Source organism: Bombus fervidus, chromosome 3, assembly GCF_041682495.2.
Source record: "Bombus fervidus isolate BK054 chromosome 3, iyBomFerv1, whole genome shotgun sequence".
Taxonomy (NCBI): domain Eukaryota; kingdom Metazoa; phylum Arthropoda; class Insecta; order Hymenoptera; family Apidae; genus Bombus; species Bombus fervidus.
The window spans coordinates 11,859,006-12,727,918 of record NC_091519.1 but is presented as its reverse complement, the minus strand read 5'-3'; the positions used below and the strand labels follow the sequence as shown (position 1 = coordinate 12,727,918).

At 36.0% G+C, this 868,913-nt stretch overlaps 25 protein-coding genes and 1 long non-coding RNA gene across 48 annotated transcripts; 10 read left to right on the top strand and 16 right to left on the bottom strand.

Annotated features, from left to right (window-relative positions):
* Window positions 1-141,625: 141,625 nt before the first annotated feature.
* Window positions 141,626-584,102, bottom strand: LOC139998493 (E3 ubiquitin-protein ligase MIB1-like). 4 transcript variants are annotated; one of them, XM_072023073.1, is made up of 10 exons: window positions 583,889-584,102; window positions 582,974-583,321; window positions 582,691-582,891; window positions 582,450-582,569; window positions 582,036-582,365; window positions 581,804-581,948; window positions 581,482-581,723; window positions 580,897-581,094; window positions 499,201-499,352; window positions 141,626-141,644 (listed from the first exon to the last, which is right to left on the bottom strand). In XM_072023073.1, the coding sequence occupies exons 1-10, from the start codon at window positions 583,988-583,990 to the stop codon at window positions 141,641-141,643; spliced, it is 1,842 nt and encodes a 613-aa protein (XP_071879174.1). In that variant the 5' UTR covers window positions 583,991-584,102; the 3' UTR covers window positions 141,626-141,640. The 4 variants fall into 4 exon arrangements, with proteins under 4 accessions (XP_071879174.1, XP_071879172.1, XP_071879173.1 ...); XM_072023071.1 differs by lacking the exon at window positions 141,626-141,644 and adding an exon at window positions 241,096-241,162; XM_072023072.1 differs by lacking the exon at window positions 141,626-141,644 and adding an exon at window positions 260,465-260,483.
* Window positions 584,103-585,263: 1,161 nt separating this feature from the next.
* On the bottom strand, window positions 585,264-592,401 carry Garnet (adaptor-related protein complex 3, delta 1 subunit-like garnet). Its single transcript, XM_072022770.1, has 14 exons — window positions 592,072-592,401; window positions 591,865-591,960; window positions 591,659-591,787; window positions 590,827-591,237; window positions 590,312-590,385; window positions 589,577-590,020; window positions 589,272-589,499; window positions 589,034-589,196; window positions 588,744-588,926; window positions 588,096-588,480; window positions 587,752-588,020; window positions 587,062-587,634; window positions 586,469-586,894; window positions 585,264-586,382 (listed from the first exon to the last, which is right to left on the bottom strand). The coding sequence occupies exons 1-14, from the start codon at window positions 592,165-592,167 to the stop codon at window positions 586,290-586,292; spliced, it is 3,570 nt and encodes a 1,189-aa protein (XP_071878871.1). The 5' UTR covers window positions 592,168-592,401; the 3' UTR covers window positions 585,264-586,289.
* Window positions 592,402-592,988: 587 nt separating this feature from the next.
* LOC139985928 (uncharacterized) lies at window positions 592,989-596,174 on the top strand. 3 transcript variants are annotated; one of them, XM_072000827.1, is made up of 3 exons: window positions 592,989-593,282; window positions 593,707-594,051; window positions 594,135-596,174. In XM_072000827.1, the coding sequence occupies exons 2-3, from the start codon at window positions 593,749-593,751 to the stop codon at window positions 596,085-596,087; spliced, it is 2,256 nt and encodes a 751-aa protein (XP_071856928.1). In that variant the 5' UTR covers window positions 592,989-593,282; window positions 593,707-593,748; the 3' UTR covers window positions 596,088-596,174. The 3 variants fall into 3 exon arrangements, with proteins under 3 accessions (XP_071856928.1, XP_071856929.1, XP_071856931.1); XM_072000828.1 differs by having other exon boundaries at window positions 592,989-593,302; XM_072000830.1 differs by having other exon boundaries at window positions 592,989-593,365.
* Window positions 596,175-597,893: 1,719 nt separating this feature from the next.
* LOC139985930 (uncharacterized) lies at window positions 597,894-599,627 on the bottom strand. The gene is made up of 4 exons (XM_072000832.1): window positions 599,425-599,627; window positions 599,163-599,354; window positions 598,886-599,073; window positions 597,894-598,608 (listed from the first exon to the last, which is right to left on the bottom strand). The coding sequence occupies exons 1-4, from the start codon at window positions 599,494-599,496 to the stop codon at window positions 598,437-598,439; spliced, it is 624 nt and encodes a 207-aa protein (XP_071856933.1). The 5' UTR covers window positions 599,497-599,627; the 3' UTR covers window positions 597,894-598,436.
* A 761-nt stretch (window positions 599,628-600,388) lies between these two features.
* Borcs7 (BLOC-1 related complex subunit 7) lies at window positions 600,389-601,900 on the top strand. The gene is made up of 3 exons (XM_072000852.1): window positions 600,389-601,059; window positions 601,234-601,432; window positions 601,530-601,900. Exons 2-3 carry the CDS (start codon window positions 601,295-601,297, stop codon window positions 601,707-601,709), a joined length of 318 nt encoding a protein of 105 aa, XP_071856953.1. The 5' UTR covers window positions 600,389-601,059; window positions 601,234-601,294; the 3' UTR covers window positions 601,710-601,900.
* A 327-nt stretch (window positions 601,901-602,227) lies between these two features.
* On the bottom strand, window positions 602,228-604,057 carry LOC139985948 (ubiquitin thioesterase otubain-like). The gene is made up of 5 exons (XM_072000850.1): window positions 603,900-604,057; window positions 603,781-603,833; window positions 603,162-603,461; window positions 602,867-603,067; window positions 602,228-602,622 (listed from the first exon to the last, which is right to left on the bottom strand). The coding sequence occupies exons 1-5, from the start codon at window positions 603,940-603,942 to the stop codon at window positions 602,425-602,427; spliced, it is 795 nt and encodes a 264-aa protein (XP_071856951.1). The 5' UTR covers window positions 603,943-604,057; the 3' UTR covers window positions 602,228-602,424.
* A 442-nt stretch (window positions 604,058-604,499) lies between these two features.
* Pole4 (DNA polymerase epsilon subunit 4) lies at window positions 604,500-605,567 on the top strand. Its single transcript, XM_072000851.1, has 3 exons — window positions 604,500-604,519; window positions 604,745-605,015; window positions 605,326-605,567. Exons 1-3 carry the CDS (start codon window positions 604,515-604,517, stop codon window positions 605,464-605,466), a joined length of 417 nt encoding a protein of 138 aa, XP_071856952.1. The 5' UTR covers window positions 604,500-604,514; the 3' UTR covers window positions 605,467-605,567.
* Window positions 605,568-608,509: 2,942 nt separating this feature from the next.
* On the bottom strand, window positions 608,510-612,154 carry LOC139985947 (uncharacterized). Its single transcript, XM_072000848.1, has 6 exons — window positions 611,894-612,154; window positions 609,985-611,514; window positions 609,435-609,876; window positions 609,103-609,318; window positions 608,798-609,027; window positions 608,510-608,714 (listed from the first exon to the last, which is right to left on the bottom strand). Exons 2-6 carry the CDS (start codon window positions 611,499-611,501, stop codon window positions 608,588-608,590), a joined length of 2,532 nt encoding a protein of 843 aa, XP_071856949.1. The 5' UTR covers window positions 611,502-611,514; window positions 611,894-612,154; the 3' UTR covers window positions 608,510-608,587.
* A 1,743-nt stretch (window positions 612,155-613,897) lies between these two features.
* On the bottom strand, window positions 613,898-615,266 carry LOC139985931 (uncharacterized). Its single transcript, XM_072000833.1, has 5 exons — window positions 615,115-615,266; window positions 614,930-615,046; window positions 614,641-614,754; window positions 614,487-614,566; window positions 613,898-614,078 (listed from the first exon to the last, which is right to left on the bottom strand). Exons 1-5 carry the CDS (start codon window positions 615,170-615,172, stop codon window positions 613,932-613,934), a joined length of 516 nt encoding a protein of 171 aa, XP_071856934.1. The 5' UTR covers window positions 615,173-615,266; the 3' UTR covers window positions 613,898-613,931.
* Window positions 615,267-615,534: 268 nt separating this feature from the next.
* Window positions 615,535-617,445, bottom strand: Scf (Calumenin B scf). The gene is made up of 5 exons (XM_072000831.1): window positions 617,310-617,445; window positions 617,078-617,185; window positions 616,205-616,772; window positions 615,952-616,067; window positions 615,535-615,867 (listed from the first exon to the last, which is right to left on the bottom strand). Exons 2-5 carry the CDS (start codon window positions 617,177-617,179, stop codon window positions 615,679-615,681), a joined length of 975 nt encoding a protein of 324 aa, XP_071856932.1. The 5' UTR covers window positions 617,180-617,185; window positions 617,310-617,445; the 3' UTR covers window positions 615,535-615,678.
* A 1,474-nt stretch (window positions 617,446-618,919) lies between these two features.
* Window positions 618,920-622,132, top strand: Tsp2a (tetraspanin 2A). 2 transcript variants are annotated; one of them, XM_072022781.1, is made up of 6 exons: window positions 618,920-619,198; window positions 620,061-620,258; window positions 620,496-620,672; window positions 621,166-621,351; window positions 621,457-621,558; window positions 621,655-622,132. In XM_072022781.1, the coding sequence occupies exons 1-5, from the start codon at window positions 619,112-619,114 to the stop codon at window positions 621,532-621,534; spliced, it is 726 nt and encodes a 241-aa protein (XP_071878882.1). In that variant the 5' UTR covers window positions 618,920-619,111; the 3' UTR covers window positions 621,535-621,558; window positions 621,655-622,132. The 2 variants fall into 2 exon arrangements, with proteins under 2 accessions (XP_071878882.1, XP_071878881.1); XM_072022780.1 differs by having other exon boundaries at window positions 618,921-619,198; window positions 621,457-622,132.
* A 420-nt stretch (window positions 622,133-622,552) lies between these two features.
* LOC139998360 (uncharacterized) lies at window positions 622,553-632,034 on the bottom strand. 2 transcript variants are annotated; one of them, XM_072022778.1, is made up of 7 exons: window positions 631,845-632,034; window positions 630,146-630,369; window positions 628,655-628,819; window positions 627,091-627,469; window positions 626,562-626,718; window positions 625,877-626,450; window positions 622,553-625,537 (listed from the first exon to the last, which is right to left on the bottom strand). In XM_072022778.1, exons 1-7 carry the CDS (start codon window positions 631,873-631,875, stop codon window positions 624,404-624,406), a joined length of 2,664 nt encoding a protein of 887 aa, XP_071878879.1. In that variant the 5' UTR covers window positions 631,876-632,034; the 3' UTR covers window positions 622,553-624,403. The 2 variants fall into 2 exon arrangements, with proteins under 2 accessions (XP_071878879.1, XP_071878880.1); XM_072022779.1 differs by lacking the exon at window positions 631,845-632,034 and adding an exon at window positions 629,255-629,333 and having other exon boundaries at window positions 630,146-630,286.
* A 23,481-nt stretch (window positions 632,035-655,515) lies between these two features.
* LOC139985877 (tRNA (carboxymethyluridine(34)-5-O)-methyltransferase ALKBH8) lies at window positions 655,516-658,793 on the top strand. 7 transcript variants are annotated; one of them, XM_072000713.1, is made up of 8 exons: window positions 655,516-655,617; window positions 656,492-656,602; window positions 656,672-656,903; window positions 657,041-657,163; window positions 657,261-657,458; window positions 657,525-657,910; window positions 657,996-658,151; window positions 658,223-658,793. In XM_072000713.1, the coding sequence occupies exons 2-8, from the start codon at window positions 656,501-656,503 to the stop codon at window positions 658,775-658,777; spliced, it is 1,752 nt and encodes a 583-aa protein (XP_071856814.1). In that variant the 5' UTR covers window positions 655,516-655,617; window positions 656,492-656,500; the 3' UTR covers window positions 658,778-658,793. The 7 variants fall into 7 exon arrangements, with proteins under 7 accessions (XP_071856814.1, XP_071856817.1, XP_071856815.1 ...); XM_072000716.1 differs by having other exon boundaries at window positions 655,554-655,635; XM_072000714.1 differs by lacking the exon at window positions 655,516-655,617 and adding an exon at window positions 655,651-655,914.
* An 86-nt stretch (window positions 658,794-658,879) lies between these two features.
* LOC139985880 (high mobility group protein B1-like 1) lies at window positions 658,880-662,134 on the bottom strand. 4 transcript variants are annotated; one of them, XM_072000720.1, is made up of 7 exons: window positions 661,615-661,969; window positions 660,801-660,883; window positions 660,354-660,528; window positions 660,091-660,209; window positions 659,869-660,011; window positions 659,637-659,811; window positions 658,880-659,543 (listed from the first exon to the last, which is right to left on the bottom strand). In XM_072000720.1, exons 3-7 carry the CDS (start codon window positions 660,460-660,462, stop codon window positions 659,481-659,483), a joined length of 609 nt encoding a protein of 202 aa, XP_071856821.1. In that variant the 5' UTR covers window positions 660,463-660,528; window positions 660,801-660,883; window positions 661,615-661,969; the 3' UTR covers window positions 658,880-659,480. The 4 variants fall into 4 exon arrangements, with proteins under 4 accessions (XP_071856821.1, XP_071856823.1, XP_071856822.1 ...); XM_072000722.1 differs by lacking the exons at window positions 660,354-660,528; window positions 661,615-661,969 and adding an exon at window positions 662,067-662,134; XM_072000721.1 differs by lacking the exon at window positions 660,354-660,528 and having other exon boundaries at window positions 661,615-661,970.
* Window positions 662,135-662,514: 380 nt separating this feature from the next.
* Window positions 662,515-665,096, top strand: Rrp45 (exosome complex component Rrp45). Of its 2 annotated transcripts, XM_072000719.1 has the most exons (10): window positions 662,518-662,674; window positions 662,886-663,009; window positions 663,072-663,166; window positions 663,365-663,587; window positions 663,782-663,999; window positions 664,080-664,307; window positions 664,388-664,521; window positions 664,624-664,706; window positions 664,787-664,910; window positions 665,000-665,096. In XM_072000719.1, exons 2-10 carry the CDS (start codon window positions 662,944-662,946, stop codon window positions 665,062-665,064), a joined length of 1,236 nt encoding a protein of 411 aa, XP_071856820.1. In that variant the 5' UTR covers window positions 662,518-662,674; window positions 662,886-662,943; the 3' UTR covers window positions 665,065-665,096. The 2 variants fall into 2 exon arrangements, with proteins under 2 accessions (XP_071856819.1, XP_071856820.1); XM_072000718.1 differs by having other exon boundaries at window positions 662,515-663,009.
* A 137-nt stretch (window positions 665,097-665,233) lies between these two features.
* Sap30 (SIN3-associated polypeptide 30) lies at window positions 665,234-667,100 on the bottom strand. The gene is made up of 3 exons (XM_072000724.1): window positions 666,324-667,100; window positions 665,602-665,829; window positions 665,234-665,478 (listed from the first exon to the last, which is right to left on the bottom strand). The coding sequence occupies exons 1-3, from the start codon at window positions 666,492-666,494 to the stop codon at window positions 665,350-665,352; spliced, it is 528 nt and encodes a 175-aa protein (XP_071856825.1). The 5' UTR covers window positions 666,495-667,100; the 3' UTR covers window positions 665,234-665,349.
* Window positions 667,101-679,081: 11,981 nt separating this feature from the next.
* On the top strand, window positions 679,082-695,008 carry LOC139985786 (high mobility group protein DSP1). The gene is made up of 5 exons (XM_072000514.1): window positions 679,082-680,922; window positions 688,752-688,976; window positions 692,519-692,682; window positions 692,851-693,025; window positions 693,232-695,008. The coding sequence occupies exons 1-5, from the start codon at window positions 680,227-680,229 to the stop codon at window positions 693,340-693,342; spliced, it is 1,371 nt and encodes a 456-aa protein (XP_071856615.1). The 5' UTR covers window positions 679,082-680,226; the 3' UTR covers window positions 693,343-695,008.
* A 4,459-nt stretch (window positions 695,009-699,467) lies between these two features.
* Window positions 699,468-710,917, top strand: Msps (msps cytoskeleton-associated protein 5). 2 transcript variants are annotated; one of them, XM_072000372.1, is made up of 32 exons: window positions 699,468-699,702; window positions 700,512-700,578; window positions 700,675-700,868; window positions 701,021-701,227; window positions 701,355-701,474; window positions 701,574-701,749; window positions 701,824-702,047; window positions 702,118-702,312; window positions 702,440-702,620; window positions 702,716-702,828; window positions 702,902-703,106; window positions 703,194-703,357; window positions 703,452-703,603; window positions 703,677-703,895; window positions 703,988-704,171; window positions 704,299-704,502; window positions 704,567-705,568; window positions 705,686-705,889; window positions 705,996-706,131; window positions 706,199-706,392; window positions 706,465-706,685; window positions 706,961-707,065; window positions 707,435-707,614; window positions 707,782-707,953; window positions 708,028-708,186; window positions 708,268-708,455; window positions 708,594-708,756; window positions 708,845-709,018; window positions 709,098-709,247; window positions 709,361-709,535; window positions 709,605-709,748; window positions 710,540-710,917. In XM_072000372.1, exons 2-31 carry the CDS (start codon window positions 700,522-700,524, stop codon window positions 709,721-709,723), a joined length of 5,937 nt encoding a protein of 1,978 aa, XP_071856473.1. In that variant the 5' UTR covers window positions 699,468-699,702; window positions 700,512-700,521; the 3' UTR covers window positions 709,724-709,748; window positions 710,540-710,917. The 2 variants fall into 2 exon arrangements, with proteins under 2 accessions (XP_071856473.1, XP_071856474.1); XM_072000373.1 differs by lacking the exon at window positions 706,961-707,065 and having other exon boundaries at window positions 699,469-699,702.
* Window positions 710,918-711,297: 380 nt separating this feature from the next.
* On the bottom strand, window positions 711,298-713,798 carry LOC139985726 (putative divalent cation/proton antiporter TMEM165). The gene is made up of 6 exons (XM_072000378.1): window positions 713,335-713,798; window positions 713,057-713,258; window positions 712,259-712,434; window positions 711,949-712,131; window positions 711,735-711,840; window positions 711,298-711,587 (listed from the first exon to the last, which is right to left on the bottom strand). Exons 1-6 carry the CDS (start codon window positions 713,470-713,472, stop codon window positions 711,511-711,513), a joined length of 882 nt encoding a protein of 293 aa, XP_071856479.1. The 5' UTR covers window positions 713,473-713,798; the 3' UTR covers window positions 711,298-711,510.
* A 333-nt stretch (window positions 713,799-714,131) lies between these two features.
* LOC139985725 (KICSTOR subunit 2) lies at window positions 714,132-716,574 on the top strand. 3 transcript variants are annotated; one of them, XM_072000377.1, is made up of 10 exons: window positions 714,132-714,368; window positions 714,693-714,839; window positions 714,927-715,078; window positions 715,140-715,280; window positions 715,373-715,511; window positions 715,579-715,643; window positions 715,707-715,772; window positions 715,841-715,991; window positions 716,101-716,211; window positions 716,275-716,574. In XM_072000377.1, exons 1-10 carry the CDS (start codon window positions 714,288-714,290, stop codon window positions 716,443-716,445), a joined length of 1,224 nt encoding a protein of 407 aa, XP_071856478.1. In that variant the 5' UTR covers window positions 714,132-714,287; the 3' UTR covers window positions 716,446-716,574. The 3 variants fall into 3 exon arrangements, with proteins under 3 accessions (XP_071856478.1, XP_071856477.1, XP_071856476.1); XM_072000376.1 differs by having other exon boundaries at window positions 714,137-714,368; window positions 715,579-715,772; window positions 716,101-716,205; XM_072000375.1 differs by having other exon boundaries at window positions 714,137-714,368; window positions 715,579-715,772.
* Window positions 716,575-716,672: 98 nt separating this feature from the next.
* On the bottom strand, window positions 716,673-720,742 carry LOC139985724 (WD repeat-containing protein 3). The gene is made up of 14 exons (XM_072000374.1): window positions 720,331-720,742; window positions 720,045-720,254; window positions 719,778-719,975; window positions 719,533-719,697; window positions 719,244-719,449; window positions 719,015-719,150; window positions 718,748-718,938; window positions 718,482-718,677; window positions 718,173-718,400; window positions 717,825-718,094; window positions 717,509-717,751; window positions 717,267-717,430; window positions 716,977-717,199; window positions 716,673-716,907 (listed from the first exon to the last, which is right to left on the bottom strand). The coding sequence occupies exons 1-14, from the start codon at window positions 720,499-720,501 to the stop codon at window positions 716,743-716,745; spliced, it is 2,766 nt and encodes a 921-aa protein (XP_071856475.1). The 5' UTR covers window positions 720,502-720,742; the 3' UTR covers window positions 716,673-716,742.
* Window positions 720,743-721,661: 919 nt separating this feature from the next.
* LOC139998484 (uncharacterized) lies at window positions 721,662-724,480 on the bottom strand. Of its 2 annotated transcripts, XM_072023056.1 has the most exons (3): window positions 724,218-724,480; window positions 722,689-723,945; window positions 722,516-722,570 (listed from the first exon to the last, which is right to left on the bottom strand). In XM_072023056.1, exons 2-3 carry the CDS (start codon window positions 723,912-723,914, stop codon window positions 722,567-722,569), a joined length of 1,230 nt encoding a protein of 409 aa, XP_071879157.1. In that variant the 5' UTR covers window positions 723,915-723,945; window positions 724,218-724,480; the 3' UTR covers window positions 722,516-722,566. The 2 variants fall into 2 exon arrangements, with proteins under 2 accessions (XP_071879156.1, XP_071879157.1); XM_072023055.1 differs by having other exon boundaries at window positions 721,662-723,945; window positions 724,218-724,479.
* A 209-nt stretch (window positions 724,481-724,689) lies between these two features.
* Window positions 724,690-848,561, top strand: LOC139998486 (uncharacterized). Of its 2 annotated transcripts, XR_011803308.1 has the most exons (4): window positions 724,690-724,883; window positions 748,802-748,889; window positions 825,339-825,440; window positions 848,378-848,561. It is a non-coding gene; the product is annotated as an uncharacterized lncRNA (long non-coding RNA). The 2 variants fall into 2 exon arrangements; XR_011803309.1 differs by lacking the exon at window positions 748,802-748,889.
* LOC139985514 (uncharacterized) lies at window positions 801,768-805,401 on the bottom strand. The gene has a single exon (XM_071999994.1). The coding sequence runs from the start codon at window positions 804,785-804,787 to the stop codon at window positions 803,801-803,803; it is 987 nt and encodes a 328-aa protein (XP_071856095.1). The 5' UTR covers window positions 804,788-805,401; the 3' UTR covers window positions 801,768-803,800.
* On the bottom strand, window positions 845,755-849,978 carry LOC139998485 (uncharacterized). The gene is made up of 3 exons (XM_072023057.1): window positions 849,469-849,978; window positions 848,447-848,651; window positions 845,755-846,901 (listed from the first exon to the last, which is right to left on the bottom strand). Exons 1-3 carry the CDS (start codon window positions 849,762-849,764, stop codon window positions 846,623-846,625), a joined length of 780 nt encoding a protein of 259 aa, XP_071879158.1. The 5' UTR covers window positions 849,765-849,978; the 3' UTR covers window positions 845,755-846,622.
* A 7,003-nt stretch (window positions 849,979-856,981) lies between these two features.
* Window positions 856,982-864,981, bottom strand: LOC139998515 (odorant receptor 4). Its single transcript, XM_072023125.1, has 9 exons — window positions 864,305-864,981; window positions 862,806-862,931; window positions 862,624-862,744; window positions 860,891-861,152; window positions 859,001-859,123; window positions 858,786-858,876; window positions 858,563-858,702; window positions 857,638-857,770; window positions 856,982-857,246 (listed from the first exon to the last, which is right to left on the bottom strand). Exons 1-9 carry the CDS (start codon window positions 864,446-864,448, stop codon window positions 857,196-857,198), a joined length of 1,191 nt encoding a protein of 396 aa, XP_071879226.1. The 5' UTR covers window positions 864,449-864,981; the 3' UTR covers window positions 856,982-857,195.
* Between the last annotated feature and the right edge of the window lie 3,932 nt (window positions 864,982-868,913).

The window sequence follows — 868,913 nt, the reverse complement described above, 5'->3', positions numbered from 1 at the left end:
CAGTACCGTGGGAGGGCGAGGTTTTGCTCGATCGTCAAAGTAGATTGTTTGCGTGCAATTTCTGTGTTCTTTATCTGCTTGATTCGAACAGGATATGGAACGACGGAAGCGAGCAACTTTGTCGATTTCAATCGCTTTTCTTCCACGAAACGTTGGTAAAAGAAAATTTCTCCGAAGACTACAACACCGGTGTATATGAATTTTCGTCTCTCCGAAGTTTGAATTTAGAGGCAGAAATGAAATATTACAGCGAGAAATAGAAATTTGTTATAAATCTTCATATATAAACGAATGCACAGAATTTCATTTATTATTCGCAGTTCATTTATTGCAAGATGACACGAATTCAAGCAAATTCCATGACTTTAAAAGATAACATCTGCAACACTATTCCTTTTTCGTTTCTCGATTTATGAAGTTAATCAACGCCACCTTTGATTGTTTTATACAATATAACTACCTACGAGCAGAATTTTAATTATTTACCTTCCCATTAATCGCATCCGTATTCGCATGCACGGCTTGGTAGTTTAAACAGGGCAAACGTTAGACGATGCCCCTAACGTTGATTCAACGATGTTCCATAAGCTGGTTGCACGATAAAGCAATTAATCATCATGATATCTGACTGTTTTCGGTGGCGTGTACGCGCACGAAATAGTAGCATAAACTAATACCGTCGTAAATTCAATCGTATCTGCACACGTGCCGAATGATTTCGGTTACACACTATATGAACGGGTTCCAGTTCGTATTCGATTAAAACTAAAAACTACCGTCAGCATTTCGACGAGCATCAAATTTACGAAAATGATGTATACCGTTGGCAGTAGGCGGGATTAATGGGAAATCGATATAAACATTTTATCATACTGTTAATGAACGGGGGTGAAAAAGGATTGAAGTTTCCATTAGAATGATCACGAATCGTTCTACGGTGATTTGAAAGCTGATAATGTCTACCGTTCCACGGATAATGAATCACGCGAGATTGTTTCCAATTACACTACGTTTGTTGCGTACGAAAAATTGAATTCTCTTGCCTTGCTATTTGTCACAAATATTTTACCGCGTACTTCCTCTGTTTTTAATAGGATCGTGTGAAATGTTTTCGAATATCAAGGGGAAACATTGAAATTCCCGATAATTTTTTAATGCCACGTAGCGCGAAATAAAATGAAAGTATCAAGCACGGTTTAGTAGCGAGAATCAGCAGCAAAATTATGCGCGATAAATATAAATTCATGGACTTCTTGTTGAAACGTTTGAAAAATGATTTTAGAGTATATAGATGTTTTAATAGTATGTATCGCTTGTTCTTTAAAACGTCTCTCTAATTATGTCGTTTTAAATTTTCGATTCTCGAATAATACAAATTAATCGAATCAAATTTATCCGTATAGCTTTCTACAACCGAATATGATAAAATCAATGTTTTAAAACGTGATCTATATCTTGTGTTACGGTGGGATAAGAATTAAACGATTCTATAAAAATGTTAGTCATCAGGTGTTATAACTTCACGTTTTAATTAGATATAGTCCTTCTGCGATATAATCACAAATGCAATCTTAAGAATTGTGCAACATAATAAATATCCCGTTTATAGAAATTCAAGAAATGAAAAATGCCAAAGTATTGTGTTGATTTGCCGAAGAAAGGCGAACACGAACATCCTTGTCACGCGTTTTTCAAACAAACGCTGCAGCTAACCTATACTATACACTATATATTTAAACGAATTACGATTAAACCAAGATCAAATTTCAACAAATAATCGCAATCTCACTTTCTTTTTTCTTCATTCTCTTTCGACCGTCATCGATCAAACTCAATCATCTTCTAACGATGGAACAATACCATCCCTGAACGCAAACAATTAACCGCTCGAAAATACGTAGAACAAGCAGGAAGTAACGAGTGCAGGGTCTCGCGAAAGGATCAAAGGAAATCCGATTATCCGAAAGAGGTAGGTGGAGACGAAAATGGTGGGGGAGGTGGGGAGCGGTGATGGAGGCAACTATATCCAACCGGAGGTACGGAAATTGGAGCGACGCTGAAACGAATACCGGAACAAAGTTTCCAGGTCAAACACGTTGGACAAACGCGGATTAAAGGGCCAGCGGTTCGGAGATCGGGAAAGCGGGTCCGAGCAAATGGAGATCCGATTGTTGGGTCGGAGTTAAAATAGTTGCAGAGACTGGGATCTCGGTTCGCCCTCGCTTCTTCGCCATCGAAGTACGATCCTGAAGTTGCAGTTCCACCTCGATTTGGAATTAGTGAGCCGATCCGCGCGTATTAGCCTCATCGTTCGGCCTGATACGACGCCGCTGGACACCGTCTGCGTCGCTAATTATAACAAACTATTCAAACTCTGCCAGCCACTCCAGAATTTCAAGTACTTCAATCTGTTTCCCTCTCTGTTCCTCTCTTTGTCTTTCACCTTCCCGGTACTCTTCTCCGACCAGCAACCAAGCTACCTACGATTTTACGCGCACGCCGAGCGTTCCGCTCCGGCTAACAATTAGCCGCCATCCTATTCGCCGTTGGAGGAAGTTTCGACTCGGTTTCCGCAGCCGCGATTAACTAGGTCTTCCGCGAGGAAGGGCTTGCCGAAACCGGTGGATGCACGGCTTTTTTAGAAACTTTGTGTCTCGCGCGGTTGTCTTCGACTGGATTTACCTGCGAGCGAACCAGAGCTTTCCTTTCCGCTGTTGCTGGCGTTAATTGGTTACAACGCCCTGTCCCTCGCGAATGGCTCGACTTCAACGACGCTCCGGTTGCTGGTAAATATCGCGCGTTTTAGACCCTCGACTACTGCAGAGAGAAAGAGAGAGTTTCGTTCCCGGATGGAACAATTGTTTGCTCGTTTCCCGGCACTGTCCGACGTTTCGTTTGTTCGTTCTTTGGATTAAAACTGCTGCTGAGTTTGAGCAAGAAATTCTCTTTGTTTGGACGAGTATTGTGTACGTTCTTAGTTTCGACAATTTTGTAAGGATGAAGTAAGAAATCGGCCTCTTGCCTCGGGTAAATCGATTTCAACTTTATGCTAGACTTGAATTCGATTATTTCCTTCTTGTTTACTTGTGTTCAGTATCCTATTTATTGAAGTTTCTAGCACAGGAACGGCGAAACCTTTTCATTTCTTCAAATTCTACTATCAATTGAATTTGAACGTTCAGTTGTCTCTGCTGTACGCGAGTTTTTATGTCCAGTTTGTTTGGTTTAACATCGGTGAAACTATAGATGAAAAAATTCCAGATCCGCGATCCCCGCGGAATTTCTTGATTCGGAACAAGCCACTGACTTTTAAATATAGCTTTCATTCCAAACAAGTTTCAGTTCCTTTTGTTGCCGAGTTTCCTTTGTCAAAGGAAGAAATAGCAGGAACCGGGGTTTTTGGTTTTGTCGCGCATCCCAGCTTTTTCGAAACTTTCCATTCAATAAAGTTATCGGGAAGTAGGTGACGCTTTTGAAAAGTTTCAGGTTAGCTAGGTCGACGTCAGCTTCGGGTATTGAATGAATTTAAGGGCGCAGAGACGCTTCTGAATTTATTATAAAGTTCATACCGATGTTTAAAACATTAATTACTATCGTAAATTTTACTCGTATATTAACGTAATCGTAAATAGTTAACATTTCAAATACGAGCGAGGAAATGTTACTCGAACAAGCATTATCACGAAAATTAGCAAACAGGAGACGCAAAATTGGTCTAATTACGTGGAATATTAAAGAATTATTTATAAAATACAAATATAAAATATAAAAGACCTCATAAAATATCAAACTTAATCAAGACTATACAAAAATTAAGTACCTACTTAAGACGATATAAAAGTATATGAAACGAATATCGAGCAACAAACATTCTATGATTCGTTAATCGCGTTAATTGACTGACTGGTTGTTCAAATTCGAGGAATTTCCTTAATTTGTACACAGCCGTTGATTGATCGAGAAAGTTTGTCGGCGTGTCAGCGAATCTACTTTAATCGGTTTCAGTTCAGTGCGAGCTAATCTAATTCATGATGATCGGTTTGGTATTTATAATTAAGGGAAAAGTGACTAACTACCTGACGATACGCCGCCCGCTTACGCAGCCCGACCTAAGTGAGTCAATCAATCAAGAAGATTACATTCTTCCCGGCGAAAGTTTCAACTCGGCCGTAAATTTTAAACGAGGCTAGCTACTGCAACACTTTCCGCTTGCAATCGATACACGTTACTTCATCTTCTAAGGCACTTTCCACGGAATTCAAGCGTTCGGGGCTATTACGTTTCCGTATAGTAAATAGCAAGCGAATTACACGCGGGCACTAGCTCTTGATCGAAGATTCGTATCGTAGGAACAGCAACGATAGTTATCAATAGCAGCAATCTTAAATTAAAAATTCCGAAGGAAGACAATATTATTTGTTATTATCAGTAATATCGTCAAATATGCAAAATAAGAAAAATGAATGTTCAAAGTTTCATTGTAACATTCTGACAAAGAACTCAAAGCAGGAATAGCGGAGCTAAACGAACTCATCATCGAAAGACGGAGCCTTAAATCTCGAGGAGAATCGAAAGAAGACCGTAAGAAGATGAAAATCCATCGAAGAGAAAGAACAGTTTACTTCGGTTCGCTGCGAATCGATGACATCGCGGCGAAATTGGAAAGGATGTTGAAGAATTATGAGACGTGGAGAAAGCGGGCATCGAAGCCTGTCCAAACGTCGATGACAAATTTGCTTTCGCCTATGGTAGGACGAGGGAGATAGAGAATAGGACAAGGACCGAGTTTCCGAAGCTCCATTCCGTTTCTTGCAGGTCTGGAACGTTGCCACATGGAAATCAATTATATTATTCCGTTCTCGAAACATTGTTAAGCGCGAAGGTTCCCCAATGCGAGAGAATTGAACAGCCAACGCCGAATGATCTCGCTTATGTGTGTTCCAATCGAGGTCTCTAAACTCAAACACTTCTAGACTCTAGAATCTCTAGATCGATCGACTCTCGACAAGAATTTTAACTAATGCGAAGAATATACGATATTGCTAAAAAATTATTTTCTTATTTTCGGCAAAATGTGGCATTATGTGCCAACTTCTTCTGAATTCTCCAATTCTTCTCTCGAACAGTTACGAAGATTTTCTTCTAAAATATTCGATTAATGGTGTCAGGTTTATTGTTCTTCCAGGTTACATTTTTCACGAAATAAATGGAAATGTATACGCATTGAGTTCAAAGAATGGAACAGATAAAATAATAATTTCCAATCGTATATAAAATATAATATTTGTATATTAATCATGTATCTAGGCAATGTTCTATTTTTACCTTTTAATTAAAGAATTGGGAAGTTTCCTCTTCCATCATTGGAATCGTACTTATTCGTTTTGTAAAAATTGTAACCTAGTGGTATAAAAAAATTATGTGTTGTAAATGTAATTGTAATCTGTTTGATAATGTATGATGTACAATGGAGAATAATTTCTTTATGGAGCTTTTAATTGCTTCAATAAAGGAAATCTCCATTTAGATTCCATCTCTTTACTCGTAAAAACATGAATTTTATATTAAGATAAATATCCGCAGTTTAATTATCACACGACACTGGCAATAATTAACGGCCCTTAATGTCCATTAATCGCGATTGATTTTTATATCTTGATTTAAAAAAATAGCTAACTGGATCCTTCGTAAGGAAAATTATCTGCAATTATAAAATTATTTATGAAGCGATCGTTGCCATAGAATATTTCATCGATCCGAAAAGAACTTGTGAAAGACCGACGTTCCTTCTAAAAGGAGAAGCCTTCTGAAAGATGTCTCTTTTAAAACGTCTAGACCGTTTTTACTTCGGAATTTATGCGCAGGTTGCATCGAGTTTAGGTGAATTACGGCCTCGATCGATTACGCGAAATTATCTTGGCAATGAAATTATTTCAGATCGAAACGGCACGTACGTCCACTTTAGAAACGGGTATCGGAACGACGTAACGATATTGTTCCGGTCGTGAGAAACGACAGCGAACGCTCACACGTCGCATTAAATTACAGAGTTCATTTAGGAAAAACTTCACGTAGTTGCACTTTACTTATACACGCTGCACTCTGACGCGGCCAGTGAATTACGTGGGCCGCGCTAACGTTCTTCTCAACTTGAGAAAGAGCACACGAATTTTACATGCGTGCTGTGACCGAGCGTATAAAGTGTGGTTAGACTCGCGGAATAACGGAAGAATAACAGCGATTCTTTTCGTAAAATGTAAATCAAACTCACAGTATAATTTGTTTGATGTGATGTACGAGAAATATGCCGGGAAAAACATGGCAAGCTCTCTTTTATTGATTTTTCGATTTTTATGCTATTTGATGATTAAAGGGTAGTTGGAACGTAGTTGAAATGGAAAACAACCTGTTAGAGCTACAGACATAAATTTTTTCAAAATAAGTGATAAATCCAGCAAGTTTGTTTATTTGAAGATTCATGTTTCTTAATCCAATAACATAGCTAATGTTGCGACGATTAATTTCCAATGTTGAAGAGAATCGTAAAATCCTGTATGTAATTTTTAAATCTAATAAGAAAAGGAGATTTAGTCTCCGTATGAGATCATATTTTATCATGTAGAATGAAAATACCTGTTACTTAAACTTAAAACGAATCGAGCTTAACCCTAATATCCAGCAATTTAAGAAACTTAATTAATAGAAAAAGGTAGTAGAAACGTCTGTTTTATTTCCTAAATCTTTAACGCAATAGCGAATAACGTTGTGCCGGGTAATGTTGAACAAAGTAACATCGATTGGAATAATATTATTTAAACCAACGTTGGCCAATGCTACGATAACTTTACTTGAAACAATAAACTAAATTAAAATAATACCGATTGAAATAGCGTTATTTGGAACAATACCAAGAGTAACAATTCCCAGACTAAACAATTTCAATCATTATGATTGATCATCAAGATCTCGAAGATCGTATACATTCTACTGCCATACACGAAACACGAAAATACGAAATTATTTATCTAAAATACGAAAGCTCGATCAATCTTTCTTGCGAGAAAGACACTGAAACGGCAAAACTACCGAACAAAATAGCTACGTTGATGATAGTTACATGGTTTATCGTGTTGTTTAAAGTTCTAATAACTTTCTTTTTAAGCCGGTCAAACTATTTCCCGCACGCCAGTACCTATCCTATTCCTGGTAACAACGTGTCCTTGTAAGGATATCAAGAAGGATCACGCGAACCAGTGGTTTTAAGGCAAGAAATAGCGCACAGTGTTATGTGAACACGTCTTTCTGCCCGTAAAGACGGCTCTGCATGCTTCTAAACACGTCTTTTCAGTCTTCAGAATTTATTTTTACGCCACCATAAAGCCTGCCTCAAAGAAATTATGCTATTCTGAATTTAGGCGGAAAATCCAGCGCGTTTTCCTAGCAAATGGAAATAATATACATTTGTTGTTGTTGTGCAGTAGAAATATTATATGAATATCGTTGTAGTTATTTGACATTCAATATGTTACTTTTCGAATTTAAATGTATGCGTTTTAACATATGCGTAAATTTATTATGGAAAATTATAATATTTCTGAATTTTTAATACCACGCTATCGACTTTTTTATGCATTATATCGATGTTATCTTTTATAAATTACGTATAATTTTACAGATTGCCATGCTTTTCTTATCGAAAATAATTTTATACCGCTATCCAATGGAGATATAGAACATTGATGTTTACTATTTTTATCTGTGGAACCTTCAAGATTCTATCGCCGAAATTGTGCTTCTGTTCCACTTCTTCATGCAACGAAGCATTACTGTTAGAATACAACGATATTTCACGCATAGGTATAAGTACCCTTACACAGAGGCCCACACAGGCATTTGAACAGGACACTTACACAGGTCATACTCGTTACTATATAGAGAATGGGGTTCAAAAGTATCTAAGGGATCATGGGTCACTACCTAGGTCCAGTCTGAGAGTAACTGGCCAATAATTAACAATTTTTGTATACGTTGTTAATTATATCACTCGCTTATATACATCAGGTTCTGTAGTTCTGTTTAATAAACATCACTGAATATTATTTCAACACAAACATTGTGTTTTCCACAGATTATTACTCTTAGCTTCAAGATTAAATTCTAACAATTACGGATTACAAAAGCAGCCGGTTTCAAAAAATTTTAATTCTTCCATACCAGAGTATCTTAATGGAAGTTTGTTATATCGTATTACACAAATTAAGAAAGTGTTTTAACGCTATACAGAATATTAGAAAATAAAAGAGGAAGGTAAAAGTAAATAAAAAAAATCGTTTACATTATATCAAATAAATCATACTGTCGTTTAATCGCTGGTCAAATAAAATTGTGTCTCTTCTATATAAAATTCTTGTACTTTGAAATTATATCTTATACAAATTTCTAAATAAAAAATTAATATAAGTTAACCGCGTACGAGATGAAGTAAAAAAATCGCCTAATATTATTAATTTCAATTTCTCAGCGATTTCTAGCTCAATTCTCTATTCTTTTATTATATTTACTGCTATACGATAAATTTGTCTTTCTTCCAGTTAAATGAACAGACAGATAAATAAAATACGACCGTGCAAGAATTAACCTGAGCCCGCGAGATGCATTCAGTTACGAGGTCTTAGGTGGATCAATAAATCTCCGAAGTACAAGGAGAAAAAAAGAAAAGCAACAAAGAAGAGAAGAAATGAAATGCACGAGCAATTTCATCGATTCCCGCAGGATCCGTTAGGAGTTAAACGCGCCCTTAAAAGCATCCGCCATGAACTGGTGCAATCTCTGATGATCTTAGCGGTAGAATGGTGCCACGCGAAGTCGTTTTCTACGCTTCTAGTGAACGCCTCTTCTCACCGACGATTTCTAACCACCGTTGGTCAGGTCGAGGCGCGTTTTAACCTTTTTTATAGCTTCTTTTTTACGACTCGTTACGACAATACATTCTTTGACTCTCGTCACCACCTACTCGCCTTTTTCACTCGCTCGCCTCTTGACACGCACTCACCCGCGATAGCATCCACCTCCACCGTCGCTCACGCGCGCTAACTTTTGTAAATATCCACAAGCACAGCACCATCCATCTGTCAAGCGCATACTCTGCTATTTCCATATAATAGTTTCGTTAACTGGGCCACCTTCTAACGTCTCGCGTAATATCGTACGTTCCGACGAGAAACGAGAGACGTTAACAAAAGATAGATCTTTGATTCGATCAGCATTCACAGATAATTCTTCTTGGTTTCTTAACTTTGAAGCTTCGAGATAAAGTTCTTGAAATTAGAACGTAACAACGAAGTTAGTTCTTCTTTTCTTTTTAATTGTACGAATAAATGTTGTTATACTCTTCGATATATTATTCGAAGCAATTATTCGTTGTTACTGTTTCGCGGAAAATTGTAACTTCCTTTTGGATGTATGAATTTTTAGAACAATTTCCTCAGTATTATGTCATTTGATGATTAACATAAAGAAGATTTGAATTAATACGAAAACTTGAGAGATTCGAAGATATACGTTTCTTCAATTACTTTCAAAAATATTTTTCGTATGGAAAATAATATTATTTCATAATATGGTATTTTTATAATGATACTTCTTAGATGTCTAGCCCGATAATAAAAATATATATCTAATTTCAGAATCAGATGCAAAGATAGCATCATTGGCCGACGGTATATCGAATTTTAAAATTGTTCTTTCACAAAACAAGAGAAATCTAACTTGTATTTTTCACCCGTGAACCTCGCATTATCGTATTCATTAATTACACTGTAACGTTAAATTAGGTTACATAAAGAACGTCAGAGCGTTTCCAAATTTTTCATCCACGGCGTATCTTACAATATTTGTGCGATTTTTATCGACTCTCTTCCAACTATCAATAACTGAGAACGTTATAAAGGCGGTGTATAAAAATATCATTTAATAATAATCGTCCTCCACCTTTTCTTCCGGTGAGACGTGTTCAGACTTCGATTAAGGAACACAGTCGAAGAAGATAGGTTCAATCGAGTATGATTTCAGCCTCGGCAGGGATAGAACGAAGAAAAGGAGTGCGGGATGAGCGCGATGAGAAACACCGATACCGTGAACGCTTGCAAACATAGCCGTGTACACGTGACTAGACAACGTGAGTAGAGAACGTGAGTGGCGCAAGGAAAAGCTGCCGAGAATGCGAAGCGAAGGCTCTAGATTAAATACCGATATGACGAGCATCTATTCTCTGGGGAACCTTTCGCTGTAGCCTGCGCGTGGCCAGAAACGGCCAGGAAAGCGAAACAAAGGGGTTGCTTCAAAGAATTTCTTGTCGCAACGCGAAATAGCCGCCCTGCAATTTTGCGATATTGTTTCCTACCCTTCAGACTCTTGCTGCCCCTTTCTTCTGGTAGATGTGAAACTATATATATATAATAATAGATATATACATTGTTTAACAGGTTTCGTAATAAATAAATAACAAGCAAATATTTGGCGAAATTAGTATTCAATCTTTTGGGATCCTCTTTCTCATTGTCAGTTGGAATTATAATTATCTTATAATTTTCTGTCGCAACTAGCTGCTCTGTAATTTTACTGTTTTTTATCCTTCAGACTCTTGCTGCACCTTTCTTCTGGTAGATGTGAAACTATATATATATAATAATAGATATATACATTGTTTAACAGGTTTCGTAATAAATAAATAACAAGCAAATATTTGGCGAAATTAGTATTCAATCTTTTGGTGGTCCTCTTTCTCATTGTCAGTTGGAATTATAATTATCTTATAATTTTCTGTCGCAACTAGCTGCTCTGTAATTTTACTGTTTTTTATCCTTTAGACTCTTGCTGCATTTTTTACTACGTACTGTGTAATGCACTATGTGATGAATGGGTGTAATGCAAAGTTACTTATATTAATGAACAAGATTTATAATAAATAAACAACGAGTCAGTGTTTGATTAAATTAGTATTAAATTGCTTGCTGATCCTCTTACTCGTTGTCAGTTGGAAATGAATCATGTTACGTAGAAAGATGCAGCCCATAAAAATGAAGAATTTTTCAGGTGCAACCATAGTTAGAATTTAGCATATTTTGATAAAAAGAGAATCATCTACTGATACTGTGTTAAGCAGCAGTATAAAATAAATTCGAGTAGGATTTTTAGCTTCACAGCTGAATGCTGTCAAGACACGACTTTGCATCAGAAAGAAATTAGAAAACAATGATACTGGAAAATTGTATTTTCAAATCATATTGTCTAAGGAATGAAATATTACGTTTTTACAATTCTGCATGCTTAATTAAATATGCAGATTGCCTTACAGATTTCGAAAAACGTATAGAAACGGAGAATGTTATGGAAATATGTGTGTATGTTTTCTTCTGTGTTCTTGGAATGTCAGGAACGTATCTACAAAAATGCTGACAGTTTGACAGATTGAGTGGATGTAATCGGCAGTGTGGAAGCACTGATATACAAGCACGAGTGTACGATGCATAAACTTCTTTGAATATCGGAAAGCGAGACTTGAAATCTTTTACATAGAATTGGATGCGTGTCATGTTAGGTTGTCACCAGCAGATAATCATTTGTTAACTTTGAAACGGTTCCTCGAACATGAGACGATATAACGTACTTTAAAGTGCAATTACCATTCTAAACGATTCCTCTTGAAATGAAAGAGCACTGAAAATATTTCAATAATCGCGACATATCATCCTTTACGTTCTAAACTATTCAATTTTAGTTCTAAGATACTAATTGCGAGTGATATAAAAAATAAATGTGGTCGCGTCAATGTTTATAACGATTCGTAACAGTTCAAACTATTCTTCGGAAAAATAAAGTATTGGTAAAAATTAGTAAGTATAGAAAGCTTGGTCCGAATCTACTGTAAATCGTAACTTTTACGAATACTTTTATCCGTGACTTTTTATTTTAAAATACGCAAAATGTTTCAAACTTCGTTAATTGAAAAACAAAAAAAATTTGATTCTTAACAATTAGTACGAATACCAGAGCAAACTTCTAAAACTCGTTGATTCAACGAAATCGGTAAATTCCTGCGCAAGAGGATATAAAATGTTCAAGTACAAACCATTTAAAGAACGAACACGAAATCTTCGCTTGAAGCGGGGAAGAAAATTGCCTGAAAATGTTCCCAGCCATTAATTGCAACGAGCGGATAACTCGGCCTGCCGTTTTAACCCAGTTATCAAACAGTTCCACGGTATTTGTGCTGCGAGTGAAATTACATTCGTTAACCTACTATTTTTTCTGCCAAGGTATTTATTCTCGGCGCGTTAACAATCTCGGGATATATTTTTCGAAATTGTTCACGTGCTTCGTGCCGTTTGAAGCAGCACGGCAACGTTCAAAGAGTAGAATTCATACGAGGGGAAATCTTACGCAAGGTCGAGCCAAAGAAACGTGTCGTTAATTGAAAAGGAACCGATTGCTTTTTAATTAACTCGTTACTTTGTATCAAGCGTACGTCGATAGACGAGTATAATCGAGCCTTTTGTACGCGCCCGTTATCCTCCACATTCACGATAGTTTATTTAACAAGCTACGTGCCTCTTCCTTTCTCTCGTTAATACCCTCTCGCGTTCTTCCTTCTCCTCTGTTCCCGCCACGTTCTGACGTTCCGCTCCACGACAATGGCATTTCTATTGTCGCTTTGTGAACGGTCCCGCGATTCCATAATTATAATTGAAGCGACAACGCGGCGAGGGACGAGCACGAAAAGGGAGGTTAATCGTCAAAGCGCATCGACCACTCGTTTTTTAATAATGGGATTTCGCGAGGAACGACCACCTTCCTTGGCGCGACAATTTCAAAAACAGAGAGCATTGTCTTACCAGTCAAAGCGTATACCTCGACGTCGATTTTCTGCTCGGCGATTAGTTGCAGCGTCTCACTTACCTGAAACAGAGATGAAAGACTATCGTTAGAGAGAAATTTACAGATACGACAATCGTTTCGTTTGGGAATTTCGAACAGATTATGGTTACGTTATTACGTGTATACCTTATGCAGCGTATTTGTCAGTTTTGTCATTTTATTATACATATAAAAGCAAGTTTTTTTTTAATAAAAATAAGATACGATATAAAGCGCGTTATCGATATCAAAGTAGTAAAATAATTTGTAAGATGGAGATAAAGGAAATTTTTTAATCAATCGTACACCATTTACTTTCCCATTTTCTTCGGTGTTAGTTCTGGAAGCGTAGAATAAAAAAAGTTCGTAAAACACGAAATAATTCATCGATCGTTAGAATTTTAAAGGATATTAAGAGGAAAAGAGTAACTATAGGGCAGAAACTAATCCTAAATAAAAAATCCTATATAGAATAGAAATCTACGTATGGAGAACAATTTCAATTCTATACAATTTGAAAAATCGATTTCAGATTCCAATAAAAGTGCACAAACTATATCATCAATTACGCTTCGAATTGTTCATATTTGTTTTCCTCTTACATTTTTTTCTTTTTTCGCGATGTTATATTTCTGAAAAAGATAAACACAAATCACGTTATTTTTCATACATGATGGACAAATACAGGTGTAATGAATCAGAAACAGTAAATTTTGAAAAACCTTTATTTACAAGCAATTTTTTCACATTTTCACCATCGCACTCTCGTTGGTTACGAGGAAATTGATGTTTGCAGAGGAATAAAAGGTATAATAGCGTTAATCTTTTATTAATCTTTTACAATATAAAAGTATCATTGGACGCTTTTAAAATGTTTATTGTGTCCAATGGAAGATGCTTAAGGGATTATGTGAGTCTGTAAGAAGACTCGAAGTAAAAGGATTCTTCTGGATGGTCCTTCGTTTGCCACAGCCATTAGATTCTCGCGGAAGTGAAACGCTATGTCTCTGCTATGTCGTAATATCCAAGCGTTTATGCTGCTGCACACCGCTCGAACGCATCTAAATACACGCTGGTTCATGAACACAGGTGGAATAGCACGTAAATTGGATGCAGGGCCAGGGAACTCTAGCTAGTGGTTAAAGGAAGCAAGGTAGATGGAATGACACGGACGAAAGGAAAGAAATGGGGAAACGAATTGGAACAAGGGAAAAGGTGAGTGGAGAGAAGGACGATGAAGCAGATGACCTGACGTAGTTACCGCTGCACCTGAAACAACTTAGTTCTTGTTATAAAAGAAAGCTCGATGAATGAATATTTGAATTTTTCTAGATTCTTATTTTATTATTTTCCTGCAAATAATACGTTTATAGTAGAAACAACTGAGTATCACGTATTACTGGTCTAATTATTATTATTAACAATAAGAAAGAAACTAATAGATAACGTGAAGTAATAGAACATTGGAAAATAAAGCAGCACCAAGAAGAAGATACAGTGTTAATTACAGAATATGGAAGTTGACGAAGAAATATGTTCCATATAAATTAGGAATAATCGGTGAACCAATAAAATTAAACTTATTAACAGCGTAATTATTGAAATTTGAATCTACGAACGTATCACTGTCAATATTTTAATAGTAAAATTCTGTCATTTAAAAAAATAGTATGTAATTGCCAATAACGATTTTTCATGAAACTATCTTTCAGTTTCTTTCACGATCCTTGCAGTTAAACAGTATAAAACAGAATCAAATTCACGCAATAGAAAGAAGCACAAAAGAACGGCAATGAACAGCAACATTCAACGAAGGAATGGAAACGATCAGGGGAAAGTAGGTTAAGTAACCGAGAGCGGAAGTGGGAAGACAGCATCAGTCGAATCTCGAGATTACCGTGCAGATCAACACCGAGGGATGATAGTCCGCGCAACACGGGGCAGTTTAAATTTAACCGTCAGAGTGTTTAAGTGCTCTTCTGTTGGCCCTTTTCCTTCCACCCTCTCTGTCCTTCTTATCCCTCTCTCTACTTGAGGAACTAAGTGACTGTGAAAGCGGTCGAGCTTCCCACCCGTTTCAACGGCTGCAACGTGCCGTGGATTAAAATGGGTCTGTTGGAAACGCCTGAAAAAAACCTCTGCCAGCGGAATTTTTTACGTTTTGGAAAATTAAAAACAACGGGTGCCACGTCCAGGATACGACTTGAAATAGAATTTGATCCGTAGCTGTAAGCTGTTCCACAAAACACTCTGAAAATGCGAAAAACATGCAGCTCTGTAAATGGATCGTTGTTCACGCTGAGATCGAATCGATGTTTGATTTACGTAGAAATATATTTAATAGTTAAAGGAAGATATAAATGAATTTATCAGCTATTTGAAGGTAGGAAAATATGCTATAAAATTAATTATTACCAACTCGTCGTTCAAATTTTTAATCATTTAGAAATAATAATTCTTCTATTTGAATTCTTCTTCAATTCTTGAAGAATTATTATCCATCGTTTTATTCCCGTTAAAAATATGTTTGCTCGTGTCATAATTTATGAAAATCGATTTATCTTTATCATCTTTTAATCCCATAAGTATAAAAGTTTCAATTTGACAGGTTAAAGAATCGGTAATTAATAAAATTGACAAATAGACACACTTGTCCATGTGTTGCGAAATATTACGGAACGATTCTTTAAACGATAATTTCAAATGCATCGGACGAAGAACGAAGCGATCCGGGCAATATCTCTATTTTAAACAACTAAAATAAAGCATTTCATTCAACAACCGTTAAAGCTAACAATCTTCATAACCAAATAAATCATACCTTGCATTTCAGCGTATGCTTTTTTAATCATCATCTACTAACACGCATGCTAGTAAGTCCACGAGAAAGTAACTGTAAAAGCGAAAATAATAATCGTAACGTTGCAACCTTATTTAATCCCCCGACCCATCGAACAGGTCTGAGGTCGAACATCCTGCAGGCACAAATATCGACCAGAAGCTCAAGGCACACTAAACACGGTACAAAACTACGTGTCGCTCTGGACCAACAAATACCATCTGTTCCCCGTAACACGTGTCAATTTCTAGATTCCACCCCCGCCGTTTTGCAATCAACAGCCAGCGGGCGCAGCCCTCAAGCTGCACGGAGCAACGTAGTTCGACGAATTACGGCGGCAGGTCGGAATCACGAAGGAATGTTTGTCAGGTTCTCGTACAGATAACACGAGACCGATATCCTAGCAGTCTACAAAACGGCGGCACGTTTCCAGCATGGTTGAGAAGGTAGAACGAGCAACATCCCGCGGGCTGCGCGAGCTTATCCTTTTTACCGTGGGATTCGCCGTTTTCCCAGACAGCCTCGTACCATTTCGTAAAGTCATCTATTTGCGGGATTAACGTACCGCGGATACCAAGCAACTTCCTGCTAGGTAAGCAGGGGAAACTTTTCGAACCAACCCAGGGAACAGGGAAAGAAAAGAAAAAGAGCGAGTGAGAGAGAGAGCTCAGGCTCGAACGAAAATTAGTTTCACTTTTTTCCCCGAGCCCTTCCACCCCTTCGCTAGTTCTTCCTCCTCCCTGTTAGTCGACGATCCACCCCCACGCCGGCTCTTGCGGCATCCAGCCACTCTCATTCGCCTCTGTCCGCGGAAACATAATCTTTTCTTTGAAATTGCTTAGAACCCTCCGGGCGTTCCGCTACTCTTCTTCCTTTCGCGATGACTCTACATGAATATTTAGTGGCCTCGTAAGAGAGCTTTCGAATTGCTGTGTGTGTAGATGGATAAATTAGAAATGCCAGCGTTCTACCGTTGCCTGGATGGACCACACGAGAAATCTTTAATCGTTAAACACTCGGTGAACCGATCGTGATTGTTGAAATTCTCAAGGGTGGTCACCTTTGGTGGCTAAAAAGTTAGAGAATGTTAAGGTTGAGGTTAATGCGTTTGGAGAATTGCAAGAATAGGTTGGAGAGTTGTTCCTACTGATGTCCGGACGTAGTAACATTAACGTTTCTGATGGTACGCTGTGAAACAAACGTAACAGGAGTTGCGGCATATTTTTGGAAAATGCGTTAATGTTTATGAAATGAGAAACGTCGATTCACGTTTCACGTGCTCAACGTTCATAAAATGAAAACGTCGATTCACGTTTCACATTCTCAACGATCATAAAATGAAAACGTCGATTCACGTCTACCATCAATAATGTATTAACTTATAGCGCGTAATAAATTTGGTATAATTTAAATTTTATAACAAATTGAGGGCGAGATTGTAGGATATTGTAGCGTGAAAAGTTTAGTGCAGTTCGAGAGGAATGCCGAAATGAACGGACTAAATGGTTTCGGTTGATGCGATCCAATTGATATAATGTTTTCATATTTTGATGTTATAATTTAAGCATCACTCTGAATCATCAACTACTAGCTACAATTTTAGGTAACTGAAGTGACCATCTTTATTTTCTCCCATTATATTTTTCACACTTTAAATGTTAATTTAAAATGTCGTTTTAAGAGAATAATTGCAATAACTACACGTTATAATTTATATATATATATATTAAGATCTTTTATCACGATCAGTGGATATATTTACTGTATCGTAATAAATAATTATAGAAACAATTTGCAAGAAGAACCATAATGCACGAAGATTACAGTATGCTTCACAGGACTAACTTGTAAAGCTATTTGATATTAATGATTCTGCGGCAAAGTAGATTAAATACATCATCTTAATAGAGAAACTTTTAAATAGGTTCAGAGGACAAATTACAAGTTCCCAAACTTTTTTAAAGAACTTTTGTCGTGTATTTTCGCCCCTTATGATAGTGACGTTAAAATTTATGAATAAGCTCTTTCACTGTTTAGCAACGTGTATGTATTGTATTTCTATATACACGTTATATTATATAGTTCTATATATATTCTATATACACGTATTTTCTATACATCTTATATTTCCCCTAACTGCAAAAACAGCTGATATCTAACAATGAATACATATATTCTTTACAAATTCGACGCAACCTTCGTAAGCCAATATAACGATAAAAATAAACCCTGTGATAGATGAATATATAATTATAATTCAAAATTTTCTAAATTTTTTGTTAGTCTGAAATCGTAAAATTGTTATATCATAAACTACCATTACATTACCCAACAGTCGTTCTTACTAACAATACAACAAACCGGAGAGATACGTCACAGACCGTCATATGTACCGAACCCTTTGCTACACGAAAACAATGTACCGCATTAAAACTCCATCGAAATCCACGTAACACACGCAGTCCATTGGGGACGAAAAATCATTCCTATCGAGCTTTCACCGTTATCTCATTCCCTACCTCGTCGTCTCTCAAAAAATCGAAACAGCAAGAAATCACAATTTCCCTGGTTGGGTAGAAGAAATGAAAGAGGGTCAGATAGACAAAGCGGGGGAAAAAAGGGAGAGTGGTAAGAGGTTGTACGGAAAAGCGTCTAGCAAAGATGACGAAGACGTTCGAGACACGAAAATGCGGAAGAAAGCGGAGAAAGGCGCGGAGGGATGGGTGGCTCGAATCTGTCGACCTTGCGGCCAGGCCACAATGCACTGTGCTTCGTCCCAATAAAGCCCGCCAGTTTATACACGATCTCTGGCAAATACGTTGCAATTATCATATAAAAGGATCAGTCTGGGGAAGAAGACAGCCCGCTTCTATGGCGCTCCATTATAGGGGAGAGCGCACGAAAGGAATTGCAGTAAGGGCGGAAGATTCTCCGCGGACGAGGAGCAGCAGCAAGGGAAAGGAGAAGAGAAGGATGGGGCGTGTATTGATCTGTCATCGTCCGCCCGGTCCTTTTCGAATTTTAGATCAGCGAGAATCCTATGCAAACCCGTCCCGTTCTACTCTGATTCACCGGCAGCCACCAGAATTCGAAGCTCAGTGCTCGATGAGTTCGATCGATTCAGACCGACAGGATTTGTCTTTAATGGGCGCCGTGTAGCGAATGGAAAATGCCGCGCGCTATTTCCAGAGCCTGACATTAGCCGCGTATTAATTAGACGTTGCATAAACCGATGGTTTACGCGTTGAGATTTTTATTTTTTACAAAATCTAGATAGTAGATTTTAAACTTTCACGATGATTAGATGACGCATTTTTCAGGTCTGTCCTGATGAAGCAAACTGAAAATCACGATTTTCGAGTTATCACCGCGAAAATGTTACAGGGACACTCGTCGTCCGATTATGAAAATCTTATTCGTTTATCTTCGTAATTCGAGCGACTAGGAGTCGAGATATCGATGTTTGAGATAGAGATATTTGATACTGTGCTGCATCCTACAAATGCATCTCATTGTTAATTGTGTACTGTTACGAAGGATGATTTTCCAGAGTTAAGAATTAAAAATGAGAAACAAAGAACGCTTGAAGCTGTTTTATGAGCGTTATTTTCCTCGTTCAGAAATTTTATTTGATTATATCCAAAATCAGTGTTTCTCATTTTCTTGACAACATACTTTTTTCGAGTTGAGTCACGTATATATAATAGAAATTCTATTTGCGATGTCCATTCAGGATGACCGGCGAAAATATTTCGACACTAACCATAGAGAACTTTTGTGTGTACATCGTACATGTTATATTAAACATTTTGAAATTTCATTAAAAATTTAATTACTGTAGCGAGATGGTAAACTTGTGATGGTACGACTGTTGCGATAGTAAAATTTCATAGAAATCTTCGGAGCTGTCATTTAAAAAAAACAGAACTTATTGCATCCCTTCGGTCTTATTATTTAGCGTTTTCATTCTGTCATTATAAAAACCTTTCTTAACGCTTGATCATTAGGGGATTAATGAAAATATCTTCTTTCGCCTCCACTCAACTCTAGAACCACACTTTATATCGACTTATATAGTGAAAATGTATGCAGCAACCTAATTACGTCTTCCGGCGTCAACAATTTTTAGTTTATGCTTCAACAACCCGGGTATACGTAGAATATTCTAGTTCAGGAGGAGAATAATAACGTCATTTAGTACAACTCCACTTATTCGAACTTCATTTATGAAAAGGAAATTTTAGTTAGCGCCCGATTAATTGAAGTTCTGCCGATTGAATTCACTCATCTGAACTTCTATTATTCGAACGAGAAATCATAGATATTGGAGAGAACGAGTGAACTTCCATTATATGTACAGTTAATTATACGCATTTCAGTTATATGGATTATTCGTTCCATACAAAAATAGTATCACGTGAATATATTACACGAATACATCATATGAACGTATAACAATTAATTGTATTTTAATTTATTGATGTATAATAATGATGCCATTCCCGTCTTCTGATTATTAACATTCATTATTAGTTAAACGTTTAATTATTGTTTTACGTAGAGATAAACAATCTTCCTGGAAGCAAATTTCTAGTGATACAGTACTTCATACAGAAAAATCGCATAATTTTTAATAGAACTTAACGGTATTGTATGTTTCATGAATTATCTAATGAATTATGAGGTATGCAAGGAAAAGAATAAACAAGAGTATGATCGAAGAAGAAGAAACACCGTTAAGTAATAAGCATCAAAAGCTGCATAAAATTACCATGGTAACAGCATTATGGAAAAGCACGGTCCAATAATATTTTTACAAAAAGTCACAGTACCATTTCTTTGAATGTACGATATTACCCTTTATTACGATTAATTAAAAAACGACAGATTTGATAGGAGAGAGAAAAGAAAAACGAATGGTTTCGAGTGCAACCATAGATCCAGTTAAATAAACGAGATCTGCTCTCGGGAACATAGATAAGGGTCAATGGGGGTCACCACGGACCAGAGAGATGTGATCTTAAAGGCTCGTTCGAAGGGAAGTAGGGTGAGATTGGCTAGGAATCACGTGGGGTTAAAACTTTAATCAATGCGGGGATGGAACATGGTTGTCTCTCGTTGAAATAGGAATTCGACTTGCGAGATTACACAGTAGGGAAGTAAAGTGGATTTATGTTACGAGATATGGTCACGTTAAGTCTCTTAACGTAGCTCGCGTTAACATAGTGAAACAAGGAAGAGTATCGAGAGATTTCAAGATTAAATTCCCAAGAACGAAGAAGAAAAGTCAAATAGCGGAAAATAAAGAACGATCTATCGTAAAATAAGATCAACAGAGTTTCCAGTTATCTCGTTTGAAATTAGATAAAATGAAGTTCGAACAAACGTTTCAGCATTCATTAGGCTTCGCCAAACTACCTGAATTACAATAGTTTCGCCAAAGCAAAAACTTTTCGCCATAGTTTCAACTTCGTTTGGAAATACGTCAAGATAAGTTATCGCGTTGTTCGACCAGACTCGTCCGTGTTACACGTCAGAAATTTAGACGTGCGCGTAATATAAAACATCGAGATTGTAGGGATTATCGCGTGTAAATAAACTAGTAATCATGTTCCACGCAAAATGAAGAAGAATGACTAAGTATGACAAGTAAAACTTAATTTGTCAGTCTATTCCACAAGCGATATTATCTCTTGGCTCGCATTCTGAATATCAAATTGTTCAGAGAATTATAAATGGTATTAATACAGAAATGATTAATGCTAACGGATATAGTTTCGGAAAATAGCAGAAATATTCATCAGTAAATACGGTAACATTTTTATATTTTAAAATTACATATACAAACACGATATTTACGACGACATGAATGGATATAACATTAACTGTTACAACGACGATGAACGGTAAGTATAGGACTTTTGCAGTTTTTTAATAAAATTGAGAAACAAAAGTGTGAAGTCGATCCGTTTGGCTTGTGGCAGATTCGTACAAGCTGTCATTTATTTTTATAAATAAATAAATCCGAGTTTGTCCCTATTTTAGCCTCTCCAATTTGAAAAATATTAATTTAATCAAGTTAATAAGATGTTAATTTTATGCTATAAATCCTCTTTCGGTGGATTTCGTTTGTTAAATCTATCTTACTCGAAAAATTGAAAAACCACCATAGTTCGACTCTCTTCCTTTGAAATACGAGTTACCAAAGTTTAACTATATTTGTAGAAATAACCGAGCTTGTTTTGCATTCGACTGTGAAACAATCGATTCAACAAACGCAACTGTGACGACGGACGCAGACATATGACGCCGCAAATCAACCCAGTCGAGGGAACACGAATAAAAATCTCCGTCGAGATAACGCTTACCTGAAAAATTCGATTCGTTATCACAGATTCGGTAAACAGGAATCAGTGAAAAAGATCCGATTCCTGTGAACGGGTACAGAGAAGCCTTTGAGTTGAAAATCTCTGTTTGTAACAAATTATCTGCCTTAGTGCGACAACGAGTTGTTTCCACGTCGAAGAATATCGCGTACAATTCCACAAGCAGTCGGCAAAATGTGACAGATTTATCCGCGATTACGATAAATCTTCGTGACGGCTAGTTAGAAGGAGGACTAACTGGATGGCTGTTCGAACAGATATTCTGCCTTTTATCGATGAGAACGGATATATCTATTCCTGTTAATCATTTGTCCACTGGGCTGGGCCAATATATCCGTACATTCTAATATTTAAGAATATTTATTTATATTATATCGAAATATCTCAAAATATTTGCTCTATACTTGAAAATAATGACTTGCAAAAATTCTTTTCCCACTTAAGGATTTCGAAAATCCTATACCTGTGTCTATCAATTAAAAACGTATTTTACCTATTCAAAATGACGAGAAACACCGTACTATATTATATATAATACTCGTATATATAGTTGAACTCTGCAAATCAATTTTTATATTCTTAAACATCGCATAAATCCATAGAAATCCGCAGTCTATCGATCGAGGTGCTCAGGCATTCCACTCATCCTGTTCCATTACATCGGATGTGTAGATGATAATTTTACTATCACACATTGCCAGAATTTTCAAAATTGTTCCTTCCTGTAACATTCTAAATATTGTATTACACGAGCCGAGTTAACAGATCACCTGGAACCATAATATAATTCTCCTATATTAAAGTCGATCGACCATGTTAGTCACTTGTATCGAAAAAAGCAAACTGTTAAGTCCTTAATCGGCGTGTAACGATGTTTGCGTGTCCATTAGAAATTATGAAGCCACCGGATACATCGTGGGCGAATGGTTAACGCCGCGAAGCATAATTCAACCGGCTCTCTCGCCCCTTACGGATGTGTTGGGGAGGTGTTGGTACAGTAAACTTCCACGAACTCTAATATAGCACGCCGTATTCAGAGAGTCCAGAGTTCGCGGCTATCTTAAATTGAATCTGCCAGCAATGCCAATACGGCTCGTGTCGGGGCTCTTGGGGTTGACTCTCCTTATTTCGTGCTTGCTGCTATCATTTTCTCTCGTCAGGCGTTATCCCCAGCTCCAAGAACAGCCGGGAATACCGATGTGCCCCTCGCGCTTAATCGATTCCACTGTAATTACGCCCTGCTAACGAACGCTCGTTAATTATCATTCGTTGATATTCGTTTTCTCGGCTTTTCACGTAAATTGCGCAAGGACACGCTCCGATGCTCTGGTGATTCGTTGATTTCGTTTATCGCGACCGTGTCTTGGTTACATGATTGATTATGCTAGTCCAGATTCGTGTCAATCCTAGTTATCGATGATTAGCGATGTAAGACAGACAAGTGATGAGAAGATCTATACGTATAGCGAGATGTTTTGTTCGCGTTCGTGAGTTTATTTCGTTGACAAGTTATTGAGAGGTGGATCAAAAAATTATTCACTGAAAAATTGAATCTGCGAAGAAAGATTTATAGGGAAATTGTGATTGAATGTTAAAAGTAACGTTAGGTATCGAAGGATTCTTTGGCTGTCAAAGGATTTAGAGATTCTTTAGTTGTATATAACACATTCATTTTGTTTATGGTCAGACTATACCAGAACTTAGTATTGTGAAATACCCATGAAATCTTCCATTTAATCAAACATATTTCAGTATACACAGTATTGACAGTATAAACAGTATTTAAAAAATTCCACGGACAAACATATAAAAATCTTTCATTTGCTACAATAAATATTTATCGAGAATCAATATGATTTAATTATATGAACTACGTAATTGTTCTGCGACAGGTAGAAATAAATAGATTTTAAGTATAAACCAAAATTGTTAAATAAAATAACACGAGCTATTAAATTAATGAAGTAAAACTTTAATATAACGCTATATTAAAAAGTACAACAGAATTTCGCGTGTGTGAAAATATATTAAATTTATATATTTAGTAGATAATTACGGAATAACGATACTTATATGCAAAGAAATACGAAATTGTATGCATATACAATTCAGTTGCGGAAATTTATAGAAAAGTTAGAAAATATCATGGTAGGTAAAAATAAAAAATCTTATGGAAGAATTCTAAAAAAATTTCTAATCACTTATTACAGATTGGAATATTGTATGAATTCGTTTCTCTTCGGGATAGGTGTACAGTCTTGACCACTGGTTAATTTTATGTTTGTCCATTAGAGTACAATTATTCTTCTCATAAACTCGCATTTAATATAGATTAACACATTTTTAACTCAAAACCTATTACCACAGAAGCGAAAATATAGTTTTACATTGTAAAAAATATAAAAATTACAAAAATGATTATTGTAACAAATTACCAAAGGCTCCAATTTAGAATAAATATTACAAAATTATTTAATTTGATTGTGTAATAATAGAAAAATCACTTTTCATGATTTTCATTCGCTGTCATACGTTAACGGAAACCAGTCATCCGGAACATCGCCCGATATTATATAAGAAACGTCCGATTCGCGCGCGAGCTCATTTTCGCTTGCAGTCTCGTGTAGTGAACATCAACAACTTTCAAGAACTTTTGTTGACATATTAGTAATGTAGTTTTTATATTATTACAGTTAAGCTATGGAATTGTAACGTCTAAACTATTAATTTAAAACATTTATACTATTAATTTATAACAATTACACTATTAATTTAGAACATTTATGCTATTAATTTATAACAATTAAACTATTAATTTATTAAATTTAGATTAATACTTTATAATATTTAAGCTATTATTCTAACGTTTAAACTATTAATTTATAATATTTAAGTTATTAGTTTAGAACATTTATACTATTAATTTATAACAATTAAATTATTAATTTAGAACACTTAAGCTAATAAGTTATAACATTTTAACTAATAATTTATTAAATTTAAATTAATACTTTATAACATTTAAGCTATTATTATAACGTTTACACTATTAATTTATAATATTTAAACTATTAGTTTAGAACATTTATACTATTAATTTATAACGATTAAACTATTAATTTAGAACATTTAAGCTATTAATTTATAACATTTAAGCTATTAATTTATAACATTTAAGCTATTAATTTATATCATCTAAGCCATTAATTTATAACATTTATGCCATTGCTCTAAAACAATTATTCCATTAATTCTTAACAATTATAGCAATAATTTATAACCATATCCTCCCATTAATTCAAAGTAATTATGCTCTTAATTTATAACAGTTGTACCACTAATCGAAAGCAACTCTACATTCATTGATTTAAATGAATATCATCAATTCGTTGTGCAAGAGCAATTTAATCGAAGGCAGCGACAACTCACCATTCACCCATACGCACTACAATTGGTACCTTGCATGGTTTCGTTTCTTCGATGGTAAATTCAATATTCAAGCATGATTATGCAGATCCACGTACTACAGCCATTCTAATTAATACATTTCAATACACGCTATTTCTTTGTTATAAAATAATTTTACATCTCTGCTTCCAATGCTTAAAAACTGTTTATGTAAATGGGACCCGAGCGTAGTTACCTCCTCGTGGTGGGTCCCGGTAATTGGTATCGTTTTCCAAATAATAATACACCAACTACTATTTTAAATATTAGTATTATTATTTGAAAAACGATATCAAGCTAAAAACTACTTGAATATAGTCTGGTCTTGATCATCCAAAATAATTTTGGTGATCTAGACTGGACTAAGACCCCCCCGCGGGGGCAACGTTGGACACCGTGGGACATCGTGGGACCCCGTTGGACACCGTGGGATGCGTGCGTTTTAGTCTTAATTAATCATAAGATAGATACTTATGTTATGTGCATTGTAAGCTCATTCCGTACAAAGATACTTATCCATCTTGGAACGAAAAATATAAATCTCGTCTCTCTCGATCCCCTCGCTTACCACATTGGAAAAATTGTTCCCGCGATTTATCGGTTCACGGTCGCTCAGTTCTTTCAAACTGCCGCGTGGCGTACTCGCTCGCGCGTATTCCGGGTACGTGCGGGTCAACGTGCACTGGACAACTCTTTGTATTCGCAGGTCGCCAAGGACACCTCTAGTCTTGGTGGCTACTCGACGACTGCTCGTTGTTTGCCTCGAATCGCGGGCGTTGTCATCACGCTGGTGATACCTGTGAATCTGTTGACGATTGAGTCGCAGGTCCGCAATCCTGTCCGATTGGTACTTCGGTACTTGAACAGAGGACCTGCGTTTAATGTCCTCCGTAATTCTGTTCGAACTCGTGGGGGTGGACCCCACTGTTCAGTTGGGGCCTTGCCTTTGTAATCCTGTTCAGCGGTCCCTTCCCGGGTTCAACTGTTCAGTTGGAGTGTGTTAAATTGCAGGCCCATTTGCTGGACACTGGTATCATCGGTAAGTGCCATCGACCGTGATAAGATCCAAACGACGTGACAGGAATCGAGCGAAGGTCAATGCTTGCGCTACCACTGAATCTTAGGGTTATCTGGTGCACGGGGGTACGTCACGTAGGTTTGTTAGTTCTTTCGAGAGATCGTGATTACGTTCGTTCCGGGCGAACCGCGGTTTTTCTTTCATCGCCTGATTGTTGAGGCACCTTTTCCATAGTAGCCTCATTTCTTTTCTTTCGTTCCAAGTTAGACAAATGTATCTTTGATACGGAATGTTGCCGATAGGGTTGCGAATTATTGTACGATGTTTGTACCGATCGATGTAATCGTTGTGTGTGAGATGCATGTTGCGTTGTGTGGGAGATAGATATTGCGTCGTGTAAGCTTTGTTTTACGTTTGTAAAGATTCGTGTAACTGCTGCGTAGGATATAGGTGTTTCGCGGTTAGTCTACGAAATAACTATCTCTGTACGCAGGCCCATGATCGAGTAGAGTCAGAACTCGACATTCTTGCCAATAGGTTGAATGTCGAGACCGATGCATAATGTTAAATAACTCATGGGCGGGTCTCGTGCGTAGTCACCTCCTCGTGGTGAGACCTGGTAATTGGCATCGTTTTCCAAAAATTAATCAGTTGATTAATCTTTGGAAAGCGATACCAAGCTAAGAACTACGCACCAGTCCAGTTTGGGTCAGCAAAAGCCGCGAAAAGAATTTTGGATGATCTAGACTGGACTGCAACGTGGGACGCCGTTGGACACCGTTGGACACCGTGGGACACCGTGGGACACCGTGGGACAACGTGGGACACCGTGGGACAACGTGGGACACCGTTGGACACCGTTGGACACCGTGGGACAAGTGTATTTTAAGCCCATTCTGTACATCGATACTTTTCTGACTTGGAACGAAATATAAAAATCTTTTCTTCTTTTCCACTGAATCTAGACTATAATTTCATTTAATTATTTTATACATTTGTTTTAATTTCTAGTAATTTTTCGTGTACCTTATTTGTCGATAGCAGAGATAATATAAAAATAACAGAAAAATTGACATATGGATGCAAAGACTATTAATGATCAAACCGATAAGTATATTTTAACTAAGATAGTTTTGTATGAATAATTCTGTTGTCTTTTTATTCGAATATGGATTACGTTTGATGTACAATTTATATTTATTTTAAAGTATATTTGATACATATTTCATAATAGATAATTTCTTAATTATTTGGAATACTAAAACGAACATAAAGACGATTAAATAAATTATTGTTCTATTTCCGATGTATGTAATCATTCTCCTATTTCAAACAAATTTTTAACGAATTATCTTATTGTTTAAATTGAGTTATATCAAAACAATTTACTTATCGAATTCAATTTCTTTTGCTACAATATGTGAATTTGCTGCAGTTAACGTCATAAACTTGCACCCTAACAACAGTTAGATTCAAATATCTCGAAACAAGGTTTCGCGCGCGTTTGTGCAGTATTCTTTAAGTATATTTAGTGGTGAACTTTTGAATTCTTGCAAATATTTTCCAATATTTATAACACGCGATAGTGTATTAGTGGAATGTATATTTCGTATTCTAATAACGAAAATTCACAGTATATATTCTAATTACGAACAATATAATTCTTGCAAACGATTGCACCGCATTCACGGTATTCGTAAGCATTTGTTCGCTATCGAGAAATATCTCATAATTTTCAACTAAATAATATTTTTCAAACTTATTCCAATTTCTTAATAATAATTTTTGAGTGTAAAAAAGTAGCAGTATTTTCTAAGTAAACGTCCGATAGGAAAAAGAAGAAAATTGTCGAAACGATGTTTCGCTTCTTTTCCAACCCCACTCTCACCCCCGCCCTTAAACAGCTTTATTTTCAGGAAATATTTGTGACCGCGCGCAATGCGGTTGTAGAGTCAGTGTTTGCTACGCTATAGTTTCTTTTCAATATTTTAAAATCACGATAGTTTTGATTAAATTCGATCGAATAATCACACACGAAAATAATAAAATTTTATCAATCAAATTTGTACGCGATATTAGAGTTCTTGTTCGCCGATTATAATTTACGCGATCGTGGTAACGTAGTCTTTTCTTTTTCTTTTTTATACATTTATTTTTTTGAATATTCGTTTTCGGTATTAGAGTCAGTGCCACCCTCAAGAGGATAAGGCCTCTCCAGGAGCTCAAGAATGTAAGTAGTTTTATATATTGTATTTCAATTTGTTCTATTTATTATATTTTGTTTGAAATATTGTTAATTATAAAATAAAAATTAATGATATTTTAGAAAGCTATAAATGTCCTTTTTAATTGAAATAAAATCTTAAAGTCTTAATATTAAAGTACGATAAAACCGTCTGATACGCATAAAAAATCACTGAATGTTTTGTTTTCAAAACTTTTGTATTAGAGTTCCAATTTACATATTTATTAGACGTTACTATTTATTATTGCTAAAGTTTCAAGTTTGTTATTACGTATTAACGATATTAATGATATCTGATGTTCTGTTATAGGCATATCACTGCTTCAACTTCTTCATCTTCTTTGAGAATGTTTTAACAGTGGCTCAAAGGCCAAGAATGTAAGTATTTTTACATATCGTACTTCTATTATATCTATTCGGTATACTTTTCTTTGATCACTATCAATTAAAGAATACAATTTGATTGAAAATTTGGGAGGTTAGTGTTTTCTGTGGTTATTCTTTCATTAAAATAAAATAAGTGTTAAAGTCTTAATACCGAATTATGAAACAAATAATTAACATATTTAAGAAATCATTAGATTCTTAATTTTTAGATTTTGAACTTTCATATTAGAGTTTCAGTTTTTATACTAATCAAAGTTTATTAGAATTTCAATCTTTATTATTACTAAAATTATTAAAGTTACGAAACCTTCATTTTTCATTATCTCCAACTTTTCAAATAGTCAGCAATCACTCATCATGTTTTCTTTTGTAACAGATTTTTCGCAACCCCCATTGCTACCATTGGCCATTCAACGATTCCTCCCTGATGATATTCGCTGGGATACCACAGCATCCAGGGTAACGTCCTCCGTTTCTTCGCATCGAACGGTGAGTCGCATGCATTTCTGTTCCTCCGGTCACTCAATCATGTCGTAGGATGAAAGGTCCGAATCGGCACGGGTGACCGGTTGTATTACGTAGAATTTCTTGCGAGCATAGTGACCGCGGGTATTTTTTATACCCGCGAGTAGTAACATTTTTTTTTCAAATTTATTAGTTTAGGATAGGTCTTCTTGCATATCGCGATTATAATAATTAGTTTTTTAATAGTTAGGTTAAACATATACATTTCCGAATATATTCGTGTTATTTATAAATATGCGTGTTAATATTCCGTAAGAATATTTGCAAATGGCAAATATCTACACGAATATACCTGTATGACATAAATATACTTGATTTTTAGCAATGAATTGATCGTGACAATATTAAGTCACGTTTATCAGGTAAGTCAATATTAAGTAAAATTCATTTTTTTCCGTACAAAAATGTGTGAAATCTTACGTGCAAGAAGACACTTCGCGACAGGCAGGTGTTTTAATCAAAGCAGTAATTTTGAACACTGCTTCTGCATTTTCGAGTATGTGCTTTGATAAAGAGATCGCCTGAGATTATTTCTTTCTTAGTAATATATTTAGAGTCAACTGTTCCATTTGATCGAATCTTAATCTTTTTTCAATTAACGCTACCTCTTTCGCAATATTAAAATTTTGTTCTTATTTATGAAATTAATAAAGTAGAGTTATTACAATATGAAACGAAGTAATGAAATATAAAATCAAAGAAAGTTAGTCCGTTAAATAAAAATTGGACAAACTAATCATCTTTTTAGATCAGGATTTTCAGGTTTAACCATTTCCGTGCCCATTGTCAGGATCTCATTTACGTGCCCAGGTGCTACTTGAATGGGAGAAAGACATTGGGCACGATGATCTAGAATTAAGTAATGTAATAATTTCTCAGCGACTGACGATGCGTTAGCGTATCGTGCACGACGTAATTTCCACATTGTGTATGTGTGTTATTAGGCCGTGGAATTGCGTCGCTTTTTTTCATTCGTTAAAACTTCAAATATTAAAAATATCGAGACATATATCGATTCAATTTACGTCTCGATACAATCACATTTTGTGATAATATCATCCACGCGATTAAGTGTATATGCACTCATAATATTGCTATCAATTGCAAATACAATTACAAGTTTACTTATATTCATTTAAAAAATATAATTTCTGTAGACGTGTCTTATCACGTTGTACGCAATGATCACTAGCCTTCGTCAGTCGATTTCAGGAAAAAGGTACGTACCCTTAGAGTGTACATGTTTGCTAAGCTCGGGTGTCGGAGGCGTCCCGGGACGTCCTCTCTAGTGTAGGACCTTTGCACCCGGGCGTTTGTGTGAGAACCGTGGAGCGAGTGTGTTGGTGTGCCCGTTTTGCCATTTTTTAAATATAGCGCTAGGTAGGATAGGTAGTATACTTTCTGGTGTGTCTGTTAATTATAAGTAGGTAGGGCCGGGCAGGTTGGCACAGTCTCTGGTCGGGTAGGCGCGTTTTCGTGTGACCAACCTGTTTCTGGAAATTGATTTGAAAAATCGACGGTGAAACCGGCACGAGTAGAGCATGCTCTCGTCTTTGGTTTTGCCCCTCGATTTTTCGAATTTCGCGGTCGCGGTCGCGAATGGGCTCGAAACGAACGTTTATCGCTCGAGCACGCACATGCGAGTGGACAACGATCACAGCTGTGATCGTTGGCCAGTCCATGCGCACTTCCATCAGCTTCCGCGGTTTATATTTTTATTTCACCTTTATAAGTTTTTTTTTTGTTTGCGATTTAGAAGTCTCGAGCTTAGATTTAAGTTTCAGCGGGCATTGCGCTCGAAGAAAGAAGAGGCTATATGCCGAAGAGGCCCGACAAACTGTCACTCAAGAGGGCAACTACCAATGGCTACCCATCCTCTGGGTCGTCCAGAGCATGGGAAGTCATTATGGTTACTACTTTGTCACTATGCTCGCTTTTAGTATTTGTAGTAGTAGTAGTAGTAGTAGTCTTTGCTTTTTTGGCCGATGTATATATCGGTCCATCGTCCCATTGGGCCAATCGCGATTTTTCGTATTAGTGTTGCGACGAATTAATCACGGATTGTATTAGAGTTACGAAATAATATCGCGGCTTTGCATTAGTGTGGCGAAAAAATGATTACGGTTTGAATTAGAGTTGCGATAAAATGATAATCGCGCTTGCTTTAGAGTAGTGAATCGTCTTTTGCAAATTTTATTATGAATTTTTAGAATTTCTTATAGAACTATACGTATCAGAATTTATCCTTTTTTCTGTTGTTTAAAATTAGATTATAAAAATGTTAGTTTTCAATTAATTTTATAGTATTGCAAGTTTCAGCATCAGAATATTTGAAGTAGCTTTTTCATATAGTAAAGAACAATTTTCATTAAATTCACTTTAAGAGTTAGCGTTGCGATATTGTTCCATCGCGAGTTCTACTAATTTTTCCTGTTAGCGTTGCGATAATGAATGATCGCGTTTTCTTAAGTAGAGTTGCGTTTATAAAATGCCCAAACCCTCCGACTGCATTTGTCGGACACTGTTTCTGGCTCACACGATACAGCTGGAAGAGCTGTGCAAGTGTGATCGTTCATCGGCAACCTCCTAAATGGTTGCACTGCGATATGTCAGCCCTCCACTCGTGATTTTTCTTATTAGTGTTGCGATAAATTAATTACGGGTTGTATTAGAGTTGCGATAAAATGATAATCGCGTTTGCTTTAGAGTTGCGAATTACGATATCGCGATTGCCTTTTGCAATTTTTAGAATTTTTCCTGTTTTGCATTGTTTAAAATTAGATTATAAAAGTGTTTAATTAATTTTATAGTATTGCAAGTAGCAATACCAGAATATTTAATGTTGCTTTTTCATATAGTAAATAATAATTTTCATTAAATTCACTTTAAGAGTTAGCGTTGCGATGTTGTTCCATCGCGAGTTCTACTTATTTTTCCCTTTAGCGTTGCGACAACGAATGATCGCGTTTTGTTAAGTAGAGTTGCGTTTACAGAATGCCCAAACCTTCCGACTGTATTTGTCGGACACTGTTCCTGGATCACACGATACAGCTGTAAGAGCTGTGCAAGTGGGGTCGTTCATCAGCAACCTCCTAAATGGTTGCACTACGATCTCTCGCTATTAGTGTTGCGTATTGTTTAAATACGAGTGCGTAGATTTAAATTTATTAGCGTTGCGTCTCAAGTTTCGGGAATTTTTAGACTTTTCTTTTTTTTTTTTTTTTTTTTAATGATAGATTAATTGATATTGCACATATAACAAAGCACTCTTCGCGTTTGATTTTGAGAATTTTTTGCTTCATAAATATTAGTAGTAAATTAGCGTTGCGAAACAAGAATATTCAGTTCCACTCTCGGCGCGTTGATCGGGTTTATATAGAGTGGAAGACGATCGAATTTTAGTAGCCCTTCTGGCTACTGCTTTGTTTCTTTTTCAGCGTCCCTTATTAATGCACCTCTTATTACTACGTTTATTACTGAAAATACTGCTATAAGACATATTCCTTTCTCAGCGTTAACGTTACCATGACTGCTAAAATACAGAACCTTATTACGAATGTATAATTTATATTTACATGTATATATTTACATTATTACATTACATACATTTCTTACATGTATATATATGTAATATATATTTACATGTATGAAATTGTGAGCGATTTCATGCGTAAAAAAGTATTATAATGAAATATCTTAATGTTGTTATGAAGGCTTGAAATATTTTTTAAAATTTAATTCATTGCGATTGGAATTAATGCTGGTGATTGTTCGTTCTTAGAACCATAACTTTTAGAATGTTTTCGACCGCGATATTTTTAATCTTTTAAGAGTAATGTAGAATTTTATAAATATTCGAATTTCATTTGTGTTACGCCATGTTTTTCGTCGAGCAGATAAGAGATTATTTCTCCGACGCTGGAGGACCGCGAGCGACGGTTAGAAATATGATCTCTACTGAGCCTCGTGGCGTAAAAATTTGCATGAAACAAAAGTTCATTCGCGATAATCGTCACGTTTGTAACAAAAATTCTGAACAAAATTATTTATGTGCATATCTTTCGGTACATTATGTTGCAAGTCACTATGTTGTTGTAGGAAATAACAGATACTGTTAAAAGTTAAAAGACGAAGCAAGTGATTTTCTAATAAGCGGGTTTTCTCTCATCTTAGTTATTTTAAATGAAATTTTTAATTTTTAATTCAGTTTAAATTCTATTACTTAAAATTCTTGTTTTCAACGTAACCCTAGTTTCGATTAAAAAGATACAAATGATTCTCTATATTCGCTATAATTTAATCAATAGTAATTTGATCTATAATTGATCATTAGTACTAGTTTATTTTTCATGTATAAAATGTTCTCGTTTTGAAGATGCCTGTTTCTTTCATATACTAAATCCAGTAAATATGTTTGTTTCAAATTTATCAATTTACAGAAAATACATTTCAGTTACATATTTGAAAATTTCATAGCATATTAAATATGTATGCTAGATACCCAAATGATTTTTCTTTCATTGCCTGATTGTTCAGGTTTCTTCTTGTTTTCCCATTTTCCCATTTTTAAAAGAAACATTTTGCGATCACGTTGGAGTAATATAACTTCTCGATATTCTCATAAGTTTAGTACAACAAGACTTTAAATTGTATATGCAGTGTCAATAGTTTCATTTTCCTTCTCTCGTTCCAAGTTAGACAAATGTATCTTTGATATAGAATGTTACCAGTACGATTGCGAATTATTGTACAATTTTGTACTGCTCAATGTAATCTTTTTCGCAGATTAATCAGATGATTAATTTTTGGAAAACAATTATATCGATCAGTACAAACATTGTACAATAATTCGATACCAAGCTAAGAACCATGCTAATACAGTCCAGTTTAGATCAAGAAAAAATACGAAGAGAATTTTGGATAATCTAAACTGGACTGCAACGTGGGACACCGATGGACACCTTGGGACGCCGTGGGACACCGTGGGACACCGTGGGACGCCGTGGGACGCCGTGGGACGCCGTGGGACGCCGTGGAACGACGTGGAACGCCGTGGGATGCTGTGGAACGCCGTGGGATGCTGTGGAACGCCGTGGGATGCTGTGGGATGCTGTGGAACGCCGTGGGATGCTGTGGAACGCCGTGAGATGCTGTGGAACGCCGTGAGATGCTGTGGAACGCCGTGGGATGCTGTGGGACGCCGTGGGATGCTGTGGAACGACGTGCGACGCCGTGGGACACCGTTGGACGCCGTTGGATACCGTTGGATACAGTTGGTCCAGTGTGGATATCCAAAAGCCGCCAAAAGAATTTTGGATGACCCACACTGGACTACAGCATGGGACACCGTGGGAGGCCGTGGAACGACGTGGGACGCCGTGGAACGACGTGCGACGCCATGGAACGACGTGGGACGCTGTGTTACGCCGTGGGACGACGTGGGACGCTGTGTTACGCCGTGGGACGACGTGGGACGCTGTGTTACGCCGTGGGACGACGTGGGACGCTGTGTTACGACGTGGGACGCTGTGTTACGCCGTGGGACGCCGTGGGACGCCGTGGGACGCCGTGGGACGCCGTGGGGCGCCGTGGGACACCGTTGGACACCGTTGGACACCGTTGGACGCCGTTGGATACCGTTGGTCCAGTGTGAATATCCAAAAGCCGCCAAAAGAATTTTGGATGACCTACACTGGACTGCAACGTGGGACGTCGTGGGACGCCGTGGGACGCCGTGGGACGCCGTGGGACGCCGTGGGACGCCGTGGGACGCCGTGGGACGCCGTGGGACGCCGTGGGACGCCGTGGGACGCCGTGGGACGGCGTGGGACACCGTGGGACGACGTGGGACGCCGTGAGACACCGTGGGACATCGAGGGACAACGTGGGGCACCATGGAACACCGTTGGACACCGTGGGACAACGTGGGATGCGTGCGTTTTAGCCCTAATTAGTCATAAGGTAGATACCTATGTTATGTATTGTAATGCATTGTAAGCTCATTCTATAGAACGATACTTGTCTATCTTGGAATCCATTCTTCGAGTTTTATCTTTGAAAAAATAAAAATCTTTTCTCTCTTGATCACCTCGCTTACCACATTAGAAAAATTGTTCCCGCGATTTATCGTTTCACGATCGCTCAGTTCTTTCAAACTGCCGCGTGGCGTACTCGCTCGCGCGTATTCCGGGTACGCGCGGGTCAACGTACACGGGACAACACTTTGGATTCGCTGGTCGCCCAAGGACACCTCTTGTCTCGGTGACTACTCGACGACTGCTCGTTGTTTGCCTCGAATCGCGGGCGTTGTCATCACGCTGGTGATACCTGTGAATCTGTTGACGATTGAGTCGCAGTTCTGCAATACTGTCCGATTGGTACTTCGGTACTTGGACAGGGGACCTGCATTTAATGTCCTCCGTAATTCTGTTCGAACTCGCGGGGGTGGACCCCACTGTTCAGTTGGGGCCTTGCCTTTGTAATCCTGTTCAGCGGTCCCTTCCCGGGTTCAACTGTTCAGTTGGAGTGTGTTAAATTGCAGGCCCATTTGCTGGACACTGGTATCATCGGTAAGTGCCATCGACCGTGATAAGATCCAAACGACGTGACAGGAATCGAGCGAAGGTCAATGCTTGCGCTACCACTGAATCTTAGGGTTATCTGGTGCACGGGGGTACGTCACGTAGGTTTGTTAGTTCTTTCGAGAGATCGTGATTACGTTCGTTCCGGGCGAACCGCGGTTTTTCTTTCATCGCCTGATTGTTGAGGCACCTTTTCCATAGTAGCCTCATTTCTTTTCTTTCGTTCCAAGTTAGACAAATGTATCTTTGATACGGAATGTTGCCGATAGGGTTGCGAATTATTGTACGATGTTTGTACCGATCGATGTAATCGTTGTGTGTGAGATGCATGTTGCGTTGTGTGGGAGATAGATATTGCGTCGTGTAAGCTTTGTTTTACGTTTGTAAAGATTCGTGTAACTGCTGCGTAGGATATAGGTGTTTCGCGGTTAGTCTACGAAATAACTATCTCTGTACGCAGGCCCATGATCGAGTAGAGTCAGAACTCGACATTCTTGCCAATAGGTTGAATGTCGAGACCGATGCATAATGTTAAATAACTCATGGGCGGGTCTCGTGCGTAGTCACCTCCTCGTGGTGAGACCTGGTAATTGGCATCGTTTTCCAAAAATTAATCAGTTGATTAATCTTTGGAAAACGATACCAAGCTAAGAACTACGCACCAGTCCAGTTTGGGTCACCAAAAGCCGCGAAAAAAATTTTGGATGTTCTAGACTGGACTAATACCCTCTCGCGGGGGGTACCGTTGGGCACTGTTGGACACCGTGGGACATCGTTGGATGCCGTGGATCATCGCGGGACATCGTGGGACATCGTGGGACATCGTGGGACATAGTGGGACATAGTGGGACATCGTTTTTTAAGATGAATATATCTAGGCTAAAGCCAATATGCGCGATGTTTGCACGAAAATACATTTTGAAATTTAGCGCAAAAAGTTAAATGTTGCGTCGTGTAATTGTTTCAAATATTGAACTGTCAGGTAGAGTAATTAATTTCACAAAGTATCATTTTTAAATTTTCGCTCGAAGTTAAGATCATTGATGCGAAAGGCTGTCAGTAACCTGCGATTTAATGTATTCTGTTTTAAATTGATTGTAGTTCTAAGATAGTAATTAAGTCAGTATTATGCCTCATTGTTTAGTCAACGAGGGACGTCAAGGGACGACGAGGGACGACGAGAGACGATGAGGGATTTATTCTTTATTTTACATATTTATACTTTAGTTCTACATTTAAACCTTACTCGTAACCTTTAATTTTAAGTCTTCGTGTTAAACCTTACTTTTAAATCTTCCTTTCAAGTTACGTCATTAGTGTTAAACCTTACTTTTAAGTCTTAGTTTCTACTTGCGTCGTTAATTTTAAGTTTTACTTTTAAGTTACGTTAGTAGTTTCAACCCTTAATTTTAGTATATTTGTGAAAATCGATGTAGATACTTGATGCGCAGAATATATTTATCCGCAGAAAGAGATATTTTTAGTCCACGAAATCTATCATTTATTTACAAAATAGGCTACATAACAACCAACCAACGAAACGATCACACTGAATTTGTGAATTCTGAACAGAAAATATTTTACGTCTAGCCACGACTCACCATCGTATAGAATTAATTACTACATGAAAGGCTGAAGATCTAATCTAACTCTGGTATACGAAACTGCGTTATACGCAAACGGTATACAAGTATCCAGCCCTATCGGCCACGAAATTTCAAAGTGACAAGCTGTACCGTGCTATCCGTATCAAAGTCGTGACGCAACTTAGACTATCTCTATCTAAATGATCACCTTAAGCAGGCATGGCGAGTTCAGCAAAATTGGACGCTATCGTCAAAAGCAGAGATAACCGATACATTCTTTGAAAATTAATTATTTCAACTAATAACTACACGGCATATCAATGCGTAGATTGTCGATTTTTCTGCATTTTCGAAATATTAAATATTGTAGAAATATGTAAAATGTATATACACAACATATTCAAAATAGAATGTTCATACTATATGTTCATGTTCATACTATAATGTTCATACCATGTTCATACTATAAAGTGAATGAAAAATTTTGTAGGTATATGTAATATGAGATATACGTATATTATATATCTATTTTTATTACATATGTATTCTTTAAGTATGTATATGTACCTACTGAATATATCAGTAAACTAACATTTGGAATTGTTTAAAAAATGTTACATTTATATTTTCATACAAACTATTGCTAATGAAAGTTGAAATTAACTTTAAGCGTAAATTTCACATTTCCCGCATTGCCATTACATCTAAGAAACTTAACTAGACTTTAGATAACATACTGTATAGCAAGCGAATAAGCCTCGAAATGCAAGCTCGACAGATTCTTCGGCTACCGAACGGCTTACGAATCAACGAAATCAGCAAATTCGTGGCACACGATCGAAACTCGGAAAACTCAGGCTCAGTTTCGCCGTGGCTTTTCAAACTTCGACCGGCTAAAGGGATAACGATGGTCGTATATACTATATATGTATACGTAGAAATCGAGAGGAGAAAAGAAGCGAGAAAAGATTGGTGTGACCCCCTTTCCGAGCGAGTTTTCAAGATGAACGAGTCATGCGAACCAACCAGCGTCACGCTGTCATCCAAGGAACGGAAAGAGCCAGACGGAAGAATTGCAGGAATGAGAAGGTGCCTAGCTAGATAAGACGTGAGTCACATACATAAGTCACTGCGACAGAGTAGCTCTCGCAGTCAGAAATTTTTAGTTCGTGCTTGGATAACTCGCGTATATATACGTAGAATATTTCAGTCACAGGGAAAGAGAATTTTTCGTATAATAATCGATTGCATTTTGATGCATCGATGCATAATAATGAAGCAGTTTCCGCGCGTTAATTATTAACACCGACCTGTGGTCCACGGGCAATTTCTGATCTGTAACGATCATTAATATTGAAGTCTTAGAAGATATTTGAACTATGGATAATGCTAGATGGTATTTTTAAACGTTTACATGCGAGAACTTTGTTTCTTCGTTCAAAGACACGAATGTTGTTAATTTACAGATTCTCAATAGATATTAACGAAAACTAATAATGTTTAAGCGTTTAATTGTTTAAACATCGTCTAATTAGATGAAAGATACGGTCTTTTAAAAACTCGAAATTACATATTAAATATAGGAGATGCTTTTCTTAAGGCTTTATGAATTAACAGAAATATTTAATTTCAGGATATACGTGAGAGATGTAATAATTTTCATTACATACAAACAACACGATATCGAGTATTTTAAGAGATATTAATGATATGTCATATTAATGATGGATTATAATTAATAATATTATAGGATATTCAATATTGAATTCTATATTGTAATATAAACTTGAAAGGTTCGATTATGCCTATTCGAATAATTCTTTTCAAAAATATGAATCTACAGTGATTCCGATATTTGAGATATAATTAATTCTCTTAGTAACATGTTATGACGATAACAAAGACAATACACGTAATGTAAAGCACAACAACGCTTTTGTTTTTACTTGATTACCATTTAATTGGACGAGCAGTTGCGTGGTATTGCTTCAATGTCTTTGAGGTATTAAATGTATAACGCCGTGGCAGCTCGATATCGTACATTCTACGTTCCGGTTCACCACGAACGCAGCTCCATAGAAGCTAATTAATAGGGAAACCTACTGATGTATTAATTCGGACATGTTAAACAGGAACCGCACACAATCTAATAGCAGACTATTCGATCCGCAGAGCCGTAAGTTCGACATACCTGTCTTATTAGATTAAATGTGCGCCAACTGTGATGAATTGAGCCGAAAGTGATAAGGCAATCGAGAAAATTAATCGAAGAAGTATCTATAGAATTTACAATTTCGAGAATGCTGGAACGTTTATTCAATATAGGTAGAAATATGGTCTTAAAGAGGTTCATTTATATTTTACTTAGAATGCATTGCCGAATAACTTGAACCTCGAAAATGTGTTAGATAAAATTCTATAAGTTGAATACTCGATATCAAGAATGTATAAATCGATGTCTCTAGACGATATACGAACCGACGTTCTAAGAATATCTTAAGGAGAAATTGTTAAATATCTACTTGTTGACCAGAATCGAGTTAACCTGAATAGGAAATTCGATCAAACTGAAAAATAAATGATTTAGTTATCACTAGATCGCAGGAAAGAATAGATATATTAGTGCAAGAAAATTGAAAGCGGTACGATCATTCTGAAACGCTTTCAACGTTAAAGTAGTAAATTATAATTTCTAGATCTATCCGCTTGTAAATGATAATTTATAATATTATTTACAATTATTATACCATATATGGTTGAAGTAATGAGATGCAATACACCCGATATAACATTAATACTTCCGGTGTTTATTAACTATTACTGGTAATAAATCCGTGAATTAATACATCACTGAATGTTTATACATCACTGAAAATCTAACTATATTTCATTTCAAACGCTCAAACAAACAACATCTAAAATCAAATAAATCCTCAGATATTTTACGTATACATATAGACTAGGTACTTCATTTATTATCGCGTAATTTATATTACACTAAAGAGATACAACAAGTTTCGAAAAATGCTATTGTATTGGTAAAATAGCAATTTGGAAATAATAATTGAATCGTAATAACAAAATTTAATATTAAACCCGCTCTATAGGATTCCATCTTTCACCGGCAAAATAACCGAAAAATAAGAGAGTATCGGGTTCCATCCCGAGCGACACAAATTAACTCGCGAATCGCCATTCTTAACCATATTTACGTAGCTTCGATTATTAACTTCTACCATTGGTCACGCTCGATCTTGTCGCGTTTAAAGATGTAGCTCGTTGCCAGCCCCCTACGCTAATTATCATGTGTGCACGGATCGTCGACACCCTAACAGGCAGTATCGTGCAAACAAAGTAAGGAAGTCGAGCGTGTAACGACGAGTATTCCGCCGTGGAGCATTTAACCAAGATGGAAACGGCGCGCGATTCAACCGGGCGTTTCCGGTTCCCTTGCGATCTGTAATCGACGAGACCATTCGACCTCTCGGCGGTTCGTTCGCGACTTCCACCGTTCCATGGCGATTCTTTCCACGGCCGTTGCCAGCCAATAGGTGTACGCGATTAACGAAACCGAAACGGAATGGCCTTCAGTGCCAAGACTCGTTGGAAAAGTCTGCGTTTTCCCCCGAGGCGACCCTCGCCATCGAATATCGAACATTTTCGTCTCCTCTGGCTCTCCGCGGCTCAGTGTACATTATATAAGGCGCAATTGGGTTTATTAGACGTACAAATTGTCCGGCTGCCAAGGCCGCTAGCAAAGACACGTTTTTTAGATTTAATTATCTCCGTTGGCACGCGAACGTGCTCGTAAAATTGAACGATCGTTATTATCCATCGGACGGGAGGAGAATTTTCCAGACTTTAAAGAGCTTCCGGTGAATCGCATCAATGATTCGACAAAATCACTGGAACGGATGTATTTGCTTTGGAAATAATTTGTATAGCGGGCGGTATGATAAATGTAATTGATGTTAAGTGGAGGATGGGAGTTGCAATGGATTATCAACTTTTGATAAGAGTAGCGGGATCTATATATGATATATATGTAGACGATTACAGGATTATAACGTTCCGCTTCCACACATATATTGCACGCAGCCATAGTAAGCGAATGTAATGAGGGGAAACGCGTCGTTCTTCGAGATCCGTTTTATGGTCCGTTGTATCGCGGATCGTACGAGAGGTATTTCACGTATTTGTAAAATACGACAGTGTTGGCTTTAGTATTAAAGATTTAGAATTTTTAGGATCGTGGCAAGAAGTTCTAAAATTGGAACATTTATATAGTCAGAGTAACGAGATAAATTGAATTTCCAATTTTTGAAAGATCGTTTCATACTTTAAAACATGAAAATATCAATAAAGCACTCGTTACTACCCGCTCGATAATATTCACATAACTCAACTTATTAATAGTCGAAAGAAATTTGATTCTATTATATCTACACAACTCAATTTAATACTAACAAATTCCATAGAGATTTTAGTTTATCATAGAAGAAGATCGCGGTAGATATTATAACGAGACTTTCAACTTAAATTCTTTCAGCCGGCAACAGATGATTTCGCTGAAAATGAAACGCACCGCGATCAGTGCCGCCCACGAACCGATTCGTCGAACGATTTTGCCTACAAGCCGGTTTCGCTCGTTCTTTGCCCTTTTATTTATTCATCCCCACCTCCTGTCGACCACTAACAATTCCGATTCCCGACCACTGTTCCCTGTATTCAACGCTTTCCACCCCCCTCGTGACTAGACCAATCTTCAGCGACATTCCGCTGCCAAACGTGTCTGCTTAATTACGGAGAATCCCGGTCCAGTGGCATCGCATACATGGCATTTCGCAGCTTGCGAATTTTCAATTGGCACACGTGTACGGTAGCTGTAATACACACAACTTGTGACACAGATGTACGAGTTGGTAGAAAGAAATTTTTCAACTAATGTTACTAATGTAGGGATTCGTATTTTTCGATATTTCTTTTCTTTTCGAACAAATTTTATAATCCTGCTACGATCCCAGAATTTTCATATTTTAATTTTGCACTCGTCTTAGAAAACCAAACGATTTTGAATGTTCAAAGAAGATGTTTAACATAAAATCGAATCGCGAAGCATACTATTGGGTTGGCAACTAACTGATTACGGATTTTGTCATTAGGTAGTAATGACTTTTACGTCTGTAGACGTAGAAACGTCTGAAGAATAGAATCTCGCTATATTGGTCGAATCATTATATAGGCAAATAGGAGAATACGAAGAAAGAAAGAATAACAAGATGTTCCAATTAATCTAATGTACGGGAACTTTAATTGCTTAGAAGGCAAGTGACGATTATTATAATTTTTAAACGTCGACCATGTGAAATGCCGACAATTTTCCAGTGAATTTTAAAGCGTTTTTCTGACAGTTGTGGATTTGAAGTTTTTAAATAAAAAAAGTAAAAAATTACGCTCTGGACAAAATCGTGGGCGACAGAAAGTAAAATTTGCGATAATACCGCGGTGCTAAAACATAATTGTGGACGGAAATAAATCTCGCGCCACAGAAGGGAGAACAACAAAGATCAAGCGAAAATTCTTTACGCTTAGCTCCATGTGACTTTTGCAATTAATTTTAAATTGCCGCCTGGTGGCCATACAAAGAGACATTTCGTAGCGAGGGAAATAGAATAAAGAGCGACCGAGGAGAGGAACTGGCCGTCGGCCATTTTAAAGCGACTCAGCCACTTAACGTGCGTTTCGTAATTTGATTTAATTGAAATACGTAATGATCGCGACGAAACAACTTCGACGTTGCCTATTTGCATATTTTTGAAGAATTATGGAGTGTATTAAATATCATCGAGTATATTAAAATAAATAAATAAACAAAAAGGCGGCAATAATTTTCTCTTCTAATTAAGTCGATTTTAAGGGAAAAAATTATAAAAATTGAATATAACCAGGATAGTTCTACAAAGCAAATTAAAAAGTCAAGTATTAAAAATTTGGTATTAATATTCGTCGATATTAACGTTTTATTAGTGTTGATAGTATTTGAAATTTCTAATTCTATATGTTGGAATGCTGTATATTTGAGATATTGTTATCAAATAATAATATATTACAGTGAGAGAAATTACATGTATTTTGATACTCGGCGAGCTGATTTCTGTGAAATTCTAGATTTAAAACAACGCAAACATGCAGTTTTCATATGCATATAAACAGCGGACAACTTAAATTCGGATGAAATATTTCCGCGAGACTTCTCTGCGGAGTTTTCTGCCAGCAGAAATTAAACGTACGGAATTTATACGTTCTGACACAATTTGTTGCTTTTATAATTACTGTTACTTATGACAAATATTCCTTTCTTTTTTTTTTCGACAATATGTATAAAAAAGATGATACAAGCAAAATTATTCTTTGATACGCTCCATCAGCAAGTGCAGTTGGAAATGGTTTGTTATAAAATTTTCAAAATGTTTTTTACGTGCTCATATTTCTATTCCTCGTCTATTTGAGCATGTTCGCTATTTACAGTATAAAATAGAATCTTTTCCAGATGATATAAAATACATGAAAAATATTTGTATCGTTGAAATAGTGGATTAATAGTTGATTTTTTGAGGAATAAACTTGGCGCTTTTAAATATCCCACGAAATTTAAAAGATTTAAAGTTTATCGAAGATACATTTTAGTTTTTGCGCGTTGATAAGAAAAATTAAACGAAAATACAAAGAGCAAAGGAAATGAAAATCTAGATTACCCTGAAAATAATGGAATAACAACCACGTTTCAGGATCACTTGGGCACACGTTATTATTTATTAAATTATTATTGCTCGTCTCAGTATCAACAGTATTTGAACAGTATTTGAACAGTATTTGAAACAGCTACTTAAATTTATATGAAAGTGCAAACGACAACTTTTAGTATGAATGAATGCTCGTTTTTCGCGATAATATACATACAATAAACGCAACTTCTAATTATTTATGCACCGTGTATGTATATTCAGAAATACAAAATTAATAGAGAATTACTACATTCAATTTTCTTCCTATACATATAGATTTATAAATTACTCTGTGAAATTGAAGTCAATTGGATAATAACATGAATTAAGCGAGGGATCAAATTATACAAATCGCGATATTCTACACGAAACAGTTTTGCATGAAATAGAATCCACTTATTCATGTAAAATTCAGCAGATACTAATGTACACTGATTACGAGCAATGGTAAATATCCCAGAATGTTTTAGGGAAATGAATTAGTATACAAATTTCTTTATTCAAAAAAGCTTTTACAAAATTCATCTCATTTATCTCTACTTCATACTGTTTCATGCCATTCATGCTATACATTGGTCAATTATTAGTGTATTATAAGCTATTACATTATTTTACCAATAACATGCACTGCCACGTACCATTCAGCCTTAAAATGTTATACTTTATTGTATTTCTTATTACAATTGTTCCAAGATTGTAAAACATTCGATGATTGTTTCGATTAAATTTATATACTATTTTATTTAGAAGATTTTTTAGAGAACTTTTCTAGAAGACATTAATCTATTACTCACTGCACTAATTTAATCTTAATCATATTTTCTCAGCAATTAAATACATCCTACTTCTTCCAAAGTGAAACATATAAAAAATAAAAATGTTTTCTGGACCATTTTCTCTTACGAATATAAACTTGTCTATATCGTCGCGAAACAGAAAGAATGTTCTACGCTTTGCCAAAACTATTGAATCAACAATGTTGTACAAAACTGTACAATTTTCTATAAATTTGTAAATCGAACTAACAGATCCTTAAATCCATAGATCTCCGACAAATTGTAGAAAACTGTTCATTTTAAATCAAGTTATACCTTTTTACATCTATCATTTAGGAGAAAGCTACATTTATCATGAAACAATCTAATATAATATTGTTATTTTATCAATACAAAATAAATGTATTGCCTAAAGGAAGGAAAGAGAGGAAAATAAAGGAAAATATATCGTTTATCTGTGGAAGCACGGTAGCGAAGAAGGGAAGTTAGGGACGAAGTACATGTAGGAAATCGAAGTACATTCGAAAAGCCGGATATTCCTCGAAACGAGAAACTCCGAGGAGGAGAAAGACAACGAGAGGGCAATTAAACCTTATCGTCTGGCGCGCACAGTGTTCGTCGTTATCATTTACGCGGCTTACATGCTTTCCTCCTTCTAATCTCGTCTCTAACACAACCTTCCTTTGTTCTGAGCTTCCAAATAATTATCGGTCATAACTTATATTGTTCGCAATGGAACGAAATGGAGGAAAATTATTTCTATTCTGATTAAGAATAAGATATAAGATATAAGACGTTTTTGAGAAATATACAGCTCGTTTCGTTAGTATCGTCACAAAGAATTTACTTTTTACGGAATATTTTAGATTCTAAGGATGTTAATTCGCATAACTACGGACAACTTAAAAAATAAAGCGCAACGAACTATAAACGATTCGTTATTGTTGTATTGTCTTAACAAGATAGTTAGAAGTAGAAATCTATTTCAATTACGAATTGTAGCGTAGTTACGAAATATGAATTTTAAGCTTGTTACTTATGCAAACATCGTACACGTAGGATGACAATAAAAGTGGAACGATGAACGATGTTTCCCACAAGAGATATAGGTTCCTTATCTCTGAAACTGTAAAATGTAAAGATTTTCAACACGTTGCGTTTCATTTTCCAACGTTCCTTACTTGCTACGAAACAAATTATCGAATCAGTAAAACTAAAACTGTTGAATATCGGCTTGCGGTTATATGACTCGAGGCTATCGCTGTTTGATTATCTCAAAGCGATATATCACCTCAAAATTATTTTTTCTTCGGAACCCTCGAATCATTGCTTCTCCGAACAAAGGATCAACCAGGATAAAATTACCTCACATCGTTGAACCGTACATTTGAACATAAACTGACGAACAAGTTGTCCAAAGGTAATTCGCAGAAGATATATGACGTACAAGGGCGGCGTATTCGGTCAAAATCGTGTATTGTTTTACGATAAAACGCAACGAAACTGTGAACCGCGTAAAAATCGCAATGCCTCGATGATGTCACGTTGACAGACACTTCCAAAGAGGATTTTTTTGTTGGGCGGGAAAAAAAAATATTCTGCTGATATTTTATCGGCATCTGGTTGTATTTCGATGTTTTTTTTTATGGCATACATATGAATATCTTTTAGTTAAAGAAACGTTGCGTAAAAATTCTTACGATTGGTACAAAGTAATTTGTAGATACCTGATGGCTGATCCGTAAATGCTACAAGCAAATTGGAGGGTAAAGAAAGCAGAAGAAAGGGCGAATATTAGAGTAACACGATTAAATTAAACGCCGCACAATGAATTAAAATGATTCTTTCTCTCAGTGTATATACCTACTTGTTACAAGAAAAAAGGAACACCTTGACGAATCGACACCTGTTCATGAATGCAAAGTAAACGCTTCGCTTTAATTGCTCTTTCAGCATCGTCAAAAGCACTCGAACACTTTCTAACGGTGAATCGCATATTCACGATACTCGAGGAGGTCATCAACCGAATGATGAATCGAGCCATTGAGCCTAAACAGACTTTTTCAGTAACCACCTATGTATACCACATTCACGAATATCCATGTACAGAAGGTAGAGGAATTCGAGTGGGCGGAATTAAAGGAAAAGCTATTTTCCATTTCGTCAGTTTGCTTCATTTTTGTCACAGTCAATTGAAAAATTATTGGATAAACGAATTACCTTTATAAGTTTACACGTTGTAAGTAGATATACAACAAGTGTTTGTAACGTTGTCACTTCTCTATACTTTTCAATTTATGCAGCTGTTGAATATAAAGATTCTGAAAGGCTCGTTTATCACTAGATATAATAGATATAAGCGGATTTTTATGCAAATTTCTACTTCTATCAACAAATTTATCTATCATTTTATCTATCAGCAATTATAACGAGTACTATGTATATTCCAGAGGAAGTAATAATAAACAGATCTCTTTTTAATATAATATTTCATAATAAGCCTTCAACGACGAACAGTGAATCTCTGTTGACACAACACTTTCCAATGAATCTTCTCAATCTGGCTTTCATGACATCTAATCAATATCTGTCTCTCTTGCTTCTTATCGCCTCGCTTCCTTAGTGACGATCCCGAAGCATCTTCAATTTGATAACAGAAATGGAACGTCTACAATTTGGAAACGCTTCAAACCAAATGAAATATCGAATACCGACATGTAGTAAGATTAACAAGATAAGAGAACGACGTAGGTGTAAGTTAGACGTAAATTAGGATAAGATAGAACGTGGTAGGATAAAGTAGAATAAAATTGTGTATGTTAGTGTGAGAGATGCGGATGATATATTTAATTGATAAGAATCGAATAAAAAGGAAGACTCGTAATTCTAATGAATCAATAAAATGTACTATTACTGTATATTTCGTATATATTTTTGTACGTTACTTGCATTTTGTACATTCGTGCAGATTTCAATTTCTCGTGAACGCATACGAGTCCGCAGTCAATTTATTATTATTAGAAGCGTACACAGCCACAATGAATCGCTTACGCGAATCTAAATGAAGTTGTTCGTTAGTACGTAATTTGCGGGAGTAGCAAGAACCTGTCTTCCTTTCCCATAGGACAAGCGTAGAATTACGAGACGGCGAAACTGTGCGTTGGTCAGCGGTAAAAACCGGGACAACTGCGGACGTCCTCGAACCTTAAAATTCATGCCCGATGATCTATGCATGAACGTGCGCTTCTGACGAAAAGAAAGAGGATTACACGCTGTTATAGCGTTGACAAAGTTGCACGCTTTTTTTTATACGTTAAAAAAGACTGCCTATTGAACTATTCACGCGCGATTCAACCTTGCTAATACGCTTGCAAAACGATGAATCGGCGTTTTCTTTGAAGAATAAAATTTAATACCATGGCGAACGATCATAAATGCTATCGTATAAAAGGACGCAGTGGAAAGCGAACGTATAAAAGACAAAATGACATCGATTGAACCGTGATTTTTACTGTAATTATTTATCGCAATCTGAAAACTATGTCCACGTATCTAGTTTTTTCCTGATCTTGTTACTTTCGCCGAAGATTGATTTTATTATTCAGATCAGAATGAACAATTTATTTATTGTTTGAAATATATATATTGTTTGAAATATCGACGAGACTATTATAATTACGAGATTATTATAATTTAATCGAATCGAAATAATGCCACGTGTCTAGTTGCTTTACATCATCGAGAAATATGATAATTTTCATAAGATGTTTCGTTTATAAAATTGCTTGTCTTCACGCGAAACGATATCATCGACACATTTTTTTCTAATGTTGAAATAGTTCCATTATGATGTTAGTTAATGATTTACTTACATGTATATTTAATTATCGATTATTAATGTCGAATTGGTTTGCAAAGTGTGTTACATTTACGTATTATTGTTCTACCAAACTGTATGAACCTAACCCTAATCATACTTTAATTAAGTTTAATTATCAAATATAGGTATAAAATATTTTCACTCGTCCCTTGCAATTAAATTTAATTATCGCGTAAGAGTGAAAATATTTTCTGGCCACTCTTTGCGCTAAATTCTCCAACATCAACAAAATCTAGCGGTCAAAGCAAGAGATCCGATTGCGATGAAAAGATACGATTCGCGAAGCAAACAAGGTGGCATATCAGTCGGTACATTTAGCGGAGCTGTCAGAATTGCGTATTGTTCGACAGTAAAAGGCGAAAGAGAGCCGGCGCGAGAATGTGAACGCTGGTGAATGATGGTCGTATAAAATCCAAGTGGCACGAAGCCGGGGCAGAAAGCAAGGAATAAAGTGCAGCAACGTTCAGCAACAACGTTCCGCCACTAACCACTGGCGATCGCGGCTCTTTTTTACGTCGAGTGGCGAACGCCGCGTATAAAATGTGTTACGTATGTACGAGAACGTGTCACCAGAAGCTGTCGGGCCATTTTAGTATCTCAAAGCGACATAAGATGCGGCTCGCCGGAAGAAACGCTTCAAGCTTTTTGCGTTTCTGTCACAGCCTGTTTGTCGTTCCGCCTGCCGGAGAATGTATGAGTTTTTAGCTCTCGAACATCAACCGGGAAATAAGGAAACGCAATGGAGTATAGTGGACCATTTATTGGTCACGAACAGAAGAATCTCCCGGCCAATGGATTGATTAGTAAGACGATTTGTTTCTGGAAAATCGAAATGGAATGTTCAAGACGGAATTGGTCGTGGGAAAGAGAATGTTTCTCTTTTCTAAATAACGAACCGTTATTAAACGATCTTGTACAGGTGTTGGAAAGAAAATGGTGTCTACTATTAGATGCTGGATCAAAGACACGCATAATCAGCATTGGAAATATTCGAATATCTTCTTGATATTCTCGACGGTTATTAAATGCTAATACGATGCATGAAAGAATTGTTTTAATTACTTGGATAGGCACAAGTCATAACATTATTTTGTCAATTAATGGACTACGAATTATAACTTTTAGATGTGAAGAGAAAACGTTTCCTGATCCGAGGTCTTGCAAAGAGATTGCTTCGAAGTATCGATACTATCTTTTTTCTAGTTCACGACGAATATGCTATAATCTTGAACTAATGGACGAAAATTTGGCAAAAGTTTCCTCAAACGAATAACACCAAATGATTGAATTGCGCATAAGCACAAACTTCTAATAAGATTACGACCAGACCATTAAATTACAAGCAAACTACGAAAGCACCTTAAAAACCCAATCCGAAATGAGAAAGAACATTAAAAAGCGGATCTTTTTGCCGAAGGAATATTCGCGTCTCGATCACGAAGATTTCAATAAATCCATAAAAATGAAGTCGGTAAAAGTCGATTCGGGGACGTCGTTTGGAATCCGCGCCGCGGTTATTCCGTTAGCGGCGTTGTTTTTCCGCGACCATAGAGGGAAAAAGAAGCAATTCGCGCAAGGCACGGCGCATATTAAACGACATGCATGAAAACGGTGGCAGCGGTGCGTCCGTAAGAGAGGGACGCGCAGTTTTGCAAACGATCCAGCTGGCTCGTGTCGGCTCGTGTCACACACCTTGCTTCGCCTCTGCACGCCTGTTGTCGCTCTTTTTTCCGAGTAACGACAATTTGCGGCACGCCTGTCAGCGTTTTTCCTCGCAACGAACACTCGCGGCTCTTCGCAAACGGATGAAAATCGGTCGATCGCCGACGTGCGCCATAGAAACCGTAAAACCACAAGTTCAGCATATCGAAGCAGATAATTTTGAATTATATCGAAATACAGAATTAGCTCATTCTCTTGTGATTTTTTTATCGCTTATTGGAGTAAGTGTTAGATATTTATTATGGTACGTATACATGCATACCGTATAGTATTAAAAATGTTGAAATGTGGAACGTTTAGGAAAGCGAAGAATCGTAGTTATAGATAGCAGTATAGTTTAGAACTAAATTTCAATTTTGTTACGATTCAACCTGCTTTTGTCGAATTGGAACTGTAATATTTGTATAGATTGCGGATTCTCGTGTAAATTCATATTCTTACGAACAGCATTAAAAAGATCGAACTATTATTATTTTAGATACTTTTTCCATATTATGTTATAAAGTGGATGCATTTGCATTTTCAAGATTTACATAGTCGTAAGCGTTATTTCAGTGGGATGATAAATAAGAATCGATTTTGCACGGAGGTAAAACTGATATGGAAATTTGTAGCTGGCGCAATTATAATGCGTCAAATTTCTCAGTTTGTTACGTTCAACACTGTCTGATGTAAATAGATCGACGCGATTTATTCTTCATCTGAATCGTAAACTAGCCATAAAATGTATCTTTCCGTTTATTCTACACTATTCTACATCAAAAACTGTGATAAAAATAACTTAAATTACATATATCACATAGAACCATAGAACGACCCGCACAGCATCGTAAATTATAGTCCGGTCGAGCAATAACGTATTGCTATCCAATGTAATTCCGAATTTCTTATCTCTACCAAACAAATGAACCTAAACTCTCTCCCTCTCCTCTCTCTCTCTCTCTCTCTAAATATTACTCTCTGAGACTGCTGAGGCCACATAGGTAGCCCAATTACTCATAATGTTTTACTATGCAACATAATCATCCATTAATACGCAAATAACCACGAATTACGTGCACTTGCACATGGGAGATACAAAGGATTGTACGTTCATAGACGCTATAAGCAAATTCACGAATGATTTTCGAGGGAATCAGTTACTAATCAGCTGTATTAAATTCTTCAACTAAGCGATTACTTAACTATGATGACTGAATTAAACAAAGAATCATATTTGTAAAATTTTATTCAATGTCAATGCAGCAGTGTACTAAATGCGCTATAAATGCTTGATTATCGCAATTTTTTAATTAGACGTGCACTATATTCGTGTTATAATGAGTACGTTGATAAGTAATAAGTATGTAATAAACAGTCGAAACATACGTATCTATGTTTATAATGGTATAATAAAAAACTTGTGGTATTCCGATATTTTATAAGAAACAACTGAAATAATTCACTTAATGACATAATGATTTCATCTTTTAAATATTAAAGTAAAAATGTTTCTTTCCAAGCTACTATACGTGTAATCGTATATTCCCATTCAAAAGATTGCCAAGTTCGAGGATAAAATAGAAGAATCGTTATGGTAGATACACAGGGGCTTTCACGCTCTAATCTTACGTATACAAATTTTCCCAAAACATTGAAAACTTCCCTGCCTGTTTGTTGGAACACGCACAACGCTCTTTCTTCTTTATCAAAACCGACATATTTTTATAACAATTGTATTAACCTATCGGATTGAAAATGACCGAAACAGCGTAGCAGCGTTAAGGGCTGGAATGTCTGATATAACTGTATGCTATAACGAGTTAAGGCTACGTGGGGAAATGTTGTTACGTTAGGTGAAAATGGAACGTGGGCTGGATCGAGACGCGCAACAATACGTGCACCATTCGCTAGATCCTAATGACGTAGTCGGCTTTCGTGTTCGCAACCCTGGGATAACCGCAATGGTTTTATACGTTTCACTTATACCGGAGTTTCTGTTGATTTAAAAGGTCCTAATGGCCACCATTTTACCTAGTTTCCCCTATCGACGCTACGGATTTTCCAAAGCACGTTACATTCTTTCCGTGGAAATTCTGAGAACGCTCGGAATACCCCGCTAGGATATTAATTCCGTGATAATAGAAAGTTTTAGGGGAGATTTGAAATAGGATTTTGAAAGGGGAAATGTTTGGAATGTATAGAAGGATTAGCGACATAATTCTGTGATGAATAGAATAATTTGATTTTCGACGTGGAAATTGTTTGATGGAAATTTAAGCTTATAATGCAATATCAAACTTTAAGGTAATTAAATATGGCACATCGTTCGTAGGCTTGCTAGATTATGTAGTTTAGCAGTGGATATTTTACTAACGCAACTAAACTTGAAAATATGCGCGTAAGTGTGATATACATTTTTATACGGCGTCTAGAAGATCTTATGATCTTTTTTATTTTGATAATTATATTGTCAGAAAAGCTAGAGCTAACGAATATAAATCCTTATATTTCTTAATGTTATTTACGATGTAATTATTTTAAATTATTCAGAGTTTTTATTCCTTTAACTCTTTTCAATATTACACACGAACATTTATAAATAATGTTACTTATTCGGAATAAATATATCTTGTCCTATGACATAGATTAATTTACCATTATATATTTACCATATTTAATCGTCGACCACAAAATTCCTGGAATGACAAAAGTAGAGGTACAAAAATAAAAGCATTTGTCAAAATATCTATAATTTTCTACATAATCTTATAAACATTTATATAGTAAGATAAAACGATATTCTATCTTGACAGAATTTCCTATAACTCGGTGAATTCTTAAAAAATGTTATCCTATCTTTCATTCTTCAAGATATAATAAATTCTCCTTGCACTAATTCAGAAACCTAATCGATCAAAATGATTCTTAAGCCGCCAAAAAATACCTGTTCCCTAATATCCAAAACTCGAACAACATAATAATGTGTGGAATATCGAAGAAGTATTTATTTCTAATAAAGAACTATTATTTTACATCTCGATGATTACGCGGTACCGTCACACATCCGAGAAGAAGTGGTAAAAGTAAGAGCCACGGAAATCGCAGGTTAAAGATTCAACGAAAGGACGTGCGTTCGTTCTCATTAGCCGACCGACGAAGTCGCTGGCGAAACAGTTTCTTTCGCTTCCTCTAATTAGAGTCTGGCCCTCGTTTTGTCGTCGCAAAGCTTCGAAGAGAACTTATAGCGCGGGTTGTTCGGATTTTTCTCGAACACGCAGCTGCATGGGTGGCGCAAAAAGCGAGCCGCAAGAACCACGCCGTGGCCGGCAACAACTGTCGGCCATTGTATCCGCATTAGGTGCGTCCCGACGCTCGTGAGCTGCCTCGAAGAACGGCAACCGTTGGCCTCGGCTACACTGAGTTGTATTTCATAGCACGGTACGTTCGTTCTTTCTAGAATCCACCCACTTCGACCGCTTTTCTCCATCGTCCTTCGTTCATATCCATCGCTTTTTTTCTACTTTTACTAGCGATTGACACGAGTACATTCCAAGTACTTACGCTACCGTTCATAAACGTTTTGACACTTTCAAATCACTGGGTATATTACGAAATTCTGAGAAGGCAAACTGATCAGTTTCATGTTTGGCGAATTTCATAATTTCGTCACACAGGTATACGATTAAGGTTCGATCTTCAAGGAACAGACAACTTACTATCGTAAGTTTATTTATCGCAAGAAAACGACACAAAGAATAATAAATTCTAAAGACAAATTCTGAGATAAATTGAGAAAGCAGTGTAATAAGTATAACGTTACCGTCTTTCCATTTATGTTTTTCAATTTATCGATGCTTCTAAACGATTCATATAGTAATTGTTGAATACCGTGGTATATTCCTCGGTTGATGATTATATCATTAAATTATTTAGATAAAATTAATTCCAGTATACTAAACCATTAAACGAACAATAGCAGTATATCTTGTACAGTATCCCAATATTCTTGCGACGTGAAAAATTGGCCATTATTATGTTTATCGTAGATGAACAAGCAAAGTACATCCTATCGATCGAATAAATAAATGCTATGTTCCTAGCAACTAAAACACCTGCAGTAACTTATTAAAAAAAAAAAGAAAAAGAAAAAATACGAATTGATCTATCCCATCTTCCTACATTTTCTTTTTTTATCTTAGTTGCCGCATCTTCCCTTAGAATTCCTCTTCTTGATTCTTTTCCGTACGCCCTCCTTTCCATCTTTTACCCACGATTCTACATCTTCTCCGCAAACTTTCTTCCTGCTCCCATTTTTCCTGCACTTCGCTCCCTTTCCTTTTACCCTTATCCTCCTCTCTCTCTCTTTTGATCGTCTCGACGGTTTTACTTTACCTTACTTTAGCGTGACTTTATTGCTCGTGGGAGAGGTAGAGGGGCACGCGGTGGGACGAGAACGAAACCGAAGAAAAATAACGCGGTTGTAAATTTGGTCGCGACGCCTGCCGCGCTCGCAGAATAATCGTAAAACGCGGGCTTATAATGGACGCGAGCTGGACCGCGTGTTTAAGCGGACTTTAACGCGAGTCAAGTACTGAAGTAATTATCACATGAAAATTAAACGCGTTCAAATGGCCAGTTAAATTACTCGCTTGAACGAACTCGCTGTTTGCCTCTTCGTCTCGTTAAAAGGATAACCCTATGCTTGTAGTTGGTTGAATGTAAATGTCAAGTTGTTCGAATGAACGCTAAAATTCGGTGCAAGTACTCTTTAAAGAGTCTTACGATGTTTTCTATGAAAGCAGAGCTTCTTATACAATATAGTAGTTGGCCAGAGTATTTGCAGATTTGACACGGAAGATTTTAAAACTTCGTTAGCACTGTAAAACTTGAAACTCGTCTGGAAATGTATATAGAAGGTACGAGACATTTATTGCAAAGATAAACTTAGCGTAAAATTAGTGGACAGCATGAATAGTCTCCAACATACAACTGGAGTTAAATATGGCCTCGCTATATATTGTGGCTTGTTAATATTAATAAAATTAATTGTTTTTAAAAAACACAGTATATATTTTGTAACTTCTACGATACATTTTCAAATCTGTTTCAAATTTTAACAATATAACCACGACAATATTACAATGCTAACGAGGTAACAAAATGTTTTGCATAATTTAAAGATAAAAAGTTTCTGATTTTATTAGTTACTTATTAATTAATTTGTTATCTAGATTGCTTTTTGGTTAGGGGCCGTTTTATTTAATTTCCCCCCTCCCCTCATAAACAAATTTTTATTCAGGTTCGCGAACAGAAAGTTACTGTTCTTCTATTTTCTTCTTCTGCCTTTTGACGTTATCCAATTCGTGTTTGTTCCCATTTTCTTGCACAGGCGTCTTTCCACGTAGCCAAGTAGTTTATTCGTATTTTATTTGCTGGAAATGGAAACGGTAAATGGACCGTGTTCGAAAAAACGAAGCGAAATTGAGATACAAACGGAAACACGCACGGCTGTAAATTTTTATAATGGTGCCCATATTCCTCCGCGCGAAAGAATTCTTCCCCTGTTTTTCTTTGGTTTTCCACAACTAACAAAATTAAAACCATATATCACAATGAGTGTATCTAATAATTTTAAGATGTTCCGTTACAGTCTCTCAAAAAATTCTTTTCCTGGGAATTAAATGTAAAAATTCCTTCGGAGGATCGTCTTTGTAAAATTTCGCTATTGAATTTCATTAAATTTCCCTTAATTTAATTCGCTTAACTGTTAACTTTAACCGACAAAAGATATCCGTCTCTGTTTCCATTTTCCTTCCCCTTTCCCCTTTCATTCATCTTATCGTTGTTTCAACAATTCTATTTCGTTCTACATTCGTGACAGGAATACACTTTCTAGAGCAAAGGGTGGAACGGAGGATGGGAAACGAGAAGGACGAGGGAAAAAGAAGGAAGAAGGATCGTTACGAATTTCAACGACTCAGTGATCACTGCGATTTATATGTATGTAGCCCGATACATTGCATTCTAAGTATTATGTTCGACGCTACTTTATATTCGACAGACATTTGTGAGTTACGTTTGCTTTTCACCGGTGACATACATTTCCTCTTTTTTTTTTTTTTTTTTTTTCCGACACGCATGACTATTCTTAGAAAGATATTTCTCGCACACTATAATCTCTAGTCCTCTTACTTCGTACAAATTTATTAAAATTGCAGAAATATTTCCCTATTAGATTAGAAAATAATTAATTTAACGAAACAGAATATGTAGAATAAGAAATGGAAGATTTCTGGAGATATACGCAATTTTTGAATAATGTGGAAACATTCACAAAGGAAAGAAGACGCTTCGTTCTAATGAAAATGTTATAAATTTTAATAATACGATAAAACGATAACCAGAAGCCATATTCATCGACTCCATGAGTTAACAAAATAGAGAAAAAGCACAGTACAAGATACATTATTTCTTAAACTGAAAATCATCATTCATGTCATTTCCTTGTGATGAATGGACCCACGGAAGTAAATCGTCTATTTTGTGAGAATTGAACATAATCGTGTTACCTACGATAGTTACAAAAAGTATTCGTACATTCATCCTTATTTTTCAATGAAGAGTTTTTTACTTAGGATCTACGTCTCATTTCCATAGTATGACATTTTTGTAATCATACAATACAACTAAATGATACAAAATTTATTATGATCGGATCGAATTAATAGACTGCGGATTTTTATGAAACTTCACATTTTCATCGAGCCAGTTAAAAGACTATCACCTAGGCGGAAATTTGTTCTGCCTGTTACATACCATAAAGAGTATTACACTTTAAACACTATTATGTTTTTCTAAGTCATATAATTCTATGCATTTTGCATCTTGAAATTCCTGTAAATGGCATAAAAATTTGCTATCCATTAATTACCATTGCAAATACAACAATAAATGAGAAGGCGTGGAAATATTTTTTGTAACTACGCTGACGAAGCTGAGAAATTTACAAGAAACGGAGATTATTACTTTGCTTCCTGAGAGGCTCAATTTATACCCAATATGTCTTGCCAGTGGATACGAGGAGATTAAGGAAGAAGCAAGATCGTGATCGAGAGCAAACGTCAATCGACTATGACAAAAAGAATCGAGGAGAAAGAGAAACAGAGACGAGATATCGGTAAAAAGTACCAGAGTAGGATAGCGAGATGCGAACTAAGCGAAACAGAGAGAAAGAGAGAGAGAGAGAGAGAGAGAGAAAGAGGGAGACGTGGAAAAAAGTAATTAATTTTGTCACGCCAATTCTATTTGCTCGACGTCGCTTCCAACCCCGCACATTTGTCATCGTGCGTTCACAAAATTATTCGAATCGCAGAGGTGAAAGAATCCACTCCTGCACATCGAATGCGGAAGCCGCTCGCGGCAAAATTGAAGGTGGACTCGTGACGGATTTAATGGCGGACAGATTGTCCACCCTGCCGGTTCCAGTCACCGATAACTCGCTGATGCGATATTCCGTGCAGAAAGAACGCCCCTCTGAATTTCAATTCGAGTAAAACATTATTAGGTTCTTTCAAATTTGGATTCATATCTGGAAAATTTGCAAATATTTTCGCTGAGAAATAAAAATAGCGAGGATCGTTTAACGTACAGTGTTACGTTTGCGAGTATTTGAACACAACTATAGAAAACTTTTATGTATACGTTACATGTGTTATACGGAATATTTTGCAATTTTATTAGCACTATAACGAGGCACGGCCATCGTGATTATGTTGGCAAAATTTGTTATCGATATGGAAATTTGTATTGTACTAATAGGCTCAAATTTATGCGGAATTTAATCGATACATTTAATACGCAAGATAACGTGTGACAATCGAAATGATAAAGTGAAAAATAGTTATTAGAAATTACGAACTAACGATTAGATAGTTTAGCATTTTGAAATAAATTGTTTTCGAAATATGATCGAATAAAAGATGGAACACATTTTACGTGATTGACAAACTGTGACAATAATTACGTAAATTGACGAGTTCGTTTGCAAATTCTGAAATTATTTTTTATAACAAATGACACGTGATCCCTGACGTGGCTGCTGGTGAACAGGATCAGAAGAGATTGTTACGTGGTTTTAATACTGCGTAAAGCGGACAGGCGTTAATTATCGCGGTATTTCGATTTTTCTGGATTACTTCGTAAAACTTGCGACATCGATGAAACATTGCAAATGAATTGCGCTAATTGCGCGACTAATAACACGTGTAAGCCGAACTCCTCATAATTTCTCTTTCATTAAATATATATATTAATAAAGCAGAAAATACAACAAAAGTGCATGCACAAAAAATACAATATGAAATTTGCGTTAGATTACATTAGAGGAAGCTATTGACCATTGAAGTCACTGTATACTTAAAGAACTTAATATTTTTATTACTACCTTTTATTATATCTCGACGCATAATAAATAATTAGAAAGAGTTTACTTAATTTTACTTCATAGTTCTGTATTACTGTTTATTACGTATATGCATTCCAGTTGCGTACAGAGGGTAATTTTAGAGCAATGAATGGAATCCCTGGGGTCATTTATTTTCAAATTAAATAGATTTTATCTCAGAACTCTACTTCGTAGAATTCTATGCTAGTTAAGTTATATTGTAACAGGGGAGAGCAATTACACGAATAAAATTATGCAATTTGGATGGAATGAAATTATTAAACAATAAATACAAAAGCAGATTTTAACTTCTATCGCGAATATGTTTATTCTTAGTGCGAAATTGCTAAGAGTTTATTACAAGAGTAATTAATATTGTTGCATCTAATTAAATATGTATAAAATATAAAAATAATAGGAAAGATTTGTATCATAATTTTGGTATTAAGTAAGCACAAGCAGGATTAACGTAACTTGCTAAAATAAAAAGAAAATATCTTTAAATTAAACTAAAATAAAAATCCAATTAAGATGAAATTAAACTATCTTCTCTTAATATAACTTTTGCATTTTGTTGTATCATTTGCATTCGTATTTTGTATTTATCACATGCATCCTAATATCGCACATATATCTATGGATCGTATCTTATCTTTCGTTTCTAAAATAAAGCGTCTTTTCATCTTTATTACACTTAAGAATTCTTTGCAAGGCAGTTCTTATCTTCTTTTCCATTACATTATACGATATTCCATGTCTTGAATCTTAAACTCCAGAAATATAAAACGGATGTCTCTAACTTATAAATTCATTCTGAACTTAATTCCCTTTTTTCTTAATCCTACGATAAGAATGATAATAAAGGTATGCAGGTATAGCTTACTTTCAAGAAACTGTTACTCTTACGGCGAACTTTAAATGAAAGACTCTGCTACAAGCCTGAAAACGAGAAATTGATCTCTTCAATATTATTTCCTACGTTTTCAAAGTCTCAGAACGACAACGAAAGATAACTATCGTCTTTAGAATCAAACAACATGCTCTTTAAGACTCCTTTGCTTCTGTGCTCGAACGATTTCCTGTTATGAGCAACGCAATTACCGAATTGTCGAATTATTAATACCAATTAAAATTCGATAACAAAGTAAATGAAATTTTACGAATTACAATCCTCTGGAATAATTGATTTAAAATTGTACAATTACGACAGAAAATTCTACTAGTCGATTCGCTAACATCATCAGTTAATAAATCATTGTGCAGGGGTCTCCTGTAATCATCGATCGTCCTTTCAATTTTCCGCCGAGATACACGTTAGCTCTGATATTTTACACTGCGACTATCAAATACTCGCGACAATGTTTTAACGACAGCCAGAAAGAAATGATATAACCTTACAGATCTGATAAGTATTGCTTCATTGCTCCTCACTCTTTTATAGAAATTCCACAAAGTTATGCATAAAACCATCACCAACTCGGTCGTTGAACGAAGCTCGTACTTCGGCTTGAAAAAATATTATTAGGAGCAATTTCAACGATTGAACGAACGGACGAGTACGACGGGAAGATAGAAGTGGCTCCGTTATCTCTGCAGGCTTCAGCATTCTTTCGCGCGGCTACAATTTACATTCAAATGCCCAATGAAACCGCGAAATCGTCACAATGCTATCCCGGCCAATCCGATTGTATATCAAACCGTGCTGTTCGTGAGACGATTTCACGGCACGATAACACGGCGCGCCGTATCCGGCATTAATAGCCACCGCAGACTGGCTGGCAAATACGTATATACATATATACATATATATATATATATTTATACATATATATATATATATATATATATCGAAGAACGCAACGAAAAACTTTGTACGAGAACTGCCGGCACATAATCGTTCGTTTCCTCGGCATAAAAAGCGTACGTTCACCATTGCGTCGATAAAAGCGACCTCAGAGATTTTTATCGTTCGCTGCAACGCTAACATCAGCATCTTTGCTTGAGTGCCTATTTCAATAGCAATAGAAAAATAACGCCGCTGTAATAAAAGCAACTTCTACCGATCTCGGGATACTTTTATCGACACGCGGCGTCCACCTAAACGCGGGAACATCCCAGTACCGGACGAAGGGTCTTTCGTTTGCTCGTTCGTGACGATAGACCATCGAAGTCAAAGTACATCCCCTACATCGTTGAGCAAATTTGATGAAATTCGTCCACCAAGTGCCTGCTTGTTCTTCTTCCATTAATTTTCATTAGGTATCTTATTGTAAATCTATAGTCGGAGTGTGAATTTTCATGCACATGCGAGAAATTTTAAGTTGCGAAATCGCGTACAATACGCAGTAATATTTAAAATGTCTAGTAGTGCATCGTCGCAGTGTATAATATGTAGAATAATTCTACACTGATTCCGTTTTGTTGATTATATTCGTAAAAGTACGAATTTGCATAGATATCCTCGGTGTATTTGTAACGTAAGTGCTTTACGTAGAAACTAATGCAACGCGTAATATAGTGACGTAAAATCATATAACTTTCTAGGAAAAATTCTCTTCTTTCGAGCTTAATAAAAATTGAATAACTTTCAATGAATGGAAACAATGCGTCAATATTTTATAAACGATGCACACGAAGCAATCGCGAAATTCGTAAGTATTACCTACTGAAAAACTGGTCAGAAGTGTAGCCTTAATAATGCACTTTGATTTATGTCGATATCTTAATTGGTTCTAGAGATATAACACTACAAAGTGTAATAGACGTATATCTAAGTCTGTGGAATTATGAATGGCAATCTGCAGCGGTCTGACCTACATTTTTTCCCAAGAAATGCGTATACTTCGTAGTAGTAATAGTAAAACGTCGTAGACGCTGTCTGTCACTGACCAGCGCAATATTAAACACGTTGCGATTGGTCAGTGACGCGGTGCGAGTGAGAGGTCCGAGCGTGCGAGAGAGACAGCGACAGAGGATCATTGAAAAATTCGGTTCTCTTCGAACGATTATATCTCAGTAATGGAAAATCGGATCGAGATGAAACAAAAAGCATTCTGAAGGGGAAGGTTTACTCTTTTCGACGAGGCTGGCTGGAATTGCAGATTTTCATTAGTTTTGCAACAGCAATTGTTCAAACTTTTGATAGTTTAAATAGGTGTTACATCCCAGTATTGAGCTTACGTATAAATGCATATACCTTTAAAACAATCTCTTTTAGAGCATTGTTATTAATACTTGTTCGTTGTATCGTTAATATTTATAACAATGGTCTTGTTCAAGCCTCTGCGCTAATTAGAATGCAAAAGCTTGTGTATTTTACACATACTACTCGAGAATTGCAATTAAATTGGTAAAAAGATATACTCGATTGCGATATTATGAAAAAACGGAGTGAAATAAGATGCAATTTGAACAAAATTTATCGAACATTAGCCTAAAATGAATGATTACATTGCACAAATTAACCGAAACTATGCGTGTTAGTAAGAAAATATACGCATCCCATATCCGTACACTAGCTTACAGACTTTCATTCTCATTTGAGCAAAAAACGAAAGGGCGAAGGAAAAATAGCTGCTCGCAATTAGTAAAAAGCTGCCCGTTTCTCTACGAACTATACCAGTCGCTGGATTCCAAGCTGATGGGACTCGTTCCGAGAAATAGACCGAAAAGCAGTTGTTTAGATACCATTCCCGAGCACCGGTGACTTCGATGTTCGATTCAATTCGAAAGCACGACTGCGAGGCTACGATCGTTTCGAAAATCGTCGTTAAGTCGTTTAAAGGCAGCGGCAACGTAGCCGAAGCAGCCACGGCTGGATAAACCGCCATTGCCACTGGACCGGAACGGGCGTTCATTTAGATTAGGAATCTTAATACACCAGTTATCTCTCGTACCCTCCCACGTCCTTTCTTTTGCCCCCTTTCTTTTCTACGTTTTTCACCGAGGAAGCCTGCTGTGTCTTGCGCTCGTGACTTTTTTGTCGCTACCGTTTCCCCGTTCTTTACCTCGAGACGGAATGGCGACCTATCTAGATAAGGAGCCAAGTCGCCCTTATTTTTCGTCTTAAAGAAGTTCACTCGCGTCCCTCTTTCCTTTTTCCTTTCTCTCCCTTTCTCTTACTTCCACCCTTCCCTTTTCTCTGCCTCAGTCACTTCTTTTGATATCCCTCCCAGTCATTCGTAAACTTCTTCCTACCGCAATCCCGCGAAGAAAAATCGCGGGTAACAGGAGGAAAAAGCGGGAACGTCGCTGACATCGGCCAACTCTTTTCTAGTCGCGCTTTTAAAAGCCTTGGCTCTTGGTACCGTCTGATTTTAACGCACTTCTCTAGTACTTCGATCTGATCTTTCGACGGGAATGGAACAGACAGCGAACTAATGCTAGGTTTCTAGATGTTCGGTGATCTTACGGTGATGCGTATTTGTGCCGCTTGTGATCCGCGGTTACGCTCAACCAAGGCGAGATTTCGTCTATGAGACGCTAGACGTCTTCGAACAAATACGATGGAATCGCACGAGTTTGTATTAACAGGACCAAGTTACAGTTACAGTAGGATTTCCTTCGTTGCAATCGACGATTTTCACACGAGAATATTAACTAGTCATTGTCTGTATCACTGTGAGTGGATAAGGTATCGCATGATTCAGTAGCAGTTCAAATGCGAACCTAATGCGATCTGTTATGTATAGATCTTAATGTCATTAAAAATAAAAAGGATTACGAATCACGATTCACAATTTTGTTGAAAACAGAAAGTGACCGAAGACTGTTAGAGTACGAATAGATATTATTCTCAACAAAGTTTGTCAGTATTGAAAATATTTTATAAACAGAAACGTAAATCATAGCCTCGAAAACGAATCGTTTAAACGTATATCTTGATAGATCGTAGTTTATCGTCGTGCGATAGAGCTGAGGACAGATAAATGCATATTAAAAAGAAATAGTACTACTATTAGTTTTCGAGCTGTATAGTCGTATATAAATCCTTTTCGCTTCGAATTTATCGCAGGTACAAAGTTCACGTTTTCAAGTATTTTTCTCTGTTTCTTTATTTGGTAGTTTGTAAGGAAAAAGAAGAGATTTCAGGAACATTGAATCTTGGCCAACCCACCTAAAGTCATTGAATCTTTACGACCGGCACTTCTGAAACTTCCAAACTCTACTATTTTGTCAAATGTGGCTGCCTCGTAAAGACCAGTTCTACTTTCAACATTTCTCGAACTTGCGCGTTCTTCTTCAAATAAATTAATAGTGGTTTAATTACAAACTAATTATCGTTAAACTGTTGCTTAACGATTAATTATGCATCGTAAATAGGCATCAGTTCTTTCAACATTATCGGTTTCAATATTGTTTGAATTTGCGCGTTCTTTCGCGTATAAATGAATAGTAGTTTAATTATAAATTAATTACCGTTAATCTGTTGCTTAATAATAATTATCTGACAATTCGGTTAATCGTACGATCAATCGTTTAAGCGAATATGTTCGTAATACGTACATTACTATTACTTAATCCACATTGCGAAAATTTAGTTTATATTAACGTTATAAGCTACGTATTTAACGTTAATTTCAATAACTACGCGCAATTGTTGTACTTTTGTAGATTAATCTCTCCAATACCTTATCGCAATATGCATTACATCGTCATTTCGTTTTAATGCTACCATCAAGAAATTTTTATTAGGAACATTATTCGCAAGTTATCTTGAAAAATGTCAAAAAGTCGTTTCACAAAGTGTACGTGTTTTGTAACCTATCGGTTATCGTAGCTTAGATATTAGCTATATGGCATCAGTTTCTTCGCAAAACCTTACACAGATCTAGGTTGTTCCATTTTTTGAGTACCTTACATCAAGCTACATCCTTTCAACCATTAAACAACACGAAAATAAGAAAATCGATAAAATCAAGATACTTATCACATATTCCTCCTTTAATCCCGTGAATCGACTAAAATTCTGTCTTAATTTTCTCCGCCCGTTGATATCATCTCTGTCCTCTAACATACTTGAATATTCCTGAATTTACCCTATAACCGAGCGTTTTATTAGCGCTCACCTTACAATTCTAGCAGTCGACGGTGAAACCCGAAATAATACAAAGCACTTGCACTTCGCATTTTGCATTTATAATCTTCCGACATTGTTCCACGCCGGAGATTCCAGCGACTTCCGTTGCAGGCGACGCGACGCTGTAATGCGGCACGAGCGCGCGGAGCTCTATTCTGACGAAATAAATTACGATTCCGGCGAGAATTATTTGCGGGCTTTGTCGCATTGTCGTCACTCGTAACGTTCAATTTACTCGCCTGCATCAATCTTATCTTTCTTTGTTCGTCTCACGAACCGTCCCCACCGAACCTAATCTCTACAGCTTTAACCATTTTCTTTCTTATTCGTACGGCCTCGAAACGCTCTCCGCCGGTCTTCTTCCTGTTTCTTTCTTCGCCAACCCTCTTCGAGCTTCCATCTATCAGGCAACATCGTGTAATCGTGTCAACGTTCTTCCCTTGATCGTCACCCAGCATCGATTTCTCTTTTTCTTCCCTATTTTCGTTCGGCGATCCGATCGCCGATCTTGTACGAATCTATTTTTTCCCCCGTGTCACGCCGCGTTTCCCTTCATTAATTATTTATCTCACGATGAACTCGGTCTGAGGCGAATAAAGGGTCCGTTTTTATCACGGATACTTCTTCGCTGTAATTCATAAAGGTGGAAATGGTTGAGATTCCTGCGTTGCTTTTTGCGTAGATTGGACAGATCGTAATTAAAATGCTTGTTGAAATTTGTTATCCTGGTATTCTCGATGCAATTTTTTCTTCTACAGTTTTATATTAAAATAAAGCGTCTATTTACGAATAATGGCCAGAAGCTTGATGTACGTCGAACTGATTGTAATTAAGATCTTTGTTCATATTTTTTATACCGACATTCTCAAGGTACCTTTTCCCTTTTTAAGATTTTTCTTTTTGTTATTAATATAAAACGTGTATTTATGAATAATTTATACGAACTTGATATAAGACGAACTAATCGTAATTAAGTTTCTCGCTGGTATTATCTTTTGCACCGGAATTTTCAAAAACAAATACTTTCTACAAGTTTTAAATCTAGTTCACTCGATCGGAAATAACTTCTTAAGTTTCATACAGGAGATTCTTTTATTTAGCCTTTAGAAAGAAGAATGGTTGCTAAGTGGCGTAATGTTATTTTAAGTTTCGTGATCGTCGATGTTTAAATCGAGTTGTCTTCGGATATATATTATTTTTGAATAATTGAAACTTGAAACTATGTGTTTAATGAAAAGCTTGAAACACTTGGAAAATGTATACCAAGTGATGTGAAAATTATTTTCATCGAATATCTGATATTTTATATATTTGAAAAAAGCTACACCCGATTGCAGAAAGTTGACGAAACCACGTCTGAAATCCTCTCATCGTTTGCGAAAATTCAATCTTCCTCGCCAATAAATGCGTAACGCACGGGAAACCGCGTAAATCTACGTTATTAATTTCCAGAACGTTGGAATTCTAGCGACGCAGCGGAATTAACGGCGAAAGGTTTAAAACAACGCGGAAGATGGATCGCGGCAAGCGAGCACACTCGGGATGCAACGCGAGACGCAAAGTTTTCGGCGGGCCTGACACAGACGCGGAACGCGAACTTGTGATAAATCGGGGCTGTCGCGTTCCACACTTTGAATTTGTATGCCGGCTGGCCAGTTGAAGGACCAGCTAGCAGCTTGTTTAATAAAATACTTTGCACAGATGAATGGTCGTGCTCCAGGGATTTTCTCGGATCCGCGAACGTCTGGTTTGCTTTTGAAAAAATATTTCTCCATAATCTGACAATACTTTGCGCAGAAAGTGCCATATAAATGGCATTAATTTACGCGTATACGCGATAAATTAAGTCCGCGTGATTAATTGTACACAGGAGAGTACAGTCGACGAGGATGGGATTGAGTTTCCAGTGGTTTAAATTCTAGAGCGAACACCTTTTCTGATTAATGAATGATTGTTTAACCCTTTGACAGCGTAACAAAATGAATCGAGAACGAACGATTTAGAAAATAGTTGTTTCTTCGGCCTCAAGATTTTCCGCATTTCGAGTATAAAAATTGTGTACTTTCAGCTATTTGTCAGAAACAAATGCCAGTAATTGCGTTACGTGTGACGTCGTTTGCTCTATGGATACATCGGCTGTCAAAAACACTACGTTTTGAACCATCCAATATAGGAAAATTCAAAAATGACAATCAACAAGCTCGACACTTTCGTTCTTGCAAATCGAATGAACAACACAGCGGTTCAGTGAATTGCGGCGAATAGCCACTGTGACACTCAACGAGATCGATAAAAAACGTGGAAGCGTTCGCAAGTATGTATCATGATAGAGCTATGGAACGGGTAACCAAGCGAATCAGACAATAATACAGCATATTGGACCGAAACGAGATCGATGAAGAATCCGTTGTTATTTATTAACTCGGTTTATATCCGAATCCGTATTACCGCGATCTCTATCGAGCCAATAAGATCCTCGAAAGAATTACGAGTCGAATAGAAGTTGGGGCTAAGCAGGTAAAGAAGCTACCGATGGAGTATCAGCGTCTACCTTCAAACGGATTAAGCAGAGAATCGTTCAGTCCGCCGATAATCCTCCGAACGATGTTCAACCCTAATTTCAGAACGAACCAACGAGAAATACAATCGAAAATTTTACCCTGGCAAACAAATTGGCGGATTAAACTGTCGATACTGGTCCATACCGATTTTTCATTCGGACCAGAATATTGCACTGCTGGCCTAGGTAAACGATAAAACGATGATATTTTCTAATATACGAGGCTGCATTAGTTAGGAAAGTTCATTAATATAATTTGCTAATTAAAGGTAGCAAAAGTCGAGAAAGATTAAATTAGGATTAGATCCTCTACTATATGTAAATTCACAAATATTCCCTTTAAGAACTTCTAGTCTTTTTTTAAATCTCTTATCTGTATCTTTCGACTCGTTCCAGGACACGTGTTTTTTTACACGTTTGTATTATATGTATATGTATGCGTTGGTATTATAATGAATCGATTCGATATGTCTAATGCGACCAGCTTTAATGGGTAATTCATTGATAATTAAAGAAAATGCATTCTTCTTCTGTGTTCTCTATGCTAACGTTAGTCGTATCTGTTCCCTCGTAGCTGCTAGAAATTCTCACGGTATTTGTGTTCGGAAGTTGCTTTCATCGGCTGGAACTTTCCACACGAATGCAAATTCTGCTGAAAGTGGGAAAGCCTAGTGCATGCATACTATAGCATAGGTAGCGAAATCCTCAATCAGCAAACACAAACTAGGTCAATGAAATTCATATTAAACGTGATACAATTGATGAGCTGTTTTTATTCCCATTTGCAGATGAATTAAGCAGCTTACGCAGCTCATCGCTTCCAAAGTTTCATTTTTATATTCAGAAATCTTTTAAACGATTTAATTTCTGAAAAATGTTTTCAATACAGACGAGTCTGTAATGCGATATTCATAACAAATAATTTACCAAATATTCGTAATAAAAATATTCATTTTCCTCCATAGGAAACATTAAATAATCTTAATCATAAAATGTATCTAACGTTTCTATAATATTCTTCAAAACGTAACGCCAAATGGCAAACGAATATATTACACAACCTCGTATGTTATGTAACATATATCGTACGTAAAGAGATCGTACGTACGTACGCTTGGAGATTAACGACGATGTAACTAAAACAAGACTGGAAGCTAAAGAGCTTCGATCGTCTGCGCATGTTCGTTTCTTATCAAAATGCATGATATTAGAGCAGACACGAAGCTCGACCAAGATCTCGTTAACAGGCATCAACATTACCATGGAACTTGCCAAGTTGTCTTTTGTTGCATTCCTAAGTGTCTTGTATTCATCGCCGCATTGTGATGTCTTCGTTGTCCTCCTTAGCTCTTCATTCCGAGAGCATATATGACACGAACTAAAACTACTGTTCATTGTATTGCGTTTTGATAGCGCGTATAAAATAAAACTATCGCGATATAAGCAACGTTCAATTTTAATTTATGCGTTCTTGAGAAAAAGGATGGTAACATGTGTAGAAGTTTATAAAAATGGACGTGCTTTCTCAATGAAAAGATTGTAAATAAATCGTGCTTTTTCATGTAAATTTTTTTTTTTTTTTGAGAATGTAATAAAGAAAACACCATCACGCTAGAAAATTGTTTTACCTGCTAAATATTATAAAAAAAAAAACGCTACATTTTGAATATTTTATATATTTCTTCGTATTATGTGTATGCTGTGCAGTTTTGTGCACTTCTAAATTTCCTATAAATGCAAAAACATTAGCAATAACTACGAAGAATCTATCCTTGTCGCTCGTGAATTCGATATAAAAATTACTCTATTTTATATTTCTTAGTGAACAGTATGTTTGATATAAAACAAGATTGAAATATTTAGAGCATTTCTCCGTTTTTGACTTACAACTAACAATCAATTAAGAAGGGAGAAGTACAATTTACGAAGGAGAACTAATATTTAAATAAATAACACTTTGTTCATACTTTTAAGAGAAAATCTGGCGGAACGTTGTAATGGAAAATGGATCGCTAATAGTTCAAGTTTGCTATGAGAAAGTTATAGAACCACTTAGCGCACGATGTTTTGCTCAAGGCAGCTATAACTTGTTTCAAAGCGATCAAATTTGCAGTATAATTGATATACGGTGAAACACAGAACTTTTTAATAAGGCAATATGCGGTGCAGCTGCATTAATTTATAATTTAGACGTTTACAACTAAGCGACAATAAATCATTCTATTAAGCTTATTTGATAACATTATTTTTCAGACATACTATCAATTTACATGTACATTGCAAATTTCAACACTAAATACAAAACTCAAATTTCTAGATAATTATATATCTAATTATTCCATTCACGTAGAGAGATACTAATTAGATAAGTATTAATCAGAAGGTAATTTAACTTAATTCTCATACGTTTGTCACGGAATACTCAATAATTAGCTCTTCTACTATATCATTGTTAATGTAGGTTAACAAACTTCTAAAATTCTATTTCACTTGGATGAATTACCAGACCGACAATTCGAGGATACCGCGCACTTAATAATTATAAATCGTACGATAAAATACAAAAAATTATTCCTCATTTCACTATTCTATATCCTAGTCCATAGTTCTTACGAACAATAATCAAAATGGACCAACAATCAGCTAAAAACATTGTCAAAAGGTGTAATTGTACATCGTGATATATTTATCGTTTAAACAAATGATACTTCCCTTAAACATTTATGGTATTGGATTTACCATCCGCGTCTAATAACACGTGGTTAAAGAAAAAATTCGTTCCCATATTTCCTACTGTACTTTCTAAGCTATTCTAAAAATGAACGAAATAATTCAAAAGTTTCGATTCTTAACTTTTTCATTTCGTGAGAACGCGTCATTGAAGAAACATTTCTTCCTATGTCTGCTACAGATCGTAATTCTCAAGTTACTTTAGAAATTATAGTTTCGACTCTTGATATCGACCGTTGTTTCTGCCCCTTTGATACGAACGATTAAATAAAATGTGCATGCCAAATATACTCCCATATAAATTTCCCGAAATTCGACACAGATAAGTTTCGTATAGTTCGGAAACATATAGTTACGCGAAAGACAAAGAAAGAAAGATTCTCATCGCGTACACGGAAGACGTTTAAAGCGAAATATTCGAATTGCCTGAATACGTAATCAAAAAGCGGTGGATGGAAACGAGGAAGCTTGCTATCGTTTCTCGCGTGCGAATCAAAGATTCAACAAAAACAAAGTGAAATTCTTGGCGGAGAGGGACGAAGGTTTACGTAATATCAATGGAACGATTCTTTCTTTCGCGAAGGAGATTCGAACCGAGCTGCTTATATTAAAGTTGAAAAATTTCCCTGGCGTCCAGCTTTCTCCGGAGGCGGGAAGAAAGGAAATTTCCCTATGAATGGAAACAGCCAGCTGAATGGCATCGAAGGAAAAAGCGAAGCCATCCTGAAGCTGATACTTTTTTCCTCGATACGCGACTCGACATTGCGCTTTTTAGATCGCCGTGTTCGCGCGCACGCGGCTGTATGGCGTAAACGCGAGAAGAAAAGTTGATGTACGGCCAGCGGATGAATAGGGTAGGCCACGGTGAAGTGGCGCAACCAACCACTTATTTATAGATAACGAAATAATTCAAAAGTTTCGTTATTTATGCGGCCATTCTACCCCTCTCGATATTATTTATTCTAGCTACGTGTCTGGTCCTTTTGGAAATTTACGAACCGCTGACTGGTGGAACGGTACGGTTTATTGGGAAACAAGCTTCGAATAAACGGTCGTAAACAAATTAGATATTTTCAGAATATATCGTATATTTGTGAGAAATTCGGGATTTCCGTATGTTTTTTTTTTTTTTTTTTTTTTTAGAAATTTTAAAAGTGCGACGATAATGAATAATAATTTAAATAAGTCGCCGTAACCGAACGAGGTATCACTAGACGCACGTGCAATTTTGTGAAAAATGTCGAGTTGCGAAAATTTGCAGAATTCGCGTAATATGAAGAAATGTATAGAATATCCGAAGTATACCGTGATATCATAATTACGTGGTAGAGGAAACATATCCCCATTTGAATTTCATTTCTTTTAATCATTTTGATAAAAATATGAGTTCGTTAGTTTTATTCAAAGAACAAAAGAATAAATGACTTGATATATTCTAATATTATATTGAGAAAAGAATTACTTTTACTTTGAGAGACTTTTTTTTTACATGAGTTTCAACGTCGCGTCAATTGCACCTGTGTAGTCATTAGCGGCGACAATGTGAGCAGAGATTTACTAGTTAGATTTTGCTAAATAACGATGTTTCAGAAAAGAGAAAACGCTTGGAACGTGACTTTTATCACAGAAATTTTCGCTTAAAGTTGCTTCGATCTGCTATTTGTTGCGATGAAAATCGTATTTAGGGAAATGTAAAAGGCGTTTGACGATAATTTGACAATTGCAAATGTCGCAGATTGATGGGTTACATTTTCAAATTACGTGTGTTAGATTCTAAGTCTATCTGATAGAACTTCGTTTTTAGACAAAAAGTGCGATAATTCAGAATAAATCAGAAACGTTTTACGCTTCTGTTTCTGCTTCAAACGTTGCATTTGCAAATTTTAAGCTCGCGCAGAATAATTTTCTTAGAAAAAAGGAAACGCGTGCACGTATCGCAGTTATGAAAATCATTTAGCTGACCGAACAGAAAAGTTGTGAAAACTGGCGAGATTTCTGTTCTTGTTTTCACTTGAACATTAACCAGCGAATTTTACACGCATATTTAACCTGTATTCCCTAAAATGTTATCGTATGAAACAACGAAACTGCCGCTACGGTTAAATGTTGTTTTCTGGAACGAGGAAGAACTGTGTTCGTAGTTCGTGCTCCACTTGAAATCTCACGCATCTATGTCTCGTTTCTGTGGTATCTCATGCAATGCAATTCGATGCTTTTCTGGTTACACACTCGCGAACCACATGTGCGATATACATATAGCCAAGTTTAAAGAGGTTTTAAGGATGCTATTAAAGAAAACAGTTGGCTCGGTATTATGAAAATAAATTAGCTACTTAAGTGTACTACTTTCACGATTAAGGATATAATTGCAGCAATTCGTTGAGATTCGCTACTATTTTTGCGATTAAGATTAAGCGTATAGTACAGAGTATGACACTGATAACCTACTTGAATTTTAATACGCAATAATAGCTTTAAGCTATCTTTCGTGTTAGAAATAATGAAGTATTATCTTGTTGATCGTGGAATTGTAAAAGTTACACATACATGTAAATGAAATTCTTGTTCACATTTTTGAAAATCGTTTGTTGATTCCAGCATTTTCTTCTAACACGTTGAGAAGCATTCAATCTTTGTTAACAAAATTTTTTCCCATCCGTAACCATTTCCGTGTTTGCTGTTAAGGGATCGAACTTTGAAGGGTGATTTCATCCCCTCGAGGTAAACTTGAAATAGCGCGGCTAAAACAGATACACGTCTTCTATTTTCGGCTGTTCTTCGACCCTACAACGCTTCATTGTGAATCATACACACGTATAAAGTTATGAAAACGCATGCGATATTTTCTTTAAACAGTCATAAGCTAGAAAAATATTTCACCTTGAAATAATCATTACAAAGGGATAAGTCTAAAGGTATCTAATTAACACTTATGCAAACTTAATATTTAGCATCGATCAGGATCTTCCACTCGTAATTAGGAGTGATAATGATTTGTACAAAAATCATGTACGTGATTATCTCTAGAATGTGGATGATCTTCTTAACGAACACGAATTACACAAATTTCGGAAATTTAATAAAGGTGGAACTTTTTAGAAAGTGCGAAAAATCGATTAAAGTTTTTACATCCGAAGGATGAACTGTAACAGCCTCTTAGACGTTTCATGGTTTCGCACGAGATTATCACGCAATGGGCCAAGTTAAGGTAAGTAACTGGCAAGGTGAATGGCGACGATACAGTAGAGAGAAGAGGCGGAAGGATAAGAGAAACAGTGTAGTAACACGACAGTTTCGTCCTGGGTGCTGTTACGGAAGAAGAAATAGCCGATTTAAAAGAAAGCGAACGAGGGGCGCGGCCGGCTAACCAAGATTTACATTTTTCCAGGGAAATAGGTTTTGCGATAAAAGGATTTGGAATAAAATTTAACTCGGCTGGTACGCCGTACCGCGTTGGTATTTTGATTTAGTAGTCGTTTGAGAGTTGGCAAGCTCTTTGGAGTACCGCCAACATTTTTATGTTATTCCTTCTGCTCACCCTTCCATCGAACGGTCCCTTTTCCCCTTTTTGTCATTTCTTCCCTATTCTCTTTTTGTCGCTTTTTTTCCTGGCCTCCTTTCTCCCTTTTTATCGTCGAACACCACAAACGTTTCGCACCGTGCGCCCGTGAACAAGTTTAATACGCGAATAAAACGTTTCTGGATAATTTTAATAGAAACAAGAACCTTGTTTGTGTTATATAACACGCTATTCGGAACTTCGAAATGCATAGAATTTTTCTAGACGTAAAAACATTATTACACGCGTATTACTCTGTATGCTGTGCGATTTTTGTAAATTAAGTTTCTCTGTATCTTTAAAAGTAACGGAGAAATTGAAGCTGATCAAAGTGACTGGGTCAACATGTATAAATATGCATACTATTAATAATATGCAAGGTATTTGTGCATTTTAAGAATATCGCGTTAATTACTTGATATTTACATTTTCCATTCAGATACACAGGGAAGCTTATTCATGATTGAGTTTATGTTTAACATGCAATATATATTTTATAGTTGCATATAAAATATAGAGTGATATATATTTGTATATATTGAATTCAGTCATAGAAGGAGAAAAATATCAATTACATAGGACTGATGTATAACGCGATACTGCTAAAAATTCTCTCTTTAAAATCATAACGTGCACGTTGTTTCGCGTTTTATACTTCATTTTCCGTGGTATTTCGTGTCCAGAGTTACACTATTATAGAACGTCGCGCCAGTGAAAAGGCCACTTTGCAGTGTGTTTTGTTTTATCCTCATCTCGTAATTAGTTTCACGTGTAATTTAAACTTTCCTTTCCCGTGCCGCTAGTATCACGATATAACCCGCGCAACCAGAAAAACTTGATTAATGAGTGCATCGATATTAAGCTAAAGTGCATTTTCACATCGGTTTATCGTCAGCATTGTAATGTTTGAAAAACAGAAATACAACCTACACTTTTGCCGAGTAATAAAACGTAATTCGATGCGGTATACAGAAAAATAAAGGAATGTACCTAGTCGTAAATCCTTTTCTTCGAATTGTGAACAAATTCTCGATAAGCAAATTAACAACCGCTGTAAATATTGGTCTGTATGATTAAAGTGATCATAATTTTAATATAATGCGCTCAAAAGATTGGATATTATCCTATAATGTAGTTTCTATATTAATATAGCTCCAATTATTGATGTTTAATAAAAAAAAATAATCTTCCTCGTAAATTAAAAACATGTTTGATTCTGAAAGGATTAAACATGAAATAAATTAAATTTGAGCGACAGAAACCAGGACAACACGAAAGCTGCACGAGCTTCCTGAAATCCGTAGAATTTATCAAAAATTAATGTAAATGAATTAAAAAAAAATAATGTAACGGTAAGCTCGTCGATGGGTCACGTATGAAATTATATCAAATACTATCGCGGATGCATGCACCGTACTTGCAGGTTAGCGAACGTAATACCAATAGCTCATGGTTTTCCGACACAAAGTGTAATAACTGTAAAGTTTCGCCGTATATCCTTCGACGGAGACAGAAATATAGAAATAAAATTGTTACAGGGAAACGAACGAGGACAAGCGAATACATAAGCATTATCGCCTGTTCGAGAAGAATGAAACGGGAAATTGCATTTTGAAACGACTACGGTTAGAGATTACGGTTCGTAATGCGAAATTGCGAAACGAGCGTAAGTGAGCCGATCTTTTCGGATATTTTTAATTACGATGATACAGTGATAACCATACGTATACGTATATATATTCTGTGTAAAGACCAAATAACGTTTTATCTCATAGAGGAATTCCCCGTTCCACGAATAGAATCACGAACGTTTATAAACGAAAGTTAGCGAACTGAAAGTTATCCTAAATAATTTCCTTGGAGTTTTAGGCCTTTTTTACAACCTTCAAATAATTTTAACAATTTATTAAATACGTAATTAGATCTTCGAAGAATTTGTTCGACCTTTTCATTTTTTCTTTTTTTTTAATTTTCCTCTCCACAATCAATCTATTGTTATTAACGAAAGATTCTCATACGTCGTTTCTTTGAGAATTTTTTTTAGAGTCTACGGATCATTTTTACCGTAGCTCAAGAATTTTATATTTTCACCTACGAAAGAATTCTTTCGATTAAAATACGTTGATCGGTTCGAACTTTTCAAAACGTCGTTACTTTGAATTTCTTCGTAATCGTAATCAACTCGTTATCGATAAAATAAAGTTGTATCTGGAAAATTGTTATTCCCTATTGATATATATAATCCAAAAATAACTATATAACCGAAATAAACTGTTTATAATCCCTACGTTGATTGTAAAAAGAAAAAGAAACAAATTTAGTCCGTACGTCGTCGGGCGAGGAAGCCTTTATAAGTCTTTTTTTTTTTGAGATTTTCGCTGTTATTAGGGCAGCCCTGTGATGACGAAACGCGTAGCGGCTCGCTGTATTAATACCAGAGATTAAATTGTGCAAGAGGACCTCGGGCCAGAGATGTTTTTATGGCATGTAACGTTTATCCTGTCGCGTTATCGCGTGCCAGAAGTAATGACTTCTACTTTTCCGCCCCCGTCCTCTCTTTTTTCTTTTCTTTTTCTCTCCGTCCTCCTCGCGCTGTCTTCCAAAAGGAGGTCAGTAAATATTTACGGTTTCGTTTTTCCAGACGGACCAATTCTATTTGAACTGGCTCCAGAGTTGAAACGCGACCGTCCCGCGGCCCGTCTCTCGATCCTCGAGCCAGTTCATTGGATATTTCGGTCGTTCCGGAAGCCACGATAAAACGAAGAAGAAGACCGCCGGTGACTTTATCCCGCGACCTTTCACCAAAGGATCTTCTTTTTACGAGATAGAGACCGCCAGATGAAAGTAACTCCGGAACAGATTCGAACGGTGATCGAAAAGTGATAAAGAGGGCTGGCTCGAATTGGTGTCCCTTTCCTGCGAGGATTCACTGTTCAACGTTTAATCGAGGAAACGGGTCTTCTGTGTGAGCCACGGTTTAATTCTTTTGGCTTCCACATGGCAATCAGTGTGGTGTGAGTGTACAGGTGGACTCGTTATATTTGTGTTTTGATAGAAATCAGAGTACCACAGATTCGAATAAAATATCCGGGAGACGATTATTTAGATATGTCATATGTCATCTTATTTGGTCAAATGTTATTTCTTGATAATTATCGCGAGTTGGTTTATTTGAACCCGCGAATGATTTTTCTTCGTGTTATTTTATGATTTAGATATTAAATGGAGCAATTTCGTAATTTACTTAGTATCTTGTAATTAGATAAATGTTTCCCGAAATAATTTTTTCCGAAGTAGACGTAATCTGTAATTGTAACAGATTAGTTTATTTTATGAGAAAAATTGAATACTATTTTATTTAATCTTTTTTACCTTGTTATTTACTTGTGATTTATTGTATTATCGAATTGATCTCAGTTGCACATTTGAAATGTATGAACACTTATTTAATCTCATCGTATTTTGTTTTCTTTCTTGGATACAAATTATTAATAATGAATAAATTCCAAACCTAAGTGCATCACTATGTTCGTTTATAATTTCTCCAAAAATAAAATGAATAAAGGGTTGTTTCGGCTGGAAATAAAAATGTATAGTAATTCCAATATTTTGTAACAAGAAAACACCGACACATCGAATTATCTGTTCTTCTTTTTTATATTTTTGTCAAACAAAGAAATATTTCACTTATACCTTTTCCTCTACGAATAATTCGTTGATATCGTCGATATGTCCCAATATACAGACACGATAGACTACAGAGATTAAATGTTCGGGAAAGGCTTGAGCCAGTAATAAAAATGACTAAAATGACGAATGTGTTGTGCTGTATGTCGGTTATATCGGCTATCTAGATAACGAAAAAGAGAACTTAACTCTCCGAACTGACGCAAATTTATTGCGAACTGACTTAATGAACACGAGTTGCATAGGACTGAGTTTCTCATACGTAACTACACTTGACATTAAATCATCTGAATACGGTCATAGTCTGTAATCTTTGCTACATTTATCATCTACGTACGGACTAATCTTTTAGTCTCATCGGTAATCAAAATATATGTATATGTATCACATGGGATATTATTAGAAAATTCAACGACACACTTTACATTCAGACGAAGAAAAGATATATATCTATATCTATGTATACGATATTAACATGTATATTCAGGGTTTCATAAAATATGTGAGCGACATATATATAGGGTGATTTTACACGTTAAGGCAATGAAAAAAATTCGTGTACGAAAATGTCGGCTATAATAAAGGATTGTAATAAAAGAATAAAATAATTAAGCAAGATGATTCTAAAATTGAAGTAATTTCGGAGATGTTTATATATATATTATTATAGAAAAATTGATAGAATCGATCGAAGTCTACGCTATATAGTAGATGTGTAATCAGTGTATTACAAATTAACAATCACGATGTGATATAATCAAGAACGTATACATATAATAGTAAGATCATCGATAGCCTTAATTGTTCGTACATTTGGGAATGAAGATCATGCAGTAACAGCTGTAATAATTATTCGCGTAATTAGGGTAAATTGTAAGAGAAAATGGCAAATTCAATTTGTTAAGAAGGAATAGCAACGACTTCTCGTTACGTTGAAAAATAGGTACTTTAAGTGATTCGATAGGAAATTGTAAATTATATATATATATTTTAATTATTAAGGGACACAATAATAAAAAACAAACAAATAATTGTTCGTAGTAAATGCAATGTCTTTTTAATGCAGTTTATCTTAAATTAAAAGCTACATACATTACGTAATAGCACTCTAAGCTCGCTTTATATTTCAAGAAATACAAGTGATATTAACATTCAAAGCGTTATTAACAAGTAAGCGAATCAAAAGGCACTGATCTGTTTAATTCCATACAAATGAGAATTTCATATAAATGGTACCTCTATATAATAATTTAACACATATATGGGCTAATTTGTTAGAAATATGTTTAATGTATGCAGAATTAATATCAGTAGAAAGTGACATAGTGAATATAACAGCGTTTGAAACATCAGTCTCATCAAATTCTTGGGTTAAGTACGTATACTTTGGTTCCATAACATCTACCAAAATGTGAAATTTATTATTTATGGTATTACATCGTCGTGTAATCAGGTATTCCATCAGGTAATAATACAACCACGAAATAGAAATTTTGTGGTCTCATATTATTACATATTAGTAAGGGAAGCTTCAAATTTTGCAAAGACTAGATATGAAAGTACAAAATGAATAATTTGATAGATTTTCGAAGAAAGTAAATAGATTTGTGGATACAGAATATTAAATTAATCGAATTTTCACATAATTTATATAACGTAGCATCTATCCAGTCCAATAAACTGGGGAATGTATACTTATTACGTTTTCTTTCGACTATAATTTCATCAATGCCGAACATCTACCTCGATTTCTGCCCTTCCTACCTTTAAATCATCCATCGAATCGAAATCTTTTAATTCGCTTACTGTCGGGCACGAATAAAACAATATCTACAACATTTGGCTCGAGCAAAAGTGATAGACGAGCATAAGCTGTCGCTCAAAAGTATTCAGACATTTTTTTGATTTTTACAGCATATAATTTACGTTATGGAATTACGAATACAAAGACTAACGATAAGTTTATTCTTTATTATTCTTGCAGTCGTATATTATATAACATTCTGTCAAGAATCGTATGTTGTGAACGTACAATTAGAAACTAATCCGCGATAACAAAGTTGATATCAATTATGTTAGCGTGCAAACATTATGAAATACTTTTGCTATTTAAAATACTCTTTATTCTTGGATCATTTAGTTTCTCAATTATACACAGATTAAAAAGTTCTTATGATAGACAAATATAGAGTAGATTGTATGGATATAATCTACAAGAACTATAAAACTAGTAATTAATTAAAACAGTAAAATTCAAGCCAGTGGATATATCAACGACTCGTGTATTTAATTTCAATATGCTATTAATAAAACAACCTTAAACAACTATTCCCTTGTAGAATATCCTCTGAACAAATGAAATAAAGTGTACAACATTTGAAGACGACAAACGTTTCTTCTATCCATAAAGGAAACAATTTACCATTAATTTATCCATCTCAGCGAGCTTCGTATCTCGTTGCAAAGCAACGAAAATATCTAGATACTTATGAGCGGAAATGTTAACATTCCCCGGATACTCCTTTATTCGCACGAGTATCTGCGTCGGCGTCGAACATCTACTACCCACGCTCCCGTTCAAAGCCATCTCCAACTTCAACGTAATCGTTACAATCACGAAGAACCAACAAAACGAAGAACAACGAGAAAAAAGTATACGACTTACTCCCAGCCAAATATGCTTCCATCCAAAAGTACGCGAAGAATCGTAGCCGTGAAGCAGGGACAGTAAATACGTGATTTGTTATGCTTACTGAATCGCCGAGAAGGATTGGATCAATAATCCTCGGACACGAACCAAAACTCAGCTGACGAGCGTCTGGCCGGGTCACACCACTGAACATTCTAAACTAAGCCTAGAAGCCGGAGGGAAGCTAGCAACGCGACCTTTCTGGCCGCTAGAAAGGGTTCCAGGCCGGTTTTGCTGTGCGTGGTAGCCTCGTCGAAGCAAAAGGGGATCCAGGCTGGTTACCGACCGTGGTGGATGTCGTCGAAGAGGTGGCAGCGCTTCGTGGAGGGTGCTGCGAGCACGGCTTTACGCTTGCGGCCAGCGCGGCGTCAGGCGTTCGTCCAGAGACACGAACCCGTAGCACGAGCCGTTCGTGTTTTCGGCTTTCCGGGACGCTGCACGGGCCTGCGCGTCTCCATCTAGGCGTCGGCTGGGGGTTCGAACCGACGAACCCTTGGCTTGATAACAGTGCCACGCCATCCGTCGCTGGCAACGCATAAATTGCATGTGCCAGGCGTCAAGCGTTCATCAAGCTAGCTACCTCGTTGATTCGATTGTTTTTCACATGTTTCTTCGTTGAAGGACGACCGTTTCTTTGTCGAGTTCGAGCTTAGGTGGTTTTTGTTTGGGTTAACGAGGTGTCTGCGAGTTGTGGGAGTCGAGTATGGCAACTGACCCTTCGGTATATCACGCGCGATTTTTGGCTCGAGTTTCTTTATATGTTGGGGACGTATGTAAATAATACGAGCCGTGGTCACAATATACGCTATCTTGAATTTATTAAATAATAATTAAATAATCGTTCCACTACTTGTGTAACATTTGTAAAGGATGGTTTGAGGAAAAAGCTGATGTTTCGAGAATTTGTATATTTAACGTAGGCCTTGAGATTTGTCTATTTAGAAGACAAAGTTTAGTATGTTCGCGGATATCGAATCTTCTTTCTATTTTAATGGAAGATTTACAGCTGCTGATGAATATTTTGTAATATTTCGTTTTCTACTGTAAGATACCAATTTCAAAATTTTAGGCATTCGAGAGACTTTCTACATATTGTTTTATTTACTAGTAAAAGATCGCGATATTTACGAGAGCTAGTGTAATAATAGAAAACAGATTTTGGTATTATTTGCATCTAATTCTTGTGGCAATTTCGAGTAAATCAGTTCTTGACGAACGTTATTAATCCTACCATATATAGCTACAGTTTGAGTAATAAGACGTTCTAAGGGTTCTCGTTGAAACGTTGACACTAACTTCGGTTTAGATAGACTACGGGAACTTAATGATTTGCATAACTTACGACCAGTATAATTTTGCAATTTCATAGTGAATAGATGTACGAACTCTGTGAGAGAATAATGAAGGATGTTTAATACACGTTATGTGGATCTGCAATTTTGATTATTCCAATTACTTAGAAAAATTATAAATATAGTAACATGCTTAATTAATATAATGACGAATGTGATTACGAAAGTACAATGAAATGATAAGTTGAGATATTTTTTAAATTTCTACCTATCATTCTAACATCCATTGATTAAAAATAAAAAACTAAAATTCTTCTTATCGAAAACTGTTCATTATATTTGTAAATTAACGTACGATAATGCTATATATTCGCACTAATATTTCTACTGACGTATAATCCGAAGAATATATTTAACGACAATAAATTACATATTAATTCATATTTCACTTTATATTTCTACCTTTATATCGTTATTTTAATTCATTTTATTTTATTTTTCTCAAATTTATGAAATTTGTTAATCGGAAAAACACAATCGCAACAGGGTTAATAATTTTACGTAAAAGTGACGATGTTAGTAACAATATAAAACTGGCAAAACCATCATACACAAATGGCATAAAAATGATGCTTCGTTTGAAACAATCGTACGAATTCTGTTTGTAATTTCGTTAGGTAAAATTCTATATTGTAATTAGGACGAGGAAAAACTTTTGGGCCATTGGGGCTGGACCGTAATAATTCTAATAATTACTAAGTTGCACAGTCGTGACCCCAGGGACGGGTATTTTTAAATGAAGTTTCCGCAGACGCTACATTTCGTAATTACAATCGTAATGTGACAGAAAATTACGACGAGACGCGGTTTCGTAATAGTCGCCAATGCTATCCGTAGATCCAAACGAAGAAGCTTCCCAAAGTACTATCAAACGATCTACCGAGCTCTCTGAAGGAATTGCAATTTTAAATGATTGAAAGTTAACTCGATTTTAAAATGCCATCAATTAATATCTCCGTAATGAAAATACCATTCTATAAACAATTTAAAAAAACTTAAGAAATCGGAAACTTTTCTTCTTCTCAAATTACGTATGACGTTTTTAAAATGCTATCGACAAACGTTTCTGTAGTGAAAACATTTCCAATACGTATAAATAATTGGAGGAAGCTCCCATCGAAAATATTCAAGAAATCGACGAAATCAGAAACTTCAATCTTCGTCCTCCTGTTCAGATTAGTCAAACAATCGTTTGAAATCACTTTAGCGAATAGGAACCTGCCATTTATTTGATGTATTTTATGAAGTTTTTACGCTTCTCATCGCTAGTCGGGTCACTCGACTCCAAGTGATTGAAAACCACTTTGTAATGCGAATCTATCATTTCGCTTGGCCTGGATTCTTTCGCAACAAGGATAAGAACTTTATCGTGCTTTTTCTGTGTGGTCTTCCCTTACATCCAGTGACATCCAACACGTGCTAATCCGTAACGTCACAGAAGGGGAAGTTTTGCACTTGAAGCCAAAAAATCAACAACCAAGAAACACATTCCGCCCATTTTTATCGCTAGCGAATAAAAGTGAAACGGAGAAAGAAAAGAAAGAGTTCGCAAAATGAAACATCGAAGTAACATGATGTTTTCACGTGGCATTGAAGTGTCGAGTTTTATCGCGTAACTCGATTCACACGTCGTTCGCGCATCCTGTTTGGTAACTCGATCGCCCGACAGCCCCGTGAACTAAATCGTTAATCGCCTTTTTTGAAATCATAAAAAACGATCGACGTGGGGAACGTTTCTTCGACGACTTCGTAACGAGTCGCCGGCAATAATACGACAGGAATATAAAGTCGTCGTCCACGAGATCGAAACGTTTATCGGCGTGACCTAATATCGCGGCCCTCTGAAGGGAATGCATAACGAGCGGTACGTATCGCGGCGGTGGCACTGAACATGGTAGACGCGTCGTCGACGATATCCGGCCAGTCCGTTGAATCGACACGGTTACGACCGTTACGGGGATATTTTATGGAGTATTTTTATCGGCGAGTCGCGAACCGAAGGGTTACGCCAGTAGTAACGACCGTGCGTGGTCAGACGATACGAACGACTGTCCGATGTAATCGGGAGACGTAGACTTTTCTTAATCTCGTTTTAATTTTTGGTTCGCTCCATTTGTGTTTGCTAATACATTCTAGCAAATGAGATAGAGAGACACAAGATAGGAATTTAGATTTAGAAAAATTCATATTTTTGTTGTTTCTCTGATTTTAATGTCACTTGACTGTTAAAGAGGTGTATTTTAATACGAAATAGATGAAACGATAATTAAATTCATGTGCACAAGGGATAGTCATGATAAATCAGTTTTCCACTTTTTATAGAAAAATAGTTTTACAACTCTCTTACATCGTCATTGAAATTGTTGACATTTTTGAACCTTTGAACTATTAAGTTACGAACATGGCAATTTTCTTAAAGAATAATTCTGTAAGAATATTTGCTCACAATGTTCCCAATTTTAGTTCAAATATACAGCGAACGAATTATAGAAAAATTAATTTGACAAAGTAAATTAAATTAGTCGGGAGAATAATTTAACGCGCATCGAATAAACCATCGTATTCGCTACAACTATCATCAGATACAAAGACCATATTCTAAACAACCTGCAACTCCTAAACCACGTAAAATTTCAGCCGGGGAAAAAGAAAATTCGAGTTAATTTCCACCGGAAGCAGCTGCTGTACTATTAAACGAGCTACAATCCCATAGATAAAATTTTTAAGGCTAACAAAGAGAAAAGGAGAGGGTGACGTATAAAGTAGGAGGAAATTTACGGCGAAGCTGAACTGTGTGTCTCCTCCAAGAGCCGTAAAAGATCGTAGAATTAACGAGGTGCATTTATCACGGGGAAATTTTTCCAGGCGAGGCTCGTCGCGGGCAAAAATCGTGTGATACGCAGCAAACGGGGCTATTTAGAGAATACCATCAATCAATAGCGAGTGAAACGCGGGAAAAATTGATACCCGGATTCGTCACTGTTCCAGAATCGAACGGGAAATAGGAACGGGGTAGTGGGAACCGAGTTGAAAAAAGAAAGAAAAAAAAAAGGGAGAGAGAAGAGGAAAGAAAAAAGAAAAACATGAATATGAATGATTATATACCCGGTGTGTGCCGGTTGAAGTTATTAATATTCCATTCAAAACCGTGGTTTCTATTCAGGACACTCTCTGGAAATTCAAATGAATCGAGTGAATTCTGATCCGCGGCCAGATTGCAGTTGGAAAGTGGACGACCATTACCGTCCATTCTATAAATTTGGATCGTCCTTTATGGTGGCTCGTTAAAACTAACGTAGTTACCGGCCGATCTCTGGGATTAAATCGGTCAAACAAGCTGGCCAGATGACTCGGAAAACGGCTCGGAAAACAAACGGAAGTGCTGAGCAACCTGCTAGCGACGATAACAGGTGAATTCTCTGCTTCTAACCTTTTGCCCCACTCCCTCCGCCTCTCTCTCTCTTTTTTTTCTTCCTTTCGCGAACGAGCGAACAAATCTGGCTGATCGAGCAGTTGCTGCACTAGGTTTTCCGAATCGAGCATTTCTCCTAGCTTTTGTTTGTTTTAGGGCAACTTCGAATTGATATTTGCGATACGATGTAAAATTGTATGTTCCGTCCAGGAAGATCAGACAAATACTTTATTTACGTTGCAGCGTACAAGTATCTGTTAAATCGTGGATACAGCGTTACTAATTGATAAAATAATATACACGGTGCGATTAAAAACATAGTGGAATCTTTACAGCGCTTCTAACGATTACTAAAACTAATAATAATTATAATTATTAACATGTGTCTACAACATAAATTTTCTACCGTTATACGCATACACATATCAATATTTCCAGTTTACCTTCTACTTACGATCAATTTTTCTCAAGTACTCTTTCAACCATAATCATAAAGGATATCAGAATAACATCAGAATGAACACAGGAACTAACTAGTTTAACAGTATTGATAAACGAACGTAATAGACAACGATAGAAGACGTACAAAGATATCTTTTGAAATATTGAAACATCCATCGATAACCTGTTATCTTTTCCTAACAACGCCACTTATATCTTTTCTGTTTAATTTCTCGAATTTTATTCGTCGAAACTATCGGATTAATTTATCGAATTGAATCCGCCGATAACTCAAAAAAAAAAAAAAAAAAAAGAAATATTGAAATATTAAAATGTTTATCGATAATCTATTATCCTTTCGTTACAACGTCGCTTATATCTTGGAACATCATCGACCTTCGTTACTGATAACAAAGCAACTTCTTCGTCGAGTTGCATCACTGACTCTCTGCTCATCAATAACGCCTTAATTGCCTCGAACAAGTTGCGCCGTGAAAATAACATTAATTGCGGACTCGCATCGGGTCACTCGGACGCTCTTGCACCGTCAGCTTTAATCGGCAGACGGATGAGGCCGTTCTATTGGCGCAAACAATGCAGGAGGAGTATTTATTGCGGCGGCTAATACCGGTTTATTGGGATGTAAAATGAGGCGAGTCCGTGCTGACATGCTTGGTTTCCTCCTGTTCGAGCTCACCGGCGTCCGACGCATAATGGAACGCGCTTTGGCGTCCGTTATGAATAAAGGAACAACCATCGTCGATCGTTAACCGCGTATTACGTTTAAGATCGCCGCCAACCAACTGCTCGCTTAATCGTGCTTGAAGAATCGCGAGATTCCCGCGTGGCATTGGTAATTGACATTTGTGTCTGTGCTTTCTGACGTATGCCGATATTCAACGTGTTTTTCATAGTTAAGTTGATTCGTTTAATCCTGTTCCGATCCTAACAGTTTGTATGTCTCGGTGTTGCTTTTGTCGTTGTGGAAAAAGTGACTTTTAATTGTTGAGGAAGTTGAGCAACGATTTTTCTCTCTTTTTTTTTTCTCTTTTCTTGTGTTTGGGAAATTTTATAACGATGGAGAAATACGGAATTCTAGAAAATTCTATAAAAAACTTCTATCAATGAAATGCCTTCGTATGAAATATATAGTTTAGAAGTCGACTCGCTGTGTCTTTTTATCCTTTCTTCTGTTTATTAAGCAGGGGGTACTGAAGTTTTTATTATTATTATACAACTATTTACGTAGTTAAATGTTTAATGGTATGAAAAATTAATGAGAAGAGGAACGAAAGTGAAAAAGTTCAATCTGTGTTTAAGAAAGCTTTACGTAATCTAATCGCCTCTGAAATTCTAATTTATTTGCGAAATAATCTACTTTATCGCTTCGTAGAAATGCAAATTGCAGCGGCAGTGAAATCAGTAGGGGTTTTACTTGTTTACGCGAACGACGAATAAATTGTGGCCACCCTCTTAATTATTATTTGCGGCAGTGTTACGTGTAATAATACAGCGAGCGCATTAACGCGTTGATTCGGTTTCAAAACGGAATGCGACTGTTGTGTCGTAATGCGGACATGTTAAACGTATGCGGGGCAGCTGCACAAACGTGTGTCACAATTTATCAGCATAATTTTGATCGGTGGGTTTTGATAATTACGAAAAACGAGTAACAGAATTATGTGTCCTCGTGTGCAATTGTTAAATCTTTCGAGCAAATTGTGAGAGAAACGGCAAAACTACGATATCGTACAAGTTTAACTTTTAAACCAACTTTATGAATAGGAACAAAACCCTCGAAAAAGCAAGCAGCTTTAAATATACACACATTTAGATAGGAATTTACATTTGTCTGAATTTTGCAAAATTTAAGTACTGGAATGCATATGCTGCTTTAGCAGATGATGTAGAAATTAAATAGATATGCAATATTATGTTTTGTTAAACTTTCTCCTTCGAAAGAACCGATTAAAAATGACAACGAGTCTTAAATGATTCGATGAAGAAATTAATTCATAATTAATACACTCTAGATACTTATACCAATTTATATTTTTAATGAAATGGAACTTCCATACAGATTTATTTCATCCTATATATTTTCTCATATTATATATATATATTCTCTGTATTTTCGTACATTAAAATTTTCCATAAATGTCTGCAGTCTAATAATTTTAAATATCGCATTGCGTTATTAATTATACGTAAAAGCGTTGCATTATAAAAACTATATATACAATTGTACTTCTTCAAACTATTTCGCATTGTAATAAAATACCCTAAATGAAAATTTTTTTTCTTCTTTTTTGTAGAGAATGCAATCTAATGAAAAAAGGTTATCTCGTGTGTTTCACTCGCTTTCCTCTTTCCTTAAAAAAATCCTCTTCCTGAAAGCTATGTCGCAATTTAACAATTCAAGTTGCACTATAATTTACCAGAAAACCTGTACTCCGAGAAGATTGAATTATTACGTGATTTAAGGAGTAAACCGTGGAATAATCCGACAGTGGTGGCATCGAGTTTCTCGGGACAGAGCGACTTCAGTTGCACTTGTGTTCGCTAGATAGTGCCACCGATTGTTTTACAGCTTCAGAGAAGTTCCTCATATTCAGTGTTTAATTAATATACTTAACATCCTGATACACAGTACACAATTCCTTACATCCCTATTGTCACATACAAAAGGTACACATTTTCAACCGTTAATATCAAACAGATATTAATAATATTTATGATGCGAAGCTTATAATCCTCTATTTTACTCTTCTCAGTTATCTTGTTAAAGGGTTAAATAAATAGAACTAAAGAAAGCCATTCCAATAAACAGAGCTTAGATATAAATATATACATATAACTGTACGATGTTTCCAAAATAAATCAGCTTCCAAAAAAAAAAAAAAAAAAAAAGGGGAAAAAGTCCGTAACTTACGAGGACCAACTACTACGTATCTCTACCAGCAGGCATCCATCTCACCGCAAGTAAATCACGGATCGTCATTGCCGGGATGCACGCGTCCGAAGGCTGTCAACGAAACATGGAAAAGAGGCTGACGCGAAGTTACAAGCGCGTGGACGCAAATGGGCTTCATTCCCCAGGCATGTCCTATCCCGTACTACACAGGCTAGCGGGTAGGTCGGCTCCACTGGCTGCACGCATCGGCTATATCTATTTAGCGGCCGGCGATGTAGGACGAGCGACGTACGTATGTATATGAGTCAATTAGCATACAAAACAGTCGCATTTGCGTTGATATTAGAGCACGACTGTGCCGCGGCGAGAGTGCTAGCCGGCTTTATTAAGCGTATCTTTCAAAGCCACCGACGACGCTGTCGGTCCAGAGCCCGCAACCCCCGACCATCGATCCCTCCCCTTTTCCGCTGCCGCCGAACGGTCTCACCACTTCCGCTTCGCTCGGGACCGTAAACTTATTCAGTCCAAGTGGAGCAGATACGGCGGCCAACGAGCGCGAATGCGACACGCGGACGTGTACGCGCGACATTGAAAGCCAACGAAGAGAAATTTTTAAGGCCCGTTTACGTCTCGAAACAGGATGAGGAGGACGATTTTGTCGTTCGTGTCACTCTGCGAATTACAGTATATTTCCTATCTTCTTTTTTTTTTCTGTTTATTTTTTCCTTCGAAGTTTGCAGTTTTTGGGAAAACGCGATGTTCTTCCATCGTAGATACACATGTACGTGAGATGGAAATTTTAAACTACTCGTGTGTTAGTTTTCCTTTTCGTGTTAATTCTAATTTTGTTTATTGACTGTAATGGCCAAATAGGGCGAATGCTACCGTGTGAAAATCAACTATGAGAGATTTTTAAGACTCGTTTCGCCTCGAAACAGAGTCGGCAGGACTATTTTTCTTTCATTTTTTCCTTCGAAGTTTGCAGTTTTTGCAAAAAAAACGCGGTCTTTGTATTGTAAATCCGTGAGACCGAAATTTTAACCTACACGCGTGTATTCCGTGTCGGTTTCTTTTCTGTTAATTCGTTCTAATTTTATTTATTGACCAGAATGACTGATATGAAGGAGCGTTGTATCATTCGTCAGGTGATTTTATACTGATCGACTAATTAACATCGAGTAACGGGCTAAAGTATACACGTTGAGAGCTTGTCTTGTTGTTTGGAAATAGCAGGAAGAATTTTATGATAACAATAAACGTAATAGTTGTTGATCGCGTAAAATGCATTGCATGAACTATACCGTGTGTGTGTTTGTCACGTATTTACGAAGAGATTCTACAAATAAATTTCGCTTTTTTATAATTAATGGCTACATGTAAACATCTATAACATATCTCTGTATTTATTTATCGCTTTTCATTCATTCGAACAATTTGTCCGACGTTGTTAAATATATCAAAAGGATCAATATTTAAAAATTGATGTAAACCAAATAATATAATATATTGGTATAATTGATACAGCGTTTAAAATTGTTCGCTAAAACGAGAGCAAGATTGAAATATAAAATTTCAAAGATCGTAGTAAGATTAGTTTCGATTATACCGCGATTCTATATCGACTCGATGTAGTATCATAAACAAGTACAACGGTCGATCACCAAGCAAGTAATTAGCGGCGGTGGGGCAACAAACAGTTAATTATAATCGAGGAAGGGAACATTCCGCGGTAACGTTCACGATTCTGATACCCGCAGTGCGTCAGGTTGCCACGATAAACCGCTATCTTTTCTTCGCCGCAATCACGTACACAAAGGGGTGGCAATGGCGGTGGCTAGCGGGCCATTAAGTCGAGTTAGCGACGCCGGTACACGCCCTGAGGAATCAGGCGGGGACCTTGTTCCGGCATGTCTGATAAACGGAAGAACAACGGCTCGTCTGGCTGACTGGATGAGTGGCTGGCTGACTAGCGTGATTAGCTAAGTGATTGGAAACTCCACCCTACCCTAGTCTGCCCGTACCCATAACCCATTACGCGCGGAATCGACGGATCGACGATTCAACTTCTTACGAGGTCGCGTGAATCAAGAAGTCGCCGCCAGCCTGGAATAATCATATTCCTGCTCTTTGCTCTTTGCTCTTTCTTCTGTCCATGGTATGGCGCAGATCAGTGTTTCTCAACCTGATAGTCAAATAATCCGCAGCCAAATTTCCATGCCTTCTTAATTATTAGGTTAGAATTATACTTAAATATTTATTCTCTAAGATGTGTTTTCTGTATTTTATTCCGCAGCTTATTAAAGAAATGTTATTACTATACCGCATATGTGTGTGTTACAAATGTGGCATGATTGAAGGAAGTATATTTTCCAGGAAGAACGTATTTCAACGCTGTTTGAGTGTATACAAAGATTGTTTACAAGCTCACTTATTAAGTATTAAGTTAGAGTTGTATTCTAAAATATTTATTCTCGATGAGTTTTCTGTATCTTGTTCAAAATGTTCTCTATATCGCACGTGTGTCTCGAAAGTGACACGATCGAAACAATTATATTTTTCAGGAAAAGATATCTGTGAATTCACGAAAAAATAATTTCTTACGATTATTATAATCTTTTATGATTGCACAGATTTTTTACCTCGGAAGTTATAAATATTCCTTGGCGATATTAGGCTCAGAAAATTAGATAGATCTATCGATCAAATATACGACCTGAATGTTCGTAAGTTTCATATTGCTTATGGAACCAAAGAAAAATAGCCTACTGTCTTCGTATCGCGGCGCTGTTCGGTTTGCCATGGCGATGAGATGAATTCTTTTAAGAAGAATTAGGGATCGTGTGTGATTGATTGCAATCGTTAGGGCGATTTGTTTGTTGGATTCCTTGGAGGTAAAGAAGCTGACACGTGGCGCTGTGAATTGGATTGCCATGTTGCGGTCGATCGAACCGACTCACCGTGGAAATTTCTTTAGGATGAATGGTGTTAATAATTGAGATACATCATATGACATATAGTTATCCAATGAAGTCTCAACATATTATATAAAAAGCCGTGTTTTTTTTATTACTAAATAAGATATTATAAAATTCCACTGTTACAAAGTTAGCCTGTTTTGTGCGGAGATGATTAAGTACCGCTTTATTATCGTTTTATAGATTAAAAAATAAAAATAACAAGGAATTTTAACTTTTTAATAAATTCCTTAAATCGTAATGTTTCTTCCTGCAATTATAAATATACGATTATAACTGTGAATGCAACTATTGTTATAGAAATAACTTCTCATTGGAATTATCGAGATAACAATTAAAGTGATATTACATTATTGTGCAAAATACTACATATACGTACCTCGATCGCGTTTTTAACGAAACAATAATTTATCTTGACAGTGCCTAATAACAATGCGCGAAACTTATTACCATATTCCATAATATCTTCATTAATAACCAACCTTTCAGCCACCGCTATCTACCTTTCCCCTCCGAAACCAGTGAATTTATCATTGCAACGAACGAACTGCCGTTATCGACGGCAATAAAAAGCACGAAGAAAAAGAGAAATTACTCAGCGGCGGTGAATGAAATTTTTTTTTCGCTTGATATTAACGAGCGCCGTGAACAACGGAGTCAGCGTTAAATCAGCCTCGATACGGCTATTTACCAGCTCGGTAAACAACGGAGGAAAACACGGAGGGGAATAAAGTGGACAGCGGAAAAATCGCGCGCCTCAAGTTCTTCCAGGCGATTCGTCGGTCCCTGTACATCCCCTTTAGAGTTTCCGGTTACGACCTGGTCACTCTGTAACCCAATAGCGGTCGACACTTTTCCCTCGGCTGATAATGTCGCGAATAAACTGGCTGGATTCTCGCTGTTGAATCGACTCAACTCGATTTGACTTCGATTCGTTGGAAAGTCTGACGTGTACGAATAATCGAGAATGTTAGAGTTAGAATATGGTTTTTAACGTTTTTTTTGACAATCTGTCATCTGACAAGCGAAATATCCGAAGAATAAAATGCATACGTTCGCAAGAATGTGTACAATGAGAGTCAAAGGTGAGTATAAAGGTTGTAGCTTAACACGTGTACCCGCACAAAAGCAATGAAAGAGATTTATACGAACATACGTCCTATCTAATCTTGTTTCAAAGTTGTAACCATTTCTGTGTTTCAATAATCAGCAACTGCTTACATTCACAGATCTTCGAATTGGCTACCCTGGGTCTGTATTATTCGACATATACGTGGAATTTTTGAAAGATTCGACAGTATCTATTTCGAGCATCTTCCACGATTATTGATGATTATTGAATCACAAAATAGGACAATATTAAATAGACCACATGTTCGTATGAACTTTCTTCCTTTCTTTCGTGTCTCCTATTCACTGCTGAAGTTTGTCATTGAAAGTTACGATACGAAATTTATTCAAAAACTCTTAAACGCCTGTTACATAAATTAAAAATTGATTGGAAGGTATAAGCTATGTAGAGATACAAATTAATAATAATAGCTCAAGTAAATCTATAGGTAAGTCAACAATGTACGAACTTCATTCCTGTAAGCTATTCACTTTTGACTCTTGCTGTGTACGTGTAAACATCACAACAAATGTAGTATGCAAATATGTATAATAGCTTTAATAAATATATTTATTGCAATTAAGAAAACAAAGTAGTTCCATTAGATTTTGAAATCAATTTCTATTCTTCTTAATCACTAGCGCCGTGTAACACGACATTTTTAGGAATTTAAGCAAGTATGTGTATCGTGTGATACAGACGCATTGCCTATATCAACAGAATCACACAGTAAGAACATTATTCAGCAGCATACATAACAAAAGATTTCAATGCGAAATCGAGCGATCATAAAACGAAGTAAGAAAGTTGTCGAGATTTTTTAGAGGCACCATCGTGCAATATTCAGGGACGATAGGCAATTCCGAGAGAAAGGTAGGTTTGTCCGGGAATCGGTGAAAGTTTGGTCATCGACGAGCGAAACGAGACTTCCGTGTGAATCGCTTCACGCGTTTCTATGCCTTTAAGCGAGCGAACGGCCTCCAATTAGCGGACCTCAGAAGCGTCGAGCTTCAATTATCGGAGCTCAGAACGGTATCGATTGTGGAGTAATGGATGTTATCGTCTTTCGCTTCTGGCATTTAATAAAACGCGATCTTGCGTGAGAAGAATTTCCCACCGAATGGAAATCCATTTTCGATGAATTGTGCTTGGTGGAAGGTGCATAGACAACTGTGTTTGTAATTATTTTCTCCTGCGTTTGCCAATCCTGTTTTTTTTTTTTTTTTTTTTTAAATCTCTTATTTCGTTAGTCTAGCTAGTTCTGTCGTTGCTCTTTTTCCATGCAATAAATTGAAAGCTACTTTCCACGTATCTCGCTGATCGATGTTGATTGACGAATTGCATTGATATTTCGTAAAATTGGAAATTTTGCGTATCGCAGGTGAAATTTCAAAGCGTTTTCTATATTTCATCTCGCTATAATCCGCGATCTCTTTCTATATTGAGATACGTCCAACATTTTAGAAGAATAATTAATTGTCTGTTTCATAATCTCAATCGAATTTTGTATACTCGATGACCCATTTAAGTAACCTAAATATCTCTTCCGATTGTGATGATGCGAAAAATATTTTGTACGTAATTCGAATGGCATCAAGGGACCAGTATATCCGACAAGAATATTTTTATTTCTAGAATATACACCTCGTATATTTCGTAATTAGAATCTTTCAATAGTGAAAATCTTTCTTGCTTACTTTCTATTTGCAAATTTATGCATACGTTTATGTATAATTTATTGCAAACTTATCTGTGTGTATACGACTTACACTGAAACTGCGAATTGCATTACATATCAAACAGTAGTACTGCTTTATATAGTTTACTTTAGTTTGATTAACCACAAGCGTTAAGTCCGAGCATAAAGCAACCTATAAAGACGAAAATAAATATGAAAACATATTTACATATGGGCAAATACGATTTTGGATAGAATACTTGTGCTGTGTTTATTTTAATTGCTGTATCTGTACCTTTTTTTAATTCATTACCGTTCATTCATGGAAAATTGAAATTACGCTTAGACTCGAATGGGTTTAAAGTTTCTTCCGGAGAATCAGAATGGCATGCTCGCGTGGAATGCTCGCTTACACGATGATAATTAACTGTTTGTTCTCAACAGCCACTAATTACTTTCTGCGTGAGCGTGTTAATCGACCGCCCATGGTTTAAATCGTGCTGAATAGGCAATAGGTTAATTAGACGAAGTTGAAGAAACGGGCAAGTAATTGCGGCGGGTTGCAACTCTGCGATTATGACTGCACGAAAGGCAGATAATTTGCTGCGAAAATAATTGACAAGCAAAAAGCTTGATTATTATCCACGGTGAAATGCAACATTTGTCATTGCTCTGCAATAAAGGTTATTTTTACAGATGACTCATTCAGTAGTTTGATTGCCTGATATAACGATAGAGTGATATTTTCGCAAGAAAAATATGTACAGTATAACGCAGAAATCATTATGCAAACATTCCCATATAAAACTCTTTATAAACGGAGGCTCTCAAATACTAAAATTACTATGTTATAAGAGTTTATGAAAACACAGCGTTGTTTATCGCAAGCTAATAAAAATTCCCTTATCTGTTCCGAGTATCGCATTAAAATGGAGAGGACGATATTTGACAAGATCGGGAGCACAATCCACGCAGAGTAGCGTTCTGCTAGCGGCAGAATTGCAAAGGAAAAAAGGGGTCAGCAAGCCTCGAGAGAGCAAGAAGCAAAGAAAGAAAAGCTCGTTATATACAATACGACAGGTCCCCTATCTCTCGCCAGACCAGCACGTGTTTTTCCCGGTGTACAGAACTCAAAAGGGCCAGCAAAAACCGAAAGGAAGAACGACTCCCTCCCTCCCGCCCACTAAAAAAAAAAAAAGAAAAGAAAAGAAGAACGAGTAGAACAACAACGTTGGAAAAAAAAAAAAAAGAAAGCGGACGAAGAAAAAACGGGGGAAAAACGTAGAGCAGGAGCGTGTCCATATTTTTCGCGACGTGGGAGTGCGTTGTTTTGCAAAAACAACGTAATTCGTCTTCCTATTTCCAGCGAGTAAATCGTATTCGCGCGAGGGCGAGTTGCACGCTCGCGCAAGCCCGATCCTGACTAAGGAAAAACGAATAGAAAGGGCAAAGTGGGGCGAACAAAACCGTTAAGCTAACGAACGTGTCGGGGACAAAGGCGAGATAAAGCCGAGGTACAACGGGGCCGTTCTTTTCGTGCCAGCTGCATGCATGCACACGCGAGGAACGCGGAATGCATTGCGTATATCATTCCGTGGCCGTGTGCACGTCGATTGAATTGAAGTTACGGCGTAGCGCCAGCTCTACCGATAAAACGATTCACGGGCCGTGTGTGTCTCTGCATTAAAAGGTACTCGGCTGCGAAACAGAGGTGTCCGTCTGTTTCCAGTCTTGGTGCGGAGAAAACGGCGTACGAGTTAGATAACGGACGTGTTATGTCGTATAGTGGAACAATTGTTTTCGCAGGCACGAATGATAATAAATTTATCGAGAAAAATCACACAGTGGACCACGAAGATATGGTTTTTAGAAGAAACATGATAAATGGACCACGGATACTTATGCAAATTCGTATATATTTACGAATACGACATGAAAATTGGAAATTGAATAAAAAAATTGTTTTATCTGTGACATTATATAAAGGATATGAAATATTTTGGATATTTCGCAGAATTTTGCGTATTACGTGCACCTTTGCACCTTCTGATTTTCTTTCGTAAATGCATAAAAATCTACGGTCCAATGATAAGTCTATTTTTATTGATTTTCTAATTTTTATGCTACTCTATGAAATATGTACTTTGATATAATTGCGGACGAGCACGACTTGTTTTGATTAAAGATATACGAGCTGACATCAGATCTTCGTGCTCTGGTAATCTAATGACATTGATGAAGTTGAGATTTTTCCAAGCTAGTTACTGGAACATGTAATAAAAGTAAATAGCACGATAAACGCAGATGTTATTCTTGATCATCACATTTCTCAATGAAAAAGTTTGCAATAATTTGACAAGTGGCAAAGTTTCGTTCCCTAGTTATAACATCAATTTATTTTGTCTTGGAGATTACTTGTGGAGGAAATGTGCATGTGATTGATCTCTGCAACATTGTATAAAAATATATGTGTAGCTTGTTATTTCATGTATGGTTCTTGTATGTACGCGATTAAATTACTCGCGGATGAATAATGAGATGCAATTAGAACGTTGAAAAGTAGATGTATCAAAACTCGAAATTAATCATTTGTAATTCGAGTACAAAACTGGTTATGAGATGTACAATTTTGTTAGGAGATGAAATTGTAGATTTATCATTTTTTACATGTACGAAATAGAAATACGACAGCTTATACGGTTTGAAGGCGAATTAATTTCACTAATTGGTATTATCAAATCGAATTTTATAGATAATGGGAAACAATAAAAATAAAAGTGAAGAAATGACGTAGACCATGATGCACCCTTTCTTTTTATCGATCGACCATACATTTAAGAAAAAATCAATTATGAATTTTAAGAAATTTCGTGCACTTTATGCTACGTTTTAGTAATTGAAAAAGGAAATAATTGCGTTAATAACTGCACAGCAGAAATTCCTCGATTCTTAGCTGACCATTGTTGATCCTCCATACTTCAGGCTTGCATTGTGCTTTGCTAAAAGCTTTATGAGCTAAAGAAAATACAAGAGAGTAAGACACGCGAAGGATAAATCGCTTTAATGATATTCATGGATGGATAATTTCAATGTATTTCTAACTAAGGAAACGGCAGATAATAGGAGTAATTTCTCAACAATGAACCATTCAGCAATAGTTGCAATTATTACGCACGAACGATCGAGAAACAATAGACAAAATTATTTAATTCCTCTTTAAATCTTAATCGAAGCAATGAGATTTATAATAACTCTATACAGTGTTGATGATACAGTTAGATGACGACAAAGAATGTAATATTTCGATAAATAAATATTTCCTGGCAATTCTTCCATACTCATCCTACAAGAAATTCATACTAAAAGAATTCTTGAAAATCCTCATCTAGCTATCCCTTGCATATAAATATGTCTTTTGACCTGGCCACTACTATACTTATGTTTACGACACTGAATTGCTTGAAAATTTTACCGATGATTTTACTAGTGAACCCTCAAGCCTTTCTCCCTTTCCCATTCATTTTGCTTTCCGTTTTTTTTTCTCATCTTCTTTTTTTTTTTTTTTGTTTATAGCTACAATTCCTTCTGCAGCATCACATACATGTAGCATCGTTATCCACTTTGGAATCTGTATTTTTTCCAATACCTTTATATCTAATAATGTAAAGATGATAGTATTTTGTGTAGCAAATAAATAAAGTATCCAAAACAGAACATTTATTATAAAAATAAAAATTGCACCAACATTCGCAGTCTATTGATAATTCAACACATCTGAGATATTCATCTTACTTCTTATCTCACAATTCTAACTATCTATACGACTATACTGCATCCATAAAACCTACTACCGCACAAACCTAATTTCAATCAACTTACCCTGGGAATTTTAATTTCATTCGGGTCTCCTTTGGTGCCTGCAGAATGTGCCAATTCGACACGTGCTGACGTGGAATAGGACAAGTTGCGGGAACATTGACCAACGAGCACCGTGGGACGAGAATAGGAAGGACACGGGGAAGATCGGTAGACAGTGCGGTGTCGCGAACGAGTCCGCTTTTATTTCTAATAAAAGAGCAGAGGAGCGGATGGAACGGAAACGGGCGCGAAGAGCGGCGCGTTATCGGGCCGCATAATTATCAATGTGACTGATGCATATTTCATGGCGCGGCATCGCGAGCTTTTACATCGCGGACTGGCGAACGAAATGAATGGACGTACTGCAGACAGTGATAGCAGCCTCTCATAATTACTCACCGCAGCTAGAGGCGAGAGTTTGCGCGCGCGCGCTCGGGTCCACCGACTGGCAAAATGTAATAAATGTACGCACGAGTCCAATAAACGTCAAACGCCGATGACAAATCGTCAAACAATATCCGTGCCATCAGCCATGTCCGGCGATTTGTTCGTGATTAAGGACGGAATGACGATTAACCCTGTCGAGCGGATTTGCCAGCAGTTCGATGCTTGCTATTGCTGCTTCTCTTTCCTACGTGATAGCGAGAAGACTATAATGGACACGACTAATCGTTCGATTTATGCGTTCGTTTTTATTTATATGTTTGTAGGATAACTTGCAATCGTTGAAAACGTATGAAATGACAAATTTGTGACAGTGTTTGAACTATAATCTTTGGCTATATCGAATTAAGGCTACGTGAATTTGATTTTTCTTTTCTTCACTTTTCTTTATTACATACACATATAATAGCAAATTTTTACGATTTGATTGTTCAAATTGTTATAAAATTTAATCGTGTATATATAGCAGTAATTTAATTTATTTAATTTACTATTATATCACAACGAAGTATCGGGCAATTTATCTTGAATGTCATTGAAAATGTTTGGAACCTGGTCAAGTAAGCTTTGTATGTTTAAGCTTGACCATTAGGTACATTACCTGATTGGAAAACTAGAATTCAGAATATTCAGTAAGGTAACGAAGATAAAAGTACGTATATGGCACACTCTATTCCTTTAGTGCTTTAACATCATCTTTCTACTTTAATAATTTTTGTAAATTCGCTTTAGAAATTGATATTCTTTCTCAAATATCCAAGAAATATTAGAGAGCGTTTATGTGATGTAATGTTCTATTTTCTAAACTTAGCAAATTCGTTTATTCGTAATTTTTCTGATGTTATACAATGTACAGTGGAGGTTTTAATTGTCTCCATAAACAAAAGAAGCAGATTCTGTTTGTAGAGGATTTAGGGTACTATAAAACTTCGTTATAAAAATCGTTCACAAATAGAGATATGTTCAATGTGTTGGTTCTCAAGCATTCAGACAATAAACATCGAGCCATTACTCAAGAAAGTTAATTCAGCTTTTAAATTAAAATCTATTTCGAGGCATTATTCAGCTTTCTATATGGTTCGCCATTCCAGAAGTAATTGAAACTTGTAACTTTTTAAAAAGTTCAGTTTTTAACTCGTCTTCGGTCTAAATTAAAGACGGAAGTTTTCTAGTTAACTCGGACATAATGCGAAATCGCTTGTCTTTGGCCATTTCGGCGATTTTTCATGAAAAAAACCGTGCGATCGAAACAATCCCATCCGTAAAAAAAAAGAAAGGATTAAGGAAGAATCAGAAGTCGTGCTATCACTTCTTAATTTTAAACGACTATTTATATTTTTATTCGAACAGACTATTTAATTTGATATTAGTGGTATGATAGACAGTGGAATATGTCGTGCACTTAAATTGACAGCTCGACAACCATAGTAATTTATGAGGATATAATCTGACTTCAATAACCAAACGGAAATTTCGTCATCGTCGTGATCGTCGTAATTCGGTAGCGTATGTACATCACTTTAGTTCTAGGAGTCTGTCAGAATAATTAAAATAGAATAAATTTTGTGGTCCAAATCTATTGTGGCTGCCAAAGCGAAATATAGAAAATTCGCGTGGCACTCGACGTGTTAACCGGTTAAGAGTATCCGATTCGCGAATATTAATCGAACGACTGAACCGAACGTAGTGACGCAAAGTCGCTCGATTTATCGCCTCGAGAATCAAGTTGTAGCTCAATCGGTAGGTTCCTGGCGAAACAAGTCGACAAACGGAACACCGCCTCGCCAAGCGAACAGCGCGCGAGTAAAAAGCGAGGAAATATTAGCCATAAATTCAGCGGAAAACAAATAGCGTTTCGCGTGGAGAACAAACCGGAGGCCCACCTTCGTGCTCCGGTAACGAGGATTCACGCGGAGCGTAGAGATTGCCGGGGCTTGTTGGTCGTCGTCGTCGGGCGTTTCAACCGCATCGACCGACACAGCCTAGGCAGGTACAGTGATAAAGGGTGAAAGAAACAACAGGGGAATCAAAGCGGGTCTAATTGGGCGGCGTTAAAAATGAATTAGAAAGACCTCGGCGATAAATTCGGCCGGCAAGGGAATCAGGGCGCCGACGAAGAGCAGAAAAAGGGTTGGATATGATCGAGTAATCCCTTCTACGAACGGTGTTTTCTTTGACGGTCGCGAAATCGATAACAAGGCCATTAACGGCGGACGATCGTCGAACAGAGCAATTTCACGCGCGGAAACGAAAGCGAAAAGAGAGGTTTAATATTTATCGCGGAGATAATGGATTTTATAAACTGCTTTCAAAGCAAAAGAGAGAGAGAGAGAGAAAGAGAGAGAGAAAGGGATTCGGGAAGCGAAAGAAGAGGCTGACAGTGGTGCATTAGCTGACAAGCCGGCACGTTGGTTGCTTTTGTTTGCAAGTTTCCGAATCAATTATTTATGGACTCGTTAACAGGCATCGCTTTCCACCTGGATGAGGGGATCCACTTCTTCCCCCCTTCCTTTTCGTGTCGCATTCGCGTCCTTCTTTCTCGTTCTTTTTCCCTTCTCCTTCCCCTCGCCTCTCTTTTTATCCACGATCCTCTCGTTCTCTTTCTTCTTTCCATCGCACATTCGAATGGTCCCTTTAGGAGCGAAATGAAAGCGCGAGGCTCGTTAATGCGGCTCACGAGTGTCCCGACGTCGCTTCCAACGAGCTTCGATATTCTCCGTTGACGTACGAATAAAATCAGTCTTTCCATGAAAATTCGCGAAACTGAAGGATCGTGGAGTACCGTTTCGAGAGTTCGGTAAAGGGAGCTGGTGAAAGATGGAAGATACGTAGGATATTCGGGAAAATTGAGAAAAGAAATATTTGGAGATTACGAGAATCTAGGCTTACGTTGTATTGGATCGCATAATTGATTTGCTTTATCTACTCGCTGGCCTGTAAATATTTTTAAGTCCTGAATGATTTTTCATATTTTCTTGGTAAGAACGAAACACTTAAAACAGTACTAGCAGAATTTTTAGACGCAGTAACACATACAGGTATATAAATATATAATTATTATGTTGATTAAAATCGTTAAATAAATTTAATTAGAATTAAAATATAGGACACAGCAGCTAATATAATTTCATTCTGCATTTCGACGTTATTTTTCATATGTTTGCGATATTAAATTTTAACTTTGACTTTTCATCCCTCTCGAATGTTTCTTCTGGTTATAGCAACGAAATTTCTATAAAATATAAAATCTGCAGAGGCGTGCGTTCCTAGATCAAGGGAATATCTTCAAAATCAAGAAGATCGAGTTACTTAAACACAAATTGAAAAGGTAGAAAAGGAAGAGAGAAAGTAGTGTCTAATCTCGGAGACTCTCGGCTGACGAAATATTATTCGGTCAAATATTATCTCCGAAAGGAAATGATTTTTCGCGAACAAGAATAAACCCTTAGGAAACTGCAGTGAGTTCAGCGGGAAATAAAAGATAATAAGAAGATAACGCGACGGTATAATGAAAAGTTATGGGAGTTCTGTGTTTCAATATCTACGGGCTACGTACTTCAGATATGTACTTGAGGTACCACGTACAAGGAGAATTCGAAGTACGTATAATTTGAGTTATGAGCGCTACGGGGCAACGATCAAAGTTTTCACTGCCAGCAGTCTTCTTGTACAAAAGTCAGCCCACGGTGCTATCTTGTAGAATAATACCACGATTGTTGTATCTTATGGGATTTTCACCAGTACTACTTTCATCCTCAACATTGTCACCTAAGTTTTGCCATTATAATAATTTCTGTTGAATAGTTAATTAATAAAAGATTAAAATAATTTTTTAATAGGTTTCAACGTCGTATTAATTGCGCGTATAATGGCTCAGAAAAGTACGTGTGTGTTATACAAAACCATTTTGAAATTTTATTAGCACAAGAATTCGACACCACCGCCGTGGTTAAATTAATAAAACTTGAAACCAGTCTCAAAATCTATACACGTTATAAATTATTTAATATAGACGTTTATATGCCTGGTAAAAATTTAATATACAGCAGGAATGGCCGTATTAAACGTATAATATGTATATAAAATATTTTGTAATATTTATATACATTTTTAGATCTGTCTCAAACTTGATCCATATAATCATGATAGTTTGCTCTCATTACAGTACTGATAAAGAAGAATAAGTAAAATGCGGATATTTAATCAAATTAGTAGATTCAAAAATGCATATAGCACATGTAATGTACAAAAATATAGAAAATATAGAAAATATAGCGGTGGTTACAATATTCCATGGATAAAAGAAATATTTGTAAAACTGTATACCTATCGTTGCATATCTCTCGCAGTTTTCCCTACATATAACATTTTAAACATTGTTTTGCGCGCATTGTACTCGAATTAAGAACAACTTTAAAGTCGCGTATAAATTTAATAATAGCTGTACACTTAAACTTCATAAATCATACTTTTGATTTCCCTCTCTGACGTGGATGTAAAAATCTTCCTTTTTATTCCGACAGAAAAAAAATGTATATTTTCATTAAAACAGAATAAATGCGGCTGTAGTTGACACGTGCATTTTTGCAACTGCGGGAAAAATATGGTCAGAGAAGGCGTGTCACGTTTTTCTCTATCAACTTTTATTGCATTTCTCTTGAAAAAAATACAGTTGGTTTTCCGGTACCTAGTATACGTATAGTTTATGTTATTTGAAAATCCCGATTTCCTTTTTATATCGAGGACTAAATTACTATTTTCTTTCCATACCAATGTATGGCAAACCGTACTCTCATATTATGATTTCACGCCTCTTTACACGTAATTATTAATTGGATTATTCTCCACTAAAATGACGAAACCTTTCAGACTAAATATATAGAAATTACGAGACTTCAAGGATTAAGGTTTTATGTTCAAAATAGTATGAGATACGCGCATTTTTGTAATTATATATTGCATAATTTACTTTGATAATTCCAAATTATGAATATTTGCAATAACGCTGTTGCTTAAATTGAACGATAAGGGCAACACACCATACGTTATAACAAAGTATACATTTTTTGTATCGTGTCTTCTTCTATAAAAAGATATAATAAATTAGAAGTACTTAAAAATACCTTTCTTCAAAACTACGTATAAAATTCCGAATCATGTACAATATTTCGATACTCTATAAATAATATCTAATTATACCATTCAATACTATTATCTCATTCTAATTATAAAAATATACTCATTATAGAAATATACAATAAAATTACTCAATGTAATTCTGCACAAATCTCATCCGTATCGTTACAAACGCAATGCACTGAGAACCACATAGAAAAATTTCTGAAGTCCGGTAAATTCGACAACCATTAATTTTCTATAAACACCGGTCCATATATCTCTGTCGTTACATAATACGGTACATGATACACATCCATAAATCGAATAACCTAGGAAAGTTTTCATCACTGCTAACAGTAACCGCAATTAATAGGTCGGCGATACAGCTATCTAATACCTACAATAGCCGTTATTCAGGTCTCTTACGAAAGACACGCAAAAATGAGAAACACCATGGAAAGTAATATTATTCAGAGCGACAATTAATTAAACGGCGAGAAAACACGTTGCTGGCATGCAAAGCGGCCTCGAAATGGAAGTCGCATAAACGGCAGCCGTGAAGGTTCGAGGGATTGTCTAAACGCGACAGACGATAATTAATCGTTCCTGTTGTTCCGATTGTTGGGCCGGTTATCGCGCGATCGGCCGCGACACGTGGCCGTTTCGAGGGGCCAGTAGCAGCGGCGCTCTTTAAGCAACGGTGGCGTGCTGTGGAATGCTTATGCCGTGTAATACATGCGCGGCAGCGTAATTACATGCAATTTACATCAGATTCTAATTTGATACAAGCCGGTGGTAGAAGGGGAACGCGTTGAAAGTGCGATTCTAATCGGGCCACGGGCGACAGCATCGATAACGGCCGCCCTGATATTTCGCGGCGTAATTACCAACGTGAGAAAAACTGCTGGAAATCTTCGAGATCGCGTACGAACGCGTTCTCACGTGACGCCTATCCGCTGCGTAATGCGTCTGTAAATCGTGAAAAATACGATCGACCGCCAGGCTGATGGGTTCACTTAAGACCTTTAGACCGTTGTTATAGCTGTCCGGGAGCTTCGGTAATGAACTTTAAAATTCTTTTATTACGCTCGTCATACGTTGCTCGAAATAATTTTCTTGCCGGAATGGAACATCGTTTGGTCGATTTGTAGCTCTGATTTTATCGACGCGCCGTCGGATTCTTTTGACAACAAGTGACTGAATTGAACACAACGAATGTTTTACGATGCGAAACGTAGCGTCTCGTGAAGATTTTCGATTTATTGAAGTTGTAAGCACTGCATCGTTGGAATACTTGCTACGCGATTGTGTTTTATTACTTATGGCTTCGTGTTGTTACGTACCTTATATTTTCATTTTTAATGCAATACCAGTCACGTTGTAAATTAATATTCTGATCTTAGATTAGAAGTTGCATGTTATTAGTACTTGCTATAATGTATATCGATGTAGGAGCTGGTGTAACAGTTTGGCAACCCTGTTCTGAAGATTGTATACAAGTTTCTCTCTATTATACAATTCCAAAGAAAACGGTTGGTTATGGGCTAAATACTGGACACTGCTGATTACGTGTCTCCTCCGTATTTTTAACACTAGAATTACCATACTCAAAAATACCATTTCACGTCCTGTTGTTCTTAGAGATACTTAATTAGTACATATTTTCATTGGAGTAGAAATATGATTTATTTCATACACATAGTAGCTGCATGTTACAATTGTGATATAATATATACACACCACCCTTATTCGAATTAAATTAAGTAATTCGCAATTTTCGAATTTGTCAAAAAGTGACGTAAAATTAATAGCGACAAAAACATCTGCTCGGTTGAGAAAGACTATACAGAAATGTTTTAATCTAAATCTTGAAAATCAAAACCAAGCAAAATAAATAAAATAACATTTTTTATTCTTATATTATACGGGAAACATTTTTTTTTAATTCGTTTATTTAAAGTCACATAGCCCATTAAGGGACAGAAAGCTTACATTCGTTAATTACTTGGATGGTAAAAAATCTGCGTTATATTATTGTAAATCTTGTGCCGTAGACATTTAAAAAACAATAATGTGAATTAAATTAAAAAAGAAACTGAAATATGGCACTAATTATAACGAAGAAAAATATCCGCGCTTATTACGGTGTATCTGTATAAAATTTCAAGCTTACGTAATAGATCTTTACTAAGCGATTAATTCCTACGAATCTTCCATATTTTGTACCTCCGTTAACAAGGAAAGTTTCATAAATTCAACTTACCTAACTCGTCCATTCTGTAAGCATCTAAATTTCAATTTCTTGCAACTACAAAATATTCACCACCTCGATGCGCTCGCCCGACTATTCGACTAAGTGTCGAATATTTGATTAAAAAAAGTCATAAATAAAAGAAGGCAACAGTTATAAAGGGACGTGGCGTAAAAAGTAAAACCACCACGAGAGAATATCGAGATATGAAGGAAAGCAACGTAAAGGCCGAGGCGACGTCATCTCATCCATATGATCGAAACGGTAGCGCGTCCTTGAGCGGTAACATTAAGTCATAGGCATCGAGACGCAATATCGAGTCGCAAATATCGAGGTGATCCTCCATCCATCCTCTTGCGCGACTGATTCACAGAGCCCGACCCTCGTGAAGGCAAAGCGGTAAAAACAAGCACCAATTCGAGAACAAAGAGCGAGGGTATCAAGTTCGGAAGTTGACGGGAAGCTTTAAAGCGAGAACGGCCGTAAAACGTGCTAGTTCCGTGCGTGGTTAAAGAAGCTGTATCAAAGTTCGATGCAGGGTAGGGAAAACGAGGCAGAGCAGCACACGCTGCGAGACACGACGATTATTCACGGAGCGAGACGTCGCGAGTGGGGAACGCGAGGGACGATCATCCACGGTCATCAGAGCATCGATTTTTTCTTGCAGGCCGCGAGAAGGCTGAGCGCGCGGTCGGAAAACATCGCGGACAAAAAAAGAAGCAACGACGCGACGACGATGATGAGAGTACTCGTCGCCCATTAAACAATACAGGATCGTTTGACCGTTAGCCAGCCAGGAAACAGGGAAGGAAACGCCATAACGTGTTGAGAGCGCGAGCTACCGCCGAGAGTGGCGACGTTTTCGATTCATCGTGGAGCAAACTCGGACTCGGGTTATGATACTTAAGTCGTAATCGGTGTTACGTCGATTTGGCCGTGCCAACAAACTCTTTCGTGACGACGACCGTTCGAACGACTAGTTGTGCCGGCGAGAAACGTCGGAAAATGATAAAGAGAAGAAAGAAGACGTGTGTAGGCGGAGGCTGAGTTTCTAGGATGCGGGTGTACCTCGGGAGTTTACACCATGGAAATGGTTGAGTTTGCAGGATGCGCGTATACCTCGGGAGTTTACACCATGGAATTGGTGTAAAGAAGAGGAAGAAGATGGAACGGATAAAGGGGCGAAGCGAAAAAAGGAGGAGGTAAAGGTGGAGAGGGAAAGAGAGGTGGAAGAACAGGGGAAAGACAAAGAAAAATGGGAAAGCAGGTAGAGAAGGGGAAAGGACGAGGGGAGAAAAAAAGAAATAGGTCACATTAAAGGTTCATTAGGGCACGGCGGCTGGTATCTGACCCAAATTCATATTTTCCATAGTGACGGCCGTGCGACGTAGAGAGGGAAGAGGCAGGCAGGGAAGCAGGCAGGTAGGAGGCAGGCAGACAGTTAGGCAAGCAGGCAGGCTGGCTGGCTGACAAGCAGGCCGGTCGGGGATGGGTGGTCGGTTTGCCTGAGCACGCGGGGGTGGGTGTCGTATTCGATGGGGTGGCGCGAGGGAGAGGATTTGCTGATGTGTACGTGTGTGCGTGTACGTGCGTGGAACGGTGTGTGCGCGCGTGGAATGGGTGGGTATTCGGGGGATAGGACAGGGTTGGTGCGTTTCTTCCAAAGGGTCGTGGTACGCTGGCGTAAGCGTGTGGGGCGCCGGCGCCTCCCCCCACCCTTGCTCATCCCCTACCCTGTATGCACAGCTCGTGTTCGGGCGGGGAAGCGTCGCGACGCCTGCCGTCGGCTGCACAGTGCGGGCCCGGACGCCCACCAAGTAGTACGTTCACGTTCTGGTCAGACCGTCCGACCTCAGCGGTACTGCGCTCTCTTTCTCTCGTTTTCCCTCTCTCTTGCTCCCTCGCTCGTTCTCACCCCCTGCCCCGTCCTTCTTTCTACTCCTCTCTCTCTCTCTTATCCTCCCTCTCTGGTCGCCTGCGTCGTACTCTCTCACTCCTTCGTTTCCGCATACCTATACGTTCATACGTCTATATCTCTGCTCGGTGCGCTGCAGCAGAGTGCAGCTGCAGAGGGACGTAGCAGCGTGAACTGTCCGCGATGGACTCGCTAAAGGAGCGGACGCCCCGTGGCCCAGTAGTCACGGCGTAGCGCGTGGCCAGACACGACAGGAGGTGAAACCAGTCGCGTACGATACGGTGTTCTCGTCGTTGGAACAAAGAGAGAGCGCCGCGGCTGACATACAGTGCGTTCGCTACCGTCGTGCTCGTACGAACGCTATCGTCGAAACCGAAGATTCTCGGGTGAGGGAGAAAACTGGCAGCGTGTGGACTGATGGTCGCGTATCAAACGAACGTTTGCTGTCGTCGTCTGACGGTCGGCGATCGACGTTTGTCCGGGTGGTTGCCAATAGAAACGGACGATACAGTTACGTGAATCGGAATGGCTCGAAGAAACGAAAAGAAAGAAAAAGGGGAGGAAAAGTAGCGATTTCTGGTAATTTCGTGGCGCGAACCGTGCCATTGTCCAACGGGGTGGGTTTTCAAGGCGTCTTAAAGGGGCACGATCGTTCCAAGTATAACGGACTCGTGTAACGCGTTGCTTCTTCAGGGTATCGTCGCTGTCCTCGAAATGAAAAATTTTGTCGAGAAGGGCGAATACTTGGGCTCACGGGAACGCGGTCGACGCTGGATTGACAGCAAGAGTGAAGGCTTTGTGGCTACTCGAGGATGAGTATCGGCCTCGGCCATTGTCGTTTTAACAATAGCGGCGTGTTCAAGAAGCGTTAGCTTGCCCTCGAGGGTGTAGCGGCTTTAAAAGACGCGAAATGTTCGTGTGCATGGCTGGTGAATGCGAGCCTCGTGAATCTACGACGAACGGACGCGTCGTCGTCGTCGTCGTCGTCGCTTCCTTTTTCGTTGGGGTTTAATCGTTAACGTCCTTCTTCCACGGTTACTGCCGGTAGAAATTGTTCACGCGTCGTAAATCGTGCTAGCGGCAAGAATGGAGACAGTAAGTGGTACGGGGTCTCTTCCAGCAAAACGAAGCACAGGTTGCTCGTTTTATCGCGAATTTGCACAGGCAAGTTTAGAGCCGACGTCGAGGCAATTTCACGCGAGTTGATCCGAGTCCCGAGCTCTCGGGGCTGAAGTTATTACTTCCACGCTCCGGAATCTGCGGCCAGTTTCGAAGGAAAACCGCTGGTTAAAGGGTGTTCTCGTTAAAATTCCGCGGCTCTCGCCGCTCCTCTTGTCAGAAGTTGTGCATAGTCTGGAACGTCGAAAGGGCTCGTTTATTATTTCGTGCGTTTCCAGAGCAACGCGAAAAATCCTCGCCGCCAGAGTTCTCGTCGAATTACCTTCCGCCACAGAAAATTCTCGTCTCTTTCGGGAAACATTTTCCCTTTTAACGGCGTCTATAGGCCCGTGAGCGTTTCTCGTCGTGTAACATGCTCGTGGAAACAAAAAATTCTCGAACTTTTCCAGTTGCTGCGACGAATTTCACAATTTTTCTGAACGCAAGAATTTCTTCGTGCCGAACTTTTGACATTTCAGGATCGCGACAATTTTCTCGATATTCTTGATTCCCTTGATTCTCTCGATAGCGAAAATTTCCTTCTGCTCGTCGATAACCTTTTCCTTTGGTATTTTTCACATATCGAAACGAACTCTGAAAGTTATTCACATCATCCCTGTCGATCTCCTTGAGTCTGTAAACGCAAATTCTGCTCGTTCTTTCGTCAATTTCCTCGTGATTCGAACTGGTTCGTTCACGCTTCATGAAATTACTCGTGCGAGCTACTTGTCCAGTTCTCCGAGGCCAGTCTCACAGCCGTACACTATACGCAGCCTGAATTCTTAATCCGCGCCAACTTGAATCGCCGTAAACCTAATTTAAGCGAAAGTTGTTCTGCCAGAAGCGGGGAAGTTTTGTCGTTAGAGTAAAAATTATGAGAATCCACGAGAAGGTTAATTCGACGTTTCTCGTTTCTCTTCAATTCCTACGAATTCTACTCTCTCCAGCAACGTGTCGATTCCGTAACCTGGAATCTTCCCTCGAATTCTCTTCGTCTTATCGATTGGCAGCGGTGGCGAGAGATCGGGAAGGCTCCGAAATAGTGTCGCGAAATTATTAATCCCGATCGGAGTACAATTTTGAGTGACCCGCTGATCGATCGAAGGCACCGACGATTCTTCGTCGGTCGAGGCGGCTCTCGTTTCGGTTGGAACGCTCGATCTTTCATGCTGCCAGGTGATGTTTCATTCGCTGAAAGTTGAAGGTGACGGACGATAGTTAGAATTAGCTCAACGTGCCGAGAGTTCGTCTAATTTTAAGCCGCTTATTTTCGCGTGTTCCTGGCGGTACTTCTGACCGCTCGGCGATCTCGAGGGTAATTTCCATCGACAGACGGATTTACGTCGTTTCGATCCGCGAGAAAGAAGGGAAGAAAGAAAGAAAGAGAGGAAGAAAGAGATTGGCCCGACAACGGAATTCAGAATTTGTCAGGGACCGGTTGACCATTTTATGGTCGATTAGCCGACATTCCTTGGCCGGCAACACGGCCGAACCAGAGAATCGAGGCGGATAAAAGTGAAACGGCCTGAATGAACACGAGAAAATACAGGAGTCGATATTGAACTTGCCTTCTATTTGCCTAGCCGGATGGAATATTGCGGGAAACTTTTCAGACCGAGTGTCCTTCTTTCTCTTTTTCGCTTCCCTCTGCGAATCGTCGAACGTCCCCCAGCTGTCGATATTTACGATATTACATTCGCGTGTTCTTTGAAAAGGGGCCTCGAACTTGATGTTCGTCGAAGCAACGTGGAATATTCGCCAAAGAGGTCAGATCGAGTTTTTTTTTTTTTTCATCCGAATTTCCAACGACTCTTTGTTCTTGTCTCGAAAGCTCGTCTAATTATTCTCTGATGTCGTTCGACCGTCAACGGGGACTCTTCCTCCAATTAATTACCATCTATCAGAAAGGCAATCGGTCGTCGAAAGTCGAACGTACAAAGAGTTCGACGTCGGCCCGATAATCGGTTTCTCGGCCGGAGCCTTGATTGAAAATCGACTAAAGTTAAAGGGAAAAGGTTAATCCACGTGATTGAACGATTGGTTGGTCGGATTGAAGGAGAATGACAGGTATTGACACTGAATACCGCGTGCTTCGCGGCAAACGAAGCAAACTCGCGAGAAGACTCGCTCCGGATATAGGCCGACCGATGGATATTCCTTCTAACTTCTTCCCTCTCCCATCTCGTTTCTCTTTCTTTCACTCCCCGTCCTCGTCGTCGTGTACGACGAAAATATCGTCGAACGAACGAAGGAACAGACGCAGAGTACCGCGGAACCGTCCAACGGAACTAGGAACTTCGTCGGTCGTCCGAAACATTTCGAGTTTTCAAAGTTCGATCGTCCGAGAGAGAGAGAGAGAGAGAGAGAGAGAGAGAGAGAGAGAGAGAGAGAGAGAGAGAAAGAGAAAAAGAGAGAGAGAGAGTAAGACGTAGAGAGAGAGAGAGAGAGAGGGGGGGAAGATAGAGAAATACCAACGTCGAGCATTATCGAAGGAGAAAATTGATCGATCAACGTTCACGTTCAGTGTCTACTGATCTTTTCGCGAACATGCTCCGGCTACGAGCCCGAACGATACATAGTAATCGTTTCTAGAGACGATTCAAGTTCGAAGAAGGAGGTTCCAGAAAAGAAAGATTCGTCGGAACGAATCGTGAAACAAAGCGTGAAGCGAACAGGAAAGAGAACACACCATAGTGATACGGTGTTTTACGCGACGTAAACTGAATCGCCGTTGCATAATTTTCCTAAAAATACGCGAAAACGGGCGGCCGTGGGCACGCGATTGCGCGAGCGTCAGAAATATTCGCGAGCCGACGATACTCGATGAACCAGTAGACCACCGCGAATGTAAATCCCGGATTACTTTGCGGGACAGTGAAGTGTCGAGAGCCTCGCACGCGAATACGACCGCGTACGAGATCGTCCACTGTGCAAGTGATCGGACGCAGCGACGAACACGAGCCCTGGCGCAGACCGTAGTGAACGCGACTGTTCGCCGACGATTCGAGTATGGTGCCAGAATTCGTTCAGTGAGTGATGTCTGTCTCGGAGTGGATCTTCTGGCCTATCGACGACCAATCGTTTCGCAGCCAACCGCCAGTCGACCGAGGTATGCTAGCTCGCAACAAACCTCTACTCTCTAAACTATTCATCGATGTTTCAGCGGAGACACCTCTTTCGATCACGGCGACCGTTACGCTCGCTACCATATTTGACGTTTGCAGAGAGGTGTCTCCTTCGATCCTCTTTGAGTCCGTAGCTCGGTAGTAATTCTTCCATCCTGTATCCCTTTGATAATCGAAGTATAGAATTAAACCTCAGGAGGATTGCTAACCGCGCGACTCATATTCGCCCGTGTAGAACCATAATCGTACCGCCTCTGGACGCGGGAATGTACGCGGAGCGAGCGAGTCAGCTACGCGAAGAGAGACTACACGCTCGGCCCATGGGATATATTTAAACGCACGCGTCTCGTGTTACTCGCGCATCATGCCGAGCCGAGAATAGGAATTCGCGTGCGCGCGAGCGTCAGCACGTCACTTCGAGTCTCTTTTCAGTGCGATGCTCTTAGCGGTCGTTCATTGAAAACCGTGAATTCCGTTCGAAAGATTGGCGTGACGAGGTTTTCCGAGGTCCAGGGATTCGTTTCCATGATTCCAGGCGTATTCGTTGCGGGCATAACTAGTCACTGAGAGACATAGAACGAATGGAGAGGCCGACTGGTTGAGATCGTTCGACGATGACCGACATTCCGAAGTTCGGGGGACGCGATCGGGAGTACGGGCTATTTAAATATCCGCTGGAATCCCGCGAGGTATTCCCTTCGAGTTTCTATGTTGGTGGCTTGGGGAGAGACAGGGCCGAGCAGGGCGAGGGAGAGAATCTAGAAAGCAAGGGGGTGGCTGTCGCGGGAAGAAGGGAGGCAAGGCTGGCTTGGAGGATCGAGACGGGGTCCATTGTTACCGCCTTAATGCCCCTCTTCCTGCCAATAACCCCTCTCTGCCCCCGCGCGCTCAATGACACCCTTAATGGCCGCCCAGAAGGCAACGACGCGGTTTCGAGTCGCGACCCTTCCTTCCTTCGCCTTCTTCCTTTCTCGAAATACTAGAGCGGAGATGCGCGTCAACGCCATTGTCTCGTCTCTTGCGAATCGATCCCCGTTAGTCCGGCCCGATTATATTTCAAAATACACACGTCGATTCATATTCCGCGTGTTCGGCATTGAATCTTGTCAAACGTGAAACACCGTGGCGACCAAAGAAGCGTAAAAAGTGAACGAGGAGATCTACCCTTTGCCATTTCAGTGTTAGTACGCTTTATCGAAGCTCCGCTTGGTGGATTAAAGAGCGTCCGTCGCGGCGAGCACCCTCGAAAACTGTTTTCCATCGAATCGCTAGATTAGGTGGTTGCCTGTCGTGTAACAAACGTTCTCTGATTTCTATTATTTACAGCGTCGGTATCGCATCAAACACGTTGATCAAACGGTGGACGCGGTGCCGCGATATTGACACAGCTTGCTCTCTGATAATTTCACAGTGTATTTCAGCGTGAAACTGGCGCCGCCAGGGAAGAGGAAGCAGCGAGCGTTCCGATGTAAAGGACAGTAATTAGCTATGGCACGGCGAGGAACACTCACCCGGGTATCGGCTATTACGGATCGGGGAGCATGAAATGTCATCAGCAGAGCCAGCCAGCCAGCCAGCGTTTCTGGGATCGACATTTTGCGGCTGGATCGTCGCATGGGGCGAAGATCGCACAGATAACGGGCGTCAGCCGAGGATTACCGTCTTTTTTTCTTCCATTGACTCTGATTTTCTCTGTACGCGATCACTTTACCGTGGACCATCGGCAAGAAAAATGGGAGCAGACACACATCTGGAACAGGGGATGATTGAACGAAAGAACGTGCACGACGGGGCACACGTAATGTTAAGCTTAGCTGGTTGAACACGGGTCAAATATACCGCACGATTGACGCATTTGGTCCCCTTCAACCAGCTGTAGTTGACATTAGTCTTCGACCCCGGATCATCCCACAACACAGAGCTACATGGTCCAGTGAAAACGTGCAGTGTTCGCGACATTCGTCTGCATAGTGTTTAATTAATTGGTCATTTCCGAGTCGTAGCTGCCAGCACAGTTTTGTTCGTGCAGTTTCGCGAAGGAAACGAGCAATAAGAGATGCACGGGGCAAATTAAACGATGATAGAGAGTTTAACGTTGCTTCACGAGCTTCCGTGTTGCAGAGTGGGCTCGTTTATGCGAACGTTACGAATTCCCGCAGTGCTAGAAAAGAGAATCACGTAACGCCGTAACGGCCGGCTCGAAGCGAATCCATTTACAGTTTTAACGACTCGACTCGGCTGGGTATGTAGTAAAACGAAGCTAAAGCGCGGCCCGTTTCTTCCTTCCAGCCTCAAGATCGAGGTTAATGGCGCACACTGATTGACACGAGTCACAGTTCAACCTATTTCATGGTATTTTGTGCATGCCAGTGTCCTCGTTCTCATGGTATTCTCGCGAAAACGTAGTAGCGAAGAGGAAAACCATCAACCCCCTTTCGACATTGTCTATTAACTCATTGTTTTTCCTCTTTCTGTAGAATTAGGATGACACCCCCAGTAGGTTGTATAACGGTAGAGGTTCGTTGGGAATTTCAGTGTGATTGCAACTTACAATTGGTCCACTGTATTCCACTTTGTGAGCCTGTTGATTTTTCGTAGACGATAAAGAATATCGAAAGAACTTCACACGCGTATGATGGTTCTCTGTTTTCGATGAGCTTAACGCAAATCGATGCTTGTTACTTTAACGTTCTTTCTGAATTATTTATCGCAAATCCGTTTTGTTTCTGTATATTTAGTAATACCTGTTTGTAACACTTACAAGAGATTGTTATATTAATGAATATACAATGTTTCCTTAAAATTATTTTAAACCTTGTAATATATGAAACGTCGATCTACATTTTATTACTTTTTTTTTTTCTTGGGATTTAAGTAGAGCAATGAGTTAATTTTTGCACGTAGATGAACAACTAGCGTTGTTAGGATAGAAATTAGAAAATACTTGAACTACTGAAACTTTAACTTGAAAATCAATTTGCCAATAGTCTATCAACGTCTTAAATTTCTCGTTCGAGCAACAATAAACGTTCACAATAGAAGGAGGCGAAGGCTGGAAAATTGAAAAACTTCAACGGAGAAGTAAATCAAAGCAGCCCTTCCTTTAACACGTTCAACTACTTGACGCCCGTGCTGCTCTGCAGCTTCTTCTAACTTCATTACCGCAGACACTTGACACGTGTCACATTCTCTCGTGTTACATCAAACTTTTGCACGGTCTACAAAAATTATACGACGGAAATGTTTGGAAACTTTTTTGATATCGAACAGGCGAAAGCATTTTTCAACAAACTTCACGATGACTGGCAAAGTTAATTTAAATTCGATGCGATTTCTTATCGATGTAGCTGCAATTGCTTTTAACATCTTTGTAACTTCGCAAATTTAATTTATAGAGTTCTATGAAATTACTTTTACGTAAATTTACTACAAATTTTAAAAACTCTTGTTTCTTCGAATACGTGTTCAAGATAATTTTCAACAATAAAAAAAAAAAAAAAAAAGAAAACTTCTAATTACAAATTAAAAGAAAAGTCGACTACTCGGAATTAATAAAAATTGTTCAAATTAAAAGTGACAGATGCTACACCTAAACAGTGTAATGTATAATTAACCTTATGACAGTTTGACGTATAACTTTTTGATTATTAATTACGTTATGTTGAAAATGCAAAAATACTAAAATAGCAAAAATATCAAATATCGATAATTTCATATTGTCAAAATAAAATAATTTTCAATGAAATTTTTACAGAAAGTGAAGAATTATGAGTATTTGAAATCTATAACATACGAATAATTCAACGTAAGTACATATATATCAAGTGATTTACGATTAATTTTACGAGTTCTTTCGTTATGATTCTATCACAGTTAAGAATTTAACATTGGGAACATTTGGTCGGTGTCATTTTTCATTTTGCTTTAAGCATTCAGAATTTCTAAAACATTCTTCAAATAGAATACAACCAACTATTATTAGAAAAGTTGGGCTAAAATCATTCGAAGTATTCACGACAGTTTATCGCTAGTTTCCACAACTTTATACTATTTTGTAATTCTTAGTAGTTTGAAAGCGTACAGCTCGAAATTGCATTACTATCGGACCAGCACAATTTTACTGAAACGATCAATAACGAATAAAAGCAGCAAATGGAGATTTACTAGTACCAAGCGAATAAATTTCTACCCACGTAACAATTTACTCCATAAAGTGGTTACACGCATAGATCGACATAGTACTTGAACAACACGTTCGCCAAATACCATTTGGACGAATAACATATATGGTGACAAAATAAAATTTTATTGGAGTAACAAAAATAAAATAAAATCTGTAAGAAGCAATGTGTATCAACTTCACAATTATATTTACATTAGAGGATCAAACGGTTACTTAGAAATTTTTTACTTGGATAATAATTTGAATAGAAACTTTTCATATGCGGACAAAATATGCTTAATAAATAATACATGAGTATCTTATTTCCAAGTTTGATGTAATGGAAATTAGACCAATTACCATATTATTTAGCATATTATTGTTTTTAAGAAGAACAAATTTCTTCGAGATCATTCATTCTAAACGAATTTATTGGGAAAATAGACATCGAAACTTTATTTCAGAAATATCACTAAATCTTTCCATTCGCTTCGTATATAAATATATAATAATAATTTATCGAACTTACTACAAATATTTTTTCAATATCGCAAACTCTCTTGCAATAACATCAAAATTCTGAAACTTTGGGTTCTCGATATTTAAAATGATTTTCAGAAACGAGAACAGAATAGAATACCTGACATATTCGAAATGCTCGTTAAATATAAAGAAGGAAGTAAGATTGGAATTCCTTTGCCGCTATTCCCAGCAGCTATGCTCACGCGACTCGTAACAATTAATTCCACGATCACATCGACTCTCGGAATCGACTATTTTGCAGCTACCTTCTATGCAGTGAACGTCGTCTTCATTGAATTGAATCGAAGTCGGGCGAAACTACCCCCGTAAGGCTCACTATCTCACGCTAACTGCATCATTTTAAAAGGAAAGTCCGCGTGCAACGGTACCATGAATAGCGGCCGATCTTAGAACTCTTCAGACACTTACGTCCGATGAAATCGTACCAGTAAATCCGGATTCTATCATTAAATTCTCTTTTGCGGTTTATGTTTTCTCATCCCCTAGTGAGACCATGATTGCTTATAGCGTGTGAAAGATACACTCTTGCTCAAAAGTCTTACAACTCTACGATTTCTGTCTTTATTCTTTAAGCTTCCGAAGTTTTTAACAGAACTTTGATAATTGTTATATACACTGTGAATTATAAATTACATGTGTGTTTTAAGAAATCGTTCATACATTGATAGCTTTATTTTTTTATCATTTAGATATCATTTCTTGATATTTTTATCATATAGTTGATTATTTTAGATTTTAAAGTCAATGCAGTAACCGTTCCAGAGACTTTTCAGTGGAAGCGTATAGCGTGGCAAGAACTGACACGAATATTATTCTTCTGAAATAACATTTTCCATCTGCCATTTCGAACTATTCGAGGAAATGGGAGTTTTGTTATTTTCTTGTGTCATTTTCGTTTCTCTTTATTCAATTAAAAATACATAAACATGTATAAATTTAAAATATACATGCAACATGGAGAAAATGTAAAATGATAGAATTCTCTAGAAAAATGTCATTACCATGTTCTTCGGATAAAACATATGTTATGTTATAAACATAATTTATTATTAACATAATTAGTTAATAATTGCAATAATTAATAACAGCAAGTGATTAAGCTATTTGAAGATTCAAGATAAAAAATTCGTATATAAATGAATGAATTAAATTGTTCCATTAATCGTTGTTAATCACCTTCTGTGACATTTCTTTAAATTTATTTTGTTATCATGAAATTGTCTAACCGATTACGTGTAGTTAATTATAGTACTTCTTGAAAATTTAATATATCGAATTAAAAATACACGCGTCCGCCGCATAACTTAGCTCAAAAAACCACTGCTTCTAATTATTCCGTTATTTCACATCTATTTATACTCTATCGCTTGATTCCCATCCAAGTAATTTTCCCACGTATTTCGATACAAACAGATACGTTAAATTTGTTCGGAAAGATTTTCGATTTCTTCGGACTATACAAATATTTGGCAGGTAGACGAATACAATATTTAAATATCCAAATCACTATTATTTTTACATATATTTCATTCGTTTAAATATTAAAATACCGAATATCGTCACGTACTTTCGTTATAATTTTTTGATGAAACACTAAATGATGAGTGAGGTGACGATGATATTCTACGACGGTGTATTCTCTTTTGGCTTTAAATTGCGAGGCTCTAATTTTATTTCATTGCCGATGAGTTTTACTTACGTACGTGTGCCAAGTAATTTTCAATTCGTTAGAATGTTAATCAAATATTAGCAAATAATTTTTTTACAAAACCTGTTCCTGTATCGTTAAACTTTGCATGTGCTCTTCGTTCCTGAATTATCATTGCAATATTTTTGGAATTTCGTGACTTTCTAACGACCGTCAAGGTATAATACGTAATGCGTACACAGGGTGGGACGATAATCGTAGAAAAAAAATAAGGAAAACATTAGGTATAACATTTTGTCTTCTGACACTTCGTTTTCGACTTTGGAAATCTGACAAGTTGGTTAATTCCGAACTGAACAAGGTTAAATGATCGGCATTTCAAAATAAGAAACAAAAATTTTTTCATAAAATGCTTCATCTTCTAGGAAGTGCACGACCAGACCACTTCCTTTTCAATTAAACACGTTTAAACGTTATTTTCTTGAATACGAGGCCTCTGACGGGGAAATATTATTTTACAGCATCGACTTATTTCCGCGTGTATACTTAGTCGGCACTCAGCCATGTTAAAGTATAGTTGACAAACTTTCAAAGTCGATTTTCTCAGAAACGTCGCGTCATATGAAAACTTTTCTATATTTCTAAATTTTCTATGTGTTATTTTTTCTCCTACAATGCAACCTGTATATTCGAATCCAAGCATGTACAGCGAACATATTAAATTTTACCAAAAAAAAAAAAAAAAAAATGTCTAATTTGATGAAATTTGAAAACTAAACAGAATATCGCATATACTGTGTTAATTTAAATTTCCAATATTTATTTGAACTATCCTCGCATCGTCCAAAACACACATACGTATATTTCATTTCAGGTAATACACACGTACATTAACAGGATGCTAAACCAGAAATAAATTGACCAGTGAAATTATTCTCGAAGCATTCCCTACGGCGACGATTAAACGAATCTAATTATCCGCACGGTTGTTACAGTTAATTGTATAAATTTACAGTCGTAAGGAACAGGCCGAGTGTAATGTCGATCGAGAACCACTCTGGATTTAAACAATCATCTCCGTGATTGCATTTTGTGCACGTTTCGTAACTTCAGATTTAATGGAACCCTGCACTTCCGTACACAAGAACTGGATTTCTTTTAATTTTACTGTACTCCAAACTCTTCGCTCTCTTATTCCCTTCTTCTAATTCCTTCGTTTTTCTTCTCCCTTTTTTTTTCTTCCTCTTTTTTTCTATTTTCGTTTCTTCGTTGAATCCTTTTTAAGTGGATCACTGTTTCCGGGGTAGGTAATGGGACCGCGGTTCGTAATTAGTCTCCGTTTCTAATTTTAGCCGCGATACATTCATGTAGGTATACGAGAGAAGAGTGGGTAAACACGGCTGGTGTTAATTGGAACTGTGATTTATATTTAAGGGGGAGCGTGTAAAATAAAATTGATCGCGCGCGCGCTCGGGTACGAACGAACAACGATTGTGCAATATCGGTTGCGTAATTAGATGCAAAACTGGTCAGTGATGCCATTTAACGTAATTAAATGCAGCATTCTCGGTTATATATTTAACGAGACTTTTCTAGTTTCAGTTTGATGATAAATTTCTTAATTTCAGACAGACGATGAATTTAATTCTTTCGCTTTCACTCTCACGTTTAATACTTTTTGTCAAAAGCATCTGAATTTGTATAATTATGCAGTTTATAGATGCCTTTCCATTGTTCTATTTGCATTGTTCTTGCGAAAGATGTCTCAGATTGTTATTTTCTCTTATTTTCTCCGTAAAACAAATTTCAAAATTTTTAGAATTATTCATATATTTTGTAACATGCTTCGACGCTGTTGCTTGCTGCGTGTATAAATTATTTATCGCTTATAACGCAATTAAAGATTGAGTTATAGAATTATTCTCTTGAAGCATATGTAATTACTATTATCGTTATCACGATCTAATACTTTACTGAATTTTTAACCTTCAAAAATGCGTCATAACGTTAATAATTCCAATTTATTAATTTTAACGTTTAGCGTATTCTCATAATTAACGAATCTCTCGTCAACAAATTCTGCAATATTGTTATATTTAAGTAGACAATAAAACTTGTATTAGCATAGCAAGTGAAATTAAAATAATATTGAAATAACTCTTCGAATGTACTGTTAACAGATGCCTGTTTACACACAGCTAAATTTAGTTCTTATTTGTAATTTTATTCGACTCTGAAACAGTACGATTGTATGGTTGTACAGAAAGTTGAGTTCACATTAATAAGATTACAGGCGTATAAAATTTATAATTACGCGAAATGTCATAAATTGAAACTTTATTCCAATTATGCAGCAAAATTTGTTTAATGTTTATGTTCCGATTGTTGATTAAAATATAAGCGTTTATTCCGACTGCTCATTAAAAATTACAAATAAAACGTTTCTTTTTCCATTGCTAATATTATCAAAAGTATAGAATGCGAACATTAAAATGAAATTTTACTAAAATTTTCCTTATATCCATATAATTTTTTATAATTATAGATAATGTTTTCAAAAACATATTTAATGATATTTTAATAACGTTTCACAATAACATTTTTAATAATGGAAAAAGGAGTACTTTTTATTATTTATTTATTTTTCTTGTTCAATACGTTACCGTTGTATTGTCGAGAATATTTCGCTGTGCTTTTCAGTATTGTTTTGCATAACAATACTGTACAAAATAAACGACGCCACTGAAATAAAGGATACAATTCCTTTCTATGGCGTAGTATTAAAAAAGATCGATACTGATATTCATTATAAAAATATCCGATCAAATATGCATCATACTTGTTTAATGTTATATCAATAAAATCAATTAATTCGTCTCAATCTTATGATACTTACTTGCAGATTTAAAATGTTAACTTTCCATCGCTGTGTGTTTAGTACAGAAATTATCTAAACTTAGAAATTTGCTGTTTTTACAGTCAATATTCTATCTCATATTCTACGATATTCTCGTGCTATTTGTTTATAACAAACTCTGTTCCATCTATTTGAATGAATTCTATCCTTTTGTATAAACTTCGCTATTTATATACGGAAGCCACAAAAAGACAGCTACTTTATTCCGTCCATTAAGGGTTCGCATTTCTTCCTGTAGGCGACTAAATTAAAACGTTGCCACAAATAACAAGGGACAACAAGAAACTTCCTAACGACCGAACCGTTTATCATTTTTCCTTTAAATGATTCAACGTGGAACGTCTATTCCGTGATAGTATTGAGGCTCGCCTCTTCTCTAGCTTCGGCTCGTGCTCACGACGTAGTAATTACAGGACACGAGTGCACCCCTCGAAAACGCGTTGAAATGAGAGGGTGGCAAGTAAGGCCCGATATTGTAATCCGTCGACGGGGACAGCAGCCGGCTGTTGGCTCGACCTAAATATTCCTTTTAATTAAATTTCAGCTCGCTACATTTCATTACCGCAACCGACTAATAACGGTTAATTATTAAGATGGGAACACATCCACGGTCGTTGGATAAATCGAGAAGAAAAAAAATACGCGAAAATGTTTGTCGTTTATTATCAACCAATCGATAATGGCGTTAAGTTGCGATTATGAGCACGAAAAATAATATAATTAATATAGTTTTCGATTACGTCGCACATAGATAGAGGGGTTGTTCGTTGTAAATTTAATCAATGGAATCATGACAAGTTTTATTACGATTTTCCTGTTATACTTGAAAGTATATCTTTTGTACTTGGAGCACTATAAATATAGATGGGTTCCCAAATTTTTCTTTAACGTGATAATTACCAGGTTGCAAATAGCAAATGCGTGAATATACATAGAATATCCGAAATATGTTACTCGTTGCGAAACTTCCATCACAGCTGATGCTCGCTACGATCGACAGTAGCCAATCTAAACTCTCATAATTTCAAATTCCACAGAAAATTTCGCGAACTGACAACCGACTCTTTTCATTTTCGACTTTCATCGAGTTCCAAGCTATCGTTTTAACGCGATTCACGCTGCGAAAAATCCACGCGAAACAGAATTTTTTTCTCTCCCGTGTTAACTTCGCCATCACGAACGCGTAGTCCAGCTGTAAAACTTCTGGCCGGTCCGTTTTTTGTTCTGTTACTTTGTTGTTCCACTCTTTTTTGGATAAACTGTTTCGAGTACCTGATTGTTTACGTGCCTTTTATGACACTGTACGATACGGAAAGTGTCGACTTTGAATAGTCACGTTGTTCAAGCTGTCGATACACATCGATGTAATATCGATGTAACGAACGAAACAAAAAGGAGAACCGGGACGTGGTGGGGGAGGGGCGGGGGAGAACAAAAACAAGGCAGACTAAAGGCAATACGGTGTGAATCATTCAGCACGTGAAGTAAACTCCAATTAAGCGGGAGCGTGCAGATTGCATCGATAGTTACGACGGCAATGTTTCATGAACACCGACAATATTTTCGTGCGGTCCCGTTTGTTCATTGGCTGCACGGGCCATTATTGGAGATTACCTACGATATCAGATAAAACTGAAAGATGGTACGAGTTTCCTCGCCGCGTGCGCTGGGAAATACACGCGGCCGGCAATTATTTATTAGTAACGATTATAGGATTACGTGAATTGCACGGTTCGCGCATGAAACGGTAACGTTCAGCTAGATTAGCTTGATTTTTCTTCGGATCGTTCTGACAAGCAATTCCTTCACCCCTAGCTTTACGGATGACGGAGTAAAGGCTTTATCGTCCGTTATTTATTTCCTACAGATTTACACTAGCTCACGAAAATATTCCAACACTTAGAGAAACTTTTCATGAACATATTACATTCGGTATATGATATACTGTTATATAATATACTGTTCTATATATATATATGTGGTATATAATATTATATGTGTTGTGCAAAATATTCTGAAATTACAAGATACTTGCATTAGTGAGTATATTCGAGTTTGATTGAAAGAAGACCGCCGAAAGTATTCGAACAGTCAATTTATTCGCTGTATAGAATAAACCATGATATTTTTAGCGAGATCATCTATGGCATTTATTATACGTCTTACGTGGCTATTTATTATATACTGATCTTTTCTTCTGGATTTTGTAGTGAATATCTGTTTGCAGGAAATGATTTGCAGTTTATTTGTACGGATTTCAGACTTTGCTAATATAATCAAGATAGTCGTATCTCATTATTAAACTGGAAATATTTATGCACATTCATATTTGTATGGATATAATGATATATCTGTAGTATAAGTCATATATATATGGTATATAGGATATGTAACTTAGATGAAAGATCGTTTTATATACTAAATACTGTAAAAATCATTTCTGAATATGATGAGCGTGCGTGTTAAGGCACATAATGTAGTCATAAAAATTCTCTATAATAAGTTGTCGAATATTTTCGCGAATCACTTCATTTGGCAGAATTCCGTGAAAAATAATTTTCTATTCGTGTCGATGTTTTATCCTGGCAGAGGAGAATTTGGCTGTTCATTTAATTTGCTCGCGATCCGAAGTGATAGAGTTAAAAAAAAAAACAGGAGTTGCGCGACGCATAATGGCATAAAATGCGGTTTCGAGAATTTTAGAGCCAACAGATACCAATACCGTCATTCCAGCGAAATAACTATCGATCCTGAGGGAGGTAATGCAGCAAAATTCTCTCAACGTCCGTAGAAATTTCCATTAACGCCATGGCATTGAGCATCGTGGCATTTCTACAGGTTTTATGCAGCACGGAGAACGTGTCGCACAAATAGCAATACGGTATAAACATTGTTATTATGAGAAAAGCTAAACATACCTCCGAATTTTTGCAAATAGAGCCAATAAACTGTAAATTTTCTTTTTCATTATCACTCTCTTCTGCAATTTTTTTTCTGATAGTCTCTCTGACAATAAGTGCAGCATGAAACTACTTTTTATTCACCGATTGAGAAATCGAATAAGCTTATAAAAATCTGCTAAGCTACGCATAGAAAATTCCGAAGAGAAACACGAATAAAATTAATTAATTTGACTTGCTTTCGCGAAGAAAGATAAATCAGGAATTTTTAATTTGAGATTACACTTATTGAATTTCACGTGCTATGCATAGAAACATAGGGAGATAATATATATATATATATATATAAGTAATACGAAGAAAAATAAATGAAATTTTATGATCTAACGGTTTGAAATATTTTACGTTCATGAAATAAAAATTCTGATTCCAACATCCTATAAAAAGTATTCATATTTTATCGTGCTTTCTTTCAACAATTTTAATTAATAACTGTTCTGCGATTTGAGATAATATAGAGTACATATCTACTGCCGCGATGAAATAATAATAATTTCACTGATTCCACTTTGGTATTCTACATTTGACGAAACACTATATATTCAACTTATCGAACTACAAATTTTTGTATATCAAACGTCTCTTCGTGGAAACTAATATTTCTCTCTCCGGAAATATTTCAATTAAGTTACTCACCAATTTTTTTATTTTTTACGTCCATTATAGTTAGCATTCATATAATGAACCCTGGATACTAGACGTGAATTACGGTGCTCGGATAATTATTTATTCTGTACTAATTACGCGACGTATGTACCTATCGTTTTGATTCTGCGTTTACGTATAAAGAATACAAATACTCCCCCCCCCCTCCCAAAAAAAGAAAAAAGGAAAGTCAAAAGAAATCAGCTATACCAGTATCTGTTAGTCTGTACAATCTGTGCAATTACATTTTCATTTAATCTTTTTCACGCAAAGTGAATATTCGCGGCGAGTTCCTCCGCATAGAGGAACCATACTCATAGCCACGTGCGTAGCAAATAAATCATCAAACACACACAACACCCACTGTGCAAATCTACATACTTCTGAACGTGGTAGGTGAACTAAAAATTCCGAAATTACGAACAAATATCTCGTAATAATTCATATTAAACATACAGGTAAGGTTTCACGATATAAAGGCAGGTATCGTACGAAAATTATTCGTTAGCGCATGCAGTATAACAGAAAATAAAAATCGAATTCACGACGAACGTGTTGAAAGAAACATGGCGATCCCTGTGCAGGCTATCCCAACGATGATGTAAATTAGTTTGAGTGCATTTCGCGGCACCGCAAAGTAGCAGGCCTCTAACTAATGTAATCTCGTTCGCGGTGATGTTGGCCGGTGGCTGGTGGTGAAGTTGCCGACGCTAGCTGTGGTGACATAGGTGCTAGCGGCGTTGTCCTAGTTTTCCTGTGGCCTCGAGAATTAGAGACACCGACGAGGCGAGGGAAACGCGCCGCCAGGCCCGTGTGTGTACGAAGACGCGCGCGTTAACGCACGGGATAATGCGTTTTCGTTTCGTAATGTTTCTCGATCCTAAACTTTGCCCGCGAAATGATAACGGCCGATGTCTCAGGTGGCGAAGCGGATAGAAACGTCACGTAGGTGATCCCACGGGAGTCATAAGCCAGAAGTTGAATACTTCCGGTTGGTCGCATTTTCATACCGACGAGGAGATTTTACGGTAACGTTCAGCCGAATTTGTATGGAAATTTATGCGACTTCGAGGCGTAATAAGGCCCACGAACGCGGGGCTCTGAGTCGCGACATCGACTCTCGTGCAACTTTGACGGCCATTTAATCTCGCAATCTCTCGCGTGAATAATTCGAATATTCCCCGTGTTTGATGGAACTCGACGGTGTTCGTCTTTTGAAAAATTGTTATGTTTTACCATAAGCGGAAGTACTTTTTCACGATTATTAAATTTCTTTAGTTAATTCAATTTATTACGTAATTTATTCAATTAATCCAATTCACATTTATTCACAACGTTTTGACACTGTTCGAGTTAATCGTTCGTCGAATTCCGTTGTTGTCGACGCTGACTAATCTTCGAGACATTCTCACAGCTCCACGTTGTCGTGCAAGATACTTTATTTGAAGTATTTTAATGAAAATAAAAAAAGATACTACACCGCCGGCGAAGCGAAATCTGGCGATAGATACTAAAGAACTTCTCACGTAATATCCCGAAGAACTATTTTTATTAAATTTTCATCGCAAGGTCTGGTATTATTGCGCTAAAACGATATCTACAAACGTATATCGACCCGATACCTGTTATACACGAAAATTGTCGATAAGCTGAGCGGAGTTTAACATCGTTAAAATTTTATGAACACTCAAACCCTTTGGAAACATTGCTTGAACTTTTATAAACACTAAAACCTTCCTGGCAGGCCAATAAATTTTAATATTTATTAAGATTTGAATGCCTCCTACAAATAATAAAATTCCCCTGCTGCTGCCACTCCACCAACCAATCAGCTTTTACAATCAGCAAAGCTATAAACACTTGAACGAATTCTAACACCTGTTTCGGTTGATCCAACAATTGCAGAAGTTTTACACTGAACTAATCGTACATTTTTAATAAACTTGGAATAATTTTCCAACCATCCCGAACAGTTCTATGTTCATCGACAAGCAACGAATCTAGTATACGGTATAGACGTGCAACTGACAGCATCTTCTATCGCCTATTACGCAGAACGAGGCCTGAATTTTAATACAACGAATTAAAAGGGCAGAAAACAGTTGGCTTCCGACCGCAAATCTCTTGCGTTCAAACTATAGAACGATTTCGAGCAGGTAACTGTCCATCCAGCAAGTTCCTGTGACGTACGAAAATTTGTTGTACGAAACCTGCGAAAATTCAACTGGAAATTACCGTGAACATCGGCCAGCATTATCTTCCACCGAGGTTCCAACGAAGTTTCCATTTTCCTTTACGAACGCAACTGTTCGCTCGCGACGTGCTACGTTCGGAACACGAAAAGACACGTGAGATCTTTGTTGATAAAGCTTCTAACACGATCGGTGAGGTTGTTTTAGAGTTAGAATCTTAAAATATTAGGAAGTAAGGAATCGCATGCTGTTTAGAATTTTAATTGCTCTCACACTTATTAACCTATTACGTGTTCATTTAGAAACATATGTAAAGGTAATAATTGGCAAAGGTTTTGACTTGGAAAAATATAGCGACTCGTTCGACAAACTGACTATCTCACATGAATTCTGGAATGCGACATTCAGCTTGCTGTTGATTAGAAAATTAACGTTCTGCGAATAAATAATCAACGTGCATGTTGAATATATCGAACGAATCTTAGACATTCCGTATGAAATACAAAATAGATTTCGTTCAACATTCAGACAATAGACATCATCGTTTAACATTTATAACGTATAGGTAATACTATAGATCGTATAATTTACTTTGATCGCCTACTTTATTCGTCATATTAATAAACATAAAAAGAAAATAGAGACTTTCTTTTCTCTTCTCTCGTTCCTTTCTCTTTTTCTATCATCGTTTCATCACAGCATAAGGTTCTAATCGATTTTTCTGCAACAGTGTAAAAACGTGTGTGAATGCGGTAGCTCTAATAGAAAAATTGATAAAACGACAAAAATACGTAACGTACAGGCACGAGGTAATTTCGTTGCGAAACACAGCCGAGTATTTCTGAGTCGTAATATGAAATTGATATTTTATTTGTCCGTTCATGTCACTATTTAAAATTGAATTTCTTCGTACGTTTCCTTTTTTCTTATATCGAGGATGTAGCGTTATAACATGTAACTGAACATTCCGATTGTAGGTAGAAAACGGCAAATGTAAAGCTGATATAAAATAAAACCTGATTTCTCCAATAAAGGCTGTACGTGTGTGTGTGTGTGTGTGTGTGTGTGTGCGCGAGAGATAAGAAAATAAATAATAAGAGTCGAATTTTTAATTTCGCATGTTCATTCCAGAATTTGTATGAAAGGATCGTGAAAAATAGAAAAGATCGCGAGGGAAGAAGCATTATATTCTCGAGCTCTTTGTATTCTTAGGAATATAAGTTTTCAATGGAAACCAATGTCGAAGAATAAAGACAAGCACCGTCGAAAGTCGACCTAAAATCTCCAGCAACCGTATTGAAGAACGTCGTTTCAAACACCAAATTTAAACAGCAGATTGAATACTGATATTACTCATAACTGAATTAATTTGCACAGCATATTAACCACAGAAATATCAACCATAAACAAATCTCGTAATTTCTCCATATAAAATCCAGTGCAAAGTCTCAGGTTATTCGCGATCTAAGTTTATCTAGAAATTTTTCAACAACACACAACATACAAAAAAGCAAACGTACTATTAAAATAAAAGATACAGCAGCAATAAAAATTATGTTTTTACCAGATTCTGCATTTCACCTTTGTAGTCATCACGAGGGTACCATTAAACGATACGAAATTCAATATACCTGTTTCCAATTAATCAGCGTGTAAATGCAATGACAAATATTCGTGCAATGACATGCTAATACTTTTCGTCGACTTACCTTCGGACGTTCGAAATTCGCAGTATTCGTTTTCCATTGAGTTCACGTTCCGCTTGCAGCGAGTTCGACCAGGATGCCGGTATCGGCGCACGAAGGTCGACAGGACACAAATCTCTACCGTCCACGATTGTATAATCTTGACGTTGGTCGATTTGGAGGCCTGTATCGATTCGTTTTGAAGGCCAGAAGGGCGCGGGACCATCGCAAGACTCGATTCCGGTAAATTACACGGCAGCTTTCGAACGGCAGTTACGACGAGCCCCCGTCCAAGTGGATCTATAGGCAGACGGGTGGTCGAAGTTGCGAGTGGTCGGCCAATTTGCGAATCTCGAGTAGGTATTTCGGTCGTGCAGATGCTCTTCCACTATCTATACAGCCGGTTTGAAAACGTTGCGCCGCTGTCGGACCGGCCAATAATGAAGGAACGCGTAGCCAGCAACCAGGAGGGTAACTAAGACCACCCGAATGGTGTCTAAGGATATTGGAACTTAAAGGCAATTGCGGCGTGCACGATTTCCCGTCCTCGAGAAGAAGAGTATGATCTCATAAGGAAGCTTAGCCGGTCCTCGATGAACCCTCGAGAAACCTAGGAGAACTCTGATATAGTTTCCAGCTCGTTCGCTGACCAACCTACACGTCGATTTTCGCTTCGCTTTCGACCTTACGGATGTATTTCGTTGATAATGGCCCGGGAGAAGTTGTTGGTATTTTGCGAAATATTTTTAAAGTGGCTGGAAGAGCGTAAAGGTTTCCGATAAAATTATGTGTGCATAGCGTTTGAAGAAGTTGGAGTCGATATTCAGAAGCACGCGATACTCGTAGAAAAAAATAAGAAGTTATTACTACACGTGGGTCTAAATTATTATTGTTGCTATTTGCACGATATATATAATACATATAATGTACTCGCAAAATGCACAGAAAATCGTACATAATCTATAGAAAACATCCGTGTGCAGATTATTTAGTACTCAAAGGGTTGAACAGGTTTAACGTGCACGCCAATATACCAACACTCAACAAGAAACATTAATTCTGCAAAATCTTACAGTAGTATCTTCCTTGATGTGAATATCCAAACATACAAGACAAGTATATATTGCATACTCTAAAAATCTGAAACCATTTTCATATAATATACTCTTCCCGGATCGTACAAAGTACAGTCTACACGACATATCTTAAGCTCCAAATGCCGCATGTACTCTACTAACTCGACCTACGTCGTGTTGCATCTATCCTAGGTAAAGCAAGAAACACAATACCTCAAACAAGAAATCAGAACGACGTGTACTTTCCGGGAATATTAATTAGAACGTAAGTGGAAATTCAGTCGCTGCTGGTTTAATTAAGCCATACCCACGTAGATCAGTTCTGTGTTACATCCTTCAACCCTATTACATTAACGCTATCTAACGCTATTTTAACGCTATTTACAACTGAAAGCTTGTACAAAGCACAGTAACGAGAAGATCTAAAATATATATTTACGTCCAATCAAATATATTGGTATTCTCATACATCTACAACTTCTTTAAAAATTGCAATCTAATAAGTTAGTGCAATGTCGAAAGAATATACATATATATTTTTTGCCTATAAAAATATCGTAGATACGACTGAAATATTCCACGCGTGATATTTCAAATGTTTCACGAAAAATAACTCGAAAGAACAGGGATCCAAATGTATCGAAGAATCGTAAGAACCGGGCCTTTCCCCATCATCATTTCCTATTTTATTTTGCAAACTTACTACACCAGTCTACGGTGTGTAGTTTTATTCATTCGTTTTTTAAATTGCAAAATGATCTCGACGTGGAAATCTCATTTACTCCAATAAAAAAAGCGCAAAACTTTATTATTAACAATATTGATCGAGCATGAATTCATAGCACGTTTCAAAAGTGATTTGATTTTGTCTGACTATGAGTTGGTTTTCCTTCGATTATTCCACTGAGAAGTGGAGCTGCCTTCTGATTGCAGCACTTCCCTCAATTGGGAACAGGTACGCGGACGACAGAGAGAAGTTGGTCGTAATCCAACACACTTTCCAGTTTAAATAAGAAACTGGCCAGATACTCGGAGTGGATAAGCAGAAATCGGTGGCCTCGAGGTAAGTTTAGAGTCGGGACAGGATCGATCGACTTCGTTCTAACAGTGCAGGCTAGGCAAAGGTTGTCGGACACCCCGTATATGTACGGCCACATACCAAGACGGGCTACTCGGTAGCTGCGTGAGATACAAGGGGTTGTATATCAAGGAGCCACGCCTAACACGAGAACCACTTCCGGTCTAGACACGCGAGCTTGCTTGCCTGCCAGCCCAGCCCCAGCCTTGAGCGTCCAATCGGTTCTCTAAATACGTCGGCATTTACAACCTCCTCCTATCCAACCTATTCCTACGATCTGGCTCAGAATTGAGTTTTCTCTGCCGCCGGGAAAGCAGAACGCGATCCAACTCACGCTCGTGCTGATATCTTTACGTGACTACGCGCCGATTGAAATCTTGCGGAGCAACAACAACACTCCACGTAGGATTGGTCGCGATGGGTAACGCTCTTGGCGAGGAGACCTATGCACGTTCAGAACGTGTCAGAGGTTTGTTTGATTTGTTCTGAACTCGCGAGATTCGATTCGGTTGGTTGCGCAGTGGAATTACTTGCGGAGAAAGCGCGGAAAGCAGTGCAGTGATCGATTAAGTTTAACTCGTGACTGCTTAGGTGAAGTCGTTTAACTTTCAGCAATTTTCACTTCTCTGGTGATGTGCGAAGTATTCGTGTTGTGAGTGATCCTTCGTATTCGTTTACTATACCTATTAAATTATACAGTTTGACTGATTTTTAAAGCAGGAATTAAGTATATCTTATGGTAGTATCTTTTGTGTGTGTGTAACTAGCTACTTGTACGTTTTTGAATATTTCTGTGAGGTGCTACGAACGTAACAAAATAACTGTGCTTGTTACAATTACAGAACATTGCTCAAAATTTTAATAATTACTCGTGATGATTCTGACAAATGTACATAGAACGGAAAGAAATATATGCCAACAAGAAAAAGCTTTTCAAAATGGGAGAAAACGTACAAATTATTTCCAGACGTACTATGTAAATCGAAAACGTTCTAATACGTAGAACCGAACTGCTTAAAATATTAGTAACAATTTCTTTACTTCCAATTGATGCATAAATGCATAAACTGAATTACTATCGATGATAAAAAGATATCTTCTTTTAAGACTCCAATGAACCTCCCCAGAGCTATGTATTTCTATCAAACAATTTCATCCGAAAATAGAAAATTGTATTCTTGAAATTCCAGCAAAAGTATAAATAACAAATAAAAGAATTAGAAAGAAAAATAACCGGTGATACTTGGAGAATACAAGGATTATTACTCGACTATTCTACCTACCTTTGCGCACTACTAAACCACGTAAGGTAAAACGAATCACAAAATAAGCAATCTTTCTTCATTCCGTCGCCACTCCTTGACGTTACAAACGCGAAAATCAATAGATCTAAGCGAAAAGTGCATGTAACGTGCCAAGAATGAAAATGAACAGAAATAAATGGAAAGAGATCGCATTACCGAATACGTAATATATACATACATGTTCCTTTTGCTTGTTAAAGTGCCGTCTCCGAGCGGATTACATCTCCTTTTTATACATGGAAATGGAAACACATATCAATCGTGTGTCTTCTATTTGCCGAATCAAACCGTTCTATGTTTCCCTTCTCTCTGTGCAGATGGAAAAGCAACCCAGCCTCCGGGGAGCTCTTTTATGGACTTTGCTGCGACTGATGCTTTCCAAATAGTTTGGATGGCAATCCAAACCAATAGCATAGGACAGAATAGAATGAGGGTCAGAGCCGCGTTCAAAATGGAGCTTGTTTGGAAAATTCATTGGCAGTTATGCAACGAAAAAGCTACCTGTCTGCAATATATTGAAACGATGCGCTCCTTTCTTTCGTTATTACGATCAAAAGAATTAAAAGCTTGTGCGCCGCTGCTACAATTGAATAGACGTTGGCAATAATTAACGATAATTGCTATCTCTTTTCGGTTATTTTCGATTCACTATCTTTCGATCGTTAAAAAATTTTTTCATATTTTAGAATACTTTGTCTTTAATAGATAGAAAATTTCCTAAAAGTTTGGAATATCTTTTTTTTTTTTTTTAGTACGAAAGAATAAAAAACAAATTTCTGAAATTATAGAATATCTCTTGTTTAATTTGTAAAAGAAAAAAAAAACGAAAAAATCGTTATCAATATTCGCATCTTTCCATTTCAACTTTATTGAACCAATTACAAAAATTGGAAAACTATATCCGGGCTGAAATCACTTTATTTCTCTAAAATTTTCTCGGAAACGTGTGAAAGAGACATTGCAAATGTTAGATCTTCGTAACGTTGCAGAAGCGAAGTTTTATTTAAAAATGTCAAAAAAATAGATATGATACGCTGCCTTTCGAAAATCTGTTTTGAAGTTCGCGCATCGATTTTTATTGACTTTTAAAAATTGAGTTTATATCGGTTTTGATAATGTTGCAACGTTACAGATCAATTTCTACAGAAATTTTATTTTGCTTTTACTGGTGATTGCTACTACGGGAAAATATTTTTAAAACGCATTAATAGCGTTTGAATATTCCGGCAGTTTCATCTGGATTATCGATTTTATTTAAATTAGCTTCTACTTCAAAATTAAGCTGGGAAGGTAAACTGATACGCATTGGAATTACAAAATTATGTACATAATACTTTGAATTCGTTCTATCAAATAAACATATATCGTAGTTATAACGTTGCTATAATCATATAAAAATAAGAGAGCATTTAGAGAGTAAGACAAAATATTTGTATTATTGTAATCAAATTATTATAACATGCTAAAAGCTATCAACTATTGCAACATTTCAAAATTATATATATATATATATATTCCAAAGCTTTCAAAATATTGTTAAAAAACAAAAATTTACATGAATGTATGAAGTAAATGATTAAATTGGTACTGACGTAATGAATTTTCTACGCAAGCATCAGCAATGAACTCAAAGAATTAAGAAAGATTGTTCAGGTTATACACCGAGTATCGACTAATCTCAATTTAACATTGATTGTTGCAACTAACCAATTTCCAATTAACCACATCAGATGGCCATAAATTCACAAAAACAAGAAATAGAAAATATTCAAAAAGCTGCACAATATCGAAAATAAAATATCATGATAAATATCAAGTATCTTCAAATATAAACGCCATGAAATAGGTCAATCAGTCTACTGTTATGCACCATGTACAACAAAATTAATTACGATCATTGTGAGGAATAACAATTATCATAATTAGATATAATAAAAAGCTACGTAACACATAGCTCAAGACATAAGAAGAAGAAGACAACTTTTGCTACGTTAATGGCTAAAAAAGAAAATTGTTAAACGAACATCCTGTTTTCTCTAAAAGAAATAAATCCATTTCATTCGCTTCGAAAATAATCGAAAATCACTATGAACCAACTTATCCGCTTCTAAGCCTTTTAAATGGAAGTAATTTTAAATAAATAATAAGTAAATAGCAGATTTGCATAATGAGTGGTTAGAAAATTAGGCCAATTCGATGAAGTAAAATAAAATTTCACGTCAAGCCATTACAACAACTTCAAAAGTATGTAAAAAATACCTACCTATTAACATAGCAACATTCTACTTACATAATTTGAAAATCTGGAGACACGTTGACATACTTTTGCACCGCAAGTAATCACTTTTCACTGACAAAAATGTAAAAGATCGGCATTATTTGCCGTGTAATCTATTTATCGGTTTAGCACCGATACACATAGGTATGTACATAGACCAAGTTATCGCGGACAACGCAGCACAATCAGGCGCGTAGAGGATCGGAGTCGAAATAATCCGACGCATGTTTGTCGAGAAGAATGCAATTATGGGTCGATACAATGACCAAATTGACGTTCCTGTGAAAATTGTTGTCGGCATGATCACATAACGTTTACCGATGTGTCCGATGGCGTGACATTCCTTTCGAAACCGACAATTTTTACCAATATACGAATGAATAATAATAACCGATTTATTAAAAAATATGAGCGCAAAATATCGTTGAAATTTGCGCTAAATTCGATTTAAAGATGAAACAATTTGTTTCAAAATTTCGGCAAAAAACGAGTATTCCTATAGAAAACGTATTGACGAAGGAAAGGTTTAAATGATTATCTTGTTACAAGATATTAAAGAGAAGAGCAATTTAATATCGCTGCTCTTCTTATCCTGTTTATTCATAGATCGTAGTTTATGGTGATCTGACAACACTATTTAGTGCATCAGAAAGTTATAATATACAATATGAGTAAAATATTTTGTAAAATATTATCATTGCATTCGACATTGCTAATACTACTATTATTCTGAAAGTTGATTTCGATTATTCTTCTTCAGCATTGTACAACAAATCACCGGTATCTGTATCTTAATACCACTAATCCTACTTGGAAAAATAACTTCATTGCTTCGACTATTAATGAAACTTAAGCCGATGGGATAGAAAAGTATACTATTTGTAAGAAAATATTAAAAACCAAAATCCAATAAATGTGCGTGAATCTAGTTCTGATTTTTCTTTTCCGAAAACACAGTCGACAACATAATCAACGACGAGATATAGCAAATTTGATCGAACACACATAAGAAATCTTACCTAGACCCTACCTGTACATAAATCCATTAGAAATTAAATCCATCGTAAAGCACGTACATACCGACACACAAATTACCTGCCCGTGAACACGTGAGTCATCCGACATGAAACTAATTGTATGAGAAAGATTCCGCAAATACAAGGGACCCATTAAAGCCTTGTCCCTAAATTACGTTTCATCTGGCGGTGTCCAAAGTGGACTCGACCGCGTACCGACCAACCCGGAAGTTAAGAGGCCGCAATTAAGCGTCGGTCAATCGATGAAATTATCCTTTTAAAGCGGCGCGAATCGTTGCAGCTTAGCAGTGCGATCGAACCCGTTGAAACGGAATTACAGAGAGCGTGGTGGTGAGGTCGCGTGTCGTGAGATAGGCCAGGAACCCTTGTGGCGTCCGGCCGCCATTGGTTCTCCGCAGTGGCTTGTGGGGGTGGCCACCCTTAAAACGTCAAGAAGCCCAGGTGGTCCGGCACGATATCGCGCTAACTCAATCAATGCGCTATTCCTTCCTCGGTATCAGAGATTCTTATCCGACGTCACTTTCTCGGCCTTCAGGGGCTCGAATCGTGTTCAAAAGGGGACCAACGGCCCAGGGATAAAAGAACACGGAATGATTAACAGCTGTTCTTAATCTTAGAATGGTTTGAACGTCTCCGAGATAAGGCCAAGGGATTGTTAATGATTTGACGAGAGGTGGGAAAATGTTCGTGCCTTCTTATTTGCAGGATATAAAGTAGCGAATCTCGTAAGGAGACGAAGGTGTATGTCAATGGATTTTTAAGTGAGCGCAGATTCGTTCGATAATTTCTCATAATAGTACATTTTAATAACACGTTCTTTCCGATGAATGCGATTTTTTATGGATTTTAAAAGCTAGCATGGGTTTATTTTTATAATTTTTAAATATCCTAATAGAAACATAGACGAGTTAATTGTACAAAAATATATCATGCAAATGTGATATGTTCGTTTAACAATGGCATATGGAGGAATTTAATTCTATTTCTTTGGTTCATCAAAATTGTGCTCATAAAGATATGAATTTGCATAAAAGTCTACTTATTCTTACGCGATATGTTAGTGGTTGCTCCATCAAGTCTCAGACGTTGTATCCTTGGATCGATAGTACTTCCAAGACTTTATAAAATGAAAAAGGTGATTGACAATTCCTCAAGAGTTTGTGCACGACATATCTTTCAACACGCTAAATTATATTTTTCAATCTCGTGTGATAAAACACAGAATTCTTATTTATATCTTTGAACGATTCATACCACACGGAAATCGACAGTCGGATTCAACCAAGTGCATTTCAGAGCGAACTTTTGACGAGGTGGAAAAATAGTCGTTGGATTAAGGTAATTAAAATCCAATTAATAATTTAATCAACGACAGGGTCCGATGAAACGAGGGCGGAAAGGAGGACACGGCGGAACCGTGGCAAAACGGGATACACGTGGTTGACGCGCGACGACATAATTCCTTAGGAATTTCGAGAAAAGTTTCGGTCGTTTTAACAAAAAGTTACGCGGCCCAATTAAATCAGCCGACGATCCAATTCAATTTCAGTCGGGGGTGTAATTAAATCTCCGACGAATTAGCGAAAGATTTCGGCGACTCGAGTAAATTTCAGTGGAAATTAAATTTTTGACGAGTCAACAAAACTTTTCTCATCTCCAGGCCGCGACCGGGCAGCAACCGTCCCCGCTTCTGCTCGCTTTTCCACTGTGTTACACAACCCCTTCGCGCGCCCACTTTCCCGCCCGCATACTGAAAAAAAGAGTTTTGCTCCGCGCCAGAGACTAAATCATATGAAGTGAATCGAAGCGTGATACGCGAAAAACATACAGATCGCGTTGTGTAGGTACAATGGAATTATACGATGCCGAAGTTCAATATTGTCGGCGTAAATAAATCGCGATGAATAGACTCTGAATTTTTATGCACGTGGGAAATTTGAGAGGGAAAAAAACGTTCATGATACACAAGAATATAAAAATGATCATTCGAAGTGAGACACTGAAGAGATCTCAAAGAGAGGAGTATCATGAGATGTAATGGGTGAAATAAATCATTATATAGGTCCCATTTCTTTAATTATCTTAATAAAAATATGAAATTCCGTAAAAATCATAATTGCGATTTAGTAATAAGTTTAAAAAGAGCACTGGGAATGAGTATCGTATGAAATTTGAATTATTTTCATAATTATTACATAATAAATTTGATATTTTGTATTAATTACATTTACATTTTAATATTTACTTAATAGTCATAAGCTGCAGTTTTATGAAATATTTAGCACTTTACTCAAAAATCAGTCGAAAGAAACGATCACTTATCTCCAAAAGAAAGAGCAAGTTCCTGGAAACGAATTCTTCAAAGACTTTAACGCACCGTCATTGAAAAAGATCTTGAGGAGATAGCTTCAGAGTTAGACACGGAAAATTGATTCACGCAAATGTAACACGTGAAAGTTTGATATGATAAAAGATACAGCATGTTTCTTCGTTAAATTATCTTGTATCAGTGCAATAGAATTACACGATGCCAGGATTTCCCTATCGTTCGCCATAAAGAATGGGTTTCCAACGTAAAGTGCGATTAGAGGGGGTGCGTGCTTCGAGGTGAATGACGATGGTGTACGCGTACGCGTGTACATGCCAGAGTAAATGTTCTTAATGACGGTCAGTGCGTTACGAGAATGGGTTATAGCGGGAACAATGAGTTGAGCGAGCATTCACTGACTTCGTAAAGCGAATGTTTATGGATAGAATGGCGAGAAAATGTCGTATAGAGGCGTGCAGATCGATTATTCTACGCGAAGTTATTGTGATTGCGTTGATGTACCGTACAATGTACAAAGTGTTTTTATTGTTGAAGAAAACATTGGGTATTGTTTTTTCGCAACCCCAGTGAATTGGTAGAAAATTGTATTAATTACCAGAAATAAACTTCAAATTACACGGTTGATTATGATTCTTTCGCGATAGAATATTAAAATACGTTCTTCGTATATTATGCATGACAACAATTATTAAGATAAATCTTAAATGTAATTTAAAATATACAAAATAATAAATATTTACAGTGAGAGGCTCTAAAAAGTGGAAACTTGGATGATCTCGTGATTCAACTTTACGTTTAAGCATTCATTTTTATGTGACTATAAACGTCACTCCCTTCAATAGTATTTAAGTTTTTAAGACAGCTCCTGCTACGTGAACGTTAAAAACTACAAGTGCAGCTTTAAAAACGCTCTAAGAATCATCGTTAAAATTAAAACTTAATTTAAGAAAACCTTATCGTATTCTTTGCAGAACATTATGAACCTTCGTGCCTTTTATTCTGGCAAAGCTGTAAATATAAGATGATAATAACAATTCGTACAATGCTGAAGAAACAGAATATCAAGATTGAATTTTAATTTAAACCTTTCCTGTATTAAAATACATTTCGAATATCTTTTTCCTGAAAGTGGAAGATTCTTAGTTTTGCATTTTAAATATCCAGTTTGAACATAGATAAATATAATACCTATAAAACTATAACAGTAATAGAGATAACAATAACATAATAATCCACATCGTAATGGTGCAGCCTGTAATATCTCCTATAAAAATGATAATAATTAAATACCAGGTGAATTTCATCAATTTCAGTGTATCAAAAAATAAAATGCACAGATTTGCTGCTGCATAAGGTATACCAGTTGTATATAAGTAATATCCTTTGTCATATTTAACACATTACGTGCAACGTCTTATTTAAATTACCTATTTATATATTTTCTTTTTTACTTTCGTTCTCTAATCACGAAATATTTCTTGATCTACACGCAATGTGTTGTTATCTAGAGCAAAATTTTATTTCACTTAAATGGAATTGACGTGCTACTTGCGTCGCATAATACCACCATGCCGCTAATTAAAAATGAAAATTAAAAATTCATCCATCGATAATTTATCGGCGTGATACAACGATTCATTGAAACCTTCGTATCAAGCATCTATCGAGTACAAACGATAAATCATGGAATAGCATATGTTTTGTTAATCAGCAACGAAGAATGGATCATGCGGCTCAGCGTCATCGTGGATCAGTAATTAATCGTGAACACAGAGTAGTATGTTCTCTGCCGACCAGCAACGAACTATAGATCACGTAGTACCGTGTGTTTTGTTAATTAGCGATGAACTATGGATCGTACAGTACCACCGACATATATCACGCGTTAACGCACAGCAGGCCGCGTTATGCAACTGGCGAACCGACCTCTACTTTCGAATAGCGTTATTCATTCATTGTTCATTTTCCACTACGATTTTCCTCTTGGGTAAAGACTAACTCGAAGCACGTAGGGTATTATGGCTGCAACGAAGAATGCACAGTGAACGAGAGAGGGAAATCGGGAAGTAGAACGAGCCAAAGATTAACAAGGGAACCACCTGAGACGTTTGGTAGATTTAAATGAAATTTCACTAGAAAATAATCAAAAGAAAATCCATAAAATATATCAACGCGATTGTAAGTTTTATAATTTTCATTAACCAGTTAACTGTGTAAATCACCATGTATATTTTCAATTTTATTTTATACAATTATATTTGCAATCCTAGCTTCAGCAAAGTACCGTCTCCTTTTTATTTCTATTGTTCAATTTAATTCTTGAAAGCAGAATGAAACGATTAAATTGTTAAAAGAAAGTGCATTGGCAATAATGGTCTTATAGTAACAAAGGAATAAGACACCTAATAAAAATCAAATGAAAAAATACATTTACAAATAAAACTTCAATAAACGCGGATCGTAAAGGAATCGATCATAGATGTTATTATTCACAGATCAATTGATTTTAGACCGAACGTACTTAGCTCGTTAACAAATTTGATAAAACGTTACACGTTTGTTAATGATTGAAAAGTATACTGACAAGAATCGTGTATCAATCAACGCCAGAAACACAGATAATATTAATAGAATAAAGAAATACATCTACTAATTCAATATTTATTGACAATTATTATAAAAGGATCATTCGTACGTGTCACACGTGGTTCACAGATCGCTTGATTCTCTAGACAGAAAATAATCACCGCTTTAACAAAATTCTACTTCCTTCTCCTTACCTTTCTCACACACCGGAATCCTTGTTTCGTGATAACAGGCAGCACGTCATTTTCACGTTATCATCGCGCGACGTCAGATCGCCGTGATGCTTCTCGCTTGTTGCACGGGCGATTACACGACGAATTAAAATAACCGGAGTTGTACGGTTGGTGGCCGTAAAACGAACACCATCCATCTCAAGGACTTCGAAACGAGGGCATCCTGATTACCGTCGAGGACGAGAACAGCTTCGTCGGTTATTTTCACCGGCGCGCATCACCTGTTATCTCATCGTGCACGTTGCTCTATCTGTGTAGGAAGAACGTGTCCCGTCATCGGGACACGATCAAATTGTCCGAGAAGGTCCTCGTTTCGGCGGCGAAATCTAGTTACTCACCGCGAGAATGACGTCAACGTGAGCCTTCACTCGGGGAAGACGGTCATGTGCGGTACTTACCTAGAAAAGGAAAGAAAAATGAAAGGTTAGAACGCGTACAGTTAAGGCGAGAGACAAGGACCAGGCCAGAAACAAATCGACCAGGTTCAGGGCAAACGCAATCGCTGAAGGTGGAACAATGGTATTCGTTTAATAAAGAGCGGCGAGGCAATTTAATGACGCATTCGGTGCACACGCAATCGCGATATTGAAATATTTTGCCGTGTACTGCAGCAGTGTGTCGATCGCACTTCTGACACGTGCATTTCAATATCACTACAACAGCTACATTCTTTGACTCCAATGATGAATTCATCATGGAAATATTCCGTTTTGCTCGCCACGATCTTTTGCATCGCCGTTTTATTGATACCATCAAACACGTGGCATCGACATTCGTATAGTTGTGATTCGAACTGGGATTTTGTGCTTATTTGTTTCATATTCCCTGCAACTTGCGATCTCTGCATGCTCGAATCCTTTGAACGCAGAGTTTGATCTTTCTCGTGCGGAATTTTATAAGATTTCTATGCCATTTCTAATGTAATATTTGAATGAAAATTGTTATCGTCCATGTGTATATAGGGTGTTCTACCTAAAATTTTTTATGACAGAGAAACATGTCAGAGGAAAGGATTATTTTATTCGAAGGAACAAATATTACGATGTTCGAACAATTCTTCTCAATGTAATTTTGGTCCAGATTTCAAGCTCATCGGAGTCCCTTTCAATGGAAATAAATATTTTTATCGTCGTGAAATAACAGCTGAGGTCAAGACGAATAGAACGACCCATAATACGAGGATACTATAATAATATGAATAAATAAAAATGCACGAAGAAAATGAGTGATTAAAACGTTAGCAAGAATCACGATTGAAATTCCCGCAACACGCTAAAATAGACGAATGACTTCTGGAAAAAGAGATGTCATTCTGTTTCCTTTCCCCTTGCTCGGTAGGTAAAGCAAATTTTTGTAGCATGTTCTGTGCGAATTAGTTAATGGTATCAGATCCTTGTGACAGACCATTGCGTGCTACGTACGACTGAGAACGTGCACACAATCGCTGCTAGAATTGTTAAAAAGATGGAAAGGTTATTCATGTGAGAGTTTTATTCCGTAAAGAAAATATAATATCAGATTTAATGTTCAATTAGGACTTAGTTTAAAGTTAGATACATATCTTGAAACGCATTACCGTTGTAATTGTAAGATAACTCAAACGAAATTATAATCGCGATGATTAGGTACTTGCTTTGACAACAGATACAAATACTAAAGTGTATCGTTGGTACTTACACCGATACAGAATAATGGTACATTCTCGAGATAATAATAGAAAATACAAGGGATTTTAATGAAAGCCTCGATAATTAAACGTTCAATAATCGTTAGAAGAATATCAACCATTTAGCTCCGCGTGAAATCAAACGAACGTTCTGTCTGTCTGCTTTATTCTTAGCCCGATCAACCCTCTGCTATTTTAGTAACGAACTTGCCCAATCCCGCGTATAACCAATGCACGGTTCTCTCATAGGCGCGTTTCTTTCTCAAATCGGTGGCTTTAAAGCCGCTAGAAAAATAGCTGAGGACTACAAAAGGGTCGGTGACATAGGCAGAAAATCGATCACGAGGAAAACGAAGCGTTGGCCCTGCATCTCGCTGGAAAATTCGAAGGAATGTGTCACCGTCGCAGAAAGGGCGGAAAAAAAGCCTTCTTCCCGCCTCCCTTCGTTCTGCGTCTACCCGGCGTTTTTTTAAAGGGCGGCAAATTCCCGGCGGGAGAGAAGGAGTCGCGAAAAAATGGGGTGGAGCCGTATTTCGAGATCGTACATCGCCGGTACAGGGGCGCAAAGTGTTGAAGGGGGTTGACAGAAATGGCTGCGGAAGGGGATAGCTGAAGGTGCGTCACTCACAGCTGACACCCTCCGCGTTCACCCTCGAGCCGGCTTCCACGCGGAACCCTCGCTTAGATTAATGTTTCTCTTTACTTAAGGGCCTTCCAGGACCCCCCTTTTTTTGCATCGCGACTGCATCCAGAAACAGAATCGGAGAAAGAAGGTAAAACCGCGATGACTTGACGCAATTTACATCGGTCTTCCCTTCGTTACCGAGGCAAGGCAACTGCAGAGTCGAGACGTCCACGGTGTAACGCGGTATCCGTGTAACGACTGTTTTTAGAGGGGCACTGGCCGGCAAAGAACAGCTGCCTTTTTGCGCCACCACGGTATTCCCGGCTTCCTGGGATTATTTTATGGATGCACTCGTGTTGCGTCTCCCGAGAAGGAAAATTAATGCTGCTTTAATTCCTCGCGCAGCCAAGTATCGCCATATTTCTTTGGGCAGAGACACGTTCCCTGGTATTTTTGGAGACTAATGGGGACGGGCGGTGGAATTCGCTGCGGCAAACTACGGTACGGAGAATAAGAACATATTCTCCGTGTTTTAAAAATTAGATAGAAAGTGCGATACGATATATTATGACCAATGTGTTTAGAAGACGCAATGAGAGATCTAAGTCATGTAGATTGGAACTCGAGATGCGAAATATACATCTGTCCTCGTAATACATGTTCGATGAATATGGAATGAAAAGGATGAATTGAAACAGCGTGAAAATTGCTTTTCAATGTCGTTCTGAAGTTTGTACGGCTGTAGTGTTCGTGCAGGAAAAAATATTAAAAGAAACTATCAATAAGAAAGTCGAATAATCGAATAATCGTAAACAGCGTGGAGAAATGAAACTTTTATATTTCGATGAAACTAATGAAGACTTTTTGCTAAAATGTATTTATTCTCGTAATAAAAGGAATTTGCCTACGTCATCGAACAATAGAAACTACAATTTGCAAGACCGTGATTGTCGTTTTTATTCGCGGTCTAATAATAACAGTCTAATAAAAGATCGTAAAACCTCTGAGCGAAAATGTAATTCGCATCGCTTTGTTTCCAGCGAGATTTTCTTTCTGCCAGAAAAATCGACGACTCTGCGGCCTGTTCTCTGCATCTCCTTAATTCGTCCCTGACCTTGCTGACCACACAGGCACAGCCGAGTAAGTACTCAAGTGACCCGGTACGGCCGTGTGTTTATCGATCGCTTGCAAAGTATTTGAGCGAGTCTGTGCACGCGCGTGTCGCTGCAAGCCTCGAAAATACGCATTTCCTGCTAACTGAAGAGAGTAGGCGTGAAAAAATCAGCGTAATTTCAAACGATTGATCGAAAGGAGAAACGATTGCCTCCTCGGCATATCGATGAGACCGTGTCGATGAGAATTCCTCGCGATCACGTTAACGCCGCTCACGATTACAAAGAAAGGGAAAAAAATAAACGTTTGCAGCCACGAGACGCGCAAATCGTTCGTATGTAACTCGAGTTATACGTATATAATTATACATGCGCTGTTTGTCGATAAGGAAATTCGCGAATTCCATGCACGACTCCGGGATTAGGATCCGTAAACTTGCGAGCGGATTTTGATGAAGTTTAAAACATCGAGCAGTGAGGTGGAAAGATAACGAAGGTAACGGGATGTCTTAATGCACGATTTTCTCTGCTTTGAGGAGAGACGAAAAGAGATTGGAAGAATCGAATAGAATTTTTATGCTCATAATTTTGTCACTTTTTAATTTGTACAGGATTTAATTTGTAATTTTGTCACTTTTTTATTTAAAGCGCGAAGGTACACTTTTTTCATAAAATTTCCTGTTTGGAAATTGAAATAATAATAATCATTACTTACGAATTATTCGTATACGTATGTAACATACATACAAGACACATATTTATTAACAAGAATGGAGCTACATTTTTCAAACAAAATTACATAAAATGTATTTAATATTGTTTTATGAAATTTGCCGTGTATGCTGTGTTGTATGCAATGAACTAATGGATACAAAAACTAGAAATTCCTGAATATAGTACGAAAGATATAGACAGGCTAATTAAGAAATATGCTACGACCATCGTATCTGAGATAAGGTTGCTAATTATACTTCGAGGAAGAGTACTCAACTATTTTAAGTTTATATTAGTAGTATTATATAGTATATTAGTATATTATAGTAGTATTATATATCAGCAATCAAATTAATAGCTCTTACAGGTAAAACTACACGTGTTCCTATATTTAACATAAAATTGCCTCTGTTATATGAGCTGTTTTGTATAAAATAAATTTCTAAAGTGCTTATGTGTCGTTTAAACACAGACACATAAATATTATAATTATAATTAGAAAACAAAAGAGCACAACTAAATACGAGACACTATCGTAAGTGAACCTGTGTACACGCGAATAATCTATCGTGGCCATTCACTCCATTAACAGGAAATCCGCAGGTACCATATTATACCGTAATGATAGAATCGCCAATTTCATGGTCAATTTATCGTCGTTTTTGATATCGCTGTGATAACGTCGAGCGTTGCTTTGAAATAAACGATGCTACGTAAACAGCTGCATCGCTATCTATGAATACCAATAGGCTGACACTCACATTACGTGAGCGGTCAGAGGTTACGCGAGTGTAATAATAGAAATCTTGACATAGATAGTAGAGCTCATGCCCTGATGACTTCCTACGATAGAAATTTTTAGTTACCAGCAACATTAATGTTGCAGCTTACCTGTGGCAGCGACGTGAACGCGTAAATATTATACAGCGTACGTTTCAGATCCCATACATATAAAATTCTGAATGAAATCTGAAATACTGAAAATTAAATAATTCACTGCCAAAGTAAATTCTCTTAAAGAAAGACGGACGAGCTTATTACTCGACATAACGTTTGCTGCTTTATAAAACATTGCATCGAACACGTATAAGTCGGATATTTATTTTGCTAAGACGAATTATAACAAACACGCTCTACAGCCAAATGAAAAGTACAGTTAACTCCACACAGTTCAATAAAACATAGTATAACGTAATTTTAAAAATAATTTTGCCGTGTCTAATAACATTCTAGAAATTATTGAAAAACGATCCAAGCAATTCACAATATAAACCAAGTAAAAAGAAATACATATATTCTATATCCACCTACAGATACCACCAAAAATCCAGATATCAACCCAAAAAACAATTGCAGTCTTCCAATTCCAAAACCCGTAATCCCTTTCTGTCATGTATATCTACGAAAGACATCATATCATCCCTATCACTACATTCCCGACTACATTCCTGTAACGTTCAGGACGTGTACGTCCTAGTAAAATCAGGCCAGTCTCTCTACGACGAAAAAGCAACATTAACCACGGCATCGACGACGAAACGTAGCGAGGCAAAAAAAAAAAAAAAAAAAAAAAATCGCCGTTCAATCTCCTTCGAAAGATTCAACATCGTCGAGGGTGTGGGGAAGGGGCTAGGTAGCCGGAACTCTCTCGGTTGTTCCCGTGAAAATCGAACGTTTAAACAATGATACGCCATTAACACGCCACGTGCGTGATAAACAACGGCGAAAAAGCATTGCTGGCCGGTCGTGGAGTAGCAGGAGCCCGATTAAAGCCGCCTCGAATCGAATTCGAGCGTATCACGATCGCGTAGCAAGGGGAATAGGTATGGGGGTTTCGATCCTGATACGGACAAAGCGGCATCAATCCGATCAATCTATCCCAGCATCCCTGGAAACGCAGTCGGTTAAATCCCAGCCTGATCGTCTTACACAGTTCACAGGACATCGTTCGCATCGTGATATGTACACCCGACAAAGTGAGTGCGCACTCACGTAGCTATTGGGCGGCCAGCTTCTATACGGTGGCGCACTACGAGAAATTCCATGATGTTCGCAAATATTGACTCGCGCGCTGGATATCCGGCTGCGCTCGAGCTAAGTTCGTGCCAGCCAGATTATGTATTTTGCCCCTGTGTCAATACCTTATTACGAATTGCGTAATGATACGTATACATGTGTCCGTGGTTTATGTATGTGCGTCCGTGCCAGGTGTTAGACCCTATACACCGGGTGTCGCCCGCGGTCACCACGCCCCTCGCTATTGTTTCGCTAATATTATGAGTCAATGCATTGGAAGAATGGTCGTGAAATTCGAAAGAATTTTAAGGGTATACGCGATTCGATTTTTAGAGGCTTCGTTTTAACCCGTTCAAGATTTCGACTGGAGTAAGAGAACAAAAAATTGAAATTATTTACAGTGGCTACGAAAAGATATTGGTATGTACTCTCGCTTCTTAACGAAGCGCCTTTTTTTATCAGGTTCTACATGTTTTATTATTAGAGTATCTAATTTTACGACTTTTAAATTGTACGAATGTACCACTAAACAATGCGATCTAGTAAATTGGTACGTAAATGGTATAATAAATATCATAGTGCACCGATACTTTTACTTCTTGATTGAACAATCAGCGTAATAAATATATACGAGTCGCGATATTGAGTTAATAATTTGATAGTATCAAGAGTAATATCGGAACCAGAAAAATGAATGAAACAGAGATTAACTAAAAGGAATAATCTTAAAATTTCTAAAACTCCAAGAATTCGTCATTTTTATTTTAATTAAAATGCTAGCCGACTGCCTGTTTCCCTTCAACACGGTGCAACGACAAATCGTCTCGTCCATTAGATATTAATCCGTCAAATGAATTCAATTAGATCGACTTCTGGCGTATCGACGATTTAATGACTATTCCATGTTTAATGCCTCGTCTGTTTCCTAGTATTTTCAGATGTACGATGTCGCGTCGATTTGAAAAGCTGCGGGAAATCTCCTAACAGCGTGGTCAAGTGCTTGAAGGCTAACAGAGCCACAAAATATTATTCAAAAGGACCAAGCACGTTCATAAATAACGCTAACGTTAATCCGACAGGTCTGATGACTATAGTGCGGTTGCATGGCGGCCATGGTTGCTGCTGCATCCTGGCTGCGATGCGATTCCACGGCCGCTGAGCACGAGCCAGGTGCGGATTTCCCGAACAAATATGGATTGGCCGAAACTAGGCTGGTTTAGGGCTGTCGCAACGTTCGGGCTTTTGTCATCGGCCATGTTCGTTTCACGTTCGATTGCTAGAGATTACGCGGTGAATCTTTCGTGAGGTTATGATGCTTGCGGGAACCATTGTCAATCGTGTTTCCGATATGTCTCGTTTGCCGATTTACATTTCTATCTTTTTACTACACACGTATAAACCAATTCTGCTGAAAGATTCTGACGAAGCTCGTGTGTTTCGAACTTACCGCCATCGATTTATCAAGTTAATTTATAGTAAACCTTTATAGTAATCGACGCTCTCTAATTTTTGTCGATGTGTGTTTTCTTAAACTGCCAAAGCGGTTATCTTCGCATTAACAAATTTTAATACCATTTTAATTTTTCTTTTAACTTTTGTTTCATTCGTTTGAAAAATAATTATATATTGATATTTATTATAGATATTTATTAAGATGTGGGAAAGTAGTTATTTTATCCAAGATTCTAACATCGATATTGCAATAAATATTCCTTTAATTTCAAATACAAATAAATGGAAGTTGATTTGGACGAACGATACGACAGAAGCTTAAAACTAAATTAAGAAATAAATCACTGATACCCCCTGTTCTTTTGTGAAGCTGGTATAGGCGTGGCTTAATTATTTTATTGTTCTGAGGGATCCTTTTTCTCAAGTTGATGAGATTATTGTTAAAATCTTAAATATTATGTATTAATCCTCCATAGTGGAACGTTTAAAAAAAGATAACGACTCTTAAGTGTCTTGATAATTTCTTAATGATTCTTCACGTTTGCTTCGATTTTCGTACATGTTCCAATACTTCTAAACGAGGGTGTAGTATATATCGATCTAGCGACGAGAAAGTCATTTTTCCTGTTTCACGTGGCTGGCCTACTTTTAGATTTTCGTGCGTCGAGAAGCTTGTTTGGCAGAGACAGCCGTAAAGATACGACGACGATGCGTTTGATGTTTTTTTCAAGAAGTTTCGTGTCGCCTGCTCAATTGCCGAGCTATTGAGAATGTTTTGAAGCATATAAAAGATTCGAAAATGCTTATGCCAAATTCCAAGGTAATGTAGCGTTTACTAAAGTGTAGTTCGCGCAACGATATAGCGGAGTCGTAAATTAACATTCTTATGCGCCATTTACACGTACGTAGAGAACAATAATTTTCGACCAAATGCTAAAATGTAATGTTCAAGCAAACATGCAAATGAATGCAATCCATGCTTCGCGATAATTACGCGTAGCTGTACTGTTGCGGATTAAATAATCCGATTTGGCATAAATTAAATAAGCTTTGTGTACAGAAACAAAATTGACAGAATTTAGGAAAGTTGTGCATATTCTGTTAAATTATCGAGCAACGATACCATAATCGCTACCATGCTAGATTGAAGTAAAATATCCATTACAAATCACCTTTCTTCCATCTTTTTAATAACATGTTTAATAATATAATATTTTTATCAATAAATATTTCTATTGTAAACGATAAATAACAGTCTGAAGTGAGTTTCGTTAACTAAACACGTTAATTTCTTTTCAGTCGACATATAAAACTCTATCTATTGACATGGTAATTCGATTTTTTAATGTTCAACATTTATAACACACGCAACGTTATATATTCATAAAGGGCGTATATAGCTGTTCAAATACCTTCGTGAGCCAATGTGAAAGGGCAGGCACGGATGAGATCGGTTCCTGGAATCGACGATATGACTCGGACTGTATAAATTTCGAATCGCCAATTTATCGGCGCTATACGTTCTGCCGGTCGCGTGCTTAAATCAGCGGGGCTCGAAAGGAAATTCTTCGGGGCGGTACGGCCGTATATCGACGTTATAAATCCGATTGGAACGGTCGAGCGGGGCCGAAAGATAGGCTGCATAAAGCGGCATAAACGTACGATTATGATATAAACAGCGACAGATCTGGCGAGTTACGTAACGACGTGGTAGAGAGAGAGAGAGAGAGAGAGATCGTAGCAACCGTGCTCTGGCCATTGAATCACCTGCATGCATGCATGCTATCTCGAACGCGAATCACCGTCGGATCGATTAGAAAAGAATTGACCTAGAAACGCGTGACCGAAATAAAACAGACGCGACCTTAAAATAAATCCTCCAAGTGTATGTATCGCGAGTTTCTCTTTGTCATTCTCTTTTTTTCTTCCTTCTCCCCTTTTGTTTTTCTCTTTCTTTCTTTCACTTCGTTTTAGAGTTGTTCGAGAGAAAAACGCGTGCTCCGTTTGCATGTTTGTTTTCGTTGATGGAAAGCGAGCCCGCGTTAATCGGACCAACGACAAGTCTCGTTAAAAAGTATCGAGAGCGTGGTAAAAGGTAGGCGTGAATTCGATGAGCATTGTTTGTTGGAAATATCTGGGAACGAGTTATTTTGGGGATTTTCGTGGAAAAACAGTAACGATATATAGCAATTTTTATTTGACGGATCAGTTTGATAGCGACTCTTTAACTCTTGTGAACAGTTCACGCCAATTTAATCCACATCGAAAACCAAAGGTTTAGCAACTTTTTATCAAAATATGCAACGCGTGTGAAACTCATCGATTATTGTTATCGTGTATTGTGTACAAATTATTTACTATATGTGAATTTATACAATAAATCTATACAAGCGTGTGCAATAGATATTCTGCAAGTAAGTATGCAAGTAGGCAGTAATCGAATAATTAACTTTCAAGTATAAGAGATGCATGAAAAGAGTGCTTGAAGTTAACACGAAAGAAGAATCGCATAATTTAAAATTTTCGTCGGCGGACAATCATCCTGAATTACAAAAACCTGCGAAGAATTTCAAGACTGTTTTAAATTCCCATCTTCGTCCGAGATTTTCGACCGATAGTCTTCTAATGAGTGAAACTATGAAGTAGTTAGCTACTTCATATAACCCATACACCGTATTACTAGTTTCGACATAAAATGTATTCAAATTGCTTATTTACATCAAAATAGCTCCTCGAAGGTAGTGTTTATGGTACGAGGGTAAAGCCAAGCGTCCGAAAAATCCTATAACAAATTTCGCAGAAAACAAATGTACATAGCAGTAAAAGAAGGGAAGCTTCGACATCGTACAAACGGTATCCAAAGACAAAGAGAACGCAACGCGTGGGGAAGAAAGCAATTTCGTGTAACAATATGAGAGAACGGAGACGCAACGGTAGTGGCGTGGCTAGTGTAGAACAATTTCTCGTCGACCAATAGCCTGCTGGTGCACAGCACGGACCTCTCGAAGCCACGTAACATTTACACGAGCCATTTTATTCCCAAGTACGCCCACAAAAGTTATCTTTCACCACACGCGTTATTCACGTGTCCGAGCTGCGCTCGCGCGCCAACACGAGCACGTGTGCACGTGCACCACGCAATAAGCGCAATAATTCCAGCGCGTCGCACGACAGTAATAGCGACCAACAAACTACGAAATCCCTGTACGCGACAACTATCGTAAACACACGCGTACACGTGCATACACAGGAATACGTGCACATACAGTCAGAGACAAAAATAAGCGGACGGATAATGGAAATAAGTATAAATGAAGATCTCCATTAAACGGGGCTAGCTCGCGCACAAATTTAAATGTTCACTAGGATTATTTACTAAATAATCTATGTATCATAAGGATAGAAAATAAACAAAATTTCACACGTTCATTGCGAAGCCGACACATGTATCGAGCGGAAGGGAGCGTTTCAGTGACGGTATACGTATCAGTATTCTTCTGTTTTTTTCTTTTTTCTTTTTTAATATTTCTCAACAATTCAGTGTGTATTCCATTTTTCAAAGAAAATCAAGAAAAACAAATTTTTGTCGTCACGGAGAGTAACAATCGTGGAGATCCTTCTGCATTATTTTGTATTCATATATAATACTATTTCGATTAAGTTTCATTGATATCTACTTCCACTATCTGTCCACTTATTTTTGTTCCGAACTGTACATAGACAAACACAAACGCAGGCCGGCTGGTAGGCCAGTGTGCACTTTATAACCGGTGAACGACCGGGCTAGCTCGCAAACCACCATTTTTGCCGGAATCCGGCGTACTTTCCAGCATGATGGCCACGCGTATTCCAGCCTGACCACGTACGAACTGGGCTACATTTATTATACAGGTGGGACGAGCAGAAACGCGTATAAATATCGGGGCTGTGGGCGAACGTTACGTTGAGGGTAGACGAGGCAGACAAGGGTGAAGAGCATTTTGACCTCCGAAGATAGCATCGACGCAACAGCCGGCGATGCAAATATCAAACCACTGTGTAATGTAACACCGATGGTGTGCCACCTTATACTGGGTGGTTCGATTTAATTGAGAGGGTTTAATGGAGAATTTGATGGATACTTTGTATAGAGGTCGTGCAACTTAATACGCAACTAAGTTTGGATCTTTTATGTGACTATGTAGTTGATCGTTGTTAGTCAATGATGGATACGACGCATACCTAGTAATAATCACGAGTTTATGGTTAAAAAAAAAGAAAAAAAAAAAGAAAAGGAATGATAGAAATATTAGACGAAAAATATTATATTCGTATGTTGCATTTTTCTTCGTACAGAAGTATTATCAATTTTTAACCATTATCTACTTTTTGTTTGTTCTTAAATAAATTACCAGATGAATTTTTGAAAAACATCAATCATTTTTCGATAGTTTAATAAAATTGTATTAATTATCGTTGGTATTCGTCACAGAGTACATAGAGTTTATAGTATTTCAAGCATGATAGGTGATTCGTAAGCAATGTTCAGTGAAAGGATTTCGTTTATCATTAATCGTATAAACAATAAGCTTAATAAATTATGCAAATTTATCGCATCAAAAAACTTGCAAACTTCTGTTATGTACATGAATCTCCTGGTTAATTTAACAGTTAGAAATCTGCGATATTTGATTACAAATCTCGACGCGAAATCTTCAAATCTAAAATCTTGTTCACGAAATCCAGATTTTTTATTATCATACATGTATCAACAAAATCATAGGAATTAATCGAACTATCAAAATCGTGTTAAACAGACCATCGCATATGTTAGCGCGACCAATATGTTCTCTGTGATCACGAATAACCTTTCTGGGTCCGTGTATGGGCCGAGAAAGTTGTGTGTGGGTGCGTGACACTGGCTTATCGGCAGAGAACGATATTTCGGCCGTAGCTGGCAGAATGGAAGCGTGCACGCGCGTTCCCCCAGCGACAGTTTCGGTGAAACGCGACTGTCGAGGTTTCATCGCGCCATTTACAATGTAATAATTGGACAGCGGGAACGATAACGGGATAGTCTAGCGACGTGTGGCTCGTTTGACCCAACGGGCCTTTCAGTCTTCTTCCACCTCCATTGTGCACGACGTTACACGGTCTTTTTAGCGCGTGAAAATTCAGAAATCGTTGGAATTCCGTATTGTACAATAGCAGGAACGCGAGACGTAGGAAATTTTGTATTAAAAATCCAATTTAGCGCTAAATTTTTAACGTTGGGTGCCATTTCGAAGAGATATATTCGCTTAGGAATCTAAAATATAATTTTATAATTCAAAATTAGAACACTAGGTTGGAACGTGTTCCAATTTGATCAAAAAGAAATATATCCTACAAAGAAAATTCATGTTATAATACGAAGGCTGAGGTTTCATACTTTTGTCTTTTTTTTTAAATAGCTAATTTGGAAAACGTAAGAATGCGTTTTTTTTTTTAATTTGATATTAATAGCTTAAACCTAATTCAATATTTGTAAAGCTATTTTTCTCGACATGAATATTAAAAAAAAAAGTTGAATGTTGTCAAACAACAGATATTCTGAGTTTACACGAGAGAATAAACGTGACATTTTACAATGCAAAGTGATTCACAAGAAATCTTTCATGTTTTTGTATCAAATACGTATTTCTTTTACGTTTACCTTTCAACTTCGCTATATACAACATACGTATCATTAAGTTACCATAAAATTAAATAGATGTTCATAAATGTATAGCTGTTTTAAGTTCTATAAACCATAAGCTATAACTTTACTTTGGTAGTATACAACATGTACCAAAAATTTCTTCCTAAGTTTATGATTTACAGTTAAATTTTATGAGACTATAACATTTGTCTGTAAATTATATGTATGAGCACTTACTAGTATAATATATAGAAATTTTATTTAGAAATATTACTGCCGCTAGTGACCGATTTTTATACCTGTATAAAATTGTATATGGATAAGGCAAATAGTGTAGACATTGATACGACTTAGCATATATAATTTTTCGATGATGAGAATATACTTGAAAAAGATATTAAAAAGAAATTAGGAGATTATAATTCTATCGTAAAATTATATCGTAAAATATCTAGCACTCTATTATACTTTATTTATTATACCATTTTAACTTTAAAATAATTTGCTTTGATTGCAATTAAAAATTTGTGTTCGTATATCAAAAATTACAGCCAATGAACTCTCTAAAAGAGAGCTGAATCTATTTGTTAATTAAATATAATTAAATTATGTATATCGAAATTTACATTTTTATCGTAAATATAAAAATGACAGAGAGCTCTTTAAGAATCATTATCAATTTATACGTAGCTAATTTGTCAAAATTATAACTAAAACTTATTTCTTTCGATTGCTTTCCAGGAAGCTGTTCAATTTTTAAGCAAATATTTATAAATAATTTAAAAATATTATTAAACCAGATATTATAATAATTTTAAGCAAACTAATTTTTCAACCTTTTCAATATAATCATTATTTATAGTTATATTTTAGTCTTTTCGCTATCAAACATTAATATCTTTGTTTAATAATATTCATATGTTCATCAACTCCCACTCTCTCCGTCTAACCATCCATTGTTTCCATTTATTTCAATCTCTCCAGCTATCTATTCGTCTACTTCTGTCTGTATTTACTCATCCGTTTACCTGTCCATTTAACTCAACGTCTACCTCTACCTTGGTCTATCTACTGGCAGTAGAGTTGTCGGTGGCGAGCCTGTCAGTCACGCAGACGGCGCGCAAGTGATCACGACCGATATTGGTCAGCCGTAGCTGTACTGTTACCGAATTCGAAACACGGAACATGGTCGCATGAATTGATCAACGATTGCAACGTTTGACAATTTCCCTTTTTGCTAGTCTCTCTAAAGTGACGCGAATAAAGATAAAATTATTGAACAAAAATTATTAACTAACATTACTCAACGTAATGTTATTGATGTGTATGAAAAACGAAATTCGCGAACAGATACGATTATTATTGATATAATTCTTTATAGCCAGAGAATTTACTTATAAATGGAGATAACGTAATTAATTATAATTCTTTATCTTTGATCGTACGAGTACTGTTTTACCTTCAATCAATGATTATATACTATATATTCATTGCTGCTTCTAACAAATCACTTAGTTGTGTAAAAACAGGAAATAACAGAACAATCTCCTGCTGATTGTTTGCTCATATTCAATCGATAATTAACCAGGTTCAAGTATACGTCGGTGTTGGATATTTCATTTGATTTCAAGCGTTTCAGATTAAACATAGTTCAGGGTATTTGTTATCAATCTGAAAATGCTTCATCTGAAGATGACAGCAACAAGAGAGACAGATATTAATTAGATGTTATGAAAATAAAATTGAGAGGAATCGTTCTAAAGTTTATTCCAAAAGAGATTTATTTGTTTATTGTTAAAGAGTTATAATTAAGTATCATATCCAGACTACGAATGTTTATGCATCTATGAAAAATTTCAAGCTACAAAAATGTACAGAATACACGTAATATGAAGAGATATGTAAAATATCCAAGGTAAAGAGCATACATTGTAACATTCAGTAAATGATACAGGTTTCTATTTAGGTTTCCTTTCTTTTATCATTCCGATGAAAGTACGAATTTACATAAACATCCACGGTCTAGTTACATCAAAAGAGATTTGTTTATTTACTTGACAAAGTTACAAACTCTATTTCCCCAGAAACGAAGCGTCATACGAGCAAATTTTATTTTGTATTTTCCACTTCTTTTCTCAAGTAACATCACTTTATCGCTGATTGCACCGCGATTGCCGAGATTCCCTGCATCCTGTATTTCGTAATTTCGTTTTAACAATGCTTCTTACGTAATCAACGTCCCAAAAGGCGTATCGTTATTCCTCTCTCGGGACATCGCTTTTGATCGTTGCGGAATTTACTTTTTCAAGCTCCATTAATAGTCCGAATTGCACGAAAGTCTGCTTACTTCTACTGTCAACTGATAATGAGGCACGATAAGCTCCGAGTCGAGTGATACTTGACCAGACCTCCGACAACGAAATCTCGCGTTGAGTGACTCTCAACGTTAGCTCGTTAAGGGGACAAATTATGAGTAAAACGTTGGAACTTGTCTGATAAATACGAACGAGGTAAACGTTATCTCAAGTGTAACTGCAAGACGTTTTTCGTTTCTTAAGTCGCGTTCGAGTTCGGTCCATAAACTAGAATCGATAGACGCAACGATGTAAGTTGCTCGATAAAATTCGTTTCACGAATTGATGGTCCAAGTTTTAGAGTCAGTATGGGATAGTGTACTTTGAAATGAAGTTTCTCTTGTCGCTAATGTATATAGCACTGCAGTGGACGAGTACGGTCGTTCCTTTTGTTAGTAGAAACGGTACGATAATATCGAAAATTGAAGTTGAAGTTTGTAACGTTCGAATAAAACTTTTCATTTCTGGTAGCCGTGGCTCATTAGTATTTTACGTTTGGCGTAAATCGATTCCACGCATTGTTATTTACATTCTGGTTCGTTAGTTATTCGTGTAGCACGCTAGTATCAAACGATTTAAAAACTTGTGCATTAATTGCTATGAAATTATAATCCATATACAATCTACAAATACATATTTCGAGATCGTAACAACTTGAGACTACTTACGTGAATTATGACGATAATAAGTAGCGAATTTTAAAATAGAATGCGATCGTATAAGTAAGAATTTAATTTTACTATATCTTTCGGCTTATTTCCGAAGCAATATTATGTTCCTCTATTAGTAAGAAGTTTGAAATTGGAACAGGCATGATTTTTCGTTTCAATTTTATACCAAGGTTCTTCTTCGAACGTTTAAAGTCTTCTTGTTTGTTAAAATCAGAGAGAAATTGTAACATAAAAATTCTTTATACTTCATAATTGTCAATATATTCTGCGTCAGCAGAGAATTAAAGTTGAACAACATATAATATGAATAATAACCATTTTTTACAGATATTTAGTTGGATCTAGTTTTTAGAGTTTGAACAGCACAAGGTTCAGCATTAATTTGATGCAAAGATGAACGAAATGTAGCTTGCCACTAACAAGAGACTATTCCAGCGTGTAACAAAGGATCGAACTAAGTTTACAGGGAACTGCTCGACAATTGGTAGACATTACGCTTAAAGGTCTATCAACAACTACGTGCAACTAATGCTTTGCATAAACTTTCGCGGGAACTTCAAGTCCGATTGCGGGAGGAGCATGTTAATTGAACAACTGACGTTCGCTGTGCTGCAACTTACTTAACGTATGCAGCCTCAGCGGTTATGCCTTCGTCGATAAATATATTATGTAGCAACTTGTTTAGTAAATTTACCGGACCAGTTACACTCGCCATTGCTCCTACCAGCTTCGCTATATTGCATTTACATCCAAAACCGTGGTTGCCAGCGATGATCGAGAAATTAGTATTGGAAGCTTTTAACTGATGATATATAGTGAGTTTTACAAGCGTACTATAAGTGATATTGTATTAGCGTGTTATATCCGAGTGTGTATATCTGTAGAAACTAAATACTTTTATAGGATTTTATTCAAATTATGAAGAATGGAACAAAATTTGTATTACTTTTATTTTTGCCTTGTTTATATATGGATAATTTAAACGATAAGATGACCAAGTTATTTATTCGATTAAAAATACTAAATTAGAAAATAGATTTGAAAGTAATAAAAGAATTTTAAAAGGAGTTTTATAATGTTTAATATTCAGTGTAAAAGTTACCTTCTGTAAGACGTAGGAAGAATTTTGTGGATGGATATAAGTAAAAAAAAAAAAAAAAATCATACTAAATTGTCTCGTTGAATCATGGAATCAATAAAAATCAACGAAATCACTTGTGCCAACCTGTAAACTTCCATCTCTCCCGGAGAAGAGGTTGCAACGAACCAAGAAACAAGCTGCAAACAATTCTTCCGTATCGTGTAACCGTTTGAAGGCTCGAGAAGTGAGAAACAAGGCGCGATACAAAGTGGCAGAGGGCGAGAGAAATGGATACAGGCGCAACACGCTGGGAAATATAAAGATAAGTAAAGTGGTGGCTAGATACAAACAGAATAAAAGACTGAGAGAGAAGGAGTAACGCGCAATGAGGTCTCACTAACACGATGATAGTAGCAGAATATTCCGACAGCAGACTGGATAGTAGCATATATCTAGGCGGTATGTTTTTATCTTTTTTCTTTTTTTTTTTATTTTCGGTAGGAAGAGGAGAAAAGCATGACAATTGCTTTTGGTAGACTGACGTTCGAAGAGAGTGGAAAATATTTTTTCTCCATTACGACTCGTTAAATGTGGTTTAAGTAAATTGAAATTTTTAGATTCATATAAACGCAATCAGTATGAATTCTAATTCTGATGCTATTTAATAGGCGAAAGAGTATTTTGATATGCTTAACTGAAAGACGCAAACCTTTTAAAAGCAACTGACAGATCTGTAAAGTTTCGCAGCATATCGATGAAATAATTTTACAACGATCAAAATTTCTGAAATGTTCAGGACAGTGGCAAAGATATGCATATACGTTTAATAAAATCAAATAAAAAGGAGGAAATCGGCAATCTAAAATTGATTGGCAATATATTGAATCCTGAAACTGTTCCTCTGTAAAATATGATATATATGTATATATATGATTATTTATGTTTTCGTTCCGTAAGCTTCATATGAAGATTGAAATTACTTCTAATTATGAAAATCATGAAAATGATAGAATTTAATTAAGGTAATATAAAAGTTACACGTTATTCTCACACAAAAGACCATTGGATTTGCATTCGACAGGATTAATTACTATCATTATTAGAGTGCCTTGTTTTCATGAATTTATAAACCCAGAGCTGAGTAATTGCTAAATGACTTTCACGAGAGTTATTCAGACGCATTAATACCTCGAACAGAAATGTTTGATAGACCCATAACGAACTGGTATTACAAGTTAATAGCGCAGCAACTACGAAAATTAGCGCAAACACGGTTGCGAATTTGTTAGAGTTCGAATGGTGTTAGTAACCAATATTTCACTTTGTTAACAACTAGTGTTCTAGTTTTAACGTATGTAAGCCAACACGTGAGTACTAATCACGAAACAGTATAATGTTTGTAGTTTATAGCTCCTTTCATACGATTTGTAATGTTACGTAATATCACGAGACTATACCGTTTTAAAATCCCATCTACTGCTAAAAGTGTTCTGAGATGATTTCTTTCATCTTTGTTTCGGAAGAGGCCCATAAATTTTCATAAAGTATGTGAAAAGTATATGTAGAGAGAACAATTGAAAAGATAAACTTACTGTGAGTACTTAACGAATAGAAGAAAGTTACTATAGGATACTTGACTATTATTGTGCAAACATGGATCTTTCGTCATCGAGCTAACTCGAACATAACACTGTAGTATTTTGATTTATACTATTTCCTACATAGTATATTGGAACAAAAATTATTTGTCAAAAATTGTCTGATAATCTTAGCTTAGTTATCATTAATGTATTTTTTCACACTTTTTCAAGAATTATTTTTTTATAACGTCATCCACTGAAAAATTCATCAAACATGAAAGACCTAGTTTAAAGGTAGCATAAATAAGTTCACACGATAAAAGTTGATTATTCAAATTAATTAAGACATCAGATTTTCGCATAATCGAATAATCTTATTTTTAGAAGAGAATCTATTTTAAATTGTTTTATAAGTATTAATGTGTATTAAACAGGAGTAAAGATCTTTAAATAATATTAGTAATAGTTTCTTTCACTTTCTCTTCTTCTTTCTTCCATCCAAATTCCAAATTCCAAATTTTCCATTAAACAATGTTTCCATAATCGAGTGCTTTGCTAGTCAGTGTTCTGGTAATTAAGGTTCTATTCTAACTATTTCTTATAATTAACAGTTGAATCTTCGATCACGGCCGTGTTCGTCAACGAAGACGTTTCGTGTATCATTCATCATCATTGCATGTAAGTAACAACCCAGATGTTGACATGCAAAATGTGTCCCGGTATATACTCAGAACGTGCATATGTACATGGAATTGTTAATGGACTTCACGTTTACGGACAGATGTTGATATAACAGAACCAACTAAAGGATCGGTTCTAAACTGTGCTTGAATTACTTAGCTGAATCTGTAGTTAGAGTTTCGGTATTAGTCGGGAAATTATTGAAGCGGAATATTTATTTTGCAAGATCGGAACAATTAAATTCTGTGATGATGGTCATTTTACTCCCTTCTTGTTAATTTATATCTTTAATAATCCTAAATGCGTGAAAATACATAAAATTCTATGATTTAATTTATACACAGGGAAATTTTTCATATTTTGATTTATAACGATATCGTTATTTGCGTAGAAAAACAGGCTAAAGTAAAGCTACGTATGTAGATTCAGAAGTAGCACAAAGTAGATCAAGTGAAATTTTTGTAGACGGTGACGTTTTAAAAATTCAAAAGTGGCTTAATTTCTCGAACGGAAATGTGCATCTTTTATAATCTGTTTCAATTTCATGAAATCTAATTTATCTTAATTTTTAAATTTTTATATGTTTATCATAATCTATTTTAACTCGATTTGTATAACCAGATAAAAATGAGTTCATTGAAACGTTTCAATGCCTGCATAATAGAAATCTGGTATTTTTAACAATAAGGTGACCAATTAGCGCAGTTTTGCACGAAGCATGAAACGTTTGCTCTCGATTTCCACATTACGCACAACATTCACGATACGTTACGTATGTAACCATAATCAACGTATCTCCAGGCATATTTTTAAGTAAATTACGTAAAATCTCTGCTTTTCCATATCGCAGAATTTAGGAATATTTCAGGATTTTGATCTCTTCACTTTTAAACAAATTTTAATTTCTACTAAAAATTTTTCAAAATGCAAATCTCTTCTGTAAATACTAATTTATTACTTAGGATATATTAAAATAAGTACGTATCGTTTGTAAAATAACACTCGTATAAATAATTTACTGTGATATTAAAAAAATATGTAAATGTTTCGATCTTAGACTATTTGTATTAACGATTCGCGAATGTTACCGAAATACATGAATTTTCATTTGCAGTTTCATAATGGAATTACATTTTGCATGAACATAGGAGAATTTGAATCGAATGCAACGACGCAATGCTCCATATACAAAAATTAAATCAACTTTTCGTTCCATTACGATTCAAATTATACAAATCGTCCTAAATGGTGTTCAACCCTTGCATTTTACACTGCGAATTAAATTGAGCTCGTAAATTCTTCCGATACGATATCCTATTCATTAGCAGATTAAAAAATTGTCTAGGACACGGTGGCGTACAGGCGGACAAAGTAATCAAGTTAGAAAATTAGGGGCGCACCAGCACCCAGAGTCGAGTTTTAAATTTCCGCACCTTCGAGCCCCTGGGGATAACGATTTCATTTCGCGCGATGGCACGTTGACAATTGCCAAAATGGGTTTCGATGGCATCGTGCACTCGCGAAACAACGGCGGAATCGCGCAATTTCAAAGGCCGTTAGAAATGCACCGACTTGTTAGCCGATTGACAACACAATTAACCGATCGTTTGTGACATTCGAGTGAAACGTAAACTAAATTTCAGGAAATTTGAGCTTCGCCCACCGTATCGCTATCGACGCCGAATTTCGCTATCGATAAATACTTTTTGTTAATAAATGTAACGTATACTTATAGATCCATGATAATCATACGCTTGAATGGTCGATATTGGAAATTTATTTATACATCTTGAAATAACGAAAAGTGTTTAAATTTTATAGAACCAAGCTGGAACTTTTATTTTAAAAAGTCTTTCGAATCCATACGATTATTTGATTCGTTAGGAACATTGCTTAGTAATTTCAAAGTATTATTGTAGATAATTGAATTATATGGTAAATTATGGTAAAGATATTATAGAGCTTCGGTAGAATTAAAAATTGTCTCATCTTCTTCAATAAATTCGTTCACACATTCACGTATTAACAACTAAACTGCGGATGTTTATGCGGATCTTATAGTTTTATAGACACTGGCACAGAGCAACAATAAGCGATTGCATTGAATTTGCTGAAAATGTTTGTAGGAGTCATCGTATATAGTGCCATTCAGAATAGTCTCTATTTAAAAGGTCCATTAAAAAGCGGCGAGTTTAACGAATTGGACATACATAAAGTGGGAAAGCAAAATACAGAGTTCGGTAACATGTAGAAATCAGATCAGTGGACGCACGGGTATTACGAAAAAGTTTGACGCGTAGGTCGGATATTCGATCGGAACGTTCATCGTGTTTCAATCGCGTGTTTTTTCCAACTGTGTTGGTCGATTCTCACCGAACCTGAATCGCCTTCTGACGGCTCGTTAACGTGCCACGGCCTCGTTACCTTGGACCGCGGCAAGAGCTCATGAACATTATGGATGCAACGATGCTCTTTGACGCGATATTAGCTGCACGAAACGCGAGATAAAATGAGGATTTCGAAGCACGCGACCGGAACCGACAGGAGCCGGATGTTTAGCCGATACGAGAGAATCACGGCAGCGGCTTGGCTCCGGCCCGTTTTAATGAAGGATGCTCTTTAATAAAATATTAAAGCCGCCGAAGATTATGCGAAACGAAGGGCCAGGTTCGTCGGTCTATCGATCGACGTGGGATCAAACGCTTGACGAAACATTGCGTCATCTGGTGAACTAACAGAACGATGAGTCGCGAAACAGATTCTTTCGCTAGGGATTAACGTTTGGATTTTTGTCAAGCTACTTAGGATAATGAGAGTTCTTGACTGACGATTTTGATGGAATTTGATGATTTTATTGTTTATGAAAATAGATTGCAATAGGAGACTGATTTTATCGAATTTTATTTTGAACGACGTTTTTCCGATAAAAATCGTTTTGTATATGTTAGATCAATGACAGAAATTTGTCAAAGTCTCCTATTTAATGCAAAGAAATAATTGTGAGAGTAGCAATATTGGAAATTTGTTTTACTTTTAAGTTGTTGTATATTCATTAGCAAAAGAGAAGGAAATTAATCACAAACAATTACATAAATGTTAGATTCCATAAAATGAACAGTTCATTTAATATATTTTCTCTTAAGGAATAAACTCTACGTAAAACAATAGATCAATTTCATTGTTCGCTACGTTCACGTTCCAGAACTACGCGTTCCCTTATCCAGTTTGCATAGATCTGGTCTCATCGAGAGAATTTAATCTCGCATAATGAACTGGTCAACCAATTTGGCAATTAACCCATTATTTCCATTGCTCGATCCGATCAGCCGGTCAGTCGAATCTAGTTTGCTAAGCGTTTAATTGGTTGGTTAGTATTTTTCTTTGAGTCGATCCAAATCCTCCTGATAGACGGATCGATCAAATTCATTAATGATTTTAACTAAACTTCGTGCGAATAATCGAGTTGACAGAATGAAAATAATTCACGATCCCTTATTTTATCCATCATCCATTAAATTCACGTGAAACATAAAATAGGTCAGTATCGTATTCAATGATGGATTAGTGATCAACTTGAATCAAATCCAATATCCAAGGTTCGCTTCACAGGGTTTGAATACTATTCATAATAAGTATGAATAGCCACGATATATTTGCGAATACAATTGAAAGGTTATAGTCCAGAGAAACTAGAAAGGAGCCAGTATCACTTACTAAATATTAAAAATATTATAATATCATAAATATTATAAAGAATTATTCCGGGCATTCTTGCACGAAAATGTTCAAATTCTCGATTTCGTGAGCAATTCCTTCTCGTTAAAAGGCAAATAAATTTCCAACGAATTGAAGTCTAATTACAAATGCGCGTCTTTGATTAAAGCACATACACAGTGATGGGTTTATTGATGGTTAATTATAATTTATGACTGGCCGTGCATCGTTATCGAAATTTCAATTGTGTTAAAGCGGAACGATCCGGAGCTGGTTTAGCAGCTGCCAATTCGTACTCTATTTTAGCTAAGCGTAATTCAAAATTAATCGATGTTTAATCAATTATTACGCCACTCGTGGCCTTTTACCCTAAGTACTTCGCGTTATTATTTATAGCTGCTTGCGTAGAATTATTTGTAATTAATATTCTCCAAGTAGAATTATTGCAATTAAGATGTTCGGGAGATACATAGTCCATTGATATTCATATCTTGAAATTATTATAATTTATATACGTTTGTGAAATTTGTGCGATATGCGCTGAAGCACTTACCCAGAGCTTTTCTGTTTTACTTTCGTATTAATGTTGATAATATTCGTATCTTACCTGAAATAAAAAATAAAGTAAAATTACTAACAGAGCTATATATTATTTCATTAGAATAATAAAAAATTATTTAATTATATTTCATTCTAAATACGTAATATTAGAATCGAAGATAATACTACGCCACTTCTTTCAATCATCGTAAGGTATTTCTATAACGTTCCTAACTTTAACAAAATATTGTAAACAAAGACTAAGGCATAATGAATTTGCAAAAAAATAATTTTACAGACCACGACTATTCGTTAAATAACAAAAACATTGTTCTACGTAAAAATAAAAAAGTTGCGTTACTAATTAATTAATGCAACTTTATTAACCACGTTATTTACTAACTATTTCAACTACGTTGGATTGGAAAGGCTGAGTTACGTATAAGTCTTAATTAAATGCAGAAAGAAGCAAAGGCAATAATACGATTCGACGCGCATAAGTATGTTTGTTAAACGTGTGTCACTAACAAGTTGGGAAAAATTCTGGTTTTCTTTCAGCGTTTCAAGAGGCTCTTGGGTCGATTTTTGTTTCTCCATCTACCAGATGGAAGTATTTTACGATTTCCTCGTGTCTCTTTTCCTCCACTCTTCTTCTCTTCTTTCTTTTTTTTTTAATTTTCATCCGTTGCGTCGTACGTTCATCTATGTGCATTTACAAGGTGTTCGTATTACTATTAATTAGTTACTATTAATTTCTTTCATGAAAAAACAAAAATTAGAAAAATGCAAAATTGTCAGTGTTTTTAGCTATGAACACGAGTTTGTTTCGTTACAAACGCGAATTTGTATAAACTTCCTTCGAATTACGATTTCTTTAGATACTATAGTATACTCTTAAGAAGTAGATCCGAGTACCACGTAACAAGTAGAAACTTTCAACATCAGATACGAAGCAGATGAGGACGCCAGGCGGCCACACCGAGCCGTCCGCGCCGTGCTTCCCAATTGGGAGGCTTGGAGAGATCAAGGCGGGGTTCCGCTCACCTTCAGGACGACACAGATGCTCGCCGGACACGGGGTCTTCGGTGAGTACCTGCTGAAGATCGGGCGGGAGGCGACGTCCACCTGTCACCACTGCGGGGAAGAGGAGGACACGGCACAGCACACGCTGGAGTTCTGTCCAGCGTGGGCGGAACCGCGGCGCGTCCTGCAGCTCGACATCGGCGAGAGGTTGGCTCCGGAAGCGGTCGTTGAGGCCATGCTCCGAGGGCCCCGGGAGTTTAACGCTGTCCGCGCCTACTGCGAGGAGGTTATGCAGAGAAAGGAGCGGGCAGAGAGGGACCGGAAGAGAAGAGCCGATCCCAGTAGATCATCGCATCAACGTCGCAGGGGCTCCGTACGACGCAGGGGCGCGGCGCCGCCGTCGCTGCCCCGGGTGCGCCAGATTAGGGGACGTGGCGCTAGGAGGAGTGGTTCCCCCTAGCTTCCCAACTCAAGCCGGGATGCCTCCCTAGACAACTACAACGGCAGGGAGATAGACGACGAGGCTGCACTCGGTAGTGATTCGCAAGAGACCCCGGGTGCACCTCCGAACGTCGGGATGACCACCGTGGGGTTTTAGTCGGTAGGAGTCCGACACTACACGGTCGTTGCTACGCAGCGCCGAGTGTCCATGAGGATTTCCCCACGATAAAAAAAAAAAAAAAAAAAAAAAGATACGAAGCAGATAAGTAAGAATTTTATAATTAAACATTTATATCAGTTTCTCCGTTACTATCTGCAAGTTGCAAAATTTCACTACAAACATACTTGTTACAAAAATTGATTGTAGATATCGCGCAAAGAAGAAAAATTGTACGAGTATTTGAAATCAATAAATTCAGATCTTGTTGAACTGAAATTGTGTTTCCCTACGTTTCGAGTTGTTTCTTTGTATCTAATACATAAAATTAAGCTTAATATTCACAGTAGCTAAAAAATGATAAAAATGTGACGTCTAGCCGTCAAGGAAATACAATTCGGGATAATTCATCGAACAGTTAAGATCCTCAGAGATAGTTTCCCAAAATCCATACATTACACTTGGACTAATCCCTTGGACAAAAATTATATTCAAACTTCTTCAAACAGACGTCATCCTCTTTAAATCCTGCAATTTTTCAAAAAACGAGTTACCTAAAAAGAAAGCGACGATCTATCAGACAATACGATCCTTTTATTTCAACTTGTCTACCTCTCTGTTCCAATAGAATCGTACATTTTAAAAAGCAATATAAATTATCCCCATTCCCACCGGAACATTTTCTCCGTCTGCCTTCGTCTTTTATTCTATACCTGCCGCTTGTACGAAAAAATTCTAAACAGAGAAAATACGAACACTCTGTGCATCTGTGCATACAAGCACGTTCGCGTATGCATGCAAACCACTCGCAGATGGTGTATACGAAAATACTTACGACCTCGTGCAACCGACAGCTCTCTTTTACCCTCTCGCTTTCTCATTCAGATTCTCCTCGTTACGCTCTCAAAGCGAGCACATGCGTGCGCGCGCGTAAAGTGTACAGCGCGATAAAAATGCAGGTAAATCGTGACGGGTAGTACGGCACTGCGCGCCAGTAAATTTTACAGAAGTTATGCGATCTGACAGAGAGAGAGAGAGAGAGAGAGAGAAAGAGAGAGAGAGAGTCAGAAAAAGAGAGAGAAAGAGAAGTGGAATAAAAAATAGGAGATGTACGATTCCACGAAGTGTAGGTACGTCGAACATTGAATTTTTCCTTCGTTTCCTTTCTTGACAATGGCTGGCTTAAATGAAATGCCGCTGCCACTGCCGTTTCGCAATTTTAAGCTATGCTCGACGTTATTAACGAACGAATGTATGTACACGACGTAAGCAAAGATAAAGTAAGTTTTCGAATAATTGCAGTTCGAATATTTCGTGCATGGTTGCCCGTTATTCGGCAAGCGTTTGTTTTCCAATAAGAAATTAAATGGAAGTTGAATTTTAATGATTTAAAGTATAGAAACAGGAATCGATATATCGTAGCTTTTTATTCAGGAAGATTTTAATATAATTCAGTTTTTTGTGTTTGAAAAATTAAAGCTATTATATGCGCAAAAATCTCTTTAACAAATACCATCATTAGGAAAAGACAATATCTTGACGGAGATAACAAATATTCTGTTTCAACTTCCGCTTGAAAGCAGTAGCCTTTTATTATTTTTATCGTTTCTTCTTCAAGGGAAACGTTATTGATAAAGATCATTATGAGCATTCGAACAATAAAATTACAAGCTTTATGGCCGAAGAAAAGGTCAAAACTTAATAATTTAATCATCGTTGTTATAGTTGTTTAGCCAACACGGGGGAACGTAGTCTTAAGGTCGCGAGTAGAAATATCGAAACACTGTTTAACCTAGATACAAAAATGTAGAGTGAGATAGAATCCTAATTGACATTAGAAATTTGCTATAAATTACAACAACGTTAAATTTACTAATAAACATAATCTGCTGTTTTCGTTTCAACCGAGAAAAGGACTTTTAATGTATATGAACATGCAAAGTTCCATTTAGAGAAATACCAATGATCTCGGAATCTCGTCAAAAAATTACCCTGAGAAAAAATTCTCCATTACCTATGATCCTTGAAACGGTACAACTTTGTCCTGACAAGTTCTTTCATACAACAAGAACAAGAGACAAATATTTAAGTGATCCCATTTAGCTAGCTCACCCTATGTATAATAATTTCGTAACCCATACATCACAATTACAATAGTAAATCATCATCCATATACTTTGAAGAACTGCGTGCCCGGTAATTTCAATTTTACAATTTCCCACAATCGACGTAATAACAATGACACAATAACCAAATTCACCGGTACGAGTTACGAACACAAGTGGCTAAATCAACGAAAGCAATTACAAACGATGATCGTCCAACGTATTCGACCCTACACGTAACAATTTGAACACGCGTAAACGCCGTAGCTGAAACTGGGCACGTTGATACATCGGCCTACCGTTCTAATCGAATCGCTGTTTGATATCATATTTAATTGCAAATTTGCCGGTGGCTGCCGATTGAAACACGCTGGGACGAGAAATCTCGTCGCCGGTGACGATCGCGATATATGAAAATGGTCGATCACGTCATCGCTCGGATGGCAGATTACGTTACATTCGATCGATATACGACGGTCGCGATGAATATCGCGAGGAGAGGCGCGATAACGCCGATAAAGCCGATGACAGCGGTCACGATAGCCAACACGACAACGACGATCCGCGCGATCATCATGAACGATAATAACGAGAACGTCGATGGTCGATGATTATGACGACGATCGCGACAATGAGCCGTACGCGACCGCGTCGCGTTACCACGTGCGAGCAAGCCACGATATAAACAGGCTGCATCGTACGAGAGTGCGAGTGAATGAACGAGTCATCGATCGAATTGTTATTAGACGAACCATATTGGATGGACTGAGAACGGGTCACCTGATGCACGTGCCATCAACGTGGATTAGTAGGGGTGTCTCGTGAATGAGAGGGCGGCGAGAATCGTGGCTTTTACGAATGATTGTTATATAATGGGATTTCATTCTCGTGTACGGCTGAATTGATAAGTATTCGCTATTCATTGATAAACACTAGTAAGAAGGCATCTACTTCGGCTGGAAAATAGAATCAGCGAGGATTTTTTCAAAATCCACACCACTGCTGTTCGCATCCTTATTATTATACCATACTATAAAAGACAATTTTGCAGAATGTAGAAGTTCACTGAAGCAGGACGTTGTAATATTAAGGGTAACAGTAAAGATATATATATATAATATATTTATATTTCATATATTTCATATATTTATTTTAAAATAGAAAATGATTGAGGCGGCAAGAATCTTGTTAATAACGGTAAACACGTAATTAAGAAAATCTTGGTCACGTGGTTGTCAAAACACAATTACAAAGTCCTCGTAATTTTCTATAGATGCAACGCAATGGCTATAATTTATGTTGATAGTAAAAGATATTTTGTTATTATTTCGTTTTAGAGGTGTACAATTTATTTAGATTGAATTTTGTCTGTGAACATGTAAGCAATATAACAAGGCGACATTGAGAGATGTTGTTTTATACTGTTGTTGTATTGTTTTATATACGACTGTTATATTTGAGGAATAATTACGTTTGACGAATTGATGAATACGATCATTTGGACAATTTTTGAACGGAAATAGTTTTTCAACCCTTGAGTAAATTTACTGGAATATATGTAAATTTTTTAATTGAAAGAACATATCGTTGCTGTATAAATATGCCACGGAATATGCAAAAATAAAATCGTTCGAATAAAAGCTTTAAAATTTTTAATCATTCCCACTATGTATATATACATCGAGAACAATTTTTGTTAATCTATAACTCTCTTAAAATTGAAACAATACGTTGGTGCGTTATTTTAAACGATTCAGTTAAAATTCCCTTATACATTGAAGTTGCAAAACCTCAAATTTAATATATAAATTAAAAATATCAAACAGGAAGGAATTCACGAAAAGCAACTAGATTAATATTAATTCTAATCTTATTTGTTATAATAAAGAATCTTCGTATAAAGAAATAAATATATTCGCGAGAATCCTCCAATTTTCCTTCTTCTATAGCGAACTAGAAAAATTGTTCAATCTTAACGATACTTGATTTCAACATTCTATAATATCTCAATGCCTCAAAACTATACTCAACGTGTAATAACAATACTATTTTATTAATAATATTTTCGCAGAAATTTAATTTCACAAAACCGCTTGCGCCCTATAATTTCACGAAGGAAGACGACTTCGTAGCCTTCAATTAATATCAATAACTGGGAACAAGGGGAACAATTGAATAACAAGCTGCTACTACAAACGCGCGTACATCATTTACCTCCTCTAAATTGAGAAAAACCGACAATGAAGCCGCGGACGTTCGTGGAATCAGGAGTTTCGTCACGATCGGAACGGGACCGAAGGAACGCCCTCTGAATTGTTAGGCAGCCATAAAAATTTCGTGAACGCGTCGCGCCCCGTCTGAAAAGAGGGAACACGTACAAACCCGGCGAAAAAGGGGCGAGAGACTGGAACAGCGCACGAAATACATTTAAATAGAAGCTATCCACTCACGACGCTGCTAGTACAATGATGCTTCCGGTCAGCAAGTGCCACAATGGCTACGGACCGTCCGCAGGTTCCGTCCGCCTCCTTTCCTCCGCCATAATTTAGCCTTGCTTTGCATATAAAAAGCAACAATGGGCCGCGACCCCGTGCAGCCGGAGCGAAAATTTGATTTGTCGTCCCGCTCGCTGCACTTTTTGCAGCCTCCGGCCCGACCTTTTACCTCTACCCTAGCGCGACCGCGTCTCCGGAGCTCTCTTTTCTCTAATTCCAGTCAGCCTTATCCACACAACTGCTATACGAGGCTACGCGGCTTTCCAAATTCATTGTCAGAGGTGAATTTACTAACCGGGCGCGATATTTTTTTCACCGGTATTATCTTAGCAGAAGTAATTTAGTGGGCGTATAATATTTTAATTCGAAAAGTACGAGATATTTGGAAGCGTTGGTGCGATAATACTTGGAACGAAGTTATTATTAAAAGTAGCTTTATTCTTTCGATTTTGGAAGAGCAAAGCAGCGTGGACGTTATCGATTCTTAGATTTCACATTCTCATTGTGAGCGATGGGCGTTATGCTTTTCACGTGCGTGTTTCAGGTCCGCCCTGAAGAAGTGAACTGTAATCACGAAACGTTGGCGTAAAAATGGAACTCGTAACACTGTTATTAGCCCAAAAAATCCAAAGTATAACTTGAGTCTTCGATAGGACTTTGTAACATTAAACATGACACAATCGACGATCTTGCAATTTAAAACACGTTTAAAATGTAATATTCCCGCGGTGCTTGGAACCAATATACAGCGACTATTATATCGACCATGATAGTAGTCCACATTTTTTTGAACGATAGCGTATGAGCCGATTCACGATATGTCCGGACCGTTCCATTCCGCGTTCCAGCGCGTGAAATATGTATGTGCATTTAAATAGAAGCGTTTTCGACAAAATGCATAAATAATAATTTCATAGAAAAGCACTGGCGCAACACCCGGGGCCTGAATGCCGACGAAATCCAATTACAGCAGGCACAGTGAGCGCGAGAATAAAAAGTACGGCTGGTCTTCGCGGCGAACGAGAGTAGAAATGATTTTTATGGAAACCGGCCTTGTTGCGGAGGCGGCGCGTCCGCGGGGCGAATTTGTTTCGATCCCTCGGAAAATCACTGCGCGTTCCTCCGCCGTCACCGACAAACGAGTTTCCTCCTTTAATTTGCAAAGGCAAATTTCCGGAAGCTGGGTAATAAGAATCCGAGTAACCTCGATACTCTCTCGTTTCCCTTACATCGGCGATATTACTCGTCAGATTGCGGCCCTACAGCCGCGAAATTTAAATCAGTTTCTACGGAAGCCAGCGGCAACCAGATGGGCGCTCTAATATATTTCCTCATCGTCGTCGTGCACGATCCGCTCTTAGCCAGACACGTTGCACCTGTATATGCGTATATGCCTTTACGTTAGGAAAGGGACGAAGAAATGGATTTTCTATGTGACAAGATTGAAGAGGACGGATGTCGTGTTTAACAAGAAACTGCACTATATTGGCGCGTATAGAACGATCGTTTTGTTCAGTTGCTACGGGGAATATTATGCAGTTATATCGTATTTCTATAGAGACACGTAATCTTCCTACAAATTTTTTTTACTTTCATATACTTTTTTTAATATAGTTTTCAGGAGAGTCTGTGTATCTTTTATAAATGTTTAAAAAGATACAGAGGTTTCGATTATTTTACAAGCATTGTGTCATTTTATGACGTATTACGTAATGGTTTTTGTATTCGTTGATGAGAAAGCAGATATCTTGCAGTCATTCTATTTAAATGATTGATTATGATTCGAATTGTAAGAAATGATTTTTACATCGCAATTAATTGAATATTTTTAAGTGATCGATGAATCATACTGGCTTGGTCCTTTCAAATTTTTACGGTGTTATTACTACATCTTTATTATGCCAACTTTGGAGATTGAAGTCAGCTGCAATTTATATTTGTTCAGGTCGCAACTGCATTAAACATTATCAAGTAATCCATATCTTCAGCACATAAAAACATTTTAACTTTTTCTGAAACTCATACAATTTACTCACTGTAATTAAACATTGGTTTTCGATCCATTCAATATAAAAAATTCTCATAGAATCAAGTTCTATCTAAAACAAGAGATAAGATGCTTCTCCTTAACTGCTTGATAGACGACCAAACACGATCCTTCGCCCCAAAAATTAGAATTAACAACTACTATAATCTAAAAACGAAGAATTAAAATTTGTGACAGAATTAAGCCTAACAAGTAACACTTTAACTTGAAGCGAGACAGGGCGGCCTTCTTTAATCATTAACATTCGTAAACAGGGGCGAGTCACCCTACGCGTTAGTCGGCCGCAGGAGTAAGTTCTATGGTATCCCGGCATTTACCGAATAATCAATCCACGAGCCGAAACCCTACCGACCTCGATGAAATTTTCAAACACGGCTTACTGGAAATCCCACGCAAACGAAAGCAGTTGCAACACGTGACCAAGGCAATTAATAATCCCGACCATTAAATATTCCCGTCACGTTCCTTGCGCCACGGTGACCAGTTTAGTTTCTCGTCGAAGGCGATCGGCTCGCCCGAGGAACGTCTGAAGTTCGCGAACGCAAAAAGCAAATTCCCCTATGGCTCGATGCTCGATACCTTGCAAATGCAATGCGGAAAGCCTGGAAACCACGAAGGGATAAAAAGGAAACGAGAAGAACACGTGACAGCTGGGTTACGAGGGCGTACAGGCTAAAAACGATTAATAATCCCGTTATTAAAGATTCTGCGCACGTCGAGCCGCGTATGCTCGCATCCTGTTGGGCTAACTAATAGCCTGAAAGCGTCACCGCGTGCGATGCTGTTTAATTGCGCGTTGTATTTGAGAGTGGCGGCCTAATGGCACGTACTTCTCCTCGTCATCGCCAGCAAGTAGTAAGCTGGACCACGGTTGCGGTATCAATCCAAATATAAACGCGGTCGAGCTGGATGGAATGGAGGCTGGCTGGAAGCGAGGCCAGCGGTAGAGGACAGGTAATCGTGAATTAGCATGACAATGGCACGGCGTGGATCACGCTGCTCAAGATAAGCAGCAATTTATGAGGAAGGAACACCGAGGGCTCGGCTCGTCCACCTTATTACACACTTATCCCTCTGGGATGTAAACGGATTAGATGTCATCATCGTTTTCGGGAGGTGCTGGCCAAGCTGATGCATCGTAATTGCACGCTCGATTCACGCTACCTTGCTCCCTGTTCGAGATCGTTCTCGTGATTTCACAATTTCACACCAATAGAAAGGATAATTATTGGGCAAATTGCTGCTTGATCTGTCGTGGATGCTTTGTACGATATGATTGCGAGGATAAAATAAATAGGTGGAAGAATTAGCGAGATTCTTTGATAACGTGTTTGAAAATAACGAAGGATAATTTCGTGTTTTTAGATTCAATGGGTATTTAAAATAATTGTTCGTTCAAATAAGATGCAGACTAAGAATTATACCGATGTAACGTTGCTGCAGCATCCTCGTCTTCCTCCATCGTTTCTTAATTTATTAATTTAATTTCTTTTTCGCATTGGTACAACAACGAGAAACTAATATTAATGGGAAGACAACTAATAAAAATTTCTAAGTAGATTAATTTCGAACAATTCTAAGGTCATTTGGTATAAGAGGATTGCTCGTCTATTAAGAAATTATCTGTTTCAACATTTCATACGCGCGTTTCATAACACCGACGAACAAGTTGCATCAGAGAAACTGACTGTTTTACGACACACTAATTAGCAGCGTAGATCCTCTTAGGATTTCAGAGAACTTTCTAGCATTGAAGGAGAGCTTTGAAGGTTGTCGTTCAATCATCCGCTTGCGCATTTCCTCTGACCGTATTAACAAACATAATAATCGATATTTCACTCGACAAGGGCACGGGATTGGTCTTTAGAGCGGTTTGTTAAGTCGGACGGATAACAAAGATGCAACAGCGAGTCGGCTAATCTATCAAACGCGACGTTTAATCGGTAGAGACGTGTTACTTTGATCGCGATATCTACAAAGGCGGAAATAGGCGACCTAGGCAAACCGTGAAAACTTAATGTCGTGGTTCGAACAGCAACTTCGACTGTTCTGGCAGAATACGCTGTTAATTGATAACCGATTATCCGATTTGCGGCGGATTCAACAGATGGACGAGTTTAACATTTCATGAATAATAACAAACAATGAAAACCTGAATTGAGAGAATCAAGATTTTGTACGAAATGACACAAAATGCAAAGAATGTTTGTTGACAAATGTTTCGTATAAAATGATAAAATGATACGTGATGCTTTTCAACGAAATATGTCTTTATTTATAAGATCGACAGTAATCGTTTTGTTATCCGGAATTTTACAGTTGATTTGATATAGTAGTTCGAATAATTTCGTTTTGTAATTCGACAGAGACAAAGTAACGTTATAAAGACAAAACGTAATAAACATTTCTGACAGTTCTAAGGGAAAAATGATTCTGAAAGACGGGCGTTTGATATCGTTTGTATAAAAATTGTACGTATAATCTTTTCATCTTAAATCGACTTTCATGAGATTACTCAATTACCTAGCTTTCTAATTTTTCGCATCGGTCATTATCATAATTTAGGATCTTCTATAAACTTTTTAATTGAAACTTATAGTCATTAACTTTTTACTTAGAGCTACTTATAGCAGGAAGAATACACCATTACGCTTTAACGGTCTTCCTACTTTATAGCCTCGTTCTAGCAATTAAGGTTAGATAAGAATCTTAACAATTTACACGTAATTAGCAACTCGTGCAACGGCAAATTATTAAATTTAGTTCTTTGTTCGCTTAATTTTCCACTCCAAATTCTAGGTTAGAAACTTTAGTTTGCAAAATCTGGCGATTATTTGATTTACCATGAACTTTGTTCGCTTGTTCCAAACCGAGTATTTTGCTCGATAAACGTTAGAAATATTATACGGCATCCACAGCATTTAAACCTTGAAGTTTTAAGCTAACATGCAAATAAATTTCTTTCCGTCGTTATTTAATTTCCGTTGCCAAAATAATTCATTTTTCTCCTTCGTTATTACGTCATTCACTAATAAATAACTTAGTACTTTTAGTATTGATTTATCATCCCTTAAATTCTTCTCTATTGCCGTTTTTATATAGAACAAGAACGCTGCCGTATAAACTTACGCGAAACAATAGATCGCAGATATCTATATATAAAACACGAGGAAAAAGGAAAGAGAATGAGGAACGTTAAAAAAAAAAAAGAAAACTACACAAAAGCTCACTGACTTTTCACGCGATTATCCCGTGATCCACGCAATTCGGAGCGCGAATTACGCGAGCCAATGGCCCCGAACAACCACCGCGGGATAAAAATTGGTAATGTCGAAACATCAAGCCACGGGTCTCTCGTGTTCGTCCATAGTTCTTTTATTACTGACCCGTATCTATCGTTCACGATGACTCTCGATGGTCAATTCATTGACAGATTAGAGGGACAGAGAAGGTGGAATCAGACCTCTGTAATCCCGGTTGGAAACGGCGCAGATAATAATAGGGCTATAAAACGCTCCTCGCAATAATTGGCACATTGTAATCTCTCCGCGTTAGCCATTCGGAACACATCACTAGCCGCTCGTAATCAATCCTCTGATTGCTGCCGTTTATATCACCGCTGTTGCCGCGGATACGTCTTCCCTGTTACGGGATCGCGATGGTTGCAGCTGCAGTTCGTGGTTCGTGTTCTGTTCGACCGTCATGCACGCTCGAATTATGCGATGCCTCGAGTATTCCGTCGAAACTGTACGGTAATGAACTGCCACTATCGGAAGATCCAGCCCGACTCGCCGTATATGGAACGATAGATTTTGCACTGACAGATCGATCGACGTTACGTCCTCTGGATTACTGCTCAGGCGGACCAATGATCACGATGGACCATGCGAGAGATACGATTGGCGTGTATCATAGGTGTGACGATAAATACAGTTCTTGAAAGTATTTGTATAGCACTTTTTTTCGATAAATAATCCTTTTCCCGATGTAGCTTCGATTATTCTGCAGAATGTTAAGAAATCTTACTGCTGAGTCCATTGATAACGCGCAAATGACAAGTCCCGGATGAAATGTATTAGGTTGTCCGAAAAGTTTCTTTCGTTTTATGAAGAAATAATGGACGCACAAAATTTTTTGCTTTATATTATTTTATTGAATATAAACACCGCGATATTTCACAGATTTGCTTTCACGTTTGTATGAAGGTGCACTGTTGTAGAAAGCAGGTTTTCGAAAGAAAGACACTTTTCGGACAACCTAATACTTTTTGTCGTTTGTTTTCTCCTTTTCTTCTCCTTCATCAAATTGATACAAAACAATTTGTTAAAGTATTTTTCATATATCTTGGATCATCGTGTAATATTAAAGCTGCAGCACATTTGATAGCACAACGTTACGATGAATTGGAGTTGCGTTGTTCTCATCGAACTGTCGTATTTAAAATATATATATTTATTTATTTTTTTCGCCGTATGCGGAATTAATGAAGTCAATACGATTTTATAAGATATAATTATACTCGTTATTAAATATTTTGTATGAAATATTTAATATAATGGTGGTTATTATTGGCGCTCAGCTTAAATCGAATATCGCTCTGATTTTACTGAAAATATGACTTCCATTATTTCAATTTCCTATATATTTGTATTTTTCATTGCTTTATGAATGAGTTCCGACATGCAAAAGTATATATACTGCGTAAGTCATTAATTACATCAATTCTCGATATTTGTCCTATAAAAATCAATAAACACGAACTTTTATTACTAAATAATTGATAATATTGAAAATGTCATTAATTTTGGTTATGTGTACTACTGTTTCTAATATTTTTATTATTTATCCAATGATGAAATGAAAAGCGGATTATGAAGAAGCATAAATAATAAAAATTACTGAAATATTCAGTTTTTAAAAAAACGTTTATATATAATACGTAAAAGGTAGTAGTTTTGTTCAAGAAAATACACAAGACGATTTACATCGATTCTGTAATCCTTTATGCTTTCTTTCAAATATTTCTTTTACGTTTCTTTCACTTTTGTATCAGAACATAGTTCAAATACTTCATGTATTCGTAGGTTCCTTCCTTCGTTCTGCACTTTTTACACACTAAAATGCAATAAATAAATGAAAACGTAGACGTTTTCAGCATCATCAACAATCCTTCGTCTTTTCACAGGTAACACAACATGTTTTCGTTGTGTCTGAATGAAACTGTCAACTAAAATAGTTACTTTTATATACGGTGAAACTTCATTTATCACAAATCAATAGGATTGAAACAGTTTATATAGTGTGAGAGTTTATTCTTCTGGAGCCGGTTATCTGGCAAAATCGCCATACAAAGGTCCTTAAAAAGTATCAAACAAACACGTTTACACCATTGCAACGAGATTCCTTTCAGTATTAACATTGCGTTAAATGGCACAGGATCCGGGGCTTTCGTACGGAAAGCATTTTCCCACGCGCATGTACAATACTGGACGCGATCGTCTCTTCAATCGATCAAACGCAACCGGTACAATATCTCTTTCAAATTTTCATAGTCGGCTCGCGAGTTGAAACACGAAATGAAAACGTGGAAACAGAGCATGTCGTCGCGGTCGCTCGGTATTTGTCTCGCTTTTAGTTCCGCCATTCAATTTCTCCTCGTTATACAACTGTGTCTTCGTAAACAAACATAAATATTTTCATTGCACCGCTGACGTTAATACAGAAAAGCCAGCGTTCGATCGCGTTGTACTACGATCGCCCGGTAATTTAATCTGTAAAAGTCTGGCCGAACGCGTAAATGGCGGAAAATTCATGCCCATCGAACAACGGCTTTATTAATTGGTGAATTTCCACGCTAACGTGCATCTCCTATCCTTTGCAACAGGAAGAATAATACGTTTAACAAATTTTTTTTTTTTCCATTCTTTTAGAACCCGTCATTTCTATCGGGAAAAATTTGCAATTATATTGCTTGATGTAGGTATTCGTCAGTTTTTGCAATTTAACGAACTAATTCGATGAATCGTTCATTGATTCGCGGTATATGTATTTTCATGGCAAAAGAAGCGAACATGAATCGCGCACGCATGAAACGTGCATCGTTTTCGATGAACGAAAGAAGCTGAATCGAACGAGAATAAAGAACATGTCGCTTAATGCGAAATTGATTCTCCTATTTCTTGTGAAAATATAGCGAATAAGTTGTAAATAGCCTAATTGAATGTTTATTGAATGACTCTTCCGTAGATAAAATGATTAAACCATATAGATTAATGAAACCTGTATCGATCAAATTTGATCGTCATAATGAAATTTAATTTTTTATATAGCAATTACTTCACGTTTAATATCACGGATTTTCTGACGTTTTACCTGTGGATCTACTTTCACAACAACTTGCTATGGCATCTATACGGAAGATTGATTATAAGGTATACGATGTATATGGCGTACACGATACGGAAACATAAATTACTGTCTTGTTACGTTTGCATAGTTTTAATGCTTTTCAAGTAAAATCATCCTCAAGGGAGGAAAAGAGATAATAAAAAAGAAGTGTTCGAGTTACAAATGATATCGTTTCCTATTACTTAAAACTTTTTGATCGATGTAAATAATTTGAACAGTATCGATATAGAACAGCAACGGTACCTAAATGTACACTACTGATAAATATCTTTGACATCGTGCAATTTTTAGTGTCTTTCTAAATAAATTTCGCAGAGCAGCTTCCAACGATCTTTCAGTGTCAACCTTTTCATTGAAGATAAAAACGAATTGATAGTTGTTGACAAAAATAAAAATAATATTAACGATACGTTACGATAAATATGGCTGTGCAATTTTTTCAATAGTTTCATAGTTCCCTAAAACAATATTAAAGTAAGTGGAGTAAGAAGAAAAATTTTGAATGAAATTACATTTTTCATGTGATATTACACACCTTCCTTACACGTCTGCATCATTTGGAAGTAAATTCGAGATTCTGAGTAATGGCACGTACGAAATCTACATATTATAGATTATAGGTGGTCTTAAACTTTCGAGTGCTGGTACACACCTGATATTGAGTGGACTTTTCAGTGGTGCTATGTATCACATGAACTTGCTAGAAGGGGAACTTTTGCTGTAAATCAACTCTATGCAACTATAAATGATTTTAAACTGTTAATAGATACCGCATATATCGCATTTACAGGCCATAAATAATTTTACAATTTTATACGATAGTATGTTAAACCTACATGCCATAAACGATGCCAATGCCGTGTATCAGGCTTATAGTATAAGCAATTTGAAACTTTTCAAGCAGCTTCCTATATTACGTATGTACATGTGTAATAAATAGAATACGAATATTTAGGCAAATTCATATTTTTATGGATATATCACAACAAATGAAACCTAACGAGCAAAATGTCTTATCCAGTAAATATTATGGCGACCATTGTACTTTGGATACTTCATACATTTTTTCATATTATTTGCATTCTACGAATTTACCATAAATGCACAAAAATCCGCAGTTTAGTAACAAATGTTAGTCCAACAAATAATAATCTAATAATAATTATCTAATAAATGTCGAAATCTAACAATTGTAACATATTACATATATATACATGTTGAAAATAACTTCAGAGATTCGTATCAAATTTCTATGTCGTATGATGTTAGACTTTGGGTAGAAAATTTTTTTACTTATTAAGCCCAAGAAAACTCTTCATAAAGAGTCTCTTTAGAAGAACTTCCAACCAGCCAAAGGATATTTCTTCATAACTGGTGACTTGGACGTGATCTTTGAAATGCCATTATATCATTCTCTAGCAAGAGGTGAAGAAATTTCTCAAAAAGATTCAGCAAATTCTATAACAGACACTGAAAGAACTTCTCTGGAGGAAAAGTCACCAAATAATAATTAGAGACAAACGCTGGAGAAATAAAAACGTGTCTCATAATAGAGAAATAAGATTGAAGTTTTATCGTCAAGTTTAATGTTCGGTTTAAGATGTGAAAGTATTTAAATAAATAAAGTCTGTATAAAAATATTTCTTTCTTAAAAGAGTTATTCCGCGTAAGATTGGTACAATAAAAATTACATTATACCCTAAAGTTTCGTTGAAAAAATAGAAAATTGGCATAAAGAAAACAAAATTGTAAATCGAACGATACGCAACTTTATCAACATTTGCGAGGAATTTCATGCAACGAATCAGCATTCTCATCAGACAATGGCACGCGTGACGGATAACCGCGTAAGATGTAGACGCTGCGAGCTGGCGCGGCGGACGCACGATATTGCGAATCGCGAGGCGAGTTGAAATTACGGCATGCCTCGACGAGTATCTATGGCATCGATCGACGGCTACGTGAGATGCATCGAGGATGCAACCGAGATTCGGTGCGTACGCGCGCAACTCCGCTCCGCGAATATTGTCACGTTCGCTCTTGTTACGGGCTTCGAAACTTTTTGCGTTCACGGCTTACAGCCGTTGTATCTGCGTCGTTCTAAAATTAATGAAACTCGTAACTCTATGTTAATGCACGCCGGAGGCGACCACCACGGCTGCGACGATTTATGCGCGTCGCCTCGCGCCGCGCCGCGTCACCGGTTTTTACCGCGTTAACGGGAAATCGGAAATACCGTCATCCGTTCGGGGACTTTAATCTATGTCGCGTCGATAACAGTGAACTCGTTCGCGAAATAAGTTCATTTTTTAAATTTGAGACTGTTGCGAATGGCGTCGGAGTCCAGTGGCGAATTATGATTTGGTTATAAATATTCGGTCGGTTCTGAATGACTCTGAATGAAACGAAATTATGCATCTTCCACGTTCTATAAAACTATTTCGAAGATGAGAATGCCTGTTTATAACAAAATTTGATTTTCTTATTACGGCGTTGATAATAAAACGTGTCACACAAACGTGTCTCTATCAGATTGTCTTATCAGCTTGGTCGACTTCTTTTTTTCGAGGAAATTTTCCAGATCCGTAAAGCCAATCTTTGTCAGAACTGTTCCTTACAGTTGCTACTTTATTGCAAATTTTATTGATACATATCCTTACTTGTCACCGAAGCGTTTCTTCGTCGACATCCACATTTCATATTCAAATTTATCAACGTTCTGTAGTCACATGGAAGCTTTGTGCTACTAAATGATACGAGCTTCAATATATTCGGATGTAATTATGTAATTAGTATGTAAATGTTACGGTAAATACGATGGTGTGTCGATACTTTTTGTAGCCGCTGTACGTAACCATAATGAAATTGTACGAAACCATACACGTGTACTAAATAAATGTAATAACGAAGCATCCTTTTGTTCCATAAATTGCTATCTTTTACAACGTGTAACCGGTACACCATTAACGACAAATCTGCACAGAAGCATAACTTATACAAGCGCATCGTTGCAATAATTACATTATTGTACTTGGTCAAATCCATGTCATTGTAATTCAAAGCGTAGCGGAACATTCTCGTCAATAGTAGTGTATAAGCTCGAAAAGGTAAACGCACAATAGTTAGTACCGATCAGTTCGTACTGTTCGTTCCGATGCAAATTTCGAGGAGTTTCGCTGATATTCAGGCAGGAATCGGTATTCCGTTAACTAAGATGAAACACGTTCCGGTATCCATTTCAAATTATACGGATGAAGTGGCAGAATAGAAGGATATACGCGGACATTCTCGAGTGTCATATCCGAAAGGAACACACTGCCATTCCTGAAGCCCAATGATATGCCCGAGGCATGTACACGTTCCATCCACTATGGCGCATATCTCGGTGCATTTCGCGCATGACTGATCAACGCAATGGATAATTTATCCGCAATATCAGGGCTACAAATTTGAAAGGGAATGGATATCGTGCGCGTAAATCTACTACAAAATGGGGAAGAACAATGGTACTTGAGGGTCCTACGCGCTTCATCTTTCTCATTTTTAGAACCTTCGTATAGACTTCTGTGTTAACTCGAACTCGATATCACTTGAACAACGAATAAAGACATTTATTTGCGCGAAATAAATATCGTACCGTGTAAAAACCTTAGATTAATAGGAAATAAATATATCTTTACAAGACTACTACGTTTTGTAACAAGAAGACGAATCTTTAGATGTTCTTTTCATAACTTTGATCGTTTATAATATACATGCACAATAATGATAATATATAATACATATCTCCGATATAATATTCTTGGTATTGTAACATATACATGTATACTATGGTCCTAAAATCAAGGTAGAAACGAAGTTAGGAAAATTCCAAATAAGACGAAAGTGAAGAACAGCAAAATTACGTTAGAGGGTTCATTGACGAGTTTAGAAGCTTGCCATATAAGTATATGTGGATCCGTCCAATCTCAATTAGTAGACACAGGTAGACAGAATTGACAGAATATTTTGCCCTACGTTCGAAAAATAGGTCGAAAATGTAGAATTAAGATTTTCGTTTATAGTCTCGTTTCGAAGAAATCAGGATGCGTCCATTCATCCTGGTACACGCGCATTTGAAAAATTTTCAAATACGTTCTCCAAAATACATAAGGGATATTCATAGCATCCATCTGTTGAGGCTTATTTTTTCAAGTCGTAAACAATTTAATTCTGCGTTATATCAGGTTCGAGTATTTAATAAAAAAGAACAATACTGAAATTAGAAACGCAGAGGATAGCCGGAGAATGTAAGGTATGCGACGTAGACAAATGTTTCGATTCGAGGTTTGGTTAGGAAGCTAATTGAACCGTATATGAATGGATTAATTAAGAACTGACTAGGATACGTTGAGAAATGGGTATCGGCTGTTGCAACATGGGTGACTATTACGCGTTAGGTGTATTACATCGAGAATTGGGTCACGTGAATAGCCAAACACTTCGAGGAAACGCGAGATCGGTAGGATAGGATCTAATGGAGCATTCTATCTTGACGTTAATTGCGGTATTTCGATATAGAAGGATTATGTACAGTATCGATCCGAGAGGAAATGCTACGCTGCCCACAATCATGTACGTACATACATACGCGAGCGTTGTGTGCATTTCGTTTATTCTATGCATCAACCGGAAACGCATGCTTTTCTGCCTTTTGAGTTACTTAAACACTTTTCCGCCGTATCCAGTTCGTACGTGTATTAATATTGTACTGATTGAAATTAATTTTCATTGAACGAATATTAATAATATAGTCATACATACATTTTGAAATAAATTATTGGGAATAAATAATTTTGCAATAATTGTGATATTTGTCATAATTACTTTCAATTTCACGATGAATAAACGCGCTTCAATACGGTAAACCTTGATTCCTTATTTTGACTTTCCAAATATTTTGCTACGTATCTCAGATCATGAGCGCATCGCTCTAATCGACTATTCTAATTCGACGACCTAAATAATAAATAAATGTTACCTTTCACGTAGATATATTTAGAATGTATACGAACGAGACAATAAAAGTGTGGCTGAGAGCAGACATAGGGTTAATTAAATTTCCACTTGGCACAAAGGAATTACAAATATAAAAAATTAGACGATTGAACGATTATAGAAGTACGAAATAACAGAAATTTGCATAGTTGAGAATTTTTTCAGAATCACAGTTGAGAAAAAGACACAAGATTAAATTAAAATACAATATTCAAGAATGTAAATAAAAATTATACAATGCATCAAATATTCAATGAAGTTATAGCGAATTTGCTCTTTATCCGTCGTACACGTTCTTTTCTCTCTCCACTTATCCCATAAAATTCACCTTAAAAAGTGAATTCTAATGCATAAAACGACGTTGCATATCATCGCTGGAAATAACGCGACTTAATTTCCATATTATCTATCCACGTTAAATTCAAGAGAAATTTTCAGGAGAAACGTAAAAACACATAAAATCTTGTCACGGTCGTATCAAACATCGTTTTTATTTTTCATTTTCAGCCGGTTTTGCATTCCATGCTCGATAAACAACAGTGGCGAGTGCACGATAGACGAAAAGATTTCGCGGTTATTTACGGGATATTATATCAGCTGCTGGTTCGTGATAGAAGTCGAGAAAATTACGAGTAGTTTTAATGAATATATATACATTCCTTGAACTGCGCTCGAGCCGAGTATGGCAGATCATACATATTCATTTTTTCCCTTTCTGCTTTTTCTTTCCGCCGTGCAAATATTCGCCTGAAATTTATGAAATTCTTTATCACGGTTTCACTTGTTAAAGTGATATCAAGGTTAAAAGGTGCATAGATATTTCACCGCGAAAGAGAAGGTTTCATTGTCGATATTGAAGAAATTAGCAATATTAGAAAAAGGAAATTTGCAAAAAATATAGTTTGCAGCTGAAAAATATGCAAATATTTACGTTTCGCATTAGAGTACAAAGATACTTCTTCTGTTTTGATTTTTGATAAAAAGACAAGAATTCCTTTCGTTTATTACTCTTTTAAAAACTGCGAACACTCTCAAACTTTATGCGTTTGGAATTGTGCGAAATAGAAGGTAAAATTTTACACAATTTACGCGATATCTCGATTTAATTAAATATTGAAAATACTTCTTCGTAAATATTTCTTCTTCGAAAGTTGTAATATATAATTTTACTTATTTCCGAATTAACATAAATGACGCTTCAGTGCGCGACGAACGTAATACTTTTCTGCGTTAATCCAGGCCTACGTATCAAGCAATGTGGTTAAATAATTATATTCAGAGTTGCCATTTAATGTTACAAAATTTGCACACGGATAAAATTGTATATTAATAAATCTGTAATATTACAAAATATATTTCTCGTTAATTATAGTTTATGGAACAACAAATTTATGAAATTATTATTACGTTGCGTATTAAAACATATTACGAATGATTATTTCAGCCACCAGTGGTATTAAAATTTATACCTATATTCATTTAGAAGAATATATAGAAAGTATTTATGCAAAAAGATAAATCGCGATTATAAAATTATTCCCGCACACGTACATAGTGTTGCCAAATTAACGGCCTTCAATTTAACGCAATAAATCCTCAACAGGTATACATATTTCGGTTTCATTTATATCTTCATTAAATCGTGTATTCGTTTTCCAAGAACAAATTACTAACTAAAAAGCTTTCCACAGAATTGAATCAAAAGCAGAATCGCCTTTCATTCACGTGCATGGTAAAACGAAGGGTTGTACGCTCTGATGGATTATTTTTAAACTAGAATTTGAGAAGGGTTAAGCCTGCTATGTTCTGTGGTGTCGATTAATAACTTCCAATGAAATAATATTGTAATACTCAACGCTGTCGTTTTCCTTGCTTCTAGTGGAAGCAAACGATTTACATTTCTAACAATCACGCGCCGCGATAATTCTCAACTTCCCGAAATAAGTAATTGACAAGGGTACACCGTTCGTACAAAGAAGTGACGCTGAACCCTAACTCTAACCCAATCAATAATTTATCAAACTCTTCGTGCAGAGAAGAAACATCCACCGAATACGAATAGAAGGAACGAGCCTATGTACATACGTATTTGGTGGAAAAAGATCAGCGCAGCTAGTCAAGGAAAATTGGCCTTTCCTCAGTGCCGTTTACGTGACCTTTCACCCGCAAGCGTGCAGCCATCGCCAGCGCAGCATCGGAGAAAATGTTGTAAAGAATTTAAAAAATGGAGCAAAGCCCAGTCCGTGACTAACGCCGTTCGAAGCCAGTCTCCAGCCAACCGTTCGGAACGTGCTGGCGTGTGTCTTCTTTCTTCTGAATAAATTTACGTCCAGCCGGTGGGAATACGGGAATAAACGCGAGTAAACAAATCAGAAGATAAAATTGCAAACGTGCCGCACATTTCTCGGCGATCTAACCGCGCCGCGGCATTATTTAATTCTTCGCGTGGAAACGTGCCCCCGGTAAGCTTCATCCTCGTCTCTTCTTCCTCCGTTATCGTTTACCGGCATATCCTTTAGACGATGCCTCGTCGTCGTTGCCGCGGAAATTGAATCAGTATTCTTCGCGCCGACGAGCATCGGAAATTTATTCGCCGCCACCGGCCACAGGCGAAACGAAAATTAATTTGGAAATTTCGCGCACGCGTCGTGCGACGACCAGGCGAAACGTTAAACCGCACGGCACCAGCGAAACGGCCCCGTTGCGTCGTCGATTTTGATGAAATACGACGACGATTCCGCCGGTAAATGTTTGCCTGGTGATAATTTCTGCTCGAGCGTCGCGGCCACCCCGTGATCGATGTAACGCGAGATCGATGAGGTAAACGCGATACTTGCAGCTGCGCGCTTGTTTATGAGCGATCCTAGCGTTTGTTGCTTTATGATTAAATTGTTTGAGGTGCGTAACGGTAATGCAGAAAGTTGACGGATCGTCCCGTGGACTGTAAATAAATGAAATTCTACCATTCGGATATTATTTGCACGCGCGTAATATGGAAAAAAGTCGAATCTCTGTAATATACTATATTGGCTTCTTGGGTTATTGAACTGTAGCATTCGAAATTTGGTACATTATCGTTTGAAGGTAGGTGGATACTTGTTTCTTTTCCACAGGATGTAATTCAATCATAAATTTACAGTAAAAAAAAAAAAAAAAAAAAAAGAGAGAGAGAAAGGGAAGATGATATAAAACAGGTAATACACGAAACATGTTACTATATTACTATGTGCGTAATACACTTCCATATATGGTTTTAATAACTTTCGTATCGTATGCTGCTTTTATTACTGCTTTTACTACTCCCGAACCATAATTTACAAGTGGCTATGAAACTAGTTCTACATAACACCTAAATTAGTCGTTTAACCTACTATATATTCTTACAATTATTAACCATTAATTCTTTTACGTAATAAATACTTTTACGTGTAAAAAGTACTTATTTTTCTTTCTTTTTTTTTTTTCTTATAAAAACGTGTAAAAATCTGCGGTCTACTTATTACTGTCACACAAAAGAATGCACTGGAAACCTATCCAATGATCGCCCAACCTTGACAATTTCACAAGTATCGATATGATGACAGAATGAGCTGGATGAACGACATTAAGCATTATATCGAGCAGCTGTTAATTGTGCCACTGCCAAGAAAACCTTTAAACGACGCATGTTAATCGATATAGTACGCAATTCGCGTACACGTTACGGCAATAAACCGAGTTCGATACGATGAACGATCGTGAAACACGGCTCGTATTTTCGTTTAACGAGCCGGTATTATGCAAATGGACACTGCTATGGCCGATATCCTTCTTGCTGAATTTAATTGACGTTCGAGCCGTCTTTTTTCCGCTATCAATTCCATGTTATTTCCCGATGTAATTCATATATTGGCTGTTAATGTCGATTCGAAACGGGCTTTTGATGGAAGCAATTGGTACGAGAATCGACGCACACGAGGAGTCTCGCGGATGTGTCGCTCGCGAGAAAGCAAAGCGAATCAACGCGCGTGTTTAAAGTGAAAATATTTAATCCGTTAGATCGGAGATCGGTTCCTGGTACTTTCCTCCGGCTGCTGAAAGAACAACGTACGAACAGATGGAAACTACTTCGATTCAACGAACGATGGAATTTTTTTGTTTCCAGAAAGATACTCTAAAAAAAGAAATTTTGTAGACTGAACGAATTTAATAAAGATTTTTTACTTGATCGAAGATCTCGAAGCGCAATGTATGAATATTATCGTGTTAAATTACAATCTGCTTCTTCGTATGTCTATAACAGAGTTGGGAATGTTGTAGAAACATTTTAATTTTTGCCTGTGAATTTTCAATTACAGTTGAATAGATTCTTAACAGTTTCAGAGAAGTGATTCAATTTCTTAGGTATTTTATTCTAATTTGTATTTTGAGCGATAAAGAAAAAAATATTACTACTCTAATATCGAATGGTCTATTTAACTCTATTTAACTATTATTCATAGCAGCAGATATTTCAATAGTTTAAAACAATTTAACCAGTAAGCCATATTGTGTTTCCAATTATTATATACACAGTGCATTCTCTATCTTTCTTTTTAGCGGATCTTGAAATTCAATTTAAAAGTTCTTCAATTTAATAAAGAGAGAAAACTATCGATACCGAAGTCATAAACTAACGAACCAACACAAATTTAACACAACAAAATTTATTTTACCGTGTAACAAACAAAACAACACCTCCCTACAAACACTCGAGCAAACAAACAACTAAATAAAAAGAAAGACAAACTCCCAAAAAACATATATCTTACTAAACATACGATTTTCTAAAATCCATCCATCGACCGGAAGAATGTCGGCCAAGTGGTTGGGGGCTTCCGGTAAGGCCAACAGCTACCGTCTCGCTTATTTTCCGGATAACCTGTTGTACAGCCGGCTTTCGAGCTGAGATAAAGAGGCGGGAGAGTCCCGGGGGTAGCTCAGCGTCGTGCAAAGTTATCGAGCAGTGATCAATTTTATGAGCTGATCATCTTTTATGGGCTTCCATAGCCGACTTCCTCGACCTGTCTCGCGTTTTGGCCCCGGCCTCGTGCCCGGTCTTCACACTTACCCGCCGCTTGTCATTCATGGCGGGCCATCCTCGTAAAATATCCGCTTTCTGGCTGCGCGGAACCTGCCGCCGCCGTATTCCACTCTTTGCGTTCTCCAGCCTTTCACGTTCAGCCGCGCACCGTGTCAGCGTTCGTCAGCGGTTTTTCTTCCGCGACGAAGCTCGTTTCTGCTCTCGAACACGCGACGAAATGGAACGAGTTCGACGGAGATGAAGTGGCCTCGACATTCATCGTCCCTGTTTTCCAGTACGTACCGGACATCCAGTGCGTCTGTGCTCATTTACCACGTGACCACAATTTGACTTTACGAGAAAACGAGTTTTTCCTGGAATTCGACGTTCAGGAGGCAGCTCTCTTTTCGGAGATAGGTTGTTTGGTGGAAACGAATTTCTATCGAGTTTCACGGTGTTCGACTAGAGAGAGGAAATATTGGAATGGGCTTTTTTTTGTCGTTTTTGCGTGTGTGCAGAATGTGGTGGGAAACGTCACTCACACCGGCCGAGAGAAAATATGTATCCAGGTTCGTTTTTATTGGCGCGAAAATGTGAGGTTTTATTCGAAGCCGGGTGGCGGACTAGTAGATTTTTGAATGATTGTAGAGATAATAAAATTTGCAGCTGGTATCTAGAGCCGGTGGCTTCTACGTAGGTGATGAATTTATCGCTGCTCCTGCGGTGAATTGTGGAAGCAGAGTTTGTTTGCACTGCTTTTTCTTTTTTTTTTTTTTTTTACATTGATTTTTCCTTAATGACTTCGTTTGACGCTTTTTTGATAATAACAATAATCGTTCGTATAATGGCGGTGAATTTTACAAAGTATGCTTGAATATATAGTTAAATATTATTGTAGGTAATTATACTATAAATCTTTGACTATCTCTTAAAAATTGAGAAAACTGCTGTAGTGCTTAAGTAAAAGAATATTATACAATTATTTGTCAATTTCATTTAGAATTATGAAAGTGTATTATACACGTATTTACAGATAAAACTACGACAGCAAATAAAGCATAATCTTTATTTTTGTAAAATATAAAATACTTTATGATTTTTTTGCAAATTTAATTTTAATTTCCCATCTTTTCTAAATTTGCAAAAAAATTGCGATATGCTTGGAACGTGCTCTAGATTATGTTCTAGTACCTTAACATTTCATTTCCATTTCCCTGTTTAAAGTTCACACGTGCGTAACATAACTATAATATACAAACTAGTTCCCTGCATTAAGACAGTTTCGCGGTAATTTTTGTTAAGTAGGGGATATGTGTGGCTATATTGAAAACTAAGCAAGTGAAATGGTAATTGCAGATTTTTTTACAGACGCGGCTCGTGAAATACCATTCAGAAAAAATTCTTTAACGGGAATTCATGCAGATCGAATAACTCGCAGAAAAATTTAATTTTTTTAAAAATAACATCTTTCTATTAATCGATTTTAAATGCTGCATCGAATGATCCACTTAAAACATACTTATTAGAGTTAAACGTTATCTTCCTGTCTATCTAAACCTATCGAATATATATGCAACAGTATATACCAACTGTAGAAAATATTATAAAATTTCCAAACAATCATTTATTAAAAGTTCTCGAATCTTTAATGATGATTAACGCTTTATTGATATACAGTATTTACTATGAACAATGATTTATTACCGGAAACGTATTTACAAAATAAATGGGAATTAATCGTTTCCTCTAAATCTTTTTATGATAATCAAAACACATTCGACATCTACACACTGCAGTGTAATTACTCGACATAGAATGTTATTTACAGATAACGTAAATTTCAGTTAGCATGCAAATAATGAGTATGGTCGGATCATAGGAAACGAAAAAAATTTGGTTCAAGCTGCTATATCGTAGAATTATTTTATATCCATCTACATTTTGTAGATTTCTCAATACAGATTCGAATTAAATGGCCCAACCTAAATCTAACCCAATTAATAACGTACCTCGTACTGTTGTAACCACTTATAGCCCATTCATACCAACTACGTACAGATACAAATCTTGTCCAAGCCACAACGAAACGTTATTTGCCCACAAACAAACATATATTCGTTCCTTAGACCTTAATCACAAAACTCCACACAAACTGGAGAAATATTTAAATCGGCGAGGGAATCACGTTCTTGTCATAAAAGATCCGATCTTATTGTTGCAAACAGACCAAACGCGAGTTGAAATTCTAAATGCAAATGGATCGAGATGGACGAAGAAAGATACGATATCGTGGTCGATAATCAATTCAGACGGCGGAGCTGTAGCAAGAAAGTAGATGAAAAAGGAACTGAAAAAAGAAGAACGTAGGTAGAAGGAGAAGAAGAGGAGATTCCGCGGCATACGATGCATTATCCTCGAAGAATATTTGCAGGAAGCGGGGACGTTTTTGCAGCGGCGAAAACGCCGCGCCACGGAATATTAATATCGCCATTATTTCTGCAATATCCCGGCGAAACGAGGAGCACGCGTATCCACCGCGTAGCCCGACACTTTCTCCAGACAATGGGAGTCGAAACGAAACGAAGCGGAACGCTACTCGGCCAATATCCACGGTATGACGCCGAAAATTAAAAGCACCGGCAGATGCGCCGCGACGCCCACCAATGGCGGCTGCATTAAAGCGGCGATGCGAAGCGGCCGTGCAGACGCCAAAAAGGAACCGGCCAGAGGGGAAAATGGAGAGCGAACAGGGTAAAAACAACGTTACCCTAAATCGGGCTAATTAGCGGAATGGCCAGTCCACCGGGGACCAAGAGAATACTTCGTGTAGCAAATGTTTCGAGAAGTAACGCCGAGCCATCTCCTTTCTCTCCCCTGATTTTTCTCGTCGTTCGCCAGCCCCCATTTCCCATTATTTCTTATTTTTTTTCCTTTCCCGTTCATAGCTTTTTCATGATGTTTTCTTTAATGATCTTCATTCACGAGTACCGAGTTCTAATGTTTCACCAAGCAATCCTCCGTTGGCCTGTTTTCTAGCCGAACTGAAATTCTGTTTATCGGAGACAGAACACTTGTGATTTAAAAATTTGGGTCAGAATAGATTACTCGTGATTCAGAGTGACCAGGTGACACGAATTTTGGTTGAATTCGAAAGCGAAATACGAGCGGTTGAAATTAAATCTCTGATTGAAATATGAAATTTTTAGTGATATTTATTCTTTCCCGTACGTGATCTTTTTGTGATATTTCCTTTAACGATATTCACATCATTGCTCTTCTAACATTAACTAAATACATCTCTAGAGAATATTTTTACATGCTATTGTGCAAGAATCATTGAATATTCCTTTCATGGAGCTGCTGATTTATGGTTTTTCCTAGTTCACTAATGCCGTTATAAATGGTGCCGTGACCTAAATCTTATAGAACTCGTTTGAGACTACTTAGAATGGTGCAGGAAAAGAAAGGAAGATGGAAAGAGAAGTCAGTATTTTAAAAGACCGACAAGAGAACAGCGAAAAATCCAAAATGAATATATCAGAGAGTTATAAAACAATATTACAAAATGATCTTATAAAATACTGGTCATCTTAAACGAACTAATATTCTCTAAGCTTCTGCTTGCTGTTTTCCAACTATTAACGCGATAGTTTAATTCTTAAATTTTTCTACTCAACAAGTTCACCAGCCACCAATTTCCTGACAAATTAAAACAGAACGTCCACCACAAAGCACGTCTTGCGTCTTGTACTTCCGTACAATAAATTTAATAAACTAATATATTTCCATTACTAATACGTAAGAACTGGCAGAATATTTTAATTCCTCTACAATGCTGTACGTAGAAGAAAGAAGAAAGTATCCAATGCAGTATGTTATATTATTTAATTGCATTGCCTATTATCAATTAATTTCATTTAATTACGTCCTTCATAGTTAAACAGATACTAAATCATTGCTCATTTTAATCGAAAACATTAATTATTTATGTGGTATCTGTGCTTCACAACACATTCGACGACAGTCACCCGTGTATATCAACCTCATACATAAACAATCCAACAATTATAATGAGCATAACAAACAACAAACGCAATAAATACGACAACTAACGATCATTATCTACGCAGAACCAGCGTCGAAAGTGATTATCTAACCCACTGGCACCAACGCATAATATCCATAATCAATATTCCAATAATAGCTATACCACCGATTCCCAGGTCCCAATAATTACAAACATTTCCTACACCCTTGCAAATATCGATCAACCATCAATTTAGCCGAATTCTACGCCAAGACTTTCTAAAATCATTCGCTATCAATTCGTTAATTATTCCTTACTCGAGACTCGGTAGTAACCATTCACCAGAAATACCACTGTCGAAACTACAAGATTCCATTAGCAGCAGCATCGGTCCAATGAACACATTCTCTCACATTCCTCTCTGTCATTTCGACTTTACGTTCCTTCTTTCTCTACCACACAGCCACTCGTAACTTTTCCTTCGCCTCGTTTTATGCTCCACATACAGTGACTCACGAAAGTACTCGTACGTACTTGTCGGCACCTTTCACGAATATATCATGCGTGTTACATTAAACATTTTGAAATTTCATTAGCCTTGTAACGCCGTTTAGTTTCCACAATTATATCGATACAATTTTTGACGATTATGGAGATGTAATATTCAAGTTACAAGATATTGAATAAAAGTATACGTATTTAGATAGCTTATCATCCACGATATTAACGAGTCTCAGTGTTTGGTAGGATCACCTATTATATGTTTATACTGTATAATAGTTTTTTATTATATCATATTATATATTATAATAATTTTTTCTTTTAAATATCTTGTAACTTCTACGCGAAGCTTCAGATTGATGTCAAAATTTTGTCAATGTAATTACGAGTACGGATTTTTGTGCATTTATAGGAAATTTGAAAATACACGAAATGCACCTAATACGAAAAAATATCTAAAATATTCATAGTACAGTTCTCTGTATATTACTTGGTAGGTAAAACAATTTTCTACCGAGCTTCTACTTTTTTTAATTATATCCTGCAAAACGTGGATTTGCATACGAATCCGTAGCGTGTGAATTACGTTTTACCAAGAATAAGCAGGTGTCCACATATTTTAGAGCGGTAGCGTACTTTTATGGCTATTCCTCGGCAGAACAACGACTAGTTCCTTGTTTCTCGCTGAAATACTCGGACTTGCCCCTCTTGACTGGACCCTGCAAGTCGCTTTTTCATTTAGCTAATGAAATAACGAGGCGATGTTCAGCTTCTCGCGAGCTTTCACGCCATCTCTACGGGAAATTAGGGCTCCTTCGTGGATAGTACGCGCTGGCTCGCTGAGGAATTACGAATTCGCGTGCACGAGTCGGCGAACGTCGTTGCTGCCAACCACGCGGCGTTACTTTTAAATTAAATGCCCAAGTGCCGACTGTTTAAGGACAGTTTAAGGGCGGTTTGATGCACGTTGAATGAAGCGCACGTGCCGAATGGAAAGCTGCCTCTTACCGTGAAACGAAACAACCATCCAAATAAAGTAGACTCGCGAGATTCACTCAATTTATAAGTAGAAATAATTAAATAAATTTACTTACATTTAGATTAAATTTAGTTAATTTTGAATAAATTCGTGACAGAGATTTTATCGAATACACTGGATTCTTGGTCTTATTAAAAATTGATTGAACACCTTATCGTTGTTCTTCACAGAGGAATTCGTGCACGTGAGAAAAACACGTATTTTAAACAATTAAATCAATCATCTACAAATTACAATTAACTAAATAAGCAAAAAATACAATTAAACAAGAGCAACTAAATAGAAGAGCAAATACGATAAATCTATAACATCCCTTTCCCTTTGTTCCTACTTTCCCATACAAAGGATTACCATTCGCCTCGGTAGAATAATTATTCCATGTGTGATCTTATTATACTTTATCTTCCAACTATACAACTTTTAATGATACAAATAATAATTGCCTTTCATTGTTTCTGGCTTCAGAGTATAACAACACATTAACGCTACGACAATCTAAACCCGAACCTAACCGCTCGTTTCCCAAATTTCAGAACAATAACTTTTACGACCACATGCTGTATCAAGATATTTAATCAACCATTAAACTTATTTTCATTTCCGACCGTATCATATCTTGTATAAAATCATTCTATTTAATCAGAGAGCAACATTCAAATCAGAAAATTAGGAAAACTGTCCTTACATATTTTTCCCCTGCTATCTTCGTATTAAAGAACTCGCTTCCAGCTACGAATTACTAATAAATTCTAAAATCTACGAACAATAAAATATCATACTGCTGCCACGTGATCTTCTTCTGCGGAAACCGAAAGTAAACGAAAAATAAGGCAGCGGCAGAGAAGAATCCAGCAAACAAGAATACAGTCGAATTTCAGAAATCGCAAGGGAGCTGCACTGCATACGCAATGATCAGCCCTTTAACCGGCAGACATCGAATTTCTCCAAGGAGAAAGGAAACTTAATAAAAGTTACAGCTGGGGGCCGCGTTCTTTCGCGTTCGTCGAGAGCCTGGTCTTTCGTTTCTGCCAATTTGCCGAACGATTTCACGCGCAAAAGGAGCACGAAAGGAACGCGGGACAAGCGTCGTAGCTGACAGTGGAACGGGAACGTCGCATCGTCGCGCTTCTTGCCTCGGAACGGCTGCGTCGCGACACGAAGCTTCGTTTAGCCTCGAGGAGACAGCTCGGAAAAGAGGAAGAGCACCGACAACGAGGAACTTGCACGGGGAGAAATTAAAAAGAAAAAAAAAAAATAGAAAACAAAGGAGAAAACAGGAGAAAGAGAGGGCGAACCGGGAGGAACCGAGCTAAAGGAAGAATTACGATGGCGTACGGGTGGGAGAGCAGGGAAATAAAAAGATCCTCGACCCATTCATTAGGCCTCTTCGGTCTCTCGACGACAAGGACTCGTCGTTAGCCTTTACATGTCGTGTATACGCGTATACCAACGGTTTTTAAAACGGCCACGCAACGGGCGCATGGAAAAACGCGTTCAGACGTCGCTCGAGGGAAGTGAAAAGGCGAAAGATACGGAAGGTAGAAGAAAGAAAGAGCGGCGAGAGGGATGAAGAGGCCAGGGACGAATGCCGACGTGTGCAATGAATTTCCCCGATACACGCACACGCGCGGTTTCGAAGGGAAAATCTGGGTCGAAGACGCAAGAATGCGACAAGCGTTTGTTATCGGCTTTTCCCGGGGAAAATGGGTCGAGACGCGGGGTTTCTTGCCGAGCCAATGCTAACGCGACCGACGCTTTGCTGCATCTGAAACGCAGCCTGATCTCGTGCTTGCTATTGTGCTGTTAGACCACCGATGTACCTGGAAACTGCACCGTTCTGGTGTCTGCTGAGAATAAACAAACCCGAGGATGTGTTTTCGATGTTTGCGAATAAGGGGACAAAGCGTCAGGTCTGAGACATCGGTTGGGTCGAACTTAATGCCGGTGTCTTGTTCGAAAATAATAAGGTGTCTCGGTAAAATAAGAATAAAGAAACATAGGACTATATACGTATTGTGTCTGTCGAAAGATAAATTATGGTTGAAAGACGATGGGTAGAAGACTGGTAGTACTAAAGCAGCATACCTTGACAAATTTTTCTTCAAACATAGATAAAAGGTAACAACTTGCCTCTAACGAGCCATTTCAATTAATTTATTATATTTACGTACGAAGTCACTTGCGGAAAATAACTTTATACGTCTAAACACGTATCACGGACAAATAAGCGAAACTATTTTAATGCAACGTGACAGATACGATAGAAAATTCCGCCACTAGCGAGCGTATTAACTACATCGAACAAATATTAGTTCGATCGGTGGAAAAGAAGTTTTCCTGCTATTCGTTTCCTTTTTATGAAATATAAAAAGTTTCGTTTCCACTATTTCCCTTTATGAACGAACTTTTTATGAACAAACTTTTTACGAACAAATGAAAAACTGCTTCGCTCTATTTTTCTGTTCTCTCTAAACCTACTTTACAAAATGTATTGCCTAACGATAGAAGAAAAAACACAGAGATAATCGGGAATGACGGGGAAAGCTCTCAAGCTGTTTCCTCAAGCCTTCGAGCTCAACCAAAAGAACTTTAAATTGCCAAAAATGATACAAAGTGACAAATTACGCACTAAATGCTTACATCCGTCAAATAACCTCGTTCAACCGAACCAACGACCAACCCCAAGAAACCGTATCATTCAAACCCTCGTATTCTCTCACCATCTCACAGCAACGATTATTCATCGTTGTTGCCCAAAAAAGAACATAATCCATTTTAAAGTCGTTACAGGTATCACGCGGCGCTCTCTTATCTCTGAAACAACAATGGATCGGCCATTACATAGCACACAATTGGTTGTACATAATTTACGTATGCTGAGTATCGGCCACTAACCGGCCCATAAAGTGGTGGAAGTCGAGGCTTACGGGACCGTTAATAGTCGAGAGACGACTGCAGGACACTCATTTCGAAGGACCTATAAAATCGCACACGAGCGAGACTCGAAGTGGCAGGGTATAGGGTCAACCGGTTTTACGACGATGCCGATAGCCGATTGTAAATTGCTGCCGTCTCGACGGTAATTACCTAATGAGGTTAATTAGAGAAGCTACCAACCTTCCACTGTCAAGGCTATCTGTTTCTTACTACCGATAGTACGACCTAGGAAGAAGGTTTTGTCGTTTTTGATCATTTGGTTACAAAGATGGAAAGAGAATGTCACAGGGAGTATAAAATTGGAAAATAATAATAATTCACGTAATGCTCGTCCATGATACAATTATGTTAGATTTTCATCTACTTGTTACATTTATTAGAGGACTTTTTTATTGTATTTTATTTAGTGTTTCATGTACGAGCCGCTCACAGCGTAAAGCAGTTAACATTTTTTACATTTCAGGAAACACTTGATCGAGGCTTATCTTTTGTAGTTTCATCAATTTCCTCTATTGTTTGTTTCACGAAATTGATCGGTTTCGTTTCAGCGGCTCGTACAATGCGAATGAAATAATAGATTTATAATAAAATTACTAGAATATAAAAACAACGAGAACATTTAAATTTTTTTATTAAATATTAGAAAAAATCATCTAAAAAGGTGTGATTTCAAACAATTTACGCTTTAGACTTTTTACAGATATTAATAATACATTTAAAGATAAGCGTTTCTCTATTTACACGATCCTCACTGTATTCCCGTATCACATTCATCCGAACTTTTTCAAATAACAGCTATATCTCTTTTTCATTTTTTTTTTTTTTTTTTTTTTTTTCGAAATATATCCAACATTCATACCGAATAGTGCATTTGTAAATCGTTTATCGCAGCTCGATTGAAGGGTCACGATACGGAAATGGATCACCGGAAGAGAAGAAAAATCGATGGTCTGATGCTGTAGATGGAACTAAAAGCGTAAGCACGACTATCGAGCAGGGAAATGAAAGGGGCGAATCGAGAGGTCGATTTTTCAGAGTCCAAGGTAACCTGACATGCTTGATACTTCCCTTTTACGCGTGAAAACTTCTCGACTTTGGATTGTCGGTCCGCTGTTTGTTCTATCGTGGCTGAAATTTATGGATATTGTTGCCTGAAACGGAGGCCTGGCAACGTTTGCCTCTATCCTTCGCCTCTATTGATTCTGAACACTGCGAAGAGGACGCCGCAGAATGAATACTTCAAACGCGAATCAATTGATCCTCGAATACCGCGTTTGATTTTCATTCTCCACTCTCTCTGTCTACTAGAAGTATGGCTCACACGGCTACCACTTAAAAATTAAAATTTATACTATACGTTATATGCGAGATTGAAAAGTGTTGCTAGTAAGACTTGGAAAGAGTTTCAAGAGGAATGATCGCCTGACGGAAACGTAATTTATATAGTTGACATAGTTTCTTGGCGAAAAACACGTGGAAAATATGGATTGACATCTTTTCAATGTGCAATTATTTTTTAAGGCAAATTGGTGTGTTCTTTCTTCATATATATTCGAACTGAAATTATACAAGCTGATGTTTCTTTTCTCAGTACAACTCTTTGTCATATAGAAGAAAAAAATAATACTTAAAATAAAATTTTTATAGTAGATAAGCCTCTTTAACTCTTAATAACTAAATCACAAATAACTTTATCTTTCTTAAAGCATGTTTAACACGTTGAAGCCGGCGCATTTTCCAATAACATTTTCATTCTAGTTTTCGTTAAATTTTAGTAAAAAAGAAGGCGTGAGCCACCGATGATCCACGCTGCCAGATAGAAACGCAGATTGTGGCCCACCGGTGACTCACGCTGGTTTGAATAATTTCAGCGAAAATATCTTCTAACGTTTCATTTTAAATATCCTTAGGAAGTTTTAGTTAAATGACAGATAAATAAGAAATTAGCACAGGCGAAGTTCTGAAGATTTATAAAAACTATAAACGCCTCTTCTCGTTAAAGATAATATTCTTAATAAATTGTGCACAAAGAAATATCTTAATGATATCGCAAGCTATCGAATATCTTCTTGCAGATAATATCCATTTATTAAAGAAATCTCTGTTTCCCAGCCCTTGGTATCGTATAAATCAGAGCATTTGCAAAAATGTTACCTCGTGGTTGTGCCCGGGATAGGTTTCATATCGTCCACAATATCGGGGGAATTGCGCACTCCAGTTTGGTCGTTCAATATTAAATGCATTTTATTTATGCAACGGTGCACTTTTGATAACATTCCAAACAGAACGTTATTATGATTGCATTCGATTACGCAACATTCGTCGAATCCCAACGCTCGTAACCGAACTGCGAAAAAAGTGCACGAATGTCCTCCTATTTCGCATTTCGACAAAGAACCAAACGTTTCCTCCTCCCACCTCCATTTGCCGTGTTCCCGTTGTAAAATCGATAAATCTGTTTTTTTCTCTCCTCTCTCGTTTTTCGTTTTCTTTGTAAATTGGAGTCATGCGAACGTTGTCGAACGAGCAACGAAAATGTCGAAAAACACACGCGAATTCCATACGACGCTCTACACAGGGACCTCAGAAATAGTCGAACCGATATTCGACCGGATGTGTCGCCGGCATTTCTGCAATTCCTTGAATTCCTACCATTTCTTTGACAAAACGTTTAAAACGCATCGACGTTAATAGCCTGGATTATTTTCATCGACGCACGTAATTTCTGACTATTCGCGTCCAATCGCTTTCGCAGAAACAACGGTTCACGTATTTTCTTGTGGAGAAGAATTTCTGTTAGATTGTCCCTATTAATAAGACGTTCGTCGGCGCAAAAATTCCGCGATAACCAACCCACTATTGTTCGACGAAAATGTGTGTAAAATCGATAGAACCTGTGCTACTTCAAAGTACAAAAGAATACACATGTAGGTGCTTCAACGTGAGTCTTCTATTCGATTTATTCTTCAAATGAAATAAGATTTGATTTGTGTGCTCGCTGTAAGAGGAGCAATAGAGTGTAGATGGTTTCAAAATGTTTGCGGATCTTGAAATTTATATAAGTGTTTTAGAAAGACACATCTGCAACTTCTATAGAAGTTAAAAATTACTATCATTTTATTTTGCTATTTTTGATAGTATATCTTCGACTAATTGATTCTTATTCGCAGAAGTACGTATAATTTTTTGATAGAATATATCGAATATATGTTACTCAAAATAAGTTTTCACAATTCTGTTTTACAAAATTCCATGTTGAAAATCTTCCTATTATTTTAAACACTGACGTTTTCAATAAAATCTTATTCAATCGATGATCGTTCCTACAGGTTGGAAATATTATGTCTCTAATTCTTTACAGCGGAGTGTACGAAATATAACTCAGCAACATGTAACGATGTGAAACAAATGATCTGTCCGGTCCACAATCGAAAGCCATAAGTCGATTCGTTTCGAAGCGTGCCAAGAATCGTTAGTTCATGCTGTTTAGTTCAACATTTAATAAATAACTAGAAAAGAATATCCGGAGCTTTCAATGTGTTCGCGATTCATATCTGTGATTGATCACGAAGCAAAACGACGCTGGTCGAGGAGAAAAGTTTGAAAACTTGACACAGATGCAATCAAACGTGTAAAATTAAAGTTTGAGGAAAAAGTAGCGCGTAAGAATGAAGAATGAACGGAGACTGTCGGAAAACTAAAAGTATCCAGTATACATGTAAAATGTAGAAAATTGCACGTTAGAACTACGTACTTCTATAAATATTATTTCGCGCATGAATATAGATACATCTATGTACACTAGTATTCTCTATGGTATTTCTCTACAATATTATTAATACAATATCACAGAAGAATACCATAACAAATATTAACAATATATATCGTACGCAAATAATTTTTAAATTAATTTTAGAATTAGATAATTTCACTGACAGCGTAAACAATTTTGTTTACAAGTGGAAAATAGTTGCAGCGTTTCACGAGGACATATGTTTCACAATTTCGTCGAATATTAAAAGTATATCTCTCGAAATAATTTAAAGCTGGATATTTCAAATCAAATATCAGAATTGTAAAAAATATAGCATTGCGAAACTGTTGACTAGATAAAATCCCTACAGAATTTTTAATACCTTTAATCTCTTTTAGAATTTAAATTCATTGCTTGCTGGAAGTAACTATATTTTTCTAATTATTTGTTTCTATATATTTTAATATATCAGTGGATTATTGCAATTTTCGAATATCAGAGTCATTTCTGCATCGTAGATATTTATACTCGGCAAAGCAAAAGTCTTTCCTTCTAAATGTAAATCGTATACCCATTATTGTATAACACAATGATTCATATCGTAGTCCATGATGTGTATTAAACAATATATGAAAGTAAATGCAAATATTTTAAAGCCGATAGGAATTAAGCTTTCTCTCAAAGCCGAGGAAATTTGTCAGGCAATATTTACAAATTTGTTAAACAATATTCAAAGGCACTATAAACTCCAATACTAATAATAATAATAATTCCATACATTCTGATTCACCATGAAACATTTTGATTGAAAATGCGTTTTCAGTAGCTTTCAATAAACAGCAACACCTCGGAAACGTTGTTCCTAACTGAAAAAGTTACTTGTTTCGCTACGAATAAAAGTGTTTTGTTATTGAAATTGTTAAATCAATATTATCTAAATGATATAATTATTGGTAGAAGATTAAAAAGGATGCGTCAATGAATAATACGTCGATTAAATGTAAAAATATACAAAAAATGTTCGACTACTACTCGCATGAAAAAAAAAAAAAGAAAAAAATACCACTGACAAATTTTATCGTTCAGTCCTTTTCGCTCTAAATTCCTTCCATGTTCCAAAGTAATTATTTGATATCTATAAAGTTCAACAAACTCTAAAGCTTTCCAAATAAACTCCATACCCATAATAAATAGTTTAAAAACTTGCCAATTTCACGGCGAGCTCAATCGTGCCATGCCACCAGGAGCCAGGCATTAAAACTGCAAAAACTGCGTTCGAAATTTCATTTTCAACGAAACTGTCCCCGGCCAAAGTAACGACCGTCGCGAAACATCATATTCCAGCTATCCGAAACGGCCATAGTGCAAGTAGAAAAAGGAAAAGAGAGAAAGAGAGAAATGAGGAGAGGAAGAGAAATAAGAGATTCGTTCCTTCTTACACAATTCCTCGATAGATTTGCCAGCCATGTGTGAATTCGCCGCATTACGATAGATGTTTTCACTCTCTAGGTTCGTCAGTGCGCGGTATACGCCGGGTAAGAGGCGAACGCATTTCTAATATCTGTCTGCGATCAGTAGTTCTTTCTCGCTTGCACTCGGCTTAGGAGTATCGGTCCCTCTCTTTCTCGAGCCGAGCCGGAGGCTCCTCTTTTTGCCCAGTCCGCACACACTGGGATCAATAATGCACCAACCACTCGCTGCTCACCCCTCTCCTTCTCTTTCCTCTTGAAAACCGTACCAGCACCCATCCACCCACCCCCAACACGCCTGCTCACACCCCTTCCACCACTCAGTCCCCCTATACATTCTACTCTCTCTTTTCCTCTTACCCTACCTCTCTCTCCAACTTGTCGCGTTCCTTCTTTCTCTTTCCCTCCCCTCAATCCCCGTGACGACTTTCTCTTTCGCTCTTCCAACACCTTTCTCCCTCCGTTCTTCTGTTTTCAACGATACTTACCATCTCTCTCCCTCTCTCTGTCTCTCTGTCTCTCTCTTCTCCCTTTTTCTCTCTTTCCAACTCCGTAGGTACTAGTATACTAGGTACAGCATAAAATCTCTCTATCTCCCTCTTTCAAACTAAACATTTTCTCTTTTCCTTCCTCCAATGACTTTTGCCGTTTCTTTCGATCTTCCTCTCTTCGTTCGTGTTCTCATACGTCTCTCTTCCTCTCGCATTCGCCCTCTGATTCTTCCGCCTTCCCCTTCGCAGCGCCTCACCCCGGTGCACACCATTTCCATCACATTCTCTCTCACTGATTATCTTTCACGAGGATTCTCCATCGCTATCCCCAACAACGTTCGTCCTCTTTCTCTTTCCCTCTCTTGAACGTTCTCCCACCTTCCGTATCTCTGTCTGCGTTCCACCCAAGACTCCCTCCTTCTCATCCAACCCCCTGCTGTTTCCTTCTCGCTACCTTGCCCAAAGCTCTCCCATTCAAGCTCCATCAGCCTCTCTCTGTTCGACGCGTCTTCTCTCTATTCTACCCGTTTGCTATCTCTGTTTAGCGCCGCTTCGTGGCGCCTCCACCGCGTCTTTTCTCTTCATTCGTCTCATCCTGCTTTTGCACCCCGACCGCCAACGCATCCCGCGTAGTAGGTGGCCTCTTTCTTCTTCGAGGCTGCTTCCCATGAGCTGTCTTTCTCGGTTTCACCTTACTCATCGTCCCTTTGTTCCTTTTCCCCGGCCGTGTCCTTCTCGGTCTCCTTCCTCTCTTCTCTGGTGCTCTTCGTCACTCGATTCACGACGAACGCAGCTCCCTCGACGAAACGGGGCTCCGCCGGCACAGCTCGTCCTCCCTGGTCGGCCACCTGACTGAGGAACGGGCCTCCTTCCACTGCCTCCCTCTTTTCCGAGTTTGCAGGAATTTCTACTTTGATGAAATCTCCGTCTTGCTCTCGTATCGAAAAGCATTTAAACGTTGTCTATCCTCTTTGTTTTATGCAGCTTTTCGCGTCTTCTTGGCTCGCTCTCTCTCTCTCTCTCTCATTCACCATCTGCGCCTTACTCGTCCACGGTATAATACTTTCTTCCATTTCCCTTTGTTGTATCAGAGCTACTAGAGCACCGTAGCCCGCATACCTGAGAATACTCCTGTTTACCCGTTTTTCCGCGCTCACTCATCGACGCTCTCTTCTCTACCCATTCCATTATGTCCTCTGTTCTCTCGGTTCCACGTTTCTCTCCTTCTCTCGGAGCACCGCGATTCTTTAAAACTGTTTACTCGTCCAGCTCGAGGGCGATTGTGGTCGAATCGAGTCGTTGGAGACGCGCGTGATCCTCTCGGCCGTTCTTCAGGATTTCCTGGTTCGTTTTACTCTGGCGTAAGCTTGTGATTTAAAACGTGTAATACCTCGTTACTCAGTCAAGGTCACTGGACTCTTTCCTCCTTAGATCGTCAGATAGAAACAACGATAACTTCGAGACAAATATAATATATACTTTGTTGTGCCGCTGAGAATTTTAATAATTAGTTCACGTGTGTGCCATGAGATTAAAAAGGTTGGAAATCGCACGAGCTGATGCCTCTTGCTGCTTTTAAGTTGGAAAATAAGTTTAATAACGTTGTTGGAAGTCTGATTGGGAACGGCATAGAGGATAAACAGATTTGTTATACTGAGAACTATATTAACACTGGTTACGACAGGTCCTACTTTTACTTTTTATTTTATTTATTATTATTTTCTTACTAGAAATATTGTTAGTAGAAATATTATTGCTAGAAATAATACAAACGAATTTCTTACAATTTATTGCAGCATGTTAGAATACGATATAAACAAGAATCTCTATTATCTAAAATAACAAGAATTATAAAATCAAAATACATACTAACTTCATCCTTCTCCATACTATTCTTAATTTTCCAATAATAATAGTAAATTCCTACTTATTAAAAATTACCCCTGAAACTTGCAGATTTGTTAGATTTATGTTTGTGGCTCCTTAACGCAGGGATAAGTGAAATAGTCCTATTATTAATCAGACGCGAAGTAACTGGAACTTCAGACAATTTAATCACAGCCACTGCATATCTTTAGCATACACCGAAATACGTTGCGCATTAATTTACGTGTATATAAGTAAGTCGTACTTTGGATTAAACCATATATTACATTAAAATTAAATTCACGGATTCTATAGAAACCTGCAAAACAAAGTAACGAAATATCATGTAACTAAGAGGAAACTATAAATTACTGTAAAATATATCAAGCAATATTTAAATAAAGTGAATGGAGAAATTATTCCAAAAAAATCTTCCGAATAAATGGTTTTCAATATATAATCTTCAATTTTCGTAAGATATTTAGCAAGTATATAAGTATATAAATAATTTAGTATAACGTGGCCTTATCGATAACTTATCGTTAGTTACGCTGAAAGTATATTGCACAATGTTATGTTTTTTAACAGAACGAATCATTTAACCTTTTACGATGTCGATATTCCTTGAGGAACAAACTATTTAAAAAATATGGCAATGTAAATATTGAAGCATAATTTTCTGAGGAAGGAACGGCACACACTCATCGAGGTACTTGTCGTCTTCCGTGCTTGCCACCAAGTTACAAAAATTACGCGACGACCATGCTCCTGTTTCGTCTTACGAAGGAAGCTTGTCTTGTAATTATGCAAACGCGTTCTTCAAGGCAACTTCATTATCCGTGCCGTTAAAATTTAAACACGAAATTGTAAAGAACTCTTCGTACATGTCTACCAAATGGGTAAGTTTATGCACCTAAATTTCATTCCTCCACGAACCGTTGTTTAAATACTGATTTACCATTTTCTATTTTGAAAAGAAGTAGGCATTTAGGCAAAAGAAATAGCAATTTCTGGTAGATTTAATGTTATTCTGATACTTCACTAATGAAGTACATGTTATAGACACATATTACATAATATATCATAATGTATGTATTATACATCATTAATTATCATACAATATAAATATACACCTTCGATCCTTTCAATATTATAAAATCCTTTTATGAAGTTATCTAAAGAAACACGTCCCACGAATTATTTAAATTAGTCAAGTTATACAATACACCCTGTACAATTGACGAACAGAAAGTAAAAAGCAATTGCCCTTCTCAAACATAGTTAAACGATATCTATTAGAAATTCCAGCCGGAATTTCCCAAATGAAAAGCGAATAACACCCATCGCTATCCTCAGACATTTTCCTGAATACGAAGGAGGTGCGGAATATAATATTCGGAATACACAAAAACCCTTCAACAACTGGCGCTCTTCGTAGTTGCGGGGTTAGGTTGAATGTTCGCGAGAGGGTTATCATTACCTCTTCTGCGGAATATCAAAAAAATCGTCTGAAATTCAGGAATGAGCGTAATAACGCAAAGGAAACGACGCAACGAGAAGATTCTGTTGGCGAAAGGCGGAAACGAAGGGGAAACGCGGCGGAGCCGCGAGCAAAGCAGCACGCAGGATGAACGAGCAAATAACTTTATCTAAGAAAACCACCCGAAACGTACGGAACACGAGATAATGCCGGAATTCAATTACCGACAAGCATGAATGCAACCGCATGAGATAGTTTACGCATAGGATTTCCAGCATCACGTGCATTCCCGTTCAAGTGCTTGGGAATTAACGTGAATAAATATCGGGAGTTTTAATACAGTGGAATTCAGTCTATTGCATAGTGGTAATTATTCGCAATTAACACTAGAACTACCGATGGTTAACACGAAGCAATTTCTGTAACAACCAGTGAAACTGGTCTTTAAAAAATACGTAATAATAAAATATTTTTATATTTTTCGATTTATTACTTTCTTACAGAAGGAATTCCATGTTATGTAGTAAGTACATTTTTGGTATTATTAATCCATCTGGGACTATCATCCCTAAACGAGGATTGACACATTTATAAAATTGTAGAACCAGTCAATTTGGTGTGGTATTGCTAGTGTTAACATCTAGCGATCTAGCGATCGATCCGGAATTTTCCTGATAATTGATATCGTCATATTGAATGAAACGCAATAAAATTTATCAAAACGTGTGAGAAGTTGTACAAAACGAGGAAATTAGTTAATTAGATAGGCGATTGATAAACAGATTGCAGGACTCTTTTACACTTTGATACTTTGGTATAACTAGCCTTGATACAAAATTATTTTCAGTTTGAATACATAAAAAACAAAATAAAATTCATTATATTATTCTTTTAGTTAGCGTTGCGAAAGTCATTATATCATTGCGGAAAAAAGATATAACACGAAGTAGGAATTTTAAAATAAAATTGTAAAACCAGTCGATTTGATTGGTGTGCTAATTCTAGTGTTAAAGAAATACAATGGTTCGCGAAAGCATTGGGACGCTTGCCAGGGAAAATACCACCTATTGAGAAAATCCGCAATCACTTATTTGCCAAACTAATCTATCGTATGTGCGGTGAAGTCGAAATTTTTTTAAATTTCATTAACACATAACAATAGCGATCATATTGGTAAAATTTGACACGAATCCGAAGATGTATATAGAAATTACGAAAAATTTATCGCAAATAAACGTTTAGCAAATATTATGAAAATATTTGGATAGTTGATTATATTAAGTCACAGTAATTAACGACATCAAATTTAGCACTATTTAAGTCCATTATTCACGCTATATATTAATATTTTACTAAACGTGTGTTTGTTAAATAGCTTTCTATTTCAGTATTTGTTGACATGCTTGATAAACAATTACTGTTAACAAACAAGGATACGGAAATGGGAAAAGATCGTAAGCAAAGGAATTTTTGTGAGTAATTTCACAACTATGATGCTCGTTGAGACTACTAGCTTGTGTTAACGACACGCTTCGCCAAAGTTTTGTCAATATGAAGTCAGACTTTAATATCGACTAAACTAGGGCTACTTCCAGAATTCAGAGTATTTTAGTTACGCGCATAACATTTAGAAACAAATAGTCGATCAGTGAAAAAGAATTGTATGTTATTACTGAATCGCTTACCAATTTTACGACGCCGTTAACGATAACGATTTGTCTCTTACCTGTAAAAAAAAGACGGAATAAAACAATTAAATTTTAATATAATAATTAAACGTAAAATAGAGTATTTAATAATTTATCGTTTTGGCATTTACCAATCTGAATTCAGGCTTCGAAAATTGATTCATAATTGGTCTACTTATTACAATTTTCAATATACATAAATTCCATATTTTCGATATAAAACAGTAATTTCAGTAATTCCGATATAAACAGATTCATCATGGCTAGTAAAATGTACCTAACGAAATATACATACACTGTTACATTACTTCTTGAAATTCTTCTGAGTGAAACAAACCAAATGTATCGCGTACACTAATTATTTTACGATTAACAATCTCGCAAGCGATAAAATAATCAAAATCACATTATCCAACGAAATTTACCTTTACGATTCTCAGGTAATCCTTTGCTATACCATCGTACAATACTACAACCGTCTATAATATCAGGAGAAACAGCGCCTATTTCCGCTCATGAACATATAGCGTTCCACATTCACCAACGTTTCGCTGACTAAAATGAAATACCGAAACGAATCTTAAACAATACATTCGGAAATCTGGGTCGCTCGTTCACGGTGAACGCTAAACGCTAAAAAGACGTATTATTACGACAGGTTCAAAGGACACGTTCTCCTTTGCGCCATGTGGAAATCAGGTTAGCCGGGCAGGCGGTTAAAATACAGATGCATCCATCCCTCCCGAAAGCGTAAGACAAATGTGCAGCGCGGAACCGAGCCTCGGGTATTCGGGACATGTTCACGTTCCTCGATATACATGCACGTCCCCACCATACAGTCCGGTAAACGTGAGATTGTAATTCAGAAACGCTTGTCATTCGTACATTTTCCGGTACGAATGCACGTACCACCTAGCCACTGCCAGGATGGGTATCAGCAGTCATGGCAATACCATTAATGCACGGTGACGAGTTACGCGGAAATTGATCGAGCGATCAGCTTTTGCAATAAACGCCACGTTTCGCATCAATATCAGCGTGGGGGTGCGGTTCAAATAGTATCGCGAATGGTATTCAAATATAATGTACGAGTATTCAAACGTAACGTACGAGTGAAAGTAGTATAACGCGTTTTGGTCGGAGAGCGGACGCTCGCTTTTCCCAATCACTTTAACCGTACTAAGTTTTATCGTTTAATTTCGACTGTATTTTTTTTTTTTTTTTTTAATATTCATAAGCAACTCAAATTTGTGCAAAGTATTAAAGAATTGTTATCGATACGTGTGGTTTCTTGTTTCAATTGTGTAACGCGTATTTTCTTGGGACGTTAAAAGTCTTTTTATTTGCAGAAATGATAGCAAGATCGCGGTACAAAAGGTCGAGGATCGCAACAGGGTTAAGACGAAATGGTTGCCACGCGAATTTTATCTACTTTGCCCCTGGGAATTTCAGTAAACTGAGATTATATTGTACCATAATTAAAATTTGACAAAATATTATACTACATTTGCGAACTTTCTTCTGGCAATGTTAGCCAAATCGATCACGTTGTTGAAGATTTTCTCTATGAAATTTATCTTATTTTAATCAATCTGAAAGATTTAGTAACGTGGCTCGCAGATGGCAAATCGAAGTGTTAATAAATATTACAGCAACAAATGTGTAAAAGAGCATTCCCTCGTCGTTTAGGGACTACTGACGAAGTAGAAATTCCACATGCGAATGCTCCAAAACTGTTCCGAGTTCACGGCGAACGTGAGCTAACGTTCGTAGAGATCAGACTTTGACGAGCACCTAAAAGAATCGAACAAACACTTTTGAAGCATTCTTAGAGCGTTCGTAGAACATTCGATCTCTGATTCGGCGAGCCAAACGGCGAACGAATGCTCGTTTACACTTTCGTTTTATCAAACGTTACCAAAGTGCAGGAAGAATGAAGAGCAGAAAGAAAGAATAATAACAGAAACGAGCAGGCAGCAACTGTGGATGAAATGCGCTTCGATTCTCGCTGAATTTCTCTATTTTAAAGGAGAATTGCGTTGTATGGTTGGTTATAACACGAATGGACCTATATAGAACACGTTTGATACAATAAATGGTTTGATATAATAGCGTGGGGTGTTTACTGCATGATCTTGCTGTAGTTTTCCAAGCGAAGATTGAATTACGCTCTTGTTTTCCAAACCTTTGCCATTGAGGTAGCTGGAAGTTGGCAATGAGCACTATGTGGAACAGAGTTGCTATGGCGATAGTCATCGAAATGGTCGGATCACTTTACTGCGTATTGCGCGCATACAGTAGCGAAGATGAAAACGGGGAATATTCCTGGATCAAATTCGACCTAGTTTAGCTTGTAATTATTATTTGAAACAAAAACCTGTTGTTTTTATAATTTCCTAAAATTTGCAAAATGATATTCTTTAAATTCTACAATTTTACAAAAAAATTGTTTATGACATAGTTATAGGTTTTTTATTTCTTCGATATGTTGCGATATAAAGATGAATTTCAAAAGCTTGTACATATTTTTTTTCATACAACTCTCGGTTTTAGAACGTGATAACAAAATTTGTATGAAAACTTATGGGACGTTCTGCGTACTATTTCGAGCAGATTTCATCGATTTGTACGATTATTGATACGCACAACGCTGCAGAACTGTGCTTAGCAAGAGCTCGTAAATACAGTCATTATTCTTGACCGACGTTTATAAGCTACTACGAAATGCTGATTCATGACCTCCCATCGAACGACAACCAGAGGATGAAGTCGCATTAATAAAAGAAGTGGCTGTGACGTAATTCGTATAACACGTGCGCAGTATTTGCGATTCGTTAAACATGAGAACGAAGTTATACGAAACGGAGTGTAAAAACAGTGTCTCGTTAATCGTAGGATACATTGTGCAGGATTCCATTCTTCGCTCTCCGTCATCGCAAATAGGACGAGAGAAATGCGTATCGTAATTTCGGATATGGCGCCTCATTTTTCGAATGCATCGCGTCGCGCTGGAAGTCGAAATATTTCGCCGGCAATTGCTACGTCCATATAGGCAACATGGAATCTCGCGTTGCCAAATTTCTGAAATTCTATCGTCTATAATGATCAATTTGTCTATGATTTTAAAAGTGTAACGAGTTGAAAACACAGATTTGTACTTTTTTCTCTTGTACTGTCAGATGGTAGTATACGCATACACCAGAGCCAAGGAATCTTAGATAAAGAATTTTTGTGGAAGAGCAAAATTAAACTGAAGCTATTTAGACTCAACGAGGTCTTTTTATAGCTAGACCGGGGATTTTTACGCAAATATATACTTTTATGGAGATAATCAAAGAAATCTATACAGAGAATCTATATAGAGATTTGTTTCATCCCCTAAATTTTACGACTACTCTATTTCAGATATCTTTTATACTTTTGCGAATCACGTGCGGTCTGAAATTTTTTCTATTTCCCAAGTTCCCATAAATGCATAAAATCTGCAGTTTATTTATTATAATTCGTCCAGAGCCCTATTCTTCAAACTTATCACGAAAAGGCACAGAATCGTTACACGAGATTCACATATTTTCGTATCGCTTGTTGTGCAAAATTTTACAGTTTTAGTTCGTTGATAACACGTTTCCATTAAGTTTCCGCGAGAAAAATATTTAATAAGTTTTACGAGAAACAAATACGACGCACGCGTTACGCGCAATCTTCGAAAATGACACGATCCATGAACATTTCAATCTTTCAATTCGTAGCTAATCATAGCCGAAGGGAATGGAGTGTCCCGTGTCTTAAGAACTACGGAAAACTATCCTCGAAAGTAATAACATTCGTCGTATCGGCGAGAAGAATAACGCTCGTAAAATTGAACCATGTGTAACTTTTATCATTTTCAATCTACAGCCATAAAGGATTTCCACACTTGAAAAGCACATTTAGCGAGTAGCGTTACTTCTGGCAACAAAATCTCACACGATCGTCCAATTCACTGAATAAACAGCGTTTTCTTTTTACTTTTCCACGTAACGCACGACTCGCGATCGTTTTAGATTTACAAGTTCCACGAGAGCTCCCCTTCGGAATTACGTCCGAGCGATACGATCGAGTACGAAAGAAACGGGAGTTAATTGCAAATCCCGTAACGAGCGGGGAAAAAGGGAAAAGGGAGACCGAGTGTAAAACACGACGCGGCAGGAAGAAACGATTAAACGGCCGTGCGAATGGTGTTGCCGTTTAAAAAAAAAAAAAAAAAAAAGAAGGAAAAAAGAAAGAAAAATGGAAGGAAAAGGAAGAAAAAGTCCATCATCAGATTACGCATTATCGAGTGGGAACGTGTCGCGGGAATAATTATGCTATTTGTAACGCGACAGCAAGTCCGTGGCCGTGGAAAAAAGTAATCTCCGCGACTGTCGGGATCGCGTGTCCACCCTGCGTGGTCTCAACTTGTCGTTGTTAATATCGATACAAGTCGCCGACACGTGACAGCACGTGCAATCTCACAAGCTGGCCGATGTGCCCCTGAACTTATGAGCTTCAGGATACACCCGTCCCTCACTCCACGACTTTCTGTCCAACTTTCGTTTGACACCTAATCGCAATCTCCTAAGTGGAACACGCGCTGGATTCACCGTGACCGTACTATTCGATCGATGCCATAGGGGAATTTATGCGAGGGAATTAGAACGATCTTTCGTCGATGAATTTTTCGATGGAGTGAAATTTCAACGACGATCGAACGGTTCCTTTTATGATTTTTCTGGTAGTTGAATTTTGGTTATTTTCTATTCAGATTTTAGCGTTATATATATATATATACATATGTATGTGTATGAATATGAGATACGATATCATTCATAATATTCAAATAATATATGCGCACACATTTAATTTACATCCGAAAGATTCTTTTCTCCATTAATTGTAAAAATGAAATTAGTTTAACAGATTCCATATGTGTTGCGATTGCATCATAAATCACACGCTCTAATCAACAATGCCATCAGGATATTTTTCTAATGTAATGAAAACATAACGTGGAATACCTGTTCAGTTAATCACGGCGATTGCATGAATTCAATGCACATAATTCATTTGCAAGTCTAGCAACGCTATCTTGCATTATAATCACGATACTTTCTCCTTCGTAATAAACTGATTGTGAGTCATAAAGTACACGAGCAAAAGAACTCAATGAATTAAAGTCCGGATCAAAGAGTTAGAACTTTGTCAGAAAGCGAACTCAACTTCTATCACTTTGTTTCTAATTGCTTTTCCATTATCCGTTAATATACAATAAATTTTCGATTATACTAAAGTCATTCATAGTGATACAAGCATAATAATTTCAATTAAATTTTATTGTACAACGTTCTATATTAATCGATATATTATAATACTTTAATCGTAAAAATATCATCGTACAATCAAAAGGTATCAGTGTTTCAGTAAACTAAAACAACAACATCAAGAATTTAATACAATCGTTATTTCTTTACGATCATAAATTGTAAACTAATATTTTTACTAATATCAAGCTTTATTAACAAATGTTTAGTTTCTTTTCGCGAGCTCTTTTAACAAATTACATTCAGGCAAATTACAACACGGAAACACGTATGTGCGTCGTCCAATGCTCGCTCTATCTCTATATATGACTTAAAATCTATCGTTTGAATACGCGATGCCCCGATATCGCGTCGATTTCGTTGCAAAGTGTATTCAATAATGAAATTGAAAATCAATAGCGTAGAGTATGAAATCGATATAACTACTTATTCCATACAGTCACTTCTCTAACGAAACTTGGTTAATTAAATTAAACTTTCGTTTAATAATACCATAGTATATTTTTCATCGCTTTTGGATTCCCGTTTTTATTCGCGATTCGCCCCTCTACAAAAGTTATAGAGCGAATAGTTCCCATCAAACAGCCGAATTTACCGCGAAACAATTGAATAGAACTTTTTAATTAGCTTGCATACGAAAATATAAGAATATTCTTTCTTCTTTCTTTTTCTTATTAAATTTCATAATATTACATCACACTATACAACAAAATTATACGACATTATTCTAATATCACGTACTAAAACACGCTAAACTTGTCAAATTTATTCAGATTCGAATATAAAGCTATTTTGCAATAGTTTTCCATCCGGTATTAATCCTTTTAAGTACTACCATGCAGGTAATTCACCGATAATAAAAATTTTCACTACAATTGTAGATTGTTTTACAGTTTATCAATTGCATTCATCTACCATTATCATTAATCCTTTATCAATTACACCGTAAATTTATCGAGTAGTCTGCGAACATTGGATTTTATTATTTTCCCTGCAATATCACATATCGCGGATGTACATGCATAGCCTTTTCAATATTGAAAAACACGGCAGTAAAATAATAATAAAATGTGGGCTAAATGGAAATAATCATTGAACGAAAAATAATGGAAAGAGATTAACGCTTGAAATTAAATCCTTTTCGTAACATGAAACGGTGCTCACTTTTATCCTAATTCGAGAGAAAACGTGCAGTTCCCTTCAATTTGCAAAGATCGTAAATTCACGTGTGCCGCCTGTAACAATTGGCTCACAGAGAACGTAAATTCGTTTTCCACTTGTACCCATCGACTCACGATGTAAATCTACTGTAAAATCATTGTAAATCACCAAACCGGTAACGTATATTTCCTGGTTAACAAAAAAAAAAAAAAAAAAAAAAAAAAAAGGCAGAAAAATATAACGTTTTCGTCGAAAATACGAGATAAAACAGTCTTAAAAAAGAAAAACACGAAATTGATAGTAACGGATATGGAATAAAAATACTAGATTGAAGTGTTTTGCAATGTAGTTTTCATTAATAGATGGATACGGAAATATAATAGCGACGGTTCAAGGTAAAAATAATACTAACCGTTATTAATTCTACTTCGTTCTATCGACGATTTTCAATCCAATTCTTTTCTCCAACGTTAAAAAAATATGTATATCAAGTTTCAACAAAATATGGTAAAACTGATACCGTTGCGTATGACTTCTCGTTTCATTCTCTGTAACTTTACAAATCTTTTCCTTCTTTCTCTTTCTTTTTTTGATAAAATGGGAGCAAGATTGCAATATACAAATTTAAAGATCGTAGTAGAGACACTGAACCGTCCATGATTGATCAATATGCTAAAATTTCTGTATAGCGTTATAAAAATATTAATAATTTCAGTGGCATAATGAATAACATTTTATATTAGTAATATATCGTAAATAGCGTGTTGAAAACACTTGGAATTGAATGTATTGAATATTCGTTACGATAACACCGTGCAGTGATTTTGTCAATCAAGTTAAGATACTTTTGTATAACAAAATGCATGCGTATTTGATTTTAGTATTAATATCAAGAAGGATACATATATAAGCAATGAACTATAAGTATGTCTATGAAAAACTATATAATCAATAAATTGCATCGTCTTTTTTCACGAAGATTTAAAAAGTTATCCCTTTGAATTTGTCGCTTGAATCTTCGTTTAACTATGAAAGTTATAAATTGTGCTATGTGCCTGATCGATAATCTGTAAGAAAAAGTTTCAGCCTTTATTAACCAGACGTCTCATACCGTAAACTTTCTCTGCAGATGTGCCTCATTCATTTCGCATTGAGAAACGTTCATTTTGTGCACGTTAGTTGCAGACATATCTTCTATAACTTTCAAGATTTCTTTCTTTTTTTTTTTTTCCAAAAGAGGAAAACAGTACTTTCCAACTTTCAATAAGATGCAACTTTCATTCGTATATTTCTAAAAATATGCTATAAAACATAAACGAAAATAATATTACTCTATTACCTATCCACTCTTATGTTTTTCATAGAAAATTATTAAAGAGCATGAGCACATTAAATTATTTTCAAGCTGGGGACATCTTACTCGGTGTGAAAGGGATTTCACGACATACTTTTCAATCTTTTCATCGCTTGTACGTTTTGAAGTCTCAAAGCCATCTTCAATCTTGTAATGGGACATCAAATTCATTCTACAACAAAAATTAATAACGATACACAAGTAAATAGAAATTTGTCGTTCGAATGATTTTTGACAAACACCATATGCTATGTCCAAAGGATTTCCAATAGGAACTGATCTATGTACATGTGTGCGTACTGAAACGCGGTATCAAGTATTTCTGTTAATTCTACGAGACATACATACACAGTGAAAATGTTGTAAATTCTACGTACATCCTCAGCCTTATCTCTAACTCTACCAACATAATCATAACAAAGTTACGTCTCATTACGCCATTAATGAAGTTCTAAAAAGTTTTATACAACACACACACACATATATAATATATTCACGAGAGTTCCGTATGCCAAGTGCTGGCATAATTTCGCCAGTCACGGTATATTTTTTTCAAACACACTTCAACGTCCTACACAGAGAGTAACATCTCACAACGAGTATTTTTCATTTCCCGACAGCGAGCTTTTTCTTAATTTCCCCTCGTTGACTCCATTTCATCTTACAGTTCCCTCGTCAATCAATTTTTTCGAAAGTCATATCCAACCCTCCCCTCCTCTCCTCCCCTGTCTCCTTCTTCGCTTGGCCCGCAAGAAAGAAAATAAAGCGGACCATTAATTAAAGCGACATTCGCCGAAAAAGTTAATTAAAGCCAGAACGTTGCTCGAGATCCAAGGTCCGACGACTATCGAGGCGAGGGCAAAGCCAACAAGAACCGGCTGGAACAGTTCTCGAGCGAATTCTCCGCTCGCTTCTCCATCCTTCGGGAGAATGTGAGAACAGGCAGCTGCAACCCGCCCGGAAATAAGTCAAGATACGTGTTGCAACAACAGCGAGGGCCAAGACAGCAACGAGGAGGATAAAGGTAACAGCTTCAACAAGATCGAACGGTTCCTTCGCGTCGAATAACCGAAGGATAGGCGGGTCCAGGCACAAGACAAATAGAAACACGTGAAATATTCATTGCTTCTTAGAATACTTTGCGATACTTAGGGCAGGATACGTGTCGATGTATATTTTAATGCGCCGGGATACGATACCAGCCTGTAGGCGTTCCTACGCGTAAAAGTTTCTAGATCTGTTGATCTTACCTTCTCAAAGATTGAATTTTGTTGAAGTAGGAGATTATGAACTTAGGTTTTGTGGGTTTCAAACAGTGGACTTATTGAGATATATGTAATTTTGTGTGGATTAGCCGCGTAGTAGTGACACACATTTATGAGTATGAGTGTGTGTGTGTGTGGGAGTATGTGCGGTGCAGCGTCTCGCAAAACAGATGAATGCAACTGTTCCGTTGGTAGTGTGGTATAGAAGATGGTAAGTCAAAGAGAGTGCTAAGACGCGTGCAAACGTATATCGACGAGTATCTTGTAAATCGCATATTAAATAAATCTGAAACTACTTTAATATCATTTCTACGTGTAATGTGAGTGTTCCTATACATTTAGTTCAGCGACTAAGACACAATTCTCAACAGGACTAAAAAGAATTTGCGAGTTTTCACAATGCTGGTATAAATTTCATATGAAACGTGAGAAAATCGTCTGGTTGGAATATGAAAATTGTGTGGAATAATTATTATAAGTTCCTCGCTGCAAACAGTGCATCAACATGTCCAATGATCGAATAAGATTGTAAATTTAGAATTAGTCTCTCGTTCTGTTCTTTTATGAAGATACAACGAACATACGACAGAGCTCTAAACCTTATACGCTTACCCAAACACCCATTGCCCCAACGTGATATTCCCCGGTAATGGATGCCTTTTTACGCTCCAAAGATGTACATATTTTACTAGTGTTCATGCACAATATATTCTTTACATTATTCGATCGAGCGAGTTCTGATTATAAAGATTTACCACGAAACTAATAGCGTTCTAACTATCGAAACAAAATAGGGAATAATTAAAAAATTCGGAAGTGATGTAGGTGTAACAGAATAATAGAAATACATAGTGTTGGAAAAGCTACAATCACAGACATTAAGAAACGAAGACACGATATCGAAAATAATCTAAAGTACGCAGATTCCTTCGATGCTGGACTAAAGATATTAAATATACCGATGTATTGAAACGGTTTCATGGCGATAAAGACGATAATAATGAGGCTTCCGCGCAAATGGAAACAGTGAACGAAAATGGTAAGGTGCCTTTTCGTGTCGAAGCATTCGTGGCACTCGACAAATGGCTTCGATGGTTCGAAATACAAAAAGAATGTAACTCTATGTAGTTACGTTGAAAGAATTCTGTGACTTAGCAGGCAAAAAGATATAGGATCCATAAATATTAAAAAAAAAAACCATCAATTAATCTTAATCTGTATTTGAACAGAGGAAATTTCATGTGAGAAAGGTGATTCTTTTATTATCCGAACAGTTCTGCTTTTCTATTACTTCGGATAAGGGAGGCTAGTAATTAAAATATAATCGTAATTAAAATTCATTACAGTCGAGGAAACGTCACTCAACTACTCTTCTTAAATGAAAATAAAGATTTTCAATTTTTAAATTTCTATAAAAGGATTTCTTATCGCCAATATGGCATCGTAATTGTTCAAACGCCAAAGAATTTCAATTTTAAATAATACTTGAGGAATATCCAAATAGTACTCGGTTAAAAGACTTCAGAACTTGATATCCCTCAAAACTTCAAATAACGACCACAAAGCTGACAGGATGTTCCTGCAATATTACAAGAGTTTTTGCCTGAAATTATTATAGGCAGGCCGGTATGAATAACTCGTTTCAACCGAAAAGCACGTTAGTTACCACGTTTTACATACGAACGTCTGCCGTATGAAATTTTAATTTTAAACGAAGCATTTCTCTGCGCTTCGGCGTCATTTATCAGGGGCTTTATTTTCTCTTCACCTAAAGGGACTACGTTATCACGTAATTTTTCAAAGTAAGACATAGACCCATTAGAAGTATAAAAAATTACCTAGGAATTTATAGCTGGGCTATTTTATAAAAATTCCAGAGGATTTTTTAACATTGCTTAAACATCCTCTTAATCATTCTTAATGGAATGCTTTTTCCTAACATCCTAAACTGATCTCTTAAAGACATATAATATAAAGCTTGGCATAATCTATAGATATTTCGAGATCAATGACATTATCTTGGAAAAAATTTACTTTTATAGAAAATTCGGAATAGAATCGTAATATATTTATGAAAAATTTAATCGTTTTTGGAAGATCTAAGTTCGTTAATTTATCGTTTCTATTTTACCGTGAAATTTCAACTAGTACAGCTACGATAGTATTTTCTGAAGAATAAAATATTAAAAATATGGAAACACGAAGTTTATAAGAAAAACGCTTCGGAAAATATGGAACACGAGTGGTAAAAGAAACTCGTGAGCATTTTTTATGTAAGTTAGAGATTTCTTTTATGAAATACGACAAAAACTGTGTAAAACAACACAATTAGAAATCATCCCCAAGTTGTTTAATGTCAATCGATTACAAAATCAAATGTAATTTCATATGGTTTTAAACAGTGTGAGCAGATTTATAGTTTCATCTTCGTATAAATTCTAATCATCCATAAAACGAAACAAATGAATAGTCTTCTAAAAATACGTCGAAAATAATTATAACAAAATTTCCCAATGTCTACCTATGTCATTTTATTATGAAACCCGTATCTTTCTTTCTATGTCGAATTTTCCGGCCGAACACCTCACTTTTCGCTATTACCACCCACGCTTTCCATCGATTTTAAATCTACCTTACAGCCAATAGCAGAATCGAATATTTTTCCAATTCCAATATCCATACCCATTTTAACTTTGCCGATTTTCACCTTTTCTAACGAGAGCCAGTTTTATTTCGAATAACAACCGAAACGCATCCTATCATTATCCAAGTACTATCACTGCTGTCATTAAGATTTAATTCTCGTTAAGTCTGCTAATATTTGCAATTTATACCACGTTAAATATTGTGCATCAGAATTTTACCAAGATTCAAAAATACTTTGTTTCGAAGGAACTTTTATATTACGATACGAAAAGTTTCATGCTTATATTCTTTAAGATTTAGATGCTGTAATTTTCTGGAGTCTGGGAATTCTGTAATTTTTTTAAATTACACCTTCCATCACAAATACATCCAATACTTTTATACAGGTAATAAAAAAGCGTATCGATCGGTATACAAAATGTATTTGGTTCCACCTAAAAAATTGTAGAAACATTTAAATCTCTCATCAGAACAAACTTACTGATATTAGGTTGTCCGAAAAGTTTCTTTCGTTTCATAAGGTGATTATAGATGAACACCAATTTCTGTTTTATATCATTTTGTTGAATGAGGTATGATCCATTTCGTCATATTTCTATTATTACGTTCGTGCATAATTCAATAAAATAATATAAAACAAAAAACATTGTGCGTCTATTATTTCCTTATAAAACGAAAGGAACTTTACGGACAACCTGATACATCCTGTACATATTATACTCCTTATATATACTATGTGTCACATACGCTTTATACGCTCTATTCTTCCAAGTCAAGTTCCATCAAGTTTTCAAAAAACAGTTAAAAACAGGGAAACAAGAAGAGGAAATAATTGAACAATATGACTGAAGCGAAACATCGTGGCTATATCGTGGATAAGGTTGTAGATACCGCAACGTGAGCAGAAGCTCTGACAACGGAGGACAAAAGGGACAAGGGGTAGGAGGAATGTATTCATCGCGAACGGGGGAATTATGGGGGCAGTTATCACCGGGTGATAACTCTTATTGCTGCAATAAAGTCGCACTGGCAGTCTCGAGGGGCGGCAACAGCTCCCCAAAGGCTGTTCTCGTTACCAGCTACGCACACATACAGTCGAAGACAAAAATAAGTGGACAGGTAGTGGGAGTAGGTATCGATGAAAATTAATCGAAATGATACAAACTAGCGTTATATAGTTTAGTTCTGTCGATTATAATTTAATATCTGTTTAATGTTCGCGGAGTCATCCCCACCACTTCCTGAAACTGAGTTCAGCCTGAGCCGAACGTGCCAAAAATCAAATAAGCCCGAGCAATTTCTGAAATACGCTTCTCCGGACAATGTTCGCCACGCGGCAGTAGTTGGATGAGAAATTCGGAGCAAAAATATAAATTCATTGGCCATGTTCGCGGATCAGATTCGCAGGCAACGTTCACACGTTCGCAGTCCAAATCCTCGCGTTTCATAGCGCGGTATTTGAACGAGCATTCGGGACAGGGACAAGAAAATGCGTATAATGTATAGTTTTCCTGAAACTTGATACCAGAAGGCCTAGCAGGTAAGCAAGATCGTATCGTAAGTTTCATGTGGAAATAGTTTGTCTTCCCTTCCATTGCTTCATCCAGATATTGTGCTAACATTTAGTAAAGAACAGAATTTTTGCATGACTTCAACAATTTTTTTGGAGTAAGCGTGATGAGAGATCCACTCGTCGATCAAGTCGCGATTACGAATGGATTTCGGTAAAAAGAAAAAAAAAATATGCAGTATATCATTTTGCATTAAAAGAAAATTATAAAATAACGTAACACAGGAGCATCTTTGCACGGGATACTTAACATTACAGACTGGTCTGAGCCGTTTAAATTACTCTTTAAAGAAAGAGATTTTTAAAGAAAAAAACTTCGTTTATACATATTTTCCACTACACGTCGACTAATTTTTGTCTTTGACTGTACCTTCTCGGCTCTAAAGCTCCAACAACGACAATAGCACGTATGCCGCAAGGCCTGACGTTGCTGTACACTCCTAGCCCGCCTGCTTAGTTTGTTACATCGTAAATATCCCGTTTCGTTTCACCTGAGCCTCCGCGACGAACGTCCATTGTCGGCGCTCGCGTTAATTGCGCGAGAAGATTACGAGATACCTCGGTGAACCGAGCCCCCGGTACTTTCATTTACTCGTCGATGACGCTGTTAATTACCTCGAACCATCGAACTATCCTATACGATGGCCAGCCTGGCTGCATGTTACGACCGTAAAACTCGCAAATTTTAGCCATTACGCGCTCGTCAGATTCTTTTGGTTTGGAAATGTACCGTTGATTATGGATGATCATGGTTCGCGTGTTTTAGTCTTCAGGTAGTCTGTGTGCTTGTGTGAGTTTAGGTACTAATTATTTGGGTTTCGAAATGGAGCTTGCACACTGGTATAAAATTTGCATGGATGGTAGCAAAGGAGAGTTTAGTTTAGAATTACCAGCAGCAGCCTTATACCTACAGCGAATGTTATTAATATTTGTTTATTATAATTCGTTATCGTATCGATTATTTCTTAATATATCCGAAGATTCATCTTAGTTAGTGGAAACATAAATTTTGCTTATTTAATACGTGTTAACTCTGCATAATAAATGGTAAATTAAATAATCATAAAATTTGACATCGAAACAATATTAAGATCAAATTACATAAAAAAAGTATTGATTTTATATAATTTAGATATACATTTTATGCTTGTATATATACCGTTACATATTTTACATGAAATCAATGTAATTATGTGAAATTGCTCGTTGTTCGAACATTTTTACGATTTTAAAATTTCGCTTTCGTTTAAAACGTTTTAAACATTTTTTAAATGTGAAGCTATGTATAAGAAATGTTTGTATAGAATTTTTGTAACATAAAATATATCACGAGGAACCTAAATATTCACGCTAAGAACGTATAATATTGTACAATATATTTTAATTGAATTTAACATGGAAATTTTTCGAAAAATTCTTATATAAGAAAATATGGTCAAAGGGGCTTCAGAAATTTTAATGTATGACAGGCACCTTCTTTATGAAAATAGGATTCCCGACCTCTGATAAAACCATTTTATCACCTTCCATTAAAAAATAATGCTGCAGTATCTTACTGAGGATAGATATTTACTTCCAGTCAGTAGTTAGTAGTATAGGTCAATGCACAGTCAGACGTCGAGGAATGGCAGTTTCTTCCACTCTTTCCTTTGAGATGCGATTAAAATTCTTTTCAGGTTTCGACAAATATATCTTGGGTTTTTTTTCTAAAAGAATATGTAACAATAGTTATTCAATGGAATAAACATTCTATTGAATTTCTCTTAGACGAAAATATTTTTAAATTAATTAAAAAGGATCCGTACAAATTAATTTGATTATAATAATATCGAATACTATGTTATACTGTATTATATAAGAATAATACTGTAAGAATATAAATTCTTTACCAAATCGTGATGCAAACACAAACATAATGACTATTTCAATTAACTAATCATACAGTGAATATTTTATGTTACAATTTGACTGGTATAGGGATAACTAGATTTTTCTATGAACTAAAAAATCGTGACAAAACGTGCAGAAAATTCTACGAGGCGTTATGATATATTTATTTACAATGAAAAAATGCGGTATAAATATAGCGTGAAAGTAAAACGGTGTAAAAAGTAAGTTGAATAGAAGGACGGGATAAAGACGATATTGATAAATATACCAGCAGTAAAAGAAGCATGGTATCATAGCAAAGACAACTAGAGATCCCAGCTCATAAGATAAAATATACTGTAAGGAAGTTACGAGAATTTTTATTAGCGCATGAAGGACCGAATGATTTTTTTGCCGCATATAGAATTTGAAATAGCTATTTTCACTGTTCCTTTTATGAGAACTTTTATTTAATAAAATACAGTTACGACGCATTCTGATATCAGTTTTGCTTCAAGTATTCCAGATCGTATATGTAAGAAAGAATTTTTAAAGTATCACGAAACATCGTCTTTCAATAGCTAAGAATTAATGTCGACTATTTTATTTTATTTATTTCATGCATAATTCATTGATAAACAACAGTTCGATAACAAAAATAATTTTTCACGAACGAAAATCATTGAAAACAGAGAAATATTTCTTTGTGTCGTTATCAAAGAATTATACTTAAATGTTTTATTACAAAAGCAAAATCTAACCTCTGGAGACTACGAAGCTATTGATATTTTGATAGAAACGATCACAAAAATACTACTAAAATCATTGTTTATGAAAACTATCCTAACTATTATTATAATAACCTTATCCAGTGTACTGCATAACTTAATTGCTGTAATGTCTTTGTATTATCAGTTTCACGTTCCCTAATAATGAACAGAACTTTGCTCTGCACAAATAACTAATGATAGAGAAAATTGATAGCAGCCCCTTTCGCAGTTTCCTCGTTCCAATTCCCCTGTCATTATATGTATAATAGCTACAACGTTCATTGATCTCTAGAGGTCTTAACTCTGTATCGTTATTAGATCTAGTTGCATCCAAAGAAAGACGTTACTTATACCGTTTAAAGCATTATCTCTAATGCAATACGTGTACACATATAATATAACGCACTATAAAATATTATAAGAAAGAAAAGTATGTATATCAACTTAAATATTCTGCGTGGAAGTATGAAAATAGATGAGAGTAGACTAATCTATAAAGATTGAAATTAAATTTCCTATCGACGATATTTGTTCAAAGCGATAAATGACCAGATGAATTGAATTAAAATCGTTGTAATACGAATCGAAATTTATCGTAGAAAATTCCCTGATAAAAAGAACCATATAATTCTCTTATCCTCTTATTTAAAATTACTCTGCTACAGATTTTTTTGTTACTAAAGCGTATTACGTACTACCTTTTATCTCATAATTCTTAAAGCAAACAAACCAAACCAATATTCGATCTTCGCTTTTTTTTTTGTGTGTGTGAAATAGCTTCTTTCGATCTTTCATCGAAAGGAAAAGCTATAAATCTGCGATTTTATTGAAAGGAAATATATAAGAAATATAGGTCGTATATCAAGATGACGTTAAAAATCCAATTAAACGCAAGCAATAATGGGAAACAGGAACTGGTTTCGATAGCCACGGAACATTATCACCCGTGGAAGCTTTGTCGTTTCCAAACTATTCAATTACCGTTTGCTGCATGATCATCGTCCTTCCTTCATCTGCAATACGCGTTTCGCTAACGTCGCGATTAATCGGAGGATAATCGGCTTGCCTATCCTAAGTAAATGACATTCAGCTCGACAATTAGTATTCTGGCGTATAGTTCTATCGGAGAGAAGATTCAATTATGGACAAGGATACAAGTACAGGCATCGATAGGTCGTCGAGATTTCACTTGTCACTAACAAGATCTGCACGACCATCAATTGCGGCCAGTTACGGCGAGTCACAGCTAAGATTTACTACCTTCGCGTTATGTTAGAGCGGCCGTAATGAACGACGTAAATCACCGTTATGATACGTTCCTGATTTACTGGCCCTTATAACGGGGAAAAAAAGGGAGGAATCGATTAGTAAAGCCAGCCATGCTGCGAGGAATTTCAATAATCGAGTTTCGAAATTAATCACGATCGATGCTGGGACATTTGCTAAAATGTTTCCACTCGTTCCATACCTTTTTGTTGTAATTATTTTGACTTAAGTCTGGCATTTTGGTAAAGGGAATAGATTATTTGAAAATTCTCAAGCTGTTCTTTTATATTTCAATCGATACTATTTCTTTCGTAATTGCTAAATATAAGTAGGCCAATCTACTTTTAGCGAAAAAATATTTCATATTAGACGTTGAAATAATTCGACATTTTGCGTTTTATATTCGTCGTTTATGATACATCCAAGTTGTATAAGTGTTTTATACGTTGATGATTTTATACCGATTTTGTTCATTCGATATCTTTATTCTTTATTCCCTTGTTATCGCGTTTATTCACTTTGAAACTAAGAAAATTCATCTAATAATGCCAAGGTTGCGCGAAATTCTTTTTCTTAATATTAAGATTACCTAACACATTCCATTATAATATATTTCCTTTCTCACAGGATATTTCATCCAATTTAGAAATTCACCTAGCGAATTTCATGAAACCTCATAACGTAACTTGAGCTTTGCGCCAAAAAGAAGCCGAATCTATCGAAAATCATCGTTCGTTCCACCTTTCCATCGGAATAACGTCAAAGTGAAATTGTCCCGCGAAAGAAAATCTGACATTTAAAACAGCGAAACTAAGCGTAACGTAGAGGAAATAGATTCCAGAGTATCGTTCAGGACACACGGAAAATCGCGTAGAGAAGCGCTATCTAAAATAACGTACCTTTGAATTTTAGCAAAGATCGCCCGACTGGACCGAAAAGAAAGCGTTTGAAGGGGGTTGAACGCACGTCTAGGGAAATACAACGCGGGAAAGAGATGCACAGGAGTAAGGAAACGGGGTGGTAGCGAGAAGGAAGAAGGCGTCAAGCGAAAGGAAGCAGCCGGATCCTGTTCCTGTAGGATCAACGTGAAGAGAGGAACGAGCGAACCGAGGCAAAGTCCCCCAGGACGCAGTCTACCCTCTGATTACTGCATTCAACACAATCTCCGCCATTGTCTCCGACGTAGCGAACGCTGGAGAACATATTAATATTACGTACCGGGCCAGAAGATGTCCATTCCGCGCTAAATAATCCAATGCCGCCGTTGCTTGGGATACATGTTGGAACGAAGCTCGTAGGACTCGTAACTTCCACCTTGTCCTCCCCCTCTCTCTTTCTCCTTTACCCTGTCTTTGTCCTTCTAACGTTAATTACACTGAATAATCGAAGGAAACATGGAAACCACAGGGGAAAGACGCTGTACAATTCTTGGATTTTATAAGAGAACAGTTTTTCAATTTGGTACGTTGTTAATTAATCCTGTATTAGTAATACTATGTTCTTATTTGATTTTATTAAATTGATTAAATATGTATAATCGTAACATTAATAGTGCGTTTGGTTTTCTTGTGTAATACTTCCTGGACTACGTATTCATTTTTGCAGGACTTATATCTTCGGATTGAAGAAATCGTCCTCTTTTCCAATTCCATTATATTCGCATATAAACGCGAGCAAATGGTAGAAATAACGATAACCGTGTCAATAGAAATAACACGGAAGTGGAATCGCTCAAGAAGATGGAATTTTTGTAGAATTTACGTTATTTGGTATCGTTTTCGCTCAATCTCGGCTGATGTGTGAGTTTAATTCGGCTTGAATTTTCAATTTACAAGTCCCTTACCGCAAGCTTTCAGATTTTATAGAAAATCTGCGCGTATAATTCTCGGCTCACAGATAAAGAATCATTATATCGCGACAATTTTTTTAAAGCAGCCAGACTCTCATCTTCTTCCTACACGCAAGAAATAAAAAAAAAAAAAAAAAATAGGGAACGTTGACTCGCTTATTTACCTTTCAATTACCACTCTCCCCGAAAAAATATCCCGGCATTAGCCTACATACCGGTTGGTCGTTAATCCACCTGTACGTAAACGTACGACTGCGGAATGCACGCTTTAATTAATAAATCCACGCGTTTTAATTAACGGTTTACAGTGGAGCGTGCATTATTTTACGACTGCGCATCGCGCGTGCATATACCTACATACAGCATGCACGAAGAACGTATAGAAATACGAAGACGACGAACAAAGATGAGCGTTCTTTTCGTCATCCTCGGAATTACGGAGCTGTTAGCAACGTTGACGCGTTTCCTTTTCTCTTCCTCTCTCTCATTGTCTCTCTCTTTCCCACTTTGTCCTGCTTTCTCCGTGATAGATCATCGCGGAATCTCGCAGTATTCTCAGATTCATTATCCTCGTTAGGCGATTATTTCTTCAACCTAAAGACCGTTGCCAGTGGCAGCAGCGAGCGTTGGATTCTGCGCGCACTTGCACGATCGCTCAGAATCGAAGGTCGATTTGAGTGCAATTTCTGATCGCGTCGCAGCACCTAGAAACCTCGATATGGACCGATACGTTTGTGAAATCCGATATCGTCGTGGGTATCGAGGAATTATTCCATCGCTTGTGCAGTCCACGCGCATTTCCCAATACTTTCGTGTGCTTCGTCGAAAATTGAAAAAGACGCGAAGAAAAGGAGAAAATAAGTAGGTTATGTATAAAGACGATGTACAGTCAACCGCAAAAGTCTATTTATTATATATCTATAAATTAGAATTTTGTTGATATATTAAGACGCACGTCGTTAAGATATGCAACGTGACTCATTATTTTCACAGGTGTACGAAATATAATGGTATCGTGTAATTATATCGAACTATGATATACGATATTTTATTTCTCTCTTGGCAGAAAGAAAATCTCCTAATGCCTTAATTAATTTAAATGACGTGTTTTGTACGAGTAACCGGATAAAGTAAATGAAATATTTGCCTGAATAAATAAACACTATAACAAATGAAACAGTAATTGTATAAATTTAAAAATTTCATTTTCTCTTGTTCTATAATTAAATTTATTTCATTATTTTATTTTCTTATTTCATCAACTCTCGTTTTCTATCGTACAAATAAGTGTTTAAATGTCAATACAAAAGTATCATTATATTTAATTCTCCAACACTTTTACAGTTCTCCCAAATATTTCTTTCCGATAACAACCTGCTCAAGTGGAATAAATAAAGTATAAATAAGCAGAATTTTCCCATCAGAAGTTCTGTATTTTCCTCTCGAATCAATAAAAACGGAAAGATTCTTCGAAAGCATAAGATAATACACGATATCTGCTATGGCACGATACATACACAAAATTTCAACGAAAACACAAACCATTCAACGATAGGATGCCTGTGGAGAAGCATCGGGAGGCAATCGAAATAATTCGCAATCTTTTCGAGCATATAAAGACGTTGCCGGCGAGATGCTCGTCAAGCAGTGCAGAAAATATTTCTACGATAGGATTCAGCATCAGTTCAAGCGGAATTTCCCGTGGCTGGTGATCTCAAGAATTTTCATCCGACTCCAAACTGCCTGAAGAACCCTCTGATGTAACGGAAAATGTGCGACCAAAATGTCTCGTGAATCGTATTTGTCGTGCAATAAAATACTTTGATGTTGATGAACCAGTGGTGGTAAATAAAAATCGCGTTTGTACAACTATTCTTCGTATAAATGAATACCAATTCGACGAACAGTCAACTGCTAACGATAAATTTATAACGAATAATTTATTACTGTATGCTTCTTAGATTTCGTGGTATCGGTTGATTGATAATGAAGTTCCGTGAAATTCTTTCGTTAAAATATCAATTTTTCTTTAACGAGGATCGACGTGTTGAAAATCTAATTTGTTCACAAAGTAAGTTATTTTATTAAGAACAAGACCATTATTGTTTTTTACGCTAATATTTTTTGTTCTAACTTCCTGGTCAAACTTTTAATAACCTCTGTTTGTACGAGCTTTTCGTAGTGAAGCTTATACCTGTCGATCATTCTATATAATAAAATGCATTTACCAATAAAATTCTCTTATTGGAAGCAATTAGCGCTTATAATACAATAACAATCAATCAAAACAAATTAAACAACGAGTTAGTAAAAATTACCCATTCAACGTTTCTTTTTAATAACAAGAGAAATGTTTATACCTTTAGAAAAATTTGAACACGAATAGAATTGAATTATTACAATTATAATAGGGAACACAAAATTGCTATTGAATAATAGTTTCCAGTATATCGTAGGAATTGTTATCTCTGCCGATAAGATTACATTAAAAATACCAAAAATTCAGCAGATATAGAATGTTCTAATACCAATTCAATTTCAGAGAGAAACCCGTTTTTCATTAATCGTTTTCCAATATCATCAACCTTTACGCTTCGTATATCGCGATTCTACGTTACATCATATTGTGCAGATACATTCTTTTTCATAGGGTTTTATATTTTCACGTCGACTGTAGCTTTTGAAAAACTTGCAAATATATCATTTCGTGAAAAAAGAAACGGATAAATTGTCTCTCTATATGTATTTCAAACGTGTGACACTGTTGTTCCTTATCGCATCCACATCTAAAAATATGATAATAATTGCTATCCTTTTAGCTGGTTTCATAATTATGGGCTATGGTATACAGCGTACAAATTGTTATCAACACTAATATTAACAACAATATTTGTCTATACAAATATAGTACTCTATTCTACTTGCGTACCTACCCTTTCTCTACTCAAATAGTATACTTTACTCCATTTACGTGCTCTCTATCTACAGAAATATTTTAGATACTAGTACAGTTGAAACGTGTCCTCCGCGCATGATTCCAAACGCTTGATAAAGAAAAATATTATTCGCATCTTATTCATACGACTCGATAGCACTAACCGCACACGATAGCGCGAAATATCTGTAGTCAACGATAGATGACAATGGATACGTTCCGTCGATAGGATATTCGAAATTGCGGCCATGAAATTTTGCGCCGCCCCTTGTATTTTCGAGTGCAGAACTGGTTGCCAAAAGTTGCAAGCCAGCCAAACGCGAACGAGCCGATGAAATAGGTGATAACTTGGCAAGTCTCGCTTGCTCGTATGTTTCAATATTTGCCGGCGAGAGAACACGACGATATAAAACCAATGTGGTGACATAAAGTAGACGGAAACTTTATTCGACCCCTGTTCCCGGTGTATCTCTCTCGCGGATACTTGGAGAAGAACGAGTACTACATTGGAGACAAAGCTGCAAAGCACCAAACGATCTATTTTTGACACTTGACAGCGGCAACTGTGCTTTCCCATCTCGACGTCAGACTACGAATATATATGCAAATTCATATTTTTACGAATATAATTAAAAAAAAAAAAAAAAAAAATAGGGACTTGGACTAAAATTTGTTACTATCACTAACATTATAACGAGTATTATGGATATTTTATATATGTAACGTGTATTATATGCATTTTTGCATCTTCAGATTTCCCACAAATCCGCAGTCTAATCATTGCTACTGTCAGAAAGCTTAGTATAACACTTCGTACTTCTCGTTGGAAGAGAATCGATACTCAACGTGTTTTCTGTTTGCGGAGAATGCATCATATGTCAAGCGTGATGGAAAAGTGCCAGAAAAGGTGAAAAGAACGATTTCCGCGAGTGGCAGTTTTTCCCTTTCTTTATATAAAGCGTCGCTTTTGAAAGAGAGTAGCGTGAATGTGAAGCGTAGACAATATTTTCTGAGAAGCAGCGGATTGATAAATTAAAATAACACAATACTTCATATGTATACTGTTGACGCGACTGTTATGCACAAATTTTATCAGTGATTATAACGCTTTTATTATATTAGCTCATCCTTTACCAAAAAAATATATCTACCATCCTATCTTCTTCTTCTTTTCCCTTCAATGTTTTCTTTTTTTAACCTGTTCTGCTTGAGAAAATAAAGACTCTTATACATATCAGATTAATCGATAGACTGATCCATTTAACCACTTGAATACATTTCTAAGTACACGATTCTACAATATTCACATACCACAAAACAGATGTATCGCTTAACATAACTCAATAATTAAAACATTATTCTCCAACACTAACTTATTAACAACTAAAATACTACACATACTTTCGCGATGTATCTGTTCTCTATTTATCAAAATTTATTCAAATATTCCCCTGTCCGCGCGTTAAAGAGGATGCTAGAAAAAGAAAATAATAACTTCAAATCTAATTGATTCGGCTCAGACAACGGTTGACCCTTTCGACTCAAACCAGGTCCCAAAATGAGCACCACTGAATTCCCGTAGATAAGTCCGCCCTGCTGATCACGGCATCACGCCACCGCACCACCCAGATACTTTAAAGCAACCCCCGGCGAAAGAGTGGCTGGTAGAGGCTCGGTCATAGGGTGTAAGGGAGGAAAAGGGGGACAGGGGTGGCACGGAGGCACTAACATTCTCTGTGCTATGGAAGAACGGTAGGGACGAGCCAGCCGCGCGCCACAATTCCATAACGACCTCTCCACCCCTTTACATAGATAATGTTTCCCCCTCGGCCCGCACAGCCCTCCGCCACGCAACTTCTGGCCCGCCAACCACCTCCGGAAAGAATTTCCATATGAACCGTCCCGCTGGCATTCGTTGCTTTTCCCAGTTGCATTTTGCAGCACGTGCCGCTCGCCCCCCATGATGAGCGGAGGAAATAGCTGGCGAACGCGTTTCTCGCGGAAAAATTCACCAACGATTGCCGCTGGCAAACGCTGCTTCGTCTTCCCTGGTTAGTTTACGCGAAATCGCGAAGATACCTCGTGGCGGTCGATGTATAATAAAACGTTGCTTGTAGGATGAATTAACGCCTTCATTACCGCGCGAATTTTCTATATTTTGCCATGGCAGCAGCGATAGATTGAAATATATTACACCAGAACGTTTCATTTGAAAGATATTATTAGATTGCGGATTATTATGCAAATATACGTATATTATCTAGGCAGATAATTAAAAGAATAGAAGTTACATGCATTTTGGATATATTCGCGTTTTCGAATTTTCCATAGATGTATAGACATTCGCTGAATGGCGATACGTACTCGTTCGTTTAATCACGAAACGAAAGACGAGTAAAACCAAACGCAAATTGAAAAGCCAATGACAGTAAAAAGGTGCTTCTAATAATTACGTTGTATTGTTTGGAAGAAAATGAAAGGTATTGTTTTCGAACGGGCGAAAATTTATTACTACGAATTTATTGCACGTATGAAAAAGTAATTTGGTTTCGATCGATCGCGAGCCAAGTTGCTTCACTGAAATTACCGGAACATGCTGCAAATCCTTTACTTTCCCTTCGAAACATTTACATTTTTAATACTCGTACTTTTTAAATAATTGTAGAGGCAGATAACTGGAAGCTCGTTATATTTCATAAACTTAATACTTCAGTGGTAAATGAATTAATTGGAAATTTTCCTATAGTACGATCGATACCTATCGAACTTTGTATTTTCATCTTTGTATTCATTTCCGCGGATAAAACGAATAAAAATTCGTTAATAATAACCAAACGAACGATACCAACTGTTCTTGGAATGAGTGGCGCGAACTGAAGCAATTATATTGGCAAAGTTCAATATCGACCTCCGGCACAGTTATTCGCAATTCGCTTATTAAATGTAACAGTTAAAAGGAACAACCTGAATTCAACCAAGCCGGAGAGAAGCTCTCTTTTTCTCGCAAGTAATACCTTTGACTGTTCTTCGCTGCGTTCTTTCCATTCCTTACATACTCAGCTAGTCCGACGGAAAGATTCCTATGTGCACCTTTCATCTTGCGTTCGTTGCTTTTTCCAATTGCGCTTGGTCGAGAATTGCGCGATAACTTTGGCAAAAGAGTGGCGAACTCGAACATCTTAATTCGAAGTATGCGTTTCTAGTACGTAATTGTCATGCGCTTCTCATTGGAAGAAAAAATTGATCTATATACACGCGGTCGTTTGCAAACACGTGGATACTTTGTTGCTGTAGAATTTATAATGTGAGTAGATAAATGTTACGGTATTTCTAAGTGTCTATTTCGTTATCTTTTATGAAAGATCATTTACACGTTACAGAGATAAGTAGATTTTCTTGCAAAATTTGTATTATACCGTGAACCAATGATAGCAGGCGTATTTACTTATTTTCTCAAAAATTCGTGCATTTATTAACTTTCATTTTATAACATATTTATTCCTTCATGATTTATAAACTCATGTATGATTGCCTCGTTTACGACATGTATGATTGATGGAATTCTAATTGCCTTCGCATGCTATCGTTTATACCTCCCACCGTTGCAAATTCTATCAACAAGTATTCATCACCATGTTCAATATTTACACGGAAACGTTGCAAAATATAATATTATATTGAAATTGAGTGGAAGTACATTTTCGATACTCTAGTTTGCTACTATAAAATGAAGTTCAATGAATGTAACTGTACTGTTCATAAGTAGACTGCAAAGAATACACAGAATTAAAAGGACAAAGTATTTCCCATAATATCTGAAGGATGAAACAAACGTGTGCATATGTTGCAATTCTTCAATGATATTTATATAAATCTCCATCTGCGCGAACACTTTCACTTTATCTATAACACGAAATTTATAGCATAATTAAGTATCAGAACGAAACTAAAGTGAAAATTAATATTTCATTTGATTCTCTGTTTCTACTTTTTCCTTTCGATTGTAAAAAAATAATTATCGACCAGAAAGTTTAGAATAGAATGGAAAACATAAGTTTAAAGCAGTTGAACGCAATTTGGAAATTCACGGTAATAAAATTTCACGGTTTCTTCCTTAACCAACCATTCTCGGTAGGAACATCGCAAAAGCTCGCTTCCGGGAGACGCAGTTTATTGCATATGGCGCGATTCGATTCGCCGAAGTGGCAAATAGCAAGACAATTTCGTCGTTTGATTATACACCGCATTTACTTCAGATAATGCCACGCAGTTAAGTATATTTGTATACCGAATGAACGCGGGCGTTTAAACAAATAGCACACATGATGTAGACGGCGTTGCAGTTATAGCTGCAACAGCTGCGTTTAGCGGCACGGAATTTGCGAATTTTGCGGAAGGATGCGCCCCGGAAAGGCCCCGGCAACCTGCTGGCTAGAAATGGAAGCAACTTACTTTTGTACGTACGAGTTGCGTCTCGAGTGATCGTCTTAATTAACCGACCTCTCTCAGCCGACAACCGCTTAATGCACGCGTAATAAGTGTTCCGAACATTTAACAACATTCTGTTGCACGAACGCTCGTTCAATAGAAAAGGGAGAATTAAAAAAGATGCTGTTTTGAAAGATGTTGAAATTTCGATTGTGCGGGAGGCTAAGTTAATATTTTCAGACTTTCTACAGCGAGTACTTTATTAATTAGACGCTGTTATAAATGAAAGTGATCCCTTCGTTGGAAATAAGACGAGAATGCAGAATGGAATTTTTCTTTGATAGACTCAATTTTCAAAAAAATTAAATCTGTATTTGTATAACAATATTTATTGTTAAATTAATGCTTTCAGAATAGAATTTTGTTTCCTTTTATTCATTATGAATAATAAAAACGTATCTTTTTCGATGAATTTCTATGGAAGGTATAAAGTATTAATATTCGAGATTAGTAGTAGATAATTGAGAAAAAAATACATTCATTATTTAATCAATTAGCGATTTGTGAAAATAGATATTGCGTATTTCTTGGCCATTTCAGTTTTAACGTGGGAGAATTATCTAGCTCCAAATCTTACATTCATACCACTTAACGCCAAATATTGCGCTATGAAAAGGTATTATGCATTAACAAATGAATACATTGAAATGCATAGTACCCCAGGGAAAAATTCAAAGAGTACGGGCAGTATAGTTTTGAACAAAGTAGTATTTAATCAAAGTTACGATATCGCGTATTCTTTGGTCACTTTGTGTTTCATACAAAAATATCCTCGGATTTTTTATTTTACCCTGCTAAACACTAAATATTATGTTCTAAAAATGCTACATATTAATATACAAATACGCTGTAACGTATAATACCCTGGAGGGAGATTCAAGGAGTATAGACGATCTGGGACAAAACAGCGAGCATAATTTGGACGCCAATAGCACTAACTTCAATTCGTTTATTAGTGCAGTCGGATTATAAACGTAAATTTTAATTAGGGCTAAACACACGTTATATTTTAGTTGTTGGGTTAATTACAGCTGACTGTTAATTGCCGTTATTGTTATACCGTTTGTAATATTACGGGTAAAATATAAAGCGTAACGTGCCACCGCATAATCCAAGAAGATTATACGATGACGTGGTGAAGCGAACGTGGATCAGATGTAAAAGTACGGGCCGATGTTACGCTTATTAGCGATATTGGCTACATTATTGTACACGGCGGGCAAGTTTAGCAATGTCATAAATTCGTATTATCCCGCAGTTCAGAAATTATTCGATTATAGGTAACATAATTAGAACGAAATTACGTGGCACATTATAGTCTATAAAATCGGTATTACTTCGCATCTATTGGTCGAACAATTCACGAAAATAAAATTCCTCAAAAATTTGCTCCTATCCTCGGTCGTTATTTATTATTTTCTTGGTTACGTTAGGTCCTTCTGTAAGTAATGCGGACTATCTGGGAATTTACAGCAACGAGGGTCGTCACGTTAAGAGGTTTGTAAAAGGGATATAGAAAGTTTATTAGAGATTAGGAAAACTGTGTATCTCTTATCGATTGTTTATTTTCAGCTAATATATTTAGCGGAAAAATCGCATTATTTACGGGTTGACTAGATAACAAGTCGTCAAGAGAAGAATTTTATAAAAGAGGACTAGCAGATTTAATGGAAGGATGGTAAACAATTATGAAGATGATGGAAAAGGGATCGCGATTAATCACCGATAGGTAACGATTAATTTTCTCTTAATATATTTATCGGAAAAATCATGTTATTTATGAGTTGACCTAATAAGACTGATTAAAGTAAACGTGGTATCTTTTTTATCTCTTGAAATTTACATATTTTCGCAAAAGGTTCATCCTTACAATTCGTCCTTTTCAGTTTTCCTTTACTCTCATCTGACTTATTTATCAGATGTATGACGTTACTTATAGGTTGACCCAGTAAAATTAATTAAACCTTATTAGTCGACGTTTGGAAATTCACATTCAGTTGCAAAAGGTTTCTTTCTATAATTAACTCATTGCTAGGAATTTTTTAGAAGATCTAATTAATCCTCTCATTATTAAAAGCCATTACACTAGATTTTCTTTTTGTAGAGACGAATGATGATTACGGTAGCCTTTTAGCGAAGTAACGGTTGCGTACAATTGGTAATTACAGTGTGCAACTTAGTTAACATGTTAACTGTAGTTTACAGACGTTGACCAGAAATTTGAAATGCAAAATGGTTAGTTACAACTTGGCATGTGATTTTACTAGGTTTCGTTTCGCTATTCAATACCTACAAATAATTTTTGCTGATAATGATAGTTTTAATGGTAACATTTTGTTTTCAAAGAGGCTCGCGAATAACATTCAAAGAATAGAGGAATAACAAATATCTGGAAAAGGTGAAAGGAAAAAGGTGAAGATAAAAAAAAAAGGCACAAAATATTTCTACTGCATTTGATATCGTAAAACGAACAGAATTCAATAAATGGAACACAATAAAACAAACAACAAAGTTCGCTTGTAGTATAAATTTTATCTCTTAGGACGTAAACGTAACACCTATTTCATAACTCCAAAAAAATTTTAATAAAATAAAGTTTTTCAAAACCTGGCACAAAACAAAGTATTGCTTTAAACAAAAGATAGAGTATTGGTTTAAGTCAGTAATAAGGAGAGTTTTTCTACAGAGAAAAGCAGTATTTTGCCTTTGTATAACATAAAATCTAACTGAACAATGCAAATCTACTAGACTTCAGAAATGACCACGATTTCTAACTTAATATAAAAACACGATGGATTACATTCTACGCACGCTTGTTATTAATATGCACAATCTGTTGTTTCAATTTTAAGTTAAACACCTTAAAACATTATAGCTCCTGTCTCTGTTAAAATACAAAAAATTCGAGTATCGCGGTCGAATTGAAAACTCCATCGTCTGCGAATCAAGAATTTAAACAATTTCAACTCTACCAAGCAACGTATCTCATCCGAGACCATTCTACCAACATATTTACCAACATATCAAAACTCAATCGCCAAACTTCTTACTAACATTATCGTCAGGAAATTTTATTCAAATCAATGAACCGTACATCTTTTAAACTTCCTCAGTTTGCATTGCCCAGATCCTTAAGTCCGTGTATACACAAGAAGCACGCAGATGGTATGTCCCGAATACCAGTTCAAAGTGAACGAGACTTACTCGTTTCATCGAGCGGCCAAGTTGCCGTGGATAGAGTTCCTGCGGGACGTGCAATAAACAAAGCAGGCTAAATCGTCGGTCGGAGCTGATAAAATAGCGCGCGGGCCGGTCAACGAGATCGGCTTCTAATCTCTGGCCCGGCGGGACCGAGTTACTGATAATTGCAGCAGGGAACTCGCGAAACGGACGATAAATCACGGCCGCTGTAAAATATAGGAAACGATCACTGGTATCGAAGGCCCGTAGCCGGAGGCCGATAAGGCGAGCGATAAATCAGCCAGGATGCACCTGCCGATCGAAACGGATCGCGCGCAATTCTGGCCCGGACTAGCCTCCGAAGGTAACCTCTCTTTTAAAAAAGAGATCCCACTGTATTTGGCTGGACAGTGACACGTTTATCTGAGCTAACCGCCGTGCACGACGTATTTGTTAGAGAATGGACGTTCTTCAAGTATTAATACGATTAGTGACACAAGTATCGACGATTGTTAATAAATCCTTGAGACGCGGATATCGTAAATTGTCGATGCAATCGATTCCATCGAGTTACAGTGATATTTAGGAGTATATTCTTTACAAAATGTTTCATAGCACGTAGAACTATGATGTGTATGCATTTATAGAAAATACGCTGACGTAAATATAGTAGTACATAGTGTCCGAAAGTATACTTGTATATTTGTGGCATATTTTAATTACCGAACTAGAATCACGTCAGGCTAACGTCATTTGGTTCTTCACGATCATCACGTTTGTGTGTAATGATATATCATGAGTCGCTTAAGCAAATGTCCAAAAGTGAATGTATAACAATCAAATCAGCGTTTGTAATTGTCATACCATACACAACTATCTTGGTGCTCGACTTTACCTCTGGACTCTTGAGTTTTTTAATTATAAGATAATTTGGTGAAGGTATTCTAAACAGGTAGAAAGACTTTCCATGTTAATGTAGCCATTGATATTTAAACAGCAAATATATGTATTAATACATATATACAGTGGATATTAAAATAAATTATTGCGAAGTTCGTCGCAAATCATTCGTTTGTATGGTTTGGTAATATTCATATATCGTTACCACAAATCGACCAAAGAATTAACGTACAGAATTTGAGTGGTTTGAAAAATACTATGGACTATCGGCGAACAAAAGCAAAGTAAAGAAGCAAATAGAAGAAATCGAAGTGTAGAGAGTAATAATTAACCAAATGACTTTGTCCGGCCGCATTTTCCGAAAATTTAACTCGTTAGCAGCGAAAATTTCGTAGGCTAAGCATCCAGTTTTAATCATGTACTTTACGTAAATCTGTCCCGATAGGAATAACGCAATCGGTGGACTATAATTAAAACTTTCACGACATCATCAATTTAACGAAACACCAGCTGTTTCGTACAGTAAAACGTCTCTCGTCACATTCGATCCCGATAAACCGTCAAACGAGTGCAACTACATAAAACCTGTGTTCTGCTTGCTTTGAACGGTACATCATAGTGTATGTATATATTACGCTTTTAATGAAACTCTTCAAATGAGTTTTATTTATTGCCCTAGAGACAATCGTGTGGGTAATTCGATATAACGATATAAATCAGTCGATATAAATCATCCAACATGTTTCTCTTTCTTTCTTTTTCGTTTTTTTTTTTTTTCTTTTGCTTTCGTTTTATAAAGCGTCTGCTTCTTAGAACTAAAGGAAAGAGAAATAATTACGTGAGAATTTATGAGAGTTTGCTGATATAAAGTGTGGCTATTGTTAGAAGTTTGGTGTAATGGCTTTTGCTAATTGTAATGTTTTGGTAAATAACACGAACTACAAAAGGAATTTCTCCTTAATAGATCATTTACGTGATACTTTTGGTCTTTGTAAGAGAGCAGAATTTAAAGAGATTAAACAATTTCGATGAATATTAATACAATAAAATTTGTACTACATTCATACATAGAATACAAACATAGAAGTTAAATAAAAATTTCAATGGAAAATTTTGAAAGGAATCTTACGAAAATTAATTATCAAAAGAATGAAGCTTTAGAAAATAGATTCGAATACGATCGATTGAAATAAGTATTAGAAACATTCGAAAGTAGATGTTTATCGAGAAAGAAGCCAATTAAGTTTAAAATGTATTTAAAATGTTAATTTAGGATGTAATTATTTCTTTTCTTTTTTTTTTTTTTTTTTTTTTGTTTCTCGTTACGACTAATAAAGTCATAATGGACTCAATAACAATGTTGAGAACTCAATTGAACATTAAAATGACTTACCACATTCTAATTGTAGTAATTATGCTTGGAATTTAGTCTACGTTTGTATGAATGTCTTACCTGAAACAAGAAGAACAAATTTTTATACATATCGCTAATTTAAATTAACAAAAAGAAGAAGAATACAACACATAATTGTGTAAAATTACAATCGTAATATATAGTATAGTAATATAACATATATTAGCGCGTGGAATTATTTGAATAGCAGTCACTGAATATATATGTCACCGATTTTAATATAGAATAACAAGACCAATTGTTTCATGATATGGTTAATACAAGTTTCATGATGTGGTTATTGCAAATTGATTTTAATTGTATCTATGATAATATTAAATTAATAGAGTAACAGTTATCGATTTTTCAATTTGTTCGAATAATTACGTATACCGTACAATATACATATATCTCGTTCTATTATGCACATAACATTCCTATTTATTATTACGTACGAAGTAATATTCATCTGAAATTAATGTTTCTCAAATAATAAATTTGTTGAACAATTATACGTAATTGGAGTATATGAACTCCAGCAATCAGTTTATTATACTTATAAATATAATTGCGCTTTAACAAAAGAACTTCGAAATCGTACTAAAAATACTGCTTTCCAATTTTCGTTGTCTTTCGTACAATAAGCTTTATATAATTCGAATTAAAATATCTTTTAAGCCAGTCGTTCGGAACAATTTTACAGGTATCTCTCTCTTATTGCTAGTCCTACTACATGCAAAAATTTTGACGAATTTGAAAGCTCGACAAAAGCATTCTCTGGAAAGAAAAACGTTACGAATCACAATGTTCGTCGTCTTGAACCAATTATCTTTCCGCTAAGGCAATTTGTCATATCAGTAAAATTAATTAGGACGTTAATGAATCCCAAATGAACGAAACGTACGGTAGTTCAGTTTCACAAATATCAGAGAATTTCATCCAAGACTCCGAGCGTTGAAGGATTAAGTGAACTTGCCTTAACAAATCTATCAAATACATAATTTCATTTATTGCTGTAGAGACAATCGCGCTGGTAAGTTGAGATGAAGAATTTTCAATTACGGAAGATTCCATTAAGACCAGGAGAGAAGAATGATTCCATTAGAAATGCGAGATACCATGATGTATCCATCTTAAAAAATTGTCTGAAATACTTTATCACTGTCGAAGAATCACCGATCGTCAGACTTCGCGTTAAAGGAACGTCGTTGTCAGACGCGCTGCAGCAAGTGACGACTTTCATCGCGCGAGGTTTCCGGAACACGCTCGAGACCCGTGCTCCCAATTCGCAATCACGAATCGCCTATTAACGGGCTGACACTCGCAGAAGAGACGCGTCACCGCAGATGGATTCCTTGTCTCTCGCCATTATCATTATACACGCGCAATTTACCACGGAGGTTCACTTCCTCCCGCGTTTCTAGCACCGCCTCGTAACACTTCTAAGGTGTGTTCACGAGTTCACAGCTCGTTAACCCGGTCTGTTGTGGAAATTCTGCATGAACCGGTAACTCGACAATGTCGTTCGGCCAACTTCCAGCCATGAACGCTCTCTAATCTCCTACTGCTGCAGAATCGATCTTTGCAAATGCCGCTTAATGACCTAACCAGATCTTTCTTTTATAATTCAATGGATGATTAAAAGTATAATAGATGCTTGTAAAACGTGATGCTCGTATAACGCGATTAGAAAATTACTACCGCGTCCTTAAAAAACGCGATTGGGAAATTGCTCCATAAAAAAAGCTCCATAAATAATACAGTGGAAAACAAAAATAAGAGGACAGGTAGTGGATGTAGGTAGTTTAACGTTTAATTAACTATTGTTTATTAATAGGACAATTAATCGAACTAGTGTACATTTGTTGTGATACCTCAAGCTTTATTTATTGTCGATTATTCAGATAGATCATTTAATGAATAATTGGAATTAATATTTGCATTCCTACGTAAACAAGCCGTATTTAATGAAACTTCATCGACGGTTTCCGACTATTTCATTGATCGAAACATTAACCAAAGTTAATTTCGTTAAAAAATTATTAACGACGAAAAGTTTAATTTCATTTCTGTACCAACTTAATAAAGTACCGAGCGTTAATTAGTAATACGATTTCGGACCAAGAAATAAATGTTCACGATGGTAATTGAAGAAACCTTTTTTAGAATTAGCACGGTACAAATATGCGACGAATAAAGGCAAACGGTGTATCTGCATGAAAAAGTAATTCTTCGTCGCAAAACTAATAATGGCAAAGAATTAAAAGGGGCAAAAACGAAGTTAAACAAGTTTGAAGAAAGTGGAACAGGTACAGAAACGGCGCAAATTGAGAGTACATTTGCGACGAAGTGCATCAACGTAATAAATGATTCCTGTGTTCTTTTCTTTCTTCTATTTTCTTCGGTCTGCCCACTGGAGGCGGTGACATTTTTTGCTCGGGATTTTTCACGAAAGAACACATGCCTGATATTCAGAGTGCATCCGTCATTGTCAAAGATCTATTCGAAAACGACGAGAAGAATAAGAAACGGCGCTCGGTAAATATACCCAAGTTGCGTCTCTAACGACATGAAAATCGAGACCCTTTCGTTTCATTTCAAGAGAAACGTCCTTCTTGTACAAATTACTTGTTTACGATCAATATTTGAGACGTCTAAAATTGAGCGTCTGAAACTCGCTACCTCCGGCTCCCGCTCGAAACTTACTGATTACTCTTCCTTTCTTCCTTCTTTGTTGGCAGATATTTTCTAAAAATAGTCGTAATTCAATATAAACCTCTCAACTTTGCTTTCTAAACTTTGAAATTTAATTTCTTCGAATTATTATCCTCTCTGCTGATTAATTTAATCAAAGGAAAGTGATGGATATTACATAAATAGAATTACCTAAGAACGGTTGATTAGGGGTTCAAACTGCATCAAAAAGTCGGAGAATAATTTTACCGAAGGGAAATACTACCTCTTCCCGTGATATTTAATGATACAAATATATATAATATATATATATTGATATTTGGAAACTAGCGAGAGCCAATTTGTTGCAACGATACACGAAAGCCTAATATCTATAAGCGATATGCCTAGTATATTTTTATAGAATCGACAAATAACACATTTTAATTATCTGTTTAAAAATTGATCAACGACGCAACATTAAAATTTTGTTAAAATACTATTTCTTATAAATATGTTTTAGACGTTGCTACTTGATCTAATTACGATAGTTCCTCTATAAGTTTAGAAGAATCTTTTTTTCTACCTGATCTGTATCTTAAAAACTGGGATAAAGAAACTTTTCTGCTTTGTTTCGTTGCGAATCTAGTTGAAAATTTATTTCATAAATTGTGTGACTCTTGTGTCAGTCTCACTTGTCAGTATTTCACTGCATATTTGTCCGTTTCGTGAAAATCAATTTTATTAAACCCAAAATCAATTTCATCGTATTAATAATAAATACAGAATGTAATTATTATTTATCAACGCGTAACGTTTGCTTGTTGATTAAGCGGTTATGCATAAAGAAGCATCTTGCAAAAAAAAAAAAGAAAATATCAGACACAAGCAGTCTAATGGATAATTCTCAGTGCGGTGTTACTAGCTGCCTGGAAGCGTTTAATATAAACTTTATTAATATATCCTAGGAAATTCAAATTCGAATTTACATAGAAACTTTCCGTGCAACATCTAAACAATCCCGCGGAAAAGCGGGCTCTCGTTTGCCACAGAATTCCTTGGGAAACGGAAGTTCCGCAGTCGTAGCTGCTCCACATAGATAACTGCAACTGCATCTTGCATACCAGAGCACTTCCCATTTTATACTCGTTTTACTACTTCGTTATTAATGTTTATTATTCTACGTTGATAAGTTTCAAGACCACCTAGTATGCTACATGACTTACACAATTACGAGTGAATTTTATCTAAGTAGAATCTTCATTCAAACTAGCAATCTCATGCAAATATTGATGCAAAGTAGCTTATTTACCTTAGGAAAATGCATAAACTTTGCCCACAGGTGTATACACGCTTATGTATTAGGTGTATACATGTATGTGGATACATTGTAAAAGTAAAAATTACGAAAAAATTGAGCGAGATGAATATATATATATCCTTTCGTGTGATAAAAATCTTGTAGTATACACATATACGTTGGAAAAGAAAAAAGTTGCATTGAAACTACAAGATGATATACAAGATATATAAAGTACTCCAACAACCAATTATCTATTATATTAATAATCCTCCATGTTTAACAAGATTACCTTCAACACAACTATTCGTGATATACTAATTATTTAACTAACAATAAGTGCATGTATATTTATAGTAAATATACATTTTCAAACGAGTTTAATATTTTATAAAAAAAAATAATTGCGATAACCTTATTTCAGCATAATACTAGTCAAATTTCAACATGTATAACATATTCATAGAATTTTCCTATATGGTAAATGTTCAAATACTTCGATGAATCACCATAGTGCGAGCATTGATATAAGGATTTATAGTATTATTATATATACATATGTACGAACTACTTTTCATCGATAAGCTCTACGATAAATATATCTGACCAGAAACCTTCATAAAATAATTTCACACTTATCCGTCAAATGAGTCGCGACTTGCGAAACGTTAAATAATTCCGAACGATTCTTCGCACTTGCATCCCTCCATCAAGAAAATATCATCGCGAACAATTAATTCGTCACTTTAGCCAGAAATAATTTGATTAAGCACGTTATTAAATCAATATAACGGAGCTCGGTTGGCGTTTAACGGGCTCGCAGAAAACTTCGCCATTTCGTAATCCCAACAATCGTTCGGAATTAATAAGTACAAACTTCGTTGGCCTACAAATCAAATCTCGGCTCGAAAACGATAGATGGGAAAACGGTCGGAAAGGCTTCAAATATTTAAACGTCAATTCAAGCTCATTACCAATTTCCTATTCATCGGGTTCATGCTCTCGATCGTACTCGGCTCGCCAGTCAGCGTTCCGCTGGCTGGTTCCGCGCTACTTCGCGCGCACTTTCATCGCCGCCTCTCAAAAGGATACGCGAACTTCGCGAATTTACAGTTCGTTAACTCGCCCCATTGCCAGAATTGCAGCATCTCCCGCGAGCTGAATTTCAGAATTCGTAATTCATCCCTTTCTATCTCTCGTTCCTTTCTCGTCCATCCATCGTCTCTGCTTGATACTATCGTGACACCGATTCGGTGTAAACGCGAGAGGAACGCGAGATATCCTCCCTCTTCGAAATAATTATTTCATGTCGTAATCAGCGTGTTTCCAAGCGATCCTTGATACTTTTCGACGAATTTTTCTCATAAAACGAGAAGCTCGTGATAAATTTCTCTCGTGCACGTCCCATTTGTTTCGTGTTTATTGGATATCAAATCTTTCGCTTAGTGTTATTTATTTTTCACTTGGATCATTTGCTCTCTGTTTTTATCGACCATTTTATGCGTTTTTTTGGTCCGTATTATTAATGTTAAGGATTTTAACTTCTGCACGGGTTAGATCACTCCGATAGTATGTTCTATCTATTGCTGTACTATACAGAGTGTCGTAGAATTTGTAGGAAATATTTAAGGAATTGAGAGAAGTTCGTGTAGAAAAATGTTGAGTCTCGAGTATAGTTATTTACAATGACTTCAAAAGATATTGGCAAATATCGTTATTTCCTTATTTCCTTTCATTCAACGATACTAAATTTAATATACTTACCTGAACATAAATAATCTTCCCTGCGTACAATAAAAAGTTAGCCAGAATCTGCAACGTTTTTATGCCATGTTTTTATGCTACGTTTTTCGTGTAATTGCGATACTCTCGAATCTTACAAACACGTGCTTGCTGTCCTTCCTTCCCAAACTTATCCGCGTTTAATAAAAATATGTTTGATGTTCCATTATTCGTTTCGTCCCAAACGTAAACGCTAAACTGCGACCAAACTCGTGTCTCTTAATTTCATTTCGTTCAACCCTTTACAAATTTGGACAACTTAAAACAACGGTATAAAAAATCCGTCCAAGAAACGAGAGATGTTTGATTTCTCGATCGAGCGATTCGCCGAGCAAAGAGACACAACCCCACTGGTTAATAAATATATAAAAGCGTCTTTTATTTTATTGAAGAATGGATGAACCGCGTGGACGCCGCAACACCTTTGATCCTCGCGAAGCTAAGTACATAACCGGATACTTCTACTACACGAAGACTACAACAGGTTCACGAGTTCGCAGCTCGTTAAATTTCGCGTCGCAACGAGCGATGAGCTTGAGAAAGGGTGGATGGTTCGCTTATGCCATTGTGGCAAGTTCGTGCCATAACTCGTGCCTGCCGCGGCAAGCCAAGACATTTTAATTATCTTTCGAGCACGTCTCCCCTGTGATGTTGGATGCTCGAGCTCCTTACGCCTCCAGCCTCGGCCAGTTTTTCTCCGAGTACCGGTTCCCCGGCGATCGTTACGCGACCGGCCAGGATTTACGGACGCTGGCGCTCCACTTTAGCGAAATGAAACGATATTCTTCGCCAGCTCACGGTCGGCCTCGCGGCTAATATCCGCGGCGCGGATTTTCTGGCCCCGACCGCGACGATGAACTTGTTATTCCATTCCCGGCCGACGAAACTTTATTGCTCGACCCACGGTTCGTTAAATTCAGCGCGTGTTACGCCACGACGCGCCGGCTGCTGCCACCGACGCCACGACCTACCCGCTGGTTCCCCGTCTTCGGGGCTAATTACGCAGGCCGATGCGCCGTTGTTAATTGTGTTTTACTTGCGTTCTGGGAGATAGCTGCTCGGCATTCTGTTTTTCTTCGCCTCGGTTCGAGGTTCCGTCGTTGAAAAATCCGAGGTATTCGAGTAATTGTTTGGTACTTTAGCGAGAGGAAGAATAGTGGATGGATCGTAGGTAAGAGTTTGGTCTCTGTTAATTAGAAAATGATTTGCAGGATGGAAGAGACGATGCGAGCAACTTGGTACGCGGCAATCGCGTATTGAGTGGATTGCCGGGTTTTTGTTTTCTTTCGTCGATATATTTGCTACGAGCAAAATTTATGAATCTGCAGGTCTCGAGGTGAGAACACTTTATTGTATTTCGAAATGTTACACCACATAGAGGAGGCATTAAAGAAATGTCGGAAATCAAACAATCATTCGTGAATATTAGTCTACTGATCTTATACGAAATATGTTATATGAATTACCTTATATGATAATTATCCGATAATCATAACGATAGTAATCTTTTATGATAAGAATATGAAAATTATCTTATACGAAATAACTGGCCCAAATTATCAGAGGAACGATTACCAAGACAAATTTTTGTCTCAAAGTTTCACAACTTTCATTTCTCAACTTTATTATTCAAATAACTGTGTATAAACAATTGTAAAAAGACAATACTGACAGTAAAATATAATCGTCAAAAATCTTCACAATTTCCTAGTGATTTTCCCTTAAACACCCTAATGCTCATTCACCCAAGTACTTTACTATTCGTAGAAATTCATCATGTCCTGTATGTTTCAATAAAATTAATCTTCAAGATTCGTCGACAAAATTCCACGCTCTTCTAAAGCGATAGAAAATATACAAAATGATTTCACTGGAAATAATGAAAAACCAACGTAACGTCATATCAAACCTCAGCGAACCTCGAAAAAAGAGATCGACCGTTAGTTGGAAGAATCGATAGGGCGTACACGCTGCGGCGAAGCGGTATGGTCAGTCGAATTTCATTAAATCGAAGCGGAAACAACGATGTTCCAGGAGAAGTCGCTCGTCCGCGTCATTGCAGCAGTTCGCAATGTCGGACATAACGACGCGATTCCACCGCTGCTGTTCAGGCTCGCGTGCAAACCGGTCAACCGTGCTGATTTATTATTCGTAGGAAATTTATTATTTACACGTAGTGGCCGTCCACTGGCGGGGCGTTTTCCGCCAGTCCGCGGGGACTGGGCCGAACAAAAGGGAAAATCTGCCGCGCGATAAATTCCGGAAATCAATTGGATTCGCGGGGGACGGCGGCGCGTTAACGGCCGTGCCTGGCTAATATAATGGCCGGCCGATAAATAATAATTATTGCGAAGCGAGCTAATGCGGCACGCGGAACGCCGTGCTGCCTCGTGAAAATATAGTCGACGCCAGGCTGATAATTGCGTTTCGAAGCGGCTCGGTTCTCGCGCAATTTCCGTTACACCGTGCATCGTTGTACTCCGGGGGCTGGCGGCGTTGTTCTTCCGGCGAATCGAGAACGGAGCACTCTCGAAACGAGGCGATTCCCTCGGCGCGCAACTCCAACGATTACGCGCTTCTGTGTTCTTACGCGGTACACGAGTCAGCGAACGGCTAATAAAGCAATTCGATATTCCACGAGTATTGTATGCCCGAGAATGCTGGTTTATACAGCGGAGGAACGGTGTTTTGTTTCAGAGATTGGCTGGCCGATGTTGGGGAAATTTACTGCAACTCGATGAAGATGGTTCTAATAGTAAAAAAATAGAAGCGGAAGGGTTCCGGGTTGGAAGGCGACTGTATTTTTTGGGAATATTCAGCGGAACAAGTTTGGACCGATTTTGTTTGTTATCACTGCACTGTGACTGCAAATGTTTACGCGAATCCACGTTTTTTTTTTATTGTAGATAAAAAAACGCGCGGGTATAAATAAATGTTTATTTCACTTGTTAAATATTATAGCAAGTAGAGAGATAATATTTTGCATATTATGTACGTCATTCTACACGTTTTTGTATCTCTAAATTTCACACAAATGCCTAGAAATCTACATAAAAGCGTACGATACCAAAAATGTATAACATTGTCTGCATGTAAAAAAACAGTCAATTTCAATAAAATAGTTACCGTCTTACAAAAGAACAACGATACTAAATAATACTCTATTGAAATAAATATCAACACGTATCCAGCACGTCAGAAAAATGTACAACTGTTATCACTTTTATTACCGGAACACGATAAATCAGCGTGCAAAGGGTAAAATACAGGCGTATTTTTTACGTTCATCGACCCCGATACATTTGGCCTACGTACGTTCCAACAAAAGTATCGATCACTTAATAACTGCTCCAACTAACTTCCAACTGTACGCCATTCTTCATTCGAAATTAGCTTCGGGATGAACCGTCAAGGTATTCGTACAGTGAGTCCGACCCCATAAATCGCGTTAGTTGCAAAGTTCCGCGTTATCATTACGCCGCAGATCGAACAGCAGTTCGAGCCAATTCTAAATCCTGTCCAGCATAAAAACGAAACGCTCCCCGGTGTCAGGCAATAATCGCGGTTCCTGCTTCAGTAGCGGCACGCAGCGCGCCAGTTCGCGGTTCGTTCCATCCAACGAAACGTCAGGACGTGCCAATAAAAGTTATCCCCCCGGCGATACCGGCGAAGTACGTGCGTATTTTCGTAAAAAAAGGGGCAGAAGGAAGAAGGAAACCGCAGAACGAACGAAAGAACGGAACGGCAAGAAAAGAAAGAAAGAAAGAAATAGAGAGAATGTGTATGTATGTGTGTGTGTGAGTTAAAGAGTGAGAGAGCGGGGAGAGAAGAAATAAAACGAGAGGCGAATCGTGAGCGATGAATGAGCAGGGATTTGGAAGATGCCCGAACGTCTGGCGTTAGCCATAAGCACGCCACGTGCAATTACGTCTGCCATGGCATCTGCATGTAAATGGGAAAACGGCTAGCTGCACGGCCGTATAAATCAAAAATGTAATTCGGAAAAAGGCAGCCGGTGGCTCACGTTCCACGTAACGTCGCGATGCGAAACCACTGGAAACCCTTGTCGAACAGCTAATTCGCAGGAGTGCAGTTACTTCGAGAGATCGCCTCATCGAGACAGACACACGGAGCTCCTCCCCTATTTTTCTGTCTTTTCTCTTTCGTAGTTTTCCTACACCTATACGCTTGGCCTATATATGTATGTTTGTGTGTGTGTGTGTGGCACGGTGCGTGTTTCATCGAGACGACGACTCCGGAAACGAGGCTGGTCGCCGTTCGTGAAACGGGTACGCGATCGTGAAAGAAGATTCAATCGGCTTCTGACGCGTTCGCGCGGCGAGTAAGTGCGAATGCAATTTTGCGAGCTACTGAAAATCGCAGCTGCGATAACGAGGCCGGAACGGGCTTCGTACGAACGGCCGTAGTAGCTTCATGCGAGTGTGCGAAATAGAATTAAGTGCGGTGATAGAGGCCTTGCAAAGAGAGGGAGGAAGACGTAGACACGTGGAAAATAGGAAACCGGTAGCGGCAGTTCAGAGGAATGGAAATTGCGCGGAACTCTCTACAACGATCTCGCGTATCAACTTATCTTCTGGTAAGTCTGTGGCGACCGAATGGTGCATCGAGACGATGCGATAAAGTTGCGAAAAAATGTCTTCCGTTAGAGCACCTCTAGAACTCTTTCGCAGGCGAGAGAGCAGAGTGATGGAAAGTGGCCAGTTTCGAATGGCGTTGAAAATGTGCAGTGTTTGCCAATAGCAAAGTTCTATAAGTTCCAGTGATTCGGAGTAACAATAGAAATTTATTGGCGAGATATAGATGTAATAGTAGATGTAATGGTACGGACGAGATAACACTATGAGAGGTAATCAGCACTGGAAAGGTACGGAGAAAAAGACGTGTAAGATATAATAAGATATAGGATATAAGATATAAGAGGAGAATCTAAAACATGTTGTAATCAAATTCCAATAAAGTAGGTGTAGGTGTAAGACTAGTAGAACACGGGAAAGGAATAGAAGTTTTGAAGGAAATAGGACGGGCGTGATGAGAGTGTGAAATGGGCATGACGAAGGACAGAAGAGTAGCGTACGATGTGATACCAAAATAAAAATATGAAGTCCAATGATGTACCTACCAAAGTTTTCATGGATACATAATGGAGCTAGGAACAATAGTACGAATAACAATGGAACAACAGTATTGCATGGAGTTGATGGTGTAATAAGGAAGATAACTAGTACAATTATGGTACAACTAGAGTTCAAATGTGATTTAAACACATATTATAAGAAAGGAGAATGTAGGTGTGAAGTCATTCTAAGCGGCAAGATCATGGATTATGAATAAATAAAAAAATTATTAGATAATTCTAGTTCCTCTCAAAAGTATAATAATCGTGTATTTGTTATGTGATATGAAAGTTATAGAAGATACATTGTACATAAATTGCACAGTGCTATAGACGGTATTACTTATTTAATGAATTGACATCTTTTATGCCTTTCGTTCTCGTGCGATGATCCGTCATCGAAACGATTATTCAGAGAACTTATATTTTTTCTATTTCCCCGATCTATCACAATTTTCTCCTCCTATTTTTTGTTTTCTGGCATCGATAAATTTTTATTCAAGAACATAGGGTAAAAATATACAAAATGGAAATGGACAGAAATATCCCATCGATCTTTTTGCGGGAATTAAAAAACAAATAGTTACAACATTAAACATGCATACGAATCGTCAGTTCTCTTGGGCACAGTACGCGTTACAATTGCTCTTTCCGAAATAAAAAATACGTTCTGAGAGTAACTGACTGTTATAAATTATACATCATAAATGCAAGATAGGATACGATGGGAATCACGTCGACAACAGATATAAATCCCAATCTATATTAAAATTTTTTGATTACTTATACACGTATGTATGTATGTATCGAATTTTTATAAATCCTACGTAACATAAATGTCACAGATGTATAAATATACCTATAATGATGTAATAATAACAAGTAAATGTAATAATTTATTACCGAACCTACATCACATGAATCTAATTCACCACCATATAACTATACACTAATACCTTCAACTATTGATCCGTTATATTACGTTCATCTGCTTATACACGAAATACTATAATTACTTGAATATCCGCCAATTCAACTGCAATAATCCTATCAACATGGACAAAAAATCCGATTACGAACGATAATCTTTTCGTTAATATAAGTTTCAAACAATTTCATCGGACGCATCTCCACGAAGCATGATGAAACGAACATTTATTTAATCATCGGCATTCCTTCGATGACAACCGCAATCAATGGCGGCAATTTCATTAATCACCCTCGAATAATTAACAATCGAATAAATTCCAATACGCGCACCGAAACAGCCACGGTTATATACATTTCTTACTCGTACGTTCGTCATTTTGTTATCGATTGGACAACGTATCAATTTCGTATTCTTTCGCATTGCTTGCTCTTCTTATCTAATCTTCTATTTTGAATAGAATGTAATTTGATTACAGAACCACAGTAAAATTTATATGACAAATAACAATTACATTCTACTATTATTATTTTACTGTTACAACAGGATAAAATCCGATCGCAATGAAATAGTGATATCCGTAAGAATTAAACAGTTATGGAACAATTCTTCGACGATACTTTGTAACCTACAGAGCAGACGAAAAAAAGAGATCTTTTTTTTAAAAAAAAACAGCACCGTTATTAGTTTAAGTAGTAACACGTGTTTGAAAAATTTTAACGAAAACCAGTAGATACATCGGCGAATCGTATATTAAATTTTGATACACTGTCGGTCAATCTTTAAACAAATAAATAAGATTTATTATCCGTTGATTCTATAGAAGGATAATAAGTATTGCTTTTGGTTATTGATTTCTCGTTCATTCATTCATTTCACATTCATGTACCGTTATTATAAATCAAGCAAAGTGTCCTGATACTTATGAGCGACGGTATACGCATAAATATGCGAATTATCTTCTCATAATACAGGATCGATAAAACATGCGCAGGCTTGCAACAGAAGAGCAACGACACCGTTAATAATTTGACGAATGCAATATTAACGCATTTACGATCGATGACGTAGCGTTGCGCCCTTTTACAAATTACAAAAGGGAGACGAATATTGGAAGCATTCTTTGACTTTCCAAGAAACCGTGTAAAAGCATTGTATTATAATTATTAATCACAATCTTCAAAGCTTAGTTGCGCGTGCAAAGTAATGGCCTTTCTTTCCTTCAACACTGTTCTCTTCGAGTTATTAGTCGATTTAAAATTAGTCGCCCATATAGACGGAGAGATGCATGATACAATGCAATAGGTACGCTCGAATTCTCATTTCAGAAACTTTTTCTCTTTTAACAGGGAATTTAAAACTTCATTAATATGTCAAGTTTTCACTGGAGTTAAAGGTGTGTAACGAATCTTCATTTGGATTAGCCATTGTTGTTATACGATATAGATGATATTTACTGGTACCAATATGATTATTTGACAAGTAACCGTGGCGATTAAATACCCGAGATGCTAATGACAATGATCTTAGGTTCGATAACGAATCCACGATCAACGGGATAGCAAATGCGTTTTCTTCCAAAGTCTAAGTCGAAATGAACTTACTGGTCCACGATTCGAGTGTAACTCAACTTACTTGTCCACAGTACAAGTAGAACTCAATTAACTCCCTCAGACCAAGTGGAACAGCATTTATATACTCTTCTCTATTTAATTCTTATATTTTTAAGGAGAGCTATACAACTACTCCATACCTCTGTTAGGTAAAAACGTCCATTCCGTGACCGTGGCTACGTTTAGCGACCCGTTGTGTCACTTCGAGCCCAAGCCTACTGTCATAAATCTTGGGCACACAAAATCGGATTAAACTATAAACAACTACTTCTAAGTTTTATTATTGAAGTTCAGCTATAATAAAAAGTCTAGACTAAACTATTGCGGGTCTTCCTAAAAAATTTCAAAAGAAAGGTCCCCATGTCCTTTCATCTCCGACAAATAAATGAAAGCAGTATAATGTACATACGTTAACGGGTAAAACGTAAAAACCATATGCGATGTCTTTCATGCAGTTCGATTGAGTTCGATAGAATTATTGATAAAAAAAACAGGCATTCTGTGTTTATTCCTCCATTTACTGGAATTATCAATTTTTTTTCGTCATATTAGACACGCGATATTTAAGTATTATACGAGAATACGGCATTTCGTATGCACCAATCTAATACACATCGTTAGATGAAAATTCTGGTTTAATTTGCTAACCAGAAAGGAGGAGTTATCTTGTCGCTAAGATTATCAATATTTGTGATATAATAATTTATTCAGACAATCTGCGCTCCCGACTTCTATTTGGAATTCAATAAAGGAATATATGCTGCAGAGATTATCACGAATATCAACAGAGTTTATAGCAGAACCGCTGTTAAAATAAGGAACCCTCAATATTGATTCTGGAGATTCTGAAATAGGAATCCTAGGATCAAGAACTGTCTGGACGTACTGCAGAATTCGATAACGAGGTTTCAGTACCACTAATTGAAACACATTCATCCTCGACGTGTGAAGAAATGGCCAAGAAGTCGAGCTCGTCTACCGCAACAGTTCCCTTAGGTTCAAGAAAAATTGAGACGATCCTGAAAGCTTGAGGAACGGTGATGCTGTACCCAGGAAACTATTTTCAGGAACGCCGCACCGACTTACAATCTCAGAGAAACTTAAACGATTTTGAAACGGCACAAAATTGCAACAGGAAATTAGAACAAGTTTTCTGCGTCAAAATGTAGGAAAAAAGTACGACTGACAGCTTCATAGATTGAATTTAACGAAACAAAAGATATTATTGATATCTTGATAATAAAATCGTTGATATATCGTATCAAGTATTCTTTATATAATATTTCTTTTCATCCGTTTCTTATCTGAAGTACCATTAAAAGTTCTTCGGTTCCCACCTTGAAATGACAGGATGAATACGCACGAAATTCAAGTCATTTAAAGTCGGTTCATTTGCAGTCAAAGTAGCAGGTCGATTAACATTGTTCTTTAAAAGACTACTAGTCATTCGTCTCAAAAGAGAACGAAGGAAATGCGGTAGGATTTTTTAAGATTTACGACAATAATACTTTTTCAAATAATATTAAGAACATTGTATTTTCATAATAAAATCATACCGATTATAACCGGATAGTATTTCGATCAACTTCACCCAGCAAAAGTATATTTATTTTGTAGACTATGGAGGAAGAAACAACATTAATTATCAAGCACCATAAATTGTACCAAAAAGTGTATTTCATAAAGCAAACTTCTCGTTAAAAAGAAGAAAAAAGGAACAAAGGACCAAAGCTGCACGGAAACTGCTTAAAAGTTTTAATTGGAAACGCTTTTTAAAATTCGTCAATATGGAAACGTTTCATCACTTATTGGCTAACTTAGAGGACCTTCGATAAATGCGCGCAGCTACGTACATTATGACGTACATTATGTCGTGCATAGGAAGTCTCCAACATGCATATGCTTTCTCGCATTCGAAGGCGACGTACAATGAAACGAGTTTCGAGTACTTGTCGTGAAAGCATCGATTTTCGCAATAATCTGATTAATTGACTACCACTGTACGGTTGCTCGGTACGGTACGTACAAGCAATTTATGAATTTAAGAGGACAATTTCCGTTTGGAACGCAACGATAGGAGAACATTTCCAATTTGATTCTGCAAGAATGCTGGATTTAGTTCGAACGATCCATTAAACACTGCTGTGCTTGTTACTTTCGCAGAAGATGAAGATGAAATCTTTTAACGTATCACGAAATCAAGCACGCGATATTAAATACATAACGAGAAGAGATATAGAACTTCCTTTCGGTTATTTCCATGACAATAAAAAATTGATCAACGAGAAAAAGAAAAATACGAGAGCCATTTGAAAAATTATCTACGAATGGATACTATCTTGCATAATAAGTTACCGTGTTTTAAGAATTCTGTTATAAAACTTTGCTCGTTCTATCGCCAAATTTCTTACTCTTACGCGAGACAATTTATCAACTTTAACTTTCATTTATAAAATTTCGTTCAGGTTGCAAACCTTTGGAATCGCACGGTACTCAACACGAAAAGACTCTGCGGTCTAAAACAGCGTATCAAAACACCGAATAACAAGCAGAATCAGCTCCGAAAAAAGCCTAATCATCAATGAAACTTTACACTCTTCTCGACGTTTCGATCGACGAATGACCAAGAAATGGCTCGCCAGTGAAACAACGAATTCGGTCCTCATAGAAATATGCTGCACAACGAGATCGATAGTTGAAACGCGGAAAGTGGGATCACGCGATCCGTGAGAGCGAAACGATGCTGGCAGGATGATCCCGCGGAATCGAAACGAAAACGAGGATCGTTCGTGGAACAGGCTCGGACAGTTCGTTGAACTCTGGTTGGCCGGATGCCTAACCAGCGTGATGGGCGTCGATTTCAGCGACGAGACTGCGAATGGCCCGGTCATTTCGACTCGCAATTACCATGATTCTCGGGACAAAGGCACAAGGAGACCGCAGACACTGGCATTGACATCTATTTGTAAACGTGAAAAAGAGGAGCAGCTGGCTGGAACGTCAAGACGTCGAACCACGTCCATCGTTACGTTGTCTCGATTTTTGTATCCTACTTTCGGTGCAAAGAGCTGGACAAGTGTCAGCGGCAGGTCGAGCACAATGTTGTAAAAAATGTGGCACGCCATTATCCAGTATCAATCTTCCCTTCTGAGAAGTACATTTGACATTATCAAAGTTTCGCGCGTCAACGTTGAAACGTTTGTTGTCGAATTTTGTTTGGAATTACAACGAATCGATAGAAAATAATTAAGAGGCTGAAATAATCATCGATGTGATCGCGAGAGATCAAAATTTCCGATAGAAACAAAAAATGCATTTCTGAACAATTTTGAAGTTTATATCATTTATCGGTTGAACGCTATGAATTTCGAGAGTTTACCATCTTTCCAGGTAGAGAGGAAAATAAATGGTAAAAATTGTGTTAAATTGATTTGTATAAGATGTGGCTATAAAATACTATAAAAATTACTACGAAAGTTTCATACTGCGAGAATGAATCGTAGAAACTGATAAGAAAAGCCGTTTTTCTGGAAAATACGAGTATGTGAGAATACTTTTTGTAGCCACTGCGTATGCGCATTAAATTTGGCACACTTCAATTACATGTATCGCGTGTTAAAAATTATTTCAATTATAAGCGATCAATTGTTTGATTTTGCTGTGTAATTTCAAAATTCTTCTCGCGTATCACATATTGAAAACCACTGCCCTAAATAAATATGGATCTTAGCTTGTCATATTTTATACTTGTCTCGTTTCTAAAAGAACCGTACGTACATCATTTTCCACTAAAATTTCTCATTTCTCATCATAGAAGCAGAACGGAAAACTCACCCCTTTATTTCGAATGGCTCGGAAACGCTAGGGATAAAAGCAGCGATTCGATCACAGAATCGCGACCAGATTAACTTGATGACCAAGATTTTTCAACAATTTCGAGTGCAATCGAACGAAGCATCGACGAAGTCGTCGGTTGGCACGAACGAAAATAGTAGACGAAATCGAGGGAGCAAATATTTGTCGCAAAATTAACCCTCGATTCGACGAGTACTATCCTCGCATAAACGGATTTCCCTTGGAATCGTTCGATAAACTGCTTTCTCCGGGGCAACGGGATTGATTATTCATTCTGCTTGAGCGTCGAGCGAGAAAGGGAGCCGATACCGAACTCTCGTCTTCTGTGTACGTACTGTCAGTCGTTTTCGATACAAATTTAAATGAAAATGTCCTCGGCAAGCCTCGCCCCGATACATATCACCGATAACCACGCGGTAGTACGAAAGGCAAAAAAAAAAAAATGGAGAGAAAGAGTAAGAGGGGAGTAGACGAAAAAGAGAAAAAAAAAGGATACTCGAAGGAAACGATAAGCGCGCAAATATTGGCGTTCCTGAAATGGCAAGCTAACAGCTGCCTCGTTCGAACGAGTCCTCAAGAGTGCTTTTAATTCTGTGTACAGCCAGCTAGAAAATCGCTGTTTACATCGACAGTTTCGAGGGGGAGCGTTTGTTCCATAATTGAGACCCGAGGGCACGAAATTTCGAGATTCTGAACCCTCCGCGGGATGCAAAACCGCGATACGAGAAACGACTGGGCGAATGAAGATATGGTTTTAGCTACTTTTTTCCCTAGTTTCATCTAACTGGCTGAAACTTTGCACGTTGCGTATTCGAGTGACAATAAAACGTTAAAAAGTGGATAATATCGCGGCAATCGGGTTAAGCTAATCTGACGATGATATGGTTTATGTTATATCGTTGCACTTAGACACGATAATCAACAGGAAAAAGATAATTTCGTTGACCTTTCGATTTAAATATCGCTTTATGATCAAAAAGGAGTTGTACAATATCGTAACATAAAATAGCTAAAAATAGGAAGAATCTGCTAGATTCGAAGATATAGTTGCTAAAATTTTTTGACAGACAAAGGTAGAACTATCGGGGCAAATAATATTTCAGTATTACGACGAGAGATATTTCTAAAATTATAGAGAGGATAATTCTACAATCTGCATTTATTCCGAAAAATTAGGTGATTTGTACTAATTAAATATGCCATACAGAAACTACCACCATTGTCAGTCACCACTAGTTATAATAATATTAACGAACCAAAGTGTAAGATTGATTTTCAATGGAACAAGAAGATAATTCTCAAGAAAATTACAGTACACGTAATACACGACTTAAAAATTGCTATTTGAAATTAATAGTAAACCTTCATACAGGTGTTCTTTATAGCATTCGTTACGGCAAGTTAAAGAATGCAGAGCGTGAATGAGATAATGTCTAACAAGTATACTTTCTGTCAATACCGCGAAAACGACCAATAATCGATGCTGCGACTCAGAAATATCTATTCGCGTTCGCAATCATCGAATCAATTATTAAAAACGAGCTCGCATTATAATATTTGATTGTAAATCGTATTCGTTGACGGGATAACAATTTCGATCGCATGACAAATCCAGCCGTTTGCCATATTACTATCGCGCTGTCCGGTGAATTAATTATTAATTCCTACTCACAATTATTGCGTTGCGTTGCACGCATACGTAATCAACGAATGTTTGTTGATTCTGTGTACGGTGCACCGGTACACGCATTTGCATGGAAAATTCATCGATGATTTCATTTTTGAAATATCATTAATCAATAGCCGACAACTTTCGCGAAATCATTTACATCAAACGTTCAATCATTGAAATAATATTATCTCATTGATTAAATATGTCACGCATATGTTCCGATATCTGCAATATTTTACGATTGATTTTGGAAATGTCGACGATCATAATGGCATGCAAATAAGAAAATAAAATGGTTATTATAAAGTTTGTGTGAAATTACGGAACGAATAAAAAATTGCCAATTAGAAATAATCAAGTAAACACTTACTGTCCCTGTGTCACAATCATTGCATCCGAATTTTTATCAAAGTCAATGGCTTACCTGAAATAAAACAGAGAAATTGTCATCGGTTATTTCTTTCCCTTGGTATGATCGAAATTAATAGTCAGATTGGATAAATGAGGAAAATTTTTTACAAATTTTACACTCTGTTCCTACATTTTAAACGTTTTTTTACTTGAAAGTAGAAAAGTATATTATTATAATTGTGACTTATCTTCCAAATGATACATATATCTATCATTTATGAACTAAACAGCTAGTCAGAGCAAACTATTCCATTTCATCAGCCTATTAAAGTTACCCTAGTTACTGTACACGCACAGAATTCTAATTGGAAACACACATTCCGATAGGAGACATGATATAACTAAAATATTAACTCACGTAGCTATAATTAATACCATTTGCACAATGACAGTTCTGATACGCGCTCTTCACTGCTAAACATAACGACGTATCAATAGCAAGTCATCAATAATTCAACTAATATCGACAATTGTACATTTCAATGACAGCTTCTACTAAAATATATAGATCTTCTCCTTAAAATAAACAGATTCTCTTAAACAGAACATCACAGAGCACGGCATCTGTCGTGAAAATTTCTTCCTGGTAGAGAAAAGTCAATGATCTATTATTAATAAGGATTTGTCTCGATAATAGGAAATTTTATAAGAAGCTTCCACTCTATAAAACGGCCAATTTATATCGTTCGACGAGATAGCTCAAAATCCAGATCATCGATGCAAGCGAATATACTTAGCGAAAATATTAGAATTCCTAGAAATAACAGATGTTTCGTCTGTGTCATAGATTAAGTGCAGCCAGTTTTCTTTAACGTTCTTTATTGGAAACTGTATATAAAACGCGTAACCTGAGCCAAGCTGATCGATCAGAACAGTGAACGGGAGGCTGTGCTGTATAAATCATGTAACGATAATGTTGCATAAAGTAGCAACTTCAAGATACGAAATCTTTTTTTCTCAGTTTTATGTTAGAAATGTTGGTTCTAACAGATACTGTATATAAGTCTGTTTTATTAACAGACAAGATCAGAATATAACGATTTATTTCGAAGTAAAGTAACGGGATAATGTTTTTGATTACTAACACTGATTTATGAATATCGATTTCGATTGTAATAATTATCTGGTACTGTATGTCCTTTATTAATATTCATTCATTAATTAACTGGTATTATGTTGGCCACATATTACACATATTTCCATCAGTGAAAATACCTGGCAATATCTTCGTAATAACGAGCGATTGATTTTTTCAAACATTGCGCAATTGATTTTCTTTATTCGCGCATCTCGCCACAATTAATTTTTAATATTAGTTGACATCATGATAAATGATTTTCTATATTGTCAATTAATTATATATATATATGCACGTTACGAATTATAGCGCGTGATATTTTTTATAGTCATAGTATACATTTTTAGAAAATGTTCACGTAATTAGGGGGTGCATAATTATGGTGATAGGACAAACGATATTTCAACATTGCGACACACCGTCTCTAATCACGAACATTATGATAATAATTTTATCAGTTTGTGCATCGACTCGACGTCTGAACAAAGTACTTACTGTTTGAAAGATATTAAGTATTATTAATTGATAATTAGCTGGTGTACTTTATCCTCAAACTGAATGCATTATGAGTTTCGAAACATTCTCAGTGATAATGCAGTTGAAGCATAATTCAATAATAAAGCGGATTATGCAATGGGAAAGTATACGCAACTCAACAAGCAAAAATGGGACACTTGCATAAGGAAAATGTATTTTTTATTTTTGGAAAATTCTGTAGAATACAGCGACTACAGAAAAGTATTTGTACATTCCCTTACTTTTCAACAAGGGGTTTTTTTTACCAAGTCCTACATTTCGTCGATTTTTTGTAGTCGTACGAAACGATACGAAGTTTCATATATTTGAATTTAATTAATCAGAACATAAATGTTACAATATATTAGGTTGTCTGAAAAGTTTCTTTCATTTTACACGATGATAATAGATGAACAACAATTTCTGTTTTATGTTATTTTATCGAATTGGGTATGACCCATTTCGTTCTTTTTCTATTATTATTTTCATACATAATTCAATAAACTAATATAAAACGAAAAACATTATGCGTCTATTATTTCCTTATAAAACGAAAGAAACTTTTAGGGCAACCTAATACATATATATATATAAATAATTTTGTAGCCACTAACAAACGACTTGTATCAAACAGCGCAAAAATAGTATATCACATGTGATATTTCACCGATGACAAATTTCGACAAATCATATTCCAAAGTCTCGTCGAGTAACACACAATTAATACTCCACAATTCCAAGGTTACCAATGCAACAGATTCCTCGCGAAACAAAGCAACAGAGTACAAATTCTAAAAGCATTCAACAATCTCACAAGTCCTCCATTGTATCTAGCCAGCCAAGTAACAATCATAATCCGAACACAATCACTTTATCCCTACCAGAATTATTTCATTTAACGAGAACAGACAACACATTTAACAACCTTCGTTGAAACCGTAAGCAGCGGGGTAAGAAACGTCGATATGCGAACCTGAAAGAATTCTCGGAGACGTTCACTCGCTATTTTTGCATTATGATCCTCGAGGAATATCCGTGCTGTTTCCACCACTTCAGCCTGTCGAGTGGCTCAAAAATGAGATACTCGAGTGGCAACGAACTACACCTTCCGCAGGCCGTTTCGTGCGGACTTCTACTTGAAGAACTCACCGAAATCTTGTTGATGTTCCTCGGTAGAGCAAAGAAGAAGAAAAACAGGTAGATACACGGCCAAGGGTCGTTGTTGATTTGTGCTGTCTGGTCAATGGAGCCGGTGGTCTTCAATTGTGAAAACACATAATTAGAGCGAAGAGAAAACGTTAAGTCGAAAAGGGGAAAGCCGTTTGCTTCGAGGAACAAAAGCTACAGGAACGAAAGGAAAACGACTTAAACGAGGTTGCTTAACGTTGCATCAATTGTGTTGCGTCACGAGTCCTCCAATGAAACAGTTACGTAATGCCTGCTGAATAGGGAAAAATCTTAATGTTAATCACTGCTTCGAGTACGGTATAATTGAGACTCTGTGATGGTTCGATGTAAACGAAATTTTTATGTCTTAAGGAGGCGATACGATTGTATTTATGTCGAAGATAAAACGAAGGCGATGTATGGTATTATTTTTGAGATAATCGTTCGTTAGGTTCTCGTGAGTGGCGTGGCTGAAATTTGGATAGGTAACTTTCTAGGAATTTTATAACTATATTTTTAGCGTTTATTGTTTTCGCAGTATCTTATGAAAGAACACAGAGGAGTGATACGAAGACTATTAATTTCCTTTTTGACGATATGCATTCCTACTGTGTTTATAAAAGCAGATTTCCTGCTCGTTTAGACTTCTATGTTCGAGTAAATTTAATTTTTAATGAAACTTCCTCGAAATTACGATATTTGTCTTAATCCTATCTATACTATATTACAAAAATTGTATATGTATGTTTAATCAGATATGTCTACTCTTATAAATGATTAAAAATGTACAGCTAATTTTGTAAAGATTTAAAAATCTGTCGCTCTTTCATTCACTTAATTTAAACTGTACTGTTACATGTATAATTATATTAATGATCGTCTTAAAGTCAATTTTTGTCACAATATCATAGGAACAACGTCGCTCTATCGAATTTATGGGATTCATTTACTTTTGTCTGTTTGATTGATGCAATAAAGCCGTGTACAACAGCGACCCGTAATTGTTCCCCACAATGTATCGAATTCTCACTAATTTCTATTCAGCATCGAACCGATGGGAAGGATTAAACCGGCCTATCTCTACTGAATCACTTTGCGCTATTAAATTCCTAAACCCAGCGTGCCTCCGCCGATAAATAACGTAGCGACCTTTCGCTCGTTCTAAACATTTAACGGCGATAAATCTTAGCGCTTCGTTGACTAGAGACACCTGGACTCAACCGTTCTTAATGAACACCACAAAAAGAGAAATTCCTTGAGTCTTACGAGCAGGAAAAAGGTCAGCTTCCTTCCGCGGAAGTAACACTAAGGAGAATTAAAATCGCAGATAAATCAAGAAGGATCAGCAAGAGGGGAAGGAGCAGGGAGGGTAGAAAACAGGGGTCGAAACGGAGGCGAGAAAAAAGAGGACGATGAGCGAAAGAGAGAAAGAAGGCTTAAGCAGGGCTGTTTAACGTTGTATAAATTGTTACCGCCGTGTACTGGCTGGACATCCCCAGGAAGTGAGACTCTAGCCTGGTGCTCGGTAGCAGAAAAATAGCAGGAGATTTTATCTGTTAATTGCCCGCCCTAAATCCCCATGAAATAGTGCGACCCGAAGCCGATACCCGGAGGCGACATAAATAAGGCGGCCATAATTACTTTTAAATCGCGTAGCTAGCCAAGCAGTCGGCCAGCCCACCAGCCAGCACCCTACTGTCGTCTGTAATCAGGAATTATCGAGGATTGAAAACAACCGGCGTTCTATTGCCACCCTTACGATACCCTTTCCCCTTCTTCGTCTATTTCTCTGGTAATCTATTCGATAGTTGTAATATGGAAAATTAATACAATAGTTACAGGTAGACGCATATAGAGATTTTTGATACAGGGGATTTGGCTCTATGACGCGTTTGGGGCGAACGTTCGCTCTTCCTTGGTTCTAGTAAAATTTGGAAATAATCGTGTAAACGCTTTATGCTTTTGTAAATGTAAATGCTTTATGTCTTTGCAACTACGCGAGTGGAGATTAAAATATAGCAAAAGTAATAAAGGTGTTGTATAATATTATTATAAATTTGCCAGGAATATTATTCAGAAATTTTAAGGATGTATGTAAGAAGATATACCTATACACTGATTAATTAAATTAGAATATTAAATTGCGTGCAATTTAGTGGTAGCTTCGTACGATTAACAGAAATTTGGCATTGTGAAAATGTGGCACAGAACCTGGTAAAGAAAGAGGTCATTTGAAAATAATGGTATACGTAATATAAAACAATGATTCATAAAGTGATCACGATTCCCATAAAACGAAAGTTATAATGAAATACTTTGAATGAGAACGAGATAATCAGTCTTCCATAAACATCAATAATATTACATTAAAACGCTATCCAGTAATTACATGCACATGGAATACGAAGTAGCAACGTGAGAAACGTTTGCGTGCATATCACGATAAAGCAATATATATCAAACAATCTCACTTTACGCGATAAAATAGAGCCATTATAAATTAATTTGATTCAACAACGATAGCGCCAGGACAAATATAAATAAATGCCACTTGGTCAAAAATTCTCAAAATATTAATAACCCGGAAGTTCTTAAAATTAAAATCTCAGAAACGAATCGATTAAATAATCAATTCAATTTGTTTAAAGAATGAAATTGTCGATATATATTGATACAATAAAAATAAATGTAACGTAAAAATATATTAAATGTATTTATACATCGAAATAGAAAGTAATACATACATGTGTAAAATTAATCCAATCGTTATCGTTCGAGAGTTAATATATTGTGCTATTAAATCTGCAACTATCCTAATTTTATTTGTATCGTTACGTCATGATTCAATTAAGAATTCTAATTTTTCTCACTGTCTTAAGGATTCTTAACGTTTACATGAGCCGTGTCTTTCCTTAATCTTTTATTACACCCTCGGCATACAATTTCTTAGGAGAAGGAGGAACAGTCGCTTTACTATGGACGGTAGACAGCGGTTTGGTCAACCTTGGAAGTAGAAAGTTCCACAGAGTTCCACTTGGCCGCACGAAGCATTAGACAACTAGTCATCGTCGCGTGACCCGTTAGAAACTACTAGGTAGACGACAGGATAATTATACAGTTCAAATAGTAACTGATGAAAGTGTCAACAAAATAAAAAATTATAGTTTTCTAGTGGAAAATAATGCAAATTTCGCGACGATAAGCACCGTAAATGCTAGAATAATTGATTTTAATTTTTAACATTATCGCAAGATACATTTTTATCAACGCCTTTGTTAAAGCTAAAAGTATGTCAAAGCTCTTTTGTTACTAAAAATCTTGATTCCTTGATATTCACCTCATTTATCGTTTCAGCTTCTCGATTCGCTATCGAGGCGTGGAGAAAAATGAAATTATGAAGATTAAACAAATGCTATCTGAAAATCTGGCAACAATCGATCATCCAGAGATTGCAGATTTTTATGCATTTGCGGAAGATTGATCTATACGTGTAAAAGCATACAGAATGCACGTAATCTACAGAAATATAGAAATTTCTCAGGATAAAATACTCGCTTTTTAATACTTAAAAGGTGAGACAAATCTTTACTCGTGTTTCACTTGTTCAGTTTCATTCGTGAAGATGTAAACTTGCATAAATATCCGAGATCTACACGTCTATCGCCTGATCATCGGTGCTGATTATAGGACTCGCTAAATATTAAAATCTCAAAGGTAAAAATCATCTCTGATCGTGCGACGAATCTTGCTCAACGATCAACTGCCACGTTTATTCATTCCGACTTTTTTCCAGCAATTTGGTCCACGATTACATGGAAAACGTAATATTAGTACAAACGATAATAGGTACGACTTTGTAGCCGACAAAATATTTCATTAAAATCTAGGTTGCAGATAAAATGTAATTAAGCTTTTCAGGATGCGCACGTACGTTTAATTCCGAGCTGGTTCAAAAAGAGGTAAACGAAGCGTGACGTGTATTATCATTCTATCTGTCTGTCTCTTCCTCTCTCTCTCTCTCTCTCTTTCTCTTTCTGTTCCCTGTTACGCTATCGTTTTGATCAATTTCATCAAGCGTATACAGGCTAATCGATTGTCGATCTCTTTGCTCGCGTAACCTATCACATTCTTGATATTCCATTAGTGTAATAGCGAATATCCCTGTGATGATGTTGTCGCTGCGTTCGTCAAAGGCGAGTATTTGCATTGCACAGATCTTCCGGTTCCTCCGAGACGATATTAATTATTCCATGAACGTGGACCAACGTTACAGGACCACAGTGTGGTTGGATACGGGGTACTGTTTGCAGTCTTCCTACCATGGTAAACATAATCGTTATGTTCGCGTGTATGTCCCTCGTCGTTCGATTCTATGCGAACTAGATGTCTTTTTAAAAATATTCTTTTCAGGGAAATTTTCTGCCAATAATAGATTCGAAACTGAGAATGAAAAATTTGAGTAGCTTCGTAATTAGGAAATTTCAGTGTGGAATTTTGTCGTTGGATTACGATTTTCATTTCAGATTAATTTTACTCGTTATTATATTTTCAATAAATAAAGAATAAATAGTAATAACAATAATAAAAATAGTGAATTATATCGTAATTATATATGCAAGAACCAAGAGCAATCTAACCAAAATTCATTCGTCTTTGTTAACTTTCGATTCTAAAAATTTCTAGTTATGCAACAATGCAATTGACAGGTCGATCAATTATAATTCCTTCTGCAAATTTCGAATATCGTAATTACCAACCACGCATCAACGTTCACCTCGAACCCGTCTCCAACGATAGCTTAACTTCTTTCAACTTTAAACCGCACAATACCGAACAACCATCAATCACAAAAGCGGCGTAAAAAGTACCAGTTACACAAGAAATTCATTTACAAACTCTGCCAATCTTGCCGGGCCTGCGCACCTGTTTCATTATTTATCAGAAAAACGCGTAAAAACACGCGTATCATCGAGAATCTCCCTCGTGGAATTCCAAGCGAAAATCGAAGGCGCCATTCCAAATTGTTTTCACGTCCGTCACAGCCTACGGGGCCTCGCCTCCAGGAGCAAGCAGCTCCCCCGGGACGATATTAACACCCTCGAATGCGCTCTGCCAATTTAAAGTTCGTCGATGGCGAGCGAGCGAGCGAGCGAGCGAGCGAACAGGCGGGTGTGGGCTGCGGAATGAGATGGTCGCGAGAACGCTCCAACAGAGAAACGAAGAAGAATAACGAACCAAGTGGAAGAAGGAAAGAGAACTGGCGGCAAGATAGCGAGAAGGAAAGAGAGAAACGAAGAAAAACAGAGACGGAAAACGGTTTCTTTGACAACGACTCCCGCTCTTCAAGCCTGAACCACACCGAGAGGCTTTGGTTTTGAGTACCCACTTTGATGCACCACAACGAGCACCAGCTAAGTAGTCTTTCCTGACGCCGGAATAATTACCCAATAACAAGTTTTCGCCGGCAGATAATAAAGGCTTAATTAAAACGCGATAATCGACGTTTATCCACAACCTGGCGGCGGCCGGATATCGTTGTCGTTCCTTCGTCAACGAGTAGTCGATCCTACGGGATCCCATCGGGAATTGGTGCTTGTGCGCCATCGATGTGCACGGAATTTCCCTAGGGGAATCGCTTTCGGGAACAACCATCAGCTATCGTTGATCGTTTCTTGAAATGGCGCCGGCTCTAGCGTATCACTGCCTCGCGCTCTGAATGCTAAGTTCACAAACCGATGACGCGAATCACTTTTAAATTAATAATGGTTGGCGGCACGTAAGGGCGTTTCCGATACGACGATCTACCCTCGTGTGTGACGAGTATAAAGGGGAGGTTAATAATGCAGGGTGTCGCTATGCTGGTGAATTGTGACACCGGTGCAGGAACCTGAATTTCGCGTCCAGGAGTGGTGATTTCGATGAATTTGAAATTAACGGAAGGTAAGAGGTACGAAACCGTTGTTTCGACACGTCGATGTTCTTCGAGTTTGGGTAAAATGAAAATTATGTAAGCGCGTAAGAAGTATCGTTTCGTTAAGATGAATTATATATCGCTTTAAGTTAGAAATTGGAGAGATGATTGTAAATTCACCGATTTCTGAATAATATATTCAGAAATATTCAGAGTAGAATATAATAACATAGAACTGTATCATTGTATAAACATCGTGTGTATTATTAATATGATTTTAAATTAAATGCTTCGGATAGGTTAAATCTCTTATCCGCGCCTAAGCTTAAGACTCTTGAACTTAATAAACGATACATATGATACTATAAACTAGTAAAATCACCTAGAAAGCAGTAGGGAAGAATAAATTAGACTGTTTAGATTAGATCTGTATAAAACCACTGTACATAACTTTCTGACTGTACTTGAAAGGTGAATTTAAACATTTTAAAATATCTTAAAAAATGAAAAGGTGCTACATAGAGAGAAGCATTTTAACTATGGAGAACAATTCTAACCAAATGGTGGATTTTCACGCGTTTATAAAAAATTTGCAGATGCAAAACTACAGAGAATATACATAATATATAAGAATGTACCATCCAAAATATATTCTCTGTAATATTAGTAGATACGACAATTTTCTACTCGGGTTCTTTTTATTTACGTTCACAAGAATATGAATTTGCATACATATCAATCTAGTTATAACGTTTCGCTATCGAGAAACTACGACAAAATAAAACATACGTATCCCCAGTGGCAAGGATAACTAAAGATGACAACGGGAATGGTGTCATCTAAATATCGGTTAGAAATGCGGTAACGTTTTAAAGTATTCATAAAGAAGCGCAAGCAGAGCGAAACTTATGGCATCGAGGTTCTGTCCAATCTTCGCCTAACACGGTCCGCGTGAAATTCCATGAATTTCGAATGCTGCCACCATGATAGCGAGCCGAAGTACGTGCTCGCTTCGCGGATACGTTGTCGCGCGCCGTGGGGTTGTGGATATGCTCCGTGTATCATACGTTGTCAGCCTGCATATAAATAATATGAAATTTCCTTTCCATCTTCGGCCATTAAAATCGAATTCCGTCCGGAACAGCGTCGCCGTGTCGCCAAGGAAATTGTTCGTCGAAGCCTTTGATAAAAAATATCCCCATGACAAGGAGATTGCACCTCAGGCTACGCTGAAACCACCGTCCGCTCGTCTTTCCTAACGTTTAACTAGGAATTTCTAATGGGTTCGTGGCAACGTGTATCTCTAGACTTTCAGCTGAAGTTGTACGATCGTAGAAGATAATAAAATCAACCGACCTTTCTTCGTGATAAACGTTTTCAAGATAAAAGAATTTAATATTTCAGTTTGATCAAATAGACGAAGAAGGAAATTTTTAATGAACCATCGTAGTCTGGTATTGCTTTCGCGAAGGCTGATTTACGATACTGCAACGCTCATCTTGTCGAGCAAGATTTTTCTGTTTTCTAGAACAACGTTGCAGGATTCCATGCAATTTAAAGTTATTGTTTTTTAGCTTCAATTTGTGAATATTACGAAGGATGGATTGCGAAAGCTAGATTTCCTTACAGTGGAATAAGTGTGAATGTTCTTTCACTAGTTCTTAGGAATGCTTAATATATTATATTTTCGTTTTATAGCATAATCTGAATGAATTAATTGATCTGCTACGAAGGAATTAAAAGCAGTAAAATGACGTTGATTAGTTCGTTTTTTTTTTCCTTGTAATAATAGAAACATTCGAAAACAAATATTGATGATAATATATATGTAATATAATTCAAATTATTTTTATTTCTTACTTAGATATGCGTAAGATATAAATAAAAGATAATTTTCTAAGATATAAATTACTTTGTTTTACTTAGTTGTAATAAAGTTGTAAAAAATAAATTAGTTGTAATAAAGGAATTCTCAGGAATTAAATGACTTCTTTACTATGTTAACACAAATATGCAGTTTTTAATCAAATGTTTCTTACGTACATTGAAAGACATACTGAATAGAGATATAAATTAACTTTGAAAACTTGTTTGCCCGAAATTTTCGAACTATTCCTCTCTACCTCAAGGGTATCTTCTTACGTGTCGTTTATTAATTCATAACACAAAATGGAGAAAGTTCGGTCTACGGAAACTGGGAATGGCTTTTTTCTAGCAACTACATAATTTATTGACGCATCAGAAAATCCTCTACAAACGACAAAGACACGCTTCTTCCCACTGAAAATACCAGAACTTTTACTTTTTAACATAAAATGCGACGGTTCAAACAAATCTCACGAGAATATTAATGGTATCGATAAATCCTCAATACTGCACGTTACAGTAAAACTAGTCTTGTTTTATATTTATAATAAAAATAATATTTGACAATGAAGAAAATTCCTATAATATCGAAATTTAACAAACGAAATTTATTTAATCATTCTAACGACATATTTATAGTGATAATTTATTTAATCATAAATTATAAAACATTTATTTAATTATATTGCAAATATTAATATCCGTCGAAATAATCCAAAAGCAAACAGAACAGTTTTAAATTATTTTAAACGCTATTTATACGTTTACGCTATTGCACACAATTTATATCTTTTCTGAAGTTTATTTTACTGTCCAATTTTAGTCTACCATCCATTTTTCAATTATTCTTCACTGTGTTCATTTTATATTTTGAAGTTACAAAAGGTTTTCTTCTTGATAGTAAAACACAAATATCTATGAAACCTGCAAACCGCAGGTTTAGCTTAAACTTCAGTTTTCAATTTCCTCTTCGCTCTATATTTCACTCTGCGTGTCAGTCTGAATCTCAAACATTGTACACAACGGTGCATGTGAAAAATGATCAAAAACAAGGCTATCTCAACATTTTTATCATATCTCATCTTATCAAGACATATTGTAAAACATCTACATATATAACTAATTTAATATACTTGTGATTATTTCCGTATTTTCTTGTTTAAGTTAACACTTATTTAAAACCAAATACAGATTACAATATGTTAGGATTTCAATGTTATGATACAAATTTCACGTTGTTTTTTTTTTTTTTTTTGTTTGTATATACCACTTCTCTTAATCGTTGTTTTTAATTACTTTTGGCACCTGTACTATTTGTTTTTCTATTGTTCTCGTCTTCTTTTTAATTCCAAATTCGGATTCAGATTTTGTGTAAACTTCTACATTTTTAGGATTTTTGATATATCATATTCTTCTTGTAGCTCTTGCAAATATTAGTTAATGTTAGTTTAATAAATTCATCTTTCACCGATGTAAACTTATGATCGTCTAACCTTGATAATATGAATCGATTATCACATTTTATATGAAAATTAATATTTCGCAAGTAACAAAGGTACGTACGCTTCTGACTATAAATGCTATGATACTTATCGACGCTTCATACAAGTTCTATGTTTTCTATTACTTTTATTTCATCGCAAATCCGTTATTTCGTTCAAACCATATAAAATAAAGTAAAATGTAAAATACAAAATAAAGTAAAATTTGTTCAAATTTCCCAATGAACGCAACCAGTACTCAGATCCCCTAAACCTATAGTCCACGGTAGACATATGCGTTACTTGGGAAAGATTAAATTTCCTATTCAGAAATCTACTATCTACAAATCTATGTCCCGTACAAAAGATACATTTTTAGGTTTGTTTGAAATGCATCATTAAGTAATACATCATACGGTAGCTAACCGTAACCGATCGAGTATCACGAGATAGTCGAAAGGGAATACGCATTGCTCGCCCTCTACTCGAGTAACATGTCTTCAGTCAAACGAAGTTCCGCGTGTCGTCTTTCAGCATCGAGCCTCGTACATTCATTTTCCCATGGGGTTGCGTTGTCGTTCCGCGAGCTTCTGATGTCTCGGCTATTTTTCTCCGCCTATCTACAAGTAGGACATATTTCCCCCGTTCCTCCTGTTCCGTCTTCGTCTCTACGAGGAGAATCGGAATGCGAACGACGATGCGCAGCATCCCTCGGGAAATCACTTATGATTCCCAATGCACGTGTTTGTTCTTGTTGGTATTAGCATTATACAATCGTTCTTTGTTTCCGCGCCCGAGCGAAATAACCGACAGGGAACAGAAGCTGCGCCATGCGCTCTTGTTAGACTTCTGTTTCTCTAATTGTAACAAGAAGTTCTTAGATGTTATTGATTATGTATTGCGATCGTTGTGTATCTTCTGGGCTCGTAATAACCGTCGACTTTTCTCCGTGTGATTGTTTTTAAAGGTTATTTGAAAATGAAAAGACTGATGCGACTCGATCGGTGGTTTTGTTTGATCTGTCTGTAGCTCGAGACGTCGTTTCTGCACGTGAATGGATCCACAATTATTTCCATTGATTGATTTGAAATATAAGCGGCGGAGAAATTCTATTTGTGTGGGATAATACGAACGAAATAAAATTCGTTTTTTCGGATGAATCGACTCGGTTGCGTAATGATTCGTATTTTAACAGCGACAGATTATAATACGTTGCATATTCATCGTGCAATATTACGTGTACATGTTACAAGCATTTCAAACGTTTGTAGTCGTAACAAGGTTGAAAATAATAATTTTTATTTATGTCTAAAATGTGCACAATTGATCATCTGTCGTAAAGTCATAGGCAGATACATTTCTTGAGATTATGAAAGAATAAAAAATCAAAATAAAAGTAAGTCGTCGAAGTTATTGATTATCAAGATAAAGATACGAAAGCAGTAGATTATGTAAATCTTCTATCAATAATGTGGAGGAATTAAAATTTGCTTTTTCGGTCAAACTAAACGGAATGTAATTACAATATGGTAATAAATAACCAAGATGATACATGTGGAACAACGTGCAAAATATCAATTATCAAAGGTATCCCACGCAGCACAATACGAATCTCGTTTGAAGTTTATCAGTGACGCGTTATGATTTCGGTTCAAATAGCAAACTCAATTATATCACAAACATCAAATTGATAGGAGCATTTATCACTGTAAACTAAAGTTCGCAGCGAGTTAAACTTCATTTACACATTTATAATTTATTTATCATCGAATAATTAATAAGCCTTTCAGAGATTAAACCGAGGATTAAAGCGATGATAGTATATGTAAAAGATATTAATATCCGTTGTCGATAAGAATATTCAGACTGTCCGATACTGTTTTATATCTCTAGCGAAATTTATTCGATTTTACTAAAAACTGTGAATACTGATAATTCCTCGCGAACGTTATTCAGTTTCGTTTAATTTTATTCCTTTGGATTACCCTTTCCTCTTTGACTTCCACTCTTCTCACCGTTTGCGGTTCTATATTTCTCCGGTTTCTCCCGCATTTTCGCTCTCTGGCGTCACAGTTTCCTCTTCACTTTCCTCCTCCTTTAATTTTCCTCCCTTCGTGCTCCGTTTATCTTGGACCTTCATTTTCGTCACTTCAGCACAGCTTTGAATCCTTGTCTCTTTCCCACTTCTAACTCCCCTACATCTGTTCAACTTTTTCCACGTTTATCCTTTCTCATAGTTTCAAACAGCGACAGTAGAGAATTTGAAAATAAATGCTGTTCGTCGAAATCACTGCTAACGTACGTACCACTTGAGTGTCGTGAACCGGTTGACATGCCCAGATAGTAAGTAAAATTAAATTTATTTTTCAAACATAACGATCGTCTCTTGTCGCATTAAATATTTGCAGATGTTCTTTGCCGAAGATTGTTCGTGAAAATTGGTCCAATACTATCTTATCAAATAGGCGGCAACTCTTATTCTCAAATTGAAACATGGCGACTGGAAAAGGCTACAGATGTACCGACTAGTCGATTAACCGATTAATCGGCTCCCAATTAATGACGATTAGTCATCTCTGCCGGTCAGTTTTAATTTCGCTACAAAATTCGTCAAGTATATCTTTTATTTATTTCAACATTGCTCGTTAAATTTATTTTACTTAATAATATTAGAAAATAATGACCAAAGTTCCTAGTTGATTGGTCTACTTATAGTTAATTAATATTTATTTCGACAAATACTAATTATTATTTTCAATTTTTTATGTAATAAATCTGTACCTACAAGTACATATACTACATATTAAAAAATATAAAAATTATAGTAATGGGAGTGAAAAAAAACATCGTATCTTCATTTCCATGCCTTGTCAAATTATCAATAGTATTAAAAATTTACCACCGATCAATCGACCCTTTTCGCCGACTACGAAAGTGGGCAGATAGTCGGCTTAACCGACTAGTCGGTACATCCCCAGAAAGAAAGCAAACGTACGTCCATCAGTACGTTAATACCAGTGGCTTAGGCTGATAAGCATAAGCGGCTTTGACTTTTTATCTAGTCAATATTAACACGACTACGTTATAGTCGAACTTGCCGACGGCAACATTAACGAGGTAAGGTATAATTTAAAAGTCCGAAAACGAAAGCGGCGACAATGAACGGGAAACGAGCGCCTCGGACGAATATCCGTCATAAATGAAAACTTTCGGCATTGAAACGTTGAATGCCGGTAATTTGCCAGCAGAAAAGACTCTGCAGGAGGGTTGCCGGCGAGCCGCGAGAACTTCTCTGTCGTGGCATCGACCGAACCTTAGTTTCTCTCAGGTGCTTCGCGAATTTCCACCGGCTGCTTTGTTATCGTCGCTCGTTCGCTGCACGCACGTGTAGTCTCTTCCGTGCATAGACGGAGAGAAGAAGAGAGAATAGGAGGACAGGGCGCGTATTCTCGCGGGGCTCGTTCCCAGAGAATTTTCGTGGTAATTCGCCCAAAACATTTCGGTCCAGGAACGTCCGCGCTCGTGCGATAAAAGAGCGCGCGAGAATGCATCGCGAGAAAAAAAAGAAATAATTATAATGACAAGGGGCGGGGGGAGAAATCGTTTCCTGGTCCGCTACGTGAAAATTTATGCGAAGCTTCGCTTCCTCCGGACGGGCCAGATAGAAATTTATTTTCGAGATTTACGCGCAGCTCGTATTATTAGGTGGCGAACGAGTTTTTAGAGGATCTTTTTCTCGTTGCCGCTGCTTCGTCGTTTTGCACTCCCCTGCCTCTTTTCATTGGCCTCCTGTGTTTTCATTTCGAGGAGGAACAGGCAATGAGATTTTCGAGCACCGGAGAACACGATTGTTCGCTGGAGTTATATGGACTGATCCTGATATTAATATTATTTATGGCACAATCTTCGCGCAGCGCTTAAAATATTCATTTCGTTAAAATAATGTTCGTTTCAATAATGGTTGTCACCGTTTGTTGCGAATCTTGTTATTCTTACGAATCTCAAGCATTCTTTTTAAGTTACCACGATACTTATCGCAAATATCTAAAGACTATTAAGGTTTTCATATATCTCGGAATAGAGAGAGCAAACGCGTGGATAAATGTATTATGGAAATTCTTTATTCAAAAATGTTAGAAATTAGGATTTTCAGTGGTTTCTACCCTATATGATAATATATTGATAGATGGATTTATCACAATGGATTCAACAGAAAACGATGATTATTTAACTTGAACTTAACGCAGTAGTGTGATATGACAACTCTCGATTAACGACTCTTCACTCTTGACCCTCTGGTGGTTGACTGAACGATCATCGGCTGCGGTGCAGAAACTATGTGATTGCGGATTTTGTCATTAGGTGGTAATGACAAAATCCGCAATTACATAGTTGCCAACCCAATATATTGATGGCCATTACGCCTATTGAATTTTTCCGACCCCTTCGGCTTGTCGGCATTTGCGCTTTATCGTCGACATTGTCTGTATGTCGGCGATCTTTTCGCGGTACTATAATAGAGACTAAAGTAGCCGCTGTAAAGAGAATCGTTGTGCCAAGAACTAGACACTAGAGAAGATGTAGAGTTTTTCCTAGAAGTGAGACCCACTTCAACAAAGACTACGGGAGAAAGACGTGGTAAGTCAGTGTTTACCGATTTGCTGATCTTTATATCGCGTTATATCATTTATGTCATTTAGATGGGTAGAAGGAAGTATGTTTGTACGACGTAGTCGAAGAGGCAAGTAACCTGATGCAGTCGAGGAACGATATTACGATAAAACGATATTTCTCGCGTGGAATTCGTTGACAACGTATTGAATTTTAAAAGCGGTCTTCTCAAAAGAACGAGGAATGCGATCTATGACGTTTTGCCTCTGTGCTCTACGTATACAAACATTTAGGATTCACAGCAGTTTTGCAACATTTTAACATGAGCGTAAAATATTCTGCAGCGAGGTATAGAAATCAGTATTCCAGTTACAAGAGTTTCGCCCCACGTTTTACGTTTTATTGAATTTATGCTGATGTCTAATGAAACATTCTTCTCGTGTTTCTTTTCCTTTCGTTTGCGGCATTTTAATTGTACGTACAACGAAGAGAATCTTGAAGCGTGCAATCTTCGAATTCAGTTTCAGGAAGTCAAACCCAGCTGAATATTCGAGTAATTTTCAGTCAGTGATCAGAAACAAAGTTAGGCGCGCGCAGTTAATTTTCCTTGCTTCTCCATCTGCAAAACTTTCGGTATCAATCTCTTCGCGTCCGTTTATAACGTAAAAGTAAAAGTTCCAGACGGAAGTACTTCTCCATTCTTCACCAACGAAAAAAGAAACAATCCTCTTTTTGTATCTCGGAAGAAGCTTCTTTCAATTCCTTTTAAATTCTTCGATAACTCCAAACTATTTAAGCGGTAAGGGGAGAACAAATCGCCTCGTTCACGAACTAATAAACTATCTCGAGAAGAAACACTTCTTAATAAGTGTGCCGTGAAGTTTCACTTTAAGTTTCAGAGAAACGCTTCAACTTCGACCACTGCGAAACAACACCTCCAGGATTTTATTTATATTTCCAAGCATATTCACCTCGAGAAGCCAACCTGAATACGTTTACCGTGGTACTCCGTTCCACTGATCCTATCCGTTATGCATCTTTTGGAGAATGCACCTTCCCAACGCATCGATAGTTTTGTCATGCGGACGAAAACAGCCGGCAGCTAACACTTGCTTTTACCGTGCCAACGATTCTCTGTACTTCGGTGAGACAACGACTCGTGAAACGAATAAGGAAAAAGTTACACGATGTTTAAGGACACATACTTAAAGCTTGGTTTATAGCGGAGACGTACGGTGTTTTGCAGAAGTCTTAGACTACGTACTGTAAATGCAAGTATTGCGTTTATAAAGATATCCTGCGTTATCATACTTCTTATTGCATACTAGTACTTTCTTACTGCAAACATCTTTTATTTTTAAATTTATTTCTAATTCATTTAAATTTATTTATTACAAATTCTATCGATGGAAACTTTCTTCACGGATGTTATCAGATTTTTCAGCGTTTTAAATAAGCCAATTACGCTTCCTTGGAACTTCAGGATCATCTAAAAGTATATTTTATCAGAAATTTGTAAACTCGGAAGAAATAACACCACGGAGATTTAGAAAATATCTAAATATTCGTTTCCATGTAATACGATGTGAAAAGGTTTATTAAAATTACGTTTAATCGTCACTGTAAGATCAGCAACTTAGATAAATCAAAGTGTTTGCACGGTACTATGATTATATACCTTTTTTAAGAATTTTTAATGTTTAACTTTCATTATATTAGAAAAAAATTTCAGATTCTAGTTAAGCATTGAAGAATTTCTATTCAGATAGAAAGAGATCGTCACATTTCTGATTTGATATTCGTCGCTGTAAAGCCTAGAGAGCAGGAATCTGATAGGAAACCTTACTGACGAATGTACTAGTAGACATCATATGAAACACGCTTTTCCCTCCCTTTTTCTCATCCTCTTTTCTTCCTTGCATTAATGCACCGTATACAAATGATATTTACAATTTAATAAATTGTTAAATTTTAAACAAATATTGACTGCCTATAGTTTATTAATACACGTTGTTACATGTCAAATATATCAGAATAAATTTGCATTTTAGAATAACCATATTGTTGAATATTGTAATTGTGCTAATATTTATAAATATTAATTTGTAAATTAGTATTTCAAGCGTACAATGAGCGAGCAAAATAGATATTATAATATTATTATCCTGTCATTGAAACCAAAGTTTAAAAAGTAAATAGTACGAAGAAACACTGTAGCTTTCACAAGACAGAAAAATTGAGAAGATCAACGAGCGTTAGCACTATTGCTGATGACTATTGTCGAGGTGATAAAAATTAACCAGCGCGCAAGTACCATTTTTAAACGTCTTTTATCACGAGATTAAATACACTATAGATTCTTAAATTACGAGCTAAATTACGTTACTAAATTACCAGAACTTAGTGATTGAAATTGAAAATTCTTCACGACGTGCAGCAAAACAGTCCACCGAAATTAATTCGAAAACTCTCGTATCTTACTTTCGTATTAACAAATTTCATCTGTGTAACTGTAACACATCGAATGCCGTGAACCCGTATTAACGATCTGTAATCTCCTTTAAAGATCGCCCAAGCTTTCAGTCACACCTGCCCTCTGGCTGTGATGTACACGCGTTTACGTTTATACAAATGCAACTGCAGCTGCACGCGTACCAAAACACGAGCCCGCGTTTTCCACATGTAATCGAGGTTTATGGTTAGCTTAGCAGCCGGGTCAGCTACCATGGGATTTTCTGAATGTGAGCGTTCGTACTAATTTGTAATTGTGCGCGCGTTCTCGTTGCAAATATAATTTCCACGGTATATCGATGGTTGTGCCGTTCTGCGCCAAAATATGCGCCGCGTACGCCCGGGAAATTAATAAATTGAGTTTCTCCCCTTTGTAATCAGACTCTCGGTAAGTTCGACAAGCAGTTCGCCTGATTTCGAGCTACAAACGTCTTTCCGCGTCTCTGTATTTCTTTTTTTTTTCCTGGTTTGTTTGCGAATAGATTTAATATGAAAATGAGATTGAAGAGCTTATATGTAGATCCTTGAATAAAATAAAAAAGTAATCTGGGTCTCGTATTTTCGAGGGATCGTTTGGGTCGAATAAAATTCATTTGGCGAAAGCGACGAAATTTTAATGAAATGCAATAACAATTGATACGTTTGCAGGTATTATATGCAGGTATTTTTGGCATTAGGCTTATTCGTTTCTGCGAATGACAATGATTATGTCAAGGTAAGTTAAAGAAATAATCAAACTTTATTTAATTCAAAAAACGGCGAAAAGTATCGATCAGCTTTTAGATATTAAATAATATATTGCGTAAATTTCAATTCTTTGCTTGTAACTATGATTTTCATCTGACATGTATAAATGTCGATGATGATAATGTACCTAAGATATAAATCGATAATAAACGATATACAATACGATAATGAAATAAGTTATACACCGTTTATCTGCCGTTCGAAATCAAATGAATCTTTCCTCTATATTCAAGCTTCGTTGAAATTTCTGCTATTTTATATTACAAATAAGCAACGCGTGTAGTGTCTGCAGAATTGTCTTTTTGAACCTACAGCGCGAGCAATCGCGTCGCGAAAGTAACTTCATAAAAGACAGCAGGTGCTCTGTGTCACTAACTTTAAATTCGCTCACCAGAAGCATATTGAAACGTTATTCTCCCATGAAACTCCTCTGGCGGATCGCTCTTCAATTTAGTTCAAATTCGCCAAACCTATAGGCTCCTTCAGTTTCATTACGCACAGTGTAACGCAGGTACGATAAATGTGATTATGCGTAACGATATTCCTATGTTTTATTAGCAGGTATCGTAACGCAATGCAACCAATTTATAATATCCATGGAAATGACTTCTCATTGTTATCAAACAATATCCTCAACGTATTAATGTTGTATCGAACCCATTATTCGAGCTCGGAAATCTATATTCCGCACGCTGTAACAGCAAAATTCCAAATATTCCCCAATTTCCAGAGTTTCGGTTTTCAAGTCATTAATCACATTAGTAAGAGAGTGAAAAATTAGCATTGTTTTAGGCGCAATAATTCATCGTGTATTCTGATCTCTATAGGGTGAATCGTACAAAGTGTTACAAACTATTTTTCTTTGAAACAGTTGCAGGATCGGCAGGATCGCCATTCATGGTCCGATTCTAAAACATACATTGCCAGTCGCAAATATTATGGCATGTACCGATTACGTTTAACGAGAAATTTTTAATAAATTTTACGTCATTTTGTATTTTATATCGTAAGATACGAATGGTCTGAATGAAATAACAGATTCAGAATGAAATAAGTGGAAAATAAAAACAGTGCAAAACATTCAGTTAGATAACCTACAGTATATACAACATTTATAATGGCTCGCCAAGATATTTAAACGTACGTGGCAACCTTTTGCAAATATACTAGATGTGTCATAGAAAACATTTTAAAATTTCATTTTATCCACGATTCTAATGATCATATCGGTAAAGTCTGAGACACGTCGCTAAATGTACATAGAAGCTAAGCTAATTTCCAACCAAATACGTACGTGTTTACGGTTAATGCCTTGTAAACGTACGTTTTCAGATTGCTTCCAAATTTGATCGATACGGTGATAATGAAATTTTAAAATATTCTATGCGACGAACATAATAATATATACATCGAAGTTTTCTATGATAAATGTTTACGCGAGTTAGATAGAAGATATTCTACAAGTATTCACCTCCGTGAATTACTGTACATGTACATTCGGTCGATGTTTGAACCTATTTGTAAAATACTTGAGTCTGTCATCAGTCTTGCGTTATCAATCGATACCACTACTGGAGAGGCTAGTTGGAAACTGCAACGAAGCCAAATCTCGACAAACAAACACGTACATGCGTATATGTATGTACATAGAGAATATAAATGAGAAAGTGTACATCTTTCATTTGGTCCCGATCATCCGAGCGCTTGGTACACGGTAGTTTAGTGGAAATTTCGAGAAGAAAACGTGGCAGATATAGTCGCGTGCAGACCAGTAGCTACCTTGCACGAATTACTTTCTTCGGCGGGATTTCGCTTAAGCCAGCGAAATTTATTTGCACTCTTCACGTGGTGGGCTACACCGCCCGTATGCCGCAGGATGCGGCAATAATTTTGAGAAACGCCTCCCACCGGTTACGCCGACAATTCTCGGCGTAATGTCCTCGACAATTCATTCTCAAATGGTCTGAACCCAATTCTTAGTCTCCCTTGCACAAATCTTACATGTACGCGGAAAATACATTGCATTGGGGCCGCGGATACGTTTCCACTTGCTAATACGCATTTTTATGGGGGTACTTGCATACTTCAACGCTTATCCACGGAGGAAATGTTCTAGTAAAAATGAGAATTCCCCAGGAAATTATATTATTTGGATAGAAATGGATTCGACGAAATTCAAATTCTTCCGTGAGATTCGTGACGTAGCATAGTGCGGCATTCGAATGGGCACTCGAGAGAAAGATAAAAAAAAGTGCATATAACGTGCACTTTGCCTGAAACTTGATATCAGTAATATCAGTGAGAAGGTTTGTAAAATCTTTTTTAGTAGTTTCTATACCCCTTGACTCGGTTAAAATATCTTGACCATTTATTTTTTCTTTTTCTTTTTTGTCTAACCATATGCTGTGACGTTTAAACAAATAGTGGCGATTGCAGGAACGATCTTTCAACATTGTGCTGACATTTAAGGAAGAAAAGATTGCGTGTAACTTTAACAATTTTCTTGGAATGAGCATCGTCAAGAGTCCATTCCTCGACCAAGTGGCGATTAAATTTCGCGAATGGTTTCCACTAAAAAAATAAAGAATATCCAGTGTTCCTTAAATTGCTCTTTAAAAAAAGAAAGAGATTTTAAATTGCAAATTAAACTTACACGCATCTTTGCTCGAATTCTCCGTATTTGAGGTGTACAAAACACCGTTTAACAAGAATTAATAAACGATGTATAACAAATGAGTCTACGACGGAATCTAATTTCCATCATCGAATTGAATTAAAAGATCTCTCGTTATAGAAATCTTCAATTTCAATCTTATCTGCACACGTACGTACAAATAACACACATTATCACAAAAGCAGAAGCAAACGAACCTGCTGCAAATAACGACGTAACACTCATCTAAACTGTCCCTTTTTTTCTCTTTCGTATCATCTTTCTAAAAAAAAAAAAAAAAAAAAACAACTTCTGTTTGCGACTTTTCCAACTTCCAAGAAAGTATTCTTTATCTCGCCGTTAAACACTCGAATTTCGCAAGAAGCGCGAGATAGCGGAATAAAAAAAAAGAAAAAACAGAAAGGAGAGTGGAGAACGAGAAACTGCTCGACGCTACTTAATTCAGGAGTTGATGGTGCCGTTGAATAACTTTTTCCAGCATGGCGCGCGCCGAGATATTCCGAGTGAACGCTTTCGCCATAAACCACATGGGAAATATATCGCGTGTCCGGTGGCATTATACGCGATGTTTCCACGGTGTAACACGGAACTGATATAGATTTAAAATCTGGCCGATGGCGTGACGGTATCGTGGATTTAATAAAACGTGCCAAGATAATAGCCACTTGTTATTGCACAGAAAAGAGTTCGTCCCGTGTTAAGAGGCGAAAGACAGAAATAAATGGTAGCTGCCGGCGTGGACAATGGAAAACACTTGACAAAGGACTGTGTTATTAGCGTTGCACAATGAAGTTTGGACAGTCGGTAAGGTGAGTCCCCGAACACGCATTTGTAGTTCTGCGCGCTATAGACAACCTGGAAGTATACGCGGACTAACATTGCCAGTGAATAGAGAAAAATAATATGTAACTCGATTAATTTTCATCGTTATTGCTTATCAGATTTTTCACGGCGCACAGAGTGCGAACCGAGTCTCTTCGCTTTGTTGTTTGTTTCGATAACGTTAAAAATTCACGTTTGCCCATGGAAAGCCCTCTTGAAATGGTTTCTCGCGGAAATACCACGTTGCTATGTAAAATATCAACGCAGTGTCTTCTCTTGACATACGTTTCCCAGATTTTTGGAGCGGAACGTTCCTTTTCTTGTAGGCGTTGTCGGTAATGCCTGTGTCACTTGATTTGAATTTTTAAAGTGAAATGTCTTATTCATGATACTTTGATACTTTCATGCCTCTTTTTCCCACGTATATCGAATAAGCTTGAATAGACATACGTCACTCATTTGTCAGTTTACATGTTGCTATTTCCTTCTTCAATTTGTGATACCGTGTATCGTATACGTGTGTCATTCGGTTGTATTTTTAAATTTGAATGTCACGCGTTATGGAATTACTAGGAAGACAATTCATTTCAGAAGATAAAACCAATTTCTTTTACGTTCTAACGTAAAACTCTTTAAGAGTGCCCTAAGGAACTTACGGGAAATCATGTATATTATACAAAATTTAGTTTCTTCTTGAACTTAGCCTTTAAAGACTACAAATATTTCACGCTTAACGCGAATTTAACCCGTGTGTTTAAATTACAGAAGCAGCACAAAATCAATAACGTTGGTGTATATAATAAAAACTAAAGCCAGTTCTTCATACGCCTGAAAAGTAAAATTATTCGCGAGATAAGGTCTTCTCTAAAAACATTCCAAACTCTAGAATTACAGCGAATATCGCGCACACTTATTATAAAAGAAGAAATCTCTCGCTTGGGATGCAACTGAAACCAGTTTATACATAGAGATCCACCGCCATTTTTTACATTTCCCTCGTCGAATCGTAATTATTCCCTTTTGAATAGACGGTTCAGCAGAGCGTTTCACGTGTAAAAAGAACTTAAAGACATTCCTCGTTACATACGTGATCGACCATAAAATCTCGGAACGCGGCGCACAATGGACGTCCTTGATTTTCCTATTGTCCGTCTATCAGTATCGCCTGGAGCAGTCAGCAGTCGCGCGGCGTTATCATCGATCTCCTCGCTATCAGTCGTCCCTTTTTACCCCTTTCTCTCCATCTCTCGTTCTATTGCCGTCACCGTCGATATTATGGATATTTCCATGGCAGCGAGGCGGACGACAGAGAGCAAGGGAACGCGTGGAAGCTATAGCTGCACGCTGGCTCATGTTTATGAAGTGTGCATAGTCCTCCACTTATGAATAATGTTACAGCCGAAGCCGTTCTGTATCAGAACGCAACGTGACGTAACATAACGCCATTGGTATGGAGTATAGATTCCAGTAACATGGCCTCTTTCGTATCGATACCGGCCACGACTATGGTTACACTGCAGTGTTATACTCTTCGAACAGAGACAGCAAGCCCGTGTGAAAAGATCTCCAAGTACTCGGTTGAAAATCTCACTACGATAAAGTTTCTATTCACGACAGAGCGATTAGAAGAGGTTTTGGCTATTAAAATTGTCATTTTTGCAAACGTACATTTTTATATGAGATATTCAGAGTTACAAACAAATCCAGTTATATCTTTCTTCTGAGTTTCAGTTTATAGGATTAATTTATTCTAGCAAACGGCATTAATCCACAGATGGTGGAGCAATTCATCTTTTTCATGTTAAATCTAGATAGTATAACGAAATCAGTTCTTACACTGAATATTTCGTGACCTATTTTAGACAGCGAATTACGTATCTTATCTTTGTTCCCAATGTTCCACATACATATCTATATACAGCAGATTTACATTAATTTTCTAGTGGAGATTATCTTTACCATTTCGTGATATCTTACAATACACAGAATAAAATTACAATTCTTACGCTATAATTGCTACGCTTTCGCAATAATATTTACATGCAATCACTGTGAAATTTATATTGAATTTTATGAAATTTATCGAAATTTTAAATGTACCAGAAATATGTACAAACATGTGTTTAGATATGTGGATCTAAATTTGTATTTACTATATCTATAATGTATCAGAAGGTATCTGTGCGACGATCGACAAAAATATATGAAATTTCCAAAGTAAACTTCTTGTTATCATATTTAAAGATTGAATCTTTACTTTCATTCGATTTCTTCGGTTCATAAAAAAAAAAAAAAAAAAAGAAATTTGCATAAAAGCCTACTAATGACGTGTCCGTACTCTAAAAGCTAAAATTACTCTCACCTGTACACGTATCGACTGCAGGTATGACTAACCGACTGTGCTAAGCCAGGAATTCTCAATTGGAAGCGGTTCGAAACGCTTCTTAATCAGAGGTGATTTGCGCGAAGCACTTGCGAAAACATTTTCAAAGGCTCGACTGAAGACGGCAAGTTATGATTCGCGAGGAAGGCGTGGGAACGGGTGCGCGATCGGTTGAATGGACATCCTGATTGATCAATCGGGGAACGATCGGCGCAATCACGGTCCATCCCGTGCTCCTGCGAAGCCCACGGAAATACTCAGGCAACGTTCCTCGTAAAGAGTCGAACTTCGAAAGCCAGCCAGTGCAAAAAACGTCACGTACAGTCGTAGAAAGTGGATCTACAATGGCCGTAAAAAGTTTTTAACCAGACGCGCCACGCCGTTTCCGTTTCTTTAACGAAGAACATTGGAAAGTTTAGCGCCGGCTTTATCTGTTCGGAGTTTAACGTTCCGCTATTACAAGAACGTTTCTCTATGCTCCCTTCTCTCGTCTCTCCTCTTCTTCTCGGCTCTGCCGGAGAATGAGAATCATGGTTTATCGAGGGCGTATTTGGAACGGTCTCGGATGAATTTTAAGCAATTGCCACGGCCGATTGGATTTAGCCGCACTCCGTCTAATTTAATTAACGCTTTACGCTCCAACTTGCTTTGTTACTTCAGTCAGCGGCCGGAAGTTGCAGACACTCTCGCCTCTCGTGCCACGAGAACTCGCTTCGCTCCGCTTCTTTCCGCAACGCTGAATCATTAGCCGAATATATTACGGGAAATTGCATGTTTCTTCGTCAAATGATTCGCCACGCGACGCTGAATACGCGGATATGGATCTCTCTCAACAGACATTTCGAGTATTACGCGTAATTAGAGGATCGAGGATTCGAACGTTAACAGGTTGAACGTCAGGCGAATTTTATATATTTTACTGTAGAAGTCGTAATAGACTGCATTGTGTTATTTCGTTGCTGCAAAATATATCGAATTTGCGTATTTTCTTCTGACAATGCTGTCCGAGTCATTCGCATTATCGGAAACATTTTAGTCCGTGAAATTTGTCTTATTTTGATCATTCTGAAACGTTGTTCATAAATGTGCATTTTAAACGCATAAAAATGTGCAGTCTATCCCTATTATATTATTTTCTATCATCACCGTGTACTTCCGCAGAAATAAAAACGATAACGTTGAATCTCGAAAACAACGAAATCCTCGAATTCTTCGTGAAAATCATTTGTTTATCATCCTTCAAATCTACGATCAAAAAAAAAAAAAAAAAAGGAAAAAAAATAAAAAGAGAAGTTTACCTTCGATCGTTCGAAACATTTCCTCCCCGGCTCAATCGGATCTCACGCGCGAACAAGCTCGATGACTTCGAATTGAAGATCATCGCACGGAACAGAAATTACCGATTCGCTAACTGTCATGGGAGAAAATTAATTTCAGCCGGTATCGTCGTGCCGGCTATTAATTACCGTACACCAATTAACCGTAACGAATGGCTTCTTTGTTAACAACACAGCAGGCGTAATAGCGGACACGCGTATACGTGTTATCTCCGGTTACAGGGGAACGGCCTCGCAACAATAACGCGGACACGCCGTCATACGAGAAGTTACGTCGACCGTTGCATGTGCCACGTGAACGTGCAACTTGGTCCAGCGAAAATGGAAAAACTCGCTTTGACGTCGATCATGGAACGCCATCGTTTCGTGTAGAATCGCGCGGCTAATATTTTTCGTAGCGCGACCTGCCGGAATGGTAACACGAGTATTCGTTGCTAGCTCTCTTCGTGTACAAAAATTCGTGGTTTTCCTCTCCGACGGAATCAAAAAGTAAGGTACTTTGTTGGCAGCTTTTATAACACCCTTTTATATAGAAGAAGCTAATTTTCGATTAAAATATTGGCATCATCGTTAGTAGTGTCGTTCTAGAATGTACTTGTTCGAATGTCCCTCTTATCTTTAATTTAATTACCTATCTTTAGGAGAAATTTCGGAGCTTCTGGCGAATTCGAAAGATTTAGAAGCAGAGTAGATTTCAAGTAGAAACTGCGATGTTTTTAGAAATTTCTTCAAGTTTGAGTTATCTGGATATGGCATCTGAAATTTACATTCATAGCATTTCTAAAACAAACATTGACGTACTTTCTATTAACCTTGATATCGAAAGTGTACTATATTTGAAATGTAAATTTTATTCCTAAATCTATACAGATAAAAGAAATTATTCTCAGCAAACGGTCGCGGTTTCCTCAATGCTTCTCCTTAAGCAATTTCCCCTTAAGATATCGTTTTGGATCAAGATCTTCTGACCGCCTGCAAGAGAATTATCTTGAAAAGAATTAATTCCATTTCGTTGTAAGAGAACTAATATACTTGCCGATTACTTTTCTCATATCTACTCGCGTAAAACCGAAAATATCTCTCGCTATAACGCTGATCAAATTTCAAAATCGCCAATGATAAAAAGGATAGAAACGATACAGAGGAAAGAAAGGATAGGACGAAACGATACTACGATAACAGCATCGCGAATCCATCGAGAAACGGAGATGCAACCACGAGAGACGAGATAATTCCCACGTTGGTTGCATTATTAACGGCGCTCTTAATTTCGTCCAAATTCGATTAATGCGCGTGTTAGGTGTTCCTTCGCATGCGGCAAATAAAATGGGCTCTTGGAAAGGATAGTCAGTGGTTGGCGAGCATTGGTAAAGAGCGAGAGAAATTCTGACCGGTTTTGCAGGCAGAATCGTGGAACGTGGACGGTGAGAGGACAGGGGATGAAATAGGGTAGGAAGGGAAAAGCATCGGAAAATGGAGCAGTTGAGCAGAACGAGAAGGAACGACGTGGTTCGTTAACGCTTTCATTGGAGAGCGATTCTTCACAAAGCCAATATAGCCGGTGGCCCCTGTTCTCATTTACTGGCTTGTACATAGCCACTGCAATGGTTACGTTTATCCGCCGGAGACTTCTACGGGCCGTGTGATTCGCTTAAGTCATCAACGACGGATCGGGGATACTTTAATGGCGTTTTCACGAGGCTCACTCCTTCTCTTTGCAACTTCAATTTCCGCCAAATTCGGATCTCGTATTTTCTTATCGACAATCCTAACTTGAATTTAGTTAAAAGTTCCCTCTTTCCTTGTTTGTGCGGAAAAATTTCGATGGAACAAGTATGCGATGGTATGTCGTAAAAATCGCAACTTGAAAGTTCAGTTGGTGTTATACGCTGAGGTTGCGGTTTTTATAGAAATTTTTCTTTCCAGGAGGAAGCCTGCGTGGTGGCGATAATACGTTGTTGGAGAGGCCGGGATACTTTTTCTAATAATTTCTTTGTATTAGATGTTTGACTTCGAAGAATGTAATAGGTTGAATTTTTCCTATCTTTGTCATTTACTGCTCCTATTTTCGTTACACTATTTTATTATTTTATTAAAAAGCTCGGGTCGAAAGTAAATTTCCTTATAAACGTGCGAGGGTAATATACGTCCGTATTTATTACGAACGTGAGTGACATGTGAAAGACGTAATATCCGTATAAGAAACAGAAGCATCACTGTCATGAATCAACTACAGATTTACAGTGTTTTTTTTTTTTTACAAAACGTTTCTTGCATATTATAGAATGAGACATTTTTATTAAAAAATAAATATTCCTCTTATTTTTACAAATAATTTCAAAAGTTGTTATCAACGCGTGAAATAACAATAACTATTTCATAATAAAATATGCGATTCTATAAAAATATTTGCACAAGTCGGAAGAAATCGAATTATTTATCTTAGAAAATCAAATTATTAGTCTTGTGATCACACTCTTGCTATTTAGGAGTATACATGATACGCAGACTAAAGATTTGTATTACCCCGGACTACACAATGATGTAGACTACAAGATGACTCGACAAAGTCTTCCATGATATTCTCCTTTTCAATATATTTATTCACGAACATTCTTCATGTCATTAAAAACAAAGCGAATACTCAGGTGATCTGCTTCAGCTAAGATATCCTACATACAAATCTATCTGTTAACCTTTTAATATTCCTAATATAAAAACACATTGTCACTGTAGCGAAACGTAATACCTACCCAACGTTTCCTCTCATTCAACATTTCGCAGTCTACGAAAATTACTGCCAGTTGCCACTCTATATAGGTATTTCCATTCTGTTATTGTCTGTTCCATGAAACTGACCAAACCGCGCCACAAAATCTAACATCCAAGCCGATCCGTACATTCACCTATTCGATTTCATTTATCGATCACTAAAACCGACGTGTTTCCGAATTGTTGGCAGAACACGAGGCGATTCTCCGCGAAAACCGTCACCGCGAACGTTCGATATCGCAACAACGGAGAAACGTTCACCCCATACCCCTTAACGTTCTCGCCAGCCTGCTTCAATAAAATTAGCATTCCGTTGCTTCGTCGCAGTTCGGAAAATTCGGAATCATCCTTCACGGCCGGCTCGCGAGTTTCTGCTACACACATCAACCGTTCCACGAGACGAGCGGCTTCGTAACGGTGGTTAACGGGTAGGAAAGAGAGAACAGCGAGTACGGCTAGCCGTGTGTAAAGAATTCGTGCCGTCGATGCCACAAACTTTCGCTATAAACCACCAATTCCACCCTTCTCTAGCTACAGCCCCTCTTCTGCCCGCACTCTGCCCGGTGCTCGTACCATGCCAGCTCGTATATTCGCAAACGAGCACAAGCCAAGTTTACGCGCGTGCAGCCACACGGACAACGCTTTGCACTCTTTGACACACGAGTTGCAATCGTGCGTGAGCATCGCGAAACTATATATGTATGTACATTTGTCAGACATCTCCTTTCAGGTGATATTTCCTGCATTTTAGAACAATGGGGATCAACGTTTGCTCGTTTGCGCACAAAGTCGGCTGCGAGGTACGTTGGTCGTCTAGTTAGGACAGAAAAAAAAAAAAAAAAAAAAAAAAGAAAGAAGGAAGAAAGAAATTGCCAACTTCGATACCAAAGAAGTTCTTTGCTATTTTTTGAAATGCGACTTTGCTACTATTTAATAGAGATCGGTTTACTGGAGATTTGACGTTTTGGAAAGTTCGAATGTTTTATGGTAAGGTCGTTTACGACGGGAATCTCGTTATCTCGGATGAGAGATATTTTTTAAGATTTCTAATTCACTTCGTAAATTTAGTTTGATTTAATGAAATTCAATTCCTCTGTCCTTCGTATTTACCTTCATATTTTATAATAAAATAATTTGAAAGAGAAATATACGAAATTTTGTAGCGTTTTTTTTTCCTTCTTTTGAAATTATGCAGAAGAGGGTATTTCGTTATGTTTATTTGAAATAGGATAATTTCTATGCGAATTGAATTTATAGTTGGAGTATTATTATACGTAGCATACTTTTGAAACATTGCAGAGAAGATAATTTTTTGATTAGATTTTATTACATTGATTAATACAATAAATCCAAGTGCAGACTGTTATTAAAATGCTTCCTCGAAAAATAGCTTACAGCCGAAAACGAGGAAATAATAGTTAAAATAATATTAAAATAGTTCGACAAATCAGCGATTTCCATATCGTTTGTAGCTCGATGGCAAAAAAGCTGCGAAAAAATGGTTGACATAAAAATTTAAAGGCACGCGAGTTATTGAATTTCTTTGTTACGTTGTAGGAAACAGCTTCGTAAATCAATCAAGAGATTGTCACGATGTACAAGTGTTTGCGTCTTTAAAAAATACACGAAAAAAGAACTGAAAATAAAATAGAACGTATGAAGCATCGTTTTGCTTTATTCGTCGCTTAACGGCTGACGAACTTTTGCAACGACAGTTAATTGATTTATAATAGCGTTATGGAAAGCGTCGTGATATTATTAAAATAACGCCATCGCAACAACATTAAACGTAAACCTTTTATAAGATAATAAATGTCGTTTACAAGCCATAACGAAATTGCTTTAGCATTTAACTATTTTACACCTACAATACTCGATCGTTTTATTATAACTTGCTGTTATACACCGGACAAAATAAAAGTAAGGGAAGTTTCCAACTAATATTGCCCTTAGTTTAAAGAGTTCGTAGACCAAATATTGGTATGTTATCGTAAGTTCAGAAACATTTTATACGGTGCAAAATTGAGTGTTTCAATCTTTATCATGATCGCAAATTGATAAATATTGCGCGAACAAAAAAAAATATATTACTTGTGTTTTTCTTCCATTATAACATATTTCACGCGACGGTAAATAATAATTTCCACAAATAAAATCTTCTCTGTTACAAACCGTATTTCTTTACCTTACACAGAGTTGTTTCTACCAAAATCGTATGAAATGTTAAAAAAAATTCTGCTCCCCAAACTGGTGCCGTTTATTCCCACGGCCAATTAATCATTCGCATGGTTTAAGAAACGCATTTTTCCAAGGGAGCACCAAACAGAAGGCGATAACGCGAACGATAAATTCAGCGAGAGAGCGCGCGAGCGTCTACGCCCGTAGAAACAATACGGAAGCAAACAAAAATTCACCAGACGCTCGTCCGTGGTCGCGCAAGCAAATAATTTCTCATAACAACGAGATCTTAGAACGGGACAGCGAAAACCTTCCTATATCATCAAAAAGACGCCCACGATTTCATCTTATCCGCTCGTGTTCCGAGTTCTCTCCACCCGAAAATCCTTCGTTCCCCATTCACGTCGCACGGCTCTTCTTAACCCCGGATGCACAAGCTGCGCGTCGACTTTGCAGAAATTCGCGAAGCGTCCGCATAAATCGCCGAAACTGGGTCGCGAAAACAGTCTCGTTACTCTGGCTCGAGTCACGACGCGTCGCGACGGCTCTTCCTCGTGAAAACCGACGACTGACCTTCGAGAAAACGACCGGCTAGAATGACGTTTCACAGTTACATCGGGGCGCACAATGCTTCTAGTGAAAAGTGTGTTGCTGCTAATTGTGCAGCGGGAAACAAGTTACGCTGTGAACCGTGGCCAATTTCATTTAATTAAGTCGATCGCGTTCAACTTTGGTAACTAACATTTGCTTGGCACGAGGCTACGCGAGTTAGCATGTAATTACGAGGCTGGAAATTAATTTTCCACGGCGACGGAATCGCGTGTGAGGTGCATAAAATGGCTGACTCAAACGCGCGGATCCCTTTTGTGAGCGCTGCGCTATTTATTGACGTGTATATGATCGGCTGTTTCTCGACTGAAAGGAAATGCGGTGGATTTATGACGTTAATATAACTATTGGCTTTTATATTTGATTGGAAAGCATACGCGGACAAAAAGCAGCTGTTATTTCTCGTCGGTTTTGTTCGCTATAGTCGAGAAATGACGTCAAAAAGCAATGATTAATTTCTTCTTTTTATAGACGAATGTTAGATTGGATATCGACATGCTTTCAAAACTATGCATTATAATTCGGATTTTGATAATCGAATTAAGGATATTTACAGAAATTCCATGAACATAAACGGATAAACAGATTCCATATAATGATTTATTTTATCTACTGAATATTGTAACACGCTTCTCAACCTTGAACACTTTATATATGTTTGTGTTGTTATTTCTGTATTTAGAGGTAGGACCACAATAGCTATTATTTTATTCTTTGAATAAATCTATCAGGTTCTAAGCCAAAAAACCTTTATTGCACTTTCTTACACGGACTAGGGATAAAAACAAATGAAAATCTTAAACCTGTTGATTAAATCTATCGATTATATCTAGAACTATCTTCTAGTTACTATTTATTGTAGCTAGCGCATCTTCATATGGATTTCTCACGTTGTTATTTTCAACAGTTTGTATATGAGCTACCTACATACATTCTACAGATTTAACGATATAACTAACTGTAGATATTTTTGGATCAAGTTTGAGATCTATGAAGTTTCAACTTCTGGATGAATTTTTATCTCATTCGTACTACAATAACAGACACTCTTGAAATTATGTGTGCTACATTTTTAATTTCAACTATTTTTAAATGTGAAACTTGCGAAAACACAAACGTAATTTAAATATTAATTGTACACCTCATTTCAGACTCACTGTTAAACCAGTGTAAAATATTATGAAAAATAATACACGATAAAATAATACAATTAATAAGTAATATAATATAATCAGTGGGAATTTTTCGAGTCAAAATGATTTCGAATAGCTGCACACATTTACTCGGACGAAACGTATTTAGCCGAATAATTTTATTTTCCACGTCGAGAACATTTTCCGCTCCGTAGAGATGCTCACGAATTATTCGCAAGCTAATTATTTTGCGCATGTTGCTCTGCTCTCACGATTCTCTACACATATACCGTCGAACTGTATAGTAACCTGTCTGGTTTTCTCTAAGAACTCTACAAGCTCGAGCTTCTTATTCTCCTTCGAACTTCTTCTACTGTTCCTATATACCAATACAAATAATTATCTTGTGAAAGCTACAAATCCGATTAATTCTATCGACACTCTTTTAGCAATCAGATAGTATATAAAACGTAGCGATAACTTTTCGATAATCTAAATTCAAGAAATTTTGGACTATTTCATGATCTGTTCTTTTCATTCACGAATTTTATTCTAAAAAATAGGTACGAACGAAAGAATACTACTTGTACGAATGATAGTTACATTTAAGATACTTGTTGGATATACTTCGTTCATATTCTCTGATTGACTGCAGTTGAACGAAATTACTGCGCTACATTTAACACAGACAGAGCAGCTTTCCTTGCTTTAATTCAATTAACTTACTTAATAGATCCTGTTTTAAAGGGTGTGGCTGCTGTAAATGAACCATTGGAAATCTGATTATTTTTACGTTGAATTCCTTCTTTAAGATCTCTTCTAAAATAAATGGTTCTAATAAATTAATGCATCAATTATTTGAAATCTGCAAAGAATTCCCTATTTTCTCACATCTGCTACAACATCACTTAAATGTCATTTAATAGACAGCAATTGTTGAAAAATTATATTTCACGTTTTATCGTTATGAATGGATAAAGCAACCTTATTTATGCTCTTTCTTTTCACGTTATAAGAAATATCTACCCGACACGAAGCTTTCCTGATATCTGACGCGATATCTACATACCGATTACTATACGTTACCGAAAATTGTTTTTAATATCGTATTACTATCTAACGACGTGTATCGACATAATAATCGATCCAACTATGATATTTTTTGAATTCAAACTCTGGACAGAAACCGTATATACGAGAGGTGGTTGTATAAATTATCGCAACAAAACTCTTCCTAAAGTCATCCTCCCACAAGAACTTCGCCGTATCTCGTATTTACCAATGTCGCAATCGCGAGGATCTGGAAAACGAACTCGCCGTTATCGGGATGGCATCTCGATATCGAGTACGGCACCGATTTTCCTCGAAATTATTGAAGATGCGAGGCGAGGGTCGACTTGGTCGGCCTTCGGAAAGCTCAACAGCGACTGCCAGTAACGGCGACACTTTCGGAATTTCTTTCGCGATTTATGGCCAGCTCAGCACGTCGCTGACTTCCCGACGCTGCCGGAAAACTGGCATGTGTTACAACTTTCGAAGCAGGAGCGCCGCTCCGGCCCGTGGCCGCGATAAACTTGCGACTCGTAGATTCGTCTCGCGTCAGATTCCACTCGTATATTTCTTACACCGAGATTGGATATTTGTTATACCGGTGAACGATAACGGAGCCCTTCTTCTTTTCGGTCTTCCGCGACTCCGTGATTCATGCCCGTAAGTGCTGATACAAACGCTTTATTTATGGAAAACTGTCTTACAGGCCTGGCCCATGCCGAGTTGTCGAGCGTTTCCTCCGGCAGGAAAACACGTCCAGAGAAGTGGCAGACGGAGCACTTGAATACCATGGAACAGCTGATGATAGATTTCGAGGATGGAACCCGAGATGGAGATTTCAGAGTAAATTATTCTAAGGCGATAGGTGGCCCTCAACCCTTTATGTCTCGCATATCCCTTGGAAATGTGTATGAAAATGGTGCACTCCTTGCGTAGGTGCTCAGATAAAACTATAGTTATAGTATAACGATGGGAATAAAATACAAGCATTTCATTTTCTACGCTTAAACTATTACAGTTATTTAATTTTATGTGTATATCTTAAATTTAATATAAATATTAAAAAATTATGTAATATATATAATTATATAGTAAGGAAAAAGGATCTAAATTTGAGGCTATTTAATTGGATTTCAGAATCATCATTATATAAATATCAATTACATTTTTTCGTCGATGGAATCTCATTCACCTTCTATGCCTGTTTTCTACAAAACAACAAGGCAAAATTCTTATCGCCTTATCGATTCCGATATTTAGATTCGGTTGAACAAGGAAAAATGGAGAGTCATATATATCCGAGGTATAAACATATGTTATAACTTTCATAGTGAAAAATATTATTACACGTATGATAAATTTGTAAAACCCACAGATGGTGCAGCATCGGATTACAGTCATATTTCTTAAGACAAGATCGATGATTTATTAGACATTCCACGATAGCTAAGATATCTTTCCATGGATTTTAGCTGAAATACCTGACTCTACATTTCACAAATACACCCTAATCTATCAACTGAAAAAATTGACTTATCATTTGAATCGTCGATATTCTAGGCCGGATCATTCTTTCGCGCGGTTGTTTTCGATCTTTTCAATAACGCGTCGTGTTACTTTTATTCCAAGAATACGCTGCTAACTATAAAAGAAGCAAACTTAGGCCCGAATAAACTTACTGATACATACGTTTCTTTCTATTTGCTATAATATCTTTCAGATATTTGATTTTGCATAGTTTAACTCTGCCGGCATAAAAATTGAGAATTTGGTATGATTTTACAATTGAGACGCGATGTAGATTACACGATAAATCCTCTGAAAACAAAAATACATAGGAACAACTGCATCACTAATAGTATTAATTTTCGCCAAGTACAACTCCCAGCGCAACCTATAATCTTCCTACACTAACACCTACATATACATATTACAACCTACGCGTGCTTCTAGAGAACCCGCTGCAACGTTAAATTGAATTTACATTGGTCCAGTAGCATACCAGTCCAGTGGTCCAATCCAGCACCGAGTCGTAACTGGAATAATGTAAACTGTGTTTTCATTGCAGTAAGCAGTCCAGTGCAACAACTAAATCGAAAGTCTACTTTTCAATTCAATGTTTACTCCCACGATCGGGAGCACAACATTCCAGGGCTACTGGAACAATGTGGACGATTCAATATCCAGTATCGAAGCGTAGTACAGTATATCCATTGACACTAAAATCTACCTATTTCAAGTACAGGAAAGACTGGAATAACGTAGATATCGATCCATTTCCAATGAAACGACTGCAATGTAATCGCTCGATCCAACGACTGGACTAACGTAGAGCCAGCTTTAAGCGCGAAACGCTTCTGTGTTCTGCAAAGCGGCAAGATTTCCAGTAGAAAGAGTCAGCCGGCCGCGCAGGTCGTTTGTTTCTGCAAATTGGGAAGACTAGCGGTTAACGTCAGCCGGTTACGTCAACTAAAACCGTCGGCAAGTTCTGGCAGACATCGGCGACGAAACGACTGTCGGCGCTCTTGCCTCGGTAGTTGAATACATTCACAGCCCGATAAATTTTCGTCGACGGGGAAATGAAAGTCGTCGGGGATGCGAGTGTTCGCCGAATAATTCCTATGATCGCGTGTGCTTCGCTAAATTCATAAGGCGGCCCTTAAAAGGACACTCGAGCCTGCTTCTCGAGGAGGCGCCCGCGAGGCAACGCCACTAAATCTTCCACTGCACTTAATTACATTCTCAGCCGACCGTTCTCAGCGCCGTCGCGAACGAGAACAGGCTAACGATGTTTTTAATGTCGACGCTTAAAAAAGCACCGTAAGATAGTCCCTGTAGGCCAGGTCCGTACGAGGTCCACTGTCTCTGTCGAAGATCCGTGTGAAAATAAACGTCCTCGCGGATGAGCGGTCCGTCGTGTTTTACACGCATTAATTAATTAATTAATTAAGCGATTATACTTTATGTCTAGAGAACCTGGTGATGCTGGTTTTGAAAGATGTTATTGCACGTTCCAATGCAACCAGCAAATTGGAGAGAATTTAATACGTTGATGCAAGGTAATAGGAAAATATATAGCAGGAAATCCAAATTCTTCTACCTGTGTGAAAAATCTACGAAATAAGTTTCTTATATTTTATATATGAGAAGATAGGTCTCTGTAAAGAATGCGAAATAAGTTATCTTGCGTTTCAAACTTTCGCGATAGTGAGATATTTTGATATTGGTATTTCGGGAGAAGCAATCGTGTTTGGACTTTGAACTTCCACTTGCACTTTGTATTCGCATTTTGTTCCAACGTTTCGTAGATGATGTACCCTACTTCTTCAGAGCAGACCTGAAACCGCTTCGGTTGTGGGCTGATGACAAAATGTAAGTGCAAAGTGCGAGTACAAGGTCCAAACACGATTGCCCATCTCGGAATACTAATATCAAACTAAGTTCTTATTCGTATAGAAAAATCTATATCTATTGAAAGCTATGGATGACAGGAAAAAACGTGCATACATATCGTTTTAAATTAGTATATTAATTTTAAGAAGAAACTATAAATAATTTGCGTGTCAGTTAGATTATTATGCCAGTTGTTTTCTTAATGGTATCAGAAACATTTTGATCGTGAAAAATATTTTTAGTTCTAAAGAGAGATTTTAACTTTGTGAATTTAATATTAATTTGTAATTTATCTTTGAAATTGAATTTTCTGAGGCACTGTTGTCAGATCTAACACACTTCAAACCTTTTCATCGAAGTTATTCAATTACATTATGAAAATCTTTATATGTATGAATATCATTAAAAGCAATTTCACTGAAAGAAGTTGCAAAAAAAAAGTTGCCATATAATTTGTCTATGTGAATTAATATCTGACGTTAGTATTCCATGAAAATAGTTTCGAAACTGTCGTTATATCTCTAAACTGTTAAACTTCCAAACAAGTTTACAAATTACTATTTAGTCTTGTTGTGCACTGTGATACGAGAGTAGAGAGTTTACAAGCAAATTACTACATAGACATTTATTCAGAAATATGAGATACTACCACTATTTTGAAATAATGGAATATCATTTAAATGTACAATATATCATTTTAATCCGAATTATTATATTATTATAAGCGGAATGTGCAATAAAATATAACGTTACCAACTATTCAAAATATTAAAATACATACATCTTATTGTAAAATGAATCTCTTAATTTTTCACATTTATTTCCACACGATCGTCGAACGTTCAATCGTTCACTGTTATCGATCCTCCCCCGTTATATAAAATTTTTAGCGAGAAAATTCCAAGGTGACGCGATCTCGCGATGGTAGAGTTTAATCTCCCAAGTTTTATCGATAATTTAATGAAATGACGTTTCAAAGGGGATATTAGATAACTGGAGTGCTTTTCACGGCATAATTACATCCTGTAATGGATATTTGATGAAATTTAATCGTTCATAAACCGATAGAACTTGCTGGGGAGACGCATTCCGATGGCCGTGGAAGCATCGTCGACGAGGCAATATCGAAGGAAGTGAGCCAACGCGGAAAGAAATATCGTTAATAATAAGTGTAACGAACTTGTTAAACGTTTGTATCACGTGAACTCCCTAACTATCTCCGAATGAGGTCGGTAAGTAATTGAAGTACTTCTCTGGGTGATATTCGGTAAAATATTCGTAATTCGAATGTCTTGTTCCCTTTTCCTTCTTAGATATACCTGGTGAACATGGAGGAGTTTAAATATTCGACTTCAAGCGGCTTGGCGAAATGATTGGCTCAAAGTTGCAACATTTTCATACGAAATATTCATAACCGATGACTACTTGAACATTACATACGAAGATTAGTAATTAAAAAAGTGTACTTTGGTATATTACATAGTCAAAAAGAGAAACAACAACCCATCGATTTAAAGGTACAAACCTTTCAGAAACTTCGTGGTATCTCAGATGACAGATTCGCGAAATTTTGTGGAACATCCAATCGTCATTGCGTCTTACATTTGGAAAATAAAATAATATCCAAGACAAAGAAAATACTCTGTTTTATTGTTAATTCGACTATGCTTGAACTGCTAAATTCCACTTCTACCGTTTCGTATCAATTAATAAACACAATTTCCAACAAAGTGATACACAATTTGTTTCATAAATTAAAAAACAATAGTAAATCTACAGAACCTTACGTATTTCGACGAATTTCTCCTACTAAGTTCTTGCCACGAGGCTCGCGATACCGATTCCTTTCGACGCAATTATAGAACGATCTGCGGAAGTGAAGGAAGAGAAAGAAGAGGAGAGAAAGCGGCAGCCAGAAGACAGAGAGAGAAAGTAACGGAATTTAATCGGTCATAACCCAGAGCGTGTTTCTACTCGGTTATACGGTTCGGTAGTTGCGGATGCTTGGCGTAACGCAATATCGGCAGAAGGGAAGCTACGCGGAAGGAGTGGCGTGGATATTGTGCAAGGGGCGCAATAATACTAAACCGGGCGAGTACATCAACCACTGACTAATTGTACGGCATTACTCGAGCAACAACGTGGAACAAGCTGCTTTGGTCGGTCTCGTTTGTTTCGCGTACGCGCGCGCTCCACGAATTCTAAGGGCGCGATCGTTCCGCCGGTAAAAGTCGTTAGGGATGCGAGCGCATCCGGCGGACTTCGCCTCCGACAATTGCAACAAATTGAAAGTGATGTCGGAATTCCTCGTGCCTCCGAGGCGAGGAGAGATTCCCGGTAATGGCCGGCGAGCGAATTCACAACGGGGAACGAGAAAGGGTTCGCTGGAATTTCACTCAAGGACACGAGGACCATCGATCGCGCATCTGGCATGGGTGATTGCGAGGGACGAGGGTGCGTCGTGACATTCGCATAACTTTAAATACTTTGGAAATGATGTGGATTTAGAATGTTCTTTGCTTCGTTTAGTGCAACTTATATATCATGCATGCAAAGACGAGGAATCCATCCGATAGGTGAAAAATACGATACACGTGGTATTACTTGTGTTTTGTTGAGGAGGTAGCAAAATTCATTTTGCCAACAAATTCATGCGAAGATTTTTTATTTGATTTTGCAGTTAAAAAGAATATTGATAACAAATATTTGTTACGCTAGATTAATGTTATTCATTTATTGTCCAATTTATAAAGAGTAATCTCTTCTTCAGTTAATTATTTTATATTGGGTTACTTTCACGTTAACAACTGGATGATATGGAAATGATAGGTTTAAATATAACGAGCAAGTAAATATTTCCGGCAGTTCTCTTCATTTTAAGCATTGCACGATAATAGTGGCTTATTATCTATCTCGGGCGAATTGTATTTCAGTTTGAAACTAGTTTAATATCGATATATTTGTCGATGAAACAATTTTGTTAAAATATAAATTGGCATTGCTACTAAAAATTTGTTATCGTAAAACGTTTGGAAAAACAATGTACCAACTGTAATTCACTTTTATTATGATATTAGTGGTCCATTAACTGTATTAATCATTTCAACCCGTTTCAAATAGTTACTTTGATATCTTAATTGCCTTCTAAAATTCTGTTATTAAACTTCTTCTGATTTAAACATTTCTTTCCTCTTTTCTCAACCTTTGTAGTCAATCAAAGGAAAACAAAATGTCCCACTGCATCGTAGCTTTTCATGGTTGAACGAATGGAAGGGCTTTGTGTCTGACTTTTATGTCCATTGACATGAATGTACGTTATTGAAATTAACTCCTCTTCTATGCGACACAATGTTACTTAACAACATTATTTCAGATTTTTATAATCCAATACTTGTCATGATATGAATATTTTAAATTGGCTGCGTGTATTACAAACGTCAGTGGAGGCGCTTTGCAAAGGTGCTTTTATATTTTATACAGGAAATGACGTACATTTTATCATAATTATTGTATCCTACATTTGCAAGAGTAAATAATATTATAACAAAATGCTTTAAAAATTGCTAAAACTTCATTACGAATAAATTTCTTTCAAAACTATCGTAAACCAATTTTAGATAGCAGAAAACTAAGAAGAAATTTCTTCCCCTATTGTTATCCTACTATTTTAATTTCATACGCTATCTTAACGTAATAAACAATAAATAAAAACGAGAAAAATGAAATTAGATCAAGAGATTTCATCGAAACCAGAGAAGACAACCAATAATACGTATGCTCACGGCCAATTATAATATTTCACGTCATCTGTTATTGCTTAACGAACTCGGAAGAAACGATCAAAACGCAGCAGCGTTACGAAAAGAGGTTTCCGATTACCCAATAAAATAAGAAGCTTTATACTTGAAAATCGTTCATCAAAAAGACGTAGAATTCGATTATCGATCAAATTACCATAAAGCAACTACCTCATCGGCTGTTCGGTGTCTGATGTTAGCCTTTGCAAGACGAGATTCTCTGAGCAGCCTCCTCAACGTGGTACACATGATAGGCGTTGCCACAGGATGAATTAATAGTATTACGAGACAAGCGTTCTACTAATGAGCTAATCTATAGCATTTGCTCCTTTGTCTTGTAATTAGGTACCCCTCCCATACCTTGAGCAAACCGCCTTTCCCTCTTGTCTCGCCTCAAATTCTCCGCTACCCGATTAAACTCGTTCATTGAACTTTCCACGATCGCCACGTAAAACGTGGAATGTCTCTGCCCGCTTGTTAGAAAATGATTAAACGATAATTGTTCGCGGTGCCTGTTATAACGTATACACAGATTCAATTTTTAGAGACAACGGAGAGAAAAAAATAGTTACATCCATGATTTCACAATTTAAAGTTTCGCGTTCACTTAAATGTTATTGACAGATAAAGTCATTTCGTTGATAAATTTAGTTGTCCTACAGTGAGATTTATCAATTAATTTTGTAGGTAATAAATCGATATTAATTACCGATACTAAATTGGAGAAGTTAATTTATACGTACTTTTTTTTATTTATCGTGCAAGACCGAATGAATTTTTTAAACGATTTTGCTTAAAATGAATCTCACGAAAGGAAATGTTAATTTGCATAAAGCGTTGTTCTACCTCGAATTATACCCCGAATTCGTTTCTACTATTCGTGATATTTCAAAAACCAGAACTGGGTCATCCGAGTCTTCCTTTAATTTGGATATTTACGGAGTATATAAATATATTGAAAGAGTTGCAACATTGTAAACCAATTGTAAAAATCTTATTAAACTAATCCTACCTTCTCCTACAATTAATTAATAAATATCACATTATTCTAATACCTGACAAGCGCACGTAAGCGCGTTTACTCTTAATACGAATATTACGAACGACAGAAAACTATTTTTATTTTAAGCTTCTATTACTTAACTATTCTACGTCACAGAAAACCTTTGATATTCGTTTAAATATTACTTAAAGTACTTAAAGATTAAGAATCAAATACCAGAGAACTTCGATTTTGTTTCCACTTTAAAGTCGCTTCACGCGTGCTCCCTTGGTACGAATCGCGCACAACATCATTCAAAGAAGGTTATTTGGCAAGCTGTAAGCTGTACAAACATACCGACATCAGACAATCGAGATCGATATCGATAACGGCTGCAAATACCTTCCTTAGTCGTACGAGGAGCAATGAAACTAATTAAAACGCATTAGTATTCGAGGGACGTTCGAGTAGAATCTCCACGTTGGATTTCGAGCCCACTTATCTCTAGAATTAACAGTTGATAACTGGTACGATTGTATTGGAGCTCGGAACGGTAAATTGACGATCCAAGCCAGTTCTAATCAAAGGTCTAAATATGCTGGTACCAGCACTTGCTACGAGACCCTGACAGATTACCAACGCAAATGTGGAAATGCGTACCGAATCCATCACATAAGACGCCCTTCAGAAATCGTCTCTGTAATCTGACGAATTACGCACGTTCTATTGCGATTCTACTCTGTCGTAGCGCAATTAACGATGCTGACTCAATCATTCTTAAGAAGCTTCACAAATGTAAATGTTAATAAGTGAATATCTCTCTAGAGGTATTTCGGCGCGATTATTATAGTAAATATGAGTACAGGTATAGACAATATACATTTTACTTTATTACATTTTACTTTTTTTAATATTACATTTTACTTTACATAGGTAAAGGAACTATTTCGTTGGTAACTAAGTGATTGCGGATTTTGTCATTAGGTGGTAGTTGCCAACCCAATATGTTGAAGAAACTTAAGAAGATGATCAAATTTGAAGGTGAGAAAAGAGGGTGTAATTGAATTGAACAGGACAAAAAATTGGGTGAAAAAGAATAACAGAAAAGAAGTTGCTTCAAAAAGAATAATACACGTAATTAAGATGTCTGAGGTATTTTTAAAAATGCTAGAAATATTTTAAAACAGCAATATTTTGCCTAATGCTTATGCTAAATGTCTTGAAGCTTCTATACACATTTTTAGATTGAAACTTTACCAATATAACTGTGATAGACGAATCTCATAACTAATGAAAATATAAAATAGCTAATGAAAATTCAAAACACACGTAATATTACACGATATTATGGTTTGAATATACCGCATAATATTCATGACGCAGAAAAGAAATGTTGCAAGAAGAATTTTTCAAACTGAAACGAACTCGCACTGACACCGACTGATCGTAACTCGAGACAATTCTAAAAGGAGACTACTTATATTTTTTTTGCATCAAATACGACCAACTACCGTCTAATAATGAATTTTTCGTTGAGATTATAACTACAGCTACGTGAAGTCTGTCACTCCTCTGAAAAGGAAACTTCCGGTGTGTGGAAAAAAAACCGTGGAATATATAAATAACAATAAAATCAAGCGACTAGGAAAAGTGTCTTATAAAAAGCATTATCGTGCGAATGATATTCACCGAAGGTATTCGTCTGCAAGTGTTCGAGTACTTACGTGTGCCAGTGTAGCTGCATAGAACGCATCTAAAATCAGAGTCGCGGAATACCGCAGCTGCTAACGAGTGTCATTTTTCAATCTTCCCGCTCCATTTCGGCAAGCTAACAGCAATCTCGTAGGAAACAAAGGGAGACAAACGTCAGAAGCAGAGACAGAGAAACACAAGCAGCAAGATAGACAGGATAACGAAGCCGAAACTCTGGTCCGTTAATCGGGATGTGGAAGGGATAGAGAAAGAGAATTACAGGCGTAAATGTACAGACAGATAGATGAAGATGGGATGCCTTGGACTATTCTCCTCGGCCTGACACCGTCTCCCATTGTGCTCTATTGTTGGAGCACGCAATATCTGACGCGGGTATTTCAAGAACGAGCGACAATTACTGTCCTACCGGGACAAGGATGTGCCAGAATCGGATCAGCCATTCTGAGACAAGGTCTCCTCTCATCGGACCTCTCCTCGTGTACCAGCACCGGTACAGTTACGTCGGACAAGATTGTCGACTTCAATCGGTTCTGGTCGACGAGGGTTCCTCTACCACTGATTATACGACGAATAACTCGCTGTTCCGGACTCGTTCCACGTTAGTTTTCGCACCATGACAATCTGATTTGCTTGGTAGAATTAGCATCGATGGAGTGGTCTAGTTGGTCGGATTTCTATTATACGAACGGCACGTCTAGGGAATGAAACGTTTATTTTAATTTTATGCAAGTTTGAGAGGTGATTGTACAGAGAGGCGTTCTCTGCTTGTAGAATTTAAATGCAAGTAGCTGACAGAAGATGGTGAAAGACACAAGTCGAATTGAGGCGATTCCTTGTAAATTTATAGTAAATATACAGGTGTCGAATTTTCTAGTCGAATAGTTTCGATATTATACAGTATTTATTTTAGTTTGTGTTATAGATATAAAGAGCTATTATAATTATGTAAATATCAAATTATTAAATAACATTAAATTTCGTAAATGATTGTTTATTTTTGTTATAGGTTAGATATATTACTAGCTTTTAGTTTTTGTATGTACTGTGAAAGTTCTTTTTTTTAATTTGTTTGGCTGATCGTAATTCTAATTTTGTATCGCGTAAAAATTTATGTAACGCGTACATTCTCTTTTCTTTCTTTATAAGCTGCACCGATATATGCACTTACAAGCAATTCTTTTATATGGCGTTGTATTTTAAAGCACAGATTAAAATGTGAAGTGGAAGTCTTGTAATTCCATAGGAGAAGCAATTAACTGCTACTATATTAAGTTTCGTAAATTAGAAAACCAACAATGCATAAATAATTAAAAAATTGTTTGTATAAAATAGATAAATTTTCCAGGCGATTCGTACAATTCACTATTTTATCGTATGATGTCTTTCTCTCGAAGAACTCCTCAATTGCATAATCAATATTTATAACATCATCGTCAGGAAAAGTGTCGTTTGAATTTCTTTAAAAACATGTACGCCAGTTATAAAGAACGCGTTGTAGGAAACAGAAAGAATATTAAAAAAAAGTCATCCGAACCGAAGGAGAACTTAGCAACCGCTGAATCACAATAAAGCAATGCAAGAGTATCCGATGGTAGAACTTGAAAGGTTTCGTCTGCCTCCATTCCACTCATATGAAAGCAAACGATACCGGAAGCCGTATCCAAAAATATTTAATCAAGCTGTTCTGTTAATTGCAGGTAGAAATTTCGGTATACGACTTTCTATTTTGCCTTTTGTTGTTCTTGCTACTTTGTTTTAGGTAGATATTTGTACACCGCCGCATCTGTTACTGCATTTATATATTAACCGGTTATACCTGACTGTAATAAGTTTCGCATCATTTAGTGGTACTTTCGTACGATCACAGAAATTTGATATTACAGAGATGTGACAGAAACGTGAAACCTAATAAAAAAAAAAGTTTCATTGAAAATTATGGCTACGCATACTTACTTCTTGCAGCATCTGCTTAAGTCGCACAACTCGCGATCAAACGGCTAATTTTCACGAAAAAAGAAAAAATCTACCGATTGAAAATATCTCTCCTCGTTCCTTATTCCACAAACACGAATATTTTTTCCTACCGATTCGAAACTACCACTTCGTTTCGAGCTCTTATTCAAACATACACGCATTAGACCTGTCACCCATAGAAGGCGAACAAGCATGCGGTGCGGCGCGTTGTTCGCAGAAACGCAGCTACGTAGTGCGTATCAGGCTGAAAGCGAAACGAAAGCAAAAAAGGAGGCAAACAGGTCGGGGCAAAGCAGAGCAAGGCAAAGCAACACAGAGTCGCGAAGTGGAATTCAAAAGCGTTTGGGATTAAGCGCGGCGTTTTCGACTCTCTCGGCAAAATTCGACGTCGCTTTATTCCGGCCTCGAAACGACGAATGGGGGAATGCGAATTCTGAAACGTCTCATCCGACCAGCGAATTAACGTTAGGCGCGGAACGAAATTCGTACGCGAAACTTGCGGAAAATCATAGGAAATTCGGCTGTGTTTCAAACCATTCCAATCAGCCTCGCCCCGATTCTACCAGACTGTTTAACCACCTCGTTTCTCTCCTACTCGTGGCGGGATGCGTTTCCTCATAAACGAGCGTTTCAACGTTTGACTAGATGATTGGAAACCGTAATTACATGTAGAGACGCGCGGCTGTGCGCCGCGGACCGATTGATCGCGCTCGGAAAAAGTAAATCGTCGTAAGTCGATTACTACCCGAGGGGCTCGATAGATCATCCTGACTCAATCGTCGAGCTCTACGTATCGGTTATTTAGAAACTGCACTCGTGTAAAGTGTAAATGGATTTTATGCTTGGATTAATCGCGTACGAGATTAAAATTTAGCTTCGAGATTTTATGTAAAAGTACAATAAATTTCAAATATTCCGAGATCTAAGTTTCTACTTTTACATTTTAAATAATACTCTTTCAATCTGAATTGGAATTCAATATAAAATTAGAATTATAAATTTTTGAAGATTCAAATGTAATTGAAACGTTCGTGAACCTTGAACATTGAACAAAATAATTTTGTTTGTTCGTGAGAGTAAAGACCATAGTTATTTTTCCATCAAACTAAATTAAAACTCATACCGCGAAAAACAATCGAAAATATAAAAACATTACAGTACTCACTCCTTTCTTTCGGCATTCGCGTTTCACCAAACAAAAGGAAAGAACTTTTAATCGATATTATCTTACCTGAAACAAAAAATCAAAAAAATTCTGTTAGATCAAGTTCCAAAGCGCGAGCACTTAGCGCAAAGTTGACAAATCTAACTAATGACGCAAGACGATGGATCGATACCTCCTTTCCTTCTAATATAATTATTCTAACAATTAATTTGTAATTAACTAATAGATACAGCGATCCGCGAGCTACCCACTTCTTTAAACTCTCTCATTTAAAATTCATATCGATCCAACATCGAGGTCTAATCACCGTTTCCCATATGAATTTTCAAAAAATATTACGCTGTTGTCTGAAAGGTAATTTATATTTTAATTATTTTATTATAAAATCATCGATATTTCTTCTAAATTAAACTTTGAATTTTAATGTTATTTTATCAATTTCTATAAAGTAATATAAAACATTATAATACCTATATGATATAATAATCTTATCCTCGCAAATTAATTCCAGCATTTTTACTAAAACTTGAAGTTTCTACATCTCATTGAGATTATAAATTTTCAATTAAAGAAACAATCGATCGTGCCACACTCGATTATACCGCAACCGTCTAATATAATCATCAAGCGCCGTGAACGAACCCTCGTCCTACTTTCTGCGCGGCGTGCATTCATATTTCACTATGTATTGTGCTCGTAGAGAGGTTGGCCGTGCGAATAGCCGAGAACCAACTCGGACACGATGGTCCACAGGGTTGGGACTGAGGAATTGTTTCGCCGCTCCTGAGCCCGGATGGAAAGTAACAGTGACACGCTTTTGCGACTGTAGGGTCGTTAAAGATGACATGTCGCTCCGACTTTGCTATATAGCATCTGTTCAGCTGTTCCCGTTTATGATCCACGATCCACCTGATACCGGTACCTTCATCGTGTTTTAACCTTTGACAATAGTTTCGTTTGTAGCTTCTTGGCATGAATAACGTTACGTAACCGTAGGGATTGTTGATCAAGCTGTAAAATTGTAGCCTGCACTGACATTAACTCTCTTGTTCTCCTCGGATCTGCATAATACGATCCGAGACGTTGCTGAAACGTAACGGTTTTTTAAATATTTGGCTTCAGCATCCAACGTTCAATGTATTTGCATTCTATTAATATTTTGCATATTCCATGCTTTTCCTCGAAATTATACATGAAAAGATATTCCAAGAATTACAAATTCTTGGGAATTAACCCAAAGTTAAACACTGAGATGAGATATATCATTTACTTAGCGAAAAAATTTCGAGAAATAAATGGAGCGTTGAAATATTCAACTAAATATATAAAAAACGCCTTAGAAGACATTCCACGTATAATTACACTTATAAAAGATCTAATTTATTTATTCCAATCATAGTTTGTGTCACGCTTAATCCTTATATCACCCTTGGAAAATATTAATCTCTACATAATCTATTTCACGAACTTCCGAAAAATCTGTAACACCTGTACAAAGCTCGATACTCGCCCAAACAACTCTAAAACACGGCTATCGCGCAATTTCACGACTAACGAGTCGAGTAAACAAACGGAGGTGATAAATTACAGATTAAACCCTCCTCCTTCTCCAACGATCCCGGCGAGGAGGGATGAACTGCCTCGGAGCGGAATCAGTATATTCCTAGAAAAATCCATGGGCCACTTAAAAACTAATTTCGCGATTCGCGACCGCGTTTACGTGGGCGGTTCCAATTAGTCGCGGACGAAACTCGGCCGTTAAAAAATGATCGAGCGGAATGAAATTCGCGTTACCGTTTCAATTAGCGAACGGAGTGCAGGCAGCCGAGAAACGACGATATCTCTGTTGCTCGCATAAATTAAACGTTGCACGGGTTGCACCTTGATTATTTACGTCGATTCCGTACGAATCGTGAAATTAAGTTGGCATCACCAACGGCGAACACCTGTAACAATAATTAATGGCGCGGCCGGTGTCGCTTAACGAGCATCGTCCGACTTATGGCTTACAAACACGCGCTTTACCTTAAATTTTAATTAAACTGCCGACTCTCTGGAATAATCCGGCGGACACGCCGTGAAGAAAATTTCCCTGGACCACCGCGGGCCAGGAGATCCCTCGCCAGAAGCGGAGAAGGTGAAACCAGAGGCGGAGAGAGAAGGGACGAAATATTCCTACGACTCAGGTTGCTGGAGCATATCGCGCGAACGAAACTTGCCTCTCCCTTTGCTGCTCGCCGCTGCACCGTACAATGCAATCTTCGCCGGTCCGCGGGCACAATGGTGAAGTTACTGAACTTCTCGAATAAATCAAACGGAGCAAAGATAAAATTGTAATGAGCGCGGAGATAGAGAAATTTATGTGTCTACGTCCCTGCGAGCGAGAAGAAGAGTCCACGCTCGGGCAAAGAATTGCTCCGGGATGAATTGCGTGTAGGTACTTGCGTGTCACGTTTCTTCTTTGCTTCTTCGCTTTTGGTATACGTTTAAAAAGAAAAGATAGCCAATGTGCTTTGTCATTTTCATTCGATGCCTGACAATGGTTCGACGATTCTCGTTTCGAACGTGGGTGGATCCCGCGATCGATCGAGAGGTTAATTCGATTGTTCGTAAGTTCATTCATCTTTAAAACTTTTTAAGGTAAATCGTAGATATCATATAAATTTTGTTTATTGTTAAGAAGGCGGTGTTGTGATGTGTAAATGAGAGCGATATGTACAGTACGTTGTTTAAATACAGAGATTAATCTTTATTTTCAGAAAGTAAAGAAAGATAAGGTACATATTTGTTTCATTGCTATTACTTTTCTGTTGATTAACCTGAACTTTGGAAATAACTTTTCTTTTAACTTTTAATTACTTTTCTTGCTTTTGTTTCTTGTTATTTCGTTGATCTATTTAAGTTACCACGCGATTTTCGCTAAATTTCGTCCTTCGTATAAGTCTTATTTCTTTTACATCGTTACACCAAATCGAACGTCACATTGTAGATTAGGTGGATACTTTAGTAGAAGTTGCAAGCTGATAACTATCGCGACTAATCAAATGTAGTGCTTAACAGAACATTGTGGGTCATTTTGATTAAATGCGCCCTCTATAGAAATGAGTTTAGTTGGCAACTCCCTTTAATCTCTAGTATCCATAAATTCAGCTAGTTTGCCGTGTAAGTGGTTTCGGGAAAATCTGTTTAATTAGAAGAGAAAAATTTATTCGCTCGAGGATGACAACTATAATGACAGTGCAAGAACTAATTTACCGACACGAAGCAACTTAATTCATTATGTAATTCATTTTGTTAATTTAAAAACTACGACTATTGATATCGCATCATGACGTATAACGTCATTGTCAAATTGTTTGTTATTTCGTATATTTCACATTGCACTAATACGGCTAACAACTGTTTAAGTATTCTACAGAAATTCTTTTTTTCTAATAACCCAGATTTTACAATTAATTAAACGATTGATTTTTTTTAAATACGTTTGAGTTCATACATTCATTTTTGGAAAATATTTTACACTTCGATAATCATTCGCCCAATTAGCGCAGAAAATAATATTCGCTTTACCGATTCATCGCTCCTTTACCTTCGCCATTTCGCGCTACGTACTCCACATCCAATCACAACTAGCGTCGTTTATTTAACGAGGAAACTGAAAATCAAGTGGCTGGTTCGGTCTTAAGAGGATCACGGGAACGAGAACGAAATTTCAAAATCCAGCGCTTGAAGCGGCGCGGTTCCGTTCGCGGAACAGCAAACGAAATGGTTGAGAAGTAGTTACCACGGCCTGAATTCGCGTAATCTGCAACGTGCTAATGAAATGCATCTCATCAAGGAGATCCGAGAAACGAGAAATTCAGCATTGATCAGGCTCGACGAGGCTGCGACTCGAGGTGGACTCTACTAGAAAGCGCTGTTACGACCACATAACAGCCAGCCAGAGTAACCCTATTAACGGAATCCTTTAAATCCTGCTGCCTATGAGGCTCTGCTATAGTGTCGGTGGCTCTGCTTTTGGATTTCGTATGGATGTGTAGAACGATAGCGACGAGAAGCTTGGCCAGATGAGAAGCTGCAAGGGGATGGTTTTTGGCCTACTCGACGCACTATGACCCGAGGAGTTAATCTTCGCTTAATTGCCCGTTTTATGGGTCCCTGTTGTGCCAAATCAACTATCCGAAGGATGCATAAATGGCAGCATCCATCTTGCGTGAACTGTACTTCGGTTCGTTACGTGCGGACGAGTGCCATTTATTGGCCCTTGGCTTTGGGATTAAAGTTGCTGTTGCACGATTACTACTCACGAACGATATATGTATATGCACAGAGACAGCCAATAATCTTGAACATTTTCGTTATTTGTAATGATATGAAAAAATGAGATATACAAAATTCGAATATCAAATTACGTCCGTCGATATTTTATTTCGCAACTGTATTATTTCTAAACTAAAATTCGAAATAGGATAATCGGTAATATTTTCTCAGATTTTCCATTAATAAAATGGTTGTTCGTTAACTAAACGATCGTTTAAAAAATTTATCGCGTATTAAATGTAAGATACAGACTTTTATCTCATTGAAATGTAATTCATTCGAAGAAGAAATCCAATTAATTTCCATCAAGCAATCCTTGGAAACACCCGACCAAATAATTATTTCGTGCTTCGTCGTGCCACGTTATTTCGTCCGCCCCTATAAATTAGACGTGTCCTCAAGCAGCCTCTCGATCCTAACATTTAATGGAACATTTTTAAGACGAAGGCCGTTTAACGAGCGCGATTGCTGCCGCTTCGCGTAATTAGCCGCTGTTTGTGGCTAATTTTCATTAGCGATACCTTCGCCAAAGGAACATCCTTACGAAGTACTTTTGCCATTTCGTGCACGGATCACTCGTTAGATAAAGTCGTACTCCTTTCTCGGTGCAATCGAGAGAAACTGTCGGATTAGACCAGAAGAAGGATTACGAAGATTCGTTTGGAACGTGTTTTCAGATTTTCCAATAGAAAGAAACGTGCAAGTAGAAATGTCTTACGAGATAACTTCGTAATTAATCACTCGAGGTTTCTAAGAAAATTTAGAGACCTGAATTTCCACGTTAAACCACACATATTGAAACGTACTGCAATACGTTGAACTTATTCTGACGAATGGTCAATTTGTAGAGTAGAAATCTCGTTGGTTTGAAAATTTTGTAGCAATTTGCTAATATATATATATATTTCATTTCAATAATACGTAAGCGGTAATCTTTGATCAAAGTATTTTTCGAAGTTGCGAAAAATACCACGAAATATCGTTAATTCGTACGAAAACGTTATGGTTACTGATTTCACGCGTTCTTTCTAATATTCATAAACCGTATAATTCATATGTTGTAACTATTTCATAATTATAAATCACATTTTATTACACTTTCTAACCAGCGTAGTTCAAGCAAAAACGACAAGCAGTAAAAAGCGAATAATTTCCAAAGTAACTTCAAATAATTCGCAATAAACAAACGCGTAAAGAAATGTTCACAATTTCCATCGTTCCACGATGAATAAATAAAAACACAGCTTTAATCTTACGGCAAGAACCACGAATATGTCGTCTAATCGTCGTGAAAGTTTCAAATCAGAGCTGTTCGTCTTGTTGTTCGTTGTTGCGTGAACAACGATCTACATCTCTTGCGTATACATCTTGAAGCAAGAAGCGGGTGCGAGGCGTTTCAGCCGAGCGAAGCGTGCAAGGAGACGGCAGGTCGACGTGGGGCGGCTAAATTCATCAACCCTGGCACACGAGGCACAAGTGGCGTTCCTAGTACACGAGCGGCTTTATTTGTCGGTGCACGTACACCCGCTGGGTTCCTTTCATTCGTGGCCTACTTATCTTCGTTTCTTGCCGTTACACGGCTTCCATAAAAGTGTCGACTAAATCATCACGCGTCCTCACTCTTAACCACACCGTCGTCCCATTTTCGTGCCAGCCATCCAGCCTTCCGATTAGGGGAAACACTCTCACGGGATCGTGAGTTTTCATCAAGGGGCAACGCGTACCGATCGTCTTGCGAGACGAGCGTGTTCTGCCGGCATGCACACGAATACGATGATCCGCGTGGTTTTCATCGTGCAAAGAGTCAGTTCAAAAGGAACTGAAAAGCGTGTCTTTCATTAAGAGCGATGTTACCCTGATAGGTCGCAATTAGTTGCAGATGAGACGCGGGGTGAAGTACAGTCGTAGAGTTCTGCGGAATATTTCAAGATTTCCAAGTACTGGCATTGTTACGAGTAGACCGCGGACATTTGTGCAAATTCGTACGTTTGCGAGTAAAATTGTAGGAAAGTAAAGACCTAAGCAGAGGTTTGTTTCATCCGCTGAGTATTCACAACTGGATGTCACCACAGTGGCGACAAAATTTGTCTTCGAACTGTGTTTATTGTTTCGTTTACTAGGTAATGCATCTGATGTGATCCATTATCCATCAATCATCTTCGATATCGAATGGTCGACAAACAATGAACAAAGTTGCTCTAAAAATGTGAATGTCGCGTGGCAGGTCGTGGCTCATCACTTCGGACAGTCTTAGCTGGCAAACTCGATCAGCGAGACAAAGGTGAAAGCGTACAGGAAGTTCGGATTTGTAGGAAATCCGTGGAAGGTACGATTGCCAGCTTAATGGCGCGTCCGCTCGTAAATGGTAATCGTGGACGACCTGTCGACAAGATCGGGGAGCAGCCGCGTGCTTCCGCCGCTTATCGAAGGAGTCTATCGAAAATCGAAAGGTACTGGGGTGGCCGTAAAACTGGCGGCGGACAAGCTGTTTGCGTTGAAACTTGCGTGGCCACCGAGTTTATGCGCCATTTCGCGGCTTCCTTCGCGCCATATCCCGGACAACCGTTTTCCGTTTCGGTGACGTCCGAAATCTTATGGTAGCCAACGCCTGTGGTAACTCGCACGACCGACTGTCGCACGGTTATCACGTTCGTTCGGCCAGCAAGATGTTAAATGTATCGGAACGATTTTACTTCTGACTGGAAATCGTGAACGAAAACTACGATTCGTGTAAAGAATCTAATTTAGTTAGGAAGACAGAAACGATGCTAACTTTTGGATATTATACGGTGTTATTGCCATCTAATGACAAAATCCGCCATCACTTAGTTGCCAACCCAATACTTTTATAGCGAAATATATTTTGGAATTTACCGGATACGTGTGTATATATGCGTTAGTTGTAAATGAGTTACCAAAAGCGAACGATAGTATTGGGTTGTGAAATACTTCTAATTTATAGTAATCAATAATCAGATTTCGTTTTACTGTCTTATTAGTCAACTAATTTTCTATATAAATCATCGATTTTCGTGAATACGAATTAATCCTAAATCTTCATCGAGTCGATTTGTACAAGTTCATTGTTATAATTTTGTAAAATTGATGCGAGAATACGACCATAAAAATTATTTAAACATAACTAACTGAAACAAATACGTCTATAAATGTTTATTAATACTCTTAAATACTAATGTATTTATTGATTTCACGAAAAGCATAATTTCTCAAATATTTGAATCAATTCGTGCATACTCTGATCATGAATTTTTCATAAATTGAATTAGGTGTTGAGGTAAAATAATCTTGATTTCGAGTTACGCGCCATAATTCTTAGAACTCTAGATTTTTTTTAAACTCTACAAAAATGGACACCGTTTTCCTCCATCGTTTCTTAATATCATTAACCATGGAAAATATAATAATCCGTGTTTACCTCTTCTCAAAACATTACTTTATTTAAAATTTTCACAGCTGCGATTAAACGAATCAAATGCGTTTACTGGATTTGTTTCCGTAAAATCTCAGTTTTACGAAAAAGGACGATTACAGTGGAACGTTCGTACATGTGTCCATCGAGCATTCCTTTGTCATCGATCCGCTGCGCTGATTGGAACGATGAAATGTTCGAAGTAAAGAGAACTCGACACGGGAATCATAGCTCTCGATCGAGCAGTATCGCGGTGAAATTCGAACTTGAGGAATGGCAGGTATTTGTAAACCGTAGCATCGAGATAGGTGAACGAGTGAATACTGTTTGAAGGAAAGTAAAAAATATTGTCGATTTTTAAGCCTCGCGAATGCGATACATTTTGTATTTTTATCCCACGTCTTTTGTGTCTTTCAATGTTTTCTTGTCTGTTTATTCGAGTAACTTGCGATAATGTTTCATCAAGATAAATTTTAAAGGTACAGACTCCTCTCTAAAGATCTTTACATTCTCATGGTACAGTGTACATAATCTGTTAAATATTTATTTTTAATTTAAATATTCCAGAAAATGTTCCGGGTTGAAAAAGCATACTTTCAAGAGGTACAGAAATTTCAACAAACCAGTGAAATGCATGTAAAGTATGTTCCGGTGCTGTTTCAATATTATCCCGTGCTGTCGATTAAATGCAATACTAACATACGATCAGTTTCAACCGGGAAAGTATGTTACAAACAACGCACAACCGATAGCATATCCTTAAACAAACAGCTTCTTATCAGCGTATATTGTTCAGCTTCTATACATTTCACTCGTCAAGCTGTCATTAAACTTTCAACGATCAATCGAACATACGCCTCGGCCATTACGAACGAAGCTATTCAATATGCAAAACAGCAACCATTTTAATAATTGAACCTGTATAATTACAGGCAAGATGGGTAACACGAATCACAAAATACAACGTATTTATCATTGTTCAATATGATTGACGCCAACGTCGAAAATAAATAGAAGATGTCTTACTTTTATATTTATATGTATATTATACTTATAGTCATTTAACAACAAACCCTCAACCCAAATTAAAATAGTACAAGATTATAAGTTGGATCTTCGAAATTAATTTTCTCTACCTGTGTGACAAACATTAGGTTGTCCCAAATATTTCCTTCGTTTTGTTAATAATAAATGCACAACATTTTCACAACACAATTCGATAAAATAATGTAAAACAAAAAATATCGTGCAACTATTACTTCCTTATAAAACGAAAGAAAATTTTTGGACAACCGAATAAATTAGCAATTTGCAAACGTTTTGTTCCATAAGAATGACACATTTACCGGACAAGTTTCGAGCGGCCGAAATTATCCATTCTCTAGGATAGCCGATCCAAGCCCCAGCTTTTGCACCCTACCCGGCTCGTTCGGCCATCTCTCCAAGCTCATTAATGGCAAAATTGTGTCGACTGACCCGTGACGCGACGTCCAAACACGATCGCCGTATAATTCGAGCGATTCAATTTGCCAAAGTTGAGAGAATCGAGGCCGGGTCTCGTAACGGTCGACTCGGTTCCTCCATTTCGCGCAATTACTTTTCGTTCGGAGCCGGGCAGCAGCAGAGTCGCGTGGATCTGCCAGCATGGTCCGCCACTGACGCTCTTTATCCAAGGCAGAGCGAAGCGGCAACACGCGACCAACGAAGAAAGAGGCTGTTCATCCAGATAAGTGAGATAGGAAGGAGTTTCTCTTTGCTTGGCAAGTTTGCCCAGGTCAAAGCAGATTCCGTGGCCGAGGATTTGCGCCGCTATCCGAAAGCAGCGTATAAAATTAGGCCCCCTATTTCCCCCTTTTTGGCCGCTATCTCTTTTCCTCTACGTTCATCACGGTTCTCGTGATATCGGGACAGCGCGCCGCCATTTCCTTCGAACGCACCCTCCCTTCGATCTTCCTATCGTCCTCTCTATCGTTCCAATCGTCGTTCCACGATTCATCCTCCTTGTCGTTGGCCCCGTAGCTTCGACTCGAGAACGGGTCACCGTCGTCTCTTTTTCCCTATCATCGAATTCGTTCTTTGATCCTTCGTCGGGACTCGTATTATCGGGCCGATCGATCTTCGCGCAGGCGAGCGAGGAGGAAGCGCGCCGGGAAGCAACGGCGACAAGCAAGCAACCGGGGAGGAACAAGCGGAAGCAAGGGAAACGATATTCCCGAGGAGCGGCCTGACAAATTCATTCCATCTCGCGGGAGACGCGACATCGCCATACATTTATATCGCCGCGTGCTGGATGGATACGCCGCCGGATATCGAGGATCCGCGTGAAAAACTGCCGATGGATGTGTCTTTGGCCCCTCTCCATTCGCCCACGCCTAGCATCTTACCACGAGACTCTCTTCCCTCTATCTTTCTACGTCTTCCTTTCACCAGACACGCTACCTCTATCTCTGTCTCTTCCGCGTAGTTTCTTCTATTTCAGCAGATACCGACGCCACTTTCGCAGACAGCCTCTGGGGTCTGGCATATTAATGCTTTATGGTAATGCTGTCGGCGGAGCGCGAGCGGTTTCGTATCGGTATTTCGAAGGAGCGCCGAGAAATGGAAACCACCGGACATTTATCACTTTTGTTGCGAATTCGGGGCCGTTGCTAGTCGTAGATGCGTTTAATTGTTTTTCTTTTCTCCTACTGCTTCCCCTCCGCCCCTCCCCGTTTTCTTCTCACATTTTTTTCCTCCGCGTGCTTTTTGGGAGTCAGATGAATCTCCGGAGTGACAAGGCTGCGATCCATTAAGGGAATACGACTGTCAGATGAATTTATGCGGGATATCTGTCGTGGGAAGCTGGCTCGCTTCCGTGAATCGTTTGGCAATTATGCGGGTCTCGGCGAGATTTTCGCGTTCAAAGATTAAACGCGGATAGTTATTAACGCGTCTGAAATACGCGATGATGATAGCAGCGAGCACGAAAGGGACATAAATTTCACGCGATTCTTTCGTAATTCGAAATAAGCACGTGGAAAGTACTTTGGTATAGCGTTGCTCAAAAGAAGAAAAGCCGGTATTACGAGATAGTGAATAGGTTTCTTTTTTCCATCTTTAGCAACATGAAAGCTCAAAGTAAAATTACGAATTCATTACCTGTTTATCTTGTGTTTTTAAGCGTATTATCTCTTGATTAACATATTTTATACGTACACACCGTATGTAAGTAGTTTTATAAATACATGGACGCAAATCTGTTCCATTTTAATTACATTAAACTGGGCTATTAAAACAAAACTCCAATTAAAAATTAGCATAATAATCGTCAAGCGTCTTCCAGATGAACATATGTATTCATTTATGTAAACTACGCTTAAATTTTAAACGACATTTCCTAACTAGGATTTTATCTAACGTACGTATTAAAGATAATAGTTGAATAAATTGTGGCCACACAGTTATTACGTTCAACTATTTCGCAAGATTTCCTCCACTTGCCACACATTACTATCTCCACCTTTGGGTGTTTTAATCGTTATCAAGTAATTCGTAACCGGGTGCAGAAAATTATAATATTAACCGAAATATGAAAAGCCAGCTTCAATTTATATTCCCTGCTGTTCACTGCTTATCCGTAATTTGATTTCTGATTCTGTCGTATCGTTCCAATCTTTCAGAGAAATGAAAAATTCCATTTGAAAACAGAATGCAAGTCTCTATTGCAGGCTTATACGAAGTAACGAAATACTTTTTCAAACGCGTTCGTTCAAACGTTTTTCAATAGCTTCAGAACCAAAAATGTTTGCTAGGAATATAAAAAATCTATCGCGCCACATGACATATAACGTGTATGAATATATTCTTCACAATACACGTGAATACATTTAATTACACATAAAAATATTTGTTTCAATAAATCCATATACCTAATTATACCTAAACAGATAATATAAATCAAGCTCACTTTCATTCTAACGACGATTCTTTCCAATTCTAGCTCCTCTAAAAGACCAGGCATGAAAACAATTTCCTGTCGTCCAACCATCCCATTTCATTGTCAATCACCAAGACATCGAATCTCCTCGTTCGATCATTCGTATGCCTCCCAGCTTCTCACATCCATTCCAAAAATCTATCTCAAAAACGACAAAAAAAAAAAAAGTTGGCCGAAGGTAGCAACCCCAAACGCAAATTGTTACAAAAGCCAAACGGCATTGGTTTCTCCACGATATGACTACATTCGTTCAACAAAAATTTTCGATCGTCTACCCTTCGAAAGAGAGTTATCATCCAACGAAAATTTTTTAAAATTCAACATCCGAGTGCCATGAACATTTTTCATTGATTCGTACGTGGAATATTATCGTTCGCGTTTTGTCCATGTGTTACAGTGATTCAGATCGAAGCACCGAGTATTCTTTTGCTAAGAAATCAATTTTCTCATATTCGGTATTTATCGAATCGTCAATTTCCAGAGCGACGAAATTAACCAAATTTAATAAAAATTCTGACACCTTTCTTTTTTTTTTTTTTTTTTTTGGAAGTTGGACAAGCGAAAATTCTGGATGGACAAATGCGGTGAAATCGTGGTCAAGCGCGATCCGCTTAAAAGTTGATGAGAAAGTTCACAGAACGCAGATGCCACATTTTTGGAAATTTTCCTTCGGCGATAACATTTTTTCGAAGGGTGGATCGTGGTCAAATCGTGGACAAACGAGCGCCGCTTGCTTTTTGCAAAAATTCGCGTTGGCAACTTTAGCCAGCTGAGAAAAAAGGTCACAAAAAAAAAGCGATATCCCCCTCTGTCTCCGCGAATCGCGCATTAAAACGAGAACGCGGTCTTTTTAAAGCAGCCCCAGAAAGCCAGAGGACCGGTTTCACGGCCGTCCCATTTAGCCAAGGGCCAGGCGGCAAGCTGGGCGTGGAAAGATGGAAACTCGGAATGTCTCTGCGAGAGCGGCGCACCACCCTCCTCAAGCGTATTATCACGCGTGAACAACGCGAGACTCTAGGAAATTAGCCGGTGCGTTATTATCGTGGCAGCCAGTGGCAGGTCCGTTGCTCGTAACTGCGTTACTATTGCGGGCTGCGAGCCGAAGAAGAGGCACATGCCCGTGTTAGCGGTGTTTTAATCCCCACTGAGCCAGTCAGTAAGTCGGGGAAGAGAGGACGCTCCCCGCATAACTCTTCATTCGCGAGGTTAGCCCCGGTATAACTGTAACTTACTTCCTCCAACTTTATCACGTGTGTGCGACTGTTTGTCTATATACAACTCAGACGCCCCAGCGGCCCGTGCACCCTCCGCTTTTCCCCGCTTTTCTCGACCATCGTTCCGTTTCACCGAATTCACCCTTCGTTCCGCCCAGGGCTAACGGCCGAGGGACGAGGGAGACGGGACGATAGCAACGACGCCGGTGGTTCGCAACTCTACTTGTTTGAATAATTACTCACTCGGTACCGGAGTCGTTTGGAGGTGGACGGTGCTCGGCAAAAAATAAGATAAATAGAAGGAGGAGACCGAGGCCCGGGCTGGCGTGCATGCTACGACCCCGCGATTATCGTGGAAACTTTTTAAAGTGGAACGAGCTGTTTCACCGACGAACGTCCACCTCTTCAAGATACCCGTATCCTTTTTCTTCTTCGATTGGCTGCCAGTTCGTAGAGATCATTCGGTTAATTTAGAGTATCGATGGGCACCAACATGTTTATTCTTTCGTTCTTTTTCCTATTTGTCCAACTTAACCGTTTCTCTCTTCTTCTCTTTTTCTTCATTTCTTGGCTGGTGGAGAAAAAGCGTTGATACGGATGGACGTTTAATTCTTGTACAGACTTAATGTCGTCATACAGAGACTGAAACGTGATATTTATAGATCATGTACGCGATCACAGAGTCGGAAAGAAAAAGTGTTTCAGAGAATTAGCCTTCCTCTTTAAGTCAACGTTAACGTTTTGCTGAGACAAACGTATGAAAGAACAAGTGGTTGAAAGCATAGAAACCACACGGTCTGCAAATAGAACAAGATGAACGATTTGTCAATGAGTGGTAACGTTCGATATTCATCGGCCAGCTAAACGACAACGCAATTACAGATTTTCACAACTTTCGCCGTGCTATTTATTCTTACACCATCGAATACAACGGTTTCGGTATTTGTGTTTCGTTACAGTTCCGCCAGAGTCGATACAAAGTTTGCCAGTATTTCATTAATTTGTTTCCCTTTGCAGCTCTACCGAAACGATAACACCGATATAAAGTTACCGTTCCATTAATTTGTTTTTCTTTTCAGCTGGCTGGCGAGCGAATCAAACAATATTTTTAGCATGGTCTCGAATCGTTTTGCTTTCTAAATGGCCGTTTTTCTTGTTACATCGAAGTTACGTCGTAAAATCTCTTTCCGATGAGAATACAAATACCCTGTAAATTGATTTTGTAACTTTGTTGATGACATTTTATTTCATCGTGTCGCGTGCAATTCATCCTTTACATGAACAATAAACGCATCGAGTCTTACTGGCTTTCATTAGATTTACGTAACTAGTCATCAAACTCTCTCCTAAGGGAGAACTGTACGAGCGAATGCTTATAACATAATCTTTCGTCTTTTAATCACAATAAAATTGTATGCTCTGACCTTTGTTATGCCGGTAGAAAAAGGAGTATTTTTACAGGAACTTTTCTCCAAAAAAAAAAAAAAGAATCCAAAGATAATCTCGAATAGATATGGCAAGCACGTAATTCCTCGGTCCAAGAATCAATTTGTACGAAGCAGGGATTTTCATGGATGATAAATAACGGAGCGGAGTCTCGTGTCAAGCGAAAAGTAACCATTGCTCGGCCAATAATGCCATTCCGCGTAAGTAGGATGTAACGATTTCATAAAAGCAAGGCTGGAGGCCGATATGAAAGCACGATGATGCGCAGAATTCGCGTTACAACGATCTATCATTGGGCCGCTCACGAATGCCAGCGTCAATACAACGGGGATGTTCGTATAAAAACAACATCAATCTTCAATATGCTGGTGCATCGATATCGAATTCCCTTGGTGCGATTGTGCCATGCCAGAACAGCCGACACAATCCTGTGTTACGCAGCGATTCCGAATCGATCTATCGCGCGTCCTTCGAAGATCGTGCAAACACAATATAAAAGGAGACTGGAGGAAAACGGAGCACGCGTTGTATGAATAAAATAGCCGCTCGGCACGGAAACGCGCCACGTGCCATAATTGCATTCAGTTTTCCACGTAATTTTTTACTCGCGCAAAAATACGCGTTTGTTTTTGCCTCTTTAACGGAAGTTAAAAGATTGCTAATAACAAGGTCTCTACAAGGAATCCCAAATGGTTTCGTTATCGACGTACACTTTCGTTTATACGGTGGCTATGAAAATTACTTGCTCGTATTCTTATTTTTTAACGCAGCATTTGTTCCATCGTATCCTGTGTATTTCATATACTTGAATTTTTAATTAAAAATCAGATTCCTTGATAAAGAGTAGGCGTTTATCTCGCTTCGATGTTTAGCCTTTGTGTCGTTTCTTACGATCGGAAAAACGATGTACTCGTAAATAATTAATTTTCACGAGCGAATCGCACGATCGAGCACACGCAAATTACGGGAAACTTAATAGTTTCATATAGTAAACTGAACCGTGTCTGCAATGTTAATATTATTACCTTTTGCTGGAATCACGAACCTACTACTCCCAAGTTAAATCGAGCCAAATAAATTCATGTCCACAGTTAACGAACAAACAGCAGACAACGCATTAAAAACAGCGAATTAACTCTTTAAGCTGACAGTAAACATACGAGGAAGCAGGGTAGGAAGTTGAGCGACGTGTGAATAATAACAGCGATTAATCACCGAGCTCTCTGGAAAATTGAAGACGCTACAATTTATACGATTTAATTCGCAAATTGTACCAAGGGCCTGGGAACAGTGACGGATGGATGACGCGCGCTCCGTCGAGGCGCGGCGAAGCTTCGACGCACACCCGCCACGCTGAATATGGATCCGTGTCACAGCTATTGCGTGCTGATGTATCATCACTTTGTCACTGTATTCCATAAATTTGTATTACGTCGGTGAATTTCAAATTCTACCGCTAGACATTTCGTAACAGCGTGACGATACTCCGCTTCGATGCAGCAGCGTCTACGTATAGCGAAGGACACGTACGAAATAATTCAGACTATTTTGATACGGAACGACGTGTAAGGCGAAATAGGATCACCGTTCTCAGTGTAATAACAGCTGGTAATAACGGCCGTTAATTGCGAGCTCGGTGGCGTGCACGTTGATCCACAGCGAAACTTCTCTCGTTCGATCCGATAGAATATATTCTTGCGGAATAACCGTGCGGTTTTATGCAAGGCTTAATTAAAATTCTGATTCGTACTTTCTCGAGCCGAGGCTGAATGGTCCTGACAGATCCGTCCGACTTGAAATTGGAACGGATTTTAAGATATACGCGACACCAGCTTCAAGTGCAGTTGTTATTCCAGAACGACTGGATGGGGATGAATATTTTATTAAATGGATGCTGACGTAGGGTGAGATACATAGATCGCCTAGGACGTTGTACAACGAGTACTAGGATTGTTACGGTACTCTTTGTTAGGACAGGTATAGGAAAGTTCATTTAGAATACGCACGGGAAGAAATCGGTCCATGTTTTAAAGAAATATCTTTTACATGAACTGAATCATTGTTGTATTAGATTCTATTAACGTTTATTAATTCCATTTTCTTCGCCCGGTGATAGGATAAAAACAGGAGGAATTTATGTCTATGTATAATCCATTCAGAAGCCATACTGATCAATGTTTTTATATTTTCCTTAGAGATTACTGTTACTTGTATTATTTCCGCGTGATAAATAAATTGATGCAAATCATCTGCTTTTTTCGAAAATTCGACGTTAATCGTATTATCCAAATACATAATGACATTGAGGAATTTGAAGAAAGTGGAGTTTAGCTTCTAACGATACTCGTGTAACAAAATAATAGCAAGATCGTTTGATTCTCTTCTGTACTACTCTTGTCGCTTCATGAATTTCAATAACATCATAGAATATTTTATCTTGGTTAATTGATAATTCATAAACGTCGACTTATATAGTGTAGAAGACTATCTGCATTAAATTACTAGTAGGAGGAACGTTCCACTATGCCCGTTGCATTTTCTCTACATCATCAATTAATGAAAGGACGTTTATGGAGGAACTGCATAGAAATCGCCAAGTCTCGATGGGCGAAGCAACATTAAGCCATTCTGTATCACGAGATTTGGGATGAACATTGTTTCTAGTTCGTGGCCATTCTAGGACTCCAGATTAACCATGCTGCATGGTAATCAAGGTTTCAGCACTGTGGGAGTTGCTGTGTTGTCACTGCACAGCGACTACTTCGACTAGATTGTCTCAGTTCTATTTACGATTCCAATGCAATGACGAATGCTTTTCCCAGACTACAATTTGATTAATGAAACAACAGTTTACTTTTACGACATTATAATTCCATTTCGATCACTAGAACAAGGTCATTGTTTGTATGTTGGCAAATATTAAAATAAATATAAATGGTATTTAAATATATTGGTTAACTCATATTTTATAGCAAGAAAATTTCATAAAATCTATTCCGTTCTAAATAAAAACGTGTAATAACGATCTTTCGCTTTTATGTTTATACTCATCCTTTCCTTTTGCAGCGACAATGCACTTTTAAAAGATTAATTACCTCTTCTTTGCTTCTGACATGAATCTCCCTGCATTCAATTTCATTTTATTCATCTACCTCCCATAATAAATCAAATCATTTACAAAAAGCTTTACTTCTATTACCTGTTTTTCGTATCAGAGCGAAATTCGTATGAAAAGTCCAAACCCACTCGCACATCTACCATTTGCCATAATCTAATAATACACCTCAATATACTCGTAGCAATTAAAACAATTCCTAAAAAGTTTGCTACAGTTCCATCCTTATAAGAATCAATAATACATACGCACTTTCGAAGTAAACTTCGTTACATTGATTTCGGTACATGCATCGTTTATATAATCGTACATTTAATAAAATAGAAAATAATTCGATGGCACACGGTAACACAGCGAAAAACGGTAAATTTACCAAAAACACGGACAATGTGCCAAGAGCGTTAAACACTCATACGCGATAGACGTTTAATGCGAAACAACAATGTCGCTCACGGTTGTATCAGAGAGCCGTGCGATGCATTGTGGCAACATCTTACAGCAGTCGCTGTGGTTCTCCAAGATTAACAGTGTAACATGCTAATTAGGAGTCTCGCGTCGAGAAGTCCAGTTTAGTCTTGGTAAGCGATTCGCTCTGTCTTCGGACATTGCTACGTAACAAGCACGGTTGTATATCAACGGAGACGCTAGAGCACGTACCTAGCTGCACACAATAAGCTATTGTTGTCCCTCTGACGTTACCGTTTCCCCATTTACCGTTCATCGAAGACAAAGCTACCATCAGCCAGCTCTCTCGGCTCCTTGCCGCTCGCGTTTCGCTATTCTCGTCCGTTTATATTCCGTCTATCGTTTCTTTTCTCTTTCTAACGTTTCTTCAGTGGATTTCCTTTCCCTTATTTTCTCGTTCCTCGCACTCCACCAAGCAGTTATTAATTTTACCACACCGTATTCTTTTCTTCTGTTTCTTCGCTTCTCCTAACGTTAAGTTTTTCCTCCCTGTATTCGTACTACGTAGTTTCTCACTCGTCTTTGCCTCCTCATTTTCCATTAATTTCCTTTTCTTTCGACTATAGCGCAAGCCCATGGCCATCTATCTACTTTGCTCACCTTCTTCGTGGCGATATTTGGATTTCGATTGGCTTCTACTCGATAGCCATGTTTGGTTCTGCGTTTTAATTATTATCTTCTTATAATTACCAAACTTGTGTCTTGCGTTTCATTCTCCAGCCACTTCTTATCGTTCGTATCATTACATCTTCTTAGTAAGATTCTATAAATTGTATATTATCCATCGTACATAAAATTCTAAAATTCTAAAACGTGGACTTGGAAAGAAACGTACCTGAACCTGTTACACAATCTACTAGTATTAAAGATAAAGTGTACAGTACAGATTGTTACTCTCGAAAGGGTGTCGGAAAAAGTCGTTAAAAACGTCGAAACACGGAAAAGATAGAATCTGAGCCGAAACTCTGCATTGAATCGAAACGCGGTTGGCACTTAAAAGAGTATGCAGGAAGATTTACCGACGTGCCAGGGAGCAGGTGGGGTTCACTCTAAAAAATTTCTCGATTCATCTTTCACGTCGAAACGCGCACTAAAACATTTTAGTGCCGTTCGAACGGTGCATGCAACCGGAGGCACACAGGACGACATAGATCTTTCCGAACTGAAGTTTTCGCGCAAGAACAAAGGCAGCGGCCAACCAAGACTTCGCCCGTTGAATCGGCCAACTTCCTGTAACGCTGTATTTCCGGCACAGGTATAAATTCAGTTTTTACGACCAGCCGTGTTTAAATTTTGATCGGATACCGGACGTAAGTGGATTACGTTACATTACGAACGAAAAGCTCGGCTGGGAATTAAACGACGTAGAGATACGTGCGCCGTCGAGTGGAGAAACGTTTGACACGTTAATACTAAACGTCGTATTAAGAAGACTTATACGTAAAATGATAATCTCTATCTTAGAGAAGCTGTTTAAAATTTCACGTTGCTTTTATTTCCATTTATTCAATTTTTTAGGTCCCGTTCTGATTTTCCGATTTATATTAAAGCGCTAAGTCGCGATGTAATCTTACAATAGCCGATGTGATTTTCCCTTACATTTAGATGTATTTGTTGATTTGACTATTTAGACGCAGCTTCTTCGAATTTCTTTTTATGCAATTCCATATTTTCCGATTTATTCGTCCCTACGTAAAACAATTGAAATTTAATTAAAAGACTTTTGACGTATCGCGCAAGCATACGTAACTATGATAATTGAAAAGTTGAGAGACGAAAAAATATTGCTCATAAGCGTGATACAATGCTCTTAAAGTTTGAAACAAACTTCTTGAATATATTTTATACAATAACTGGTTTCGTCTTTAAAATATCACCTGGAATTAATTGGATTTGTACCGCAGATAAAAACAGCTTAGTCAATCGTTAATTCGTTAGTCGGCTCATTAAGTGCTCTTTGCGTTCTCTCCTTTAGCAGTATTTTCTTTCTTTTCGACGCGATGATATTGCTGTAAAATTAAATTACAAGGTAACAACTTCTGTTTCATTCTTTTCGTTTCCTTTACACCAGATCTTCGCTATGCTTCGTATTAGCTCGCTTCCGTTCGCGTGTACTAGCACTTTTAATTCTAACATAAAACTCTTGATTAAATCACTTTCATCCAGTCTTGGTTTTAACTTTTCCACGGGGCTAAATTAAATTTGAGTTTCAATAACATTAGATTTAAGGATATTCTTTTTCTAGATTGAGGAAAAAGGAGAAGAAAAAAATGGCCTGATACATTAATTACGTTTCAATTCGATCTTTATTCCGAATGCTCTCGTTTCATTTGTGTCCATGGAACGCGTATTTCGCAGCCGATGAAATTAGTTTTTTCATTAATAAGAGCACATTCTCAATAATTAGCAGGAAAGTGATTAAATTCCAACTTCTCCTTTTGCTTTCTTTCATCTACGACTTTTAATTTCAGCGCGTGTTCTTTCAGATTAGTTTATATCTCACGAGGCGAAATGTGCATCTCTAAATACGAATACTATTCTATCATATTTGTAATTAATTTATCGTAGCCGCGAGTGAATTTCCTAATCGTTTGAATAGTTAACATTCACGGTAAATTTTCACAATAATCTTACGTAATTTATAATTTTAATGCTTCTGTCGGCGAAAAAATAATTTTTATGCCAAACGAAACTGTCGTTTTCAGTCTAGAGGTATTTATATTATTACCGAATCTACGAAACGTTAAAATCGTTATCCATTAAATTTAATTATCCTATTATTTTTCGACATCACTTTCCAGCGTACTGCTGATGTTAAGCGCAATATTCCATTTTAGTGGTACACTTGCAGCATTTCCGTCATTTCACGAAATGTGTTGAAAATGACAACGCGAGTTCGCGCTCGTCATCCATATGCAGATGCGCTAGTTACAATAAATGGTAACTAGAAGATAGTTCTGGATTTAATCGATAGGTTTAGAATATTCTTTTGTTTTCATTCCTAGTCCACGTAAGAAAGTGCGATAAAGATTTTTCGGCTCAGAACGGTGTGATAGATATATCCAAAGAATAAAATAATAGCTATTGTGATCCTACCTTTAAACACAGAAATAACAACAAAATGTATACGACACATACATATTTCAATAAATATGCGAGATAAATTCAGTATATTTATATTAGAGTATAAGCATACTTGTATCATCTTATCAAATTTTCCCGTTAACATACAATTATTTAATTACGTTCTCGATTAGTGCGCGTTCCTTTAATCCCCCTCATTAACCTAATTAGCAACGATCGCGGAATTCCCACTTTAGAGTTGCTCTTTCTTATCTCAACTCGTCCCACAAGCTTACTTTTGTTCAACAGAGCTATACAAGTAATATTCCCAAGCGATCGATGCGAGAGCAAGGCACTTCGGCTTTCTAATGCCTCGTTGTCCGAAACATTCCCAAACCGACCACGTGCAACGCGTCCATTTCACGCTCCATTTATGCAAACGGAGCCGAGACACGATGACGATAGTGACCCAGAACGATCGCGCGGAATTACGTGATACTGCATAATTCAATATGATTTAATACGTCGATGTAAATTTCAAAAGATCTCTCGCCGCTTCGGCGATGACACAGCCGGCTTACGTGCTCACACATGCAACGACGGCCGCGCATTTTCAACGATCAAATCGGATTCCAGCGACGACTCGCGAGAGTTTGCCGCGCGCAATCGCTTACGCTCGTTTATAGCTCGCTCCCTCCTCGCTGCTTCCTCTTTTCCTCCTCGTTCTGGCTCCGAGCGTTCGTCCCCCTTCTTCCCGTTTTTCCAACCTCTCGTTCCTTTTTCCGGTTTTTCCGAGTGGACTATTAAAGCCCCGCTGCTTTAAATCGAGTTTGTAAACTCGAATTCGCGAATACCAGAGCCGTAGGATAAATAGCGTAGCTGAACCGGCGATGCTCGGGCAATTGGCGTGAATCTCAATGACGGCGTTTTCCCTTATTTTTTAAGCGCACAAGTTTCATTTTGTAATTAGTGTACGCTTAGAAAGTGCGATTATTTGAATCGCGGGTAATTTTCTCCAATGCTATCGGAGATGGGAAAGAAGAAAGGTCAAAGACTTTGGGACTCGGTGGAATGCTTATGCAAAGAAGAAGGAAGCATTTCATCGACACAGCGTTAAACTCAGAAGTTTGCTTTCAGGTTTGTAAGAAATATTCCATGTATCTGTTTTTCAATTCCAATATATAATTCACGTCTTTTGCAGTGGATCCATGTATTAGGTTGTCCGAAAAGTTTCTTTCGTTTCATGAGGAAATAATAGACGCACAACGTTTTCTGTTTTATATTATTTTGTCGAATTACGTACGATCCATTTTCTTCTGTTGAGATAAACACCGCGGCATTTCACAGACTTGGTTTCACGTTCGTATGCAGGTGCATCGTTGTAAAAAATACGTTTGCGGAAGAAAGACACTTTCCGGACAAGCTAATACATCTTCAAATATTCTTTCCAAATATTTCTTTCTAATTAATCATAACTATCGTTACGTTAGGAGTAATCACTGTAGCTTTGTTATTTTTCGATTTCACGATAATTAGATTGTGGGTGTACTACGTACCTAAATTCAAATTTTTACTAATACAACTAAGTAAATAGAACCTAAACAGAGATTTGTTTCATTCTTTAAATATCGTAATAGATGCTTCATATTGAATAATTCGTATATTTTCGCGCAACACATACGTTCTTTGTTCTTTCGAGCAAAATTTCTCTCATTGTCGAATATAGTTTAAACAATTATTCTAACTAGAATTCAGTAGAATTACGCAGAAAGTACAGTGTTGAAAAAAGAATCAGTTAACGACCGCAATTATGAATCTATGTTTAAACACGATTATCCGCAATCAGACGCAATTCTAATTGGAAAGTCGGTCTTAGAAGCAATCAAGCTTCGAGCAATCTCCACTCAATTTAGACCATATCCAAGACCTTTAATCAGTGCAGCGAGCAATTATACTCAACAATTGCAAGAGCATGATAACTGTTATCTAACTATAACGATATATGTTTATCGTTAAAGCAAACACGTAGCGGACTGCATAAATTACGAAAGATTTAAACAACCATCACTCGTACAATATTAAAAATTACAGTTATCTGTAATTATATTTACCGTAATCTTAACGAAAGGTATATCGTAAATTAAAAATTACAATTCGAAACACGTAGCCGCAAAAAAATCATGGCAATTACATTTCTCGTAGTGTAAACCTTTTTAAATCCAGCAATAAATTAAAACGCGAAACAAGCGGATTAACCGGCAGAATTAGGTGGTTCACGTTTAAAGGTGTTTGTTTTATCAGTAACATTATTTTTCGTGCGAGCAAAATGCTGTGAAATTTCGTAACTCGACGCCAGATAACGCAACAGAGAAAGGCAGCGGGAAGGAAACAACATATCAAAAAGAACAATAACAGAACGAGATAAAACTTTTTCAAGCTGCACGCGCACCACCAGTGAAAATTTACTGAAACGTGTTAAAATATTACTTTCTTGAATTGGAAAATTATTTAAAGATCGTACAACTTGGAAACGACGTAGTATTTAACGATATCATATTTTCATGTTTCTAGCTACTAAAAACATTTTCTTTACAAATATAATTATGGCGAGAGGAATGTAAAGGGGAGTGGAGGAACTATGTTGGAAAATACACTCTTATTATATGTTTCAAATCCACTTCCCTTTACACAGATTCGACTAAGATTAAGATTAAAAATTAAATTTGATGAGTAAAAATACGTGTTAATGATATACCGTTGCCTTATGAATATCGCGCTTATAAAATCGTGAAAAACGGAAATAGAGAAATTCATATTACGTATTATCTCAACATTACAATGGAAACAATAGTTAATAACATTCTCGTAATTATTAAATTTCGAAAATGTTTCTGACATTGCTCTGTTTAATAAAGTGAAATTTAATTGCACGTGAAATGAAAGGTAGCTTAAAGGTGAAACAAAATATAAGATTTGTATAAAGAAAGAAACTAAAAAAAAAAAAAAAAAAAAGGAATCAAGTTATAAATCTAACGAAATTTTTCTCTACGATCCTATCAAAGAGATATAAAATAATCGAAATACGATATTAAAAGTTTCTTCGAGCAAAACGTATTTGTATAAATATTATACGAAAGCGTCATCGAATTTTCTACTTTCGAAATATTGGAAATCTTTGAACCAAACGAAATAACAATTTTCACTGATTACACGTTGCTTCCTCTGGAGGGAAACATCCAGAGATATATTGCTATGGGATAATATATGCCAACAATCGTACAGAAACGCGTTAATGGCCTACGAGAAATGTATTAGGTGACAGATATAAGTGCCTGGGAAATGAGGTTCGCGGGATTTACGACGTCGCGATTATCGTTTCCCATCCTTTGCCCCTAATTTACGACTATTCGATGCCTGTAAATCGCTACGAAAATCTTTCTCGAATTCCTTCGGGAACGAAAATCTCCCAAGGTACCATTAAGCTCACCAATATGCAATCAGCGGTTTCGTTTTCGGGTGATTGAAGATACTAATGCTAAATCGAAGTTACGTAATACGTGGTGAATACGAGAATAAACGATATAAATGGAAAAATTATTGAAAATTATCAACGGTAGCGTATAATATATAAATTATATCTTTTTACATAAATTAATTCTCGTTACGTGTAAGTACGTGTATAAATACGATCGTTACCACGATTTATCTACGATACGATGTACGACACATGTACAATACCGATCATACGTAGATCTAACAAGACGTACGTGTACAACAAAGTCAAAAGTTATTTCTTAAAATTATTTCCCATACGAATATATAAGAAATGTGCAAAATGCCAAAAGTAAAAGAGTTTCTTGTGAAAAAAATATGCTTCTAACAAGAATAACAGGAGGATGAATGAGTTGTTTTATTTAATTCTTACGGCCAGTAATTAAGTCTAGCTAAAGTTTGTCAAACAAAGATATCTCGATAATGGAAACGAAAAATAACCTCTCATTTTCAAGCGGAATTAGTAGAAGGTAAACGTGATTAATCTTTCTCCTTTTTCTATTCTATTCAATTTTTATTCAATAGATCGTTCAATTTTATTTGATAGAAACCGGAGAAAGAAATAGATATTATTTTCTTGCAAATAAAGAATGCAGGACAAAACTGTAATCTTGCAGTCATTCGAACTACGACGTTCAAAGCTCTTTAAAATGCTGCACATTCCTATCTTCAACGATGCCGTTTTCTCTCGGAACGTTAAAAATTTCATGTAAAGAAAAAAGTCTCAAATCACATCGTACAAAGTTAAAAGAAAATAAAACAACTTCGAGTTCAACAGCCTATAACTTCAATAGCGTTAGCAAAATATAAGCGCAAAAGTGCGTGTCGGACGAGGGGAACAGCTTTTATCGCCAGCCAGATAGGTAGAAATTCTTTCCGCGAAAGTTCCGCCTGGAACTTTCGTTGGGAAGCGCAAAGCACTTTCGGCAGCTAAAATATCCTTGGAGAAAACGCGGTTCGTTATATCAGACAATATGCAGGCTACGTATTGCCTTGAGAAATTTGTAGAAACTTTCGATAGTTGTCTACGTCGGTGGTCGACGGGATAAAAACGAGCGAGCTTCCATATAGCAAAACTTGGCCGACGTTGGCACGTATCGAGGATCAACTTATCGACTTGACATCGATTGGAGCCAACCATCGCGAGACTCGTCCTTTAATTTTGGATAACTTTTCGAACGGCGACTTGGCGGCAGTCGGGTTAAAAACTGCTCCATGTGACGTTCTATAATTTGATTCGATTTATAAATTTTATATTCAATTTATGAACTTTATCAGATTGTAATCAACTTGTTATTTCTGATACGATGTATCGCCCAAGGCTTTGGTTATACCCGGTTAGAGTTGTTTAAAAAAGATTTTTCGAAAAAAATCGTATCCGTTTCTTGAAAATCAGGAATTATCGGGAAATCAGAACTGTCCGATTGAAAGTAATGCGCGACTAATTAAACAATGAAACGTAGCTACTGAATTACATTAATCTGGGAATTAATAATAATATCAAAAATGTTGACTTTACCGAGACATAAAAATAACCAAACAATGAGAGAAAGGGAGAGGGGGAGAGAGCATGTGCTGTAACAAATTCAAAAGACTTAAAATAATCCTCATTACGGATAAACGACGTTCTAAGATAGTAAAATATTCAGGTCATCAAAATTGTAACGTTTTAATGGGAACAAATACTCTGCAAAATATTTTGGGATTCTGAGCGGTTTTTGAACGCGACAGCAAGGAACAACATCGCGTGTAAATTGACATGCCGGTGGAAAAATGTTTCGAGAAACGGCAACGCCTTTCGAAGAGGCTGGCAACTGTGAAACACATAATCTCCAGTTATCCCTTATCTCATCCCCGTGACGATAAAACACCGGTACGAACGGTTCTGCGATGTTCTCGCAAAGACGCCGGAATTCTCACGAATTTACGAGCGTGTCTCGCTGCTCACGAATCAGCCTTAGCAAAATCTATGATGGCTACGTGACGGAAAATTAACGCGGTAAAATACTTGCGTTGGTCTGTGGACACAAAGAGTGAGAAATTTCGACCCAGAAAGAGCAAGATCGCGGAAGAATTTCAGTTTTGGTACAAGTACAAAGAACGTAATTCTAAAGAAACGACGAACAATCTTTTTAATAAATTACACTGCAAATAATTGACCTTTTAAATTGCTAATTGCATCTGTTTTCCCCATCGAAGATTGTTTCGGAACAGGAACTTCGAAAATAAGATATTGCTCGAATCGTGCAAAAAATATACTCTTACAATTTCTTTTTTCTTTCTGATTTTTTAATATTGAACAAAGAACCATAATACTGCTAAACGCACTCTCTTAATCCCGCTTAAATATGCACTGTTAGTTCACGTAGCGAGCGAGCGCAGAAATAATTGATACGACAGTGGGAATAAGCCATAGGGGCCGAGAGAATGGTCAGAATAGGTCAGAAATCGCGAATCAGACAAGGCTTTAAACTAATCCTGGGAAACTTTCCCAAGTCGATTGTACAGGTCGAGAGGTTTCCTAGGGGGGTTACCTCAAGATATCAGCAGCTAATGATCCACCGTGGCCTGTGCATGTAATTAATGCGAGGCCATGTGAAACGGATTTGCAAGGGCCGGCCGGTCGCTGCGTGTATAAGCCTCGCTAAGGAACTCTGTGAATAGAAGTCTCGTCCAACTTCATGAGCGGAAATCTAGCGAAGGAGGACTTGGAGGATTAATTACTTTCAGCGAACTTGTTCTTTCTTCGCGGCAATCGCAATCCCTCGTGATCGTATTCCGTCTCGTGACAAACGTCACGCTGGTCATTACTGCGACTTGAAGGGACTCAAGCTTAGTGATAAACGAAGACTATGTTTGTCGAGCAATTTCCACGTAATACCATGGTTCTATCGATGTGTTTATTTAGGAACTAAAATTAGTTCGCTGACAGGTGTACAAGAAAACAGAGATTCTTATCGACTATGTGGTTTTAGCTTAAAGTTCTTTGAATTGAAAATTGGCTAGGTCCCATCGAAACAATGAAAATTGTCCTCGGAATAGATCTTTTGTTCGACAACGAAAGGAATATTTACAGTGAGTTTGATTTCTCATCTATCTTCGTTTCAGATAATTGTAGCTTTGATAAATTTTCTATTGTTAACTCAATAACTTTGGCTCGTTTGTTTCACTTACTTTTGCATATATGAAAATTAACTAATTTATTAATACCAAATGAATATTTTCATAATTCGATATTATGAAACTACTCTTTTCATAGGAAAAACTTGGCAATACACAAATCGTTCGATCAGAAGTAAATTGATGTGTATCTTTTTGCAACAAGTAGAAGAGAGATTCTGTTGAACAATTTGATAGACGAGTAGAACGGTTTCAGGCAATATGTGACTTGTCATTTAACTTTCTCGATTGCTGTTCCGTAACGTTTGTCCACCTAAATTTGCAGAATGAAATATCGTATCCAATTTATCCTTCCGCCCTTGCCAACCATGATCGCAATTATGGTTTTTGCTACGATATATTAAGCGTTCCTCATGAACGAGGTTCTTGCTGCGAAGTTCTGCGAGAGTTTGCGAAGTAATATGACGATCGGTCACCCTGACGATTAATTAAACACGCATAGTTGTTTAATGACAAAGTTAACACACTTGCAAGACCCTCAACCTGATAATATTACGAAATTTCATGCAACAAAGGCGTTTCTCTAATTAATATTTATTAAAAATATTGTCGTTTAATCGAGCGCAGTTTATTTTATTTATATCAGCGCGTTGAATATCTCATAAATAGATAATAAGTAAATTAAACATGAAAAAGAAGCCTTTGTACGCTACACGTGAAATAATTCGTATAATTGGAATAATAAAATTCTGCTTTTTCCACGATAAACGAAAAAAGTCAAATCTTTTCGTGTATCATGTTTATCCCAGATAGAGGAATTTGAAATTAATATTTGAGAAATTTTCCACCGAAAAATTAATTTACTATACCAAATAAAATAATGGAGAATAATAAAACAGGGAAAGATTGAACCAATTAAAATGTATATACATAAATTCTCATATTATCAGTTTTTGTTAATTCCGGCACCATTGAAAATTCCAAATCTAATCTTTACGTTTATTAAAACCGACGAAAAGAATAAAATCTCTAAGAAACTAGATTGCGGGATAACTTTCGAAATAAATTCCTTCCAAGAAACAACTAAAAAAAAAAAATCACTTTATTCTTAGGTAAAACTTATATCTAACTTTTAAAATGCAGAACTTTAGTTTTTAAGCGTTTCCAGCAAACTACTTTAGTAGTAATATTAATTACGAAACAATTTTCCTAAACCTCTACGAAACTTACGATATTTCAAAGTGCAATTAAAATGTATTCAAATTTTTCGTTCTGGCATCTTCTTTCTCGCAAAGAAGTAGCAGAAAAACAGGAAACTAAGAATTACTAATTTATCTGGTATTTCTTAACATTGGACTCGCTGAAAATCTCCTGCAAGAAACAAGTAAATAACTTTCTTCTTCTACTTCTTCTTCTTCTACTTCTTCTTCGGCTGTCAGTACTTTCAATTAACCTTCGTTAAACTTAAAAGTAGTACTACCCAGAGGGTGCAGACAGCAGCCAGGATTATCGATAAAAGTTTAACCAGCAAGGAGGAACGAAAAGGAGGAAGAAGGTAGCGGAGAGGAAAAACAACGAGTTAATTCTGACTGAGTACGCCGTGTTATTATCCGATAATTACAATCGTGTGAAACAATACTACGTTTCTTTTACGTTACGGCTCGTAACGAATCTCAACGAAACCTGATTCCATGTAAATCGAACATAGGTGACGTATGATCATACAGTAAGCTGATGTAGAACAAGTTGCGTTGCAATCAAGTTTATCGTTAAGTAACAAGTTTCTTTTATAGATCTGGAAATATCGAGAAATAAATTGTCGCTAAATACGTTAGACGAGATCTCCTCTTTTTAAGTTGTTATTTTGAATTTTAAAAACACGAATTTAATTATTGGACAAAGTATAACTATTTTTAATAAACTGTTAGAGTTGTACGATATGATCTCAGAATTTATTTTAAAAATATAATTAATTCCATTTTCTTTCTTGTTTCTTTTCCTTCATTGCGCATTTGAAATCTTACCTATAATATCTATGATATTTGTACGGATAAAAAGTGGGTAAATTCGTTTGATGTTGATTCAAATCATATAGAAAAGTACACGGTGGTCACGTTTGAAAATTATTTTTCACATAAGAATTGAAAAAGTTTAGAGATTAAAATCTTATGTAAGATAATTCGAATAAACCCGACTGTTCAAAAGCAGAAAGTTCGATAACGCGATTATTTCACTTCGCAACACCGGCAGCATTTACATACTTTGTACTTACAATATCTCAGAAATGTTGTATTTAATTTAGTTACGTGCTTCTATCCGAACTTTACACCAAGTTCAAATTGAATAACCCCTTTCTGTCCATCTTGACTCTTGGTAAAATCTAGTTATTCCATCACTTCGCAACTACAATTCGGAACACGTAGTCTGCAAAAAGATTCAACGTTTCTCATGAAGGATAAAACGTTTATCGAGAAGATGAAAAAAATTCTCTTTCTCTCACTCTCTTGTAATATCGTTCAACGTTAAATAATATTTTTGAAACCTATGGACGGTTCAATGGCGTTGTAACAATTTATCATGGGATCTCATAATTTTCATCTGCAAAATATCTGTATGAAGATTGAAATATTCAGGTTGTAATATTAAAATTGTAATATGCATTAAATCATTACTTCATTTACGATAAATATTTCGTGAAGTGGAAATTGGTAACATCCTCAAATAAATAGAACAATACTTAATTACGTTCATAAATTATAAAGTTCAATTACATTTATCGAAAAGGGACTTGAACTAATTTCCGAAAGCTTCGGGTTAAAGCGTAATTTTATTTCCGTTTAAATTATACACATTTCATTTATTCGAACATATTGGTGAACAAAGCGATTGAGATAATTCGATCAATTCGTACAATGAAAGTTGATCAATTTCTCTCGTTACACGACTAACTTTTAGAATTGAAATTTATATTCGTAAAATTCTGCATGACTTAAATGCATATATATATATACATTTTTACATTTATCCGCTTATTAACGTAATTCTTTCCAAATACCGAAAAGCTAATTAAATTACATTAAAGTTAAAAGACTTTTTAAACTGGTCTGTACATACGATTTTATAAAGTTTATGGATCTTACGAAACTCTGTTTCAAGTTTCATAAAATTTTCTACATTTACGTTTCTCTTCGCAGGCTTCGTAAGTTTCGAAAATTTTCATTTTATGAAACACATAAAATTCTTCCTATTATAAACGACCTCGAAGGAAGAACCCAGTCCAATTTCACGACTAGACATATTTACGATATCGCGGAGAAAAAATTCTTCCCTATCCATTTCAATTGCAGATCGAGAACAACAATCCAAACTGCAAATCCGATCAGGTGAAACGTGAAATTTCAAACGAATCGAAGCCCGTGTCGCGACGTCTGATACCCGACGATTCGTCTCGCTTTCCGAGGACCTCGTGACTACTTGGATCGATGCGTTCAATCAGTGTCGGGCCGGGTCAAAGGAAGAACTGTGTCGACCGTACGACAAGCCCGGCGAAGTTACGACGAAAGGAAAATGGTAGGAAGCGAGATGAATGTATGCGGGATGCACGAGTGACAGACAAGAATGGCGAGAGAATCGTGAGAATCGGAAGAACGGCGGAAAGGTGGAAAGTGAGCCAGCGTGGCGCAGCTTTTCCTCGCATCCTCGCTTAGTCGGGTTATGCATCCAATTCCATTTCCCATTTCAACTTTTCTCATCTCTAACGGCTCGTCCCCGATGGCGGCGGTCGGCCGCTGGAAGAAGTTAAATACCGTTACCATAATGTTCGATCATTATTTCTGCCATTAAAATAGCTCCGACGGTGGAGAAGAGTCCGAAGGCGAGAAGAGAAAGACATAAGGATAGTCTGGAAAGAACTACGCTAGAGAAAGTAAAAAAGGAGATTTAACTCTGTAGAATGGGAGGAGAGGGTTCAGCTGCTCGAAATGGCTCCACTTGGCTGATTCTCTTCGGCCGCGAAACGCGCGGCAAACTTTCCCAAATGAATAGCATGAAAATCAGCGAACGGCCATTCTACCTTTTACCGGCAGGATTCTCGGCTCGACCAGATCAACCTTTTGGATTTGAAGCATCGCAAAGGGACCAAGCAGAGCGTGATATTGTGTGTAACCGATTTTATTGACGATTTGGGTTCTAGAGATAGGGTTTTAGGTATCCGAGATTCCGAGAACTTTTCACTCCATTATTTCCCAATGGCTAGTATCGAGAGATTTCGACCCTTTTGAAACTTTTCACTATATGAAGCGTTAGGTATTGAAGAAAATTGAGAGTCAATAAAGGAAAAGAAAATTGGGAGGTAATTTGGAATAATGTAATTGGGATCGTGGTATTTTCAGTGTTTATATTTTCATGTTTCACGATTTACGACTGTTGAGGCTGCGAGTATATTCTCTATACATTAGCAAAACGATGTTTCGAACATCTTTGTCGAATTATTGCAGCGATTCGTGTTTAATAAATGTTCGAACACATTCGTTATAAGGCAAGAACGAAATAATCATTGTTTTTATGTAAAAGAATTATTTCAGGTGTTTCGTACAAATTTTCAAAATACAAAAATTGCATTAATTGTAAGATTAAAGGTATACTGTTTTTTAACGTCAATTATTAATTTTTTCAATTGAAAATAACACCTCACACAATATGAAACATAACTGAATAAGATAGGAAAAAATGCTGCACCAATTTACACAAAATCATCTCGCTCCTAACGTTATCCTGAAACTACTATCTAAATTCGTATGCATAGGAACAAATTGGTTTCCTAAAACGAAAAGAAATTCGATATCTAATTTACACGTTCGATCGAGCCCGCCGCGAAAAAGAGAAATATTTAAAAGCGGAATCAAGCGAAAATACGGCCGGCCGGATTGATTACGACCGCTCGAAATTACCTCGCTTCATACAGAGCGACGAGAGAACGGGACGAAGAAACGAGCTAATGATAAAAGACAAATACGAGAGGGGCGGAGAAAGGAGGTCCGAAGAAACGGGCACAGAGAAGGAAAAAGAGAAACGAGCAAAGGGGGAAGCGAAGGAAGAACGAAAGGGAAGAAAGCTTCATCAAGCCGATCGAAAGGATCTCGCCGCTGTTTGCCTTCCGCTACCCTCCCTTCATTCCACCCGCCCCGTTCTCCGCTCCGTTCCGCCGTGAGCGAAAATTTCGCGAATTTATACACGGTAGTCGTGGTAATTAGCCGAAATGAGAATTGGCCCCGGCTACGAAAGCTTCGACCCTGGTCGTCGCTTAATTGAAAGCGACGCTCGGCTGAAAAGTCGGATTCCCGGTCAATGCGCATCCATTCCGCAATTACACGCGATACGATTCGCCGGTGAACGGCTGCGCCTCGAGCAATGCAAATGCGCCGTTGTTCGGTGAATTTTAATAAAACGAAGAATCGGATCGTCGGGTATCGTTGGTATCGTCGCGATACCGTGAACTTTCTAACAGCGTCGAATGATTTTCAAACGGCTTGCTGAGGACCAACTAAATAGTTTTCATCGAACGAAATGCGAACGAAGATCGAGGAAAAATGTTACGTATTTTTGTCGATTCTTTCACCTGTATACCTGCGCTGTATAATCGAATATCAGGCGAGAAAATATACGACGAGTTCGTTTTTGCTGATTCTCTGTCCTTCGCGCCACTCGGTCACATAATTTCTAAATATCTGTATTGTAATCTGCAATTAATCATTCGTATTCTCATTGTTCTATATAACAAGAAAAATGAACGAGTCTTTCATGGCCTGCGGCAATATTAATATTTATGATCCTTTGTACGTATTCATAAAACAATAAATACGGGCGTAAATATGTTTTCGAAACGCATATAAAATGAAATGAACTCACAGTACGTAGCAAAGTATTGCGCGAATTTTATTAGCACTTGGTAAAGATTCAAACGGAGATAGTTCGATCGAATTTGATCTTTGTTTCTCCTGTTTCTCCGATTGAACGAAAAGGAGTGCAATGGATTTATGGTCGGTGATAATAATTAGCCGAAGCGATATTTACATAACTGACAGCGTTATTTAATGCTTAATTGGAAGCGGGAAACTTGTAGAATCTCGTTTATATTAACTACACTGAAAAGAACGTTTCAACATTTTATATTTCTCCCTAGATGATATTTAATCTTTACTGAAACGAAAGAATAATCGATATTGTCTTCCCTTATATTCTTGTCTCAACTAGAGAAAAGAAGTGCTATATCTTTATACTCTTAATTAAAAACTTTGTTATTCGCAACGAACGAATAAGAATTCCTTTATAAAGGATTAGTATAAAGGATTTGGAAAATAAGCCATTTCGTCGTAATTAAAATCATCTTGTTTATGAAGACGATGTATGATATAGAAATAAAATTCTGTTGTTAAAAACGTAATATCGCTGAATTTTCTTCGTTCTTCTTGCCAATGCGATTAAAAGAAAAAAATATAACGCGCTATGTAGTACCAGGTAAATTTTAATTATATAATAAATTTCACATTATACAAGCTTCGTATATTGGCAATCGTCTTAAGCAAAAATTATCTTTGCTTAGGTTTTACTTCGATCAATTTCAAAAACCAGGATAGGTCGTATAAAATTAACCTACTTATTCTTCTTAAAAAAGAATCTGCTCATCCTATCTTGAACAAATTTTCTACTGCCAGGTCATGCGTTGACATTAAATAATTCTTTTGCTAAACAGATAACCACAAGGATTTTAATCAAACATTATGCAATTGTTTAAAGAAATCAATCCCTTCTAGAAGCTAGTAAAGTTTAATCTATGCTTTCAAATAAGACGCTAAGAACTATGTAGGTTTACACAATCAATTCAAGAAGATATATCTTCCGAATAAAAAGTGTTACTGTTCAACACGCGACATGTACATAATATATTTACAAGAATAATCAGATATATAACTCCACTAATCCTAATCTATTTCCGTCGTTCTATCCTCAGCCACGGAGCGAACGTCTCGAAAGTTTCGCAGAGAGGAAGAAAGTGGAATTAAAAAGCAATAGACACCGGCGAAGCGTCATCGCGACCGGGTTACGGGCCTGCTGTTAATATTCATAAAAGCAGGTAGTCGGTGTCCAGTTTTAATCAGACTTCCAGCTGGTGTATAATAATGAAAATAAAACTTGCTGTTTAAATTTCGCAGAATTATTGCGAAACATCGTGGCGTCACACCGCTGAAAAATGCCATCTAGCGACTCGAGTTATCACGGACACCAGAGAGTAAACGTTGCATGGAAAAATCGTGGCTTCTCCGTCACGGTAAAACCTACTTTCCGCCGACTCTTCTTCTATCTTCTTTCTCCTCTTTGGTGTTTTTCCATTTTTGAAATCAACCTCAAGCAGGCAATTGCCAAGGTGTAAAACGCGCTTATTTTGCAGAGATTTCTTGGCAAAGCGAACACTGGCGGCTCTACGATTCGATATAACTATCAATTTTCAATTGGTCAATTCCGAGCGGCCAGCTTGGACCCAGAGAATTTAATAATAATTTCGAGGAAAATTTACGGCTCGCGACATTCGGACATTCAAATTCGCCAGCGAAATTCGTCGTACGCGTTTTAATAACGACGATACGCGACGGAGCTACGATATACCGCGTCGTCATCGCGCCGCCAAAGTTTATTAATTATTCATTCTAATTAAAACGGGGCTGGAATAGTTCGAGTTGGATTTCCGTCGATGAATCGTCACTTCTTGCATCCGTGTCCAACAATTTGTTGCAAGGTATGGACGATTTTTGAATATCATTCGACGGAAGCCGTTACTGGACAATTGATTAATTCAAATCTTCTATTTCATATTTTATTTTAATTCTGCTCTCATCGCTTCAAATGTCTTATCTAGCATTCATTTATTTTTCAAGATATGTTGAAGCACTCGAAGCTTCCCTTGTTCCTCATCTTTTAACTTGGTAAAATCTATGTAAATATATCGAACACTAAAATCATACACTTAAACATTATGTATATTTTAATGTCCATCGAAATATAAATTTCAGTTTATACAGCGATAAGGTGAAGCGGATATCGTTAGTAGTTGAAGTTCAGTGATACTAAATCCAAGGTAAGACTTGAGTACTAACTTCCGGGAATGAATATAATTTTAATAGTTAATTAAATCACTGACCTAATTGACGATGAAATAATTAATTTACTTCATCGACGATTAAATTCTATCTAAACTTATTCTAATTAAATGCAATTGTACATCGGCTGAATAAAAATTGAATCGTTATTTGCGACGATAAATAAATATTTTAAGGTAATAATTAATTATCAATTGGATTAAATATATCGCCTAGCATTAATCGAAACTCATAGAATATAGAGCACGTGTGTATTGAAATTGGAAAAGATGTAAATTGCGAATAAAAAGGTAATACAACGTTGCGTATTTTCAATAATCTACAGAGTGCCCCATAAATGATGGTACAGTGGTTCAGTTGAAAAGCTGAATATTTATATTGAAATAGATGGCAGTACTCACTCATCTCTTAGTTACAATAATTGTCGTCCGATATTTATAAAGACATAAAAGGCACCTTACCTAAAACAAACAAGAGTAAAATATCTAATTAATTATGGTATTTAAATATTATAAGCTATAATATTATTAATGATAATACATTTAATAGAATTAATACAATACTGTTAATAAAACATAAAATAACTTTAACGTGTATAATGAAATAAATTTATCTTAAAAACAACAAAAATACAATTTAATTAATCAGCCCCTGGGACGGAAAATTTTAATTTCTTAAGTATTTTTAATCTCTGCAATAATTTCACTTTATATCAGTATCATTGTATCATAGATGAATCTATCTTGTTTATTCTGTATTTCAAAAGTCAAATAATGTCTGAATTATAACAGAATTCGGCATTCTACATTATGCAGATAGCAAGGACAAACGTGACTGATTAATCAGAGTCCTTCATTCCAAATCAGAACCTCGGTTTTTCCGCTCTCGTTTCACTGAATAGCCAATTCAATTTTTTTCTTTCATTGACACAGTTTCTATATTGTAAAAACCGATGCATACGAATGATAATAGATCGTGGAAGAGAACATTCACGAAAAATTAAAGTGCTTTTCAAATTACTGACAATTATTCATCGAAAATTTCCATTACAATGCAGTTATAAAGCAGTTTACTTTGCGCAGTAGCAAACTCTGTTAAAGTTCATTATGCTGACACAGAGAACGAATGTAACAAACACAGCTTTTATATCGTTTGTCTTAATGTACTATTTTCGGACCTCGACGCCTGATCAATTCCGCCTTGAACTACTTACAGTGACGTCTGACTTGTATGTTCAAGGTTTTTCTACGGAGTTCCAGTTTTCCAAGAAACTGTTCCATCGAGTAACATTATTTCTCAAGATCCGACGCGAATATGTCCGAATTTTTTGCACCATGTTTATTCCACTTATTCTTCTTTATCCTAAAGAAACTACGCGAATAAAAATTATTCTTCTGATCTCACCCGGCTTTTGTGTAATTCATAGCAGACGAAAAACTGAAATATCGATACAGATACAAAATTTTATTTAAGCGCAGATTTTGTTTTAAATATTTGAAAGCATCGAAAAGCATTTATCTTTTCCTTGCTTCAACTTCAAACGAATTCTCTTATACAAAAACGATTGTTTATCGACGATCCATTTATAGTTTACCTGTATCATCAGAGCGATTAAAATATTAAGAACTCTGGTTTTTTGTTTCGATTTTTCTTCGAATAAAATATAATAGAATAACTATAACCTAAAACAAAATGAAATAACTAACATTTAATGATTTTGCGTAACAATTCTATGATTTCCAGTAATATTGTCGTCATACTTTGCACAACACTATTGGAATATTGATTATCGATCGACCATTTTAATTAACGGAATTTAAATTCCCTGTACACGTTTCTACTTGTCCGTTGTTTAAATATAATTTCAAAAATTACTGCCCGCTGTTCGGTCAAGGATCCAACAGCAGATCGATACCGATTCTAGCAGCGTTTCCAACAAATTTCAGCAATGCAGAATATCGAGAAACATTCTCCATATTCACCTCCTCTCGGACTGCTCAATTTATATTCCTCAAGCTACAGTTGGCGTTAGTTCAATTCAAATCAGCCACAGTTGCCGGAGACTGACGTCGATATTTCTATTCTGCTCAAACTTGCCCGCATTAATATTCATTGTGATCACGTTCCGACCTTAACTCGTAAACATTCCCTTCAAGAAAATTTACCTTAATGACTTTTCTGACAAACTTGCACCCTTTTCTCAAGCATTATATTCACTGCTATTACGCTTTTACACCACGTTTATGTGGAAATCAATGAGTTAAAAATGATATTAATTCTGTCCAATAATAATATCGTAATTGAAAAGTCGATATTTAACATCGTTAATCTGTTTTCGTTGAAGAATTAATAATAACTTTGCTCGAAGACTAAATATTTATTAGTACATGTTGAAATATCTATTGTTATAATTAAATGTTATTTATTAGAAAGATACTGTTTGAATACTCTCAGGTTACAATAAATGGCCCATGTTCTCGTAGAATAAGCAATATGATATTTAAATATACAAAGCTCTTGTACAAAGCAGCAAATACCGAGATGATGTTGCGTTCGGACATTAAAGTAACTACTGTAATTGAGTAACTCGTAACGAAAGCGACTCTTGTCAAATTTGTTGTCTTCTTAGATAATAACTCTAACAGTTAGAAAGAAATCATTACACAGAATGATCTATATCTTATTCTCGAATTAATACGAAAAAACAACCTTTGTCGTAGTTCCACAAGTTCACAATTTAATTATATACCTGCAGTCCTACGATATAAGAACTCGCAGTGATTGTATTATGTAAAATAATGGAAAAATATCGACCAAACATTAAAGATGTCAGATATTGAAGATGAGAATAGAGTATCGTCGTGTTTCCTGGAGAAGGACAAACACGGACAAGCGTCGTTCCTATTATGAACACTCCGATCCTACGAATGTCTCTGCCTTGTCAATGTCTTGCCTTGTCAAGCCTTGGCTCGCCATGTCGAAGTCGCGCATCGTCAACCCTCTTGATACGTTACGTTTAACCTGGTCTCCTCCACTTTCGAGTTAATTGCGTTTACGTGTAACCGAGATTGGCTCACCAGACAGAGCGTCGTTTTTACGTGTCGACGGATACGTCTTAATGTCCTGTAAAATCCGGCGGAATTCAATGACTAGAGGGATTAAGTGTGGCAGCAGCCAGAAAACGGGCGACACGAACGCCGAACAACCGGCGTATCCTTCAGCTACCGCTTCGTAGACACGGAATTGCTTTCCCACGTGTACTCGTTTGGTCGGGGCTCCGGCGATTTATCTTTCGTCGAGCAACGAGCGTCACTCGCTAATGCAACGAACGTCGGATAACGGCGCAGCTCGTTATTTGCATTCTTGCAGGACCGTTTTGCGGATCGCTTCTTGCGCCAACAACAACGCGGAATTATCCCGCCGTAGAAGAAACCGCCACCATCCCGTCCTCAATCTCTGCCTCCTTCTAGCGTTTCATTTGATTTAGGCGAGAAGAAAAAACGGGGAGCAGAGATGCGTTCGAACAGGGAGAAAGAAGATAGCGCTCGGCGAATGAGGAATTTATCACAAAAAAATACGAATTTGTTTAGTGCTTATGTACATCGTCAAATAGATTATTATTACTATTTATTAGTATACATAAATAATTAGAGAGGAAGACCACGTACGTCCGTACATCAACAATGTTAATCCTCGATTCGTATCATTCGTCCAACAGTTTAGGTTAAATACAGTACTATGTATATATAATTTTAACGTATTTTTTATCCTGATTTGTATATTGTGTTTTGCTACGACGCGAAAAAGATTGTCGAAAGCATCATTCGGCAGAATTAAAATTAAATATCCTGAAGTTAAGTATTGCACTTAATCATAATTCAAACGGTTATAGTTATTCGCGATTCAATGATACGCAAATGTGGAAGATGAATGTTCGTAGCGTTTGTTTAATTTTGATCATTTCGACGATGTACTGGCTCGTGAAATGGAAACGAGAGATAAGATAATTGGAACGTTGTAGACGCAATATTAGAAAAGTAGATTATTTTCTTTGGAACGTACGTTAAGATAGAAAAGAAGTAAAAATACGAATTTAAGGTCTAGGATAAAGAGAAATTATAGGGTTTCCCACAAGATGAAGATGAAAATAGAAGTCACGAGGGACCAGGATTTTCTCGTCATTTCCTAGTGTATTCTCTAACCTTTTACATGTCGTCGTATTTTCTAATACTTCTTACTCGATTCTGTCCGATCCTATTTGCCACATTTTCTCCAACCTTCTACGAACTAACGAAACGAAAATTCAGTTAATCCTTCTTTAGATAACATATGGTATAACGGCGCTTGAAAAGATTAAAGAAATGATAAACATTCTTCAATCTTCAGAAACGTTCGTAAACGCTACAAAAGTGAACCGGTTATTTCCTGTTCCATAAAAGAATACTAATCAAATCTTGCTCGAGCCAAGATCTAATCGCTGTTTCACCAACAATTTCAACCGAGTGAGATAAAAAAATATCGCCAAGTCCAACGGAACAAGAACTTCGTTTTCACCTAGAGAACTGAACTGAATTCCAAAGAGATGATCAATTTCACAAAGAGATCCAACATTCGATCATTGGAAGGAAACCCTGACAAAGCTGCGAGGAAATTATGGCAGTCAGTTATGAGTCTATTCTCACGGAGTAAATCGCGATTCTCGTGCAGGAACGTTTTCATAGTTGATACGGAACCGGAAGAGCGTACCAAGGGACCATTGTTGAAGACCCATCGACATTGGCCTGATATTCTACAGAGGAGTGCGGTCCACGAACCTATCGGAGCAATTAAACTACCGGTGGACAGGGGTAGTTGTGATGTCACGGCATAACGGTGGCCATTAAGATAACATGCCCGAGGGTGATTAGCTTGCCTAATTACTGCGAGACGTTGTGGCACGACTATGCTCGCCTCTGCTATCGGACGTGGGCCTCCCTTCTCTAACGAATCTTCAGCAACCGCCGGGCACACCTGTCGCTCCGATCCTCTTCTTCGTGGCTTCCTTGTCAGGACGTTGCTCGCGTCAGATGACTACGATAATGCATGGGCACACCGTGCAGCGAGCCATGGCAACGGGAGCTTTGGCCTTCGTCAAGCTACGTACATTGTACACGTATGCAAGGTTCTATTGTGTCTGTATGAAAGGAAGCTGGTGCAGCTGAAATTGACTTCTTAATGGGACAAGTTCATTTCAGATTCTTTTCTTTTGCTTTTATCTTCCGTTTAAGAGGTTTGCAAGATTTCATATGTTAGATTCACGTAGATAGAAATTATGAGTTTGTACAGTGCTACTGAATCATTTTTCCAAGTAGATGGTCTTTCAAGTAGATGCATTATGAATGTGCATATGCAGAATCGAAAATTGGGATATCGCTGCAATTCAAACAGAGACGATTAAAATGATTTTAGATAAAAGAATTTCATTGATTTTTATCGAGACAAAAGAATCTCCACGTAATAACGCATTGATAAAATCACAGGATTCTAAATAGAATGTGGAATATAATAAACGCTCTTTCGACAAATTACGTTAATACGAATATAACATATATTTTTATTTTATTTTTAGAAATATCATTTCCTTCGTTCAGTATCTGATTTAAATATTTTGAAGATCTTGAAGATCCTATGTCGTAAACTTGAGTTTTCTATATAAAACAAGCGGTAAAACGAAGCAAATGTGTAACAAAATGACTGAAGATAAAGCGACCGTACGGCCAAACGTTGTGATCAAATTGGCTCCTCAAAAGTGATAAAACGGTTTTATAGCAAAGTGTTCGTCTACAGCGTATCTAAAATCAATCTATCACGCAGATTGACGTATGGCTGTTTTTAGAACCTTGCTATACATTTCGATTATCATCCAGACATACATCAAATAAAAAATCCAAAGGGAAATAAACATATCGTTGGGATTAATTCGTCTTCTTCATTCTATAATAAGACAAATACAGAATTATAGATTGGAAAACCGCCCCTTGAAATATCTATACCATCTATTACAGCATTTAACATTTTGGGAACTATTAATGATATGCAAACTAGGTATTCAGCAAATTGGGACAGTTCGCTACAAACCTTGAATGAATTTACAAGTTCTTTGAATTCTATGATACGGCGGACTCTTGATGAAATACCTGAACCAGACATCAAATCTAAATACTTCATTAAGCACATTTCTCCCTTGGATAATCACTACATAAATACGAAAATTATGCAACGTACACAGATCTATATTATGTTCGCACTAATGATTTTACGTCACACGAGCAATGAATTGTCCTATAATTTAAAATTCCTGTTAAAGATAAAACGATATAAATGGTAAAAACTAGAAAGTATTTGGCACAGTATATCGCTTTGTCTTTTCTTTAAACTAAAATAGTAATATTTTACAAAATTAAAAAATGAATTAATAAATCTAATAGAATATCCGTTTAATAAATCCGATAGGAAAAATGCATCAATCGATCACGATTGATTTTCTTAAAATAAACGTGCCACGAATTTAGGACATTAATATTTGAATATGATAATACGATGATGAAGTGTATTCAAATCCTGAAACATTTTCACCGCCCAGGGCCTCGAAATCCACGAAGAATTTCTAGCATTTGCAACTTCTTAGAATGCGAAACAAATAAGATGCATCCTCGCCATCTCGGAAATTACATCCAGCCGCATCTTAATGCGCGAATGATATTCCCGCTTTAAAAACTTTTGCATTATCTTGAAATAACAGCGACCAAGTCCTTCCGCGATTACACCAATTTTTTTTCTCGTGAAAGCATGAATCTTTTAACGGAGCAAAAACTAGAAAGGCGGTAATCATTCAAAGCGTTATATATTTCCTTTTCTTTTGTTCTTTTTTTCGTGCTTTCTGTAGTTCTTCCGACGTGTACTTGGTTTATATTTCTACAATTATTTCGTTCACTGCTTGCGATTCATTGGATCTGTTAAAATATTCTTATGCGTAAAATAATTAATACACACATGGATAATTAATATACATAGAATTACCGGGTGTTTTAATATTAAATTGAGAGATAGGAAATTATAAAAGCGGTAGGTAATTATAGTTATCGTTAAATATATAATTATAATATCTAATAGGTGACATAAATCCCTGTCTGGCTTTTATCTCTTTATTTCTCTTCTTGTAGTGTTCACACAAATTTGAGTTTGAGAAGATCAAGTAACTCGACGGTAGAAAGCGTCGAATTTATAAATAATTAAACAAATGTTACGTTCATATTAAATCTCATCTTTCGCTATTGTCAATGACGTTCCTTTTTAATTTATAACGTTTATAAGAAAATACGGGCGTACCTTTACTTTGCAATTCTCTTATTCGAAAGATCAATTCTTCCTATTAATTCAGATTAATTCAGATCCTGCAAAGTCCAGTATGATTCTCTTAATATACAGTTTTAATTCGAAATACCTTTATAGCCCGGATTTCATTCATGCTTGATTTGCACTTTCATAACTCTTTCTTAATCCATTACTTACGAGTTATAATTTATTCGATATCCCACTACTTTTGGAAATATTCATGGAAATAGTATCACAAGTATATCCGGCCAAACATTTTTTAAACATACCTGTATCATTTTTCTAACAAACTGACTAAATATAGGAACAACTTATTAATAAATATAAATTCAAAATTTATTTTTCTTAGATGTTTGTGAGAATTTGTGAACCAACTATCGTACCGAAAAAACAATTGTAATTCGATTACATTCACATTTTATTATTATTTTATTATCTACTTTAACATGGTCATAGATAATCATCAAATAAAATTAGATTTATCAACGAATAAATTCATTCAAAGGTTGTTTATCGCGAGATTATTGACAAAATAGTTTACTATGAAAGGAACTTCAGTGCGCCGATTTAAAACTTTTCGATACAAGCTTTCAGTTTTTGAACGTTTTCGCGAACTAGGACAAGAGTCAACTGGGCCACGCTTTTTCCCATATTTTTGCCGACTACAAAAGTCCTGTCATGTCCCATTTTCCATCCACCAATGAGAATAACATATATCATCGAAAATTCAAAACGCAACGAAGCAATAACGCGAGAATAAGTGGCATTGTTCTATCAGCGAATAATAACCTAAATCGACTCATGAAATTTATAAATGCACATATGCAACGACACTCATCGATCTTTTAATTATTGGCCGTTAATTTTTGTGGCTATTGGCAGCAACGTTTCGTACAAAATTTTACAGGGCATAATTAAAGAAAATACCAGAAAATAATTAGGAAACTAATTAAAATAACAAATATACATAATAAGACACGTGCAATCGGATGCCTCGTATTAGACTTCAAACGTTCAATAAAAAAAATGTGAATAATAAATGGAAATTTCAACGGGATTGAAAGTCAGACCTTATAAATAGGACATACAACAAAATGCAATGATCAAAACTTTCAAGAGAGGAAAATGGACGAATTATTAACATAACATTAGCAACGAAAAAAAGAGAAATCTAAACATAAAAAATGAAAATGGATTGCATTGATAAGCAAAAGAGGAGGCGTGATTACAAGAAATAAAGAAGAAACTAAAAAAATTGAAAATTGTAGAAAATACCAAAGGAAGTAGAGATCATAAATCTATTTAGCTAATCAACATCAATCGAATACAGCTTATATCAGCCACTATTATCCATCAACAAACTGTCGGATAATTATTCAGAGTAAGGAAACAATTAACATCCAAAGTCTGGCCCATATCGTTGCTTCGTGAAAGATATCGTTCACGTTGCGTCAGCATTGCCAGTTGAAACAACACGAAAATTAATTAACAAGAAGAATCAGGGAACTTTCTTGTTAATATCTGCTCTTCGCTCGTTGCCGTATAATGTTCACAAAACTCGATCAATCTTAAAATAATTACCTTCTTCTTTGAGAGAAGAGTCGTAACACATTGCATGCTTCTATTCTTGGATATTGCAGCGGTATAAAATCCAGTTGGCAATCGATTTTATAACCAAATGTTAAATATCGAGGCTTATTCCGATATCTTACAAAAACAGAAGATTTTTGATAGCAACGAAAAGGGCAGATTTTGGCAGAGTAAAACACCGAAACGTTAAACGATAGTGGAAGGAAGAATGCAAGTTTCTACGAGTAAATCAATAAAATAAATCGATATGAAAATTGCGATCTGGAACGTTCTAAATATCGTACAAAATCTAATTAGAAGCGAAACATTGAACTAGAATAAACAATTCGTGTCAAACATTTTACAAAGCAGTAACTAAATGCTTTATTATCCGAACAGTACTAAAATACAATATCCCCTAATGATTTAATGAAAATTTTGCATCTAATAAGCATCGTGGATTATCTGTAATCATATTGAAGGTAAAATTGATAAACGTTTATTAAATTCACTTGATCCTCCTATTGTCTTCAAAGTTATATGATACAGGTATCTTTATGTTAATACGATCTTTTTATCCTTCGCTTCACTGAATTTCGTTTCCTCACATTTCACAACTTCTTTCATTACTTTTCTACATGCTTTAGACCAAGTCAGTGAATCATCTAGATCTGTCGAAAACAAATCGCGTGTTATTTCATACGTGTCACATAATTAACGAACAAGCACGCTTAGACATTACATCGATAGATAAGCGTTTTAACGCCAAACGCAATAGCAGACTCGACGTTAATTTCTAGGCAATTAATGGAAAATTACAAAGCAAGGGGAATACAAAGCCAGGCTCAAAAAGCATTATTTTGCGACGTTCTGCGTCGAGCTAGGGACTAACCGAGTTTCCTAATGCTCCTAAGGCTATACCTAATGCGTGCTATATTATCATCGTGCCGGAGATAAGTCAGCATTAATTATTGACGATAACGCGGTAAACTAACCCCCAGCGGCATTAATTATGCTAATCATTATGCTAATGATTATACGACCAGCTCTTAGCCACTTCATGCATGTATGCATGAGTCACTGACAAGTAATCATACTTAATTGTTCGATCGTATAATCACCTCGAGAACAACACGGTAAAAACCAACCAATGTCGTCGTAGAAAAGGAGGTGAGCAGTGTAGCAGATCGCGTCTACACGGTCAACGTAAATTAGTAATTCGTGTCCCTGCGTAATAACTTAACTCTAACCAGCTTTTTAGCGTGTCGTCAGAGGTAATGCACCGTGGTGTTCCGACATTAATTAACCAACCATCCTGACGAGCTTTCACGCGAGTCTAAACCCTTACGGTCATCGATTTTTCCCAAGCGCTAAAGTGAATTATGCAAGGTAATCAGGACGACTACGGGACAAGTGGTATAATGATACAGGAAATATAATATAGTAGCGTCATCTGTTTGTAAACTAATAAATTTTAATTTTAATTGAAGGAATATAAGAATTATAGTGAATCATTTAGTTTTTAATCTTTACATGTTATCCTGTTTTGAATTTGAGCATCACTGTAGTATTACGTTTTTTGTTATTCCTTGTTAATTCTTACTCGATTCGTTTATATTCCAATTATTAAAAATGTACAAGTGTTTTTAGTAATATTAATGTTTACTCTTATTGAGACAGAGATACGATTACATATACCTATCTATTATTCATGATGTTTAGGTTCATACGTTTAACAACTACGTACATCAAAGTGAAACTGGAGCATCAAAATTCGAGGACTGTAGCAAAACTAAATTTCAATACTTTTTTTTCAATTTAATCATCGTGAGCAAACGTTTTTATCACGCATCAAACCAAAAAATAAATACACCCAGTCAATTCTACTAAAACAAGAATTCTTCTGGAAAAAAAATTATTTTATCAGTGCCTCCCCTACAAAAAGAAAAAATTTTCTATCTATTCTTCTTCTTTCGCGTCTTTAAGAAGAAAAATAATTTTTATCTTAAAGAGCGGTATAAAAATGACTTTTCGTAGAATCACTTGTCTGGTTAAAAACTAAATTATCGAGCTGGTTGTTCGGAGAAGAGAGCAGCTCCACGGTGCCGTGTCACGTCTGAAAAAGACGTGTCACGCGACTGCGAAAAGCACGTCAGCATTTTCAGGTGGGAGATGATATTTGGTAATTTTAGCGGCGGTCCACGTGAGATGGAAAGACAAAAGGGAGACAGTAGTCCAGCGAACGGGAATGATGTAATTACGTAGTTAGCGGGACCTCACGTAACGGCTTGACATCTGTCTTCTGGCTTGAGAGTCGTTCTAACCGGCATCTGCCGGTGTCGGCCACTTCGTGTTTCAAGGAGCATTTTTCATCCGACCGGATACCGGTTCCCTCGTTATTTCCTAGAAAGATTAGAACCGGGCCTTGGCTGCGGGAGAAGGAAGAACGATTATCGTCCGGCTCGCTAATTACGTTGCGATCGTCGAGCAGTTTGCGAGGCACACCACTCGAAAAACTGCATCTTACGTTTTTGCTCTCAGGTTCGAGCCTCTCGACCAAATGACATTTCGAAGAGTTTGCTCGGCGAACGAGAGAGACGCTCTCCAACTCTCTAAAATGATCTTCTCTTCGTCGAGAATTAGTCGAGGCTATTGTCTCGGTAGTGGCGTACAAAAATTGGAAAACTTGTATTCTTTTTTGCTATTATATAAAGTGTAAAACAGTATTCTTTAAATAGTGAAAGAAATTAAGAAAATGTTAAGAAACAGTAAGACACAAAAAATTGTTCGACGAAGAACAGTATCTAATATACTTATTCAAAAGTGTTTTAAATAAGTATTTAGAACACCAGGAATTCGTTCAAACTACCTACTTAATTTGTTTTAAAGCGAGCTTTTAGCTACTTTGATTCGTAATAATATAACAAAACATTAATGACACCGTCTGAGATTAATTCTAAAAATATCTACCTGGAAAATGAAGTTGTAAAAATGAGACTACTTGTTCCAGGGAGTTTGGCGTAAAGACCACTTCCTTTTACAAATTAAATATTTCTCTTTCTACTTTATCAGATACACAAAAAGAATCGAACAAATATTTCGGTAGACCGCGCGAAATTGGTCGAAAAAGTATATCAGAACATAACAATCTCGCGTTGTCCCGCAATTTTCGCTCGTTAAAATTTGTTTCATTCTTCCTTTAACATTCTACTTATAAAAACTGGAAAACGCAATATCGTGAAACAAAATACTTCGCACAGTGCACCAAGAACGTTTTTTTAACGGACGTGTTTAAACGTCACTTTCTTATAGAACAGAAATACCGTTTGGTTTCTTTTATCGCGAATGCGGAACAACGAATGATTAAAAGGCGAGTTTACACAGAACATATAAAAAAAGCGGAAACGGCGCGCGTTACAGGATCGAGTGCGCACAGAAAACGAATCCCGGGAACAGTGGAGAAACTGGCTGAGAGGCATTACAGACGACCTTCGGTATTCAAATACGGAACGAGAGTAACGTCGATCAGCTTCTTCCTCCTTGAAATGGAGTGCCGTCGGCCAACATTTATCTTCGAAGCTGGCTGGTTAGCGCAAAAATTAGCTTTTCGCCCGACCGACGCAAGAAAACGGTACCAAGGATGTTGGATCTGCATAATTTCGAAGGAGTCCCGCGTCGAATGAACGGGAGAGCAAAGAGGATAGAATAAAAAGAAGCAAGAAGAAAAAGAAGAAGAAGAAGAAGAAGAGAGGAGGTAAGAGAAGGAAGATGATGATCGAAGAGAGGAATAACAAGCTTTGAAAATGAGGAGGAAGAAGAAGAAGAAAGAAGGAAGACGAGAAGGAAAATAGCGGCAAAGGAACAAAATGGGCGACCGTGAGAGGAATGGGAAACGCCTGAGAAGTCTAATCCACATTCATCAGGCTTATAAAACACCAGAGAAGCTTCACGATACCTAGCTTCCTCGGCCACTGCGTTCTCCTCACCGCACCGGTGAGAATAAACCCTGTCTCTGAACTCGAGTAACATCGTTACAGGCAAAGCCGGGCCGCACCGGCGAAGGATAACCCTCTACATTTTCATTGGCATTCATATTACAGAAGAACGGCGACGATAACGAACTTTATTTAGGACAGCTGCGCGACGTGGCGAATTATAATCAACATTCATTAAAACGATCGCAAGTTCTCGGAAAGAACTCACCACCGGCTGCGACCGTGTTTGTTCTTGCGATTGGTTCAGGGAATAACTTCAGATAGCGAGCTGTGTTCGCGAAGGCGGTTATTTACCACGAAGAAGTTTACGATACGATACACGATACTCGCGGAAAATGTATTTTAAAATAATTCCCCGTTTCTTGAAAAAATATTACATTAACCTGTACGAGCTCCGCCCACTGATTTCTTAAAGTAGAAAGAGTAATAAGAATATCGTTTGTCGATCGACACACCCGATATATCATACCATAATAGTCAAACGTACGTCTATATTGAGTGAATATAATGAATTTTGAAATTCCACTATCTCGAAGATGAAACTTCTGGTCGCACTGGCAAGGAAATTTCCAAGTACTATACGTGTTCAAATTCAAATAGTTTACGTAACTTCATCGAAAGCACAGCTAATCGTTGCAAAACCCTCGAGAATGGTCAAACCGTCATCGAGAACGTGTGGCTTCTTGGATCGATTCGCGATCGAATAATTATTGCCGGGAGATCGAAACGCGAGGAAGAGAAGCTTAAACGAGTCCTTTGACTCGGCAAAGCGAAACACAAAGGCAGACTTCCTTACCAGGGAAGACCTACGTTCGTCTCCGTGTTCCACGTATCTAAAAGGTAAAACGTTGGTTCTTTCCGCGCGCCTGGAAGCCCTCGTTACGCTTTGGGCCGCGTCCAACGGGTCTGCCGTCGATGTTAGGTTCCAGGAAGGTAGCAAAGAGCCAGCGGTCCTCCCTGCAGATCTCTCCAAGTCGTCTTCGCCCGTTTCTCCCGCTGCTGTCGGCTGTATGGGCCACGACGTCACGTAGCAAGATACTTTGCAGACGGACAGAAGGGAGGTCGGTGGGGTTCAGGGAGGAACCGAGTGGAATTAGCCGACTAGCGGCGGTACTTTCGTCGTGATCTCGATAGGGTGGAAACGACTCCTGGAGGAGGGACAACGATAGCACTCTGGATATGTCCTGACGGTAGTCAGGTGCCGCGTACGTGACGTTCCTTTTTTGCAGTTACCGCCACTCCACTCGCCGATGAAAGTTTTCTTTTCTTCCGTTTCATTCCTCCCTTTAACATCCCCGTCGTTTCCTTCTATCCGTTACTCTTGTGTCTCTCATTCTTCTTCTTTTATCTCCTTTCTACACCTTCTTCCATGTATCGATCAAGCTGATGTGTATACAAGATGTATTTGTACTCTGTTCGGAAGCGATCCACGAAGGAATACGTCGAAGGCACGTAGATAAAAGTGACACTGATTTAATGTCCCGGCTTCCATGTTCCGGAAAGCTTGTAAATTTTCTTCTGCGAAGCTCGAGTATGTTTTGTATATGATGATTTCAGAAATTGCGTCACTTTTATGCCGTCAACTATCTCTAGTTCTTTCTTTTCGTAAGCACAAGTTGACGTATAGTTCTTAAATCTGTGCAATACCTTAAATTCGGTAAAATTTGTTTCTCAACAATAAATAAAAAAATATCTTCACATCCATTAAATAGCAATTTAAATAATTTACCAATTTCATATATACTCGTGCCATGCAAAATATAAAGCTTCGGACTGTACATGCCTATAATAATTGTTCACTGAGCCAGTTGAACGTAGCGTATGGAATAAAATTACACGAACGAAGACAGTATACATCGAGATTTTTACTTTATAAAAGTTAAAAGTTTTCGTAACGACTTCCGAAGATTGGCCAAAATACGGTGGAAAACAGGACACTGGGGAAGAGGCCCATTGACCTAGTTACATGTAACTAGAGACTGATCGATGGCGTTGTCGTGTGTTTTCCGAAAATTCTGGGATTACTGGAGCTCGATCGACGCGATGCACCAGAAAAGACAATTCCACGATCATTTCGGTCCATTTATCCGACTCGTCGATCGGCAACGGATTCAATTTCGTGCTTAATACGTCTATTTCGTCCTGGCAGAATACTTTTTCCAAAAAACTAACGGAACTACAAAAAACGTATCTACGTAAAGGGGTAACAAAAATTCGTGTCTGGTATTCTTGTTTCTTTCGGAACTATCTCGATCGAAAAATTGAAAACGATCTGCAAACTTGTTTCACGGTAAAAAAAAAAAAAAAAAATGAAACATTCGAAACATTTTTCCTTTCAATTATTATTACGAATAACAACTTTCAAGAACTCGTCCTGTTTCCTATTCACGCATTTTGAACCTGATATACGTATGTTACAATTATCAACCATTGCATAATATTTATTCGATCGTGTAAAGATTTTTCCTCAAAGTAAGAAAATAAAACAAAATCTTGTCCCCTGATAAAAATCCTGTAACTTATCAACGAAATCTCGATCTTTGCCCAACGCAAAAAGGCATAGAACTAGCACACCAAATGTCCATTAGTTACGATCAACGCCTGCTGAGAAACACAACGACGAACAAAAAGGTAGCAAGCACAAAAAAAAACATCTGTTTTCTGGAAGAGCCGTCAGAAGAATCTCAGTCGAATCGGAAAGTAGATCAGAAAGAGGACAAAGGGAGTGGCACGGCCTAAGGAACAGTGACGCTTTTACCGTGTCGTTATTCTCCCCAAGTCGGCCCTTAGAGCCAGCGGCAGGCTGCCGGTACGCGTGCCGGAAAAAAGTGTCCACGAACTTGGCGCCGTAATAATTTCGGCAAAAAGGTCGGAACTTTGGCTATTCCGCTTTCCATTAAGCGGTTACTCCTCCCGAAAGTTTGCCCTTCCAACTCGATCCTGCCGGAAAGCGAATAAGACGCGAGACTTATTCGGTCCAACGAACAAGGAAGGCGGCTCAACGTTTTCCGCTAAGTCGTGAGACGAGGCGAGAGAGGCAGGTAAACGGTCGAAGCACGTGTTACGTTCTAACCAAATTCACGGTAGTTAAAAATGCCCCGGGTCGGAGAGCAACGGTATCATCGTTATTAGAACAGTCGCTGAGGGTTGTTGGCTGAGTTACGGGGCAATTATGCCGTGGGGTAATACTCGTATGTCAGTCCGGAATGGCCCAACATCCCCCTTCGTTCACGAAAACCATCCTCCGGGTCGGTTTTATATGGGCTACGTATCTCGCGTTTAGGATCGCCGCCTCTACTCGACGAACGCCAGCTCTCTCTCTTTCTCTCTTCCTCTCTCTCTCAATTTCAATGGACTACCAGCGTTCAGATCGGTCAGAAACCAATTATACGATTTATACGAACTGTTACGGCCGTTTAAAACTCCTTCTCGACCGAAGATATTCGCTTTTGATGGAATGCGCGATCCGCTTAGCGCACGTTCAGCGAATTCCTTTAGGATGTTCGATTCAGTTGTAAGTATATCGTGAGCGAGTTTTGCCTGATCTTCAAATTTATGCCGATAAATTTACATTTTCTACGCTTGAGTTTACTTGTGTATTGTTGTTTGTGACGTTCACAGGTTTATGCAATTTATTTAACTACTTTCGCGTACTAATTTTGAACTACATCATTATAGTGTTGTAATAAAAATCCTTCAATTTATGCAATTTTAAGATACAATAAGATTGTGTAGGCATACGCATTAATTTTTTAGTGTAATAACATATTACGTGATATGAAATCATTTTCAATATTTATCAGTTTGTTCTTACACAATAATATCTATATTAATATAAAAAAAGACTCTTAATTAATTAATCAATAAAATTTTATTAATAATATGTAAATAGTACATCTTCTGTACTCTTTCTTAAATATTAGAAAGAACTTGTTGGTTTCGAGAGAATGTTTGCTACAGTACATTTTTGCTATCAATTGACCGAGCATTAGAAATCAAAAATTCTAGAGTTCTAACGTGATGAATCACAATTGACACGTTCGTGTCATAACAAATCATGCGGGGTTGATAAATGGCGTGTCCGTTTTCCGAACTTATCCCTTCCATTACGTTTCACTATCATTGAAACTTTCTTTTTTTTTTTTTTTTTTTTTTCAATACGTATTTGTCAGTCGCGCGATAGTCATATTTTTTTGACGTCGATAAAATATACTCTTTAAGCAAGATAAATGGTAGCTTACACCGGTATCGTTTTGATTCGTTTCACAAGCGACTAGGGTTGCTTACAAATTATTATGAGATTGATAGAACAGATCAATACCAAGCTAAAATGAAACCTTTCGTTCTGTAACTAATTAACTTTCTTCTATCCATGGATTCTCATTATTTCTACGTACCCTCTTTGCTTTGTGCACTTGTTCGTCCGTGAAAAGAGATACAGGGTCAGCGAGGTAAGCTGAATGAATAAATCATTAAGTGGTACAGTTTCAATTTTCAGTCTCTCCATCAAAGGCGAGGCATTTCGTTCATTCCGTTCGAGTTGATTAAATTGGCTGACAACAAACCGTGAGAGAGGAAATATCTTGATATTCTGTGCTATCGAACAGCGTCGTTTCGAGCATGTCTCCCGTTTTAAAAACGACGTGGCGTTCCACGTGGTCGTGTCGTCGATCGAAACGTTCGTTGCGAACAGTGTTATACATCGAGGAAAAGGTTTATATCGCAGAAATGTTATTTCTACGTATTTTTAGAACACTATTTTAAAATAATACTACAAAACGTTAGAATATTTCAAAAGATAGCTTCAATTTTCTATCACCGACTTTATCAATATTATTATGCTTCTACTTTCTATAAACTTTTTATAAACTTTTCTACTGTGGTGGCTATATGCTTGGGCTATACTACTCAATTTAGAGTTTCATAAAGCCTTGATTTAGAATTTCATCAACTGTATATTTTGAATATGTATATTTGTATATTTGTACATTTTGAAAAAGTTATTTGAATATTTATGGTATTTGAGTTTAGATCGATACAGCAAAAGAAATGTTTGAAGGTATAACGAGATAATATTTTATTTCGAACGACAAAATTTTGGTGGACGCGTATTCGAGGACGCACGAAAGATTTGTTTATTTCCACGTTTTATTTAAATTTGAAATGTATACGATCTTGAGATTTGCTACGTTAATTTAATATTTCGCGTATAATCTTCTATTTGTGATCTTTTGTTGTTTTTTAATCACAGTACATCTGCGTTGCAACGACGTCCTTTAATTACGAAACTTTGAAAATCAAAAGGAAATAAATGAATTGGCGAATAGTAGCGAAACTTGACGCAATTAGAGCAGATTGAGGAAATGAATTTTAATTTCGTTCTCTTTGAAACACCAGCTGATTCAAGGGGTTCTAAATGGGTGACGAAAGCTGTCTCCTCTACGAAAATCTTGAAATCCATTGTTTTCCACGAGAATAAACTTTCTTTTCCGTCTTCATTTGCGCGCTTACTGTTGCTAGCACGGTTTTATCTTCTTGCACATTTTCATTTGAAACTATCGGCTCGCTGCGTGATAATACGATCCCTTCCACGCTGAAGGTGCGACCAATTTAAACTTAGCGAATACGCTATTTTCACTCTCTACGCCGTTGCAATGAAAACTTTTTCAATTTCAATGAAAACTTCTAATATGGCGAATATATAACTTTCGTCGTACACGATACGCACTCTTACGCACTCTTTCACTGGATAACGTTCCAACTTTGTCCGCTTTGAATGTCGATAATTATTCACCAAAAATCAGGAAAAAGATTATTGGCTACCATTGCTCGGTGATTAGTAAATTTTATAACAAGATTTATCGAACGTTGAAAACTTGATCGATGCTGTTTATGAATTTGCTTGACAATGTGTACCTTTTCTAATTTCTAAAGTCAAAATGAAAACTCAAGCAATTACAAATTGAAGATAAAAATGAATTCTTTTAACAAAATGCTACCTGAAATTCGCGTATTATATTTATTAAACGTTTCTTAATAAACGTGGCACGTTTCGTGGCTTTAAGTCGATTCGCTAATTAAAAATCGCCCAAGAAAAATATGACAAGTCCGTTTTCGTCGATTATTCGATTCTGTCGTCATTCCTAAAAATGAGAAGTCTATGAAATTTTATAAACGATCAAGTATAAATTTCACACTTGTAATATCGTTTTTAACATATTTAATATAGCAGAAGAAAACACATTTAATCCTACAAGCAAACGAAACGACAGTTTTGACGACATGGAGTCGATTAATAATAGCGCACTGGATTTGAAAATTCCGTATCACGTTCTTCCCACGTGCTGTCTTCCATTCTAATTATCGATCATCGACGCCCATCCTATGTAGGTTTGAAAACCTGTTCCAAGAACTTTCCAATATCAACGGAAAAAATAAACGTCGAAGCATTGCAATTTCATAAAAATTCTTTTCGTTATACAATACGCCCTTTTGCAAGCCACATAACAACAACTCGCATCTACGCAGCATCAACCGAACCGTAGAAGAGGTCTTACAAAGTAGCATCAACCACCCTACGCAAACTACCTACGCCTCTCGAGCAAATATACAGGGCTCTTTGTCCATAGCAATTTTTCCAAGGGATCGAAAATAACCATTCTTGGCACCGCAAGCTGCAAGCCCGCCCATAACAATAATTATGTCGTTTACAAACCCCACAACCCATGAACAGGGCAAATTGGGAACAAACATCGGGCGTACGTGTCCCTAAAGCAACCTATTATTCGTCCGCGTAACGGCTTCTCGTAAAAGAATCCATGGTAGCGGAGGTTGGTGCGAAACTAGCCGACACCTAACTTTTACCCCGATGCAGCTCGAAAAGAGGCCATATAGCACCTAAATGGCACAGCGGGATCCTTCTCTTTCTCCCTGGGCGCACACGCTGGGTGGCAAAGTTGTTATCGCTATCACGGCCAGATAGCTCTTCGAAGTGCATTCGAGTGATCGTCGACAGGGATCACAGTCTTTGCTGAGGCCAGCTAGCCGAGGCGCAGCGCTTGGCTAAGACTACCGGTGATTCATCACGAGCCACTCCGCCGTGTTTAGATAGTCTGCCTCCCTCTGCCTTCGTTCGCCATTTCTCCTTCAGCCGAGACATCCTTCGTGACATTCCCCTCTTTCCCTTTCTCTTCGCTCTTCGTCACAGACTTTCTTCCCTTTCGTTTTACATTATCACGGCGCACACCTACGCGCGATATCCTTCAAGAGGGACAACGAGAATCCTCACGAGTATTCGATGAGCTGACATCGCCCGGAGGAATCGAGTTACGGACAGAGTAGCATTTAACGAGCTGACTTTCTACTTGCAGAATGCCTTTATGTGCGCAGTGAATTTTGAAAACTCTCCGTTGGTTTTTGTAGCTCGTCCGCAGTGCAGGAAACCAAGTTCGGTCGTTTGAAGTTGGTTTCCGGGTAGAAGAAGTATCGATGACAATGGTCTTTCTCAAAGTCGAATGGCTATTTGCTCGATTCCGAAAGGTCAGGTCTTCGAATTTCGAGGATAGAAACAAATGATCCTTGGCCGAATGATTTTTACAGGGTTTCTAATAAGTTACCATGAAATTCCGTGTAAAATAAAAGTCGAGAAATTTGGAAAAAAAGTTTCATGACTAAATTGCACATTTTTATGCGTTAATGGTAATTTAAAAAATGCAAAGATGCACAAAGTATGCGTATAACATCTACAAACATGGAAGATATCCAAAATATAGTTCTTGTTATAAATAGTACCGATAAAGATTTAGATTTCTACAAATATTAGCTATTTATTCGTGATAATTAACGTAAGATACGCGTGCAAAGAACTTAATCGTTAATCTACTCATTAAAACCTCGAGACTTTCTTCTAGATTAAAAGTAAAAACACTTTTCGTAAATGTTTGTTAAATTACAGAGTGTGATAAATAGCTATAGAACAAAATTTGTTTTTAAGAATTGCATTTCATAAGAGAACAACCATTATCGTATTAACGATAGATTGCTACATTAACGTTTCTATCTACTACATTCAAGCTTCTCGCCTTAGAATTTTTATTCTTCTCGATCCGAAACAATTTATTTACTCTAAAATTCTCAGTTAGAACAGCGGTGTTACGTGAACAAACGCAGCAACGTAGTAACCCAAAGTGTTCCATAAATCTGGAAACAAAATACCGAAAGAGATTCGAATGGTACGAGGGGGAACGAGATAGAGGAAACGATTTCGAGAGGTAACTTTTGACATTTTTTAACAGCGTCTCGATCGCCCTTCGCGAGCCACGAAGTTTTCGCATTACTCGACGGGCGACGAAGCGTGTGCAAAATAAATTCCCACGCAATCTCAGTCGGCGCAACCGCGTCGTTCGTCCTCGTAGAACGATATAAATTGCGTAGCACTGCGGAGCGAGCAAGAGAGCGAGTGAAAGTAGTTCGGAATACGACGATTTATCGAGTCACCTAACAGCCGAAACCTCAAATCCTAGCGTACGCAGCGCAGCTGATAAATTAGGGAGATTATTAGGAACAAGCTGTTGCAAGGACTGTTTCTTGATAAACGTGGCTGGTTTCTCTCGCGCTCAGCTTAGCCCATGTCTTAAGCTGCGATCGTAATGGTAAGCCGTAAGCACGTACCTAACGTAAGTCGCAACATAAGGCACTGCTAGTGGCTCTGTGTGGCATAGTTCTGTTACGTGGTTATGGTTTCTCATTATAACTGCCGGCGTATTCGTCGTCCCGGAGGAATGTTTTGCCGAAACTACGAAAATATCGTTATCGCGGCTACGCAAGAAATATGGCCGACTAGGGGTGCTCGTGATCGTTCGTAAGAGGATATATGGGGTAGGACGAGTTGTAAAACCGGATAGGTGGGGATGGGTATAACTTCTTGCGTGATAATTTATGAGCAACAGGCGGAATAAAAAATGATCATGTGGCGTAACAAATCGAGTTGGTAAGCTTGTTACAAGTATTCAACACAGTTTTCCCTCAGATATGATCAACAAATCGTGTTAAAATGAATTAAAATATCATAAGCGCTAAGGGTTTATATCTTTTCTTTTTTTTCTTATCTAAAATCTATTTTTCCTGTCAGAGCTATTGTGTTAATTATATACTATACTATTTTATTTTTATACAATTATTATATACCTGTTACATATATATTAATTATACATTAATATATTACATATTATATATTTTGAGGGGAAGGGAAGTATCAACTACATAACTCAACGAAATATCCTCTACTAACTGTAGCCGTTTATCATACTAATTAAATATGCACCATCTTCGTCACAAAAATATATTTCGCTAATTATATACTACTACTCATTGAAACACGCTTCTGGAAGTAATAATCCCGACTGGATCGCGTTCGGAATAATGAAATTATTAAACTTCGAGATACAGTCGATCCAATAGGATGATCGATTGCCCGGGAACCAAAATAACTGGCGGCTAGGAGCAGAAGCTACCGCTGGAAAAACACTAACTCGGAAGATTTTCCTGATATAGACGTAACCGATAGAGAAGCTAGAGAGAGCCTAGTCTCGAGTCCTGTTCACCTACACGAAACTTTCATCTCGGTTGATGGGTTCGGGAAAACTCTGCAGGTTGATCGAAGCTAGCCTAATCACACGGACCAGAGGGCTGCGAGCTCAAGGAGTTGTTGCCGGCAATATTAACTTTGATATTGGATGGCGCTAAGAAGAAACACAGCCAATAACTTTTGCTCCGGAACTAGCTGCCTCTTTTCAACCTCTCCTCCTCCCCCATGCTTCGTGACTCTCATCAGAGCAGCAGTTTACGTTCTTCAGTAATCGCCACGATACATTACAATAGAAGCAACTGTGTCTGCACGTATCGTGGACGTACACGTACGTGATTATACGTGCTTACAAGCGCAGCTACGTTTCCGATCGTGTGCGTGTCTGTATACGAACCGATATTGAACTCGCGTTCTCCTCTGCGCCATATTGTCGAAGCTTCGTCGCCATTTCGTGCATCGTTCTTTCCTGGATCCTCTCCTGGTCCATCGAGTTCATCTATCCACCAGCTGTGTGTTCTTTTAATTTCTGAACCGCGAACCTCCTTATCGATCCGACCGACCGGATTTTATGCCCCACACTCTGCCAGAGACGATCTCACCAACCCATTTGCATATTTTATTTCGCGGCTGATCGCGCTCGCTTTTATCTCTACGGGAACGTTTTTATTTGAACTAATTCCTCCATTGGATGGAATCGCATGACTGTGACAGGCAACTTCTTTCGTTTCCGCTATACTACGATAGTTTTCTCTTTTTATTTTGACGAGAGGGGAAATGAAACTTTTACGACTTGTAGGGAGAATTGGAAAATGCATCAGTTTCGATAGTGGACGGGGAAAGATAATAAAAGCAAAGTTTGATCGCTTAATTAAGTCTGCTGCTTCCATCCTCGTTTGTTTTATAGTCTGAAGTCTTCTTTATTTAATCTTCTTGTATACTATAGTTTCTTAACATATTGCTTGCGTGTATAACATTATTGCACGATACTGGGTTTATGTCTAATTCACTGTATAGATAGACATACGCAATTGTGTTACGTTTTTCTAACAGAGATTTAATTGCAAACAAATCGTGAAACGATAATTCAACTTTGTCTCTGTCTCCAGTGTTCCCACTAGGAGTTGCTATGTCTTTGAAGTATTAATGATTATTAATAACGTAACTTGTAAGATCTACAGTTTAAAGTTTGTAATTGCGGAAGGAGGCACCAATCATACAGACAGAAATACTTGCAAATATAACAAAATAAATTAATGAGAAATGTACGTTGGAAATATCGGATATAAAAGATAAAATAAAACTACATTACACAATTATAACAATAACACCTTTGAATTCATAAAGCTACAAACCTATTAATAAAAATAAGAGAGATGATCCTCCCAGTTCGAAAACAGATAAATTACTGAAAGATACGTAATCGCTAATTTCCTCGTCGATCACGGAAACGAAGATCGACGGTAGTCGGCGGAAACTGGTAGACCGCGGTTCCTCCGTTCGATCGTAATTATGTGAAACAATACGAGAGTAGCTTATTCGCCGCGGCATAGGTATATTGAAAAATTCCAGTCTCCCTGCCGATCCGAGAGGCTGGGCGGCGCGGCGAGCAAGTACGACAGAGATTGATGCGGGGAATGCAATTTCCTCAGGCTCAGGCGCGCGTTTATCCTCCGATGCACCTTTTCCGTACGTCCCGATCTCTCCCGCGCCAACTTGCGCATTTGTATTAATACGATCAGACTGGATTCAAGAGGAAATTCTTCGGGGTCGAAGGATGCTAAGCTCACGAAAGTGTGCCGCCAATCCTATTATCTTCGGCCCAACCCCGCCGCTCGTTGCGGACAGAATCGCAGCTTGGATCTTCGATATTGATTCGGCCGACTGAAAGAGTTCCCAACGAAAACACTGGGGGAATAAACAGTCCGATATTGGACCAAACGGCGAACGTTCGTTCACTGGCCGTTACGATCTCTCTGATCAACGAGGGAAGCGTACGTGATGTACGAGCTTAGGAGTGCGATAGGTACAGCCGGAAACGCGTTACCGTGATGGAGTAGAGGAATTATGATTGACGAGCGAGAAAAGATGGTACGATAAATTTTAATTTTGATGATCGTTTTATGTACGTGTTTTAATAACGAACAGCTAACGTACGTATTCTTTGCATATAGCGAGGGAAGCACTGCGAACTGCGATCAAACGTGTAGCGTGTGCTTAAATAGTTAATTGCGGTGTTGACGTAAGAGATACATTTAAATGGAATTCCTCGTGGTATTATAAAAATAATCCAACAATTGCATTGGCAAAACTAAATAGTTTAGCGATAATATCTGCAGATATAAGAGAATTAGGAACGGTATCGAAATTGCGTTGCAAAGAGATTTTAATAATTACTAAATTATATTCCAAGCGTGGTTAAGCTATCGCTGGAAACATTTGCTATAAAAAAATCTGTCGCTTTAAACTGATGAAAAGTCAACCGATGCTGATTAAGAAGAAAAATGTACTTTTCTTTCGTAATCCTGTCGTATTATTAGTGTTGTATATAACACATGCTCCGATGTGACATTTTCAATGTTTCGTACAACGCTTGTTTCACGGCGGAATTACAACGACACTACCATTCTATACTTTGCGATGACGACAAGTTTTATTTCATTTACGCTTGACTAAATTCGACCATACATCAACTTGTAGAGGAGCGATATTTTTCGCCGTAGAGGTTCATTCACTTTTACGGATGCATCAAGCTATTCGCTCTCGAAACTTCAACAAGAGATCCTCTTTAATTAGTTCATTTCAGGAAGTAATGTTTCGCGTTTGAATATCCAACGAGGAGGCGAGTGGCTCGGTATGCAAATAGACAAACAAGACGATCTTTAGCCGCTGCTTGATTTTTCTAGCTTCTTTGCATTTTATTGCCGCTGCTCATAAACCGGAGAATTCGCGTCGTTTATGCCCGCGCGGAGAAGTATTATGCGCGCGATTAAGTTCTCCTATCCGCAAACAACTCGCCGTGACACGAGCAATTAAACGCGATCATCGAGGTCGACAACGAAACGGACACATTTCTTTACTTGCCTGGCAAACAATCTTTGAAATATCGAATTTATCCATTTTCACGATGTTATCACCTCGTTAACTATTATTTGCACTTGGCAAATATTTGTCCAGGCTAATAATTGGTGTGTTTGCGCTTGCTATCAGTCGTGCAGGGCGTACCCACGGGTCTAAGTCGCGAGCACGCAAACGAGTTCAGCGCGAACATCGAATTTGCAAAGCGGCGAACGCGTGTCGCGTCTCGGGTCATTTGTCATTTTGCAAGGACAGTGGTTCCGACCGGGAGAAATCGTTAACAACTGTTTGGAGATTACGTGCGTGAAGTATGCAGTTAAACGCGAGGCAAACGCTGCATCATTCCTATGATACGCTCGAATTTGCATCGTATTAAAATGTACGGCCGAGTTTGCAAATCACGTCCGGCAACGCGTTATGCAGCGTGTAATATTTAATTGATTCTTTTCACGTCACGATTCTTTGTTCTCTTCTGTTCAGCGAGATTTATGTCGTACTTTAAGGGAAACGTTTCTACGAAAAATCATGCTTTTAATCATTCGCAGGGGTCTACCGGTATAAAAGGCGAATGCACTTTTCAAAAGAATGTTTTCTCAGATAAGATCTTGTTGCCCTCCTTTAATACCGATATTCGAAATATATACCATAGGATTACAATCATTAGAAATAGGACGTTTAATTTATTTTTAATTTCGTATTTATATTTTATATTTAATTAAATTTCGTCAAGAAATATGTATCGTTTTCTGACGTCTCATTACGATTTATATAAAATTAAATACGAAATCGACGCTGTAGAAAACAAGTACATCGGTACTCTTTTCGCAACGATGCAACGAATACGCACGAAATTCTAATCATATTCCTTTAAACTCGGTCATTCAGCGATCAAAAACGTACATAACGTTACTAACGTTTATGAAGAGTGCGAAACGAAACTTTCACCGGTCGTTGATTTCCTAAATTTTGTATATGACAATGTGTGTTTTTTAATATGCCAAAAACCTATCAAAACAGAGTGTCCTGGCAAGGCAAAAATCCGATTAAAAAGCATCAAACAGCCAGAGAACAAAATTCCGCGGCCTGGCAGCGACCAAATCGCGGCTAGAAATATGTAGTTAAAGAAGAAAAACACGATCGATTACTCGATAACGCCGTGCACCGCACGCGTCGTCAACGTCGTAAAGAAATCGGAGCTAGAGCAAGGATATCCAGAGTAGGCGACAAACAAACAAAAAAGAAAAAGAGAAGAAAAAAGAATGCGCGCAAATTCGATTCCTTAGATCGTGAAGCTCGAAACACGCTAACTTAGCAGCAAACTCCGGCTCAATCAGACCCTTGTTAACTCCAGCTGCTGTTACTGCGGATATTGAAGTATTGATTTCGTTCCTCTCCCTGGAAAGTTTATACCGGCATTACGGATTTCATGCCTCTTCCTCTCTTTCTCTCCCTCCCCCTTCTCCTTCCCGCTTTCCACCCCTTTTCTCCCTTTCTCTGTCTCTATTTCTCTTTCCATTCACCCTGCGCTCTTCCACCCTCGTACCCTCCTCCTTCCCCCCCATTCGCGTTTTCCCTTCCTTGCGGAGCACTGCAGACGGACCCTCTGCAGTAGATATTTGCATTTCAATCGGTTGATTAAAAATCTATAATTATGCCGCCCCCGTCGGTAAGAATAGAGAAAAAAACTTTTCCACGCGGCCCTCTTCTCCCCGGCCGCGACTAGCTTTTTTTCGGGCTACTTTGCCACGGCGTCCTTTTGTTCGAGATCGGGGCATCTATTCGCGATCCAGCTCCTCGCGACCATTCTCCAGCTCGCCGGACCAACGATGGGTGACGTTCGAGATGCCAGTGATAAAGGAACGTCGAATTCTTCGCATTTCCGTGGCTGGAGACTTTGACACCGGCTTACGTATCGATAGGGTTGATTATCACAGCGATATAATTACAGTAGGAAGCTTCGATGCATGAATTAATTAAGGGACTAAAGTATTCGGATAGGAGAGTTTTTATACAATGAAAAAAGAAGGGTTTGATAGTAAGTTTTATACACAACGCTTGAGACAAAATACAACGAAATAAATATTGCTTCGTATATTACTTTGTATTGGATTGGCAATTAAGTGATTGCGGATTTTGTCATTAGCTGGTAATGGCAAAATCCGCAATCACTTAGTTGCCAACCCAATAGATTCAATATAAAAAAGAAAGGATACTTGTTTCATGTGAAATTGGAAAGAAATCAAAGCTACGAATTCCGGAGTTTTGGTAGTTAGATCGCATCATTTTTCCTCTTCACGGTTGAAGCGATGTAAATCTACGATATTTTTTACAATTCCATGTATAAATTATCCGTCGTTTGTTCTTTTTGTTTTGCGATAATGATTAAAGGAAATTTAGATTTCGAAACTAAGTAAGAGTAATATAAAATTAATTAAAACTCAATAATGGTAATATTTATAGCTCTTAAGAATCGCTTATTTAAGTTGAGAAAAGTACATAACGTTTGGCCAAGGTTGGTAATTAAGAGTTAAGTACTGGCGATACTCTCAGTTTTATTGGACGATTTTATGTGAAACTAATTAAACATAAAAGTGAATGTGAAGGTACTGTTTGAAAGGAATAATACGATTCGCGTGATTCATTCGCATTTATTAGCACGATTTAAAGGCGTAGTTAAAGAAATAATCATTAAAGTAAGATAACAATTGGCAGATATAACAAATCACGACTTAATAAAAGTAATCTGCAATAATAATTGCAAATGATATCTCTATATTGCGTACGTTACCGAACGATCCATTTGATATTAATTTATTTCACAACGACTACAGCACTTCATATATGTTAAAAGCTATACTTGTAAACTACACTTGTAAACTTAGAAACACATTCTATATATATTTGAAGTGATATCGGATGCAATGTTTTATTGCATTCTGAAAGTTAAAAGTACAAAGCGAATTCAAAACTCTAGAAACTATAAAATGTAGGTCGTTGAATCCATTTATTCTCCATTAGTGGTCAAACTTGTTTTCTATTCGCCGATGTTAACGATTTGAAAAGTTTTGTTAAACTCCAGGCAGATAAGCACTCGAACACCAGTGAGTTTGTTAAATATGATAATAAACGTAATCAAATGCAAAGCTCTAAACTACGACCAAACGTGGCCCAGGAAGAGTTAAATTGTAGAAATTGTAACGACACAATTATTGTCTTCTACAACATTACAACATTATTTCCCATAAGACCCGGTCATATTATACGGTTTTATCTCTAGAACTCGATCATAACTAGATTACGAATTTTTATAAACATTTTTATAAACAAATGAAGACTAAAGATTTGCCTCGTCATCCTCTAAATATTACAGCGAGAAGTTCGTATTATATATTTTATGTATCTTTTCATGTTACATACGCACTACATATTTCTCCGCGTTTAAATTTCACATAAATAAAAATCCAATCTAATGATTATAAAGAATAAAATCACTGCCATTCGATGTACCCATAAAGCTTACTCAACGATAAGCAAATAATCTGGGTACTTTTGAACGATGGTATACGTTGAAAACACTGACAGTGCCATTCAAGATCGGAGTTCGATCCCTTTCAACCCAAATTTCCCCGTAAGCCCCAGCCGTTGATCACCGTCGGAAAGAATAATCGCGTAATCCTTTGCTCGAAGAAACACGCTTCGTCTATTCGTTTGAGCCATAGCGAAACAAACGAAGCATTTCTCTCGTTAGAACGGACAACCCTTCTTCCCTCGCTACAATAATCGTTTTCGCGGCCGGTCTGGCCCCCACATAATTCCACAGCAATTTAAGGCAGACGCCGGAGTACGTCGCAAGCCTGTCGTTTTCGCCCAAAAGAAATTTCCGTCTCCGTCTCCACGACACGACGAAACCGCGGAAAGCAACAGAAAAAAATATTGCGAAATCGAAGCAAAATGGGGAAACAGACAAAAATAGAGAGGCAAAAATAAGAAGGAAGAAATGAGGAAAAGGGACAGAAATGTGGCAAATTCGAGGGATGGTTAACGAAACCATAGGGCGAAACGGTCGTGTAAATAGTAACTGATAGCGATGGAGGCGCAAGGGAACAGCGGAGGCTCGTAATTCCGTATCGGACATTCAGAGGTCAAGCAACGAACGGATACGGACAGTGCTTAAATGGGATAAAATATGGGACAGATGTAACGAGCTACAGGAACGAAAAGAAAAGGGGAAATTGGCAGAATTTCATTCACTGCGACGGTAGATTATCAGAAAGGCAGTTTCCTTCGTTTTAATCGATGATGAAAAAATTACTTTGGAAAGGGTTTAATAATCGACTTTGATGATATATATATATTAGTGGCTTTTCTCAATAATTCGTGCTAAGTATAATTGTCGTAATTGGTTTACTTTCTTGTCGAATATTCGAAGAATCGCATATTCGAAATAGTCAAAAAATGCTATATTTACTTCTAAATATTCCTGTGACTAAACAAACATTGAATTTCAATTTTACAAATAGTGCCCCAACCAAAAAATAAATAAGAAAATGTATGGATCTATTAAGAAAAGAGACGAATTTCTCTTCGTATTTTCTGTAATAAAAGTTTCCTTAATAAAACATCGCTGACATTAGATTATGTCCTCCTCGAAAAAAAGTTCTATTGTCAAAACCGAGTTAGCTGCTAGTTCAAGTAGTCTGTTGCGTTTGCTCGTGCTATACTTACGTATAAGTATGTAATAATTGTATTAAATACTTTTATTTCTTATTTATGATCTCATCTTTCGAGACTTTATCGTGCTTTCGAATTATTCTCTCCATGTTATCGATACGAAAACTAATTTTGAAACTCTAATATACTCTAGCGAATGACGAACGAGGACGTTTTAGGAAATAGTCTTTGAAATGCGATCGATAAAGTTACGAAAGATTTGCGTAGCACGGTGATATATTGTGATAAAATTCCGATTTCATTCGAATAAGATTCATTATACAGTGACCCACATTCGCTGGGGCTTTACTGCTTTCAATAACATGTCTACCGAATGACTTTAAATCTGAAAGGAACCCAGTTTGAGAAACTCCACACGGCTCTCCATCTTTAAAATTGAATTTAGGCGTGTTCGCTAGAACGTAGCTATTGACCAATTTCTTTTTTGGCCTCTCTCTCTCTCTCTCTCTCTCTCTCTCTCTCTTTCTGGTGGTGTTTACAGATGACATTGGATTTGATTTACTGAGAAAGTATTCTTCGTTCGCGAGAAAGGTTTCCTCACATACTACACTTGGAATTTCGATACCCAGACCAAACTGTTCCATGTTGTAGAATTCTCGAGACAGAAAACCACCCGTGTGAATTTATCACTGGCAATATTGTACAACTACTCGAAGATATGTCTGACAGTCTCTTTTCATCGTGAAAAATGACAAAGAAATAGATTTAGAAAAATAAGAAAACTCGTGTATAAATATCCAAGATTCGTTCTAAAATAGAAGCTAATAATCAGAAGAATGAAATAAGCTAATGTATCTGATAAGACAGTATGATAAGAGACGTATTTACTAAATAAATTTTAGAATTACACTTTCTACTCGGGAGAAATGTTAAACTACTGTCTCGGAAAATGCAAGTGGAAGTGCCGCAAAACATTCTATTTCTCTGCCCCCGTGTTTCTTTACATCGAAATCGCTATAACGCGAGAATAAAAATCTTTTGCTCCGTTATAAAACCTACGTTCTTATTGAATATAATTCTCATTAAAACGAACCGATGCAACGTTTTACATTACAAAAATAGCCGGATAACAGTACGGATATAACGAGTGATATTCTTCATTTTTCCACGTATTTTCTCCGTAATAAGAGCTTCATCTTAAACCGACACGTGATCCCTATCAACGATCAAATACATCGTCGCGCTAATGTGAGCCATTTCCAGCGAGCAAGCCAAATCGCACGAGGAACTAACATAATTAATTCTCTGCCTCCCAAGGCGGGGTCGTATATCGCCCCTGGAACAAGTGGCATATATCTCAAAAGTTTAATCCATCTTGGATGCATGGATCCGCTGGTTTAGGAGACGTCACACCGGTGCAGGCGAAACCAGAAACCGGCAGCCGCACAATTGGGGTGCGATGCTCAGTTGATTAAACGCAGCTTGAACTGTTGGTGCATAACACGGAAAGCCAGGAAACAGCCAAGCCAAGACAGTGTTTCCTACCCGTCGGGCCTCGTTTCGTCCTGAACACCAACCTTCCCTTATAGTCATCTGCCGGTTGTTCTGACATCACCTTTTACTCGCTATAATTTCGCGGTTCCGCTCCAGCCAGTAATTAAGAAGCGGGTGACTAACGTCTGCTCGAAGCTGATGTCGCGGTGACTGATTTCTCTTGATAAATCAACGGGGTTTAGTGTAAACGTGTGTAATTCTGGACATAGAGTGCTTCGAAACAATGGATATTGTAGGAACATGTTATGTATAGTCGTTGATTGAGATACGATGTGATCGTCGATTCAGTCAAGCGCAAAACTGCAAATGTTCCGATTGTTGAAGTGGTGACCTCAGAAATGTTTATGAGAGATAAAGGGATTATATATAGTTGTCGGAAAAAATCAGTGAACGGATAATGAAAATGGGTATCAATGGAGTTTCGTTAAATGCAGATTGTCTGCACAGAGATGTGAATATTAATTTCAATCATTTATTAAGCAACCTATGTAATCTACAATAAAGATATACGATAAATAAAACTTAAGTATTATTCAATAATCAATAGTTCATTAGTATATACTATATACTATACTATATAGTGCACTATCTGTCCAATTATTTTTATTCCCGACTGTATTTTTGGATATTATGTCATCTGTTAATTTTTATATTCTTCAATCTTCCACGCACAAACATACATCTATCTAATAATAATTGAATAATCTTCGATTTTTCAAAGTTTCAGCAAACATCATTACGCGTATAGGAACAAAGAAGTTAGCTTTTGAAAATAAGCGAAACACTATTCGTCGGTCCAACCGATCGAAATTTTAAAGATGACTTTTTACGATAGAATCATTCGAACCCTGATACCTCCTGGTCTCACGTACTTTCGTGTTGCTCTCTTTTCCCTGGTTTTGCTTTTGTTCGTCAGCGCATATAAAGGGCTTTGATATTGGTAACTTGAGAGCGGTCACGTTTTGTCGAGCTGGCGTGTGTAATAAACTCGGCTTTACGGTGTAATATACAAAAACGCCCGGTAAAGAATACGTCCTGTTGCGACAGAAATAATAGCGAATAAAAACACGTTCGAACAATAATAATAGACGAGTTACACGGTTTATGTCGATGGACGAATTATGCTCGGGCGATGCTTCAATTTTTCTATCGGGCGACTGAACATGAACAGTCGTAAAGCATGAGTGAAGGGAGTATGTTAATTTGAAACGTCAAATGATTACAGTGGTAGCAGCGAATAATAATAGAGTCGTTGCTTGTAAGGGAAAATAGACGTGAAGAAGAAAATACCAAGCAAACGATTATGTAAATGTTGTTCCATAAAGTAGGGGATAACTTAAATAGTCATTAAACTTTATGTAGCATTTAAGAAGTAAGACCATGTTGTACATTTATTGTGACATGTAGCAAGAAAATTATATTTACTATTCATACGTTTAAATAAAGTCAGAAACATTTCATATCTTGAGAATAGTATTTTATAATAATTTGCACCTGCAAAATAATAAATAATAAAAGAAATAAAATAGATACTTATATTTTTGGTCATCTTGATTTTTGAAACTATCAGCTTTTTATGGATATAACTATATTACATCTTATTATATTTTCCTTGTATTTACAAACGAAAAAAAATGAGACGAAAAGTGAGACGTATGAATGTATCGCGTTACGAATACAGCTATAATATCGTCATACCCGTACATAACATTACTACCAAAACTAACCCATATCAAGCTAAAAAGTATTTTTAGCAAAGGTATCTTTATAAATATCTCGGGAACTAAAGACGAGCAGTAGTTATATATAGCTAGAAAAAAGTTGTTAATAATGTAGACCTTAATAACATATTTGAAAATCAGTGAAATCGATGAGGTGGACTCGTCTGAATAATTAATAAATTGTGATAAGATTATATTGTATCTATTATTATCTATATTATCTATATCTATTCTCTCATTGTGTATGCACTTCCCATTGCTTATATGTATCTATTCTCATTGTATCTTTCGCCATTGTATCTTTTTTACTGCGAAATAATCGAAAAGCATATCATACAAGATCAAGAGAAGCTCAACAAACTCGATATGCTTATAAATTTCAAAAAAAAACGTTATTCAATTTTATGTTCTATTCTTTGTCCAACATCGTGCGTATTACATACGTGTGTACGTACACTTAACCAACAAATAACAGAGAAATTACAAGAATAGATGGATTCGTACTCTTACCTTTGCTGCATCGTTGTACGTGCGTATAACTTGCAAACGATGTCGTCTAAACTGCATCCTCGAAATTCCCTCCAATATCCAAAGCACCGTAAATGTTTATACGCAATCATAAATTTCGGAACACTATCTACGCAGCGAGAGACAATTTCAAACACGACACATATCAAACATGGCGGTTAGTCACTTTCGCGAAAGCAAAATACAATTATTCATATGTATATCTCTATGTACGAACAAAGTTACTTATATAACCGTATATATAAATTTCACACTAAACAGTAGACGAATAAATGTGGATTGTATATTACACGTAATTCGCCGTTTTACCGCAAATTAATTACAAATATGATGAAACGCTACGATCACGCGACATTTGTTTTCACTTATTACACAAACTAAACCGCCACGACTGTCGCGCCACGTAGTAACGATATCATCGGCGCAGAGGGCAAAACAGAACTGACTCGGTTGGTATATGCCGAAATAGGCTCTCCGTGAAACTCGATAGCAGGGTAAAGAAAAAATTGTTTACTTCTTGCTCGCTGTGGAATGTTAATGTTATTATTGCGCGTTTACTTTGCATATATACAACTCACATATATTTCGATGCGATATCGTTTTAAAATTCACACTGTACCAACACATAAACTTTATCGACTGATTTCTCTTTACGTTTTGTTTTAATATAACGATAGTAACACCTCAACATTCTTTTCAATTAATTTATTTCCAATTTATCCAAACAAGATTTGTTAAACTAACGGGGAAAAATTCAAATACGTATCCCTTTGAATTTAAAACGCTTCGCGTCTCGTCATTCTTTTCTTTTTATATTTTATTTTATAAATCGAACTATAAATCGAACTTCTATTTCCCTAATATTGTTTATTCGATATTGCTTAATATTATTCAACACAGACAGTCTACTATTTTCAACACATTGCACGATATCTTGTCTATCAATTTCTATAGTCGAAAGAATCAATATTCGGAGTCAAAGGCAGATAAATTATAACGCACGTAACAGTTTAGTCGATTGGAAAGATCGCACATCTGGCTTCTTCGTGGCGCCGAAGTGGTTAAATTTGCCGAAAGTGAAATACTTCCTGAAGCTGATGCTGCTAAAAACAGCTAATCACCGCCGAAAGGCTCCTCTCACAACCGTAAAAATATCCAATATGCATTTTACGAGGAAGAAGAGCTAGTAGCGGATGCTGTCTGCTATAGATAGTCCTCTGTTGCCCTTTTCAAGACTACAGTCGTGTAGACATAAAAGTCTTGATTAAAATTTTAACCTATTATTTGCAACCTGACTTTGCTCCCCTCGTCTAATTCTTGTCTGCTAAATTTATATGCGTATTCCTACGCAACTGGTAGAAATATAAAAATCATAGTCCTGGCAACAGACCATCTTTTTATGGACACGGAAGATAAGGTAATTAACGGAACTACCTCTTGCTTCGTATTATTTTTTAGACGAATTTCTCTGAAAAATGTTACAATGAAATAAACATACGAGAAAAAAGTAGAAGCTCAAAGCAGCTGAATGATTTCGTGGAAAAGGATAGAAAAGAATTGATAAAAGACAATAAACAATTTTTAACAAATTATGTATCAAAAAAAGTTAATTCAAACGCATTCTTCTCCAAATGAAAAAGTGATGAAAATCGCCTATCGAGACACCCGCCATCGTGTACGTATAATTTCGATGTCACACAGCTCTATAGAGGGTTAAAAATAAGATTCCTTCATAGAGACCATCCCTTCCATACAGACACTCCATTCAACGAAATTTGTAGCAGAACGAACTAAAAGGTAGCGCTAACAAGTGATAGACGAGCAAACGTGCAGAGAAATGAAGGGAAGAGGAACGCGTTCGGTACATTTCTACGTAGTCAAACTCTCCTCATTGGTCTCTAAGGAAATTGGGGTGGCGTGACGGGGCCTGGTATCACGTGAAACGAAAAGGCAAAGGGGGACGCGTGTGTGTGCGCGAACGAAGTAGGAAGGGTCTCTTTAATGAATCCAAAGTAGCTGCTGTTTCGTTTCGCCTTGGCGGCTACGTCGCTCGCGAAATGTCCTAATCTGCAAAATGTCCTAAAGTGCTGATGCGGAAGATCGTATAAATTCTATGAGGCGTAAGCACCGCCCCAAAAAGCCTGGCCGTCAGAGAATAACGATTTGCTGTGCGTACGTACGTGCGCGTCTGTAATTGGAAAAGGGATACGGCAGGAAAGAAAGAAACGGTGGTAAATTGGAGGAAAAAGCGAAGGAAGGGGTAAGAGTAAAGAAATTTGTGCGGGACGGAAACGTTTTGTAAGGAACTGACATTTAAGCAGGAAAAAATAAGGGTACGGCAAAGGAAGATGATATTGGACGAAAATGAAATTTAATAGAGTAGGGTTGGAAAGGATTTGGAATTGAAGAAGCACGATAAATGCGTGAAAGCGAGAGCGAGGGTAACAGAGTGCCACGTTAGGTTTTTCACCGTGTTAAAGTTAAATTTATCGATATTCGTCTTGTGTTCAAGACTCTTTTCTGTATGTGAGGATAGATCGTCCTACGGAGGACTTTGAATTAGGTACAAAGAAAGGGGAATAACGGTGCATTTAATTGTTTCATTAATTGTTCTCGTTAGCTTTTCTAATCGTATTATTCGTTGCTATTACTTATAAGTATGTTCAATGAACGAGAGACATTAATTATTCAAAGCAATTTTTTAAATATAAGTGCTAAGAATTTCTAAGGTATAATAAATTTAAATACGTACCACTCGATCGTACCAACAATCGTAGCAAATTTGTTTGTACATACCTGAAACAGAAAAGATGCGATTAATTATAACGATTCTTAGTGATCAATATTTCGCAATGAAATAATTTTTAACTGGCTTCATTGATGTTCAAAGGTATTAATTTAAGAAATAATCAAAGAAACTTAAAGGAACGTACAAAACTATTATAATAATTGCAAGTAGAATTTATTTCATTATAAGCGTTCGACATAAAAATGAAATAAAAATGCAAATTCTCCATATTCAGAAAGAAGTAACAAAGTTTTCATCGTTAAAAAAAAAAAAAATTTTTTTTTTTTATTCTTATTCGTTAGCAAGAGAGCTCGCATTTCCTAGCGTACTTGTATTTGAGAAAACATCACTATGTTAGAGTTGAGTGTGAATCTGTATTCTGTTCGTACAAACAGCAGTGGCACTCAACGCTGCTTAAACTTGTCTTCCGTTTTACAATCTTTGGTCTTATACCAGCCGAAATATTCGCAGAATTCACTTCTTCGTGCTAATACAACGAACTTTTCTTTCGACCTCGTAAACCCAAACACCGTGTTATGCCACGTGGCACTAAAGCGACCTGGCAACTTTCGGAAACGGCCGCTTCTCCAGAGCTCGTACTTACGAAAGAAACAGGAAACAAACGGCTCTCACCACTCTCGAGACTGATCGTTCGCCATTCTCAACGCTACTCTCGCGAACTGCGAGTTATCGTAACTTCGTACACTACACAGTCTTGTATACGGAACAACGTTTGTGCATGTTGTTTCGTGCGGAAGATATTTTAATACAGCAACTGCCAGACGAATCAGCCGAATTGAAACTCCGTAAAATATTGAATAGTAACGTTGAATGACAAGTTTTGTTGCGAGTTAGTAATATAGCTGTATGCCCTTAGTTTAGGTGCATATGCAACTATTTTTTGAGGTAGCGGAATATAAAAAAAAAAGCTTTTTTTTCATCTAGCAGGTTTTTCGTTTAAATTCGGAAAAATTAATTTTCCTATTCGATCGTCGAGTTTCCTCTGACTTGATTGTACTTTCGTTTCGCTTCCAATTGTGAGAATAAAGTTTTAACGACATGTCGAGGACTGAAAATGTATATTAGTAATATTTCTTCTGTCTTAAAATTAAAAAATATTTGAAAAACACGAGCATGTTACAGTGTTGACAGATATTTAATTAGAGTGAAAAATGTGACAGATGGTATATTAATGATGCCCTCTAGCTAATTAAATATTCTTAAAGCTGAATTAAATATAGACACTGTCAGCTCTCCTATGAAATATACTTCCCGTTACATTTTTGAAATACCTCGATTAAACTTGTATTAGAATATAATCGAAATAGATGAAATAAAATATGTATCTCCTTAAACGAAATTTGACAAAGAATGATATGATATGAACCCATATTATTTATAAATTAAATATCACCTAATGACAAAATCCACAATCGCTTAGTTGCCAACCCAATAGTTACCTTCGCAACTTTCTTTTCCCTTCAATCACTTGGCACAATTTTAACGACCACCTAGTTTTAAGAACAAAAAGAAATCATAGAAAGCTAAGTGAAGCGAGAAAGGAGAAAAATCCTTTTACTAAAAACTATCGAACCAGATGGGAAGAGTGGGATGATGCATTGTTCTAAATCCAACATCCATAATTCATTTTAACAAAGTTTAAGCCACTTTTTATTTACCAACTTACATAGCAGTTTGAAGACCTCTGCACAAAGAAATTATTTCACCGTTTGACCTATTGACAGCTATTCATGATGAATAATCCCTTAAGAAGGTTTTAAAAGCGTAATAAAACGAAAGAGAAATCAAAAGGAACGATCTAAAAAAAAATAATAATAATCTTTTTATTCAAACGATACACAAACGATTTCAATTATTTGTGAGAAATAAATACCAATGATTTATTTATTTATTTAATAATTTGTATTTTGTACTTATTATGAATTTAATATTAATAATTATCGTACTATGTATGATGATATTTAAGATGTGAAATTTATAGTATCACTCGTGTATTTATCGATCTGACTGGGTCCTCCTTCTCTACGTTGTTAAAGGAATGTAACGATCAAGCGTTTCACGTAAAACTTCATTTACAAAAATGCCCTGACGAATCTTTCATTTATCGTAAATTCGTTGGTTACTATTACGATGATCAATACCGTGTTTGCACGTCACCCGTTATGATGTTATTCAAGAAATCTAGGTCGCTTTTTACTTCTGTTAGAACCTCCTTTAAGATTTCCACTGTATTTTGTTTCTGTCAAGACACGAGAAACAAACTTTGTAACGACACGACTCATGCTGAAAACATTAGTCAAAATGTCTCAACAAGACCTATATAATGTTTCTACATATACTGTAAACTCCTCTAACAACAACTTCACGAATTTTGGCAACATTTTCGCCAATCTCAGAAGCTGACGGTCTACTCAAACTTTCGCAATCTTTCACCGAAGCTCCGTCATTTTAGTAAACATGTTTGTCACAAAATTAGTTCTATTATAGGAATCATTGACTCCAAAAGAACGAAATTGCGGAGAAAACTATCATCAGATATTTAATACAATAAATAAGACGTGTCTTTTTCAGTCCATGTATTTTGTAATCAAACTTTGTATAGGCGATATTAATGATATTCATCAGATAGGTGCATTCAGGATACTAAAACATCAAAGAAACACTTGAAATTTTAGGAGTTTGTAGTTCTCATCGAGAGCAACAAAAAAATGTTTTATAAACATAAGCTTTGAAACCAATCATTTGCAGCAAAATCTACTTTTATATTTACGACAGATCGATAGTGTGACTTTTCTCGTAATATGTTGAATATAAGCAAAAGTATCGGATTTCTTTTGAAAATTCCTGTCGTACTAGTACGAAACACGAAATGAATACGTGAAAATATTTGGCCCGCAGATGTGAGTCTTGGATTGAAATAGAAGGAAGATACATCGATTATCCCTTACAAATGTGATAATAACGAGAGAATATTACAAAAAATGTTCAAGCATATCCGGATCGATTCCGAAACAAACAGTACATATTTCGTATGTTATAAAAACAAAATGTTCCTATTTCTATGCTCGTATGATATTTCGTATTTCTATACCGTATGGTAACTAACAATGTAGGAAGTTAAAAGGATCGTTTAGAAAGAAAACGTCGAAAGATTCCATGATAAACGTTGACCATGAATAATAAAAATAAAAATCGCTTTTATACTATCTCATTAACTTTAATGAATCTTATTCCGAGATAATATATCTAATTATTTCAATATATCCCGCGGAGATCTTTTTCCTATTAATCTGTCTCGTGTGGAAAGTGAAGGAAGCCGGATACGATATCGGCAATTTAGACGCGGCATAGAGGCAACTGTTGCGAATACTATTTGCGGTAAACCGTAACAAGGTTCAACAAGTATCATTCGCGGCACTAGCATAGAAAAGTTGATTGCAATTCTGTAAAGCCGCAGCCTCCATCAGTGTTAGCATCGTTGAAGGATCGTGCAAATTTGTTCGTGCACGTACGAACGAACGCGTTTTGACAAGTCCCAGCGGTTTCGGCGTGTTTGCAGAAGTCGCGCACAAAGCCGATTTGCTATGCGTAAAGTTAACGCTGTGAAATAGAACGTTGCCGCGAAGTCACGATACGATGCGATGCGTCGAAACGCAACGGTTCCGCCCAACGCGATACACCGAACGCATTACGCCCGTGATGCCGACGTTTTGTTCTTTTGTGTATCGCTTGCTCCCCCGCTGCAACGCTGATATTTCGTTCTTTTGTGTTTGACTCGCTTTTAACGTGTTGCCAACGATCGCGAGGGGAAAGGTAATATTTTAAGTATAATATTTACCGTTCTTCGGTATCAATGAATTTAATTCTACAGGGACAATGGTTTTCGATTTGTCACACGCTGTACATTCATTTATATCGTATTAGACGTGAAACAAAAATTCGGTGCTTTTAGTATTACACTGTCTATTCTTTTGCGAATAAAACGTATTTTCATTTGTAAAAGTTAAAATGTTTTCAATTATTCTCTCTCTCTCTCTCTACGACCGTAGTTTATTTTTCATTTCCCAGCAATTTTGATTCTGCAATTACTGTTGTTTCTGGATCTCATTGATACTGGAATATTGTCGATTCGAAAATGAAATTCTATTTTCAAAAATCATCGATATTACAGTTCGGATGTGATATGTACCATGATGTTATTAAAAGCAGCGCGAATGGTATCATCAGCTTTAGCAGCAGTTTTATTAAACAACGAAACAGGGAGAATAGATTAAATAAAATAACGTTTGACTCGGTTTATAAATTTTTGTTTGGTAATAGATATATCAGCAATTTGCGCAAAGTATTACGCAAATAAAATTTCTGACCATAATATCAATTACACTATTGTATAAATGTATAAAATTACATATTTAGAAATATTTAATTTATTCAATGTATTATTGCGTAGTATTAATAGCAATACCTGTTTATCGAGTAATTAGTACAAAATAGAGGGTATTAGAAATTCATTATTAATTAGAAGATTTATTATTAATTAGATTAGAAAATACATGAATTGGGTAAACGATCTATCGCACCGATAACAAACGTACTTAAAATTTCATTTGTAGCGCTATTTGACTCGAAGTCTGAAATATCACGTATCTGCACTACTGCGGCCGCGTTAATTATTCGTCGACTTTGACCACTAGCAGAAGTTCTAGAGACGCAATCTCCGCAAATACCAAGATTCTCTTGCTACCATGAATTTTAATTACGATTCAACGAATCTGATTGCACGGATTTTTCTCCACTTTGTAATTAATTAAAGTACAAACTGCGCTTATTTATAAAAATTTCATATTTCATTAGTTCTACAAACATTCTATCACTTTGTATTAAAACACACATATCTCTTTATATGATGTTTAGAACTTTTTTGAAGGAGACTCATTAGATACCCGTTGTTCGTTCTGAGAATAATTTATATCCAACAAACACAGACATGCAAAATATTATAATTTTCAACATTAAATAAAATATTTTTAGGAGTAAATGGGATTAAAAGCAGAAATTGGTTGACAACTTGGTTGGAAATTTTATTTAATCTGATTTATTACTCGCGAATTTCTTATGAATTTCTTTCCTGTAAATTTTTCCATCGAAGTGGTGGTGGTAAAAAGACGTGCAAACGTTCAAAGATAACAGTAGACGGAAATTTTAAGTGGTTAGGGAAAACTGGATTCAAGATTTTTCTACGTTTGAAGGAAATTTGCCCACTGCTTCCGTGTTTACTAATCAAATAGCCGGATTCCCGGTTTTTATAATAACCTACATATTAACATAAGATTATAACGTTTCTTAAAAATACATCATTAAATTTAGGTACATAATAACTTATTATGTCTTGAAAGAATAATTGAAGAAACAAAACCTTTTTTCGACCATCGTTCACATAAGAAGATTACACGTTGAAGATATTGAACAACGAAATCTACGAACGTATCCATAGACAAAAGTTTTTGAAAATATTAAAGGACAAAATCTCCAAATACATTCATCAATACAGCCACTAATTTCCATAACGTCGTTCTTTAATGATCCTGTACAGACAACAAATTTCTATCGTCTTTCAAACGCAATGGCTACTGAAAAATCTGCCTATCGATCAACAAATTATTCAAGTTCGAAAAAGTAATTTCCTTCCTCGGAGCACAAACTTATTCCAACCATGTGACATGTTTGCATATTAAAAATGATTTCTACGCTACGCAAGTACCTCCAGTGGCATGCACGTGCGATTTATATGCTCTCTTAAAAAAAAAAAAAAAGAGAGAGAGAGAACACCGACATCGTCAAAAGAAGGAGAAGAAATAGTTGCGCGACGTCCATGGCGAGATCGTAACAGCGTGTGCGCATAAACCTCCAAATGATCAGTGTCCTTCACAGGAATATTACGATTTTTTATTTTCCACGCTTCCCTCTCGACGGCGCTATAAAACTGCAGTCTCGCGAGATTCAGTGGCTTCGCCGACGGAGTAGCGCTCGCGATGAATTCCCAGCGTCGACGATGCGGACGTAGCCGCCAGCCCCGACGATTTACGGATTCCCTGTCGGGACGTGGTGCCTTGACCGAGTCTTATTCGCGAGCCGTCGTCGCGGCCAAGGTAAATAAAAAGCCAGCGAAAGGAGGAAGATCACCCTCGCGCCGGAGACACTTCTTTAACGGTTACGAGGGGTGATAAAAAGAACTGCCACAATTTAAAGTTGGCCATCGTGAGATCAAGACCGAAAGGGAAAAAAGTAGTGAGACAGGGGGAAGAAGACCGTCTTCTTCTGACGATTTTCTGCTTCCTCGAATGACTAAACTTCTTCTGTCCTCTAATATCGAGCACAGGGCGTGGGAGGTGGCACGCGATAAGAGCAACCCTGACCATTTTCACGTTTCAACGTTCTCGCACCTTCTGACCTCGGTAATTGTACGCGTTTGGTTCCTCCTTGGAGCCCGACGTCTTTGTTTCCAAGCCTATCTAGATGAGATAACTCGTTCGAATAAACTTTTCCTTGTCGTGTACTCGCGCAAGGATCGCAGTCCGAACTACAAAAAGAGGTTAGAGAGAGAAAAAAAAGAAAAGTAAGAAGGGGAACAGAACGTTTGCAATTCTTTCCTTTCCTTTCTTCCTTTCGATGTTCGCGTAGCTCGTTCTCTTCTTCTCGTAACCGTTTCGTCATTTCGCTCCACCGGAAGACTCGTCCTGTCGTCTCAAGTAAAAGATGTAACGAGCGAGAAAGAAGCTGCGAGAGGAAAGGGGCAACATCATTTTTCTTTAGCGTCGTTCAAGCACGTAGGATCATTAATTTAAAGATTCTTTCTCTTTCCCCTTTCTGCCTGTCTTTGGCCCTTCTTTCTTTCTTTCTTTCTTTCTTGGTTTTGCTTCCTTTGGTACCTTCGTTCTGAACTTCGTCCCCGGAAAGAACCATCGGGGGACATTTAGACGATATATCTCACGGTCGCCCGGATTTAAAAGTTAATAACGTAAATGCACGGGATACGCATGAAGTTTCTTGCAATGACCCCATTGAATTCCTCTGTAAGTCTTTTCGAGACTTTCTACCTTTGTAGAGAGAATGATAACATAGTGATGTACGCGAGATATCGTAGGAGAGCACGTGAGAGAAATGGTATTTAAAATAACGACACAAATTAAAACCTGTGACAGATGCATGACCAACGATCGAATGATTTTGTTTATGATTGGTGTTGTGAATTATTTCGTTTGGAAAAGAAAATCGAAGACAGGATATTCTACTCTTTGTTTCATTTCTTTAAAATCTTCCAAATGATGAAATTATCGTATATGGACAATTATTGTGAAATGTACAAATTCAATTTGTTATCGCGAGCGACGACAACTTCTTTCAGAAAGAAGCTACAAAGGAAGATTAAAAACTATGTGGATTATTATTTTTAGGTGAAAACAGTTGTTTAAAATACCATGTTAGTGAAACCAGAGATATTGAAACATTAATAATAAAACGATGTTATTTTACTTCTGACGTGTACAATGCTTAATTTTTCAAATTTTACATGAAAAAACGAAGGCAGCAACTTTTGTTGATATAAAATTTTCACTTTACGCTCGTACACAATCGTCTATTGACGACGTTGAAACATACCGTTTTATGAAGTAGGATAAAAGTAATCCCGTGCTATTTCTACATTTCAATTAGCTAATTACCACGTAATTACGTAATTTTGCCATCAGTGAAACGGAATTAATTAGTCTCAACCTGCTAACTGGAATAAGTTAAAAATAAACTCATATATTATTTCTAGCCTAATCAGTTCAATCATAATTACTATGCGTAATTTCAACATCAAAGTTATCTTCTTCTAATTGGTTCATGGTAAAAGGCGAAAACTTGTCTAAAACGAACTATAATTTGCTTCTATTTATATCTAAATTCGCGTCCACGAAGGTTCTTCGTTATTGAGAAATAACGCGATCGGTAAAGCTAATTTTAGAAAATCTGCACCTTTCACGCTTATATGTATATGTGAACAAATGCAATAAAAGCATCGCATTATGTGGGTAATTAAGCGATTATCTTAAATCGTCACGCGTGTCGTTAGCCTCTTATCGGAAGTACCGATGTTTTTTTACGTCTGTATTGTCTCTGTTGCGATCGCGTGTGAAGCTTTCGCGACAGTTCTCGCGTATTAAATTTGTTACGATCCAAAGAGCAGATTGTGGGGAACGCGGAAATAAATGCGCGAGCCAGCGAAATGCGGCTTTAAATCGCGCCCATATCTAGTTCCGTTTGCTATCTTTGTGTACGATCTACGCTGTGCAAATTAAAAGCGCGAAATGCAACGTCATTTGTTAGTGAAAAAATCGCACCGTCACGCTGCGCTGCGTCGCAATTCTGGATGTTCGAGGTCGCCGATATTTTTGAAAATTGATACGATATTCCGGCGAAATTCGCTCGACAACGTTCTGTCGTATATATGGCTATTGTCAATTTCGAAATTGTTAAATGAGTTTAAAATCCAATTAACCAATTTAAGTATCGATATTTGTAGAATTGTTACAATCGTTGAATTACGCTTGCACAAATATGTTAAAAATATGTGATTCTACATAGTATGAATACTGTGGCGAGAAATTAAATAACTCAAGACAAACATTCAGATAAACAACAATTTTAACATTTCGATCATGTGATAATATTTATAATTGTATTAAATAATAAACAGTAATTAATATGTTTGACAAATTCGATGCCTTCGTTGTATCCCTTCACCGGAAAATTTTATTATAAAATTTTGAAATATTAATTGCCGAGTATAATTATGGGTCAACGGGTTCTTCTTCAAAAAGACCTCTACTTTTTTTTTTTTAAAGACAATTCGAGAACGTAACAATTGAAAGCTTTCGGGAAACATAGGAATCCATGAAACAATTCAAAGTATCCTAAAAATATGAAAATCGCTTTTAAAAATGTGTATATACACATGGTAGTTATTTCATAACAGTTACTTCCTGTAAGTACGTGATATCAGATGACAGTCGTAAATTTTACATTTACGGTACTGTATATAAAATTAACGTTACCTAATGAATAAAACATCAGTCCCACATAATCCCATAAAAATATTTTCACCAGAACGTTAAAATCGCGAATTCGCGCATTTTATACCCGATAGCAACAATGCTGCGCGAAATTTATATAAAACATCCGAACTGAATGCAAATTCGATAGCATCAACTATCCATAAACTCATTAGGTATTCTCGTTTTAAAACACCGTTGGAAGATAAAATAGCGTACAAAAATCGGGAAAACAATAAAACTCGTTTTTGGGCTGCGCATCTGCATACGAATTGTCATACTCGAAATCTTTCACTTTGAAACAGATAGAGAAAATTTTCAAAAAAAGAGGGAAAAAAAAGAAGGGAAAATTCGGCAGTCTTCTTAAACAACCCTTTTTTTTTACGATCCGTACACGTGTCGCAGTTACGTATAGCTTTGCAACATGCTCGTCTATTATGCAAATACATATGCATGAACGATGCACGTACAATTCACTGTCACTCGCACGTGTTGCAAACGCCTGGAGATTTGCAGGTTCCATTTGCCAGCTGGCCGAAAAAACAGGCGAAATAAAATGGAAGAACGAAAGAGAAAAGAATAGAACGAGCTGAAGAAAGGGACAAATAGAAACGAGTAACAAAGGCAGGTTAAGGAAGGAAGAAAGGGAATGAGAGAGGAAGAATCATCGGCGTAGGCGACAAATTTAAACGGAAGTATTTTTCGCTAGGTCGCCTCGTTAAAATTCCTGTGTATCTTTTCACTAATAAAAGAACGAGTGATCTTATCGCGATCAAATTTATTTCAACTGGACAGGCCGTCCCGTTTGTGCTTCTATGGCCTCCATATAGAGAGCTTTATGCCGTTCCACTTGGGAAACGCGAGAACAGGCCAGGTTGTTCGTTCCCAGCCCACCCTCTAATTGCAAGCTATTTTTCGTGCGGCCTGTTTACGTTACGTTCGTCGAAGTAACTGTAACAATGGCCAGCTCTCTCGCAAAACGCATTTATGTCCTTTCTCTTTACGCGCGATAATGTACCTTGAGCATTATTTCATGCGCTCTCTCACAGCCACATCCCCTTGAAATACGATTTCGTTTGATTAACTTTTCCGTTTAAAGTTCTACCGTGTGCTGGCTGCTTCTCTGACAAAGATATGTAAAGCATATATATATAGAAGTGAATTTTAGCGGTGTTTATTTGTACCCTGGATTTTTAGGTTGATATTTTGATAGAAAAGTCCTATGGTGGCTTGATAAATCACACGTTGATGGTGGTTGTAATTGTAGTAATTATATCGTATAGTAATTGTACTATTATATTATTAACAATATAGGTTATTATAACAGTTAGCGCAGTTAAATTGATGCAGAAGAAATTGTTCGAATTACGGTAGACAATTATTTGAAGGCAAGGCTGAAGTAAATGATGCTGTTTACTGTGGAATTTCATTTCGTGTTATATTACCCTTGTTAGGTAAAGCAATATTGCGTTATTAACTACATGTTACTATTTATAATAACGTAATTGTGCGTTTAATTATTATTAAATTAGCAAAGGATCTACCGTATATTTTGTGATTACATTGCATCTACTGCCTATAGGAAAGTTCATATTCCATGTAAATAATTAATAATTATACCGTGTATATTTACAACAGACAAGCTTTCGTAGTTCTTTTTATCTCTGACTTCTTAGTACGAAATAACATTTTCAATTTCAAAGTTTAGTACATCGCTTCTGAACTTAATTTATAAAGGTGAATATTTTTAAAAGCACGTTATTACAAATTTAATCAATAAAGTACGTATATTCCATGTTTCATTCTTCGTGAAATATTTATAAAATTCTCTATTCTTTTTTTTTTTTCTTTCCTCTTCAAATAAATCAACTTCTTCTTCATAGAACTTCGTTCGTGGCTACAGTTATAAACGATTGATAAAATGACTCCTGCTTGCGTTTTTATGAAAAATGACCTCTTTTCTGCCGTCGTTCGAGCTTCGCCAGAAATCGTCCGATGTTGCAAGGATTACGAAGTTTACGCTTTTAATCTGCGAATCCTTACGTTCCTTATCGAAAAGCACAGGACAGCGAAGATTACACGTTGGCTCGACAGTTCGCCAAAGTTGCCTTCGAAACTCTGTCGCAGTTTGAACGATATAATACCTTTGCCGGTAATAAAAGTGCAGCTACGTTCGCTGAATGAAAATTCCTCCTTTAAGCTAAGATGATAATTCTCGTTATAACTGGTCTTTAATAAATTTCAATAGTAACGGAGATGAATTTTACGTAGTTGAAGTTGACTGCATAGCGCTATCTTCAACGACACTTATAGAATAATTTATTTAATAATTAATAATTTAATAATAATTTATTTAATAATTTATTTAAAAATACAGGTAATTATTCTTCTCGCTTTAAAGTTTTATCTATTTTTCAGTGTCTTTGATCGAAAGTATTAACAGTAGCAAAAAAGAAGATAAAATCTTCCCGATACACTGATTTGATAGTATAAAATACTTAGAAATACGACGATTACTAGTTCATCAGCAACATAGTACAATATAAAACGTGGATTGTTGCGATTAATAATACAAACAGCAAGAGAGAATGGTTGGCAACGTTCGCAACGTTTGATTTGTTCGAGTAGTAGTTTGAAAGTGTGCAGAAAATAGTAATTTTCCAATTGTTTGTTAGCGCATGGTCTGATATCCGGGGCGAAATAAATCCACCATGGAATGAACTTCCAAATTTGCAACTGCCAAGTGCATCGCATAAATTTTAACCGTTAATTGTCGCACTTGTCACCTTGGAATATAGCACTGGCGAGAGAAGGGGCAATTTACGAGCGTTAGTACGCGAACAAAATTAAAAAAAAAAAAAAGAAAGTAAATATCTAACTCCATTAAATCTGAAATATCTGATTCGTTCGGAACGTCGCTAAAATCGTACTCGTATCTTAATTTCCCCTATCAACGCGATCTGTTCTCTCTACCGCCTCCGCGAATTTCCACACGCTTTTACGCTTACAAAGTGCAAACGCACGTTAAGTTTACGGATATCGCAGCAGACAATGAGAGTAAGATGGCGGAAAGGCGGATGGAGTTTCTCGAAGTCGTCCGCGGCGAAGTTTTCGCGGATACTAACCTAAATACAAATCTCTGGCGTCGCTGGCTAAGCGCGAAACTTCATGGTGTATATTAAATTATGTCACAGCGGGCGGGATGGTCGGTCTCGGAAGTTGAGTTGTTTATATTTATCCCGGTTTTGCTGGTCCCGGGTGAAATAAGGGGGTTGTGGCTCGACCCTCTCTCTCTCTCTCTCTCTCTCTTTCTCTCATTCACTCACTCTCTCTGTCCTTCTTCCTCTCACGCAGCAGTATCGGACGTCGTCGAGTTGGGCACTCAACCGTGTCGACCAAGGCGCTTGCAAACTTTCCACTTAGAGCTTTTTACCGAGTTGCAATTTTTAGTATTTGCGACGTTTCTGTATATTGCCGATCCGTCACTCGTATCGACAACTTTTCCGCTCTGCTTCTTCGTCTGTGCCGCTTTTATCGATGCGTATATGCCAATCTATTATTATTTCTCTCCATGCGATATTAATAAAGATACAACGAGTAGAATACGGATTTTTATCATTCATAGGAAATTTGAAAGTGGAAAATTACACGCAACGCACATAATACGAACAACTATGTGGAATATCCGAGATACAACGCTCTTTATTGTATAACACTTGGTAGTTAAAACCATCGTCTATCGAGATTCTACCGCTTCAAGTATATTCTCGGACATATGAATTTGCATGAACGACGCAACGTTTCGAAACTCGCATCTTTTTTCTTCTTTTTGCGCGCGTATCGCCCCCGCTCCTAGCAATAACAGCCAATTATATCATTGACACAGATTAAAAGAGAAAATGTCCAGCTGAGAACGACGTCCTTTCGCGAAAACGTTGAAGAAAACACTGTCCTCTTACAAGGGCCACGTATAACTCGCGAAAATCACTGATCGTCCGAAGCGTGTTATCACAGACTACGTCGCTAATACCCATTCATGCGCAACTGACGCTTGAATACTCGCGTAAAAAGAGAGAAAAATCTTGATGACTAATGCATCATACTTGTTGGCTACCTAATGCCTGATACCCGACGATTCAAAGCGAGAACCACAAGGTAACACGCGAACAAACCGCGACTGTCTCTCTATAACTACAACGATACTCGGTAATCGGTTGAAAACCAGGCGCATCAACCCTAATGAACGCATTCGGCATGGTAGAACAAGCATGCTGACTCGCGCGCTAACACACAAGGAGCGCATCATCATCAGCCTGTTCTACAGTGACTTCCGCGAGAGAGCTTGGTTGCTGAATCGGTCTCTTCTCGCGGCGAGTGGCGCGCGTTTATCCTCGCTGTTGCTCGCGGCCAAGATAAACACGGTTTGTCAGCGAGTAAATTCGCCGTGTCATAAAGCGAATCAGATGTCCCGGCCGATACGGCAGGGGCCGGCAGAATCGAGGATTTATTAATGGAAATCGGCCGCGCCCGAGGACGCCCGTGGATTTCTGGCATAGCGATCGACTGCTGATTGAGTCGGCGGAGGCCGTAACAATTTGCGCCGACGCGTTCAATCCTAATTGAGAATATTGCTGGAAATTGGCAGTAAATTCATGCGTATCGTAGAAGCCAGCAATTCCCGCCAGTTAATTAACCGGATAAAGCTCCGGCGCGCTCTTGCATTTACGCTGATCCTTGTTACTTGGCTGCTGGCTTGCTTTCGCTTCCCCTGTTTCGCTGCTGGCCACCCTTCTTCCCCACTGAACCCTCGCTCATACCGATTTCAACCCTATCTGACCCGGCGCTGCGTTGCTCGCCCGGTCATCTGCCGAACACGTGAAACGACTGCCAAACCGGAAGAACCCTACTGTACGCCATAATACACTGTGTTCTGTTTCCGACGTGGAATAGACGGATCCATCGAGATATTCGGTACACGGCCAGCCGGTTGCTCGAGGAAAAGCATTCAGAGCAAGATAAGAGTAATTCGATGTACTGTGATAATTGTAGAACGGAATGTGCGAGTAATTCGATGATTAAAGCTTTGAATAATTTGGAAACACGAAGTACATGTCGCAAGTATTTCAATGGAAACGGTATATTAGGTTATCGCGCAGTAAACTTTGCTTTTTAACGAGACTCTGTTTCGAACAGTTTGAAGTTGCAGAACGTTTAACGATTCTTTTCGCTTGTATCGTTTTGCACGGGGAGCTTTAATCCATTGTAGCTTTCAATGGTTTCGCCATCTATTTACGATGTTAAGGTTTCAATTTTTTCAATGGGCAATACACGACAAACCAATTTTCTGATCGCCTTTTTTTTTATGAATACAAAGTTGTTCAAACTATTGGTAAAGCTACAAAAATAAGACGTTTTTTATTTAAGATAACTCTTACTTTCGTTAACAATTTCTATATTGAAACAGGTTATACTGGGATGTTTCATTTTTGTATAAATTAGAAAATTGTTTGACGGTTTCCAATGAGAAACTCTTTAGATTCACGAGGTCTGTCGTGCGAAAACTACAAATTCTAAATGCACATCGCTATAGCGACGATAAGAATCGTTGTTTAAGAAATTATATGTACTCTGTGCTACTCTGTTTCATACGCTTACGTAACAAACGAATACGAAACAAAGTCCAATTAAGAAAAAGCTATAATAAACCATTGATTTGTAAACTTTGAAAAATTTATCAATATTCCATTCAATTTCAAACATTTAACGTGTACGCGTTTAAATATAAATATCTGGCGAAGAATACGATCGAACGAGAAGGTATTTTAATTAAAAATCACGAATTGCCGTGAAAATGGACGCTTTCGGGAGCCAAGATGCGGCGTATGTAGCTTGTAACCGAAAATCCAATCGCAGCCGGAAAACCGCTGACCATCGCGAGCTCGATTCTAATAAACGGAACGCAAGTTTTCACCCGGCTATTTCTACATTCAATTTCGCAGCGGTAATTCGAAAATTACCAATCAGTGGGCCGCTGCTTTTATTGCCGAGGCACCGGTTACTCATTATCGGGATTTATACGTTTAATATCGTTGCACTTGTGTTGAAACAGCGAGATTCGTTGGATTCTCCCTCGTCACAAAACCTTTTTTGTCCGGCGAAACTCGTTCGAAACACCTTGTTGCGGTGTGGCGACGGCGACGAGCAGCAGAGAATACAAAAGGTAGCAAAAAAAAAGAGAAAAAAAGAAGAAGAAAATGAAGAAAATTGTGAAAACACGCAGGATTACAGAGAAAGGAAACAGTAAAAGGGAAGTAAAAAGTGTATGAAAGGGAAGAGGAAAGAGGAAATGAAAGAGAAAGAAGAAACATTAGGTGTAAAAAATGTGTTACTGAAAAGGTGGAAGAAAAATATACGAAGAAAAAACAGACGTGGGAAAGAAGCGAGCACATTTCGTTATGCAAGAGTTGAAGCACAAAAATTAGAAAATGGAAAGACAAAAGAAAGAAAATGGCGCCACGTTAAACTCGCACAATGAAAGGAAACAATAAGAAAGAATTATTAGTATAAGACTATAAACGAAAGATTTAAGAGGAAAAATTAGACCGAGTAAAAGCGTGTAAAAAAGAAAATGAACGAGCGAGGGAAGATTAAAGGAAAACAGAAGCGGGATTAGATAAGAGGGGAAGAAAAGTGAAATTAAACAGGAAAGTAGAGGAAGAATAAATGCAGCCGACAAATTACGATGGGAAATTAAAAATGAACACGGAGAAGGAAATAGGAAATAGGGAAAATATAATCTGAAGAATAAACGCGAAAAGGGGGCAGAAAAGTCGTGGGTCAAACGCGTGATAGTAATAACGATAACGTTGTATAGAAGGAAAATAGCTATGGAATGTACAGAATAAAATGAAGATAAGAGACAACACGCAAAATTATACTCGGCTCGAAAAGTAAAACACGATGCATCAAATGCAAGGACAAGCGACCATTCGAAAAGGGAGGAAGATCATAAGAGATAAAAGAGACGACCGTGTCGTAACAAAGTAAAAGTAGGTCGCAGAAAGAAAGTTATAGAAAAATAAATATCTTGAAGAGACGAAGAATCGCCGATAAAAAGAGATATATAGAAATGGAGAAATTAACACGTTACAGTTCAGATATTTTGTTCTCAGTTATAGCCAGTAGTGTGCTGCATATTTTCTTCCGACAAATATTTTTAAATTACTTGCGGAATATTGCGAGATAAATTATTTATGGAATGGCCGGTTATCTCTGGCTCAAACTCATTTTATATAAATATCTTTCCGTTTCTCCGATCCTACGGCTTCTTTTAACGAATTTCTATTAATGTCACAATCTTTTAATCATTTTGATAATACCGTCTATTCGTTCGAACGTTCACAATCTACCGATAGCACGAAATTCCCGATGTCCTGTAATCGTTGGATTGCGAAACGCGAAATACGTATCTCGTCAGTCTACGTAATGTGTTAAGTGCGAAAACAAACTGGCTTCGTGTGTGTTTGCACGGTCGCAAAGCATGATGCATGCACGAAGGTGTTAATGAGATTTAAAAATAATGATGATTACCTGTATTACTCATTAGATATAAGCTAGCGTAGCTACTTGGCACGTGGGTTTCTAGTTTTAGTTGCTTGGTGTACTGGCAATTTCACGTTTTTCGTTCTTCTCTAAGAGTGTGCACACGAGTACACGTACAAACACCGAGTCACGACGAAATTACTCGGTGCAAAACAATGGCCGGGAAGAAAACTCATTATACGTAGCTCCATTATAATCTACGCTCCTTGCTCTGTCTCCTTCGGTTACACTTATATTTCCATCCCGCAATTCTATGGTTTATACTAGACGTACTCTTGCATTCGCGTCCGCCCAACGAATTAATATCGCGACCAGGAAATGAATTCGCGTTCGAGAGGAACAGTCGGCGAAACGAAGAAGAAAACTGGATTTTTATGTGCTTCGCAGGCTAACGCGTTCTATTAACGGATTGAGAAGTTTTATTAAAACGATTGATGATTCGATGTTAGGTTAATTACGTCGAGGAAGAAACTCGTAATATTTGTGTCGGTAATATGTAATATGCGATAAGAGACTTTAAACTACTTGATAGGAGAACTAGGTCGTCGACGACCCGAGAGAAATTTCACCCTGCAATTTCTTCCCTCTAAATAGCTATTTTTATTAAGGCAAATTTCAAGCACTTAATCTCGCGAATGATTATACAATATACGATAGTAGATACATTGATAAATAAATCAGAATCTTTTTCAGATTTTCCGCAAGCTTAAAGCTTTGTCCTCTTCTTCGCTTTTCTTTCTCATAGTGTTCGTTCGGTGTAAATACTTTCTTTCGTTTATACATACACATATTATCTTCGTTAATTCAAACAAACAATCATTTCCGCAAAATGCAATAAAAGGTATACAGAAAGAAATAATGAAATATCGAAAATCGAAATAAAATTGTTAATTCGTCTTCGTTAGCTTCGAATATAATACTAATGAAAAAATGCGATATCTACTTTAAAACGGCTTTAGTATCACGACGATATAAGTTTTCGTTGCTGAGATACCGCGTAAAACCTAATTTCCGATACGTTACTCTGCTATGTGCCTCGTGGCATCGGACCTTCTGGTGACACGCCGTCATTGACCTATCGCAACTAACCACCTGTGCACTGGTCAGTAACAGACGTTGAGTCAGCGTCTTCTCTCTACCAACGTTACACGCGACGTACGCATTTCCAAGAAAATAAGTAGGTCACGTTTGTCTCAATTGTCATTCGATATTCCATACATTTGAAATGTTTTGCTACGAAAGCTTCTATCTCGAGTACCAACTGAAGCAACAACTTGAACTAAAGTGCAATCTAAAAGTGATTTAAAATTGCGTCTTTCTGTTTATTTAATAACAGTTTATTTAGTAATACGTAAGTTTTCTAACGGTTTTATTTTATCGCATTTTATAAACGTTGTTACGTTACGAATACGCATAATGTATTTTGGTAATTACGCAGAACTGTACAAATTTGACGTAACTGCATATTCGTAAGCAGCGAAATATAAATTATTAATACACATATTGAAAGCATACTTACGTGTCGTGTTCACGGTTGAAAATAATGTAATTTATTCTCCAAATACAATGAGCGTAAAAGTATTGGTGCGTGCTCGTGTTTATAAATGAAGTATTTCATGATACATTCCTACCTTTAATTGTAATCGTACGAAAGTAACTTTGAATGGTAGAAAATTTAATAGAATGGCACTTCCGATATTCGAATGATCAGAGAAATATGAATGTTTAAACGAAGGTATTTTCGAATCGTAAAATATTCGTCTCTTCTTATACTCGTGATATTTAAACGCGTAATGGTAATGATAACAGACGATTGAAGGAATTTACAAAATTAAATATCTCAATAGCAATCAATTTTAGCGAAGCGGTGCTGCTAAGATTTCCTTTTTACTTCATTCTCTGAGTTTCGCTTTCAAACTTTAGTAGGTTTATATTTCGAAGTTGTAGTTCTTCGTAAACAGAAAATGACTGTATCAAGAACTATGGAAATAAATAAAATTTTTAAACCGGAATTTCAACATAATTTTTGGTTTAACTCACGCCAACGATAAAATTATCAATTATTATATTATATTTATTTAATTTATTTACAGCAAAGGGAAGTTTCTTGAGAAAGAAGTAGGAATCACCTGGATAACACTATTAACGAAGCAAACACGATGAAAAATGACTTTCGGAAGGATTACGTCGAACCATGTAACGTTCGATTTACAAGAATTGACTCTCGAACAAAGCGTAAAAACGTATTCGAGATAGAAACATTGAACGAACGCGGCATATTTACGCATCGAATAATGGAGGACACGGATAGTAGAAAATCGAATAATAGAATTCCGGTTAATCGAAATTTCGTTTTAACGGGTGTGTGGTATCTCTCATCTATTATTCACGACAAAATATTTCCACCAAATATGCTATACCAAAATAAGAACTATGCAAAAAAAAAAAAGAAGAATAAAAAGTGTAAATCAAATATTCCGCAACCCTCGGAAAATAAAAGATGAAAAATTCCGTTTGACGGAATACTATGAAAAATCGTACTTGCAAATAAAAGATAAACGAAGGGTCTCGAACGAAACAAGAAATTATTTTCCAACTGAACTTTTACTCGCCATATAACCAGTCGTCGAAAACAAAGTTAACTGCGCAAAAATAAATGAATTTTACGATGTATCTATTCTGCCTTGTACTCTTGTAGGGATAGTAATTTCAGCGATAAAAATCACCGTATCATAGTCACACGATGAATTCGGAAATTCAAATACATAGAAAGTTATATTTATCGAATACGATTTACACCTTTTCGAAGTAGATTAAATCTGTTTTAGGGTGCCATATTTTAATCAAAAAGTTGCGTTATCTTTTTGCTAGAAATATCGAAGTCAAGTAAAATCGGAGTGTACGATGTAATTACTTGTCGTTCAAGCATCGAATATTAAAAATTCCCTTCTTTTAAAAACATTTTAAATTTATAGTTTAAAATTTACTTACAAATAGTTACTCTTTTATTTTGTACACTTCGTACACATATGTGTATTTCAGAATTATTCCATTAGAAATATGTTACCTTATTCGCATTATTTATACCTTATAACGAAAACAAATAAATAAAGTAAAATTTGTTAAAACTTTACAGTAGGTAGCGAAAATACCATCGAGCTGTAAATCGAGTGTTTTGGAATGTTTAGTCGCACGATGTGCAAGACAATCGGTTGAGAGCGATTAATTAGCCAGGCAAAAACGAATGAGTGCACGTGTCGCGTGTCTTCCGCGTGCCGCTGTGCTGGCAATCGGTGTTTTTGTGTCGCCAACAGCGGCTGTGAGCTTTTCTACGGACTGAAGGGTCCGTTGCAAGTGCTCTTCTCTCGTCGAGCTCCACTTGCTAACGAACACCAGCCATTAACTGCCTCGTACGCGCTCACAATGCGCGTGCACGCGCATCGCTCGTGTATCCGCGCGAATTCGCGCGGTCACGCGCCGCGCAGCCTCGCGTCAACCCGGAAATTCCACGAAATTTCCGTGTCATGATCCGACAATCGAGGAATCATTTTCTTCGGCTATTTGCTTCGATTTATTTGATCGATTTTAATTTCTAGATTTTTATTATTCGAAGAATCAGCGAAAAAAATCATTGCAACGATGTGTTCCGCTCTTCTTGTACAATTTATTAGTAGCAATTGTAAACCTCAAAGCATCCACTCTTCGAACGACCATAATATTTTATCTTTCAATTAGTTTTCTTTCGATGCTTTTAAACAGCGAAAAATCGCGCGAAATTTAGCATTCATAGATCGGTCTTTTAATATTCATTAAACCTGAAACAAATGAAAGATTCATTGATTTTAATGGAAATCTCAAATACGAATTCAAAAGCGTGCATTTTCAAAAACGGTTTCCATCGTAATCTAATTTCGCTGGCGTAACTTGTGATTTTCACGACCGTTTAAACGGCGAGAATGTCGATCATTTCGAGTCACGATTACCTCATTTTCCTCTCTCTGCCTTTGCTAAAAATCCACCGATAAAAGCGGCTCGAGTAAGCATCGATAGAGCAGTAGCGGGCGATCAAAATTTCTGCACAATTATGTTTACGCGCTCCAGCGGCAGCGAAAGTTCGCTCGACAAAAGTTGTGCGACGAGAGAGTTCGTGGGAAAAAGTTTCCAGCTAATAATCCACGAATTTATAATTAAAACGTTATCGAGCGTGGTTGCATTCGAATCCGGCTATTCGTTAGGAATGCTCGAAACGAAAGGTAGGTACTTCCATTCCGGCTGTTCTCCATCCAAATGCCATTCAATTATACAGACGTGCGGTGGAGAAGCGACCATTTTCGAAACTTTTTACTCTAGCGTTATTTGGATTTATATAATGCTACGAACCAATGCAAATATGCAAATGGTCAGTCTGAACAGAAATATATAGCTGATTACGATTTGATACCTTTTCGTGAGCGAAGAATCAACGTAATAATTACGGGGTAAGTTGCAGATCTTTTCGATAGAAATTAATTAAATGGTTTTTATGTTATAAGATATTTAACTTGTTTTTGTAATGTAATACCGGGCGATATTTCTCTGTTTCATTAATTAGCAATATTGAGCTGGCAACTAAGTGATTGCGGATTTTGTCGTTACCACTTAACGACAAAATCCGCAATCACTTAGTTATCAACCAAATAGTTGTTGAGGTTATTAGATGTATGTGAACAAGGGAACGCGTAGATAAATTGTAAGGCAGAAAATATATATTTTAAATACTGAAGTGTAAATACAGATCGGAATATAATTGAGCTGATCCAGATCCGCACGCTAGCAGTGTCACCCTATGACTGAAAACCCTGAAGCCAACGTTGCCTGTGTACAGTTTATGGTCTGCCTTCGACGCGATCTTTTGTCTATACGCTGTCGATGGCTTCAGTGCTTGAGAAAACTCAAAGACCAGATGTAGAGTTTTCTTAGAAGTGATGTCCGCTTCAACAATAGTAACAAGTGGCAATAATAAGTTCGTTTCGCTGTATCTTACGCTGACGTCATGTAAATGTTTCATGTACTCTATGAATATGTTTGGATATATATATTTTGCACTATCAAATTTTTTCGCTTAAAAGAACTGCCAACTGATATTCTTCCGTTCGATATGCTTCAAAAATTAAACGTGTGCTGAACACTACGGAAACGATTTTGAATAAAAACGTACAATCTCGAAGATGCCTGTGTCTATTTCTACACGAATGACTTAAATTTGTAGAATATTTCCGCACCTAACACCAAGATTAAATTGGATCGGCAGAAAATGTTTCTAGTCGATTGGTTTCGGATTTAATGATAAACTCGTGCATGTGGTGTTTATAAATTATGCGTGAAAAGATATTACTCGTAAATTGGTGCACATAAAATTTTGCTCTTTCGCATTTTAACGTGTATTGGACATGAAATCGTGCTGGCTCGTCATATCATATGTAAGCAGTTATCCCCGTACGAAGACATAACGTCGTTGTTACTGGAAAAATCGTCGCGGAGATCCGCCCATAGAATTTTTTGCTGGCGAAAATCCACACGAGAATGGAGGGCTGGCCGAACAGTGAAACGAGAGCCGAAAGTTCATAGATAGCTTGAAATGTCGCCTGTAGGATATGTTTGAACAGTTCTATTGAAAAGGCTCTAGTGAAACGCGCGCTGATTGCGAAAATGTAGCGGCCGAGACACGTTTAAATCGTCCATTGAACGTATTCCATCTGACTATTCCATTTGAAACGGCGTATTTACAGAATCGGAGGCTTCTGCATTAGAATGTAATTGAAAAACCGCGAGAGAAACGGGATAGTGCGTTTCGTTAAACAAGTAACAGGTAAATCGCGTTTCTGAGCGCATTCGATGCTTTAGAATTCGAAATTGATACAATTTGTATATGCTTGAAGAAAATTTGATAATTAAATTGCAGATGTTTATAAAAATCCATATCTTGGCGAATTCGCAGAAAATCATTCTCATCGTAGATTTTAGTACGATTTTTCTGTAAACTTATCGCTAGATTTATATTCAATTATTACGCTTTATTAAATGTAATTTTTACTTGATCTTGATTCTAAGTTGGGATTGAATTTATTATCACAAGGTTTCTATCATGTGTCGTTTATTTTGCATATTTCAGAAGTTTCGTATATTATTCGTAAAAGCATCGGATCTCGAAGTTATTTAGTGAAAAACTGATAAGCATGTGACGATGCAGAAATATCGGTTCGCGATTTAACATTAACAACTATTTGTCAAACATTCGTTCACTCGGTACAAATGCTGTGTAAATAACGCGCGTATCCATGTTTCCGCAGTTATTTAGCAGACGTACGAAAATATTTGCTCGGAGCCAAGCGGGAAGCAAGGAATTCACGTTAGAATCTCGCGCGAGAATTCGCAAAAAGTCGACGAAATGCGGGAACACGATGAACATATTTGAACGCCTTTGTTCGACGTGGTGTATTAAAGGACAACGCAAACAGAGACAAACGCGTGGCCCACGGTCGAACCTCACCTCCACTTTCATCAAAATGCGACGATGGATATTACCGGCGCAAATCTTTGCCAAATGTCATCGATAAATATTTGTGGCGGCCGTAAATTTACGAGTTTGCACAAGCCGAGCGAGAATTAAACGAGTTTGCCGGAAACTCGCTTTCACGTACGTTCGTTCGTTTCTGGCGCAGCGCCTCGCGTAAAATATGTCCGAATAGTTTTATTGAAATTGTTCTCTGGGAATTCGCTGTAATTAACGACACAGTGTGAACGAGTTTCTACTTTCTTTCGGTGTCCCGGTGGATTCGTTTCAGATGCTACGGAAATTCCACGTGAAGCTTGTACCCTGGCAAAACTGCCGGTTTAAAGTCAGCATTTTCGATTCTTGCGTTGAAGATACGACGGTTACGTACTTCGTTTCTGTTCATCTTGGCGGAGGGAAAAAAGTTTCAACCAGAAGTGAAGTTTATTACCGCGATGAGAAGCGTTTAGGGAAAAAGCGATATTCGAAAATTTTGTACTACCAGAGAAAATGATAGCACGTTTAATATTTATATCTATATAATTTGTACGTATATATATATTTCTCTTTTATCTCATTCAATATAATAACATTATGTTTAACGTTTCAATTTATTACTTTACTCTTTTCCATTACAAACATGTTTTATTTTCGCCGCTCGTATTCGTGTATTTCTCACTGTATTTTTTATCTGCAAACACAAATCCATGTCGAGCGTCCTCATAAAGTGGCCATCAACATTCAGAAGGACGTCACCAAACGACGCGAAACATCGGCGAAAGAAAGGCCAACTATCGCACAGATTAAACTTCGAATCCGGCACGCGAATCAATCAATCTGCCCTCGCGCCAGTTCGCCGGAATGCAATAAAACGCGCATTCCCCTTTTCGAGCGTCCGATCTCCTAACGTCTTGTCGAAAGCTCGCACTGATCGATCGATGAAAAGATCGCTCGCGTTGATCCTTTGCCTCCGTGTTGGATGTCATCGGCGAATTTCGAGCGATGACAACGTTAATTGGGTTATCCGGCGTAGGGAGGCAAGAGTCGGCGACAGGAACGCGACGAATTCGCTTCCATTATTCCCTGGACAAGCGATAAAGACGTTCGGTGGCCAATTACAACTCGCCATTACGGCTGGCTATTGTTTGGGGTCGGTGATATCGTGCATTGGCGCGCGCGTACACTCCCCTTCGCAAGTATCAAGAAACCTACTGATCTCGTACGAAACTCGACTATTGATTTAAAGTATCGATGAAACCGATCGACCGAACGGAATTTTATATTCGTGCAAAATCGTGGGATGTGAAATGAAAAGACAAAGAATCGTTGAAACTGTTTCAAAGAATTTGGCAGAATCAAGGAAACGATTGATCGATCAGAATTTTACGTTGGTGCAATGTTACGGTCCGATGTATGTGGAAGAAACGAAAACTCGTTAAAATTATCTGGAAGAACAACAATAACGTAGTAAATGATGACGTGCTGGTCTCGACAGTTGCCTAATCTAATTTTTTAGCTGCCTAATTATCGGCACCGTCACAAGCTTGAATCTGATAGAACACTGTAAGAAGCCTACTTGCAATCTGAACTATAAAATCATCCATCCTAACTGTATGCTGGCAAATAATAATGCAATGATAATACGAATATCAAAACTAGCTGAGAGAAAGATCAAGGGACGCGACAAATATACACAGACAAGAGGAAAATTCATTTTGTTACATGTTAATGAGATTATTATTACAATATCGAATAGATACAGATTCTTTATAGTCTAGCGTTTCTAATAAGATAATAATTCTTACGGATCTTGACAACTTCCTAATCATTCTTGCTGTGTACACAAGTTTGCACGAGGGTCGCGATACTTATGAGCGAGGGTGTACGTGGCAAGGGAAAACACGAGAGAGCGAAAAGAGAGCAAGCGGGAGAGAAAGGGAGGCGAGTCGCAATTTCAGATATGCCTGGCATCGGAAATCCAGTTTGGTTATTGTAAGCAAAATGATCTACAACCGTGGCCCAGTGGCCGATTCGTTTGGCTGATTTATGCACGTCCCTCAGCAGGCACGACGCGTAGCTTATTCCTATCTCTCCGTGCCCGTTATTATCGCCATAATTCACGTCACTTTGACACGGGTCTTATAAAAATATCGATCTCCCCTATTGCTAGCTGGCTACTCTTGCCTGCGAGGAATCGCGGCTCCTGCTCTTGTCTTTCGCTGTGTCTTCTCCTAAAGGACAGAGGTGGAGGAATTGAGGCGACGTTGACAGAACACGTCGACGATCAAATGTTAAAATGATCTACCGGCGCGCGTCACCGAGACTCGATTTCTCGTGATAAATGGTCATCGTGAACACATTGACTGGACATTCTTCTCATATCGTGGCTACGTATCTGCACTTGGTGAGAGGGAAAGAAAGTGGAATCGATTTGGGAAGAATAAGTAGAAAGTTATTATCTTTTTCCTTTCTCTTATTTCGTTGGTTCGCATCTTCTTTTTGCGAATACGCGTTAAACTCATCAACGATGTAACCTGTTAAAAGGAAACTCGCTTAAAAAGGATAAAAAAAGGTACGAACATTCGAGTATTACTTCATTTACTGTGACAATTTACATCGTAGGTCAAAAGTATGTGACTACTTGCCTCCTGTTTTTGAAAAAATGTAATTTTGTTATAAATTATAAAATGGAAAAATTCGAGACGATTTTATTCTTTATTTACAAGCGTAATTGATTTGGTATCATTTGTTAACGTTTTAGTCTGACTATGAAAAAAATTAATATGAGAAAAATGAAATCTGAAAACTGGCCAATAAAGTGATTCATAACATAAACGTACGAGCAAGTGCTTTTTATATAGCCGTACAGTAACGAGGTCTTTTGTTTCAATGTGCATGTGGAATAATGAATGAAATTATTACGTGCAATGTTTTCATCAATTTTATGTTGTTGGTGATCCTATCTAAAAAAAAAAAAAAAAAAAAAAAAAAGAAAAAAAGAAGAAAAACGAAACGCGCGTACTACATCTAGCCTCGCGTAATACTTCATAACACTGCATTTATACAACATATACAATTATCCATACAATAACGATCGCACATATTTATTTTCAATTTCTAAATTAAGTCAGAGATAGTAAAATACGCGCAAAAATGGATTTATCTCGTTCACAGTCGCACAGCCAGTCGTAATACGCAGCCGTCGATGCAATTTCTTCAAAATCACTGAATTTATTCGTTACTATTTGTCTCTATTTCGTTAATTGATAATACCTATGTCAATATTTATACAAAAAATAGCTACTGTTTTGATTCACCAATGTAACCAGCAAATGCATCGAAGGGCCGATGGAAACCATCCTAAGCCATCAGTGAGGAGGAAGAATTTTCCATAAAACGTTGTCAAACTCGTACGAGACGACGAAGACAATAAAATCGTAATTCGCTAACAGAGCATAGTTCCTTAAACGTCAACTTTCGCGATAGAAAATTCGTAGAAGAGAACGTGCTCGTGCCGGAAGACGAAATATTACGGATACAGTGTGTCAGTTTGTACGAGCACATGGTACCAGTTTCATACAGGAGTCGCAATATAACAAGGCGGATCGAAATGGAAGAAGGGAGCGGAAGAGAGTGGAAGAGGTGTACCACGCCGGCTGGAAATAGGGTTTGGGACGCGCGAGAGCTGCCATGGACCGTTTTATGCATACCGAATGCATATCGGGCCATTTCGATGCATCGCATGCATGGACAATTGATTTATAGCCGAAATAAACCACCCTCCTTTTCGATAAATAGAAAAGCTCTCCGTGGCTCGAAAATTCGACAACCCCAAAGACTTCCCGTTTTCCATGCTGCACTCTTGATAGAAAAGCTGATGGCCGTCGAAAATGTTTTAGCTACCATGGAGTTTGCTTCGTTGAATTCGTAATTGGTATGAAAAGAGAGTATTGTGGATGAATTTTTTGTTCAGCTGAACCATCGCCTTTTAACGTCGAATGCATTTTGATGAACTTCCTACTCAGAATATTTTGTACATTGTTTTTTTCAGTCATCTTTATTATCGGATCTGAATGGAGATGAAGTCGTACATGACAAAGAAAATTGGATCCACCGTGCTCAAAATATTAGAGCAACGAAAAATAATGTAGATAGTATACTTTGCATAAATCGTTACTTCGTAATCGCGACTACTGATATCATAGGAAATTAATAATCGATAAATTAGTAGATACAAACTTGTTGAGTGTTCTTATTCTGTCTCCGTTCACGACTTCGGTATGTTTATATCCATAAAGAAACATGTTTGAAAAATTACGTTTCCACGTGTTGCACTACGAAAAAAACGATAGTATCGTTGCTTTGAGAAAATGATCGAACCACTGAAGATTATAACGAATTAGAACTACTCCAACAACGTGATATACGAACGAGAATAATTCTTAGATTCTTCGTAATTTAAAATTTGAATCAGGATCTCGTCGAGAACCGACGTTCGTTATTCAAGAATCTACTGAGAAATCTTAGAAATTTCCTTTGCCAAATACGCCAAGATTTTACCAAACGAGTGCATCGTGCTGAACGCTAATTCCGAAGGTGAAAACCAATACAAACTTTGCCGACGTATCCTCCGCAGATCGCTTAAGTACGTGACATTTACGTAACCAAATGCACACCGTTCACGTACGACTGACAATTAAGAGTTAACGGGATCGATCTGCGTACAAACGATATTCAAATTAAATACTACGAGCTAGGCAAATGAACGCTCGTTTGCGTAAGTACACGCTGCCCCTATCGACCGTCTGTTTTGATTATCCCCATAATACTTCCCCGGTGAATTACTCTCGGTTTCACGGGCGCAATTCGTCTTATCTTAATTATTCAAACGAACAGCAAGCGTATCCAGGTACGAGTATCCCCGAAAGACAGCGAATGTTCCGCGAATATAACCGGCAACAAAGCTGGAACAGGCGATATTTATGGCGCGCCATAGAGCGGGGACGGAAACTTCCCTCCACTCTTTATCGTTCACCGGTCGCGGCTGTTTCGTAAAATCAGCCATAAATCTCGGTGACCCTGGTGAACGTTGCGGAACAGTTGAAAACTGCTTAGCAAAGGACTTATCCACGCCCAACCGGAGTCGCGTTCGAACGAAAGACTCGCTGGATTAATGGCGTCCCATTGTTGCGGGCCGCGACGCCCGTGCGGTAACAGCCACGCAAAACGAGCAATATGGGAACACCGTACGCGTCTTACCGGTAGAAATGGCTGCCGGAAAGTGTCTTTCGTCTCGTTTCGCCGAGCACCAAATTCACTTGGCGCTAAGTAGCTCGTGTCTGAACGTCGATATATCTCGTCAACAGCCTCGAGTTGCGATTTCAAGCAGGTCTTCGAGAAGAATTATTGGGTCGCAAATCAATTAGACGTTGTAGGATAAATTAAACTAGCTATATGGTTCCTTCGATTAATTTTGCTTCTGAATTATTTTCTTTTTTACTTCGGTTTATATTATGACAATGTAATATAATATAATTAAATAAAATATAACAGCTACTGAAATAACTATGTTAATATGTTTATTTATCTCCGATCTAACTATGAACCTAACCACCTTTATCCACAAATGACCAAATGTCAATAATTTTGATCGTAAGTACGTAGATGGGAATGCTGCAAGAACTTTTCTCGGTGATAACCGTTGTGCGTTTACCATTTTAACTCCACGATTTATCTACTATCCATAGTTTCTGCTTTGTACAGATAGATACGATAAAGTAAGCAACACAATAATTCCTACGCTATTGACTTCTAAAATCGAAACGAACATAGAAATACGGGTAGAGCAACCGACGAGATCGTTCGCACTGCCACTTTCAGAAAGACCGGAAGGAAGTTTCGTGCGGATTCGAGCCGGAAGATCGTGAATACTGGGTCGCGGTAGAGTAGAGAAGAGTCAGGATGGTGGTAGTAGCGACAGTGGAACGGGCTGGTCGATTGTAACGTATATTAAAATTCCAATATCCAGACTTCTGATAACTTCTACCGTATATCATGCAAAGCAAGGCTGGGACCCAGCTCCGAGATATCCATACTGCAAACTGCCGGAGACTTGCTAACAGAAAATCTCGAATCAACGAGCAGCCAGGAAATCCGGGACGAAATAAAGTATTTCTCGTTCGCGAAATTGTCGTTCGGCACGCATTAATCGGCACTCATTTTTAACGAATGAAAAAGGTAAAAACGGCAAGTAATATTAACCCTCTAATTCCTACAAGTACCTATCTTTTATTTATTTTATTATACATTGGTGTGTATATATGTAATATTGGTTAAAATGCATACCAACTAGAATCTTTACTTTTGTTCATTGAAAACAGGAATTACTGCTACGTATCGATACGGATATTTCGACAATTGCTTTCTAATTTTTATCGAGAGAGAAACGCGTTATAATCTACAGCTTCTTGCTGCTGGATTAAATAACCGATGCAAGTAAAGAGAATACAAGGACAAAAGAGAAGTACCTGTAACGAAGAAGTTCTTTTCCATTAAAAAAGGAACGTTAACGCAGTTACAAGCCGTTGCAAACGAAACGAGAGCATAAAGGTCAGTTCGATAGTTTTCGAGATATAGTTTCACCATCGGCCACGTCATTCGAGAAAACAAATTCACTGATTATCATCGGGAAAGAACGTTCGAAAGAAGCGAGATCGACCGATAGCGGCGGAAATTTCGCGATCTGATTAAACGAAACGACCCTCTCAGAAAGCAGAAATAGCTTTTAGGGATGTCACGTACTTTATCCACTCTGGCCGTACATTCTCCGGGCCGCGCGACTCTTTCTCTTCAACCTAGTGATAAGTTTTCGATGGAATTAAGGATCGTGTTCACAATGGCGATGGCTGCGGCCACCGGCACCATCCTGATCCTTACAATAGATGTAAGATAGCCAGAATCCTCTCTATTCCTGGGAGCCATAGGAGTGTCCCGTCGATAGATTTATTGTGGTTTTCTTGCCGAGCAGTTCCTCTTTTCCTTTCGTCTCTGGTTATCTGCAATCTATATCGCGCCCTCGTCGCCCAGCCTCTCTTCTTCGCCGTTCTGTCCCTCTGTACGCCTTCTTTGCCGATACTATCTATCGCTATTGCAACCGTTGCGCTGCATCCCTCTTTGCCCTTGGACTAACACACGGACCAACTACGAAAGCTTCGCCCCGGCAAAGAAATCTGCGGAATTGACAACTCGCGTAATGTAACTTCCATTCTTCCTTTCCTTTCCTTTCTTTCGTTTTCTCTTCGTTTCTCTCTTCTAACGCGTTTCTTCTTTTTCCTCTTCTTCCTTCGCTTCGTTCCCTTCCAGTTACTCTTTCGCTTTCTTCTTTCTTCTTCTTTTATTAATTTTAAATCACACCAACGGTAGAACTTATTAGCGACTACCTTCTTCGTTAAAACAACGTGCATGTATATACTCGTTTTTGCTAGATATCGTAGTACTCGCGTGCAAGATTCTAGTACTATGAGACGCAGGGACCTTCGTTATCGACACTATTGTCTCAGTACTTACACGTGGAATGAGTAACGATGTGTTTGCTAATAATCGAACAATCGGCTAAAATAGTGGAGGACAATGAATGGGCAGACAGTGGAAACAAGCATCGTTGAAGTTTCATCGAACTGGCACTAGCGTTATATCGTCATCAGAGAATAACATGAACGATATGAAAAATTGTTTCGAACAAAAATTACATGAAATGAAGGAAGACATGCTATATTCTTGTATGCGTGACCATGCGGCGATCTTGAAACCTTTCGCGAAGATATGACAGTACAATGTTTAAAACAGAGACTGCCATCTTTCATTAGATATTTTTGTACCTGACAATCCAACGGACACGCTACATATCCTTATAATACATAGATAGTTTTGTAACTGATTGAAATCATTATCATATTCACATTTTTGTGCAAACAATCCGTATATAACGAAACTTCGTCGATATCTGTTTCCAATACCTGTGCATGTACTTTTCTGCTCGACTGTAATCAGGATACCGCTATAAGTAGAAAATAAATCGAGTTGCAGAGGTGTCGCCCCGAATGAAAATCGAGCCAGTAAGGATTTTCGCTCCGTTTTCTCTGCTCTTTTCCTCGATGCTCTTCTTCTTGGCTGCGATCGCGGAATTCTTCATCCCCTCGATCCGCTCGCCTCCCGCCCCATAACCACTTTTCTTTCTCGCGCTGATTTTTGTCGCGGGCTTTTCTCCCCTCCACTGAACGGGCCGGCAGATTTATCTGGAAGTTTTATAGCTTACGCGGCTGATCCGTCGACGAGATGCCGCGAAGGCGATCGCGTGAGAACCACGCGGACGTAAGAACGCGCGTTAACGGCCAGACGTTCCGGCCCGCGATTCAGATAAGCGCCGAGAATCGAGCGGATCTCCGTTTGTTAGTCTCTTCTCGACTCATCCTCCCGCGTTCAACGCGATAAAAACGTCTGACGCGATGTTACTACGCTGCTGGTAAGAACGTGGCGAAACAAGCGTGAAAGAGAGTTCGCGATTCGATATACCGCATTCGTCGTTTGATCGATGGTATGGAACCAGAGGATAAAATATTATGCTTTCATTGATTGCCTGACGGAATAAAGCTGCGCGCGATAAGGGTTCGAATTGAGTGTTCGAAACCTCGGATTGATGAAAAATGAACGATCTGGTTGGAGGAATTGGTTGCGAGATCAGCTTGCGAAAATAAAAATTTCGTTGTGCACGGAAGTCTACAATATCTTACGTAGTATCGAAGTAGTATACCGCAATATATAAAATAACTAAAGATTTTGAAAATTAAAGGAAAGGCTTTATCGAATGCTAGGGAAAGTATCTTGAAAGAGTCTTGAAGTACTTGGTGAAAAAGCCTTGCAAATCTTTGGACAGAAAATTGTTTATACAATTACCATCAATTATTTCTTCGTTTTCTGAACTGAGCCTATGCAAATTTGCCTATTATCCCTTACATTATATCGCGTTATTTAAAAAATTAATTTATCCCTATTATAACATACTTCTAAAAAAAAAAACTTTTACTATTTAAATAAATTTCCAATTCTCATTCAGAATCCTTCAACGTACGATATTCGACAAATTTATGTCCATTGAATGGTTCGCACAAAAAGCTGATACGTTTAAATTCGAGAACGATTTGCCGAATTTCGTCATCGTTGATAGGCATATCGCTGCATCAATGAAACAATGATTCAGGTTGGAGAAGAGAGTTGCCGCTCGTTATTTCTTCGATCTGGCGGCGGCATGGCGGTCAGGGAGAATGACAGCCGTCACTGGCTTCGTTTGACAGCGGCGATGTATAACACTCGCGACTGCGGGAGTCGCGTAATTATGAAAGTGTGTACGTCCGCTTCCCATCCCCAGTCCCTTCCCTTTCGGTTTGGAATTGCTTTCCAGTCAAATTGTCCACGAATCCGCATAAATGCGGCGTGTACATGTGCCGTGTGTCGATGCGGCTCAGCGAAACGACAGCAGCCACGGGACAGCAGTCCGATGCCGTCGCAATATGTTCATTATGCGTGGCCATTGTCCATTCATACGTGCAGCAATATGTAATTGCTTTTGTTGCGGTTCGCGGATAGAGTAACGCAGCGCTGCATGCTCGTATTTATCTGCGGAATAATGGTCGGTGTGAGCCACGAACATTTGTGCTTTAATTTCATTTCCTACTTGTCGATTTACACGATAGGAATTCGCTACGATTCCCAGCAAGATTGATTCATCTTTCGAGACCGTAACGACGAGTCGCTTCCTATTCGGTTGACAATTGAGTCTTAACAACGATGAAATTTCGAAGATACGAAGTCCACGGAATTAGAATCGCACGTGTTTTGTGCAATTCTTCTAACTATGATACGATTGATATTAAAATGGCTAAAAAGAATATTGGCGCATATCCTTATTTCCCAATGGAACGCGTTTCTGTCAGATTCTATTTCATTTCAATGGTATCGAACCTACGTAATCGCGTGAAAGGGCTACTAAATAATACACAATTTATGTGCTTGAAATATACTCGGGCCTAACTAGTATATAAATGACATAATAAATACAATGATGTATCGATGCTTCTCGTAACCACTGTGATATCGTACATTATAAATACATTATTTGCATATTGCTAGCGTCAAATTTATTTTCTACTAGCGAAAGCTTAATGCTTCCTTATTTTGGTAACAATATTTAATCCTAGGTAAATATTTGTCATAGCAAGTTTTGCTTTCAAAGTTTTACAGTAGACCTTCACCTTGTAAAACATTCGATCTACAATATATTATTTGACGAACTGTTATCTTCAATATCTTGTGTTAGATATTACATTTTGCACTTAAAACTTTTACTCTTATATTCCGTAACATTATTTCACGTTCAAACACCTTACTAAAATTTAGGTCCTATAAGTGATTTTTCGCCGAACATTTTAACAAGCATGCAGCGTTAACGAACAGGAAGCAATGCACACGTGGCGACAAAATAACGCTCATCGCTCAAAATCGTGTATGTACGTACATATAAATATATGCAAATATATCCAATCATGCATACGTGTCGATTTTTATAGATCGCCAGCATATGTATTCTTCTCTATATAAATGCGATGTATTGTCGAAACTGGCGTGAAACGTTCGCGTGGCAAAACTCGTTCGTTTACGTGGAGCCTAAACGTGTCAATAGCGTGGACATTTAATTTTTGGAATAATACATCGTCCATGATACTATTATACTTTTACGATATATTTTTATACTGTAGTTTATTAAAAATAAGAACGAAAATGGGAACAACTTTATTTAGTTAAACTTCTATAAATAAACTTTCTTTACAGTTCTAGGCTAAAAATATTCCCTTTAGAATATTGGAAATCTATTAAAAGCTACCGTATATCTTTATTATCCTTTATTTTATACTACAACCATATCTATCTAATGATTAAATGATGAAACTGTCAAAACGACAGTTAACGTCTATAAACAATGTTGGCCCATCAAAATACTGTTGCATCCGAAATTACGCTCCTTCATATTCATTGCACATTTACTGGTCCGTAAAGTTCAATAATTAGCACAACGATACGGTAATACTAATGAACTAGGTGCAAAATGACGTGTACAATCATATTCATGAGGTTTTAGTAATTTATGGAAATATCTGCATCGTGCAAGACTGCAACCACGGTAACACTTTGCTTAATGATCCTACACAATAAAGCAAACGTTTCAGTGGCCAAACGTTTAACCATCTTTCGCCACTTGCGGCGTTTTATGAATCCTGTAACGATATCTACAGTTTTATGCAAATAGCCCAAAAAATTTTGTAAATATAAAGACCTCGCGTTCATTTTCTTTTACAATGCCTTTTAATAGTGCCCTAGGTAAATTGCTTGGAAGAAAATGTAAAGCGACCCGAACACGCGGCAATTTAATTATAATAAATTTCCCTTAAGTACTTTAATTATAATTATCCTTCTTCGCTGTGTAAACTTTTTAGGGATTCTTGTGTTTCTTACTACGACCCTTTCCACGCAAATTTCGAAATTTCTTCCAGTAAATGTATCTATATCGTTATCGTTATCTATCAACAAATCTATTCGTTGTTTCCTTATAAAATTAATGAAATCTCACAGACTCGAGGAATTAAACACATAATTAGCTCGTAATCGATAGATGCTTTAATTTTGTATTATATCTCTGTATCGTTGTTTTCGTGATAATGATTTTGTATATAAAAAAAAAAATCTATTCTGTTGAGACATCAGATTGAAACTACAGACATTGGGCTGTTTCAAACCAGCGATATTTAAAATATAAAATTATGATATACTTACGAGGGAGATAAATATAAAGAAACCATACAGAGCCCCTTAATTACATTTTGATATTTCATAAAATATAACTTACTTTTTACTGCTATATAATATAATTATAATTTGGATAGTATTACATGCTCAAAGCTTCGCTCTCGTTCTGTTATTCACGTTTTTCATAAAAATCATCCGTATAATATTTTGTTGACTAAAGAGACCATACGCGTCACATTAATAATAAATCAATTTCGACATTGCAAATAGATATTTCGCAATTTTATCGTGTCAAGTTACGCGTAACAATAAAATTTATAACATAATGACAATACCAAAATTATTTTCAGAAATGTTTTAAACACTACGCTCGGAACGTATGCAGTACATTTCGCGTTCAACGAGGCAATTATAATGATGACAGTAATCACGTTTCCATTCGTTTCCTGGGGCCTCTTTAACGCAGAAAGAGCAGGAAAGCGACGTCTTTGCAACTGCGTGAAATTTAATTACCATGTACAACGGAAATGCAAGTTCCTTTGCGAAATCCCACGCCATGCCACCAACAGGTGACTACACAACCTCGTTTCTTCTTTTGAATTCGCATGTGTGCCTCGCGGACCTGTTTTCTCGCTAAGCTAAACCTCTTCTCTTTATTATTCCGTTTTAGCGATCCTCTGGTCCTTTCGCGATTAGCATTACTTCCGTCAGGGATTGATGAACTTAAATTTAATTTATACACTTCGTACGCATAGTCATTCACGTGGAGGACCTGCGAAGCTCTTTAGAGAACTCTACAGATCTCTGATGTTCTCTAAACATCTTTACACGTATTTCTCGGTAATGAAATTTTTTCTCCAATTCGAAGCGTCGCTCGTTTCAGTATTTTACATTTCACGCAATGTAAACTCAACGTGGAGTATTACAATTTGTAAGAGAGTATCTTTTAGAGTTTAATTATGATTTCAGTAAGTCGCTACTAAATTTACATTTGTAAGAACTGCGTATTATCTCCCCCTTTTTTTTTTTCTTTTTTGCAAATGGAGAAAATTTGTTTTACATTGCAGTTCATGTTATTAGAATCGTATGCATCGTATAAATTGCAAACGCGTTACGATACCGTGAAGATGACGAGAATCCATTGAAAATTCACAATAGAATCAACAATAAATTAATAGCGTTATATGGAACATGTCGATGAGTATAAGTTTGCGTTATAAACAGTGAGTGTTATCCTGAACTGGAAAATGTCCTTTCCGGTTTTAACGTAATTAGAATATGAAAAGCTATCGTTGATTTCAAACATAATAAATATAATATAATGAATTACACAAATATAATAACAAGATAGCTATTATACATGTATATTTATAATTTTATTATAACACTTGTTTCATTGCCTTTTACAATAATAAAGCTTATTCGGACGTATGTTTACACATCTTTTTTCATTTCTACCTGTAGAACGGAATGGCACGATTTAATTAACTTTGCGATGCCGGCTATAAAAATAACAAGTGGTTCTATTTAAAAAAGGTGCGGCGATATTACACGGATATATCGATCCAGTTTTCAACTAACGCAAATAGAATGTATCGGAGCATTTTTTTGAGAGGCTCTTTTTATGGATGATAAAATCAAAAAGTTGCAAACAAAAATTGAAGACTCGATGAGTTGCAATCCTTCTATGTGCACAGTAATTAATTTGGCCATTACGAATTCATGAAGCAATTACACGTTACAACGCGGTATAAAAAGCGAAATTTCCAGTGGGAAATGCAAAACATTGTGTTTTCAACGTTCACGGCACCCTCATGTTTAAACACATCAATCGATAATCTCGTGATAAAAGTTTCACCGTACCTACATACCTACATGGTGGAAAACTGACAAAAGGGATACAAATTAAAAAAAAAAAAAAAAAAGAAAAAAGCCGCATAAACTGGGCAGCAAATTTAAACGGCTTCGCGGTAAATCAGATTTCGAGCAATTCTGATGAAATATTCCACGCAATAGTTTCAGAATATTTGACGTTCTTCTCACTGTTTGCTTCCTTCTGTTTCGTTCTCTTTCTCACATTCTTCGTGGTAAGTTTCGCAAAGGCAATAGCACGCGTCAAAAGCAGGCAACCGATATTGCCTTCTTTCTGTTTATCGTTAAACTTTTTACGTTCCTTTTGGTCGCTTTTCGATAGAAACTTTCACAAGATAGCGTGAAAATGAGTAACAGAGACGTGGGAATAAAATTTTCTTTGAAATCCGATACGCGTGCCTAAAAGACGTTCAATCTGAAAAACGTATCGAAATAAAATATACGTAGTATTACATTTTCGAGAAACTTGCGTAAATACGTCACTTTTATCGACACATTAAATGTAAATGAAAGAAGTAACAATCGATAGCAAATACGTTAATTAAAAAAAAAAAAAAAAAAAAAAGGAGATAAGAACCATTGACAAAATATCATATTTTTTACCAGACAATTTTATACGTCTTCTTTCTATTGAAGTACAATATTCACATGTAAATTGTAAATCAAATTTTCCTGCCTCTTGTTCCACATTGTCTGACAGGGTACAGACACTTTTCGCTTGTAACTGCAACTCTACTGTATTGCTTATTATGGACAAACGAATCGAAATAACAACCGTATACATATCGCGAAATCGACAATGTTATACAGCTCACTGTACAAATAATCTCCTTAAATAAATGGCTTTCATTTGCTGGGAATCCACATACCTCGTGTTATTGAATATTTCCTTTCAACAAAATACTGAAACAGCTTACTAGCGGTTGATATCACAAATTATAAATATTGAAATATAATTAGCAATAAAAAATAATTTATATATAATTATTAGCAAATTAATAATCGAAGATAGAAAGGTATTTACCGGAATACAAATTTACCATGCCAAGTATTCGAGGCTAAGAAAATTAGTTTAAATAAAGTAGCGTTCGGTTCAAAGAAAAAAAAAAAAAAAAAAAAACAAAAAGAAACACACCGAATTGAGCTGCATCGCATTAAACGAAGTTTTGAGCAACGTTTCTGCGACGTTACGCCGCGATGCGCGAAAGCTATTCGAACGTCTAATTGAAGGTGATGTGCGAGAAGCTGCCTAAATTTTGCAAATGCAGCTGTACACGTCAGTACCAGGGAACCGATATTGGTTCGTCTCCCGCAGCCCCTATACGACCGCCATATTCTCCGCCAAGCGGAGCGTTTTCTCGCGGGAACTTCCGCAACAGCCTAGGAACGAGGAAGGTGGAAGGTGAATCGTGCGAGGCATCTGTTAGCAGTGGCGTCGATCGACGTTCGACTTGAACTTCTCGAGCAATATCGTGGCGTAAAGTGATCGATTCGTTTCGAAGACAACTGTAGTAAAAAGAGGGTAGTTGTCAAAATGACATAGTTTAAACGTACTGCGATTTCTGGATTTTTATATTTCAACGTTGTTCTCATTTTAATAAACAAAATAATGTTTCATTAGGTGTTCCATTTTCTCATATTTCGTATAACTGAATTTCATAATGAAGGAAATTTCATAATTACAAGAACGAGATATAAAATTTAGTAAAATATTAGAATGCCACGAATACGTAAACAACGTAATATTGTGAAAAAATACTGTGCCACTCGCTGATAAGGAACTGCAAAAAAACTGTGTCCTTCGTTGTGCTGTATCAAATTTTAAATTTTTACCAGAAAAATATTTCGATATGAAAAATATACGTAACATAAATCAAAAGAATATAGAATATTCGATAGAAATATTGTTTGCACTGTCCATTGCTTCTTATTTATATACTTCTCTTAACGTTTCGAAATCCTAAGACTTTTAATTAAAATGCTAATGATATGTCTCTAATAATTTCAGAATAACAAAGATAAATGTGAAAAGTAGTAAGTCTTCAATTAGATTTTTAACACTTTCAGAAACTTCAAACTCGTCCAATCTTTCTAATATTTTAATATGTAGAAAGTTTTGAAACTTTTTAATGCTTCCAATATTTTCAAACCATTTGAAACTTTATATATGTAAAACATCTTTTCTGTATGCTTGACGGCTTAAAAGTTTCTGTCTTTCTAAATCATCCGATATTAAGAGGAAAAAAAAAAATTAAATGATAACGTTCCGTAATATGAAATATTGAACGAATCTTTCAGAATTCATAATTCTTTGACATGATATCTTCAAACCATTCGACAAGATCGATTTCTGCAATACTATTAATAGGATTTTCAGTATACCAGTATCTCTTGTTCTTTCGAAACTCCGACCATTTCTAAAACTGTCATGACTTTCGATATTTTTAGCGTTTGTTCGAGATTTTCTAGCCTTCCAGCACCTACGATATTTTTGCGCTTTCCTTACTCGCGCACATTCTAAACTTCGACAAGTTACTTTCTACCAAGCTTCCTCCCTGAATTTTGAAACCTTGCGAAAATTTACTTTCCAGTTTTTCATGGTTTTCAGAACTTCCAAATTCTAGAAGCTTTGAAAACTTAGTCCCAACGTTGACACTGTTCGAAAATAGTTCGCATCTCTCAACACCTGCCTCGAACAATCAAATATTTCATACAGAAGCTTGTTCTAATAAAGATGAATACAAAACATGCGGAACATAATAATATATTTGATATATATTATTTGAATGTAATATGTATCCATATTCAAAGAGATGATAAATGTGTTCAACTCTTTTCACCTTTCATCCCAAAAATTACTTTCAGTCATGATATCATTAACCTCCTAACAGTCCATAAATAACCTCTTGGCGGTTATGAGTTTAGCTAATGGTATGGAAAATTTTCTACGCTTCTTTCGTCATACTTATTTCGTAATCGTACCTTTCACATAGTTCGTCTTCCTTTCTCATCTAAAATTCTCCAAACGTCGTCCGTCTTGTTTCTACTTTTCCTATCCACAAGATACGCAAACGATCAACGAGAAAACAAAGAGGCATTCTTGTGGAAAATTTCGCCAAATTTGCTAAACCGTTCAGGGGTTAACAGGCAGAAAAATCAATTCTCAAATTCCACGTTTTGAACGTGACTCGAGACCATCGCTACTCGCGAATAGTGGAAAGGGAATCGGAGATGCATGGCCGGTAACGGCGGTTGGGAAAGTGACTGCTTTTAAACCGTCTCCGCCACGACTGATTGATGGAGTTTCGCAGCTCTGAATTGCATCCTAGACACACCCCAAGATTCCACGGGGCACGGCTCGTCTCGAGGACCTTCGACCGCGGTAACGCCATTACGCAAACATTCGCATTCCTTCGGTAAGAGCGAAACTGACGGAGACCAGCTCGATACAACGACCGAATTGTCCAGGAACAACGAAGAAAACGTGGAATCGGCATCGTTGCCTTTGCACGTAGGCCCTCGCTTCGTTAGTAACCGTTAACGATCTCGCGTTAATGAGATTATCCCTCTAGCGGGTTAGCCGACGTCGTGCAATCGAGTTTGCCCATCCAGTGTCCCCGGTGTGAAAGACGCGCCAGAAATTTTGCCTCCTCCGCAGTGATCCTGCTAATTGATTGCCACGTACGTGACACGTAATTCGGTTTATTATCCTGTTGTGGCTCATTTCTAGAGTTATTTCAGAATTGCAGGGGAATTTTTTTCTCACAGTTTCTCGAAGTAATTAACATGAATTTCACGCGTTTCGATATACATATATATTGGATTTATATTTGTTTTTTACTGGCAGTAGATTGTCTTTATTTCAAAGATACGTTGATAATAGTTATATTCATACGTGTGTAAATAATTTTGTGACAAAATGTGTTTTTAATTTCTTTGGTAAGCCAGATACATAAAATTCGACGGCTACATGTAGATTTTTCGAACTGGCTGTATACATTCACTGCTAATCTATAGCGTTTTTTTAGATATTATTCTATTTCTTTCCTTTTATATTATATATTGTATTTGTATTCCATTTTATATCTAACGTTGGCGACATTCATTTAAGATAAAAATCTTTCAATCTATTACTATAAGGTACTAATTAAATAAACAAACAACGTAAAACGCTATTTGATCGGAGATTTTGTAGATTGAAAAGTAAGGATAGTAAATATTATAGTTTGTAGTTTGTTAGGGAAATGTAAACAATATTGATGTTACAAGCCAAGGTAAATGATGATCCTGGTAAAGGGAATAGAATTTGTGACACCTCGTTGTTGCCGGTTGGTCAACCGCACTTTGAGAAACTTCACCAGGGCGCCCTCGCTGCATGATTTCTCACTGTTATTGCAACCGTTCATAGTTATGATTGTTCTCATATTCAACTGTCCAATTGAATCAAGTACGGCGAAACTTCACAGAATTCAATGACTATTGCATCTTATGGATGGATCCAATGTTCGAACAAAATAGATAAAAATTTCGTAATATTTGACGTCAACAAAATTACAATCCTACATATTTATAATCGATATCTACGTAGATATACTCCGCCTATAGATTGTATTGACAATAAGATAATCGTACGCCGAGACTATAAAAGTTGCCACCAATAACCCTTGTAGGCGCGTATGACATAAACTCTGAGACTAAAAAAAAAAAAAAATAAACAAAAGGAAATAGAATAACCACCACAATGTAATTACATGAAAATGTAATAACACAGACCATAGAAGAATAACAATTATTTCAATTAAAACCATCATGCAGCGAAACCTAAAGAAACAACCTAAAAGCACTTGCTCATAGTAAACTATGATCTCTGTCCGTTGAGCTAAAAATAACGACGCACGAGAACATAAAAAAACCGAACGAACTTATAATTCGAGTAAAAGTTTGAGAAGGTTTCAGCCCATTTAATCGACTTAATGGTTCGTCTTCAACGAGCGAAATTTCCGACGGGACACTCAAGCCGAGAAGAACGAATCGGACTCGCTCGGAACGAGAGACGTTTGCCGCGTGAACGCTTATCCAGGCCGAGCGTAAAACCGCGAACGGTTAATTAAGAGAAGAGTAAAATTGCCGGAAGGGACGGACAAATCTCGTAGAGCATATTCTCTATCATCGGAGGTAAGGCGAGGACGTGGAAGATAGGTGGTAATCCGTGATTAATGATTCCGTAGTCGCCTCCCATCGTGCCACTTACTTCATTACGATCGTTTCTTAGCTCCGTCGGGAGTGGCCACCCATTAATATACCTTCTACCTATATCAATGATGGATTAACCTACTTGCACGTTATTACCGGTTAGATCGCGTCCTCCTCGTTTATTTGCGGACTTAACCGGTCGAGTACTCGACCTCTTCCTCGCCGCTTCCTCGCCGCTTCGCTCTTTCGCCCTGTTACAATCTTGCTCGCTCGCTCTTCGTCACTCAACAAGCTTTTATTAATGAACCAACGTCGCCGTAACGGAACGAGCCCAGCTGCGGCGTGTCTTCAAGGATCGCTTGGAAATCTTTGCCTACGCCGAAGACCCTGACAACTTACTTCCACGTCACGTGCTCGTTAGTCTTCGCCCTTCTGTGCATCGAAAGATCGATCGCTGGAAGGTGCGTTATTACCCCAACCTAACCCCACTCTTTCTCTTTCGGCTTTTCTTTTTCACATACGTAATTAGGATAACTTTGAAGTTATCGAGGAAAGAGTTTGACGCATACCATTATATTCTTTGACGAAACCTTTTTACCAAGTTTACGTTCCATTTTCCTGATATCCGATTTTTAGGATCGTTCGATCTTTGATGCAGCTACTTGCATTTAATCGAGTGTAAATAATAAATACTATAGCGTAGAACCAATACGTTTTTATGGCTACTGTGTATCTTTATTGTCTTTAATTAGAAACGTAACTAATTGCAGAAAAATTATCGATAATTACACTTGCGTGAGCTATAATATAAAATATGATGCAAACGATATGGACTACATTTAGGTCGCTGAAAAATAGGCAATTGAAAAAGGACGAAGGGACGTTGATAAAGAAATTAAGGGAAAAAGAATTGTTGAGCAACAAGATGCAAATGGTAAATGAATAAACGAATATGGAATTTGAAAGAAAATGACAGAGAATATGGTAAAGCATAAGAATGGGAAGGAAAAGAGGAATGGAAACGATTCCACGAGTTTGACTGCACACACAGTTGTCACAGAAAGAGCGACCAATCTACATACATTTACAATGCACTGGTTTTGTTGCTTTAACCCAGTACTCTCTCCCTTTTATCTCTGTCTCTCTCCCTCTCTTTCTCTCCGATACGGACCGATTCGAATGAGCCGTCGAGTTGGGTTAGGTGTTGGTAACCGTTAGCCGTTTTATTTCGAGGATGCACTGGCCTTTTTCCCCTTCGGAACAGCCACCGGTTAAACGATCACCTCGAACCTTTGTCCCGTGGGTAACTGACCATCTACGATTGGTATTTTGTTTTCCGAATAAAAGTGCAGAGATGCGAACAGACAGAAACGTATGGTTTCTATTGGTATCCAGGCAAATGGAAATGATATTTGACATTATTCGTTGAATCGTAAATTACTATTTGAAGATCGGACGCGATCTCTTCGTGTCTTTATTTTGATGCTATTCTGTGATTAGAAAGAAACATTTCAATACGAAATAGCAAAAATAATTTTTTCAATCCAAAGATATAGTTCGATAATTGACGAATTTTTTTAGCTATTCAACGCTATTTCAATATAACGAGTAGTGTTTCCAAAAAATACAGAAACAAAAGAGAAACGTTTGATTAATCGTACAATCAAATAAAAGGGATTTCGCTAACGCAGGATTAATTGACAACGTATTGTATTTTATAATTGGTACCAAAAAAGAAAAAATATAGTATCTACGTATTTAATGTAAAAAAAAAAAACCTTATGGAAAAATCAGGTTATAAACGATAAAATAAAGCGAGTAATCGTCATTTGAAAAATACCAAACGATTCTACTTCGACGTAGTGAAATAAATCCAGTCACATAGAATCTAAAACTTCCCGTAAACTCTATCATCCAGAGTATTCTAGAGTCTGATATAATTCTCTATATCTTTTTACCGTGGAGAGGAGGAACAGATTCCTGGCCATCTGGTGCACGATTTAGAGCACAAGTTCTGCAGAAGACAAGAGCCGGAGTGCTTTCGAAACGGTGGATCGTAGTCGCAGACACGTCGTTGAACAACGACGGTATTCAGGGTGGCGAAGTCGGCGGACATCGCGCCGGGGCGCCATTAGCGACCTAATTCGTCCCAAGGGTGTCCTTTAAGTGGCATCCGCCTCCGGGACGACGGTAGCAAAGACGGCTGAAGCAGCCGGAGCGCGCGAGATTTTTGTCAGCAGGCAATCTGCATAGATTTACATCCGCTTAGTCGCTTAGTTAAACGCTTTATCAAAGTCCCGTTCGGTCGAACAGCGCCTCTGGGTAATAGACGGTCATTTCTCCTATGGTCCAACAGGCCACGACCGTGGGGAAACCTCAGATTTCCGGGCCTGTTTTGTCAGCCGTTCATCCCTACAACGAACTTCAATTATGCTTAAAGCTCGCATTCTCAGCGCCGTTATACGCGAACCATCACTGCGCTGGTTGCATCCAGGCTTTCTCTAATTATCAGCTGTTTTACCATCTTCGCTCGCGACAATCGCTCTTGAACACGACCAGCCCCACCCTCATGATTTTCCACTCGTGTTTGCCAGGAGATTTTAATAGGATGCGAAAGGTGAATAAATCGGACATGTTTGTTGATTGAAGATGAAATTGCAAAATTGGTTAGAAAACAGTGGCTACAGAAAACACTTGTACTTGGCATAGCATCTATATATATTAATTGATTAAGTCCAAGTATGTTAAGTTTCGTATGGCTAGAAAAGTTTAATAACTATGAAAATGAAATATGATGGCTGGGAGCAAGACAAATTTTTGCTAGACTTTAAACGAAGAACTTTTCCCCATTATATTATAGTTTAAGAAATTTTCCAGACTTTAAAAAATCTTTCACCACTCTGCGCCGTATAATGAACTTTGGATAGTTTTGTGAAAAATCACAATGAATTTTCTATTATCAAGATATACTTGCACTGCTAAACGAATTATAATATGTTCAGGTAGCACATAGTTAAGACTTCGTGTAGATGTTTAAAGGTGCTCTCGGTGGCTTTATACGCCAGTTTTCTACCGATACGTTATCAGAAGTTTGCAATAAAAGTGTGAGATATACAGCCTCTGCTACCTGTATGTTCTAATTGCAATCGACGTTAACAATTGCAAGAAGAGAACGAAGCGACATTAATCTCAGGAATGACGTGTAAGATTTTGAGTAAGACTAAAAAATTTCCGTGGCTTTATGGAGTTCTTCCGACATCGAACGTTCCATAGCCCTTAGGCTGTAGCGCGTATATAGCGAAACAAAAGCAATTTGCATTGAAATTACGTCGCATCGGCGTGATAACGAGACATATATTACGTCGACGATAAAGCCCATGGGTGAAGCGACATTTACGAAATTTATATCCGGCCTGGCGTGTTATATTAAAGTACAGGATGAAGTAATTTACAGTTTGTTACGTTGCTATCGGTAGGAATTACGGACGAACTCCTATTTCACGTCCGTTCGCATCGCGTTTCAGCAACGATCGCGAATGCTTCTCAACGCAACTAAACGAGCAACACGACCAACGACGACCTAATTTTCTCTCTTGTTATTACTGAATATTAATAAACATCCTTTCACGAACTGCAATAAGAAGTCTCATACATTGCACAAAGTACTCGATTTCCTCTGTTTACACGACACTTGTGTTGTTTTGCAATTCTATAATAATCACCTACTTAATTCTTCATCCAGAAATTTCTCTCTAACTTAACTTTATCTAACATGTGTACGAGCAAGATCCATAATAAGCATAGATACCGAAGCATGCACGCAGCGTATTATTTACCGGACTACTCGTTTGGAAACTTCTCTGCAGCTTAGCTTTTAACATTTTCTTATTTTTATTTCGATCGGTATATATACAAGGGAAACATCTGTACAAAGTACAAAAAATACACAAAGGCAGATAATTATCTAGTGTATTAATTATTTGGAAATATTTCTTTGCTCTAACTTTATTTTCATATTTTTACTTTAATTAGTTACGCGTGCGTAAGTAAAATCCATTTAAATGTACGAACAGCGATCTAAAGATGAAGTCAAAATATTTGATTACTATTCTTGCGATTAGCGTTAGACCTCTTAATCCTGTTACTATACCTTTTTATGTTAACAGCTTTGTCTTGTACTAACTGTTTGCTGTGCGCTTGAATCGGAATCTTAAATTTGATAAACTAAAGCCCTTTCGTTTTCATTTCAAAATTGATATTCTGAAAATAATCGAAATAGCAAAGTTTCCTGCGAAAACAGAAATCCACATATGAAAACACTTAGAAAATGTAAAAATACACCGATGGGTCCTCGTAGAAAATACCACTTCTTCCTTAGACCACTACACTAGGTATACCAATATATATGGGATTAAATTTCAAAACACTCGGTTATGTTACTCGGAAACGCAAGGAAAATATTCGAACTTCCAAGAAGACATTTAAATAATTATATGAAAATATTCCATTACACGAAATTGATTAGAAACAATGATAATTATATTTCCTCTTAATCTCTTAGATTACACAGACATAATAAAACGAACTGTTTAACAAACACTGAATTGTTTAACAAACATATAACGTAGCTGTCTATGAAAAATAAAATTCACGATATTTATAGTTTATTAGATTGTGAAAATTAATTTGGAATTTGAAATATTTCATTTTAATAATTCTATAGAATTTTCCGGCTTTAAATTACTTTCTTTTGTAAAATCTACTGATTGAAGTCTCTTTCATGTTGGAAATTGTTCTGATCAAAATCTTTAAAACTCTAAATACCGAACGAACGACGACAACAAACATTTCGCTTTCTCGTATTAAAAGATAGATAAAAATACTAAAATTCGAGCGTTTTTACAAATCGTTCGTATGATGGGCTGACTAAAAGCGAACGAAATTGGTTCCCGCGGCAATAATGGAACCGCAATTTGCAAAGTGTAAATATAAATGGAGAAAAAAAGCTATGATTCGATAAGGACGAAGATAGCACTGAACGTATTGCATCATATTTTCCATTACCAGCGGCCGATTGCTGCGGCGGTTGCACGTTAAACTGCAATTCCGATAACATAACCGCAAGTTATCGCTCCTCCTGGAGGCCAAGAGAAAATCCGCCATTTCGATCAAATAGTATCCAACGAATGGACCGGATTTACCGCAATTGTACGCAAACCGATCATGTTTGGTAAACGCATTTTTTACGTTTTACAACATGCAATTTTATCGCGATTCAGTTTTCATCTTTTCATACAATAAAGATAACCGAGAGGAAAGAAAGCTAAAAGTAAAATATTATATAACGTTTGAATGCTTGATTACCTGGTGCTAATGCAAATGAATCAATGATTTAAAAAGTAGATAGGAATATTGGTATACAGTGGTCGTATATAACTTTCGATACGAAATATTTATAATAATAGAACGTTACCTATGGGATATAACGATCAAAATAGCAAATATTTGATTTGATTCGCGATAAAACCATCAAACTTGTCAACTACACGGCTTTCAGATATTTTATTTCTGCAATTTATTAGAGATTTAATTTTGTTATATCTCTTCCATCCGAATCTTCGCGAATTTCCATATTCTGAGATATTAATATATGTATTTTATTTATGCATATATATATTAGTATTAAGATTCTAGACAAATTATTCGATTTTCGTTTGCTGTATCTATTCGAAATTTAATTTCACCTTCAAATAAGAATATTTTATTCGTTGAAGGAACGTCTCCAGGTCTAAATTGATAGAAGTACACGGTATACGAAGTTTTAGAACACAGAGCAAACATATAGTCTGAATGTGTTATTAACATCCAGTATACACAGAACAAACTTCCTATATATTTTCGGGTCCAGTCAGTTCTAGTTAAACTCCAACTACATTCTAAAGTTTACATCAGCTCTATACCAAGTTCAAGATAGTTCTAATCAAAGTCTGGATTCTAAGCAAAGTTCAGAATAGTTCTATTACAAGTTCACATACTCTTCTGTTACTACCATTGGTTTTAACGTCCGTATCGTAAAGAAGTGTCCTTTCCTCAAGAAATTCCCCAGCAACCTAACTGTATCAATAAAACATACATTTAGAAACATCAACAAACTGAAACTTTAATTGTATCCGGTTAATTCTTCCGATTATCGTTACTTTCCATTAATTCGATTATTCTGTAAGAATGTAAATGTGTTGAAGAAATATTCGTCAAACATCGTAATTAGACACATGCAATTTAATAAACACATACTATGCATCATATTAATAACGCAGTTTGTATTTTAATTAATTATTTATATTTTCTAAATATATCTTTATACAATTTGCCAAAATTAACAACTTAATATCTGCCCTTCTGGATCCAACGAAATTCACATTCAAGCAAATTAACTTATTTATATTTCGTAAATATAGTTTTTCCTTTATCAAAGATAATATCTTTGCTACTGAACCGAGCAGAGTAAGAAAATGGTACACATTTTCCAGGTCGAATACTCGAAAGCGGAAGGGTCGACGGCTGAGTACGAGTCGCGTGAAAAGTATTTCAGCAGAAAACTCGTTCTATAGGGCAGCCGGCGCCCAATTCCGCGGCAAAATATTGATCGAAGATAATCGATCGTAAATAGCCTACGGTTTTTCCACGGTACATTGCGTGCCTTTAATGCGTCTGGCCAAATATTTGTAGTAACCTTCCAATTTCTCCGATGAAGGGAGAAAATTGATTCTGGTCGTTGCGTTTGTGCTGCGGTTCGTGCAGACGGTAAACGGTGAGCAGCTTAGAAAAGGAGACGCCGAATCAACGAGGAAGGAACGAAAGAAAGGGTGACAGACGAAGAAGTCAACCGACATGAAGGCAGAGAAAAAGGGAAGGAAGAATAGAATGCCGTGGAAAGGATCCGATATGAAATACTGTTTCATTTCACATTTTCATATAAACTACTGACAGACTCTTTTAGATGCAAATGCAACGTTTACCTAACTCAAACCGCGATGCATCATCTCGCATCCGTGTAAATCGCTCCATGCGAGAAACCGTGACTTCCTTTCGATACATTGCGCCCCTCGTTGTTACCCTTCTAAAACTTTCTCCAGGATTTTGAAGAAATTAGACGTTTCTGTCTTCTCATCTTTCCTTTTTTCTCTTCTTCTCCTTGTTTTCTTCTCAGTATCGTACGTAAGTTGTGTACGTGCAAAATACGTCAAATTATGGGAATAAAATGTGATAGCAGAGGAATGTATCATACGATTTAATAATACGATGTATATATCATATTTAATTTGAATTTATTTGAAATATCCTTAACATCATATTTAATTTGGATTTAATTGAAGCATATTTAATATGATATTGAATTTAAATTGCAAGCTGCAAGCATTTCTTTGCGGTGTCGATGATTTCGAATAAATAAACTAAATACAAATGTTACTGCAGGGACTGGAGTTTATTTCGAAAGGAATATCATTGATAATTGGCGATATCGATTTTCATTTCATGTCACTTAAATCTGGAATTTCGAACGAGACACAGCATACTTAATGTTATTCGTATTAACTGCATAATGGAGAGCTTCATGTAGAGAATAAATTACAATATTGGCTTTGTATGATCTGTCCTAAGTCTACTTGACCGTTAGCGTACCAAAGTTGAAACATTCACGAAATATATTAATAATTTCATTAATAGAACAGCAGATTGGTAAAGCAGGCTCAAGTATCGGAATTTAGTAAGAGGATTGTCACGATAATCTATTAAATGAAAATTGGTAGATGGACCGGCGAGAAATAATTAATCGATCGAAACGTGGTTACGTTTATCGTATTTCTGTAATAACAGTTGCTTATAAAATATCAAATAAAATATCGATCGAAATTATTGGAAAAAGAAAAAAAAAAAAATAGACTGTACACATCTCTGATCTCTGGCTTCGTATTTCGTTCAAAGAACGCAATAATGCAATGACCTCGAGTGGTTCTTTTATTATAGATACGCTTACCTTCGCTCTAAAGAATGATCTGTAAACCATGTTTGGGCTTATATCGAGCCTCTCTGAGAGGATATTCATGTATACGGATATATTTTAAAATTTTATGAATATTTTATAACTCTGCATTAATTTTTTATTAACTAGAAGGCATCAGTTTTTTACTTTTATGCACAGCCATTTATTATACGTATCATATAAAAATCGATCGGAATATTCTAATATATTAAATACACCTCGGCGAAAACACTAAAAGCCTCATCGACTCCTCTAAAGATACATTTAAAATTTACATTTTATTCAATACGTTTGTTAATTCAAAAAGAGACTAGCTAAATTTTGTGGTAGTTACTCTCAGGCAACTTTAAAAATTCCATTTTGTTCGTGTCTCTTATTATTCTGAGTTCAGCATTAGACTTGAAATATATTAAAATATTCCATCATTTCTATGCATTACATAAATGCTTGAAAGGATTCCGAGGACGTAACACGATATTACAAGTGAAATGAGAATAAAATTGGATGACAGAGGATTGGTCACGTCCGTTACAACATATTCCTTGAAAACGTTAAGTGACAATCTCCGTATCCTCGTGAAATTCTAATAAACGAATTTATCAATTGTACAATAAATTCCTCGTTAGAGGGTAAAACAATTTTTCATACCGATTATGTTATATCGCCTAAAAATGATTAAGAAACGTACAATTAGGTAGGAAAAGAATTTTCTTTCGACAAATCTAGAAACCATCGTTTAAAAGCCATTAAACGATTAAACATAGCATAACATCGACTAGTCACGAAAGAATTTCTGTCCAACTGAAACTTGCTTCCAAACTCGTCGGTGGCATACGAATCGTAGGAACATATTACGAAAAAGTATTACAGAATTAGAATAAACATCGTAACAGCGTCATCAACAAAGAAACAACGTCGTTTCTATACAAAATTCAAGGGCCATTTCATTTCAAAATTCGAAACTGCAACTTCGAACCAATTACAATCGGTAACAAACATCGCTTACGCTTTATAATTCTCAATCTGCTCGTGGAATATTTCATTAGCTTCGGTATTCCGATGCTTTTAAACCCTGTGAAAGTTACATAGCCGAGCGTATTTAACCGAGAGAAATTCCGAATCACGCGCATAAAAGTAAATACGAGAGCAAAGAATTTCCCGTTTGGCAGCGGTGACAGTCAACGATACGGTAATTTTCGAATTAACGCGAAAGAGGTTCGCCACTTTTCTCGTCGCTGTACACACACCGCGGCTTAAGCAGTGGTAATCTCGATGAATGTTACGACGTGTGCTCGAGAGGGAACGATGAAAGGCATTGCTCCGGCGAAACGGCGCTGCGTATAACCATAGGATGGGCGTTCTCGAAACTGCACGACCATAAATCTCGAACGAAACTAAGCTCCGCCGGCCTAGGCCGATGCAACTTTAAAGCCCGTTAAGTGATTATTAACGTTCCTTCCACGCCAGCCGCTGTTAATATGCAAGAACCAGAGCCATTCTGAAATACGCATCCGTAATTACTTCATCGTCTTACACCGATGTTCCTGTCGACGCTCCCCTCGCTAATCAAACTAATAATTCCTTCCAACGTGCTCCTTGGCCAACTTCTCGTCAAGTTTCGCTAAATACAACGCAAGGCTGTCGTGGTATGTCCCGGATTATAGCGTTTCTACGCGTAAGAGAACAGGAAGACAAGAACCTGGGAGCAAGAATGTTTAGACTCGAATAATATGACAACTTTCACGATGATTTAGACGTCTTTCTGCTTCTTCCAGCTTCGATCCTGTTTACGTTGGTTGTGCTTCGTTCTGACTTTTCGTGAACATTTCGGCTCGCTTCTTCGGGTTCATTCTTCTTTGAACGCCAGGACAAAACGTAATGTAAAAGTGACAAGTACGTAACAGTATGTTTTCAGAAATATTGAACATCGAAGATGTTGTTACTTGAACAAACGTGACGAACGATATTATGGCCGTGATACGCGATTACTTTGATGGGAATTTTAACAGTTTATAACTGAATAAGGCGTAGAAAGGTAATCAGGCAATTACTGTGAATAACTATGACTGGATAAAGGGTTGGCTTCACGGTATCAAATTACAGAAATATTTTGTATCTTATTACGTACTCCTGAAATTACCAATCCTGTATATAATGAACTAGAGCTCTGACACATTCTTTGGCATGGCGACATTCAACTTCGAGTTGATGGTTCGCGTAATAGAAAGTCATTCCTCGGTATAAACATCTCGATACTTTTGCACAGAGAATACAAAATATATCATCGGTTTATAAAAACATATAGAACTGTATTTAGAAAACTAACGATGGTCTTGGAACCTCGTAAGAAAATTACCTCGGGAACAGGTTCTTTCCGCCGTTATATTTGCGCCTTAAAACATCGTAGCTTTGTTCCCACGAGTTTTCTTACACGTCGAATGGCAAGGCAGATATTTAGATGATCTCGCTGGGCCACCTTGTATATCGCCAGTCACTGTCACTCAAGGATCACAGTCACCGAGTGCCAATTACAGAGAAATAAACCAAACCCTAAGAACATTCTCATCACCAGTCAGAACACCAAATTACGAAGAAACTACTGATCGTATACCAGCGATACAGAGTGCTGGAAGCGATAAAAGCAGCCTTAACTGCCAGAGGGAAAGAATGAGCGTTTTCCTTACAGACTTCGTCGTACGCCGCGGGAACCCCTTGGCGTGCTGCGTCGCCCCTACGCGGATGTAAAAATTAGTTTCGCGGCCGGTTATTACTGACCTAGCCAGGATCGTGGCCAAGCTTTTTTATTATTACCAAGGCTATTCGTAACGAAGCCACGAAAGCAAGCCAAGCGCTGTCTAACTGCCAGCCTGCCAATGAATGCGTTCCAATGGAACGACCGGCTTTGCATTCCTCCTGCCTCGACTGCTTCTTCCATTGTATCGCCTTTCGTCGTAAACCTTCTAATTAACAACGACTGCAAGCCTGATAAGGGTTTGTGGCTGGTTGCCATCGTAGCCCGGTTCACTTTGTTCTCGTTTACCTTCGATGCGTTCTACACGTGTCTTATGCTTTGTGAAGAGGATGTACTATAATATCGACCGACGTTTATTGCGGGTTGATTATTTCGAGTGAATGTCAGCTTGTTGTTCTGGTTCTTCATTCGAATTTATATTCAGGACTCGGTTTATCTCGCTACCGATATTATTCCTCGTATTTCTGTCTATCGTTTACTCTTCTTGGTCTTTCCTCGTACTGTCTTCTAAACATCGTTGGCTGGCTAATTATTTCGAGTAAATATTAAGTCGATAGTAAGCTTCCTGCTTCAAGTTTCCTCATTCTTTATTAATCTTCCATACTAAGTTGTTTCTTCATATTTTCCAATTAACGAATTTTGATTAATATTGGAAGACCAACGGTCATGCTTTATCTTACTTTCGACGTTATTCCATCTCGTATTTCTGTTATTTCTATCCATTTGTTTACATTTCTTGATCTTCCCTCGTATTATCTTTCAAGTATTTTTAGCTGGCTAATTAGTAGCTTGGGGGAAATAATTTTCTCAAAATGGAAAGAACGGAAAATAACGAAATCTTCCAGGATCTTATTTGCTCAAACCCAGGAAATAAACGAGTTAAACGGATTGGCACGATAAAGTATCAACGTACGAATACTAACGTTACAATTATCTATTTTCAACAAATACTTTACCCGACTTGTCTCATCAACACACCTTTCTTCAGAAAATTTCTCATCGTTTGCGAACATAATTATCCTCTTCCTCTGCGTATATGCAACTCGTAAAATTTCAACATTGAAATTTCTAAACCTAGGAAACGTTTCGCTAATAAAAATGACTACAGTTTTGTCGTCTAAAGGCGCGACACTTCTCCAACAATTGTACAAATTGACCCGTCGCGGTGTATCAACGCTCTAAGCGGCGAACGAAAATTTATCGATAAAATCAGCGAGTTTAATCTTTGTAAAGGGAAACGAGGAAATCTGGTTCATTAAATTGCGTCCGGTTGCCCGGACGCGACTCCGCTAGAGATACCGGCGGCGCGGGTTTGAAAAATATTCGTTTACTGTAACGAAATATGCATTTAAAAACGATATTCATTATACTGTAAATATAGCTGTCGAGGGCGTCGCAGCCGTTATTTCGACCGCGTTATTTATCCCCCTGTTTACGCTCATCGCTTTAACCACTAAATATAAATCAATAGAGGAGCGCGCGTGCAGATAAATAAACGAATAAAACTGTAATTGATATATCGAAGCTACGGGTATCTATGGGATTGAATTGGTCATTTCGAAAACAAATATAAAAAACGTCGTTGGGCGGAGCGGGGGTAGAAAATGTGGCGGAAAAATAATGAAAGCACGTTGCAATTTTTCGGTTAAATTAATAAGTAACGTCAGTGGTATTTTCAAAGGATTTTACCCAATCGACGAATTTCCTGTTTACAAGTTTACCAGGATTTTCCAATTCGCTGGAAAATTATTAATACGATTTCGAATTTTGATATCGCGAATATTCAAATAAATTCCCGAATTTTTCATTTATCGTCGTTATCGTGTCCTGGGAGAAAAACGACGATCGATACGTCGATGATTCAAAAAGAAGCTACTACTTTCTCCAATTAAAGTTAACGAAAGCTACATTGCGCACGGAGTGATCTAACATATTATCACGATGATCCATCGTTCACACATCGCGATAAGTAACACGTACTACGTAAAAACTAACAGTTTATTCTTCTTAACCGTATTTCTGCAACTAACAGCCTCGCTTTCACCCAAGCGAGACTCGTTCAAGGCCACGGAAAGAACATTGGACTCGGCCGATGATTAAACGAGACCGCAGTGTTTCGTCACGCACCCTATATCTCCAGAGAAAATAACCACTTAAGCTCTGATGCGGAAAAAAGCTGGAGAAGCGATGACAGACGCGTGGAAGGACGAAGGCAAATCGAGAACACGATGGGGAAAGAAAGAGAAGAGCGGAAAGGATCACGGAAGATGGGTTGCTCGACCTCCGTAAAATTACTCCTGGCCATTGTTTGTCTCCCACTTTCATGGACCTGGAGAATATGTGCAAGTACGCGTACGAGTCGAGGTAGACAGAAAGAGAGAAAAACGAAAGAGGAAAGGAGAAAGGCCGAGGTCCTTGGTGGCAAAGTGCAGAGCAGAAGGGAAAACCGTCATGGGACATAGATGGTTCTATGTACATGTACTTAATGCTCGCTGCTATCCGGAACAAATTACTCGAGGGACCAGGAAATTAAGTCGACATCTTCACGAGATCCAGCACGCAGGGATTAGTTAGCATACAGAAACATTCTTCCATCCGATGAACAGCCGTTTCCTTTTCGTTGCTTTGCAAATTGCACGTGCTTCATACTGGCGGATCACCGTTATTGCGCAGGAGGTGCGACATCCTTGTACTATCTTGTCATACGGTCTACTCGTTCTTCCTGATTCCATTATCTAACGGCTTATACCGGTGGAAGAATAACGCTCCCGTGCTTGTGCGCTATGTACATAAATACAGTTAAGGTTCTCCTTTCTACGATCGAGACTTTAAGCGTAAAGAAACAGCGTTGGCGAAAGAAGTTGAACTGCTGGTGTGAAACTAGAGGATGATTAATCTGAAGCTTTTTGTAGTTAGAGATGAACGGTTGGTAGCATCGAGTTGAGAATGATAGAAGTTGTTCCTAAGTATAGCTAAGTATCCTAGATATCTTAAATATTTCGTGGAATTGCTCGACGTCTAGATAGTAGTTTTTTAATTTCATGTTTGTAAAAAGGTTTTCTAAGTCAAAATACGCACGAATCTTTAATCTTGAAAAACATGAATTTGTTGATCTTTATTAGTTTCACGAGTCGTTTTATTACGTATAGAAATATTTTCTAAAGAAAGTTCTTTAATTCGCAAATCAAAACAAAAAAGTGTAGCGAAGTAAGAATTCATCTTACAAGATCATACAAGAGCGAGAGAAAATAAGTAGAATATCGTCTGATTCAAAGCTACAAAAATTTCCCGATGATAAAAGCAATCGCGTACAATCAAATCAAACGATTTTTTATTTCAACAACCGTGGGACCCTGGTTGCTGCTCCGTAGTCCGGACGGAACAGCGTACAAGGTTCCGCCCACTTTGGTTTTAGCGTAATTGCTTGCCAAAGAAGAGCCAGGAATAAATGTAACAGGAGCGGAAATGCGCCAAGAAAACAACGTACCACGGTTTAATATATGAAAATTATCCCCGGGAAACCGCGTTCCCAGTGAAGATATTTACTGCAGCATAAGTAGCGAAGTTCAGAGAGCTAATGGCATCCGAGATCGCTTCCAGCAACGCGATGGGACGAGCTTCCGATTGCTATTTACATTGTTCTTCTTCCCGTGACTAGACACAGATTGAGCCAGACGGGGACGAAGCGATAGGATCTCTTAAACGCATCGATTCCGATATCGGCAATATCCAAAAGTGGTTTCCCTCGTTCCACCACTTTTTCTTTCCGACGTCTTCTTTCTTCTGTTTCGTGTAAACCACCGTCTTGACTCGTCATCGCGTTAAAAACGTCGGAACTTGAATATTCTATCGCGAAGCAGAGTGTTCCGTCTTTGGATCGAACGACGTCTTCTCTTCCCTTTTTCCCCTATTTCGTTTCTTTTTTCTTTTTGTGCTTTGGAGATGTGAAGAGAGCCGCGAAGAATCGTATAAACGCGCAGAAGGAAAAGAGAATCCTATAATATAAGCTGTAATTTTCTAAGGTTTTGTTCGAGCGAATTATATTTATAGAAAAATAAGTTGACTTTTTTAAATTCTCCTTTTTTTCTTTTCCGTGAAGATTGATTTTTCTTAATATTTCGAATGTAAAATTAGCACCGTACAATTTATAAATTGATACTACACGAACATTGTTACGTTGCTGTTAATAAAATATGACGAATATTATTAAAGGAATATTATTTATGAGATATTAAGCGAGTATAATGATATCTCTATCCGAAAAACTGCGTTGTATGACTGGGAATATTAAAAATGGAATATAAAAGTATTCGCGAGCATATTTATAGCCAGAAAAATGATTCGTAGTTACACATTCAGAGAAGCTGACGTGTCTCTAATGATTATTAATTTACTTCCACAGCGCGGAAATTTGGAGGGATAAATTTCTAGCGGAATAATTAAATTAAAAGCATCCTTCCTACCGTGAATCATAAGTATAGTAAAAGTCAAAATAAAATATAAAGTAATATAACATTCCTCAAATTAAAACTTGCAGATGTCTCAACAGATGTTTTACAAAATTTAAGATCATCCTATTTTAGAAAAATAGAATTCTTCGTAAAAATGCAGATCAACCGCACGCGCGTATTGACCTGCCAATTTTTATGCGCATTCCTGCATTCCATTGATACAGAGATTTTACAAATTTACAGAGATTTGTTCCACCTACTAAATATTATAACAAGTAAATATTTTACATACTTTGTATTTATTTTTATATTTTCAGGTTTCTCATAAATGTACGAATATCCGCGGTCTGTCTATTAATCACGATATCCACATCGCCACTTTAAAAACTACCAAACGTATCGCCAAAGAATGCATACATATTGCTGCTTGCTTTTTTCCCTCGTCGATTTCAGTTGAATCGAACGCTGAGTCGGTCAACAGAAGTCAGCGAGAAGCGTCGATTGGAGTTCAATCTCGCAGCAGGATTCAGGAGCAAGGATCAAACGGTTTTTCCAAGATCCCGAATGCAAAGTTAAACGAAGCGAGGAGGAGATATGAAGCGGCGATGGTGACGGGAAGCTCGTTTCACGCCCTTCGCACGGTCAATTCTCCACGATCGGAGAGTATCGGAGCAGCTTTGGACGAGTGTAAGCCGCACAATGGGCCACCGTAGCTGGGTATCGACGGAAATTGAATCTGGCGTATCGTGAGAACCAGGGATTCGTCAAGTCGAAAGTTTCCAGCGAGAAAAGGACCGAGCAGGAGAGGGCAGAGACAAAAAGAGAGATAGAAACGACGAGACGACCACGAAGAAGCGAGGGAGGGTGAAACAGCGTAGTCGGTGCGAACTAGCAGAGCAATGGTAGTCAGGGAGTACTTGAGCGCCGCTTCAGAGACGACCAAAGACTCCGTTCCAACGACGAAGCAAACCAAACAAAACCGAACCGACGCCGCCGAAGCAGAGTCTCCGGCCTGGAATCAACTAAGCCGAATCGAGAGAGCTGGCTAAACGGCAAACTTATCTAATCCAACTTGGCTGGCTTGCGCTGCCAGCCAGGCTGAAGGGACAGGAGACGTGCTATCAGACAGAGAGAAAAACATTCGAACGGTGCATCACTAGAGAAGTGATGAGAAAAGGAGGAAGAGAGGAGGAGAGCTACGTCTTCGCTGGGGAAAGAAGATATAGCTGACTTCCTCCTAGGAATACGAAGTTTGTTCGACGTGGTGAACGGTACTCGGTGAGCTCTCTTTAATTACTGCAGAAGGAAAACGTAGCGCGCGTGCTGTTTAATCAGCCGTTCGTTCGACTGCGTCGGGCCGAAAGCTTCGCTGCACTCGCGTCAAAGACTAGAAAACTGCTGGGCGAAAGGACAATATTTGCGGAGGCAACGGGATCGGAACGCTGCAATTAATCGCATTCCTCCTGGCTACGATGACAAGTTTAGGAGAAGCCATCGAAACGATCCAGCGAGTCGCGTGATTCCTTTGCAATGAAGTTTATAAAGCAACGATCAATTGTTTGTGTAGATGGAAATTCGTGAATCGAACTAGCATATTTAAGAGGAATAAGAACGTTGTTTAGAAGCTTATTATTATTATTATAAGTATAATAATACAGACGTTAGACAGATGCAAATCTTCCTTACTACAAACTAACTCGGAATTACACGAAAAACTCTATTTAATTTAGCTGTACGTATCTTATTACCATATGCAGACATACACGCACGCGGTTTTACTCTACGTACAAACGAATTCTATCCCATATTAAGAAAATCGATAACACGCAAATTTTTACTTCGTACAAATAGTTTCCGAAGCTGCTGAGACCCAAACTTCGCGCAAAGACGTGTTTTTAATTCACCGAGATAAGATCACAAAGTCACACGACATCAACGTAACATCAAAAAATAAACTCGTAAGACTGCGCTCGTTTTCAAGTAGAATGAATTTTTTACGCGCCGATGCAAACCTCGTCTCGTCTCGATAAGAGACGGAATTTTCGAAAATCGAAAGTAAACGACGCAAGCCCCAAACGACGACGATTCTATCGGTCAACGTTGACCGTTCAATCGGATCTCAGGACAAAGGGCGGCCGCAACCTGAACACTACTTTCCCTCCCTAATTTTACGAGCGGCGGTTCGTTTTATAAGCCGTCGTTAATCGCGGTGAACCTGGGCAACTGTTTGCCGGTCCTTCGGGATGTCCGAGGTACAGCCTCGTAGCGATTTCGAGATAAGGTTTCGAGGCTTGTTGGTGCAACCTGACCAACGTTAAACCCCAAATCCCTGCGCGACTATCCAAGTTGAGCCTTGCGGTGTTGTGGCGGCGCTCAGTCGTCCTCTCCGCAGGATCTATCTCGAGAAATCCGCTGTTCCCCCTGCGTCGCCAGAAGCGTCGCAGTTAACTGCGTGCTGTTCAATGTGCATTCACCGCACTGACCACCTCAAGAGTATGCTGTCCCTAGGCTGGACCTCCTTCGAAGGAAGACTCGACGAACAGGGCCATTTACCTTGCTACCTGTGACTAGGTCTTCGGATCAAAGATGGGATGGATGGTCATATCTCTGTGTGAAACGTTAGGTGGCTTCTCATTTCAAAACACACGGCTCAATTGCTTCATTTAGGTTATTAGATTATACTGATTATACCGAGCTGAGAAATGGCCTGACACCTTGTTATTTTGAATAATTAAGAATTTTTCTCTCTAGGAAATATTGATTAGTTCACTTGCTCGGTTATATCGATGATAGAAGTCTGGGTCGAACGTAGTTAGTTTGTTTAGTCTTGCTCCTTTCTTCCTCGTCGTTTTCGTACTCCTGATCTTACAATCTCGAGGCTCGACAAATGTTCATATTTTTAGTCGTAACGGAAACTAAGTTGGACATTGCTTAAATATAGTTTTAGACAAGAAAATAGAGAAAGTAGAGATTTTTTCGTAACGTCTAAGGCGCTTAGGCTCGTGCATTTATCATTCAAGAATAACTGAGTGAAATTAATTGCGAGGAAAAATATAATTACGTACGAAAGTAAGTACGTACAAAATACAAAATCGAAATCAGAAGGGATGATAAAAATGAAGGAACACGTTAGAAACGGTAAAGTTTCAATGTATTGAAAAATTAAAGGCGAGTAGCTTCCGTTTGATCGAACTGTACACTATAGAAAAAGATATACCATTATTCGTAACAAATTCTTGGGAAACTGGAAACGTTCAGCTACAGCTCAGAATCGCATTACGTTCAACAGCAGAGCGGAAAGAACGGAAGCAAGAACATTTATAATCGGTTTCCGGTTAGCTAATGAGATCAAACGTTACGGTAGACCAGCCATTAATCACCTAAAGAAGAAACATCGATCACAGTCTACTTCCTCAATTACCATTGAACCAAATGAATTTCACCAATCCTGGCGTATTAATTATTTTGTACTTTCGTCGGCTTAATTTCCTCGTTGATCGATTGTCAAATAATTTTTCGAAAAGATAGCGTGACGTTAATGACGTTGAAAGTTCACGTAATATTTTCTATACTGCACTTATTTTATGCAACATATTGCATTTTTTTTTTAATTTATATATATTATACATTAACCGCGATTTTATAGTATTATACGAAGTTATTCATATTTTTTTATCAGTTTATCATATTACACACGGTGTAATTCGTCTCAGTAAATCGATTGGAAGATGTTCAAACGAAAATAAAAGAAGAGATTCCGTTTTAAACGCCAATTTATTTAATTTAAAGTCTATTTAATGTGAAATTGATTTAATTAAAAAAATTTCACGAAAATCTGAAGAAACGTTCCAAAGGGAATTCCATGGGGAAAAAACGGAATCAGATCGGCGAGCGTACAAAAGATAAATTTAGAGGAGCTGACCACGAGATATCGGGGGTCTCGAAAGCAACCTGGCCGAGTTTCGGTATCAGCCTCGAATCGCTTGGTCGCCGTGTCAGTGATTAATTAACCCATTATCATCGGACTGATTACGCGGCGAGTCGGTTCGTGCTTCGTCAACCTCGACGACGAAAGTCAACAATGCGGCCGCTTAAAGGGTCGCGTTCACAAAAGCTCTTGTCAACCTGCCACCGACGCGGTTCGACGATAGTTTTTACTGAGACCGCTTGTAAAAGGGTGAAAAATTACGGCTGTTTCCGGGTGTACCCAACCCACGACGCACGTTTGACCAAGATATCCACGAGACGTCGTTGTCGTGGAGGCCAGGAGAACGGCTGGTGGAATGTTTGACAGGCCACGAAGAGGAATGAAAGGGACGAAAAGACTGGAAAGGGAAGACTGGCGGATACGTTTCTTCGCCGACGAACCGATAAATACGTACTTTCGCGTGATAAGCTAACAGGCGGACGTTCGGACGTGAATGCATGTTGCACGTGGTTGTTTACAGGCCAAGTGAAATTTTTTACGGTGCTTGAAAGGTAACAAGATTACGTTAAACAGGTACTTACATTTGTAAGTAGAAAAATGTATTTCGTATTCTACTTACTGATTTTCGCGAATTGTTTAAGTGCAAGCGTAATTTGAGTAAAAAAAGTTTTATAAAAATTCAGGAACAAATGAAAGACTAACAGGTACACTGTATATTTATAACTTATAAAAATTTTCTGTAATGCTCGTAAATCCAAAATAACAGCTATTTTAAACATTCTAAGGGCATTGGGTAAAAGTTAATTTTTAATCAGATGGAAGCCGATTATCGATCAAACTGAAAGAAGTTTCTCAGAAAATGAAACAATTAAGAAATATTAAGTTTTAATTATTCTGATTACGAACAATTGTTATAAACGATTAGAATTTTTCTTGGCTATCGGTAACCATTATCGATAACTAAAATTTCATTTTCGTTACCAGTAAGCGATATAAGTGACAGGAATTTTGTTTGGTTACCAATAATCATTATCGATGGCTGGAATTTTATTCTGTTCACCGATAACCATTATCGATAGCTAAAAAGCTTTCTGGGTTGCCACTAACTAATATCAGTGATTAAAGTTTGACCTGGCTACATTCGACTGTTGGCAATTGTTATTAACATTACTGATAATTAGTATTCATTGAGAACACAAGAAATCTCAATTAAAAAACTTATACATTTTACTAAGCAAACGGCATGAAAGTATAAAGAATGGAATGTAGTATAATATTTTCATTACATTTTTATTACGTTAAATCTTTTGTTCTATATATTCCCATATCTCTTATTTTATTTAATAAAATATACAAGTTTTGTGATTAAGCTTTTTTTATGTCCTCGATGAATATGAACTAATCATCAGTAATGTTAATAACAATCGACGATAACCAGGTGAAACCAGAAAAGACTTTTGCCGTTGATAATGACTATCGGTAATCAAAAAATGTTATCATTTACAATGGTTGTTCGTCAACAAAATTTTTTACTCGAACATACTAACATTCATACCATCACTTTTAACATCTATGTTATAACGGTTATAATGTCTGTCAAAAATTAACGTAAAGCCATAGACCACTCTATGAAGAGTTCTTTCCCTTTGCGTTCAATAACAAAAAAAAGAAATCATAGCATTAGGTTTCACCAAATAATAATAGTACGTCAATATTTTATAAACAATCTATATAAAACAATTACAAAATTTTTAAGTACTGAAGAAATAGTTAGAAGTGTAGTCTTAATAATGCATTTTGATTTAAATCGATATCACAATTCATAATCATAAATCATAATCTCAAAAGCAATAAGTTTCACCAAATAATAATAGTACGTCAATATTTTATAAACAATCTATATAAAACAATTACAAAATTTTTAAGTACTGAAGAACTAGTTAGAAGTGTAGCCTTAATAATGCATTTTGATTTAAATCGATATCTTAATTGGTTTCCAAGATATAACGCTACAAAGTATAGTAAACGTATTTAAGCCTATAGAATAATGAATGGCGGCTAACAGCGGTGTGACCTACATTTTTTCCAGGAAACATGTGTGCTTGATTGTAGCAATATTAAAACGTCGTAGACGCTGTCTGTCACTGGCCAGCGCAATATTAACCAGGTTGTGATTGGTCAGTGACACGGTGCGAGTGAGAGGTCCGAGTATAGGAGAGAGACAGCGATAGAGGATTATTGAAAAATTCGGTTCTACTCGAACGACGATATCTTAGCAACGGAGAGTGGGATCGAAATGAAACCAAAAGCGTTTTACAGGGGCAGGCGTACACTTTCCGACGATGCCAAATGAATTTCACGACTTTCATTGGTTTTCCAACAGCAATTGTTTCAATTTTTACCAGTTTCAATAGATACGTATATAAGATTTATTGAAATAAGTGTGTATATTTCCTGAAGCACGTGTGACACTTTGAACCAGTGCGTAATTACAACGTACAACTACGTGCATTTCGCAAATGCTATTGGACAACGAGTGTTAAATTAAATACGTCGACCTATAGATAAAATTTCAAAAGCAGCATAAGAGCTACACGCGCAATTGCGACCCTCCAACTCTCCAAAAAAAAAAAAAAAAAAAAAAAAAGAGAGAGAGAAAAGAAATAAAACGAAAAGTAAACATGTAAAACAGATAAATCGAAAGTGCCAATGTAAAAAACATAACGAACATTGATCACAATAAAACCGAATATCACTTAACATTCGAAGCAGATAAAAAGATTGGTATTCAGGGAGAACCGATGGAAAAAAACTAAATTAAAACGAGGACAGAACGAGAGTGTTTGCCGCCGCAGGTTTTTACAGCCGATTATCGGGATCACCTTTATGAAATCAGCGAACGAGTTGGGCGATGGTGCGAGGCTGCCCGGCCCGTAAACACCGTTCGATTAACGCCAATTCGCCAATTATTGCGCACACTGGCGCCGATTATCGGTCGAACGAACGCGTTTCAACATCGACTTCCGGTTTCACGGTGCGAGCAGATTTTTCGGGAATTGAGCCGTTCCGTGAACGTCCTGTCGATATTTCGCGTGAATTACGGAAAGCCGTTCGCGAAACGACCGGATCGCAAAATGTTGCCGCAGAGATCGACGAAATTGCGAAAGCGAGTGCGACGAATGCGAATCGGCAGATTGCGCGTCACCCGTTCCCCGTCCTCCAACCGACAAAGACTTTTTGAAATTTCGGATGATTTTAATTTTACCGGATTATATTTGTCAAGTAGCGGTTCGTTTGTTTCCTCTCTCTCTCTCACTCTCTTTCTGCCGATTTTACAGCAAAAATGTGATTAATCGCTACACGAACGCGTCAGATTGGTGGAAATTCATAATTTTCGTTCTTACGTGTACGCGTGATCATCCATCTTTTTCAGTTTGTACGATGGAATTGGTTTTTGGGAAATAGTGGTAAAGTTAGTGGCATACGTAACGTAAGTTGCGATCGAAGCTAATATCTTGGATTGTTTGGCTTCTTTATGCGCTTTTTCGTATTTTTCAAATAATTTATACGTCATCATCTAAAAAATAATTGATCTTATACTGAGCGCGAATTCACTCAACTACTTCGTGAGTCACATTATTGAACGATACTTCAAATTTACACAAATTCTAAAATTTCATACTATGTTTATTATATATAGAAGATATTAAAATATTTAAAACGTAAAAGCTACCTTTTTGCGTGAAATTCTCGAGGAAATCGATTTTCCACACATTCACCACTGGAATATCTTATTAAAAAGTTTAAAAATCTATAAATTTATAAATTCTGTAATTCTATATATATTAGGTCATCTGAAAAGTTTCTTTCGTTTCATAAGGTGATAATAGATGAACAACAATGTCTGTTTTATATTATTTTATTGAATTAGGTACGATCAATTTCGTTCTATTTCTATTATTATGTTCGTGCATAATTCAATAAACTAATATAAAACAAAAAACATTGCGCGTGTATTATTTCCCTATAAAACGAAAGAAACTTTTCGGACAACCTAATAAATGTAGAAGGAGTGAAATTCGATTCAAGTTGACTCGTGTTTAGTTACTTTTAATTCCGTGATTAATAGACGATTCCTGAAACAACGCGATTAATTGTGTAATTTCTGTTACATTCTAGTTTCTCGACCAATCTTAGGAAATATAGTTACAGCGCAAAGAATTAATGACCTAATTGTAAATAAATTTCGTTTAGTCGATATATATAGAAATGTTAATAATTAAAACGATTTCAGAATGTGGAATCTAAAATCGAAATACTAAATCGAATGATAATCACTATAACCTTTTGACCAGATGACTAACAGTACGAGATTGACAGACTCGTTCAAATAGCGCTTGCACAAGAGAGAGAGAGAGAGAGAGAGAGAGAGAGAGAGAGAGAGAGAGAGAGAGAGAGAGAGAGAGAGAGAGAGAAATGATTAACGATCAATGATGCTTGCAAATGACGGTGCTTACGGCTGGAGATGCCATTTAATGTTCCCAATGACCACTCAGTAAGGCAATTTAGGCCTACGTAGGATTATTAACACCACGACAACGCAAGATTCGTCATCTGGTCAAATGTTAAGTGAATCGTATTTTTCACGAAGGGGGAATAAAGTGTCAATGACTACGTATAAGTGTGAAAATGTTATAAATCAAAGAATACGTTGTAACGTTTATTTTAGGCGTCAAAATAAATATATCCAAATTATCGATCTAAACTTAATCAATTTGTAAGAAACTACTTGTGTTATAAGCAAATGATATTTAATGAGAAACTAAATTTTAAATAACTGAAAAGCGATTTCTTTATATTTGATATTTTACTTCATAGTTAAAGTAATACACGAAAATCAGAAAAAGAAAAATCAGAGTTCAATTATCTTTTCTTATTGAAGCAATTGATATCTGGGGATCATGTGGAAATCATCGATCAAGTACAATTTATAATAATGCTATTGATCTTTTAAATATAATAAACTAATGAATAAGGTTAAAGATCTGTTTAACTGCACTCGCTCTCTGTGATCGAATGAACTCGATATGTAAATGTGAATTCTGCAAATGAACTCGATTCTTATATCTCAGCAGTCGATTCGCATTTGTCTGATCGTTACATTTATATAAACCAAATTTAATTACTTTTCATAATCAGTAATTAACTACGCCAACAAATAATTAATTAATGAATTAATTAATAGCAAATTCATTAATAGCAATAATTAAACCAATAATTAATTCCATACAAATTGCTAAACCGATGTTATTATCCCAACACTAGGAAATGAAGAAATTTCTTAAACCTTATAATTTATCCAAACATTTACAAACTCTGTATTCTACTAATTAACAGTGAGCAGAACGAATTAATTGAACTATCGTCTATTGAATAATTTAATCGAATTGAAGGCAAACCAAGCACGAAACGATCCCTTAAAAGGCTAAAGTTGAAACTACATTATCGTGCTTACACAATTTCAATAAGGGGCAATAAAATTATTTCTACACCGAGAATTTTTATACACACAAAGCTTTCTGTGTACACGTATATGTACATATACACATACGTATACTTTCAAATCAATTTTTGAATAAATCTATTTCCACTGATTTCCTTTATCGACTAAACGAAGTGTCATATCAGAGATGAAAGTCGAAAGTTTTATGGAGAAATACAGTTTTGCCGAGTATAACCTAATAGTACAAAGAGTGGAATATTGTCTCATTTATGATATTTTCTCTTACTGAACTTAGAGTACACGACATTTTCTCATTTTTTCGCTTTATATAGACAAATAGTGTCCACAGAGTACAAGTTTCATTATCCTGTGCAAAGAACGAGATTGAATTTCAAGATGTGAAATCCTGGCAGACTCGAACGCCTTATTCTGCTAGACGAAAAAAAAAAAAGAAAAAAAAAGAAAAAAGAAGAACCGATTTAACCAAACCACGATCGCCTCGGTGAGCCAGAAAATCAATCAAACCAGAGCGACCAGCTTTGGTCGGCCGAACAAGTTTATTAAACAACGAAATATGGAAATCATACGTCATTCGTGCAGCGCGATGATAATTATCAAGGATCATAAATCACGGGTAAACGACGTGAAACAGGATTTAAAAAAGCGAATCGAGATGCACGTTCGCGAGTTAAGATTAAGAGAGTCTTCGCCCTGAAAGGCAGAACGAAGCTGAGCAAAGCGGAGCGAAGCAGAGCCGAGTAGATGAGAGAGAAACGGAGATCGATATTTCGAAGCGAATCCAGTTTCCTGCGCTCGAATCACGGCATCGTTAAACTGTCGGAAGAGGTTCTTGAAATGCGATAAATCACGGTTCATAGAAATCAGAGCCTTAGGAAACTCGCGTCCGCCCGCTGTCGCTATTCCATGATATCTGTCACCATTCGCGGAAACGTTTTAGGCTGCGGAAATTACCGGAAATCCCTCTCTTTTGATTTGGTCATGCCGCGCGCTCGATCAACCCGCGCCATCTACAAACTCTCCCTCGAATAATACGTCTGACGGATATGGCGTTAAAAAATATCTTCCCCCGGAGCAAGCGTAAACCGAGCTTCAAGATACTACTACGTTTCGAGGCAGAAACAAAGATTTTTCTGCATTCACTGCTATCCAGAACGTTGCCGATCAATGTCGAAATTCTGTGAATTTCAGAATTTTATCAGACTGTGGCGGCACTGCACCATGGAACTTTCCAACGGCTTCGCGACACAAAGCGCTATACCTTCGAAGCGTAAGGCCGACAAGCCTGCGGTTCCTTCGCCGAATATTCGGAAGAATGCATTCGTGGTAACCGTCGCGGACATCTAATAAACGCGTAAAGAAAGAATCCGTTTGGTTTCGAACTAAAGATTCATTCTGCCCTGAGCTGCGAAGTGCGAAAGGTTGCCATAGTTAGCAAACACAATTAGAGACACGAGATTATCGACTCTTGTTAGTTCAGCGTTAATCGTTAATCGTTGATCGTAAATTGTTGACCGTTGCTTGCTGATAGATTAATAAACTTTTTGTTGGAAATCAAGAGTATTTCTTGTGGTGATATTCACCATTACCAACGATCACAAACAGTATATAATACCAGTAGGATTTGTACTAATAGTAGTCGTGATTTTTGTTACTACAGTGACGGGCAAAAGAAAGTTTAAATATAAGAGACAAATTTTTAAAGACAAATCAGGGAAAACTACTTTAGCCACTGGCTTTGTAAATTCCTCGATAGAACGTGTTCGATTGCATCTATAACAATTGCTTGTTCCTTAGTCGGGAATAACACGATTCGCGTAAGAGTCTTCGTTGAATTTGTTGATTCGTTCAACTGAAAACTTCGTATGTTTTGCGCTATCCACGAATGAAGCTTGCTATTCATCAGAAAACATCGTCACTGTCTATAATTGTGATTAATTTGAAAATATATCCAAACAACTATATCGCGACAAGCATTTGCACAGCAAACCACACAAGCTGTAACGGTACGATGCTTAGTTTCCACGTCCGACTCGTTCGACGGCCCGAAGAGACTCGTAGCGAGTATTATATTATAGGTATTTTATATATATTTGTATTCAACGGATATTTTGGCTCCAGCTGAATTATTAGCAGATACGAAACGTGACAACACAAAATTTAACTCTATCCTATTTGTACGAGTTATCCCGGATACGCTAGTAGCTAGGAAAATACGTGATCAAACGATTGGAAGCTGAGCTGGTTATACGTAAATTTCCCTTTATTTAAATACCGATAAATGTCATCTAGTAAAAAAACAGCATTCTAAAAAAATTGAACTTTAAAAGATGAAAAATCACGCAAAACAAATACAAAGAAACGCGAGTGGAAAAACAAACTGCGAAACAGCAAACTCATTTTTCATTAAAAAGCTCCTTCCCCAAAATACGCTGAAATTATTTCAAAAATACCATCGTGGAATTAAAAAATGGAAACCTTCAAATATATAGCATTGAAACGTACCATTATCTAAATTGTTCACATCTTTAACGATTGATAATTATTTCTTCTATAATTAATGTAATTGAAATCACTTAAAAAAAAAAAAAGAAAAAAGATCATCGAAGACTGTTTAAACGTAACGTAAATGAAAAACTAACGTCGATTCACGAACGAATGAAAAATTCTCTAAATGTAGCGTAAATGGAAAACTAACGTCGATTCGCGAACGAATCAGGGATTACGCTAAAACGAAGCTGAAAGGACTGGGTGCCATACGGCCCGGGGAAAAACCGTTGTCAAAACGAGGGCTCTTTGTCAAAGTCGTGGCGCGATAGGATTGCAGGAGAAAAGCGAACGATTCCCAAAACGGTGGCTGAAAAATACCTAACGATCCATAGAGGGTCCACGAGCGGCCATATCGTTGCCACGACCGCAGGAAATCCCACGCGGTGCCATACGGTCGCATCCACCTCGCATTTCCGTTTTGCATTTCAAATTCCCGCCGGGTTACGCTTACGCGATCGTAAGCGTGTAACTCGGAGACGATTGCGTTCATCGATCTCGGACAGTTTCCATTTGATATCATCCCAAATACTACGCGTACAAACGTCTCGCGTCCTCCTTTTACTATTTTCCCCAGGCTGAAAGGCCGACTTAAATATATGACACTCCAAGGTATCGTGAAAAATTTTCTTCCAGAAAATCAACTATCCTAGCTTGAATTCTGGTTGAATTCGATTCTACGGTATCGTCGATGAGATCCGACTGTAGTCGTTTAATCGATTAGCTCAAGTTGCGTTTTATGTTCGATTTGCGTGCCTAGAGACATTAAACAATTGTCATCGATGGTAAAAAAGGAACAAGTTTTATACATAACGGGTGCGATGAGAATACTGTCGGTGAACATAATGAAGATCAAAAGGCAGTATACGTTTGTTGAATTTCGTTAAATTAATAATAATTATGTTATTCAAAATGATACATTTCGTAACTGCGAAATTGATCAAATCAAAAAAGGGGATGAGAAATCTCGTGTTAAGGACGTAAGCCAAATGAAAAGTTAGCCTTAGGTAATATAGAACTGAAATGCAACGTACTGTATTTTAAAACCGCTTTCCTATCAAGAACAGGGAATGTGGCTTATCGTTAGACTGCGGATTTTCATGCATTTATAAGAAGTTGAAGATGCGAGTAAGTACGAAATCCACCAATGTACAAAAATATATGAAATATGCAAAATAAAATACCCGTTGTAATATTCGGTAGATACAAGAAATTCTATACGTAAAGTATGAATTTACATAAAAATTCTCAATCTTCTCATTCATGTGTTCCACCTGTAATCTTCCAGTACAAATTTGACGAATTACCTTACGAAGATAAAAAAAAAAAATCAGCATCACTAATAGGACCGTTAACCGCAGTCCATCAGAACTAACCGCTAAAAGCATTGTCGGGCGAGAACCAACGATTCCCTAAATCTACAGATGGTGAACGACGTCTCGTCAAAGATCGGACAAGCATCGTTCCGAGGGCCGTTTCCACGCGATTAGGCAAAGCAACACAGGTTCCATCCGACGATACTCCGGCGGGGGAAAGGACGCTAGATGGTGGACGATAAGCGAGACAACGGGCGTGGGAGGGACGAGGGTCAAAGAAGAGGACGCGAGAGGGTTGAGTGGGGCCAAAAGGCGGTTTGCGGTGGGATGCGGGAAGCGGCAATGAATTAATCGCCGTGAACAGTGCAAGCTCGGTCCAACCCCAACCAAAATCCCGTGCTGGCCCTGTGCACCCTTTCCCCCATTGCATCGTCCCGTAAAGCCTCCCTAAAATCCCTAATGCCGGCGACCGCAGCCACCGCCCTCCATCTCGCTCGTTTCGCTTCTACCATCAACGATCGTCCGCTATCTATGACGCCGTATTAACCGAGAAGAAACGCTGTCGTCTATCGTTGCTCGAATTTTTAATTTCACAATGGACTGTTGCGGTCTGGCCAGCGTTTCTGCCTATTTGATTCATCGTCGAACGAAGATGCTTTAAGATCGTTATTCGGAGGTGTGGCTGATTTCCAGGAAAGCATTCGAGCAGTCACTAAGTGGAAATTGTGGTTCCATAGCTGTCGCTGCGTTTCGCTTTAATCCTCATGCGATCTTTGAATTTTTCTATTTCGATCTTGCTCCCGTTTTATCGAATAGAGAGTAATCGCAATGTTCTGAGAGAATGCTTAATATAACGTTGAAACGTATATAGGAATGTTTTCATATTTTGTGAAATCCGAGATATCTTTCGACCTATGAAAAATACAGCAGGGCTAATGATTGCCTTTGCGTTCACCGAATCCAGGAACATGTACCGCTGCTTGTAAGTTGACTGCCGACGTTTCAGCAATTTTATGTTTCTACGACGTAATGTAATTAAAGAGATGGAACTTATACGTTCGTTTTATCCGCCGAATGTCATAATCGATGATAACTTTGGATGTTTTAAAGAGGAATACGAAAGGAGAATGGATATTCACGAAGTGGAACAAAACGTATACAACTTACTACTTTGCAAGTAATAAAAGGGACAGCAATATCAATGTTGCATAATTCAGTCGGTGACTTTATCTGACAAATGCGACGGGTCTTTAGCGTAAATCGTTTAAAATGCATCAGGTAAAAGGGACTGAGAAAGTTTTTCACATGAAATAACGAGGATATAAGAGATTTTCATTGGCTTGAAGCATCGATCCATCAATCAAGCTTATTGAAGCCGAGAGTTGAATAGTAATTCAGGATTTCGTGTGACAAGCGATGTAAGTCCATCGCTAAGTCTGCTATTAAGTCTATCGGGATGTTAAGGTGTAGATGAACGTTATCGAACACCTCAAATGCACTTTTACTGCGCAACTCTTGTACCATAACAGGGAATCAACTTAAAAAACATCTTTTCTTTCTTTTTTTTTCTTTTAGAAAAATAAAGGTACAGGACACTGATCAAAAATGTTTCTGAAAATAGAACTTTAGTAGCTTTTGCGGTGTATTAATTAAAAAATTTGTTATTGCACAAAACTAAAAAATTAAAAATAAGCTTATTGTTAATTCCAAATTATTCACCAGCTTGAAAATAGGTTACTATTAATGCCCCTTGATTAAAAATGTATAAAACACATTTTGCTTTAAAAATTTCAATTTTAAAAATTTCATTCTCTCTTTAAAAAGAATAAAAGGGGTATTATTTACTACATAGAATAGCCATTCTATTTATGAAAAATACGTCCCTCTTTTAAAGAGAAAAGGTAATATTTGTTCTTTAAAAATTGGAATATATTTCCTTTAGAAGGAACAAAAGGGACTGTTGTAACGTACAAAAAATAGCAGTTTTACTACCGTACAACATATCCTTTGGAAAATTGTTTTAATAATACCCAATTATCAAACTTTTAGCCGGGAAAATAATTATGTAAAATTTCAAGTGATTTTATGTCTTTTCGCGGCGTTAACAGGCGCGCGTGAAACGTTTGCAAACAGCCATAGTGTTTCACCATCAACTATTTCACGGTAATTTTCTCATTACTTTGTGAAAGGGTAATGAACGAATGCCTCATGATTTAATACAGAAACCATTGATATTACTACCCAATGTGATATTATAGGGACTTTTTCTCGCGCTAATTTAATTTCCTGACGAGTCTGTCTAACTCGAATCTAAAATTTATTAATCGAATCTAAAATTATGAACGTTACTATTTCCTAAAGTTTATTTGAAGTAGATCAAATTTAAAATTACCCAAAGTTCGAAGAGAAAAGCAACGTGAAATTGCAACGATAATTCTAATTTGATTATACTCGTCATTGCATTCACAAAGTAATTCAATATATTCATCTTCTACGAATTTCTTCTCAAATGCGTACTGCCTCTGTCCATAGTTGAACGCTATACACGATGCATATTATTTGTCAAATAAATACGTACCAACACCGAAGAACAACCAATGAGAAGCGAAATTTTGGGGACATACCTGCAACAGAATAAAGAAAAGAAGCTACGTTAGAATCGTCTTGGTCGTATCGATAAGACTAAATCCTTTAGTCTATTTCCAACGAAATCCCCGCGTAGTGGCGATTCTACAAGGAAAGTCTTGTCTTTAATCCAATCTGCAATCGTATTTCAGATGCAGCCGGATGCTTTCGTTCGTCCTATCGCGGAAACAGCAATCGACATCAGGACTCTCTTGGTATTTCCATCGTTGCAAAGCCGGGCAATCTGGCCGAAACAAGCTCGCTGTTCCCAATGCAGCCCCGTTTCACCTCAAAATAATGTAAAGCTCAATTTAAGCCCGGGCCATTGCCAAACTTCCAACCTTAAGCGACGAGGATCGAACCAATGTTTTTCGGATCACGACTTCCTCGACTTTAGCCTCTCTCTATACCCGTCTAATTTTCTTTCCTTCGCATCTGCCCGACTTCTTTCTTTTCTTCCGAACTTTCACGGAAAGGAGCAGCCTTAAGTGCATTTTTTTGTCGCGACTCTCGCGTGATGAGATAGAAGGTAATCAGGTTTTATGACACTGCCACGTTAATGTCAACGTATTGGAACGATATTTGAATATTTCTTGAATATACTTGTTTTGAAATTTTCAGCAAGGAATCTGTACGAATTGCTTTCCGAGTCTAAATAAATAGATATCGATATTTAACACCGCGTAATCATGAAACTACAAACACTACGTAATTATTAGTGACGAGATTAAGTTTCGTATTTAGAAATGTAAACTGTATAATATATAACGGTTAATTGTAGTAATTTTGATACGATAACATTGTATGTTTCTCTACATTTGCTTTCTACCAACGAAAACTAAATTTCATGTTACTTGATTCAGGATATTAACGAAAATCTATTTCTGATATTTAGTTTCTTTTCTTATCAGAGTATCACGGAAGAGGAAAGATTGAAATTACATAAATCCCTAATCACGTAACAATCAATTTTTATTATAAAACTCGCGTTTTAACATTACATCAAGGATTTGCCTAACATTCTTTCTATAATCGTTAAAGGAACCAAATTACTTATAGCACTGTGCAACCAATTTCATCCAAACTATACAATCTTTCCCTTCTATTTCTGATTCGCCTAACGAATTTCTCTACGATATCCGTTATTCTTGACGAATTAACGAAATACTAAAACAACGAAGCTCCGTATTTTTTCCCCGCCAACGTGAATTGTAAAAAAAATCCACAACTAAACGAATCATCAAGAAAGAAGGAAACTCGGCGTAATTATTACCAAAGTTTCTGGCCATCGTTTGATTGACGGAAAAACAAACATTAGAGAAGCATAGCTCGAAGCTTTCGAGGAATACGACAGAGGCTCGAGCATCGGAAAAAGATTGCAAATCTTTCTCCTTGAAACGACGCGCGTAGGTAACATGGACTCGACCTATTTCGTGTCCATTCAAGCTACATCGAGCGTCTGTCTCGTTTCTCCTTGCCACGAACGCCCCGTCGCAGGTGAATGCATGCAAGGCTGCACCTCGCTATCTGCTATCTCCTATCAGCTATCTACTCCACTTGCATACTGGATTTAGAATAGTCGGATATGGCAAGGATCGAGGTTAAACACTTATTTCTAGAGCCACTTCCTCGCGCACGTCCTAGATCCATCCGCGATGTTATATTTTCGCCGGTTTCCTAAATCGTACGAGCTCGTGTTCCTTCGCTTCCAATGCTGTTGAAGCACCACGCGAATCACAACCGACGCGTTCAAATATTTTGTATGTACTAGCTAAGAGGTGAGAATTATTCAGCTTTAGATTATCCAGAATGATGGAATCTCGTGCGACGAATTCTCAACACTTGTACTTGCGCTCTCATCGCTCTGACACGTGTAAATATTAGCTTATTTCTAATTAATTTAATCGTACAGGATACATCCAGTTGTACGAATCTTCCGTACGATTTTATCATGTTGTCTAAAGAAAATTTACAAAACACATTTTATCCCTGAAAGATGGTCTTCTTTCGATTACTTGCATTTGTCGTCTGATATGTTTCCGTAAATACTGTTAGGAAAGATACGCAACTCGTACTATATATTTTATCGTGTTAAATCTTCTTTTAATAATTTAATTGAATTGCCAAAAGATGATGAAAACTTATATTGCGATTTTAACGAAATAACTGGTAAAGCAACATAAATCAAAGAGTACACAGAAGATCCAAGTTGATGCGATAAACGAAATATCATGAGAGAGAAAAAGTGGCCAAAATTTATCCTAATGGACAAAAGGAAAATTAATTCCTTTCTCCCTTTCTCTTATTTCTTCGAATTATCGAACACGTGATGTTTCCAAAAGGCAACAGAAAAAGCATCGAGAAGAAAGCCATTAGGAAAACAATTATAACACCTCTGCCAATCTATCAAACCAAGTAATCGTGGCTTAAGTCCCACTGACCTCTTCACGCGTTCCATCAACGTCCAAACGACGAAATTGCTATTTTCTCATCGACTCGATCAGAAAGCAGAAAAACCTGCTCACGTACGAAAATAGAGGATCAGAAATCCTTTTCGAAACAAACGTCACGCCAATATCGACTTTCCCCTTTGTCCCTTTCCGCTTTCCACGTATTTTTCATCACCAAATTCTACGTCGATAGTTCATATTTTTATTATTGTCGAACAATTTGCAAGTATATTTAACGTATCTTATCAAATCGAAAAATTCCACTAGAATTATAGCACAGATAATTTATTTTATTACCCTTTGAACGAAACACTTTGATCAAAAGATAGTTTCCTATCTAAACGAGTAGAACAAAGAAGTGATTGTTTCTGAAATAAACTTCCACGATTTTTGTACGCCGATACTTGTTCACGTCAAAGATTTTAGATTAAACTTTATCTTTGGGAAAGAAATAGGTGGAAAATTCGTTTGAAGTAAAACGTATAATAAACAAACTAACCTTTGATCCACCAAATGTATGATAAAATAAAGATGAGAATCGTAAGAATAATTTCATCGTTACCCATATACGATATTTTTCACACAATACGTTACATAATCGTATACACGGTACATAGAGCGCGAAGTAAAACTAAACTGTTAGTCAAGCACGAGCAAAGCGCACGCAGTTAATATTATTCGAAAAATATTTGTCAATCGCGCCTCGAAGACAACAAGCCGTGTTCACATGGTGAAACATTTAAATAAACCGCACGCAAACTGCAAAAGATGTCGCGTATTCTGGATGTTGCGCGATTTATATGTAAATTAGCTGGTTAGTTCTGCGCGCCATTTCGAGGTAATTTGGACGATCGCGCGCGATCAAATTGCCGGACGTAGAGAACTCGTAATTGCACAAATCCAGACTCGTTAACTGTGTACACATGCCAATACACGAGGCATATTCGTTAAAATGTGGCTGCACATGCACCACCCATCATGACCCGCCACCTGATGAAACTTTTTTAAACAATTTATTGGTATACACAGCTGCAACGTCACCGATGCAATTTCCCGCTGTCTAATTACGGATTTTGATAATAATCCAATGTTAATTCTGCTTACCGCGAAAGCACGCCCGATCGAAGTTTTATTGCATTTTCGCTGCTAATTTCGTGCGCTGCGTGTCGCGAGAACGTCCAAATTCGATCGTTACAAGCTATAAAGCTAACGAGTTGAAATTCGTCATTTTTACGTAGCATCATCTTCGTTCTAATATCTCCCCCTCCCCTTTTTTCTTGGGTATTTTTATTTAAAATTTAGCGGCAATTTAAAAACCTTATTAAAATCCAAGGATAAACTTTGACACGTAATGAATTTTTATAGTACCATTTAGTAACGAAACTCTCGTATAATTCATTATGCGTTTGTTGAAATAATAAAATGTGGTTATAAAAATATTCGCTAAAATTACCACTAAACTCTGTTAATTCATTCTTGACACGAAAACGACGAAACTAGCTGATTATCATAACCTAATTTATCGTTATCAGATTCACTGCAGAAAAATAAATATTATTAGCATCCAGCTTCCAATTAACAACACGAATTCCTACCAACGTGGGTGTATCTCTAATTTTCCTCGCGATGGACGTTTATCAAACACGATGTAAAGTATAATGCGACCATTAAGCTACGAATTCTTCTGCGTTTATGCAAAAATTTAAAGATGCAAACATACGAACGTGTATAAAATATCCAAAGTAGGAAACTTTTGATCCTTATAGTCTACAAGCAACCAAGCACGATTCTGAATTCGTTGCATGAAAATACCATAAAAATATCCCATAAGAATTCGCAATCTAGTTATCATATTGTACCGCGTAATTTTCTTCGCGAGATAGCAGAAAGGGAAACAAAAGTGCCGGAATTCTTAGGATCTTTTCGAAAAAGCACGCGACAAACAGCATTTTCGTTTCGAAAGTAGTCAACAAGCTGTATTGTTCGCCGTTTGCAAACGAGGCCATACGTAAACCAGACGAAGAGCAAGCTGAGAACAGAAGCGAAGCGAGAAGGAAGAAAGGGAAGGAGGAAGAGGAAAAGTAAGTTTCGAGGAAGCAGCGTGCGGAACTGCCGGCTGTACTGTCGTCTCCTAAGTTCCCCTGTTGTCCTTTGCCCCTTTCCGTCCCTTACAGCGTTTCTGCCGCTGCAAGTCCCGGCAAGTTTCGCGAAATGGAAGTTTGGTAAGCCAGCCGCCTTCGTGACGATACCCACGACAGTTCGTGAGAGGTTCTGACGTTCGAAGCACGTGGATAAACATCGCGCGATTCCGCAAGAACTCGCGGATCGGTAACGACATACCGACTAAACGACTCTCGACGTCACGTCAGATCTGCCAACAAAATCGACACATATCGATGGAAACTAGATAACGCGCACGGTACACGTGGGATACAAAGAACTTGCGAATGTAGTTGCATGACGTCACGCAATTACAGAAACTGTTCAAGCCATATGCGAGGCTAATTTTATAATTGACGTGTTCCATTTACCGTTTCGAAACTGAAGAGAACTAAAGTTGTATCATTTTCTTCGCAATGTCTCTGTTTTTCTTCGCTCAATGTGCAATGTTTGATCGTTATAGCGTAACAGTTTATATGACGCAACTTCAGCTATTGGTAGACGATAGAAAACACGGGAAACTATAAAAAATATTACGAGGAAAAAACTTGTATGAGATTGTACATACATATATGTCATATGCATACGCCAATTAAATTCTAGAATTTTTATACAGCATTTAATCAAAGTAAATTTCGATCGAAGTAGATATTCTGAAACGCGGTTATTTTTATAGGAAGTAACTTTCCATTTCATAGTATCAATTCGGAAATCTTGACAGCCTTCTAAAACGACTTTGGTAGAAAAGTACAGGCGTCTATCGTATCGATAGTCGAGGCAGCGGCTTTGAATATTTAGATACTTAAATAATTTCATATTTTCGTTATACGTCGTTGTCTTCTTTCATCTTTTTCGGTAAAATCACGCGTGAAATACAGTACAACAAAATTTATTTCTGAGTTTTAAGTAAATTCGAAACACGCGAAATATATTACTAATACAAACGAACAAATGGCAACATGAACACAGTGCAATAGAAACCAAGCGTACCGTGTGCCAGTTGGATTTGCCAGGTCGATTCGGCGGTACATTTCGACATAGAATGCGAGCAACGCGATCACTCAAACGGTTAATTCACCTTTTCACGTTACACAAGGCAGCTCGCGTGTTTGCAACGAAATCCATCTAGCCGTAACACCTCGGCAAGCCTCGAAGAAACACAGAGACCATACACCGGTGAAGACGAAACGGCCAAAATTTCTCTACTTTTCCGCGACTCTCGTCGCCATAGCGAACAATAAACCCATCAAGCGAAGCTGAAGCAGTTTCCACGAGAGACGCGCGCGCTACTTCGCACAAAAGGAGAGCCGTGACCGCGCGGAAACAGAATCCTCTCCGCGTGTTCAACTTTACACCAGTCGTACTACCGTTTTCTGCTTGCGGTTTCGTCGAGTTTCTCGCGTCAACGACCCGCATTCGAAATGCCAAGAAGAAACTAGCCAACATCCAGCGAATGTACGAAGAGAAACGGGAAAAAAGAAGAAGAGAAGAACGCGAAGGATAAGACAGAGAACTCGACAGGAAGTTGAGGGCAGAAAGCATTCCATGTGCTTTTCCATGTGCATGGAACGTACGCTAACTCTGAAAAATACACCAACACTTGTTTATTTTCGACAAGATATGTTTCAGCCCTTTAAACGCGGTTCTCGTTAATCAACGATGTTGAAATTTTAATCGACTTTGAAACGTGGTAGTCGTTTATCGTTGGGTCTATTTGAAGATTATACGCGAACAAAATCATTATATATGACGGTGCATATTTGCATCGGAGAGCGTTACAAAACGAGTGTCATGCGAGAAGGAAGCTTTCGATCGAGCTTTCGAACACAAATTGGTTACAGATTTTATCGGTATGAACGTTATAGCGGCAAACAAAATTTCCAAATGTTTCGTATAGTACGAAGAATATGAACGTAAAAATGTTCGACAATAAGCGTAAATACCTTGGCGAACCGCTGCAAATAATAATTACTCGCGAATAACGCACAATACCGGTGAGTGTTTGCGCGATGGAGTTTCAACCGGCAAATACTAATAAATAGTATTAATTTATAACGCACAATAGTCACCCCTTCGTACGTAGTTCTCGATAAATCGTATCAATTTGCAAATATCATTATTTGGAAAGCGATACGTACATTAATATCGCCAAATATGTACCAGAGATTTAAAGAACGGTACCAAGCTAAGAGCTACGCGACCTGCAGTCCAGTTATACAGTTTGTTTCGTCGATTAGACGTTTCTACGCCTGGAACCTGAAATATACGATTTTATACGACATACCTATACTAATTCATGACTAATTTCTACGTCTCGATAAAATTCCCGTGGTCGTTACGAATCAACCAAAGCGCCGGCTGATACTTGTGAACGATATTGTACGCTGGATATGTTCGTGTCATACTCGCGGCCCGGAGTTGAACAACTTTCGTGTAAGATGGCGGCGCGGAAGTGAGAAGGCGGCTAGAAGAAACGAGAAAGAAGCGGAGCCGAGGGAAAAGAAGTCGGCGTGGGGAAAAATGAGACAAGAAGCTCTTCCGGGGAAGTAGTTCCGTGAAAACAGAAAACTGGCGCGCGTAGACGTCGCCGAGCTTAGCGAGACGCCGCGATGTTTTGCCAGGATTCGGCCAGAGAAACGTGTACGCGAGCGCGGAGCGAGGAAACCGCGCGACGACGACAAGTTTCTGCAAAGAGGAAGCGAGCCACAAGCCATTGTGCGCTTGGCCGCGGGTCCGCCATGCGTACGAATTCGCGAAGAAAGCATTCTCTGTTTGGAATTGATTGTTGGTCGCGGACAATTCTTCGCGACCAGACCCGTTTACGCGGCAAAGAAAAACTTGATGGGGACGAATGGAAGCGACATGACTTCCGACGGAATCGACAAATTCCACGTAACTCCTGTTCCGGCAATGTCTACTCACTTGGATTCTATGTGTATTTCACTGAATTTTCTGGTCTCCTTTCTTCCGCTTCTTCTTCGTTTGCTTGTTGCTAGGGATTGAGCCAAACGTAACTCTTTCTGCCGTGGTGGAAACGCGAACGCTGACTTTGCTTTAGAAGTAACGAACTTTTTGATAGAATCGATGCATCGGTTTTGCAGCCTCGAGGAAAGCAGGAGCGATCGTATTTGAATGGCTGTTATGTCCGCGTATTGAAATTTTGCATTATTTTGCAAAGAATTTCAAGTTAATGTTCTAGTCTTTTAATATCTTATACGCCTTCTTTAGGTAGCTTGGCATGTCCGCTCTTCCGTAGAAGCTGCTGAATAATATTTCATTTTGTTCAGCCTGCGTGATAATATCAAAAACAAAATAAACGTCAATAAATGTCAAAGAAAACTCGGCACAAGAAACGACGATGTGATTCGCACAATATGTCGATATGTCAGACAGAACTGAAATACAACTTCAAAACGCTACAAAGTTTCGATATAAAATCATCATAAATGACCATTTCTACGTCGATTTTACGATAAACCGTTCTAGAAGTGTACGCGCCAAGCAACACTGGACCAATTGCCACGACGAATAGAGAAGAGAGAGCAGCGAAGAAACCGATTGAATTCCGAAAAACAAAGAGGCACATTCGCGTAACGAAGGAAGTTCTGCCAGGAAAGAGAGCTGTTTAAAAAATGTTTTCTAAATTAAAACCTAAGAGAAGAAACAGAATAAAAAAAGAGGAAAGAGAGGAGAGAGAGAGAGGAAAGAAAAACTGGGAAATCTCCCCGAGGGTTCCGTGAAATTGAGAGGAATCGAAGGTATATTTTCACAGACGATAAACTCGCGGCGAAATTTATTTGCGATTCTCGACGCTGCTCCACGCTCCATTAAATATTCTTGACTCGGGCCCGGCGTGTGCAACTCCGTGTATCTGAGAGATAAGCCCTGGGAATATTATACTTTTCCTCCGGCGAGAAACGCGGGTAACCGAATCAGCAGCAACGATTTTATTGGGGCATAATGCCGCTACACGCTCGCAATAACTGTAAACCACGAATTGGTAACGGCTTATTTATGCTAATCCGATTACTCGCCGCGGAACGGGACGCCGGAACGATATTACGTCGGTCGGCCGACGTAAAACTTTTGTAATTATGTTACCGGTAGACATCTTAATTCCTCGTGGCCCGCGAAAGGCAAAAAAAAAAAAAAACAGAGAAAAGATAAAAAATCCTCCGGGGACTCTTTGGATGAAGCATCGCGGCGATGAAATCTTATTTGCCTCGCTTTTGGCCTGGAAAATAGAAGTTCGCTCGGCCACTTTTAACAGGATGTTTTTGAAACTCTTTATGGAACGGTGTTGCCTTCCACCTGAATTTTTCTTCTATTTTGCTTTATACGATGCCACGATGGCCATGGAATTTATTGGAATTTTTTCGTTAAACTGCGTATGATTTTTATAAAACTATAAATTCTGCTGAGAGAAAGCGAGCGACAGAGAGAGAGAGAGAGAAAGTTATGAAAGAGGAAATTTATATTTGATGTTACTTTTTAACTTGCATTTGGTAAACTTCCATTCGTTAAATTACATATATTACTGTAAGCGTATTTTATGTGATTTATTCGAATCCCGATATTCCGAAATATTTATTAGCAGCTTATCGAATGTATTATTAATTATATCCCTAAATTTAATACCGAATACGCGTCAGAAATGAAATTAAAATACGTAGGTACATCCTATGATCAGATGCAAAATACATTATTCGATTTTAGCTTTATCTAGTAAACAAGCTACAAATACGTTTACTGAACCGTTGTAAATTTCTCAGAGAATATAATTTTTATAAGCGTAATTTTCACAATTCATGGAGATTATTAAGATAATTATAATTTTATGCAACTATAAAAATTGTACAATTACGATAATCTTTCAAGTACAATATCCATTTAAGCTTTTACATCAACGTGAAACAATCTCGATAAAGTTGAATTTATGAAACGTACTACCAATTTATTAATCGACAAACGAGTATATATTTCCAACGTAAAAATAAGTATCTCTTTACTGCACGGTTATGCCACCTAACTATTCCTACTTAGTATCAACTGTACTTTACATCCCCCAACTCCGTTGTGAAGTCTACAAGAAAAATAAAAAATAAAAAAGGAAAGAGTCTGCCACTCCTATCTTTACTTTCCGCATCACTAACGGCCCATTAAAAAGCAAACACAAGCTGAAATACAATAACGAACGCAAATCGATGCAAAGGAAGAGGCCGCATCTTCGCGCCGATTAATCACCCGGAAATGGACAGAAACGGTCCCGGAGAAGCTTTTAGCCGTGGTTTTGATACGACACTGCAGAAATCCCAGTTCGCCGACGCATTAATATTTTACAGTTAGCCGGCTATCATAGTTTCTCCTAAAGCACGGTTGGGAAATTATTGCACCGCGACAGCAGCGTTATTATCGCCATTCCCCGTGTCATCCGCCTCAAACATTCGTTCCACTTCAATGAAGACGACCTGCGCGATCAACGCCGTCAACTTCGTTTCGTTGAACAAGAAGGGAAACGTTTTTCAAAATCGTTAGACGTGAAATGTGTCGGTTGGACGAGGACAATACAGCGGCGGTCGCCTGTCATTATAATGTGTATTTACAGAGCCGTGCAAATGTGAGTATATATTGCGATAGCAGTGGCGTTTCAGGGCTGTATTATACCGTGTGTGTATGTATGAGTGTGCGTGCGTGGGTGCATACAAGTCGAAGAGAGAGGGGAAAGGCGCGAGCGTAGCTACCGTAACACAGAATGGTTTGCTAAAGTGTAAACTATTATAATTATCCAGGAAACCACTGTCATTGCGAACAGCTTGCTACATTGTAGTCCACGCAAACTTTGCTTGCCGCGATTCGGCTGTGAATATATCGGTTCCAGATGGCGTACAACAATCTGTCCTCTGCTCTTCCCTTGCTCACTGGAAAGAAAAACCTTCTCGTTTCTTTGAACTGTTTTTGACGTTTCGTTACTCGTATATCGTCGTTGTTTACGAAAGTATTCGAACATTTTTCGAAATATTTTTAAAAATATGCGAACCGTTCGCAGGTCAAAGTGGGTAACTCAATTTTTTGGATTTTTTGAAATTTCCGTACCAAAACATTTGATCGACGTTTATTTTACATAATTTCATCAATTTCCTGTACTGTTCGTTTTGTAGAGATAACCAATTTGGCAAATAAGCAGCTCGTGTTACGAGACATTTTGAAATTCTATTAGCATCAGAATTAGGATCATAATGGCATAGTCTGAAGCGAATCGGAAAATGTCTGTACATATATAGAAGTTACAAGACACTTCGCACAAACGCACACTTCGCAAAGATCATCAAAGTGTTTGATCAATGAATTACACGTTATGAATTGTAATTTTAATAAGCTACAATATTTTTAATGAAATTATCGTAAATACTAAATATACCTTCGAGCTATTATTTTAGCTACTACGTACGATATGTTTGCAATAAATATCTTATAACTTCTATATACATTTTCAGATTGGTTTCGTATTTCGTCGAAATATAAAGATTAAAGGACCATTTCTGAGCTAAAATGTATTCACAGAATTTAACTCGAGCAATGATTAATTGCACGTGCTATCAACCGCGAATAGAAAATGGACATATCAGAAATCAATGGTATAACAAATTCGTCGTCCAACAAAATGTTTTCAAACATTTTCAAACGCAGATTTACAAAAACAAGTGTTCGTACTAAGCATGTATCATACATCTTCGATTCAATTTTCTATGTTTAATCGTCTGATTCTTGATCGTGCTATCCATCCTTTGCGGAACACATCCTGTATATTCATCTTTGAATTTGTATAATCGAATTTACTATTTGCTTGCAATCGCATGGAAGCGGTTTGCTAACCAAAATTCGCTTCACAACCGAAAGTCATTATGTTACACGCTCCGTGTTTACGGTAGTGTATAATAGATATTTGAAATGCGTTTGCCTGATGAAATATGTATTGGCTAAATTGAATCTGAATAGTAATTAATAGCATAGAGATGTTGAAACAGAATAACATAACGTCCAACGTATCTATGATTTGACATAAAATTTCCATTAAGTTAGTGTATATAAAATTTATTTATATTTATATTTATATCATGCTTTAACTAGATAGGAATTTGGATCCTTCGATTTTGTTACTGTTCCGCCATCATTGTTGGATCAAAATCATCCGTCTCCTGTGTCCAAAGGTTAAAATTTGACCGACGTTCAATCGACTTATTCGAACAGATACAAAAGAAACGAACGTTGAATGAAATGTCGATTAACATTAAATTGCTAAATGTAATGTTAATTGACAATGTGTCGAATTTAATTCGTACGATCTAAAATAGAAAAATGAGTTATCTAACATACAAAGTATAGTCTTCGGATTTCGTGTTTTCCAAAGAATATTTTTTAATATTAACAGCATTAGATTAAATATTAATTTTACCTTCAACAAAATAACACACGCTTATTCGAATTAAGATATATAACAAGATTTCTTTTTATTTTCGTTTACTTTGAATTTATGATAAATTTAAAAATGCATAAATTTATAGAACGCAACCATTATGCAAAAATATATAAAATACAGGTCCTATCTTTTATGTTTTGTTCGTGAATGTGAATATGAATTTGCTTAAATACCTATGATCTATATACAACATATATCCATTTTAAACAGAAGATGAAGGCTACTTTGAATATAAGATCGATCAAACAGGTAATCGAGTTCACGGATAATTTATAGGCAATTAATTTCGATGATCGTTGAACCTGATCCCAACAAATCGAATTTAATTCACTCGTGTCTAAGATTTAAAATGAACTTCGTTCGAAGCCTAGGAAAATTGTAATTTGATTAGTTACGCAGCTTCGATTACCTGAATACCTACGCTCGGATCGTCCAATCAATAACGCTATACTGATTTTGTCATAATGATAGGAACGTATATTAAAATCCGTCAGATGTATAGAATTAATACGATACATTGATATTACCATGGCAGCGGCTCAACAGCAGGTTCTTCACGGGCTTTAAAATGGTTTCAACATAACAGCGATATAATTCGCGATGCATATAGAATCGAGCATAATGTACGTTGATATCACTTTTCAGGCCGATGATTACTATGTAGCACGAAAGTGATATTACGACGATTAAATCGATTCGTTGGCAATGGTTTGACCATCAAACTTAATGAACTCGTCGTGTGAAACATCATCGACGCGGTATTTCGATACAGCAAAATGCATAGAATTATCTAGCCGTATCTATACTGCGTACGTTACAACTGATGGGAAATAGTTTAGATCGGCAGGACTGAAACTGTGTCCGATCGTGGTCCATATTTTGTGATTATTTACGTCACGTTTCATTCTACACGAACCAGTTTGGCAAGTATTATTTTCCTCTTTTTAGTGAGAAAATTACGATTTGAAAAGAAAGTCCGGGAAAATAAATTTGTTAAAAAAGTTCTTGGAGAAAAGAATATTTATCTTTCTTTACAATAACTGTACCGTGTTATAGAAGAAATAATATCTATAATAATAGCAAGAGATAAGACGTAATATTTTTTTAATTAGGTATCCATTAGCATTTGTACTAAACTGCGTTGTCAATATGTCAAATTGTACTGATTCTTTTCCTCCCTCTCCCTCTCTCTCTCTCTCTCTCTCTCTCTCCAATCGTTTCTTTATAGAAAAGGAAATACAGAGAGAAATCACTTTACTACTTCAAATAGTTACTTTCACCAACAATTACATATCCCTAATGGGAAACAAGTTTACGTTACTACATACGAAATTGTACTACGTCTGTGCAACTTCCTGTTGCGCAAACAGGTTTCGCGATATTACAATCGCGCCATTTCTACCAACGTCACAAGAATAGAGTTTCTCTACCGAAATGAGTTGAAATTCGTGAGTAAGCACATATCGAATTCGAATCCATCCCTGGCAAAGCGAAGCTCGTGCTCCTAATTCAGCTGAAGGATTCGATCCGCGGCACATCTTCGACCTGGTTTCGGGTGCGCGCGGGCGCCTACTATCGTGCAGCCTCGTTATCGTCTACCTAATTTCAGAGTTAATTTAAGGCGCGACGATAGAGGGGTTGGCGCACGGCTGCGAGTTACTTGATATTCGCAATAAGGGAATGCCTCCCAACTATTCGTGGACTGTTTCGTATGCGGCCCTGGTTACGAAGGTAACCTAAGTACAGTTGCCTAACTTATATTGAAGATGTTTGGAAGCTTTCGAGTCTGAATTGCAGTGCCGCGCACGATGCGCCCCCGACCTCCACCACCAACATCGTCATCCTCGCTTTCGAACACGTACACGTCCCCCCAACCCCACTCCCTCCCATGGAAGCAGCCACCCACGTGCGAACGCGAACATCCTCCCTAAGAAATATCCTCCGCACCTAGTTGGTTTCACGCGTGTGTAAAGACGACGCCGGAAGAAAGCCGGAATTTGTAGTCGACGCGCCGAACTCACCTTCTGATTGCACGCGGAGTTCGCGCGCAGTTTCCCTGCTTGCGCCATTCTTGTACGAGCAAAAATAATTTTCGATCTCCGGCATTCTCCGAAGCAGATTCATCCACGGTAAACATCGTGGAACACGGATAAAAGTTTTATTCTGACTGCATTTGGCTCGTATAAATGCGAGAGCAGTGTGCATGCCTTGGTTCTGGGGGAGAGAACGAGACGATAGTTTCGTAGAAACGTTTCGGGAATGTCGATTTCCGAGGATTAGTAATTCGTATCGTCGATGCGAGGAAAAGTCAAAATCAGAGATTTCACGAGTTTCTCCTCTTAATTCCTTGCAGATCCGAGCGTGTGATCGGTACTTAGTTTACGCAAATCCATACTTTCATCGAAACGATTCGTTCTGTCTACTAAATGTTTCAACGTGCGCTTTACTTTGGATATTTTATATAATCTTTTATATTACGCGAATTCTGCAGATGTTCGCGCCTTTAAGCGTTTCACAAACCCATAAACATCCGCGATCTAGTTTTCTGTAGGCCGTGGAATTTTATGCAGATTCACAGAGAGAAATTATTTCCATAGAAATTATGAACAGTTTATATATTTCCGTTTCAGTTTTATTTTAATGGTTTTATTTAGTACTTGAATTCACACGTTCAATTCAAATTTCACTCGACTAAAAACGAGAAATAGAAAAAGGAAACTCTATTGACCATAAAAATTAAAAAACTAAATGTTTTCGTTCTGCTGTACTTCGCGAATCTACGCTTTCTTATTTGCCAACCTGAGCGGCAGAGCGACATATTTTCCAACCTGAGCGGCAGAGCGTCATATTCGCCAACCTGAGCGGCAGAGCGTCATATTTTCCAACCTGAGCGGCAGAGAGACATATTCGCCAACCTGAGCGGCAGAGCGAACATATTCACCAACCTGAGCGGCAGAGCGACTTATTTGCAAACCTGAGCGGCGGGTTTACGTGCTCCGTTTCGATTTCCATCGGTTGTCGATTAACTCGGGACAGAAGGAAAAAAAAGGTTACAGATATAATCCACGTTTTGAATAGAAACCTTTCCAAAAATAAAAGCTCGGGAATTAGTGAAATCCGTTTTCACTTATTTTCTTTTATGTTACTTTTTTCGTTTGAACGTCAAAACACCGTAGTCCCTTTTTTCACTATCACAGAACAAAAAAGCACGAGCTATCAGATAATATCTCGCGTTCTATATCATTCTATTAGACACTATTTCGTAATTCGAAATACGTGGGGAAAAAATTAAAGGGAGAAAAGGTTAGATTAAAATCCTACAAAGTTTTTATGTAAAAATATCTTTTCACTTCGCTATTATTTTTTACAAAATGGTGCGTCGCATCTGTTATTATAAAAATACGTAACTGTGGTAGCACAACCAGCAAAAGATGGATGGAAAATTTTTGGAAATTCATCGACGATGAAACGAGGCAGCTGGTATATCTATTCGTGACTTAAAATTAACACGAATTCTCCAACTTGTGACGCACGCCTACGCGTACACCTTGCCTCTCATACGTACGCAGCGCAGACCCAGAAACTCGCGTACACGTCAAGTTGAAAAAAGTCATAGCCCATGTTGAAACAAGCGTTCTCTCGATCGTTCCGCTCTTTACCGAGCTTTCTATCAACTCGCCGGGGTTTCAGCCATTCCATGCGCATCGATCGAACAGCCGTATTCGCAGCTCTCCGGGCAAATGAAATTTTAAAAAACTCGAATGAATTCCTGGCGCGTGGTATCGATAGGGAATACACTGTGGAACAGTGGCGAGATGGAGAAAAATAAAGCAAGGACCTATCCGAAGGCGTCCGCGCGGAGACTACGAGTCCCCCTATTTTCTTTTCAGTTCTGGAAACCATCGAGGAACATCGTTGTTCGTCGCACCTGTCGCGCGCCATATTTCCCTGGCACGAATTTTCCACTATGGTGAGGATCAACGGAAGAAGGAAACGCGAGGATTCGTGCGGCGATACACGAGAGAAAAAGGAGGCAGCCTTCGTATTTTATTAGCCGTTGATATATTACCCCGGGCACGTGCTGCCTCTCGATGGCTCCTCGAATATATATCCGTGTTTACGTTTACGTCAACGGGAGACGGATAAAATAGACGGAAGATCGGTGGGTCGGTTTGCTTTTCGCCACGAGTCAGCCCACGCCATCGAGTGTCGCCGATTGATACCGAGCCCCGAAAACTGCTACGAGGGAAAATAAAGGACAAGGGGGAAGAGAAAAGCCTGACTGGCCGATATTTACCCTACAGGTGTGTTTTCCTAGCGAAATGTTATGAAAGCAAATTGCTGGAAAAGTGAACATCGATCAAAATGTCCGTATAAATAAGCAGCGGCTCTCAGTCACGCGCGGCACCGCATATTCGTGTACATAAAAAGGGAAACGATAGCAGTTATACGCCATCTAGCCGTTGGCAAATTAGAAACGATGCGTCGATGCTCTTACGAAGGTTCGACGAGTGAAATCGTTCCACTAGCCTGCGTTTGGAAAAAGTGAGGAAAGAAAACGCAGACAATGGACGAGAGGTTGAAACGGATAATTCGGTTTTCTCGGTACGGAACGTTGTAATTCCTGTGATTGGTTGGAAATGGAAATACGTGGAAGTGGAAGCGTAAAATTGTGTTCTTTGCGAACTTAGATTCTATGGAAGGTTTCCTAGAATTATTTTGAAAATTATGAGTCTGTTGTAATATGTATAAATACGATGTGTTATCTTTTGATAGAATTCAACGTATCCTCGTGTTTTTCGCTTCAGACCTTCCAATATGCAAACGCAATTTTGGCTAAAGAGAGTCTATATGGTTGTTTAAAAAGTGACGTTTCCATCAACACTACAAGGTGACTTAATACTTGTTGTTTCATTTATAAGGACTTTTTACAGCGTTATATTATTTTCCCCGGCTCTACATACTACCCTATCTATTATTCTTATTTTCCGCATCCTCTTTTATTTAATTTTTAACACTGATAAAAAATATGTCTCGATTTCAAAAGTCTGGATAGACTAAGTCAAAGTATTTGTTCAGATTCTAGAGCTTTGGGAAGATTAGATGCAAGCAACTACGATAACGATAGGTCAAAAGAATTTTCTACATCCAGATGAAAGAAAGGGAGGAAAGAGGATTAAAAAATAATCAGATCAGATCGAACGAAATCACAGCTATTCGTCGTCTGTAATTCCGCCGGATCGTAAAGAAAAATCTTGGTAACCCTTCGTTCAACGACCCCGTGCGATAGAATTCAATCGGACAATTCAAAGCTCGTAAAGTTTCAGGCGATACGATAGAGCAGGGTTTGTCCGGAGAAAATTCAACCGGTGGCAAATACTCGCTTTTGGGGACCCAACTAAGGGACCGACCATGTCGTCCGACGACATCCCGAAATATTCTCATACGTCACGGTACTCAACACGGCTGCACGATTTCTACGGATCGTCCATCGCTAGGACGTTTCGACCCACTTGTAACTTCTCCTCGAAATTATGCAGCGAGTAAATCTTAGGCGAATTTTAATCCAATAATTCAGAAATGAAAAGGATCTAGAAGACTGTTTCTTGCGATTAAAATACGAATAATTTAAAGAAGCTGTAAATTATATTTTAATTGATGATTTATAAGCATATTAACAGCGATTTATGTTAATCTATTTGTTATATTCTTTCAACAACTTGTTCACATCTTTAACCATTATAGTTTTTAGCTATCGTAATGACTTTGTAGTATCTCTTATGTTGTATCTCATTTGTTATGTAACAACACGCCCTTGTTCCGAACAGATGGTACGGTTTAAGATAAAATTGTAAGAAATCTTATCATTATGATAGAAGGACTTTCAATGACAAAGGTATTAAAAATGCAGCATCCCAATTTTAAACCCTAAACTTGAATGATACGATATATCTGAAACTCGGTTAAATAACACGTTTAATAACGAATAACCTTCGAAGCATCGTTGCTCCAAATACAGCAGAGAAAAAGCTCCGGTCAGATTCATTATTAGCTATTGACACAATTCTTTCATACAATTCACGAGAGCTTGCAATCGTATCTGTTACGCGGAACGCATCTGACTTCATCCTTGCGTCGCTCTATGTGCTCGGTACAACCGATCAAACATCCAGCACGGGATAAGAGAGAGGAAGAGGCAGAGGATGAAAAGCGTTCGAACGCTCCCTAGGGCTAAATCTGCCTCTGAAAAAACAATTCTTCGCGAGGGTTTGTACTTTTAAACAGAGAGGGTTATCAAAGAGGTGCGTGCACACACACGTGGGTGGAGTAAGAAGATACAGAGAGGGAAGGTGCGGATCCGACAGGCGGCGCCATCGTCCCAAGTAGCCAAGTACGTAACCCAGTGCACCCTGTGCGCCTCTACAGGGTAGAGCGAGGGAATGTCTGTTAATCCTTTACAGGGAATTCAAGTGATAAATTCCGTAAATCCCTGTTCAAGCACACCCTTGCACCAACCCATCTACCCTTACCATTACCGGGCTTTCCCTCCCTTGGCCGAGCCCCGTCCCGCAGCAGTCTCACCATCGCCATCACCACTATCCCCGTTCCTTCGTTCGCTCGCTACTCCTCGTCGCTCCATCTACCCCATCCAGTCGGAATCTAGACTCACCTCGCCACCCTGAAGCACGCCCCAAACCACCCGGACTCTTGGAAAAAGTAGAAAACTGCGATTACAAAGACTTTTCTGCGCTCGCCGAGCCCCCAACCCCCAGAATCCCTGAGTCTTGCTCGCATCCTTCTTCTCTCTTCCGTCCGTCTTCACTCCTTTCTTTCCCATCTCTCTCTCTCTTTCTCTCTCTCTCTCCCTCTCTCGAACCAGCCTCTTCTGTCCCTTCTACGCCCCTTTCTTCGAGGACTGCTCAAGAATATCTCTCCCTCCGCGCAGTTACCCGTTCCTCGTGCACGCGGCTCGCTCCTTCCCGGATTAAAACTTTAACACTTTGTTACCCTTTTTCAGGAAAGAGACGGAGGTAAGGAGGCGATGGAGAAGGAGACGGTGGTGGTGGTGACAGTGGTGGTGGAAGAGGGGAGTTAGCCGTAGAAACGTCGAGGAAACGAGTGGCACAGCCACGTCGGCAAGGAGAGGGAGACGGAAGTCCCCGGCGTAATCCGGGGCTTCCGCTACGTTGGACAAATTTCAGTCTCCGGGCGAATTTCGCTTTTGATAAAACGCCCCATTTTGCATTTCGCGCCTCCGTATCCCGAGCGAGAGTGGCAAGGACCGGCCGCGATAATGAAGGGTAAGTGAGAACCGCGAGCGCGAAGAGCAAACGCATCCCTCAGAACGAGGGGTTGCATGCATGTACAAACCCTCTCTCTATCTCTCTTTTTTTCTCTCGCTGTATGCGACGCAAAGTATCCGGAAAATGAGATTCTTAATCCGCATGCGCGATCATTGCTGTTATTTTCACGGGTGATCCTTGCTTCGCGTTTGTTTAGCTTCAACGAGCTTCGCTCTCTGATGCCATTAAATGCTGCGTCTAATTTCGAGTACGACGACGAAATATTGTTTTCGAGCGAAGTTCTGGGATACGAGTTGCAGAGTAAATATTTTAGATCGATATCCTGTATAATCTTCTACAGATCAAAAACAGCAAGTGATAATAAATGGAGAGCTTACGTAGTTGTAGGGATCATTGGGATTTATGAACGAGAGTAGAGGTGTTTTGCGAAGGTGCGTGTAGAAAAGTACTTTCTGCCGCGTTTTACGTTTTTAACGTTGCTCGAAATACTTTTATCTCTGACAAAATAAAAAAAAAGAAGGATTACACGTATCAAGAATTTTTACGAGAAAAAAAAAAAGGAGTCGACATTTTGTATCCGTTTACGTCGAGGAAACTCGATATGGAGAACAACACGCGATTGTTAAATTACCGCAATGAAAGTCATCATTTATCTGTCTACTTTAACGTAATCTTTCGAGAGCATCGACAATCAAGAGCTGTAAAAATGGAACGATCTCTATGGTAATCGACTCTCGAGAACTGTTTCGCATGACACATATTTTACGAAACGTGTAAATAACAATTTCCTTTGATAAACATCGAAATTTTTATCAAATTTCCGAGAAGCTTTCTAATGGTAAGTGTTAGTTATAGCCGTAGACATTTTTTAACGGAAAAATTACTCGCAAAAGATACAAAAGATTTTACCTAATTCATTATCAAATATATGTTTCTCGTCGTGGAATTAGTATATCGTTCTTACAAATAAAATATCAAAGAATTAATACCCAAGAACTTAATACCCTCTAAGTGCCATGGAATTTTCAATGTACACAAGAACAAATGCGCTTCTATTAAACTCACTCGTGTCTATATCTAGCGTGTATCGACTTTCCATTTTTTACGACAAGTAGAGAATTTCCTATCGAGGCGTTACAGTCGAATACAGTCTGTAGCAGCGCGTAAACAATCCTTCCATCGACATCCATTGCAAAGAATAAAGAATGGACAAGATGGGCGGCTCTACTCGGCTCAATAAAGAAGATCACGCGATCAACGACGATTCTTTGAGCATTAGCGGGCTGATTGCGAAATTGCAGCGGCCAAGTGATATTTTCACGAGATTACACTTCCCCGTCGTCCTCCTCCTCATCCCCTTTTCCCGCATTTCCGTCAGTTTTCTCCGGCACCGGGCCTCGAGCGTTCTTCCTTCCGACTCGAACGATAAACGACGTCCCCGTGAAGCCGTGGGATCCTATAAAGCGCGGCTTAACAACTCCCGGCACAGCACTTAAATTTAAGATCACGAGGATTTAACCGGGTACTTAAGAGGAACGTATCTTAAGAAGAGGACCGGCACCGGAAACCGATCCGTTTAGAGTCAAGAAGCGCTGCACCGGGCGTGCTTCCTTCGAGCACGCAATTACCTTCTTGCTCGCGCAGAACGCGTGCGGCAATATCGTCCACCGCTTAATCGTCGCTGATTTTGCGGATGAATTAAGCACGACACGGTGCACGCGAATACTTGAGAAAATTCAAGAGAGAAATAGGGGAAAACGTTGTTTCACGATGGTACTTAATTTATCGCGATTAACCCCTTCGTTACAAACTTTCGTGTTTTTGCTATCATCATAGACGACGCTCGATTCCTCAGATTATTTCTACTAATTTTATTCGCTGTGTTTTACAGAAATTAATCTGAGCGCTTCGATTAACGATACGCTCTTGTCTATTTAGCCTTATTTAATGAAATACAACGAGAAGAAGAAGCAATTACTTGTACGAGTTGAGCTACGAATGTTCGTGTGAGCAGAATTTAGAACGTCTATAATAACACAAATGTAGCGTAAATCGAAAGAAAACGGAGACGATTCTTTTGTGTTAGCTCAAAGAGGGCAAGGTCCGACTTCACAAGGAGCTTCCTCCTTGATATTGCTTTTCCACGTGCCCGGTAATAAATCGTCGGTGAACTAATATTCCTGCGGCAATATTGCTGGTAATATTACCATAGTAAATGATCTCGATCACTGTTCTCGTGGGAGACATTCCGCCTTCGTATCGATATTAAAACAGAAATTCACGACGCCCTACAGCGAGCTATTTAATTTGATCTCACGTGTGCCAGATCACGTGCTTCGTTTCAAATTTTAATAAAAATAATTTACATATTCCGCTCTTAATCCTCCTTTTCTAGTGCATTTAAGAGAGAATATATTTATTACGATACTTGTATCGGTGATATTCGTCGATACTATCGATATTACTGGATATAAAAATGTTTATCTTCTTACCGATAAAATTAAACTGTTTAATAACATGAAAACATTACAAAGTAACATATACAGTATAGAAATAGGAAAAGTCTTCGTATTAAATATAACTTTTCTTTTAATCCGTAAAATTATTACTCCAAGTAAAGTCCAATATTTGCATGTAATACTTTCAACACAAGAAATCCGTTTTCAAACCCTCTGTACCTTTAATGTATATGGTTCAATACTATGTATTGATAATATGTTTATTTTAAATGATCTTAGATTCTTCGATTCGCCCTATTGCAAAGGAAGAAGAAAATATTCTTCCTAGTACTTTCCTAGTACAAAAATATTCAAACGCTATCATAATAGAAATACTCAGGTATTTTAGAGAAACGATTACGTCTATTAACGATATCACAGATTATCTTCTACGACTCCATATAAGCTTTTGTTAACTCTTTTTACCACATTGCCACAAATGGATGAAAAATTGTACGTCGCGTTAAACGGAACAGCCCGTGTACACGTTCGACGTGGCGATGGAAGTTGAGCGAAAGTTTCCAACTTTAAAAATCTCAGCCCGAAAATTCCGACCACGCTAACGGCGCCACGTCGCTCGAAGGGCACTAAATCTCTGGGCACGTAGCCCGACCTGAAAGTCAGGAATATGTCTCACTCCAGCTTCTTCTTTTCTTAATAAATTCCCCGAACGGAGTTAAACTAATTACGCGGGCGGTGGTGGAATTTTAAGCGAGATCACTCGGCAGAGCAGCTAGACGGTAGCAGAGAATGCGTGAAATATTGCGGCGCATCCGAGGCGTACGTGAACCGTGGCCGAATCGAATAGTTGCTCTCCCCGTGTCTTTCGGGCAGAACCGCGAGAAAAAGAAACTGCTCGCGATCGAGCGCGGCCAACTTTTATCGAAAGAAAAATTTATCGTGGCTTTGAAGTCTGCTCGTGGCACAACAACGTCACCCGAATTAATGGAATCGAGAAAATTTCACGGTGGCACGAGAAGTACGATAGAGTTTCGCTCGTGTCTCGTGCGAAGGAACATGGAACGGCGTCGTACAAATATCGTTAACGCGCTTCGTGCCGAGAGAGCAGTGTTTTTGGTACAACTTTAACGCTGGAATGTTAATTGAAAGCGATCGGTTTTAAAGTTCTGTCTTCGCAATTGCTAAGAACAAACTAGCTTATATAACAAATAATTTTGAAATATTCTATTATGGTGTTATTAATTTGGGATACTCTATTATAATGTTAGTAATGTATGTATATTAATAAGAAGGAAAGTGATTTCTAAAAATTGGTATAATGTAAAATATTCTATTCTCGAGAATACAATTTTAAATATTAGATACCAATGTTAACAGAATCTTTCAATATGTAAAATGGTTCCATCCGATTCTTGCAATTGAATTCTCTTCTGGAATCTAAAGCCTCTTGAATCGAATCCAAATGTCGACAGATAATTTCCTTAATCAGCGTACATTAGCCAAATTTCAATAGATTTGAAATAACTCGTGTAAATTTTATACCTAAAGCCAATTTTGTAAATGTAATACTATTCTAAATTTGAAGTCTAAAAATCTGGTACTACGATACGAATTTAACTGATCTGGAAATCAAAGCGTCACAAAAGATTTCCAACGATACGCGAAAAAATGATATCTTCATAGAAAAGATAACAGGGAAAAATTGTGTCCGTTCGTTATATTCTCCACTTTCGACAGCCAAAGCACGAACAATCGCGCCTATTAGCTTCACCGATCCATCGTACTTATCGGGTTGCGATCAGTCAGCCTAGATATCTATCAGCGTATCAACATAGCAATCGATCAACATAAAAATTGGAGCGCGATCCGACGAAACCAGAGCGCGTTACAACGAATCCACGCTCTATCGTACGACTGAGTTACCATCGCCGAAAACCATTGAACCGTCCAGAAACGAATCGATAAAAAAAGGAACAGAGCACAGAGTAGGCGGTTACGTTCCGCGACGCGAGCGAAGCCACGAAACATCGAAAGAAGAGCGTAGAGAAAGTCGAGGGAACTCCGGACGTGGAGTAAAGTTTCGACAGGGGCGAAGACAAAGTGAAAGAAACAAAGGAATACTGGTCCGCTTCCTTTTCGCGGTACCGCGCAGAATTGGAAGCAGCTATCCAATTTCCGAGAAAACGACGGGGAGAAAAAGAGCGGACGGGCCACAGGAAAAACCAAAAAGGATAAAGGAGATATGGAACGAGCATGGGAAAGGGGGTGATGCCGTGGAGAAGCGGGATGGCCGTGGAAGGAAGGACGAGAGGAAACGAGGACGGACAAGGATGAGGTGGAATTCAGCTTAGCGATCCGACGACCCGGAAACTTCGACTCTCCGGCCCGAAAACCTTTGAAAGATTTGATAAACGCTGACGTCACTTCTTACGATCATCCGACGAAATTGTAGGCGGCGCGGTGGGCGTCGAATATTCGCCAACTACTTCCGGCTGGCTGCTGTCAGAGCCACGTATCCCCGATATTTCATATCGCGGGCCGAGCCGCGCGGAAAGGCGATCGAATTCGTTGGACGATAATGAAAATTTCAATAATCCTTCACCGGCTACGGGCATCCTCTCTTCCCCTTTCTACTTTCTGTCTTCCTTCGACCACGGCGATAAACCTTTATCGATTCCTCGATGAACGAGAAAACCGTCAGGCGGGGCGCGGCACTTGCACGACCCACCAAGAAATCCGCGGATGTAACCGACGAACGATCGAAATCGACGAATGCCGGATACAATTTTTCTGTAACCTCGATTTCAAATAGAACTGCGAGTTTCTTCGATTATCGATAGGAACGTTCGGGGTTTTTTTTTTCGCCGAGCGAAAGTTCTTCGGAAATTTCTTGATAGCTCGGCAACTTCATTTGGATGGGGCTAATTGAACGACGATGAAGTTTTATGATTCTGTCGGAATGAATCGATGTGGAAAAATATATATGTGATACTTGGTAATTTTTTAATCAATTCAGTTCGTAGATGCTTCCTGCTGAACTCTCTTTTCGATATTTCAGAAAACTAATTTCCGTTTCACAGTTTCTTTTTCCTTCTACAATAGTTCCTTCTAATTCATCCCACTCATGTTCTATCGTACTTAGGTCACGGTGTTGGTTATCGTAAAAGTTTCGAAGGTCTTGCGAAGCAGAGAAAGCCGTAAACGAACGATATCATGGAGGGAATACCTAAAAATTCATTTCCACGGAACAGCATACGGAAACATTTCTTAGAAATATGTTTAGTTGCCACTGTACGGCTGGTAACGTAATGAAAACTCTGCATATTGCCATTCTTTTAAATAAACCTCTGCGAGAAATGAGAAACAGTGGAAACATTTGGTGCATCTTTTACGATTTTCTTCTCTGAAAGTCCAATAATGCGATATTTTTGAGTATACGTATCTAGGTCAATTCCAATTACAAAGCTGAACGCTTTTGTACAATTTACTGAATTTGTATCGTATTAATCTATGTAATTAATGTCTCGTTCTTAATACACGTAAATGCGCATATATACAGAGAAGCCAGTGACAAAAGTTAGCGAAAATTAAATCTACGAAGAATAAAAATTATGAATAAACTTCGTAAGAACGTTAATATTAAAGAGACTAAAGCAAAACGCCTACCGATACCAATGCATAAGACAAAAGACAATTCGCATGGAGAAGATTAACAAGCACAAGAACGCTCGCGCTAAACCACCGCGACTCCAAGTCAGATATCCGCTTTCTTCTAACATCCTGCGTTTCTCAACTCTTAACAAATGGCCGGACGTGAAACTACAACTACCAAACGTTCCCGACCGCAGCATTCTCAGAGTTCACCTAATTCGCAGTTAGGTAATCATCGGTCAGCAAGCAGCAAACAGGCGAAAAATCGTTTCGTCAGGAAGACGAGGTAGCATTTCGGAGCATTCGTCTTAAATCCTGCGATTTAAGCCACGACGTGGCCAGGAGCTGGAGGATTCTTGATTCTACTGGCGAGCAGAGAGCGCGCGAGTTGGCGCGGTTTCGCCACAGGTAGCGCGCGTATTCGTACGTCGGAACGATGCCGATCCTCTTGTTGGAATACCTCGAACTCGCCAGACTGCAGAGCGAGCTTTGTCAGCTCGGTTGGCGTCTGAGGTGAACGCAGCATTAATACCTAGCCTCCTGTGCGCCGTTGCTGCTCCCGAGGAACAGCCAGCCCCGCGCACAGGCATCCCTGGCTACCGACAGCCACCCCCATCCCCGATTACCCATCCTCGATACCCATTCCCATTCCCATCCCGATCCCCCGTCCTATTCCTGGGCCAGGCTCTAGCTACCGTTAATATCGAATTCTTTGGCGCAATTTACGAGGGAGCTCCGCGAATTCAGGGGCGGTCGTTTAATCCCAGAGTCAAATCCTTGCACGAAAGCAAGCCACGTCGTGGCTGGTACGTTTCGCGGAGTGTTTTCTAACCCCGTGAATCCTTTCAAGGATTACCCCGCGTTTCTGTGCTCCTCTCGCGTGTTCTCTTTCTCTCTTTCTTCCACGCTGCCTCGTCACTTTTCGCTCTAGCAAGAAAGACAGACAGAGAGAAAGAGAGAGAGAGAGAGACAGAGAGAGTGGAACATAGAAGAGAAGGAGAATCCCGCGGCGTATTACCTTGGAGGAAACTGGAATGCCTGGGGAACCAGCTCGAACGGAATACCTAGTCGCTTTGAGCCTGCGACTCGAGCTTTGGATTCTTGGCCCGTGTAGCTTGCACGTTCGACGCGTCATCGATGATGGGAATGGTCGACGTAGTTTGATATTTTTCTTTGTTTGACTCTGGTCGTACAGGGAATCGTCTTTCGTGGTGACGAATAATTCTTCTTCTCCGTTTGCTTGTCGAGTGAATAGTTCGCTGTGTGATAATTAATTAATTGTTGTCACCAGTGTATGGGATATTAAAAGGAGAAGAGACTGGGGCTTTAAGAAGTCATACTAATCAAGATGGATGAAAAATCTTAATAGCTCTATTTAAGACTATCGATTATTGGTCAGCTTTATTTGCAATTGTAATTATGAGATAGTAAAGTGGAAGATTTAACTTAGGAATATCGTGGTATTATCGGACATGTTTCCCTTCTTCTATTAGGAGATGAACGAAATAAATAAAATGAATGTGCGATAAAAAGGAACATTTACCGAAATAAAGGAAAAACTTTCGGTTCAGGGACCCAGCATCCAGTGTCGATATATTTTCTAGAGGTCGAGCTTACAGCAATTCCTACCAATTGATAGCAAGGTCTTGAAAGCAATTTAAAATGGAACGTCGAGAATGCGAGAAAGAATGTTTAATCTGTACCAAAATATCCGCACGTAAGAACAAATTATAGAGAGTCTCTTACTCGGTCGTTTGATTAAATTAAAGTTACAGAGACACCATAATACTCCGATCAAAAATAAATTTAACAATATTTTGTGCGATTAAATGGAAATACTAATGAAATACTAATTTGAAAAATAATTTTTCTTGCTCAATTTTTTGTAAGCACATTTCTAGGAAATTCACTGACGACAAAGAAATTACGTTATTTTTTAAATTAGAAATTATACACAGTTTTATTTCTAAAGTAATCTATACGTAATTTATATTTTATTTTCTATTTAGAACTGTAAATTTATTTTAATCGATAAATACCGACAGGCTACGCTTCTAAAAATAAAAACTATGAAAGATACTATATTCATAAAAACAGAAAATGAAGATAAGAAACGAAGAAATTTCTAAACGTTTCTAAATCGTATCAATATCGTAGTATGTAAAAGACGAACAAAAGAGATTTGCGAGAGAAGTGGATAATCTTTCGCCTCTGCATCGGTTCGATCTAAATCCTTTTAAGTTTTAAAAGGCAAACACTTGCCCGGAAAATAATATGCCGGCAAACGTTAAACCTTCGAATAAAAATAAACCAGTCGACTCGTCTGTGAAACCTAACAAATTACGTTAAGTAAAGGGGAACTTTAAAGACGGAGGTTAATACGAGCGTAACAAACTACGATAAAGTGGCTTCTTGCTTGATACCGCCATTCCTTCATAAATTCTACTTATCCTCTCTTATCTTCATAACCTGAATCTAGAACTGCGTATATCTGCTCAAAGGAAAACTTCTTCAGATTGCAACTCGACGAGATAGAAGAAAGTGAATTCACTTTGAATCGACTGATTTCAAACGATCGTTATTACGTTACTCTTTAAATAGTACAGTACATCTTACACTGTTTTCTTTTCTAACAAATCATAGGATAAATTCTCGAATGTTTATTTGAGCCATTGATGAGCCACTTGGTGAAAATTTTCTTCTTGATATGAACGTATCATGGTACACGAACTTTATTATTAAAAGCATGAAAAAAATAAAGAAAATATACGTGTAGATACGGATAATAATAGTTCATCGAAAGGTGATGAATTTTAGGATGATTTCATTTAGTATTTTATATTCTTTACTTTCTTTTTTTTTAATGAAATTGAAAGTGAATAAATTGTTTAAATATATTTTAACAATATGTGCCTCAATGTGTCAATAAAATTCGTAGAGCTATCGTTTCTATTATCGTATTTTATATTTAAGTGTGTAGATATGTAGACTTTTATAACTGACTGTATCTTTTTAATACTTCTTCGAACTTGACGGACTATTCTCTTCTTAGCTACGTTGTATTAATCTTCGACTGGTACCGTTGGGTTGTAAGTGACCCACGATAATTTGGGTTAACGCGTTCACAGTTCCCTGGCGCATATATGGGTCAGCATAGTCCCCACTCAGATATCCAGTCATGGGTCAGGGACGACCGAAATCAGAAATCGTAAACCTCGATTCAGAAAGCAGTTCATCCTCTAATCTCTTTATGGATAATTGAATTATACAAAGAATAATACGATTGAACATTATAAGTGATTAATTAATTAGTCAACTATAACTGATTTAACAAATATGTTGGCTATTCTTCCGCAACTCATTTACTAATCAATAAACGCGTAATTACAAATAGCCAAGAATTAAATCAAATCAATGAAATAAACGTTGCGATAATTATATCTAACATAAATATAACAGCGATAATTTCCACGGTCCTGTTTTACAATCTGTAGAATACATCAACAGTTATACCTCACGCACGAGTTACAATAATATAAACTGCATTCGAAACAAGTTTTGCGAAAACGTGCTGATTCCTAGCAGACTGCACGTTTCTATCTCGTAAACGTAACGGATTTGCATTTAACTGAAACTATATGTACGTCCGGATACTTTTTAAGTGGCGCTGGAATGGCGCAATATCAGAGCAGCAATAACTAGACTCGCGTAATGAGCACTTCAGCGTACGTAATTCGAAGGATGCCAGAACATCGAGGACAAAGTTTGTCAGAAAATATAATTTAAGTGAATCTCGGATGAATCTTATTCCATAACAATGCTACTCTGTGCAGTTCTTAAGCAATTTTGAGAGACTAGTCAGTTAGTTGGTATAAAAACTCCCTAATTGCTAGTTTCTAACGATGCAAGTAACAGGTTTTGCTTGATTTTGTTATCTCGTTGGAATATATTAATTCGCTGAAAATGAGACGATATAAAACTTTAAACGAGAGATACGTTTAGCGTAATAACTTAAATATAGTCGATCAGGAAAATATTTATACCTCTGATTATTCAATTCGATTATGTCGACTTAATGGATCTGCGATTGAAAGCGATCTTAAATTGTCTTAGAATACAATTATTGAGTCCGCTGTACTGTTCAGAACTCCTAAACGAATCATCCATTTTCGCTCACTGCGTGACTACCTTCAGACCAGATTTCGTACAAATTTACCAAAGAAGCAACGAAGTTTTCGACCAGCAAACTTCGTGACAGCGTATAAACTTGCAGTTAACGTGGAAACTATCCGACGTAAGAATGATACACAAAAATACAACATAGACCGGTAAGGCTGTGTTGTGTCCCGAATAAACGCTCTTTCAATATCTGTTTCTAAACGTCAGAACGTTCGTCAACCAGCGCCTATATCGTGAAAACCTATGGAAGCAAAGAGCCGGAACAAAAGGACATGATTTCGCGAACTATCGGAGGAAAGCCACAAACCTGGAGACCCTAGAAATTACGAAATAATTCCCAGCGACTCTCTCTTGCAATTTCCACGGTCAGGCGAGATAGCGCGCCGGCTAGAACAATCGAAGCTAAATAAAGGCGGTATCTGTTAAACGCGGCGCTCGTAAAAATAATGTCCAGACCTTCCGAAAAAAAGAGCGCCTCCCACGCTCGGTTTCTCCTACATCGAATCAGGAAGATCAGACAGTCGTCTCCCAAGCGTTCCCAATTAATGGTACAAAAGGGGACAAAAAGGAACGAGAGGACGGAGAGAACAGGACGAAAAAAGTTGGTGACGCCGGTTGAATGCATAATTCCTAACGAAAGTGCGCCGTTATGTCCTAAGGGTAGCGATGTAGTTTTCCTAAAGCGAATCGTTCCTTCTCTCTCTGTCTCTGTCTCTCTCTTTGTCTATGTATGCATGTACGTGAGAGGAAGAATATGTGCATACAGGGTGTCTCAGTAACTCTGTTACGAAGCGATATTTCCGTTACATTTAATGATTCGAGAAAATGCCGGAGGAATAAAAACTGTTCGATTCTAAGGGACACATTATGCTACGAAACATATTTCTTTCTCCGCGGCTATATTTTTCGAGACTTAGATGTTTCCTTAATTGTTTTAAATGGAACCTTGTACTTTTTTTATGTACCATCGATTCGTTGTTTTGCTCCCTATACAAAAGTATCGAGGTATATGGAAATGCTTGATTTAAGAGGTACAGTTTAACTTTGCTCTTGCGAAACTTTACGTACGAAAGACGGGTATGCGTTTACAACGGTTTATATATTGCTCTTGTCTCTTTCATATTTTACTGAAGTTAAAATTGAAATACCTATGAAACTTAAAAGTAACGGAGATATCATTTTGTAACTGAGTTACTACGACACCCTGTACACGGAAGAACGTGTGTGTTAGACAGGGTAACGAGAGGATAGGGAGGAAGAGAGAAAGAGAAGAACGGGATACTCGACGTTAGTTCCAAGCGATTTGGCTCTCATGCGATTTAACACGAGGGCTATTATAACTCGATATAGATATAATGGCGCGGCTTCACGCGGTGTCTCTGTCTTCTGCGTGCACGTGTTCGCGCGCACCGGTAAAATCTTTGCTACAGGCTGCTCCAAAATTGCAGACAGAAATTTACGATATGATCAAAAGAGACAAAAATACACGTACTTGCGAAGACATAATCTTTGTCGAACGTTCATCTACTAGGATTTTCTGACATTCCTCTAAAACTCTAGATAATGATAAGCAATCCTCGTTTTCGAGAAACTTCCAGAATTCTTATATTCTTATGTTCCAAAAAGAGATGGAAAAAAAGATGGAAATGGCGATCATCAAACTGGCAAGTGGCAAAGTACCAGAAAAGACGCCAACAATCGAAACAAACCACCGGAATCTGAAAAAATTTAAGAACAAAGAACATCGTCCCACATCGAGGCAAACATGTCGAAACAAAAGGCTAGCGCGCAACCCATTACACGACGATAGAATCGTTTCTAGGGCCATGAAATCCATTCAATTTCAAACAGCACGGTCCGATTAAACCTCGGCGAATGTATGTATGTATATTGCATATCCCCTCGCATATCCTTTTTTGCTATCGACCGATCGACAGAGCGTGCGAAAACGACTCGCCAAACGCACCACCTTCCGTATTCCTGCCCGCCATTCCATTTCAATTCCCCGTTGTCGCCGTTTGCCACCCCCGCGCGCTCACCACCGCCGTGCCGTAATAATTATTTAATGGCAGCAAAGTAGTCAAATGAAATTAACAAACTATTGAAAGTAATTAGATCTTCGGCGAACGAAATTAAATGGCTCGCGCCCGACGAGCTATTCCAATGCTTAACCCCGTGCCTTCCACCGATCCTCTCAATCGCCCCTACACGCCCCGTAACCCCATCATCGCCCAGTTTTCCGACAGCATGCCCCCACAACCGTCTACTCGCGCCCCTCCAGCTTCCGGTGAAAGAGTCAGGCTAATTATTCCGACAACTATTCCGAAGTTTACGGCCGTCGATCGGAACGTTCTCGTGTCCGGAACGAAATGTTCGCGCTTATCTGCGAATTCCTCCTCGTCCCGTTTCCTTTTCTCTCTTCCTCTCTCTTTCTTTTCTCTCGCTCTTCGAGTCCTCTTCCTCTCAAACTCACCCTCGTCACTACCGTTCGCCCTCCTTCCTTCGTCTGATTCGGATTCTTCTTTTTCCTTGAGCTGCTCTTGCGTTCGCGGAGCCACGCCGGAGAATACCAATCGGTAAAACTCGTAAGTCCGCGTCGTGCGAGGAATTCCAGCTACGCTCGCTTGCAACGAGAAGAAACGCCGCTATCAGGCAACGAGACACAAGAGCAGAGCGTTGACAAAATTTGTAAGACTCTCAAATTTTAGTATTTTCAGATATGCCAAGTATCGATACTTGCGACAAGTTCGTGTTTGTAAATTTGTCTGATTTTAGTATCTCGTACGATCGATCGTTGAAAACGAGAACGATGTATTTAATCGGAAAAGTATAAGATTTGAAAGTGGATAAATTTACAAGATTTTGTGAGGAAACAAAATGAGACAGGGACATTTTTGATATCCCGGCGATCGATATTTTTGAAACGTTCGGGACGATAGAAAAAATACAAATTCGATGTTGAAACGAAACGTTGAAATGGAAAATCCCTCGTTCCTTTTGAAATCGTTGTTGAATTTTATTCGTCTTCCCCTGTCGTCGTCATGCGGAAATATATATTAGAAACCTATTGAATTAAATTGTCATGTAAAAATCGAGAACACTCTGAAACGCGTCAAACGATACAGCAACAAGCTCAGTTACAATACCGTTGTCTGTGGTTCAAATCCTCCAGGAGACTTGCCTTCGAGATTGCCCTTCAACTCTATACGCTCTGAAGCTCCTAGTTGGTGCTGAACCGTTTCATAAATTTACCGTTGCGACGAGTTAGCCGCAAGAAGAATTCCTGTCGGTTCGCCGTGGAACGAAGACCATTTCCCTCGCGACCGTTCTATCAAACAAGCACAAACGCGGAACTGCGAACGTTACGAAGGCGCACAGAGAGAAGCCAGTCGAATCAGTCGCTGACACGCGAACACCTCCTAACGAAATTTTAATCACGTCGGGTGGAAACTCTCGGAATTGCCTGGTTTCCGCGTGTACATACGTGACCGTGGTCCTAACACAACAAAACAAACGGGGTATCCGCGTCTGGCGGATCTTCTGTCCGCTTCTATTCGAGCCTGTCACAATCAGAGCGCGGCAACACGGCGAGAGATCAAAGCGGATTCGCGCTACGACTACGTTTCGCGCTGCGGCTAACATAATTAAGCCGCGCGAGAGACAGCAAAGTGGCTTCGAATTCGCGTTAGAAGCCCGCGACTTGTCGTCCGCGAAAACGCAAAATTGTCCGCGGCAAAGCGGCAGCGGCACGACGTTACGGTTGAAATCCGTCCTCGCTGCCTTGCCCGCTAGACACCTTTGGCCCCGAGATTAGAAGCATTAATTATAATTTAGATGAAACGATTAAATCCGCCGGCTAAGCCGGGAACGCGCTGAAATTGCTGCGCACCGTTTATGATTCTCTTTTATTAGGAAATTATACAGTGGAAATAACGCCGCCCTGAAAAGGTAATCTTCTTTGAAATATGTCACGTTTTTCTTTAATACTTATTTTCAAGTTTAATCGGAAAAAGATATAATTTGTTTGTTACGCGTCCTATATTGTACTTCGTTTGGGGCTCAACTTGGTCCATTGAATCTTGAAGAGAAGCGAATTCGAATTTGTTGCACATTTAAATGGTTTCGAAACTTGAAATCGCAGAAGTGAAATACCTTTTCGAAATCGATAGCAACTGTATGAAAGTAAGCTCACATTTTCTCTTCCTTAATATTTAACGTATTTACAAATTTGATACAGCTGAATATCTACGCAAAAATTTATTAAGTAGGATGTATATTATTTGAGATGCTATAGGAAAGTAGTGTAAATAGGAACGTCGCGCATTTAACATTTCATTGTTTTAATCAAATAAGCGATTCGATATTTGCGGCTAGACGCGTTTAAGATAAGCGAAATGCAAAAACTACGACGCTGCGAGAAAAATAATAAATCTACCAAACAGCATGAACAATCTATTAAATTCAGAAGTAAAACTTAATAATTTCTACTCACATCGAATTTTTAGTTAACGATTTAGATGTAAAGGAACAAGCGTTGCTGATGTTCTCCGATATCGAATTATCGATTAAGGAAAGAAAAATTAAACTAATTTCTCCATGGAATCTGCGTTATTCGAGGAGATAGGTTTCGATAATGCTCGTCTCCGAATAATCAAGCAACACGTTACTACAAGCAACAAAGCAGCAGTAGAGAGGCAAAGCGTATATCGTACGCCGCGTGATATCAAGTTTGCTGTAACTTCGAATTAGTTTTCGTAACACGACTTCTCGCCACTCGTATATTCTGCGAGAAGCCGCACACGTCCACCGTCGTCTTCCACGCTGTCGTGGCTTCGTGAGTGCCATCGTGCCTTAAATCACCTCAAAGTGCTCTAAAGCGGGGGTTAATCGAATTTAGCTGCACATAAATCGATGTCCCTTCACGCTGGAAGGAACAATTTCCTTTGGTCGCGGTAAGTTATATCTCGCAGAATAGCAAATATATATGTATACGCGAGCAAATATTTTTGATGAAAGTATCGTAATAATATAATAAAGAGAGTAATAGAGATAAATGGCCGTAGCAAGAGAAATGAAAGATCGTCGTTGCAGGAAAGAATATATCGATTCCGTTTGGAATTTTTACGGTGGATTTCTTATGTTTAAATATGCAAATCCTTTGTAAATTTGCAACGTTCCTATGTTCCGTTCGAAAAAAAAAAAAAAAATGGTTTAGTTTTTGCCTACAAGAGATTGAATTATGATGGATATATTTTCTTGTTTTCGTTTGAAAAATAGAAACCGATCGTTATAGGTATACAATTCGGAACCGATACAACAATATGATAATAAAAATTGTACTGAGAGAGCGATGAATAAGTAAAATAAAATTCTGAAAATATAGACACACGAATGTCGTTTCCAAAAATCACATAGCGTCATAGAGAGTTAAAAATACACGGTTTGTTGTTGTATACAAATACAATAGTCTACGTTGAACATTTACGTGCAATAAGGCAGATTTCAGTTTTGCAGAAATTGGCTCGCGCTTTCAACCACCAGCCGAAATTATTCCAGGACGTTATTATTGCTACGTTATTATTATATTATGACGTGATACCACTTCCAGAATAAATTGGGTTCCAGTTTGTCTAACATTGTTATTATTATAACACTGTTATCGTTAAATTAGAGGAGTAAAGTAAAATTAATGCTGAAAAATAATAATCCTGTACGTAGTTTATGAACGCGACATTAACTTGGTGTACTGCAACTGAATTTTCAAAACTGTATTATACAACATGCGAATGTCGAAGATAGAAAGGATTATATGATTGCAGTGAAACAGTCACGAGCTTTCGTAATAGTCAGTAAATAAATTGAACACGATACGGCAAACTCGTAATTTCGATAACACTAAGCAAAACGAAAACGGATTCCATAATTAACGGACTGTAGTATCTCAGATATTAAATATTAAATTTGACGTCTACGATTAAACGATCTAAACATTGTCCAAACATATTGTATTTTATTTATAAAATATAATACTTGCAATATTAATATTTATTCGATACGAATTCGTTATTGATATACACACATATACGTAATCTTAAAAATTCATTCTCTTCGATATTTCCCGCAAATAATTTTATATTTGAAATATACAAGAACGAAATGCTCATCTTCGATCATAGCGAATCGAAAACCAAGTAATTAATTTCACGTGGTAACTTCCAAACGTGTACCAGTGAATCGGATATCGAAATAAAAGTTATGCGGGTGTACGAGGGAATCATGTTCGCTCCACTTGTCTCTGACACAAATTTTGCTCGTTCCATGAAACAGATAACCAATGATACACCGCTATCGACTATCGACGCGATAATTCTTGTAAAGTTCGTAACACTTAAAGCCTTAATTAAGGTAATATAGAAAATTGGCATAATCGGTCATTTATTGATCCCGCAAAGGGTGACTAATTCGCAGGGTTACAACTATCGCTCAACTATCAATATATCCAGATGCCGATATAATATTCAACGGCGGGCTTAGTCGAGCCACCGCAGAGATGGAATTTACAATGCGATTCGTGTTTATATCTCCGTATGTAGGCATAATAATTGCACCATCATGGCTGAGTAACGAGCTATCGGGAGCATGGCGTAACAAAGAGAACGCATAGCCGGGTAATTTTAGTGGCCTTTACACGTAATGGCTATGCACGGGCATAGCCAGCTGATCGTTTCGTACTGCTCCGACTACAAAGCGTTATTAACCCCGTTTCCCCATATCCATACTTTACGGTGAAATACTAAAACATTACAATCGACTGCTTGTTCCGTGCGAATGTGTACTATCGTATCAGATATCATTTATGCAAATTTTTAGGTTGTACAACTTCTGTCGTTTGCCTGCGCAACTCGCCGATATAAAATATCACGGTGCATTGTGAAGTTTATAAAAATAATTGCACAGTGGTACGTTACGTGAAACTTGCTCGTGCTTAGATTATCTGCACGTACCTTAGCTTTATAATGCACGAAAAATTTGTCAAGGAGAACCTTGGCAATTAGAACGGAACGCAACATAAGGTATGAGGCTTAGGATCTGATTAAGAAGACAAGTTAATACGTAGTTCGAGAATCTTAACGAAACTCTCGTTAATTTGAGTTATCATTATGTCAACTGATCTCACAACAATGCGCATGTAACGTTGATCGAGAACGTGAATTTAAATTTACGTGTATTAATTTTCTTTCTTCAGCGGTGTTTAAATACATCTGACCACTTTCCGTGAATCGCTGTTGATAATGTAGCAATGTTTAGAAACGTTGTTTCAATTTATCGAACCAACTATCCTCAATCATCTACCATCACATTTCTTATATTTGTTTTTAATAATTAATACCTGGCGTTGTAGATAGCAGCCGAAGATATCAATACAGCCGCCAGCTGTTATCATCTTAACTAAATTGCTAATAGGGGAACAATGTTAATTATGATGATAATGTTATCATATACATACAACGCACGCTACATTCATGGCAGCGTCGCGTACAAATTGCACAGAACTGCATAGGTATAACAAGCTAGGATCACGTCCATTGTTCTTAAGCAAAACTTCATTTGGCAAGATTAAAACGCCCCCAGCCTTTGTTCCAGCTTGGCACACGCTGCGAAGTATCGCCACCCTCGGGGTCAAAACTCCAGGTGTAAACAGAATTAAAAAAAAAATAAAAATGAAAGATAAAATAGAGAGCAACTGGATGCACACACTTTGAAGATTCTTAGAGGTTTTATTTTAAAGATTTTAAATATTTACATTTTAAGTTCGTTTCGTTGCCGATCTTATCTCGGCAATTTCAAACTATAATATTTAAAACACTCACTTTAAATCATACTATAATGTATTGCTTTTAATTTCAAGTTCTTAATTAAGTTTTAAATTAAGATCGATGGGGAATTAAAATTCAATGAAATCTCATTTATACCGCTATTTTACGATAACGTCATCTTTTTCTACATTTAGCAGTAGATAATAATAATAATAAATAAGATAAAAACACTTAGAACACAATGCGAAATCCACAATTTCACGTATTATTCCCTTGCTGCAATAACATCATTAAAAAATATGTGTCGAAACACGAGCGATTCTTTAAGCTCCTTATAACTAACTGAAAATAATAAAAACGACACTTGATCCTGTTATACAAACGCCATCCTTTCCTCTGATTCTATTAACAAACAACAATGTTGTTGCATCATATTTTCCGATACAACTAATATTTTCTAGCTGCGTCACTCCCGCTAACGAAGCTACAAACTCATCCGAGAAATGTAATTCTTCCATCGACGAAAATGAAATTCCACTCGATTCCCTTTAAAAAAAAACAGCGTCCGATATCAAATGCACGACACAAACCCTTGGCCAACCGATTATACCAGAGACGGGATTCAATTTGCAAATTTAATCACGCTTAGAGACAGCTGTTTCAGCTAACCTCGGGCGATTCCATTTCTAGCCAATAACAAAGCTTCATATCCCGCTACTTTCACGACACACAGGGCAAACTTTGCGCAGTTTCTGCAGAGCAAATCCTAATCTTCGCAAAGCCGTGGCTGCATCGGGCGCGTTTTGACGTAGGACGGTCATCGTTCGACCTTAATTCGAGGGTGCATACAGAGGGGCCGAAGGCAGAAGCACGGAAAACGAGGGAAGTTTCGCCGGCAACCCCCCGGAGAACGTGGCTTACAAAGCGGACTGGAGAAAGAGAAGCAAGCGGAAGGGAGCTGCACCGGGAGGGCAGGAAATTACGTCTCCGGACGTCCGTTCGTTCGGCTTCAGAGCTCTCTCTGCAACACAGGACTCGAGAGGAGCTGGCTGGCTGGCTGGCTGGCAGCTCCTTCACAGGCCAAGGAAAAGAGACACGGCAAGGCCGAGAGGAAGCGCCAACACTGGAGAAAGAGAATCGGCTACGAGAAAGAGAGAGAGAGAGAGACTGATTTCGTCCCTGACCGGGAACAAGAAGGAGGAGGAGAACTGGGAAAGGAGACGAGTACGCCACGAGGTCGTCGAGAATCCTGACCTGACTCTGCAGCTTAGAATATCGTCGAAATTCACCTTTATTTAGCGTCAACGCAGCGGATGTAACGAGCGCGAAGACGACCACTATTTTCCACGTTCCAGCTGATTTTAGGTTTAAGCTTGGGCTTACGCCTGGCGACGTCCTCTTGCGTCGATTGAGGATCGATAGCGAGCGGGCAAGTTGGAGATTGAGAAGAAATTTGAAGATGTTTTTAGATATTAAGCTTGTTGTAGATACGGTAAATGGAGGTAAAAGTCAGGTTTCTCGTCTTTTATAGAAGCAATGAAAATTATCAAAACTATCTTTTCATTTGATCTTGAGATTATTTATGTGCGTTCGTCATCCTCTTAAACATTTGAAAGAATTTCATAACGTCTAACGTATGCAGACTAGTATTAATGAAATTAAAATAACATAGTAAATAGACTAGAATAATTTGTTTCTTGCTAAACACTGTGCACTTCATCCACCAATTCTAGAAAGACTTTTACCATACTTTCTTTATCCATCTGACACTAAGATCTTGAGCGACTAATCGTTTCCTTGACAACACCGTTACATCATTAGTTTCGAAAGAATTATTTTTCTTACTTTGTACTGTTCCATCATTTCACAACATAAAGCTACTTCCAAGGTCTCCTGATGATAACCGATCAAAGAACGGGGATATAAAAATATGTGATAAACGGAGATATAAAATATTATCCAAGCTATGCATATCGAATCATAACCCATTAATCGTACTTCACGAAGGCGATTATTCTAAAAAAAATTCAGAGGAAACCGGGATGATGGATCTCCGGTAAAGTCGTGGAATCGATTAGAACGATATCCAACTCGAGCGAGTGCTGATAGGACGCGAGCGGAATGTTTACCCGGTTCTCGACTCGCACTCGGCGTACACGGAGTTAGAGAAAACTTCATTAGCTTTGAGCACTTACTTCCCTTGCGAACTACCTCGCTGTGTGAATTAGTTTCAAGACACACTTCATCCATTTGCTGTGGCGAATCGGACCGCGAGCAACCTTCCAACCGAAATCTTGATCGTTCACCATCCTGACTTTCATCGATTCGTTCTAGTGGCTGACTATTGAGCGTTAGGATCATTTATCAAGTCGCTTCATAAGTATAGTTACTCGGGGGTGTGCTTCTCCGCAAGAGAAGTAGATCTCTGATATTTCTTCTCCCTATTTTCGACTTTCTTCTCTCCTTCGTTTTACATGTGCTAGGTACTTTAATTCGTTTCTTTAAAATTGTTAGCTTCTTTAGATTGAAACGATAATCCAATAACTAGTAGTTGAAATTATATACAGTTAACGTAAGTCCTATAATTCACAACACTTTTGCAGTGAATGGAATGAATGATAATTTTATAAATTCTTTTTCTTAAATCGATCAAACAATTTAACAAGTTATACGTACATTCTCGTTTATATATTCGGAAACACGATTAACGTTTTAAATTAGAAAATCGATCTTTCGTTTGGGAAAAAAGAAAGAGAGGAAGAACTTTAAAAATCGTTTAACGGTAGAGTTTCTAACACTTGAAAAATTTCACAGTAAACGAAACTTATAATAAATGATGGCTCAGTGTTCGGTTTTACTCTCCACATTTTCCTCGCTCCAAAAAATATAACAGTAAAGTTTCTATCACTTGAAAATTTTCGCACCAAACAAAACTTATAATAAACGATAGTTCGGTGTTCAGTTTAGCTCCTCACTTTTCCACGACTTCCTCAAGGTACAATAGACTACTTTTAACATTAAAAGTCATTCGTATTACACATTACACTCGCATCTTGTACCATGTAATTTTAACCGAGAATTTCAAGATGAAATAATTATTCTAAAATGTTACCATTTTTCCAAAGCTCGACGCGTATTCTACATAGAACTACCTCGTATGAATCAATATGGAAGATTTTTTTTTATTATTATTATTTAATTTGTACTTTACAATTCGTCCAGCCGGACATTTGGTAAATTTTTCTAACTTAATTGCTAAATAACATGTGGATGGCTACCCCCAGCGGGATACTATCTTCGAGAATATGGAAGATGTACACTCAGGAATTCAGCTCCGATAATCACCAAACTTAGAAACATTGACCATGACCATGCTCGCCACGTTCGTTAACAATTTCTCCTCGCTGAAGAATGGATGAGAAATGGAATTACTTAAAGAACGACCCGGTGCAGATATCTTAAATCATCCGCTAATCTAATTCCAGGTTCGTTTCGCGCCAGGTAATGCGTTTCTGCGTAATGTCACGCTCGATTTTCACGCAGATACAGGTACCTGATGGCTGGTCTATGGAAGCCGTTGTCGACAGGAAAGACGAAAGAGAAAAAGAGAACGAGCAGTGGAGAGAACGAGATAGAAAAACAGGGTAATAGGTTCCCTTTGAAATACATCCTCCGGTCGGTGATGCGGCACATACATCTTCCCGCGGTAATCAGCGCCCTCCGGTTTAAAAGCAACGAAGGTAGGTAATATCCGGAGGCGATAGACGCGGATGCGAAAACCCGGTCTCGCAGACACCCTCTATCCCCGGCTTTGCACCATGAAAACCATCCCCTTGAAATCTACCCCCAGCTAACCGCAGATCCACCGCGGATCCACGTCTATGGGTGTGCAAGCGTCTTCTTTTTTTTTTTCTGCCGACTAACTTGATCGACTGTTCGAAATCGAACGCCTGGCGAGCTCTTCGATAAAGAAAAATGATTAACCACTTACGCTTCTGGGTCAAGTTGTATTCCACGTTCAACCTACATTTCGCTTCTATGGGAATATATACTCGTAATTTGACGTTACAGCTTTCTGTAATGGATTATAGCTTGGTGCGAAATATTCATTTCGAACATTCTTCTTTCTTAAGCTTAGAGTTATCGAGTAGTACGAGCGATGATAAGTAGAATATTAATGCGTTTATAGGAAGTTTGATGGTGCAGAAATGCACAGAACGCGCACGATATGTAATAATATACCTGAAACGATTGGAAGTATATAAATATTAAAGTATTGAAGGGAAAAAGTAGCTGCAGCATTTTCGGTAATTTCGCGCAAATGGATCGACTATGATGCGAGGGATTGAATCGAGTCGACGTGATGTATTCAATTAACGTAATACAGTGAAATTCACGAACCATTATACGCGTTAGTCGGCTATGAGCCGTCGTGTCTCACTTGCTCAAGCATGTTCATTGTTTTCGCTTTTCACGATCTGGCAACTCGATATGAAAGCAAATATTGCTCTATTTACAGTGACATAAGATCGTAAATTGTTCTTTTTGCTGGAACGTTTCGAAATTACACTATCCAAACTTGACATTTTACTATCTATCTAGATCACTGTGAATTTCCCTTGGTTTATCATAATGCAGGCCAAATTTATAATTCGTTCGAATTACCAATGACTTTGTAAACGACGATTCGTAATGTTTGAAGTACAAATATCGCCTATAGTAAAATAAAATAGATAATGTTAAATATTTAACGGTGGTGATATATTATGAAACTTCACCGTGTATCGTACGTTCTACGCTACATAAACATGGACCTACTGTAAATAAAGTGGAACGTTACGTTAAAATACTAACATTAATCCTCTGTTAATCTCTTCTCTGTCACTTCGAAGTTATATAACGTTGCTTATGTCAATAATCCGATTGTAACAGTCATTAGTTCTTGATTCTTTCACCGTACTAAAGCTATAACGAACGTCGATTTCGTTTATTCAGGAGCAACGAAAAGGGCAGTTATAAAGAATGAAAATGGTTTCTGCAGAATTTTTAATGGCCATTAGTAATTTCAAAAATACAAAGTTCCGTGCAGAACAGAGATAAATAAAAATAATACAGCAACCAAGTTGCCTAAAATTCTACCTTCATTGTGTAAATTGTAAATTAACGCGTAACAAAAACATCAGACATTTGAAACAAGGGCGTAGAAAAAACAGTTAAAAGCGAGCAACTATACGATAATTTTATATACGTAGAAAGGAGCGAAGGAAAAAGATTTTCGAACGAAATTCTCGTTGATAACGAGACAATTCCAGGACGCGGATGTCCGCCGAAACAAAAGCTGCCATCGCGATAATCGTTTCCTTTCTACCATTCTACGAGTTCTCGCACCATTGAACCATTGCTTTTTCCATTCGACGACAGAAATTTGTCTGTTATTTCGACGAGCAACATCGCAACAGAGAGCGTGGTAACGCGCGAATCGCTGACACCGAGAGCTTGAAAGTAGGTACCTCGTAATTGCGATTGCAGAACTACTATGCGCATCCGGTGTCTGCATTTTCCATGGCCGGAAACGGGCATGAAACGTGACAGGGGAAGGGGTGTACTCGCGAGAGAAAGAGAGGAAGAGAAAGAGAGATAGTCTCATTTTCGAGTTCTTCAACAATGGCACAACTTGACTCCGGTTTATTAAGCAAAAGACAAGAATGTACATGACTGTGCAATAAACTTTTGTAGTCCTTGTCAGTGTTGAGTTAGATGTATGAGAATTCATTACAAATTTAAATATAAATGGAATTAAAGTAATATTCAAGAGGAATATTTAATATTTTTCCGTAACGAAGTAGCCGCTTTAAATTTTTAATCCAAACCTCGTGATAAATTTTCTTCGTTGTTTATAGCGTTGAATACAATGTACCGGAAATATCTTTGCAAATGTGATAAAAGTAAGTGCAAGCATCCAAATTTTTCTCTATCCTGTGACAGTTTATTACCAGATTAATCCTACCTTTCACGACCTTACGTTTTCATACTATTCTCCTGATATAATTCAAAGTTTAAAAAATTGATCAGCGATAGAGGAGTATGTTCTTAAGGGGAAATAATATTTCAAGAACCTGATCGAAGGTAGATATTATTCCGAGGTACTAGCTATCATTCCAAGAACTCCATCAGTGTCTCGAAGTAACAGAGGCGAGCAAACCTCGAAGATCCTCGAGATTGTAACAGATGAAATTGAACAGAAGGGCGGCGACTGCTGAGAATTGGAGTAAAATTAACTCAGTACCTCGCCAGAATGTCCGACTCGATTAGACTTCGAGAGACAACTAGCTCGGAAGCACCTGTGGTTCGACGTTCTTTCATGATTTGTCGAACAAGAGAACAAAGCCGAAGAGCGATTGGATACGGCGCCTTAAAATCCTTCTCGGGTTTTACTTGAATCTTCGTTGAAGATTCATAGATACTCATTGACATATCGATTTAACGTCGCTGTATACCTTACAATTTGGATTTATGCGAATGACAACGTCACATCAAATCGACATTCGAGGCAGACTCCATTCAATCTTTAATCCGGATTCGCTCAAACATCTAATGAAAAATCATTCGAACAAGAAACGTTCAAACATTCTAACGTCTATATTACACGAAGACTCGTTCGCTGGTAAGACTACGCTCACAGCTACAAGAGTTGTTTTACTATCACAAATCGATGTCGATCAGTTTCCCAAAATAACATGCATATGTATTTAGATATCATGTGTAAATGAACAATTGCCAATAAACATTCAGTCACAAGTTCGATGATACTTTAAGCATTTTATATATCTTTGTTACGTGTATTGTGCGGATTCCTGGACCTTCGTATTCCCCATAAACGCATAAATTCATAAACGAAATTGATGAATTCTCCTTCCGTCCCTAACGTAACTTCAAAACCTTCAAATCTCTTCGTCGCGTGTCAATCCATACACTCTAATCATTCGTTAGAAAGAAAATGCACTTTGTAACAAGAAAATACAGCTCAACATCCCCAATAGTGATACCAACACCTATTGTGTAAAAATCGAAAAATTATGGCGAAGAGAGAGGGCGAGACTGTCTTGACCCATCAGCTATAGAAATACAGCCGGCTATTCTTAATTGTCAGGCTGTTTAGAGCAAAGCCCTTTATCGTTCTATTCTCGGTAGCGGTCGGTTCGGGCGGTTAAATTCTACCGCCGACAGGGACATTCAACATGGCGCACAGTATCACGGACAAAAGCGTAAGCATCGAAAACGCGAGCTACTTACCTTGGGTTTCCACGAAGAGCGGCGTGGTGCAGAGCGTTGAAGCCATTGTTGTTCGTGAGGGTGATGTCTGCAGCATGGTCCAACAAGTCAGCCAACATGTCATCTCGTTTCTTAGAGATCGCATCGTGAAGGGGAGTGTCACCTTCGGAATCCTAGAAACGAAGGAACAGCTTTCACTTACAGGGTGTCGTACACGGTTTTTTCGTTAGGAATCGATTACTCCGGACAAAGGATCGTGGGTCTTTTCTGGTTAAAACAGAGGGTTCTTGTTCGGAGAGGACACTTGTATTCTCGCAAACGGATTATTTTTTGAAACCCCGGAAATCAGGAAATTTTACAAAGAAACGTATTTCTTAATATTAGAATTAGTAACTTATATTGCATAAATATGTTTGGTATATTATTTTACTTTATAATAAAATTTTATTTTGTTTAAATATATTATTAAATTAATTTTCGTTTAAATATTAGGTTGTCCGAAAAATGTCTTTCTTTTTATGAGGAAATAATAGACGCACAACGTTCTTTGTTTTACATTATTTTGCCGAATTACGTACGATCCATTTTGTTCTGTTGAGATAAACACCGTGACATTTCACAGACTTGGTTTCACGTTTGTATGAAAGTGCACTGTTGTAAAAGACACGTTTGCGAAAGAAATACGTTTCTCGGACAATCTAATATATTATTTCGGAAGCGACAATTTATATCAATTTTGCAAAATGTATGTATTTTCAATATCTTGTGATTTCTACGTACATTATCAAGTTTGTTTCGAACATCGTGAATACGATCATAACGATTGCATTTTATTATCGTGTTAACAAAATTTCTAAATGTTTTGCCACACGTAATATGCTCATAAAAAATTTCTGTAAGTATCCATCGTAACACACCACTGTGTGCGCGTTGCCACGTCCCAATAGACGAATATGATACGAGTATTATATTGGAACACTTGTATTTTCAAGAAAAATATTATTTCTTAAATTCTGGAAGGAGATGAGAATACGATAATGCAAAAATAAATGTAGAGACTTCTCTTCGTACATATCATTTACCTCTTCAACAACAACAGACTGCAGGGAACAGGAGGCTGCATTATATTTATACTGTGAAAGAGAATGTCATTCAGAAGCCGTAGGAACAGGAAAGAAATACCTTTATCCTAGCGCGTGCTTTCTGCTTTCAATGTAAAAATAGAAAGTAAAGTTCAATGTAAAACAGAAATTTTTCTTCGCGCTTCGGTATATAGTGCATAGAGGTTTTCTTCGCGATACATTATTCATATTTCAACAAAAAAGAGTGCTTTTACAAAACGCAAGAACCTGCACTCCATTTACGTCAAGCAAGATATTCTTTTCAAAGAAGTAAGGAAGCAATCCGTAGATATTATTTTTATAACTTTGTTATTACTATTTATTGCTTACTTATTCCGTTCCATTCCGAATAAATTATTTCCGTACACTTTGAATATTTTCCATTTGTAACACGTGTCTCCAATTTCCTACAACTCCGAATTCTTTCAACTCCATTTACTGAGAAAAACGCCATAACTAAGAAACACGCGAAACTATCTAAAAATTATTTCGCGTATTAATTTTCGATAAAATTCGAGCTTCACAATTTATTACAACGTAGCGCTCGATATTTAATTTCATAATAATAAAAGATAGAAATATAAATACACTCACTTTTGAAAATGTTAATAATTTACTTCCTAAGAATTTTGTCTTCCATTATTACACACGCAAAAACTTTTATTCTAAATTTTATTCGCGCGTGAAGCGATCTCCCACCAATTTTCCACTCCTCCCTAATCGAGACCTAACCAAATGCAAATACACTTGACGAGTTGTCAAGCTCGACTTTCTCGAAAACGAAGCTTCCAAAGCAATTTCGTTGTTCTTTCGTATCCGCTTATTTCGAGTCATAGAATCGCCCTGACTTGGTTCGTACCACGAGTTTAGTCCCGAACGGTGCATAACAGACTTTACGAGATTAGTTGAATTACTGGAAACGGGTTGGTCGTACTTTAAAGATGCGCGGCACTCGAGAAAAATTCAGGGCGGCGTGGTGGGTGCTGGCGGGCCAGTGGCATCCGAGCCGGCTGCGTAAATAATAGGACATCAGGCACAGATACTTTATGGGATCAGTTGGAAAAATCCTTTGTATAACTCCAATAACCGTGGAGGATAAATCTGCCGGCGCTGTCGAGAACCGGCGGTGCTATCTCGCGCTATAAATGCTGGCCATGCGTCACGCCACTAGCTGAGAGCGCAAGAGAAAGAGGCCGAGAGGATACGACGAGGAGGGGCGAACGGCGGACAGAGAATGAAAACCAAGAATGAAAAAGAAGCTTTCGAAAGGGGTGCGAGGAAAGGGTACTAGAGATTGAGGTGAAAGTAGATATTTGGAAGAAGGAAAGTGGATGAGAAGAATGAGGCAGAGAGCGGCGTGTGTGTGCGAATGGGAATTGTCCGAGGATTGCACGACAGCCACGAGACCCTGTTTTATTTACCTGATCGCACCATCCTGACCATCATTCTCGCCAACGTTATCGAGCCACGAGGGCTGATCGGTGCACGATGCAGACCAGCCGTTAACTCCACCAGCTTCCTTTCTACTTCCATGAACTGCAATTAACGGATCGCGATCGAATTAACGAGCGTAAAGAACACAGTCCAGGGAAAACAATCGTATGTACGCGGCTGACCGATGAACAGGACTCGCTTCACTTCTACCGATACCTGTCGACATTGTAATTTGCTTTCCTTCGGTCGTTTTTCATCCTTCTCGTGGCGCTTACCGGTGTTTTCCGACTTCGTCGCGAGTCGCGATCTCCTTTCATGACAACATGCATCGTAATAGTCAAATAATTTGCGGTTTAATCTTTCTATACGCGTAGAAGTATGTCTTTAGTAATGTACGAGAATTTAGTTTTATTTAATAAAGAAATATAACGATAAATTAGAATGAAATAAATAAATACTAGAGTTCTTCGATTAGAGATAATCATGGTGATTATCTGGGGAGCAATAACTCGCAGGTTGGAAACCCGCTGAAACTTCTTGTCAATTGCATTAACGCTCGATGTTGGCTATACGTAACGTTGTACTGGTATAAGTCGTTAATTGACTAAGTATAGGTACCTTTTTTCATATTTATAGAATTAGTTAAAAAAGTAACTATGTAAACGCGTTTTGAAAGAATTTTGAAAGAATTCTATCTTGTCATTTATAGTTAATTGAACAGGTTGTAGATGATACGAAGTATGAAACATAACACTGCTAGTCGAAAGTTTAAAATTACCTACTTAGCAGCATTATGGAATTTTTTGCAAATTTTTTACGCCGACAGCAATTCACCTCCTCTGGACCTAACTTTTTCGCTTTAAATTTCACTTCTAAAAATTTTCACTCAAGACTTAGGAAACTTGCCTCGCGGCGCAAGGCTTACGTGTTTATCAGGTGCGCCAGAAAAAAACTATTAGAAAATTCTAAAAATTCAATCTCAGCAATCACCTACTTAACTCCACAACGAAATCTGCATGCGCACGCGCACAGCTAAATTATCGATATAATAAATCCATGAGAATTCATACGATAGTCAATACTTTCCAACTAAATTAAAAATATTTCTATCGCTAGAACCATAAAAATATTTCTATATCAGATCACACGATCCGGTTTATTTTTCAGGTGTTTACTTATCCATTAGCCAAAAATCGATTACCAGACAATTGCTTATCGTTCCAAGTACTAAAAAGGATTCGAATCTCTTGAAAATGTAAAAATCCTGAAAAAGATCTCAAAAAAATGGATAAAAGCAAAAACACGAACGAAATAAGCTTCTGTGTAAATTCTCCGACTGCTGGTATGAAAACTAGCAAGTTAAATTCAAACGTGACCGTCGCGAAGGAGAATCGAAGCGATCGCTTTTCGTGAAAAATTTTGCGATCGTGTTACGCGAAGGACACGAAGATCGAGCAGGAGCTCGAGGAAATAGCAGAGCTCGTCTGGACACTTTCAATTTGTGACACTGTCACGCGTTCGTCCGCCCTCCCTATTCTCGTTCCACGTCGTTCCTTTCACTGGGAACGTAGCGCAACCCTTTTGCCATCACGAGCCACCTGCTTTCCCGACCGTTTCGCCCTCGTTTACCAAACGACACGCGATTCGTATCCCTCCGTGCCGCAGCTTTCGCACGTGCAACTTTCGAAAAAGCTTAATTCCGCTATTTCTTCCATCGATTTTCCTTCGACCCTCGCTCCGCCTTTCCTTATAGCCCTAGCTGACCGACCATCTTGCGCTTTTCGATCGTCTCGATTCTCCTCGCCTCCGGCTCGTCGATTCTTCCTTATCGGTGACAAACGCCGGAAGATTTGTCAGATATAAGAAGTACAAACGGTTAGCGACGAGCTTTATCGGGACTCTGTATGGCCTATTAAGCTCACGGTATTCCCCTTTCTGCCAGATAACTGATTTCAATGCTATGTTCTAGTTTCCGGGTAGAATCTTTGTGCAGGCAGACCTTTCGTTTGACAGAATTAATAAATTCGATGGCAATGATACGATCGAGGCTGAGTTACAAAGATCGTTATGATAATTGGTATTGAACTTTGGTATGTCGTTGGCGAAACGATCATTGTAGAACTCATTCTGTAATCTGCGGTGGAAGTTTCTACAGTTCAGAAAGTTAAGGTATCTTTTCGTTGAAATATCGCGTTAAGTTTGAAGATAGAAGCGATGAAGATGCGAGATTTAAAGCGGTATCGTAGCTTGGATTTGTGTATATTGCTCGGAATTTGCTCCAACGTGCAAAGTGGTGTCCTTCATAAAATAATATGATATCTGTTGGTTGAGATATCTTTTGATTGGAATTTTTAATAATTTAATTATTTCTTATAAGCTTTATAGGAAAGTGGATAAAACGATATATATTATTACGGTTTACGTTTACTATATAGAATGTAAGTTTTTTTACATTTTATTGATCAAACATGCTTAAAAAGTCTATTATTATGTTTATGAAGATTTATATCAATTATCATGTAGTTACTGTTATCCAAGTTCTTTTCTAATAACAGTCATAAAAACTTTACCGCGTCATGGAATGATTAAATATTTACACTGAACATGGCATTTTTAACATTTTAAGCCAGCAGTGCCCCAACTATCGTTAATCACGTCCAAGTAACAATTTACTATACGTCAAGATCTCGAACCCACAATCAAACGTGATCATAATTAATCGTCTAAATTGCCATAGTATACACATTTAGCAGGCAATGTTCTTCAAACAACCGGTTACGAGATCAAACGCGAAAATTATATCGGTACAAGACCGCGTAAACATTTGGTAGAGCTAACTAGCCGTTTTAACGTGTTCGGCAAGAAACTGTCGTCGTCACGAAAACGTCTGATTGGACCACGACCAAACGTCAGAACGTATAGAGGGATCTCAGAGAGTAGCACGACCGTGTGTACGTATCAGGTGAACGAGTCGGGAAAATGAGAAAAGACAACAGCAACAACACAGCGGCAAACCGGTCAGAGCAGTGTGGATTACAATCAGTGGCAGTGTCGGGGGCCACCGAGAAGCGAAACGACGACGACGACGGCGACATCGACGACGGGGACACGCCGAGTCGAAGCGGCTTGATTGCACCGCAAATATTGACGTGGCTAATTCTCTCTCACCCCGTTTACCTATCGAAGGTGACGAGCTACACTAATGAGGGCTTTAAGATGTCACCAAGATGCTAGGCAAACTCCAGTTTGCCCGCCGCGTCGTCGAAAATCGGAACGTTCGTAACATTTCAACGTTTTACCCGGATTTCTGATTAACTTTCTACAGATTAGGATTTTCCTTGGTAATCAAAAAAAAGAAGGTAATTAATTGTATCGTATCCTGTGAAAATAAATCGAGCTTTTCAGGCACGATGATGTTTCAGATTGCGCAGCTTTGCTTCGTGTAGAATTATTTATAATTTCCTTAATGAAATTTTTCTCTTCCATCGTTATAAGGCCACTAATGATACCCCGCTAATTACGAGGAATTAATAATTATCGTTGTATTATTATATAACGCCACTCGTAATTAAACGGGTCGTTAAATCGATTTTCAATTTTCCGGACAACCTAATAGAATTGATTGACAATATATTATAATATATTGAACTTTAAAATAGCTTTTTCACGTATAATTGTCATATTTTTCAACTGTGGTATTCGCGCGAGTCGTTCAAAAGTCATACCGATCAGCTCCATAAATTCAAAGGTACAGAAAAGCGATGACGTTACGAACGCTGTTTTCTTAAATTTGCCCTGGAATTTGCTATCGCTTACGTCGCTCTTTTCCAGACGAATAAACTTACCGAAGTAAGGCGTACGTTCCCTGAGAATTGGATATTAATCGCGTACTTCAATTAGCGAACAGTTGAATTGATCGCTTCAACTTCCAAACGGCTCATATAATAAACACAATTACCATTAGTGCAATCAAGGCTGATCCATTAAAGCTCCTACATAGCTTCAATTGCAGGGGCGGGCAAACAGGCATCGCTAACGGTAAGCCAGAAGGATACTTATCCCCCCGATTCAAACTTAAAACCTCCTTTCTCCCATGATTCTTATCAATCCTAACGTGGTACACGCGCGCGCACACACGCGCCCCAAGGAAATCCAGGAATAATCCGCCACCGTACATCGGCTAAGCTCAACCGCTATTTTACAGAGGCGATCAATAGTGATTTCAGCCAAGATACAGGGCCACGCTGAAAGGACGGATGAAGGCGGCCGTCGAAGAGAAGAAAGAGAGAAAGGTTGCAACGAGGAAGATCAGAGGAAAAGAAAGAGAGAGACATAGAGAGAGAGAGAGACGGAGAGAAGGTGGAAAAAGGGGAAGAAGGAAGGAAAGAACGGGGACGATCTTCCGCCTCCTTCGTTACCTCGTCTGGCCTCGTCTCAGCAGAGACGAAGAGAGGAGTTGGAGAGGCAACACACAGTTCTGAGAAGATAATGCAGACCGTGAGAAAACGGAGGAGCATCCCCAAAGTCCGCGTCCGCGCTTGATTGCAACGAACCCTTCCCGCCCGTTTCCAGTTCTTACTTTTCAGCACGAGCTTCCTCCCTTTGGTCCGATGCACCTAACTGGAACGGGATCAACCAGTCTATAGGTGGCTTACAAAGACACCGACCCGAACGCCGGTATGCGGGTCGTGTAGCGAGTTCGACGCCTACGGTGAAACACGAGCGCAATGGGTGCAAAATCCACCCCTTCGGTGACGCACATCGGCACAGCTAAGAACAAGAACCGTCCGACGACTCGTTATGTCATCCTCGTGCCCTGACTGGTTATTCGATTTGTCGCGATTTTCATCCACCTGTGAATTTACCACCTTTGAAGGCTACTGGCCATCGATTATCGAGTTACAGTGGACGTGTAGACGCGCGAATTGTTCTTTGGGAAAGAAGTTGCGCAGCTTCAACGGACGCTAGGTATACGAATACGAGCAACTAAGCGTATGAATTTGTACGCATGTGATTATACGCGCGCGAATTGCTCGCCGAATGCTCCACGAACGCTGATTTTTCAGAGACAATACGCGATAACAAAACTGGCGTTTGCTATTGTCGATTATGGTAGAATTATTTTGATACTTAACGAACTCTGTGACTCCAGACTGTTTCCTTTCTGATAGATTAAATCGATAAGATCTTTTTCGAGCTATAAGTATTAATGCGCGAATTATTTATAAATAAAAAACTTACGTACTATGAATAGTAAAATATATTGCTATTGACAATCAAAATAAATAATGGATACAGATAACAGATAATTAAAATTTGAAGCTTACTAATTTTATAATCGAAGGATATACAGTAAGTGCTCCTTCGAATTATAAATTGGCAAATTCGATTCCATTATGATTATTACAAATCGATGAAAGTATAAGGATAACCTATAAACTATAAACTGAAGGACCTATAAACGTAACGCGGGCAAGATTATTCAACAATGTAAATTGTACGCGTACGTGAACCTTAAACTTCAATAGAACAAAGCTACAATCACATATAAGAATTAACTCGATCAACTTTCTTTCCTCTTAACAAGAAAAGGAAACATATAAAATTATTAAATCCGTACGAAACGCAAAATTGCCGAAATATCACGAACGAGTACGCGTAAAGTTAGAGACGCGCGTTGCATACGTTGTCAAGTTGTAATCACGATAGGCAAGTGTCACGTTGATTTCACGCCAAAACGTATGTACGCGCATACAAAGGGGACTATGGCGTTATGTATGACCGCGCGACGTATATATCGAGCAGCACGAGCTTCTCTACCTGGTGAACACCGGGTTAGTTCGGACGACACACTCGTACACAGCAGCGCGTGGCCGCATAATGTTACGTTTATACCTGACATTCATCATTAGCCCCGCTAATTTATGTTGAACACGAATGGTTCGGGCGAATGGGCTAATTAATATAAATTGCCGCCACGAGGATTACACGGCCGACCAGCGGCGCCGTGATGCAATTCATTGTGTACTTTACGAATCGGCCGAAAGCCGATTAAGCCTGCCAAGTTACCACTGACGGACGTGCAAATATTCTACCCTCCTACACGATGAAGTTAACCCTGGACAGACAGGGTACAAAAGCTCGCGAGATCGATGCACGGATCGATCGTTTTGCTAAACGCTATTGAAGCAAGACCATATCGAAAGGCAGCATTTACGCGCAACAACTTACTTATACCGTGTGCCGAATATGGATTTTGATATCGTGCGAATTTACTTTAGACAAACTGCACGAACGTTTAGAGAATTAGCAATTCAAGCATCCGTAAGAACGTAAATTGCTTGTTACGTGAAGCGAGTGAATGATAAATTGAAATCTTCGGAGAGAAGGAATAATCGCGTATACGTTGAATAAATTCGATCGAGTATACAGCTCGCTTGTTCTCGATCAACGACGTTGGGAAAATAACCGTAACATTTAGGGTCAGTTTTAAGCTGAGTTTTACTTAATTTTAATGTATTTAGTTTTAATATTTATATTGCATATCTTAATCGCTAAATACCATCGCCAGTCTTCGAAAATTAAATAATTCGACTTAATTTAACGAACAACGAGGATTTGTAACGTTTTAGAAGGATGTTTAACATAAATTTGAAATCACGTATCCGTGATATGTAACAATAAGAATTCGTTCGTATTTTATAAAATATTTCTTAAGGTGAAAAATATACAGTTAAATCGAAAATGACCAAAAGAACGCGTACCAAAGCATTGAATACCTTCGCATTCATTAACAACAGTATAATCTTCGCCTAATAACGAGTAAGGTCTATACATTTCGGTGGTCCCTTCCTACTAACTTTTTATCGCCAGCACCCTCTCACTAATTCAACCACATAAACTTTTATGGCGCTATCTGTATACCAAATCTTCCACTGCTCTTTCCTCTATACATATAGATTACACAGTAAGTAGTATATACATAAAACAGGATAACGATAGAAAAACCAATCATCGAGGGAAAAGGGAAGAGGAAAAAGACAGAGAGAAGCGAGGTGGAAAGAGAAGATGCAAAACGTGGGACGAACCAGGAACTGACCACGTGCAGCAGTTCAAAATTACGGCGGGAATCGATAACCCAGTTCCTCCAAGGATGGCCGCCGCATCGCGTCGTGGATAGGCGTCGACGAATGCGATTCGCTGAATCGAAACATCGTGATGAGATCGTTTTTTCCGAGCACGTCGTACCCGGGGTCCCGGTTTGCGCTTTATGGCAGTCGGTTCCCCTCCAGGTACCGTGTACCGAAGGTAGTATTAAAAAAAAAAAAAAAAGAAGAAGAAGGAGAAGGAAAGATGAAGAAAAAGGTGGAAGAGAACAACGGGAGGAAAATGAAAAAAATAGGGAGGGAGAAAGGAAAATTGGACTCAAGAGAATCTAATATAGCCGACTGTTAAACCGTACCAGAGTAAAATGAAAGGAGCATAGTAGAGGAGTAAAGCGAAATGAAGAAACGCTTTAAACGAAAAAACGTCTTTTCGAACGCGACCGGCTCGGAAACTCTTTACCATTTTCACGATGATATTACACGCAGATATCGCCGCGGAGATGTCCCTTTTCAAATGCTCCCGCAAATGTGTTCGTTCTATCGGTAACATCTCCCGCTGGTCAAGTTCCTCGTCGCGTCTCGGTGTTTAGCTCCTTGATATTGGCTCGATCAATGTCTTAATTTTACGGAAAATGGTTACTCGAAATGGAGATGTGTACGAGAAACCCTTAAACCTGGAAGATCGGATAGCAGTAACATTGAAGGCACGTCGATGTCACGCAGAATGTACATTGATGAATTTTGTTGTAACCGGCCAACAATTTCCTTTTCAAAAGACCAAGAAATTCCTTGTTTATCGATACACCAGCGATTATTACATAAGATATTGATGTTAATTTATTTTGGATTAGATATTAAGTATATCTTGAATCGCTCGTGATTTTGTTCTACAATTTTTAAAAGCATTTTGTAACCCTCCGGATGGGAATATATTTTTTTCAAACTCCCTAGGGTAAATTGGTTCGTTTCTGTTCAATGGTCAACGTTTCCACTGTTCTAGACTTTCCAGATACTAAAAAAAATTCCGCGGTACTCGTCAATGTTTCTAGTATATCATCAACAATCGCTCGTTAAATCAAACGTGTAAAACTTGTTATTTTATGAAAAATGCCAGTGGACTGACTTTCACCATCGCGATTCTCAGCCATTCCATTGTTTCGATACATGTATGAGATACGTCGCAAAAAATAAAAATGCCCATAAAATGTTCCATTAAGCGATAATCATTGGACAGGCGCAAAAAGGTAACGTCGAAGAAGAAGGGTAAATTATCTCGATAAGCGTAGTATTTCTGAGAAAAAGATAGTTCATCGTGAGATCGATATCACTATCTTAGAATCGACTAAGAATCCCAGGAGCATAGGAACGCTATCGCCTATCAAATTCATGCCGGGATCGGCAACATTTTCGATCTAGTTACACTCTCGGCTCTGACGATACGTGACGATACTGTTAACTCTGGAAAGAAATCGCGGAGACGCCTCTCTTTTCCTCGAGTACGCGACAAGAGGGCCGACAAAGGAGCCAAGGAAACAGCTTTTGCATAATTCTGGCGAAACGTACGGAGAAAGTTCGCCGGCATTGCACGCGCAGGACAAAATTTAATTTAGCCAGGCGAGTCGAAAGAGAGCAGAGTGGCGACGAGCAAAGCGTAGAATAGCGGCGGTCACAACAATAACTTTGGAAAACCCTGTCCTACCCTTCGCAACCGCAACCACTCGTTGCTTATTGCTTTTAGTATTAACTCACCCCTCGCCCCATACAACTCTTCTCCTTGTAGGATCGTTCTTTGTCACGACAGAAAGCCAGGACTTTATTCTAACCTGTAATAAGTTGTTCCTCCCGAGTCTCTTTCTTCGTCATCCCCCTCTTTATTCCGCTATTCCTTTACATTATTTTTTTTTATCCTTTTTTTCAGTAGGTTGGTGAACTAGTTTTACTTCTTTCGAAGGGTTTCATGGAGATCGGTTGTTTGAGCACGTGACACGCGAAGTTCTCTGGCTCGATTTTTATGGAGAAGAAAATTACGAAGATGGAGCAAAATATTGTTGATGGTCAGTTTAAACGAGCGTTGGGAACGATATGAAATTTTCAGAAAACTTAAAACAATATTTTGACGAAACGACGACAAGGTCTAACAGCGTTAGATTCTTTCGTACAAATATATGGAAGACAAAGTTCGGGCGAGAGAACGTATCATTTCGGATGATTTGGCGGCAACAGAGGATCCTTCAAACGTATCGCCGCTAAAAGAAATATGAAAAATAGTTGCTATACCATATAGAAAATTAGCGAGCCTTTGCATTCAAGCCAGAGGATGTTCTTTCGATTAATTAATCGTATTACGAATGATTCCGATGTAGAAAATTGTACAGAGAATATGTATAATAGACAAGAATATACAGAACCTACTTACATCTTGTTTTTATAACGTGTACGTAAAATATAAATTTTAAAAAATACAAAAAAACAATTGAAACATAACATTTCGATAATGTCGATAATCTTTCAACGAGTTAAACTTCGTAATTGCGACTTATAGTTAGGCTATAATTTTTTATCTGAAAAGTGTAGCAAAGAATTCAACACATTTCACCAGAGCAACGTTAGGGGTGAAATGGAAATCCACCTTCCAAAAGCAATATAACCTTCTAATCCGCAATAACAATAAATTAAGCCGGGAACGTGCACGACATCGCCGGATAGTTTCGCGAACTGGAAAATCAGTTGGCAGAGTCGCATTCTCGGCGGTGCATCTTCTTCCAAGTGTTTGCACTGCCAACAGTGAACGACGATATCATCCATCAAGGTAGTGGTTTAGCATGCTCTTGTCAGTCCTTTCTGTATCACACAGGTCCGCCGCTCAGTCGCGAACACCGGGCAAACTCGTCATCGTGTCAACGTCGATCAAACCATCAAAATATCATCGAGTAGCGGAGGAACGCCTAAAGCAACGAGCACTATCATCCATCAGAGAATCTTTGTCACATGTAAACGCCATTTCTCTTCTGGTCTGTGCGCGATGCAACGACGATCGATACCAACGCTCCTCTCCCTCTCTCGCTCTCTCTCGCTCTCTCTCTCTCGCTCTCGTTTGTTTCCCCTCACGTCCTCGTTCTATTCAGCTGCATATGTCGCCGAACATGCTCGCTAATTCGGCACATTAATCACGCATTGCTTATGGATACGGTTTAAGGAAGGATCGCATCGAATTGTAAATTTCGTTCGTCCGTTGCCGCCATACCGCCGCCCGAAAACAGAAATGAACCGTGACCGCGACGTGGCTCCGCGTTCTATTTTGCAATATCGATTGATTCATGGAGCTTGGATACGTCGTATGATCGTGAACCTTCGTTTGCAAATCCAAGGAGTAAAAAGAGAGAAACGCACTGTCCGCGATATTTGCTTTCAGTTTAAGTGTTTTGAAATTCGGAAACAAGAATCGCGATCCATATTTACATTGGCGAATCGAAAGAATGAAAAAAGAAAGAGCAACCTGCCGTCGACGATGTTTGATTCGGGTTTATTTAAATGCTTCCAAGTGGAATAAAAATTCTGATCGATCTTGCGCAAAGATACTGGACAAGATTTAAGAAGAGAAAATATTTTATGATTTCACGAACGAATATAGGAATTTTCCTTTGCGAAAGGTAAAAGGAAACCAGGGTAAAGGTAAACAATGAAGCAAACTGAAGTATTATTTCGTACTACTACATATACGTTAAACAAAATTATACGTTTACCTCGTTTTTATTATTTACTCGCATTAAAACTATCGACTATGAAAAATACACGAGAAATATTCCTATCTCGCATCAAATTTTACATTATTTACGTAAATAATGAATTATTGAATTTTATAAAAGAAAAGGAATACTTATTATTTGAAGAAAATTTATATAATAGGTAATTACAAGAAGTATCTCGGAATAATCAATTATGCTACTGCATTATTGATTGTATTTATATTATGTTCGCTTAATATTTAAAAATTAAAAATTTAATATATAAAATATTTAATTCTTCATTTACTTTAAAGGTAATATTTTAATATAATTTTTAAAATAATTTAATTTTACAAATTCATGCAATATATTACAGTATCCCCTTTTATCGTACGAAAAACAATAAAATTAATAATAAATGCAGCCAGTAAAACTAAATGTCTAGTTTAGAAGAGGATAATCTTCTATCTCTCATCGCAACGACGTTCGTTATATACGTACATCGATATTCCAACATCCATGTTCGCTGCACATTTGAGAGTAAGTGTACTTGAAAGAAGAGCAGAATTCCGTCTAGAAATCCGTCGCAGTTCTCGCTAGTGTGCAAGATATATGTTTGTAGGCCGCTACTAGATCCTTCCGAAACAATGGCGCTCTATAAATCGAACAGGGAGAGTGAAAAGCAATGAGATTGTTTGGAACGGATCTGTAAGCCATTCGAGGTGGCACCATGTGAAATATAAGTCAGAAACCGATCGAGAACCATTTCTCTCGAGTACCGAGTGGGTGGACTCCTTTACACACGTCGAGAACTGGCGCCGTTGAGAATACGAAAGAAACTATAGAACCACGAAAGCGTTCCCCGTAATGTAACGTTGATATATTTCCGAACAATACCATCGATAAGGAAAATTGTTGGATCGCTTGAGAGTTAGGAATTAAGATACCGTAACAATTTCTTCTCGTTTTAATTGTCTACAATTAACGAAATAATATTTTCTTTTCGTCTTTCACATAACTGACGAAATTTATGTAAATCGAAGATCGCTATCTTCCCTCTTTATTGACTTTCTTTTCATGGCGAATGATTTATACATTTAAAAAATTTCCAGTGAAATATAAGAATCTCGGTGTTTATGTTAAATAAGTAAAGATTCTTGGATTTCCAGTTCTAGAACGTGCGAGTGTAAGTACATAAGCGAATAATTTCCTCTGAAATAGAAAATCATTACATTCTTATTAAATTCGAATTATTTCGCCTCTGAGTGCATTCTGCGTTGAACTCCTCGAAATATCAAGGCCAAAACAATTCCAATTTTTACCTACAGAAGCCTACCAGCGCTGTTATATTTTCTTCGAAACCAAACGTATTAACAGCAAGAGAATTGAACCTCTTTCGAAATACCTGCAGATCTAAGCAGAATCTCGCAACGTTAAATCATCTAACTCAAAGATCTACGATACGAGTTATAAATTACAAAATAGAGCTCTCGATGAGAAAGTACGAGGAAGCGCGACGGTCGTTGAGAAGTTAAAGAGGACGAAGGAGGCGAAGATAGGTAGGGTGACCGGAAGTCTGGCGAAAACTCTTGCAAGGACCTGCTCACCGCGTACGTCACCGACAGCCGAGCACCGGCTGATTCGCGACGATGCTGCCGGCAGTTTACGGGTTCCCGGACCGACCATAACTTCGGCCCAGACAATTCATAAAGCGACCGAGCTGCGACCAGAGGAAGAAGGTGGAAAAGCGAGCGGAAAGATATCTTCGGTCGGCGTGGTTCGCTGGACTGGTGGTTTGGATGGGTGGATGCTTCTCGCTGGGTGGAGTCGCCGCCACCAAAGTGCTCTCTAAATTATTCTCTCGAGCGTCACGAATGGAGGGGTCTTGGAAAATGGAGCTCGACCCGGGCCAGAAGCGCTCGACGACTCGCGAGCCAGCGCGGAGAGGAGGCAGGGAAAAGAAGAATGAACGTCGGATACAGAAGCTTCATTGCTTCCGGTTGCTTACCACCACGGCTATAGTAACGCTGATTCTACCTGTACGAATTAATTTTCAGCCTGCTGGCCAGCAGTCGACGTGAATGCAGTGACAAATAGAGTGAGCTTCTTTGGTTGGTCCACCGGAGTTCCAGTTCAGTTTACCGCGCTATTATATGCACGAACATTAATTTGACGCTATTACTATTCTTGAATTATCTTCGATCTAACAGTGTTTTCTAAAATTAAAAGACATAATATAGGAGTTTTGAATCATCAGCTGTACTACGGAGTGACATATCCTAGTTGTATTTACACGAGATTATTTCCATTTATTACGCTATTGTACGTTTGCTTTTAGTTTGGTTTATCGTGATCTCTTATAAGTTTAAACGTTTCAACTTGTTAAAATCTTTGCATCATTTTTCCAATAGCACTCTTTATCGTTTTTGAATCAGCTGTTCTACGAATATCCTTAATCGGATTTATACACTATTGCCTGGCTTTATATTCTCACTGGTTGGTACCATAATACATAATCTTAATGATTGCGAGACATAATATCATCGTAGATCCTTCTATCCGTAATTTTCTAATTAAGCTGCAGCCTGTTTAAATACTATTAGTGTAGATAGTGTATCATCGCTATTCCACGATATAGAACGACAGTAGATAGATTGACACTTTGTCGTTAATTTTAATTGAATTATGCGTGACATAAAAATTTACCTCGTGAACAGATGTTTATGTATTTATAAGAAATTTGTACGTTGAAAAATTTATAGATAAAATTTAAACAATGTCCGAAGCGGAATACTTCAACTACTTTAGTTATGGCGTTTGAGGAAGCAAATATCTGTACAGATTTTACTTCTTTATAAGCTTTCATAAATATATGAATTTGTATAAATATCCGTAGCCTATAAATAACAAGAATCCTGTCTAAACCGAGTCAAACAAAATATTTTCTAATTGTAAGTCGAAACTAAACTACAAGAATAAAATCATAATTGAATGCATATTATAATTTGTCGAGAATTTAGCCATGGCATATATCCAAGACGTATCCCGCTATTACGGACGTTTCGATCCCTATAGCTTATGGATACGATTTACACATCCATGCGATTCTTGGTCCAAGTCCAAACCAACGTAATCCACTTCTCACGGTAACAATGCACCGGCAACCCCACAACACCAATGACCATAGATCCGAATTAAATCTTATTCCAGATATTAACATACAGTAAGATATACACGGATTATCCTCGGAATAACGCCACGAAATATTTGCTATCACCGTATACTTCCAAAATGAATACAAGTAGTATGCTATGCGTTATTTGTAAAAACTACAAGAAGATGTGAACTAACAGTAACTAATACTAACGAACAATAAAATTTGAATTAATTTTTATACGTAGTTATCACATTTGTATTTTAATACGAGGCGCGCCAACGAAATTTCAAAATGTTCCAAATCCAAATTCTTATATTAAATTAGTTAAATCGCGCGCTGTAATTTATAGCTCCATATGAAATTAAAGAAAAATTTGTATTTTAACACGAAGCGCGTTAACAAAATTTCAAGATGTTTCGTATAACGCATAAAGTCTTCTATGATAATCATAACAGAAACAAATCGATACCTATAATTTCGAAAAAGTCGATTTGCCATACTCTGCCTGGCTCACTCTGTAAAACACGATCGTTTGATTTGTCGCTTAACTTTTGATTCGGCATTGATTTGCAGGAAAGCGTAAATCTGTAATTCTCGCACGATACATCGACGACGATCGGACACGCAATGCCGTGACGCACACGCGACGCAATTTTTACTTCTGGATACGTCGCTGTTCTCAGACTTGTTAAGAAGCGAGGCAAGTTTACCGGCTTTTCCTCTATCGAGTCTGAGACGCCATTGCTGGGACCAGAACGTTCTCAGCCCCGTAACAGAGGCGAAAGCGAGCAACGAAAGTGGTCTCAGGCGGGTGAGCCAACCGGCGGACGGTAGAATGTGAACGAGATTAAAGTATTTGCAACTGCAAGAACAACGCGACGAGACTGTTAACCAGCGAACACCTTCCTGCCCCGTACTTCCCTATGTTTCTTCGACATTCGCAAAGTAACGCATTGTGCAACGAGAAACTACCAGCGATAGAAGAATAGTACTTTTACCTAATTTCCGAAGTTACATAAGAATTGTTCGTGCTCTAATTTGTGTCATGAAGAGTGGCGGATAAGTTTTCTCGTTTCAAGAGAATGCCAAAAATAGAGTATTATGAGAAATTGCAGTCGATAACATCACAGTACTTAAGGCACAACTAAAACTTGCTTGTAGAAAAAGTAGTTTTTCTTTTAAAGTTTCTTATTAAAAAAGAAAGAAATCGTATAAAAATTCTGATTTTTACTATCTATGAAGCTACTGTATAATACAAAATGTCATAACAAATTAGTTAAATCGCGCGCTGTAGTTTATAGCTCCATATGAAATTAAAATAAGTATCGATCGAAGAACATAATCTGACGATCTTAAAACGGTGCTCTATAAATTTGGAGGTAAGAAACAATTTTATGTCAATGAAAACGAAGATAAAAATTGAAGATCGAAAGTAGCAGACGAATCGCAACTAAACAGACACGTTCGAAATTCCGCAATGATACACATAATTACGCGAGCCATTTGCTTCTAAACGAATCGCTTAATAACAAGCATAAAACTTCATTAAACTCTCGGTATGTTAAGAAACTGCTATTGTCGAGCTTTAGTTCAGGGTTTTCATCAGTCGGCAACGTTAAAGCAACTTTATGAGGAGTAACAAGTAGAATTTATGTGTTTGCACAGCGTAACGTATAAAGTTTACTATCGCCACTTACATACGAACGACCAACACAAAAATTCAAACAATTACGAACGCTAATTAGAGAATTTAAAGCGATCGTCCCGAGAATTTCCCTAATCTTATTTCAGCAACAAAAGTTGCTATGCTTCCACGACTTTCAACAATAAAGTCTCGCTGGGAAAAATCGTTATACCGTGTAATCGAAGAGGAATGAGAAAGAAAGTTGATATTTTATTCCTGAAAAGCATTTCGAAAATATACTATAATTTTTTATTCGCATCGCTTTTATAATAGACGAAGAAAATTATATAAAGAACATACGGAACAAAGATGACAAGTCTAATTTTCTTCTTGTCATTTACATATCATTAGTAACTAAAATAGTTGGAAAGGAAATACATTTTTAGCTCGAAAGGTATATAAATCTCGCAAAAATAGATAGATCTATTCTGCTACTCTCTATATCGAAGACAGTCCAAAAGGATGTGTTCGATGGTAATTTGGAAATTGCAGATATCACAAGTCGGGTCAGGTTCAGAAATTAGATGTCCGTGTGTGAACGTAAACTAGCTAATTCTAAATATGGTTAATATTATTCGCTGTTTACGTCCGAGATTTGCAGCGATTGTCTTTTCTAATTACCAGATAAAAGCAAACAACTGCGAGAGATATAATTCTCGATTTAACTTTAATTATACCATTTAACGAGTTGCAGTTCGTTAAAAACAAGGAACCGTAACGAAAAAAAAAAAAAAAGAAAGGAAAAAAAGACAGAAACAACCTTCGTCTGGTTCCCAATTGCAGAGTTTGTACAACGCAATGAAACTCGCGATGCCACTACCACGGCTGACGATACACGTTAATCCCGTTACTTCCGTAGTCTTAACTTCGTAATCCCCGAGTCCTGATTTATGCAGCAGATACTCGAGAGATAACTCGAAAGCATGGTAGGTCACATATTCTTAAGACCGTCTCAAGGAAAGCTTCGCCGTGTAGGAAACTCTGCAGACGAAACGCTTGTAATATATTCAGAAGAAAGTACAGACCACGCGTAACAAGTTTTCGAAAGCTGCGCTGCACCGATCGAAAATAGTGGAAACGTAAATTCAACGTCATTTGAACAACATGTAAACGGAGCAAAGCGTAAAAATATTAATCTAAAATAAATAATTAGGATCTCTTTTTGTAATTTGTCCCACTTTTGCAATATTTGCAATAATTTACTAACAATATTAAATTGTCCCCCATAATAAATAAAATACATAGGTATTGAAGTTTTAAAATTTATGATTAATTGATATTTATTTTCATAATTTGATATTTATTTTCCTCGTAGAATAATCACGACGATTTCATAATAATATCAGATTGTTGCGCGCATAATAAACAAAGTGTAAATAATTAAGTTGATCGATGGAAGTATAGGTACTGCATTTTCCTGGTAAACGTGGATACACGGTAAGGATAACACAGGTTTTTATATTTGCCGATATTTTCATGAAATCTCGCATAAGTATATGCACATATACATGTACGTCTAAACAACGTTTTTACGAAATTTTTCATTCAGTGAGATTTACTAGGAATCGTTTATTACGAACATCGCAAAAACAAAATTAAACCGCTAATGAACAATTAGAGAGGTTAAATGTAGCTTTGTCGGATAAACCTGCAGCATTAGCAAACCACAAACGAATTGTTTTTCATCGTGAGAGCGCTCTACCATATACGGCAGAATTAACGATACGCAAAATCAAGTAATTTAAACAGAAATAAAGACCACAGCACGTCCATTACATTTTCCTAGCATTCTAGGAGAAAACTAAAAAAAAAAGATATTTGCAACGTCATGGTGGATATAGTCTACGTACATTGCGATACTCGTGAAACTATGAAGTAATCAAATATTTTTAATGAAATGAAGAAAAAGAAAGAGAATACGAAAAAAAGATTAAACTTCACTTTATCCTATAACTTTTAATTTAAGAGGACAAAATTATCAATTAAACGTAAATGCAAATATTATTATTACAACTGAGCACATCAAACAATATTACCTACAGGATGATCTAATACGTAATACGTAATTTTGCAAAATGTAGAGGTATAATACCCTTTTCCTTTTTTCTAAAAGTTATACAGCATTTTTAATCGAAAACATCAATACGTACCATATTTTACACTTTGCACCAGGTACGCTCTGATTTATAGTATCTGAAATTCGAATGTTTGTTAGCAAAAAGAATGCAACGGAATATTTATTGCCGCCAGCTACAATGATACTAGCATGTAACAGTTATAACAAGAAAGATGCTAAATCATTCATTGTAGAATGATTTTTTCCAAACCACATACGTAGATATGTATATGCATAGCAAGATTTCTATATTGCATGATACAGTTAGAATACTCGCTACATTTATTTCGAATATTTGAGAACGCTCTTGCCAACATAAATCTTAATATAACGCAATGGCTGTTATCGATGTTAATGCAACAATTCGTACCGTTTCAAATAAAAATTCTAAACTTCAGTTAGTTATTATGTCTAATATGAAATTTAGACAGTGAAAGTTAGAGACAACAAGAAAGAGAGAAAAGCACATAACAGTCTATAAAACTGTCCACACCTAGAATTCCCTCTTATCTTGTAAGAAATTCACACACTGAACGGCAATAAACAAAGTATTATAGAACAATCTTCAATAAAAAAGCAAACGACTTTTCGGGTCGTTTCCAACTTCCTAGTTTTCGCGATTAAACTTCCGTTTCATCTAACGGTCCGTAAAACTTAATCCCTTCTGATGGAGACAGTTCAAGCCATAAAACCTATTCCTATCATATTGGTATCGCCGACTTACTCCATATAACATTCGTCGATTACTTTGTACCACCCTATTCTTTAATTGGACATCTTTACAGACAAAGTGATCGAATTAGCTTCCTGTTAAAATCTGAATTTTGTTGCATAAATGTTATTCTATTTTCCGGAAACTTGGTTTGTTCTCATTAAGTTTGAGTTTATTTATCGCCAGAAAATGATATAAATAATAGGAAATTCTACGTTAGATTTAAAGAAAGATATTCGTAACATAATCGCTTTTCTAAGCCTCTAGATTTATCGAGTTGATCAATCTGCTGGCTTTTGAACGACTCAACTGTCAAACTGAGCAGAAAATCAGTTGAAATTATAAAGATTAGCATACGTAAAATTAATTGATAGATATGTGAAATATTGGCATCTACAGAAGTGAAGTCAGTTATGACACAATTCTTTTTTAAACAAACATATCAACACTAATTATTAACTCGCCAACGGTAAATGACTCGTAACTTCAATGTACATCTCCAAATCGGCTTCGAGCTTTACCAACACAATCGAGATAGTCGCGTTTCATTACAGTAGCGGTGAAACTTTAAAATGTTTCGTATAAAGCGCGTAATAACGCATATTAGAAAAGGTTTCTTATAACAAACGTTCAAATATTTTAACGAGTCGATAACCATTCAATATGTAAATATGTAAACGTGCTTTACAAAATGCAAAATGTACTTTCGTATAAAAGAAAAAAAGAATAGTTTCATCATAGATCGATTTATTCCGAAACAACCGTTTCAACAATTGCCGCAGGCTGCCATTTCGGGTTAACAGAATTACAAGAGCTAATTAATTAGAGACCAGAACTAGTCGCTTCGCGAACAAAAAGCCCATCGGCCAGCGAGGAAGGCAAGTGCGCAAAATAAAAGCGATACAGGAAATAGTGGGCAATTATTTTGGCATGCAGCTGCGAAAGAGCTAATTATGCGCATTGAAACCGCGTCCCATCGCTTGCAAATGGGCCAAAAACTGTTTCAATTACGAGGACACGCGCTGCACGCGTTCTGCATTAGTCACGATTGGCGATTTCAATTTCCTACAGGCTCCATTGATGCCGTGAGCAAATTAAAATCCTTTGAGCCACGCCAGAAAACCCGTACAAGGCCAATTTAACTTTTATGATTTAATTGTTTTCAATGATTCGTAAATTCTCGGAAGACATCGACCGGACGTTTTGATCGCTGGAAAACGATATATTCCACGAAAACAATGCATATTAATTATACCGATGTGTGCCGCTTGCAAATTTATGAACGTCGATTAAAAGTCGTGCTCTGTTCACGTTAAATATTACATTTTTATTCAAATTATTTTCCAACTGTTTGTATCCGAGTGGAATTTAATTTTCATCTCCATTGTTGGTTCTTTTTGTTTTGTTGTATATCGTTAATCGAGAAAGATACATAAATACCCAGTTGACTAATTGGTAAATATCTAATATACGAATAATATGTGATATTCGTCTCTAGAAATGTGTTCTACACATTTGTTGTATGCTATTGTTAAATTATATCGTTAAAATAATTCTATGATTATTTAACTTGTTCTCACGTAACCTGTAGAGCGTAACATTATATTTTTTGGTTATCTGTATCGCTAAATTATAAACTTCTCATTTAGTATAATTAATTCGAGGCATATGCATTTAATATGAATCGTATCAATCAAATATGCCATTACCCATACGCCATTATTTCCAAACGACTATTATAAAATAAAATATCTGCTTGTATTAAATATCTGTGCCAAGTATTCCTAAAATTTTTGAAATTTAATTAACTTGGTCTATTTCAATGATAAGCAGCAGAGTCGATTTAAATATTAAAAAAAAAATGCCTTTTAAATAATTTGATGAGTCATCTCGGATTTTTATATATATATATATATGCATATAATATACTGGCACGATTTAGCTGGATAAATCTAGAACACCGTCTATGTAATTGAATCACAATGTTCTTTCATACAAATGCTGGAAAATTATCCTTAATAAAAAAAAAAATATAACAAATGTATAGCTTCCTTTTTCGCATCGAAAAAAAAAAAAACGTAAATATTCAACAACAATTTTAATTTCTCTGCAGAGCTTTATTGCAGAGAGAAGTTTTAATATAAAAAAATAACGTGTCAAATTCGCCGTTCACAGTTGACAATTTCATCGAAATCGTTAAAAAAAAAAACAGAGTCCCTCTATTGGTCGCAAAAAAGGGATCTCCTTCGTCCATTACCGATTACCGGGAAAATTCCTAAAAGGAAGCTCAATAATTCAGAGTAGCGTTGAATCAATACATAGACGAGACATGGAAGTATCGTTTCTCGGCCAGTCCATTTGGGAAATCGTCCCTTGGCCGAGTGTCCCTTCACTGGGTGTCAATAACCAAAATAATACGCAATACATCAGAGAACCTGAACCAGAGATGCTGCGCGGTGACATATTTATGGCTGTCAATGTGATGTTCTAACCCGCGAATCACGAGCCGAGAATCGCGTCGACGCTGCGCTGGCTTGATTTATAACGTCGATCCACGCTGATACCGACGCCTCAAAAACTGAACGTCTGACTTCGATCTACGAGTTTTCCATCCAGCAGATTACTCGAGCGGATTACATAACGAAACTGTCGATCGTGCAATGTCCCCGTGTTTCTACAATCGTACTTTCGAAAAGTTTCGAATATATATTCATGGGAAAAAATAGTTTATTTTGTGAAACCGCCAACTGGGCATTTCCATGGGCCCTAAATTTATATGGTTTCGAGTTTGTTGAATTTGTTTCGTTTTATAAGTTGTTAGATTCCTCGCTCTGTTGAGAATCGTTGGAACAAGTTTATGTTTCTTAGGGTGTTTGTCATTTTTATCAGGATTAATTACTCAATTATAGGATATTCCTATTCTTTATGTATCATAAGTAAAATTTTCAATGATATAATACGATACGAATGGAAATTTGTTAATTTGAATTGTTTATCTAATTTTCAACAGATAAAACGAATTTTGTATAATTTGAGAAAACGTTAACGTAAGACTGAAATGAAGAATCATGACAAAATATTATAAAATAAATATTAGCATTTTCGCGCTTTTTTCTTCAATGTCTATTCCCGGTAATACGTCTACCTACAGTTTCTTCTTTCTCATCGTCATTTGCTATAACAGACATATTAGGTTGTCCGAAAAGTGTCTTTCTTTCACAGACACATCTTTTACAACGATGCATCTTTATACAAACATAAAATGAAAAATATTGTGTATCCATTATTTCCTTATTAAACGAAAGAAACTTTTCGGACGACCTAATACGTTCAATTTTATTCGCGTAACCACTCGCTCTCCCGCGACGACATTACACGTATAATAAGAACGCCACAGAGAAAAGTGCAACTATTAGAAGTTGCGATCGCTACACGTACCATCATTTGCGGGTAAAAATGTAAAACTCGGTCAACAAAATCAGCAAACTAATATCGACCATGTTAACATCGAACCCCATCAACAGATGAAACAAATTTACCTGCGTTAAACAAGTAGTTTACACTAGAAATGTGCCACGGTTCGGCAATAGCCCTGCTAGCATCACTTCCGTTGAAAGCCAGCGGAGGTATTTGTTGTTTAAACGCAAACCTAAGGTCACGCAGAACTGTTTGCGAGTAATGTGAATCTTCCTGGGGTCCTTTGACCACGTCTCCAGAGTATACCGTCGTCTTTCTACTTGTCAAACACGTGTACATACGGTAGATACTGCACGAAACGGAGTAGTGGTAGCAGAGTTACTGCCGTCGCTATATTAACTCGGTACGTGAGTTGTATGTGTTGCAGGGATCCTTGAGTCATCCTACTATTGCAATAGGAATGGACTAAAGCTGAGAGAAAGAGAGTGGAGGGAAAAACAGAAAGATTTTTTGGAAAGGAAGAGAAAGGAGGGTAAAATAAAGGGGAAAGAAAAATATATGTGCGCTAGAGGGAGAAAGAAGGAGAATAAAGAGAAAAGAAAAATCGTATCGAGGAACGCGATTGCGAAAGAGAAACGCGGAAGGAAAGTTGAGAGATAAAGTACGTAAAACCAATGAAAGTTTGTTGCGTCAAAAAGGAAAAGGAAATTACAAGATTTCGTTAGTTATAAGATAACATTTAGCGTAGTTAGTAATATGTTCTTTTTACTATAGCTTTTACTATAGAACGCTGGTAAAGAAGAAAATCGAATGGAACAGGAAAATGAAGGAACAAAATGGAGTAGAAATAAAATTAGGAAATTTGCTTCCCTGCGTGTTGTCATCTTAAAAAAAAATGGATTGGTTCTCCGATAGAATGGTTGAAAGAGAAACAAAATGAAGAAACGAGGGGATTAGAAGGGATGATCGTGAATGTACGGAATTACAAGACACGTGGGACGAAGCCTGTCCCTGGACTCATCTCGTCCACGTACTCGTCGCTGATGGTATAGCCAACGTAAAAGCACGTGTGGGATTTATCATCCTCGCAATTTCTGACCTATGCGCATCGTGAGAATATTCCTTGCATGCCAATACAATTTTCAACTAGGTTAGCAGTTGTTACAGCGGCGTGAACTTTACTCTAAAAAAAGAATGATGTTGAAAGAGCGTGGAATAAGTGGAGCTTTTTGTCCAGATACTTGAAGACGTACGACGGTGTTACTTGGCAGATACGTTGTTGTACGTGTAAGAGATAACATTTCATGTATACATTTTTCTTAATTACACGAATATTCCGAATCTTTCGACAATGTTTTTAATTTATTTTAAACGTCAATGTAAATTTACGCGTATTAAATTTCTCATTTCGAGCGGGGAATGCCAAAACTATTTGTCACTCGTTACGTGATTAACCTTCGTTTCTATGTGACATACGGTACATTTTTATTCTCAACTAAACAGTATAAAAATTGTTTACTAAAAATACTATAGAACGTGTAGTATCGTCGGAAAGTTGTACTTTTCGTTCATATTTAATTTCATCGAAAAATCTTTACCAAAGGAGAAAGAAAAAAATCTAAATAAAAACTCGTTGTGATTTTTCTTCGCAAAAGAATCGTCCCATGCAACACCATCAAATATAACACAGTATCCCTCGGTGAATCCATCGGAACAAAATATGCCGAGCAACGTTCTTGGAAGCATCGTTCGGCTTGCAACTTCCGCCCCCTCCCCACCCCCCGGTATTTTCTACGTGCAACGAGAATAAATCATCTTTCGCAGTCTTCCATCTGTATAGAATAGGACATCCTCGTGGAGAACGCCCCGTTGCCTATCTTCATGGAAATAGCAACTTTTTGAACTTATATATCGATCAATAATTTTTCAAGTATAATAGGTACTTTGAACATTTTCGAAAAGATAGTATGCAAGATCTAGCAGGGCTATAGGCTATTATTTATGCAAATATAAAGATAAACGTTCATTTTCTACCATTCAGTTTACTACATTTACTTCCTATAAAATGATGTGATATTCCTCATAAATCTTGATATCGTAAATAGAGATATAAAATTCAATGTAGCGAAGAAAATTTGTATGTTTCTGAAACACATTGCCGTAGAATATTCATAGATTATATGTCGTGGACGTCGATACGACTATATTCATTATAAACATATTTTATGAGGCTCAAATAAAAGAACGTTTCTCCCATAGTTTATTGATTTATTTTTCACCTTTAAACTTTATCTACTACGCTCTTTACAAAATTCTAGACATAACAACAACTGCGAATAACAAACTATCCTCTCTGTTAAGTACATTACATACATATAAAATAGATTGAACGATTTCATACAGATTAAATTACAAATTTAAGCTGTAGAAGTACTCGCGACTTTATCGCGCTAATCTCGTGCCATTTAAGTACAATCTTTCCTATCTGAATTGCATTCTATATCCCGAAGCGCAAAATATCTTTAATATTAATAATAGGCATTATCTATATAGTCCGTGGTCATTAAGAAGCCCATAAAGGCAATCGGTACTCGAGCTTCGGTACTCGAGCTTCGGTACTCGAGCTTCGGTACTCGAGCTTCGGTTCTCCAAAAGATAAGCCAGCACGTTAAATTGCAGGTAAGTCGTTTCAACGAACGCCAAGCTGCATACGTAATTTTAGTTGAACACTCTAACGCTATCGTAACTGCTTTCGCCATGGAGGACAATGGCTGCACGTGCGCCAGAACTTCGTAACTCTTCTCTATATCATACAGATCACTGGTTTCCAAAGAGTATCGTTTTAGTATAGCCCAAGGTTCCCACTTTTATCATTGATACGTGCTCTGGTTTGCTTTAACAACGATTTGATAAATGGAAAATATCATTCCGTGTTATAATAATGTGAAAATATAATTTCTCTTTCTTTTTTTATATTTCGTTATAATATGGCTCGTTGATTTATCGTGAACACTACATTTATTCAAGCATTAATTTTATTTCATCGCGTTCAAAATTATGAGAATCTGGATTGCTTATATGCTATTCATTTAATCGTAGTCATAAAGATATGAATTTACGCAAATATCCGCGGTGTAATTATACATAAATATTATAAAAATATAAATATACATAAAAATTAAAATTCATCGCGTAAAAATAATAATCCGTCTAATTTTCATTTGTACGAAGCAGCAAATTATGTTCGAAAAATAAATCGCTCGAAGTTAATTAAAGAAAATACTAAGTGAAAAAAATGGAAAGCTAAAGTCGCGCAAGAAGTCGTAAGTCGTATAAGAAGGCATTTATATAATTAGTTTTCGTGAAAGGAAGCTTTGATATAAGGAACTTCCAAGCACCGATAGTAAAAGCAACCTTAAAATCAACCGCATACCAGGAATTTTTCTAATTTTCCTTCTTACTCATATGCCGCATTACATATGCGCATGCGAAATTTAAATATCTGTAATATTTTGCATAGCAATCTACTGAAAGTGGAAAATATTCATACAACAAATCCGCTTACCGTTACTTATATTATACAAACGAAAACATTTCCGATGCTTTGCATAACAATGCGTTCGTAGTAGAAAATATGCACACAAATTTCTAATCAAACTCGGCATGGTATTTCGCAAACAATCCACTCACCAATACAGTTAATCTACTGTGATGCGTATATGTAAATACAATAGGTTTCATGTTGCCATTTAAACTGAATAAACAATAACTATTCATAGCTAGTTTCAATTAGAATTTAACCAAAAAAAAAAAGATATTAAAAAAATAATAAACTATTCGCAATATAAATGTCATAAAGTAATAAAACAAAACCTCCATGTTTCTAATATAAACCTCACCTGTATCATCAGACCACAATGCTACGTCCTAACTCGATCATCGATGCACTGTGCAACAAACGTTAATAACGAGGATAACGACAATAATAATCGCAGTTGCTTTGGAGAAAAACTCGAAAAGTCAGCAAGCGACTTATAAAATAACGTCGGGGCGGTCTACTTTTCATCGACGCAAGGAGCAGCAATGCCAAAAAGTGAATCGCGTGGAGGGCAACAGGATTTTCCAACGACAGCCAACGTAGGTTACGCTGGCCAAATGGTCTCAGACGGTTTCCTAGCGTGCGATCGTTACCATTTGCATGGAATACCGAAACGACCCGGCATTCCTATGCAAGCCGGTAAGTAAAGCAGACCGCCATCGAGGAGATCCTCGTCGAAAGGATAGCCTCGAATGGAAAGGAAATACGAAGGAAAGACGAGCAAGAGAGGGATGAAAGAGGACACGCGACAAGGGAAAATCTATCCTAGAAGGTGGATCGAGTTATTCGATGGTTCCACAGGAAAATGATTCGCCGCATTATCGTCCCATTTGCGTAATCTAGTGTGAACGTTTAAATCCACTCGCGATCCACGTTACCCCATACCACCTGTCTCAGCGACGACGAGACGACAGCCTGTAACGAGCCGCCCTTCCGCTGGATATCTTCATGGGTTTTCGTGGTTTATAGCACGGAAGATTTTTGCAGATATTCGAACGCGTCGGGCGTTTCGATTTAGACGCTGTACCACGCGCGGGATAAGCTGAATATTGTTGCCGAGAGCTGGAACGTTTTAAGTCGTACGCAGTGATACGTGGAAGTAGGATATTTATGAATGCGTGCAAATTGCGGTAGACTCGAGGTATAAGAAATCGACAAGTTTCGTATCGACATTCTATGTATCACGAAAGTTTTCCAAACTTTTTATTTATACGCTTGTGATAAGGATGCATATTTTTTCTACGTATGTGTATTTTTGAACGTATCCTTACGTAAAAGGAACAAATTCGTTAATCGCGACAATTTTGTAATATGTAAATGAAACTGACGCTGTAAGACGAAAATATAATATGTAAAAATAAATTAAAAATGCAAATTGAAAATAATTGAAAAGTTCCCAATTTCTCGCAAGTAACATAATTGCCAATGACTCAACATTGGCTACATCATATAACTGTTTTTAAAAACCTCCCTCTTTTGAAGTATCTACTTAAAACGATTATTCATTTTCAATATTATAGCCTACACAGTAATATCACTTATGATCTTGTTCAAAGTAATAAACACTGTGTGAGAAATAGCATGAAAGGGCGAGAGGATGAAAGAGATCAAGGTAGAGCATAGAGCGGCCAGGAAACACTTCCACCTTGTTTCATCACTATCGTGTTCGCTTTCGATGGAACAATCGTATCTCGTTACTAATTTGCGATCGTGTTGCAAACTCTCAAGAACTTGTCGCATCAATATCGCGCGTTGTCATTGACGAATAACATTTCACGCGATTTTCTCCGCCAAATATTCAAACTTGTAAACAATAATAAATTTTATCAATCTAAAGGGATATGAATACGAAAATAAAGGATACGTCCCAATTAATTTTTTCATATAACTACAAATTTTAATAGAGAAATTCGTAAGTGTCCTACTTACGCACGGTAGTCTATATCTTTATCACATTATTTTTTATATTATTATTATTATTATGCTAATACCATTCCACACATCGCTAACAACCTAAATTCAGTCCCAACTATCAAAACGACACAAAGGCTATTTCTACTCCGGTACGATCGAGCTCTCATCAGAGGCATTCTGACCAACATCATATTATAAGCACTGTTCGTGGGGTGCAGACGTAGCCGCAACGTTTATTCCTCGCATGTAGCTCTTATATACATTTCTCGGTTGGTTTCTCCAACCCCCGTATTTTCATCCACCTTCCCTTCACCCGTACCAAGCCCCGGCAGCGAGTCTGCGGTTATAACGAGCGAGACGCGCCACTGCTACCAACTAGCATCGAGGGAGTGAGTCCATAGGCAACCCCTAGTGCCACTAGATTCCTAGCTAACGCTATCCTTTGGTAATGCAAGCACGCTCCGTGCACCGGTGTTCAACCTATATTAATCTACCGCTGCATCCACCGAGAAAATAATAGAAAGTGAGTCACAGCCATCGACTCAACCATGGATGACCCTACATGTGAAACGGCCAGCTTGGTTCTCCTATTAGAAATTGCGAACGGACGCTAACAACCTGCAGACAAAGTACCATGATTTCTCGATGCTCGTGAGTGGCAAGTGTTGGACAATTGGAAGTTGCGATTGAATGGTCCGTCGATATTTTTCAAACTATTGTAAACTTTTGAAACGGTTCGTTAAACGATTGAGGATGGATCCATTTGATACAATGGGGTTCTGAATTTTGGAGTTTGAAGTCTGAGTTTGCAGAAATTGGCTTCTGATATAACTCTTCTGGAGTACTCGAATTTTTATGCTTAACAAGATTTTTCACGGTTAGAGAATATCACGCATATCAATAACGATTCCTTCATATTGTTCTCAATAACTTCTGGCAATAAAAGAAAAATCCAGAAGGCGTAAATACGTACCAGAAGCAAAACGAATGTTTGTCATTCTTCCTGTTTATTGAAATATGTGATTTAAGTACCTATGCAAAATTTAATGCACATATATATGTCTTATTTTACTCCCACTGTTATGCTTACAATTTGATCTGTCCAGTTCAGGTTGAGAACCATTACTGCATTCGAATTTTCAAATAGTGCTACTTTAACGCCCTCTCTAGCGCCATCGAAACTCTAACACTGATTATTCTGTTCCGAGATTGCGTACATACGTATACCTAGTCTTATTGTATATATATTTTCTATCGAATACACGTACATATCCTTATTGTACACATATGACGCTGTCACAACGAAATGATCGAGAAATTTATCATATAAGGACAAGACAATGCCTATAGGGTTGACTATTGATATCAAAATACAATATTGTTTCAATATGCTCGTAAATTCATATTTTTGTCAGTCATATAATTTTATAATTCATTCATAGTCCAACATCATACGTATGAAGAAAATATATACTGTATATATTTCATATTTAGATTGAACATAACAGATATACATATTTGCCTAACCAACAAATAACAGAGACATTATTGTACAACTATAAGTGAATTTGTATTCTTACCTTCGCTGCATCGTTACATGTATAACCTCCAAATAGCGTGTTTTAATTTACATCTTCGAGGCTCTTTTAAATATCCAAAACACCATAACTCCCAAAAACACGATCACAAATTCGAGACACTAACGGCTAAGACGCGATTTCAAACGCGATGCAAATCGAAAATGGCGGTTATTCACTCTCGCGAAAGCAAAATGCAATTGTTCATACGTCTCTACGCAGAAAATAAGTTATTTATATGACTGTATAAATACAACTATATAGATTTCATATTAAACAGTACACGAATAAATCTGGATTATATATTTCACGTAATTCACCGTTTTACCGCAAATTAATTACAAATATGACGAGACGTTATAATTACGCGACATTCGTTTTATATACTTACACGCAAACTAAACCGCCACGAACGTGGCGCCGCGTAGTAACGAAATCATCAGCGCAGAGAGCAAAACAGAACTATATTACTCGGTTGGTATACGCTAACATAAATAACCTTTCGATGAAACGTATAGCAATACGAAGAAAAAAATGAAAACTTCTCGCTGTGGAACTTTAATGTTGTGTTAATAATTAAAATTTGTATGATTTTATAAGATTTTTTAAATATTTCTATCACCTTTTGTTAAATCGATAAATGTAATTCAAACATACAAATTCCTTCGCATATATTACACGTTTTATTTTATTCCCGCTTTTATAGACATTATACCCATAGTTTTATCTACCTGTACAAGGAACGTGTCATTTTCATGCACACTTTCAATGAGGTACGCGAAGCGTAAAAGGTTGAAAACCACTGACCTAATGACTTAACAGCGTGGTGTACATTCTTCGCTTTTATAACGCAACCCCTATCCCTCTGCCGCTTCATTTCCCCTTTGCCAAATAATCAAACGTTAGAAAGCTCGTTCATCACCTTCGACTTTTGAGGCTGAATCTCAAAGGAGACTACCACGTTCCTTTCCTCCCTTTATCCTTCGCCCCTAGTCGATCAACGCATCGATAAACACCGCCTGTAATGTTTTCGCGTTCGAAAATTGCTGACCAGGTTGACCCACTGAACCATACTACAGAGCAGAAGCGTTAGAGCGTGAACTGTTGCATGGTTTTGTGGTTTATATGGTTTATATGCCACAGTTTGTCCATTGAATCGCCATCGACAGTCTCGTTTCAAAACGAGCCTTTTGATTCCCGACGATCCATCCGCGAAATCACGACAGATTTTATGCGGTTACGACCGGTGCGACGCAAACAACGACAACACGCTACAATGGAGCACATACATCTGTACACACACCAGAGAAACGATTCCAACTCAGTTGCGATCCCAGTCGATTCCGCTGAATCAGATAGTCCGAAATGGAAACACGGTCCAAATCGTTCTGATCTATTCGTTCCAAGAGAAGTTTCGAACTGGTGCCTCCGATAAGATTGAGACACATCGGCCCTCCTATATCATCCAACAAAATCAAACGGCACTCTCTGCATGATGAAAAATTTCCGAGAAGTTGAACATCACGATGAGAACGACCATGATCGAACTTCGTTTAACCCCTTTCAGCTTCAATGTGTTCTATCTACGACAGCACTCCAACTTCGAACTTATGTAGAAGATCCTGATTCAAAAGGTGAGATCATGCGACTTGCTACTTTTTATAACACGAATATTCTTCGTGTAGGTAATAGCTAGACTGTGGCTGTCTATGCGGATTCACGTTTTTCAAAATGATTGGAGAAATAAAGCCTAAATATAGATATTTGTTTCATCTACAGGATATTAAAATAGATAATATATTTTGATCTTTCGTAAAGATTTTTCCCACTTCATTCTCAGTCAAACTGTCCCATTTTGTGTATCGCTAGCGCTTTATTTTGGATATTTTATACGTTATCTCATTCTGCAAATTTTTACGCTTTTAAATTTTAATTCTCTGTAGATGCATGAACATTCGCAGTTTAGTGATAATAAGTTGTAGACAACCGAAGAAGAAGGTCTGCCACGGAGATCCAATTTTAGAATTCAATGCATTTTCAAGCTACACTATATTACCAGAACTATTTTCTCGGGCGATTTTAGGATTGAATATTGCATACTTTTGAAATAGGAACACGTTTTGTTAACAGTAAGGTGAAATATCGAATCACAGACAATGTGAAGAGAAGCTAAAATATTCGAAAAGAATTTTGCGTAAAAACATTGATACTTGAATGGTGTAATATAATGCAAGAGATGGTCTCGAATAACCTGAGTCATTAGATTCTTTCTTATATCAAAACTCGCGACGATAACGATGGGGTTGAACGCGAACTAACGAACTCGGCCTGTCGCGTCTTTGTTCGTTGCGAAGAACTTTCAACTTCTGAGTTTCAATCTCGGTAATTAAACTAGCCGAGAGGGGAGATCCATAAGAAAACAGCTTTTGCCATTACCTCTTCGAAAAAGCGAAAACTTTTTGGTGCTACGGGTACAAACATAATCAACGAACCTTTTGTTCCAAAACCGGAATACACGTTCTTTCGATTCTCGCTAGCAGAAATAACAGATATCGATAGATTGAAACGAGTATCAATGTTAACGAACACATTTTACTAAAAACCATCCTCAAAGAGCAATTTCACCAATAAATTCATACTCATACACAAAGCAATCAAATTTATTTTAGAAAGCGTATCTCGTAATAAAACGTGGCTTTTACATATTAAACTTTCTATTGTAGGAGAATGTAACATACACGTGTACGTATCTAGAGACACGTAATTATAAAAGTAATTATAATTACGAATCAAATAATTATAAAGTTAGAAAACTATCTAGGAGAAGCTTACAAAATGTAATTCATATACCCATACACATACTTACATAAACACATGTAAATATATATTTCTGTCGAGATTTCAACTGCAAAATAAAAAAAGAAGGGAGAAATAAAATACATTTTTTTAACAAACGAGCTGTCAATGAGCTGAATAATAAAATGTTGTAACAACGAGACGTTACTTCAGAATCCTAGAAATTTTAACAATAGCGGATTCACTCTAACAAACCAGAAATTAATGTGAAAATACCTCTTGCTTTCCATTCTCCTCGTTTCGGAAAGTTCACATTGCGCAACAAATTATTCTGCGACGTTCTTCTCTTTTTAAATTTGCAACATTTCAAGATATGTTCCATTATTAACGACATCCCCTACGTTCCAGCTACCCAGAACGCATCTGAGTGTGTGTGACAGGAGAGCGAGCAACTCGTTGGACGAGTTTCCGCGCAGCAGAAAAGAAGCAGAGGACGAGTTGTGCACCTTAAGCAAATAATGAGGCCCTTCGCATAGAAACGAGGCAACGAAACAAGTCTGACTGTTGTCTTTCCAGACGGTGAACAATTTTATGGAGCGACGAGCATTACGATGCATAAAACGCAACAGATCAGAAATGTAAGTTACGCAGCTACATACTTCTGCCTTCGTAACATCGCTGTAAGACCTTGGTGAATATATCCTTCTTTTTCTGTTCTCTCCTCTATTTTTATTATGATTTTATGTTTCCTTCTCTAACGTATGGTCCCTTTAACAGTCGGACTTCTTGTACGTATAGCGAACGCCACCGTTCACGCTTGAAGGAATGCGTTGCTTCTCATTCCGTGTGGTTACGCTCGGTAAGTACCAAGCTCACGTGAAATTTACCGTAAAATGATTTTCATTATTTAGATGTGTACGGATTATTGCCACAAAGTGTTATTTCTTCGTAAAAATATGCACAATTTTCAAAGAAATATTAGTCTTGCAACATACTGTTAAAAACCTCGATATTAAAAAGATAGAACTGAAATTACTGAGAAATCTTATTATTGATTTAAGTCTTGTTGAGTTGAAAACGAAGTACGTACGAGAAGAGAGAAATAGTAAAATAAACGAAACAAAGATAATTCTGAATCTAAAATATCTCCCATACTTTTCAACTTGAATAACTCTTTTCAACTATCCGGTATAGGTATTTTCTCAACAAAATAAATCTTCTATATTTTACCAATAACTTTTAACAATAACAAATAATATCGCATTTAATTTCCAAGCTGAAAATTCCTTTCACGGAAGATACGAAGACGTCCGAAGAAAACCGGCTTAAGAAAATGTCGTGCCTATCGTTTCGAGATATCTTGAAAGATTCAATCAATGATTCTCGGGGCGCGCGATTTGTCACGACAACTGTATCAGCCGCGAAACGCGTGTGTTCGATCGAATATTGGAAATCTGTATCGCGTTGTACGCGAGAACGGAAACGAAAACGAAGGAGCGGACATGTCGTGGACGCTCTTTTCATTTCTTCCGCGGCACGTGCCCGGTGTGGTAAACTTTCAATGCATAAGAAGCACGATCGGATATAAATCATACCTTTTGTATTTTTGCCGGCAATCCCGTAGAGACAGTTGAATAATTTCTGAAACGCTGCTCTCTACGTGGCCAGACGGCGTAATTTATGGCGCGTGAGACACCATCCAGATCGCCAATGCATGCGAGAGGATCGTGCATAACCGAGAACCTCTCGCTCCTGACGGCTGTCTTACATTTGTGTTTTATTATTTCGTACGCTCGTTGAACACGACTGCCTCCATATTCGTCTTTTGTATGTTGCCCAGTGAAATATTCTTGCAATGTCGATGAAACATCGTCCAATTTGTTGAAATTTCTCTTAGGCTCCTGTATACGCTCAACAAAGCGCGAATTTCTATTACTTCTTGCCATTATTACCATTCTTGCTATCGGCTAAAATGTTTTTCTTTATTCTTGTTATCATTCCTGTTGTTATTAACAAAGCACCAACTTCCAGTCCTTTGCCATTCTTGTTAGCATTTATAATAGAATGGTTTTCTTTATTTTTGTTATCATCCAACTGTTACGAATTATTCTTTTATTTATGAATTGTAATAAATTCTACCTTCGTGTAAGTATCGAGAAACGATGTTTTTTTTTATAAAATCACAAAAAGGCGATGCGTCTACATTAAACAAAGGCTGTACGATATAATGTATGAAAAATATGTAATCGTTGAGACACGGTTAATTAATGATACATTAAACCATTGAATGGAGAAGACGAGTTGATTCGTCGTTTAAATATCCAATGTCTTGTTCTTCTTTAATTTTCCTATTTTTTTTGAATATGTAATAAAAGAATGATATAATCGCATTAGTAAGATTAATGCGACTGATAAGAATTAGTAGATGTTGCAAAAAGATCGTGATATTTTTAATTGTATTTTATAATGTCACTTTTGTGAGAAGCGTTAACTATAAATTTCGTTAAATTCGGATAATTCTTTTTCCCAAGAATACAATTGTTAATCTCATCACACAATTTCACGGCAATACACACGAACTGAATAAAAAGGCTGAGACCACAAAAGCACAGAGCCTTTAGAATTGAAGAAAGAAGCGAACGGAAGTGACATCCGGCTCCTAACTTTTGACCTTTTATTCCTCTGTCTTTCCGACTGAGTGACCTCTTGAATAATTCTAATTACTGACCTTTTTCTCGTATACACATATATACAGCTCACGAAGAAGAGAAGAATGAATGATATTTTCAGGACAATCAATTAGAGAATGAAATAAATAAATTAAATTATACAAATTATTAAAATAATTGCTGCACTTTATTTCACGACGGTGTTAAAAATTTCTATCGATCTTAAATATTTCAACAAATATAACACAACTACGATCCAACTAATCGTGAAAATGAACCAAAAGTTACTTTAGATATAATCATACTATAAATCGTCTCTCTATCTATCCGATAATAAACCCACCGAATTTATATAAATTTCACGAAATCGTCGCAATGTTACAAAAACAGATGATCATGACGATCGAAAGAATAGATTTTTAAATATATTTTATTTCATTTCATCGCTATCTAACTTACACCAACCAAGATAAAATAAAATCAACATCCCAAAATTAACATGTTCTCAACGCGATTACACGATGAACAACCTTCTTTCTTTTCCAATCCGATCAAACCTATCTGTTTCAATGAAAACTCGCAAACATCCATAATATTAGAATAGCGGATCTCCCTGTGATTGCCAGGATAAAAAATATTTTGCCACGACTATTCTTCTCTGTAACTAACTACCTTCGAATACCACCGAAAAAGACGACCATTGGACAACCGGTTACACAACTGTACGAAGGTATTACTATCGTAGACGAAGCTAGTGGCCGAGTCATAAAAATTGATAAGCCCATCTCCGTGTTCTACGGAAGCAGACCGGGATAATTCAAGACCATCAACCGGCTTATTGGGCTAACGCTTTTGCCCGAGTTAACCGGGTGTAATTGCTCAGGGGTTACTCTCGTTTCGTTTAACTTCACGTGCTTCGCCACGATCCTCCTCCTCTCTTGGCCATCGATCATTGCAACTTCTTTCTAGCAATTCTGAGTTAGATGCAGCCCGGTAGTTAGCCAATATTAGACTCGATGACTGAATCGATACTTCCTCGACAATATCGAGCTCCGAAATACTTGCTGCACGACTCGTGAAATGTGACGTGTTTATTTAAGACCTTATCACAGTGACACAGTAAAATTGAATGCACGATTCGTTGATGTGTTAACTGTGCTTAAAAATTATTACCAAAATCAATCACGATATTATCCATAGATTGACAAACACAAATCCATCCATGCTTTTACATCATTGTATGTATATCTTCAGAATATCAACTTCAATGGACATTTTAATATAGATCAAGGACTTCAACAGGGTAAGTGAACAAAAAATATCTATAACACTCTGTTGAAGATGCAAGATACTGTCGAAAATTCGTGTAATTTTACACTAACTTTCTTAAAAATATCTTAGAAACTAAAAGAGTATATTTATATATATTTCAGTGCATGTTTAACCTGAACTTTTTACATAAAAAATATCACAAAATATAAGATATAACAAAATACTCCGCCTGTTATTTTTCAACATGTCCAAATACAAAAATTCTTGACCACATCAAAATTTCATTCGTCGAATTTATTCCTCGTAATCGCTGGAAAAATTTAACCAAGAAAACATTGGTACTCGTCACGTACTATGACTGTCTTTGCTTATACTTTCTGATTTGAATTTTTCTGGCTGCCGTTCAAAACAATTTTCCAGTCGCCACGCTCCTCAAACAGTTACCTCGCTAATTATAATTGCAACACCATTATGTCCAAGTTCGTTCTGAAATTTCCACGATCACGATTTAAATAGCTGGCCTAATTGCAGCCTCTTGAAAAAGCATAGCCGGCCAACTTTTCGCCGCTTATTTGTTTCCGCAGACGAAGCAGGCACTCGTAACGTCATCGGCTGTAAAATCTAGCAACAGTGGCGGAAGATGCCGGCTACGGCCGCTCCTTACCATTCAAGACTCGTCGTTAATTTCAAATGTCGTAAATCAGCCGGAATAAGCCGGAGCGCGTCAGCTTCACTCAGCAGCCTCTGTCTCAGGGTGCTTTATGGATTCATCTGGAGCAAAGCTAACAGGTTGCCAAGAAAAACGAACGAGCAGCACTAACTTACATTCATGCGGCTATTTTACTTCTCTAAGATTCTCAGACATCTCAACGACGCTTCTCGACTACTAAAAAGAAAAAGTCAGGCTCGCTGATTCTTTACATTTGCACTCGCTACAAACGCGTGTATTTCGTTTTCTGTCGCGATAATTCCATAAGAAATTCTTGTTAGCCCGATTTGCCGTCTAATTTCTATTTTATTCTATTTTACTTTTATTCAGCTTGTATATTTCATTCGCCAATAGATAACGCGAAATACGAACAAAATATTATTACTCGTAATTATCAAATTCGTGAAAAAAATATTTACAAATATATATCTTTGAAAATATCCTTTCATCGTAAATTGTATACTTTCCTTGAAAGTGACGAAAGAGAAAAAAGGAGAAAGCAGTCTTCTAGCAAAATTACGAAGAAAAACCATCGAGTGTTTCAAGCGTTAGGTAATAACTCACACGCTGCAATGGAATTTAGCGCGATCCAATTAAGAAACGAATTTCGCGCAAATGTAATTCCTAGCCGGACGAAACACGCGTCACAATCAGACTTATTAAATTTGTAGAAAATCAGAATCGGGAACACAACGACTTGGGTTGGGATTACGGCAGCACAAAGAGAAAGTTGGACGATTCAAGAGTAACCACGATAGTTAGACTCTGATTAGACGTGGATTGCCGGCGTTAATGCCCGGTGAAAATCAACGAAGCTGACCAAACGGCGGTGGTCGACACCAGCGCAGCGCAAAGGGAAGGACAGAGTAAACGAGTAAAAGGGTAAAACGGAGCTGCGATGCAATGGATCGACAAACTGATGCGGCTGCATCGTCTGCGGCAAATTGATTTACTTGACAAAGATTAAGTTACCGAATTAGAGTTGTATCCAGGCCAACACATCCGATCGTTATTCGAACTTAACGCTACTACCACACAACAACCTCGTATTTATAACGAGGAATCAGCCAACCTTTTTACTCTGGGGCTAAATTTGTTACAACAGGATATAGATCTAACCAAATTTCTCAGATCGAAAAATGTCCGTGCATTCGATAAACAGACTCGTTTAAACCTTTCACGATTCAAGTTATGTATACGCAATATTATACTTTTAAAAGTTATTAATCAATCGCGTATAAGACTAAGCTTCTATTATTAGTAATTATACGACAAAATGTAATTTTTAGTTGAAGCTTAGAAGAAATTAGAGAAAGACTTGCACATTTTTCTTCCAGTGAAAATTGTTTCTACTTACAATTACTGGAAAGGAAAATTCAAGTTTAGGAGAAAATATGAAATTAAATCCGCGATAAACTCTGGGTTGTCGAAGAGCTTTAAAACATTACGATAATTAATAAAGCAAAATTAATCTGATATTTAACAATGCAGGTTATTGTAGCGCATAATCTGTAACGCGGCAGGATTAACTTTAACGCTATATCGAATGTCATTCCTTGTCAACGTTTTATCGAAGAAATTGGAAAAATACGGCATCCGATCAAATAGGAATTTCGAGCTCGATCGCTTTCGGGATATCTGTAAACCTTTGAGAAAATAAAGCGGGACAGGAGATTTACTCCGACGTATTCCATGTCAAGAAAGTTTATGGCCACCGTATACAAAGTGTCGTGCGTGTACACAGTGCACTTTTTAAACGTAAACGCGGATGGGGCGAAGATATATATCGACGTTTTCGTTGAACATTTTCACTGGTCGAATTTCAAGTCTGTCACGATCTTTCCCCATAATATATTGTTAATTTTTATTACAAGCTTTTGTATTTCCGCTTGAAAATACTTTCTTTACCTTTATTTTGCAAGTAAAAATCCTGTATAATATAACTTAACAAATAGTTGGAAATATAACAGCAATCAGCAAAATGTATTTTAAAATCTCTTCCAATTTCATAAATTTAAGTACTCACCGATTTATCATCGTCCATAATTTTACTCATTTTATACTATTAGATGAGTTAACAATCTTACCTGAAATAAACAAAGACAAAAATGAATTATTATATGATGGAATACACATGATTAATCGAAACAATTATCTCCATTATTATTTAAATATTAAAATAATCTATTGTACACTAGTTATAATGTCTAATAATATAATTTAGATCCATAATTTCATACTATTAGATCTATAAGTTATTAAATAAAATAATCCATAAGTTAGGATGTGATTAACGCAATACCAGTATCGAAAAATTAGCTTCCTTTCAGCCAGAAAGAACGCACGATTCAATTTCAATTATATTTTGTAAACCACAGAGAATGTTGAGCAATATGAAAAGTGACATCTTTACGGAGCTAAAAATCGGTCACGAAAAGGATATAACGAAGGGAACATCATGAATAATATGAGAGTTTCAGCGGATTATGCTGGACGTCTATCGCGCAAAACTTCCATCTGCAAGTTGACGCATTATCAACACAGTCAAAGGAGTCAGACAAAAGTTAAAGGAACGAAATAAACGTAAATATAATTGACAAGGGAGAATAGAAAAGAGAAATGAGAGGTAAAAGAAGATCTGCGTCGTTAATAATTTTTAAAACTGTCAGTCCACGATAATGCGTATTTGCGATACAAACACGAATAAAGTTTGCCTGGATAAAACGTAAAGTAACGAATAAACGATCAGATGTGATGTAATAAATCCATATTATTTAGAAATACGATCTTACGTGTGTATGTTCTAAAATAACACATTATTTTTTCATTTTTAATGGCATGTCTAAGGTATGGTATTTTTCATATTACGATATACAAACTTTTGTTTTCCTCGTAATATATTCTCCGCCAATAACATCGATCGGAGATAAAACAAATATCAGAGATATTTAGAATAGAAATAAAATAAACATATGATAAATGTATTTTGCTTGGAAAATGGAAGTAGGTAAAATGGTTAATGATAAAATCCTAATTCGTTCATTTAGTATTTAACTTTGCAGAAGATATAAGATAAATATAGGATAGAAAGATTCCAAACGTTATCTACTTTTACAATCAATTTCGTGTATCAAAGTCGTTGATATAAGTACAAAGAAGATTCTTTGAAGGTAAATATCCCTCAGAGACAAGGTGTTCATATTCCTACAGTTTCTTCAAGAAAATTGGGCAAGCAGACGGTTCCAACAAAAAAGAATAACAGTAACTTCTTTGCTTCTCTCTGTCACCATGTAACCTCCTTTGCTTCAGACGAAAAACCAATCTCCGGCATTTCGAACGAAAATCGGTTAGAAAACGACGACTATTTCGAGGCAACATAACGCAAATCTGCTCCAACATATATGCACAAACATTGTACACACGGACCATGTTACTTTTTTATATCGTTCAAAAATTTATCAACTAGTCTAACATATTCTTATACTGCAAACGTATTTCAAACATTGTTTTCACAGATTACAAAATACTGGCTCGATATTATAATCAAACTAAGGATGTTCATACATTTATGGGAAATTTAGAAATGCTGAAATGCGCACATTGCACATAATATGAGAAAGATATGTAAAATATTCTAAGGAAAAAAATTGAAGTTGCTAAGATATTGAAACGTATTAATTAGCGTATATTCTTCTCAGTTCTCGATGCTCTGCAATGCGAAGAACTCGAGCAAAAGTATCCAAGAAAAAGAGAAATGGCTAGAAATCTGTTTGTTATGTACCCAACGAAATTAGTTCACTCAACCAACACAGTGGCTTATTAAAAAGCAAAGCAGCTTCGTTAAAGTTAACGAACGCTAAAGAAGCTTTAATATCGCTCATTTTTTAATTATAAGAAAAGAAGAGTAAGCGCGTAAACGAAACTCGTCGTCCTGTTCGTCATCCATAATCCCACGAAATTATTCCGAAGGGTCGTAAAATCTGGAATATCGAAAACTCAGCAGGAATCACGACAGATTCTAACGAGGCTTTTCCAACTTGGCGTCATGTGACTGGAGCATAAAGTCCAGGACGGTGAATGATCGAAAGCAACGTGTCGTTTCACGTTATGCGACCTCGTTAACGTTGCTTTATATTATGCATTCAGACACGGAATGACAGCTACGCAGTTTCGTTCGGATAAATATCGTTGAACGCAATTAAATGCGATTATTTACATACATTTGGCGTACCAATTCTGTTCAAACACGTTAATTGTTATTTTCGGCGAGAATTTTAGATACTGTTTCATACGACACGTGTCTTGTGGTAATTAGGTTTGAACGCGATCATGTAACATGCATTATGTTAGACAAGGACCAACTTGCAATTAGTACATGCAATTTGTCTTTAATAGAATTTTTTAATTTTTCAGAATACTGAAACATCGTACATTTGAAATACAGAAAAAATCATATCATCCCTTGTTATACTACTGCAAGAGCATATTATTTCAAGAGAAATATTGCTTTAACAGATAAAAATTTGGAATTACTTTTCCAAATGTATTTATATTAAATCATCTACTAACTTCGTTAATAATTCAAAACTAGTTACCATAGATATCAGTAGTAATTACATATTCATAAAAGAAAATAAATTTTTTGGCAAAACGGTTTTTAAGATACTGGAATTTCACGCTGATTATTTCTCCTAAATTCTTCATTTCTACTTTTTTCTATAGAACATGTGATCGCAAGCCATCGGATGACAGTGTACGTCAGGTATGAACTGATGGTACAGATACTAAATATACTTTAACATCGACAATTTCGATTTGCGTCCATTTTATAAATTTCAACAGGTTTTGTCTACTTCGTTCCGATTAACCGAATTAACCGATCAACTACTTGCTTCAGTTCCTCGGGGATTTTGAATTTGTTACGTGGTTCGTTTAATTTTGTGCATTTTAGAATTAAATGTTGTGGGATTCACACCACAGGGGAGCTTCTCTTTGTAACAGAAATTTGGTCTTGTGTATCCAATTAGCATTCTGAATAGCTTGACGTAATCTCTTTTATTATATAGTGCTTTGAGGGAAAGACTAGAATACTGTTCTGTTATTATATGTGATTTTGTGGACTTCATGGCAGTCCATTTCTCTTTCCACTTCTCGAGTAACTTGCATGTAACAGATTTCATAATATCTTTGGATGGTAGACTGACCTCATTTTTAAATGGTAGTTAGGTAGCTTGTTTGCTAACTTTGTCAGCTTCCTCGTTACCTGCTGTATCTTGATGGAAGGAAATCCAGATGATAGAAATTGTATATCCTTTATTCAGGAAATTTCATTTGCATACTTCCTGTATGCTCGTGACTACTTCGTTTTCATTCCGCAAATTTTGTATCACTGCGAATACACTCAAGCGTGTCACTGAAGATGCTGCAATTTTCGATTTGTTGATTTTTGGAGAATTCGAGCGCTTGCTATTGCTTCCGTGCTGAATACGCTAGTTCATGTGGCGTATATCGAGTCGGATTTTTTCATTACGAGTTCACTACAACTGTGCCTACCTTGTTTTCGGTTATTAAGTTATCTCTTTGTATCTGAATGGATAATATAAACCAACCTTCAAATTTAACAGCAACACGTCACCCGGTATATTGGCTTGATCCTTACCCGCGACGAAATGAAATGAGACAGCAGGGTCGAGAGACGGCGAAATGAAATGAAGTGAAAAGAAATGAAATAAAGGTTTCATTATTTTTGCGGGATACATTTCTGGCGTCTTAGGAAACGTCAGGTAACGTGACAAACGATGGAGGCATTCTACGAGAATTAAACGCCGTCTCGGGTTCTACCTGCTCCACCAGGCCAACTTCAAATAGGTTGTCTTAACGACACCGATATGAGAAACGAAAGACGCCATGAGAAGAGAAGCAGCAACGGGCACCGCCGGTTTATTAAGGCATAATGATTCTGATGGTTATATTACGCCAATGTGGCCACGCCAGCAGTCAACTCGATATAGCAATTCCACGGGCGACAACTTGATGGCTCGTTGTAATGTGCAAATTTAACCCAGCAATCTTTTTATTAGATTGTAATATAAGTCTCTGGATCGCTAGAAAGTTACGAGATGCTTGATTTATTTTCCTTAAATAGAAAGAGTTAATGCCTTGGAATATTATCTGTATATTTAATCATCGTCGATTTTAGTTCGATCGATTGCGCGATGACGAGTAGATTTACTAGTAATATTCATTTTGTTTGAAATACGTTCGCGTCTTTTTAATAAGAAATATTTTAGGATGATTTAGTGCGTGTGAAGTGAATTATCAAATAATTGCTGGAGAATTATTCAAAACAATTTCAATCCTTTCTTGTACGAAGGATCAAACGTGTTTCTAAAATAGATTTTGAAGTTTTACTATCTTCGTTACATCGAACAAAATAGCAAATTTCGAAATGTCCACCGCTTTGCACAGAACAAATCTGTAAATCATTTAATCTCTAAATGTCTTTAAATTATTATATCATTTATTTTTATTTAATTTGATATATCTCTATTTATTTGCTTTTTGTTAATTTTTTTATTTATACTTATTAATTTTTCGTGTATCACGATGGAAATATTTTCGCGATATTTTCTTCATTTGATCGATGATCGAGTATTTACATATCGAACTGCTATAGAATCAAAATTGGATAATACTTTCTCAATATCGTCATCCCTTTACGTTGAATAGAAGTCTCAATAACAAGGAATGGGTGAGAAACGTAGCAGAAAAGTTGCAGAAAGGAAACGGTGAACATGAATATCCTCGAGGCAAATTGCATGCATATAGGGCACTGATACGTCGAAAAACCAAAGAACAAAACGGAAACAGAAACATCATACATCGATTGCAAAGAAACTAGAGAAACTTCTACGAGATACTAACAAAATAATGCAGAAACGCGTCGAATTTATTTAACAAAATATTCAAGTGAAAAATATTAGTACGCGATAGCACGTTTAAAAAAGTATATTCGTACACACCTGTATGCTTGAAATAAAGATTCAAAGTTAAGATAATTGCTAACACTGATACTCAAATTCTACTCAATTTTACATTGACAGTAAAAGTACAATAAAAGTAGAAAATTTGGGAATAAAGTTAGAGCATGTTGTAGCTACGAATATTGTGTGTATATTATTATACTTGCTAGGATATTTTATATCTTATAGAAATATATAATATGTAAGTTCGGTCTGTAGAAGTACGATGTAATTACAAATTATTTTCAAAAAAAAAATTGTATAGTATTTAAAAAAGGTAGATATTCATTTCCTTTGTTAATTCTTTTATCAAACTATAATGTCTATATAAACAACAGATGTACGTGCTTCTTCGCTACTTTCGCTTCTTGTATAAGAAATAGCGTTGCGTTAGATTTACCGATTTTTGTAAGAAATAACGTACATTGTCTAAAGCGAAAAACAAATTTGTGCTCCAAGAATCTAAAAATCAGGTTTCTATCCATCTATACTAAAAATACCGAATCGATTCTAACTTTCATACTTAAACTGTAGAATTTTGTTAGCTTTTTATATTAAAATACTTAAATATTCTAATAATTAGTGATCTAGTTTTACTTAAATATTCTAGAGTTTTATTAACAACAAACATGTCTAAATTTAAAACTTTTAAATTTAAGTATATGTAAATTAATCGAGTGCCCGACTAGACTGTCGTTCGAAACGATAAGTAGCATAGCGGTAAATGCAGTTGAGAGAAGAGGAGATAGACACAGCGGTGGCTTTGGTTGATAGAACGAGGGGTATAACAGAAAGTGACGCGAGTATAGACCAGGCTAGTCCACGAAGCAACCCGACGCGACGGTCAGTTTATTGCACAGGATTAAACCTTCACGTGACTGGAGCCTTCGAGACCAGTCTCGCTTAATCCCTTCCATCCTTCATTTCCCAGGACGTTCTTTCCGCGTATCATTCACTCTCGACTAGCGACTTTCTGAGGAACGTTTCTGACTTGAATCGATTTTACAACTTTTTAATGGCTTTCCATCGCCACTTGACTAATCCGTGGAATATACGAGATCAACCAATATAAATGAATGAATTTGAGAACTACTCGACGATAATAAGACGTAATAGTGATCGATATACATATACACGTGATGTCAGACGAAATGCAGGAGATATTCATATGGTAGATTTTACGCATGAAAACGATGAGAAAGAATCTCGTAGAAAGATATTCTTTGCATAAATTCCATAATTTAGATATACGTCTTTAAAGTGTACCTGCACCTGCTGAAATCCAGTCTTATTACTCTGATGCTATCTATTAAAAATATGCCAAAATAGAATTGAATACCTTTGTCTAATTACACGTTTTACGTAATTATTGCGTTTATAAATAATTATAAATGTATAAGTGACGAATATAATAGACTGTGAACGGTTATACAAATTTCGATGTTCATGGCCGGAATTAAACAAGCGAAGTTTAAACGGAGATTTGTCCCATCGTCTAACTGTTACAACAAGTACTTTGTTTTCAATATTTTTGAACATCCGTGGTCAAGCTACGAACGAGAAATCCTATTTGCTTCGTCTAATTAAAAATCGAGATATTGCTATCCGAGTCTCGCCACAAAATCGATCCTTCCTTCACAAACGCTCCTCTATCAAGAATTTCGAAACAGGAACTCCGCTTACGCAGAAATGGAAGGCACCTATACAGACACGTGGTTGGAAGCAATTTTGGTGGCGAGAGCAATTTCAGAAATACCACGCTGACAAAGTTCAGAAGCTCGTTCGTCGATACGGGCGTCAAAGAGTCGTCGGCGTCGGTTGTCTCTAATTTCTTGGATCATCGGACTCGATTCAAACGTGAGGATCGAACTGGTCGCGAATCGTGGAGGAAGAGATAGGTGTCGTAGGTAGGAAAATGGGGCGACACAGAGCCAGGAAAATTGCTGGCGATGCGGACAACTGGACGAACGAACAAATACACGTCGGTCCCAATTTCACGGGGCCGTTCTCTCTTCTCTCTGGCAATTACCGTTCGCTTTAAACGACATACACACGTCCTGCGTGGCTGGCCCTGTCGTACGAGAACCTTCTAAGCAATTCTCATTCGTATCGAAGGGAACCTTTGGCCCATTCGAGCTAACCGGATTAACTTGAATAGATCGCACGGTGCCAGGAAGCTATTTGTTTGATCGCAACAATGGACGATCGCTACTCCACCGATCCTAAAGAGCCTGACCTACTACGGTGCCCGCGACTCGTATTAAGATAAAGGAACCACTCTATCGAACCTGTAAAGTCCGCGATGTACGCCGTTAAATCAATGTCGAGATCGGCGCAAACGAAATAGAAATTGGTAACTATGAACCTAGACGGACTACGATTTATTTAGAAGCTTCTTGCGCGAAACGATCGACGTACGCTGCAATGGTGCACGCGATGTAGATAAATGGTTAATAACTTTTTATGATACACAGCCGCAAATGGCTGAAAAATAGTGTTTCACGTTAGAATGAATACTTTTGTGGATATATCGTTGCTGCTCATAGCAAAGGAGAATAAATTCTAATAGCACGTGGATTAAAGTGAAATCCTACGATGAACGAGTATGCAACGCTGTTCGACCATAGTCGTATATTATAGTGTAAAGGCGATAACAGTGCTAATAAAAGAAAATAATATTTTCATTGAAATTTTCAGACAATAGCAGTATTCTATGTGTTCTGATGGAAAATTCGATCGGATTTTTTCTAAATCGTTATGATAGAATCGTTGTAAATTACTACCATTAACGATAACATAGTTTTACGTATGTAATACATATATGCTCGCAAAGTGTTCTGTAGATGAAAACTCTTTTATAATTTGAAATATTATTACAAGGAATAACTATACATAGGCATTTCTACCTTTAAGTATTACCCTCAACTTCTCGTATAACCGAAATGGTATGTCAAATTTTGAAATTCTCGCATGCTAAACCGAGAAGCAAGAATAATTACCATTTCGAAAAACACGAGAAATCGCATAAATTTAAATGGAATCCGGGCAACGTGAAAAATATCGGGTCATAAATCATGAAATAGCTTTACAATATTATTCCCTCTGTTTATTACAAGACCATGATCAATATGTTATTGGGAATATTCAAGTAACACGACCAGAGTCTTTTACATGCGAATAGATACAATGGAAAATAGCTTTTACTGATACATCGAAATCGACGCTCATGAAAGTCCCATTAGCATCAGGAAATACAGCGTAAAAACCTGGCATGGAAGTGGTTAGAAAGCTTCGAGAGATAGAGATTGATCTACTCCGTTATCCGCTTAAGAGAATAATAGACGGGAATTATGCTCAGCATTTCAGAATTCTACATCTTCGAATTGTACATCGATCAACTTCAAGAGGAACCGCGTTACTGACTAGAACTTCCACGTGCCATGACAAATGCGAGTTTGATGAGCGCAACACCACCTTCTAACTGTTAAATGAACTGACCTAGATTTTCAAGCAAACACGAATCGTCGCAAATGCAATGTTTTAACGTTAACCGTCGTTCACGAGTTTCTAATATCATAAATGGTGAATGAAATATTAAAAACATTTAAACAAACCTAACACGACGAATTTGAAATGTCAGGACATCGAAATGTTAATAAGCGTAAACATCGCAAATGTGTATCTAGACGTTAATACGTGTCATATATAATTCTACGTTGGTTACGAATTCGGCAATTGTAAATTATTTCTAGAAACTAGTACAAACACCATCTTGCAAAATAAAAAATAGAAATATTATATACATATATACGGTATATTATTATATTATATACAGTATAGACACTATGTCAAACAAAGGAAAATTCGTAAAATAAATATAAGAAAAATCGTAATTTTACAGAATGGATTTCTATTTAACAGAAGCAATGGATAAATGTAATATACGTAAACCAGAGGGTTATGATTCTTACCGATATGGCAAAAAATGTTTAATGTATGTAAAATAAAGTATAAGGAAACTGACAAAGATAAAGCAATTATCAAAATTAAGTCGCATATCATGAACGAGAGGGAGAACGAGAAATAGACTTAATAAACCGAGGAACTTTCATGCGTTTATCGATAACTCCGCCATAACCCAATAGATACGAAGGACAAAAATGAGATACGAAATTGGTATTCCTGGCGACTGTTCGAAGTCGTTACCATTATTCCTACGAACATGTTAGGAAACAGAAATGCCCTGGCTAGTAACTGTAGAGGGAGATAACGACGATACTTAGGGTGCAATCAAACTCTTTCTATGATCACGAATCAACGAAAATGTCTTCTACTGGACGTAGAACGTGACTGTCCGAACGGAATGCCAACTACATTTCGGTCATCAACGTCCTCGCTGCATCAAATGGAGAACGGAACGATGCTGACGATGCACTAAACTAACTCGTGGAACGTACCCGACCATCGCTGAATTTCTGTTCCCCGCCATTCGCGAGGATCTATTTTTGTTTCTCGATGGATTTTACGGATAGAATAAACGTTTGATTGTATAATTCAATAGCGTAATCACTTTAGTGTTCTTTTTTTTCTTTTTAAGAAATTTGAGAAACGAAATTGAATATTCGACTAATTTAGAAAATTTTTTATTTTATTTCTAATACTTATTCGTTTATACTTTTTATAATACTTTTATAATATTTATTCCACTTATGGAATAATCGAATTAAATATATTATATTTACAAGAAATAAAACGAATGCCAGGGTTTCCAGTTAAATATTCAAATTTGTATCGTGAATTATAAACATTTCAGATTTATTCCGTGTTTTCTTATACAAATTACTTCTTTTTAATACAAATATTAATATGAACCGATATAACGTTTTAAAACTTACTTTTGTTACCACAGCATATCAAAAATGTACCTTAATTTCCTCCGTATAAACATAGAAACATTACAAAACCAATTTAGGTAAAACAGTGCGTCGATCCGATCCCAGGGTCGATAATAAATTTATCCTTCTCAGAATCCCAGGAAAAACGAGGCTTCGCGGCTTTCCTTAGCTTTCCTTATCTTGGAATCTCAATTCACCTCACGGAACCCGAATAAACAGGGATGATCTGGCATAAAAGAATGAACTGTTCGATTACTTTAGCGGGAAGAAAGGGAAAAACGCTGGATAAGATAGAACAGTTTCGGCTGTTTGTTAGCAACAGCAAAAACAGTACCAATTCATCAGAGATAAACGCATCCGCTTTTTCCTACGCTTAGTGGAGAGGAAACACGAGAAAAAGGCGATAAAGCGACGCACAGGCCGGAAGTAAAAGGGGAGGAAGTAGGCTTTCCGCCAAACACATGGAAACTTATATCACGATAATTCGAAAAGGGAAGCGAAACAAACTCCGCGAAACACGAGAACACTATTTCGTGCTCGAGAGGGAAACAAGAGGCGTCGAAAAGTCTTTAAGCCTTCGCAACTTTCAGCCACCGTGAAGCGTGACGCGATGAAACTATAGTTTTGCTCGTCTTATTTGACTTTGCCGATTTTTGCCTTTCCATTGATTCCTTTTTGACCTGGACAGTCTTAAAATAGTTATAGTTAGACGATGAATGTTTATGCGTTTATGGAAAATTGAAATGTACAAGATTCTATTTCTCTAGTTGCATTCATAAGAATCTCAATTCCCGTGTTACGTTATTCTGCGTGTAACTTGCAATTGTATTAACACTAGAACTACAGAAAGTTAAGGCGAAACTGTTTCTACCGAAATCGATCAAAATTACCGGTTTTTAAAAAATACGCGATAATAGAATATTTTTACATCTATTGATTTATTACTTTCTCGAAGAAGAAATTCCATGTTATGTGGTGCGTTTATGGTATTATTAATTCATCTGGGACCATGATTCTTAGATGAGAATTGGCACATTTATAAAATTGTAAAAGCAGTCATTTTGATTGGTGTGGTAGTTCTAGCGTTAAAATCGTAATTGCAATTGAAACAATTTGAAAGGAATAATGCAATTGGTAAAAAACAAAGTAAATATATTGACATATGCAGTTTGACGTACTCTTTGTGAAGGTCGATAAAAATAAAATAAAATCCATTCAACAAAGATAAATTCTTGAAAATTATACTATATTTTGCTAGAAATTCAAAATACAATTTTGATTTGCAGAAATATTACATTTCCTTTATTCGTGCAAACATATTGAATAAATATTCAATTATTATCAACCCTGGTTCAAATTATATTTCCAATAGGCATGTAGCAATTTAAGGAAGACGCGCAAATGGAATATATAATTTCCGATGACGTTTATTGGCATTCATTAAACCATGCGTGCAACTTCAATAACTTATTGAATCCGAATATCGAAAATTTCACATTAATCAATTAGTATTATAAATGAAGAAAATATTACTCGTACGGTAGACGATATAACGTATCCTGACTGATATCTGAATTATACCAACGATAATTTGTTCCACGATCATTCGACTAATCCTTTAGAGATACTATGAATATACTATGAAAGATAACTATTTATTATTGAATATTTATATCACACATTTGCACATATACATACGTGAAATACAATGAGAGAAAGTTATTCGAAGTTGCCATAGAAATTTAAAACGTTAGATATTAAGAAATTTTGTCGATTTATTTATTACATCAACATAGAAGTAGATAACAAACCAAAAACTGGCTTTTTGAATGAGTATAAAAATAATGTTATACCTATGTTTAATGTTCTAACTTAACTTAAACGAAATTAAAGTAAATTTGACCTGATTTATCGCTATCAGAAAAAGAGAATAACCTATATTGATATATCAAATTAACCGATATTTATATATCCAATTCCTGCCAACATTTACAGGCTCTTTCTCTGTACGAATACTGTACACCACTCTAATTATTTGCCCTTTATCTCTGCACGTATATACTGCAAATATTATACTTGTATATCTAAAGTATTAGGTCGTCCGGAAAGTTTCTTTCGTTTTATAAGGAAATAATGGATGCACATTTTCCGTTTTATTCTATCTATGATCATTTTGTTCTATCAAAATAAAGATCACAACGTTCGACAGATTAGGTTTCATGTTTGTATAAAGATGCATCGTTGTAAAGGACGGGTCTGTGAAAGAAAGACACTTTTCGGACAACCTAATAAATCGTGCATGAAATTTCGAATCTTTAATAATAGAAATCTTTTCTGTTTACATCATGCCGCACTCCACAAACACAAAGAATAATTCCAACGCGTCATACGATCTTCCACAATGAATACATTGCGTATACGACGCAATAAGTTATTTCCAAGCGAGGAACGATTCGCAATAAAATATACGGTACACCGTTAACCAGAAGCAGGAAATAATCTGCTCAGGAAAATTATTTTGCTCGCATGTTCCCGTACGTATTTCATTCTTTGGACGCAAGCAAGGGATCGCGGAGAACTTCCTCCTCCGAGGCTGCAACCCCCGCTAAAATCAGTTTATTTCCGTTTCAGTGAGTTCCTCGTGCATCTCACGATACACGACAGAAGGAAGGAAACCGCCCTGCCACGGGAATAATTCTCTGGCGCTGGGGAAAAAATCTGAGGTTTTGCTGCGTTCTTACTTTGTCAGAAGGTGCGTGCAAGAGGCGAGATGAAAATACGAGACGACATTATTGGCTGGGAATATACATAATGTATAACCAAAGAGTTTTTCTTCTGAAAAATATGGAAACTTGAACTATCTGTGACGCGTCAGTTTGCGAAATTAACTTGTGAAAGTAAAAATTAGTTGCTAGATATCCCTGCCGTTGATTCTTAAGGATCATAAGTAGACCACGCGTGTTTATGTATTTGTCGACGACTTAAAAGTGCAAAAATGCACAGAATGTGCATAATAAGCAAAAGATATATGAAATATCGAAAGTAAAGTACTCGTTGCACATTGTGATATATAGTCCTTGGCGGTTGGAAAAGCAGACCAGAAGCGCAAACCGCAGAGAAACGTGGAGGAGAAAGAATGTGAAAAATAAATAGTAAAATATTTAATCGGTGAAACAAATGATTGTTAAGGATCTACCTTTTTATTTAACATAAAAAAAAATTAATTTGCGTAAAAATCCACGATCTGTTCTATGCATATTTCACGTTTTATTATCAATTTATCGCAGTTGAAATTCTGTGGTACGATCGAACGCGAAGAGTTTTCAGTCTTTCGACTCGTAAGCCAATTTCCGTAAATACGTTGAAGTTTATTTACCATAATATTTTAATAATTATACAATATTAAACACACGTGAATCTATACATATACATATATAATGGGATATAATTTAATACATGAGAAATGATTCACGTAGGAATTTATTCACCACTTGGGAACAATAAAACAAATGAAGTATTTGTAATTAAAATATTTCTCACGCATGAAATTATAATCATATTTAACTAAAAACAAGATCGTTCAGTTATTCACTCACCTTCTATCGGAGAACACTGAAATTGCTGTCCAAATGTCCACTTCACACATATAAACACTTTCACACATAAAATCACTCTAAACTTATTACTGTCCGTTATTCGAAATAAAATATAAATTCAAAAAATTTGCATTATATATATTATCACACTGTTTAATCAATACGTATAATAGTTATACCAGACAAACTATTGACATAAATAAAATAAAAAGAAATATATCGACACAAAATAAAATTTTCACTCTCGTATCGCACGAATCAAACGATTAACGAAACGATGTTCGCAACGCGAAAGCCGGAACAAATGTGACTCCTCGATATACAAACCGACGTAGGTATAAGCCTACGAGTTCTTAGAAATTTTGCTCAAAGTAAACAAAAAATCTTTCGGTTTATCGTATCCCTAATAGTTCCTTCGCGGTGTTTCAGTTCGATGAACATAACAACATTGTTGTTGTTTCTATTTCTTTGCATGCGTACGTCAGCGCACGTCGACTTTCTATTTCTACACAAACTTCGATGTTACCAGGCTAACTACTCATCGGCGTAATAAATGTAAAACAATCTGAAGCTAAATTGTAAATCGTATCGATTGAATTAAAAGATATAATATCTTAATTCGAAGAAGCGTTCTACTGTTTCAAATGTCCTTTCGACTATAATCTAGAAGATGAATCACATCAAATTATAGTTATACCTCAGAAGGTATTAATTGAAGAAAAATAACTTCGTTTACAACGTAATTAATGTCAACTTCGTTTTAAATTATTCAATATATATATATCATGTATAATAGATAACTTAATATGTGGAGAATAACTTAGGAATTTATTCAGCATTTAAGAACGCTAAAAAAAATCTAATCAAATCGTACAATCAAACACAGACAATAGATAGATAGATAGATTAGATCTGCTAAAATACAGAAAGAAAGCTATTAATACATGTTATGTTTGGTAATTCTATGCAAGCATTTATAGTAGCCAAGAAAATTTTGCAAGGTACGTAATTTAAAGAAAAACATTCAGAAGTTCCACAAGGATTCCCAGAAAAAGAAACATTAAGAAATTACACGGAGATTGCCAGGAAAATATACGTTAAAAGATTCTGGATGGAAATAATAATTATAAAAATAAAACCTAAGGAATCTTGAAAAAGTCGCAATTATGAAACAAAAGGTAGTTTTGAAAAACGAGCAAATCAAAGTACACGAATATGCTGAAAACTTTTCAAATATCATGGATTTTCAGCGAAGAAAACCAGAACTAAAATGCACACTAGCATTCTTGCTAAGTCCCTCTCGAATTTGCATATACGAAAAACAATGATCACGTAATCCAAGATTTACCAACGACACAATGAGAAGCTTCGAATCCTCTTTGTGGCGTACAGATCTTTTTGTTGGTTAAACGTTCAAGTTGCACCATGAAACAACGTTCCTTCATCTAAATTTAACGTTTAAAACTACGATAAAACACGTTCAAAAAATATCATGACTTTTTACAGATGAAAGTGCAACAAAAGTAGACAGATTTCGTTGAAAACAACAACGTTCAAATATATTTTATCAGTCCAAATGAATAAATATTTTACTAGAATGCTCTGTCGGGTGTAATCATAAATTTGAATGATATATCTTATCGATCGAAACAACGCTCGCTGTTATTTAAAACGACTCACAGTTTTACCCACGTGAAAAAAAAAGAAATATAAATCATGTGTAAACAGTAAACAATATTTATTATTTGTCTCTATAGAATTTTTCCGTTTAGTTTTATTTATGTTCCGTAGCTAAATCTTGTTGATTTTTCAAATAATGAACGCACTCGTATTTCACGTTTTATCTTACAAAAATAAGGTGGAATAATTCATGTTTAAAACAAAAAGCTCTGACGAGCAGAATTTTATCAATTATTCGAAATCGTAAATAAAAATGTATGTATTTAATATATTACTTTTAATATAAAATGATATTATGTTGTAATCTTCTCAAGCGATATTCCATTTTATTGTCATACGACACTGTTTCATTCAAAAAATGTTGCGAGAGCAACGAAAAATCTTCAAATATAGGCACAATTAAAATGTCAAAATAGAGACGTTGTAAGAAATTAAAAATTAGTCTAATAATATATATAGAAATTACAAGATACATTAGGTACACTTTGCACAGATCACCAAAGCCACGATATTTAATGGAACCATCTCTGTCATTGATTATACGTTTACAACTACTTTACATGCTGTATACTAACTTTTTACTAAATATACTCTTATAATAAATATTTCTATATACATTTTTAGATTACTTTCAAATTTGACTAATACATATAATCATAATAATCATCTCTTATTACAATACCAACGAGGTTTCGAAATATTTCATATAATACATACAATGTGAACATAATAATTTTTTTTTTTTTTTTTAGTACTCGATCACTATCGTGTACCTTTGCAACTTCACAAGTTCAATCTACTTTAAAAATAAAACCAACGACGTCATAGATCAATCCCTATCCTAAAACTTTCCATCGCCGATGTTTCTCAACGAAACGATATTCGTCCTGATGGAAACAGTTCGACCGGAAGTTTTCATGGCTCGATCACCGAAGCAAGAACGATTCAAAGTAGCAAAAGACAATTGCAACGGGAACCGAGCGAAAAGTTTTCGTTCGGTCCCGATAGATCGACATCTTCCCCTATGCGTCAAGTTTCGTTGGCAACAGCAGGATTTGTGACAGTTTCGCGGAGCCGATAGACTAACCGAGATAAGTGGGATAATTCCGAGTATAAGGGAATGAAATTCCGTGGAATCGCGTGATTTTCCCACTCATTTCATTCTCGATCCAGGAATGCGGCTCCTTCGAGAACAGCTCGTCGAACGTTTGAAACGTCGACGAGAAAACGCAAGGAAGGGACGAAGGCAGAGACGAAGAAGCGAACCAGGCTCGATCTCGTCTGCGAATTCGGTGTGGTAAAGTTCCACGAAGGTACTAACCTAAATTCTAATCGTAGTATGCACCACGTTAAACTTCCACAACCGGCTGAAGAGGATCTAGGAAAATGGAGATTGGTCCGTCGATAATACGCGTCGGTGTATGTACAAATACGAAGAGTTCCCTTCCATCCGCGTACGTATGCAAACGCGCTAAGTGAGATTGTCTCTAACGAGCTAAGATTACGCCGATGGAATCGCAGAGATCCAATCTCGATTAAATCCGATACGCGGGGGAAAGACTTCACCAACCGCTTAAAACGCGTGAAAATACCGTTCGAGGATTTCTCCAAGACGCGTGCCGCGGTGCTCTAATTCTTGTCGTTCTACGATTGCGGATAACTGGTCCATACTAGTTAATTCATGCGAGAATCGATGCGGCAATAAATGAAGAATAAGAAAATTTAGGTCGAGATTATCGAGGATATTTAAGAACGTTACGTTAAACTTGGAATAAGAACGTAATTTTGTATGTATCGAGCGGATAAAGTAAGCTTTAACATCGAAGGTTTAATCGAACGTTTTAGTTATAATAATTTATTTGTCCAAGAATCTTCTGCTTTCTAATATATCATATTTATAGTTGCATAGAACGTTCGAAACCCAGTACTTATTCAAGATTGATGGAGCAATATTTGCTCGAACGTTTCGTTATTTCGTAGGAATTCGTAGGAGAAATGCTACAATGTTTTTAAACAATCCAGTTCATTTTTCTTGGGATAATCAACGATCTTGTAATTCCTAACGACTGGATTAGTAATTTTATGTTTAATATTAAAATAACTAGTAGAAAACCGAGTAGTAGGAAGAGGATGCTAGTGGAAATCAAAATAGTCGTGAAGGTTCTGAAATCTAGACAACACTATTGTGAACGTGAAACATTCTACGATATTTTCTGGCAACCCAACGACTACTTCTCTCCCACTTTTCTCGCCTTGCACTCAACGTTTCAGTCTCAAATGTACCCCGAAAGAAGATATTCGAGACAAGAGTGCTAGGAGAATCTCGAATGTAGTCGGTGGACCTGCGAATGAAACTCGCATCAGTTTCGCCTGAACGAAACACTGAGAAAATTTCCGAGAAACTTTCACGCTGTCGCTGCTGCATACACGACAAAACTTGCGAAAACTTATTTCGTCTCCTATCTACGTCTAACTGTGCCTACAAGAATCTTTAACACTTTGATCGAACGACATAAAACAAGATACGAGAACGAAACGAAGTATGAGAACATCGAAATGTCTCGATAGCGTGTCAGAAAAGCGTCTTATCCGCTACTTTCAGTTATGGTATAAGTTCTAGAAAAGCTTAACTCTCGTATCGATAACATCGTAAGTTATAAACCTAACAATCCTTAAAACTCTATATGTCGATTCTTTAATTCCAAAGTACACAACTATGTTTGATCGTTTACATTCTTTTGAATTTACGTCAAGTCTCCTCAATTATTTATTCGGATAGTTCGATTAAGATCAGATTTCTGAATAAAGAATAACGTTATCGAGTATCGTTGGAATATAATACGCATCTAGAGAGTCACAATTTTAAATAAATTAGAAAATATTTAAACTTTGATATTTGAAATAACCAGAAGTAAGTAAGAAACAGTAAGAGGAACATAATTATTAGAAGGTAAAATTTGATTATTTGCCTTCTTTTGGATTTATGTGAGATTAGTTGATGAAATTAGAAATTTAAATATCCGTATAATAATAATAATAATAACGATGATAATAATAACTGAATCGTTTCAAACAATATTAAATTGTAAAATAAAAGATCCTCCTCGTGGATTAGAAACCGCTAAAAGATTATCCTAATTTTCAAGCTCCTAATGTAATTTCTTTCACATATTTGAATTTGATTCGCATAAGCGATGAAATTTTTCAACTATCGGTAGTGAAAGAAAGCACCAATGCTTCCCTGATGATAGCAAATGGATGGAAATAGTAGAAAAGAACACAGGTCCCGGTGGATCCGGTAAATCTTAACCGGCGCAAACTTCCGAAAATTTACGTCGTCGAGCGCTCGACTTTTCGCGAAGGAATCGTCTAAAAGGCCATGCGGGAGTTGGGAGACATAGGTTCACCTCGGTAAGGGAGACATTAATCTATGTTGGGACTCGACCAAATAAGCGACGTGATATATAGGATTAATGCACAGCTAATGTAAAGTGCTGTCGATTTGCAAATGTGTACATTTCGATTTCGGATTATAAACTTTCGAAGCCAAAGTCGTAACGTACAACGTAATACATTATCGTTAATGTTCTATGAGCATGAAAAAAATGTTATTTATATACATAAATATGATAAAAATTGTTATCATGAAAAAAAATCGGAAAATTGGCCTGTGCCAATGTTTTTAGTCGTTGTTAAACTACGAATTTTTGTGAGTTTATAGGAATTTTGAAAGGGTAAAATAATTGCACGTTATACTCACAAAAATATGAATATGCAGAAAAATTCGCAGTCTAGTCGCCGCTGTATCTAGCCATACTTTAACCATAAAATAGATAATATGACGTCCATGGCTATTAATACGTTAACAGTACTCTTCGTTTTCCGATAAGTGAATATTTTTATTGAACGAAAAGGAATGTCCTACTTTAACTAATGCTGCAGACATCGCTGTAAGTATGTACTCTGTACTTGACAGTTTGGATCACGATTAGTGTTAGGACGGTGAAGTACATAGAGTGCTCGACCAGCGTCTCGCATTAGCGAATGAAATATTAATGGGTCCTCTCTGCCCCCCAGATAAACCCTAGTTAAATGGCCCGTTGTAACGTGTTCTCTGCCATCTGGTATTGTATGTGAAATTGTGTTCCAGCATATTGATTTCTCAGAAATCAATGATCTGTTACATCGTTACCAGTTTAGAGTTGTAATTATTGCCTAACGATGAACTTTACTTGACAATAATTTTTCTTCCAGTTATATAGATATATATATATGAGATAACTGTAAGAATACAGAGAATTTTGTAGAAATACATAGAATAATGTATTTTGATGTTCAGAAGTGTACAGATCTTTCTATCAAAATTGAACTTCAGCCACAGTTGAAAATAACATAAATAAAATAATATTTGTTCGAGTTGTTCAACAAATGTCCCGATTTTTATGATCGACGGTGTATACTTTGTAATTTGCTTAAAAATTCATTACAATGCATTAAAATCGTAACATATACTTGTGTGAAAATAAGAAAGTAAAGAGAAAGGGTAGAACTACGTAAACAATTTGTTGCAGCTAAATAGATCGAGGAAAAGATTATGAAACAATGTTAGAACATCGAATAGCCATTGGCCGTAAATTATTTCGACTATATAATAATTCGTCCCCTTTCATGACAGGCCATGCATTTTAATACGTTTCTCGGGTCTCGTTTCGCCGACGGGCCCGATAAAAGCGGCTGTGTGTCCCAACGGGAACGCCGTAGAAATTTCCCGGTGGATTACCGGGAATTTGAAATTTTCTGAAAGACGAAGAACGTCACCGTCTTACAGAGCGTTCGAGGAACCAGGCAACTTTTCGCCTTTTACGCGGAGCGCGCTTACCGGATTTTTCCATTATGCCAAACTTTGATCGAATCGTTAACACTGACGCCACACGAAGACCGATCGGACCCTGCCACAGCCGCCACATCCAGGGTACACTCCGTGACAAAACTATAAAACATCTATAATTTTACTAAATTTTACTCTCAATATAATTATATCTTGGTATAGCACTCTCGTGGAAATGTCAAAGTTTAATCAAAGTCCCTTCGTGTGTAACCAGATACACTCTAACTTTAATAACTCTGGTAACTTTGATTTAAACCCATTAAGATCCAACGTTAACTCGATATTTCATTGATAATCTTTTCTGGTTAATTTAAATTAGGAAATTCTGCCTTTTAATATTCTAATTACGAAAGAGATTCTAATTCCAAGGAATCATTCAATCTTTTCTCTCGTCACGTAAATATTACTATTCTATGAAATTTGATAAGTCTTCGTAATGAAATATATATTCTAATCTTTCTTTGTAAATAATTGAGAGTCTTCTTGATCAAATAAAATCACCGTTCATAATGAAACATGAACTAACCAAGCAAAAATCAGATAAAATATGCGTGTTAAATCGTTCACTGTTACACGCAACAGAATCAGCAAGTAAAATTAATTTATAATTTAGTGTGCTCTATAGAAGAATGACGATAATGTTTTACATGGAAAGCATAACAAATGTACATAACAAGGATAATAGGAACACAGATGATTACATCTGGTATTCTGTGTTCCATGCGAAAAAATAAGTGAAACAGAGAGAGGTATATACGTTGTAACGCGCGCTAATGCAACGTTAGTGACAAAATAATGCGTATCCACCTGTGCAAACACCCTTTTTGCGCTTCCCTCGTCTGTCTTCTTTTTGCGCCTTGCTATCCGTTTACACACATGCGCACAGGTTACAGTTCAAACAAAAGAGGAAATGACGTGCAGCGAATACTTCGGATTACTTTTTAGTATCTGCATTCAAGCTGTAAGCTTCGTCCCTTTCGACGCATTTATATTTCCTGCTCCAGTTGCGAAAAGTAGCTGTTGCTTTAGCAAGCTACCCGAGTAATAGAAAGGGACCACACAAAGATGAGTACAATTGAACGCACAAACGCGTCCTCTTATTGGTTAAAAACTGTGCAACTTTGCTACTCTAATTGTAAAATTTTCAACGAGATATGATAATTTCGTAGTAAAAAGTTCTCCGCATATACGTTTCATACTTGTTGTACGTACATGCTTAACAATGTGTGCGCGTTATATTTTTTAAAGAATTTTTATTTTTAAATAGAACGCTATTAATTAACTAACATCCTCGCTAGATAAAAGTCATTCAACGTAACAGAATTTGTCTTAAATTTTATTAAAATTCGAAATGGACGGATCAAGAAATACACTAATATTAACATTACGTAAAACAACAATATAATATAATTATGTTGCAATAATTACAACAATATAATATATATAATATATTATATTATGTACAATATAATATAATATAAACAATATAATATATAATATAACAATATGATATACATATCCTCGCTTTAAAAACTTCCTAACACACACACATACACACACACGTACACGTACATCAAACAAACGTTCTTCACAGTTTTCTTAAACTAGAACTAGAACACGGTGTTCTCTAAATTCGATCTACCTTCAATTCTCGTTACTCTGCAAATCCACGTAAACAACGAATAAAAAACGTATCGAAACGAGAAATACAGCAATTACCTAATCCCAAGTTCGAAATTGTATACTATTCGAACTACATGCGTGTAAGCATACCGTATTTGCTATATAAACCACGTCTGGTTCAAAGCTACGAGTGGATAAATAAACAAGTAAACAAATTAGTAATCAGTTGAGTGAAACCCTGTCAAAGAATAGGTTTTAGTCGATAACAAAGATTCTACTGTCAGAAGCAGCCAGCTCAGCGATAATTTCTATTTTCGAAGTGAGTAGCTGCGGGGATGCGATATTCGGTTCGCGGAGAAAAAGGCTCAGAAAGTATCCAGCTCGTAGGAAGACGATCCCTTCTCGCTTCAAACCGGAGCATTTTGCCTCCTATGATCAGTTTTCGCTCTACCATGCTTTTATCTCTCATTCCTCGTGGAAAGGGCCGGGGGCGTCACCATGGGGCCGATACGAGGGAACTTTTAAAATTACCCGGACTTCCCGGTCGGGAGATAATATAGTCTATTAAGGATAGACGACGTTGGATCGGTTCTGCGAGCAAACTAGTACCGCCAACTCTCAGGTTGAACAGGCAACACGCGAATAGAGGTTAATATCATTTCTAAATTTCGCTATGATCAGCCGAAAATGGAAAAGAATTAATTCTTGATTATAATTTGCCACATTTTTCCGAATATATATATTTACGATTTTAACACATTACAGAAACCGATTGGTCTTCTAACCAGTAATGAAACTTGTATGTTTTGTACAGAGGGTACCAATTGGTGTCTTATGAGGAATAACAATATTACATTGCATCTGATATGAGAAAATATATTCATCTTTCTCCCCATTTTCTGAAAACGACTCTGGTGCATTGTTCATAATAAAAATATATCATGATAAAAACGTCGAGGAAGTGTTAAAATGATATTTGAAGAGTCGAATGATTTGACAGATACCTTTGGAAGAATATTTTACCGAAACTTTTAAATGGAATGAAAAGGTGACATTAAAATGTTTATTAACTGCAAAAGAAATTTTTACATGCTTTCAGTTTCATACTTTAAGCGTTTCAAACATTAATAAATATCTATGCAAAAGCCGAATTAAAAAAGTCTTATGATTACACTGGAAAACAATTTTTTTAATTTTCTGAAAAGGATAATATTTTAAACATCCAAGATTCTTCCTTGTACGATTTAATACAATTTAAGTTTACTTATTTTCCACTGAAAATGAAATGCCTTGCAAAATAGTTTCGATATGGTAACCCTTTCTTTGCTTCGTACTAAACTCTCGTTAAAATTCAAAGGATCGTGCAATTCTTTACGTCCTCTTTTACGTCCCATGTAGAACAATTCTTTCGAAAACGACGGATAAAATATGAAACGATATCTCCGCGGAGAACTTCCACCTCGGTTTAACAAATGACAACTGAATCAGAAGTCTCAAAGTTACCTCGTGGTTGCTATGAATCTTCCGTAAGTTGGCGTGATCAATGGACCACGGAAAGTTGAAAAATCCAACAGGATGAGGACCGTGTAAAATTTAGTCGCGAAGAACTTACGCTGTTCTATGCATATGACTTTTTCCCTTTCTCGAAGTTCCGTTACCGCAAATTTTCACCGCCATCAGGAAGTTGACAAAATGCAAAATTTCTGAAACGTTAGAACGGTAATCCTTCGAAAAATGCAGACAATGCGAAAGAAATTTGATGGATAAGTTGAAGAAAACATGCACGTCGACACGCACAATCCCCATCGAAAGTTAAATACCAGTAAATACCAAATTAAGAAATGTAAGAATGAGTTCGAGAAACCTGACAAATTTCACGTAGACCTAAAGATAAGTAATATCACTCTTAACATTACGCATTACTATACTGGTCACAAAACGTCGAACAATAAAAATTAAACGTAAACCCACTTATACGTCGCTTTTATCTTTTATGATAGCGTATACGGTTATCCCAGGTATGTACATAACTCGTCAGCGTAGCCTTGCAAAGAATAAAAGAACCTTCCCCGTGAATTCGACTCTCGTAATGGGCAATTTTAACAAACCGTGAAATAAAGTACCCAAGAAAGTGCGTGCAGAAACGTTTGGTCGGGCAGTGAAGCGTGAAACACCAAAACTACTACTATCAAACTGACCGTTCCAACGACATTTCGAACGAATAAGCTCGTAATGTACATACGTTGAAGCATTCTTCGACATTTGTCTCGGACTTACAACAATGACCAAAGTATCGCAGTAACTGCGAGTGACAAGCAATCTGCTTCGAGTTCTATAAAAAAAAAAAAAAAAAAAGAAAAAAATATAGAAACTCCTTTCGCTGTCGAACGATACTTTTTCGAACCTTCTTCTCGCGCTTTTAAGCTTCGTTTACACCGTGGTATAGTAAAACACGTTATATAGCATATTAAAGAAAAATGTTACATAACTATACGTGTAACGTCTTTAGCAAGTTGCGTACCTGTATAGTGTATATTTGGAGCGTCTGGCAATGCGATTTCCTTTGATTTTTCAAAGTCTACCGACACTCGAATCAACACTCGAATAGACAAACGAGTTGCACAAAAATGCGTTACGTTGACATTTGCATTATATTACGTAAGATTTTTCTTCAACGCGTTGTATAACTTTGTTATACGCGTAACACGTTTTGTATATGCAGCGTAAACGCTAGTTTAAGTAGTGAGCGAGTTATAGCAACAAATTACAGAAGCATGTTGCGTAGCAATGTTACATGTACAGCAATGTTTTGTTATATAATGGTGATGCAACTTTACAGGCGCATGTACGCGTCAAAGCCACAAAACGAGGTATGCATGCATTTGGAGCGTAACTACGACTGGCAGAAAACGCACGTTCTATAAACCGAAGTGCCTGTACGTTTTCACGTTCGTACCACTAGCGTTTGACTTGTACGCACGTTTTGCACGAACAAAGTTCCTCACGATGAAACAACAACGTTTTTCACCTTGTTAATTATGCAATCATTTGCTAAGGAAATAATTACAATAACCTACCCCGCGTAATTAAGCTTGATATTTTAATTAAGAACATTTTTGCATTATGTCTTACAAGAGTTTACAAAATATTTACGATGAATGTAAACTCATTTTTTATTTAATTATTATTTAATTGTTTTATTATTATTTATTATTTAATTTCATAATTTCGTCTCGAAAATATCCGACGAATTTGTTAAAATTAGCGTAAATGAAATTAAACGACGAATAGTATCACGAACATTTTTTGCCAAAGACAAATTTTACAAAAGGATGCCACTAATATTTTCATAGACTGCCCGATGGAAATATTTATTACGCATTGTTACAACATTGAAAGCTGCGAGCACACGCAACAATGATAATCTAATCAAACGTATCTTAAAATTATAACATATTTCAAAAATAGTATACAAAGAAAGAGAAGACAAGGAGAATTTGTATCACGATGGAAGCTAGTTTGTTAGAACGATTCTTTAATAATCAGGACGCTCAGAATACATTATATGCAGGTATATCATTATACACAGTTCGAATACATAACATATTATTGCACGTTATAGTCTTGCAATTCCTCGCTATTGATACAAGATTATTGACATTCTCCAACAAAATGTTTGCATTACGTCAACTAGATATTACAACTAGATATACACAATTCTCTAACCTGGAGTCCAATAACAATCAGCAACGAGACCAAATATTGTCCTGACACAATCGAACGCCTGTAATCGGCTAGACAAATTTGAAAAGAGTTTTTATAGTTCGCGTGAAGCTGGCAGTATTTTTATCGACAGGAAATTTCTAATCAAGAATTCCCGCCTCGATTTACGTTCGTATTAGGGGAAATTTTATTACGAAAGTTGCAAGCCGTTATTTCGTGCCATCGATAACCCGCCGCTATGCCGCAACCAACATGAGTATCAACTAAAATTTACGAGCTAACTTTCGAGACTTCGTTGAGTTCGCATCAAGCCACGTTAATGCGGCACAATAGAGCAAGATCGTGTGAACACGTGCAAAATACAAATGCAGTCACGCCATAAGAATAGATATGTACATCGAAAGCAAACGAGAAAAGAGATGAAAGTCGAAGAAAACAGGTCGTAACAGAATTCTACGACTTTGTCAGTTTTACGAGTCTATGTTGTTGAGCGTAAAAGTATCGCTCGCCATTATACCGCATAAAAGTTATCTGTTATGTTTATTACCTATTACTATTGCACAGCTCGTAATTAAAATCGAAGGTCGTGTCTTAATTATAATTATTTAGACTACCAATATTTATTTAAATTTATATCATATGATATAATATGACGTATAGAGGCATTTTAAACCTATTAAATATTTCGAAATTTATATTTTTACGAATATAAGTAACAGAAGGGAAAAGCAAAAACAGAGATCTTTTTCACATACTAAATATCATAACGAATTCTGAATATTTTGTATATTTTATGGATATTATGCATATCCTATAAAAAACCGCAATTTAATTTTAATCACTTGAAGTTCTTTCTAAATTCCCAAAATACTGACTGTCAAATCAATCGCTATAATAGATTGTTACAGCTTCAATAGAAATTATAGGTTAAATATTATACCTTTTAAAGAAGGTCAGTTTGTCTGAAAAATTGATTAAAATTTTCTAAGTTATATTCTAGAGAAGAGGAATTAATATTAAAATATGATCTAGCAGAAGAAAGTATGTGAATAATTCTTTATAATTTTCTGAATGAATTAATACGTTTTCCGCGTGAGAATATCAGTACACACATTGGTAATTTAATGGTATAATATATAGAAGCACAAAAGACATTCTAGGATTTACGATCAAAGCACAATTAATACAAGACGATACATCCAATTTTTTCGTATAAAGTAAATGAATACGACGTTTACGTAATCCTAAATCAACGAACCTTTATACGAAGGAAATGTTTAAATAAATGGATGACGTGTGGATATATTAAAGATTCATAAGCTTGTACACAATGCGTATAACGTTTTGCAATTCTACACAGAAATAAAGAAATTTAGATTTCCCGCATCTATGAATTTATAAAATTCAATAAAACGTTTAAGGTTTCAAGTAATTGCGGCAAATTAAAATATGAAATTCTATGCCGCAGCGCAAAAATGATCACGTCCTTCGTCATATTCTATCTCATCGTTTATGTAATATTATTCTATATCGTTCTACTCAAATGAAAATTGGCACGTGACAATATTTCAAATATCACTGAATTGTTCCAAATCGCAACATCGTTGAAAAATCTAACGATATTGTACTCGATCAAGGAATTCGTGCCTTTTTTATTCACTCGTCCTCAATACACGCAAGTGCAAGTAAGTAATGCATCGTGTAAAACATAATTCTTAAATTTACAAAAAAGACCTTTAGTTCTCCTTACGTTTATCCCAAGATAAAGCCGGAAGTGACAACGGACCGTAAAAAGTAGAAAGAAGTAGCAAGATTCGAGCACCAAGGGACGAGAAACAGACGGATCGAAGTATCGGTTTCTATCTATGGAAGAAATTCATTTCGAGGAGAAAACCGGTTCTCCAGGATCCCAAGTTTCAAAAGGTTCCGCTGCGCGAAAATTCCGGACTAGTACAAACATACTCAAGTTTTGCGGGTTGAGTGCAGCAGCCCGTCACTTGCACGGTCGCCATTCTACAGAAACCTCCCCCTAAGTACTTGAGTACAACAGGCACCGTCGACTAAGAGTTTGTTGCTGTTTCTTGTTCCCGTACCTTCGCCTGCTGAAGAACTCCTAATGCCCGGTGTAAGTTTAACGCTGCTCGTCGGTTCGTACGGGCCATCTCACTTCGTTATTACAGCTTTCGATAAACACTTTCGACCTTGTTTTGTTAGAGAGAGAGAGAGAAGGAGGGAAGGAGGGAGAGAAAGCGGAGGAACTGAGAACAGATTGCAAAGCTTTTGCCAGACGATTCGAAATATGCATCGAGCGACTGGTTGTTAAACCATCGAAGGCTAAGGAGTGAAAAAAAGGAGTGTAGAAGTTGCGTAGTGGTAACGTTATTAGGAAATATGAACAAAGTAAGTTGATGTTTCGTCAAGGCACAAAAAGCGTACCTATTGCATGAATAGATACGTTACAGAAGCCCACGACACAGTGAAGTGGAAGAAGTAATGCGATTCGAAAGGAAACAGATTATTGTCATAATATAATTGAATTTCTTTGAACTTCGTGATATTGGAAGATGTAAATGGTGGAGAAATAATAGTAGAAAAATATTAAATAAACTTTTGGGATACTTTTTCATAATCACTATGCGAATGCAATAAAATTCAATGATGTAAATTGATTAGGAAGAAATTGACAATTAAATACTATGTTAACGCAACGTTGGTCCTTAATTAATGAATCAATAGAATAATCTTTACGAAAGTCTTTATATAACATAGAAAAGGATCATTTTTCCAAACCACCTTATAATATATTTGCTTATTAGTATACGAGGTAATAATGATTATTTTATAACAAAATATTTCACAGTACGGAAGTATTTAAAAAGAAAATAAATCGTGTATCTCACTAAAGTGTTTGCGCAGTCTTATTGTTTCAGATTTTGAACAGAATTCAACGAATTTTAAGAATCATTGCCAAAAGAATTCATCCTAAAAGATAACTTCCCCGTGAGGATGGGACATAGCTAAACGAGAATTTAGCTATTTGAATATGATTCGTGCTAATGTTCGCGTATTAGACGCACGAAATTTATTTTTCAGTAAACGTTTAAAATATTACAGTTTAGATCGTGAAAGCTTTCATCGTCTAAAAAGATTGCGATACACGAGCTAAAACAGTCTCAGAAAAGTACTTTACTGGCATGTACGTGGCTACATCTAACTTTACTTAAGGCAAGATGGTTAAACTAGAAAGTTAATTTGAACGTTGCGCTCTGGTTACTCCTGATTTCAGAAATGTAATACCATCCTTGCGAAAGCTAAACTCTGCAGAAATACTAATGCAACACATTAGCCTTTAAAAGGTGGTACTAGCATCTTACAAATTTCAGATATGCCTCGATAATTTATACTTTCTCCCTTCTAATATCAAATACCTGTCAATTAAAAAAAAAAATGATAATCTTTACAGAATTACAGGTACAAGAACGAAATAAATTTTATCGTTTCATTTTTCACCCAAGTCACTGAAGTAAACGAACGTGCGTTATCTACCCGTCACAGGTAATGAAATTTCACTTTTAAGAATTTTAGAATTAGCTTTGACTCATGGTATGTTCCACTAGCATAACTCATGCGATTAATACTTCAGCTCTCTAGTTTAAACAAGAATTCCTTTCCACGTTCTATCCGTACACATGATAAATCAGATTTCATGTCTTTTATAAAAGAGCAATTCTAAAATGCAACATATTGTCAACGAATTGCACGTAAAACCTATCTTTTCACTTATACTCTGCCGCGTAGAGCCTTAAATTTTAACGTAAGTTATATTCTTAGTAGAAAATTATAGCTTCGAATTTCAAATTCAAATTTATAGCTTCGAAAAGTCTCCTCGAACGCGAATCTCTCTTCCCTCAGAAGACACGATTTTCCAAGCAATTTCATACAAAGGCGAAGAAAAGAGGTAACATTCTCGTTCTATCTTTTACTGTCGCCTCTGTCTTTATATGTTTCCATCCTATGCGTTTAAACAAGCGAAATATCTTCCAATATACATATGTCAAAATATCCTTGAGGGAATAAAATAAAAAAAACACAGCGAGACAAGAGCTTACGCGACTGCCCAGGATAACGTCATTAATTCTTCCTTTAACGAAATGAAGCTGGCAGCGATGTTTCTATTCTATCATATTCAAATGGCGAACACTCGGGAAACGCTTTCAAGTGTACTCGGAGCATGGTACAAAAGATGACTGGCACACTAACCACTGGTCTAGACCATGGAGCACAGACCGTAACTGTAAAAATAATCAACGTGTAGCTCGTCTACTTCGCTACTAACAGCGTAATACCCTGGCCGTTTTACGATCCTCTTTTGCCGACATTTCAAGCCCGACAACGTACACTGGATCCATACATATACGTACATGTACAAAACATGTGCAACCTCCAGTCGTGGTCCTTTATATCGACCAACTTCTACACACAACCACGACTTAAATTCCGGACTAACAAAAATTGTAACCAACATAGAATAACTAGCATCCTGTGTGTGTCTACGTGTATTAAAGTCGTTTGCGCGGAATAAAGGTTTCCAGCCCGGAGCCAATTTTAAATTCTCCCCGATAACAAGATTATACGCGCGCCGCTTGAATTTTGTTTTACAGTGCTCTTCCCCTTAGACGTATCGCGCACCAAAAATTACAAATAAATTCATTCTCGCCATCAATTTCGCGGGATAACCGGAAGCAATACGAGGAATTTCGTTTTCCTTCTACATGCGGGAAATTTCGATGTTTGAAATGGAAATGCGCCGCGCTGTTTCGCTAACTCCGTTACCGACGAACATTTTATAGATATATTCGTCGATTCGTTCGACACGTGCATTTTTCAAGCTCTACAGAGGCAAATTCCCTTCGAGTTTACGAAAACAAGAAAACTTAAAACTCGCTGGAAAGAATGATTTAAAAACGATGAAGGAATTTCAAGCTGAATTACCGATAGGAAAAGCTTGAAACTTTGAATCTTTATTTATATCATTCCGTTGCTTGCATATGTACGAACACGGCACGACATATTTTTCGCTTCTTTACAGGAGGACAGCGAAATAAATTCGATACGTTGTCGTAACTCTCGTGTTATCACAATTCTCCTCTCTCTCTTTCTCTCTTCGGATTTTTAAAGATATTACTCGTAATATTCAGACATCGAGGATATTAAAAATATCGTACGTCGGCTTCTGCGAAAATTCGTCAACCATACGCCTTTAGATGTAACAGGTCCTTTTCACTTTGAGCCATCTTGGAATAAACTAAGTAGTTAACTCGAAACGTAAGAAAGGAAAAAAATAAGAAAAGCCATTCTCTCGTCTTATTTACTTTCTTGCTTCTTTTATAAAACTTCTCTGTCCTCGGGTTAACTTAATAAAACACGAAACGCAACGCAACGTCGCGTCGCCTGGTTGCGCTATTCAAACGTCTTGCTTGTTTGATGCTAACCTTTGAGAAAGAGTACTTTACAAAGAATCTGACGGTTACAAGGAGGACGGCTCGAGATTCTGCGAAAGCCCTCTGCGAAACTACATAAAGAATGAAAAAGAATACGCCTTTGGGGTGTGATGCGGATCCCTCTGCAAAAGCAAAGTGTTAAATCCGTTTATGTCAGGAATCTATTCAAGTATTTATATAAAACGTTCTGTCCAAGTCCACGAGGGATTGACCGGCAAACAGAGTCGCTTCTCTTTATCTAACGCTGAACCTATTTTCTATTCCGAAAGAAGATGAGCGGGCAATGCACGGTGAGAAATTTGGTGCATAGCGCGTGGCTACGCTTCGTTCCCATACATATCCCCGTAACGCTAAAAGGAATGTCTGGCAACCCTGAATCTGAGTAGCGCTTTTCTGGATGAACATTACACTTAATAGCGGCGGAATAAAGATTGCAGGAAGCGGCCCGAGATATTTCGTATGCATGGTACGTGTTAACTTAAGGAACGCGTTTCGCGAGTAAACATATTTCTGAGAGGGGCGGTCGCGTGAAATTTAAAACAAGCCGCGACAATACATGCACCACTGCAATTTCTTAGCTCTCGCGTTCCTTTCATACCGAAAAATACCAATCTCCCAAATACCTGTTTACTCTTGTATTTTACAGGATAACGTATCTCGCGTCTCTGTAAACTGGCTTTTAGGATTTTGTTGGAATTAGTTGAACAAATAATACCGTAATCCTGGAAATGTCGCGATCCACTTCACACGATGAGTTTACTGTCTCGTCTTCGCACGCGTAAATAATTTCTGACTAGAGTCTAGCAAGTTAATGAAATTTTATGATAACGCAATAAAGAAAGGATATAAAATATACACACATAGAATTTTTTTTTTTTATTATTTATTTGGATTTTAGAATTTGTCCAGAAGGACATTTGGTAAAGTATTATATCTAGATGGAGGTTTGATGTCTTCTTTCTATGTTTGATGTGTTGACCGTTGCCGCTGCCAGCCGATTCGAGTGCGTTTCTATTCTTTCTCTGTACCTTCTTGCAAGTCTGCTAATCTCCTCCTTGACCGTTGGTATTGCCAGGTCTTTTCGAATGTCCTCGTTTCTAACGTACCATGGGGCGTTTGCTATCGTTCTAAGAATCTTAGCTTGTATTGTCTCAATTTTGCTTTGGCTCATTGCTGCTGTTCCCCACAACGGGATTCCGTATGTCCAGATTGGTTTTATGATTGATTTCTATATTCTTAACTTGTTTTCAGTGCTTAATTTGGATTTTCGACTTGTTAGCCAGTACATTTGTCTCCTTGCTGTCTGTATTTTGTCTATTATTGATTTGATGTGCTGTTTCCATGTGAGTTGTGAATCTATGTGTAGCCCTAGGTATTTGACTTGCCTAGTTTGTATTATTTGCGTGCCATTCAGGAAGATGTTTGGTGGTATCTGTTTTCGCAGTGTGAATGTGATGTGGTTGCATTTGTTAGGGTTAGCTTTGATTTGTTTAGCTTGCAGCCACTTTTCTATTTTTGTGATATGTTTTTGTAATGTTGCGACTGCTGTTACTGGGTTAGTGTGCCTGACTAGTACAGCTGTGTCGTCCGCGAACGTCAGTATTTTGCTATTTGTAGTTGTTGGTACGTTGGCCGTGTAGAGTGTGTATAGTATTGGTCCTAAGACGCTTACTTGCGGGACCCCTGCCTTGATGTCTTTGACTTCTGAGTATGCGTCTTTGATTTTTATTACGAAGGTTCTGTTGCTTAGATATGATTTTATTAGTTGGTGTATTTGCTCCGGGAATTGTTTCTTGATTGTTTGTAGTAGTCTTTCGTGGTTTACTTTGTCGAAAGCTTTTTCTATGTCCATGAAGAGGGCTGTGCAATATTATTTGTTTTCTATTGTTAGTATTATTTCGTTGACGAGCCTGTGCATTTGCTCTATAGTGGAATGTTTGTTTCTGAATCCGAATTGGTGGTCTGGTATTAGATTTTCCTTATCTATTATTGTTTTTAGTCTGGCATATATTACTTTTTCTAGTATTTTGGAGAGCACGGGAAGTAGTGAAATTGGTCTATAGGATGATGTTTGGTGTGAGTCTTTGCCTGGTTTAGGTAGCATTATGATCTGGGCTATTTTCCATGGTTTAGAAAAGTAGCCGATTCTTATTATTGCGTTGTAAATTATTGTTATAAGTCTTATCGCTTTTGGATAAAGGTTTTTCAAGATTTTACCATTGATTAGATCAATTCCTGGTGTTTTGTTGTTTTTTGTTTTTTCGATTATATTTCTAATTTCTTAAGCTGTTGTTTTAGGTATGGTGTATTGCTTGTCAGTTGCGGAACTAGTGGTTGGCACATACTCGTCCGTGTGACAATTGAGGTTGCTGTTGTTGATATTGTGTGGTGTAAATGTGTTGCATAGGTGGTTGGAAAATTCCTCAGCTTGCTCTTCGTTGCTTCTTGCCCATGTGTTGTCTGCTTTTCTGATTGCTGGGGCTAATTTTATTGTCTTCTTTATTTTTTTTTTTTTTTTTGTGGCTTTCCATAGTAAGTAGTTGTAGTTCTCGTGTGCAGATAGTGACTCTATGAACTTTGTGAACTCGTTGTTATTGTGTTCTTTTATTTTGTTTTTTATTTCTTTTGCAAGTTTGTTTAGGTGTTTTTTGTTTTCTCTTGTTCTATGTTTTTGCCATTTTGCTTTCGCTTTCCTTTTTTCCCTAAGTTTTTCGAGGATGTCTGGCGGAATTATTTTTGTTTGTCTAATGGTTGATTCAGGTAAAGTGGTTGCCCTTGCTGCTTCTTCTATAGTTTCTGTGAGTGTTGTTACTGCTTGTTCGATGTGTTCAGGTGTTTTCAGTGGGATGTTGCAGTTGATTTTACTCTCAATTATCTCTTTGAATATTTGCCATTTGGTGGATTTGTTGCATAGCGTCTCTGAGTTGCTGTAGAGTATTGGCTTGTTTCTGTATGTAATTATTATGGGTGTATGGTCGGAGCTAAGCTCGAGGCTGGGTGCTATATTTATTTTATTTCCATTTAGTCCCTTTGTAACTGTAAAATCAAGTAGGTTAGGGATTTTGCTCAGGTATATCGGCTAGTATGTCGGTCTACCTGTGGATAATAGATTGAGGTTATTGTTTTTTATGTATTTTTCCAGGACTCTACCTCTAGGTGTAGTGGTTCTTGATCCCCATAGTGTGTGCTTTGAGTTGTAGTCTGCTGCTGCGATATACTTGTCGCCTAATTGTTGAAAGTACTCATCCCACATTTGTGTTGTTAGTTTGTCTCGGTGGTACATATACCGCTGACAGCTGTAGTTGGTTGCTGCTAGTTTGTACAGTAACGGTGGTTGATTGTAAATATTCCTTACTAACTTGGCTGTGTAGGTGGTGCTTGATATCATTTCTTATTATTATTGCGGTCCCTCCGTGTGCTTTTCCTTGGTGTCGTATATAGTGTAGTAAGGTATTTTTATGTAGCTTTTTGTGGTGAAGTGCGTTTCTGATACGAGTAATATGTCAATGTTGTTGTGATATAGGAATGTTTTGGTTTCTAGGGCCCTTTGTTGTAGGCCGTTGGAGTTCCAGGCTGCTATTTTGAGCATGTCCGTTTTTTATTTTTTGTTTAACATGTTTGTAAGAAGTTGTAACATGGTTGTGATTATACACATATAGAATGGCCATATTTTCTGTGTCATCGTCTTCCTGCTTCCCCATGAAATTATCAAGCAGTTTATTAACGCGAAGATAGATACTGATTTGTATTTAAACTAAATCGCAGCTATCAAGGCGTTTTATTTATCTTGGCACTGTCGTAAGACGAGCTTTAAGAGCCAACATTTTACGCAGCGATTCAAGGACCGATATTCTTCCCACGTTTGCCCACAGATGGTCCTATTGTTAAGTCTTTTCCAAGGACGATATCGTCACCGTCAGTGACGATACGTTTTTGAAGCACTGTTGTCTCTTAATCAACGAGCCAGCTTTCGTGCAACCGGCCACAACAACCTCCATGCTGTCTAACATGGTACGACGTCGCTTGCATCCACTATTACTGCACCGTAACTAGATCGTATAGTTGCAAATAAAATTCGTAATCAGATAGAGCGAATTAGCAATTCCTGTATTCCTCTCGACGAACATGTTTGTTCTCTTATGAGGATCGTGTTTAGCGGTATCAACTCGCAGTGGTTACAATACGAAGATTACAGGGAAAAATATAGCATGCGTTTTGGCAGATGAAAACAAGTATTTTAATGACAATTGAAATGAAAATTCATATAATCGAAACACGTTTTCATCGATCTTCTAATTTCTACGTCACTTGGCGAATAAAAGGAAATGCTTTAACGTAACGCAATTGGAAAAGGTTTGGAATGAGTTTCGGCTCAAGGACGTAAGCCTCGCAAAGATAGCCATCGAAAGTTACATTTGGAGAAGGGATCGAGTGAGAAATCTGATCTACGCTAATATTTTTGTGCGTCCTTGTACAGAAATTTCACTGTTCCTTGCGCAAAGCGTTCAGGGCAGTAACGAATTTATCAAATTTCTGCTAAAGCGTTCTAAGACTGACGCAGAAAATCAGCCATAAACCGGAACGAAAGATTCGCCCGAAATCCGCAAACAACAGGCAACGTTACGTTTCCCGTAGCGTGCGCTAAATCACTCATCAGCAAAAGTGCCAATAATCTAGAGATTTACGAGGCGATCGCCGCTGCAGAAGGGCGTAACGCTTCACTCGTGACTCGAATCCCCCAGCCAGTTGAATTTGGCATAGCCCTTTTCGACCGATCACAAGCGATATTCCTGGAGCGCGATCGGCCGCACGAAGCGGACATTTTCTTTCAGGCCGCGCCATGAGCCAAGAGCGTTACTTCTGTCGACTCTGCACCAAGGGGAATATTGTCGCTGTCAGCGAATATGTTTTATAGCGGCATCGCACCAGGATGCGGCTCTAGCCTAGTAGGTACGCCGGTCGTGAGATAGATTGAGCGAGCAGAGAAAAGAGACGAAAAGGAAGAGGAAGAGAGAAGACGAAGAAAGAAAGAGAAAAAAGACGCCGTATACCATTCTGCTAGGTGGGTATTGGATTTGTAATAGGGGCCATACGGGCTATAGGCACACCGCTCTTCCAACCCCTACCTCGCCCCATGTCGAAATTGCGAACCATTTTCTCGGATAGAAGACGTCGCAGCGGCGCAAAGTCTCCTAGCTCGACTGAATGCATTATTCGCACGACGGAGCAAAGGGCTACCGGGTGTCTCGTTCTTACTTCATCCCCTACGAACCCCTTCGGATCACGCGGTTGACCGAATACAAAGACGATACTCTCAGAACCTGTTCGCGTTTTATACTCGGATTCATCGTATTTTCAATAGTAATGCATTGGCAAATTCGCGTCATTCGCGAACGTTTCTGAATAATTAGACGGCGGTTTTTTTCACGTTTATGGAAAATTTAAAATTGCAAACAACCGTATTGCATGCATATAATATAAAGATATATAAAATACCCAAAGTATACCACTGGTTATAATATTTAGCGAGCGAAAGAAATCTCTGCTTAGATTCTATTTCTTTGGTAGCGTTGGTAAAACTTCCGCATGAATATTCGCAGTCTGATGAACGATCTAGATAGAGTAGAGGTTACTCTTTCATTCGTGGAATTTTCAAATTTATGGGACGATCGTTATTAATTGCCCAGATTAAATCGTTAAAAAGTAATCGTCATAACCATCGGCTATGCGGTTTCGTTCGTACGATTACGCGGTTTATTCGCCAGATTTATTTAACTGTATTGATCAACGTAGCGGACACGATCGACTTCAATTATAGTGCGCGCAATAATGCTGATCGTGTTCGCGAAATAAAATGGTTGAAATACACTGTCCAAGAGATTGAGTGGACAATACCATGGAAAAATATGGTTTCTACGAAACGATTAGTCGTCATTACTTCGAATTTACACGCTTCCGCGTAGATTATAACGTCTCCCTTTAGCACCACGATTGTCTACTTTTCGATTAATGAAAATATCGATTTATTCGCATTTGTACAAAGTATTTGAACGCTTGCAGAAATCTCATATAAACGTATTATACGTCAGACAACCGTACAGTGCACATACAACTTGAAACTACCTAATTTTACCTCATTGGCAATTCGCGCGTGTATTTCAAAAGCGTCACAACTCAAAATAATTCAGTCCCATGTTAGAAGAACGTGAGATTCGTGAAAAGAGGATTTCAAGGGGTGAGAGTAGAAAATTACAAAAATAAGTATTTTTTTTTTCTTTTTTTTTTTGCTAGCATCATTATACATTTGGTAGAAAATTTTCTTGCAAGCTTCCAAATAATTCCTCGAATTTCTTGGGATTTTTTCACTTTTCTATCTTCGACGACTAGTTGGAATCGTTCAATCCCATATGACAATAATAATTCCGTATATTTTTATTATATAATTTAGATCGTTCAAAGCTTCGAGAGTAAAAATTCGGCTGATCTGATGGAAATGTTGCGAAAGAACGATGCTTCGAGTGGAAGATCTTTAAAATGTTCTTGTTTCACAGAGACGTAAACAAGTTCTTAAAAAAATCGTACGCCTTATATAAACTCGGTATATTGCGGCGGTACACAGCTAACTGATCAACCCGCAGCCCTTAAAAACGTCCTTGATTTACGTTTACTGTTAATTTATACCATTTCGCGTGGTGATTATGAAAATGAGAGGACGCATTACCTAACTTTCTTAATTACTTTCCTTACCTGTGAAAAGAGCGTTATACGAACACAAGGTTTTGCAATAATTTATTGTAATTGCTAGTGTGCTGGCGTTTCAAAGAATCTCTAATATGCCCGTTTAATGAATCCTCTCGACGAGGTTCGAGCCTCAACGACTTAAAGATTCTAAAAATTTAGAAGAATACGAACACGAAGGAAACTCTTGAATGATTAAAGAGTCTGCAAAATAACTCTTTCTGCGCAGTACTCGCAAGCTATAACTCCTCGTAATGTCATTCCTCTATATTGGAATTCATTTTGAACAAAAATTTTGTTAAAGTCACTAACTGACTAAAATTATAACATATTAAGTGAACATACCGCTACATTTTATCGCAGATACTTGATCAGTACGATAGAAAATACTCTTTGAAATATCAAAACCACGTAAATATTCCTTTGAAATTATCAAGGAGTTTATACAAGCTTACGTTGATCATTTACTTAAAGAAGCAAGTTTGTACTTGTATGAGAGTGGATCCGTGCAAGAAGCTAAGATGGAATCCAGGAATGTACATTCAGCTTGCAGATACGCGAAAATAAGTTAAAGTTCTAAGCGAGTTGGAGATTAGTTCTAAGCAAGACCTCGTTGAATCCCGGCAAGGCTCGTGCTTCAACATTAGATTCAAGACAAGATCTAGGGTAAGATTAAAATCGAGAGCCTTTATAAATCTGAAGAGAATTGCGGTAGACTTAAAACGAGACGTTCATAAATGCTGGTAAGCGCAAAAATAGATATGACGCGAAGAAAATAAACGAGCGTGCGAAAACTCTTAAGCGATAGTATACAAGCTTCTTAAGTATAAAGCCGCGTAACTTCGTGTCCGAAAATCATCTTCTATCCAAAATTTCGTCTGGAAGCGAGCGTGCGTATCCTTCCTCCGTTTCGAGTTCTTAAAACGTTTCGTGTTATGATAGTGGCCCGAGATAGACAGGGAGGACAGTATTATCTGGGAAGGGAAAAATGCGAGAAACAAAAGGGGAAGTCGATCCTCGAGAGCGTATTCCAAGCACGTAAGTGTTGTTTATCGCAGAAAACGTTCCCAGTTGTCTTCAGGTTTGAATTGTTTCGAAGGAAAATAGAAATTCTCGGTGTTATACCCCATTGCCCGGACACCGAATGTACAGAGAACGGGGCTTGATTATGCGCAACACGTATTCTCAAACACAATCCTGCGACACTCGTAACGCAGGTGGAATTCGAGGCTTCCTCCAGGCAGATAACTGAATTAATTAAGTCTCCTGCAAATGAGGAGATACCCATGTAACAAAGGTGAATTAACACTAATTCACATTCGTACGTGGAACTCTGTCCGTGCACAACGATGACGACGACGACGACGACGACGACGACGGTGACGACAACGACGACCTTACGGTTTCTGAGACTGAGTAATTAAGCCGAGGTAGAAAAAATTCGTAGTAGACACGCGAAATTGCCCACTAGCGGAATAAAAAATTAAATAACCATAGTGAATGTTCCATATGTAAAAGATTTTTCGAATTAACAATGACGAAACACGTACGACACATACATATGTATATGTATGTTTTTATAGGTTCAATTATATGAAAAGTATATATTATTGAAATTTTAAATAACGATCGCTTGTATCTAAAAGTATAAATTCATTTTTCCGTAAATTATATAAATCATAGGTAATCTACGTGATATTCAATATATTATTACTTATATAGAATAAACAGGAATTATATTTTCTTAATTAATCGCGAGATAAACGTGAAAACTAACGTTTTATACTTCAGAAGTTGTTAACAAAAATTTATGTTAAACATTACTTTTACTTACTTTAAATAATAATTAGTTAATAGGTTGCGAAATGTTTCCATTGTTCGAATGCAAATAAAATTATAATAATATAATGCTATAAGCAATTAGATTTTGCTATCGTAATTAGATTTAAAATAATTGCACTATTTTAAACAAATAAATGTTTAAAATGTTTTAAGCGTTAAATAACGCGATAAATTTCGCTATTAATTAGTAACAGTATGGAAAACATATAGAAGAATGAGATAATATGATAACAATAATATCAACTCCCTAAAATTCAAATAAACCATAACAAAAATAAGAACAGGTAATCAAAAATCAAGTCACAAGGTCCGTATACTAATTTCTAGAAAATACAATGAACTTATAGATAACTTCTGATGTATAATAATAATAAAATTGAAAATTAGTTAATGTTAAAGAAAACATTGTGGTAACACGTAATGTAATAGAATCTGAAATATTTGATATTAAAATTATACTATGATTGAAATTCAAAAAAGCTAGCTACGAATCAAAACTTTTTAAAATGCTTAAACTAATAGATAAGCACTTGAGTAAAAATTTAAGTATATAAGAAGCTAAATATAAGGAAAGAAAAGTGAATCCATATTGTCATAAATCACTGAGAAGTAACGTAATCGTAAATAATTCATCTTAAAATATTTCTAAAATTACAATTCTCTTTTTTTATTAGAATTTTATAGATATAATGTATATACCATATTGTAACGAAATTTAATAAAAAAAATTAGAAATCAAATAATAAGTAAACTTTTAAGATTGCAATTTATTCAAATGTAATAGCATCGAAATAAAAATACTGTGCAAATCTATCATAAAGAGTGATTATTAAGAATAACTGCCCAATATCTATATTATGTATATCCTACTCTAGAAATACAACATATCTTCAATAATCACTCTATATATATTAATAATAAGAAAAGTGTATATATTGAATTAAAATATCAATATATTGTATTTTTAATTTTCTTTATTTTACCGAAATTATTACACAAGAAACAATAGATTTAGTAATATATCATAGTGCAAGTAATATTTTTACTTTTAAATCAATTAAAGTTTTGTAAAGAAATTTAAAAGTCCTATACTAAACTTATGTACATAACAAAAGGTATATAGGAACAAATATATGTAATGAAAGGTGTGTAAAAATACACATATTGCAAAGAATATTCATGTAAAAATTCATATTACTTACCTGCAAACTTGGGTGGCATCCCAACTCTAATAACGTGCGCACTACACCGGCATGTCCTTTATTAACCGCAATATGGAGGGCAGTTTGGCGTCTTTTATTTCTAGCATTCAAATCAGCTCCAGCACTAGCTAATAATGCCACTACGCACGGTTCATCTCCGAATGCTGCGTGATGTACAGCTCTATCTCCATCTTTATCCTAAATGTATCATAAATCGTTTACTTTCAATATACCTAATAATTAAGTATTCTTAAATACATAACTTTCCAATGGTAATACATATATATATGTCGGAGATGAAAGGACAACGGGACCCGTTGGGCTATGCAATTCCATGTCTCCGTTAGGTGGAACGTTCATCCCGTGACCGTAGCTAGGCTCGGCGACCGGTCGTCGCCTCGAACCCAAGCTCATTGTCTCAAGTTTCGAATAAGTTTGGATTATTTCATAATCGCTACAGCATTCGGGCTTTTCCGAGTGATTCCAACGAGGGTCCCGTTGTCCTTTCATCTCCGACATATATATATATTGCATAGATTATTCTTAAAATAATAATAAATTAAAAAACCTTAGTTCTCTCCTTACCTCAATTTCAGCATCTCCTTTATAACGGAGGAGAAGTTTAATGACTTCTAGGTGACCATTTTGACTTGCCGCTTGTAAAGCAGTATGACCCGAAAATACGCCATTCACATCGGCTTCAGGTCTATTTAAACATTCTTCGCATTTAACTACATCACCATTCGCAGCAGTTTTTACTAACTCTTCATTAACATCGCTCGAAACATGCGTTTCAAACAATTTTTTTAACAACGCTGATAGACGTTCTGAAAAAGTTAAAAAATGTTAATTTCTCTTCCAAATTTTAGGAAATGGTACAAATAAATTAAACACATTTTAAACATACCCCCACTGCTATTTCCCCCACTACCATCACTACTTGCAACTTTGGTAACTGCTTGAGGATTATATGTCCAAGATGTACTACAAACTTCTACTTTTAAATCCCCATCGTGATAAATTTGCAAAACTCTACCAATCTTTCCCATAGTCTATAAAAACATAAATATTATACATGTATTTAAAATTAATTTGTATTTTTGCAAAATCTATATTCTAGAGAATTTTATATAATGTACCGGTGCCATTGCTTCAGCCCATTCACCATGACCTCGTTGAAATCGTTGTATTTTTTCTATATCGTTACATATTTGTACCAAATCACCGACCGCAAATGTTTGGTTGTCAGAACTTGAACTAGTAACAGGGACTGGTATTTGTACTTTTGTCAATACAGCAGGGTTGAAGGTCCATCGATTACCACTTGGGTAGGACACAACAATATCGTGATCTTCATCAATACCAACAACAGTCCCTGTAGTACCAAGACACTCAAACATACCATCCGTCCAACCACCATGCCCGTGTTGTAACGATTGTACGATTTCTAATTCCAAATCAACATTAACCTACAAAACAAAGAGTTTTATTTATTACTTTTATTTTTAGAAATTTTATTATATTGTTTTATAATAATCTTGATGTTCAATAACCTGATCTCCAATTTGTAATCCATTGGCGCCAGTGCGACCTGGACCCTGTTCACCTAATAGTGGTAAATGATATCTGTAAACTGTTTGGCCTTTAGCATCATTAACAACTTTTAAATCCGCCTGAAACATTAACAATCACTGATTGTCCATATTATTCTTTAAATATATATACTTACTCTCGTAATTCACATAGCTATGTCTGATTTATGATAGTACTTAATAATTTATCTTTTAAACTAACCATTCCTTCAAAACCAACACGATACAAATTTTTGGCACCATTATCCCATATAACATAGGCTGCTGAACGTGGACTAGCTGCAGACCAATCTTGAATTTCATTAACTTTACCTCTTCGACCATTTCCACCATCTTGATCTTCCCACTGCCAATCAACACCTCTTACAACTCTGGCACCAGGAAATATACCACGAATTGCAATCTAACATCATATATAAAAAGATAAGTTATATTACTATTATAATGATGGTGATACTAATATAACATTTAAGGATAATTAATACCTTTTTGCTTTTACGTCGTGGCTCCAATAATACTCTTTCACTTCCAGGTGTTGCTATACGATAAAATCTATGTCTTAAGTGATGCTTGTCTCCGTGATAACAAATAGAACAAAGATCATAATTCCCACATTCTGCACATTTCCAACGAATTCCAAAAATTGGTTGTTGTCTGCATGTATCACACATTGTTCCATCATGTTTTATACCAGTCGGAGCTGAATCCAAAATTCGAAGATCAAATGCACCAGAACAACGATAATTAGCTGCTGTACCATTATCCCAAACAACAACTACTTCTTCTGGAGATTCAAAATTTCTAACAGTTCCTACATGACCTTCTCCTCCATCCTGTCATATTGAAAAATTATACTTAAAACATATTTATGACCATAAACACATTAACATAGAAGAAACTCAATAGTAATAGTCTATTTATATCTCAAAAAAGAATGAAATACAAAATTTTCAAGATTATTAAAACAAAAACAAGACAAATTAAAAATAGTACTTATCGTTTAAAGTGCATGAAAATTAATTACGACAAAAAACAATAATGTATACAAAACAAAGTAAATCAAAACATAAGAACTAAATTTGTGATCTTATATACATATATAACATAATTATACAAAATGTTTTAATAAAGTAAATTACTAAAACTATATTAATAAACTATACATAGAACATAATAAATATACATAAAAGTTTTCCAACAATAAATTAAACGAATATTAAGTATGATGCAATAACCTTAACGGACATGCAATATTATAAAAAAATAAAATATATATCCTATGTTATGTGAAAATATAAATAGAAAAATGTGAATCCTGTCTTTAAAATAGCATTCTTCACAGATGTAATATAATATCTTAATTAAAAATTATATTAAAACCAGTTAACCTCTTTACTAACCTGTTTACCCCACTTCCATTCGGGTCCACGGATAACTCGGGCTCCGACACCCTCCATCATAAATCGCGTTGTACGAGTACCGGTACTCGCACCAGCCTCCATAATTCATTGGCAACAGAATTTCAACTAATAACACGAAAATATTAAAGAACGCGATACTCTTCTCATGCACTAACACTAAAAAATACCGCCATATTAAACTAATGTCAAAGCATGTTATACCAACCTTTCATATGAATGTAACTCATCCATCGAATCTTAAAAATATTTATTTTATAATATTATTATATAATAATCTAAACTTTTATTACTATATAAATTGAATCAACTGAATATATCATAGCATATCATACTGAATACATTTCATTAGTTGAATATATTTCATGTAACAAAATTGCAAATCTAGGGAATTTTATGATACTACATGTATCACGAAAAATATCATTTTTTTTCTTTTTTTTTAATTTGGATGAATTTTACAATCAATTCCCATTGAGAATTATAAGTAAATAAAAAAAAATATCATTAAATCCAATTTCATTCAAAAAAAAACCGAGCAATGTTTAAAACAAAATTAATGCTCACTTATAAATTTAAACATTTACCTCCCACAAAAAATTGAATTATAAGTAAATATAATTTATATAAAAAGTATGATTTTTATATCTCTTTTAATAAGAAAAAAGTTTCTACATAAAACATATTTTCAAAGATAAAATCTATATTTTTATATATATCAAGTACAAAGAGTAAGACAATTTTTATGGATAAATTTAACAGATCATTATTATTCGTAAAAACGAATATTTTTTTTATAAACATCAGTATACATAAACTACAATCGATGTAAAACATGATGTCAATAATCTTCATAAACTAATAGTATATTTAGTATTATATATAAATGCAAAAAGGAAACAAAAAGTTATTTGGCTTAAATATATTTTCACACTATTATATGTTTGAAGGACGAAGTTGTTATTGATTAATCTTTTTTTGGCACAGTAAATGTTATTACAACAGAACATGAAAATTTGTTTTCAAAAATAGCAATAAAAAAAGTAAAAGTTAAAAAATGTACATTTAAAGAAAAAGTATTTAAAGCAAGAAGTTCAATATTCATATTATTGATACACAATATTTCTATTCCTCGCGATTTAAATCTGTCTAAAGGCTAAGATATTAATTCCAATTTTTATAAATCATTTACTGGCATTTATGCTGTTAATATTTTTTCAATTATTCATCAGCACTTATTTATTGTTTATGACTTCAAATCATAAGTTTAATGTTAATATAGAGAGGAGTAATGTATAATTGAATTACTTTCTTATAGAACGTCTTTTACGTAAATGAGATTAATTTTTGGAAGATATTTAAAATAAAGATATTGTTTATAGCATACAAGTATTGGCTATTTACATTTGGTGTTCCATGTGTTACTATATTGCATATTTATATGCTTATCATAAAACCTTATGTGTATTAAATTATTGATATTACAAAGTCATTACATGAAGAAAGTATACACTCCGCTGAGAAACATCGATGTACATTCACACAAGTCGCGAGTATCCATGATGTATTTTACAGTTTAATCAGTAGCTCAACAATGTAATTATGATATTAATCCTTCAATAAACACAAAATTGAAGATATCAGTGTATAAGTAGTTAATTTTTAATATACAATATTTGTAATTTATTAAGATATTTTGGATTACTTTACAGATGAATACTCTTACAAATAATATTTCACATAAAAAGTTTATTATACTTCTCCTTCACTTTGGCAAAATAGTTTAGTATTTCAATATTCTGAGCTATACAAACATGTTTTATTTATATTAATATGAAACATGACTAATTTTTAAGAAAATTGTTATTAATATGTAATATTTACATATAGTGAATTACACAGAAACTTCTCGATTTGGAACTTCTATTTGAAGTTAAATGATAAAGTTTATTAAAATAAATATTTAGTTTTATAATCTACTATCTTATTATTGCACTTGAGTTCATAAACTGAAATTGCATGCAAATAAAATAAACTACTTCCTTTCTGATGTCTTCAATTTCTGATAATAAATTTCTCTTCCCTCTTCTTAAAACTTTATCTTACATACACATATAGATAATTATACATGTGTCTATTTATACACATACATGTGTATGTTTACATGCATATGTTAGAAATTTGTTTACCTAAATTAGATGTAAAGTTTAGTTAAGATCTTTTTCTGAAAATATTTGATAAGTTTGCGGATACGATTTCTATAGCCATTATTTTATATATATAATATAGAATGTTCATTTTACTATTGAGTTACGCAATGAACACGGCTGCAATGAATGAGAATAGGACTCATAAAATACGGACACTTCAGTTTATTTCAATATTATGTTAGAATCCTTAAAATTTCTTCTCCAATTCCTGACAATAACGTGTTGTTGTCACCTTTACCTTCAATTACCAAATTGCCTGATGACTTCTATAAGAGAAAATTGTATTTTTGTTACATTTACTATTTTATTAAAATCACTATTAATGTTAAGAAGTAAAATATAGTTGTCTTACGTTATACTTTAATAAAAGGCACACATGATGTCCTTTCAAAGAGTGTCCATATAAAGATGCAGTATCATTGATTTGTTCCACGAGTGTAAGGTTACATTTACAACAAATTAAATTTAAAATAACATCAAAATCTTGAGAAAGGACAATTTCTTTCCTAACTTTGTATACAAGTTGACCACTTTTAAGTAATTCTGTTAATATATCCTTATGTGAAAGATGGCCGACCATGAACTTACTGCAAGTTAAATGCATAGTAAAGTCAAGTTTCTCTTGCAATGTACTTTCTTTGCTTTCTAACATATATGTAAGCGTGCCTCTCAACCTCTGAGCAAATGTTACATCTGAGATTAAAATAGTAAACTGCGTTTCTTTACTGGTTTGTGGAGACAGTTGGAATGGCAGTTTTATACCAAATTCATCTCCAATCTGAAAGAATAGCATATTTATTAAAATTAATTCTTTATTTTGTTGCCACGCAAGTTAAATATCGTACATAACGTAAGAAATAGCAATTATCAAAGTAAGAAATAATATACTCAGTTGTAAAATTATACAGTTTTTGCTTTGTTTCTTCATTGTACATATTAACTTACATTTCTCATTAATCTCAATGACGATGTATCTGGAACATCAAAAACTAATTCCTTTACAAGCTTCTGACAATTATTCGTAATGAGTATTGACGCAACTAATTTATTTGACTCGTGAGGAACTTGTTTCAATTCGTATGCTATAGATAGCACTTTATTTTTAGCTAATTCTTCGTACGAAGTAACTGGTTCTAAAATTGTATTATCTTCAGAATTTGAAAAATTGTATCTTAAATCTGGTAATATTTCTTTAGACGGTGTCGAGATTCCAGCAGTTTCTTCATAATCTGAAGACTTTTTTAAAGACTCTTTTTTAATTTTCGATCTTTTTGATTTTCTATGCTTCGAGTCCTCGTCCGTTTTTTTATGCTTTTCTTGACTTTTTGACTTCTTGCGTTTAGCATCTTTCCATTCTGATTCCTTTTCACTGAAAACCTCCGTATACTCATTAGCAACAGATGGCTGAATATTTTCTGTGGAAGTATTATTTTCTAACCACATATCAGTAAGTTGTAGTTGATTGTCATAACGTTTTCCTTTGACTTCTTTAACTTTCTTCTTTGATTTTTTATGCCCCTAATGAATAAAATATAATAAAACTATATTTAATTTTGAACTAATAACTTCTTTATTAAAAATAGAATTTATATTTAATATATTATAACTTTTTAAACAAAAGAAGAAACATATTACTTTTTCCTTTTTCTTTCCTTTAGATTCAGTAGTTTCTTGAATTAAATTATTTTCATTGACTCTATGTTCTGATACGGGTAATCTTTCATCATCCCTCAAAGGTAGATCCAAATCAATATTTAAGGCTCTGTGTGGGTCATTTATATCCACATGGTCATAGTCATCGCTATCACTTAATTCTGCACCTGGTGGTAATTCACCAATCCCAGTATTCACCACTTGAATAGGATAAATATCATCCTGTTCATCTTCTGAAGTAGTCTTTTTACCTAAAGATTGTAATGTTTACAGTTTAAGTTAATATAATTATCATGTATGCATATACATGCAAGATTTAAACATACTTTTCTTAGTCTTCTTCTTCTTCTTGCCATGTACTTTGTATCTTTTATGATTATTCGTAATTTTTAAAGAAACTGGAATATCTAATTCCGTCACAGGAATGTTTTCAAACTCCTCATAAATATTTGATGAGTTATGATATGATGTGGAATTCTTGAATGTGCCTTTTAAATAATGTGGATTGTTTTGTTGTTCTAATTTTCTAGCTTCACGTCGTTTTTGAAGTTCCTCTGCTGACGGTTCATTAAATTCTCGCTTAGGATAGGAATCGTTCATTTTCTCTGTCTTAACGAAAATGTCATTCATATCTTGATCTTCTGAATCTGAACTTTCCGATGGTGGATCATTGATCCATGAATCTAAATCCAGATCCTCAGGAATTGGCACCTAAACAAAGTAAGATAATGTACATAAATAATAATAATTATTATTATTCTATAGTTTATTTTTGCCAACAATAAAAAAAAGAAAGATTTTCTAATATTAATTTGAACATTACATTCAATATATAAAATGTGTGAAAAAAATATAAAAAATCAATACACTGAAAATTAATAACAATGATATGATTTTATAGAATGTGTTTTTTGAAACAAATGAAGAAAATCTTGACTAATAAAATTATATGAAAACATATAAATAATAATTACCTTTCTTTGTGCTTTTGGCGCAACAGGATTAAGCTCTCCTTCAAATGCTTCCATTAATTCTTCTGCCAAACCAGGACTTTCTTTTAAACATTCAAGTAAAACCAATACAGAACTAGACCTTTCTTGAACTTCTAAATCCCCGCTGCATACAAATGCAGCTATTTTATCTTTCAGTGCAAAAATCTATAAAATACAACAAAATTTATGTATAATTCTGAAATGAACATCATTTAATACAATACATTAATAATTACATAAATAATAATTTTGGTATTTGTAGATTATTTTACCTGTTCCATAGTCTCTGTATCTCCATCTTTTACAGCTTCACATAATGTTGCTGTTGCAAGTTTTAAAATATTATGAACATAAACGGCTTGAATATGGCCTGGTAAACTGGAAGCTTGTGATCGTAACATTGATTGTAATGTTACTATAGGATCCTCTAGTTCACTGTTAATGTAATATATTATCAATTACATTTTAAGCAGAAAAGTAATACAAATCAGAAACTATATTATAGAATACCTAGAAAATTCTCCACAAATCCATGCAGCAGCGTATAAAACTTCAGACATTGTTGCTCTTGGTTGACCTGTTAAAAGGTATGAATTTTCTAGCAATAAGGCACATTGTTGAACTGCATATTTTCGTATAGCTTGGACACGAATTGCTACATCGAGTAATTGAGTTGCTACTAATGGTCCATGTTTGGTACCTTCCATTCTTGTAAGTTCAACCAATACAGATATGTACCTATAAATGTGGATAAATATTATGTAAATGTAAAATATAATATATTTCAACAAATATGAACTTGGTGATCACTTTACCATTCAAAATAAGTAACAAATTGGTAATTATTCTGCGAACATATCTGAATAATTTTTGAAAGTAATTCATCTCTGTAAGCAGTGCCTTCAGCTTTATCCATATGAACCATTAACTTTTTAACTATCTCCATTAAATTCTTTTTTGAAACCATTCCATATAATAAATCCAAGGCACGCAATCTTATACTTTCATCTTTATCATCCAAGCATTGCATTATAAGATCTTTGTGAGCTTGTACACTTTTTGGATGAGTTTTTAAAATTTTTGACATTGCTAACAGTCCCAAATATTTTAAATTTTGATCAGAATCTTCTATCAATATCCTCAATTTTTGAACACATAACTGTATCGAATCAGAATGATTTGGCATACCAGATGAAATTGAAATTAATACAGCTATTACTGTATTTATACATTCATATAGTAGGGACATTGCAGATGTACTAAAAACCAGTAATATCATACAATTAGTATAACATTACACGATTATAATAATTATTTAACTAATTAATCATTTGAAAAATTAAATTGCAAAATACAATAAATTACATAATTTATCATTTAGGATTTATTTAATGACAAAGAAATATGAATACAAAAAGTTAAAAGAAAATAAATATGTAAATAAATTTTCCATGTTAGGAGCAGTAAAATATTAAACTATTCCACAAGCAGTGAACAAACCTGCAAATCCAATATATTGGTTTACATTTAGACAAAAATACATGAAATACCTGTGTATCAAATTTGTAAGGGGTTCTATTAATTTTTTGCCAAGCCTAGGTTCTAGAGGTGTCAATGCGCCAAACTGGAAATATAATTGCAATCTAAGAAATATGATGATATTTAACATATGAATATTGCTAAACATAGTTTACACTTTACAACATGTAATGTAATCATTCGTAGATACATATTAGAAATAAATACAAGCTACTAATGCATACTACAGCTAATGTCTATAATTTACTATATTTTGGTAACAAAAAGATGATCAACTAATATGAAAACCTTGAAATCAGGTCAATTAGTGGTTGAGTAAGTCGCCGACCCATTTTCGGCTCAATCAGTGTTATAGTGGAGAACTGAGCATGTGAAACAAGACCAATATTATTTGGCTCATGTTCAACGTATGTGTATACATATATATGTATGGATACAAATATTCATTAATTATAACAATGAGCCTATATCTTCATTAATCTGTTTCACTTTGTTGATATAAGACTAAAAGCTAATATTCACTTACCAATTTAATAATTTTTATCAGCATCCAATTGTTGGTGGATGTAGTCATAAGTTTGAAAAAAACAGGTGCTAAACTTAGATAGTTTTTTGGATTTTTTCTTGCCAATTCACAAACTACATTAACAGCAGCACTTTGTACACCACTATCAGGATCTTCCAACTTTTCTTTCAATCTAGGAAATGCAGGCCGCAAGGCCTCTGGAAATCGTAAGAAGACTTTGTACATCATTAGTACAGCTTTCTTGCGTAGATACGGCTTTGTAGATGTTAATAATGTCATTATATCATTAACTAAATCACGTGCAAGATCTGAACTTATGAAGCAAGACAGACCACTCAGAGCTAAACCAGCATCATACTGGTTTTGACTATTTAAATCTTTGCGAATCATATTGGTAGTTAACATCAACAGCTGCAATGAATCAACACTTTGTATTTGTCAAAATTGATTTAATTATTCTATACTAATTCAGAATCTTTAGAAACCTGACAAATCTTCTTTGTATGTCATAACAGAACTTACGAAATAATTACTGTTTACTTACATATAATATAAATTATAGATATTCATGCAGTGTCACCTTCATATATCTAAATAACTAAATATCCATTGTAATATAATATTGATCAAAATATAATACAATATTAATTTAATAAACATACATCATGAAAATTTTTCAAATGCATATTTTATCATATCTGTTCACAAAAAATTACTAAAAAAAAATGAATTTGCAAAATAAAATATTTGTCTGATTTAGCAGAGTATGTCAAATGTTTATCAGATTTCTTAAAAACTTAAATTTTATCTCAATTTTCGAATAATGTCATACTTCTGTATCTGCATGAAAACTTTGACTTGCCGCCAAATATCCAATTCGTTTATATGTAAATTTTGCAGATGACATCACCTCGATTATGTTGAAACCAGCCCAGCTAATATCATACCCTAACATTTGAAGCTAAACAAATTAAAACATATTATATTAACGATGTTAAAAATGTATCTAGTGACAAATTATATACATCTGAAACTTACATATGTTAGCTTTGCCACAGCATTTGCTTTGACTGCTACATTATCTTGTCGCAATTCTTGTTTAATTTCTTCTATACATTGTGCAATATATTTTGCCTACAACAATATGATACATATTTAAATGAAAATATGTATTAATAATTCGACTAAGGTTATGTCTGTAATAAATATTTGAGAGTAATATGCCAAACATAATTACACATTTACCTCATTTTCTTTATTGTTCCTAATTCCACGTACTAAATCGGTCAAATTTTTATCGAACATACGTTCAAAGTTTCCTTTTACTTTACGCAAAGCCATAATGGCATTTAAAAAATAAATAGTATATTCCCAGTATCACTTAAAAGCTTTCGTCCTACATCCGCCTAATATTCCGACTTAATCGGATAACTTGCTCCGATTGCATTACCGTATGTTAGAAACCTTAAACTTCAATCACAGTCTTACATTTACATTTTTTGACAGATCGGCGGATAAGAAAGTCCCACGGCGATTAAACCTAAGAATTGTCACAAATAGACAAACCACTCAACAATTCGTTCATCGTATACAAAATTTTCTAAATATAAAATTCCTAAATATTGTAAAATTGCAAATTTGCTAGTTACAAACCGTTTATTTCGATTGGTTATTTAATACAAAAATATAAAGCGCACTAAATCAAAATGATTCTATATTTAATATCAAGTTTAGAATGAGTAAATGACAATTTAATGAAAATTTAATCGAAATAAATTAATGCCGTTCAAAATTTATCTTAGCAGTAACAACAGATAATCGTGTTAACATTTTATCCCCCCCTTCCCCCCAATATATTTTATATATTATAATATTCGATTTCTAACATACAAGTTTAATATATATCAAGCTATAATGTTGTTGATATGTAAAATATACTAATTATATCACAAATATAAATGAAAAAGGTGAAATAAAGGTATTTTTCAATAAATACTTTATTATCCTGATTATTACAAAATATATTTAACTTTATGTTGTACAGTTGCATCCTATTACATGAAATAAGTACTACCAATTATTGAAGTATACGTCCATATACGTATAGTTTTTCTTTGTATTGACCCGTCCACTAAGTCTCTAGACTCTTCATTTCGTGCATTCGCTTCAGATTGCTCTCAACTTTCGTAGTACAGGGAAGCCATTAAACAAAGAAATAGAGAAGTGATAGATTTTTCTTAGAGAAGTATCATTGAAACGAATAATATATGATTAATAACGAAACACGTGACATTGTTCTTTAACATACGGTAAAGATTTTTCGAGAATTGTGTATTATACAAATTTTGAAAGATACAGGTTTTTCAAAGAAGCTGCAATGTATTCATCTGGGCATCACTGCTAAAGCATTGTCTCAACATCGTGGCATGTTTTCGCGGTGCACAAAAGATCCGAAGGTTGAGAACCTCTCATTTTTGTATGTTAATCTTTTTTATTTCCTTTAAAAATAAGTGTTTTTCAAATAAAATGTTTCCATCTTGTATGTATACTCCATTTTTTTTATTATGTATACGTTATTGAATATACTGACGCATCTCAAAATTTTGTCACAATGATTTCGAATTTTTATAACTTTATAATGAATTTTTGTTCTTTATTATCAATAACATTAAATACTATATTGTTATTTATATATTAAATAAAAGTTGTAAATATACACTTAAGTTCGGATTTTAAAAACCCAATGTTTATGTTATGAAATGTTTTTTCTGATTAAAAAATATAAAATAAAATAATACATAAAATAAAACCAAATATTTTATTTAAAAAAGTGTTTGCATTGAAATTATCATATAACATGTTTATATAAATTCTTTACAGGAAATCTATTACATAGAAACTGTTCTGTATTTGCATTAAACAATGACAGAATATTTTGATTTACCACTTAATATGGACAGAATATGCAGAATTTGCCTTACAGAGGGTACTAATTTATCTCCTATCTTCTGTACGGATCAAGAAGTAAATGATTTTTCGAGCCTTCCACAAAAGATACAAGTTTGTGGTTCGATAGAAATTCATGAACAAGATGGATTACCTTCATTAATTTGTGATATTTGTATCTATAAAGCAAGTGTTGCTCATGAATTTAGACAACAGTGTCAACATTCTGATGCCAAATTGCGAATGTATTATAATAAACCAACTAAAGTTACTATTGTGGTAAATATAACATGTTATGTCAATTTGTTATATAGTAACTGTAAACTTGGTATAGTAACTGCAAATGCTTTTAAATATTTTAGGACACATTTACACAAACTGAATCTGAGATAAGAACATTATTATCAAAAAAACAAATTGATCAAGAAGATTATTTTGTGAAAGAAGAAATGCATGGAGTACCAAATTCTCAAGAATATATACAAACTAATGACTCATATTGTAGAGATGAATCTAACTTAAGCACCAACCAGATTGATATGCAAAATGAAAAACTTTTTATTTGTTCTATCGGATTTGAAGGATCTAAAGAAATTGAAAAGGAATCTTGCACTTCAGAGAATAATATACATGAAACATCTCTCACTCAAGAGAGTAACAATGATATTTCTGAAACTATTGATATGGAAAATAAACCAGAAGAAAACCAAGATATCAATCAAAATCCAGAAGAGGATGATAAAAAACCAGAGGAGGAATTCTTTGATGACAATATGTTAAATGATAATGTCAAAGAAGAAGAAGAAGTTTTACAGAAACGTACTTCTACTAGGAAAGTAAAATCAGTGCCTAATAAAACCTATAGCGAAGATGAAATTCATAATAATTATTATGATTCAAGCAATGATGGTCAAGATTCTAGAGAATTAAAATTTAAATGCAAAGTATGTGCAAAATGTTACAGCACACAAAGAGGTTTAAAAAAACATTCCCTTGTTCATGAAAAAAAACATAAATGCAATGTTTGTTCAAAAATGTTTTATAGATTAGAAAATATGGAAAATCATAAAAAAATACATGCATCAAAACCTCTTGCATGTCAATTGTGTCATGCATGCTTTTCTAAACCTCAAAGTCTTGTACGTCATTTAAAATCTCATACTGAAAAAGTAAATAACATGATTAAACAAATTAGTACAGATGAACAAAAGGATAACAAGCAACCAAAAAAAGAAATGAAATTTGAAGATGATACTGATGATGAAAATAGTACTGTGAATGAAGTCTATGATTTTGAAAATGCACCTGAGTTGTACAAATGCGAAATTTGTAGTCAATATTGTTCGTCTTTAAAAAATCTGAAAAGACATACTCTCGTACATGGAGATAAAAAATATTCCTGTACTGTATGTAAAAAATGGTTCTTTAGGCCTGATACATTAAAAAAACATGCAGAAAAACATGGTCATGGCTTACTAGACAATTTAGTAGACGATAATAAATTTTTTGATTCTGATGATGATTCCTTTCCAAGTACTACGCAAAGCACTTTACAAGAGAATGAAAATGTTAAAAAAGAAGAAAGTGATGAAGATGAATCTGGTGAATATAAATGTCAACATTGTGATAAAATTATGGCAACAAAGAAAGGTCTTAGACGTCATGTATCAATGCATAAACCAAAAGCTGAACCAGTTACTTGTGAAATCTGTGGAAAAGTATGTGCTAGTCAAGCTCGTCTTGTTCTTCATCAAAGGACACATAAACCAAAAGAAAAGGTTCCACGAGAATACTTGTGTCATATTTGCAGTAAAGTGTATCCAAGTAATTCTTCTTTAACTTATCACATGAGAACTCATACTGGTATTAAACCACATGTCTGTAAAACTTGCAATAGTGGATTTACTACAACGACCAGTTTAGCAAATCACATTAGGATTCATACAGGTGATAAACCATTTGTTTGCCACGTATGCAGTGCAGCATTTGCTGTGAGTTCAGCTTTTAGACGACACTTAACACGACACACTGGAGAGGCAAATTATTTGTGTAAAACATGTGGCAAAGCATTTAAAAGACTAAGTACATTAAAAGAACATACTTATACTCACTCTGGAGAAAAACCATATGTTTGCAAAACGTGTGGGGCTGCTTATAGTCACAGTGGCAGTTTGTTTGCACATCAGAAACGTTGTCGAGCTCAATATGGAGAGATGGTTGTAGATGACCATCATCACACAGTTGCTCATCATATTCATGTAAATAATGTGCAATCTGCAGTACGATCACTTGCTGTGATAGGACAAATGTTTTAATAAATAAGATTCATAATTTCAAAAAAAAGAAAAAAAAAACAATGGTTTTGCTTGTACATCATGACAAATTATATATATATATTATATAGGCTACTTTTAGTAGTCTATATATTTAGTAGTCTATATATATATATATAGAAAATATTATGATATGACTCATATAGTATATAATATAATATTATTTTAGAAATCATACACTTGTGTAAATATATATGCAGCCTTTTTACAGAGAAAGATTATTTAAATACTCGCATATTTAAATTTTGTAGAAGCTCTAAATGCTTTGTTATAACAAAATTTGTTTCTTCATTTAAACAACAGTCATTGTGAATATCTTCTAATCATGTGTATATTTTTTAAATATAGCCCAGTAGTTATAAATAATATTATACAGATAATGTAATTGTAATAATTAAACATATTTATTTATTTATAGAGTGTCCCAAAATCATATTAAACATAGAAACAAACAAACTTATGTTAGGAGAAATTAGCAAATTTCATATCATTTCGTAGTTTCATTTTTAATATAAAAGCAAATAAATTTTAAAAATCATTAATTTTCAGCTCAAGCTGCTCAAATTCCAATAATTAAATATATATATATATTCACTGGCACTAGTAAGATATATGTAAAGTACATTAAAGCTATTGAAAACATTTTCAAATCAGTACATTTATATATATATATAGTATATATATAGTACTTTAATTTATTATTTTAATTAATTAATTATTTAATTAATTTAGTATAGTAATGTACTTTACATATATCTTACTAGTGCCAGTGAATTGTAATTATATCACATACATTTCTCAATGTTCAGTTCTTAATTTTTTAATTTTTATTTAACAGATAAATTTTGTGAATAAAAGAATATTTTTTATGATTTGCTTTCATAGGCTTTGATTCTTAAAATAAAAAGAAATTTATAGTATGTAGCAAATAGTTCTGTAGCATGATTTTGGAACATCCTATGTACAAATTTGAATGTATAGTTATATATATTTTTATATGTAATTGCAAAAATGCAAAGGTCATATGATATTTTATACTTTATGTTATTTACTCCTTTCTTCCTTAAAAAATTGAATTAAAAAATTTATTGTAATATTGGCAGTATTATAATTTTGTACAAAAGACTAAATCTGTTCCTTTCTGTGACTCACATGTATATTATATACCTGTATTATTTTAAACATTTTACTGTTCATATTATGTATTAAAAAAAACAATCATACATTATTAAATAAATCATATATTTTATTTTGCAATTTATGAAAATATCAAACATGTATAAATTGTATAAATCAGTAGTTAGTATTTAAAAATGAAAATTAAAGTAAGTAAAAGTTTTATTAAAAATTTCTGATATAAACTACTTGCACTTTGTGTACATAATCTATATTATGTTTAATTAGAAAATTTAACATTATATTTACTAAGCATATTAATTCTACAATAATATAGAATAAATTATTTACAAGATACTATTATTACCTTTACTGAATATAAATAATTTCTATATATTATATATACATTATTAATCTTTGTACATGTGTTTTCTCATATTTAAACCACACAATAGTTTATTTAATATTAATTGGAAATTATACAATAATTATGTTCATTTTATGATCATATTCATAAAATGTGATTATCGCATAGAAGACGTGTAAATAATAATGTATTGCGTCAGCAAAACACATAAATACTGCATATTTCAGAAAATGCAGTTTTTTTAAATACATATGTATAAATATGTATATCAAATTACTTGATACAAGTAATTTCACTTTGTCTATATTCCTTTTTAATATGCAAAATTCCCTTTTCGTAATATACAAAATTGATTTAAATATTCATATCAATTAAGTTGATAAACTTTGGGTTAAGAAGTTTTAACAAATGAATGCTGAATTATGTTTAATGAATAAAGGTATTATGTTCTATTAAATATTGTTTATTTATACATAAAATTTGCGATTAACATTTTTTAATTTTGTTATAGTAAATCTAAACATACATTATACAGAAATAAGAAAAATAAATAAAATTACAACACAATGTGACAATTAACTTTCCACAGAAAAAAAAAAGGTAATGTATTTCATACAACTGCATATATCAGATAAAAGTAGTTAAATATATAATATTTCTTCAGCGACAAACGGATTGTTTTATTTACATGTGAGGCGGATACCATGTCCATGCGGACACCTAGTGCAATTTCGTTTTATAAATCTTGCTAGATAATTATTTTTTAAACCAGAAAAGGTATTTGATATCAATTGAAAATTCATGATGGTGAAATAAATGACATGAAACTGATTTTGAATCATAAAAATCTAACAATTATCACATCTATAACGTCTTCTCTTGAGTAATCTATAACGACGCCAAATAGAAATTCGAGTTCGTTTTAAAACTTTTGCTAAATCTGCATATTTTCGCCTCTGATTAAGGTTGACATTATGTTCTAAGTGATCCAAAATCATTCTATCTTCGTCTGGATGGAACCTTCATATATTAAACATAATTAAATTAAAAACTACTGAATTTACAGAATAAATTTTTAAAGATTTAGAGAATTAAAGTTATATTACTTTTAATTGCAAAAAATATTTAATATACAACATAACTATTCTTATTTTTGATATAAAACAAGAATGTTAATGTTTATATAATATTTAATAGAGTGTGAATATTACATAAGAAAAATAGAACACAAAGTATTAAATGAAAATCAATTAAGCATTTAATACAAAAGAAGTTTTTTATTTTATATATATATTACCTTCTTTGAAAATTATCTGCATACAAAATTCTAAATCTGTGATATACACTGTACAAAGTTCTTTTTGGCAAACCATCTGCTAAAAATTGTACAAATCTTTTTCTTTCCCTTTTACTGCGTATATATGTTTTATTTTCATCTCTCAAGCGTAAAAATGGTTCAACCTCTTTAGGGTCCCAATGATGTAACTGTATAGGAATAATAAAACATTTGATAAGGAAAATCTTTTCAACGTTAAGATATATAAGAATATAGAATATTTTTTAAACAGACAAACCTTACAAAATTCTTTCCAATTATGAACAATTATTTTATCCTCTGATGTATTATAACATCCTTTTTTAATAGATTCTATTTCTTCAAATTTTTTCATTTCTTCATGTGTTGGAGGACGAGATCCAGCACGGGTTTCAATTTCATGTTGTGGTAATACAGGGTTTTTTAGCTGTATACGCAAACTTTTTAAATGCTATAATAAAAGAAATCTTATATATGTAACTTCTTTTATGTGATATAAACAGTTGTATGAAATATATTACCTCTGCATTCTCTCTGGAAAGTTTATTTGTTTCTTTAATTTGTTGAGCGAGTAAAGTAACATCAAGATCCATCTCAGAAACTATTATTTTAATCACAAAATATTAATAACATTTCATATAGCAACTTGAAAATTATAGTGGTAAATTAGTCTGTTATTATTTTTTATAACATGGTCTTTTGGATTTATTATTATAAGAAATGCAACATAATAATGCAACATAAGAAATGCAATTTTTTGAGGTTATAAAACTATGTGTCATAACATAGAAAACAAGATGTCGTTAATGTAACATGTAAAATACGTTGAAAAAGCTCAACTTTACATACACATAAGACTATTAAATCGAAACGAAAAAAAATCAGTTTTTGGATTCACAAGAAAAACTTTACCCTTCATATATTAACTACATATATCATGCGTATCTTACTTCTCTTTACATTTTTATAAAATGTAAGATTGACTTTCGAAAACCGTTTCGTATCCACATTATATACATATAAGACTTATATATATATATATATGATATTCGCACACATGAATATATTTCTGATGTATTCTTACATATCAGTTGATTATTAGCTGAATCTATCATCACTTTGTGTAATCTACATTAAAGTTACAAACATATAATCTAAGAGAAAGTTATAATACTGGAAATTATATATCTGAATCCTATATTATAAACGTTTTTGATATAATTTATATATTTCATATAGAACTCTTTTAAAGTGACAGATGCGAAACATTTATAGAAATACATATGGTTTTATAAATGAATCTTATTAATTTAATAATATATATATCATTTGTCAACAGAAGTTATTAAATTTATTTATACCTCTCTTATAATTAAAAATTTTATTATATAGAATGAAATTTATGATAAAAAATACTTAAATTATTACATCATGATAGTATTAAAGGGTGTTTTACGTGAAGGAGGCATGTAAGATTTACATGTAAATATCTGCTCTATTTTTAATGACATGAAAAATGTTTATGACATAATTCGAATGATTTCAAAAGAGGAATACCATGGAAGACAAATTATTTTGTCGAATTATTTCTTTTTTTTTTATTTTCCTAAAGTCACCAATATTTTCTCTTATTACTTTTGATGGACGAAAAAAATTTTTTTTAATTTGAATCATTTTAATTGAACTTTATTCATTTGACTATCTCTGAATTATAATCTTCACATAATGACGTTGTACCCCTGAAATGTAATTTAATTATCAAATAACGCTAGAATAGTATATGAACTTGTTTATATTATAAATGCTCGAAGTGATAGTTATATTCACCAATAGCAATATGTACTGAAAATATCAACAAAATGATGAATATATTGAGTTATGTTTATTATAGTAGATACTGGTAGATACAAACAAGGTTCTTTACCTAACTGCGATTAGTGCGAATAAATCATTAATAGATCATGAATAAATTGTTATTTGAAGCAAGATTGAACAGACTTCTATTTATGGTGAAACTAATCAGTGTGTAAAAGAGGTTATACACTTGTACACAGAACAATTTCCATAAGGAAACCGGTAGTGTTTAGAATAAAAAACCACAAACGCACGAGACAAATGTGAAAGATATTATTGTTACAATTAACCAAAATCCGCATGTAAGTGTTAACTTCAGCAAAGACTCCCTGTATTTAATAATAATGTTGTTATTTTCTATGATTTTTAGTCCATTTAATTATATGAATGTTTTAAAGTTAATTTTTAAAATATATTTTTAATTCTTATGCAATATATCTTATTGTTCATTATTAAGTCTATGTTAACAATTACAGATAAGAATCTGAAGATTATTGAACTAAAGTTTCTTTCAAAATTAATAAAAATCTATACGCCATGGCTTCAGCTTCAAGTACAAGTGCTCGAAGCTTATTTGTTGAGTCAAAAATGAGATTGGCTGATAGAGTACAAGTTAATGTAAACAATATTGCATCCCTTGCAAGACAAATACAAAGAGGTTCAAAAAGCAGTGAGGTAAAATTTCAAAATAGATACATTTATCTAAACATTATATTTATGAAAATTCATATATTTTATAAATATCGTTTTTTTAATTAAGATACGTTTATAGATATTAATGCACAGTGCAAAAAATTTTGCACAACAAGAGCATAGTCTAGAAACTGCAGAGGCTAATCTGAAGAAAATTGCTCTTCTAACCACTCATTTAGAATACCAAATGGAATCTATCAATAGAAGTTTTATAACTTTAGAAGAAGTTACTGAACAAGTACGTTCTATGCAAAGATAAATTATAATAAATACTTACCCTATATCTTTATTTATAATATATAATTTTTCATATATTTTATACTTTTGTATCATATTATTACTAATTAGGTGCATAATTGTGTATTTTAAAACTATTTCTTTTTTCAATCATATAAATAATTTAAGGCTTCTATATAATAAAACTTAATTTTACAATGAATTTAAAACTACGTTCTCTATTATATTCCTTGTATTGTTATTATGATATATAATTTATGCTTAAAATATGTCTTTCAAAGCATTTACAATACATAATTATAATTAATGTTATAAAAATTATAATCAACGTATCATCCTGATAACATGATCTGTTGTTTGATTTTATTTAAAATTTATAATCTCAAAATTTTTTAAGAGAATAATTTGTATTAATAATGCACTAAAGAAATCATGTTAAATTCTTTGTTATGTATTTAATAAATGATTAAAGGTTGTGAACAATTTAGTATGATTATTAATAACAAAGACCCACCTTTTGTATTTTCTTAAAAAACAAGCTTTTTTTACATAAAATTTCATAATTTTATTGAATATTCTATAAGGCTTAAATTAATTACTTACAACTGTAATGTTACATCTAACCAAACAGAAATTTTATGAGTTTTGATTACGTACACAAGATATAATTTGCTAAATAATTAATCTTTGTTGTGAGATTTTTTAAAAAGTTATGTGCCAGTTAAATGTGTGATTTATCAAGGATATAGAATATCATAATGACCAGGACGATATAATAAATGAACAGCTGGAGTTGCACCTTCAGGGAAATCATGTGCAGTTACTTCAGTTCCAGCACCTCGATCCATATAACGAACACGTACACCAGTTCCTAAAGCAGTGCTCATAGCTATAATGTGAATGTGATCAGATTCTTTGTACATTGGTTCTACTTCCTATAAAAATAAACATTCTTTAGTAATTAATTTAATTAATATTGATTAAAAAATAAACCATATATATATTAAAAATATAGAAAAATTATAGTTAATATATATATATATATTGTATATTACATATAGAAAAATATAGTTTTTGTGTCACATAATGAATTCTCAAAATTTATAACACTGTTCTATCAAAATAGCAATATAATATTAATTGTAAATGTTGGTATAAAATAATGTTCATAGTACTTACTTGACGGCAGAACTCTGAAACAGTACGTTCTCCTTCAATAAAATGCTGGTAAAAATCAGCTTCAAGCCGTAATTGACCAGAGGTAATTAATCTAAGATATACAACAACATAATCAGAACACCCTTGTTCATTGAAAAGTTTATGTAATTCAATATAGCTTGACTCTGTATCTTCTCCTACTTTATCAATTACATCCATAAACTGTAATACAAAGAAACATTTTCTGTTTTGAACATTTAAAATAATAAAAACATAAAAATTTATCAGTATATGATTTATAATAAAATGTATTTACCGTATCATGAAAATCTTCAACTGTAAATTGGGGGAAACCTAATGCTACCAAACTTTCTTTACTTTTTAATGCAAGTTCCCGAAATTTTTCATATTCCTCTTTATTTCCAATTAACTTTTCAAGATAAGCATAACTAAAGGCTCTAAAAAAGCAATTTCCATCTGGTCTAGTTCTCCTAATATATGAATATTTTTGACCTAATGCTTTAGCTTTCGAAAGGTATATTTCATCTTCAGAGTATTCACGTTCCAAACTTTTTATGGATTCTTTCTCTCCAACCAAAGCAATGGATTCAGAAATCTGGAAGATAACAACTTTATTTCATATTTTTATTTCATTTTATAAATATAAAATAAAGAGATGAAGATAATAAATATTAAATTAGATTGTTTATATGTAACTTATTTATAATATGTACACTTGATTTACAATTCATAATAAGATAATTAGTAAACAAAATGTTTATTAAACTCAAAGATAAAAAATAAGAATGGACCTTAACGACAATTATTAAATACGATTAATGAGAATATGTAATTTTTTCCATAAAAAATAAATGATAACTATAAGAAAATTAAAAAAAAAAATCAATTTATAAAGAACGATAGCGTATATTAACCTCCATTTCGATACGTCTTTGTTGTTGAAGAATCAACTCATCTTGGTTGATATCTGTAATAAAACGAATATGATAAGTTATATATTCATTCTTTCGAAACGTAATATATATTTAAGAACCTGAATTTTCTGTTAATTGCTCTTTACAAGATTTCTCTTCCATATTTCAAGAAGTTTTCATAAATTTTGAAACGACTGTCAAATTATCAGTCGTAAATAAAAGCCCGATGTCCATGTGGAAATTGAAAAGGCATTTACCGTTGTATTAAAATGTTTTAGATTGGTAACTATATCTCTCGAAATAGAGTGGGGCGAATATTTAATAGAGTGCATTTTTTATTATATTCGTGTATATTATACAATTAAATTTAGTAAAATGATATTACAGAAAAGAAATTATTGTTCTTTTCTCTTTAAAGTTCAGGAATAAAAATATTACGTTCCACCACTAGAAAGTCATTGCTGTTATCACTAGACTAATGTAATCCGCCAAATGTTAAATAACGTACAATATGAAATTATATGAACATTTACATTTATTTATTTTTAATATAACTAAAAATAAAAGATTCTGATAATACACTACCTTATATATAATAATGTATCGAAAACATAAAGTTTATTCTATGCACTATTATATTAGATATCTGTAATTTTTAAATATTATATTTAATTTTAGTTAATTATAAAAGTATTGTAAAAAAATATTCATACGAATCAATATAAAATAAAATTATGTCGTAAGTTACAAAATCGTGAAAATTGAATTTAAAGTAGGAAGTATGAAAGTATTTGCTACTTTGAATTTTTTGATATTAAAATTTAAAGATATAAATATACTTAAGAAAATTTAATATTAACTACTGAAAAATGAACAAATATTTCTAATAAAATGAATTTTACTATATGTTATGAAATAATTGGATTGTATCGAAATTTTGTTCCTATAGCTTAACTTATTTTAGTGCACCTGAAATATTAGTTCAAATTAATATAAATATGGCAAATTTTGAAGAGGAAGGAAGTGATAAAGAATTAAATGAAAGTATTATTAGTACAGGAGGAGAAAATCTTCAGGATTTTCAAGAAGAAGTTGAAAATAATGCTCGTATCGACGAAGAGCAAAAGGAAAAATTAGTAAAATTACCATTAGGTAGAATAAAAACAATTATAAAGATGGATCCTGAAGTGAATATGGTTAACCAAGAAGCTGTTTTCTTAATTACAAAATCTACGGTAATTTAAAAATGTATCTCATTTATTTATGAATTGTGCATAATATGAATGATAATATTGCTACTATACTACAATAATTACAAAGTTCTTAAAAATTTGTAGGCAGTAAATTTGTAACAATTGTGTTATGCATGTTCTTGGGTTTATGTTTCAATTGTGTTATGTTATGTATTTATATTGGGTTTATGTAAACTAAAACATTTTAACATATACATATATAGAATGAAGTGGTTTTTGTAATAAATATAAATAATAAATGTTTTGTGTGTGTGTGTGTGTCTTTATTATTAAATCTTATGTCTTATTACAGGAACTTTTTATTGATTCTCTTATTAAAGAATCATACAAATATACAGCACGAATGAAGAAAAAAACTTTACAGAAAAGAGACGTAGAAAGTGCAATTGATAATGTCGATGCGCTAGTATTTTTAGAAGGAATGCTAAATTAAAATTTAATGGAAGAGGAAAATACGTAGTTTTTATTTTTGATGTAATATAGTAATAGCATTATTTTTGTACGTTATCAATAAAATTATTATATTGAACAGAATTATGTATATAAGTTCTAATTTTCATACTTAATGCAAGTACTTGTAAAACATAAGTGAAGAATAAATTTACAATGATACATTTTTTATAACTTATGACAATTTAATGTGTAATGCTATAATATAAATATAAAAGTAATATAAAAGTAACAATATTTTTTAATTATATGAATTAAAATAAACCTTGAAATTTTATTACACTCAGTACATAATCAAAGAAAATCTAAGTCTTTAAGAAGAAGATACGAAATTGAATATACAATATATTCTCTGTATGAGGAAGATAGTGGTTAAATGCATTTTGTTATATTTATATTAAAATTTATTTATTTCATATTTAACATGTATTTTTATTGTAAAACTCATTTAATACAGTTATATAATTTCATCTGCATGTACAAAGAACTGCATAATTTTTTTATTATACAAATAAAATATATAAATAAAATTTTTATTAACATACACATTTATATATTTTTAAAAGTATTTTAACATTATTCTTTTAAATATTCTTAAGTTATTTGTAATACATCTTGTATAATGCAGAATGAAATATGTACATCACAATTACTTTTAATTTTCAATTTAATATTGTAGTATTTGTGTACAATGAATAAATTCTCTAACTTTCTTTATTTGAAATATCAAAGAATATTATTCATGTGGAAAGGAGCATTTTAAAAATTTAAATCTAGTACATAACTTATGAATAATATAAAGACAAAAAATCAGTCTTATTTTACACATGCCAATTATTTAGTTTTTATTGTATCAATCGCAAATATGTAGAGATCATTAAATCATTTAAAATAAATAATGGTATATATAACAATATATAGTGCCAGAGCAGAGATAAGGATCTATGAATATACAAAATCGAACTATTAAATGAAAATATTTAAACTTATTCATTTTTATTGAAAATGGAAATAAAAATATATCTAATAAAATAAAAGGATTAAATATGGTTAAAAAAATATCTTTTTCATAACTGTTTTTTTAATTATTTGACATTACTTTTTAATTAAAATTGCACTTCTTTACATATATTTTAGAATATAAGAAAAGTTCAATGATATTTTAGAATGTCCATTCTGATTTCTTTAAAATATTTTAATTGGTACGACTAAATTTTGCATGTAATTAAAGCCATTGGGTTTTCAATTAATTAAAGAAGGATGATATTAATAATAAAATATTATATGTATTCTTACAAAAATATTCACTTATATTATTAAAGCTAATAATAGAAATTATATAAGTTTGCTTCTTATAAATGAATATTTCTATTTTGTTCCATAAGTCTTTTTGTTTAAAAAACAGAATCACAAAAATTTCTAAAATATAAATTATTAATTTATTGAAAATAGTTATTGAAATATTTTAAAGGAAAACAATATAACTTACAAAATATTTCACCTACTATTCACTGATATATATATGGCTCCAATAAAAAATTTCATTAACAATAAGTGACATTAAGAAAAAGATATTTAATGGTATTCTCCATTCTCAAAATATTTTCAACTGAATATTTTATCAGCTACATTTATCATGGAATCAACACATCATTTATGGAGCACTTTCTATAAGTTTACTAATTTATACCAACATTTATATTGAATATATATACTACTAATGAAGTACGCAACTGTATTTTATTATTATACTCAATAATATATATATAACATAAGCATATCACTTACATTCAATTTATGAGTTGAACCATTTCTAGTTAACTCATCAGATTATCTAAAATATTTTGGAATCAAGCAATCAGAATGGTACATTAATTTGTAAATTTTTTCTTGAACTATTTTTTATTATAATTTAAAAAATGACAAAAACATTTAAGTTTTTTAGTTTCAGGATATTTCATAATAGTTATAAAAAAGTATACTAATGCAAAAGATTTCCAAAAATTTTAAATAAAATTTTGAAACTTTCATTAGAAATATTTTCTTAATTATATAATTTCGAAAGTATGTTTATGTAACATTTAGCATTTTGAATCATCCTATTTTTACATTCTAAATAATGTAAATTTTGATATGAACATTATCAAATATCTTAGTACATCAATTACATGCAAGAGCTACTATTTCAATTGTAACTCAAAAACAACAGAATTTAGAAGATATCAAAATTGTTGTGTAAGTTTATAATAAAAAATTGTTTAATGTTACATGGTTATTATATTTTATAGATATTAGATTGCAGACACATTATTCGGAACAATTTAAGATAAAAAGATCCTGAATTCCTTTCATTGCTTTCAGTTTTCTTAAATACAGGAAAAATTATTGAAACAACTTCCTGTATAACTATATTTTGCACACTATATTAAGATGTTATGTAATATTATAATATTTGAGTATTATATTTGGATTAAATTGAAAGATCATTTATATTTTGATAAGTATTGAAACTATTACTTTTTATATATTTTTGTTTTTCATTTGTATTAATAAATTCTATATTTATAAATATAATGTGAAAATGTGTGTATATGGGGTTCTCGTTTTATATGAATTAAAAATTAATCTGTATTTTTGAAATTTTAATTCATGGTGCATTGTGAATTTTAGTATGATTGTAATCTTCTGTATTTTAAAATATATTAGAATTGTTTTTTTTTTAATCTAAAGTAATAAAAATTAATTTTATACATAAATCAATGATTTAAATTTCTTATCTAATTTTTCTACTATTGTTAAACAAATGTTAGTCACCAAGTTATCAAATAAATTGTAATTTGCAATATTTTTGCATAAGTAGATACGTTTTTAAAAAATAAATTTTCATTACAATAAAAATAAAAAAATATTTTTATGACAAAAATTACATACTTTCTAAAATTCATCATCAATATGATTCCAATATTGTGCTAAAATTAATGAATATTATTTATATTTGTATGAAGGAAAGAATATATAAGAATTCATTTGGGAGTACTATGTATATTATTGTATAATTATACATGATGGATGCTAAGAGATTATGAAGTAACTTGCCATGCTTTTTACTTCTTACGTTTAGTTTTACGACGCTTACAGTCCCCTCCAAAAGAACTTTGATTTGGTGGACTTGAATTTCCGGTCTTGGTGTGATTGTATAACTTTTTTAAAAAGTTCTCAAAATCTGCCTCACTATTCAATGTATACAATCATTTACAGAGTTATATAATATCGGAAACCACAAGATATTTGTGAATTTAACAAAAATTCAATACCTGGTATTTGGATCTATTTGTTGGCGTCTTTTACCATTATTAGCCGTTCGTGATGGTGGTCGTTGACCTAAGACAATTCTATACTGAACACTATGTGTATTTGCTCTTAGGTGTTTTAAATTACCAGCTTGACAAGCTGCCCAATCTGTGACATCATATACTGCTCCTTCCATACAGGCATAATAATGCCAAAGAAAGCCCATTAAACGAGACTCTGCCCAAATGTCTCCCTAATTAATTTGAAAACCGTAAATTTAAGAACACAGTACAATCCATTTGCTTTCATATAACATTTTGATAATTACTTCTTTTGCACCGTGATGTATTTTACATTGAGCACAATATCTTGCTGCATAACAAGGACGTTGTGTTGGAATTCTTTTGTGCCTTAAACCACAATTTGTACATCTTATTGTATTTGCTGCCTGTTCCATCTTTCTGTGAAGTTGAGAGAGTAAATCACTTAATACACCCCAAGCTGCTTCAACTTGTCTAGTTTGATCAAATGCTTGTCTACGTTCCTAAAATATTGAGAGTGTAGTACAAAGATAATATGAACATGAAATACATATAAAAAATATAATTTTTCTTTGGGACAAATTTTTTATTATATGGTAAGTACAAAAATATGTAGTACCGGTTCACCAATTATATCAAATGCATGTACAAGTATTTTGAATGCTTCTTCCGCACCAGGCTGATTATTTTTATCTGGATGAACCAAGAAGGCCTGTCTCTTATAATACTTTTTAATATCATCATCTGAACATGTTGGCGTAACACCAAGTATACTGTAGGGATCCTTTCCTTTACAAGCTAATAATCTTTTCATAGCCTCTTCACCAGTGCTAGGTAATGCAATATTGGCTTCAAGACCACCATGTATCCAATTACTATTTTCTTCTTTTTCTTCATTTTTAGTTTTTATTTTGCGCCAAAACGCAAATTTACTATTACCAAACCAATTATCTAATTGTTTGCCAATAGCATTCAAAATACGAATTTTTGAAAATGTCATAGCCATATAAACCCATAAATATTTTAAATATAGTATAGTATGATACCATCCACATTTTCCACTAAAATATAAATACAGAAATCTAATTACTGGTATTATACAAAACTTATTAAAAAATAGTACATTATAAAATTCAGTTAGAATACTTCTTATATTAAGCATTACTTACAGAAGAATCATAAGATTAGCACTCATACTAACTACATCAGATACTAGATGTAGTAACCAATGAAATATTTTTAATCCAATTTTAATCCAATGGCTAGCATATTTATTTAAGTTTTTATATAAATCTTTGACTGGTGATTCCCTATTTTCTCTTCTTCGATTTCTTTGAGCCTTTTTAATTTGTGTTTTTTCAACCTGAAAACGTTTAGAATTCTTTTCCTTGGTTACCTTTTTTTCTTCTTTATTTACTTTATTCACAACCTGTTGATTTTTCTCTATTTTTTCAGAATAAATAGTTTCACTGGAGGTGTTTATTATATTTAAATTATTATTTATTTGTATGGGACGTTTAGGAATATTTCCAGTAGATTTAGGATTGTTATTTTGAACTTTTGAATTATTGAGTGTCTCTCCCTTTTCTGCTTTCTTAGATATTTTAGAAACTTTTTTCTTTTCAAATTGGTTTGATCTATCAAAACTATTTATTTCATGAACTTCAGTTGGTGAACCAAGATTATCTAATGATACCCAGCGTCTTGGGAGGTTCGAATTATTTTTTTCTAATACTTTTCGTGGTATTTGTATTTTGGGAGAATTGTGATCATCACTACCAGATGAATTTTGTCTCTTTAATGTTGTAGATTTAGATTTATTTTTTGAATTTTTATTAGAAACCTTCTTACTTACAGATTCTGTTTTGGGTTTTATAGATTGAACTGTTAGAGGAGATGGTGGTGTTGGAGCAGATTTTGTTAGAACATCAGAATAAGAGGGTCGCATAGGTTTAACTTCTGCTACCATACGAGGTTTCTTATGTTGAAAGTCAGTTGAATTTCTAGGCAATTCTTCAGGATCTCTAATATCTATGTTTGGTTGCAGTACTGGGGTTACATTTGGAGATCCACCAAAGGGACTATATGTACCAGACTGGTTTGGCACCCAATTACCAACCAAATTCTCAATTAATTGTTTTCCATTAAAATTTTGAGTTGGTAATTCAGATGGCACATTCATGTGTCGATCATTAAAAAGACCATATTCTCGATCAATTATGTTTTGATTTCTGTAAGATGTCATATTTGAAAGTTGACATTGTTCTGCCATAATTTGTGAAGCATTTCCATAAATTACATTAATATAGTTGCCTCTTCCAACATCTATAGTGCCAATTAAATCATTATTTTCATTTATACCTAAGTGATTTACTGCTTGAGATGGAAAGTAGATTGAATCTGTTGGAGAATCATAATTCGACATATCTTGCATATAAAGAGGAGCACCCATTGGAGGCATGGATTGCATTGTGGGTGGATTAGAATGACAAGATTGACCAGCAATATAATGTCTTGTTTGATTTGAAGAATAATTTCCCCAATTATGAGAAGTAGTTTGTTGTGGATTTACACCAAATTGAACATAATGACCATTAGAACTTTCTAAATCTGAAGTCATAGCTTCAATAATTTTATCTAAAGACATACGTTTAAAGCCAGAAGGTGACTGTTGTTGCTCTGCCATATTGTGATATTTTCTTAAAAAAAAAAAAACATTATCAAAATTGCATGCATGAGTAACAAAATATTTTTATTGAATTATATAATAAAAAATAAAATTCTGTAGCAAACATTCTATTAAACGTAGGTTTTTCTTATACTATCAAAAACAAGTTATTCTGTGATAAATATTGTATTTTCCTTCTTTGAAAGAAGAGAAAAATGGATAATTTGAAACTGTTTGCGGGTTGTATACAAAAGAAATGTAAAAAATCTATACAATAGAACAAAAACATTGACGTAAACAACTTTATTTAAATTACTTGTGACATAGAAAATAATCTTAAATATAATTTGGTAACCTAAAACAAATGTTTCTTTGTAAAATCATATCAAGTATAACAATGTAATGCTTACATTTATCGGCAAGTATATCACTCCTGAATATCCGTTTACATTATACTTAAAATAAACGGCTTCTTAACATATTGCAAAGGAAATATTATATTTAAGTGATATATACAATTTTAAAGCATATACCATGCGGTTAATACAAAATCAGTCACTATATTTGTTCGTGATCCGCACTACCAGCAGATTCATAAACGGATCATATAAATAGTTTTCTGTCTGTATACATACAACCACGTATATAATATTGTTGCGAAAAGTTCCTAGATAAACGGATATGTCCAATTACAGACCCGTTATGATTTCGATATATAGAATCTCAAAATAATTTTCAATAAGAGATTCTTATTTATTTATATTACATGTTTCTTTATAAACTTCGTTAAAGAATTTAAATAGGAATATTTGTATTCTCTTAAACTTAACAATGTGTTGCGCCTTTTTACTAGAAAAGCGTTCCTACTATTTCTATACAGGGTGAGTCTAATAATTGGGCCGAACTATAACTTTGTTGCTATTACAGGTAAAAAGAATTTGTAGAGGAAAATTTTACGTTCTTTACCAAGATTCATTACAATCATTGTATAGCGTGATTCTTTTCAGAAGTGCACAGGTCGCAACATATAATTGCGAAATAAAATTGCACCTTTTTAAAAATGGAGTTCTATGATTCTTTTTACATTAATTGATTCCTCATGCTATTCTAAACAAAAAAGTATTAGGATACAACGTCATGAAAATTAATATTTCGTGAAATATTTCAAATTTTATACAATATGCTTTGATGTTGAGGTGTAGTGTTACTGTTATGTTTACTAAAGTCTAGTCCATAGTCCATATTACGATTATATAAATACATGTCGACATTCACTAGGGAAAACTATCTAAAAATTGAGTTGTGGAAAGTCAACATGGTAGACAACAAAGTTCTCGTTCTTGCAAGATAAATATACATGAATAGTGTGTCTCTATCCTTGTCTGTGACATTCATGTCGGCATATTACGCATGCAGGATTCTTGTCTTTCATGTTGATTTTTCACGATTCAATTTTGGGACAGTTTTTCTTATGCTTTGGTATATGAGTGCTGAAACTATTCAAGATTCAAGATCTGTTTATATGAAAACGGTTCATACTATCAGGAAAGGACTTTTCTGATACTGCTAATTATGCACCGTGCTACTGACAGTATTGACAAAGTGGTTATGATACTGACAGACAAGTGAGACAAGTATTGTTTATGTTGCTTGATATACATACTTCCGTACATTTCATTGAATCATTAACTGTTACAGTATCTAGAATTATATCAAATAACGTTAACGTACAATTGCGTCGCAATAAGTTTTACAAGTAACGAGAAAGTGGATATGTTTACCGTTTTCATCAAGTGCGATTATAATTCAAAAGTTGTAACAAAAATGTGTCGCTGTGAATATACTCTAGAAAAATACAGAACAATTTAATAAAGTATGGTTTATTCAAGTAAAGAAAGAAAAGTTACACAAAGCCAGTTGTACAAAATGAAGATACCCGCTTACAAGTATTGTCATATATGAAGCTCAATTCAGCGGCTTCAACATGAAAATTAGCAGCAGAATTGCATATCAGTCAAAGTTTGGGAAACCGAATTTTATAGTTGCAATAAATTTCTTCACTATCATTAGTCTATATAAATACTTTACATGCTGGGGATAAGTTTTGTAGAATACAGTTTTGTTGATTCTTTTTTAGCAAAGTTATTTCTATAAAAAGATTTAGACATTTGTTGATAAATTAAAAATTGTATATTTTATTCATATCTTTGGTTTGCTACTTATAAATATCTAAATCACAATATATTAAAAATAATATAGTAATATGATTATAATACTATGTAATATATTACTACATTATGTACAGTAAATGCAGATATACATTATATATATATATATATATATATATATATATATATATATATATATATATATATTATAAATTAAATTATATCAATAACAATAACAATGACATATCAAATACACATTATGTATAATGTAAAATATATATTAATAACAAATATATGAAATCCAAAATGTAAATGATAATACTGTAATCATAAAAATAACAGTATAGTTCACGTTTACTGATGAATTACAAGGCATGTTCCCCCTTCTAGATTGGCAAGCACATATTTCTAATATGTAACCTTCAATCTACAAAAATATTAACGATATAGATTTACAAGAATGCATTTCTACAAACAAAAATTAGTAATACATAAAATCAAGCAATGAATATAAAAATTGAAAGAGATGTTGTAATAAGGAAGCAACTCTACTTTTCAGTAACCAAAAATCAATTAAAATTCAAGTAGTTTTTTAAACATGTTACAAATTCATTACAACTTCTATATCAATTAATATCTAAAATAATAATATTTTGCACTTTTGAACTGCTCTTCTATTGTTACAAACCTCTCTATTGATAAGGTTTTTCAAAATACTAAATAATTTTTTAGGAATACCTTTTTATGTAAACAATATATAAATAAGTTAAATAAAGATTATTACATATTGTAGTATTTCTAAAATATAAAATAATGAACTTAAAATGACACTTACACTTTCTTTATAACATCCTGATGTAATAGGTATTATGTCATCTTCTATTACTTTTCCACAAAACGATGATGTATTAACAACTGCAATCATTTTTAATTTTATGGTATCCATTTTATATTTTTTAATATAAGCTGTTATAATGTAATGTACTTACTCTCATTATTATAAGTAAAAGTATATTTTATACAAACATTGCCAGATGCAACAGAACATACGTGTTCCGTTGATTTCCAAAATTCTTCATATTCAGATGCATTTGGTGCTTTTTCTAAAATATAAGCAGCAATTATGATTTTGTAATTTCTGATTAAAAATAATATATTATAAATAAAATATAATAATTAAAATAAATATTACTATAATTCTTCTGGATAAATATAATTAAAAATATACAAATAGTACCATTATTTTGGAGGAATAATTTGAAAGAAGACATTGTTTACCTGAATAAAGTATAGGATCAATACAGGGAGCATCTTTGATTTTAGAACAATTAGTGCTTCTTAATGCAGGTTCTACCCAAGTGAGATTAAAACAATATGATTTATCATCTGCTTTAACTAGAAAGTAAATGGTAAATGTAATCTTACTACTTCTTTTAAAATTTTAACATGTCGAATATAATTACCTGATAATAAAAATCTTCCACAGATAATTAAAAATACATATAATTTAATTTTTCCCATTTTGATCTATTCACTGATTTATTCTGAACATTTTATTCTACTGACCACCTTTATAAAGCTTATCTGATAAAAGTATTTGTTATCATAGTGACTAATCATATATCAGATATTGCATCCATTGTAGAGTCTCATATTAAACTTGATGTAAAAATCACAAGTATATTTATTTACATATAAAGAATAAAGAGATAACTAAAACAGCCATTAGATATATACAATGTACAAAGTATACTTTATTAAGTAAAACGATATTTAAAATACTTGTACTTTATTACAATAATTAATACATATTTACACTTTTGAAGGATGTAATGATTTTTAGTTAACAACGTTAACTAATGAGAATAAGTAGAAATCAGCCATTATAGAAAAATTCTTAGCCTACTAATAAAGATAAAATATCTTTAGTAAATGTTTCATACAGTTTGTTCTTGATGTTTCACACAATTATACTTTTTGTTCGTTTATAAAGGTATAATTATTTAAAAATGACATATGAAATTTTATTAAAATTCGTCATGTCTGGCCAATGCCTCACCAAAATCAGTTGCTTGAGAACCAACAAAAATATCATATTTTTCCAATATTTCATCTTTAGTAAGTTTTTGGTCTGCATCCGTATCTGCTTCAAATATGAGATGTCGAGATTCTGCTTCTGCATGATCAAAGTCAGCTGGGATAATCCATGTTTTGACCTAAATTGAAATATTTGTTTAGTTGAAATTTATTATTTTAATATAGTCATATATTTTATATAAAGGTATGTGTCAATGTGTCACCTCTTCAAAGTTTAGGAAACCATCGCCATCTTTATCCCGATACATAGAAAATTGTTCTTTTTCATTTTTTACCCATTCTGGTTCTTCTTCACCTTCTGCACCATCATACATATCACCTACAGGAAAAGATATACTTTACTGTTTTGTAAAAGATATGATAATAAAAGATTTCTTTTTATAAGAAACATTGATTTTAAACAATTTTCACCAAATATTTGTACAAATTAAATGCAAAAGGAAGTGGAATATATACCAATATATTCTGAAAGAGATACTTTCCCATCCCCATCTTTGTCAACATCTTCCATAGTTTCTATCACTACAATATCTTTCATATGATCTGCCTCTTCTGCATGAAGGAAAGCAAGAAATTCTTCTTTCGTAAGAGCATCATCACCATCTAGGTCTGCAGCTGCCCAACGTCTACGATCTTTCTTAAGCAAAGCAACATATGAAAAAGTATTATCTTTAGATTTTTCATAATTTTCTACTTCATGTTCATCCATATCTCCATAAACCATTGCTAAATATTCTGTCCATGGAAGTTTCTCTTTTTGTTCGGGGTTATGAGATTTCCATTGATGTTCAACATCATCTCGTATGTAGCGTTGTTGAGTATATAATATCCAGTCTTTAAGTTCTTCTCCAGTAACATAACCATCTTTATCTTTATCTATTTTATCAACTATTATTCCTAACCTTCTTGTACTTTCTTCAGGAGTAAGCTGATCAAACGTTTTTGCTTCTTCACCTAGGAAAGCCTCGTGGTCATAGGCAGGATTATGTTGAGAATTGACATAGTGTTCTTCATTACTTGGTTCCTGAAATAGATCTTATTAGAGAAACGTGAATTAAAAATATATAAATAAATTCATATTATCCACAGTGAAAATTCGTTAAAAATATGCGTATATATTATTTATTTAAAAAAAATTTATCTCAAAGAAAGGAGAACAATGTGAAAAGGATATTTAAATGTATTCCATGAGGTTATGCGTTGAAGATTTGTTTATTTGTTTATGTAAGAAATCATTTTTACTATAAAGCAACTGAAAATGAAAGGTTTTTATTGCATACATATCTAAATAGTTTGATTTATGTATATATTTACAAATGACTAACAAACCTTATTGATAACTCGCGATTTATGTTCATCTTCCGGCTTTGGAATTGCCGTTGCCAAAACAGAAAAACCAATCAAAATTTGAAGAAGCATGAATTCTTGCATAGCTCACTTAAACACGAGAAAAAGAAAAAATTATCCGAAGTTGGTAAATGAACGAAATTGTTAGGACTTTAAATGTTAAAGCTAAAAGTAATGATAGCTTCTATTTTAGTTTTAGTTCAGTTCAGCTTACTGAAACTTCCACATCAGCAAAGCTTAATGTCTTGCTTGATGCTATATCCCCACTTCCCAGCTATATATTCGTTTTACAAACCATTTCTGATGCTGATGCTGCAATGTCTTTGCTCTATATCGCAAAGTATCATAATCATGCGAGTTATTGTGTACACTAGTAGGGTGTTTATTAGCTAAATCGCTATCGTATTAACCCGCGTATGATTGGTTCACGAGATTATCGATAAATGTAAAAGATGAAATTTTATTTAATCAAAATAACATACTATATTAAAATAATTTAAGAATTAATATTACATTAATTTTCTAAATGAATTTTCCCTCTATTTTTGTATTAATATTTCAATATACAAGACATTCAATAGAAATATTAACAGATTATTATAGAATTTAATTTTTGTTTAATAAACATTAATGTACACATTGTAAAAATCATGAATAATGTAAATATTAATTATTATTATAAATTATGTAAATTTTAAATATTAATAATTGTTGATGTAACCTAAATTAATGTTTTAATTATGCAATAAGTAATAACGATCATGCTTCTGAAAAATTGTCCCGATACTGGGTTAGGTGTCATGAGAGTCAAGACGATTAACTTTTATAACTGAGGATGATTTAGAATTTAAAGAAAACAGTTATAGAAGCAAATTTTACAAAAAATAGTATGGAGATAAGAGCTTCCCGTCTCGAGTAGTAATAAAGAAGAGAGAACATAGGATAAACTCAAAACGAAACCATTATTATAAGTAATAAGAATTAAATAAATTAAGAAATAAGTAGATACTGTAAAATAGTTTTAAGAATATGTAAATAACATTAATTATAAGTTAATAAAACATAAGCTAGTTGAGTAGTAAACATAATTGAGTTATATATTTCGACACGTTTCATAATGATGATGATGATGATGATGATAATAATAAAATAATGATGATATAAAAAGTGATACATATATGTCTAAATAATATATATAATTATATTTGATATTAGTAAATATATTTTAAACAGGTAATATGCTTGTACGTTTATTGCTGCAATACTAATTGTTTAATTATAAACTAACTGCTTGGTTTAACTGCTTGGTTTTTAACTACACAGCATGTGCGTAATTAATTATCAGAGTTAATTCATCTATTCTCGCTCATATATGTAGCTAAGAAAAGTACGCGTTCGTTGAGTGTATACGTATACAATGAGAACCGTACATCTAATTTTAGATCCAACATCTGTAACGATATTTCCTGTGGAGGTTCTATAAGTTGTAGCTTAAAATTTTTATCTGAATACATTATATATTATACATATTCGAAATCAATTACAAAACTGTATACAATTATAAATGAGATTCTACATATGTATTATATATAATATAACAATAAAAACTTTTGTTATAATCTCTCATTATTTTTCTGTTTCATTCATCCTTAAATTCATTTTTCAACAGTACGTATATGAGCAATATGACGTAAAAGGAAAACAATAACAAAAGATGCTCATCCCTTTTTCAAAGCTGGTTGCTTTAGTGATCATTTTCTGTAATGAATGAGTCACTTGCAACGATTCTCTTATCTAGGGCACGCTTATCCAGTTATCTTATATTTGTCGGTGATAAAGAGAATACTAGCTGGAAGAATCAGGTGTACACTGTTGTATACGTCCATAGCTATCACGTTGTCCACGTTTTGATATTAATTCAAAAAGTGATTTTTGCGGAAGAAATCCGCTTTCAAACGTGTTTTTTGTTGTAAAATTTGTTTGGAATACACAAGTGTAAAAACTAGCTCTAAAACAATGGTTGGTAAAACTTCCGGGCCTCAATTAGAGCAACGAATTCAGTGTATAAAATTTACCATTTTCTGCTTGAATGCCATCATATGGGTAAGCGTAAAAATAGAATCAAATATGGTTACATTTAACCGATAACAAATTTATCAAACACTTTTTTATCGACTCATTCATGTAAAAATTAACATTAAATGGCATTAATTATCATTAAATGGGTCATTGAATGACAAGATTATACGATTTTTAGTATAATAATATCGTGAAAAACACCATTTTTTAAATCCCTTTCTACCAATTTTATTATCTACGTATACATATACGTTCTTTCTTATTTTCTTTCTTTTTACATTGTTATCAATAATCGATTCATTACATGCAACTGTTTTGCAAGAAGTAATTTTTTCATGTAAATGGTTTTTAATGATAGATTATACACTATAATACACTATATACCTAACGTAAACGCTTTTGCACAGGCAATTTAATTTGAAATGCTTCTTATTACAACATAGACACATCCTCGTTCCATTTGAATCAATATGAGTCAGCTTACGGCGCGGCGTAACTATCATATCTGTGTTTATCTGCGTGACGAATACGAAACTGTAACGGCTTAAGAACTAAACGTTAGAAATGAAACTATTCGATAAAGTATATATAGATATATACTTACATATATACTTATATATGTATATTTACATGCATCCTTTCTTATCCCCATAAAATTTCTTTCACTGTAATGATTTTTTTCTATTCTTTTCACTAAATTATTTGTTTTTTAAATTAAAATATAGAATCTATTAAATAAAAATCAAAAGTCTATCGGTATAATCGATCGAAAGTTATACACGACAATCGACTTATAATCGACAATCGAAAATTACAGAAGAAAAATGAGAAAATTTATTTAAAATAATTGATTGAAATAATCTTTTAAATGTTATATGTATCTTAGCTACTTGGAAGCTCAATGTTTGGATTATGCATGTGGCTAAGGATGGATCCAGATTTCCAGGAGTGGGTTGCGTTCCTTGAAATATATGAATTTTATATCGGCATTTACATCCTACTTGCGGCTTCGATATTTATCGTAATTATTACGTTCATTGGCTGTGGAGTCGCTCTTATGGAACATATCCTTGGTCTCTACGTTGTAAGACATAGATACATTATGACTATATTATTCACATTATTATTTCACGATTATCATTATATTTATCATAATAATTAATTCGTTTTAAATTAGGCAAGATATATCAAGTTAAGAATATGTATTTGTATTCAATGAATTAAGTTCTCTATAAAGTTAAGAACATTTTGTATTAATTAGAGTATTTATTGGTTATAAAAATATGCGAATCCTAAGCAACCATTGTATTGATTTTTCAAGTACGTAGGATTGCAATTACTTTCCTACGTTCTTGGCCTGGCAGGGACAGCAGTTCTCCTCGATTATTCCACCTACGACAGTAATATTCAGCCGCTTATACGACGATCTATGACTTCACTCATCAACAATTACCACGATCAAAGATCGACGTACATTCTACAATTAATTCAAGAGAGTGTAAGATAATACGTTTTATTATTTTACTACGGTGTTAACAAATGTACACGTTATATAATTAATTACAAATGAAAATATTTTCGGGATTATTTAGCTGATTAATAAGTAATAATCTCCGTTGTAGAGAAATCAATGTAATCTCTTTATGACTTTTTATTTCACGTTGATATAATCAATGTAGAACAAATGAATAAGATAATATGTTATATTTTATACGAAGTATATGTAAAGTATATGTAATTTAATCGCTTAATGCGCTTAATTCCTATGACATATAAATAATTAAAATTACCTTTACAGATTCAAGATTTCTATAAAAAATATGTTGTTCATTCATTTGCATTTTAAGTTTATTTTTTATTACAAGAATCATTTTCATCGACAAACTGAGGAAAGATCTGTGCGTTAAGGGATTAACATATCTGTTAAGAGATATTTTTAATAATTGTTTCAAAATAACCATTGCAAGATTAATCGAGTAATTTTAAAATAGATCGGTTGCTGTGGTGCCGATGGCCCGATGGATTATATAACCTTGAGGAAACCATTGCCCACTGAATGTAGGAACACGGTTACTGGAAACGCCTTCTTCTACGGATGTGTCGAAGAAATTTCATGGTTTCTGGAGGGTAGATCGGGTTGGCTAGCTGGTTTATCATTGGGTCTATGTATGCTCCATGTAAGGCATCAAGAATATTTTATATCTATAAAGAGATGAATATTAGAAATAGATTATTTCATAAATGTTTGTAAGTTACTATATCTCGTAAATTAAAATTTGCAGATAATAATAGCTGCTCTAAGTCTAGCGCTGATCCGAGCTATTAAGAAGGAAGAACAATCCGTTACATTCAAACATTGATTTGTATTGATTTAGTACAATAATGTACGTTAATAATAATCGTCACTAGACAACATTAATGACTGGACTGCAGATGTTTAGATATATTTGTGGAAAATTTCAAAGTACAAACATTTGCAGAAAACTTGTAAAGCCAGGAAGTATATAAAATAACCAAAGTAAACCACAAATATTTAGGCGATGAGACAAACGAGGTTTCATATTTTTGATCATTTTGATACAAATATGAATTGGCATAAACATTCGCAGTCTACTAATGGCAACCAATGACAATATAATATTCACTTTGTGAATTGATATCTATGAAAAATGGACTGAAACGAAGAGAAACAGATTTAAGATCAACGAGTCAGACAATGTGTCGAGGAAATATATGAAGAATATAGAATATTCTTCTTAAATTCATCTTTTTTTAATTTTTACTTATAATAATTACTCGCTATAGCATTTTTCAACGAAGTAGAATACGTTCTCGGTATCTATATACTGAATGTATTCTTAGCTGAAAGAAATCTTTGTAGTGTTATTCAGAGCAAAAGAAAATTAGGTACACGTGTTTGTTCTAAGTTTAGAATTAAACTTCATTACGTAATCTCTTCATACGTTTTATATTTTTAAATTGTTCACGTTGCTTTATCAGAATATTAAATGAATGATATCATGTGAGCAGATTTAATGCAAAATGCAATTTCATACGTAATATTAATATTTTAATTGATAAAGGCATAATTTTGTACTTAATACATATTTTTCTTTCGATGATAGAAAATTAATCTGAATGAAAAATTTAATTTATTCTGGTTGAATCAACATATTTGATAGTCCCATCTTAAACGATGTTTAATTCAGATTTTAATTCTAAATAGTAGACGATTTAAATAATTAATATTTATACAAATTTCGAGCGACTTATACACTTAATTAATTAAAATAAAATAAAATAATTAAAAACCATTTTATTAACTATCATATTCTTTTAAGTATATGTTTTATTTTTATGTAATAATATGAAAGACTCTTTTTGTTTTCATATACTTTATTTACAAAATTTCTAATATACATACAATACTAATATAATAGTCACTATAATTATTAATTTATATACAATGTCTTTTTTATCAACCAATTAATTTCTATTTCAATCAGTTTCTATTTATCAAGAAAACAGAATTGTAAAAGATTCTTTCTAAACTTTTTATTCGTTTCCGATGTTGCACATTACGTATGCACGACTGTATAGTTACATATAATCGCTATACAAAATGTAAGTTTATTATTTTTAATGATAAATGGTGAATGTATAAAAAATTCTTCAAGAAACAGCTCTGGAATATCGTGTATTTTAATTAATTTGTTCCTGATTTACTATATCAGTTAAACAAACAAGTTCAAAGAACTATAAAAGACCACATTAACGTCATAAGTAAACATTAGCTTTCTGTTTTAAATTAAAACACGCCAAAAATATTATTCTAAACATCTTTAAATAAATATCTCAATAATGTTCGCTTTTCACTTTTAAATTAAACATTTAGTTTATAATGAGCAACATCAAAACAAATATTGGACTTTTTTAATCGTGCACCAAAAAGTTTGGAGTATTTGTTTTACCTCTTTTTGTTTGATTAAATTGCTCATGTGTTATAATGTGATATGCCAAATGCTAAACGTTCAATCAATCTGGTGAGAAAATATGTGTGATACTTTTTTACACTTCTTGTAAGTATCTGTAGAATAATGTACATTTAGCACCTACATATGTCGTAAATATTAGACACGTAGGATTTTCTTTAAAATTAATCAGTCTTTATATTACTACAATTCCATTAAGGAATATTTCAGTAAAACAATTTCATCGTTATATTTTTATCAGATCTATATATAATTTACAATCTGTAACTCACTAATTTAAGTTACTAATATTATTAATTAATAAATTATTGTGCAACAGGATCATAATATAAAAATGATATGCTGTTTCCTGTGTTCTATTTTTATAATTAATTTCAAGTTCATCTAGCATTTGAAAAATTCCAAACTCCACGAACGTTTTATTATAGACGGCATGTCACATCATAATGCATGAACAAAATGCGAGTATTAACGCATTCCATATCAGAATGAGGAACGCGTGTTCGTTGCGTGCCAATTAATGACGAGAAATGCAATGGTCACGTATTTACGTACTTTTCGCTTTATATTCCATGATATCATTTGCTCTCTATTCTTCGAAAGTTACAGAGCAACAGCTTGTATCTTACATACTAATACTAAGTTTTAGACTTTAAATACCTTAATTAAGATTATGCTAAGGTACGAAATGTTTGGACGGAAAAAAGACACGTTGGAACCGATCGATTCAATTGTACATTCCAAACTGTAATTTGATCATTGAAAAGTAAGATAAGAAAACAGGGAACATCTATTTTTTAATGACAGTTTAATTTACAGTTTATCTCTAATATATTTTATTTGCAACTGGGGCTGCAAGATTTGTTCATTTTCTTTCCTAAGTTTTAATTATAAAATAAATCATGTTCTGAACAATACAGTTAAATTCATCGAACTTTCCTCTGTTATTAATGGACTAGAGTATCGAAAACTGATTTTTTCTCAATAAAGTTCAATGACATTCCTTATCCTTTCTCTTACTCTTCGATAATTATCATTTCTCACTGATTTGTATGTTTTTGAACCATACCTATCGAATCTACCATTAGGATCATCATCAATCTTTAGTATTGATCCGATGCAAATGGATTTTGTTCGTCTCTCAGAAATTATATTTCTTGGAAAATGACATTCTTCAGTTCTCCATATGTTTAGAGCAACTCGTATCCCTGCACGCTTAGCGCGAGTTGCTGAGGCTTTATCCTACAAATGGGAAAGGCGGGTAGCCAACAGGCGGAGGATAATAACCTGGGAAGGCTGGGACTGTCGGTTGCACGGGTATGGTGCTCGTAACATAAGTGGTAATCTCGGTTGGCACTACCCTGCTCGAGAACAACGTGGTGTACGCCGTTTTCGCTCCAAATGTCAGCTTCAAAATTTTCGAATCGGACACCGTCGCGAACGTTTGCGTGACCAGAGGAGCGCTTGTCACCGTGAACTGCGGTTGCTGTGGAAATAGCGGCAATTGTGGTGGCAGTTGCGGTGGTAATTGCGGTGGCAGAACCGGTGCAATCGTGGACGTTCCGTATTCATAAGATGTTCGTGGCACAGTGCCAACTGGCCTGGATAAAGTCGAATAAATCGTATTGCCGTTGTTCACTACCGGGATCACGTGGGACTCGTAAAGCGTGTCGAGAACGACGACCGGTCGTGAAGTAGTAATCACCTGTGGCTGCTGTTGACCGAAATATTTCAACAGAGCCAGTTGATCGGGAGTCAAGTGCGGTTCGATGGAAGTGCTCGGAGTTTCTAATTTTGCTTTCGAAGATGAAATTGATTTGAAAGGTTCTAGATCAGAATCCATGTCGCTGTTTGGAGCCACTACCCTTTTGGGAATATCATCGTCATCCCTGTCTTCGTCACCGACATCTAACTCTAGATGAAGCTCGCTACCTGCTTCGTCCAGCTTCGAGTTAAACTCATTCAATGCTTTGCTGGGAATAAACTGATATATATCCATCGGTGGCAAAGTCTTTATAGCAGTGACCACACGTGCGATATTATACGTTTGCACGAGCGTCAGTTTGGTTGTGTTACCACCGTGTATTACCGGAAGTAGATGGGTTTTGAGTAGAGTTTGCGTAGTAGAGAAGGTCTCGGTCAAAGTCTCCAAAGGTGGAGTCGCTTGGCCAGATTCTAAAGATATAGCTGGCAGAGTCGCCACGGCCGAATCTAATGGTAAGGTCGTTTCATACGCTGCTGCAGTATTTGCTAGGAGATTTTCGGTTAGCGGCTCTGACGGTGATACCGTGCTGGATGGATCTATCGTTGAAAATGATTTCTTCAGTGTCGAAGTTACTGTCACGTAGCGAGTATTTCTCAATGTTCCAACCTGTTTTATCAAACGAAATAAATATTTTATCAAAATATTTCAAAATGCAAATTTAAATAACTATCGAGTATTCTTTTAGTTCATAAAACTGAACAATTATTTCATTTGCAACTGGAATTGTAATAAAATAAAGTTGAGAGATTGATAAAAATGTACATTTACAAAGATATCAAATTAATTCTCTTTTTAAAATAATAATGCTTATATAATCCTCAGTAGAATATCAGAGGAACGAAGTTCTACGAATTATTTCCATCCCTTAAATACAATTCATCAAATTTACAAAGTATCGTCAGAATTGAAACATTTCTAGAAAAATATATGAAAACAATTTCTTACCTGGAAAGTGTATGGTGACTTAATAGTAGCAATCTCAAAGTACACGTTACTCATATCAGCAGCTGTGGAAATTTCAACGTTGACCGTTTCGATCGGTAAAATTTGTTCAGGATGTTGATCTTGAACGCTGACACTGGCAACATCCTCGCTTTCGCTCGGATCCAATTCGTCATCGTTTACCGCTTCTTGAATTTTTCTCTGAGCATTGACCTGTTGACCTGTCGCAACAGCAGTCGCCGCCGTAGACGTGGAAACGGAAGATGCGGTAGTTTTGCTATCGTCAACGTTCACCGGATTCTCAGTTGAGCTGGTTTCTGATATCGAACGCTGTTCGTCCTCGACATCGATTTGTTTTCGAATAGCGATTCTTGGTTTAGGAGTCGTCTTGTAAGACCAACGCCCTTGCGTTCTTGGTAGCTTCAACTTCGGCACAGGATTAGCGCTAACCGGTTGTTGTTCGTTTTTATTCTTATTGTTCTGCTTCGAAGGCAAACTTGGTTGATTACTTGGTCGAAAGCTGCTGCGGCGACGAGTAACAGGTGGTTCTGTGGTTGTTGTTGGAGGACTTCGGTTTCTGATAAAATAAGGGTATTAAAAGTAAATTTTTTAAATTATACTATCTATCAGTAAAATTATGTTACTATATAAAGGCCACATGAAAATATGATAATATTAGGATATTAACTTATAACTTGGTCTTGAGGTGGTACTGCTTCGATTTTTACCCGGCTTCGTTTGTTGCACCTCACCACTGCCGTCGTAATCATCGTTAATTTTGTTGCGAAATTTCGGTCGTGATAAATTTGGGCTTGAATTTTTCCGTGTGCTCCTTACTGTGGAACCTAACAACGTGAAACTAAGATTATGTCGTATTTATCCATTTATGCGTCAGGCTTGATAAACGTATTTTATTATTATTCCAAATAATATCTTACTTAGATGAATATTATCGTATCAACGTTATTAAACTCTATTACTTTTTTGAAATATTTTAATATCAATTTCTTGAAATTAGAACATCTTAATTAAATATTACAATTGCAAAAATTTTTAAAACAGTAATAAAAGTGTACTAACAGTATAAAAGTACTAACAGTATAAAATTCAAGTTGTAACATCAACTAAATCGCTAATCTACTAAAAAAAAAGGTATTTAAACATCTTTATATAAATATCCTAAGAAAAACGAATCTATAATACTAAGAATATTTTACCAGCTGGGGAACTAAACAAAACTTCCAAGGGTAACGATGATTCTTCTTGCTGCGTCGTTGGTGTTGGTTCAAGTTGTGGTTTTAGCTTTCCTTGCTGCGGTCCAATAGTTTTTAATATTCTATGCGTACTGGAGGGGCGAATTTTCCCTTCAGGAACTGCCGGAGCGCCGGAGAGAATTCTCGACGAGCTTTGAAGCACTTGAGCGTATTTCCCGTTTATGTAAGTACCAATCACGCTAGTTTCGTGAACAGTAGTCAATCCATCTTTAACAATAGTGCCACCGAGCTTCGTAACTAGACCAGTTGGATTCTCTTTCTCTCGTCGACCGGTAGGTCTAGGTTTTCCATGGGGTTTCGAAGAGGGTCTCAGATTAATTAACTGTGAACATTAAAACAAACATTATTTTAATTTTGAGGCGATCTAAACAGTTCATTAAAGGAATATTGATCTTGTAATTTAAATTGCCAGCAAGAGTGATTTTCAAAAAATTTACTTGGGTTTTGAGCAGATCTTGCTACTGCACCCTTTTGTGTATTTTACAAAAACGAAATTGTTGATACTTAAGACAATACTTAAACTATGAACATTCTTTCGCCTATTACGCGTTAGACATTCAGATTTTTATTCCAATGAACTTTAAGCATAAGCCTCAAATCGATGAGCTACAACGGTGAAATCGTTTATCATGCGATCTGACGATGGGATTCAACTTTCACGCGGTTCATGGCCGATTTCTGCGCGATGATAAATCTAAAGATGAATATAGATACATATATCTAAAGGAAATATAAATCATTATATAGTAAATACCTACTTTTACTTCGATCAAAGAAAATGATCAACGCTTTGTATTTCAATGATTGTACGCTTAAAATCTATTTATTACAATATTGTAATCATATTTCTGTACAATTATAATATTAATCTCAATAAACATAATCTATATTGCATTTTCGTTCTTTGTAAAATACACATTTATGTAAAAGATGCAATATTATAACATTCTTGTAAGAATTATAATTTATGAGTACAATTTATGACACTTAATAGACTTTCGATCGTTTTCAATAACACTTTATTCTTCAGAATCTAAATCAGGTAAATATTTCAGAATCTATTAATTTGTAACAGCAAGAACTAGATCTACTGGTTCAGTCGCCTTATCTCATATTTACGTACGATACTGCAACTATTTGTGTCAATGTCAATAATATGCAATGAGGAAGGCTTAATAGGTGAAAAATAGCATTATTGATCAATGACTTGGAACGGAAGGCTTTCCTGTAATTAGTAGTACACGTACCGTACAGTTATTCACTATCGTTTAATAAAGTAGCTACGAGTTCACAATATAATAAAATGATTATCAGAAAATCGATTAGCGAAGAATTATATTAATATTATGAATATAGTAAATGATTTAACCCGCTATAACCCGTATATAAAGTAATATTAACTTAAAACTTACAAATTTAATTAACACGCCTATTAGAATATTGTTAGCGATTCTAACAAATTTGGAGAATCAATATTTTACTAAAAAGAGTCGTCCAATTTTTTTACCTTGTACGTCTCATCAACTACTTCTGCAGGTTGCTTCGATAGGAAGTCGTATTCAGGTTCAGCAAGATTATTCTTAACGACTGGTGCTTCGTCCTTTGATTTTACCTGCACTTGCGAAGATATCACAGGACTCTTTGTCATTACCTGTGTTTGAGTCTTCGGTTCCTGTAACGTATATCGCATGTAATAAGCAGAAAATGTATGTAAATTACATTGAACATTCATAAATTTTATTTATTACTAGTAAGTAGAGGACATGAAATGATACACATTATTTTCATGGTAATGGGCTCAGCATAATGTTATTAGTTATTGATTTTTCATTATTATCTTTGGAGTTCAGAGAGAGGTCTTTTCGTGTAACAAGTATAACGACGATTAATGTCTTTAAATTCAGCTCAGCGTATAATTTCTCCTTTTCTTTTCGTAATCATCTCAAAGCATATAAATTATGTTTTGTTTGGTCGAATATACATACACAGGAAATAAGCACTTATTGCAATTATATATGAATTTATCAAGTATTTAAACTAGCTTGTGAATTTGTAAAAATACATAAACACTACTTTAAACGTTTAATAAAAGAATGAACTAACTCACAATATTTTGGTCTGGACGTGTTTCACCTTCGTCCCAAAGTTCTTCTACATGAAGTGCGATTTGCATCATATTTCCACAACTATATAAAATAAATGTCATTTATTTTTTAAATCGTCAAACAATATAAAAATCTACGTATCATTTCGTTTAATATAATTCGAAGAAATAAAATATGTTACGTAAAAAGACCTCGATATACTCCCATGTTTCACAAGAATTATTTGATATTTGTATTTTAATTCAATGTGGAGAAAAGTAAATTTAATTTGAAATTTCCAGCACAACGTACTGAAAGAAAGTTGTATATGAGAAAATTGTAACTTTCAACGTTTAATAAATTTAAATTTATAATGCAAACATTACCTCCACTCTGAATCAATTTATTTCATTGGCAAGATGTTCGTATGAATACTATCACAAGTCGTAATTATTTATTTCATTTAGTATTCAAGATAGAACGCTTCGCTGTAAATTCAAAAAGCGTTAAAATAAGGAATCGATTGGAGATATTAAATGATATATGCAATAGCGGGTTAAATCATTTACTTTAAATTTAGGCGATCGTTTGAAAGTAGAAATCTTTTACACCAGTGCATGTACGTACTTAGACACAGATAAGTATGAATAAACGGCTTAAACCGGAAAAGTTTGCTTGGTGGAAGGGAAAGTACCTTGCTGCTTATTTTATACATATTTTAATTATATGATATTTCTATTTCTCGCAATATAATACGAGATTTTAAAAGTAAACGATGAGTCAGAAATGATAATGATTGTATGATCAATAAATTGTGCGATTACTGCGATACTGACAAATATTTCTTGTCTCGATAGTTATATAATTCTTTTTCTATATATTCGCTAAACTAAAATATCGCTAATTTATCTCACCTGATTTTTTACAGTTCGTAATCCACTATCTTCAGAATTAATGACATTCTGCTCGATCACCGAATTTACAACAACCTTCGTGCCTTTAGCTTGCTTTTTCGTTTCTTCCTCGGAATTTGTCTTAAACGTCTTGCTTGGTTGAATAGCAGGAGGCGCTTTTTCCTTCGTCTCGCTCGGTTTCGTTTGAATAATAGAAACGCTGCTTTTCTTTTCTTTTCCCCCGTCTGCAAGTCGGTTTCGACGAGTAATTAGAATCATCAAAATATCATCGAACTCTTATATCGAAGAAAATCGCGAACATTTATTTAACAAATGTTTCGAAAAACTTTAAAATCCCAGTTTTCGATTCGAAAAATTTTCCAGAATTTTTATTACGCGATGTTTCAATTTCCTTCTGTTTCTTGTTATTACGGAATTCACATTCTTCGAAATAGAATAAAAATTATACATTCAATCTTTACGAAAAATCGATCTCTTCGCATACGTTACATTAAAGTATCAATGTTGACTCAATCTTCATTTTTATTATATATTTCTGTGCTAAAATATGAAGCGAAAATTCGGATACATCGCCGAGCTGAGCAGCTATGCTGAAATTAAAAAGTTGTAGGATTACAAACGTCAAACAATGTGCTTGCGCTCATGATTGTAAAAGAACAATAATAAGATGACAAACGGGAAGCGTTCTCTTAAAACAACTGACAATAGACAAGGTGTAGCCAAAATTCTGTGTCAAGAACATCCGTAACTTAAGACCTTGGTATAATTTGACGAATTTGGCCATTCTTTGAATCTCTTCGCACAAGTGTAGTTTTGACAGTGTTTACCAAGGACCAAGCAATCAATTAATCCATAGTGTCGCCTCAACGCAACGTTGTTCAGAGGCAGAATAATTTACATAATTTTGTATATGGAGATATAAAGAATAAATTGGGATAACAGAAGCTCTAGAGATTTGGAATAAAAGGTTCAAAGGTTCGTTGTAGCGTTACACGATCTCAATTCCTTCAAAATTCGTACAACTGGAGGCAGCTGCAATATTTAAATTGAATTTACTGAAAAAGTCACGAGAGAAGCGGTCTATCACTACGAACATTAGTTAATTATAAATTTATAGCAATATAGTTTTAAGATTTTCATTGATTCTTGTTGTCTTACTGAAATTTTTGGAAAGTGGAACTGCTTTCTTCACGCGATGATCTCTTTAGTTATGAGATTTAGGTGAGAGAAGAAATATTTAAAAAAAGAAAATATTCAGCAAATCCGTGGCATTCCTTCTCATGATCATTATATCGAGAAATAGAATTCAGTAACGTAAAGGAGTCGGGAAAAAATTGTTAATGGAATGTTGCGTTAAAGCGTTGGCCCTTGATGCGTTAAAGGCATACTTATATGGAAGAAGAAGATTACAAGAGACAAGATTTTATTTTTCATCTTCGGGAAAAATTGTCAATTATCGCGTGTTTCGCAGGTGTTATCGCTAATTGCGAATCAAAGTGCCTTGATGGACACGTACAGGAACGAGGTCACTTGAGATTAATATTAAAAAAAATTACAATTTATTACAGTACGTGTTTTCTCTCGAATAACGAGATTCTGTTAAAAACGATGGGCATGCTGAAATCGATTAATTTAAATGACGCTGCCTGGGCGTAAGGATCTATAATCATTTTTTAAGTAGACAAATACGAAATTATACCTGCTGGCGCGCTTTGTGGGCTGAATACCATCACCGTGTTTCCAATCGTGGTAGTGAAATCTAAGAATCCATAGACGGTTTGTGTAATATAGTCATCGTTTACAACCGCCGGTTTGATCACTACAGCCGTCTCGACTGACTGACTCTTGTAAACTTGGGTCGCACATTCTGTAACTAAAAGTGAAATCAAATACTTTTTAATATTGCTTATCTTCGTTTCATAAACGATCGATTGTTCGAGGAATTGTCGTTAAGTGTAATGTCTTTATGTAATGTGTTACGTTGCGAGGTACGTAACACGGTAATGCGTGATTTTAGCTTGAAATTCCGTAAAGGAATGTTCCTTTTGTAAATACATAATGCAAAGAAATTTTGTAGTTTTCTTTTTAATATGAATCTAAAATTGAAATCCGTGAGTTATGTATGGTATTGAATTTATGAAATAATTTACAGGATTTTGAAATTAAGTTTTTGTTGGAAACTAAGCAACGTGCGTACTTCGCTATGCATAGCTAAGTTTCATCGATTCAAATTATTTATTTTATTTCATTCAAACGATTTATTTGAACATCGATCGAATTACGCAATTACCTTCATCGATTTTGAATTTTCCACTTTACATTTACAGAGCGGAGTGTTCGTTTGCACCAATTGAGATCTAATTTTTCCACTTGTATTTGTTTAATATCTTTGTGCGTATTTCAAATTTAATAGATCGTAATCGTACAAAAACGTGTACATTTTTTCCCGATACGACGTACCTATATTTATAATAAACTTTTTCAGAAATAGAATATAGTACAATCTTATTTACAATAGTGTAATTTACAATAATTTACTTTCTATTAGGCGCTTATATTATTGCACGATTTATTACATAGATAAAGTGTAATAGGAACGGAATAAATTGACAAGTTACCATAAAATGAAGTAATAATTGCTTTAGCTCACGAAATTGTATCTAGAAACTTAAGGAAGTCGAAACGCGTGTAATTTCTCTAATCTATCTATGACAAGTGAAAAATAACTTTATATTTTTTCCATTTTTCTATTACATAATTCCTTTGTGATGCAATGAAAAGATAACGAAACATCGATACTTGTATCTACCTTGTTTCCTCATTAGATAGAGTTTCATAGAATTCCCTTATCTATGAAAATAATAGTAACAATTAAAACAATTAAAAAAAGAGTTAATAATAAACACTGCTTATAAGACTAACTATAACTTTGTTTTATTTGCAAGCAAGAATGTAGAAATCTTTCACGATTTTATTGGAACATTTGAAACCTCCCTGAACAAATTATGTATACATTAAACAAATTACAATTATAATTATACAATTTTCAAGAAATGAATAAATAAACTTGAAAAAAATTATACGATAATGGAGGAATATTGTTGGAATTGTTTGTTTTTCAAGAGAAGAGGAATCCTTCCATCGTGTTGTTCATATCTTTTCATCCGTGTCGATACTTCTTTATTTTTTACACAAAAGATACCAGAATTTCCACTTAAGACAATCTCTTGAAAAAAGATTACTTTCTGAATTGTTGTCTAAAATGACTTTCCAAGATAATGCCTATACAGCTTCATACATTTCTGTATCTCTTCGTTACGTTACGGAATAAAAACGAAAGCAGAAGTGGCGAGCGATTTTTTAAAATTTTAAATTGCGCAAGTTGTTCCTCGTAGGTTCCTTTTTGTTTCGTAGGAAATTCGTTTCGTCGGGAAATTTACATTTGAATCATGGTTAATTTTGCACTCGAGTGGCGTGTCCAAAGTCTCGAGTGTCTGTCGATGCTGTAACGAAATGCGCGCAACGTTGCTTACAAATCGAAGTCCTTTACATTACAGAAGAGTACGTGCATACACGTATATTTGTACATATAGCTAGTACGTGGCAAGTGTGGGAACGAGTAGCCATTTGATAATAAAGAGACGCCTTGGGTATCCGCGCTGAAACCTTTTGATCAACACGTGGCGTACTAAGATTAAAGAGACATGTAAATGGGTTTAAAAATATCTTCTGTTCAAGAGACGGCAATGTTCAAAGGATTTCAAGAGAAATTGATATTTTCATATCGATCTGTCGTATTTTATCGTCTTTCTTAAACGATATTTCTGTTCTAAAAAGATACTTTTTAATTTATAAATGTTATTAGTTTTATTGGCGATAAAAATTTGCATGTATTCGCGATCAATATCTTATTAAGATTAAATACAGTATCAAATTACAGATGGATGAATACTCACATACTAAAGATATGGCAATAATCAAATATTTCGACAGCATCGTAGTCAGCCTAATTTCATTCTACGCCAGAGCATGAATTTTTAATCTGAAACAAAAACGTAAATATAAAATATGCATGTACCTACTAAATATAAACTTAAGTCAAGTATATATTTATTGACTTAGTAAAGTATATATTTATTTAAATAACTGTGTATTAAACAAACACGAATAAGTATAAATTAAATAAATCTCTCGCTTAAAGCTTATTTAACAACAGCCCTTTCTTCGATATACGATCTCGTCGATTATTCACCGTACAAATACAGCTTGAATTCTAAATTACGCAATAGTCTTTGCGTTTAAAATTAACCGCAGTTGAAAACCATTTTTCAGAGGACAAAAAAAAAAAATTAATCTCGCCGCACAATACCGATACTTTTACATAATACAAATGAGGTAATGGAAGATTCCAAGAAGATAATCATGGTGAATGCATAAATAAAGTTCTGCTGGGCGTACTTTTCAAACGCTGCACGCTTCACAGCCCTCGTCATTAGCATAATGGATTTTGTGCAATAATTGTCCTAAACAAATACTCTATGCGTAATATGTCAGGAAAGGCTCATGGAAGGAATATTATTATTCCGCGGATGGGATTGTAAATAATCGAACGGAGAAGAAAAAAAGACACGTCAGTTACATCAGTCGCAGAAATAGTGATAGTAAAAATAAGAAGCAGAAGATAGTTATTGAATTATAACTACCTCAGGAATATTCAACGTGTTGAAACTTCTATGTTTTTTATCTGTAATTAACATTGGCACACATTTACAAATAAGGGGAATAAATATCTTTTACTTATACGTTCTTCTCTTAATCGATTCGTTCGATATTGTTGTATATATCGTTGTGAACTTGAAAGGATCTTAAAGAACGTTCGTGTTTGCATATTTCATTAGCGAAATGAAATAAATTGAGTGTTCTTTGATGTTATACAAATTTTCTTATTAGAAATAAACACGGTTGATAAATTTAAGTATAATTAATGTTATACGAATTTTAGAGAAATTCTAGGAAATTCGTTTTTACGACAGTGACAGTGTTCTTACGTAATTAGTAACATTAAGTACGACGTTTAATACCTAACTAACGAATATCCGAATCAGATACTTGTATAAGGAAGTAATATATCATATTATATAATTTTTTGTACTTTTTTTTTTGTACTTTGTATATAATTTATATAGCATTTCACACAGTTAAGTATACTCATTTCTATTCAATTTTTTGCCATAATCAGTATGCTGAATTCTTAATCACGGCAACATGAATAATTATGCCCGAAAATAACAAAAATAAAATGCAAAAGCGGTTCTCCAAAAAATTACCTTGTTTATTTAAATTTTTTAAGATATACGATCATATGCAAATAGTTTTTGTATCCTCGTTGTTTTCAGATAAGCCTAGGTCGTCGTGTCGTAAAATTAAGTCTTTGCAACAGTTGAAACAAAATGTTAAAACTTGAAATTCTTATACATACACGTAATTAAGATCAGCAGATATATCGAGTTACTTTCTAAACAACACGTGTGTCGAGTCCTTGCAAAAAGCCATACACACGTTTACTTTACGTCTAATCTTTATATAAGTTGCTATATATCAGCCAAAGAAATGAATTCTTTCCGATTTTTGTGTGAAATGGAAGTTGTAAAATAGAAAGAACTCATTTCTGCGCCTAATACATATATATACAGTCGGTTACGAAAGTCTACTGCGTCTATCGAATTTTCTATCTCATTAAAGGAACTAAAAGTGCGCGATTTATCACCAAATTATTTATATTTATGTATCGATGCAATTGTTATTAAGATACTTTTAAGCGGAATTAGCAAAATTAAAATATTGAACTCTCGAAGAATCTTGAGATTCTCAGTTTTATTAGAAACTGCAAAATCTTAAATTTGTTCAACGTCAAGAAGATAGCAGGATGTTTTTGTTGATGCCCTCATAAGGGAGCGAGGACCTATAAAATATTGATATAATATTCAATATTTTTATGATTTCGTGTATATGAAAAGTTCGTCTAACGTTCGCAACACTATATTTTATATCTTTTTTATTTCTCGATAAATACGATAGCAAGTAAATTGTGTTACGTTTCAACAATATGTGTCTCAACTCTCACCCGTACCTTGTATCTATTTGACACACTTTCCCAGTAAAAAAAGTTATTCGATCGTTTACAGAACAATTTTTCTGAAACATTTTTACTTTTATTTCTTTTCTATTCTCTGTGACGAATGCGAAATCTCAATAAAATAATTTTCAATATTAATCGCGTCTCTCCGATTCATTGATCTGTTACCGTGTCAAACTGACACCGGGGGACACGTTAAGATGCGAAACTGAAGAACGGGTGAGATCTAATACAATCAAAAGATTCGTAAAGCTAACATCTTGTATTTAAGGGATGTACTCAGACTTAGTGTACGTAATTAAGGTCAGTATGTAGAGCCACTATTTACTTTATATACATGTATAGTACATCATTATAATATGCAACGCATCCTCATCCTCATGACGAGACGTATGAATGGCGTCCTGAATGATGCGCTATCTCATCGTGCACATGTACAGAATCGCGGACCGTTGAGAAGGCAACGAAATTATTGCATAAGAACAGTGTTGGTAATCAGTTAGCGTGAAACAATAGTAAAAGGCAATACCGTTCCAGCTTGGATGCTTAACGGGCATGACTGGAATTTATAATTCTAGATCGATTCGCAACACTAGAAACGATATCAATTTTTCTTCGCAGAGAAAAATTGTTTACTTATAGAAATCTCTATTTACATTTCTCCTTCAAGTTTTAAAATGATTTCTAGCGAAGGTTGCAAATTAATACTAAAAATAACACGAAAGTAAAATTACGGAAGAGAGAAGAATCAATCTTTTTATTTAAAGGAATTAATCATTTTTTCTTCTTCCTCTTTTTTATTCTTCTGTTTTCGTCTTCGTGTTCATCGAAACATTCGTCATTGGGTACGGTGATGGTTTTATGGGGAATTTTGATAAGAGAATTTTATAGCAAATCGACGAAACCAATGTTAGAAGTATCGTGAGTTCATAACCTGTTCCTTTCACTTGTATTCTTTCAAGATATTGCGGCAAGGTGTTCGTATAATCCGCACGCTTGCGGTAAAAAGCGCGAGCGATCCTTGATTCGCGCGTTGCTATCGCGAAACGCTGCAATAATAGGAAAGCTGAAAAGTAATTATCGACAATTCGCGTGTTTCAACGGTTTGTCATATTATTTCGTTCGCGCCAGCTATACGAAACGTATCATCTTTTCAAATAAAAAAGCTGGCGCGGTGACTAACAAGCGAAAATTCCATTTTGCTTTTCACTTTGCTTCTCGCTTGTTTATTCGTAAAACCTGGATTATCAGTGGAAGGAGTTTTTTGTTTAATACCAAATTTTTATCTTTTATTTTTTTATTTACTTCAAGGACTACCGAGTTTCAACTTGTCATTCCATACGTACGCGGTAAGGAGTGGTCTCACAAATGGATCTCTACGCCACTGTGATACCGCATATACAAACAGGACACGTTCAAAGAAACGTTAGGGTGCATTCATACAGCTGAAGCAAAGAGTGTGCATGAACATTTCGTTATTCGCCCTGACGCAGTATTTTCTTTTTTTTTTTTTTTGCAAACCACAATTTGCAACCAACTTGGTTGGCTTTTCTTGGTCAAACGTAAAGTCAACTATCAACTGTAAAGGATCATAAATTAAAAGGAGATTTATACATACATTCGCTTTATCGTGACATTCCAGATGTTTTAATATTTTTCAGTATTTCCTCTATAATGTCTTGTAATTAAACTGCGAATGTTTATGTGTTTATCGTGTATCTCGAATTCTGAAGAAGCTTGGAACTTCCAGGATTCTTCAAATCCTAAGAAATCTTTGAGATAATATTTTATAATTCGTATAATTCGTGTGCGTTGTATTTTAGAAGCTTGGAATTATCAGGATGTCTCTTTGCTTATTCAAATTACGTTACGAATTTTCGGAAGCTCGTAGATGTTCATACGCGAGGCACGAAGTACTATATTTCAAAAATGTACAACTCACAGATAGAGTGACGGAAGACTTTGTAACACTGTTATTAGCAAAATACAGATTTGCAAACGCATTTTAAATCAATTTTTTTTTTGACTTGTAAAAAAGATGAAATATGGTTCGTTAGTTAAGGAAAACCGAGAACCTAAATTTACATTGCAAATCGACATTACGATATTTTGAATGGAAATTAATTTCAATCTGACTGTGATTCTATAAATTATCGTAACGTGGATAACTGTTAAATACGAAGTCACGGATTTCTCTGACGTAATCGGGCGTATTACGAAATACGAGTTAAGCATACGAACAACGTGAATTGAATTAATAATAAATTGAAGTAATATTTAATTAAATCGGTCTCTTGCTTCTTGCTATAAATGGTTTTTCATACATCAATGTCGTTTTGCCAAATTTATTTTTCGATTATCATCTTTAACATATTCTTATTCCACATGACAAATACTATGTTTGGCAGAGTGTTCGAGTGTTAGGTACTTAATAATTCAGACGAACACCATTAGTCGACTGTTGCTATTCGTGTCATAAATATCCAATAAACAATGTTTCCATTAAACCGTGTGTAACGGTCCTTCTACGTCCTTCGAGATCGTCCTCGAACAGAGCCACAACTATACACGTACAAATTGCAATCTCATCTAGTTTATTGAGAAATAATATCGTTAGACAATACCATTGTCAACGTAAGAATAATTATCGATGATGACGGCACCGTGTCGATGTAACCGCGATATCAATGACAGTATATAATGTGTCTCGGAAAAGTACTTGGACACTTTCTATGGAAAACTCTCATATATATGTATATTATATGCGTTTAAAATTTCATTAACACCGCAATGAGACTATCATGATCATGTTGAAAATGTACATAAAAATTGTAAGGCGTTTATTATAAATATACGTATATATACCAAAAGATTAGTATACAGCGTGAAGGTATCTTAAACGTATAATAAGCGTTAAAAATGGTCCCACTCGATATCGAAGCTTGTTTAACGTAATGGGACATCGGCTGTTTAAATACTTTTCTAATCTCTGTAAAATATACGCTTGCGTTAAATACGTTCCAACTTCTTTATGTACAAATATTGCTCTTCTTATTTCCACGTTCTAATTGCAAGAATACAGTTCCATCTCTCAGAGGCACGGGAACAATTTGTATAACTTGAAGAGAAGACATGTCACAACTTCAGTTTCTTCATATTTCATACAATCGTATCGTCCAGATGGGAAAAGAAACGATAACAAGAAAGATATCGAGTAAATTCCTGGAATTTCTTTTTCATAACCGTAACGCGATATTCGGTAGAATCTGCTAAAGCACGTTGATCAAAATCAAAATCACGAATGAAGAGTTACGTTGATCCAACTTTGCTCCTCGATCGGTTAATAGTTACGGTACACCGCGTAAGTTCCTACAAAACAGCCTGTATGTGTTACCCCAGATCGGAATTCCTATTCAAATCGATTGTAAATTCTTTAGAAAACTTTCACTTTCACCGTGAAGCCGCAAGAAGTGTCGAAGCAGGCTGATCGAAGTTCATAAGATTCTACGAGATTCGACGTAGGATTTCGATGAAAATCAGGGTGTCCGTAGCTGGTCTCGATCGTTCACGTGTCCGTTGCATTTCCTCGTTTGGCGCAACACTCGCTGCACCATGCGTTTCGCAAAGAAAAAGTGAGCGGCTAGCCGACTATCTCGGAGGCATTCACATATCTCCCTCGAGCGATTTAAAGCTTGGATTTATGTCGCTCGATCACGTGAAACTTTCCGCATGAGTTGAACGAGATACCTGGACGAACGCTATCCGCAAACTTCACCCATTATCTGTCATTGCCCTACTTTTCATGCCACTTTGCCATTTTTACTCCTCGTTACTCGTTCGCAAGCAGCCTGTCGATATTAAATTCGAGCACTTTGATCGATTCGTAGCAACGATATTTTAATTTATCCGGAATGTACAAGTGAGTTACGAGTAATTAGTAATTAGAAACAGCAGCTACTTTTCTTCACGGAATCGACAGACGAACTTAGATCATCTGTTGAAAAACGTAGCGATAGTTTATTTGACTATTTGCTAGATGTATATACTATTGCATACATTGACTGCCTAAATATCACTGCTTTCAATTTAACGACAAAAACCTGTCTATCGTTTTAGAGGAACCTTGTTCGTGTGATTAATAACTCAGATACCAAAGAATTTGAAGAGCTTGCCAAGCAACGACGTTTAACGGTTACAAATGTTCTTTCATTACTGTATATTGGTTTTTTGAAATCAATTTAATCGTACGATATTCTATTACGAACATAGGTACGACGATTATGAAGAATAAAAGCATTACCATTACAGTTCAATTTATCCGGAATTTTGTAATTGAAAGACATCTTGCCATAAATAAGGGAGAACAGCCGCGGTAATTTATTCTACCAGATGCCATTAGGTTCCACCAACTGATTAATTCAAAAGCTAGTTTATGTTTTCTGACAGAAAATTATAGATCAACGATAGGAAACTTCGCATATATCGGACTTACACGCAAAACGTTTCAGTTTGTCTTCCTTTTTTTTTTTTTTTTTTTTTTGCTACCGGTTTATCATAATGATGCTTCGTTCATACGACTTACGGATTAGACACGAATATGATAATCAGAAAGTAAATCTTTCGAACGTAACTGGTCGAGCTAACAATAAGTTCGATAGAACACACGCGATAATTTGCGTTCGTAAGTAACTGATCGGACGTGTCTATATAATGACGCGAAACGAAATTCATACAACCTCGTCATCAGGTCGTTGTCGTTTCCTTCAAGGCCATTCAGCAGAAAATGTACATACTCGCGATCGAACGACCATCCCACTCGTGAAAACGGACTGTGTTTTCGCCTATCGGATATCTCAAACGAAACGTTCACATTTGTAAATTCTGTGACAGCGTTTCCAATAGAATTTATGAATACGAACTTTTAAGATATGTATCTCGTAATGCCTTCCATATTTTTTCGAATCGTTTCCTGGATGGAAAATAATAAATTTGTCAATATACAAATTAAGATTTTGTCCTTTGGCAAATTGTTCAGTACTTTTAGCCCCGAGTAGCAAATATTTCTATTCTAGAAATTTATATTCTACAAAATAGTTTGTTTATATTATGCAAAATACATGTTTGCGATATGAAAATTTGTTTGTCCCCCGATCAGCAGATTCGTTGTATTAAAATGCTCCTGTTTAGTCATAAAATGACATGGAAATCTTAAAATCAACATAGACGTGCTTATCACGTTTTCCTCCTGTGATCTTCGATTATAAGTTGACTCTTCGTTATACGTATGTGTTATATGCTAACAGATAACTCTTGTACAAAATCAATTTTTGAAATATATTGTGAAACTTTACTGGTGCGTTTTGTATAAATTGTTACGAAGATATTTATTTGTTCAAAGTTTCATGATGTTTAATTTGCTCTCAGCATTCGAGTGGATGTTAGGCATGCATCTTACAAGTAACAAGTATCTACGTGTGGTGGACTCGGATTCGAGACTTACACAGCGAACGTGTTAAGATTATCCAAATTTACACATTCATTGACTCATACATTATTTAGTAAGACGGCGATGCTTAGAAATGTAATTTGCATGTAGGAAGTTTATCGCAACAAACGCACATCTTTCGACCTTAAATGTCATATATATTACAATGTAAAAAGAAGAACGTACAAATAATTGAATGGATATCTGTTGCAAAAAATGGAGAATTAAACTAATTAAATAGACTAATGTAGATAAACTGATTAAATTTCTGATTTATGCAGAGACCATTTAGAACAATGCACGCGATATCAGTTTAAAATTACATATTACCCACGGTCATATATAATTACATACAACGTACTGTCACTTCCTTGAATGCGTTAAAACCGGTCATCAATGGAGAACGGGATTTCTGGCCAAGATCCAAGATCATGGTCATTTGGCTGACCATCGACCGGTTCCAACTATGTATTACACCTTCCTCGATTCTATTTTTGTAAGATTAAATTTCACCAACAATGATCACGGTTTCGAAAGGATCCTTTTCCTGCATTTATGTACCTTCTTTCTACATGCCTATTATTAAACTACTAAAAGCCTCCTCCAATCTGCTTATTTAAACGAGGATTTTGAAATGAAGAATATTAATAAGAATGAAACGCAAATGTATATTTATCAACTGCTTCTTAATCAATATCGACAAGGTGAATATGAATAGAAAAACGATCAACGAAACGGAGTCACCATGATGTACCCAGATGGTTGTTGCTAACGATATACAATGCTGACATGCAACGTATTTCTCACATTTGACGCGACACAATTTTCGTGCAATTTACTCGGGACAGTCCTACTTCTGCGTGACGAACAAAGACATGAGATTCGAACAATGACAAAATCTTGGGACAAAGTTTATCGTATAAACGTATGTACGAATTTAAATAATCCAGCGAGAACGCAAAGTACACAAATGATATTAGAACGTCGGAAAATTGATTTTTAAGATTCGTTATTTAAAATCATTATTTCAAAGCTGTATCCATCGAAGACACAATCGCGTTAAAGATAGTTTTATAGTTCGTTTTAAATTAAGAACTTGATTGACTCTTATGCTAAGGAGGACGTCAGAGTCATTGAAGCGTTGAAGTGGAGCATGATTTAAAAAAGATTGGGAAATTACCATAGACCAATGCAATGATTAAAATCGCTATATGCCAGGATTGCTACTAAGCGCGATAGGCGGTGCCAGTACTAAACGTGAATCTATAGAACTTCGTAATATTTATTATAGCGACGGCTATACGTCCTGCGATTGTGAGAATTCTTAGGAAAGTACTTTCCCATGCATGGTACTTCTTCCATCGTTAAGAGAAAAGGTTAACTACAGATAGTTGAGGTTGTGCGTTGCTACAAGGTAGGTTGCGATTGGCTCATCAAACGCACCCTTATGAAAATAATGAATAGAAACCTGGAGAAATAAACGATTTTGCGCTGTCTCAAAATTTTGCAATATTGTCATCGGAAATAGGATGCAAGTTTTTGTTGCAACAGTAGCATCGATTTTCCTTTGATATTCATAATGAACGTCGTAAATCTTCTCCTGTTCGCTATTAAACTTTTAATGATAATTTAGCGAGTGGCATTTTTACGCGTATTATTTGTATCCTTTGGGATAATAAATTCAAGGTAATAAAAGTCAAGCCAAATAGAGATTCAGAAGGAAGATACGAAACAATATTAAGTATTCGAGGAAAAAATGGCACGAAAAAACGGCGAACCTTGCCGACAGGCTTAATAATTTGATACTATCGCCGTTTTTTATTACTTACACGCACATGTCGTTACCACGCTAGAAGAGTAACACAATTAACAGTGAGAAAAGTAAGTTTCTCGAAAAATCGACTTGAAACAGCAGAGAAGGCTTAATTATTCAACTCATTAACCATGAAAAAGTCTTTTGATTTTAAGATTCTTTAATGGAATATTATTTGCGTATATTCCTTACTGGTGAGAAAATCGTTAAAGCAGCGAAGCAAGAATAAAAAAAAACTATGAATTGTATTCGTTCAGAAGTCTCATTAATCGACCCATAAATTATTTATTTCATCTTCCGCAATGAACAACTTTTTCTATTAAACTGTTAATTATTCAATAATTTTTTAACTTAATGATTTTATTCCTGAAGAATAAAGGCTCTATTTGCCATTCAAATATCTTACATTTACTAAACACGTGTATCTGTTTTTATAAATAACAGAGCAATAAAAACTCTCTATACATATCTATGCATACATTCATAAGTATGATACTATGTAATTGATGCTGTATGTATAAATTGAAATAATTTGTTCATTGGTGGCTGTTTTACATTAATTATAAATCTATGCCGGACTTATGAAAGTACATGGAACTTAAGGAAACTGTTACACGTACGAACCATGATCATTTTTACAAGTTTAAACGTGCAAAACGAAAAAATATATTTATCGAAATGGTACGTAGCTTTAATAAATTTAAATTAATTTAAAACTATTAATATGTATATAGAACAAACATAATGATTTTTACTATGGAAATTGTATTTGTTTTATATATATGTAATGTATGTATTTATTTTAAACTCGAACGTTTACAGTTACTTAATACTATCTTGATAGAAAAAGCGCTTTCTTGTTCTGAAATTCATGCCGTCTAATAAATGGAATTATAATTGCTTATAATTTGCAATATAAAGTAGATAAAAGAAAACGTACATCTCTCTGGTTTTCGCGTGCAGTTACAGTTACAATCTTTCTTTCCTTCAAGTTCATGGTAAAAATTCTGATACGAATATTTCGTCTACTCGCAAGGTCAAGAATCATGGCCGGTCGAGAAGCCTTTTAAGTTTTATTGTAAACATTTTCATTCCCAAACCGAGGTCGCATATTTTTGTATGAACAACTGGTATCGTACGAGGACTTCTGGTTCCTGAGACAAGGAACAACCTACGTCAACGACAAATAACGAAATTCCATACGAACCATTCAAAACGAATTCTTTAAAATCGAATCTAGATAATCAATTTGTCAACTATGCATAGATTATACATTACACGTATAATTTCAACGTTTCTATTTGATTTATTAATATTTGTATTTTCTATTGCTCCGACTTTGATCCAGACATATTTTTGTTGTCCAATTTACTGAATTCAGCAATGCATTTTGTAGACGCAAATGGACGTATGTAATATCTATCCTTTTGAAAATGTTGTCATGTATTGAAGTTTGACATAAAAAGAATTTTACACTTAACGTTAAAGTGACTCGCGCAAGTGTCTGAACGCTTATTGATACTTTCTATCACTGCGTTATCTATGTCGTGCAAAAACTTTTGGAATTTCATTAATACTGTCGCGATTATACTGACAAAATTTCTAACTTACAATTTTTTAGTGAATTTGTAGAAGTTTTATAGAGCACTCGTTGCAAGCATACGTGTACGCAGAGAATATTTTTCCAATTAATCACTTATCAAGTAGCGAATTAAATGAAGCGTAACTACAAGTAAAAGAATTTCAACAAATTTACAAGATTCCAATGAAATTCATTTTTGCCGATTTCTATATCTTATGAGAAAGTAAGAGGATCGGATTTGTACGATCGGTAATTGAATCGAAAAAATATGTATTTGTTGGAATGCGCAAGGAGGCACCTTTTTTTTTATGGCTGCTATCGTAACTCAATAAGAGGGAACTTGGGTGGTTGTAACAGCGATTCTCACATTAAGAAGTCGCTATGTTATCCTGTGAACGATCGTTGTTTGAAAGCAGTTCCCAGCTGGTGTGATTGTTACGAGAACAATCGCCGAGAATCTTCCAATTGTCAAGAGCCAGTTCACATCTAACGATTAGATAACTCATTCTGAATTCCGTGACTCCACGCATCTCGGCATTCACGATTTTCATTTCTCCGAGACAATGTTACAACGAGCCGTAAATCAACGATACTTGTTCGCCTCCTGCGTTCAAAAACCTCTCTTTAAATAATCTACGTTTATTTATTCAAAACTTTCAAAGGCTGATGTTCGATGCCGTTAGAGTCTAAAAGGGAATTTTAATTAATTCCATTGAGAAGAAAGTTGATTTTCCAGATTTTACCTACCTCGCTATCTAAATCTCTACCATAGAATGCACGATAGATGTAATGTCGTTAATTCACTGTATAAGAATGATTTTATGATATTGCGAAGAAGAATATTGATACTTAGATACTTCGAGCTTTATCATTTTTATATGTATACATATGTATATATTTTATTCATTCTTTTTTTTATAGGTTTACGTAATTTTGCTTGTATGTGCATACACTTATCAGTTGTAAATATTATATCTGATTTGTAAATTAAGAAGAAATTAATGGTCGATAGCGACATTTATCGACATAATCATTCATCATTAACCATTATTAATCATCGATCATAACATTTAACAGTGTGTTAAAGTTTCAAATCGCGTCGTACTATTTATATAAAATTTATGGTATAAAATATTGCGATGCGATTTGAAATTTTAAAAGTAAGGAACAAAATCATTGCAGTTCGATTTATTCATATTCTGTAATCAATCAATTAACGGCATCTCTCCAAAGATAAGCAACTGTCGGAATACTTTTGAAAGGGTACTGTATCTGCGCAAAGTCACAAGATATTCCTTCAAATTCAATCATCGTTATGTTTCCGAATAAAAACTTTATTTACCTTCAGAAGAACGATAATGCAGAGAGGTGATGAAAGGGGGCTATAATTCCCCGCGTTCTTGAACTTTTTAACAGCGTCTGATTCACCATGACACGAGGCAAACTTTCAGAGAAAGGAAATCGGAACGTTTTGTAACGCCGTCCCACGTTCCCTGGTACCATTGCCACATCGAGTCTAGTTTTAGACATTTTTGGACTGGTAACGTTGCCAGCGTGTGCACTTTAGCCCGTAAAATTTTTTTCTTGCCGTTTACGGAAGCGAGTGTTATTTTAATTACTTCCCGTTTCGAACGCGCAGTTTTGGAGCGGCGATTGACCTGAATTCTTTTCCTCCGGTTTCTACCAAACACCGGATGAATCTCGATAGCGGAAGCTTGATTTCACTTTGGAGCGTCTCTTACGGCAAGTCGATTCTCCATTTCCAGTTATTACAACCATAGTGTCGCTAATAATGTTGCAGTTGACGCGACGTTAGGAGATCCAATTAAAAGAGAAAAACAGATTAGCACAGTAATCGAGCAATTGTCGAAAATAATGATGAATTGATAAATTATAAGAATTAACGAATTACCAAAATTAATTACCCATGAAGAAGAATTATTAAAAATTTTAATTACCGGAGAGAAAAAGGTACAATAAATTCTAATAATTAAATATTGGATAGATGATTATATCTGAGACAGTATTATAATTATATTAAGACCTTGAACCTCCTGGACCATAAACACGAATTTCTTTTACATAAGCATACACTTAACTGCGTTGAATGGATATTAGTTTGCATGGGCACGAAGAGAAGTGAAACGCGTCGATCTTTGTGTTTACAATTTCGTTGTACCTTTAGGTGTGGCTAATACGTATGCAGCAAACAAGAGAATATCCTATAATGGTTTTTCTATACCATGTTATATCGCAAATGCGGTGCACGCAATGCTTCAACGATGATACCGTCGCGTAGGTCGTGTTAAAAAATTATTTTCTGGCGAAGTCGGTAATCAAGGTATAACATCGCGATATAGGAAGTGTAAGAAACTAGCGGCTCATATCCTTAACCGAGACACAACCGACGAATCTTTTTCTTGTAAATATTTAATATTAATTCGTCTTCTGTAAAAGAGAGCTGAACAAATTTAACCGAACGTTGCAACCGCCAAAAATTTTTTAATATAAATGATCTATCAAAAAGTTATAGAACACGATCTGTCTCGATCTTAACTCAATATTAATTAAACAACGAGAGCCAATCTTATAACCGAGTCGCCAATAATCTATCATAGTGCTTGACGCTACTGTGATCGATTAATCAAGAAACGATATTAATTTCTTGCTAGTTACTAATGACGTGACATTGACAAAGAACGAACGTCGTATATCGATGATAGGAAAGCGACGAAAAATATAAAGTACAAAGAACCGCATGAGAACTTCGGTATCGGGTAGCTTCATCTGATCTATTCCTTCCGCTTTTCTTCCTCGGTTACAAGTGAGTAAGAGAAAGTAACAATCCTTTCACTCTTCAAATCGATAAAATATCCAATTTTAACTATGTTTCTATATGAACAGGCGTCGTTATACTACATTTTATTCAGATCTTATTCCTTTCGATCTCGTCTTCGCGCGAATACAAATTTCACGAGCCTAAATTGAAGTCTATTGTATTCTCGTAATTAAATCAATTACATTTCTGAATTACATTAGGATAATATCTTTGGTTAAAACATTGATGTTAATTAGACTTCATTCTAGAGGTCAAGAATAAAAATTCTTTTTAATATTTCCCGTAATAGCTTTCAACGAGTGATATTCGAAAGAGAAATTTCGTTTACGCCTAAATATGCATACATTGTAGAAATAGAACTTAAGAGATTGGTTATTAATAACTTATGGAAACATAGTTAGAAAAGAAAAGTTGCTGTTTTGATAGGCGTGTGACGTGCACTGTATCGACATACTGTAGAAGCTGACAGGAAGCTAGTTAAACATTCAAGATAATATTTCTGCTATGTATCACTTCGTCAATAGGTAAATTTCAAATAAGAATATCGTTATTCAGTTACCACTAGCATCATCGTTTCACTCGATTGCTGCATATACCTATATTATATACATAATTAAATTAGAATTCACAAGTATGTCGAAAAGAGCTTAAACAAATATTTTACTTCGTGCTATAATATATGCAAAAAAAGAAAAAGAAAGTGAAAGCCGAAACGACACTTTCATAAAATATTCTATATTCCTTCATTCTCAAATTATATATTTATATCTATTACTCTTTCTAAAGTATCTTCTATAGCAAAGAAATATTTCATTTCTGTGTCTCGTACATCGAAAACTTTATATAAACGATTCTTTCAAGTCCAAAAAGTGCCTCGGATGCAAATTTAAAGTTTAGCGTGTACAATCCACCCTCTACGCTTACACGACACTACATAATACATAGTGTCACGTTCCTACTATTCCCCATAAAATACGTATTCCTCTCTATCATTAAAATTCAACCATAAGACGCCTGACACCGTAGAATTAGATATCAACCGTATCTCTTACTCGAAGTATCCTAGCCGGATGTAACAGAAGATTCTGTTACATGAATTGTGTTTTCGTGTGGGACGAGAGTGCAATATTCGCAAAGAGAGCAGTGAACGTTCGCACGCAAAGTGCCACACGCAGTCCTTGTAAAATGTAAATGGATCGTGGTCACGAGTAGACATCAAACGTTGCACGTGTCTATACGCAAATATCCGCGTGGTAATACGCCGCACGTGACAACCGGCATTAGAATGCAAACGATCTCGCGGAATGTCGATTTCCGATCAATCATTAATGCCTTCGAACGGAAAGCCGCAAAGTAGGTTGGCAAAAATGTTTTGCAAAACAGAAAAAATCGTTTTCTCGTTGTCGGACACGCGTCACACTATTTCCTGACCTACTTCGAATCTTCAAAAGTATACGTGCAGTACGAATGAACAGAAATAGTAACCGCAGCGGATTTCGCCTGTAGAATGCTGTGCAAATCTATAAAACTTCCGATTCCTTATTTTTAGCTTTTGGAAAATAACTTTCGAGTTTAGATCAGCTTAAGTATACCATAATTTATTATCGGCAAGCAGTAAACGTAAATAATAAATCGCTTTTGTTGAAATAATAAATCGTAAAATTGCGATTGCTATAATATAAATAATGCACAAAACCGATTGCTTAATTGTTTTGGGACCGATATAGAATTAAAATGGTAATCTAGCAAGAGATATGTGTAAGTACAGAAAAATTTTTCCAAATATTCTTAACGCATAAATCAGTGACGAAAATTAGGTTTCCATTAATTTACCTTCCCTGAACAACTGAACTCTTTGCCTGACCGAAGATTAATTAAATTGCTAATTATATTAGAATCTCCACGATTTTTTAATCTTTCCTTAATTTTGGAAATTTATCTTGTCGATAACTTTATCTTGTCACTAATGGAACCAAGTATCTCTATTACGATAGTTTTTTGTGTCGTTTTATCGTAAATTAAATTATCATAAATTCTGCGAATTATACCATAAAAAGACTTGCAAGATTTACGAAAGATACTTAAGTATCAAAGAATCTATGAAAATAGTAATACCACGGTGTTCACATTTCGAGTTAATTCATCGAGCGAAATATTTCGCAAACTGAGTCACAAAAGGGAACAAGAAACACCGTTCGCCCATTTATTCGTTGGTGAACGGTGTACAAAAGAAACGTTAATTAGCAAAAAAACATTCTATGATGCTAATTTCAACTAAATCCGAGTAGCTGGGTTTCACTTTGTAACGCGGCGCCGTAGCACACGGTAATGTATAACGCAATGTAAACGATGCCCCAATTATAATAAGGAACGTAAGCACGTGCTAGCAGAGCCATACACGCGTTCACGCAAATTGTGATGTACTTTCACTTGGATTTCGTTGAATACACCTGGTAGATACATGGAAAGATAAGCAAGCCGCGGTTACACCTTCCGCGCTTACAAACTTTAGAAGATATTATCTTTACGTCAGAAAACCTTACTGTTTCTTGGATTTTACGTTATTTAGAATCGTCCTTCTGAATTCCCCATTCGTCTAATTTCTGTTGTCTTCGAGATATTTTTATATAATGGAGATCTATCTAAGAGTTGTTACTATAAATTAGGCAGCTTGGTTTCAAGGATACGGATTCATGGCTCTCGGTTGTAAGTTAGAGATTTGAGATTCCTAAAACGACAAACAATAATCGTATACAAAAAATATACATATATAAATATTCATGTAACTTTATAGTAAAGAAGTTCAATTATTAGGAAACAGATTAGAAATGAAGCAGAGGAATAAGGTGAAAGTGTATGCGCGTCCTAAATTTCCTTGTAAAACGTTGCGCATCATTCATAACAATCAGGGGCAATGCTAGAAAAATATCAGTGATGTAATCACTGATTGATATTTATAAATGCATCCACCAATGATTCATATGATAAAAAAAAAAAAACAGTTAAATGCTAATCCTGCAAAGACGAAGCGTGAGAATTTTAATCCCTTTTTATTTACTAATTCTTTTACAATCCCTTTGAAATTTTTACATTTTTACACTGACAATGATCATGACAAGCAATATATTTACAACAACGAATACGTATTTACGTAAGATTGTTAAAAGACAAACTCAACATGTTTCTCAATTTTCCATCTCTTTATATTACCAGCGTTATTTAAAATTGCTTAATCGATGACCGCGTACTTGCTTTGTGGTATAGACCGTTATGTTTGATCTTTATTACGGTACTTGTATTGTTATGACGAGCATTGCGATGGAATGTTGCTAGATACGTAAATTCAGTTTAAGGCAATTGTTACGTTGTATCATGTATCGTAACAAATAGCTATATCGTTATTATAATATCGTTATTAAACGAACTGAAATTACAACGAGCATTCGTCTGTGAATTACTGCCATCCAAATAGGAAAATTATATTTTTGTACGATGATTTTTTTACAATTGAAGGAATCAAAATGAACTTTGTTCGTGTCCGTCTTTTTACATGAAAAGAAAATAATTTCAATAAGTGTATCTGTGATTCTATCGTATCAAAATTATATTCAAATATCTACAAATCATGTATGAATAGATATTTATTAAAATATGTATTCTTACGTTAACACATGTAGAATAAGGTTCCTATCTTTTAGTAGAAACAAAAGTGACTAAAGTTTAAATTAATTATAGCAATAAATACAATTCAAACTTTCACCTACTGTGAACTAACATTGAAGAGATAATCTTAAACACAGGGAGTTTAGTGTGAATTTCTTTTCATTGGATGTTTAAAAAATGACGATTTAATGAATATTCTTTACGAATAACAACAAAACTTTCTCTGGTATGTAACGAATATGAAAGTGACACATTTTATGGAGGAATCTGGTCGCAAATTTGTAAACGTCAGGAAATTGCTGCAAGCTTTTGCAGCTTAGTTGCTACTCACAAATAAGTTTAGTAAACTATTTAATTATTACTTAGAATGCTAAACGACACTGCAGTGGCTATTATTAGTAATAAATACACTGCTCAATTAGATTATTCGATTAAAATATTAAACCATGTTCAATTAAAGATAACGTTACCCGTTTTAAAAATACATGTCATAGATAAACATAAATTCAATTCTACAAATTTAACAAGTCGCAGATTTGTTTCATTCATTAAATTTTGTACGCGCTATATTTTGGATATTTTATATATTTTCATACATTATGCACATTCTGTACATTTTTGCACTTTTAAATTTCCCATAAATGTATCAAAATTTGCAGTCTATTCGTTACAATCAAAACCAAGAGAAATGTTCGGCTTTCCCCGACGTGCCATAGCTGCATGAAGGACATTTAAACACAACTCAAAAAGCTCATTGTGTGCGAATTTTCAACACAAAGGAAACTGAGGAATCACTGTAACTTACGGAAATGTTTAAACAATTATCAAAGTAGCTACAAACCTTCTATGGATATATTGTGTATTTAAAATTTCATTAGCACTGTAACGATATCGGATTATCATGATTATATTAGAAAAACTTGAAACAAACGTGAAGATGTACATAAAAGCTACGAGGTATTTACTGCAAGTGTACGTCTCGCAGAGGGTACAAAAATATTTAAAAAATCAATTATCCATTATATGGAGAAACAACGTTATTTAGTAGAATCGTGGCTAATTCATCCTTAAATATATATCTGCAGTAAATATCTTGTAATTTCTACATACATTTTCAGATCGGTTTCAAATTTCCCCGATAAAATCGCAACAGTGGAATTCCAAAATCTTTTATATACAGAAATACATACATGCGAGTTTGCTATTGAAAATGTTCAAATATACCACCGGCCATAAGTGTTAGGATACTTATTGACGCTTAAAATATAAACTTACTGCTTTGCGCTACTTTCATTTCATAGCTATTGTATTATAAATCCGTTATCTCATTTAAACCATACGTGAGTCCTATAAAATAAAATACGAAATACGAGATAAAATAAAATTTCTTAGAATTTTTCAACAAGTATAACCAGTAGGTATTTTAAAATACTTATCGTCGACGGTGTACATGAGCCACTGTACACGACTTCTCAGACCAGGAAACGAGCGTATAGGAAACGATCTTAAAGAAGTCGATTATATAAAGGTACCTATCTACCTACCAAAAGCGAATTATCGCGTTTAAGAAACTGTTCTAAGCTTATTGTTAATTGTAAGAGCGACTAAGATATATGTTTAGGACGATGATGACCGCGGATGGGCCGAGCCGCGAAAAGAGGGTGGTTTACTCACCGATGGTGCGTCGTTAACGACGTCGACGTTTATTAGAGACGATCAATGTGAGAACTCGTTGGCGTCGCGATGCACGCCGTTCAACATTCCTTTCAGCTTGCCTTGGAGTAACTGGACGCCAAAGCGGTTTCCCTCTCTCGAATCGCATCGACTTCTTTACATTCTACTCCAGCCTCGATCATGGCTTTCACTTCATCCGTCGAGGAAATAGTGAACCATGATCTCGCGGCGACGTTCGCACGCGACGTTGTTGGTCCAGCGACGACGAGACCGCGCAGCTCCGACGAATCTGGATAGAACATGATCCGCGTAACGCTTCGCTTTTATGGGGACTGAGATGCATTTCTAATTACATGCTAGTAGACGAGGACTGTGAAAGACGAAAGTAGTCGGACAACATTTTTGCAATCTTGTAAAAAGTAATCGGATCGCGAGGAAGATTACACAGATGGAAATCTTTTGAATTTTAATATCCTTCCGACCTCGTGAAAGACAATTCTGAAAGATTTCAATTGTACTTTAAATCCGATATATTCTCATCTATTATGGCATGAGAAAAGAAAATTAATGGGAATCTTTTTTGCAATTTTGTGAAGAGTAATTGGATTGCCAGGGAGATTATCTGGTTGCAAATCTTTTGAATTTGAATATTTTTTAATCTCCTCAAAGACAATTCCAAAATGTTTAAACTACTTTAAATCTGATATATTCTCTCTCTCTCCCTCTCCCTCCGTCGCCCTCTTTAACTCAGCTATTACGAAATGAAAAAGAAGAATTAGGAATTGAAATTGTGATCAGATTAAATATAAATAGTTATTAAGAAAGTATTTTTTTTTTTAAGAAAGAGATGACAATTGTATTTATCATATAACAGATGCTTGAATGAATGAATTTCCGAAGTTCGGAAAGATTTATAACGACACGATAATAGTAATAGTAATGATAGATTGATATAGTACTTACAATAAATTATTTACCACTGAACATTCAAAATATAAATTTCTGAATAATTTGAGAAACTAAAGCGAATATCAGAAACGAAAGAGATATTACAAACCTTGAAAATAAAAGAGAAAAGATTAATGTGATAAAATGAAAAAATAAATACAGTAATAGTAATTATATATATCGTAAATAGTAACAATATAATATAGTAATAAAATAAATTTTGACATGAGAGACATAACCTATTATTTATAAATAAAATTTATAAAATTGTATCAGTTCATTTGATAAAATTTCTTAATATGAATTATTTAATAATTTCTGCAATTAGAGATTATAATCGAAGTAGCATATATTTAACACAATAAGTTTCCCTTTCAACTGCGTTTAACACATTTAGAAAATAAGCATTCTAATATAAATATTTGAAGACAAAAATCAAAGTTACTGTGTCGACATCTATGCCCACTTTCTTCTAGGAAACATTACAAAATTGTTTCAGCTGTTAATATAGAAAACAATACTTTTATTCAAATTGCTGAACGAACTAAATAGAATCACCTAAATATCTAACTTATGTATTGTTGTATGAAAACACTTCTCAGGACGAAGTTACATTACATTATTAAAAGTCACATACAATTGTGGAAATAGTTTCTTTCTTATCATTTTTTTACGGGACTTAAAAGCCATCAATATTTTTTAAATATAATCATACATTTATTTTTCGATATCCTAATAGAGTATGAAAAAACAAATTCAATGATATATCTTACCGTTCCTATCATCTAATCTTGAAATATTTGATATGTACTTACGTATGTATATTCAATTATGTTCAATAGGCAGGTAGCAAAATTAAAGAATCCAAATTTTTCAGCTCTAAGACCAAATTTTTTAACTTTTGAAAACTCAAATGATAATTTACAATCCAAAAAGTTAATTAAAATTGCTTTTATCTAAATATTCCCTCTGATTTCATAGTTATAAACAGACTTTTAAAATCGTCCAATCCATGTACAACGAAACATTATAACCATCTAGCGGTGAAAAGGTGAAACTAATTTCTTTATAACAAAATTAAAATATGAAATTTCTTAATCTATAAAGCGAATTCTTGAACTACTCAAGAATAAAGTTAAACCTTTAACTCCTAGTAATCAGAATGTTATATCGTTTTCTTAATTAATTAAATTAAATATGTAATTAATTAATTATGTACAATTAGTGCAAAGTGCCCTATTTTGGGCATGATGGCACCATCTATCAATGTAAAAGTTTACTTTTTGTTAGCACATATCACTGATTCATCGGTAATCAAAATAAGAAACCAGGGTGAATATTCAGATAAAAGTAATTTTAAACAATTCTTTGAGTTCTAGAATATCATTTGAGCCTTCAGAAGTTAAAATTCTGCTTAGAAGTCTTGAAATTTGAATTTGAATACACTTCGGACGTCGATATCTTGGTTAAATGATAATCATCAGTTATATTTTGACAACTTTATTATTTTACTTAATAAAAAGAAGAAAATTTTATTATATTCTTATTTGACATATTTTTATCTATTTCATTTTGAACATAACATGTATGAAGTTATTGATTTGTTTAAAGCTTTCTGCACATTTATAAGTATATATGTATCCACAGCTATTACAGAAATCTGTGTGTGTGTGTGTATATCTTACAATGAAATTATTTTATATTCCTGAGCATTGCACATGCACAGTACTTCAGGTAGAATTTTACCACTTGAATGTTACATGAAGTTACATATTTAATTAGTGCACAGAACAATCTATTGACATTTAATATATAGACAAACTAAGTAAATTAATGCTATCTATTTAATTATAAAAAGATATAATTTTATTTTACTTATCAAATTCAAAGTACTCAAAAAATACTGGTCTATAAATATTCAAGTCTGTATATTTATTTAATTTATTATTTTAATTTAATTATTCATAAATAGAGAATATTGCATAAAATAAAATTTTAATGTACATCTATTACATTGATTTTTTAATGTTCATACATAAACTAAAAATATCAAAAAGTATGCAGTAATTAAAAATGTTATTACATAGGGAAAATATTTATGTATATGTAATAAAAGTACATACAAATGAATATAGTACGTAATAATATAAACATGCATATATTTTAAGGAAATTTATAAAATACATTCTAATATTGTTTAATGCAGTTAAAAATAATGGAACAGAAAATGAACAAGAAGAGCCATCGTAAGCAAAGACGAGCATATCATAGACTTCTTAAAGATATGGATATTAAATGCTGTGATAATCCTACACAGGTTAGTATTCTTTTATGTAATTTATTCATTATAATATTAGGAATATTTTTTCATTTTACTATATTACAGTACATAATGATTTGTAATGCGGGATTAGTGACTGGTTTACAAAGAAAAACATTACAAGATGTGATAGATCCATTTGTTGACTTATATGATTTAATAATGCCACTAAACAAGTCATATTGTTTTATTAAATTTTATTCAGTAGAAGTTGCTACATATGTACACGATAAAATTAATGGTAACATTAAAATTAATGGACAAAATACACCACTGTATGCAACATTTACAGAATCAGGTATATAATTTATCTTACAATCTATATAGAATTTATTGCATTTTCTTGTGGTATTAATTATTAATTAAAATGTATACTCGTCCACACAGAATATAAAGATTAAATTTTTATATTTTGATATTATGAATTTATTTTAGTCCCTGATTTAAATTATTGTGGATGGTCTTCAAATCTTCCTCCTGGACTTAAATTAATAGAAAATTTTATCACTGAAAAAGAAGAAGAAATGTTATTGAGCACAATTAATTGGTCTAATGAAGGTAACGAAAATCTTGTTACTTTAGAGAACATTAATAAAAGAACATTACAAATTATCAAATTATGTAAATTTAACTGCAATATAAATCTCTTTTTCAGAATCGTCAGAATTGAAACATAGGAAAGTTAAACACTTTGGATATGAATTTCAATATAATTCAAATAAAGTAGATCCAGATAAACCTATTATACCTATACCTGAAAACTATCAATTTTTAAAAACGCTGTTCAAAAAATATCATGATGTTCCATATGAATATGATCAATTGACAATTAATCATTATTTACCTGGTCAAGGTATATTTCACAAAGATTATCCTTTAGGATTATTCTAAATACAGTAGTAATGTTTTAAATTTTAAGGTATTCCTCCACATATTGATACACATAGTGCGTTTGAAGATAGTATATTGTCATTATCATTGGGCTCAGCTTGCATAATGGATTTTAAACGAGAAAATGAAAAAGCTGCTGTCCTTTTGCCTGCTCGCTCATTGTTAATCATGTCAGGAGAAGCTCGTTATGCCTGGTCACATGGAATTTGTCCTAGACATAATGACATAGTAAAATCTTCAAATGGAGTGACAACTCAACCACGAGGAACAAGAGTATCGTTTACATTCCGGAAAATACACAGGGGTGATTGTTGCTGTAATTTTCCGGAATATTGCGATACTAGACAGAATAACGCTACTACTCTGATCGATAGTAAAATAGCTCTAGGAATAGAAAATTCTTATGTACATGATGTATGTATTATAAATTACCATTTATGTGCGATTGTACTTATATTTAATGAGTTATTAAATAAGTTTACAACTTTTTTATATATAGGTTTATGATAAAATTTCAAATCATTTTGACGAAACAAGGCATAAACAATGGCCCAATGTAACCAAATTCCTTCAAACTTTAAATACAGGTGATATCTTATTAGATGTAGGATGCGGGAATGGCAAATATCTTTATCAAGCTAAAAATATATTTAAGGTATGCATTACACATTATTTAACTTTATATAATAACAAGCATAATATAAAAACAAACCCTCTGTAATATAGGTTGGATGTGATAGAAGTTACAATTTAATGAAAATTTGTCGCAGTAAAGGTTTCGAAGTTTCCCTATCTGACTGTTTATATTTACCTTATAAAGACAATAGTGTGGATGCAGTAATATGTATAGCTGTAATTCATCATCTTTCGACTCACGAGCGAAGGAAACAAGCCATTTCTGAATTAACAAGAATTCTTAGGCCAAATGGAAAATGTTTAATTTATGTATGGGCAAAAGAACAAGAAAAGGATTCTATTCAAACAGCTTACTTGCGATATAATTTAAGTAAAAAGGAAGACAATATTTCACATACACAAAAATTAACAGAATATGGTATAACATTACCCGTGCATGAAAATCGTACAAAATTTGTCTGTAAGGATATGCTTGTTCCATGGAAAAGAAAAGGAGGCGGCAACTTCCTTAGATATTATCATGTATTTGAAGAAAATGAACTATCACAATTATGTTCAGAAGTGCCGAATCTTACAATAAAAAAGGTGTATTATGATCAGGGGAATTGGTGTGTAATTTTACACAAAAAAGATCAAATAAATTAATAAAATCAATTTTTAATCAGAATCATGTTAATCATACCTTTTCACAATATTAGTAAAGAAATAATAAGTTTAAAAATATAACAAGAGTATAAGGATTATAAATGCTTTAAATGATTTTATCTTTATTGGAAAAAGAACAAAATACATGGAATATATGTTCTATACAGGGTTTTAGATATAAATAGTCCCTGATACCTAATTTTATCATTATAAACATGAATAATGCATAATTAGACAAGAAAAGTGCACTGTACAAAGCTCACTCTGCTTGACTTTTACTTGTATTGTGCTTCAATTGTGTATAACATATTTAATAGCAATATAGATTATTATCATTTAATAATAATAATGTTATTATTATCTGCATCATACTTTTCAGTATTATTACTATTGATATTAATGTTATTACTTGTATTAGATATCGTTTGTAAATATATTAGCACACCTTATTCACAAAAAATAATATTCAATTTGTCAAATAAATGAAAAAGAACAGTTGCTTTCAAATGCTATTTCCAAGAATTATAACCAAATTTGAGAGCACATAATTTTTCTTCAGATTTGTCGATGTCAACAGTGTACATAATATATACAACGATTGACAATACTAAACTATTAGTAAAATTGTTATACATTTTTAATTGGCGAGTGCTTGATTTAGGGCAAAGTACACTGTCCCTTCATTCTTAATAGATTGAGAAACTTATACAGGTCCAACTTCTTCTGGATCATAGTTTTTTACTCTTTTATTATATGCAATAATTTCCTAAATAATTAAAAGTTCAAACATCTGTTAAAATTACATTTTAATAATAATAAATATATATTCAATAATAAAAATATTGGATAAGTTATTTACTCTTTCGTATCTGGCTCTATCCTCTTCTGCTATTGCCATATATTTTGATTTAGTTTGAAGATCTGTACTCATCCATAATTTACCCAGCTCTTTAGCAATATCACCAACTCCCATTTCTGGATGTAATTCTCTCATTTTTCCACGTAATTCTTGACAAAAATAGAAAAAGGCAGACCTAAAACGACACTTGTAAACAACACATCAAACATCAATCAATATTGTAAACACATACAGTGCCCTTTTAGGTGCATCTTTGTCTCTGTATCGTTTTGTTCCTCTACGTGTTGGTCTCTCTGTTTCTTCATGGCCTGTGTAATGTCTATCGTAATAATACATTTTCTTATTGCAATGTGCTCCATCTTCAAGATGCACAATCTAAAAATACAATGTAATTCCATTAACACATGTATATATATTCTTATTACATAAATTACTACTCATTTTATATACTTACCTCGTTTTTCACTGGGACTGCATTGATTATAAAATTCTTACTTTGAGTATTTGACCACTTTGCTTGATTGTTTGAAACACTAGACACATTTCCAGGTTTCATCACAGGTTCACCACATTCTAACAAATTAAACAAATAAACATATAAAAGCCATAATTTAATTGTAAGTTTCTTGATGAATATTATATTTTTGTACCATTTTATTTATTTATAACAAGATTTTATTTAAATCTACATTTTATATAAATATAATACACTTTTACCTGGTGTCATATTTGTCTGACCAACAATCATTGTGTCTCTCATTCCAGAATTCAAGGAATTATCACCCGTTTTTGCAAGATAAACATTTTTTCTGTCATTTGATTCCATAACTGTATAAAATTCTTTATAATGTTTCGATCAAGAAATGAATGATTTATCCAAAACCACAGTAATCTACAAATAACATTTTCTTTATATTTTATTGATTTGTTATTTTTAATCATTATGAAATAAAATTTGATAAAGAAATATGTAAAATATGAAATAGTAATTCAAAGTTTTAAATATATTATCTATAGTATAATTTATAAATCAAGTATCCTTTTTATTTGCATAAAAATAAGATGCAAATAAAATATATAATTCTTATACCAACTTTTTATATTATGTAGGATTAAAACATTTAAATATTTTACGATAGTGATTAGATATTAAATATTACTTACCACAAATATAGTTTATAGTAAGTATATAACAGATTGTTGTCATGTCCTTAATAAAACAGCATAATAGATGAATATTTCAAGTTCTGTAGAAATATAAAAATACACAAAATTGTTTAAAATATTATAAATTACATAACAATAATAAAACATAATATTCTCTTTTGCTTTCTAATAAATTAGTTACCAATAGAACAATGTTATATGGAGAGATTTTTTAATTTGTTACATTAATTACATGTTGTGCATAATTAATGTAAAACTTCGCAATTTGAAAAATTTTTGTTTATACAACCTTTATTGCCAAGAGAACAAATTCAACTTTTATAAATATTGTAAATTATTATTTAAATATAAACAAATATAAACTACATTTTACATAAATACAATTAGAATTTGTGATAAAAATTCTATTTAAATTGTATAAACATCAAACTTTTTCATTATGATATAAAATGATATACACATATATATATATATATATATATATATATATATATATATATATATATATATATTGATATATATATCAAATACCTTGTAGAGAAACGAAATATTTTCAAATATGAGATGAATAAATATATGATTATCAAAAAATAACTAAAAAAATAATGAAATACTCGAATATATTAAAAATATATAAGTAACGAAAGAGGCGAATGTAACAGATATTTACCTACAGATGACGTACAAAGGCAATCGCTACTACAACAACACAATATAAAAGCTATCTTATGACGATACACAACTCGAAAGAATGAAAAAGTGGCGAACGGAATATAGCTAGATACGCGATGTAGATGGTAATCAAACTTACCGATAATAACTGAAAGTAAACGTTACAAAAGGGCTCGGGAAAGGTAATTATAGGCAACGCGAAATGTAACTTATTAAGCATCCATTCCACAGATCGGCCCTATCTATACGTATCTATCCGTACATATCACGCGTACCGTGATCAGCATTATATACGAAACGCGTATGATATCTAAATACAACTTTTACCAAACACACAGATTGGAATTTCTTGAAATTCGGGATATTCACGAATACGATATTCGCCAGTTATTGAACCATAGAATTCAGATTATTGACGACAAGACTCAACGTTAAAAACAGATCGTATAAACCAAGCTGATTGAAGCAGATATGACCGGGCATGGCCACTTGTGTGGTGTACATATACATACATATAATACGCGCGAGCGCGTGCACTAATACATAAATTTTTTAATACTATTTATTTTTACAAAACTTTAAACCTATTACCTTATTGTTAAACGTTTCGTTGTTCTATTTCGGCTTCTATCTCTAAAATCATGTTACAATTTCAAAGGAATTGAGAACAACAATTCTTTAATAAAGGAAATATTAAGGGAAGTTCATACGTCGGACGATGATGTCAAATGTCATCAATACATATATTTTTTGACAATATTGGTTGGAATAAAATATGTATGGGAACAAAAATTAACTTAATGTATACTTTTTCTATATCGTTCGTAAATATTATAAACCGTCATTCGCATGATTAAATATTGATTTAATTCTCGTTTAGAAAAATGTACGAACTATATAAAATAAGTGTTGATAATTACATTCAATTTTTAAATATGTTTATAATAGATGGATATTTTCTGTGTATAAACATTTTGAAAATGAAGTATACTTTCTATAATTACTTTAAAAAAATCTATCACATGTAAATGGGTTTAATGTTTAGAGAAATTGGAATATAACTAACTTTTTAAAGTTCTCTTTTAATATTTTTCACGACTTAATAATAACATAAATTAATATCAACAAGCTTTTCAAAAGTATCCTGTTATCATAATCTTGATTCTAGAGCGACTACCTCGAAAATAGAATATCGAAATGCATGGATGTTAATCATATACAGTATCGATAGTAAAATGTAGTTTGCGATAGTATTTAAAAATATTTACTTATTTTTTATTTGCAACTATTAATGAAAGAAAAATTAATTTATATTACACGCACATTAATTAATCATATATATAGATTGACGATGATAAGATAGTAAAATATGAAACTTATATGATAAATATGTAATATCGTTGATTTAAGGTTATATTTTTGTTCAACATTTTACACGTGTTTGATGAATAAATAAATATTTTAAATCATGAAGGAAGTTCTGCTAACGAATTGTGAAAAGAACTTTGTAAATAAATCAGTGGAACAAGGCACAGTATGTATTTTTTTATATCTTACTGTATGTAAAAGTTTAAAATTGGTTAAAATGTGTTTTAGCGATTGGATGGCAGATGTTTATTTGAAGCACGACCTGCTAAAATTTATTTTGCATCCAATTGGGGTAGTTGTATGGTTTTGCTTGGTCGAACTAGGTAAGAAGAAACTCAATAATGTAATATTTACTTAAAAGTATTATAGATAATATTAATATAATTTATTTCTTTGAATGTAACAAATAAGAATATTTTTATATTTGTTATTATCAATAAATATTAGATACTTATAAATTTATGTATTTAATTTATATATAAAATGTTTTATGATATTGTAAAGTAATAATTTTATTATAGAGTTATAGCGCAAGTAACATGTGATATTCAACAACCTAAGACTTCTCGTCCTAATGAAGGGATGCTACATATAAATGTTGAACTTAATCCAATGGCTGCGCAGCATTTTGATGGTGGTAGACAATCTGAGATTTCAGTATTGATTAGCAGACAACTTGAGAAATGTTATCAAGATTCCAAATGTATAGATTTAGAATCTCTATGTATCATAGCTGATAAACAAGTAAGGAATATCGTCTTAAACATTGAACTTTTAATTATCTGAAATTAATCAAAATATTAGGAGTAATTGTAACAGGATATATAAGAGTTAACAGTTATATGACAAATGCTATACATATTTACATAAAATATTATTTTAATTACGTATTATATTTGGATATTAATATGACACGAGATATTTTTTAATTAATACAGGTGTGGAATTTAAGGGTTGATGTTAACGTTATTAATCATGATGGAAATTTAATTGATTGCGCTTCCATTGCAACATTAGCTGCTCTCTCACATTTCCATAGGCCTGATGTAACTTCAAATGGTGAAGATATTATAGTTCATCCATTTTCTGAAAAAGACCCTTTACCTTTAACATTATATCATTATCCAGTGTGTGTCTCTTTTATAACATTTGAAAGGTTAATTATTTAAATTGTGTAATTATTTTAAATAACCTGTGCCAAGTAATAAAATTTGTTATAAAATTATATCTTCTTAGTGGAACTACAGTTATGGATCCAACATATTTAGAAGAAAGAGTTGGTGTAGCTCAACTTACTCTTGGTATTAATTCGTATAGAGAACTTTGTAGTTTGCATTTTAATTATTTGACAAAAACTATGACTGTTGAAGACGTGATATCAGCAGTTTCTAATTATGCAACAAATTATGCTGTTCAATTAGTGCAACAAATAAAAGAAGCAGTAAAATATGATGTAGAGACAAGGTAAAACTTTCATTTTTTAGTTATTTTATCTCTTTTATTTCACATATTAGATTATTTTCATTTTATAAATAAATGTTTAGGTACAAGAAAGATAATCGCAATGTAAATCGTTTTAAAGAGTGCATAATGACAAAGAAATTGACAACTATGAGTAGTGAATGTATCAGTATTAAATTGCGTAAATGGGGTGAGATAGAAAAAATAGAATCTAATGGTAAATAATTCATTGATCATAACAATATAGTGTGAAAGCAATGATACTAAACAACCACCTATCATAGTCTTACATACATTTGTATTTACTTCTGTTTTTAAGTTGACATAGAGAAAGAGGAAGAAGATGAAAATTGTACGATTATAAAGCCTGGAGAAGGTACTGCTGAATTAATAACAAATACAGTAAATATCTATTCGCTTAAAAAGTTACATTACAATTTAATATGAATAATGTAATCAACATTTTAAAACTACTTACATAGGGTATGTCGTTTGGCGAAGGTGGACCTAATACATGGAATTCATCAGAATCCTCAGAAGAAGAAACAAACGATGTTGAAATTACTGCGGAGATAAAGAAAGAAAAAAATAAAACAGATAATATAGGTATTATATATAATTCATTTCTGGATGTATAATATATTTTTGCTAAATGATTTATAAATAATTAATCGAGCATTTATTAATTGTTTTAGAATTAAGTGGAGACAGTGAAGAAGAAGCTATCGAAATGTTAGAAATAAAGGATTTAATGCAATGAGTGAATAAATAACAAATTACAATTATATAAAAGTATAATTTAATCATTGTTTTATCTCATTATTATTAAATACTATTTTTTTCAAACGACAAAGAAAATAAAAATGAATGGTATAAATAAGCAATATTTTATTATATATTGTTATACTGTTATGTATTATATTTTTTTATACATAGCTCTTATAAAATACCTATACCTATTAACAAGTAAAAATCCATACATATATTTTTGATCTTACTAATAAAATGTTATTACAGTAACAAAACTCATGAAATGAGGCCTAGGCTATGTTGTATCATTACTTAAACCATTCTTTTGATCCAATTTGTTGGCATTAGTTTTTACTGTGTAAATGAAAAAACTTAATGCTTCTTTTTCAATTACAGGGATGGTCTTAAAATGCTTCATAAGAGTCTGGAAGGAAACAATATACTTCATTATAAATATTTTATATGAATTATTACAAGTACAATGAGTAGACATTCTCAAAAATAAAATAATTTTTTTTTAAAATATATATTTTTGTTTAATACATACATCAGCTAATTGAGCTTTATTTAAACCTGGACGTGTAGAAACTTTATAATGCCTTTTATATCGCCTTAGTGTACCGACTTGTAATTGGAAAAGATCAACTTCAGGGAGATCATTATCTGTTTCGCCTGAATCTTCTTCTGAATCCTTGCGTCTACGCTGTTGTTGTTGCTTAGATCTTGCACATTGTATCACTTGCTTATGATAGTCACAGATATATATGTGACGTGCCTAATGATAGATAAGATATATAATAACATGTTATTATCACTACTTTTTATATTTAAAAATTTTTCCTTAAATGAACTCTTTATAAAAAATTTAAAAAATACTAATAAAATATAAATACAAGATACAGTATTTATAAAAATATTGAAAATATTATTTTTTTACTTTTTAAATTGTATATATGACTTAGACTGCACATATTATTAGCACTTAAGAAAATTAACAGTAATATAGATGAATCATAACGTTTAATTATATAAATTTACTTCCAAGATTTGTACCAGCATGACATTGTAACATGCTCAATAACTTTAATCTTTCATAAAGAATCTTAAAAAGAAAACTAAAATAATGCTATTTTACAAAAATAATAACTAAATCTTTCATGAATGACACATAACATTCAAAATCATAGAAAAAAAAGAAATCTTAAAATAAACTTAAAAGAAAATGACAAGTATATGTATTGTAACATAATTAGTAGTTATTAATCTTACTATAGGATCCAGATTAAGTTTTAATCGTCGTTGAGTTACAGTTTTTTGAATACGTTTGCTATAAGAAGCGTTGCCAGCTGGCCGAGTGCATCGTTCACCCTCATCTACAAGGCAACAAATCTGATCAGCAGCTCCTCTGGAATCTTCTTCACCGGTACTGAATCCATTCATTTTTTTTTATTCTTAACATCAACTAAATCAGTATGAAGAGTATTTAGAACTTTAACAACCTCGAGATTTTTTGGTGTACGTGTTTTGCGTCAAAAAACGGCGTGTCTAAGAGTAAAATATACTCGGCGATGCCTATTTTTCACAGTCATAATTTCCCGTTCAATTTCATTTGTTATCGATAACTTTTCAAAGAAACGTATTCTTCAGTTGCCGGTGTAAAAAGAATTTTATTTAATGTAAAGATTCAAGCTCACAAATCGATAATTTAAATAGTAGAGTTTGCGTATTACGAAGACATCAATGTTAAACGATGTCGTATAATGTTTCACTTTCTTTCTCTCAAACAATTTAACATACGAATTATTTATATGTATCTGTTACTGCAAATACTTTGAAAATTTTGTTAGAAGACAAACATTTGACACCACTATTTCCTCACAATACGTCTATATTTCTATAAAATTCTTTAAAATCCTATGTTACAGCACTTCACCGCGTTTTATTATTTACACATCTACATTGATTCATATGATACTGCGTGAACTGAAGATACATATGTGTATACATGTATAATGTAAATATATAAATGGATATACATATCCATGAACGACATAGTTTAGCTTTAAGAAATTCCTATACAGCAAAAATCAATTCTACCAACTATAAATTTCGTCATTGACTCAAAATGAATAACTTTTAATTAATCATGTACATGTATATATTTCATAATCCGTATAGTATTTTGTCAATATTTTATATTTTGCATTGTTATTATTATTTCTTTTTTGTTTTGAATTCATTTAGCTTTTCTATCAAATTCATATTTACTAAAAGTATTTCCTAAAATAAGTCATACATTTATAGTCTGTGGGATAAAAGATAAAGATAACAAAAAGCAATATCTAATAAAAAAAATTATAAAGTTTTTGATTTGGAAAACTAGTTCCTTTTCTTTCACATGTTGCATGTTATATATATATATATATATATATATATACATGTATGTATGAATAAAGCTAATAAATATATCTATTATAAGATATTCTCTTTGCTATTCATATATGATTTATGTCATATTCACAATATAAAACATATTTTGTGAACAAGTTAATATATTTTTTGAAAAATTGTAATTGTTATAGAAAAGATATCAGTAGAATTTATATATATACTAAAATATAAATTACATGTAGCGTATAACTTCTAACTCTTTTGTATAATTTTATATTTTAAATTTGTAGTTTAATACATATTTGCAAAAATTTATTATAGTATTTCAATTCGTTTTTCACTGTAAATCCGTAAATGTATTATGGCTAATAAAAACGGATTTATAAATATTATATTTCATATAATACTAATAATTATAATATATGTAATACAAATGTTTATAAATAGCTATTTATTTATAATAAAAACTATGTGCAATTATTTTTTTATGTTAAAGATTATTATATATATGTATTTCAAAATATTTAATAAAACAACTATATCATTTATTTTTTATTACCTAAACATATTTATCTCCATAGTACAAAATAATTCATTAAATTAGAGAAAGATATTATATATATGTTTATACATATATACGACACATATATATGTGTCTATATATATATATATATATATATGCATGAATACTTTATGCATCATGTTGGCGGTACTGTAATTTGCGCCTTAACATTTAGCTTTCGGAATCTAACGCCATCTACAATAATAATAAATTCTAACCTTAATGATTTAAACTATTTATTTGTCTAAAGGTATTATTATTCTAGTCAAACATAACAAATACATTTTATTACTAAAAATACGTTTATTCAATAGGGTAGAAAACGATATTGTTTACTGTGAAGTGAATGATACCGTGTAGGCAGTTTTCCATGCATGATTTTTCGCGCCCTTTCCACCAGCAGACATTTTATTGGGGGGGCAAAAAGAAACGCTTCAAAACATAAAAGGTTGATGCTGATTGGCTTACTTTTTGCGGCTTATCTGAAATAAGCCAATAGTAATACAGATTTTCCCCATACACTTTCATATGCCGCACAAGTGGCGTGGGGTCGCGATATTCGAAGCTGAGAATCCTTTTAGCTGTAGAGGACCGTTCAGGTAAGAAAAATCCAAATATTTTTCTTTTTGAGTGTTGACAGATTTTGGCGACCAACAATTGATCAATAGGCTATCATCATAGTATGATAAGCGTAATACGAGCTATTATTTAGTGAAGTGCTACTGTGCTGCGTACTGTGCATATACCTTTTATTTCTACACAGCCGTCATAGCAAATGGCTGCCCAGAGATGTGTTTAGCAGGAAGGTTCTCGTATACTTTGTTATCATTATGTATAAATACGTGAAGGAATTTCATGTGACAGTTTTCACTGTCGTGAAAACGTAGATATTCTAGATTCATAATGTAAAATGTCGGCGTGGCCTGTGTCACGAGTGTTTCGTCATAAATCATCCGTCAAGGCTATAGCCCGCGTACGATCAGTCTCTGTTTGGCTACTTGCGCCATGCATTGGCATATATGGGATCTTGTACTATAGTACTCGTCATAGTTTTATAACGATTAATTTCCCGTTTAATCTTTAAATTATGGCGGTGATCGCGATGCAATTGGAAAATGTGTAAAAAATGAGAGGGACTTTTAGTCATTAGTTTGTTATCCATAACGTGGTTTATAATATATTATATTGCTTTTGATTTCCCGCTCATATCCAATTCTCTAGTCTATTAAAATTATATGTGCATGATCGACAATGACATATTTACGTTCTATTTTATTCACTTTTATAGAGTAATATGAATGTAGTTGAGTTAACGAAAATCATTTTTACGATTTGTGTTAAACAAATCAATGAATAGTAAAACGAGAAAGAACGAGCGTTATGCACAGTATGTTTACACGTAAGCGTCTCTTAAGCGTCTGTTTTTACTGTCTGCGCCATATCATCAACGAAACGTACTATACAAGGCGCCAAAATAATTTTTACTTTCTTTCTTTGGCTGTTATTGCATTTTTACATTCAGCATATAATATTTTTGGTCAGTTCCTAAAATTTGTCGACGTTATTTTTCTTTTATAGGTCTAATATAAATAAAACACCAGATCATTTTATATTGAAATATGTGGTTGATTATATATAAAATGGTGGGAATATAATCAATGTACGGAAGACATGTTTGCAATACGCAAACGTCACTGTACTTGTTGTGTGTGCGTAATATGAGCTTACATGTAGTCCGGTAGAGATGTATACGTGATATTATACTTATTCGTCTCTTTTGCTTATACTCACAACACGTTATCAAATCACAACTTTTTTTTCTTAAAGATATATATTTTTTACATGCATTAATATGTGCTCTTGGATACTACAATTATTGTTTATTGGATTGGAATGTCTGGAATTTCTACAATAATAATATTACTAATTCTTCAATACTATATGTCATATCTATATTTACACACCTGATAGAAAATTATCAATGACTCACCTATTTATATAAAAATAATTAAAAAATTTTTATTAGATATTTAATCTTTTAATTTTAATTGTATTTATTTGATTTGTTGAAACCAATATAAATAATTTGCATCTAATTTATATACAAAATTTTCAAATTATGAAGTATTTAAATTGTAAGAAAATGTCTATATTTTAAGTACATTTTTTGAACATTTTCTTAATGTATGATACAACCATTCTGACTTTTTTTTTTTTATCAAAGTTCTAATATGAAATGCATTGATAATTTCATCGGACCATAATCGTTCTCTCTATACTCCAAACGATGAACCGGAGATAAGATTTTGATTTATAAATCGTGCTTGTTTAGTACACAAAATATTTTCGATGCTGTTTGATATTAAATTATTGAACTATTTTATAGATTTAATTTGAACATCTTTTTTCTCTTTTAAATCATTTTGTGCAATAATTACTGTATGTATATTACCACCATATTCAAAAACATAAAATAAGATCCAACAAATTAGAAAACATTTATTGAATATTTAATACTATACTAAATATGCAATTAATTGCAATTTTTTGCATATTTTTGAAATTAATGTTACACTATCCAAAAAACGCGATAAATTTGCTTATACAAAATGCACCTGACACATGGCATGTAATGTTATGAAATCAGGAGTAAACCAGTTATTCGATTTTATGTATATTCGACGTAGTCATATTATACGTAGATACTGTGGACAGTATAATATTACCACCATCCACATAAATCATCATCTTTTATAATACGGATACATTTATTATTGAGCCAGTATTAAAGAATACTAATGGATCAATGTCGGGACAATGTGAAAACTAATTATGAGTAGATTATACTGTGTACTATGTTCTCAATATAGCTCGTATTTATTCGTATTACAAAAAGGTATAGGACATCAATTGTTCGATATAGTCTTTAGTCATTTGCTTAAAAAGGTATCAAGAAAAAACGAAAAGGATAAACTAAACATGTTAGTGCACATAATTTTATGAGTTGTTAATTAATAGAAACTTAAAAGAAAAAAACATAACTTGCATTCCTGATAGCAATTTTTTATCTGTATTGATTAAAAAAAGAGAATTTATATGAATATAAAAATGAAGTTGAGAAAGTTTCAATACTATAATTAAACATAATATAAGCTGCAACCACAAAAAGTAATTGAATATTTCAGTAATTGATACAAATATATATATATCGATATATTGATATAAATTATTATATTAATGTCATTAATTTATATTATTAATAATTTTTTTTAATAAACATATATATACATATCTAGACAGTATGTTTCTAGACATTCACAAAATTGTTTTTTAGAAATTAAGAATAAGTTTAAAATATATTTTCATTGATCTTCAGAGTTCAGAGTTTTCCATAACGTTCTTCAGTAGTTATTTAATATTATATAATTCGTTTATTTATTAATTATAACGTTGCTACAATCACGTTTCTGATAAATGACGTTAGAGAATTATCTTATATCATTATTTAAGATGGATAGTGTTTTTAGATCAAATTAGATAGCATAAAAAAAAGCATTATTCAGTTTATTTTTAGGATTCTATTATGAAATAAGAAATAGTGAAAATTATTACTTTACTATATATGACAGTTTGATTTTATATATTTAATTTTATCGTTGTTATTCTATTATTTTCTTACACTTATACAATGTCTGTGTGATATAAAGTATTACTCCGCGACAGGGTATCTCTACATGTTACGTGTATTAATAATCGATTATCGAGTATCAACATTTAACCAATGTTTATATGCTATAAAACTTCTGTGTGGCTGCTATTTATACCCTGCTTACGTGGTTAAAGTTATATAAATTTTACATAAAATTTTGTGCAAAACAAAGTGTTATCAAATTAAACAGTTATGTTATATGTTGTATGAGAGTAAAAATAAAAACAAAGTATAAACACTAAAGAATTTACATGATCAGTAAGGTAATAGCATGATTTTGAATTTAAAAATAGATTTTAGAGGAGTAGTAATAGCAGTAGGACATAGAGCTTTGGACGAATTTATTTAATTATAACGAATAAAAAACTTAATTTACGAGCGCTTTGTAAATGAAATATTGTTATCTTTTGTTTTCCGTTTACATTTATGTAGGTGTATTTTAATAATATGTGTTATTTATTTCAAAAACTTACAATACAACGTACATGATTATATACATTTCACTTTACAATTAGAAATTTTACCTATATAATATTTATAGTCTTGCATTTTTCGGAAGAGCAGATAATTTTTCATGTTTGGAAGAGTCAAAGATATTCGAGTCTAATCAATTGTATAAAAATGTTCTAAACAGATAAGAAACTTTTATTCTACATGTATTCCTATGACGTCATACAAATCTTTATCTTGAAAAGGTTAATCCTTTCATTTGAATGGGAGTATCTTATATAAAAACTAGTAAGACATAATTTTCAATTCCTAGATATGAACTTTTAAAATAATTCTATATACTGCAATCAGAAATTATAACATATTTTGTTTATTTGTGTAATGTTCAAGAACAAATATTTAGAACAAATAAAAATATAGGGAAGGTTCATTTTATTATTTCTTTTTTTAACGAGCCGATAAATTTTACGTACTTCATGTCAATAAATTTTGCTGTTTCGAAACACACTATCTTTGCTACATCGTAATTATTATACTGCTATAAGACATACTTTCATATTCTCGTGGACCATTGACCCACATAAGAGTTCCTGATACTTCCTAATTGATGGTGTACATCTGTTCGAAGATTGTAGTTTTAAAGTAACTTAATATTTTAACCGTTCCGGAGCATTATCATTCTGCAATAAAAAATTTTTAACAGAAAAATCAATTACTCGTTGATAATATTTTATATGTTTTCATAGTCGTTTGTATTTAAAAATATTTTTAATGAAACCACTTACTACATCAATAACTTGAATTATATATAATTCACTATTTAATTTTCTAATATAGAAGAGTAGTTGTGTCATAGAGATAGTTAACACAATAATTTAGAATTATACAATTGATTATTACATTATATACAGTATGATTTCACAGAAATATGAATGATAAAATTCTAATAATAAAGATGTTGATTTGTTAATTTTGAAAGAAAATTATCTATCTCCAGAGAAGAATTTTTTATCGAAGTTATATTTATTTTCGAACAAATACTATACATAGGAATATGTAGGTATTTGTTTACAGCTTCTTTTTTACACCGATTTCGCATTTTTCTGGTTACCTGCTTGACCAGTTTTTATTTAGGCAATTCCAATGTATTATTGGAGCCAGGTATGCGAAGGTAGAAAAATGTTTACGGTAATTGCTAGAACTAATTGAACCTTATCTCTATATCGTCAAAACGTTTACCTGCTGATGAACAGCATCGAAATAAATTTTCTCGTATAATTATCTATTCCAAAAATATTTATTAATTATGCATTAATATTTATTTATTATTATTCACAGAAAATGTACATCTCACTCTACTTATAAATCAAACCAAGTTAAAATAAAAATTATTATAGTCAGAACTAAATATACTGAAATATTATTCTAAATAATGCTTCATAGAATTTTACTTACAACAGTTTTAATTAAGTAATTAGGAATTAAATACAGATATCTTTAATTCGTATATCATATTTCTCAGTCATTTTCTTTATTAAGTTAATGATGTACTTCATTATTAACATTGAAGTATTTTAGATTTTCCAATAATAGTTTTATATTTACAAAGATCTTATTTTGATTAGTAGTATTTCATATTCATATGAATACGTATGATAACAGAGTTGAATATGTATTGATTAAAATCATAGCAAGAAAAATTATACTTGTGTAATACGATATATTGAATTACTGCAATCGTTGGGTATGATTTGATTGAAAATTTAATATATACGATACATACAATTTCGAAAAACATGATTTCTGAAAATTGTTGCATTTACAGGTATTATTATTATTATTACGAATACAATCGAAATTTAAGTAATAATGATTAACATTTAAAAATTATGTGAACTATGTGGAGTGATATTTTTTAGAAATTGTGGGAAATTATTATGTAACTTATTAAGAATTACGCCAAATATAAAATTGCACACGTTATCCCATAATATATAGGATGTTTAATTGAACTCGACTATTAAAAGTTACTCGTAAGTCGTTTGTTGTATAAGAAAATGTTTCACATAAAAATTGAAAGAAACATGATTTGATATTATATACATGGTTCTTTTATACGTGAACGTGCAGAGGATATATGTTTGGAAATGTATGATTTTTTAATATATTAGTCGATGCAACTCATAATTTCTTACAAACAGATATTGAACTATTTGTACTAAATATCTATTAGTTCAAGAGATATAATTCTACTTCAATATTGCGATATGGTATTCAATTTTGAAAAAAAAAACTTTAGATAACACGTAATCAATGAATATAATTAAATTTCAACTAATTATTGATTGGATAATGTGGATATACTAAAGTTCCACCGAGATTACTAGAATAAATATTTTTTTGACACTATCAAATTTTTTATAACGTTGTTTGAGAAATGAAGGTTGTAAGAAATAATATATACTACTTTTAACGACTTGAAGCAGATTTTTTCGACAGGTCAACAGATTTTTAAAGAAGTACTAAACAGGATTGTTGCTATCGCTAAGTCATTTTAAACGCCAATAAATCTCTGAATTCAAGTTAAAAATCGTACTTCTGAATATTAATTTTAAGAAAGTAAACGTTGTACTATAAGGATAACTTCACAAGATTGAAATCAAAATATCTGCTGAACTAATTATTTTTAAATATAAGTAGCTTAATCTTATTTAGAGGGAATGGCGAGATAGATAGCATGGATCAATAGATTAAAGAATATTTACATGATTCTATTCCAATTAAACTTTGTTTCTTAATGTCCTCTATATGTTCATTTACAAAAATACTAATAACATCAAATTATTTCCGAAACCATTTAATTTTTGTTTAAAACATTTTTTTTATATATAATACACGATTTCATGAATAATTTGAAGTGGTTGAGTTAGGTGACGACTCACCCTATATAATATACGATGCAACTTCAATACTTCTATACTTTATTTACGAATTAGATTGTATTTATGACTTCTTCTAGGCTCACAATTAGTAAACTCGTTAAGTAGAAAATAAAATTTTTTTGGGTAAGAGTTTTGGGTAAAAGATATTTAAAAAATATTATTTCATTTGCTATATAAAAAGTTCATATTATATTATATATATTTTGAAATGTTCCATACTATCTAATGTTACGTGAATATCTCGAAGATAAACATCTAAAAGTATGAAATTAACTTTAGCTGAAGAGCATAACATAGTATTGTTGCATAACTATTTTGAAATGTTTTCTCTGTATTGCCACCGTCTGTAAACCTTCGTGATTTAAAAAATATGTATATATATAATTTTTAAATTATTTAAATATTGTAATCACGAAATACTGTGTAGATATTATAGAAAGCATATAATTGATAGTAATATTTTATAGAATTAATATTATATTTTTTTCACTTGTTAACTTTTAACTTTTAAAACTAACTTTAACTTTTTAAACAATTCTTTTTACAATTTATAACGTTAGGGATTTAGGTCCCTGCGTAAAAATATTCCACTTGAATTATAACGAAACGCAAGAGCAGTTTCAAATATAGGAATAATAAAATTGAAAGTGATCTTGCGTAATACTGACAGGCACGTTCAACGTTATATATGTACGTGTAGCTCGCAATTACCATTTATTCGATGTCAAGAAAAAACAGGAGAACGTTATACAGACATATGTGCATAAATTCGCTTATATGTATGAGAAAACATATACATTTACGCGAAAAAGGATATTAAGTATTTCACATTGTTTCTTTATACTTATACAGGTGCATCGAATAAATGCAAATATAACACTCTTAAATGTACATGGTATGAAGTATGTACGTATATACATACACGCGTTTGGCATTGGTCCATAATAGATATATCATGTTCCTTTTCTTACGCCGTACATTAAAATTTCGCATTGTATGCTTAAAAGTCGTGACATACACGAATAAACGTAAAAATGCTTTCAACAGAATGACATAATTTTTATCGACAGAATTGGTCAACAAGTAGTATCAAAATAGCAAGATCATTTTACTTGTGTTCTAAATTTTTGACGAACTTGTCAAATTTAAAGCAACGAAAAGAATAGAGATGGGATGTATTTTTAATTTTAGTTAGTCACTTGTTAACTTTACGTTTTATTTTTTGTTTGGGGAGCGGACATTTATATACAATGATTTAATTTAATCATTTCAGTTAATTTAGCTTAAGATATATTTAAGAGATATTACTATTAATATTCCATTATTATAAATATTAATATTCTAGTATTTACATATTTTGTACATTTATATAAATTATATTGATGAGAATGCATGATTATTTATATTTATTATTACCTACAATTTAAATATGTAAAAAAATTCAAAATTAGCCTGCTTTAGCTCTTATTTATTAGTTTTTTAATTTTATTTAAAACATGGATGCATATCATTTTTTGATAAAATTATTACATGTATTGTAGGTGCATGTTTTGAAAATTATGTATTGAAAACTTTAATTTGGAATCTTAAAGAAAAAATTGGACATCCTCCGATATAAGATATTCTATCTTTTATTGAAAGTTTTTCATTGACAACTATTATAATCTTTTTTATTTTAGTTCCAATCATTACTTATAGGTCTACACATATTTTGGTAGCTACTTAAACTGAAATACTAATGTGAACTCAGTGAATTACACATGTTTATTTGTATGTATATACGTGGAATGTGTACATCTGTTTTCATAATTCTCAGATATATATACTTCTCTTATTTTACTTCTACTTTAAAAGATATTGTAGTCCCAAATAGATTAACAATTTTATATATGTATTTACTATTCTTTACATTTTCTTGAAATCACCGAAAAATCTTTTTCATAAATTTTCTTAAATTTATCATTAAAGTTACATAAAGCGCATTTTTCAGGATCTATATAAATTCGTAAAATCTACTACTATTTTCTAATTTCGACGTTTTGTCGTAAAATTATTCGGTTACTTTTTCACACTGACGGAATCGAGAGAGATCGGTTCGTTTCGGACGGAATCGGCTCGCTTCGCTCGAACGAACATCGCGGTACCAACACGAGTCGAGAATTTGAAGCCAGGACTCTCGTTGCCTGCTGTGCCTTTTCTCTTTCATCGTATGTTTCTTTTTCCCTCTCTCTTTCTCCTTCCTTTCGTCATCAGTACCTCTCTTTTTCTTGCCATTCCACCATTTCCCTTGTTCACCGTGCCCCTTCTTGCATTCGTTCGTTCGTTCGTTCGTTACGTTGCCTAGCCCTGGGAATGCGCGGTCTCTCTTTCTCTCTGTTTCTCCAACACGCCTGTTTGCTCGCTCGCTCCTTCGGTTTCTCTCTCTCGTTCCATCTCTGTTTCACTTGCTCATGCGTCTTATTGACCCGGACCCGGTTCTCTTCTCCTCTCTCTCTCTCTCGATTTGCCGGGTTACCTCCGACTCACCCGCCTCTTGATTGGGGGTTGAGTGGGAAGAAAGGAAGCCCGACGTACAAATCCTATGATATACATTTTCATTTTGTCTTGTCTGTGCGCAATTTTAAAAAATCGGAATTCCAAAAGCTTGCGCAATTTCACGTTGCTCCTTACGCGTTAGAAATTTCTCGTGAAGGTTCAGGTTCGCCGTTTAACAACGTTGCACGGCGATCGTTCCCACGATACGTTTCCATATTAATAGATTTGATCTTTCTTCTGATAACAGCTAGAAATTACGGGGTATGCGTTGGCTATGGGGTACGAGTTTATAGAGTACATATATGCTAGGAATTACATTCCATATGTGGCATGACAGTTTGTGTTCCGTTTGAATAAGTTCAGTATATATGTAAAACGTTGTAACCATACTTTTTAAAATGCTATTCCGAACAATGAAAGGAGGATAATTAACGCACTGAAAGATTTACTTATTATCGTAATTATTAAAAGTTAATTATGTTTCTATAGAAACATGTTAGGAGTAATATTTATTATATTTTATCTTACGAAGACAAACGAGAAAGTATACATGTTTAAACTTTTTAATTTTCGACCGGATTTTCAGAAATATGTATAATTTTTAAATTCGGTACATTTTATAAAACTTAACGAATTTGTAGTAGAAAATGTACAACTTAACATTGATTTATTAAACAACGAGGGTGCTTCGATATTAATAAACCATTACATTCATATACATGTAATATGCATATTTCATGTCTTTAAAGAGATGGATATACTAAAGGAAAGCATAATCTCGTTAAATCTAAAAAAAGTTGTAAAAGATGTTCCGTGTTTTGTTTTCGTGGAAATTTTAAAAAGTTCTTCCGTATCGACTGACAAGTGACACGAAGTGAGAGTTCTTCGGTCGGTAAAGCCGACTTGACACGCAGGAAAAAGGGTGCGCGAAAAGCAGGAAGTACCAATGTGGAGCAAATTCCAGTGACCGTAGCAGTGTAACGAAACTAAGAAGGGTAAAAAAAGGCGCGAGAAGAAAGAGCGCACGGCGACAAGTCAGAGTTGGTGTGTCTTCCTCTCCCTTTCGCTCTCTTTCTCTGCCTAAAAGTTGACCTCGAGTTTCAAGGGTAGAGAAGGGTTTGCAGTCGTTTGCCCCTCTACCTTACCGGGGACTACGAGCCATGGCTCTCGAATTCTCTACGAACGGAAGAGAGAAAGCGACGTTGCCTCGATGTCAGTAGTGGTAGACTCCCGCCATCCCCACCACTGCTGAAATGTAGTTCGATTGGTCGGCGTACTCGGGTTTTCCTTTGTGAGCGGGCGGGTGAAAGCGTGGCTTGGCAACGCTGTACGAGTTCGCCGGCGTCCGCTGGAAGGAAGGCTAAGCTCGTGCAAGTGGAAAAAAGACAGAGGAACGCGGAGAAAGAGACAAACAGACAAGTAGTGAGTGAGACTTCGGGTCGGTGTGGAAGGGGATCGGGTTGGAGAAAGAGAAAGAGAGAATATACAAGCGTCCAGCCAGCCCGTCCTCGCCAGGTTCGCCCTCTGTGTGTGCGGCATCGCGTGTAGAGTCGGTGGCGAGAGAAGCAATCCGCGCGTAAGCTTCTCCATGTGAAAAAGCTATTACGCGTTCCACTACCACTGTGCAAGAGCCAACGTCGGTGTGTATATACACGTAAAAGAAGCATTGCGTCTCTATGCGAGCGTGGTGTCGCATAGAGTGCGTAATTAGCACCGTGTGTACGAGCAAGTAGAGAGAAGAGGTCGTCACGTTTTCGAGGGAAGAAAAGGGCAATATAGATATATATATATATATATGTATATATATATATATACTATGTATTTTTCGTAAGGGGAACGATAGTGCACGCATAAATGAACGAAGATACATATTTATTATTAAATATCATTATCGGTGACTTCGAAAAGAAACGTTGTGTCTCCCGAATGAAAGGCTCTATGAGTACTTAGGGGAGGGAAGAAAAGGGAAAGAGAGAAAGAGAAGGAGAGCGAAGAGAGAAGAGACGGCAAGAGAAAGAGGGAGAAAAAGAGAGACGGAGAGACGCGGCAGTGTATCTGTCGATGGTGGGGAGACAGAGGGAAAAAGAAAGAGCTAGAAGGGGAGAGAGAGCGCCCTCCCCTACCCACCCGCCCGCCCTCCTCCTCTACCCGCCATACCTACTCACGGAGCTAACGAACGGTTGAGCGTAGCGTCGAGTAGACCGCATCCCAAGTATAACGTACGTATTCACGAGGACCTCCTCTATACATCGTCGTGGAAAAAGCAGCGTGTATGAAGCTGCTTGTGCTACCAGGAGTACTAGTAGTGATCGTGTAGTGCGCCGGCTGGACAAGAGAAACGTGGTGTGACAGTGAGAACACAGTAGCGCGTGCGGTGCGTGTCGCGCGATACACGACGGTCACGAACAGGATCCCGTACGAATGTGAGGGTGCGTGTGCGTACATGTGTGTGTGCGTGTAAAGAGGTATACTTTGTCGGTGGTGTGAGAGCAAGCGAGCGAGTGCGTGCGCGCGCGCACAGCGTTCGCGTGCGTATGTGTGCATGTCCTGTATGAGGGAGACAGAGGAGCGTATGTGTGGTGTATGAGTGCGTGTCGTGTAATTTCTTCGTGCATCCTCTTCTTTTCCTTGGTTGGTGGTACCGTTTGTGGTAAACGAGGCCGAAGTGACAGACAGACCGTCCGCGTGTACGATATGTCGGAACACCACCGCGTTGCCGGTGGCTGGGGCACAGCAAGCCCAGGAAGCCGCGAGGATGCCTCCGGTGGTACCGCCTGGTGGCCTTCGGGTTTAAACGCCGTATCTGCCGAACAACAACAGCAACAACAGCAGCAACAGCAACAACAGCAGAATTTACATCAACACCTGATGAATCAACAGCAACAGCAGTTAACGCAACAACAGCAAGCACAGCAACAGCATCATCAGGATATCGTTAGGAGTACCGCTGCCGCTACCCAGCAGCTTTTCTCCTACAAGATGGCCTCCAGCTTTCAGAATCCAGCCACCACGGGCACACAGTCGAATCCCGTCTCGACGTCTACGCCGGTTGGCTCCTGCATGAGGGGAGGCTATGATTATAGATTAGGAACGGGGCCCGGAACAGGCGGAGGTGTACCTGGTACACCTTCCGCACCACCGCCTGGCGTACAGTGGTGGTACCCAGGTGGAGTTATGGACGCCGGACAGAACAACCTGCATCAGCAATTGCAGGGCCAACAACAGCAGCACCTCTCGCCCATTACCACACAAACGTCCACGCCCCCCGTTATGTCCCCGGTATGTTGCGACCACGATCGACCCCCTTTATGCTTCCTCTTTTTCTCGTTATTGCCTGCTTTTTAATTTCATACAAGTATATTCTATTGTTTTTTTCACCCTATACATCATTATATTTACATACATTTATATATATATTTTTCGCTTACTTCTATTTGCGCGGGATTCTTTTATGCACTTGGAAGAAAAGCGGCTGAGATACGGTCTTTTAATATTTCTTGTCAATCAGTTTCGTATCGCTTTTTAACCGATAGGTTTAACATCTCTCTCATTCTAACTTATTAAATATGTTGCGGTTTCTTTCAAAAAGTTGCACTTCTGTTGCATCTCGTTCTTCAACTACCTTTTTCTGTTCTTTTTTCGTAGATAAAGCGAGAAATCTATTAGTGGTTTGTTAGTAACTGTGCGAAACACTGAAAAGAGAAGTACTTTTTTCTAGTGTTTTACGCTTAGTGATATAGAATAATACTTGTAACAAATATCTGAGTTGTACAGTTTCTCTCTTTTGTTTTGAGAAGAACTGACGAAAAGAAGAAAATCGATTTCGACTAGCTGGGCAAGCATCACTATTTCATTCTGTCTGTGAATCGAAGAGAAAGAGTAAAGTAAAGAGTATAATTACAGTAATTATGATAACACGTGACTGAACGTCAATTTCTCCTTAGCCGTGTAATATCTTCATAAAGACATGCTTTAATATGCGAGAATAATTCTAAGAATTTTGAACTCCTGTTATTCTGTTTGTCTCGGCTGTAAAAGTTTAAATGGTCGTCATTGTGATGGTTATACTTTGACACGAACGACGTTTTGAATCATTATAACCGTAGCTATGTCGCCGAACTGTTTATCTCAATGTTATTAAGGGAAAGCACTTAGCAGAAAATAATCAGATGGATTTATACTTCATCTCAAATATCTAACAATTGGATTATCAAGGGCAATACGCTTGAAAATATTCTTTATTTTTGTCTTGTTAATTTTTTATCTTCTATACTCTATTGAAATTACCGATAAATCACTATTGTCATTAAGACAAATTTCATTTTATGTATTTAGTTGACAAAACATGTCGACGATCGATGATAATTGACTCAAATTAGTCATGAATTTTCGGCTCTATTTGCGTTGAAAAAATCTTAATAACTGATTCTATCGTGCTTGCTTTCGTACTACCGTCTGCGTTTCATCCTGACTCGCGTCTCTTGCCCCACCGACCGTTGTCCGCTATTGATTCCGGGTTTCGTGCGGCCTTCTTCGTACGTACGTTCGTACAGCGGCTCTTGCCGTGCCGGTTCCCTTCTTTTTTTTCGATTCCTCTGATCGAAGTGTTTTAGGCATTCACGATTGGAAATAGAAATTCCGATTGATCGACGTTCCTTTGATAAGAAATCATTTTGTTCTTAGTTTGCTTTTTCCATTTTAACGCAACAAAATTCTATTTTATAAAATTTTCAAATGTTTCTTCTTTAGAATTTTCTTCATTTATTCGTGGCTGTATTTTATTTGATTTTTTTCAGATATTTTAATTACTTGGAATATTTTGGCCATATTTGAATACTATTTCGTAATACCTATTTAAAAATTTCTATTTTTTCAAAGATTTTCTGGACGATTTGAAGTTTAGTTTTTGATCGTTCTGGTTAAAGTTTTAATCGTCAGTAGAGAAAAAAATTCTAATTCGCAGCATCATTTCTTTGGTACAAAGAGGCGCCACTTTTTAATTGGTTTCGTTGATTAAATACGAAATGAAGAATTTTATTTTTCAGAGATTCTGAGTGATTTAAAACTTTTTTAGTCGTTTCCTTTATTCGTATATTTATTATTAATAAGTAAAAGAAGCTCCGAGCAATCGTATGTCCGATATTGAAAAATATTCGCATTGGAATTGATTTCGCGAATCAAATATAAAATTCATATCTCCGTATTGTTGGTTCGTGTTTTATTCATTTATATTGGAGAAAAGAAATTTAGACTCTTCGATGAAAGTTAGGCAATTTTCCGCTTTATTTATAAAATAAAGTAACGAAATTATAGTCATTTTTTCCTCATGAATTTCCTAAAATTGGTGACTGTTCGAAGGTTGAGCACAAAAGAGTAATTCTACTTCTCAATGACGTTAAAAGTATAAAATTCTGTTTCGTGAATACTGTTCTTCATCTTCTATTTTACTGGATTTTATGATTGCAGTTATTCAAGTATATTATTACATTTCCTGTACACAAGTTCGTGTTAAATTTACAGAAAAATATTCAAGAATATTCAGCTTTTTAATTCTTCTAACGATAAATTAAACTCTATTTCAACCCTGTAAAGTTTCAGGATACTTCAAAATTTCAGAAGGATTATGTTTCATATTTTAATATGATCTTTCATATTAAACTCTAACACGTACATAATACATATATAAAATACATAAATGCATAAATACATAATATGCGATGAATATAAATTATAAATCCCTAAGGAAAAATAAAAGTAATACTAGCAATATTGAATCTGGGTATTCCAATATTTTCGGGAAATTACAAAATCCTTCGAATACTTTTAGTTATTTCTCCACGATATTACATATACTGGTTCTATAATTGTCTGATTTTTGTCCTAATTTCAGTAAGTTTTAATTCATGTATATGTTCTAGTCTAATTAGAGATGAGCCGCACGTGTTTAATAATACAATTTGATATCTGTACTGCGTATCTTTTAACGGCAAAATTAATTGCCTGTTTATGAATTATTTAACGTTTGGGAAGCAAAAAATACACGCTAATCAGACTGTTTCAAATCATAATATCAATTTTTGTGCATATTTTAACAGTAGAGTTACAAGCATAGACTGTACAATGATAAACGTGTGTCAGTATATAAATATCCACACATTGTAAAGTTGTCCTGTGACAAGTTCAAATTTAGCGAGATGTCAACAAGTTACTGTTGAATCTCTTACATACGTGATGCATTAGGAATAGATTTCTTACATTGTACTTAATGTAAATATACATGCTACGATATTTCTTCAGAGCACTTAGTTCGAAGCATGAAATGATCATCTTGAAATAATTTTGAAAAGAATATGATTAAAAATACTTTTATTCAAAAATATGGTATGAGACACTGTATTATAATAGATATGAAACACATAAACTTATTAATTTGAAATTATTACTTCATTATCACTAATCTTTATTAATCTAGAATCGCGCGATATTAACAATATGAGTTATTAACACGTCACTGATGAAACACGTAAAATTATTACTTCCCTACAACTTTTTATTGCTCCGGAATCGCAATGTTAGAGAATGTCGGTTAAGAATGTCTGTCTTTAAAAATACCGTGTTTTTTCCCCGAGATTCCAATAAAGAGCATTCAATATCGCGGAGCATTGAAAACGTATTTGGAGCAATATTAAAAGCAGAGCTCGAATGAAAGTTAAGATTAAAGTCTCTGTATCTATCAGATGGAGAGAAAGTCAGAAAGTGGTCCGAAAATTTAAGATTACAGTGATAGAGGTAAATGGAGGAAATAAACTTACGTTCTTTCTCCTTGGATAAAATGTTGAATGTATGGTTATTCAAGAAAACCTTCTTTGCAATTTTCTCTTTGCGAAAAGAAAAGATTGGAACTATTGATTCGATTATGTGTACATCTCATAAAATAATAAACGATATTCGTTCAGAAATATTGCGACTTTTACGTTATAGATTTTACCGAAACAGTAAAAGTTATTTCGAGAGGAATTTAAAAAATGAACATAAAATTTATTTTGTATATATTTTTCATATATAAATATATGTATGAAATATACAAACATATGTTTTTCAAGGGTTTTTAAAACTCCAAAAGATCTCTATTGGATTTAGGATCTTGGAATTTTTTATAATTTCTTTCCGTCGAATTTTACTTTACAATAAACTTAGGAGTTAATCCTCTTAGTTGTTCTGACTACTTTTCGATATCAGGGAATAAACGATGCTCCGATTTCATCAATAAATAGTTTGAGCTATGGGATATTTGAAATGCCACCTATTTATTCGGTGATATGTTTGGACATAAATTTGAAACAGTAATCAATTTTCGATGAAACTTTATGTAGTGATTCAAAATGGTTTATGTATCAAATCTTTATATAATATGTTTCTATTGTACGAACGTGATTACACGGAGGATTTACTGAAACATTATAACTGCAAACGATAGTTGCAAACATCGTAAAACAATATCGTAAATGAGAAACCGGTATTAACAGTAATAAATGATTCCTTAATCTTCAACGAAGACACATTGAAAAACGTTTAAATATGGAAAAATATCTCCATTATTTTTAATGTTTGATTAATTCCTGAGATCAGTTAAGATCTTATATTCCTTGACAACGTGTTTTAGTTATAGCAATATAAAGTTTTGAATAGTGGATCGAGTGGTTTATATTATTCTTAACTGTGATGCAGTCTTCGGACTTTTATATCGTAATCCTTGTACCAACCAGTAAAAAGAAACAAGAATTTATGTATGTCTGCAACAATTCTTTTGTATTTTTTTCAAACTTGAGAATATTTTTAATAACAGAACAACACAGATTGTTTCGAAATTGATCCAGTGTGACGTAGTAGCGTTAGGAGGAATTCAATCTTTATAACATATGGTATAATTTTTGGAGTTCAAAATGATGTACATATAATGAATTCTTATTTTTCAGATATTGCAGATGAAAGTATTGCTACATTTTTAACAGTTTGATCGAATTTTGACATTCTCTAGTATGTTAATTGTCAAATTATCTTAAACATGATTACAGAACATTATTTTTTTTTGTAAAGGAAATGAAATGCAGCAATGAAGAATACATATTGCACGATTATTCATGAAATGCATATTAGTTCGTATATTTTATCATTACAGAAATCTTAGAACATATGGTTGCAATTTTAGAATTTAAAAAAGATTAGAAGTAAATTAAATTTTAGTTTTCTTCAGAATCATATCCTTTTGGTGAAATTTGTTCTTCAAGTTATCATATTATCTCTTAATCTTTAAATAATTGAACACTTATTTGACTTGTTTCCGTCAAAACGTATTAAATAACGTACATAAAGATACAATAAAAAGAAGTTATTTGTTAACTGGTTGGATAATTTAAGCGTATTTAAATAAATGAATAGCTTTGGAATTAATTTGTTTTGAGTTGAAAAGACATCTCAGTAGTAAGGTTTTATAATTTAAAGTGGATTCTTATCATTGAGTAAATTATACTTTTTACGAATGTTTAAAGAAAATATTTTTACTTGATCATTTGCACTCAATATTTTACGAAATCTCCATTTACAAATACACAAGACATAATATTAAAAACTTTGTGCAGAAATTCTTGCAATTTATTATCTCTTAATTTATTAATTATACAGAATTTTATTTTTTGTCGATATAAATTTACAGAAGAGTAAATAACTATATGAAATACATTATTTCTACATCAATATTTTATATCTACATTGACCTTAAAGTTTATAAAAAAAGATAAGGTTTTTTTGAAACAAAAAGTAATAACCAATAGTAGTGAGGTACATGGCATAAATACAAAATTGTTTTTAAGATATCGAACAAGATGTTAGTAATATACTGATATAAGTATCGCTGTAAGTGATATATAAATTTTGTTCATAGATTTAAAATGCAGTACACATAAAAAGAATCCAATCTTCAAAGTTTTTACTGATAAGTTTTAATACGATATAAATTTAAAATACAACATCTACGAAACTTAAAGTAATATATTAATAATATTAAATTAAATTAAATTAAATTAGAGTACATTCTTTCAGGAAATCTTCTCTTGAAAATCCAATGAATTGTGTTCAGTATTTCATTTTATTATCTAAATCGTCCATCTTTTTTCTTCGGCAGTTTCTATTAATTAGATAAATAATTGAACTAAATTTTAATATTAAACAAATATTAAACAAATGGGGGATATCAATTTCTGTTTGATCGTATATGTAAATATTTGTTGGGTACACGTAGTAACATGCAATCTAGAAGTAATTTTAGTTGATGCTGAAAACACGATCTCGTTTAATGAAGTTTGTACATACATCAATGTTCATTACGAACACTAACGATGTTCGCAAAATTTTAACTTTCTCGTACTACGCCGTTCGTTTCGAAAATATATTTCTAAAGTACTTATTTTTTGTTATCACAATGTAAATTATAATTCTCTTTTCCGTATAATACGCATCGCTAATAAAATTAGTTTATCGTGATGTCATGTAGTATAATTAAGTACTCTTCATTCATCTTTTTGTTTTATCATTTACCATTCTCATTTTACTGGAAACTGTAAAAGACATACAATATAATATAAGCATGGTCTTTATTACAACAATTCTTCTTTTTGTACTGTTATTCATAGAGAATGCATACAGATTTGTTCTGCTATATTTTATGGGTTTCATACTCAGGGAAAGGAAAATAATTTACTCTTCGATAGGTATATTACATTAAATAGATTACAAGATATTCCATATAAGTATAATGATCAAATGAATTATGATATTCTCACATTAGATGCATTTTTCGTTTCTATTTTCAACCACAATGAAATTGTAGTTTAAAATAGATACTGTAACTTTATAATAATAATATGCAGTATGATATTAACAGTAGTATAATATACTGTTTAATATCCGATAAATAGTACACGATAATAATTGTTTAGTTGTCGACTAGCTTGTCGCCAATTCATTGTTATCTATAACTGTACGATGTTAATAAATTATTTGGAATAATTCATTTTAACTTATATTATCACTAGGTTTCATTAATAAACTTGGAACAAAATATTGACTTGCAGAACACTATTTAAATTATATACAAAATGTTGGTGAATGTTATCTTTAACAAGAAGATAACAGTACTAGACATCACGCAATAAATTAATATTTGAAACTTATTTATATATTTATTAAAAGATTATATGTATATTATATATTAGATATTAGAAATGATATTCATGACAATTATGCTTATTAATACAATAATGTATTATACAATCATCATATATTATATTATGTCATGAAGGAATTTTGTTTCCTGTACACATAGTGTTTTAAACAGCTAGCTTCTAGAATTATAACATAGCTGCACGCAATACTATTATGCGCCTGGTATTATTTTCGTCTACGAAGCAATGCTTTGCACGCAGGGAGAAAATCTGATTAGAAATAAAAAACTTTATTTTCCAGAATCCCTTTATTAGATTCCGGATTCGTATATTAGAGATAAAAAGGTCATTACCAATATATTGCACGTTATAGTAGTAATGGGTTAAATTAACATGTAGATACGTCTCGATATGGACTAATTATTCGATATCTTTTAACAATTATTCAGACAGATTTTGGCTTTGGATGAGAGTATCGAAGAAGTTTCAAAGCTAATTTGAATAATATTCGCTGGAAAACACGTCTTTAGAGGCGGCTTCTGGTCTATTCAAACATTTGGCAACCCAATACAGTATTCATACCTGTATATTATGTTTAGAGTAGAGTTTATCACAATGTAAAACAAAAGAGAATTCTACGCATCACAAAATATGATGGCTCGAATCTTGTAACTTTGAGCCAATCTACATTACCAATTCGATACGATAATTAATCAATTTCTGCAAGAAAAAGAGAAAAAGAAGAATAGCAATTTTTTTAGTCTGTTCGTTTTGCGTTAAAAATAAAACGCGAGCGAATTCTTCCTTTTTTAAAATATTCGTTAAACGAGAGTTAAGAGGACACTGATAATTACCACCGTGTTTTTAATAATGATTCTTTTATTGCAGCACCAGATACAGCAGTTACCGCAGCAGAATAATCTCCAGCAAAATAACGCTCAGAGTTTACAACAACGAGACAATATGCCGAGAGGAAAAGATTCGAAGCCAAGAGGACGGATGACCGCATACGCGTTCTTCGTGCAAACATGTCGTCAAGAACATAAAAAGAAACACCCCGAGGAAAAGATTGTCTTTCGAGAATTCTCTAAAAAGTGTGCAATGAGGTGGAAGGTAAGAGACATTAAAATATTTCTGAAACTTCATTTATTTGAGATATAATTAAAATTCTATCGTTTTACTTGCAAATTAATAATAATGAAATTATAAAAGCATGTTACACATTTTATAGGGAACAAAATATATGGGTCTTTCAGAAGTACACGTTGACCAATTCTATAAATTGAAAAATACAGAAAAGTGACGATGTAACAAACTGTTCTTCGAATTCACCTTAGAATTTATCATTATTTATGTTATTTATCATCATAATGAACTTATGGAAGTAAGTCATTTGTTCTTTGAGAATTGAATATTAATTATTCGTGTCATGAAATTAAGAAATTAATAAAAAATGAAGTTGTTTAGTTCCGTTTCTGAGAGGCTCATGTAAAAAGTTTATTGTTAATAACCAGAATTTACAGATTGTCTTTGTTTTAAATAATATTCGTTTGATTTAAAGCTTGATAATTTAGAAAACTAAAGTAAATTTATGATTAAGCAAGATAAAGGGTTTTACAGAAATAAAGGAAAAAAGATCAAAATTCAGACAGCATACTTACCAGAAAGATTTAATCAATGAAAATAGTATGTACATATAAGCAAAAATTATTGTCGTGCACTTATTTATATTTTTAGAATTATTTATCAAAATTTTTCACTGTAGGATAGCATGGATGTTATAATTAATATGTGTTTAGTTCATTAATTATAATAATATTAACACAAGACTAATAATGCTAATAAATTATAATGTAATAATTATTACAGTTACATTAGTTACAATCTATTATTTTTGCATTGTTCTGCATATTGTAAAATGTAGTATAATTTCCGAACTTCACAGCATTTACGTCTTTGTGGAAGTTAAATTTTCAAAAACTGATTTAATTACCAGATATATATCTAGCAGCATAATTCTACATATTTTATGTAATCCTATAATTGAATAATGTGGCTTATAAAATCGAGATTTGCACATTAATATAAAGAGCATGATATATATTTTGTGATATATAATAAAATAGTACACATATAGGAACAAACCATCAGAAGAATATATTTTATATAGACATATTTTGCCGATATAAATATATAATAGAGAAACACAAACGTATTTAAACAAGATTAATAAGAATGCATAAGATGTAAAAGTATGATATTTGTTAGTGCGCATAATACTAAACTTCGAACGAAAAAAACCCTGATTGGATTTAGAATATATATTTCTAATGAAACTTCTTTACACTGTTTTAAGATATAAGTAACTATAATTAGTTCGTTAAACATGTTTCAGGAAATAATAATAATTCCTAGCGTTGTTCGCCGGAGTAAAAGTGTAACTAATTTAAGTAGTAATTTACAGTTAACTGACCTCATCTGGAAGTTGCTATACGTTGATTTCTTTGAAGATAACTTGTCCGTATCTTTTTATACATAAGGCAAGCTCCCACAGAATCATTTTGAGTTTTACAACAGTTTAAAGTTTTACAACAAACTGATAATAGTACAAGCTTTAAAAAAGAAATTATTTATGAAGTTACTAAAAAATATCTTAACTAATAAAGGAAAGAATTCTTGTAGGGAAATATTTTATATAAATATTTTGCAAATAGGTATATGTATTTCTTTTATGAATGAAGAATGTTATAGGTAGTTAGACGTTGATTTCAATGAATGAAATTCTTGTTTGATCGATACATAGTAATGAAATATTTCGATGAAATTATTTTTTTATAATACGAAGTATTGGGATGTTTTAGTGAAGCCATTTTTTTATAATATACCATCGATATTACGCTTACCATCGATAACCTTACGCTTAATTCTTGATTATATTTGTCTATGAAAACTTCTAGTCAGGAAAGTAGTTTTAAGATGAACAGATCAGGAATATTTCGGATTAACGGTTAATCATATACCTGCTACTACTTGGGATCTTGTCATAAGCTTGATTAGAAACAGGACCGGTTTACAACTCGTTGTTCCTTAGAGTTCGTCCCTTATATTGTATAGTATGCATCATGTCATAAAACTGATGGTATGCCAGTCACATGGCTGTCCTTTAATTTTTTAAATCGTTTACTTGAATTTTCTTTTATTCATTAAAAATATTGTAAAATGTACTATAAAATTCAGAGTTAAAATTTACTAATAGGTAATAAGGTCGTTAGCCTTTTTAACAAATTTTGGATTAAAATTAATTTTTCCTTTAATTTTGTCTAACACAAGTATAGTTAAATACGAGTTAAAACAGGTCAGAATTATTACTATTTGAATTACTATAAAACACGTAAATGCGAATCGTATCTTCCGTTAGGAAATAATTTTGTTTTACCAATTCTTTATATTTTGTATAATACTTATAAAACTACTGTGCAAAATATGTATAATAAAAGTATGATTAGAAAGCTGCAAGCGAATAAAATGTATCAATTTGAAATTGATTTACATTTTAGAAAATATTTTCACGTAATGTCTGTCACGATTACTTACTGTTTGATAAATATCTATAAAAAAAACATGTAATATTACTTATCGCAAACTTTTCGGTACGTTAAGAAGTTCAGATATATTTTTCGGTAGAAGAAGTTTTGCAAATGTGAAACAACGTCACTTTGAACAGGTGCTACTCCAACATCTGGTCATCCTACCCCTCGAAAAGGGAGAGACACTTTCTGCACGCTCCTCTTTTAGATTACAGACCAGATGGTCTTTACGATTAAAGACATTGACCTCCCATTATCTTACTAAAATGTTGGCCTCAGCAGCTGTAAAATTTTTAAATGTTCTTCCACGAACTATCTCGTTTTCAAGTATATTTTTGAGCGCATAAGGCTGGTTACATATATATAATTATATTATATACATTTTTGCATCTTCAATTCTTCCATGGATATATAAACTGTCGTAGTCTACTTATTATTAGGTATTCTCCAAATTAATAATATTTTAATTACTCGCCATATTAGCTTTTTCCTTTTTAATAAAATATGTCGTTCGTATTCTTTTGAGACGTAACAAGATGTCTAAGGTAGGAAAAAATATACTCAATAAAAAAATATTTTCAACCATATATAAAAATCACTTCTGCTTTGATTAATTCCAAGTTCATCTTCACGAATCCATTCTTGTACCTCATCATAAATGATTACAACAACAAAGACTATAAAAATATATTCAGGTTCTGTCAGTATTTGCAACGTGTAATAATATAATTATTACCTATTAGTTTTTTCTAATTTTTTAATTACAAGGATTAAATATCTCTGATTTTCCTCAATAATATTAAAAAAATATTAATCAGAATATTAAGTAATTTATATACATTTACATAAATAATATAAATCAGTTATTAATTTTTATTAATACTTTTCACAATTATTGCACTTTTATATATATGATTCAAATTATATTTACATTTTATAGTACTGCGTACATATATAAATGTGTGAACCAGTAAATGTATTATAGTTATAATTATTTTATGTAAATTATAAATTTAGTGTCACACAAGTATGTTTCTTATAATCATAATATGTACTATATGTTTGTAGACAATGTCAGATAAAGAAAAGAAGCGTTTTCACGAAATGGCTGAAAAAGATAAAAAGAGATACGATGCAGAGATGCAAAATTATACACCACCGAAAGGAGAAAGTAAAGGCAGGGGCAAAAAACGCAAACACATCAAAGACCATAATGCTCCTAAAAGATCGCTGTAAGTAAATGTGATGAAATTACATTAATGTTCATAATGTAATAAAACACAATTAATATATTCAGATAGTTTTTAATTACCTTTAATTATTATTTGCATTTATATTTATAAAACCATAATTTGTGTATGTGTGCGTATATAATAATGATATAACGTTTTATGCAATAGATCTGCCTTTTTCTGGTTCTGTAATGATGAACGTGGGAAGGTGAAAATGCTAAATCCTGAGTTTGGCGTAGGTGATATTGCTAAGGAACTTGGTAAAAAGTGGTCAGATGCAGATCCTGAAACCAAATCGAAATATGAGGCTATGGCAGAAAAGGATAAGGCTCGATATGAAAGAGTATGTATAACATAATTATATATGATTCAAACAAATTATTAGGCATTTTTTATTGCCTAATAATTTTTTATTTTATTTTATCTATTGTATTATTAAATATTAAATATATCTTATATTTAGAATTTAAACTACAGTATGTACGAATATATTGACAATGTTTGCAATGATTTATGTGAACTCGATATATATTATGTTTTGTTATTTAGGAAATGACTGCGTACAAAAAGAAAATGAAAGATGGTGCACCTGTAGTAGGAGTTCCAGCAAATACTGTAAAAAGTGACAGTGAAGAAGAGTATAAAGAAGATGATGAATAGCGGATGCACGACAAAATTTCATCTATCACCCCGTGTCCTTGATCCTGAAAGCATACCTCACCTACTGTACGTACCATTGATCTTAGCGTGAGCGTACTTACACCACTAGGAAAACAAATAACTAATCACCAGTCCCTGATTATTTACAATAATAATTAAATACCCGCGATTATAATAATTATTTTAAAATTGTATGTATGAGAGGAGCGAAAGAAGATCGTATGAATGACATTTGTATTTTAACATATTGATAGTAACATGTAAAATGGCGTAGGATAGCAGAATGGAAAGATATGGTGACCCTACTTTCTATCAGGTGGAAGGTGCAGGGGCTCAATCATTGTTGACATTATCTTCAGACTATGTTGAAAGCTGTTGCAGCTATATAAAACTGGATACGGCGGCTCCATAGTTGGGCGGTATCATTCGAAATAATTTGGTATTTATCAGTTCAGTTCATTCGCTGCCAGTGTAAGAAGACTTATTGTATATCCTTGTACAGAATATTTCTTTAAATCAAATCTGTCGCAGGTGGGGTATGGGGCTGCTTTGTATGAATGTAATTGATTTAAGTACGTGTCGTATAGTTGTAAGTATTAGGATAAGTATATATTTTAATGCAACTTCGATTCTACATCTGCGTCAACATGTGATAGTTTCCATAGACAATGTATTCTAAACCACGAGATTGAGCCTTATAGCTTATAAGTGATCGAAATCGAAACAAGATATTTAATTCGCAACTTTGTGAAATCAAAATTGGGCCGGTAACCCAGCCATGGAGCAGTAGTATAGTAAAAAGTACTATAAAAAACGTATAAAACACAATTAATTCTTATTCGTAAAAACAAGGCGATTCGATTTGTTTTAAATAAATGATGAAAATTTCATTTTTATGTTATCTTAGTAATAATTATAATTTCAAATCTTTTATAATCGTATAAAGCAATGAATTTTTGTTCTTATTGGAATTAGTGACTGTCGTTGAAGACAAATTAAAATAGAATTATTTGAGTTTTAGCAAATTGAAGTAGTCCCTGCCCTTACCATCGTCATTCTCCCTCTCATATTCATTTTCCAATAAAACGAATACGTTAAAATCCTTTCAGAATCATGTGATTCCGTTCATTGTTTAAGAAAGTAAGATAAGGCGTGTCTTGTATTGCCTCGAGTCATCTGGTGTACAGCAGGCTGTATTATAATAAATTATTGTGGTTTCTTGTAATATTAACATTCCTAGATCCTAGTGTGTACAGAATTTAATCATTGAGATTAGAGTCAACTTTGTAAGAAGCATACCAAAAAAAGCAGGCTAAGTAATGCAAATATGAATTTCGTGGCCAAGATTGGTATGCAAAATGAATATACAAGAGGCTTCTTTACAGTCAGACTGACTTGCACCTTGATTTGGCTCAACAGGTAACCACTACTTTTTGACATAAAAGCTTTTCATCTCCCTGCACATTATCATGTAATGTGTGATTATATAAGCAAAACCTGTTCTAGAGGGAGCTAGAGGATGAATACTGTAAAATATGAAATTGTAATATTTTAATACTGATTTGCAGATGTGCATAATTTTAACATAGCTGGTTAAAATGAATTGTACTGATACAAAGGTATCCACTTGATGGAGATAATTAATAAAAACAGATATTGAAAATTACGGCAGAATTTTCTGTGTTATTATAGGGGAATTATAACAGTTACAAAAAAATGTTTGTTTTGTATATCTCTTAGGATAAATAAACTTTTAAAAAAATATGTGAATATGTTTCTGGTACTGCTCCGAACCTGTTTCTAAGCATGTATATGTCCGAAATATTAGATTCTCAAAGCAGTACTAGATTTAGAGTACTAACATTTATATATATATATATTTATATATATTTATATAAAAGTAAGTATATATAGTCTCTATTTGTTTATGATATAAAGTATTATTTTTCACGCTGCTTTCTTATAATATGAAACATGTGCATTTTACACGTTTATGCTGGTGCTATTTACATCAGAATTAGAAGTTAACTTAAAATCGAAAGTAATGTGTTAACTTATTTCATGTTATACATATTACATATTTCAACGCAGAAGGATGTTACTGTACTTTTTTATATGTATCTCGTAGGTTCAAATAATTTTCTATTATTTTATATAAGTATTACTATAGATTATAAATGTACCATTGATATAGTATTCCTAATAATAGATGAATAATTGTTACCTATAATATAAATTTTTTCATTCATAATCTGCTAGAACAGTTCATTATTTCTTACCTATAATTTATGATTCAATGATGTGCATAAAACATTAATAAATGTAATAAATAATATTTATTTGATTTATAATCTTACTGTAATAAACTAGCGAACAAAATGTTTGCAAGATTTATCATTGCATTTAATTATAATCAAAAGAAATTATGTATACAAAATATTCACTATATAAAAGTTCAGTCCTTAATAATTGCGATATAGTGCATTCTAAATGAATATTTTGCTATTATATTGCAATATATCAATTATTATTACATAAAAATTTTCCAGGTCATTCTATAACTAGGATTATAATTGGATTTTGTTTTTGCTACAGATACATAACATTAGTATATTATTCTAAATAAAATACACATATATCTAAAAAATAAATTTAAAAATATATAATCAAATATATGCTACAGTGCAGTGCAATTACTGGAATTTATATATCGAATTGGGAAAATAACATTAATTCGATAAAGGCAAAACTCATAAAAATGATTGTATAACAATGTTATATTAATATTCTAAGTTATAAATGACTTATGAAAACAGAGAAATTTATGACATATGTTAGATATAACATTATACTACTCTAACTATAGAACTTTTCTGAAATCTTTCTGAAGATGATATATCTTAAATCTCGCAAATGAAAAATTTGTATAAATTAACAAAATATTTGTACAGTATTTTATTTTCTGTATAGGTAAGTATTGTTAGTAATAAGTGAATAAAGATATAAAAATGTTCTATTTTCTTTTATCTGTACAAGTAAACATAAAGAATGGTAAAAAATATAACTTTAATATATATTACTAAAATCTAATAATTGTTGTATTATTAACAAATAAGTTTCGAAGTTAATACTGTTAGATAAAATTGAAGATATATTAATGTTTTGAAAAATATATTTATATGAGGAATATATATTTTTTAACCCTTTGCAATCCGTTGTCGCTGTCGTAGCGATATTGTAAGTGGAACTAACAACTTCATTGTCGCTGTTGCGGCAACATAAAAGCAATAGTTTATTCCACACATTAACAATGAATAAGAAAGGTTCAAGTAATCCGTGTAGTTTATTTTTACATTTAAATTAAAATATTCTTCATTTTTCCTTAAAGATCTGTACTGTTACATTCCATGTATAATTGTACGTTAAAATTATTATAATCTTTTTTTTTATTTACTCTGAAAATGAAAAAAAATGAATTTTCGGAAAGCGAAGAGGAATTCGAACTTAGGTTTTATAGTGACGATTTGGCTGAAATTAATAGTATAAATGAAAGTAGATATAGTGACACCGAGAGCGATAGTGACAGCAGTGATATAATTAATCGAAGTCGGAAAGCTCGGCTTATTGAATCAGATACCGATGATACCGTAAGCCCCACCACGGAAGAGGATAATTGGATTAGTATTACAGAGGATGGGTACAGGCCCACAAGAGTAAATTATTCAATAGGACCAAAATCGATAGGACCACAAATTTCTTCTAATATTTTTGAACCTATTCAGTTTTTCAAACTATTTTTCACAAAACCACTTGTTGATGAAATAATAAAGGAAACAAATAACTATGCAAAATCTGTGTTGAATTCAAAGAATCTAACTAAAGACTCTATATGGCAAACATGGCATGATGTAAATGAAGATGAATTCTGGGCTTTCATTGGAGTCATCCTAAATATGGGTACAATGCCTATTTCTAACATGCAAGAATATTGGTCGACTAAACATAACAGTAGAATCCCTTTTTTTTCGGATATATTTACAAGAGCTCGATTCAATCAAATATTTTGGATGCTTCATTTAAAAACACCTGACTCAGGGAGCAAAAATCTTAAAACACATATACAACAAGCCAGCATTTTTTTAGACTATATAGATTCAAAATTTTCTGAACACTTTATACCTGGTCAAAATATTTGTTTACACGAATCAATAGTAACATTTAAAGGGAAAATTTCATTTATTACCTATAACCCTATTAAGCCAACAAAGTGGAGTATAAGAATATATGCGATGGTGGATTCTGAAACTGGTTATATCTATACTATCTTACCTTATTATGGGAGTATTACATCAGGAAATCTTATTCGTCCAGATTTACCAGTTAGCACTAGAATTCCATTGCATTTATATCAAAAGTTGTTAGATAAAATTCCAGAGGCACAGGGTTATCATATGTTTACTGATAGATATTATACCAGTATACCTTTGGCAGAAGAATTAATGAAAGTAAAATGTTACTTGACTGGTACCATAAAAGCTAATAGGAAAGATATTCCGATGTTTATTAAAAAGTCAAAGTTTTCAGATAAGAAGATTTTTGTTTATAAAAAAAGAAAAATCATGTTCTTAGCCTGGAAAGACAAGAGAATTATGTCACTCTTGAGTACTTGGAATGATGCTGGAATGATAGATTCAAAAAGAATTCTACAAGGAGGTAAAGAAGTAAACATTAGAAAGCCTAATTTAGTTGTCAGCTACACAAATTCTATGAGCAGCATAGATCGAACTAATCAATACACATCTACTTATTGTTTCTTGAGAAAGTCTCTTAAGTGGTGGAGAAAAATGTTTTTTTGGGGCATGGAGGTGTGTGTAATTAATTCATATATCATATATAAAATTATGAAAAAAAAACAAAATGAGAAACCATTAACACATTTGAAATATGTTAAACTATTAGTTGACCAATTGATTAATAATTTTCGACAAGAAAGATCTAGAGCTTCTACATCGTCTTCCGAAATTAGATTAAACGGGAAACTTCATGAAATGCGTAGAGGTAAAAAAAGAGATTGTATTGTTTGCTCCAACAGACAAAAGAAAGGTGAAAGACATGAAACAAGTGAATACTGCAATACTTGTCCTGATAAACCAAGAATGCACCTTGGGGATTGTTTTTCAAGATATCATAAAATGAAGAAATACAAATAGTAGTTTTTATTTTTTGTATTGTTATATTTTTGATATATATTTTATTAATAAAGCATAATTATAAAAATACATACATGTTTTTTTTTAGTTGTAAAGCAAAGTTTTGAAACTTCTGCAGAAACGCAATCGCACCATTGTAAATAATCTCGGAGTAGCTGAAATAAAAAATGTCAATCATTTGTTATTAAAGGATCACAAAGAATTCACTAAGCATTTTAAAATATCGTTCAAACCGGTTTTTGCTTGGATTTAAGACAAAATTTCCAACAACTTCTAAAATAGTCTCAAACACACTTATAAGATTTTATACTACATATCTATTACAAAACGTCATCTTCATCATTGACGATTGTAAAATTACAATATTGATAAACTCTGAAAAACGTCAAAGGTACTGTGTTATTTCAAATATACAGTCAAAATTTAATTCTTTATACAAAAAATAAACAAGCATATTTATGTCATCAATATGCTTTAGGTTTGAAAATTATATATAATTATATATAATAAAGAATTGTTTAGAATTAAACTTCTTTTATTTATTACCGATTAACGTTTTGTTTGTATATTTATTTTATGCACTTTTTTATGTATATAACCGGAGTTATGTAAAATTTTCCCGGGCAAGATGGCATCGCAAATGGAAAATGTTTAAGAACAGCTGTTCTATAAACTTTTAAATTATGAACAGAAATATTCAAATATTAATAATTGGTTTTAATAAAGTAAAATAATATTATGTAAAGATACATCAATTAGAGATAAAAATGAATACATAAAGTTATGAAAATTTTTTGAAATGAGTAAATGAAGTTAATGAAATGAAACGTAAGATTGAGAACAAAAGAAATTGGCTTTTAGTACCATCTATCGACAGAAGTAGTAAACTGCAACATTGACCGGGTTCAGAAATTCATAGTTTCGAAAGATATACATAGTTGTCTTTTTGTTTGCGTTCAGCTTGACGGTTGTACAGAACAGAGAATTTATATTTGAAAATTAAATGTAAAAGACTCAACAGCCGCTGAAAGGTCATCATAGGCCTTACAGTCTGGTTACGTGAATATTTCGAATAAACTGAATCGACGATTTTTCTAAGAACGTTGATTCTCCTGTCAAAAGATATTCTCCTATATCTTCGTTTTGTAAGGTAGGTTCGAATTTTTAATGACGAATCCTTACGAGTATTATGTCCTGATATCTGAAATCTCTCCTGTCATAGTACAACATTTGTTGTATTGTTTTGTTTCTTCTATCAAAAAACGCACGTAGTGAGAAATTAATATTTACTTCGTTATATACGAAACACGTAAATCGTTAGTACTAAAATACATCATTGTGCAATAAATTTATATGTAATAAATGTCATCTTCAAATTATAATTTTAATTTTTCTACAAATCATTTAATATACATTATTTTTATACCAATTATAATTACAACTAGAGAATTATAACTTCTAATCTTTTATTTCATATGTTACTTTTAAGATTTGAAAATTCAATCCACCTAGTTTATATTTTTATTATTACATGTTTATTTTAAAAATTTATTCTTCTACTCATAACTAGAAATAAAATATCTTCGAAAATTATGTAAATGTTAGCAAAAATTGCAGCTTCCAATGAACATATGAATGTATTTCATATCTCATAAATTAAAAAATTTAATGTTTCACATATTGATTATATTCATATTCATAATATATATTTTGCTCTGGTTTCTGTAATTAAATGTCATACTTAATCAAAATATGGTCTAATGTGCTACATATTTTCTATAAATTGTGGATACAGTTATATTCAGTTTATAAAGAACTCCTTTGTAAAAGAAGATAATGCAATACTTATTGGGAATTAGACCTTGTTATTAAAGTTTTTGGTAAACCATATGTTTAGTAAAATAGAAATAAATATAGCATGAAACAAAAATTAGAACATTTTAATTATTATCTTTATAGATTTTGAAACATGGAACAAGACACAGAATATATCAAATTACCACTAGAAGAAAGATGTGTGCATAAGGTAATATATATATATGTTCCTTTCTTGTTATAAGCTTTAACATTTAGTTTAAAAAATATGACTTTTTAAATATTTCTACTCATTAATATTATTTAGTTATGGAGAGCTCGTTTGCATGGATATAAAGAATGTGTAAATACATTCCAATGTATCGATGATGAAAAATCTCCAGAGTGGAACAAGTTTTTAGGATTTATTAAAAAGTTTGTGGTAGACAGTAATGCAGTTGCTCAAGAAAAAGGACTGGAAGCAGCATTAGCTTTCATAGAAAATGCTGCGGTAGCAGGGAAGTGAGTATTGTGTATTATAATAAATATATTAATCTATTAAAATAATTTACTATTATCTTTATGGTGATAAAGTTTATTAATATGTGTAATGTATGTTTTTCTAACATATATTGATAAACTTTTAACAAAATTACATATTTGTAATTTTATAGAACTGTTGGTGAAGTTATGAATGGAATAGTTACTAAATGTATTGCTGCACCTAAAGCTAAAACAAAAGAGTTAGCAGTACAAATAACACTGATGTATATAGAAATCGAAAAACATGAAGCTGTTCAGGAAGAGTTATTAAAAGGAACAGAAGCAAAAAATCCAAAAATTGTTGCTGCATGTATTTCTACTTTAACATTGGCTTTAAGGTAATTACATATTATTTATATTACATATTATTGTATATATTGACTGTAATAGCCAGGTGTCAAGAAAATTGTTGTTCGATATATATTATTATCTCAGTATGTAACTACTAGTTTCTTAAACTTGTAGACAATTTGGACCAAAAGTAATTAATATAAAGCCTTTAATGAAGAAGATTCCTGGTTTTCTTGAAGATAGAGACAAAACTGTCAGAGATGAAGGAAAATTCATGGTTATTGAAATTTACAGGTATTGTCTTAATTTTATTTATATGAATATTACATGTTAATGTATAATGAAAATGTTTTAACAAAAATTCTATTTCTAATTTTATTTTGCAATATCTAGATGGATAGGAGCTCCTTTAAAACAACAGTTGAATACATTAAAACCAGTACAAATTACGGAATTGGAGGCAGAGTTTAATAATTTAAAAGAAGAAAAAGTTGTTCCTACTCGATTTTTGAAATCGCAAAAGCCTAAGGCGATATGTATTACAGATTCTACAAGTGATATTGGTGAAGGTAAATGGTTTTAAAATTATATATTGTAATTTTGCTGTTCCCATTCTTAATAAAAGATTTGTATTATATTTAAGAGGGGAAAGATGATGGTGATAGCGTTTCTGCTCCTGACATTGATCCTTATGAATTGTTGGAACCTGTTGATATACTTTCTAAACTTCCAAAAGATTTTTATGAAAAGCTTGAAGCTAAAAAATGGCAAGAACGGAAAGAAGCCTTAGAAGCATTAGATGCTCTCGTAAAAAATCCTAAATTGGAAAATGGTGATTATGGAGATGTTGTAAGAGCTTTGAAAAAGGTATGAGTCTCTCTGCTACTATATATTTCAATCATTTTTATTTTATTCATTTTTTAAATATTATAAACAGATCATATCCAAAGATACTAACGTATTAGTGGTTGCATTGGCTGGAAAATGTTTGGCAGGATTAGCAGGTGGTCTAAAAAAACGATTTCAACCTTATGCAACTGCGTGTTTGTCATCAATTTTGGAAAAGTTTCGTGAAAAGAAGCAAAACGTTGTGCAAGCACTTAGAGAAGCTGCAGATGCTATTTTTCTTAGTGTAAGTATAAGTGAAGTATAAATAATTGTTAACTATCTTTTACTGTAGATTTAATCCAATGTTTAGATAATATATAATAAAATTTATAAAAAAATAATATGCAAATAATGTTTTATGCATACATTAGGTTTCTATTGATCTTATACTAGAAGATACACTTGCTGCATTGGAGAACAAAAATCCTGCAGTAAAAGCAGAAACGGCTGCTTATTTAGCAAGATGTTTTTCACATACTCCACCACCAACTTTAAATAAAAAGCTATTAAAGGCTTATACTGGTGTACTTTTGAAAACCTTGAACGAACCAGGTATATTTTGAGATACATTGTACTATGTACTAATATATATACATGTATTAACATACATTTGTTAATATTATTACCACCAAAATCATTTGTTTTAGATCCAACTGTTCGAGATAGTTCTGCAGAAGCTCTTGGCACAGCTATGAAATTAATTGGTGAAAAATCTATGATGCCATTTCTTACGGATATAGATAATTTGAAAATGACTAAGGTATTTAAGGCCAAAAATTGTTAATTATATCCATTATAATGTTATATATATATCTCTTTTCCCATCTTGCTAGATAAAAGAATGCGCAGACAAAGCTGTAATTCATGTTAAAGTTCCTAGTGCACCAAAAGTAGTAGAAAGACCAAATACTGCTCCAAGTAAAATTGAATCAACAGCAAAAGCTAAAGAGCTAGAGTCGAAAACCACAAAACGACCTAATACTAGTACATCTAAAAAGCTTCCTTCTAAGAAACCATCTGCTTCTTTAACTAATTTAGGTAATCATACATAATTCCTAAAGTTTATTATTCTAGTAATTTGACTGTTGCTTGATCTAGTTATCTAATCTTTATTATTTATTATAGCTGTTTCTAAAAAGTCATCTGGTACAAAACTTCAAATAGAAAAAAATTATAGTGTCGAAGAGATAGAAGAAATGGCTATTCAAATGTTACCAGCTGATATCCTTAGTGGTCTTGTTGACAGCAATTGGAAGACTCGGTTAGCTGCAGTTGAACAACTTTTGGAGGTAATTGAAACATTTATATGTAACCTGTTTTTAATTATAAGTAAAGTACTAATATTGTACTAGATGTTAAGTAACAAACAATGTGTTATTTTAGTTTGTAAAGCAAATAGATCCAATGGAAATATCTATACAAGTGATTGTACGAACCTTAGCAAAGAAACCAGGTTTCAAAGATACAAATTTCCAAGTTCTAAAATTGCGATTAGAGATAGTAAAGTTTTTGGCAGAAAATTTTCCGTTTTCAACGTAAGATAACCCACGTTTAATTTTAAAGGTATATAGTAAGTCATATACGTAGTATAATTATATTTCTTTCCAGTACTGTTTGTGAATATTGTGTCATGGACATAGCTGAAAAATTAGGTGACGCGAAAAATAGCGCACTTGCCGGCGAAACTCTTTTAGTAATAGCAGAAGCAACAAGCTTGGAATATGTAGCACAAGAAATAGTAGCATTTGCTTTTAATCAAAAAAATCCTAAAGTTCAGCAAGAAACATTAGCGTTATTATGTAGGGGTCTTATAGAATTTGGATGTGTGTAAGTAATAATTTATTTAATATAACATTCTATTCTAAATAATGTACTGTGGTTAGTGTATACATATATAACTTATAATAAATATGTTTTAGTATCAATGTTAAATCCTTAATGGAAAATATAAAAAAGGCAGTTGCCGCCACAAATCCTGGTGTTCGTACTTCAGCTATTACATTATTAGGTACATTATATTTATTCATGGGTAAACCACTACTTATGTTTTTTGAGAATGAGAAGCCAGCTTTGCGTCAACAAATTGAACAAGAATGTGAAAAGGTAATTTTAGTACTGTTGTAGTAAATTATTGTTTCAAAATATATGTCTTTGATAATACTTTATATAAATTGAACTTTATGTTTGTAATAATGATAATATTATGTTAATATAAATTATTATTTAATAGCACAATGGTGAGTCACCACCTGTCCCAATTCGTGGGATAAAGAGCAAAAAGGATAAAACAAGCGACGATGATGAAGATGTAGAAATAGACAAAAAATCTAGTAGTAATAGTGAAACTGATATTAATAATCTTATTCCACGTGTTGATATTAGTAATCAAATTACAGAAGGTCTTCTTAATGAACTATCTGATAAAAATTGGAAGGTTAGCATTATACTTTAAGATGTGCAATTATTTGATAATTTAAAATAATTTTTGTTTAAATTAGGTACGAAATGAAGGTTTACAAAAAATAAATGCCATTATATCTGAGGCAAAATTTATAAAAGGTTCTATTGGTGATTTACCACAAGGTTTGGCACTACGATTAGTTGATAGCAATAGTAAAATAGCTCAGTCAACTTTAGGGATATGTCAAGCTTTAGCTGTTGCAATGGGTCCTCCAGCAAAACAACATATTCGAGTCCTTTTCCCCGGCTTTATACAATGTTTAGGTGATAACAAAAATTGGATTAGAACTGCAGCTATTTCTTGCATAAATACATGGGGAGATCAATGTGGTTATAAAGAATTTTTTGATGGTGAAATGATTGGAGATGCTTTGAAATCTGGGTCACCACTACTTAGAGCTGAGGTTTGGGGTTGGTTAGCACAAAAATTATCATTGATTCCTATAAAACAAATACCAAAAGAAGAACTTCTTGTATGTCTTCCGTATTTGTACAATAATTTAGAGGATCGTAATTCCGATGTGCGGAAAAATGCTCAAGAAGCAGTTTTAGGATTTATGATTCATCTTTCTTATGAAGTAATGGCTAGAAATACAGAAAAACTGAAACCTGGATCACGAACAGTAGTACTTACTGCATTAGATAAATCTCGACCGAATTTGCCTATAAAACCTCTACCGAAAAAACAAGCACCAAAGGAAAATCAGAAAACTGTTAAAAGTGCTGGAGCTTTGAAAGCTGCAAAAGCAGTAGTAAAACCTAATCAAAAACAACCAACATCAAAACCTGGTAGTGCTCGTAAAAAAGATGATGATGTTGATACAAGTCCTTTATTGGCTACTAATAATTTGAAACATCAAAGAGTGATCGACGAACAAAAGTTAAAAGTCTTAAAATGGAATTTTACGACACCAAGGGAAGAATTCGTTGAACTTTTAAAAGAACTTATGACCGCTGCAAACGTAAATAAAACTTTATTAGCCAATATGTTTCATTCTGATTTTCGATATCATCTTAAAGCAATTGAGGCATTAACCGAGGTAATTATTTTAAGCATTTAATATTTCGAAATCTTGTATTTATTTATTTTTGTAAATACTAATATTCTACTGTAGTGTTTTTAATGTTTGTCATTTTAATATTTTTATTATTTTTAGGATTTGCCTGATAATAGTAAAGCATTGGTATCGAATTTAGACCTTATTCTCAAGTGGTTGACGCTACGATTTTTTGACACTAATCCTTCAGTACTATTAAAAGGTTTAGAATATTTGAGAATGGTATTTGATTTATTAATAGAAAACCAGTATCATATGTTGGAAAATGAGGCCGCATCGTTTATTCCATATCTCATTATCAAAGTAAATTACTTCATACCTTGCTATATCAGTAATACTGTTGTTTTAATAGTTGTTTCTCTCAACATATATTTTACTTGTATCAATATATACACACATATTTGTCCAGATTGGCGATCCAAAAGATGCAGTGCGTAATGGAGTTCGTGCATTATTTAAACAAATAGCATTGGTGTATCCAGTGAGCAAATTATTTTCTTATGTAATGGAAGGCTTAAAATCTAAAAATGCTCGGCAGAGAACAGGTAAATAAAGTAATTAAAAATATAAAAATCGTGATTAGCAAATGCTAAGTAATTGTTCTGTTTTTAGAATGCTTAGATCAACTTGGTTCTCTTATTGAAAATTATGGATTGTCAGTTTGTCAACCATCTACATCTGTGGCACTAAAAGAAATTGCTAAACAAATAGCAGATCGTGATAACTCTGTTCGAAATGCTGCTTTAAATTGCATTGTTCAAGCATATTTTCTTCAAGGGGAACGAATATACAAACTTATTGGTCAGGTAATGATTTTATAATTGATACGTATTTATTGCTACGTAATTATGATGTTTCACTAATTTATTGATTTTTAGATATCTGAAAAAGATCAATCATTATTGGATGAGCGTATCAAAAGAGCCGCTAAAAATTACCCAGTAAAATTAGCTTCTGCTAATAGACTTTCAACACCTTCAAATGCAACACCTATTCCTTCTAATGAAGATGTTAAAAGTTCTAATGAAGAATATGAAGAAGAAAATGATGAAATACCTGAATCACCACAGCCACCTGTACCACCTCAATCTAATGAACTGTAAGTGTAATGCAATAGTTTTATATATATTTCTGCACATTAAAACTTTAACGACATTTCTATATAAAAGCGTTTATTTTATGTATTATAATTTTTATGTCGTGACATTAATTATATCACAGATATTTAATACCATTGCTTTTGATGTTATATTAAATTTGCTAATATAATTAAACAAAACATCTTTAATACTATATATTTTTTGTAACTATATTTTATTATTTCTTTTTTATTAATTATTTTTGTTTGTATGAATCTGCTTTTAATATTTCCAGGCCACATGTAACAGAGACTGCAAATGTACCAACAGACTCTTATGAAACTAATGAACCTCTTTCAAACATTTCATCTCCAAATCATGATGAAGATGATATTAAAACGTTTGTGCTTCTTGTGATTTGTTTTTAGTATGCTGTATATGTATGGTGGCGGGTATATGGGAAATAACAAGCAATCGCATGTTTAGTTGGTTATTTTATTTTCAGCGTAGTAGTATAGGTTTATTTGAGATCACTAGTGCATATACATATTCTTGATCATAATGATCATATCAATTTTATGAAAGATAATATACATTAGAATAAATTTTGTGGTTTGAAACTGGTTCAATGTTGTTAAGGTGATAAGACAATCTAAGAGTAATGTCCTATATAGATTAGATTTATATGTAGTGAATACTGTAATAATAAGTACAGTAAATGTAGTATTAATATGATTTTACACAATTTTTACATAATTTTAATTTTTAGAAATTCTCCAACTTCGGCACAACCAAAAGTTTCAGGTCCATTTGGACTTGATATGGACTTTTTACAAAGAATTGAATTAAATGCACCTGTAAAGTATAGTAATCCTGTTCTGGTAGAAATTGATTTAACAGATTTAAATGAAAATCCCTCAACAAACACGATGAATATACATAAAGTACCGTAAGTAATTATTATCATCTCTTGTTACATCTTCTAATTATCAATAATAGAAGGCATAATTCGTAATTTTCTTTGTTTCATGTTTTTGCATAAAGTTAGATCTAATATACAAGTTATCAAAGTGACTTGTTTAAAATGTTAGATTTTAATTAAAAAAATTTTTGTAGAGTTATTCCTATGTCCCCTCCAAAATTATTAGTATCAAAATCTGCATCAATGACGCAGCAGCAGCTGGGAACTGGTAATACTAGCAAAGAGGAAAGTCTTGAACGTAAAATTCTTGCAATGGCTAGTTTAGATTTGGCTGTTGCAATACAATCAATGAACAGCATCGATAATGTCCGTATTTAGAATATACATGTTTGTGTATTAAGTTATACATATTATATTTGTAATTTTTAATTATTTTGTAGCTGATAAAATCTCATCAAATTTTGAGTTTACAATCTAAGGAAGATAAATTTATTGGTTCGATAAATATGCAATTAAAACTTTTGCAAACTTATCCTTTACAACAAGGAGGTGCAGATATATCTAAAGGTTTTAGAAATACATTTATGGTTTTATTAGCGGTAAGAATTAATACATTTATACAATTAATACATATAAGATAGTAACGATATACATTGTATTTATTGTGGAACTATCTACAGTTTTACGATACTGGGATTCTTGGAAAGAACGTTCCGTTGATACATCTGAAAGAACTTGTAGATCAAATGATCAGCTTATTAGCAGAGAACAAACTAAATCATTTACACCAGGCAGAAGCATATTATCGCGTTATTAACAATATTGTTTGTAAAATAATAGACAACTCAAACCATACTACTATCATATGGTAATAATCTTAAAAATTTTATTTAGTAATGTATGTTAGCATTGATAATAGCGTTGATGACAATTGTTATACATATATTTAAAATATCCTCATTAAAGTATTAAATATAACTAATTCATTCATTTTTTAAATGTGAAGTGTTTTAATAAAATTACTTCATGGTTGTGCTGAATCTACTGCTCCATCCAAATATGAGGAACTAGTAATGAAGTGTTTATGGAAAATAGTGAAAACAATCCCTAATTGGGCTGCAGATTTAGATTATGACACTATTCTTTTAGAAGTACATCGGTTCCTTAAGGTAACAGTTTTTTTGTTGTAAACATTTTATATGTGCCATCTATAATAAAGATTCTATTTTCTTCTTTTTGAATATGTATATTTTACAGGATTATCCAAGTGTATGGTGGAAAAAACGAAAATCTGATACTCCATTACGTACAATTAAAACAATTCTTCATAGCATGACACGTGTAAAAGGCAGTACCATACTCAGTCACTTAACACGAATAAACAATACAAATGAATCAGAATTACAGAATTATCTTATTAGGCTAATCGCGGTTAGTAAATTAGATATTATGAGATATTGGATCTTATGAAATACATAAAATTTTAATTTCTGATAATAATGTTTAATAGACATTTAAGCCAGATGAAATTAATAGCAACCCCAAAAGTGCTCTAAAATCCAGCGGTGCAGGAAAAACTCAAGAACATTTGTCGAAATTTACGCATCAACAATTGTCCGAAATATTTAAAAAGATTGGATCTAAAGAACATACAAAAGAAGTATGTATATCGATAAATAATATAATTATTTTTTAATGGATAACTAGGTAATATATTTCAATTATCTAGTAGCTAATGTTTTGATACTTAATAAGAATACCTATTTTGTACAGGGTTTAATGCAGCTTTACGATTTTAAACTTCAATATCCTGAAGCGGATGTACAACCTTTCTTGGTAAAATCTCATCAATTCTTTCAAGACTTTATAGAACAAGGATTAAGAGATATTGATCAAGCACGAAAAAATCAAAATCTTATAACACAAACTAATAACCAGTACTCAACAGGTAAATACTTATAATATGAAATACTAATGAAATTACTTATTATTACTTTACGTAAATAATTTGCTCCAGAAATAGCCGAATCCGCTAGTTCAGAAGAAAAAAGCCTAATGGATCCATTGCATAGGCTCGAAAAACTTCGAGCATCTGAAGCACAATGTAGAACTACTAACCAGCCAAGTCCAACATGAATTAACTCCTATTAATTCTTACTAAGTAAGAAAGAAGGAATTACATATGAATAATAGTTTAAGAATTTATTAAGAATTTTAGCTTGCATTTCAAGAATATAAAATAAAATGTACAAAGTGTTTAGTGAAAATGGTTTTGAAACTTAAGGAAGATATATAAAGAAAGAATTTTTTGGCCTAAAATGTAATTTTGTATCCTTTTATGAGGTTACTTATTCGTAATAAATAATATAATGAAATCATAACGATGAATAAAAATAATACAAAATATAAATACTTTAAAATATACATTTAAAATATATTGGCTTATGATTCACAAATGTGAATGTAGATTAATAAAAGAACACATTGAACATATTTTTAGAAGTGAAAATAAATATTAGTATTTTAATAGTTTCTTTGTTAATATTACAATTTTATGTTGCAATACAGTTTTTTTTTAAATTTTTCTTTGTTGGACTTTCAAAAATTCTTAATTCTTTCATTTACATTTAATGTGTTTTTAAGAGATTCATTCATATTACGAAATACTAGTAAATACAAAATTACATTTTGTACTAAAATTGATTTTGATGTTTTTTGATAACTCCTCTCAATGAGCTCTCAACGAGTTTATATATTTTTAAATATTTTCTTTATACATCCTGTATATTGTATATAACAATTATGAATCATAAAGTAGAATTCGGAATTAAAGCGACTAAAAATATTCTTTCTGATTTACGTCTTTAAATTAATTTTATATAAAGAAAATATTAATGATATATATTTTATTATGTATATTATCTATATGAACAGATAAATTCTATTTTACAGGGTTGCAGTGCTTAAATAACTGGATTAAGAACCAATAATACACACAATACAATATGAAGTAAATAGTACATAGACCAGAAAGAATAATCGTCGTACCTAATGTACGTAATGTTACGCTATTCAGTGCAACATTAACTGTAGCATTTATGTCTTGATTTCCTCAATAACTACATATGTGTTATAATGCTAATTATCAGGAGTTTATGTGTTACAACTCTTAAAATAATTGCGAACATGTTATAGTACTCGTATTTATCAATATTTGGGAAGGATAATTAAGCTATAAGAAGCTAGTATTATGCTCTCTTTAGACTGATTTTACACAGAATCGATTTATATTTCGTTATTTCTTTTAAAATAAATCCACTCATTAATGTATATCGTTGATCTATATTTATAAAAGAAATATTACATGTCTTTGTTATTTAATTAATTAAAACTTAATCGTACTACACATAAGAAGCATGTTTCTCCATATTTGTAATCTCGGTATACGAATGTAGATTTAATACGTTAATTTTTCATAATAAAAGAACATAGTATTAGCGAAATAATGATAATAATAATAATTATAAAATAATAGTAACATAATATATCTACAAGAATTTCTGGAAAAATTTATGTAGTGAAAGTAGAGTGTGTATATATTCTAACTTAAAGTATTCAATAAAATAGCTTATAATAATACTACTTATTATTTTTACACTATACACTGTTGTTTAGTGCTTGATATGTCGTATTATTTAATCTTACAACAATTTTATTCACGTGAGTAATTATTTATATCAATATAATTTCAAGCATAATGTACAAATTATATACATAAGTACTTTTTAGGTAAAAATGTAGTGTATATTATGATTTTTACTATCTCATCACACAATCTGTACACAAATATGGAAAATATGTACACTATCTCATAGCAAAATATATTTTATGACATATAGGTATATGAACACTGTATACTGTTTTCATACATCTTCCGTAGGTCTGATAAAAAGTGCTGTTAAAGCAAATAGTAGAAATACCAATCCACCAATTATGGTCACTATAAATAATAAAAATAGTCCCAATTCGTTATTCCTTTTAAATTCCATTATAGAGTATCATTAATATTTAATGATTTACATATACATATATAATCTATATAAGTAGAAATATTATCTATTTTTTAATATAGAAAAGTATACTTTACCTGTTCGTACTGAAATTCTCTGAGCTATCATCCTCCCCCCTAATACTGCCAATCCTGTACAAAATGAATGTCCTAATATTCCACCTATTACAACTCCATAAACATCCTAGAAATAATAAATTTTTCTTTCTTTATAATTAGGGTTCAACATTATTCTATACATGATTTTATAAAAATAAATATTATAAAGTCAAATATTAAATATAAATGTTACCTCTCTTGCTGCAAGTATGATAGTTGTAAGCTGTGAGCGATCACCCCATTCTGCAAGAAATGTTAATGTAAATGCTTGAAGGAATATCCTAGAGAGGAGCATCAGTGCACTAATTTTTGTTGCTTTTCTTATAACACCAGTTTCTGGATCTTGTACTAAAGTGCTTGCAGTTTCCTTTTCATACTGAAAGTGATGATATTTAAAGATTATTTAATTCCTGCAAAAATGTTAAAGGAATAGTTTCAAAACAATTATTCTATAAAATCTAATGAAAATTGCTTATAACTATTTATATTTTTAATATTGATACCTCATCTTCTCGTTTCCTTAAATCAGATTGTACTTCTTCTAATTCTTCTTGTGCCTCAGTTGCAGACATCTTATAACCATCCCTTAGCATTTTCAAACCAAATAAAGCAAAAAGCGCAGTAGAAATGTAATATGTATAAACACTAGGAATTATGGTTGCAGCATATCCAAAAATGACTGAAGATCAGAAAGAAAGACAACTATTATATAATATACATATAATGTTTTGATTATTTTATAAATACTATAATACTGTTGAATATACTATTAAAAACAATTCCAGTTAATGTGTTATACCATATATAGCTTTTATATTATGGTATTCTGCCACATTTCAATCAAAAATGTAAAAAATGTTAAAATTACTGGATTGAGTATAGAAATCTTATTGTAAAATTTATTTGCTCTCTAAATTTAAATTTCTTGTTTCTTTGCTTGGAAAATAAATGAAATCTGTAATCTAGATAAAATCTATTAATAATATTAAAATACTTAAGTTCAGGATTGAATTGGGTTTATTACAAATCCATATAATACTTCAAGTTACAAGAGAAGTAACAAGATTCAAGATCATGTGCTAAAATGTAAAAATGTTTTGGGTATCTTTTATACAGGTAATCAGATATCGGATAACAGAATGCAAACTTCATTGTATACTATAGATAAAATTACATGGAATATTTTGTTATATGAATTTTTGTAACAATTTTCAAATGCCACACTCATATTTAGAATAGGTCCTAGATATTATTGGATAATAGAAAAAGTTGTCTAATCAAACTTTTACATACAACAATACCTGAAAGGAGAGTCATCAAAGCCAGTGCACTAATTGCTCCTATAAAAACTGTCAATCTTGGATGTTTCATTGCCATAATAGCAGCGATAAAGAAAGTTTTGTCGCCCAATTCAGAAACAACGATGACAGACAAAGAAGCTATAAATGCATGTATAAAACCAAGGTTATCCTTGTTTTGTGGTGACATTGGATCTTCAGGTTTCTAGTATTTATTAGAAACATTAATACGTGTAAGTTCATATTATTTAATATAGATAAACTGAATTATAAACATTTACCATAGACGTCATTATCATTTGAAATCTACTATCATATATAGGTTCACTTTCACTTAATACTGTAGATAAAAAAAAACAGTTTATTACACATATATATAAAAAATACTCGCTTGTTGATAGAGATCGAATAAAGCCCATTGTTTTTAATTTATAATAATAATACTATGAGTTTTAACTTCAACTTTTTTAGTGTTGAATACGTTATCAGTACATGGAACATACGCACGGCGAAGTACAGATACTTATACTATCTAATGTTTCACGTTGCAGATTCTATATTGTGAAATTTACACAATATTCGTGATGGATATTTAATGTTTCAAAAATTGATCACTCATCAAATGAAAATATTTGATACAAATATATTATGCATCTCATGTATTTTATAAGAATTAGTATTTAAACATATTAAATTTTCAAAAGTTTGAGTTACAATTTTCAAACTACTATTTATTTCATGAAACATACATGTATTTGTAGGACTTGAACATTAGAATTATACACCTAGAAAACATTAATCTGATAGATGTCGTTAAACAACAAATGAAGTTAGAAAGAGAGAATAGTTCTGTAGAAATGAATAAATATTAAATTTAACAATGTATGCACATACATATATAATTTAAGACAAGAATAGTTGTTTAGTCGTCACAAATATTTAAAGTGCGTCTTGAAATTTATATTACATAAACATAGGCTTAATGTTTTATTGAAAATAATGTCATCCTGTCTTCTTAAGACCATTTAAATGGTTCATTTTTGGCGCGAATTCAGATTATTTGAGAAATACATGTGCAACTCAGAGGTCACCACAAGCATAAATCAGTGCATATTGAAATGACTACAGTTTAGTGGAATGTACACTATTTTAAGATTTCATAACCTCTAGAAATATGAGTAATGAAAATAAACATAAGCTATTTTGTTGTGATCATAATAAAAATAGATAAGAAATGGATCACGAAGAAGAATTTCTTAATACGTTTTTTGCTCAAGTTGCTCAATTGTGTACTGACAAAGCTAAAGAATTAGTTGTAAGTATAAACTATAACGTATATACAAATTTACTAGTAACGTAAAATAAAAATCTGGCTGATTTAATATAATCGAATGTATATTTATAATATGTATAGCTTTTACGAACTTTAGTGTTAACGTTTCCATACATTAACGTAACATACATTACTGCAGAATATGAAAGATGAAATATACAAATCCATAAATGAAATTGTGATAATATTCTACAAATTTAGATATATAAACAACATTTTTTATTTAATTCTTAAGAAAATTTTAAATTGAGAACTAATTATTATCTTCTAATAATTTAGAAATGCATCTTTAATCATTAATTCCAGGAAAAGGAACGTGGATCATGTCGTCAAACACAAATGGGCCCATGGGGAATGTTACTTATGCATTTACCACAAATAGCAGTAGCGGAACATTCATATGCAGATCTAGGTTTCCTCCATACTAAAAATAAAGGATTTTTGCGGAAAGATGTAAATATGTTAATATTTATTTTAATATAATATAAAAATAAATAATAATGACATTTAATTAATATCTATTATTACGTGTTTTTCTAGAACTCATTGAGAACAGTATATGAATCTTTGAAATCTGATCTAAAAAGGGTAGAGGAAATGACCAGAGGAACCAATTCAATTGGTGCAACAGTTGCTGAGGTTTCTAATCAACTGTGTCAATATATTACTGCAAAAATACAACTGATAGATTTGTTAGTATATTGTTACTTTAATTTGTAGTTAAATATCTCATATAATATTATTCTATTACAGCTATGAAAAAATGTACAATATGAGTATCAATAGCAAGACTATGAAATATCAGGAATTATTACAATGCATTGAAGGAATAGTAGAAATTCATTCTTTGTCTTGTTCACATTTAGCACTAACTGCTATTAAAGCAAGTTTAACGTAAGTACAAATAAAAATAAAATATTAGAATTAAAAACTGGAAATTGTGGTCATAATTTATTCTTCTTGAAATTAAGACATGCTTTGATTAGTTTAGAGTGCGAAATATTAGTGCAATTAACAAAGGCACAAGTTGAACTTCAACATTGGAGATTTTTATCAACATTAATGGCTCTGTATGGTGCACAGACACGAATGTCAGCTTGGGAAAGAACTTTACAAAGTAAAGAGGTAAGTGATATAGATAAGATAAAGAAGGAAAAAGATAAATATTTTTAATTAATTAACATATTTTTAGTCATGGAAACTGGGTTTCAGTGCCTCATTTTTAAAAGCAAATCAACAACCAGCATTGTATCAATGGTTAGTGAAACTACGTAGTAGCATATTAGCTAAGTGCTCTTTATATTTTCATACTACTTTAAGTCAGCAGGCTAGTCCAGGAGAAATGAGAAGTATCATGAGCAAGCAAAATGTGGACTACTACCATAAGTAAAACATTTTTAATTATTTCAATTAATAAGTTATTGAATGAGTATTGATATACATTTTTATTTTAGAATACAAAGCTTTCAACGTAAACACGACGTCCTCGCAGTCTTAGTAGTATTTGACTCTAGGGGAGTAGAAGACGCAGGTCTGGGTTACAGACATCCACGTAGAGAACCAAATACTTCTGAGCAATTCCCTGTTGTTCTTAGTTGTCCTAGCGTGAGTCTATATAAATTATAAATGATTGGCAAAAAAATAAATGTAATACATTGTAGCAGTATTAATATTCATTAAATTTTGTTTTCTAAAAAAAAATATTACCTTTTAGGTGTTTGTACAAAAGCCATCAAGTCACTTAGATAACATACAAAAACGAATTAAAGAAAGACATACGGAACTTCTTGCTATGGATAAGATTATATATTATAAAAATGTAAAAGTATGTTAATAGAAACGTTTTTTGATAAATTTTATATTTTAATATAAATTGATTTTCTTTTAGGATATATGTACATATGCCATGTATAATACTGATCCTAGAATGACTTTAGTCACTGTATTCGAAAGTGGTAAACAAAAAGACAAAGAAGCTCACATAGCATCATTTATGACAGACTTATGTGTGCAAATTAGGTGTAATAAAATATATGAGTCGTTAAAATTATCAAAATGAGGAATCACATATATACGTATAAAAATGTTAAAATACCACCAAAGATTATAAGGAGAAAAAGAATCAAAAGTTATTTAAATAATAACATGAAACATGTTGTATGTTAATAAAATTTTTATTGCTCGGTTATGTACTATATTATTTATTTCTGAAGTAAAACTTATAATTTATTTTTAGTTAAGTATTATCTTAAAAATAATATTGTAGCGATAATAAATACAGTTAAATATATAATTATTTTAATATTTATTAAAATAGTATATACAAAATATTTTAATCCCAATTAAGTAAAAAGTTTCATAACGACATAATTGCTCTTTTTAATGCCTTTTCTTTATTTTTTCTAATTTTATTTCTACGTTTATTACTTTGGGTTGCATCTCTAAAAAGCTGTATTCCCTCTTTCTCTTCAATAACTCGTTGCATATGCATCATTCCATATAAGTTAAATCCAATTGTATCCTAAAGGATTGAATTTATATTCTTTAGATAATTACTTAAATAAAATTTATAAAATAAAAATGCTCTTACCCTTAGTTCAGAAACTTTTTTAATCGTAAGTGTTTTCACAGTTTCTATGATAGGTAAAAGTTCTTGAGTAGCTATAATTGGACCATGGTGAGCTTGAACTAAACACAACGCTAGTCTTGTAATTAATTCTGTGTGATAATCTGATTGTAATAATGTAGGAAGCATTTTAAGAATTTCACAAGCAGCTGAGTATGGTAACAATAGTAATGTCTCTTCTAAATCACTGTAAAATTATTTTATTTTTATCATATTTATGCTATATATGTACACATTGTATATAGATTTCTTACCTTCCTCTAATTCGTTTAATTATTTCTAATAAATAATCTTCTGTGTTTGTACAATTATAAGCCTGCATTTGTAAAGGAATAGCAGGTGGTTTATTTGCCGTTGCTTGCGATAATTGCTCATTGTATTCTTTAGATACATTTAAACATTCTAATATCAATTCAGCCTAAACATTATATAAATTGAATCTATATGAGCCCTAAATGAGTTAATTTTTATGTTCAAGTTATTTATTGACATTTACCCCTTTTTCACTGGATACTGTCTTTCTTGAAGGTAAAGATTGTTGTTTTTGTCCTGGGACAAGAGTAGCTTCTCCAGTAGTTAACTCATTTTCTTGACGTTCTCGTTCTTCTTCTTCTTCATCTTGAAGAACTAAAGGTTCTGAAGTTCGTTCATATAGCCTAACTACTCTATCAGATCCACAAGAAATAACATAAAGTCCATTTGGTGAAACAGCACAGTTCCATGCTGTACCTGCATGTCCCTAAGTAGAAAATTTTTTAATGTTGTAATTGTTAGCATACAGTTTCTAAATATTTAAAGAAAAAATTTATTACTTGTAACGTCACAATTTTTTGAAAATTGTCAGCATCCCATTGTTTTACTTTCCCATCCTTCCCACAAGTAAAAATATAATGTGTATTAGGTACAAATGAAAGTCCTGATACAGAGTCATCATGAGCGAATATCGATTTATGGCAATCTCCAAAATCTAAACCCCAAATTTTTATATTTCGGTCAGCAGAACCAGTAGCAATAAGTGTCGAATCACTTGATATATCCATACACAAAACTGGTAATTTATGCCCATAAAGGGAAACGAAAAACTAAAATGACAAAGTTTTTAGATATATCGCATGTTGTTTAATACTATAGAAATTATATGCATATTTTCACGTAATTACCTTAAATGTATCAAGGAAAAAGACTTTTACAGTAGAATCAAGTAATGCGACTGCAACAAATTTGCTGTTGGGACTTATTCTTACACATAATACACTATCTTCCAATTTTAAAGTTTTTGAGTGCAAAACAGATAAAACTTTCGCTTTTATTTCTCTATCAGGATCTTGAATAAGTTCAAAATTCCAAAATTTTACTGTCTGATCTCCGCCACCACTAGCTACTCCTTTCTATAAACATATATAAAATAATCATGAAATTATATACCATTATGAAGTTACTATAAATAATGAAGAACATTATTAAGTTACCTTATCAGGAAATAATGTAACACTCCAAAGTTCTTTAGAATGTGCAGGAATTTCCTCTAAAATGTCGCCCGAAGCAATATCAATAATTAGCATTTTACCATCTTTTAAACCTACAATTAAATGTCTGTCTCCTGGTACAAATGTTGCTGTTAAAGCATAATTACATTGTACAGTCCTTAAACATGCCAGAGTTGGTCTAGAATCATAAAAATTATTATGAAATTGCTAAATTATTTTACAAGTTTATGTCAATTTTATTTCCATACCTATTCCATAATTTCACAGAATCACCAGCTGCTGTTGCAAAAGCTAAATTATCGGAACTAAAACAAACAGCACGGACCTCTGAGCGATGACCATGATTTGTTATTGATCTTAAATGTTTTACTTCAGCATTTTTTTCTTGTGTGAACAAGGAATATAATTCAATAGAATTATTATTTAATCCTACACATACCTAAAATAATGACATGTAAAAATTGGTTGAATAGTACTTTTAATTATTTTAGAAGATGATTTTTATAGTAACTTACTCTAAGTTCACCGTTTCTACCCATAACTATACTTAATCCTTTAGCTTTAGCAGATACTTTGATAAAAGGTAGACGTTTGAGTTCATCCTTTATAGTTGCTGTTCCTGAGAAATTTGTTTCTGCATTTTCTTCACTTCTATAAAAAAATAAAAATGTTAAATAAAAAGATATTTGTATATTTAAAAAACATTTGTTTTCACAAATATACTACAAAAATATCTTTGCATACTTCTCTGCTTTCTTCCTTTCTTTTCGTAACCGTTTAAGAATGTTATCTTTTATTTTAGTGTCAGGTAATACTTGAAATAATTCTATGGTATTGTCCAAACCATGACATCCAATAACTGTATGAGTAGTATCAACATTGAGAGACACAACTCTTCCATGGCCACTTCTTAGTATACTTCCAACTTTTTCACATTTTAAAGGATGTTTCTAATACAATATATTTTCATTAAATTCTAATCTAATAAATATATATTAAATACAAATATTTATTAAATCAAAAGAGAATATACCACATTGCTGATTTCAGCATCATCAGTGAGAGTTAAGTCATGTAAATTAACATCAAAGTCTATAGCTTCACCTTCAGTGAAAGATATTTGCCATATACGTAGTTCATTATCATTGCAACCAGTTATCAAATATTGATCATCTTTAATTAAAACTAAACCCCAAACCTTAAATGATAAAAGTATTGTTATCAATATATTATGTAACTAAATTAACCATCATTATACATATTTAAAATTATATTTACTTCTGTTCTATGACCAACAAGAGTTCTAAAATTATGTTCATTATCTAAATCCCAAAATTTGACAAATGTATCCTTACTACTACTAATAATAATATTGTGATCTTTCATGAATGCTAAATTTGTTATTACACCTTTATGTCCAGTTAATCTACATATACCAATCTCAGCTACAATATCCCAAAGAATAATATCTGTATCCTGAAAACATGTAATTAAAAATTATTTCATGCACTTTTATGCCCTGCTTCTTCTATTAAATTATTTTACCTTTGAACCTGATGCTAATCTATGTCCTCCTCTATCATATATCAAAGTTGTAATTTCAGATCTATGACCAACAAATATACTTGTATTTTCTCCTGTTTTTAAGTCAAATGTTTTTATAGTACCATCTGCATAACCAACTGCTATATGTTGCTTATTAGGAGATGCAGCTAAGTACGTTACATTTACTTTTTCACCTGATAATACTTGAACCTGAAATATCAGAAATTTCGATAATTATAATATGATCTATTGTAAGAACATAAATTAAAAATGATTTACAATCTACCTTTTCTCCAAGGCGTAAATCCCATATAAAAACATGTTCGCAGGCTCCAACTGCTACAAATCTACCTTCTTGTTCTTGCAATGTTACAAAAACAACATTACAGGAAGAACTAATAATTATATTTAAATTCCCACCTGGTACATATCTCAAATATTGTTTTGTTAAACCCATTTTTTATTTATATATTAAATATACATTAATTTTATTTATTTAACTATGAAGAAATGTCAACATTTATTCACTTATTCTCTTATCTATTTTTTATATAGTAAATGCACAGTATTTATTTTAAAAGATTTCATGATCAATGATATTATATTAAAATATTTATCGAATAATCCAAACTTATTTTTTAAAATATCAATTTAATGTTGATTGTACTAAAAATATTCAGTTTATAAGGTAAGTTGTAAACTCATGTAAACCACGTGGTTCATCTGCCAGTTAAAAAATGTACGTCTTGTTAGTATTACTGACTCGCTGGTAGATGGTGTCACGATGTAAAAAATATGTCCAAATAGAGCACTTTACATTAATTACATGCAATTAATCAATTATGTAGATAGTCGGAATAATATTAGACAAAGATGATTTTTGAGAATTAAAACATTAATTTAATTTCTGAATAGGCCATGAATTCGCTTATAGACAGAGAAATTCGATTTTTTAATTTCATCATAAAGAGATTAGTTCTACATTTTCACCGCTAGATGGTTATAGCGTATCGTTGTTCGCAAATTGGACGATTTTTGAAATTTGCTTATAACTAAGAAAGTATGAAGAATATTTCAATAAGAGTAATGTTAATTAATTCCTTGGGTTATAAATTAAGCATGCAAAAATTAATAAATTCTGTTTAGCAACTGAGAAATTGGAATTTTTTAATATTACCACCTGTTTATTGAACAACTAAACTATAAAACAATTAAAATAACTAAAATAACTAAAACAACTATTACACATGTCTATTTCTGATGCAAATATCTCAAGATTAAATAATGGGAACGATATGGTAATGAAAGTCATTAAATTTATCTTTTTATACTCTGCAAGAATATCGAACAATAAATATATGTTTTTATCTAAAGAATTATTGATTGCTTTCAAATCTCGTAAAAAGATGATCATGAGAGAAAACTGTTTCTGTTGTTATTCATGATCCTTGAAATAGTGTAACTTTATCCTGAGAACTTTTTTCATACAGTAATAAATAAGACAGATATTTGGGTGAAGTCATTCGGCTGGGCTACCATTAATTAATACTAAACTTTAGACATAAGAGACAGAGAAGAAGAGTAGAAAAGGAAAATAAGATTATTAATGAAACAAAATTTTACGATAACGATATTATCTTATTTTATTCCATATAAAGGAACTTGTAGGAAAGTCGCATGACAATGTATGTATAGTTTAAGAAGTAGTCACATTTTCATCAGAATCATTCATTCATAATTAAATGATATATACATATGTATAAATTGTTTGAATCACATTAGAAATTGCTTTTGTAGAACAGTGAACAAAAAGGCACTGTTAAGAAGTATGTATTTCTTTTATCTCACACAAACGTATCATTTTAATTTTTTACAATTTTAATACATTAATAACTTCTTTTTTGTTATTTATATTAAATAATAGAATAACAATGCAATAATTTTATCATATTTTGTACATCTTTTGAAATAGTAAAGCTTTTAAATATACTTTGTAATTTTTACGATACAAAGTTTAATGATATTAAAACATTTCAAATGTTTATAGTATTCATTAGTCATTGAATTTTATCTTACATTAATAAATATAGTAAATAACAAGTTTTTACATTCTTAACAATATATGATAACATAATCGTACTTGATTGTAAAGTATATAAATATTAAAAATAAAATTGTACAGTATATAAGAACCATTATTTATATATGTTGTATATTCTAAATATTATGTTGATGCAGCCATAGAATATGTTATATTTTGCTATTATATTTCAAGCATAAATATTGTATAAATAATATGTACAAATCATCTTACATGATTGAGATTTATGTTTCATGTATAGATGTTTAAAGAGAATATATACAATACTAAAAATTTATTATACAAATTTTCTATCCATTACTTTCTGATTGAGATTTGATGATTTGTTCTTCAACATGAACAGGTTGGACTAATGAATTTTGGAACCACATCATCCAGTTACTCAAGTAATGACCTCCCAATTTATTATCAGGATTCTCCTTTATCTGCACATTGTTTAATTCTTCAAAATTGCGAACCGTTTGAAGTTCAGTGAAATTATTATTCACCGAATGACGTCCATGCATTCTTACCTCCCTTTTTCGAAGAGCATCTTTTACTAACCTTTGTTTGCGCTCCTCTTCTGTTTCAATAGCAGATCTAGTAAATCTCATTTCTCTAACTCTCAAAGCATCTCTCTTTAATCTTTCCTTTCTTTCTTCTTGTGTTTCTTTAGCATATTGGTTAAGTCGCGCCTCTCTTCTCTTCGCTGATTCTCTATTTAATCTCTCTCTTCTTTGTTCAGGAGTTTCACTAGCATATAGCGAAAGCCTTTTCATTCTTCTTCTTTCTGCTTCACGATCTAACCTTTTTCTTCTGTCTTCAGGTGTTTCATTGTACATTCTGTATTCCCTTTTCCTTGCAGCTTCTGCATCTAATCTTTTTCTTCTTTGCTCTGGTGTTTCATAATACATTCTCATTTCTCGTCTTTTCGCTGCCTCCTTTGCTAATCTCTGTTGCCGCTGTTCTTCACTTTCTTGTTCATACAATTTTTTCCTTTTCTCTCTCATGCACTCTGCTTTTCTTCGTAACTTTTCTTTATAATCTTGTAACGAGTTTGATCTTATTTTCAATTGTCTTTTAGGTCTTTCAGGTTTACTTTCCTTGGTTCTTATATTATTAACATTCTCTAATGTTTGATCTTTGTGTTTGTTCAATAATGTTATTGTATCATCAATGTCAGTAGGAACTTCTTGAATCCTATCCTTGGTATTTTTTGAAACTTTTAATCGAAGATCAGTTTCATTATTTACATTGCACAACCATTCTGTAGTATAAACTGTTTCTTGATCTAATTCATTTTCCTTTTTTATATTAAGATTTAGTCCTAATAGTTCACTTGGTATTGTAACTGTTGAAACATTATAATTGGTTGTTTGTATTTGTTCATTTTGATTAATAAAAACTTCAGCTATTTGATTCGTTGGTTTTTGTATTTCTATATTTATATTTTCATAATCCAAATTTTGCAAATACACTGAACTATTTAAAATACCATTGATATTACAGGTTTCATTTTGTTGTGTAATATTTAATGTTGAGTTTGGATTGTTTAAATTATTTGTATTTTGTGTACTGCTTTTGTTGTTTATATTTGATTCTTCATTGTTATTAATTGTACCACATCCTTTGCTTTCTTTAATTTCAATAGAACAGAAATTTTGAGCTGCATTAATTATTTCAATATCATTAAAATCCGTCTCATGTTCATCATTCTCTTGTTTAATGTAAACAGGAATAAAGTCAATGGAACAATCTCTTATCTGTACACTAGTTTCAGTCAATTCCATGACCTTACAATCCAATAAATGGCATCAGATACTGAAATATTTAAGAAACAAATAAACTAGACTAAAAACAAATTTATTTGTAATAAATTTAAAAATTACATTGATATGTAGATAAGATATAAAAATGGTATATAATGTGAGAAATTTATAATGTTCAGAATACTTAAAATATTTATTTAAAAGATATCGAATCGAGGTACATAGCATTTATGTTAAAATTTCTATAAGAATAATTAAAAATTGTATTTTCATTGATAAAGAATATTAAAACTAGTAAATGAAGTATCAAACTATAAACTTTACCTGTGCATCGTCTGCTTATGACAGCTGATTCAAAGATGATGCTGCAAGCGTTTAGAACATATTCATTTTTGCTGCAGGTCGCAGACTTTCAACCGTTATCATTTTCATCTGTGTCACATGTTAATGCGATATAGTCGATAGAACAGATCAGTAGCCATAAATTTGACTGTTTAACTCTGCACGGAATTAATTTCCACGTCGTGCTACTTGCTGTTCGTCTATCCACGTCGGTCGACATTAGGTTTATTCGCATTGACTGCGCTAGCTGCACTTGCGCAAAAAGTAGAAACAACCATTGGCTAATTCTTGTCGTTCTGAAAAAGCAGCCAATGTTTTTCGTATAGTTTGTATAAGTATTGAAATGAATTGACCAATCACTAAAAATGATTTAAAAAAGGAAAGATATCGAAATAGAGTGCGTATGCGCAGATCAGTTATTTTAGTTTCGCGCGTTCGGTCGAAAATATGACGCTATTATATTCGATATTATAATTCAATCGTGTAATTCAATTGCGTAATTCAATTCCGTGAATATTCGCAATTGTCGAGTGTTTTTCGCGAAGACATTAATGAGTTTAAGCATTTTTCGTCGAATTTAAGTTTGAGAGAAGTGATATTTTATATATTGTTAAGGCTATGTAGTCATCCGTTTTGCCAGAATGATTCGTGAGTAAATACTTTTATGTTCATTTTACATGTTATAAGTAGATTGTGGATTTCTATGCGAATTTATATTTTTATGAACACAAAGAAATGGAAGTTACATAAAGATTCAATTTACGTACTAAAAATTATAATGGGTATTCTACTACTACTACTACTATACTACATATACTATACTACTATATATATATGTATATCATATATCCTTGTATATTATATACATTCTGTGCATTTTTGCATCTTCAAATTCTGCATAAATGCACAAAAATTCGCAATCTACTTATAAGTATTGTAGAACTTTATATCTATGAACATTTATTAATATTCTAGTATATTCGGCTTAACGATATTTAAATATTTTATACATTGCTTCTATTGTTAATATATTTTATACGAACATTGGAATTGGGGGATAGAGATTCCTTAATGAAATTTATGAAAAAACGAAATTGAAAATTACTATTGAAGTTGAAAGAGGTTATTTTTAAAATTTATCTTAGAGGTCATTAATCCCCAAAATACCAAGATTGCAATTCTTCATTCTTATAATTCATTGGTTTCTTTCATGTTTATAAATTTTAAACAAAATCTTAATTCATTGGAATTTGTCTTTTTCACGTATATATTTGCTATACATTTACTTTACTACTTGTTTCTTTTTCGCATCTATGTACATATCCATTTCTACATCGTGAAATACAATTACGTGAAAACAGCTATTAATATTTCTTACTTGAGTAAAATATGATTATGTCTCAAAGAGTTTTCACTTTTTAAATAATATTCTCAAAAATATCAATTTGCATAAAAACACGTACTTTACTAACCAATTAGGGTTAAGTTTGGGTTAGATCAACGATTTTCAACCAGTGTGCCGCGAGAGGACTACAGGAATGCTGCGAGAATTTTTAAGACACGCAATACCTAACTAAGTACATATTTAGTTAAGACCATTGATCTTCTTTTCTCTTAGATTGTCAAATAAAGAAATGCAACAAACAAAACACTAACTGTTTAATGTGGATGTCTTGAACCAAATATAATTCATAACAATTGTAATAATTAGTTTAGTTAGTAATTTAGTTAGGTTAGTGGCATGAGATAAGAAAGGTTGAAAATCGCTAGATTAAATTGTCGCTGATCGAGAATTTTTCGTTCAATCTTTCATCTATTGTTACGTATTGTTACCAATGCTCGTTCAGCTCTATCAATAAATGTCGCCAGTATACGAACGTCCTCCCTTCATATGAGAATCTTACTTTACCATCGCGGACATACATATAGCGTCGCGGTGGGACGATTCAGAAGCGGATAATGTTTTTGTTGGCCGCTACGTGCTCTGATAATTAAGACATTTCCATTTAAAGTTGACGTCCGGTGACGTGCGGAGATGCGCCTGGAGCACGTTCGTTTTCGGCGGTCCACGCATCAGAAAAACCTAATCCTCATGCATTGTGTTGATAATTAATGGTGTATGATCGAGGGTTCCGTTCCTGGAACGAGGGAATGTAGCTGTATAAGAAAGGAACGATACGTATGTATCTATCGCGAGAAAGATTTATTAGTTTCGCGTAATAGCGAGAGATCCAATGTTCGATACTCTATATACTATACGATAACGTGCGGCATTTGAGGAAATAATTGAATTTTTATGTCTTGATTAATATTTATCTACTTTTTCTTAATAATAAAAAATTGTGTCTCTTACTTTTGAAATAAACATAGTTACCTCGTTTAGCTACAAATTGAGCCTAAGTACAGCTATTCTTAGAGAGTAGGTTTATCTTTTAAGATATAACTTACAGAATAAAAATTTTGCAAATGATTGTCGAAATTTACAAAAAATTATTTTGTACAATCTAGAGAATAATATCTATTTTCAAAGAATTTATTTAAGGTGTGCATATTTTCTGATCACTTTTAGGTAGAAAAAATGACAGCTCATAACCTATTAACCAGGTCATTTCTTAACCAGCAACTTCTATAATCATAGGGTTGATAGAATTAATATAAGTAACAAAATTAAATAGTCGTAGAAAAGGTATTAAATATAAATTAATTTCAATCGATAAATCCAATCAATAAATTAATTTTAATTTTTACAAATATAAATACGATACAATTCCCCTTAATCACGGAATCGTCAATCTCTCTTGTTAACAGGTTAAAAGTGACATGATTAATTGTAAATCATAAGAAGTAATTCATAAGAGTAGTGGTGAATAAAAAATTGTGATACAAGATTGAAATTAAATGACATTAAGAAAATTATTCCCCTGTCAACTATTTCTCGCGGATAATTGCGTTAGGTGATGGGTTACGATCCGTGAAGCGTAATTTACGAGGGGATCCCCGCCGGTTAACCAAGCGTGGTTACAGCGCCAAATTCGAATGCAGAACGAGTCACGGCGGAATGTTGGCAGGTTCTTTTCATCTTGGCTTGACAAAATCATTAGGGGACTAAATCCAATAAAGGGGGCTGGTCCCTTGCTTGTTCAGGGATCCCGACGTAAGAAAACATTCTCGGTGAGGTGATCGGTTGCATCGTAATCGGTATCAATGATATATTTACGAGAGATGGCGCGTCAGTAGTTCAAAACTTTATCTATAGTATACGTATGTGCGTGCGTGCGTGTATGTATGTATGTATGTATGTATGTATGTGTATAATGGCGTTAGTATTATAAATTATACGTTAATGCTACATCTGATAAAAAGTATACGTTGTTACAATATAAATATTGAAAGAGATTTCTGAGGGGAAATTACAAAATTTTTACAAAATTTATTAATACATTTATAAATTATTAATAATTTAAAAATTGTCAGTCTTTCAAGTTAGATGAAAAATTTGTTTTTAGTTTACTTTTCTTTCACAAAACTTGCAATTTAATAGTGTCGTGTTTTTCGTTTTCAATTGACAATTATATTTGTATTTATTTTCATAGGAAGCAAAATCATAAATGTGTTTGCTTGTTAAAAAATTTGAGTTACCAAACGCGACAGAGACACGATATACGTAGTTGTAAAATGATATATTAAAATATAGAGATTTTAATCATGCTTGACGATTATCAGTCGTGATACGAAACTGATACATCATCGATGTGCGTAAATCAAATTTAACGCGTGTAGTGGTCGATCCTGCTCGCACCGTTCTTCCTTTCTAAATATTCTTTTTGCGGTACTCCTTGCTATTAAATTAGCAAGACTAAGGCCTTAAATAATTCCCTGGCACGTTTCATTCGACGCCACGTGTTCGAGGGAACCGGTTCTAATGATGCTTACAAAACATGCTCGCAAGTGAAGGAAAAGGAGCGTTCCTAAACACAATCGGCAACTTGTTTTATCTTTTTTTTATAATCGTTGCATCAGTTTAATCGAATATCTTCTTAATTAGAAGATATTTGACACGATATAACTAATCGTAATTAAACGTTTACAAAATATTTTACGGATTCTATTTGGTAGTTCTTTTTCGTTTTATTTACAACAATCGATAGTATAGTTATTTATTTGTTAATTGGAAATTTACACATGGTAATAACGTGACAAATAGGTAAGAGATTTAGAAACGAGTTTTTTCACTGATATACAAATATTTCCAGAGGTTTCAACAGTCTTTTTATTAATTTCTTACTAATTTTTGGTTATCGAATTAACTTCTTGTCGTCAGTTTTAATGTTGAGACGCAAAAAAATTATTCTAAGCTGAAAGGATCTTAACGTTTTAGGGTTCTAGATCTAGTACATAAAACTTAATGCTACAAGGCATTATATCTTTCTTAGGCTTGGGATATCTTTTAATTTTAGAAAAATACGATACAGTGAAAAAAAAGACTGAGAAGACGCAGTAGAGTTAAATTAAACGACTATTTACTGCGATTAACAATACATAAAGCTGAAATTAGTTATCGTTATAGATTCTATTAAGAACAGCACTAGTATAATGTTGGCGTCTTTTCGGTTCACCATTTCATCGGTATGCTTCTTTACAATGATGACCAAAGGAATTCGTTTGTTTCTTCTCAAGCTGAATACAAACAGCACGGCTAATAATCGGCCGAAAGTTGAAACTTTTTAACAGGACATTAGTCCGTTAAGAGGGTTATATAGCGCGTGATAAAAAGCAAAGCTCGTAGGAACGGGGATCGTTGGACAAAGCTCGATGCCGAAGAAAGGAAAGTTAGAGCGATAAACGATCGAATCTTGTCTGGCGGGGGCATTTAAAAAATCTGCCCGAAACGACACTCTCTAACGAATCGTACGTGGATCGGTCTAGAAACAGGAATCGCATGAGCATCGGCTTCTCCGCCATCGGAGATTGGCCTGGAGGCTCTGCTTGATGTATGATCGGCGCAGAAATGGCTGTCGTCGCGAGGCCGCGTCCCAATAAATCTCTCGGCTTTTTCTCCGCGGACGGACTTGTCGTTCGCGTATAAATGTATCGTTTTCATCAATATTTATGTCGGGGAGGGAGGGTAGACCAATTGGACCGAAGTTCTGTTGGCCTGCCATAGCGGAACGTCGTCGTTGGGACGATACTACGACCACTTTGGACTGACTGCCATCGGCTTTGCCTTCTCCATCCGATAATAAAGATATCCATTATACCCGCCGGCTTCTTCTTTCCCGGCCAAACATTTCGTTTTGTCGGCCTCGATGCGTCCTCTTGTCTTCCGTTCTCGTTGCGGATTCTACCACCCTTCCAACGCACTCTCCTCGCTGTACGATGAATATATGCATCGTAAATACGCTCCATCATGCGAAGCCTACCTGCGTGTATGTTGTTAATTGCATCGTTCCGGCTGAGCTTTTCAGGATCGCTTAATCCAGTCTTCCTGGATTTCCATTATATCATACAGTTATAGATAACATGGAATATTGGAATTGTTTTGAGACACGTCGAATATGTCAGAAATGAATTCACATTGAAAGTAGATTCGACACAACAAGAAGCGAAGACAAAAATTACGACCATTTAAACATACGGACAAATAAATTGTTCAATAATCTATTTGAATATATGTTGCTAAGTACGTGGCCTGGTTCTAACCGAGTTTTTCAGGATCGATTAATCCGATCTTCCCGGATTTGCATTACATCGTGCAGTTACAAGCAACATATATACCAAAATATCCATTTTATTTTTATTGCAAATTAATTTGTTGCAAATTAATGAGAAAGCATATTCGATATCCCATAAACAATAACATAACGTGATTCTATGAAAATTTTATTTATTTCACGAAAGAGAGTAGAATAGGGTAAAACAGCACGGATTTACAGTATCGTACATACTTACTTATATGTATGTATGTCATTTAATTCCATTCGATTAAGTCGCATTCGAAGCAAAGTAAGAGTTTTCTTACGACGTTTTATCCGAAGTCAGTCAGTTTCAGTTTCCTTCGAAGTTTCTTTCGAAGTTCTTGCAAGAACGTGGATATACAGCGTGTCGATTCAACAGTAGACAGGTCGAGAATATGGTAGACAAACAGCATTGCATTCTCTCCGTGCATGGTACGAGTTGCAAAAGAAAAAATTCTCTTCATATGCCGTATAATTTCCTTTTGATAACCTGCTATACCAATTGCTTTGTAAAAAAACACCGTAAAGAACATGGCAACGTACTAACGAGTTTGTTAGTTGCAAGTAGCTACTTCAGTCGGATGTTACACAAAAAGAAGACCAAAGTTAATATCTTATTGTTTCTTCTCTTATATTTATCCAGCTTAACGAGGCTGTATGTACAAAGCTATTAGTGAGTTCAAATTTCTGTTTAAACCTGTTCGCTTTGGGCAAAATCCACGTCTTTAGCAGTTAATGCGTGGCAGTATGCGTATTATAGCAACGAGTAAAATAAAAGAAATTGATATTCCAAAAATATTTTCATTCAAAGCTACAATGGTTATCTTCAAACAATTTCACACAAAAATTTTGTATAACAACGTAGTTGATGATATCCTACATTTCCACAGTTATGTGGCTGTTTAAATGAAAATAGAGTTTTTCGAACCGCTCACATTGCTTGAAAACTGTTTGTTCAATTTGGTAGATGGAATCTCCTATCTAATTCTTCACTGAACACGTTCAAATTCTATTTTCTTCAAGATGAAGTTTTAAACGATTACACTTCTCGCTTATTTTCACAAACAGACTGACCGACTGTTGATTGTTCGCGTTTATTCTGTCGGTGATTAGTTAAGTTCACGTACACTTTGTAAATAAACTTCCAAATTTCATTTTGCCGAAAAGAAGACATTGTACGAACAAATTTTATTCTATCTTCGCGACTTATTTCGACGTGACTCTTCGCGTATCGTATTCCTTGTAATTATAAATAAAATCGTATACGCGTTATTATGTAATTTAAGTGGCACACTCGTGGTATCTTTATCGACCGAAGCCATCAAAAGTTCGACAGAAATAAAAAAAAAAAAAAAGACGGTGAGGTGCGTGATTAACATAACGTACGTAGGCTTATTCGTTCACGTCGCGGAAATAATAAGGAAACTAATAGAAATTGCAGCGAAATTGTCGATATTGATTATCGACATGTTCGTGCGACATTAGTATGTCTTCATTACACACAGCGATGTTAATAACATTTCATTCAACTATGTAGAATAATATTTCTCGTAAGTGTAGTACGCATTGTCGTGCTGATTTGTATACTAGCATGAGCAATCAAGAAGCGCTGACCGTACCTTTTCTTCGGACTGTCTTTCGGATTGAGATTGATGCTTCGTTATTGATCATTTCAAGATACTTAAATGTAATCGAAATTGAATTGCACGAAGCAAGGAAGTCTCATTTCCACAATCAATTTTGTAGTCAGAGTTTCTCCTTAGAATTCCCGTTTCGCATGTGGGAAATCTTTTAATTCGTACTATCTAATGTCGAATAATTTATTATGTATATAGAAATAGAAATCTGTATGTTGCGTTGAATATATTTAATAGAAAACGCCTCATTGTAGACGATAGATTCATTTTGATTTTTTAAAAATTATGAAACATCTAATTACGTATGTTATTCAGTTAGCAAATTATGTTTTTCATTTAACTAATTTTATATCATTTATCTTCTTTTACGTTTTGAAGATTCTCAACATAGGAAAATTAATAAAATTCGCCACGCTTCCTTTCAGTTGGAAAATTATAACTTTTCTGAATGATGTGAGTAGGTAAAAATCATGTCCTTGAATTAGGTAGTCCTTGCAAGTAAAACGAAATAATTCCTTTTTTTCCTAAGCGGATGTTTGAACAGGTACATTATCTTTCTTTATACTTAGGTGTCGATGTTACGCATCTTGTGTCTATCTTTGTCACACATATATGTAATATCGTAAATCTCGGGATAATTCAGGTGATCGATTCTGAAGTCTGAAAATCGAGTTTATTGTGAAAATACTTAAATAAAATACAATTAATATCAATCCATAACAGTAAACAATAAATAACAAGTTTTGTGCAATGTCTACCTGAAAATCGAGAATCGATTTTCAACGTCCTGAGCTACCGAACTTTCTCCGTCAATCTTCAATATTTTAAATAATTATTCTGTGATCTTGTCTATCTCTGATGTTGCTCTCTGTCCGTCCGTTTGGGAAATGAGTGTCTCTCAAAATGATTGTCCGTAAAACAAAAGAAGGTCGCTCTGTCCGTGAAACAAAGAAAGTCGTGCTATCCGTAAACAGAGAGGGTCTCTATCACACGTGAACTCTAGGGAGTTTCCATATATAATGTTATAACGAATTATAGAGTGCATACGAAAAAGTGAAAAAGTATGTCAAATATTCCAAATAATCTAAAATAAATAATCTAAAATAACGTTTAGTAAACGAAAAAAGTATCTAGAACGCGACGAAGGATTCGAATATTTGTTATGACACAGGTACACACATATGTATAAACTACGGCAATAAGATAAAGACAAAACACGAAGAACACGCGATGCTGCAACTTAAAGAAAGATGTGCTCGCCCAACATCACCTAAACTTAATCTCAAAGTACATTTTACTCTACGCTTACTATCTAATTTTCTCTTATGACGTTCCTTTTTATCTCTAACCATTAACATAAACGCAGATGTTAGCAACGAACCTGCTTATCCAAATTTTTATCAAACTGCAACTTGAACAACTGGCCTTTTCTTGCTGATGTACAAATTAGAGCAGAATGGCGTGTTAGTATAAAAGCAAGGATGGCAGTGACGCGTAGAGAGAAAAACAGTGACGAAGCGACAGAAGGGTAGAGGGTAGAACGCGAGCAGAGATAGATCGAATCGTTGAATAGAAGAGAAGAGAGTTGTACCGTTGAAAAGGACGTCGTGCGCGTTTCCATGTTTTCTGTCGGTTCGATGCTACGTTTTTGCCGTTTTTTCACAGACAAGTCTCCTTTCATCCGCGCCACTGTCTCCCGCTGACACAATGCCGCTGGCATTAGAAGCAGATAATAATATAGGAGTTGGCCAGCTCGCTCGACACCCCGAGTCCGCCGCGAGAGGTGATTGTGTGTGCACACGATTTAAGAAGGGGTGAGGTGCAGGCCCGATGGTTCGTGGTTCATTTTCTCCGTCGGTCGCCGATCTTCATCATCACCATCGTCTCACTTGGCCTGTCCTTTTTCTTTCTTCTTTTTTCTCTCTTCGCCTCTTTTTCTCTCTCTACGTCTATCTTCCACTATTCGTTTTCTCGGCTCTTCTCATCGTCACGCGTCTCTGATGCGGTTTCGTGTCTCGTGTGTGGAAGGCCATCGTCACGGTGGTTTTTCAAATGATTCGCTATACAAACGCCGTGGATCAGCCGCCGCTTCATCGCGTTTTATTTGGTGGTCCATCACGATAGAAATCGTGACACGCATTCGTCCTTCCAGGTATATACTCTGTAAACAGTCCGTCTTCGTGGGATTGATCGAAGGGATCCGGTGTTACAGATGGTCCTTAATTTAATCGAAAGCTGTTCGCGGCATGTCGGCCGGATCTCGGTTCAAATTAAATTAGTGTTTTAACGCCGAGTGACTTTCGTTTTGTTACTACAGTACCGTTTTACCGATCTTAATCGACGCGAATCGTTGTGAACCGTTTGATCGATGTTAACGGATGTGAATCGCTTGATCGATATTAATATTTCAGTATTTTCAATTTTTAATCGTTCGTCGAATTAATTTACATTGGGTTAACATATTTACTTCGATTAGACGATTTTACTTTGTGGTATCTAAATATGAAAAAGTGTAGGAAATGAGAAATTGCCGATGAAAGATAGTGGTCTTTACGCGTAGGACAACAAAGGATTTGAGTTTTAAGGCGAATACGTAGAACCGTACAACATTTGATGAATATCGGGTTGAAATCCAACAATTGTCGATCAAAATGTAAATTAAAGTTACATTTAGATTTACGGACATTTTGAAGTAGTTGCGTTCTTTGAGCTTCTTTGTATAACAAAGTAAGAGTTGAAAAGATTGTATACTCTTTTCGTTTTTGCAAGAAAAGAACATTCCTATGATAAATTTAAGAATTGTTAATGAAACGTACAAGGGACAGGTGTTTTTCAATTCAAAGAACGTGAAATTCTAATTTTAAAGAAATGGAATACAAACATTTGTAATTAAATAAGGCGTTTTACTTTGTACGGTAAACATTTTGAGAAGGTTGTCAAGGGAACGATATCTTTTTACTCGAATTTCAGAAAAAAGTTATCTGATGCTCGATACGCGAAAGAGTTCCAAAAAAAGATAGAGAAAATGATTGAATTACACAGCTGAAATGATAATAATATGTCTAAAACTGTGTGTGGTCCAGAGGTATTCATTTTTTTATCTATCAGTGTCAATTTGCAGCATAACACTTGCTATTACAGTAAAGTAATTCCAGCGATGATGGAGATTTGAGATTTGTTCATTGGTTGTGCTGAATCACTAAGGGAAACGTATAGAGAGGGTTGTAGATGTCATTTAGACTATTGGATTTGCAAAAGTTGTATTACGAGAATTTTAAATTACTGCTTTCCATTCGTTAACTTTTTTTTTTTTTACGCTTGTAATATAATTTTATTAGATTGAAAGTACGAAACGTTGCTTTTTCATGAAAGATTCTCCATTATGATCATTTTTCTTCATTTTGTGTTATAACTTTCTGAAGAAAATGTAAATATACAATTCGGAAACAGTTTCTTTATTAATTTAGATTGAAGAGGAACGCAATTCTTAAGGTTATTCGACGTATAACGAATAATTATTTTTTAGTGTACATTTATTCTCTTTATTAGATATTTTGTTATAAAAACATCAACGTAGCTAATTCGTTTATGTATTTCTTATATTACTAGTCATTTACATGATCTTCCATTCCTACAATATTAAGATATTACCTTCGTTCTATTTTTTCTTTATTTCCTGTTTCGTCATATGTAAACTCTACGTTAAGAAGTTCTTAAAGGACGACGATTCCTCCTTATTTGGATATGATATAGTGTGCCATTTGTAGTTGTAAAGTACGCTACTACGTTCGTGCTGCACGCACTTGCAATTAATATACGACAATCTTGACTTCCGTCATTGATTTCTTTTACTCGAGTTAAGCATACAATGCGTGTGCCTATTTAACTCCGCGACGTGGTATGAATAAAAGAAAAAAATCAGACAACGAATTGTCATATTTTTCTCTTTTTTATTCAACGAATATAATAATCACATATTATTTCTTTTCTTAGATAATATGCTATACTCTTTATAATAAAAGTCCTAAGAATATGGAATTCTAAATTCTACAAGTTAAAACAAAGCTTGTCTAAGTTTTAATCCAATAGACAAATATTTATTCCAAACAAATAATAATACTAAAAATAATATTCTTTCAAACAATAAAGATCCAATCACTTAATACTTTACTTTCTTCCTAAATATTGTACCAGATTATATCTAAGTTATCATGACAAGTTAAGTATAGAAATTAGAAAACTAACAACACAGAAGAAGAATATTTTTTTTATTTCGGCTTCATAGCAAAGAAAGGACTTGGTTCACAATTTTGATCTAGATACGTTCACTTATCCATTCATTCTTAGAAAAAGAATATTTGTATTCTAATTAATATTTAACTCGTGTTATAAAATTTGAACAGAATATACACGTACGTATATAGTATCTTATAACACGAGAGAGAATCGTTGGAAAAGTTAATCTTTCTAAGAAATAACTGTGCATAAGTGCTGTCTTCTTGTGGCTAATACCATCATATCAGCTGATGTTGCTAAAGTGGTTGCGAGAGCCACCGTTTTGATCCCTTCGGATGAAGTGATACGTATACTCCGTAATAAATTATATCTCTGGCGGGGATATCTGACCACGCAGAAGAGTCACGAAGCTGTTCCTTCCACGACGTGCATGAAACAAGATTTGTTATTAGGAGAAACATGCGCGATTCACTGCTCTTATCGTCGCCGCGCACATATCCAATTTTTTCCTTCTCCCTATGTTTGCTTCAACTTAACGGAATACGTTATTCCACTAGCTCATCCTCTACGAAAATATAACCCCTCTTCAAGTTTTTTATCAAACAGATATACGGCTACATAGTTGAATTTATCGTTTATCGGCGAGCTTCCATGTTTATAGCATTATAATATGATTTTTTGGCTTGATTTTATATTTCTTTGAGAATCTTAATATTTACCAGAGGCTATACGATATAACACGATAATCTCAAACGAAGGATATTGAAATTTACTTGAATAAACTCAGTATAATACGTAAAACTTGTTTTTATTTTATTTCGAACTTTATTTCATCTTGTTTAACGGTTTTATTCGTTTGTAAATTTAGTTTCAATCATATATCAGGTATAAAAATGGCTATGAGCTATCTCATGCTGTACCGCGATAAATTTTCCTGTGCTAGATCATATTTTAATATTAAATTCCTTTTTGTGGAATATAATCGAAGGAAATGCTGATGTTTCTACAATTTTTTAAACGAGTCAATCTTTTCCAAAACTTTATGATTCCAACTGAATTGCTCGTAACGTGTTATAGCGGTTAATCGATAATTAAAAAAAAATTCTCATGAGGTTTCGTATATCGACAGTTGCGTATTATACTGTAATAGTTTCCTCCAATGAACAATTTAGTTTGCTGTACTTGTCATTTCCCTCGATGCAACACGCGTATAACGGTACACGAGACAATATCTGTAGAAAACACGAAACGCGCGAATGTTTTGTAAATACATACTGAAATTGCGGTTTTCAAGAATAACGAAGCTGTTGCATCAACGGTGCATCTTAACGTATCGTTGTAAAAGCCCATTTTTCACACACTTTGAACAGAGATGCATTTACATGTTGTGGTATTCAAAGTGTGTTTATAATAAATGCGCTTATATCTTAAAATTATAGTGTTGCAATGCAGTTCTTTATGAAATTACAAGCGTTTCGAAAAGAAAGATCGCATTAACACATTCTCGACTGCAGGTGCAACATTCGACTACTATCTTTTCTTTGGAACAGATCTCCGCGGAGATGGAGAATTCTATATTACAGTAATTAATGAGAAAAGAAAGTGTGAAACTTGAAAATAAAGCTTACTACGTCCCGATGATAGTATTATAGGACAAGATGATTTTTGAATGAAATATGAGAATGAAATTTTATTTCACAGGGATTCTATAAGATAAGGATAGAAAAATTAATTTCTAAATGACAAGAGACGGTAGAAAGCGTAGCAGATCCATGATTGAATTCGTCATGTTACCCCGTGCTCTCTGTATATTTAACTGTCTATCACATCGCTAATAACGAGTCTAATAATCTGTTCCCGAGCGTAGATCGTTTAAAGATTTGTTTATAATCGAATTCGGCGAATTACAATTATCACAATTACGAGACAAATTGCTCAGCTTGGTCCAAATATCCCTCTAACTCGAATAACATGCAAAAATCTAGCAACCCTTGATGACCTGAAAATGGCAATTTTATTTTGCGTATTTCGGTATATTGTATGTACCTTGCAATGTAAATCCGCAATTTTCTCATCACGAACGATAAGGCAGTAAATGATCGGTCTGTCTGAATAAGAAACATTATTCACAATCACGTTGAACGTTGTCGTGAACGAGAAACAATAAGAAAGGTTCGAGGATAAAGAGCATCGGTACGAAAGGTAAGGGACGATCTTAATTCCATTAGAAAGTTCAGTAGCGTGACGCTCATTTACTTAAACGCGGGTTGACATCCAGTGATTTCACTGTTGTGTTGCGTGTAATTACATGATCGGTTAGTAAATCTTGGAAAGTCTCTCGCGCGCGCGAAGATTGAGAAAGATGCGGAAAGGGGAAAAATTCGTGGCAAATTACACGATCTCCGTGCCGGTCATTAATGTTGCTTATATTTCATGCGACCCGTGTAAGTCGTAAGCACGTATATTATCGCGAGGTTTCTCGATGTGTAGCTGCCTACCATAAGTCATCAGAACAATGCTTCCACAGCCACATAGGTATTATTTACTCCACCTCCGTGCTCGAAGTATGATCGATACGCTCGACTAGTCTGGCCTATACTTATTACTTGTTGCCAACATATACATTGTCAAGAAATTAAGCCCTTTCCAAGTATCACCTCGTCGAATTTTTATTTTCATTCTACTGTTGGTATCTGTCATTTCTGTAGTTACCGTTGTTTAATATCTTGTGCTCTGTGTTCAGTGTTTTCTAACCAGTGTTCCATTTGCATGAAAAATCGAGTTTCCCTCTTTTTTTTCACATACATACTCTTATTTTGGAATAAAATCTTCCTCTGTCAGGTTCATTTTCGTAGTATCAAATTTTTCCAGCCATATGAAAGTAATGCTAAGTGACGCGAATTTGAATATACTTGGGCCAAATTAATTAGCATACAAGTATGTACTATGACAAGTGCAATGACGTACAAATACTTGTTGATACATGTACATACATGTAATAGGAATCTTTAAAATCATCGTGTGTTTAATTTGATACAAAAGATACAGAACCAAATTTTTCACAAGATTTATACGATAAATGTTAAAAAAGAAAAAAATAAAAAATAAAAATAACTAGATTCGGATATATTACGTCAACTTTGAAAAATACATTTCTTTATAGCCTAAAGAATACTTTCAGTTATTTAAAATTTATAATATCGAATATATTCACAAGAAGCGTATAATGCAGTGATCATTATGCGAAGCTATAAGAAACGCTGCACGACTAGAGACTTATGGATGGTAGTGTATCTTTTAACGATTGTCGTTAACAAGTGTATCGTTGCCTTTTATTCAGTATACCTTCAAACCACTTACAATTAGGTATAAATTATCTAGTACATATCGTGGTTACGACGTTAAGGAGTATGAATCATTTGTCCAGCACAGCCGTTATTATTACCTTATATTTTCTAATCTGTTAATTGATATTTGACGATCGCGTGAAATCATCGAGGTTAGTCGATCTCGCAGTTTTCTCTTATTTTTATCCCGTTTTTTCTCCCCATCGCTTTCGTTATGTTCCATTTTCTCCAAGCGTTCATGATTATAAATTACTCTGTCTTAATTTCTGTGTAAATTCGTCTGATGCCTGACGAGGCTATGCAGACAACGACGTTCATGAAACGTCATCGCGTAATGACTTATTCAAGTTGATTGCATTCCACGTGATGACTCGTGTTTTCTCGGCTGCTTTTGCGGCTACTAACATCGAACGGGACTATTAAAAATTAGCACACCGAGTCGAATATAACGCAGCTGATTACTCGATACAATGTGGTACACGGTGTAACAGTAAAGCCTTTTTTCTCGACCCGAAGAAGCACTCTTTACCGTCCGACGTAGTTCAAAGAGTAGTTTGGAATGTTACGAGCCGGAATTGGCGCTTGTAAAAGTTAGAGGAAACATGTCCGGGTTCAAACAGCCATATTTCATGAGGTGAACTCTCGTAAGAAGAGAGGAGAAACACGTTAAAGATAGGTAAACGTGGCCCTTTACAAGGTTGTGTATTTTCTTCGGACCTTCAGAAAGGATTGTAGCAGCCAACAATGTACGAACGTGGTTAACGGGGAGGGGTGGGAGGAGGGAGGGGAAGAATGTTTATGGTACTCATTATATATGAAATTGTATGATTTTGTCAAATTCTTTATACGAGTCCTGCTATGGTAGTAAGAATGTGCGACACGTTAGGTACTTAAGACAAATAAATTTGATAATTTCTTTTCCTAAGCTGTCGTGGAAGGAATAAGATTGAAAGCATGGTACGAATAAAATTTCGAATTAATCTATTCTTTTAAAATTAACTTGCGCAAATATGTTTCCTACATATACTAGTTATTTATTTGATAAGTAAAATATTTGTACAAGATTTTAATACTTTTATACTTGCTTCTCTAAATGCTTATTTGAACCAAAGAAGAAAGAAAAATAACAGATATGTGCACCCATATATTGCAGTATCTAATCTATAATATTATCATTTGATATTTAGTTCATTAATATTTGTATTATTTTAATTCATACAATGAATTATTTGTTACAGAACAACGATAAAACTTAACGGATGAAACAAATTATATGTTGCATCCTTTTAGCTGTGTATAGCTTTTCCATTGACTATCTCCACTAACTTATATGAAGAAGATTAAGCAACTTTCACAAAATCGAACAAATGTGTCCGACTTCTTCTTTAAATTTCTTGTTTAACATTCGATCTTTCTAAATCGATTTTTACACGAGTCTGTTCGTAGGAAATTTTTTAAACCAATTTACGAAATATGTATGTGGCACGTTAAAGAAACACAGCGAGAAGGTGGAAGGCATTAGTTACAGGGTGCGTTTTCGTAGCAAGTTGGTGTGCCCGAGACGCGTAGAAAAATGACGACAGAGTAGAGGCAGGCGAATTTCGGTGAGCTGGACGAGTTCGAGGAACACATGTGCCGTGTTGGTAATGATCATTACCGTGTAATGACCGGACGAATCGATTGGCTTCGATCAGTGCTGCACCTTAGCGGTTCCCAACTTTCTTGCCACATTATTCGATGCTTTCATAGAAACTAGAAACCATTCTTTTCTGTAGGTCCTTTAAAAGATACAAATTCTAGTATACGATCTTAGATCCTACGTAAATTGTAACTGGGTACAGTTTCTGTAAAATAGTCGAAGCAACTTTTAAAATGTTTCCAGGCGAAAGTTTACCTTCATTTTCGGAAGACCACAATCAATTATTTCACTTCCGAACGATTATCGCGATACATAGAAATATATGAGGAGTTTTGTCTTGAAAATAAAAGTAAGCGAAGTAGAATACGAAAAATAGTAGCTTTTTCGAAAGCGTAATTTTTTCCAACATATCGCTGCTACTATCGTAACTTATCTATCGGTTCATATATTTATAAGAAAGAAGAAAGGTACATAGAACACAATCTGATTATAACGAGACTTTATCTTTAGAAATTTATCTTTCCTCTCCTTTGAATGTTATATATTAGCTCGTTCTTTTTATATTAATTTGCTTTATATTATTTTATCGCATGTACAATAAAAAATGTTCTGCTTCTATCATTCCCTTATAAAACGAAAGAAACTTTTGCAGCAACATGATATTTCGTCAATCAAATCAAACGCTATTCGATCGATCTGAAATCGTTTCTATCGTGCACGTTCAATTATTCTATCGTTTACTCGAAAACTATCTTACGATATATATCACGATCGAGCGCATCGTCGTGGGATCAGGTTGAAGAACACTGGCTAAGGGGATGTACGTAAGCGGTACGTGCGAAGTTCGCACCTCCGCAAAGAGCGATGCGTTCGCCCTACCGCGCAACACCGCTCGTTAAACGAATTAAGTAGTTACGCTTTGTTTAATCGGGGCCACGGAGGCCTGAATTAAGTTGTTATCGCGAATTAGCTGATTATACCGAGCGCCGCGAGGTGTCGAGTTGATTTGTTGTTGCGAAATATGGCATGAGGTTTGTTTATGCTCGCCACGCCCCATACCCCTTACCGACCTTTCAGCTCGTTTACGGCTGACCTTAAAATAAGCTGCACAGACCGTTCGATCCGGGGATCCATCTCACCGCGGTTCTCTTTTTGCTCTGTTTCCATCTCGATCCTTTCGGCCCACCCCTTTCACTTCGCGAACGAGGGGATGGATAATCATTGTCTATAATGCTATGATAACACTCCGCAACCATGATATATCACTAATGGTAGAAGGCGCTCGGTTAACCGTGCTCTGCCTTTTTCGAGAAACATGATACATTTTTTTTCACCGGGCTAAAACTAATATTGACCGTGGCGTACTATACTGCACTTTATTTTTCTTAAACAACGGTATCGCCTTTCAATAGGAAATGATCGCCGACGTTCCCGGTTAAGTTTTAGGAGGTAGTTGTTTATGTTGTTTGGTAATAAAATTGAGGTGTTGGTTATTCATGTGAAAATTGTCTTCGCGAGTTGGTAAACCACACCGTTCGTGGGTCAATTTTTTTCACGGTTTATCAACGAGAACAATTAAGTTTCGTATAATGGGAAAATGATGACGGTGCAGATGGATGTATAATTTGTTTTTAAATATTTTAGGATATAGAATGTAAGTAGAGTAAAATAGCTAGGTATTTTAGAATATAAAATATCGTAGTTCTTGAGTTTCTAAATTCGATTTATACTCGTATATGCCACAGGCATGTGCATCGAGTGGTTAAAAAGTATTTGGTCATTCGAAGAAATTGATACGAGTGTCCTAAAAATATTATACCTTTGAGCCGAGTAGCTTCTTTCTACTCTCCACTGTCATATTAAAATATTCCCTTCTAATCATGAAATGACACTAAGGTAAAAATATCAACAAAAATGTATTTATCACACTTCCCTCCTTACAAATTTGCAATTTTTCTAAAATTTGTTTATGTATCATATAATATATATATTAATTCAACCCGATGGGCTAAGAATTGGACTTGTTTCTACATTGTTTATAAACGTAAAACAAAGCTAAAACTACACGTACAGACAGTGTCAATAGCATAAAAGTATATCAATTCTAAAAAATATATCAAATACATCCTTCCTCTTTATCTCCAAGTATTTTACATAAACATTCTTCTCGTTGCGCTTCATTCGTTCGTTCGATCCTTCGTTCGTTCCTCCATTCAATATCGACAAACGTTCGATGATCGTCGCATAATTTGACAAAGCATAGAAGGCTCATTAATTTACTAATTAATCAGGCAATTTATATTCTAAAAATCTTGACTCGCAGCACTGCGATTCCCGGGTCGCCAATTAATCGCAGCATGGCGAGTCAGAGATAAAAAAACGAACGACAACAGCACGGAATGCGTACTGGAATGTCGCGTTAAGGAAACCAGGAGAGAGGAAGTAGAGGGAAGGTCATCGACGTGTCGTGTTGAAGAGCGGTAAAAGGGTTCTTGGCCATTTTCCACGAAAATTATAGCCATCTATGCGCGTAATCCCCTTTATAGCCGCGTTGCATCAAATTATAACTGCGACGGCGCGCGCTTCCAGCGTCGTCTTTTCTCTGCTTTCCTTTTCTTCCTTCCTCTTCGTCTTCGCTGTTAGTCTTTCTTCTCTTCTCGACCGTGTCCGTCGTTTTCTGCTTTTTTCCACTGCTCGTAGGTACGCGTCCTCGAAGCCTCGTAAAACGGCACATTCCGCCAATCATCGCGGCACATCGACCAGACATGTAACCCCTCGACCCTGAGTCGCGACCTAGCTTAACTTAACCCCTAATTCCGCCACTCGATCCACGTGGACACAACGATAAATCGATAAGTCATCGCTATCGGTATACACGCGGACAAAATGTTTGCGCGCTCGCTTCTTACGCTATACGTGGACACTTGTGTGTAATAACGCGTCCTGCGACTTTGGCGCGCTGTTATCGAGATCGAATTTTCGATGGTAAAAACCGTACTCTTGGGATGACGTTCAAGTTTCTTAAGATTCACGTGTTACGTATTTGACATTCTGATTTTGAGATGAAAATTGGTAAAGAGCGAAGAAGTCCGATTTATTTCAATCGTTCTTCCATTATTTACGCTCGCACGGGTTATTAACTGTGTAGAGGAATGAAAATTCACGATTATAGATTATCGTATACTTTATCTTTGTAAGTTCAATTTATCCCGCGACAGTGAAATCAACACAGTGGTAGAAAGTGAAATTTTTCGTTCCTTATCTCTCGAGTTTTATTCTAACGATTAAGTTTCGGTCGCGTTATTTATTCAAACGAGGTTTCCTCTGTATTTCTCTCTTCTCGAGTATCAATTTTATACAAATCGAGTTCTACGTAAGTCCCCGTATCCGTTTCAGAAAAATAATTCACCCAGCTAATATATCCTTACAGTTACCTCTATTAATTAAGTTTGGTTTTTAGCGCGTTTATCGTAATAAGTTTGTCTCGCGATGAGACGTTAATAGTTCCGATAAAAGTCCTCTTTGGGATAAAAGGTTTATCACATATACTTAACTTGCCGAGAATTTTTAAGTATTTATACCTTTACCAAGAATATTTATTGGAATAATATACTTTCTTATCTACATTCATAACTTTCATTGAAAATTTCATGCACTTTGTATCGTCAAAAAATATGTACAGAATTTCGATGAAGTTTAAAATTTATTTCACGCCATAAAGTTGCTAACCTTTTATCGCTTTGGAACTGTTTTATCGATATTTTAATCCGCAAATTTTACTCGTAGTTGAAAAACCTTCGCTCCCTTCGACATATATCATTCTGTTCAGGCTGAACGGTTTATTGGTGTATTTAAACTTCAGCTTTCGATTTAACGTAAAATCCATTCCAAGATCTCGCGTAGCCTAGCGATTGAATGTTTAAACGTTTTAAAGCAGGTGCCTATATTTTATAGCTGCATAGAGGCACGTGTAGTTAAATTGCGGCTATTATCATGGAGATCAAACGATGGACGGATGATTGAAGATATACGAGATTTGTGCGAATTCCTATACACCGTGCACCGATCCACACTGAACGATCGATTGCTTTTAAAAGATCACTCGGTGTTAAGGACCGCGTGCGAATAATTGTGAGAGCTAATTAAAGGTAGTTGCACAGAGCATGAGTACGTTATAATCAACCTAGTAAATTAATTTTTGATATCAGACGAGATATGCGATTTTAGAAGAGTACATGCTTGGGATGTGTTATAATTGCTATTAACGATCGATGAGAAACCGAGAAAATTTGATTTCGCTGCTTCCAGACAAAAGTGAAAGGATTTTACATACTAGTTATATTTTATTGTTATTATATTCAATACTTGATGTATTATAATATTCAAATAATACCAGGTATAACATTATCATAATATAGAAATATATTTCTTGAAGAAACTGCTGAAAAGAAATTACTCAGCTGCTCCAGAAGATCTTTAGAAAAGATATCGACTATTTTGCATATTATACTCGTATATAAAATACGTTTAATCTGCGTATCGTTAGAAGAATAGTATGCCAGAAATAAATTAAGTTCAAAATTATTTTACACTAGCGTTCAGAAAAATATATTTTTAGAAATATCGAGTTTGTTATCAATACATCGTGGATCGAAGACCGTAACAAATTCTTACGAGAACATTTTTATTTCTTGCTTTATAGCATTCCATTGCATCCACCATACTAGTTAATCATGATTAAAACTGGCCGACGAATAATGGTGTTTCGATATAAATATTTCAACTCGTTGCTCGTTACATCGTTACGAGCTGAAATGTTGAACCGTAATAAAAATGTCTTTGACCCACCCTCTCGCATCTCTCGAAAACGTTCCTGGACGTTCCTCAACTCGGAATCCCGGGGATAGAAAAAGCCGCGATGGCACCGGGAGGACGTGCCAACCTGTAATTGTTCTCCGATGTAATTGCCCCCTCGGCTTCTCCAGTTCGTGCTGGAGGACCTGGAAGTCCGTGCCTTCGTCTCTCTTTGCCTTGGCAGAATTCTTAGGAGCCGATTTCGAAACAGGACGTTTATTGCGAGTCGTTTCACCATTGTGGAATCGGGTATTGTTGTTTAACGTCAATTATCTCCTGCCCGCGGAAGCGCGGTTAACAACGAAATTCTTCGTTTTCAACGTTTAACAAGATCATTCTCGCCCCTTTTCGTTACTTTGTGGTATGTTCTTGGTCAGCTGTTAACTCAACAAACTCGAGTCGCTAAACACGCAATTTTTGTACAACACGTACATCCGTTGTAATACGTCTTTTCGTTATTTATCGAAGATTAATCCTTAACGTGGTATTTTTGGAAACTCTGAGAACGCTTTGACAGTTGTGAAACAGCTCGAAATACTTTTTTTGGATCTCTCATACACGCGAAATGAGAGAATAGATTGGAGTCACTAAAGACGTAACTTTTATCATGTTAGGTCGAAGATTATTCTTGACGCGAAATGTTTTAGTTATCTTACGAATGATTGGTTTCTTGATGTTTTACAATTGATAATTAAACGTTAATTAATTCCTTCAATGGATAATAATATATCTCCTGTGATTTTTTAACCGACAAGTATAAATCGATTCTTCATAATTTTCTCCAATAAAGATGTAAATCAGTAACTTTCCAGTTGTGTACGAATACAAGTCTATAATTGATATTTCTGATAGAAATATTCTAGTTGATTAAATTTTTGTAGGTGAAACAGAGTATAGGTGTGTAGAATTTTGGTTCCTTCTTTCGTGTTGGCCGAGTTATATAGTTTGATTACTATTGCAAGAAAAATGAAACAATATCGACGTAGTAAAAAATTGGTTGGAAATAGGATTGTTTTATCTTTCTAAATGCGTCCCCCTATTACGTTGTGAGCTATCATTATATATTTAACGAGTATTATTTAAACGCTATCAGTGAATCTACGTAAGAGATACGCTAGCGTTACTCTATACTTTCTAAAGTGTTATGGCCTGCGATCTATCGACATTTTAATATTTCTGAATTCATATACTCATACAAAGATGCTTTTATAAGATCATGTTGCTCTTGAAAACAATACTCGTATGCCACAAGATTAAAATGAAATAAATGTAAAGTTGCGTTCGATAATAGCGATCGGATGGAAAGTGAAAAGTATAAATTCAAACGCGTTAAAACCTTCCGCAGCTAAATCTTCTTTTATACAGACAAATTTATGTAGGAATTTACTTATAACAAAACTCGAATGTTATATGTATACACGAGCAGGTAATTATATTTTAAAAAATAATTAGCAGAACATTTCTGCTTTTCTTTTATTTATATTAACATTTTCATATACTTTTGTAAAATTAGAAAAACACAAATTATATCTTCGTCACTTTTACTATGTTACTATTATTGTATTATTAAAAATATTGCATCCGTGAAGTATCTTTCAATCCTGCATTAATAAATAATGAATTATATCGTTCCTGTCACTGTCTTGAACACTTGAAAAACATTAATCACGTAAATGGATACTAATTAAGTTCAACCAATTTCAATAGCACATCGGTTAATACACAAACTTACGGAACATTGTAAATTCGTCATTCATTTCCAAAATCAAATTATCCTCTTCTTTTCTACTCTCCGATCCATTTCATACGAAGATAATTCTCGCCACCGAGCGTGAGAAAAGTGGAAAAATCAAGATCCAGCTTATCACATTAGGTTACCATGTTCAAAAGATTCTTTCGTTTTATAAGAAAATCTTGTTCTATTACTACAAAATGGATCATATCATAATTCAATAGAATAATATAAAACATGAAACGTTGTGCATCTATTATTTCCCCATAAAACGAAGGAAGCTCCTGGGACAATCTAATAATAAAAAGAACGTCGATGGAGAGAAGCCACGAGAGTTACGAAAGCGGTGGTGAGAAATGACGTCGCGAATGACCCGTTTGGTCGAACGTGGTAAGAAGGATCGTCCGTATCGGGGGATCGTCGATCGTGGGTCCGGAATCGGACGGAAGACGAAGTGTCACGTCCACGGATGAGCGACAACGACACGCACCGGCCGGCAAAATGACGAAACCGAGCAAAACGTAGGAGGCGTTAGACGTCGAGGAACGAGAAAGCCCTGGAAGGTTGGTTGAACGAAGAAATCTGGAGATCGAGATAGAAAGAGCGAAGGAAAGGGGGCGAAAAAGGATTAAGAATAAAAGGAAACGGAGAAAGAGTAGGAGGTACAGAGAGTAGGGTGGATGAAAGGAGAGGAAACAGAGGTGGTTGAAGATCGGGAGAAAACTGACGACGAGGGAGTAGAAGAGGATCGAAGTAGTTGGGGCCGAGGCCTGAATCGAGAGAACAGTTCGATACGTTTATGGAGAGGTTCGAAGTCGAGGAATAAGGGCCGGGAACATAATTATCCGCCAAGTCAAGGAACCCAAAGGCCGCAGATAGAGAGAAACGCGACGCAGCGCGGAGAGACGAAAGAGTAAAAGAGAGAGGGCCGCGTGTGACAGAGAGGACAGAGGGGGAGAAAGAAAGGGATAAGGAGTCGCAAAGAGAATCTTATTCTTTGGTGCGGCTGGAATCCGAAATGTTCGGAGGGCGCATTATCTTCTTGCCGCGGCCAGTCAGCGCCACTCGCGGATTCCATGATACGACGGTGTACACCTATACACCATTTGGCCATACGCTTATGTTACCTGCCGTTACAAGCGTGTTACATTTAAGGAATTAAATTGGACTAGTAGATAAGGTGTTTCGCGAGATACGAATCTCAAACTCCATTTTTTTCACAGCTTCTCTTCAAGTTCGTTACAAAAGCACGCGATTAATGTTCGGTTGATTGTAACAAAATTGACGAATCTGACAAGTTCGTTCGTCGCGAAGAAGAAGACGATAGAAATAATTATATAGATAGATTTCAAAGATAGTACATTACCATTTTTCTCTATTTTTCAGGTTTTGAATTTGATCAACTTCCGAACGGCTCACGTATGCAGATTACTCGGAGATACGTGTTTCGTTACGTGGAATCTTGCTGCGATTGGTAAGCAAAGATTAACGAATATAGTTCATTTTGTGTATGAGGAATATAGATATACGTATGTACACATTACGCATAGTAATCAGGCTAAGCATTTTCTGTCCGTACTTCCAATCAGCGTCAGTACAGTTTCATAAGGCAGCCTAAAGTTACTGCGATTAATATCCCTAATAAGACACTTGTACAAGGTTTAAATCCTTAACTCTGAAAATAATCAATTTGCATAATAGTTCACAGAGAATAGAACCTTGCACGAAAATACTTTCCTAATTCGGGAGGGTGGGAGGGAAAGAAAAATAAAAATGCTTGGGATGTGTTATAATTGCTATTAACGATCGATGAGAAACCGAAAAAATTTGATTTCGCTGCTTCCAGACAAAAGTGAAAGGATTTTACATACTAGTTATATTTTATTGTTATTATATTCAATACTTGATGTATTATAATATTCAAATAATACCACGTATAACATTATCATAATATAGAAATATATTTCTTGAAGAAACTGCTGAAAAGAAATTACTTAGCTGCTCCAGAAGATCTTTAGAAAAGATATCGACTATTTTGCATATTATACTCTATTATACTAAAGTTACTGCAATTAATATCCCTAATAAGACACTTGTACAAGGTTTAAATCCTTAACTCTGAAAATAATCAATTTGCATAATAGTTCACAAAGAATAGAACCTTGTACGAAAATACTTTCCTAATTCAGGGGGGGGGGGAGGAAAGAAGAATGAAATGCGTAATTAGAGAAAGGAAAGCGCAGAAAATGGTGTTTCATCGCGGAGAAGACAAGAAACGCGAGTTATAAACCGTGTCAGGTTGGCATCACGGCATATTCCAGGGTACATAGCCACTGACTTTTTGCCGCCCCCCACGGCAAGGTGAGAAATTGAAAAGTGGCTGTCCGCTGGGTAATTAAGATTTCGGCTCTTTGTACGAGAGATCCTTCGATCCTTGCTCCCCGTCGATTTCGTGCGATCTTTTAGAAACATTGAAGATTACCTCTCCAAAGGTCCCGGTGTAGAAGATCAGGATCGACGTGCCGTATAATGACGCGTTATTATCCGCAGTGTATTCGCTTTAACGTGTAAATTGCTCACGTTTCCACGGCGTAGATTCTATCGAAGAAATTTCGAATGAGTAGAAGAGCTGTAGAGATAATATATGGTCTTCCTTTTTCGAAGGGATTTAATTAGAATTTGGAGTGGAATGGACGAAGCTAGAGGCTAGTCGGTTTATTTAAGGAAAATGATTTATTTGAAAGCGATATAACGATGCACACTGCCGGCCATAAATATTAGAACATACTTACCTTGAAACACTTTTATTCTCTTAGCGAAGATGAAATCTCCGATATGTAATTACTGTACCGTGCAAAAGTTCGAAACACCTTTTGCTTCCTAGAGGAAATAAACATTTCCGTACACTTTTCCGAGAACAGATAAGACTAATATAATTATAAGCGTTGTATCTAATTAATATATAATTAATATACTTGTTAATTAATATAATCAATTACGTGCCAATACTACAAAATGGTATTATATCATAAAGTAAATTACTACATCGTAAATCGAATATTTATTTGCTTAAGGAAAACGTTGTTTCCTGTGAAATTCTAACACGCTGTAAACTTTCGAACGGGAGACGTTAATGCTATGTCATGGTATTATAACCCAAAGAATAACGCGTTGAAAAAAAGCTCAACTTTTTCTTCGCAACGCGGCCGACGACGATCAGCATCGAAAATACGAAAAATTCCGCATCCGTTGGATAATGTGTTAATTTAAATGGAACGAGAGCCCGGGCGAAAAAAATGAAGTCGGGGCCGGATAGAGTCACCAGTTGACCCGGTGAACGAATCCGAAGAAAAGATATCGCGGGAAGAGTGCCGATTCCGTAGTGGTAACGAGTCGAGATGGCCGAGAACATCGGCGGTGCCACTTCAAAGCGGGAATCCCGCGCAATCAGATTCTCTTGCCCTCCCTGCTCGCTTGAAAAACCGAGCGAGGGGCTACCATCTCTTCGTCTCTTCCTTCCTCTGTCCTCTCTTTGGGCTGGTTGTTCGCGAGGATACCCGAAGGCAGCCACATCGAGTAACGATCATCTAGCGGCCGTACGGCAATCTTCAGGATGTACAATTTCTGTTAACGCTACCGTATTTCCATTATTTTCATGTGTTATCGGTAATGGCCGACGGTTATGTCGATTGAAAGACCAGTGTCATTAGAAGATTTCCGTATGCAGTGAGTCACACGATTATTCGATCCCCTGTTTACCGATTTTGAATTTCTTGACAACGATCGATTGATATTTCCGTATTATACGAGCTTCAAAATTCTTATCGACGAGGGTGTATGTTCAATTAACTAAGCTTAATAATTCCAACACGCACAGGTTTACGAAAGTATTCGAACATTTGCAACCTTTTACGAGTATATTGTGTGTGTTATAACGAAGCGTTTTAACATTTTATTAGCACTGACACGAGATTCGATCGTTACGAACATATTCGTAAGGCTGGGAACAAATGTGCAGATATTACAAGTATAAACTATAAGATAGTACAAGTATATACATATCTTGTAGAGATCACAAAAGTGTTTAAACAGTCAATTATCGTTCTATCAATAAATCTGAATATTCAGTGGGACCATTGTTAAAGTTCATTACGCGTTTACGATAGATTTTATAAATTCGAATATTACAAACTCGATTCGAACGGTTCGAAACAACTGTACCGCGCTTTCCATAGTTTTCGAGATAATTTTACCTGAGAAGATTGAAACGAGATACCTTGCATAAAACGTATTATTATGATAGCAAAATATAAATAAAGAAGAAAGGTAAATTTAAAAATGTTCTGGTGGACTTTTCACCGTCGAAGTGGAAAAGGGAAAATGTGAAGAATATTCGACGAGCTGTGAGTTATTAACCGGATAGCGAGTTCGTGAATACGCCGAATTAGATCCGTGAGAAAACGAAGGACGTTAAAATACGAATTTACGACGTGGATGCATAAACGCATTCGATTATATAGACGTAATTACTCATATATTATACGGTGTAATAACTCGCAACTGTCTTCGGGAATATTCTCCTAGATGTATAACCGAGGTGAAATCGCACTAATCGAGAAGAAATCGTACTCGAGTCGCGATATCGTTAGTGACATTGTTGCTTACTTACGATTACACGAGTCGGTGATAAAAATGAAAATACAAAGACAATCAAAGATACATGACAATAAAAAAGCTATAAAACTATAAAAATACCTATAAAACAAGTATAAGTATACAAAGCTATAAAATTGGTAATAATTAAAAAAAATTGATTTTAACGTGTTCTAATTTTTCGCACACTTTCACTAATCTGACAAGGTGTCGTGTGTAAAGAAAAATTAGTTTGAAATAATTGAATTAATTATTCGATGAACAAATTATGAAAAGTTTCTAAAAATGTTGTAGATAACTACGAGAAACGCTCTGTACGTAAGTCAGGTTGTGCCGTTAGAAATCAACGAACGAAAGTTCGTGGCTGCTCAACGGATTGTCTTGTTCGCAAAAGTTCGAGACGTGCGGAGAAAAGTCGCAGTAAATCTGATACGGCTATAAACGATGATACGAGCACCGCGAGGTATACGCGTGAAAATAGACGCCGGGAGTACGCTTGTTGTACCTATCTATAAATTCATTTTAAATCTTTGGGATTTATATGCCGAGTACCTTTCCGAGGGCATGCTCGTACCGTGAAAGATTTCGACCGACCGTTTCAGATGACAGCGCAGATTAATCGTGCGATTAAACAACAAACCCCATGCTCGCCGAGTTAGAAGTCCCGTTCCTATTCTACAGTTGTGTTATCCGAATTACGCGAAGTCGATTTTGTCAGGGATTTGTTAGAAATTGATTGGATGGAAGGCGAAGTTTCGACAAATTCAAAAGAATTCCATGCTCCCATTTTTTAATTTGTCGTTTACAATCGCGTCAACAGTTATTGTTATGTACACGATTTATAAACAGACGGTAACTCTGTCGATATTTTAAGTTGAGCTTTATCACTTTTGCTAAAGATTGATTTGTTTAAAAGATTTTAACAGTTGCGATGTTTTGCAAAATTTGTTAAGTTATCGTTTACTAGGAGAGTCTATCGCATCCCAGAACATTATCACGATTTTTACAAACAACTGAAACCAAATTGGAATTCCTGTCTAACACAGAATAGTTCAGAATGAAGTATAATCGCTAAATTTTCAAATTATCTTTTTCAATTTCGTTTCGGAATGGCTTGGTGTCTGCCAGTACATTTATGTAAATAACATTTTCGAAATGAATTACTCTTTTTATTAGAATGATAACAATAAAAACATAATTGGTAAATGCGATGATTAATATTGCGTTGATCGCGGTAAAATGAGTCGATGGATATTTTTTTGGCATATGTTAAGAGAGATTGGTAATTTTTATGTAGGACCGTTATAAGAATTTAGGGAACAGCAATCTAAGTAGTTCCCTAACAGCAATCTAAGTAGTTAGAGTTATAGAGGACTTTTTTCTATAATTATTTAAACATAGCACTTTACTTAATTTGTTGTAAAGAGGTAATATTAAATTATAATAATGCGTACAGTCATCAAAGGAACACATTTTGCACTCAAATTACTTTTAACACCTTCGGTTCTATTGAAACTAAAGGCCACTTAAAAGGACTAAACCTATAGCTGATCGCCTCAGGCTTCTCTCATTAGCCCATTAAGTAACTAACGTTACGTTAATGCAACGTATTTCCTTTACAAATTTTTTCACTCAATTTACATTATTGAATTTTGTTTTTTAACGTCGTGGTGATGAAAGGGAGTTTGAAGAATTTCCTTAATATTTCTTTTATCGCTGTTCTTTTTTACGTATAGATCCTACAATGCTATGAAATTTAAACAAGTTGAAGTCTTTGTTGCACTGTAATAAACAATTTATTTTTAAATCGTAGATACTTTTTCGTGCCCTGGATTTATGTAACGAACTTCTGGAAAATATTTATTATTCTAATATATTTTATATTCATCAAGCTACAATTCATGCCACTTTTACGTACTATTTTGCTGCTACATAAATGTTTCAAAATCTCATATTTATAATTAGACTATGGGGTGTTTATGCAAACTTACATTTTTATGAACACAACTATTGACAGGAAATTTACATAAATATTCGTTTCATTCCCTAAATATTCTAAGTGACTTTCGCATAGATGACGAGATCACGAATGTTTTTAAATCGATAGTTATAATTTTTTGTGCATAAAATTGTCTGTCTCTAGACGAGTTCAAAATCAATAGTATTTGATCCCATCGAAATAGAAAAACGAAGATGTATGTATAATTGATATAAGCAATCGTATATTCTTGATCCAAATAGCGTTACACGATTGTATTCTACCGTTGCCTCTCTAAAGTCGTCGAAGCATTAAGAATAATTGCATCGATCGCTCCTCGCGAATCATCGACGTACACGTACTCTGGTGATACCAAAACAGTTAAAGATACTATCTAATAACAGATATTGCAGAATCACGCGTGTACCTACACGTCATAACGTATATAGGATCGAAAGATATCCTTCGTTATCTCGCGGCTGGCACAACACGAAGATCTTTTCTAGCGATATGATAGTTACTTGCCGTAATTGGTCGAGGTCTTGTTTCTCGATGATTCTCACCGATCTCTCTCTTCAGCGCGAGTTTCGTTTCGTTGCCTTTCCTCGTGGCAGATTGCATCGCACGTCCGCCACGATTTAACTTAAACGCCGCTCGAGACAAAGTGCAAACGTTTGATAGAATTACATTAGTATGCTCGATGGTTCGTCTCGCCTCACGATGGTGCCTTTCCGATTGCGACGTTTTTCGTGTAACGGTTGTCTGTCTGTCGTCAAGTTATACGCACGTTATTTTTGTCAATAAACCTGTTGCACCGGAGCCGATTTTACAGTTGGCTCCATCACGTTCTTTGACTTACTCGATCGGTACACCTTTTATCAGATTGCGAATATTTATGCAAATTCGTATTTTTACAATCGTATCGTAAAATTAAAGAGACAGCATACTCAGCGAGAAAATTGTTTTACCCACTAGATATTATGACATTATAGATGTTAGAAGATAGTATGTTTTAAGTATTTTGTATGTTTTTGTACAGCATATGGATTCTGCGGATTTTTCCACATAATATACAAATATGCAAAATATTCAAACTATAGTAATTGTGTAATATTTAGTAGACGCGACAAAGCTACGCTTACATACGATTTCTCCGATTGTCTTTAGACAAACGCGAATTTTTGTGTAAATATTTGGAATGTAGTAACGAGGAGCATATTGCTTTTTAAAACTTGTTTAGTTACCTTCTTTCTAAACATTGAACGCGTGGTTCGAAAGAACACCATATTACGAGTTAAAAATTAATTCAAGCGCGTCATGGTAATCCTGTTACGTAGATTATAAGGAATACAATTATTATCTTCGTATTTTTCTCATTCGTAATTTTACAATTAAAATGCATCGTGTCGAAAATAAGCAAGCGATCAGACATTTCCGAATGTTGCGTATACGTTTCAGATGCGAAACTCGCTCGACACTTTTGATCGATAGACTAGGCGTCAACTTTTAACTGTAAGTTGTCACGTTGTTATCGTCGGATTGTTAATTGTCTGTCAGTGATTACGTGTTTCGTAATTTAGACGATTATCAAGAGAAGGGACGGTTTCCGTGTCGGGTATAAATTATACTGTACGTTCTATGTACGTGGCTGGAATTGGCTGTGGTTGACCAGTCGGTAGCGTATTTCGACGTTTAACGGTGCTTCTCTATAGCGATTCTCTATGGAAATTCTAAATGTTGAAGTTTTTAAATCGCTGACGAATAATGTCTTACCAGTTGATCGATCACCGATCATAAAAATAAATAGTAGTACATTGGCGATCGTGATTACAATGTACGACACTTTTTCAGTACATTTGACGGATAATAATTGATTTATGTGAACCATTTGCTGTACATTTGATAACGTGTCTTTTGTTAGTAATTTATGTATCGAATATTTCCACACAATTTTCGTCAAGAACCGATATTTTTTGTAATTGACGTGTACAGCATAACTATTTTAAGCTTCTCTTAGATCATGCAACACACAATTGAATGTTGCAATCTTAGGGGAGTAAATGGAAGAGGAGGATGGGAGAGTTTGAATTATTTTATAGGGAAGATTAGAAAAAGAAGGAGGGCGAATAGCGTTAAACGAAACACTTGTTATCTATAAACAATGAATTAACGATCCCTTTTAAGAAAACTACCAGTTAGACGTACAGGCTAATCGTTTATTTCTAAAAACGTGTCGTGGCCATGTATAATCTTTGTTATAAATTCAGTTTGTATTTATATACTTTATGTATCTCACTAGTTAGGCGTTGAATCATTTCTTACGTAACAATTTTAGTTATGTGTTATATTAATTTAGTCTTTCTTAACGAGTACAACAGATATCGTTGATAAAAATTTCACATTCTACGCGTAATTTAATATTTTCAGGAATTCTTTGGACAAGAAATACTTTAAATTATAAGCTAAGTAAATATCTATACTAAATAACAGCTTAAGAAAATGATCAGTATCGATTCCTCAAGCTCACTAGCTCGTCGATCGATTGAATATGATTTAAGAAAGGAAGTAACTTTATCAACATAATCGTTAATTTTGATGGTTGGTATATTCGCTACGGTGATCTCCCTGTGAAAAAACACGCTAATGCGTAATTATATAATTATCGACATTTTCGATACAAGAATTCTTCGACGTAAGATATCTTTTACAATGAGAAATATTAATATATAACGTTCAAAAATAAAAGACAATTTTAATGTAGTTAATGATTAACGCAGTAGCGAAATTATCGACGATAACCACGTTCCTGATTCACTGAAACATGTATTGCTTTACACTAAATATGTAGCTACAAATAGACGCGAAGTTTAGAAATCTTGCAATTTTCTTACGTAACATCGTTTTAATCTAGCGATATCCACGCGGTACAGGTACAAATAAAACCGCAACTACCGTAAAATATTATAAAATGTGCTACTCGATAATTTAATAACACAGCTAGTTCAACAACCTTGTATCATCGCGATGCTTGCTTATAACGTCTATCATTAAAATCATGCAACAGCTTGGCTTTTTACCGTTACCGGTGTCGGATAAAAAATCATCGGAGCCAAGGTGATATTACGGCTTGCCGCGATACGTATAAAATACCTAATTTTGCATCGAAATTGCCAGATGCGAATCAACGTTGCGTCGTCAATATCGCGCACAATACAGTTACTCTAATATGGGGGTAATTATTCAAGCCGCAAAAAGCGGCGTGTCAATGTTTGACAAATAGGGGAGTTAAAGCCTGACGAAGATCGCCATTTCCTCGTTCTTTTTCATGCTGGTAGCGGTGTCGCAAGTAGCAACGAAAACGGCCACCGTGATTAGAATTGACGATGAAGAAGATGACACGTACACTACTGTTCAGAAATACTAAATTATTTGAAAAATTTGTATCATTTTTGAACGATCCCAAGTCTGTTTCTTATTCTAGCGGTGTGAAAGATCAAGAAATTATTTAACGCGAGTATCACTCGACTAATAAAATGCACAAAACAAAGGAATACTTGATTGAACGAAACGTCCAAAGGCGTTAATTTTTAATCAAGAGATGTTAGATTAAGAAGAAGTTGGATTAGTCAGACCTTGTTAACATATTATTTCATTTTTACTAAATTTAGTTACGGTGTTCCTTCGAAAAATGTTAAAAATATCAGTTCTTCGAAGGTATTCGTACCGTAGATAGTTTCCTTTAGAAAGCTTCATGGATTTGTCGCCTATAGCTAAAGCTCGATACCTTTGGTCCGCCCAAATTACGTTACGTCGAAGTACATATTTTTAACCGTTAAAATGAAAAGGTCAGCAAAATTCTACTCATATCTCGTGTTTCTCCTGTAATCTTGGTATTATTTACCCGAGACAGGATTACAGGCGAAAATTAGATTAAAGCGTTTCATTAAAAACATATCTTATAGATGTTGCAATAATTTGGAAAAGTATCGAAATACTTATGAACGGTAGTATAGATCGTAGATGACGAGAAGGAAGAAGACGAAGAAGACGACGACAATGAGCATGACCGACGACGTTGACTACGAGACACCGATGATGAAAGATATATGTACAACGATGAATATTACCTCGGCGTATGTAAAAGTCCTAGCCTTCTTTCAGCGTTGTCTCCCTTTATCCTCCGGTCTTTTTACCTCGTTACGAGCAAATAAATCGGCGAGGTCGACACCGAGGTCGAGTTCTATGGTCGCCAATAGGAGGTCAGCTAACGCTGATTCACTATTACCGGGGATATGGACGTCGCTTCTGGGTGGTAATTAGCTCCAATCCCAGTAACGGCGTCGTATATCTCGTGGAAATTTTTACGCGATCCGAGGCCCGACGTGGCGGTCCCTCTGTTCATTATTTTTATGCTATCATTGTATCCGTTCCTCCGCTACCGCGGGATTCAGTCTTCGCTATGTTTGCCTCGTTGGCCGACGAGAGTAATTTGCGCGAAACTCCGTGTCGGACGTATGCCGCAGTCGACAAATTTCTGTTCGTTTCTACCGGTTGACCGTGTGTTCCGTGTAGTATGTCCGGATTGAATTATTTCTTCGTTGCGCCGTTGAAAGGTTGAATAAGGCGCAGTGGATGACGGAGCATGTGTTTCAGTCGGATACATGTCGCGTTTGTGTATGAATTTTAGGGAAAAAGGATGGACATTTTTTATGGAAATCCGATACGCCAGCATGTTGAGCTTAACTCTTTCCATGCTCGCACCGAGTACACGTAACCTTGTACTTTAGTAAGTTATTAATTAACTGCACCTTTTAATCGTACGTGTTTTTAGCGAATTCATGGTACCCTGCGAGGTAACTATTGAATTTTATCCATCGAATAATTTATAAGAATAATTGTAATTGTTTTATTCTATGATTTTGTCGTAACGTCTTATTTAGTCAAAATTAATTTTATACTTTTCGGCGCGTCACAATTCCATTATCTTTCATCATTAATTTCATCTATCACAGGATATTCATCTATCCATTTACTCGTTACATTTTATATACTCGCTCATGTTAGCCGCTAATATTGAATTTAATAACAACGTTTAAGCCTTCTGTGCCTTTGTGCTTTATAAATATATACTTTCCATCTGAAAATATTCTTTATCACGATTTCTCATTTCATTAAAACTGTATTTAATATCTTCTTACGAAGCATAACTTCAATTCCACGAGTTTATTAATATTTCGTTGAAAATCCCAACTGAAACCTTCGACATCTTTATATCTTAACACACGTTCCTTACCCCAAAATATTTTTTATCACTGAACATTTCCTGTCTAAGATTTCCTCTCATCCGTCAGCATCCTTCCCTATAGATTATGCCGTGTGAAATATCGAACACGTTTCCTCTCGCCTTTTTGTCAGCTTGCGTGGAAGTCGTAACGACTCCATCGTCGACGATCGATAAAAAAGGAAAAAAAAGATACTCGAGGGAAAGCGATATGGGAACAAGAGCGAGCTTTCCGAAAGAAAGTAAAAGTATAAAAGGAGGAAGGAAGAGGAAGGAAGAGGAAGGAAGAGGAAGCGTGGGAGGAGCTGCTTGAATGGATGCAAAGGGATTTCATTGAGAGTCTCTCTATCACGAAGCTGATGGAAGAAATAAAAAAGAAAAGAAAAGAAGAGAAGAGAAAGGGTGATCCGCGTAACAGGTGCCTAATTGTTATTTGTCAATCATTAAACATCAAGCCTTTATGAGGCTGTTTTCGACCGACTCCACCTTTCGATAGACCGTGGAAATGATCGCTCTATAATTAGACGTGGAGAACGAAGGAAGCACACGTCTTAATCAGAGCTTCAGGTCCACCTACTTTTATTCTCTGATTTTTTGTTATGATACTTCTCATCGGGATGAAAGCGATCAGAATTGACAGTTGTCGATCGAAAGAGATTTTATTAAACATCGAAGTTACTTCCGTTTAGGAAAATGAAATTACTGGCTACGTTCTCGTTTTAGTTTTGGGCAAATAAAAGTTGGAAATATTTTCTCGACTTGATATTTCGTTGTTATTTCATTCTTATTTGCTTTATATTTGAATATCATAGGGGACAAACGCGATAATTCACATTTCTAAAATTCAAAAGGCGCTTTTAACTAATCTCATTGCAATAAACTTTCGCCTCTATTTGATCCATGAAGTTAGGTAACAGGATTTTTCCATCTCTCTGGAATATCTCAAAAATATCAATTGTTATAATATTAAGTAGTTTGACTGTTGGGTTTTTACCGAATTTTCTGGGTTTATAATCCATTTTTTATTGCTTTACTAAAAAAGTTCTTTCGATATCACACTATATTAAATAACATATAATGATTTACGCTATTTATTATCGAAGAAAATCACAGTATTATCGATCCTAATGAATCGAGGATGAATCAATCTTCATTATGATGTCGGTAAAAAAAATTAAACGATAATAATTGATGATGTGAGAAGCACGTATACGCAGAAGAAATTTTAACGTGGTACGAATTACCGTTATTCTTACTTCGTACAGAATTTGTAACTGGATTTCATCGATATACAATATCGGTAAAAGTTTTGCAATTTAGAAAGCTAAAGAAGAGTAAGAAGTTATAGTAATTTACAGACAATTTGTACAAAATCTTAAAGAATAATTATTAATTTATATAATTAATTATTTAGAATTAATAATTTATATAAGGCGATTCTATTATATGAATTAGTACATAAAATATGTTCACTGAATATTCTTACGTCAGATTTCTTATGGATAATTCCACGTTACTTCATCGTTACGTTTGTACCTTGGTGCATACCGAAACATTTTACAGTTCGTATTAAATCAAACTGGAGAGTTTCATAAAAATTAGATCAACTAAATCGTATATATTTATATAAATTATATAAATTAATTAACATAAATTTTTAAGATTGATCATTTTTGCCGAGTCCTTCGGAATAATCTTCTCAACTGGCTATAATCATCTGAAGATGATTTGGCAACATAAGGGTAATGAAAATATTTCATAATGTTTCCTAAGCCCAACTAAATCATATATATTTATACAAATTATATAAATTAATTAATATAAATTTTCAAGATTGATAATCTTTTCAAAACAATCTTCCCAATTGGCTATAATCATCTGAAGATGATTTGGCAACATAAGGGTAATGGAAATATTTCATAATAATTATATAATAATAAATAATAAATATATTGTATTGCACTCATTTATTTCAGCCGGATGGCCTAGAAATTGGACTTGGTTTTACATACTTTATAAACATAAAGGAAAATTACAACTGAACTTACGTGTACTATAAACTACCTACAATAGCATAAAACATTCGAGACCAATATATATAGTAGTTCCATAATTATTCTTCTAACATCGTTAAATATACAAAATTTTATTTTCCTGATGATAAAGCCCCGAATAGAAAGAAAACTTGTTCCCATTGAATTCTCTGCTGCCCGCAATAGTCCAAACTAGGTGGTCTAGCGAAGATCAATTTTCGGAAAGACACAATGCACGGTAGCTTATTCGAGTCGCGGAATCACATTAATTTCGACTTGGGAGGCATTTCTTTTTCTGCGTCTGCTGCTAGTAGGAAGTTGAACGTGTCGAATCGCTGACGATTGTGTCGATATAGTTACCGTCAGAATATCCGAGCATTGCGTGGCTACCGAATGACATTGACTGGCCCTATCTTTTCAAGGAAAAAGCCACGGAGGAGAGATGTGCAAACGAGACGCTTCAAAGCTTTCAACCAGTCATCCTAATCAGGATCACGGAACATCTACTCAATCTGACTGCGTGACTGTGCGCGAATCGAACTTGAAAAGACACCGGAGGAAATTCTGGCGAAATCTTCCCGAAGACGTTATGAAGTCGACGTGGAACTTCATTCCCTGGGCTCGACTGTGTCTTGCATTAAATGCTTTTGTGCTGTTTACACTTATGTCAGCCTAAATTCGTGGTACAACGAAAATCGGGAAGACTTTGCAGCTTGGACTAAGAGAAAAAGTAAGAGTAAAGAACTTGCGTTGGAGACCAGATTTTGTTAGGAAATCGAGTTTGGAAATTTGTCAGGTAAACGTGCATTGTGCTAATTCGCTAGCGTTTAAGGGTGGACAATCGTACGGAAATCGAGTAGACAACGTAGAAGGGAATTTTTTCATCTGCAACCTTGTTCCGTTTTGCGCCATACTTTAAACGATCTTTTAATTCGAATCTCGGTAGCATTTAAAACATCACGTACGATTCTCAGATGTTTTACCTTCTTTCGAAATGACACGATCTTTTAATTTCCTCTTCCTTTAACTTAGGGCGCGTAATACGGAAACACACGGGTATCCGTGTACTGAAAATTATTCGCATCGAAATGAATTTCGCGATCGGAAAATTTGAAAATCCAAACACGTGTCTTTAGACATACGTGACGCAGGGTAAGACCTGTAATTTTTACTCGTCGCTGAACTGCAATTTTTGTATTTTTCATCTGATGGCCTTGGTCAAGGACATTTTCTCACTTTCTAGAGGCGTTTACGCGATAGCAGGCAGCACGGCAGAGTACCGTTGAAGTTTATTGACAGATCTTTAGCTGGATACGCGGTACGTCGCTGTGTCGCGTCGTTGTCAATGCGTCTCCATAAATCACGTGGCGAAGATCAAGGACGAGAAGGCCCCTCGAGCGAACGACCGGGTAGTTAGCGACTTATTTCGCGGAAGCAGGGAAACAAGGAGAGAAAAATTTAATAAGTTATAAATTAAAAGTTCTCTTAACTGTCATTTCCTTATAGCCGATCGATGTGTAGTTGCCGATGTCTCGTTGTCCAGCGTTACGACACTCGTTCCGGTGGTAATCACGATATGGATAGTCATCTGTGTTAAAGACTGGTTTTAAAGCAACGAAATAAAATATCTCCGTGTTTTTATTTTCTTTGCAACTTTTTCAACGATCGCCTCTGTAATACCATAAGTTATGTACGTGTTAACGAGTAATCAGAATGTACCAACTAATTTGTCATCACTGGTGGATGGTATTCGAAGCAGGTTGCCAACATCATTTAACTTTGCAATTTCCTTTTCCTTTTATCGAAGACAGTTCTCGAGATATCATTTATTATTTACTTTGGTCAAGTACGATAGACCGAAAATTGCTTTTCTCCCTTGGATTAGCTATTCCAGTGATTTCGTTATATTATTCGTAGCTTCTTTTTCTTCCAAGCAATTTGTATGTTTCCTATTTTACAATATGATGTGTTGATTATACTTTCCTTTCGATTAAATGTTCAATCTAAGATTCAGGATTCTAAATATAAGTGTAATTTATTTTCGATATGCTTATTACACATATCTCACATGTTTCTTTTAATATGATTTGACGTACTTTAAACAGAAGCACTCGCAATGTAATTATTCTTAATTCGAGACCAAATATTCATGGAAATTTAAACTTAATGGACTCTGATATAATATATAATCTTCGCTTAAAATATAAGATGTAACCTCCGTTTTTTCCCTTGTATCGAGGAGCAGGAAAGACGATTAATTTCAATTGGTAGAGTTACGTAAAATGATAGATAAAGATGTCCTGCACGCGAGCGGCACTTTTACGAAGCGTAGCACGGGTCAAAACCGGAGGAGAAAAATTTCTTTAATGAAAGGAACTTCTTTGCGGTCGTAAGACGATACCTGGTGATTCGGGGGAACAAGACCAGTATTCTGACGCAGCCATTATTTCAAAATTTCCAGATCCCGTAGGTGTATTGTAACTTAATTCATCTTCCCACCATGGTCACCATGGGTGGCCGTTACAGATTTCCCTCCTATTTCCCACAAGATCACACCCCGTTGAGCGCGTACAAGTCACAAAAGAATGTGGCCACCTCCGTGTATCGTTTCTGTAGTTCTTAATATATTTGTTAGGTTCCTTGTGGTTCAGAAATATCTGAAAGAAGAAAAACTAGTATAATCTGCGTCTAATTAAAGTTGTATCTGATATATAGATATATATAGAAATTGATTCGAAGTTATAAATAACAAAGAAATTTTCTTTGTTAAGATTAACGTTAACTGGAAAAGAATAGAAATATATTTATTATCGTAAATAGTCTGAAATATGTTAACTTCATATAATTTATTATTATATTTTAGGACAAATTCTCTATGTAGCTACGAGCTTGACCATAAATAAGAAAGTTTTTGAAACCAAACAAGTGTGTGTAATCACGCATTCGTGAAAAAATAAGTTGGGACTGAAATTTATGTTACATATAAGTATCCGTCTCTTTACAATTTACATAATCATTTAAACGTCTTTGGATTACGTTTTAGGAATTATCTATGATAAAAATGTTAATATGTACGCAAGCAAATTTATATTAAAATATTTAGAAAAACACGATGGCGAATTAGTCGCAGAAAATAATTTAGTGAATATCTAATCGAAGAACTAATCTGTTGATCCACGTATAATAATCTTGTTTGTATATATCGGAATATTCCTCGGAATCGCGTAAATTATTTTTTAAGTGTATGCTACATCAAATTAATGTCAACCGTTTATCGCCATGTTCGAGAATCGCTCCACGAGCAGACATAAATAACATCTTAAGCACGTTTCTGAATTTCACGAAACGTGCTACTTTGTAATACGTTTCTTCCGTTTTCGTCGTATCTTATCAAAAGAATCGAGAAAAATTAAAAGGAAAGAGGACTTTCTCTACGAGATCCTGGAAACCAGTTAGCGGCACGATTTTCACATGCGAACGATCACATTTACGAAAGCTTTGCTTTGCCTTAATCGATGCAAACGAGATTTTAAAGTCGGCTCCGTAAATCGGTATCAGCAGGACGCTGAATTACGTAACGTTTCGTTATACAGCATCGTTGTTGCTTTCGACCGAGGAAATAATCGAAGGACGCTCTTATTAATAGTCCGCGCTCGAAATTTCCAAGAAGCCAGATAAAATAACACGGGTAAATTAAAATTAGAGATTTAAAAATAAAATTACTATCAAAGACGATTGTCGAATCGCTAAATAGAAAGTAGATAGTAAAGTAACGTTTAACGAGGACGATCGTAGAAACTCGAAAGGATATTTCAAATCGAGTAAATAACATCGGTAAACAGATTTCAAATTACGGTAAATTCAGGTAACTCGACCGATCTGCGCAAGACTCGACCGAAAAACTTTCTCTCTGTCCGACTTCTTCGAAACTGTCGCATCGTGAGAAACATCGCTACATGAAGGATTGTACCGGAACAGAGAGAAGGCAATCGTTCATTGGCCGACAGAAAGTAACACCGTGGATCTATTATATGTAGGGCATGGAGGCGGAATCGCGTGAAAACGTGAAGCTCTCACCCCGCATGACGTTTTTATTGCACCGGACGATACACTCTGTTACCACGTGGGTGGTTCTTCGTTGGCCACATTACACGGCCTTTTAAGGTAATTTAGAAACCGCTTATGGACGCGCCGTTAGACAATGCCGAATCTTAAGGGTTCTGGGAGGAGAGAGAAGCGATGCTTTTGTAGCCTTTTCATCTTACGAACACCTACCACGATCCTCGTGAACTCCACACGATACATCGAAGACCCACTGATCGACTTTTCTCGATTCGACTGTGTGTATAGTCTCGCGTGAAACGTCTTCATCGAACAGATACTCCCCTTTCCTTTGATCTCCCACGACAAAGTGTCTTCATTCATTTTCGATTGTAGGCCACGCGATGACTCGTGCATTCTGCAGGATGTGGCGCGCCAGATGCCGTCGATCAACTTCCCGATCGTGTACCGGAACAGGATCCAGCACTATCTCGGAAGGACTTTGTTGCGGCGAGAAATTCGATTACGACTTCCTCCTCGGCAACGTTTCGATGTAACGTTTGATTTGTCGGTGTAACGTCTCAATTTTATTCGACGTTAGGTTCTTCTCATGGAATTGTTCGTTTCTTTTTTGCTTTTTTATCATGAAACGGCAGAGTACGGGAGAAAGTGAAACGCGAGGCTAAAGCGAAGACGAGGGCTTAGAAATTAGGATGTGATTCAAAGGGAAATAAATTTCGCCGGAAGCTTCGCGTTTACATAATGCAGTTACGTGTCTTGACGGATGGCCGAGACTGAAATAAATGTGTAAATGTGATTTTAATTATTTCGGAAGCTGCATTCGCGTTATTTAGTTTCCGAAGTGGCAGAAATAGGAAGTTATCGATGTTCGAAGAAATCGTATTTTATTTAATTTATTCAAATCTTCGATAGATATATATACACGCATACACACAATGGCAAGAAAACGAGTTACATCGTCTTTAAAATTAAAACGTTTTATCGTTAGAGCGAATAGAAATTATTCATCTTCTATCGTTAATGTCAAACTACTTTTTCTTTTGGGCAACGTAATTGAATATCCTCGACACAGAAAACACATGATAAACCAAAGGTGTTATTCAGCATCAAAGAATCGATAACAACGATAAGAAACATACAAAATTATTAGAAAAGGCCTTGAGCTTTTCGACAAATGCTTGAACTATTACATTTCGCCTCCTATATTTTTACACGGAGTTAAATACTTCCTTTTGCTTCGTACATACACACACACACATCCTTCTTTTATCCTCTAAATTTAGTCCCATACACAAGCATCATGCTCTTTTCTGTCGGTTTAACTAACATTAACGAAGAAAAAGTTCGAAGCCTCGGGACCGATCCCCTGCGTACGGTGTGTAATCACGTCTTTTCTTCTCGTTGTTGCCGTACTGCATGGTACCCTGTAGTTTCGAATACGAGATGCGACACACCGGACCCGCCATACGGAAGACAACAAATTCCGAACGAAGCCCGATACACTCGATTTTCTCGATTTTTGCGGAAGCGATCATATTCGAATTCCCTTAAAGACGCGCGTGCATCTTTTTCTTCTCACGTATTTGTTCTTTACTGGTTCGTCCTCGTGGAGGTGCCTACTCCACGAGGCAAAGGGAACGATCGTGCCCTGCGATGCCGAGAAAAGAAGAATCGAATGGAAGAAAGGTGGCAAGCAGAGAAAGTGCATCGAATGACGAGACAAGGGCTATTATACGCATATTGGGGGTCTGTTATAATTTTCGTGCGTTCGTAACGCGACCGGACGATCGCGTGTCTCGTGACGTGCACGCTTGCCACTTAGGCGGGGGTTCGGCGTGCTTCGATGATTATGCAATTGCATCAGGGGAATATCGATGGGCCAGCACCTTTGGATGGTGATTTTTCTGATTGGTTAGCTGGCGCTTCAGTCGATTCACGATTACAATAATCAACTCGCGAGCCGGGCCACGTATCTCGGCCTGGATGCGCTGCTTTCTCTTTCTTACAGAGATGCTGCATTCTGTTGCGTTTTGAGTGCAAAGACGAATCGAAAAGATTGCGTGGATAAATGATAGGGACGTTTAGGATCTTTTATCTTTCTTGACATGGTAATTGTTTAATGATATTGACGGACTCTTTTAAAACGATACTGATATATTCTTACGTTGATAATTAAGGACTAAGGATTCTACTTGTACCTCCTATATCCGATTAAACTCCCATTTACGTTAGGGCTCCATTTATTAGCGTCTATCATTAGTGAAATAGTAGCCTGTATAAGTGGAATTCACATTGTAAAAATTCACCGATTTTCTTCTGGAAAAACGTATGGATTCTCGTTCAAAAACGAAGAAGTTTGGACAAGTTACAGAGAATTTTAAGAGGCTCCGAAAGATAGAGGAGTCACAAATCTATTTGTTCCAACGAAAATGCTATTGGCTTAGCAACGAAACTCGCTTTATTCGAACTTATTAAATTTTGTCGTACGCGAAATTGCACGTATATCATTGAAGATGTCTTGTCAATTAGCGATTCGTACGTGCTCTTCTTTGTTTTCTTTTTCTTCGACTCGGCCGGTCATTGTTCTTATAACGTTTATCCGCGGTTAGGATATGGTATGACGGAAGTTCGGATCTTGGAGACTTGTAATTTCTCGTATCCTTTATCCATTCACTTTATTTCCAGCCGCACCATTGTGTGCCCAACTTGTTGTCAGGTGCATCCCTCAATAAGACTCGAAGAAACAAAGAGCAGCACACGCACTTCCGTTTACGCAACATCCTTCCGGTACCGTTTTACCTCATCCCTGTGTACACATATGTATCTTTATGCAACTGCAATATTATGCTCGCATACATCTACCATCTTGTTCGTATGTTCGTGTCCCATAGTCGAAGATGTCCACGATTTGCGTAGGATATATTTTTGGAGATTTGATGAATACCTAGGTAATTTTATACGAAATATGTTTTTATCATTTAACATTGAGATGAGCTAGATATTAATATATTTTATATAATCGTTACGTGTGTACATTTTTAAAATTACAAAATTTTAATAGTACGTGGTATTTAATAACGTTATATATTTAATCAATTTCCATACAATACAGTGCATCTTTCAAATAACTAGTACCTGGTATTATTGGTAACTTGGTATTATTATTCCAGATTTATATGAATTTTTGCAAGTTCTAAAATTAAAAAATTCTTGGAATAGAGTCGCTGTAGCTTCTTCGTGTATACTTTCAAAGCTTCGCCGTGTATATGAAAGATTAATTACCGATATTGAATTAAAAAATAGTTTGGACGTAAATATAGTTAATTTTAAGCTCGTATATTCTCAATCTAAATAATCATTTCCGATTTTCGTCATTAAGTCGGCTAGAGTTGTATACTATTTCACTAATTCGTAAGAAATTCTTTAATTTCTTTGAGCTACATCCAATAATTGATACTATATATATCACTTAGTCGATGGGAACTAATGAAAACTGAGTGCATTGAGAAAAAGCAATACAAATGTAAAAAATACAAATTGGGAACCGAAGATTCAGACTCGTTCGTAATTAATTTATGAACCTACGAGAAATTTATATATTCAAAAATATGTAAAATATTGAAAGAGTATAGTATTCGTCGTCATAGTTAGCTATTAAGGCAAATTTTTGCTCGTGTTTCATCTCACTAGCTGCATTTACAAAAATACGAATTATCGTAATTATCCGTAGTCCCATTCATCATATTCTTCCGTCTGCGAAATGCCTTCGTATATTCGAGATTTTTACTGTTATGATCGGTTTAAATCGCATATCAATTAGACGAAATTAAACATATCTTCGCACACGTAGCTGATTAACATCAGATTCTTGTAGCTGAACATCAAAAATCAGATCAACTTCCAATTTACATGCTGCGATTACACGGCTACGAATATAATTTGAATGACTTTAATTCGTATGCGGCGTCTTCTGAGCTATTATTACTTACCAAGGCACTGAGCAAAAAATGCTAATAAAATTTCTCAGCGTAACAGAGGGCGACCAATCGTAATTCACGGTTTCGGTAACGAGGCAATTCAGAAATGTTGTTCCGCTTGCCGCTTTTATAGTTCGCAGGGGGTAGGGGAACGAGCCGGAGGTAAAATTCGCGACACGAAGGTGTCCGTTGCCGTGTAAAATGAGTTGTTAAATCGCCGCGATTCACTCACTTCGGGATTTTCGTGTTACGCGCGTGAATATTGATAAAGCCGCTTCCCTATAGAATTTGCCGATCCAACAGGTTCAGTCCTTGAAGTAGTCCCCCTACGAATCCTCCGCTGTAATTTCCATTCACGCATTCCCTCGAGTAGCACGATATTCTAATTGCCCGGAGTTTTGGATAATACGACGAGAAATTGCAACAGTTTTCTGACAGTGTTGCACGCTTACAATTTTATAATTCGCAATCGTAATTCCGCTGTCTCGTTGTTATTGGTACGCGCAGTTTCTTACTTCAAGTATATGTTAAATGTTTTTCTTGAATCGTTAAAAACTGTTTATCTTTGTTTTTCTTTTTATTCAAACGTATTACGTATCCTGTTTTATCGCTGTAATGATACCAAGCAGTTTATCTATAAATAACTCTTAGTTGACATTCTTCCGGCCGCTCCTTCACGCTTAATTTCCTAAAATTCTAATTATTTAATAAAATCTTAAATTTATTCCCTATAAACGTCAAGAAGATACAGATTGATTTAAGCTTCTCGGAAGCGAAAACTCCATTTATCAAAAATTTCTTAATTCTTGCACGAAAACACGCGATTAACGTTTGATTCCTCGGGAGTGGAATAATAATTAATCTCGTTGGAGTCGAGCCTCTCATTCACATCAAATAAGATCGTAAGATTCCGTGATGTTTAATATGTTAAACACCTGCCACAGTAACAAGAATACTATTTATAGACGGCTGTACTATACAATTTCTAAACTTCAAACTACCATCGCATATAGTCACGGTAACAATAATATTCCTTCATCATGCTGCATCACGTGTACGGCGCCTTCGAACGAGATCAACGAACGCAATGATATATTAATATTCAATAATACAGCGCGATCCGGACGCAAGAAGAACGACCAGGTCACCGAACTATAATTCCGACTACGGTTCTCTTTGCGGTACCAATCGGTAGCAGTGGTTGATTACTTTGTGCGTGAAGGTTGGTTCGATGGTAACGCGAGGGAAGAAGGCTTTCGTCGGCGCGTCGCGTCGATCCGCTCCGCTCGGAGCCGCGCGCTGTCGAACGATCATTAATCATACCGCGCGCGCTGACTGTGACGTACCGATGTTTTCACCTTGGCAATGATCCAGGAAACGACGAGATCCAACGCGGGAATCAGCATCGTTCGATCCAAAGACGTTTCTATTCAGTGTGCCGCGCGTGGTCCTGTGGTATATTGCTGGCAATCCTCGGGATGAGTTCATAAGTTAAGCATTTCCGCATAGATCTTGACGCGCGCGTGCATCCACACTCATACACGGTGAATCCGATGAAATATACCCTCTGAAACAAATCAATTTTCATCTTGATAAGAAAGTCCGTTTTTTGTTTGCACGCGAATGGAAACGACTGTTCGTATCGCGGCGTTTAACGTCGAGTTTTACAGCGAGACGCCGAGAATACGGTTGATTATTGTCAGACAGGAAGGATAATGATGGATTTCTGAAAGACACCGTGTGTGCACTTAGACGGATATAAGTAAACGTTACCTCCATTAAACGGCACTCGCACGGGGCAATAGACCAAGGATAATGCGAGATTTATCGGGATATCTCGTACTAGCATCGGCAAATTAGTAATTGTCGGATTTCGCATAGATCTCGCCCCCTTCGTCGCGGGATGGCCGAGGCACCACGTACGTCGTTTGTATCGCTTGTAAATTGATACTGATAAAAATCTCAAGGTGCCACGCTGCTTTTTCTTCGCGGTAAAAATAATACAATTACGAAGACGCTCGTTCTTAAGCCTGTTGCGTTCTTTCGCTCATTTCCCACCTAATCGTAATTTTGAAGATGGTTCGAACGTTGAAAAATATCTCGTGCTTCGGCAGTGGTACGATAGGATGGTTGTTGGTATGCAAGATTTTTCTCAATTAAATCGTACGCCGAAGATTTTATTAAAACGTATTTAAATGTCTTTTTGCTGGTTGAAAGCTAAGGCGAGTTGGAGATGTAGCAATTGACGGATCGTAAACAGGGTTAAATAATTATTAATTATTTTTCTTGGGATGTTCCATTTTATCAGAATTCTTTACTTGCGCAATTAAATTAAGGAAATTTCGATAATCTTTGTGTTTCTTCGCGTTCTTCTTTGTTAGCTCTTGTGTTTGTCTCTCGTTAATTATATCCTTCCATTAGTCGTGTTGACGTTTAAAGCATCAATGGCTAGAATCTTGAAGCGTTTTACGAGCCGCATAAGGAAACTAGAAATTTCGATATCGTTCGTTAGTATCTTGTTTTTTACCGCAGCTATCCAATACGGCACGTTACCAGTGGAGATTTCTTTAACAATCACAGTAATTACAGCGACGAGCTGTCATTCAATCGATGCTCGATTGTACGTCGAAAATAATTGACGATACTAATTCTTCGATGTTTCATACATTGTATTTGTATAAGCTCTCGTGTAATGTACGTTCCAAGCGTACACTTTTTTAATCAGCTTCCGTCCGAACGACCGTGTAAAATTAAAATTAAATCTTAAGGTTTCGTGCTTCATCGAGAAATTCATTTTCATCGCGTCTTCGACATTTCGCGAGTTCGTTGCTCGATCCATTGTGAAATCTTGGCATATTTATAATGGGGGCAATTACAGAGGACCTAATTTTTCGTAATCGTCGCCTCGTTTTCAAGCAGATCTTAGTGAAACGTTAAGCACCTGCTATATAATAAAAATTACAAAAGATGTAAAAACGAAGCGGCAAAATTTGTTAAAGGAGAAACGAAGAAATAAGGATAAAAGAGCGAATAGAAACTTATATAGAAAACGGAAGAAGAATCGACGATTAATCTCTTTGATGAACTGATTCATTTCGCTGGTTTCAACGAAGGCGAACACACGCAACGCTGACACATTATTTATACCTTCTAGTTCCTATTCTTCTTTCTCAATCTTTTCTATAATAATACCATTTGGTATGCGTGATTTCTTGTTTCAATTTTCCGTTCGATGTCTTTTTAAACCGTTACAAATCCTCGTTGATCGCTAAAGATAGTACAAGATTGAAATATAAAGATTGGAAAATCGCAGCAAGCGATTAATCGTATTCGTACGAGGATTAGAAGCTGCAACATCTGATAAAATCTAATTCCACTTCGTGTTCAATTTTTTTTCTCATACACACATACTCACACACACACAACGTGGAATAAATGAGTCTTGGCGCAATCAGCGAGCTTCCCAACCGCTGTAGCAGTGACCAAGCTACTACCTGGCGCTCGATCCTGGTACAACGAGGGTGCAACGATTCGGTGGAGAATCTAGATCGCGAGTTGGTGACGATCGCACGTAGCATGTACCTTCAGGAGCCGTCCTTCGCGGCAGAGGTCAGTCGTTAACGCGTCACGAAAAGATGGACGAGCCACTGCCGGTGTCCGCGGGCGCACAATGCCATATTAATGGCTGTCGGTAGCGGTGATAAATTCCTAGGTCGAACCCGCTCTCTTGCAAAAGCGTTCCTCTTCAGGTTCGTTGCTTGCTTCGCGTCACGTCGCATTCTCGTTCTCTCTTCCCTTCGGGACGAGAAGCCTGGAATGGCGACAATGAGCGGGAATAAGTCAACTCGATGGTCGGAGAGGGGAACCAGATAAAGCAGCGGAGACGACCACAAGACGAAGAATGTTCATTATCGGCGGATAGAACCTGTTGTTCCTTGTACCATCTTGCTTTCCTTTCGAAATGATTGTTTAAGCGACTCTGTTTCTTGCTAACAAATTTCATTCCAGCGAATTTCTTGATCGCTGTTGGCACCGAATGGCGATGGTGACATCTCGCAAGAATTCAGGCTTCGAGGAGTCTTGGTCCGAATCGAAGACAGGTCGTTACGCGTATCCTGCTGTATAACGTAATTAATCATAACCGTCGCTCAATACGTAAAGTCCTCCGTGTCGTACGAAAGTTAATGTATAGATTCAAGAACAAATACATTTGCACGGCACGAATGACTGGAGCCTGGAACGAAGCGCAGGAGACAAGAGCAGCGAAACAATTACAAATACCGTTCTTGTATGTTCACCTTGTATGTTGAACGGAATTAGAATTTGGTTAATATATACAAACACCGATGACCAAGATATAAGATCAAAGAAATGGTACTATATGATAAAATACGAGTGGAGAAATGTCATAAAGTGCGTGATAACTTTCGTCCTTAATAATCACTCCAGTTAGCACAGCCAGTTTATTCCTCGATGAAGAGGAACGCGTATTCTTAACACGTGCGCGTATATCTCCCTGCTAATCACACTCTGCTCATACTCCTCAATTTTATTTAAAAAAATGACAAATATTTTACCGTAGATACGGAGGAACTTTGCCCGGTGTCTAACACCAATGAAAATATCGATCTTGCGATCGATGATTATTACACGGTTCTCTCGCACGATTGAACTATTAGAATTGCCGATGAAATTTTACAAGTCGCAAGTTGGAAATATCAAGGAATACTCCTGCGAAACGGTATAACGCATTTGGCAATGAAACAGCCGGCAGCTGTATCACAGAATCTTAGAAGCTTATGATTTCATAACCCAGATACTCATCGCGACATGAGAACGAAGCCGCGGCGCAGAGTCGAGGATAAAAGTAATGGATAAAGTGCAACTACAGTTAAAGGGATAAGACGAGCAGAGATACTGGAACTCGAGTTAATTGCCGCTTCTAGTTCTCCATCCTGAGATCGATGCTAGTTAACCTCCTACCACTTTGCCGCACGGCTTTCTTCGCTTTATCTCAAGCACTCTCTCCTCTTCGCCGCGCGATCAAGAAGATTACGGCTTAACCATTCACACGACCTTCATTGCGCGTACTCGCGCGTATCTCGGGTGTGCGGAATCGCGACAGCTCCGTCGAGCACTCCGTGGGGAAGGTCAGTGGCCGTTTCAGAGATTTCAGTCATGGACCTTGCGCGCCGTACGATGTACCCTCGTCGACAATTAGCTTCGCGCTTTGTTCACCTCGCGAGTCTTTTTTCTCCTAGGAATCGCGAAGAGGATCGTTTAGTCCCTGTTCTTCCTCCTTTCGATTTCATTTGCCCTTTTGCAGCGCGCCGTGCCGTTATACGAATAAATCTCCCGGATAATCGATTGTTACTTAGGCGATGTATCTGTCGCGAATTTTTTTTTTTTTTTACTAGTCTGTTATTTTTACGCATGTTGTCCTCCATCATTGCACGAATCTTCCAGGTTGTACCACGTGTTTCCTCCGATGATTTTTCGCCATTTCGTCTCCGTGGTTACTTCGTTGTTACATCGGCGTGGAATTGCTTGGTCTTCTAGTCCGGAGAAAAAGAATTCGTCCCAATTCGATTTTGGAATATTTGAAAGAAAACAGGCGTTTTTATTATTGAGAGTGCAAGATCGGCTGATCATGCTATTTAGACGGGGTAGAACGTCCCAACCCAAGTTGCAGCAATTTTTGTTGTGCCGCGATTGGCACACGCGGTCTTGCGTTGTCCTGGTGAAGCATTTTTGAGCTTGTGTCAGACTAACAAGGAACAGGTATTTCCAAAAACGTTTGTCAACTAATCGAATCGAACGTTTTGCTCACATTCGATATTGATTCGTTAAACAGATGGACCCTTAGGAGGAACATTTTCGTTTGGATCGACAAACATTTAGGAAAAAGAATTGGCGCTTGGATTATAACTATGATGATGATACTATATATTGATGTGTATATTATACTTGGAGTATTTCACAAGTATACTTCTTACATTCCAATAAGCCATTGGACGCTTGCTTGTTTTGGGCAAAGTGATGGTTTGTACGTCTTTCTGAACTGATTTTATCGTTTATCCATAAGTCACGCAGTCGAATTAAAATATCCACGACTTTATACTATGAAGTAACATACATTGCGATATAAAGTTAACATCTGCGACAAATAGTGAAATTACGTAACGTCGAAGTACGTAACGTACATTCTAACGATCATTTTGGCGCAGGTAAGTAGGTGACCAGTGACTTATGAACGAGAACGTACGCCTGAAGATTAATTTCCAACGCCTTTAAATTTATCTGTTTTTAATAGAAGTACGTGCAAAACGTATCCTTGTTCTTACGTTCTAGATCATAAAAGTCGCGAAACATTTTTCGATCGTGTCTCCGATGACTCGTTGTACCAACGAATACGAAGAACAATTATAAACAACTCCCAAAGCCGTAGATCATTGCGCTCTATTCTAGCAATTGAGACGTTAGCCGAAGACAATAAATACAAATCTGGCATGCGTGTAAGCAGTAGCATAACACGATTAAAGTTTGTCCGGATCGAGTCATGGTGTAATTGATCGATTTCACGATACCGCTGGATATGTCAGAGCGAACTTGCACCGAACAGTTGCGAGTTACACGCGCCTCGGCGCATCTGCTATAATTACACAACTCTTCGCCACGCTCAACCAACATTTCAGATTGATCGATTGATTATACGCGATTAATTTCAATTTCGAAAGTGCGGCAAACGTGAGATATCAGTCGGTAGGAAGAATAGAAAGTACAAGTGAATTATTTCTCGTTGTAATATCGCCACGCGAGACGGCAGCCGCGCTCTTTCCAGATGGAGACGAGCTGATAATATGAATCAGCGTACTTGCTACTTACTTCCTACTCCGATCCGCAAAGAGATCACCGTTTACGTTGACGAAGCAAACGTACCAGCGATATCACGTCATTTCGTCTGGTTAAATAAAAATAAATTGCATTACTTTCCACTTACTTCAAACTTACTGCAGCTTCGTCGTTGAGAATTATTCGCTGTTTCGTATTTTCCACACTGGACAGTATATGTTTTTGCACATTTTGTATCGTCTATTTAGGATCTCTGTCGTGTTAAGGATCCTCTTTTCTTCAAACGGTAGATTCTCGTAATTTCTCATAATTTAATTGGAAGTTTCTCATAATTTTGTTTCATCGATGCATAATACACGGAGCTTGGTTTTAGTTATATAAAAATTGTATATTATTCGACAATTGTTTGCTTTGTATATAGCTTCGTTCAGAGGACTTCAAAGTTTATATATTTTCTTCATTTTGACGCAGAATTCGATAATATTTTTAAGGTAGACACACGTATTTTATTTTTAAACTACAACAACGAAGTACAGTTCTTAAGTTACAGTGTGAGATCGTGAAGAAGAAAACCTATTTCCAAGAGACTTGTATCTTCGAATTTATCCGATTGGATCGGAACGATACATCTTCGAATTTATCACAAAAATGGATTTATCATATTCTCTCCATCGTATCTCTTCGTATCGGTCGGTGTGTTCGCTTCACAGTGTGTTGAACACAAAAATTACTGTCCTATCGCCGCACTAATGCAATATGGAAAATTGGCAATATTTTGTAAATGAAACGAAATTTCTACCCAAGTTCATTTTCTTTTCTTACTATCTTTTTTTTGTTCACTGATGATCCACGTTTTTCGATGGTTTCCAATCGCATCTCCATTTGCGATATCTCACCTTACCTTACTTCATACATTATCCTTACCGCAAACTCTATCTTCCTACCCTTATAATCTCACTGGATTAGAATTAAAACCAAAAATAAACTTAACGATAGACCGAGGTCTAGGCCGGGGCTCGAATTTAACTAAACTTAAACGATTTTTTTACTCAAACTCATAAAATTATTAAGATGCATAAAAACCTGGAGTTTTATTAAAAAATGATTTTTTCCCCTGTAATCTTCGTATGCCAGAAAATGACCACGTTAGAAATTAATTCTCTGGTTTCTTTGGTTTCGGCAAATAGAGGGTTAAGATCAAAGCCGATCCGCATGTTGTTGGCGACGTTCGGGGCTGCGGGGCAGCACCGGTGGATACGAAGAAACCCCCATTAAGTTGTTACGCTGGCTTATCCTGTGGTGCGCGGCGCACCGTCAATTAATCGCCGTCTCAGTTCGGTGCAACGACATTTCGCGATCCGCTCGGTGTATTCCTCTACGAGAGCGTCATTCGAGTCGATGCTTCTTCTCGTTTTTTCCGGGCGAAATTCAGCCCGAAGCGCGTAGACGAGCCGAAGAAGCGCCAGTTGAAAAGGCCGTTCGACGACGACGTGTACGAGGAAGAGACGCAGGTTCGAAGGTCCTCGCCCGCGGACCCCTTTCGACCGTTTTCGTGATAGCTCACGGCCGTTTATTAAAGAAAGGTTTACTTGTTTGGACCGTGCTGTCCTCGGGGCGTCAGCGGTACGTTTCTGACCGATTTCTGGGTTTTTGACCGCTCTAGGAATTCGCCTGGACACGGATGAACGTTCGTTTGATGGTCCATTCCACGACGATTAACATGACTACGCTTTGAAGAATTTTCTTTCGCCGGTCAAAGGGTTCATTTTGCGGATTCTTTTTCTCCAGAAGTATCTTCAACTTGTACAACGTGTACGGTTTCGACAGCCGTTCGAATTCCGCTGGATTCCGCTTATTATAGTTTTTAGGCGGTCTTCCACTCGGAAGATTCGATAATTCGTTAGCGATATTTGTTTGATAAAATTAACCGATTAAGGAAGTTTCTGAAGGGTTTTATTATTCGTTTTTTGAAACGCGAATTGAAACATATTTTAAGATGCTACATTTACGTGCATATATATTGTTGATAGTATGCGTAGGATAGCGAATAGTTGAATTGATAATAGTTTTATAGTTTATAGCTTATATTTGTCACTAAGGGATAAATATCCAGTGTAATAAGAATTTGTTCGTACAAGAAGTCATTTATGTAAGAAAATTGATCTGGATAAAAACAAAATTGATCTATGTTGTATTATACGGAGATTGTAAGTACGAAATACCGAATGCATAACGTACCTTCGAGCTTTATTGCTCTCAGTTGTCGTAATTTCAGCTCTTACAGTTATCTCTTTCAGATTAGAAACCAAATTTCTTGCTCAGATTAGAAAGAAAGAAGATTAAGAAAGATTATCGTTTAGATTGGATTAGAAAGCCTATTTAAGCTCTTTTCTTAAAATTAATAATAAAAATTGAAACTGATCGCGAATAAACATGATTTAGGATCCATTCCTATAAATTCGAACAAAGTTAAATAGCAAGAAACGCATGTCTGTAATTCGAACAATTCTGCGGTTATTGTTGGAATAAATTTTTCCAACGAACGATTAATAAAAAATTACGCGGATAAAATATTCGATCGCAGTAACTTCTTTCCGAGTAATTAAATTATCTTAGGTGAATATTAATTCTCGAAACAATTCGAAAAATGTCCAACTCTGATCCGAACTAATTTGAACGATCGGATCGCGCGAGAGAAACAAGCAGTCAAACATCTCGTCGCTCGTTTTATCGCGGTAACCAATCGTTACATGTGAAAGGAGCTTAAGAAGCGTCACTTTTGAGAGACATCCGGCAGAAAACGTTGGTCGTTTTTTCGCAATCCGCTCACCGCTGCGAATCCTCTTCTACGAATCGTGTTTGGCCGATCCAAAAGAGCGGAGAAAGAGACTCTATAGCCGTGGCTCGTGTGCCTCTTATTTTACGGCGCTCTGTGCAAATTGCCCAAGGATTAGAATCGCGAGCATAGGCTGCGTGCTGCGAGCCCTCCAGCCATGAATTATTATTGTCTCGTGCCTCACGCAGCCACGCTTCACATTTTATGCAGCCGTATATACTACGAGCATCCTCGAAACGACCAAATAATGAAAAAATAACTCTGCTCGCTGCCGAACCAACCAAATAACTGGATCCTCCTCCGACAGCAATACCGACCTATCATAGGCCGATTATTGTATTAGTACTGGCGTTAAAGGTTTCTCTTATTATCCCTCGGAGCATTCTGTTGCATTCTTATTTCCAGCACATTATTTGCGACTTTGTTCTCAAAAGGAATTGAAAGGTAAAAGAGAAGATTGGCAATGTCCATTTTATCGAAATTACTGGTGAAGAACGTTTCTTTGCTGTTGATTTTTGACCTGGTAACTGGGATTACAGGCTCTGTTAAATAAAAATTCAAGCAAGGAATACGCTTGTATCGTTCAAAAGAATTCCATGTTTATGTGTAATAGTCGACGCTTCGTGCGATATACTACAAACTTTAAGTATACGATTAGAAATATGTATTTCAAGTACTGAAAGCTTCCAGTGAACAGACACACAGCTAAAGTCGCTCGGGTGGTTGTTCGAGATTAATTTCCATTAATCTTCGTTAATATTTCACCGATATTAATTATTCGAGATTTTACAAAAATTACGAATTTTCACTCATGCAGCCACTGATGCAACATCGATTCAAACCTAATAACTCGATTAATATTTAACTTACCGCGTGCTAGACAAGAGTTCGAACAGTGGACTGCCGCATCGTCCACAGCGTTGATCATTGAGCGAGCAGAGATTTATCGCTAACGAATACGGAAATTCTAAAGTAAAAAGTAATAAATAACAACGATTTATGACACGCGTTTCGTTAGAAATATGCCTCGTGGCAATTTCTTGCTACTGAATTAATCCAACGTGCAAAGGGTTCAAGCCAGAAGAAGATCTGTTCGAAACAATATCCCACAGATTTCAGAATTTCATCGAATCTTCGCATACGTATATCGACGCGTTTTCCACCGAATTGTCATCGTGCGGAACAAGATTATCCAGTTCGTGCGAAAAAGGACCAACGCGTAAATGCAACAGTAGAAACGAGCAGAACGAAACGCTGACAATAGCCGCGGTGTAGGAAAGAGCTATCCCGCGAATACGGCCGGTTTTCTGTTTCTTCGATTAGATCGCGGCCAGGAATTTTTACGGCGCGACGACTGTTTTACGCTGCTCGTGAACACGAGGAATGTCCCGTCGCTCGAGGTTCCGATTCCATGAAGACATATCAACGCGCACACGTGGCTGCATGCGCGAATACGCGCGCCAACCTTTCGACGATACGTCACCGCGCACCCACATTCATTGTACACCATGGCGATTTCTCATTGTAGGTGGAGGAGGCACGGCACGAGTTATTGACTCGTTTGATCCTGGGTTACGCCCCGACCTACCTTAACTCTGACTTAGTATCTTGCCACGAGAGCTTTCGGCCCACGACTGGGGCCACAACCGGCCACGGTAACGATCCTTTCGATTTCTTCGCTTGCACTGCAGGCCACGGAAAACCATACCATTCTGTTTTATTTCTGGATTATCAGTCGGAACGTACTTGTGTACTTACACAGGCACACGAAAGTATTGGAACGGTCTCGCAAGCATTTCATAGGAATATTATGCAGGACGTTTTGGAATTTCGTTGGCGTTGTAACGAGACGCGAGTATCGTGATCGTAATAGTCAGATTCGAAATCGATTGGAAAATGTATATAAAAGTTAGAAAATAATTTGTTGCGGATGTAAATTTAGCGGAAAATTAATACGAAGCACGAATAGTAGTGTTAAACATACGGTTAGTTCTAAACATGCTCTCGCTTAATATCGTTGCTTATTAATATAGTATATAGTATAACAACTTGTAACATATTAGTAGATATCTTTCAACTTGTATATACATTTTCAAATATGTTTCAAATTTTACCAATGTAATCAGGATAGTCGTGTCTCGTCAACGGTGCTAAGGAAATTTCTAATGAAATGTTCTGTATAATACATCGGCACACGAAAGCCTTCAAACACCTATCACAGAATTATTTATACATTTTTTAATGAGCTTTTCTATATGCATTGTACGAAACTTTTTGAAATCTCATCAGCACTACATCGAGAAACGGATCTGGGAATGTATGTAGAAATGTACTTACAAGATATCCATTGGAGGCACGCATTTCACAAGGATAATCAATTTTCTTGAATAATCGATTTATTCACCGCGTTAATAAGCCACAATGTATAGCGAGACCGTGTGCATAATGAGGCTAAGTATACACAAGTTTATACTAAGCGTCTTATAATTCGTATATACATCTTCGGATTGGTTTGAAATGTTTCTATTACAATTACGATAGTCGAGTGTCATTACGTTACATAATCTTCGTATCCGTAAAATATATTCATAAAAAATTCTGTGATAAGCGTTCGAATACTTTCGTAAGTTATTTTATTTATAATTGAGATGGACACAGCTCCTACAATGTAGCAGATATTTTTCAATTTTCGTATTTACCGTGCATCGAGAACACGCACGGATAAAATCAATACATATACAAACATATGCATAGTCGCCTCACAAGTTAACACGAAAATTCTATTTTTCTGCTCGCGTCATTGTCAGCACTGTCAAAGCTAACGGAGCTCCTGATATCTACAAACTCACACTTTTAGACGTTTGGTTTCAAGCCATTTTGTGTATCGTAACATGCTCACAGTAGGAGCTGCTTGTAGCAAAACTTTAACGAAAAATACACGCGACACGTAAAATTGCTCGTAATCAAACGTTGAAATTACAAAATTACGCTGGGACCTCTTGATTTCCTCAGTCGTATATCTCATCAACGTGCATGTCTATCTGAAGCAGACAAAATTATCAAGCATTACCCGTACGACGATTGAGAAGATCCCAAAGTGGTTTGTTTGAAACGTTGGATCAGTGCCTATGGCCAATAAGAAGGCGAATGCAAACGATAAGGGTCGTTCTTGGCTGCCGGCTGCTGTTTAACAATGAACCATCGAAGTAAGTCGGAGTTCGCCTACCGCGGACACGGTTCGATCGATGATATAAATCGCCGGGTTCGTTAGTGAAATCAGCGCAACGGGACCGGCGGCGCTTAAACGCGCACGCAGTGGGTGAAAGAGCGATAGCGTTTCGTTAACGAGAGAAAGAGGCGCGAAAGAGAAATGGGTCGGTGTCCGCTGAAGGCATCGCGCTATGTATCTTTCGGTACTTGCAACCCTTTTCCACTGTCCCAACTGGTATCGTCGGCTTCCCTTAGTCTCCACTCTCGTGCCACTGGCTACGCTTTCAACTAGAGAAAAAAATGAGCCGACAACGTGTCCGGGTAATGAGAAAAATGGTACGTCGGCCCCTGTAATGAAAAAACTCTTCGATGGAATTATGGCGGGCGCGATGCCCCTCGAATTGATAATTATTCTTCGCGTTTGAATTATTAGTTCCTCTTTCTGGCCAACTTTCGCTGTGTCGATTTACACTGTAAAAAATTTGCAAGCGCGTGTCACGCGGTTATCGATGGTTTTGTACCTCTTGATGCACGAATTGCACGTGTTTATGGATCATTCGATACCGCGAAATTATTTTACGTTTAAACGAGCGTACGATAGATTCGCTTTGCAATGTTTGCGTATAGAGACACCGATGCAGGTAATTTAAACAAACACGTGTATAGATTGCTATTTGTAAGTATTGGGAGGATGATGGTCGATCCATCATCTGTTTGAACGCTTATGAAAATTTTCTATGAATATGCGGGACGAGTGAAAATTCAAAGTAGAATTCGAAGAATCTCAACTTCTAGCAGAAACAAAGACGAAGGATTTTTGATATAATTAAACGAGATCCAGGGTAGAATTTCGAAGTTATTAAACATCGTTAATTGAACAGTCATTCACACACGCATATTAAGTACCATTTTAGGAACGCACGAATATGAAATACAATTGAAGAATATATTTTTACCATCACGCGGTTAATTCTCCCTTGTTAGAAAAAACCTATTTTACATTCTTCGTATCATCGTGCATTCTGCGAAAAGGATTATGCAAAATGGTACTCTTAAGTACCAAAAAGTCGAATGAAATACGAGGTTCCGATGATAGCAATAATAGGTCGAAAGTCCCAGACGGTGATATCTATACCGATATTTCTCGCACAAAGAGTCTATATTCTTCTCGATAGCTAAAGGGTCAAATCTGGCATAGTGATTACCCACTAAACAATTTCGCATGGACACCGTGCCATCGCAACAGACCTCTCCTTTTGGAACCATGTTATTTCCAAAATGTATGCATCGGTGTTTTATATTCCGTTATATATTATCACGCATACACATATACAGGGTGTCTGGGTAATTTCGTTACAAAGCGATAGATATCTTCGTTACTTTTTGCGATACGAAGAAATGCTCAAGCAACGAATTGTTTGCTTCGAGAAACATTTTTTTCACGATATTTCACGATAATGTTAAATAAACGATATTTCCATTAATTCTTTTATATGGAACCTTGTACTTTTTACATGCCAGTCGATGCGTTTGTTTATTCCCTACACAAAAGTATCAAGGTATATATTTTTGAAAATGCTTCTTCGTTTAAGAGATACTTTGACGCTTTGACTTTAATTTCGTAAAACTTTACACATGAAAAATACCCTCCCGTTTCTCTTTCTCTTGCCTCCCACAGGTAAAAGTAAACTTGGTGAGATAAAAATCGACGCATCTTTTGAAACAAGCAGTCGAGATATCTTTCAAAACACTTCAGTGTATGCGATAAAAAAATATATGGATATACAAAAAGACACAAGGTTCCGCTTAAAAAAGAGCCGCGGTAACACCCGAGCCTCGAAAAATGAGCATAAAAATGCAACGTTTCATCGCAACAATGAACAAGAATGCAACGAGCCAAACGATTCATTCCTCCAGCATTTCCCTTCTTCGAAAGAGTTTTATCAAGACACCCTGTACATACATACTATGTGCGACTGCGAATCCTTGATCCAAAGAAGATCGTGAAGAAGGGGCAAAGAGGGGGCGTTAAAAGCAGATCTAAACGCGAGTCGAACAGGATGCTACCCCCTGAAAGGAAACGAAAGCGGATCAAGGCATCGACTCGGCTAATTGGCGCCTCTTTAATATTATAAAACAGCCAATAACTCAACGGTAGACCGTGTAATTAAGCATGATAAGTCACGGTTGCAGTAGGCGAGAGATCTCCCCCTCCTAGAGACGGATAATAATTTGCATGTCCGGCGGCGGTTAAGATCGCAAAGATGGAACGTACGAGCGAAAGAGACGCGCGTAACGGCGCGCGAATCAGTTTCGGGATCTGCCACCGATGTTCGACGGGGCCCGGCCACGGATCCGGCCTGCTTTTCGCGCTCTTTTTCGCGCATCCATCACGCGTTTTAACTAGGCGTGTCCGTCGGCTTCGGGCGCATCTTGGAATCTCCATGCTCCGTACACGATGCGCGTCGTCTAGAAACTCTTTCCTCTTCTTCGTAGACCCTTTTCTCTTCGCTTCAACGCCGATGCGGCAGGTGTGGCCGACGATGTCGACCTCCGGGCAAGTCTCGACCGAATCCTTTGATTTTTCGCCTATCGTGATCGGCCCTCGCTAGTTTCGTTATGTCGATGGTCGAAGGGAGCGAGCTTTGATATGTCACGCTATTCGCTCCGACTATAATGTCTATCGAGGGTTTGGGCAGATTTTATTTTAAACGAGAATGGAAAATGATTGTTTGCAGTTTGGTATTCTTATTTTGTTATGTATAATTTTGTTACATATAATTAATTTTGTTATGTAGCGAGTTAAATGTTAGATGGTAGAATTTAAATGATCAAAGGAAATTACATTGTCAGGAACTGCAAACACAAGTCGCGTTAACTCGCTACATCGCTGCAACGACGTTACGATGCATTATGTTGCATAATGTCTTTAACACGTTCTGTACATTACTATAGAACGGAATATATTTGATATAGTATCGTTATGCGATACCGTTCTCTTTGTTTCCGTAACGTGTTATATAACTTTGCTACATAACGCGTTTTTGTTATACAACCACTGCGAAAGGTATTTGTACACCACTGTATTTTTTCTTTATATACTGATTAATTAGACCCAGCTATATTAAATTTCGTATTATTTGCCAATTACAAAAATTTAGCGCCATGCAAATGAAGCGTGGAAGCTAATAAAAAAGCATTTCGTTGGAAAACCTGCGCAGACACTTTCTATAGCCACTGCGTGACATAGACGCAGCTTTAAACTAAACAAAATAATCGAACCCATCCAACTTGAAAAATTCCGTCACATCCACGCTGCTACTCCAACCGAAGCTACATAAACGATCTTACAATCTTAACGACACCGGTTCTCGACTGTGAAATATTTACAATTAGCCGGAATTAATAGATCAGCCGCTTCGATCGAAACGGGTCAGACGCGACACTGCACTCGCTCATTCGATCCCTAACTGTCGTCGTGGATCGTTAAGACGGTCAGCCTTGGACGTGTAGAAAACGCGAGGAATTTCAAGATCACGTCGATCGCACGAACACGAAGCGTTTCGTTGCGCAAACCGTGAAATAGGGGAACGATTTGCGCGTGATGTCTTTCTCCGTGGTGAACGTCCGCGAACGGATGTTCGCGATGGATGTCGAAAAGGGGCAGATAGGAGGGAGGCGCGCGAATGCTCGCAAAGTCGACGCGTCGGCTATTTAATTATCGACGCGATCCAGACCAGTCGTATATTCGCGCTTGATACGCGATACGGATCGACGGCAAACCCGTGGTCTCGATCTGTTATTACGACTATACACGCTTCTGCGTGACTATTTATAGGGTTTGGATTGCGAGCCGCGATACGACACTCTGCGTCGATTTGCCTGACGCTGATTGGTTAATGATACTGAAATTTCGAGGCGCCGTGTAACGATCTACAGTCCACAAGCTTGACGTTTCCAAGCCATAACTTGTCGACTTTAAAATATTTAACGAGACCTTTTTCCGTTGAATGGCGATTCTTTAAGTCGATACGCGGAGTTAATTAATTAACACTAGAATTACCGATAGTTGAGACGAAGCTATTTTTACCAAAACCAGTGAAAATGACGGGTCTTTAAAAAATACGTAACGATAGAATATTTTTATATTTATTGATTTATTACTTTCTCACAGAAGGAACTCCATGTTATGTGGTACATTTTTGGTATTATTAATCCATCTGGGACTATGATCCCTAAACGACGCTTGACACATTTATAAAATTGTAGAACTAGTCGCTTTGACTGCTGTGGTATTTCTAGTTTTAGCATTTAGCGATCTAGCGATCGATTCGGAATTTTCCTGATAATCGATATCATCGGAATGATACGCAGGAAAAATTTTAAAAACGCGCGGGAAGTTGTACAAAACGAGGAAACTTGTTAATTGGGGTTCGATAAACATATTGCACTTCACATAAACATATTGCTTTCACTTTGACAAGTACCAGTTATTTTTACTGGTATTGATATAAGAAGCCTTGATGCAAAATTATTTTCAGTTTGAATAGATAAAAAACAAAATAAAATGCATTATATTATTATTCTAGTTATCGTTGCGAAAGTCATTACATCATAGCGGAAAAAAATTAACATGAAGTAGGAACTTCAAAATAATTGTAAAATCAGCCAATTTGACTGGTAGTTCTAGTGTTAATTACGGACCACAATTACGCACAGATCTCGCGTAGTTTGAATCCTGTTGGGTCTGGTGAACTTCTCTCTCTCTTCTGGTCTTTGAAGCGATCACAGAGGGCAGGATGAAGCCAATTTAACGCGAAGCTTCGTGTAATTATTCGTCGATTCTACAGCAGCGTGTCTTGCACTTACAGCGAATAAATGCGCTTTTTTGCGCACCTTTCACGCTCTTGAAAGTAGATCAGGCGGGCACCAAACGCCGGTTTTGGGAAAACACGGTGTACAGTGAGATTTTAGGGAAATATGCGCCAAAGAGCGGTGAAGTTTCTTGATGTCATTCGTCGTCTATTCGTTTTCCCGTTTCGTTGCTGTATTTATTCTCTCATTTTTTATTGCTATAAATTTTCATGTCATTACCGTATATGTCTCCATTCTACATGTCTACAGTTCACGCGCGCAAGTACCGTAGCAAATAGGGAAGCAAGGAGCGAAGCAGAGACTTTGGACAAGAAGCGACCAAGTGTCGAACGGTACAATTCTTTTTATCAATCTTAAACGACCAAACTCGCGATTTTTATCTCACTTATTTAGTTCGGAAGTACACATGTTACTTTTTCAAGCACGCTAATGCGTTTTTTAAAATGATATCTGTATTTTCAACGATTCGGCACGCTTAATCACTTTATCGACAAACTCGAAAGAACTTTACGTTTAAATCTGCAAAACGATTTACAAGTTTTGGCGTTCAAGCACGATATTCGCCATTTATTTTGGAATTTCACGCGTTTCGTGAATCGTACGACGTATAATTCTATTCAGCTACGTATTCGGAATGCACGATACGCATCGAAAGGAACAACGTTCGGTTAAGAAATTGCCGGTTATCTTTTACCAGAAATACTTTGCGTAATCGTGACGACTGATGCGGTTGTATGTGTTCTTCCACGATTAAACTAACAGCCATTAACAATTATAAAATGATCGTCTATACCATTAGCACCAGATAGCTCGTTATTCGAATCGGTACTCGTTTTAGTTCAGAAACGTATGTTATTATACGTTTAAAGTTGATCAAAAAAGGAAGCGCAAATCTACATAATAATACGTATGATAGGGCAGGTTTTTGGCTCGAAATAAAAACTTACGTCAATGTAGGAATTAATACACGCCTTTTGCTCAACTACCGTACTTATACTGTGTAAACGACGATTTCTTAACATACCATGGCAATTGTACGCATTAAACCTTTTCCAAGAAACTGGCTATTACGCACTTGGTTGTACACTAAAAAGATTTTTCATTCATTCGCGATCTGAGAGAGGAAGCTATCTCTGTGATTTTCTTCGTTTTGCGCTTCTTCTGCATCGTATTTCATAATTATTGCTTCCTTTCAGATACTTGTCGCCAATGGGTGTAAAACAAATTCTCTCTTACAGTGATCTAACTATATAGTAGATAGAAAATTCCAACGTCAGATCAATTTCTGATTGCGAAATTTTGTAGAAACATCCACTCGTATAGGAGCCTGTAAATTGTTAAGTCGTAACTGATAAAATAAAAAATAAAAAACAATTAGTAACAGATTTTTTAAGAAACGTTGATTCGTGCTATTTATTAATCTTTCAACCTTTCGTTAAATAGATTAAAACTTTGATATTATAGTGGAACATATCCGAATTAATTGGGAAATTGTAATAGAATTTTCGAACAAAGGAACAGTCATTTTTCTGACATGAAATTTCATTTATTTAAATACGAGATAAGATTAATCGATAGATTCTTCAAATGTTTATGAATGCTATTTCTTTTTCGCTGCTAAGTCGCGTAATTCTTTTCGCATAAGTAACTGCATAGAGTTCCTTTTGTAGTTTGAACCATCGAAGCCCTTACGCAACGAATGCTTCGGCACGAGAACGCACCTGTCCATTATCACTTTCGTTTGCTGTTTGCATTCGTGCAAAATCGTCTTTATCGCGATGAAACCATTTCGTTGCATCTATATGTTTAATGTTTTCATATTGAGCACTCCTCGTGCTTTAGATAATTTTCAATATCACGTTTCTGTTTTCCAACGTCCGTGATTATGTCTATTCGAACGCCGTGTATTTTTCTCAATTCTGTTGCACCTACACCATTTTCGAAATTTTTAACTCCGTCGTATTTTGTTTCGATAGTTAGAACGCTATTACTTTCGTACTAAATTCCCATAATCAAAATTAAATAAAGAATAAAAGGAAGAACGCGTGGTGAAGAGCACGAACGTATTTGAAAGGGAAACAGGTAAGAACATCCGGATATCATTATCAATCTTCATATTCGAACAAAGATTGGCTCTGTCGTAATTAGTCTGGAAATTTTTCTAGAGGAAGTAAGACTCTAAAATATAAATTGATTAAGAAGGTTGCGTAGAAGTTAACGTTGATTTGAAGTTGAAGCGAGAAACGTGTCGCCCACAACTTCAAAATACATCGATTCCGTTTCGCTGTGGTAAGACTCCTAAATGCATTAGTCGAAGATTATCTACCTGCGTTTCCTAATATGTTCGCGCTTGACTGCCGTTTAGTGGTAAAAATAATTTCTGTAGTTACAGTCGTTAAGAATCGCAAAGGTTAAATATACAATGATGATTCCATCGACATCAGTCTTTGCTAACATTTCTCGTAGAAAGAGTCTGTGACTATTTACGTTCGTACAAAGGAAAACAAGTCTCTGGACGTTGGAAAGAGGCGCAGTATCCCGTTTCCAAACACACACGCAACAAGAACGTAAATCCATAAGCAAGAGTGCATTCATCGCAGTTGAAAACGCGATTGGCCATTGACCATTTCCTCGCCGGAAGCATCGACGCTCTTCAGAGAACGTTCGGTGTAGCGACTTTCGACTTTCGATCGTCCAAACTAACGTAAAGTTTAACCGGAGCTAAAAAGCTGCGATATCCATACGATTTCGTTCCTTTGATATTATATTTTTAAGCTTCGATCGGTATCGTTGGGCCATAGATAGGGAAAGCAAGTTTGTGACTTGACTTTTAATTTTAGAATAATTATTAGAGATAGTTTATCAATGTTAAAATCTCATCTACATTCTGTATTTGTATTAGATCGTCCGAAAAGTTCCTTTCGTTTTATAAGGAAATAATGGATACGCAACATTTTCCATTTTATATTGTTTTATCGAATTACGTATGATCCATTTTGTTCTATTAAACTAAAGATTAAGATTAAACTACAGACAACGTTCGACAGATTAGGTTTCATGTTTGTACAAAGATGCGTTGTTGTAAAAGACGTGTCTGTAAAAGAAAGATACTTTCTGGACAACCTGATACATTGTAATAATTATAATGAGCGTTTATTGGTTATCATGTAGAACGTAAAGCAAAAGTAATTTAGGCAATAAGTAGGTAATATAATATAATAATTTAATTTAAGCAAAATTATGATGTATGATTGCGATATAGGATACCAATTAAGAGTTAATGATACGGTGGCATAGAATTGCACGCTATTAGAAATATAGAAGGTGAGACAGCTGATATCATCAACTTAATTTACGTCAATATTATTATCTCTTGACAAATAGAACAATTTCCAAAATTTAGATTCCACATTGTTAACACCTTGCGGTCGTCATATTTTTCTTATCGACGCTACCAACTAGTGAACGATAAATATTTACAGTTTGAAGACAAATGTTACCATCGTCGTGACGACATTCATCCCTAAAGGATTAATTATACACAGCACTAATTAATTACATATTACAAGAATATAAATTCGTATAAATATCCGCGGTCTAATCCTTTGTCCACACTCGGGTATTCTTTAAACCAGTAAAAATCGTACGTGTCGCCATGCGTCGCATTGTTCACCTGCGTCGAGTCCAAAAATCCATTGCCCCGTCAGGAAACAGCCTGCCTCTTTCATCAACTCGTTCGATCCATCGTGTCTCGGTCTTCATCGAGCTTGCCTAGTGGAGCGCCCAAGCAACGAAGCGGAGACAGTGCCGCAGGAAGAAAGGAGAGACTCGGATAGCTTCCGTGTTCAAAGACGAGAATATCTGCGAGCAAACTTGAATTAATGATCGTGTGGCCGCGTATTATCGTCCCCTCTTCCCCTGCGCAACCTTCTCTCCCCTGTATATTCTCTCTTCGGTTATTCTCTCGTTCGCCTCCGCTTTGTCCGCGGCGCGGCGGCTCAAGCACCGCGGCAACGGTTACGCGGTGACAGTGCGAAAACGCACGGTCAATGAATCGGACGTGGATGACGCGAAAGAGATGTACGCTGTACGCCACTCCATCAAATTATAGCACCGTGGACACTGCTCGGCCCGTCGAACCGTTAAATCGATTAATCCCAGGTGGAATGCACGAATCATCAATGCGTTCGCCACGGGCGCGCTATTCGTTCGACTCTCGGCGAGTTCGACCGCGACCGTCCTCCTCGATTCTTCCCGATTCTATGCAAAAGATTCTCCGCGTGCTGTCAACGCAGGCCACCGTTGTCTCCTGTGTAACTGTTATATCGTCCGTTGCGCAGTACATTGCCAGAAAATCAGCACCTACTACCTGTTGCTTGGTCGTAGCCAGGGTAATTGTAGAGTCGCGATAGAACGTGTTCCGCGGCCACGAGAAAAACGCGCATTGTCCAGGGCCAATTGTTCGGCATGGCTGATGCGATTCTGTTATCTGTTATTCAACGGGACGACGAAGGATTAAAGGATGCAGGACGTATGGAGAGCGTTGCGACAGTTCCTCCGTGTTTTTGTAGACGCTCGTTGGTCGAGGTTGGACGCGAACTGTGAAAGAAGGGATTGCGTTTTGTACGTTTTCGTTTTGGAAGGAGGATGGCGAGTTCAGAGTCCTGCATCCTTCGACATGGATACGTATGTACGTATTTATTTATTTATTTCAGTCTGATGGCCATGAAATTACACTTGCTTTTGCGGTATAAACGTAAACGAAATTGAAACAAAATTAAAACTGCCGGATAACGATGACACAAAAATATATAGAGACGCTACAAGTGTAGGAATTTTTGTTTTTCTTCGATTGAACGATGTTAATTTTATCTGGGTAGTTTTGTTAAGGAAAAGTGATCGAGCGGAGTTAGAAGTACGTTTTATATTTTTGTAGTTTTTAAGTCTGAAATATTCTCAAAGGTCTATCAGGTTTTGCTTCTTCGACTGTTTCGTATTAAAATATTATGCGCTTCTTTTTAGCCATCAAATAGCATGAAAGTCAGATAGATGATCGATAAAAGTAAACTTATCGTATGATCTCCAAATATTGTGACGAAATATTGTTCGCGTTATTGTATATTTTATTGCGTTTTTTTCATGAATAGTACATTTGTGCGAGGAAAGAACAAAATTATACTACTTATACGTAATCTGACTATATAGATTGGATTTTGTATAGATTCCACAAATTTGTCATGGCTTTAGCGTAATGAGAAGACCGTAAATCTTTTTCAATTGATGAATAGCTATACGTTTTTCTTTATATCGTATGAAAACATTTGCTAAAGACGATAAAATAATATTCAATCTCAATTTCGACATAAAAATGAAGAGATCTTTAAAAGAATAAAATTTCATGATCGTACGTGTATAATTACTACGAACGACTGTTATATAATCTCCAGAAATAATTATAATTAATTTGAACTAAACAACCTAATTAAGAAATCGTCAGATGTCTGTAATTCTCGTTTACAAAAAGATACACCTTTTTTTTGTAAGAGGCTTATCTTCAAAATATTTAATAAAATAAGACAATGAGAAATATTCAGTCTCAATTTGGACATAAAAACGAAGAAAATTTTCATAGCTTCCAATTAATTTTATATTTAAGATAATACAATTTCATGATCGTACGTGTATAATTACTACGAACGACTGTTATAAAATCTCCAGAAATAATTATAATTAATTTGAACTAAACAACCTAATTAAGAAATCGTCAGATGTCTGTAATTCTCGTTTACAAAAAGATACACCTTTTTTTTGTAAGAAGCTTATCTTCAAAATATTTAATAAGATAAGACAATGAGAAATATTCAGTCTCAATTTGGACATAAAAACGAAGAAAATTTTCATAGCTTCCAATTAATTTTATATTTAAGATAATACAATTTCATGATCGTACGTGTATAATTACTACGAACGACTGTTATAAAATCTCTAGAAATAATTATAATTAATTTGAACTAAACAACCTAATTAAGACATCGCCAGATGTCTACGAGTCTTCTTTACGGAAAGGTGTAACTTTTCCTTAGAAAGCTCATCTTCAAGATATTTAATAAAATTAATTAAATAAGACGATGAGAAAGCTTCACTCGTTAATTCGAGAGATTTGTTGGGAATGAAGGATATCGAGATTTCTCTTTGCGAAGTCTATATCGATGCTTTATTTATAAAGTCTCTGTGTCTATATCACTCGATGAAATGAAATTTAGGTATTGAATTGCTTTCAAGCGACAAGTGAACATTCACGTGTCTTGACGACGGGCACGAGCACATAATACCGAAGGTGACGTGTAGCAAACGAGATCGAGGAAATAGCAAAGTCATGTAGACATCAAGAAACCCGGACCTGTCCTACTGTTCTGCGTGGATGTCCGGGGCATTTAAAACGATTTACGTGAAAATGTTTGCACTCGTATCTACTTAGTTACTTTTTCTTTTAAATTATTCTCTTCTTTTTACTGTTCGTCGTACAAACCGAAGAAAACTAGACCGGGCGAGTAACGTTGTACGCGTTTGAAAATACACTTTTCGCAAGCACTTTGAATAACTTTACCGTATATCTGTAAATATCATTCGCCGTAATAGAAGAAATAAGGGGTTTTTATAATAAAAGTTTAAACTTTCGTCCGACTATGTTTCTCAATACTTAGAGAATCGGCGAAACAGATCGAAGGAAAAATGAAGTTTCAAACGTTTTCTCCTTTCTGAAATACATGTCGCTTTTTAACAAAATCTAACTACTAAATCTTTCTCTGAATAGGTGCATTTGACGTGATGTTGAAGCCAATAAAAAAAAAAAAAAAAAAAAAAAGAAATAGAAATAATAGACCAAACACGCACTATTGTTACAAAGAGCGATTGGACAAAAATTCCACTTGGAAAAACGTATACTAGATAAAAATTACAATTGCCGTTCACCAGTGGTATTATAAATTTGTCATTTTTTTAATCGCATATTATTCTTGAAAATGAAATTCTCGCACGTCTTACTGTCACGTGTTACTACACGTGTTATCCGGCGTTACTATTTGCATAATACTTGAACGTCATTAGATTATTATACATTTAATGTACGTAAGTATGCGTAAATACGCGCGCTCTCGAGCAGACGATTAATTTTCATACATCGGCGCAAACGTTCGCGCAGCTCCTCGCATTTGAAAGCGTAATTCATGCTCGTTCCTTCTCGACGAGCCTACCCCGAGCAATCGTCATAATTGCAATAATAACAGTAATCGCGATAATGGCGGTTTACTTCATTGTACGACGAGTACACGCATTAACTTTATTATCACGGCTTGTAATCGTCACCGACTGAAACACTCGAGGGATACCGCGGTGTATCTAATTTATCAAGAAATTGCGAGCACGCGAAATAAACTGCGGCATAACGTCTTGTCACAGCTGCGACACGCACAAAAGACGATTGTCCCAACATTAGACACATTCCTCCACGTTTCGACGTTGCTTTTAATTTATCGCGTTCTCTGTTCCTTCGCTGTTGAACAGGATGGCTTAGAGCTTTAGCTGACGGAGAACTTCGAATAGCTTAATTTTACTATTCTTCGCATTATTAACCCTCGACTTTCGACGAGTTTATGCTCTACGTCACCGCTTCAAATCATCCGCATGCTCGTTTCTTTTTGTCGGAATGTAAATTGATTACGTAATTACAAGTAACATTGTTCGTCGATAAACGATACCTCTGTATTGTCGTTTTATTATTGTAACAGGCTACGATTTAATTTAAATAATAGTTTGGAATAATCATTTAATCATAAGGTAGCCAAGTGTTTGACGTTTGCAAGAGTGGAACGAGTTACAGTATAATTCCGCGACAAAAATTCCTAACGAAACATTCAGGTGAAGCTGTTTATTCATATAGTCTTTAAACTACAAATAAAACAAGAGAGGCTTTCCCGAGCTAATAGACAGATCCACGAGTAGCGGTTTAAAGTTCTATATGTTGTCCATCTATTTTCAAAGAAATGATTACAATTTATTATCCGTTGATTCCACAGAAACGCGATAGGAATTGTCTTTCACCCTCGTTAATCCATTTCACTAACACTCGTTGCATTATCGAATACGTAAACGAAGAAATGTCGACGAGTAGACAATCGAATTTCGATAAACTCTTACTTCTACCAATTCTAATAAAAAAGAGAAAAAAAAAAAAGAGAAAGAAACGTCCTATATCTCGTGCAATCAAACTACAGAGATTCATAATGTCTCCCAGCATCGAGCAACCGATATGAAGAAAAGAAAAGCAAGTATCATGGGTCGCACCGATTGCAAGAGACGAAACACGAGGAGTGTGATAGAAAGATGTAACAATAGATCAAACAAAATGACTAAGACGGAGTATTTCGAGTTAATACGGGGTTGTAAGCGGCGCATCAGCTAGTCCTATACAACTTGCATGGATCGTTTCCAACAGCGGCGTATCGAACTCTGCAAGTTATGCGCCCGTACTTACTGCAGGCACGTAAGGTACCCCTGTGCACAGGCGGAAAAGATAGGGAGAGTGAGTGCGTTGCCTGGTATCAATTTGTCTGGCTGGTAGCAGGTTCACTCGACCAGACGAAGGTCGCTTTGTGCGAGCCGCTATCCGGCATTCTATCAAACCCAACAACATTCGCTACGATCGATTTATTCTCGCAACGGCCGCGTAAGATACCAATTACCTGTAGCGCGTACGCTACTCACCTTCGAATGGAAATCGGCAGTTAAGCGACCGAGCTTTCGCTTTGAGTCAGTGCTGGCCACAGGTGGAGCTCTCCTTGTTTTCTTCTCTTCTATGCACGTGTGTTTGACGATGTTGCACGTGTGTTTGACGATGTTGTACGTGTGTTTGACGATGTTGCACGAGCGAATGGAATGGAAACCTCGAATGTAAGGGTCCAAAGTATACCGAGCACATTTTGGGACTAAGCGAACTTCTAATTTACGTCAACGTGCTTCTTACGTTGATCCAACCTCGATGCAAATGTGATACGCGTACAATTTTATTCGAGTTTGCTGTGCGAATTTTAATTCGACGAATAAAACGATTGACCCTTGGACGACGAAGATTGGGCAAATTTGCACTCGCGCGGATATCTCGTGCTTCTTATTTCTAAGTTACTTCCGCTATCGAATTATGCGAAGGTTTATCTTCCATGTAAATTTAGTTACCGCGAAGGGAGAGAAAGCTTGTCCCGTTGATTCGTCGCTTTATCGTAACAAGATGAAACATTCGACGCGATGACGATAAGCCTCCGAGCTCTGGAGCTTCTCAAATTTTCGTGAACTTATTTATCACAAGCAGATAACGTAGGTGATCGTAAATTGTAAGGGAAGTTTTGAAAAATAACATCTACATAAATAATCGTCGTTCTTCCATCCGTTTTAATTTATGCAGTTGATCAACGTGGCTTCTGAGCGACTTAACCGATATTTCCTAATAATATATTACTCTTTATATAATAATATAACAATTAGCTAGAAGAGTTTGAGAAAAATTGACGAAAAACCAAATTGTCCAACGCGCAGGAGGAAATAATGGTTACGACAGTCGAGGTAAATAAAATCGCGGGAATTCGATCATTAGCCTAATGATCTAACAAAATGGTTTCATTATCGTTTCCTCGAGAATCGTCGAACGTGCAGAAGTTTGGCGAACGTCGCTACTTATTTTTCGTCGCGTCCTCGAAATTGTTGGCGCAGTTATATCCTAGGCTTCCTAGAAAAAAACCGATGGCCTCGAGGAATAGTTTAGGTTTAAGCGGTCCTTCTCGGATGTGCTGTTCAAATGGAACCGGAATGTGCATCCTTATGCACCGAACGATAGTCTTCCATCGATCGACTCTTCGTTCCGTGAGTTAGAAATTATGGAAGGCAGACTCGATCGATTTTCATAATCTACCAGATCCCAATAGTATACTTACGAGTGTTTCCGATGATCCGGTTCAAACGCACCACGAAATCTGCATAATTCTCTCTCTCTCTCTCTTTTTCTGTCTCTGTCGAGATGCCATACGAAGTTAGATTTTTCTCTTTATTTATATATTCTTTTGCTTAGAACGTTAATTATACGGCGATCTCGGATACAGGTCTAAAATAGTTGGATCTACCGGATTAATTATAAAGTTATAGTTATAAACAATGGCGATAGTTATAGAGCTGAATCCGATCGAATGTTATTGACATTAAAATGAATGAAAATCACGACAACGTTTCTAGTGTTTGGAATATTTCATCTTATCATTTAATAGGTTTAATAGGTTCGATAGGAATAGCGTATTATTCGTAGAAGGGTCTACAAATATCAGGATAAAATTTACAAATGTCAGGATAAAAAGCGTAATAAACGTAAAACGTTTTGAATTTTTCAAATGGTTTTTATTCAACATTGCACATGCTTAAATACATTTGGTCTCATCAGAGGAACATTATTGGTGGGAATTGGTTTTGTCTAACTGAAGGGAATCTCCTCTTAAATTAAGATTATCGTCTAACATCGTATCGTAACAACGGTATAATAAAGCGTACGATTTATTTACAAAGGTACTCGATGGCAGTGTTGCCGGCCCGAAATACGATCGCGTCGCAAAATTCGCATCTTACGATCTACGTGATCTCGCCTCTCGAGCAAACCTCGCTCCGCTTCGTTGGTAAAAGAACAACGACGTTTATTACAACTATAGCCGGATCACTTCTCGAATCTTCATCGAATACTTTCGAAAAACACCGTAATTTGAAGGGCGCCGCTCGAAACAGAGCCCTCAGTCTCTTTTACGTTTCTCTCGTCGCTAGTCCACAAATTAGAAGCGAGTTATGATAATATCGTCTAAGACGAGCACGCGAGAAGAAACGAACCGCGCATTTCATCCAGAAAATGAATGGAAACGACGACGAGGCTTAATTTGAAAATAGGGCCGAACCTTCCTCTTGTTTTTCAAGTCGCAAAGCTTTTTAAGCCGAAACAAACACGCCTCTCTGATCTACCTACGCTATGTTCCGCGATATTCCGAAACGTTAAACGTTTGAAAACTCATACGATTATTCTGTATCGCGAATAATTTGTCCAATGGACGTAACTATGTTTCGTTTCCGCAAGCAGCGTAAAGAACGTACAGGTTTTTAAAAATAAAATCTAGAACGAATCTAGACTACCTAGACGCAAGAAAAATAATTTCGAATTTCCATCCTTCCAAACGTTCCATCGTACAAACATTTTATTCTGTCCGAACGTTTTTTCATTCGACCATCATATTTTGATCTTTTTTCGTTACTTCGGTGTAAAACTGGCGTCGTACGTTGAACCTTGAAACATTAAATTTCACACGCTGGGAACGTCTGAAACTTTGCACACTGGGAATAGAGACACATGGAAGAAAACGCCAAACGAATCGATTACAAAACTCCGAAGAAGTAGTAACCCATCTGCGTCCGAAACACGTTTCTCTGGGTCGACGCGACGTCTCTGCTCGCGATGTCTCGGCCGTGTCCTACGTACTCGCTATATTTACGCGAATAAACAAAACCTCGCGTGGCGAATGCACTTTTTCCACGGCGAATAACAAACTGCCTGCGTTACCGGAATCGCCTCAGCTAGTCGGAAATCGTTTTCTTTCACTCGGCCGTTTCCTCCACCCTTTTGCCGCGCATCGTACAGTCTTCTCTCTTCATCGGCTTAACACGTAACTATTACCGCGGACCTGAAGCGTATCGAGTATCCTCTCATTACTCAGCCGTGCAAAATCCTGCACGGAAGACAAATAGCGTTGCTATGATGGCGAAACGCGGCCTATGGTGCGACCCATGTCCACGGATGAAGACGTTGCGCGTTCGTCCGCTGATTAGCGACTCCTGCATTGTTTGCCGGCGCCGTGACTGAACAGGGACAGAGCGTATCCACCCCTTGCCGTATAATAAATAATGTAATATCGAGCGAGACTGGTGATATGGAATTATTTACACGTGAAAATCGCGAATCACAGGCTTGCGGTACGGAGAGTGTAAAAGATCGCATAAAAAATGGAAAACAAAGGGGAACGACCTGGCAGTGTAGGAAATTCGAAGTAGCTTTACAGTAGCTCGCGAAAGTATTCGGACGCTCGTACAATCTTTTTGCGTATGTCTGTACGTACACGAAAGATTGTTTGAAATTTCGTTTCAACGAGACGCGACTATCGAGATTATATCGATAAAATTTGAAACGGATACGAAAATGTATACGGAAGTTACAAGATATTAATTGGAAGCACACGCTTCGCAAACATCATTCAATTCGCTGTGTTAATAAATCACGGTTTAACGTTATTGTTCGTACTGTATGTTAATTTTAGATCGACTATGTTCGTAATAAATATTTTGTAACTTTTATATACATTTTCGTATCCGTTTCAAATTTTACCAATTTTCGTTAAGATGTTAACGAAATTTTAAAAAGGTTTCGTACAGTGCGCGTAATATATTCGCGAAAATATTCTGTGACAAGTATGGTATATTAAGTAAGGTAAGAAAATTATTTGTTAGCATACGACATTGTAGGAAACGATAGTCGGATCGTACGGCAAAGGGTTAAGGAGCGTGTAGCCAGGGGAAGACAGGCCACACATGCCGTCGTGTAGCATCCACTTTTGACGTTAAAATCATTTCCTCCCCCTTGTTCCTCCTTCGCTGTCCACGCGTTAAACATCCTCTCCATTCGAGCGAACGAGTCGATGAATAATTAGCCTTTTCTCTCTAATCGACGAGCGAATCGCATAAATTTCTATCGGCTTAATTGAGGAAGCTACGCGGAAATAGATTTGTGCCGCGCACAAAGAGGCCGGTTTTCCTTTGTTCGAGCCTCGATTAATCGTCGCTACCGTCTTCGGGCTACCTGCCCGCCGAGCGCTAATTTCTACGGCTTAATTGAGCATGCGTGATAATGCGACGTTTGCGTTTTTCATAAGCCGATCTTTTCACTTTGGACGGTATCCCGACGATCAGGTTAGAGCGTGATTACGATTGCGCTCGTTGATGATCACGAACGATTCTAATTAGATTTTACCAGGAACGATGCACTTTTTGCGCTATCTTTTTTCTTCATCCACGCACGAAGATAGGAAGCACGCTGTTAAATTTAACAGATATTAAATTAGATTGGCTGTTGGATTCGAGGAATTCGTGATTTTCAGATTATTCCAAAGCGTACACGTTGCTCGACATTTTTTCAAGGAAAATTCTAGAGATCGAGCGCTAAATAACGCGCTAAATAACGCGCTCGACTTGTTCCACTTGACGGCAATAAGCGAATGAAAAGCGCTTTGGCGTGCAATTTCTAGCGAAGAAAAACACTTTGCCTCGAAATTGGTGCGTTCAGCCGTGGTCGCCGAGAGAAAACAATGGTAATCGGCTCGAAGGATTTCGTGTAGTCACGTTGCATTGCAGTCGCAAGTTTCCTGCATCGTTCGATCGGCTACGCGCAGTGTCGTTGTTCCGTGGTACGATCGGATTGCCATTTTCTCTGGATGAAGAGGATTAACGATATTGGCCGGGAGAAATCGGCTCGGTATAGCGGTATTAACGTCAGCCGCCGCTTGACTTTTGTATTTTCGTTTCGTCGTCGCGATTCTCGGCTCGAAGCAAAGAGAGCCGAGCTTTCTCACAGCGTTCAGGGAAGGAAGGTAACTCTCTTCCGTCTCTATCCCTCTTTCTCCCTCCTTCTTCCCCTTTCTTTCTCCCTCGTTCTCCGTGTTTTCGCGTCTGGCCGGCACCATCTATCATTCTGTCAGCTAGGAGATTTCAATTTGCTCTCTTTTTGCGCCATTACCAGGCCCCGAAGCTCGCGCAAAATTGTATTTAATTGTGATTGACTGCTAAGTGGAGGTGGCCGACCACCGCCATTTGTCCTCCGATTTTTGCATATCCCTAATTGCGGGAGGAACATCGCCGCTGAATCGGTCGGCCGAATCATTTGCCTCGCGAGAAAGAACCCTAAAAACCTGTCCTCGCGCTTTTCTTCCTCGGTTAACTTCTTTATCGAGTCTCTGTGTCAAACGGTCACGTCGATCCCGAGGGAAACGATTTTAGAGCCTTCGCGAGAGCGGCGTGCACGCGATAGTCGACCAAATGTTTCGAGTAGCGACGCGTTCCGAGAAACGCGCGAATATTTGAAAAATTAATCGGTAGTCCGTTTCAAAAAACGATAAGCTGTCTGACTTGCTTAAAAATGTTTCTAAACACGTTTGTATTAACCCTTAATTACACGCGTCCATATCTTTGCTACTGCGATTCTTATGTTATACGATTAAGATATAAGTCGATGAAGGTACTCGAGTGCTCGAACTTGTAAAGTTCCGCTTAAACCGATGTTGTAATGATCGGATCGCAGATTTTTATGCATTGCGCTTATGCGAAGAATTTAAGAGTGTAAGCTTACGTACGATATGCAAAAGATACGTAAAACGTCTGTTTAGATCGTATTTTGTAAAAATATACAATTTGCATAATACTCTGTGATCTAATAAGAACGAAGTTAGAGTCGAACCTTCTCTGATAGACGAGAGATCTATAGTTAAGGGTTAATAACGACACAAAATTTCATTTCGTATGTAAATTTAATCAAATAGAACTGATTCTATTAATATCGTATCGTGTTAATACAATTAAATTGAGTGTAATTCCAATTTTATATGTCTGGTGCTGTATACAATTGTTTGTAACCGGGAAAATAATCGAGGTCAACGCAGTGTCTTACTTAACGCCTACGGATTCTTTGGTTTATCTTGAAATCTTTTAATGGACTGTAAAGTTCGTTGTCCCTTGTAATCGACGAGGTACTTAATCTTTTCTTACGTCGTTATTTGCCATCGACTTTCTTCTTATAAATCATTCACAGTGGCTATAAAAAGTGTTTCCACCTACCCTTCGCTTCGAACGAAGCGTTTTTAATCGGATTCTACGTTCGATTTTCGTCGTCGCATCTCGAATTTTTCTAGTCGCGTTAACACGCTCGAGCGTAATCAATTGGTTGTAACAGACGCAACGACGTGCCAATAATTTTCGTAGCCGCTTGTAGCTCGACGTTTAACTTTTTGTCGCACGGAATCCAAGTCGTCGTACGTTCCAAAATTCAACGATTTAAAAACGATTCGATCAGCCACGCGTTTCACAATACGAAGTACCGTCGTGAATCTCGCCTACAGACGATATTACGTTTTCGCAGTCACATGGATCGATCATCGCGATCGAGAGATCCCTGTCCGTTTATTTATATATGTACACAATTACCTATAGCAACGTCGCAATAACTTAGTTGTATCTAATTAGATATTTACACAAATCCTACAACTAAAACACGCTACACGATATTTTACTATTTACAATGAAACTTCAGGCGAAGCTCGTTTCCGCTGTTTGTCTAAAGATCGATCTACGTTACGCATTCGGGCAGGAAAATAATCGTTCGGACAATAGTCCAATAACGTTTACTGTAGCGATTCGTCATTATGGTATCTGACAGTATCGACGTAAGAATAGTTTTCCGTATCGTACAGTGCACGTCGTTCCATACTATTTTATGTTTATTTTTAATTATTGAACGGAGAGAATTTAATTCTTATAAATAGAAAAATATTTATGGTGGAACGTAACACGCTGTATAAAGAATTATACAATGATATACCGATGTCCGTATGGATAACGTAAATCATCCTTAAACCCAAAGCAAAGCGAACGAGGTGTATTTCGCGTCGACCTGTCTCGTAATACGCTTAAATAATCTCATCTTCTATTCTCTTTCCCTTAGATCTCATCCCCTAGGGTTAGCAAGTTCATCAAACTCGTTTCGTTTCGCGTATCAACGATGTTATCGCGGTTCGATCAAGCGAAAAATATCGCGGAATCCGGCAACAAGGCCGAACGAGGAAAAAGCATTAACGAGTAGCATCGTGTACCGCGTCTGCACGCGGCAATTATTGCTAATTAAACTATCCGCCGGGATCGAAACTAAAATTCTCCTCGCCGAGAAATGCGGCTCGACCACGTTCGACGAGAAAGTTGGGAAACTCGACGATTCCCTAGTTTAGTCTCTAATCGTTAATATCTGCGTTGATAACGACGCTTCGTGATTTTTGTTACGTACCATTTTTACCTTTACGCGCCGATTGACATCGTGGATCGTGCAACGAAGCTTCGACGACATTCGGCTCGATCCCATTCGTCCTGGCGTTCTTCCAGCTGGACGTTCGCTCGAACATCGTTTCAAGACCATTTCTGTACTCGTCGATGAGCGATTACGTAGCGACAGTTCCCCTCGTTCTCGCAGGTGACGGAAGATTTCACGGTGATCCGAAAAACCACGCTCCGGTTGCAAGAACCGGAGACTTTGAAACGCCTGTTTTGGCCATCCGCGTCCCTCCGTCAACGAATTTGCTCGAAATTGATGCAGTACTTTAGCTTTGAGCCTTTTTACGCGCTCGACTCTTCTCTTCGGCGGAAAGGAACGCTCCTCGCCTTTGTCTCTCGTCGTTCTCTTCCTTCTTTTCGAAGAAAGTAGGTGTCCTTCGAAGGCTATCTGAAACTTTTCGTCGCAAGAGTTTTCACTCCCTTTGCAACAGCTCGTACAACGCCGCGATATACGTTTGCGCCATTTGTAGAGTCTCGAATTTGCTGAGCTTTCTGTCATTGCCGAGGCTAGGCACGACGTCCCGTAGCCTATCGAAAGCATCGTTCAGACTGTTCATCCTTCTTCTTTCACGCGCGTTCGCCGCCAGCCGTCTCTTTCTCAACACCTCGATACCCGGCGTGCCGTTTTTGATCTTCTGCATGCTCTCCTTCGCCTTTTGGCCGGGGTACTCCATCGGCGAGATGTGGAGAGCGTCGTTTTTTTGGTGGTACCTGGACGGCTCGCATTTGCCGCCTTGCTGGCTCTGAACGTAGTTTTCGTTTCTCTGCACGCTGTACGTGGCACCCAAATAAAGAATGTCGCCCCTCTGCCCATAAGGATTGCCGTTATTTCTAGGCAAAAAACCATCACCTTTCGGGATACCATAACTCTTCGCGGCGAAGAAACTCTCCTGATTCTGGCCGAACTCGCACCTGCCGTTGCTAAAGATATTGCTCGTGTGGTGCTCCATTTTTGGCGGGGTGTCGGCGCTTTGTTTGGCCGTAGAATTCTCACCGGTGAATTCGGCCCGGCTCGATACACCGTCGTAAACGTTCTCCGCGCACTCGTTCATCCTGAACGCCGGCCTGGCCGGCTCCTTCGCCGTCCTCATGTTATTCGAATGGCCGATTTGGTGCTCGTTTCGGCAACCTTCTTGGTAGTAACCCTCGTAGAACTCGGTGAAGTTGAAGCCAGTCGCGGTCACGTGAAAGCTGCCATTCGCTGCACCGATCTCTTGGTACTCGCGATTTTGACAATCCAACGAGCTCACGCTACCGCAGCTGCTACCCCTGGACCTCGGCGGTTGAGGATAGATCTCTTGATGGATCCAGCTACGCGGATTCGACTCTGGGCTACTCGCCGACCCGTAACCCTCGGAGTCTAACAGATCGTACTGTTGGAAACTGGTGTAAGCGGTCATTCTCACGGAACGTCTGTGTCTTTTCGGTTTACTCGAACTAACGATACTCGTCGACGTGTAACGTGGTATTTAGAACATGATACACTAGAACTGTTCGAAGGAACGATTTCCTCAGTCAACTGTCATCTCGTCTGGTGGAACGAACGAATTGACGAAGTCCACGTTCTCGCGATAGAAACATTCGGTCCCCTCCAGAGAACAGAACGTACGATCAAACTACTAATTGGTTGATCCTGTCGCGATATATCATGTTTGATCGATGCGTGGAACTGATCGAAAGAATCGAAAGGACTCACGGGATACTCTGGATGACCGTGTATGCTTCACGTACGGAAGCGTTGCGTAAACTGACTTTACCTGGCGATCTCGTGGTCTGGACCATGCTGCCCAGTTTTCTTAGGGCCCGATGGTGGGGATGGAGGACTCCTGGGGCCCACGTGGAAGGGATCTCGGAGGAGTGGAAGGGGTTCACAGGGAAGTGGGCATCTCTTTGTAGAAGCCGCACGACCGGACACGCCCCTCGTCTTCCTTCGTCCTTCTTTGCTGGGGGCTCTGGAAGGTAGAGTCAAAAGACGATCGACGCGAAAGAAAGGCGCTCTATCAAGTGGCACGCACGGTCATGGGACGAGGCGCCGCGTTCTTGACATTTGAGACACGGCAACTAGCCGCTGTTCGATTTTTCTTTTTTTCCCTCCACTCTCCCTTCGACTTTTGCGCAGAGGAGATTTCGGCCGGAGTTGCCATACGATAGCTGTTGTTGTAAATCGTTTCAAAATGTCCGTTTGAAAAACATGCAAGGATTCGAGTACCTCGGAAGCAACGCCGATCAACCTCGTAGATTAAACTACGTAGAAGAACGACGGTTGCAAAGATTTTCTTTTTTAATTTTCTTTGAAATTTATTAGCTGTTTATGCTGTCCCTTCTCGTTGCAGTTGCCATTCGATTGCTAGTTTTTGCCTTTATCGACGACGCGAAATATGGCCTTTGACCCGTCAATAACCGTGCAAACGAACCACAGACTATAAATAACGGAGAAAATAAAATTAACGTCGCATATCGTTTATTTGCGATTCTATCTTTTAAAAATTAAATAATAAACAATATTCTTTGCATATACACAAATATTTTGGACATTTATACAGCCGAGGTAAATCTCGCCTGAGATTTCAAACGCTTGGGATAAAAATTATCAATCAAACGAAATGACATTGAAAATCAAAAGGATGATAATAGGAAGAAAAATATATACGTTTGTTTATTTTACGCAATTTATCAGCGAATAGAATGATCGCGGAAAGAACACACGAAACAGTGGCTTCGCAAGAATATAAATTGGACGTTAAATCATTGTCCTTCACGCAGATACTTCGCAACCTGTAAACGAGGGCCAAAGTAATTATGCGACTCGTTGGCAACTTCTTTCTCGTCCTCTTTTTCCTCTTCGTCGCCGTCGTACTTTATGGCACTTTAAATATAGAGGGGCTGGAAAGTGTGGACAAATTTGACTGGTTTACGAGGGTTGCGCTCGGTGTACGTCCATTCCATGTAGATGGTGCAGATTCTTCGAGAGGTTTGCTTTTTTTTTGTCCTTCTAAATCTTCGCTTTTTACCAGAGATCGTATCTCTTCCTTTAATGTATGTATTCCAGCTACTTTATACAGTGTGCCGTGTGTACCGTTAATTTACGTCAAGTATTATGTACTTACGTTAAAAAAATCATTATTCATCATGATGAATCATGTGCACGAACAATATTTAAATTATAACGTAAATTGTTTTTCAAACTGTTCGTAGAAGGATATACGATGAATTTATTTGCAGCGTCAGTGTAAAAAAGATAGGAAAAGAGCCTAAGATTTAAACGCATAAAAAGATAATAATAAGTCAACTCAACAATACGATATAATACGAAATTGTTATAAAAATCTATGGAAAACTACCTTTAATGCTGCTCCTAATGTCTCTCCTCTTTGGTTTGTAAAAGTTCTTTTGTACGAGTTTTATCATCAACCTAAGTCGTTGCAAATATTTCTGTAAAACTGGTTTACTGTTCTAACGTCTTTGAAAATACGTTTATACGTTGTACAAACAGCAGAACTGGCGTAACAGTGGCAAAGACTATTGCATAAGGATACTACGAACAAGGAAAAGCAGTTTTCGATATTTCAAGTTCACATATTGCGAAACATGTGAATTCTACGTTTGACGCTACGGACGTGACAAATTCACGCGAAAACGCCTTTATTGACGAATCTTATTGTACGCGAATATTTTTATCAACGTAAATAGCTATGTTGGTCCTCGAGTTTGCCATACCACTTAGACTCACGACACTTTATGAACATTTCCGATTTAATAGATGTTATATAAACGATCTCCTGTTGGTATATTGCAGAAACATTTAGGATAACAGTGTTAAACAAATTACATTGTTCCATTGGAATTGGCGTAATTTAATATTTAGGCTGTCGACGTGCACAGAGATCCATATTTTTGTGGACAAAACTGGGAAAATAGAACGCGAGGCGAGAGATTTGCTTCAGCTACCGTATACTTTGAATTCCATTCAACGACTAACTCACAGTTCCGTGCATAATTATAAAGTCAACTTCATTCTTCTCTATTTCTCGTAATATTAAAATAAAAATTGACAAAATCGTTTATTTCGTTCCGTATTATAGCATAAAACAAAAGGAAAGATACGACAAACAAAAATATTCTTCCTAACTTAAACGAAGAACAAACAATTACATAAAATTCATTCGCGTTATAACCTTCGAGCTTCGCGGAATAAGCTTCTTCTTCTCGGATCCTTTCGCTAGGAAAGTGAGTTTGTCGAACGAGATCAAACACAGTTTCGTATCAACGGGCAGAAATATAATAATCGACGTGGCAATTTTTTCACACGACGTAACCAGACGAATGAGGCAAAATCGATTAACTTTGAGTCGGCAGCAGCCGCAAACCAGTGATTTTCGAAATTCTCGGTCCCAGGGAAATTTTAGTTCAGGGTTGTGTGGGCGTACCTCATTTATTTCCCTCCTCTTTTTCGGAAACTCGAAGTCACTTGGCTGTTTGCAAAAGGCGGCAGCCTCAAGAAGCTCATTATCCTCTGCTAATACGCAACAAATGAGCCGATCCTTCGTGCCCGACCCACAAAGAAAGAGCAACGCGCACAAAAGGGTAGCGTCGTTCGTGTCATGTTCCTTAACAGTCTTAAAACATATCGACGCGAATCTTTCATATTTTCCTCTAGGTGGCTTGGTAAACGTGCTACGCCATAGCGTTTAATTCTCACAAAATATATAACAAATTGTTGTTATTTCTATATTCAGAGGTAGGATCACAATAGCTATTATTTTATTCTTTGGATAAATCTATCACACCGTTCTGAGCCGAAAAACCTTTACTGCACATTCTTACATGGACTAGGGATAAAAGCAAAAGAACATCTTAAACCTATCGATTGTGTCTAGAACAATCTTCCAGTTACTATTTAGTGTAACTAGCGCATCTGCATATGAATGGCGAACACCAACTCACGTTGTCATTTTCAACACAAATATATATAAATAACCAATGTAGAGGATTGTTTAGTCGTGTTCAACTCACGTCGGGGTTACCAATTTATAGAGGTTTATGCGTAGAGGATGGTTGGTGGGTGAGGTTTAATGGCGAGATTGCTCGTTGTTGAAATCGTCGAATATAATTAAAACTAATAAATTAGTATACAGACTATATTCGCTGATACGCTCGTACAGTGTATAACTCGTAAAATAGGATCGCTAATGACTCGTTAATTAGATCGCAGATGATTCGCTGATAACTGAGTGATAACTTGCGATCACGTCCGCTTATTTATACTGGTCGGGGGAGAGTCGGAAAATTCAAATTCAATTAAAAAAGTCGTCTTTGTTCGACGGTTGCACGTAGCGGCGACGTTGTTTTGCCTGGAGTTTATTTATTCTTACATTACGCGTATCCTAACGATCTTGATACTCCGAGGCAAAGAACAAGATGATACGAGTTGTCCTCTAACTCGTGTGTCGCTGCATCAACCCCCTACCAGTGGTAACGTTATATTTACAATAGGTTTTCTTTGCTAACCCCTGAGACATTCGCATTATTGAGTTGGAGATTGTCGAGTGTATGAAATTTATCTTACTGTAATCGTTCTAAAATATTCGTAATAAAAAAAAAAGAATCATCTTATGAAGGTGCGTTTGCAACAATGCGACAAGGTACTACGACTTTGTTTCAAATATTTTCCAATTGTTATTTTTTTTAATTCATTTATTTAGACTCGCATCCAGAACTCAGAGTTGTTAGCGACTACAGTTATACAATTATTGTATGTCATAGACTTGTAGAATTTCATATTGCACTGGTGTACGTTATTGTTTGGTGATAAATACGTGCAATATCTACATCGTATTGGCGAGCATATTTCTATACTTGTGACACGTGTCAGTTGTAGCGAATGCCGTTACTTCGTAGCGGCTCAATTGGAAAAGCTTCGTGTCTTTTAGAAACTGTAAGAGTCGTTCCATTTCTTCCTTCTCGTTTAGAATCGTCTTGAGATCGCTTGGAACGTGTGTCGTGGTCGTTTACTTTCGTTTCATTTTCTCGAATTATTTCAATCGTTTATGCCATTTGATTCTATTTTCCATCGTCTCGCGATACTCGATCGAAACTAATATTGGAAATGATATTTCACGACAAACTTTCTAATTCATTTTCGTTTCTTACAGTTTCCTGTTAAACGTGCAATTTTATGCCGATAACAACGAAACTTGAAATCGTTACAGTCGTATAAATATTCTACGATCTTTACTACAATTAGTTTATTTACAATAAATGGATTAAACAGATGTTGGTTAAACAGGGAACGATGCTTGTTTAACGCGAACTAATCACAGTAACGTATTATAATTAAGACAATTAGATAGTTAATTTGCAACTCTCGTCACCACGGATCCAACGCTCTCTCGACAACGCAATTCGCACTCTCCGACTTCTCAACTCACAAAACTGTTAATTCGTTTATCGTCCCTTAGCAACCCCTTGTCTTTTGTCTTAGCCCCGGCATATGTTCCGTAACCGCTTGTTTATAACTCGCCCGACACCCCCCAGGCCTCTCGTCCACGATACTACAATGTTTTCGACAATCTGTTTCTATGTAATATAGTATTTTCCATTCGGATCGACTTACGAACCTCTCGACGTCTTTTCACATTGCTCGTGAAACATCGTGTTCTTAAAAATCCGGTTGGGTCGCGAATAACGACAAGCCATTACCACCTCTTGTTTATACGCTGTATGAGGAAGAAGCGAGGCGATGAACGATACACAGCGAGTATCGTTGCAGCCTATCTCTTCCTTGTCCTCTCTGTGTATTGATTCCGATTTTTCAATAGCGAATCATGTCCTACAATCGAGCGATAAGTTTAAGCATCGAGATAGCAGTTTCATGACCGAGACATTATTTCGCCGAGACTTGTCGCTATTACGCTACACAAAATTGGTCAATCATAATGAATACGAGTAATTTGCGTCAAATGAACCTCACCAGCAACTATCCCGTCTTCGAGCGTGACCATCGATCGATCTATCGAACCCGGTATTCTCTGAAGGACCATTATGTTGCTTCTTCTCTATGCAAAGAAATCTTTCGTCTTCCATACATACGTACATATATCGGGTGTATCGAAAATCTGGCTAATTATTACATATAGAATGACATGTACAAGCGGGCAGGAGGTGATTTCCTATGGCAAAATAGGAAGAAAATCTCGAGTACAATTTTTTCATTTAAGGCTTAGTTGACGAGAAAATCGAGTTTCAAGATTTGTCAAGTGGCCAATTTCAGAAATTTTTTCTCAAGACGCTATGTTTCCGAGGAAAATCAATTTTCAAATTTTTCATACGCGTGTACTCGGTTGATTTTTAACTAAATTTGCTCGAGCTTTATTTCTTTGAAAATGATATTCCACGTTTTCGACTTATCTTCACGACCTCCTGTCGATTATTTAGTATTGTCCAATCCAGAATTAGCCACGTTCAAGTATATTTGATACATTTTCAAAGTCGATTTTCTCGAAAAGTAAACCTTAAATGGAAAAATTTCATTCCAGATTTTGTTCTTATTTTCTCGTAAGCGATCACCTCGTGCCCCCTTGTACATGTTATTCGACCGCACCCTGTATATGTACATACCTTGTGGTATGTTCATATTTCATGGCGATTTAAATTGTTTTATTTCTGGGCAAAAATATATATATTTTTGATTTATACACTTGTTGGATGACGAGCGAAATTATTACTTCAACTGATTAGTTGCATTTTGTCTATTTATTGTTAGTTCTATTTGCTAGTAACGCGAATGGCAACTGACATCAATTTATATTGATTTAATTTTCATTACCTTAATCTCGTACGAACTATTATCGTATCGTTTTAAAACTTGTGTGTTTTAGTGGAAAAATAATTGCAGAATATGCGAAATTTATAATCTTTTAATTTATATTCATTTTATGAGATACCTGCTATTTTATTCGAGTTTTCCAAAAATATTTTGTAAATAATAATACATTGTTTCAAAATTTTAGGATTCTATATAGCTGTAAAGAATGTTGAATTTTGAATTTCCCCATTCTAATCGCATGGGAAACTCTAGCAGTACCCACCTACGCGAACCGCACATTATTATTTGCAACTACCCAAAGCATTATCCAACCTGATATTAATATTATCGTCACTTTTCTCTCTACTACCATTCAAAGCCACTATCCTGTCAATTTTATCGAGAGCCGATGTTTTCCAAACGCGTAACATCACCTACGCACGGCTACCATTTCGAAACTTATCCATTGCACGTAATTATAACGCGAAGCAACATCGTACTCGATATCTGGACAAATTGCTAATATTCCATGCCGCTTTCCCGCTAATTTTATTTTATTTAATCAATCGACGCGCACCGTTTCAGCCTGAAATCACGCGAGCCAATGATTTATGATGTCCGTGCTGCACATCCAGTCTTCGATCACGAGCAGGTAACCGAGATGAAAATAAAAACGCGGGAATAAATCCCCGCGTCCGCTACGTTATAAGTTATAGCCGCGTGTCTGACGGCAGAGCACCGCGAGAGATACAGGAAGCCGTGTATTACCCAAAAGAAACTCTATTTTTCCGATTGCTTGGGTAATACATGTATGCAAATGCAATCAACTCGCCATACGCATGATCCAATCCTGTTGGCTGTGGCGGTTTGTCACGCTTGCACGCACCTTCTTCGCAGCATCGATCTATAATAGCGGCGGAGGAACGAACGATCTGTCGGCCAGGGGACGGATAACACGCCGGTGAGCAATAATAAATTTATTGCGGCCGATGAAGGGCATAAATTGATTATTAGTTGACCGCGGCACAGTTACAGTTCGGTCCACCGTGCCGATGATTTACAACATAATGATTCGCGTTCGACCGATGCACCGATATACGCCAGTGTAGGTACATTTCAGTTGGTTGCAAGTTGCACGAACGGATCAACGCGAATCGAGCGTAGAGATCGCGATTTTGAAATGCACGTGGCACGTGATACGTGGATTCAGGTATCGAAGACACGTGTACACGGGTCACAAAGACACGCGTAAACGAGCATTTAAGTAGGTACACGGTTGGTTAGCGCGCTCGTGGAATCAGTTAATCGAATTCACATGGTCGCCGATTGTTGGTTCAGCGATTTCTTGGAACAAACAAATTTTAAACCGAGTAATGACTCTTCAACGTAGCTACTGTGTTCAGAAAGAATTAAAGACCAAGTCGAAACGTTTCTAAACGCTTCTGGATTCCGTCGAATCAAAGATCGAGTAAATTTAATTCATGGAATGACGATAAGTAACGTAAGACAACGATAACGTTATCAGCAACATAATTCACGTTATACTAATTGCCGAAGGCACGTGTATTAAAATACATTAGGTTGTGAAAAGTTTCTTTCGTTTCATAAAGTGATAATAGATGAACAATTTCATATTATTATATTGAATCAGTTATGATCCATTTCGTTATATTCTTATTATTATATTCGTGTATAGTTCAATAGACTAATATAAAAGAAAAAACATTGTGCGTCTATTATTTCCTTATAAAACGAAAGAAACCTTTTGGACAAACAGATACAATCACCGTTGTACATTTCATAACTTGATGTTAAAATTTATCGTCACTTGTAATAGGTGGCACTTTGAACGATGATAATTTAGAAAAATATTCATTCTATTAAATAATAATTACATGTTATACAGCGTGGTGCCAATTTAAATGTGAAAACTACGGGAACGTGTCGTTCTCGTTCTACTTTGAAAAAAATCGCCAAGAAAACAAACCGGAAAGTTGTCGTCTTTTCGTTCATTTATCTACTTATTTATATTTTTTCTTCACTCTGAGACACCAATGTGCTCCAGAATAAAATCAGAGCAACTTGTTGCTGTCAGCATCCTGAACAATATCCATTCGTCGAATAAACGATGACACGAGTAAATAAACGGAAATAAATAAGCGAGAAAACGAAAACTTTATCGTATACAAAACGCCCTATACGAAACGTAAATTCAACAAATTAACACCATTCCCTTCGTTAGACGACAATCAGTAAATAGACGCTACAAACAAATTTAACGAAGGCGAGCGTTTACTCGTCTCGATTCTGTTAGCCAACGAGGGCTCGATTTTCCAGATGATTTAAGATCTCGATTCCTCGGGGTTCATTCAAACATGACCCCTGTAACAGGCCGAGATTTATGGGAAACCGGGGCCCCTAATTAGAATCACACCGAGGTGTCCTAATTACAGGTTTGGCCGCGGCGTTTTCGAGCCTTCCCGAGGCTGCGCCTTTGGCGCAAAACGATTCCAATCCTGCCAATTTCTGCCCTTTTTTCACTAACGGATCGTTAATCCTAGGAAAAGTAGACAAGCGTGGGCGTTGGCTACACTCGAATCTACATCTGATTAGCTCGCACTATATCTGACATCGCAAATGAACCATTTTAACGCCTTCTTTGTTTCTTTTTCTTCTGATCTATAGCCAGGAGGGTCGGTTCATAGAATGAGATCCACGTACAGTATTCGTATTCTTCTTTTCTTTTTATCTTTAGGAAAATTAGGAACTAGAAGACTCGTGAAAGTTGATGTCAATTTGTTGCATAGTCTCCGAGATCGTGCGACGTTCTGCGTTGACATTTCAACGAATGGACCAAAAAAGAAGTTCGAATATGAGAGGGAGAAAAAGTTGAAACGTTCGAGTTTGAGTATCTTTTATCGACTCGAACAACGTTTGTGTGAAATTTGTTCGCATTTCTCACAGTCAGAGGAATAATTAACGTACACACGTGATCGAACAGCGATCCTACGATTAGTTCGGATGAGCAAGATTCTACCATATTCACGTTATTTGCTATCAATAGCAAATAATCTTTGCCTGTTTAATAATAGTTGTTTAATAAAAAAATTAACCGAATGAATAGGTAAATAATAATAATAAATTCCGCGTCCATTTCCACGGCAAGTCTAAAAATGTATTTACGACTAAACGCAAACGTTAGCCAGTGCAAATAATAAATACCTCTAATTTGTGAAAGGTTTCAAGATTCGTATTAAAAAAATTCAATGATATTCGCGTATAAACGCGCAGGCCCGGCGAAAGCATATTTCCGGGGCAATTATTAATTTCACGGTAGATGGGATAAATTGCAACAATGATAAATTTTGTCGCAACGAGGTCGGCTGTCCAATGTTTTATGCAGAGAGAAGACATTCATTAATTTCTACGGCTAACGGTTCGTATCAGTGATTAGAGTTTGAGAAAGCCAAGCAACAGAGGATGACATTACCGTTTCGCTATTATCCTGATGAATCCGACCTGCGATAGTCGCGTGAAACGATTCGATCGCCAGGATAATCACGCGGCAGAAAAATATGTTTCTTGTATTTCGAGGCACCATGAATATAGAATGGCTATTATATTTTTATCTCGGATAATAATTACGAAATAAATTAAGTTGAGCTTGCTAAAAGCACTTTCCCCATTTTATATCCTTGGCGCTGAACCAACTCTCTGTATACGAGAAATTATAATTATCCTGGTGGTAGTATCGTTGATGACCGCAACAGTTTGTGGTAGATTTAAGTTGATATACAGGCTAAGTCAACGAGAAGTATTATCTAAAATAACTCATTATCTATTCGGTTTCATTGAAATATATCTTCGAATTAACGTTGCATTTCGCGGAACTCGTCGTATGGATGCGAATTTATCTTCTAACGTCTTAGATTTCCCGAGATGTCAAGGTAACCAGGAGTCTTTTAAATTCTACCGTATATTTGTTATAACGTTACTCGATCCAGCTGGATATTCTCTACAAAAAAACGTCGACGTATTTATACCGTGAAACCATAAGTACCTATTTAACTCCAAGGTATCTTTACTTTCAATTTATATTTCTATATTCGACGTAGTAAATGTTATCGATGCTCCTCTCTATACGTAAAATATAACAAATTAGGATGAAGTCCTGTAAAGTTAAATAACTCGATCCAAACGGTCTATAATTCATCGACATTAATTAAATTAATCAATTAAAACAACAGATACGGAATAAAGATAAAACCTACAAGAAACAAGAACAAATCACGACAAGAAGGAATATATAATTATCCAAAAATAGTATTCGTACAATTTCGATAGAAACCCAGGAAACGTCCCCCAGCGTCAAAAAAAAAAAAAAAAGAATAATAATAAAAAGAATGTCCATTTTGTCAATAAGGGTTGCAATATTTGCTCGAAAAATATAGTCCGGGTATACGATAATTCTGCTCGAATGTTTATTGCGCAAGGTGCGATCGTTTAGGTACACGCGTAAAAATACTCTCCGGCACGATGATACTTAGTGTACCGTTTCGTTAACATCAGTACGAAGCATCTTCCGCACACATACTGTACAGTTACTTTTCGGTCGTTCTAAATAGCTGCAGTGTAATTAACAACGGTAATAATCTGTTAACTGACCAATAAAACCCGAAGATCCGAGTGGTACTGCTCGTTTTAATTCACGGTGGTTTTCCAGAGGCGTTTATAACGAAGTAAAGATAGTGGATGTCCTCGCTACCAGGCATCGCCGGGATGCCATTAAACAAGAATGCTTGGGGACATCAATGAGAGAATAAGAAGCTCGACCCTTCGATTTTCTACCAGCAATAATTAACAGCTACTATATAGTAGTACTACATAGCAAGTAGTTAATAGCTTGGCGTAGTAGACGCGAATTACACTGTCAAATGTTTGGCAAATTTATTGCTCTATTAAACAAATTCTTTCTCTGTAACATCGATTGAATTAGATTTGAAATATGCTACTGTGGTAATTTCAAATTGTACACGTGGTGGATTCGTCTATCCCTGTAACATAGATAGGATCGTGAGAAATTGATTATTTAGTATAGGTTGGTTTTAACGCGACAATTCCGATAACACCATAGTTAGAGTAATACCATAATCAATTTTTACTCGTCCTTTTACAAAATCAATATCTTTATTACGTTTTTGCACGAAGTCTCGAGCGAAGTCAATTATCGTAAGCATTTGGTTAATTACACGATATTAATTCAAGTTGCAGGCAACTGGTATCGCAACTGCGAGTGACGGTACTTAACTTTCACGATTTTAATATCCTACCCTCGAGATTACTTCGGTAGAAAAGTTTCAGTCTGAGAAAGTTAAAAAAAAAAAAAAACAAAAAAAAAAGAATCGCTGATAATAACACACAATAACGTCCAATAAATTATATATACGTGTATATAGTTTCTCGTTTAGATTCTAAATTTCTATGTTCTAAGACGTTTTTAAAGTCGTTCTCCTCGTTCGGACGTTGTACGATACGAAAATACAAATAATCTTCTCCGTATCGAGCGAATTTTACGACAACGATGTTCCATTTCTTGAATCGTCTACGAGATATTTCTACGTTTTCCATCGAAAAGAAACACGTTCCGAAATAAATCAATTTTACATCCTATTCATAGCACTCGAATCAAAGTAGGCCGGAAAGAATTAAGCGAACAATTTATCGTGCAATCATCGTTGTTCATCTGTTTCGCACCGTACGATATCGATGCTAATCGTTTCGTCGGTTCACCATGTTTTCACGCGTACGACTGAAACGCGTACCACCTTGCTTTTCCTACGAGGTTTACCAACATTTTATTGATTTATTAGGCGGTTAAAGCACGAATAGCTATTCGCTAAACACACCGCGAATGTTGGCAGCGTATCGCGGCGCCGCAACGCGTATTCCACCGGTTGGATCGTTTATTTCTAATTACCATCGGCTCGACGCAGCACGCGCGTCTAATAGCGCTAATTACTTATTTGCGAGCGAGTACGATCCTAAAGCTACGTTCACATCGAGCAGCGCAAACTTGCTTGTAAGAAGACGCGTACAACCGAGAGAAAAGAAAGCGGTGAAAAACACCAGGCGGTTAACCTTTTCGCTGGCGCATCTGGAATACCACAAGATACCGGCTAAAACGTTGGCTTATACCGTTTCGCGAAATTATTAGCAATTAATTAACGAACCTTTGAATTGAGACTTATTCGCTAGATTTGTGTCTGTCGCTGCGAATACCTTTGAAATTCGCTTTTTCGTACTCGTGTGTCTCATCTTTCGATACGTACGCGATCATGTACTTTACGCTTGTAAAAGTATTCGAACATTTACCGGGCAAGTTTCGTTTTGGCTGATTATATCGTGCGCGTTCTTCTTTGAAATTTCGTTAGCGCGGTAATGAGAGTATCGCGATTGTATCGGTAACATTTAAATATGTATAAATAAATATAGTATAATAAATAAGTATAGTAATAAATAAATATAAAAGAAATATATATGTGGAAGGTAGGAGACGTTTATTGCGAACATACACATAGCAAAGAATTGACAAAATACACAGTGTGAAGAGTAGCGTGAAACATACGATTAATGCGAACAATTGCCTCGCTATAAAATAATAAATCGATTGTTCAAACAATTTACCGATTATTGTAGAGTATCTACTTCCAATAAATATCTCGTAACTTCTATAATACGCGTTCGCAAATCTGTTACCAATTTTACCGATATAATCGCGTTTTAATCACGGTGCTAATGAAATTTCAAAACGTTTTCTACGATAGGTAGGTCAAAATTTATTAATTTCGTGATCCACTCCGAGTAGGAAAGAAGATCGTGCGATTAAAATTTCTAAGAGTTCTTTCGCAAAGACTGTTATCTTACAAAGTTGCAATCGGTATGAGATTAATACTAAAGAAGAAAACTACCAATTATCCCAGCTACATATTCTGTGTTCCTCGTAGCCATTTCTCGGACGCAACAAAGACACAGAATGCTGCACGCGTTCACATATCGAAGAGAAAATCACACGTAGTCCGCGACCTACGCTTGTATCGGTATCTGCACGTGTGATAACCGTGCGAAGGATAGTTTGCAAGCATGACGAAGCTCTACAGGAGCCGGAAAATCGTTAGCAGGTTATTCTTAACCCGTCCGGGAAGTATCTTGGCTGGTGAGCGCCACGATGTCGAGGAAATTTCCAACGAGGCCTCGTTACGTTAAGAAAGTACTTTGGAAGGAAAAGTAATCGTTTGAGAGTGGAAATTGTACAGGGTGTTTCAGAAAGTCGGAGTGAAACCTCGTGAGCATATTTATAGCCAGTAAAGGATTACAGTATCTTGAACGTGTCAATGTTAAAAGCCTAATAATCGAGAAAATTGCATCGAGCTTGGAATTTAGAGCGAAAAGTCCGAGGTCTTGACGCTTAACTTACTCTTTAAGTGGATTCACGCTTTCATTTTATTATATTGGCATATAATATGATACAATATTGTGTTGACAACTAAGTGATTGCAGATTTTCTCATTGAGTGGTATTGAGTTGCCAACTCAATATATGATACAGTGATCTTTAATGTTAAGAAAGAAACGCAAAAGAAGGGAACAAAGCGTAGAGAATGAGAAAAGTTAGAGAAGAGTTAATATACAAGATGTATATATATATATATGAAAAAGAGAGATAAATATAATATATAATTAAAGGAAATAATATAAATAAGCAAGACTATAGAATAGACGGAGAAGAAAGGAGGATTTCAGCATTTAAAATAAGATTCACGGATGAATATGCAGGATGATGTACGAAACTGATAGGGCATATATCTATGCTGATGAGAAGCAGAAAACATTGCTAAAGAGAAAGATTAAATGATTTCGTAAGGTGTAATTTCCTGCATCCTTGTTTCATTCGCAGGTGTAGTGGCGCACCTGCGAAACGTTAGTGTGATCTAACATCAGATTGATATTTTATGTGAATCCCGACCGAAGTAGATCGATATAATTATAATTTTCGAAGTAGTAAAAAGATTTATGGCGAATGATATATCAAACGTTTCGATGTTCGATAGAAGTTACGATATAACGAATGTTGCAGTCGTTACGTAGATCGATAGTGTTAATTGAAATCCCTCTTGCATCTTGTACCGTGGTAATTCCCCTCATAAACAGACGAGAATAGGCAGGTGTCGTGTCTTCCAACATTTTAAGAACGTGCCATTGGCAAAAACTCGCCACTCCTAACCGGTGCGTGCAAATCTATTATGTTCTCGTATTTATTCATATTCGTTTGTTCGTACACCGGTACGTATAATAACTGGAATTTAATTATTTTCTCTTGCCAAATTTCCTGTCAGTCCTCTAAGAACTAAAATATTTAATTCTTAATATTTATACATAGTTCCTCTAGAGTTGTAACTTATACAGTGACTGTATAAAACAAAAAAGCTATTTGCCCAGCGTCGTATTTATTATAACGCTTATAACGCGTACTGATTAATTAGATCGAAGTATATTTAATTTCCTGCCACTCGGCAGGAAAATGTCGATTACCGTGGAAATGAACCGAAGGATCTGCTAAGAAAATACCTCATCGGAAAATGAGGGTAGACAAGTAAATATTAGTTGTTGTAGCCGCCGTAGATTTAATGAAATTTAATTAATCTACTCTGAAAGAAGTCCCTTTTCCCTTCCCTTCGTCTGGATTCTATCAAATTCTCCGTACCATAAATCTAGTATTCTTTGAAAACGCTTGACTTTTAGCGATTTATCTTAGGAGAGAAATGCTGCAGATGTAACGAAAACGTAAATTATATAATGAGCGCGTGCCACTGACAGGATTGATGTATTTCAAACACAAACGACCATAATAATTACGGCGTTAGAGTATACATAGCTGTATATATACGTTTGTGCACGAGCATTCAAACATCGCTATATTAATAAGTGGAATTCTGCTTATGATTTTACCGTAGCTAACTTTTCTTTGTCGTACGATATTAAATTACAGACGAGCAACGTAATTATTCTAATATGTTAATTTAGATTATCACTTTTAAACGCTATAGTACGTATCCGCGTAACTTTCAACTCCGTATTTCTCGAATTTTGTTTTATTTGCTTATTTCTAGACCGTTATGTCATTACACCGCTTTATATCAATCATTACTCCTCAGTTTTCACGTTAAATGATTTTTTTTTTTTTTTTTTGCAAATACTTATACAATATCCTGTTTCATAATATATGTAATAATTTATACCACGGATCGTACTATACTTGCAAGAAGAAATCTGAAAAAAGAAAATACGCGTTGTCCGTGAAACAGATATTTCAAAGACTCGCGTCGAACGATTCATTGTTCGACAATGCGTTCGTTACTGCGCAACAAAACTGTAGTTTCTACCGTACGTCGCTTTTCTAACTGAACGTTTCAACGACAAAGTGTGTCTAGCCACGGAACTGCGTTCGAGTCGAAAACAGCTACGGGGAAAGTCGTCCGTGAACGTTTGAACTTTGGTTTCACTTATCTCTCGTCACTTTTTCCGTATCGTCCACCAACAGCCTCTAAATGAATAACGATTTGTCTTTTTGAAAACGAATAGACTTTGCGACTGGATTATTCGTACTGTTTCGTGCGATTTAGTCGTCGAAGACGTATCATCGAACAACTCGTTCCAAAGGATTACCTTCCGAACGGATGAATTTCACTCTGGCGATTAGTTAATTATTTATTCGTACGCAAAGAAAGCGCGGAGAATCTTCCTTCTCGCGGTTCTCCGTAAACGTTACGCATTTCTTCGTCCTCCGAAACTCGTAATTCGCTTCCTTTCCTTCCTGTGTTGTACGTTAAAGTCTCTTCATTTTGAAGGAAACTGTCTTCTAACATCGTAACGAGAGATTACAAACACGAATAATCGATAAACGGTGAAAAATTGTTAATATTTAGTTTAATTTTAATTCGATCGACGTAGCATCTTCTTCTTTTTTTTTTTTTTAATGATAATACAAGTCGATAAACGAATAAGATTAAGATGTTAAGAGATGAGAGAAGAAAGTAGTCGATGAAGAAACCTGGTCAACAAGAACGAAGAGTATATTCCATTAATTAGAATACTTTAGAGTTTTCTCAGGATTCGATCGTGTTTCTGATGGTATCTATTTGGTTCGATTGTTCCAAGTCTGAGCTGGAACGGTGAACTGGAATATTCGCGAGATGTTGAGACGAGCATTGAACCGCGTGCAACATGATCGCGACCGAGGAAATATAAATACGTAATTTAAAAAACACGTGAAGATTAAAAATCTAATATTTGCATCCGCTATGGAGGAGACGCCAGAGCTGAAAAATGCTAGTTCCGCGTGTTAGCCCAATTAGCAAACTGATAGCACTCCCGAGTAAAATACTCGAATCTTAAGAAATAGTAGAAAATTCCTCCCAATCGTAGAACTAAAACGTGCTCAAAAATATTCAACTTGTAGAGGATACTGCACAACGTCACCCAATTGAAAGGCTAATAACACAGCCAAACGGTCGAGTTTAAAAAAAATAGTAGACGACTTCTGCCAAAAGGAAAACTAACAACATACCCAAAGAAAACACTCTGAATGTAAAAAGCGATAGTCCCAATTGAAGAACTAAGAAGACGATTCTCGTAAAAGATGCTCGACTTCTAAAAAAATAATAGACAATTTCTGCCAATTGCAGAAGGAATAACACGCTGAAATAAAATACTCGAGTTGAAGAAGAAACATCGGACGATTAATCGAGACGTAGCTGAAAGATAGCGTTCATTGACACAGGCCGAGTATCGGAAGGTTTGCTCGGATCAAGACGAAAGTACGTCGCGATCGGTCATGTATCATGGTCGTAGATTTCTTACAATTAGTCAACAGACAAATCGAGGACAAGGAGAAAGGGGCGAACAGAGTAAGAACAGACGACAGTTGCGTTAATCGGAGAATCGTAGGAGCATCGACGTTATCCTGGTCGCGGATAACGGGTGACCAGGTGCACCGGGTACATCGCCACCTAGGAAGTGACTGTGAGCTCTGACAGTTGCCTCGTCATCTTGACTACTCGTGGCAGAACACGCGGACGCCTTCGGGCAACACGCTACTTTCTTTAATTTATGTCCCACCGGTGATTACCATAATAGCACCTTAAAACAACGAATGCCCGTTTTTCTTTCGCCATTACCACTCGTCGTAATTCGTCAGCCTGGTGACTGCAGCAACGTCAGAGGTGTAATATCAAAGCGTAGAAATATCGTACCGTGGATGATCAGCTTTTATTAACACGTTGAATGCTGCACGAGAATTAAGAGTACATGGAGGATCGGCGAAGCAGCTTGATAAGTTACATCGCTGTAATTGGTGGTAGGATAACGTGGCTTATGCAAAAAGGCTGAATTATATTGGTTTAATGGGAGCGGAAAACGACGTATTTCTTATTATATCACTGTTTATTTATATATCATGCTGTATGTGCTTTTTATACCATTTACATATAATATGTATTTTATCGTTATTTGTATTTTATAATTTTGATATCTGGTTTTTTATTTTGACAACTGTTGCATTATCGTTCGATTCTCAAGTTCTTAAATAATACATCAATTTATTGGTTAAACTTCCAACGTGAAAATGACGGAGAATAGTTTTAAAAATGAAGCAGATTGATATATTCTTAATACAATTATTTTATACAATTTTTCATGGTATAACATAGAATTAAACGTTATACCGGTTCGTACGTTAGAATTAAAATTCACATTATATCCACAAAACACGTACAGTGTATGGATGGCGAAGATATATAAATAATGAAACAACTAAACGTTATTTTTATAAGAAATGAAAATTGTATTATAATTGGTTCGTTGGATAAAATACGTAGATATTGAATTTTGCTAACTTCACTGTACAAATTTCTAAATCGGTTATTTCAATTTGATTAATTCCGAAGCAGGTAAAAACAAAACGGACATTGATCTTTCTTTTAAATGTAGCAAGGGTACAAAAAGTTACATGAAAAATTATTGCTTCTAACTGGTGAACGTTGATATAAATTGATTAAACTTCGACGCTTCGTGCACCAAACCGAGAGATGTATCGATATTTCATTAAATACGCCTGGCGGTTTTAGATGCGTGATTGGCTTGATGTTCCGTGATGGGGAAATGATTGGTCATGATGTTGATAAATGCCGTAACCTACGTGAAAGCATCCCGAACAGATAATTATTAACTACACGAGCATAAAGTAATACCTTTTGATACTTTTTCGATAAAAATTGTTCGTCGAATTGCTTATCAGCACAGATTACTACTTTCAGAAATTCATTCCAAATTTTAGTATTATAAACGTATTCGAGATATTCCTAACGAAATCAAATAAAATTACGCAAAATAGAGTGAGATATTATATTTAAAAAAGACACGGAGCCAAAGACATCCATACGATTCTATTCCTTACAATTGATAAATTTGTCGTACGATGAAAAAAGTAACCAAAATATCGAATAATTAAATAAACCGTTTGAATGCATCGATACTAACAAATAAAAATCTTATCGATTGAAACGATATAATATCACGCAGGTTTTGAACAATCGAACAAACGTACAAACCAGGAACATCTGTTGACGATATTTGGCATGTCTGGACAAAAAAAAAAAAAAATATTAATAGTTGTCATATGTTTTTTTCAACGAGGCAAAAATTAATATTTCTACTATAGTTTCGCTTTCGTTCGACGCGATGTTCGTATAGATGTGCGAAATATGCGTAAATAAATAGCATATAATGTAGGAAGTGTGTCGGATGGAGGGCAATTTAAAGTTCGCACGAGTAACGTAATTACAGGCAAGGTGTGCCCAGCGACGTGTGAAGATGGCAGGAAGATTAATTAGAGCGATTGGTGTACTCTGATAAATAAAACCGACTTCGTTGTTATCGGTATTTGAAAATCGAATGTCTTATCAGTAATTCTAGCAATAATTTTTGAAAAGGAAGTCACGAAGTTTGTCATTGATTCATTTTGCCCGATGAAGAGGAAGTGGCTGATAACAAGGCCACTTGTGTTTTTCGATAAGCTCTTTGTACACCGATATCTTTACATTAGCAGGTTTCATTTTATCGATTATTATATAGTGTCGTATTCGCTTGAAAGCTGTACGATATCAGATATTGGCAATTTTTATAGAAAAGTAATTTTAAAATTCAATGCATCGTCGATCTATTTTCCATGGAAATAGCAACTTGTTTAATTTGATTTCGAAGATGGAACATCTGTTTTGTCATGCTCTTGGACATTTGGAAAATATAAATAACATTAGTTGTACACGCTAATATAGTTCAAGTTGGACTAATGTTATTCGCTTCTTATAGAAGCATCTATTAATTACGTTGAAAAAGTCAATAACTTCGAATCCATTCGTCCACTTCTTCAACTTGTTTTATTTCAAACTACGTTTCTTTAATCACTCAGTGGCACGAGAGTCAGGAAATTAGCTATAACGACTCAGGTATTTAGAATATTACAAGCGACATAATTATTTGTGCTGAGATTAAATTGATTTATCGTTCCATTAGCTCGAATATACCAGACACATCGGGCTTGATACGATGGATTACGAAAAATAACAAATAACGACGCACATAATATTATTGACGAATGCTATTAACGATGTTTCTTCACTAAGTTTTTTCCTTTCTCGAACAACTTCTATACCGATGTTTAAATTAATATAAATAACATTCTACGCTTAATTACATTTATTATATTTATATTTTACGCTTACACTTAGCTGCACAATATTTCACATACTTTACCTTACACTACACAAACTTACATTACAATTTAACAAACTACATCGTCGCTCTTCCGCTAGACTCAAACGTCTGAAATAGTTTGGAACGCAAGTTTCCAATATGTGGCCACACTTGACATTCCAAAACCTGTTTCACACTTCTCGTAATTACTATATTTACACGCAACGCTTCTATAAGTATACTCATAAATTCGTACTGTGTGCAATTAATTTTGATGTTAGATAACGTTAAGAATATTGCATCTAAGTAATTACTGCTATTTTTCTTTTTCCATTGCAGAGTAGCGAGACAAGAGGAAGAAGGAGAGACGGTTGGTCATTGATCGCGTGATCATGTTACCGAAAATTGAACGGCGATGAAGCGTGACAGCATTCGCGTGGGGTGAGTCAGGCCAATTTATAAATCATTAGGCAGGGTTATGCATCAAATTGAAATTGACCTATCTTAGGCCCCTGCCTTCATGCGCATTAAACGACCCAATAAGTCTAAAAAGAGATACGCGAAAGTCAACATATACCTGACACACACCTAAGAAGAAGTTGAGTCTCGTGTTTCCTTCGTCCGATTTTATGCACACGCCCGTATCTCCGCTGAAGGAGATTCCCCTTGATGGTTCTCGCAGATTAAAAAAATCAGATTAAAATTAAAAAGATCTACAATGAATCTATTCCTTGTAATTGTTACAGCGATGTACGCGTTTATGAGGTTGACATTTGAATAATGAAATTCGCGTTTGTCTGGCCTTCGAGCTGATTTAAGCTACGCGTCAAAACGAGACACAATGCGTTACCAAAGCACGTTCCACGCTTTTGTATTTTAAATCCAAATCACAGCTTAAATCTTAACCCCGTTGCATTCTTTGGATCGTTTTCGGCCAGATCGTACTCTTTTGTCGTTAGAAAATTTCATAAATTTGGAGAAGGCGTGAGAATATTTATTAACACGCGAGATCTCTCGTTTCCATTTTATGTAGCACCGCAGCAGAATTAAAAATTCGATGGTTAAACGTAATGCGATAAAATCGTCGGAAAATGGAGAAACGCTGAATGGTATTTTTTTTTTTTTAATATATCCGCGTTTATTTGTCATCTGTTAATCAAGTCGTACGTAAAATAAAATTTCATCTGGACGTGTTAAAATGACGTTACTTCTCTGTAAAGCTGAATATTCGCTATATCGCAAGCTGTCACGGTTGACAGAGAACGTTCTGTTTTGGCGGGAGATTTCGTAGATTAGGTAAAAGCGGCGGCAGCCGTCTCGAGTGTAACGGTCGAAATGCATCGGGCTCATTGGAATTCACGTGCACGTAGTGGGATGCTTCCATCGAAGGCATCCTCTTTGGCTCGTTTGCAACGGGTCGTTACCCACGAGTACGCAACGGTCGCGTGATAGCTGTAAATCAAATTGCTCGAATTAAATCGCGTGCTTTAGTCGCGTGCTACATAGAATTGGCCAGTGAAACGTTCGTTTTAACACCTTGCTGCTCTTAAACATACACATTACGGTTTGTCTGTCCACGTTCTTTTTTTTTTTTTTTTTTATTTATTTTACAATGTTCGTATCGTTATTAGTCTTTCTCTAATTTGAGATTACTTTAATACACCGTAAGACTTGCGGTAGGTGTATCATCGCCTCGCTAGATTTTAATTAACTTTGCTGTAAAAACTCGTCGCGTTTGAAAGTAAACGTAATAAGATGAAATACGATCGAAAGAAATGAAATAGAAAAGACGAAGTGTTATCAGCGAAGAATTATTATTCAATCGTTTTAAATAAATACAAATAACAATTCTTCGCTGCAGCTATCTAAGTATCGATTTAGAGTAGATGGAAATTCAAACACATCGTATTTGGTTGGCAACTAAGTGATTGCGGGTTTTGTCATTAGGTGGTATTGACAAAATCCGCGATCACTTAGTTGCCAACATTTTTTGTACATTGTCCAGTAAAAAATTCGTGTTTTTCCCTTGTCATCGAGTAAATGATACCACGCTTATAAGCGATAATATATCTATACTAAGGTTATTATCTTAACGGTTATAGAAATTTATACGTAAAATACACCGTTACACCAGATCAGCTGTTCTATACTCATTCATTACTGTTTTTGTAATCATCCTCTTGCATTTTAATCGCGTATTTTTCTAAAATGTAGTAACGCGGCTCTGCTGATTTTATATTAATCTCCGCTTTATACTCAGCCTTCTTCCGATCTCACTTACCGTTAGAAAGCTCTAAAAATGCCACGCATCCTCGCACACATTTTCTATCGTCGTTCTATTAATTTTGATTTATTGTGAGATTATGGTATTATCGACGACCGGGTATTAACTCTTCTTTGTGAATCTGATTCCTTTGAAATAAATATCACATCGAACGGAATTACTTTGACGTGATTGAAGAGACGTCAATCTAGAAATTTCACTTGAAAAGGTTATTAGCACGTTTCATATATTATCTTCTTAGAAAGTTTCGAATGAATAGTCGCAGCCGTCTCAACAATCATTCTAATTATTTCCGCTAATTGCGAAGAACGAAAAGAACGAGTCTGAGAATCCTGAAATTCTGTCTATATACGTTTCATCTAAATTTGAACATGTACGAAATATCCTATGCTTCTTGAAGATATGCAAATTATATTGTGTAAAATAAATAGTATAGACACGATAGAAGCTTCCTAAACGCAGGACAAATTTTTATCCACATCTGCGTACTTGTTACGAATTTCTTTCTTTCTCGTCAACCTTCTATGAAGATATGCGTTTGCGTAAAAATTCGCAGCGCATTAACCACATTTTAAACTTCAATTACATCGATCGATTCAAATTAATAAACCTAAATTCCCATTTGAAACGTATGTTCGCATACGTATCGCAAAACGTACGTAATTCTCAGTACGTTCAAAATTTAGTCATAGTACGTCGTTACGTACGTACGTATGTGTTCCATTAGAACGTGCAATTCATGGGATGGAAAAAAAAAAGAAACAAAAAAAATGACGAAGATTCGATTTCTAATCATAGTATCATTTACGTAAGCGTGCCGTTTGCACTTGCAAAATATTACGATGGTTGTAAAAGAATGTAAATCACACGGCTTATAACGATAGCTTGATGGCGATGAAAACACGGAAGATTGAAGGAGACAGGGGACGATACTTAAGATAACCATACAGTCATCATCTTCCCGTTACCGGCAATAAATCCTAAATGAAGAACAACGGATACGTAATTTCCAAGAGTCACGATGTCTCATGTGCTAACTTCTTGCCATCCAACGTGACTCCGCTTAAAGACATTTAACAAAAGGATAACAATCTGTAGGTTTAACGTTGTTCGTAGCAAAAGTTGAAGTGTTTAGCAAAAATGTTTCAACGTTATACTCGTTTTTATTATTCACAATATGTGTACACGTTTCCGTTGTTCCAATACGATATAATCTTTTTCATTTTATATTAACATGTTCGTTATTATTAATTTTATCGACAAGTTCTTCGGTGAATATTTACGTCACTGTACGTAGAAAGTAGCATCTTACTCTACGATTGATCAAATTATTTATGCAAGATCGAACAGAATTTCAAAGATGCTCCTTTATTCACCGACTAGATTCGAAAACCCGAATTATGGCTGTTGTCTTCTCCTTTGTCTTCTCGTACCACTTTTATATTGCTGTCATTTCCAGCATTTTAATTATCACTTTTTCTTCTGGCGATTTTAATAAGCTGAAATAAATCACGATGTTTCTCCTCTATTTTCTCCCCTTTTTTCGACATCCATACTTGTTTTTCCTAAAGACCGACTAATTGCGATGCTTGCAAAAACCAGAAAAATCTGCTTGTCTATAGGTGTAGTTTCGCGAAACGTTGCCTCGAAACACGTACCTTTGAAGAACGACAAAAGTTGTACAGGTAAAACGTATTTGCGAGAAAACCGAAGAGAAGTAGAACGAGACGATGATTGGATATTTCCATAGCACTTGCAGGTATATTTTAAATTCTGTTCTAAATACCACGATGTTTTCGAGAAAAACGACCATTCAACGAGCAAACGTCGATTTCTTGTCTAAATAAAAAACAAAAAATAAAAATATTGGAAATATAAACCGTCGTATCTTCGGTCCCGATGCAAACGCGGCTCTCCTACTTCAATACGCGCACAAATAAACGATTTCGCCGCTACACGACAGCGCAGGACTTGATTTAAAAAACATAAATTGTAGATACGCCCTTTTAACTTTACACGACAAAGTAGCAAAACTCGTGGGATGACCCGGCATCTCGCCTACGCAATTTATTAAAAGTGAAAAACTGAGAAACCGGCCAAACAGCTCCGCTGTCGTCTCTTCTATACCTGCGTAAGCTGCTCGGGCAGCTACGAAACAGGCAGCGCTCGCGGTGCACGAAAAGGAAGAGAAAGGTGAAGAGAGGAAGAAGAGGTTTCCGTGGTCGCGTGCCGTCGTGCTCCGCTGGGCCCAACGATCTCTCGCACATGACACATCGGAATAGGACATTACGAGAGACGGTGAGCGGGCTTCCTGGCGTCCCGTCGTCCCGACGTGCCGTCGCATCGCGGCCCAATCGTCGGTTGGTGCCACGCGACCGGCACGTGGCCCGCAATTGCGCCAGCCTGCCCCTCGCCTCGGTCACGCCCCGCTGATTCGCCTCGCTTCGCTTTTGCCCTTCGCTTTTACCTTCGTACGCACACCGATCATTTCTAGCCGCGGTCTCTCCGCTAACCCCTTTGTTATCCTTTCGCGGATAACTGGACCCTGTTCGAATAATACGTCTCCTGGTTGTTATTTCGCGTCGTGAGCCGCACTTCTGCCACGAACGTCACGCTCGCGCTCGAGTCTTTCGTTTCGGGGAAATTACGCTGCCACGCGGACGCCGTTACGCGACGCGGCCAACCTATCGTTACGTTATGGCCAGAGAACAGGAGTCGCCTCCGGAATTGCATACGTGAAATCATGCATTTCGACCTTCTCATTTTCTTCGCTTCTCTACGGAGTTCCTTTCAGAGAAATTCGCTTCTCGCGTGCCTTCGAGAGAACTTTGTTCGTTGGCGATTCGCTGTCTTGCATTTTGTAATACTTTTAAAGAAGCCAGACGGTCGATATTATTGCCGATGCTTGTTACTCGTCGGTGGTGTTCGAGGTTCTCGATATTAGCGCGCGTAAGAGACCGTCTAGACCGACGGTTCTTAATCTCTCGTTTGTCACGGATCTGTTTCAGGTAGTTTTTTGTCGTCGCGGTTAAGACCAAGCTATTTCTACCGAAACCGGTCAAAACGATTGGTCTTTAAAAAATTCGTAACGGAATATTTTTATATTTATCGGTTTGTTAGTTTCGTACAGAAGGAATTCAATGGTACACTTTTGAGATTATTCATCCATCTGGGACCATGATCGCTAAACGAAGCTTGGTTTATAAAATTGTACAACCAGCCATCTCGACTGCTGTGGTAGTTCTAGTGTTAATTAATACGTATAGTTAAAACACTCGTCGACAATCTTTTCGGAGAGAATAGAATCCTTGTAAATAAATAAATACACGTATTCAATAATCGATATTTTATATTGTTCATAAAACGTCGAGGCCCTTACATATCGACAATAATACCGATCCAAGAGTCATATCGATCGACTGAACGCTCCTCAGATGGTGGAATGTATTAGGTTGTCCGAAAAGTTTCTTTCGTTTCTTTCTCAGAATGGAGAAAAAATGTAAATAAGTAAATAAATGAGCGAAAAGACGACAACTTTTCACATTTAAATTGGCACCGCGCTGTATAACATGTAATTATTATTTAATAGAATGAATATTTTTCTAAGTTATCATCGTTGAAAGTGCCACCTATTACAAGTGACGATAAATTTTAACATTAAGTTATGAAATGTATAACGGTGATTGTGTTTGTTCATTTTATAAGGAAATAATAGACGCACAATGTTTTTTGTTTTTTATTAGTCTATCGAATTATGCACGAATATAATAATAGAAATATAACGAAATGGATCATACATAATTCGATAAAATAATATAAAAGAGAAATTGTTGTTCATCTATTGTCATCTTATAAAACGAAAGAAACTTTTCGGACAAACTAATACAATGTACATTATTGTACGTACATGTGTATTTTTTGAATTGAACGTTCTTCTTTCATTGAAATTCCGAACGAAATACGTGCAAAACACCCGAAGATATACGAAAAATAAACCGGAAAATACACGGCGCAAAAACTAAAATAAATTCTTTTCCAGAATAGCGCGAAGAAATTTGTATCGTTGGTTCTTCGTTTGAAGCGCCTCGCGCACTATTCACTCTCTAACAATTTCAGAACTCGTTGTGTATCGTCATCGCGTAAAGAAACTTGCAGAATGTTAGATATATATTATCCACACAGAATCGTATGCACCAACCATTAAATACTAGTTCGCTTGTTATTCGTAATTTACATTTTCACGGTTTATGATTCTGACGCAGTTTAGGTTTTATTACGGTCGACCGAGTTGAAAAGAGAAAACTCGTATAACAGGAGGGAGGGTCAGCAGTCAAGTGTTTCATAGGGTGTACAAACCAAAGGGATGAAACTTTTCATGTTTGCAAGGGGGATCTTTGAACCTATACTCAGGTGTAATTGATCCGATATGATACTTATTGGCCACCGTGTCTCGTTATATACAACAAATGTAATAGGAATACACATAGGTTGTCCGAAAAGTTTCTTTCGTTTTATAAGATGATGATAGATGAACAACAATTTCTGTTTTATATTATTTCGTCGAATTAGGTATGATCCATTTTGTTATATTTCTATTATTATGTTCGTGCATAATTCGATAGACTAATATAAAACAAAAAACATTGTGCGTCTATTATTTCCTTGTAAAACGAAAGAAACTTTTCGGACAACCCAATAGCTTTTTCGCTGTTACTTCGTTCATAGTACGCTACGAATACAACTAAACGAAGCAATCGGCATTAATTTTCTAGGATGCCACGTATCTGTCTGATTTTATCTTATTCGTGTTGAGATTGACTGATAGAGGACTGTAATAGAAAAAATATATTGAAATAAATATAGGTATAAGTACAGGTATAATGTATGCTGTTCCAGACCCTCGCTCTTTTAGCGTTACGATACAATAGAATAAAATAGGGAGCACGTTCGTACATTTATAGTATAGGACATTACCAAAAAGTTAACCTTGGTGTGTAGCTGTAGATGAAGGCTACAAGAAACAGCAATAGAAATTTACTTATAGCACTTTTGCTTCTAGACCTCGTAACCCAAAATAAGATTTATATTCAAGGGCACGATAATATGGACCTCTGCTCTCTTCGTAGCAACAGTCTCCAGGTCACGGGTATACAAAAGAAAAGATGTAGAGTTTTTCTTGAAGTAATTACTTCAACAATTCGCTTCTGACTATACCGTTCTGTTCCACTCAATTGCACGCACCGAAATAAAATTTCTACAGAAATTATTCATTTTCGAATTTGCAATTAAGATAAGAAGTACGTACAATATATTCCAATCTTTCGCTGCATAGCCGACACAATCACCGTTGGACGAGTCGAGTCTTACAATGAAACTAGAAGATCTTCATGAATTCGTGAGAAATTAAAAAAGAAAGGAACGGAGAGAATTGGCGAAAATATATGTCGGGTGTAACGAATCTTTCTTCGGATTAGACATTGTTGTTATGCAAGAGCGAAGATATTTATTAGTACAATTATGATTGCGACAGAATTTGACAAGTAACCGTGGTAATTAGATACTCGGGATGAGAATGGCAATGATCTTAGACTCTACAACGAATCCACGGTCAACGGAATGACGAATGCGATTTCTTCCAAAATCTAAGTCGAACTCAACTTACTGATCCACGATTCGGGTATGACTCAACGTACTTGTCCGCAGTACAAGTATAACTCAACTATCTCTCTCCGTTCAAGTGGAACTGCCCTTATGTACTCCTCTCCGTATCTCTCGGTACCTCTCGGGTCAATCTTTGTTTTTAAGGAGAGCTATTTAATTACTCCATACCTGTATTAGGTACACGTCCCTCCCGTGACCGTGGCTACGTTCAGCGACCCATTATGTCACTTCGAGCCTAAGCCCACTGTCGTTGATCTCGGGCATCCGTACTCGGATTAAATCATAAACAACTATTTCTCAGTTTTTATTATTTAAGTACGGCTATAATAAAAAGTCTGGACTAAGGTATCGGGGACCTTCCCAAACATTCCGAAAGAAAGGCCCCGATGTCCTTTCATCTCCGACATATATTTTCGAAAGTAACAACACTCCAGACGAATCACAAACATGTCATCTAATAGACACCATGAAACTCTAACAATCCGACATACCGCTACTTCCTTGAACGAACGATTTAATCGATATCTAATTGATAAAATCCACCGATATAATTGCTCGACCCAATAACGAAATAAATCTACTCGTTGGCAGCCATCGTCCTGCGTGTACACAGCTCGTCGCTGATCGAATCAGCAAATCCGTGGCAGTCGAACTTCGGTGCACGAACACGATACTTCACTTAGCCGAGCCATCCCGAGACAGATCTCCGTGATGATCGTGCTTTATGACGGGTGGTGACGCCGGCGTTACATCCTCGTTAAAATTACCTGACCGATTCGGAAGCCTCGTTGCTAAAAACTCACCAGTTACCTGCCGCCCGATACTGTAAACCTGTGACTCGCTGATACTTCGATTTTCGTGACAATTGTCGGATAAACGAGAACAAGGCGAGGGTGGCGAAGCAGGGGAAGGAACGACAAAAAAAAACAAAAGAAAAAAGAAAGAAGAAAAGAAGGTGGCCAGAGAAGGAAACGGGTACCGTAGCCATAAATCGTCGTTTAAGCGGAACGCTAATGGACGTTTCCTGTCGAAGCTTGAGAAATCGTCGCGAACGTAGCCGCGAATATTCTTTCGACGACATTGTGCGAAGTGCCGCTCGACAAAGCCAGGATAAAGACTTGCATCATTACCTGGTTCGTGTAAGTACGGTACTTGGCTTTGGCTACACGCGACTCAACCCCGAGGAGATAACGCGTTTGTTCCGAGCGCTCAGAATGCGGCCTACTTTGAAGAAGCTTGTTTTAGTTTTACAGACTCTGGTACGCTTGTCGGTAGTGCGTTCTTTTAACGCGTTTACTGTCGGTCGAATTTTTCGTAGACTCCGACACGGAAGAATGTTAAAAAGTGGTCGTTCTCGCAGCTTCTTCTTGCGGAATATTTGCCACCATCTCTCAAAGAACGATAAATATCGTTGGTATTTATCCGAAAAAGTGATAATTTACTCGCGCAGCACACTGAATTCTTCGTCCATTTTGGATACCGATACATTTACGAAATAATTTTGTAGAAATTCTACTGGTAGGTCGATCGAAGTTTGGAATCGAGCGAGTCGGATTTAGTTTTCTATAGACATTGGTACGTTCGTAATATTACGATTACAGAAGTACGGATATTTCCTATATAACGCTAGGTTTCAATTAATTAACAAAAACACGCTGTTTGTATTTCTTTGTAACTAAGAGAAATGTGTTTATTCAAACGATCGATAATTAATTCAACGCTAGCCTTACCAGGCCAGGTCAAATGACCGGTTTCAAAGTTTGATTTAAGATTGTACATTCACTGTTATTTCCTTCGTTCATATAACTTGATGTAAATTCTTGTATTAACGAAAATTGAGAAATTGATTAATCGGATAATATAAAAATTTACATAAAATTAGACGAACAGAAGAAACAACAGTGAATGTATAATTTTATGTTAAATTTTGCAACCGGTCATTTGACCGGGCCTGGTTAGATTAATGTTAAAATATTACACATTAATATTATTTATGTTAGTCGTAAAAAGTATCATCCACTTTTTATCTGAGAAGCTTGGAGTTGCCATTTTGCAAAGGATTGATACTCCACGAACTAAAAACAAACTCGTTCAAGAAACAACGAATGACGGTGCTTTCTTTTAAAAACTCTCATTGCGTTCCTTTTCTTCTTTGTACGGACTCCAATTTTTCCAATTTTCGAACCGTGACAGAGCGAAATTACGTTATGGAGATACCGCGTTGCACGAGGTTTTCCACAGTTCTCAAACCGTGTTATAAAAACACTGCTTTACTCTTAACATTAATTTGAACTTTAAATTCGTTCTACACACTTGAACTATAAACAAACATATCCGAATTACTTTACGATGTGACGAGTATGCTTACTACTTCGCCCTACTCCAAAACCTTCCTGGAAAAAAACAATCCACAACCTGAAGGTTTCGTCAATCCTGTGAACACAGCCGATCCTTTGGGTTCGCCAAAGTCGAAAGGTATATCTGTTCGGGACAGAGCGTGGCACGGTCGTAAATTAACTGTATCGATGACGTGTCGGAAGATGTGTTCCACGTGGACGAAGGGATCGCCACATGGCACGAGTCTATGGGGCGGAGAATAAATGCGGTATCCCTGGTGTAGTGATAGGCTTGGGTGGTGGCATCGAGAAGCCGGTGTCATCTGTTGCATCGGTTACATCCTGACCATCAAAGCGTGACCGTGCTTGGTAACCGGCTACTATAAACGTAGCACAGGGGATCAATTACCTTCTAATTGGCCGGCAGAACGCTGTCACTGCGAATCGATAGTTAAAAATTGCTTTGTAACGAGCGACCTTGTCATCGACAAGCAATTTCTAGTTATATGGTTTTGATACGGCGCTTTCCAACGACAAATTAAGGACAAAACAGGAATATAAACGAATCGACAAGCATCGTTCTCTGCGTTTCTAATGGATGACGCAGGCTGTGCTCGTGTTGTTCGTCGCTTAGCCGAATTTTCAATATACAATCGGTATAATTACCGCGACTCGTGATCACCGATGCGAATACACTGGATTTTCATGAATTTGTGGGAAACTGGAAAGCACGAAAATGCATACGAAGCGTATAATATGGAAAAATGTACGAAATTTTCAAGTTGCAGAAGATAGATATTTATTGTAGTACGTAGCAGCTGAAGCGAATTTCTATTTCTGGTTCTCAGAGCCCAAAGTATATTAATTTTGCGTTAGGTTACACTGTTCAAACTTTAGAAGAGAAGAAATCAAAGTTGCAAGAACCTTGTGGAAAAATGTAGACTTAATGTAATTTTTACAACCCTTTTTACTAATTTTTACCAACGAGTTGAGTGAAAATTTAATACGGAAACTACGTAGAATGTCGTGTTTTACGAATTGGATTTAATAATAAAGCAAACTTGATCTGACTCCGAAGTCCAGATTCAGGTTCTGCTTCTTTGATCGCATTCGTGAACATAGAAATGCGTGGATATTATCATTGACCCTAAATGTGAATTTGGAAACGCAGTTGAAGATGTAAATCGCGTTACAAGGCGATGCTGATGCTGTCTTTACGACTCACAACGATCGAACTCGACGAGACGACTGCAAGGAATTAAACTATAGACGTGATAATCGTTGAAGCAAACATATCAGCCTGTTCACGCTTGTCCCAAGCTTTTCGAAAAATTCTGATCATAGAATTTAGAACGAACGGTTTCAACTTAATTTATGAGCTGTCATTCGAGTATCGTGTAATTGCTGTCCGCTTTTCTACGACAGAAACGAATCTCGCACGAGCTTCCAGATGCTTGATAGAACAAAAAATGTCTGTTCGTTCGTGATCTGGTTGGATCTGTTCGAAACACTTGTTCGGCACACGAAGCTTATTCATCTTTCAGCCGTGATACCGAAACGATCGTCCACGAAATTTCGATGTCTACTGTGAATGCACCTACAGCTTTCGGGGTATTCATCGTGATCATCTGTTCGCCATATTTTGGACAGGGCGCGTGCCGTGTCGATAATACGATGGTACGTGTTCAACGACAAGAGGTAAAAAATTGCAGCCCGAAAAAATTGACATCGAGGTAACAATTTATACGGACAATGAAACATATGGTTCGACAGTCGAGCGAAATTGAGCAGCGCGCCGATGATTAAATAATAATTGGTGTCTTTAATCAGGCAAATCTTCATCCGCGGCGGTGGTATTTATCTTTCTTTCGGAAGTAAATACGCCTATTAAAAGCCTTTCGTGTTAATACGAGCGAACATTACGCGAGAACCAATATTTAATTTACAAAAATTATTACCAATGGTACATACTTGGAGCAGCTGTACAGCGTAGCTTAGCTGCGACACGACGTCTATTTGTCAAAATCTGTACGGAGTCAGGGGCTGCACTTTAAACATAAAATTACACGTAGAACGTTCATCTCTTTTTTATAAATCTTCTAAAAGTTCAAACTGCTATCAAGTGCGCGCTCTTTGGATTAAAAATACTTACGACGCGTATAAATAACTGAAATACGTTCACCTGCAAATGCAACTGTAACATCGTAATAGAAAACCTGTATTTCGATGCTGTACGATGAAGTAATCATTCCATGACTTTGTCTTCGTAACATCGTACTACGCATAATATCTGAAACAATATGTGCGAAGTAATAATATATCAAAGTTTCGGTGGATCGTCAATGAAACAACAATTTTCTCCTTTGTAAATGTTACTGTCGAAAAATTGGATTTGTTACATGCTCGGAGGCAGTTACACGTTGGAGATTTCGAGTTTCTTATTTTCGAGCAACTGACGCGTCGAAGAATCACGGTTACGTAAGAGCGGACGAGACGAAAAACGCGAACAAGAGGTCGATCGACGATAGAGAAAGGAAAGAGATACGAGTTTTGCATTGAAAGCGGGCGAGCATTTGCGTTTCTGTCGACACGCGGTCCAGTCTAATTTTTTTCTAAAACTGTAATAACTACACGATGCATGGTTTCGCTCTTGCCGATGTCCTACCGTGAATTCGGCAATTTTGCCGCCAACTTTTTTTCTCCTGGCGTCTACTTCTGTCGCCGCACACGACGCCTCTGCGGTTGCTCGAATACCTGCGTCGATATAATACAACTGGATATTACGAATTCTCGGGATCATCATCCTAATCGAAGCGTAATTTAGGCGACGCTTTCAGCAGCTTCAGCACACCGTGAGACACACCGCAGACTTTAGGAGCATGACGATGGTTAGGCGTGGAAAGCTGCGGTGGCAGGAAACCAACGATCTCTCGTGTTGCTACACGTTGATACACGTTGCGGATGAAATTGACGAATTTCTTAATGAAACGTTCCACGTTTTCCATTTACTTGGTCATTGCGAAGATTTCGTCTGAAGCTATGCGTCGCTGCTTTGCTTCGGCGCAACCCGAACGATTTTGAATTTACTTTTAACGAATAAAAGCATTATGTTTGCATCTTTAGCGTGTAAAAGGATATATTTATCGGTTACGCGTTAGAGAATAAAATTGTTGCTTATAGCTATCTAGTTGGCCTTAGTATTGCAACAACCCTGGCTCAGTCGACCTTGTAACGATGAAATAACTCGCGAAGATTTCTTTGTAAATTTTGAAACGCCTCTGCCGCTAGAGTTTGCTTTCCTTGAGTTGTACCACTGTCAGAGCAAAACAGCGATACGTAGCATCAGGGTAAAAGCAACGAGCCACTCGTTTGTAAAATCGAGTAACTGCCCGAGACAAAAAGTAGAAAAGATCGACGAAATTACGCGATAGAAGCACGAAGCAAGTGGTTAAAGGGGCTAAAGTTTAAGAAATCTCAAAATGCGAAGTTAATTAGCTTAGCCTCCGAACCGCTCGTATCGCGCTTATCTCCCTAACTAATTAAAAAGACCGGTGGTCGTTTCGTAATTGCTTCCCGTCCTATTCGAACATTTGTCAACAGAGATATCATTTCTATGTATTACGCTTCTAGAATTTTAACGTTCGGCCTCGTTTGTTACCTTTGCGATATTCAGTCTGTGAAAGGTACGGCGAATTCTGCAGTTGTCGTTACTGTTGCGCCTAGCGGTAGGCTAACAAGTTATCAGACTTCCTTGCAGTACATAGGTGTTGCAGAAAGTGCAACTGGTTTCTCGCTAGTGGTCGCATTTTGTACGAGTTTCTATATAATAACGATTTCGAACGTTATAAGTCGGTGGGGTCCGAGGCGTCGACATCTACATCGAACAACTTTCTCAATGAAGCACCTCTTTCCTCTATCTTTCTTTAGTCACCAACGGTGTTTCGTGACACTGGTGGGTCGTCTTATCACGTTTTTTCACCAAGTGTGTGGAATAATAGGTTTCGAATGGCAGTGACCATTGGCCTCTCCTCTCTTTCATTATTTCGCACTGATGTTATTCTTCAAAAAACGTTCGAGATTGGGTTGGAGTGTGTGTGATGACTTGAATTCAACCGATTTGATACTTGCGCATGTGTGCGTCACCACGCGTTATCAAACTTGAACGAGAAGAGAAAATCCGTGTGTATTATAACACCCGGAGTTATTACTCTACCATATACGTGTTGATGTTTTCAACACATGTTTAAGGTGTTTTTCTCTTTCTCCTTTCTCACTCTTTCCAACGAAAGTTTAGTTCATTGTCGATGAAAACGACGACGCGACGTTTGACCTCATCTTTTGACAGTTTTCGTTCTTCAACTTGTTTTTATCAACACCATTCCATTTTTATTTAAATTGCTGTCTCGTTGCTTATAGCGTAACTATGCGTTTATATCTTACTAGAGAAAGGTAAAAAGGAATCCTTTCAGTTTCTATAATTTGTTTAATATCCGTAATGAAATTGTTATAATTATAATTATAATTTAAATGTTATAATTACAGCGCAAATGTAATATAATTTCTGCAAACATAATTTACGAATATAATTGAAAAAATGCCACTTGTACGAAAGATTCTTAGTGAATAGACTAAAAGATAGTTTAAACCGAAGGATAGTTAGGCAAGTAGGTTAATAAACCTACTATACCCTCGGATAACTCATACTTTCGCGCAAATGATATGCGTTCTGTACATTCTTACGTCTTCAGATATTCCATAAACAAATTGAAATCTCCATCTACCTATCTAGGATACAATAAAATTTATCTTTGCATTGTTATGCAACTTTCGGTAATTTACTCTCTCAGATTGCTTTGAATTTCTCTATAAACCGGTACGAACAGAACACCGTGCCATTTTCTAAAATCGTAGCTTCGATTCCTCCCTCGATTCTTTCCGCTCCCTCGATTCCAGGAAAATCTACCATATACTGGACAAACACAATGGATTCCGAAGAAAAAAAAAAAAAAAAAAACTAAGAAACACGGCGCCATGGGAGTACTCGAGACGAATTTCAACCGTGTTATTTCTCTGAAGCCAGGTCAGACTAGATTTTTCCAACACAAACCCCTATGGGTTCCAGTTTCTTGCGGGTTAGGTCAACGAGAGTTTTCATCACGAAAAGGGTTAACGAGTTCTGCGGTCGAAAAGAGAGAGATAGAAAGAGAGCGGTGGCAAAATCTTTCGACACGGAGTCAGGTGGCTGGGGTCGTAATTCCATAGAGGGTGCTGGCTTTGACACCATAAGGGTAGCGAGGTGTCACAAAATTCTCAATGGTACGCTCGGCCTCGCAAACCTGGAACGAATCGTTCTTCCTTCAGGATGCCGTACACTTAAGACTGTGGCTACGGCTCGTTATCAAACAACACGTTGCAATAATTAGGGTGTAATTTCTGCCGAAGAATCGTCGGTCGCGCGCGAGTTTAACTCTGAAACCGCCCTTTCGTTGCTGTTTCTCCCCTCTATGACCAAATTGCTGTCCAACTATTTCAACGTTGTAATTTACGCTTCTGCCCAAAGGTTGCCGGTACATTGAGATTTGTAAAGGACGTAACGACATGCTCGCGTGAATAAATATTCTTAATAATATTTTTTCGTAGTGTTAAAACATTTGAAACAATTGTCCAATTGAAAAGTTATCTGGAATAAGGACGTATTACTGTTCAAATCGCAATATTTACGAGAAGCTTATAAAATTAATAGTACGTAGACGATTTCTAACGTACGTGGGACGAAATAACATCAAAAAAGATGAACTTTACTTCCAATGAGAAATAACGAAGATTTAAAAAGATGATCTTGTCGATCTCTCGTTACATCGTTGCATTGAAATTAATTAATTAAAGTAATAAAAATTGATCTAAGAGATTTTTAAAATATTTATTGAATAGAAAACAAATATGAGAGAAGGATGATATTTGTGGCTGAATTTGATGCCAGATTATATCAATAATGGAAGAAATATTTATAAATCTGTTAATTAAAATTTCATTTCCAGTAATATTTTGTAATTCCACGGTGTTAATTCTGTCCACATGGACATTTCTAATCAACGTAAACAAAACTAATCGAAGTTATTGGTATTATTAAAGATACAAATGGTAGGTTAAAAGAAATAGACGTTTATTTAAAAGTATCGAGATGAAAATCGATGAAAATTCTCTGTTGACGTCTCGTAAGAGTCGAAGCATCTTAAACTGGTTTGCAAGACATTAAATCGAAAAGGAACGTTTTTTCTCTTCACAAATAAATGTGATGATCGATTAAATAAAAGAATAATTTGGTTACTTGGAATGATATTTTCCATATTCTTACTCCAAATTTAACGCAGTTCTGCGTATAGAAAAAAACAAACCGTGATCGATCGGCCAAAAACTACAATTGGATTACGCGCCAAAGAGTCAACAACGAGAGAAGTGCGAAAATTACTGTTTTGTGTCGTCGAATAAACCAGCGTGAAAGATCGTAAGCGGCACGAATTTTACCTGAAATAGCAATTTCGAAAAGTCGACCACTTTTGGTCACGCCCAAATTCCAGCTCTCAGCTCGGTCAAATTCGTCTGATGAATTCTCTGCTCTGTTCTTTTCCCGCGTACTCCATTAAACCGAACACGCGTTTCAGTTGTCAGCCGAACGTCGTTTCAGCGTTCAGCATGCAACTGAAACGTGTTGTCTTTTTCAGAAATTTCACGATCGTACTCTTTTGTCACTCTTCGTTCGCGTCGCTAATTCGATTACACGCAACGTCCAGGCGTACGTCTGTTTGACAGCGAGTCGAATTTCCACGAAATCTTCATCGACAGAAAAAAGGATGCACGCGTGTTTCTTCGCTCTTACACTTTCACGCTTTCATATCGAGGATCTTATGAAAATACCACACCTCTGCTATACCGATTCGCCTTTTGTTCGATTTTCTTTTTATCGTCATTATTATCGACATTAATTCCATGTAGAAGTTGGTACATACGCGTTTTGTTCATACGATTATTGTTATTTGTTGGATTCGCATAACTCCGAGAGAAGGTGATAAATAAAATCGCGAATAAATATAATTTATTTCCGACTTTTTTTTAATTATGTACAATCGTATCAACGACTGTAATAAGCGACCAACAACTCACTCGAGCTTAGTAGATCGAGCTTTACGACTTTTGAGAATATCGGTTTACGTGAATAGTTTTAACAGTTGCAATTTTGATTTAATTGAACGATCGATTTTCCAAGATTGATTAAAATGTTTCTAATTATCTCTTACACGTACGTTTATATGCTTTTACTGGTTGCAACTTTTGAAAAAGTCGAAAGTACACGAGCAGGAAGATGTACGTATTTGGTGAGACGATCACAGTTTTTATTCGTACAGGTAAATGATTAAAAATTTCAATGTAAGACCGAGTATCGACGTAATAATTGCTCGTAAAAGATCACTCGTTAATCGATCCAGAGTCATGAAAAAATGGAAGATGAATCAATTAAATTATATCGGACTGAATCGTGCACGTGCTACGAACAAATTATATTTCTTAATTTATTTCTACTCGGCCAACATTTTAGTTCTGAACTTTACCCCATTTCATGTATTTTCAGGAATCTCGTGATCTCGTTTTAAGTTTCGCGAAGTATATCAGTCGTGGCACGTGTCCATCCGAGTAATTAATGATCTCTAATCATCGAACATCTAAGATTGGAAGGAATCTCTATTTATTACAGAAAGGTGGATCTCCGTTTGGAGAAAAGGAGAAACGAGAGAATCCATGCAAAACTGCTAACGAGCTCTATTGTGCGGCACGTGCCGCTGTCCGCCCACGCACCTCCAAACAGACATTTTTTTCTTTCAATCTCGCCAATCTGCCGCATGGAAAAGGATTGCCGATCACTGTCATCCTTTTCTTTCCGTTCCTTCGCCAACCACTGTTCCTTTTTAATTTCAAACGAACGAAATTCCAAGACTTCGACAGGGCAACCTACTTAATGTTACTTTGGAAATTCTGTAGATAATATCTTTATTATTTTCCTTATGAATCGCAAAAGATTCCGGTCTTTCAGTTAATTTTTCTCGCTATTCTTATCTTATACGTAGTAATATCACTATGTTATATTATATACGCGCTTTTTATTAACAATTCAACTGAAAAACAGCCATCTTCTATTAATTAGATACAAAACGTTGTTTATTGTTTTTCATTGTTGTTCATTGAAATGGCCCATGCGACGTCCCTCGTGGTCTGACCGCCAAGGCCCACGCACCGTTATACAGATCCTCGATAAACCTAAGGAACCACCATAAACAGAATCCTTTTAACTTAATTTAGAATCCTGTAAGTATCTCCGGTTTATGGATGGTCCTTGGAACAGTCCTTAGGTTTATTGCGCGCTCTTGCAAATTACGGAGAAAGCGGATATTCGTCTAACGGAAAAGAAGGTTTTTCCTATAAACAATGACACCCACGAACCACGTTGGCAGGAGACTTCCTCCTCCTATCTTCAAGTATTAACGTTGGCTATAACCAATGGACATCGCGGATCGTTTTCCTAACGAAAAACGTGAACAACGAATCCGCGTTCTTAGTTCGAAAGACACACCCACATCGAGCTTTCCTCCGTCATAACACGAGAATGAATTTCACTGCTTCTACGAGATTAGTTCAATCAATACTCCGGTACCAACTTGACAACTGCCCAATCAACATCCCGGACTGCTTCTACTACATTCAAGCAACATCGACATATCTACTCGGACTCGATCTCGTCTATAGATCAGTCCGCATCTCCACGCTGATTCTCTAACTTGAGAACAGTCGACGTCTCGCCATCGGGTCTTCACCCATCAAACAACAATCGTCTACGACACTTACCTTACGCCACGGCGTAATTCTTTCTTGTACTAAGTTGTTGGAAATGTAGATATTATAACCTGTTAATCGCAGTGATCTATAGATCAGTCCGCATCTTCACACTGATTCTCTAACTTGAGAACAGTCGACGTCTCGCTATCGGGTCTTCACCCATCAAACAACAATCGTCTACGACACTTACCTTACGCCACGGCGTAATTCTTTCTTGTACTAAGTTGTTGGAAATGTAGATATTATAACCTGTTAGTTGCAGTGATCTATATATCAGTCCGCATCTTCACACTGATTCTCTAACTTGAGAACAGTCGACGTCTCGCTATCGGGTCTTCACCCATCAAACAACAATCGTCTACGACTCTTATACCTTACGCCACGGCGTAATTTTTTCTTGTACTAAGTTGTTGGAAATGTAGATATTATAACCTGTTAATCGCAGTGTTTTACCACATCAACCACCTCTATTATCCCAAAAGAAATAAGGGGATCGACCTGTTCGTGGTGTCGATTATTATAATCGTAACGGGAATTTACGACTCCCGTTGACGCGCTTCCTCGCGATCGCGTCTCCCCGCGACTGGTCGAAAATACAACGATTGAACTGCAAAACAGCCATCTTCTATCAATTAGATACAAAACATTGTTTACGTTGATTTCACGATGAATACGTATGTATACTGTCTGGATAAGTAAATTTTATTTATTCGTTTAATGATTATTTCTCGTTAGATTCCCTGGCAAGGTATTAGCGAGCGCAATTACACGTATTCCATAGATATAAAAATTTATTAATTCATCGTTAGTCTATTAAATCGACAATTTTGAAAGTTTGCTATCGAAGATTAATTTATCAAAGCTTCCAAATTTTATTTTTCTCGTTTTCTGCTTTCAAAATGATCGACAAGTTTGATCGTTTCTCCTTTGAAAACAGCTGCCAGTTCTTTGGTTTGGGAAAATTTGGATGGACGAGGGTGTCGAATGATATACGTGATGCGTAATGACTTACAAGAGATTATCATTTTTAATTTACTTTCGAAATTTTTAAGACAATTTTTAAGAAAATCTTTCGTTGGAATCTTCGGGTATTTTATTTACAATAGTTTACATCGATATAAATTTCCCATAACATATTGATATAATATTCACACGAATCTCCTTTTAAACGACTTAATCTAGAAATTATCACTTACGGTTATTCGACGTCTTCGAATCTTCACTTCGTTCAACGATTCTTCTTTGGCTTCGTGAATTACTTATTCTATCAAATGGACGGTACGAAATATTGTTTCTAGCTCGATATATGTCGAAATCGCATTTTTCCAATTCCTGACTAGCTACACAATAAATATATAAATATACAATAAACGCACGAGTCACTGGCATTGCTCTTGAACGTTAATTTATAAACTACTAGGTTGTCCGAAAAGTTTCTTTCGTTCTATAAGAAACTAATAGACGTACAGACGAATTACGTACGATCCATTTTGTTCTAAACACCGCGACATTTCGCAGACTTAGTTTGTATAAAGGTGCACTGTCGTCAAAAATACGTTTGCGAAAGAAAAACACTTTTCGGACAACTATAATAAATAATATAATAAACAACTGTAATAAATCGAAGTAGAAGAGCATGGTACTAGTTACGAATCTAAAACGTTGTGATAGGTAAAAATTTAGAAAGCTTCTTAAACGATAAATAATTATTACGATCTCGCATTAATTTTTTATATAAATACAATATGTTTACGATGTCGATGAAATTAGTATTTATTTGAGTATTACAATAATGGCACCGATCTTTTAAATTATCCTATTACTCCTTCAATTACGCTTTCCCACTATTTCAATCATCTCTGGCGCGTTTTATCGACTAAAATATTGAATAAATTTACATTAAACAAATGAAATTCTATATTAAATTCTACATAGAAAATTAGCAGAAAATTAGCAGTGGTACGAAATATGTATCGCAACAGCAATAACATAGATAGATTACGATAATACGTAGACATTTAAAAACGATTTAATAATAATTTCGCTATATATCTAAGTTTATCTAATATATCTTTGGATTATTAGCCGTCTGTGATCGTAGTCGTGTACGATCCACGAATAAAAAGTACGAATTACATGCAAATTAATTAAGAACGCAATACACACAACGCTTATCGATAGAATAAATATTGCCCTGCAGACTTAAAGATCTAAACAAATTGTCAGAAGATTACTTGTACATTTTATGTTATAACGATCATTACTCGATACGATTACAGTTTTATTTGTAATTTCGTTGCCAATTAGCTAACGCCGAGTTAACACAACATTGAAATCGCCAGACTCGAAAATATTTCGATATACGTAAAAAGTAAGTTTCTAAATACTTGTAAGCGATAGTTTACATACGTAGAACGTAGACACTCGAACGTTGACCTTTTGCAGTTATCACTTTTTCACTGCCACTTGCCATCGTGTCTCTGAAGAAGGTCACAGAGCGCGGCGATGTAGGTCTGCGCCATTTGCAACGTCTCGAATTTACTGAGCTTGTGATCCGCCCCAAGGCTCGGTACAACTTCGCGTAATTTATCAAAAGCATCGTTCAGACCGTTCATTCGACGTCTTTCGCGCGCATTCGCGGCCAAACGCCGGCGCTTCAACACGCTTGGCGATGGCGGAATGTCCCTGGAGCGTCGTCTTCCTCTGCGAGGGCTGCTGGTAGGCGACACTTGTTTCTACAAAACCAATTTACACATCTTGCGTCAATGTAAATCTTTCATTCGTGACAGTTAATTCGTTAACCTTTATTCGCCTCTCGCGTCGATCCGACAAGTTGATGTATCGAGACGAAGCTTCGTTCAGATTAGTTGCGTCGTTTACGTGTTCAAGCACCGTGCGTTGAAACGAGATTTCACGAATCTATCATGTAAATTTCGGTAAATACTCTGTTGAATTCTCTTGTCCGAACGTAGGCTTCTGTCACGCGAATCGAAATTAACATTTGGTAGAAAAAATTGGAACTGCCATCGTGCAAACTGCTTGCCAAGACAATTTGGAAATTTGATTCCCACTCTAACGAGATACGACGTTGTTCATCAAATTTGAAACTAATCCGATAATGCGCATATTGTCATTAGGTGGTAATGACAAAATCCGCAATCGCTTAGTTGCCAACCCAATAGAAATTCCAAGATATTTGATATTTTAAAAATGTATTAGGCTGTTCCCAGAGTTTCTGTCGTTTTCTAAGGAAACGATAGATGCACAAACTGGATATATATATATATATTGGGTTGCCCGGAAAGTGTGTTTCTTTCGCAAACGTGTCTTTTACAACAATACAACTTCGTACAAACGTGAAACCAAGTCTGTGAAATGGTGTTTATCTCAACGGAACAAAGTGGATCGTACGTAATTCGACAAAATAATATAAAATAAAAAACGTTGCGCGTCTATTATTTATAAACGAAAGAAACTTTTCGGACAAGCTAATATAAATATTTTTCTGTACTAAATATCTTGTAGTTTCTGCACACACGTATCTTCGCGTTGCTTCCAAACTTTAATTATTTTATTTATTCATAAATTTCATTCATAAAACGCGTTTACATACTCCCACGTAGCAGTGTTTCGTCTTAAGGAGGTGTCCTGAATTAGAACGTTCTAAAACAGCGTATTTTTGTGATTTTTTTTAGAAGGAAAAGAAAAAATGAAGTTATTGAATTTTGAGGTATGATTTTATATATTCGTACAAGTTGGTCAAAAAGTTTATTTAAATAATTGTTATAGCACCTTGACGTTTATTTTTTCTTTTTATAAAACACATTTTTTTCTTTAAATCCGCCAAAATTTTTAATTTTCTGCTTTTTTTTTAGTTCGTCGAGAAGAAAAATATATAATAATTTAATCCTTTTTCGATTTTTTGTTTCGGTCAAGAATTACGAGCTGGATGTTTCACGCCGGTTGAAAACCGCAGCCCACGAAATAGGCTTAAAAATCTGTTATAATTTCTTTTTTACTTTGAAAAAAATTTTTTTGTATTCGTCAAATATGTATAAAACCATACCTCAAAATTCAATAACTTCGTTTCTTTCTTTCCCCTCTAAGAAAAATCACAGAAGACGTTGTTTTAGAACATTCTAATTGAAGACACCCCCTTAATAGCCACGTCAGTTCAGTCTTATCATACGATCTTGTGTCATCTTTTTCAGAAACAACTTTCGTTGGTCGTAAAATCGCGAGATGTTCTCAATTAAAAACTACGATCCATTGAGATTTACCTGCGCCGATGTAACAGGTTCCCAACAATTGCCTCTTTGCTCGACCATCATCTGCATCGGCTTGCCGGCCTCCAGGCTTTGAAATTTTTGTTCTTGAGGCGGAGTTTCGTAGCAATAGGCTGGCGGACGATACTCCACAGAACTGTCCTCGTGCAGCATCGTTGCCGGAGAGGCGGTGTGATTTATCGCGTGCTGTGGCTCGTACCTATTAAAATTATATCGATTATAATGCTATCATTCGAGCCACTTGATTAACATGTAACGAGTCGCATTCGCAAGAAAAATGCTGCTGTACATCCTTCTCATATACGTTACTACTATAGCTATTTCAATTATTTACCTCGTATCGTTTATTCTCCAGCTGTATTGATATCGTGTAAAGTAGAAATGCGTTCTAACAGACCATCGAAATCGTTTTTACGGTTTAGTCATTTCGATAGTCGTTGTGCTAACAACGTTAGTGTTACGATTTCAAAACTGGGAATTATCTTAATGTCATTTCACGCTCGAAGCAAGCGAAAGCAGATCGTTCGCGATGATCTCGACACTTGTCTAACGTTCATAATTATATATAATCATAATTATACACGTTGATTATATTTTACAAATTAAGTGCGATAGAACAACCGTATTAAACGTTTTGTCATGCTGTTTGATTACGATAAAGTCGTTGCTGGACTATCGATAGAATATATCTCGAAACGAGGCAGCTACACGAGAGCTGGACGAAGATGACGAGGAAATTCACTTACTTACCAAACTTGTTCAAATGAAATTTCCTTCGATATCTGTCGAAATAAAAAACATTGTAGGAAACTTCAACTTCGACTGAATTCCATTCAAACAATTATATACAACTTTCGTTTCACATAAACGTATACTGCTACTTGGTTTGTACAAAGCTACGATAATACGTGATTTCGCACAAGCGACAAATATACGAAACGCTGATTCGCAACTAACGGAGATGTATCGTAAGGCGAGAAATATTCGCAGAACTCGAAGCGAAAATACCAACTTACCTCTGAGGCGTTACAGGTGTCAGAACGCTAAACGAGCTTCTTTCGTACGAATCCGGCGTTCTGGAATATTTTGCAACTACCTCTTTCCCATAACTGATCGTCTCTGCTCCTTTCTGCGGGGTGATCTCACCTTTGTGCGCGTAATTCTCACTATATGCAATCTTGATAGAGTCGTAATTCGGGGAATTGTACGGCGACGGATATAAAGTGTCGTAAGTCCTCGTCGTCGTCGGGTACGTGGTTGTCACGATTTCAGTAGAAACTGGGTATTCGTGGTGGTTCGACAGTAGAGCCATCCTTTTCCTCACTCGGCTACTTTCCAACGATATCTCATTAAAATAGATTAATTCTCAACACAAACGCGAAATCTCGACAGTTCGAAAGACGATCTTGATGAAATTCTTTGCTGTTCCATCGAAGTTCCAGGCGACGCTTTCCTCTCAACAGCGGTGAATCTGGAGAATTCCTAGGCTCTGTAGGATCCTAGGAATCCTCTGTAGAAACTAGTAGGATCGACGACTAATCTTCTTCTTCTTCTTCTTCCAGTTACTTTTCACTTTATGGAAACACTTTTGCTTTGCTTCGTGAAAATATTACTCGACAAGGTTTCCACGTTAGCGATATGTTTACACAGCGATCACAGAATAGTCTCGATAGTGCGCCGGCTTCACATGTTACGAGATTCGATCGTGTCGAATCAACAATGTTCGTTACAATTATCCATCGAGATTCGACTAAACTGAAACACAGTTCAACTTCCGTTTCACTCGTACCGAAATACCAAGCTTCGAGGAACGTCTTTCCGGTCATCCACCTTCGGCAGTGTTCCGTCGTATGGCAGCAAACGTTAAAGTCATCGTTTAAAATAACACGTGGTTGTCGATCGAAAAGTCAGCATCGATCGTCGACCATCGACCCTCGTATTTTCCTGTGCTTGCAGCGATTCCAAAAAGACGCGAAGTACGCGAAGCACCGGGATCGTTTCGTCGTTTCATCGAGCAACAGCAGCGGTGTCAACAATCGAGAGGAGTGAGCGATGCTCGCGACGTAAAAGCTGGAGTTTGAGTGTGGCGCGTGCCGTGGCGTCCTTCGCCGCATCAACATATGGTTCCCACTTCGTTTTATGTCCATTCTGTAGGTGCACCTGGTGGCCCGTTCTGGCTCCTTCTGCATCTACCCTCTCCTTGTCTTCGCCGGCACCGTTTTACCCCGCAGAAACCCACCACCACGACCCGCGCTCGTCGTGCTCGCGTTTTTCCTTTTCTTCTTTCCTGTGTCCGAGCCCTTTATCGGTCCGCCGTATAACACAGCAGCTAAACGCTTGTTGAAGAACGGCGGAAGAAGTAACCTGTTGATTTAGATAACAGGCACGCGAGGAGCGAGCGTACCTGTTGATTGAAATTTCGCTCGATGCTGCATGATCCGCGGCGAGAGTTTAAAGAGCAAACGTAGGAGAAGCTTGCAACTGAGCTGCCGATTTGATGGATTTTTATTTCGACGTTTGTATTACTCAATTTTTATACGAGCGCGTTTATTATATTTTTAAACGGAATCCGAATAGAATATTTTTTTTTTTATTGCACGATACTTATCTTCTTATTTGCATATTCCGGTAGTTCAGTTCCAGTCCTTAGTTGCATATTTCCTTTTGAATTTGGACGAACTTGCGGTTGTGCAATGTGCAATGTGCGCGAGCAATATAAGTAGTGTTGTAATGTATATTCCACTTTGAATATTTTTTATATTTTTGAACGCGGAATGCGCGTTTCTGTACCTTCGGACTTTGCCATAAACGCACAAAAATTGGCAAACTGTTTGCGACCGAAGATCGCGAGAGAGCAACGTATATACGGAGGCTCTTATTGACCCTTTACATTCTATTGGCTCCGCTATGGAGACACTGGTGATTAGATCGCGGTTGTTTATAAAATATGTAAATATATACGGAGAATATGTACAATTTGCGAGGAACGTGTTCGACATAGATTTATCGTATACAAAATTATCTGGACTGATGGAGAAGGACGTTGGGTAATTTTCTTTTAATCGACGACTTGTTCGTGGAGAAGCGCCGTAGTTTGTATTGCGATAAATTATACGTAATTTTTCTTATTTCATTGTGTTTTACAAAGCATAATTTGTTACATTTAAAAACGATTAAAAAGTCGAGAAATGCATTTAAAATCGCATCGAAGCGTACAAGGGAAACATCTTTTATTATTCGTAAAGAATTTCAAACGCCGATCCGAAACTGACAGAGTGGATTCCACGATGATAATTTACTTCGAATTTCCAATTTTCCAGCCTTTGTACCATTTACAATTCGGAGGATAGAAAGTTTCGCTGCTTCGTTCTTCGCATCGATCGGACGACAGATGTCTTCTTGATGGAGGAAATACAATAAGCACGCGTAATATGTGAATCTTGTTTGTCGCTGCAAATAGAAAATAGTCGTAAAAGAAGCGAAGACGAAGAGGAGCCAGTGTATTTACGCGCGTCGACGAGTCGTCGCGACGTTTCAGGCGTTCAAATTCCTCCGGGAGCAATTACACCTGCGTTGAATATTCAACGAATAATGTACAACATATTTAAAATACATAGAATAAATCCTACTATCTAAAAGATATCTGGAATAACGTTAAAAATTAGTAGAGACTAATATCTATGGCTTTTTGTATCGGTATACTTACGTACAACGATGACGTAAATGTTGTAGACGTTCGAATTCCCCCAGAAGTAATTATCTACGGCGACGAACAAAAGAAAATTATATAATAACAATAATAACAATAGTAACAGTTGCTTGTCGGTTTTCATCTGTTGCGATCTTATTTCCATGAGCATACAGATTTTTCTTATTTTCTACTTCTACGTTCTAAACATCCACGAGTCTACTCGTTCAAGAAGGATCATTTTTATTTTTAACATTGCTTGTAAAATTTAGCGTATTACTTTCGCTTGTTCTTTTTTTGGTCATCGACAGTATTTCAGAAAATTCCTTTGTAATATGAAATCTACACGCTGACTATTGTAGACAGTTGTACGATATACACTGTGTACACTGTTGTATACTCTTGTATAGTCTTTGTTTTTAGTTGATAGTCGTCGCGTATAGTACATTGCATCGTTTTTCTAATAATCTTCTTATAATATGAAATCTACACGCTGACTACTGTGGACAGTTGTACGATATACACTGTGTACACTGTTGTATACTCTTGTATAGTCTTTGGTTTTTAGTTGATAGTCGCGTATCGTATATTGCATCGTCTTTTTAATAATCTTCTTGTAATATGAAATCTACACGCTGACTATTGTAGACAGTTGTACGATATACACTGTGTACACTGTTGTATACTCTTGTATAGTCTTTGTTTTTAGTTGATAGTCGTCGCGTATAGTACATTGCATCGTTTTTCTAATAATCTTCTTATAATATGAAATCTACACGCTGACTACTGTGGACAGTTGTACGATATACACTGTGTACACTGTTGTATACTCTTGTATAGTCTTTGGTTTTTAGTTGATAGTCGCGTATCGTATATTGCATCGTCTTTTTAATAATCTTCTTGTAATATGAAATCTACACGCTGACTATTGTAGACAGTTGTACGATATACACTGTGTACACTGTTGTATACTCTTGTATAATCTTTGGTTTTTAGTTGATAGTCGCGTATCGTATATTGCATCGTCTTTTTAATAATCTTCTTGTAATATGAAATCTGCACACTGACTACTGTGGACAGTTGTACGATATACACTGTGTACACTGTTGTATACTCTTGTATAGTCTTTGGTTTTTAGTTGATAGTCGTAGCATATGGTACATTGCATCGCCTTTCTAATAATCTTCTTATAATATGAAATCTACACGCTGACTACTGTGGACAGTTGTACGATATACACTTTGTACACTGTTGTATACTCTTGTATAGTCTTTGATTTTTAATTAATAGTCATCGCGTATGGTACATTGCATCGTTTTTTTTAATGATCTTCTTGTAATATGAAATCTGCACGCTGACTACTGTGGACAGTTGTACGACATACACTGTGTACACTGTTGTATACTCTTGTATAGTCTTTGGTTTTTAGTTGATCGTCGCGTATTGTACATTGCATCGTCTTTCTAATAATCTTCTTATAATATGAAATCTACACGCTGACTACTGTGGACAGTTGTACGATATACACTGTGTACACTGTTGTATACTCTTGTATAGTCTTTGTTTTTAGTTGATAGTCGTCGCGTATAGTACATTGCATCGTTTTTCTAATAATCTTCTTGTAATATGAGATCTGCACGCTGACTACTGTGGACAGTTGTACGATATACACTGTGTACACTGTTGTATACTCTTGTATAGTCTTTGGTTTTTAGTTAATAATCGTAGCGTATGGTACATTGCATCGTCTTTCTAATAATCTTCTTGTAATATGAGATCTGCATGCTGACTACTGTAGACAGTTGTACGATATACACTGTGTACACTGTTGTATACTCTTGTATAGTCTTTGGTTTTTAGTTGATAGTCGTCGCGTATAGTACATTGCATCGTCTTTTTAATAATCTTCTTATAATTTGAAATCTACACGCTGACTATTGTGGACAGTTGTACGATATACACTGTGTACACTGTTGTATACTCTTGTATAGTCTTTGGTTTTTAGTTAATAATCGTAGCGTATGGTACATTGCATCGTCTTTCTAATAATCTTCTTATAATATGAAATCTACACGCTGACTACTGTGGACAGTTGTACGATATACACTTTGTACACTGTTGTATACTCTTGTATAGTCTTTGGTTTTTAATTAATAGTCGTCGCGTATGGTACATTGCATCGTCTTCCTAATCCAATGCTGTGGACGAAAGAAGATTTTTAATCGATAATTGCGTAGTTACATGCGTAACTTTTGTATCAAATCAAATCTTTTTCACTTTTTGGTATTTAAATCGCGTCAATTGCTTGGTTGTCGACGACTATACTTTTTTATGTTATTTTTGACATTAGATTAATTATATCTAGGAACTCGATGAGGTTTCTTATTCCGTCTACGCGAAGGCTATCTATTGCCAGTTAACTGCGTTCCATGTGCACACTCGTCATTGCTCGATTTTAACTACGCACCCCGTAAGGGATTTTTGAAAGTAAACTTGACAGGTTGCTCTATCTTATTAGTCTATCTTGCAGGAAATAGCGTTGATTATTATATTTCCGACAGTAAAGTAACAAATAGCCTACTTTATTTTTAACAGTTATTTAATAATTTAGTATTTCGGAGTACGTTTTATGCGGCCGATTCTTACGATTAGTCCGGTAACTGTTACCTGTTCTCTTCTGGTTAACCTGGTAACATGAAAATCGAAATGCCAAAGGTCTCTAATATACGAAAAAGCGAAGTTATTCCATTGTGCCTTCCAGCTGATCTTCCGCATCTTCGTTACGTGATTTGCTAAAATTAAATAGCGACGAGAAAAAGGTAGCGATGATTTGTTATACATATTCGAAAATGGATCTGTTACGACTTCTTCGTCTGCTCGGTAGGCTTTTTCGTTCGTATTAAACATATCGATAACAGCCGTCTATTTTAATATATACATGTAAATTCTATAAAATTCAGACTACCTGCCAACCGACATTTTTACTTTCGTTTTGTTTTACCGGCAGTCATTTGCTGAGTAGAATAGATCACGAGAGAAGAACAGTAATTTAGAACTTAAAAAATCGATTCTCTATTCTCCAGGTAAAATTTGCATAAAATCTCTTACTAACTGTTATTGCATTTAATTTAATTATTCCCAAAATAAACTCGATTTTCCAAAATCGATCGTCCGATTTATATCATACATTCATCGTTTTCGACTATCATAATTCAATTTCGTAAAATTACGCCACTTTTTAATCTTCTCTCTGTCCACATGTCGCATACTGTATATTCCATATTCCACGAATAGCATACGATATAAGTACGCATCGAATGAACCATACAACCCATTCTAAAAAGTATCTGAAATAACGCTGCGAATTAGTAAAAACGAACGTAGTATTTCTCCTGCCATCTTTCGAACAATCAAAATTCCAGTACGTTTCAATTCGTTTAATTAACTTAATTAAGTAGCGTACGACCCATGGTTGGTCGTACGGGCAAAATGGAGGGGAACGTATCAGAATGCAACGGTCGTTGCTCGGGACGAATCGCCTTGAGACAATTAGCGATATCCATCTTGCACTGGGATCTACCCCTGTGAAAGGGGCCCCTGGCACGGCGCGTGCCCTGCGCCAACGAGCAACTAGGGCGCATGACGAAAGGAGCCGCAAGGTGTTAGCCTGGCTAGCGCGGCAGATTTCAGGATAAAGACGGCCGACCGATGGGAAAAAACTGTCCCGTGAACGCTCGGTCGTACACGTACAGTCCTTCCAAGGATTCGAGTCCGTTAACCCGGCAAGGACGCAAATTGGCCGGAAACCTACCGATCGGTGGGAGAAGACGCTCGCACAGTGCAGCGTTCGAACGGCGATTCGGGAGAAACATCGAAACTCGCTGACCACGTTCGCCAGATTCGCCTTAAGCGAAGGAAACATTGAGTTTTCTTTGCGATGAGAAGGTATCTTTCTTTTCCATGAACTTGGACCACGTCGATGCACAAGTCTTCCCTTCGTCCTGGAAAAGTTGTTTCCTGTTCGCAGTTACAGTGTTTTCTACGAGCGTTCTTCGATTATTATTTTTGTAATCGTTGTATTGGGTTGGAAACTAAGTGTCTAACGATCACTTAATTGCCAACCCGATAATTCGATAATTTCGATCGGCTAAGCTTGGAAGCTTGCGTTGCCGAATCTTACGTTTCAGAAGAGAAAGGGAAAGATGCGCGAACGGTGTTCCACGTTTATCGAAACGAACCGTATGTTTGGCGTGCCATATGGCTGCCGGGGGCCGATTCCTTTTCGAGAAAAATAGATTGTCGACAACTAAAACCGGCTACGCCGATCTATCAGAGGCTCGGCACGCGCCCCACCTTCCACCTGGGCTTAATTGATTTTCGTTCACCTATCTATCGGACAAGTCATTCGAATGTCGATAAAAACTTGTTAACGACTCGTCACAGTCTATGACATTGACCATCGGAGAGCAATTTTAATCTTCAAAGGGCGGAATGAATCCAAAGGGCAACATGTGCGTGGACGTATAGCGGAATCGGTCATGGCAAGGAGAACTATGGTAACCCTTAATATTTTGTCGTTTATTCGTCAGAGCGTGAAGAAAGTACGAAATAAGGTGATAAACGTACGTTGAAAAATTATACAGAGATCGCAAGATCTTAGGCGACATTAATCGATCAATTACGTATTTGGTTGGCAACTAAGTGGTTGCGGATTTTTCAATACCACCTAATGACAAAATCCGCAACCACTTAGTTGCCAACCCGATATATCTACATTAAGTACATTCGCGTAGTATCTAAAATTATATTGTAAAAAAATAATCGAAGAAAAATAGGATTAAGCTGAAAACATAATGTTTAGTTAATGAGTAAAAGAAATAACAATTAAAAGAAAATCGAAAGAGTAACAATTAGACTATTTTTTATTTCAAGTACATAGTTCAGTCACCCTTACGATACCTACGCTCCTTTCATGGCAACAGACGCTTACATTGTTCTTATAAACTCTCTTTCTTCCTTGCAAATCGTTAATAATCATCGTTCATCGGTTGATAATTATTGAACAGAGCATAAAACCATGGTGTAAGAAAATGATGTTCGTGCAACCTTAAAACGTGAAAGATAATAAAAATATAGTAAATAATTTAATTATCTGCTTGGTGTCTGATGATAATAATATTAAACATATGCACAATACATAAAGAAATAATATTTGATAAAGTGGCAGCAGTGAAAATGGATGTTTCTGATGGAGCAATCAAAGAAAAGTTTCATTGTATAAATAAAAATGAACTACGAGATTTTCTTAAATGAATGTTAATTAAGTAAACAATAGTTTACGTGATCCTTCGATTAACGTTATTTAATTGTCAATATTGATATATGTATAAAATTTGATATTTATGATCAAGATATGATATGGACCTGAATGATCATTAAATTTGAGAATGACTTCATGACGACTTAGGGAACGATCAATGTAGAAAGTAAATCTTACCGCGCTAAAACTCTCTAAATTTAAAGTGTAGAATTTGTAGGCTGTTAATTTCAGAGGCGTTATGCTTTTCGATAGCATCATCATTAAAAGCTTCCTGCAATTAATCGATGATAGATACCATTTGCCGTTTGTTCTGAAAATATGTACGTTCCTTTGAATCTTTAATTTGTAATCCACAATTTCTACCTTAATTTACATAATCTGATTTATCGTCTACTTTACTTCACGAATTTATTTATTAAGTATTACTAGAATCAACTACTTGACTACTACATGGAACTCTATTAAATAACGTGAAATTTATCACTGAGAAAGGAAAGAAATTTGCACGATTATAAATGTCCTACTATTAAAATTTATATACTACGAAAGTAGATAATTTTCTAATTTGTTTATATACCATCTGTAGTTAAAATTTCTATGAAATCTACGACGATTAAATAATTTATTTATCCGTCTCTCTTATATTTTTTCATATCGAAGATACTAAAAAGCATACGAATAAGATAAACTATCGTCATTTGTTCAATCATTTTTAAACACTGCATAAGATATACATAATTAACAAACTTTCTAACGTAACACGAGATAGTGGAATGTTCTGATCGAAAGTTTCACTTTTAATTTTTCTAATATTAGCTGCGCATCAAAATCTAACATGACGTGATATTAGAGCCTATATCATAGAAATTATAGCCAAAGTATCGTTGTCTATATTTCTATTACAACTTTTTACTAAAGCCTCAAATTCCAAGTACTTTCGTGCAACATTTTTGTTCTTGATTTTACTCGTATAACGTACCGACAAAATTTGCATGCCGAACTACAAGACACCCTGCGTTTAATTAACGCAGATGCTTCCTCGGCGCTTTTCATTCGTTAGAAGAAAGTCGATGGATAGAAAAGGTTAAAGAAAAATCCTTACGTAAATTCGAATATACGTTCGGTGGAATCCGACAGCTGTTGTCCTGGCCAGCTTACGAACAGAAGATCGCATAGCAAGGAAATCGTCACCGAGATATATCTAAAAGCCAAGGCTGCGTTTTCTTGTATGTTTATTACCGCCTAATCGCAATGACAAACAATTAACGTATATATCGTCTTGCTGACAAAGGATAAAATGAACTTGACCCGAATTGAAAACCGACCTGGAACTGTGTGAAGCTTACGCAAATCATGTTGAATCCTATCTGAAGCAAGTAAGACGTTGTATTTGCGTCCTCGAGTATATTAGCGAATCTTGATTAGCGAGGGGGAGATGTAAAGATCGATATTTTTATTTCATTGGAGACACTTAGAAACGAAGAGAAACGTGACAAAGAACGCGAATAGAGAACAATCTGAGACGATTAATAATACTGACTCGATTATGTGTTTGTGCAATAGTACGCAGTCCCTGGCATTTTGATACCATTTATCATCGCGTTTATTGGCATGTAGTTTCACGTCCATCACGTCGCTTTCCACGAAGTTTTCTAGTTTGAATCTAAACAGTTACGATTTCACGATTAAAAGAGTTCTTCGTTTATCGTTCGATACAGATTGAAAGAGTATTTGAAAGAGTGTACAATGTCGGCAAAAATATTTTAAACAATGCTATCGACGATCAGCAGACCGTGGATATTTATGTAATTTTATATTTTTATGACTACGATTAGAGAAAAAAGAAAAGATCGTTTTATCATAGCAAGTGCTGTACTTTGGATATTTCGTAGATTTTTCTATCTTATATACGTTCTATGCATTTTTGCAGCTCTAAAGTCGAACATACTATAAATGGATAAATATCTGTTGTCTAGCGATTAATTTTGCGAATTTTTATCGCTTTATTCATTGGGTTGGCAACTAAGTGATTGCGGATTTTGTCATTACCGCCTAATGACGAAAGCCGCAATCACTTAGTTGCCAACCCAATATTAAGGTGTTTTTGAACGAACGCATAGAGCTTCTCTTCGTGAAAAAATAATATTCGATTACGATGTGGCAACACGCACTCACTGTACAAAATAAACTGTACTTCTTATAAAAGAAAGTTAATAAACGACAAATGGAGCTGGCTGCCAAATCAGTTGCAATAGCAATTTTCAAAATATTTTTACCAGCTTCGTAGAGCGCTCTTTCGATTCATACTAAAAATACGAGATTTCATCGTAGACAAAGTTTACTGTTAGCTAGTTTATTTAATTGTGCGTGACAATTTGAAAAATTGTTGGAATACGATATTTCACGCATAGACACAAACCCCTTACACAGACACTTACACAGGTCATACTCATTACTGTATAGAGAGTGGGATTCAAAATATTTAAGGCTCATGGGTTACTACCTGCGTTTAGTCTGAGAGTAACTGGCCAACTGTCAACAATCTCCATACGTTGGTAATTACATCACTCGCTTATATACATCAGGTTCTATAGTTCTGTTTAATAAATATCACTGAATATTATTTTAACGTAAACATTGTGTCTTCCACAGATTATTAATCTCAACTTTAAGATTAAATTCTAACAAAAATTCTAAACGTTCTAAACTATGATAAAAACACAAATTTCGCAGGAGTTCGTAGCTTATCGTAATCGTTTGAGAAAGTATGGAAAAGATTTCGAAATTTTCGATTAACGAAGATCGCATACAAGAGAAATCAATTCTATCGTATTATCCACGTATTCGTGTTAAACGTTGAAATCTCGTTTTTAAATCGGCTAACATTAAAAACGTATATGCAATAATATTTCGTATTAATTCGTTGCCTCTTGTAACATCGAGTCACAATGTAGAGATCTTTGATATTCGATGCTTTTGGAGGAAATTAATTTCAGAAATTCAGAACTGTTCATTAAATAGTTATTAACCCTTTCAGTGTCCATATAAAATTTTATGCACTTCTTGCCCGCACAAATATCGTACATACTTTACCATTCGAAGAAACCTTTGCCAGGATTTTACAAGCTTCGTAAAAAATATTGATTGCTCGATAAATATTTGTTCTTACTTCTCAACAATTTTCATTAATTGCTTTCCAACAATTTTTCGCAGATCAAACTTACTCTTATTTCTCAATTTTACCTTATATTTTCATATCGCTTTTGACATCAAAATAAATATCGCAATCTTTGTCAATTTTTCGCCCTATTCGTAGTCGTATTAAGAAGGAAATTTTCATGAAATTTACGTGACAGAGGACAACTAAACTGCACGGAGATCGATCGAAATTTTCGATGGAAATTTCTATCGATACAGTTAATACGGTTACCTTAAAACTTCGCAAAGTCCACTCTCGTGTAGAACATAGACAGCTATTATCGAGTTGATAGCCAAAACAATTGCGGTGTACGCTAAAGTACCAATGTACGAGTGCACCAAAAGAGGAAAGTAGTATCTGTCCACGTCGACGAAATGTTCAACACGAAACGCCAACGGTCGGTCGTCGGATATATTGCAGAGTCCTAAAGCGTCAGCTGCATTCAGCAGCAATGGCATCGCCGCAAACGGTGTTATTAATCCGAATAAGAAAGCTGTGATCAACGTTACGAATTAAAATTGCGGAAATTTGAAAGCACCATTTCGTCTGCTTTCCTTTCCCCCTCATTTTTCTATTATTTTTCCGATTTTCTTACTTCCTTGGACGCTCGTAAATTTCGCAAAATGATATTTATTTTCGTCAAATAAAATCTGAATTTCGAGCGACGCGAGACAAAGTTCTCATATACCGAAGAATCTAATAAATTCCACTGCTCATCGAACAGTTTTGCCCATCTTTCTTTCTTTTTTTTTTTGAAGAAATAAAGATCGCTTTGACTGGAACTCGCGTTAATCTTCGATATAATCGACAACACACGTATCGTGCAATTTCAATTTGTTGATATCAATTATGTTAGTTACTGTATGTGGTGTTATTTGCTGAGAGTTCTAAATCAATTTGGAATATTTTAACGATAATAGCAACTCGGTATAAAATCTTCCGCTCGATCTAGTAATTCCGAAAGAATTTTAACACGCGTTGTCGGATATCTTGAGAATCTTGAAAAATGCTTGCGATATAAAAGTTTATCTATCAAAAGTTTGAACAGAATTTATATAGCGTTCGGTAAAGAGTAAGATCAAAATAAGTGAACGTAAGGAAAGCAGTTACATAGAATTTGAAAAATTAAAGCCGAAGAGCAAAAAATAACAAATACATAGATATTATGTTCGAACTATAAAGTAATAGATTCAGAGTGAAATGGATAAAATATTCTCAGGTTTCTAGAACATTCAGATTTTCTTACAATTGATCTACGTTAAGGATACATGACGTAAATGTTATTAATATATTATATTGTATATATTATGTACAATATATATGATATATTGTGTATATATACAATATACATATAATATATACAATATATTGTTATTAATATATTGTATATTAATATATTGTATTATATATTATGTACAATATTTATAATGTATATATACAGTATACATATAATATATACAATATATTATTATTAATATATTGTATTGTATATATTATGTACAATATATATGATATATTGTGTATATATACAATATACATATAATATATACAATATATTGTTATTAATATATTGTATTATATATTATGTACAATATTTATAATGTATATATACAGTATACATATAATATATACAATATATTATTATTAATATATTGTATTGTATATATTATGTACAATATATAATATATTGTATATATATACAATATACATATAATATATACAATATATTGTTATTAATATATTGTATTATATATATTATGTACAATATATATAATATATTGTTATAATATGTTGTATATTAATATATTATTATTATTAATACATTGTATTGTATATACAATATATTGATATATTGTATCGTATATGTTAGTAATATAAGTGTTATTAGCAGGTTAATACGTATGAGATACTCACAGTATTAATCACTTTTAAACGCTGTATCGCAAGTTGCAAGGTCGCCTTACCTACAAAACTGATAGTAATTTTCTTTCCTATCGCGTATTGTTCACAAAGAAGATCGTACTCGGTTCTCAGTTTCTTATAAATTTCCCAGTCTTCTCGCATTATATCCAGCAAACGTTTCATCTGTGTAATTGCGCGTGAACGTTAACGTTAACTTTAGACACGAGAGACGCGGCAAATTTACCTGTTTGAAATTGTAAAAGAAATTGATATACTTTGCGAGGCACATCAAACTGATCATAAAAGGCGCGAAACCTTCCAGAAACGAGTCTATGTCGTTGGCAGTTATGGCAGTCACCATTCCGCCACCCTAAAAAAAAAGGAATATTCCAAAAGGAAAATTTCAATAAAGTTGATATTTCGGTAAAACTTTCCACGAAAGAAGAAATGAAAATTTCCTAATAATATACATATAGCATATAATAGTGACTATTACGTAACACAAGACTATTACATTTTTACTATTACTATTACATCAGACTATACAAGATACGTCAAAGTAAAATAACATGGAAATAATTACGCGAATCTCAACTTGTACTAATTTTCAAGCATCGTTACGTGCGAACCAACTATTAGCACTTTGACTGCCACGACGAAATCACACGTTTCGCTTAGGACGCCACGAGAGTATTTTTATTATTCAAAACATATAATGGCAAAATAATAATAAATCGATGATGTGAGACAACATTCTTCCCCAATGAACCGTTTATCTTATTGGTGGTCACGGGTGACCATCGTGGCGCTTTGGCAACAGTTGATAGCGACATATCGTAACAAGTCTTCGTTTATTTCAACAAACCATTCGCATTCGTTATTTCCTCGTAAGCAAAACGTGCAGAATATATTGTTGAAACGTGTACAAGATATTAGTAAACGGTATTTGCTCATTCTATGTATAATAGTGAGGTATGTGCACACTTCTAACTTCAATTATATGATTATGAAGCAGCATTTACGATTATTTTCTAAGCTGTGTTTATAATAATATTCGTAATTACCCCTCAAAGATATGGATGCAAACACAGTGCACCGTTAGATGCAAGATTTGTTCTCATCTTTTTTTATTGATGTTCTAATAAAAATGTTTAATTGTCCAATGGGGCACTTTTCATTTCAAAGTATCTTCTATTTATCGGTTATATTCAAAATGCTCTAACTGTCAATTTTTACACAATTTTTACAATTGTAAGAAGTTCAAGCGCTCCGGTCACCAATGACCACCGTGACGTTACAGGAGGAACAGTGGCAGTCAAAGTGTTAAAAGGAAAATCGAGCAAGTAACGTATGCCAAAAATGCAGGAAATCTTGTAGATAAAAATATTGTTTTTTAAATCGTTCATTGAATCATTCGCCACTTTGTTACACTGTCAAAGTCTGAAGACGATCGGATATCGAAACTGTTTAAAACATAACGTTTGTAAGACTATATTTGACAGCAGAATGAAAATCAGAATACGCGCAGTCATTTCGATACGTTGATATTTGTTTCGCGAGGTTTTAACGAACAACAGAGCATACGCTGAGTAACGTAATTAATCGGTGGAATAAATCGAGGTGCGAATAATTCGAGGTTCGTTGCAGTGGACAAAATAGCTCTGCAGATATAGGTACTTATAAATCAAGTCCAATATCTGGCTGTGAAGTGGAATATATTTGTTTCACAATGTGCATCAATACCTGTAGGATCACTTGAGCAACAATGATGGGAATGAAAACGATTGCAACCAAACTCCTTTGCAGAGTAGTTTGATACGGCCAGATGCCGATCGTAAACAGAAGGTACTTATTGAGTCTCAAGTACTCATATTGAGTACTATCCATGCCGAGATGTTCAATGTTTCAATGTATTTTCCACGACTACTTCCCAAAGACTGGCCTATGAAGTTTAGCCAGACCTATCAATTGTAGAACATTGAAGATCCGCTCACCAGGAACGATTACTGTCATTAGATATTCCGTTTCATAGTCGATATTCAAGGAACAACTACACGAAATTGATTCGTTGAATATCTGTCACGCAAACGATTGCAAGCAATAGGTGAAACCACGGTTGACGATTTATTTAATTCAAAGAGCGAATTGCGTTAATTAAATTCTTCCGAGAATCTATTATTTCTGCATAAAGAATCAAAGGCAAATGAGAAATGTACGACTGAAGTGGCGTTTTCAAATCGGTTATTCATGCTGGAACACGCAATCTGGAAAATACGTAAAATGAAGTGAGACATTCTGCGAAGTTACACGCCAGTTTCGATTTATAATTAAAGGATACAGCATCGATTCCTAATTAACGGATATCTAACTTGCGGTACAGTTCTTGCTTGCCAGTATTGGTCACAGCTGTGTAAAATATTGTTGCATGTTGTAAATAGCAAATAGTCGTCGTTTTTTTTGGGAATAAAATATTTTATTTAAAACTTTTTAAACGTATTTATATTCAAACATTTACAGTCGAGATACTTTGTTTATTTTAATTTATTTTTGTCGGCCAACGAATCCAACGTGAATATTACGCTGGATTCCGAAATAAAATGTGAATAATAATACAGAATAAAACGGTATTGCGAATGTGCGCGTGATGTTACTCGATTCTTTATTTTTTATTTCAAGAAACAAACAGAGATGCGTCTTAGAGTGAATATAAAAGCCCTCGGTGGAAGGTAGTAAGTATCGCGCAGTATAAATTTGTATTCTCGATATTTATATAATCGTAAAGATTAACAATTTTCGGAGCAACAAAATCCAGAAAATTATTCTAGTGGAGCGCTAATTTAATGACACGATCTTTTCCATATTTCGTGATACGTACGATGAGACGAGATAATAATCTTGCGAGTAATTACGCTATTACAAGTAACGCTATTAAGAAACAATTGCAAATTTGAAAATTACATATATAACAAGTTCTTATATATATTCGTCGTTTTTATTTTAAGAAACAGGATAAGTTTTTTTTTTTTTGTATACAATTCTTCGGTCGTAGGTTTGAAATTAAACAGTTTAAAAATACACAACGACTTCGTAACGCTCGTTATCTTCGTTTTAAAAAACAAAATATGTTGTTAGGTATACATATTTAGTCTTTTAATCTTTCGTTTAAAATTATTTCTTTACGTATCTGCTATATTTCTTTAGATTCGCTCTAAAGCCGTACGTATCGTTTTGTAAACGTAACACGATTACTATTCTTTTGAGAATATCGAGCAACGTTCGTTGACAGCCAACAGACGTATCGTGCAGTCGAAGAAAATTTATTTTCAGTTAAAGGGACGATATTAAATTTATAGAAGTTTCTTCTTGAATTGTTTTTATAAAATACAGCATAAATATTAAGAGATACATCCATAATTATATTGAAAATACTTAACGTATTTATTATTTGTGTTACTTCTTACAGCATGATATTTCTCATTAAATTAATCCAATGAAAATTCGACAGATCAATGTAAAAGAAAATACCGATGATCTTCTATCGATTACGTGCCAATTGAATTGTTACAAAACGAATTTATTACGCGAATTAAATGTAAGTGAATCTATTAGACTTTAGCGTAATTTTTAACGTCAGGTGCAAGTTATAACAGAAAATAGTTCTAACTTGATAATATTATCGTAACGAATTAACGCTTGAGATCAAGATTAATTAATCAATTAATGCAGGCAAACATTTCAAACGATATTCTTCACAGACAATGCTTAAAATTAATTATCGAAAGAAAAAGAAAAGAGACTACATCTCCGCTAATTCGTTCGCTTATCTGATCAATTTCTCGTTCACTTTGTTACATCTCATCTTATCGTATTTCGTCGATCAATCGGTGATAAACGTCACCTCCGTTTAATAGATTTAAAGCTATCGACGCGACGAACCATCTTCGCGAAAACAAAGATTACAATCGGATACGAAAGGTGTATCTGCCAGAGAAACTGCAAGAGTCACACGCGACGAGTATTAAAAGAAACCTAAGTTCTCGGTAAGTTTCTGCTTCCTATTCGATCTAAAATGTACGATACGAGTATCGATATTAACTTACGTGACAAGAATATACTATATATAAATTTCATTTAAGACACTTTTGAATTGCAATCGTTGAGAATTGCAGAACGTCGGTTTCGATCGACAATGCACACGGTCGATTTTTAAATTTCCGCTAAAACCTCGTGCGTAGAAGCTAACCGAGTGCTACGTTTCTCGCTTGTTCCCTTTTCGTGCGCTGGCCAAGTCGCTGCAAACTGTCGTTTGAAATATTAAATACGCACAGCAAACAATGTTGTTTGTACACCGAATCGCGAAAACTATTCGACTACTCGCGGACAATGTATTGCGTGCGTTATACGAGAAAACATTTTGAAATTTGTTGTTGTCATTGTTACGAAACTCGATTACCATGATTACATTGATAACGTTTCAAATCAATCTGAAAATGTCTGTACATAGAACTACGAGACGTTTGATTTAAGACGAACGCGTGTGCAGGATGCGATCGAACGCAGAAGCGGACACGACGCGATCGCTTGTGGAAAGATGAGAGAGGACTATGAAGTAACATTTGTTTATTCTTGACTTAGTTTTTAATGATTAGAGAAAATCTAGTTCGAAAATTTATCAAGTACAATTGAACGTGGCGAATTTCACCGATTGGGCTGGACAAGAATAAATAATCGTCGCATAGTCGTTGTACGTGTGAGAATGACATTTGTTCGTAAGACTCTTCGTTTGCAAGAAAAATAAGTTTGAAAATTCATCTTATTTTCTTGGAAATGAAGTTTTAAATGGGAAAATATCATTCTACGTTTCTGATTTATTTTCACGCGTAGAATAACTATAGTTGTAATGATAGTTTAACCCTGTCCAGTTCCGAATCAACCACGTTCAAGTATACTCGATAAATTTTCAAACTCGATGTTCTCGAAAACTGATCTGAGAAATTTCATTCTATACTTTTTCCTTATTTTTCCCCAAAGAATCGCGTCCTGTCCGCTTTTACGTGTTAGTCGAACAGACCCTGTATTTATATATCGCATTTAAAAACAGTCAATTAAGCGTTACATAATTAAACCTGAATATTCAGTGAGACTATATTTAACAATAATTATTATTATTCTATGCTTAGGATGGCTATTTGTAACTGTAATAAATTAATTTCTTATTAACGTATTTGCAATAAGTGTTTTGCAATTTTTATATACATATTCAGACCGATTTTATATTTTGCCAATACAATCGTGACAATAGTATCGTAGTACCAATGAGCTTTCGCTATCAAATACCTTTCGTTATAGTACTAACAAAGTTTCAAAATGTTTAATATAACAGATACAATATGGACATAAAATTCTTCTAAAATCGTAAGTGTTCTAATACTATCGTGAGTCAGTATACATATATCGTAAATAGACTGCGGATTTTTATACATTTTTTGGGAAATTTGAGAATGCAAAAATACACAGAATGAACATACGCGAATATATATGCAAACTATTCAAAGTATCTTATCGTTTGTTATTGTATTTAGTAGATAAGATAAACTAACTAGGTTCCGTTTTAATTATTTATAAAGATACGAAGTTGCTTAAATATCCGCAGTCTAATTATTTAATAACATTTATAGACATGATATTTCTATTATTTATAATCGATAGAATGTCGATTAAAAGGAAGGTAATGATATTAAATCTCTACCTTCATTTTTTTTTTTATTGATTGAGATCTTTTCTTTTCGTCATTGATGTTACATTTTTCGTCCCTCGCAACATTAAAAAATTCAATAATTTAAACTACTATCTAAACGTTACTTTGCTTATCTTCCTTATGTCTGTAACATATCTATAATAAATACTTTCTTAAAACAACAGCGCTTAGAATTCTAAATTTATGTCTACGTATCTGTACATAAATTCAAAAATTCCAACATTGCGTATGAAGAAACATCCATCGTTCGATTCCCGACAAATTAATCGACGAACGTGCATTTTAACGGAAAAGTTAAGGCATTTTTTAAAAAATGGAATTATTCAGCTTGCCTTGTTCCATCATTCGTTTACCAAGATACTCTCCCTTCGGTATCATTTTACGTACGTTATCAGACAAATTGAAATCGCTTGCTCAACTGTATTTTACATATACAACGAATCGTCTATCAATTTCATTTATTATTTCGATTAACTCGAAACATAATAGACATATTAATTCGAAATCAATGCTATGGTATCTCTTGCTCGAATAAAATTGCGCACGTAAAAAGCTTTCTTACAAATTTTTACTCTTTATGGGATTACATAACGA

What these genes read in the sequence shown, in the direction of transcription:
- LOC139998493 (XM_072023070.1), bottom strand. Translation starts at nt 583,990, where the DNA reads ATGGAGGCTGGTGCGAGTACCGGTACTCGTACAACGCGATTTATGATG. An exon ending in AATGGAAGTGGGGTAAACAG is followed by an intron (nt 583,322 to 583,888) that starts GTTAGTAAAGAG and finishes TCAATATGACAG; the next exon opens with GATGGAGGAGAAGGTCATGT. An exon ending in GATTACAAATTGGAGATCAG is followed by an intron (nt 582,366 to 582,449) that starts GTTATTGAACAT and finishes TTTGTTTTGTAG; the next exon opens with GTTAATGTTGATTTGGAATT.
- Garnet (XM_072022770.1), bottom strand. Translation starts at nt 592,167, where the DNA reads ATGGCTTTGCGTAAAGTAAAAGGAAACTTTGAACGTATGTTCGATAAA. An exon ending in TGATAAAAATTATTAAATTG is followed by an intron (nt 590,386 to 590,826) that starts GTAAGTGAATAT and finishes TTATATTTCCAG; the next exon opens with TTTGGCGCATTGACACCTCT. An exon ending in ATTTGTGGAGAATTTTCTAG is followed by an intron (nt 589,197 to 589,271) that starts GTATTCTATAAT and finishes TTACATTAACAG; the next exon opens with TGAACTAGAGGATCCTATAG.
- LOC139985928 (XM_072000827.1), top strand. Translation starts at nt 593,749, where the DNA reads ATGACAGAATATTTTGATTTACCACTTAATATGGACAGAATATGCAGA. An exon ending in CAACTAAAGTTACTATTGTG is followed by an intron (nt 594,052 to 594,134) that starts GTAAATATAACA and finishes TAAATATTTTAG; the next exon opens with GACACATTTACACAAACTGA.
- LOC139985930 (XM_072000832.1), bottom strand. Translation starts at nt 599,496, where the DNA reads ATGGATCTTGATGTTACTTTACTCGCTCAACAAATTAAAGAAACAAAT. An exon ending in TTTCCAGAGAGAATGCAGAG is followed by an intron (nt 599,355 to 599,424) that starts GTAATATATTTC and finishes CTTTTATTATAG; the next exon opens with CATTTAAAAAGTTTGCGTAT. An exon ending in ATTGGAAAGAATTTTGTAAG is followed by an intron (nt 599,074 to 599,162) that starts GTTTGTCTGTTT and finishes ATTCCTATACAG; the next exon opens with TTACATCATTGGGACCCTAA.
- Borcs7 (XM_072000852.1), top strand. Translation starts at nt 601,295, where the DNA reads ATGGCTTCAGCTTCAAGTACAAGTGCTCGAAGCTTATTTGTTGAGTCA. An exon ending in GAGGTTCAAAAAGCAGTGAG is followed by an intron (nt 601,433 to 601,529) that starts GTAAAATTTCAA and finishes ATACGTTTATAG; the next exon opens with ATATTAATGCACAGTGCAAA.
- LOC139985948 (XM_072000850.1), bottom strand. Translation starts at nt 603,942, where the DNA reads ATGGAAGAGAAATCTTGTAAAGAGCAATTAACAGAAAATTCAG. An exon ending in AAAGACGTATCGAAATGGAG is followed by an intron (nt 603,462 to 603,780) that starts GTTAATATACGC and finishes GTTATCTTCCAG; the next exon opens with ATTTCTGAATCCATTGCTTT. An exon ending in TTTCAGAGTTCTGCCGTCAA is followed by an intron (nt 602,623 to 602,866) that starts GTAAGTACTATG and finishes TTATTTTTATAG; the next exon opens with GAAGTAGAACCAATGTACAA.
- Pole4 (XM_072000851.1), top strand. An exon ending in TCTTAATTACAAAATCTACG is followed by an intron (nt 605,016 to 605,325) that starts GTAATTTAAAAA and finishes GTCTTATTACAG; the next exon opens with GAACTTTTTATTGATTCTCT.
- LOC139985947 (XM_072000848.1), bottom strand. Translation starts at nt 611,501, where the DNA reads ATGGCAGAGCAACAACAGTCACCTTCTGGCTTTAAACGTATGTCTTTA. An exon ending in TTGATATAATTGGTGAACCG is followed by an intron (nt 609,319 to 609,434) that starts GTACTACATATT and finishes TCAATATTTTAG; the next exon opens with GAACGTAGACAAGCATTTGA. An exon ending in TACATCACGGTGCAAAAGAA is followed by an intron (nt 609,028 to 609,102) that starts GTAATTATCAAA and finishes CAAATTAATTAG; the next exon opens with GGAGACATTTGGGCAGAGTC.
- LOC139985931 (XM_072000833.1), bottom strand. Translation starts at nt 615,172, where the DNA reads ATGGGAAAAATTAAATTATATGTATTTTTAATTATCTGTGGAAGATTT. An exon ending in TGGAAGATTTTTATTATCAG is followed by an intron (nt 615,047 to 615,114) that starts GTAATTATATTC and finishes TTTACTTTCTAG; the next exon opens with TTAAAGCAGATGATAAATCA. An exon ending in CAGGATGTTATAAAGAAAGT is followed by an intron (nt 614,079 to 614,486) that starts GTAAGTGTCATT and finishes ATATTTTTGTAG; the next exon opens with ATTGAAGGTTACATATTAGA.
- Scf (XM_072000831.1), bottom strand. Translation starts at nt 617,179, where the DNA reads ATGCAAGAATTCATGCTTCTTCAAATTTTGATTGGTTTTTCTGTTTTG. An exon ending in ATCTCTTTCAGAATATATTG is followed by an intron (nt 616,068 to 616,204) that starts GTATATATTCCA and finishes CTTTTCCTGTAG; the next exon opens with GTGATATGTATGATGGTGCA. An exon ending in GTTTCCTAAACTTTGAAGAG is followed by an intron (nt 615,868 to 615,951) that starts GTGACACATTGA and finishes ATTTCAATTTAG; the next exon opens with GTCAAAACATGGATTATCCC.
- Tsp2a (XM_072022781.1), top strand. Translation starts at nt 619,112, where the DNA reads ATGGTTGGTAAAACTTCCGGGCCTCAATTAGAGCAACGAATTCAGTGT. An exon ending in ATATCCTTGGTCTCTACGTT is followed by an intron (nt 620,259 to 620,495) that starts GTAAGACATAGA and finishes TGATTTTTCAAG; the next exon opens with TACGTAGGATTGCAATTACT. An exon ending in TGGGTCTATGTATGCTCCAT is followed by an intron (nt 621,352 to 621,456) that starts GTAAGGCATCAA and finishes TAAAATTTGCAG; the next exon opens with ATAATAATAGCTGCTCTAAG.
- LOC139998360 (XM_072022778.1), bottom strand. Translation starts at nt 631,875, where the DNA reads ATGGTATTCAGCCCACAAAGCGCGCCAGCAG. An exon ending in TAGTTGATGAGACGTACAAG is followed by an intron (nt 627,470 to 628,654) that starts GTAAAAAAATTG and finishes TAATGTTCACAG; the next exon opens with TTAATTAATCTGAGACCCTC. An exon ending in AGTCACCATACACTTTCCAG is followed by an intron (nt 625,538 to 625,876) that starts GTAAGAAATTGT and finishes TTGATAAAACAG; the next exon opens with GTTGGAACATTGAGAAATAC.
- LOC139985877 (XM_072000710.1), top strand. Translation starts at nt 655,869, where the DNA reads ATGTATGAAGTTATTGATTTGTTTAAAGCTTTCTGCACATTTATAAGT. An exon ending in GCACATTTATAAGTATATAT is followed by an intron (nt 655,923 to 656,491) that starts GTATCCACAGCT and finishes TGTTTAATGCAG; the next exon opens with TTAAAAATAATGGAACAGAA. An exon ending in TGCAACATTTACAGAATCAG is followed by an intron (nt 656,904 to 657,040) that starts GTATATAATTTA and finishes AATTTATTTTAG; the next exon opens with TCCCTGATTTAAATTATTGT.
- LOC139985880 (XM_072000720.1), bottom strand. Translation starts at nt 660,462, where the DNA reads ATGGAATCAAATGACAGAAAAAATGTTTATCTTGCAAAAACGGGTGAT. An exon ending in TCAGACAAATATGACACCAG is followed by an intron (nt 660,210 to 660,353) that starts GTAAAAGTGTAT and finishes TTAATTTGTTAG; the next exon opens with AATGTGGTGAACCTGTGATG. An exon ending in ATAGAGCCAGATACGAAAGA is followed by an intron (nt 659,544 to 659,636) that starts GTAAATAACTTA and finishes TTAATTATTTAG; the next exon opens with GAAATTATTGCATATAATAA.
- Rrp45 (XM_072000718.1), top strand. Translation starts at nt 662,944, where the DNA reads ATGAAGGAAGTTCTGCTAACGAATTGTGAAAAGAACTTTGTAAATAAA. An exon ending in GTATCATAGCTGATAAACAA is followed by an intron (nt 663,588 to 663,781) that starts GTAAGGAATATC and finishes TAATTAATACAG; the next exon opens with GTGTGGAATTTAAGGGTTGA. An exon ending in AAATAAAACAGATAATATAG is followed by an intron (nt 664,911 to 664,999) that starts GTATTATATATA and finishes TAATTGTTTTAG; the next exon opens with AATTAAGTGGAGACAGTGAA.
- Sap30 (XM_072000724.1), bottom strand. Translation starts at nt 666,494, where the DNA reads ATGAATGGATTCAGTACCGGTGAAGAAGATTCCAGAGGAGCTGCTGAT. An exon ending in AACTTAATCTGGATCCTATA is followed by an intron (nt 665,830 to 666,323) that starts GTAAGATTAATA and finishes ATCTATCATTAG; the next exon opens with GCACGTCACATATATATCTG. An exon ending in ATAAAGCTCAATTAGCTGAT is followed by an intron (nt 665,479 to 665,601) that starts GTATGTATTAAA and finishes GTTTCCTTCCAG; the next exon opens with ACTCTTATGAAGCATTTTAA.
- LOC139985786 (XM_072000514.1), top strand. Translation starts at nt 680,227, where the DNA reads ATGAGTGCGTGTCGTGTAATTTCTTCGTGCATCCTCTTCTTTTCCTTG. An exon ending in AGTGTGCAATGAGGTGGAAG is followed by an intron (nt 688,977 to 692,518) that starts GTAAGAGACATT and finishes ATATGTTTGTAG; the next exon opens with ACAATGTCAGATAAAGAAAA. An exon ending in ATAAGGCTCGATATGAAAGA is followed by an intron (nt 693,026 to 693,231) that starts GTATGTATAACA and finishes TTTGTTATTTAG; the next exon opens with GAAATGACTGCGTACAAAAA.
- Msps (XM_072000372.1), top strand. Translation starts at nt 700,522, where the DNA reads ATGGAACAAGACACAGAATATATCAAATTACCACTAGAAGAAAGATGT. An exon ending in AATGCTGCGGTAGCAGGGAA is followed by an intron (nt 700,869 to 701,020) that starts GTGAGTATTGTG and finishes GTAATTTTATAG; the next exon opens with AACTGTTGGTGAAGTTATGA. An exon ending in TTCCATATCTCATTATCAAA is followed by an intron (nt 705,890 to 705,995) that starts GTAAATTACTTC and finishes ATATTTGTCCAG; the next exon opens with ATTGGCGATCCAAAAGATGC.
- LOC139985726 (XM_072000378.1), bottom strand. Translation starts at nt 713,472, where the DNA reads ATGGGCTTTATTCGATCTCTATCAACAAGCGAGTATTTTTTATATATA. An exon ending in AAATGATAATGACGTCTATG is followed by an intron (nt 713,259 to 713,334) that starts GTAAATGTTTAT and finishes AATAAATACTAG; the next exon opens with AAACCTGAAGATCCAATGTC. An exon ending in TAAGGAAACGAGAAGATGAG is followed by an intron (nt 712,132 to 712,258) that starts GTATCAATATTA and finishes CATCACTTTCAG; the next exon opens with TATGAAAAGGAAACTGCAAG.
- LOC139985725 (XM_072000375.1), top strand. Translation starts at nt 714,288, where the DNA reads ATGGATCACGAAGAAGAATTTCTTAATACGTTTTTTGCTCAAGTTGCT. An exon ending in ACAAAGCTAAAGAATTAGTT is followed by an intron (nt 714,369 to 714,692) that starts GTAAGTATAAAC and finishes CATTAATTCCAG; the next exon opens with GAAAAGGAACGTGGATCATG. An exon ending in AATGTGGACTACTACCATAA is followed by an intron (nt 715,773 to 715,840) that starts GTAAAACATTTT and finishes TTTTTATTTTAG; the next exon opens with AATACAAAGCTTTCAACGTA.
- LOC139985724 (XM_072000374.1), bottom strand. Translation starts at nt 720,501, where the DNA reads ATGGGTTTAACAAAACAATATTTGAGATATGTACCAGGTGGGAATTTA. An exon ending in TTGTTGGTCATAGAACAGAA is followed by an intron (nt 719,698 to 719,777) that starts GTAAATATAATT and finishes TTATCATTTAAG; the next exon opens with GTTTGGGGTTTAGTTTTAAT. An exon ending in ATGCTGAAATCAGCAATGTG is followed by an intron (nt 719,450 to 719,532) that starts GTATATTCTCTT and finishes ATATTGTATTAG; the next exon opens with AAACATCCTTTAAAATGTGA.
- LOC139998484 (XM_072023055.1), bottom strand. Translation starts at nt 723,914, where the DNA reads ATGGAATTGACTGAAACTAGTGTACAGATAAGAGATTGTTCCATTGAC.
- LOC139985514 (XM_071999994.1), bottom strand. Translation starts at nt 804,787, where the DNA reads ATGACCGCTTACACCAGTTTCCAACAGTACGATCTGTTAGACTCCGAG.
- LOC139998485 (XM_072023057.1), bottom strand. Translation starts at nt 849,764, where the DNA reads ATGGCTCTACTGTCGAACCACCACGAATACCCAGTTTCTACTGAAATC. An exon ending in ACACCTGTAACGCCTCAGAG is followed by an intron (nt 848,652 to 849,468) that starts GTAAGTTGGTAT and finishes TAATTTTAATAG; the next exon opens with GTACGAGCCACAGCACGCGA. An exon ending in AACCTGTTACATCGGCGCAG is followed by an intron (nt 846,902 to 848,446) that starts GTAAATCTCAAT and finishes TTGGTTTTGTAG; the next exon opens with AAACAAGTGTCGCCTACCAG.
- LOC139998515 (XM_072023125.1), bottom strand. Translation starts at nt 864,448, where the DNA reads ATGGATAGTACTCAATATGAGTACTTGAGACTCAATAAGTACCTTCTG. An exon ending in TTGCACAAACACATAATCGA is followed by an intron (nt 858,877 to 859,000) that starts GTCAGTATTATT and finishes TCGCTAATCAAG; the next exon opens with ATTCGCTAATATACTCGAGG. An exon ending in TAAGCTTCACACAGTTCCAG is followed by an intron (nt 858,703 to 858,785) that starts GTCGGTTTTCAA and finishes CATTGCGATTAG; the next exon opens with GCGGTAATAAACATACAAGA.